The sequence below is a fragment of the Polypterus senegalus genome, chromosome 5, assembly GCF_016835505.1.
Source record: "Polypterus senegalus isolate Bchr_013 chromosome 5, ASM1683550v1, whole genome shotgun sequence".
In the NCBI taxonomy this organism is placed as follows: domain Eukaryota; kingdom Metazoa; phylum Chordata; class Cladistia; order Polypteriformes; family Polypteridae; genus Polypterus; species Polypterus senegalus.
In genome coordinates this window covers 109590270-110417769 of record NC_053158.1, presented here as the reverse complement: position 1 = coordinate 110417769, position 827500 = coordinate 109590270, and the positions used below count along the sequence as shown (strand labels likewise).

The window sequence follows — 827500 nt, the reverse complement described above, 5'->3', positions numbered from 1 at the left end:
GGAAGACAACAAATGGAGGTTAGCAGGAGGTTGAAACACCACCTGACCCAAAGGGGCAATCATATAGTCCAAGGTAAAGAAACATAGAATTAAACAGAAACTGGCAGAAGGTAATAGTTGAACTATGAAAAACAATCCTAGTTTTTGAGGGATTGTAACTATGTCATTGCTTTAAGTCAGGCACAATGAAAGTGCATGAGAGACGTATTTACTTACTTTAATTTATTTTGTTGTATCTTGCTCACCTCCTCGAATCGCCACCTTATCGTTGTGGAGGGGTTTGCGTGTCCCAATGATCCTAGGAGCTCTGTTGTCCGGGGCTTTATGTCCCTGGTAGGGCCACCCAAAGCAAACTGGTCCTAGGTGAGCGATGAGACAAAGAGCGGTTCAACTAAACCTCCTATGAAGAATAAAAAATTTGGACGGCGTTTTCCCTCACCTGGACGCGGCTCACCAGAGACCCCTCTGGAGCCAGGCCTGGAGGTGGGGCTCGATGGCGAGCACCTGGCACAGCACAAAGATGCAACGTGGGTCCCCCTTCACATGGGCTCACCACCTAAGGGAGGGGCCAAGGAGGTTGGGTGAAGTGTAAGTTGGCTGGTGGCCGAAGGTGGGGACCTTGGCAGTCTGATCCTCGGCTACAGAAGCTGGCTCTTGGGACGTGGAATTTCACCTCTGTGAAGGAGAAGGAGCCTGAGCTAGTGCGTGAGGTTGAGAGGTTCTGGCTAGATATAGTCGGGCTCACCTTGACGCACAGCTTGGACTCTGGAACCAATCTCCTTGAGAGGGGCTGGAGTCTCTACCACTCTAGTTATTGCCCCCCCGACTTGGAGCCTGTTCATTGGCGTTTATCCCTGTGGACGAGAGGGTAGCCTCCCTCCGCCTTTGGGTGGGGGGACGGGAGTCCCTTTTGTGGAGTCCCTGGAGGGGGTGCTAGAGGGCATACCTTCTGGGGACTCCCTGGTACTGTTGGGAGACTTCAATGCTCATGTGAGCAATGACAGTGAGACCTGGAAGGGCGTGATTGGGAGGAATGGCCTCCTCGATTTGAACCTGAGTGGTGTTTTGTTATTGGACTTCTGTGCTTGTCATGGATTGTCCATAACGAACACCATGTTCAAGCATAGGGGTGTTCATATGTGCACCAGGACATCCTAGGCCTCAGTTTGATGATCGACTTTGTGGTCGTGTCGTCAGACTTGAAGCCACATGTCTTGGACACTCGGGGGACCTCGAGGGACTGAGCTGTCAACTGATCACCACCTGGTGGTGAGTAGGCTCTAATGGTGGGGGAGGATGCCAGTCAGGCCTGGTAGGCCCAAACATGTTGCAAGGGTCTGCTGGGAATGTCTAGCAGAGTCCCCTTTTCAGAAGTAGCTTCAACTCCCACCTTCGGCAGAACTTCAACCACGTCCTGATGGAGGTGGGGGACATTGAGTCTGAATGGGCCATGTTCCATGCCTCTATTGTTGAAGCGGCTGACTGGAGCTGTGGCCGTATGGTGGTCTGTGCCTGTCGTGGCGGCAATCCCTGAACCCATTGGTGGACACCGTCGGTGAGAGATGCCGTCAAGATGAAGGAGTCCTACCGCACCCTTTTGTCCTGTGTGACTCTGGAGGAAGCTAATAGGTATTGACGGGCCAAGCGGAATGCGGCTTCGGTGGTTGCTGAGGCATAAACTCGGGCATGGGAAGAGTTTGAGGAGGCCATGGAGAATGACTTTTGGATGGCTTTGAGGAGATTCTGGTCCACCATCCGGCATCTCAGGATGGGGAAACAGTGCAGTGTTAACACTGTATATGGTGGGGATGGCGCACTGCTGACCTCTACTTGGGACGTTGTGGGTCAGTGGGGGGAGCACTTTGTAGACCTCCTCAATCCCACTAACATGCCTTCCAATGAGGAAGCAGAGCCTGGGGACTCTGAGGTGGGCTCTCCCATCTCTGGGACTGAAGTCACCGAGGTGGTCAAAAAACTCCTTGGTGGCAGAGCCCCGGGGGTGGATGAGATACGCCGGAGTTCCTTAAGGCTCTGGATGTTGTAGGACTGTCTTGGTTGACACGTCTCTGCAACATCGCATGGACATCGGGGACAGTGCCTCTGGATTGGCAGACTGGGGTGGTGGTCCCCCTCTTTAAAAAGGGGGACCGGAGGGTGTGTTCCAACTATAGAGGGATCACACTCCTCAGCCTCCCTGGAAAAGTCTATTCGGGGGTTCTGGAGAGGAGGGTCCGTCCGATAGTCGAACCTCGGATTCAGGAGTAACAGTGTGGTTTTCGTCCTGTGTCGCAGAACAGTGGACAAGCTCTACACCCTTAGCAGGGTCCTTGAGGGTGCATGGGAGTTTTCCCAACCAGTCTACATGTGTTTTGTGGACTTGGAAAAGCCATTTGACCTGGAATCCTGTGGGCTGCTCCGGGAGTATGGGGTACCGGACCCCCTGATAAGGGCTGTTCGGTCCCTGTACAACTGGTGTCAGAGCTTGTTCCGCATTGCCGGCAGTAAGTCAAATCCGTTTCCAGTGAGAGTTGGACTCTGCCAGGGCTACCCTTTGTCATTGATTCTGTTCATAACTTTTATGGACAGAATTTCTAAGAGTAGCCAGGGTGTTGAGGGGGTCCGGTTTGGTGGACTCAGGATTGGGTCACTACTTTTTGCAGATGATGTTGTCCTGTTTGGTTCATCAGGCCGTGATCTTTAGCTCTCTCTGGATCGGTTCACAGCTGAGTGTGAAGCGGCTGGGATGGGAATCAGCACCTCCAAATCCGAGACCATGGTCCTCAGCCGGAAAAAGATGGAGTGCCCTCTCAGGTTTGGGAGCGAGATCCTGCCCCAAGTGGAGGAGTTCAAGTATCTCAGGGTCTTGTTCACGAGTAAGGGAAGAATCTAGAGTGAGATCAACAGGAGGATCGGTGCGGCGTCCACAGTGATGCATGCTCTGCATTGGTTTGTCGTGGTGAAAAAGGAGCTAAGCCGTAAAGCAAAGCTCTCAATCTACCAGTTATTCCTACCCTCACCTATGGTCATGAGCTATGGGTAGTGACCGAAAGAACGAGATCGCAAATACAAGCAGCTGAAATGAGTTTCATCCGCAGGGTGTCTGGGCTTTCCTTTAAAGATAGGGTGAGAAGCTCAGTCACCCGGGAAGGGCTCAGAGTAGAGCCGCTGCTCCTCCGCATTGAGAGGAGTGAGATGAGGTGGCTCGGGCATCTGATCAGGATGCCTCCTGGACGCCTCCCTGGTGAGGTGTTCCGGGCACGTCCAACCAGGAGGAGGCCCCGGGGAAGACCCAGGACACGATGGAGGGACTATGTCTCCCAGTTGGCCTGGGAACGCTTCGGGATTCCCCCGGAAGAGGTAGAAGAAGTGGCCGGGGAGAGAGAAGTCTGGGCATCTCTGGTCAAGCTGCTGCCCCTGCGACCCGACCTCAGATAAGCGGAAGAGGATGGATGGATGGATGGATGTTTCTTGCTCTCTTAGAAGCGATATAAAAGCTCAGGATGTGATGTGATGTCAAAATATCCCTGGTTTTGTTCTAGCCAAGTTATTGTTTTGTAAGTTGATAGTCTAACTCCTGACATAAAAAAGTTTAGTCTTTGACCCAATATCTTGATACATGAACCATCTTATTTAAATTTAGTGCCATGCTGATACACAGACATAAAGTGTCAGAATAAAGTCTTATCAACTGGTAGCAACATTGTGCTATAATTATTGACAATACAGTCATGACCATGCCAAAACACAAAATACAGTGCTTGTGAATCAAATAAATAAGAAGGCACACAAAGAGGTTACTGTTAGAAACACTGAAATATGTACTAACACTCAGATTATAACAGTGAGAATTGTAATGTCAATGATGAATACACTAAGAAGTGTGTCTTTATAATCCCATCATTCAGAAATGCACAGTAGACATGTCTAACTTGCAATGAAACAGTCGCTGCCTTAAACAAGTACAATTTGAGGCACCACAATCTTCAATAAACCTTATCCACCACAAAGAGGCCTGACACAGGAAAACTGAAGTCTTGAAATCGAGCTACGATCACAAACTTAACGCGAATGACCAACAAGCAGTGATGTGCACAGACATTTTGGTGGGCAGTGGCTCCAAGTGGAGAAGGGACTCTTTCCAGGACAGGACTTGTTATATTTCAGTTCCAGGACACAAATAAGAGCCTACTTTTATTTCTGTGTTTTTAAACATGAGTATAACTCAGGACATTGTAATATTCACAGACTTGTCAAAAAAGTACAATACATCCATGACTGATAATTATGTCAGATTATCAGGAAAGACACTACAGACTCTCTAATGCATGTAGACTTTATTTTCCTAACATAACACATCTTAACAAGACAAAAGAGCAAATAAAGGGGTTCTCGTGTAATTTTCAAGGACCTTGACAGCAATAGTTCATATCATAGCACAACAAATAAAAGATTGGTTCCTCTTTAATGTGCCTATTTTGGATTAAACATTCAGGAAGCCACCAGAACTGATCATCTGTTAACCATATATGACCATTATTTTTTGAGAATTAAACTTTCAGCAAGTAATTTTCACAGTATGATCTTGAACTCTGAAGTACAATGTAAAGTGATTGTATATCTGCTACAGTGTGTATATATATATATAAAGATCTTTGAATAACAAAAAGAAAATAAAAATAGTAAAAAAAAAAAAAAAAAATATAGAGTGCTTTATAAGTATTAACTTTTGGATTTATAGCAAAAGCTATTTTAGTCCTGCATCCTTATACGGAAATAAATTAGTGAATATAAGGAAAACAACCAAATATAAAAATAATGGCAACGTGTTCACTCTTTCAAAGAAAATTTTTAATATTTAAAGCAAAACTGTCAGAAACGGGCACATTGAGGGTGGCATGAGGGCCCCATGTCCTTTAGAGGGACCTGTGCTCACAGCCCATCACCATGCTGCTCAATTGGCAGCACCGCCATTGGCGCCCTGTTCTCTTCATGGATGACAGCAGGTTCACTCTGATCACATATGACAGATGTGAAAGAATCTGTAAACGTCATGGTGAATGTTATGCAGTCTGCAACATCATCCAGCACGAATGTTTTGGTGGTGGGTCATTGATGGTCTGGGGAGGCATGTCCTTGGAGGGAAAAAAAGGTCCCAGAGACCTCCACAAACTAGGCAGCAGTATCCTGACTGCTATTAGGTAACAGGTTGAAATCCTCAGAGCCACTGTTAGACTTTATGCTGGTGCAGTTTGCCCTGGATTCCTCCTGGCACATGACAATGCAGAAGCCATATGTGGCCAGAGTGTTTAGGCACTTCCTTGATGATAAAGGCATTGATGTCATTGACTGACCTGCACATTAGACCCAAATCCAACTGAAAACCTCTGGGCCACCAACTAGTGCCACAGACTTTCCAGGAGCTCACTGATACCCTGATCTCCTAGGACACCATGTGCCATCTCATCAGGAGCATATCCAGACATTGTCAGGAGTGCATACAGGCACCTGGGGGCCATACACACTACTGAGTCACATTATGATTTGCTAATAAGTTGGATCAGCCTGTGATTTCAGTTTTTGACTTTGATTTTTGGTGGGATGTTGAATCCAGCCCTCAACATCATGTTGTTTTCAATGAATTACACATGTAATTCAGTAAAGTTTTTTCCACTTGATTTTTTTCATTCATCGAGCTCTGATGTGTGATTTAATTGCAGTGTAGATTCTTCTTCTTCTTCTTTTGGCTGCTCCCGTTAGGGGTTGCCACAGCGAATCATCTTCTTCCATATCTTTCTATCTTCTGCATCTTGTTCTGTTACACCCATCACCAGCATGTCCTCTCTCACCACATCCGTAAACCTTCTCTTAGGCCTTCCTCTTTTCTCTTGCCTGGCAGCTCTATCCTTAGCATCCTTCTCCCAATATACCCAGCATCTCTCCTCTGCACATGACCAAACCAACATAATCTCTCCTCTATAGACCACTAATTAAAAAATATTTGGATAAAATGGTGTATACACATTTGTTTATTTATAATTTAAAAAATAATCAGTTTCCTATTACATATTAAGTAAAATAATATAGTCTGTGTAGTTTATAGACCCAAAAATGTGATACATTAATTTTTTTATTTTAAACTCAATATGTTTTCACAGGTCAGAACAAGAATAAACAATGTTACAGCTATCATTGCAAATAAACAACCTGATTTTATTAGTTTTTTGCAATGCAAAACTGCACAAATATTTTAATAATGTGTACGATTTATTGCAGACTTTTCATTCAAATAATATCACCTAGAAATAGGTAATACTCATTGGAAGTAGTTTCTTCTGTAGCTATGTGCAATTAAATTTTACTCTCAAGCTTGTATTAAGGAAGGTTTTTAATATTTTGAAGAAATTAATTGATGAGCTAATAACTTATTTGAAGTTATTGTTGATGTTTATAAGTTGACGTTTAAAGTGCATGCGACCACCTGGATCATGAGTCTTGACTCGCTTTACTTGTGATTCTTTTCAGTTCAAACTATATCGATATCATCAAATGAAAACTGTCACTGATGATTCTCTCTTTTATCATCAAATTAAAATACATTAACAATACATTTACAGTGATACCTTGGTATACGTCCACTTTGGAATAAGTCCAACTTGGTATACGTCCTGTTTGGACATGAAAAATTTTGCTTGGTATTCGACCTTTGTTTGGAATACGACTTGCGTGCTACCCTTGTTTACCTTTCTCTCGAGACAAAGCCACGACTGCCCACGAGCGTCAGTACGGCAGTTGCTAGCATTCAGTGAACAACCCACGTGCTACCTATTGTATATGATTGTTCAATAATGCTTTTGTCCATTGCTTTATGTTCGGATGTTGATTGCTATGGTTTGTGTCTTTTGAAACATATGACTGCCGGAGAGAGGGGTGTGGTTTAGAAGGCACGCTGTATAGAGAGTTGGTTAAACATGGTTCAAAATAAACAGCATTCGAAACATTATTCTGAGTGTGTCGCTACTTCAGTCTAGAGAACACTACACTATCCTTGTTTACGTCTCTCGAGACAAAGCCACGACTGCCCACAAGTGTCAGTACGCCAGTTGCTAGCATTCAGTGAACAACCCGCTCTATAACTCTCTGTGAATTTTCACGTGATTTTGTGTTTTTTTGTGTAAATTTGAATTGTGTGTTGAAAAGTATGAAGGTGGCATGCGTATCCGGGACATGACTGCTGCATTCCGTATGCCGAGAACGACGGTATCTACGATTGTGAAAACCAAAAACATTATTAATAAGTAAATTGAGGTTAAATTTTCATTTATTTCATCTAATTGCTTTTGTATTTATGTATTTTAGTATTAAGCAGTGTTTAAATTATTTTATACAACCCCATCAATGTATAATATGCCAATAATAATAGGATTCCCATTATTTCTTATGTAAAAAATGTGTTTGGTATATGTCCTGTTTGGTATAAGTCAAAGGATCTGGGGCCTCATGTATAACGCTGTGCATAGAATTCGCACTATAACATGGCGTAAGCACAAAAGTCGAAATGTGCTTACGTAAAGAAAAATCCAGATGCAGGAATCTGTGCGTACTCCAACTTCCACGTTCTTCCGCTACATAAATCCCGGTCAGCGTGAAAACTAACGCTCATGCACGCGCTTTATGTAACGCACCAATTCCTCCCAGAATTGCGTCTCTTTGAATATGCAAATCAATGTAAATCGCCCTTAAGCTCAGCCTTCTGTGAAAAGACAATGGGAAAAGCACGGGGGAAAATATAAGAATTTCAGTGAATACCAAGAGGAGGCAAAGGAAAAACATACTATTTGTTTAATTAAACCGTAGTATAATCAACAAAAGGAAGTTGATCGAGTGACATAGCGTGTTGGAGAAACTTGAAAGCTCACGTTCACAAAGTCGCACAGTGCCGGAAATAAAAAAGAAGTCATATATCAAAGTCGCCGTGAAAAGGCGAGTTGTAGCCCACTGTCTGAGTGTCATATGAAAGTTTATTAGGGTACAGTGAAAAAAAAAAAACACACAGTGGGGAAAAAGCACGAAATGTCAACTTCAATCTTTAAATTTCCAATTTAATCACGTAGTTTATTTTGTCATTAAAATAGAACATCATACACTTCATCTTAAAATCGTTTAATTAACCAGTTTCTCAAATCACATCGTAATTAAAGTATAGCACGTTAAATGCTTTGTTTTGTATTTGATCTTCTATGTGCTCTATGTGTGTGAATCACTACGTGCTTCTTAAACTGGCTCTCTTCCTCCAACTGGACACAGAATCCATTACATTCATATTACAGCTCTCTGAATAACTAAAATACTGAGATGTATACGTGATATCATTTTGATGATGATAGTTAAAGCACGCTATTAAACATGGGTTTCACGGTGCAGTGATTGTGTGCGACCTTCGATGAAATTATTTATTGCAGCAGTACTCATGGGCGGCTCTATGTCCAATAGAGAAAGTCCAATGTCAATATGTTATCTTATGCACAGTGGATGGCCACGTCCATTGCGGACACTGCATAGCTGCCTCGTGCTCATGACACAAGCATTTAACTTTTGTCGAAATTTGCCGCTGCATTTTTAGCTGTGTTGTTATTTTCTCTTTCTGTTTTATATTCAATATATATTGGCGTGGCCGCCCCTACAGTCCTTGCTTTTCTTTTTCCAAGTAACCAATCGCCACACAATCAGCTCTTAATAGACATTATCTGTCTGTAATAGACATTAAGTCATCTGTAAGCTTAGAACGCCAATTCTTCAAAACGTTTAAGGAATATTGAAATATCTTCATAGTACATGTTAATTATTATATCCTTCATGCCAGTCCCAGTGAAGAATAAAGATTATTTAAATGACGTTAAAGTTTTATCTGTATAATATAATAAACATATTTTGCTGCATATCATCTTAAAAACGATGTCATAATATGTAAATACGCGCTTTATAAAGTGGCGCAGGTTGTGTAATATTATAACTGTAGTGCAAGTTTACAGTGGGGTAATTGTACTTATAAGTACAAACAGTTCTACAAGGAGCAATTGATTATGTACATTTAAAGTTCTTGGGATGAAACTGTTTCTGAACCGTGAGGTCTGTACAGGAAAGGCTTTGAAACGTTTTGCCGTGGCTGAGACAGCGTGTTCTTGAAGCTGTATACCGATAATTCTCTTTCCAATCATCTGCTGCTGTGATTCACACTCAGATACAGTGATATAAATACTCCGAGTGGTGCAGTGAGAGTAATATGGAAAAAGATGATCCGCTGTGGCAACTCCTAACGGGAGCAACTGAAAGAAGAAGAAGGAGAAGTGAGAGTAACAACGCTAAAGCAGTTATGGTATTTGGAATACTATTGCTATTTCCTGGACCATTATATTGTTACAAGTTAATTACAATCAGATACATTACACTAATAAACAATATGCGGTTAGTTTCAGTGTATTTATAAAGCCGCATCAGGAAAATAAAGAGTAACCACACAGGAACAGTAGCACTGCTTTGATGCTGGGTGCCGGTAGTCTGCAAAACCGAGCGTAGAACTTGCGTACGACAAGGTATGAGGTACCCTGGAAAAGTGTGTGGCTTTACGCCAAGTGTAGGTTTTATACATCGCTATTTGAACGTGGAAAAGTTCTTGCGCAACATTTCTGTGCATACGCACCGTTTATGCATGAGGCCCCTGGAACGGATTAAGGACGTATACCGAGGTACCACTGTATATTACAATTTCAAATGTCACAAACTCTTGATGTTTATATGTTTTTAAATCTCTTTTTTTTACACACTTATTGCAATTTTAATGCTACTTCAGTGAAATCAACTTATGATTAATCCATTTTTTTGGCATTCCTATAAAATAGTCCCTTTTTTTTTTTAAAGTGACACATTAAAGTGATATGTCTTTGTTATTGCTAAGCCTGTGTAAGCCTGTCATTACTCGTAACTGGAGATGGCATCCCATTTTTTCCATGTTTGTGGTAAAGAATACCATGAGAATATGATAAAGGTTTGGGGCAGCCTCCCATATCATATATCCTGGCTGCAAATGTTGAAATTGTTGAACAGAGATGTTCACACATCCAAAACAGAACTGACTTAAGACAAGAAACATGGCAGTTTTAAAGGCCCATTCAGGAAGTGACATCATCTTTAGGGCCAGAGCCGGAAGTAATGCCCTCAAAAGTGCTGCAACCTGGTAGGATTTCCCGGGGACGGTCTGCAAGTAACTGAGTAAGACAGTCAGCACACTCTGCAACCCCGTGGTCGGTAGTGGTATTACAATTACTCAGGCCATTTAGCTGTCTCCTACTTGCACGTGTGTGTCAAGTTGTTATGCTAAAGAACATTACTTTTGCTTCAACAGCTAAGTATCGACCCAAATGTGGTGTTTTTCAATTAAGTATGCTTTTTTAACAGGCCTGCTTATTATGTGTCTCCTTGATTTTCCACCTCTGCTAATGGATTTGAGATTGGATCATCAGAGTACTCAGACTCATACTTCAAAGTCACATGAATGCCTGACCAAAGTGGATGTTTTGAGACACCAACTTTTGTTTTTTTGAATGAACATATAGAGCAGTTCATTTATTCAATTTTTTGTAGAATACCAATAGGTATAGCCAAGCTAGTTTGAAAATGCATAGAGAGTTGAATAGAGAAGTGTAGCCATGTCCATTGTGCTCATATGAATGCAAAGCCTCCATTCCTTTACTGGGGCTATGTACTGTACAGTGCTATACTAAAAAGCGACTGATTTTGCTCTCATTTATATCTTCCTCATTCAAATGGCTGATGCATGTTAAAGCAATTACAACTCACAACGAATTGGTCAGAAAGTCACATCATCCTGCTCTCAAAGTAAGCAGATATCGTGTATTTTTATTTCTAAATTCAGAATAGGATGAATGTGGCAATAATGGGAGACTTTTCTCCTCAGAACGTGGAGTGAGATTTTAATTTTATCGAGTTAGCCAAGCAGGATTTTTAATTAAAAGGTGAGATACCTACAGTCATTTGCTGAAATCCAAGTACTGTAATCGAAGCAGCAAACGTGTAATGGGTTATTTAATTTAATTATGACTTCTCTTCCATGCTTTGCATGTCTTGTTAACCTGAATTAGGCACAAATCCCTTATAGACTTTTGCACAAGCCTGATTTTATAGATGTTTACTGTTCTTAGATTCTACAGAACTGTGTTAGAGGAAGATGACTTGGAGCCAAAAAAACCTTTTACGCATACAGTCTATTCATGATCCTCACTCTATGCTGTCAATACACTACAGCTAGTATGTGATGTGGATTTTGGAAAAATTTGAAAACTTTAGTGTAATTTTATTTGTTGTTTGAATATTAATGAAGAAGAGTTGAAATATCATATTTTATAGGATGAAGGTTAGTTTTTTAAAACAATCTCTTCGTATTTCATTCAGGTCGATGTTTCTCCATTCACAACAATGACGCACCAAAGAATTCTTGTTAGCTGACTTTGAGACTGCAGACTTTTACGTAACAGAGTCCATGGGCATTTCATTAAAGTACTGAATGAAAGTAAACTTACAGATTCTCTTTGAAGCCAGAAAGCTTTGATCTTCAGAATAAAAATCAGGATTTTTTTAAAAGGTTTTTCATACTCTGTAGATTATTACAGAAGTCAACAAATACTAAACAGGCTCTCAATAATAAGGCATGGTGTATATTCTGTTTATTTTTGTTAAGCTGTCTAATGTACTACCTTAAATTACAAACAAATTCATAAATAATAAATGCAATGTCTGTGCTAATTAGCTTTAGTATAATATAACATACATCACATTGGCCTGACATAAATGACAAAATGTTACATTGTGGGATCACCAGCATAAAGAAAAATCGAAGGCAATTCCTTTCTGTTCTGTTCTATTTTCTTGCATTGTGAAAGGGTGACACACTTAAGTGGTAAGAAGGGTACACATCTATGAAGGCCCCTGTGAGAGTGAAGACCAATGTTAAACAACTGTTAGAGCTGTGGTTCCCAATTTTCTTTACTATGCACCTTAATTCAGGTCTAACACATCAACACTTTCTGTCATTTGCTTTGTATTTCTAATTTAATTATCTTTAATTCAAATCACAAAAACATGGAAATGACTTTAAAAATATGTCAATAAATGTGATGAAAATTGCTTACTTCTTGGCACACCCATGCATACCAGTCAGGTCAGGTTGGGAAGCATGTACTGGTACAGCGTGTTGCTGCACCCACCCCACCCACCACACGACAGCTCAGGATCCTGGTTGGTAACCCACCAGGCAGACACGCGGTCCAGTCCCACCCTCTGGAAATGGCCATCTATCTGCCACAGCCAGGTGTTACGTGGATGGCCCCTTGACCCAGTCAAGCCACTCGGGTCCTCAACAATGAGGATCCTGTAAGCTGGATCACCCTCTGGGAAACATGCCACATGGCCGTAGTGCCATAACTGACGCTCCCACACAATGCAGGTAATGTACCTCATTCTGGAGTCTGTGAGCAGCCACTCGTTCGGCACAAAGTCAAACCAGCTGTACCCAAGGATTCTCTGAAGAGTCACAATACCAAGTGAGTCCAGTTTTCATCTCAGGTCACTGCATAGTGTACATGTCTAACAAACATATAGTAAAACAGGAAGCACCAGGACTCTAAAGACTTGGACCTTCGTCCTTTTGCATAGATATCGGGAGCGCCACACGCCCATTTCCAGCGACCTCATGACCCCCCATGCTCTCTCACTTCGTCTACTGACTTTATAAGAAGAGTCACCAGAGACATGAATGTCACTGCCAAGGTAAGTAAACCTATCGACACACTGCTGATGGCTGTGCCCAAGATGTCATTAAAGGCATGAATCTTTTGTCCAGGACACTCGCAGGCCCAGACACTCAGACTTCTCACTAAGTCTCTTGAGAATCCCAATCACAGCCTCCATTGACTCCGCGAAAATCACAGCATCATCAGCAAAGTCAAGTTTAGTGAAACTTTCTTCACCAACAGATGCCCCAGAGCTGCTGGATCCTATGACCTTTCCCTACATCCATTCTATTCAAGCATTGAACGGAATAGGAGCAAGAACACACCCCTGACGAACTCCAGAATCAACTGGGAAAAACAAAGAGGTTCTGCCTCCGCTCTGCAAAGCACTCACAGTACCGCTGTACAGGCCGGCCATGATATCCAGCAACCTCGAGGGGATCCTGTGAGCCTTCAGAATGTCCCACAGGGCAGCTCAGTCAACTGAATCATATACTTTACACAAATTGATAAAGGCTGTGAAGAAATTCTGCTGATTTTTGTGTTTGTGTTCCAAGAGAACCCTCCATGCCAGGATGCAGTCAATGGTATACTTTTTAGGCATAAAACCATACTGCTCCAGTCATTGGTAGGTGAACAAATGTTCACGGATCCTGTTGAGGATGACCCTAAGAAGGACTTTACCTGGCACAGAGTGCAGCATTATCCCACTGTAGTTGCCACAATCCATGCGATCACCCTTCCCTTTCGAGTTAGGAACAACAAATCCCATTTTCCACTCATTTGGGAGTAAAACAGAAGCAAAGATTGCTGGCGATGCCAGGAGGACAGCCTTACCACCAGCTTGGAGAAGTTCACCCCCGAATACACAGATCCCTGCGGCCTTGCCTCCCCTCAGCTGGTTTACCACCTGTGCAATCTCAGTGAGATTGGGTAGTTCACATCTAATTGGAGGATCAGCCTCAAGAACCATGGACCCAGAGATATCCAACGTCCTAGCCGGAGAATCAGCTTTAAACAACTGCTCAAAGTAGCCAGCCCAGCGGCTCACAGCTGCACTGTCATCTGTAAGGACAGTTCCATCAGCTCCCCTGACTGCGACTCTCCGAGGAACAGATTTGGATGTGTGTAATGCTTCAATTCCTGTGTAGGCATGATGTGGGTCACTAGACCATAGATGGAGTGTCAGTGGCTCACAGATTCCTCTAACAAACACCTTCTTATCTGCACTCGGAGCCCTCACAGCCGTCCTTCTCAGTTCCCGGTACAGACCAGAGTTTCCATCAAGCCATTCACTGTGACTCCTCTCGATGATATCCAGTGTGCCCTGTGAGATGAAACACCTCTTTCTGGGAACACCGGTAACATCAACACAACCTTCATGAACCTTCAGGGTCTTGTCACGGAAGGTCTCCCACATCACATTAGGATCGGCAGTCACACCCAAGTCTGCAACTTCGTCAGACAAGCTGCATGCAAACTCGTTACAAACAGCCTGATCTTGGAGTCTGGCCAGGTCCAGCCTCATTTTTCTAGTATGTGGTAGCCTACTGGACCTTAGCTGGATCTTCAGAGTAACAACAAAAAGTCTGTGGTCAGAATTCACAAACTGGGCACTTCTGTAGACCCTGCAGTTTTGTAAGAGCCTCCAGCGTCTGCCCACAAGGATGTGATTGATCTCCTTAACCACCAGTATTGGTGTCCAACGATGTGGCTCAGGGCAGTGGAACTAGGATCCAGTGATCCGCTGTCCCTGACCTTTTGCAAAATCAAGGAACATGGAGCACCACACCAATTCTGATCCCTAACAGGCCTGACCCTATTGGCTCTCCAACGGTTTCAACTCTTTTGGGGATGGGGCTCCCAAGGGCTTTCCCCCATCCCCTTCATAATACGAGCAGCCTTCCTATGGGCGGCTACAGTAGAGCTACCTCAGTGGAGAGCAGAAAGGAGTCCTTTCTGTCGTCTCAGCCCGCGTGATTTCCCTGCAATTTGGAGGACCACTTGCAGGGCCGGATGCAGTTTAACGTCATACCCTGGACAGTCGAGACTAATGAGCCTGAGAAAATTAAGCGATGGCTAATGTGACAGCTTCTTGCAGCTTAGCAACAATGTGCATAGACATGAACAACAAATTGAAAGACAATAAGACCACTGCAAGGGAAACGAAGCACCAAACAATACCAAACCCAAACAAATAATTCCCTTTACAGTCTTTTATTTTATTTGGTGTGAAAAAGAGATCCCAAAACACTCCTGCAGATGGCATGTTGCACTAATCAGTAAGTTTTTTGCATTCATTGTAATACACTATAGTGTACTGTGGGTTAGTGGCTTTGTGTTTTGACACCCTGGTGCCCATGGGTGGGCTGAATCAGGCTTTGTGTAGCAGTGACCCCTGAGTCTTCCTTTTGTTTTGCATGATAACAATATGAATTCTAGTTATGTTCCACAGTTTAATTTCCAGTGCCTTTTTTCACGTGACCTAAGACAGGCAGTGTGGTGTAGTGGTGTAGGCATTGGATTCAAACCCTGAGGTTACGGGTTCAAGTCCCGCTACTGACACACTGCTTGACGACAAGAACGACATTTATTTATATAGCACATTTTCATACAAATCGATGTAGCTCAAATTGCTTTACAGGATGAAGAAAGAGAAAAAAGACAAAATAAATTAAAAAAATAAAATTAGGCAATATTAATTAACAAAGAATAAAAGTAAGGTCCGATGGCCAGGGAGGACAAAAAAAAACTCCAGATGGCTGGAGAAGAAATATAACAACATAAAATCTGCAGAGTTTCCGAGGCCACGAGACCACCTAGCCCCCTCTAGTCATTCTACCTAACATAAATGACCTCAATCAGTCCTCATGATTTTCAGGCTTCACATGGAAGAATTTGATGATGACGGTCATGTGGACTTCTGGTCTTCAATCCATCAATGTAGGGACATCAAGGTGCTTTGATCGGGGGGTGGTGGCGCAGATCACCTCCACAGAAAACTGGAAAAAGAACAGCAGAGAAAGTAAGGGGTTAATACAGATTTTGGAGCCACCATGGATGACTATGAGCAAGTCACCTAACCTGCCTGTGCTCCGATTGGAAAAGCAAAAGAAATGTAACCAATTGTATCATAAATGTTTGAAGTCGACTTGAATAAAGATGTTGACCATATATCTAAATGAACTCTTATATATGCAAAAAATAACTTCACAAATCTGATGGGCTTATGGGGAAAATATATTTTTTATTTTTTTTATTTTTTTTTCTGACTGACTGCATTCTGTAAGGAGTATATTCTACAGTTTCTAAAACTGACTTCCATTTATTGTCTAGAAATCTGATTGTGACATAGTGTTCCCTGTTCTGCTTCTGGTGATCCAAGAATATTTGCTGTGAAAGCAATGGTTTATTTCTATTAAGGCTTGTGTATGGATAAAACTTTATAGTAAAGTATTTGTAATAGGAGAAGGAGAAAGCATAGCAACTGATTTACAGTATTTCACTTCTAGTGACTTCTATGTAATGAAGAGAACAACTTTGTGAGATGTAATATCTAGAACATGGCTTGTTCAGAGCATGCAAATAAAATATACATTTACCAGTCTTTAAAGGTCTTAAAAACTCTGATGCATTGAGCAGAAAAGGAAATTTAGTAATGATCATGGATAAAAAAAAAACTATACAAATAATACTTTTGAAGATTATTTTTTTAAGTTTTGCTATTACTAAGTTAGTAAATAATTTTATGAATAAGGAATTTAGAGAACACACATTTTCCAGGCAATATGATGTTATAGCTATTCATATCAGGAAGTTAACTGAGAAAAATAGAAATAAATCTGCTGTCACCCCATGTGCATGTATGTGCAATAGTCAAATTTAGTTTAGTCTTCTAATTCCTCCAACTATGACAACATATTGCCCACTGGGTTCTGAAGTCATTTTAGAGGCAATAAAGAGAATAAGAGAATAGCTTTCTCTATCAAGATGACCTTATCAAAGGGACTTTAGTTTGATTTATGAAAAAATGAATGTTTTCTTTAGTCTGGACTTTAATCTCAGACATGTTCCCCTTACAAAAACAATATCTGCCTTCATATAATGAGGGTCAGACAGTATCATACTGCTTTTTAATTTAAAATGTACTCATTTAATATTACAAAATAAATAACTCCTAATGGAGCATTTTGTGTTACCTGATCTTGTTTTCTGCGTGTAACCAGAGGTAAAAAATAACTATGCAGTACTGTCATTTGTAAGCATAGCTTTTCATTGAAATACTTATTTCTAACTAAGGAAAGCAGCAAACCCTTTCCCTTTCTTTTGTACCATATTTCTCCTGTCTTAATACCTCTGCTGTGGTTGCTGGGAATGGATATGTATAAATTCAAAATATAAGCCACAAAGCTAAAAAGAACACATTTTCAGGGAGCATGTTCAATGCACTGATGGTCATGCCTGTCTAAAGGTATGATACCCACGGTTGTATATTGTAAAAGAAAACTGCATTTTTAGGTAAAGCAAAGTCCTGTTTGGAGATACTGTAGTGTTAGAGACATGGCATTCAAACAGATTTCATTCATAGACCCACCTAGCTGTTTAGAAAATACTTCCAAGTCCTCAATTCAGTTGTTTATGGATATAAAATGAAAAATCAAGAAGCTGTCAAGTTAGTCAAGAAATTATACCAGAAGTGAAGGGGCTGTGGAGGTGTAGCCATCGTGACCTATTTATTATACCTTTCATTATTACAGATCTACTCTACATATATAAAATCCTAAGCCTAAAAGTATAACAATTTTGTGCAACGATTTTATGTCACATTTTCTGTCAAGCTTTAAATCAGGCTTATTTTAAAACCTACATATATGTTTGGTAACATTCTTTTCAGAATTTATTGGTTTAATGTGATGCTGTTAGATTTTCAGATTCTTATTCCATTTTTAAATTATAAACTAAAAAAATATCAACTCGCTTCCTGCGAGACAAGACTTTGTGCCAAGAGATTTAACCATGCCCAGGGCTGGAAATAAAAGACAAAGAGTAGTACAGCTGCTGTATAGGCTTTTAAATGTTCGAAGCACCACACGAGATGCAGATCACTCTGCACGGCAGCAGCAGCAAGCCCACAGCTAATCGAGCAAAGAGGAGGTAAAAAAAAAATATTTGTTTTCCATTGTATCACCGTTTAGGAGGGGGTTTCAGAAGAGTTATCGTGTCTCTTTGGGGTGCGTTCAGCCCCCTCTTCACAACACGAGCAGCAGAGATGCAAAGTGGCTGGTGCGTAGGGCAGGCCGGGGATTGATGTGTGGAGGGAGCAGGGGGTAACCCCCTAGTCAGACTATATAAATATTTTGGCAAAGGTGGAGGAGGAATGAAGGTCAGTAGGAACAACACAGAAGACGTGTGTAAATGAGACGGAGGTCAGTGGAATGGTGAAGATGCAAACTGTAGAGTTGGTGAAGGTGAATGAGGTTAAATACTTGGAATCAACAGTACAGAGTAATGGGGATTGTGAAAGAGAGGTGAAAAAGAGAGTGTAGGCAGGGTGGAATGGGTGGAGAAGAGTGTCAGGAGTAATTTGTGACAGACGGATATCAGCAAGAGTGAAAGGGAAGGTCTACAGGACGGTAGTGAGACCAGCTATGTTATATGTTTTGGAGACGGTGGCACTGACCAGAAAGCAGGAGACAGAGCTTGGGGTAGCAGAGTTAAAGAGATCTGTATTGGGTGTGACGAGGATGGACAGGATTAGAAATGAGTACATTAGAGGGTCAGCTCCAGTTGGTTGGTTGAGAGACAAAGTCAGAGAGGCGAGATTGCGTTGGTTTGGACACGTGCAGAGGAGAGACGCTGAGTACAGTGGAACCTCGGGTGATGAACGTCTCAGAACACGTACAAGTTCGCCAGACTTTTGCATCTGTTCACGACCACACATTCGGGTGACAAACAAGCCAGTTTCCCTTCCGGTTCGTACGCGCCGATGATTTCCGCCCATGTTCAGTCTCTCTCCGTACATTGTTCTCGGTCAGATATGCGTGCATTCGCTGTGAACTCGTTGTGCTCTATTTCGAGTGCTTTTGCATTAATTTTGCAATTAACCATGGCCTCTAAGCAAGTGAAGCGTGGTAGTGTTGGTGAGAAGAAAGGTTCGAAGAAAATTGAAATCGAATTAAAAAAAGAAATTACTGAAAAGTGTGAGCATGGCATTCATGTTGCTGATCTTGCCGCCAAGCACAAGAAGTCAAAATCTATGATTTCAACTATTGTAAAGCAGAAAGAGGCCATTAAAGCAGCTGGTGTTGCAAAAGGAGTTACAGTGTTAACCAAGCAAAGGCCTCAAGTGCTGGAAGAGGTCGAAAAACTGTTGCTATTGTGGTTAAACGAGAAGCAACTTGCAGGGGATAGCATAAGCGAGACGATGTTATGCGAGAAAGCCAGGAAGATTCATGGCGATTTGCTGCAAGGTTAGTGTTCTTGGTTGTTTATGGTTAGTTTTTGTATAAATTAAGGATTTTTCAAATTTAATTTTTTTTTCCCTGTGCTTAAAAACAGTTCGTAAGGCTGTAGCATGAACTCTTACAATGTTAGTTTTCTCTTTTCAAGGTTTTCTCAGTGTTATTCAATGTTTTTACATTTAGTTTACTATTACACTGTGCATTCTATGGTATAATTAACTATTTTTGTGCTTAAAAATCTTTAAAAAAATATATTTACATACGGTTCGTACGATCTGGAACGGATTAATTGTATTTACATAAAATCCCATGGGGAAAATTAGTTCAGGTCACAACCAAATTGGGTTGCGACCAGAGTTTTGGAACGAATTACGGTCGTGACCCAAGGTTCCACTGTATATTTGGAAAAGGATGTTAAGGATAGAGCTGCCAGGTTAGAGAAAAAGAGGAAGGCCTAAGAGGAGGTTTATGGATGTGGTGAGAAAGGACATGCAGGTGATGGGTGTAACAGAACAAGATGCAGAGGACAGAAAGATATGGAAGAAGATGATCCACTGTGGTAACCCCTAATGGGAGCAGCCAAAAGAAGAAGAAGAAAGCACCAATCAATGTTTTTTATTATCTAAGTCTTGCAAGAGGTAATCTGTGCAGGAGTGCAAGCACCTTGTTAGCAAGTGTTACAAAGGAGGAGTTGGTACTGTGCTTTAGTTATACACTTCATTGATTAGATCATAATTTCTGAGAATTCATTACATATCAGAAAACCTTTAACATCATTGGTTACATCCAGTTGCTTACAGGAAATGGTGGAACATTGATACCTTACAATTGACCTGGTCCACGAGGCTGATTGACAGTCCTGTCAATTTAGGATTATGTGACTTTTTATGTGACCTTTGAGTGACCATATGCTTCCTTCATTTTCCCAGCCAGTCTGTCAACAGGATAGCCTAAGGATAACAATAGAAGCAGGTATGCTTTAAAGCACATATGGGCAACCCCAATCTGGCCCTCTACTTCTTTTGAACCATTTCAGCGAAGTTAGTTGGATTCATGGTGGGGGAAAATATGGTGTGTTCTAAAGAGATTTGAAACACCAAACATTTCCATATGTTGACAAACTAATTTATTTAAAATTTTGAAATTGTTGAATTGCGTTCTGTCTACAATGAATCTGTGAAGTTTTCTTTACTGCAACTTAGCAAATGTGATCGAGTGTAATTTCTTTATTGCATCTTAGTGTTTGGCATTCACACGGAATTCTGCACTAAGCCACATTAATCTGACTTCATAGTCCTTGCTCAAAACATACCCTGTTTTCTCCCACCAAAGTCTCTTTCTCACTTTGGCTAGTGTCGTGCATGAATGTGTTACAACGTTCAGTTCAATACCTGTGTTGGTGTTGTGCTTTGTTTGGTGCCTGTGGTGTAGAAGACAGTTTTGTTTGACAGTTCTGAATATCGCTTATAAATTTGGGACAATGTCAGGGATTATGTCAAAAAAAAGAGAGAAAAGTAGATGCAGAGAATTGTCAATTTCAAGACAACTGGACAGAGGATTATTTCTTTATTCTGAATAAAGGTTTGCCTGTGTTTTTGCTGTGCAACAAATCAGTATCCATCAACAAAGAATACAACTTGAAGAGACACTTTACTTCGAGACATGCTGATCACCAAAAAATTTATGGACAACTATAAAATGATAAAATACAGAAGTTGAAGAAGGACTTGGATACCCAGCAGCAAATAGATAGATAGATAGATAGATAGACACTTTATTAATCCCCATGAGGAAATTCACAAGTTAAGAATGCAGCACCACAGTATTGTCAAAGCCAGCTTTGTGGTAAGTGAAAAAATCGCTAAGCATTCTAAGTCATTTGATGAAGGAGAATTTATCAAAGAATGTCTGCTGGATATTGCAAGTATAATATGTCCTGAAAAGAAAAAAGACTTTGAGAATATTTGTTTTTTCTAGACATTCTGTTGTCTGATGGATAGAAATGATGGCTAATGATATTAAAAAAAGTTTGAAAGAGAAGATTGCTAGATTGGAAGCATTTTCAATTGCTTTGTATGACAGCACCGATGCCTCCAATACAGCACAACTAGCAACTAGCAATATTTATTTGAGGAGTTGATGCGAATTATTGGTTCTTCAGCCGTCAAAAGGAACAACTACCGTTGAAGATATATTTGAAACAGTCAACACAGTCTTCAAGAGATTTGGGCTTAAATGGAGTTCACTATCTGGCATATGCACTGATGGAGCTCCTGCAATGGTTGGTGCACGGAAGGGACTTATTGGAGTACTACATGAAAGAGCAATAGAACTACAGATCCATCTGTAAAACTGAACAAATTTTCACTGCATTATTTACCAAAAAATCTTTGTGCAAAATCAATTAAATTCACAAATGTTATGGAAGTTGTAGTAGCCAGTATTAACTTTATTAAGTCACATGCACTTAAGGAGTATTTGGCAGACCTATTTTCGGATTTTGAAGATGTGTCTTATTATTGTGAAGTGACGTGGTTGAGTAAAGGTAAAATGTTGGTCTCTTCCGTTACGGGAGATCTAAAGCAGAGCTCCATTAGCAGCGGCTTTATTTTCTCTCTTATTTCTTATTATCCCGAGGTATCCTGTATTTACCCAACCTGTGGAATTTCTACTACAGTATATAAACATGAGTAACAAGAAAGGGGGTCAGAAAGAAACGGAAAGGAAACTTAAAGCTACACCCAAGTCTAGACAGACATCAAGCCCAAGTGCAAGGTATGGCCTTTCAGAGACTGAACTGGAACAAGCAGGCGAAAGCACAGATTTCCCAGGAGTCCGCTCCACTGCATCATCTCCTGTTGAGGGAGAAAATGGGAGAAGATCACTTGAAACTAGAAATGGCCTTGCAGTCCATGCATTCATCTACTCCTTGCAAGCCGAAAGCATTGGCTGTAACTGGGGTTGTTACTTCACCTGTGGAGCATGAAAGCTGAAACGATTTGTCCAAACTGAAGGAAATGATCGCAACATTGGCCACAGCCACGGCCATAAGTGAGCTTAAGAAAGACATTCAGAAAAATATGAAGAAAGAAAGAAATGGATTGCTCAAGACAAATGAGAAGCTGCAAAATGAGACAAACGAGAAAGTGCGGCTGGAGCTGCGGCAAGATAATAAAAATAAGGACTTGGAAAAATGGATATATAATTATTTTGATGCAACCTTTAAAAGTATGCTGGGGAAAATTGAGCAACACATTCAGGAAAATGCATCTAGACTGAGTGAACTTGCCGATCAGCTGGAAGACATTAATCAGACATTCAAGACTTGAATTGAAACCGGAACATTTGGCATCTACTGCCAATGGAAAAGCTACAGCTGCAAATTCCGAATACATAAAACTCAGAGACAGACTTGCAGCTCTACCTGAGAATCATGAATGTCCAAACACAGTAAAAATCGTAGCTGAATTATTCTCAAAAATAATTGGAGAGGACTTTAAATCAGATACCGAGATAGCAGCAGTTTATTACATACGTGGATCAAATACCTCTAAACCTAGGTCTCTAATTGTCCGCTTTGAGAGATTACAATTTAAGCTTCTCAGACAGAAACAAGAGATAATATTTGAAAATAACCATTCATATTTTCCCTGAATTCTCACCCTCAACAGCTGCTAAACGTGCAGCTTTTTCCATCATTAAACAGCGGTTATGGAAAGCTGATATCAGATACAGCCTCTTGTATCCTGCCAAATTAAAAGTGGATATTCAAGACAAATATTACATCTTCTCCAGCAAGGAGGAAGAAGAAAAGGAATTAAGAAAGCTGATCCCGACACTTTTTTGAAATACAAAAATGAGTCGCATCCTGCCATGGCATGGCAAGAAGATATCACCTGTTGTCTGATCCGCTTGCAGTGATACTGGTACCATAATTATACATCCTTTTCTCTTCTCTAGACAGCTAGACAGTTGAGGCAATAAACAATTGAGCAAGGGGATGGTTCAAAAAAAGTGTATAGTGCTTTTATTAAAAACAGTCCATCAAAAACAAAGTGTTCATAAAGTACAGTGCTTCAAATCTTCATTAAATAAATAGTTCAATAAATAACCCATTAAAGGAATCGTGGAGGTTAAAATACACACAAAAATAAACAGACCTTTAAAAACCAGAGGTTAAAATGTTTCTTACAGGAAGCAGTCTTCTAAAAGCAACAATAAGCCTGGTGCTTCTTCTGTGCTAGCGTCTCACCTGCTAATCCCGCTTGGGCTTAGCAGCAGGCGAGACACTCTCTGCAGCTGCCCTCTTCAACTCACACACACACGAGACTGGAGACCTTCCGATCCCTGGCTTCGGTCTGGCACTCATCCCAGTCCCGAGACTTGGTTTCCACCAACAGCCAGGTCGCTCACGTTGGGGACTCCACCACCAAGCCTCCTGACTCCTTCCCCTGGTCACTCCCGCTACCTGGTCGCTCAGCGGGAGCAACATCAACTCAAACGCCTGGGTGTCGGCCTAACACCCAGCTTCCTTGCAGCTGCCCACAAGCGCTCGTTCGCTCGCTCACCACACAATCCGTGTGTCTCTCTCGCGCCAACCTGCTTCCTCTCTCGCTCCCTGTAACCTCCGTCCATTTCATTTCATTTTTCCTGATCTTTTTCTCCTGTTCTTTCTCCGATCTGACTCGCGCTTCTTTTAAACAATGAGGGGCCATAGCAGCCGCAGCACATTAGCCACGGTAACAATCACGGATGTGGGCAGTTCCCCACCCGTGCACTCGGTGAGAAACGCCCACACCGCAGATCGCCCCGTGGCTTGCTATGGCCCAACGCCCCCACACTAATCCGCTGCAAGTGCGGTGATTATTTATTTAAAAAAATGGCCTTTGCTCAGCGAGCTGTGGACCCATAACACCACAGGGGGTTAAGGGGAGGAGAGAAAGAGAGCAAGCTATATCTAATATATCCTTTTAATCCTTATAATTATGACTACCAACGTAACAATAGGCTGCATTGCAATAACTCGTGGAAAATTGGAAATAAAGGTTAAAGCTGTCTCACTTCCAGTTAAGACTACAAAACGATATCAAAAATTCAAAATCAATGTCTCCATGATGGGACAGTTAACTTTGTGAGCTGGAATGTTAAAGGCCTGAATCACGAATTCATGAAGAGAAAGGAAGTATTCTCTCACCTAACAGGTCTGAACGCTAAAACAGTATTTTTACAGGAGACCCATTAATTAAGCAAGGTTCAGTTCCGGCTGCAGAAACACTGGACTGGCCAAATATTCCATTCCAGCTTTACATAGAAAACTAGAGGTCTGGGAATTCTTATACATAGAACAGTCTCATTTGTGGTATCAGATGTAGTATCTGATTCTGAAGGGAGATATGTGATTGTTATGGGTAATTTATTTAATTGTAAAGTGATTTTGATAAATGTTTATGCACCCAATGTTGATGATATTGCATCCATTCCCAATGTGAACACTCATAAAATTATAATGGCTGGGGACTTTAACTGTGTTTTAAATCCACTCTTAGATAGGTTTCCTGTCACTGGGGGGATGACATCTAACACTGCAAAGACAATTACACAGATTTTAACTGACCACAACCTATCAGACCCATGGAGGTTTCTAAACCCAAACTCAAGAACATACTCCTTCTACTCACCAGTGCATCATTACTACTCAAGAATTGATTATTTCTTTATAAATAATAATTTCTTGCCTACGATTAAATCTTGCAAGTACGACACTATTGTTATTCCCAACCATGCCCCTCTGAGATTGGAGCTAAAATCATTAAGCCCCACATACTCATCTCGCAGATGGCGTCTCAACCCACTTCTATTAGGAGACGAGAACTGAACAGAATGTATATCCAAACAAATAAGTTTCTTCCTAGAGACAAATACATCCTCAGAGGTCTCTGCAGGAATACTCTGGGAATCTCTAAAGGCCTTCTTAAGATGACTGATTATTTTATATCTTTCCCACAGAAATAAATTAGAAACCAAGAAGGTATCAGAGCTAAGAAGTGAAATTACTAGAATAGATGAAGAACATGCCAGGTGTCTAAGTGAGGCTCTTCATAGGAAAAGGCAGGCTCTGCATTCAGAGCTCAACCTCTTAACAACCAAAGAAACAGAACATCTCATTTTTAAATCAAGACATCATTACTATGAACACGGAGAGAAAGCTAATAAGCTCTTAGCTCAACAAATCCACAAACAAGAAGTTTGCAATTCAATCCCAGCAATCACCAACACAAACGGAGATAAAATCATTGACCATAAAAATATAATGCACACATTTACTTCACTTCCGGTTGAGTGAATGCTGGCGTGACTGCTTGCCGCTGCTCTCCGATTACTCTTTTACTTTTTTTTTCTTACGATTAACTTACAATCTACTGGACTAAGCAGCTGTTTTCATTTTCATTTCGAGCAGATTTATTCGTTTAGTTTTATTTTTCAATCATTTAAAGCTAGACTGATTTCCAGCTTGACTGCTGATTTGGCTGTATATGGACTATTTTTCAGCCTATCCCTGCCTTGAGACTTACCTGGCTTTGTTCTCCGGATAGCCAAGTTGTCTGCATCCTTGCTCAACCTGTGGACCGGTAGGATATTTTTTTGATTTGTGTTTGTTTGGTCCCTCCTGTCTCTTGCTATCCAACCTGCGATGGGCCTGCTCCAGTACTCTGCTGCCGAGCTACTCCGACTCCGCTTTCACCACTTTCACGTGTCCGAGCCTCCGCTGACTGAAGTATATCTCCACCCAGACAGTGTAGTCCACCCCCGTCGGAGATACATCCACCACGGGTCCCACCGGAGTATCCAAGCTGATAGATCGAAAATAATAAACTCCATCTGGTCCAGTTCTCAACGTCCTCGACGTAATTTAGGCAGAGTCACTGACCACAGTGTGTTAGCCTACTGTACACCACACACTAGGTGCACATCAAACCAGGGTTCAAATTCAGCTTCTACAAGGAATGGCATAAAGATCAACATGAAGAACAGAAACCTCATGAACATTTTAAAAAAGCATAAGAAAAGGCAAAGTTATCTTAATGTCACAGTAGATGGCCGTTTCTGAAGTGATGATTACAAAAGGTACAAGAGAGACATAAATTATAATTAATCAAGGGATCTCAAGAAGACAATACTTAAATACTCTTGTGCATGGAGTGTTTGGAGCCACATGGTTGGTAAATGTATCTCCCTATTATAAAAGGAAATTCTTAGATGAGACTTTCTGAGAGAGAATTTCAACTGCCACAAGAGAGAATTTCAGGTCCTTCAAGACGAGTCTTTTTGCCAAGAGATTTTGACAAGTCCCGCCCTCCACTCAAATATTTACAACCATGCACACGGTCCAATCACTTCTAATTTGTGTGATTGCTATTGCCAGACACAATTCCTGCGCTCTCAGTTCCAAGTGGGGTTGGAAATAAAAGCCAAAGAGTAGAAGACAAAGTAGAATGTCGTAAAGAGGTTCAAAAACGTTGGTGCGATACACATACAGAGCAGGTTAGAGATTATGAAAGTTCTAAAATTCAAAAGTCCCAAAAAAATAAAGTAAAGATCGCATTAGCGCTAACAAACAGAAATTGTTACTCGGTGAAATAACAGAACAGTGAAAAGAGATTGAATATCTGCACATAAGTGATATGACAGAAGTATTTAGTTATTGTTCGGCTTTAAAATTTAAGTTGGAGACTTGTAGATCATCTAATTCGTGTTGCAATCAGGGAAAAGTAGTGTTTCTTCCCAATGAAGAGGTGCATCCGCAGAATTAAAAGATTTGTTGATTGGTGAAAGTGAAATTCACGTATGTGAGCATGTTTTCTGCATTTTTTAGCTAACTTTTTCAGGATGGGCGATTCATTTCATTTCATCTCTTTCTCAGGCTTGCTCATTCTGATTTTAAAATGTTAACTCATAAATGCTTCCAAAGTCTGATACACAGATGCTGATCCACTTGTGTTCCACCTTTATTTCAAATTAGCCAGCCATCAATCTCTATTCTGAATAAATTGTTGCTTCTTAGTTCACAATTGCAGATCATGCTTACTGACTTTTTGCATGCATATACACAGGTAGTGTAGTGCTCACTATTTGTTTTTCTAGTAAGGAGACTTAATCCTGAAAGTATCAGATTTATACAAAAGTACAGTAATAGTAAAACAATAAGGCAGAATATATTGGTTTCAGCTAATATCGCTTGTTACATTGAGACACCCCCTGGTTTTGTCTCATTAGTATTAACCATTCTAGTATTGTTAATCATTAATCAAGGAAGTTTGCTCATTTTATATATAGTGTATATAAGTAGAAAGAGTAAGGAGCCATGGCAGCAATTGCTCTTGAAGACTTTGTTAGTGACACATTACATAAATAGCACATGATAATGAATGGCTGTTATCAGCTACCAAGAGCTGTCCTGATGGATCTCTTTCAGCAATTGTGTACCCTCCTGTCACAAAAGCACTCTATAGGTATCAACCAGACACAGACTTACAGCAGAGGCGTGTATAAAAATAAACAAAAGTTTTTAATTTTTCTTCAGCCATGGGGCACGTCTTCCCCGTGTCCCACAGGCCCAACACAGTCCCAAAACACCCCAAAATCACTCATCTTCCTTCACTCCTCCGAGGCAGCTTTGTCCTCCTCCTCCCAACTCTGGCGCCCGGAGTGGTGACTGTCAGCTCCTTTTATAGCCCACCCGGAAATGTTGCAGGTGCTCATTGACCTACTTCTGGCTGCACCTCTGGAATGAGCTCTGGTGTTCCAAAATATTGGCCCTGATGCAACCTAGGGCGGCTGCCAACAAGTGTTCCAGGGGATGTAGTGTGCATCCCATGACTGCTCCCCGGGGTCCAGTGTCAAAGGGGCATCCCGTCCGGACATGGGTCCCGGCCATCTGCCACACACCCTTAGCAGCTCTAATATGCACAATCATGTTTTTCTAGTAGAAGTGCAAGTGGTCTCTGTCCATGGCTTCTTCACAACTGACAAATTTCAGAGAGAACTTGCAGACAGATTGGAAGTATTCTTAGCCTATCCTCAGTTGGAGCTCACCTGGTCTCCTGAAAGGCTGTCACTTGAATGTCTTTACAGTTCATCAGTTTACCCCATGACAAAGAGCTCACGGTCTGATTAAGAGGTGAACAGAATATGATTGGTGCACTAATGTTACCATATAAACACTTTCAGAGAGGAACACATTTATGTAAATAGAAAAAAATATAACATTCAGATCATGTGTCATTTCACTTGTCATTTTATCAGTTATAATGGCTGAATTCATGGAGTTTAAATGGCATTGTATTCTACCATATAAAGATATTTAACATTTTTTGAGAAGACACAACTTGGTTATGCTCATTCTTTTGCACATACATTTGTGATTATTTTTAATGTAAAACAGGCCATGACTGGAAATAATTTAAGAAGATGTATTTTATAAATTGTTCATAAGAAAGCTTAGGAAATAATAATTCAAAATTATTAGTTTTATGTGTGTTGTATTAATATATAAATGAGTCTCCCAGATGTACAGGTACATCTCAATAAATTAGAATATAATCAAAATCTTAATTTATTTCAGTAATTCAATTCAAAAAGTGAAACCTGTATATTATATAGATTTATTACACAGAGTGATATAGTTCAAGTGTTTATTTCTTTTCATTTTGCTGATTATGGCTTATAGCGAATGAAAACCCAAAATTCAGTATCTCAGAAAATTAGAATATGGTGAAAAAGTTCAATATTGTAGACTCATTGTGTCAAACTCCACTCAGCTAATTAACCCAAAACATCTGTAAAAGGTGTCCTGATCCTTTAAATGGTCTCTCAGTTTGGTTCAGTAGGCCACACAATCATGGGAAAACTGCTGACTTGACAGTTGTCCTGAAGGCAGCCATTGACACCCTCCACAAGGAGGGTAAGCCACAAAAAATCATTGCTTAAGAAGCTGGCTGTTCAAATAGTGTTGTTTCCAAGCATATTAATGGAAAGTTGAGTGGAAGGAAAAAATATGGCAGAAAAAAGTGCAGCAGGGATAACCACAGCCACAGATTTACAAGGAGTGGACTACAGCTGGAGTCAGTGCTTCAAGAGCCACCACACACAGACCTATCTGGGTCATTGGCTACAACTGTCGCATTCCTTGAGTCAAACCACTCCTGAACTAGAGACAATGTCAGAAGCATCTTACCTGGACTAAGGAGAATATGGACTGGACTGCTGCTCAGTGGTCCAAAGTCCTCTTTTCATCCATCCATCCATCCATCTATCCTAACTACAGGGTCACCCAGATGAAAGTAAATTTTGCATATAATTTGGAAATCAAGGTCCCAGAGTCTGGAAGAAGACTGGAGAGGCACAGAATCCAAGTTGCTTGATGTCCAGTGTGAAGTTTCTACAGTCTGTGATGATTTGGGGAGCCATGTCATCTGCTGGTGTTGGTTCACGGTGCTTTATCAAGTCCAAAGTCAGCGCAGCCGTCTACCAGGAAATTTTAGAGCACTTCATGCTTCCTTCTGCTGACAAGCTTTATGGAGATGCTGATTTCACTTTGCAGAAGGACTTGGCACCTGCCCACATTACCAAAAGTACCAATACCTGGTTTAATGACCTTGGTATCACTGTGCTTGATTGGCCAGCAAACTTGCCTGACCTAAACCTGAAAGAGAATCTTTTCTTCTTCTCGACAATATCCCATAGAGACACTAGACCCAACAATGCAGATGAGCTGTAGGCCGCTATCAAAGCATCATAGGCTTCCAGAACACCTCAGCAGTGCCACAGGCTAATCGCCTCCATGCCATACCGCATCGATGTTGTAATTCTCGCAAAAGGAGCCCCTGCCAAGTATTGAGTGCGTACATGGACATACTTTTCTGTTGGCCAACTTTTCTGTATTAAAAATCTTTTTTTATTGGTCTTTTGTAATATTCTAATTTTCTGAGATACTGAATTTGGAGTTTTCATTACCTGTAAGCCATAATCAGCAAAATGAAAAGAAACAAACACTTGAAATATAGCACTCTGTATGTAATAAATCTATATAATATTAGTTTCATTTTTTGAATTGAATTACTGAAATAAATTAACTTTTCGATGATATTCTAATTTATTGAGATGCACCTGTATATTAGTCAGGTAGCATAAAATTCAATTTAAATGTATTCTTCTTAAGTAGAGTGTGCATATAGTTTATATCTTACAATTATAACTTACAAAACATAATGTTGAAACATACTATAAACAGAAAAGCACCTTTCATCATAATATTATAAGTACATGTTGGCCGAATTGAGAAAAGCTACAAATTTGATTGTGACTAATTGTGTTTGATAGACAGTACTTTATGTGTACCAGAGAAATAGAAATATTATAACAAACAAAAACAACAGCTCCCTTCAAGCACACACAAGAATTACAACAAAGAAGTCGGAAATTGCTGACTTGGCCAATTTATACGAGGGTAAATACAGAGATGCATTTTAAGGTGAATTGCTGAAAATGTGAAGGAGCCTTCTGTCGAGTAATCTGTTGACTAAAAGTTCTCAATGATAGTGTGTCATAGAGGTGATTTCTAGTATTATTTATAATGGCCATCCATTTTGTTTTCATTTTCTTAATGGTATGTGCTTCAGCATACAATATATGAGACAATATCCTAGCACCTAGAAGAGGCAGAGAAAATTGTAGTCAACAGACATACAATGGTTAGAATACCAAAAGAGACAAAAAGGATCAATGGTCAAAATCAGAGATATTAAACCAAATCAAAATAGTATAGAAATAGAAGCAAAAAGATCCTAACTTTGAATTTGAATGCTTTAATGGCAGAAGCTAGGCACATCCATCTTATGTAGGCAGGACCAGATGACATAATGCACCATATGACTTTCACATCATGTGACCAGCAATAGGCCTAACAAACATAAACAACAGGAGGACAACCTTCCAAAAATCACCACAATGGTGTACATAAAAACAAGAAATAAAATGGAATTTTCAGAGTAACATAAAGCAAATAAAATAACTGAATAAGAAAAATGTGTAAAAATCCAAACATGAAATAAACTTAATTTTTAAGATGCTAAAACTGAGATTCATTACATTTGTAATGATTAGTAATAAATATTTAATAACTCAATAAAAGTAAATGAAAAACTCACCTAATGCCACCAACAGTGAAACCTCCCACTGCCATGTTCAATAGGAGCTGACTGGCTCAAAGGTTTTTATAGAGTTTATACTGAAATGGAAGTGTCATTTACAACATTGTGAAATGAACGCATAAATCTTAACATGATGGTCAGATATACTGTATCCAATCTTTTTCTAAAATAACAACTGTACCTGCATGACCTTTCTAGTTTTACATCAGTAAATTAGGAATATTGTTGTTTTCAATTAAGAGTCTCATATACTCCTTTTCCATACTGTTGAGAAAGATAAAACAGGCAAGCATAAAGAGTTGGGGCACCAGGTGGGGAACCCCATTTAATGGCAGGTTGAAATGCCAAGCCAAAAAAATAAAATTTCAACACTGAGAAGAAAATTGACATCTTATTCAGATGTGGGTCTTATTCAGACTGGATACTTCCAGCAAGGCAGGTTCATATATACAGAAGAGTGAGACAGGAAGTGATGTCAGAGGTCCTCCGGTCGACAATCCTCACATTTAAGGCAAGAAAAGAGAGAATGTATGAGACAGTGCCAATCCATCTATCGGTCTATACTGAATCATTTGCAGAAGCCCTATTCACATTATGTCTGACACTGTTTGTACAATATATACAGTAGATACTGTGACGGTCACGGTTGGCTCCAAGCCACTTGTTCCTCCTCGGAGGCTGTTGTTCCCATATTGTCAATAGTCAGGCAAATTTAGACACATACATCCAGACAAGGGATAAATGCATAAAGTCATTAGAGGTTTTATTAAAATCCTAGAACAAACACAGGCAGTGTTCCAATTGATAGTGCAGTTTATCAAAATGTTCTTCCAATAAATAAATAATCTTGAATTAATGAATGCGTTGTAAGTGGAGACTAAAAACAAATTCAAATAAATACGTATATCGATAAAATCGAGGTTAAAATCCATGTTGGAAGCTGGCCTTTAAAATTTCCAAGCCCTGGTGCATCGATTTGTCCTATTTGGATCTCGCAGCATGGAGAGACGTCATCCAACAGGCGCAGACAACCCTCAGTTCTTTCTCGTGTCCTCGCCACCCATCCCGTGGCGTTCCATGAGGCGCAGCCAAGCCTGCACTCATTCACACTCCCGTTGCCATTTCACGGCCTTGCAGGGAAGTTGTCAGTAGTGTTGTGGTTTTTCATGATCCCTAGCGGCTCAGCAGGAGCAACCTTCAGCCCCCTCTTGAGCACTGGCCACACACTCCATTCCTTAGGCTCCATTCCCATCCGCCTGCTTCCTCACTTTTCCCTTAGCTCTCTCACCCACTACTTCCCTTCTCTCCATCCTTTAACCTCCACACTTTTTCTATCTCAAGCCTTTATCCTTTCCTTTGTTTTGTCTTTTTCCTTCTTTCATCTGTCTTTCTCCTCTGCTGTTCAGGCTCCTACTCAAACACATGTGAAAAAATGTTCATTGTATGCACTGATACCAAGAAGTGAAAGAACATAGAGAAAAATTATTCAGAAACAATTTTTACAACTAATTGAAAAGTAACATAATAGAGTAATATGAACCATCCTTTGCAATTGCTGTAAGGAGAGTATGCAGTATTCATCTACTCAGTATTCAGACTTGATTTAAATGCTGTGACACTAGAACTGTCAGATCTAATATCACTGTTCAAATATACTGTAAACTCAAATTTATTATTAAAAAAATCCCAATTGAAGACATATCATTGTACGAGAAGACCTTCAATTGTAAAAGAAAAATTGTTTTCTTTACTTGACATTAACTTTGGCACCATATTTACAGCTGGTGCATGGGGTGAGACGAGAAGGAGATTTCTTCAGGTGCTGCTTTGATAAAGGCAACATTTTCATTTTCCATTTTTTAATGTTGTGAAATAATACTGTATGTTGGAATATGAAAAAGTGAATTGCATACATATCCATTACCATATTTATATACTACCTTTAAAAACCGCAAAGAATATTTTCATTTTAAAACTTTCAGATTTCACATAACCGATTTCACCACTCCTCGTGACAATGCGTACGTCTGAGAATCAAAATGGCATATGTGCTTTTCGAATCTTCATTTCAGTAACTGGTATTGCTGTTCATTTTCCTGATTTTACATATTGCCATAGGTGCTATTTATAGGGAGCACAATCCTGGAGAAATTCTAGAGAAAATTTAATTGAAAAATCCAGTTCTGCTGCTATACGTTGGTTCTGGGGACAGATCAGACAGACTTTACAAACAGTTTGTGACAAGACGGGATTTTAAATTGGCATTAAGCTTCACTAGAAGATATTCTGAGAATGTTTGTGTATGGGATTGTAGTTGTTAGTTCTTGTTATGATTCTTGCTGTTCTGTCTGTAGCAACACAAGGTAGTAATACTTGAGCTGAAAAATTAAGGAAGGATGGGGATGGCACAGTGAGGTTCAAGTCCCAGTTTCTCCCTGTGTGTTCTTCCTGTGTCCATGTGGTGTCCTCTGGTGTCTTCCTGCAGTCCAGTAACAAACAGGTTGGGTTGAATAATGATGCTAAATTTGCCCTGGCATGTGTGTGACTACTGATTTCTCTTTAGGCTTGATGAATAGCCTTTAATTGTTTTAACTTTGGTTAATTCTGACATTCCTTCTGCAACATTCATGATAACTTTAAACATTCAGTTTAGAATTTGGTGTGCCTGGATGGGGCAGTCATGACAGCGGAATCTTAATAGTATCAAAAGCAGTACTTAAAGACATCAACATTTATTTCTATAGCACATTTCCATACAAATGATGTAGCTCAAAGTGCTTTACAGGATGAAGAAAGAGAAAAAAGAAAAATACTGTAGTGTGTGCAAATTTTGATGGTGTTGCAGTGGTAATGGGTAAGAAAACAGGAGTAGCTGGGAGACTGAAACAGAGGATACCCCATATCATAACAATCCACAGTGTGGCACACAAATTAGAGCTAGCCGTGCTGGATAGCGTGAAAGGCTGTGAGTACCTTGAAGATACACTGAAAACCATGTTTAAGATGTACTACTATTTCCCAAAGAGGAGAAGAGAACTGACAGAAATAAGTGAACTGCTAAATGAGAAACTGGCACATTTCAGTGGCCTGAAGAGCACATGGTGGCTTCCAAGCCAGCTGAGATGTCAGAAGGCTGTGGAAAAAAATTACACTCCCACTGTTGTTCATATGGAGAACATGGCAGAAGTGATGTCAAGTCCCAGGATGCAGCCAAGGCTAAGGGCTTGGAGATGCATTTCATGTTGGAGTACAGTACCATCTTATCCAAGTGCTGTACTGATTTTCAGCATGATAACCTAAACATCACACAAACAAAAGTTGAGAGCACCACATCACTCTTACTCAGCCTAAACCAAAACCAGGAGAATACCAGAAAACCTTGGACACAAAGTTCACAGTTAACGAGGATGGTAGCATTTGCTACTGTGGAACTCAGCTAACAAAAAGTCAGCGACCTGCTAGAAGAGGTGAGGGCACAGACAAAGACACCTTTGGTGCAGAGATTCAGAAGATTATTGACAACACAGTCAAGTACATGGACAACAGATTTAAAAATCTGCGTGAAAAGCCTCTCTCTTGTTTGAAGGTTTTTGACCCTTCCACTCTTCCCTACCCCAGAGAAGAGCTGGCAAATTATGGGGATGAAGAGGTGGATTATCTTGTCACACATTTTTCCAGTTTCCTAGATGAGGAAGAGAGAGAAAATTCCACAAGAATGGATGGATCTAAAAATGTGGCTTGCAGAACACCAGGGTAGCAAGGTAGATTGCTTGTACAGAGATCTCCTCTCTGAGAATCCAGAACACCTCTCTCATATCTTGTTGCTGGTGAAATTAATGCTGACACTTAGTCCATCAACAGCCATCTGTGAGAGAGGATTTTCTTGCATGAACCGAGTGAAGACAACATATCGTACCTCTCTACACCCTGAAACACTGAATGACTGCATGCAACTCTCCATTAATGGGGAAACAGTTGAATCTTTTTGGCCTAACAAGTCAATTCGTTTCTGGATGTTTTCTGGAAAAGGTTCAAGACACCTGGATCATAAAACCCCGACAAGAACAAAGAGCAGTCAAATGGAGGCCGATGCACAGGAAGAGAAAACAGATGAAGGAGATGCTATGCCCTCAACGTCGAGTGGCATTTTCTCATCCATGACTTCAGTGAAAATTTCAGATTCAGAATCTGACACATACTGATTCATGTTCTACACAGTTCTTACAAGTTCATAGAAATTTCTGTTCAATTAGAACCAAATATTTGAGTTGATGATTGTAATTTTTATACAGTTGTTGTAATTTGTGTTTTAACAATTTTTTGATTAATGTTTTGTTTCCTTTACAATATTATACATTAAAAAATAATCTCTTTTTTATTCGTTGCTGCTTACATTTATTTTGGGCTACCAAAAACTGAAGAGTGCCTGCCTGTAGGGCTACCAGGAATTTTGAAATTTTGCGAGCCCTGCATGATTTTTATGCTTCACGTGAAAAAATTTGATGATGATGGTCACGTGGACCTCTGGCCTTTAAACCATCAATGTAGGGACATCACTGTGCTTTGATCAGGTGGTGGTGGCAATCGCATTATCTAAAAAACTGGAAAAAGAACAGCAGTGAAAGTAAGGAGTTAGTACGGATCTTGGAGCCATGTAAAAAATTATAATTGAATGCATATACAGAATATCAGGTTTACACTAAAATGAAGCTATAAGAAAGCCATGTTAAAACAATGAGTTCTTAGCAGTTTTTTAAAAATGCTCCACCGTATTAGCCTGGTGAATTTCTATTGGTAAGCTATTCCAGATTTTAGGTGCATAACAGCAGAAGGCTTCTTTTAAGTTTAGCCGTCAGAATTATAATTAAATATCGGCACCAGTACACTTCTTCTCCAATCCTCAGGCATCCTCTCACTTTCCAAGATTCCATTAAACAATCTGGTTAAAAACTCCACTGCCATCTCTCCTAAACACCTCCATGGTTCCACAAGTATGTCATCTGGACCAACGGCTTTTCCATTTTTCATCCTTTTCATAACTGTCCTTACTTCCTCCATGCTAATCTGTTGCACTTCCTGATTCACTGTCTCCACATCATCCAACCTCTTTTCTCTCTCATTCTCTTCATTCATCAGCCTCTCAAAGTACTCTTTCCATCTGCTAAACACACTCTCCTCGCTTGTGAGTACGTTTCCATCTTTATCCTTTATTACCCTAACCTGCCGCACATCTTTCTCAGCTTGGTCCTTCTGCCTAGCCAATCAGTACAGGTCCTTTTCTCACTCCTTAGTGTTCAACCTCTCATACAACTCATCATAGGCCTTTTCTTTAATCTTCGCCACCTCTCTTTTCACCTTGCGCCTTATCTCCTTTTACTCTTGTCTACTTTCTGCATCTTTCTGACTATCCCACTTCTTCTTCCTCTTTCTCTGTATACTCTCCTGTACTTCCCCATTCCACCACCAGGTTTCCTTTTCCTCCTTCCTCTTTCCAGATGTCACGCCAAGCACCTTTCTTATTGTCACCCTTACTACATCTGCTGTAGTTTCCCAACTGTCTAGTAATTCTTCAGTACCAACCAGTGTCTGTCTCACCTCCTCCCTTAACTCAAACTTGCAGTCTTCCTTTTTCAACTTCCACCATTTGATCCTTGGCTCTGCCCTCACTCTCTTCCACTTATTGATCTCCAATGTCATCCTACAGACCACCATCCTATGCTGCTTAACTACACTTTCTCCTGCCACCACTTTGCAGTCTTCAATCTCCTTCAGATTGAATCTTCTGCATAGGATGTAATCCACCTGTGTGCATCTTCCTCCACTCTTTTGTACATAACTCTATGTTGCTCCCTCTTCTTAAAATACGTATTCACCACAGCCATGTCCATCCTTTTGGCAAAATCCACTATCCTCTGACCTTCTTCAATCCTCTCCTTAACACCATACCTACCCATAGCCACCATGTTTACTAATTGGCTGTAAAATGAAGAGTGGGGTTTAGCTGGAGAGGTTACTGGGAAAAGTATAGTCAGGGCTATTAGCCTTGTGTGTATCTTCACCAGGACAGGACAACATGGTACAGAAAGTGAGAATGGTTTAATATCAGCTGGCGGGTGTTCATCATTGTGCGTTTATGAAAGGTTTCTGTGTTCCTTGAAATACTGTATGGACTTATGCATTCAATGATGCATTCTCTGATCATACTAGAATGTGATAAAGTCCAGAGGTGTAAAATACAAGAAAAGTTCAATTTTCAGTATCTGTCTCCATAAAAAAAAAATACAGGCCCTGAGTAGTTACCCAGCTTGTAAGAAACTGCCAGGTATCTCTTGGATAGCACATGGCAGAAACAGGCATCTCACAAAACTTCTAGAACAGAGACAATTTTAGAGATACAGGAGATAAAAGGAAGTGCTCCATATGAAGATATGGCAAGAGGCCCTTCATTATAAAGCTACAGTGGCAGCAGGAAAGGTCTAGCATATGCCACTGTGGGGCTGTAGGGGATGCTGGGGTGGTGCACACAGTATGTGCAGTGTTCCCTAGAAGGGCTTAAAGGGGGGGTACCAGCAAGAGTCAGATTCTCTGGATAGAAGCATTCAAGATGATCCTATGACTCTATAGAGGAAGCAAACTGAATAAAATAGATGCCAGGGAAAAAAAAACAATATAATAAGTGGCTACACCTCTTCTTACCTGCTAGAAGGCACAACACCCTAGGGAATATATGGGAATCTATTGTCCTTTTTATAGAAATGGAAGGCCGCTTTATAGTCCTCACCCTTTAAGGTCAACAGAAGACTCAAAGAAGTGAAGGTGACCCCACGGGACAGCGGACAGCTGGGTAACTCCCGGCAGCAACTCAGAGGTGCCCCCTCCTGAAGACACGGGCCGCAACTTGGCAGTGCCCTGTCCTGATGGTCCCAGCGAGGCAAACGAAACATGTGGTCCACTTTCAGGCCTGGACAAACAAGCAGTAGAACTGTTGCCCCATGCAAAGGACAACTGGTCTGTAAAAAACATAATTTGAGAGGTGAGTTTTTGAGGAGAATGCTCACCTCCCAACACTTGGAGATCTCCGGCAGCAATGCACTGTCCATAATAGCATCCCCTTCTGTTGGCCCAGACAGAATCAATGACTGGGTACCATCTCCTGGTGACCCTAGACAGACATCTCCTGGCAGGGTCAATTAGGCAATAGCTATACCAATACGTCTTGAGCTTTAAATAAGCCATAGCTCTGTTAGCTGGGAAAATTGCATTACTTCCATTTGTTACTATCACTTTAGTGTAGCACTCAATAGCTGTTTCATGTTTTCCTTCTTTGAAATACTCATTGTTAAGGTCCTTCTGCACTGTTATTTGTTTCAGCAGCTTTGCCTGCTGAAGCCTGGCTTCTTTGACAACACTTTGAGTCACACGCTACATGCCTTCGGCTCCTCTCATGGCGGTTCATTCTCTTGTGAACTGGGAGTCCCAAGCACCTGCATGTAGTCCCAAACCCTTCCAATAATGCCCACTAGATGGGGATATCGCAGCCAAACCTGTGTAGTAATAAGGACAAGCACAGAATCGTTACTAAATAAAAAGGTTAATTTCACAAAAGGCTCTCTAATCACATGCTGCTCGGTAGAGCACACTAGGCATAGAAAAATTGTCAGCAAGGGCAATCCATGTTTGTAAGCCGCTAGGATTATATGTGTTTTGTGAGTAGTCTCCCAAGAGGTTGGGCCACCTGCCAATCACTGCCAGGAATCTTTTACATTGTTTAACCTTTCGCTCTGTAGTTCAACAATTCTTGGTATTTCATTTTGGGGCTTGTTTGCTTGGACAGCCATATGTTTCAGGCAAATCCTTTATGTCTTTTGGGCTCATTGGACCTTCATTGTGTGACAGAGCACTTCATGAATAATAAACCTTTTTGTTTGTAAAGATGTTCTGTTTGGCCTTGTATCTGGCCAGGGTTTGATGGTAAATAGTGGGCATGTTTGGAGGTGCTTTTTGGGACTTCTATGCCTTGGGACTCCTAGTTCGTAACAGAAATGAGGAGCCAAGGACTGTGGAAGACCCTGTGCAAGGCCCTGCAGAGGGCAGTTCCTGGCGGTGGCTGGCAGTGGCCCCATATGTTAGAGGACCACCCACAAAACACATGAAAAATAACAAAAGCAGTTTATACATAGGTAAAACCAAAAATAAACAATGATGTGCATATACAACATAATTCAAAGAATCAAAAATTAAGAACAATTACATAAAACATAAATTTGAAACCCAGCCAAAAGAACAACCCTGGCTAAGATACACCCCCTGTGGATGCCATACTTTGGCCAATTTTTTAGTATCATCTTTAAAAACAACCATATCTCTCATACTGCAAGCAATCTGCAACAGAATCTATACCTCCTAGTTAAAGCTCCCTGTTGAAGTGAGCTTGTCTTATTTAAGCAATGCTGCTTTGGTCCAGATAAATACAAGTTTTCTTTGGAAAGTTTAGTTTATAGGATGCAGTATATAATACACCAGCAGCATTAGAGTACACATACTGCATCTGTGATTTCAAAAGCTTTCCTTCAAGCAGAGATAAGTATTTTTATTACTACCATATGGGATTTGAGCTCAGGGAAAACTAACAGAACACTGTCTTGCTGTCCAGACACTACTAGGGCAACAATGACTAAGGTAAATATAGGCAGCTTATTAAGTGAACATTCTAGTTATGTGTGTATGAGTGAATCTTGAGATGCAATATGGTAAATGACATGGTAAATTATTGGATAATTACTTCACATCTGCTATTGTGTCTTCCACTAAACTGTGTGGTTTATATTTTCTCTGAGCTGCCCTTTTTATTAGCCCTTTGTGCGATTCAGGAATGAGTATTTAAATTTAGGAGAACTAACCCATGTCCAGAGCATTCTTCAGTAGAACATTAACACTCAGATTTGTAATTGCCATTTTATTATGTTGTATTGAAGCTGAATTATTGTAGTGTAATGTTAATGCAAGGTGGTTTAGTGCTTGTGTGTGGGGGAACATGCTATTCTGTAGAATTTAAATTATCCCTAAGAGTCCATTATAAAGATGAATTTATATTGTGTGAAAACCAAATGGTATAAATCTGGTTATGCTGAAGAGATAATAAAATATATGTACCTTGGATTTAATAGTGGTTAATGTTTAAATGTAGTTTACATGAGTGCTTGAGTGGTTAATTTAAAGATAGTTTGGATATTAAATTTGTGAATTTCCCCTTGGGATTAATAAAGTATCTATCTATCTATCTATCTATCTATCTATCTAAATTCAGCAAAGGGCACCATAGCTTTCTTAAGAGAAACTCTTGTTAAAGATAAACAAGAATTCCAAAAGTGTTGTAACACTAATGTAATGTAATATTTACCCTTCTACAACTCATCTTTACTTCAGTAAACGAAAACAAACCCAAACTGTGTTGATTTTCACTAAGTTTTTTTATATTGTGTATCTGTTTTAGTGATATGTTATGGGCTATTCACTTTATTTTTTATTCTTGCTTTTGTATTTGTATTATTCTTCTTCTTTCTGGGGTACGGGTGCCTCATCTACTGTTGCCGGGTATCCCAATATGGGAGGCACAGTGTAAGTCATAACCCCACTAGCACCACACTTCAGGTCTTCACCGTGACTTTAAGAGCAGTTATGTACGGATGTACGATTGCATTTGCATGATTTGTTATTCTGCAGTGTATTTCTTTAGCAAAAATATTGTGTGAGTGTTGTTTAAAAATAACATAAATGTACTGTGTTCTTTAGACATAGCCTTGCACATTCTAATTTTTATACAATCTACTTTTACTTTTGGTACTTAAGTACTTTTAAAGTTCATATTGCTTTACTTTTACTCAGATTTTTTTTTTTTTTTTTACCTGAAATACTTCTTACTTCATTGAAAGTAAAAATTTGGCGAAGTACTTTTGTAACAGCCGACCCATTTACCCAGCCGGCAGCTACACTTCCAAGACCTGTGGCCTGCAAAAATTATTGAGAAGATTCTTATAAATCAAGCCATACCTCTGATAAATAAAATTTCCCTCACAATTGGCAGTTTAAACATAAGCACACAAAAGCAGAAATGTAAAAATAAGTGAATAAATATATTAAATGAACACAAAAAAACACTACTGCACATTCCCCATGAAAAATATATATGTAAATACATATATCCCTCCACCAAACTAACAACATGACAACACCATATATACAATATCAAAACCCTCCCTTGTCCCAGTAACATATAACAAACACAAAACACAAATAACAACGAATGAATACTGAAAATGCCAATGATAGTGAACTTGAGTCTGAGTATACAGTACATTTGTCCTGAATACGGATGACTGGCCAACAGATAAGTGATGCATTTGAAATTCCAGGAAAAAATGGAGCAACCTCACCATGAATCCTCGGCGTGTGGTGGATAATGTAGTCCAACCTTGGGGTCTCTGGCGATGATTGAATTGATGTAAGTCCAGCAGAATGAAAAACAAACAGGATTCCAAAGCGCAATGTGGAAAATTAGCAGGTGCTGGTGGTTCGTTGTAGTAAAATATAATCTCCGACTTTCTCCTTCCTTTTTCCTCTGTTCCCTCCTGATTGTTTATATAGTAATGAGCTGGATGTAATTGATTGATTGTAAACAGGTGTTTTCCATCTTGGGGCTGCTGTCTCCCTCCATCATCCATCCCATCTGTATTTACGGGGACAACATTCACTGACGCACATATGATAAACAGCAAACGGGACAATGGAAACAAAATGCACTCAGCACAAACACTGACAACACTATTACTACTACAGGTACCGGTCATAAAATTAGAATATCATGACAAAGTTGATTTATTTCAGTAATTCCATTCAAAAGTGAAACATATATTAGATTCATTCATTACACACAGACTGATGTATTTCAAATGTTTATTTCTTTTAATTTTGATGATTATAACTGATAACTAATGAAAGTCCCAAATTCAGTATCTCGGAAAATTAGAATATTATGAAAAGGTTCAATATTGAAGACACCTGGTGCCACACTCTAATCAGCTAATTAACTCAAAACACCTGCAAAAGCCTTTAAATGGTCTCTCAGTCTAGTTCTGTAGGCTACACAATCATGGGGAAATTGTTGTCCAAAAGACGACCTTTGACACCTTGCACAAGGAGGGCAAGACACAAAAGGTCATTGCTAAAGAGGCTGGGTGTTCACAGAGCTCTGTGTCCAAGCACATTAATACAGAGGTGAAGGGAAGGATAAGATGTGGTAGAAAAAAGTGTACAAGCAATAGGGATAACCACATCCTGGAGAGGATTGTGAAATAAAACCCATTCAAAACTGTGGGGGAGATTCACAAAGAGTGGACTGCAGCTGGAGTCAGTGCTTCAAGAACCACCACGCACAGACGTATGCAAGACATGGGTTTCAGCTGTCGCATTCCTTGTGTGAAGCCACTCTTGAACAAGAGACAGCGTCAGAAGCGTCTCGTCTGGGGTAAAGACAAAACTGCTGCCGAGTGGTCCAAAGTTATGTTCTCTGATGAAAGTAAATTTTGCATTTCCTTTGGAAATCAAAGTCCCAGAGTCTGGAGGAAGAGAGGAGAGGCACATAATCCATGTTGCTTGAGGTCCGGTGTAAAGTTTCCACAGTCAGTGATGCTTTGGGGTGCCATGTCATCTGCTGGTGTTGGTCCATTGTGTTTTTTGAGGTCCAAGGTCAACGCAGCCGTCTACCAGGAAGTTTTAGAGCACTTCATGCTTCCTGCTGCTGACGAACTTTATGGAGATGCAGATTTCATTTTCCAACAGGACCTGGCACCTGCACAAAGTGCCAAAACTACCAGTACCTGGTTTAAGGACCATGGTATCCCTGATCTTGATTGGCCAGCAAACTCGCCTGGCCTTAACCCTATAGAAAATCTATGGGGTATTGTGAAGAGGAAGATGCAATACGCCAGACTCAACAATTCAGAAGAGCTGAAGGCCACTATCAGAGCAACATAACACCTGAGCAGTGCCACAGACTGATCGACTCCATGCCACGCCACATTGCTGCAGTAATTCAGGCCAAAGGAGCCCCAACTAAATATTGAGTGCTGTACATGCTCATACTTTTCATGTTCATACCTTTCAGTTGGCCAACATTTCTAAAAATCCTCTTTTTGCATTGGTCTTAATTGATATTCTAATTTTCCGAGATACTGAATTTGGGACTTTCATTAGTTGTCAGTTATAATCATCAAAATTATTATTATTATTATTAAGAAATAAACATTTGAAATACATCAGTCTGTGTGTAATGAATAAATCTAATATACAAGTTTCACTTTTTGAATGGAATTACTGAAATAAATCAACTTTGTCATGATATTCTAATTTTATGACTGGCACCTGTATGTAGCCCCGCTACACTTTGACTTTTACTCCAGTATTATTTCTTAGTACATTTTACAGCTCTGAACTTGTTTATATCACCCCCCTTTAAATCTGTATTGTGATGCAGTATATTAATGACTTTCTAGCTTTACACCCCAGTTCTTGTTAATTGTATCACTGAAGTAAGGCTTTTCCCCTCCCAAGTGTCTGTTACCAAAGCACGAAATGCACCATGAAAAGTGTGTGAAAAGAAGAACATTTAATCTAAATCCATTATTATTTTGCAGGAGGAATCCATTTGACAAAGTGTTAATCATGATTACTAATTATCAGCAACAACAACCAGGTATATAATGGCATTCAAGTGATGCTCCATTACTAATAAAATGCCTAATGTTTTTAAGAAAACCTCCCTTATTACATTATACTTTATTAAAGTTTAGATTTTAATCCATATTTAAGAGTGCTGCCATAGCCATTACTCTACATGTTTATCTGTATTATGTAAGTTTGTATTTATTTATTTTTTGATAGTTATTTTTTGTATTTCTTTTTATTTAATTATTCTTTGTAAATATATTTTTTCATTTTTTTTTCGCACATATCTCATATGAAAGCGTGCTATAAGAATTAATGCTGTAGTTGCTGTTGTTATACTGTTGTGATGTGAGATTTTGCATATAAGTTGATAAATATTTTGTATGTTTAGACAGATAGGAGGCGCTGTTGTCCGCTTGAACCCTCAGACCAGATGCCAGACACCAGGTAAAAGTCCAATAATTTGACTTTTTATTAATATATAGTGCACAAAGCACCCTTCTCTACACAATACTCATTAACAAATACAATACTGATAAACAATCACAACTCTCCACTCCCAGACACGTTGCCACCCTGCCACCCAGCTCAGCTCGTCATCTGGAATCTCCCACAGTCTTTCATATTCCCTGACCCGGAAGTATTTCCGTACCCTCAGTTAATGTGACTTCCTATCACTTCCGGGTCAGATCAAAAGTCCTTTTTTTCATCCCGGAAGTAAGACGTACTTCCAGGTTATAGGGCACATAATAGTCATTGGGCCTCCCTGCAGTGTCCTCTAGGGGCCCCAGTGGTATCCAGCAGGTCTGTGGATGAAAACTCCAAGGTCCATAATTCCCTGCTGGCATTCAGGGCACTTCCGTGCTGCAGGGAGGGCTCCACCTGTCGGCCTGGGGGTATTGGCCGGGATGACTGGCCGGCCATATTCCAAAATGTCTTTATTTGTAATTTAGGCAAAGCAATGTATCATTAGTGTTATATTAGTGAGAGGCATTCATGTTTACAACCCCCCACCAGGACTGAGTCTCATTGCATTTTACAACAGAGGTTGGGGAAGTGCCTGAAACAAATTTGGTAAATGTTTTTCTGAAGTCTTTCAACCCCCATAGAAAAGCCAGGCTGCCTAACTGCCAAGCTTTACCTTAACATATGGTTTTTGGGGATGGCAATGTGTGGAGGTGTTCTATTCTTCCATTGGCCTGAAGTATGGCTGTTTGGAACTGGCTTGTATCAGAAGCCTTTAAGTACTATGACACCCTATTGGCTCTAGGGGTTGGACAGTAAAGCCTATAAATGGGCTTGCTTTATCTCACTCTTTCTCTTACTAACATCTGATGAAGGAGCATCCATCTCTTACCAAACTGATGAATGACCATCTGACACACCATGAACTGAAAAGGACAACACAATGAAGAGCACAGCTCAGCAGCCATATTGAGACAGGCATGGCCTGTTCTGAAGAATGCTGACCACCAATGATGCCTTAACTAGAGACATTTTAAATAAATAACAAGTCTGTGTGCAGCCTGAAACTACACATCACCATTTATCAGGTTGTATGGTTGCCAATATTCAAATGTACTTTGCATATTGTTATTGTTTATGAATGTTATCAATAATACATTGTTTAAATTGTAACTTAACTACTGCTTGTCTTTTACTATATCTAATTGTCTGAGCTTATAGATGTAGAAGGGAAGGTGGGGAGAAGTTATATACTATAATCTATACTAATAAAAGGCAAAGCCCTCACTCACTCACTCACTCACTCATCACTAATTCTCCAACTTCCCGTGTAGGTAGAAGGCTGAAATTTGGCAGGCTCATTCCTTACAGCTTACTTACAAAAGTTGGGCAGGTTTCATTTAGAAATTCTACGAGTAATGGTCATAACTGGAACCTATTTTGTCGCCCATATACTGTAATAGACTGCAGCTCAATGGCCGTGGGAGGCGGAGTTCTGTCTCGCCTCATCATGCTTCCCACGTAATCACGTGAACTGACTGTGACCGCAGTACGTAGAGAACAAGGCAGAGCTCCAAAGAGTGTTGAAGAAAAGACGCATTACACAATTGAGAAGGCAGAAAAAGAATATCAAGCGAGTGACGCATACAAACATATTCATAAGTGCAGCTTCTGCGGAAACAAAGCACGGTGTAAACCGTAAGTTTAAATTAAGTTTGTAGACACGCTCCTTAAATTAAGTTCATAGATAGGCTGCCGCTGGCGTTTGTCATGCCACGACTAGTACGATATTCGCGTGATACAAGTTTAATGAGAAGACGCAGGGTATAAACGAGAGTTTTGATCACTTTGTAACTAAGTTAAAATTGATGGTGAAGGACTGTGCTTATGCAGATTTCAAGAATCTGTGTTTGTGGGGATTGACAGTTAAGGCGGGGGGGAAGTTACGTCAGCATCTCCCCTCCCATTCACTTCATTTCGCTCTGAGCTGAGCTCCGCAGCTAACACGGTCTTGCGAAAGCAACTTTGTGACACTGCCACCAAATACTCACAGAAAAATCCACAAGTTAATACACACGCTGTCTCTAGCGTTTCTCCACACTCTGAATCCTCCAGGCACTACTGAGCATAATCTAATTTTGAGGGTTGGGACACCAATAATATTACTGAAAACCTTACAGCCACCGAGAATTTGTAACAGCACGAGACTTCAGGTCACGTGTCTGCAAAAGAACCTAATTGAGGCAACTATTTTTACTGTCAGTTGCTCAGGCGAGAGAGTTTGTATTCCTCGCATCCCCGTTATACCCTCTGATCTCCCATTTCAATTCAAATGCCTCCAATTTCCAGTAAGGCTCTGCTTCGCGATGACAATTGATAAGTCTCAGGGACAGACCCTACAAAAGGTTACATTGACAATCATGTTACGTGATTTTTAAAATGTTTCCTTTTCTTATCACAAGCACAGCTGAGAAGCTACGATGCATGTGCTCCATAACACGTTAAAAAAAATAACACATTTAATCACACTTTGCATTCCAAGCAAAGGGGAACTTTTGTCAATGCATGATTTCCTGGTACATCGATTACATTGATGCACACATCAGAGCTACAAAAATGGAAGAGTCTGAAGAAAGCACGTTGATAGGACTGATCCGAGGCAAATTTAATTTCGAAAGACTACCCGACGGAAGCCTTGATAAAAGCATGGTTTTGTGCAAACTGTGCAAAAAGGAGTTTGCATACCACCGATGCACTTCAACCTTACGGTACCATCTAAATGCAAAACATGTTACAGCGAGCACAGAAACTGTGTATGATGTTAGCACTACCAGTACGAGTTCGAGTACCAACAAAAGGTGTCGGCAGCCCAAACCTGATGAAATGACTGGCTTCAGGACCAAAATTAGTAAGTCAACATCGGTCAAATTCTCTCACAAAATGGATTGCTTTGGACTGTAGACCAATAACAATGGTGGAAGATAGTGGGTTAGAAAATGTGGTACAGTTAGCGTCAGGTTATCCAACTTTCCAACTGCCGTGCCGAAAGACTATTTCAAGTAAAATTCAACAGCTTTATGACACTGAAAAGCAAGCAAAATTACAGAAAGCGGACTTTGTGGCTCTTACTGGGGCTCATTGGACTTCCGTGACCGTTAGTAATTTTAATTACATCTAATTACAGAATGTTCAATGATCACACTGTTTTAGCCTAATGTACAAAATAATTTTGGTTAAGGTTACTCGGAGTTTAAAGGTGAAGCTGGTCAAATTACCTTTTATGTTTCTGCCTTATTTTTTTAAGAAGAAAAACTGCACTTTATGTTGAAATTTTTGTTATTATTATTTAAAGACAATGCCATTCTGAACATGTACCTAAAGTACTTAGAATACCACTTTATTTTTAAGTCTGCCCAATTTTAGCCAGGGATGATATTTTTGTTTCTGTTTTGAACTGAAATGCAGTTTAAATTCTTTTTTTTTTTTCAGAAATTAAAAGACCTTGAGTTTACAATAGTTATGTCCATGTCTATTATTTGATTCTGTTGCCCACTAAAACCCTTTTCAATTAAAAAAAACATTTGCGCTTTGGGACAAATTTTCTTGTGTGTTTACATGCGATTAATCAAGATTAATTAACTACAAAGCCTCTAATTAATTAGATTAGTTTTTTTTTAATCGAGTCCCACCCCTAATATATATATGTAGATATGTATATATATACACTGTGTGCACAATTATTAGGCAAGTGAGTATTTTGACCATATCATCATTTTTAATGCGTATATTCCAACTCCAAGCTGTATTAACTTGAATGCTTATTGGATTTAAGCACGTCAGGTGATGTGTATTTGTGTAATGAGGGAGGGTGTGGCCTAAGGAGATCAACACCCTATATCAAGGTGTGCAGAATTATTAGGCAGCTAGTTTTCCTCAGGCAAAATGGGCCAAAAAAGAGATTTAACTGACTCTGAAAAGTCAAAAATTGTAAAAAGTCTTTCAGAGGGATGCAGCACTTTTGGAATTGCTAAGATATTGGTGTGTGATCACAGAACCATCAAACATTTTGTTGCAAATAGTCAACAGGGTCGCAAGAAACGTGTTGAGAACAAAAGACGCAAATTAGCTGCCAAAGATTTGAGAAGAATCAAACGTGAAGCTACCAGGAACCCATTATCCTCCAGTACTTTCATATTCCAGAGCTGCAACCTACCTGGAGTGCCCAGAAGTACAAGGTGTTCAGTGCTCAAAGACATGGCCAAGGTAAGGAGGGCTGAAACCCAACCACCACTGAACAAGAAACATAAGTTGAAACGTCAAAACTGGGCCAAGAAATATCTGAAGACAGATTTTTTTCAAAGGCTTTATGGACCGATGAGATGAGAGTGACTCTTGATGGACCAGATGGATGGACCTGTGGATCAGTAATGGGCACAGAGCTCCACTCGAACGTGGAGGTGGGGTACTGGTATGAGCTGGTATTTTTAAAGATGAGCTAGTTGGACCTTTTTGTATTGAAGATGAACTCAAAATCAACTCCCAAACCTACTGCCAGTTTTTCGAAGACACTTTCTTCAAACAGTGATACAGGAAAAAGACCATGATTTTTATGCAGGCCAATGCTCCATCACTTGCATCGAAGTTCTCCACTGCGTGGCCAGCCAGTAAAGGCCCTAAAGATGAAGGAATAATGACATGGCCCCCCTTCCTCATTTCAATCAATCAATCAATCAACATTTATTTATATAGCACATATTCATACAAAAAAAATGTAGCTCAAAGTGCTTTACAAAATGAATAGAAAAATAGAAGACACAATAAAAAATAAACATAAGTCAACATTAATTAACATAGAATAAGAGTAAGGTCCGATGGCCAGGGTGGACAGAAAAACAAAAAACTCCAAAGCTGGAGAAAAAATAAAATCTGTAGGGTTCCAGACCAAGAGACCGCCCAGTCCCTCTGGGCATTCTACCTAACATAAATCATCATATTTTCATGGAAGGACCTGATGATGATGGTCACGTAGACTTCTGGCTTTCAGTCCATCATTGTTGGAGCATCATGATGCTTTGAGTAGGTGGTGGTGGCGCAGGCCGCCACCACAAAGAAACCGGAAAAGAAACAGAAGAGAGAGTAGGGGTCAGTACGGATTTTAGAGCCACCATGAATAGTTATTATGAAGAATTGAACATACAGAGTATCAGTATTAAGTTAAAGTGAAGTTATAAAAGGCCATGTTAAAGTAATGTGTTTTCAGCAGTGTTTTAAAGTGCTCTACTGTATTTGCCTGGCGAATTCCTATTGGCAGGCTATTCCAGATTTTAGGTGCATAGCAGCAGAAGGCCGCCTCACCACTTCTTTTAAGTTTAGCTTTTGGAATTATAAGGAGACACTCATTTGAAGATCTAAGGTTACGATTTGGAATATAACGTGTCAGGCATTCCGATATATAAGATGGAGCGAGATTATTTAAGGCTTTATAAACCATAAGCAGTATTTTAAAGTCAATCCTGAATGACACAGGCAACCAGTGTAGTGACATCAAAACTGGAGAAATGTGTTCGGATTTTCTTTTCCCAGTTAGGATTCTAGCAGCTGCATTCTGCACTCGTTGCAAATGATTTATGTCTTTTTGGGTAGTCCTGAGAGGAGTGCGTTACAGTAATCTAGTCTACTGAAAACAAAAGCGTGAATTAATTTCTCAGCATCTTTCAATGATATAAGAGGTCTAACTTTAGCTATGTTTCTTAAGTGAAAAATGCTGTCCTAGTGGTCTGATGAATATGCGATTTAAAATTCAGATTACAGTCAACGGTTACCCCTAAATTTTTACTTCCGTCTTAACTTTTAATCCTAGTGCATTAAGTTTATTTCTGATAACCTCATGAATCCATTATTGCCAATTACTAAAATTTCAGTTTTCTCTTTATTTAGTTTGAGAAAATTACTATTCATCCATTCAGAAATACCAGTAAGACATTGTGTTAGTGTATCGAAAGAGTCGAGTCATCAGGTGCTATAGATAAGTACAGCTGTGTGTCATCAGCATAGCTGTGGTAGCTCACGTTGTAACCTGAGATAATCTGACCTAACGGAAGCATGTAGATTGAGAATACAGCGGACCCAGGATAGAGCCTTGTGGAACACCATATGGATATCATGTGTCTTTGAGATTTGATTACCACAACTCACAAAGAATTTTCTCCCTGCCAGGTAGGATTCAAACCAATTTAAGACACTGCCAGAGAGGCCCACCCATTGACTAAGGCGATTTCTAAGAATATTATGATCAATGGTGTCAAATGCAGCACTCAGATCTAAGAGGATGAGAACAGATAAATGGCCTCTGTCTGCATTTACCCAAGTCATTTACTACTTTAACAAGTGCAGTTTCTGTACTGTGATTTGTTCTGAAGCCTGACTGAAAAGTATCAAGAATAGCATGTTTATTTAGGTGGTCATTTAACTGCATAATGACTGCCTTCTCTAAATTTTACTTAAGAAGGGCAGGTTAGAAATGGGTCTAAAATTTTCAAAGGCAGAGGGGTCAAGATTATGTTTCTTAAGAAGGGGTTTAACTACAGCAGTCTTAAGACAGTCTGGAAAGACCCCGTATCTAATGACAATTTACTATGTCCAGAATATTGTCAATTAGACGCCTGATATTTCTTTGAAAAACCTGGTTGGTATTGGGTCAAGGACGCAGGTGGAGGTTTCAGTTGAGAGATTATACTATGTAATTCAGGTAAATCTATCCTGGTGAAAGCATTTAATTTGTTTATAACGGAGTACCGGGCTTTGGAGGTTCTGCAGTGTTGGGGAGATATACTATGTTATCTCTAATATCATTAATTTTTGAGTGAAAAATACAGCAATGTTCTCACAGGTTTCACTGGAAGTATTCTGGGGCATTCCTTTGTGTTACCTGGGTTTAACAGACGGTCAATTGTTGAAAATAAGACTCTGGGATTACTAGCATTGTTATTTATAATATTAGAGAAATAGCAGCCTCTCAAGACGGACAGTGTTATTGTATTCTGTTATTTTAACTTTTAATATTTCATAGTGGATAGTTAGTTTAGTTTTCCTCCATTTACGCTCAGCTCTACGACATGTTCTTTTTAAATCAGACACTCTTTGGGTCTTCCATGGAATAACAGTACTAGAGGATTTTTAACTGTCTTTTCAGGTGCAACTATGTCAACAGCAGTTCTTACTTTAGAATTAAAGTTTTCCACTTTACTATTTACATTATCCTCGCTATTATAGCTGGCATTATAAACGGACTGATTGCTTAGAATAGTTGTAAGCTTTAAAGCTGCTGATGAGTCAAAGAAGCGTTTTTAACAAAATGCTTCTCATGAGCGTTTTCTATCTTTATTTCTATATTAAATAGTAGAAGGAAATGGTCTGATAGACCGATATCAGTGACCTGCTTTATATCAACTTTAAGTCCTTTAGTAATCACTAAGTCTAACGTATGACCTGCTTTATGTGTAGGCTGATTTACGAGCTGCCTCAAATCAAAAGAGTCCAGGAGGTTCATGAATTCCTTTACCTTTTGGTCACACTGATTGTCGACATGAAAGTTAAAGTCGCCGACTATTAAGAGTGCATCATAGTTTGTAACTAAAATTGACATTAAGTCAGAGAATTCCTCAAGGAAAGACGCGTTATATTTAGGAGGTCTATACACGGATAATACGAGAACGTGAGAATCTCCATGAATAACAACGGCGAGATACTCAAAGGACTTAAATTTACCAAAACTAACATCTTTACATTTTAATCGCTCGAGTAAATGTTTGCCAAACCGCCCCCCCCTTTTCCCCTGGCGGTCGGCACGAGTAAAACTGTAATCCGGAGGCGCAGATTCGATTAAAACTGCCGCCCCATTGAATTAAGCCATGTTTCATTTAGCGCAATAAAATCAATGTTTCTATCACTAATAAGATCGTTTATAAAAAATGTCTTGTTAGTTAAAGCTCTAACATTTAATAGTGCCATATTTAATGTTTCTGAAGGGCAGAGCTGAATTTTATGCGTGTTATGGTAATCGGAACAAAAATTAAGTTATTTTTGTTAACGCCGCTCTGTGTGTACTTTTTATGTAATCTACAATCCGTTTTTATAGTCTTAATGCAGTGTTGATCTGAAGTAGTAATTTCAATTAAATTATTGGTGTTTTGCCGCACTGCCTAGATTTTTTACGTGCATTAAGATTTGTTATTAGATTATTAATGATGTGCACTTTAACGGAAGACTCTGTTAAGCCATTATGTCCTATCAAACCAGTAGCATTACGTAAGGGGTTAGCAGTAGAAGTAGACAGTCAAGATAGACGAATTACCTTAGCGATGTTTTCGGAGAGGACCTGGGCGCCAAATCTATTCGGATGCAGTCCATCCCGCTTGAAGAAGCACGGCCTTTCCCAAAAAAGATCCCAGTTGTCTATAAACCCGATGTCTTGATTCTCGCAGAAGCCTCTCAGCCAGTTGTTTAAACCCAGCAGACGACTGTAGTATTCATGCGATCGTCTGACGAGAGGTAGTGGACCCGAGATGAAGATTTTTGCGGATGGGGTCCTCTCCTTCGTGTCTTCAACTAGTGCTGCGAAGTCAGCCTTGAGAACCTCTGACTCTCGGTGCCTTATGTCGTTTACGCCGGCATGTAGAATGATGGATCCAATTGCCCTCTTGTGCTTCTGGTAGAAGGTCGGCGCCCGCCTCATCACATCTCGAACTCGAGCACCGGGAAAACAAGAAACAAAGGATTTTTGATTAGGGCACGTGATATTCAGGTTTCGTACAATGGAATCACCTACCACGATTATATCACCCGGGGTTGAAGGCAGACTGGGGACGCGGAGAGGGTCGAATCGATTCTGGATTTGAATGCTCGCCTGTGCCGCTGGAGGTGTTCTAGCCTTGAACCCCCGCCTGCAAAGCTGAAACCCGTCGAGGTCTTCATCAGCGTTGTTCCTACGAGGCGTGGGGGCGAAGCTTACTTGCCCTTGGACTTGAGCGCACGAGGTGGGGTTGATGTTACGCCGCTTCGTTGTTTGGTGTGGTTTGTCCAGCAGCCGAGTCTTCAAGTCTCTGAGGTACCTTCGTCTAGACAGGAGTTTCTGAATCTGTTTGTCGAGTGCCTGGAGTTCCTCGACAACGATGGCAACGCGATTCATCTCACTGTCGGCCATTGTCTGCTTCTACTTCCGCTTCCGCTTCGCGTCACCTAGGAAAGAAAGAGAGAAAGTTAGATTTAGTGATTTGACCTAAACCCTATCGAGAACTTGTGGGCACTTCTTAAACGCTAGATTTACAGGGGAGAAAAACAATACACCTCTCTGAAGAGTGTCTGGGAGGCTGTAGTTACTGCTCCACAAAAAGCTGATCGTCAACAGATCAAGAAACTGACAGACTCCATGAATGGAAAGGCTTATGACTGTTATTGGAAAGAAGGGTGGCTATATTGGTCATTGATTGATTGATTTATTTTTTGAAATGTCAGAGATGTTTATTTGTAAATTTTGAGGTGTTTGTTTATTATTCTCACTATAACAGATGAAAATAAACAAGTGAGATGGGAAAATTTTCATTTTTCCTTTAGTTGCATAATAAATCTGCACACTAATAGTTGCCTAATAATTGTGCACATATGTATTCCCCTGATGATGTTCACACTCACATTTCCGTTGTGAAACATTCAGGTTTCAGGTTTATTAACATTTTGGATTGACTGATAGCACTGTGTTTGTTCCATATTAAAATTAATCCTCAAAAATACAACTTGCCTAATAATTCTGCACTCCCTGTATATATATGTGTATATATGTAGATATGTATATGCATATATATGTATATATATGTGTGTGTGTGTGTGTGCGTGTGCGCGTGTGTGTGTATATATATATACACACACACACACACACACACATATATATACATATGTATGCATATGTATATGTATATATGTGGATGTATATGTATATATATGTACTGTATATATATGTGGATGTATGTGTGTGTATATATGTGTATATACAGTATATATGTGTATATGTGTATATGTGTATATATATATGTATGTATTGTGGAGCGAACCCAGACACAGACAGGCGGACATGTTGCTTTTCACCACCACACGTTTTATTTACACAAACTATTTACAGATATGGTCACTCAGACCCAGTCCATTAGTGCACAAAACCCCAAACACTCTCAGTCCTGGCCACAAATGCCTTTCTTCGGGCCGCCTCCACACCTCTCCTGTGCTTCGTCCTTCCGCCTCCCGAATCAGTGCTGAATGAATGGAGACGGCCCCTTTTATACAGTCCCCGGATGAGCCCCAGGTGTTCCCGGCATTCCTCCCTTGGCCACGCCCCAGCGTGGCGTAAGTGCCAGCTGCCCTCCCGGCAGCTCTCCGTGTGCCGTCCTAAGTCTTCCCCCCAGCACTTCCGCCACACCAGGAAGTAACAGGTCCCCAAGGCATTGGGGCGCCTCCTGGCGGTGACCACGTGAGCCCCCAGAGCAACCAGGAAGGCGGCCCCCTCGTGATCCAGGGTGGGCTCTGACCCTATTCCGGTCCCTCACGGCGTCCCGGCCGGGTCGTTGCCCCTGGCATCCCTGACAGTGCCCCACAGCCAGCGAAGACCACTCGGGGGGAAGAGCGACCCGTCCCGCGAAGGCAGCACAGCCCTGAAGCGGGTCCTACTCCAGGACAGCTGGGGTCCGGTCCCACTCTCCAAGCAGGGACAGGGGCGGAGACGCGGCCTGAGCACCACCACTTGGTGCTCCCCTGCGCCTCGCACAGGTTGCGCTTCCCCCTCTTACCGGCACCCCCTCCGAGGCCTCCGCACCTTTGGTGGAGTCACTGCTCCCTGCAGCCTCCTCCAGCCGTGGTGGCACCCGCACACCAGCAGAGAGATCCTTCAGCAGACGGTCCGACGTCTGAGGACAGGTCCCCAACGAAGGGGGTCCTACTGATCGCCTGGGGTCCGTCCCTGTAATAGAGAAGAACAGAGGGGCAGAACCACTGCCAAGGCACCCTTCCTGTGCCACGCACTGGCAGGGTTCCCACCCTGGATCACGTGGGGGCCGCCTTCCTGGTTGCTGTGGTGACCACGGGCCCCTACAGGGTGGAGCTTCCATGCCCTGTACCCGTGGCCCCCAGAGCAACCAGGAAGGCAGCCCCCATGTGATCCAGGGTGGGCTCTGACCCTCCTCGGTCCCTCACGGCGTCCCGGCGGGTCGTTGCCCTGGCATCCCTGACAGTATATATATATATATATATATATATATATGTATATGTGTATATGTATATGTGTATATATATGTATATGTGTATATATATATATATATGTATGTATAAAAATGTATATGTATATATCTATGTATATGTGTATATATACATATATATATATATATGTACAGTACTGTGCAAAAGTCTTAGGCAGGTGTGAAAAAATGCTGTAATCAAAGAATGCTTTCAAAAATGGTAGTGTTAATCATTTATTTTTATCAATCAACAAAATGCAGTGAATGAACAAAAGAGAAATCTAAATCAAATCAATATTTTGTGTGACCACCCTTTGCCTTCAAAACAGCATCAATTCTTCTAGGTACACTTGCATACAGGTTTTAAAGGAACTCGGCTGGTAGGATGTTCCAAACATCTTGGAGAACTAACAAAAGATCTTCTGTGGATGTAGGCTTCCTCACATCCTTGTGTCTCTTCATGTAATCCCAGACACACTCGATGATGGTGAAATCAGGGCTCTGTGGGGGCCATACCATCACTTCCAGGACTTCTTGTTCTTCTTTACGCTGAAGATAGTTCTTAATGACTTTGGCTGTATGTTTGGGGTCGTTGTCCTGCTGCAGAATAAATTTGGGGCCAATCATACGCCTCCCTGATGGTATTGCATGATGGATAAGTATCTGCCTGTATTTCTCAGCATTGAGAACACCATTAATCCTGACCAAATCTCCAACTCCATTTGCAGAAATGCAGCCCCAAACATTCAAGGAACCTCTGGCTGCCCAAAATAAGCTCTGTCCTGGTCCGGTTAGCTAATGCTTCTGCATGTTCACCAATATATTAAAATTGCTAGGGAGTCTTTGGGTTGTTTTTTGTCCAGAAGACCACATGCAGTTACTCTTTAATACTCTGGGCAAAGTGCATTTGAAAACACACATATAAGTTAATGATTCTGAGAATATAAGCCTCATCACTCCAAGGTAGAGGAACACACACTTCATTCTGGCAGGAATTGCAGTGAAGCTTCATGTAAATTTTAAGTCTTTTATTTCATTATTATTTTCTTACTTTGCAATCATATAGTATATAATCCTTTTACTGAAGTACAGATTGTCACGTTAACAGGTTTTGCTTTGCCCACTGGCTATCGTTCTCTGTAAAAGGTCAGTGGATGTGTAGTAAATAACTTAATGTCACTTTCAAAATCAAAGTAGAAATTCGCTGGATTTATGTTTTCCCTAGAGTTAGATATTATGTAGTGATTGAGGAGCTGTGTCCTAATATTTTCCTTAGGGTTTGTTCTTCTGTAGAAACTTTCATCTTCATGTCAGTTTATTAAACTTAAAGAAAAAAAGAAACAACACGTTGACCTCACAAATTAAGTTAATTACCTTAACTGTTTAGTCAGGGCCTTATTTAGTTTTTAGACTGTGATTGCACTTTTCACTCAAGGTGAAACAAGTTTCTTAATTCCTGTGATTTAATAAAAAGGAGATAAAATGCAACCTTTACTGTCTGTGAGAGAATGGGCTTATCAAATGCAACTTAAAGAAGACATCATTTCAGGCATGAATAGACTGGACAGCACAAGAAGGGTCTGGGGATTAATTTCTTACTGTTTTCGTATTTCCATCTAGGGATTCATTAGGGGGAGGACCGAGTAGCACATCTTCTAAATAATCTCTGTGCTCACATCAATAGCTTCATACTCAAGTACTTGATGCCAAAAAGTGGATCTATCTTTGGAGTGAGACAATAGCATATATCTTTATAGCTCGTCTCTGTGTTTTCATCATACAATGACTGGCAACTGCTTTTATGAAAGGCACATATTAAGTGTAGGTGCTATTGCTTTGTGTGACAATTTTATTTTCCTTTTTTCTGCTTTTCCACTATCTTAAGAATAATCTTTATCAATACAATTTAAGGTTTCATCTTAATACTCACTGATTAATTCAATACATTGCAAAGCTATTAAAATCGGTTTGCTTCGTGTACCCCCTGGAGATTTCCCATTTACTCTAATAACATTGACTAACCCTAGCAAACACTTAAAAAATGTCCCTGGGACTTGTCAGGAAATTGGACTGTATGGACCCCTACATGGATGCATGCATGAGCATTAGAATACAGCTTGACTGACCAATTTAATAAATAACACGTGGAACTTAAAGACATAACCAGACAGTGGAAAATGAAAGTGACCTCTTAAGCAAAGCAGGAGCCCTGCTTCCATTTGTAGCTGACTTACGTCTCATGTCATTAAATAACTTGTGCAGGAAAGTCATTTGTGAAAGTGATGGAATGCAACTTGCATACTCAAGTAGTCAGTGAGAAGAAGTGACGACTAGTGGCCGTTTCAAACATTTGAACGAATAGTAGAACAAACACAAGTTTGCTTGCACATGAAGAGTTTGCATTTGAAAATGACCTACTTGCCAGTAACATAAAGTGAAGACAAACTCTCTTGAAAACAGGGCTAGCTGTATGAGGAATGGCATTTAAAGGTCGAATCCAATTACTTAATTTTCAGGATATAACTAAAATTATTTTTAACACTAGAATCCCTGAAGCCTACGAAAAAAACTCATAATCTCAGGCCACCTTAAATCCCTTCGCACCTCTCCATTAGCTTCTTTTGTATTGGAATTGTGTTAATCAGCACAAGCAGCAAGAAGCCTAATAATCAGTAAAAGTATTGTACCTTTATCTAGGTGCAATCTAATTAAACAATGCAAAAGTGATTTGCTGCCAGTTTTTAACATTAGAATCCTTGAAGCATATGAAAAGACTCGTAATCCCAGGCCACCTTAAATTCCTTCGCACCTCTTCATTAGCATCTTTTGTTTTGTAAATGTGTCAATCAGCACAAGCAGCAAGCAGCCTGTTATCCCATCCTCCCCACCACCACAGCTCAATTCAGACAAAAAGTTCTCCCAGCTCAAGTCTGTTTGTCTGGGTGTGAGGTACGAGGTGCCTGGAGTAGTATAAGGTAAATAATATATCGCTATTTGAAACACATGCATTTCATTGTGTTCCATGTGTTGTAACAAAGGCGCTATATAGGCGCCTGACCCAACACAGAAAGACACGGAGGCACATATAAAAACACAAAGTTTTTATTGTTCTCTTCAACTGTGGGACACGTCTTCCCCGTGCCACACAGTCCAAACACAGTCCCAAAGCACAAAACACTATAGCACAACACACTTCTCTTCCTTTACCACCACTCCCCCACAAGCGTAGTCCTTCTCCTCCCGACCCTGGCTCCTCGAGTGGTGGTGGCTGGCCCTTTTTATAACCCACCCGGAAGTGTTCCAGGTGCTTGACCACCTGGTTTCTAATTGCACCTCCGGGTGGGGCTGGAGATTCATTCAGCCAGGCAGCTGAGTCCATGCAGCTCCCCCTAGCGGCCATCCGAGCCCCCAACCAGGCTGTGGAGGACTCCATCTCCCATGGAGGCCTGCGGGTGGTTGGGAAATCACCATCAGCCATGGAGGCTGCCATCAAGCGACCCGGGAGAGGTACTAGACTGCCCATGGTGGCTCCTCCAGAACATAAGCAGCAGGGGCATCCCTGCCGGGCATGGGACCCGGCTGTCCTTCACAGTCTACAATGATCTGGGTAAATTTAGGATTACAGGAAATGTGAGAAATGAAAGAAATGTTAAACACATAACTAAAAAAGAAATGGTTTTCATTTTCATTTTCATTTTACTTTTGCTTTGTTTTATTAGATTGCACCTAGATAAAGGTACTACATTTTTACTGATTATTAGGCTGCTTGTACTGATCGACACATTTACAAGACAAAAGGTGCTAATGGAGCGGTGTGAAGGGATTTAAGGTGGCTGAGATTACAAGTTTTTTCATAGGCTTCAAGGATTCTAATGTTAAAAACTGACAGCAAATCACTTTTGCATTGTTTAATTAGATTAGATTAAGCACCTAGATAAGAGTGCAACATTTATACTGATTATTAATTCCAGAGAGGTATCACTGAGATTTGTCCTGTGGTTTACTTGTTTTACACAAGACACTAGAAGGTAAATGCTTTTTTATGCCTTTCTTCCTATTGAAGGCAATTGTTTAACAAATAAAACAATATTCTAGGGAAACTGTAAAGCATGTGAGTTCCAAGCTAGTATTAATTTTGACATACCTGTGACTTTTTCTATCACATTGAACTTTTGTATACTTGATGATTCGGGTTATTTTAAACTGTATGGCCCTCACACTGACTAACATGCAAATTTTTACATAATCATTGTAATCACAGGCTAATTGAAATTGTGTGTCTAAAGATTTAATGCCAGGAGTCTCCTCCTTAAGTAAATTGACTATAAAAAAGTGGTTGGACATTACAAAAACAGACTGGCTTCAGAAGGAAAAAAACAAAAATCCATTTAAGTACATTGCATTGAAAAGGGTGAGGAACATTTTACCATTCCCATTATTTTACACATCTTTGATCTGATGCACAAATTTTCCCACCCAGTTTTTATGAGGTATAGTGTTGTACATTCCAAAGATTTAATAAGAATTGAATTTGTGTGTTATATAGAGTATGTGGTAATTCAGCCTCAGCATAGACAGACAAGGACACAATGTTCCAAAAAACACGCACTTTAATTATAAAAGTCAAGCACATAACACAGTGCCCCTGCATCAAACACCTTTCTTCCATCCTTTTCTTTCCCTTCCAGACTTCTCCTGCCGCTTTTCCTCCTGTCCTCCCGAGCATTCTCTTCTTCTTTCCGACTCAGCTCTCTCTCTCAGAGGAGGCGGCCTCTTTTATAATCACCCAGATGTGCTCCAGGTGCTCTCTGATAATTTTCCGGCAGCACTTTCTGGAGTGGTGAAAGTGTCGCATGAGCAACCAGAAGTACTCCAGGTGTCCCTGGAATCTCTTCCTCCAGCAGTTCCGGGTGTGGCAGAAGTGCTGACACCCAGGGCTCCACAATCCTCCGGCGCCCCCCTGTGGTGGCCACAGGCCCCAGTGGGGCTGAGCTTCCATGCTTCGTTCCCGTGGTCCCCGTACAGACCAGGGTGGCCACCCTCTCGTGGCCCAGGGGAGGTAATCCCTCTCCTGGTCCTTTTAGGCGTCACGCCCGGGCATGGGTCCTGGCCGTCCGCCACATACTTGTATACTAAGCAGATCTCTTTTGTTCATTGTTTCTTGTTTCCACATTTAGTTTATACTGTAGGTTTACAAATAGCATGTAGAATGGAATTTATGGAGATACATATCCATAGGCTTTATTTATTTCCAGCATGGTACTTATTTCATCTAAAGTCAAATCAAGTTGGGGAGCATGAACTAGTACAGTGTGTTGCCGCATCCACTACATGTCTAAACAGCTCGGGATCCCGGTTAGCAACCCCCTAGGCAGACACGCGGTCCAGTCCTACCCTCCGGAAATGACCCTCTATCTGCTGCAGCCAGGTGTTACGTGGGCGACCCCTTGGCCTGGTCCAGCCACTTGGGTCCCCAACAATGAGGATCTTATGAGCCGGATCACCCTCTGGGAAACGCGCCACATGGCCGTAGTGCTGAAACTGATGCTACCTCACAATGCAGGTAATGTGCCTCATTCTGGACTCCATGAGGAACCGCTCATTCGACACAAAGTCAAACCAACGGTATCCAAGGATTTTCCGGAGTGACACAGTACCAAAGGAGTCCAGTCTTCGTCTCATGTCACTGGATAGTGTCCATGTCTCACAACCATATAATAAGACAGGAAGCACCAGGACTCTAAAGACTTGGACTTTCATTCTTTTGCATAGATATCGGGAGCGCCACACACCCCTTTCCAGTGACCTCATGACCCCCCATGCTCTCCCAATCCCTCTACTGACTTCACAGGAATAGTCACCAGAGACATGAAGGTCACTGCCAAGGTAAGTAAACCTCTCAACAAGGTCAACACTCTCTCCGCAAATAGACACACTGCTAATGGCTGTGCCCAAGAGGTCATTAAAGACTTGGATCTTGGTTTTTATTCAGGAAACTCGCAAGCCCAGACATTCAGACTCCTCACTCAGTCTCTCAAGCACCCCGATCAGAGCTTCCATTGACTCTGCAAAGATCACAGCATCGACAGCAAAGTCAAGATCCATGAATCTTTCTTCACCAACAGATGCCCCACAACCACTGGACCCCACGACCTTGCCCAACACCCAGCCCACATAAGCATTGAACAGAGTAGGAGCAAGAACACACCCCTGACGAACCCCAGAATCAACTGGGAAAAACGCAGAGTGTATCCTTAATTTTGGTGAAGTAGCTTTATTATAACAATAGATAGATAGACAGATACTTTATTAATCCCAAGGGGAAATTTACATACTTCAGCAGCAGCATACTGATAAAAAACAATATTAAATTAAAGAGTGATAAAAATGCAGGTAAAACAGACAATAACTTTGTATAATGCTAACGTTTAACCCCCCGGGTGGAATTGAAGAGTCGTATAGTGTGGGGGAGGAACAATCTCCTCAGTCTGTCAGTGGAGCAGGACAGTGTCAGCAGTCTGTCGCTGAAGCTGCTCCTCTGTCTGGAGATGATCCTGTTCAGTGGGTGCAGTGGATTCTCCATGATTGACAGGAGCCTGCTCAGCGCCCGTCGCTCTGCCACAAATGTCAAACTGTCCAGCTCTGTGCCTACAATAGAGCCTGCCTTTCTCACCAGTTTGTTCAGGCATGAGGCGTCCTTCTTCTTTATGCTGCCTCCCCAGCACACCACTGCGTAGAAGAGGGCACTCACCACAACGGTCTGATAGAACATCTGCAGCACCTTATTGCAGATTTTGAAGGACGCCAGCCTTCTAAGGAAGTATAGTTGGCTCTGTCCTCTCTTGCACAGAGCATCAGTATTGGCAGTCCAGTCCAATTTATCATCCACCTGCACTCCCAGGTATTTATAGGTCTGTACCCTCTGCACACAGTCACCTCTGATGATCACGGGGTCCAGGAGGGGCCTGAACCTCCTAAGATCCACCACCAGCTCCTTAGTTTTGCTGGTGTTCAGGTGTAGGTGATTTGAGTTGCACCATTTAACAAAGTCCTTGATTAGGTTCCTATACTCCTCCTTCTGCCCACTCCTGATGCAGCCCACGATAGAAGTGTCATCAACGAACTTTTGCATGTGGCAGGACTCCGAGTTGTATTGGAAGTCAATGTAAATAGGCTGAACAGGACTGGAGAAAGTACAGTCCCCTGCGGTGCTCCTGTGTTGCTGACTACAATGTCAGACCCGCAGTTCCCAAGACGCACATACTGAGGCCTGTCTGTAAGATAGTCCATGATCCATGCCACCAGGTGTGAATCTACTGCCATCTCTGTCAGCTTGTCCCTAAGGAGCAGAGGTTGGATGGTGTTGAAGGTGCTAGAGAAGTCCAGAAACATAATTCTTACTGCACCACTGCCTCTGTCCAAGTGGGAGAGGGATTGGTGTAGCATGTAGATGATGGCATCCTCCGCTCCCACCTTCTCCTGGTATGCGAACTGTAGAGGGTCGAGGGTGTGGCGGACCTGTGGCCTCAAGTGGTGAAGCAGCAGCCGCTCCATGGTCTTCATCACATGTGACGTCAGGGCGACAGGCCGGAAGTCATTCAGCTCACTAGAATGTGATACCTTTGGGACTGGGTGATGCAAGATGTTTTCCAAAGCCTCAGGATTCTCCCCGTTCTAGGCTCAGGTTGAAGATATGCTGTAGAGGACTCCCCATTTCCAGCGCACAGGCCTTCAGCAGTTGTGGTGATACTCCATCTGGACCCACTGCTTTGCTGGCACAAAGTCTTCTCAGATCTTTGCTCATCTGGGCTGCTGTAATTGTGGGTTGGGAAGTCTCTCCTATGCTGGTATCAGCAGAAGGATGGGTGGAGGGTGCAGTACTCCAAGGTGAGAGTGGGTTAGGGTGGTCAAACCTGTTAAAGATGTTGTTCATTTGGTTTGCTCTCTCCACGTCTCTCTCGATGGTGGCACCCAGCTTCGAGCTGCAGCCAGTGATGATCTTCATCCCATCCCACACTTCCTTCATGCTGTTATTCTGCAACTTCTGCTCCAGCTTTCTCCTGTACTGCTCCTTCGCTGCCCGGAGCTGGACTCGGAGTTCCTTCTGCACGTGCTTGAGCTCATGCTGAACACCGCCTTTAAAAGCCCTTTCTTTCTGGTTCAAAAGGCCCTTGATGTCACTTGTAATCCATGCAAAGGAAATGTTAGTGCTTAAATCAGGCAAAGCTGTGCCTTGGGTGGCACAGTGCTTAGTGCTATCCCCCTCATAGATCCAGCTTTCTGGGTTTGAATGTTGTGTCTAGTTGTTAGCTGTGCACATTCTCCACATGTCTGCATGGGTTTTAATCCCACATCCTAAAGACATGCATGATCTGATGAAAATGAGTGTAAGTGTAAGTGTGACTGTGAGTGAGCCCTGAGATGGACTGATACCCAGTAAAGAGCTACTTTCTGCCCTGCACTCAAAATTGCTTAGATAGTCTGTGGACCCAGAGGCATTAAATTGGATTGATTTCCATTGAAGATGAATGACCAGAGCTTTAATATTAAATGTCACCAAAAACAGCATTGAAGTTAATTTTTAAAAATGAAATACTGGCAGGTGACTAGAGAAGATAGAAAGTATCCTTGAAAATTAACAGAAACTGCTATCCAAAAGATTTACTGCAGAAATCAAAAATGTTTACAATATTAAAGTATAAAAAGGGAATACAGTTTATAAAATCGTGTTATTTTACAGCAATATTGTTACATTTTTGAAAGGCCATACCGCTAATATTCCACTTAGTATAAAGAGTAAAGTGGAGTCTCAATAAACAGCAAGAGCTGTTGAAACATTCATATAACAGACAGAACTCATTAGAAAGGCAAATAAAATATTATCTTATATCATACAAACTGTTGAATTTAAGTCAAGGGACGTTATGCTCAAACTATATAATGCACCAGTAAGACTTTATTTTAATGTATTATATGTAGTTCTGGTCACCATGGCACAAGAAAGACATAGCAGCACTTGAAGCTCTGCAGCAGAGAGCAACCGAGTGCATCCCAGGAGTTAAGGACATGGCCTACTCTGACAGACTTGGAGAGTTAAACCCGAGCAGCAGAGACTGCATGAGGACCTAATCGAGGTATTTAAAATCCTCAAAGGCACTGATAATGTAGATCGGTAACATTGTTTTGGCATAAGGGTGAATCACATATTCAAGGATATTGGTAGAAATTAAGGCAAAGTGCATTTAAAACTGAAGCCAGGAAGCACTCCTTTGCACAAAGAATTTTGGGACTCCAGAACAAACTACCGAGACATGTAGTTGAAGCAGAAACCTTGAAAACCTTTAAGAAGAATCTGAATGTGATACTAGGACAGCTTGGCTATTAGCTAAACAAACTGGCTTGATGGACTGAATAATATCTTCTCATTTGTCACATTTCTTATGTTCTTATATTCACTCAAGATTTGACTTCTAAGACCAAAGAGAATTTTGTATTGTGGAAGACAAAAAGTGAACGAATGTTTATAGAGAGCCGAGAAAAGAGTTTTAGACCAGTATGAAGGTCAGTATCAGAAGATATTGACTTTCCAGTTGAATTATATGATGACTGTGGTGGGCTGGCGCCCTGCCTGGGGTTTGTTTCCTGCCTTGAGCCCTGTGTTGGCTGGGATTGGCTCCAGCAGACCCCCGTAACCTTGTAGTTAGCATATAGCGGGTTGGACTATATGATGAGAAAATAGTGTTTTGGAATTCTGGAGCAAACAGATGTATATACCAAAAGATGAGCGCTGAAGATTCAGTATGTTCCCTGGTATACCATCCGACCATCCCCGTTAAGGGGTTACCAAAGAGGTATGCAGGTGGATGAGCCTATGGTGTCCTGGATAATGGACTATCTGTCAGGCAGAGTGCAGTTTGTGAGACTCAAGGACTGTGTTTCTGATACACTGGAGCACCACAAGGAACAGCCCTGTCTCCTTTTCTCTTCACTCTGTACTCCTCAGACTGTAAATATAACACCAAGTCATGTCACTCGCAGAAATTCACAGATTATTCTGCACTTATGGGGTGGATTGATAAAGGGGGTGACAGAGTATAGCAGTTAAGTAGAAACAATTTGGTTCATGGTGCAAAGAGAATTGTCTGCATATTAACATCAACAAAACCAAGGAACTGGTTATTGACTTTCGCCACACCAAAAAGCCTTTATGTCCAGTCACTATTCAAGGAGTGGGGTACCCTCCTATAAGTACTTGGGAGCCCACATTGAAGACAGTTTGGACTGGTCTCAGAACACAGAGGAACAATATAAGAAAGGACAGAGTAGGCACTTTTTTCCTAAGGAGACTGCGTTCCTTTACTGTTAGAAGTGACATCCTTCACATCGTCTACAACTCTGGGATGGCCAGTACAATTGTCTACACTGTAGTGTGGTAGGCTGGTAACATCATTTTCAGAAAGGCCCACCGAATGAATAAGCTAATTAAAAGTTCAATCTCTGTTATATAACACACTCTGGACCCCCAGGAGGTAGTAGCAGAGTAGAGAATTAAAACAACACTAAGTGCTATTGTGAACACTGCTACACATCCTCTCTCTATCACACTAACACTGACAACTTTCAGCCAAAAAAGTATTCAGAAAAAGTGTGCATGTGCCCCGGTGGTTCACTATATAAACTGCTCAAAAAAATTAAAGGAACACTTTGAAAACACATCAGATCTCAATGGGAAAAAGAAATCCTCCTGGATATCTATACTGATATAGATTGGGTAATGTGTTAGGAACGAAAGGATGCCACATCGTTTGATGGAAATGAAAATGATCAACCTACAGAGCCCTGAATTCAAAGACACCCCAAAAATCAGAGTGAAAAAATTATGTGGCAGGCTAGTCCATTTTGCCAAAATTTAATTGCAGCAACTCAAAATTGTATGCAGCACTTTGTATGGCCCCTGTGTTCTTGTATACATGCCTGACAACATCAGTGCATGCTTCTAATGAGATGACAGATGTGCTGTGGGGGATCTCCTCCCAGATCTGGACCAGGGCATCACTGAGCTCCTGGACAGTCTGAGGTGCAACCTGGTGGCATTGGATGGACCAAAACATAATGTCCCAGAGGTGTTCTATTGGATTTAGGTCAGGAAAGTGTGGTGGCCAGTCAATGGTAACAATTCCTTCATCCTCCAGGAACTGCCTGCATACTCTCACCACATGAGGCCAGGAATTGTCGTGCACCAGGAGCCACTGTACCAGCATAGGGTCTGACAATGGGTCCAAGGATTTCATCCTGATACCTAATGGCAGCCAAGGTGCCTTTGTCAAGCCTGTAGCGGTCTGTGTGACCCTCCATGGATATGCCTCCCCAGACAATCATTAACCCACCACCAAACTGCTCATGCTGAATGATGTTACAGGCAGCATAATGTTCTCCATGGCTTCTCCAGACCCTTTCACTTCTGTCACGTGCTCAGGGTGAACCTGCTCTCATCTGTAAAGCACAGGGCACCAGTGGTGCATCTGCCAATTCTGGTATTCTATGGCGAATGCCAATCGAGCTGCATGCTGCTGGGCAGTGAGCTCAGGGCCCATTAGAGGACATGAGGCCCTTGGGTCACCCTCATGAAGTCTTCCTGTTCCTCCTTGCCCAAAGGAGCAGATACTGGTCCTGCTGATGAGTTATGGACCTTCTATGGCCCTCTCCAGCTCTCCTAGAGTAACTGCTTGTCTCCTAGAATCTCCTCCATGCCCTTGAGACTGTGCAGGGAGACACAGCAAACCTTCTGGCAATGATACGTTTTGATGTGCCATCCTGGAGAAGTTGGACTACCTGTGCAACCTCTGTAGGGTCCAGGTATCGCCTCATGCTACCAGTAGTGACACTGACTGTAGCCAAATGCAAAACTAGTGAAGAAACAGTCAGAAAAGATGAGGAGGGAAAACAGCAGCTGAAACTGATTAACAACCCCCTCTGCTACTTAACTGACCAGATTAATATCCTATAAGTTTCATTGACTTTATGCTATACTCTGATTAAAAAGTGTTCCTTTAATTCTTTTGAGCAGTATATATATATACTAGCAAAATACCAGCATGCTCAGGAGAAGTAGTGTGTTAAAGAAGTTATGAAAAGAAAAGGAAACATTTTGAAAATAACGTAACATGATTGTCAATGTAATTGTTTTGTCATTGTCATGAGTGTTATATATACACACACAGACACATATATAAACATATATATATAAATATATATATATATATATACAGTTATATATATATACATACACACATACATATATATGCATATACATATATATACATACTGTATATACACACACACATATATATATACATACTGTATATACACATATACAAATCTACATATATATATCCACATATATATATATTAGAGGTGGGACTCGATTAAAAAAATTAATCCAATTAATTAGAGGCTGTGTAAGAATTAATCTTGATTAATCGTATGTATTCGCACACGTAAATTTGCCCCAAATCGCAAATGTTTTTTTTTTAATTTAAAAGTGTTTTAGTGGGCGACAGAATCAAATAATAGACATGTACATGAATATTGTAAACTGAAGCTGTTTTAATTTCTGAAAAAAAAAGCCTTTAAACTGCATTTGAATTCAAAACAGAAACAAAAATATCATCCCTGGTTAAAATTGGGCAGACTTAAAAATAAAGTGGTAGTTTAAGTACTTTAAGTAGATTTTCAGAATAGTATTGTCTTTAAATAATAATAACCAAAATTTCAATATAAAGTGCAGTTTTTCTTCTTAAAAAAATAAGTCAGAAACATAAAAGGTAATTTGACCAACTTAATCTTTAAACTCTGAGTAACCTTAGCCAAAATTATTTTGTACATTAGGCTAAAACAGTGTGATCATTGAACATTTTGTAATTAGATGTATTTAGAATTACTAACGGTCACGGAAGTCCAATGATCCCCAGTAAGAGCCACAAAGTCCGCTTTCTGTAATGCATCTAATTTTGCTTGCTTTTCAGTGTGCACAAAACCATGCTTTTATCAAGGCTTTGCTCGGAAGTCGAAATGATCAGTCGTAAGAACGCGCTTTATTCCGACTCTAACATTTTTGTAGCTGTGATGTGTGCATCAGTGTAATGGATGTACCAGGAAATCATGCATTGACAAAAGTTCCGCTTGCTTGGAATTGAAAGTGTGATTAAATGCGTTATTTTTAACGTTATGGAGTACATGCATCGAAGCTTCTCAGCTGTGCTTGTGCTAATAAAGGGAAACATTTTAAAAATAACGTAACATGATTCTGCCTTAACCTAATATTTTTTCATACGTCCCAAACCAAGGAGATGCGAAGGTAAAATGAATCGGGTAGCGCGTACATACTCAGTGCATCCCTCTCGAATCGAACCTCGAATGTCGGCATTAGAGGCTTAAGACTTACAATTAGCCACAGCGTGTGGCTTGTCTATGCGAGTATGTATTGTAGATCGGGTATATATATACATTTATATATATATACCAGCGTATCGCAGTGGAGAAGTAGAAGTTATGAAAAGGGAACATTTTAAAAATAACGTAACATGATTGTCAATATACAGTAATTGTTTTGTGAGTGTTATTGAATGTTGCTGTCATCAAGGATTTGATTATCATTATTTGTTTCAATCAGGGTCGTATTTGTACGATGTGTTGTGTTCAAGTTACATTCCGTGTTTGTCAATCGTTGTAAAGATAAGAGGTTTCATTCATCGATTAGTTTCTTACTGCATCAATAAACAGCTCGTCTTCCTCTTTATCTGAGATGTGACAAACTGCATGCACGGGTTTTTTTACACTGTCTTTCTTTAGCGGGACATTCACTTTTCCCACCGTGTGCTTTGTTTCCGCAGTAGCTGCACTTATGAATATGATTCTATGTATCAGACGCGCTTCATATTTTTTTGCTGCCTTCTCAATTGTGTAATTCGGTTTTGTTCAGCACTCTTTGGAACTGTTGCTTTTTGTCTGTGCACTGCGTCAGTTCACGTGAGCCGCTTGGTGTTCTTGCATTGAAGGTTCCCAGCTGTACTGGTGCCATCTCGTAATGTCAGCTAAGACCCGCACTTAAAAGTTTCTCTCGCAGTTTCAATGAGTTTGTGCCAAACACCACCCTGACCATCTCATCTTCCTCTGCATAAGCACAGTCCTTCACACGTGAATATTTACCGGCAGTGTTTGTATTGGATTGCCGCTGATGGACGGCCTTATATGGGCAGGCACTAAATTACAAACGCTACTGGCAGCCTGCCTATGAACTTAATTTAATATAAACTTACAGTTCACGCCGTGCTTTGTTTCCGCAGTAGCTGTACTTATGAATATGCTTGTATGCATCATTTGCTTCATAATGTTTTTCTGCCTTCTCAATTGTGAAATGGCGTTTTGTGCTCATCGCTGTTTGGAGTTCTTCCTTGTTCTCTATGTACTTACGTAGGAGGCGTAAATAATAAAAACCATCATTTAAAAACTGCATTTTGTGTTTACTTGTGTTATATTTGACTAATGGTTAAATGTGTTTGATGATCAGAAACATTTTGTGTGACAGACATGCAAAAGAATAAGAAATCAGGAAGGGGGCAAATAGTTTTTCACACCACTGTATATATATATATATAAAAATATATAACTTGTCAGCCTGTTTAAAATTGGCTAACCTTAAACAGCAGTTTAGAAAGAGCAAGTAGGAGAGAAACCTGCAGATGCATGTTTTGTAGAAAATTGCATGTTTCTGGTACAAGACATTCATTGAGCTGCAGTGCACATTGCTGTTAGATTACTTTAAACATCTAATAAAAGTAAGCCACAATCTTTCTTTAGTTGGTAAAATCACTGGATTGAAGTCAGAGACATGAAAAAGCAAGAAAAAAAAAACCCACCAGAGACACCAACACAGGGAAGAATAATGTATTCAAATTACAGTGGAGTGAGAAAGAACTTTTAATTTGCTAACAGCATTATTTCTGTTTCAAAGAACTTTAAAATTGCTTTCATTACTTAGAATGTCCGTTATATATTGCTGCATAATTTGGAAAGATTAACACTTTAGACACTAGCACTGCTAGCTTGTAAAGTTTAATAAAAACTTGTATGTGATATTTAAAGCCTTAGGATTGATTTTGCAAATTTTCAATCTCTATAAAAATGTTATTTGATCTACATGCTACAAGGTGAGCAGAAGAAAAAATGGTAAATTTAAAACTGCATTCTGTATTTTAGTTATTTACAATGTGCTTTACCTTGTGGCTGAACTTGTCATCCTACACGCTTCAAGCTGTTTTTATGTACTGTATGTATAGTTCTTTATAGGGTCACTTTAATAATAGATTATTATTGCGCTGTGGAAGCTGATTGTGTTTGCACATCACTTGGCTCACGGTTCAGTTTCCAGCAAAGATAGCTTAAGCTTCGTATTTGCACATTCTGCTTTATTTATTTCAGCTTTCTCCAGGGTTTCCCAAGGAATCTAAGTCAGCTAGCATTCTTATTATCAGGGCACTGAGGAGAGGCTACTAGTGACTGTTGGAGATGGTTGCAGAGTTAAGTAAGAATTTCGCTGTATTCTGCAATGCCACTACTGTCTAATTTTTATCTCGCCACAGTCCTTTGAAATTGAGTTCAGAAATGGATGGACGAATGAGTACATGATAGATATATAGTCCTTATGAGGAATATATTGTAAATTAAGGTTACAAAAAAAGCACAAAAAAAAAACTACCATTGCACCGCAGTATGGTGGTGCAGAAGAGCAAGCAACAAAAAAATTTAAACATATGTGTCACACAAGATTAAAAAGGTAAATGATGAGTATGTATGTGACACCCTGGGTAAGGACCCAGTTGTGCAACTGCCAATTTGGGGTGTCAGTAGACAAGACTGAGCAACCAACAGATCAGGAACCTGTTTTATTCCAGTAATGTCCAGTACATTTTACAAAGAAATGTCTTGCAAAAAAAATATTTACAAAGTCCAATGCAGAGACACTTCCCAAAAGAAAAATCAGTGTATGTGTTGTAATATTTACAGTGATTTCCAAATCAAAAGTGAAGAAAAGACCAAAACAGAAAAAAAAAAAACTCTTCCTCCTCCTTCGTCCAACTACAAAATAGATCACGAAGGACAGGCTGAAAAACAAGTAATCAAAACAAAATGAATAAACCAAGCACCTACTATATATACACAAAGAACAGTACGTATCTCCACTACTCAGTTAAATAAATCGGTAACACAGATCTACACTACAGCTTAACAGGCTCTGGTGTTCGGACCCTGGTTTTATATTGTGAGACCTTTTGACCACCCAATCTGCCTTAAGTTTCCTGCGGACTTCCAATAATCAGACACGTCAGGGAAAACCCCATTCAACAACACCTGGGGCCTCATGCATAACCCCGTGCGTAGAATTCACACTATAACATGACGTAAGCACAAAAGCGGAAATGTGCTTACGCACAAAAAAATCCAGATGCATAAATCTGTGCGAACGCCAGTTTCCACGTTCTTCCGCTCCATAAATCCCGGTCAGCATGAAAATTAACGCACGTGCACGCGCCTGCTGCCCCACCCCAACTCCTCCCAGAATTACACCTCTTTGAATATGCAAATCAATATAAATAGCCCTTAAGCTCAGTGTTCTGTGAAAAGGCAATGGCAAAATTACGAGGGAAAATAGAATTTCAGCAAATACCAAGTGGAAGCAAGGAAAAACATACTATTTGTTGGTTTAAACAGTGGTATAAACAACAAAAGGAAGTTGATGGAGTGACATAGCATGTTGGAGAAACTCGAAAGCTCAAGTTCACAAAGTCGCACAGTGCCCGAAATAAAAAAGAAGTTGTCAGATATCAAAGTCGCTGTGAACAGGCGAGTCGCAGCCCACCGTCTGAGTGTCTTATGAAAACTTATTAGGGTACAGAGAAAAAAAAAAGGCACACAGTGGGAAAAAAGCACGAACTTTAATCTCGAAATCTGCAGCTTTACTTTCTGTACCGCACATCAGACTCAGTGCTATGGGAGCTCGAGCGTAGCTCATAGTGCTCCTCAACTCGGGAATTCTCTTCTCTCTCATATACATCAGCTTGATTCAATAACACATTTTAAAACTGCCCTCAAAACTTATCTTTTCAACTGGCATACCAATTGTGAATTTTGCACTGTTACTGCCAGTTATCTTTGTTTGTTTGCTAATTATTGCTTTTTGATTTATCATTCTCTTGTTTTAATTTTTACTAATATTGTTTAATTTTATTATAAGGTGACCTTGATTTAGTTGTTCAGTTTCTTTAGTTGTGAAGAGGTTGAGTTCTGAATGCAGAGCCTGCCTTTTCCTATGAAGAGCCTCACTTGGACAACTGGCATGTTCTTGATCTATTCTAGCAATTTCGTTGGTTAGATTTGATACCTGCTTGGTTTCCAATTTATTTCTGTGGGAAAGATATGAGACAATCTGTCCTCTTAAGAAGGCCTTCAGGGTATCCCAGAGTATTCCTGCAGAGAGCTCTGAGGATATATTTGTCTCTAGAAAAAAACTGATTTGTTTCAATATAAATTCTTTAAAGTTCTCGTCTGCTAATAAAAGTGGGTTAAGACGTCATCTGCAATATGAGTATGTGGGACATACTGTATCTCCAAGATCAGAGGGGCATGGTCGTAAATAACAATAGCGTCATACTTGCAGGATTTAATCATAGGCAAGAAATCGTTATCTACAAAAAAATAATCAATTCTTCAGTAGCAATGATGCACTGGTGAGTAGAAGGAATATGCTATTGGGTTTGGGTTTAGAAATCTCCAGGGGTCTGATAAGTTGTGGTCAGTTACAAATTGTGTAATTGTCTTTGCAGTGTTAGATGTCATCGCCCCTGTGACAGGAGACCTACCTAGGTCTGGATTTAAAACAAAATTAAAATCCCCAGCCATTATAATTGTATGAGTGTTCAGGTTGGGAATGGATGCAAATACATTTTGGATGAATTCCCTATCATCCACATTGGGTGCATAAACATTTATCAAAATCACTTTACAATTAAATAAATTACCCATAACAATCACGTATCTCCCTTCAGGATCAGATACAACATCTGATACTACAAATGAGACTATACTGTTCTATGTATAAGAATTCCCACACCTCTAGTTTTTTTTGTAAAACTGGAATGGAACATTTGGCCAGTCCAGTCTTTTTGCAGCCGGAGCTGATCCTTGCTTAATAAGTGGGTCTCTTGTAAAAATGCTATTTTAGCGTTTAGGCTTGTTAGGTGAGAGTTTCTCAGGTAGACCTTCAATTCTAGTATTATTCCTTCTGTATCCATCTTCCAGAGCAGCAAGTCTGTCTCTGAGTTTTTTGCATTCGGAGTTGGCAGCTGTTTCTTTTCCATCAATGGTGGATGCTAGATTTTCAGCTGTTTCAATTCAAGTCGTGAATGTCTGCTTAACATCCTCCAGCTGATCAGCAAGTGTGCTTAGTTTAGACACATTTTCCTGAATGTGCTCCTCAATTTTTTCAAGCATACATTTAAAGGCCGCCTCAAAGGGATTATATACACGTTTCTCTGAGATTTTATTATCCTGCCGCAGCTTTTGCAGCTCCCACCGCAACTTGTCTTCTCGCTTATCTTCTCACTTATCCTCTCGCTTGTCTTGAGCATACTATCTATTTCTTTCTTTATATCATTCTTTATCTCTTGCTTGAGCTCAGTGATCATCACCTTCAGTTCGGCTAGATCATTTCTGCTTTCGTGCACCGTAGGCGAAGTGGCGGGCTCTATTACAGCCGATGTTCAGGGCTCGCGAGGCGTAAGATGAAAACGCGGACTGCAAGGCCTTTTCCAGTTTCAAATGATCTTCTCCAATTGGCGAGCTATTGTGACCTGCATCACTTGCACATTCACTCCCATTTTCACTCTCAACTGGAGTTGATGCAGCGGACTGTGGTCCCAAGGAGTCTGGGCTTTCGCCCGTCTGTTCCAGGTCAGTCTCTGAAAGGCCATACCTTGGACTTGCCTGTCTAGGCTTGGATGTAGCTTTAGTTTTCTTTTCCATTTCTTTCTGAGCCCCTTTCTTGACAACCATGTTTATACAGTATATGCTTGCATATACTATAATAGAACCCTTGGCTTGGATAAATACACGATACATCAGGATAATAAGAAATAATAGAAAAAATAACACTGCTGCTAACAGAGCTCCGCTTCAGACGTCCACCTCGCACAACGGATGAGACCAAGTTAATTATTCTGTCCATCTATCCTTTCAGTGTCGCGTCAGCACAAGCAAGAATACAACACGAGGCAGGAACAATCTGTGAACTTGCGTACGACAGGGTATGAGCTACCATGGAAATGTGCGTGGCTTTACACCAAGTTTAGGTTTTATACATCTCGATTTGAACGTGGAAACATTCTTACGCAACATTTTTGTGCATATGCACCGTTTATACATGAGGCCCCTGCTCAGGTACAGTCCTCCCTATTTTGTCTTATTGACTAGTGTGCTTGCTGTTCAGCCTCTGTTAAGTAAGTACTATTTTATTTTCTCCTGCGTTCACATCTATACTTTGCCACACGTGTGAATTCCCTTTTAAAATACTTTAAAATGAAGCTTTCAGTTCTTCAGATCTGTTCCTCTGATTTTAAATATACCACTTTCACCCTCTCTCCTCCAGCGGTTACAGTTGGTTACAGTTGGCCTCGAAAAAACAGCCTCAGTCGCATGCCTTGCCATCCCTTTGAACATCCCGGCGCTCAAACTGCCGCTAAAACTTAGCATCGCTACCGTGTTAATCTGTGTAGGGGCGCTAAAACAGGTAAACGAAAACTTTATTTCTTTTACATTTTTCTTTCCAAATGTTCGTGATAAGCCAATCGGCTGCCTCTTTATTTGCATTGTTTATGGCCTCTGAACTTGGCTTCTCACAATGTAATATTGCACTTTAAGATGTATGACTATGAGCACTTTCAAATCTGCTTGTGAAAGTGATTCTAGACCTTACACAGAAAGTATCAGCAACAACAACCAACACAATCTCATATGCCAGTAGATTTTCTTCATCTTCACATTGAAGGATGAGTTCAGTATTTTTCAAGTCAAAGATGTTTCTTCACAAAGACTGTATGAATGCATTTGTCATACAAGACTGCATTCCAAAGTCAAGCGTTTATTTTATAAATTTTAAAACACATCTTGCCTGCTCTGGCATTTCACTTTAGAATTCACGGGACACGAGTACAGCTAGAAACAAAAACCTTAAAACTTCAAATCAAAACCCTGAATTTATTCACTACTTTGGGCTGTGTAGTTTTCTGTATTATTTTTTTTCTTGAACCTGACTGAAACATCAAGAATAGAATCTTTATTTAAATAGTCTACTTTTTCTTAAACTCTTCTTAAAAAGGTAGGCGAGAAATAGGATTAAAAAATAGTCTACTTTTTCTAGAACTCTTCTTAAAAAAGTAGGCGAGAAATAGGATTAAACTTGTCAAGTACAGAGGAGTCAAGATTAATTTTCTTAAGCAGGGGTTTAATTTCTGCAGTCTTCAGACAATCTGGGAAGACCAATTGAGAAATCCTGTTGGGATGGGGTCAAGGACACAAGTGGAGTGAAAGGTTTCAGTTGGGAAAGTATTCCACAGACTACAGGAAAACTTATTTCAGTGAAGGAATTTACTGTCTAATAAGAGAATGCTGAGGCTGAACAGGATTCATTCTGCAGGGATGTATTTAATTATTTGTAATATTTATTTTGTGTTGACAAAATGTGACAAAAACCACACAAGTTTCACTAGACGTTTCTGGGATGTACAGGGTGACAGACTGAACAGATGTACAGCGAGTGCTGAAGAAAGAGGCTGAAGAAAGGGGAGGAAGCTTACAGTGCTAAAATAGAAACCAAACTCACTAAGCATCCATTGGAAGATGTTTGGAATAGACTGGGTATCATTACTGAACTCAAGCAGTCAAGGGTTCAGGTGCTAAAATGTGGATAAGACTAACATCATAAACCAATTTGTTAAGAGATTTTCCCTTTATCCCATGGCCAGTCCCCCAACACCATTCCTACCACATCAACCACTGCTACCTCTGACCATCAGCATGGGCCATCTATAGTTAACTGATGGCAAAGTGAGGAGACAACTGAGAAGGCTACACATAGGAGAGAGCCGCAGTACAGCCCAAATCACAAAGACCATTGAGAGGCTCATCCTGGTCTATATGTGGTCTGAGACCTATTGTGAAAGACCACTTGAACCAAGAGGCAATTATCTACTGTATTTGCTCCACAAATCTTGTTCACTTCTAAACAAACCTGGCACTGTAAGGATTGTTTTACTCCACCAGTACCTTCAGTACCATTCAGCCATCTCTGTTAAGGCTTACACGCATGATATGCAGGTGGATGGGCCTATGAAATCCTAGAGAATGAGCAGGCCACAGTTTATGAGGCTGTGGATTTAATATGGACTCTCAGATGATTCTGCACTAATGGCATATATTAATAAAGAGGAGGAGACAGCATATAGGAGTCAGAAGGACAACTTTGCTTCCTTGTGCAGAAAGAATTGTCTGCAAGTTAAACTTAACATCACCAAGACCAAGGAACTGGTTATAACATTTCATGCCCCAAAGGGACTCCAGGTCTGGTCACTCTTCAGGGTGTGAATGTGGATGTGATGACTGGTCTGGTCTGATAAAACACAGGAACTATATACAGTAAAAAGAGAAGAGCAGACTCTTTTTTATCTTGGGGAATTTTGTTGTTTTTATGACATCTTTTACATGGTCTACAACTCTGTGATGGACAGTGCAATTTTCTGTGCTTTGATGTGCTGGACCCTGTGGCAGATGGATGGGGCCTTTACCACAGCCAGGACACCTTGATAGTGGAAGGACTATGGCAGAGAGCTTATTGAGGACATTATCTCCTAGAGGGCAGCTCCCCTGGCTTGCAGCGGGGCCATTGGTTTGGAGCATGGAAGCTCCACCCTGCTGGGTCCTGTAGGCACCTGGACATTTGCTGAGCCCTGTTTGACATCACTTCCGCCACACCTGGAGGGCTTCCGGGTGTCCTATAAAAGAAACCAGCCATCACTACTCAGGGAACCAGAGTCAGGAGGAGGTGGACGAAGCTTGCTGGAAGAGGAGTGGAGGCAGAAGAGAGAGAAAGAGAGAGAGAGAGAAAGATGTAATGTAATGATCTGTAATGTTTCTGTGCTGTGGGGAGTGAGGAAAAGGCGCTTCCCAGCTGTAAATAAAAATGTGGTGTGTCTCTGCCTGTCTGTGTCGGGTTAGTGTGGCTGTATGCACCCTAGTGCTCAAAACCCATAACATCACTTCAAGAGAGGCTCACTAATTCAATATGCTCATTAAAGAGGCAGACTCAGTGGTGGATACACTCTCACCCCCCCTGCAGGTAGTAGCGAAGGAGAAAATGAAGACAATCCTGATGTCCTGCAGCTTTGATACAGCACACTGGCAATATTATAAAAAATCCTCTACCTGCCTGTTGGCAGCTTCCATCGTACACCTTCATTATTAGAAATATGTAAAGGGTATAAAACATAGACACACTCACCATATTGAACTGTATACAATCTATATACACAATCAGCATGCAAGGGTTCAAATCATTAACAAAGTAACATTCATTGGTGATCTAAGTAACCCATATAAACAGTCATCATGATTTCCGTAACAGACAACTTCAGCTTCATCAAGTCTATCTTCACTGGAGCCTTTGTTCTGGTTTAATTTCTCCAGGATTAGCAGATTTATGACATAGATATTGCATACTAATCTATCCAAACACTATTTATATTTTCAACACACATAGTTGTGCTTATTTATGCATCTTCAATAAAACTGCCTATTGGAGTGTTCCTGCTGTTTTCTAACAGTAGCTTTCAGAAACCAATACTTCATTTTAATAGAAAACAGAAAGTCAGGTTCAAAGTCAAGTATGCATTGGTACAGCGCATTGCCTCAATCACCACACAACGAAACAGCTTGGGATCACAGTGCTGAAGGTGACAAAGGTTTTTGAGGGCAGACATACATATCTGAAATGTGAATATATAGAGTGTGTAGGAGGAGAACAGACATCCCAACTGGAAAGGAAATGAAATGGCAGACGGGATGGAGGGTTTACTTTGTGCCTGGCTAGTATCATTTAATGGATGGACAAGAGGAAGCAGAATACACAGCCCAGCACAAAACCCTTTCCTCCTTCTTCTTCTTTCTCTGCCTCCACTCCTGTCCCAGCAAGCTTCGTCCACTTCCTCCCGATTCTGGCTCCCCAAGTAGTGGTGGCTGGCTCCTTTTATAGGACCCCCGGAAGGACTTCAGGTGTCCAACAAACTCCTTCCTGCAGCACTTCTGTGTGTGGCCAAAGTCCTGCTAAATAGGGCTTGGCAAAGATCCAGGTACCCCTTGGTGGTGGCCACGGGCCCCAGCAGGGTTGAGCTTCCATGCCCCAAGCATTCTGGGGGAGATAGTGTCTGGAAAAAGATCTCTCCCGTTTCTTCCATTATCAAGGAGTCCCGGCTGGGTAAGGGCCCCGCTGGTGCTCCACACTACCTAAAACCTCACTCACACTTTTGTGTATCATGTATAGGACAGAAGACAAGACACACTTTTGGCAAAATCCATGCTCCACATTCAACAGGCTTGAGTCAAATCCAAATATAAATTATGTTACGTGGAATGTGGGCAGTGCCACTGGAATGGCACACTGAAGTCTTCTCCATTTTTAAAAAGGGGCACAGGAATGTTACAAATGGCTCACTCTCCTCAAAGCCCCCATAGGAAAGCATGTGGTAGGGACCTCTCCATCCCTCAGATCTCAGGGGAGCATTGTGGATTCTGTCATGACCATGAACCAAAGGACCAACTAATTGTTGTATGAATGTTTGATGGGACCTAGGAAATTGCCTTTTCTGTCTACATTTGCTTTGTGAACTCAGAAATGACTGTGTGCCCCATGGTATTATATGTAACTTTTTTAAGACTATGCTGTTATAGAGCCAGTTCTGCATGCCGTTCAGTCCCTGTGTTTTCAGTGTGAGAGTTATACAGTCATATCAAAATAGCTGATTCACATTCAGTGTACAATCAAAGGTCATTTTTAATTTTCAAGTTCATTTACCCATTAGAGTTCTAATTTAATGTCTTGTTTTAGGGAACTTGTGCTAAATGTGAAATATGCAAAACAGGTGGTAAAGATGAATGCTACTACAGAGACAAAGCCATATATACAGATGCCTGGTTATTCTAACCTTCCTTCCTATGAATTCTCTCCCATCTCAGGAGACCGTAGTGGGCAATCTGAACATCTGTTTTACTTTCTTTCAAAAGAACTTTAATAACAAACATTGCATACCTTAACAGGCAAGTCTGAGTGGCTTAGTCATCACATGCTGCCAATACAAGTTGTAGAGAACTGTGCTAGAATGTCTCCAAGCTTGGAATAATATCAAGGAGTCTTACATAATTCAAACATTGTTACATTTATATTATACAGACAAAAAAGGACTACATATCCCTGCGGTCCCAGCAGTGTTGCTCTATTGGAACAACAGCAGAGGACACAGGGGCAGCTGGGAAAAAGATCGGGTCGACGGGCTCTTTAAAGAAGGGACCAGCAAAATGAGCTGAAGTCTGATGTCCAAGGTCTGAATTTATCCATTTCATCTCTCTCTCATTTCATCACCGTCACACCCATTCAGATTACAATTTCTTGTCCTGGATTTCTGTTCCTGTATGGAAGTATGGTCTGTCTTGTATCTACCTATGGTGTGACTAATGATCGTATTTGCCTTGTCTTCATCAGAGGGAGTGCTCCCAATCTCATCACCCCTCACCACATTAGGGCAAACTTTGTAGTGCTTACAGTGAACCATTCACAGGATTTCTCTCTCTCATCCATCATCATTATCATCATCATCATCATCTGTTGCCACTTTATTTCGACTGCGTTTTGGACTGTCATTAGTGTTCATCGTTCTGGTTCGTTGGTGTTGAATTTTGTTAAGTTCAGCTTGATTCTATGGAATGTTGTTTTCCTCTAATAAAACTGAAAAAAAGACAAGATGGAACGAAGAATGGGACTGGGTCATTCCATTAATTAAAGTCATGGCTCATGCACAATAGAGATGTCTTTTTTGTTTCACACGTATCTCTGCAGATGCTTTGCACTTTCTTCTTCAATTGACATTGAGATGAAAGAAATACCTTGTAAATAGTAATAAATCTTTCATATTTATTATTTCACAGTTTCCTGTGTCATCTTATTTCTGCCCTGACACACCACGTGTATTCCAAATAAAACAGATATGTTACAGATGTACAGTGGAACCTCGGTTCACGAATGTCTCGGAACACGTACAAATCGGTTTTCAAGCAAAATGTTCGCCAAACTTTTGCATCTGTTCACGACCACACACTCGGTATACGAACAAGCCAGTTTCCCTTTCGGTTTGTGCGCGCTGATGATTTCCATACGTGTTCAGTCTCTCCCTGTGCATTCCCTGTGCAGCGAGCGACAGAGATACACACACAGACAGACACGCACGTACGCACGCACGCGAGAGAGACACACACAGACGCACAAGTGCAAGAGAGACGCGCGCAGGAGAGAGAGAGAGAGACACACACATATGCGGGAGAGAGAAAGAGAGACACACAAGAGAGAGACACACACAAGAGAGAGGGAGACACAGACACACACACACACAAGAGAGAGGGAGACACAGACACACACACACACGAGTGAGCAAGAGAGAGAGACGGCTGGACGCATAAAGCCAAGAAGGCAGTTAAAGAATGCACCAGGCTTGTTTTTAAAGAGACAGATCTGAGCATTGTTTTAACCTTCTTGTATTTAATGAAGACTTTTTCTATTGGATGTTAACCTCCACTTCACGTTTGTTTACAGTGATCGGTTCATAGCGTGCATTGTTGCAATGTTACTTTTCTTGGTGGTTTATTAAATTACGGATTTTTCAAATGTTCATTTTTTTCCCTGTGCATAAAACTCATTAAAAAAAAGTGTTGTTAGCGAGCGGTTCATAGCGCTATAGCGCGAACTCTTGCAGTGTTAGTTTTCTCTGTTGTTCAAGGTTTTCTCAGTGTTATTCAATGTTTTTACATTTAGTTTACTATTATGCTGTGCATTCTATGGTTTAATCTATACAGGGTGGGCCATTTACATGGATACACCTTAATAAAATGGGAATGGTTGGTGATATTAACTTCCTGTTTGTAGCACATTAGTATATGTGAGGGGGGATACTTTTCAAGATGGGTGGTGACCATGGTGGCCATTTGGAAGTTGGCCATTTTGGATCCAACTTTTGTTTTTTCAATAGGAAGAGGGTCATGTGACACATCATACTTATTGGGAATTTCACAAGAAAAACAATGGTGTGCTTGGTTTTAACGTAACATTATTCTTTCATGAGTTATTTACAAGTTTCTCTTTGTTTACAGCCATTGACATGTCGCAGAGGTTAACACATGAGGAGCGGATAGAAATTGTGTTGATGTCTGGTGAACGCAGTAACCGGGTCATTGCAGCAGATTTCAATGCAAGACACCCTACGAGACCACCCATCTCCAATGCTATAGTTAGCAAACTGCTTGCTAAGTTTCGTGAAACTGGTTCAGTGTTGGATTTGCCAAAATGTGGACGTATGAAAACTGTCACTAATGAAGAAACATCAGTGGCTGTCCTAGCTTCATTCAGCAATAGCCCACAGCGTAGCACTCGCCGCATGTCACTGGAGTGCCATTAGTCGAACATCCCTTCGGCGGATATTAGCTACTCACAAATGGCACCCTTACAAACTCCAGCTACTGCAGCATCTCAACGAGGATGACCCAGATCGGCGCACTGAATTTGCAGATTGTGCAAAACAAAAATTGGAACAGGACCCTCAGTTTACGCAGAAGATTTTGTTCAGTGATGAGGCAAACTTTTATGTGAATGGTGAAGTTAACAAACAAAACCACCGCTATTGGTCTGACACTAACCCACATTGGATAGATCCCTCCAAGACTGTTGGAACAAAAAAATTGATGGTATGGTGTGGTATATGGGGTACAAAGATAGTGGGGCCATTCTTCATCAATGGAAACCTCAAGGCCACAGTATATGCGAAATTGCTACATGATGATGTGTTTCCCTCTTTATGCACTGAAGCTGGCACGTTCCCTGAGTTTTTCCAGCAAGATGGTGCACCACCACATTATGGGTGTCAGGTCCGAGCATTCCTAGATGAACAGTTTCCTGGAAAGTGGATTGGTCGTCGTGGGCCAGTTGAATGGACCCCAAGGTCTCCCGATCTGACCCCCTTAGACTTTTATCTTTGGGGTCATCTGAAGGCAATTGTCAATGCTGTGAAGATACGAGATGTGCAGCACCTGAAACTACAGATTCTGGAAGCCTGTGCTAGCATTTCTCCTGCGGTGTTGCTATCAATGTGTGAAGAGTGGGAGAAGAGGGTTGCATTGACAATCCAACACAATGGGCAGCACATTGAACACATTTTATAAGTGGTCATAAACTTGTAAATAACTCATGAAAGAATAAAGTTACGTTAAAACCATGCACACCATTGTTTTTCTTGTGAAATTCCCAATAAGTTTGATGTGTCACATGACCCTCTTCCTATTGAAAAAACAAAAGTTGGATCCAAAATGGCTGACTTCCAAATGGCCACCACCCATCTTGAAAAGTTTCCCTCCTCACATACTGTATACTAATGTGCCACAAACAGAAAGTTAATATCACCAATCATTCCCATTTTATTAAGGTGTATCCATATAAATGGCCCACCCTGTACTAATAAAAGGCAAAGCCCTCACTGACTGACTGACTGACTGACTGACTGACTCACTCACTCACTCATCACTAATTCTCCAACTTCCCATGTAGGTAGAAGGCTGAAATTTGGCAGGCTTATTCCTTACAGCTTACTTACAAAAGTTAAGCAGGTTTCATTTCGAAATTCTACACGTGATGGTCATAATGGTCGACAACGTCCGCCATGTTGAACTTTCTTATTTATAACCCCATCTTCACGAAATTTGGTAGGTGGCTTCCCTGCGCTAACCGAAACTGATGTACGTACTTATTTCAGTGATATGACGCTACTATCAGCCGCCATATTGAACTTTCCAACGTCACTAATTTTCCAACTTCCCATGTAGGTAGAAGGCTGACCCCATCTTCACGAAATTTGGTAGGCGGCTTCCCTGCACTAACAGAAACCGATGTACGTACTTATTTCGGTGGTATGATGCCACTGTCAGCCGCCATATTGAACTTTCCAGCGTCACTAATTCTCCAACTTCCCATGTAGGTAGAAGGCTGAAATTTGGCAGGCTCATTCCTTACAGCTTACTTACAAAAGTTAAGCAGGTTTCATTTCGAAATTCTACACTTAACGGTCATAATGGTCGACAACGTCTTATTTATGGCCCCATCTTCATGAAATGTGGTAGGCGGCTTCCCTGTGCTAACCAAAACCAATGTAAGTACTTATTTCGGTGGTATGACGCCACTGCCAGATTGAACTTTCCAATGGTCTTTGTTACTTATGGGCCCATCTTCAAGAAATAATAAGAAATAAAGATAATTTTGAAAAGCAAGAAGTGATATTGTTCTGTTCTGCTGTACGGCATACTTGGCCTCTCTCCTATAATTATTGAGATAAGATCATACTGACTTGCATCCCCAGTGCCAGAACATAACCCGTATGCAAGTCGATGGATACCTGTACTCATAATATTCTCATTATGGTCAGCTAATGAAGTTGTCAAATGAAAATATTGCAAGTTTTTTTTTTTAAAAAAAAGCATGTAGTGTGGAATGCTAGCAGATTAAGACAGCCTAAGCAAAATGGCTACAGTCTTAACCGTACTCATGCATGAAAGTTCTGCACATGGTGCACACAGCTCTGTGATGTCTCGTTTACATTGAAAAAAGCATTATGGGGCACTGGGAAAAAATGTTCTCCTAAGCCAGCCACATATTAGATTTCTAGGAAAATGTTAGGCAAACAAGGTTATTGAGTACAGTATATTTGCTGTGAAAAATGCTTTTGTGAATTTCTCCGATCAGCACTATTCATTCTTGAATATACCTGTTCTTGCAATGTGATGCTCAGTCTTTTTCTTAATAATTGCTTCTATTACTTTATCTATAATATGTGTTAAGTTCACTTGTCAGTAGTTTATAATGAGATAGTATTTGCTGGTTTCTAATTTTTAGTAAAATCTTCAGTGCTTGGTGATTTTCAAAAAAATATGTACTACGGGTTTATGTATTCACTCAGTAACCTTATACTGAATGTAAGAAGATGGTGAGGCACTTAACTGTATAAAGCTTGGAGAGCCCTTACAAAAAATAACTACACCACAAGGTCTGCCAAAAGGGCGTACCAAAACAGGAAATGTGGTCACCGCAACAAAATTGAAAACAAACATGTCTTTTAATTACTTAATAGTCAGGTATCCATCCATCCATCCATTGTCCAATATATCCTAACACAGGGTCACGGGGGCCTGCTGGAGCCAATCCCAGCCAGCACAGGGCGCAAGGCAGGAAACAAACCCCAGGCAGGGCGCCAGCCCACCGCAGGGCAATAGCCAGGTATTGAAAGTGAAATTTACAAATTATTTCAAGGTCAATGTATTTACTGACTACATATTTAAAGCTCTATTACAAATAATAAGTCACATAAAATTTTAAAAGCCAAAAAAAAAAAGTTTTGTGAGGCCCAAAGCTGCAGCTTGTTTAGCTTATGCCTAAATCAAGCGCTGACTAACCTCTTTAAGCATTCTAGAATAAATGGGACCTGGTCCCGGCAGCCTGCTTAATTTCAGAATTTTAATCCCAGTAGCACTTCTTCCAAAAGAATTTTCAAATCACTAAGTTCCTCCTTGAGAGCTCTTGTTATTTCTGAAAAGTTACTGACTTCTTTAGAATCTTTAATAAAAAAAGTGCATAATTAGAGGAATTACTATTTCACAGTCTGTATATTTTAATTTGTTCTTAGTGTTCCTGAAGTACAATGCCTTACCTACACCTTGATCATTCTGTTATTACTAAAATACTGAAAGAATCTCTTTAAGCCGCCTTCCACATATGCCTTATGCATTATGGTTATTAGTCAAAAAACAAGTCCAATTCTACAGAATAAGTCTTTATCAAACAACCTTGAGGACTTAAAATGAATCTAGAAGGCTTAACACTAGCTTGAAAAACACAACTACATAAAACATATTAGTAATAATGTATTAAAAAGAACTGGAAAAAATTAAAAAATTTAAATTGTCGTTCCAAAACCACTCATGCTAATAGTCTGATACACGGACCAGGTCTAATCACTGAATTTGGAATCCTGCTGCTGAAACAAAATCCTCAGAGGTGAAAGTTGAACCCATCTCAGCTTCAAGTGTCTGCTGGGTATTCCAAAAACACTTTCAATAAATACTTTGACTCTTTTGTGTCTCTCCACCCACCTGTTGTGTTAGCTACAGTATATGAGCCATGAGACAGTTCATCACAAAGTTGTAATCAGTTGACAGCTTAGCATCTCTTTTTGCCTTGTGTTTAAGCATTATGTTTATTATATGCACTCTGTCAATAATATTTAAAGGCAAAATCAGACAAACCTTTACATTAAATCACACCTTTCCAGGTCCTTATGTCTTTCCCCATATGAATACACCTGCAGATCTAGCTTTATAAGTGGATCCCTCAAGTTAGCTACCATAGGTGTACATTTTTGGATTAGACAACAGTAAACCTAACAAAGAACCTGGTAATATATGGTAGCTCTAATTATCGCAGAGACTCGTAAGGCTCTCCATTTTTCAAAGTCATGATCCTAGGAGGAAGAAAACTAAATTGGTTCTTTAATTTATCCTTTCATTTTAAAAAAAGTGCTTACTTTTGATGTCACTGTTGAATACTACTTTGTGAGTTTTTGAAGAAAGGAGCTGTGAGAATCTGAGAATTTATAATACAGACCATGTAATTATACCACACTGCCAACCAGAACATCGCATAAAGGGATCATTTTCCTGCAGATCTTCTAATGTGGTCTACCTTACTCTCCGTATGAAATGTCCTGACACTGCTCTTTATGTGGGAGAAACTGGACAAACACTCCACCAGAGAATGAACTCACATTGGTTCCACATAAAGCATGGCAACACAGATGTTCCTGTAGCGGCCCACTTCAACAGCCATAGACACAGTGCTTAAGGGCAACTTCAGAACACAGTAAGAGAGAAAAGAATGGGAAGTAAAACTGTAACAGGCTAAAATGTAACACATTGCTACATGGTTTGAATAGAGACAAGAGTTTTATGGCCAGGTATGAGGACTCTTTGCATCTCTCGGGAAGACTACAGACAACCTGACTACAGATTGTATTGAAAAACTCATCAGAAATTTCCAATACTGGCTTGTCTGGAGCTTAAGCCAATCCTTGCAGCATTAGTGCTGGGCAGGGTGCTTTTAAAGATTACATTAACAACATTATCTTCACGTCTTTGAGATGTGGTGGGAAACCAGACGACACTGATAAGAAGGGGAACTTTCAAACTTCAGTGGTTAGGCACGCACTTGGACTTGCCAGGCAGTAATGATGACCACCGGAAGACTGAAGACAATGAAGGAAAGAAATATTAAAGCTACAGATATATGTTAAACTTAGTCATAAATTAACATTATGTCTATTAAATACAAAAATAGTCAAAAGTAGGTACTATGGTTTGAAAAAAACTCTCTTATATGCCAAAGAAAGTGCATTAGCATACTGCTTGAAATCAGGCACAGATTAATTTTCACTAGAAGACAAAGTGAGATATTACACAGGGCAGAAAAAAAATTAACAAAATAACGAACTAGCATTTCACTCCAGTAATCCTTGAGAATTTAAAAGTATAATGTAATTGCTAGATATTGCCTTTTTATGCATAATTTGTACTTACCAGTCTTGCTGGGCTTTTAAAAGTGACATCCTTTTAATGTTGTACAAGTCTCAACCCAAGGGTTCTCTGTCAGTCTACTTCCAATGTTAAATGGATTATTTGTATTTGTTTTAACACTACACACTGAGTGACCATTTAATTAGGTATATCTATTTAACAGCAAGACAGAATCCTGGTTTTACTGCAGAACAACCTTAAATTAGGACAGTCTGCAGATGTAACTCAATTTTCTGAAAAGTTGTTGCAAATTAGCTGTATGAATCTTTATTCCTGTGAAGGAGCACTTCACTGCTTTCTTTACTTTAATTTTACTCTATCAGGTTATTGTACACTGTGATTTAAAAGATACATTATTAAATATGAAACTTACTGGGTTTACAGTTTTTTATTAGGAGTTAATGATGCAGGACTATGGAAGCTTATTCCACCATTTAAAAAAAATGTTATTTACAACATTGTTTTTTGTGATTGAATTTTCATTGAAATACAAAACCCAGCATTTTATAGGGAAGCATAAGTCATTTTGACAAGATATACATATAAAAAAATAGAAACTAATGCTCAGAATGAAAAACAAGAAGAATAAAGGAGCCCAAGAGGACTAGCATAGAGTGTCCGTGTGAAGGAAGAGCAGAGGAGAAACTCCAAAAAGGATTTGGGCTGCAGGCATGGCCAGACAGCATCCATGCTCTGACTAGCTGTATTGTATGTTATCAATATAAGGGCCAGATGCCCAATTCATTCTTGCTGCTGACAATTCCAAAAGAATCAGATTAACTCTTTTAGAGCAGATGTCAACTTTTTTCGACAGCAAGGGTTGAGGTTGATAATCAGCTGTAAAATGCTGAGAAAGAAATTAGGGGTAATCATTGACCTGAACGGAATTATAAATCACATATATTAATCTGATTAATAGGACAGCATTTTCTCACTTAAGAAATATAGCAAAAGTTAGACCTCTTATAACATTGTAAGATGCTGAGAAATTAGTTCACGTTTTTGTTTTCAGTTGGCTAGATTACTGTAATGCATTCCTCTCAGGACTACCCAAAAAAGATATCAATCGATTACAACTGGTGCAGAATGCAGCAGCCAGAATCTTAACTAGGAAAAGAAAATCTAAGCACATTTCTCCAGTTTTGATGTCACTACATTGGTTACCTGTGTCATTTAGAACTGACTTTAAAATACTGCTTATGGTTTAAAGCCTTAAATAATCTTGCTCCATCCTATATTTCAGAATGTCTCTCACAATACACTCAAAAAGTGGTAAGGCGACCTTCTGCTGTTATGCACCTAAAATCTGGAACAGCCTGCCAATAGGAATTCATGAGGCTAATACGGTGGTACACTTTAAAAAGCTGCTAAAAACTCATTATTTTAACATGGCTCTCTCATAGCTTCATTTTAGTTTAACCCTAATCTGGGATTTGGTTGGTTTGTCATGTGGTGGGTGCAGCAATGCACTGTATCAGCATGTGCTCCTAAACCCTCTCTCTGATATTCTGTATATGCATTTAATTATCATTATCATTCCTGTTGGCTCCAAAATCCATACTAACCCCTACTTTTTGTGCTGTTCTTTTTCCGATTTTTCTGTAGTGGCGTTCTGCAACACCACCACCTTATCAAGGTACCATGATGTCCCTACATTGATAAATTGAAGACCAGATGTCCACATGACCATCATCATCAAGTTCTTCCGTGTGAGCCCTGAATACAATGAGGACTGATTGAGGTCATTTATGTTAGGTAGAATGCCTAGAGGGGGCTGGGTGGTTTGTAGGCTGGAGTTTTTTTTTTTGTTTGTTTGTTTTTTCTGTCCTCTCTGGCTATTGGATCTTACTTTTATTTTATGTTAATTAGTGTTGCCTAGTTTTATTTTTTTATATTTTGACTTTTTTCTCTTTCTTCATCCTGTAAAGTACTTTGGGCTATATCATTTGTATGAAAATGTGCTATATAAATAAGTATTGTTGTTGTTGAGAAAACTCACTGTTACATTACAGGTAGACATTCTTTGCTAGGAGGACCATTAGACTTGTTGACTTGACATTGAAACTCTGTATATGTGTGAGTAACGTAAACAACGTCTAGAATGGATTAGACATCCGGCAAAACAGTGAAGCAAATGTGCAACGCTAAATACTCTATGCACATTGTTTATTTGTTTTTTTTTCTTTTTGTTTTTGCATATTATTGCTGAATCAGACTCTGACGTATCAAACTTCAATTCTGATGTAAGTGATCTGGAAATCGATTTTGTTTTTTTCCTTTTTCTAAAAGTGCCTTTCAGCTTATGAGTGATGAGAAAACAGGTATGTAATAAGTATGTGAATTTATATACTGTGGAGGGCCATGGAAAATAAACAGAGTGACATTTGTCATAGATAAGTGCTTTACATTGATTTCTGTTGTGAAACCATTGCTTTGTGTACTTTTTTACAAAACTGAGTTTTTTGAAAAAATATTCTGCCTTGGGAGAAAAGGTGAAAAATAGTTAGCCTTAAAAGACTTCCGAAAGGAAGACTTTCAGACGGAAAGAGAAAAGGAATGAGGAGATTTCCAGACAGAAGCAAGAGCAACTTTAGAAGCCATTGTCCCAATGCAAATAGCCACTGTGAGATAACAGATAAACAAAGTGAGGGAAAAGTCTAGAAGAAGTAACATGTGGGGAAGTGAGGAGATGTTAATAGAGAGACACTCCAGCCAAAAACCTAAACATAAAAGGGCAATTCCAAGCCATGAATAAATGTATTTGGAGTGTTCATGGAAAAAGTGACAACTCAGGTCAGAGGGCAAGCCCCTAGCATATCATGTATGGGGTGTCACACAATCTTAGACAATTGGAGATTGTTGATAATTAGGATTCCTTGATACCAATGAGACATTCTTAAAAACTAAATTGCATGAAGTAGAAGGACAGATATGATGCCTTACAAAGCACTGTGTAAAATGCTGACACTGGTTTGTGATCGGGGGGAGAGTAAGTGAGAAATTATACAGAGGAAGGCAAGAAAAAGCACATGAGACTGTAGCCCCACAAGCTTTTAAAACGTCTAAAATGTAAGTAAAAGAAAAAAGAAGATGAGGGGATAGAAAAGGAAGACTTTAGAGATTGGAATGTCTGAAGGCCTTATTTGTCAAATATACTTATCACCCAGCGTGTGAATATCTTTGGTGGATCACGTGTGGAACATAATGGAACCACCTTCAATGAACAGGGACTGGCTGGACAAAGGCCAAGCATAAGTGACTAGGGTGCCTGTCTTTGAAGGTTGATTTATACTTCTGTGTTGAGCCTACACTGTAGCTATGCATGTAGGCCATGTCCATGAAAGTAGTTTATATTTCTACGTCACCCTGTGCCACAGGCACATACCTAAATTGTGATTACCAGTGTTTATAGCACACAAGAATAGGGAATGACCCATTAAAATACAGAAAGTTTTTGCCCTCCAGGATCAACACTTTTCTTGATACACTTTTTCTTACGCGGGAAGTATATTTGTCCCTTTCTATTTTTTTTTTAATACATTTGCTGACTTCCAACCCAGAAGAGGAATGGAAACACACTTCAGGACATTGGGGTACAACCCTACTCTTTTTGAGAGAGTTAGGACTTTGTCTTTACATCTTATCTGAAGAACAGCACCATTTTTAAAACACTGTGTCCCTGTCACTGCACTGGGATATTGGGATCCACACACAGACCACAGGGTAAGTGCCCCTTGATGACTTAAACAACACATCTTTCCAGCAATAACCCAAGCTTTTCCTAGATTCTCTCCCATCTAAATACTGGCCTGGCCCAAACATGCTTAGCTTCAGGTCTCTCCAGAGATGTTCTATGGGCTTTAAGTCTGGGCTACTCAAGTATAGCTAGAGACTTGTCCTGAAGCGACTCCATCATTGTCTTGGCTGTATGCATTGGGTCATTGCCATCCTGAAAGGTGAACATTTGCCCCAGTATTAGGTCATAGTCCCTCTGGAGCATCTTTACTTCAATGATTTTTCTGTATTTGGCTACATTCATTCTTCCCTCATTTCTGACCGGTCTTCCTGTCCCGGTCACTTGAAATGCACCCCCATTGTGTGATGCTGCCACCTTCAAGGTTCACCATAGTCATTGTAGAAGCTCTGAAGCTTTATAAGTGTGACCATTGTGTTCTTGTTTACCCTGGCCAAGGCTCTTCTGGCTCTTCTTGGATGGCCAAGCCTACAAAGAGTCCTGCTGGTTCCATTTCACAATTATTGATGCCACTGCTCCCCAAGAAATACTCAAAAGGTTTAGAAATTGTTTTATGTCCTTTCCCTGATCTATTACTCACCACAATTTATCACAAACAATGTCATGGCTTGGTTGTTGTCCAGACTTGCAGTATAAATTTTCGGACCTTATATACAAAGGTGTGTTCATTTCTAAACTTTGCCCAATCAATTCAGTTTGCCACAATTAAATTCTAGAATACATCTATCCCAAGGGTAATTAAAGCAAACAGGATGCACTTGACCACAGTTTGGAACGCCACTGCAAAAGGTCTGAATACTGATAGAAATGAGAGATTTCAGGTTTTGATTGTTAATATATTTTCAGACCTTTCTAAAAATATGCTTCCAGTTTGTCATGAATGTTATTGATGATTTAACAGGGGTTCTCAAAGTCAGTCCTGAGGGCCCACTGTGTGGTTTTTGCTTCAACCAAATTCATAATCAGTGACACCTGATAACACTGATCTCAATTAATTAGCTGGTATTTTTTTTCTCTTCTCTTATTCTACATTAAGAAAGCATCAAGAGATTACTTTTATATTTATTATAAGACATTTAGAAATAATTAAATTTTTGCTATAGATTTAAATGCTTAACTGTCTTTTGTTGATTTCATTATATTTTGCCCCTTCTCTGCGTTGTTTTCCCTCTTTGTTGTATCTTATTAATGACAATTAAAAATGAGCAGAGCAGAAACCCAGGCAAGTAACACTGAATCATGAAACGCTGCATCTACTTTAGCTTTAGACCCACTAATTAGATGGATTAATGGATTAATTAAACAATTAGAATACCCAGAAAAACAAAATGAACATCAAGATGAAAATATTACTGCTTAGTACATTTTAATATGGTTTTTTTTTTGCCAAACTTAGTTTTCTAATTTCTATATTGTTCCCAAAACACAGAATCTGGGCAATAACAGTTCACTTAATTAGCTAAGTAGTCCAATTAAAAACAGAAACTGGTTGGTACACAAACCTGCAGCTACAGGGGGTCCTCAAGACCAATCCTGAGAACCCCGATCTACAGCACAAGTGTGAGTGCACAAAATGAAAGGGTCTGAAAACTTTCTGAATACCCTGTACGTATAAATGTAGATACAAGAATAGTGACCATTAACTGATTGACAATTACATTGTCATCATGCCTCATGCTTCCAGACTTTTGGGGCCAACTGTTAGCACCGTCATTTTTTGTGAGAAATTAGCAGATTCTCCTCATTTTTACTTGGCGTTTAACAGGTTCCTCTTTACCCATCAACATGCATTTCAAAGACATGCAGCTTATGCTGCTCAACTGAACACTGAGTCAGTTTCCAGTAGGAATTAGTGAGCATGTGTCCTGGTGTGCCTTGTACTTGAGACTGGTGGGACAGGCACCTCCCTTACAAAACTGGTAAGATTGGTGGATTCACAAAATCCATTAATAAATGTTCAATGCATTAAAACAATATGCAGAAAAAAACAGCAGTAAAATGTTTAGTGAAAACTGTTGGATATCGTAAAACCACATACAAAAGTATGTAATTGTTATCTAAAGATATGAAATTACATTTAAAATCCTAAATATATCATACAAATTCTAAATGAATACCAATCGGAATACCTGTAGAAAATAGGACCAGTATTATTTACTTTACAGAATATGAAGGACTAAAAAATTTTGGGAATTGGCAAGTATTACTGATACATTTTCAGTATTCAGTGTTTTTTTATTTATTGAGATCAAATTTTTATTGAAGCTTAAATTACAAACAGAAATACAAATGAGAAATATGAATAATGACATCAACAGGTTTCTCAAAAAATAAACAGTCTAAAGAAAACTATTGTAAAGACAGTAGTAACAGTAAAAAAAATACAACCCCATCCCCACACACACACACCCTGTTAAAAAGGTGAAAAGAAACAGCCTAAGAAAAACCTAAGAGGGAAACACAGCCTGAAAGTCAGACGCCACCAAGCAAGGATTTAAGAAGCACGAAGAGAGGGAGTTACAGCAACCAACAGCTATCTGGCTCCACAGAACTTTCACTAGAGCTCGCCATTTGTTAACATATGAAGCGGATGACTCATTGACCACTACCACTGAAAGTTCTAGGAGAGTAAGAATGAAAAATGAGTTTTAACAAGATGCAAAGGAGATATAAACATTAGATTTCCAGCAAGAATCTAAAAGTGCCTAGACAAAACAGCCTCAGCTGAATAGAAGTGAGAAAGAGACTCAGTAAGAGAAAAAATTGAGGAAGGGGAAGGATACCAATGTGAAAAACAGTCAAAAGAAAGTTAATGATAGATAACCACAAGGCTGAACTTGTTGGGGAATCCCAAAACATATGCAAAAAAGTACCTGGGATGATCACCTGGCAGAAGTGTCAGTAGGGATCACTGGGTGGACTTATGGACAAATGCTTTCTGTGAGTAGAATGAGTACGATAAGTAATGCTAAATTGAATGTTTTGAAGATTGACGAAAATAAAATACCACTAAAAATAGATTTCCAAGAAAGTGGGGGTGTTAAAAGAAGGTCCCACTGCCAAACAGAGAGAAATGGTAAAGGTTGATGTGAGGCCTTGCACAGGGCGAGCATATAGAGATGCCACAGGTCTTGAGGTAGAGGATAATTGCAGAAATTGTGGAGTGGATGTGACAGTAGAGAAGAAGCAAGGGAAACATTGCAAGTTTAAAGAACAAAAGCCCAATATTAAAATTCAAAATTTAGAAAAGAGACCCCAAGCTCTGATTTATCACGACTTTGGGTAGAAAGCTTACCAGAGGGTCTCTTTTAATTTATTATAAAATTGAAGGTCACGAGTGTAACTTTCAAAAACATTTTTTTTGGAAGGAGGAGAGGCTGCATACCATTTATAAAATTAAAGGAAGGAAGTACATTAATTTTAATAATGGGGAGGTAGGAACGAAAAAAAAAATGATAAGCATGTAGTGAGTGAATTCTTAAAACTATTAAAGATCCAACGATAATTATAGATTACAGTATTTTGTAGAGAAAATGTCTATACCCAAATATTTACTAGAACCAGACTCAGGAATTGATGCAGTTAAGGAGCGCTGACTACAGGACGTGTACAACAGGAAAGACACATATTTTGTCAATTTAATTTTATATCCTAGGATTGGTGTCACCGCTGGTTAGCTTCCTATGACAGCGGCACCTGTTGCTCATGTGCAGTTCAGTAGTTCCCCTGCTCTCTTTTTCCTTCCGCATAATGCTTGCAGCAGCATACTCTTACACTCTTAACTGCGAACTGTCTCTCTATTAAACAGTAACAGAGCCTGCTATTAAAGTGCATATGCGGCCATATCAGATAACGGGGGTGAGAAAGTGTGTGGTGAGGGATAAGGTGAAAATACAAGCCCACCCCACAGAGCCACATGCCAAACTTTCCCTGTTAAAAAGGTAAAAAGAAGACAACCTGAGCCAAACCTAGGAGGGAAACGCAGCCTGAATGTCAGACCTGACTGAGCAAGGATATAAGAAGCAGGAAGAGGGGAGTTACAGCAACCAAAGGCTTAACAGAATTTCCACTAGAGAACACCATTTTGTAACATATGAAGAGGAAGATCCATTGATCAACACCATCGAAAGTAAGACTGAAAAAATTAAACCAACATGCAAAGGAGGAATAATATCACATTACCAGTTTGAAACTAAAAATATCTTGTGTCTAGAAAAAACAGCCTCTGCTGGATAAAAGTGAGACAGATTTTTAGTATAATGTGTACAATTCCCTTTAATCAACAATTTGACTAACAAATTAAACCATAAATTACTTTTTTCTGATTAATATAACAACTAAGTACATTAAAAATCCATACACCATCCATTTCAACTTGACTTTCTAAAAACGGCTTTGGCAAATTGTAATTGGAGCAGAAACGCTGCCTACTTTATTTTATACCTTATACTGTATATGGAAATATGGTAAATTCAACAATTTCTTTAGAAACTTAACATTCTTTTATTATTCTATAAATATATACTCATTTACTAATTTTCGTACTCAATTGCAAAAAGTTCAATTTTACCATTTCCAAGTATGTATCATTGTACTTAAAATGTTGATCCAAATCTTTATCACCGCCTATAACAATCAGATCCTAACAGTGATGACAGAAACTGAATACTAAGAACTATCTTCCCTAGTTCAGTCAAAATTTTTACCACCTATTTGTTTTTGACTCTTTGAATGCAGTTTTTGAATGCATAGAATCATTTCATGAAGCTTTTAATTAATTACCTTTAAATATGAAGAAGCATTTTCCTTTGTTCAATCCAAATTTTTACTTCTATTTCTTGTTTTCACTTTTTGAATTCACTATTGATCATTTCAAAAACACTGTTCAGTTTGATTAAAAAATATTTCTTACAAAACCAAGGGTAGGAAATCTAAACTAGACATAATAAAACTACTTCTTAGGCCATCTTTGGACAAATGACCATTTTTTCATTGTGTAAAAATAATTGAATTTGTGTCAAGAGATAAAATCAGAGGCCCAGGTACACCTTGCAAGTTCAGTCATTCTCCGCCGCTGTGAAAAGCACCACATGTGAGCTCAAAAGGTCCCCAGTTCAAATCTGGGTACCCCATTAGTTCTCCTATATTTGCCCAATCTGCTAAAGTAGAAAGCTATGATTACCTCACAAATGCAGCAAATTATACACATAATTGATTCAAGAAGAATTTGCTCAATTACATTTAATTTCACAAAAGATTTTTCCATAGTTAGGTCAACATTTTTTAAAGAGATTTCTTTGTTGGTTTTTTGAAAGCATTTGTGAACATTTCACAACGATGTCAAGTTCTAACAAGAAATATTTCCAGCCTAACTAGATTAGGAAATCTTAATTTCACATAAAAGAATGCTTTGTAATGGCATTAGTGAACAACTGATCTTTATTTCCTTCTGTAACTAAAATTTAATTTGCATCAACAGGTGAAATCAGAGGCCCAAGTACACCTTGCAAGTTCAGTCCTTCTCCACCACTGTGAAACGTACCCCATGTGACATAAGGGGGCATAGCTCAGTGGAAGAGCATTTGACTGCAGATCAAGAGGTCCCCAGTTCAAATCTGGGTACCCCCTTTGTCCTCCTATATTTGCCCAATCTGCTATAGTAGAAAGCTATGATTACTTCACAAATGCAGCAAATTATACCCATAATTAATTCAAATGCAATTTGCGTAATTATGTCTAATTTCAAAGAAGAGTTTTCCATGGTTACAACAACATTTTTTGCAGAGATTTATTTGTTGATTTTTTGAATGCATTTGTGAGCATTTCACAACAATGTCAAGTTCCAACAAGAAATATTTCCAACCTAACCAGATTAAGAAATCTTAATTCACATAAAAAAGAATGCTTTGTAACGGCGTCTTTGGACAAATGATCTTTATTTCTTTGTGTAAATAAAATTGAATTTGCCTCAATGGAGGAAATCAGAGCCCCAAGTACACCTTGCAAGTTCAGTTCTTTTCCACCGCTGTGAAAAGCCCCACATGTGAGTTCTGGGGGTATAGCTCAGTGGTAGAGCATTTGACTGCAGATCAAGAGGTCCCCAGTTCAAATCTGGGTGCCCCCTTTGTTCTACCATATTTGGCCAATCTGCTATAGTAGAAAGCTTTGATTACCTCACAAATGTAGCAAATTATACCCATAATTAATTCAAGAAGAATTTGCTTAATTATGTGAAATTTCACAGAGGAGTTTTCCATAGTTACAACAACATTCTTTGCAGAGATTTATTTGTTGGTTTTTTGAATGCATTTGTGAGCATTTCACAAAAATTTCAAGTTCCAATAAGAAATATTTTAACCTAACCAGACTAGGAAATCTTAATTTCACAAAAAACAGAACATTTTGTAACGTCGTCTTTGGACAAATGATCTTTATTTCTTTGTGTAAACAAAAATGAATTTGCCTTAATGGAGGAAATCAGAGGCTCAAGTGTACCTTGCAATTTCAGTCCTTTTCCACCGCTGTGAAAGCACCACATGTGAGATTTGGGGGTATAGCTCAGTGGTAGAGCATTTGATTGCAGATCAAGAGGTCCCCAGTTCAAATCTGGGTGTCCCCTTTTTTTTCTCCTATATTAGGCCAATCTACTAAAGTAGAAAGCTATGATTACCTCACAAATGCAGCAAATAATATCCATAATTGATTCAAGAAGAATTTGCTCAATTAAGTTTAATTTCACAAAAGATTTTTCCATAGTTACATCAACTTTTTTTTGCAGAGATTTCTTTGTTGGGGTGGCACGGTGGTGCAGTGGTAGCGCTGCTGCCTCGCAGTTAGGAGACCTGGGGTCACTTCTCAGGTCTTCCCTGCTTGGAGTTTGCATGTTCTGTCTGTGTGGGTTTTCTCTGAGCACTCCAGTTTCCTCCCACAGTCCAAAGACATGCAGGTTAGGTGGATTGGCAATTCTAAATTGGTGTGTTTGTGTGTGTCCTGCAGTGGGTTGGCACCCTGCCTGGGATTGGTTCCTGCTTTGTGCCCTGTGTTGGCTGGGATTGGCTCCAGCGGACCCCCGTGACCCTGTATTCGGATTCAGCGGGTTAGAAAATGGATGGATTTCTTTGTTGGTTTTTTGAATGCATTTGTGAGCATTTCACAGCAATGTCAACTTCCCAATACGAAATATTTCCAAATTAACCAGATTAGGAAATCTTAATTCACATAAAAAAGAACGTTTTGTAACGTCGTCTTTGGACAAATGATCTTTATTTCTTTGTGTAAATAAAATTGAATTTGCCTCAATGGAGGAAATCAGAGGTCCAAGTACACCTTGCAAGTTCAGTTCTTTTCCACTGCTGTGTAAAGAAGCACATGTGAGATAGGGGGTATAGGTCAGTGATAGAGCATTTGACTGCAGAACAAGAGGTCCCCAGTTCAAATCTGGGTGCCCCTTTGTTCTACCATATTTGGCCAATCTCCTATAGTAGAAAGCTTTGATTACCTCACAAATGTAGCAAATTATACCCATATTTAATTCAAGAAGAATTTGCTTAATTATGTCAAATTTCACAGAGGAGTTTTCCATAGTTACGACAACATTTTTTACAGAGATTTATTTGTTGCTTTTTGGAATGCATTTGAGAGTATTACACAAAAATTTCAAGTTCCAATAAGAAATATTTCTAACCTAACCAGACTAGCAAATTATATCCATAATTGATTCAAGAAGATTTTGCTCAATTAAGTTTAATTTCACAAAAGATTTTTCCATAGTTACGTCAACATTTTTTACTTTCTACTTTTGTATGCAGTTGCTTCATGTAAAACATCGTCAAACAATTATATGAGGGTGCTATGATTTGTTCCAGGCTAATACTGGAGGTAAAACTGGAGTGTATTCAAATATGTATTTAAATGTATTAAAATAAACTTGATATTAACAACATAATGGAGACTCTTTCCAGAAAGGGTGGCCACACCACACACCAAGCAGTATCTAAGTATGCTATGCTGCGAAGGTATGATTGTCATAAGAAAATCTTTCTGGTCCTGTGTAGGACTGGAGTTTGCTTGCTCAGTGAGAGGAAATTGTGGATAATTTGCATCACGGTAACTAAGTCTTACCAAACTGGCAGAAGCAGGTCAGGAATAGACGTGGAGAATTAGTGAGTGATTCTGAAGTTTTTACTTTGTTGGAGGTTAGATTGACAATTCTTCTGTATCTGCTGTTTTTATATACAGCAGTTTTTGCAGACACGGCATACAGAAGCTGTGTCAGCGATCAGGTTAACAATTGTTATTCTAGCTCACTTAGGCTGCAAACTATAACAGTGTGCCACATGTAGTCCCCACTACAAAATAGGGGTGACACAAGACCACAAATTTGTAACATTAAAAAAGAAATGTTTATTCCTGTACTCAACTTTAAAACAATCAAAAAAGTGCTATTTTTATTTTTGTTTTTTTCTTTTGTTCTTTTGCCAGCAGTATTTTGACTCTGTGCTTGCTGTAGCAGCCTGTTGATGTTAGCGTATTCCTTCATTTTAAAAACAAGGCTTTAACATTTTAGCAGTTAACATTGACTGATGAATGCCTTCTTTGTTTCATTTCCCAACAAACACTAAAGTTCTCTTTAGTTCTTTTTTTCCAAAAAAAAAAAAAAAAAACTAAACTAATCCTTAACTCTGCTCACCTCATGCATTATGTAAGCACATTTTAATAAGCAAGTACCAAAAGATAAACTATTCAGAGAAGAAGATCTAAACAAATGGCAATATATATAGAGAGAGAGAGGTTAGGAGCATGCACTGATACCGTGCTTTGCTGTACCCACCACATGACAAACCAACTCAGGATCCAGATTAGGACCCAAGTGCAGCCATGCAACGGCTGATACCTCAGCACCATACTAGTTCAGATGGCGTGGAACAGTGTGATGTTTTTTTTGTTTTATGGTGGCTCCAGTATGGCAATATAAACATAAAAATATGCTGATACAGCCACAGATCCTGACAGAACTGGTGTAATCCAATTTTGGGTTTGCAGGAAACTGTTTTCATAGAAGAGAGCAAAATCTTTCATGGATGCACACTTGTATTACTCCACAGACCCACTTAGGAGGTGTTAATTAACCTAACATGTGCATCTTTGTGTGTGAAATGAAAGGCACTGTATGCAAACAAAATCCCACTTTTACCAGTGAACACACATCACATGAAAAAAATGTGGTTGGGCTAAAAGGGGATTGAGTGATAGAGTTACTTGGGAAATGAAATAGAATTGTACTGTACGGGTTTAAACAAGCAATGACAGATCAATTAGACTTTCAGCAATTAAAAAGGGCAAAGCCAGAATTATGAGAAAACTAAAAATATTAAATTAGTTTGAGATGGTTTGGGAAAATAAATATTTCTTTCTTTTCTTTTCAATATATATAATATATGCAGTAACTATAAGTATATATAGTTACAAAAAAATATTAATAAACTAAAACTGAAGAGTCCAATACTGAAATGATCATTGTTGTAAAGTAGAATGTGAATTAATACCAAAGCCAACAAAGTTAAATCCTGTCAGTACCCTTGTTTAGTAGTCTCACTGCCCTTACTTTACTGTGATAAAACAACAAAAAATGCATTCTGTTGACCAGAGGTGGATCTACTGTGCAACTAATAAAGCTTAAGCTTCAGGGTCCCTAATCCTGGAGGGACCCTGGAACCAACTTTAGTTCATATTGCTTAAAAGGTTTGGATGTCTACTGTATGAGAATGGGTTTTTAAAAAACAAAAACATTACAAATATAGTATAACTAGGGGGATCACCCCTGCACGCTTCATTCACCAACCCCCTGCTCACTTCAGTTGCCAGCCACTTCGTGTCTCTGCCGCTCATGTTGTGAAGAGGGGGTCTGAACCCCAAGGAGACAGAGTCACTCCTCTGAAACCCCCACTTAAACGGTGATACAATGGGAAACTAATAGTTTGTTTTTTTTACCTCCTCTTTGATCGATCAGCTGCAGGCTTGCTGCTGCTGCTGTGCTGCATGATCTGAATCTCGTACGGCACTTCAAACATTTAAAAGCATGAACAGCAGCTGTCCTACACTTTGTCTTTTATTTCTGGCCCTGGGTGTGGTTAAATCTCTTGGCACAAAGTCCCGTCTTGCGAAACGTGAGTTCTTGATATTTTTTAGTTTAGAAATTTAAAAACAGAATAAGAATCTGAAAATCTAACATCACATTAAAATTTGATAAATTCTGAAAACAATGATACCAAACATATACAGTATATGTAGGTTTTAAAATAAGACCGATTTAAATTGTGACAAAAAACTTGACATAAAATAATTGCATTTTTAGGCTTAGGATTTTATATATAGAGAGTAGATTCAATACAAAAAAAGATAAATTAAAATTAAGGTTATTAAAGTATCATGTAAGTTAACTGTGAACAACAAAACATTCAAATTAAGGATGTTTCATTCTAAATAGATTTCATATAAAATATTTATTAATAATTTACTATTAAAACATTATTAACATTTATGAAATGAAAGTTTTCATTAAAATTATTGAAGTGTTCCCCAATATTAACGCTATACTTAAGCTGTGCTTGACAATGCCTATCACGAGCTGTGATGCAGAAAGGAATTTTTCTATTTTTCATTTATAAACAACAAATTTTGGCCTATCATGACTGAAAAGTGCTTCAATTCTTTATGCATATGGTTTCTGGAAAATAACATTACAACAAAGCTCACATATGATAAAACTGCACATGAATATGTTGCTAGAAAAAAAAAGCTTTTTGTGAGAGTTAGTGTCGTCCGTTATGGGAGATGGACGTCTGAAGCAGAACTCCATTAGCGGTGGTGTGATTTTTTCTCTTATTTTTTATTATCCCGAGGTATCCTGTATTTACTCAACCCAATGGGGTTATATTACAAAATATGCAAGCATATATAAACATGAGCGGCAGAATAGGGGCTCAGGAAGAAATGGAAAAGACAGCTAAAGCTTCATCCAAGCCTAGACAGGTATCAAGCCCAAGCTAAGGTTACGGCCTGTCAAATACTGACCTGGAACAGATAGGCGAAAGCACAGATTTCCAGGGACCTGGTACTGCTACATCATTTCCGGCGGAGAGCGAAAGTGGGAATGAATGTGCAAGTGATTCAGGTCACGATAAGCTCTTTATTCCAGAAGATTCATTGAAACTGAAAATGGCCTGGCCTTCCGCGTTCTCATCTACTCTTCACGAGCCGGGAGTATCAAGTTTAACTGGGCTTGTCACTTCACCTGCGGAGCACAGAGAGGACCTAAACGATCTGTCTGAACTGAAGGTAATGATCACTGCAATGGCCACTGCTCAAGACATAAAGGAGCTCAAGAAAGATATAAAGAAAGAAAGAAAGAAATTAATAAATGAGACAAACGAGAAGCTGCAGCAGGATATTAAAGAGCAGGAGAAACGTGTAAATAATTGCTTTGAGGAAGCCTGTAAAGGTATGCTAGAAAAAACTGAGGAGCAAATTCAGGAAAATGCATCTAAGTTTGAGAATAAACTGAGAGCACTTGCATTGTCAAGATAAATATCCTTCCTAAGTTTCTTTCTTTATTTCAAAACATTCCAATATGCATCAGTAAATTATTTTTTAAGAAATTTGTTTCAACCATAACCTCATTTATTTGGAATTCAAAACATCCACGTATTCAAAGGGGGACCCTACAAAGACCTAAGGCAGAAGGTGGCATGGCTCTACCTAACTTTCAGTTTTATTACTATACAGCAAACATATAAGCTATAAAAACCTGGACATTGACACAAATAGATGAACAGACACAAGCTTGGTCGGCAATAGAAATAAAATCCTACAGTACTTCTTTATATTCCTTTGCTTTGCACCCCAATTAATACAAGTTATTACCAATTTACTAACAACCCAATTGTGGTTCACTCACTCAGAATATGAAACCAATGTACGAAATATTTTAAGATAGAGAAGCTTTTATCTGTGGCAACTCTGCACAAGAACTACCTTTTTTCCACCCTCTCAAACGTACAGTTTTTAATGTCTGGAAAACATCTGGGATTAAATAACTTACAGATCTGTACATAGACAACGTCTTTGCATCCCACAAGCAATTACATTCCAAATTTAACTTTCCACTAACACATTTCCTTTCAATACCTTCAAATTAGAAACTTTGTTAGACAGAACCTGCCCAATTTTCCTCACCTCCCACCTCCCTCTATGCTGGAAAAAATATTGCTCAGTTTCGAGGACTCAGACAGCATCTCCATAATATATACTGTAAAACTATTTTACAGTCCCTCGCTTACAAAGATACATGAGGAGAGTGGGTAAAGGATCTCTCACTCAACATCTCAAAAAAGGAGTGGAAGGTAGCAATGCACAGAATTCACTCAAGCTCCATATGCACAAAGCATATAATTATTCAACTCAAAATTATATATCAAGCACATCTCTCTCATTTAAAATTATCCAAAATGTTTCCCAGGCAAGATTTAACCTGCAAACGCTGCAATCAAGTTCCAGCCTCACTAGGCCACATGTTCTGGACCTGCACCAAATTAACATCATTCTGGACCAAAATCTTTAAATGCCTTTCAGACAGCATTGGTGTCACAGTCCCTCCTAACCCATTAGCAGCTGTGTTTGGTGTAATCCCATATGGGCTTGAAGTGGAGAAGGACAAACAAACTGTGATTGCCTTCAATACATTACTGGCACATAGACTTATCTTGCTAAACAGGAAGAATCCTAACTCTCCTCTTTTAAGTCAGTAGGTGACTGATGATATATATTATTTGAAATTGGAAAAAAACAAATTCACACTTAGCGGATGTGTACAAAACTTTTTCAGAAACATGCAGGATCTAATCAATAACATTTCAGAATAAGCATGTAAGTTGAGGAAGCAGGTTCTCTCCCCTCTTTTACTGCATTTATTTTTATTCATTTATTAATTCATCTATTTACTTATTTTTACTTGCTTAAAGTTTTACTTTGCTGGCCTAGCTCTCATTCTCAGGGGTGGGATGATTTGTTTTGAACCTATTTTTGTAAAACTTGATTTATTTGAATGGATTTTTAATAAAATCAAAAAAAAACAAGTGTTTTGTAAAATGTGCTTCATGTAGTGTGCATTCTCATAGGTGTCTAAAATAAAATATTATTTTATTGTTATGTTCTTTTTCATTCCTCTATGATATATCATGCATCTATATAACACTTCCCTAATTTTCATCCCCCTATAACGTCATTACACAAGTGACTTTGACATGTGACAAAATCCAGTACAGAAAATGTATTCAAAATCTGAGATCTAATGGTTAAAATAAAAAAAAAAAAATTCTGGTGACCTGTCTTCGAACAACCCCATTGAAGAAGATAACAGTTGTTACCCAGACCGTGTGCTAGTTGCGAATGGCCCCCATAACAGTTCAGGCTACATGGCCCCAGAACTATAGGTCTGCCATTGTCATTGACAGGTTACAGCTTCTACTGCATCTCCTGGTATCAATGCCAACTGGACCTGCAAACCATGGCGAGAGTGTTTATTGTTTATTTCTCTTAATTTGGTAGAGACTCCCCTAAACTGGCAAACACAAGAATCAACTCTTCTAAAGTCCTGTAGTTTTGTGTGCTTTCCCGCTGTGTTTATTGTTGTTGTTGCCTGTGCTGATGTTTTCCTACACTTTTCTTTGCATCTTATCTGTAAACACAACCTTTATTTCAGATGTGCTTAGAGCAACATCCATTACAGCATCGTCTCCTCTTACTGGACATTTTGCTATGAAAGTTGCTGTTACATTTCCTTTTAATTATAGCATTAGCTGGAATCCCCTCAAATTGTATTATTATGTTCATCTGGCAAAAAGTTGCAAACACTGAACAATTTAAAAAAATAAATCAGGTCTGCTTTGAGAACCTATATGTGAAATTGTGGATATGGCTTTCAAAAACCAGATAACATTATTACTTTATCTATCACCCTCTGCCCAGTTCTTGATGGCTATTACTTATATTTAAAAAAATTGAAAAATGATTGGGTACATTTTTAGGTAACCAATGTCCAGTTTAATAAAAAAAAAAGCTTATTTAATTATACTTCTAGTATAACCTGCCTTGGGGGACTCAAACCTGCCTATACCTCATGATGTTCATAGGCCCAAGAAAATGCTACTTGGTAGAGAATGCAGGGTCAGAATTGAACTCAGCAAGTCTCGTGGGGTCCTTTTAAGCAGTTTCCTGAGGCCATCCCCTAGGTTCATACAGCTATGAGTCAGTACAGCACATCGCTGTGACATGTACATCATCACATCTAGATGTTTTTTAATGTGGGGCTTACATAGAATCTAATTCTAGGTGCATAAAAAAGAAAAAAAAGAAACAGTGGACAAAGAAAAGAATCTGTGCTGTGTGAATCACCATTTCATTGCTGACCACAGCCAAACAGAAACATATATCTCTACGTTTATATAGAAAAAGATATGGATATGTTTAAGAAATAGACAAAAACTTTATGGACTGAAATAAGTAATCTAAAGTAATTCACCTTAAGATATCCAGAAATTGGATAAAGCATTACTTAAAATTCATATATGGATAAAATAAGCAATGTAGGTAAACTACAAAGACATACCCTAAAACTGCTATTAGTTACTGGTATAGCTTTTAAAGTGTAAGTGACAAGCGTGATTCAATATATATGTAAATAATGATAGGCCTTGGCTACATTTCCAGAGTGCTGGGGAAACAAAGCTAAATGAGTGCCTTCTGATGTCGCATATTAAGTCTTTGAAATGGTGTGAAGGCAGGCATAAGGTGATCACAGCCTGTCTGGCAAGTTTGTATAAGGAAGCAGTAAAGACATGTAATCTGGGATGCTGGAATTAGTGACATTGTAAAATAGAAGCAGAGCTTCGAAGGTAATACTGTACAGGAAGCTCATTCAATCAGGCCTGTTCAAGGGTGATGTAGAAATTACATTTCTCAGAAATCTACTTTTTTTTCTTTGTGGGTTTGTAATACAGGAAGGCCATTGAAAGTAAAATTGCAGTAATCTAACTGAGAGGTGAGCAAGGCTTCACAGACTATGTCTACCTTATTAGGAGAAGAGGACAAGTCAAAATTCTAGTACTATTTTTTGGTAGAAAAAGACTGATTAATTGTATGTGATTTTCATAACTCAAAGGCCTATGCCAGTGGGTGATGGGTTTACAGGCCCTGAGTTCTACTAAAAAGAAGCTATAGTTTGGGAAATCCCACAAAAAGCAGTTCAGTTTTATTTTGGATTCCACAGTCAAAAGATAGGAGACACCTGTGCACTGGTATTATTGAGGTAGGCATAGAATTTGACTGTGTCTGATATGATTGCAGAATATATCTTCATATAGAACCTGGAATTATCTATTGTACTGTAGATGCCCCAAATGACAGATGGGTATCCCTCCCAGGACAGAGATGAATCCCTTACCTGGCCGGGATACCATAACGGAAGAGTGGGCAATACCCAGCTGAGACACCTTATGATTCCCATCCTGAGTGGTATGCCCAAAGACTAGAGGAACCAGTAAGAGAAGACAGCAGGGAGCAGTACATCTCCCACTATACTAGGTGGAAGTGTCCCTTGTATTAAGGTCCAATTTGGAGCCCTGCAGGACTGCATGGTAGGTGGAGTCCGGAAATTCAATCCTTTATTGATCTGCAAAATGGCCACATCATGTCACCAGAAGTGCTCCTGGGTCCAGCATAAAAGGAGCCTGATGCAACACAAGGGTGAGTCAGAGTCAGGAGGCAGTCGGTGACAGTCATTTGAGGAGGGAAGGAAAGAGCACTTAAAAGTCTGTATATTGGCTATAATTGTAATTGTATTGAGCTGAGTCGATTAAAGGTTCTTTATTGTAGAACTGGAGTTGTGTTAGGTCACAGGTGTCTGAGGTTTGGGAGCTCAGTGGCTCCCCATACTTTTCACACTGCATATGAGTGAAAAATTCGGTGGTGTTAGTCAATCAAGAAGCCTTGTGGAGACATTTAGATATTGTGAAGAAGATTAGCAAGCCCTGAACCTTCAAACAGATCATAAAAAAGTGAATAGATCGAGCCAGATTGGTGGCACCAAGGCTTAAGATCTGCACAGGTATTTGGAAGCTTGGCAGATCAGATATTAGTCTGAAGGGTTCCTATTCCATTTGGCCCTTGAGCAATGCCCTTAACCTGAAAATGGCTGACCCCGTCCTCTGAATTTCAAAGGGATTAATAAAGTATGTCAAAAAAATAAATAAAAAGAGCTTTTATACTGTCAGAGATCAAGGAATACATTGAAGTGCAGCAAATGTAACCAAACTGATCCATTGTGTTACAACAGGCAATTTAAGAAATAAAGCAAACATACAATGTTATTTACTTAATAAATGTTGATAGGCATGTTAATAAGCATTAAAATAAGCAATAATGTCTCAATGTTAATTGAGTAATAAATTCTCAATAAAAATTGAAAAAGCTTTTTATGCTGTTCCAATGTGAAAGTTAATTTTGAAACTAGAAATGATTGGCATCATTGTTAAATTAGAAAACTGGATTTCATGTGGGATAATAGGCTGGAGACAAAGTTCTTCTTCTTCTTCTTCTTCTTCTTCTTCTTCTTCTTCTTCTTCTTTCAGCTCCTCCCGTTAGGAGTTGCCACAGCGGATCATCTTTTTCCTTATTACTCTCACTGCACGACTCAGAGTATTTATATCACTGTATCTGAGTGTGAATCACAGCAGCAGCTGATCGGAAAGAGAATTATCGGTGTACAGCTTTAAGGACACGCTGTCTCAGCCACTGCAAAATGTTTTAAAGCCTTTCCTGTACAGACCTCGCGGTTCAGAAACAGTTTAATCCCAAGAACTTTAAATGCACTCAATCAATTGCTCCTTGTAGAACGGTTTGTACTTATAAGTACAATCACCCCACTGTAAACTTGCACTAAAGTTATAATATCTCACAACCTGAGCCACTTTATTAAGCGCGTATTTACATATGATGACGATATCATTTTTAAGGTGAAATGCAGCAAGATATGTTTGTTAAATTATACACATAAAACTTTAACTTCATTTAAATAATCTATATTCTTCACTGGGAGTGTCGTGAAGGATAGAATAATTAAACATGTACTACGAAGATATTTCAATGTTCTTTAAACGTTTTGAAGAATCAGCGCTAAGCTTACAGGTGGCTTAACGTCTATTACAGAGCTGATTGTATGGCGATCGGTTACTTGGGGAAAGAAAAGCAAGGACTCTTGGCTACGCCAATATATATTGAATATAAAACAGAAAGAGAAAATAACAACACAGCTAAAAACGCAGCGACAAATTTCGACAAAAGATAAATGCTTGTCATGAGCACGAGGCTCATGAAACACATGTTTAATAATGTGCTTTAGCTCCTATCATCATGAAAACGACATCACGTATACATCTCAGTATTTTAGTTATTCAGAGAGCTGTAATATCACAAATGTAATGGACTCTGTGTCCAGTTGGAGGAAGAGAGCCAGTTTAAGAAGCAAGTAGTGATTCACACACATAGATCACATACAAGTAGAAGATCAAATACAAAACAAAGCATTTAACGTGCTACTTTAATTACGATGTGATTTGAGAAACTGGTTGATTAAACGATTTTAAGATGAAGTTTATAATGTTCTACTAAATGACAAAATAAACTACATGATTAAAGTGGAAATGTCGAGATTGAAGTTGACATTTCGTGCTTTTTCCCCACCGTGTGCCTTTTTTCTCTGTACCCTAATAAACTTTCATATGACACTCAGACAGTGGGCTACAACTCGGTTTTTCACGGCGACTTTGATATGTGACTTCTTTTTTATTTCCGGCACTGTGCGATTTTGTGAATGTGAGCTTTCAAGTTTCTCCAACACGCTATGTCACTCGATCAACTTCATTTTGTTGATTATACCACGGTTTATTTGAACAAATAGTATGTTTTTCCTTTGCCTCCACTTGGTATTCGCTGAAATTCTTATATTTTCCCCGTGCTTTTCCCATTGTCTTTTCACAGAAGGCTGCGCTTAAGGGCGATTTATATTGATTTGCATATTCAAATAGGCGTAATTCTGGGAGGATTTGGGGCATTACATAATGCGCGTGCACGAGCGTTAGTTTTCACGCTGATCGGGATTTATGTAACGGAAGAACGTGGAAGTTGGAGTACGCACAGATTCCTGCATCTGGATTTTTCTGTGCATAAACACATTTCGGCTTTTGTGCTTACGCCATGTTATAGTGCGAGTTCTACACACGGCGTTATACATGAGGCCCCAGGTCATTAGTCATTAATTGGGAAAATTGGAAATACTAAATATGTAGCAAAAAGACTGGGACAGTCATTTGGACTTGGCAGGCACTTCAGAAATGTAGGTTAATATAAAAAGTGTAAAGCAATAGACTCAGGCAAAAGCAGTATCTATACTAATAAAAGGCAAAGCCCTCACTGACTCACTCACTCATCACTAATTCTCCAACTTCCCGTGTAGGTAGAAGGCTGAAATTTGGCAGGCTCATTCCTTACAGATTACTTACAAAAGTTAAACAGGTTTCATTTTGAAATTCTACGTGTAACGGTCATAACGGTCAACAACGTCCGCCATGTTGAACTTTCTTATTCATGGCCCCATCTTCACGAAATTTGGTAGGCGGCTTCACTGCGCTATCCAAAACCAATGTACGTACTTATTTTGGTGGTATGACGCCACTGTCAGCCGCCATATTGAACTTTCCAACGTCACTAATTCTCCAACTTCCCGTGTAGGTAGAAGGCTGAAATTTGGTACTTATTTCGGTGGTATGATGCCATTGTCGGCTTCCATATTGAACTTCTTCAACGGTCTTTGTTACTTATGGGCCCATCTTTAAGAAATTTGGTACGCGGGTTCCCAACGCTAACTGAATCCTACTTACGTACATATATACGTCCATAGCCTGCAGCTCGGTCCCCCATCCCAACGCCTCCCACGTTGTTGGCTGCCTGCCTATATAAGGCTGTCCGTCGCTCCAGCCTCTACATTCCCTTCCTTGCTTCACCACGGGATTCACGTGTCCCTGCTGATAACTAAAGCCTTTTTATTTAATCCATGGCCTCTCCGCTGTTTTATTGTTAATTTATTACGATTATAGTTATTGTGTAGGTATTTTAGACTTACTTTACATTGTCCAGGTACCCATTTCCTTTATCATTCCAACCGTACCCCCATTAACATGTCTATCGAGGTGATCACCATTGATCAAAGAACTGTCACTTACCGAGTGGTTTCCATGCCCGGAGATGGCACCTGCCTTTTCCATTCTCATTCATTTTATTTTTTTCTCCAGCCTTTGGAGTTTTTTTTTTGTTTTTTCTGTCCACAATGGCCATCGGACCTTACTCTTATTCTATGTTAATTAATGTTGACTTATGTTTATCTTTTATTGTGTCTTCTATTTCTCTATTCATTTTGTAAAGCACTTTGAGCTACATTTTTTGTATGAATATGTGCTATATAAATAAATGTTGATTGATTGATTGATTGATTCTCTTTGTTACATATTGCACGGCCATATCAGGCTCACTCTTGATATCCGGAGGAACATTCTGTCTTATGTATTGAATGACTGGCACAGGTTCAAGGTGTGGACTGATGACAGTACAGGAGATAATTATACTACACAGGAGCACTATAAGAGTGAAATGCTTAAGCCCTTCACCTATGCATCTGCATGTGAGTTGATGGCTGCCGCTGAATTGTTCGGTTGTCGCTTTCAAGTGTACCAAAATGGCCAAATATTTTACACCTTTCGACAACCGCCAATTCCTCTTAAATATCTTAGATTCACAGGTGACGATTTCAATAGTGGACACTTTGATGTTTATGAATGTTTAAACTCTCAAAAGCTGGATGTGAAGTTATCGATGAAACCGATTGTATACTTACAACGTTTGACAGATGCCGAATGTCTCTTCAACACAAGTCCTACAAATACTGTCGTAATTGAAACAAACCATGAAACTCAAACTGATTATGACAGCAGCCATCCAAGCTGTGAGATTTGAAACAAGATTACTGTTCACATGGCCAACTGTACATTGCATGCTTAAGAGTAAGCTCAGCGCACAGCTTGGTCATATTACAACCAGAAGGCCAAACTCAGAATGTGGTATACAAAGAGATCCTTAACAAATTATTATTGGCATATTTTCCCTCAGTTTAAAAAGGTTTAATTTTCTTCTTAATAAAAATTTTAAGGCAGTACTTCGCCGCTGCGAAGTGCGGGTATTTTGCTAGTTAATTATAAATAAGATGACCAACACCATCTTAAATAAAGGTGGAAAAAATTGAGGGCTGTATTTTAATGCTGTTTTCATTATTTAAGCAATTTGTGAATCAGTTAAAGAACGGGAAACAAAATGCTACGTTATACTGTCAAAACTTGAACATAAATCAACAGATGTTAAGCTCAGACTGTATAATGGATTAGCAAAAAGTATTAAAATTCTTCACTAATGAACAGAGGATGTTGTGTGGAAACCTAATCCAAGGGTTCAGATTCTCAAAGGCATCAACAAAACTGATCCATCAGAATGTTCAATTAAATAATGAATCACGCAATCAAGAACACCAGTGGAAATTAATTTAGGAGTGATGCCAGCAACATGTCTTTACACGAAGAGACAGAGGAAATCTGGAAGAAACTGAGATGTAGCCAATGTGAAAACTTTGATAACATCTAAGAAACAATAGAGCTAACCAAAGGATCTGGATGTTTTAGTCACACTCTGAACCTACATAATTGGCTCCAGTTGACTTGCCCTTCATTAAATTTAGTCTTTATTGACAATTTTTATCTTTTCTGGAATTTTCCTTCATTTTTCAGGAATGATGGAATTCACCCTAGTTTCTTAGGCGCTCAAGTTTTAGCAGACAATATATTTTACTTAGTGTTAAACAGTTCTATGAAGTGACTGAGCACCTGCGTTTTTGACAGTTTCTCTGATAGTGATCCACTGCCATCTTTACCTTCTGTCTATTTTACCAGCTCCCCCTACACTCCAAATAATTCTTGCAACAATCTAGAGAGCCTCCCTATCATATCATCATTATAATTAAGACTAGATCAAATAAATGTTACAATGTAACAAGCAAAATTAATCTAGCAAAACCTTCTAGCATCCTAACATTAAAAAATATAGTGTAAATCAGCTTGAAGAAGTTTAACTTTGTATCCTCCGTGTCCACCTCGCATGTTATGAAATTTGCACTATTGAACATTAGGTCACTTTCTAGTAAGAGTTTTTATGTCAGTTACTTATTGAGGCTTATTGAGGCTTCTCCGATTGCACTTTTGGAGTTTTATTAGCTATGGTTATCAGAACTCAACAACATATTCTTGTACTATTTATAGATCCCCAAAGCATAGTAATTTCCTGTATGTGTTCTCTGAGTTATTGTCAAATGCTTGTGACAAATAATGCCAAAAGACATGATAAAGGTTTGAGGCAGCCACCCGTATATTGTATCTTAGCTGCTAAAATTACAGTAATTGAACAGAAATGTTCACACGACTGAGTCCAAAACAGAACTCAACACAGACAGTCAAGATGGCAGATTTAAAGGCCCATTAAGGAAGTGACATAATCTCTGGGGTTGGAACCGGAAGTGATGTTGCTGGGACCAGAAGATATGATGTCATGGGGACCGGAAGTGGTATCATCTCTGGGCCCAGAAACAGGAAGTGATGTCATTGAGGGTTCCGGAACCTGGTGGGAGTTCCCGGGAATAATCTGCAAGTAACTGAGAAAGACAGTCAGCATACCCCACCACTCCCTGGTTGATGGTGTAATTATCATTACTCAGGCCCTTTAGCTGCCTCCTACTCACACGTGTGTGACAAGTTCTTGTCAAATATGATAAAATAATTTTACTGGGTGATTTTAACATGCATATAAATGACAGCTCAAATTCTAAAGCAATGGAATTTATAGACCTCAATGGGAGCTTAGATTCTACCCAACATGTGACCCAACATCTACTCACAACCGTGGAAACACTCTGGAGCTCATCTTCACAAAGGGAAGTGACATTAATGTTTCATCAATTTTACAGGTTCCAGTTTCTGATCATTTCTGTGTCTTTTTCAATGTATCTTTCTGTACTCCAATTGTGTCCTGAGCCTGGTACATATACTTATTGCCTTACTGACAGTAATGCTGTCTACATTGAATGATCATCTACCAGATATACTTGATGCATGTAGTACAAAATATGAATCCCTTGATAATCTCACAGATTATCTAAATAGTGCATTTCTTAAATCATTGGACTCTGTTGCTCCTATAATAACAAGAAAATGTACCCGGATGAAATGCACACCATGGTTTTCAGATGACATCCATTAACTCAAACAGACTTGCAGAAAATTTGGGCACAGATGGTGTATGACAAAGCATCTTGCTTGGGTAGAAAGTTTCAAAAATTATAAACAAGCACTTTCAGCTGCCTTGGGGAGCATATTTGTCTAATCCCTTGGGATTAATAAAGTATCTATCTATCTATCTATCTATCTATCTAATCTGAATAACACTAACAGAAATAATCCATGATTTTTGTTTGATGTAAAACTGCCTTCTTTACCTTCAGTCTGTTTTACCAGTTCCCCCTACAGTCCAAATAATTCTTCTGACATTCTAGAGAGCTCACACAGAATGCTCCTGCATATAGCTCTCCATTCAATGATGATGAATTTCTGAGATTTTTCACAAATAAGATTGACTTGATTAAAAATAAAATCAAAGGTCTACATTCCTTTCAGAATGATGGCTAAGACCCATCCAGCACTTTCATGAATACAGGCACTGTGGCTCGGACCTCTTACAGTTTTCACAACTTAAATAAGTTTCCCCTGAGGCTTTGTCCAGCCTGATAACTGCTTCCAAACTACTGCATATTAGACCCGATACCATCTCATCTTTTTAAGGAATTGTCTCCAGTTTTAATTGGTCCTAGTTTGGATATTATCAATAAGTCTCTATCCACTGGCTTTGTGCTTTCCACTTTCAAAATTAAAATTATTATGCCATTGCTTAAAAAACCAAGCTTGGATCCAATGATTTTGAATAACTATCGACCCATTTCCAATCTTTCTTTTATGTCTAAATTATTTGAAAGGGCTATCACTGATCAACTTAATGCCTACTTGTCTGATAATAATCTTTTTGACAAATTTTAATTCGGCTTTCGGTCCCGTCATTCTACAGAAATTGCCTTGACCAGAATAATCAATGATATACTGATCATGGTTAATTTGAATTTGATGTCAGTGTTGCTGCTTCTTGACTTAAGTGCTGCTTTTGACACTATAGACCAGGGGTGGCCAACTCCAGTCCTGGAGGGATACAGTGGCTGTAGGTTTTCATTTTAACCCATTCTTAATTAGTGCCCTGTTTTTGCTGCTAATTAACTTCTTTTTTATTCATTTTAATTGACTTGCTCTTGAAGAGTCAGACCCCTCAATTGTTTCTTTTTCCTTAATTAGCAACCAAACAATAATGAGATACAAAATGAGCCAAAACAGGACCAACAAACTGTGACCATAATACACTATCTGAAAATAAAGAAAGGTGAAGGTCTCAGGAATGCTGATCTTTTTAGAAAAGAGAAAATTCACAATTTTGGAAATGTCTGCCATTGCACAATGAGAGCAGCAACAAGCCATGGAATTAAAGAACAGGTTTAATTAACGACAAGAATTAGCACCTCATCAAGCAGCTGGTTGGAGTGAAATTGGTTGGAGTTTGAGGCACTGACTTAGTTGGTCTTCTGTTGGCTCACTCACTTCACATTTTATTTCTGTTTTGGTGCCATTTAAGGAAAGAAGAAATTCAGAGAAACAATGAAGACATTCAGGGAAACATTTCTTAAAAATGTTAATTAAAATTAATTTAAATTAGTAGCAAAAACAGAAAAGGATTAGAATGAAAACCTGCAGCCACTGTGGCCTTCCAGGACTGGAGTTGGGCACCCCTGCTATAGACCATAGCATGCTTTTAAAATGTTTGAAGAAATATATTGGCATCCAGGGTCTGGTACTTTCATGGTTTCAGTGTTATTTATCAAACAGAACTCAACCTGTAAGTTACAACAATGAAATTTCTGAATTTTCTGAAGGAAAGTTTAGTGTATCCCAGGGATCAGTTCTTGGCCCCATGCTTTTTTCCATCCATTTTCTTCCCCCTGGTGACATCAATTGTAAATATGGTGTTAATTTTTTCACTGTTATGCTGACGATATGCAGCTACATATACATATAAAGCCAAATGACCTTTCCCAAGTGCTAAATTTAGAGGCATGTCTGTCGGAAAAAAAGGATGAGTATGAACTTTCTGCTCTTAAATGCTAATAAAATAGAATTATTGGTTGTTAGACCAGTAAATAAGGACATCTGTGTAGGAACTTGAGTGTTAATATTGATGGCTGTTCAATCTGTGAAAGTTCAACCATTAAAAATCTTGGAGTAATTTTCGATAATTGTCTCACACTCCAGTCTCATATCAAGGCTATTACTAAGACAGCATTTTTTCATCTTAGTAATGTTGCAAGCATTCAATCTATTCTATCTCTGTGCGATGCTGAAACATTGATGCATGCATTTGTTTCTTCTAGACTTTGATTACTGTAATGCCCTTTTCTCCAGTCTTCCTAGATGTACCACTAGAATTTTTCAGCTCATTCAGAATGCTGCAGCTACAATCTTAACAAAAATGAAAAAAATTGTGCACATAACACCCATTCTAACTTCCCCTTCACTGGTCACCAGTACAAGCAAGAGCTGATTTTAAAGTTCTTCTTTAATTATATATGGCCTTGCATGGACTTGCACCTCCTTACTTAGCTGAGCTAATTACACCGTACACCCCGGCAAGAAAAAATCAGGTGGTCAAAGAGCATTTGCCTACCTTGCACCTTATCTTTGGAATGGCTTACCATTATGTGTAAGAGAAGTACACTCAATTGAGACTTTTATATCAAGACTTAAAACATACCTTTACTCCCTTCATTACAATGTGCTCTCAGAATTCAGTTGGGTCTATCATCCTTCAAATGTTCCTTATTATATTATTTCTTTGTTGATATACCTTAACTTTTAATGTTATTTTATTCCAATAAACATTTATGTTTTATTTTAATTTCTGTTTTATTTGCATATTTTATATCATCTTCTTTTTTTGCTTTCGGCTGCTTCCATTAGGGGTTGCCACAGCGGATCACCTTTTTCCATATCTTCCTGTCCTCTGCATCTTGCTCTGTCACACCCATCACCTGCATGTCCTCTCTCACCACATCCATAAACCTTCTTTTAGACCTTCCTCTTTTCCTCTTCCCTGGCAGCTCTACCCTTAGCATCCTTCTCCCAATATACCCAGCATCTCTCCTCTGTACATGTCCAAACCAACACAATCTCACCTCTCTGACTTTGTCTCCCAACCGTTCAACTTGAGCTGACCCTCTAATGTACTCATTTCTAATCCAATCCATCCTCGTCACACCCAATGCAAATCTTAGCATCTTCAACTCTTCCACCTCCAGCTCTGTTTCCTGCTTTCTGGTCAGTGCCACCATCTCCAACCCATTTAACATAGCTGGTCTCACTACCGTACTGTAGACCTTCCCTTTCACTCTGGCTGATATCCGTCTGTCACAAATCACTCCTGACACTCTTCTCCACCCTTTCCACCCTGCCTGCACTCTCTTTCTCACCTCTCTTCCACAATCCTCATTACTCTGTACTGTTGATTCCAAGTACTTAAACTCATCCACCTTCGCCAACTCTATTCCTTGCATCCTCACCATTCCACTGACCTCCCTCTCATATACACACATGTATTCTGTCTTTTCCTACTGACCTTCATTCCTCTTCTCTCTAGAGCATATCTCCACCTCTCCAGGGTTTCTTCAACCTGCTCCCTACTATCGCTACAGATCACAATGCCATCAGCAAACATCATAGTCCATGGGGAGTCTCGTCTAGTTTTGTCTACCAACCTGTCCATCACATATATCATGTTTCATGTATTCTTCTAATTTGTACAGTGTATTGGGACCACGCTGCATAGTGATTTTGCACTTTAAATAAAGTTGATTGATTGATTGAATCACTTTAATTTATATCCTGTTTTTTTAACAGTATACTAAATAACCACTTTCAAGAACACCCAGCAATAGACAGAGCATTAACCCTTCCTGAGTGAAAGTGTTTTTCAGTTGTAAAATCCTGAGTTCTTATTGTGGGGCTTCTTTGCTACCAGGACAGAAAGAAGATGCCCTACGTAAGATACTAAGGGCTTATCAGCCTAGCTTAACTAAAAATATCAATTAGAAGTCAGATATATCTAGTAAACTCTCCTGGAAAAGCCAAGAACACCCAGAAAACTGAACTTAAGGACTAGAAATTTAGGCTGACAAAATGGAATATGAGGTATTGAGGTATATGCATTAGCATTTTATTTATAAAAAGGAAAAGGCACAAAAAACTTTTGTCTAAACCAACTCTTAGAAGTGTTTTATTTTATATCATTTTCAAAAATGATACAGCATGGCATTGATTTTCTTGTCATGTTTTATTTTATGCATTATTCGACAGTTAAGTGCTATTAGTATTAATATCACAGATACTGGTTTTATTACTATACGTTCATTTTAGTACATTTGTATTGAACTTTTCTGTGTTTCTTACTGGAAAAAAATGATGCTTTAAATATCCTGATTTTTTATTACTTTATTACAGTTGCTAGGACAGATTCTTTCTGTAACTTCTTCTAATGAGTTTCATGAAAGACCTGTTTAAACGTAATTTTAATAATCTTCTGCACTGTTAAACAAGATCTAACTTTTTCTGTCTTGACCTACCATTATCTGGTAGAATTAATATAATTAAAAATTAATATTTCACTTTCTATACATTTTCCAGGGCATTGCAGTTCCTATGGAATAGAAAAAGGTGCCATTGGAGAAAAAAAATCCTAAAAGTAGCAGTCATGGCTCTCACTAATTCTGAGTTTTACTCTAGGGTAGTAAATGCCTGGTAATTGAGATGTCTGATCTTGTAGCATTGAACCCATAGCTGGATATCTATACAAAACGAACACCCTACACTACTCACTACTTATCCATATACATATATATATATATATATATATATATATATATATATATATATATATATATATATATATATATAATAGAATGTGCGTCTGTATATTCTTTATACAATCCTGCACTCTTTGACCAGTCTGAACCAGAGTGGGCATGGTTGCTCTATAATACCATACAAATAAGATAAGGTTTTGAACCCAAACTTTTAAAAACCCATTTTACAAATACACCTGGGCAACAATGGGCACTTTAACTAGTTTCTTATATACTTTACTTTCTTTGACAGCTGGTATAAATGAGTACAAACAATATCAACAACCTGATGGTTCAACTCTCACTGCAAAATTGAGTAGGTGATATCTGAAGACAGGTGTCACACCTCCAGTGGCTAACCATACTTTTCCACATACAATACAACTTTTATAGACATCATTACTTATAATTATACCTTTGGAATAGGTACAAATTCTACACATATCTCTTCAATCGTGTCATATGAAACAGAAATAATACAAAATAGCTAGAAAAGCTAATATTAATGCCTATTTTGCAAAACAGTTCAACACATTTTTAATATATTGATCTTTCTCATTGATGCTATCCTCATCTAGTGCTCTCAGTAGTAGCCAGTCAAGATGATCAATAACAACAACAATAATAATATTAATAATAATAATAATTGTCAGTAATATTAGGAGGTGTACTCTTAAAATTCTTATTCATACAGTGATTGTAATTTTGAGTTTCACCACAAGATGGTGCAAAACGATAAGGCTAAAGAATGCATTTTTTTTCCCTTAACATTTTTAATATGGTATATAGATATGTTTTAAAAGCTCTGTACAAAATTTCTTTTTGATGTCTATCTATCTATCTATCTGCATTATCTTCAAACATATTGCTTAGCATATTGGAAAGGTAAATATCCTTACACACATTGACTGCTGATTTACTCTGGACTTGTGGTAAATTTGGTGGAAGTATACCAAAATATTGCACAAAGTTTAAAGTAGTTTTAAATATGTGTTTTTGATTACAGAGCATTATCAAAGTCAGTTTGGAAAGGATTGCCTGGTTGGAAATGGTGGGTGGTGGGGTGGAATAGACAGGAAGGAGGAATAGTGCTCTAGTGCTATGGTGTAAAATTTTGGACTAAATAAATAAATAAACAAAATAATGTAAATAAAAGTACATAAATGTGAGTGTAAATAATTAAATGTGTCAGAAAATGTAGTTTGGTAGCTTATTTCTATATTATTTGTTTCCTCTTTTTTTTATTTCAGCGACATCTCACACAACATGAAATGAGCCCTGAAATGCAAACTGTCATTGTACTGATTTTACTTTCTCCTATATGAAGTATAGGGAAAGTATTGTAATCGTCCACAAATTCAATGTTGAGATTTGAATTAATCTCTATGTTTTAGACCTCCCTGACTTTATCGTATATGAAGTATAGGGAAAGTATTGTAATCATCCAAAAATTCGATGTTGAGATTTTGATGAATCTGAACGTTTTAGACATCCCTGAGTCAGAAAATACCATTTCTGGAATTATTTCCATGTGTCTGTGTGTGTGTGTGTATGTAAACACAATAACCAGGTCAACCAAATTTTGCATACAAGTACCAGTAGGTACAAAACGTAGATTTATAGCAACTTTTAGGCCATTTCCCCTAACCGGAAGTGGTACTTTACCTTTTATTCATGCGGCTTCAAGGTCCGATTTATTCAACTTTACTTTTATAATAATTGTTCAATATATAATTAATTTGATTTGATTTGTTGTTGATGGTTCTTTAATGTCCATAGTATAAAAATATAATCATTGTCTTTCAGTTTACTCCTCAAATATCCATCTCTATATCTGAGTATACAAGAAAGGCTAGGGGAGACCACTTCTGATTTTTTGACTGGTTAATCACCAGAACAGCAGATGTAAACCTTCAGCCGTCAAGTGCCACATTTACAGCAGACACTTCAGACAGAAATATCTTGGGGCATTTGTGCTTTGACAAACAAGACACTCATGCTGAATGTGTGAAAAATAACAGATTTGCTGCGATCTATGACATCTGGCAACATTTTGTTCAGTACTGTATTTTGAGTTACAACCCATGACAACATATTGCTATCGACGAACAACTGTTTCCAGCCAAGGACCGATGTCCTTTCTTGCAATACATCGTGAACAAACATGACAAATTTGGCATAAAGTTTTGGATTGCGGCAGATTTGGAGACAAAGTACATTTGCAATGCTATTCCATATTTAGGAAAGACTTTTGGAGCCATTTCTGGACAAGAGCAGAACAATAATAGACAACTTCTTCACATTGTTGTCGCTGGCTAATAGACTGCTGCAGAGCAACACAACTGTGCTTGGCACCATAAATAAAGTGCGGTGGGAACTTCTACCTGCTACTAAAGTCACTTCAGGACACCAGGAGTTCTCCACACTAGCGTTTAGAAATGGTAGTGCCATGCTGACGATGTATGCACCCAAAGAAGAAGAAGTCTGTCTGCATTCTTAGTACTGTTCACGAAAACGTGGAGATTGAGGACAATCAAAAAAACAAATAAACATGGTCACAGATGACAACCACTTGAAAGTATGCAGATATAAATATAAAGTAGCATCAGTACCAAAATGTTGTCTGATATGTACTACATAGGTCGTAAAATGATTTAAAATCATTATAAATGTTACATGCATTTATCTCTCTCTCTCCTTTTTTTTTTACAGTGCAGCACTGACGTCATGGACCAGATGGAACGTGCTTATTCAGTACAAGCACTCAAACAGGAACACGTAAGTGGCCTAGTGCCGTGTTCTACAACATGCTTGACCTGTTGGTATTAAATGCACACGTACTGTTCAAGGCAGGCACAGAGTCCACTGAGACAAGAAAGGTGCTCTTAGCTCACTTTGCAGAGAAACTTCATTGTCACTTCTTACAAGAAAAGACAATGGAAAAAGAAAAGAAAACTCCCCCTCCCACCTGGAAAGAAAATTCAGCATCAGTGATCCTTCGCTGTAATACAAACCATATTACAGAGCGGTGTGTAAATTGCGATAGGTACACCTGTCATAAATGTAAGAAGAAGGGTCCTTGGGTGTGTGGAAACTGTTAATATTTCAATTCGACAATTGTATTTATTGCATTACTGACATCTCTGTGCTATTCATCCCTTCGAATGCCATGGCTTATGAAGCAAACACTTTCACAAAAGGTACAACGAAACAAGTGTGCTTTCATTCAAGAGTAAAACTAAATAAAAAAAAATGTTCATATGCCATTTTAACGATTTATTTTCATTCAGTTTTATACTTGGATAAAAGCCTAATTATTTTGTTAAATATCATTTTCAAATTAAGACATGGAATATAAAGTACACACTTTCACAAAATGTATGACAAAACAAGTTTAATTTTATTCAAGAATAAAACTGAATAAAAACATTGTTCAAATGACATGTTGCTAATGACATTAGTTCTGTGTGCCAGTTGACGTCACAGAAGCGTGATTATCAAAAATAAAAATATTCAAGTGGTTACATTTGATATAATAAGTACATACATTTGCTTTGTGTCTACAAGACCTAACATTTCTTGTTTCGTTATACATTTATACAAGTCACGGAACACACATAAAATGTACAATATTTCAAACAAGGACATATCATTACCTGTATAATTGCTTACAAGTCTTTGTTATTTGAAATTTTCAACACAGACTTGAGCATTAAGGGTGAGGTTTCAGGATGGTGTTGATAAACACAGAGTTACAGTGTCAGACGGGGCAAAGGGCTGGCTGAATGGAGGATAGGTGAGTGCCACTAATTGCACATTTGCAAAACAAAGGCGACTGTCTGCGGGCAGTTGCTGCGCTGATAAAGACATCCTTATGTTTGTTAGGAAAAAATAGGGTGATGAAGGAAAAGCAAAATTTGATGGGGATTCTAGTGTTAAAATTGTTTAAATTAATTTCCTTCCAAACATCCTAAATCTGTTCTAGAGTAGCTTTGTCACACACGTAAGATTTGGAGACAACCTCAGGACCCATTCGGTAATAATTATCCTCTCTGAATCAGGGACTGGCACTGTAATTTAATGCTTCTCTTGTACCATGCTCTGCAAATAATTGAAGGGGTGGGTCTCTGATGAAGTCACTTCTGGTTTCCATTCTACCAAACCAACCTCTTTCTCCCGATTTCCAATATAAACTGCTATCCTGGAACAGTTGAATGATGACCATCTGAAAAATAATTGTCTTATCCTTTTGTTTATTTCTAAAGTTTATCTCTGTATAATATACAGGGATCACATTGATGCCCCAAATCTATATGATTTCTTTTATTTTTACAAGTAGTAGGTCTTTTTTTAAAAACATAGTAATTGTATCTTTATTCATGTGGAACATAAAACCTTTACAAAGACATTATTGATAGGTTTCAAATATACATGCTTTAAAATAGAAAGTAATGAAAAGCCTACTGCTTGGTTAACCATGGAAAGAAAATCTTGTTTATACTCTGCATGCATCACTGTCTGCTCCAGTCATTACATTTGCCAGTTTTGTAGTAACCCAGTGTCACACAATACCTTAAAATATGGTAAAAATGTAGGAGGCACTTTAAGATAGTGATGCTGTTCTCCTCTGCTTCCATATATAATAATCATATATTGCTGAGCTTCCTTAATCTGCACTCTTTCAGTAATGCTCTATTTGTTTCTATGCACATGTTCAAAAATCTGTAAAAGCAAACTTTCTCAACTTCTCTTATCATCTATTAATTTCAATTCTCAAAATTATACGAACTAGTAATAATTCAGATATAATCAGCATTTCCAGATAATTACATTATTTCAAAGAATGGTGATCTTGGGCATTGAAGGAAGTAGGACATTTTGATTACAATCTCAGACATGCAATGAAATGCACTAAATACCTTTCTCCACCGAATTTACCTAAGGTTTATCCAGACAAGACCTACAGTGTACCATTAGGCACCTGGTTTGCTATGTCATGTGTTTTGGGTATACCCCACACCCCAATCTCTCGCTCTCTCTCTCTGAATTTAACAGGTTCATCAAAGGTAGATAGAACTGTGTTTGTCCCCAGGGGGAAATTTGGCTTTTTACAGATGCTCTATAAATACATAAATATATAAATAGGTAGGTAGGTAAGTAAATAAATAAATAACACGCACACACACATTTAGGACTGAGCATACACCAGAATGACTATAAAGCAAAAAAGTTCAGACTTGGTTGTCACAGCCACAGCGAGGCGCATTATGCAAACGTATTGCTGTTGCTAAAAAGGAGCCCCAGTAGAGGTTGTTGACACACTTCTGCTGAATAATTTGTTGGCTGAAAGTAATCAGTGTTAGTATATCAGAGAGAGGATGTGCAGCTTTGTTCATAATGGCACTCAGTTTTGTTTTAATTCTCTCCTTCACTGCTGCCTCCAGGGGGTCCAGAGTGCATCCTATAACTGAGTTTGCCCTTAGCATGTTGATTTGGTGGACCTCTCTTGAAGTGATGTTATCAGCCCAGCACATCACAGTGTGGAAAACTGCACTGGCCAGAGTTGTAAAGGATGTCATTTTCCACATTACAGGAATGCAGTCTCCCATGTAAAAAGAGCCTACTCTTCCCTTTCTTAAATAGTTGCTCTTTGTTCCAATACCAATCCAAACTGTCATTAATGTGGACCCCCAAGTACTTGGAGGAGTGGACCACCTCTACAGCCACTCCTTGAATAGTGACCAGAGTTTGAGGCTGTTTGGTGCAGCCCCATGCAGCCAAATCTTTTAAAACAAAATGGTTTCTCCATCTTCCTTTAGTTGCCTTCCACAATATGCAAGATGGATGGTAACCTCATTCTAACATCAGGACACAAGGTGGTGCTCCACAGTTATATCATTTTGGGAAAAAAATGTGCTTATGTGTGAGGTGAATTGAATTGAATTTACATTTATCCTCACTCTTGTAATGGCATTATTTGAGCTCACATCAGATGGGGCAACATTATGCAAACAAAAATCTATGGTGATATTTTGTTCTCCATTGCTGTCTTTTTCTCTTATTTTGCTGAGAGAGGGGGAGTCAATTGGAAAAAGATACCCTCCTTTATCTAAAACTTAAAAAACATTTTCTTTATGAGAAATTATTCAGGGTTTTTAGGAATCTGGAAGGAATTCATTAATTCTGTTCCAAAATAAACACACCAGGCCTCTATTTAACCTATTTGATGTCTTTTGCTGTATGTGAGGAATTACATCATATTGCACTCTCCAAACTGGATATGGGAAAAGGTATTGTGTTTGACTTAATATGAAACATAACTGTTCAAATACAATGTTGATTGGGTTTTACTTACTGTAATGTAATTTATAACATCAGTTTTGGAAAAAAAAATTACTGTATTCAGATATATAGAATTTTTGATGAGCATTAATCTAGGAAGTGTACCTTTCTTTCTTCTGGCTCATCACAAGTTTTTTTTTCACAAAATAACAGCTTTAAGTATCTGCCTTACTTTGGAGGCAAACATATCTCAGGAACACCTCAAACATTTTTGATTAATGTACAGTTTCATGAATGAGAGTCTTTCAAGAAGACATGACCAGTTTGAGAGACGCCATGCGGGGACTAAAATCCCAGCATGAGCTGTTCTGGGATTCTTGCCCAGCTGGGACACCAGTGGCATGGAACGACAGGGGAAGACAATTTGGAGAGGGCTGGAGAGGCAGCCCCACGGGTTACTTTACCACTAAGGACTCCACAGGGCACATTGGGAACTGTAGTTCATTGGCTCAGTTCTGTTGGGTTCTGTAAATGCCACCGGGGGGGCACTGAGGGGACTAATTTGTCAGGCTCCAGCCTTACTTAAAAGTACTCCCAAGCCACAGTTTCAGGATTTTAGGAGAAAGTCAGGAAGTAGAGGAGTGACAACAGAATTACTGAGTGTAACAGAGTTGTGAAGAGGCAAAGAATATGAGTCATGTAAGAGTTTCTCACAATAAAATCTTTTGTGTTTATAGTGGACTTGTGTCCGAGCCCCCCTGGGGACCAGAGACGTAACTAGGGTTTTCAACGCCTGGGAACAACTGAAGATTTTGCGCCCACCCCGTTTACCAAAATGCAATGGGGAAGGGAATGAAAATTTTTTAAAATGTATTTAAAATAATAGTATTTTAAGAAAAAAATTTCATATAAGTCTCAGAAAATGATAACACAGCCTCGTGTTCTTTAAAATCTAAATCCGTCATTAGTTTTTGTAAGAAAAAATTAGTTTTCCGGATTTAAAAATGATTTTAAACAAAGTATATAGCAAATTATAAAGCAAAATAATTATATATTTATAAAAACTGCATTACTTACAATTTATTCGTATGAAAATATGATGGGGAAACATCTAGACTTTTACAGCCATCTACTAGAATACTTCACCACAGCCCAATCAATTTTCTATCAAATACATAAACACAAAAAACTTGGCACACAGAAATGGCGTTTGCAACAACTTAGACAATGATACACTAATGCCTTATGTCAGTTGCGCGACCTGTTTAATAATGTCAAAAATTTTTCTGGGTGGGAGTCAAGCATGTTAGAGTAGTGGAGGGGATAAATTATTGTCTGTTGGGTATATAGAACTAATACGTGCTTCAAAATCAGAAAGAGACAAAAAACATAGGAAAAAAATATCCTCATACTGATGGAGTGATGGACTGAGTATGCAAATGTTTTTTATTTAATTTTTAGTGCATTTAAGAATGAAAAACATTTCATTCTAAAATTTCAGTAACATCAATTTGGCGCCCCCTGGATGCTGCGCCCAGGGACAGATGCCCCCCCTTGCCCACCCCCAAGCAGCTATGCCACTGCTGGGGACCACACCAGGTTCAAAATTATATTCTGGTTATTATTTATCTATATATGTTTTGAATGTATTATTATTATTTATCAAACTCATTTAATGGGTGACACCATTTTGCAGCATTTAGGCATGGGCACCACCAGGTTATGTACTGTATAGTAACAAAGTTAATTGCCAGTCACATGGACATTGTGTGTTATGATGTCATGTGGTTGATACATATGACTTCATCACACCTGTGCTATTTAAGAATGTAGTACTTGTTTTTGGAGTCTTTGGACTCTTATAAAACAGTCACTGTGACTAGAAATAGATAGGCTTAGGATTTTTGCCTCTTGTTTTGTCATTCATCAGCCAGTTCTCTCACTGTTATTGTTATGTGTCAGAGTAAATTTATATGTATTTTATGTTTAACAGTACGATGTCCTGAGTACTGTCACTGATCATTACTTCAATACTGTAGATGTGCCCAGATGGATCATTGGTAAAAAAAATGGATGTACAGACCAAAGTACACTATCTGTTTTAAAAGCAAATGTTGTAAAAAATAAGTACTGGTGGAACTGTATTTACAATGGCTCAAATTAAACGTGAAAATAAAAAAAAACAAACAATTCTTCTTCCTCCTTCTCACAAAACAAAAACAAAAGAAAAACATTTATCAAAAGTAAAAGTGAAAAAAATGGCACAAACACAAAAAATAATATGTAATACATACAAGAAAAATATATAGGAAAACACTAATAAGATTGCTACTTACATTTGTTTATCTATCTTTCTGTCACCAGTGGCAGACAGTCAAAAGATTATCCTTACTGGGCGAGAAACAACTTTTTTCTAATTTTGGTTCTGTACATTACCACAATGAATTTTAATTGAAACAACTCAGATCCAGTTGTTTGCAGTACAGACTTTCAGCTTTAATTCAGTGGGGTGAACAAAAAGATTGCATAAAAATGTGAGGCAACTAAAGCATTTTTTTAACCCAATCCTTTCATTTCAGGAGTTCAAAAGTAATTGGACAAATGAAATAACTGGAAATAAAATGTTCATTTCTAATACTTGGTTGAAAACCCTTTGCTGGCAATGACAGCCTGAAGTCTTGAACTCATGGACATCACCAGATGCTGGGTTTCCTCCTTTTTAATGCTCTGCCAGGCCTTTATTGCAGCGGCTTTCAGTTGCTGTTTGTTTGTGGGCCTTTCTGTCCGAAGTTTAGTCTTCAACAAGTGAAATGCATGCTAAATTGGGTTAAGATCAGGTGACTGACTTGGCCATTCAAGAATTTTCCACTTCTTTGCTTTAATAAACTCCTGGGTTGCTTTGGCTGTATGTTTTGGGTCATTGTCTATCTGTATCATGAAACGCCGCCCAATCAATTTGACTGCATTTACCTGGATTTGAGATGACAGTATGTCTCTGAACACCTCATAATTCATTCAGCTGCTTCTGTCCTGTGTCATGTCATCAATAAACACTAGTGTCCCAGTGCCACTGGCAGCTATGCACGTCCAAACCATCACACTGCTTCCACCGTGTTTTACAGATGATGTGGTATGCTTTGGATAATGAGCTGTTCCACGCCTTCTCCATACTTTTTTCTTGCCATCATTCTGGTAGAGGTTGATCTTGGTTTCATCTGTACAAAGAATGTTTTTCCAGAACTTTGCTGGCTTTTTTAGATGTTCTTTAGTAAAGTCCAATCTAGCCTTTCTATTCTTGAGGCTTATGAGTGGCTTGCACCTTTGCAGTGCACCATCTGTATTTACTTTCATGCAGTCTTCTTTTTATTGTAGACTTGGATATTGATACACCTATCCCCTGGAGAGTGTTGTTCACTTGGTTGGCTGTTGTGAAGGGGTTTCTCTTCACCATGGAAATGATTCTGCGATCATCCACCACTGTTGTCTTCCATGGACGTCCAGGTCTTTTTGGGTTGCTGAGTTCACCAGTGCTTGCTTTCTTTCTCAGGATGTGCCAAACTGAAGATTTTGCCACTCGTAATATTATTGCAATTTCTTGGATGTTTTTTTTTCTGTTTTCGCAGCTTAATGATGGCTTCTTTCACCTACATGGAGAGCTCCTTTGACCGCATGTTGTCTGTTCACAGCAAAATCTTCAACATGCAAGCACCACACCTCAGATCGACTAAAGGGCTTTTATCTGCTTAATTGATAATGACATAACGACGGACTTGCCCACACCTGTCCATGAAATAGCCTTTGAGTCAATTGTCCAATTACTTTTGAGCCCCTGAAATGAAGAGATTGTGTTAAAAAAAATGCTTTAGTTGCCTCACATTTTTATGCAATCTTTTTGTTCAACCCACTGAATTAAAGCTGAGAGTCTGCACTTCAACTGGATCTGAGTTTTTTCATTTAAAATTCATTGTGGTAATGTACAGAACCAAAATTAGAAAAACGTTGCCTCTGTCCAAATATTTATGGACCTTCACAACTGTATGCCGGGCCCATTCACATGACCATTTGCTAACACAAGCTTTGCATAACCCAATCAGTGATGCTATTTTGACCTTCTACCCATATAGCTTCATTCTAGCTGGAAGTCCTGTGGTGTCTCTACTCTTGCGCACATGCATGCATACCTGCTGATAAGCAAACATTCATGTGCCCCTAACCTCAGCCAAATTCCTGAACTTTCATTCACTTTCTTTGTGACTTTTACTCTTTTAAGACTTTTCTGTAAAACCAGTTTACATGCCTCTCTTGATGCCAGTAACCCTGACGTGACTGTACCAGGCTGTCAGTGTGCCAGCACTCAAGGGCTCAAGATGGGCATGACAGGCCTTCTCATACCACCAGCAGGGTTTCCTCTCCAGGCGCAACTCAGCTGCCACAGCTCTTCCTCTCTCCTCACCTACCCTGTTAGTAAATGCACCTATTATAACTAATTGTAAAGAGAACAAAATGCTAGAATTACTTGCTGCACTTGTCACAGTATCAAATTCTGGGATACAGCCTATCACATATTGTTGTTTTTGTTAATTTTGAGTTATTATTTTTCATGTGTTTATTGTTATTTTTATTGGTTTCAATGAAAATTCTGTAATTATGCTCTGTGCCTTAAATGTTCTTATGCTCTTTGTACTTTGTGGGGGGTTCTGCAGGAAGGACGATCACCTTTATGTCATATATACAGCTATATATAGTCAGGTGAAAAAGTAAGTGCACAGCATGTAAATTGTTTAGTTTTTCAACCAAACTGAACAAAGAAACATCACATGTTCATGCAAACAGTGAATACAGATAAAGGGGATATTCTTGAAAAGTGCCTTTTTTAATCATTTATTCAACAAAAATATCAATAGATGTAATGCTCCACTGGGGAAAAATGTAAGTACACCTTTGCCCTCATAAACTGGTATTGCCACAATAAGCACAAATAACTTCTGTAGGTGTTTTACACAGCTGCTTGCCAGGCTCTGACATTGACTAATGAAATTTTGGAACACTCCACCATGCAAAATTAATTCAGCTGCAAGATGTTTGTGGATTTCCTGCATGCACTACCCATTCCAGATGTCCCCACAACAAATCAGGGCTTTGACCAGACCAGTGCATAACCTTTGCATAATACACATGGGTCGGCATCCCAGCCAGGATGGAACATAGTTCCTTAAGTGGTCTGTAGGCCAGCCCTATGCCACCACAAGTAATAGGGCAAAGATTTCAATGCCAGAGTGGCTACACTGGCATTCCGGCTGGGTTGGACCCTGGGTTGATACCCAGCTGGGAAGACAACATACTGGAAGGACAAGGGTCGACAACCTGGCTGGCTACGGGCTCCCCCTAGACAAGACTTGTTACATATGCAGATACCCACAAGGCACTCTGGATATTGTAATTCCCTAGAATAGCCCTGTTGGGTTCTGTGGGAGTCGCCAGGAGGTGCTACAGGGAGTTTTATCCCTGCTTTGTGGGACCCAGAAGTACTTCCATCAGGCTATGCCCTAGCACCAGAAGTACTCCTGGGTCCTAGATCCAGGCGAGTCAGAGTCGAGTGGAAGTGGACAAAGCTCACTTGGGAGGTGGAGAAGGAGAGAAAAGAAAGAGAACAAGTAAAGAGAATTGTGTTTTCTGTACTAGTGTAACCTTTGTAGAAGGTAGTTGTATAAAGAAATGGGTTTTTATTTACACGGGACTTGTGTCTGAGGTTGTGTCTGGGGTTGGGCAGTCTCTGGTGTACTCTACTGTCCACATCCTCCATTTCTTATTTTTGAGCCATTACTTAATGCAGAGGTCATAGTTGGTTCTATAACTGCAAGCTGCCCAGGCTCTGAGGCAGCAAAGCAACCTCAAACCAGAACATTTTCAGGACCATGCTTCACAGCTGGTATGAGGCTCTTCTCCTGAAATGCTCTTTGCTGTCTTCAGTTTGTACCCAACATGTCTACTGTTTTTGTGGCAAAACAACTCTATCTTTGAATCATCTGTCCAGTGCACATTGTTTCAGAAGGACTAGTCACTGCCTACATGTTTAAAGGCAAACTGGAGTGTTGCTCTATTGTCTTTTTTTGTACAGTAGAGGCCTTTTCCTGGCACGTCTCGTATTCAGGTCAGATTTGTGGACTCTATATCTGATTGTAAATGCATGCACATTGACAGGTAAGAGTTTCAAGAGTTACCTGCAGATATTGCAATGAAGGTTTGGGGACTTGGAGACTTCTATTAGCATCAAATGATCAATTCTTGGGCTGAATTTGCTTGGCCAGCTAATCCTGAACAAATTAGTAGTTGTTTAAAATCTACACATTTCTAGATAATTTTCCTTACAGTAGAATGTTTGATTTTAAATACCCTGGTAATCTTCTCAAATTCCTTGCCAGACTCATAGGCATGCACAACCTTCTTGCTGAGGGCTTTAATGGGAGTTAATTTGATTTTAGCATGATGACACTACACACATTAATAGTAAAGAGAAAACCAGACCCTCGATATCTGTGGTTTAAATAAGACAAGTTCCGTCTGCATACTCCCTAAGGAGGTTCTAACCATGGGAACCTAATCTGGAACACCTGATTCTAATTTTATGGATGTGAAGTGGTTTCCTTGTTACATGTGTTCATATGTGTTTATTTAATTTATGAGAATGAATACCTACTGTTTGTCTGTTCAATCATATTGAAAAAGTCAACAATTTCCATAGGGTGTACTTACTTTTTCACATTACTTTAAGTCTGCTGAGAAGGCACAAATATCACTTATTTAAAGTGAAGGTCTGTGATTTTTTTCTAATTTAATTGGATTTACTGATTTTTCTTAAATTCTTGCTCTATTTTAAGAATTCTGAATTGTAGATTATGTTATTGGACTTGTTTGGTATGGATTTAGCTTTTTAGGTAAATTGTTTGTCCCTTTTTGTTTATAAGAAACACTTCCATGTTTTGATATTCTATTTTTGAAAAATAAATGTTTGATTTATAAAAATTATTTGTATGCTCTTTTTAATAAAAGCCAAAGGTTTATGGTCATCCCTCCTCTTGTGGGCCTTTTGTTATAATTGTGATCATTGTGAGTTGCTCTGCCAGTTCCCCATTTTTGGAGCTAGTTGAAGTCAGCCAGTATTTGGGCTCTGGATTGTTAAGGAGTGCCTGTTCTGGCCAGGATAACAAAGATTGTATCTCGAAAGGTCTTTGGTAGCAGTAAATTAGGGTGATCTTCATTTTAGAAATTGTAAAAAAGTCTAGTTAAAGTTCACTTTTACCAAAAAAAATTACCCAGAATGTAAGTAGATGATGATGTTAATCAAGAGGTTAATTTCTTGGGATAGGACTCAGTCAAGGCTAAGTATCCAGGAATTTCCAAAATGATACTAATACAGAGATATATTCAGTTTCTATAAATGAATCAACAAACTGAAGAAGTAAGTCCACAGCTAATTTTGGTGTCCAGGTTTTCTCCATTAACCCATACCAGCTCCTAATCAACCATGGCAGGCAATTTAATTTGCTTTTTTTATCAAATTATCTCACTCTCACAATCACACAGTCATTTTTGTTATAGTAAAGATATTCCAAGTGAGTGCATTTAATTCATTTTACAATAAAACTCAGCCTTTATGATCCCTGACAAAACAAGTGCCCCAAAAGAAATCTCCAGTGGCTAAAGGAATAAAGAATATCTCTGTTCAGCCTTTTTTAAAAGTCATGGGCTTTCAAAAACCATTATAACAGATAAGGAGCCACAATTGTCTCCAAGTCTTAGAGATATTTTTGAGCCAAGGTAGGCACTAAGGTTAATCTCACTTAAAAGGTACCATCCCAAACCGAATGATCAAACAGAGTCAGTGAATCAAGACCTGCATTAGCACTTATGATGCATGTGCAGCTCGTTTTTCAGAACTACTGGAAGTGGGTTTTGACTTTAGCTGATTTCTCCAGATTCACTCAAAAGTCTTCTTTAACTGTGGTTTTCCTCATAGAATGTTTATATAGGAATAAACCACCTTTAATATTTGCTGTGAAGTTCAAACAATTTCCAGTTTGACATAACCTTTGGCAAAATTTAGGAATGTTTGAAGATCATTTTGGTGCAGCAGAAACCCCTGTAGAAAGCAATGCATACCATAAAAAAGGGAAACCCATAATTTTGCAGAAGGTGTGGCTCACTACACAGAACATTTGCCTGTTTCATCTGGTAAACTCGAGTGTAGATACAATGGTCCCAATAAAATAATGAAATTGTATCAGTGTATGTATTCTGTAAGCTAGTCTTTCTAACTCATTTACTCCAGTCTTCTTGTTACACCTTCAAAACTTGTTCATTTGACTTATTTGTTACAGGTCACTTAACCACCTTCCCAGGTGAAAGTTGACTAGGGCCAGGAGTATGAAGTGCAAAAAATACTACATTCAAAATGGTGGGATTCTGCAATTTATTGCTTAGTTTACGGGTGTTATGAATCTGACTTGTACATGTTTTAATGTTTTGATATTTATCTTTCATACCACCATTTTAGGAAGGTCATTTTCATTTCAGCTGCTAATTTTGAACATCCATTCTTTGACATCAACATCATTAACTGTGATGTCACCACTTTAAGCATATTTAAAATGGTGATGTGGTACACTTGTTACCTAATACTGGGGTACAAAACTACTGTGCATATCAACTTGTTTATGATTCATTTATTCTTGGGATTTATGACATTTTAGTATATTATTGTCAATGATTTTTGATCAACAAGTTTTGGCTAATTTTTTATGCTACATTTCCTTTTCATGAGATTTTTGACTTGATTTTACTAACAATGAATTTACACGTTCCTAAAAATATTTGTTATAACAAATTATCCTTTTACATAAACCATTACAAATGAATAGGTTATGGAGTAGAAAATCACTCCTATGTACTAGCTTTAGTAATGGACACTGTCATGTTGTTTACAGTCATTGCTGGTTATATGGATAAGGTGTGTGTAAATACATATGATGCCACTACATTGCTGATATTTGAGATGGCATTGCTCATGTCCAGATCTTTGGATTGTATAAAAAGCTCACTAAGACTTCAGGAAATCATATAAAACCAGGTACAGAGCTTTATTTTTGCTTTTTGCGTAATGCTTTTGCCTTTGTTTTAGTTATTTGTTGTCTGGTTTCCTCATTGTTGTTTTGGCAAAGGCCTGAACCTGTTTACAGATACTATCTATAGATTGCACATAAAGAAAGTCCTTCAATTTCCGATCCTATCTTTTCCAACTTTTTAGCCCATATGGCTTTTAATTAATACCAGGTATAACAGTGTCAGGAGTTCAGAAAGCACAAATATATTCCCTCTATGACTGCCATGCCATTATGGTTGTGTAGCTGTGGAGGCCTTCTCCTTATGTCCATATTTAAATTTTCTAACATTCTCATTTACTAGCAAAGATGTAAAAAACAATGAACTTTAAGAACTATTAACAGAATAAATTTAGGTTTCAATTAATTTTAATTAGCTGAACTCTCAAAAGACTGAAACATGGAGTCAAGTGAAACTAAGTGCTTACTCAACCCTATAATCTTAAAGCAGTTATTGTGGTCATTTCTACAGAGGAGAAATATCTGCAACCATAAAAACATTTCCAACAGGAGAAGGCTATCTAGAAAATATGTTTCACTCTAATCAATGCTAAAATAAGAAATAGTGATCGTTGGTGCTAACAGTCATTATGTTCAATGATTACAGCTGGAAAACACCATTAATTCTAGTAATCATTTATCCTTATTATTTACTGTATAAAGTAATACATTAATGTCCTTCAGTTTACTTCCTTCCTTAAAATACATGGAAAGGAGCTTCAGTTGTTTGCTTAACTCAGTTACAGTCTACTTCTCCCCAGAATTCGCACCACTGTTTTAATAGGCCTTGGTAATTTAAGTTTTTGAATTGACATCTATTCAAATGGCAGCATACATTGCCCATATCCAAATGTTTCGATTCTTCTATAAAAACCTCTCTGGAACTTCAGGAAAGTGAGCTTTAGACATCTGTCAATGTGCACTGTATGAAACCTTGAATTACCAAGCTCTATCAGCAAAATATCCCATGAAGGTTCTTCCACATGGTCATTATGGGTACATGCTCCTCTCTCAGGGCCACATTCCTATCCACCTGCTTCCTTCTTATTGCACTGGCTGTCGCTTGCTCCTGCCCTTCTCATCTGTCCTTTAACCTCTGCTCTCTCAAATTTCTCCTTTTCTCTCCCCCCTTCCATCCTGTGCAGGCTCTTTTAAACTTTGCTGGCTAATTGGGTGCAGGTGTGAGTATCTATTTCCTCTGCAGCCCCATTGAAGCACCAGACTGATCTGCCCTCCTATGCATGTGTGTGTGGTGCAATCAGCCTGCACCTTAATTAGCCAAGGATCTAAATGCAGGGTCACATACTTGTCATAGAATTAAAAGTATCTAGTATATGATGCTAATTATTTTTGGTGTCTTAATATGCCATGTCATTTTCCAACATGCTTAATCCAGAACAGGGATGAGTGGAGTGCTGGAGTCTAACATAGGGCACAAGGAAGAAACAAACCCTGGGCAGGGCATGAGTCCATTGCAGGGCAAACACACATCCACACATGAGACACACACAAGGGCGAATTTACAGTCAGGAATTCATCTAACCTGTATATGTTTGGCCAGTGGGAGGAAACCCATGCAGACATGAGGAGAAAATACCTAAATACAGGGAGAACACAAGATGCAAACCCTCGTCTCCTTACTGTGAGGCAATAGCAATACCACTTTGCTACCATGTCACCCAGTGTCTTTCTATGTAGTGTACAAAAAAGGAAGTTAATCAAAAGGAGTCTTTTAGAACTCGCACCCCTAATGTTCATACTAGAAAAGCAATATGAGTAATCATCCATCTCTCTTTATCACAAGAAAGATCTCACACTTCAGACAGAGTTTTTGTTGTTACCATTAAAAATCCTAAAACTATCATGGTTGAAACATATAATTCACACTGTGAACACAGAGAAATAAAATTACCATTGTTTACTACTGTTAAAAAAAGCTATGAGAAAAGAGGCCATTCTCAAGATCTGCAGCAAGTAGATCTTAAAATTATTAATATTATAGACCAATTTCCTTTATAAATAGCAATACCAATATTTGGGTGAGAAAGAAAAAACTTAAACCCTTAATTTGTATTCCTTTATGAAGAAGGGCTGACCTCTGCTACTATCAGAAGACCCCTGAAGAATGTAAGATCTTTATGGACTATAAGAATGTTTAAATTGATTCTAAGTGGGTGCAAATACAGGGGTGTATTCCTTAGGAATGCAAATGGCTGTTTATTTCATGTTTTAGGACATTCCAGTATGACATAAATTAAAATTTATGTATAACCTCAGAATGAACTGCTAGGGGTTTTTTTTCTTTTCTAGGATATAAAAGAGAGAACGTTTTTACTTTAGGTATTCTGCTAAAACCCAAATCAGTCGACTGAGTTGGAAAGAGGCAGTCTCACATTCTCTCTACTCACCAAGAATTAAGAATAAAGAAATTATTTTTACTTTAATTGAGTTTAAGTTCTTCCGTTGTTTCCGACTTCAGCGCTCACATGGGCAATTAATATATTTTATAAATACCAGGGCCAATTTTATCAATCAAATCAGAATTGCTCCTTGGAATTGCACTAAAAGTCAGACTAGGATAAGAATTTACCCTACAATAGAGTAGCGTTCTACTCTTCCTCCCATCTAGAGGTAAGAATTCACACTTGAGAGTAAACAAAGTTACAATTTTCTGGAGGCATGAGCAGCAAAGTTATAATCATGATGACCTTTTGTACTTTTCTTTGAAATCATGATGACTTTTTGTACTTTTCTGATACCAACACTACAACAAAGATAATAATATTAATGATAATAATGTGCAAAGCTGTCCATAATTGTTGCCACTTTGCAACAATATCATAAATAATACTTTAACAAGTGCTGAGATGGAAAAACAGAGACCCACAAGGAATGAGAGTAAGCCTGTTAACAGGTGTTTTCATTTAACAATGAATGATCCACAACGGATTCAGAAGAATCACTTATTGGCTGTAATGGCCATGGGAAGTGCCTCATAAAGTAAAAGTTATACTGAAACTAACCATACCTATATGTCATATTCACTCTTCTGTGTACTGTTGTCTACTGTGTCTTTCTACATGATTTTCCCTTATCTTCGATGAGGCTCTATTTATTTGATGCCCCAGGAGTCTGTGGGTTCACTTACCGTGTGGGTCACAAAGTATTTTAACTAGTCAGAAAAACTCCATGCAAATGTAAAGAATTATTGTTATTATTATAATTACTAGCAAAATACCCGCGCTTCGCAGCGGAGAAGTAGTGTGTTAAAGAAGTTATGAAAACGATTTTAAAAATAACGTAACATGATTGTCAATGTAATTGTTTTGTCACTGTTGTGTGTTGTTGTCATATATATATATATATATATATATATATATATATATATATATATATATATATATATATTTATACACACACAAACACATATAAACTTATATACATATACATATATACTGTCACGCATGCGCGACTAGGAGACCGCGGATGGATCTTACAACTCATAGAAGGACGTTCGTCGGCGGAGAATGGCGGGGTACTAACCTTGTTTCTTTGTTTTCCAGGACTAAAGGCACTCCGCCATAAGACTTGCCCGCAGTACGTTCACTTCCGCCCTTCCTCCGCCATCTTCTATGACGTCAGCAGTCCCATCATCCATCACGACTCCTTCCCAGCATTCCTGCACTTCAGGCTCCTCCCATATAAAAATGGCCGCCGACGCCTGGTATGGCGTCGAGCATGGATGTATTTTTTCTTGTGTTTGACCATACGTTTCTTTATTGCAAAAGTCTGGAGTGTCGACAATATAAGGGGCCGGAAAACCCCAAACCTTTTTGTTGTCTCCTACTGAGTCTTTTACAGTGGCGTAGTCAGCAGGATAATTGTCCGAACAAAATGTCAGAAGGACAGGACCTGAATACCATTCTCCAGGGGTTGAGTGCCCAAATCGTCGCCCTGCAGCAAGCACAGGCCGCGACCAACCGGGAGTTGGAGCAGACGAAGGCCCAACTGGCAGAGGCCCAGAGAGCAAGACCAGATCCACCTCGTCTCACGCCTCCACCCCTGGTACCTATGACCGAGGCCGACGATGTTGAGTCGTACCTCGGCATCTTCGAAAGGACAGCCACCCGGAACGAGTGGCAGCGGTCCGAGTTGGCGTCCATCCTGGCGCCCTACCTGAAGGGACCCGCGCAGCGCGCTTATTATGACCTCCCCGAGGAGGAGGCCGCAAACTACGACGTACTAAAACAGGAGATCCTGGCGAGCTACAGCATAACGCCGGGCCAGCAGGCGGCCGAATGGAGAACCTGGCAATTCGACCCGGAGAAGCCGGCTGTTACTAGTGCGGGGAGACCGGTCACCTACTACCGACCTGTCCGCTCAACCACCCATCGGAGCCAATGGACTGCACCTGGGCCTCCAAGGAAAGGTATTGTACTCTATTACACCCGCTGGCAAGTCCGAACACGGGAATGGTGTTGATAAATGGGCACTCGGTGGTGGCTTTGTTCGACTCCGGCAGTAACATTACCATTGTTGCTCGCCGTTACATATTACCGCGACAGTGGCTCATGCGACATTTGCGAGTCACTTGTGTGCACGGGGAGACCAGGTCTTATCGTTCCGCCCGATGCTACGTTACCTGGAAGGGGCAGGTTTCCAGTTTGTTGGTCGCGGTATTGCCTGAACCCCCCTATCCAGTAAACTTGGGACAAGACTGGTCGCAAACTATCGGCGGTAAGACGAACACCGCCCCGGAGCCTCTCTAGGTCTAGCAATGAGGGGACGAGGCGCCCTTCCCGCGGTCTCCACGCCATGCTCGGAGGCATCCCAAGATGGCGCAGGCACGTCGGGAGTTGTTTCCCGAGCAACCTCCTCTGACCCAGATACTTCTGCTGGGGAAGGGACAAGCCGGGGAACACTTCCGCAAAACCCCTCTCAAGATCCCCTGAGTAACCTGGACCATCAATTCCGGTCCGTGCCTGCGTCATTTAAACGAGAACAGTGGAATGACGATTCCCTGCGGTTTGCCCGGAATGCAGTTGTTCTTCCTGGTAGCACACAGGCTGATGGTTCCATGCCACGCGAGCCCTTCTTTGTTCTAGAAAATGATCTGTTGTATCGGGTGGCAACGCACGAGGGTGAGGTGCGGAAGTTGCTGCTAGTACCGCGTACCTTCCGGCAGGAGGTGTGTGAACTAGCACACGCTCACCTCCTAGGCGCCCACCTCGGGCCGAAAAGACCTTAGAGAGAATTAAACTCCGTTTTTACTGGCCTGGGATCAACGAGGAGGTCCGGCGTTTCTGTCAGTCCTGTCCGGAGTGTCAGATTCGCCAGATTCCTAGGAGGGACCGCGCTCCTCTCGTCCCTATTCCCTTAATAGACAATTTCTTTTGAAAGAATAGGGTTCGACTTAGTAAGACCCCTGGAACCCTCAAACCGTGGCTACAAATATATACTAGTCATGGTTGATTATGCAACCGGTACCCAGAGGCGGTTCCCTTGCACTCTGCTACTACGAAAAACATCGCACGGGAATTAGTCAACTTATTTTCAAGAGTGGGTATTCCCAAAGAAGTCCTCACGGACCAGGGTACTCCGCTCACCTCGGATACGTTCAAGGAGGTTGCCAAATTACTCCGGATAAAGCACCTAAAGACGTCTGTCTACCACCCCCAAACAGACGGGCTGGTAGAACGCTTTAATCAGACGCTGAAACAGATGCTTCGCAAGGTAGTCAGTGCCGATGGCAGGAATTGGGACCAGCTCCTACCGTTCGTCATTTTTGCATACCGGGAGGTACCCCAGGCCTCTACAGGCTTCTCCCCTTTTGAATTATTGTATGGGCGACAACCCCGGGGATTATTGGACATCCTAAAAGAGGGCTGGGAGGCTGAGCCCCTGCCCTCATCTAATGTATTGGAGTATGTTGCGCAACTGCGCGATAAGCTCGCTAAAATCAGGCCTATCTTAAAAGACCACGTGACTCGTGCGCAGGCAGCGCAGTCCCGGTGATACAACCGTAACTCTGTCCTCCGTGAGTTCCGCCTGGGGGACCGTGTGATGGTTCTCGTTCCCACCTCCCATTCCAAGCTGCTCGCTCATTGGCAGGGACCATATGAGGTTAAGGAGAGAAAGGGACTCGTCGACTATTTAGTTCTTCAACCTAATCATCGACCGACTGAGAGGATCTACCATGTCAATTTATTAAAGCCATGGAAAGAACGGGAAGAGTCTCCCAATGTTCACAGGTCCCTCTCCCTATTCGCTGGCACGACCACCCTTAACCTTCGGAAATGAGCTAACCCCTTTACAACGGCGGGAGATCACACAGACTATCCACGCCATCCCTGAAGTGGTGAGCGAGACACCCGGTAGGACCACGCTGATTGCACATGATATAGTCACGGAACCTGGAATGATCGTCCGGGAGAGGCCCTACAGACTTCCGGAGGCAAAACGCACCGAAGTGGAACTGGAGGTGCAACGGATGTTAGATATGGACATTATTGAGGAAAGTCATAGCCCCTGGTCCAGTCCTATCGTCCTTATTTCCAAGCCAGACGGCTCCTGGAGGTTCTGTAATGACTTTAGACGTCTGAATCAGATTTCCAAGTTCGATGCATACCCGATGCCCCGCATTGACGACCTTCTCGAGCGGTTGGGTGCCGCTAAGTACTTGACTACCCTTAACATGACGAAAGGGTATTGGCAAATTCCTTTAACGGCATCCGCAAAAGAGAAAACAGCCTTTAGTACCCCTAGTGGTCATTGGCAATACAAGGTCCTCCCATTTGGGCTGCACGGGGCCCCAGCAACCTTTCAGCGTCTGGTGGATAGAGTGTTGAAACCCCACCAGTCCTATAGTGCCGCCTACCTGGATGACATCGTCATCTATTCCGGCACGTGGGAGGAGCATCTATTGCAGCTCTCAGCTGTCCTTGCAACACTAGCTAATGCCGGCCTCCGTATTAATCCCCGTAAATGTTTCTTTGGCTTGAAGGAGGCCAAGTATTTAGGCTACCTTGTGGGGCAAGGACAGGTGAGACCACAATGGTCCAAAGTTAAAGACATCTTAGAATGGCCCCGTCCGAGTACCAAGAGACAGGTGCAGGCTTTCTTGGGGCTAGCCGGGTATTACCGTCGGTTCGTACCCCGTTTCTCCAAGAGGGCAGCTCCCTTGACTAATTTAACAAAGAAAGGCGCTCCCCTTAAGGTGGTATGGAACGATACGGCAGAACAGGCATTCAGTGACTTAAAAAAAGCCCTAAAGTCCGCACCTGTGTTACGGTCTCCTAATTTTGGAGCTCCGTTTATCCTCCAGACCGATGCTTCGGACACAGGCCTAGGTGCCGTGTTGAGCCAAAGTATCGATGTGGAACACCCAGTAATGTACTTGAGCCGGAAACAGCTGGACCGGGAGACCCGGTATGCGGCGGTGGAGAGGGAAGCCCTGGCCATTAAGTGGGCTGTAACCTATCTCCGATACTACCTGTTGGGTCGCGAATTCACTCTGGTGACTGACCACGCTGCATTGCAGTGGATGTCCCTCCATAAAGAGTCGAACCTGCGGGTCACCAGGTGGTTCCTGGACTTGCAACCCTATAAGTTCACGGTCACTTATCGCCGCGGCGGCCTTCAAGCCAACGCCGATGCCCTCTCTCGTATCCACGACCTCTCGGTTCGGTCCACCCATCCTGACGGTTTCGGGCTAAGGGGGGGGTCATGTCACGCATGCGCGACTAGGAGACCGCGGATGGATCTTACAACTCATCGAAGGACGTTCGCAGGCGGAGAATGGCGGGGTACTAACATTGTTTCTTTGTTTTCCAGGACTAAAGACACTCCGCCATAAGACTTGCCCGCAGTACGTTCACTTCCGCCCTTCCTCCGCCATCTTCTATGACGTCAGCAGTCCCATCATCCATCACGACTCCTTCCCAGCATTCCTGCACTTCCGGCTCCTCCCATATAAAAATGGCCGCCAACGCCTGGTATGGCGTTGCGCATGGATGTATTTTTTCTTGTGTTTGACCATATATTTCTTTATTGCAAAAGTCTGGAGTGTCGACAATATAAGGGGCCGGAAAAAACCAAACCTTTTTGTTGTCTCCTACTGAGTCGTTTACAATACATATAAACATATCTACATATACACATATCTACACATACACATATCTACACATACACATATCTATATATATATACATATACACATCTACATATATATACATATATATACACATATCAACATATATACAAATATATACACACACACATATACATATATACATATATATATATATACACAGACACATATATACATATACTAGCAAAATACCCGCGCTTCGCAGCGGAGAAGTAGTGTGTTAAAGAAGTAATGAAAAAGAAAAGGAAACATTTTAATAATAACGTAACGTGATTGACAATGTAATTGTTTTGTCATTGTCATGAGTGTTGCTGGCATATATATATATATATATATATATATATATATATATATATATATATATATATATATATATATATATAGGGCGGCACGGTGGTGCAGTGGTAGCGCTGCTGCCTCGCAGTTAGGAGACCTGGGTTCGCTTACCGGGTCCTCCATGCGTGGAGTTTGCATGTTCTCCCTGTGTCTGTGTGGGTTTCCTCTAGGCGCTCCGGTTTCCTCCCGCAATCCAAAGACATGCGGATTTGCGAATCTAAATTGGGCTTGGTGTGTGGGTGTGTTTGTGTGTGTCCTGCGGTGGGTTGGCACCCTGCCCAGGATTGGTTCCTGCCTTGTGCTGTGTTGGCTGGGATTGGCTCCAGCAGACCCCCGTGACCCTGTATTTGGATTCAGCGGGTTAGAAACTGGATGTATATATATATATATATATATATATATATATACACACACACGCATATAAACATATATATATATATATACACACACGCATATAAACATATATATATATACACACACGCATATAAACATATATATATATATATATATATGTATATACACATATACATATATAGCAAAATACCTGCACTTTGCAGCGGAGAAGTAGTGTGTTAAAGAAGTAATGAAAACTTAACATGATTGACAATGTAATTGTTTTGTCATTGTCATGTGTGTTGCTAGCATATATATATATACATACATATCTACATATATACACACACATATACATACACATATATATATCTATATATCTATCTATCTATCTCTATCTATATATATATATATCTATCTATATAATCTATATATATATATATATATATATATATATATATATATATATACTTTTGGGGTGCCAAAATCCATCGAGGAAGAAAAATTAAAAACATTATTTGTACAAAATCTTAATTTATCTATCCATTCCTAAATAATTAAATGGGCAGGCTATTTCTTATCAGTGCAATACGCTGCATGTTAAAACGGATGACTCCTGCTCTTACGTGCACTTAGTGCTGTGTGGGTATTATGAACTATCGTATCTGTTCAAGTTCAATTTAAATTTTAAATATAAGTAATTTTTATTTGGTCAACAGAAATATGTTTAGTAGGAATGTAAGTTAAATTTAGTCATCATTGCATAAATTTTTCTTCACCATATAAATTTAAAGACTAAATTCAACTTCCATTCCTACCAAAGATATTTCTGGCGACTAAATAGAACCTGCTTATATCCACATTCGAGGTATTGAGCTGTCGCCTGCCTGTCTAAATAAGTCACCCTCGCTTCGCTCTTACTTTTTTACCGTTCATTTAATCATGGCTAGTCGCGGAAAAATTATAACATGGAAGGAGGATTACTCTGAGTTTGGTGGTTCGTTTATTTGACAGTATGTAGATCGGGGTGTGTGTGTATATATATATATATATATATATTGTGACGGACAGCCGGGTCCCATGCCCGGCCGGGACGCCTCTGATGCATACGTCCCGGGGGAGCCATCATGGACTTTGCAATACCTCCCTCGGGGCGCTTGGGGCAGTCTCCCTGTCACTGGATTCCTCCTCAATCTCCCCCGTGGCTCCATGGGACATGGAGTCCACCACAGCAGCCCGGTTGGGAGATGGGGTGGCCGCTAGGGTGGGCTGCAGAGTTCCAGCCACCACACTGGACGGTTTATCAGCCCCACCCGGAGGTGCAATTAAGACCAGCTGGTCAGGCACCTGGATCACTTCCGGGTGGGGCATAAAAGGGCCTGCCTCCCAGCAATCGAGGCCAGAATCGGGAGGAAGAGGACGAGGTTGCCTGGGAGGAGTGGTGGAGCAGGAAAGTTTGGTTTTGTGTTGGTTTGGTGCTTGGTTTGGTGCTTGGGACTGTGTTTGGGCTGTGTGGCACGGGGAAGACGTGTCACACGGCTGAAGAAAAAAGAAATAAAAACCTTTGAGTGTGAACACGTGCCTCTGCCTATTCTATGCCGGGTCGGGCGCTATAAAGCGCTTGTTTACACTGGCGTAGTCGGCAGGATCCCGGCCCGTCCATTTGGGTCGGAACCTCGCGGTTTTACTCTTGCTGACCCGGCATAGCGCGCAACAGCTGGGCACGGTTCTCGCTCAGCGGCGTTGGAGAGCGCTCCCGACGCAGCTACAGGCAAGCAATCGGGCAGGACTGCACAGCACAGCGCACTGAAGCGCGACACGCGCAGGGGCCGCAAGCAGGCACGCGCAAGCCAGCGGGACTATCCAACCGGCCGCCGGGGAGCTGCTGCAGGCGCCTTTTGTCATGGGGAAGAAAAAAGCCGGGCGGACACAGAGGCCAACTGGCAGACGCCGCCACGCTAGTTCGCCGCGACGGGTTGCAACCGGAGGTAGGTGACGAGTTGCGGGTATGTTTTTCCGCCTGCGGTCATCCTACCTCCTGGACGCCGAGGGCGAAGCACCCGGTGCGGGCAGGGGGACGAGTGTCCATGGCGTGACGACGGAGCCAGCTCGGGGGTGAGCGAGGCGGAGCTGTGTCTTTCCCTCGGCTTGAGCCAGCGGCTGGCGGAGGAGAGCCCGGACGAGCTTCCAGCGCGCCCTGCAAGTGGGGCAGGAGCGGCTCCGCAAACAGGTAAACGGGGACGTGTGTCAATCACCCGCCGAGGAGGATCGGCAGGCGGGATGACGGACGCCTTCCCTCTCCTCCAGACTACCCGAAGGGCCCTGTGGGGGATCCACAGGGTCTTCTTGGCACGCGGTCGGCGGAGAGCCCAAATCCACCGCCGGCCGCCACTATTAATGTTTCTTGGGCTGTAGGGGAGGTGAAGTCCGTTGTCCTCGCCCTACAGTCCCTTTTACAAGTTTTTCAGGTCCTGTCGGAGGCGAAGGAGGGGCTGGAGAAGAAGCTCGGTATCCCGCGGGACCCTGGCTGAATGGCTTCGGACGGCGGGTGGCCAGCCTCCCACCGGCAGGACAGAGCGGTGCAGGTAAGTGAAGCCGGCACCGCAGAGAAATGGGGCGGACGCACGGCAGCAGTGTTGCTTAGTACTGCCTGTCAGGCGGACCCGCCCACCACACGAGAGGCTGCTGTGATGACTGACAGCAAGGCGGACGAAGCGTCGCGGGAGGCAGCAGGTCGAAACCGGCTGCCAAACAACCCGCCCGACCGCTAGCGCCAGTCTTGCGGCAGTCCAAAGGGACGAGGCGGTGGGGTCCCTCCTTTCTCATAGGGGACTCAGACCGCCAGTGCGACCCAAAGGAAAAGGGGAACCGGAAGAGGAAACCGGAAACCCCGCATATAGAGCAGTGTATGCCTGACGGCTTGGAGCCGGGAGGGCTGCACTGCAGGGGCGGAACCGTCACAAGCCCTCCTCGGAGGGGGTGAAGGGGCAGATGTTCCCTGCCTGCTTCCGCATGCAGAGGGGCCGTACTGGAGGGAGTCGGCGGTGTTATGACTGTGGCCGCGGTGGCCATGTCTGGCGGGCTTGTCCCGAGGGACATCGGGGCAACGCCCCCAGACCTGTTTATTCTGTTTTACAGGCGCAGCCGGAACCAGGAATGCCGACTCCCCATCCTGGAGAAGACCGGCCCTCGCTGGGCAGGCCGATGAGCCCCACAAGCCTCATCTGAGGGAGGGGCCATGTGACGGACAGCCGGGTCCCATGCCGGCCGGGACGCCTCTGATGCATACGTCCCGGGGAGCCATCATGGACTTTGCAATACCTCCCTCGGGGCGCTTGGGGGCAGTCTCCCTGGCACTGGATTCCTCCTCAATCTCCCCCGTGGCTCCATGGGACATGGAGTCCACCACAGCAGCCCGGTTGGGAGATGGGGTGGCCGCTAGGGGGTGCTGCAGAGTTCCAGCCACCACACTGGACGGTTTATCAGCCCCACCCGGAGGTGCAATTAAGACCAGCTGGTCAGGCACCTGGATCACTTCCGGGTGGGGCATAAAAGGGCCTGCCTCCCAGCAATCGAGGCCAGAATCGGGAGGAAGAGGACGAGGTTGCCTGGGAGGAGTGGTGGAGCAGGAAAGTTTGGTTTTGTGTTGGTTTGGTGCTTGGTTTGGTGCTTGGGACTGTGTTTGGGCTGTGTGGCACGGGGAAGACGTGTCACACGGCTGAAGAAAAAAGAAATAAAAACCTTTGAGTGTGAACACGTGCCTCTGCCTATTCTATGCCGGGTCGGGCGCTATAAAGCGCTTGTTTACAATATATATATACAGTAATCCCTCGCTATATTGCGCTTCGACTTTCGCGGCTTTTATATGAAATCATAACTAAATATATAACGCGGATTTTTCGCTGCTTCGCGGGTTCTGCGGACAATGTGTCTTTTTACTTCCTGTACATGCTTCCTCAGTTAGTTTGCCCAGTTGATTTCATACAAGGGAAGCTATTGGCGGATGACTGAGAAGCTAACCAATCAGAGCACGCAGTTAAGTTCCTGCAGTGTTAACCAGGATGTCTTGTCTCGCTCATTCAGCATCAACGTGTTTCGCTGTGTAAAGAGTTGTGCTCTTTTATGTTTATTTTTGTGCATAGTCAAGCCCTTCATTATGGCTCCAAAATGATCTGCTACTGTTTCAGGGGCCATACCCAAGCGCAAACGGAAGATGTTAACGATTGCCGAAAAAGTAAACGTTTTGGATTTGTTGAAGGATTCTTTTTATTTAAAAAGTAGGAAAGGAATATAAGATCTACGGCCACAGTGTCCTTTTAACCAGGGTGCAAAACGAGTTGTACGTGGATGTAATAAGGCAGTAGTCTGGATGGAATCTGCTTTAGGGATTTTGATTGAAGACTGCCCGAAGAAAAACAACGGCAGTGCTACACAATCGCCTGAAGTGGCTCCTTTGGAAGAGCTGTAACGCTCTCCTTTGTTGTGCAGTAAAATTAAACTCATTGTTATCGAACAAGTCATCGTGTCATTGTTGGTGAGTAACCATAATTAATTTTCTACTTACAGTACTTAGTACATGTACGTACGTTTAGTGTCACTGTACACACATTTACTGCATTTCTTGCATTGTACGTATTTATTGCTGGTGGCCTGTCTATCGTAATGGCTGTAATATATGTGATAACGGAGACACTCAATATCTTTAAAATAATATTTAGGTTTTACTGTATATAAACAGTGTGTTTATATACATAATTTCAATGAATCTTACCTAATATCTAAGAGAATACAAAGGGATTATGCTGTATAACTCTGTGGGGAATATTTATAAACAGTGTGGGAGAGTTTATAAGGGCTTAAAATATATAAAATTAACCATACAAACATATGGTTTCTACTTCGCGGATTTTCACCTATCGCAGGGGGGTCTGGAACGCAACCCCCGCGGTCGAGGAGGGATTACTGTATATATATATATAAGCAAACAGCCTCTGTGCAAACAGCCCCTCTGCTCACACCCCCTTCGTCAGGCACAGAGAACGTCAGAGAGAGAGAGAGAGAGAGAACGAGATTAAAGCAAACAATCAAAAAATCAATACGTGCTTTTGGGTTTTTAAGTATGCCGAAGCACCGCGATAAAGCTGCATTTTTTAGAGGAGCGTCCGTATCCTCTAGGCAAACAGCCTTTGTGCAAACAGCCCCTCTGCTCACACCCCCTCCGTCAGGCAGAAAGAGTGAGAGAGACATAGAAAAGCAAACAATCAAGCACCAAGCGGGAAGCATATCTTATATCATTGAGGAGTTTTAGTTAATATGTAATACATGCTCTGATTGGGTAGCTTCTAAGCCATCCGCCAATAGCATCCCTTGTATGAAATCAACTGGGCAAATAAACTGAGGAAGCATGTACCATAGATTAAAAGACCCATTGTCTGCTGAAATCCGCGAACCAGCAAAAAATCTGTGATATATATTTACTTAAATTTAAAATCCGCGATAGAGTGAATCCGCGAAACTCGAAGCGCGATATAGCGAGGGATTACTGTACACATATATATATACGTATCTACATATCTATATAAACATACATACATACATACATACATACATATACAGGTATATCTACATATATATATACTGTACTGTATATAGCAAAATCCCCACGCTTCGCAGCGACAAAGAACTGCTTTTAAATTTTTATTAAGAACAAAAGAAAACCTTTTTAAACTGAGGGAAAATATACCAATAACTCTCTGTTAAGGATCTCTTTGTATACCACGTTGTTAGTTCAGCAGTCCGGTTGTAATATGACCAAGCTGTGCACTGAGATTACTTTTGAGAATGCAACGTATAGTTTTGTCCAGGAGGAAAGCAATGTTGCCTCAAATCAATGGCAACCTTTTGTAGGGTGTGTCCCTGAGACTTATTAATTGCCATTGCGAGCCTTACTGGAAATTTGAGGCATTTCAATTGAAATGGGAGATCAGAAGGTATAACGGTGATGCCAGGAATACATTCAGAGTATGGCACTCTGCTGTTTTTTGTGTAGCTGCCTTCACACAGCTTCTCCGCTGCTTTATAAATGAACGGCATATAAGGCCATCGTTTCTCCTTGCTTCGCGGTTCTGTACTGTTTTATTGTTCGTTTATTACGATTCTTATAGTTATTGTGTAGCTATTCGAGACTTACTTTACTGTTCAGGTACCCATTTCCTTTATTTAATCCGCGGCTTGTACGTTATTTTTTGTTCGTTTATTACGATTATAGACATTTATTGATTCCCTTCTTTAGCTGACTGCCTGCTCATATAAGACGCTCCGCTGTTTTTTTGTGAAACAGCCTTTACACAGCTTCTCCGCTGTTTTAGAAACGAACGACATATAAAGCCATCACCTTGTCAATTGTGTAATGCGTTTTTTGAACAGATTTGATGCATGGAAGTGATCACTCGTACTGCGTTCAGTCAGTTCACGTGAGCAGCTGTCTTGTGTGATGTTGCAATGTCCACGGCTTTATTTAAGTTAGCTAAGACTCGGCACTTAAACGTTTCTGGCTGCACTCCGGTTGTAATATGACGAAGCTGCGCAAGCTCACTCTTGAGAATGCAACTTATAGTTGTCCAGAAGAAAAGCAATCTTGCCTGAAATCAATGGCATCGTTTTGTAGGGTCTGTCCCTGAGACATATTACTTGTCATCGCGCAGCAGAGCCTTACTGGAAATTGGAGGCATCTGAATTGAAATGGGAGATCAGAGGGTATAAAGGGGATGCAAGGAATACATTGAGTGTGGAGAAACTCTAGAGACAGCGTGTGTATTAACTTGTGTGAGTATTTGGTGGCAGCGTGACGAAGTTGCTTCCGCAAGACCGCGTTAGCTGTAGAGCTCAACTTGGAGCATATTCTTTTCCTACCTTGTCAATTGTGTAATGTGTTTTTTGAACAGGTTTGATGCATGGAAGTGAGTGAGTGAGTGAGTCAGTGAGTGAGTGAGTGAGTCAGTGAGTAAGCTGTAAGGAATGAGCCTGCCAAATTTCAGCCTTCTACCTACATGGGAAGTTGGAGAATTAGTGATGAGTGAGTGAGTGAGTGAGTGAGTGAGTCAATGAGGGCTTTGCCTTTTATTAGTATAGATTATAATTATTATTATTATACGACTAAAATACTGTATATATTTTATTTTAAAAGGGAAAAAATGTTTTTGCTAATACTGTGCACTATTTTATTTTTATGTACAGTACTTTGAGATGTACCTAGGTCTGATATGACTAAAATGTTTACTTTTTTGTTTCAAAATTGGAAAAAAAGTATTGCTACTACCTCAGTTTCTGTTCAGTTATAGTTTTTCATTGTTTTTATGCACTTTTTGATGTGCTTTTGTCAGATGTGACCAAATTTAAATGGGAAACAATGAATAAACATTACTTGATTTTCAAACCATTCGTTTGTGTTTATTTACATTTTTTCATTACCTGCTGCTTACTGGCTCCTGAAAATATTGGGCCTGCTAAATTTCTTGGTTTGAAAATATGACTTAACTGAATTTGTAAATGAATAGCCCTGGCTTGCACCATGTGCTGTCTTTTGAAATGTTGTCTTCATGACTCTACAAACATCCTGATGATTTAATGGTACATTTAAACTTCTTGAATATTATTTTATAATAATTTGGCTAGCTTGGTCATTACATTTAACATATTGGAATTTATCTAAGCATATGAACGTTAAATGGAGCATTTTGTAAAGGTTTTATATACCTGTTTCCCAGAGTGGTCTGCCCTTTGGTCTGATATTAGTTTTTTACAATGTGTGCTAAAGGATTAAATTAAACTACAATGCTTCTTTAACAAATGAACATCAGAGTGATTCAGACATCTGTGGATGGCTATATAGACCTTGCTCTAAGAATATGCATCAAATCTTTAACAATCCCATTTATTATCCATGATATACAGTATATTCTTTTTGTAACAGCTTAACAAGCTGTTGTCTTCGCTTGAACATGAGATGGAGTAGGACACAGTATGTGAGCAGCAAAGTGGAAACCAGAAAAGGATAGTCAGACTGAAGCAACAGTCAAAATACTAAAGAACTAATATTGGCAGTAAGGGCAAACCTGTCATGTGTATGCTGTCCAAAATAAAATGTACCAGAAAACAGAGCTGTAAAAAGGGAGAACACCAAAAGAATATTCAAAAAACATGCAAATATTCAAAACCGGAATGAGCAAAAATCTGCTGCCACCATCTTAAATACAAATTGTAACAACTTGGGAATTGACAGGAAAATTTCATATGAATTAATTAGTTGTTTTATTTGTAGTTCCAAAATGGTCATGTGGTAAGTTAACTACCATAATAGTAAAATAAATAATGGTTAAGAAAAGCAAAATAAAAATATTCAAATCAGAAATGACATGGTGCATTAAAATTAATATATATGGCATAATCATGACAAATATAAATCTCAGACCTGTAAATGATATCTTATTGTTTATTTCTGATAGTTTAATATTTTTTTTTGTATTTTGATTTGATTTATCAAGTGCAGATTTAATTTTTATAACAAAGTTCAGTCACCCTTTAAATAGCTGGCTGCCGTGACATCATGTGTGACTTAGTGAACAGTTCATGTACTTGTCATAGCAACTGTTGCATAAAATAATTGTGATCATGATGTCACAGATAATAAAAATTAAAATAATCATGAATACAAATTAACACAGAATATAAAACCATTTCTTGGGATGTTTGTGGTGACATTGGAGCTCTCAATTCCAATAACATACTGTTGTTTTGTTTGTCTGATGTCTGTATTAGAAAAGGAGGTACAGGTGTATAGTTTCCCAGAATCTGAAAAACACTATGGGAGAATTGCACCCACATCAACACTTGATACATTTGCATGTAATTCACATTGCAGTATACTAATTCAGCGACGTTAAACTGATGCAGAAGTAAATAATCCATTCATTGTGTATTTAATGATCTCCCAGGCTCCAGAAAACTGAAGGCCTATGCTTTTCACAAAATGCTAGCATCAGGGCTCCACTGAGAATAAGCAATAGGGTGAGCCTTACCCCAAAATATAGAAACAGGCAACAAAAATACTGTGAGGATGAGGGGAACTGTGGAATACTACTGGCCCTCATTATCAAAAAGATATTCTTTATATTTAAATAATGTATTTAGAGTAATGAAAAAGCAAACAAGAGTAAACAAGGCAAATCAGAGTACAAACAAAAAATCCAAATTATGACCCTTAAAGAAGCCAAAGTCCAAAATGAGCAAATCAAAACAAAGCATAATGATTAAAAAAAAGTAATGGCAGACAAAAGACAGAAGTAGGAAACTAATGTCTCAAAAGTCATCTTGCAGTCTGCTGGAGTCTTAAATAGAACTGGGGCAGTCACCCAGCAGCACCATTCCCTTAGGATCAATATATAAAGGACAAGTTACATAAATATACAGTATATATGTAGTTGATCTAAGACAATGTAGAATTTACAAGCAAAACAATATTTACAATGAGGTGACATATAAAAAAAGACATAATATTAATAAAATATATAAAACAATATATAAAAGATAACATAAAGATTAAATAAAAATAAAAGCAACTTGAGCCAGGGATGAGACTTTGGCTATTGTATAACAATATGAAGGCTTTTTAAGTCTCTTGTATCAAAAAAAATGTTTATAGTATTTTCGACTAGTGACTGCTGCTTCTATGAAAAAATATATCTTAATGAAACATTCGCAGTAATCATTGAAAAAACAAAATATTGCAATTATTTAATTAAGTGGCTAAGATCAGAATGTGCTACTCAGTACTCTGAGCTTTTAAATACTTTGTGATGTGACACTAGCCTTGCAAAGCATCATAGGGTGCTAGGCAAAAAAAGTCTTACTCAACTCCAAGTCCCAGCATACCCTGTGAGAATCCGGGGGACCATTACACTCCAGGGTAGCTGCCATCTAGCATCTTGGAGGAGGCAGTGTCCAAAAGTAGCCGACTTCTCACACTCTTCCATTCTCAGGACGTTCTGGCAGGGCTGAGCTGCCGGCCATCTCTTACACAAGGTATTTATTATGTCTAAGAGTGTTAAAAGCTGTTTTCCATTTGACCCCTTTCTTTTTCGGTTCATGTTATAAATATTTCATAGGTCTGATTTAGTACAAATGGTAGAAAAACTGACTACATTTTAAAGGGATGTGTTATCGTGATTTTATTTAACTCTATATTTGTGTGATTTTTCTGGCCCACTCACAACACTAAAACTCCAAAATTAGACCTCAAAATACAAAATTAGGACTAATCCTGAAATGCAAAAACAGGATTGTGGTCTGCACCCTCTAAAGAAAACCAAGGCTATAAATCAAGGACCTGTCAACTGCCTGGATTAAAGAACAAAACTGAGTTGATAATAATAATAATAATAATAATTAGTCAAAAGGATATTTAATATATAAACAAGAAGTATACAAAATGCTGCCTAAATGAAGCAATACAACAATTATTAAAAGGCAAATTAAAATTAAAAATTTAAAAACCAAACACAAGAGGCATAAGTCCAAACTTACAAAATGCAAAAATAAAGTAACGCTAAGAAATGGGAGTTGAATAACACAAGCAGAATATAGTGTATCAGATTTATGTTGAAATAAAACTAAGCACCCTGTATAAATACAACAGTGTAATCAATACAGAACATTAAAAATAATACTTAACATACATTTTGCTAGTCTGTGAGAATAAGAAAAATACCGAGTGCTAACTGCTGAAGAGGAGACTCCAGTGACTGAAGACAAAAATCCCTCTAAACGATACACTCCTTTACTATAGCATGAAAGCCAGCCTAGCAGGTTCAAACACAGTTTTTACTATTGTGTAGGGAGTGAGAGAATGGTAGGCAGCGTGGTATAGCGGCTTCAGCATGGCAAGTCCTCAGTATATCTTAACATAAAAAGCTTTGGCATAGTGTAATAGGCCTCAGATTAGCACAAAAGTATGTATGTGATGTTAATCTTTATAACTTGCATTTAAAATCTAATCTATCTTTTATTAGATATTTTACCACAATACACCACTTTGGAAAGACCATGTTAACCTGAACGGGACTGAAAAGTCTATCTGAACTTAAACTTAACTGATAAGACTGTACCTTAGGCTAGGATCAGAGAGAGCTCATTTACAGATATCAGCACAAATAAACTGTACCTGGATTGGCATGGTGGTGCAGTGGTAGCGGTGCTGCCTTGCAGTAAGGAGACCTGGGTTCACTTCCCGGGTCCTCTCAGCGTGGACTTTGCATATTCTCCCAGTGTCTGTGTGAATTTCTGACCAAAGACAGGCAGGTTAGGTGTATTGGCGATCCTAAATTATCTCTGGTGTGTGTGTGCCCTGTGGTGGGCTGGCACCCTGCCCAGGGTTTGTTCCTGCCTTGAGCTCTGTGCTGGCTGGGATTGGCTCCAGCAGACCCCTGTAACCCTCTGTTAGGATATAGTGGTTTGGACAATGACTGACTGACTAAACTGTGCCATTAACTAGATAGAACAACATATATATTATAGAGTTAGTTAAAAATAAAAGCCACATTTATCCAATCACATTTCTTGCTAAATAACACTGTCCTGCCTTAATGGAGTTAGGATTTTCAGCTTAAGGTTTGAAGGTCATCCAGGATGGTTAAAAGAACATGCTCACCCTTATACGTTGTCATGCCTAATACCTCTCCTCTTATTCTATTTGTAGATTCAGCGATTAGTGCAGGGCTGTTGAGTAACATCATTTCCAGTCCCATTTGACCTGGACCTGCCTCTTCCGCCATGGACACTTCATAACCGGGTTTGCTGCCATCATGAAGTTATTCCAGCTCCAGACTCATAACTGGAAAGATGTTATTCTTTTCTATCAATTGTTTTGTTGTTTTGTTTTTGTAATTAGCAGAAGGTGCCCCAAATCTTCATGATCTATTTGTCCTTTTGTTACAGTGGCGTAGTCGGCAAGATTTACACTGGACATGGTAAAGCCTGTCTGTGATGTCAGTCCTGACTGAAGAGGTGTGGGCATTGCAGGTACAGATAAAGACTATGAACCCAACTTGCTGAATTAGAGGCTTGTTAGGTGGCAAAGATGGCTCTTCATGAGGAGAGAATATTTGGGCCCTCACTTGCCAGGTTTGGTGTGACTGCGGATCTGCAGGCAAGGCAATATGAAGAATGGCATTTTGACATAGAGTTACCTGTCTGCTCCCAAACATTCCAGTTATGGGGGAAGCTTGGATGCTGGCTTAGACCAGGAGCTAACACTGTTGAGAATGTTGTAGAGATAGTCTTATGAGGCTGTCTCATTAATTATCTCCTTGACTCTTTCGCTTGACAGGTTCACAGGCAACACAGGAGAAACATGGATTCAGAGCGAGATCATGGAGAACCACCACATGGCTCTGCAAATCAAAAGGTGAGAACCACCCTGTAATTGCTGACAATCTCAGACGGGTCATGGTCAACAATCTAAGCCCCACTGTTGCAAGAGGGAGTCAAGAACAAATTTCTACCACTTGTGTGCTGTTTCCAGAGCAGGGAGATGGGTCACATTGTTTCTAAATGCCCTCACCTAAAAACACTGATGTGCTGCATTTGGGCACAGGGAGGAAAGTACTGTATTGTGGTTTAACTGTTGTTAACCCTTTCTTGCTTCCATGTACAGATGAGGTAGTGATTAATGGAACAAAGGTGGCAGCTCTCATTGATTCCAGGAGTAACATATCTATTGATATCTTCCACAATGTGCTCTTGCAACAGTGGAGTTCCAGTAAGACCAGTCTAACCTGTACTCATGGGAAACTTGATGGTACAGGTCCACTTTGTAATGATTTCTTTTCAAGGGGATTTCCGTACTTTCGTGGTTGCTGTGATGCGGAATCCCCCATACCCGGTCATTCTAGGACAGGAATAGTTTAACAGAAACAATGGTGTTGCACATACAGTGCATCCGGAAAGTATTCACAGCGCATCACTTTTTCCACATTTTGTTATGTTACAGCCTTAGTCCAAAATGGATTAAATTAATTTTTTTCCTCTTTCTACACACAACACCCCATAATAACAATGTGAAAAAAGTTTAATTGAGAATTTTGCAAATTTATTAAAAATAAAAAAACTGAGAAAGCACATGTACATACAGTAAGTAGTCACAGCCTTTACCATGAAGCTCAAAATTGAGCTTGAGGTGCTTCCTGTTTACCATGATCATCCTAGAGATGTTTCTGCAGCATAATTGGAGTCCACCTGTGGTAAATTCAGTTGATTGGACATGATTTGGAAAGGCATACACCTGTATAGATATCAAAGGAGTGGCTTCAGGACAACTCTGTGAATGTCCTTGAGTGGCCATACCAGAGCCCAGACTTGAATCCGATTGAACATCTCTGGAGAGATCTTAAAATGGCTGTGCACCGACGCTTCCCATCCAACCTGATGGAGTTTGAGGGATGCTGCAAAGAGAAATGGGCAAAACTGGCCAAGGATAGGTGTGCCAAGCTTGTGGCATCATATTCAAAAAGACTTGAGGCTGTAATTGCTGCCAAAGGTGCATCGACAAAGTATTGAGCAAAGGCTGTGAATACTTATGTACATGTGATTTTTCAGTTTTTTATTTTTAATAAATTTGCAAAAACCTCAAATTAAACTTTTTTCACGTTGTCATTATGGGGTGTTGTGTGTAGAATTCTTGGAATAAGGCTGTAACATAACAAATGTGGAAAAAGTGATGCGCTGTGAATACTTTCTGGATGCACTGTATACCACTCAGCCCAAGCTGTCTTCACATTATGTTCTTTCCCCACTCAAGAGAGGGAAAATGTGGCAACCCAATAAGAAGCAAGAGATGGTGTGATGCCACATACCAATGTCACCACAGAGGAGGTGGCGGAGATGTTATAACCCAAAGCTTTGTCCCAGGAAGCCATGTCTGATCCTCTCTTTGAGCACCTTTAAGAGGGAACAATGAAATGATGATGTATTGAAATTTGCTAAGAATGCAGTTGTCCTAATACATGGGCAACAGATAGCATGCCCCATGCCACAGGGTCCACATTTTGTGATAAATGGAGTAGATTATATTGGGTATCAGAACACTAAGGAGAAATAAGGTCATTGTTATTAGTCTCAAAAGCCTACGGCAGCATGTTTGCAAGGCAGTGAACGCTCATATCCTTGGAACCCACCTCAGATCCAACAAAATATTACAGTGTATTAAACAGGTCCATCACTTCAGTACTCCTGCCTGAAATGACATCTGTAACAGATTCTTAAGAAGGATCACGCTCCTCTTGTTGTGGTACCTTCAATAGACATTCCCTTTGAATGGATTGGAGTAGATATTTTTGGATTGCTTGAACCCTGACACACAATAACACATAAATACATTCTGGTTCTCATGGACCATGCTATTCAATATCCTAAGACTGCCCCATTGTGACAAGCCAACTCTAGAATATTGCAAAGGAACTTATAAGAGTGTTGGCTTATGTGGGCATCCCAAAAGAAGTCCTCACAGACCAAGTGACGCCATTCATCATGGATATGTTCAAGAAAGTTGCCAAGTTACTCAAAATAAAGAACCTTAAAAACACATTATGCATCCTCAGACTGATGGCTTAGTAGAGCAGTTTAATCAGATGCTCAAACAAATGTTACTTAAGGTGGTGAGGATTGATGAACTTCTTTGGATTACTGTGTGGAAGACAACCCCAAGGCCTACTGGACATCCTAAAAAAAAGGGTGGGAGAATAAGGCACTTTCTTTCACAAATATTGTTGAGTATATCACGTAGTTACATGATAGATTTCAAAAGATTTGATCCCTTGCTAAAGTAATTATGGAGCATGTGCAAGCAACACAAGCCCACCTATACAACATGGCATGACTCTTTGTGAGTTGAATCCTAGCAATTGCGTCACAGTCATTATCTTGACCACGCATTCCAAACTGTTAGCTGTCAAGGAAAAAAAACATTTAGCACCCCTAATGGTCATGACAGTACTGTGTTCTCCCATTTGGATTGCATGGAGCACCAGCCGCCTTACAATGTCTGGTAGATAAAGTGCTATGACCCCACAATTCCTATAGTGCTGCCGATCTGGATGTCATTGTCATCTATTCTGGTACATGGGAGGAACACCTGCAGAAAGCTCAAGTTGTATTTCTGGTGCCATGTGAGGCCGATGTCTGGATAAATCCAAAAAACATTATTTTTTCGGACTTACCAAAGCCAAATATTTGGGCTACAAGGTTGGTGGAGGAACAGTTCATACACAATGTTTCAAAGTTAATGCCATTTTACATTGGCCCTATCTGCAAACTAAGCGGTAAGTTTCAGCTTTCAGATAGCAGGGTATTGCTGCCGGTTTGTCCCTTACTTCTCTGAAAGGGTTATGCCCTTGATGAATTTAACAAAAGAACAAGGCTCTGTGACAAGAGATGATAAAGACTGCATTTTGTGACTAAAGCATGCCCTGTCATCGACACCTTTTCAGATGTCTCCTGTCTTTTCTCTCACCTTTATTTTTCACACTGACGCTTTGGACACAGGTCTTGGTACCATGCTGAGCCAAAGCATCAATAGTGCTGAACACATGATTATGTAACTGAGCTGAAAACTATTGGAGCTAGAAGCAAGATATGCTTTTGTGGAAGAGGAAGCCCTGGCGATTAAATGGGCAATACAACAGCTGAGGTACTATGTCTTGGGCCATGAATTCAGTGTTGTCACGGACCATACGACCCTCTCCAGTGGATGGCTTTGTACAAAGAGTTGAACCTACACATCATAAGATGGTATTTAGACCTTCTGTCATTCAAGTTTAAGGTCAAACATCCATGCCAATGCCAACATTTTTCCTAGGTATATGACCTCTCTTTTCGGGCAGCCTGGCCTGATAGGTCTGAGCTGAGAGTGGGGCCTTGTCACACATGTTCAGGTTCATGCCTCTCCTCTCATTCTAACTGTAGATACAGCCATCAGTTATGGTCTGCTGATTGACATCACCTCCTCTTTTCAGTTCAGTTATATAGGGATCACTAGAAGGTGCCCCAAATTCTAATGATTTATGTATCTTTATGTTACAATGATGTAGTTGATGGGATTTACACAAAGTGATGACAGAACCAGTGGACCTTACACTTGTGGTGGTAGCCCTGACTGAGGTGGTAGTGACTCATCATGTCCAGCTTGCCAAATTGGAGGCTTGTCAGGTGGCCCAAGTCATTCTTCATGAGGAAAGGGCATTTGGACCCTCAAACCTTCTGCTTTCTTGGAATTGGCACAAGATGACTTTTAAGGCTATAAAGCTGAACTCATCACTGCTTTAAATTTTGTGTTCCTCAGTTGCTGATGATGATTCTTGGAAATGAAAGACTTTCTCAGTAAAATAACAAGGTCAGCATCCTTTAGTGTCATATACCTCTTAAATTTCTATTGATGAATAGGTGCTGCAGGGGTTAACATAAGGCAATCTGTTTCATCTGTAATTAGAAAGTATAATTCCTGAATAAAACAACCCCAAATAGTAGAAATAGCTGGAGCACCAAGATTGTCTTTACTGCTGTGCTGCATGTTTTCCAATTTCATTTTCTTAATTTTTTAATTTTACAGAGAGAAAAAAAACACAAAATTTGAGTGTACTATTCACATATTGAAAACTAAAATAATATTTATAATAAAGTAAAATATTGCTCTTAGGAATTTATCACAATGACACATGTCCAGCTATCTTTCCTTGCTCTAATCAAAATCCTTTTTATCTTTTCAATTTGCTTTTACATATGAACAATAACAGCAACAATAATGCACAATGAAAAATAACACTCTGATTTACCTACAGAGAACAACCGGCCCTGGGGCTGTTTTGCTTTGCTTCTCTCTCTATTGTTGGTGTTTCCGGCACTACTAGAGTAGAAGCAGTTGAAGTGTTCCCATGAGACATCTTACATGGAGAAGAATCCAGCAGTCTTCATTCCTTAATGACTATTCTGTCTTCAGCTATGTGGGGTCATCTCCACTGGAGTGCACATGGGAGCAGACAAATGAATATAAAATATTTGGCTTAGTGCCTAAGGCATTGGACTTTAAACCAAAACACTGCTGCTTTTATTTCTGCCTAGGGCTCACTGTGTGACCTTGAACAAGTCACTTAACTTGTCTCTCTTCCAGTTATGAAGACTAATTGTAAACAATAGTAATGCATTTAGATCTTGTGAGTCATGTTTGGCGATATGCCTGTCAAGTAAACAGTAATAATATAGATACATAATACTAAATATTGTTGTAGTTCTAGCACATTAATTTATTTATCTATAAAGTTGAAGTACCCACCAAATGAGCTAGCCAAAAAAATGAGTAAAACAAAATCAAGGTTGGGGAGACTGCCAAGTTCACATGATCAAAAAATCCATGACTTTATCAAAATGTAACCTTTATTCCAGGTATTATTTACTCTCCAATTAAGTAATGCAATAATTTTCTAAATTTAAGTCAGTTATGTTTTTTAGCAATTCATATCCATAGATGGCTTGATTCAGTAGCAAATTGGGGATTTAAGTCATAATGCATGTTTTTGGTAAATAGCCCCAGAACACCCATACACTACAAACTTCATTTTATAAAGTGCAAAACATTGCCAGAGTTCAGACATACATCTAAGAATCAGAAGATAAAGTACAGTATGTTGCCATGCTCATATCATTTCTCAGATGCTCTGCTGTAATTCTTTTTTAATGGTTTTCTGAAATGGAGTATTATTATGTTACTATAGGTTCAGAGTGAAGTTGCCAGACACTTAACCCAAATAAAAATACTGAACCCTCATTACCACACATCTAAACTGGCTCAGTGTCAGATTTCAGATTGTCTTCAAAATCCTGCTATTGACTTCTAAAGCTGTGCATTCCAGCATTTTTAAAAACTTTTCTACACTGCTTAGACAATAAACATAGCTTATACACATAGCTGAGATTTTCAGAAACTGTCCTCCTTAGTGTTCCAGCACCATATTTTGCAAGCACTCATTCAGCCATTTTCCAAGGCTTCCTTTCTAGGTCTGTTTGTCTAGGACCCTCCATTTTAGCATTCAAAGCTGTGCTCTCTGGTTTTTTAATTGCCTATCCTTAATCTATGGGTTGGTATGATCTCTGCTATTCAGCATGATTGTTTTTTACCACCTCACTCTGTGATATTAGTGTAGTTTGCCTGATTAAATCTCTATTCAGAATTTTTGAACTTTTGCCCATATATTGTTGCTTTGCACCCTCTTCTTGTTCTGCAGCCATGCTTCTTCTGTATACTTCTTATTTAGCCTTATCTATCATTTTTTTGTTATAACTAAAAGTTTTTTTTTTTTCACTATAGCTGTCCTGGATATGTGTAGCTCCTTTTGACACTTGTGACACAAATGCAGTGGTGCATTTCTTATTTCTGCTTTGTGTGTGTTAATTTCTAACACTGTGCTGTTTAGATATTACATTTTTATAATGTGATGTATGTGGCCTTTAAAGTATGTTGTGATGTTCCATATGTTAAAGATTTTATAAAAAGAAAGCAATAATTAAACACAACCAATGGTGAATACTGTAGGTTACTGTAACCTGCTGTATACTAAAATAAACAGAAACCTTATATACTGTACAGTAATTTTATCTGGATCATTTCTAAAACTGCACGCCATCCAAATCCCAACAATGAAATTGTTTACTCTTGCAGTAAATAATATCCTGACAACTGAAATGGACATAATTTATTACACAATAGTGCAGCTGATGAATATTAGTATTTAATCTAACTAGAAGAGTGACAGATTATATATTGGAATTTTGTGAAATAACCCCTCGATTTCTTAAAACTATTTCAGTATCTGAATACTTGTACAAATGAGAGAATAGCAAGTCTACCATATAGGCATAATACCGCCCATCAGAGACTGAAAATGTGGTGTCTTTGTGGTTTATCATTGAGTCAAAGGTAAATCCATCTTGTTACTACCACATAGATTAAAGGGCACATTTTGAAGCACTCCGAAGAATGAAACAGGGTGCAGTGCTGTCACTGATTTCAAACCTGGTGTAACAAATGGAACCAAACATATTTCTAGGTTCAGACATCAATACTGTCAGGGTTCGAGACTGTACTTACAGACATTTATTTATTTGTTTGTAAATAAAGAGAATTAATATTGCTATCTTCTTATGGTTGACTATTCTTTTCCAGTCAGTTAATCATTAGTATTTAATAAATGGGGTTTAGCAGCCATACAGCTAGACATTTTTTCAATGTCAGGATGCTGAGGGAACTTATCTAAAAATAACATAAAAGCCTATTCACCTGCCTCTCCCACACCCTTCCACTTGACATTACACTTTGCCTGCTGCTAATGAGACATCATGTCTACTTTCTTTCTCTAGACTCCTATATATAGTAGAGCCTTTCCCATGCTCAAAGCACTTCACATCAGCAGAAAATTTCAACAACAACTTTCTGGTCTAACAAAATGTCTAATATTCCCAATTTAATTCTACCATATGTCCTCTGCAGCCACCTCAACAGCCTCCATACTGTATAGCCAATTACTGAAAACAGCTCCCAGCAATCCCAAACTGATCTACAAGAGTACATATATGGATTGATGGATCATGTTGCAATGAGAGCTGGGCGCACTTACATAAATTTTACAGAAGAAGAAGAATTTGCAGTCTTCTGCCACACATTATAGAATCTTCAACAAAAGCTAGAAGATATTGTCTTGCCTTGGATTCCTACAAAACTGCCTTTTAGGTTTAGGTGTCCTCAATTCCCTGTTAAAATTGCTTTTAACTTGGAATTAACCCTAATTAATAAAACACAAATTCAGTTGTTAAAAGGTGTTAACTTACTGATTGCCTCAATGACAAGTTGCATAGAAAAAAATCTGCTCATTTTAATTTATGTTTTACACTATACTGATAAAAACCTAAAACACTGAAATGTATAGTGATTCATAAAGAAGATTTTTAATTAAAAATTATTAATAAAAGATACTGCATAAGTTTGCATTCTGGGTTAGAATGTGGTGCCCATTCATAGTCTGTGTGGAGTATGGATACTCTCCTCATGTCTAAATCCAGATTTTCCTGTGGGCACAATGATTTTCCTCCCAAACCCCCCAAAAACAAGCAGGTTAGGGTAGCTGGTGTCTCTAAATAGGAGAGTATGAATGTGGCATTGACCCCAGAATCCCTATCAGGGCAGGAACTTGGGCACTTGAAGTATCAGGACCAAGAGTCAGTGGGACAATAAGGGAGGCACAGCTGATGCAACAACTAACAATGTGTAGTTATTGAAGAAAAAAATGCCCATAGAAAAATTAGAAAGGAACACAAGCCCTGCAATAATGAATAAAGATGAAAAACAAAAAAAGAATGTTCAAAATTATTCAACACACAGTATGTACCAAAAAAATTCTTTCAAAATCAAAAAAGGGTGAACTTCCTTTTTAATAAGCTCTGCAAAACCAGCTCTTCGATGAAAATAAATAATTGGCCTGCTTTCTCTCCCAATCCAAAAACTCAGGGTTAAAGTTGACTTACACTGGCAAATCGAAATACTAGTCTATTCCCTCTCAGTACCTCACCCTATAGCTCTCGGGAACCTGATCTGAACTGAACTCTTTCTGACGTAGACTGACTTTTATACCGGGTCAACCATCACCTGACCCGGGTCACACACTCTACTCAGTCACGTGCCTAGCCTAAACGATATCTGCGCTATTTGCTCTGCACGTGCCTAAATTTGCCAACACTCCACACTACCTTCATTTCTTATGGCCTCGACCGGCGTCTGCCACGCTGTAACCTCCAAACACCACAGGTCCTCTGCAACATTAAAGTGGATTAAACGGGTATGGGAAGAATAAATTGCCTGTATTAGAAGTAGTGTTTGTATTCAATGCAGTTAGTTTAAGTTCAGAGTAATTACAAGGGTTTGTGGTAAGAACATCTAAGTGGAATTTATAAAAATAAATTTTCCTATATCTTTTTAGTAACACCACAAATCCTTGTATCCAATATAATAAAATATTACTTTAATGCTTGTTTATATACAACAATCTTCCATAATGACCTACAAACTTGAATAGTTCTTGTAAAATTGTATTTTGTATCTTCCGTGATGCTTATACGGCATTGCACAATCTGTGTCACCAAATTATAATCATGGGTCACTCAATTGAATATTAGTTGCCACTGCTGCCTCACAACTCCAGAGACCTGGCATTAAATCCCATTTTGCTCAGTCTCTGCATGGAGTCTGGACTCACTCACTCTGTCTAGGATTGGTTTCTATCTTGACCTTGTTGTTGTTGAGGCTGTGGCCCCCAATAATCTTGTTTTAGAATTAACTGGTACAGAAAATGAATGAGGAAAGCAGTAAAAGATTTCAAAAGCAGGCATATAAAGACCTGTATGAACTTGGATTAGGTCTGTGTTGATCTGTTTAATTAATGTTCGATTAGGTATTTTGGAGCAGTAGCACATAATATATTAGAGTATAGTACTATTATTTGTGATGTACTTAGTAGATAGAGATTGTGCCATTTAGAAAATTTCATTTACTGTAATTCTCTCAATGGCAACAGTTAAGATAGGGATTTGTCATGTGACTACAATCTGAAGAATCTAGAAGTAGTTTCAAATTCATACATCCAGAAATCCACGAAATGAAGAAGGCAGTGAAAAAAATAACAGCTATGACTCCATGCATTGTCTTCATTGGGATTCAGTATAATACTGCACTTCTGTTACGATTGCCTTAAATGTCTTTTGAAGGTACATGCTGTTAATAGTGCTATATGAAATAAAGTCTGATTGATTGATTAGTTTAGATGTGATTTAGAAGGAGTTAGGTTAACAATATACTGTAGCATACATATGAATAGCAGATAGTGTCTTGGTCGATAATGTAATTGATAAAGGTGATTGCCTAGTGAGAAACTTTTTGTCTGAGCCACATAGGCACAGATGATCTAGAAAACACGTTCAGTTTTGAGGATAAAATGTTGCGAGGGACCCAAAATCGAACTCTTAAACCTGGGGTCTCAGAGAAGTATACTGTACGAGTCTTACATAACCTGAATAGAGTTTCAGACTGGCTGCTCATATTACAACAATTTCCGTTTTACAGAAGTATAAATTTATTGCATGATGTACTTTGTCTATGTTAATAATTCAACATTTCATTTTGAGTTTATGTTGCATTTTATTTTTCTATTGCACTTATATTTATGGTATACAGTAATCCCTCCTCGATCGCGGGGGTTGCGTTCCAGAACCCCCCGCGAAAGGTGAAAATCTGCGAAGTAAAAACCATACGTTTATATTGTTATTTTTATATTGTCACACTTGGGTCACAGATTTGCACAGAAACACAGAAGGTTGTAGAGACAGGGACTTTAAAACACTGCAAACAAACATTTACAGTTTAAACTGTGCTCCATGACAAGACAGAGATGACAGTTCCGTCTCACAATTAAAAGAATGCAAACATATCTTCCTCTTCAAAGGAGTGCTCGTCAGGAGCAGAGAATGTCAAAGAGAGACAGAGAGAGAGAAAAGCAAAGAATCAAAAATCAATACGTGCTGCTGGGCTTTTAAATAAGCGAAACACCGCGATAAAGCAGCTGCAAGGAAGGGAGCAATGTGAAGGTAGTCTTTCAGCATTTTTTAGAGGAGCGTCTGTATCTTCCAGGCAAACAGCCTCTGTGCAAACAGCCCCTTTGCTCACACCCCCTCTGGCAGGAGCAGAGAATGTCAGAGAGAGAGAGACAAAGAGAGAGAAAAGCAAACAATCAAAAATAAATAATAGGGCAGTTCGGGCTTTCAAGTATGTGAAGCACCGCACGGGAAGCATATCATATATCATTGAGGAGTTTTATTTAATATGTAATACGTGCTCTGATTGGGTAGCTTCTCAGCCATCTGCCAATAGTGTCCCTTGTATGAAATCGACTGGGCAAACCAACTGAGGAAGCATGTACCATAAATTAAAAGACCCATTGCCCGCAGAAATCCGCGAACCACCAAAAATCTGTGATATATATTTAGATATGCTTACATATAAAATCTGCGATGGAGTGAAGCCGCGAAAGTCGAAGCATGATATAGCGAGGGATCACTGTAGTACACTGTACTCATAAATGAAAACATGCTTTATATATATATATTATATATTGAATTATGAACAGATGTTGAGCCTTCTCCATTCTGGTCCTCATTTAGTATATTGCCAGGCTATGATTCCTGCCCACCGAATAAGTTACCAAAGATATTTGGGATTCAATGACAAAAGGGTGTAAGCTTATTTTTTTGCTATCTGACATGTTCTTATGATATTGCAGAATGGCTGTGAAGATCAGGACACCCGTTTGCTTAGGTCATCTGAAGTCTCACCACATATCATCCTCTCTCTTTTCCCTCATCACAAAATGGCCACTTATTCACTTATCTCTCCATGCTGTTGGTGACTGGAGCTGCTGTTCTGGTAGTGTTCAACAGAAAGTCTCACTTAATCTACAATGAGCATAAAAAAATTGGGATGACTTAAAATAGCCCACTTACCACAACATTATTATTGACATGGAGTGTCAGCCCAACAGAACAATGAAAAAAAAAATTCTGTACCTTGTACTTATGATCTCATTCTTTCAGTTATGACCCACAACTCATGACCACCCGTGAGGACAGGTATGTAGATCAACAAGTAAAGTGAGAGGTTTGTCTTTTGACTCAGCTCCCACTTCACTACCATAGACTGGTGATGCACACACAGAAAATTGCCACCAATTCAATCTACTTGTCAATCTCATGTTCCCTTTTTTCATCACTTATGAAAAAGATTCTGAGATACTTGAACTCCTCCACTAAAGGCAGCATGTTTCTCCCTCATCTGGACAAAGCAAACTGCTGTTTTCCAAGAAAGAACCATGACCTCCAACTTGGAGGTGCCGATCCTCAACCCTGCCGATTCACATTTGACAGTGATTTATTCAAGTGAATACTGAAGGTCATGGTCAGAGGAGGTCAGGAGGCAACATCATCCGCATAAAGCAACAAGGCTACCCCTGGCCTCGACACCTGGACACCCTCAAATGCTCGGCTGAACCTTTATATCTTGTTTATAAAAATCACAAACAGTAGCGGTGTCAAGAAACAACCTTGATGGAAACCAATAGCCAATTTGAATAAATTTGACTTAAGTACAGAATATTTGGACACAGTTCTCACTTCATTCACATAGGAAATTAACAGCTTGCAAGAGCAACCCTGTTACCTTATACACCTGCAACACCTCCCTCAACACATGCTTAGGGACACTGTCATATGATTTTTCCAAATCTACAAAAAACATGTAGACTCAGTTATCATAATCCCATGCACACTACATCAACTGCACCAGGGAGAAAAGTTGGTATACTGTTCTACAGACTGGACAAAATACACATTATTCCTCCTGCATCTTAGACTCAAACATCAGATGGATTCACCCCTCCCCTCCTGAGAGGATGAGGAGTGTGGTCCCTCTGTAGTTGGAACATACCCTCTTGTCACCTTTCCTAAATATGGGGACTACCACATCAGTCTGACATTCTAAGGGTACTTTCCCATGCAACATTAAATAGACACCTTCACCACAATATCCCATCAGTCCCCAGTGCTTTCAATATATTCTGCCAGATCATGTCCACCCTAGCTGCCTCACCACCATGGAGTGCTTGGACCACCAAAGATCCCCCACACCAGACATTGTTAAATGCTACTACCTAATAGGATGGCATGTTTACTAGATTGAAGATTTCCTCCAGGCTTCTTCCATGCTTGAGTTTTTGCTTCCACAACCTCTTTTGGAGCAGTCCTCAGAACCGAGTACAGAGATCCCACAGAGAGAACTTCCCTGAAGGCCACCTTCTTCAGTTTGACAACTTCCCTCAGTTCATGTCCACCATTAGGTCCTAGGATTGCTGCCATGAGATGCCCTGACTGTACTGATGACCAAAGCTTTTAGTAGCTGCCTCCACAACTTAGGTCTTGATAGGGTCCATTTGGACTCAGTGTTCCAGATGAGTTAAACTCATTAAAGATGGAAGCTTTAGCCAGATGTTCCCAGGAAACTCTAACGGCTTATCTAGGCTTCCTTTGTCTATCTACATAGCTTATGCTCCTCACTCACTACCAAGTGGTGATCAGTTGACAGCTCTATCCTTCTCTTCACTCACGAGCCCAAAACACATGGCTTCAGCTGAAACAACACAATCAAAAGGTCTATCATCACGCTTTATCCCAAAGTGATCTACTACCAGGTACACTTAAGAGCCTTCTTGTATTTGAAAATGATTTTTGCTCTTTAAGGATAATCCATGACCAGCGCAGAAATTCAACAACCACTCATTTTTCAGGTTCAGATTCAGTAGGTGGTTCCTCTCAATGACGCCCCTCCAGGCATCTCACTAATTCCTGGTGTGAGCACGGAAGTCACCAATTAAGACTACTAAGTCAGTGGGTAGCACCCTTTCAAGAACCTCACCCACCTTCTCTAAAAAGGTTGAAGTCTCCCAACAGCTGTTTGTTGCATATGCACAAACAGAAGTCAGAGTTTCCCTCTCTGTGACACATATACGTATTAAGGCAACACTTTCGTCCAATGGAGAAAATTTTAATTGCACAGAGCTCAATTAGGGGCTTATGAGTATCTTCGCACCCAACCAAGGTCTTTCACACATTTAAACTCAAAGCAGGTGAAAGACCACCCTTGATCAAAACATTTGGTCCCAGAGCACTTGCTATATAAGATATAGTTGTGATAACAACTATATCTCAATGGTACTTTTTAAAAAAAACTTTAAAAGCTGGCCTAAGACATATTTTAAATCTTAATTTATTAGATAATAGAATTAACACGTAGGTGTTAACTGCACAAACACACAAAAGCCATCTGTGCTGTGTGACTAAAGGCCAAAACCTATACTGTACAATCACACATTATGCTTTTAACTGGCATAACTTAATTATCAAAACGGAGTGGTACTTGTGAGAAATCCCTATAAGTCGTTAATAATAATAATAATAATAATAATAAAAATGATGATGATAAAAATAAACACATATACACAAAGGACATTTCATTTCATTAATTTTTCTAATGTAAATTCAGTCAAAGACTGAAGGATGTCGAACACTATTCAGTTTTCACTATTCACCAGTAACAAACTCAAGGCAGGGACACCCAACGAAGACTGGGCACACTCAAGCTGCCTTAGTTTACAACCATCGATTAATCTAACCCGTAGGTACTTTGCAGAGCACACTGAGAATGAGCCATGCACACATTGGAAAAAACATGAAAACACCCCACAGGCAGGGGCCGAACAAGAATCTGAACTCAGTGGGCAAGGTTGCTGCGCTAACTTCTACGCCAGCATGGTGCACCGAATGTAACGTAGTCATCAGTCCACTTTCAGCATACAGCCTACATTTTTTTCACAGATTTTTTTAAATATTATTTTGTATTACTCATTTCATTCATTCTACCCTTAATAAAACAGTATGGCATTATAAAAGTGTATATTTCCAGAGAGCTAAACTTTGCTTATTTTTTAATATGTGTTCTACGTGAGCATGAAACCATTTTTACACAAACCCTCTCTATACATCATTTATGCACATTCCTAGCTTGCACATTTATATATCTAATTAGTACATTTTTTTTTTTTTATTCTGATTCCTAAATGAACAGTGAACAACACTGTTCTTTTCGTTTCTCCGACTGCAGCGGCCAACGTTCTGTCTTATGCCGCCGTCCGGTCGGATACGGTTCGCTTGGCTAGCACTGAGAGTTTGTAGACGCTCCCTCGTCGCCTCACCTCTACTCTTTTGTATCGATTCTCTTCTCCCGCAAAGTGCGCGCCTGCGCCGCTGCTGCTGCCGAACAGAGCCTCGGCAACCTCGGCTGCATCCTCCAGACAGCCCCCCTCAGAGGCACCAGCTATCCATCCATCCATACAAACACCAGGCGAGGAAAGGAGGGGGAGGTGGAGGAGAAGGAGGGGGTTCGCAGACTGGGGGAAGTTCACAACTCGACCGCCGGACAGAGAGCCTTTGGAGCGCAGCCTGCACTGCAACCATGGAAAGAAAGGTAGGCTCCTGCGGCGGGGTTAGTGGACATCGTTAAGGGCATCCCCTGTGCTTCTTAATACCCCATTTTGTATCATTATTATTTTCCTCCGGCCTATTCAATGCAAATTCATGCGAGTCCACCATTTCATTAGAAGGCAGGCAGTGCTATGCAGCCCAACCCACCTTGGCACAGCTAGGCACGTTGCCAGCAGACAGGGACGGAGATTTCGGCTGAATCAGCCTCTTCTGCATGCATGTCCTGCATCGAAACAAGAAAATAGCTGTATACTGGGAGATTAGCAAAATCGGGAAAGTACACTCGGCAGCCCTTTGATGTTTGCAATTTGTGATTTAAATCTGTAATGGAATAAAGCCACGTCTAAAAAAACCTGCCTTTTGATTTTAATGATTCCTGCAGGATTTAATGGTGAAACAATCCTATTTAAATGCTTTTAAAGTTCTGGATTGATTTAATGGGATGCGGAACATCTATCTTATTGTAATGTCTTCTACTGTTACTGCACTGTGGTTATGCTTCATAAGCCACTTTCATCAAGGAAACTCCTGTATGATGTGTTTTAGATGCTTAATGACTCTTGGTCAAATTCTCAAATGGATGCATTGAAAAATCGTTTATATTTACCCCTAAATGTATTAATTGTATTGTGTACATGGTGTAGAAATTGCCAGCAAGATTTATTTTTATTTCAAAAAGATTTGTATGCAAGTACATAAAAAGATGTTTGTTTAATTTACATACTGGTCATGGACAACTATCCAACAGATTGTTGCAAATGTTTAATAATTTGGAAAAGTTGCTTCCAAAATTTTCTTATTCAGTTTTATTTTGGGATGCACACTTCACATCCAATTTATTATACTTGTTTTGTACTATCTTTATTTAGACTTACTTCTTTACTATCTCAGAAGAGTCCCTTTAGGTGTCCTCTGATACTTCTTTGTTTACACACTGTAAGATTTTTGTTAGTGTATATTTTTCCTGCTCAGGAGCTAATTAATATTTAATTCCTAAAGGAATTCTTAATTTGATGTTATATATTTTGTCTTAAAAGAGATTTCTTTAACTTATTTCTGGAGAATCAACTTGTTTCAGGGAGATTCTTGTACACAGGCTTTATCACATCTAGTCTAATTTTAAAAATTGGCCAAAAGATTTGTAATATAATTTCCGCAATATTTTTAAATAAAAGTGCAAAGTATGGAATAGATGAGTTTGTGACTTAAAGATTGAATTAAATATTTTGCTGAACTTAAAGGATACTTAAGCAGGTCTCTTTGACTTAGTTTCTACAGGTGCATTGCAAGTATTTGTTTTTTGAAGGCTTCTCAAATAAATGCCTTACAAGGTTAATTTTATTAATTTAAACATTGATAACTTACAGTTATATCCTTTGTTATAAAAATTTTGAGAAGGCATCCAGTTTTGAATCTTGTTTTATTTTGGATACTTGAAGATTTTACTGTTTTATTGTCTGATTTATTAAACATTTTAATACATCATAACAGTGTATCTGATAGACTTCTACCCTATTGCACTGTATTGAATTGTATTACAGTTGTATTAATTACTGTAACATTTATAGTGGTTTATGTTTGACAAGGTCTGAGCACAAATTTTAATTATGTTTAAATCATTCTGATTCTTATACTACACCTAATTAATATTGTTTTTGTTTTAATTCCAGAAGTATTCTAATGAATACATTATTTGAATAAGTGAAGTCATTTTCTGTTGCATTTTAGAATTTTTTAAATTCTATTGGTTTGTTATTTTTTTATTGATTGTCATTTTTTCAACTATTTTCCAAACGGATTTAGTTTTAGTGATTTTTGCAAAACACCTTTACTTTTGTTTCTGTTGTTTGCATCTTTGTGTTTATTTTTAGATATATTAATATTTTTGTAAATGGTTTCTTTAATAACTAATGAAGCTTTAGTAAATAAAGTGTCATGTAGTTCGGAATCATTTTCATGTACCATTGGTACCACTAAAATACAATTAGGAGTGTTTACTATTAAGTCACCATTTGAAATAACCTTAGATATTTAGCATACAAAACATCTACAAAAAAGCATTTAAGTAATGCATTTATTTTTAACATATGATAGTGAATATAATGTATTAAACCAAGGTGCTTGTTTTTCTTGCTGAAAATCTCTTTATGCAATGATTCGTTGTAATATAAACCTGTCTATATAGTATTTTCCACAGGTTGCCACATTTGTTATCTGATAAATAAATGCATTTTATTTTAAATAATCTAACAATATTTTTAAGCTGCTTCTAGACTTATGTCCCTATTGTTTTATTTTATGACAGGTGTACATTTTTGGCTTTCCTTTACACCTTTTTAGTTTGTTTTCTAAATGTGTAAGGAAGAAATCCGTTACAGTAGCTTACATCATCATTAAGTATGTCATCTTGTGACCAAATGGTACATGTATTTTTATGGTTCAATTTATTGTTTTTGCAGAATGTTGAACATACAATATCTACTGCATATGTTTGATTTTTGCTTGTTCATGATTACTTGACAATTCATATGCTGTACTGTTCTTCATGGTTGCCATTGGGGCTCCTTTAATTATCAACAGAAGCAGTTCTTTGTTTTAGGAGTGCCAATTATTTTTCTTTGCTCTAACTAGTTTTTACTTTTGTCTTGTGTACTCTTTTGGCTCTGTTAACCTTGATAACAGAGAAACAGAACAGAGTCAAAAGTGCAGTCTGCACAGGTGTTTAGACTGTGTGAAAGAAAACAAAATGGACCAGGTTTCTTTGTTTTACTTGCTTTTGTTTTATTTGATGACAGTGTTTGTTAAAGTAATATTTCACACATTTGTTTCTGGACTCACACCTGCCAGTGGCCTAGTCTGTTTATTCAATTGCTGAATAAATATATGCATACATATTTTAAACAAGTGTCAGGAAGCCTGTTTGCATGGCTGTTTTACATCAAATCAGGCTATAACCACACATTATGGGTTTGTGCCATTTGGACCTCGTAGATAGCTAATGTCAAAGCAAATATGGTTATTGTTTTGTAATGCTGTTGTTTTTAGTATACAATTTTTGACCTTTTATTATCATGGGTTTATAATTAGTTACTATACAGTCTATGTATTCTGGTAGACTTCAGACTGAATTCTTTGTCTTGCAGTCATAATGCACTGACTTTTTAATAAAGAACATTCTCAGTTTGCAATATATATTATGCATCCTGATATCATAATATACAATTAAATGTTATGGACTGATTTTGAACATGAATTAATCTGGGACATCTAGGGTGGCAGTGGTAGTATTTTTCATTTTTTGATAAAAAAAAGATAATATTCAGTGGCTTCCAGTTTCTGAAATATTACATTTTTCAGTTGGCATGTTTGAAAGGGGCCTTAGTGAGTGTCGCCTTTCATTGTTTGTTTTTGAAATTCAAATAAATTCTGCTTCTTTTATCATTATTAAATTACGACAAAGTCATGGTATATGTGTTCCTTATTTTTTTCAATGATCATTTTCTTCTGTTTACAAGTTATCTGATAATCTGTCTGTTTAAAATACTGTAATTTAGACTTTTGTTTCTGTATATATCAATAAAAGGTATTATTATTATTTTATTATATGGTTATAATTAACATACTGGTGCAGCAGTTGGTTTTGCTGGAGGTGCATTGTGTGTGGAATTGACACGTTCTCCTTATATTCGTAAGAATTTTCGTTCCATAAATCCTTATCCAGCCGTACTCCATACAGTGTTGTTAAGGTAATAGTTGATTCAATATGCCATGGAATGGACTTGCCACAGATAGATTGTTCTTGCCTACAATCTCCTGATGCTAGAAGGGACTCTTTCTATTGAAAATACTGACCAGAAAAAGCACCTTATAAGGTTTGAAAACCTGCTCTGTGCCAGGATTGTTCCTGCTTTGTGCTTGTTGTGATAGGCTCTAGTTTCCCTAGGACAATGCTCGAGATATGTAGGTTTGAAAGTGGATAGCTGGATGGAGGCAGCACAGTGGAGCAGTAGTAGTGCTGTTGCCTTGGAGTAAGAATTTCAGGATTTACGTCCCGGGTCTTCCCTGCAGTGAAGTTTGTATGTTCTCCTTGTGTCTACATGGGATTTCTCTGGGTGCTCCAGTTTTCTACCACAATACAAAGTCATACAGATTTGGTGCATTGGCAATACTAAACTTGTCCTATAGTAAGTGTGTGTGTGTGTGTTTGCCTTGCGATGGACTGGTACCCTGTCTAAGGATTGCTCCTGCCTTGTGCCCTATGATTACTGGGATAGTCAACCGCTCCCTCGCTCAGGATATAGGTCTTGGAAAATGAATGGATAGATGAAAACTTGATTTTATATTATATTATATTACAAAGTATATTATATTATATTATATTATATTATATTATATTATATTATATTATATTATATTATATTATATTATATTATACTAGCTGTGTAAGCCTGTGCTGTAAACAGCCTGGGCTCCTAGAAACTATTGAAATGATCAGAAAAAAAATTAAAATGCAGAGTCTGTGGTTTTGTTTTGCGGACGTGCTCACCCCTCCCTTGTCTGTCAGCAGCTAAGTGACTTTCTCTCTTGTTTATCTTTCCTCGGCAGTTTCACTTTGGCGAGGAATCGCTTTCTTTCAACTTGATGCTGTAGCCTCGTCCTTTTTTTCTTCTTCCAACTCGTTAACTTGGGGCTGCCTTGCCGGCCCTTTGAGCGTCATGCTGTAGCCTTGCACTTCCAGGTAGACACACAGACAGATGCACTTCCACGCATAGATGTTTATATATAAGAAAATAATGTTCCTGTTTCTAATATATCCATTTGGATAGGATTTAGAACTTCCCCATGTTTGGTTGTTTCAGAATCCACGGCACAAATAAATTTGGATAAAAAGGTCCTTTTTTTGTTGGAAATTCTACACATAGTTAAAATATCTTTGAACTAATAGCACTTTATTTTTAGTGAACCTTGAAATTTTCTTAGGATTCATGCGATGTTTGTCGCTTATGTAACATCTAGTCACATATCCACATTATCTAAAACCCATGTTTTCCATCTTGGAAGTATTACAAAATTCATATGCAGTTCATTTAAAAAGCCTGTTTGTTTATAAAGCAAAATTGACTTCTGGAATGCTTTGTTGTCAGGCTGTTGAGAATATTCTATTGCTGTTCTAATAGCATCATCGTTATCATCATTTTAATTCTGCTTTTCTTTGTGAGGATCAGGGTGGCAACACGCTGAGGTGGATAGACCCTATCCCCAGTAACTTCCTTCAGGTTTTCTCCAAGACCTCGCAGGTGATATAATCCATCAAACATGTCCTTGCATATTTCAGCAACGCAATACTAAACTGCATACTGCATCTCTGCATCTATTTTAACAGCATGGCTTCATAGTAAAAGAGTCTGGGTGCTGAAATGGCCTGCCCACAGTCCAGATCTTTCACCAATTGAAAACTTTTGGGGCATGGTAAAATGAAAAATAAGACAAACAAGACCCAGGACTTTTGAGCAGCTAGAATCCTGTATCAAACAAGAATGGGAAAACATTCCAGTCTTTATGGACTGTTGTTAAAAGAAGAGGGGATGCTACATAGTGGTATACATGGCCCTGTCCCAACTTTTGTGAGATGTCTTGCTGCCATCAAATTTAAAGTGACCTTATTCTTTTCTTAAAATGATACATTTTCTCACTTTCACCATTTGATATGTGTTATATGTTCTATTGTGAATAAAATATGGGTTTGTGAGATTTGCAAATCAGTGCATTCTGTTTTTATTTGCATTTTACACACTGTGCCAACTTTTTTTGGAATTGGGGTTGTACTTTTCCATCTCGGGTTGACGCTGATCCTAGATATTCAACTTTATCCACACTTTGTAATAGTTTTCTCTCTGCAGGCTAACATTTGAATCCTGATCATCACTGAACCTCATATATTCTCTCTTCTTCCTATTTATCTTCAATCCTCTATTTTTCAAAGCCCTTCTCCATTCTTCCAAATTCCTCTCCACTTCTTCTTTTCTGGTGATATACAACACAATGACATCAGCAAAAAGCACGCACCAGGGGGATTCGTCTTTTTATTTCATAACTCATCACTTAAAGAATATACCTGGTGCAGACCTACTTTAACTGGGATCTTGACTGTTATCACTCACACCCTCATACATACTGTATATCTATACTAATAAAAGGCAAAGCCCTCACTGACTGAGTGACTGACTAACTGACTAACTGACTGACTGACTCACTCACTCACTCACTGACTCATCACTAATTCTCCAACTTTCCATGTAGGTAGAAAGCTGAAATTTGGCAGGATTATTCCTTACAGCTTACTTACAAAAGTTAAGCAGGTTTTATTTTGAAATTCTACACGTAACGATCATAACGGTCGATAACGGTCCACAACGTCCGCCATGTTGAACTGTCTTATTTATGGCCCCATCCTCACAAAATTTGGTAGGCGGTTTCCCTGCGCTAACCGAAACCGATGTACTTACTTATTTCGATGGTATGATGCCACTGTCGGCCGCCATATTGAACTTTCCAACGTCACCAATTTTCCAACTTCCCGTGTAGGTAGAAGGCTGACCCCATCATCACGAAATTTGGTAGGCGGCATCCCTGCACTAACCAAAACCGATGTACATACTAATTTCGGTGGTATGACGCCACTGTTGCCCGCCATATTGAATTTTCCAAAGCGTCACTAATTCTCCAACTTCCCGTGTAGGTAAAAGGCTGAAATTTGGCAGGCCCATTCCTTACAGCTTACTTACAAAAGTTAAGCAGGTTTCATTTCGAAATTCTACGCATAACGGTCATAACGGTCAACAACGTCCGCCATAATGAACTTTCTTATTCATGTCCCCATCTTCACGAAATTTGGTAGGCGGCTTTCCTGCACTAACTGAAACCCATGTACATACTTGTTTCGGTGGTATGATGCCACTGTAAGCCGCCATATTGAACTTTCCAACGTCACTAATTCTCCAACTTCCCGTGTAGGTAGAAGGCTGAAATTTGGTACTTATTTCGTGGTATGATGCCACTGTCGGCCGCCATATTGAACTTTTAACGGAAACCGATGTACGTACTTATTTCATTGGTATGACACCACTGTCGGCCGCCATATTGAACTTTGCAACGTCACTAATTCTCCAACTTCCCGTAGAAGGCTGAAATTTGGCAGGCTCATTCCTTACAGCTTACTTACAAAAGTTTAGCAGGTTTCATTTCGAAATTCTACGTGTAACGGTCATAACGGTCAACAACGTCTGCCATGTTGAAATTTCTTATTTACGGCCCCATCTTCATGAAATTTGGTAGGTGGCTTCCCTGAGCTAACCAAAACCAATGTACAGTAATCCCTCCTCGATCGCGGGGGTTGTGTTCCAGACCCCCCCGCGATGGGTGAAAATCCGCAAAGTAGAAACCATATGTTTGTATGGTTATTTTTATATATTTTAAGCCCTTATAAACTCTCCCACCCTGTTAACATTATTAGAGCCCTCTGGACATGAAATAACACCCTTTAGTCAAGCGTTTAAACTGTGCTCCATTACAAGACAGAGATGACAGTTCTTTCTCACAATTAAAAGAAAGCAAGCATATCTTATCTTCAAAGGAGCGCCGTCATAAAGGAGCGCCGTCAGGAGCAGAGAATGTCAGAGAGAGCGCTCGCTAAGAAAAGCAAACAATCAAAAAATCAATATGTGCTTTTAAGTATACAGAAGCACCGCGATAAAGCGGCATTTTGTAGAGGAGCGTCCGTGTCCTCTGCTCACACCCCGTCCGTCAGGCAGAGAGAGTGACAAAGACAGAGAGAAGCAAACAAGCACCGCGCGGGAAGCATATCTTAGAGCATTGAGGAGTTTTAGTTAATATGTAATACATGCTCTGATTGGGTAGCTTCTAAGCCAACCGCCAATAGCATCCCTTGTATGAAATCAACTGGGCAATCAAACTGAGGAAGCATGTAACCTAAATTAAAAGACCCATTGTCCAGAAAGCGCAACCAGAAAAATCTGTGATATATATTTAGATGTGCTTACATTTAAAATCCGCGATAGAGTAAAGCCGCGAAAGTCGAAGCGCGATATAGCAAGGGATTACTGTACGTACTTATTTCGGTGGTATGACGCCACTGTCAGCCGCCATATTGAACTTTCCAACGTCACTAATTCTCCAACTTTCCATGTAGGTAGAAAGCTGAAATTTGGCATGTATATTCCTTACAGCTTACTTACAAAAGTTAAGCAGGTTTCATTTTGAAATTCTACGTGTAATGGTCATAACGGTCAACAACGTCCACCATGTTGAACTTTCTAATTTATGGCTCCATCTTCTCGAAATTTGGTAGTCGGCTTCCTGCACTAACCGAAACCAATGTACGTACTTATTTTGGTGGTATGATGCCACTGTCGGCCGCCATATTGAACTTTTCAACAGTCTTTGTTACTTATGGGCCCATCTTCAAGAAATTTGGTACACGGTTCCCAACGCTAACTGAATCCTACTTACGTACATATATACGCCCATAGCCTGCAGCTCGGCCACCGTGTGAGGTGGCGTTGGGTCCCCCATCCCAACGCCTCCCACGTTGTTGGCTGCCTGCCTATATAAGACCGTCCGTTGCTCCGGTCTCTACATTCCCTTCCTTGCTTCGCCACGGGATTCACGTCTCCCTACTGATAACTACAGCCTTTTTGTGTAATCCACGGCTTCTCCACTGTTTTATTGTTTGTTTATTACAATTATAGTTATTGTATAGGTATTTTAGACTTACTTGACATTTCTCAGGTGATCACTATCGATCAAAGAACTGTCACTTACCGAGTGGTTTCCATGCCCGGAGATGGCACCTACCTTTTCCATTCTCTTTGTTACATATTGCACAGCCATATTAGGCTCACTCTTGATATCCGGAGAAACATTGTGTCTTATGTATTGAATGACTGGCACAGGTTCAAGGTGTGGACTGATGACGGTACAGGAGATAATTATACTACACAGGAGCACTAGAAGAGTGAAATGCTTAAGCCCTTCACCTATGGTTCTGCATGTGAGTTGATGGCTGCTGCTGAATTGTTTGGTTGTCACTTTCAAGTGTACCGAAATGGCCAAATATTTTACACCTTTCGACAACCGCCAATGCCTCTTAATCATCATAGATTCACAGGTGACGATTTCAGTAGTGGACACTTTGATGTTTATGAAAGTTTAAACTCTCAAAAGCTGGATATAATTTTATCGATGAAACCGGTTGTGTGCTTACAACGCTTGACAGATGTCGAATGTCACTTCAACACAACAAATCCTGCAAATACTGTCGTAATTGAAACAAACCATGAAACTGAAACCGATTAAAGAGTAAGCTCAGCGCACAGCTTGGTCATGTTACAACCGGAGGGCCAAACTGACAACATGGTATACAAAGTGATCCTTACCAAATAATTATTGCCATATTTTCCGTCAGTTTAAAAAGGTTTTATTTTCTTCTTAATAAAAATTTTAATGCAGTACTTCGCCGCTGCGAAGCGTGGGTATTTTGCTAGTATTTGTATATATGTACAGTGGTGTGAAAAACTATTTGCCCCCTTCCTGATTTCTTATTCTTTTGTATGTTTGTCACACAAAATGTTTCTGATCATCAAACACATTTAACCATTAGTCAAATATAACACAAGTAAACACAAAATGCAGTTTTTAAATGATGGTTTTTACTATTTAGGGAGAAAAAAAAATCCAAACCTACATGGCCCTGTGTGACAAAGTAATTGCCCCCTGAACCTAATAACTGGTTGGACCACCCTTAGCAGCAATAACTGCAATCAAGCGTTTGCGATAACTTGAAATGAGTCTTTTACAGCACTCTGGAGGAATTTTGGCCCACTCATCTTTGCAGAATTGTTGTAATTCAGCTTTATTTGAGGGTTTTCTAGCATGAACCGCCTTTTTAAGGTCATGCCATAGCATCTCAATTGGATTCAGGTCAGGACTTTGACTAGGCCACTCCAAAGCCTTCATTTTGTTTTTCTTCAGCCATTCAGAGGTGGATTTGCTGGTGTGTTTTGGGTCATTGTCCTATTGCAGCACCCAAGATCGCTTCAGCTTGAGTTGACGAACAGATGGCGGACATTCTCCTTCAGGATTTTTGGTAGACAGTAGAATTCATGGTTCCATCTATCACAGCAAGCCTTCCAGGTCCTGAAGCAGCAAAACAACCCCAGACCATCACACTACCACCACCATATTTTACTGTTGGTATGATGTTCTTTTCTGAAATGCTGTGTTCCTTTTCGCCAGATGTAGCGGGACATTTGCCTTCCAAAAAGTTCAACTTTTATCTCATCAGTCCACAAGGTATTTTCCCAAAAGTCTTGGCAATCATTGAGATGTTTCTTAGCAAAATTGAGACAAGCCCTAATGTTCTTTTTGCTTAACAGTGTTTTGCGTCTTGGAAATCTGCCATGCAGGTCGTTTTTGCCCAGTCTCTTTCTTATGGTGGAGTCGTGAACACTGACCTTAATCAAGGCAAGTGAGGCCTACAGTTCTTTAGACGTTGTCCTGGGGTCTTTTGTGACCTCTCGGATGAGTTGTCTCTGCGCTCTTGGGGTAAGTTTGGTCGGCCGGCCACTCCTGCGAAGGTTCACCACTGTTCCATGTTTTTCCCATTTGTGGATAATGGCTCTCCCTGTGGTTCGCTGGAGTCCCAAAGCTTTAGAAATGGCTTTATAACCTTTACCAGACTGATAGATCTCAATTACTTCTGTTCTCATTTGTTCCTGAATTTCTTTGGATCTTGGCATGATGTCTAGCTTTTGAGGTGCTTTTGGTCTACTTCTCTGTGTCAGGCAGCTCCTATTTAAGTGATTTCCTGATTGAAACAGGTGTGGCAGTAATCAGGCCTGGGGGTGGCTACTGAAATTGAACTCAGGTGTGATACACCACAGTTAGGTTATTTTTAACAAGGGGCAATTACTTTTCATACAGGGCCATGTAGGTTTGGATTTTTTCTCCTAAATAATAAAAACCATCATTTAAAAACTGAATTTTGTGTTTACTTGTGTTATATTTGACTAATGGTTAAATGTGTTTGATGATCAGAAACATTTTGTGTGACAAACATGCAAAATAATAAGAAATCAGGAAGGGGGCAAATAGTTTTTCACACCACTGTATATATATATATATGTCTATATTTGTACATGTGTATATATATATATGTATATATGTGTATATGTATGTGTATATATATATATATATGTTTATATGTGTGTGTTTATATATATATATATATATATATATATATATATATATATATATATATATATACTAGCAGAATACCCGCCCTTTGCTGCGGAGAAGTAGTGTGTTAAAGAAGTAATGAAGAAGAAAAACACATCTCAATGATTGCCAAGACTTTTGGGAAAATACCTTGTGGACTGATGAGACAAAAGTTGAACTTTTTGGAAGGCAAATGTCCCGTTACATCTGGCGTAAAAGGAACACAGCATTTCAGAAAAAGAACAGTAAAATATGGTGGTGGTAGTGTGATGGTCTGGGGTTGTTTTGCTGCTTCAGGACCTGGAAGGCTTGCTGTGATAGATGGAACCATGAATTCTACTGTCTACCAAAAAATCCTGAAGGAGAATGTCCGGCCATCTGTTCGTCAACTCAAGCTGAAGCGATCTTGGGTGCTGCAATAGGACAATGACCCAAAACACACCAGCAAATCCACCTCTGAATGGCTGAAGAAAAACAAAATGAAGACTTTGGAGTGGCCTAGTCAAAGTCCTGACCTGAATCCAATTGAGATGCTATGGCATGACCTTAAAAAGGCGGTTCATGCTAGAAAACCCTCAAATAAAGCTGAATTACAACAATTCTGCAAAGATGAGTGGGCCAAAATTCCTCCAGAGTGCTGTAAAAGACTCATTGCAAGTTATCAGAAACGCTTGATTGCAGTTATTGCTGCTAAGGGTGGCCCAACCAGTTATTAGGTTAAGGGGGCAATTACTTTTTCACACAGGGCCATGTAGGTTTAGATTTTTTTTTCTCCCTAAATAATAAAAACCATCATTTAAAAACTGCATTTTGTGTTTACTTGTGTTATATTTGACTAATGGTTAAATGTGTTTGATGATCAGAAACATTTTGTGTGACAAACATGCAAAAGAATAAGAAATCAGGAAGGGGGCAAATAGTTTTTCACACCACTGTATACATATACACATATACATATATATACATATACATATATATATACAGTATATATACAAAGTATACACACACACACACACACATATATATACATATATATACTGTAAAAGATGAAACAACAAGCAGCATAAAGGTTTGGGGTTTTCCGGCCCCGTATATTGCAGACAATCCACAATTAATCATAAAAATAATAGGTCAAAATATAAACACAACAGTTTATATGCGTGACGCCAAAGATGGCGTCGGCGGCCATTTTATGTAGGAGGAGCCGGAAGTGGAGGAATGCTGGGAAGGAACCATGAGGGAACAATGGCGAAGGAAGGGCGGAAATAACGTGCTGAGGGCAAATGAGGCTTATGGTGGCGGAGCGTCTTTTTTCCTGGAAGAAAGCAAAGGAGAAAGGTTAGCACCCTGCCACTCCCTGCCGGCGAACATCTTCTGAAGCTTGTTAAGGTCCGTCCGCGGTCTCCTATTCGCGCGTGCGTGACAATACATATCTACATATATACTGTATGTACACATATATACATATCTACATATATACTGTATATACACATATATACATATTTATACACATATATACATATTATATACAGGTATATATACACATTATATATATATACACACATATATATGGACACATATAGGGGTGGGACTCGATTAAAACAAAAAATTAATGTAATTAATTAGAGGCTGTGTAATCATTAATCTTGATTAATCGTATGTAATCACACATGAAAATTTGCCCCAAATCGCAAATGTTTTTTTTTAATTTAAAAGGGTTTTAGTGGGCAAGAGAATCAAATAATAGACATGGACATGAATATTGTAAACTGAAGCTCTTCTAATTTCTGAAAAAAAAAATGTTTTTAAACTGCATTTCAATTCAAAACAGAAAAAAATATCATCCCTGGCTAAAATTGGGCAGACTTAAAAATAAAGTGGTATTTTAAGTACTTTAAGTACATTTTCAGAATGGTATTATCTTTAAATAATAATAAGAAAAATTTCAACATAAAGTGCAGTTTTTGTTCTTAAAAAAAATAAGGCAGAAACATAAAATATAATTTGACCAGCTTCACCTTTAAAATCTGAGTAACCTTAGCCAAAATTATTTTGTACATTAGGCTAAAATATGTGTGATCATTGAACATTTTGTAATTAGATGTAATTAGAATTACTAACGGTCACAGAAGTCCAATGATCCCCAGGAAGAGCCAAAAAGTCCGTTTTCTGTAATGCATCTAATTTTGCTTGCTTTTCAGTGTGCATAAAACCATGCTTTTATCAAGGTTTCCGTCGGGTAGTGTTTTGAAATGAAATTTGCCTCCGATTAGTCCCAGCAACGCGTTTTCTTTTGACTCTTACATTTTTGTAGCTCTGATGTGTGCATAAATGTAATCGATATACCAGGAAATCATGCACTGACAAAAGTTCCCCTGTGCTTGGAATGCAAACTGTGATTAAATGCATTATTTTTTTAATGCGTTATAGAGTACATGCATCGAAGCTTCTCAGCTGTGCTTGTGCTAAGAAAAGGAAACATTTTAAAAATAACGTAACATGATTGTCAAAGTAATAGTTTTGTGACCGTTATGAGTGTTGCTGTCATCAAGGATTTGATCAGCATTATTTCTTGCAATCAGGTTCGTATTTGGAGGATGTGTTTATTTAATGTTAGATAAGACCCGGCACTTAAAAGTTTCTTGCTACAGCAATTTTAACTCCGTTACAAAGTCATCCAAAGTTTTGTTTATACCTCGTGTCTTCTCAGTAAACTTGTATGTCTCGAATACCGTCATTCACAGTAGGCATTACAAACGGCAGCGGGAGTATGTCTATAATGTAAACTTACGGTTCACGCCGTGCTTTGTTTCCGCAGTAGCTGTACTTATGAATATGCTTGTATTTATGAATACGCGTGTATGCATCACTTGCTTCATAATCTTTTTCTGCCTTCTCAATTGTGAAATGGCGTTTTTGTTCAGCGCTGTTTGGAGGTCTTCCTTGTTCTCTACGCATTACGTAGGAGGCGTGATGATTTCACACGAAACTCCGCCCCCGCCATCCAGCTCAACTCCATTACAGTATATGGAGAAAAATTTGCTTCCAGTTATTACCATTACGCATAGAATTTCGAAATGAAACCCGCCCAACTTTTGTAAGGAAGCTGTAAGGAATGAGCCTGCCAAATTTCAGCCTGAAATGATGTGATGAGTCAGTGAGTGAGTGAGTCAGTCAGTCAGTCAGTGAGGGCTTTGCCTTTTATTAGTATATTATATTATATTAGTATATATATATATATATATATATATATATATGTATACCAGCAACACTCATGACAATGACAACACAATTACATTGTCAATCATGTTACGTTATTATTAAAATGTTTCCTTTTCTTTTTCATTACTTCTTTAACACACTACTTCTCCACTGCGAAGCGCGGGTATTTTGCCAGTACAATAATAAAGTAGAATAAAGGAAACAAACAAAAAATGGCTTTAATCAACCTAAGGGCTTTGTAGCTAATCTGTTAATTAACTCAAGAGACTTCAAATTTACCAAACATTCAGTAAGGAAGAGGTTAAATAAGGAACTACATCTGATCCATTTACAGTTACAAATTAAATATTTCCAAATAAGATTAAAATGTTAATTAGAAATGAAGTGCTATAATTAATAGATTTGTTTTCATAAAAAAGTAGTATCCTTTTTTGTGGCCCATGCCACACGCACTCATGCAACCCCATACCATCAGAGATGCAGGCTTCTGAACTGAGCATTGATAACAACTTGGGTTGTCCTTGTCCTCTTTGGTCCGGATGACATGGCGTCCCAGATTTCCAAAAAGAACTTTGAATCGTGACTCGAAGGATAAAAGAACCTGGAGCCACAGTGGGTCCCCAGGACCGAATTTGAAAACCTCTGCTGTAAACTGCTTCATTTGCATCACATATGGAGAATGGATTAATGTTAATAAACTGACTTTTTTCAGAGAAAAATTGAGTGACCAACTGTCGCTCTTCCTTCTCTTGTTCAAGCTTTTTTCGACTTTCCCTCTTGGTGCCCTGAATTTGATTTTAACATTTAATTTAAACAAAATGAAAAGGCAGCTAATTTTGGCCAGGGCTGATAGGTTTCTAAAAAAATATAGCCTACTGACTGCTTAAAAATAGCGAATTTTACCCAAAAAACAGGCCAATGCTTGAGGTGGACAAATTGACACATAGGAAAGGGGGTGGGTTGCAGTGCACAGTGAGAGGGCTAGGTAGGTACCAAAGCCCGAATTAGGGTATCTGCAAAGAAGATAATATAAGTGTGAATTGCACGTGAAGGGGTGATAGATTAATGAAAAACATGGTAAATATTTGTGGGGGGGGAGGGGGGTTTGAAAAATAGCCCAAAATACAACATTGTTTTTTAAAAAGTAGACCAAAAAATGCAACCTGTGAAAGTCTATTTTTTCCCCATGCATGATGATCAAAAATAGCCCAATTGGCAGAGAAAACTGCTGACCTGGCAACACTGGCAAAGGTCTGGTGATTTTTACTGCTTTACAGTTTAAATGTGTGAGTTACGGGTGGAACCATTTTATCTAAAAGAGGTAAGAAATACAGTTTACTGACTACCTGCTAGCTATCTATCTATATATAAAACTTTACTTTCTAAATTATGAGAAAATTATTCAGTTAAAGGTAACTTTAATAACTGACTAATAAAAACTGATAAAATTAATTACATTTTATTTAAATAAATCATACTTTAAGTTAATTTGTGCCTTTTTTGTGTTATTTACTCTGGCACAGATCTGCCACAAGGGTACATTCATATCACACTGTTCTGTGTTACACCTAATTGTTCACTTACAAATGACATATAATAGTTATCTTGAAAGTGCATTTATAAGGAGCATCATGTTACAGTATATATTGTTAATCTTTCTATTATTTTAGTACAAGGTCTTTAATTGTTTCATGTTAAAACTACAATTATTTTTTGAAAATGATGCATAAAATCATTCAGAAGTTAAATGATAATTCAAATAAATGCTGCAAAATAAAAGCCATTTAAATACTAGTAGTAAGAATGTGGAAAATTAAATTGTCGCAAGCTAATCAAACATATAATGAAAGGGTAGATTTATTTATTACATTCTCACACAGCTAGCATCACAAAAAATTAAAAAAAAAAAAAAAACACCCCATAGGCACTGCAGTTCAACAACAACAAAAATGCTTCCTCTGATTCTGCACTTTTTAAACGTCTTTCCAGAGTCAATTCTGGTCAAACTCTGAAATTACTTCTGGAGTTAGAATGACCTTCCATTTGTTTTGGAGACATTAGACTACAACCTTCTCTAGTGTCTGCACCCCTAAGTGTTCAGTTAATCTAAGCATTAACCTGCTTTAATAACTAATGCAGTATTGTGAAAAGTACATTTTACATGGAAACACCATCTTTTCATTCTGTCTTCATTTGGATGCCTCTTAAACCAATCTAACCATAAATTACAAAGTATATTTGACATTTATAAGAGAGGGTTGCAAACTATAGTAGGTTCTGAAGTTTCCATCCAGTTTTTTGTGACGTTTTTTTATCGACAAACAGAATATACGTAAAAAAAGTGCGAAATTTGCTGTCTCCAGCCTGTTTCCATCCAACTGGCTTTTATCGATAAAATGGTGTGCGTGATGACGTCATCCCCTCCAAAATGAACTGTCGCATAAGTTTTGTTGTATCGCGAAAAAAAATCTGCCCTTGAGCTGTTTCCATACATAATTTTGTGTATGTCGCAAATTATCTACCTTTTGTTTTCCACGTTACACCACCTCCACTAAACAAAGAAACAAAGAAATGGAGAGATTATTCAGACAGTTTTTTAAAATTTGCCAGCTTACTGTTATTTCAGTTTCACAAATAATTGGAATTGTACATAATATCCAAAGACGACAGCAGAATGAAGCAGTTGCTTGTCTGATAGCACTAGAGCTCGAAGAAAGTACCCCAGTGCGATGAAACCCACGGGTATGGGAGAGACGACGGAATAAGACCTTCTGGGAGCAGGTGGTGGGAAGACACTTCACAGAAAATCTCTGGCTGCAACATTTTAGAATGACACGGCCGATGTTTGAGATGTTGTGTGTATTCATCAGTCCTGATGTTGCGCCCATCACAGGTTGTCACCGACCACCGGTTCCAACCCCAAAGTGGATTGCTATCACCCTTTACAAGCTGGCAACCTGCGCCGAGTATAGAGTAGTTGGAGAAACTTTCGGGGTTAGTAAAACTACCGTCCATCGATGTGTATATGCTGTGTGCACCGCTATTAAAGAAAAATGAATGTGGCGTTATATCAGACTTCCGACTGTAGCGGAGGCCAATGAAATTGCATACCGCAATTCCTTGGTGCATCTTGTGCCACAGATTTACGGTGCGCTGGATGGCACGCTTGTGCCTATTCTTCCCCCGACGGAAGGCTACCGTGATTACATTAATCGCAAAGGATGGCCATCTATTGTTCTCCAGGCCCTAGTTGATGACAGGTGCATGATACGAGACATTTGCGTTGGCACTCCTGGAAGTGCCCATGATGCAGCTGTTTTTGCAGCATCGGATCAGGTGACAGGTGACCTACCTTTCAACATCCCTTCTTAGTGTGATAATAACTGAATTAGTACTGTAACCTGCTTCCCTTAAGGTTTTTAAATAAAACTGAAATTTGAATTAATACAAAATAACGATGTTTAATCAAAAAAAACTAAAGTTAATATTAATGAGAGAATTTCTCATATATGCTAAAACATCTGCCATTTAATAATAAGAAAAAAATGTTTAGATAATGAAACACACGGTTTATTAAATAGTTTGACTGGCACAGTAAATTACCTTTGCGGTTTTTGTATTATTTAGACATCCTGAGAGACACCCCCAGGCTACAGTTGATGTGGAGGGAGTTCAGGTACCCCTTTTAGTAGTAGGAGACCCAGCCTATCCGCTACTGCATTGGCTCATCACGAGAAATAACGAGTCTCTTCATCAGACCATGCGAACCGCTCCGCTATTCTCGTTTTGATTGCATGTGATGAAAATGTATCATGTGACACATTTATTTGCGTTAAAGCCCTTTTTTCTGACAAAAAGTGTTTACAATGTAGTTTTTGCGACATCTGAAGTATCGATATGGAATTTATGCGCTAAAGTTAAACGGACAAATATTATGTCGACATGTACAACATTTTATCGATAATTAGCATTTCCATCAGCTAAAATTTGAAGCGCTAAATATTTTTTCGCAAAACTCCTTCGATGGAAACCTGGAATTAATGTATATTTCAGTATTTTCTTTTTTTGTGCTTCTTCCTAGTTATAATGGACTAGGTATCTTTTTTTATTTAATTCAATACAACAGGCAGAGAGCATTGAACATATTACAAGTGCAGTTAAAATAAAGCAAGAAGAAATGTTCAGTTAAAACAGTACTGTTGAACAATGAAAGTTATACAGTATGTACACAAATATATCTGATTGCATTATTTTTAATGATTTACATTATTTAATGATATTAATTTTAAGACTTTTAAAACAGGAGGGAGAAACAAGGTTTTAGCCAGTATAAATCCCACAGAAAAAAAAATTGTTGTGCCCAGTGGCATTTGAAAACAGAAAAGTCACGTTCTATCTGCCCATTGTATGAAATGTCCAGTGGTGCTGGATCTTTTCCCTGATGACATTATTGTCTTCCGTTCACTTTTGTTACAAAGGCAGGAGGATGACATTGTCAAGGTGGCAGTCACAGAATATGTATTACAGGAAACAGAGAAGAAATTAAGGTATAGAATATACAGTGGTGTGAAAAACTATTTGCCCCCTTCCTGATTTCTTATTCTTTTGCATGTTTGTCACACAAAATGTTTCTGATCATCAAACACATTTAACCATTAGTCAAATATAACACAAGTAAACACAAAATGCAGTTTTTAAATCATGGTTTTTACTATTTAGGGAGAAAAAAAAATCCAAACCTACATGGCCCTGTGTGACAAAGTAATTGCCCCCTGAACCTAATAACTGGTTGGGCCACCCTTAGCAGCAATAACTGCAATCAAGCGTTTGCGATAACTTGAAATGAGTCTTTTACAGCACTCTGGAGGAATTTTGGCCCACTCATCTTTGCAGAATTGTTGTAATTCAGCTTTATTTGAGGGTTTTCTAGCATGAACCGCCTTTTTAAGGTCATGCCATAGCATCTCAATTGGATTCAGGTCAGGACTTTGACTAGGCCACTCCAAAGTCTTCATTTTGTTTTCTTCAGCCATTCAGAGGCGGATTTGCTGGTGTGTTTTGGGTCATTGTCCTGTTGCAGCACCCAAGATCGCTTCAGCTTGAGTTGACGAACAGATGGCCGGACATTCTCCTTCAGGATTTTTTGGTAGACAGTAGAATTCATGGTTCCATCTATCACAGCAAGCCTTCCAGGTCCTGAAGCAGCAAAACAACCCCAGACCATCACACTACCACCAACTTATTTTTTTTTTTTTTTTTTAAATTAATTTTATTACAATCCATACAAAGCAATCAAGATTTTACAAAAAGAAAAATTGAGTTAAGAACAGATCGATTCCCACCCTGAGAGAGAGAGCAAGCCAAATAACGTTAAATTTAAGGCTTGTAAACATACCTAAATTAAAAATTCTCTGTGCTTTATGAACTTATTTTAAAATATTACTGATTAGATCCTGCCATGTTTTGAAAAAGTCTGTACAGATCCTCTAACTGAGTATTTGATTTTTCCAATTTCAAATAATATAACACATCAGTTTCCCACTGACTTAAAGAGGAGAGTTTGGGTTCTTCCAGTTTATCAGAATAAGTCTGCGTGCCAACAGTGTAGTGAATGCAATCACAGTTTGTTTGTCTTTCTCTACTTTACACCCCTCTGGAAGAACCCCAAACACAGCTGTTAATGGGTTAGGAGGGATTGTGAGTCCAAGGCTGTCTGAGAGGTAATTAAAATTTTTTGTCCAGAATAATGTTAATTTGGTGCAGGCCCAGAACATGTGACCTAGTGAGGCTGGGACTTGGTTGCAACGTTCGCAGGTTGGATCATGCCCTGGAAACATTTTGGAGAGTTTTAGTCGAGACAGATGTGCTCGATATATAATTTTGAGTTGTATAATTGTATGCTTTGCGCATATGGAGCTTGAGTGAATTCTCTGCATTGCTACTTTCCACTCCTTTTCTGATATATTAATTGAGAGATCTTTTCCCAGTGTCCTCTTGGATCTTTGAAAGGAAGGGATTGTAAAAGGATTTTATATATTGTAGAGATGGAGTCTAACTCCTTGAAATTGAGCAATAATTTTTCCAGCATGGATGAGGGTGCAAGATGAGGAAAATCTGGAAGGTTCTGTTTAACAAAGTTCCTGATTTGAAGATAGTGAAAGAAATGTGTAGCTGGAATGTTAAATTTGGAATGTAATTGTTCATAGGATGCAAAGACGTTGTCTATATAAAGATCTCTAAGCAAGTTAATTCCAAATTTTTCCAGATATTAAAACTGCATATGTTTGTGAAGGTTGAAAGAGGTGGTTCTCTTGCAGAGGTGCCACAGATAGAAGCTTCTCCGTCTTAAAATGCTTTCTACATTGGTTCCAGATTCTAAGTGAGTGGAGCACAATTGGGTTATTAGTGTATTGCCGATAGCGTGTGTTTATTGGGGCACAGAGCAAGGAATACAAAGAAGTACTGCAGGATTTTACTTCTATTGCGGTCCAAGCCTGTGTATGTTCTTCTATTTGTGTCCAGGTTCTTATCGCCTGTATATTTGCTGCCCAGTAATAAAACTGGAAGTTAGGTAGAGCCATGCCACCTTCTGCCTTTTGTCTTTGTAGGGTCGCTCTTTTGATGCGTGGATGTTTTGAATTCCAAATAAATGAGGTTATTGTTGAATCTAATTGCTTAAAGAATGATTTATTAATGTATATTGGGATGTTTTGAAATAAAAAGGAGCTTAGGAAGAATATTCATCTTAACAGTGTTAATTCTTCCAGCTAGTGTGAGATGAAGGGTTGACCATCTATGCAAGTCTTGTTTAATTTTTTCCATGCAGACTGCGAAATTTTGTTGATAAAGAGCTTTATGTTTACTTGTGATGTTTACCCGAGGTATTTAAACTGTTCTGCAATGATAAAAGGTAGGGTGTCTAATCTAATATTATATGCTTGAGAATTCACTGGAAAGAGTACACTTTTATTCAGATTAATTCTGAGACCAGAGATCTTTTGAAATTCTGTGAGTGCTGCTAAGACTGCAGGCACAGAATTTTCTGGGTCCGATATATACAGTACCATGTCATCTGCATATAATGAGATTTTCTGTTCCAGTCCTTCTCTGCTAATCCCCTTTATCTGATCAGTATTTCGACAATGTATTGCCAGTGGTTCAATGGCAATGCAAACAGCAGTGGTGACAAGGGCATCCTTGTCTAGTGCCACGTTCTAGTTTAAAGTAGTCTGAGCAAATGTTGTTGATGCAAACTGAAGCTTCTGGGTTAGTATACAGTAATTTAATCCATGCACAAATGTTGGGCCAAACCCAAACTTCTCCAATGTAGTAAAAGGTATTTCCATTCAATCATGTCGAATGCTTTTCTGCATCCAATGATAATAATATTTCTGGGGTGTTTGATTTAGTTGGTGAGTATATTACATTAAACAGGCGTCGAAGATTTGAAGATAAGTGTCGGCCCCTAATAAATCCAGTTTGGTCTTGTGATATTACGAGGGAGCACTTTCTCCATCCTTCTAGCTATGATTTTAGAGAGTATTTTAACGTCGTTATTCAGAAGTGAAATTGGTCTGTATGATGCACATTGTAATAAGTCCTTATTTTGTTTTGGAAAGACAGTGATTAGTGCTTGGCGAAAGGTTTGTGGAAGAGATTGGTTATCTCTGGCTTCTGTAAATGTTGCTAATAGGAGGGAGCTAGCTGAGCGGAGAATTTCTTGTAAAACTCTGCAGGGTAGCCATCAGGGCCTGCTGCTTTTCCACCTTGGAGTGACTTTATAGCATCTAGTAATTCTGATAATGCCAGAGGTTTATCAAGTTCCTCCACACTAAAAGCGTCTATTTGTGGTATCTGTAATGTATCCAGAAATGCATTAGATTGTGTATTGTCTTCTTTAAACTCAGTAGTATATAGGGATTTATAGTAGTCTCTGAAAGTGTGCATTATATTTTTGTGTTCGATGATTTTATCTCCATTCGTGTTAGTAATTACGAGATTGCATTGCACTTCTTGCTTGTGAATTTGTTGAGCTAAAAGCTTATTAGCTTTCTCTCCATGTTCATAGTAATGATGTCTGGATTTGTAAATTAGTTGTTCAGTTTCTTTAGTTGTCAAGAGGTTTAATTCTGAATGTAGAGCCTGCCTCCTCCTATGTAGAGTCTCGCTTGGTAGTCTGGCATGTTCTTCATCTATTTTAGTAATTTCGCTTTTTATCTCTGCTACTTTCTTGGCTTCGGATTTATTTCTGTGGGAAAGATATGAGATAATCTGTCCTCTTAAGAAGGCCTTAAGAGTTTCCCAGAGTATTCCTGTAGAGATCTCGGGGTATGTATTTGTCTCTAGAAAGAATTTGATTTGTTTGGATATAAATTCAGTACAATTCTCGTCAGCTAATAGAAGCGGTTGAGGCCATCTGCGGGTGAGTGTATGGGGCTTAGTAATTTCAGCTCCAAGATCATAGGTGCATGGTCAGAAATAACAATAGCATCGTATTTACAAGATTTAATCTTAGGCAAGAAGTTTATTCTATGAAGAAGTAATCAATCCTTGAGTAGCAATGATGTACTGGTGAGTAGAAAGAATATGTTCTTGAATTTGGGTTTAAAAACCTCCAGGGATCTGATAAGTTGTGATCAGTTATAAACTTTGTAATTATCTTTGCAGTGTTAGATTCTGTTCCCCTGTGGAGGAAGTCCTATCTAAAAGTGGATTTAAAACACAATTAAAGTCCCCAGCCATTATAACTTTATGAGTGTTCAGATTGGGAATGGATGCAAATAAATTTTGTATAAATTCCTTATCATCAACATTAGGTGCATAAACATTTATCAAAATCATTTTACAGTTAGATAAGTCTCCCATGACCATTACATATCTCCCTTCAGGATCCAGTACTACATCTGATGCTACAAATGGTACTGTTCTATGTATGAGAATTCCCACCTCTAGTTTTCTTTGTAAAACTAGAATGGAACATTTGGCCAGTCCAGTCTTTTGCAGCGGAACTGATCCTTGCTTAGTAAGTGGGTTTCCTGTAAAAATACTATTTTAGCATTTAGACCTGTTAGGTGAGAGAGTACTTTCTTTCTCTTTAATTCGTGATTCAGGCCTTTAACATTCCAGCTTACGAAGTTAACTGTCCCATCATGGAGACACTGATTCTGAGTTTTTGATGTCATTTTATAGTCTTAACTGGGAGTGAGACATCTTTTGGTCTTAATTTCCTATTTCCCCCTAGAGTTGTTGCCATATAGCTTATTATTATGTTGGTAGTTATAATTATAAAGATTGTGAGGATAGATTAGGTATAGATCAGGCCTGCTCTCTTTCTCTCCCCCCCTTAACCCCCACCCTCCCTCTTTGCCTCCCAAGTGAGGCTAAAACCCACTTCACCCAGTCCCAGTCCTCTGACATACCCAGAGACAGAGCACGTCCAAAGCAAAACAAGCCCCAATGCAGCGGCTTTAGGGTTAAAAGATAGAGATATCTGTTACCAATATAGTCTTTAAAAGAGAAAAAAAAAAAAAGAATTTTGCACTTAAAATATATATATAGTCTTCAGCAATTTTAGTGCATTAAGATAATACACCCAGATAATAAACCCGGGGGATGGTGTTAAAATGTGTCCAGAATAAGCATAACATGTCTTAATGCAGTAATAGCAATAACAATAAACCAAGGGTATGATATTGAACAGTCTCGTTTAGGGTAAAGATAAAATAATTAGAAAAAAAAAAAAGATTAATTAAGCACAATAAAACATAAACAGATAGCGCCCTAGTAATACTAAGTAATAATGAGTAATTATAAGTAATAATGAGAATATATTCTGATAAAAACCCATATTTTAAAACAAACAGATCAGAAAGTAGATTATTAATCATTGCTATATCATTAACGGCCATGACTCACTATTATGTATCAGAATAGTCCAGGGATCAGCTTTCTTAATTCTTTCTCTGCTTCTTCCTTGCTAGCGAAGACATAGAATTGACCCTGCCATTCCACTTTCAGTTTTGCCGGATACAAGAGGCTGTATTTGACGCTGGATTGCCGTAACTGCTGTTTAATGTTATAGAAGGTTGCGCCCACCACCATATTTTACTGTTGGTTTGATGTTCTTTTTCTGAAATGCTGTCTTCCTTTTACGCCAGATGTAACGGGACATTTGCCTTCCAAAAAGTTCAACTTTTGTCTCATCAGTCCACAAGATATTTTCCCAAAAGTCTTGGCAATCATTGAGATGTTTCTTAGCAAAATTGAGACGAGCCCTAATGTTCTTTTTGCTTAACAGTGGTTTGTGTCTTGGAAATCTGCCATGCAGGCCGTTTTTGCCCAGTCTCTTTCTTATGGTGGAGTCGTGAACACTGACCTTAATTGAGGCAAGTGAGGCCTACAGTTCTTTAGACGTTGTCCTGGGGTCTTTTGTGACCTCTCGGATGAGTCGTCTCTGCGCTCTTGGGGTAATTTTGGTGGGCGGCCACTCCTGGGAAGGTTCACCACTGTTCCATGTTTTTGCCATTTGTGGATAATGGCTCTCCCTGTGGTTCGCTGGAGTCCCAAAGCTTTAGAAATGTAATTATAACCTTTACCAGACTGATAGATCTCAATTACTTCTGTTCTCATTTGTTCCTGAATTTCTTTGGATCTTGGCATGATGTCTAGCTTTTGAGGTGCTTTTGGTCTACTTCTCTGTGTCAGGCAGCTCCTATTTAAGTGGCTACGGAAATTGAACTCAGGTGTGATACACCACAGTTAGGTTATTTTTTAACAAGGGGGCAATTACTTTTTCACACAGGGCTATGTAGGTTTGGATTTTTTCTCCCTAAATAATAAAACCATCATTTAAAAACTGCATTTTGTGTTTACTTGTGTTATATTTGACTAATGGTTAAATGTGTTTGATGATCAGAAACATTTTGTGTGACAAACATGCAAAAGAATAAGAAATCAGGAAGGGGGCAAATAGTTTTTCACACCTCTGTAGAAAACCTAGCCAAAGGAGAATAGAAGGACTCAGTTCATCTGATTACATCAATTTCCTCAATTAAAATGTATACATGAACATTTCGGCACACTTCTTTTTCTAAACCTGGTTCAACACAGTGATACTTCTATATATTTGAATATGAATTGGTCATTTTAAGTCTTATTACTGTTTATCAATAGTACTTGGATGTGGAACTAAATAGCATATTCCAATAAATTACTTTGTATTTATGGTTTTGATGCAGTGGCCCTTGATATGGATTTGAATAATTTTTTTGCCAGATGGCTCCTTTTTTGCCGCAGGGGTCACCTTTTGCTAAAACAGCCTGAAGTACTTTTAAGGAATTCTCAGATAAAAAGCAGAATTCATAATTTAAGCTAAACAAAACTCATAATTCAAGTCAAACATGGCCTAATGCAACTTATTTCTATTCTTGACACCTGGTGTGAAGTGCTTAATGTAGCATGTAGTTTAAGCATTTCTTCAGTGACAATGACACTTTGTCATCAAAATTGTCTCTTTGATATTTTAAGCCCAGAACATTAATGCAGTAACTTGAACAACACCTAGAATTGAGATGAGCACTTAATTCTTTTTTAGTAGGCCATGCTGTTCTGCCATGAGTTCCATTTTGGCCTACTGACGTTTTTGTGGTATAGTTTTAAATATTGATCTTAGTTAATGCGGGGAGAGCTCTACAGATCTCTAAATGTTGTTCTAGAGTTTCTGCAACATCATCAATTGTTTTTCTCTCAGTCACTGCTGGGAAGACTGAGTACTGTTTGTAACGTCTCTAGTTAAACAGTAAGTGTGATTTAGTTTTGTGGAGCCCAACAGCTTTACATTGCATTGGACACATCTATAATAATTTTCTTAGATTGCCTGGAATTTCTTTTCATAAAGGAGTGATGTTACTCTTAAACACGATTACTGAAAACTTCACACAGGTGCTAATGGCCACTATTAGTCAGATACTGTATATAGAGCATTAATGACAAGAACAAATCATTTAGCTCAACATGTTTGGCAGTCCTATTAACCTAGATTCTCCAAAATAGCAACATGTCGAGATCTGAAGAACTTTGAAAGTCTTAAATTCTATCACACTACTTGGCAGTTTATTCCACATGTTTGTGATTCACTGGGAGAAGAAAGATTGTCTAAAATTTCTGTGAAATTTGCCTTTAAAAAATTTCTAATTGCATCCCCATGTCCTTGATGAAAAGTGTATGTTAACACTAGAATCCCTGAAGCCTATGGAAAAGCATATAATCCCGGGCCACCCTAAATTTCCTCGCACCTCCTCATCAGCGTCTTTTGTTTTGCAAATGTGTCGATCAGTGCTGGTAGCAAGCAGCCTCCTATCCCATCCCCTGCTGACGCTGCTTTAGTCATACACAAAGTTCTCTCAGCACAAGTCTGTTTATCTGGGTGTGAGGTGCCTTGAATTGTGTTGGGTAAATCATATATCAATATTTGGAACACATGCATTTCATGTGTTCTGTGTCTACAACTATCTGTGTAAATGTTGGATGACTGGAAATGCGAGGCAAGAAATGTTGAACACATAACTAGAGCAGAATTTTTTTATGTTCTACTAACTGCCAAAATGCTGATTTGAAGTGTATAATGTGTGAAGACTGAAGTCCAAATATCAAATAAACACTTTCACAAAAGACACAAGTGCGTTTTTTTTTCTAGAATTTAAACAAAGGAAAAGAAATAGGGATAAGGTATGAGACGCACACCCACATATACGGCTGTTGTAGAGGTAAGAACTGCTGTTTCCAAGTCGAGAGGTTGCGGGTTCGATCCTGGGTCCTTCATGCTTTACCTGTTTTGAGTAGTGAGCGGGTATTATTATTACTATTATAGTATAAAAACATACAGTACATTTGATTTATTTGAGTCTGTAATAGCTGGTTTAAATTTATTTAAGTTAGAGTTTTGTTTCATTTTTCACTTTTATTCTCATAGTCACATTTGCTGTTCTTCCGATCTGAAACTGTTAGTTTTCAAATAAAGACATGCTATAAAAGAGGTGAACTGAGATGAGGACGAGGGTTCTGCATCAGAGAAGGAGAACAGAAGACCTCCCTGTGAGAACATCCAGTCACACATAAGAACAACGTAGCTGCACCAGGCATAAGGGCGAAAGATGGCACCGTTTGGATGCAGCAAGAGGTCCATCATGCCAGTGAATCTAAGAACCAAGTTTATAGTCTATTATGTTATTTTTAAATTAACACATTTTTTAAACCTACTAATTACAATAAAAACACTTTTAAGGCACTGTCAGGTGCAAGACAGATACCAGTGGACATCTCTGGACACACAAATACTGTACATGTATACTCAGACATATTAGGCCAATACCTGTTTATTTTATAAATATTTTAAAAGGCTGCCTCATTTTGAAAAAAGAGTCATTCAGTGTTTTAAGAAATACAGAAATGTGTAAAATGTGTGAAATGAGACAAGTAAGAAAGCACTCTTATACACTGTCAGAAAGTACTATAACATCCACACTTGGACCAATGTGTTCTCAGTCTCTCTCAAATGTGGACTATAGAATATTAGAATATATATAGAATACTACCCAGACTCCTTTGACAGTCAGGTTTGACTCCACATCATTTACCAACCGTTGAACCAGGAACTATCAATAACACATCCAAGGATGAGCTGCTCAAATGAGGACACGCATAGTCAAGAAGTGTGTGTAAAGTGCAGTGCTTTTAGGGATGCTACGATCAGGATTTTTAAGACTAATGCCAATAACCAGTTTCATATTACTTGATTGGCCAGATTCAGATTTTTTTCTTTATCTCTTTAAAAAACTTTTTACACTAATTTTCGGCATAAACAGACAAATAGAAGTCTTATGCCATATATTAAAGTGTATTTTTATAATTAAACTATAGACCACAGCAAAGGTGTTAACAAAATGACATTCTGTAGGCTTATTTGTCAGTGATCATATAATACTAAAATAAATAAGTTTTTCTTAAAATGCTTATTTCAGGTAATAAAATTTGTACAAAAATATTTATCCATAATACATATGGTATAAAAGAAAATAAAATGCTTCTTATAATTACAAGCAATGTACCTATCTGAAACAAGGCTTCATTAAAAAAAGTTTATATATTCTCACAAAATCAATTAATTGATATTGGCAGTTAAACGCTGCTTACATGTAAATATACATGCACTAATATGTTTTAATCATTTTAAATCATTAATTGCACTACAGCGGTGGGTTGGCACCCTGCCCAGGATTGGTTCCTGCCTTGTGACCTGTGTTGGCTGGGATTGGCTCCAGCAGACCCCCGTGACCCTGTGTTCGGATTCAGCGGGTTAGAAAATGGATGGATGGATGGATAATTGCACTACATCTTTTTGCTGTTAAAATATACATTTACTATATTTATACAGGTGTTTTTTTTTTTCATCAGTGTATAAACCAGCCATTCATAATTCTTGATGTGTAATTTTAAAATATGGATTACCATTTTAATTATGTAGTACTTGTTTCTTACTAAAACCTATACTTTAGGAATCACAGCAACTAATTATAAACAGTACAAATGATTAAAAGAAAAAGCTTATTGTTTATTAATCAGCAATTTCAAATTTGTCTTTATCTTTTCTTTTTCGAATTAAATGTGTAAGCTGCTGCATATTAAACAAGCTCGCTGTCTAAACTCATGCAGTGTCCGTTTTAATTTAAAGTACAAAATGAAAATGTCTGATTTTATTGAAGTAGCTTTTCTTGCCGCTTGTTCAGTTGCACAGGACAACTTCTCCGATTACTTTTTTTTCAGTTTATTACTCCACTTTCTTTAATGTAAAAGCTAATATATTAGTCACCTCTTGTTCATTGATAAAACAAGCTTCCACTCCCTGCTCTTTGTTTACATTGCAAGAATTCTGCAGCAAAACAAATAATAAAAAAAAAGATGTATGGTGGCTCAACTACCATAATACCTTGCATAAAGGAGCGCAGCAACTAAATTACCATAACGGGCTGAAAAGTTTGGTTTTTGTTATCGTCCATTTTACTGATCACCGATCAAGTCTTTTTTTAGTAAAAATTAGCAGATTAGATTGATCACAGCGTCTCTAGTGCTTTTTATTTTTCACAAACAGTAAGTATTCAAACAGTGCAGTGTTAATCCATTAAAACAATTCATTTTGTTAAGGTTAAATGAAGGTTAAATAGAATTAATAGAATAAATATTCCTTTAAACAAGGTTGAGATCACATGCAGAATCTGTCCCTTTAAAATCAATCATGAGTCACAGTGCTTTCTTCTTTAAACTTTTCTGCTTACTATCGATTGGATCCTTGCAGCAAGAGGAGACTGATCCTGGCTGCTAGTTTTTTGGCGTTTGTAGGGCACCGCACTGAGCCTTGCTTCACTTGCTCCTTGCTGCCAGTCCTTGGGCTTAGACATGAGCCAACTCTGAGCACAGGCTCACTCCTGCTACCTCAGGGACACTCAGCAGTAGCGACCATTATCCCTCAAGCACTGGCCACGTGCTACCCTCAGTACTATCCCCAACCGCCTGCTCCCTCTCCATATTAGCACCTGCTTCTACATGATTCTGCCCATATTTTACTTTCTTGTTAACCTCTGTTCTTTTCTTTCTTTACCTTTTCATTCTCTCTGTCTTTTTTGAAGCCTGTGAACTTAATTTATTTAAAATTGCCAAGAGCCATGGACCCTGCCCATCACACTCCTCCTAAAGGCAAATCAAAGTGTGAAAGTGTATTTTTATTAACTCTTCCAGAAAATACACACCAAAATACGAGATTGATTACAAAATAATTGAATATTAAAGAAAACTAGAACTTAAAAGGTTTCTACTTCTTTTGCTAGTTTAATTCTTTGAAACAAACTGTTATAAAGGTACACGTAGTTATTCCATAAAATTCCAGTTGTATACACTTTTAATGAGAAGTTTTAGTAATGTTTGGGCCATCATAAGCCTTTTGAACAGCTGAGGTAACCATTACAGTTTTCTATGACCATGTCACTATGATCTGAATGTTTCATATGCAGATTGTACTATATATCCTAGTTTTTTGTTATGTTAATTTGAATATCACATTATACATAAAGGATGATTTTGCTTTGCTCTCTTTAATGCTGAAACAAACTAGCTAAATTTTCATCAGTAATGAAGATGAAAAGTGGACAGTAGTGGAGGGAAAGAAAACACTATGTCCTTTTTTGGAAGTGTTGCAGTTGATCTTTTTATAAACCTTGTTTCCTTTATACAAAAGGGTTACTAGTCTTTTTCATTTACATTTATTTGCTTGACAGACACTTTTATCTAAAGCGTTTTACAAAAGAGGTAAACATAATCAAGTAACATTTGGCTAGGGCCTGTTTCTTCAGCAGTTGTAGTAGGACAGGTAACAAAAGCTGATTTACACAAGTGAAAACATGTAATAACTAATAACTAGAAAATCCTTGTTTATAATTGATAAAGCAAATAAAGTTAATCTAATAACAAATTAACTATCAATATAAAATATCTCAGAGCACAGTTTTTTTCCAATCATTTAGACAGATGTTCACAGAACAGATAGGTTTTCAATTGCTTCTTTAATACAATAAAGGAGTCAGCAGTATGGATGGAGGTGGGAAGCTCATTCCAACAGCTAGGAACTACACAGGAAAAGAGTCTGGATTGAGACTTGATACCACGCAGAGACGGCATCACCAGACACTGTCAACCAGAGGGAAAGACAGGTACAGCTGTGTATCATCTACATAGCACTGATAAGAGAAACCATGGGATTAGATGATGGATTCCAGCAAAGTGGTGAAGAGCAGTGTTTCCCAACCTCGGTCCTGGGGGCGCACTGTGGCTGCAGGTTTTTGTTCCAACCAAATTCCTAATCAGTGAAAACACCTGATAACACTGATCTCATTTAATTAGCTGGTATTATTTTTCTTTTATTCTACATTCAGAAAAACACAGCAGCATGATTTTTGCATTTATAAGACATTTAGAAATATTTGTGCTTTTGCTATAGATTTAAATGCTTAACTCTCTTTTGTTGATTTCAATATATATTGCCCTTTCGTTGTATCTTATTAATGAAAGTTAAAAATGAGCAGAGCAGACACCTAGGCAAACAACACTGAATAATCAAAGGCTGCAACTACTTTAGCATCAGACCCACTAATTAGTAAATAATAAATTAATAAAACAATTAGAACACCTAGAAAAACAGAATGAAAATCAAGATGAAAATACAGTATTGTTAAAAAGAAAAAAAAAATACATTATTCCCATATAACTGCTTGGTACATTTTAATATATATATATATATATATATATATATATATATATATATATATATATATATATATATATATACAGTGCATCCGGAAAGTATTCACAGCGCATTACTCTTTCCACATTTTGTTATGTTACAGCCTTATTCCAAAATGGATTAAATTAATTTTTTTCCTCAGAATTATACACACAACACCCCATAATGAGAACGTGAAAAAAGTTTACTTGAGATTTTTGCAAATTTATTAAAAATAAAAAAATTGAGAAAGCACATGTACATAAGTATTCACAGTCTTTGCCATGAAGCTTAAAATTGAGCTCAGGTCCATCCTGTTTCCCCTAATCATTCTTGAGATGTTTCTGCAGGTTAATTGGAATCCACCTGTGGTAAATTCAGTTGATTGGACATGATTTGGAAAGGCACACACCTGTCTATATAAGGTCCCACAGTTGACAGTTTATGTCAGAGCACAAACCAAATATAAATTCAAAGGAATTGTCTGTAGACCTCCGAGACAGGATTGTCTCGAGGCACAAATCTGGGGAAGGTTACAGAAAAATTTCAGCTGCTTTGAAGGTCCCAATGAGCACAGTGGCCTCCATCATCCGTAAGTGGAAGTTCGAAACCACCAGGACTCTTCCTAGAGCTGGCTGGCCATTTAAACTGAGCGATCAGGGGAGAAGGGCCTTAGTCAGGGAGGTGACCAAGAACCCGATGGTCACTCTGTCAGAGCTCCAGAGGTCCTCTGTGGAGAGAGGAGAACCTTCCAGAAGGACAACCATCTCTGCAGCAATCAGGCCTGTATGGTAGAATGGCCAGACAGAAGCCACTCCTTAGTAAAAGGCACATGGCAGCCCGCCTGGAGTTTGGCAAAAGGCAACTGAAGGACTTTCAGACCATGAGAACCAAAATTCTCTGGTCTGATGAGACAAAGATTGAAAGCTTTGGTGTGAATGCCAGGCGTCATGTTTGGAGGAAACCAGGCACCGCTCAGCACCAGGCAATACCATCCCTACAGTGAAGCATGGTGGTGGCACCATCATGCTGTGGGGATGTTTTTCAGTGACAGGAACTGGGAGACTAGTCAGGATAAAGGGAAAAATGACTGCAACAATGTACAGAGACATCCTGGATGAAAACCTGCTCCAGAGCGCTCTTGACCTCAGACTGGGGCGACGGTTCATCTTTCAGCAGGACAATGACCCTAAGCACACAGCCAAGATATCAAAGGAGTGGCTTCAGGACAACTCTGTGAATGTCCTTGAGTGGCCCAGCCAGAGCCCAGACTTGAATCCGATTGAACATCTCTGGAGAGATCTTAAAATGGCTGTACACCCACGCTTCCCATCCAACCTGATGGAGCTTGAGAGGTGCTGCAAAGAGGAATGGGCGAAACTGGCCGAGGATAGGTGTGCCAAGCTTGTGGCATCATATTCAAAAAGACTTGAGGCTGTAATTGCATCGACAAAGTATTGAGAAAAGGCTGTGAATACTTATGTACATGTGATTTCTCAGTTTTTTTTATTTTTAATAAATTTGCAAAACCTCAAGTAAACTTTTTTCACGTTGTCATTATGGGATGTTGTGTGTAGAATTCTGAGGAAAAAATGAATTTAATCCATTTTGGAATAAGGCTGTAACATAACAAAATGTGGAAAAAGTGATGCGCTGTGAATACTTTCTGGATGCACTATACACACACACATATATATATATATATATATTTATTTATTTATATATTTTTTTTTATTTTTTTTAACCAAACTTAGTTTCATAATGGGCAGCACGGTGGTGCAGTGGTAGCGCTGCTGCCTCACACTAAGGAGACCTGAGTTAGCTTCCCGGGTCCTCCCGGTGTGGATTTGGCATGTTCTCCCCGTGTCTGTGTGGTTTTCCTCCAGGTGCTCTGGTTTCCTCCCACAGTCCAAAGACATGCAGTTTAGGTGCATTGCCGATCCTAAATTGTCCCGTGCGTGTGGCCTGCAGTGGGCTGGCACCCTGCCTTGCACCCTGTGTTGGCTGGGATTGGCTCCAGCAGACTCCCGTGACCCTGTAGTTAGGATATAGCGGGTTGGATAATGGATGGATGGATAGTTTCATAATTTCTATATTGTTCCCAAAACACACAACTTGGGAAATAACACATCACTTAATTAGCCCAGGAGTCCAATTAAAAACAGAAGCTGGTTGGAACTAAAACCTGCAGCCACAGTGTGCTCCCAGGACCAAGGATGGGTAAACATAGGTGTGTAGAGGGAAAAAAAAGTAGAGGACCCAGCACTGATCCTTGGGGTACATCTGTGCATGTCTTGTATGCCCTTGACAGCTCTCTTCCTTAGGACACACTGTAGGACTGAAACCATCTGAGAGCAGTCCCAGTGATGCCAAACTGAGATAGGGTTGCAAGAAGGATGTCATGGTTGATCGTGTCGAAGGCAGAGGCGAGATGTAGCAGGATCAGGGCTGATGATATGTTAGTAGCTCTAGCAAGTTGTAGCTGGTTGACCACAGTTAGTAGAACCATCTCAGTCGAGTGATTTCTCTTAGTATTGGTGGTGGTTTTCAGTGTCCAGATTTAATATTAGTGCCTTTTTTGTTCTTTTTAAAACATACTGTTCTGTCTAAAACTACACATGCAGTACCTTTTTTGATATTGTTTCTTTTTCCTTTTTTATTATACATAAGGTACCATCTTGTAGTACAAATATGGCTTCATGGCTTCTGCTATTTTGTTCGCTTTGATTTTGTTCGTTCTTCACATATAATTATTCTGATAAAGACCATTCACATTGACTTCTTGCATTTTGCTAAGTTTTATACACTCCTCTCTGTCTTCCGTCCTGGTATTTCTAATTATATTTTGTAGGATTTTATCTCATATGACTTGGAGCTGGGACTATCCACTGACATTATTTGGCCATACCCATTTAACTCATTTCCTGTAGACTGCTTATATTATTTTGAAAGAAGGTACTTCAGTAGCAGATAGATGTAGTTGGCTGACAGAGTGAGTAGTTTACATTTTTTTATCATTATGTTTTTATTTGTTAGTAGGGTGGTTACAGCTGTGTTTTTAAGCACTTCTACTTAATGAGGATCAGTCTCAAGTCAATGTAGAGGTACATCAAAGGTTTATTGTTTCAGCTCTAGTGGACAGGTAGGGCTCACTGCCTGCTAAACAGAGATAATTAGTTAGTATTGGAGCACTACAAAAGTATTTAAGGAGGCACAAAGCAGGGTTAACTTCTGTAGGCAAAAACAAAGTATGTCAGGTGTTAGTAAGACAGAGTTAGTGGGTAAGTTTTTACTTTTTTTTTAGTTGTTAGATTAATTGTTTTTTTTTTCTCTAAAATAGAAAACATCCCAAACTACTACCAAATCAGAAAATACCCAAATATATTTTCTTTTGAAGAAAACCAAGCATAATAACAGGTTAAAGAAAGTTCTGTCAAAAGAGGACTGAAAATATGATTCTCAAACTTATCATCAGCAACAGATGTAATATGTGGACTGTCAGTTAAGCCTACATGGTTTGGAATAAAACAGCAACCCTCACTACAAAGGTCTGTGTGCATGAGAGAGTAGTGATGGAAGGTCCAACAAGTCTAACAGTTTCTGAAATTCCCATCCAAATTAAAGACAGCAGCATCAAGATGCAGACAAAAAAGATGAAAGTAGAAGAAAGGAAATCCAATTCTCGACAAAGACTAAAATAATAAATATAATAGTCTGTGGTGAGGTCAAACTAGAAGAAGATATATAGGACCGATAAGCACAACTAAATAAATATTCATCTTCCTCTTTTTACTTCTTAAGTTTAGGAACAAGCGAAAACAAAATATAGAAACTAGAGGCAACCAGAGGCCTGTACAAATAATGGCTAATTGAAAATGACCGAGAGGGATATAGTAACAGTGATTTACATCCCTCAGGAAAACAAAGAGAGAAGGAATATGTCAAAGACAATTGTCTTGGTCAAGATAAACAGAAAAGAAGGTAACATGTCATAACTACTGTGGTTTAAGGTATTTTTAGAAGGACTTCCAGATTTAGTGATTGGAGCTTACAATATATTGTCAACCTGTAGTATTTAAAAAAATAGCATATTATTTAATCAAAGTAGACATATGTTCTATAAGGAATAAGTGGAGATCATGGAGAATTCAAACACTGAATGGAAAGCCCCAATGCATTTACAAATTTTGAAGACGAAATTGAGCTTGTAACAGATCAGTTTTATGACCCAGTTCATTTAATTTAATTTAATGTCTAGAATAAAGATCCTTATGAAAGAAACAAGAGTTATTGGCCCTTTAAATAACAATGACCAAAAACAGTAAAGAAAAATATACAAGACCACTCCACTGAGCACACAAATCACAATACTATTTTGTATTACAAATATATTTAAAATAAAAAGCAGCCTTACAGCATTACAGGAGGGCATCTTATTGAGGTAGTGGATAGTGCTGCTGACTAATGCCTCATAGTTTTAGTGAACTGGGTTTGAATCCCATGCCTAATGGTTGACTCTGTGGGCTTTTCTCATGCTGCTATAGGTTTCCTCACAAATCCCATGGTCATGAAGGTAAAGTTAATAGTAACCTGCATGTTGGTGTGGATGCATGAGTGTGTCCTGAGATGGACTAATATAATATCCCTGAATGGTTGTTGCCTTGTGCCTAAAGCTGCCAAGCTAGATACCTGCTTCCCATGAATCATTATTTGAATTAAATGGATTTCAGTGCATTGTTATGTTATATGATGAACAATGTATATAAATTTCTTCACTAATTCTTCAAACTAAAGCAATTCCAAAAATCTTTGTCAAAAAATGTAATTGTAAAAGGAAAAAATAGAAAAGCTCAATTAAAGACTGTGTTATTGCATTTCCACCATTGCTTTGAACATAACATTAAAACAGTCTAGACGAGAAAGGGCCATTCAGCCCAACAAAGCTCGCCAATTCTATACACTTAATTCTTCTAAAATGCCATTTATTGTGATATTTAAGTGAAATAGATGATGAACCAAGGAGCTAAATATAACAATCCATATAATCATCCATCCATTTCCTAACCCGCTGAATCCGAACACGGGGTCATGGGGTCTGCTGGAGCCAATCCCAGCCAACACAGGAACCAATCCTGGGCAGGGTGCCAACCCACCGCAGGACACACACAAACACACCAAGGCCAATTTAGAATCGCCAATCCACCTAACCTGCATGTCTTTGGATTGTGGGAGGAAACCCACGCAGACACGGGGAGAACATGCAGACTCCACGCAGGGAGGACCCGGGAAGTGAACCCTAACTGTGAGGCAGCAGCGCTACCATTGCGCCACCGTGCCGCCCACCATATATTCAGTTTTTATAAAATAAACTTAATTCCTAATGATTTTATTTTACTTGAATTACACCCCATATGTTACTTTCTATTTAAAGGAGAAACACTCCTTGAGAAACATTCCTGTGCACTGTTCACATTCCCAGTCAAATTATTAAGGAGTTTATGTTTTCTAAATGTGAAACGTTATATTAATGACAGTCAGTATTTGTCTGGATAAACATGCTGTGTAGTTCCGATAATAATGACATTTATAGCCTTACCTAATAGTCCAGACATTTTTCCATTTTTTTGAATATGTCATGCAATGGCAAATTGTGATATTGTGTCCTGCAATTTGCAATGTATTAGGTTAAAATATACTACATTGTTCTAAATACATGTAAGTAGAGTACCCAAACAAAAAACTGGTGATTAATTAGCAGTAGTGATTATTTTCTTTATATTTAGTGCAGGTATAAAGTAAAAATGTTTCTTCATGGAAGGATGGTCACATACTAGTATTTCAAAACTGTATTTAACTTAAGAAAAGTTGATATTTCAGACCTCCTATATGGCAATAAAATGGCAGTAAATACAATACTGTAATAGGCTCATGCTAAGCCCAGTGACACGTGTCAAGGCAGTTTGGTATGTTTAGGTCAGTGGCTCTCAAGCCTAAATAAATTAATATATTACGATATTAGCAGTTAAAAAAGTCACTGAACACCTGCACAGTCCATATATTTGCATGTTTTAAATAGTGCTATATTCTGATTGGGTACTAGATTTATGCATTTTCTCCCTTGGCGACCACAGCTCTTACAAATAACATTGCATTTCCAAAATGCAGTGGTTTCTTAAACCCAGCTCAAATTCTTTAATTGAGCAGGTAAATTGCTCTTTGAAAAGGTTAGCAGAGAATGATGAAACCAAGATAACCACAAAAAGATAGCATTAGATGGTACAGTCCTAGTTTTTTAATTTGTGTTTACCTGGATAGGGCAATAGAATTATACAGATGTACAGCTTGCTATACAGTGTGTGGAGACGTGTTTGATATAAAAAGTGTGAAGCCATCCAGACTGCACTAGCATTTGCAGACAAAACATTTGACCATGGTATAGGAGAAAAAATATGATTATAAGGTGCATTGAAGTATTGATAAAGAAATCAAGTATTGATAAAGAAATCAAGAGCCAATTAATAACAAAAGTCAAAAAGAGTCCTTTCTTTGTCCTCGAAAATGATAAGACAACATACATATTGTATATAATGAAGCACAACCTCTAAGGTACATACGGTATGAAAATAGTGCTCAGCTTAACAAAGACTTTTTATTTTGTCAGATGTTAGCTGAGCATGTAAAGGAAATAATAAAATAGACTGACACAAGTGTTTTAGAGTCTGTAGCGAGGGGAGTTCCACTATGACAGGGTAAAACCGCATCATAATAGAATGTGTAAGCTCTTGCTTCACAAACACTATGGGCACATGCCATTTATTCATAAATCCTTGTGATAAATAAAATGCTATCCACACTTAAATGGGTACGTTTAAAAGAAGTTTATACTTTTAAGCACAAGTTCAGTTGTGTTCAGAGTATTATGTGAGGAGATGGGGGCTAAACACCAACACCTTTATCATTGAAGTAACTATCTGAAGGAATGGTTTATTAGAGCTCAGAGAAGAGGAATGGATTTTCCTCACAAACATTCACTCAGATTTGAAGCATTTGGACATGCTAAGTGTTTTGTTTTGATTGTATATCTTGCCAATATCATATATGACTGACTTTATGTGCTAAATGTAGGATTGCAGGCAATGACACAAATGTATTTATGCTTATGGATAAAGTTGAGAGCTGGACTTGGAAATTGTAAAGTAAACAGTTTGAACCATTCTCACTGCTGGATGATTTCCCCAAAAAAGACCATGCAGTCACTTAAAGGGGCTTCAGGAGAAGTTCATTGACTAATTTCCCATGGGGTGGCAAAGAGGAAGATGAAAAGATTCAAAAATCATTTAGAATTTGAGTGTTTGTCAAGCGCTCTGAAACTTTTTCTGTAGGAGGTTTTAATTGACCTCATGTGTGATGAGGCACCTAAAGTTTATTTTACAAGTCAGTTATCTGTACGTAACAAATATAGGTAAGAATTACATTGAAAAAACTACTGCCATTTGCGTGTACTTAGTTATGTGAGTCCCCGGTTTCTGCATTGGCACTGATTAAAACAAATATATGTTTATGTTGTAAGATTAGTTTAAAAAAAAAAAAGCAGTGTGTTATGATCGCTTATGATTTTTTTTCCCCCAGCTGTTTCTAAAATTATTTGTGTATTGGTTTTCAGGCCAAGGTTTTTGAGGCCAAGGTATTTAGTGGTTATTTTCCTTTTTTGTTACCTTATATTTCTTAAAACTGTTAAAAATGCTTCACGTTTCTCCTGTGGAGCTGTCTTGTTTTCTTTACAGATGCCATCATGTTGATGGTTGCTAGGATATGACATCTCATTGCTGGAATAGGAATCCTAGTGGTTGTGCATCATGACATCACTAGCATAATATTTTAAAAGCCTTTACGTCACATTCTTGGTCATCCACTATTTATTCAAGAACTAGCAAAATACTCGCGCTTCGCAGCGGAGAAGCAGTGTGTTAAAGAAGTAATGAAAAAGAAAAGGAAACATTTTAATAATAACGCAACATGATTGACAATGTAATTGTTTTGTCATTGTCATGAGTGTTGCTGGCATATATATATATATATACACACACACACATATATATAAACATATATATATACATATACACATATATATACATATACATTATATATATATATATATATATATATATATATATATATATATATATACACTGTGGTCCCCAGCCGGGACGCCCAGGAGGACCGGAGGAGGGCTTGTGCCTCCTCCAGACCGCGAGGGGGCGTCCGTCCTGGTTATGTTGGGGGCCTCGGGTACAGGGCTTGGAAGCCCAGCCCTGTAGGGACCCGTGGCCACCGCCAGGTGGTGCCCTGGTGCCGGAATATCCCGGCCGAGACGCCCAGGAGGACCGGAGGCCGTGAGGGGGCGTCCGTCCTGGTTATGTAGGGGGCCTCGGGTAAAGGGCTTGGAAGCCCAGCCCTGTAGGGACCTGTGGCCACCGCCAGGCGGCGCCCCAATGCCTGCATATCCCTGGAGCCCAGCACTTCCTGGTATGGTGGAAGATGACAGGGGATACCCGGACGGCTTCCGGGTGCGCAGCCGGCACTTCCACCACACTGGAGTGTGGCTATAACTGATTGCCGGGAAGCAGCTGGAGCCCATCCGGGTTCCCATATAAGGGGCCGTCTCCCTCCAGTCAGCAGTGGATGTCGGGTGGAAGAGGACAGAGCTGGAGAGAGGACGGGAGGCGGCCAAAAGAAAGGCACAGAGACTGTGAGGCCTGGACAGTTGGGGAAACGGTGCTGGAGGCACTGGGGGTGCACGTGAGCACAAATTGTAAATAATTCTTATAAATAAACGGTGTGTGGTGAAACTGTTGTCCGTCTGCCTGTGTCCGGGTCCCAGTTCACAACACATATACATATATACAGTGTATACACATATATACACATATACATATACATATATAGACATATACATATATACACATATACATATATATATATTGTAAGATATGGCCGGCCATGTACCCCGGCCAATACCCCCAAGCCGCCAGGTGGAGCCCTCCTTGCAGCATGGAGGTCCCCAGAAGACCAGCAGGGAATTATGGACCATGTAGTTTTTATGCACCGCCCTGCTGGATGCCATGGGGGCCACGAGAGGGAGCTGCAGGGAGGACCGAAGAGTTCTTCATGCCCTATGACCCGGAAGTTCGTCATAGGAAGAGCGACGGGCTTCCGGGGTGAGAAAAAACATTATTTACCCTGACCCGGAAGGAATAAGGACTTGTGGACTGTTGGGAAGGAACACCTCCGGGTCAGGGAATATAAAAGGACTGTGGGAGCTCCCAGACGATGAGCTGAGTTGGGAGGCAGGGTGGCTAAGCGTCTGGGAGAGGAGGAGTGTTATTAATTATTGTATTATTTGAGAATTGTGGAGAGGAGCGTGCTTTGTGCACTTTATTATTATAATAAATTTCATCTTTGGACTTTTACCTGGTGTCTGACGTATAGTCTGAGGGTACAAGGGTGCGAGCAAGCATCTTAATCTGTTACAATTGGCGTAGCCGGCAGGATTCTCTGGCCGTCAGTTTGGCAGAGGACCTGAATTTAAAAAATTTTATTGTGGACAGAATACCCCGGGAAGACAGCGTCACGACACACATCGGAAAAATCGCCAGAAACCTCACCTTTATCAAGTCCGTCATGGGGAAGAAGAAGACAAAGCAGAGCGCCAGCAACAGCGGAGGTCTAGCGCTTCGACATTGCTTACGCTCAAGGCGAGCCATGGAGCAGCTACGAGTTTCGGGAGAGATTTCGGAGGAAGACGTCTCCGACGCAGGTATGTGCTGGGAATGTACTTTACAATCTTTTTAATTTAACACATGATGTCCCATGTACATACCTCCCAGATGTCCATCCGAAGGCTCTGCGGGAGGCAGAAGACAAACCCAAAGCGATGGCGCTCTCGTTCAGGCAAACGAGCAACCCGAAGGACTTCCGCATTACGGGTGCCGGCAAGGGACACGTGACCTACCACGAAGGATTCCAGGAAGGTGACGCTCCATGTTCAGCTGTTTGTGGCTTCACCCAAGAAAAGACGGACTTGGTTTTTCCGAAGGGGAAAAGGGAGATGAGCGAAGCACCGCTCTCCCTACAAAAAAGTAAGGAGGTCCGGGAAATGACTGATCGGTCTGTCAACAAATTGATGCAGACTGATTGCAGTCAGCCAAAAGCGGCACCGCGGTCCTCCAAAAAGAACTCCAAATCCCAGGCTCCCTTTGCGGGACCTGTCGGCACGCGCCAGGAGCGGCCGTGTTTATTGGCTCCCAGCCGGAGGGTAAGGCTAATGATGGCTTGAGCGTGCCTCCGGTTGCATTGAATAAATTTTGACGCGTGCGAGCTGGAGAAGTTGCTTCAGCCCGTGCACAGTTTTACAGGTGGTGCAAACAATCCAGGCGATCGTTGCAGACTTGAGAGGAGCGGCTGAAAAGCCTATGAACAAATTAAATGAGTACCTGCGCGATTGTCTCGGGAGCCACCTGTCTTAATTGATTTAGCGGTACAGGTAGGTAAAGCCGGTACCGTATATAATGAAATAGGGACGAGAGTGACATGGGCCCGCGTTTAATCCATAGCGGGTGCCAAATGGATGCGTGCCCTACAAGAGAGGCCGGTACGATAACCGAAAGTGGCCAGCGGAAGGGCTAATCGATCCGGGGCAGCTACACAGTGCTGACTCCCGGAGCGAGACAGCCCTAAAGACGCCGCCACCGGTAACTTATAAAGTAAAAGGGGTGCAGACAGTAAAGGGTCTCTCTTCATCTAGTAGAGACTCAGACTGTGGACAAGCCCAGATCAAGCAGGAGATCCCGAAAATAAAACGGGGGTCTCCTGACAAAGAAAGAGAGAAAGCACCATTAGAGGCGGCAGGGGGTTTCACTCCCAGCAAAACAAGGGGCGGACCTAACATTTCCTAATTGTTTTCAGTCCCAGAGGGGGAGAATACCAGGAGGACGGAGGCAGTGCTACGGGTGCGAAGGTTGGGCCACATTTGGCGATCCTGTCCTTGGAGAGAGGGGGACAAGATATCAAACTGGAATAATATTCCCCCTAGGTTCTCCAAGGACCAAGATATTCAGATTAATCAAGGCTCAACCGAATGTCCTCTTGGAGGAAGACTTCCCTCTCGGGGCAGGCCGCTCCAATCTTTATAATTGCGCTGGGGGAATACTGTAAGATATGGCCGGCCATGTACCCGCCAATACCCCAAGCCGCCAGGTGGAGCCCTCCTTGCAGCATGGAGGTCCCCAGAAGACCAGCAGGGAATTATGGACCATGTAGTTTTATGCACCGCCTGCTGGATGCCATGGGGCCACGAGAGGGAGCTGCAGGGAGGACCAAGAGTTCTTCATGCCCTATGACCCGGAAGTTCGTCATAGGAAGAGCGACGGCTTCGGGGTGAGAAAAACATTATTTACCCTGACCCGGAAGGAATAAGGACTTGTGGACTGTTGGGAAGGAACACCTCCGGTCAGGGAATATAAAAGGACTGTGGGAGCTCCCAGGCGATGAGCTGAGTTGGGAGGCAGGGTGGCTAAGCGTCTGGGAGTGGAGGAGTGTTATTAATTATTGTATTATTTGAGAATTGTGGAGAGGAGCTGCTTTGTGTACTTTATTATTATAATAAATTTCATCTTTGGACTTTTACCTGGTGTCTGACGTATAGTCTGAGGGTACAAGGGTGCGAGCAAGCATCTTAATCTGTTACAATATATATATATATATATATATACATATATATACACACACATCCACATATATATATATATATACACATATACATATATATATAGATATATATACACATATAATATATACATATACATATACAGTATATATATATATATATATATATATACATACATATATATACACACACACACACATCCACATATATATACATATATACATGTGTGTGTATATATATATATATATATATATATATATATATATACACTAGCAAAATACCTCACTTAGCAGTGAAGTACTGCATTCAAATTTTTATTAAGAAGAAAATTAAACCTTTTAAACTGTGGGACAATATGCCAATAATTATTTTTTAAGGATCTCTTTGTGTACCACATTGTCAGTTCGGCCCTCCAGTTGTAATATGACCAAGCTGTGCGCTGAGCTTACTCTTGAGCATGTAACTTACAGTTGGCCATGTGAACAGTAATCTTGTCTCAAATCTCACAGCTTGGATTGCTGCTGTCATAATCGGTTTGAGTTTCATGGTTTGTTTCAATTACGACAGTATTTGCAGGATTTGTTGTGTTGAAGTGACATTTGGCATCTGTCAAGCGTTGTAAGCACACAACCAGTTTCATCGATAAAATCACATCCAGCTTTGAGAGTTTAAACATTCATAAACATCAAAGTGTCCACTACTGAAATCGTCACCTGTGAATCTAAGATGTTTAAGAGGCATTGGCGGTTGTCGAAAGGTGTAAAATATTTGGCCATTTCGGTACACTTGAAAGCGACAACCTAACAATTCAGCGGCAGCCATCAACTCACATGCAGAACCATAGGTGAAGGGCTTAAGCATTTCACTCTTCTAGTGCTCCTGTGTAGTATAATTATCTCCTGTACCGTCATCAGTCCACACCTTGAACCTGTCCCAGTCATTCAATACATAAGACAGAATGTTCCTCCGGATATCAAGAGTGAGCCTGATATGGCCGCGCAATATGTAACAAAGAGAATGGAAAAGGTAGGTGGTATCTCCGGGCATGGAAACCACTCGGTAAGTGACAGTTCTTTGATCGATAGAATTTCTTGAAGATGGGCCCATAAGTAACAAAGACTGTTGAAAAGTTCAATATGGCGGCCGACAGTGGCATCATACTACCGAAATAAGTACGTACATTGGTTTAGGTTAGCGCAGGGAAGCCGCCTACCAAATTTCGTGAAGATAGGGCCATGAATAAGAAAGTTCAATATGGTGGACGTTGTCGACCGTTATGACCGTTACGCGTAGAATTTCGAAATGAAACCTGTTTAACTTTTGTAAGTAAGCTGTAAGGAATGGGCCTGCCAAATTTCAGCCTTCTACCTACACGGGAAGTTGGAGAATTAGTGACGTGTGGAAAATTCAATATGTCGGCCGACAATGGCGTCATACCACCAAAATAAGTACGTACATCGGTTTTGGCTAGCGCCGGGAAGCCACCTACCAAATTTCGTGAAGACGGGTCAGCCTTCTACCTACACGGAAGTTTGAAAATTGGTGCGTTGGAAAATTCAATATGGCGGCCACAATGGTGTCATGCCACCAAATAAGTCGCATACATCGGTTTTGGTTAGCGAGGGAAGCCGCCTACCAAATTTTGTGAAGATGGGGCCATAAATAAGAAAGTTCAACATGGCGGGACGTTGTCGACCGTTATCGACCGTTATGACAGTTACGTGTAGAATTTCGAAATGAAACCTGCTTAACTTTTGTAAGTAAGCTGTAAGGAATGAGCCAGCCAAATTTCAGCCTTCTACCTACACGGGAACTTGGAGAATTAGTGATAAGTGAGTCAGTGAGTGAGTCAGTCAGTGAGTCAGTGAGGGCTTTGCCTTTTATTAGTATAGACTAGCAGAATACCAAGGCTTCAAGAGCGAGAAGTAGTGTGTAAAGAAGGTACGAAAAAGAAAAGGAAAAATCTTAAAAATAACGTAACATGGTTGTTAATGTAATTGTTTTGTCATTGATATGAGTGTTGTTCTCATATCTATCTATATATATATACATATCTATGTTGTTCTCATATCTATCTATATATATATATATCTCTATCTATCTATATATATATACCCGTGCTTGGCAGCGGAGAAGTAGTGTGTTAAAGAAGGAAAGAGAAAGAAAAGGAAACATTTTGAAAATAACGTAACATGATTGTCAATGTAATTGTTTTGTCACTGTTATGAGTGTCGCTGTGATATATATATATATATATAGCAAAATACCCGCGCTTCGCAGCGATGTCATGTGTTAAAGAAGTTATGAAAAAGTTAAAAGTTAAAGTTATGATATACAGTACATATATATACACATACATATCTTCATATCTACATATCTATATATACACATATATATATATATACACATATATACATACATACCTATCTACATCATATATACACACACATACATACATATACACACACACACAAATTATATATATGTGTGTATGTATGTATGTGTGTGTGTGTGTGTGTGTGTGTGTGTGTGTGTGTGTGTGTGTGTATATATATACACATACATATACTTGTGTGTATGTTTGTATGTGTCTATATGTGTGTGTATAGGTTTGGTCACTGAGTGCAAGGGAAAAATAATAAATTATAGTCTATAAGTTATTAAACAGTAAAACATTAACGTTTTAAGAAGTACAGGTACATTGAAATTACATTTTCTATGTGAACATTCAAATTTGTGCCTCTGGTAATGTGCCTTACCGGCATTTAAAGAAAATTACTTTTGTGTACTCTGCAGTGTTAAGAGAGAAAGGCTTTGGTTTGGGATAAAAGGAAAAAAGGTGTAAAGAAAGGAAAGTTGCCTTTTTCTTTTATATAGTATAGAGAGATGTATTCGCTGACGTTATGATTGCCTTTTGGGAACAGTCGCGGTGGGTCTTGTGTAGACTGGTGAGACGTCCCCGCCATTAATCGGCTGTGATGGCACTGTCAGTCCTCCACTCCTGTGCGTGTCTTCTTAATCCGAGCTGAGGACCTCATAATTGTATACGTGCAAAAGAAAGTGTGAATCGCCTTAATATTAGTTTGCCGTGGTGTAGAAAAGGGGTCCTGTGTTTGCACTTGTTTTGGCTATAGCGCAGGGGGAGGATGAAAAAAATTAAAAGTGCTCACTTTGACTTAAGGCAGAAGCGGAGTCAGCGTCTCAAAGGCCGGCACAGCTATGCACGAACGCTGGCTACTCAATTTTTGCTGGGCAGGAGACCCCAGTTTTTGCAGACACGTTCATGATATCAAAAGTCTCAGCGCTCTTTGGAGGTCATTCATATATATATATATATATAGCAAAATACCCGCTACCAGAGCGAGAAGTAGTGTGTTAAAGAAGTAATGAAAAAGAAAAGGAAACATTTTAATAATAACGTAACATGATTGACATTGTCATGAGTGTTGCTGTCATATATATGCCTGCTTTGCTCTTACTTTTTTACCGTTCATTTAATCATGGCTAGTGGCGGAAAAATTATAAAATGGAAGGAGGATGGCTTTATCAAAACAATTATTGATGGCGAATCGATTATTCATAAAGCTTGAATTGGTGATCTGTTTTTCTGTGTTAACCTCATATTTTTTCATACTTCTTCTCAAACTAAGGTGGTGCGAGGGTAAAATGAATCGGGATGCGCTGATCAATGTAATCGGTGTACCAGGAAATCATGCATTGACAAAGCTCCCTTTGCTTGTAATGCAAAGTGTGATTAAATGCATTATTTTTAACGCGTTATGGAGCACATGCATCGAAGCTTCTCAGCTGTGCTTATGCTAAGAAAAGGAAAGATTTTAAAAATAACGTAACACGATTGTCAATGTGACCTTTTGTAAGTAGTGCCTGGAGGATTCAGTGTGGAGAAACTCTAGAGACAGCGTGTGTATTAACTTGTGGATTTTTCTGTGAGTATTTGGTGGCAGTCTGACGAAGTTGCTTCAGAAGACGGTGTTAGCCGCGGAGCTCAGCTCAGAGTGAAATGAGATGAATGGGAGGGGAGATGATGACGTGACTCCTCCACCCGCCCTAACTGTCAATCCCCCACAAACACAGTCTCTCGGAATTTGCATAAGCACACCCCTTCACCTACAATTTTAACTTAGTTACAAAGTGATCAAAACTCGCTTATATCCTCGTCCTCTCATTAAACTTGTATCCCGCATTACCTGTGGGCATGTGAAACGCCAGCGGTAGCCTGTCTATAAATTAATTTAAAGTTTAGGTTTACACCTTGCTTTCTTTCCGAGGTAGCAGCACTCATGAATATGGTAGTATATGTCACTCGCTCGCTTCTTATTGTTTCGCTGCCTTCTCAATTATATAATGCATGTTTTCTTAAGCGCTTTTTGTAGGTCTTCCTGGTTTTCTACGCACTGCGTTGACAGTCAGTTCACGTGATTACGTGGGAGGCGTGATGATGTCACACGAAACTCTGCCCCCCCACGTCTTTCCAGCTCAACTCTATTACAGTTAATGGAGAAAAATACCTTCCAGTTATGACCATTAGGCTTAGAATTTCGAAATGAAACCTGCCCAACTTTTGTAAGTAAGCTGTAAGGAATGAGCCTGCCAAATTTCAGCCTTCTACCTACACGGGAAGTTGGAGAATTAGTGATGAGTGAGTGAGTGAGTGAGGGCTTTGCCTTTTATTAGTATAGATATACATCCACATATATATACATATATATATATAAATGCATACATATGTATATATATATGTGTGTGTGTGTGTGTGTATATATTGTGGTAGTAGGGTGCACTAGTGCTCCCTTGAACCCTCAGGTACAACTCCAGACATCAGGTAAAAATCCAAGACTTTTTATTTTCTTTTAACACAGTGCACCAAGCACTTTCCACACTACACATTAATTATGAATCAAATTCAACACTATAATCACTCCTCCTCGCCCAGACACTTTGCTCCTCTATCTCCCAGCACAGCTCAGCGTCTGGACTGAGGCATCGTCCTTTTATAGTCCCTGACCCGGAGGTGTTCCTGTACCAACAGTCCACAGTTCCTTATTCCTTCCGGGTCAGGGCAATCAGTTTTTTACTTCAACCCAGGAGCACGACATTTCTTCCCGTCACGTGACCGTGACGTACTCCCGTGTCATACGGCATCACAGAGCCTATGAGCCCCCCCACAGCAACTCCTGGTGGTCCCCAAGGTATCCAGCAGGGCTGTGTATAAACACTACAAAGTCCATAAGACCCTGCTGGACCTCGGGGCACGATCCTGCTGTCGGGAGAGCTCCTCCTGGCGGCCTGGGGGTGAGGAACGGCATGGGAAGCCGGCAGTCCTCCACTATATATATATATATATATATATATATATATATATATATATACATACATACATACATACATACACACACACACACACACACACACACACATATATATACATATATATGCATATACAAATCTACATATATATGTACACATATATATACCGTACTTATCGACATATATATATATTAGGGGTGGGAGTGGATTAAAAAAATTAATCTAATTAATTAGAAGCTTTGTAATTAATTAATCTTGATTAATCGTATGTAATCACACAAGAAAATTTTCCCCAAAGCGCAATTTTTTTTTTAATTTAAAAGGGTTTTAGTGGGCGACAGAATCAAATAATAGACATGGAAATGAATATTGTAAACTCAAGCTCTTTTAATTTCTGAAAAAAAAATGCATTTAAACTGCATTTCAATTCAAAACAGACACAAAAATATCATCCCTGGCTAAAATTGGGCAGACTTAAAAATAAAGTGGTATTTTAAGTACATTTTCAGAATGGTATTGTCTCTAAATAATAATAACAAAAATTTCAACATAAAGTACAGTTTTTCTTCTTAAAAAAAATAAGGCAGAAACATAAAAGGTAATTTGACCACGTTCACCTTTAAACTCTGAGTAACCTTAGCCAAAATTATTTTGCACATTAGCCTAAAACAGTGTGATCATTGAACATTTTGTAATTAGATGTAAATAGAATTACTAACGGTCACGGAAGTCCAATGATCCCCAGGAAGAGCCACAAAGTCCGCTTTCTGTAATGCATCTAATTTTGCTTGCTTTTCAGTGTCATAAAGCTGTTGAATTTTACTTGAAACAGTCTTTCGGCACGACAGTTGGAAAATTGGATCACCTAACACTAACTGTTGCACATTTTCTAACCCCCTATCTTCCACCACTGTTTGTGGTGTACAGTCCAAAGCAATCCATTTTGCGAGAGAATTTGTAAGTTTCACCGATGTTGACTTACTAATTTTGGTCCTGAAGCCAGTCATTTCATCAGGTTTGGGCTACCGACATGTTTTGTTGGTTCTTGAACTTGTACTGTTAGTGCTAATAGCATACAAAGTTTCTGTGCTCGCTGTAACATGTTTTGCATTTAGATGGCACCGTAAGGTTGAAGTGCTTCAGTGGTATGCAAACTCCTTTTTGCACAGTTTTCATAAAACCACGCTTTTATCAAGGCTTCCGCCAGGTAGTCTTTTGAAATGAAATTTTCCTCCGATCAGTCCTGGCAACACGCTTTCTTACGACTCTTACATTTTTGTAGCTCTGATGTGTGCATCAATGTAATCGGTGTACCAGGAAATCATGCATTGACAAAAGTTCCCCTTTGCTTGGAATGCAAAGTGTGATTAAATGCGTTATTTTTTTTAACACGTTATGGAGTACATGCATCAAAGCTTCTCAGCTGTGCTTGTGATAAGAAAAGGAAACATTTTAAAAATAAAGTAACATGATTGTCAATGTAATAGTTTTGTGACCGTTATGTGTGTTGCTGTCATCAAGGATTTGATTATCATTATTTCTTTCAATCAGGTTCGTATTTGCAGGATGTGTTGTGTTCAAGTTATATTCCGTGTTTGTCAACCATTGTAAAGATAACAGGTTTCATTCATCGAAGTGTTCACCACCCAAATCGGTACTCGTGAATGTAAGATGTTCAACAGGCATTCCTGGTATTAAGTTGTTGATTTGCCTGCGAATATTTAGCGGTAGCGTGTGTATTAATTTAATCTTTTCCAGTCCTGCAAAGTCAGTTGACATGAGCTGTTTGGAATACATGCATCGAAGCTTCTTAGCTGTGCTCGTGTAATCTTGCGATGTTCACGGCTTTATTTAATGTTAGCTAAGACCCGGCACTTAAAAGTTTCTCGCTACAGCAATTTTAACTCCATTACAAAGTGATCCAAAGTCTCGTTTCTTTGCTCTTTGGAGCTCTTCCTTGTTCTCTACGTACTCGTGTCCCGCATCATCACGCCGCCCACGTAACTCCACCTCACACGGCGACCGAGCCTCCGGCCATGGCCATATATATGTCGAAAGTAGGTTCCAGTTATGACTGTTTCGCGTAGAATTTCGAAATTAAACCTGCTTAACTTTTGTAAGTAAGCTTTAAGGAATGAGCCTGCCAAATTTCAGCCTTCCATCTACACGGGAAGTTGGAGAATTAGTGATGAGTGACACGCCGCCCACGTAACTCCGCCTCACACGGCGACCGAGCCGCCGGCCATGGCCATATACAGTATATGGTCGAAAGTAAGTTCCAGTTATGACCGTTTCGCGTAGAATTTCGAAATGAAACCTGCTGAACTTTTGTAAGTAAGCTGTAAATGATTGAGCCTGCCAAATTTAAGCCTTCCACCTACACAGCAGGTTGAAGAATTAGTGATGAGTGAGTGAGTGAGGGCTTTGCCTCCTATTAGTATAGATTAGGAAAAATAGCATAATTCCATATTATTAATTTTGTATTTATTTAGTTATGACAAATTTTTCTGCTCTCTGTCTCATGTTTTTGGGTTCTAGATACGTGTAGCTTTTTTTTTTTTTTTTGGCTACGATCCTCACCCCAAGTTCTGAGTTTAATTTAATTTATTTTAATTATAGTCTACCCAGTTACCACCTTCTGTGCTAGTTCTGACCTTTCTGATTCCATATTCTGTCAAAACTACTGTTGATTCGTGTAAGCAGAACACTTAAGAGTCAATGAAAAATTACCTTTTTGGTCTGCTGTTTTTTTCCATTTTCAGCATTAGGTCTGTTGTCAGGACCTACAGAGAATGCAGTTTGTTGTGTTTTTGTGAAACATGGCTAACAACTACCATCCCAAATGCTAACGTTGAGCTACCCAGGTTTAGCACAGTTAGAGCGGACAGAGATGCAAATACCTGCGGGAAGCGGAAAAGAGGAGGACTCGCTGTCTATTTGAATACGAGGTGGTGCAACTCTGGACATGTAAACGTCAAAATCTCCATTTGCTGCAGGGACATTGAACTGTTGGCCGTAAGTCTGCGTCCCTATTACTTGCCCAGAGAGTTTGGACACGTCAATGTTGTTATTGTTTACATCCCTCCTTGGGCGGACATGGAGATAGCGGGTGACATCATCCATTCCGCTGTTGCTAAATTACAAACACAGCACCCTGAGGCGCTTGTGCTAATCTCTGGAGATTTTAACCATGTGACGTTGGACAAAACATTACCTTCCGTCACCCAGTATTTGGATTAAACATTAAAGACGCATACAGCTCCACCCCGCTGCCTGCGGTTGGGAAAGCAGATCATAACCTGGTTCTGCTTCAGCCTCACTACAAACCAAGAGTGAGGGAGCTACCTACAACCACACGCTCATTCAGGAAGTGGTCCCCTGAGGCAGAGCAGGCTCTGAGAGACTGCTTTGGAATTACGGACTGGTATATCCTGCAGGGGTCACATAGTGAGAACATTGAGGGGGATGTTGACTGCACTACTGACTACATCAACTTCTGTATGGACATTGTAGTTCCAGTAAGAACAGTACGATGCTATGCTAACAACAAGCCATGAATTACAAATAACATGAAGGGCCATTTGAACCAGAAGAAAAGGGTTTTTAAAGGCGGTGATCAGCATGAGCTCAAGTGCGTGCAGAAGGAACTCCGAGTCTAGCTCAGGGCGGCGAAGGAGCAGTACAGGAGAAAGCTGGAGCAAAAGTTGCAGAATAACCATGAAGGAAGTGTGGGATAGGATGAAGATCACTGGCTGCAGAGCAAACCAAATGAACAACTTCTTTAACAGGTTTGACCACCCTAACCCACTCTCACCTTGGAGTACTGCACCCTCCACCCATCCTTCTGCTGATACAAGCATAGGAGAGACATCCCCACCCACAATTACAGCGGCCCAAGTTAGCAGGAGACTTCGTGCCAGCAAAGCATTGGGTTCAGATGGAGTATCGCCACGACTGCTGAAGGCCTATGCGCAGGACGCTGGGGAGTCCTCTACAGCGCATCTTCAACCTCAGCCTGGAACAGGGGAGAGTCCTGAGGCTTTGGAAAACATCTTGCATCACCCCAGTCCCAAAGGTATCACATCCTAGTGAGCTGAATGACTTCTGGCCTGTTGCTCCGACGTCACATGTGATGAAGACCATGGAGTGGCTTGACTCTCTGCAGTTCGCATACCAGGAGAAGGTTGGATCGGAGGATGCCATCATCTATATGCTACACAGATCCCTCTCCCACTTGGACAGAGGCAATGGTGCTGTAAGAATTATGTTTCTGTTTCTCTCGTGCCTTCAACACCATCCAACCTCTGCTCCTTAGGGACAAGCTGACAGAGACAGGAGTAGATTCATACCTGGTGGCATGAATCGTGGACTGTCTCACAGACAGACCTCAGTATGTGCGTCTCAGGAGCTGCAGGTCTGACATTGTGGTCAGCAACACAGTAGCGCAGCAGGAGACTGTACTTTTTCCAGTCCTGTTCAGCCTATATACATTGCACTTCCAGTACAACTCGGAGTCATGCCACGTGCAAAAGTTCGCTGATGACACTACTATCGTAAGCTGCATCAGGAGTGGGCAGGAGGAGGAGTATAGGAACCTAATCAAGGACTTTGTTAAATGGTGTGACTCAAACTACTTACACCTGAACACCAGCAAAACCAAGGAGCTGGTGGTGGATTTTAGGAGACCCAGGCCCCTCCTGGACCCCGTGATTATCAGAGGCAACTGTGTGCAGAGGGTACAGACCTATAAATACCTGGGAGTGCAACTAGATGATAAATTGGACTGGACTGCCAATACTAATGCTCTGTGCAAGAGAGGACAGAGCCGACTATACTTCCTTAGAAGGCTGGCGTCCTTTAACATCTGCAATACGATGCTGCAGATGTTCTGTCAGAAGGTTGTGCCGATTACCCTCTTCTACGCTGTGGTGTGCTGGGGAGGCAGCATAAAGAAGAGGGACACCTCACGCCTGGACAAACTGGTGAGGAAGGCAGGCATGAAGCTGTAAAGTTTGTCAATGTCAATTTATTTATATAGCACATTTAATACAACATAGTAATGCTGCGGCCAAAGTGCTTTACAATAATAGAATAAAAGAAAAAACAAAACAATAAACAATAAAACATAAATAGTAATAAAATATATGAACATAAAATAAGATAGATAATAAATAGAAATAATGTTATATGATCACAAAGAGGAAACCATCAGTATTACTGAAGGTCACTGAATGCAAGTGAAAAGAAGTGAGTTTTTAAACTGGTTTTGAACAGTTCAATTGTAGACGACTCCTTTATATGATGAGGTAAAGAGTTCCACAGGCGAGGAGCAGCTGCCGCAAAGGCCCTGTCCCCCTTGGTTTTACATTTGGTACGAGGGACAACAAGAGACAACTGACCGGAAGATCTAAGCACTCTGGATGGCTGGTGTAAAACACACAATTCAGATAAATATGAGCAAGCCCATGTAAAGATTTAAAAACTAGCAGCAAGATTTTAAAATCAATTCGAAAACTGACAGGCAGCCAGTGTAAAGATGCTAAAATAGGAGAAACAGAGTCATACTTCCTTGCCCCAACCAGAAAGCGAGTGGCAGCATTTTGGACCAGCTGTAATCTGTGTATCAGAGATTTGCTCTGAGATCAGCGAATTGCAATAATCGAGGCGAGAAAAAATAAAAGCATGAGTAGCTTTCTCAAGATCTTTAGAAGATAAAAAAGGCTTGATCTTACCTAATGGACGAAGTTGGAAAAAGCAACTCTTGACTACAGAATTTACTTGTTTCTCAAAAGAGAGGTTACTATCAAAGGTAACACCAAGATTGCGGACTTGAGGTTTGGAAAAGACAGAGAAAGAGCCGAGAAGTCCAAGACCAATTTGGGCTTTAGCTGATGGACCCACTATAAGCACCTCCGTTTTAATTTTAATTTAGATCAAGAAAATTATTAGCCATCCATGATCTTAGTTCAGACATGCAGTTGTATAGTTGATTTGTTGCAGAGTTGCAGACGGGAATATAAACCTGAGTATCATCAGCATAGCAGTGAAAAGAAATGTTAAATTTCCTAAAAATCGCTCCAATAGGGTGAAGGTATATAGAGAATAAAATAGGACCCAAAATGGATCCCTGAGGAACACCATATTTAAGAGGAGCAGTAGATGAAAAAGAGGAATTTAAAGTCACTGAAAAGTGTCTACCAGTTAAATATCACCTGAACCAGTTAAGAGCAGCCCCTTTAATCCCAACAAGATGTTCGAACCTCATCAGCAATATTTCATGGTCAATGGTGTCAAAGGCAGCGGACAGGTCAAAGAGGACAAGGACTGAGTCAGTAATAAGAGAGATGTCATTGAACACTTTCAGGAGTGCCGTTTCAACACCATGATAATGCCTAAAACTAGATTGGTAGGTCTCAAATTAATTATTGGAGTTAAGGTGATTGACCAATTGATTATAAATTATTTTTTCTAGAATTTTAGCCATAAATGGCAGCTGGTAAATTGGACGAAAGTTGGTTAAAAACTCCAGGATCTAATCCTGCTTTTTTAAAATGGGGACGGACTGTAGCATGTTTAAAAAATGAGGGCACAACCCCCGAACTAATAGCATCATTTATAATGGCTGGTAAAGATGGGCCCAACACATCAAAGGCTTCCACTAAGAGATGTGGTGGTAAAATATCGAGGGGGCTGGAAGCTGGCTTAAGGGTGTCAATAGTTCTTTTTAGCATTGAAAGTGAGACTTGATCAAAGGAATCTAGAACAATGTCATGATTAACAGTAGGAAGTTCATAGCCAGTTTGAACAATGCCACGGCGGATAGTATCAATTTTGCTGACAAAGAATGATAGAAACTGCTCACATGACTGAACAGGGCTATTTAATCCCATCATAGAATGAGGGTGAATGGCTGCATTAATTGAATTAAATACAACCCTAGGATTGTTTGAGTGGCGGGATACTAAATCGGCAAAGAAGTCATGTTTCGATTTCTTAACTTCAGCCTGGAAATTGAAAAGAGAAGTCCTGAAAACCTGTTTAGACATAGTCAGTTCATCTTTTTTCCAATGCCGTTCAGCAGTTCGACAGGCGCAGTCCAGTGATTGCGTAGTTTCATTTAGCCACTGAGCAGGTCTTACCTTACCTGTGCAGGCTCCTGTCAATCATGGATAATCCACTGCATCCACTGAACAGTATCATCTCCAGATAGAGGAGCAGCTTAAGCGACAGACTGCTGTCACTGTCCTGCTCCACTGACAGACTAAGGTAGGTCTATCTATCTATCTATCTATCTATCTGTCTGTCTGTCTGTCTGTCTGCCTGCCTGCCTGCCTGCCTGCCTGCCTGTCTTCTGTCTGTCTGTCTGTCTGTCTGTCTGTCTATCTATCTATCTATCTATCTATCTATCTATCGAGATTACTTGGCCTGTCAAATTCAGAAAGACATGCAAGAGACATAAGAATATGATTAAATTCCAGGATAGGTATGTTATTAGGAATCATCCAGAGTAACCCTAGTCTCTGCCTCAGGTTCAGTTCTGATTCATCCAAACTACCAGAGGGTAATGTTCTGAGTGCTGTGTCCACAATGATCGTCAGGACTGGTACCTACATTCCCAGCACACTCTGTTGAGCAGGGCCTGATTTTCTGCCAATCTGCAGCACCTTTTTCATGCATACATTGTACTCAGCTTATTTCATTCTTGTGACTGGTATTGCTAGTAATTCAATGCTTAAAGCACCTATTTAATTTTTTAGTGCTTTTGCCACTGTAAAGATAGTGGGTGACATGATGGGAATTTGGGTAGTATTGTCTCTTCATGGATTTTATCCTGTGATTGAATTCCATCAATATGAAGTTTACACATTCTCTCTCTGTGTCTGTGTAGAGATTTCCTCCCATATCCCCAAAGACATACGAGTTAGGTTAATTGCTGACTCTAACTTAGCCCTGCATGTGTGTGAGTTGGTTCTGTGATTTGCTGTTACCTTGTCCAGTTCTATTTCCTGCATTGCTCACAGTACTGCTGGGATTTTGAGAGGGTTTTTGAATATTAAGCTGTTTGGAGTTGGTTCGCCAACCGTATACTCTACTAATATTTACATCCTTATTGAACTTTTCCATAGTATATCCATCAATTAATGCAATGTATAGATTAAGCAATTTTGAGAATTAATCAATGTATAATATAGTATAACATAAAATTAATAAACCTGCTTAATCCAGTTCATTATTACAAGTGACTTAAGCTCATTCTGGTAGCACTTGGGGCAAGGTAGGAGGCAACTCTGAACAGGCTATAATTCTGTCACAGGAGCCCATACTTATAGTATAGCATAGTATAGCCATAGTCACAAATGGGGAAATTAATAATTGCCAGTAAAACTAATCTGCACATTTTTGGAGAAGTGGAAGGACAACCAGCATACATGGAGGAAAACAAATGCAGACATAGAAAACTTGCAGACTCCATATAAACAATGACTGGGATAGGGATTTGAACCTTGGACACTGTATCCGTGAGGCAACAGCAATGAGCACTGTACCACCATACTCCGATCTAATCTAGTCTAATCTAATACTGGGGAGTATGATAGTATAGTGATTGCAGCTGCAGGAGTTTTCTCCCAGGACTCCAGCTTCCTGTCCTACTCCAAAGTCCTACATGTCACACTAAAAGGTGATTCTGTGGGTGGTGTCTGTGAATAAATGGACTGGTAACCACTTATTTCATTTCCTTGAGATAAACTACCAGCTTTCTCTGACCCTGTAGTTGAAATGGGCTAACAAAATGAATGCTTTTAATATAATATAAAATATTCATTGCCGAATGGAAAATAATTACATATAGGAATTTTTCTGTATTCTGTTTGTTTTTTCAGGTTTTCAGACTTCAGGATGTTTTTGAAAATATTGCTGTATACTCAGTTTTTTTTACCATTACTTAAGTTGTTAGTATAATGGATCTTTAGAGAGATCAGTCATTTTTAAATTGAATGATACTTAATGCATCATTTTGCATTTCTTATGTTTTGCTGATTCTATCCATGAAAATTAGCTTAAAAAACAAAAGCATTGATTTTCTTGATTTCCCCCCTCCCCCAACTGTTCTTTGGTCTGTAGAAAATTTTTGAATATTGGTTTTTGGAGCTTCTGAAGTAGAGGTATCTGGTAGTTAAATGCATTTTTGCACTTTTGAGAGATCAGTGTTGAAAATACAACCTAAATTAGTCCTTGAAGGAATCAAGGACTTTGCAGCAACTGTAAGTGACTGACCTTGTGACTTATTCAGAGAATTTATAAAGGACTCTGGATCAGAAAATGTTTTAGGTTCTTGGTTAAAGTAGCTGCCTAGAAATTAATATGTTTGAATGATATTTGCAGTAAATCAAAGTAATAATTACTGAACATTTAAACAATTGTGACGAGAATCACCCATTCAGCAGAGCAACTTGTCCATCCTTTTAACAAGAGTCTCTAAAATAACATTAGTAAAATAAAACTATTGTGTACGGAATCAATGTTTTAATTAAGGTATAAGGTGTTATAGCCTAAAGGTAGAGGAGTATTGCCTTGAAAGCAAAGACATTCACAATCTCTGTCGTAGACTTTGTGGAGAATTTCCTGGTACAGTATTTAGGTAGTATTCAGATGGGTCACACAATGCAGAATGATCTGATAAGATCTCACTCATCAGGAACTTAAGAAATCAGCAAGAAGATTGAACTCGTTTTAACAAAATACTGCATTTATTTGCCTTAAAGCCCTCAAACATAGCATTAGTAAGAGCAAGATATAGAGCTGAGAGAGCAGGTGGGGAAAAAAACTGTCAAAGCACATTCGCCTGATCAACCCAAGATCAAAAGTCTCTGATCAATAGTTATCTTCTGAGTATTGCACCACTGAAAGTATAAACTGAAGATTACCATAGAATTATGACGTACTACAGGAAACAGACTCTATGAAACAATTTTTATTTCTTACATGTTTATATTATTTTATTTTTTACCACATTATTAAGGTAATTTTCGTTTGGGTGTTGTGCTCATTAAAAGGGATATTTGTCTTATTTCTCTGTGACTTGTGGCACTCATGGCCTAATAAGTGCGATCTTATAAAGAATTTGTTTCTTACAGTGACTTATCTGATGTTAGTATGAATTAAAGAAATGTTTTTAAATACTTTAATTGTAAAATATATTAAATAAAAAAATTCAGTTTGATTTTACTTGTTCTGATTTAGAGTTTCAGAGAAAAATAGAATTCAGCTTATTGATTTTAACTTATATCTAGGTGTCTCTAAACTTCATCTACTCAAACTAACTCATTCGTGAGTACTTTTTAATTTCAATTGCCAGATGTAGTTGTTAATTCTAATGGATCAAGATTTTAAATAGTACATATTTTACCTGCTTGGCCTGTAAAGGTATACAAATGTATTGAATAATGTTATGAGTTGCTGAAACTAGTGCATAGACTTTATGTTAAATCAGTGGTCTGCTCTATTGTATATTTATGGAGAACTGCCATTATAGTAAGTGTTTTACGGCCATTGAATACATTTTTTAGCTTTGTTCATTACTTGTTTGAGGACGAAATACAAAACATTGATAAAAATCATTGTATGTTTTTATTGAGATGCTTTTAGTCATTTATATTTGAAAAAATTTTGATAAATATTTTTAGGAAAGTAAAATACACACTTGTAGGAATTTTGGATGCTACAGTAGTACTGGGTGGTATGACCAAAATTCTATATCACGCCATTTTTCAAAATTATACCTGTTTCACGGTATTCAACGGTAATTTTTTCCCATTAATGAGTGGATGTTAACCAGATTTTCCCCTACAATTACTGCAGTAGACTGGCTAAGAATAACCTATTTCAGTGTCATTAAAATTGTACATTGTACAAAAAAAACATTTTAATGTGCACACAAGTATTAATACAGGTTTGCATGGCCCCATAAAGTGGCACTAATGAAGCGAAGGAATCACATTGCATGACAGATGCAGTCAAAATATAGAGCCTTTTTATTGAACAAATTTTGCAAACAACTTGACAACATATTTTCAACCATCACAAAGAGGCATTTAGACTTAGTAAAATATCCAGAGGTGCTTGTCAAAAGTTGTATTGCACTGAACATGTCTTAGAAAAGGAATAAATAGTAAATATTTTTTGTAAACCAACTACACTTTTTGCTAATGTTAATGATCTCTGTCCACTGACACGTTAAAGTGACTTTTTAAACATCCATCATCGAACCCGCTATAACCTAACTAGAGGGTCACGGGGGCCTGCCGGAGCCAATCCCAGCCAACAGAGGGTGCAAGGCAGGAAACAAACCCTGGGCAGGGCGCCAGCCCACTGCAGGGCACACACACACACCAAGCACACACTAGGGACAATTTAGAATCGCCAGTGCACTTAACCTGCATTTCTTTGGACTGTGGGAGGAAACACTTTACCATCATTAAACTGCATAATATTTAAACTAATAAATAATAAAAATAAAATAAATAATTGTGCAACTTCCAGTAATAATACAATTACTTCAAGACTTCAAGCCCAGGTACATTACACAGTGTTCACCAAATAAAAATAAAATAAAACAAGTGCATCTTGGTGATGACATCTTTACCAACTGAACCATCATTAAGGCAAATTGCATTAATATGGACTTTGCTTCAAGCTAAGCTATATACATAAATAATAAAACTGCAACTTGCATTTATATTGCTATTTGTGGTATAGCCCTACGGAAACTTATTAGGGCCACGGTGAAGAAAAAAAAATATGGACACTGAAGAAAAAAAAAAACAATGTCGAGAATAAAGTCGACATTTCCACTTTATTCTCATAGCTTATTTTGTCATTAAAGTAGAATGTCGTAAACTAAACTTCATCCTAAAATCAATGTTTCATTTACTAGAATTTCGCAAACCCTGTCATATGTTAATGTAGCACATTAAATGCTTTATGTTAAGTGTTCCCCGACCCAGTTGTTAATCACTATGCGCTTCTTAAACTGACTTCCTCTGCACTAAGAGGAGGCGCTGGCAGCGATCGCCACACAGAACACATTCACTTCATGATATTCCTGCTCTCTGAACATTTAGAATGCTAAGATAAATACTTCATATAATTTTCACAATGAAATGCATTAAAGCAGGTATTAAACATGCACAGTAGTGTGGCTGTAGTGCTGCTCCCTCGCAGTATGGGATCACCAGGTGTATGTTCAGTGTAGAGACCTTTATGGCAGGTGTGACAAGGCTCCAAAAAACTGGACGTATGAATGGGCATCGCACAGGTTTAACTTAAATATTGCGTAAATGTTGGGTTCGTGATCTGGTGGTCCGAGACACGAACACAGAATTCAGTGGATGTTATTCTGAGCAGGCTTTCTTTATTGCATGCGTGCTGTCTCTGTCTGATGTACCAAACCCCCAGTTCCAATCCTTCCCTTTTCTTTCTCCACATAACCAATCACCACATAATAAATGTCTTTGTGAAATTAAAACTAGTTATAAACCTAGACCACGGAGTGTTCAGAACTTTAAAAAAAATCTTCTTTATACATGTTTAATTATGCCATCCATTCAGGGTTGCACCCATCCCAGCAAGCATTGTGTGAGAGGCAGGAGCAAATCCTGAACAGGGTGCCAGTGCATTGCAGGGTGAATACGAGCAATACATACGCTAGCAGGGTCAATATAGCATAGAAAAACCCCACATCCTACATGACTTTGAAAGGAAACTGAAGCACACAGAGAAAACCCACCATAAAAACATGCAAATTCTAGGCAGAAAACACCCGGGACCTCCTTGCTGGGAGGCAGCAGTGCAATTTCCATGCCACCGTGCCCCCACATGATTAATACATGCTGTAATGTGTTTCATCATGAAAATGATATCAGATATTTATCTTAGCATCCTAAATGTTCAGGGAGCAGGAATATCATGAAATTAATGTATTCTGTGTGGTGATCGCTGCCTGTGCCTCCTCTTAATGCAGAGGAAGTCAGTTTAAGAAGCGTGTAGTGATTAACAACTGGGTCAGGGAAAACTTAACACAAAGCATTTAATGTGCTACATTAACTTGTGACAGGGTTTGAGAAAATCTAGTAAATTAAATATTAATTTTAAGTTGAATTTTAGTTTACGGTGTTCTACATTAATGACAAATTATGAGAGTAAAGTCAACATGTCAACTTTAAGCTCGACATAAACGGTGAGAATAAAGTAGAAATGTCGAGAATAAATTCATCATGTTGTCACACTATTACACAGTACCCAGGTACATTACACAGTATTGAAAAAAATAAAACAAGTATAACTTGGCTTGCAGTATTATCCAGTAGTATAGAAACAGTATTCAGACATTTCAACATAATTGTCCACATCCGACCTTTTAAAACCAAAGTATCTCCAGACAACAGACATGGCTCTTTTTTTTCGCAAAAGTTCTTCTTTATCATCATGTTCAACTTCATTGTGTTCTGCAGCTTCAGTTTTGGAATGTTCTCTGTCTATTTTCACTGTTCAGTACCTCCACTAATGCATGTACTCCATTGCATGTGCGTTTAGTGGTGCAGCAGTGCAAAAGATCCCCCCTTAAACAGTTTCCTGCTGCGCCACGTTCCGAACATTGTTTAGGCTATTTAAACCGGTGTAGCGATATAAGAAAAATCCATATCATAACAAAAATAAAAAAATGGTTTTTAGTATGAACCGGTTTACCACCCAGCACTATGCTACAGAATAAGACTAATAACATTACCATGACACTTGCAAAGAAATCTGTTGGAAGAAGAACGGTTAGCCACTGCTGTGTGCTATATTATCCGGGTGACCTACTCCACTAAGGCTTCTCATATTTACCTACACATCACAAAACACCTTCTTTAGGCCTTGTTCACACGGGCATTAAGTTTTTGGATAAACGAACTTACTCTGAACGTCCTAGACGTTTATGTTGCATTTTGTGGTGGCGATCGATTGACTTCTACACCGGCGTTCGTTTGTCTCTGTCTAATGCCAGCCTGCAGCCCAAATTGTAGTTTGTGTGTTAACCTGTGGAGGCAGTGTCGGGAACTGGATATGAAAGCCCTTGTCGTTTTATTTGAGGTGCCTCCTTTCAATATGGACCATTTTGCTATGTTAGATATTAATCTTCTTGTTTTAAAAACACTCGTAATACGGCGATGTAGGGAGAGAAAAACTCGCCGCCGCTACTGGGTTCATCCTCTGACTGCACAACGTCGGGTTAAAGGAAGTTTTTTTTGTGCTTTATGTAGAAATGCGAAAATTTCCGCGCAAGTTTTTTAATTACTGTCGGATGTCGGTTTCCACTTTTGATTGTCTGCTGCAGCTGGTGCAATGCCACATTGCACGCCGATCAACCAATATGCGACTTGGTGTTAGCCCCGAAGAGAGACTACTTGTCACTTTGAGATAAGGAAACAGTAGTCGAGTGTGCGCTACACCGTGTTATGCACTGAAATGCCCCGCCATGGATTGACCCCCTACATAATCGTTATCAAATATTATATTAGAACATAAATTAATAGGTTCATGGTTTACAAATTACATGAGACAATAAAATAAAATAAGCAATATGAAAATGTATATGTTGTATATGAAAACATAAAAATATTAATATCATGGGATATATCCGGTCCTCCGAATCGTTAAATAAACGCGCAGAAAACGAACTAGAAGCGGTTTCCTTGCGTTTGTTGGGTTTTAAATGCCAAGAAAAAGCTGCATGCAACGTTTTTTTGATGCTGTATAAACGCGCTGCCGGACAAACGCACGTCACCAAAGCCCGTGTGAACACTCTCATTGACTCCTACGTGTAGATAACACTCGGCGCTTGATCCCCGCTCACCGGACGCTACGAACGCAAAAAAACACTCGATTTTAACGCCCGTGTGAACAACGCCTTAAGCAGTTGATCAACAAAAACAATTTACCTATGTGTTATCCTTATTCTACATGACCAGTGATCTAGTCCAAGTGAGTGAAGTTAAATTGGCTCCAGCAGTGAGACAAAATACATACATGTTTTAGAAGACTGCAGTATTGGTTACTTTATTTGTTCAGATTATTTGATTTAATTTTATAATCCAATATTAATAATAATTTTTCCAGTAATATATTTGTTCCACCTTTTTCAATTCTGTGACCTTTTCCATGAGTTTTTCACTTTTGATATGTAGATGACCTACTACATTATAAACATCTAACGAAAAATGTAATAACTGGTCATATTATTTCTTAGCAGCATTTTCTTTTTCTTTTTTTTTTTTGGTTACTCTTTTAACTGGATATGTATGCTTATATATATACATCTTCTCTGGTCATTTACGTTTCTGTTAAATGCCATATATTTGTAAATATATAAGCTTTTTTGCCTTATTTCATTGAAGAATGCCGCTTAAGAATGAAGTAAAATTCATTAAATTTAACATTTACATTCATAACATTTTAATGTGGTTCAGGTTATTAATTTCTGTATTTTGGTTATTGGTAACATCTAAATATCAATTTTTTGGTCAACAGAAGCAACCTTTTTGTTCTTCTGACTACTTTTGTTTAATTCTTAAATTCAGACAAGCTCTAGTAAAGGTTGAACCAAGGAAGAAAAAAACAATTCAAATTTTTAGGTAAACATATTACTTTTATTTTAAATCCTACTATGTTTTGATATTTACAAGGCATATTTACTAGGCAGAAATAAAGAAACAAATTAACCATAACCGATAAATAAATAATAATAAAAAACCCTCTCAACCTGCATAATAATTTACTCTACTTTCAACAAAAAATATAACAGTGGTATGTCTTTCATTTCCTATTAACATCTGAGTACTACATGCTACATTCCAAGAAAACCTCTGCTACCTACCGTCAAATTTGGTGGAGGTTCCATCATGCTGTGTGGCTAGATAAGGGACTGGGGCTCTTGTTAAAGTCGAGGGTTGGATGAATTCAACCCAATATCAACAAATTCTTCAGGTTAATGTTCAAGCATCAGTCACAAAGTTGAAGTTACGCAGTGGTTGGATATTCCAACAAGACAATGACCCAAAACACAGTTCGAAATCTACAAAGGCATTCATGCAGAGGGAGAATGTTCGAAATGGCTGTCACAGCCCCCTGACTTGACTATCATCGAAAATCTATGGGATGATTTGAAGCAGGCTGTCCATGCTCGGCAGCCATCAAATTTAACTGAACTGGAGAGATTTTGTATGGAAGAATGGTCAGAAATAACTCCATCCAGAATCCAGACACTCATCAAAGGCTATAGGAGGCCTCTAGAGGCTGTTATATTTGCAAAAGGAGGCTCAACCAAGTATTGATGTAATATCTCTGTTGGGGTGCCCAGATATATGCACCTGTCTAATTTTGTTATGATGCATATTGCATATTTTCTGTTAATCCAATAAATTTAATGTAACTGCTGAAATACTGTTGTTTCCATAAAGCATGTCTTATATTAAAAGGAAGTTGCTACTTTGAAAGCTCAGTCAATGATAAACAAAAATCCAAAGAATTAAGAGGGGTTCCCAAAATTTTTCATATGACTGTATATAAACGTGAAACAGACACAAGCCAGCACCAGGTAGTTCTATGTTTAAAGTTATGCTGTTGGCTGCTAAAACTTTTAGAGAGTACTAAAAGTCCTTATATTTTACTCAGTTTAAAGAAGACAAGACACAATCTAATGAGTTTTTGATTCATTACAGATACCGCAGCTAGATACTCTTAGTGCTGTGGAACTGGATAAACCTTTGACAGTTTCATAATTACTAGATGCTATAAACTCACTTCAAAGTGGGAAAGCGAAAGCAGCTGTCCTTGATGCCTCCCTAGTGGAATTTTATAGAATAACTAGCAAAATACCTGCGCTTCACAGCGGAGAAGTAGTGTGTTAAAAAAAGTTATGAAAAAGAAAAAGAAACATTTTAAAAATAACGTAACATGATTGTCAATGTAATTGTTTTGTCACTGCTATGAGTGTTGCTGTCATATAAACATATATATACATATACACTTATCTACATATACACATATCTATATATATATATACATATACACAGACACATATATATACATATACACACACACACATACAGATAAATATACATATATATACACACATACACATACATATATATATATACACATACATACACACACATATATAATTAATATATATATATATATATATATATATATATATATATATATATATATATATATATATATATATATATATATATATATATATATATATAGACACAGACACATATATATATATATATATATACATATATAAAATACCAGCTCAGAGAGAAGTAGTGTGTTAAATAAGTTATGAAAAAGAAAAAGAAACATTTTAAAAATAACGTAACATGATTGTCAATGTAATTGTTTTGTCTCTGTTATGAGTTTTGCTGTCATATATATATATATATATATATATATATATATATATACACACACACACATATAAACATACAGTATATACATATAAACATATCTACTGTACATATACACATGTCTATATATATATATACATATACACATCTACATATATATAATATATATACAAATATCAACATATATACACATACATATACATACATACATACATACACACACATATATATATACACTCACCTTAAGGATTACTAGGAACACCATACTAATACGGTGTTTGACCCCCTTTCGCCTTCAGAACTGCCTTAATTCTACGTGGCATTGATTCAACAAGGTGCTGAAAGCATTCTTTAGAAATGTTGGCCCATATTGATAGGATGGGATCTTGCAGTTATTGGAGATTTGTGGGATGCACATCCAGGGCACAAAGCTCCCGTTCCAGCACATCCCAAAGATGCTCTATTAGTTTGGGATCTGGTGACTGTGGGGGCCATTTTAGTACAGTGAACTCATTGTCATGTTCAAGAAACCAATTTGAAATGATTCGAGCTTTGTGACATGGTGCATTACCCTGCTGGAAGTAGCCATCAGAGGATGGGTACATGGTGGTCATGAAGGGATGGACATGGTCAGAAACAATGCTCAGGTAGCCCGTGGCATTTAAACGATGCCCAATTGGCACTAAGGGGCCTAAAGTGTGCCAAGAAAACATCCCCCACACCATTACACCACCACCACCAACCTGCACAGTGGTAACAAGGCATGATGGATCCATGTTCTCATTCTGTTTACGCCAAATTCTGACTCTACCATTTGAATGTCTCAACAGAAATCGAGACTCATCAGACCAGGCAACATTTTTCCAGTCTTCAACTGTACAATTTTGGTGAGCTCGTGCAAATTGTAGCCTCTTTTTCCTATTTGTAGTGGAGATGAGTGGTACCCGGTGGGGTCTTCTGCTGTTGTAGCCCATGCACCTCAAGGTTGTGTGTGTTGTGGCTTCACAAATGCTTTGCTGCATACCTCGGTTTCTCCAGCCGTCTGGAGTTTTTTTTGTTTTTTCTGTCCCCCCTGGCCATTGAACCTTATTATTATTCAATGTTAATTAATGTTGACTTATTTTGTTTTCTTATTGTGTCTTTTATTTTTCTATTCTTTATTATGTAAAGCACTTTGAGCTACTGTTTGTATGAAAATGTGCTATATAAATAAATGTTGTTGTTGTTGTTGTTCTGCTGTTGTAGCCCATCTGCCTCAAGGTTGTGCGTGTTGTGGCTTCACAAACGCTTTGCTGCATACCTCGGTTGTAACGAGTGGTTATTTCAGTCAAAGTTGCTCTTCTATCAGCTTGAATCATTTGGCCCATTCTCCTCTGACCTCTAGCATCAACAAGGCATTTTCGCCCACAGGACTGCCGCATACTGGATGTTTTTCCCTTTTCACACCATTCTTTGTAAACCCTAGAAATGGTTGTGTGTGAAAATCCCAGTAACTGAGCAGATTGTAAAATACTCAGACCAACAACCATGCCACGTTCAAAATTGCTTAAATCACCTTTCTTTCCCATTCTGACATTCAGTTTGGAGTTCAGGAGATTGTCTTGTCCAGGACCACACCCCTAAATGCATTGAAGCAACTGCCATGTGATTTGTTGATTAGATAATTGCATTAATGAGAAATTGAACAGGTGTTCCTAATAATCCTTTAGGTGAGTGTGTGTGTATATATATATATATATATATATATATATATCTATATATATATATATATATATATATATATATATATGCACAGACACATATATACATATATATAGATCTACATATATATACATATCTACATATATATATATATACACATACATACATACATACATACATACATACATACATATATATCTACATACAGTATATATATACTGTATATAGCAAAATCCCCACGCTTCGCAGCGATGAAGAATTGCTTTTAAATTTTTATTAAGAAGAAAAGAAAACATTTTTAAACTGAGGGAAAATATACCAATAACTATCTGTTAAGGATCTCTTTGTATACCACGTTGTCAGTTCAGCAGTCCGGTTGTAATATGACCAAGCTGTGCACTGAGATTACTTTTGAGAATGCAACGTATAGCTTTGTCCAAGAGGAAAGCAATGTTTCCTCAAATCAATGGTAACCTTTTGCAGGGTGTGTCCCTGAGACTTATTAATTGTCATCGCGAAGCAGAGCCTTACTGGAAATTTGAGGCATTTGAATTGAAATGGGAGATCAGAGGGTATAACGGTGATGCCAGGAATACATTCAGAGTGTGGCACTCTGCTGTTTTTTGTGTAGCTGCCTTCACACAGCTTCTCCTCTGCTTTATAAACGAACGCCATATAAGGCCATCGTTTCTCCTTACTTCGCGGTTCTGTACTGTTTTATTGTTCGTTTATTACGATTCTTATAGTTATTGTGTAGCTATTCGAGACTTACTTTACTGTTCCGGTACCCATTTCCTTTATTTAATCCAGCGCTTGTATGCGTTATTTTTGTTCGTTTATTACAATTATAGATATTTATTGATTCCCTTCTTTAGCTGATTGCCTGCTCATATAAAACGCTCGGCTGGTTTTTTGTGAAACAGCATTTACACAGCTTCTACGCTGTTTTATAAAGAAACGAAATATAAAGCCATCACCTTGTAAATTGTATAATGCGTTATTTGAACATGTTTGATGCATGGAAGTGATCACTCATACTGCGTTCAGTCAGTTCACGTGAGCTGCTCTCTTGTGTGATGTTGCAATGTCCACGGCTTTATTTAATGTTAGCTAAGACTCGGCACTTAAAAGTTTCTGTCTGCACTCCGGTTATAATATGACGAAGCTGCGCCAGCTCACTCTTGAGAATGCAACGTATAGTTGTCCAGGAGAAAAGCAATCTTGCCTGAAATCAATGGCATCCTTTTGGAGCGTCTGTCCCTGAGACTTATTACTTGTCATTTTGCAGCAGAGCCTTACTGGAAATTGGAGGCATCTGAATTGAAATGGGAGATCAGAGGGTATACAGGGGATGCGAGGAATACATTGAGTGTGGAGAAACTCTAGAGACAGCTTGGGTATTAACTTGTGGATTTTTCTGTGAGTATTTGGTGGTAGCGTGACGAAGTTGCTTCCGCAAGACCGCGTTAGCTGTGGAGCTCAACTCGGAGCATTTTCTTTTCCTACCTTGTCAATTGTGTAATGCGTTTTTTGAACAGGTTTGATGCATGGAAGTGATCACTCGTACTGCGTTAAGTCAGTTCACGTGAGCTGCTCTCTTGTGTGATGTTGCGATGTCCACGGCTTTATTTAATGATAGCTAAGACCCGGCACTTAAAAGTTTCTTGCTACAACAATTTTAACTCCGTTACAAAGTGATCCAAAATCTTGTTTATACCTCGTGTCTTCTTATTAAACTTGTATCTCGCGAATAAAGTATTCTGCGTTTTTCTTCAGCGCTCTTTGGGAGCTCTTCCTTCTTTTCTACGTACTGCGGTCACAGTCAGTTCGCGTGATTACGTGGGAGGCGTGATGATGTCACACGCAGCTCTCGAGCTAACGTCCATTACAGTATATGGAGAAAAATAGGTTCCAGTTATGACCATTATGCGTAGAATTTCGAAATGAAACCTGCCCAACTTTTGCAAGTAAGCTGTAAGGAATGAGCCTGCCAAATTTCAGCCTTCTACCTACACGGGAAGTTGGAGAATGAGTGAGTGAGTAAGAGAGTCAGTGAGGGCTTTGCCTTTTATTAGTATAGATATAGATTTCAAGTAAGTTAGTGCCACTATTATTAGCAGTGTTTATAGAAGCTAAAGACAGCAAAATTCCACCTTAAACTTTTGGCCAAGCATTCATTACTATCTTTCCTAATAGTAAGGACTTACTATAATGTGCATCATACGGACCAATCTCTCTTCTGAATAATGATGTTAATATACTCTCCAAAGTTCAAGCTAGAAGGATTGTGAAAGTGCTTTCTTCGGTAATATCACAAGGTCAAACTGGATTTGTTAAAGGACAGAAATTTAACTTCTAACCTAGATTTAATGGGTGATTATGTTATATTAAACAAACACCCCAGTGATCATATTATCTTTAGATGCAGAAAAAGCGTTTGATGTGTTGAATGGAAGTATCTATTCACCACATTGCACAAATTTGGGTTCAGCCCAAACATATGTGCATGGTTTAAATTACTTTATACTAGTTCAGAAGCCTCAGTTTGTATTAACAAAATTATTTCAGACTGCTTCAAACTAGTACGTGGTACTAGACAAGAATGCCCATTATCACCTTTGCTCTTTGCAATTGCTATTGAACCACTGTCTATATACTTTTGAAATGCAGCAGAAATGAATGGGATTTTCAGAGAAGGACTTGAACAGAAAATATCACTATATGTAGATGATACGGTACTGTATAGAGTGCATCCAGAAAGTATTCACAGCGCATCACTTTTTCCACATTTTGTTATGTTACAGCCTTATTCCAAAATGAATTAAATTCATTTTTTTCTTCAGAATTCTACACACAACACCCCATAATGACAACGTGAAAAAAGTTTGAGGTTTTTGCAAATTTATTAAAAATAAAAAAACTGAGAAATCACATGTATATGTATTCACCTCTCAAGCTCCATCAAGTTGGATGGGAAGCGTCGGTGCACAGCCATTTTCAGATCTCTCCAGAGATGTTCAATCGGATTCAAGTCTGGGCTCTGGCTGGGCACTCAAGGACATTCACAGAGTTGTCCTGAAGCCACTTCTTTGATATCTTGGCTGTGTGCTTAGGGTCATTGTCCTGCTAAAAGATGAACCGTCGCCCCAGTCTGAGGTCAAGAGTGCTCTGGGGTGGGTTTTTATCCAGGTCTTTGTACATTGCTGCAGTCATCTTTCCCTTTATCCTGTCTAGTCTCCCAGTTCCTGCCGCTGAAAATCTTCCCCACAGCATGATGCTGCCACCACCATGCTTCACTGTAGGGATGGTATTGGCCTGGTGACGAGTGTTGCCTGGTTTATTCCAAACGTGACGCCTGGCATTCACACTAAAGAGTTCAATCTTTGTCTCATCAGACCAGAGAATTTTGTTTCTCACTGTCTGAGAGTCCTTCAGGTGCCTTTTGGCAAACTCCAGGTGGGCTGCCATGTGCCTTTTACTAAGTAGTGGCTTCCGTCTGGCCACTCTACCATACAGGCCTGATTGGTGGATTGCTGCAGAGTTGGTTGTCCTTTTGGAAGGTTCTCCTCTCTCCACAGAGTACCTCTCCAGCTCTGACAGAGTGATCATTGGGTTCTTGGTCACCTCCCTGACTAAGGCCCTTCTCCCCCGATCACTCAATCTAGATGGCCGGCCAGCTCTAGGAAGAGTCCTGGTGGTTTCGAACTTCTTCCACTTACGGATGATGGAGGCCACTGTGCTCATTGGAACCTTCAAAGCAGCAGAACTTTTTCTGTAACCTTCCCCAGATTTGTGCCTCGAGACAATCCTGTCTCGGAGGTCTACAGACAATTCCTTTGACTTCATGCTTGGTTTGTGCTCTGTCAGCTGTGGGACCTTATATAGACAGGTGTGTGCCTTTCCAAATCATGTCCAATCAACTGAATTTACCACAGGTGGACTCCAATTAAGCTGCAGAAACATCTCAAGGATGATCAGGGGAAACAGGATGCACCTGAGCTCAATTTTGAGCTTCATGGCAAAGGCTGTGAATGTACATGTGCTTTTTCAGTTTTTTTATTTTTAATGAATTTGCAAAAATCTCAAGCAAACTTTTTTCACGTTGTCATTATGGGGTGTTGTGTGTAGAATTCTGAGGAAAATTTTGGAATAAGGCTGCAAAATAACAAAATGTGGAAAAAGTGATGCGCTGTGAATACTTTCCGGATGCACTGTATATCTGACCCACAAAATTCTGTGCCATCAGTCCTCGAAGCATTAGCAGATTTTCAAAAGATATCTGGACTCAAAATCAATTTGAATAAAAGTGTGCTTTTTCCCATGAATTCTCTAGCACAAAATATCAGACTGTACACCTTCCCATTTATCTCAGCAGATCAGTTTAAATATCATGGGGTAAATATCACATGTAAATATAAAGCCCTTTTTTCAACAAAAAATTGCTGTCTGCATGGAAAAAATTAAACAAGACATGAATAGATGGTCTACCCTCCATCTTATATTAGTAGGGAGAGTCAACATTGTTAATATGACCATCCTTCCCAAGCTTCTGTTTATATTTCAAAGCATCCCTATATACAGATCATTTGTAAGAATGAATTTGTAATCATTTGTAAGAAGTTAAATTCAATCATTACCTCATCTATTTGGAATTTGAAATATTCATGCATCCAAAGGGTTACTATAAAACAAGCTAAAACAGAAGGGGATATGTCACAAACTAACTTTCAGTTTTATTACTAGGCGGCAAATATACAAGCTATAAAAGACCTGGACATCACCAGAAATCAATGAATATACAGAAGCCTGGTCTGCAATAGGAATAAAATCTTGCAATATTTCTTTACATTCCTTGTGTCCCAGTTAATACAAATTACTGTCAATACACTAATTATCCAATTGCCCTTCATTCTCTCTGAATATAGAACCAATGTATGAACAACTTTAAGACAGAGAAGCTTTTATCTGTTACACCTCTACATGACAACCACCTTTTTCCACCCTCTCAAACATATAGTATTTCATTTTTGAAAAATATCTGGGTTTAAATCACTTAGAGACTTGTACATGTAATGTCTTTGCATCCTACAAACAATTATGCTTCAAATATAACTTCTCATCAATGCAATTCTTCCACTACTTTCAAGCTAGAAGCTTTGCTAAACAGAACCTGCCCAATTTTACTCATCTTCCACCTTGTTCTATTCCAGAAGAAATATTGTTCTTTTTTCAAGACTTAGATAGCATCTCTACAATTTATAAAGATATTTTAAAGTCGCTTCCTTTTAAAGACCCCAGAGTACTTTGGGAAAAGTATCTGTCACTTAATATTTCAGAAAAGGAATAGAAGGCAGCTATGCACATAATACATTCGAGCCCAATATGAATTAAGCATTCAATTATTCAACTTAAAATCTTTCCTTGAGTGTATTTATCTTGTTTAAAATTGTCTAAAATGTTGCCAGGGCAAGATTCAACCTGTGAATGCTGTAATCTAGCTCCAGCCTCATGGGACCACATGTTCTGGGTGTGCACCAAACATTTTGGACAAAAATCTTTGCCTATCAGACAGCTTTGTGTCACAATTGTTTTAGAAGGTAAAAGATAGTTTTAACAAAAACAGACAATCAATACAAGTGGAAAATGTTTCTCTTTTAAGCTTGCACATAAAAACGTTGTCAAAACTAACCTGTATGTTTTTCACAGAACCCATGTGTACATGATAAGACAATGACAGGGCACAGGATTCCCAGGTGCAGGACCCATCCTACACTCACTGTGCCACAGATACACAGACATGTATAAAAATGTAACATTAAAATATCATTTACGTAAATTAACATAATCTCGCACAGTATTACTTATTGTCCGAGGTAATGATTTTTCCTTTGCTTCTCACCACTCCTTTCCCCGATTTACTTTTACCCACATATGAATTGAAAATTTCCCTTCTTTCCACTAATTTTATAGAAAAAAATATTTCTGCGTTTTTTGTATATATGTTACTGGCAATGTGTGAAAATCGGCATTCTATAGAATACCTAGGCAATGTATACAATGCCCGAAATAGGATGTATAAGTATGAAATACATCGCATTTCATACATTTCCTAGACATCTATATATATAATTCACTAAGGCAAGACAACCATGGAAAGCACGCCGGAAGGGGCGTGGATTCACTGAGCCGCCGACAAGTAAGACACCTATGGCGCACGCAGGAAGGAGCCACGACCAATAACTCCTGGCACCTCCAAGCCAAGTTGACTGTTCATAGAGGCATGTTTCTCGCGGAGGTGAATCGCCATATGCAGCGTGTAAAATGGTTTGCGAGGGGTATCCCATGGGATCCTTAAAACAATCCTTTACAACTGAGGTTAAAACACAATGAAGTTAGCAGTCTTTAAAAAACGAGTTTTCGGTTACAACGCACGACCGCGTGCACCATAGCAAACTGTTTTACATGCTACATACAGCAATTCGCATCCACGACAAACATGCGTCTTCTTAGATGCTCCTGCAGGAACACGGAAAGTCTACATGAGTCACAGGTGCATCTGGACTGTGCAAAGATGACAACGACTCAAGTAACGAGTTGGAGGTGGGCACGTAAGGGATGGCGGTCCGCCAGTTTTCAGTCACGGAAGATTGTGTGTTGGTTCGTTCCGTGCATTGTTATAATGTTGCTTTTCTTGCTGATTTATTACATTACCGATTTTTCAAATTTAAATTTTCTCCCTGTGCTTAAAAATCATTAAAAAACCGGCCTGATTATGCGGCGTATGGTAAGCCGCGGGTTGGCTAGTTCTATATAATACCTAAACGGCAAACCGGCAGAGTGTAGAATAAGCTTATTCTCGCCAGAACATTTTGTCAGTGGCGCCTGGATCTTTGTTCGTCCATGTGGAAGCACGAGTGCTTGCTGTGCCACAGCAGAGACTGTTCCATATATTGTCGTGGGTGAAGTACCGCAGCAGAAGCTGAACCATATTGTGCTGTGTGAAGATGGAAGAAGAGAATGTAGTATACAGGCAAGTATCACATGCTGACATGCGACACCGGTTCTACAAAGAACTATCCCAAATGTGAGCCAACGCTGCTAAAATTGTGTTTTTCTAACGGAAGCCACTTACGAGAAGTTAGTGAATGATGTAACAAAGGCTAAAACGACTACTAAGAAGGAACCATGGGACTATTGGCTGCTGAAATGCTACGATGTGATAATGGTAGAGAACAAAAGCAAGTTGATTTATCCTGTTAAAGAAGGCATCAGTGCTATCCAATTTTACGTCAGAGATTCTGAATTATTTGACGTACTTCGCAACGCTCCCAGTAATCATATCCTGTAGTTCATTTTGTATTTCTTCTTTCATTTTTAGACATTTTGTTACTAAAGACCTTTCCAATCTGGACATTTCATGCTTGGCGTAAAATAGTACTTGTCATTCTTTATAATGCCTAGGCATTTTATGCAGTGCCTAGGCATTTTATGCAGTGCCTAGGAAAAGTATGTAACAAGCAGATATTTCATATCTTGTCTGACATTGTGTTCAGCAATACACGGGCGCCACAGGGGACTGTACTTTCTCCAATCCTGTTTAGCCTATATACATCAGACTTCCAATATGACTCAGAGTCCTGTCACGTGCAAAAGTTCGCTGATGACACTGCTATTGTGGGCTGCATCAGGAGTGGGCAGGAGGAGGAGTACAAGAAGCTAATCAAAGACTTTGTTAAGTGGTGTGACCACTTACATCTTAACACCAGCAAAACCAAGGAGCTGGTGGTGGATTTTAGGAGGCCCAGGCCCCTCATGGACCCTGTGAACATCAGTGGTGACTGTGTGCAGAGGGTGCAGACCTATAAATATCTGGGAGTGCAGCTGGATGACAAATTGGACTGGACTGCCAATACTGATGCTCTATGTAAGAAAGGTCAGAGCCGACTATACTTTCTGAGAAGGTTGGCATCCTTCAACATCTGCAATAAGATGCTGCAGATGTTCTACCAGATGGTTGTGGCGAGTGCCCTCTTCTACGTGGTGGTGTGCTGGGGAGGCAGCATGAAGATGAAGATGCCTCACACCTGGACAAACTTGTTAAGAAGGCAGACTCTATTGTAGGAGTAAAGTTGGACAGTTTAACATCTGTGGCAGAGCGACGGGCACTAAGCAAACTCCTGTCAATCATGAAGAATCCACTGCATCCAATGAACAGTGTCATTTCCAGGCAGAGGAGTAGCTTCAGTGACAGACTTTTGTCACTGTCTTGCTCCACTGACAGACTGAGGAGATCGTTCCTCCCCCACACTATGCAACTCTTCAATTCCTCCCGGGGGAGTAAATGCTAACATTACTCAAAGTTATTGTCTGCTTTTTTATTTTTATTTTTTTCATTTTTATTACTATTTAATTTAATATTGTTTCTTTGTATCAGTATACTGCTGCTGGATTATGTGAATTTCCCCTTGGGATTAATAAAGTATCTATCTATCTATCTATCTATCTATCTATCTATCTATCTATCTATCTATCTATCTATCTATCTATCTATCTATCTATCTATCTAAAAACGGCAGGCATTGTATACATTGCCTAGGTATTCTATACAATACAAGTACCTGCTTTTCACATCTGTTGGTATAGCTTTTTATTTTCTAAAATGCCTTGCCAAATCTTTGCTAGACAGTTTGATATTTTGTGGAGTAATACCAATATAACAGTTTACATCTAAATTAATGCATGCTCTTTATGAAAAAAATAAATGCCCAACTACCCAGAGCATTTACCTAGGATAACACATTAGTTTGGATCTTCTGACTTCTTAACTTCCTGTCTTGGTCAAATATCAGTGTGCATAATGGGCATTCTATATCAGACATGGAATCTAAAATTATATATCTGTCTCTTAACATCGAGGCATTTTGTAAAATTTCTTTAGCTTCTTGTATTCCTCCTTATCACTGTCTGTTTGCAGCAGTTACCATCTAGAAACACTAAGATTGCACTTACAGGCATCAACCTTTCTGAGTTACATGTTTTGCCTATTTAAGGTGCTGAATGTAAGGCAGCTGCTCTTCTATAAACATTTAGGACCATTACCACTGGTCTTTAAATCCACTCTGTAGCTGAATTCGAAAAAATATTGCAATAAATCAGTTCAATAACATGGGCAACATGCCACACCAGCTTTAGCTCCTGGGAATTAGCTTATGTGTATTTTTACTCATGATATATACATACAAGTAGAATGTACATCCAGTAGTTCTCAAAATAGGGAATGCTCATTATTGTAAATATTTGCTCATAATGACAGTGAAAGGGTAAGATAACACTATTTTTAACTAAATGATTTTAGGTGCCCTGCTAGTCTGTCATGCTCTTTGCATGCAGTTAATTAGGAAGCCCCTCAGTGTTGTTCTCCATGCACTATGCCTTATCAGTTACGTCAATGCATTTCTGTCTAATCCGCTTATTTGTGATGTGCCTAACCTATTTTTCGTATTTTTCTGAGTTGCTATGTTGGTATTTGGTATTATTGCCAATTTAACCAAGTAATCCATGCTGGTCTTAAATTGGCAAACAGGACCTCAAAGTGTTACTTTTACTGGAATCACAAGTTATCAGCATGTCAGTTTTTTGAGGTTGTTAAACTTGTACTGATTGCCCTTTAAACATTGTTGAAAAATAAATAAATGTTTAGCATAATTAGCAGTCTACTTTTTAAAGAGATAGTGCTTCCAGAGGGAAAAGAAAGAAAAAGAGCAGAAGCATTTTAAGGAAGAAATGGAATATTCCAAATTCCATGTGGGAAGTCTTGTCTATACCTTACCATTAATTCAATTCAGCTCAATTTATTTTTGTACAGTATTCTTCATTGTGGTAAAGTGAGTTCCGTAGCTGTTTGGTGTTTTTAAATAAATAATCACCATACTTGTGTCTTTGTGTGGAGGGAGGTGGTTCCATGTGGTAGCTGTGGTGAGTGGTTTCTGTATGCAATATAGGAGTGGACGGTGCTGCACTTAGTGCACAGGTGCAGGATCGTCCACGACCCTAATTGATGCCAGGAGCTGCTCATTGCCACAGCTGTGCCACATTCCCAGTTTAAAAGGGAAGCACCAGTGTGAGTATGGATGATTCGAGAAAGAAAATCAAAAAAAGATGGAGGATAATGGGAGAAAGAAAGAGATAAGGCAGTACGTGGAAGGATTCGGTACAAGTGAGCAGAAGGGAGCAGGCTCAAGGTGGAGACACCAGATATCTGAGAAGGAGAACCCCTTGAGCAGTGTGAAAGGCTGATGCCCAGGGGGCTGAAAAAGTGGCTGAGCAACTCGGGGAGCCAGAGCAATGTGCACTAAGAGTACTGACTTGCAGTGAAGGCAACAGGGGTCGAGGAGGCTTGGGAGGAGAGCTCCAACATGAGCTCCATGGCCATTGGGGTCCCAAGCCTAGGTCCAGAGTGGGTGCCTTATCATAGCCATGGGACAGCAGGGACCTGGACCTGGGGAAGGTCACCTGTGTTTGTCAGTAGGGCAACTCCTTTTCTGCAAGGCCCGTATGGGATAAGCAGAAGAGCCGCCAGTGAGGAAGAAAGCACCTGATTTTTTTTTCTTTTTTAGTAAATTTTAACCTAATTTTTAATAGATTTATTTATTTATGATTTTAACCTCCACTGATACACCTTTGCATGGATTATTTATGTATTGAACTATTTTTTAAGCACTGCACTTTTGGAATATTTTGATTTGCTTTTAATAAAAGCACTGAGCACTTTGCACCTTCCCCTTACTTCATGTGTGTTTTGTCCTCATCATCCATGCTCATCTGGTTACATTATCAATGGTGTCGGGTTCAAGAGGCTCCCAAAAGAAAATGAAAAGGGGGCAAGAAGCTGAGCCGCACCAGCTCATTCACTTAATACTGACTCAGAGCTCTATAATTTTTATAACATTATAATAGTAAAGTTCTGTGACTTTGTACTTGGGAATAAGTGAAAAAAAAGTATAAAGGCGAAATTAAAGAAGAAAAATGCTACAGTTTTCCTTTTGTTTACTTGATGAAAGCCAGCCCCAGAAAAAAAATTATGAATAATGAAGAAAAAGTCATGAGTGAATTATGAATGAGCCCTGAAGTAATTGCTTTTATTCCTCTATTTGCTTTTTAACTGTAGATGAAGTCTGTCCTCTTTCTCGTGAGTTGACCTCTTTAAGCGTTTAAGTTAATAATAATAATAATAAAAATGGACTTAAATTTAGCAGGGTTGCATGGTGGCTGGTATGGCTGTAGTGATTAGTTGACGTAATTGACGACGTTGACTACAAAAATCGTTGTCGTGGATTTTTTATTGTCGACGTGTCATAAACAGAACCTTCAATAAAGGCTCCAGTCACAAACAACCAAATTGGTTTTTGTAACTGCAATGCACTACACAAACGTCTGGGGGCAGTATCGTTAGTTATTGTTTGCCAAGACTGCACACAGTCCAACCAATGAAGAGGAACGTCTGAGGAGAAGAAGAATGTAGAGGAAAATAAACGTGGTTGCAATGGCGAGTCGGATAGAGTAGGGGGAAGGAGATGGAAAAAAATTGAGACAGAAACTTGTGGGAGCACTTCACCGAAAAAGAAAAAAAAGTTGAATGCAGATTATGTAAAGCTGAGCTTTCTTTTCACGGCAGCACCATAGCTATGCATGAGCATCTGAAACGAAAGCATCCTGAAGATGTGATGCTGTCGTCTCTTGAGAATTTATGCTGGCACTGTTAGTCAGTTAGGGGCAGATCAGGAGGGAAGGGAGAGCGTGAACAAGACTGAGAAAATAAAAGTAAAAAAAGGTAACTTTTACAAGTAACAAATTTACACCCGATCTGTTCGTTTTCAAATAATATTGCATTGGTGCAATGATGTTTTCTGATTGGTACTATTCAGGTCATACAATGATTTCTTCAAAATGTCACATATATATGTCTCTTTCTTTTTTTTTCCCAGTGCTGTGCGCTGACACCAGAAGGCATGAGCTTATTCAGTGCTAGCAGCAGCACGCAGGTGGCCAGTTGCTTGTGCTATAACAAGCTTGGCCTTGCGGCAATCAAAGCACGTGTACTGTGCAAGGCATGTACACGCTCCACTGAGAAAAGAAGAGTATTCATGGCTCACCTTGCAGAGGAACATTCTTTCCTCCGCATGTCCTGGAGTCCTGTGCAGACTGGGCAAGATCGGGGGAAAAAAAAAAAATGCGGTCATTGATTACAACCACAAGAAGGTACGCGAATGAATATAAATGATGTTGCATTCATTTCACAATGTTTTCCGATATGTACTATAAGGTCATAAAATGAATAATTCCAAATATCATATATACCTATGTGTCTGTTTTTTTGTCAGTGCGGCTTTGACATCACGGGCCTTAAGGTGCATACTAATTCAGCGTAAGCGGGAACACTCAATAAAATTGATTAAAAAAAAATCAAGTGACAATGAGATACGAATAAGGCAGATTCGCCAGCATTTGTGTGTCAGCTTTTATCCATCCAGATCAGAGAATTTCCAGTTCAATTGTCTCAAAACACCACTCACATCTACAGTTATTCCCAGTTTCAGGTAAAAATCAACAGAGTCAGATCCCTGGGGGCACGGTAGTATGTATCGTGATAACGACTGAGAGAATAAAAGAGAAAAAAATAGGTAACTTTAACAAGTACTATACATTTACAGTGGCTGTTACAGACACAAATCAAATGTATGTGTTTATTGTATAATATTAACAATAAGAGCAACTCACTACTCAAAATGGTAAATATACGAGGCTTCCAGGATCGAACCGGGGGACTCTTGATTATAAGTCAGCAATTCCTACCGCTGCATCACGAAAGCTATTGTATCATCCTTGAACCTTTTGCGAAAGTGTTTATTTGATCTTTACACATTATACAGTTTATGTCTACATTTTGTCATTTATTACTAAAATATGAAAAAGTTTCAGTTTTAACAATGTATTTTTTGGTTAAGTTAAATGCACTTTTTTGTTTAAAGACTACGTGCACTTTAGTTTGTATTGTTTAATGTACTGTATTTCTTTTTTATTGTGATGGTCACACTAATATTAAACTTCTGATTATTTTAAAATTCATGTTTCACTAGTTATTTTAATTTGATTATTATTAATTTTAATCATGTTAATGTAGAGACATCAGGGTGACATATACAGGTTGACAGACGTGAGCAGATGATGTAAGACATGCACTGGAGCCTAGAACAGGATGTGCAACCACAGGTCACAGGCATCAAAATAGTTAGGCGTGAAATAATTGTGACAAATCGAAAAATAAATTGAACGATTAGTCGACTACCAAAATAATCATTAGTTGTAGCCCAAGTGGCTAGCATTTCTGTCTCACAGTTCCAAAACCTTTGGTTTAAATTTAATGCCTGTGTCTACGTGAGTTTTCCACTGGATATGCAATTTTTTCTGCCACCTAGATGATGATGGGCATGCTAGAGTATGAGTTGATTCAGTAATGGCCCTGTCTCTGCCTTGTTTTCTGCCTTGCGTCCAGTGGTTCCAGTATAGGCTGTGACCATCCAAAAATGTAAATTTGATTAAACAGGCTTGAAAAAATTATGTTCAATTAAAAAAAAAAAATTCCTTTCTCTTAATAAGGCTTGGGATAATATTTTATTCCTTTATTTTGTATGGAGCAGTATAATTTTCTTTGTCAAACTGGCCCCTGAAATATGCATGTCTCTGTTTTACCCTATAATGGACTGTCCAGGTGTTTTTCCCGTTATGTGACTCATGATTGCTGGCATAGGTTTCAGTTACCTTACAACCCTTTCCTAGAAAAGTGGGTTAAGAAGATGGATAGGTGGAAATTTACTGTTGTAAATCCTTAGAAAAGAAGTTTGAAATTCATTTCTCATTAGTACTTTATCTGTGCTACAATTTTTATGTCTTCTCCTTGCATTATAATCTTGAGAATAACGATGCAGCTCCTGACGAGTTTCTTGAGATTATGAAAGTATTTTAAAATAAATGATTCAACAAATTGATTGATTACCAGTCAAAATGATGTAATTATTCTGTGCTTAATGTTCCTTAGATAAACCAATTCTAAAGCACAGAGAGAAAGATAGAGTTTAAAAATTAACTATGATGCTAGCTAAAAAACATTTTAAAGCATCATCATGTTATTCATTTTATTCAGTTAGATTCAAAACTAGCATTAGTGTGACCTTAAACGTCTTTTTTCCTTTCATTGTGGCTAAAGCTCCTGACAATTAATGGGTGCAGAGGAAGATTGTGTCAGATGTATAGTTTACAGAGGCTATTGTTCTCCTAAGGGAATGGCATGCCTTGTATGAAGTACTTGCTGCTTCAATTTTACTCACAGTTAGAAAGTAGAGCTTTAACATTTATAGCAAAGAATTTTGAAAACCTAGGATGCATCATTATTCTAAACATATAAAGGTTTAATGAGAAGCATTAAATTAATTAGCAGTTATTTTCTCATACTATATAAAACAAACTTATATATTTTGTTTGTTTTACTTTAATCAGTTGTTTAATATTGACTGGCAAAATTTTCACACTAAATTTATTATTTTTGTTTAACTTATTAACACAAGTTTTTCTTTTTATTGGAACAGCTACATTCAAAAATAGAGGTTAGAACCTGTTATGTTGACATCTACTTTGTGTAGATCTTGCCACAATACAGTCAATATACAGTGATATAAAAAGAACATATATTGCAGTTGTTAGAATCGATTTGTGAATGAACTCATCAATTCCAGTTTCACCAAGGAAATGGAATTGAATTTGAATACTGTAATTTCTGGAAGTTGAACATGTAACATGATACAAGATTCAGTTTATCAAAAAGTATTAATACGTATGAAGAATAGTAATATAAATTAAATAAATTGGAATATATTGCTTACATAAGAAAAGAATTGCAAAAGAGTTTATTTTTCATAAATGTAAGTAACTAAATAAGGTAGTATAAATTTGTACTATATTGCTAGTTTCTGATATATGATGCCTGAAGTGTTAAAATGCAATAATGAGTCATTTTCACAAATACATTAATGTTTTTTCATTCATATAGTTTTACTTTTTATTGCACCAAATTATCATTACATTTCCAAATATCACATCACTAAGATTGTACCTAAATATCTTGTTAGCAACACTGCAAATTCATACCACAGGTGTAGATGAGGAGTGGCAGGAGTGGCTAAGTACCAATTGCCATGCAAGTTGGGCCAAGCAAGTGAACAATTTCTGGTTGTCTTTCCTTTACAGGAATGAATTCTGCCTCATGTCTTTGTATGGCATTGTAGGCTTTGGTAATTTGGTAAATCTTCTGATGCTAGTATCTATGTGATTGTGATTGGGACTTGGGTATCCAAAAATGAAAACAGCTTTGTTCTCTTCTTTGGTGTTTCAGAACATTCCTTTAGCTTGTTCCAGGGCATTGTTGACCACAGTTTGAACATCATGGTCAATGAACAAGTTTCTCTCTGTTGGTAAATAATCCATTTAATCAGTTATACAGATGTATACAAGGTCAGCTCCATCACCATACTCATTATCATCTGTGTCATTGTTATAAGCCTTCTCTGGCAGAAAAAGAGTAAATGCCTTTGCCATATTTGCAGCTTGATTAAGTTCCTGCCCTTTGTACACACCACCTGTTACTACTACCGAGTGGATGGTTTAGTGGAGCCTTTGGATCAGCCCTGATGCGGTTGCTCATGGCTCCTGGCAGAGTGCCTAGAAGACAATGTGACTTGACTATAGAGGAATTAAAGTTGTAACAAAGTTTTAGCATGTGAAACAGTGAAAGAATCATTATCAAGCCTCAAGGGATGAGAATGGAAGGTCAGTCTGTCCACCTGACCGCATCTCCCCTTGCCAGTCCTCGCCCTTGCTGGTGTCCTACTGTAGCCTAACCCCATTTTTCCCATTGGAACAATGCTTCAGTATGTTCGTTTTCTAGGTTTTTTAAGGAATATAACCCCCTTAGATATTGAGATTTGACTGTATTTAACAAATCAAGATATATTATCTCAGAAGTAGAAATTATTGGTTTCTTTTCATTCCAATTCTATTCCAGTTCCTTTCTTCTGATCCTCTGTTCCTTTCCTCAGATGGATCCTATTCCAATTCAAATTCACATTCCAGTGAATAAGAATTGATCATGCATTCCTAATTCAGTTTATGAATGGCGCCAACACTGATACATTGATTCATTCACAGCACTTCACACAAACACTAGGAGACAGTCACTTTTGATCTGAAAATTGAATGAATCAGATAGTTTTATCCATTCACAATTAATCTTGGTAAATCTAGTGAAAAGTTGCAGGGCCCAATGCCTATCATAATGGAATTTGTTGAAATTCCAGCTTTCCCTTCTTGCCCCAGTTGCTGTCAGAATAGGCTCTGCAACCATGAAATAGAAAAAGCAGAGTTAAAAATTAATAAATGTGAAACCAGTCGCATCTTTAATTTAATTCCTATTTTATACCAGCTGTCAGTTAAGCAAATATCAATTAAAATATATTGTGAGTTTTCCCTTAACCCCTTGTTGCCTGAATTTATTTACAATTATATAAAAAATGAAAATTATTTGTATTTTTGCTGTCAAGCAGATGCTAAATTAAAGAGAAGGGTCTAGCTGCAGCCTGCAATACCTATGACACAGATCAGGTAATGCCCATAACATCAGTCACAAAACGCCCTTTGACTCAGATAACCGTCCTACAACCCTAATCTTAACCATAGTGTAACGGGGCCCTAATGCTAATCACAGTCTAATGTGATGGGTGTTACGTAACTGACATTGAGGGCGTTTCATGATGTTGGGGCGTTACATGACTGACCTCATAGGTACTGTGGTCTGCAATTAAACTTTGTTGAAATTAAGTGGAGATTGTTAATTTGAATAGAGCACACAAGCAAACAATAAGCTGGTATGTATTTTTATCTTACCTCAAATTTGGACAATTTCTCGAAATGAGTAGCCAAAATCCATGTGCATGGCCACGCCAACACTTCACTTCCATCAGGCAGATGTAATTTCCACCACGACTGCTACATGGCATGACCAGTGCTTCTAATACGATCCTTGGTACGTATCAAATATGCATCAAGGGGCATTGGCAGAATTCATATGCCACCTCAGCTGCATTCAGGCTGGAAGCAGTTTGAAGCGATTTCGCAACAATCGTCTATAAGGGGTTAATAGCTATTCTACCTGGCATCATATGGAAGTGATAAAATGTATGTTACATGTGTAAAATAAGTAAAAAGGAGATCTAACACTTTCAACCACCTCATTACGGCAGAAACACATACTTTTTAGTATTATTTAGCATCTAATGCTTAAAAGTTTACTAAGCCCTCCTGAAGTTTTACTGTGAAATTAAGGGTAGTTGTTAGAGAAACAGAAGTAATTTTTGTGTAATGAACAATTATAATAATAAAGAACAATAATAATAATCTTAATAGTGTAGTAATAATATTTTAATGCTATAGAGCATGTAGATAGCAGCAAAGTCATAATATACAATTGAATCGCTGAGAGACGATTGAGGGTTAAGTGACATGCGCAAAACCTCTTCATTCCTGAGCAGTGCTCCTGATGGACATCTGCAAAGTGTCAATTCCATCTCATTCCTGTTTTCCCAAAAGACTTTTGTTTCTTCATCTCAAACATGGATCTAATAACAAATGGCTCATTATCTCACTTATTATTTGACAAAAGTAGACAGAAATGAAATATGACCTTTTTTGTTTGTCATAAAATGAGTATGCAAAAAAGTAAGAATGGATTTTTAATATGATCAGCTGTTAAAGAGTTATTGAGGGGAAAATGTGAAAATATTGTTCATTTTCAACAGACTTAATTATTTAAAATTTCTCAATGATTATTATGGTAAACATAAAAACTTAAAATTGCCATTGTTTGTTACTCAATCATTTCTAATTCTTTTGAAGTAACAAATCACATCTATATTTTTTGTGTTCTGGAGATATTGAGGGTAAAAGGCAGAAAGATGCATTGAAACTCTCGATTTTTAGTGAAGTTGTTTGTTTTTATTTTTTCTAGATATTTATACATAGAAAATCTAAAGATTTATTAGTCTATATTGACGGTTACACTATACTGGAAATAACTGTGAAGTGGGTGTGGTCATTTTATGTGATGCTTAAAGAGAAAAAAGACAGATGTTCATTTTATTTATACAGTATTCCCTTTATATCCATGGATTCAGCAAACCACAGATTAAAAATATAAAAAAAAAATTCAGTGAGTTCCAGATAACAAAATTGAAATTGTCATGTGCCGAGCACTATATACTGTAAATAAGTATATGTATACTGTACATTGGTATGCAATTATTTCAAATGAACTATTGTTTTGTCAGCTCTAACACACTATCCAAAAGCAGCAGTGCAACCAGCAATAACTGCATCTTTCAGGAAATTCATCCAAATTCAACCAATTATTCATTATAGAAGAAGGTATTCTAAATATTTTAAATATCTTTCAGAGTTTTGCCGTTTCAACTAATAATTTGAACACTTAATACTGTATATAGTGTAGCTTTGAATTATTAGTACCTTAGACAACCAAATCAAAAAGAACAGACAAAATAAAATTTTGGCAGCAAATGGAAAAAATTTGCAGTATTTTGGATTCCTGATAGATAAAACATTAAATGAAAAATATATTTTGTCAAAGTTTGAAGATTTCCTCACTTCAGTTTAATCACTTTGTAGCCTTCTTTTTTAAGGCTAAAAAGATAAAGTTTTATAATCCTCATATAATAGCTTATGCCCTTTTGGTAAGGAATCATCCTAGCTGCAGATGTTCATAACTTTTTCAGGCATTTTCTTTTGCCTTTAGATGCTCTTAGTGTTGAGTTAACAGTGACATTGTGGTGTGTTATTTTTCTTTTTGGTAATATTGTTTATAATATCTGGACTAAAAATGGCTATATCGAAATTGTAAAGGTAAACACTAAGGCTGTGCCAAAATCCAACTTCCGTGGAGCTCTGCGGGAATCCGAGGCGCCGCTGCAACCCAGGGGGACTGCTGTCTAGTGTCCCAGGGATAGGTAGTGGCCTGTGTACATCTGTTCCCTGTCCTTCCACTACAGCATCCTCTCATCCAGGCAAGGACTCTGGCCAGCTGTCATAAAATATATTTATGGAAGTGAAGGTCTCTGATACAGTTTTCATATTAGTAGCTAGTAATCCACAAAAGGAGTAGATGAGTCACATATCTTAAAATAATTTTTTATTCCTAAACTTTTAACAACCTATCAGGTATCATCATCAGTGGAAAATTATTAGATATACCTCCTCTTGCACTGCCACCACTTCATTTGCAAATGTATTATTCACTCAGACTTGGCCATTTGTTATTAAATTTTTTCAAACAAAATCTAGCAGTTGAAAGGACAAGATAATGGGCTGTAGATATCTATAATATTCAATAGCATCAAAAGAGTTACTGAAATTACTCTTTGGAGGCTCAGTATTATTTGACCCAGCCTGTAACTGTCCTTAGTTTTAATGTCTTTTTAAATTACTAACATTTTATTGAAAAGAGTTAATCCTGAAATGTCAACAAAATGTTGTTTTAGTTTTTTAAAAATTAATGTGTAAGGAGAATGACAATATTGTGTTAATATAGTATAATGGAATTGTCTACCTGCTCTTGAAATGTATTAAATGTTGTACTTCCATCAGTCTAAATTGTGAATCCAGGTCTTTCGCAGGTATAGTATGAGCCAGGATTCTTTCTCAGTTTCAGGCCAGTTCAAATATGTGGATGTTTAGGGGATAAAGAACCAGCATTCTGGGATGTTCTCTTAGGGGCTAGGCTAAGCTTACTTATTACACACAGTCCAAATCTAAATCTATACACAAAGATGTTACCTTTAAGACACTAATATACCAACACAAAATCACATTTCATTTTGCATGCTTTTTGTGTTATATGCTTAAATGTGTTTTTTTGCCAATTTTTAGCATACTGTTTAAACAGTTTTCTCAAATTGCATACTTGAAAATAATTTCATCTGGTATACTGGATCAACCGTTATATTATCCACTTCTAAGTGAATTGACTTGAAAAATGTACTGTAATGTAAGGGGTTTAAGGTAAACAGAAGAAAGGATTGCCTATTTATACAGATGCTGAAATAAAAATCTACTATATGTAATTCTAACACAGTGGCACAAGCACATGTTATAGTTGAAAGCTCAGCATCCTGCTACATTTGTAAATAAAGTATAAAACAAACAATACAAAATAAAACACCAAAATACCATGTATGATGTACAGACTAATATGCATATACTGTAACTGTTAAAAGAGAGGACTTTCCTTCACACCTGGAATAATGTTTACTATAAAAAAATAACACTCACAAAAAAGGGTAAACAAGGGATAGTGGCTATTGGAAAATATTACTGCATGTATTGCTGTTGTCTGTAGTAGTGCTAATTTAATAATGAGTTATTAACATGATTTTATTCTGTTTATACTGTAACAATTGATTCCATTTTAATTGTAAAGAATATGAGAAGTGTTCCTTCTATGTGTATCAATTACCCAATTGCCACTTATAAAAGGGGCATTTAAGCAGACTGTGTTTTGGAAATGTTATTGAACTTCTTTGATTGTCAGATACTTATTTGATTTCCTGTAGTTGAGTCTCTTAAAAAGTAACTGTTCCCAGAGCACTTTGGCCTCAGCTTTATCCTAGAGAGTGAAAAAGGCTGAAGCTAGATTACTGTGAAGCCATAAAAAGTCAAGCCCATAATTAATGACAGAGAGTTGCTGCTTTTCGTGGGCTGTCCTACTCTGAATCAGCTTAGCTGAGATATCAAAGCAGGAGATGGCCATATAAAATTTTGTAGATTGGAGATTAGACCTCAACCTATTCTTTTAATCATGAATGGTTAGTTTATTGTGGACTGTATATTACGGTGCAAAGCATAAGTGAAAAAAAATTGAAATGTGCAAAGTACTTTTTTATACTGTAGTCATATTTTTTGTGTAGTAAATGTATTGTCTAGTGAAATGTTAATGTAATATATGTTAAAAAATCTTTTACTTCTCACTTTTGTATGGGGTGATGGTAATTGGGTAAGGTGTATTTGACCGACAGATATGGTGAAATAATCTATTTTTAGATCAGAGAGAATGGCTTTTTGTGATACCCTCAATTGGGAAAGAAAGAAATATTGGCACAGCACAGGTATATGAGCTTAATTGTTTTACATACACAGCATTCATGTGCTTTACATATATACCACCAAGTCAGAAACAGTTAGAAATAAAAAACGATACTAGTGATTTCAAAATTCAGTTTGACTTTTAATATATCACAAACAGTATAAAGACATGATAAGTAATATTTAGCCAGGTCACTTTAATTTTTTTGTAAAAATACATCCATTCTTGCCATTGGGGGCCTACAGCACATTTCCAAAATTAACAAATTACTAAAATTGGCAATTTAAGGGCAATAATGAGTTAAAAATATAAAATAATCATGTACAATAAGTATATGTTTAACAGGTGATTGTAATTATGCTTTGGGGCAAAAGCTACATCCAGGAAAGGCCTAGTCCTTTAGGAGCAAAGATGGGCTGAGGATCGCCAGTTTTCCCACAAATGGGTAAGGAAATCATTCAAAAGTACAAAAACAGTGTTTCTCAAAGACAGATCTTAAAGTAATTGGATGTTTCAACTTCAACAGTGCATAATATAATTAAAGGATTCAAGGAATCTGGAGAATATTGTGTGCGAAAATGGCAAGGGTGCCAGTCCATGCTGACTGCCTATGATCTCCTATCCCTTAAATAGCACCCTGTCAAGAACAGTCATTCATCAGTGATATAATCATATGGAATCAGGAGTACTTTGACAAACCTTTAACCATTAACACAATATGTAGTTGCATTCACAAATGTCAGTTTAACTTGTACTGTGTAAAATGTAAGTTGTATGTTAATGTCTAGAAATGAAATTGAGTTCTCAGTGAAAATGTGTTTTCTTGGTTGAACAAAACAATATTTCAGATCTTTTTTTGGAAGAAATGCGTGTTGTGTCCTCCAGACCAAAGAACAAAAGGAACATCCAGACTATTGCCAGTGTCTGTGATTTTATGGGGTTCAAAAGTATGTATAAATATTTGAGCAAAATATGCTGTCTTCAGAGCAACCTTTCTTCCATGGATGCCTTTGTATATTTCCAAAAGATAATACAAAACCACATTCTGCAAGCATTACAAAGGCATGGTTGCATATGAAGAGGGTGCAGGTGGTTGACTGTCCTGCCTACAGTCCTGACTTATCCCCAATTTCTTTGAAACCCCAAATGCCACAACCAAGTCCCTGTACTGTTGCACACCTTAAGACTTGTTTGCATGACTAATGGGACAGATGTAATCCTGAAACACTCGATAAATTGGTGTCTTCAGTACCTAGAAATGTATTGTGTTTTGAGAAGGAAAGACAACATTGCAAAGTGGTAAATTCTTTATTCTCCAAAGTTTTTTGGAAGTTTTAAAATCAAAATATGAAAAAAAAAAAAATAATAATTAGTTGTAACATGAAATAATAAGATGGTAATATTGCTTTCTGGTGAAAGATCATTTAATATAATAGGACTATAATATTGCTTTCAGGTGAAAGGTCATTTACTATAATTTACTAATCACTGCATTTTTTATTTGCATTTTCTATACCATCCCAGCTTTTTCTGAGTTGGGGGCTGTATGAATGTATGTACATTAACAAGGCCAAATGCTATGAATATTAAAGTTACATAACAGGAAATATTCCAGAGAATGTTGATCCTTGTAGCAGCAGGTTATTTGACAAACAAGAAAGAAGACTGCCACTATTCAGCTTGTAACTAATGGCAAAATTAAACGTAGAGCATAGGAAAAAAATATTCTTGCTAGGGCTCTAGCTACCCCTGTAAAGGGAAACAAGGGTTTTCAGGACACCCCGACATTGTGAATTGTGCCATTTTATGTTTCCTTTCAATTGCTGTATTTCAGTAATTAAGTGGTGGATGTAAAAGTGTATTTTTTTGTTTCAGTGAAGCTATAGTTTTAAAAGAACATACTCCCATGGAGTGTACACCCCTTTCAGAACACAGGAGAAGATAAACTAACAATGAACATGGAAAAACAAAACACTGCTTCCTCTTTGGTCCTACCTTTATAGGTTGTTAAGGTCCATATAACAGGTTCAGTATATCTCCCACTTGTCCACTTCTGAAGTGTCAACCATAAATCACTTCTTTTCTCACCTTCTGTCTGTCTGTCTCTCTCTCTTGATCTTTTTTTTAAAATACATTTTTATTTTATTTTCAAAAGCAGAACATTACAATGGCATAATATTTAATGAAACAAATAACTAAACGGATGCAACTATTTGCTTCAAATTCAATTCAGAGAAAATAAAAAATAGAACTACAAAGGAAAAGAGCAAAACAAGATTCAAACCTCACCTAAAAGAAATAGAAAAGAGACACAAATAAAAAATCTAACTTTTTGAGCGTTACAGAAAAAGTAATAGTGTAAGGGAGCAAATTTCAGGCTTAGCTTGCTTATTCTAAAATAGTATTAATTAATTCATACCATATTTTTAGAAAGTTTTAGACAACATCTATAAAAGAGAATGAGATAAATTAGAACATTTCCTACTCACTGTGTTATAGGAGGTGGGTTGGGATTCTTTCAATTAAGCAAGACGGGGCACATGCTATGTGATATAACAGTATATAATATTACAGTGGATTTGTCTCTGTGCACTTAAATCCCATCAGGGAGTACATCAAATATCGCCATTAATAGTTAGGAGTAATTGTGACACCATGGTTATATGAGAATTATGTAAAGAATTTTGTCCCAAATTATTTTAATTTAGAGCATTCCCAAAATATAGCTTAGTGATGCTGGAGGTTGGATCTTGTCCAGGGTATATTTTAGACAATTTTAAACTAGATAAATGTGGTTGGGGAAAGTTTTTTAGTTAAAATTTGAAATACTTGACATATATAGAAGCAGAATGCATTTAATATATTCCTCCATTACTTTTCTGAGATACTGATTGAAAGGTCCCTTTCCCAACATTTTCTAACATCATTGAAGTATAGATTTTTTTAAATATTTTTTTTTTTTAACAACATGATTTGTTTTCATTTGCAAAAGTGTAAATTAATGAATTTCTGCCAATTTCCAAGATTTTATTGTTCATGTATTTGTTTTCTAGTAGTAAAACTGGAAGTTATGTAGGGCTGTACCAATTTTAGCTTTAGATCTTTGTAGAGTCACTTTTTGAATGCTTGTTGGCTGTTAAGAATTCCAGATGAATGGTGTTACTTTTGAATCCCTGGAATATACATTATATATAACAACATAAGGAGTTTGTTCATTTTGACAGTGTTATTACTACTGATAAAATAGAGGGTGGATCATCTGTTAACATCTTGTTTGATTTTTTCCACTATCACGCTTTTGATCTTAACCAGACATCTTCCTCTTGCCAGCTTGTCTTTGCTCCATTTGTCCTCCTAGCTCAAAACCCATTCAACCCATGAAACAAGATGTCATTAAATTCTATATCAGTGTCACTTCCTGCCAAGTCCTGGAATGACTTCCAGTGTAAAGGCTGACCCTAGCCCGTGAGCTTTAGTAGCCCTTAAGTGTAACAGCATATACTTTTAAAGCTTCATATAGCAGTGTGATCAATAAAATTTTATAAAGGTCTGCATCTTTTAATGGTAGTGTATCCTCTGGATTATAGGCAATAATTAGTTCTGTGAGGTAAAGGAAGAGAAACTTTTCACAGGTTTGCATGTCAAAAGCAATAGAATTTAAAGGAAATTGCAAAGTACAAATATATTGTATTTATCAGTTCCGTACAATACAAATGGAAGCTATGAACTAGTATTTGTACACATTGCATTTTAGGTGACACTTACAATTTATGAATATTTTTAAAATAGAGAAAGATGATTTTAGATTTTATTATTTTCATGCATCAACTAAAATGAAATTAATGTCAAAGGCAGTATATATAATCTGTATAAGTGTAGCTAGACTACATTTCAAGGTCTTTGTTTTTTACTTGCTGAATTTCCAACTGTTGAGAGAGCACAGCTGTTAATTTTACACTGATTCATTGTACCACCTTTGTATAATATTTTCATTATTAACCTGACAGGAAAGGAATCAACCATTTTGATTTATTTAAACAGCATAGGGTCATCAAGCTAGAAAAAATAAGTTTTATCTTTCTAAATTGCATATGCTAAAGCTTGAGTTCACAAACTTTTTCTCGGCCACAGACCCCTTTACCAAAAACTTTTAAAACCATCGACCCCCTAGCCATTTACTTTACTTACTCAAATCAATACATTTGCACAGTACTCAATATTAAATATTTCACTAGATATCAAACTTTTCATTTTAATCACTTGTAATTAATGATTGAAAAAGATAAAAGGACTACAGAATATGGCATTATCTTGTGCAACATTTAATATCAAAACCTGCACTAACGAAAATTAAAGCAAAAAACTACGAGCTGAGTTTTTTTTTTTACATTTTTGACATTTATGAAATAAATAAGAAAATAAATAAGTATAAATAGTCCAAGCTGTACTGTCTGCATTTACTTTGGTTCAGTCATATTATTATCTGAAGAAATAAAAACTTTTATTGACAAACAACAGCCCCTGTGATTAAAAAAAAAACCCAATAAAGTAGGTACTTACTTGAAACAGAAGATTTTTGTTCAAACTCGAATAAACAAACTGTACTCTGATTTTCTTTTTCGTAGCACTGCTCCTCAATAAATAATTATATTCAAAGTTCAAATTAAAAAACAAGTACATGTCACATCAAATGAACCAATTTATAGTGTTTTATGAAAACATGACCTACAAGACTGATAGATTATGCTAATATCGAATATCCGTCGTCTCGTCCCACCGCGAGCAAGTGCAGACATGCAATGATTTTTGATGTCCACACTTGCTTTGATACGTTCGATAAGAAAATGCACAGACATGTTTGTGCTACATGTATTTTCATGCATTCTTACGTGTGACTCTTTTAATGACACATTTTACCTTTTCGTTTGCAAGTTTGGTATGTAATGTAAAGTGTTTTTTTGAATTATTTTACTTCTTAATTAGGTACCTATTGGAATCAAAGATATTTTAAAGTAACAAACAAATAGCAGTAGTAAGGGGGTCTATTTTTGCTGTCGTTGACCCCCAAATTTTTATATTAAAACTATAGACCCCTAGAAAGTTCAAATCAACCCCAGGGGTCGATATCAACCACTTTGGGAACTAATGTGCTAAAGGGACCATTGGTGTCATCATTTAACATTAAGTTATATCTAAACAGCAGAAAAAAATATGGAGTACTATCATTATAGCTGTGCTAGTAGTGAAAACAAGGCAAACTGCTAAATGTAAGTCCCAGTGTATATCAATAATAGAGAACAGTAGAATGCTTCTTACAATCGAATGGCACCACATCCAGTTTGCTCCCAAAGCTACTGGAATAAGCATCCTTTCATTACAATCCTGAATTATACAGTCAGGTTTGAAAATTTTAATTTGTTTATTTGGCTGAAACTTTTATTCAAGATGCCCTACAACATTTCTGATACATTTGATTACATTTCTCATGGTTTTCCAGTTGGAGCACTGGCAGGTCAAGTGACTTGCTCATGGTAACACAGTGTCATTAGCGGGATTTGAACTCAAACTCAGGGTTAACCACTACCCCACACTTCCTGCCTACCTGAAAATGGAAGAATGATTATGTTATGAAAGGGTGAGCTTTAGGCTCTATCTTATGAATTACTCTTAAGCATAGAAAATAGCAGGAGAATTAGATCAGTGTATATTTTCTTAATGTTTTATTTAAGTATTGAAAGGCCCACAAAGAACATAGAATTCCAAAGTAGATATTTTTACATCAAAACTCCAAATAATTCACTAAATCATTAGACTTTCCAGTAGCATGAGAAGGCATTAAATGTTGCATGATGAATAAAGTATGTAGTCCTTTGTTGGTGTTGGAGATTACTGCACATGCCATGGAATGTAAGGTATATGCAGTCACTTTTAGATAAAGTCAAACCTGATTTTAAAAAGCAAATGTATGTACAGATAAGCTACAGGTAAAATGAATTGATTAGCAAAGGCTAAGTCATTAAGACCAAGAGACAGAAGGCAATGTGGATGGATTTCATCAAGTAACAAAAAGCCTGATGAGTTATAGTTATTATAGGAAACTGGGTACAAAACAATAACAATTAAAATTATTTCTGTAACCATTTCACTGTGGCGACAAAGCTCACATGTGCTGTTTATTTAGTGATGTATTACCAATGAAATAATTTAGTGAAACAGACTGTAATAATATGCTATATGTTTCTCTATGCATATAAACATATTACTTCTGACTATAATATTTAACGAATGATATTTCATTCTTTGATTTCTTATTTTGCTTTATTTTTATGAAGAAATGTATTTTATGCATCCATTAAAATATCCAAATTAACCTGCTTATTTTTTTTTTACCGTATTTGCTTTTTGTGTACACGTTTCTTATAAAGACAAACTGTAAAATGCTCAAGGTTTCCAGTTAAGATGGTTAGTCTCTTAGTGTGATAATTTGTTGAATTATTAAATGAAAGGGGAAAGATTTCTTCTTACTAAGATTAAAGATTTGTTTATTTTACTACTGTCTTTTTCTTTCATTGTGTTTTGAGAAAATATAAGGATTGAAAGCTTTTTTAAAAAATCTAAATCAATGAGTTGTTTATGTAGACACAGCAAATGTGTCTTTTCTTTCTGTTTTGACAGTTTTGAAAGAATATGTAACAGTAAAATCAGATTTCCCAACACGATGATTCAAAATCCCAAGATGTTAAAAGCAAAAAAAGTGTTCGGAACTCAATTTCTGTAAATTCAATAAAGCATTTATAAATAGAAATTATCATAAATCATTTTGGTTTAGTCTGTTTAACACATGTCAAACCACAGACTACAATATTTATCTATACATATTAATTTTAATTATTTTGGCAAATCCACACTGTGTTGTTCTTAAACTGTCTTTTGTTTGACCTTGCCAGCCCAAAATCCATGCAGATTTAATCTTTGTTGGAAGCAGCTATTCAGGATGTCTACTCCAGCTCATCTAACACCCACACAAACAAGGGAAGTCACTCTTTGCCAGTCTGACTTCATATGACAAGAGGGCTCTTATTGTTAATAGTTCCTCTGTGATGCTTATAGCTGGACTTACTTTGATTCTAGTCAGGCAGAGTGTTTGGGGCCTGTACAAAGGAAGCTGCTTAGTGTCAGAGGAAATAGAATTACATTAACTATGACTGTGTGTATAGTTTGTTTTTCTCCTTTTTTGAATATTGATTATTAAAGCACAGCTAAAATTTTTAACTTTTCATATGGTGTGGAGTGTGTTAGCAATGGATCAGTGTGTCTTTATACCATATATACTTTGAACCCAATCAATATATTATAGAATTATTATAGAATAATGTATAGAATTATTATAGAATAATCATGACACTGATACAAAGAAATGATTAAAGACAAAACAAAATGGCATACCTTATGAAGGCTTTACAGCCAAAATGTGGCTTTAATGTTCTTTTCCTTTCAGTTTGGAAATAATCTTTCTTTTCCTCAAAGATGATTGACTTGTTTTTATTTTCAAAAGATTTAAATCAGTTATCACAAGCCTGTTTGTTAACAACATCAAGATAATAGTCAACTTATATGTTAGTTACTTTTGTGGATGTTACCCAATAATTTAAAAGGTGTTTTCTGTTTATTCTAAAGTAGCTGTTGTAATGAGACACAGTGACACAGTCTCTGTTGATCAGCTAATGCCATAAGGTTACAGTGAACCAGTTCTTAAATCCACATAGAAAATGAAATCATTAAGTTATTTTTTCTGTTGAGGGACTGTAGAAATTTATTTGATTTTGGGTTGTCACTCAGTTGTATGTTTTACAACATAGTATACCAGTTTTCTCGGTCATTTTGTAATGCTGGGCCTTTAAAGCTACTCCAGGATGATTTATTAATTGTTTGTCCTCAATCTTTGTGCACTTCATGCTAATTTTACAGAACAGATAATCTGTATATATAATTCACTAAGGGCACGCAAGACACTGAGTGCAAGCAAGACACTGAGGGCACGCAAGACAGTGAGCGCAAGCAAGACAGAGCCCCGCCCACCAACTCTAAGACCATGGGATACGCTCGACAGAGCCCCGCCCGCCAACTCTAACCCTCCTACTACGTCATGGGATACACACGACAGAGCCACGCACGCCAACTCTAACCATCCTCCTGAGTCCAGTGTCGCTCTTGGCACGCAACAACTCACTAAACACAGCCTCAGTTGCTTTCGTCTGTGCAAAAGTCCACATGCACCTCTGAGCCACGTTGACTTTACACCGCAAGCAAGACAGAGAGCCACGATCGCCAACTCACAGAGCCCCGCCCGCCAACTCTAACTAAGGGCAAGCAAGACATAGAGCGCACACAAGATAGAGAGCCCCGCCCACCAACTCTAACACCATGGGATACGCACGCATTTAGTGTATAAATGGATATAAATAATTGCAGGTAAATGATTCGCCAAAGTCTGTTGTATGTAAACAATACTGTTTAAAACGTTATTGTTTTTTCATCAGAAAGCCCAGTTTCCACATCTACCTGTTTTAGTTTAAATGGCACTTTTACCACTCCCAATAGGGCGGACACGCTGACTTATCGTGTCGACTGGGCAACACAGTGAATGCGGCGTCTATCTATATATGTCTATGTTTTCCGTAGCCTGCTACAGGAAGGTACTCTCTCGACCATTGGCATTGGTTTCACTCCTTGCTATTTTCGTTATACTGTGACGGTGGTTTCCTAAGCCTTTGTTATACTGAATTCCTTTCTCACCGTATTCTTACACCGCCGTATGCTATGGCGGGCTTCGTCTAGTTCAGATAAGTTTGCTAACTTTTCCTAAAACAGGAAATAACATTTCTGTTGATTGCAAGGTGATATGAGACTACCTTAATCTATTATTAGCTTTGAAAAAAGGTATAGAGCTGCTTATGCTTAATTAGACATATTTCAGAGAGTGTAGCATTGAACAATATAGAATGTATTAGTAACTTATTTTAAAACAAAATTGAATAGCCCTGAACTGCAAATTTAAAATGATTAAATTAAATGATTGAGTTAAAATTGCTCATTACTGCCAAATGTGCACTCTGTGTTTTATGCCCAGTGCCACAGATTCATTATAAAATGATTGATAATTGGTTCAAAAGCAAAGGTTAACATTACTTATCCTTTATGAAGCAGCAGTGTTACAGATATACGATGACCTAAGAGTTCATTCTGAAATAAAAACACAAGAACAAACTCACTTTCTGAAACAAAAATTCAGAATTTCAAAAATATTGAAAATGTGTCATTTTAACAAGGAAATTGTATTACCAGTGGCATCCTGTTCAAAAATTATTTAAATTGTTACATCTTCTGCTATTAATATGCCGTCTAATTGATCAGTTTATCATAGTTCAGTTTAATTACACACGATTATAAATATATCCATCGATTCTTATTTGAATAAGCTTAATCCTATTCAGGAGGTGGGAAGCTGGAACCTGTCTCAGTACCATTAGGTGCAAGGTTGGAACTAGTCTTCGATAGGGTGTCAGTCTGTTACAGTACAAACAGATACATAAACACGCAATAACTCATACTTGGCTAGCTTGAATTGGTGGTAAATCTATCATTAGCATCTTTGGACTATGAAATAATTTACCAATATAATATGGTTAAAAACAAAGACATAATATTGCAAAATGACGAAAAAAATGCTAAGCACTGTGTACATAGAAGGACACAAATATATGCATATCTTCTTCTTCTTCTTTCAGCTGCTCCTGTTAGGGGTTGCCACAATTGGATCATCTTTTTCCATATCTTCCTGTCCTCTACATCTTGCTCTGGCACACCCATCACCTGCATGTGTTCTCTCACCACATCATAAACTTTCTCTTAGGACTTCCTCTTTTCTTCTTACCGGGCAGCTCTTTCTTTAACATCCTTTTCCTAATATACCCAGCATCTCTCCTCTGCACATGTCCAAACCAACGCAATCTCACCTCTCTGACTTTGTATAGTCATTTCTAATCCTGTCCATCCTTGTCACACCCAATGCAGATCTTAGCAGCTTTAACTCTGCCACCTCCAGCCCTGTCTTCTGCTTTCTGGTCAGTGCCACCAACCCATATAACATAACTGGTCTCAGTACCGTCCTGTAGATCTTCCCTTACACTCTTACTGATAACCAAACTGCTGCTTACTAATCATCACCTCCCATTTTCCTCCTTCCTCTGTCCAGATGTCACGCCAAGCACCTTTCTTGATGTCACCTTTACTACTTCTGCTGTAGTTTCCCAGCTGTCTAGTAACTATTTATTGCCACCCAGTGCATGTCTTACCTATTCCCTGAACTCAACCTTGCAATCTTCCTTGTTCAACTTCCACTATTTGATCCTTGGCTTTGCCCTCATTCTAACCGTGCATGCTTCCTAACCTGACCTGACCTGATATACTGTATGTAAATATACTGTATTTATGTGTACATACATATAAAATATGCATACATATAAAATTTGTTTGTTAATACCCTTACAGTGCATCCGGAAAGTATTCACAGCTCATCACTTTTTTCACATTTTGTTATGTTACAGCCTTATTCCAAAATGGATTAAATTAAGTTTTTTTCCTCAGAATTCTACACACAACACCCCATAATGACAACGTGAATAAAGATTACTTGAGGGTTTTGCAAATTTATTAAAAATAAAAAAAATTGAGAAAGCACATGTACATAAGTATTCACAGCCTTTGCCATGAAGCTCAAAATTGAGCTCGGGTGTATCCTGTTTCCCCTGATCATCCAGAGATGTTTCTGCAGCTTAATTGGAGTCCACCTGTGGTAAATTCGGTTGATTGGACATGATTTGGAAAGGCACACACCTGTCTATAGAAGGTCCCACAGTTGACAGTTCATGTCAGAGCACAAACCAAGCATGAAGTCAAAGGAATTGTCCGTAGACCTCCAAGACAGGGTTGTCTCGAGGCACAAATCTGGGGAAGGTTACAGAAAAATTTCTGCTGCTTTGAAGGTCCCAACGAGCACAGTGACCTCCATCATCCATAAGTGGAAGAAGTTCAAAACCACAAGGTCTCTTCCTAGAGCTGGCCAGCCATCTAAACTGAGCAATCAGGGGAGAAGGGCCTTAGTGAGGGAGGTGACCAAGAACCCAATTGTCAATCTGTCAGAGCTCCAGAGGTACTCTGTGGAGAGAGGAGAACCTTCCAGAAGAACAACCATCTCTGCAGCAATCCACCAATCAGGCCTGTATGGTAGAGTGGCCAGATGGAAGCCACTCCTTAGTAAAAGGCACATGGCAGCCCGCCTGGAGTTTGCCAAAAGGCACCTGAAGGACTCTCAGACCATGAGAAACAAAATTCTCTGGTCTGATGAGACAAAGATTAAACTCTTTGGTGTGAATGCCAGGCTTCATGTTTGGAGGAAACCAGGCACCGCTCATCACCAGGCCAATACCATCCCTACAGTGAAGCTGAGGGGATGTTTTTCAGCGGCAGGAACTAGAAGACTAGTCAGGATAAAGGGAATGTACAGAGACATACTGGATGAAAACCTGCTCCAGAGTGCTCTTCACCTCAGATTGGGGTGACGGTTCATCTTTCAGCAGGACAACAACCCTAAGCACACAGTCAAGATATCAAAGGAGTGGCTTCAGGACAACTCTGTGAATGTCCTTGAGTAGCCCAGCCAGAGCCCAAACTTGAATCCAATTGAACATCTCTGGAGAGATCTTAAAATGGCTGTGCACCGACGCTTCCCATCCAACCTGATGGAGTTTGAGAGGTGCTGCAAAGAGGAATGGGCGAAACTGGCCAAGGATAGGTGTGCCAAGCTTGTGGCATCATATTCAAAAAGACTTGTGGCTGTAATTGCTGCTGAGGTGCATTGACAAAGTATTAAGCAAAGGCTCAGAATACTTATGTTTATGTGATTTCTCAGTTTTTTTATTTTGAATCAATTTGCAAAAACCTCAAATAAACCTATTTCACATTGTCATTATTGGGTGTTGTGTGTAGAATTCTGAGAAAAAAAATGAATTTAATCCATTTTGGAATAAGGCTATAACATAACAAAATGTGGAAAAAGTGATGTGCTGTGAATAATTTCCGGATACACTGTATATATAAGTAATATAAAAGGAAGGATAGCAGCAACATAAAAAGAAAAACAACATCCAAGGATACTCTATAGCAAATAAAACCTGTGCACTGAATATTATGCAGCTTGTGGAGATATACAGTACAGGCCAAAAGTTTGGACACACCTCCTCATTCAATGTGTTTTCTTTATTTTCATGACCATTTACATTGGTAGATTCTCACTGAAGGCATCAAAACTATGAATGAACACATGTGGAGTAATGTACTTAACAAAAAAGGTGAAATAACTGAAAACATGTTTTATATTCTAGTTTCTTCAAAATAGCCACCCTTTGCTCTGATTACTGCTGTGCACACTCTTGGCATTCTCTCGATGAGCTTCAACAGGTAGTCCACCTGAAATGGTTTTCCAACAGTCTTGAAGGAGTTCCCAGAGGTGTTTAGCACTTGTTGGCCCATCACGGGAATGCCAAGAGTGTGCAAAGCAGTAATCAGAGCAAAGGGTGGCTATTTTGAAGAAACTAGAATATAAAACATGTTTTCAGTTATTTCACCTTTTTTTGTTAAGTACATAACTCCACATGTGTTCATTCATAGTTTTGATGCCTTCAGTGAGAATCTACCAATGTAAATGGTCATGAAAATAAAGAAAACATATTGAATGAGGAGGTGTGTCCAAACTTTTGGTCTGTACTTATTTTTTCCATTGCATTTTCTAGTAGAGCACCAGATCTACTTATTTAGAAAAATAAAAAAATAATCGAGTTCTTCTAGAATGTTAAGCTTTGCTTAAAGTCAAAAAGGAGAACAATCAGTAAATGACCTCAAGTGACAAGGACACGGAATAGTTTACTCCTGGCAAACTCACCACTTATGTAAACTTTCAGAAATAATCAAATCAATGAAGCACAAGCCTTTCTATTGTTCTGGAAATATCCTTTCAGTTTATTTGCAAAGATTGAAAACATTTTGTGATACTAAATAAAGTATTCTAAGGGACACAGTAATATACTGACATGCTGCATGACAAGTACAATGCAACTATATTACAGTATCTTCTGTTTCTCTGATTGTGTTTGTCATCTGTCTCTTTTAATTGTTTTTTATAATTAAATCATTTCTAAGTTGTTCTAATTATTTATTGTAACGTTGACTTTGCTATCTCTGCTCAATTTTTAACATGAAGTTCAGGTTTATTACTTTTATGGTAAAAAAATAAGTATAATGTTTTTCCTACAATATTTTAGTACATCTTATTTCTGTCAATTAAAAGATTACCACTTTACAATTCCTGTAAAAATAAAGTTTTGTCTGAAAAAGTACAAATATGCCCCCTCTTCTTTAGGTATTTACTAAATTACCCTTTTTATAGACCTAATAATGGAAGATACTATTGCATCTAATACAGTATTTTGAAAAATTATAATTCTGATTATAGGAATGCTGTGAAAGAGATACAGACACGTTTAAAGAACATCCTGTTTCACATATGATTACAACATATATACAGATCAAGCTAGAGCAGGCGATGCCTTAGATTTAAAAATTCTAGTTAAATATATCAAACTTAATGCACAGGATTGGCGATTTAAGCAGACTTACTGTTTGGGGTTGGTCTCTTTCCTATCCTGAACCTTTCCCATAGGAAGTACTTGAGCGGGTGTGAGGATACTGGCAAACACCTGACGGAGGGGCATGTTTTTTGCCATTTGTATAACAGTAGGTCACCTTGGGCAAAAACACGAATAAGAAATCTTTTCTGTTTATGTGTATAGTTCTATGTACCAGCTATTAATGCTATACTCTTACCAACAAATTTCAGTGCATAAGTAAAAATACTAAGAGATGCCTAGAGGAGTAATGAAGAATGTTTTCTCTAAAGATAACAGTGGTGAAATGTTTTTGTATTTTTGTGCTAGGCATGGAATGTCCATAACTAAAATTATTTTCACGCCAAAGTTAATAGTGTTTCAGTGGTTAACCACTTTGTAGCCTCTCCCACCTGTGCCCAATAACTGTCCATGTCATCTTCTCCATGTATTCCACAGGATTTTTTTTTATTTAGATACTGTAGATTTCTCTCATATCTAAAATGTAAATTAGCCCATTGTGTAAAGAAATTACACTATTGAGAAAATCTAAATAGTTCATTCTTTCATCCAGAAATTTTAAACACATGAGGATTTCTACCTAAACTGAATGACTTAGTATATTATGTCAGATTTCCAGAAAACGTTTGTGCCCTCTGTTTTCTGTCTTTACCACACTTTCTGTTCACTTTTTCAGTAGTCACAACTATGCGGTTTAATATTTAACCAAAAGAAACAACTTTATTAATGTCTATGAGATTTTTAAATACCTAGATTTAGTCTCTGCATGCTTGTATCTACTCGAAACTAATAAGATCCAGTCCCCTTAGCCTGACACATTATTTAGATGAGAATGTCCAGTGCTATTAGAAAAGATGTTATTATTTACATTTGACACAAGTAGCAGTACTTCTGAAAACTACAAAGGAAGTAGTTGTTTCCTTCTGTTTTTATCTATAGTATATCTGGAAGAATCTGAAAACTTTTTTGATTAATACCCTTAATTTATGGCATTTTCTATGGTACTCCACCCTTGTATAATTTCTAATCTTTTGGTGCCATTGCTTTAGTGGAAGGAAGCACTTGTGCTCTACTTCATTTCCCAAATACTGTACTGAATGTACTTTCAGTTTGTTCTCACGGTCCCAAAGGCATGTGTCTTAGGTTAGCTGGCTGCTAATTTCGCCTGGTGTGTGGGTATGTAGGGGTGTGTGAGTAGTTCCCTATTACAGAATGACAACCCATCCAGGTGATTTCTGACTTGAACCTGATGCTGTCCTGATAGGGTTTTGGCTTCTAAATCTAGTCAAAAGCTCCCAGACTGAAAGATACAGAAAAAAAATACCTCAGAAAGTTGTTTATTTCAAGTACCTTGATATATCACACAACCAGTGTTATCAGAAGTTGTACACTAGAGGTTTTTTTAACAGAGGAGTTTATCCTCTGGAATATTGCATATTTTTGTTTGTGAACTTTCTTATTATGTGGCAATACTGCCCAAAGCAACATATATTAGTTTAGAATTTTACTGATATAGAGATTTCTTTGAGCTAAAGCATGATGCTGATGTTATTTAGCAAATGTGGAAAGAAAGAGATAAGTTAACTGTGCACTGCACAAACAACTAATGCGACTTTAACTGTACCTGAAGTCTATTGTTTTTGTTTTTTTGCTTTTTATATTGAGAGTCCACAATTAGTGTATACTACATTAGGAAAATATGCAAATTTCTAAAGGCGAAGAGTGCATACTAATATTCTTGAGCAGAAGAGTTTTTTTTTTTTTTATTTGGTAGTTTGGCTGCAATTTAGGATTGAAAAGTTTTTCTAGCATGGAAGTGTACTAAAGCCTAATGTTGTAGGGGTGTCTAGTGTGAGAACATCACCTGAGTAATATTGGCAGAGAACACTACCACAGGAAACTTCAAACAATACAAAGGCAAGATGTGCAGACCCAGAGTTTCTTGGAAATGCATTGGGCAAGGTTAAAGAGTAGTAGTAGTAGTAGTAGTAGTAGTAGTAGTAGTAGTAGTAGTAGTATGGTCACTTGAACAGAGTACTTGTAGCCTGGTTGGAAACATACTATTTTCTGCTTAAATGCTGGAGAGCAGGGCATCCATTAGATACTGAAAATGTCAAATTTCCTGACCCATTGCTTAGAGGCAGAGAGGCCAAGGAGGACTGGCAGGAGGCCAGTGGACCTTCAATCTAGTAGGTGGCAACAGATAGGTTACAGCTGCTCAGAAAAGAGAACAGGCAGCATGGAGACCACTTTGGCACCCTGGGCCTTAAAAAAAACTACCTTAGAGTTTAGGCATACAGGGACACCAAGGGCATCTAGCTCTAAGAGCAAACAGCAAAAAATAAAACTGAACTTTTTACTGCTTCAAGAGAGGTGAATATCTACTATTGAATATGTGTGAATATTAGAGCATTATAAAGCTTTTTGACCAGTATACACAATCAATCGGAAGCCTACTCATGGGGAGTATTGCCAAAAATCCATATAACAATACAATTAAAAATTCTGATCTTTTTGGCAGATACTGGTATAATGTATACACTTTTCAGACTGAAACATATTTTTTAGAAAATGACACATGCTTTTGATTGAGCAATTGTTTGAACAACAAACTGCTATGATATTCTGCATGTGTAACAATTTCTACAGAAGCGTGTGTGTGTGGTGTTATGGGTCCACAGCTCGTTGAGAAAAGGCCATTCATTTTAAATAAATAATCACCGCACCCGAGGCGGCTTCGTGAGGGGCGTTGTGTAGCGAGCCGCGGGGCAGTCGTCGATGTGGGCGTTTCTCACGGTGTGCACAGGTGAGGAACTGCCCACATTCGTGATTGCTCCCGTGGCTAATGCTACAGCTGTGATGGCCCCTCACGTTTTAAAAAGAAGCGCGAGTCGTTTGTGGGAGGGGTAAAAAAAAAAGGAGATGAGGAAAGAGGACGGAGGTTACAGGGAGCGAGGAAGCATGCGGTGCAGGAGAGACAGACACGCGGTGAGCGCGCGATCGAGCGCTCGAGGGCAGCTGCGAGGAAGCTGGGTGTTAGGCCGACACCCAGGCGCTTGAGTTGAGGTCGCTCCCGCTGAGCGACAATGTAGCGGGAGTGACCAGGTGAAAGCGACGAGCCGCAGAAGGAAAGGTGGAAAGGCAGCGGAAGTCGGGAGGCTTGGTGGTGGAGTCCCTAGTGTGTGCGTCCTGGCTGTTGGGGTAATCAAGTCTCGGGGACTGGGATGAGTGCCATACCGGAGCCAGGGATCGGGAGGTCTCCAGGCTCGCGAAAGTGTAGAGGAGGGCAGCTGCAGAGAGCGTCTTGCCTGCTGCTTGGCCCAAACGGGATAAGCAGGTGAGACGCTAATAAATGATACACCGGATTTGTTATTGTTTTAAAGACTGCTTCCTAAAGAAGATTTTAACCTCTCGTTTTAAAGGATTGTTTTTTCTATTGTTGTTTTAACCTCCACGTTCTTTTTATGGATTATTTATTGAAGAACTGCACTTTATGAACACTTGTTTTGATGGACAGTTTTAAATAAAAGCACTATTGCACTTTTTGCACCACCCCTTGCTCAATTATTGCCTCCACTGACTAGCTCTCTCGGTTTCATTATCGACGGTGTTGGGTTCAAGGGTTCCCAAACAGCCATGGGAGCGTGGAGCCTGAACCCACATCGTCACAGTGTGACACTGACACTGAATGTGTTGCTGAGTGTTTATTGGTTAAGTATTGAGTTTAGAATCTTTCTTATGCTTCTAATTTGTGTTTTCCATACTCCACCTTGGTGAGAGGCTGGGTGTGGGTTGTAAATCCATTTGATATCTTTCTTTATTGTGGCATTGCTATTTTTTTCTCGAAGATTTTTAATTGCTTCATGTAGCTGTCTTTCTGTGTCAAAGTGTCAAAATGAACTGTATTGTCATCTCAACCTTATACAAGTATACAGATAGACGAAATTGCAAAGTTAAATTTAAAATTAAAACACAAGCAAGACAAGACATTGTGCAAAGACAAGACAAAGAAGAAGCAGCAATATTGACATGTAGTTAGCAATATGAACATTGATGCAATGTATGGCATTTGTAATCTAGATACATAAATATAGTCAAAAGATATGTAATATAATAAATAAATAATAGATATACATAAAACAGAAATTATCAGTATATGATAATAGTTGTTTAAGACATGTATAAACAATGACAGATCAGAATGTTTCACAGCAGAAAGATATCAAGAGTGTCAAAATACTTAAAGGTCAGTATGAGATTTTCAGTTCTTTTCTACATGCACACTAGTCTTTGCAGGAAGTGGCTTGCAAATATAAAAGTTTATGTGTGTCAGAGGGTTTTTAGAGGTGGTTGAGGCAGTGTGAAAGATCCCAGGTGGCAGACGTGCACAGCTCTGATTGTTAGACAAGTGAAAATTACTCTTAACTAGACTTTGTCCTCTTTTAACTTTAAAAGGACCAAAATAATCACCTCCAATAATGGACAAAGGTGAATGGTCAGGTACCAAACGATCTTCTGGCAAGTATCATTATTTGCTAATATGCGTTGACATTGTATCTTCTGCATGTTGTACACTTTGAAATGATTTTCATGATAGCTGAGTTTGCTCGAGGTATCCAGTATTTTTGGCATAGCTGTGCTAGATAGCATATACAGTAATTGTGCTCACAATGTCCAATTTCTTTATGAATGTGCTGCATTATAAGCAAAGCAATATGTGAACGTTTGTGGAGAACTGCAGGATGTTTGACTTCTTCTGGCATTGCAGCTTTGTTGACTCTACCTCCGACTCCCATCTTGTATGACTGGGTCAACTTTAAAGATTTGACTGTTCTTTTTTATAAGAGCATTTTTCTTTTAAACCCTTTAATTCTTCTGGAAATCCTTGTAATTGACTGAGGCGGGTAAGCTCTGATTCAGCTTTAGCCAAGTCTTTTGAAGAAATTGGCCTTGGTTTTAAAGTCAGTTTGTACTTTTTCATGTGATCTGTGATGAGTGTTCTTTGTTCTTCTGAGTTATTTTCAGATTTACTGACTTCAAGCTAAAATGTCTTTCTTTCATTTTCTTAAGCGCAGAAATATGTCTTTAAATTTGAAAAACAATGCCACAGCTTTCTTTAAGCATAGCCATTCTAAATAACAGGTGATAAATTTATTTCCAGGTTCAGTAATCTCTTCTATGCTCGTCATGTTAACTGCACAGATTTTAATTTCTGGATCATCTTCAGAATGTGAATCATTCACCTGGGGCCTCATGCATAACGGCGTGTGTAGAACTCACACTATAACATGACGTAAGCACAAAAGACGAAATGTGCTTACGCAGAGAAAAATCCAGATGCATAAATCTGTGCATTCGCCAACTTCCACGTTCTTCTGCTACATAAATCCCATTCAGCGTGAAAAGTAACGCTCGTGCACGCGCCTGCTGTCACGTCCCAACTCCTCCCAGAATTACGCCTCTTTGAATATGCAAATCAATTTAAATAGCCCTTAAGCTCAGTGTTCTGTGAAAAGACAATGGGAAAAGCAAGAGGGAAAATGGAAGAATTTCAGCGAATACCAAATGGAGGCAAGGAAAAATGTACTATTTGTTGGTTTAAACAGTGGTATAAACTACAAAAGGAAGTTGATCAACTGACATGGTGTGTCGGAGAAACTCGAAAGCTCAAGTTCACAAAGTCGCACAGTGCCCAAAATAAAAAAAGTTTTCAGATACCAAAGTTGCTGTGAAAAGGCGAGGCGTAGCCCACCGTCTGAGTGTCATATGAAAGCTTATTAGGGTACAGTGAAAAAAAAAGGCACACAGTGGGGAAAATGCATGAAATGTCAACTTCAATCTCGAAATTTACATTTTAATCACGTAGTTTATTTTGTCATTAAAGTAGAACATCATAAACTTCATCTTAAAATTGTTTAATTAACCAGTTTTTCAAATCACATCGTAATTAAAGTAGCACGCTAAATGCTTTGTTTTATATGTGTTCTTCTATGTGCTCTATGTGTGTGAATCACTACGTGCTTCTTAAACTGTCTTTCTCTTCCTCTGACAGGACACAGAATCCATCTCATTTTCATGATGATAGGAGTTCAAGCACATTATTAAACATGTGAAGACAGAGGCGCAGTGATTGTTCACAACCTTCGATGAAATAATTTATTGTAGCAGTACTCAGGGGCGGCTCTAGGCTTGTGGCGGCCCTGGGCAGAGAAAGAATCGGTGGCCCTTTTTTGTCCGCCAATGTCAATATGGTATCTTATGCACGGCGGATGGCCACGTCCATTGCAGGCACTGCATAGCCACCTTGTGCTCATGAACCAAGCGTTTAACTTTTGCCGAAATTTTCCGCTGCATTTTTAGCTGTGTCGTTATTTTCTCTTTCTGTTTTATATTCAATATATATTGGCATGGTGGCCCCTGGGATTTGGCAGCCCTATGCAGGTGCACAGTTTGCACATGCCTAAGGCCGCCCCTGCAGTACTGTCTCTTTCAAACGTGCTAACCTCCAATTCCTGTCCTTCCTTTTCTTTCTCCATGTAACCGATCGCCACACAATCAGCTCTGTATTAGACGTTAAGCCATCTGTAAGCTTATAATGCAGATTCTTCAAAACTTTTAAGGAACATTGAAATATCTTCATAGTACATGTTTAATTATTCTATCCTTCACGCCAGTCCAAGTGAATCAAACAGTGCGAGGCAGGAGCAATCCGTGAGCAGAACGCCAGATCCTTGCTAGCGTAGCAACACCATGTCCTTTAATTATTAACAATATAGATTATTTAAATGAATTTTAAAAAGTTTTATCTGTATAATACAGTATAATAAACATATTTTGCTGCATTTCATCTTAAAAATGATATTGTCATCATATGTAAATATGCGCTTTATAAAGTGGCTCAGGTTGTGCAATATTATAACTGTAGTGCAAGTTTACAGTGAGGTGATTGTACTTATAAGTACAAACAATTCTACAAGGAGCAGCTGATGGACTGATTGAGTGCGTTCAGAGCTCTTGGGATGAAACTGTTTCTGAACCGCAAGGTCCTTACAGGAAAGGTTTGAAGCATTTGCCATGTCAGAAGCAGTTCAAATAGGAAGCATGGCTGAGGCAGCGTGTGCTTGATGCTGTATACTGATAATTCTCTTTCCGATCAGCTGCTCCGAGTGGTGCAGTGAGAGTAATATGCAAAGAGATGATCTTCTGTGGCAACTGCTAATGGGAGCAGCTGAAAGAAGAAGAAGAAGGTGCAGTGAGAGTAACAACGTTAAAGCAGTTATGGTATTTGGAATAATTTGACCATTCTGTGGACCATTATATTGTTACTGGTTGATTACAATCAGATGCATTAAACTAATAAACAATATGCAGTTGTCAGGGACGTTCATCTGAAAAAGAAAGATTAACCACACAGGAACAGTAGCACTGCTTTGATGCTTGGTGATGCCAGTCTGCACAACCGAGCAGAGATCTTGCGTATGACAGGGTATGAGGTACTGTGGAAATGTGAGTGGCTTTACGCCAAGTTTAGGTTTTATACATCGCGATTAGAACTTGGAAATGTCCTTACGCAACATTTTTGTGTGTACGCACTGTTTATACATGAGGCCCCTGATCCAGTCTTTTTGGCCACTCATTTTTGGCTTTAATAAGAAACTTGGACCATGTGGTCCTTTTGAGAAAGCTTTCTATGCTTAAACATCTTGATGCATGATTTGCTGGATTCAGGGCAGATGTGACGTACTTCCACTGTGAGGGTCATGAATGATCTCTGATCACTGTGATTCTGTTGGCAAAAAAGGTCTTGAATCAAGTGTTTTCGTTTGAAATGTATTTTAGCACTGAGGTGCTATCAGTCCAAAATGTAGATTCTTGCAAGGGTATTTGAAGTACGCCTTCCAGCATCTTGTCCATTTTGACTGCTATGATGGCTGCTGTTAGCTCTAGTCTTGGAATTATGACATGCTTCAGTGGTGCAACTCTTGACTTCCCCGTGAGGAGTGAACAGTGTTTCTTTACCTCTTTATTTGGACAAGAGAAGGTATGTGACAGTGCCATATCCATCTTCACTGGCATCTGCAAAATGGTGCAATTGTGCTAAGTGTATGGTTCCAAAACATGCAGGTTTGATGCATCTTTTCACAATGTAGTTTGCTAGAAACTGTAAGTCATCCATCCATTTTTCCATTTCTGAATGTGTTTGACTTCCACTTCTTCATCCTACCCACATTTCTCTTTGCATAAGTATCTTAAAATAAGCTTTGCTGGCAGTATAGCAGGTGCTAAAAATCTGAGGGGGTCATAAACTGAGCTTACAACAGATAGAATACCATGCCTTGTAGCGGGCTTGTTTTGTAACTTAATCTGAAATTTGAAAATGTCTGTTTCTTTGAACCACTGGACACCCAGGGCACATATCCTTTTGGCAACAAACTATGGCTCAAGTTGGTTCAAGAGCACCGTCTTCATCAGGAGTAAACAATAAAACTGCTCTGCTGTTACTCACCCACTTGTCAGGTGGAAACGCATTACTGAGGCATAGAGCTTGGAGATCTTTTGCCAGCTTTATGGCTTGCTCGTCTGTTACAATTGTCTTTAAGCAGTCATCTATGCAGAAATTATTGAGCGCAGTGTTAATGGCTTCCTCAGGAAATGCATCTCTGGCATCTTCAACTGTTCTACACAAAGCATAAGAAGCACAACAGTAGCATCAAAAAGATGTACTGTCATTTTAAATCCTTCCAAGTCTAATGTTCTCTTCATGCCACCACAAAAAGCATAAAGGATCAGTGTCTTTATCTGGAACTTTAACTTGGTAGAACATTGATTTAATGCGTGCCATTATTGGCACTTGCTCTTCTCTGAATCTTGTAAGGACTCCTATGAGTGTATTAGTAGACAGGACCTTTCAGTAGTTATTCAGAGAAAAGCCAAGCAAAATGACACCTTTTATTGGCTAACTAAAAAGATTACAATATGCAAGGTTTCGATGCAACTCAGGCCCCTTCTTCAGGCAAGATGTAATACAGAACCTGAAGTTCCCTGTGTTTATATACACACACTAGGACAAGAGACAATATTGGTAAGTCTTTAAATGAAAAATCTTAAATGTAAAAAATTAATAGATTAATTCAGGCTAAGATTAACTTAACAAGAGAGAGAAGAACAATGTATGGTCAAGACCTTTGGATAAGATAACTGTCCAAAAAAGTCCTTTGAAGTTTGTGATGAGTTTTTCAAAACAATATTGGTCTGTAGACAAGTTATCTTTGAGAAAAGAATGGGAAGTTAAACTTGCGTTAAAATTTAATACATTACAACATGGCTTGAATAGAGACAAGAGTTTTATAGCCAGGTATGAGGACTGTTTGCATCTCTCAGTTTGACACAGATAACCTGTCTACAGACCCATATTGTTTTGAAAAACTCATCACAAACTTCAACCAGAAGAAGCAGAACTGACCATCATAAGTAGTAATAGCCCGCATATTTTCACATTTTTTTGCTCTAGTTTTATGTAATTTTGTGCTAGTATTGTAACAAACAGTTAGTGCAGACTACAGTTGAAGATCTAAAGTGGACACGAGAAGTTGGTCAGTTGTTTATTAACATATTTTTTGTGATTTTCAGTTTGTAAAAGTAGTGTATGTCAGGTGGCTTTTTGCATATCGGCTTATTTTACAATATGAAGTAAACTTAGTAAAGTAAAATTTTATTTTTGGAGGATTTATTTTCCAACTTGAATTACTGAACAATGAATTCAGCGAGCGTTTTCGTGATTTCATTTCACACGAACAGGACTTTGCGCTGTTTTCATACAACGTTAAGAATGTGCTTGAGATTATCCAAATGGAATTGATTGAACTGCTGTCAGATTCTATTCTGAAGGTAAAATACAGCGATGTTGGTGTGCCAGGCTTGTATGCTTATCTGACACCCTCGTATGTGCAGATCCGTAAGTTGGCATCGAGAGTACTGTCTATGTTTGGAAGCACATATCTTTGTGAGAAATTGTTTTCGTTAATGAAAGCTACCAAAACCCCACATCGCTCAAGACTTACTGTCGAGCACCTTTCATCCCTCATAAAAGTTGCAGCTGCACAAGATTTCAAGCCTGATATTGACAAACTGGTTACTAACAAGAGATGCCAAATGTCAGGACAAAAGAAATAGATCTCACACTGTAAGACTCCTATATAAGCAATGAATATAATATAATAATATAAGGACCTAGCTAAGAGGCTAAGACTCTAATTGTACTCTGTTGTACGGAGAGTGTATGGAAATAAATTGCTTTTCTTTATACTTTAAACTTTAAGTGTTACATTTTTTTAAGTTTTCAGTATTGGAAAGAAAGCTACAGTAACTTTGTATAATAGTATAATAGTATTTGTTACAGTGCGGCCCGCTGATGCATGTATGGCAGTCGAAGCGGCCCACCAATGGTAGTGAGTTTGACATGCCTGGCTAACACGGTACAACCAAGTGCACTTACACCAGAATATTTTGATCAGTTGTTAAACCTTCATAATAAAAGAAACTCAAAATGAAATATGGAAGGAAGTAGTAATTTATAAAATTTATGAATTCACTGTACAATTTACAGTGAAAAATGTAATGTACAGTGATCCCTCGTTATATCGCGCTTTGACTTTCGCGGCTTCACTCTATCGCGGATTTTATATGTAAGCATATCTAAATATATATCATGGATTTTTCGCTGGTTCGCGGATTTTTGTGGACAATGGGTCTTTTAATTTATGGTACATACTTCCTCAGTTGCTTTGCCCAGTTGATTTCATACAAGGGACTCTATTGCAAGATGGCTGAGAAGCTACCCAATCAGTGCACGTATTACATATTAAATAAAACTCCTCAAAGATATATGATATGCTTCCCGTGCGGTGCTTCGCATACTTGAAAGCCCAAACAGCACGTATTGATTTTTGATTGTTTGCTTTTCTTGCTCTCTCTCTCTCTGACATTCTCTGCTCCTGATGCACACTACTTTGAAGAGGAAGATATGTTTGAATTCTTTTAATTGTGAGACTGAACTGTCATCTCTGTCTTGTCATGGAGCACAGTTTAAACTTTTGATTAAGGAGGCACTAATAATGTTAGAATATGTATTTAGAAGGTTTTAAACAGGTTTTCTATGCTCTAACTGCGAAAATAATCGATTTATAAATAAAGAATCCCACTTTGTGGAAATTCATTTATCGCGGCAGAGTCTGGAACAGATTTACCGTGATAAACAAGGGTTGACTGTATTGTACAAAAAATAAAGTACTCTATCGTATCATATTGTATCATGATATTATTGTGTTGAAATATGCATATTGTGATGCATATCATATTGTGAATGTGGCCTAAAGCTTGGTGGTCTAATAGCAGTCACTCAAGACCAGGGGTGCCCACACTATTTCGTCTTGCGAGCCACTTTTAAAATGATCTACCTACATTAAAAATTATATATATATATATATATATATATATATATATATATATATATATATATATATATATACTAGTAAAATACCAAGGCTTCGCAGCGGAGAAGCCGTGTGTTAAAGAAGTTATGAAAAAGAAAAGGAAACATTTTAAAAATAACGTAACATGATTGTCAAAGTAATTGTTTTGTGTATTTGGCGGTAGCGTCACGAAGTTGTTTTTGTCAAGCTGAATCAGAAAATGTACCACGACGTCTGACACACTTCCTTTTTAGTGTTTTCTCACAGCTTGGATTGCTGCTGTCATCATCGGTTTGAGTCTACATACATATCTTCATATATATATACATATATACATATATCTATATACATATCTACATATATACATATACAAATATAAATATATATACACATATATATATATACACACCTATCTACATTATATATACACACATACATACATACACACACACAAATTATATATATGTGTGTGTGTATGTATGTGTGTGTGTATGTATATATATATATATGTGTGTATATATATATATATATATATATATATATATATATATATATATACACTCACCTAAAGGATTATTAGGAACACCTGTTCAATTTCTCATTAATGCAATTATCTAATCAACAAATCACATGGCAGTTGCTTCAATGCATTTAGGGGTGTAGTCCTGGTCAAGACAATCTCCTGAACTCCAAACTGAATGTCAGAATGGGAAAGAAAGGTGATTTAAGCAATTTTGAGCGTGGCATGGTTGTTGGTGCCAGACGGGCCGGTCTGAGTATTTCACAATCTGCTCAGTTACTCGGATTTTCACGCACAACCATTTCTAGGGTTTACAAAGAATGGTGTGAAAAGGGAAAAACATCCAGTATGAGGCAGTCCTGTGGGCGAAAATGCCTTGTTGATGCTAGAGGTCAGAGGAGAATGGGCCGACTGATTCAAGCTGATAGAAGAGCAACTTTGACTGAAATAACCACTGCTACAACCGAGGTATGCAGCAAAGCATTTGTGAAGCCACAACACGCACAACCTTGAGGCAGATGGGCTACAACAGCAGAAGACCCCACCGGGTACCACTCATCTCCACTACAAATAGGAAAAAGAGGCTACAATTTGCACAAGCTCACCAAAATTGGACAGTTGAAGACTGGAAAAATGTTGCCTGGTTTGATGAGTCTCAATTTCTGTTGAGACATTCAAATTGTAGAGTCAGAATTTGGCGTAAAAAGAATGAGAACATGGATCCATCATGCCTTGTTACCACTGTGCAGGCTGGTGGTGGTGGTGTAATGGTGTGGGGGATGTTTTCTTGGCACACTTTAGGCCCCTTAGTGCCAATTGGGCATCATTTAAATGCCATGGGCTACGTGAGCATTGTTTCTGACCATGTCCATCCCTTCATGACCACCATGTACCCATCCTCTGATGGCTACTTCCAGCAAGATAATGCACCATGTCACAAAGCTTGAATCATTTCAAATTGGTTTCTTGAACATGACAGTGAGTTGACTGTACTAAAATGGCCCCCACCGTCACCAGATCTCAACCCAATAGAGCATCTTTTGGACGTGGTGGAACGGAAGCTTCGTGCCCTGGATGTGCATCCCACAAATCTCCATCAACTGCAAGATGCTATCCTATCAATATGGGCCAACATTTCTAAAGAATGCTTTCAGCACCTTGTTGAATCAATGCCACGTAGAATTAAGGCAGTTCTGAAGGCGAAAGGGGGTCAAACACCATATTAGTATGGTGTTCCTAATAATCCTTTAGGATTTTAGTGTATATATATACTGTATAAATAAATAAATATATATATATATATATATATATATATATATATATATATATATACACATACACAGGTATATATATGTGTATACTAGCAAAATAACCGCGCTTCGCAGCAGAGAAGTAGTGTGTTAAAGAAGTAATGAAAAAGAAAATGAAACATTTTAATAATAACGTAACATGATTGACATTGTCATTGTCATGAGTGTTGCTGTCATATATCTATACTAATAAAAGGCAAAGCCCTCACTCACTCACTCACTCACTCACTCACTCACTGACTCGTCACTAATTCTCCAACTTCCCGTGTGGGTGGAAGGCTGAAATTTGGCAGGTTCATTCCTTACAGCTTCCTTACAAAAGTTGGGCAGGTTTTATATCGAAATTCTACGCGTAATGGTCATAACTGGAAGCAGTTTTTCCATTTACTGTAATGGAGATGAGCTTCAACGCCGTGGGAGTTTCGTGTGACATCATCACGCCTCCCACGTAATCACGCAGTACATAGAAAACCAGGAAGACCTCAAAAAGCGCTGAAGAAAACATGCATTATATAATTGAGAAGGCAGCTAAACAATAAGAAGCGAAGCGAGTGACATATACAACCATATTCATGAGTTCTGCTACTCGAAACAAAGCACCGATGTAAACCTACACTTTAAATTAAGTTCATAGACAGGCTGCGCTGGCGCTTGTAATTTAGTGCCTGCCCATATAAGGCCGTCCGTCAGCGCAATCCAATAGCAAACTGCCACGGGTAAATATTCACGGGTGAAGGACTGTGCTTATGGAGAGGAAGATGAGATGGTCAGGGTGGTGTTTGACACAAACTCAGCTTAAACTGCGAGAGAAAGTTTTAAGTGCCAGGACTAAGGTAACATTAAATACAGCCATGGACATAGCACGAGATGGCACCAGCACAGCTGGGAACCTTCGATGCATGTACACCGAGTGGCTCACGTGAACTGACGCAGTGCACAGATAAAAGCAACAGTTCCAAAGAGCTGAACAAAACCATTACACAATTGAAAAGGCAGCAAAAATATGAAGCGCCTGATACATATAAGCATATTCATAAATCCAACTACTGCGGAAACAAAGCACACGTTGGAAAAGTCAATGTCCCGCTAAAGGAAGACAGTGTAAAAACCCGTGCATGCAGTGTGTCAGGTCTCAGATAAAGAAGAAGACGAGCTGTTTATTGATGCAGTAAGAAACGAATCGATGAATGAAACCTGTCATCTTTACAACGATTGACAAACACGGAATGTAACTTGAACACAACACATCCTACAAATACGAACCTGATTGAAAGAAATAATGATAATCAAATCCTTGATGACAGCAACACTCAGTAACACTCACAAAACAAATACTGTATATTGACAGTCATGTTACGTTATTTTTAAAATGTTCCCTTTTCTTTTCTAGCTTTTTTAACACACTACTTCTCCGCTGCGATACGCGGGTATATATATATATATATATATATATATATCCCGATCTACATACTCGAATAATGGATACTTTATTCGCCATCAATGATTGTTTTGGTAAAGCCATACTCAGTGTATTCATTAGATGAACGGTAAAAAAGTAAGAGCGAGGGAAGGATGACTTATTGAGGCATGCAGGCTGTAGTGCGTCAACTCTATCTGAATTGCGATCACATTTGAAAAATATATCTTTTCAAGTTCTATTTAGTCCATATGTGTCAAACTCAAGGGCAGCGGGCCACATCCGCCCGGCGTGTAATTATATCCGCCCGAGATCATTTTATATACTGTATTATTGTTATTAAAGCCCGGTATATGAAGCGCTGGTAACACAATAAACTACAGATCCCATAATGCAGCGCTTCAGCTGCCTTGCCAACACTTACCGCGTAATCAAGTCTACCTTATGATGCTGCAAGTTATTGCGAAGCTAGCTCACACGATGCTGAAGAGAAAAGTTGATTCTGAAAATAGAGCCTTTAAAACCGATGGGAGGCTGAGTATATGTTTACTGAACCCGTGTGTCTCATTTGTGGAGCTAATGTGGCTGTAATTACAGAATTTAATCTAAGACGGCACTATGAGACAAAACATCAGGGTAACCTGAATGCAATGCAGAAGATACAGAAAGCAGCATAATTAAATAAGAATCTGACACTTCAGCGGACGCTTTAACCGTGCACAATCACAAAGTGATTTCAAGTGAAGCTGCTTTTATGGGAGACACAAATGCACCAGTTCACCTTGCCCCACTTTCCCTGTTGCCAAGTAATGTTAAACCAAGTCGTCACTACGGTGTTCCCAAATACGCACTTTGCTGATAAACTGAGCGCACTGCGCACTGAGTTTGCACGGCGCTTTGGTGACTTTGAAGAACAAAAAAAGTCCGTCTACATGCGGCTCGAACCTTGTGCATGTTTGGTAGCACATATCTGTGTGAGAAGCTCTTCTCAGTGATAAAGACTAACAAAACAGCACACAGGAGTCGCCTCACTGATGAGCACCTGCAATCCATCCTGAGAATCTCCACAACACAGAACCTCACACCAAACAGAAACGAACCTGTGGCCAAAAAAAGATGCCAGGCGTCCAGCTCTAAAATGACATATGAGCAAAGACAACTGAATGATTTGATTTGTTATTGCTGAAAGGAACACATTTTATTTATATTTCCAGGTTTTGTTATGCAGCATGTTCATATTTGAATTTGTATAATTTTGACAGGATATATTTTTATGGAGAGCAAAATATTATAAGTTGTTTAAGGTTTGAGTTGATTTATTCACGAATAATATTCCTGTCTGTTTTTACCATTCCTACCAAAGATATTTCTGTCGACTAAATAAAAATTCCTTCTATTTAAAATTTAAATAGAACTTGAACAAATACGATAGTTCATAATATCCATGCAGACTTGCACGTAAGAGCGGGAGTCATCCGTTTTAACAAGCAGCGTATTGCACTGATACAAAATAGCTGTGTGTGTATATATGTAGATATGTATGTATATGTATATATATGTTTATATATGTGTGTGTGTATGTATGTATATATATATATATGTATTTGTGTGTATATATGTGTGTGTATGTATGTATGTGTGTGTGTATATGTATGTGTATATATGTAGATATATATCTGTATGTATATATGTGTATATGTATAGATATGTATATATATATGTTTATGTGTGTGTGTGTAAATATATATATATATATATATATATATGACAACAACACTCATCACTCACAACAGTGACAAAACACTTACATTGACAATCATGTTACGTTATTTTCAAAATGTTTCCTTTTCTTTTCATTGCTTCTTTAACACACTACTTCTCCGCTGCGAAGCTCGGGTATTTTGCTAGTTTATATATATATATATACATATATATACACACACACAAACATATATATACATATACACACATATATACAGTATATATACATATACATCCGCATATATATACATATATATGCATACATATGTACATATATACATATATATATATATATACAGTGAAACCTCGGTTTGCAAGCATAATTCGTTCTGGAAACGTTCTCGCAATCCAAAGCACTCGTATATCAAAGCGAATTTCCCCATAAGAAATAATGGAAACTCAGATGATTCGTTCCACAACCCAAAACTATTCATATAAAAATGATTAATACAAAATATAAAGTAAAATACATAATACAAATTAACCTGCACTTTACCTTTAAAAAGAATCATGGCTGGTGTGAGTTTCTAAACTCATGTGGGATTTCACCCAATGGAACAACACGCGGAAGAGCGTCCCAAAGCAATCGCAGTCTCCTAGCGCTGTAGCAGTTCACCGTATAAGCGCATCCAAAAAGATCGCAGACATTCTATAAGCGCCTGTCATCAATGGGTCATACAAGGAACATTGTAAAGATCCTGCTACAATAAATAACAGCGCTGTTGCTGTTTCAAGCTGAATAAAGCTGGTGTTAAAGTACTGAGACTCAGCTTCGTGTTTTGGTGAGCAAGATGGGGACTCGCACTTCACAGCGCACACACACACAGTCACAGTGCTGTAGTAAACAGTATACGCTCTTACGGATGTTGACTATATGAGTGAGGCACACAGACTCAGACGGAGAATAGGAGACGATTGCCAGAGAGAGAGAGACAGGTGAGCAAGTGAGATAAGGAGAGAGAGAGAGATGTGCTGGGCGAGCGAGCGAGCGAGCAAGATAAGGAGAGAGAGAGAGACGCGCTGGGCGGGCGAGCGAGTGAGATAAGGAGAGAGAGAGAGAGAGAAAATTTGCCCCAAAGCGCAAATGTTTTTTTTAATTTAAAAGGGTTTTACTGGGCGACAGAATCAAATAATAGGCATGGACATGAATATTGTAAACTCAAGCTCTTTTAATTTCTGAAAAAAAAATGCATTTAAACTGCATTTCAATTCAAATCAGAATCATCATCCGTGGCTAAAATTGGGCAGACTTAAAAATAAAGTGGTATTCTAAGTACTTTAAGTACATTTTCAGAATGGTATTGTCTTTAAATAATAATAAGAAAAATTTCAACATAAAGTGCAGTTTTTCATCTTAAAAAAATAAGGCAGAAACATAAAAGTTAATTTGACCAGCTTCACCTTTAAAGTCAAAGTCAAAGTGAACTTTATTGTCATCTCAACCATATACAAGTATACATGTAGACGAAATTGCGAATCTCAGGGTCCACATGATGTGCAAATAGTAAATTAAAAATAGAATAAAAATTTTAAAATTTAAAATTAAAACACAAACAAGACAAGATATTGTGCAAAGATAGGACAAAGAAGTAGCAGCAATATTGATGTGTAAGATATGTAATATAATAAATGAATAATAAATAATAGATATAGATAATACAGAAATTATCAGTGTATGATAATAGTTGTTTAAGACATGTGTAAACAATGACAGGTCAGAATGTTTCATAGCAGAAGGATATCAAGAGTGTCAAAATCCTTAAAGGTCAGTATGAGATTTTCAGTTCTTTTCTACATGCACACTCATCTTTGCAGGAAAGTGGTTTTCATGTATAAAAGTTCTGTTTTTAGTTGTGGTTGAGGCCGTGTGGAAGGTCCCAAGGGGGCAGCCTGGTGTTAAGGAGTCTAACAGCTTGGGGGTAAAAACTCTCCTGCAGCCTGGCAGATTTGGCTTTGATCTGCAGTATCTTCTCTTGGATGGCAGAAGTGTGAAAAGTCCATGTGAGGAGTGTAAGGGGTCCTGCACAATGCTGAAGGCTTTGCGGACACTGCGTTTGTAAAATGTGTCCTGTAGTGAAGGGAGAGGCACCCCAATAATGTTCTCTGCTGTCTTCACTATCCTTTGCAGGTGCTTGCGGTCGTATATGTTGCAGTTGCCATACCAGACAGTGATGCAGCTGGTCAAGACACCCTCTATGGTGCCTCTGTAGAACATGGTGAGGATGGAAGGGGAGAACGTGCTTGCTTCAGCCGCCTCAGGAAGTGTACTCTCTGCTGGGCTTTCTTGATTAATGATGAGGTGTTATGTGTCCACGTAAGTTCCTCAGTTAAGTGCACACCGAGGAACTTGGTACTCCTAATAATCTCCACATCTAAACCGTCTAAACATTTAAAACTCTGAGTAACCTTAGCCAAAATTATTTTGTACATTAGGCTAAAACAGTGTGATCGTTGAACATTTTGTAATTAGATGTAATTAAAATTACTAACTGTCACGGAAGTCCAATGATCCCCAATAAGAGCCAAAAAGTCAGCTTTCTGTAATGCATCTAATTTTGCTTGCTGGTGAAGGGCTGTGTTAGTTGACTTTATTTTGTCGCCACAGTGCACAAAGCACACTCTCCACCACAATACTCATAAATCACCAATACAATCAACAAACAATCCTCCAGCTCCCAGACGCGTTGCCACCCTTCCACCTAGCTCAGCTCATTGTCTGTGAGTTCCCAAAGTCCTTTTATACTCCCTGACCCGGAAGTGTTCTCAGTCCCCAGTCCATGTGATCCTCAATCACTTCCGGGTCAGGTAAAAGTTCTTTTCTTCAACCCGGAAGTCCGTCGCTCTTCCTGTGACGAACCTCCGGGTCACAGGGCACGAAGAAGCCCTCGTTCCTCCCTGCAGCTCCCTCCTGTGGCCCCCATGGCATCCAGCAGGGCTTTGCATAAAAACTGCAATGTCCATGATGCCCTGCTGGTCTTCTGGGGACCTCCACGCTGCAAGGAGGGCTCCACCTGGCGGCTTGGGGGTATTGGCCGGGATAAATGGCCGCCATCCTTCACAATATATATATATATATATATATATATATATATTTAAATATATATATATATATATATATTTAAATATATATATATATTTAAATATACTGAATATCAGAGGTGGGCAGTAACGAGAAGTAAATTGTACTTCTAAGAGTAGTTTTACTACACCATACTTTTACTTTAGTACATTTGTGAAGAAGAAACTCTGCTCTTACTCTGCTACATTGGGCAACACCCGAATCGTTACTTTTTTTCCATTAGATAAAGTATGACAGACAATTTTCAATCTGCTCTGTGTAGCGTATGCTGTCAAGTTGCACACATGCCTTCCATTGCGTCTCCAGCTCTGACGCGAGGTTTTGGATGTTCCCCAAATCAAGGCGCTGCAGCTTTTAGGGCAGATGTTGCATTTTTCATTTGAAAGTATTAACTGAGCTAATCGTATTGACCATGGTTTTCTCTTTTGCTTGTAGCTGTAAATTAAGCTCATTCAACATGTTGGTTAAATCGGAAAAAAAATGCCAAGTCTAGCAGCCATAAGTTGCTTGTATTCTGCACGTTTAATGACAAGGAGAAACTCCTTTTTCTCTGGCCAGGGGTCTTGAAATAGCCATCTGCCTCAATGAAGGCATCTTTTATTATCTCTCCATCTTGGAAGGACTTCTTATGTTTAATGATCGAGTGACTCACCCGAAACGATGCTTTGTGTGTCTGCCTTTGCTTTTGAATTCAGCCGAGTGAAAAATGACGGCTGTCCGATTAACTGCAATTTTAGTTCCCTCTCCTTTCTCTTTCTCAGATTGCTTTTCGGAAGGAAGTCAGTTTCGTAGTTTTTATGACCAGTTTGAAAGTGCCTTTCCACATTTTCCTTCTTTGGAATAGCAGTGATAGATTGACAGATCAGACAAACGCACTTCGATTCATTCATTGTGAGAAAAAAAATCCTCTTTCAATTCCACATCCAGCCCGTAACCAACAAATTTCTTTAGTCAATATAATTTGGAAGGCTATCTAGATCACTTAGATAGCTGGAGTTTTGCAGTAGCTCGCGCGTTTGATCGTGCGTGCGGGATAACCAGTGTGTTAGAAAAAAAGAGATCTCAGACTGGCCGCCCTTTATGTCAATTAAGTGGCAAATACCTAGGGGAGGATATATGATAGACTAACATTTAAAAAAAAATTTTTTGAATGCAACGCAATCTACCTGCACTACCTTTCTGATCTACCGGTCGATCGCAATCGATGTATTGGTCACCCCTGCTCAAGACCCTTAAAGTAATTCTGGGACTTATCTGTAAGTGACGTGAATGAGGAGGTTAGGAGCACGCATTGCCGCACCCACCTCATGACATACCAACTCAGGATCCCAGTTTTGGACCTGAGCGCAGCATTGCAATGGGTGACACCTAAGCACCACACTACAGTGTTCTCCACAGAATTTTTTTCCATCCTGGTGGTATGAAATAGTATCAGGACGGGGAAATTTGGCGGTGGTGAAAATTAAATGTCACTATTTTTATTAGTTAATTATTATTAATTATTTTCCAATGCTCAAAATGACTTCCTTTTTTAAGGTTTGACACTTGTGCCAGAATATTTTTATTAAATTTCAGAAGTATCCAATTCAGGATCCTTCAAAAATTTTAAATAACAATTGTTAAGACATAAAACAAGAGGCACAAGTATTGTCACTGTCGGGAAGAAAAGTGAAAACAATGAAAAAAAGTATGGGAAACCTAATGAAAAATAAAAAAAATATTCTTTAAAGCCAACTTGCATATGCAGAAGGTGTCTTCAGTTAAATATTTATTCTTCTTTTCTTCCTAGAGACCCAGTTGTCTGCAGCTTTCCCATAATCAAAGTCCCCAGGATCTGGGCCCTCCAAGAATATCACTCATCATACACTGTCGTAGTGACTGTACTGCAGTCATGAGACAGCCATCTAGTGCCACTGTCCATTTTCAACTTAATCTGGGGAATGTTCAGAATATTTTGAATTTCCGTTAATCCAGCTATCCTAAGTGAAGAATTTGGGAAGAAATAGAACAGCTGCCTTAAATGTCATTCAGTTTTGTTAAATAAGGTACAGCAGCTGCTGCTTTGGCACTTGCAAGGGCCAATCGTCGGTTTACACAGTGGCAGTTGACCATGAGTCCAGATGTTTTATCTTTAAGCAGTTTTGCCACATCTTTCTGTTTCCAAATCATAATAGCCTCTCCTTCTGACCCTAGTCCAGGGGTGGGCAAACTACGGCCCACGGGCCACATCCGGCCTGTTGGTCTTTTTAATCCGGCCCACTGAAGATTGGTACACAATTGCCCAAATCAAATCATATCATAATTATGACTGCATTCAATTCACCTTGTCCTGTAATGCCTGCTGTTCCACCAGGTGGCACATTAGGTGCAGTGATATATTGACTTGATTTGCAGAGCCCGGGTTACACTCTGTTACTACTCTGCTACTACTCTGAACCCATCTGCCACAATGAGTGGGCCAAAGAAAAGAAAAGTCGACAGTGAGTGCTGAGTAATAAGGAATGGACTAAATACTTTTTCACTGAAGTCCGGTCAAATGCTGTATGTCTTATTTGCCATTGCGGTTTTAAAGGAATACAATATCAGCCGTCACTTTTCCACCAAGCATGCTAATTACGCTAACAACCAGTCAACGCAAGAACAGATGGCTACTGCTCAGAGGTTGGCAGCTAGTTTGCAGGCTCAGCAAAACACCTTCATCCGACAAACTGCCATCCAAGAATCAAGCACGAAGGCAAGTTATGTGCTGGCATTCAAATTAGCAAAGACCAGCAAACCTTTCTCCAAAGGGGAGTTTCTCAAAGAGTGCATGGTAGAGACAGCAGGTATCATGTGTCCTGGGAGCAAGAACAAATTTGAAAAAATTAGCTTATCACGCAGGACAGTGACTTGCCGTGTTGAGCTAATTGACGAAGACTTAGCTAGCAAGTTAAACAAAAAGGTGGAGTCATTTACATTATATTCCTTGGCACTGGACGAAAGTAATGACATAAAGGACACCGCTCAGCTTTTAATTTTTATCAGAGGGATTAATGGCAATTTTGAGATAATGGAGGAGTTTTTGGCCATGGAATCCTTAAAGGAGAAAACATGGGGAGAGGACTTGTATGACAGCGTGTTGGGGGGTCATCAATAGGCACAAGCTACCTTGGAGTACGCTCACCAACGTTACCACAGATGGAGCACCAAATCTGACTGGAAAAAAAATTGGGTTGTTCAAAAGAATCCAGGAGAGGGTGAAGGAGGACAACCCTGAGCAGGAGGTAATTTTCTTACACTGCCTAATCCACCAGGAAGAACTGTGTAAATCCGTATTGCAGCTTAACTGCGTAGTGAAGTCAGTTGTAAAACTCGTTAACTTTATTTGAGTGAGGGGACTTCAGCATCGTCAGTTTATTAAGTTTCTTGAAGAAAATTGACGCTGATCACCAGGACTTGCTTTACCACTCCAATGTCCGCTGGTTAAGTTTGGGGAAAGTATGTCAACGACTGTGGGAGCTCAAACAGGAGATTATCTCATTTTTGGAGCTACTTGAGAAAGCTTACGATTTTCCTGAGCTGAGTGACACAGATCAGCTTTGTGATTTAGGTTTTGCTGTGGACATACTGACACACATGAATGAGCTGAACGTGATGCTACAAGAGAAAGACCAGTTTGTGCATGAAATGTACAAAAACGTCAGAGCCTTCAAAACCAAGCTAGCTTTATTCACAAAGCAAATGTCAAACAACTCATTTGTTCATTTCCACTAGACTGGCTACGCCGAAAGGGGCCTATCGAAAATACAAAAATTTACAAGTCACTTCAGCTGGTGTCACGTCCCTTCACACAGGACCCTGAAACGGCGCCACAGGAGTTGCAGCTGGAACTGATTGATCTCCATTGTGACACCGTCTTAAAGGAGAACTTAAACTGGATGAGTTTTATGTTTCATTAAGCGCAGCCAAATTTCCAAACATCCAGAAGATGGCACAGAGGATGCTGGTGTTGTTTGGCTCTACGTATGTGTGTAAACAGACTTTTAGTGTGATGAATACCAACAAAGCACCCCACAGATCCCAGTTGAGCAATGAATACCTCAGATCTGTTCTGAGAATTGCCACAACAAAACTAACGGCAGACTTCAATGCACTGGCAAAAAAGGGTGATCAACAACCCTGTTCCCACTAAAAGTGAATGTAAATATTAACACTGTAATGCCTTTTTATGTTTATGTTTGATATGTATCCATCTAGTGCTGGCCCGGCCCGTCTGTCAAATTTTAAAAGTCAATGTGGCCCCTGATCCAAAAGGTTTGCCCACCCCTGCCCTAGTCCAACCAGATTAGCAGTTTTCAGGCCTAGAGTGTCCATAGTCTCACTCACTGTGTTGCTATTAGTCTCCACTTTGCCATCAATCATATTGCGGGTTGATACAAAACTAATTCTAACTTCTTTAATGACCTGGCAAACATATTTAATGTAAATAATTAATTGTTTTACAACTGAGATGTCTGTGGTTTCATCACACAGAATACTGAAAAAATTTTCAGCGTGCATATTTTTCAGTATGTTATATTTTATTTTTGATGCTAAGACATCCAGCAGCTCTTGCATTATTCATTCAGAGGTGTAATGTGCATTTTTACCAACCCTGAGATGTTGTAGAAAGGAACAACCCATTTCTTTACAGTGTTCCAACAGCTTTTCAAACAACGTTGTATGTGGCAACTCATTTTTTGCCAACCAATGCATGGATCTTAAAGCTCCCACAAAGGCATCTCTCTGTAAGTTATTTAACACAGATATAGATCTTCCAATTTGACCGATTCCAGTTTGCTCTAGTACACGCTTTCCTAAAAGGTCGGCAGAAGACTCAATGTGCATTTTATTTTTTTCATGGTCCAGCAAGCTTTCTTTTTGATTTCTTGTGCATGGCATGTGTGTTTGAATATTTCATGCACAAAGAGCACCACATACCATATTCTTTGACCATTAGCCAATTAAAATCTTTAAACCATTGTTTGTTTATGCCGGAAAAGTGGTGCTTAGATTTATCAATTGGCAGAGTTTGTGCTGAAGATGATTTCCCCTGATGGACCAGCGTCTGCAATGTCTTTGTCTGAAATTGCCACATGAGGAGTTGACGCCACACTTTCATTAGTTTGTGGCGTCTCTTTTCAGAAACAACTAAACAGTGTTGTTTTCTGAACATTTTTTTTGCTCATGTTGGTAAAACGTTTGGAAAAAAATAAAAATACCTATGAATAAGACTTTTGAGTGGGAAAGTGAGAGCATGTTGGATATTCAGTTCACACAGTTCACATGCGCAGGTACGCATTCTCGGCATTTCCACTTTAATCTTGACGAGAATAAAGTCGACATTTTCACTTTATTCTCGACATTTCTACTTTATTGTCGCCATTTATCTCGAGATTAAAGTTGACATGTTGACTTTATTCTCGTAGTTTGTTAGACTAAACTTCATCTTAAAATGAATATTTAATTTACTAGATTTTCTCAAACCCTGTCATAAGTTATGTAGCACATTAAATGCTTTGTGTTAAGTGTTTCATGACCCATGTTAATTGCTATGTGCTTCTTAAACTGACTTTCTCTTGCACTAAGAGGAGGTGCAGGCAGGGATCACCACACAGAATACGTTCATTTCATGATATTCCTGCTCCCTGAACATTTACAATGCTAAGATAAATACTTGACATCATTTTCATGATGAAATGCATTAAAACATGTACTAATCATGTGGGAGCACGGTGGCGTGGAAGTTGCACTGATGCCTCGCAGCAATGGGGTCTCAGGTGTTCCATGCCTTGAGTTTGCATGTTTTTCTGGTGGGTTTTCTCGGCATGCTTCAGTTTCCTTTCAAAATCATGTACAGTGGGATGCAAAAGTTTGGGCAACCTTGTTAATAGTCATTATTTTCCTGTATAAATCGTTGGTTGTTACGATAAAAAATGTCAGTTAAATATATCATATAGGAGACACACACAGTGATATTTGAGAAGTGAAATGAAGTTTATTGGATTTACAGAAAGTGTGCAATAATTATTCAAACAAAATCAGGCAGGTGCATAAATTTGGGCACCACAAAAAAGAAATGAAATCAATATTTAGTAGCCTTTTGCAAAAATTACAGCCTCTAAACGCTTCCTGTAGGTTCCAATGAGAGTCTGGATTGTGGTTGAAGGTATTTTGGACCATTCCTCTTTACAAAACATCTCTAGTTCATTCAGGTTTGATGGCTTCCAAGCATGGACAGCTCTCTTTAACTCACACCACAGATTTTCAATTATATTCAGGTCTGGGGACTGAGATGGCCATTCCAGAACGTTGTACTTGTTCCTCTGCATGAATGCCTTAGTGGATTTTGAGCAGTGTTTCTGGTCGTTGTCTTGTTGAAAGATCCAGCCCCGGCGCAGCTTCAGCTTTGTCACTGATTCCTGGACATTGGTCTCCAGAATCTGCTGATACTGAGTGGAATCCATGCGTCCCTCAACTTTGACAAGATTCCCAGTCCCTGCACTGTCCACACAGCCCCACAGCATGATGGAACCACCACCATATTTTACTGTAGGTAGCAGGTGTTTTTCTTGGAATGCTGTGTTCTTTTTCCTCCATGCATAACGCCTCTTGTTATGCCCAAATAACTCAATTTTAGTTTCATCAGTCCACAGCACCTTATTCCAAAATGAAGCTGGCTTGTCCAAATGTGCTTGAGCATACCTCAAGCGGCTCTGTTTGTGCTGTGGGCGGAGAAAAGGCTTCCTCTGCATCACTCTCGCATACAGCATCTCCTTGTGTAAAGTGCGCCGAATGGTTGAACGATGCACAGTGACTCCATCTGCTGCAAGATGATGTTGTAGGTCTTTGGTGCTGGTCTGTGGGTTGACTCTGACTGTTCTCACCATTCGTCGCTTCTGTCTATCCAAATCTTTCTTGGTCTGCCACTTCGAGCCTTAACTTGAACTGAGCCTGTGGTCTTCCATTTCCTCAATATGTTCCTAACTGTGGAAACAGACAGCTTAAATCTCTGGGACAGCTTTCTGTATCCTTCCCCTAAACCATGATGGTGAACAATCTTTGTCTTCAGGTCATTTGAGAGTTGTTTTGTGACCCCCATGTTGCTACTCTTCAGAGAAAATTAAAGGAGGAGGGAAACTTACAATTGACCCCCTTAAATACTCTTTTCTCATTATAGGATTCACCTGTGTATGTAGGTCAGGGGTCACTGAGCTTACCAAGCCAATTTGAGTTCCAATAATTAGTTTTGGAATCAATAAAATGACAACGGTGCCCAAATTTATGCACCTGCCTGATTTTGTTTGAACAATTATTGCACACTTTCGGTAAATCCAATAAACTTCATTTCACTTCTCAAATATCACTGTGTGTGTCTCCTATATGATATATTTAACTGACATTTTTTATCGTAACAGCCAACGATTTATACAGGAAAATAATGACTATTAGCAAGGTTGCCCAAACTTTTGCATCCCACTGTAGCATGTGGGGTTTTGTGATGCTAATTTGACCCTGCCAGTGTGTATGTATTGCTCACCTTGCATTGAGCTGTTGCCCCGTTCAGGATTTGCTCCTGCCTCGCACATGAAGCTTGATGGGATGGGCGCAACCCTGAATGGATGACATAATTAAAAATGTATAACGAAGATTTTTTAAAGTTCTGAACAGTCCGTGGTCTAAGTTTATAACTAGTTTTAATTTCACAAAGACATTTATCGTGTGGTGATTGGTTATGTGGAGAAAGAAAAAAGAAGGATAGGAACTGGGGTTTTTGGAATGTCAGATAGAGACAGCATGCATGCAATAAAGAAAGCCCGCTCAGAATAACATCCATTGAATTCTGTGTTCGTGTCACCGACCACCAGATCATGAACCCAACATTTACAAAATAATTAAGTTAAACCTGTGCGATACCCATTCATATATCCAGTTTTTTGGAGCCTCGTCACACCTGCCATTAAGGTCTCTACATTGAACGTATACCTGGGGATCCCTTGCTGCGAGGAAGCAGCACTACTGCCACACCATTGTGCATGTTTAATACATGCTTTAATGCATTTCATCATGAAAATGATATCAAGTATTTATCTTAGCATTCTAAATGTTCAGAAAGCAGAAATATCATGAAGTGAATGTATTCTGTGCAGCGATCGTTGCCTGCACTAACTCAGTGCAAGAGGAAGTCAGTTTAAGAAGTGCATAGTGATTAACAACTCGGTCAGGGAACACTTAACGCAAAGCATTTAATGTACTACATTAACTTATGACGGGCTTTGAAAAAATCTAGTAAACATTAAACATTGATTTTAAGATGAAGTTTAGTTTACGACATTCTACTTTAATATCAAAATAAACAGAGAATAAAGTGGAAATGTCGACTTTAACCTTAAAATAAACGGTGAGAATAAAGTCAACATGTTGACTTTATTCTCGTCATAAACGTCAAGATTAAAGTGGAAATGTTGAGAATAAAGTCAACATGTCAAATTTATTCTTGACATATAGTTTTTTTTTCTTCACCTTGTCCGTATTTTCTTTTTCTTCACTGTGGCCCTAATATGCTCCTGTACAAAACCCTCAGCAATTCAGTGACAAAACTATTGCTCAGAAAAAAGTGTGTGCTGCAAGGGTTTCTGCACACTTTTTGCAATATGGATGCAGGTCCAAATATGAGCAAATATAAGAACGGCAGAAGGGGTCACTTTAACAGGAACCACAGTGAGTGTTACAAGGATTTTAGCACACAGAACACACCTAATGCTTAAAAAACTGTATATATTGTGTACGCTAGGGGTCGCTGTTGCCCTGTTGAACCCATGTCCCATGCTGTCCTGCGGAAATCCGAGGAGCCATTTCCATCCAGAGGAGCTGCCATCTAGCGTTCCGGGGAATGTAGTGTCTTGAAAATGCTGTTTTCTTCCCTGTAGTGACATCCCAAACAGACTGAAATGCCGGCCGTTCACCACTATATATATACATATTGTAAAAGAAGCACAAGGCACTTGCATAAAGTTTTGGGGTTTTGCCCCGTATACTGTAACAAAAATAAGGTCTTTTCTTTTAGACATAAAAATATCAAAATTATAAGACAAAGATGGTGGGTTGGGGGGACAATATAAAGGGATGGACCGGAAATCAGACATGATGGTTGCTGGGAAGGCGTGATGGATTGTTGGAGGTTGACGTCATCTTTGGGGGACCAGAGGGAAGAAAGGAACCCAGAAGTGGAGACCGTTGCGTATTTCGGGTTTTGCGGTGACGTCGCTTCGTCTTTTCTACGGAAGAAAGGAGAGAGAAGTTAGTACGCTGTCTTTGTCCCCTGGCTGGGTTTATCGCGGTGCGTGTTGGGTCTTTCAACTGCTCCCGATGCGCTCGTGCGTGACCTCCAATATATATACTGTATATTGGTTTGCTATGTACTAAACAGAAAAAGAGCTGCTGTATGGTTTGCAGCACTATACAGACTGCACTGACGCTGAGAACATGAGACGTCACTTCCTGACGCCCTTTTTCTGATATCTGACAGACTAGTTCCACTAGACTTTTTTGTATTTTATCAGTCCTCCTCACGCCCGGCCACCTCCACATCCTCTTTGCTTGTGTACTGCTGCTCCGCTCCCGCTATTAGCATGAACAGCACAAAGTCCTGTTCGTTTGAACTGAAATCACTAAAACGCTCAGTGAATTCACCGCTCAGTAATTCAAGTTTATTGTAAAATAAGCCGATATGCAAAAAGCCACCTGACCTACACTAATTTTACAAACTCCAAATCACAAAAATATGTTAATAAACAACTCACCAACTTCTGGCATCCACTTCAGATCTTCAGCTGTAGTCTGCACTAACTGTTCGTTACAATACTAGCAAAAAATTACATAAAACTAGAGCAAAAAAGCGTGAAATATGTGAGCTATTACAACTCGTGATGGTCAGTTCTGCCCAGTGGCCAGTCTCAGCAGCCCAGCCAGTACTTTAACCTAGCAGGGGCGGCTCTAGATTCGTGGCGGCACTGGGTAGAGAGAGAATCAGTGGCCCCATCACCCGCCAATGTCAATATGGTATCTTATGCACGGCGGATGGCCACGTCCGTTGCGGGCACTGCATAGCCGCCTCATGCTTGTGACATGCTTCTATATGCGCGTGTCCATAACTTGAAAACCAAGCGACGGCCCATGATATTCTCATTATGGCAGAACATTATAATACCACATATAGCTTACTGCTCCAACTCTAGCGACATTAGCAAATACAGCGTACTAATTAACAAGAGATACAATGTTTTTCAGCCACATTGCCGTCAGCTGTGTCGTTATTTTCTCTTTCTGTTTTATATTCAACTAGCAAAATACCTGTGCTTCGCAGCGGAGAAATAGTGTGTTAAAGAAGTTATGAAAAAGAAAAGGAAACATTTTAAAAATAACGTAACATGATTGTCAATGTAATTGTTTTGTCACTGTTATAAGTGTTGCTGTCATCAAGGATTTGATTATCATTATTTCTTTTAATCAGGTTCATATTTGGAGGACGTGTTGTGTTCAAGTTACATTAAATGTTTGTCAACCATTGTAAAGATAACAGGTTTCATACATCGAAGTGTTCACTACCCAAATCGCTACTCGTGAATCTAAGATGTTTAACAGGCATTCCTGGTATTAACTTCTGAATTTGCCTGCGAATATTTAGCGGCAGCGTGTCTATGAACTTGTGGAATTGTCTACGAGTATTTAGTGGCAGCGACTCTCTATTAAGTTGTGGATTTGCCTGCGAGTATTTAGCGACAGCGTGTCTATTAACTTGTGGATTTTTCTGCAGGTATTTAGTGACAGCGTCTCTATGAACTTGTGGATTTGCCTGCGAGTATTTAGCGACAGCATGTCTATTACCTTGTGGATTTTTCTGCGAGTATTTGGCGGCAGCGTCACAAAATAGTTTCCGTCTAGCTGCATCAGAAAATATATCACGTCTGACACGATTCCTTTTTACTGTTTTCTCACAGCTTGGATTGCTGCTGTCATAATCGGTTTGAGTTTCATGTTGTTTCAATTATGTTAGTATTTGCAGGACTTGTGTTGAAGTGACATTCGGCATCTGTCAAGCGTTGTAAGCATACAACCGGCTTCATCGATAACTTCGTATCCAGCTTTTGACAGTTGAAACATTCATAAACATCAAAGTGTCCACTACTCAAATCGTCACCTGTGAATCTCAGATGTTTAAGAGGCATTGGCGGTTCTCCAAAGGTGTTAAACATTTTTTGCCATTTCGGTACACTTGAAAGCGACAACCGAACAATTCAGCAGCAGCCATCAACTCACATGCAGAAGCATAGGTGAAGGGTTTAAGCATTTCACTCTTATAGTGCCCCTGTGTAGTATAATTATCTCCTGTACCGTCATCAGTTCACACCTTGAACCTGTCCCAGTCATTCAATACATAAGACACAGTGTTCCTCCGGTTATCAAGATTGAGCCTGATATGGCCGTGCAATATGGAACACAGAGAATGTAAAAGGCAGGCAGCATCTTCAGGCATGGAAACCACTCGGTAAGTGACAGTTCTTTGATCGATGGTGATCACCTGGATAGACATGTTAATGGGGGTACGGTTAGAACAGTAAAAGAAATGGGTACCTGAACAATGTAAACTAAGCCTAAAATACCTACACATTAACTATAAGCATAATAAACGAACAATAAAACAGTGGAGAAGTCATGGATTAAAAAAAAAAGGCTGCAGTTATCAGCAAGGAGACATGAATACCATGGCGAAGCAAGGAAGGGAATGAAGAGATCGGAGCAACAGACAGCCTTATATGGGCAGACAGCCAATTACGTGGGAGGCGTGGGATGGGGGATGCAATATAGGCAGGCAGCCAACTACGTGGGAGGTGTGGGGATGGGGGACGCAACTCCGCCTCACACGGTGACCGAGCTGCAGGCTATGGACGTCTATATGTATGTTAGTAGGATTCAGTTATGACCTAAGGCCACCCCTGCTGCCCGCTGCTGCAGCCTAACACTTCAGTTGTGACATTGCGGCTCATTAACTTTGGTCAAGGCTTGTGGCTATACTAGCAGATGATGTTTCCGGTATCATAATGCCATGGGAAAACGCACTTTTGTCACAAAGCGGGCCGCGTGTTTGACATGCCTGTGCTAGGGTGTGTATTTCATGGATTGTGGTGTCAAATTGTTATTTTGATTGAACTGTATCATTCATCTCTCCATCTAGCCTTCTATCCATTCAGTTTAAACCCTGGTTACTCTGTTATTTAGTAAATATATTTTATGATCTCTTGCTTCCTATTACCCTATCTGGATAAAACAAAGATAGAAACTATATATAGATCATTGTAATGTATTCAGGTAGTATTTCTTTTCTGGGTTATGGCAAATTGATTTTGTTCCGTTTTCATACACTACTGCTTTTATCCTATAGGCTAGTCTTTTTAATACTAGCTTAATAATAATTGTATTATGGACATACTTATTAGAGTGTGTGCAAGCTTATAATGTATTGTAGCATCTCCATGGCTCCAAAGGCAAATTTATTTCTGATGTTTACAATACTGTTGTAACTGACAAGTGTTATTGTTCTGGGGCAGTCGCTAACACTATTAATGAGCAAATTTACTGCCATCTGTAGTGGAACTTATTTAAAAAAAAAATGGTAAGCCTACCAACGTTGCAAATTAAAACTACTGCAGCAATAGTGAGCAATTTTTCCAAGGATTGTGAGCTACCTAACAAAGCAAAGAATCTTTTGTCAGTTAGCAAAAGGAACAATATGTATATCAATTGACCACATTAAAAAACAGGCATAAGTGTACAGTACTTGTGATCGAATCACTTCAACCATATTCAGAGGGGTTCAGAACCAGTGACCACATTTACCATCAGTGTAAATGCAAATGGGTTTTCTGTGTGCATACAACAACCACATATGTGTAAGCTGAATTGAATTTTGCTCTGAGAAGGTAACATTGATCTCTATCTAGATATGACACATGGGTGATGTATTTTAATTCCTGGTTTAAATCTAATCTGCCTAAATTATATGCAGCTACTAATTGAATGTTAATGTCAGTTATAATGTAAGCCAGGATCCAATATTCTAGAAGTGTGAAGGAACCACTGTGCCACCATACCACCCCTATTTATTATTTACTAGCTGAAATACCCAGCGTTGCCTGGGAGGGAAATAGTTTTTTTTTTTTTAATTGTTTGAGAAAAACATAAGTAAAAAAAAACCCACAACTTTAAAAATAAAAATAAATTAACAAACAATGAAGATTCACTGATGTCCTTGTCTTGCGGTCTTGTATGTATGTTATCATCCAGTGGATGCTTGGAGCTGGCAACTCTATTTAATTTCAAAAGCAACAAGGGAGTGGTGGCGCTCAAACATAAAGAATGCTGGCAGTCGCCTGCTGTATACTAACTGTGTAAGCCCGATCCTACAAATTATTGAAGTGTCAGAACTACTCTGGGCATCTCTCTGCTATGAGGATTCATGCTGCCAATGTGCTTGCATCGTTTGTGCATTAGCAGCTAAGCGAAAGTCTTTCATAGGATGTTTCCTTTTGCCGGTGTGCTGGCTTCGCTTGCACATCCTCGGAGCTGGGGCCCTCACCCCGACTCTACATGTCACTTTCAGACCGGACAGACACACACATTTGCACGCGTAGAAACTCTATTTAATTTCAAAAGCAACAGGGGCACAGTGGCGCTCAAACATTAAGAATGTTTGCAGTCACCTCCAGTTCACCCTCTGGTGGTCGTTCCAAGTGTCAACTGAATGATAACATAAATACAAGACCGTAAGCTCACCCCCAACCCTACCAAGAAGGGGGTGGGTTAGGGCTGATTTCACCATACATTATTTTTAGTTGACCATTAAGAAACATTTGTGCCAAGTTTCATGAAAATCGCTCCAGTGCTCGGACATGATGCTGGAACATACATACACACATTGACTTTTATATATATATATATATATATATATATATATATATATATAGATTCAATCCAATGTTCATAAACCCATTTAATCCAGTTCAGGATTGCCTGGGCTGGAGCCTATCACAGCAGCATAGTGCACATGGCAGTGAGGAGCCTTCAACAGAGCATCAATCCATTGCACTATTTAACTATATACAAAATTTCAATAAGTCTCCATTAAATATAGCTGCCAAGCTTTCTGTTACTCTTTGCTGATTATTTTATTTAGTGGTTACTATGTTGTATCATAATGCAGAAAATGATGACCATAGCTTGACAGTTTTTGCAACAAATGCCTTATAGCTTGTTCTAAAAACATTTTTATAATACTGCAGTTAGTAGTTTGTCATGATGACATATTTTGAATAAGTGAATATGAAAAAAAAGTCTTGTTTGCCTTGTTAAAAGCAAAATAAAAAATACAAAAAAGTGCTGAATCCTGTAATAAAATTGTTTAAATATACTGAGTTATCTGACAGCTTTCAAAAACAGTTTGAGTTAAAATTGGTAATTGTGAATTTTACTCTGCATTAATGATTTTCATTCAACAAGTGGGATTTGTCATTTTTTTTTATTTAATTACACCATTTTATTATTTGTTAAGGTTAACTGCTTGTCAGGCCAAAAAATAATGAGAATAGCATAAGACAGCATTTGGCCTTGACAGGAGACAAAAAAATCACACTAGCAGTCAAAGAGCACCTTGGCAAGCCATTGTGGAGAGACAGGGGCTACTTGGCTCTGTTTAACCCCTGCAGGTGCCATAAATACCAATGAAATAAAATTTAGGAGAAACAATAGCAATACAGAAGTTGTCTAAGATTGCTAGAAAAGTCATTGTTTTCAGGCTTTACAACAGAGAACAATGGTCTCTTAAACAGAACTGGTGTTGTCCATAGTTCAGCAAATGCCAAGAATGCTTGGCCCTTAGGGTAGCAATGGGATAAGGAAATGTTGGGTGACACAGTGACTTCACACACAAGCATTCATTCACACAAATTCATACTTTGATCCTTTTAGTGCTATGTGTATGTGCATGTGGGCTCAGTGTTGTATCCACATGCAGTACATTCTTCCAGTGGCTATTTCTTGGCACAAGTGAGCAATGAGAACCAGCTTGAAAAGAGAGATAAAGGGAAACAGCCCTGTATCAATTTGAAAAAAAAGCTTGTACATAAAAACAATAAATGTTATTTAAATGCACCATTGTCCAACACACTTTATCCAAATTAGGATCATGGAGAGCTAATGCCTATCCTGGCAGCATTGGTCTCAATACAAAAGCCTGCACACACACACACACCACCAGTTTAAAGTTGCCAATTAGTCTAGTGAATATCCTTGGGTATGTGAGGAGTATGTATAATAAAAAATGAAAAGGTTTTCAGATTTGTTGCACATTTGTTTCCAATTGAGCAATGCGGCAGTACTGTTTGCAAAGAAAATCCTATTTGTAACATTTTGTTGCAGATTAGCTGGCTATTTTCAGCAAGGGATTTGATGATATACTGTAACATCAAAGGACATATGTTATATGGACATGTTGTTAAAAATAAGTTTACTTTGTTTTGTTGTATTCCATGTTTTTATATTAACTTGAGTAACTCTGTGCTAAAATGAGCCCCAAGACTGTAGAGTTCATTGTGGGTCTAATCGTCTGTGAAGTCTGCATATTCTTTCCATGGGATTTCTCTGAGTCTTACCAGACAGTAGTTGAACCTATTGTCATTCCTTTTCAAAAAAGGAAATGTAACAAATGCTGTTTTATTACACTTCTTCAAAGTTGTATTTTTCTTATGCAATATGTCAGTCAGTCATTATAGGCATCCTTCTGTCTCAAGAAAATAAGTGCACTATGGTCTGATTAGCCTGGTGTTGAGCTGCAGTGTTATTATGACTGTATAGATGGATTTTTTAATGGCAGACCTTGTTGCATATTACACACATGAAAGTGAGGTTAGCCAGTATCGTTGCTTGGTCGTCTTTTTGGTGTTTGTGCCCCTTTTTTTGCCCATAGTCTGCTTCATCTCTCCTTGTTTGTCATCATGCCTGCACTGATGGAATGCCACTATTAACTGAGGACTGATGCAATGGTCTCCAATGCTACTAGGTGAATATTGACATGTTGAGGCTTTATTCTTGGTAGACAATACAGTACTAATGTCTCACTACCATAGAGGAATGTGCTGAGCACATAGGCCAGGTATACTTTTATTTTGGTATTGACAGTCAACATGTGGTTATCCCACAGCCTCTTGATCATGCAAGCCATAGCCCCTGTGCCCTTTCCAATGTGTCTTTTGATCTCAACTTTAAATGAGAGGATTTTTTAAAATTGTGGACCCAAGGTAGGTGAGTTCATCCACTGCTTTCAGTGTGAAGTCATTGATGGAAGTGCTTGGATTATTTCTGACATCCTGTCCCATTAATGTTATTTTTCTTTAAGTTGATGATCAAGCTGAATTCTGTATCTGCATCATAAAACAATTGATAAGCCTTTGTAAAGCTTCTTCAGGGTGTGTTGCCAGTGTAGCCTCATCCACAAACAGCTGTGTAATCAATACATGGCATACCTTGGTCTTGGTTCAATCGGGGGCTAAGTTAAAAAGTCTCTCATCACTTCTTGTATGAAGGAAGACGCCATCATTGACCAAGTCAAAGGCATAAAAGAGCAGTGAGGTAAAGAAAGCATTTCTCTTGAATCTGCTACAGTGAGAACATCTTATTGATAGTTGATCTTCTAGCTCTAAAGCTAACTGTGATTCTGGGTGTACACTCGAGTAGCAAGTGCATGGAGTCTATGCAGGACCAGATGGGCAAAGGCCTTCCTAATGATGCTTAAAAAAGTACTCCTTTTTTTTTAGTACTCCCTAAATGCGCAGCCTTCTACAACATTAAACAGCGGTTATGGCAAAGCAGCATCAAATACAGCCTCTTGTATCCAGCAAAACTGAAAGTGGAATGGCAGGGTCAATTCTATGTCTTCGCTAGCAAGGAAGAAGCAGAAAAGGAATTAAGAACGCTGATCCCGGGACTATTCTGATACATAATAGTGAGTCATGGCTGTTAATGATAAAGCAAGGATTAATAATCTACTGTCTGATCTATTTGCTTAAAATACGGGTTTTTATCAGCATATATTCTCATATATTCTCATTATTACTTAGTATTACTAGGGCGCTATCTGTTTATGTTTTATTGTGCTTAATTACTTTTTCTTTTTTTTTCTCCTTTTTTTTTATTAGCTAATTATTTCATCTCTACTCTAAACGAGACTGTTAAATATTATACCCTTGGTTTATTGTTATTGCTATTACTGCATTAAGACTTATTATGCTTATTCTGGACACATTTGTAACACCATCCCCCGGGTTTATTATCTGGGTGTATCATCTTAATGCACTAAGATTGCTGAAGACTAGCGATAGGTGAAAATCCACGAAGTAGAAACCATATGTTTGTATGGTTATTTTTATATATTTTAAGCACTTATAAACTCTCCCACACTGTTTATAAATATTCCCCGCAGAGTTATACAGCATAATCCCTTTGTATTCTCTTAGATATTAGGTAAGATTCATTGAAATTATGTATATAAACACACTGTTTATATACAGTAAAACCTAAATATTATTTTAAAGATATTAAGTGTCTCCGATATCACATATGTTACAGCCATTACGATAGACAGGCCACCAGCAATAAATACGTACAATGCAAGAAAAATAGTATACAGTAAATGTGTGTACAGTGACACTAAACGTACGTACATGTACTAAGTACTGTAAGTAGAAAATTAATTATGGTTACTCACCAACAATGACACGATGACTTGTTCGATAACAATGAGTTTAATTTTACTGCACAACAAAGGAGAGCGTTACAGCTCTTCCAAAGCAGCCTCTTCAGGCAAATGTGAAGCACTGCCGTTGTTCTTCTTCTGGCAGTCTTCAATCCAAATCCCTAAAGCAGATTCCATCCAAATCCCTAAAGCAGATTCCATCCAGACTACTGCCTTATTACATCCACTTACAACTCGTTTTGCACCCTGGTTAAAAGGACACTGCAGCCATAGATCTTATATTCCTTTCCTACTTTTTAAATAAAAAGAATTGTAGCCTTCAACAAATCCAAAACGTTTGCCTTTTCGGCAATCGTTAACATCTTCCGTTTGCGCTTGGGCACGGCTCCTGAAGTAGTAGCAGATCGTTTCGGAGCCATAATGAAGGGCTTGACTATGCACAAAGATAAACACAAAAGAGCACAACTCTTTACACAGTGAAACACGTTGATGCTGAATGAGCGAGACGAGACTTCCTGGTTAGGTTAACACTGCATTCAGCACGCAGGAACTTAACTGCGTGCTCTGATTGGTTAGCTTCTCAGTCAGAAGAACTTAACTGCGTGCTCTGATTGGTTAGCTTTTCAGTCATCCACCAATAGCGTCCCTTGTATGAAATCAACTGGGCAAACCAACTGAGGAAGCATGTACAGGAAGTAAAAAGACACATTGTTGGCAGAACCCGCGAAGCAGCGAAAAAGATATATTTAGTTATGCTTTCATATAAAATCCGCGATAGAGTGAAGCCACGAAAGTCGAAGCGCGATATAGCGAGGGATTACTGTATATATATATTTTAAGTGCAAAATTCTTTTTTTATTTTTAAGACTATATTGGTAATAGATATCTCTATCTTTTAACCCTAAAACGCCACTGCATGGGGGTTTGTTTTGCTTTGGACGTGCTCTGTCTCTGGGTATGTCAGAGGACTGGGACTGTGTGAAGTGGGCTTTAGCCTCACTTGGGGAGGCAAAAAGGGAGGGTGGGGGTTAAGGGGGGGGAAATCTATCCTCTTAATCTTTATAATTATAACTACCAACGTAATAATAAGCTGCATGGCAACAACTCTAGGGGAAATAGGAAATTAAGGCCAAAGCTGTCTCACTTCCAGTTAAGACTATAAAATGACATCAAAAACTCAGAATCAGTGTCTCCATGATGGGACAGTTAACTTCGTAAGCTGGAATGTTAAAGGCTTGAATCACGAATTAAGAGAAAGAAAGTACTCTCTCACCTAACAGGTCTAAATGCTAAAATAGTATTTTTACAGGAGACCCACTTACTAGGCAAGGATCAGTTCCGGCTGCAAAAAGATTGGACTGGCCAAATGTTCCATTCTAGTTTTACAAAGAAAACTAGAGGTGTGGGAATTCTCATACATAAAACAGTACCATTTGTAGCATCAGATTTAGTATTGGATCCTGAAGGGAAATACGTAATGGTCATGGGAGACTTATCTAACTGTAAAATGATCTTGATAAATGTTTATGCACCTGATGTTGATGATAAGGAATTTATACAAAATTTATTTGCATCCATTCCCAATCTGAACACTCATAAAGTTATAATGGCTGGGGACTTTAATTGTGTTCTAAATCCACCTTTAGATAGGACTTCTTCCACAGGGGGAACGGCATCTAACACTTTTTTACGCTTGGAGATTAAATTCTGCAATCGATGCACACTTTTATATGTACTGCTTAAGCACAAACTAAATTAAAAAGAACACCAACATCAACACAGAAGATGGACAAGTCAATTGAATTTCTCACCCAGTAATTTTATGAGATGTACTGCATTTCAAAGCTAGTAGATTTTTTTTTTTTAATTAAACAAATGTTATTGCTAATACTGTGCACTATTTAGTTTTTTATGCACTTTAAGGTGTTCCTAGGTCAGACCAAAATGTTTATTTTTTATTTCAAAAGTGGAAAATAATTATTGCTACAACCTCAGATTCTGTTCAGTTATAGCCTTTTTATTGTTTTTATGCACTTGCATAAAATGCATGCATTTGATGTGCCTGTTTTAGGTGTGACCAAATTTAAAAAGGAAACAGTTAATAAACATTACTTGTTTTTCAATACATTCATTTGTGTTGGTTTAAAATGTATTATTGCCTGCGCTCAACTGGACACTGAAAATGTCTGGCCCAGCTAAATTTCTTGGTTTAAAAATCTAACCCAACTAAATTTATAATTGAATTGCTTGACCTAAGAGCCAACTTGAATTAAGCACAAATTTTAAATGGCATTCAATGAGAGAGCCGGTAGAGACCATTACAGGTACTTGTATATTGTGATTGCAGATAAATTAAATTAAACATGTGCCTGCTCCTAAATAAAAATACTTCAAATCAGTCTGTGGCGTACAATGTCCTCAAAGTTGCTTTTACCTCTCTGAGCCTGTTTTCCTGAGGAAAAAGCCTGTAGAGGAACAGACACCCCTCCCATCGTATTTAGTGGTTTCTGGGAGGCCAGCCTATTACTGCTCGAGAAAGGAAAATGAAAATAACCAGTTTCCATGGAGAAAGCAAACAGGAAATGCCTTCCAGGTTGTCCCCGAAACATTCCTGAATCTGCACTGGACTTGCTAAAACGTTAACCCGTTACAGGTTATTCTAGAAACTCAATCATTGGTGAAGACTAAAATAAGTGCAGTTTTACTATTAATAATGGAAAATATTGTCAAAATTGAATTTTTCATTGAATGTATTTATTTCTGTTAGTTAATATTTTAAATGGTCACATTACAATGATCCCTTAGTCTATTTCATTTTTTGCTAAAAAAAATAACTGGGACAGATGCTAAGCCTGAAGTTTATTCGTTTTTTTATTTCTAAATTGTCCAACAGACAGGAATTTCCCTTGGGTGTAAAAAGAAAAGAGAAAAGCACAGTTGCGAAAATATAAGCTACTCAAGAATGCAGTAATGTTCTTGCACTTGTTTATTTTTATTAATTAATGACAAATAGGGGAATTTGTATAAATGACAAATAGAGGACTTTTGATTTATTTTTGTTGAGTTTTATTAGCAAGAACACAGTTTCCCAGGGTTGCTTGCTCAATTTTCTTTGTTACTTCTCATTTGCACATAACTGATTGGTTAGGCACAGACCTAAATTTTGTCTTCAGGATTACTAACAATACCACCATTGAAGACTTAATCACCAATATAAGTGACATAGCCTACATAAAAGAAGTTAGGAAGCTGTCAGTATGGCGCCTTGACATTAACCTTTCCCATAATGTTAGCAAAACTAAGGAACTGGTTTTGTTGGGATAGTCAGCAGTTTCAAGTTTCAGGGCATTGTCATCATGGATAGTCCAATATTGCTTAACTGCATAACCGCAGTAATAAAGAAGGCATCTTAGCCCATCTATCTTTCTCATGCAAGTGAGTAAATGTGGCATGTGTTTAAAGGTTGTGGAGTTAGCCCTTTCACCCCAGACAGACACAAGACACACAAGTCCAAAACACACCATTTAATTTTCTTCTTTACTTTACACAGCACCTGACACAGTGCACCAAAAGCCACAATATAACTCAGTCCTTTACTTTCTTTCTCTTTCTCTCTCTCTCTCTCTCCTTCTCTAACTTTTCTTTCTCTTCTCCTGCTGCCTCCACTCCTCTCCTGCAATCCCCTAAGCTCTTTCCTGTGCGGCTCCGGCTCCCCGAGTAGTGGCTGCTGGCTCCTTTTATAAGGCATCCGGAAGTGCTCCAGGTGCTCCTTGACCTAATTCCGAAGGGGTGTATTGGCCAGGCAAGGATCCTGGCTGTCTATGACACATCCCCTCTTTCAGCTGAGCCATGTGGGTTGAAGCGGCCTGTCCCGCGAGGGCTCATTCTCTCCAGGATGGGGAAATGGCATCATCTGGTCCATGGCTCTGCCCAAGGCATAATTACCAGTGGACCGGGAGGTGCTGTACCGACGTTGTTCACCAACTACCGATATCTTCCATGGATAGCAAGCCATTGTCACCAGGGTTGCAATCATAGCACTACAGCTCCCCTCCAGTTTATACCCTGCAAGCCTGGAAACAGGATGGAAATTCCTGCCCCAATATCTGCCCAGCTGAAATCGGCTTGTCTGTCTGCCCCCATGCAGCAAAACCGTCCACTGCCTTGGAGCAGATGGGCTCCTGCTTGTCCAATTTACATCCACTCTAGCGGCTGCAGCTTCTTGGTGCCTGGAATGAATCGATACCTACGCCATTTCGCCTTGCACCCCTCTTTTATTTACAGTACAGGCGTTGCTTACTTGTACCACCACATCCTTCCGGCTGGAGAGTGCAGTGCTGCGCGGCTTCAGCCACTCTAGCACTGCCTCCAGGGGTGTGTCCACTCTCCTCTCCAGCCACTCCATTGTCTGCCGAAGCAGACTCAAGACCTGCAAGAGAGACTCCCTCCAGCTCACGTACGGCCACAATCAGGTTAAACATCTCAGTCAGCGTGGGACTCGGACCTACCTCATCCCTTTTGCTTCTACTATGGAGATTTATCAGTGGAATTTCATTTATTCAGATAAGGTAGGAATAAACCCCAGGTTCTAGAGTGGGGTTTCTCTTTTTCTTTGTTATTTGAGTTTACAGAAAACGATGCAAGTTCATATCCCCATATTAGCTCACATTATGAGTAAAGGAAAATTTACTGTATATGATTATTAATTGTTTTGTTGCTAAACACTTTAAAGATGACTTACAAAAAATTAGCATATACTTAATGTGCTTTAAAATGTAGTTCTCATTAAATGTTCTATATAAAATAAAGTTGATTTAATTGAAAACTGAATAACAATAAAGAATCTCTATGACACTTTCTAGTTGCCCATAACTAACAGCATCAAAAGCAAAAATCCCCCATCTTTCCTTGGCAAGATAATAATTCATAATTGCCAGCAACAGCATCTATCCCAGCCAAAACCACCTTGTTACAGTCTGTTACACTATGAAGAACCAAGGAAGTAATCAATCTGTCTTTGCTCGGCAACCAGTGTAGTGGTAACTTGCAAACACATGTAGATATTATTGGCTTCTCTCCTCATAATGAATCCCAGTTCAAAGTACTTAAAAAGCACGGAAATGTAAAATATATATTGCAAGCTGATATGTTGTGACACTTGTTGTCAAAACTTAACTGTATCATGTCTTCTTTAATGAATGAACAATTCACTAAGGGGCACTAGACTATCATTAAATGACACTGAAATGTTTTAAGAAGTGAGAAATAACATGACATTAAAAAGTAGGTTTTACAACAAAATGTTTTCATGTGATTATATTAAAATGAACAGGACTGCGGAAAGATTCATTTGTCCAACTGTAGTAAATCACACTGTGTCATTTTATAACTTCATGTAGTATTTTGTTGTTTGTAGTCTAGGGTCACACTAGTGGTACTTTGTTCAGCCTATTGATCACAATACCCTAGCAAATGGTACACAACACCATCTAATACCCCAAACCCCCTGGTGGTTGTGTTTGGCAGCAAACTGGTTTGTTTTCCCCCCTAAGCTGATTTGCCCCTGTCTTCAGCATTGGTGGGATCTTTTCATCCTTGTGATGTGCCCATTTTTCTGATCACACCCTTTTTCTGAGTCACCTTGTGGCAGAATATGTATAGCTTTAATTGAAAGATGCCAAAATATGTGAGTACACATACAGTATAGTAAATGGGTAGATTTATTGACAGAAGAGTTAATATTTTAAGAACAACAGTTACTTAATTGTTTTCAATTTCTTTAATGTACTTAAAAATGAAAAGAGTTTAAGCTATGAGTGTTTATAACAGTAAACCTGATGTTATGGGTTTTAGCAACCCACTGCATGAAATACACAGTTACTGTTTATTACCATTAGTAAATGTGTGTACTTCAGCCTTATATTGCCATATGACACTTTTGCCTTCAGTTTTCCCTTTTCCTTTTTTAAGCATTAGCAAGCCATGAAAAATGTTATTAATGTGCAATTGGTTTTCTGCTTTTATTATTGAGTATGATGCAGAACAAAGTATGAAAATAGAGCAAAGACAGACAGACTATTTTATCCATCCATCCATTTTCCTTTACCTGTATAATCCAGTTTGTGGTCACAAAGAGATGAAGTCTACGCAGGCATTGTTAGGTGCAAAGCAAGAACAATCCTTAGATGGCACACTCCTGTGAAACATTAAAGCCTGAATTGAGTAAATGCTGGTTAGTACTGTATCGAGCATGAATTTGTAAAATACAGTGTAAGGTGTTGTATTTTTTCTATTTTTGATTATATGCGCATAATACAAACACTTTACTTGACACACTGAGATGTGCTACTTTGAAATTCATCAACATTTATATCATGTATTGTTTTGTTATGTCATATTAATTTCAATAAATAAACTTATTTCAGCACATCTCAAAAACACGTTTTTATATATGACATATTGTGCAGTCAAGGGTGTAATTCTGAGTTGTGACCTTTGATAAATTTATATTGTACTGAAGTCTTAATTTTATGCAATGAATGGTCAACACCAAAGTATTGTGGTAGCATTTTAAAGTTAAGTAAAGTTTAACTGTATTTAGCCATGCTCATTTCAATATCCCTATTATTGTCATTACCTCTATTATTACCTTCATCATCTTCCTTGTAGTAAGGTCTATGTGAATTAGCTTACCGAAATACCCTTTATTCTAATTCTAAGTTTATTCTAATTTGTCCAAAATTAACAGTATATTATGAATGCTTTAATATTTACTGAATTAAAACCAAACTGAAAAAGTATTTTTTTTCCTAAACAAAATTCTAACTAATTGATCAACAGTTTATATAAAACATAATGTATCTAATGAAAGCCAACCAAGTGCTGTTTTTCACTCTGAAAAGTGTTTTTTTTTTGTACTGATTGCACTGGGCAGCATTAATTTAAAGTAAAAACAATCAACAGATGTATTCTATGTGTAATAACTAGCCAAGGACATAACCAGGCGAGCAGGAGTTAATGAACAAATGCTAGTAAGTAAGACAAAATTGAAGACTGAGAAATGTAGTGAAAGAGTCAGTAATCTTAATATTTCACACAGCCAAAGCCAAAACACAAGAGTTAAATAAAAGTATAAGAACAGAAAAGAAATTGTAACCAGAGAGAGCATTAAACAACAGTAACACAAGGCTTTTATCTAGTTTTGATTTATCCACAAACTTGAACAGTGAGGAATTGTATGATGCTGATCTTTTCACAGGTCTATAATGGCATCATGTGTCATACAGATGATGTACTGCCTAGGGTCAGCCTGGCAAATCTGCCTTATAAACAGCAAACAATGATGGTACCCGAAATAAAAACAAAATTAACTTTTCAAAAACATTCTAAATCCGAAAACCAACCTAACCACTAAACCCCTTGACCTGTAAAATCCCAAAAATGATATCTACATTATTTTTAGAGGCCAAGGAAAAGGTGACAAAATATAAAATATAAAATGCACCATGACAATTTCTGCTGAGAAAACAGCCAGGATGAATCTTCCCATCCCAGCAGTTACCTGTATCTTTGGTGGTGGTGGTGGGGGGAGGTGACATTTATTCAATCTGCGACCTCCAACTCCCCCACACTGTCAGGTATAATAATATTACTTGTTGGATTTTTGGGACTTATTCTTATCAACCCCCCAACCAAGTTTTTCAGACACCTCCCTTAATATTTTGGTCTGGAGCTAGGATTTCATCATGGTGGTGCTTTTTATCTTCTTCTGGAGAAAAGACCAAGGTCAATGCATTTGTGAATTTTATGACTTGACTTTTTGCAATAAGTAGAATACAGCTTGCAGTGAAAAGAATTTGCAGTATTTTGAAATGTAACATATGTACAGTACAGTATGTATTTAACATGTATTGCAAGTAGTACATGTAATATATATGTTTTGGGTTATTTCAAATCAAATGGCATACTAATTTTTGCAACGTAGTTAATCAAAACTATTTAAAACCAGAGTTCAGTGCAAATATTTTGCAGTTCCGATATTTTTCAGAGCTGACAGTTTATCAGTTGTACTCATTGGTGTTTATAGCTGTTTATAGCTTAGTACTGTATGTTCATGTTTAAGAGAAGATTAAGAGAAACTTGTTTTGTGTTTTCAGATCTTTGGTAGTAGATTTTGGGACAAATGCTGAAATCTATATTTGCTTCAGATTATCATTAGTTGGCCATGGAATTCAATGAGACATTGCAGTCATAGTCTATCCATTCATTATCAAAATCATCATGGAGGGTAGAGCATATCATGGAAGCACTGAATGTAGGAGAGAATGTAACTTGAATGAGGGTGCCAATCTGTTGAAGGACACATTTATATTCAACCCAGCAAGAGACTGATTTAGAGTCACCAGTTCACTAATCACTCTTTGAGACACAGAGAGAAAACCCACAAAACCACAGAGATTTGAATCCTGGTCTCTGGAGACTACCACTGCCCTAACAAAATAAAACAGTCTTTTGGTTTACTTGTTCAGTTAGTATTCTTAAACAATGCTTTATCATAAACATTATCATCTAGTGCTGCTCAGAATCGACTTTTTTACGCAACTCATGTATGTTAACCTGTGGTGGGCTGGCGCCCTGCCCGGGGTTTGTCTTCTGCCTTGTGCCCTGTGTTGGCTAGGATTGGCTCTAGCAGACCCCCGTGACCCTGTAGTTGGGATATAGCGGGGTGGATAATGGATGGATGTATGTTAGCCTTTAACACCTTGCTTCAATATCTACTTCTTTTGGTTGTCCTGAAGTGTTTCTTATTGGGGTACTATTAGAATATCACTTAATGTAACAACCTCATGGAGCATTTTTTATTAAAGATTTGATTTGAATATTGTAAGATCACTTGGAGTAAATACCTCGGGAAATATGGCAGTAGCAAACCACAATGACAAAAAAAGTTTCATTGCAGTCAGTGCCTTAAACAGTAGCAAACTTCTTTCTTTATATTTTGCTTTTGCCAACAGTCTAAAACTCTAAAGTGGACCATTGATGTGAAACATAGTGAAGCTACCTATTAATGATGTAATGCATTGTTCCAGAAGAGTACTTTCATGTTGTTGTCGGTTCTGTTGTTTTTAAAAAACTGCCCGCTAATACCTAATCAGTAGTAACTCTGTGTTACTATGCTTTTGTACTATAATTGATTTATTGGGTTCTCACACTTCAATTTAAAATGTTGCTAAGCAATGTATTTCTATCAAATGTAGTTATTTGCTTTCAGGTTAAGAGACTGTTTGCAGTAAAGGCCTGCGTGACCTTCCTTGAGTAGCTTTGACTAACAGCCAATATAATAATGGGTAAGATCAGTGATACAAATCCAAGCAAAATCTGAGGATTTCAATGTCCCAATTGGTTAAAGCAGTAATGCAAGTACTCAGAGATGATAAAAAGCTTTGGAAATATTAATTAGTGTTTGGTATTCATTATTTACTATAGGATTAGTGCTAATGTTTTACAGTTCACTTACTTTTTGTTTGTGTTTTTCTCCAGTATTGTCCGGTTTTCCTCTGACATTCCAAAGGTGTAAGTAGTAGGTTACTTGATGACTATGAATTAAGTGTGTGTGAGCAGTTGTGAGTGTGTAACCGTGATGGACTGTTTCCCCATCTGCTACCTTGAGCAAGAGTAAGCAACTTTAAAAATGGGTAGATGTTTGCAGTTAGCAAACTATGTAGCCCATTTTGGATTTTGTTTCCATTTTTATTTTATTTTATTAAAATCAAAAAACATTTCATACATGCAAGTCAAGTTTAACAAAACTAGTTTTGAAACAAATTGACCCCCATGATAAAACACCCATGAGAAAGAGAGCTATGTCAGCAGGATATGCACTTTAATAATAGGGAAAATATGTAAATAAATAAATGAATAAAAATAGATAGAATAGAAAAAGAGAGGAGAGAATCCGCTTCCTCAATTTAAAAGTTTATTCTAAATGTTATTTATCAGATCCTGCCAGGTTTTAAAAAATTTTGTACAGATCCTAAGTGAGAATTAGATTTTTTCCAATTTTAGATAATATATAACATCAGTTATCCACTGACTTAAAAGAAGTGAGTTAGGATTCTTCCAGTTGAGCAAGATAAGTATAAATGTGATAAAGATAAGATAAATGTGCCAATAGTGTAGTAACGACAATTACAGTTTGTTTGTCCTCCACTTTAAACCCATCTGGTAGTACATCAACACAGCTGTTAGTGGATTAGGAGGGATTGTGACACCAAGGCTGTCTGAGAGTCATTTAAAAAAATTTGTCCAAAATGATTTTAATTTGGTGCACACCCAAGACATATGGCCCAGTGAGGTTGGAATTTGAGTGCAACATTCACAGGTTGGATCTTGCCCGGGAAACATTTTAGACAATTTTAAACGAGAGAGATGCACTCTATATATAATTTTAAGTTGAATAATTGTATGTTTTGCACATACTGTATGGAGCTCGAGTGAATTCTGTGCATTGCCACCTTCCACTTTTTTTCAGAGATGCGGAGTAAGAGATCCTTTCCCCACTGTACTCTGGGATCTTTGAAAGGGAGGGACTGTAAAATGTTTTTATATGTTACAGAAATGCTGCCCCAGTCCTCAAGACTGATCAATATTTTTTCCGGTATAGAGGTAGGTGGGAGGTGAGCGAAATTGGGCAGTTTTTGTTTAACAAAGTTTGAAGGTAGTGAAAGAAATGTGTTGCTGGAAAGTTAAATTTGGAATGTAATTGTTTGTAGAATGTGAAGACATTGTCTCTGTACAAATCTCGTTAAGTGATTTAATCCCAAATGTTTGCCAGACATTAAAAACTGTGTACGTTTGAGACAGTGTTCTCGTACAGAGGTGCCACAGATAAAAGCTTCTCTGTCTTAAAATACTTCCAATATTGGTTCCATATTTTGAGGGAGTGAACCACTATTGGGCTGTCAGTATATTGGTGATTACTTGTACTTATTGGGGTACAAAGCAAGGAATATAAAAAAGTACTGCTTTTGTATTTCTATTGCAGACCAAGCTAATGTGTGTTCATCTATTTGTGTCAATGTCCAAGTTTTTATAGCTTTTATATTTGCCGTCCAGTAATAAAATTGAAAGTTAGGTAAAGCCATGCCACCTTCTGCCTTAGGTAACATTATATACAGGGGTGCACATAAGTGGTATGCAGATGCTCATGCAATATCAAAATAAACAATGTGCATCAGATCTAATGTTGTAGCATGTGTTTGCGTACCTAAGATTTTAGGAAAGACATGTGCTAAACATAGGATTGCAATATGAACCACTGCTTGTATAACTTTCTTCATTCATCAAAATGTCCAAGAAGCAAGCTCCATTAAGCAATGTTCCTCCAAAGAAACGCCAGATTGAACCTGAACTGCAAAACAAGCGTGTGTTTTCAGAAAAATGGCTGCAGGACGTGAGCTGGCTTCAAACGAATGATGTCCGCACTGCAATGTGGTGCAAACTATGCTGTGAAAATCCCACTGTGGCGGATAAAAATAGCGCCTTTTATACAGGTACTAATAACTTCAATCATCCAGCTTTTGATAAGCATGCGAATAGTAGAGAGCACCAGAAAGTAGTGCAAGTGGTTGATAACATGTACAGCCAGGACCAGAGGCCCAGTGGTCCGATCAACAGATGGCAAGAAAATCTGACTGAAGAACAGCATCAAGCGCTGAGTAACATTTTTTTTTTTTGTTGGCCTTTCACAAAGCGAAACATGTACGTCCTATGTGTTCATATGAGGAGGATATTCCGCTTCTCGAGAGGCTTGGAGTTGACGTCGGGACTGCTTATCATTCTCGAGAAGACGGGGGGGTGTATCATGCAGTGCATCGCACAGACAATAACTTCAGATCTGAGTGAAAAACTGAAATCAGCTGAATTTTGAAGTGTCCTCTTCGATTGATCAGAAGATATAACAAAAATGGAGCAGGAAATTGTGTACATTGTTTCTGTGTCCAGCAATGGACAATTCAGCTCAGATTTCCGTGGAATAATTAACCTGGGGGCCAATCGAACAACACAGGACATAGTGGACGGACTTGTTCAACTGTTTCATACTTGTGGTTTAGCGGAGTGGAAGATGATGATGGTCTCCTTATGCACTGATGGAGCCGCTGTCAATGTTGGAATTTACAACGGGGTCATTCCAAAATTATGTCAGATGGTGAACATCGGGGATTCCTTTGTGCATATCCTGTGCGCCGCCCACACCCTGGAGAACTGCACCAAGTCAGCTGATTGCACGGTCTCATACCGTGAGTCATTTAATCAATCCACAGTGAAGTTGCTAAGCTTTTACTTACAGAAAGGGGATGCAAAACGAATTGCACAAATAAAGCAGATCTGTAAGGAGAAAGGCATTGCTTTTGTCAAATTTAGAAAGTTTAACAATATCAGATGGTCTGCATGGAGACAGGCGACGCTGTTGTAAATATGGAGAATGTTACAGCCATTCAGATTCAAGTGGCAACAAGTGATGACATTTTCGTTGTTTTCTAGCCAAAATGCTTAATATTGGGAACATTTTACAGTTCGCCTCCCTCAGGTTCCAGCAAGATAATCTGACTGTTGGTGAATGCAAAGACGAGCTTATGGTTGCTATTGGACAGCTGACACTACTGATGGACAGTGAGGGTAAGTACAGGAAGGAGACTGTGTCACATGCTGATGCTGACAGGGACAAGACTTATGTGTTGAGAGCTCTAATTCATGAGTTTGAAAGCAGATATGAATCCCTCAAATCATGTGATCACTTTTTGATTTTTGATCCTACAACGTGGCCTCTTGAAATGAAAGACCTCCACAGTTTTGGCAACACAATACTTAGTAACATCCTTGAGACATATGAGGCCAGCATGTCTGTTGACAGACTCTCCACTTTAAGAGAGTGGATGCGTTTAAAGCAAGCAGGAAAATGTTTGGCAGCCTCCTATGTGCATGAACTGGTGAATTTAATGATGACAAGCAATCCAGGCAGTTACTCCAACATTCAGAAAATCCTTCTGTTGTCCCTTACACTGCCCTTGAGCAGTGCTGCATGTGCATGTGCATATGATTTTCATATCTGAATATAATAAAAAAAAACAAGTACAGATCCTGCCTGTCAGACTCTCACCTCTCATCTGTAATGCACATCCTGTTGTCTAAGTTCACAACAGAGACCTTTGACCCAAAGCCAGCTGTTGACTTGTGGATGCAAACAGCTAATTGCAGGCTGAACCAGGGAGAAAGGAGCAGGCCTAGTACATCTGCATCTTCTACCGTTTTTGAAATAGAGGAAGACAGTCAGGAGGGGAGTGATAATGACATAACTTTCAGTGCTTTTAAATAGCAGTAACTGTTGTCAGTGCTTATAAAACTGTCATTTCATTTGGTTTTCAGTGTTTGAAAAGCAGTCATTTCATTAGAAAGATACATACTACTGAGCTTTAAAGAACAGATATTTTGTTGTACTGTTTTTATTCATTCACAGTTGAAATTAAAGTACATGTAATGTCAGGTTATCCATTTATCCCTCTATTGTGTTCATCCTGTGAGGTGGGTCATGGAAAAAATTTATTTAAAAAAAGTGAGGACTAAGCAACAACCTCAGGTTCTCTCCTGAGAACAATACCAAATATGTTATGTGTACCCCTGATTATATACATTTTAAATTGTAATTTTTCCAAAACGCATGATGAGAGTTCTAGGTTTAGAGGGATTTGATCCCTATGATCCCCATATGCGGTAAGCTGCTGCTATCTCATTGTCTGATTTGAAGTCCTCTCCAATTATTTTAGAGAATAGTTCAGCTATGAATTTCACTGGGTTTGGACTTTTACAATTCTCAGGAAGACCTACAATTCTAATATTCCTTCTGCATCCATCTTCCAGGGCAGCAAATCTGTCTCTGATTGCTTTGCATTTGGAATTTGCAGCCATTGCTTTTCTGTCAGCGGTATATGCCAGTTGTTCAGCTGTTTCAGTACGAGTCATGAGCGTTTGGTTAACACCTTCAAACCTAGTGCCAAATGCTGTAAGTTTACTCTCTAACTTAGAGGCATTTTCCTGTATTTGTTCCTCAATTTTTTCTAGCATACCTATTAAAGGCAGCCTCAAAGCGATTATGTAAATGTTTTTCTTGGTCTTTAATATCCTGAAGCAGCTTTTCATTTGTCTTGTGTATGTCCTTTACTTCTTTCCTTATAAAATTTATTTCTTTCTTTATATCTTTCTTTAAATCATTCTTGAGCTGTTTTATGTCTTGAGAGGTGGCCATTGTAGCGATCATTACCTTCAGCTCAGACAACTCGTTTCGGTATTCCCCATGCGCCGCAGATGAAATGGCAAGCCCAGTTGAAGTTGATGATTCTGGCTCGCAAGGAGTGGTTGACAACATGGAAGGTAAAGTCATTTCAGTTTCAATGAATCTTCTGGAATCGACAAGCTATCCTAGCCCAATTCACTTGTACAATCGCTCCCACTTCCGCTCTCGACTGCAGTAGCATCTGGTCTCAGGAAATCTGTGCTTTTGCCTGTCCGTTGCAGGTCAGTTTCTGAAAGGTCGTACCTTAAACTTGAAATTGGGCTTGATGCCTGTCTAGGCTTGGATGGAACTTTAGCTGTGTTTTCCATATTTTTCTGAACCCTGATTCTGCCAGTCATGTTGATATAGGCTTGGATATACTGTAATTGAGCCTCCTCGGGTTAAGTAAATACAGGATACCTCAGGATGATAAAAAAGAGAAAAAATAATACCACTTCAGACGTCCATCTCCCGTACCGGACAAGACCAACTCCCCATTTTACATTTTTTAATGTAGGTGGTTATGCATTTGACAAGAGTGATCCTTGAAATTAAAATATGTTTTTGCTTTCCCTTTTTTTTGCACCTCTAACATTTCATATTTTTAAAAATGGTGGTGGTGGTGGCTGCAAATGTATTCACATTCCCAAAGGTTTCTGCAAAAGTATGTCAGAATTTTCACAAATAAATATTTATGTGTAAAATTCATATGTAAAAAGAAATAGTGAAGTAGCCCGGCAATGTAAGTGTAAAGAATACATTTTGAAGTTGTTTTACTTCATATTGTCTTTCATTAGGCTTTTACGCAAAATCATGCAAAGAGCTCTGTAACAGTGACACAACAGATTATTTGAAAGTCACTACAATAGAAATAAGAATATGGGCCTATTGTGAACTATGTATTTAAAAAGAACAGAAGCTGATTGTAAATTAATAAAGATTATTAGACTACCAAACCTGCATGGCTGTAAACTTTCTGCTTTTGGGGAGCATACTTATTAGTATTATTCACTTTGTTACTATTTTTGCTTTCACCAAGCTAAAGCTTATCCAAACTGCATTGGGTGCAAAGCAAGAACTAAACCTCTGCTAGATCATACTTACTCATACATATATATATATAATACACATACTATGTGAGACTAAATGAAGCTTGATAATTGAAAAGAAATAAACTATGATTGACTTCATATAATTCATCTACATATAAAATTCCATTCATTGAAGTAGATTATATGAATATCACATGAGAAGAAAAACTCTTTCCAAATTTAAAATGGCTTAAACGCTAAAGTTTACTTTTGGCCTTAAGCAGAATCATTGTTGCGGAAACTGCTGAGTTGTCTTGAACTTATTTTCTTTATTGCTTCATCCTCTGAGCTAGAAAAGATATTCCGATGCATTCTGTTAAAAATTGTGAACTATAGCATATTGAAAGAAGAAATACACTATCCGTATAGTTCAAAAGGGGTGGTTACCATTATGAGGTGTTAAAGAGCACATCTGTGTCCTGTGAAGCTATTACTGAAATACAGTCCTCCTTCCAATGTATTTTTTCTCAATCAAGTAAGTTTAAAGAGGGCATGATGAACAGGAAGTTTCATAAAATGGAAAGCTACAGGTTGCTGCTGATCAGTTAGTGTACATGCCAAGCATTTGAGGTGTAGGCATAACTTATACATGTGGTCAGGAATAAACAGACCATTGTGTTTAGTACTATATTTTGGTTATTACATTATATTGTATTGTATTTTATTATATTGATATATGTGTTAAGTTAGTTGGTTTACTTTAAAATAGCCATGTGTAAATGTGAATGTGGTTGTGTGTGTGTGACTAGTTCTTTGATGGATCTTAAACATTTGTAGTTCCTTGATGAATCTGCAATCTGTCCAGTGTTGGTTCTGCAACTTCAACAATTGAGTAAGGCGGGTTTGAGAATTTTAGATTATGTAATTCATTAATTCATTTTTCATATTTATTGTATAGTTTGGGCTATGGGGGGGCCTAAGTCAATTTAGTGTCATTAATATGAACATCATTAATATTATATTATCAGTTTTTGAACAGAGAAGAAATGTCCAGTTTAGTGTAGAGCTTTATAAAATAGCCGTCGTACATAGCTATGGCTATAATTCTTTGTTATATCATAAATAGAAATTCATACCAGAAATTTAACTTTGACCCATAATTCAAACATTCAGAGTTAATCAGAATGGAATGCTACTTTTTCTTGGCTAATGAAAGAACTATCCATTTTTTTTCTGTTTAAATGTTGCCCTCTACAGATGAGAAACCAGAACAACACACTGTGTGATGCATTTTCAGTAAGCCTAGACAAATGAGGTAAATAATTAAAAGTCATTTTTGTAGTCTGTTCTTTTTAACTTAGGAGCCCCATGAAATCAATTTAATTTTAACCCTGACAGTTCCAGAAAAATAACATATTTCTTGTTAAATGCCGGAGTCTAGACGACTGTCTCCAAATCCAGTGTACTCTAAAATTGTCTTTTACATAGATAATTTATAAATCAATCTTTTTCAAAGAAAGGATCTACATGCATAGTAATCCTGCAATCTAAACTCTACTTTGTGTAGCAAAAGTTGATAAATCTTTTTGAAATAAGTGAAACTTTTGCTAATAGAGATTTAATACTCATTTAATCATTAAATGTTTAATTAAATTGTGGAAGTCAATGTAAGATAATACAAGATAATTTTAGGAGGTATATAATTAACGTAAGGAAGATCACAATAGGAAATGGTAGTATAAGAAAATGATATTTTTATTGTCAGAAAATAAACATAATAAAACAAAACTCACCAAATAACTATGGATAGATGGTCCTAAGCAAAACCCCAAATACAAATAAAAAAGTATTAATCTGATAATTTGCAGATGTTCTTTTGATGTTTCCAGACTCTCAGATAAGCTCAATTGCTTTTTAATCTTCTTTGTGAAACGTTTTTTTCCCCCAAGATCTGCATAGACTCCTAGTCACACCACAAAATTAATTATGTCACTGTTGACCAATGAAATGAAAATGGCAAGTGTTTAACAATTGAAAGTTTTAGGATTTTTATTATCAGTGTTTTCATTCTTGTAATGTGCACATTAATAGATTGCTCATTAAATGCACAAGTATGAATTAATACTAATTAAACAAATATTAAGTCCACAACTTTCTATTCTCTCAGAATCATGCATTTAAATGGTGTGCATTTTGAGACGTCATCAATGCCAAAATTGACATAAGGGTAGTCAGTTACCATAAAATGTTTCATTATACAAAGCCAATGTCTCAGTGTTTTGACTGCTAGTTGTGTGGTATGTCAGACTTGCTGACCACAGTTGCTGATCTCCTCACTGGACTATATCACCTTAAATAACTAAAAATTGCTGGTCTAATTTACTGATTGAGAGCTGACCTTTCAGAACATTTGTGTTTGCCCCTTTTGGTGAAAGCCATTAACATGCAGCCTGACAGAACCGGCGATATATGAAGGGTTAATAGGTATGGCATTCTCAAACTGCACTCTCAGCCCTTTCTTTTTTTTCTATTCTATCATGCTATTTTAAATGGGAGACAGACTATTTTCTCTCTTGTTTGTGAGGTCTAACACACCTGCATTCCTTATTTCTCATCACTTCATTCTATGCATTATCCTTTGGCTGTCAGCCCTCACACAAACTGGCCTCATTTCTAAGACAAAAGATGACGTGAAACCTGCTTGATTTTATCAGAACGAGGTACATACCAGCTGTAGTGAGTTGCTGGACATGTCACATTGTGTGACCAGCTTCACGGGAGTGCACCACTTACTGCCTCTGTCTCACACAGATTATGTAAATATAGGTGACGACTGAAAATTGCTGGAGAAACAGTGATAATGTGACATAGCCTTAAGACTTTTTTATACCTGCTAAACTGGAGCAATTGTTGTGCTTTCTGTCAATGATTTTTATTGTATCTTAGTTGTCTTGTAATCTACCTTGCTATCTTGTTTTTGCCTTCCAAGGTGGCAAATAAAATAATGTTACATTTTCAAAACTAGTGAATCCAATTAGGTGTTGCAGACAGACTGGAACTTATCCTGCAAACACTCGGCACAACAGAGGAAACTACCCTTTCCAGTCATTCACATCATTACATATAAATTAGAGAAGTCAAATTATGCAAATTAGACATGAAAGCATATAAAACCCTCAATTATTTTTTATACAAAGTTACTTTAATTGAAAAAGCAAACAGTGATTTTTTTTTCTTTTGAGGTTTACTGAAGGCCAGAATGAGTTTACATGAGGTGATGAGGGATTTGTCAGTGTGGAATCAAGGATATTCCTGTTTGGATAAAGAACACTCATCAATCCTGAGAAGGTTTCAAGTTTCTTTGAATGCTGGGGAAAAAGTACACTACTTGCAGTACATGAAGTGAATTTTTCATTAATACAGATAGCAAAAGACAAGCACACACAAAATGTCAAACAGTAAGTTGCAATGCTTATTGTAAAAATCCCTCAGTAAGACATTAAAAGTGAAGTTCCATAGGTAGTCCATTGCAACTCCACTCCATTTTTTTATTGGGTGATATGGAATTACAGAGATTAACACAAACTGACGCAAACTGGCAACTCTTTATTGCCACCCTGTGGTTGAGTGAGTGGGCCATTGTGCCTGATAATGCATTGGTACATTTCAGTGTCTTACAACCCTAAATCAAATTAAGCAGGCTTTGAGAATAATATAATATAGTTTAATATAATATAATATTAGTTGCAAAATTTTACATTGCTAGAAAAAATATAATATAGTTGTTCATTTGGATTTTTAATGAAATGTTCTACAGAATGCTTTTCCACGTCTCTGTATGTTTCCGGATAAAACATGTAAACTGCCAAATAAATAGCAATGGCTAAACCAAGAAACCAGAAATCAAACCAAGATCCAAGTGCAACATTGTGGCAGTATTATACATACATAACTGTACTTTTACTAATTTCATGCTCCCTTAATAGGTTGCAAGATTATGTGACAAAAAGTACTACAACTGCTGAAACTTACATGTGTAAAAATGTAAAGCCCCATAATGGCTGTTTTCAATATATTTTGTATACTAAGCTAGAAAAACAGTTCTGAGTTATGTAAAATAAAAGCAAAATTATAAAAGTAATGCAAGGTTGTATGACTCACATAAATAAGTACAGTAAATGCAAATATAATGCAAAAGTGTACTTGCATGAAATAGTGGAAAACAGTCTGATCAAATGATCTGGTTAACTTGAGAAGATTAACAATTTAACAAGATCATTTAAATGTAACAGTTATCATGGATATGTGTGGGTGTCGCTGGCAGTTTCTACCTTTGCCAAGACTTGTTAATGATGGAATGGCTGAATGTGCAAGGCCGGCCAAAGTTTCATGGGGAAGAGAACACCTGGATCGAAGGGCCAAACAAACTGTAAGGTGAGGAGCCAAAGGAGAGACAGATGCCACCAAAAGAAGAAGAGGGAAAGCTACTCAACTCACTGGAAAAAGTCAGGTGAACCCAGGATAATTTCTGTAAGAATCATTTTTCTTTTCTTATGAATAAGGTGAAGTCAATCAGGAGAGCACCTGATGGACCAGCATAAGGAACTGTGTAATATTACATTTCCCAGAACAGGAGGCATAACTCGGTTCATCTTTCGCCATAACAGACTATACAGTAAATGATAATGATTAACAGTGAATATTTAAAGGACTCTGGTTTCATTAATTTGTTTTTCACATTTGTATATTAGTGGTGTATATTGTTGACTATTTTTGTTTCGTGATTTGTGTGTAGGGTGGAAGTGCTGCAGCACGGTACTATGTATACAAGGGATTTGTTTGTTTTGTCCAATTCCTTATTTTACTGGATAATAACAATTCTTTTGTAACTCAACTTTGCTTTTGCTGGTGTGCTTCAGTATGTGTGGTAGTCTACGGTAGTAGGAAAGAAGTGTTGGTCGCTCGCGCCCCTGATTATTTCTTTACTTTTTATTGCCGTTCTAGGTGGGCAGCTCATTGTTATAATTGTTTACTGTACTGTATATCACAGGTTCAAAGAGTATGTAGCAGCTTTAGGTATTTCTGTCTACACCTAAACGAGCACCTTCATATTTCCAGATTTTTGTTCTTTCTCAGTTACAGGATTCACAGAGTAAAAAATTGACACTTAATGTTGTGGGGACTGATTAATTAAAGGAGACTGTCACATTTGTTAAATTTAGAAATTAAATGATGCATTACGTTGGGTCATTCGCGAACACTTATGCGAATGTATGATTGGCTGCATTTGTGCGTACCATCACAGGACCAACCTTGGATGCACTGGAAGCTATTGCAGGAAAGTGGATGGTGGCAAAATTGGGTGCCACTCTAAAAAAATTGAGAATGACACAAGTATTGGTTTTCGCAAAGTTTGCTGCTTCAGTGTTTTTATATCATTTTGTCAAATGTTTCTATGGCATACTGAAGTATAATCACAAGCATTTTATAAGTTTCAAAGGATTTTATTGACAGCTACATTAAATTTATGCAAAGAGTCAATATTTTCAGTGTTGGCCCTTCTTTTTCAAGACCTCTGCAGTTTGCCCTGGCATGCTGTCAATCAACTTTTGGGCCAAATCCTGACTTGAGGAGTGACCACAAGTTCTCAATCTGATTAAGGTCTGGGGAGTTTCCTGGTCATGGACCCAAAATGTTGATGTTTAGTTTCCCGAGCCAATTAGTTATCGCTTTTGTTTTATGGCATGGTGCTCCTTCATGCTGGAAAAGGCATTGTTCGTCAGCAAACTGTTCTTGGATGGTTGGGAGAAGTTGCTCTCAGAGGATGTTTTGATGCCATTCTTTATTCATGTCTGTGATCTTAGGCAAAATTGTGAGTGAGCCCACTCCCTTGGCTGAGAAGCAACCCCTCACATGAATGGGCTCAGGATGCTTTACTGATGGCATTACACAGGACTGATGGTAGTCCTCACCTTTTCTTCTCTGGACAATCATTTTTCTGGATGCTCCAAACAATCGGAAAGGGGATTCATCAGAGAAAATGACTTTACCCAAGTCCTCAGCAGTCCAATCCCTGTACCTTTTGCAGAATATTAGTTTGTCCCTTATGTTTTTCTTGGAGAGAAGTGGCTTCTTTTCTGCCCTTCTTGACACCAGGTCATCCTCCAAAAGTTTTTTCTTCACTGTGCTTGCAGATGAACTCACACCTGCCTGCTGCCATTCCTGAGCAAGCTCTGAACTGGTGGTGCTCCGATCCCGAGCCATAAATAAAAAATGGTACCAAACATCCTCAGAGAGCAACTCACAATTTCCATTCCAGTTCATCCCAAAGGTGTTTGATGGGGTTGAGGTCAGGACTGTGTGCAGGCCAGTCAAGTTCTTCCACACCGAACTCATCTAACTGTGTCTTTATGGACCTTGCTTTGTGCACTGGGGCACAGTCATGCTGGAATAAAAAAGGGCCTTCCCCAAACTGTTTCCACAAAGTTGGCAGCATAACATTGTCCAAAATGTCCAGGTATGCTGAAGCATTAAGATTGCTCTTCACTGGCAAAAAAAAATAAATAAACAGATCCGCACCATTATCCCCCCAACCAAACTTCACAGTTGGCACAGTGCAGTTAGGCAGGTAATGTTTTCCCGGCATCTGCCAAACCCAGACTCTCCCATCTGACTGCCAAATAGAGAAATGTGATTCATCACTCCATTGAACATGTTTCTACTGCTTCACAGTCCAGTGGCGGTGTGCTTTACACCACTCCATCCGACACTTGGCATTGAACTTGATGATGTGAGGCTTGCATGCAGCTGCTTAGCCATGGAAACCCATTCCATGAAGCTCCTGCCTCACAGTTGTTGTGCTTACTCTAATTCCAGTGGAAGTTTGGAATCTTCAGCTATGGAATCAGCAGAGCATTGGCGATTTTTATGCACCATGCACCTTACCAGTCATTGACCCCACTCTGTGACTTTACGTGGTCATCTGCTTTGTGGCTGAATTGCTGTTGTTCCTAAATGCTTCCACTTTCCAATAATACCACTTACAGTGGAATATACAGCAGGGATGAAATTTCACAAACAGTCTATTTGCAGAGATGCCATTCTATCACAGTGCCACACTTGAAGTCACTGAGCTCTTCAGAAGCGACCCATTTTGTTTTCCAAATGTTTGTAAATGGAAAGTGCATGGCTATGTGCTTGATTTTATACACCTGTAGCCATTAATCTGATTGAAACACCTGACTTCGATAATTAAGAGGTGAGTTACAATACTTTTGTCTATATAGTATATATAGATAGATAGATAGATGGATGAAACTTGGTATATACCACTTGATAAAAAGTATTTTTTTCTGTATATCTTCGAAACCTCCTTTAATCAGGACAGTTCAGTGGGAAGCACAAGTACATGTCTGCCTGATCTATAGTGAAAGGCAAGAGGTAAATCTAGATAAGACCCAGCCATGGTTGGAAACAATTCATGCAAACAAGCACATTCATTCAGTTTAGATTTACTTATCAGCCCAATTGCCTATCTGTAGATTTTGAAATAAAACTTGAAATATCTACAGAAAACTTGTGTAACCGGGAGAAAACATGCCAATGTCAAAGCCAAAAATTGAATATAGACCTTCAATGTGGCATTTTTAGCAGCATTATAACTACATCATCATGCTGCCCTTGGTAAATTGTGATATTCAAAATAATATTATGGTAAATAGATGAATAGTTCTGTGATCCTATTATGAAGTGTGAAGTTGTAAGAGCATGTGGTTTGCATCATTACATTTCCTGTAAATATTCCTTGACCTAACACTTTTCCTCTCTGTCTAAGAGAAATTTGTTTAGAATCAGAAGAAGATCAAGAAATGCAACTCTCTCATTTCATGTTACACTGAAATGTAGTCACTGTCCTGTCCGCAACTACTAGCAGTGCACAGATGTGAATTCTGTTAAACATGTATAAGAACAACTGGATGCAGGTATCTGCAAAACCAAGCCCTAACTCATAATTAATGAAAGATCTGATTTTTGAAGGGGAGCACCAAGGTTTGTACAACCCTCAAGGTGAAAGAGTTTCATATGAGACTAACAAGCAATAAAAGAAGTACTACCATACATACTGTATTTGTCGTCCCTTTCAGGATGAGCTGTAGCCATTCAATGTTTTCTTTCAAGTATTTCTTGTTAGAAATTGTTAGAATGGAAGTATGTGTTTTCAGTATTGTCATATAATCCATGCCTTTGTGTTTCACAGATAAAGATTTTATATTCATTTTATGTTGACCACAAATAACTGGTTATATAAAAGGGATGAATGGAAAAGGACTGCAATACTTGCCAAAATGTTTATTTAGAAAAGGCTGTAGGAAAAAAATATGAAATTATATTTATGAAGTGTATTGCTCATCTACAGCAAAATCCAGTTTTTTTGGGCTAACAATTATGTTGACAAGAAATATGTCCTTGTATAAACCTGTGGCATCATTTTAATGGCAATGCTGAAATGGATAGTGCTCTAGTGCTGTCTATAATGCACTACAATGCTTAGAAACACACATATATTTTGAATTTGTATTATACCCTATCTACTTTAGTTTAGTACAACATGAAGCACTGTGATCAGCATTACTGCCTCTCATACAGTATCCCTCTTTCTGGATTTGAAATCCATGCCCGATTACTGTCTGTTTGGAATCTGTTGAATTTTCCTCTAGGTACTTTAGTTTCTAAATTGGCCCTCTATGTATCAGTGGGTAGCCACAGGGGATGCACAAACCAGTGTGTTTCTTCGTGCCGGTCCCAAGCCTGGATAAATGGGGAGGGTTATGTCAGGAAGGGCATCTGGTGTAAAATTTTGCCAAATCAATATGCGGACAACAATACAAATTTCCATACCGGATTGGTCAAGCCCAGGGTTAACAATGACCGCCACCAGTACTGTTAGTCAACATGGTGCTGGCAGAAATTGGGCTGCTGTTGGCCGAAGAAGAATAAAAAGGGGAAGAAGAGGGGGAAAACGTGTCCGGAGGCAGGAGGAGAGGAGGAAGGTAAAGAGAGTGGAACTGAGGGTAGGAACTTTGAATGTTGGCAGTATGACTGGTAAGGGGAGAGAGTTAGCCGATATGATATACAGTAGAGAAGGAAGGTTGATATATTGTGCATGTAAGAGACTAAATGGAAGGGGAGTAAGGCCAGGTGGATCGGAGGTGGATTCAAATTGTTCTATCATGGTGAGGATAGGAGGAGAAATGGAGTAGGGGTTATTCGGAAGGAACAGTATGTCAAGAGTGTCCTGGAGGTGAAAAGAGTGTCAGACAGAGTAATGATTATGAAGCTGGAAATTGGAGCTGTGATGATGAATGTTGTTAGTGCATATACCCGCAAGCTAGGTGTGCAATGGATGAGAAAGAAGATTTTTGGAGTGAGTTGGATGAAGTGATGAACAGTGTACCCAAGAGACAGATAATGGTGATTGGAGCAGATTTCAGTGGACATTTTGGTGAAGGGAACAGAGGAGACGAGGAGGTGATGGGTAGGTATGGTGTCAAGGAGAAGAATGAAGAAGGTCAGATGATAGTGGATTTTGCCAAAAGGATGGGCATGGCTGTGGTGAATATGTATTTTAAGAAGAGGGAGGAACATAGGGTGACGTGCAAGAGTGGAAGAAGATGCACAGAGATAGATTACATTCTATACAGAAGAGTCAATCTGAAGGAGATTAAGCAGCATAGGATGGTGGTCTGTAGGATGACGTGGAGATCAGGAAGAGGAAGAGAGTGAGGGCAGAGCCAAGGATCAAATGGTGGAAGTTGATAAAAGAAGACTGCAAGGTTGAGTTTAGGGAGAATGTGAGGCAGGCACTGAGTGGTAGTGAAGAATTACCAGAGAGTTGGGAAACTACAGCAGATGTAGTAAGGGTGACAGCAAGAAGGGTGCTTGGCGTGACATCTGGACAGAGGAAGGAGGAAAAGGAAACCTGGTGGTGGAATGGGGAAGGCGTAAGGTGAAGAGAGAGGTTGCGAAGGCTAAAGAAAAAGCATATGATGAGTTGTATGAGAAGTTGAACACTAAGGAGGGAGAAAAGGACCTGTACCGATTGGCTAGACAGAAGGACCAAGCTGGGAAAGATGTGCAGCGGGTTAGGGTAATAAATGATAAAGATGGAAACTTACTCACAAGCGAGGAGAGCGTGTTGAGCAGATTGAAAGAGTACTTTGGGAGGCTTATGAATGAAGAGAACGAGAAAGAGAAGAGGTAGGATGATGTGGAGATAGTGAATCAGGAAGTGCAACGGATTTGCAAGGAGGAAGTAAGGACAGCTATGAAGAGGACGAAGAATGGAAAAGTCCTTGGTCCAGATGACATACCTGTGGAAGCATGGAGGTGTTTAGGAGAGATGGCAGTGGAGTTTTTAACCAGATTGTTTAATGGAATCTTGGAAAGTGAGAGAATGCCTGAGGAGTGGAGAAGAAGTGTACTGGTGTTGATATTTAAGAATAAGGGGGATGTGCAGGAGTGTACTGACTACAGGGGGATAACATTGATGAGCCACAGCATGAAGTTATGGAAAAGAGTAGTAGAAGCTAGGTTAAAAAGTGAGGTGATGATTAGTGAGCAGCAGTATGGTTTCATACCAAGAAAGAGCACCACAGATTCAATGTTTGCTCTGAGGGTGTTGATGGAGAAGCATAGAGAAGGCCAGAAGGAGTTGCATTGTGTCTAGAGAATCCTTTCCTGGACAGGTTTAGCCATTCCCGGGAATTCGGGTGTCCCGCATCTTATTCCCGGGAATCCTGGACTTCTGGGGATGACACAGTGCACGAGCATCTCACATGTGAACGGTTTTAGAATGACCGACACTTATTTTTAATAAAACTACTGCAATATGTTGACACCAATAAAAGACTAACCTTATCTACAAGCAGTTCATGCTGTCATATAAGTACATGTATCTAGTTCAGGGGTGCCCACACTTTTTCGGCTTGCGAGCTACTTTTAAAATGACCAGGTCGAAATGATCTACCTACATTAAAAATGCTATTGCATAGTTTTAATGCCAAATAATGCAAACAGTACGCGACACGTGTTTTGCCCTTTATGTTGTGCCACGGCGTGTGATTTGTTTATTTGACAGCATGTAGATCGGGGTAATTACATTCATGGCATTCGTATTCTGAGTCACAATCTGATTGTATGGGTTATTACCTACCAGGTAACGCTTGTGTCAGCAAACATCCGCCATGGTGCCCTCTTCAGTTGCGAAAAGCAGATCATAGAATGTTGCAAAGTTTTAATGTCCAATAATGCAAAGAGTACACGACATGGCCTAATTTTGGGCTCATCAGGTGTACACACTCACTGCACCCCCTCTCGGGAATCGAACCTCGGACGTCAGCGTCAGAGGCGAAGCCACGGCGTGTGGTTTGTTTATTTGACAGCATGTAGATCGATGTAATTACATCCATGACATTCGTAGTCTGAATCACAATCTGATTTTATGGGTGCATGTGGGATGACCAGTGTGTTAGAAGGAAAGAGATCTCAGTTTGGCCGACCAGCTATGTTACATGGGTTGGAGACGGTGGCACTGACCAGAAAGCAGGAGACTGAACTGGATGTGGCAGAGTTAAATATGCTAAGATTTGCATTGGATGTGACAAGGATGGATAGGATTAGAAATGAGTACATTAGAGCGTCAACTCTGGTTGGACGGTTGGGAGACACAGTCAGAGAGGTGAGATTGCGTTGGTTTGGACACGTGCAGAGGAGAGATACTGAGTATATTGGGAGAAGGATGCTAAGGATAGAGCATCCAGGCAAGAGAAAAAGAGAAAGGCCTAAGAGAAGGTTTATGAATGTGGTGAGAGAGGACATGCAGGTGATGGGTGTAACAGAACAAGATGCAGAGGACAGAAAGATATGGAAGAAAATGATCTGCTGTGGTGACCCCTAACGGGAGCAGCCGAAAGAAGATGATGTATCAGTGGGCACTGTCCTATGTATTTTGCCTGTTGCTGCCAGGATAGGTTCCAGCCCACCACAACCCTGAATTAGATTTAAGTGGGTTTAAGAATGTTATGTTATGAACAAGCTGATTAAACTTTATCTGTTTCTGCAGATTAGGAACATCTTGCAATATAAAATACATTAACACTTTAAGTTATGAGTTTAATGGCTTCCTTTTGCTATATTGCATCTCTTAGTCACCTTTTAGCATGTAACACAAATAAAGTCTTTGTTAAAGTTTTAAAGTGAATGTAAATGGCTAATGGATCCACTACAGGTAGACCCTATTCCATGGTATTGTCTTTAGTGCTTTGGAAGTCTTGTTGATTGTAGATAAAACATTTGTTAGGGTCTTATTACACAGCAGTAACTGTCTAATAGGTGCACCTTGGTAGCCTCCATTGTAAAACATTACCAAAATATTTACCTTTTCATTGTATTATGCCTAACCTGATTTTAAGCATTAAGGATTAAAATATAAACAAAAATTGTATGTGAACATAAGACTAAGAGTTACAGATGAAATTCATTTGGGATTTTTTTTGGTTGAGGAATTATATTTGTGGAACATATTTTTCCCAGATCATTTTTTTTTTATTTCTCCTTTTTCTTGCTACCCACTATTTAGGCCAAGCACTGACCTTCTGAAATAAAGTGAAACAGGATAAATCACTGGCTTCTGTGAGTCTGTCACTCCAAGGACTTTTCCATTAAGGCACATGCTGGGAAGGAATGCACACCAAAGATCCAGGTTCAGGACTCCCCCTTCCAGGCCTTTGTAGGCCAAACACCTGTCAACTGCAGCTGCCTTTGGCCGTTAGTGTCTTTGATTTTTTTTTTCTGCCTGGAGTGGGACATTACCATTTGGTACAGTTGTTGTATGAAAGGGGGGTCATAAGGGGATTTCTAGTATCGATCATGCTTAAGAAACGCTGCCTGAAATGCTCCCTCTCTCCAGTAAATCTAGTATGTGCCTTAAAGGAAAACGTAATGAATTTACAAAGTTAAAATAAATAATAAACTTTATTTTGTAATCTGTAACCCAATAGAAACTTACTTAGCATACTGACACACTGCTTACTGCTTGCAAAAGAATTGCATAACTATGTACATATTAAACATACAACATTTCCTATAGAAACCCTCTTGTATGTTCAACAAGGTCAGTATGAGTTTCGCTGATTATTAAAATGTTGGAATCTTTGTCAATCAAATTACATAAAAAGAAGGCACATATGCCACATGTAAGAAAGCAGTTTGCCTTTGCATTCTTGCTTGTCCTTGTAAGTGTGGCAAATTGGTGCATGGGTGACAAAAGACATGATCAAAATGAAAAAAGGTCTTCAGCCAATGTAAATACTAAGGAGTAGTGATGACCTATTCAAAAACAGGGCAAACAGTCAAAATTAAAATGAGTAAACTCTGGCAAAAATCATAAGCAATGGCAGCATCTTATGAACTTGAAATACATAAACCCTATTGACAAAGACATTTTTCATGCTAATGGCAAAACAATAAAAAAAAACTGAAATGTTCTGAGATATTCCTCAAAGACTTTAATCAGTTAACAAGTGCAACGAAAGACTTAGAAAGAGGAACACAAGTTTGCTGTATTTATTACTGTACATTTAGGGCAATCAGCATTTACGTCTATATTTTGCCTCTCACAATTAATAAATGGAAAATGTAAAATATAATTAAAATCAAACCACAATTTTAAAGAACCTTCTCTAATTCTCTCTCACACAGCGATGGATATTTCGACCAAACTCCTTTCCTTTTACTGGGTATAATCTCACCATAAATGCATTCTTGATCTTTTCATTTTTCAACCTATCTCTTCTTTCTGTGAGAGGATTTGTTTTACTGATGTTAATGCAGCTTTTGTAACTCCTAGGTGCGTTCTGCATGGTTTGATGAAAGTTGTTTGGGTTTAATTGTTTAGTGGTGAATTAAACCACTGATGTCTTTTTACAAAGGAGAGTGTTTTTATTTAGCAGCAAATTAAACTAACTGCAATAACCAGCTTCTGGTTAAAGAAGAATTGCTTATAAGAAATGCAAACAGTACGCGACACATATAGCAAACACTGGTTAAACTTTATTAGTGTTAGGAAACAGGGCCCACAATACTCAAAATATGGATCACTTACAAAACTAGGCCTCACTAACAAAAAGCATGACTGTTCTACTAAATGGAGTGGGGCTTGCAGATACAAAATAGATTTGGATCTTAAAAATTAAGAAGTATTTCCCAGTTTATTATTTATTGGACTTCTGTGCTCGTCACAGATTGGCCATAACGAATCCCATGTTCAAGCATAGGGGTGTTCATATGTGCACTTGGCACCAGGACGCCCTAGGCCTCAGTTCGATGATCAATTTTGTGGTCGTGTCTTCGGACTTGCGGCCACATGTTTTGGACACTTGGGTGAAGAGAGGGGCAGAGCTGTCAACTTATCACCACCTGATGGTGAGAAGGCTTCGATGGTGGGGGAGGATGCCGGTCAGGCCTGGTAGGCCCAAACGTGTTGTGAGGGTCTGCTGGGTACGTCTGGCAGAGTCCCCTGTCAGAAGTAGCTTCAACTCACACCTCCGGCAGAACTTCAACCACGTCCCGAGGGAGGTGGGGGGCATCGAGTCCGAATGGGCCATGTTCCGTGCCTCTATTGTTGAAGCGGCTGACCACAGCTGTGGCCGTAAGGTGGTCGGTGCCTGTTGTGGCGGCAATCCCCGAACCCGTTAGTGGACACCAGTGGTGAGAGATGCCGTCAAGCTGAAGAAGGAGTCCTACCGGACCGTTTTGTCCAGTGGGACTCTGGAGGCAGCTAATAGGTACTGGCAGGCCAAGTGGTAGTTGCTGAGGCAAAAACTTAGGTGTGGGAGGAGTTTGGGGAGGCCATGGAGAATGACTTTCGGATGGCTTCGAGGAGATTCTGGTCCACCGTCCGGCATCTCAGGATGGGGAAGCAGTGCAGTGTCAGCACTACATATGGTGGGGATAGTGTGCTGCTGACCTCGACTCAGGACATTGTGGGTTGGTGGGGGGATTACTTCGAAGACCTCCTCAATCCCACTAACATGCCTTCCAATGAGGAAGCAGAGCCTGGGGACTTGGAGTTGGGCTCCCCCATCTCTGGCTCTGAGGTCACCGAGGTGGTTAAAAAACTCCTTGGTGGCAGGGAGATATGACCGGAGTTCCTTAAGGCTCTGGATGTTGTAGGACTGTCTTGGTTGACACGTCTCTGCAACATCACATAGACATCGGGGGCAGTGCCTCTGGATTGGCAGACCGGGGTGGTGGTCCCCCTATTTAAGAAGGCGGACCGGAGGGTGTGTTCCAACTACAGAGGGATCACACTCCTCAGCCTCCCTCGAAAAGTTTATTCGGGGGTTCTGGAGATGAGGGTCCGTCAGATAGTCAAACCTCGGATTTAGGAGGAACAGTATGGTTTTCATCCTGGTTGCAGAACAGTGGAGCAGCTCTACACCCTTAGCAGGGTCCTGGAGGGTGCATGGGAGTTTGCCCAACCAGTCTACATGTGTTTTGTGGACTTGGAAAAGGCATTCGACTGTATCCCTCAGGGAATCCTGTGGGGGGTGCTCTGGGAGTATGGGGTACCGGACCCCCAGATAAGGGCTGTTCGGTCCCTGTACAACCGGTGTCAGAGCTTGGTCCGCATTGCTGGCAGTAAGTCAAACACGTTTCCAGTGAGTTAGACTCTGCCAGGGCTGACCTTTGTCACCGATTCTGTTCATAACTTTTATGGACAGAATTTCTAGGCGCAGCCAGGGAGCTGAGGGGGTCTGGTTTGGTGGACTCAGGATTGGGTCACTGCTTTTTGCAGATGATGTTGTCCTGTTTGCTTCATCAGGCCGTGATCTTCAGCTTTCTCAGAATTGGTTCGCAGCTGAGTGTGAAGCGGTTGGAATGAGAATCAGCACCTCCAATTCCGAGACCATGGTCCTCATCCGGAAAATGGTGGAGTGCCCTCTCAGGGTTGGGAGTGAGATCCTGCCCCAAGTGGAGGAGTTCAAGTATCTTGGGGTCTTGTTCACGAGTGAGGGAAGAATGGAGCGTGAGATCGACATTCGGATCGGTGCGGTGTCCGCAGTGATGTGGGCTCTGCTTTGGTCTGTCGTAGTGAAAAAGGAGCTGAGCCATAAGGCAAAGCTCTCAATTTACCAGTTGATCTACGTTCCTAACCTCACCTATGGTCACGAGCTATGGGTAGTGACTGAAAGAATGAGATTGCAAATACAAGTGGCTGAAATTAGTTTCCTCTGCAGGGTGTCTGGGCTTTCCTATAATGATAGGGTGAGAAGCTCAGTCATCCAAGAGGGGCTCAGAGTAGAGCTGCTGCTCTTCCGCATCGAGAGTAGTCAGATGAGGTGGCTCAGGCATCTGATCAGGATGCCTCCCTGTGTTCCAGGCACGTCCAACCAGGAGGAGGCCCCGGGGAAGACCCAGTACACGCTGGAGGGACTGTGTCTCCCAGCTGGCCTGGGAACACCTTGGGATTCCCCCGGAAGAGCTAGAAGACATGGCCGGGGAGAGGAAAGTCTGGGCATCTCTGCTCAAGCTGCTGCCCCCTCGACCCGATCTCGGATAAGCGGAAGAGGATGGATGGATGGATTTCCCAGATTTTTCAGCTGCATCAGCTGCTAAATGCACTGCATTCTACAGCATTAAACAGTAGAGCTGAAATAATTTATAGCCTCTTGTACCCTGCCAAACAGAAAGTGGTTATGGAAGATCAGTTTTACATTTTAGTTCTCTGGGCAAAGCATATAAAGAGCTGAGATGACTGATCCCAACTTTCTTTTGAAACGCACAACCATACTGTGTTCTGGCAAAGCAAAGAAGGTTCTTCTTGAAACTTGAATTTCGGACCATTTGTAAAGCGAAATTTGTCATAATTATATATCATATTTTATTTTATTTTTTTTTTATTTTATGTTATATTTTACTTTTTTATTGCCTTTTATCCCTTCCTCTCCCTTTTTTTCTAATTAAGCTTCAAATATTGTATTGACATTTCTTTCATTAATTATGTGCACACTTTGGCTACCACAAAGTAACAAGCTATTGTCTTTTTGTTACCCTTTTAAGCAGCAAGCCTTTTACACTGTTTATTTACAGTTTTTTTTCTTTAACATCATACCCTTGGTCTATTATTTTTGGACTGTTTAAAATTATTATTAGTCTGTTGTATTGTATTTGGACTGTACCCTCACAAGATATCTCAGTTTTAACCTTCTTTACACTGCTGCTGTGGGGTTCATTTTGCTCTAGACATGCTCTTTCTCATGGCATGTCAGAGGACTGGGACTTTGCAAAGTGTGACTTGCCTCACTTGCAGAAGCGCAATGAGGTGGAGTTAGAGGGTGGAGAGAAAGAGAGCCATGCTATTTTTATTTTATCCTTTATATCCCAATAACTGTTTGTGACAACATAGCAAAATGCTTCATAGCCGTATCACATGGCAGTAAAAGTCAAGGGAGGAACAGAGTAATAAAGAATATTACCTCTGAATGAACAACACTGGATACAACTGGCTGGCAGTTAAAAAAAGATACTTTCTTAATGTGTTAAATGTTTAGCTGACTACAAAAAATGTTTTAACCTGTTGAAAAAAACAAATAAGCTTATTCATATTAACATTTCTAATTTATAAATAAGATGCATACCTCTTGAAATTTTTTGTATTGACTTATGTCAGTCATTCTAATGTTTGGTTAAATTGATTGTGTTAGAGTTGGTAATATGCAGTAGGAACTCTTGCTTCCAGACTTGCATGTATGTTGTACTTTTCTGACCTCATTTAACATAAAGCTGAAGTACTTTCAGACACCACTCAGTCTGCTCTCTTTGTCAATTAAGCGTGCTGAGGAAGGCTCCAGCACGGCTGAAGTTGCCATCTTATTAACACCTATGAGTGGATGGAAAAGGGCTACAACTCTAGCCATGCCATTGGTAACTTATGAGGCTCAATTTTCAAAAGCCAGAGTGAGCCAGAAGTACACTTGTAATTTTTACAATGTTACAATTCATACTTATCAATATTTTAATACATTTGACAACCCTAACTCCAAAGTATGCAAGTACAACTCTCACTCTGCAGATACATGGAATGGATGGCCCACAGCAGCAGCCTAGGAAACCCAATGACTTGCATTCAAAGCCACTTAAGTCTTCTGCATTCTTTTTGTGAATTGTTCATATACGTACTTAATCCACTAGCACCGCACTATGTGCTTTACATCATGTTATCTACACAGATCAATGACTGAGCAGTAAATTAAGTGGGAAGGGTAGGTGGTCAAGTGTCAACTGTGTGTATGTAGCCAAAAAGAAATTCTGCATTTTTGCCCCACAAATTACATACATCCTCCAGATTAATGTTATTATGCAAACTCAAGTCTGTGTTAAAAAGTTTTTGAAAAACTCTCTGTGAAAGAAAAAAATCTTGGTTACTAAAAGCTTTAATTGAGTCAGGAGGCCATCACAAAAAACTGGTGTTTGCCTCTGAGGGTTCCTGTATTTCTGTGCTCTACTTATGCATCGGTCTCTTACTTCCCAGAAGCAAGGCTACATAAGAGCACAATTCAGAAGTTGCCTTTCTTTGCTGGGGAAGTTCGTGTGTTTGGGGGCGGGAAGGCGTTGACAATTAAACATATGTTATTCTTCAGTTCTACCCCAATCCATACGGAGTTATAATGTGAAACAGATTTGCTGTGGGAATATAAATGAATGTGTCTGTCTCAGGAGGACACACTCTGGTAGAGTTAAAGGCTCAAGCTAAAGTACATGCTGCTTGATACAGTACATCTTCTAGGAAACATTGTTTTATTCCCACCAGCAGAGGTCATAGTTAAGTAATTTGACTTTGAAGTTTTTTTATTTTTAATATTTTGCTGTGGCAGTGAAACCATAAATGATTAGTTTGCTACATAGTTTGTCGCTAGTTGAGAAAGCAGATGTTTAAACATGCTGCACAAATATATTCTTAAAAAATAAAATGACTTGTTTTGGAGGTTCCTTGTTGGGTGGCATCTAGTTGCTTGCTTCTTTATTTTTTTTCTAGATTTGTGTTGTACGATAAATTAGGGAATTCTCTTTAGAGAGCACCTTCTCCTGTCTTTATTCTGTATTTGATCTGATAAAAAAACTGTTAAAAATGTTAAAAATTCACAATAAAATGTTCAGCATTTGTCTTTAAGACAAAAGAGACTAAATTCATTGTTGTGGTATCTTTTGTCTAGGTAATATTTCAATAAAATAGTGGACATTTTTGATTTGTCTTTTGCTTACTTAAAGTAACTTAGCAGGTGACGTAGTGCACAGTAGTGCACAACTTCATTTATAGTGGTGAGGTGTTTATATATTAACTAAAGTTGTCTTGTTATCGTAGTTGACAATCTGAATTTGACCTGGCATTGAAAAAGCCTAAAATAAATATGCCTGTGCCGTACTACTGGTTTTCCAAATGGTAGTGTGCATTCTGCACATAATTATCAGCATTTTGAGGATAATTTGAGTTTGTTATTGTATAAATATTAAATTCCCTGGTAAGGCTCTGAAACTGGAACAATAGCCACAAGGCACAAGGCTGATATGATATTCTCCGTACCAGCTTGTTTGGTGGCACAACTGTGAATGGAATCACATTTGAAAATTTTGCCCTAGATTATGATCTAGTCTATGTGATTCAAAGAAGAATAGATCTATTCCTAAAACCTTCCTGTTGGCTTCCTCTAGACTCCTTAATGTTTATTGAGAAGTGAATCTATTATCTCACAGCTCTAGTCCAGAACATTATGCAATAAACTATCTGATTACTTTGTATATGTCACTGGCATAACTGTATGAAAACAGCTGCACTATGTGCAAGGTGGGTAAAGATTTCCAGAGCTTTGATGACAGTACTCCTCATCTGCTCCAGTTCATCTGTCTAACTCCAGAAAACCATAGTGTTGTGAGGATATATTTTACTCCTCTTAAACCATTCTTGCTATCTCATTTGAGCATGGCGTAATATTATCAGTTTTAGTTTGGACTGTGATCTGCCATTTTATTATCTAGCTGACTGTTGCACATGGTGTTTATGTACATGCTACATGTCTAGGCATTTGCTGATGTTTTTTGTCTCAGAAAAACTTTCTGCAAATCATGTCACATAAGTTTTTAGTTGATTAACGAGTTATCATATATCTGCATCTCAAAGAGTGACATGGTATCCAAAGAAGGGAGTTAAAACACTGTTTCCTAAGTAACATTGTATAATGGTTATACTTTCTTAATCTGAACATAGTTTCAATATATATGAGGGATTTAAATTCATCGTTAATTTTTCCTTCTACAGAAGATAAGAACCCATCACTGACTGTTACATTGAGTTACCTTTTTTATTCTTTGCTTTTTATTATGATCTAGCCTATTTTTTTTGTAATGACAGTTTTGGAGTGCAGTTTTGATTATCTCAAGTTGATCCTTGAACCTTTCACAGACTTCTCCAAAGGAGTACTGACTTTGAAATTGGAGAAGTTATTTTTTAGGTTTTGCTCACTTTCAGGCTCTTTTTACTGTTGCATTAGAACAATATTGGAAAATCATGGCTTCACATCTAATAGTAGTGGTGCATAAATTACCTATAAAATAGAACTAAATCTATACTCATTTCTCATTTCTTGCATTCATATTTGCACTTTTTTGTGCATATACCATAAATAGGAGTTTGAATTTCACAATAGACACTTCCAGTGTGGAATTTACAGATTCTCTCCATGTTTGCATGGAATTAACTAAAACGACTCTGTTTTAAACTTAATGCTATATTAATTAGAAACTCTATGTGTGACTCGATTCAGTTGTATTTATGTATGTGCCCTATGATGGAATGACACCCAGTCTAGGGTTGCTTCTTGCCTTGTGGCCAATATGGCTGAGATTGAAATCAACTTCAGTGAGACCAGGAACTGTAAAATTGAGTTACTTGCTTTAGGGCTTGTTCTCCAGTTATCATCCCAAAGAAAAATCTGACTGAGAATCCATCAGCTTTTCATGGACAGATGGACAGACGGGATGATGGGTGGATAGATGGTTATCCTTTATTATGTAAATGCTGTTTGCAATAACCTTACAACATGTGATATACTGTATTGTGATCTGAAAGCAATGTGAACTTTGATTTCTGCCAGCTTTGATGTTTTTAAAACTAGCAGTATTCACTTAATATCGGAGTGGATCTACAGGGGGTATATCGCGGCATGTGCCATCCCATTTGCTACCCCCCCATGTAAATATAATATATGTCACAAAAATTGTAATTAGTAACATAATAACATCATAATAATTATTTGAACATAAAGAATGTAAATGTAAAAAAAGAGAACAATCTTTTGTTTCAGGAACCATTTGTGTCTCCTCATCCTTTTTTTTTCTTCTGCTACGAATTAAACTGTGTGCAGTTTGTGAGATTGAGATCATCTGTGTAAGATGAAAGAATAAGGTAATGTTAAAAATAATTTCTAATATCTCTCATTTTCCTCTGGGTGAATGTGATTTGTAGCTGGGTGCTTAGCTGAAATTAGCACTAAAGACTGTGGTTTACTCAAAAAAGAATTAAATCTGTTTTAATACCATGTTTTATGTTTATGGCATTTTATACTTTGTTCTATTTATTATTTGTCTTGTTTTATGTGCATAGTGTGAGTACTCCATTTTACCTTAATACTTACAAATACTTGTCATTGTACACTACATTTTCTATATGTTTGCTGTTTTTGGTGTTAATATAAACTGCTCAAAAAATTAAGGAAACACTTTGAAAACACATCAGATCTCAATGGGGAAAAACAATCCTGCCTGATATCTATACTGATATCTGTCACATGTGCTCAGGGTGAACTTGCTTTCATCTGTGAAAAGCACAGGGTGCCAGTGGGCCTGCCAATTCTGGTATTCTATGGCAAATGCCAGTGAAGCTCCACGGTGCCAGGCAGTGAGCACAGGGCCCACTAGAGGATGTCGGGCCCTCAGGCCACCCTCATGAAGTCTGTTTCTGATTGTTTGGACAGAGGCATTCACACCAGTGGCCTACTGGAGGTCATTTTGTAGGGCTCTGGCAGTGCTCATCCTGTTCCTCCTTGCCCTAAAGAGCAGATGCCGGTCCTTCTGATGGGTTAAGGACCTTATACGGCCCTGTTCATCTCTCCTGGAGTAACTGCCTGTCTCCTGGAATCTCCTCCATCACCTTGAGACTGTGCTGGGAGACAAAGCAAACCTTCTGGCAATGGCACGTATTGATGTGCCATCCTGGAGAAGTTGGACTATCTGTGCAACCTCTGTATGGTCTAGGTATCGCCGCATGCTACCAGTAGTGACAATGACCGTAGCTATATTGAAAGCTAGTGAAAAAACAGTCAGAAAAGATGAGGAGGGAAAAATCTCAGTGGCCTCCACCTGCTAAACCGTTCCTATTTTGGGGGTATGTCTCATTGTTGCCTTTTCTAGTGCACCTGTTTTTAATTTCATTAACACCAAAGCAGCTGAAACTGATTAACAACACCCTCTGCTACTTAACTGACCACATCAATATCCCAGAGGTTTCATTGACTTGATGCTATACTCTGATTAAAAAGTGTTCCTTTAATTTTTTTGAGGGGACCCTAAAACACCGAGATCCATTGAAAACCAAAGATTGCAATTTTTGACAAATCTAAAGCTTTTGCTCCTCTTCCATACTCGATAGGTTATGGTGGGGGAGGGCACAAAGCAAAAAGAAAGAATGTCGAGTGAGTTTGTAATGCTGCCAGTCGGTGATGTAGAATAGAATGCACATTATTTTTACATGGCTGCAGGTAAGGTTATTTCAGTTTGTACATGAGAGGAGCCTGTTCAGCCTGGTTTTAAAGCAGTGGGTTGTTGTTAAAGATTTACTGTTTAAATATTGTAACGTTTAAGTAGAAGTGATGTTGTTAAGGATATTATAATAGAACGCCTTTAGTATTTGTTTATGCTCTAATTTGTGTACTGTATATGTTTTTATGTCTTAATGGGGGGTATGTTTCTTTTATATATAATTTGATTATACAGCATTTCTTAATTGTTTATTATGGTTTTGTTTTGCATATTAATACATAATACTGTTTATGATAAATAGTAAAGACACCTGAAAGAGTTAAATAAGAGGATGTGCGGAATGGTGATAATTTGATGCAAGTAGTAACAAATGTATTGAAATAAAGAAAATGTAAGAGATAGAGATAAACGATAAAATATAAGCACTAATGTTTATAAGTTGTTGAAAGTTATGCATATAAAGACTGTAAGGTGCTGAAGAAAGATAAAATGGGTCATATAGTACTGAAAGTGTTTTATTTTGCTGTTGTAATAAACTTGTGATTCAGACACTGTAGAGGAAACAGGATGATGAGTCTTTTATTTATTAATCATTCACCTTTTTGGCAGGGGTGTAACACTTGCTTAGTTTGATAATTTGCTTGAGTTTGTATAGTCTCTCCTAGAGTTTCAAGAGAGACAGGTTGGATCGTGATGCATTAAATGCTAAAATTATTGGCTGTTTGAAGACGAATGGTTTGGATTATAAACAAAACCTTGCAGGTCAAGGATGCGCTGGAGCAGTAATTTTGAATGGGGTATCCAAGCTAGGATAAAAGTTCTTTGCATTTTATGTCCATTTCAATGCACATTGCTTAAATTTGGTGATAGTTGACACAGTCAGAAGTATACCTGATCCTGGAATTTTTTTTGCTTTGTTGGGAAAACTGTACACATTCATTTCTGGTAGCTATGTTCATCAGAAATGGTTGGATGTGCAGTGTGAGATGTTTACAGGGGCACCACAGGAGCTTCAGCACCGTAGCGATACATGCTGGGCCTGGAGACATGTAGCATGTCCCAATGTAATGGACAGCCAGTCTGCTATTCTTAAACTGCTTGACGAGATTCAATGTGAGAACAATCCACAGAGAGCAACTGAAGCTCGAGGAATACAGGGTCAAATTGATTTGAATTTTGTAGTATGTCTTGCAGTGTTCAGAAATGTTTAGGTGATTCTAAATTTTTGCCAGACATGCTGCAGTCAAAGACACTTAATGTTTCTAAGGCTTTTGATTTAATTCAATCACAGAAATACACAATGTCACATTATTGTAGCGATGCCTATTTTGATGAGATTTGGAGTGATATAGTTGACACTTGTGAAAGAAGTGGTATTTCTACAACCCATCCGCCCCTGCTTAATATTCAGTTAGACTTCATACTCTGTAGCTTCTCCTCTCATTATTTGTAAGTGCATAACTTTAACAGTGAAGATCCTTTTGTTTTCAATTTTGGCTCAAGTTATATGAACTTCGTATCGTTCACTAGCTGCCCACACTTTTACATGAAGTTTATATCAAATAAAAATTCAATCTCTTTTCAACATCAAAAGTGACTATATTTTTTACACCTTCTCTTATTCATGGCAGTATTTCACTATATTTTCATGTTTTCTCTTGTCTTTAAATAAACTAAATTATCACTTCCACCTGTTTTTTGAATTTCCAGCATGCATCAGGTAGGATGATTGGACTAGAGTCTACTTACTGTGTGGGAGTTCTAGCAGTGCTCATCTTAATACTTGAAAAATACATTTTTTTTCTTCTACTATCTTTTTTATATGTATAGGGCAATAAGGAAAAATTTTGAACATTCTATGACTATGCAGAGAGCCTGAATCTGTTTATGATGGCATAGTGCATAGTGCTGCTGCATTACAAAGCTAGTAACCTCTATTTGAATCTCACTCTGGGTTGTTTTTTGTACAGAGTTTACAAGTGTTTGCATAAGTGGGCTCTGTAATGGGCTGCCATTCTCTTTAGGCTGGATTTTGCCTTGCAACTGATTCTGACAAGATAGGCACCACCAATTAACTGAGTGTTGAGAAATGCTGCTCTTCAGAAGGTTAACTCGCAATCTGACCATGGCAGCATATAAAACCCCTATCAGCATCTTTCAGTGAAGTAGTGTGACATTTGCATTCAAGTAGAGTTTGTGTGAATGGCACAAATGTTTTGTGTTAATATGCCATGCTATTTACTGGTATCCCTCCCAAAGCTTATTCCTGGCTCTTACTGGGTAGGATACTTTCTGACATACCCTGAACCTATTTAGAAAAAAAAAAATAGTTATAGAAAATAAATGATCAAATACAGTTTTTAGCAGTATCAATCACACATATGCCGTTTATCTTGAAATAGCAAAAAAGTGGTGTACAATTTTAAAAAAGATTTGTTGTGTTTTTGCCAAAGCTTGTCTTATATATCCATATTGTTCTGTTTTGTTTTCCTACAATAACCAAAGATATGTCATGTTCTGCAGTGGCAGTCATAACACAAATGTTCAACCATTGGATGTGTACATATTTTCGACTAATTATGAAGCAAACCAAAAATGATCATGCATACTTAATAAATAGCCTCCACTGCAGTACTACTGAACAAAAAAATTATATTGCATGAAAATTAAGTTTATGTTGTAAAAGAGACCACAAAATAATATTTATAAGTCACAATCAGATTTTAAGTCCATTTCTCTTTCATCACTGTCTTTCGTTTGTCAAGATGAAAAAAACAAAAAAGTTTTGTATCTTAATAAATTATGCATTTGTATAAATTGTGTTTCTATATTGTTCTAAATAATATTAGATGCTCATTTTCTTATGTTATTTAGTAATCCCTCACGTGGAATGCCTTGATAAATGTACACTGTAGTGTTTTATAGTTTTCATTACCACATAATTGCAATATAAAGTTACTGTGAGAAAATGCATTTTTGTTGAGTACATTTAAAACTTGATTAAATGTTTAGCCTGGAGTTATTTTTTTCAGTTCAGAGCCAAGAGTAATTTGACATTATATAGCCAAAATGACCACATGGAGTTAAAGGAAATAAGAAAAATAAATGAATAAATAAATGTCTGTGGTTGTCCTGATGGTGTTATAGAAAAGCTGGACATTTTAAATAGTTAATTAAATAAAACAAAAAAAAAAAGAATTAGGAAGAGAAAAAACAAGAATTATTTAATAGTTGAGGAAACTAGGGTTAGATTTAGATATAATTTAAACACAGTGACATTTAATAGCTGAAGGATGCATGTTTAGCCTGCCTTTGAGCAGATGTCAAGAGTATAATAAACACTGTCCACAACCCACATACTGTATATTTGTCTTATTCTTAGCTGTTTTTCTCATTATCTTCAACTTATATTTTTTAAACGTACAAACGTAGTTAGTTGCTTACATTTTGTCTTTTCTTGCTGTTTAAGGAGATTCTGTTGATGCAGTGGTGCTGTCAAACAGTCGGCTTCTGCAGTCCCAAGGGCAGGACAAGAGATGGCTTCCCTAATGGTATACCAGCCAAACCGATGTCAAATAATTTACAACAAATTCCTCAATGTCACTTACAACATTTTTTGCTTGTTGGCCAATAAAAAATGAAAACTGGCTGAATCTTCATATTTATATATTGCCAAAACATATACTCCTGCTTGGGTTGTCTAGCATTAGTGTAGACACAATGCAGGTAGGCCAGTGGTAATTTGTATAGCCAACCCATTTTTGTATTGCCTTACCTAACATGAAACAGTTTGGCCAGAACAGCATTTTATTGTTTCTATATAGTTGTCGCTTGTGTAAGACACACCAAGGCCACTTCTTTCATAATACTGGAAGAAGTTTGGCGCTAACACTGTAGGCAACATCCCCACCTTCAATATTTTATAATTTATTTGCTGGTTTACATGACCATAGCAGCAGTAGCTCTCTGCACCCTGTGCAGAAATGTATTGGTCTTTGAGTGTCAGCAATAGACAGAAACAAGCTTTTCCAGATATGAGGAACAGTTTTTAACTCCTTTGGAATTTGTGTGATTCCGAAATGAATGATTGCAAATGTCTGATTAAATTGAAATAACACACAGAATATTGTCAAAGATGGAAAAAGTATGCAGACCTTTAGGTTCCAACCAGTTAGAATATTCAAATTTGAGTTTAAGGTGGTTCTTCCAGATTATAAGATTGAATGATGGAAAGCGATTTCAGAGGATCTGTTCCTCTACCAGTCCAGAGTCTGACAGTGAAATCAAGATAAATTATATCAGGTCATTTTCATTTTATTAAGACCTTGTAAAAAATTGCAAAATCATTAAAAATATTGTAAAAACAAATGTATACTTTTAGGAAATGCTTTCATTTCCTTGGTTGTACAACTGTGCACACTTTTTCTAATGGCCTCTATGATTGTGTTTATTTTGTCAGATTTACTGGATTTATCCGGAATATTTGGATGTGGAATATTTGTGTGATACTGTATTGTATGTCCTCTTTATTTTTGTATATTATAAAAATTATCGTTAATGCTATTGCAACACCATTTTATTTGCCATTGGTACTACTGTTTTGTGTTGCTATGTTATATCTAATAACATATTGTCAAGGAAGTCATGTGATTCAATGTGTTGTCAGACTCCTCCTATATAAGATGATGGTCCACATCTTCTGCCTTCCTGGCTTTGGAATTTGCTGTCCCTAATCTGTGTTACCTTAGTATCAGAGGAATGAATTTTCCTTTATTGTTCCCTTGTTTCTCATACATTTCATGTATTCTGTACAAATCTAACCATTGGGAAAGGAAGGCAGGATGATAACTGTTTCTCACAAAAACAGAACATGCACCCCTGCATAAATTTTGCAAGGAAACACATTCCATCATGTAAACCAAATGGAGATAAACTCTTGTGGTCTAATAAGGTAACTTTTTGCCTTTAATTACAAAAGATATGTTACCCAAAGTACAAGGTACCTAACTTCAAGCATGGTGGTGGCAGCATCATGCTATGGGACTGATTCTCTTCAGCAGAGACAGAGGCCCTGGTTTGGATACAGGGGGGAATGAGTAACTCTGAATATCAAGACATTCTCACAAAACCAGCTGAAAATTCAGAAAAAAATGCCCCTTCTCATGACAGCAATTTAAATGATATAAGCAGCACAACCAAGAAATGGCTTAAACAAGTAAAGCAAGTGTCCTGGAAAGGGCCATTTGGGGCTCATAACTTTATGGTTACCTAAAGAAGTTTTGGCAAATTTAACTGAGCATAAATTCTTCTGCAAACTTTAAACTGAAGAGCTCTCAAGAGATTTAATGACTGTAAAAAGTGCTTCCTTTCACCAATTATTGGTTAAAGTTATATAATTGGTTAAAGAAGTATAATTATGTAATAAAAGCAATTAAATAAAAAAAAAAAATTTAAAAAGACTGTATTTGTATTTCACTTTAAAACATTCACATAATCATGTTAAATTTGAAAAAATGTTTGACATGGTTTGTCCTGATTTCAACCTAAGATTCTGATATTTGAACAAGTTTGTGTAGACTTTTGATAATCACTGCATATACAGTATGTGCTTTGATTTCAGACATTAAAAAAATTATAAGACTTGAGCCGACCACTTGGGTCATTTTTGATTCTCCTAAATAGGTCTGATGTACCTTTATTTTCTTACTGTAGACAGTCTTGCTAACATCCATCCCCAGAATCCTGTGGAACCCTTATACAGTACCCACTAGCTCTTAAGCAGACATGGTGGTGCTTATTATTCTTTTTTGTCTTTGTGGTATCTATATTCTTTTGATGTACGCACAGTTCTCTTTTAGGTGCTTCACTTAAAGAGCAGTACACCCACTGGTTCTGTATTCTCACTGATTGCCTATAAGTATTTAGAGACCATACTATAAAAGAGCATAAGCTTCATTATCCTAGCAGAAAGCTGTCACATTACAGTGTCTGTAGCTTCTCCACTTGTGTTTATTGTTGAAGTTGGCTCATTAAATGGGGAGTACAAAAACACTTTCAAAGAAATGATGTAGAATGTTATATTCTCTAACAATAAAATGACAAGGAAAATAAAGCCTCTTTTTATGGCAGATTGTCAGTATGATTTACAAAAGCAGAGGGAAGATATTGGTACCTAAATTTAATTAAGCTCAGCTGGCAGGTACAATGATAACACAATGCTAGTTCTCCTTATCAGCCTTGCTTTGCAGATATAGCATCTTATATTCCCCATTGAATAAATTAAGCAGATAAAAACAAAAAACAAAACTGTTGAACAACAGAAAAATGTTATGAGTCACTTATTAGTTAGTTTCCACCAGTGGCAAATCCAATACATTACAGATAATGATGGAAAAAAAACTCACACAGTAATAGATTATACTAAAACTGTTGTTCACTTTAAGTGGCAGTGAGAGCCAGAATTAATCAACTATTACAGCTGCCTCCTCCTACCACCCCAATTGCTGAAAAAAATAAATTTTAATTAGGACTGGTTTTATTCATTCCTTGCATACTTCTGCTAGCTCTTAAATGCATTGTTTTATGATTTGCATAATTCATAAGAAAGCACTCCACTTTACAGAATGCCAAGAAGCTTGCTTTTTCATGTTTCTAATGTGAAAGAATATGTCATACTTTATTCAACTCTGAGCAGATAGTCTGTGCACAGTCGACTGTTTTTCCTTTTTTTTTACCTGCTTTGGCAAACTTTGATGTTATTAGCTTTTAATAATAAAGTTATTTAACTGTCTCCCCTCAAAGACATAAGCTTGTAAACAAACTCATTGTGTATAGATGCGGGACCTGTTTTCTAATTAAAGGGATCAAAGTGTAATATTGCTGTTTTAGCTGAGGGATCTAATTCAGGACATTTTGTTGTCAAACTTGGGCCAAATTGTAAAAAGCAAACTATGATATTCAAAACTGGGATTTGAAATTCATAGTGCTTGAATCTCCCTATGGTTTATTTTATTATTTTTTAATAAACAGACTTGGCATCCTCTCACCTAAACTAAGAGTGAAATTTGTTTCACCCCCACTAACATACCACACTGCAGGTACAGATGAAATAGTCTCAGATACCCAACATTTGAAATTCATTTCCAATGTAGCTTATCTTTGTTAGTCCAAGAACATTCAGACTTTCTCACATGGATGGGAAAACTATTGATGAAGTAAAGAACTTGTTACTTACTGTATATATCTGACTACAACTTAACTATGAGTATTCTGTGAATAAAATTTCTTTTTTTTTTTGGTTTTGTTTTGGTCTCATGTGAGATTTTCTTGCGTTCCATTCTAAGGTGCATCCTGGGAATCATTTATTGCCCATGCACAGTTAGCTAACTTTAATTTAATGACAGTATTGTCTTTCTTGAAGGTAGAGTAGACAGAAAATCAGCTTCTAGTAAAACTGTTAGAAATGAGTTTTTAGATCCTGTTTAAACTCTTTTATAAAAGATGTCTGGCAGTTCCCAGGAAGGACTTTTTGCCTGGCTACAATTCTCAGCATGACTGGAAACTTTAATTATGTAGCCACAATGACAGAGCTGTATGACAGGTCTAAGATCAAGACGCAAGGTGTGTTTGTGTTCTGTAAAGTGCTGCTGCTCCCTTTAGTAAGTAATTGCTGTGTTATTCTCTTTTTGACTTCCTGAGCCATAACTAATTAAATTGTTTAAATAAAATTTTTTTTTTCTAATTTGTTGTATGTTCCTGGATATGTTAGGAATGGAAATGTCCAAAATCTGAAGTCTAAATTATTATTATAAGCGCCACTGAAACCAGGACTATTCACATCTATGAATGGTTGCACAGCAGAGTAGCAGATCTACCACATAGACCAAGGAGACTTCTTGGTTGATAGTGGTTTCTGCCTTACCACCCTCCGAGGTTGCCCCTATTTTGCCACATTAAAGTTTGCTGAGGGAAGAGAAACTTGGCATGCTTTGTATCTTCCTGTATGATTTTGTACTATGCCCTTAGAGTTATTTTGGCAGGGTGGCCACTAGTGGGATGATTCACTACTGTTCCAGTGGTTTAGTGGAATCATGTTGCCTTAGAAATGTATTCACCAAGTTTTCTAGAATGCTAGATATTAACATTTTAAGGAATTTTCTTTGGTCATGGAATAATGTGCCTGTTGAATCTTTGTGCTGGCATCTTCAGCTTGATGGTAAGAATCAAAATAACTGATGTTGAATAGGGCCTACGGTAATGAAACCTAGCAGTGTTTAATTAGTTCGTTCTAATTGAGTACATTTAACTCAGGACAATTATTTTTTACACTTTGTCCATTAGTGTTGAATAATTGTGTTCATCAGATAAGTAACAAAAGTAAGAAAAAAATGCTATTTTCCCACTCAGGTGCCTTTTACCTAATATTACATTTCAGTTGAAGACCTGTAGTACTAAGGAGTTATACTGTGGTAGCCATTATTTATGTAGTGATAAGTCAAGCAAAAAGACATCTTTTATTGGCAAACTAAAAAGACTGCAATATGCAAGCTTTCGAGGCAACTCAGGCCCCTTCTTTGGGAAAGATGTTGCCTCGAAAGCTTGCATGTTGAACACCTGAAAACTTTCAGTATCAAAATCAGCAATAACAAAATAACAGGAAGGGAACAAATATTTTTTCATTACATTACAAAACATACTTGTATATAGCAATTTTTTTATTTGTTTGCTTGATTATTAGAATACTTTCAAAACTATGCTCTCACACTTTTATATGAAAATAAGTTTAGATGCCTATTAAATGTTTTGTTTTACGATATAGGGTTTACATTATGACCAAAAATGTATGTTATTTTTATGGTTTAGTTTTTTTTCTCTGTGCAAAAATTGTGCTTGGTTGTTTCTTGGCTTTATTAACCATAAACTCACCATTTATTAGATGCACTGGAATATGTCTTGTAGCTGCGTTTTTCCAAATTTACCAAAGTTCAGAAGCTTCAACTCAAAAAAATGGGATTCAATAAAAGCCTGACGCGCAGAAATGATTCCACAGACAAAATATCTTTATTTTTAAAAGTTTAGTTAACTTTCAAAATAAAACAGTTCACACAAAAAGGAAAATTAAAAACAGCAAAAACAAAGAAAAATGAAAGTTAAGTAAAGTTCAGTTTAAAGCTTAAATCTTGTTACATCTCAAATTGTTACTATTTACTTAACATTTCTGAACCATTTCAAAATGGTCAGAAAACTGTATGCTTATTCCATCTCTGAGTAGAAAATGGGTCTTTCAAGTCCCTTTTTACTGGGACCTGTTCTTATCACAACTAAGCTTATTATCACACTGTTTCTCAGATATAGTAAGAATGTTCTATCTCTTGCTAACTTATAGGGGGAAAAGACTATACCATAAGTTTTGACTATGAAAGAAATTTATATTCTATTCAAATTAAGCAAACACTAATATGAGTTTAACTCAAAACTTTAATTTTCTAAGATTGGCTCTTACATGCCTATGGCATTACTTTTATTAAAACTTGCCATACCAAGGCTCCTCACTGACAACATCCTGCTTTGACACTGGAGTAACAAATAAATCTTCATCCTCTCTGATATTTTAGACAGTAATTGGTCTTTGCACTCTGTGTTATTTGCAATTTGGGCTTCAAAGTTATTTTGAAACAGGTTATGGTTTACTTACTTTGTCCAGTGCCCTTTTACTGGGTACTTTACATCAATTTATTAAAACGGTCATATGTAAAAGCATTAACATCATTCATCAATTAGTTTTACTAACCTGCTCACTGAGGGCAGGGGGGACTAGGAGTCTATCCCAGCAAGCACTGGGTGCAAGGCAGGAACAGTCCTCAGACAGAGTGCTAGTCCACCACAGGATGAACACACAGACACATACCCAAACACCCACGCACACATACAATTGGGTCCATAAATATTTGGACAGAGACAACTTTTTTCTAATTTTGGTTCTGTACATTACCACAATGAATTTTAAATGAAACAACTCAGATGCAGTTGAAGTGCAGACTTTCAGGTTTAATTCAGTGGGGTGAACAAAACAATTGCATAAAAATGTGAGGCAACTAAAGCATTTTTTTAACACAATCCCTTCATTTCAGGGGCTTTAAAAGTAATTGGACAATTGACTCAAAGGCTATTTCATGGGCAGGTGTGGGCAAGTCTGTCATTATGTCATTATCAGTTAAGCAGATAAAAGGCCTGGAGTTGATTTGTGGTGTGGTGCTTGCATGTGGAAGATTTTGCTGTGAACAGACAACATGCAGTCAAAGGAGCTCTCCATGCATGTGAAAGAAGCCATCCTTAAGCTTTGAAAACAGAAAATACCCATCTGTGAGATTGCTACAATATTTTGAGTGGCAAAATCTACAGTTTGGTACATCCTGAGAAAGAAAGCAAGCACTGGTGAACTCAGCAACGCAGAAAGACCTGGACATCCACAGAAGACAACAGTGGTGGATGGTCACAGAATCATTTCCATGGTGAAGAGAAACTCCTTCACAACAGCCAACCAAGTGACCAACACTCTCCAGGGGGTAGGCGTATCGATATCCAAGTCTACCATAAAGAGAAAACTGCATGAAAGTAAATACAGATGGTGCACTGCAAGGTGCAAGCCACTCATAAGCTTCAAGAACAGAAAGGCTAGATTGGACTTTGCTAAACAACATCTAAAGAAGCCAGCACAGTTCTGGGAAAAACATTCTTTGGACAGATGAAACCAAGATCAACCTCTACCAGAATGATGGCAAGAAAAAGTATGGAGAAGGCGTGGAACAGCTCATTATCCAAAGCATACCACGTCATCTGTAAAACACGGTGGAGGCAGTGTGATGGCTTGGGCGTGCATGGCTGCCAGTGGCACTGGGACACTAGTGTTTATTGATGATGTGACACAGGACAGAAGCAGCCGAATGAATTCTGAGGTGTTCAGAGACATACTGTCTGCTCAAATCCAGCTAAATGCAGTTAAATTGATTGGGCGGCGTTTCATGATACAGATGGACAATGACCCAAAACATACAGCCAAAGCAACCCAGGAGTTTATTAAAGCAAAGAAGTGGAAAATTCTTGAATGGCCAAGTCAGTCACCTGATCTTAACCCAACTGAGCATGCATTTCACTTGTTGAAGACTAAACTTCGGACAGAAAGGCCTACAAACAAACAGCAACTGAAAGCCGCTGCATTAAAGGCCAGGCAGAGCATTAAAAAGGAGGAAACCCAGCATCTGGTGATGTCCATGAGTTCAAGACTTCAGGCTGCCATTGCCAGCAAAGGGTTTTCAACCAAGTATTAAAATGAACATTTAATTTTTTAATTAGAAAAAAGTTGTCTCTGTCCAAATATTTATGGACCTAACTGTTACATACACACACACTAGGGCCACTTTATCAATGGTAATCCAGCTAAGTTTAATCAGGTTTTACTGTAGTAAGTTCAGTACAGATGCTTTAACCTAGGTAGAGTGGTAGCACAGAACTGTCATTCCTGCCTCATGGTGCCAGATTCTACATGGAGTCTGAACATTCTCCCTGTATATTAATGTATTGATTGGTATCAGTGAGTGTCAGTGAGTTTTTATTCAAAAACGTCCCCAATTCTTTTATTATTTTATTTTATTCTTTTATTGTTATCTTATTTTGTTAGTAACTGCATTGTGTAAGTGAATTGATTCTTTCAAAAATCTAAGGATTTTATTAAAATCCTAATGCAATGTAATCAGTTCAGATTTATTGTTATGTACAGTATACAAAATACAGTCAAATCTCTTATGTGCTGTTTTCAATATGTAGTCATTTGGCAGACATCTCAATCCATGGGGTTGGAGGGCTTCTCACAACTCCACTCGTGTTGGTTGATGCAAGTGGAGAAGCAAGAAAGAAATGTATCCTTACCTCAAGTAAATAGTACCATGAATCTCTGATAAAATGTATTATTTTTAACTTAAGTTAGTTGTCACAAGCATGCCTCAGAAATGCGAAAGGCACATTTTCTCAAATTGAAACCTTTGCTACTTCAATTTGGACATTGGACCCCTTCACATTGGGCCAATTTAGAATCATTTAGGATTTGTTTAGAGATTATGGAAGAAAAATCTGGAGAAAGCCCTTGTAGACATAGGGAGAATGTATGGACTCCACAAAGTCTACAGTTGGACCAGAAATTTAAACCCAAGATTGATTTTACGAGGTGGCAGTACCAACCACTGCAACACTGTGCGTCCTGCTGTCTTATATGTAAATGTAATCATTTAAATTAAATGTTCTATCCATCCTTCTATACATCCACCCAATTTATGGTATTTCATGCAGCCTATTTATGCAACATGAGGAAAAGGCAAAAACTGATTAAGGACAGGACACCAGACCATTGTAGCTCACACATGTATGCATACATCTACCCACAATCACTCATATGGGGACAATTTAGAATTGTTAGAAAAGTTGCAGGAGTTTGGAGCCTATCTCAGCAGTACTGGGCACAAAGCAACACAAAGCTGTGGAGATGGTGCAGGGTTTTTAGAGCCAACTGATGCGCACACCCAATTATTAACCAGTTCAGTCTATTACCCCAGCCAGCATGTTTGAACCCAGGGCACTGGACCTATGAGGTAGCTGTGCCAACCACTTATATAAAGTATAGAAATATATCATTTATTTTTGTTTATATATTGTTTTTGAATAACAAAGGTAAATCCATACTTGGTGGAAGAATGTTAGAAATGTTAGTATATAGAGTGTGTTGAGTAGATACCAGAAAGGTAAAAAGCGAAGTCAGGAGGACACTTACAAATATTCAGGGAATTCTAGACTTTAGTCTTTATTTTTCCCAAAGAGTGCAAAGTTAGGTGTTTGTTAAACTGATTTGCTATCTCTCATGCTGTTGAAATGTTTGGTTCTCTAAAATTCAATCCTCCCCTCTTCACATAACGTTATAACTTTTGGTTTTGCTAGCTTGTAATTGCTCTGTGCATAACTGTAGACTGATCTTATATGACTGAGATGTAAATGGCAGGCCCAGAATTATTGGGGGGAATCTTCAGTGACTGACATTCCAAAATGTAAAATTTATAACTTTTATTTTACTTTTAAGTCCTATGGCAATATAAATATATATATATATATATATATATATATATATATATATATATATATATATATATGGAGTGCAACAGGTAAGAATGGTACCATATTATTAGCAGAGTTTTAAACAGCTGTTGTGGACTAAATTTTTATTGTATATGTATATTTCTTAACCCTATATAGCATATGTTTGCTCATTTCTTCCATTTTGCATGCTACAGAAATGAGAATACTTATAGCAAATGTGAAATGTGGTACAACTCATGAATGTCAATTTTTCATTTTTAACTGCTTAAGACATAATTTTACACCTGTCCATCCATCAGCTTGCTTTTTCCATTACTAACTGGATTCCAAATAAAATTCTTCAACTTTTTATCCCATGTACTCATCAAACATTATCAGTTATATACAAATGGTTAACAGCAAGAAAGTGATGTCAAGGTTACCAGCCTTCACAGGATTCCTCCAGCAAAGCATATCATATTTCCAGAAAGATTTTCTTGTTTATTTCAAATTAAACTTTTTAATCTATTACAGCAGTAAAAGACAGTAGTAAAATATCTCCAAATGTGCAGTGTCCTTCTATAAACTATTACATATTTTCAGTGGTAAAAATTGCTCTTATATATGTGTATTTTGAAAAAAAATCACGAAAATTAAATTACCTTTATTCTTCTACATATGAAAGAATTAACTTTCTCAGTATGGTTGCTTAACTTTGGTTTAGTTCTGTGGTTTGATGACTGAAAAATGAATAGTATGACTCTCCTATAAATAATTCAGCAAATTCTTAAGTGGCTTTGACAGTTCGGTTACTGTACAAAGTACTGTAAGCTTTCTTTTTAATCAAAAATAATGTGGTTTCAGAGGCCTGGCAACAATAAACCAAACCAGAAGTCATTATTACTTAAAATCCTATAAAGAGCAAGCGAGTGGTTACATCAGCTTTTGTTGCAGCCTTGCTGTTGTTAAGGGATATTGTGCTTTCTACTAGGTTTCTAGTGAAATGTTCCTTTTAAATAGTTTATAAATGTTACTGCTCATAAATCAATCACACATTGTACACTACACTTTTTTAAGTGTAGTTATAATACTGCAGCTAGCATTTTCAGTGACCACCACATTAGCTTGTGTGCTTTTAGATTACTCTTCAGAATACTGTTGTAGAATCCTGATATCAAGTGTCATTTATTAGTAGACGTGAGTTTTTTATCCCAGATAAATGTGTTCAATGACTAAAATTATTCTGAAGCCAGTCTGCTTTCTTCTTCAAAGCATGGATAATAGTGTGCATTTGAACATACACATTCCAAAGCTTTTCAGGACTCAAATCTAAATTTAAAATTGCCTATTTCTCTGTTATATTTTAAACACTAATTGTATGGTTGTACATTATTGTTGTAATGATAACATTATGAGTACAAGCAGACATAATGTTTCTTAGTACAGCGGATTTGTTACAATGAGAAGGTTGATAGAGCTTTTCTGACATTCAAAAAGAATGCCTTTGCTGAGAAAACCAAGAAGTTCAACAGTAACAACACATTTGTGTAGTACAATTTCATACACAATGGAAGTTCAAGTTTTGTTTTATTATGTCCGTTGGCTATCCTTGAATATAAACAGCATTCCTCAGGAAAAAACTAAAATCACTTTGTAGTGAAAGGGAAGTCTATTTTATTCTAACACAGTACTTACAAAGACAATATAATACTGAATGGATAGATCACAATGCTATATGTCTTTTTGTCTGTCAGTATCCATTTAACGTATTATTATGTTGGCCATACTAAACTGCTTGCATAGTGCAGTTGCATCTTCAACGCACTTGACTTTTGTGGCCTCGCATGGTGACGGGGGAGCAGAAAAATGCAAAAGCAGATATTCGTACATGAATAACACTCACACTAACTAAACTGGATAGTGTGCCTAAATCAGCCTTCTCCCAAGAGACTCATACTTGGATATTCCCAGATATATTTTGTTTTCAGTTATTTAGTTACTAGCAGCTTTGTAATGGAGTACTATAATAGGTTTTCAGGAGTCATTGCATTGGCTATGAACACCTACTTGTTTCATGGGACAGTTTTCAAACCAAACATTGTAAATGAAAGTAGAATGAGTATGTTGAACAATTGAAAACACGTTTTCGTGTTGAATGAATCAATATAGCAAATATTAGTTTTTATATGAATTATCTTAAATAAAGCCTTAGCAGACACAGTGTATGTCATTTTCTCTCTTCTCAAAACAGCCAGATGTCTTGTACTTTGTTTAATATAACTAGCTGCTTTGCCATTTTTATCAAACACAGTTATGGGCATCCTTATCCATTCTAATGAACAAAATTTAACCAACATATATTCCATGTATATTTTCCTTTATAAAAGCAGACTTGAGTCTTTAGGAACTCTTAAGTGGTGATCCGTGACTTCCTATTTCACTGGGGTACAAATGTGAGGTGACACACATGCTAGACCTGTATCAATTATCCATCAGCATGGTTAAAATCAGAGAACATAAGGAATAAAATAAAAGGCTGTTTATTTTCCAACATCAAGCAAGGGATACACTTTGCTGTATACCTAAAAATACAGCATCTTCTTCTTTTAGAACAATAATAAAGGATTTTCAAACAACTGGAGCTGTGATGAATCTGCTCGAAAAGAGAAATACTGTAAGTTTGTTTTGCCTCCACACACAGTGAGAAAACAACTTTCTCCAAGGATCACAGATACACAGGTCAGGTCAGGTTGGGGCGCATGCATTGGTAAAGTGCATTGCCGCATCCATCACATGTCAAAGCAGCTTGGAATCCTGGTTGACAACCCCCCCAGGCAGACACGTGGTCCAGTCCCACCCTCTGCCTGCTGTAACCAGGTGTTAGGTGGGGTCCCCTTGGCCTTGTCCAGCCGCTCGGGTCCTCAGCAATTAAGATCCTGCAAGCTGGATCGCCCACAGGCAATCTCACTACATAGCCATATTGCCATACCTGACGCTCCCTCATAATGTAGGTGGTAGTGTGCCTCATTTAGGACTCTGTGAGCAACTGCTCATTCGACACAAGTCAAACCACTTGTTCCCAAGGATTCTCAGAAGAGACACAGTACCAAAGGAGTCCAGTCTTTGTCTCAGGTCACTTGATATCATCTACTGTATATCTCAACCATATAGCAAAATAGGAAGCACCAGAACTCTAAAGACTTGGCCTTTCTTTTTCATTTGGAAAGATATGGGGAGCACCACACATCCTTTTCCAGCGACCTCATGTCTCCCCATCCTCTCCCAGTCCGTCTACTGACTTCATGAGAAGAGTCATCAAAGATATGAATGTTGCTGCCAAGGCAAATTATTGCATCCAGGAGTTACCAAATCTCCCAAACTACAATTAAATGCCACCTCCATGGCAGCAAACCTGAAAAGCTTGGTGGAAGAAAGCCTCTGCTGTCATCAGGCTACAACTGTAAAAACCTGACGTTTGTTAAACACTACTTGAATTTTCACTGGAATTAGGTTCTATGTTCTGATTAAACAATTAAAAGTCCTGCAACAAACCCCAGAATATTTTTGGCAAATAATGAGTCAGAGTCATATAGAAAAGAAACTAATCTTCACTGTGGTGCATAATAGTTGATCTGCTATGTTGTGGGGCTGTTTTTCTTTCTAAGCCTCCAAGAATCTTGTTATGATACATGGCTTGATGGACTACATTGAATATTTAGAAGATATAAACTTGCTGGCTGTGCCAGGAGGCTAAGACTGTGTTGTAATTGGATCTTCCAGCAAGACAGTGATCCAAAGCATACCTCCAAATGTGTGCAACACTAAAGGATTTGGAGAGATTTTGTATGAAGGAATAGTCTCAGATCTTTTTCCTATGTTTAATTTTTTGTGAATTTTTTTCTTTGAATGATATCACTCTAGAGAAACGTTTGATTTTTATTAGTGTTTCTGCCTCATGGATGCAGACTTAATTGCAGTGTGTGGTATTTTCACATGGTCTGTTTCCTTTCTCATCAAATATTGTGTTTTCTATATCTGTGTAAAACAAATTGCCCATATAAGTAAATTTGGGTATGTGAATGAGTGTGTTCAATGATGGATCACCACCAAGTCCAGGGTTGGTTCCTGCCTGGAATCCATTTCTTCCAAAGTAGGCATTGACTTCCACAGACCTATACTAGATTAAGTAGATTCAGAAAATGGATGGATATTAAGAATTTCTTCCAAATACCAGTTTTACTTGTACATCCATATAAAAACAAGTAATCAAAATGAATCTGAATTTAAGTACTAGAATACTATGATGGTTATCCTTTTTATGTGCCTTCTGTTCTACATGCACAAAATTAACCTATGGAAAATATGGAATCTTCAATTCAAAGTACAAAGTTGACAAAAATACTCACCTGTTTAGGCTTTTCTAATGCACTTATGAGGTTTAAATTTCCAGAACTGGGATTTTTTATGTTTTTCTGTCCCTTGTATAAAATACAGGATCTGCATTTCATATTGAATAGCTCTTTTAAATTAACTTATCTTCAGATGTTATGCAAGATTGTAGGCAGAATCAATTCTTGCATGTTGTTTTTGTATGGGTAAGCCCACTGGTAACTGCAGACTTAGTTATCAATGATCATTATTCCTTTTTTATACTTGATGCATCCTTTTCATTAAGTCATGTGCACTCTTATATGGCAGTGATAATTATGACAAATTCACTTAAAGCCACGAATAAATTACATATTTAAGCAGCTTCCTGTTTCAGTTGATGACCTGTTTATAATTCATACCTTATGCCCCATTTTGGACCTTTTGATCATGATGTTAGACTCCTACTTTCTTACTGTTTCTTGGTCAGTCAGTGTACCACTCTTATCTATTTGAAAATTTCTTTATTAAATTCCCTGGTTCCATCTTTTAAGCAATCATATAGTATTACTTGGAGGGCCACCCTATTACAAAAACACCCTATCAGCTAGCTCATAAAATTTTTTTTACAGAAGAATGTAACGTTTGGGATCATCGGCACAGCCCTAAATATACTATGTGACAGTATGAATGAGTGAAACAAGGATCTTTGTTCCACAAGATGTTACCACCATTGAAGACCGTGGTTAAATAAAATTACTTAGGTTATGAATTAAAGTGGTGATTTAACCATTTCACATTTAATCAAAGTCCTAATCATGTGGCTATTTAACTGTTTTCATTCATAAAATAAACACATCAAATATGTGCATACTTATACAAAGTACAAAGTCTGTTTGCTTGCTTTGTCCAAATGAAAAATTCATTTGCCAATAATGGAATTTAAAAAACAAACCTTTTCATTGCTGAAGAACTCTGGGATGACATCTGAGGCTACATTTGCAATCACAGGTATATTTTATTTGGTAATTCTTGTTTGTAAATACTGCTTCTTGTTTCAGTAAAATTGTGATTTCATGCACACAAAAATTGCAAAATTTGCAACATTTCAAAATGGGTGCAGGCCTCAAAATAAATAAAGTGAGACCAGTTCTCTACTAAGTCTGGCTTTCTAAAGTAGGCCTCTGCAGAGATTCCAGCAGACATGGTGAAGCCTCCAATAGCAGGATTGAATACTGCCCAGTATAGACCATCTTAACTTTAGTCAGCCCCCAAACCAACCTGCTGACTTCAGCTAGAACAGGCCCAAAATGAGGAAAACAACTAGAAATGTCGACAAAATATCCCCATAAGCCCCATAAGAGTAGGGTAACCATAAACATCGACTTATGCACTGATGGATAAGAAAAGGATCTGTATAAAAATAAGGTGTATTAACAAAAGCTCTGTGACAACAAATTGCTCTGGAAAGTACAAAAAATGAATCTAGGACGATTCCAAAGGGCCACCCGAAAAGCAAGGTCCCAATATAGAGAGTAGTCAATAAAGAGTGAAAGCGTCAAAATTCAGTTATCATAAAACAAAGTAAATCCAAAACACAACAGAGAATACACCAACACCAAGCTTTAACAATGTATAGGGCTGGGGGCAGTTCCTAAGGGAAATGGAACAAGTGGCTTCAACACCTTGAGAACCACCCAGAAAACACAGGAAACATAATAGAATACATACTTATAAATAGAATTGTAATTGCACAAAACTGAAATATTATGAACATGAAACAAATGACTATTATAAACATATAAAAAGCACTTTAAATTAAGCAGAAAAAACATAAAAATAAGCAAAATCAGAAAATACAGAACTGGTAGACACATAATAGGCATAGGTTTTGCAAAATACATTATAAAACCTAGAAATTAACAAGGCCATCACCAACTAAAAGCAGTATCTTATTCAAAGCAGGGATCAAAACCAGGATATCCAAACAAGAATCATAAGTCAAAGCTAAGGAGTCCAAACCAGCAATTCTTAATTTGTTATGAGTACTGCAGGCTCTCCATTTTTAGTCCCCCAGCTCCATACTCTGGGCAATACATACATGAGACTGGACAATTGACATTAATAAAGAAATCATATACATTTAATTTTAGTATAATATACAATGTGGAGGATGGCCGGCTGTTTATCCCGGCCAATACCCCCAAGGCGCCAGGTGGAGCCCTCCTTGCAGCATGGAGGTCCCCAGAAGACCAGCAGGGCATCATGGACAATGGAGTTTTTATGCACCGCCTGGCTGGATGCCATGGGGGCCACGAGAGGGAGCTGCAGGGAGGACTGAAGAGTTCTTCGTGCCCTATGACCCGGAAGTTCGTCATAGGAAGAGCGGCGGCTTCCGGGGTGAGAAAAGCATTGTTTACCCTGACCCGGAAGGAATAAGGACTTATGGACTGTTGGATTGGGAACACTTCCGGGTCAGGGAATATAAAAGGACTGTGGGAACTCCCAGGCAATGAGCTGAGTTGGGAGGCAGAGTGGCTAAGCGTCTGGGAGTGGAGGATTGTGATTTATTGTTTATTGAAGAATAGTGGAGTGGTGGTGCTTTGTGCACAATTATTATTATAATAAATAATTATTGGATTTTTATCTGGTGTCTGACGTGTGGTCTGAGGGTACAAGGGTGCGAGAAATCCCTAATCTGTCACAACAATTACACAATAATTTGTAAACACAATAGCTAATAAGTAAAACACATAAATAACAAAAACAAAACAATTAATAACACAATATAAAAAACAACAAAAGACTAAATAAATAAGGAATAAACATGGGTTAGGGCAACAAGCTTGGCTGTACCATAACAAGTTAGAGCAGGTTTACTCTCTTGTTTGGTCTGCTTTAATTTACCATATGCATTATTTATTCAACACTAGAATCTCTGAAGCCTACGAAAAAAGTCGTAATCCCAGGCCACCTTACATTACTTTGCACCAATTCATCAGTGTCTTTGTTTTGTAAATGTGTCAATCAGTGCAAGCAGCCTGCTACCCCATCCCCCACCGACGCAGCTGAAGTTCTCCCAGTTCAAGTCTGTTTATCTGGGTGTGAGGGGACTGGATTTGTATTTGGTTATAATGCAGCAGTTCTTACCTCTGCACTATCCAAGAAGACATATAAAATTTCTGTCGATTGATATTTGAGCTTGGGTTTTTAACTCATTTACAGCAGCATGTATATTGAGTGTTTTTTTTCCTTTGGTTATATTCTTGAACATTTCATATTTGGACTAAAGTCTTCACACATTATACACTTCATGCCATTATTACTATAACATGGAAAAAGTTTCGGTTTTAGGTATGTTTTCAGCATTTCCTGCCTTGCATTTCCTGTTATCCAACATTTACCCAGATCGTTGTAGACACAGAACACACATAAAATGTATGTATTCCAAATAACAATATATTACTTAACCTATACAATTCCAGGCACTTCACACCTAGATAAAGAGACTTGAGCTGGGAGAACGTCAGCTACGTCGGGTTTGGGGATGGGATAGCAGGCTACTTATGTTGATCGATACATTTGCAAAACAAAAAACTCTGATGGAAAGATGCGAAGGAATTTAAGGTGACCTGGGGCCTTATGCATAACGCCGTGCGTAGAATTCACACTAAAACATGACATAAGGACAAAAGCGGAAATGTGCATATGCACAAAAAAATCCAGATGCATAAATCTGTGTGTTCGCCAACTTCCACATTTTTACGCTCCGTAATTCCCAGTCAGCGTGAAAGTAACGCACGTGCACGTGCCTGCTGCCACTCCCCAAACTCCTCCCAGAATTACGCCTCTTTGAATACACAAATCAATATAAATAGCCCTTAAGCTCAGCATTCTGTGAAAAGGCAATGGCAAAAGCACATGGGGAAATAGAAGAATTTCAGCGAATACCAAGTGGAGGCAAGGAAAAATTTACTATTTTTTGGGTTAAACAGTGGTATAAACAACAAAAGGAAGTTGATCGAGTGGCATAGAGTGTCGGAGAAACTCAAAAGCTCAAGTTCACAAAGTCGCACAGTTGCCCGAAATAAAAAAGAAGTTGTCAGATATCAAAGTCGCCGTGAAAAGGCGAGTCGTAGCTCACCGTCTGAGTGTCATATGAAAGCTTATTAGGGTACAGAGGAAAAAAAAAAAAGGAACACAGTTGGAAAAAAGCATGAAGTGTCAAGCTTAATCTTGAAATTTCCACTTTAATCACATAGTTTATTTTGTCATTAAAGTAGAACATCATTAATGGCATCTTAAAATCGTTTCATTTACTAGTTTCTCAAATCCCATTGTAACTAAAGTAGCACGTTAAATGCTTTGTTTTGTATTTTATCGTCAATGTGCTCTGTGTTTGAATCACTATGTGCTTCTTAAACGGGTTTTCTCTTCCTCCGACAGGACACAGAATCCATTACATAAGTAATATTACAGGTCTCTGAATAATTAAAACACTGAGATATATACGTGATGTCATTTTCATGATCATAGGAGTTAAAGCATGTTATTAAACATGGGAACATGGTGGCACAGTGATTGTTCTTATCTGATGCAAGATGCTTGCTGCGTCGGTTGCGACCTTCAATGAAATATTTTATTGTAGCAGTACTGTCTCTTTCAGACGAACTAACCCCCAATTCCTGTCCTTACTTTTCTTTCTCCAAATATCCAATCGCCACACAATCAGCTCTGTAATAGACATTAACCCATCTGTAAGCTTAGAACGCTGATTCTTTAAAACTTTTAAGGAACATTAAAATATCTTTGTAGTGCATGTTTAATTATTCTATCCTTCCAGTGTTGCGCCAGCTTCAGCAAGAATACAGCGCAAGGCAGGAACAATCCGTGGACGGAGCTCCAGATCCTTGCTAGCGCAGCGACACTGTGTCCTCACATGTTTAATTATTAACAATATAGATTATTTAAATGAAGTTAAAGTTTTATCTGTATAATATAGTAAACATATTTTGCTGCATTTCATCTTAAAAATTATATCGTCATCATATGTAAATATGCGCTTTTTAAAGTGGCTCAGGTTGTGCAATATAGACAGATAGATAGATAGATAGATCTTTATTGTCTGCAGTGGGCTGGCACCCTGCCCAGGATTGGTTCCTTCCTTGTGCCCTGTGCTACCTGGGATTGGCTCCAGCAGACCCCCGTGACCCTGTGTTCGGATTTAGCGGGTTGGAAGATGGATGGATGGATGGATCTTTATTGTTATTGTCACTTTTATAAAGGAACAATGAAATTGAAGGTGCAGTCGACTCAGTGTGAGGCATGAGAATTAAAAAGACAAGAAGAGAGAAAATAATAACAAATCGAATATTAATAAAAGTACTTTACAAAATATGTTTTGGATAAAAGCTGTTTTTAAGGTGGTTTGTCCTGGTTTTCATTGCTCTGTATCTCTTACCTGATGGCAAAAGCTGGAAGAGGCAATGACAGGGATGTGATGAATCCTGTGAAATATCTATTGCTTTTTTGTGCCATCGGGAGGTGTAGATTTGTTCCAGAGTGGGGAGGGTACCACAAATTGTTCTGTCTGCTGTCCTGACGACCCTGTGGAACACTTTCCTTTCTGAGGAAGTGCAGCTGCCATGCCACACACACGTGAGCACACTCTAGATGGAACAGTGATAAAAGGCAAGGAGCAGATTTTTGGGGAGATGGTTCTTTCTGAGGATTCTCAGAAAATACGGTATCTGCTGCTCCTTTTTCAGCAGCTCCTTGGTGTTGGCGCTCCAGGTCATGTCATCCTCCAGCTCAATGCCCAGAAACCTGAACACTGGGACCCTCTCCACACAGGCCCCACCAATGATGAGTGGCTAGATGTCAGTTTTGTTTTTTCTAAAGTCAATAACAAGCTCCTTCGTTTTTGTGGTGTTGAGGAGCAGGTTATAACTGTATCACAAGTTTACAGTGAGGTGATTGTACTAATAAGTGCAAACAGTTCTACAAGGAGCACTTGATGGACTGATTGATTGCGTTTATAGTTCTTGGGATGAAACTGTTTCTGAACCGCAAGGTCCAAACAGGAAAGGCTCTGAAGCGTTTGTCGTGTGAGAGCATGTCAAATAGGCAGCATGGCTGAGGCAGTGTGTGCTTGATGCTGTATACCGATAATTCTCTTTCCGATCAGCTGCTGTAGATCTGTGATTCCACACTCAGATACAGTGGTATAAATATTCCGAGTGGTGCAGTGACAGTATTCTCCCCAGAAATTTTTTCCAGCCGGGTGGCATGAAAAAGTAGCCGGGTGGGGCGGGATGGGGAAATTTGGTGATTATTTAATTATTATTAATTATTTTCCAATGCTCAGTATGACTTCCTTTTGTAAGGTTTGACACTTGTGCCAGAATATTTTTTTATTAAATTTAAGAAGTATCCAATTCAGGATCCTGCAACCCTAACAAAAATTTTGTTCCAACAGCTTTTCAAACAATGTTGTATGTGGCAACTCATTTTTTGTCAACCAATACATGGATCTTAAAGCTCCCACAAAGGCATCTCTCTGTAAGTTATTTAACACAGATGCAGATCTTTCAATTTTTTTTATTTTATTAATTTTATTGCAATCTATACAAAGCAATCAAGTTTTACAAAAAGAAAAATTGAGTTAAAGAACAGATCAATCCCCACCCCTGAGAGAGATAGCAAGCCAAACGGTGTAAAATTTAAGGCTTGTAAACATACCTAAATTAATAAGTTCTCTGTTCTTCAGGAACTTATTTTAAAATATTACTGATTAGATCCTGCCATGTTTTGAAAAAAGTCTGTACGGATCCTCTAACTGAGTATTTGATTTTTCCAATTTCAAATATATAACACATCGGTTTCCCACTGACTTAAAGAGGAGAGTTCGGGTTCTTCCAGTTTATCAGAATAAGTCTGCGTGCCAAAAGTGTAGTCAATGCAATCACAATTTGTTTGTCTTTCTCCACTTTAAACCCTCTGGAAGAACCCCAAACACAGCTGTTAATGGGTTAGGAGGGATTGTGAGTCCAAGGCTGTCTGAGAGGTAATTAAAATTTTTGTCCAGAATAATGTTAATTTGGTGCAGGCCCAGAACATGTGACCCAGTGAGGCTGGGGCTTGGTTGCAGCGTTCGCAGGTTGGATCATGCCCTGGAAACATTTTGGAGAGTTTTAGTCGAGACAGATGTGCTCGATATATAATTTTAAGTTGTATAATTGTATGCTTTGCGCATATGGAGCTCGAGTGAATTCTCTGCATTGCTACTTTCCACTCCTTTTCTGATATATTAATTGAGAGATCTTTTTCCCAGTGTCCTCTTGGATCTTTGAAAGGGGGAGGGATTGTAAAATGATTTTATATATTGTAGAGATGGAGTCTAAGTCCTTGAGATTGAGCAATATTTTTTCCAGCATGGATGAGGGTGCAAGATGAGGAAAATCTGGAAGGTTCTGTTTAACAAAGTTCCTGATTTGAAGATAGTGAAAGAAATGTGTAGCTGGAATGTTAAATTTGGAATGATGTAATTGTTCATAGGATGCAAAGGCGTTGTCTATATAAAGATCTCTAAGCAAGTTAATTCCAAATTTTTCCAGATATTAAAAACTGCATATGTTTGTGAAGGTTGAAAGAGATGGTTCTCTTGCAGAGGTGCCACATATTGAAGCTTCTCCATCTTAAAATGAGGGGAGCACAATTGGGTTATTTGTATATTGCCGATAAAATGTATTTATTGGAGCACAGAGCAAGGAATACAAAGAAGTACTGCAAGATTTTACTTCTATTGCGGTCCAGGCCTGTGTATGTTCTTCTATTTGTGTCCAGGTTCTTATCGCCTGTATATTTGCTGCCCAGTAATAAAACTGGAAGTTAGGTAGAGCCATGCGCCTTCTGCCTTTTGTCTTTGTAGGGTCGCTCTTTTGATGCATGGATGTTTTGAATTCCAAATAAATGAGGTTATTGTTGAATCTAATTGCCTAAAAATGATTTATTAATGTATATTGGAATGTTTTGAAATAAAAAGGAGTTTAGGAAGAATATTCATCTTAACAGTGTTAATTCTTCCAGCTAGTGTGAGATGAAGGGTTGACCATCTATGCAAGTCTTGTTTAATTTTTTCTATGCAGACGGTGAAATTTTGTTGATAGAGAGCTTTATGTTTACTTGTGATGTTTACCCCTAGGTATTTAAACTGTTCTGCAATGATAAAAGGTAGGGTATCTAATCTAATATTATATGCTTGAGAATTCACTGGAAAGAGTACACTTTTATTCAGATTAATTCTGAGACCAGAGATCTTTTGAAATTCTGTGAGTGCTGTTAAGACTGCAGGCACAGAATTTTCTGGGTCCGATATATACAATACCATATCATCTGCATATAATGAGATTTTCTGTTCCAGTCCTTCTCTGCTAATCCCCTTTATCTGATCAGTATTTCGACAATGTATTGCCAGTGGTTCAATGGCAATCACAAACAGCAGCGGTGACAAGGGGCATCCTTGTCTAGTGCCACGTTCTAGTTTAAAGTAGTCTGAGCAAATGTTGTTGATGCAAACTGAAGCTTCTGGGTTAGTGTACAGTAATTTAATCCATGCACAAATGTTTGGGCCAAACCCAAACTTCTCCAATGTAGTAAAAAGGTATTTCCATTCAATCATGTTGAATGCTTTTCTGCATCCAATGATAATAATATTTCTGGGGTGTTTGATTTAGTTGGTGAGTATATTACATTAAACAGGCGTCAAAGATTTGAAGATAAGTGTCGGCCCCCAATAAATCCAGTTTGGTCTTGTGATATTACCGAGATCTTTCAATTTAACCGATTTCGTTTTGGTCTAGTGCACGCTTTCCTAAAAGGTCAGCAAAAGACTCAATGTGAGTTTTACTTTTTTCATGGTCCAGCAAGCTTTCTTTTCGAATTCTTGTGTGGCACATTTACCCAAAGTAACTCCCTCCTTGGGGGATTTTTGTTTGAATATTTCATGCACAATGAGCACCACATACCATTTTCTTTGACCATTAGCCAATCAAAATCTTTAAACCATTTTTGTTTATGCCGGATAAGCGGTGCTTAGATTTATCAATTGGCAGAGTGTGTGCTGAAAAGATTTCCCCTGATGGACCAGCCTCTGCAATGTCTTTGTTTGAAATTGCCACATGAGGAGTTGACGCTGCACCTTCATTAGTTTGTGGCGTCTCTTTTCTGAAATAACTGAGCAGTGTTGTTTTCTGAACACGTTTTTTGCTCATGTTGGTAAAACGTTTGGAAAAATTAAAAGTACCTATGAATAAGACTTTTAAATGGGAATGTGAAAGCCTGTTGGATATCCAATGCACACTTGCACTACGGCAGGGCAAGATACAGTATGTACAAAAATGGAAAGGCAGATGGGTCACTTTAACAAAACTACAGAAGCGTATTAGGGCCACCGTGAAGAAAACAAAATACAGGCACATTGAAGAAAAAAAAACTATATGTCAAGAATAATGTCGACATGTTGACTTTATTCTCGACATTTCCACTTTATTCTCGCCGTTTATGTCAAGATTAAAGTCGACATTTCCACTTTATTCTCATAGTTTATTTTGTCATTAAAGTAGACTGTCATAAACTAAACTTCATCTTAAAGTCAATGTTTAATTTGCTAGATTTTCTCAAACTTGTCATAAGGTAGTGTAGTACATTAAATGGTTTGTGTTGTGTTCCCCGACCGAGTTGTTAATCACTACATGCTTCTTAACTTGACTTCCTCTTGCACTGAGGAGGCACTAGGAGGGATCACTGCACAGAATACATTCACTTCATGAAATTCGTGCTCTCTGAACATTTATAATGCTAAGATACATACTTGATATCATTTTCATGATGAAATGCACTAAAGCAGGTATTAAACATGCTCAGTAGTGAGGCGGTAGTACTGCTCCCTCGCTGTAAGGGGTCCCCAGGTGTACGTTCAGTGTAGAGAACTTTATGGCAGGTGTGACGAGGCTCCAAAAAACTGGATGTATGAATGGGAATCGCACGGGTTTAACTTACATATTGTGTAAATGTTGTGTTCGTGATCTGGTGGTTGGAAACATGAACACAGAATTCAATGGATGTTCTTCTGAACAGGCTTTCTTTATTGCATGCGTGCTGTCTCTGTCTGACGTACCAAAACGCCAATTCCTATCCTTCTTTTTTCTTTCTCCACATAACAAATCACCACACGACAACACAAAGCATTTCATGCGCTACATAATTTATGATGGGGTTTGAGAAAATCTAGTAAATTAAATATTCATTTTTAGATGACGTTTAGTTTAGTTTACGATGTTCTACTTTCATGACAAACTACAAGAATAAAGTCAATATGTCGACTTTAATCTCTAGATAAACGGTGAGAATAAAGTGGAAATGTCAACTTTATTCTCTACATAAGCTCTAGCAGCACTACACAGACTGCACTAACACTGAGAACAGAGACGTCACTTCCTGACGCACTTTTTCTGATACAGTATCTGACAGGCTGGTTCCATGAGTATTTTTTTATTTTATCAGTCTTCCTCTCGCCCGCCCACCTCCACACCATCTTTGCTTGTGCAGTGCCGCTCTGCTCCCGCTATTAGCATGTACAGCCTCCTCTTGCCTGCCCACCTCTCCATACTCCTTGCTACTGTAATTAAACTGCTCTGCCCCTGCTATTATCATGTAAACCCCCCTCTTGAAAGCCAGCCTCCCCATACTCTTTGCTTGTGAACTACGCTTCGCCTCAATCCCCGCTATTAGCTTTAGCACCTCTGAACTTGCGGTCCTACCTCTAAAATATTTGCCCACCCGCCCGCTCTTCCCTTGCTATCTCTGCAGATCATTAGATCTGCGGCTGTTATCTTACAATGTCATGTGAGATGACAGCCCGGGCGGGACGCCCGGCTAAAAGATACTAGGGAGAACACTGAGTGAGAGTAATATGGAAAAAGATGATCTGATGTGGCAACCCCTAATGGTAAGTAACAACGTTAAAGCAGATATGGTATTTAGAATAGTTTGACCATTCTGTGGACCATTATGTTGTTACAGGTTAATTACAATCAGATGCATTAAACTAATAAACAATATGCGGTTAATTTCAGTGTATTTATAAAGCCGCGTCAGGGATGTGGATCTAAAAGAGAAAGGGAAACCACACTGGAACAGTAGCACTGCTTTGACGCTGGGTGCCGCCAGTTTGCAAAACTGAGCGGAGAACTTGTGTACAGCAGGATTTTAGCTAGCGTGAAAATGTGCGTGGCTTTACAACAAGTTTAGCTTTTATACATTTCGATTTGAGCGTGGAAGCGAGCTTATATGGCATTTTTGTGCATACGCACCATTTATACATGAGGCCCCTGGGATTACAACTTTTTTTGTAAGCTTCAGGGATTCTAGTCTTAAAAAAAATAGGATGAACATACCTACAGGTCATGCATTGATAAGAGGCTCCTGTCAAACCTCATTGTTCTCTCCTGCACCCTTTTCACTTGCATCTGTAGTTGCGCATTGATTTGTTATTCATCAACTCCTCATATAGCTTGACATATCTTTGCAGGAATCATTTTCTTTGAATAATAAAGCATTTATTGCCATACTGTCATGCCAAAATAAAGATGAGTCAATCACCTTTCAGCATTTTATGATCACAAGGTGGATGCAAACATTAATGAACGATATTTGATATACACTTTGGTGCAAGTGAAGTTAACACTTAAATGTTTTACTGCAAATAGAGGTGAGGCCTTAAGAGATTACAACAAGCTTTATGTGGAAAAAGCCCAAGAAAGCTTACCTGTTACTCTGATTACTAGTGATCCTGCCCATTCATAGTCAGTGTTCTCCATGTCCTATTTCTTTGCCATTTCTAGTGCTTCTTGTTATTTTTGACCTTTTACTTATTCTTTTTGCTTGCGTTTTTGCTTTTGTTCTTGTCAGTATTCTCGGGCACATCTGTGCGTCAACCTTGACTACCCAGCAGTGTCTCCTTTACCAGCTGTAGTCTTTCCCCCTAAAATAGACAATCTTTCTAAATGAAAATGCAGCTGTGTTGTTTTTTTCTGTCAGGCTTAGAGTGTTTTTATGCTATGTAGGATATATAATCAGAATCAGAATATCTTTATTGTCATTGTAACAAATACAACAAAATTAGGTGCAGTCCCTGCGGTGTCAAAATATGATAATAAATATTATATAAATAAAATTACGAAAGAATAAGAAATGATAAGAAGACATAAGGTAGAACACAAACATTCAACATAAGACCTTAACTGCACATGAAACACTATTGCATAAGATGGCATCTATTCCACTGCTGCATTGGAGGTGATTAGGTGGCATTTAGTGCCCTAATAGCAACAGGGTAGAAACTGTTATTCAGTCTATTTGTCTTTGTTTTGTTGCTACTATATCTTTTGCCTGATGGCAACAGTTGGAACATGTCATGAGCGGGGTGTGAGGGGTCTTTCAAGATGTTTTCCGCTTTCCTGAGGCAGCGAGAGCTGTGTTGTTCATCCAGAGAGGGTAAAGAACTGCCTATGATCTCCTGGGCAGTCTTTACAATCCGCTGAAGTGTTTTCCTCTGCACTGTTGTGCAGCTGGAAAACCACACATAGAGGCAGTAGCCCAGGATACTCTCAATAGAGCAACAATAGAAGGACATCAGCAGTTTTTGGGGGATGTTATTTTTCCTGAGGACTCTCAGGAAATAAAGTCTCTGCTGAGCCTTCTTTGCCAGCTCAGCTGTATTCACACCCCAGGACAGGTCTTCCATGATGTGGACTCACAGGAAGATAATGAAAGGTGCCTAATGGGGCTTACTTGCATAGGCATCTAATGTTGAGATGATGATTACTGTTTTTTGATGTACAGTATGACATCAGTGATTATACAAAAATTAAATAAAAAAATCTCTGCAAATGTTCAATAGTCGTGTAGACTGTTGCATGGAAACTTTTTTTTTTGTGAATTGGAATTACTTGGACAATATCCCACTTTTCAGAAGAGTCCCATGATAGAAACTTTAAAATTTTCCCATCTCATAGTTTTGGCATTGATACAAAATATGTCCTCTTTATGGCTTCTTTCTTTCAATTTTCAGTGCTAAATAACTGTTTAAATTATTTGGCTCCAGAAACTTAGATAGATAGATAGATAGATAGATAGATAGATAGATAGATAGATAGATAGATAGATAGATAGATAGATAGATAGATAGATAGATAGATAGATAGATAGATAGATAGATAGATAGATAGATAGATAGATAGATAGATAGATAGATAGATAGATAGTCTTTATTTGTTCCAAGAAAAATGTAGCTTTACCATAGAAGCCCAAGAAATATGGAAATATTGTAACAACAGAGACACACACAATTACAACAAAAATACCTGGGAGTGCAGATGGATGATAAATTGGAGTGGACTGCCAATACTGATGCTCTGTGCAAGAGAGGACAGAGCCGACTATACTTCCTTAAGGTGCTGCAGATGTTCCATCAGACGGTTGTGGCTAGCGCCCTCTTCTACGCGGTGGTGTGATGGGGAGGCAGCATAAAGAAGAGGGACGCCTCACACCTGAACAAACTGGTGAGGAAGACAGGCTCTTTTGTAGGCACGGAGCTAGACAGTTTGACATCTGTGGCGTAGCAACGGGTGCTGAGCAGGCTCCTGTCAATCATGGAGAATCCACTGCATCCACTGAACAGTATCATCTGCAGACAGAGGAGCAGCTTCAGCAACAGACTGCTGTCACTGTCCTGCTCCACTGACAGTCTGAGGAGATCATTACTCCCCCACACTATGGGCACTATGCGACTCTTCATTTCCACCCGAGTGGGTAAATGTTAACATTATAGAATGTTATTGTCTGTTATACCTGCCTCGCACTCTTCCACCTTGCATTTTTTAACGTGCACTGCATTTTTACCATTCTTTAATTAATATTGTTTTTATCAGTATGCTGCTGCTGGAGTATGTGAATTTCCCCTTGGAGATTAATAAAGTCTATCTATCTATCTATCTATCTATCTATCTATCTATCTATCTATCTATCTATCTATCTATCTATCTATCTATCTATCTATCTATCTATCTATCTATCTATCTATCTATCTATCTATCTATCTATCAAAGAAGGAAACAAAACCTCTGACTTGGTTAACAATAAGGGATGTAAACACAGTGAAGCATTGTAAAGGCGCATTGCTGTAAGTATGAAGGAGCCCCAGTAGCTTTTCTTGACACTCTTCTATTGTATCATTTGTTGACTGAAAGTACTTAATCAGAGTGTGTCAAATTGGAAATTTTTGGCCTTGGTGATAATAGCCAACAGTTGTTTTTCATTTTCTTAGTGTCCTAGTAGTGATTTGGTAACAATCATGAGTTAGACAGATTTTGAAAGTGGTATGAATGAATACAGTATTTAGTAATAATTGCTTAATTAAGGTTGAATTATGTTCTGAATGGTAATTATAAAATGTTAAGAAGGTTCATTTTCAATTTATTATCCTATCAAATAAGTAAAAACAGTGTGCAGTGTATTAACATACAGCATATAATACGTTTTTCAGCTAAGTGGGAAATGTCACAGTTTACAGCTTTGCCATGGATGGTATCCATGTATTCTCCTTGTTCTCATGAATTTCATTTGTAAAAAAATGAAATTTATTTTGAATTACTGTATATTACTAAATATTTCACATATGTGTTATATATACTTGTAAAAAATAACACATTTTTAGTCTATTTAAAATATGCTAATTGATTACATACAGTATCAGTAAAGTGGAATACAGTATAGTTTCATAGTGCTTAACAAATAGTTTAAATCACAAAGTATTCATATTTTCACTTCCAGTTGAAGTTGAAGATCAACCATTCAGTATGTCTTCAAGTAGTGTGACTGTGAGGGAGTATTAAAGAAAGTTACAAATTTAAAAATAAAATAATGAATCTCTATTCACCTGTCTTAAGTTATTATTTAATAGATTCAGCTTTGGCAGAAATTCTAGCCTTAGGTCTGTTTGTTCAGGTTTCTAGACTTTGTGCATCTGAACACTGAAATTTTTCCCATTCTGCTTTATAAAACTGATGAAGCTCTGTCAAGCTACATTAGGATAATGAGTGACCAAGCTTTTTTAATTTAATTAAAGATATGTATTAAACCAAGCACTTTTCCAAAATTCTCCCTTCCAAAGGCCATTCTTAATATACATAAAATCAAACAAGTTCTTCCACCTTTCTTCCTCTTGTTGAGTGTTGCCTGTGGTCTCTGAACTCTGACTTAACATATGTGAGGCGGCAGGCCTCTTTTCAAGCAGGACCCGAGAATGCTTTGTGACGGTGGGGGTCCTGCTCCATGCTCCCTCTTCCAGAATTGGGATACTCTCGAACCTGACACCATCAGTAACGTAACCAAATGAGCTGGCAGATGAGGACAAATCACACTTGGAGCAACAAGATGGTGTAAAAAGTGTACAGTGCTTTTATTAAAACAAAACAATGTCCACAGTGAAGTGCTTCAAAGTTAATAAATAATTAATCCATAAAAACAAGGAAAATCCAAATATTTAAAACCAGGCTAAAAATGAGAATGAAAACCAGCAGCAGACATTGGGGCAAATGAGCCAAGCACAACTCCTTCCATGCCTCCTCTGGTCACCCATCGTTCACTCAACTGGCGTCCTTTCACTACTGACCCACTGCCAGACAACTCTGGGTCGGTTGTCTTCTTGCCCTCCTTCTCGCACATGCAGTCGTCCCTCAGATTCCAGGAGTGGTCACTACCTTGATTGTACCCACTTCTCACACAATCAGTGGGTACGATCCATCCCTTGAGTGCCAATCCCTCACTATGACATGGGACCCCTAACTGTGCTGACCTCACTCTCTCTCTCTTCAACTGACTGGCTCGTACTCTTGCACTGCCCCAATACCTTACTCTTGTTGTACAAGCCTCTTTCCTTCCTTTTGTTTTCTTCTCCTCTTTCTGTGCCGGCACATACTTATACAGCTCCATGGGCACAGCGTCTCAATCACGCACCGCAGGAAGCCGATGAAGCAATTGAGAAAGATTGCACCCTCATGTGCAGGTGCGACTCACCCTAATTACCTCATCAACTCCCCGCAGCTGCACGAGCATGGCCACGAAGACTGACACAGCCAATGGATTATTTAAAACTGTCCATTCTTTCAGAGCTGCGGACCCGCTATATCACATGCTTCTGGTGCCACGCTGCGTGTTCCTGGAAGCACTTCCAGGTTGTATGGAAAGTAGGGAGGCCCTCCCCTGAAAGTACCCTCTATCAACACCATTGGCCCCAACAGGGATGCACTTGTGCACTCCAATTCCCAGCCACTCCTGCAGGTGTCTCAACTGGGCTGCCACAAGAGGACCACTGCCACCTGTTGTATGGAGGATGGAATTGCTCCAAACTTCTGGCTTCCACTGGTCCATGCACTATTTCCTTTTGGCTGGGCATGAAGTTGTTTCCTTGTTCAGCTGGCCAACTTGTCTGTCTTTCCATTCTGGCCTCCTGTCCAGGTAAGATACTATCCTCTTTCCCGGCTGGGATGACTATTCTCCTTGTTCAACACACATTTGTATGCAGTTTACGCCATGTAGATCTAATTCTTCTTGGAAATGTGGATATATAAACATATCTTGAACCTCATCCATTTGTCACTCTGAAATAAGCATAAATGGATTATGCTAATCAATCGCATACATAAGCATTCACAATACTGCAGACCTTTATTGGCTGGTTGGGCACCTGATGGATCAAGTAGTGCGAGACAGAAGCTCTCATCTCTGAATTAGAAGCATTTAAAGAACCTTTATTTCATAGCCTGTACGTGGGTGTCACCAACAAGCACAAATATATACTGAATGCCAAAATGTTACTGGTAATGTGAGTGTGGTGAGTTTTACCAGCTGCACCATGCTTGAAATTAAAAAATAGCTTCAGTCTAGAGTTATGAAGCAGATCACTCATCACTAGCAGAGTGTGTGTGCAATGGAGGAATAGGAAAAAGCACATCCACCCTCTCTGATTTAGATCTAAGAATGGCATCTGTAATTGGAGATGCCTTTTTATGTGGCATTATGCCAGTGCACTCCTTACTTTTGTCATTCTCATCTTGATATAACAGGTGACTTGTATGTTAATGGAATGAAACTGCTTAAGGTTAAAAAAAATCAGCTTTATTCTCTGTAGGTGCACTTGCTGGAATAACTAATATTATATTAGGAAAAACCAGACATTTGTGCATATTGCATTTTATGATGACCTGTACACTCGCACAGTGCAGAAACTGAATGTTGACCCTAGTTAACTGTCGCATGGCTTCCAACACAGCAGGCATGATAGAAAAGAAGCTTGGCTAAGATATTCCTGACTTGTTGGCTAGTTGCCTCTGGCATGTACCTGTTGCCAAAAAAGCAAACTGTTGTTAAAACATAGATATGAACAGGTAGAGCCCTATTTCAAGCAGTCTTTCTTTCTAAAGTAGGGGTCAACTCTGCATATACAGTACTATAGTTCAAAGGGAATGGCTCTTGAGAACCTGACAAATTGACAAATAGGCCAGTAATCATCATGAAAAAAAAATCAAACTTTGCTGGTCCCTAAAAGTTTGTTCTCTGCATATTTGAGTATTTCTATACCGTTCAAGAAGTGCCTAACCAAGCCATGTTGTGTTAACCAATCAAGCAATCAACAGGCTGTAGAGTATGATATTTAGAGGTTTCCTAATGCAAGGAACGAATCTCACTTATTACTTATTGAATTACTTAGTGTAATTATTGACAAAAAAAATTACTGTTTTGATTTCACATCCTGAAAAGTTGCAACAAATAGCCTAAATAAACTGACAAAATGCCCAAGTAAGTTGTTCAGTGTAAATATGCTGCATTGACCCTTTTACTACAACTATAATAGTGTATAAGTCATATTCGTCACATTTGGAATTTAATGTCCATCACGTCAACATACAGTATAACTGCTCGGTGATATAAATAATTATATTCATGAGTTGTTATTTACCTGGTTTGGCTGTATTTCCTTATTTGATTAAAGGAGTTTTCATTCCCCATTTTCTCTGGAATGTACAGATGGGTCAGAGTTTCTACCATCAAGTTTTCTTTCATAAATCCAGACTTTTGAACAGAAAGTTTCATAAGCACATTTCAGGCCTCTAATTGTGTAAATGCAATTTTTATAAATCTGACCCCAGGACATTAAGATTGTTGTTTTTTAATCCATTTCTTAGTCTGTTTAGCTTTATTCTTAGGATGGTTGTCTTGCTGGTAAACAAATCTTCTCCAGGACTTCTTTAAATATTCCTTCAGGATTTCTTAGGATTTTGCTGTTTTCTTTTTACACTCTAGTCTTCCAGGGCATTTTGAAAAGAAGGATCCCAACAGCATGCTGCTGCTGCTACCATCATGCTTCACAGTACAGTGTGTATCTACACACACCACACAACAAAACAGTTCGCAGTCCAGTCTCAATATCCGGAAATGACCATCTGTTTGCCGCGCCAGGTGTTACGTGGGTGTCACTTTGGCCTGGTCCTGGTCAAGGACCCTGTGAGCTGGATAACCATTGGGAAATTGTGCTACATGGCTGTAGCGCTGTAACTGACACTCCCTCACAATGCAGGTAATGTGTCTCATTCGGGACTCCGTCAGCAACCGTTCATTCGACACAAAGTCACAGAGTCCAGTCTTCGTCTCAGGTCACTTGATAGCGTTCAAACATGATATTTAATCCAATGGCTAAAGAGCTCAATTTTGGTCTCATCAGACCATAGTACCTTCTTTCAGCTGACTTCTGAGTCTCCCATGTGCCTTATGACAAAATGTAGTCGAGATGTCATGTGTATTTATTTAACAGTGGCTTTTTCTTTGCCACTGTACTATAAAACTGTGACTGGTAAAGCACCTGGGCAACAGTTGTTGTATGTACAATATTTCCAGTCTTCGTCACTGTAGCTTGTAACTCTTTCAGAGTTATTAGAGGTCTCTTTTTGGTTTCCCTTGTTAGTCATCTTCTTCAGTTTTTGTGGACAGGCAGCTCTAGGCAAATTTACAGCTGTACCATACTCTTTACATTTCTTAATGATGGCTTTAAATGTGTACTCCAAGGGATATACAATGACTTTGATATTTTCTTGTATCTGTCCCTGACTTATGCTTTTCTATCACCCTTTCATGGAGTTGCCTGGAGTTTTTTTTGTCTTCATTGTGTAGGTTAGACAATGATACTGACTCAGCACAAGTTGGACCTTCCAGATGTAGGTGTATTTATACTGCAGTCAAATGAAACCCTTTGTACTTCAGATGGGGAATTTGCATTTAACTAATTGTGTGAATTCTAAAACTGTGATGATTTTGGAGTGCCATATTAAAAAGGTGGATACTTATGCAATCAATTATTTTCATATTTAATTTTGTATATATTTTATTTTTATATATATTTCTTGATATTTATATTTGTAATTTGTCATTTAGGTTTATTTTCCTTTTAACATCAAAAAAGCCAAATAAAGTCCACTTCGATTCAATGTTGTATAATAATAATATGTGAAAACTTCTAAAGGGGTGAACACTTTTTATATATGTTGTATCTAAGTGTAATTTTGTTAAATTGGTTATTTGGGGTGTGTTGTCTTTATGTTACAGACTATATTTGTATTATTAATAATAATATTATTAATAAGTTTTATTTATGTAGTGCCTTTCATACACTCAAGGACACTTTACAATTCAATACACACATTAACAAGACAGTAGAAATTACATACATGAAAAAGAATAATACTCATTGAAAAAATGTGTTTTTAGCAGAAGTTTGAAATTAATAATAGATTTTTCCTTGCGAAGGCTGAGAGGGAGAGAATACCAAATTTTAGGGGCTATCACTCTGAAAGCTCTGCCACCCATAGTTATTAACCTGTATTTAGGTACAGTGAGTGACTTAGCATCATAATGCACGGGCAGGAGTGTATTATTGTTTTACATGTATGAGCTTCACCTAAAAGCTTTATATTAAAGTGATATTGCTAAGTCAATAAAATAAATAAATGGTGTATTAAATATTCTTACTAACATATTTGTTAGGGCACACCAGTGGTTAGTGCTGTTGTTTTGCAACCCCAAGTACATGGGTTTTATTGCCAGCATGTTGACTTCCAGCTTTATTCTCTCTGTGGTAGCACATTCTATGTATACCTGTGTGCGATTACACCAGATATCCTGGTGGGGAGTACTGTACATCATTGTGCCCTGCAGAGGACTGGTGTTATATTCATGGTTTGTTCCTGATTTGTTTCATTCATTGAGAGAAAAATGCTTCACTTCCTCAAAATGCTGTACATATTTGGAAATAGGTGAGTGAATTATATTAGTTGCTATTTCAGTATACAATATGTTTTATTAGTTTTCCTTTTCTCTGTGAGTGAGGTGAAGAACTCTGCTATGCTTCTTCAATCCAAAGAGATACTATTACAGTATCATAAATGGAATGAAAAGCTGTAGAGTATTTGAACTGTACTGTTATCATCACAACATATATTTTTTATCAAAGAAATGAAGCACAGAATAGGATTTGTGGAATAAAGAAGTTAATTATGAATTACCCAATGTGAACTTTTATTTTACAACATAAATATGAAGAAAGGTGTCTTCTTTTTTGAAATTATTTCTGTGTTGCAAGAACATTCTGTCTTTTGAAATCATCTCAAGTAAACATTTTATTAAATTAGTAAGCAAAGACCCTGGTACTGTAAACAACATAGCTGTACTATGTGTTTAACCTTTTTTTTTTACTGGCCACGTTAAGTCTGGTATGAAAAACATTAAAAGCTACTGATTCTGTTCAGCTTTGGAAGTGTTAAATGTTTTATATCTGTGCAGACCATTTTTATGACTTAATGTAACATAAAATAATCAGCTCTTACAAAAAAGTACACATTATTGAAACATTAGCTTGCTTCGTGCAGCTTAGCAATGTGGTTTATTCAGCTTTAGGATTTTAAGAACAAAAAAATAGAAAAGGCAATTTAGACAGTCTTACTTTAATTAGTTTGGCTAGTAGCTCTAATATTTAATCAAACATTATTTAGCTTGAGTGATAGTAGCAGTGCTTAAAATGTGTCTAAAAAGTTATTTTTTTTTAAAGAAAAGCGTTATTTTGCTTAAAATATTGCATCAGCATTAGATTCCAGGCCAGAAGTTAACTATAATGTTATGTCAATTTAATGAACAGAATGCACAACAAATGTATTTGTACATTTACTGTATATCCTGTGTCATTTGTTTCAGTCTACTGTATATATTCATTTTTATATGTTTATACATTTCTCTTACCATCAGGTCACACTGACAACACACTGAACTGGATAGATTAAGCCACCCAGTCCTTAGCAGTAGTCTTCTGGTGCATATACTGTGGAATACCTTCAGAGTGCCCAAAGTGTCAGTTTTACTAGCAGGTTGTAACTGTTATATCTGTTGTGTGTCATGACTACACCTGATGGAAAGGCCAAAAAACTAATAAAAACTTTCTGCAGAAGAAGAAGTATGTACTAATTCAGTTTAATTAAGCAATTAAAGCAAAATAATTACTGTAATAAACATCACAAACTAATATCAGGAATGAACAAATAAAACAAAACTACTGCAAGATAAGCAAATTAAACAAGCACCTGATAAGGCAATTAAGGAAAAAATAATACAATGAAAAAAATTAGGTGAAAAGAGAAACTCTTAGACTTTTCTTTATAAACACTCTCTAAACTAAGTTAGGATTCAGTACAATATAACATTTACTATAGGGTGTATACTAAAACAATGGGGGCTGAAAGCCAAAATGACTTTAAGACGTGTACCCAGGAAAACATTTGAAATGATGCCAGTCATTCAAATATTATCCTTGTTGAAGAAGGATTTACATTGTGAAAAGAAAGATGGTTAGTAGCACCTGGTCATATCATTTAGTTTAGCTAGTGCCTGAATAGTACTTTAACTTTTCATTAGTGACATTTTCCATGAGTTTATGTTGTGGTGTACATTGATGAGATTTTCATCTTTTCATGAAATGTAAAATTAGGAAAAGTGAATTTCAGGTTTAATCTGTTGTTTTTTCTGGTTATGAAATTTCACAGAAGTGCTTATCCATGGCCATTAGTTTAGATGAGACAGCGAAAAATATGCCAAAGTAAAATACATTGAGCGGTTTATTTTACTCCACATATCTACTTTAACATTTCAGCCTATTACAACTCTTACAGAAATTCATATACATATAATTCAGGTAGCATGTTCTAGAGCAAATAGCCTTCTAACCCATGTAGTCACCCCAAAACCAATAGGCTGCCATCCAATATTCTATTTGAATCAGGGATTTGCATCTTATTTTCTTCATTTGTATTTATAATATGGGTTCACAATTATGATGCCATTGTGGGGAATCACACATACTCAGTATAACGTCTGTCAGCAAGAACAATTAGGGGTCTCATGTATAAATGGTGCGTACACAAAAAAATGTTGCTTACGCACATTTCCACATTCACATCGTGATTTATAAAAACTAAATTTGCCGTAAACCCATGTGTATTATAACAGCAGTTTCAGACCATGTGTACGGACATTTCCCCTCACTTTGTAAATGGGCAGCACCACTTGTTAAAGCAGTGCTACTGTTTCTGTGTGGTTTCCCTTTCTTTTTTAGACTCTCATCTATGATCAGAGTGTATTTATACACTGAAATTAATCACATATTGTTTACAGATTTAAAGCACTTGATTGTAATCAATCTGTAACAATATAATGGTGCACAGAATGGCCAAACTTTCCCAACTACTATTGCTGCTTTAGCGTTGTTAAAAGACATAGCAAATGGAAGAATTAAAAGAAAGAGCATATTTAGAGATAATACTGATATTTTGTCCTATAATGATGAACGGCTTCTAAGTCGATTTAGATTTCCAATAGCTATCGTCTTGGGGCTGTGTGCTGGCCCGGGGCTGACTTTGAGGAGTTGTGCTCTTTCTGCTCCTTTGCAAGTTCTGTCCACCCTGGGGTTTCTAGCCACAGGAGCTTTTCAATGTGAACTAGCTGACGGATCAGGTATTTCTCCGTCATCACTGAGTTGCACCATGCCAGCTGTATAGAATGATGTTATCTGCTTGTCATCCAGATATATAAGATTTTCTTTCACACTGGTTGAACGAGTAAACATCAAAGCACAATTCGCAGCAATGCCTGGCTTTCCTTATGTAATTGGAGCGATCAACTGCACGTAAACAAAGTGAATTTTCTTATGTAAATAGAAACTTTTTCAATGTGAAAATTACCTGTGCTGTGAAAATGTCTCTCATTAATCCCCCAAGTAGAATGTTTTTCCTTGCCTCTACTTCACTGAGCAGGACTTCCATTCCACATTTACTGAAATTCTTCTGTTTTTACATGCTTTTGCCATTGTCTTTTACCATAACACTGAACTGAAGGGGCTATTTATATTGATTTGCATATTGAAACATGCAGAATTCAGGGGGAAGTTGGGGTGGAGCTGCCAGTTTGTGCATGTGTGTTAAAAATCATTTTTTAATTGGGATTTATAAAGGGAAAGTGGATAGCACTTTGCTTACGCAGTTTTAGGCATTTTAATTTTTTTGTATGTATGTTCATTTCTAGTTTTGTCTGTATTCCATGTTTTAGTGTGAATTCTATGCAAGGCATTATACATGAGGCCTTAGGAGAAGATAAAAGAACGTAGGACAGAGAAGAAAGTAAGATCATTTGTTGAGGTGGAGGTAAAAGGGTAGCAGGGAAGCAGACTGAAGACAGAAACCAAGAAAACTGAGAGCTCAGTCGTCAAACCAAACCTGTGATCCATAAAAGCTTAAAGCTAATCCTGGTCTATGCTTTTTCCAGTCTAACTAAGAGGTTTTGTAAATATTTTCATTGTAAAGTCTTTGGTCCAAATCTAGGATTCTTCTGAAAGTTCAGTTACACAGCAATAACAATAACACATTGCCAGCAATAGAATGGCTGTTACCATGATAAAGCAATACAAAATGGTGGTGACCACCAGGAATTGTATCCAAAACAGATTTGCAATTTTGGTTATAAAATATCAATGAAAATTAATAACAAAAGAAAAATAGTAGAAAACACCATGTGATGAGCAAGAGCACCTCAAAGTAATGAATTCATAATCCTCTGTCGAGCACAAGTGCTTCTCTCTGATTATATTTAGCATGTAAATGTTGATGTATGATTTTGTACCACGGTTTTGTTTCTCATAAATGAAGCAAAAGTATTTTGATAAGCTATTAACCTTTTCTGGTCTATATTAGGTAGCTGGGCATCTTTCACATTGTGTTTTTTCCATTAATTTCTGGCATTTTCCTTAAACTTTTTTGAAAAATGTCATCATTGTTTTTCTGAGGATGTTTTCCTTTGTTTTTTGCGCCTATCATTTTTGTTCATTTGAATTTGACTTTGCACTATGGTGCTTTTGGCTCACTTGAACAAATTAGATTGGCAGGTACTGGCATTGACCAAGCAAGGTCTGACAACCATAGGGTTTTTATTTACTAGTTTTTGCTCTGGGCTATACTATGTGCAATGTTGTAATCACTCCATAAAATTAACAGAAGTGACAATTTGTTTCTTGCATTTCATATTTTTGTTTAATATTGTGTCTGCCTTAACATGCCCTTCAAACATAGGAAATGAGAAAGGATAGAAGGATGAACCAGCTAATCATTTTTTTGCAAAGGAGAAAATTTAGAGGAATACTAAAATGATATAATATTAATGTTCCTAATACTAGGAGGTCAATATTAAGCTCTTTACTTTAAAAATGCATATTTAGGAACTAAGCGTATTGGCAATAATACACACATTACTAAATTGATATATGAGGATTATTTCTACATTCATGTTTTGTCAGCAAAGGTATAAGAACAAAGGTATCCAGAAATGTTATGTTTAATTTTGTAAACCGTTGAACTGAGACTATGAACTTAAAGTTTCACTTCCTAGAGAAAATATTTTTTTTCTAGTTGTGGCTTCTAACCAGCAAGTAAACATTTAGAAAGCTGATTTCAAGAACCATTTTGTGGGTTTTTCATTAATTAAAAGTTTATAGTCCAGAATGATCAAAAAATGTAACAAAAATGGCTTGCTCCTAATTGTACTTTTCGCAGAGATTAGTTATGGATTAATACTGAAATTTTGACTTTGATACCGATATTGACTTTAGCACATGAGTAACTGATAACAAATCGAATGAAGAAAATAAAAAAATAAATAATAGAATTAAATTGCAGTCTCAATTGACTGAGTCCAAGACGGGACTGACTGGGGAAAGGCAAGTGGCTGACTTTATAGGCAGTGAGGAGGAAGGGTCCAAAGGGGTACAGGTGGAAGTGAGGTCAGTTGAAGGACATGGACTGGAGACGGAAGTGGAAAATGTTTGGGGTTTAGATAGTATTTCCTTCTGAAAATCTGTAGAGTGGAGAGAAAAGACATTAGTCTACTTTGTCAACCCCTGGCCCGGCATTTCACCCTTAGTTAAGCCAATTCACTGCCTACCATGTATCAGCCCAGACCCACTGGGTTGGGCATCCCGAACCAAGAGTTCAAGAACATGGGGAAAGGTCATCAGCATTACCCTGAGTGACCCCCTACGATAAACAACAGTGAAACGATAAAGCTGGATGTCCAGAAGCCACGTTGTGACATGTGGGTTTTACTCCATTTGCAGTGCCATCCGCTGAAGAGCACCATGGTGACCAGGGTGAACACACGCCCCAGAAAGTAATACCTCAGCTGCGTTACTTTCCATTTGATCACAAGGACTTCCCTCTCCCAGTCCACCAGTTCCTGGATCAGGAAAGTGACAGAGTGTTCAGTACCATCTACGCTTTGGCTCAGCATGGCACCCAGGTCTGCATCCGAAGTGTTCAACTGGAGGTTCAAAGGTAGAGAGAAGTATGGTGTTCTCAACACTGGTGCTAGTGTAAGGGCCTGCTTAAAGTCATGAAATGCAGCATCCACTTTGTCAGCCCATACCTGGGCCCGCTTCTTTGTCAGATTTGTCAAGGGTGTTGCCCTCTCTGCTAAACGGAAATACAAACTGGCAATAGTAACTCGCTAAACTCAGGAAGGCATGGCATTGCCGCTTGGTTTTCGTATGGGGCCAGTTAAGTATGTCATCAAGTTTAGAACATTGAGGTCTGATGGTGTCCCTGACAACCAGGTAGCCTAAATATTTGGCCTCTGTCAGCGCTAAAAAGCATTTCTTTGTATTGATCCATAGACCAGCTCCCGCTAGTGTGTTGAGCACTGCCTTGATGCGCCATAGGTGTTCCTCCCACATTGACCACATCGTCCAGGTAGGCACCACTATAGGCATTGTAGGGCTGGAGAACTTTGTCTGTCAGATGCTAGAAGGTTGCAGGGGACCTGTGCAGGCTGAATGGGATGACATGATACTGCCAGTGTCCACTTGGGGTGCCGAACGCAGTCTTTACTTTTGCAGACTCCGTTAAAGGAATTTGCCAGTACCCTTACGTCATGTCAAGCGTGGTCAGGAATTGTGCCTTGCTGTGCCAGTTGATAAGGTTGTCTACTCATGGCATCGATTAGGCATCAAACTATGAGACATTCAACTTAAAGACCAAGACAATAGGACTGGACCAGAGACTGTGGCTTCCTTCGATCACCGCTAGGTCCAGCATATGTCTGATCTCAAGCTCCACTTCTGCCTTGGGGAGAACGATTACGCTGTTTTCAGTCACAATGCCATGCTCAATTGGAATGGTCCGACCAGGTGTTTTGCTTGCCACTTCTGGGATAGACAGAATAGCTGCTTCGAGCTTCCGCTGCTGAGAATGTGTCAAATTGGGGCCGAAGTTAAGTTTGAATCCCTGAGCAAAGAGTGAACGGTGCTGTCCATAGGAAGGGTCTGGTTTCCTGTACTTCCACAGGTTCAGCAAGTATACAAGATATATCTATTCACTTGCCAATGATTAGGTTGCTTAACAAAATAGTCGACAAGCCCCTTCCTCTCCTTAACTTCATAAGGGCCTTGCGAATGTGCCAGTAATTTGGTGAGGGAAGTGGGAATGAGGACCATAACTCAGTCTCCCAGGCAGAACTCCTGAAGAGTTGTGCCGTGGTCGTAACAATGGACCCGTGCTGCTTGAGCCCTTGCCATGTGCTCCTTTAATATCGTACATATTATCTCTGTTCTATCATGTAATTGCACAATATATTCCAAGATATTAGTAGATGGGAAGTCCTTCTCCTCCCAGCCCTCTTTTGGGATGTCCAATAACAAGTGGGGTTGTCCATACAAAAGTTCAAATGGGGAGAAGCCTATGGAGGCCTGGGGAACTTCCCGATAGCCAAATAGCATGAGAGGGAGTAACTGGTCCCAGTTCCTCCCATCCCTGCTGACCACCTTATGAAACATCTTTTTGAGAGTCAGATTGATTCTCTCCAAGCCATCGGTCTGGGGATTATAAACCGAGGTTTTTAGACACTTTATTTTGAGTAATTTGGCTACTTCCTTCAATGTTTCCCAAGTAAAAGGCATCCCCTGGTCCATTAGGACTTACATAGGGATGCCGATTTGCGCAGAGACCTCTACTAATTCCCATGCAATGGTTTTTGAATTGGCTGAGAGCAGAGGAACAGTCTCCGGGAATTGGTTGGCATAATCAATGAGAACCAAAATATATTTGTATCCTCTTGCTGAGAGTTCAAGAGGTCCCACCATGTCTATCCCAGTACGCTCAAAAGGGATGTTAATCAAGGGGAGGGGGACAAAAGGAGCTTGGTCCCACCTGGGAATCTATCACAGTTCATAGTGATGGACCTCCTCATTTATCCTGGACCATTAAAAGCAGAGCTTAATGCGCTGCAAAGTTTTCTTGGTTCCCAGATGGACACCTTGGAGGTAGGTGTGTGCTAGCTCACAGACCTGCTGCTGGAAGGTCTGTGAGACTAGGAGCAGTGACCGCACCCATCCCTCGTGTTGTTGATTACAATGTGCTTTCCCTGTGGCATGGGATGGTGTGTGCACTGGCTGTTTACTAGGACAACTGCATTAATGGCATTCTTTAGGGAATCATTGTTCCATTGTTCTCGTTTAAAGGAGTCCGGCATTTATTTAAACAGAAAAACTGCAAGGTTGCTGGAGGATTGGAGTTGCTCTCTGATGACAGCTCTTCACATCAGACTGGACAGCCACGTCAGCTGTAAGTGCCAGTAGTAAGCACGGCGTGGAGGCAGCCCGGGGCGTGCTCATGCCATCCTTAAGTAGGCCTAACTGTGCAGGCAGAGTAGCAATCATGTGGCCACTTTTAATTTCAGACCAGTCTCGGCCCAGGATCATGGGGTACAGCGGGTTAGGCATAACAGCCATGGTGAGGGTTCGTAATTTATCTGTGAAGCTAACCACACACAAGGCTGTACTGTATTTCCCCGTAGATACAGGTTCCACTGGTGTTTTCTTTAAGCCACTTTAATGGCAGCACAAAGTACTGAGCAATAATGGAAACGGTGTTAATGAGAGCATCACAGGTCACCTGTTAGACGATCTTCTGGGTATCGATATCTCTGGCCTTAGCCAGCACCTGGTTATCCTCCAGATCTCAAACACCTTGGGGTGACTAAACCACTCAGGGTCAAAGCACCATTGCCTTGCCTGCTGGTCCAGGGGTTATGCCAAACCTCTTGAGGACATCAGCCTTGTGCTTATCATAGTCGGCAGTGTCTTCCTCCTTCTTCCTGTGTCTCGTCCTTCAGGAAAGGCACTAGTATGTTACCCCACTCTGTCCATGGCCAGCAATAGTGGGAGACTGTTCTCTTAAAAATTAAGAAGCGTCAATGTCATCACTTAAAGTAAGCGGCACAAGTACCTGGGATGAAGATCGGGTTTGGTTCTGGTGGATAATGAGGTGGGCTTTGCTCCTAGATTCAGATTCTGTCACTTGCACCTTGAGCCTCTAGAGTTCTGATGCTATGTTGGTCAAAATGGTGTTCAGGTCCTGCTCCTGTGACATACTGAAGCAGTAATCCTGTCAACTATGCCACTGTAAAAGAACACAACAGACAAGGGAAAGGTTTTTTTTTAGGTGTGGGGATTGATTTGTTTGCAATCCTATTTTTGTAAAAATTTATTTATTTGTATGGAATGTTGTGTGATTTAAATAAAATCAATAAAATAAAAAGAAGTCAAGGGAAAGGTTTGGGGTTCCACCCTGTATATTATTAAGAATGTCTTCAAAAACTAGAGGAATAAAGAGCAGTCTCAAATGATGGAGTCCAAGATGGGACTAACTGAGGAAAGGCCTTAGTTAAGCCAATTGACTGCCTCTCATGTGCACGTGTGTGATAATTGTCTATCAATTCTGCAACCCAAATTTAAAGAGAGAGGTGCAAGGATAAGGAGCATAAATGACAAAGTAGTCATCTCTTAAGTTCTGCCTGTGCCACACGCTAGTCCAGGTAACACAACAGAAGGCTTAATGCGTGTCTGATATCTTGGTGTAGGGTAGAAGGGTATAGGTTTATGGGACATTGGGGCTCCTTTTGGAACAGATGGGACCTGTTCTGCTGCAACGGGTTGCATCTGAACTGGAGGACAACCAATGTGTTGGGGAGGGATATGAGTAGATTAGCTATGGATTGTTTAAAATAGGGTGTGGGGGACAGAGAATTTAGGACAGGCCAGATTGAGAACTGTACATGAAGGAAAAACAATAGTGTAAAAATAAAAATGCAAAGTAGTATAAATTTTAACGCAACATTTAAATCTAAAAGGAAAATTAGTAACACATTAAAAGTAGCTTTCCTTAATCCTAGAAGTATCAAAAATAAAACCAGTGAGTTGGAATTGTATGTAGCAGAGTATGATTATATTACAGCAATAACAGAAACCTGGCTGAATAACGAAGATGGGGATGACTAACATAGAGGGATACACATTTTTAGGAAGGATCGAGGATTTAGGAAGTACATAACCTTTCAATGGTAAAAGGGACTAAGGAGATAATGAGGTATTTGAAAATAGAGAGAGAAGTAATGTTCTGATTAAATAGGCTGAAATCAAACAGATCGCCAGGACCAAATATTTACCATCAAGTTCTTAAGGAGGTTAGTGAGTACATATATAAATCCTTGACACATATTTGTAGGAAGTCATTGTGTACTGGGGAAATTCAAAAAGGACAGGAAAATGTCAAAATTATCCCATTATATAAAAAGGCAAGTCCAAGAAACCGTAGGCCAGTAAACTTAATGTGCGTCACAGGAAAATGAATAAAAGGAATTATTAAAGATAAAATTGAGCAACACAAGTTTTACTGAAAAGTCATCTTTGTTTCAGATGATAGAGGTCATGTTTTACTAACATGCTGGAATTTTATGAGGAAGCAGCAAAAGCATGTATGGAACATATATTATTTATCATGACTTTCAAAAAGTGTTTAATAACATGCCACATAAGCGGTTAGCAAACTAAAAGAAGTGGGAGTTCAGGGTGTTTTTTGTAGATGGGTGCAAAATCGGCTTAGACACAGAAAGCAGAGAGTTATAGTGCAAGGTACACTATCAGAATTGGCTGGCACAATAAGGCCACTGCTATTTTTAATATACATAAATATATGTTTTGGATAGCAATATATTTAACTTGCTGGTTAAGTTTGCAGATGATACCAAGATAGGTGGATTGGTAGATAATCTGGAATCCATTGGATTATTACAGAGAGATTTGGACAGCATACAGGTGTAGGCAGATTTGTGGCAGATGAAATTTAATGTCAGCAAACATAAAGTATTACATGTAGGAAGTAAAAATGTTAGGATTGAATACACAATGGGAGGTCTGAAAATCGAAAGTACACCTTATGAGAAAGATTTAGGAGTTGTAGTGGACTCGACACAATCAACTTCCAGGCAGTGTTTAGATGCCATTAAGAATGTTAGGTTATATGGTATGATGTATAGAGTACAAGTCCAAGAAGGTTATGTTCAAGCTTTATAATTTGCTGGTGAGGCCTCATCTGGAGTACTGTGTATAGTTTTGGTCTCCAGGCTACAAAAAGGGCATAGCAGTGCAAGAAAAGTCCAGAGTAGAGCAACTACAGAAGGCTAATTCCAGGGCTACAGGGGATGAGTTATAAGGATAGATTAAAAGAGCTGAGCCTTTTCAGTTTAAGCAGAAGATTAATAGGAGACATGGACACAGAGACCCAAGGAATTTAGGGAGTTTCAAAACCAGAGATGATGTTTTTTTTTTAGAAGAATTAAGTGGATAGGACTGGTGAGCGTGTTGGGCTTAATGGCCTGTTCTCATCTAGATTGTTCTAATGTTCTAAAAGGTATATGCCAACTGAAATTTGCTGGAATAAAGACTAACTTTACATGCAAACCTGTAACTAAAGTAACCTGAAGAAATCTGAATTTATGCTAGTACTAAATGTAATTTACATGTAGTCACATCATAATTAATTCTCTACTCATTCTATTTTATATTTTCCTGGTATACTGGTTCTATTAATGATTTCAGGCTCATCTTGGTTTGTCTGATCATGTTGTACACTAAAGCATAATGAGCAATACTGCTTAAATGAGCTGAAGTTAAATTGATTTGAGCTTTGTTAGGAACATAGAGTAGAGTGATGCCTATATTAAACCAACACGAACACTAATTCAAATCCCTCAACCACTTTCCTCTGTCAAACTGTAAGTCAATCACATAACTAAACTGCATGTGTTCTTTTTATTATAAGATTTTATACTATATCGATGTAAAGCAGCACTTCAGATATACTGTATACTACACTTCACTTTTAGAATGGGGAATCCTTATTAAAAGTGTTTAAGGTAATCATTGATTGTTTATGGATCTGAGAAAAATTTTTCAAGTAGTGTAGGGATCAAAAGTCTTCTTCAAATTACCAGTTATAAATTCCAATAATCCCAATCTAAAGTTCTTCAGTTTTCTAGGCCAATCTCTTCTTAGCAGTCCGACATCTTTCGGGCTAACCACATGACTAATTTTAGCAGTGTGTTGTAAACTGTCAGTAATATTTGGTAAGAATTGCTGTTCAAACGTGAAAGTAAATGGTGGCTACTTTGACACTCTCATTTGGATAAGACACAAGTAATAATTTATTATTTGGTAATATAAGTATAACAATCTCAGCATATTAAGTTCTGCATAAAAGTTTGTATAAACATCAAACAAGTAAAGTGCATAAGGTTAGAAATTAGTTTTCTGAATACCACCAAATTGAAATGTCATTTCTAATCTTACCCTTTTTCACAATCTGCATTCATTACCATTTGTTTCCTTCAGTGCTCAAATGTATTCACATCATCCTTTAATAAGCTTGGAAAAGTGCTCTAAGGTGACTAATTTTGACAAGTGAAAATCCTGTAAGGTCTGCAAGAAGTAAACATGTCATTAAATCCATATTGCTTGGCCTTTGAACTTGTCTCACAGGCATTTGCCAAAGAACATAATTTGCTGCCTTTGATGAAAATGTTTGATAGATGTATTGTAACCACTGAAAATTAAAAAGTAAGGTGAGCCTTAAAATTTGACCTTACTTTAGTTGACCTATAAAATAATGATGTTTTCTTGATGCTTTAAAGACCTTTCTCCATCCATTTTTGCCTTGTACCCAATGCAGTCCATTACTGTGAGAATAATGTTTATAAATGGATGCATGAATAGATACAGTATATAACAGCTTTGACAATTGTTGTGGACTTAGCACCTTCTTCAGTTTTCAGCATGAGATCTTCTCTGGGTATTATGGTTGCAATCCCCGCACACCTTTTGCAGAGACCTGCATGTTAGTAATATGTTGGTGATGCCTGAGTTCTCTGTGCATGAGAGTGTGTTTGGTTGTTTTATGGCAGGGGGCCCTGAAATTGACTGTTGCTCTGGCTGGGACTGTCTTTCCTGCCTTGATATCTTCACTGCAATCATAGACCCTGGCCCCTACAGCCTAGAATTGATTTATGTGGGTTTGATCATTTTTTTTCCAAAGATACTGTAGAAATAGAAGGACAAGAAAACAATAACACTGAATAGAAAGAAGTGCTGATGCATTAAATTGAAATTAAAAAATACTGTAAATGCATAAAACTCAAAAGTGTGAGTGTGTGCATGAGTATCTGCAAGTACATTTTCCAAGTCTCATCCTGCCAGAAAGTTCCAGTGATCTTTATATTCCAGTTCATGATTGCAGAGTCTTTGAGCTTTCCTTAGTACACCCCTTTTTTCACTCAATCACACACCCACACAAATTCTATTAAGAATCTATAATCAAAGAAAAACAGTATGTCTTCGGGATGTGACACGAGGGAAACTCCACATAAACAACGACTAGGCTTGGATTTGTACCCAGGTTCCTAATCATTGTACCACTCATAATAAAACATTTACAAAATAAATTATTCATTTACAGCATATCTTTCAAAATATATGGCTATTCCAGTTTTCCTTTTCCAGTCACTGACATGTTACCCCATTATTATTGATCTCTATCTAATATAAAGTGTATAGTATATACACAGTTATATATTATCTATAAAAGCATCCACAGAACAAACTTGTTTTCATGGCACATCCTACAAATGCTTAATCAGAATGAGATCTGGGGAATTTGGAGGCCAAGTCAACACCTTGAACTCATTGTCATGTTCCTCAAACCATTCCAGAGCACATTTTACAGTGTCACAGAGGACCTTATCCTGCTGAAAGAGGCAATTGCTATCAGAGAATACCATTACCAAGAAGGGGTGTATGTGGTTTCCAACAATCAGTTAAGTAGGTGGTACATGTCATAGTAATATGAATATGAATGCCAGGACCCAAGGTTTCCCAGCAGAACATTACCCAGAAAATCACACAACCTCCAGCTTGCTTTGGACCACTTTAGTAGGTATATATAAACATACACACACATACACATATATTGTAATCCCTTTTGCCTCCGATTCTCCTTCTCTGGCAGTAGCAACTGTGCAAATACAGCTAGATAGCTGGTAACACTGTCAGCTGCACACTGACACTCTGTTAAATAGTAAACCAGTGGCAAAGTAACACAGCTGTCCTTCGAAAAACTCCCTCTTAGAAAGTATTTCTATTTGAAAACAAGCACACTCTTATCTTGCCCTCAGTGGGATCAGCTGCAGGCTTGCCACCAGTGTGCTTGTCGCATGATATTTAGAACATTTAAAACTGAGCTCTGAGTTGCCCAATTGCTCATTCACTCTCCTGTCCTCTGTCCTCCAGGCTGCGGCTTGCCCCATCCAATGTTTCCAAGCCGCTGAACCTGGTTGATGAAGAAGGCTTTATGTTCCTTTAATCTGATGAAGGGAGCTAAAGCAGTACGATTGCCTGTGTCACTGCTAGTAACCTATGTGCTTATATGCTTAAGAAAAACTCCTGTTTTGAATAAAGCCTTTGAAAACTGTTCCTGCCTACTCACCAATAAAGTTATTTTTCCTTGAAGACCTGGGGCCTCATGTATAAATGGTGTGTACGCACAGAAATGTTGAGTAAGAACTTTTCCACGTTCAAATCGCAATGTATAAAACCTACACTTGGCGTAAAGCGACGCACTTTTCCACGGTACCTCATACCTTGTCGTACGCAAGTTCTCCGCTCGGTTTTGCAGACTGGTGGCACCCAGCGTCAAAGCAGTGGTACTGTTCCTGTGTGGTTACACCTTATTTTCCTGACGCGGCTTTATAAATGCACTGAAACTAACCGCAAATTGTTTATTATTGTAACGCATCTGATTGTAATTAACTTGTAACAATATAATGGTCCAGCCATAGTATTCCAAATACCATAACTGCTTTAGCGTTGTTACTCTCACTTCTCCTTCTCCTTCTTCTTCTTCTTTCAGCTTTTTCCATATTACTCTCACTGCACTACTCGGAGTATTTATATCACTGTATCTGAGTGTGAATCACAGCAGCAGCTGATCGAAAAGAGAATTATCGGTATACAGCTTCAAGGACACGCTGTCTCAGCCACTGCAAAATGTTTTAAAGCCTTTCCTGTATGGACCTTGCGGTTCAGAAACAGTTTCATCCCAAAAACTTTACACTCAATCAATTGCACCTTGTAGAACTGTTTGTACTTATAAGTACAATCACCCCACTGTAAACTTGTACTATAGTTATAATATCGCACAACCTGAGCCACTTTATAAAGCGCGTATTTACATATGATGACGATATCATTTTTAAGGTGAAATGCAGCAAAATATGTTTATTAAATTATACAGATAAAACTTTAACTTCATTTAAATAATCTATATTCTTCACTAGGAGTGTCGTGAAGGATAGAATAATTAAACATGTACTACGAAGATATTTCAATGTTCCTTAAACGTTTTGAAGAATCGGCGCTAAGCTTACAGATGGCATAACTTCTATTACAGAGCTGATTGTGTGGCAATCGGTTACTTGGGGAAAGAAAAGCAAGGACTGCAGTGGCGACTACGCCAATATATATTGAATATAAAACAGAAAGAGAAAATAACAACACAGCTAAAAACGCAGCTACAAATTTCGGCAAAAGTTAAATGCATGTGTCATGAGCACGAGGCGGCTAAGCAGTGTCTGCAACGGACATGGCCATACACCGTGCATAAGCTACCTTACTGACATTGGCGGGTGAAAGAGCCACCGATTCTTTCTCTGCCCAGGGCCGCCACAAGCCTAGAGCCGCCCCTGAGTACTGCTGCAAAAAATTATTTCATCGAAGTGAAACACATTTTTAATGACTTGCTTTAACTCCTATCATCATAAAAATGATATCACGTATACATCTCAGTATTTTAGTTATTCAGAGAGCTGTAATATCACGAATGTAATGGATTCTGTGTCCAGTTGGAGGAAGAGAGCCAGTTTAAGAAGCAAGTAGTGATTCACACACATAGAGCACATAGAAGATCAAATACAAAACAAAGCATTTAACGTGCTACTTTAATTACGATGTGATTTGAGAAACTGGTTAATTAAACGATTTTAAGATGAAGTTTATGATGTTCTACTTTAATGACAAAATAAACTACGTGATTAAAGTGGAAATGTCGAGAATGAAGTTGACATTTCGTGCTTTTTCCCCACTGTGTGCCTTTTTTTCTCTGTACCCTAATAAGCTTTCATATGACACTCAGACAGTGGGCTACAACTCGCCTTTTCACTGCCACTTTGATATGCGACTTCTTTTTTATTTCCGGCACTGTGCGATTTTGTGAACGTGAGCTTTCAAGTTTCTCCAACACGCTATGTCACTCGATCAACTTCCTTTTGTTAATTATACCACGGTTTATTTGAACAAATAGTATGGTTTTCCTTTGCCTCCACTTGGTATTCGCTGAAATTCTTATATTTTCCCCCGTGCTTTTCCCATTGTCTTTTCACAGAAGGCTGAGCTTAAGTGCGATTTATATTGATTTGCATATTCAAAGAAGCTTAATTCTGGGAGGAGTTGGGGCGTTACATAAAGCACGTGCACGAGTGTTACTTTTCACGCTGATCGGGATTTATGTAGCGGAAGAACGTGGAAGTTGGAGTACGCACAGATTCCTGCATCTGGATTTTTCTGTGCGTAAGCACATTTCGGCTTTTGTGCTTACGACATGTTATAGTGCAACTTCTACGCACGCCGTTATACATGAGGCCCCTGGTCTCCTCTTCATGTCTCTCAAGCAACTCTGCAACCCAAGCTTGAAAAATGGTACCAAAAGTGGGGTGTTGCACAGATGTATCCTCAAAAGCCTCAGTACGTTCAGCCTCAACATGTTCCCCTTCCAACTGACGCAGAGGATGCGCCTGCAAGAGTTCCAGCCCCTACCAGTTCTAGAGATATGCTTGTGAAGATGGTTCCTTTGGACAACCCAAAGTGTTTTCTGTTTTGCTTTGAATGCACCGCCACATTGATGCGCTGGGACAGGTGAGTTTGTGCTGCATCGTGGCCACTTTTTTTACATGCTCTGCAGGTTATGCAAAACTTCCTTCTTGAGAGACTTGATGACAATGATTTCCTGAAGCAGCAGGTTCTTCTTCGTGCTGCTATGAGCTCCCTAGCTAAGAAGCGTAAGTTCTGGCAGATTGATCTTAATCACCCTATCTGGGGTTAGGTGCAGGACATGCTGAATCTTATCCAAAGCTGGTTCCATGGAGACTCCTTCGAGTGCATTATATGTTGGACTCCTCACCCTGGCCTTTCTTAGTTATAAAGAGAAATGCCCTGATCCTGCAGGTCTTGGCCATCTGCAAAGCACCTCTTTCTTTAGTAGAAAATAGAGGGGCTTGTAGCTGACAGTCGGTTGTGAAGCTAGCTTGGAAATTAAACTTGATTTTTTCAGTGTGGATGGGAAAGACAATCACTCACCCAGTTTTCTGGGACAGCTGGCAGGTTCTTGGCAACAGGCACTTGCTCCTTCAGCCTCCTCGGATGGTGCTGCTGCTTCAGGCTGTTGGGAAGCACCTTAGAGTTTGCATTTAAACAAGCATATATCACGGATGATTGCTAGTATAAGGAGCTGGAGGTGCCCCTAGTTTCAAAACTCTGCACTTTTTAGTTAAGAATGGTTTCCTATATCGTGTAATTTCCAATCAGTTAGGGAGTGTTCTGATCAAGCAGTTGGTGGTCCTGGTTGACCATAGAGTGTTGAAAATTGCTCACAAACATGTCTTGGGCAGTCATCTTAGTACGGAGAAAACAAGAATGCATCTTGAAAAGGTTATATTGGCTGAATATATGTAGAGATATGGAGCAGTTCTGTAAGTCTTGCTCTGACTGTCAGGGTGTATCTGCTCACAGACTCTCCAGGGCTCCCCATTCACTGATGCCTATTTTGCACTTCCCTTTCAAGAGAGTTGGTCTGGATATTTTTGGTTCACTTCCCTAGCATAAGAGTGGTTGTCATATACATGCATTAGTTGATTATGCAATGCAGTATCCCAAAGTTGCAGCTTTAAGAAAAGGTAATTCACAGCCCACTGCAAAAGCTCTGTCTGAGGATTTTACTCGTATTGGCATTCCATGTGAAATGTTAACTGACCAGTGTATGCCCTTAACTTCTAGAATAATGAAATGGCTGCATGAGAGGCTTGTGATTAAAAAATTGAGCACCACTATTTACCATCTTCTGAAGAATGGCCTGACTGAACAATTTAACAGATGATTAGACATGTGGCTACTGATAACCTGACATTGTAGGACACTGTGTTGCCCTTTCTCCTGTTTGCTATTTGTGAATCACTTCAAGCTTTTACCAGCGTAAGTACATTTGACTTAATATTTGGCATGTGTTCATGAGGTGTCTTGGATATTATTTGAGAAGAATGGACAGGTGTTCAGACTGACACTCAGAGTTTGCAATTTGTTGATCGACTTGTTTCACTGCAGGAGCAGCTTTCTAAATTGTCCTCTATCACTATGGAGCATCAACAACACAAACAGGAGGAGAAGAAAGGTAATTATGATAGGAAAAGCAAACTCCACAAATTCAAAAAATTTGATCATGTACTTGTGTTAATCCGATCTAATCCACACAAGTTTCTGGCAAAATGACAGAGGCATGACCCTAATGAGGTGTTAGCCACTATTCTGGTAGTTTCTCAAACTGAGGTTAATATTGGTAATGATTTGATAGACACTGAGAAGCCTGAGTTTCTGACTCTGATCATGAGGAACATTGGTGTTTTTCATCCAGGCCTGGTCTAACTAAACTTGCTAAACACAAAATTGTAACTGAGCCTGGCTTTAACATGTAAATGCACCAATATCGTATACCGGAGGCAAGGAAGAATGTAATGTGTGATGAGGTGAAACAGATATTCCAATTGGGCATCATTTGCAAGAGTAAAAATGAATGGCGGAGCCTGATTGTTTCACTGTCCAAGCTGTATGGCTCCATTCAGTTTTATATAGCTTTTAAATGGTTGAACTAAAATTCCAAATATGATGCCTTTCTGATGGCACATATTGAGGAATTATTGGAGAAACTTGGTCAAGCTTGTATATCTCTCTTCAGTAGATCTAACAAAAGGGGTACTGGCAGGTACCTCTTGAGGAATCCAGTTGTAAGAAGACCAAGTTTGCCACACTGGATGGATTGTTCGAATTTACTAGGCTGCCATTTGGACTTCATGGCACGCCTCTAAATATCCAGCATATGATGGATCAGATTTTGTGGCTCCATTCCAAATATTCTGGAGCGTATCTTGATGATGTGGTCATTTTCAGTAATGATTGATGGACACATCTGGAATGCCTACAAGCAGTGGTTGACATCTTAAGATAGGCTGGGTCGACAGCTAACCCTAAGAAGTGTAAATTGGATAGGTTTGAAACACATTATTTGTTAAATAGAGCGGCCCCTCTAACTGACCTGATGAAGGGCCAAATGAACTGTAGTATTGTCTGGTTCGTTGATTGAGAAAAGGTCCTTTTATGACTTAATGTCTGTTTTGCCATCATTCCGGGTTCTGAGAAATCCAGATTTTTCTAAGGAATTCATTCTGCATACTGATGTAAATGTGTCTGGTTTAGGTGCAGTCCTCTTTTAAGTTTTCAGTGGTGAAGAACATCCCACCATGTATTTGAGTAAGACGTTGCTTCCCAGGGAGCATAATTACTCAACCATTGAGAAAGAGATTAAATAGACTGTGGAAGCACTCTGTTATTACTTATGGGGTTGGAAATTTACCTTTGTGACTGATCATGCACCACTCCAGTGGCTTTACAGATAGAAGGTACAAACTCCTGATTCACTAGATGGTTCATTATCTTATAGCCATTTAATTTTATTGTCCATCATTGTCCTGGTTCTGCACACGTCAGTGCAGATGTCTTGTTTTATCTGGGCAAGCCTGGATTGGAATGTCACTTAGTTCACAAAGATGTGAACAAAATTGAGGGTTAGAGGAGGTGTGACCACGGAACACAAATGAAATGTATGCATTCCAAATGACGATATCTTATTTACCCTATACAACTCCAGGCACCACACGCGCATATAAGGAGCCTTGACTTGAGCTGGGAGAACTTTTTGCCCGAGATGATCTCCGGCGGTGGGGGAATGGGATAGCTTGCTGCTTGTGCTGATAGACACATTTACAAAATAAAAGATGATGATGGAGATTTGCAAATGGATTTAAGGTGGGTTGGGATTATGAGTTTTTTCGTTGGCTTCAGGAATTCTAGTGTTAAATGGGTGGTCATGACAGGCAAGGTTTTTTTTTCATAGAACTATTTTATTCACACCGTTTTAATTAGTCATATGACAGAGGTTAAATTTAAGTTCCATGACAAAGCCTTTCCTGTTGAAATTGTTTCCACGCCCCCCCAGAAGAAAACTACCTCAGTAAATACAAGACACCACGTATGGCATGAAAGTAGATTAGTAAATTTATTTTAATAATTTGTCTTTAAAATGTCTTTGTGCAGAGTTCTTGGGTGTAAAGTAATGCATTATCTTCTTATATAATATGGTACCGTGGCTGTCCGTTTTTCTGTCCAGGATTTTAAATCACATGTAGCTCGCAAACAATTTGACCTATTGACGTGAAATTTGGTACACATATACTACGTGATGTCTTCTGTCCACTTTCAGGGTGATGATTGACCTCCAACATCAAAGATCAACCCAGGAAGGTCAAGGTCAAATTTAAATAACCTGTAGCCTGAAATCTGGCACACATATACTACTCTGAAGCTCTGCACTATAGCTTTATTTTAAAAACAAAGGGTTTTGGAATTATTACTATTTTTATTTTATTATAGAATCAACTCTTGGCAGCGGTCAAGTCAAGTGTATGCAGTGCGCCGTTACAGGTTAATTATAATTATTGGTAGTATTGTTTTTTAATAAATCTTATTTTCCCTGTTTCTTTGTTGAAGAGCTCCCGTTGAAGAATTTATTGTCAAAATGACTGTAACAACTAAAAAAGTGGAATTTTAACAAAGTCTACTGTTCGCCATCAATCACAGAGCATCCTGATAAAACGACTTTAATACACCTTCAACCTTAAAATGCAGACTTCATCACATCTGTGCGTGACGAAACAGCGGGCAGGCAACTGCTCGTACATGTTTACTAACAGACAGGCCAGCATTTTGCATGGAGTAAGGTTTAATCAAAATTGAAACAGCATGCAAAGATGTGCAAACACAAGGTGATTGGGACAATCATACCTTATTGTGCTGCACCAAATCAGAACGACAACTGAATTCCACAGAGCACAGATATATTCATAACAGGGGACCTATGTGATGGGTAGATGAATTTCAAATGTTCTGCATGGCTAACTTTTGTTCTGATCACCGGTTGCATAATATTCATCCGTTTATTTATTATTCCGGCACAAGCATAACCAGCCTGTCGCTGAAATTCACAGCCGTCCCCTCAGCAGCACCATGTACTTAGAAATATTTTCCTGTGCACGTCTCCAAGTCTGACGTCATTTTTGCTGGGACCTCCTCGCACCCAGTGCGGAGTATAAACTAGCCTTTATACTGTTCAGATATATGCAAGGCGGAGCCTGTACTGACACATTGTTAACAGCACATACGCTTAACGATATAATTAGTTTAAGGTTTCGATGATTTCATTCACAACTGAAGAACTAAGTAGAAATGATAACCGCCAAAGCTTACTTTTAGTTGCATTTTAGTTGTAGTCTGAAGCCACGGCAGAACCACAAACTGGGCCACTTGGAGGTTGCTTCTGGGCTGCATGTGGCCTGTAGGCCGCCATTTGAATTGCCCTGATATATATATATGTATATATATATATATATATATATATATATATATATATATATACACACTGTGTGCACAATTATTAGGCAAGTTGTATTTTGAGGATTAATTTTAATATGGAACAAACACAGTGCTATCAGTCAATCCAAAATGTTAATAAACCTGAAACCTGAATGTTTCACAACGGAAATGTGAGTGTGAACATCATCAGGGGAATACATATGTGCACAATTATTAGGCAACTATTAGTGTGCAGATTTATTATGCAACTAAAGGAAAATGAAAATTTTCCCATCTCACTTGTTTATTTTCATCTGTTATAGTGAGAATAATAAACAAACACCTCAAAATTTACAAATAAACATCTCTGACATTTCAAAAAATAATCAATCAATGACCAATATAGCCACCCTTCTTTCCAATAACAGTCATAAGCCTTTCCATTAATGGAGTCTGTCAGTTTCTTGATCTGTTGACGATCAGCTTTTTGTGGAGCAGTGACTACAGCCTCCCAGACACTCTTCAGAGAGGTGTATTGTTTTTCTCCCCCGTAAATCTAGCGTTTAAGAAGTGCCCACAAGTTCTCGATAGGGTTTAGGTCAGATGAGGAAGGGGGGCCATGTCATTATTCCTTCATCTTTAAGGCCTTTACTGGCTGGCCACGTAGTGGAGAACTTCGATGCAAGTGATGGAGCATTGGCCTGCATAAAATCATGGTCTTTTTCCTGTATCACTGTTTGAAGAAAGTGTCTTTGAAAAACTGGCAGTAGGTTTGGGAGTTGATTTTGAGTTCATCTTCAGTGCAAAACGGTCCAACTAGCTCATCTTTAAAAATACCAGCTCATACCAGTACCCCACCTCCACGTTGGAGTGGAGCTCTGTGCCCATTACTGATCCACAGGTCCATCCATCTGGTCCATCAAGAGTCACTCTCATCTCATCGGTCCATAAAACCTTTGAAAAAAATCTGTCTTCAGATATTTCTTGGCCCAGTTTTGACGTTTCAACTTATGTTTCTTGTTCAGTGGTGGTTGGGTTTCAGCCCTCCTTACCTTGGCCATGTCTTTGAGCACTGAACACCTTGTACTTCTGGGCACTCCAGGTAGGTTGCAGCTCTGGAATATGAAAGTACTGGAGGATAATGGGTTCCTGGTAGCTTCACGTTTGATTCTTGTCAAATCTTTGGCAGCTAATTTATCTTTTGTTCTCAACACGTTTCTTGCGACCCTGTTGACTATTTGCAACAAAATGTTTGATGGTTCTGTGATCACACACCAATATCTTAGCAATTCCAAAAGTGCTGCATCCCTCTGAAAGACTTTTTACAATTTTTGACTTTTCAGAGTCAGTTAAATCTGTTTTTGGCCCATTTTGCCTGAGGAAAACTAGCTGCCTAATAATTCTGCACACCTTGATATAGGGTGTTGATCTCCTTAGGCTACACCCTCCCTCATTACACAAATACACATCACCTGACGTGCTTAAATCCAATAAGCATTCAAGTTAATACAGCTTGGAGTTGGAATATATGCATTAAAAATGATGATATGGTCAAAATACTCCCTTGCCTAATAATTGTGCACACAGTGTATATATATATATATATATATATATATATATATATATATATATATATATATATATATATCTTTCATCTATTCTACATGCCTACATACCTGTGTTTTCAGTTTTTAGACAAGTATTTTACATGATCGCATCTGACCTTAAACACCCTTTTACCAGCCAAAGGTGAACAGAAAATGGCTCTGTTCCAGATAAACAATGTTTCTGGCGATTTGTTGTCAAATCATAATGCACAGTCCTATGCAAAATGGGTGTGTATGACTTAAAGGAAATTTTATCAAGAAGTACTGCATGATTTGTTGTTGTAATGTCTTCATGTGAAATAGACCAATTCCAGCATCTTCTAAGACTGGGTTGTTTGAGCTGCTTTGAAAGTCAAAATAAAATAAAAACATTACTCATTCTTCAGAATAAATTGAGGGTTTTGCCTCAAATGGCACATCTTCTAGTTTCAGTTTATGTCTTGGACCCAGTTCTAGCAGGTTTGCTCTTATTGACATTAAAACTAAATTTAAGTGTGTTCAAAAAATTAGATTGATGAATGGAATGAAGTTTAAGTCATTGATTCTTTTTTTTCTCCACTGCTAGTTATACACTGTCATTACTAATAGTACAACTTCTTAACACAGTCCGTAAAGTAGTGTGATGGTGTACCACCTTGATTTGGAACAAAGTGTGCCTAAATCCAACTCTTTATCTAAAGTAATGATTTATTCTCAAAAAAGAGAACAGAAAAAGTATCAAGCTAACAAATTGAAAACAAACCCTATCTCAACACTCACCCCCATTTCTATCTACAGTATTTGAGCCCTTTTCTATGCCAAACTTTCTGCTACTCTTTTCGTTCAATAGTCATGCAACTACAATGTCTTTGCTCTGACTTGCAACTGTGAGGATCTAGATTTTTTTTATATCTGTTACTATGAAATTCATTTTTTATCTTTGTTTATTTTACTTTTGCTTATGGATATGCATATGTAGATGACATCAACAGCATTTCTCTATTGTGGTCATCATTGCTATGACACTGTGCTGTTGGAAGGTGTATACAAACCGCATACTAGCTTAGCAAACCCTGTCTCACATTGCATTCAGCACTTTAGTAATTTTAATCCTGTAACTGAGCAGGAAGTCTTAACTTTAATTTCTAAAATGAAACCCACTACTTGTTCCATAGATCCAGCGCCAACAAAACGAGTAAAAAGTGCAATGGATGTTCTTGCTGTGCCCATTCTAAACATTATCAATAGTTCATTATTGCATGACGCAGTACCTGATGCACTAAAAGTGTCAGCCATTAAACCATTACTTAAAAAGTCAGACCTAGACCCACACATACTTAATAATTATAGACCTATTTCAAATTTACCCTTTCTCTCTAAAATACTAGGAAAAGTAGTCGCCAATCAGTTTCAGTCACACCTTACACATTACAATTTATTTGAGAAATTCCAGTCTGGTTTACGCACTGGTCATAGCACAGAAACTGCACTAAGGCAGGTTGTAAATGACATTCTGATATCCTCTAATGAAAGAAACTCCACTGTACTGTTAGACTTATATGCAGCATTTGACACCATTGACCATTCTATTTTACTGCACAGGATAGAAAATGATGCTGTCCTTACAAGCACTGTGCTCGCTTGGTTTAGTTCTTATTTATCAAATTGATTCCAATATGTACAGAAATGTGCTGACAGTACTCCATCATTCTACACAGAAGTGAGATATGGTGTCTCACAGGGCTCAATACTTGGACCTTTACTGTTTTCACTTTACATGCTTCTACTTGGTTCGATCATTAGGAAACAATGTTAATTTTCACTTGTATGCAGATGACACCCAGTTATACCTTTCATTTAGATCAAATGAAGTTTCTCCGATGTTGTCTTTAATTAGTTGTGTTAGTGAATTAAAGGAGTAGATGGATGAGAACTACCCATCTTTAAACACTGATAAAACAGAGATGTTAATTGTTGGAGGGAATGACGCTGATCACGACAATATTTTGTCATCATTTAGCTCAGTTGGAATCACTATTAACTTTACTGAATCAACCCGCAATGTAGGAGTTATCTTTGACTCTAGCATGTCATTTAAAGCGCACATTTCAAATTTGTCCAAATCATGTTTCTTCCATCTTAAAAATGTTGGGAAATTAAGGTGTTTTCTAAATAAGTGGGATTCTGAGAAGTTAATTCTTGCATTTATTTCTAATAGGATTGACTACTGCAATGCTGTGTTCACTGGATGTTCAGACTGTTCTTTATACAGCCACCAGTTAATCCAAAATGCTGCTGCAAGAATTATTACAAGAACAAGAAAATACAAACACATCACTCCAGTTCTTAAATCCTTACACTGGCTCCCGGTTAAGTTTAGGGCAGATTTCAAAATCCTCCTTTTAACATATAAAACATTAAACGGCCAAGGTCCGGCTTACTTGTCTGAACTTATCATGACTTACAAACCAGAGCGCACATTAAGATCTCAAGATGCCAGTCTGCTTATGATTCCAAGAATTAATAAAATAACAGTGGGAGGTCAAGCTTTTAGTTACAGGGCCCCTAAACTGTAGAATGGTCTACCTGCTACTGTAAGAGAGGCTCCTTCAGTCTCAGCTTTTAAATCCCGGCTGAAGACTCACTACTTCAGTTTAGCATATCCTGACTAGAGCTGCTGATTAACTGTACAAACTGCATCTCTGTTGTTAGTCATTAGCACTAAAACATAAGTAACATGATAGTTATAATTTGTTACTAACTCTCACCTGTTCTGTTTCTCTTCTCGGTATTCAAATTGTTTTGCCTGCCTAAGGTCAAGTCATCCCTGATGGAGTATCACAGGAATTGTGGGGTATATGGGTCCTTTCATCAGATTGGCTGGCCCAGCACTGACTCAACTGTGGAATGGCCAAATGGGGGAGGTAGTTTGATGGCTGAGGTCTTCAGAACTCTAAACAAATCCAAATCATATTATGGGATATCATCTACTGTTAAATTCTGCTCCATACTTGTAATTTTTTTTATTTTGTATACTGTGGTATACAAGGAGTGGTTCTGTGTATTGTATTGTATTGACCCACTTCTTTTTGACACCCACTGCACACCCAACCTACCTGGAAAGGGGTCTCTTTTTGAACTGCCTTTCCCAAGATTTCTTCTATTTTTTCCCTATAAGGTTTTTTTTGGGAGTTTTTCTTTGTCTTCTTAGAGAGTCAAGGCTGGGGGGCTTTCAAGAAGTAGGGCCTGTTAAAACCCATTGCAGCACTACTTGTGTGATTTTGGTCTATACAAAAATAAATTGTATTGTATTGTATCTATTCATGTTTTATGTCTTGGTGGCCATCTTATGAGCAAGCTTAAATTAGACCTTCTTCTCCACTTTACAATAAAGCAAACACTTTTTTCACTAATAATTAATTCAACAGCATTTAGTATTGAGAACAATTGTGTGTATTTTGAACATGGGAAAGTTTAGTGGTTACAAGTTTACATGATGTCAAAAAACATTATTTGTGTCTGTCACCAGTTTTGTCTTATTACAGATCTATCCAAAACCTAGTAATTTCTAACACTCTGTAGACCCTTCCATCAACATGGTTACATTAAATGGAAAGATCTAAATGGAGAGGACAATATCCTGACTCAAACTATATGAATGCTAGGTAGTGACGTGCCTTTAAAATTCATCCTGGAGCTACTCCTTGGGCAAACTCCAGACCCATTTCAGATCAAGGTTATTATAGTTTTGCCTTTTTATGTTAGTTTTTATTTCTATATTTTTTCTGACCTTACTTGGAAATTCAGTTTAGTTTTAGTTTTCCTTCATCATGTATTTTTAGTTTTAGTTTAGTTTTTATTTCACAAAGACATTTCTATTTTATTTTTATATATATTAGTTTCAGTTTTAGTTTTAGTAATTATGGCATGGAGCGCCTACGGAGTTAGATTTGTGTCACAATCAGACAAAACTGTACACTTAACAGATTTGGATATGAGTTTAATGTTAGTGGAAGCTTACTATACTGCCTGGTTTATTATCTGGTTTTATTTTTGTCTGATAAAAACAAGCATAATCAAAACTAGACACTGAATATGAACAATTTTAGACAGTTTTATCATTTTTAAAATATTTTCTCATGAAAATCACACGGGCTTAGGAAGAACAGGGCTCTTAGACTTGAATCAGTGTGCAGACCCCACCTAGCTGTATTGAGGGAAACAAAGAACAACAAGCATGCAGTGTCAAGGTTAGGTGTGGTGAGTCTTGAATAGCCCACCATAAGAACAATAAACTCATAATGAGCAGGGCAAGAGCAGGTAATAAGAGTACAGACAGGCACAAAACAACAGAGTCTGATATTAGGAACAATATATACATTATCTAAACCTGTTTATCCAGAGGGATTTCAGAAAACCTGGAGCCTACCGTGGCAGGTTTGGATGCAAGGCAGGAAAAGTCCCTGGTATGCAATATATATGATAAGGCTGATGTTAAAAACAAAAAGAATATGATATTTCAACTATCTATTTTGGGAGAGAGAAAAACATTGAAAAAAGGGAGACAAATATTTTAAAATATTCTGCTAATGGATTACTTTCACAATATTAGGGGTTTTGAGTTGTGAATATGAACTAAAAAGATAAATTAATAAATATGGAATAAATACAAAACCCACTAGTAGTTTTTCATTACTTGTCAGACTCTCTACCTTTGTTTGTATCGCTTCGTTGTTAAACAATGTTTTTAAAGCAAAAGTGATTGGTCAGTAACAATATGCTGATCTTGTATGATGACCTAGTCAGTCTCTCGATCGCCGTTTTATTTTTAAAATCCGGGAGTGCTCTCCCCTCGACTTTCTTGTATACTCAGATATGGGGATGGATATTTGAGGAGTAAACTGCAAGACAATGATTATATTTCAATATTATGTACATTACCATCAACAACAAATCAAATTAATAATATATTGAACAATTATTAAAAAAGTAAAGTTGAATAAATCGGACTCTGCAGCTGTATAAATAAAAAAATTGAGTATGTGTTCAGATAAAGTATCACTTCTGGGTGATGGATTTGGCCCAAAAGTTAATACAGATCTACAATTGTGGTGTAACAACCACATGCGAATTTCATCCATCTATCTACGTTTTGAGTTAACGTGTTTACACACGCACAGAGACGCACACACACGCAATTCCAAAAAACAGTATTGTTGGACACTGGTTAGTCTATAACGTCAAGATTCATCAAAATATCGAGGTCGAATTTTTTCATGATTACTATACTTTCTGTATACTTTATATATGAGAAAGTAAAAACGATTTCTCCTGTGCTAAGTGGCAAGTGAATTGCTGTCAACAAATAGCAGACACCTGAGAAATAAACTGAAACGTTACTCACTTGTGATTTTTCTATGGTAAACGCTTTTATTGACCAGCACATTCTGATTTCAGCCATTTGAATTACATCTTGATACACAAAAAGCACAAAGAAAGGCGGCACGCAAATCGCTTTCTATTTCACATGCTTTATGCACCCGCACTCAGTTTGCTCTGTCACCACAAATGCTGTGTGAACTGCCGCCCTCCTTCACCAGCTGCCGTTCACTGGATGAATATATGCGGGCGGCTCGTGGTGGATGACTTTCTGTTTTAGAGTTAAAACTTACAAGGGTTAAAGACTAACGGCAAGAATATTCATTCAAAAACGAAAACTACAAATATTTTAGTAAATTATTATTTTATTTCAGTTAGTTTTTCCAGCTACTTTAATAGTTTCGTTTAGTTTTAGTTTTTCATTTCGGTTTTGTTAATTATTTTATTTCAGTTTATGAAAATGTTTTTTTAATAATAGTTTCAGTTTTGATTTTAGTTTTCGTTAACTATAATAACCTTGTTTCAGATGTCAGGTGTATCTTCTGAAAGTTCCTGGGTCATCTTCTTAGAGTTACATCTGGTGGTGCCATGTTTGTTTGCATCTCTGTATCCCAAATACAGTTGAAAGGCTGGCTGCTGCTGGTGTCACCAACAAAGCCTGCTATCCAGAACAAAGCACACCTGTGCCATGTGAGAATCATATATGGCTTTCTAACTGTTTGAGGAAATTCTCCTAGCCATCTGCCTGTTCTTCATGATCACCTCTCTCACTTACATTATTGCCTATGAAGTAACTGCTTAAAGAGCTCTCTTTAAGCCTATAGGGAACACCATATCCTGATAGCAGCTTATCCACACTGGCACTTGGAGGGGATCTTTACTTACCAGATTAGGTTAGTCTTTTGCAGTATTGACTTTGCTGAACCAGTTTCACTTTGAGTCTTTGCCCTGCACCTATCCTGGCAACTTATCACAAGTGGGATAAGCTACTTTTTAATGTGCCAGCTAAGTAAGTACTATTAATATATAATACAAGTCTTTCTCTATCCAGTAAATCTTTTATTTAATCGTGCGTGTTCTTCAGATACCCTCCTTAGCAGCTGACTTTTTGGGGTTTCCCTGCATGAATCACATCCAGTACTAAATAAAACATTACACAACTTTCTGAAGTACTCTCGTACTTTAATTTACAAGGCGTGTTTTATACTTGTGTTGTACAATAAGGTCAGCCCACTTCTAATTCATGTGACACTGATTTCCTGAAGTTTTTATCCTGGCATTTTAGAGGATATAAAAAACAGAGAATCAAAATATTTGCTGTTGTGAATCTTGCTTTCAGTTCCTATCTGGGCTGTTGCCTTTATTGAATGAAATGATGAGAGCACAAATAACACACATTTAGAAAAATACAAAACACAGTGCAAAATGTATCCACCCATCCATTTTCAGGACCTGAAAATGTACATATAATACAATTCAGGATCATGGAAGGCCATAGCCCACGGGTGGGCAGATTCAGTCCTGGGGGGCCGCAGTAGCTGCAGGTTTTTGTTTCCAACCCAGTTGCTTAATTAAAAACCAATCCTTGTCAATTATTTAATTTCATGGCTTGTTAGTGCTTTACCTCTGCCATGTCAAGTCATTCTTAGATTTTTTTCCTTTCTAAGGATATCATCCAAATGATTTGAAGTCTAAAACAGACAAGTTATTCTCAGTGCTTCACTTTTTTCTTTTCACTTTCCTTCCAAGTATTTAATTAAACCCAGTTGTGCATGATAAATATGCACAGGTGTAAATCGAAACATGCTAAATGGAGAAATGCTGGTTTCTTTTGTCATTTGCATCTTATTGCTAATAAGCAGCCATTAAGAATCGAGAATACAGCTGTTTAAGACTAAAACAAGCAATAAGGGTTCAAAATCTTAACGAGCGAGACAACTAAAGTGAGGCAGAAGTATTACTTGAGCAATAAGTGCTTTTTATTAAGCAACTGGGTTGAAACAAAAACCTGCAGCCACTGCGGCCCTCAAGGACTGAATCTGCCCACTCCTGAATAGCCTATCCCAGCAATTGGGGTGACAATCCATCACAGGACCAATTTAGATTCTTCTGTGGAAGTAAAGCCTTAGCAACTGAAGGAAAATCCTCACATATGTAGATTCAAAACAAAAACCACCAACATTCTGATTTAATCCTAGGATGCTTGATCTGCAAAGAAACGTCAATAAACGGTGTTCAGGTGTACACTATTAATGTAGTTGTACTGTATGATTCAGTATATTGTTACAATCGTTTACTTATCCCAGTAATTTCCTAAAGGTTATGTAGCACATCCATTAATTTCTAAATTGTATTTCCCAGTGCAAGAATACAAAGAGCTAGTGCCAAGGCAGAAGTCTACCCAAGATGGGGTGTCGGTTCATCACAGCCATTATTCACTTAAGCTATGCTAAATTTCGGGGCACCATTTAGCCCAGCCAATGTTTTTGGAGAATGGGAGGAAATGCAACACTCAAACTTCAAATAGGCAGATGTTAAGTGCTACATTTAAGTTTTTCTTTTTCTTTAATCAGTAGCTGTCTTTTTTATTCATTTTTCTTCTAACATATAAAGACATGTAGGTGAGGTTAATTGGTGGCTAGTGTGATTTAATGTACCTCATGCTAAACTGTCTAGGGCTTGTTCCTGCCTTGTGTCCAGTACCATCAATACTGTATAGTCTCTGATCCTCTGAACTACAATAGGTTTGATGATGCATGGATTGGTTACTAATTGGAAAAGCTGGATGATGGATGTTTATTTATGTGTAGAGCATCCACCCATCTTTTCTCAATTTATCTTCCATTTTAAAACCTGCTTTAACTAATTCAGGTTCATTGTAGGCAAAAGCCTGCCATAGAAAAGTCAAGCCTAAACGAGAAATCAACCATGAAATGGCTAGCAGTTCATTGCACTCTCATAGCATACAACAGATCCATACAGAGTCACCATATGATCTGATACTCATGGCTTTAGAATTTAAGAGAAAAACTCAAAGTACCTTGGACAAAAAACAATGCCAAACCTTTCATCAACCCTTTTATTTCTTTTTGTATTATGGATATCTGTAATTTGTGCTAGTTTTAGGACATGCTCAGTGGTGTCAAAATCATCTTTTTCTTTTGAAGGAGATCTTTTACAAGATTCTTTTATCAAAGAGCGGGCAGTTTGAAGTTGTGTCCTAAATAAAAAAAATGTGGTCTCATCATGTTTAGAAATGTAAAGTACACTCTTGCTCAGAACGAATTAGAAAAAAAATCTGATTTGTCCCAAATGGAAACAGCAACAACTCATTCAAATACAGCCACGAATTACAAAAAAGATGGAAAAAAGATAGGGTTGATACAATGTGTACATTTTGTTCACTAATAATAATAATGATAACAACAGTTCTTTTCCTTTATATAGCGCTTTTCTTATTTACTCAAAGTGCTCTCCACGCAGGGAGGACCCGGGACATAAACCCACGATCGAGATTCATTCATACAAATATTACATGCCTCAATCAAGTTATTAATCAGTTTCCACGTACAGTGTATTTATTATGTCTCATGTTTGACCAGAAAGCATCTTGGATTGTGTACAATAAGATCAAATTGACAGAAACTCATTTTAAACAAAACTAATAGTGTACTTCGTGCAATCCCAATGGATGCTATATTGAACAGTGTAAACTGAGTTTCCACCCCTCCAACAAATTCTTTTTTTCCTATTCTGTCTTATTAATTACAATTAATTAATTAAGGATGAAATCAATAGGGCTTCTCCTACATTTATGTTTCATATTAATCTCAACACTCACCCCTACCACTTTGGAGAGCTATGTGCTCAGAGAACCTTACATGAAGTACTGATATATACTAAGATGCCAAAAAGATAGCAGAGGCCCACCTGCTTTATTTTGAAACCACATTAATAAATGTTTGCCTAATTCTGAAAAGCTTTGGAGTATTTGTTTTAAAGAAATATGACTTTTTTTCTTCATATTTAATGTAAAATAAATAATTTTCCCAATGAGTTTTAGAGGATAGATTAGGATGCTACCACATAAATAAAATGTGAACGATGTAGGGTAAGATAGCAAAAAAAAAATTTTGTGATGGAATGTTGTCACATAAGTTGTCACTCTAAATAATACTTGTAAGAGGATTTGTAGTAAGTTTGCATCCAAAACTGTGTGACAAATAAGATTTTCCCCCAATATGATCTGAGGGCTGGGAAATCTATCTCCTTAAGAAAATATTTTTGGTAAATATCGGCGAAATCAAAGTCATCTGTTCTGTAAAACAACTTCAGTTACTTAAGCTGTGTGGAGGATACAAACGAAAGCCTGAGTGATACTATGTATGAACAAATTCCTTTCGAATTGTATGAATAAAAGCATCTTTTGTGTGAAAAACATTAACTATGAAAATGTTATTGTAAACTAATGTAAAAGTTGTTTTTTTTGTCCACCTTAGAGTTTTATTTTGTGTGGCCAGTTCGCCTTGAATTGAAGAGTCTCAACTGTTTCTCAATGAAAGCCTTTTATAGTCTCATTCTTTTGCAGGCAGCCAACACAGAGCTTATCAAGTCTGATTGGCAATGGAGCAAAGTGGTGATGGAGGGGGTGAATTGATAACTTTAAAGCAAACTTTCCAGCACAAGCATAAACATTGGGACTAATAGCAGCCATTCAGATGCTCTCCTCTTATCAGCTAATGGAATGCAACAGCTGTAAGAGAGGCGAGAGAGGGGGGTTGTCCTGTAGTGCGACAGGCTGGAACCCCCCTGTCATCCCCCTGCCCTCTCTCTCTCTCTCTGCCTGGTTTTCTGAAAAGCTGCTCAAGTAAAAAAAAAAGTGTAAGAGCCAAGAACGGACTTGGCCTGGGCATTCGCTGAAACAGAGGAGGGAGGGGGAGCGAGAGAGTGTGTGTGTGAGTGAGTGAGTGAGTGAGAGAGAGAGAGAGAGAGAGAGAGAGCGCTGAAAGGCACGCCGAGCCAGGAATAAAGAGAGTTAAAGGGGGAAAGAGGCAAAGAAAAAGAATTCGGAAGAAAGGAAACAGGACGATGAGATGGCCTCTGAAGAAAACACAGGAGGTGCTCGCAAAGCGACTAAAAGCAAACTGTTTGAGTTTCTAGTCCACGGCGTGGTGAGTACCGCTTTCTCCGAGACGGGGAGGGGAGGGGAGGGGAGGCAGCGCCGCGGAGGGGGGTCTCCATGGGAGTCACACAGACCGGTGCATGAGGAGCTGTGTATTCTGGAAGGACTCGCGAGGCACGGACGCCCCGTGAAGGTTACATGCCGAGCCGCGCCGAATAGCGGTTCATTCACCTCGCCTCCCAGTATTATTCCTAGCACGAGTAAATGGATAGCGGGAGCAGCATCTGCTACTGAAGAGGAGGGGGCGACGAGACGGGAGAGGGGGTGGCTGGGGGGAGTGGCTTTTCTATTTGTTTAAGACCTGCCGGCTTTCACAAGAGGCAGCAGCGTGGCGGAGCAGCGTCCCGACCAGCATGTGTATGTTTGCGTGTAATTCTGGCAGGGGTTGGTAGGTGGTGACAGCCTTGTCTAGGGGTCGATCAGTCCAATGGCATAGGGTTTAGCTGACTGGCGCTTTGTCAGAAACGGCATAGCTGGCGTGCACGAACGGGCGCGCGTCCGCCCCACGGGCACGCGCCCTATGACCATGCCGTGCGCTGCATTCACTCTATTCAAAGAGGTCAGGTGTAGTGGCTCTACTGGGAAACTTTCAAAATCCTACTAGTGCCACTGCAAAGCTTCCTCGCCATTTTCAGCACTTATACACAAGGGAAGCATAACGTGCTTTGCAGTTCTTTTCGTTGCTCTGTTGTCTGTACGTTTGATTTATGTCGTACGTTTTTATAGCATATTCATGCTATCCATGGAACCGTGGGAGATCAAGGTTGTGCCTGTACAATTGCCGTGATCACTAGCGAGTTTGTGGTCTCACGAATTCCTTTTCATGCAGCTAAACAATTCACGTGCATGCACAAACGCAATAGGCACTATCTAGCTATCTTTACATTAAAAAATAAATTATTTCATATAAGGTTCTCAGAGCACATACTATACAGTAACTCCAAAATGGTAGTGGAAGAGTGTTGCCATCAATATGTAAAATAAATGTACGAGATTCCCTATTGATTGTATCCTTAATTAATTCGTTGTAATTAATAAGAGTTGAAGGGAAAAAAAGAATTTGTTGGAGGGGTGGGAATTCAGTTTACAGTGTTCAATATATTGGCTGTTGGGATAGTACAAAGTACACTTTTAGTTTTATTTAAGAGGAGTTTCTTTCCATTTGATCTTATTGTACACAACCCAATATGCTTTCTGGTCAAACATAAGGCATAATATATTGTACGTTGAAGCTGATTAATCACTTGATCGAGGTATATAAAATTTATAGGCATGAATCTCCATTAGAAAAAACACACACACACTGTATTCATCCAATCTTTTTATTTCTCTTCTTTTTCAATTTGGGACTAATGATATGTTATCTGTGTCTATCTAGCTTTACATTAAAATAAATAATCAATTTTATATTCCTTTATTTTATAGGGGACTACAGAAGTGGTATATAATTAATATTTATACAATACCTCTTGCATCTCCTCTTGACAATTTAATATAAAAAGCAGTTTCACACAGTATTTGGATTTTTTTCCAGTCTATATATGTTTTATTTATTTTTATCCTATATCTACTTTTTCAATAGGCAGGCTTGGAATTCATAGCAGCTTAGAAATAAATAATGTGTCATATGCATTATATATTTATAACTGTATACACACATATTGACATAAATATATTGAACATTAATTAATGAATCACTGGATGTTAATACTCAATGTTGAGAAGTAAAGCAACACAAAATACAGTAATGAAGGTGAGAAAAAAAAAAACTAATTACTGATCCTGGAGAAAATAAACATTGGGATGGTTAAGTGTGCTTTGTAAAAGCAAAGTTATAGTCTATTTTAATGGTATTTATATGAAGAAACATAAGATAAAACAACAGAAGAAGGTAAAAATAAATCTCAGTGTAATGCTGATCCTGGGGAAAATAAAAACTTAGGAGGAACCAGTATGCTTTGAATCTAAAGGCAGGGAGAAAAATGAACCAGTAGAATATTGCAATGCTTTTATCAATACATTGAGGAATGTTTCAAGTTTTAATTAATTAAATGTTTAATTTGTACATTTTATATGCCATGTAGTTATAAGGAATCCTTGCAGTTGGACTATGTTTAATGTGAGCCATCTGTAGGAAATGTGACAACATAACTTATTTATATAGCACAATTTTATACAAATTATGTAGTTCCTTTAAAAGATGAAGAAAGAAATGTTTCTAAAAAATAAGATTAAGCAATACTAAATAACAAAGAATAAAGTGAGGTCTGGTGGCTGGGAGGACAGGAAAAAAACTCCAGGGGATTGTAGAAAATAAAAACAAAAAACTAAATCTGCACAGAGTTCTGAGACCACGAGACCAGCAATCCTCCACTGGACATTCTTCCTAACATAAACGACCAAATCAGTACTCATGGTTTTCAGGCTTCACATGAAAGAATCTGATGATGATGATGATGATGTAACAAAATGTATTGCTTTTACATTTCCACAGATGGCACGCCACAAGTGTTAGCCATTTTTGGATGAGATGCCAGTATCACATCCTCTGTATACATTTAAATTGAGCCTTTGGTTCATTTTGGTTTTCACGGTGATAAGTGTAAAAAGAGCTCAATGTGAAACATACAGTTTGCAAACATTTTTTAAAATCGTATTCCAGCACACTTACCAAACTAGGGCTTTGTTTCCAACTCCCAAGGAAAGAAGGCTGATTTATAATGAGGCTGTCAACTTAGCCAAAATATAGGTATGAATACTCATTTTAAAAGTAATCATATTGCAATACATGCAAAAGAATTCTGAGGGATATGTGTACAGATGCTTTTTAAGAAAATATTTAATTAATATTTTCACATTATTTCTTGCAGTGTGTCTGTAAAGCACAAATTGCTTATGACTAAGTGCATTGATAGGATGATATAAAAATTTCACATTACAATTATAGTGGCTAAAAATCATGGTTTTCGGGATTATCATGGTATTGTTAAAATGTGGTAGATTAAAAAAAAAGAGCTAATACACATAGAAATAATTCACCACATATTATATTGAAAGAAAATATAAACAGTTATTTAAAAACATTCACTATTGCAGATATTTTATATCAGTTATTTAATGTCAAATACTATAGATAGACATAAATAAACTAGAACTAAATTAGACGACTAGCATTTATGTCCAGTTTGCATTAACCACAAGAAAACATGCAAAATGCAGATTTTTAATAATATCAAAATACATATATAGACTACTCAGATATGCAACTGTTAATATTAAAAAATCACAAATGTCAGTAAATCAGATGAGCAGCTGTGATTCATGTGTCTCCATAAAGAAATAAAATGCTTCTGGTCAATGCTCCTGTATTTATTTGGTTTCCTTTATTATAAATTGAAATGTAAAAATGTCAGCATATTTACCTTGTCTGGTTTAATCTGTGTCCAGTAAGGGGAAGCAAAGTGCCCAGTGATACTGAACAGTCTCTATGATGGTAAATTAATTGCTAGAGTGCATTAAAGCTTCTTGACAACCTTGGCAAGGTGAGAGTTCTGTGCATAGCCCATCCACCACATCAGTGGTTCCTTTTATGTTTAAGTGGATTGCAATGATAAATAGATCTTAATTTCATGTTTCCCCATTTCTTCTAGGGTTGGGCTACACATATTTAATTATATTTAGATCAATACACTTGATTTCACTAGTGGTGTTCAGTCAGATTGTTGTTTCAAAGCTCTTGTCTATCCAAAAGTCTCATTAGGCTGTGTCACATTGTTACTTTTCTAGCGATTTTCAGGTGTAGCCTTCATTTACACTATAGTGAGTTGGGGAGAGTTGGTGACGTGGTCCGGTGAAGTCAGTCATGTAATGTTAACATGTCCTGTAACTCATTCCAACTAGTTGTGTTTCTTCCTTCAATAAAATCAAACAGGTTTAATTTTTATCTTTAGTTGTAGGGGCAAGTTTGTGTGAATTAGAGTGGACAACCAATATGTGCTCAATGGATATAATGGATTGATAAAGAATGTGCAGCATATGGGGTATTTGGACATTGCAAACAAAAGAGATGCTCATTTGCCTGATATCTCTTGTTTTATGTACCAAAACAAAATTGATTAAAGAGAAGAAATGGCAGAGGTAGTACGAAGTACTTGTAAATCCAGCCCACTTTAAATTCACTCACACTTTTCCATCAGCGTCTTTTGTCTTGTAAATGTGTCGATAATCCCAAGCAGCCTGCTATCCCATCCTCCCACCACCAACGCAAAAATGACAAAAATCTCTCCCAGCTCAAGCCTTGTTTATCAGGGAGTGAGGTGCCTAGAGCTGTATAGGCTAAAAATTTGTCATTATTTGGAACACATACATTTCATGTGTGTTCTGTGTCTACAAAGATCTATGTAAGTATAGGATGACAGGAAATGCAAGAAATGTTGAGCACATACCTAAAAGACAAACTTTTTTCATGTTTTAGTACTAACGACAAAATGTAGACATGAAATGTATAATGTGTGAAGACTGAAGTCGAAATATAAAATAAGCACTTTCACAAAAGGTAGAAATATAACAGAACAAGTGCGCTTTTATTCAAAAATATAACCAAAGAAAAAGAAATCGGGTTAGTGTGGCTTGTCATGATTTCTTTTGTAATACATAAGTAAACGGTGCCGTCTTTCGCCTTTACACCTGGTGCAGTTGTGTTGTTCATATATGTGAATGGATGTTTCTTGTGGGGAGGGCTTCTGTTCTCTTTCTCTGATGTAGAACCCTCGTCCTCATCCGAGTTCACCTCTGTTACAGCACGTCTTTATTTGAAAACTAACAGTGTCAGATTGGGGCGAGTGTGAATGAGTGAGAGAATAAAACTGAATAAAAAAATGCTAACCTTTACAAGTACCATACATTTACACCGTCTGTTAAGAGTCAAATCAAATGTATGTTTTTAATGTGTAGTAGTAACAATAAGAGCAGCTCACTACTTAAAACGTTTATTTTGGTACATGTGAAGGCTTGAACCTGCGACCTTTTGAATAGGAGTCAGCAGTTCTTACCGCTGTACTACCAAAGAAATCACGACATCAAGCCACACTAACCCGATTTCTTTGTCTTCTGTTATATTCTTGAATAAAAGCAAACTTATTCTGTTATATTTGTACCTTATGTGAAAGTGCTTATTTGATATTTGGACTTCAGTTTTCACACAATATACACTTCATGTCAAAATGTTGTCATTAGTACTAAAACATGAAAAAGGTTTGTCTTTTAGGTATGTGTTCAACATTTCTGTCATCCTACACTTACATAGATCTTTGTAGACACAGAACACACATTAAATGCATGTGTTCCAAAAAACGATATATTTTTTAGCCTATACAGCTCTAGGCACCTCAGTCCCTAATAAGCAAGGCTTGATCTGGGAGGGGTTTTTGCTGTTTGTGGGGTGGATGGTATAGCAGGGTGCTTGCTGCTTGTGCTTATCACACATTTACAAGACAAAAGACGCTGACAGAGAGGTGCGAGCTATTTAAAGATGGGCCAGATTTATAAGTTTTTTCATAAGCTTTGGTAATTCTAGTGTTAACCTTTCATACAACACAGGCTCTGCCATGCAGCATGCTACTGGCTGTTCAAAAAAGAGGTAAGCTTGACTGTGCTGGAAGGTCAGCATGCAATCGCTAAGTGTGACATGGTCAACATTTTGAGTTGTTTAAATTGATATGATCCAGTGACAAGATCAGCAACTGTGGTCTGCATATTTGACATACCCCACAACTAGATGCGACTCCGGCTTTATACATGTAAATGTCCATTGTTTTTTTTTAATGCACTCAGAATGGCCAGAATGTATGGATAAAATTACTCTGGAAAACATCTAATGTTATATGTTGATATTTGATAGACCCTCTACACTTTTTTTTAACTTGTTAAGTGTCTTTCACATGGCAAGTGAACAGGCACAGGCTTCAACTGAATCATTAATACTGTATGGCAATAAACATAATATTTTACAGTGTAACATGTTATTTAAAATGCACACCACCTTGTCAAATGGATTCTATTATAATGTGAATGTTTTTCATAGAATTTTAACTCTTTTTCGATTCATAACACTGGATGTAAATGTGGCCTGTTTTAAGACTTGTTGATTTGAATCTCTAATCTATACTAATAAAAGGCAAAGCCCTCACTGACTGACTGACTGACTGACTAAATATTCGCGGGTGAAGGACTGTGCTTATGCAAATGAAGATGAGATGGTCAGGGATAGACTAGTGTTTGGCACAAACTCAGCGAAAGTGCGAGAGAAACTTTTAAGTGCCGGGTCTTAGCTAACATTAAATAAAGCCGTGGACATCTCAAGATCGCACGAGCCAGCACAAGCACAGCTGAGAACCTTCGATGCATGTACTCCGAGCGGCTCACGTGAACTGACTGTGAACGCAGTACACAGAGAACATGCAAGAGCTGCAAAGAGCGCTGAACAAAAAACACATTACACAATTGAGAAGGCACCAAAAGAATATGAAGCGAGTGACGCATACAAGCATATTCATAAGTACAGCTACTGCTGAAACAAAGCACGGTGTAAACCTTAAGTTTAAATTAAGTTCATAGAAATGCTGCTGCTGGCGTTTGTAATGCCTACGACGAATACGATATTCGCGAGATACAAGTTTAATTAAAAGTCGCAGGGTATAAACGAGACTTTTGATCATTTTGTAACGGAGTTAAAATTGCTGTAATAGGACTGTGCTTATGCAAACGAGTAGGATAGCAAGGTGTAAAGCTTAACCTTAAATTAAGTTCATAGACACGCTGCTGCTGGTGTTTGTCATGCCTAAGACAAATATGATATTCGCGAGATACAAGTTTAATGAGAGGACGCAGGGTATAACTGAGACTTTTGATCACTTTGTAATGGAGTTAAAATTGCTGGTGAAGGACTGCGCTTATGCAAACAAAAATGAGATGGTCAGGGATAAAATAGTGTTTGGCAGAAACTCAGCAAAAGTGCGAGAGAAACTTTTTTACGTTCATAGACATGTTGCCGCTAAATATTCGCAGGCAAATCCACAACTTAATACCGGGAATGCCTGTTGAACATCTTAGATTCATGAGTACCGATTTGGGTAGTGATCACTTCGATGAATGAAACCTGTTATCTTTACAATGGTTGACAACGAAGATGAGATGGTCAGGGATAGACTAGACAAACACGGAATGTAACTTGAACACAACACATCCTCCAAATACGAACCTGATTGAAACAAATAATGATAATCGAATCCTTGATGACAGCAACACTCATAACAGTCACAAAACAATTACATTGACAATCATGTTACGCTATTTTTAAAATGTTTCCTTTTCTTTTTCATAACTTCTTTAATACACTACTTCTCCACTGAGAAGAAGCGCAGGTATTTTGCTAGTACAAAATAAATTGGATATGGTAGATCACCATGAACAATAAACAGGGACAAAATGGAACAATACATCGAAGAAATTTATTTTTGAAAGTGGGGAGAATTCCCTGTTAAAGTTTACTCAAGGGGGTATTTCACACTATATGGGGGAATGAAAGTGTGTTGGGGAGCGGTGGTGTCAACATTCCATATTTTCAGAAGCACTTTGATATCAATATTTCAGCTTTTTGTGCCACAGCTTATTCTTTCTGATGTTTACAGTAGTTTATAAAATGTTTAGTTGCTAAAGTAATCAGTCAGCTTTTCAAATAAATTCCTATCTGCTATTCTTCTTCTTCTCCTTTCGACTGCTCCCGTTAGGGGTTGCCACAGCAGATCATCTTCTTCCATATCTTTCTGTCCTCTGCATCTTGTTCTGTTACACCCATCACCTGCATGTCCTCTCTAACCACATCCATAAACCTTCTCTTATACCTTGCTCTTTTCCTCTTCCCTGGCAGCTCTATCCTTAGCATCCTTCTCCCAATATACTCAGCATCTCTCTTCTGCACATATCCAAAGCAACACAATCTTGCCTTTCTGACTTTGTCTCTTAACTGTCCAACCTGAGCTGACCCTCTAATGTACTCATTTCTAAGTCTGTCCATCCTTGTTACACCCAATGCAAATCTTAGCATCTTTAACTCTGCTACCTCCAGCTCTGTCTCCTGCTTTCTGGTCAGTGCCACCGTCTCCAACCCATACAACATAACTTGTCTCACTACCGTCTTGTAGACCTTCCCTTTCATTCTTGCTGATACCAATCTGTCACAAATTACTCCTGTCACTCTTCTCCACCTATTCCACCCTGCCTGCACTCTCTTTTTCACCTCTCTTCTACAATCCCCATTACTCTGTACTGTTGATCCCAAGTTTTTAAACTCATCAACCTTCGCCAACAGTACTCCTTGCATCCTCACCATTCCACTGACCTCCCTCTCATTTACACACATGTATTCTGTCTTGTTCCTACTAACCTTCATTCCTCTCCTCTCTAGAGCATATCTCCACCTCTCCAGGGTCTCCTCAACCTGCTCCCTACTAACGCTACAGATCACAATGTCATCAGCAAACATCATAGTCCATAGTCTAATCTCACCTGTCAGCCTGTCCATCACCATTGCAAATAATAAAGGGCTCAGAGCAAATCCCTGATGTAATCCCACCTCCACCTTGAATGCATCCATCACTTCTACCGCAGACCTCACCACTGTCACACTTCCCCCTTACATATCCTGTACAACTCTTACGTACTTTTCTGCCACACCCGACTTCTTCACACAATACCACAGCTCCTTTCAAGGCACCCTGTCGTATGCTTTCTCCAGGTCCACAAAGATGCAATGCAACTCCTTCTGGCCTTCTCAATACTTCTCCACCAACATCCTAAGAGCAAACAACACATCTGTGGTGCTCTTTCTTGGCATGAAATCATACTGCTGCTCACTAATCATCACCTCACTTCCTAACCTAGCTTCCACTACTCTTTCCCATAACTTCATGCTGTGGCTCATGAATATTATCCCCCTGTAGTTACTACAGTTCTGCACACCCCCCCTTATTCTTTAATAGCGGTACCAGTACACTTCTTCTCCATGTATTAAACATTCTCTTACTTTCCATGATTCCATTAAACAATCTGGTTAAAAACTCCACTGCCATCTCTTGTAAACACCTCCATGCTTCCACAGGTATGTCATCTGGACCAACGGCCTTTCCATTCTTCATCCTCTTCATAGCTGTCCTTACTTCCTCCTTGCTAATCCATTGCACTTCCTGATTCACTATCTCCACATAATCCAACCTCTTCTCTCTCTCATTCTCTTCATTCATCAGCCTCTCAAAGTACACTTTCCATCTGCTCAACACACTTTCCTCGCTTGTGAGTATGTTTCCATCTTTATCCTTTATCACCCTAACCTGCTGCGCATCTTTCCCAGCTCGGTCCCTCTGTCTAGCCAATTGGTACATGTCCTTTTCTCCCTCCTCAGTGTCCAACCTTTCATACAACTCATAGTACACTTTTTCTTTAGCCTTGTGCCTTATGTCCTTGTACTCTTGTCTACTTTCTGCATCTCTCTTGACTATCCCACTTCTTCTTTGCCATTCTTTTCCTCTGTATACTCTCCTGTATTTCCCCATTCCACCACCAAGTTTCCTTTCCTCTTTCCTCTGTCCAGATGTCACGCCAAGCACTCTTCTTGCTGTCACCCTTACTACTTCTGCTGTAGTTTCCCAACTCTCTGGTAATTCTTCACTACCACCCAGTGCCTGTCTCACCTTCTCCCTAAACTCAACCTTGCAGTCTTCCTTTTTCAAATTCCACCATGTGATCCTTGGCTCTGCCCACACTCTCTTCCTCTTCTTGATCTCCAGTGTCATCCCACAGACCACCATCCTATGCTGCTTAACTACACTTTCCCCTGCCACCACTTTGCAGTCTTCAATCTCCTTCAGATTGACTCTTCTGCATAGGATGTAATCTACCTGTGTGCATCTTCCTCCACTCATGTACATAACTCTATGTTCCTCCCTCTTCTTAAAATATGTATTCACCACATTCATTCCTTTCCTTGACACCATACCTACTCATCACCTCCTCGTCTCCTCTGTTCCCTTCACCAACATGTCAATTGAAATCCACTCCAATCACCCTTTCTGTCCCATGGGTACACTATTCATCACTTCATCCAACTCATTCCCAAAATCTTCTTCCTCCATCGCAAACTTGTGGGGCATATGCACTAACAATATTCATCATCACACCTCCAATTTCCAGCTTCGTAATCATTACTCTGTCTGACACTCTTTTCACCTCCAAAACACTCTTGACATACTGTTCCTTCAGAATAACCCCTGCCCCATTTCTCCTCCCATTCATACCATGATAGAACAATTTGAATCCACCTCTGACCAACCTGGCTTTACTCCCCTTCCATTTAATCTCTTGCACACACAATATATCAACCTTCCTTCTCTCCATCATATCGGTTAACTCTCTCCTCTTACCAGTCATACTGCCAACATTCAAAGTTCCGCTCTCTTTACCTTCCTCCTCTCCTTCTTGCCTCCGGACACATCTACCCCCTCTTCTTCTCCTTCTTCTTCTTTGGCCAACAGTAGCCCAATTTCTGCCAGCACCCTGTTGGCTAACAATATTGGTGGCGGTCATTGTTTACCCGGGGCTCGACCGATCCAGTATGGAAATTTGTGTTGTTGTCCGCATATTGATTTGGCAAAATTTTACACCTGATGCTCTTCCTGACGTAACCCTCCCCATTTATCAAGGCTTGGGACCAGCATGAAAAAACATACTGGTTTGTGCATCCCTTGTGGCTGGGTTAAAATGCTATCTCTGCTATTAAAACTTTAAATAAATAATTATTCAATTTTGTATATAGTGATTTCCACTCATTTTAAGCAAAAAAAGAATTACTCACTAATGAATAATTACATCAGTCTAGTTGATGTAAAATAAAATCTAGTGAATATAAACTATGTAGCCACACTAAACTGTTTTTCTTATCAGAGTATAATTTTTTGCATCTTTAAGACAGTTGAGCAGTCAACATAAAGCTGTCAAGTGTGAATGCTGTTAATTGAAGAAATTTGAGATATTTACTTAAAATATAGTTAACATATTCTTAGCTTAGGTGGCACAGTAGTGCACAATAATCATCCCTGCCACTTTACTGATTCAGCATATAAGGTTTACAACCAGCAACTGATTGTCAGTGTGGAGTTTGCATGTTCTTCTGTATCTCTGTGATTTTTTTCTGGGTACACCATTTCTCTTCCCACATTTTGAAAGCCTTTTAGGTTTGGTTAATTTTTCTCAGTGTAAGTGTGAGTAGTTTTCATGAGTGGATTCCACGATGAACTAGTGCAGTGTCTACGTTTCCTGCATTTTGTCCAATGCTGTCAGGAGAGGCTGTTGTTCTCTGAACTGGACTAAGTGGGCTAGAGAATAAACAAGACTGTTAATAGTCTGCCAGTGAACATAGCACATTTTCTTTGTGATTACCATGAACTATTGCCAAAACCAAAGGGCATTCAGAAAAGACCATAAGAGAAAGTAAAGATGAATTGTGGAATAGGGAACAGTGTCCTACAAAGTCCTAATTTTTCTGCTAAAATGCCCTTTTCAGAGGTAGGTGGCAACTTTAACCATACATATCTACCACCAGTTTTCTTGAAAATTATCCTTGAGCATTATTTCTTATTTGTTTGTGTGTGTCACTGGATTCAGGTGTATAGGCAGTCAAGTCACCATAAACATTTTAAAGAAATAATGATTATGCCTCTTAATGAAGCCAAAAATTTGCTGCAGTCAGTTTATCAAATAAAAAGGTGTGAAATGGCTATGAATTTACTAACGATCCACATTAATTTGTGGAATTTTTAAATTGGTTTTAGCACAATAATATACTGTATTTTGCATTCAATTTTAATCAAGTTTTATCTAAAGCACTTTTTAAACAAAGGGCACCACTTACTAGAGAGCTTTTTACTAAAGCTTCATGCTGATAAGCGATTGGCAAGCTAAACAGCAATGACCTAAAGATTGTCTTAATTTGAGTTCACTGTATAACTGCAGGTGATTGTCTCAAAAATGTCTCATGTTTTCCCCTTTTGCTGCAACTTTGTTTCTGTGTTTTCTGCAGATAGTGTAGTCATCTTCAAATAACTTCCCATCAACACTTTTAAAGAAACCAAAATAGAACCATACTTCAGACATGTTCCTTTTCAATGGGTGAAAGAGTTCTGAACCACTGTCACTACCATCCTTCATAGTTATACTGGATTCCCAATTTCCATACTGTGTGTGCATGATTACATACTTTTTAGTGAATATGCTGTTCATTTTAAAAATACAATAATTGACATCAATTATAATTAAAATGTGAAGTTTAGTAATAATAGTCAGGGAGTTCACCACAGTATATTGTAAAAATCAGTAAATTCCATCTATAGTACACCGTTTTTTAAAAAGATGAATATTTTAACTGCAGGTTTCAAATGAATACAACACTTGAAAACTTAGCCTTTCACAAAGACAAAGATTTTGCTGTAAGTGCATTATATTTTTCTCTATATGTTACTTATCCATATAGTGTGTAGTGATTGACTAAAAAAATTGTAATCTCAGGTTTTTTTTTTCAGAACAGACAGAAGAAAGTTTATTATACAGTATAATAGAACACAATAATGACCAGTGATGTACAATGGCAAATGATGTGAAATGTGTCATGGGAAAAGAAAATTAATGTTTCCTGTGTCTCATAATCTACATGTCATTTATCCAGTGTTATGTTCAGAATGTGTAAATGCTTGCATTTTTTTTGCTAAAATGTTATTAAACACATACTTCTTGAAAAGTTAGCACACATCACAAACAGAAAACATACCCATAATACTGTGCTTCTTAATTGAAGATCTGCCTCTCCCCCTTTTTCATTGGTCTAGTGTCCTATATTCAACTAAGAATCCCAGCTTGTTTAAATGTTCCGCTCCAGACAGATTTACAGCTGTTCCATGGTCATTCTATTTTATAATGATTAGTTTAACTGTACCTTAAGGGATATTCAGTGACTTCCGTCCATCCATCCACCCATCCACTAACTTGTGTTTTTCAGAATTCCTTGTAGTGTTCTTTTGCCTTCATTGTGTAGGATATGCCACAATACTGACTCACACAATTTGGATCTTCCATGTGCAGGTGCAATTATACTACAATCCATTAAAATCCCTTGTCTTCAGACAGGTGATTTTCATTTAACTAATTCTGCAACTTCTAAAACCAGTTGGCTACACCAGAGATGATTAATGTGTGTCATAGTAACCCTCTGGGCAAATTTAAAGGCACTTTGCCTTCTACTTCCATTACAATGCTACTTTGTCATAGAAACTAGATAAAAACATAATCAGAAACTTTGTAGTGTATATTTTCAAATGTTGCCACTTATTAAAAAAACATGCTTTTTAAAATTAGATGAATTAGACAAAAATTCAGCTCCTCCCTTTTCTCAAAAACGTCAGAGTTTGAGTTGGGGTGTGCTTGCCCATGTGGATGGAGCCATATTCACACACTAATATGTAAATTGGTGTCACCCTCCAAAGAGGAGCATGGTTGTAGCATATAAAGCCCACTATGGAAATTATGGAAGTGATGCCTTCCTAACCTGGTGTGCATTACATTAGGAACGGAAAAGCCTGTCATTGCCGGTTAGCCAAGTACGGTATATCATTCAGCAAATTCACATAGCTTATCAGGATTTGTTAGGTGTGCAGGGTTTGGCTCAGGTGAAAATGGCTTTGTATTGCAGTGTTTTCCAACCTGGGCAAAGTAATAAGACTTGCTCTTCTTCTTAGTCTTTCACCCACATGCAGCACACAGTGAAAAGCTACTCATCTTTCCAAGTTGAATTCAAAGAGGATGTATGCTGCTATGACTCTTTTTGAGGTTCCAGCCAGTTTGCATTGCCCTACTCTCTGAGAGAACATGCAAGAGTGAAGTGAACAGGAGAATGTGCAACAGTAATGAAGCAGCACTGATGGTGTGGCAAATAAAATAAATGTGTCAACTGATTTTATGAGGGTATGTAGCACACAGTGAAAGCTACAACCTTTTTCATTTTATTATGAGATTTATTTATTTTGTGCATATTCTTTTTCTACATTGAATTCAAAAGCAGATGAACGATTCTCTTTTCTCCTATGCAGCAAGTTAAACAAACTCATCATGAGACAAAGGATATTTTGATACTGAGCTTACAGTGCACTCTGAATGTCTAAAATTGTTTTGTATTATTTTATATATACTGCTCAAAAGAATTAAAGGAACACTTTTTAATCAGAGTATAGCATAAAGTCAATGAAACTTATGGGATATTAATCTGGTCAGTTAAGTAGCAGAGGGGGTTGTCAATCAGTTTCAGCTGCTGTGGTGTTAATGAAATTAACAACAGATGCACTAGAGGGGCAACAATGAGATGACCCCCAAAACAGGAATGGTTTAACAGGTGGAGGCCACTGACATTTTTCCCTCCTCATCTTTTCTGACTGTTTCTTCACTAGTTTTGCATTTGGCTACAGTCAGTGTCACTACTGGTAGCATGAGGCGATACCTGGACCCTACAGAGGTTGCACAGGTAGTCCAACTTCTCCAGGATGGCACATCAATACGTGTCATTGCCAGAAGGTTTGCTGTGTCTCCCTGCACAGTCTCAAGGGCATGGAGGAGATTCTAGGAGACAAGCAGTTACTCTAGGAGAGCTGGAGAGGGCCATAGAAGGTCCATAACCCATCAGCAGGACCAGTATCTGCTCCTTTGGGCAAGGAGGAACAGGATGAGCACTGCCAGAGCCCTACAAAATGACCTCCAGCAGGCCACTGGTGTGAATGTCTCTGACCAAACAATCAGAAACAGACTTCATGAGGGTTGCCTGAGGGCCCAAATGTCTACTGCGCCCTGTGCTCACTGCACAGCACCGGGAGCTCAATTGGCATTTGCCATAGAATACCAGAATTGGCAGGTCCACCACTGGCGCCCTGTGCTTTTCACAGATGAGAGCAGGTTCACCCTGAGTATATGTGAAAGACGGAAAGGGTCAGGAGAAGCCGTGGAGAATATTATGCTGCCTGTAACATCGCTTAGCATGACTGGTTTGGTGGTGGGTCAGTGATGATCTTGGAGGCATATCCATGGAGCGACTCACAGACCTCTACAGGCTAGACAACGGCATCTTGACTGCCATTAGGTATCAGGATGAAATCCTTGGACCCATTGTCAGACCCTACGCTGGTGCAGTAGGTCCTGGTTTCCTCCTAATGCACGACAATGCCCGGCCTCATGTGGCAAGAGTATGCAGGCAATACCTGGAGGATGAAGGAATTGAAACAATTGAATGGCCTTCACGATCCCCTGACTTAAACCCAATAGAACATCTGTGGGACATTATGTTTCGGTCCATCAGGCGCCGCCAGGTTGCTCCTCAGACTGTACAACAGCTCAGGGATGCCCTCATACAGATCTGGGAGGAAATGCCACAAGACACCATCCGTCGTCTCATTAGGAGCATGTCCCGACGTTGTCAAGCATGCATACAAGCTCATGGGGGCCACACAAGATACTGAAAAGCATTTTGAGTAGCAGAAATTAAGTTTTTGAAAAAATGGACTAGCCTGCCACATCTTCATTTCACTCTGATTTTAGGGTGTCTACACAATTGAGCCCTCTGTAGGCAGAAAACTTTTATTTCCATTAAAAGACTTGCCATCCTTTTGTTCCTAAGACATTGCCCTGTCGTTATTTGTATAGATATCCAACTTCATATTGAGATCTGATGTATCTAATGTGTTTCTTTAAAGTGTTCCTTTAATTTTTGTGAGCAGTGTATTTATCTTGTGTGCACATTTTTTCCTATATGGAGTTTAAATTCAGAAACATTTTTTTCTTTCTCTCACAGTGCAACTTTATTTGTTACAAACCTAGTTTAATATTGTGTGCTTATTTTCTGCATATTTCTTGCTCTAAAAACACCTGTCTGTTTTGAAGTCCAGCGGTGTCTATCTGATCAGCCACTACGAGGGATGCCAGTGGATTTCTGGTAGCAGCGAATCCTTGATCACCGCAGTTTATAGCTAGAGCAATCTTACGCTATTAGTGTGAAGTTTGATTAGGGTATCCTTGGAAAAAAATATTGAGATTTGCACATGTATTAAAGCCTCTAAACGACATGCTAGTTTAACTGCTTTGTTTTCTTGATTGTCCTGGGCAGATTTGTTATCTGAACTTAGGTGTGAATATACCACCTCTAATACATATTCAGCAGATAGACACCACTTCTCTGACTATTGTCAGCTTTCTGTGAAGAAGATTGCAGACACTAACATTTTTTAGCTTGTTTTTTGCCTTTCTGAGTGGATTATCTGACATATTTTGGTATATTTAGATAATCAAGACCTTGAAGAACACACTTCAATAATCGAAACGCTTTGCCGCAATGTGTTTTCATTAAATTCCAGTATATGTTGAGAAACACTGTTTACAGTTTTTATACCTTTGGATCCAGTGGGAAGCTGAATATAATCCTGACCCGCTTATTGTTTGCATATTATTGTAGCTGGGTTTGTGCTGAAAATAAAAATATACAAGCATTTGAAGTTATTGTTTTAAAACTTGATGAAATTTGGACACATGTTATAACATGGCTGAATCATCAAAGTTCCTGATCATTTTGGCTTTATATTTGTATTTAGACTACTTTGCAGATATCTGCTTTCACTTGGATATTAAGAGTCTTTTTTTTGCTGATCAGTGTCAAAAAAGCCAAATACAATTCACTGGGTTTCTTTGTTGTTACCAATAGTATTAGGGTGTTGTACCATGTTAGCCATTATGAATGTAGAGAAAAGCCAAGCAAAATGACACCTTTTATTGGCTAACTAAAACGGTTACAATATGCAAGCTTTCGAGGCAACTCGGGCCCCTTTTTCAGACAAGATGAAGAAGGGGCCTGAGTTGCCTGGAAAGCTTGCATATTGTAATCTTTTTAGACAGCCCATAAAAGGTGTCATTTTGCTTGGCTTTGTTGTTACAAATAAATTGTGAAAACTCCAGAGGGGTCAATACCTTTTAATATGCTGTATTTCTAGCATGAAACAGCAGAACATGAGAGATCTCAGGTTAAGGAGTAATTGGCAGACTATTGGAGAATTGTTTAAACAGCTGTAATTACTACAATGATATATAAAAATCTTTTACAAAATGTGTTGTGAAGGGGTGTATTTAAACTGATGGTTCTCTTAATGACTGTACAAACTAACTACAGCATTCAAAAATACAAACAGGTTACTTCTAGTAGAAATGTGCAAAATAGATCAGTAAAATACTGCGGTATTACACTGCCAAGATTAATGCAATGAAAAGCAAACATCCATTTTTTACCTTTGAATTTCAGTTTTTGCCTTTGAATATTTTTTACACATTCAAATTATACTGTATTTCAGTACTGAAAAACTGATCTAATCAAAGAGAAAGCAGAGAAGCAAAAAACCTAAACTGAAATCATGCATCATATGCATGCTCCTGTGGACTCTTTGTTTGCTCCCATCCTCACTGGCCAAAGTTCATTTCCATCTGAGTTGCAGTAAAGCGCCACTTGAAAAGTAAAGAAAAGTAATTCCCCATGGTTAATTAACATGGACCTTTTTCAATTTTTGAAAACGGAACAGTGTTTAATACATTTTGTTTGTTTATATAACTTTAATATACCTCATGGCAATGTACATGTATGTAGCCCAAAGACTTTAAATGCATGTTTACATATATTCACGAAACATTCTTATCTCATTTATTGGTTGACAGACTAACTACAAACATAATGGGTCATGTCACAGGCACTCATTCAGTGGAAAGGTTTGATTATGTACCTACCAGTTGTATGTGTGTGTTGTACTGTAGCTGAATATTCCTATTTTAAATGTGGATAATGTTGAGATTCTTCAACTATCTTTCCATTATTAAACAAAAAAATGGGGCGGATTAAGTCAATGAGTTCTCTGATTAGGTGTAACATTAATTTACTGCCCAATTTAGGCTGACAAGAGTGCATGAAGATAGATTAATAGTGACATTAAAATTTGTCACTCATACAGACTGGTGTGAAAAAATTAAAAAGGACAAAACAAGAAAAATTTGCGGAATCATTTGTATCATTTGCTTGCATTGTTCACAGATTGCTGTGGATGCTTTGTATGCTTCTGTCCTGATTGACCAAAGTTAATTTCCATATAAAAGGTAGGTCTGGCGTGAGCTTCAGGGAGCTCAGTGAGCATAAGGAAAGAACGGAAATTACCTTACAATTAAAATACAAGAGATTGTGAGGCATCCCAAGCGGTGTTTTTTTACACTCATGATTTATTAACATCAAAATATTATCAGTATTTTAGTCAAAAACTTTTTTTTCTTGTATATAGTAGTTTAATTATTGGTGGCACACATTTGTGTATTGGTTTGTTATATAATTTCTGTTAGGTTTGTAACATTTGCTATTGTAAGATAATATATTTGCATAATTAGCTGGTTAAAAACAAACTAAACAGTAATGGACATTAAATTGATTCAGTTTTAAAATGTCACAAAATCATGGAACTTTAATTTTCCTATTCAGCATTTGCATATCTGTGTTTAGCAATGCATTACATTGTTTTACCATCCTGCTAACTGGTATAATCGCAGTGCTTTGTAGCACTAAATACATTTTATTTTGGTGTTAGCAATTGGGGCACCTCATTTCATCACCTGTGTAGGCATGTAGGCCCTGTCTTTTGAAACTTGTGTCAATTTTTACTTGCTCCAGCTGTTCACTCGGCCAGTGCACAGATGCCATATGCATAACAGTACATGGTGTGTGAAACGTTTCACTTGCAACCACAAACTGTACAGAACCATTTAGAAAATGGATGGGTGCTGTGACAGATAGGGGGCGCTATTGCTCCCTTGAACCCCTGTCCACGACTCCAAACACCAGGTAAAAGTCCAATAATTGACTTTATTAAATCGCCACAGTGCACAAAGCACCCAGACGTGTTGCCACCCTTCCACCCAGCTCAGCTCGTCGTCTGGGAGCTCTCACAGTCGTTTTATATTCCCTGACCCGGAAGTGTTCCCAATCCCAGTCCATGTGATCCTGTATCACTTCCGGGTCAGGTAAAAGTTCTTTTCTTCACCCCGGAAGCCCGTCGCTCTTCCTTTGACGAACTTCCGGGTCATAGGGCACAAATAAGTCTTTGGTCCTCCCTGCAGCTCCCTCTTGCAGCCCCTGTGGTATCCAGCAGGGCTGAGGATAAAAACTACATAGTCCATGAATCCCTGCTGGTCTTCAGGGCACCTACATACTGCAGGGAGGGCTCCATCTGGCGGCCTGGGGGTATTGGCCGGGATGACAAGCCAGCCACATCTCACAGTGCTTAAAAGCACACTTGTGGATGTGTTCGACGTAATCAGAGAATTTCTAGTGTCTGTATAGGACATGGTATTAAAAAGCGATTCATCACATTATCAGTTTGCCTCCTCTTGTAACATTGTGACACTATAAGCTGAATGGTTAAAATTCATATCTGATCAGTCACATCATTATACTCATAAATCATGCATGAAGTTATTTACGAACTAACTCCATAATGGAGTAAAAGTGGTAATAATTAAATCCTATGTGCTTGCTTTGGCTTTTTTTAAAGTACATATAATAAGCACAATTTCCACGGTCGAACTGAAATTCCTTTTTTTATATGTAGTTCTTATTCTCATTTTTCTTCTGTATTACTTTGCCTTCTAGAGTGATTTCGGCTATTTGCAGGCACACATGAGTCATCTACTACCTGTCATTCAATATTACCAATACTGAAAAAAGCTAGATAATGTTTTTGGACACATTAGTATCAACTTGTACTAGAGTATCAGTGCTTTTGACATCCCTAATCCAAACAATATTTAAAATATGAAACATTCTCAATTATTGGTTGACAGCCGTACCAGAAAATTAGGGGCCTATCTCATAAGGAGTCGTCCAAAGTTAAATTTAAGTAGCATAGTGATATATGTGTAGTGTTTGATTAACTGTGCATTTACTGTTAAATGTGGAGAATTTCACAATTTAAAAAGACTTAAGTGAGATTATTTAAGACAGGGTTTTTTTTGTTTGGAGTAATAAATTATCACAAAGTGAAATAAAAGACAAATGCACATTGCAATAGTCTCATGTTTTAAAACTGAATAGTGTGAACTTTGACCCGGACACAGACAGACGGAAATCTTTGTTTTCACCCAACACACCGTTTATTTACACTACTATTTACAGATAATAAACTCAGTGCACTTCCCAGTGCCTTCTGCACTGTTCCGCCAAATGTCCAGGCCTCACAGTCCTTGTGCCTTTCTTTCCTGGCCACCTCCAGTCCTCTCTCCAGCTCTGTCCACTTCCACCCGACATCCACTGCTCACTGAAGGGAGGCGGCCCCTTATATATGCTTCCCGGACGAGCACCAGGTGTTCCCGGCATTCTTCCCTTGGCCACGCCCCAGCATGGCGGAAGTGCCGGCTGTCCTTTTTTGCAGCTCTCCGGGTGTCCTCCAAAGTTTTCCCCCCGGCACTTCCTGGTGTGGGCTCCTGGGATAATCAGGCACTGGGGCGCCGCCTGGCGGTGGCCACGGGTCCCTACAGGGCTGGGCTTCCAAGCTCTCTACCCGAGGCCTCCAGTATAACCAGGACGGACACCCCCTCTCGGTCTGGAGGAGGCACAAGCCCTCCTCTGGTCCTCCCCGGCCGGGGACCCCACGGGATATACCGGCATCGGTGGCCACGGGTCCCTACAGGGCTGGGTTTCCAAGCCCTCTACCCGAGGCCCCCAACATAACCAGGACAGACACCCCCTCACGGTCTGGAGGAGGCACAAGCCCTCCTCTCGTCGCGGCCGGGGACCACAATAGCAACACATAATTTAAAATGTTAAGAAAACTATATTAGATAGAACTTTATTATTCCCAGGGGGAACTTTGGCAATGCATCTTACAATGTTCTGCAGTTCAGTTTAGCTTTCGTGGTGATGCTGGTATTTATCACAATTATTACATTAGCTTCTTTGAAACATACAGTTTAATTAAAGAATTTCTAGTGTTTTCTTTATGACAGAGTGCACTGTTTCCTATCAAGTCTAATAGCCCTTTCTAAAGGCAGATGGTCAAATCCTAATTCTAAAATGTAACATTTTGTTTTACACCCACCTGGATATTGACATTTCATATGATAGACTGTAGGATATAGAGTCAGAATTTCGACTTGCTGTTCTTGGCATTATCTGATCCATCTCCAGTGAGCCAACTATAGATCCTCAGTCTTGAATTTTGAAATCCACTAGGACACTTAAAGTTTTTCATCTGACCATCCTTTTTTGTTTAGGTGTAACCATTTCTAGAAACCAAGGCACATCATTGTCTCCAAAGTATTAATTCTTGATGTAGTGCCTCATAGGCTAATTGAATACAGGGTTTCTAAATAGACCTGATATTAATTATTTTGTGTGCTTTGTCCTATTTTCATTGTTTTGTTCTAGGTATGTAGATTAACCTTTCAGATTTTTTTACTATTTAAAAAAAATGAAAGTCCAGAGCCGGTCAAGTTTTCTTCTTTGAAACAGGGCACTTTTCTCCATCATGTCTTTTTGAGAAAGGCACCTACTATTATGGCTATGTCTGTCTGGCCACCCGTTTGTCCACATCAAACAACTCTACTCCTAGTGGACCATTTTTTCTTGATATTTGACACACATATTCTTTGTGGAAATTTGTCACAATAGTTCACTTGTCACTAAAATATCTTGAATAGCACACGTTATACAAAGTTTTGAAATTTCAAGATGTCACAGTGAAAAGCGCTGATGATTTTGCAAGCTCATCTACTTTAAAGCAGAGAAATATTCTGTGCAATGTCAGTTATAGATTAGTTTACTGTTTCTAATTTATCTTGAGAGAGGTTAGTTTAGCTTGTATACTGTATTTTGTTTTCTCTGTTACTAGTCAGACAGCTACTCAGATTCCCAGAACAAGTTAGTCAGAACTCCAGGGGAGGCATGTGCGTAAGCTGCTTAAAGTCAACATTAAATGTAAACATTAAAAAAAAGTCTTACTGGAGGTAAATGGAAGAGAAAAAGAGCTATGTAAGAGTTGCTCTATAGGCATTGAATGAACAAATACAGTATGTACTCAATATTTACGTTACACTAAAAACAACCTCATGACTACATTATATGAACACTAGCAGAATACCCGCGCTTCGCAGCGGAGAAGTAGTGTTTTAAAGAAGGTCGAAAAAGAAAAGGAAAAATTTTAAAAATAACGTAACATGATTGTTAATGTAATTGTTTTGTCATTGATATGACATCTATCTATCTATCTATCTATCTATCTATCTATCTATCTATCTATCTATCTATCTATCTATCTATGTTGTTCTCATATCTATCTATCTACATATATATATATATATATATATATATATATCTATCTATATATATATCTCTATCTATCTATATATATATACCTCTATCTATCTATCTATATATATATATATATATATATATATATATATATATATAGCAAAATACCGCTTGGCAGCGAGAAGTAGTGTGTTAAAGAAGGAAAGAGAAAGAAAAGGAAACATTTTAAAAATAATGTAACATGATTGTCAAAGTAATTGTTTTGTGTATTTGGTGGCAGCGCCACAAAGTTGTTTTCGTAGCTGCATCAGAAAATGTACCACGCGCCTGACACGCCTCCTTTTTACTGTTTTCTCACAGCTTGGATTGCTGCTGTCATATACAGTATATACACACACACAAACACACATACATACATATATATATAATATACATATATATATACACTTACATATCTACATATCTACAGTATATACATATCTACACACACAAATTATATATATATGTGTGTATGTATGTATGTATGTATGTGTGTGTGTGTGTGTGTGTGTGTGTGTATATATATATAATCTAGATAGGGGTGTGTGTGTATATATATATATATATACACATACATACATATATATACACATACATATACTTGTGTGTATGTTTGTATGTGTCTATATGTGTGTGTATAGCTTTGGTCACTGAGTGCAAGGGAAAAATAATGAAATATAGTCTATAAGTTATTAAACAGTAAAACATTAACGCTTTAAGAAGTACAGGTACATTGAGCACTACTGGAGTGGTTATGGTAAACTACATTTTAAAGACTGTGTAACAAAACAGGTAAGTAACTAACAGCAGCTAAAATGTATATGGATCATCTCTCGGTAGTAGATCCCTTTTGAAAGGCGCTACACGACGGCTGTGGTATAGAAATTACATTTTCTATGTGAACGTTCAAATTTGTGCCTCTGGTAATGTGCCTTACCGGCAATTAAAGAAAATTATTTTTGTGTCCTCTGCCGTGTTAAGAGAGAAAGGCTTTGGTTTGGGATAAAAGGAAAAAAGGTGTAAAGAAAGGAAAGTTGCCTTTTTCTTTTATATAGTATAGAGAGATGTGTTCGCTGACGTTATGATCGCCTTTTGGGACAGTCGCGTGGTCTTGTGTAGACTGGTGAGACGCCCCGCCATTAATCGGCTGTGATGGCACTGTGAGTCCTCCACTCGTATGCGTGTGTTCATAATCCGAGCTGAGGACCTGATAATCGTATACGTGCAAAAGAAAGTGTGAATCGCCTTAATATTATTTTGCCGTGGTGTAGAAAAGGGGTCCCGTGTTTGCACTTGTCTGGGCTATAGCTCAGGGGGCGGATGAAAAAAATTAAAAGTGCTCACTTTGACTTAAGGCAGAAGCGCAGTCAGCGTCTCAAAGGCCGGCACAGCTATGCACGCGCTGGCTGCTCGACTTTTGCTGGGCAGGAGACCCCTTTGTACACACGCTCATGATATCAAAAGTCTCAGCGCTCTTTGGAGGTAATTCATATATTATATATATAGCAAAATACCCGCGCCGAGCGAGAAGTAGTGTGTTAAAGAAGTAATGAAAAAGAAAAGGAAACATTTTAATAATAACGTAACATGATTGACATTGTCATGAGTGTTGCTATCATATATATTCCTGCCTAAATAAGTCACCTCGCTTCTTACTTTTTACCGCTCATTTAATCATGGCTAGTGGCGGAAAAATTATAAAATGGAAGGAGGATGGCTTTACCAAAACAATTATTGATGGCGAATCGATTATTCATAAAGCTTGAATTGGTGATCTGTTTTTCTGTGTTAACCTCATATTTTTCATACTTCTTCTCAAACTAAGGTGGTGCGAGGGTAAAATGAATCGGGATGCGCTGATCAATGTAATCGGTGTACCAGGAAATCATGCATTGACAAAAGCTCCCCTTTGCTTGTAATGCAAAGTGTGATTAAATGCATTATTTTTCAACGCTTATGGAGCACATGCATCGAAGCTTCTCAGCTGTGCTTGTGCTAAGAAAAGGAAAGATTTTAAAAATAGCGTAACACGATTGTCAATGTGACCTTTTGTAAGTAGTGCCTGGAGGATTCAGTGTGTTGAAACTCTAGAGACAGCGTGTGTATTAACTTGAGGTAAATGGGAGGGGAGGTGATGACGTGACTCCCCACCCGCCTTTAACTGTCAATCCCCACAAACACAGTCTCTTGGAATTTGCATAAGCACACCCCTTCACCTACAATTTTAACTTAGTTACAAAGTGATCAAAACTCTCGTTTATATCCTCGCCCTCTCATTAAACTTGTATCCCGCATTACCTGTGGGCATGTGAAACGCCAGCGTAGCCTGTCTATGAACTTAATTTAAAGTTTAGGTTTACACCTTGCTTTCTTTCCGAGGTAGCAGCACTCATGAATATGGTAGTATATGCCACTCGCTCGCTTCTTATTGTTTCGCTGCCTTCTCAATTATATAATGCATGTTTTCTTAAGCGCTTTTTGTAGGTCTTCCTGGTTTTCTACGTACTGCGTTGACAGTCAGTTCACGTGATTACGTGGGAGGCGTGATGATGTCACACGAAACTCCGCCCCCCCACGTCTTTGCAGCTCTACTCCATTACAGTTAATGGAGAAAAATACCTTCCAGTTATGACAATTAGGCGTAGAATTTCGAAATGAAACCTGTCCAACTTTTGTAAGTAAGCTGTAAGGAATGAGCCTGCCAAATTTCAGCCTTCTACCTACACGGGAAGTTGGAGAATTAGTGATGAGTGAGTGAGTGAATGAGTGAGTGAGTGAGTGAGGGCTTTGCCTTTTATTAGTATAGATTACCATTATAAAGAATGTATATTATCAACCTTCAGCTAAAACTTGTTTAAACTATTTAATTACATGGGAAAGGAGCAGCTGCACTAATTAATACGAACATAGGATGGGTTTGGAAAGGGCAGTGTAACAGACTGGAGCCTCTGGACATGCAACAAGGACTGCTCTATGGTGTACATTTACATTTATTTATTTGGCCAACGCTTTTATCCAAAGCGACTTGAAACGTCTGAGTTACAAGTGGTTACATTTTTTTCCCCCAATTTGAGCACTGGCAGGTATAGTGACTTACTCAGGGTCACACAGTGTCAATGGTGGGGTTCCAACCCTAAACCTCAGGATTTGAAGTCCAAAGCCTTAAACAATGCTCAGTTTCTACAATGCATGAATTGGGTTATTGTGCTGCAAATAGCAAAGACAGAGCAGACTACAGCTTTCACTATGAGTTACTTACTGGTAAAATGTATGACAAAGATTGAGTTTATCTGTGCCTGAAGAGAGGCTTTTACTTCTGTGCGTCTTGAACTGAAATTAATATATTTAAGGTTAGTGTTACCTTTGGTATTCACATTATATAGCAAATCAGTTCCTTTCTGAGTTCTTAGTTTTTGGATAATTTTAACAAATTACTGGGTTTTTCCTAGTACTAATAGCTAGATGAAAAACTTAGTGCAGTTGCTTTTTTTCCTTTCACAAATTAATATTTGTTATTTTGCATTTATAGTTTTATTTCCTTTAGTAATTTCACTTTATTGTTGATATTTAGTGAGTAATCAAATGGTGTGGTATTGTTCCTATAGTTTAAAAAGAGGGGATTGTATTTACTGCACTAAATACTTGTGGTCGTTATATGGGTTTGTATTTTTTGGGATATATTTTGCTATTTAAAAAACAACTTTCATATTTTTGAATAAAAAATAAAGAATAATTCAATATTTGTGTTACACTGCAAAGCTTCACAGCTACTTTCCATCCTGGTCTGAAGCAGCCGACAACTTTACCTTGAGACTTCAACAAGGATTTGGGTACTTCTTTTAAAAATGTTATGTTTAAGAAAGTTAAACAACAGTTAGTCACAGACACTCCACAACTAACAATAGCACATCTGTCAATGCCATTTTACATCACTTGGATTGGACTGTGATGTCTATTGAAAGCTAGTGTTCCTAACTACATGATATTGTAAAGTGCTATAAAAATGTTGTTCTATTTAATATTATCTTCTAATTAATATAATTTAATATACTATATGAATATGTCTTAATATGCAATACACAAAAATGTAATAACAGTCTCTTTGATTAGGTAACTAAACATATATAATGTATATAAAATCTGATGAGAGATTTGAAGAGATCTGCTAGTAAGAATGGGAAAAAATTGCCCAAATCCATATGTACAAAGCTTGTACAGATTTACCCAAGGTCAATCAAAGCTATAATAACTGCCAAAGGGTCTTCAAAAAAGTAATGAATTAAGGGACTGAATATGTATATAAGTGAGATATTTCGGTTTTTAATAAATGAACAAACCTGTTTGACATCGTTTTACTGTGACATTATGGAGTATTGAGTGTAGAATGATTCATAAAAATGGCTGATTTATCCATTTGAAAAAAAAACATAATGAAGTGTTCAGAAAGTGAAGAAGTCTAAATATTTTTTGAGTCCACTATATGCTTTATTTCTATGCAAATATTGCACAGTGTGTTTATTTTAATTTAGTTTGTAAATATGTACAATGATATTATTGTCTGCATCAGGGACATGTGGGCTGGAACTGGGTGCAAGTTAGGAACCAAGCCTGTAAGGAGAGTCAATCTGTCAACTTTTATTCTCATGCATACACCCTCACAGAACCAACTTAGAACTGCGACATAGCCTACCACGTATATGTTTTTTAGATATTGAAAGAAAATTGGAGTACCAGGAGAAAAACCTACGTGGACTTGTGATAAAAGTGCTAACTCCAAGGAGACAGCCATCAGGCATAAGACTTAAACCCAGGATAATGGATCTGTGAGGCAGCAGTATCAAAACCACTGGGGTTGGTTCTGCTTAGTAGAGCTTGTAATAGTACTCATATAATTTAATAACTAGCATTCATGATTCTGATGGAAGATAACACAAACCTAATAGTGATTTATTTGCTGATGATGGCTCACAATCAACCTGAGATTTCTTTCTTAGGCATTGATGAAAGTGGCCATGAAATAAAATACATCATACAAATTACACACTGAAAGTATAATATTATACTGCATATGCACAATAATGTGTACATGATAGTTGTTTCAACGGTACATGCGTTATCTGGTAATGCATACAGTGGTGTAGAGAGTTTGAAATTCTCTCACATATTACATTTAATGCAGTTGGGTAGTAAAAGTAATCTACTGTATAACACACAGGCATATTGTATACAGTATGTTTTATGATATTTAAAAGCTGAGATCAGAAACGGAAGTTGTCATAAATGCAAGTTCATCTTTACAAAATTGACATGGTGTAAAATGCATAATTCTAAGTTAATCAAAATCTGAAACATGGCTTTACTGCACATATCATGGGTGTTAAACATACATGCACAGTTGGATAGTAATAGTTTTCTTTACTGAAAATACTTTGTCTTTCCATCCATCCATTATTCAACCCGCTATATCCTAACAACAGGGTCACGGGGGTCTGCTGGAGCCAATCCTAGCCAGCACAAGGCAGGAAACAAACCCTGGGCAGGGCACCAGCTCACTGCAGGGCACACACACACACAGGACAATTTAGGATCACCAATGCACCTAACCTGCATGTCTTTGGACTGTGGGAGGAAACCCACGCAGACAACATGCAAACTCCAAGCAGGGAGGACCTGGGAAGCGAACCCGGGTCTCCTAACTGTGAGGCAGCAGCGCAACCGTGCCACCCACTTTGTCTTTCATGCCATTTATTTATTAAATCCATCATTATAGATTGTTATCTGTGATTTTTTTTTCTTTTCCCATAGGGAAAAGTAATCTTGAAGATTCCAGGCATGGCTTGGAAGTATGGTTTGAAGTGTGATTCTGATGTATGAAATTACAAAGAACATCTCATTTGCCAAATGTTTGCTTCTGATATAGTTTCAGTAATGAAATGTATGATACAGCATTCTTGTTTGTTATTTTTTTTAATTTCTTATCCACCCTTAGAACATTTTATTTTGTTAAAGCAAGTATAAAGACAGGATTGGCCGGGAATGCAGTCGGCACTATTTCTGTAATTGTGATTCTCTTCATAGCAGATCTTATTAACATTCAATTTAACCAAATTTTCTACTATGAGAAAGTATTAGACATTAATAAATGCTGGAATCATTATAGAGCACTATAAATCATATACTTTGAAACCAAGTTTGATGAAGTACCTTTTTTCATTTAAAGGATTTATTTTTATTTCTGTTCAGATTATAATTTATCTAAACAAATATTTAAAATGGGCAGCATGATGTTGCATTTTGTTAGTGCATCCCGAGTTCATATCTTGTACCTGGTTATTGGAGTTTACACGTTCTTTCCATGCCTGTGCATGTTAGGGCCGGTTTATACTTCACACTCGGAACATGTACACGCCCGCATCATGGCTGCCACGCGTTCCCAGCATTCATTTGACGCGTCCTCCGAGCAGGTCCTCAGAAATGAACACGACGCATGTGCGAGTTGCAGTACCAGCAAAAAGTCGGGGGACGCAGTGTGCTAAAAGTCAGAATGTGACGTCAGAGTCTCTGTTTACTATCTACATGTGACAGAATGCCTCTATGCAGATCCTACAGGGATCGATGTGCATGCTTCGCAGTTTGATGAATGGTTCAATGTGGGGAAGCAAAATGCTGACATACAGATGCATTCATGGTGCTTTTATATTCAAGCGTCGCATATTCCACGATCGTAATGACACGATACATTTTAAAAGTCTCACATACCATCTTTTGTGGTGTCTTTTTATTTTCTGCAACTTCACAACAGCAACATAATGTATAGCGCTGTATTTGATTCACTGAGAAAAAAATAAAGGACAAGGTGAAATTGTGTATTTTGTGATTAAAGTGGAAATTTTGGCTTTAATCTTAAAATGTCAACTTTAACCTCGTAGTTTACTTCATCATTAAAGCAGATCATCGTAAACATCATCCCAGTTTTTAATCTTTATGAGCTTTTTGGACCTGACAGAAGCAGCAAGCAGCAATAGGTCACCACACAGAACAAATTAAATGTATGATATTCCAACTCTCTGCACATTTAGAATCCTTCGATTTATACTTTATATCACTTTCATGATGAAATACATTAAAGTGTGTATGTTACATTTTACATATAATTTCATTTAAATAATGAATACTGTTTATAATTACACACATGGGGGTGACACGGTGGCGGAGCGATAGCACTGCTGTTTCACAGGGAGTTATGTTGCTGGTATTTCCTGCTTGTATTCCATACTGTGCTCTGGTTTTCTTCCAAAGATATGCAGATTTGGGGATTTAATGCTGCTAAAATGATGCTAGCGTATGTGTGTGTTTGTATTTACCTTGCGATGAGCTGAGGCCTCGTCCAGAGATTGTTTTTCACTCGTGACCAATGCTTGCTGGAATGGGCACATCCCTGAATTGATGGATTTAATCAATAAACATCCTTTTCAGAGATATTGCTGTAAGGTGTCATCGGAATTTAATAGGTGTTCTAGGCAATTCACAACACAGAGAAGCCGAACCTGTTCTCACCATGATAATATCTCGCACTGCCACCTGGTGGATTCCTCCAGATTTATGTAAAGTACGCGCGCAAGTATAAACACTACAACACTTGCGGAGCAGGAGCATCCGCTTCAGCATGTGTCGCGTCGTGTGAAGTATAACTCCGGCCTTAGGGTAACTGATGATTCCTATAGGGCCCTTGTGTTAGGACTGGTTGTATGCTTTAGTGGTGCAGCAATAGACAGGGGCTCCTCCAGTTCTTTTTCCTGCCTTGTGTCCAGTGCTGACAGGATAATTGTCACTCACAACTGTGTCCATTAGTTGAATTAATCAGTGTTTAAAAAGTTTTGTTAAAAAAATTGGTTTCAGATACAATATCAATACCATTATATATTTTATAATTTAATTTATAATTCTTCATTGTTGTTTTAGCAATACAAAGCACAACTGTAAAATTAAGACTGATAGTTTCCTATGTTTTCAGTTATGAGAACAAGAGACATCTAAAACTTGGTAGCAACATTGCCAGTCATTATACAGCCAACATTGTACATTGCGAGGCATTATGCAGCAGATTGCTTAAAATGGATCATGTCATGAGTGTTGCTGTCAAAATAGTGAATCTGTTTGATGCTTGAGTGAGCACAATGTTAGCCATAGCCTCCCATACCATACAGGTAAGGTGATTAAGCAGGGGAGTCATGCTCAAGCCTTTTCATGAAATGCACAGGGACATCAAAATGCCTACTGCTTTTCATTAATTGAAAGCTGAAAACAGTGATTGAGTGATCCAAAATGGATTCACGATCTTGCATTTATCGTGGATATCACCAGGGCTGTAGAGTTTGTACAACAGACCTTTTACTTAAACTCCAACTGTGACTCCTCAATTTATAGTACCACCAATTCAGACTGGCAAGTCCTGAATTTCTGGAACCTCTGATTCCTCTGCTTGTAATTAGTGAAATATATTTACTGTGTTGATTAACACTAGAATTACCAGAGCCTACGAAAAAACTTGTAGATCTGTCCCACCTTAAAATGCTTCGCACCTCTCCGTCAGCTTCTTTTGTCCTTTAAATGTGTTGATAAGCAGCAAACAGCAAGTAGCCTGCTATCACATCTCGCACAGTTTTCTTAGTTTCAAGTCTGTTTACCCGACTTTCCATTCAAAAATATAACAGCAGAAAAACAACCTGCGTTAGGGTGTGACATTGACACACAGTTGCTACGGCAGGTTCAGTGGTGCAACGGTATCAGCTGTTGACTGGTAATCAAAGCTTTACGGGTTCGATCCCAGAGGAGTCTGTTTTAAGAAGTGAGCTGCTCGTATTCTTACTATTTTAGAATAAAAACATACATTTGATTCCAGTCTGTAACAGCCGGTGTAATTTATGATACTCGTAAAGGTTAGCGTTGTTTTTTTTTTTTTATTCAGTTTTATTCTCTCAGCCGCGTTCACGATCCCAACTCCCAATCCACCCCCAATGCATTTGACACGGCTGTTTTCACATAGACGCGCTATAACGGATGGAAACTCAAATCACGACGACGGTAAATGGGTAAATAACATTCGATCTGACTTTTATGTAAGTAACATATAAATGTTAATGTTTTGGGCACATGCACCGTCCTTTGTATGTAAGCGTCTAAATCAAATGTTAACTCATGATTTGAGTTTACCTCTGTTATAGCACGTCTATGTGAAAACAGCAGTGTCAAATGCAGGAGTTGGGATCGTGAACGAGACTGAGAGAATAAAACTGAATAAAAAACAGAACACACATGAAATGCAAGTGTTCCAAATAACGATATAGTATTTATAAAAGGTGTCATTTTGCTTGACTTCTCACTCTATACAACTCTAAGCAACTGACACGCAGGTAAACAGACTTGAGCTGAGAAAACTGTGCGGGGTGGGGGATGTGATAGCAGGCCAGCTTACTGTTTGCTGTTTAGCAACGCATTTAAAGGACAAAAGATGCTGATGGAAGCAGTGGGTTGGCACCCTGCCTGGGATTAGTGTCTGCCTTGTGCCCTGTGTTGGCTGGGATTGGCTCCAGCAGACCCCCGTGACCCTGTGTTCGGATTCAGTGGGTTGGATAATGGATGGATGGAAGACGCTAATGGAGAGGTGCGAAGCGTTTTAAGTTTGGGACGGATCTACAAGTTTTTTCGTAGGTTCTGGTAATTCTAGTGTTAAGAGCACACAACTAGGCATTTCATCATTGCTAGCATGACTCCTCAAGCTATATTTCACCAGTCTAACCGTTTAAAGTTCAGGTTTAAAGGCTGTAGCAATATTATTCAGCCTTACAAAAGAAGCTATATATTTATTAACACTACAATCCTTGAAGCCTACGAAAAAAGTCATAATGCCGGGCCACCTTAAATTCCTTTGCACCTGTTCTTTAACGTCTTTGTTTTGCAAATGTGTCGATCAGCACTGGCAGTAAGCAGCCTGCTACCCCATCCCCCACCGACACAGCAGAAGTGAGATGCCAAATTCTTAGATTTCAAGTCTGCTTATCTGTTTGTGAAGTGCCTGGAATTGTAGAGGGTAAATAATAGACTGTTATTTGGAACACATGCATTTCATGTTTGTTCCGTGTCTACAGCAATCTGGGTAAATGTGGAATGATAGGAAATGTAAGTCAAGAAATTTTGAACACATAGCTAAAATCGAAACTTTTTTCACCAGGGATTCTAGTGTTAGAAGTGTATAAGAAAAAAATGGCTTAATCAAATTAGTATACTGTATGTGAAACTGGACATTTTCACATATTATATAGCAATCCCTCCTCGATCGCGGGGGTTGCGTTCCGGAACCCCCCACGATAGATGAAAATCCGCGAAGTAGAAACCATATGTTTGTATGATTATTTTTATATATTTTAAGCCCTTATAAACTCTCCCACACTGTTAACATTATTAGAGCCCTCTAGACATGAAATAATACCCTTTAGTCAAAAGTTTAAACTGTGCAACATGACAAGACAAAGATGACAGTTCTTTCTCACAATTAAAAGAATGCAAACATATCTTCCTCTTCAAAGAATGCGTGTCAGGAGCAGAGAATGTCAGAGAGAGAGAGAGCGCGAGAGAAAAGCAAGCAATCAAAAAATCAATACGTACTTTTGGGCTTTTAAGTATGCCGAAACACCGGGATAAAGCGGCATTTTTTAGAGGAGCGTCCGTATCCTCTAGGCAAACAGCCTCTGTGCAAACGGCTCCTCTGCTCACACCCCCTCTGTCAGGCAGAGAGAGTGAGAGAGACAGAGAAAAGCAAACAATCAAGCACAGAAATCCGCGAACCAGCGAAAAATCCGTGATATATATTTAGATATGCTTACATTTAAAATCCGCGATGGAGTGAAGCCGCGAAAGTCGAAGCGCGATATAGCGAGGGATCACTGTATTATAATTTACATTAAGTCAAAGTTGGTACATTTTTGCCAACTCTGAGTCCAGTAACCTGATAATTGCTTCCAACTTTGAGCTACATTATTGTGTATGAATATGTGCTATATAAATAAATGTTGATTGATTGATTGATTGAACTCTGGCTTCACCACTCCAACTTTATAGCCCTGGATATCAATAAGCACTAAAGAGTATTAAGATAGCATCTGTGAAACTAAATCTGTAGGGGACACAAATAATCCTGTACATTTCCTATTGCCGAGAGATGTCAGTGCAGGGGAACGAATACATGGATTGGTACAAAATTAAAATAACACTACTAAAGATGAAGTTTCAACAGCATTTTAAGTCATGAACCCAAAAAAGGGTGTTTATATCACAAATCATCATAAACCTGTGAGGTTGGCCAAAGAAAGGGAATTGATTGATTTTCAGTGTAATTCTGTGTTAAAGGACATATTTGCCAAGTCTGGGCACATTTTATTGGTGTCTTGGACGAAAATATCCAAAATTCACAGCATTGCCTCAGTGATTTTATGCATGTTTGGAAGCACCTATATTTTTGTGGAGGCATTTTCTGTTATGAACATAAATCAAAACTGTGCTTTCTCTTGACACACAAACACTTGAATGATATAATGAAAGTTCCTGTTGTTCAGAGTGTAGCTCCCTCCAGTAACCAGAAGCACAACAGTTCTTTGAATTTACTGTTGGTTTATTCAGATGTTAACCAAAGTAGAATCATTATCCAAATTATCGCCAATGTGAGAACTAAAAGAAATAAATATACCATAAATAAACAAAGATTAACATAAAACTACACTCTGTGTCTTACTTCTTGTTATAAATTATGGTGACTCAGAAGCTCTGGATGTAAACTATATTATTTATGTTTTCCTCAGACATGCTTATAATAAAGTTTAAAATAATTCTAATATAAAGCCAAATAAATACATTCACACTTTAATATACTGTAAAGTATTCCATGAAAAAACATCTTACTTTAAGTCTTGAAAATAAATGTCTATTCCTTATGTCACACATGCATGCTAGAGTGTTGTCTTCCAGGTTTGGGACAAGAGGTGCGCTGCTGCTAGCAGTCTTGTCTCCTTGCTCCTCTGTAGCCTCAGGAAACCTGAGATAACAGGAACCCCACTGCTTCTGGAGACCACTCCCAGAGGATGGCATTTCATGTTTAAATGTTGAACAGATCTCTGTGTTACCTCGAACTAGACCTATATCCTTCCTTGGTAGGACTATTTGTTAATAAGATAATGCACATTGAAATGCTTGAGTTTTGTTGTTTCTTGTACATTTTTTTGTTGAAATTAAATGGGGAATTTACCCAGTTGGTATCCCAAGCTGCCTGCTTAGTCCTTTAGCATCATTTTGCCCTGCTACACTTAATAAACAATAGTGTCTTACAGTCGTCTTCTTTTTCTTTCAGCTGCTCCCGTTAGGGGTCGCCACAGGATATCATCTTCTTCCATAATTGTCTTACAGTACATATACTAATTTGCATATACATAATGTTAACATTCAACACAAATAAATTAGAAGTTAAATGTGATTTAAGTAGTTCAGCATTTTATTGTCAGTTACACAGAGGCTAACTTCAGATTTTGATGATTTGTCTAATTTATTTGTGTTTTAATGAGTTTTTTTCACTAGTGAATGTGCATCAACTTGTAAAATATTGTTATTCTGTCAGTAACCTGTTAATGACAAGCACTGAATCTTAAGGCTCTTAGCAATATGTTTGTTTGCAGTGTCTAGAAAAATAAAGTTTAGCAATACTTTGCCTATTTTTTAGATTTTTGCAAGGTATCGATTCAACCCCCGTATGTGAGATGTTAGGACAGTGTGCTCTATAGTGTGGATAATTTGTAAGTGACATTTTAAAAAAAGAAAGAGACAAATATATGTGACGTTTTGAAGAAATCATTTTATCACATGATTTACCTTTATTTATTTACTTACTTCCTAAAGCCTAAAGTCCCAAGTAGTGTGCAGGGGGCATGCTCAAAACTGTGTGTAATGCCACGAAAAGTGCCTGCTGACACTTTAGTATGCAAGCAATGGTATGTGCTCCAATGTAGAAGGGAGCTGAGTTTACCTCTGTTACAGCGCGTCTATGTGAAAACAGCAGTATCAGATGCGGGGGTGGGGTGTGTTTGGGCTCGTGAACGTGGCTGAGATAATAAAACTGACTAAAAAAAAACAAAGCTAACCTTTATAAGTATCATAAATTACACCAGCTGTTACAGACTGAAATCAAATGTATGTTTTTATTCTAAAATAGTAAGACTAAGAGCAGTTTACTTCTCAAAACAGAGTTGTGCAGGATCGAACTCGTGACCTTTTGATTCCCAGTCGGCGGCTTATTCTGATCCGCTACGGAGGCAGTCGTAATAAATGTGTGTCAATGTCGTATGTTAAGGCGGCTTTTTGTTTCTGCAGTTATATTTTTGAATTAAAGCTCAATTGCTGTGTTAGATTTGTAGCTTTTGTGAAAGTATTTGTGTGATACTTCAGGCTTCATACATTATATAGTTTATGCCTATATTTTGTCATCTACTACTAGAATATAAAAAAGTTTCTGTTTTAACAATGTGTTTACAAAGATTACTGTAGAAACGGAACAGACATGAAATGTGTGTGTTCCAAACAACAATCTATTATTTCCACTCTAAAACTCCACTTCACTCCCAGAAAATCAATCAAGGCATGAGTTGGGAGAAGTTTGTGCACGTTCTAAGTCGGTCGGGGGATGGAATAGCCGGCTGCTTGCAGCCTGATTTTTATCAGCACATTTAGATGACAAAAGACGCTGGTGGAGAGCTGTGAATGATTTTAAGAAGCGATTTAAGGTGGGACGGATTTACGAGTTTTTTTCGTAGGCTCTGGTAATTCTAGTGTTAATAAGCAAAATGATGGTAATTCCTTTCAATTTTGCATCTAAGGGGTTTACAAAGGTTTAAACTTTACACACAACCTTTGATTCTTCCTTACACTATTTTTGATACTTCTACGCTGAACTTTTTCCCAGTAGTACTTAAAAAAGCAAGTCAAGAAATTCTCCACCACCCACCTGTGGAAGATTTTGAGAACCCTACATCTTGAGATGGCTGGAAACCCCATAGGTCAGGGGTGCCCAGACTTTTTTGGCTTGCAAGCTACTTTTAAAATGACCAGGTCGAAATGATCTACCTACATTAAAAATGCTATATATACAGTAGAGTCTCGCTTATCCAACATAAATGGGCCGGCAGAACGTCGGATAAGCGAAAATGTTGGATAATGGCAGGTGTTAAGAAAAAGCCTATTAAACGTCAAACTTTGTCATAATCTTACACTTTACAAACCTAATAATCATTTTTTACAACAAAACAACAGAATAAATTAACTGAAAAATGAACTTACTGTTACAGAATTGTCTGAAGTTAAATACAGTATGTATTGTACTTAAAAGACTCAGTCCTGTGATGATTTAATGACATTTTTTATCGTAGTCTGCTTTCCTGACGAGTGCCTTTTCTTCACTGTCAAGTGTTGCCATCTTTGCAGCATCATTATGTCAATTCCTGTAGCTTCTTCTTGTTGCTCAATATAATTAATTGCAGTTTCTAAAGCCTTAACTCCATCACTCATATAGTCAACATTCGTACGAGCGTATACTGTTTACTACAGCATTGTGACTGCGTGTGTGGGTGTTTGTGCTGTGACTTGCGAGTCCCCGTCTTGCACCCGAAAACTCAAAGCTGAGTCTCAGTACTTTTAGTAACACCAGCTTTATTATGCTTGAAACAGCAACAGCGCAGTTATTTATTGTAGCGGGATCTGCCATTTTCCTATACACAGACACAGCAGTCAGGTAGGTTCGGAGGGGAACTAATACTATGCCCTGCGCATTTATAATGTTCCTTGTATCACCCATCGACGGCAGGTGCTTATAGCATGTCCGCAATCTTTTCGGATTGGCTTTTATGGGGAACTGCTACAGTGCTGGCAGACTGCAATTGCTTTGGGACGCTCTTCCGCGTGTCGTCCCGTTGGGTGGAATCCCGCAAGAGTTTAGAAACTCACTCACACCAGCCATGATTCTTTTCAAAGGTAAAGTGCAGGTTAATTTGCTTTATGTATTTTTACTTTATATTCTGTATTAATCATTTTTATATGAATAGGTTTGGGTTGTGGAACGAATCATCTGAGTTTCCATTATTTCTTATGGGGAAATTCGCATTGATATACTGTACAAGTACTTTGGACTACGAGCACATTTCCAGAACGACTTATGCTCGCAAACCGAGGTTCCACTGTAATTAGCTGCAGTAGAGTCGGGAGCAACAAAAAATAGACTACGCTCACGCTCGCAACTTGCAGTTCTTGTTGTCGATTGATGCGTTTTTTTTTTTTTTTTGCCTTGGGACGTTGGATAATACGGAATGTTGGATAAGCGAAGGTAGGATAAGCAAGACTCTACAATATAGCTATACTAATAAAAGGCAAAGCCCTCACTGACTGACTGACTCACTCACTCACTCACTGACTCATCACTAATTCTCCAACTCCCCGTGTAGGTGGAAGGCTGAAATTTGGCAGGCTCATTCCTTACAGCTTACTTACAAAAGTTAGCCATGTTTCATTTTGAAATTCTATGCGTAACGGTCATAACCGGAACCTACTTTCATCCATATATACGGCTATAGCCTGCAGCTCGGTCGCCGTGTGAGGCGGAATTGTGCCTGCCTATATAAGGCTGTCCGTCAGCAGCTATCCAATAGACACACTGCCGCAAATTATTCGCGGGTGAAGGACTATGCTTATGCAAACGAAGATGAGATGGTCAGGCACAAACTCGGCCAAAGTGTGAGAGAAACTTTTAAGTACCGGGTCTTAGCTAACATTAAATAAAGCCATGGACATCGCAAGATCGCACAACATAGCACAAGCACAGCTGAGAACCTTCGATGCATGTTCTTCAAGCGGCTCACGTGAACTGACTTTGCAGCACTGGGAAAGGTAAACCTGTGCATGCAGTGTGTGATGTAACAACCCTCTGACGCTGAACAAGCCTTTTGTACACATATCAATAGGAAAGCAAGGTGTAAAGCTTAAGTTTAAATTACGTTCATAGACATGCTGCCGCTAAATATTTGAAGGCAAATCCACAACTTAATACCAGGAATGCCTGTTAAACATCTTCGATTCATGAGTACCGATTTGGGTAGTGATCACTTCGATGAATGAAACCTGTTCAAAAAAGCATTACACAATTGAGAAGGCAGCAAAAGAATATGAAGCGAGTGACGCATACAAGCATATTCATAAGTGCAGCTACTGCGGAAACAAAGCACGGTGTAAACCTTAAGTTTAAATTAAGTTCATAGACAGGCTGCCGCTGGCGTTTGACATGCCTACGACAAATACGATATTCGCGAGATACAAGTTTAATGAGACTTTTGATCACTTTGTAGCAGAGTTAAAATTGCTGGTGAAGGACTGTGCTTATGCAAATGAATAGGAAAGCAGGTTTTAAAGCTTAACTTTAAATTAGGTTCATAGACACGCTGCCGCTGGCGTTTGTCATGCCTAAGACGAATACAATATTCGCGGGATAGATCGCACTAGATAGCACAAGCACAGCTGAGAAGCTTTGATGCATGTACTCCGAGCGGCTCACATGAACTGACTTTGTTCTGACTTTAACTACTGTGAAATAAACAGACATAAACTGGAAGTGTGAGTCTGTGCCTTTTAATAATCTCGAGAGAGAAACATGGTGGCAGCGTAGGTGATGGAACTGCGCCGAAAGTCACACCAGTTTGCTGTTAAAAGTTCAGGATGCGGAGACGCTCACACGAAAGGAAAATGGAGGGTCTGAGACCGCCGCTGACATTAAGCCTCGATGCTAAAGACCTGGCGAAGTCATGGAGAACATGGAAGGACGAGTTCAGATTATTCACAGAACTTGCAATGCCGGAGGCAGAGGAAAACACTAAGGTCAGATTATTCCGTTAGCTTATTGGAGAGAGCGGCAGAGAATTGTGTCAGGCGCTGACCGGTGATGTAAGACCTGATGAGTTAACCATGAGCTTGATGATATGTAAATTTGATGAACATTACAACCCGAAAATAAATGAAACTGTAGAGAGGTACAGATTTTTTTCAAGAAATCGAGCAAGAGGAGAAAATATAGACTAATACGTCACAGATCTGAGAGTGTTAGCAGGCACATGCAATTTCGGGGAGATTAAAAGTTCCCTTATACGTGACCGAATTGTGTCCAGAACCACTGATGCAAGTTTTGAGAGGTGCATACAAATATGCAGAGCCACAGAACTGTTGAAGGAGAACAGCAGAACAGTCACACGGGGTTCCCTATTCTATACTTCTCCCAGTGTGTCTCTCTAAACCTTCCATGCGGGAATATTATCATAAGACTTAACAATCCTATTGTTACACCTTCTACGTGCACCCAACCGTCCTTATTACGGAGTCTTACTTGCTTTATCGCTGGCTGCTTCTTTCCATTCACCTTCCCAGCTCTATATTTAAACAGTTTTCCTTGTCACTTTTCCACTCCTTCGCTTTCTTCTCCCTTTTCGTTCAAAATACGCGCCTCCTTGCCTTTAGTGATTTGGGTAGTGAACACTTCAATGAATGAAACCTGTTATCTTTACAACGGTTGAAAAACACGGAATGTAACTTGAACACAACACGTCCTCCAAATACGAACCTGATTAAAAGAAATAATGATAATCAAATCCTTGATGACAGCAACACTCATAACAGTCACAAAACAATTACAATGACAATCAGGTTATGTTATTATTAAAATGTTTCCTTTTCTTTTTCATAACTTCTTTAACACACTACTTCTCTGCTGCGAAGTGCGGGTATTTTGCTAGTGTATATATATATATACTAGACAAGCCCGTTACAATAACTGGAGCTAGAACAGTATTGCATAAGCATTAGTAGGAACAGTCTATATTAAATGGCAAGGGACCTTGACCTCATTCTGTTTCTTGTCTTAATTTTTTTTTTGTCAAAAATATTTTTGCAAGAAGCCTAAAGTAAAATAATAATAAAAATAAAATAGAAACGTATATGACAACACAGTAAGTATAGTTAATATTGTCTTAGTGTAAAACTTTGTAACAATCTGTAAGACACAATATCTGAAGAAGATATTTAGGAAAAATTTTCTATTTTTGTATCTCATGAAATGTTTCTATAAAATTTTATTACAGACAACATTTCTTGTAAATATTCTGAGTTTGGCAACAGTTTGCCTTGATCAGGACCATCTACAACCTTGACAACATCATCTGGAAAACTTCTAACTCTTGATAATGCAACATATAACTGACTGTGGCTGAATACTAGTTCTGGCAAGTAAATGACAACTTTTTGTAAGGTTAGCTCTTCTGAGTCGTTCTCTTTTAGCGTTTTTCTTACGCTCATTTTCTTTTTCTTCAATCAATCTATTTGCTCGTATTTTTCTTTGTCTTTCAGCCTTTCTTTTATTGATATTTACTTGTTGAGCTGACCGTTCTTCCAGGAGATGTTGCTTATATAGTATTTGATTGTTTGTGTCTTTTGTCCTACTTGACGTGTCCTTTTTTTTTTTGGGTGGCATGTTGTTAGTAGATATGTCCGTAATATTTTTTTGTTTTATTACTTTATTTTACTCTGTAGCACTTTGAGATCATTCATATAAAGTTCAGTATAAATAAAATTTATTATTATTAATATTTTCTCTTACAGTAATACTGGCTTGTATGTGGCTGTAGTATGTGTCAGTGTATTGTGTGCCTTTAATTTTCTCTTGTAGTAATACTGGTTTATATTTCCGCAAAATGCCTGTAATTTTCTCTGACAGTAATACTGGCTTTGATGTCCGTAATATGACTTTAATTTTCTGTCACAACAGTGGGCAATCAGCAGAGTGTCCCAAGCAACTGATGTAATGTGTGGCGTGCAGTTGATAATTGTGACTGTGTCGTCTCCCCTGCAAGTACTGTGCAGTTTCCCAGCAAGTATGTTAATCTGTGCTGGCATGTAGCTGATTATTGTATGTATAGCTTCCAGTGTGTGTGCTTTATTTGCTTATCATGCGCTGCCGCGGCTAGGCCATTCACTGTGTGCCCAGCTTCCAGTGTGTGTGTGTCCAAGGTGCTGTGCGCATGGGTGGGGCACGGTGCGATGTGCGTCGTGGACCCACGCATGCACACTTCACCAGAAGACACACACACACGTACACCTGGACGCACACAGGGCTTTTATTAAAGAGGATATATATATATATATATATATATATATATATACAGTATATATATATCCCGGCCAATACCCCCACGCCGCTAGGTGGAGTTCTCCCTGCAACCTGGAGGTGCCCCGAATTCTTGCAGGGCATCATGGATATTGGAGTTTTCCTTCACAGTCCTGCTGGATACCATGGGGGTCGCCAGGGGACGCTGCAGGGAGGCACAAGGATTTATATTTTAACTATAATCTGGAAGTAATACATCGTCACTAGGACGGAAGAAATAAAGTACTTCCGGACTGAAGAAAGAAGAGTCTTCAAGAAGTATAAAAGGACTGTGGGAGATCTCAGCAGGTGCCGAGTTGGTAGGAAGGGTGACTGAGCTGCTGGGAGGTGTGGAGGATTGTGAATTGTGTATCTGATTATTGATTTATTATTTTGTTATTAAGTATATTGGAGGTGAAGGTGCTTAGTGCACTTTATTGTGTGAATAAAGTCATCATTTAGACTGGTCTGAGGGTTCAAGGGGACGACAGTGCCCCCTATCTGTATCTGTCACAATATATATATATATATATATATATATATATGCTGAGTATACTTTATACATAAAATATATGTTGTTGTACCTTGCATAACTGAATAACCTTTATGGCACAATAACAATTCAATACATTTATGGTCACTACAGTATTTGGATTTAATAATCTTCATGTGGGAAAAGGCTGACTCGCATAAATAAGTAGATCCGAATAATGCAGTCAAGGAGGTAGCTCTTCGAAGGACTTCTTATGCTTAATTATCGAGTGACTCACCCAGAACGATGCTTCGGTGTGTCTGCCTTTGCTTTTGAATTCGGCCGAGTGAAAAATGACGGCTGTCTGATTAACTGCGATTTTAGTTCCCTCTCCTTTCTCTTTCTCAGATTGCTTTTCGGAAGGAAGTCAGTTTCGTAGTTTTTATGAACAGTTCGAAAGTGCCTTTCTACATTTTTCTTCTTTGGAATAGCAATGATAGATTGACAGATCAGACAAACGCACTTCGATTGTGACATTGTGAGAAAAAACATCCTCTTCCAGTTCTACATCCAGCCTATACCCTCCCAAAATTTTTTTTTTTAAATCCCTTCTTTAGTCGATATAAATTGGAAGGCTAACTAGATCACAGCCGGAGTTTTGCAGTAGTTCGTGCGTTTGATCGTGTGTGCAGGATGACCAGTGTGTTAGAAGAAAAGATATCTCAGACTGGCCGCCCTGTATGTCAATCAAGTGGCAAATGCCATAGGGAGGATATACAGTATGATAGACTAACATTTTAAAAACATTTTTTTGAATGCAACGCGATTTACCTGCACTACCTTTCCGATCTACTGGTCAATCACAATGAACATCTTGGGCACAACTGCCATAGGTGAATCCTTCAAAAAGTGATGTTAAATTTACCTAATTATTCTGTCTTATGCCCATTCCACATGAGTATTGTTCTTGCAGTTGGGGGTTATTTGCTTTAAAGTTAACATTGAAATACTTGAAATATTAAATTATTAAATAAAATATTTAAATATAAAAATATTAAATATTGATTATTAAAATATTTAAAATAGGTATATATCTTTTTTATATATAATATACTACTGTATATGACTACTGTCATTTGTCTGTCCATGATTTTAAATAACCTGTAGCTGACAAATCATTTGACCTATTGACCTGAAATTTGGTACACATATGCTACGTGACATCTGCTAACCACTTTCGGGGAAATGATTGACCTCCAACGTTATTCTTCTTTTTATTTTTATTTAATTTTATTGTAGAATCAACTCTCTGCAGCAGACAGCAAGGCGGTCATGCAGCGCATACGTACAGGCGCCGTTCTCATCCCTACCACCTTCGCCTTCACTTCCCCTACCTACCTCTTCATATCTTACATCATTCTTGAGGCAGATTGAAGACTTAAGTGCCAGCTTAAGTGAAAAATTAAGGAAAACATACTAAGTAATTGCAACACAAACACTGACTTAATCAGTTTTAACGTGAAAAGATGCTGACGAAAGAAAAGAAGAAGCGGGCCGCTAGGGTGGAGAAAACAAAAGCTGCTCAGGAAGCAGCAAGAGCATCAACCTCTGAGCAAACGAACACTAAACTTACAGAGAAAGAGTATGAAAACTATGAATGCTTAATTCAAGTGTATTCACTGCACATTGTTCTGAAGTACGCCGTTACTGGTTTGAATATATAAGAATGTGGGTCAGATGTTGTGGGTGCTACACATATGTTTTTACTGTATGCGCTTTTTAAATATCTTTTATCTAAATATATGAAATGCTTAAAGGTTTGTCTGCCTGCCACTCAAAAACATGCAAACCCATGGGCCTTTGGCCTCGATCTTGGTGTTAATGGACAGCTTATGCGGTAATACACATAACACAACTCATGAACTGGACGTGTAGGCTTCCTTGCTGACAAAATTCAGCTTTGATTCCTTCTCACAGCCAACAGCCACACAGCAGTGCACCTCACAGAAGGCAGAAGCATAACAACTGGAAAAGCATAGTGGGGCTTTGTGTCCTTATAGCAGGCAGCAATGTGTAACAGTGAGACAAATCATATAAGCCAACTAAAAGTCATACATGACCAAAACGTTGGACATACGGCCTACCTACACCACGTTAGTGGGCTTCCGGTCCATTGAGCTTTCAGCCACAGTGACATCAGATGGCAGTGAATGATACTGCAGTAATCTTGTTAGAGTAACCTGGGGTTCAGTGTGTCTTCAGAGATGCATGCATCATTTTTCTTTGAGGACTGGAGGTTCGAGTGTTGCTATTAATGTTTTTACTTTTTTGATCATGGTATCATTGCAAGCCATAAAGTGCTTATGACCCTTGCAGAGCTGCGTAAAAGAAACAGTTTGAAACTGTGAACTTCAAATGAATGTGACATGTGAAAATGTAGCCCTTGACGAGAACAGCATTTTCTGTTCATATGAAGTGATGTGATCAAAGAGATAGAAAAAATAGGTACGGTTTGGACTACCTCCATGTAATGCATTTTAAACAGTTCAATTCTTCTTCTTTTGACTGAAAATGTAAGAGCTGTCTTGATACTTTCCAGTATGGAATGGCAATTGAGTGCTATAGACTGGAGCTGATAGTCAATGCGTAGCAGATGGGTCTAAAGTAAACTCTGTTTCTTTATAGGTGACCTGTATTACATTGACCCTTATGTTATGCTTTAGACATTGTTTGTAGCTGCCTAAAAGTAAGAGACTTTTAAGACTGTGTTAACTCTGATTTACTAAACTAAAACATTGTTAGCTTAATGGAGAAAATCTGAAATATAGGATATTGTCTTTGAAAAGAAAATGGTCCAGCTTTTTCTTGTTGTGATGGATGCTTAACTTCTACCACAAATGAGAAGTTTTGGCAGAGATTTTAGATTTAAGAAATAGAAACCTGTCCATTTTACTAATGACTAGCAGAATACCCGCGCTTCGCAGCGGAGAAGTAGTGTGTTAAAGAAGTTATGAAAAAGAAAAGCAAACATTTTAAAAATAACGTAAGATGATTGTTAATGTAATTGTTTTGTTATTGATATGAGTGTTGTTGTCATATCTATCTATTTATATATATATATATATATATATATATATATATATATACAAAATAGCTGCGATTGGCAGTGGAGAAGTAAAAAGAAAAGGAAACATTTTAATAATAACGTAACATGATTGACAATGTAATTGTTTTGTAATTGTCATGAGTGTTGCTGGCATATATATATATATATATATATATATACATATACACACATACATATATATACATATACATATATATACACATACTGTATATATACACACACACATATATACATACTGTATATACAACATATACATATCTACATATATACTGTATATACACATATATATACAAATCTACATATATATCTACATATATCTACATATATATTAGGGGTGGGACTCGATTAAAAAAATTAATCCAATTAATTAGAGGCTGTGTAAGAATTAATCTTGATTAATCGTATGTAATCGCTACGAAATTTGCCCCAAATCGCAAATGTTTTTTTTTTTATTTAAAAGCGGTTTTAGTGGGCGACAGAATCAAATAATAGACATGGACATGAATATTGTAAACTGAAGCTGTTTTAATTTCTGAAAAAAAAAAGCTTTTAAACTGCATTTGAATTCAAAACAGAAACAAAAATATCATCCCTGGTTAAAATTGGGCAGACTTAAAAATAAAGTGGTAGTTTAAGTACTTTAAGTACATTTTCAGAATAGTATTGTCTTTAAATAATAATAACCAAAATTTCACCATAAAGTGCAGTTTTCTTCTTAAAAAATAAGTCAGAAACATAAAAGGTAATTTGACCAGCTTACTCTTTAAACTCTGAGTAACATTAGCCAAAATTATTTTGTACATTAGGCTAAAACAGTGTGATCATTGAACATTTTGTAATTAGATGTATTTAGAATTACTAACGGTCACGGAAGTCCAATGATCCCCAGTAAGAGCCACAAAGTCCGCTTTCTGTAATGCATCTAATTTTGCTTGCTTTTCAGTGTGCACAAAACCATGCTTTTATCAAGGCTTACTCGGGTAGTCGAAATGATCAGTCGTAGGAGCGCTTTATTCCGACTCTAACATTTTTGTAGCTGTGATGTGTGCATCAGTGTAATGGATGTACCAGGAAATCATGCATTGACAAAAGTTCCGTTTGCTTGGAATTGAAAGTGTGATTAAATCGTTATTTTTAACGCGTTATGGAGTACATGCATCGAAGCTTCTCAACTGTGCTTGTGCTAAGAAAGGGAAAATTTTAAAAATAGCGTAACATGATTCTGCGTTAACCTAATATTTTTCATACGTCCCAAACCAAGGAGATGGGAAGGTAAAATGAATCGTAGCGCGTACATAGTCAGTACATCCCCTCTCGGGAATCGAACCTCGAATGTCGGCGTTAGAAGCGAAGACTCTACAATTGCGCCACCGCTTGTCTATGCTAAAGTATGTATTGTAGATCGGGCTATAGATATACATTTATATATATACCCGTGTATCGCAGTGGAGAAGTAGAAGTTATGAAAAGAAAAGGGAACATTTTAAAAATAACGTAACATGATTGTCAATATACAGTAATTGTTTTGTGAGTGTTATTGAATGTTGCTGTCATCAAGGATTTGATTATCATTATTTCTTTCAATCAGGCTCGTATTTGTACGATGTGTTCAAGTTACATTCCGTGTTTGTCAATCGTTGTAAAGATAAGAGGTTTCATTCATCGATTAGTTCCTTACTGCATCAATAAACAGCTCGTCTTCCTTTTTATCTGTGATGTGACAAACTGCATGCACGGGTTTTTTTTTTACGCTGTCTTCCTTTAGCGGGACATTGACTTTTCCACCGTGTGCTTTGTTTCCACAGTAGCTGCATTTATGAATATGCTTATCAGGCGCTTCATATTTTTGCTGCCTTTTCAATTGTGTAATTCGGTTTTGTTCAGCTCTTTGGAACTGTTGCTTTTATCTGTGCACTGCATCAGTTCACGTGAGCCACTCGGTGTACTTGCATCGAAGGTTCCCAGCTGTGCTGGTGCCATCTCGTGCTATGTCCATAGCTTTATTTAATGTTACCTTAGTCCTGGCACTTAAAACTTTCTCTGGCAGTTTCGCTGAGTTTGTGTCAAACACCACCCTGACCATCTCATCTTCCTCTCCATAAGCACAGTCCTTCACCCGTGAATATTTACCCGTGGCAGTTTGCTATTGGATTGCGCTGACGGATGGCCTTATATGGGCAGGCACTAAATTACAAACGCCAGCGGCAGCCTGTCTATGAACTTAATTTAAAGTGTAGGTTTACATCGTGCTTTGTTTCAGTAGCAGAACTCGCTTCTTATTGTTTAGCTGCCTTCTCAATTATATAATGCATGTTTTCTTGAGCGCTTTTTGAGGTCTTCCTGGTTTTCTATGTACTGCGTGATTACGTGGGAGGCGTGATGATGTCACACGAAACTCCGCCCCCACGGCGTTGAAGCTCATCTCCATTACAGTAAATGGAGAAAAACTGCTTCCAGTTATGACCATTACGCGTAGAATTTCAATATAAAACCTGTCCAACTTTTGTAAGGAAGCTGTAAGGAATGAACCTGCCAAATTTCAGCCTTCCACCCACACGGGAAGTTGGAGAATTAGTGATGAGTCAGTGAGTGAGTGAGTGAGTGAGTCAGTCAGTGAGTGAGTGAGTGAGTGAGTGAGAGTGAGGGCTTTGCCTTTTATTAGTATAGATTAAGCTATCTAGTAAGCTTCAATATTTTTTCATCCTTACTGTCTGTGGCTAACGTGTTAAAGATGGCTAAATGCTTTTGGTTGACGGTGACATTCTTTAATTTTTTTCATTTCGTAGTGTTTTTTCTTTCTTGAGAAAAAAAATATTTTCTGCCTGTACCTTAATGCTGTTGTGTTAGTCAATAGACACTTGTGCAGGCCCTAGTCAATTAAGTGTATTTGATTCTGAATTAATGAATGGATGGAAAATGCTACATGGAAAAAAAATGAATACGTTTCTGGTCAGAAATCATTTTTTAAATTGCAGAATGTGACAATGCAGGCAACTCGGCTTTTAGATTCTGATGACAACACAATGTTGTGATTTGTAGCAATTTTAAATAAACTTTAAATTTTTTCTAATAATCTAGTTGTTGATATTGCACTGTGTAATATAGAGACAAAACGCTCATAAAGATTTGGGGTTTTTTGCCCCGTATACTGTAACACAAAACAGGGTCGGTAGTTTCCAAAAACTCAAAAGACACAGAAGAATAGGTAGACAGACATTTTATGGGGTCGGACTGGAAATTAAACTGTGGGATGCTTGGAAAACTGTGGTGCTGGATGGGTGGCTGATGTCATCAAACGGGGACCAGAGGGAAGAAAGAAACTCAGAAGTGCTTCTGTTCTTTGGATCATCCGGACGGTATTACGAAGATAAGAATATAAGAAGAGAGTGGTTAGTACGCTGCCGTTGTCCCCTGGCACAACTTGTCGCGGTGTGTGTCGGGTCCTTAAACTGCTCCCCATACACTCGTGCATGACATGACCTCCCCCTTCAGCCCAGACCCATCGGGTCGGGCAGCCCGAACCGAGAAGTCGTGAACCCATGAGAGTGCATCAGCGTTTGCTTGGAGGTTACCTCGACGATAAGTGACGGTGAACTTATACGGCTGCAGGTCTAAAAACCATCAGGTAACCCAAGGATTCGAGTCCCCATGAAGGGCCATCCACTGGAGGGTGGCGTGGTCCGTCACCAGGGTGAACTCCTGGCCCAGCAGTTTAGTACCGCAGGTGAGTTACCACCCAGTTGATGGCCAAGGCTTCCCATTCCACCACTGCATACCTTGTCTCCCGGTCCAACAGTTTCTGGCTCAGGTAAATTATGGGGTGTTCGACACCATCGACACTTTGGCTGAGCACAGCACCAAAAAGTGTGTCTGAAGCATCGGTCTGGAGGAGAAAAGGAACCGAAAAATCAGGTGTTCTCAAAACAGGTGCCATACCACATGCAAAGAGGCCCTTTTCTTTGTCAAATCTGTCAAAGGGGCAGCCCTCTCAGAACACCAAGATACAAACCGGCGGTAGTAGCTCGCTAACCCAATGAAGGCTTGCACCTATTTTTTGACTATCGGACAGGGCTATTCCAGGATGTCTTTTATTTTGGAGCACTGTGGTTTTACCATCCCTCCCTTTACCAGGTAGCCCAGATATTTGGCTTCGTTCAACCCGAAGAAGCACTTCCGGGGGTTGATGTGCAGCCCGGCTTTCTCTAGCATCAGGACGACAGGGTAAACCTGTAATACACATTCCTCCCAGGTGCCGGAAAAGATGACCATGTCATCGAGGTAGGTGGCACAATAGGACTGGTGGGGCCGTAGCACTCTACCAGACGTTGGAAAGTTGCTGGCACCCCGTGCAGCCCAAATGGAAGTATCTTGTACTGCCAGTGTCCACTAGGGGTGCTAAATGCCGTTTTCTCTCTAGCAGATGCCGTTAAGGGAATTTGCCAGTAACCCATCATCATGTCAAGAGTAGTCAAATAACAGGCCGTTCCCAACCTCTCGAGGAGCTCGTCGACAAGGGGTATGGGATAGGCGTCAAATTTGTAGACCTGATTTAAGATGTCTGAAGTCGTTAAAGAATCTCCATGAGCCATCTGGTTTAGACACTAGGACAATAGGACTGGACCAGGGGCTATGGCTTTCCTGAATAATGTCCATGTCCAATATCAGCTGAACTTCTAGCTCCACCTCAGCGCGTTTCACCTCCGGGAGGCAATAGGGTCGTTCCCTGGTGACCACCCCCGGGTCCGTCATGATGTTGTGTTGAATCAGCGAGGTCTGGCCTGGCGCTGCACTGACCAGCTCCGGGACAGACAGGATCGCACTTTCGAGCTCCCATCGCTGGTGGGAAGTCAGATTGTGACCGAGATTAAGTGTGAGCTTTTCAGAGAAAAGGGTAAGGGAGGGGCCGGAAAGAGGGTATTCATCCCTAACTTTCCACGGCTTCAATAAGTTAATGTGGTACACCCTCTCGCTTGGTCGATGGTTTGGTTGGCTTACCAAATAGTTGACGAGCCCCTTTCTTTCTTTAACCTCGTATGAACCCTGCCAATGGAGCAGCAATTTCGAGTGAGAGGTGGGCACAAGCACCAGTATACGATCTCCTGGCTGAAATTCGCACAGGGAGGAGTTTCGATTGTAAATCCGGGCCTGCGCTGCTTGAGCCCGGGACGTGTGTTCTTTAAGCAGAGGCAGAATTTTATCTAATCTATCGCGTAACTGCGAGATATATTCTAAGATGTTAGTGGAGGGAAGTGCCTCCCCTTCCCAACCTTCTTTTAGCACGTCCAAAATGCCCCGGGGTTGGCGTCCATACAGAAGCTCAAAAGGGGAATACCCCGTGGAGGCTTGTGGCACCTCCTGGTAAGCGAAAAGGACTAGGGGTAAAAGTTGTTCCCAGTTCCTATCGTCCGCGCTGACTACCTTGCGGAGCATTTGTTTAAATGTCTGGTTAAATCTTTCCACCAGCCCATCCGTCTGTGGGTGATAGACGGACGTTTTGAGATGCTTAATACAGGGTAATTTGGCAACCTCCCTGAATGTATCCGAAGTAAAGGGCGTACCTTGGTCTGTAAGGATTTCTTTAGGTATGGCCACTCTTTGGAAACCGTACTAATTCCTGTGTGATATTCTTTGTATTAGCAGCTCGCAGGGGAACCGCCTCTAGGTATCGAGTTGTATAATCTACCATGACCAATATGCACTTATGGCCTTGTACAGAAGGTCCAAGGGGTCCTACCAGATCGACGCCGATCCTCTCTCTGAGGAATCGTGACTAGAGGAATGTGGTTCGTCCTGTGTATCTGACATAGCTGACAGACTGGGCAAGACTGACAGAAACACCGGACCTCCTCATTGATCCTGGGCCAATAGAATCAGAGCTTTACTCTCTCAAATGTTTTCTCGACCCTGAGATGGGCGCCTAAGAGGTGGACATGAGCTGTCCATGAGAAGATGGGAAGCTTTTTAAGGTGAATTCACAAATATGGCAGTTCCCCTTGAGAGTAATAGTACTTCACTGGGTGCCTCCTGAGGCTGACACAACTAAAATTTTTAATGCTATCGTCCATCCAAAGGCCCTTTAACACAGAGTTTATCTGTAAATCTCCTATGATTAATTTACAAATTCGGGATGGCCTGAATGTGTGAATACAGCTGTTCTGGTAGACCACTAATGTTAGGGGTTTATAGTCATTCAGTGTCATGCACACAGAAAGCGAATATGCACAGGTTTCAACCAAACTTTAAATATGGTTAAAAATGGCTAATATTCTACTATGTAAAGGATTTGAAATGTATTTTTATAATTGGGGTAAATTATCCTTAAGTTTAACACAAGGGGGAATTTGAGACTTTGAAAATTTTTGGGGGTTGGTCAAAATGCACAATTTAAAAAGAACTCTGATATTAATATTTCAGGCATTTTTTAATGTTACAAATTATTCTTTCTAATGTACAAATTATACTTTCTCAGAAGTTTATCAGATTTTGAGTAGATAAAGTTATCAGACGGTCTTTCAAATAGATTATTTCTACTATTTTAACTATAAATAAATAATCATAGGGAAAGGCATCCTACAAAGTCCTCATTTTTAAGATGGATTATCTTTCTTTTCAGTACAGAAGAGAGTAGTAACGCAATACTGAAAGTAGAAGAAGAACTGAGATTAAATTTTAATACTTAAATAAATATGTAGGTTATTTTCTGTAGGGAGAAGATCCACACATTAGGTGTTTGGATGAAGTGGAGCACATCAATATTTGTTTTCACATTTAAATGAGGAGAGGATTATTTGATTTATCCTTAAACTATAGTAGTTTTGTAACATAATTATTTTTGCATGCTTGTTTGAATGCCTACATATTTATAAGTTAATTAAACATTTATAGTTTGTAATAATCTTAATTTACAATGTGTCTAAATTTTGTTCAAAACTAAATGAAGAACTGAAGGGCTAATACATTGTCTTTTCTATTATTTTAGCGTCCTGGTATGCCTTCTGGTGCTCGGATGCCCCATCAAGGGGCTCCCATGGGCCCTCCTGGTCCACCATATGGGGGCAGCCCTTCAGTGCGGCCTGGAATGCCAAACACTGTAATGGAGCCCACTAGGAAAAGACCTGCAGCATCTCAGCAAGTTCAGCAACAACAACAGCAGCAAGCAGCACAGAATCGCGCTAGAAAGTAAGTCTATTGTTTTTGGGGAGACAAATGTGTGTAGGAAAATGTGGTAAGATAATAACTCCACCAGTGGGATTAGTTTTATGTGCTTCAAAGATATTATTTTTTATTAAAATAATACAATATAAATGAAATATAAATGTTGCATAAAAATCGTATAATGTGAGGAGAAACAGTATATACGTAAATCACAAATGAAGAGGTACCACAAAACCATATAAATTTAAGGGTAACTACTGTGCAATTTATTGCATCACATTATATGCATTCCTTCTCACCATCTCTAGAAGCTAAACTGAATGCTGTAATCACCACTTCTCTAGATAAGTGTATCGAGGCTGCCATAGTCATAATCACGATTAATATATGATTAATTTTGCAGCCCCAATATGCTTAATCAAAGGTAGAATTCGCAAGGTCTAGAGCCACCACTGACTCACCAAACAGGATGAACCACTCACTCCATCCACTTATTACATTCAGATAACAGAAGATAATATGCAAAGTAATTTCCTTTTAAACCATTTATATGCAAACGAAAAATCACACTCTCCTTTTCCTTTTCCATGCACAGTTTTGTGTGGTCATTGATATGACCTGTTTTATGTTTGGAAGAATTCACAAGCTCTTCAAAAGCAGTAAGCATGTCATCACAAGGTAGAAAACTTAAAGTTTATATCATTTTACCAATTGCAAAATATTTGTAATTTTTGGAAGTGTGCACTAAATCGAATTCCTCGTGTTTTCTCTGCAGCAACTGCACAAAATCAAAAGAGAAGCCCATTAGCTGTGCTTCTTGCTGCGTGCATCTGTCACTGCATAGTTTATAATTTTATTGATTTTAATTTGAAACAGATAACATTCCTTACAGTTAAAAAAAATGTAACAAATCAAAAGCAAAATTTGTCCTCCACCCAATAGAAAGAGAGGAGCCAGCAACCAAAGCTACTCTATTAAAGTAGCAAAAAAGAAGGGTATCCTTTTCCCTGAAATGGACACTTATTCTAAAATGTTATTGATCAGATCCTTCCATGTTTTAAAAAGAGTTTTGATCAGATCCTCTTAAATGAGAATTTCCTTTTTTCCGATTTCAAGTAGTATAGAACATCGGTTACCCACTGACTTAAGAGAGGTGAGGAGGGATTCTTCTAGTTCCACAAGATAAGTCTACATGCTAGTAATACAGTAAAGGAAATTACAGTTTGTTAGTCCTTCTCCACTTTAAGGCCGTATGGGAGTACACCAAACACAGCTGTTAATAGATTAGGAGTGATTGTGACACCAAGGCTGCCATATAGGCATGCAAAGATTTTCTAAAATGTTGTTAATTTGGTGCACACCCAGAACTTGTGGCCCAGTGAGGCTAGAGGTAGATTGCAACATTCACGGGTTGAATCTTGCCCTGGAAACATTTTGGACAATTTTAAAGAAGATACATTTTCTTGATAAAAGATTTTAGGTTGAATGACTGAATGTTTTGCACATGTAGAGCTCGAGGCTGCCTTCCACTTGTTTTCTGAGATAGTGGGTGACACATCCTTTCCCCAATGTAATCTGAGGTCTTTGAAAGGAAGAGACTTTAAAATGTTTTTATAAATTGTAGAGATTCTATATGAGTCTTCAAGACTGATCAATAATTCTTATGGAATAGAACAAGTTGGAAGGTGAGAAAAATTGTGCAGGTTCTGTTTAGCAAAGTTTCTAGCTTGAAAGTAGTGGAGGAATTGTGTTGATGAGAAGTTTTATTAAAAGCGTAATTGTTTGTAGGATGAAAAGACATTATCTATGTACAAGTCTCTAGGTATATTAATCCCGGACATTTTCCAGACATTGAATAGTTATATGTTTGACGGGGTGCAAACAGGTGGTTGTCATGTACAGGTGCAACAGATAAAAACTTTTCTGTCTTAAAGTGCTTCCTACATTGGTTCCATATTCTGAGACAATGAAAGGTAGTTGGATTTTTAGTTTAATGACTGTAGTTTGTATTAACTGAGGTACAGAGCAGAAAATATAAAGAAGTACTGTAAGATTTTATTTCTATTGCAGACCAAGCTTGTGGATATTCATCCAGGTCTTTATAGCTTGTATATCTGCCGCCTAGTAATAAAATTGAAAGTTGGGTAATACCATGCCCCCTTCTACTTTAGGTTGTCGTAGAGTCACCCTTTGTATGCGTGGATGTTTCGAATTCCAAATAAATGAAATTATGACTGAGTGTAATTTCTTAAAAATGATTTATTAATGTACAGTATATGGGGATGCTTTGAAATAAGAGGAGCAGCTTGGGAAGGATGGTCATCTTAACAATGTTGATTCGCCCTGCTAATGTAAGATGGAGGGTAGACCATCTAGTCACATCTTGTTTAATTTTTTCCTTGCAGGCAGCAAAATTTTGTTGAAAAAGGACTTTATATTTACTTGTAATATTTACCCCTAGATATTATCTGCTAAGATAAATGGGAAGGTGTCCAGTCTGATATTATATGCTAGAGAATTCTCTGGAAAAAGCACGCTTTTATTAAAATTGACTTTAAGTCCAGATATCTTTTGAAAATTTGTTAATTCTTTTAGGACTGCTGGCACAGAATTTTGTAGGTGTGATATTTAGAATACCATATCATCTGCATGTATTGTTCAAGTCCTTCTCTGAGAATCCAGCCAATGGTTCAGTGGCGATTGCAAAGAGGAAAGGTGATAAGGGGAATTCTTGTTGAGTATGTTGTTAATACGAACTGAGGCTTCTGGACTAGTATAAAGTAGTTTGATCCATGCATATATGTTTGGTCTGAATCCAAATTTGTGCAATTTGGTGAATAGCTAGTCCCATTCAACCATATCAAATGCCTTTTCTGCATCTAAAGATAATAAGATCTCTGGGATGTTAGATATAATGGGTGAATATATACAGTATATTACATTAAACAAACATCAAAGGTTAGAAGTTAAGTGTATGCCTTTAATAAGTCTGGTTTGGTCTTGTGATATTACAGAAGGAAGCACTTTCTCAATCCTTCTGCTATCATTCTGGTATCTTAAAATCGTTATTCAGAAAATAGATTGGTCTGTATGATGCACAATGTAGTAGGTCCTTGTTCTTCTTAGGAAAGATGGTAATTAATGCTTGGCGAAAAGTTTGAGGTAGAATTTTTTTTGTCTTTAGCTTATACTGTTTAAACATTAATAATAATAGTAGAACTAACTTATTTGAGAATTTTTTTTATAAAATTCCACAGGGTAGCCAGGGCTGGCTGCTTTACCACATTAAAGTGAGTTTACAACATCTAGTAATTATGTCAGAGGTTTATGCAGTCTTGCAGCACCAAAGGTATGTAGATGTGGTAACTCTAATGAATCAAGAAACTTATTAGATGGTGTCTTATCTTATTTGAACTGAGAAGTATATAAGGACTTACAGTATTCTTTAAATGTGTTAGTTATATTTTTATTCTCAGCAATTTTATTTCCGTCTCTGTTGTTAATTACTGTTATTGCATTACTGACTTCCTGCTTGTGGACTTGTTGGGCTAGGTTCTTATTGGCCTTTCTCTGTGTTCATACTAATGATTTTGTGATGTAAAGATAAGCTGTTCTGTTTCTTTAGTAGTCAAGAGGTTAAATTGTGAATTCAAAACCCGTGTTTTCCTATGGAGTGCCTCATTTGGAGACCTGCCGTATTCTAGATCTGTTCTGGTAATTTCACTGATTGAGTCAGATGACTTCTTGGTTTTCAGTGTATTTTTGTGAGAAAAATGTGAAATAATCTTTCCTCTTAAAATGCTTTCAAAGTTTCACAAAGTATACCTGTTGAGACCTCTGAAGGTGCATTTATGTCAAGAAAATAATTAATTTGCTTTGATTTGAATTCTGTGCAGTTTTCATCAGCTAATGACAGGAAGTTAAGACACCAGATGCAAAATGAGTGTGTAGGACTCAGTCCATGATCAGAGGAACATGGTAAATGATAATGATAGCATCGGACTTACAAGATCTGATAGTGGGCAGTAAAATTATTATCTATGAGGAAGTAATCAGTTCTTGAGTAACAATGATGTATGGGTGAGAAGAAGGAGTATATTCTTAGGTTAGGATTTAAGAGCCTCCATGGGTCAGATAAGTTATGATCAATTACAAACTGTGGAATTATCTTTGCAGTATTAGATGATATCTCTGTTGCATTTTAGGATCTATGCAGGTCTGGATTTAAAATACAATTAAAGTCTCTGGCCATTATAATTTTGTGAGTGTTCCCATTAGGGATAGATGCAAATACATTTTGGAAGAAAACTCTATCATCCGTGTTGAGTGCATAGATATTAATCAAAATCATTTTAGTATTAGATAAATTGCCTGTCACCATGACATATCTGACACTGCAAATGGGCTAGTTCTGTGTATTAAGATTCCCACACCCCTGGTTTTCTTTGCATAGCTAAAGTGAAAAATTTGGCCAGACCACTCTTTTTGCAACCAGAACTGGTCCTTGTTTAATAAATGATTCTCCTGTAAAACTACTATCTTCGTTTTTAGATTTGTTAAGTATTTAGTCATAGAAATATTTTTTCTGAACTTTTGTTGACATTTTGTAGTCTTAGGTTAAGGTAGAACTTTGACAGTGATTTCATATTATTGCCAAGTGATACACATATGAAGCATATTGTTATGTTGTCACTAACTGTTTTTGGGGTTTAAGTGATAGAATAGAAATAGCATTGCTCTCTTTCTCAAAGAAATCTAATACCTATATTTACACTGCACACTCACCCCCACCCCTTTCTGCTGTTTGTATGAGTTAGAGAAGTATGAGATGATTTTATGTAGGTAATAAACACAATATAATGCAGATATACCATTGAGTGCAAATTCATAATAGGTAGCATCACTTCTGAGTTATGGGAGTAACTCAATCATTTCTAAGTTTCCTTTAAATCAGTTTAATTTTAGGTTAACAGCTAGAATAATAAAAATACAACAGTGGTTCAGGAAATAACATTGCTTTAAAAAATCAGCCCATATCAAAAGTTTTATTCATAAGATATTATTCATGATATTTATTCATGATATTGATCATCACTATATGATACAGAGTATAAATATTAACTCCCATTCCCTGAGCCACCATAGGTTATTCAAGTTGCTTTTTGCTTTATTTACTGATTGATTCAATTGCACTAAATAAAAATCACATTTGTGCTAAAATGTAGTATCTTAGCAGTTCTTGATTTGTTATGGATAAATTAATTTTTTTAGAAAATGCAATCACCCCTGAGTTAAATATAGATATACTTTAGATGCTAGTCTTTGGAGCATTTCCAGAATACATTTACTGAGCATTTATTCATACTAATTATGGTGGATGTGATTTTAAAATATCAATTGTGCAAAGACGTTGGAGCAACGCAGCTTAAGAATACCAGTTTAGAATATTTTTTCTGATGTCAGCCACTGTTAAACCAAAAAGAGTTATACTTCCACTGTTTTTTGCAAATAGTAAGTGTATGGAGAATATAGGAATCATCCCAATCACAAATACAGTAATAACTTAACATCATGTTTTTTTTTTGTTTTTTTTTTCCTTTGGAAAGAGTTAGGTGAAGCGAGATTGAGCTATTTTGAACTCATTGGCCTGTTTCTATTTTCTAAGTGTTGTACTTTTCTAACAGAGGGATCTCCAACTCGGTTCCTGAAGTGCTACTGTGGCTGCAGGTTTTCATTTTAACCTCTTTCTTAGTTAACTTTTTTCCCTTCATTTTAATGACTTATTTTTTTAAGATTTAGTCCTCTGAACTGCTTCATGTTTTCCTTAAACAGCACCGAAACAGAAATGTGATATGAAAAGAGCCATACAGTTGCACAGAAGGAGTAATATTTCTATCTGATTCCAAACTTCTTTGCTGTTAGACCTTAGACTACCAAAGCCCTTAAAAGAATATTTGATGTACTGGCTCCATGCACAACACAAAGGAAAAATGTTACAGAGATATTAAAATAAAAAACTAAAAGGAGTGTTGAAGGGCAATAAACACACAATCCCAAAAATAATTAAACTTGAAACCTGAGACAAATTAAAAGAGGAAAAATAAACCTGTTTGAGTTTAAAAAAGGTACAACAAATCAAGCTAGATAACTTCTTGAGGTGATTAAACAAGCAGCCATAGACATTAAATAGCTTAATGACCACAGGCTTCAAAAAAACAATCAGCCTGAGATTTAATGAAAGTTTAGAGATCAGTAGAGCCTGTTGCCTTTCTCATAGACTGCTTTTATCCACCTTATGCTGAACCTTCAACCTTTCCCAGAAATGAGTTTGAGTTTGACTTTACTGTTTTAGAAAGGTAAAGACAATAGTAAGCTTGAAATGGAGAAAACATGAGAAAAAAAATGCACAAAATTTGTTCAGATCGGGAGGTCTAATTTTACCTAGTTAAACTCGCCTGCTTGGATGACTTACAGAAATAGCTACATTTGCCTACAAGATATTTTTAACCCTCTGAAGTGGAGAGCTCCAAGGAGGAAGCTTGGCAAGAGCGGGTGAACTTTGTCTTATGTTTCAATAAATAACTTTGTGAGGTCGTATCATAGAAACACAACAAGAACATTGCCAAAACTCTTGGAATTGTGATTTTCCAATGAACACCTTGTCAGATAATATATTTTTAAAATTGGGTGAATTAAACAAAATAATAGACCTTATTGCATTACTCCGTTGCAGCTGATTTTGCAGCATAATAAACGTTATTGTATTGCCCAGATGCAGTTGCGTTTGCAACGCAGTGATCCCTCACATTCAAAAAGAGTTCTATTTACATGGTAAGATTATGATAATTGGTCTTACTGTTTGGATGGGAGAACACCTGCTGTGACCATAAGAAAATGTTTTGCAGGCTGATGCATAATTAACTTGTTTTGAGGTAAGCTTTTTGTTTCGTTTTTAAAGATGGCAATTTGTTTTGAGGTAAGCTTTTCGTTTTGTTTTCAAAGATGGCACACCATATGGATGCATAGGAGATGTTGCACGTTCTTATGAAAATTATATAAAACAGGGATGTTTTTGTGAATAGCACATCATGTCCTGAGGATTGTGACACTGATGATGAGTTTTGATTGATCCAACTGAGAATAAGCTTTCTGAGAAGTGTCATTTATATTTGTTTTGATGATATGGATATATGTGATGTGTAACTTCTGTGCATGTTGTTTTGACTAATGTAAGCTCTCATTTGATAGTAACAATTCAGTCAGCCTTCTCCTGCAGTCTGTTTAAATCAAATCAAGAAATTTAGCAAATATGTAAAACCGATTAGTGACCACATAGATAAGGACAATGATATTAGTGGATAAGCACATCTAGCTGTCTATCTGAATACCTGTAATTTATGACATCACATATATGCATTTCTTTACAACGGTCTAGGGCTGGGCGATTTTGCCTAAAAAAAAAATTTTCGATTTTTAAAGAAAAATTCGAGTTTCGATTCGATTTTCGATTTTTTTTTTCCAATGCACTTAAAAAATGGCTGCAGACATTAGATATAGTGTCAAAAGTGCAACTTTATTGCTATGATTGTCCTCAAGAGTTAAAATGCGTAGAATCCCAAAACAAAAAGTAAATGAGGTTCTGTCATTCAACAATTTCAAGCTTTAACCCAGGTTTAAGCAAAAGTGCAACAGCTTCACAGTAGCTTAAATTTTCTGTTCAAGAAATCAGATAATTACAAATGTTGTAACATATAACATTACAATTAAAAAAATAAACTCTTCTCAGTATAGTGTGAATATAAAAAATGAAACATGCCTGTGGCAGACATATAGCCTGCTCAAAGAATGAACAAATGTAAACTTTTATCTATAACAACAAAACACGTGCTTGTTAGATCTCTGAAACATTGTGCATGCTCATTCTAAACATTTTTTGCAAGAAAGATGAGCCTGTCCACAACCTCTGGCTTAAGGCAGGCCCGGTTGCAGGTAACTATTCCCCCACCCACACTAAATACCCTCTCTGAGGGGGCACTAGTGGCTGGAATAGAAAGATATTTTTTAGCCAGTAAGCTTAGCCTTGGAAAGTTGGGCTGATGCAGCTTCCACCATTCAAGAGGATCTGTGTCTGGCTCTATGTCTGGAATAAGGAAATACGTTGCAAGCTCAGTCTCAATTTTGTTTTCTCAGATTGTGGGTGTGGCGTGGTGGATGGTGCACTGTTTTTAAAGAAGGCACCCAGAGTCATTTTCTTTTTTAGTGGGGTGTTCTCTTGAACAGCTGAGGGACCAGCTTCCTCTGTGGTAGAGTTGCAGAGAGCAGAGATCTCAGACACCACTCTTTTTTTGACAACTCCAGTTTGCTTGCATCAATGTAGGTTGTACTGAACCTCGGGTCTAAAAGTGTGGCCATGTCCAAAAGTTCCTCTTTCTCCAAATCACAGTATTTACTTTCGAGGTAACGCATGATGTTAGCTTTGATTGTTTTTGTTAGCTCCAAATCTTCCTCCTCTGGCAGGAGGAGACTTGTTTTAAACAAATGCAGCACTGGTTTGATGCATGACACACTGACATATGATTCCCCTGACAGTGCATCAGTAAAGTCCTGGAGAGGTTTTACTGCTTTGTTGGTGGCTTCTAATACTTCCAAATCTTGCCACGTGGGAACAAGATGATGCGTTTTCTTGTCCGCACCCAGGACACGAGTTATTGCCTTCTCTTGCTCAAGAAAGCGCTCAATCATCTTTTGACGAGACCCCCAACGTGTTGGGGATTCTGAGATCAAAAGATGCTGGGGAAGTCCAAGCTCAGCCTGCACCTCTGTCATGTCTCGCCTTTTTTTCCAGCTGTAGGAGAAGGCTGATACAGCTTTTTTGCAGACCCCTATGGCCTGATCGATCCTTGGATCCTTCACACCATTCTCTGTAATAAATGTGAAAAGATATTTAGTATATTTTTTGTCACTCCAAGCTTAAACTATATATTTGATTATGTGAGGTTTCAAAATTGTTTTGTACTTTTATCACAATTTTAATAGCTGTAACACAGTTTAATACATAATGTATAATGAATGCAGATTAAGGAAAAGTCAGGTTTATTTATGTAACCCAGTCTATGTGTGTAAACCAGTTGAAATATATACCATGTTCTGGCTATTAAATTATAAGCAAACAGTACTTTACAATGTGCAAGTATGTGCACCTATTTATTCTTACACCAACTCTTACCTATAGCGTTGTGGAGTCTGTGGCCAAAACACTGCAAGCTGGGCCAGTTGTTGTCCTTAAGGGCTTTTATGATGTTGGTGCCACTATCAGTTGTCATGCAGATGAGTCGTTCCTCCGAAAGTCCCCAGGAGCTGAGAGCGTCTTTTAAGCCATGGGCAATTATGTCACCAGTGTGGTTGTCGGGGAATCGCTGTCTGAAGGCAGATGCTGCGCAGAGTCCAACTAGTGTTGATGTAGTGAACCGTCAGACTCAGATATGGCTGCATCGTCCGGCTGGACCACAGGTCCGTTGTGGCTGAGTAAAACTGCATCTCCTCCAGCTCACTGCGGATCTTTTCCTGAGTTGTATTGTACAGGTTAGGCAGCGCTACATCGGTGAAATACTTGCGACTGGGGACAACGTACCTCGCATCTAATACTTTCAGCATGTGATTAAAGCCTCGCTTTTCGACAGAATAACTTGGCAGCATGTCTGTGGCAATATAAAGCGTGATCGCCTCTGTAATCGCTTTCCATCGCGCTCCGTTCTTATCATAAGGTACACAGTTTGTAAAGCTCTCTGGAAGTGTAGTTTGCTTTTTAGCAGGTGTGCTAGAGGAGCCGTTTTGCTACGGAGTCGGATGCACTTCTCCCATTCTTCGGGATGTTTATTCCTCAGGTGCTGGAAAAGATTTGTTGTACTGCTGCTTCCAGTAGCAACAGCCTTGAAACATATTTTGCAGCAAGGCTTCTTCTGTGTTTCGTCTGCTGCATCAAAACCAAACCAGTTCCAAATTACGGAATTACCTGTGCCTTTCTTTGGAAGTAGTTCTCTGCTACACGCTGCCATGTTGTTTTGACTGTGTTAGGCGGGGGCTGGCTCATATCGCCACGGTAACCAACAAGGACAAAGCGGAAAAGTCGAAAAACTATTGTGGCAAAAAACTCGAGTTTGCAAAATAAAAATCGCTTTAAACTACAAAATCGATAAATCGATGAAATCGATTTTTTGCCCAGCTCTAATACTCATTATAGCCAGTCTAATTTTGGGACAGAGATGGGTCTTTGTTACCCCCTTCACCGACAAAATTACTGCTTAGATGTTTTACTTTAGCTTTTTCAGTTAGAGATGGTGCATATCTGTGCAGTTAAAAAAGTACTGAACAATCAAACTCCAATTAGAGTTACAGCTTGAGGTCCGAGTATGCCTTCAGTCTAACCTTGATTGTCTAAAAGTAAAGTTTCACAAATGTATGTATGACAACAAAATAAAAAAAAATGGCTCCACTTTTTGTGTCCACGAGAATAAAGTGGAAAAGAGGATAATGAACTGCTATTAATGGAATTATTTAGGTTTAAAATTTAATCACAGAAAAATGAATATTTTGTATTTTGCCCATGAAGAATTGCTAAAAGAGAGAGGTGAATGTTAAAGTAGCTTATTAACACTAGAATTACCAGAGTCTACGAAAAAACTCGTAGATCCATCCCACCTTAAAACGCTTTGCACCTCTCCATCAGCGTCTTTTGTTCTTTAAATGTGTTGATAAGCAGCAAACAACCTGCTATCACATCCCCCACCCCGCACAGTTTTCTCAGCTCAAGTCTGTTTACCTGCATGTAAGTTGCTTAGAGTTGTATAGAGTGAGGATTCAAGAAAAATGACACCTTTTATAAATACTATATTGTTATTTGGAACACTTGCATTTCATGTGTGTTCCGTGTCTACAACGATCTATGCACAGTAAACACATTGTTAAAACAGAAACGTTTTTCATGTTTTAGTAATAATTGACAAATTGTAGACATAAAGTGTATAATGTGTGAAGCCTGAATTCCAAATATCAAAGAAACACTTTCACAAAAGGTACAAGTATAACAGAAAAAATGCGCTTCCATTCAAAAATATGTTTAGAAAAACAAGCCGTGTTAGGGTGCGACATTGACACGCAGTTGCTACGACAGCTTTGGTGGCACAACAGTATCAACTGTTGACTGGTTATCAAAGCTTCACGGGTTCGATCCCAGACGAGTCAGTTTTGAGAAATGAGCTGCTCGTATTCTTACTATTTTAGAATAAAAACATACATTTGATTCCAGTCTGTAACAGCCAGTGTAATTTATGATACTCGTAAAGGTTAGCTTTGTTTTTTTTTTATTCAGTTTTATTCTCTCATCCACGTACACAATCCCAACTCCCCCATATTCCCACCCCCCGCATTTGACACTGCTGTTTTCTCATAGACATGCTATAACCCTTAACTACAAAGTAAAAATATCCACGGATCATTATGGCCATTTTCCAACTCTACCATAATATGCATTTTTGGCACAAGGTGTCATTGACTGTAACACAGAATTTTAGCTATATGCTTAGTGGTGATTTGTCTATATTTAAGAGAAGTTATTTTTTTAATGCTGAGTTTCAGATGTTTAGCAAAGTTTCTGTTGCAGATGTCAACAGAGGAAGATCAGAAATGGCGGAAGCAAAAATAGAAAAACAGATTTATAAGATTTATTTTAGGAATATGTTGATGCTTACACTTAAAAACAAGAATAGAGGAAAATGGAGTGTAAAACAACACTTTTAGGGTCTGGGAGACTTAGGAGGCAATAAGGAAAGGTAACCAGTATATAACTGATGAATGGGCCTTAGCTGCCACGAAAGCTTGCATTTGTAATCTATTTAATTAGCCAATAAAACGTGTCATTGCACCCTACTTTCTACTGTATCAATCTATGGCATCATGGTACAACACCCTACTGCTACCAGTATATCACTGGAAATTGGTAATTGATTTCAATGCCATACATTCAAAAGACATTAGGTATTGTTTTTATTTTACTTCTCTTTTTACCTGGGCTACTAACAATTATTTTGCTAATCAAGTAGTGATTCGTCATTATTTCTGCTAATTGGGGGATTTTAAAAAATGTAATGTTTCTGTAAATGTGCAAGCATATTCAAAATGGTTCCTTGTACAATATTCTTTCATAAGAGTGGCACAAGAATTGTCTAAAAGTCAACAAGTTGCCAGGATTGTGCTGTTTGATTTTATCCTCTAGATGGCAGCAAAGGCCACAAGATATGTGAGTGTCATGTATTTCAAGCCTTTTTTTCTTTTCAGTACAGCATCAACAGATATATTCTTGAGGAAAGGTTTTGCATTTGTCAGATGAAGAGAAGATGATATGGCATCTTAAGTGGAATGGTTCTAGCAATAGGCAATGAGCTTTCTATTTAAGTACACTTCTTTTGGCACTCTGCTTGTAGTCAGAGTTTTCCTAAATTAAGTAAATGCAGCAAAATTCACATTACCATTTAATTGCAGATTTTTCATGTAGCTTTTTTGTATAAAAATGTTCTGTAACTTTTAACTAAAAACTTTTAAAAACAAATTTATAAAAAAAGTGCACAGACCTATCCAAATTTTAATATATAGTGCATTCATTTTTTTCCTCAGAATTCTACACACAACATCCCATAATGACAATGTGAAAAAAATTTACTTGAGGTTTTTGCAAATTTATTAAAAAATGAAAAAACTGAGAAATCACATGTACTTAAGTATTCACAGCCTTTACTCAATACAGTAATCCCTCCTCGATCGCGGGGGTTGCGTTCCAGAACCCCCCGTGATAGATGAAAATCCGCGAAGTAGAAACCATATGTTTGTATGGTTATTTTTATATATTTTAAGTCCTTATAAACTCTCCCATACTGTTAACATTATTAGAGCCCTCTAGACATGAAATAACACCCTTTAGTCAAAAGTTTAAACTGTGCTCCATGACAAGGCAGAGGTGACAGTTCTTTCTCACAATTAAAAGAATGCAAATATATCTTCCTCTTCAAAGAATGCGTGTCAGGAGCAGAGAATGTCAGAGAGAGAGCGAGAAAAAAGCAAACAATCAAAAAATCAATACGTGCTTTTGGGCTTTTAAGTATGCCGAAGCACCGCGCTAAAGCAGCATTTTTTAGAGGAGCGTCTGTATCCTCTAGAGAAACAGCCTTTGCGCAAACAGCCCCTCTGCTCACACCCCCTCCGTCAGGTGCAGAGAATGTCAGAGAAAGTGAGAGAGAGACAGAGAAAAGTAAACAATCAAGCACAGCGCGGGAAGCATATCGTATATCATTAAGGAGTTTTATTTAATACGTAATACATGCTCTGATTGGGTAGCTTCTAAGCCATCCGCCAGTAGCGTCCCTTGTATGAAATAAACTGGGCAAACAAACTGAGGAAGCATGTACCATAAATTAAAAGACCCATTGTCCGCAGAAATCCGCAAACCAGCGAAAAATCTGTGATATATATTTAGATATGCTTACATTTAAAATCCGCGATGGAGTGAAGCCGCGAAAGTTGAAGCTCGATATAGCGAGGGATCACTGTACTTTGTCGATCCACCTTTGGCAGTAATTACAGCCTCAAGTCTTTTTGAATATGATGCCACAAGCTTGGCACACCTATCCTTGGCCATTTTCGCCCATTACTCTTTGCAGCACCTCTCAAGCTCCATCAGGCTGGATGGGAAGCATCGGTGCACAGCCATTTTAAGACCTCTCCAGAGATGTTCAATCGGATTCAAGTCTGGCTGTGGCTGGACCACTCAAGGACATTCACAGAGTTGTCCTGAAGCCACTCCTTTGATATTTTGGCTGTATGCTTAGGGTCGTTGTCCTGCTAAAGGTGAACCGTCACCCCAGTCTGAGGTCAAGAGCATTCTGGAGCAGGTTTTCATCCAGGATGTCTCTGTACATTGCTGCAGTCATCTTTCACTTTATCCTGACTAGTCTCCCAGTTCCTGACGCTGAAAAACATCCCCACAGCATGATGCTGCCACCACCATGCTTCACCATAGGGCTGGTATTGCCCTGGTGATGAGCGGTGCCTGGTTTCCTCCAAACGTGACGCCTGACATTCATATCAAAGAGTTCAATCTTTGTCTCATCAGAGCAGAGAATTTTGTTTCTCATTGTCTGAGAGTCCTTCAGGTGCCTTTTGTCAAACTCCAGGTTGCCATGTCCCTTTTACTAAGGAGTGTCTTCCGTCTGGCCACTCTACCATACAGACCTGATTGGTGGATTGCTGCAGAGATGGTTGTCCTTCTGGAAGGTTCTCCTCTCTCCACAGAGGACCTCTGGAGCTCTGACAGAGCGACCATCGGGTTCTTAGTCACCTCCCTGACTAAGGCCCTTCTCCCCCAATCACTCAGTTTAGATGGCCGGCCAGCTCTAGGAAGAGTCCTGGTGGTTTCGAACTTCTTCCACTTACGGATGATGGAGGCCACTGTGCTCATTGGGACCTTCAAAGCAGCAGAAATTTTTTCTGTAACCTTCCCCAGATTTGTGCCTCAAGACAATCCTGTCTCGGAGGTCTACAGACAATTGCTTTGACTTCATGCTTGGTTTGTGCTCTGACATGAACTGTCAACTGTGGGACCTTATATAGACAGATGTGTGCCTTTCCAAATCATGTCCAATCAACTGAATTTACCACAGGTGGACTCCAATTAAGCTGCAGAAACATCTCAAGGATGACCAGGGGAAACAGAATGCACCTGAGCTCAATTTTGAGCTTCATGGCAAAGGCTGTAAATACTCATGTACATTCTCAATTTTTTTATTTTTAGTAAATTTGCAAAAACCTCAAGCAAACTTTTTTCACGTTGTCATTATGGGGTGTTGTGTGTAGAATTCTGAGGAAAAAACTGAATTTAATCCATTTTCGAATAAGGCTGTAACATAACAAAATGTGGAAAAAGTGATGCACTGTGAATACTTTCCGGATGCACTGTAGATTCTCTAGAGTATATGTCTGCATGAGACTTATTTGTCAACTCTGTTGTAGTTGTAATTTCATTCAGTAGCTTCCCATTTCCTGCACCACTGATAAAAAGGTCAGTGTAATTTAGGATGTTTCCCTTTAATAGTATACATACAGTGTGCTGCTTGTTTGGGTTCTATTCACTGTTGCAAAAAGTTTTTGCCACTGCATGTTGATATGTGTTGTATTGAAATTATTGTTTGCAAGTTACTACATTCCCCCATTTTTTATATATAATATATATGTGTTTGTGTGTGTGTGTGGTTGCCGGTTCATGTGCCCTTTACTGCCAAAAGAAATCCTACTCTGCTGGACTCTTAAGCTAGACCCTTAACCTGCTCATTGCACAATTGCTGAACCTATGCCCTGACCCCAAGGGGTATGTGAAAACTAGCAAATTTCTAATACAAAAAACTGTATAAGGCGCAATATATATACTGGTATATATATATATATATATATATATATATATATATATATATATATATATATATATATATATATATATATATTTGCAAAGTTGACTAACTCAACAACAAAAAATTCTATATTGTTTAGTTAAAAAGCTAAAAGCAGTAGGCATCCACTAAGAAATGACATTTTGACATATCATTATATAGGGGTCAGTCAGTCACTTTCTAACCAGCTTATTTATTCCTGAAAAGGGTAACATGAGCCCATCCCAGCTAACACAGGGCACAAGGCAGGAATAATTCCATGAACAGGGCACCAGTCCATCACAGGGTGAAAACACAGCAGCAACTTACTAGGACCTATTTAATGTTGCTAGTTTATCCAACCTGCATGTCTTTGGACTGTGGGAGCAGACTGGAGCACCTGGAGGAAACACACGCAGACATGGGGAAGAACATGCAGCCTCCATACAAGGAGGACCCAGGACACCTGAGAACCTTGGTCTCCTTACTGCGAGGCAGCCTCTCTACCACTGTGCTGCCCAATATTATATTGGGGTAAAAAATAAAAAAACAAAATAGCAAAAATAAATACCCCAGAATCTCATAAATACCATGAACAATTTGATTGAAATTGGGCTAGTATAAAAAGAAAATTAGCTGAAACATTTTGTAATTTGTTAGCATTTTTCTTTAATAATGCTCAAGTGAGTGGGACATTCTAGCACATTGTGTCCCCTGTTTCATCATAGCTTTGACAGCAATCGCATAGAGAAATGGACTGTGCCAGTTTTTACAAATGAAGGAAAGTTAGGCAAAGCTTGAAAAGACATGTTTAGCTGTGGCTCTGAGCATGGTCAAGTTTGCATTACCGATCCATTAAGAAAGGTATTTAATATACATTACTCACCTCCCCTTCATTTTACCTGCATCATTATACAGATGTCAAAGTGGGAACAACAGTTCCCATCAGCTGGTACAGGGGTCCCCAACCCCCAGGCACTGCCATCTAACAGCCTGGCCGAGAGAGAACTGCCAGCAACGGAGACTCACGCAGTGAAGGACTACAGCAAAAAGGCTGCCCCCTTCGCTGAGGACACTTTTCAGAATGCTAGGCTGGAGGGCCTTTGCAATGACGCAGAGAGAGGAGAGAGACCGAGAGGAGAGAGTTTTACAACAAAGTATTTTTAAGTTTCTGACAGTTTCCCCATATGACACGAGTCTATAGAAATCTCATAACTACGAAGTACATTCAGCAGCAGATACTTTCACTACAACAAAGTGACCTTGAATTGCTTGAATGAATCATCTGCAGTTAGTTCTGTGGTCACAGTTCAGTTGTGCACATTTGCACAATGATCCCCAAACAGAAACATTGTAAAAAATTATCTTTCTTCAAACTTTTCTCGTACTGCTTTTTTTGCTCTTTTTGTTTTCAGTGGTTTTCAGTGATACCTTTTGCTTATTTCTCGTCAACATTTGAAAAACATCCATTGAAATGTAACTTATTGTCACCCTCCTATAGAAAGGGCAGACATGAAAAAACGATAACAGCGTTAATGTTTGTGATGTGCAATCTGTTGGAATGGCAAATGCAATGCAAATGTCTTTGTTATATGCAAAAAAGAAGAAAAATCTTGGGTTGCAAGCGTATGCAAACTGCTGCATTTGAAGGTGCCGAAAAAGCTGTTTTTATGTGGTTCAGTGATGCTCGTTCAAGAAACATTCCTATTAATGCGGCACTCATTCAAGAAAATATGAGGTTTTTAAACTCTGTTGAGACCCAGACAAACAATCTCACACAGACGCGGCAATAGCACTTTGGGACGCACTTCAGTGTGTCGTTCCTGTTGGGTGAGGGGGGGATCCCAAATCCCAAAAGAGTTCAGAAACCTCACAATATGAAGAAAAAGAAAAGGATGATTTGGTTTCTGATTGATAACTGTGCTGCCCACAACATGCTTCCGCAATTAGATAATGTTCGCGTTGAATTCCTCCCACCCACTTGCATGGCACTGCTTCAGCCATTGGATTTGGGCAGCATTCGCACCCTGAAAGTGTATTATTGCAAGGAAGTGCATAACTTGTAGGCAGGAGGAGATTAAAATAACGCGAAAGAAGCTATTGAAGCTGCTTCCATTTTCAACATCCTATCTTTGTGAGGCAGCATTTTCTGTAGTGGCAGCAACCAAAACGAGATTACGGAGTAGACTGAACATAAGCAACACACTTCACGTGTCACTGTCTTCCACAGGCGGATGTGGGTAATTAGACTTTATCTAAGTGGTAGGAAGTGTAGGTCAGAACACTCAAGAAAAATTCTTGAAAAATTAATCTGTTTTTTGACCAAAATACAATAAAAAATGCATCACCCATGAATAAGTTGAAAGTGAAAATTTAAAATGAAATCAGTTCTGGAAAGAATAATGTTAATTGTTAAAGTAACAAGTAATCTAATGCAATTAGATGTACACATAATGCAATTATGTGTTGTTTTGTTACTGTTAGTTTATGAAAAATGTTATTTCCCACAAATATTGCCTTTATAGGACATTACCTGTTGTTGTGTAACAGTTCATGTGCACACTCGGGCCGTTTGATGACAGCTAATGAGTAAGACGTTTTGTTACTAATTCTTGAATTCTCTCTGTAAAATAGACAGACCGTATTTGCCTTGCTACAACCATTTGCGTGTCCAATTAAACCTTTTTCTTTAGTTTGGACTTTCTGAGCACAGTATGGCAAGAGTCCATATCCTCTCATCTGTGGGGGAGGAGCAAAAATTTTAGATTTGTCAAACATTTCAATCTCCTGTTTTCGACATATCTCAACATTTTAGGTCCCCTGATACTGAAAACATTAATATCTCGATGATGGGTGTGTGTCTGTCTGTGTGTCAGTTTCTTGAGGACGGTCTAGACCAGGGCTACTCAAATATAAATTTGAAAGGTCCACTTACTAAATTTCCATTCAGTCTGAGGTCCGTAAAAGTGACGGTCAAATTCCAAATAGAGAACTCCAAAAAAAGGCAATCCCCAAACTTTAGAACTATACACAAAAAAATGACATGGTAGGCCTTTTAGTGTGAAAGGTGACACCTTCTTTGTGCCACCAGTTGTTTGAACTTGGGCATAAAAGGTGTGAGGGCAAGGCGGAGGCACTGATGTAAATGTTCATTGGTGAGGGTGTGGCGGTATGTGTCTTTCACCATGTTCATAGTGGAAAAGGCAGATTCACAGCAGTACGTTGAGGGAAACATTGTAAGAATTTGAAGGGCCATCTTCTGCAGGAGAGGAACCCCTGCCGCAGTAACCATCTTTGTCCAGAAGGTGACAAGGTCACAGTGAGATTCCTGCAGTGTTAGGTTTTCTTGTAGCTCAATTAACTCTGTATGCTGAGAAGCAGCACTGGCCCATTGGAAGACTTTTGTGGCTTCATTTGAGAATTCTGCAATATTTTTGACAAGAAATGGATTTTCGATGCACAGCAAGACTTGTTTTCCCAAAGGGAAATCTTCAAAGCGAGTTTGGAAATTTTTAATCAGCTTGTCCAGGAATTCAGCATAATTGTGATGGTGATGTTTTCCTGCAGTCTGATCTAAAAGTCTTGGGAAGTGAAGCAGGTCCTGCTGTAAGTCACATTTGAACACCTCCAGCTTCCTCTGGAAAGCACGGACAGCTAACATGAGGTCACACACTGTGCTGTTTTTGCCTTGGAGCTTCATATTAAGGTCATTAAGATGGGAAGTAATGTCCGTTAGAAAAGCAACAATTTCCATTTTCTCGTCATTCTTCATGAAATCCGCAAACGGTTTGGCTTTTGCACTCTTCTGATCCAACAGAAATGTCTCCAGCTCTTTCCGCAGTGCCCAAAAACGCTCCAGTACCTTGCCTTTACTAAGCCACCGGACATTGTTGTGAAGGAGCAAATCATCAAATGTTGCATTCACCTCTATTAGAAATAAGCGCAATAAACAATGCTGCAAAGCAGAGGATGTTCTCAGATATTTGACTAGTTTCATGACTGTTGTCATGACTTCTGAGTACCTTTCTCCAAGGCTGGCACACAAAACCATCTGGTGAATTATGCAGTGGTATGCCATGAGGTCAGGGTGGTGAGTTCTCAAGCGTGACACTAATCCCCTCTCTTTCCCAATCATACATGGTGCGCCATAAGTAGCAATGGAAACAACATGCTTCAGGTCTATCGCTCTGTCTCTAAGCATCAGTGTCACTGCTTCATAGATATCATACTCCTTTGTGTGTCCATGGAGGTTTGTGAGACCCAAAACATCTTCATGAAATTCTCCCTTTTCTTCATCAAAAAATCTGACAAAGACCATGAGTTGTGCATTGTCCGTGATGTCTGTGGATTCATCCACAGCCAATGAAATGAATTTGGCTTTTTTTATAGCAGAACTAAGTTGTTCAAGCAAATCATCAGCGAATATTTCAGTTCGTCTTGCAGCAGTGGAATCAGAACAGGGTATTTGGTTTATTTTCTGGATTATTTCATCCTTTTGAGTCCCTTCAAACAGAGCAGTCACCACTTCACTCATACACTCTTTGACTACTTAAGCATCAGAGAAGGGTTTCTTGTTTTTTCCCAGGACCCATGCTACTCTTAGTGAGGCTTCTGTTGCCCGCTCCTGTTGTGTGGCTGATCTAATTATTACACTGCTTGTAGCTTCATATGATGATTTCAGCTGGTTTATTTTTATGATCCTTACCTCTGAGTTCTGAGGGTAATTTTGTTCGAAATGTGCATGCTTGGTTTCATAATGGCGTTTCACATTACCACTTTTGATTATTGCTACCGTCTCGTTGCAGATTAAACACATTGGTTTTCTGCTTCCCACGGGGAGCACAAACGCATATTTTTCTGTCCACTCACTCTTAAATTCATGGTTTTCAAAATCAACTTTCTTTTCTTATCAATGTACTGTCTTGAGCCAGCCATCTTCACTTTCAGTCAGCAAAAAAAAAATTCAGTTATCGAAATTTGCACTGCCCGCGAGTGATGAGACTGCCTGTTCACCGGCCTGACCCAGAGCACGTGACCGGTACATAAATCTGGCTGCCGTGAATGAGCGAGCGAGCGAGCGAGTATTGGGGGGGAGGCGGGGAGTAGTGGGAACGTTGCTATAACGATACTATTACAGCTGCTGTGATTGGATATAGATGAAGCAGCCAAACCGAGTAGAAACCTCAAAGATATATCGCGCGGAATCACAATTGCGCACTTTATTGAAAACTCATTTGGATTATGATTAAATTTGCATGTTTGTTTTGGCATCGGTCCAGATTTAACCGTATTTGGGTCCGGATGCAGACCGGAGTCCGCCTATTGAGTACCCCGGGTCTAGACCTAAAACGGCTGTAGAAGAAAATTACCAAACTCAAAAAATTAAGCCTGTTGTTAGAAGATGATCTGCTGATTAGTTTTTGAGCCAAATCATGCAAGAGAAAGAGGCATTCTAGAGGAACCCTCAAATACCGTAATTCTGCAATTAGTTATGAATTGTTCTTTTCAATTGCTATTGTAATGACTTATTTTATGTTCAGAAAGATCAGCATCAGAACGGTAAAATAATGAATTAAATGTTATAGAATAATTTGGCTAACTTGGTTCCTATGGGGCAAACCCTACTAACGCTCACGTCAGAATTTTTTTTAAATAGGTAAAACTATACATTGTGCAAGTATATAGTCTTAAGTACCCAATCAAAGGAAACGTTTTTATACAGTTTGAGCAAATATGCAACTTATAACTCTGTTGTGTATTTTGAATAGTTGCTTGGCCACAATTTCTAAAAATCGCACAATATATGCCCAACATAAAATAAAATAAAGTATCAGTCTAGTTTTAATCCATGCTATAGCTCTTTGGAAACAATGTTATCTGATGGTGCATCAGCTGGTGTTCGTACTGTGAACCTTCCAGGGTTTTGTTTGAGGGTGGAAAATGGGGATGAATATTATTTAATTCACACTTTAATTACTAAACATATTTATAAAAGGCAAGAAAAGTATCAGATTTGGTGGTGTTTCTGGTCAGTTTCATGAATCTTCCTATATGGACTTAGGGTTTCATAAGAATTGCAGGCCAGTAAAAAGTTTAGTTTTCCATACAAAAGAAGAAAAAGTAATGCAAAAGTAAGTACACTGTTTGTAACACATTACATTTTATAATATGTAACTCTATAACATGTTTTGTAAGGAATGAGTAATATAACTAACTTACTTTTAAAAGTAACGTTCCCTAACACTGTTGGCACATGTCTTGCTTTAATAATGTAGTGATTCAGCTATGAAGTGCCATGCATGTGGTGCTGCATTGCCAAGATGGGGTAGGAAGTTGACAGCACAAGCTGGATATACTGTACAAATGAAGACTGCCACCAGGAACAATAGTGGTGTATGAACAGCCAGCACGAACCAATGTATGAATGATGGAGGCCACCAGGAGGTAGATGAGAGAGAGAGAGGGAGGATGGTGGTGAACTTGAAGCAGGTACATGGCTATATGGTTCAGTGTTGTTTTACCAAAACATTGTTGAGAGAGAACAAAACAGAAGGTTAAGTGGTGTCTTCCGGACAAGAGGCCCTAGAAGCTGCTTATTCTGCTGTAAGTAGATCAAGACTAAGACTAAGTTCAGGTAAAGTGTGCTTCTTGTAGTCGTTGAATTGAAACAAAAATGCACAAGAAATTCAATCTCTTTTGTGAGTAGATTCAATGGATGAATATTGTTACAAAGTGAAATCTGCACAAACAAGACTGTTTCAGACATGAAAGTACATTAATACACCATTTAAAAATATGGAAACCGTATTTTATTTTTGCACTGTATCAAATATATGTATGTCATTGCTGTAGGAAAAGACGATGCATGAAAATATTTATTTTGTATAATATGTGAAATAGAAAAATATTAAGCAACTTACATTTAAATACATAACAATCTTCAGCAGAGCCTCAAGTGGAAACAGATAAGTGCCAGTACCCAATGTGTTTGTCTGTTTCTTGGTCCTCCTCCTAAATTGGTTGCAAATCTTCCATTATTTCTTATTGGAGTGCTTGGGTCCCCCTCGGAGCTTTGATCACTATGATATACATACATCTGATCAGACAGCTAGGGGTTGGGTGTCCACTTCAAGATTAGAATGGGAGATGCTAGTATGTTGTGGCGAAAAATAGAATAAAGTTGGTGTGCCATAGCTGTGTTTAATAGCCCACTTCAAGACCTGATGATCAGTAAAAAGAAGTAGAATTGGTGTCCCTAAATAAGAAATCACTCAGCCACCAGTTTGAAAAGTACACATTGAAAGATTTTTCCAGTTTCTTCCATGCTAAATTACTTTGGAGTGTTGTGGAACTCACCGCCCACTTTATTAGGTATACCTGATAAACTGCTTGTTAATGCAAATATCTAATTAGTTAATCACATGGCAGCAATTCAGTGCATTTAGGCATGTAAACTTTGTCAAGACAACTTGCTGAAGTTTAAACTGAGCATCAGAATGGGGAAGAAAGGTGGTTTAAGTAACTTTGAACATGACATGGTTTTTAGTTTCAGACAAACTAGTTGGAGTATTTCAGAAAATGCTGATCTAGAAAAGACTGACATGTAAGCTTTCACTGTTTCTCTGAAATTAATCTGCTTTTTGTTAACTGTTTAACTGGAACAAGAATCTTCAAAGTTCTGTCAACAAAATGTCTTAAAAATGACTTGCTTTTTTTCTAATTTGTGTGGGAAAGCAAAAAAATGTGTTATTTGCACTTATGAAGTGGAAATGTTGTTACATGTTAAAGTTGGAGTTCAATAATAGACACAGTTTATGAGATATGTTTCAGTAAGAGTAAGGAATGGGGTGCGTTAGGTTGCTAGTCTGAGGTTCATGATTCCTTGATTATCAGCTCTAGTTATATGGCTGTATTAATAGTCCAACAAGCTATAAAATTCTGCTGTTGTAACACCTTTTGAAAAAAAAAGTCCTTTAAAAATCTCTGCATTATTATTACTATAGGCAATTTAAAAATTCATAATAAAGTAGATCTTATGACTAGCTAGCACAACAAAAACATTCAGGACAGAGTAGGAGGCTCAGGGTTTGCTCATGCAGAAGTATTGAGCTAGCTAAATGATGTGGCTTCTTTCATTTTAATGTGTTAATTTTATAGGGAGGTGGAGAAATAGCAATCAAATTTTGAGAGTTTCCAACAGACTCATTATTCATTCCAAGCTATAGTTTAGCAAGAAAACATAAAAGTAATTAAGATACAAGAAACTGAAAAATGTTTGGGAGTTCAGTTGAACAGGTTTTTTTTTTATTAACTTTGTCTTACAACTACACACACAATATAAAGTAGCTTATACATGTCATTTTTGAAAAAAAAAGTATTATTAGGACTACTGTTTGATTAGCAAATTTAATTGTGAATAATCTCACAATTAAAAATTTTAATAGAAGTTAACTGTATTAAAACTGCAATGTATTGCATTTCCTTCAAGCATGTTAATGTCTTTCTATAAAGCAGGAGAACTCTGGGATTAATTTTTAATGCAAAACAATTTTAATAATCACTTGATTATGCATATTAAATAATCTCAGTTTATTAAACAGTTTTGTGTATCAGAAACAATTGAGTAAGCAGTGAAACACTAATCAGACAACAGCTGTATTTTTATTTTTATTTTGAGCCATATCACAATGTTAATTAGTCTAACACCTTAATTGGTTCTGTCAGTAATTCTGCCTTTAAAATATGTATGATGATGAAGAAAAATAAGACATTATTGGTTTTCTCACTATTTATCCAGCTAGTTGCTTAAGCAAACCAGTTTATTTGCTCTGGTTGTTCAAGGAATGATATCCAGATACAGAACAAAATTGTTCACAAGGGACCATTTATAGGAAATTTTATTTTTAACATTAGTAACATTACTCATTTCTTACAAAAAAGTAACTAAATATGTTATATAGTTGATTATTATCATTATATGTTATATAGTTAAGTTAATATAATGTGTTACAAGCTGTTCTTTTCCTTTGCATTATTTTTCCTTCTAGTAGAGATATGAAACACATACTTGTAATCAAATTAAATGTTTCCTTGAACAAAGAGAAAAAAATATTGCAGTACTAGCCAACCCGCGGTGTACCATACGCCGCATAATCATGTCGGTTTTTTAAGAATTTTTAAGCACAGGGAGAAAATTAACATTTGAAAAATTGGTAATGTAATAAATCAGCAAGAAAAGCAACATTGTAACAATGCACAGAACAAACCAACACACAATCATCCGTGTGGTGCACAGGCGCGGAGGGTGGAACGGGAGGAGAGGAGAAGGACGTCCATTCCACTCCCTTCGTCATGCTAGACTGCTGATTTCTCGTCCAGTATGCACTGCCTGCTCATGTGCCCACCTCCAACTCGTCACTCGAGTCGTTGTCGTCTTTGCACAGTCCAGATGCACCTGTGACTCACGTAGACTTTTCATTGCTCTGTGCGGTTTTGGCTGCCTCTCTATATATAATCCACCAAGACACCCGACCACAGTAGTAGCGAGGTGGGAGGGGGGTGTGTACAAAGTGCAGGAGCATCTAAGAAGACGCATGTTTGTCGCGGATGCAAATTGCTGCATGTAGCGTGTAAAACAGTTTGCTATGGTGCACGTGGTCGTGCATTGTAACCGAAAACTCGGTTTTTAAAGACTGCTTACTTTATTGTGTATACGACTGTAGGTGAATGAAAAGATGTAACTCTGGAGAGGGCAACATACAATACAGCGTTTTACACGCTGCATACAGTGATTCACATCCGCAACAAATATGAATCTTCTTAGATGGTGCTGTCGCATCCACCCACGCTTTCAAAGCATACACACTGCCTGGTCATGTGCCCGCTCGCGAGCGCAACTAACAGAGACCCGCCCACCAACTGTAAGACCATGGGATACCCCTCGCAAACTGCTCTACACACCGCATACAGCAATTCACATCTACGACAAACTGTTTTACACACTGCATACAGCAATTCACATCTACGACATGATTTTTCTTAAATGGTCCTGTCGCATCCACCCTCGCACTCGAAGCATACACACTGCCTGGTCATGTGCCTGGTCGCAAGAGCAACTGACAGAGACCTGGCCACCAGGTCTAAGACCATGGGAAACCTCTCAGAAACTGTTTTACACGCTGCATACAAGGATTCACATCCGCGACAAACATGCCTCTTCTTAGATAGTCCTGCAGCGTCCACCCTCGTTCTCAAAGCATACACACCGCCTGGTCATGTGGTGCCTCTGTGTGAACCGGTCAGGCACAGAGAAGGTCAGCTGCTGAGAGAGCATTGCAGGGCCTGGATTGGTGAAGCAGGTGAGACGGTAATGAAATAGAGGCACAGGGCTTATTGGTTTTTAAAGACTGCTTCCTTCATTGTGTTTTAACCTCAGATTTAAAGGATTGTTTTAAGGATCCCATGAGATACCCCTCGCAAACTGTTTTACACGCTGCATATAGCGATTCACTTCCGCGAGAAACATGCCTCTATGAACAGTCAACATGGCTCAAAGGTGCATGTGGACTCTACGACATACGAACATAAATGACGCCGTTTTTCCTGTGTCATCGCGTCCAAGTTGGTGGGCGTGGTTCTGCGAGTTGTCGTCGTATCCAATGGTCTTAGAGTTGGTGGGCGTGGCTCCTTCCAGCGTGTGCCATGGGCGTCTTGCTTGTCGGCGGCTTAGTGAATCCATTTGTCTGCTTTGGGTGAAGTCTGAGTGAGATATAAGATATCGAGCAATTCCACTATGTGTCATCTGCTCTTTAGCTGCTCAGAAATGCATATCACCTGCACTGTGCTGTTTCACATCAGATATCCCTTAAGACAGACAGACAGAGCTGCCCCACTGACACTCTGTCTCTCACTCAGACCTATACACTGACAGCCTTTTTTACCAGCAGACTTGGATTTGCAGACATTTCAATAATAATATTTATACTGTTTGCAATGTCTTGTTCTGTACTTTTCGTTATTCTCTGCAATATGAATTTTTTTTTACCATCAATGTGTGAACAGCCGACATGTAGTCTCACAGATCACGCAGAGCTGGTCTGACTGCTACATTAGTGCACCACAGAAATGAAACTTATACACTCCGCTTGTATAACTGATTTGATTTTAACTGTTCTTATGTTATTCTCTGTACATTGAAGACCTAGTGTATGTATGTGTGTGTATATATATATACATACACACAGTACTGTATATATATGAAAACAATGGATAGATTTATCAATAAATATAAATATTATTGGTTTAATATGGTACATAGTATTTTATGTTCAATTATGAGACGATCCTGTATTATAAGTAATGTGTGGTAACTCTACTGGTGTGCATGGATGAAGATTATCAAGAAACTACACAGGAAATGATAAAGTGCTTGTGACTACTACTATTAATAGACGGATTCATTTTTCATTGCTTCGTTAACGTAAAGTACGGTCAAATTTCTGGATTACATTAACGCATTTAGGGGCTGCAGTAAAAAAAAATTTTTGCAAGATATCTTTAATACGTTAGTCACACACATTAATGATGGTTAATCAGCAGCTCGAAATATTATGAGATTCAACCATTTTAAAAGAAGACCATCTGAGTGTGCTAGCTCAGCTTTTGTCTGCTGTAACAACCTTTCAACCTCAGTGGTTTCCTCCTGAAGAACAAAATCACAGAAAACTGCTCATGTCACATGTTGATTTACTTTATGTGTGTACTGCTTGCAGGAAGGCCACTGATATCATATAACCGAACAATAAAAATATCCTTACCTTAAGAAAAATAGTACCAGGAACACGCTATAAACTGATTATTTCCCTTTCCATTCTCTTGTGTTGGACTTGTGCCTTGTGCTTTTTTGGGATAGGCTTCAACCCACTACAACTCTGCTTATGATTAGGAAATGGAATATTATGGTATGGTGATTATTTTCAGATCTCTTTTGTTGTCATAAACATGCATCAGAAACACGGAAAGCATATTATCTTTTGCTGCTTCAAAAACCACTTATTTGTAAATTCTTAGGCTTTTATTTTCAGGTAGCGCTCTGTGCCTCATAGGTTATTGTAAAGTACTAGGAATTGCTATGTTATTTTTTTACATTTTTAGAAAACACTTAGTTTTACAACATAATTTCCTTTAAAACCAACTATGTTTATGTCCAGCATTATGAATCTACCAATAGTTAAACTTCAATTATAAAAACATTCACATAAAAAACATACATGGCAATAGAGTAATCTGACTGAACAAAGTGTTGGAAATGTACGCACAAATGCTATAATTATTAAACATTCAGATTTTTAATTTGCTAATTTCACACACATTTATTTGCTAAGCAATCTGTCTTGCTTATTGCAAAAATATTCAACATCTTTTTTTTGTAATCACTAATATATAATTGTGCTTTATTTGTTAGTTAGGAAGTGTTTATTTTTTTCATTGTTTATATTTTGTTAAGCTTGCATGCATAGAATTCACTTGTGTTGTAGTTGATATTGATTGCAGCATGAAGCTGTGGAATTTGGCATTCATCTGTTCAGTGGAGTTGTTGCACTAGTGCACACCAGGAGTCGTATACGGGGCACTTGGTACCCTTTATTTAAAATTGCTTTACAAAAAGCTTGTCTAAACTCTCTTAAAGTGAAGTCTAAAAACAGGCAGAAGTATATTTATGTACTAAAATCTATACAAACAATCAGGTAATTATGGACTGTTTAGTGAATTTGTTTTCAATTTCCCTTCTTTTTATTTGACAAACTGATGACTGGCAGTTCATGGCTGCATTGTCACTGAACTTAAGACACTCATAATTGTCAGTTCTTAAAAATGTATGTGGTGGACTGACTGCAGTTAAAACTGAAACTGAAAAATAAAATCAATGACACAGACACAAAAAATTAACAATGCTTAAGGATATCCTTGAACAAAATAGGCTGTAGCATCAGCTGACACCTCTCTTGAAGATGGATAATCCTGTAGAAAAATTTAAATTTTTTTAGGATGCCTTTCCCTGTGATACCATAATTCACCTTTACATTCTGTTGTGGTCTTTTATGAATGTCCTTTTGTCTTGGCAATAATTCATGGTAATGGAAACTAATAAACAACAACAACATTTATTTATATAGCACATTTTCATACAAAAAAATGTAGCTCAAAGTGCTTTACATAATGAAGAATAGAAAAATAAGAGACACAGTAAGAAAATAAAATAAGTCAACATTAATTAACATAATAATAAGAATAAGAGTAAAGTCCAATGGCCAGGGGGGACAGAAAAAACAAAAAAAAACTCCAGACGGCCAGAGAAAAAAATAAAATCTGCAGGGATTCCAGGCCATGAGACCGCCCAGTCCCCTCTGGGCAATCTACCTAACATAAATGAAACAGTCCTCTTTGTATTTATGGTTTTCACGGAAGGATTTGATGATGATGATGATGATGATCACGTGGACTTCTGGCTTTTAGTCCATCAATGCTGGGGCATCATGGTGCTTTGAGTCGGTTGGTGGTGGCACAGGCCGCCACCACAGAGAAACCAGAAAAAGAAACGGAATAGAGAGTAGGGGTCAGTACGGATTTTAGAGCCCCCATGAATAGTTATTATGATGAATTGAACATATAGAGTATCAGAATTAAGATAAAGTGAAGTTATAAAAAGGCCATGTTAAAGTAATGTGTTTTCAGCAGTGTTTTAAAGTGCTCCACTGTATTAGCCAGGCGAATTCCTATCAGCAGGCTATTCCAGAATTTAGGTGCATAGCAGCAGAAGGCCACCTCACCACTTCTTTTAAGTTTAGCTTTTGGAATTCTAAGGAGACACTCATTTGATGATCTAAGATTACGATTTGGAATATAGGGTGTCAGACATTCCGATATATAAGATGGAGCGAGATTATTTAAGGCTTTGTAAACTATAAGCAGAATTTTAAAGTCAATTCTGAAAGACACAGGTAACCAGTGTAGCAACATCAAAACAGGAGAAATGTGTTCGGATTTCGGAATCGGTTCGGAATAAAGTCATAGCTATTCTTAAACCAACTTCACCCACTGCTCCACTGAATTGGAGTAAGGCCTGTCCTTGCAGTACTGGGCTTAATGCAATAAAAGGGAGGATAGACCATGAATATGTGGGCAAAAGAGTGATGGAAATGGAGTTATAGAAGAAGAAAAAAGGAGGCTAAAATGGAAGTGGATGGATATAGCAAAAGAAGATCTGAAGGAAAACATCTTAACTGGTGAGAAGGTACAGGACCAAGCTGCTTGGAGAAGGTTCATCAAGAATATTGACCCCATGTAGAAGTAGGAAAAGAGGAAGAGGAGGAAGAAAAATAATGTCATTAGCTACTTGCATCACTTTGTTTTGGGATTATCTTCCACTCAGACTCATTGCCTATTTATTCGACATCCTTGTGTTTACTGTAACCCTTGATCATTTAACATGTTTCTGTGGGTAAGCCCTAGATGGGAATTAATGAGCAGTCTTTGGTGATAACGTTCACTGCAATACTGCTCACATGGAAGTATTTTAACCCAGCTGCCATAGTTCAATAATTCAAATATTTGATTTTAGTTAAATTAGAAAACAGAAACAAATATACCTGGAAGAACAATTTAAAAGTTACTTAGAATTTGTTAGGCATTGATTGTTGTTGTTCTCAACTGAGCATACTGCACTACTGTTAACCTTTTTTCATATTTACAGGTAAGTGTCTTTGAGTAATTATTTAAAATGAAATTTTTTTTCTTAGTTTTATAAATGGAAGGTGGGATTGATTTCATGATACATTTACAAATGTATTTTCTTTTTCTTTTTATTTGTAGAAAATATTGAGTGTTTCTTGCAAACGATAAGTAATTTATGACCCTTTACCCTTTCTAATATCATCTCAAACCTTCACAGGACCTCTGCCAACTGTTTTTCTAATTACCCTGGCTTTGCATAAATATTGCTCATAACATGGACTATATATGGAAACGGCTTCTTAAATTTTATAGTTTTAAAGCTTTTCCTTGCAAACATAAGTTGCCCATACATGTTCCTAACCCACTAATCCAGGGCAGGGTCGCAGGGCCAATATAGCAATTCCAGTCCTTCTAACCAGGATGTCTTTGGAAGGAAACCAGAGTATCCAGAAGAAACTCCATATGAATACAGAGAGAACATGCAAACTCCACACAGGGAGCACTTAGGATGCAAATCCACTATGACACCCAGTTCTATTTTTGTCTAAACAATCTCATCAATTATTTTGTCTGACAATAAATTAATATTTCAGATTAGAGTTGCCTTCTAAATAAGTTTGCTGTGATGCCACTGGGTTAAACCATTATACATTATAGGTTCTTATTTAGGGTTGTTTTATTATGTAATATTTACTTTTTCCTGAGTACTTCAGGTATGTAGGAAGCACACTTCTTACCTTTGCCCTAGTAATGTGTATAAAACATTATAAAAACTGAACATAAATTACCTGGTTTAAAATCCTATAACTGGACATATTACTAATTTTCATTGGTTATTTATTATTATTATTTTTTTTAAGCTTACTCCCTATTAGGATCATCAATTAAGTTCAAACACTGCCTTCTTGCCATAGGATTGATGATTTACAGTTTTTCCATGTTTTTTTTTTTAAGTTTAAAAGTTTTATTTTCACTCTTTTATAATGTGTGCCTTTTATGTTTAATATGGGTTTGAATAATTCTCATTCATGTTTATGTTGCATTTTTAAGCAAAGTCCCTCTTTCCACATTTTTCTCTGTACTCCAGATGCTATGTTTGTAACAATGCTGTAACTCTAATTTATCTTATCTTCTGTAGTTATTTATAAATTCCTTGCTGTTAGAAATATAAGGTCTGTGATCCTAAACTTAACTGATAATCTGTGCTGAAAGTCTAATTTCTGCAATGTACTGTTATACTTCAAAAATCAAAGCCTCCAATTTAGATTGCTATACATAAACACAGTTTATATTATACCATCCATAAACGCTGTAAAATGTATTTCTGTTTTGACCCTCTGTCATTTGTGTTCTCAGTGGTATCTTCTTACATTGTGTTTGAAATGTCCTCCTTATCTTTCATTTAAATTTAATTCTGTCTATGAGGTAAAATGCAACTTAAAATGTCTAATGTCTTCCATGTAATTCTCAAGATGGTTTATAGCTACACTAGCAGCTCATATTCTCTACTTAAAACTTTTCTGACTTTCACCTGTCTAAAGCAGTGGACCTGTTGAAATGAAAGCCTTAATTAATTAACTTGCATATTCTTTATTCTTCCTGTAATTCTCATGTTGCATGCTGTAATCAATGTTATTGAAAGTTGCAACATATACTCTCCTTAGTACTCTCACATTGTATATGAACTTACAGGTTACCAAGGAAATCAAAAGATACAAAAAAGTGGTTTTATCATGTAAAATATAAGTATGCAAGTAAAGGTTGTGGAGGTTGACCTGGACACAGACAGGCGGACACGTTCATCTCACCCACAATCACGTTTATTTACAATTAAAAAGTGCACCACAAAACCCCCAAAAGTCCCCAAAGTCCTTGCCACAACAATGCCTTACTTCTTCAGGCCACCTCCTTGCCTCCTTTCTTCCAGCTCAGCCCACTCCGCTCCCAACTCTCGCCCTGAATGAAGGGAGGCGGACCCTTTTATCCGCACCTGGATGAGCTCCAGGTGCTCCCCGGCAATCTCCCGCTGACACGCCCCAGTGTGGCAGAAGTGCCGGTTGTTCTCCCGGAAGCTCTCCGGGTGTCCCTGCTTCTCTTCCCCCAGCACTTCCTGGTGTGGCGGAAGTGCTGAGGTCCAGGGTCCCCAAGACATTGGGGCGCCTCCTGGCGGTGACCAAGGGCCCCTACAGGGTGGGGCTTCCATGCCCTGAACCCGTGGCCCTCAAAGCAACCAGGAAGGTGGCCCCCACGTGATCACAGATGGGCACATGCCCATTTCCGGTCCTCCAAGCCGTCCCGGCCGGGTTGTGGCCCCTGGCATCCTCGACAAGGTACAAATAAGGATCAAATACAGTTATGAAATTAAATGATTTTATCTGTACTCAAAACTCACACTGTTACTACTTTCCTTTTTTTCTCTATCTATCATTCAAGCTTAAACTGAATTTTTACTGTCTATTCCAGCACTTAAGGCAGCTATAATCCCCATGATTCAGAAAAAGGCCCTCTCCTTAAATGGAGAATTCAGTCAAAAAATGTACTGGCACCTAAAATGAAACATTTAAGAATCTAATGGCCTTTTTAGTCGGCAAATTACAGAAACAGTCTTATTAACATAAACAAGTTAGAAAATGTACACATGGCGCAACATTAAAGAGTTTTGTGAAGACTTTACTGGCACTGTTGCCCTTAATGAACTGAGTTCAGTAGGACTGTTCCAGAACTTTCTGAATCCATTTCAGTGTTGTTGGAGCTAGGAGGTATCCCACTTATACTGAGCAAAAGGTTGAAAACAGTCCTGAGCTGGAGTGACTACTGTCACTCACACACACATGCAAACCCAGACAGCATTTTCATACACAGCAATAATTTTCAAATATATTAAATAAATAAGTAAAACCAATTTGTGATTCCTTCTGTGACTGAGCATGTCTGGCCATAGTAATTTTCGTGTAATGGTACTTGTAAAGCTGTTCAATTATTTCAAATGTAAGGGAATAACAGAAGTAAAAGGCAAACTTTATTTTAGCTCCTGGCCATTATGGATAGCAGGAGAATATGGCACTCTGATGGTAAATTATAGAGTGGTCAGTCCCAAACCAGGGCACTTGTATAGCATGTATGCCCTTTAATAAAGCCCATCCTCATTTAAGCAAATAAATGCTTGTTTTTGTCTGCATTCTTTTGATGTTGTTCTACTTCAAAACAAGTTCTTTATGAAGAGTTTTGACTGCATTATTGTTTGTATATTTCATGGAAGGGGTGTAATGGGATTTTGTACTCCTTAGAGTTTCGTAAATGTATTGTGAGAATGCTTGTGTCAGCAGAGCAATGTTTGGAAAGCCTGTTAAAACATTTTGATATTCTTCACTGTCACCTTGACGTCTGGTCACCCAAGTAAATTATAATGTCAGTAAAATAGTGAATCATTATAACCTGCATGGTATGGAGCTGTGAAGTTACTTTAGTGTAAGATAAATATTAAGTAAATGTTTATTTGCTCTGGGAATGGGCTGCTAATGCCACAGTGTACAGTACTAAATTCATATCTAGATAATCTTTTGTTTTACATGTGTGCCTTTTGTGCCTTTACAGTTTAAAAAAACATTTTACTTAACATCTTACAACTTAAAGCATCCTGAGCAGTGAGATGCTGGTGCACCACTTCTCTTTTGTTTGTCTTCAAGACACTTGCCTCCAACACATCACCTTCAAGAACTGACTGTTCACTTGCTGCTTAATATATCCTATCCTGTAACAGGTTCCATTGTAACAAGGCAATCAATGTTATTAACTTCATCTGTCATTGGTTTTAGTGTATATGGATTGCTACAGAAGTGGTCTTTCATCTCAGGCATCTTTACCCAGAAAACACCAAGAAGGACCAAAGGAAGCAAAAAAAAAAATAGCCACTTTATTAAAAGAAAAACCAAAAAACGAGATGAAGACAGGGAGATTACAAAGTACAAGAACATAAAGAAAACACATAAAACATATGAATACCTAATTGGCTTGGTTATCTTGCCCACAATATTTTTTAATGGAGTGTATATTGTACTTCTTTTAACATTGTGTTTTGCAGCAATGTGCAACTTTCATAATTCTTCCATATATATATGTACGCATACCTCAAAAACACAGCAGAAGCATACAGCACTCAAAAATTTCAGAAGAAATAGAAGCTTACAAGACCATTACTGCTGGTTCGATTTCTTGAAATACATAGCTGTTAAGGCAGAGGATGGCACCACATTATTGATCTGCAACCACTGGTTTAACGTTGGAAACAAGAACCTGGGCGAGTTTCTTGTTCCTGGCCTTTCAGCTGTATCCAGGTGACCTGGTATAAGTATCAGAGAAGGTTGTGACATATAGGGGGTGCTGTCATCCCCTTGAACCCTCCGACTAGACACCAGACACCAGGTAAAAGTCCAATAACTGACTTTATTTAAACTACACTGTGCACAAAGCACCCTCCTCTCCACAGTACTCATAAATCAATTCACAATACAATGATCAATAAATCCTCCACTCCCAGACACGTTGCCACCCTTCCACCCAGCTCAGCTCAACATCTGGGATCCACTACAGTCCTTTTATATTGCCTGACCTGGAAGTGTTTCCGATCCTTCCATCTACGTGAGTTCCTATCACTTCTGGGTCAGATCAAAAGTCCTCTTCTTCATCCCGGAAGTACATCATTTCCCCTGTCACTGAGACTAAGACGTACTTCCGGGTTATAGGGCACGTAACAATCCTTGGGCCTCCCTGCAGCGTCTTCTAGGGGCCCCTGTTGTGTCCAGCAGGTCTGTGGATAAAAACTCCATTGTCCAGAATTCCCTGCTGGCATTCGGGACACCTCCATGCTGCAGGGAGAGCTCCACCTGTCAGCCCGTGGGTATTGGCCGGGATGACTGGCCGGCCATAGTCCACAAGGTCTAAATATTGTATCGCAATCAGGTTTCAAAATTGTTGAGCTATCATAGCAGTGCAGTAGGATTTGTAGCTTCATTTTATCACTATTCAAATGCTTTAAAAAAATATTTCAAAAATGATTTAGCTACTGCATTTATTTTGCTGCTGTCAGTAAATGGAACATTAATGTAAAGTTGCATTATTGAATTGTGTGCCTAATTTTCAGCTTTACCTTTTTATATGCTTCACTTAACCAACATGCTGACGGTGATCAACGCACATTTTAAAAAAAGAAAGAGACAAATATATGTGACGTTTTGAAGAAATCATTTTATGACACGATTTACCTTTATTTATTTACTTACTTCCTAAAGCCTAAAGTTACAAGTAGTGTGCAGAGGGCATGCTCAAAAATGTGTGTAATGCCACAAAAAGTGCCTGCTGACACTTTAGTATGCAAGCAATGGTATGTGCATTCTTGTGCCGACGTAGAAGGGAGCTGAGTTTACCTCTGTTATAGCACGTCTATGTGAAAACAGCAGTGTCAGATGCAGGGGTGGGGTGTGTTTGGGCTCGTGAACGCGGCTCAGATAAAACTCACTAAAAAAAAAAACCAAAGCTAACCTTTACAAGTATCATAAATTACACCGGCTGTTACAGACTGAAATCAAATGTATGTTTTTATTCTAAAATAGTAAGACTAAGAGCAGTTTACTTGTTAAAACGGAGAGGTGCACGATCAAACTCGCAACCTTTTGATTCCCAGTCGGCAGCTGATTCGATTGCGCCACAGAGGTAGTCATAATAAACAGGTGTCAATGTTGCATGTTAAGGCGGCTTTTTGTTTCTGCAGTTATATTTTTGAATAAAAGCGCAATTGTTGTGTTAGATTTGTACCTTTTGTGAAAGCATTTATTTGATATTTGGACTTCAGGCTTCATACATTATTTAGTTTATGCCTACATTTTGTCATCTACTACTAGAATATAAAAAACGTTTCTGTTTTAACAATGTGTTTACACAGATTACTGTAGAAACAACACATATTAAATGCGTGTGTTCCAAACAACAATCTATTATTTCCACTCTAAAACTCCACTTCACACCCAGAAAATCAATCAAGGCATGAGCTGGGAGAAGTTTGTGCACGTTCGAAGTCGGTGGGGGGATGGAATAGCTGGCTGCGTGCAGCCTGATTTTATCAGCACATTTAGATGACAAAAGACGCTGGTGGAGAGCTGTGAACGATTTTAAGAAGCGATTTAAGGTGGGACGGATTTACGAGTTTTTTCGTAGGCTCTGGTAATTCTAGTGTTAAAAAGAACTGTGTCTTATGGTTTATAAATCATGCTTAAAATAATTTTCAGATATGTTTTCTTAATAGAAGATTAATTCATTTATAAGTGTTTAAGGTAAAGCTAAGTCTACGTATAAATTTGGAAACGTAAGAGATATTTGTCTGTACAGTCATTTATATTATAAATTGCAGTGACATATTCATCTATAATTGTTTTTAATAATAACTGTACCTGCAATAAAAGTATGTCAAAATACTCTTTCTCACCTCTCATCTATTCATCTCTAGTTGAGAATTTCTCCCAAATGCTTTTTCTCCATGCCTAATGTGTTCTCTAGTTTGCGGTAGCTTTAATAGCTTACTGAGGTTACTTCATGGAAGCCTGTTAACATTTCTGTGGTCAGGAGCTCCTCTACTTTTGTTATGAGGGCATGACATTAGGACTCCTTTTAGTAGTATCCCCACCTCCCTGAGTCTTCAACTACTTTTAACAGCCTGGGTCTCTCAAGTAGCCACTATGCTCCCTGTTTTTTAAATATTTCAAAATCCTTTAAGTTCAGGGTTATGTGTTGTGTTATTTTCCAACAACGTAGAGGTTTGTTAACTGTTTTGCTGACAATTGCTATCTTAAAAAAAATTAGGCTTGGCTTGGTCACATGCACTACTTTATTTTTACCAGGTAGTGTTCCTAGCCCTAGTCAACACTCAGTGACCTTTCTGTTTCACTAATCAAGCATTACTGATAACTCCTTAATTTCCTGCTGTTAGACTAAAATTCTGCTCATCCCTTAATTTAAGTCGCAAGAGAAAGTGACAAAACCACTTTAGATAAAATCCAAGTTCAGTGTCAAAATCATTGTCATTGCAGAATGGGGTGAAAACCAAAAGTACTGTTAATACTAGCTGACCCGGGATTCTTATTCCTAACTAAAACCAACCATCTTTTTTTTAAGGAGTCTTTGATCCAGCAAGAGAAAAACCTTAAATGTATGTTGCCATTTTTAAATCGAAAACATGTACCGACATCACGTTACATAGAGAGCAGTTGACGTGCTTTACTAATTAATTGTAGAAACTATAAAAAGATTGGGTATAACTATGTAAAAGGCACACAAAACAGTGGTGCCCATAAATAAAATAGGATATCAGCAACAAATCTAAAATATTCTACCTGCCATCTTTAAATAGATAATGTATACTGACATTACATATGGCAAAGACAGCGGTCATGTGCTTACACATGCAAAACAGTAATGCCCATGAATAAACAAACTATAAGATGGCACCAGTATAACGTCATCAGCAACAATAATGTATGTCAACTTGTCCAGATACAAATACTAAATATACAAAAGGAACAAAAATGTGCTAAATTGACTTTAATGCCTAGATTATAACACCTGCATCCTGAAATGACATTACATTACTCCATTGAGGCTGCATCTCTCTTTACATATGCTGGTGCTGTTTAGGAGCTTCGCCAAACTTCACAAAATCCATTGATATCAATGGAGAAGGAGAAACTGAACTAGTTTTGAGTGGACTATTATGGTGCAGCGGTCTTTTAACTGTCCCTGGAGGCTAGGGAAAGGCCTGTCAACTATGCTGGACTGATTATTGTGTCCATATATGTGATGTGAGTTGTGAGGCAGCAGTGCTAACCACTGCGCTACCATGCTTCAAAAAACAAAACACACAGAGGTAACGAATGCAACAAAGAAAATACAACAGTGACAAACTAGTAATAAGTAAATAAAGAGTAGATCATTGTGCTCACAGAGTTCCATTCTTGGTGCACAAACTGACCATGCCACAAAGAGGCAGAATGGAGCTGTCTCATTCTATTGTTTAAAGTCATGGGTCAGGCTCTGTGGACATGTCTTTTTTGTTTTACATGTATCTTTGCAGTTGCTTTGAGTTTTCCTCTTCCATTAAGAGAAGGAAACGCTTTGTAAATAGCAATAAATCTTTTGTTTTTATTATTTCACAGTGTGTTTTTTATTTCCTAATGAAGGGGGGAGTGTGATGGTTCCTTTAAGAATCTAACATATAATCTTCTTCTTTCGGCTGTTCCCATTAGGAGTTGCCACAGCGGATCATCTTCCATATCTTTCTGTCATCTGCAAATAGAAAATACCCTTGATGTTACAACTGTGTTATGTGGTTTAAATCATGGATTTTAAAAAGTGCTAGAAGTTTTAAAGATCAGATTTCATCTTAAAAGATGTTACATTTTGTGAAATTCAATTAAGCCAACTTTGCATGATTTACAAACAAACAAACATACAAGATCTTCTTTCGGCTGCTTCCATTAGGGGTTGCCACAGCGGATCACCTTTTTCCATATCTTCCTGTCCTCTGCATCTTGCTTTGTTACACCCATCACCTGCACCTATGTTCCTTCAGAATAACCCCTACTCCATTTCTTCTCCTATCAACACCATGATAGAACAATTTGAATCCACCTCTGATCCACCTGGCCTTATTCCCCTTCCATTTAGTCTCTTCCACGCACAATATGTCAACCTTTCTTCTCTCCATCATATCTGATCACTCTCTCCCTTTACCAGTCATGCTGCCAACAAAGTTCCTACCCTCAGTTCCACTCTTTTTACTCTCCTCCTCTCCTCCTGCCTCCGGACACGTCTCCCACCCTTCTTCTCCTTCTTCTTCTTCGGCCAACAATAGCCCAATTTCCGCCAGCACCCTGTCGGCCAACAGCACTGGTGGCGGTCGTTGTTAACCTGAGGCTCGACCGATCCGGTATGGAAATTTGCTTTGTTCTCTGCATATTGATTTGGCAAAATTTAACACCGGATTCCTTTCCTGACGTAACTCTCCCCCTTTATCCAGGCTTGGGACCGGCACAAAGAAACACACTGGTTTGTGCATCCTCTGTGGCTGGGTTATATCTAACATATAATACTGATATGTATTCAACAGCTTTGAAAACCAGATATGTTACAGATACATATCTATGTACTCTTTATTATTATTATAGGTTATTGTGTACTTTCTCTATTTATTAATAAAAATGAACGCTGTACTAGCATTTTGCTACCAGTCTCATAGCATATCGGGCACCAGGTCCTGACATTCAATCTACTTCACTCATGCCTCCTGTATCCATTTTGTACTTTTATATTTTCAGAAAAGCAAGTGATTGGCCTTTAACTGCTTCAAGCTTAAAAAGGGGTGTGCTGAATAGCGCATCAGGTTGGGAAAGGAAAGAAAGCCATGTGAAGACTCACGAGGACACTGATCCCCCTTTAAGACGAAGACAATATATGGTATTTCTCAAGGTTAACTGCGAATCAGGGTCCTTTCTTAATGAAACAATAAACAGTATTTTCAAGTTTCATTAAACAGCTGCTTATATCAATGTGCCAGTCCTCTGCTCCTCCTCTTCAATTTCAAAGAAGATTACTGTCTTCACAAGTTTTCCCACCAAACGGTTTCCCACTGCAGAGACTCAGGTCGAGTCACTACACAAACTTAAACATTATCAAACAATAAGAAATTGACAAAGCAATGAATGTTATTGCACACAGCTTTGGCTAGTCCCACTCTACGATAACAACAATTTTAAAATCAAGGAGGGTTATTTAAATTTAAGTGTAATATTAGTGTATATTATGCTGTAAAAAATATTTGACCTGTTCTGAAAATTATTGAGCTATAGTCAGGTCCTTAAGTATTTGGACAGTGACATGATTTTAATAATTTTGCTTCTGTATGCCACCATAATGGATTTGAAATAAAGCAATCATTACTTGATTGAAGTGCAGACTTTCAGCTTTAATATAAGGCATTTACCAGAAATATTGTATGAGCTGTTTAGTAATGATGGCCATTTTTGTGCATAGCCACCCAAGCACCCCAATCCCTTCAGGGGCTCAAAATTATATGGACATATGACTGACAAGCTGTTCCATAGCCAGGTGGAAACAGTTCCCTCATTATTTTATTAACTATTAAGCAGGTAAAAGGTCTTGAATTGATTCCAAATGTGGAATTTGCATTTGGCAGCTGTCACTGTGAGCTCTCAATATGAGGTCCAATGAGCTCTTCATGCAAGTAAAAACAGTGCATAATTAGGCTGAAAAAACAAAACAAACCCTTTAGACAGAGAGCAAAAAACACGAGGAGTGGTCAAATCAACTATGTGGTGCATTCTTCAAAAAAAGGAACACACTGGTGAACTCAGCAACACCAGAAGGTCTGGAAAACCACAGAAGACAACAGTACTGGTTGATTGTAGAATTCATGGTAAAGAAGAACCCCATCACAACATTTAGCCAAACCAAGAACCCTCTCCGAGAGGTAGACCTATCATTGCCAAAGTCTACAATCGAGAAGGCCTCATCAAAGTAACGACAGAGGATTTACCACAAGGTGTAAACCTCAAGCATTGGAAGGACAGACTGGATGTTGCAGGAAAAAAAAAATAAAAGCCTGGCCAGTTCTGGAACAATTTCCTTTAGACATTCTCAACTCAATAGATCAATATATACCAGAATGTTTGAAAGAGAAGTGCATGGAGAAGAGAAGAAATGGCTCATGATCCAGTGAGTACTTCTTGATCTGTGAAATGTGGTGGAAGCAGCTTTATGGCATGATCTTGCATTTCTGCGAATGGAAGTCAGGAACTAGTATTTATTCATTATATGACTACTGGCAAAATTAGAAAAATGAATGCTAAGTGTATAGGACTATCCTGTCTGCTGAGATTCAGCCAGATGCTACAAAAGTGATAGGGTTACACTTCAGAGTACAAATGGACAATGAGCCAAAACTGAAAGCAAACAAAGTGCTTTTCAAGTCAAAGAAGTGGAATATTCTTTAATGGCCAAATCAATCACCAGACCTCAACCTACTTGGATATGCATTTCACTTGCTGAAGGCAAAACTGATGGCAGAAAGTCCAACAACCAAACAGCAACTGAAGACAGCTGGAAAAGTATAACTAGGATGGAAACCTTGCACTTGGAGATGGCCATGGGTTCCAGAGTTCAGGCTGTCATTGACTGTAAATGACTTTCAACCAAATATTGTAGTAGTAGGGAATTGTACTGTGTTATTCATTATGGAGGCAATTAGAAAACTAAAATAACACCTTTTATTAGCTATCTGAACCAAATACAGTGTGCATGCTTTTGAGCCAACTAAGGCCCCTTCTTCAAGAAGGTTATGGTGGTGTACAGAGCCAAAATTATGACAACCATGTCACTGTCTAAATGCTTAAATGAACCTGGCTGTACGCCCATATTAATTTGAAACCATTACGAGAGATTAAAACAGTGTGAATGAAATAATTTAAGTTCTATGAAATAAAAAATCCCCTGCCTGTCATGACCACCCCTTTAAATTGGGGAATTATCTCATATTCCAAAAAGGAAACAAATTTTATTGTTAATACTGTGCACTTTTTTGATTTTATGCACTTTGAGATGTGCCTGGGTCAGATGTGAGCAAAATGATTATCTATACTAATAAAAGGCAAAGCCCTCACTCACTCACTCACTCACTCACTGACTCATCACTAATTCTCCAACTTCCCGTCTGGGTGGAAGGCTGAAATTTGGCAGGTTCATTCCTTACAGCTTCCTTACAAAAGTTGGGCAGGTTTTATATCGAAATTCTACGCGTAATGGTCATAACTGGAAGCAGTTTTTCTCCATTTACTGTAATGGAGATGAGCTTCAACGCCGTGGGGGCGGAGTTTCGTGTGACATCATCACGCCTCCCACGTAATCACGCAGTACATAGAAAACCAGGAAGACCTCAAAAACGCGCTGAAGAAAACATGCATTATATAATTGAGAAGGCAGCGAAACAATAAGAAGCGAGCGAGTGACATATACAACCATATTCATGAGTTCTGCTACTGAAACAAAGCACGATGTAAACCTACACTTTAAATTAAGTTCATAGACAGGCTGCCGCTGGCGTTTGTAATTTAGTGCCTGCCCATATAAGGCCGTCCGTCAGCGGCAATCCAATAGCAAACTCCCACTAAATATTCACGGGTTAAGGACTGTGCTTATGCAGAGGAAGATGAGATGGTCAGGGTGGTGTTTGGTACAAACTCAGCGAAACTGCGAGAGAAAGTTTTAAGTGCCAGGACTAAGGTAACATTAAATACAGCCATGGACATAGCACGAGATGGCACCAGCACAGCTGGGAAACTTCGATGCATGTACACCGAGTGGCTCACGTGAACTGGCGCAGTGCACAGATAAAAGGCAACAGTTTCAAAGAGCGCTGAACAAAAACCGAATTACACAATTGAAAAGGCAGCAAAAATATGAAGCGTCTCATACATACAAGCATATTCATAAATCCAACTACTGCGGAAACAAAGCACACATTGGAAAAAGTCAATGTCCCGCTAAAGGAAGACAGTGTAAAAAAAACCTGTGCATGCAGTGTGTCAGGTCTCAGATAAAGAAGACGACGAGCTGTTTATTGATGCAGTAAGAAACAAATCGATGAATGAAACCTGTCATCTTTACAACGATTGACAAACACGGAATGTAACTTGAACACAACACATCCTACAAATACGAACCTGATTGAAAGAAATAATGATAATCAAATCCTTGATGACAGCAACACTCAGTAACACTCACAAAACAAATACTGTATATTGAAAGTCATGTTACGTTATTTTTAAAATGTTCCCTTTTCTTTTCTACCTTTTTAACACACTACTTCTCGCTGATACGCTGGTATATATATATGTATATATATATATATCCCGCTCTACATACTCGAATAATGGATACTTTATTCGCCATCAATGATTGTTTTGGTAAAGCCATACTCAGTGTATTCATTAGATGAACGGTAAAAAGTAAGAGCGAGGAGGATGACTCATTGAGGCATGCAGGCTGTAGTGCTGCCAACTCTATCTGAATTGCGATCACATTTGAAAAATATATCTTTTCAAGTTCTATTTAGTCCATATGTGTCAAACTCAAGGGCGCGGGCCACATCCGCCCGGCGTAATTATATCCGCCCGCGAGATCATTTTATATACTGTATTATTGTTATTAAAGCCCGGTATATGAAGCGCTGGTAACACAATAAACTACAGATCCCATAATGCAGCGCTTCAGCTGCCTTGCCAACACTTACCACGCTAATCAAGTCTACCTTTTGATGCTGCAAGTTATTGCGGCTAGAGTTATTGCGCACTGAGTTTGCACGGCGCTTTGGTGACTTTGAAGAACAAAAAGTCCGTCTACATGCGGCTCGAACCTTGTGCATGTTTGGTAGCACATATCTGTGTGAGAAGCTCTTCTCAGTGATAAAGACTAACAAAACAGCACACAGGAGTTGATTCACTGATGAGCACCTGCAATCCATCCTGAGAATCTCCACAACACAGAACCTCACACCAAACAGAAACGAACTTGTGGCCAAAAAAAGATGCCAGGCGTCCAGCTCTAAAATGACATATGAGCAAAGACAACTGAATGATTTGATTTGTTATTGCACGTAAGAGCGGAGTCAACTGTTTTAACAAACAGCGTATTGCACTGATACTGAAATAGCTGTGTGTGTATATATGTAGATATGTATGTATATGTATATATATGCTTATATATGTGTGTGTGTATGTATGTATATATATATATATATATATATATATATATGTATTTCTGTGTATATATGTGTGTGTATATATGTAGATATATATATGTATGTATGTATGTGTATATGTATAGATATGTATATATATATATGTTTATGTGTGTGTGTGTGTAAATATATATATATATATATATATGACAACAACACTCACAACAGTGACAAAACAATTACATTGACAATCAGGTTACGTTATTTTCAAAATGTTTCCTTTTCTTTTCATTGCTTCTTTAACACACTACTTCTCCTGCTGGCGCTGGTATTTTGCTATACTATATAAAAGAAAAAGGCAACTTTCCTTTCTTTACACCTTTTTTCGTTTTATCCTAAACCAAAGCCTTTCTCTCTTAACACTGCAGAGGACACAAAACTAATTTTCTTTAAATGCCGGTAAGGCACATTACCAGAGGCACAAATTTGAATGTTCACATAGAAAATGTAATTTCAATGTACCTGTACTTCTTAAAACGTTAATGTTTTACTGTTTAATAACTTATAGACTATAATTTATTATTTTTCCCTTGCACTCAGTGACCAAACCTATACACACACATATAGACACATACAAACATACACACAAGTATATGTATGTGTATATATATACACACACACACACACACACACACACACACACATATATACATACATACATACATACACACATGTATATAATTTGTGTGTGTGTATGTATGTATGTGTGTGTATATATGATGTAGATAGGGATGTATGTGCGAGTGTGTGTATATGTAGATATGTATATAGATATGTAGATATGAAGATATATATATATATGTGTATATATATATGTATATATATATATATGTATGTATGTATGTGTGTGTGTGTATATATATGACAGCAGCAATCCAAGCTGTGAGAAAACAGTAAAAAGGAGGCGTGTCAGACGTCAGAGTACATTTTCTGATGCAGCTAGATGAAAACAACTTCGTGACGCTGCCGCCAAATACACAAAACAATTACTTTGACAATCATGTTACATTATTTTTAAAATGTTTCCTTTTCTTTCTCTTTCCTTCTTTAACACACTACTTCTCCGCTGCCAAGCGCGGGTATATATATATATAGATAGATAGAGAAATATATATATAGATAGATATGAGAACAACACTCATATCAATGACAAAACAATTACATTAACAACCATGTTACGTTAGTTTTAAAATTTTTCCTTTTCTTTTTCGTACCTTCTTTAACACACTACTTCTCCGCTGCGAAGCGCGGGTATTCTGCTATATATATATAGATAGATAGAGGTATATATATATAGATAGATAGAGATAGATATATAGATAGATATATATATATATAGATAGATATGAGAACAACATAGATAGATAGATAGATAGATAGATATGAGAACAACACTCATATCAATGACAAAACAATTACATTAACAATCATGTTACGTTATTTTTGAAATTTTTCCTTTTCTTTTTCGTACCTTCTTTAAAACACTACTTCTCCGCTGTGAAGCACGGGTATTCTGCTAGTATATATATATAACCCGATATACATACTCGAATAATGGATACTTTATTCGCCATCAATGATTGTTTTGGTAAAGCCATACTCAGTGTATTCATTAGATGAACGGTAAAAAAGTAAGGGTGAGGGGAGGATGACTTATTGAGGCATGCAGGCTGTAGTGCGCGTCAACTCTATCTGAATTGCGCGATCACATTTGAAAAAATATATCTTTTCAAGTTCTATTTAGTCCATATGTGTCAAACTCAAGGGCAGGGCCACATCCGCCCGGCGTGTAATTATATCCGCCCGCGAGATCGGTTTTATATACTGTATTATTGTTATTAAAGCCCGGGTATATGAAGCGCTGGTAACACAATAAACTACAGATCCCATAATGCAGCGCTTCAGCTGCCTTGCCGAACACTTACCGCGTTAATCAAGCCTACCTTATGATGCTGCAAGTTATTGCGAAGCTAGCTCACACGATGCTGAAGAGAAAAGTTGATTCTGAAAATAGAGCCTTTAAAAACCGATGGGAGGCTGAGTATATGTTTACTGAACCCGTGTGTCTCATTTGTGGAGCTAATGTGGCTGTAATTACAGAATTTAATCTAAGACGGCACTATAAAACAAAACATCAGGGTAACCTGAAAGACCTGAATGCAATGCAGAAGATACAGAAAGCAGAAGAATTAAATAAGAATCTGACACTTCAGCGGACGTTTTACCGTGCACAATCACAAAGTGATTTCAATTGAGGCTGCTTTTATGGGAGACACAACCACTTGCCCCACTTTCCCTGTTACCAAGTAATGTTAAACCAAGTCGTCACTACGGTGTTCCCAAATCGACTTTGCTGATAAACTGAGCGCACTGAGTTTGCACGGCGCTTTGGTGACTTTGAAGAACAAAAAAAGTCCGTTTACATGCGGCTCGAACCTTGTGCATGTTTGGTAGCACATATCTGTGTGAGAAGCTCTTCTCAGTGATAAAGACTAACAAAACAGCACACAGGAGTCGCCTCACTGATGAGCACCTGCAATCCATCCTGAGAATCTCCACAACACAGAACCTCACACCAAACAGAAACGAACTTGTTGCCAAAAAAAGATGCCAGGCGTCCAGCTCTAAAATGACATATGAGGAAAGACAACTTAATGATTTGATTTGTTATTGCTGAAAGGAACACATTTTATTTATATTTCCAGGTTTTGTTATGCAGCATGTTCATATTTGAATTTGTATAATTTTGACAGGATATATTTTATGGAGAGCAAAATCTTTTGGGATATTTAAAATCTAAGTTTATTTTTATAAAATATAAAATTACATAAGAGTAAAGAAATTTGAATGTTTGTTCTTTTAATGTTTACTTTATTTCTAACTTGTATAATTTAGACAGGATATATTTTAATGGAGAGCAAAATATTATAAGTTGTTTAAGGTTTGAGTTGATTTATTCACGAATAATATTCCTATCTGTTTTTACCATTCCTACCAAAGATATTTCTGTCGACTAAATAAAAATTCCTTCTATTTAAAATTTAAATAGAACTTGAACAAATACGATAGTTCATAATATCCACGCAGACTTGCACGTAAGAGCGGGTGTCATCCGTTTTAACAAACAGCGTATTGCACTGATCTGAAATAGCTGTGTGTGTATATATGTAGATATGTATGTATATGTATATATATGTTTATATATGTGTGTGTGTATGTATATATATATATGTATTTGTATGTATATATGTGTGTGTGTGTATATATATGTGTATATGTATAGATATGTATATATATATGTTTGTGTGTGTGTGTAAATATATATATATATTTATATTTATATATATATATATATATATGACAGCAACACTCATCACTCACAACAGTGACAAAACAATTACATTGACAATCATGTTACGTTATTTTCAAAATGTTTCCTTTTCTTTTTCATTGCTTCTTTAACACACTACTTCTCCGCTGCGAAGCGCGGGTATTTTGCTAGTCTATATATATAATTCACTAAGGCAAGACACCCATGGAAAGCACGCCGGAAGGGGCGTGGATTCACTAAGCCACCGACAAGTAAGATACCTATGGCGCACGCAGGGAGGAGCCTCACCCACCAACTCCAAGACCATTGGATACGACGACAACTCGCAGAGCCACGCCCACCAACTCGGGCGCAACAACACAGAAAGAACGGCGTCATTTATATTCGTCTGTCGTAGAGGCCTCATGTACCTCCGAGCCACCTTGACTGTTCATAGAGGCATGTTTCTTGCGGAGATGAGTCGCCATATGCAGCGTATAAAAAACAGTTTGCGAGGGGTATCCCATGGGATCATTAAAAAAAATCCTTTACAACAGAGGTTAAAACACAATGAAGTAAGCAGTCTTTAAAAACCGAGTTTTCGGTTACGACGCACAACCGCATGCACCATAGCAAACTGTTTTACACGCTACATACAGCAATTCGAATCCACGACAAACATGCGTCTTCTTCACTCACGGACAATTATATGTTGTTCTCTCCAGAGTTCCATCTTTTCATTCACTTTCCGTTGTATCCTCCAACCCTCTCTTTTTAGACAACTGTGTCTTTCCAGAAGTCTTCAACCATCAATAAATAATTATGCGGTGTTTGTTATGCCGCAGGTTCACTAATGTGTTGTATTTTGCTTTCTCCAGAGTTCCATCTTTTCATTCACTTACTGTTGTATTCTCACACCAACCCATTATAGACAACCGTGTCTATACAGAAGTGTTTAGCATTAAATAAATAAATATGCATGAGATTGAGCGTGTGTCTACCCGGTGCAGAGAGGCATGGGTAAGCCGTTGAACCCTATTCGGGCTGCAAACCGTGGAATTCCCACTAAGTGCGACTGGTTGTGTCCCTACCCTTTGTGCACACCCCCCCTCCCACCTCACTACTACTGTGGTTGGGTGTCTTGGCGGATTATATATAGAAAAGCAGCCAACGACTCAAGTGACGAGTTGGAGGTGGGCACATGAGCGGGCAGTACATACTGAACAAGAATTCAGCAGACTAGCATGATGGAGAGAGCTGAATGGACGTCTTTCTCTTCTCCTCCCGTTCCACACTGAGCGCCGTGCACCCCCATCCCTCCGTCTGGCAAGTGAAGGCGCAATTGCGGTCCGCCAGTTTTCAGTCACGGACGATTGTGTGTTCCGTGCATTGTTACAATGTTGCTTTTCTTGCAAAAATGTTAATTTTCTCCCTGTGCTTAAAAATCATAAAAAAAAGGCCTGATTATGCGGCGTATGGTATGCCGCAGGTTGGCTAGTATATATATAATATAAAGCATGCCGGAAGGGGCGTGGATTCACTAAGTCGCCGACAAGTAAGACACCTATGGCACACGCAGGAAGGAGCCACGCCCACCAACTCCAAGACCATTGGATACGACGACAACTCACAGAGCCACGCCCACCAACTCGGACACGACAACACAGAAAAAACCGCGTCATTTATATTCGTTTATCTTAGAGGCCACATGCACCTCCGAGCCATGTTGACTGTTCATAGAGGCATGTTTTTTGTGGAGGTGAATCGTCATATGCAGCATGTAAAATGGTTTGCGAGGGGTATCCCATGGGATCCTTAAAACAATCCTTTACAAGTGAGGTTAAAACACAATGAAGTAAGCAGTCTTTAAAAAGAGTTTTCGGTTACGACGCACAACCGTGTGCACCATAGCAAACTGTTTTACACGCTACGTACAGCAATTCGCATCCGCAACAAACTTGCATCTTCTTAGATACTCCTACAGGAACACGGAACACGTGAGTCACAGGTGCATCTGGACTGTGCAAAGACGACAACGACTCAAGTGACGAGTTGGAGGTGGGCACAAGAGCAGGCAGTGCATACTGAACGAGAAATCCGCAGACTAGCATGATGGAGGGAGCGGAATGGACATCCTTCTCCTCTCCTCCCGTTCCACCTTCCGCGCCTGAGCACTGTCCACCCCCATCCCTCCGTCTGGGAGGAGAAGGCGCGATGGCGGTCTGCCAGTTTTCAGTCACGGACGATTGTGTGTTGGTTCGTTCCGTGCATTGTTACAATGTTGCTTTTCCTGCTGATTTATTACATTACCGATTTTTCAAATGTTAATTTTCTCCCTGTGCTTAAAAATCATTAAAAAACCGGCCTGATTATGTGGCGTATGGTATGCCACGGGTTGGCTAGTTTTTTTTATTTTAAAAGTGAAAAAGAGTATTGCTGTTACCTCTGGTCCTGTTCAGTTATAGCTTTTTTGTTGTTTTTTTTTTTCTCCATATATTTTTGATATTTCTTTGTCAGATGTGACTAGATTTGAAAGGGAACAATGAATAAACATTACTTGTTTTTAAATACATTCATTTGTGTTGATTAAAATTGTGTCATTACCTGCTGCTTACCAGCTACTGAAAATGTCTGGACCCAGCTACATTTCGTGGTTTGAAAATCTGGCCCAACTGAATTTTTAATTGAATAGCCCTGCAGGAAACATTGTGTGTGTTATTAAGCAGGTAGATGTGTAGACATGTGGAATAAAACCATACTATAAATCACTAATCTGTCCTGGAATACCCCATCATCAAAAATGAAGGAATGTTTGTATTAGATGTCTTCTGTAAAAAGGGGAATTTCTGTATTTTCCAAGTCAAAATTGTTTCTTCATAATCTTAATTTGCCCTATGAAACTTCCTGCTAAAGTGAAGCATATAACTAGCCTGTTCTTGCTTTTTATAATAGAGCTACTGAGTACTGGGTTCCCAATATGAAACAAATCCTTAAAACTTAAATATGTCCTCTTTGAAGTAGCAATGGTTTAAACATTTCTGAGGCATGCTTATGACAACCTGAGTAAACTGGAAATAATACATCTTATCCCAGATTCTGTGTACTGTTTTATCAAGGTAAAGTTATGTTTCTTGCTTGTTGATCTGCTTGCATCAGGTGTCATGGTTGTAGGTAAGACAATACCTTGTTATGCTGTGTTCTGCTTAGTACTCTACTTTTGCTTCTGCAATTCTATTTCTTCATCAGTTATGTTTTGCCATGGCTTGTAACAATAGGCTGATGGAAGGTAAAATCATTTGTTTCGCTAAATGGCACCTACTTTTCACCTACTGCATTCTGTATGGTTATTTTACGTAGCCTATAAAGTTACTTTTATTCAGTTATGATGAATAGTGCAAGTAAATATTTCACTGTATTCTATACACATAACAATAAATCTGAACTAAACTGAGTACACTGCATTGTAGTTTTAATAAAAATCAATTGATTTTTGAAATAGCCAAACCATAGACACTTTTAGAATTGCAGTAGTAATAATTTTGTCACATGTACTGAATGCAGTGAAATTCTTACTGTCACCACTGTTTTGCATTATGTATTAAATGCAGTTGTCAAAACAACATCTATATATATAATTCACTAAGGGCACGCAAGACAGTGAGCGCAAAACAGAGAGCCACACCCGCCAACTCACAGAGCCCCGCCCACCAAGTCTAAGACCATGGGATACGCATGACAGAGCCCCGCCCACCAAACTTTAACCCTCCTCCCGTGTCATGGGATACGCACGACAGAGCCCCGCCCACCAACTCTAATTCTCCTGCCGTGTCCACCCGCTCTCGAGGCATGCGTGCTGCCTGCTCATGTGCCCGCATGGAACACCTCACCAAACACAGCATCAGTCGCTTTAGTCTCTGCCACAGTCCATATGAACCTCAGAGCCACGTTGACTTTTTGTTGTTCTTTTCGATACCGGCTGCTTTTCTATATATATAATTGACCAAGTCACACGACCATAGGGTACGCATGACAGAGCCCCGCCCACTCTAACCCTCCTCTCGCGTCATGGGGAACACACAACAGAGCCCTGTCTACCATCTCTAATCCTCCTTCTGCGTCCACCATCGCTCTCGAGGCTAAAGAGAAGGCTAAATCAAACAGCAATAATTAGCAAACAAACAAAGATAACTGGCAGTAACAGTGCAAAATTCACAATTGGTATGCCAGTTTGAAAAGATAAGTTTTGAGGATACTTTTAAAATGTGTTATTGAATCAAGCTGATGTATATGAGAGAGAAGAGAGTTGAGGAGCACTATAAGAGATGCTCGAGCTCCCATAGCACAGAGCTTGATGTGTGGTACAGAAAGTACAGCTACAGATGAGAATCTGAGTGAGCGAGAGGAGTGTCAGTCTGTAGGAGATCAGTGAGGTTGTGGAGAGCTTTAAATGTTAAGAGTGATATTTAGTATTGTATTCTGTAGTTAACAGGGAACCAGTGAAGTTGAGAGAGAATAGGTGTAGTATGTTCAGTGGATTTAGAATAGCAGGTTATTATCCTGGCAGCAGAATTTTGAATAAATTGTAAGCGATGGATATGTTTTTGTGGGATGACAGATAGAATAGCATTACAGTAATCTATACGTGAGGTGACTCGGGCATTAACCAATACTTTAGTACTGTCTTGCGTAAGAACAGGACGAAGTCTAGAAATGTTTTGGAGATGGAAGAAAGCAGTCCGAGAAATGTTACTTACACAGGAGGAATTATTTAATAATAATAATAATTACTATTATTATTTTTTAATAATTGCCATTATTAGTGTATAAATGGATATAAATAATTGCATGTAAACGATTCGCCAAAATCTGTTGTATGTAAACGATACTGTTTAAAACGTTTTTGTTTTTTCATCAGCAAACCTAGTTTCCATGTCTACCTGTATTAGTTTAAATGGCACTTTACCACTCGCAATAGTGCGGACGCGCTGACTTATCGCGTCGACTGGGCAATACAGTGAATGCGGCGTCTATCTATATAAGTCTATGTTTTCCGTAGCCTGCTACAGGAAGGTACTCTCTCGACCATTGGCATTGGTTTCGCTCCTTGCTATTTTTGTTATACTGCGACGGTGGTTTCCTAAGCCTTTGTTATACTGAATTCCTTTCTCATCATTTTCCGTTCCTATTCTTACACCGCCGTATGCTACGGCGGGCTTCAGCTAGTACAGTATAAAAGTCAAAGAGGCATTCTACGGTGTTGATTTTGTAGGTAATTTTGTAAAATTAGCTTTTCTGTACTAAAATATAATTACATGTTAATAGTCTTTGTGTTTAATATACTGTATAGTACAATGTATGCAGTTTGTATAGCGAAATAGTTCTAAATCAGTTGGCCCAACAACAAATGCTTTTTATTGTAATTTCTTCCCTATGATGACATTGAAAAACCAAATTCACTTTCAAATTGAAAAGCACAACACTGGATTTGACATCAAAGTGGAGGGACACTTAAAGATAAGATATTTAACAACATTAATTGCAATGAGGATGCAGAAAAGGAAGATCAAGGTTTAGTGAATAAATTAAGAGAATGAAACTGGACAAAAACTAATATACTGAATTTCAGTGAGTATCTGACAATCTGAGACAGAATATTTGACTTTTTGTTCTGCACCCCGAGAATGTTTATCATGTACTGTACTTTTTTTAAAATCAGTTACAGTAATGTTTACCACAACTGATATATTTGTAGTATTATCCCAGCTTTTTTTTATTTCACTGCTTTATTTCTGTTATACCAAAAAGTATCCATTGGCTTTGTACTTAAAGCTTATTATAAGGGTTCACCCTATATATTTTAAGTGATTTAAGCTGCTCTGAATACATAATCTATTAAATAAAATTGCTAATAATTATAATTTACTATAAAGTTTATAATTTCTACGAATGTTCCAAATACATACTACATTGTGAATTATGTTGGTGGATGCATTTGCATTTCTCTCTATTATAATAAAAAAATCCAGAAATGAGACGTGACTTTTTCAGAGAAATACTTTCACATCCTGCGAGATGTTACTTTGTGCCAAGAGATTTAACCACACCCGGGGCCAGAAAGAAAAGACAAAGAGCAAATGACAAAATAGAACGTCATAAAGAATTAAAAAACGTTGGCGCGATACACATGCAGAGCAGGTTAGAGATAATGAAAGTACTAAAATTCGAAATCCTCAAAAAAATGATAGTAAAGATCACATTAGTGCAAGCAAACAGAAATTATTACTCAGTGAAATAACGGAACAGTGAAAAGACTTGTAGATTGTCTTAATTCGTGTTGCCATCAGGGAAACGTAGTGTTTCTTCCCAATGAAGAGGCGTACCTACAAGAATTAAAAGATTTGTTGTTTGCTGAAAGTGAAATCCACATACGCGAGCAGCAGAGACGTGAAGTGGCTGGCATGTAGTGCAGGCCGGTGGGGTTGGCGAATGAAGCAAGGAGGGGGCAAAGCCCCCTAGTTCTAAATACAAAAATTTGTTACCTTTTCCTAAGTAAAATTTTTACATTAAGAGTTTCCAAATATGAAGATGCATTTTAAAAATAAAGATAAAATGAATCCCGAAGAGTGGAATTTAAAGGTAAAAATAAAATTAAAATATATACAAAAAAAGGCTTTGATTTGAAAATGAGTAAACTATGAAATTGATGCATATACTGTACTCCATGGCGATATGTCATGGTAATGGACAATTTATGTAATACTAAATTGATTCTGATACATATTTATGCACCTAGCATGGATTTCAGAGAGCAGAGATTTCATCCAAAATGTATTTGCATCATTCCTAATGTGAACACTCATAAAATTGTAATGGCCAGAGGCATTAATTGTGTTTTAAATCCAGACCTGGATAGGTCTTTTACTACAGCTTCGATAACATCTTATACTGCAAAATAATTAAACAGTTTGTAATGCATCAGAACCTATCAGACCCATGGAGGATTTTAAACCCTAACCTTAGAGTGTATTCCTTCTTCTCATAAATTCATCATTGTTACTCAAGAATTGATTATTTTTTCTTTAACAATGATTTTTTGGCCATTATCAATTTGTATAAGTACAACACTATTGCTATCTCCGGCAATGCCCCTCTGATCCATGGAGCTTAACCTAATATGTCCTACACATTCATCTTGTAGCTGGTTTCTTAACCCCCAGTCATTAGCTGATGAGCACCGTACAGAATTCATATCCAAGCAAATTGATTATTTTCTGGAGACAAATGCATCCCTAGAGGTCTCTGCAGGGATACTCAGAGAAACTCTGAAGTCATTGTTAAGAGGACAGATTATTTTATATCTTTCTCACAAAAATGAATTGGAAACCAAGAAGGTGTCTGAGTTAATCAGAAAATTACCATAAATTACCAGAATAGATCTAGAATACGACATGTCTGCATATGTGGCTCTTTAAACAACAGGCACGTTTTGAAATCAGTAACCTTTTATCTACTAAAGAAACAGAAAAGCTCATCTTTGTATTGCAACATCATTATTATGAATACGGAGAGAAGGCCAATGAGATTTTGGCTGAGCAAATCCACAAGTAGGAAGTCCGCAATGCAATAACAGCAAATATTAGAACATTAGAACAATCTACATGAGAACAGGCCATTTAGCCCAACAAAGCTTGCCAGTCCTATCCACTTAATTCTTCTAAAAACACGTCAAGTCTAGTTTTGAAAGTCCCTAAAGTCTTACTATCAACCATGCTACTTTGTAGCTTATTCCAAGTGTTTATGCTTCTCTGTGTAAAGAAAAACTTCCTAATGTTTGTGCAAAATTTACCCTTAACAAGTTTCCAACTGTGTCCCTGTGTTCTTGATGAGCTCATTTTAAAATAAGTCTTGATCCGCTGTACTAATTCCCTTCATAATTTTAAACACTTCAGTCATGTCACCTCTAAATTTTCTTTTGCTTAAACTGAAATGCCTCAGCTCTTTTAATCTTTTCTAATAATTCATCCTCTTTAGCCCTGGAATCAGCCTAGTCACTCTTCTCTGAACATTTTCTAGTTCTGCTATGTTCTTTTTGTAGCATGGAAACCAAAACTGCACTGTGATGGTGTGGGTCAGCTCCTTGCTGCCTATTTGCTTTTGGGAGCCTTTTGAACCCAACACCGTAAGTACCACAACGGAGATGAGCGTGGCAGATGAGGACAAAGCACACCAAGCAAGGGGATGGTGAAAAGTGCAGTGCTCAAAAAAGCTCAATAAATAAATAATCCATAAAATTAGTGTACAGTGGAGGTTAAAATCCAATAAGTAAGTAATCCATTAAAACTAGATTATAAGTTCAGGCAAGAGTCTTTAAAATTCTCATCCCCAGTGCTTTGAAAACTGACTCCTCTCTTGCTTATCCTACTTGGACCTTGCAGCACGAGAGACGCCCACCAACAGGCACAGATATCCATCAAAACTGGTTTGTGTCCCCGCAACCCAATCCCACGGAGAGCCACCGGACCCTGCTCACCACGGCCAATCCAGGCTTCACCCAGTAAAAGCGCGCCGTCCTCTCACTGTTGCCAATCATAGGCTCCACTCGGCGAGAGGATCTTCCTGACTGTAACAATCACTTCTTGTGATCCTCGTGCCCTCTCCTGAGCTATGGCCATGTGCTATCTCCTGGGACACCATTCCCTTCCGCCTGCTTCCACTTTAAGCACCGGTTCGTTGCTTCTCCTACATTTCTTTCTGTCCTTTAATCTCCACTCTCTTTTGTTCAGTTTATTTTTTCTTGTCTCTCTTTCTTACACTCCCCTTTATAGGCTGGAGAGCTGTTGCTGGTTGCCGCCCCAGGCTGATAATAAGACAATCATAATGCGTGTACATGCGGTAAGGCAATGTATAAATGGCTGACCGCCTCATACCAACCCAGAGACTGGGTGTTTTCAGCAGACTGTCCGTACCTGCTCCCACTCCCCAGAGTGACCATGTTCATTATTTATTTATTAAAATGGCCACTCTTTTTGAGCTATGGACCCATCATACCACATGCACACAGTACTCCAGATGAGGCCTCACCAGTGCATTTTAAAGCTTAAGCATAACCTCCTTGGACTCATTACACGCATTGTGCTATATAACCTAACATTCTGTTTGCCTTCTTAATGGCTTCTAAACACTGTCGGGTCCACTACGACTCCCAATCCTTTTCCATAAGGTGTACTCTCGATTTTCAGACCTCCTATTGTACATTTAAACCTAACATTTTTACTTCCTACACTTAATACTTTACATTTACTGACATTAAACTTCATCTGCCACAAATCTGCCCAGGCCTGTATGCTGTCCAAGTCCTTCTGTAATGATTTAACAGATTCCAAATTATCTCCCAGTCTACCTGTCTTGGTATCATCTGCAAACTTAACCACCTTGTTACTTATATTCCAGTCTAAATCATTTATATATATTAAAAATAGCAACGGCCCTAGCACATACCCCTGTACAACACCACTCTTAGCATCAGCCAATTCTGATAAGGTTCTTCACACATCACCCTCTGCTTCTTGTGTCTGAGCCAATTCTGCACTCATCTGAAAACATCACCCTGAACACCCACTTCTTTTAGTTTGATGTTCAACTTCTCATGTGGCACCTGCCTAATGCTATCTGAATGTCAAGATAAATATATCATATGCTCTACTTTGATCATATCTTTTTGTTGCTCCCTCATAGAATTCCAGCATGTTAATTAAACACGACCTCCCTCTTATGAACCCATGCTTACTGCTCAGAAAAACTCTTGTACTTACCATGTGCTGCTCAATCATAAACTTAATAATTCCATTAATTTTTTTGTGATGAATGTTAAACTTACTGGCCTATAGTTGCTTGGATCTGCCCGGTCACCCTTTTTCACAGGATAATATTTGCCATTTACCAGTCGTTCAGAATCTTCCCCAATTTGCAGTGACTTCCTAAAAATATGTGTCAAGGGTTTATATATGTACTCGCTAGCCCCCTTAAGTACTTGAGGGTAATTATTATCTGGTCCTGATGATTTGTTTGATTTAATCTGAGCAATACTTGTTCCTCTACAATTTCCAAATCCTTCCGTACCTCCTTAGCAGTCCCGTTTACTGCTGGGAGTTATCCACTTGTGAAGACCAAAACAAATGCAAGTTTAGAGCGTCCGCTATTTCTCACTGTCTTTATCTTTTAATTCTACTTTACTATTCCTGATGCACTTCATCTCCTCCTTGACTTTTCTTTTACCATTAAAATACTGAAAGAATCTCTTAGTTTCATCTTTCGCTAATCTGCTATATTCCTCCCCAGTGTCTTTTAGCCTTTCTAATATCCTTCTTAATGGTTGCCCTCATGTTCTCATTCACTTTGGAGTGGATGGGTCACTAGACCATAGATGGTGTGTCAGTTTCTCACAGATTTCTTGCAGCCGTCCTTTTCAGTTTCCAGTACAGACCAGAGTTGCCATCAAGCCGTGCACTGCAACTCCTTTCGATGATATTCAGAAAGCCCTGTGAGATCAAACATCTCCATCTGGGAACACTGGTAACACCAACACAATCCTCAGCAACCATCATGGTCTTGCCTTCCACATCACATTAGGATCAGCAGTCCCACGCAACTCTGTAAGTTCCTCACACAAACTGCGTGCAAACTCGTCAGAAACAGCCTAATCTTGTTGTCTGGCCAGGTCCAGCTTCATTTTCCTAGTAGGTGATAGCCTATTGGACCTATGCTAGATCTTCAGAGTAGCAACAAGTCTGAGGTGAGAATTCACAAGTTGGACACTTCTGTAGACCCTGCAGTTTTATAAGAGCCTCTAGCATCTGCCCATGAGGATGTGATCGATCTCCTTCACCACACCACCAGTATTGGAGTACCAAGTCCAACAATGCAGCGCAGGATACTGGAGCCAGCAATCCGCAGCCCCTGATGTTTTGCAAAGTCAAGGAACATGGAGCCATTTTCATCACGGTCACCAGACAAAAGGGGGCCAACAAAATCCTCATAGCTAACACTGTCAGTGCCACTGGTTGCATTGACGTCACCCATGACCAGAAGAGTGTCACTTCACGGGCACCCATCAACCACTGAGCGTAGTTGCAAATAAAATGTCTCCCTCACCGAGACATCACTCAGCCAACAGAGTCACCAGACCAATAAAAGGTGTACCCACCTACAGAGATCTGACCAGTCCCGGGTCTGCATAGCTCAGAGAGTACCGTCACTGAAATGCAGAGTTCATGAAGCTCCTCCGACAGCAGAGGAAGATAATCATCATGCCAGATAGACAAGATGTTCCACACGCCTACACGGATGGGCCACCTCAAATTGGGTTCCACGTGCTGCCGTGCACTGGGCGATGCCTCGGCACCACACTAACTCTGATTCCCGACAAGCTTGAGTTCATTGGCAGTCTGACAGTTTTGACTCTTCTGGGATGGGGCTTCCCAGGGCTTTCCTCCATCCCCTTCCTAAAATGAGCTACCTTCCTATGCTTTCAGCAGAGCTATTTCCGTGGACAGCAGAAAGGAATCTTGCTTGTCATCTCAGAGCTGCGTGAAGTTTTTCTTATGGTGGCTGGAATGCCAATCCTGCCACCAACCTACATGATTTCCTGATTTGCAGGGAAACCATGGAGGACATTGGCAGGATATAGTTTAACGTCATACCCAGGACACTGAAAGGTGACAAACTCAAAATCAAACCATTGTGTGATTCTACTATAGTTATACTCAAGACACTGGTGTACAAAACCCAGGGATGGTCTGGGCAGTTGAGAAGGAATATTGTTGACTTTTAACCCACCCTTTTCAAATAACAGGCCCCCAGAAATTTATTTTAGGGTCTGTTTAAATCATAACATTTTTCTTCTCATTAATTGCCAAGTTGTTTTACCTTAATTTACTGTACATTACATTGCTAGTGTTTGAAGCCTTATAAATAAAATAAAATCTACAATTAATTAAATTATTGAAATTAACAGCAGAATTAAAGTATTTGCATAAAGGTAAATATTTATTTGTATTCATTGCCATTTTGTGTATTAACTGAATTCTTTTTATAAATGAGCACAATAATCTGAGTCCAAAGGGAAGCATGCAGTAAAAGAATACACTGAACTTCATATTAACTACATTTCTGTAAGTATATATATATATACTCCTACTATCCTCCCATGATTTAAGACATTTCACAAGATATTATGTATTTATCTTTAATTCAAAAATCAGGGTTTATTGAGTATAGGAAATGAACGGTCCTATGGGGCTATATGTCAGTCATTGAATAATAAAATGCCCAGTATAATTCACTTATGTAATTCAGCTTTATTGTCTGACATAAAACCATACTATAAATCATGTTAAAGCAAAACAGAAAGTTATAAACAAATCAGAAATTTATAAACAAAGCAGAGTCTTTTGTCAACAATGTACAGTATGTTTGTAATAAATGTGTAGGCATTGAGTACCTTATGAAGTAGATGGCCAGTGCTGTTTATTATCTTAAAGCTTTATTTGAAACCTTGATTTCTAGTTTTGTTCTTAACATTTTAGGGAAGGGGGAAGAGGTTAAGTGATCAAAATTGATTTTGAATGTCTAGTTAACTTGGGTCACTGGCTGATTGTATAGTTAATCACACAAGTAATAACCCACTGCAAAAATCTCTTTTGTACTGCCAACATGATCAAATTGGGATAAGCTGACAGTTTTTGGCAAACTATTGTCAGATATTTATGTTAAACTTAGAGATGAACACATCTGCCTAAAACAGAACAATACTTAGTATGCCTATTTAATGGCAGACTGATTAATAAGCAGATGATCGAAATTCTAATTTAATCTTGACAAGTCTGCAGGTTTGAGGGAAAAAACAAAACCAAAAAAAACCCAATGAATTTTAACAAGTGGCACGCTGGAGTGAGAATAAATTGGTTGAGTTGCAGCCTTGCTGAGCCGCAATTCTCAGCACCGTGACAGCATGGGTTCCTTTGCCTCTCTTTTCGCCTCTTGAAAATGCGAAAGCTTCAGCTGCCATCGGTGGAGAGTTATAAACAGCTGGGAACAATGTCTGGATGTGTCCCAGTAATTTAGCAGATGGCCTGTGTACTCCGCTATCTGTCACCATAGTAACATGCTTTTTTTTATTTCTTTTTTTCGTAGTGCCAAGAGGAGGAAAATGGCAGACAAGATTCTCCCTCAGAGGGTAAGCTTCCTGAAAACAATAATTTGGGGGCTTAATAATAAATTACCAAAAGATAAGTTGGGGGTATAGCTTTAAAGAAATTTTAGGGGATGGGATGTTATCATAGCTATGGATAGGATGGGAGATGAGCAAAATTTGTTTTTGTGATGTTACACTGAGATTCTTAAGATTCCAGAATATGACAGGAGGTTCAGTGCTGTTTTGGCTGATGAAAAATACCTAATACATCAAACTTGGTTGCTGAACTGTCCGTTTTAAAATGTAGTCAAGTTGTTTCTTTGAAGTTACAGTATACTACAGCTTCTGGTGTGTGTGCATATTTGCATAAGATATATATATATATATATATATATATATATATATATATATATATATATATATATATATATATATATATATATATGTATTCATTGCATTCGTAGTCTGAGTCCCGACCTGATTGTATGGGTGGTTACCTATCGACTAAATTAGTCATTAGTCTTTTTTTTCTACTGTATTCAATCCTTGATGAGAAATAAAGCTACTCAGCATCTTGTAACAATTACCAAATGATCTATAGAAAATCCCAAAGATAATAGGCTTTTACCCAGTCAAGATTTTTTTCTTTTGTAATTTAGAAAGTCTGCTGTTACTTTAAAATAAAAAGCATCAGGTATTAACCCTAGCTGCATGTCCATTTTACTGATCAGACTAGGCGAAAATGTTTCAAGAGATTTTAAGGAGACTTCCCACATGAAAATGACTTGAGACATTTCCTGTAGTAATCAGTTTGTCTCCTTTTTTGTATGTGTTGGAATTACTATTTCTAACTTGTAGTTTTTATCATGAAAATGCAAATTTTACTTCATACTGAAGTACACATTACAAAGTGTGGTACTAACTGTGCTAATTAATACCCTTCCTAATAAGAGGTGATGGTGAGAAGATTTAAAATAAATTTTAAGTAAATTCTTTTTAAGTTAAAATACTGAGAATGTCAAATCTTTGAGGGCAGCAGCCTTTGAGCTACAGATGGCAAGCCAGACAATAGACGGCTTGAGAAGTAAATAGAAGCTTTAACACCTTGTCAGAGTGCATGCCATTCTGCCTGCTTTTTAATCTTTAGAAATGCAGAGTTTCCTAAGGTGTTTGATATGATAGATTTTTATTTTCTGTACTCAAATACTTGATCACAGTACTCTAGTAACACTTAAGTATTAAATGTTCCAATCTAATACCATTTTTAAATACATGTTACATATTTTCTAAAACACAGTTTGTGTATGATACAAATACCAGTTTAAAGTAGAGTTATTACAATTATTTGTACTGATTTTACTTATAGTATCATAGTGTAATCATTTACTCTATAATATCCTTAGATGTGTGCCATCTACTTCCTGTTTATTTTCCTAATGATTGAAAATGAAGTATACTGCCTGTCTCATTTTAAGACCAAAAAACTACAAACTCTTGTTTTAATTGAATGATTTTTTATTTTAACAGATTGGTATGAATCTAGTACACCTCAGAGCTTATACTAATTTGTAGATAATTAGCACAATGTACATTATTCTACAATTTTATTTTCTTTCACATAAAGGAAAAAATATATTGTATCTTTAACACCTCTTGTGAAGAAAAATCTGTCATATAGCAAATACAAATGAGTCAAGCAATGAAATCATCAATAAGAAAGTCAAGAGATATTATAACAGATGAACAGCCCATTTTACATGTTTTATTTGGAATTTCTTTCATTAAATGCTTTTTAAAGATTTAATAGTAATATTATGAATAATACAGTACAGTGATCCTTCGCTATATCATGCTTCAACTTTCGCGGCTTCACTCCATTGCGGATTTTAAATGTAAGCATATCTAAATATATATCACGGATTTTTCGCTGGTTCGGATTTCTGGACAATGGGTCTTTAATTTATGGTACATGCTTCCTCAGTTTGTTTGCCCAGTTGATTTCATACAAGGGACGCTATTGGTGGATGGCTGAGAAGCTACCCAATCAGAGCACGTATTACGTATTAAATAAAACTCCTCAATGATATGCTTCCCGCAAAGTGCTTTGCACACTTCAAAGCTCTAACAGCTTGATTTTTGATTTTTTTGCTGTTCTCTGTCTCTCTCACTCTCTCTGAAATTCTCTCCTCCTGACGGAGGGGGTGTGAGCAGAGGGGCTGTTTGCACAGAGGCTGTTTGCTTAGAAGATACGGACGCTCCTCTAAAAAATGCTTAAAGACTACCTTCACATTGATCCTTTCATTGTGGCCGCTTTATCGCGGTGCTTGCATACTTAAAAGCCCAACAGCCCTATTGATTTTTGATTGTTTACTTTTCTCTCTCTCTCTGACATTCTCTGCTCCTGACGAACACTCCTTTGAAGAGGAAGATATGTTTGCATTCTTTTAATTGTGAGAAAGAACTGTCAACTGCCAACTTTTGACTAAAGGGTGTTATTCCATATCTACAGTATTGGGCTCTAATAATGTTAAAAAACTTATTTAGAAGGTCGTAAACAGGTTTTCTATGCTCTAACTGCGAAAATATTAGATTTATAAATAAAGAATCCTACTTCGTGGAAATTCATTTATCTGTCTGGAGCGGATTAACCGCTATAAACGAGGGTTTACTGTATAACTGCGTGGAGAATATTTATAAACAGTGTGGGAGAGTTTCTAAGGGCTTAAAATATATAAAAATAACCATACAAACATATGGTTTCTACTTCGTGGATTTTCACCTGTCGCGGGGGGTTCTGGAACGCAACCCCCACAATCGAGGAGGGATTACTGTATAGCAACCTGGAGTACATTTCAAATTTGATAAACTATGCAGTACTTAGAGTGGAAATGTTTATTTCTCATTCATTATTGAGTCTTCTCTCAAACTGTTAAAGTAAATAGGGTTTTTAACTTACAAGCAACTGCTTAGAAGTGTTGCATTAGTACCAAAATTTTGAGTTTAGTATCAATACTAATTTTCGGACCTCAGTACCAAAATACAGTAGTACCAAGCAACTAATTGATAACACTGCTTCACAGCACACGCCACTACCACAACTCTACCACCCTACGTTTCACATTTGTCTTTCCATTGTTCTGTACAATCAATGTCTACCTCATGCACAGTACAATCTCATGCTTCCCTGTTGTGCTGCATAAATGCATGCGTGCTTGCCTGGCTGTACTCCACATCTCCTGCTTTGAATTTACCTGCATAATGAAAGGGAGCTTGGAGAGACAGGTCCCACTGTGAAGTATCCAGTGTGTCAAAGAGCATTTTCCCCATGGCATCTTCAGTGGGGGGAGTTCTGTGAAGTCTCTCTCTAGCTCACTGAAAAGCAGAAGAAGGATGTGCTGAGTATAAGTTCTTTTAAACCTGACATTCACTTCTGGTACCAAAAGTACTAAACTGCTTACCATAACACTTTAAAAATTTTGTTTTTTGGTATTTTTTCAGCACCAGTATACAAACCTGCTGCTTAGGATTTTTGTTGTACTGTATCTAGTTGTATTGCTTACTTACCATAGATAGCACTACTACAAAGTATTTGTATTGTTTCACATGTACGCAACGCAAGTGTATGTACAGATGTGCAGCCCCTTCTTGTATAGGTGAAGCATGGTGATATTATGTATCATGTGACTTCCTGGGCACATGACTAGAAGTGGTGTGTGTGTGTTGGGGTGGGGGGTGTTCTATAAAGTCGTACACCAAGTTTTCTTAGCTCAGATCTGTTTATCTGGGTGTGAGGTGCTTTGAATTGTATTGGGTAAATAATACATCGTTATTTGGAACAATACATTTCATGTGTGTTCCATGACTTCAATGATCTGTGTAAATGTTGGATGACTGGAAAAGCGAGGCAAGAAATATTGAACACATAACTAGAACAGAAACTAATAACTTGCAAAATGCTGATGTGAAGTGTATAATGTGTAAAGACTGAAGTCCAAATATGAAATAAACACTTTCACAAAAGACACAGATATTATAAAACAAGTGCGCTTTTTTTCTAGAATTTAACAAAAGTAGAAGAAATTGGGATACTTATGTCTGCTTGGTTGATGCAGAGGTAGGAACTGCTGCCTCCAAGTCGAGCGGTTGCGGGTTCAATCCCAGGTCTTTCATGCATTAACGCTTTGAGTAGTAAGCGGCTATTATTTTGACTATTAGAGAATAAAAACATACATTTGATTTATTTAAGTCTGTAACAGCCAGTGAAAATGTATGGTACTTGTGAAAGTTAGCTTTTTGTTTTATTATTCACTTTTATTCTCTCAATCACATTCACACTTCCCTGGATCTGACACTGTTAGTTTTCAGATACATACATGCTATAATAGAGGTGAACTCAGATGAGGATGAGGGTTCCACATCGGAGAAAAGGAGCAGAATCCCTCCCCGCATGCAACGTCCAGTCACACATAAGAACAACACAGCTACACCAGGCATAAAGCCAAAAGATGGCACTGTTTGGATGCAGCAAGAGGTTTGGTGTCATCCTCCCTGTCAATCTGCCACACGCATGTCCTTCAACAAAACAGAAGGGCCTACAGTGCTCGCCATTTCTGTTGCTTACTACGATGCCAGTCATTTACTTACGGAGATCGTGATGTCAGCTACTGCTGCTTACTGCCCTACCTCACTGATGCTTGTTCAAGATTCAAGAGTTTTATTTATCGCATACACAGTTATACAAATATTACATGCATTGAAATGAAAAACTGGCCTACTCCAAGATTGTGCAAAACAAAAGCAAACACACAACAGAATAATAATAAAAATAATACAATTTAACTAAATGAAGTCAGGTTAAATTAAGATAAACTAGATTAAAGTTATATTGAAATCTAAACTCTGAAACAGTGGCAAGTATAAAGTATATAGTTTGAATACAAATAAAAAGGACAAGCAACTTTTCTAAACTCTCAGCCCCTAACCTCAATCCTAACACTCAGCAGCTTATACTCTTGTGTGGGCAAAATAAAAAGCAAAAAACAATTGTAAAGGGAAAAAAGCTTTAAAAATTCCTGCACGGTTCCCAGCAGCAACCAAAAACAAAATGTATTTTTAATTAACTCTCACACCAAAGAATACAAAAACTCTCAGCTGCTTCTACTTAATTTGCAAAGATGAAATCAGCACGTCAGTATGTCTCAGTATCCAGTCAACACCTATTTGCTCCCCAACCTATTTGTTAATCGTTAAGTGCTTCTTAAATGGAGTACCTCTAACAAACACAGGGACAGACAGCTGTCACCAGACAGAGGCAATTAAATTCACATGATGACAATTCTCAGACAATTTACAATACAAAGATTTATACTTGAAATTCTTGCAATTTTCATGATCAAATGCTTTCCTGTGTTTGTATGATGTTATTATCTAGATATATTTTAAGTTAATGTAATTTGCACAGTTAATAATTAGATTTATATGTTGATAATATTTCTCTGTTATTTAAACGTTTTAAAGAATCTGTCCACTAAGCTTGCATCTACCTTTACAGACACCAGGACATTTTGTGCATTGCAGTCGATTATGAACAGAGGTGGTATAAAAGGAAAGGACAAGAATTGGGGATAAATTAGTTTGTAGAGTGAGTATGGCTGCTAAAAGAAAATCTAATCAAAAGAATATGCATTTTTTTTCTCTGATTGTGTTTCTGTTCACCACACCTCAAACCCAGCACTTTGCATAAATCTGGAGAAATCCACCAGGTGGCAGTGCGAGATATTATCACGGTGAGAACATGTTCGGCTTCTCTGTGTTGTGAATTGCCTAGAACACTCATTAAATTCTGATGACACCTTACCACAATATCTCTGAAAATTATGTTTATTGATTTAATCCATCAATCCAGGGATGTGTCCATTCCAGCAAGCATTGGGCACGAGTGGGAAACAGTCCTTGGATGATGCCTCAGTTCATCGCAAGGTGAATACAAGCACTCGCATACACTAGCGTCATTTTAGCGGCACCAAATCCCCAAATCTGCATATCTTTGGAAGTCAACCGGAGCACAGTGTGGAATACAAGCAGGAAATACCAGCAACATAACTGCCTGCGAGACAGCAATGCTATCGCTCCACCACCATGACACCCCTATGTGTGTAATTATTAACAGTATTCATTATTTAAATGAAATTATATGTAAAATGTAACATGCACACTTTAATGCATTTCATCATGAAAGTGGTATCAAGTACAAATCTAAAGATTCTAAATATGCAGAGAGTTGGAATATCATACATTTAATTTATTCTGTGTGGTGATCTATTGCTGCTTGCCGCTGCTGTCAGGTCCAAGAAACTCGTAGCGATTAAAAACTGGGATGACATTTACAATGGTCTGCATTAATGATAAAGTACACTACGAGGTTAAAGTGGACATTTCGAGATTAAAGCCGAAATTTCCACTTTAATCACAAAATACAGGTTTTCACCATGTCCTTTATTTTTTTCTCAGTGGCTCAAATATAGCGCTATACATTATGTTGCTGTTGTTAAATTGTAAAAATAAAAAAAAAAATGACGGCACAAAAGATGGTATGTGAGACTTTTAAAATGTATTGTGTCATTACGATCAGGAATATGCGATGCTTGAATATAAAAGCACCACGAATGCATCTGTATGTCGGCATTTTGCTTCACCACATCGAAGCATTCATCCCGTAGGATTTGCATAGAGGCTTTCTGTCACATATAGATAGTAAACAGAGACACTGACGTCACGTTCCGACTTTTAGCACACTGTACCCCCCGACTTTTTGCTGGTACTGCAACTTGCGCACACGTCGTGCTAATTTCTGAGGGCCTGCTCAGAGGATGCGTAAAATGAACGCTGGGAACGCATGGCAGCCATGATGCGGGCACGTACGCGTTCTGAGCGTGAAGTATAAATCGGCCCTTAAACCCTGCTTAAATGTAAAATATGCATGCAGTTTTAGTTCTGAATCATTTTAATCATTAATTACACTATTTTATTTTGATGTTAAAATATAAATTTACTTTTTTTAATATCAGTGTTTTTGTTTTTTTGTTTTTTTTTTTACAGTGTACCAGCTAAACATTTCTAATGGTTGAAATTATACATATGGATTATCAATGTAATTATGCAGTTCTTATATCTTAGTAAAACTTTTACTGTATAACACAAAGAAACAAATCATAAACACACTACATACACTTAAAAAAGGTCACAGATATATCATAGATTCATAAGATGTTTATCAAGAAGGTACAAAGCTAACATGCTTAACAAGTTTACAAGTAAAACATAAATTTTGCTTTTCAGCTAACAAGTCTACTGTTTGCTAAGCAACAATTTCAATTTTTTCTTTATCTGCTCTTTTTCTAATTGACTAATTTACAAAGCACAAGCTCACTCCCTGTCAAAATTCAGACAATTGGTGTCCGTTTTAATAAAACTACAAAAAAAAAAAAAAAAAACCCTGAATTCATTAAAGCAGATTTTCTGACTAATGTTCTGATTGCCTGTGACAACTCCTCCAATTTCTTTTTCTCATTTTATTACTCCACTTTCTTTAATGAAGTAGTTTGCAGCAGATAAAAAAGGCACATGCACAAGCTCAACTACCATAATACCTCATGTAAAGGAGCACTACAACTAATATACCATAAAGCTTTGAAAAGCAGATGGAAAAAAAATGTTTTTGTACTTGATTTATTCTCTTGTCTTATGTGGTTACCATTATGTTATCATTTTTACTTCATATTGTTTTTCACAACTTTATTTCACCCCATCGAATGACCACATCTGTTGCCATATTATGGTCTATTTTCAATCGAACTATGATGCTTTTTTGTAGGTTAGGGTTAACAAAGTATTATTTTATACTCCTTTGTAAAGTGGTCAATTAAGTGGGGTTTTGAGAAACCCATAAACAAGTAGCATCTACATTAAGTATACTTGTAATAAAGTAGCTTGTTAGTTGACTATAGCCTACACTTCAATCAGGCAAAAAGGTCATTAAACTTGTTTCACATATCTAATTACTGAAAATAAATTTAATATAATCTTTCAGGTCAGGGTGGTGACTTCAGATTGCCCAGTTCAGCCTCCATGTCAGATACTACAGTTGCAGGGAAGTATTTTACTTATATGAAGTAGTGAGTTGCAGTAATCAAGACAGATGAGACCAAAACCTAGACCAGATATTGTGCTGCACACTCAGTCAGATAAGGTATGATTCTGTGGATCTTATATGGAACGAATCTGCATGAATTAGAGACAGTTGAAAAAATGGTCAGTGAAACAAAGCTGGTCATCAGTCAGCACCCCAAGGTTGCAAATTTGCTTGGTAGATGTCAGTGATAATGAGCCAGGCTGTACAGAGATGGGGAGTTGAACAGACTGGCTGGCCAAAATAACAAAAAGCTGTGTAGATGGTGGTCCTTCATTTTGGTTGAAGTAGGATCTATCCAAATTTAGGACACAAACCATCTGAAAGTAGTCCAGGTGACGCCAAGGGCAGAGAGGATTGCAAGAACAATCTCATGGTTGACTGTGTCAAAGGCAGAGGAGAGACCTAGAAGGACCAGGACTGATGACATGTTGGTAGCTATAGCTAACCATAGGCGGTCAGCCACAATCAGTAGAGCTGTCTCAGTAGTGTGGTTCCTTTTGAAACTAGACTGGTTAGGATGGAGCAATCCATTCTGTACAAAGAAGAGGATACATGATTAGATACAGTGTGTTAATAATGCTGCGGTGGGCTGGTGCCCTGCCCAGGGTTTGTTTCCTGCTTTGTGCCCTGTGTTGGCAGGGATTGGCTCCAGCAGACCTCCATGACCCTGTAGTTAGGATATAGTGGGTTGGATAATGGATTGTGTTAATAATGTGTGCAATTGCAGAAATGAGTGAGTGGGAAATAACCTGAAGGAGATGTGAGGAGATGAGGTCAAATGGACAGGTGATGTGGTTATTGGAGAGGACAATGAAAACATCAGTGGCAGAGAGTGGAGAGAGTATGGAAAATGTTGGGGGATGCTTGGGCATAAGGCATAATGACAGGCAGTCACCCTTTCCCAAAAAAAGATAGCAAAGTCATCAGCAGTCATGGTGGGTGGAAAAAAGGTAGAGGATTAAGAATGGAGGTAAAAGTGGAGAATATCAAGCATGTGTCAATAGTGTTGTGAATCCGGGTCTGATAGCAACTTACCTTGGTGTTGGTAATGATGGAAAAGAAGAATGATTAAAGGGATTGATACTTATCTAGTTCTGCCTTAGCCTTTGGCTTCCTCCATTTCCTTCCAGTTGTCCTAAGTTCAGTCCATTGACTTTGAAGTGCTTCAGAAAGCACAAGTCTTTTTCGTGCAGGCCTGGAAGAGAGAGGACACACATCATCAAGACAGAGTCTGTATCTGCAGTGGGACTGATCAGTTAGATGTTCAGGTCTCTGATGCTTAGAATTGGGCTGCTGCCATGTGGGAGGGAAGAGAGCCTTCTATCCAGTTCATTGAGGAAGATCTTTAGCAAAGATCCATCCATTATCCAACCCGTTATATCCTAACTACAGGGTCACAGGGGTCTGCTGGAACCAATCCCAGCCAACACAAGGCACAGGTCAGGAAACAAACCCCTGGGCAGGGCACCAGCCCACCGCAGAGAGCGCACACACACACTAGGAACAATTTAGAATCGCCAGTGCACCTAACCTGCACGTCTTTGGATGGTGGGAGAAAACCGGAGTACCCGGAGGTTACCCAAGCAGTCATGGGGAGAACATGCAAACTCCACACAGGGAGGACCTGGAAAGCGAACCCGGGTCTCCTAACTGCGAGGCAGCAGCACTACCCACCGTGCCACCATTTCAGCAAAGATGAATGGCGATAAATAACAATGTTAATATTAATTAGATATCAGATAGTAATTGCATGCAGTTCAAAGGTAGTGTAGTTGAGTGAACCTAGTAAAGTGAATCTCCAGTTCTTTGACATAAGGATACCTGTCCCTCCAGCCCAACCAATGGAATAGCTGATATGGGAGAAGCTGAGAGAAATTACTGTCAGCGTTGCTCTGTTTTCTGGCTGAATCCATGTTTCTGTCATAGCCAGCCCAGCACTTGTAGACCCTGTTGGGAGGCAAAAGCTGGAATAAGGTTTGCTTCATTGACTGCAGACTGGCAATTCCACAAGCCAAAGGAAAAGAGATTGCCTGAAGAGGTGGCTTGATGAAGAAGACAGAGGGCTGATACTTGTGTGGCAGTGCCTTTAAGTCTGTTTAACACTAGAATTACCAGAGCCAACGAAAAAACTCGTAAATCCGGCACCTCTCCGTCAGCGTCTTTTGTCTTCTAAATGTGTCGATAAGCCCAAACAGCAAGCAGCCTGCTATACCATCCCCACCGCCCTCTTAGAACGGACAAGAAGTTCTCCCAGTTCCTGCCTTGATTGATTATCTGGGAGTGAGCTACTCATAATTGTAAGGGGAAATAATTTGATGTGTTTTTTTTGTCTATAACAATCTGTGTAAACACAATGTTAAAACAGAAATGTTTTTAATGTTTTAGTAATAGATAACAAAATGTAGACATGAACTTAATATGATACAATAAAAAGATTTGGGCCTGTAGCAGTCGGTGTAAATTTATAGTACTTGTAAATGTTAGCGTTTTTTTTTTTTTTCACTTTTATTCTCTCAGTCATGATCACAATACAACATCCCCCAACCGCCCCAGATCTGATGTGGTTACTTTTTATCTGAAACTGGGAATAACTGTAGATATGAGTGGTGTTTTGAGACAATGGAACTGGAAATTCTCTGATCTGGATGCATAAAAGCTGACATACAAACGCTGGTGAATCTGCCTGCTTCGTATCTCACCATCACTTGAATTTTTTTAAATTCAGTTTTATTGAGTGTTCCTGCTCACGCTGAATTGGTATGCACCTTCTGGTCCATGATGTCAAAGCCACACTGACAAAAAAACATAGGTATATATAATATTTGGAATAACTCATTTTATGACCTGTATAGTACATTTCGGAAAATATTATGGTACTGATGCAACATTATTCATATTCATTCGCATAACATCTTGCGCTTATAATCAGTGACTGCATTTTTTTTTTTTTTTTGATCTTACCAGTCCTGAAAAGTTGCTGCGTAATGCTGTTTCTTTTATTTTTATTTATTTTCTTTTACTCCAGGACATGCAGAGGAAAGAATAGTACAGAGAGGTCAGTTCTGCACTACATGCAATAATCAGATTCTAATGTTAACAGTTCAAACACCCACCTGTTGCAATGTACACACTTCTCTCTGGGCTGTGGTTATTATACTTAAGGGGCTGGGGAAGCTGCGGTTTTGGAACAGAAGCTTGTCGATGTTGCATCCTCTTTTGCTTTATCCATCGCTTTTTCTTGTAAGAAGTGATGATGAAGCTCCTCTGCAAGGTGAGCCATGAACACTCTTTTTTTCTCAGTGGCCCCCATACATGCCTTGTACAGTACATATGCGTTGATCGCCACCAAGTCAAGCATGTTATAGCACACAGCAACCGGCCACCTGCGTGCTCCTGGAACACTGAATAAGCTCACGCTTTCTGGTGCACAATGTCAAAGCAGCGACGGAAAAAAAAAGGAAGAGACAAATATATGTGACATTTTAAAGACCTCATTTTATGACCTGAATAGTACCAATTAGAAAACATTGTCGCACTAATGCAATATTATTTGAAAACGAACAGCGTCAGATTAGCTGTAAATGTATGGCATTTCTAAAAGTTAGCTTTTTTTCAGTCTTATTCTCTAAGTCATGTTCACGCTGTCCCTTGACCACCTCCCCCTCTTCTGATCGGGCTATAACTAACAGCGCCAGTGTAAATTCATACCCGATTTGACGTTTTTATGGTAATTGTAAAGGTTAGCTTTTTTTTTCCACTTCATTCTCTCAGTCACGATCACGATACAACGTTACACGATACACTTAATGGGGTGCAATTATTTATTTAAAATCAGCACTGCGCCACTGTCCATTTATTACAACAACAAATAACTATAGCAACGCTATAGTAATGATTCACAAAAGTAACCAACCTGGAAAGACTGGCCTATCTCGAACAGATGGCCAAAAACTCAGACATTACTTTCCTATCCAGCTACGGAGAGCAGCCGTTTAAATCCCCTCCACAACTTGTGTATCTAAATGTTAAATTTCTTGAATCCTTGAATGTAACTCAATTATTTTGAGGCTCTGTTGGTGCTGCTTTTGCTTTTTTAGCTCTATTCACATACTGTAATTGGGAGCAGGAGGGACTGAGATAATAAGAAATAATAAATAAACAAATAAATAAGAAATGGCACTATGATATAAACAAACCAAATTAGTTGGCCCTTACATAAAGTTTTAGTTTAATTTTAATAATACCCATCTTTCCAGTACCAGCTTTGCAGGCATCTGGTGTCAAAAGATCTCTAGTGTTGGCTTATGAAGTTCATATTCATTGCACTGTTTATTGTAGTGAAAACAATTGATTTTTTTCAGGGCTTTATGCTTGAACATTGACGTGTGGTCTTTTACATACTTAATTCAAGATCCCAATACTTAATTTACTAAAAAGATTTTGTTCAAGTGCTACATGCAACCAAAATAAAGTCATAAGTGTTTCATCAGTTGTTTTTTTTTTTTTTTTTTTTTACTCTGACAGATACGGGAGCTAGTTCCAGAGTCCCAGGCCTACATGGATTTGCTAGCATTTGAGAGAAAACTTGACCAAACCATCATGAGGAAAAGAGTGGATATTCAAGAAGCATTAAAGAGGCCAATGAAGGTATATTTAAGATGAAAAGAAATTTACTGTAATAGTAGCACTGAAGGAAAATATTAACTTATTTTAAAGTGTTCAAAATGGCCATGGAATATGAAAGTACACAGTCCCTGCTTTAACATTATATTTTATATATAACTTTGTGTTTTACAATAAGCTGTTCATCGCTCCAAAGAAGACTTCTTTAGGTTAATCAGCTACCTTCCTGTAACCTTCTAGAAGTGACAACATCTGATTCATTCTGGTTTTTAGATTTGTTATGTCATTCTTTCTTCTGTCCCAGCATGTGTGTCCAGTATACTTTTGGCTTTTTGTTTTGTGTGACAACCAGAATCTGATGTTTAAACAGAACCAGGACATGTAGTAACATAAGCAAGTACACCAGTGGAACTATAAATGATTCCAGTACCAGAGGTGAAAAAATATTTGAAAGTCTATTTATTGCACCAAAGTCAATTTCAAACTTCAAAATACAGTCCAAAGTGCACTTTTATATCCGGTAAACAATAAATAGTGAGGTAACACAAGTGATAAAGTGTTCCTTTTCAAATTCAGTTTTCCATTCATCATCGAAGGCAAAAATACAGGCTTCCCCTGCAATACCTTTTCAAAATAAGTACATCCGTTCATCCTATTTACCACACACTCTACACTATATCAGCCAAATAAAAACAAAAACAGTCTTTTCCACATGTCCTGCAAATTTAGAAATTGTCAGCCTTCTGCATCCTCACAGAGAAACTTCTATCAGGAGGACCCTGGCCAGTGACATGAAGCTTTGGAAACTCTGTAATCAAGAAAACTTGAAGTACATTATAAATTACCAATACTCTTAGAAAATACCCTTGATGTTACAACTGTACTATGTGGTATAAGCCATAGATTTTAAAAGTGCTAGAAGTTTTAAAGATCAGATTTCATCTTAAAATATGTTACATTTTGTGAAATTCAATTAAGCCAATTTTGCATGATTTACAAACAAACAAACCCACAAGATCTTCTTCTTTCGGCTGCTCCCATTAGGGGTTGCCACAGTGGATCACCTTTTTCCATATTTTCCTGTCCTCTGCATCTTGCTCTGTTACACCCATCACCTGCATGTCTTTTTTTCAACACATCCATAAACCTTCTCTTAAGCCTTCCTCTATTCCTCTTGCTTGGCAGCTCTATTCTTAGTGTCCTTTTCCCAATATACCCACCATGATCTGACCTTTTAATGTACTAATTTCTAATTCTGTCAGTCCTTGTCACACCCTATGCAAATCTTAACATCTTTAACTCTGCCACCTCCAGCTCTGTCTCCTGTTTTTTGGTCAATGTCATCGTCTCCAACCCGCATAACATAGCTGGTCTCATTACTGTTCTGTAGCCACTGTCTCTGCCATCCTGTAGACCTTCCCTTTCACTCTTGCTGATACCCGTCTGTCACAAATTACTCCTGACACTCTTCTCCACCCATTCCACCCTGCCTGCACTCTCTTTTTCACCTCTCTTCTGCAATCCTCATTACTCTGTACAGTTGATCCCAATCATTTAAATTCATTCACCTTCACCAACTCTTCTCCCCGCATTCTCACCATTCCACTGATGGCCCTCTCTTTTACAAACAAGTTCTCTGTCTTGTTCCTACTGACCTTCATTCCTCTCCTCTCTAAAGCATATCTCCATCTCTCCAGGGTCTCCTCAACCTGCTCCCCACTCTTGCTGTAGATCACAATGTCATCAGCAAACATCATAGTCCATGGTGACTCCTGTCTAATCTTGTCTGTCAACCTGTCCATCACCATTGCAAATAAGAAAGGGCATGATGATCCCTGATGTACTCCCACCTCCACGTTGAATGCATCCGTCACTCCTACCGCAGACCTCACCATTGTCACACTTCCCTCGTACATATCCTTTACGTACTTCTCTGCCACTCCCAACTTCCTCATACAATACCATAACTCCTCTCAAGGCACCATGTCATATTCTTTTTCTAAGTCCACAAAGACCCAATGCAACTCCTTCTGGCCTTCTTTATACTTCTCCATCAACACCCACAGAGCAAACATGCCATCTGTGGTGCTCTTTCCTGGCATGAAACCATACTGCTGCTCCCTAATCATCACCTCACGTCTTAACCTAGCTTCCTCTACTCCTTCCCATAACTTCATGCTGTGGCTCATCAATTTTATCCCCCTGTAGTTACTACAGTCCTGCATATCCCACTTATTCTCATTAATCGGTAACAGTACACTACTCCACTCCTCAAGCATCCTCTCACTTCCAAGACTGCACTAAACAATCTGGTTAAAAACACCACTGCCATCTCTCCTAAACACCCCTTTACATTCAAACCATGTCAGAACAACTTGAATTCACCTCCAATCAACATGGCCTAACTCCACTCACTTCTCCTCCATCTCCAGCCAACAGTGGTCCAGTTTCTGCCAACTCCCTATTGACTAACAGTATTGGTGGCAGTTGTTGTTAACCTGGTCCTCGACCAATCCGGTATGGAAATCTGTATTGTTGTCTGCATGCTGATCTGGCAAAGTTTTACACTGGATGCCCTTCCTGACGTAACCCTCCCCATTTATCCGGGCTTGGGAATGGCACAAAGAAACACAAGACAGAATACATGTGTGTAAATGAGAGGGAGGTCAGTGGAATGGTGAGGATGCAAGGAGTAGAGTTGGCAAAGGTAGATGAGTTTAAATACTTGGGATCAACAGTACAGAGTAATGGGGATTATGGAAGAGAGGTGAAAAAGAGAGTGCGGGCAGGGTGGAATGGGTAGAGAAGAGTGTCAGGAGTAATCTGTGACAGACGGGTATCAGAAAGAGTGAAAGGGAAGGTCTAAAGGACGGTAGTGAGACCAGCTATATTATATGGGTTGGAGACGATGGCACTGACCAGAAAGCAGGAGACAGAGCTAAAGGTAGCAGAGTTAAAGATGCTAATATTTGCTTTGGGTGTGACAAGGATAGATAGGATTAGAAATGAGTACATTAGAGGGTCGTCTCAGGTTGGACGGATGGGAGACAAAGTTAGAGAGGCGAGATTGCTTTGGTTTGGACATGTGCAGAGGAGAGATGCTGAGCATATTGGGAGAAGGATGCTAAGGATAGAGCTGCCAGGGAAGAGAAAAAGAGGAAGGCCTAAGAGAAGGCTTATGGATGTGGTGACAGAGGACATGCAGGTGATGGGTGTAACAGAACACGATGCAGAGGACAGAAAGATATGGAAGAAGATGATCTGCTGTGGTAACCCCTAACGGGAGCAGCCAAAAGAAGAAGATATGTAAACTGTTTTCTCTATAAGTGCTATCCACCGTAAATATATGAACTAAACAGTCTCGTTTAGAAGCCTTGACAAACAGACCAGCTCGAAATGCATTGGGTGATTTGGCAAAACTATGATTCAGCAACTACAAATAATACTGTGATCATCAAAAATTACTCTTTAATCATAGATATTATACAAAAGTGGCTGACCAGGGATTCATTTCAAGATATATCATAATTATTTCCTGAAATATTTTCTATCTTTTCAATGGGAGTTCCTGTCATTTTAAGCAGATATCTTTAAAGGTATTTATTGACTGAACTGTGCAGGAAGTTATTTTTAGATATATGGAAATGCATTTCATATATCTCAGAATTAATTTCAGATATCTCAGTATTGTCTGGAAATGTAATCAGTTTTTTTAATGTATTTCGTACATCTTTATATTGAATTACATTTTGAGATATAAAGAAAAATTATTTTTTTGATATCTCAAATTCATTTCTTAAAAATGCTTTCAGCTCCAGTTGACATATCTTAATTATGCTGCAGACTTATAATCCAATTCCTGGAAGTAATTCTGAGATACTTGATAAATATGGGTACTAGTCACCTTTCTTCTACCAGTTCACAATAGCAGAGAATTACATTTTGAGTGTTAAAACTGCAAGTGATAATGTTAGCTCATAAATATAGAAGTTTACTTTACTCAACAGAGAATGTTTAATATAGTCTTAGGTGATCTTTGAAGGAATAATATAGTTACTTCATAATTCCTTTACTATAGCATCTAACAATAGAACTTCACAGGATGTAGTATCAGTTACAAGTCAAGTATGTCTCTTCAGCCTGCAGTGCACAATTCATAGAAAAAGATTAAATGATAAGGCAAGGCCTAAATGAAGCAAATGATTAAGTTCTAAGCTCAATTTCAGTAAAAAATGTCTTTCATTTTTTCATATTGGAAATCTGTTTGTGTCATGTCTTAGCCCAGGTTCCCCCCCCTTAAAACTAAAGCTCAAATTCATGTTTTATGTTTGTTTTTGATTACTTTATTTATGTTGATAATACTTTGGTTGATTATGTTCACTTTTTATTTGTTTTTGATTTTGTTTAAATACGTAAGCCACCTGTGTTATGTTGTATGTGTTTTGTGGTATGTGTTTTGTGGATGTTCCCTGTGATGAATAGTCCCTAGCGTCATGCAAGTTTTAAATAAACAATAAGGACCAGGGCTGTAATCAGGTGTGGGTGTGTGCAAGCTCACTCCACTCCATTATTTGATTGAGGTGCTTGGCCAATTGTGCTACATACACGTGCAGAGGCCAGTGGATCAGTCCAGTGCCTCAATGCTCAGAGGGAGTGACATGTTGCACCTGCACCCAATTACACAGACAGATAAAAGGAGCCTTCTTGGGATAAGAAGGTGAACAAAATGATCAATAATGGAGAAAAAGAAAGAAGAGAGAGCAAGTAATCTATACTAATAAAAGGCAAAGCCCTCACTGACTGACTCACTCACTCACTCACTCACTCACAGACTCATCACTAATACTCCAACTTCCCATGTAGGTAGAAAGCTGAAATTTGGCAGGCTTATTCCTTACAGCTTACTTACAAAAGTTTAGCAGGTTTCATTTCGAAATTCTACACGTAACGGTCATAATGGTCGACAACGTCCGCCATGTTGAACTTTCTTATTTATGGCCACATCTTCACGAAATTTGGTAGGCGGCTTCCCTGCGCTAACCGAAACAGATGTACTTACTTATTTCGATGGTATGACGCCACTGTCGGCCGCCATATTGAACTTTTCAACGTCACCAATTTTCCAACTTCCCGTGTAGGTAGAAGGCTGACCCCATCTTCACGAAATTTGGTAGGTGGCTTCCCTGCACTAACCAAAACCGATGTATGTACTTATTTCGGTGGTATGACGCCACTGTCGGTCGCCATATTGAATTTTCCAAACGTCACTAATTCTCCAACTTCCCGTGTAGGTTGAAGGCTGAAATTTGGGAGGCCCATTCCTTACAGCTTACTTACAAAAGTTAAGTTTCATTTCGAAATTCTACGCATAACGGTCAACAACGTCCGCCATATTGAACTTTCTTATTCATGGCCCCATCCTCACGAAATTTGGTAGGCGGCTTCCCTGCGCTAACCGAAACCAATGTACATACTTATTTTGGTGGTATGACGCCACTGTCAGCCGCCATATTGAACTTTCCGACATCACTAATTCTCCAACTTCCCGTGTAGGTAGAAGGCTGAAATTTGGTACTTATTTCGGTGGTATGATGCCACTGTCGGCCGCCATATTGAACTTTTAATGGAAACCGATGTACGTACTTATTTCGTTGGTATGATACCACTGTCGGCCGCCATATTGAACTTTCCAACGTCACTAATTCTCCAACTTCCCGTGTAGGTAGAAGGCTGAAATTTGGCAGGCTCATTCCTTACAACTTACTTACAAAAGGTTAGCAGGTTTCATTTCGAAATTCTACACGTAATAGTCTTAACAGTCAACAACGTCCGCCATGTTGAACTTTCTTATTTACGGCCCCATCTTCATGAAATTTGGTAGGTGGCTTCCCTGAGCTAACCGAAACCAATGTATGCATACTTATTTTGGTGGTATGATGCCACTGTCAGCCGCCATATTGAACTTTCCAACGTCACTAATTCTCCAACTCCCCGTGTAGGTAGAAGGCTGAAATTTGGCAGGCTCATTCCTTACAGCTTACTTACAAAAGTTAAGCAGGTTTCATTTTTAAATTCTACACGTAATGGTCATAACGGTCAACATCGTCCGCCATGTTGAACTTTCTTATTTATGGCCCAATCTTCTCGAAATTTGGTAGGAGGCTTCGCTGCACTAACCGAAACCAATGTACATACTTATTTCAGTGGTATGATGCCACTGTTGGCATATATTGAACTTTTCAACAGTCTTTGTTACTTATGGGCCCATCTTTAAGAAATTTGGTATGCGGGTTCCCAACACTAACTGAATCCTACTTACGTACATATATACGTCCATAGCCTGCAGCTCGGTCACTGTGTGAGGTGACGTTGGGTCCACCATCCCAACGCCTCCCACATTGTTGGATGCCTGCCTATATAAGACCGTCCGTCAATCCGGTCTCTACATTCCCTTCTTTGCTTCGCCAGGGGATTCACGTCTCCCTACTGATAACTACAGCCTTTTTGTTTAATCCACGGCTTCTCCGCTGTTTTATTGTTTGTTTATTACAATTATAGTTATTGTATAGGTATTTTAGACTTACTTTACATTTCTCAGGTACCCATTTCCTTTATCATTCCAACCCCCATTACCATGTCTATCGAGGTGATCACTATTGATCAAAGAACTGTCACTTACCGAGTGGTTTACATGCCCGAAGATGGCACCAACCTTTTCCATTTTCTTTGTTATATATTGCACGGCCATATCAGGCTTGCTCTTGATATCCGGAGGAACATTGTGTCTTATGTATTGAATGACTGGGACAGGTTCAAGGTGTGGACTGATGACGGTGCAGGAGATAATTATACTACACAGGAGCACTATAAGAGTGAAATGCTTAAGCCCTTCACCTATGGTTCTGCATGTGAGTTGATGGCTGCCGCTGAATTGTTCGGTTGTCGCTTTCAAGTGTACCGAAATAGCCAAATATTTTACACCTTTCGACAACCGCCAAAGCCTCTTAAACATCTTAGATTGACAGGAGACGATTTCAGTAGTGGACACTTTGATGTTTATGAATGTTTAAACTCCCAAAAGCTGGATGAGATTTTATCGATGAAACCGGTTGTGTGCTTACAACGCTTGACAGATGCCGAATGTCACTTCAACACAACAAATCCTGCAAATACTGTCGTAATTGAAACAAACCATGAAACTCAATCCGATTATGACAGCAGCAATCCAAGCTGTCAGATTTGAGACAAGATTACTGTTCACATGGCCAACTGTAAGTTGCATGCTCAAGAATAAGCTCAACGCACAGCTTGGTCATATTACAACCGGAGGGCCGAACTGACAATGTGGTTTACAAAAAGATCCTTAACAAATAATTATTGGCATGGTATTTTGCTATATATACGGGGATATAGGGGATATATGACAGCAACACTCATAACAGTGACAAAACAATTACATTGACAATCATGTTACATTATTTTTAAAATGTTTCCTTTTATTTTTCATAACTTCTTTAACACTACTTCTCTGCTGCGAAGCGCGGGTATTTTGCTAGTGTAGGTTATAAAGAGAGAGCATAAAAGACGGAAAGAGAGATGAGAGAGAGAGAGTCCAAACGGAACAGAGGCAAGTGGTTGGGAGTGAGCCTTAGGACTGTATGAACCTGAAGCTGAGGAAGGGACGCTCTTACTGAGTGATTGCTGGGGAGTAGGAGTGGCCCAATATGCAATGTTTCTACAGACACCTAGGGACTGGCAGAAAGAGATGTATACGGCTCCATGCAGTGCCCAGGGTTGCCTGAAGCTTGGCAATGGGGACCCGAGCCAAAAGTTTAAGGTTAACTGCACCTGCTGGTTGGGTTTCTCCTCAGTTGCCAGATCCTGTACGGGGTAAGCTGAGCAGACGATGGCTTTAACACTAGAATTACCAGAGCCTACGAAGAAACTCGTAAATCCAGCCCACCTTAAATCCCTTCGCACCTTTCCATCAGCATCTTTTGTCTTCTAAATTTATAGATAAGCCCAAGCAGCTTGCTATACCATCCCCCCACCACCTCAAAACGGGAAAGAAGTTCTCCCAGTTCCTGCCTTGATTGATTATCTGGGAGTGAGCTACCCAGAATTGTAAGGGGAAATAATTTGATGTGTGTTTTGTGTCTACAACACTATGTAAACACATCATTAAAACAGAAATGTTTTTCATGTTTTGGTAATAAATAAAAAAATGTAGACATGAACTGTATAATGTATGAAGGCTGATGGCCAAATATCAAATAAACACTTTCACAAAAGGTGCAAGCACAATACGACAGCTTCTGTGGTGTAGTGGTAAGATCTGCTGACTTATAATCCAGAGGTCGTGAGTTTGAAACCGGTTCTCCAGGAAATTTACCATTTTGAGTAGTGAGCTGCTCTTATTGTTAATATTATACAATAAAAACATACATTTGATTTGTGTCTGTAACAGCCAGTGTAAATTTATAGTACTTGTAACAGTTAGGGGTTTTTTTTATCCATCGCCTCCACATTCGCCTTGTTTTGTATGGATTATTTATTTGAACTTGCACTGCACTATTTGAGTTGAACTCCGTTTGTTTTTTGATTTGATTAATTTTAATAAAAGCATAGAAACACTTTTTAACCTATCCCTTGCTTGTAAGAGTGTGTCCTTATTTGCCCAGTTCTTCTAGGTTATGACTGTTGATGGTGGCAGGTTCAAGAGACTTTCCGACAGAAGCAGGAGCATGGATCACATCTGCACTGTCACAGTCCCCCAAGAGACAGGGCCATTTGCCAGTCATTTGGGTGCTGCCCTCTATTCTACAAATCTGGAGGGTCTTCCACAGTTCATGATAGTTCAGTTTGAATTTGCTTAGAGGTTTGATGAGTGTTTTCTATTTCAGTTCTGTGCTTTTTGGGATTCCTTGGATTTTTGTCTATTTTTCTCTGTATTTCTATTATGCTTGGGATTTCATATTTTGACGTGTCTGCCTTAGGTTGCCCTTGCTGGCAACTCATTTTTATCTTCTGTGCTCTACAGAGTTTCCTGTATTTACAGATCTTTTTGTGAAAAACCTTTTTATTTTATGAAAATTTGGTGCTTGCCCTTATTACTAGCATGCATTTGATGGTTTTATCCCCCTGTAGTGGGCATTATTGGAAGTGTTTGGGAGTATATGCTTTGGAAATAATTGGAACTTGTTTGCTTTGAAACTCCAAGTTCATGGCAGTATGAGCTGGGGGTGAAGTAAGGTTTGTTTTGAAGACAAATGAAACCAAAGACTAGACAGCTTATTGTTGGGACTAAAGAGTCACAAAAATGCAAATTAGAGTGGATATACTGCCAACCCTGGCTACATAAAAGGGAAAACACGGGATCTTAATAAAATAAAAAGACGTAATCTACAAAAATGTTCAATAAAAAAAGAAAGGTTTGTAGAAGACAAAAGACAAAAGGAAATTGCCTGAAGCAAAACGGCAACCTGATTCAAACAAAGTACCAATACAAGAATCCAAATAACAGCAGAAGGTCACAAATCCAATAAATAATATGCACTCACCAGCTCCGAAACACATTCAAATGAAGCACTGGGAACCATGGAAACCTACATCTTTCTGGACCTGAAGGTATTCTCAGGTGGTGATAAGCAGGTGGTCCCAGCCCCTGGGGAACAAGACACAGTGCACATAACAAAGGCCACATAATGCACAGAAACAAAGTAAATAGCAATATTAACATAGACAAAAGAATCAAAGTTGAACAAAACAGACATTAAACAAGGGTTTGAAACATAGCCAGGGAGGATTCCTTACTGAACATAGCATTTAAAATGGGGGTTTCAAAGCACTTAAAGGAATACTCCATCCAAAAACATTTTTTATATTACTTACACCATGAACTTTGTAGTGGTTTCTCTGCATGAAATCATGAGATTAAAGGTTTTTTTCTCAGCCACCACTACAAAGTATTTGGGGCAAGTAACCTTTTTTTGGTGGAGTATTCCTTTAAAATTGATGCATAGTGGATAGTGTTCATAAAATATAATAATTTAACATTATCTTTAGTTCATTGTGAATTAAGTCAACTTCAACTCATAAGTAGATCATTATTAATGAGCTATCTGATACTGTCTGGAAGTCTGTGAATGTCTGAAATCATGACTTAATTTGGCAGCTTGGAGAGACAGTGTAATTATTTAATAAAGGTTTGTCAGTACCAGTTGTCAGCAAATATGAGGAGTAGTGGACTGAGCTGCCAGCTTAACACTTAACACTTATTTTCTGTGCAGCTCACTTACTGTTGAACGTATAGCATACTCCCTCCTCTTCTTTTGCATACATCACCTCCTAATTGTGTTTTGTTCTGTGTTTATCTGTCCTGATGTGTTTAAAAAACACACACACACAATTAGAAGCATTGCAGGACTTATTATTAGAAGCACAATTAAAAGCATTGCAGGACTACTTATAATGTAGTGTTAAACATAACGGGCGCTGAGCAGGCTCCTTTCAATCATGGAGAATCCACTAAACACTATCATCTCCAGACAGAGGAGCAGCTTCAGCGACAGACTGCTGTCACTGTCCTGCTCCACTGACAGACTGAGGAGATCGTTCCTCCCCCACACCATGCAACTCTTCAATTCCACCCGGGGGAGGTAAACATTAACATTATACAAAGTTATTGTCTGATATACCTGCATTTTTATCAATCTTTAATTTAATACTGTTTTTTTTATCAGTATGCTGCTGCTGGAGTATGTGAGTTACTTAGAAGAGCTTGTTCTGGGCCTCATGTTCAAGAAGGGCAGACCAGAGGTTGAGAAGGTCTGCTTTAGATTTCAGAATTGTCTAAGAACATTCATAGATGAAAAAGTCATTTGTAACATTTAATTAATTGTATTGTAGCTAGTTAGAAGTCTTTTTCATTACTCAGTGGGTTTTTAATTTAACCACAGACCAGTCTGATATTCTTTTAGTATAAAATGAAATTTTATAAATGGTAATTGAATTGAATTATATGACCACAAATGTCTAAAAATGATTAAAGTTAAATCTATACTGATAAAAGGCAAAGCCCTCACTGACTGACTCACTCATCACTAATTCTCCAACTTCCCGTGTAGGTAGAAGGCTGAAATTTGGCAGGCTCATTCCTTACAGCTTACTTACTAAAGTTAGGCAGGTTTCATTTCGAAATTCTACGCGTAACGGTCATAACTGGAACCTACTTATGTACATATATACAGCAATAGCCTGTAGCTCAGTTGCTGTGTGAGGCAGAGTTGCATCCCACATCGTCACGCCTCCCACGTAATTGAGTGCCTGCCCATATAAGGCCGTCAGTCAGCAGCAATCCAATTGACACGCTGCCACTAAATATTCGCGGGTGAAGGGCTGTGCTTATGCAAACGAAGATGAGATGGTCAGGGATAGACTAGTGTTTGGCAGAAACTCAGCGAAAGTGCGAGAGAAACGTTTAAGTGCCAGGTCTTAGCTAACATTAAATAAAGCTGTGGACATCACAAGATCGCACGAGATAGAACAAGCACAGCTGAGAACCTTCGATGCATGTACTCTGAGCGGTTCACGTGAACTGACTGTGAACGCAGTACGCAGAGAACAAACAAGACCTCCAAAGAGTGCCGAGACTTTTGATCACGTGAACGTGTCTGCAAAAAGTGTCGTCTCCTGCCCTGCAAAAATACTATAAAAGTCGAACAGCCGGCGCGCGTGTGTAGCTGTGCTGGCCTTTGAGACGCTGACTGCGCTTCTGCCTTAAGTGAAAGTAAGCACTTTTAATTTTTTCCTCCTTCCCCTGAGCTATAGCCTAGACAACTGCAAACACGGGATCCCTTTTCTAGCCAGCGCCAAACTAATATTAAGTCGCTTCGCACTTTCTTTTGCACATGTACAATTATGAGGTCGCGGAAGACACGCATAGGAGTGGAGGACTGACCGTGCCATCCAGGCCGGTTAATGGCAGGGCCGTCTCTCCAGTCTACACGAGACCCACCGCGACGGTCCCCAAAATGCGCTCATATCGTCAGTGAAAATGTCTCTCTACACTATATAAAACAAAAAGGCAAATTTCCTTTCTTTATACCTTTTTTCCTTTGATCCCAATCCAAAGCCTTTCTCTCTTAACACTTCAGAGGACACAAAACTAATTTTCTTTAATTGCTGGTAATGCCGGTAAGGCACATTACCACAGGCAGAAATTTGGATGTTCACATAGAAAATGCAATTTCTATACCACAGCCTTCGTGTAACGCCTTTCAAAAGGGATCTACTACCGAGAGATGATCCATATACATTTTAGCTGCTGTTAGTATTACTTACCTGTTGTGTTATACCGTCTTTAAAATGTAGTTTACCCGAAACCACTCAGATACAGATATGTATATATACAGTAATCCCTCGCTATATCGCGCTTTGACTTTCGCGGTTTCACTCTATCGCGGATTTTAAATGTAAGCACATCTAAATATATATCACAGATTTTTAAGCTGGTTCGCCGCTTTCTGCAGACAATGGGTCTTTTAATTTAGGTTACATGCTTCCTCAGTTTGATTGCCCAGTTGATTTCATACAAGGGATGCTATTGGCGGATGACTTAGAAGCTACCCAATCAGAGCATGTATTGCATATTAACTAAAATTCCTCAATGCTATAAGATATGCTTCCCGCGCTGTCCTTGTTTGCTTCTCTCTATCTTTCTCGCTCTCTGCCTGACGGAGGGTGTGAGCAGAGGGGCTGTTTGCACTGAGGACACGGACGCTCCTCTACAAAATGCCGCTTTATCGCGGTGCTTCTGTATACTTAAAAGCATGTATTGATTTTTTGATTGTTTGCTTTTCTTTGCGAGCTCTCTCTCTGACATTCTCTGCTCCTGACGTGCTCCTTTATGATGGCGCTCCTTTGAAGATAAGATATGTTTGCTTTCTTTTAATTGTGAGAAAGAACTGTCATCTCTGTCTTGTCATGGAGCACAGTTTAAACGTTAAACTAAAGGGTGTTATTTCATGTCTAGAGGGCTCTAATAATGTTAACAGGGTGGGAGAGTTTATAAGGGCTTAAAATATATAAAAATAACCACACAAACATATGGTTTCTACTTGCTGATTTTCACCTATCGCGGGGGTCTGGAACGCAACCCCGATCGAGGAGGATTACTGTATATATATATATATATATATATATATATATATATATATATATATATATATATATATATATATATATATATATACTGCTCAAAAGAATTAAAGGAACACTTTTAATCAGAGTATAGCATAAAGTCAATGAAACCTATGGGATATTAATCTGGTCAGTTAAGTAGCAGAGGGGGTTGTTAATCAGTTTCAGCTGCTGTGGTGTTAATGAAATTAACAACAGATGCCCTAGAGGGGCAACAATGAGCTGACTCCCACAACAGGAATGGTTTAACAGGTGGAGGCCACTGACATTTTCCCTCCTCATCTTTTCTGACTGTTTCTTCACTAGTTTTGCATTTGGCTACAGTCAGTGTCACTACTGGTAGCATGAGGCATACCTGGACCCTACAGAGGTTGCACAGGTAGTCCAACTTCTCCAGGATGGCACATCAATACATGTCATTGCCAGAAGGTTTGCTGTGTCTCCCTGCACAGTCTCAAGGGCATGGAGGAGATTCTAGGAGACAAGCAGTTACTCTAGGAGAGCTGGAGAGGGCCATAGAAGGTGCATAACCCATCAGCAGGACCAGTATCTGCTCCTTTGGGCAAGGAGGAACAGGATGAGCACTGCCAGAGCCCTACAAAATGACCTACAGCAGGCCACTGGTGTGAATGTCTCTGACCAAACAACCAGAAAAACTTCATGAGGGTGACCCAAGGGCCCCATGTCCTCTAATGGGCCCTGAGCTCACTGCCCAGCAGCATGCAGCTCGATTGGCATTCGCCATAGAATACCAGAATTGGCAGATGCACCACTGGTGCCCTGTGCTTTACAGATGAGAGCAGGTTCACCCTGAGCACATGACAGAAGTGAAAGGGTCTGGAGAAGCCATGGAGAACATTATGCTGCCTGTAACATCATTCAGCATGAGCAGTTTGGTGGTGGGTTAATGATTGTCTGGGGAGGCATATCCATTGAGGGTCACACAGACCGCTACAGGCTTGACAAAAGCACCTTGGCTGCCATTAGGTATCAGGATGAAATCCTTGGACCCATTGTCAGACCCTATGCTGGTACAGTGGCTCCTGGTGCACGACAATTCCTGGCCTCATGTGGTGAGAGTATGCAGGCAGTTCCTGGAGGATGAAGGAATTGATACCATTGACTGGCCACCACACTTTCCTGACCTAAATCCAATAGAACACCTCTGGGACATTATGTTTTGGTCCATCCAATGCCACCAGGTTGCACCTCAGACTATCCAGGAGCTCAGTGATGCCCTGGTCCAGATCTGGGAGGAGATCCCACACAACACCATTTGTCATCTCATTAGAAGCATGCACCGATGTTGTCAGGCATTATACAAGAACACAGGGGCCATACAAAGTGCTGCATACAATTTTGAGTTGCTGCAATTAAATTTTGGCAAAATGGACTAGCCTGCCACATAATTTTTCACTCTGATTTTTGGGCGTCTTTGAATTCAGGGCTCTGTAGGTTGATCATTTTCATTTCCATCAAACGATGTGGCATCCTTTCGTTCCTAACACATTACCCAGTCTATATCAGTATAGATATCCAGGAGGATTTCTTTTTCCCATTGAGATCTGATGTGTTTTCAAAGTGTTCCTTTAATTTTTTTGAGCAGTTTATATATATACATATATGTATGTGTGTGTGTGTGTGTATATATATATATATATATATATATATATATATATATATATATACTAGCAAAATACGCTAGTAGAGAGAAGTAGTGTGTTAAAGAAGTAATGAAAAAGAAAAGGAAACATTTAGAAAATAAAGTAACATGATTGTCAATGTAACATGATTTTGTCACTGTTGTGAGTGATGAGTGTTGCTGTCATATATATATATATATATATATATACACACACATATATACATATACACATATATATACACACACACACATATATACACATATATACATATCTACATATACACACATACATATATATATACACACATACATACATACACACACAAATACAAACGTTAAAAGAACAAACATTCAAATTTCTTTACTCTTATGTAATTTTATATAAAAAATAAGCTTAAATTTTAAATATCCCAAAAGATTTTGCTCTCCATAAAAATATATCCTGTCAAAATTATACAAATTCAAATATGAACATGCTGCATAACAAAACCTGGAAATATAAATAAAATTTGTTCTTTTCAGCAATATCAAATCAAATCATTCAGTTGTCTTTGCTCATATGTCATTTTATCAGAGCTGGACGCCTGGCATCTTTTTTTGGCAGCAAGTTTGTTTATGTTTGGTATGAGGTTCTGTGTTGTGGAGATTCTCAGGATGGACTGCAGGTGCTCATCAGTGAGGCGACTCCTGTCACTGAGAAGAGCTTCTCACACAGATATGTGCTACCAAACATGCACAAGGTTCGAGCCGCATGTTTATCGGAGCTGGAGCATTTCTGCGGGAATGGAGTGAATAAACTGTGCGGGCCCTGCAGTATCGTACTTTGCCTTCAGTGTGCCATTACACTGCAGCTCAATCACCTCCATCTGAATCTGCACTGGTGCAGTTTCCACATCAACAGCAAATGGGTTGCGAAACAACTCAAAATTCTTTTTTTGTTCTTCAAAGTCACCAAAGCGCCGTGCGAACTCAGTGTGCAGTGCGCTCGGTTTATCAGCAAAGTGCGTATTTGGGAACACCGTTGTGCCGACTTGGTTCAACATTACTTGGCAACAGAGAAAGTGGGGCAAGTTGCACTGGTGCATTTGTGTCTCCCATAAAAGCAGCTTTACTTGAAATCAGTTTGTGATTTTGCACGTCTGCTTGTGATTAAAAACGTCTGCTGAAGTGTCAGATTCTTCTTTAACTCTTCTGCTTTCTGTATCTTCTGCATTGCATTCAGGTCTTTCAGGTTATCCTGATGTTTTGTCTCATAGTGCCGTCTTAGATTAAATTCTGTAATTACAGCCACATTAGCTCCACAAATGAGACACACGGGTTTACCAGCAATGTCAGTAAACATATACTCAGCCTCCCATCGGTTTTTAAAGGCTCTATTTTCAGAATCAACTTTTCTCTACGGCATCGTGTGGGCTAGCTTCGCAATAACTTGCAGCATCATAAGCTAGACTTGATTAACGCAGTGTTTGGCAAGGCAGCTGAAGCACTGCATTATGGGATCTGTAGTTTATTGTGTTACCAGCGCTTCATATCCCCGGGCCATTAATAACAATAATATATAAAATGATCTTGGATATTATTACACGCCGGGCCGGATGTGGCCCGCGGGCCTTGAGTTTGACACATATGGACTAAATAGAACTTGAAAAGATATATTTTTTCGAATGTGATCGCGCAATTCAGATCGAGTTGACGCGCACTACATCGAGCCCGCGTGCTATTGTGGTTTTGCCTGCATGCCTCAATAAGTCACCCTCCCCTCGCTTTTACTTTTTTACCGTTCATCTAATGAATACACTGAGTATGGCTTTACCAAAACAATCATTCATGGCGAATAAAGTATCCATTATTCATAAAGCTTCAATTGGTGATCTGTCTTTCTGCGTTAACCGCATATTTTTTCATACGTCTCAAACCAAGGGGATGCGAGGGTAAAACGAATCGGGAAGCACACGTACATACTCAGTGCACACCCTCTTGGGTATCGAACCTCGGACGTCGGCGCTAGAGGCAAAGCCTCTACCATTGCGCCACGGCATGTGGTTTGTCTATTTGAGCGTATGTAGATCGGGGTATATATATACATATATATATATATATATACCCGCGCTTCGCAGCGGAGAAGTAGTGTGTTAAAGAAGTTATGAAAAAGAAAAGGGAACATTTTAAAAATAACGTAACATGATTGTCAATATACAGTAATTGTTTTCTGAGTGTTATAAGTGTTGCTGTCATCAAGGATTTGATTATCATTATTTCTTTCAATCAGGTTCGTATTTGTAGGATGTGTTGTGTTCAAGTTACATTCTGTGTTTGTCAATCGTTGTAAAGATAACAGGTTTCATTCATCGATTCGTTTCTTACTGCATCAATAAACAGCTCGTCTTCCTCTTTATCTGAGACGTGACACACTGCATGCACAGGTTTTATTTTACACTGTCTTCCTTTAGCGGGACATTGACTTTTTCCACCCCACGGCTGTATTTAATGTTAGCTAAGACCCGGCACTTAAAAGTTTCTCTCGCAGTTTCGCTGAGTTTGTGCCAAACACCACCCTGACCATCTCTTCCTCCTCTGCATAACCACAGTCTTTCACCCACGAATATTTAGCGGCAGTGTTTCTATTGGATTGCCGCTGACGGACGGCCTTATATGGGCAGGCACTAAATTAAAGTGTAACAAAGGCGCTATATAGGCGCCTGACCCGACACATAAAGGCACGGAGGCATATATCTATACTAATAAAAGGCAAAGCCCTCACTCACTCACTCACTCACTCACTCACTCACTCACTCACTCACTCACTCACTCACTGACTCATCACTAATTCTCCAACTTCTCGTGTAGGTAGAAGGCTGAAATTTGGCAGGCTCATTCCTTACAGCTTACTAACAAAAGTTGGGCAGGTTTCATTTCGAAATTCTACGCCTAATGGTCATAACTGGAAGGTATTTTTCTCCATTAACTGTAATGGAGTTGAGCTGGAAAGACGTGGGGGGAGTTTCATGTGACATCATCACGCCTCCCACGTAATCACGTGAACTGACTGTCAACGCAGTGCGTAGAAAACCAGGAAGACCTCCAAAAGCGCTTAAAAACATGCATTATATAATTGAGAAGGCAGCGAAACAATAAGAAGCGAGCGAGTGACATATACTACCATATTCATGAGTGCTGCTACCTCGGAAAGAAAGCAAGGTGTAAACCTAAACTTTAAATTAAGTTCATAGACAAGCTACCGCTGGCGTTTCACATGCCCACAGGTAATGCGGGATACAAGTTTAATGAGAGGACGCAGGATATAAACGAGAGTTTTGATCACTTTGTAACTAAGTTAAAATTGTAGGTGAAGGGTGTGCTTATGCAAATTCAGAGACTGTGTTTGTGGGGGATTGACAGTTAAGGCGGGTGGGGGAGTGACGTCATCATCTCCCCTCCCATTCATCTCATTTCGCTCTCAGCTGAGCTCCACGGCTAACGCCATCTTCTGAAGCAACTTCGTCAGACTGCCACCAAATACTCACAGAAAAATCCACAAGTTAATACACACGCTGTCTCTAGAGTTTCTCAATACTGAATCCTCCAGGCACTACTTACAAAAGGTTACATTGACAATCGTGTTACGTTATTTTTAAAATCTTTCCTTTTCTTAGCACAAGCACAACTGAGAAGCTTCGATGCATGTGCTACATAACGCGTTAAAAAATAATGCATTTAATCACACTTTGCATTACAAGCAAAGGGGAGCTTTTGTCAATGCATGATTTCCTGGTACACCGATTACATTGATCAGCGCATCCCGATACATTTTACCCTTGCACCACCTTAGTTTGAGAAGAAGTATGAAAAAATATGAGGTTAACACAGAAAAACAGATCACCAATTCAAGCTTTATGAATAATCGATTCGCCATCAATAATTGTTTTGGTAAAGCCATACTCCTTCCATTTTATAATTTTTCCGCCACTAGCCATGATTAAATGAACGGTCAAAAAGTAAGAGCGAAGCGAGAGTGACTTATTTAGGCAGGAATATATATGACAGCAACACTCATGACAATGTCAATCATGTTACGTTATTATTAAAATGTTTCCTTTTCTTTTTCATTACTTCTTTAACACACTACTTCTCCGCTCTAGGCGGGTATTTTGCTATATATATAATATATGAATTACCTCCAAAGAGCGCTCAGACTTTTGATATCATGAACGTGTGTGCAAAAGGGGTCTCCTGCCCAGCAAAAGTCGAGCAGCCAGCGCGCGCATAGCTGTGCCGGCCTTTGAGACGCTGACTGCGCTTCTGCTTTAAGTCAAAGTGAGCACTTTTAATTTTTTTCATCCTCCCCCTGCGCTATAGCCCAGACAAGTGCAAACACGGGACCCCTTTTCTACACCACGGCAAAATAATATTAAGGCGATTCACACTTTCTTTTGCGTGTATCGATTATGAGGTCCTAAACTCGGATTATGAAGACACGCACACGAGTGGAGGACTGACAGTGCCATCACAGCCGATTAATGGCGGGGCGTCTCACCAGTCTACACAAGACCCACCGTGACTGTCCCCAAAAGGCGATCATAACGTCAGCGACCACATCTCTCTATACTATATAAAAGAAAAAGGCAACTTTCCTTTCTTTACACCTTTTTTCCTTTTATGCCAAACCAAAGCCTTTCTCTCTTAACACTGCAGAGGACACAAAAATTATTTTCTTTAATTGCCGGTAAGGCACATTACCAGAGGCACAAATTTGAACGTTCACATAGAAAATGTAATTTCTATACCACAGCCATCATGTAGCGCCTTTCAAAAGGGATCTACTACCGAGAGATGATCCATATACATTTTAGCTGCTGTTAGTTACTTACCTGTTGTGTTACACAGTCTTTAAAATGTAGTTTACCCGCAACCACTCCAGTAGTGCTCAATGTACCTGTACTTCTTAAAACATTAATGTTTTACTGTTTAATAACTTATAGACTATATTTTATTATTTTTCCCTTGCACTCAGTGACCAAAGCTATACACACACATATAGACACATACAAACATACACACAAGTATATGCATGTGTATATATATATATACACACACACACACACACACACACACACACACACACATACATACATACATACAAACATACACACATATATATAATTTGTGTGTGTGTATGTATGTATGTGTGTGTATATATGATGTAGATAGGTATGTATATACAGTATATATATATATATGTGGATATATGGATATGTATATAGATATGTAGATATGAAGATATGTATGTGTATATATATATATATATGTATGTATGTATGTATGTATGTGTGTGTGTGTGTGTGTGTGTGTGTATATATATGACAGCAGCAATCCAAGCTGTGAGAAAACAGTAAAAGGAGGCGTGTCAGGCGTGTGGTACATTTTCTGATGCAGCTAGGCGAAAATAACTTTGTGACGCTGCCACCAAATACACAAAACAATTACTTTGACAATCATGTTACATTATTTTTAAAATGTTTCCTTTTCTTTTCATAACTTCTTTAACACATGACATCGCTGCGAAGCTCGGGTATTTTGCTATATATATATATCACAGCGACACTCATAACAGTGACAAAACAATTACATTGACAATCATGTTACGTTATTTTCGAAATGTTTCCTTTTCTTTCTCTTTCCTTCTTTAACACACTACTTCTCCGCTGCCAAGCGCGGTATTTTGCTATATATATATATATATATATATATATATATATAGATAGATAGATAGATATGAGAACAACACTCATATTAATGACAAAACAATTACATTAACAATCATGCTACGTTATTTTTAAAATTTTTCCTTTTCTTTTTCGTACCTTCTTTAACACACTACTTCTCCGCTGCGAAGCGCGGGTATTCTGCTAGTATATATATCTATGACAGCAACACTCATAACAGTGACAAAACAATTACATTGACAATCATGCTACATTATTTTTAAAATTTTTCCTTTTCTTTTTCATAACTTCTTTAACACACTACTTCTCCGCTGCGAAGTGCGGGTATTTTGCTAGTATCTTATATTATGTAAACTTTTGAGTTTGAGTACACTGCTGCACACTAAATGTGTATTACAGGAAAACATGCACTTTCAGACTGAAACACAGCAACATTTCTATGGTTGTTTTTTAAACCTAAAGAGAGTAACTTTTTTAAAACAATAACTGTCCAAATATGTTATATTATTAAAATCTGATAACTGTAGGCTTATATTTTGCAGGTATATGAATAGTGTCTTGTTTTTTTGTGGGTGCTGTGAAGAAAATAATGGCGTGAATTTTTTTTTGTTTTCGTAAATATCTTTAGAAATGAGAACACCCATGACATTGCTAGTGTAGTATTTAGATGGTAGAAGTGCTTAGATCTCAAGAATCAACACTGAAGTATGAGGTTTTTTAATGCATGGTCAGCTGTACCCTATCCCACCCCTTCAAACTACCAGGAAATGTAGACTTGCATTGCATTCATGCAGTCAGAACTGGCATGTTTCTTGAAAAGATGGCCAAGTCCAGTGATATATTTATCTTTTCAAAGTAGAAAAAGACTTCTTTGATTTTGATACAAGCATGAAACCATGTATGAGTGCGACCATCCCAGTTTTAATGGCTATGACTGCAGTGTGAAATGCAACTTACTAGCTAGATCAAGCGTTCATCCACTGCTCTTGTCATGTTATTTCATACTGTAGCAGCCAGCAGGGGGTCCTGAAGATGGGTGGAGCTAAATGCCTGATTGAAAGCAATAAGTCACACAGATAAGTGGAATGCTGCATTCTGAAAGTTGTCATGAAGATTTGCACTAAATTCTACAAGCACGGGAAGATTCATAAATGTAGGTGGAGACTTTCAGAGGATAAAATAAGTTGCAATTTCATGCAGAAGATAGCTTCTGATCTATTATCAGAGATACTGGCCATGTTACAAGAAAAGGGAACAGTGTGAGAACAGTTGTGTCTTATTCCCAGTTCATATTTAATTTATGAGGTGTCTCCAGTGGCTTTTAATGATGAGAAAATATGATCAGGAGTATGATTCACCATTGTTAAATAAACATGACCATACTTGGGCTGAGACACTATCTAGTTTCTGCCTCAGTCCCTCTGTCCTGGTATTTATTATGTCTGGATTGAGAGAAGAACTGATTAATAAGCTGAGATTGATGATTGCTTTTGCACTAATGATGGTTGTTTAGAAGAGCTGTATCCATCAACCACGCTAGAAAGGAAGATTTGAAAAAATCAACTTCACAAGCCCAAATTGCCAGTCTTTAATGTCCCAGCTGAATATCTTTGTGTTGCCATGGGGGGAGCATGTGTTGCAGCACAATCATGACCTAGCATGGTCCTAAGAAGCGAAGCAGTGTAATGTCTGCAGATTAGATCTAAGAGAGGCAAGTTGGTCAGGTTTTTGTGTACTGTCTGAAAAGGTGGAGATCCTGGAGAGACTGCCATAAAAGGATAGAGAGCATGTGATGCCCTGTGTAGTGGCACCTCTACCCAGATGCTAAAATACGGCGCAACTGTAGATATACCCAAACAGAACAGTGGTGGGAAAAAAGTAGCTCAGACTCTAAGAAAATGTTCAAAAACAGGTGTTCTTTATTTCTAGTTGAAGCAAAACAAATTTTATTGTCATGTGCTGAAAAGCAAATGCAGACCTCTGCAATGACACAGAATATTTACAATAAAAAAGAAAAATATGTGTGATGGTGAAGCTGTACAGAATATACAATAATTCTCAAGTACGAGAGGTACAGAAAAAAAACCATAAAAATAAATAAGTAAAAATCCTACTTATAGGACAAAAATCAAAGAGGATGAAAAAGAACAATTAGCAAAATTAGCACAGGCACAAAAGACGGGGAAAAAATCTGTGAAAACTCTTAATTTTAAATATATACACAAGAATGCTCTTGAAGGGTAACAAACTACTCACTCTTTTAAACTTTACCAAACTGCAGATGGTAAAAGACAAACCCTGTTGGTATGCAGTAGTTTCTGTTTCATATGCTGGGAATTTGTTTACCTGGCCAATTCTTTATTACGCCGACCTGGCATAACCAACCAGAGACACTGTTGTGATGTCCACCTCATGCAGCCTCTCTTGCAGGTGTGTATTTTGATGCATCTCCAATGCAGGCATGTAGCCATCAGCACATGAACTTGTACATATCCAGGTAACTTCCTGAACTTTCTCTGGGACTTCAAGGGTCACTGCTTCTTTAATACCATGGTAGATAGTGTACTGACACTCAAGGGAACAAATGGGCATGACAGGCCTCACCATGCCTGGCACAAATGGCCAGCAACACTTCCTCCTATAGTGTGCTTCCATGCTGCTCCCCAGTGGTTTCTTTTCTAGAGTCTCTGTGAACCTACTTTACAGTTAAGTGCACCTGAATAACTAATTATAAGCATAAAAAGTAATGCTATTACAGTTATACTTTTTAACAAATGCAAATCCTGTGATAAAACCCACAGAGCAACTACATGCAGAAACTTTGGTGGTGCTTCTTTAAGTAAATGCTCTCTTATCTGCACCCCCTTCCTCACACTCTGCATATGCTTATTTTATTTCTAGATGACTGTACCACTTCTAATATTCTACAAACAACTAAGCAATTTGTCACTCTTTGTCCAGTCCACGGAAGTTACACTACATTCACAAATTGAACAACTGAAATGAAATAAAATGAAATTGTGTGGCATCACGCATGCTTCATATAAAGGGCTTGATTCACAACAGAGGAACTACAGACTGCCGCCTGATGGCCACACGTGTTATTTGGAAGTCATCAAAAAGCAGTATGCTGTTATAAGGATATAAATGTTGTACATGTATTATGCCAGAAGTACAGTTTTCTGTGCCACTGCCAAACTGATCTACCAATGTTTTTAAAATTTGTGTTTTAAATAAATTAAAATTGAATTTTGAATTTGTGAACAGGATCTTTTATGATATTTTAATGTTTAGGTTCATACCAAGTTTTTATTTATTTATTGTTTAGCTATAGAATATGGCTTAGTTGTCCATCCATCCAAACCGCTATATCCTAACTACAGGGTCATGGGGGTCTGCTGGAGCCAATCCCAGCCAACACAGGGCGCAAGGCAGGAAACAAACCCCAGACAGGGCACCAGCCCACCGCAGGGTGCCCACACACAATTTAGAATCGCCAATGCATCTAACCTGCATGTTTTTGGACTGTGTGAGGAAACCGGAGTACCCGGAGGAAACCCACTCAGACATGGGGAGAACATTGAAACTCCACTCAGCGAGGACCTGGGAAGCGAATCCGGGTGTCCTAACTGCGAAGCAGCTGCACTACCCACAGTGCCACTGTGCTGCCCTGGCTAAGTTGTGACCTAGTTAATTGATAATGTTCTATGGAATTCAAAATGTATTGGATCTTTCTTGTTCTCTAAGGTGTCCCATTATTGTTGTATTTTCTTTGGTTAACACTGTACATATTACTTATTATTTGCTTATTGCAGCTATTATCATCACTCCTTCCAGCAGCAATTATTAACAAATGCTTGATAAAGAATACACTGCCTAAATTCAAAGACAAGTTTTCAATATGCAGTTATGTCTAACAATTATTACAAAACAAGTATTGTTCAGAACTAGTAAATTAACAACTGATTTTAACATGAGAATTTGGCATATGTTACTTCAAGTGTATGTGGTTAGCACTAATTTAGTGAACAAGTAGATGTTTCCCTTCATTAGGAATAGGGGTCAACATTGCATTTATGACTTTATGTATAGTTTGCATGAATGCGATTAAACTACTTTTTTGTAGTTTAAAGCGGTGGATTAGGGGACAGCTAGTCATGTCTGCTGCAGTCCATGCTACTGCATTAATTATTGTGATTTGAGTTATTCCAAAATTAGACCTGTGACATCAGTGGTCCTTTCTTTTTTGCATTGTTTTCACACCACAAGTTTTTAAAATGAAAGAATAATTTTCACTTTTGAAAGATAACAAAATGTAACTGCTCTCTTTTAAGTCATCTTGCAATCACTTTAGTCTACTAATGAAAATTCATCGCTCAGCTTCAGCCGCCAATAGAACAATTATGAGATGTCTTGACAGTTTACTTTCTTTTCTTTTGTGTAGATGATTCACATTATATTAAATCTCTTTTCAAAAGAGTAATGGGCATTTTTTTGAGAAAGGAATGTAATTTGCATTTATGTTTCCGGAGGCAAACAACTCATGCCCACATACAAAAATGAGTGAATGCTTACTTTCAGTTTAATCTTGTTTATTTTGTTTTTGCAAAAACAAAATGCTATTGTCATCATTGTAACCAGTTGATTTTTTTTTTGTTACAGTAATTAGGTGTAACTAACTGCACTCTACAGTAACTAACTATTCAATCCATAACTTTTAACTATTTCCAGGACACCACAATTTAATTTGAAACAATAAATTTAATTTACTTTTGCTAATGTTTACAGAGGTCAAAAATATAAAACCAGACATAGTAAAAGAAATACATATCATAAAATAAATGTCCAAGGTATATATAGCAAAATTACCAACAATTATAACTGAGCAGTTTTGTGCATTTTATTTTTTATCAAACTTTTATCAACTTCAGAATGATTTATTTACAATAAGACCTACATATTTTGAAACAATGTCAATTTACTTATAGACCACATTTAAAACAACATCAGTAATGCTTTAGCCAAAGTGTTTTACAATGAACACAAAAAATACAATAAAAACACAATACAAAACAGCAGTAAATTAATGCTAGAATCCCTGAAGCCTACGAAAAAACTCTTAATTCCATAATGCATCGATCAGCACAAGCAGCCTGCTACCCCATTCCCCAACTTGACGGAGCTCAGCTCAGGCAAAAAGTTCTCTCAGCTCAAGCTAAGGCTCCTTATCGGCGTGTGTGGTTCCTGGACTTGTATTGGGTAAATAATACAGTATATTGTTATTTGGAATACATGCATTTAATGTGTGTTCCATGTCTGGGTAAGTGTAGGATGAAAGGAAATGCAAACCAAGAAATGCTGAACACATACCTAAAGCAGAAACTTTTTCTATGTTATATTAATAATGACGTGAAGTGGATAATGAATGAAGACTTTAGTCCAAATATCAAATAAACATGTGCACTTTTATTCCAAGAATTTAACCAAAGAAAAAAAAATTAGATTTACATGTTGCTGTCAATGAGTTAAAAATTCAAGCCCAAATGACAGGAAGTTGATATGTATTCTTGAATAGTGTAGAGGTAAGAACTGCTGCCTTATAACTCAAAGGTACCGGGTTCGAGACTACGTTTTGAGCGGTGACCTGCGATTATTATTATTATTACAACAATATAATAAAAACATACATTTGATTTGTGTGTGTAATACCCAGTATAAATTTTGGCTACAACCAGACAAACAAATGACCATGAAGAAGGAACCATCACTATCACTGAAGGTCTTGGAAAGCTAAAATTCAATCTCATTTTATTCAATTTCATTTTATTTTAACCTGTATATAAGATACTGAAGATACAGAATAAACAAACTTCAGCCATTTAAAAACAAATCACATTAATTCCTTTGTGAAATACCATACATTTAGTCTGTAGCACATGCATGGCTGTAAAAATCACGCCGAAACCTGTATTGGGGAAGTTTAGTCAAGAAAATAGCAACTCCTTATGAAAAGGGAATAGGTACAGAAGAAGAAGAAGAACTCTTTATTAAATACATGGTATCTTGACACTTACAGTGTTATGTATAAATTGCAACATTGTGTCATTCACACAGCTCCTTAAACACTTCTAATTTTAAAGAATTTTCAGTTAGTTGTTGGAAAGAAGAGATTTTGTTTACTGTAATGTACATCAGTTTCCAAAGCTTTTTGCCTCAAGTACACTACTTTTAAGTCTCCTTACAAGTGAAGGACTAATCTCAATATTTTATCATATTTACAAGACAGTTCTCCATTAGAATACTTGGTCCACGGTGGCAGAAATGTCTCACATTCTCATGCACAGGAGATAAGTAGAAAGCCAACTCTGGAAAGAATACAATTTTTCTTAATATATAACCATACAATTTGAAATTGTGAAATTTAAAAGTAATAAATTTTGCACAATGAGTATTAAACCAGCTATTTCACAAAATACTACAGCTTTTATAGGATCTTTTCCAACCCTTGGGTTAGATTTTAGACATTTTTATTTTTAATTGGATTTCTTGTTAAATAGTTAACGGATTAGGGACTATCTAAGAGAAAGTTATTGCTAAAATTGTATAAATGATATGAATGTAGTACATTGGTATGTTGTATTTTGGTTGTTCATTTATAAATCAAATAGGCTTTGCCCCCTGCTCACTTCATCCGGCCCCTGGGATGCAACAACAACAACCATCCATCCATCATCCATCCCGCAATATCCTAACTACAGGGTCATGGGGGTCTGCTGGAGCCAAGCCAAGCCAACACAAGGCGCAAGGCAGGAATCAAACCCTGCGTAGGGCGCCAGCCCACCGCAGGGCACAACAACAACATTTATTTAAATAGCACATTTTCATACAAATAACGTAGCTCAAAGTGCTTTACATGATGAAGAAAGAGAAAAAAGTCAAAGTAAGAATTAAAATCAGAGAACACTAATTAACGTAAAATAAAAATAAGTTCCGATGGCCAGGGAGGACAGAACACACAAAAAAAACTCCAGACGGTTGGAGACAAAATAAAATCTGCAGGGGTTCCAGGCCATGAGACCGCCAAGCCCCCTCTAGGCATTCTAGCTAACATAAATGATCAGTCCTTATTGTATTCAGGGTTCTCATGGAAGGACTTGATGATGATGGTCACATGGACTTCTGGCCATTAATCCATCAATGTATGGACATCATGGTACTTTGATTAGGTGGTGGTGGCGCAGGTCGCCACCATAGAAAACCAGAAAAAGAACAGAAGAGAGAGTAGGAGTTAGTAAAGATTTTGGAGCCACCATGAATAGTAATGATACTTAATTGAATATGCAGAGCATCAAGATTAAATTTAAAATGAAGTTATGAGAAAGCCATGTTAAAGTAATGTGTTTTTTTGCAGTTTTTTAAAGTGCTCCACTGTATTAGTCTGGCGAATTCCTCTTGGCAGGCTATTCCATATTTTAGGTGCATAACAGCAGAAGGTCACCTCACCACTTCTTTTAAGTTTAGCTCCTGGGATTCTAAGCAGGCACTCATTTGAAGATCTAAGGTTACGATTTGGAATATAAGATGTCAGACAGTCCAATATATAAGATGGAGCGAGATTATTTAAGGTTTTGTAAAACATAAGCAGTATTTTAAAGTCAATTCTGAACGACACAGGTAACCAGTGTAGTGACATCAAAACTGGAGAAATGTGCTTGGATTTTCTGTTCCTAGTTAGGATTCTAGCAGCTGCATTCTGCACTAGTTGCAGTTGATTTATGTCTTTTTGGGTAGTCCTGAGAGGAGTGCGTTACAGTAATCTAGTCGACTGAAAACAAAAGCGTGAACTAATTTCTCAGCATCTTTCAGTGATACAAGTGGTCTAACTTTTGCTATATTTCTTAAGTTAAAAAATGCTGTCCTAGTGATCTTAATATGCGATTTAAAATTCAGGTCACAGTCAACAGTTACCCCTAAATTTTTTACCTCCGTATTGACTTTTAATCCTAATGCATCAACAACAACAACAACAACATTTATTTATATAGCACATTTTCATACAAACAGTAGCTCAAAGTGCTTTACATATTAAAGAATAGAAAAATGAAAGACATAATTATAAAAAAATAAATCAACATTAACATCGAGTAAGAGTAAGGTTCAATGGCCAGGGGACAGAAAAACAAAAACTCCAGACGGCTGGAGAAAAATAAAATCTGTAGGGATTCCAGACCATGATACCGCCCAGTCCCCTCTGGGCATTCTACCTAACATAAATGAAACAGTCCTCTTTGGATTTAGGGTTCTCACGGAAGGGCTTGATGATGATGATGGTCACGTAGACTTCTTCCTTTTAATCCGTCCATCATTGTTGGAGCATCATGAAGCTTTGAGTAGGTGGAGGTGGCGCAGGCCACCACCACAAAGAAACCGGAAAAAGAAACAGAAAAGAGAGTAGGGGTCAGTACCGATTTTAGAGCCACCATGAATAGTTGTTATGATGAATTGAACATACAGAGTATCAGGATTAAGTTAAATTACGATTAAAATGAAGTTATAAAAGGCCATGTTAAAGTAATGTGTTTTCAGCAGTGTTTTAAAGTGCTCTACTGTATCAGCCTGGCGAATTCCTATTGGCAGGCTATTCCAGATTTTAGGTGCATAACAGCAGAAGGCCGCCTCACCACTTCTTTTAAGTTTTGTTCTTGGAATTCTAAGGAGACACTCATTTGAGGATCTGAGGTTACGATTTGGAATATAAGGTGTCAGACATTCCGATATATAAGATGGGGCGAGATTATTTAAGGCTTTATAAACCATAAGCAGAATTTTAAAGTCAATTCTGAATGACACAGGTAACCAGTGTAGTGACATCAAAACTGGAGAATGTGTTCTGATTTTCTTTTCCTAGTTAGGATTCTAGCAGCTGCATTCTGCACTAGTTGCAAACGATTTATATCTTTTTGGGTAGTCCTGAGAGGAGTGCGTTACAGTAATCTAGTCGACTGAAAACAAACGCGTGAACTAATTTCTCAGCATCTTTCAGTGATAAAGAGGTCTAACTTTACTTATGTTTCTTAAGTGAAAAATGCTGTCCTAATGATCTGATTAATATGTGATTTAAAATTCAGATTACAGTCAACAATCACCCCTAAGCTTTTTACCTCCGTCTTGACTTTTAATCCTAATGTATCCAGTTTATTTCTAATAGCCTCATTGTATCCATTATTGCTGATCACTAAAATTTCAGTTTTCTCTTTATTTAACTTGAGAAAATTACTATTCATCCATTCTGAGATACTAGTCAGACATTGTGTTAGTGAATCAATAGAATCGGGTCATCAGGTGCTATTGATAAGTACAGCTGTGTGTCATCAGCATAGCTGTGGTAGCTCACGTTGTGCCCTGAGATAATCTGACCTAACGGAAGCATGTAGATTGAGAATAACAGCGGACCCAGGATAGAGCCTTGTGGAACACCATATTGGATATCATGTGTCTTCGAGTTGTAATTCCCACAACTAACAAAATATTTTCTCCCTGTCAGGTAGGATTCAAACCAATTTAAGACACTGCCAGAGAGGCCCACCCATTGACTAAGGCGATTTCTAAGAATGTTGTGATCAATGGTGTCAAATGCAGCACTCAGATCTAAGAGGATGAGAACAGATAAATGGCCTCTGTCTGCATTTACCCGCAAGTCATTTACTACTTTAACGAGTGCAGTTTCTGTGCTGTGATTTGTTCTAAAACCTGACTGAAATTTATCAAGAATAGCATGTTTATTTAGGTGGTCATTTAACTGCATAATGACTGCCTTCTCTAGAACTTTACTTAAGAAGGGCAGGTTAGAGATGGGTCTAAAATTTTCAAGAGCGAGGGTCAAGATTATGTTTCTTAAGTAGGGGTTTAACTACAGCAGTCTTAAGACAGTCTGGGAAGACCCCAGTATCTAGTGACGAATTTACTATGTCAAGAACATTATCAATTAGCACGCCTGATACTTCTTTGAAAAACCTTGTTGGTATCGGGTCAAGGACGAGGTGGAGGGTTTTAATTGAGATATTATTTTTGTAAATCAGGTAAATCTATCCTAGTGAAAGAGTTTAATTTGTTTATAACAGGATGTTGGGGTTTAGGGGATCCTTAGTGTTGGGGAGATATACTATGTTATTTCTAATATCATTAATTTTTGATTGAAGAATACAGCGACAGCCTCACAGGTTTCACTGGAAGCACTTAGGAGGCATTCCTTTGAGCTACCTGGGTTTAGTAGGCGATCAATTGTTGAAAATAAGACTCTAGGATTACTAGCATTGTTATTTATAATATTAGAGAAATAGCAGCGTCTCTCAAGACGGACAGTGTTATTGTATTCTGTTATTTTGACTTTTAATATTTCGTGGTGGATAGTAAGTTTACTCTTCCTCCATTGACGCTCAGCTCTACGGCATGTTCTCTTTAAATCAGACACTCTTTGGGTCTTCCATGGTATACCAATGCTAGAAGATTTTTTCACTGTCTTTTCAGGTGCAACTATGTCAACAGCAGCTCTCACTTTAGAATTAAATCTTTCCACCTTACTATTTACATTGTCCTCGCTATTATAGCTGGCACTATAAACGGACTGATTGCTTAAAATGTTTGTAAGTTTTAAAGCTGCTGCGAATCAAAGAAGCGTTTTTAACAATATGCTTCTCATGAGTGTTTTTATCATTATTTCTATATTAAAAGTAGAAGAAAATGGTCTGATAGACCAATATCAATGATCTGTTTTATATCAACTTTCAGTCCTTTAGTAATCACTAAGTCTAATGTATGACCTGCTTTATGTGTAGGCTGATTTATGAGTTGTCTCAAATCAAAAGAATCCAGGAGGTTCATAAATTCTTTTACTTTTAGATCACACTGATTATCTATATGAAAATTAAAGTCGCCAACTATTAGGAGTGTGTCATAATTAGTAATTAAAATTGACATTAAGTCAGAGAATTCCTCAAAAAACGACGCGTTATATTTAGGAGGTCTATACACGGATAGTATTAGAACTTGAGAATCTCCATGAATAACAACGGCGAGATACTCAAAGGACTTGAACTTACCAAAACTGACATCTTTACATTTTAATCGCTCGAGTAAATGTTAGCCAATCCGCCCCTTTTCCCTGGCGGTTTGAATGAGTAAAACTGTAATCCGGAGGCAGATTCGATTAAAACTGACGCGCATCTGAATTCAAGCCATGTTTCATTTAGTGCAATAAGATCTATTTTTTATCACTAATAAGATCGTTGATAAAAACGTTTTGTTAGTTAAAGCTCTGACATTTAATAGTGCCATATTTAATGTTTCGGAGGTGCAGAGATGAGTACTATGTGCGTTATTGTTATTTGGAATAGGAACTAAATTATTATTATTAGCGCCGCTCTGTGTATATTTTTGTTTAATCTGTGATCTGTTTTATAGTTTTAATACATTGTTCCTCTAAAATAGTGATTTTAATTAGATTATTGGAGTTTATGCCGTATTTCCTAGGTTTTCTACGTGCATTGAGATTGCTTATTACAGTATTAATGGTGTGAACTTTAACGGAAGACTCTATTAAACATTCATCATGTCCTGGCACAGCAGTATTATTTCGGAAGGGGTTAAGAGCAGAGATAGATAGTCAAGAAAAACGAATTACCTTCGATATGTTTTCGGAGAGGACCCGGGCGCCGAAACTGTTCGGATGCAGGCCATCACGCTTGAAGAGACGCGCCTTTCCAAGAAGAGATTCCAATTGTTGATGAAGCCGACATCCTTCTTCTTGCAGAAACCCTGTAGCCAGTTGTTCAACCCTAGCAGACGACTGTAGTACTCGTTGGATCGTCTGACGAGAGGTAGTGGACCCGAAACGAAGATCTTTGCCGATGGGGTCCTCTCCTTCGTGTCTCTAATCAGAGCTGCGAAGTCAGCCTTCAGGATTTCTGATTGTCGGTGCCTTATATCGTTTACGCCGGCATGCAAGACGATTGATCCAACTGCCCTCTCCTTGTGTTTCTCGTAGACTGCTGGTTATTTCTAATAACCTCATTATATCCATTATTGCCAATCACTAAAATTTCAGTTTTTTCTTTATTTAGCTTGAGAATATTACTACTCATCCACTCAGAAACACAAGTAAGACATTGTGTTAGTGAAACAACAGAGTCGGGGTCATCAGGTGCTATTGATAAATACAGTTGTGTGTTATCAGCATAGCTGTGGTAGTTCACGTTATGCCCCGAGATAATGTGACCTAACGGAAGCATGTAGATCAAAAAGAGCAGCGGACCCAGGATAGAGCCTTATGGAACACCATATAGAATATCATGTGCCTTTGAAGTATAATTACCACAACTAACAAAGAATTTTCTACCTGCCAGGTAGGATTCAAAATATTTTAAGACACTGCCAGAGAGGCCCACCCACTGACTAAGGCGATTTCTAAGAATATTGTGATCAATGGTATCAAATGCGGCACTCAGATCTAAGAGGATGAGAACAGATAAATGGCCTCTGTCTGCATTTACCCGCAAGTCATTTACTACTTTAATGAGTGCAGTTTCTGTACTGTGATTTGTTCTGGAATCCGACTGAAACTTATCAAGAATAGCATGTTAATTGAGGTGGTCATTTAGCTGCATAATGACTGCCTTCTCTAGAATTTTACTTAGGAAAGGCAGGTTAGAAATATGTCTAAAATTTTCAAAAGCAGAGGAGTCGAGATTATTTTTCTTGAGTAGGGGTTTAACTACAGCAGTCTTAAGATAGTCTTGAAAGACCCCTGTATATAATGACGATTTTACTATGTCAAGAATACTATCAATTAGCACACCCAATACTTCTTTGAAAAAACCTGTTGGTATTGGGTCAAGGATGTAGGTGGAGGGTCTCAGTTGAGAAATTATTTTATATAAATCAGGTAAATCTATCGTGGTGATAGAATTTAATTTGTTTATAATGGAATACTGGGGCTTAAGAGGATGCGCTGTGTTGGGGAGATATATTATTTCTAATATCATAAATTTTTTTATTGAAAAATACAGCAATAGCCTCACAAGTTTCACTGCAAGTATTCTGGAGGCATTCCATTGAGTGACCTGGGTTTAGCAGACGATCCATTGTAGAGAATAAGACTCTGGGATTACTAGCATTGTTATTTATAATTCTAGAGAAATAGCAGCGCCTCTCAAGACGGACTGTGTTATTGTATTCTGTTATTTTAACCTTCAATATCTCATAGTGGATAGTTAGTTTAGTTTTTCTCCATTTACGCTCAGCTCTTTGGCATGTTCTCTGTAAATCGGACACTCTTTGGGTCTTCCATGGTATAACAATGCTAGAAGATTTTTTAACTGTCTTTTCAGGTGCGACTATGTCAGCAACAGCTCTCACCTTAGTATTACATTTTTCCACCTTACTATGTACATTATCCATGCTATTGTAGTTAGCACTACAAACTGACTAGTTGCTTAGAATGTTTGTAAATTTTGAAGCTGCTGATGAATCAAAGAAGCGTTTTTTAATAATATGCTTCTCGTGAATGTTTTCTATTATTATTTCTATATTAAATAGTAAAAGAAAATGGTCTGATAGACCAATATCAATGATCTACTTCACATCCACTTTCAGTTCTTTAATAATTACTAAGTCTAATGTATGACCTGCTTTATGTATAGGCTGATTAATGAGCTGTCTCAAATCAAAAGAGTCCAGAAGGTTCATAAATTCTTTTACTTTTGAGTCACACTATTTGTCAGTATGAAAGTTAAAGTCGCCAACTATTAGAAGCAAGTCATAGTTTGTAATTAAAATTGACACCAATTCTGAGAATTCCTCAAAGAAAGACGCATTGTATTTAGGAGGTCTGTACACTGTGACACTAGGGGTCGCTGTTGCTCCTCCAGACACGATTTAAATTTTATATATATTGTGCACAAAGCACGTCCACCTCCACAATACTTATTAATCAATACAATAATTACAATAAATCAATCCTCCTCTCCACCCAGCAGCTCCATCACACTTCCTCCCAACTCCCGCTCAGTTTGCTGGGTTTCCCACAGTCTTTTAAATAGTCCTTGACCTGGAAGGGCTCCTTTCCTCCAGTCCATGTGTTTCACTAGCACTTCTGGGTCGGTTGAAGATTCATATTTTTCTTCAGCCCGGAAGTACTTCTGTTCTTCTGTCCCCGTGACTTGGGAGTACTTCCGGGCTATATGGAAAATAGAAATCCTGGTGTCTCCCTGCCGCGTCCACCCATGGCACCCAGCAGGACTGTGAAGTCGCACTTCATCTCCCATGATGCCTTGCGGAAATCCGGGGCACCTCCATGCTTCAGGGAGGACTCCATCTAGCGGCCTGGATGTATTGGCCGGGATAAACTGCTGGCCATCTCTCACAACACGGATAATACTAGAAAACTGAGAAACTCCATGAATAGCAACGGCAAGATACTCAAAGGACTTAAATCTACCAAAACGGACATCTTTACACTTTAACCGGCTCGAGTAAATGTTTGCTAAACCTCCACCTCTCTTTCCTTGGTGATCTGCATGAGTAAAGCTATAATTCAGAAGCACAGATTCGATTAAAACAGCTGTGCCATCAGAGCTAAGCCACATTTCACTTAGTGCAATAAAATAAAATTTCCTATAACTAATAAGATCATTGATGGAAAACATCTTGGTGGTTAATGCTCTAACATTTAATAAAGTCATATTTAATGTTTTGGAAGTGCAGAGCTGAATTTTATGTGCGTTATGGGTATTTGAGATCGAAATTAAGTTATTTTTATTAGCGCCGCTCTGTGCTAATTTTTTTTTAATCTATAATCTGTTTTTATAGATTTAATACATTGTTCATCTAAAGGTGTAATTGTAATTAAATTATTCATATTTATGCCGCACTGCCTAGATTTTTTACATGCATTGAGGTTAGTTATTAGAGTAGCAATGCAGTGCACTTTTGCGGAAGACTTTGTTAAAGAATTATAATGTCCTAACAAAGCATTATGGAAAGGGTTAGGAGTAAAAATAGCGAGTCAAGAAAGACTAATTACCTTAGCAATGTTTTTGGAGAGGACCCGGCCACCGAATCTATTTGGATGCAGACCATCCCGCTTGAAGAAATGCAGCCTCTTCCTGAAGAGGTCCCGTTTGTCTATGAACCCAATGTATTGATTCTTGCAGAAGCCTTTCAGCCAGGTATTTTATCCCAGCAGACGACTGTAATACTCATTTGATCTTCTAATGAGAGGTAAGGGACCCGAGATAAAGATTCTTGCAGATGGGGTCCTCTCCTTCCTGGCTTTGATTAGTGCTGCAAAGTACGCCTTGAGAATCTCCAACTGTCGGTGTCTCACGTCATTTACCCTGGCGTGTAATGGATCCCACTGTCCTGTTCTTGTGCTTCTCAAAGACGTTCGGTGCACGTCTCATAACATCTCGGACATGAGCACCGGGAAAGCAAGAAACAAACAATTTCTGATTAGGGCATGCAATGTTTAGATTTCTTACGATTGAATCACCAATGACAAATACATCACCCGGGGTTGAAGGCAAACTGGGGGCGCGGATGGGGTCGAATCGGTTCTGGGTGGATATGCTTGCCTGTGCCAATGAAGGTGTTCTGGCCTTAAACCCCCGCCTGCATAGCTGAAACAAGCCGAGGTCTTCATCGTTGGCGTCGTCGCTCTGACGATGAGGCGCGGGGGTGAAGCTCACTTGGCCTTGGAGGTGAGCGGCACAACATGGAGTCGATGTTGCTGAAAATTCGATGTGTTGTGTTAATTTCAGATGGCCGGGATGAGTTTTCCAGCAGCCGAGCCTTCAAATCCCTCAGGTACCTCCGTCTGGACAGGAGCTTCTGGATCTAGTTGTCAAGAGCCTGGAGTTCTTCGACGACATGGTTCATCTCACTGTCGGCCATTGTCTGCTTCTGCTTCCGCTTCGTGCCCTAGGAAAGAATCAGAGAGAGAAATTAGCCTGTGTTGGCCACTTCATGTCTCTGCCTCTTGCAGTGTGAAGAGGCGAGCTAAATGCACGCTAAGCAGATGTGGTTGCTCCTCCGAAACCCCTTCTTAAACGGAGATGCAATGGGAAACAAATACATTTTTCTTACCTCCTTTATGCTCAGTCAGCTGGCTTGCTGCTGCTGCTTGTGCCGTGCTGCGTGATCTGCATGTCACGCAGCGCTTTGAACATTTAAAAGCCTCTACAGCAGCTGTCCTTTTGTCTCACTGCCTTGTCTCGTGGGACGTTAAGGTGTCTCATAGAAAATCACGTCTTGACCCAAGATTTTTTTTATAATAGAGTGATTTTAACAATACTTATTCTCCTAACAGAAGTGAGTCTATGCATAATGTGTGATTTATTGGGTATTTATTAACTTGTCTCATTTCTGACTTTTTTCTTTTACAGCAAAAGCGCAAGTTGAGGCTGTACATTTCCAACACATTCAACCCTGCAAAGCCAGACACAGATGACTCAGATGGCAGCATTGCATCTTGGGAACTCAGAGTTGAAGGAAAACTGCTGGATGATGTAAATATTCTCTCTGTTAGTCAAATAACAATGTCTAGTAGAGCAACAGAAATCTATTTTGTATAACTTGCACACTGGGGTTGTCTTTTCAGCCAATACTCTTTCCATAATTACAAAATGCAAAAAGACAAAAATGGGAAAGCAAAGGAATACTGCAACATAGTTACCATGGGCTAGTGTTGAAACCTGTTAGGTTTTACATAAATAGAGACACATACACACGTCATATTATATAGCATCTTCTCATGGAAGTATAGACACAAAAAGGCCACATCCTAGAAGTATATTTTTATGGGCTTTAGTAAGAGAAGGAGAGAGTGGGCATCACCTCAGGTTGAAGATTGCAGTTGTCCTTCACATGCTAAAGATTAGGCAAACCAGCTTTCTAGAACTAGGAAAAGTATATGCACAAGTTTCCCCAATATGTCATGCACATACTTTTAAAAGTTGTCAGGGTTTGCTCTTCAGCATATGACTCTTTAGTTTATTTCATAATACCACTGCCTTTCTGTGAACAAATATTTAATGGCTTCAGTCTTAAATGTACTTCCCCTTTATTTCCTCTGGTGTCCTTGAAATTGTGAAAATAGACCAAAACATTTGTTACACAAATTAAATTAGAAGTAAAATTTTGTATTAGCAGAATACAAATAATATGACTCCAATACAAATATTTGCAAAGAATTGTACATTTTTAATATAAAGTAAATACAGTATGAGGTAGATTTTCTTGAATCCCTTATATTAAAAACAGAAGCTTTTTAGTACTTCCAAAGTAAAACACTACTCACATTGTCAAATACCCAAAGAAGAATGGGTAACGTGTAATACAAAGTACTGTTAATTTTAGAATTAAATTATTTGTGGAAAACAACAAAAATGTGTTATGGGTGAAGTAGAATTTCCAAAACAATAAATGCTTTATTCTTAAATTTTTTTAATTGCCATAGAGATATTGAGAAAACTTACAAAAGCAGGAAAAACCATATTTTCTTCTATTTATTCTATTGTACTATCTTGGAATTTGTGAGACTTACCAGGTATGTTTACTAGGTTCATCTACTTCCACACTTAAAGATTAACACACCGATACACACTTGTACACACAGCAATCCTATCCAGACAAAGTCTCGGGTGATACCAATCACCAATCGCCCTGTAATATTCCACATAGGACCCCCCATCACATAAGTATGTATAAGATGCCTGTCAGTCTTAGGACTCACTGCAACTTTGGTTATAAAGCCATTTTCTAACTAACCGTACTTGTTCTAAATATCAAGGACTGACCACTCAGCTTTGATAACCCTGTTGGCAAGAAAGTGGCAATCTTTGCACGTTAGGTGCTGTAATATTAACTTTAATCACCTGAGAGATAAAGGAGGTGTTTAGGAGAGATGGCAGTGGTGTTTTTATCCAGATAGTTTAGTGTAATCTTGAAAGTGAGAGGATGCTTGAGGTGTGGAGAAGAAGTGTACTGGTATCAATATTTAAGAATACGTTGATGTGCAGAACCTTAGTAACTACAGAGGGATAAAACTGATCAGCCACAGCATGAAATTATGGGAAAGACTAGTATAAACTAGGCTAAGAAGGGATGATTAGTGAGCAGCAGTATGGTTTCATGCCAGCAAAGAGCACCACATATCTGATGTTTGCTGTGAAGGGGTTGATGGAGAAGTGATAGTGGTGAGGTCTGCAGTAGGAATGATGGATGCATCAGGGATCAGCCCTGAGCCCTTTCTTATCTGCAATGTTAAAAGGACAGGTCGACAGACAAGATTAGACAGGAGTCTCCATGGACTATGTTGTTTGAGGGTGATATTATGATAAGTAACACGAGTAATGAACAGGATGAGGAGACCCTGGGGAGATGGAGATATGTTCTAGAGAGGAAAAGAATGAAGGTCAGTAGAATCGAGATAGAACACTTGTGAATGAGAGGGAAGTCAGAGGACTGGTGAGGATCCAGGGAGTTGGCGAAGTTGAATGAGTTTAAATATTTTGGATCAACAGGGCAGAGTAACGGGGATTGTGGAAGAAAGGTGAAGAAGAGCATGCAGGCAGGGTGGAGTGGGTGGAGAAGAATGTCAGGAAGAAATAAAATTAAATAAAAAGTTAGCAGTGTCAGGAGTGGATGTTGTCTTGGAGGGCTTGTAATTTAGCAATTTGTGTTAATCATTGGTTACATTTTCTGACATCCAAATCAGATGGTCTCACGTCTCGATTTCTGACATCGCTTCTTATGACATTCCACTTTCTTTACCTGTTTTTTTTTTTTTTTATGGTCCCTCAGATATACATGCATGGGGTTTCAGCTGATTGGCTGGCTGTCCTTATGATGGATGACTCTGCTGAATGTTTTTGATCTTCTTAAAGCTTTTCTTTCCCAAGCCAAGATAGAAACTAATTGAAACAGCTTTTGATCCCCACCTATTTTTCATTCTTGGGTTAGAAATCATTTCAATATGAATTCTAAATTCAGTTCATCCTGGTTCATTTAAGCAAAAATTAAAACTTAATATAAACAGGTTTAAAACATGTTAGCTTTTTCAACTCCAGAACAGTTGTAATGCTTAGTACAATGTGTTCTTTAGTTTCTGATACTGCAAGTAAGTAAAATTCAGCAACCAAAAAAAAAAAAAACGAAACTACGGATATTTAGGACTGTTTCTTTCAAATAATTCTGCGTATACCATTCAGTACAGGAATTCCATACATATATCAAGTTAACTTGAACACACTCATTTTAAGAAAAGAAAAACACAATTTATTGATAAACACAAGGATCATTGAAATATTATAACTGTGTGTATGTTTATATATATCATAATCAGTTACTGATAACACTGATCTTAATTAATTAGCTGGTATTTTTTTCTCTTCTCTTATTCTACATTAAGAAAGTGCAGCAGCATGATTTCAAAATGTATAAGACATTTAAATATATTTCTATTTTTGCTATAGATGTATATGCTTAACTCACTTTTGTTGATTTCATTATATTTTGCCCTTTCTCTGTGCAGTGTTCCCCCTTCGGTGTATCTCATTAATGACAATTAAAAACAAGCAGAGCAGACACCCAGGCAAACAACACTGTGTCATGAAAGGCTGCATCTACTTTAGCTTTAGACCCACTAATTAGAAAATAATGGATTAATTAAACAATTAGAACACACAGGAAAAATAGAATGCAAATCAAGTTGAAAATATTGATAAAAAGAAAAAAAGCCTTATTCCCATATAACTGCTTAGTACATTTTAATATTTTTTTTTCACCAAACTTATTTTTCTGATTTCTATATTGTTTCCAAAACACAGAATCTGGGAAATAACAGTTCACTTAATTAGCCCAGGAGTCCAATTAAAAACAGAAGCTGGTTGTAACAAAAACCTGCAGCTGCAGTGGGTCCCCAGGACCAAGTTTGTGAACCCTTGATTTAGATTTTTAATTTATCTTTGCTCAGATAAATATTTTTACGGTAGCAAGTCTTTAAAGATGATGTCCAGTATTAGGTGTTGCTTTGTAACTGCATTGGCTGAAGAGAAGGATTCTTTAGGCTTTGGAGTGCATTCGTCCTTTTATTGCATGATTTTTTTGTCTGTGGTGTGCATTGCTTTTCCCAGTTAGGCTCCTTGCTGCATTGTATTTTGCTTCATAGGGAAACACATGTTTCAAACCTCTCGTGATTAGATTAAAGTCACTTCTTGTTACAAAATCAGGGTCTTCTCATAGTAAAGTTATTATGTCCATGTCCATCCCAGTTGTCATTCCTTGAATTATAGGTCTTTGCTCTTGCTTGAGTCCATTTTGTGCCTCCTGGCCTGAAAGAGTCCACAGAAGAGCCTCTAGAAAGATGTCAATTCAACTTTGATTTACACATTTGTTATCAGAAGAAGATCCTGGTACAAGCTGGGATTCAGTTACTTATTTTGGAATGTAAGTGAGGGAAGATGCATCTGGGTGTTTGATAAATCTGTACAGGCCAGCTATTTTACTAATGCCTAGTGGAATGGGCAATGCCCACCTTTCTCCTACAGTACTGTGGGAGATGTGCTTATTTATCTGTTTATTTATGTATGTGTACATGTAATTTTTTCTGTTTTGCTCATAGGTATTGTATTATATAATATTTCCTATTGACTTACACCATTTGTTATAGGTTTATAGTGTCATTATTGTCATGAGTACAGAGTGCAGTGAAATTCTTAGGGCTCCACAAGTCCTGATTTTTTGTGGTAGCACCCCATCTGGTGATAAATAAGGTTCCAACCTGCTTTCCGTTTTCATTACACATATAGTATATTTGTATATAAAGAGTATCAATAAATTAATAAATTAATATATATTTCTGTGGATTGTACATGTTATGGGTAGGTGTTTAATGCTGTTTGAGGTGTTTTCTTTATTTATTTGTTAGTTGTCATAGGAGTAAACAGCAGGTATAGCCGTTGCCTTATCTATCAAAAATATTAAAATTAGGCATTTTGGTACTGGTAGTATGAAATCCCAAATATAAGAGTAATCTGCTTTCACTGTGTAAAATGGATCATTTCTTTGGTTATGCATTATAATAGCAAACTTCCAAATGTACACAATTTTGTACAGCCTTGGCCACTTAGTTCAGTTTTACAGTGTTCAGTAATCATTTGAAATTTTTTTGGCATGCCATCCATTTTTGATTCCCATTTCTACATACTAAGCTTTAAAAATGTTTTCATTACTTCTGCCTTAATTATTTTTTCCTGTTATACAGATGGTCTTTCACTTTGCATTAGAAGCAAATGTGGCAGCCATATTAATTTAAATTACAATCTGTCATCTGTTACCCACTACCGTTCACTCAGTGGTATATTAAAGAAAGCCCTTCTGAAGATTTCATTGATTCACGCTCTAGGGTAGTCAGATTTTGTTTACTTCTAAATGTTTGGAAGCTTAATTTTTTTCTCACGTATTGACAAAAGCAGTTGTCCACAATGTTACTTATTATTAACATGAATATTTAATGGTTCTGTAAAATCAATGCCCTTTGGAATTTTTCACATTTTATTGTTATGCAACATTGAATACCAGTGAGTAAATTTGACTTTTTCACTCTGATCAACAGAAAAATACTCTTCAATAGCAAACTGAAAACAGATCTCTGCTAAGTGGTCTAAAATTATTACAAATACGAAACACAAAATTGATTGCATAAGTATTCATCCAGTAATTATGATGACACAATTACATTTTCATTGGTACAGCTACTTGGTTTTAGAAGTCACCTGATTAAATAGAAATCACCTGTCTGTAATCAATAATTAAGAAACGGAATAAGTTTGGCACAGCGGACATTTACCTAGAGCAAGCTGACCACAAAAGCTGAGGGAAAGTGTAAGAAGAAAACTAGTGAGGGAGGCCACCTAGAGACCTATGATAACTCTGAAGGAGTTAACCTACAGTGGCTGAGATTGGTGAGACTGTGCATACAACAATTGTTGCTTAGGTGATTCATGTGTGGCAAGAGAAAGCCATTGTTAAAAAAAAAAAAAACTCTTGGCTACAATTTGCCAGAAGGCACATGGGGGATTCTGAAGTCCACAGGAAGATGCTTGGTTTTTCCCGTCAGACTAAATAACATATTTGGCATGAGCCAAACACCACGCACTAAAGCAGACCATGCTGTGAACATGCTTCTTAGCTGATGCCTCTGAAATTCCTGTTTGGGTTGAAGGTAAAATTAGTACAAGGAAATAAGGAAGTAACCCCAAAGGAAGACAGGAATAGTTCAATCAATCACTCTTTATTCAGTCACAGATGAGTACATGGATTCATGCTTTGCAAAGCAGAAGAGCAAAGTTTTCCGGTTTCAGTTGGCTTTTAATATTAATTTTCCTCCCACCCCCTTACTTATGAAACAGCATCTAAGCATTTCATCAATTCGGCCAACTGTTTCTTTTTTGTGTACATGTCAAGAGGGGCCCCAAAGAAGGAAAAGTCATCTTTCCTGTGTCTAACAGACGCGTTCCTAAAAAGGAAGTTACCCAAGTTCAGCTTACTTCACCTTATCTTATGACAGACGCCTATATGAGTAAACTGCCGTTGTAATAAAACAGCTTTTAACCCTTAGTAGCTTGCAAGCAGTTATATTTTCTTTCACAGAAATCAGAAGGAAAACTTGATGTAGCATGCAAGAAATCTGTGTTTTGGAAGGAGATTTGTTTCCCAGCAAGACAATCACTTCAATGATAAAGCAAAAACTACACAGGAATGGCTTAAAACAACAATGTTAATGTCCTGGAGTGGAATAGTCACATTTCAGTACAACTGAGAATTTCTGGTTAGACTTGAAAAAGGTTGTTCACTCATGATCTTCATGTGATTTGACAGAGCTTGTGCAGTTTTGCAAAGAAAAATGGGTACAAATTGCAGTGTCCAGTTGTGCAAAGCTGATGGAGACATGTGCACACAGAGTTAAGGCTGTAATTGCTACTAAATGCTGACTTGAAGAGGGTGAATACTTACACTATCGATTATTTTGTATTTTACATTGGTAATTAAGTTAAATTACTTTTTTCTATTGACCAGATTCAAAAATGCCAAATTAATCCAGTGTGATTGTATATTGTACAACAATAAATTGTGAGAACTTCTATCTTCTAAGGTACTGAATACTTTTCAAAGGCACTGTATTATATATTATTGTCTTAAAACATAATAACATCTTTACATTTACATTAATGGATTTTCAAATGCCGTCTTCTATATTCTGTAATTTAAACCAATTATGTTAATGATTATAATACAATTTCTGCGCTATAGCAGTACTGTTTGCAGTTTTTTATTTTTATTTGTATGTACATTTTGACAGTATGCAGATGATAAAATGGTTTATTTCTGTATTTATTTTTGTTAGTTTACATATTGGTTCTTGCATTTGCACAAAATGATGATGTCATTGGAATGTGTGTAGATTGTGTCATCGTTTTATCCTGTACAGTACATTGTTACTATGTGTGTGTAAATACCTGATGTCACAAATGGTATTCTGTATATAATTATGTGACAAGTAGTACTTCATCTGAACTTACCTCTTTGATCTAAAGGCGATATTGGGCCTGTCAGGGATAAAACATTGGCTAAAATAATAAGAAATCTTTTTTAGTTTCATTTAGTTAGATTTTGATTACTACAGTTTTAACACTTGCAGATCATAAAGTAAAATAAACCTGGGTGATCCCACAAGTCTGTGTGATAGGGGTTCAGGAAGTGTTTAGAGAAGTTGATGGATAGATGCAAAAATTTCCACTGTTCTTAATCTTTCCTGGTTTTGTTTTCTTATTAGACTTCTTGATGGCAATAATTTGCCAGAAATATAATTTTACAAATAAATAATATAAAAGAGCCACCATTATGATGAAAAGGCAACTCATCATGTATTGTAGTAGAAGTGACTCATGTACAGTGTATGAATATTTCATACTCAAACGATGGTGTATTATTTTATTCCCATTTTAAATTAATGTTAACTTAGACTGTACATGTTCAAGATTTTACTCTTCAAAAAGTTATTTGTTCACTAAATTGCACCTTGGCTACAGAAGGTTTTGAAACATGATAGCATGACAGAAAAAATTATTGTGAATTTTTAGATTCAAGCGTGACTGTCTTCTAAAATTTATAGAGGATAAATCAATTCATTCATTCATGTAAGTATGAAAAAAGTGCATGAAACCTTATGACTTAACTGCTGGAACCTGCTTTAACAGCAGTAAAAACTTCTATAGTTTTATAGTTCTATAGTTGGTTGAAACTACATAAAACAATTGGACATCTGTAGTTTTTAAAAAGTATTTTAAAAGACTTACTGGATCATAAGAAACTTGAAACCTGATTTCTTAAAAACCACTGTTTACATGTGCAAATACACTTATGGAGGTCTCTACTTTGGCCAAATATTTCAACATCATTAAACTGCGCATAAAAAGAGTTGAAAGTCTTAAAAGTTAAACATCATCAATCTTTAAATAAGCATGAAACGTGTGGTAATTTTTTTGTGTTTTATAAATAAGAGTAGTCCTTCATGCTTTCTGAAGTAAATAATATCCATCCCCTTTTTACATAACTGACCTTAAGCCAGCGACACTTCACAGTATGAACACTGGCCATTGTGTCAGGCGGTCACATTGTTGCAGTATCTATAGCAAATAGTTGGATTAAACCTAAACTGACCCTTCATTTAAAGGTTTCTGTTATCAGATTGCACACAGCGCACTCTTTTCTGCTTGGCTGTTTAACTGAGTCCTGCAAAGGACCGGCATACTGGTATGTTTGGTTCTTGTCTTATATATAGTGCTGCTGGAATAATAATAATCCAGGCATTTTTACCTTTGTAAAATTATTATTGCATTACATTACTCATTACTTTAAAAAGTAATCAAACTACTAAAGGTGCATTATTTTTTCAGCTTTAACCTGCTGCTCTCAAGATTGGGCTGCTTGTCTTAGCACTTTATGTTCATCTCATCAAAATAAAAATAGTGCCTTCTGAAATATAGAGATGGATTGTTTCATCCAGGAGAATAAATAATAAGATTTCCTGAGCATTTGTTTTAGGAAATTTATCTTGTGGATGCTTCAACCTGTGGTAGTTGAAAGCCTGTGCAAAGCTTCAACAGACATGTGCAGACTACAAAGTCCTTAACAATAACCTGGTTAAGGGTTTACATGGCCAAATAACCAGGTTCCTAACACATAAATGTGCGATAATATGGCTTCCCTGAGACCAATAGGGCTATTCTATATCAAATAAACCAATTTTCCAGAAATCCCACAAACTTAAGTCTCAAAAAATATCAGGTGTACCCATGTTATCCAGAGGACACTCTGTAAACTCATTTTGATGTAAGATCAATATTTGCCAAGATGCCGCTAATGTGAGGAGAGAGGAGTGTCAAATTTGACATATCTCAAGAACTGTTACCTTTATAGATGTAGTATCTGGTATAGTCCAGATGACACCACTTGGTAAGAGCAGACCTTCAAAAATGGGGAAAAAAATTTTTGCACCTTTGGCTTTGCCTTGTTTAGGCTTTAGAAAGCATACTTATAACTGATATAGCCCGCTGAATTTTTTTTCAGGTTTAGATACTGCTTTTCAAAAGGTTATAAACAAACAAGTAACTGCATAAAGGGTTTGACCAGCAGACCTGTCAAATGTGAAAAAAATATTTTGGGTCTAATTTTCAGACCAGCTTAATACACTGTGAGAATATCCAGACATTTTTACAATTATTTTTCCTTTATCCTACATGGTCCCTTCTTTCCCAAAAATATGTCTTACTTTTTTATGTGAATCTTTCATTTTTGTTTTCCTTCTAAACATGAGTTAAATTCATTATTTGTCAGTAATGATAAACAAGTTCTTCATCACTAATTTGGGTATGGGATTAATGGAAAAAAATTAATTACCAAAGGCACGTTGAGCACATCACATGGACAACAGCTGCTTGATTTATCTATACTAATAAAAGACAAAGCCCTCACTGACTGACTCACTCACTCACTCACTGACTCATCACTCAATTTCCAACTTCCCGTGTAGGTAGAAGGCTGAAATTTGGCAGGCTCATTCCTAATAGCTTACTTACAAAAGTTGGGCAGGTTTCATTTTGAAATTTTACGCGTAATGGTCATAACTGGAAGCTATTTTTCTATATATACTGTAATGGAGTTGAGCTCGAAAGCCGTGGGGAGTTTCGTGTGACATCATCACGCCTCCCACGTAATCACGTGAACTGACTGTCAACGCAGTACGTAGAAAACCAGGAAGACCTCCAAAAAGCACTGAAGAAAACATGCATTATATAATTCAGAAGGCAGGAAACAATAAGAAGCGAGCGAGTGACATATACAACCATATTCATGAGTGCTGCTACTTCGGAAACAAAGCACGGTGTAAACCTAAAGTTTAAATTAAGTTCATAGACAGGCTGCCGCTGGCGTTTGTCATGCCCATGGGTAATGCAGGATACAAGTTTAATGAGAGGACGCAGGATATAAACGAGAGTTTTGATCACTTTGTAACTAAGTTAAAATTGCAGGTGAGGGGCTGTGCTTATGCAAATTCCGAGAGGCTGTGTTTGTGGGGGATTGACAGTTAAAGGCGGGTGGGGGAGTCACGTCATCATCTCCCCTCCCATTCACCTCATTTCGCTCTGAGCTGCGCTCCGCAGCTAACGCAGTGTTACGACTTTGTGGCGCTGCCACCAAATACTCACAGAAAAATCCACAAGTCCACGCTGTGTCTAGAGTTTCTCCACACTGAATCCTCCAGGCACTACTTACAAAAGGTTACATTGACAGTCGTGTTATTTTTCAAATGTTTCCATTTCTTAGCACAAGCACAGCTGAGAAGCTTCGATGCATGTGCTCCATAACGCGTTAAAAATCACGCATTTAATCACAAGCAAAGGGGAACTTCTGTCAATGCATGATTTCCTGGTACACTGATTACATTGATCAGCGCTTCCCGATTCATTTTAGCCTTGCACCCCCTTGGTTTGAGAAGAAGTATGAAAAAATATGAGGTTAACACAGAAAAACAGATCACCAATTGAAGCTTTATGAATAATCGATTCGCCATCAATAATTGTTTTGGTAAAGCCATACTCAGTGTAATCCTCCTTCCATTTTATAATTTTTCCGCCACTAGCCATGATTAAATGAACGGTAAAAAAGTAAGAGCGAAGCGAGGGTGATTTATTCAGGCAGGCAGGCGACAGCTCAATAGCTCGAATTTGAATATAAGTAGCTTCTATTTAGTCGCCAGAAATATCTTTGTTAGGAATGGAAGATGAATTTAGTCTTTAAATTTCTATGGTAAAGAAAAAGTTATGCAATAATAACTACATTTAACTATATAAAGTCAAAACTTGATTATATAAAGTCACTGTGGAAATAAATAAAATCAAAACTTTAATATATAAAGTCAGCATCGGTATATATAAAGTCAATACTTGTTTCTGAATATATAAAGTCAAAACTTGAATATATAAAGTAAGCGCTGGAATATATAAAGTCAAAACTTCAATATATAAAGTCAGCGTCGGAATATACAAAGTCAGCGCTGGAATATCCATCCATTTCCCAACACGTTGAATCCGACCACAGGGTCACGGGAGTCTGCTGGAGACAATTCCAGCCAACACTGGGCGCAAGGCAGGAACCAATCCTGGGCAGGGCACATGCATCATTTTCAAAACATTAACCGAACAGTGTTTTTTATTTATTTTTCTGAATACGTTTTTGTTAACTTAGTTCAGTTCAGAGTCGTTTCAATCAATAGATTTTGACTTTCACTTTATATATTCAGGAGTGAATTTATATACTCCGATGTTGACTTTATATAATCAGGAATGACTTTATAAATTCCGACGCTGGCTTTATATATTCAAGTTTTGACTTTATGTATACCGACGCTGATTTTATATGTTCAGACAGTGACTTTATATATTCAAGTTTTGACTTTATATATTCGGGAATGACTTTATATATTCAAGTTTTGACTTTATATATTCTGACGCTTGACTTTATATATTCACAAAATCAATTTATTTGCCTGTTTGGCACCCCATAGTGTATGTGTGTGTGTGTGTATATATGTACACATGTATGTATGTATGCATATATATATATATATATATATATATATATATATATATATGCATGTCAGCAACACTCATGACAATGACAAAACAATTACATTGTCAATCATGTTCTGTTATTATTAAAATTTTTCCTTTTCTTTTTCATAACTTCTTTAACATACTACTACTCCGCTGCGAAGCGCGGGTATTCTGCTAGTCATTAAATACAACACTAGTTATAATGAAATGTTTACATCTTGGTATTACAGCAGCAGGAATGTGACACATGTCATTTCTGTTTCCATCGAAGTGCAGAATGTAGGGCATCTTTATCTTTGAGATCAAGATGGTCCTGCCTCCTCCTGACCGTTGTAGGTGCACTAAGCAGTACAGTGACACACTGTAATGGCACCCAACAGATATTGTCTGCAAGTGGCCAATGGAAAGACTGTGCAGGATAGTTTATATGCACAAAACATATCAAGATGTCTGATTCTGCTTCATTCTTGTCAGAAATCACACTAATCCAACATTTTTCATCATATACACACCTAACATAGCCAATAGGATACTAGTCTAATGTGAGGGACAGTTCTGATTCATCAGGAGTGTGATCGTAAGCGGGCAGGATCTCAGCTGCTGCTTCATTGGTGAATATTCGGACAGTCAATTGACTGTCTTCACCAGACACCCAGCTGATTTTGTCATCTTTTTTAGGGATGTAACAGTGGTATTCTCAAGTACCAGGTCCTCCTTAGGCAATGGAGAATCACATTCTCTGTTCAGCAAAATGAGATAGGACATCATCATTTGATATGTAAAAAAGTTTGACTTTTTTTTGATAACTTGCTAATTGAAAACTAAATTATCATAATTGACACATGGCATATATAACCTATGTTTAGGATGGAAAATAAACATGAAAGATTTGTATGAGAAAGAAGGGACAATGTAGAATAAATGAAAATTATTTTTAAAATGATCTACACATTCCCACATGTAGTTAGGGAGCTCTGAAAGTTAAATCCAACGTAATTTTTTGGGATTTGAGAGGTCTGCTGTTCAAAACCTGATACAATTACTTTTCTGATTATTACTTTTTCAGAAAGCCTATATATAGTTATCTGAATAAGGGAAAAAAAAATCAAAATCTGTCTTGGTAACAAATATGTGTTTCTGAGGCTTGAACATAGCTAAGCCAAAAACTCAATTTTGATCAATTTCAAGGGGTTGCTTTGACCATGCAGGGTGATCTTGACTAAATGTTTTCATTTTGTCACATACTATACCATTAATGTACCAGTGTGCAAAGTCGGAGTCTACTTGGTGGTTTAGGTGTTCAGTTTTGGACTTGGGAAATTTGTAAACTCCGTAAACTGCTTGTTTCTTTGAAAGTGTTGATCTTGCATCAAATAAAAATTTCAGGGTTAGTCTCCTGACGAACATGGGTCCACCTTTTAATTTTTCCTGATTTTTTAAAATCTGAAGTGTGTGGGCCATTGGTTGATTTGACATGGAATGACCCAGTAACTTTGTTTCTCTAGCCAATATAGGGGTTTAAATGGCATTTTAGAAACCAGGGTCCTCATATGTTAAACTCGTTTTGAAGACTACCCAAGCCATTTCTTTCTCAAAAGTCAGGATTTTTAAAACATGAATTTGGCATGGAAATTGGCCTAATGTTACAGAATAGTTTGACCATCCTTAAGTACTACACAAACTTTTTTGTTGTTGGATTTTTAGTGACTCCAGGAAGCAGTACAATGAAGTGAACAGAGAATCTAATTTCATTACCATATTTAAATGACATGTTAATAACATTTTGACATTCATCCATTTCCCCATTCATTTTGTAAACCTGGCTGTTCTAAACCTATAATGGAACAAGATCACTTGATTTCTGCATGATGGTCTCTGAGATGCAGGCTCAAATTTGGCACACAACCTAAAGAGGATGGCCCATGAAATTTAAATTGACTTATAAGCCAGTTATCATCACAAAATGGGAAACAAATACTATTAAAGATATTTAAATGACAGAAAAGCTTGTGTTTTGTCTGTATTTTTAATTGTTGCAAAATAAGTTCAAAGTGTATGCAATAGTGTAAAATTCATGTATGACTTACAGTAGACCCCAGCGAAGTCGCGGTTCAGAGTTCGCGGCCTCAGTCATTCGCAGATTTTTCCTTAGAACCCAACTAAAATTGTAAGCGGAAACCGCAAATATTCTCCACAATTTTTATGGCTTTTTTCATGGCAATACTGTACTGTAGAGAGAACAGGAAGCAACTGCAGAGAAAAACGCAGCTTGGGATGGCAAAAGTAGCCAATAGGATTTGAAACTGCAACTCCCAGCAGTCCTGATTGGTCTTCTGCTGAGGGTGCTAGGGCTGTTGAGGTCAAAGGATGTCAGCGCGGCTTTTAAAAAGGGGGCCAGAGACCAAAAGCAAAAAAAAAAGTTTTTGCAATTTGTGTTTCAAGTTCCTGTCTGTCTGCCTTCTGTTGAGTTACCTGTACTTATTCATTTTGTCCTGGATCGTTTCTTGCATCTGGACCTGCCATCTGCCTGTGTACATGAGGACTGTAAGTGGATTCATGGTTATCCTGCAAAGAAAGGAGCGCTCCTGAATCCGTCCACCTGTCTTCAACATTTCAGGAACTACCAGTAGGACTATCTGTACATTCCCATTCAACATACAGATCTCTGGACTATCTATTTTCATCATTGCATTTCATCTGTTGCTGTTTTTCATGAACATTTTAATGATTTACTGTGTGTGTTTTGTTTGTGCTTTGTTGTATTGTATTTAATGTGTAATCACCGTAAGGGGAACAGGGGTGGTATTGTTGTTTTCTTATTTCATTTGTTTTCATTACATCCTTTATTTGATGTTTGATTACCGGTTTGCTTTGTTTTTGTCTCTGTTTGTGAGTACACATGGGTCAGGTCAAAGCTGGGTGCATCCCTGGAATCTCCACCATAAAAATAAATAAATCACCGTCTTCTCCACGGTGTGAATCTTAGCGGCAGCCCCTTGTGAACAGGGGGGCTGAACGCACCCTTAGAAGACACAGACGCTCCTCAAAAACCCTCTCTTAAAAAAGACTGATAGATTACCTTCACATTGCTCCCTTACTTGCTGGGCTTACTTGCGGCTGCTCTGTCACGTGATATGCTTCTTACACGACGCTATGCTTACTTAAAAGCCTGAACAGCACCTTTCCTTTTTGGCTGATTGCTTTGGTTCTCTTTCCCCCCCTAGACATTCTCTGATCCTGTTGGGGGTTGTGCTCCCCTATGATGTTTGTCTATTCTTTAATCGATAACTAACTGCATATTGAGCTCCTTTTACTTCTGAAAGAGACATGTTTGTTTGAATAAAGTTCGTGACTCTGCAATCTCCTGTGTTTCTGTGCAATTGTGTGATCCATGCGTGACACCCTACAGTACTTGCAGCCTCACTGTCCCTGGGGTTTGAACCGGTGCACTAGACTAGACTGCAAGCATGCAGGCAGTTCCAGCGCAGTTGGCTCAGTGATTTACTGAGTTTTATCCATGGTGTCAGTTGTACTTTGTACATATTGTTCCAGTAGTTTTTTAAATAGTTTCTATACTTCATTAGCAGTGTGTAAAATGATCAGTGCTGCAGTAATTGTGATGCTCTTTGCATAAAAAAATGTGTTCCATTAAAATTTCACTTTTTCTTTGTGAATTGTGACGTTTACTTAAAGTGCAGCAAAAAAGTATTTGGTGTCCTGGGATGCATTAACCCCCAAGTATGTGGCAGTTTAAGGGTTAAAGCCCCAAGATGACGCTGAAACGAGCTGCACCATCTAAGGCTTCTGGCAATGAAAACGCGCTTGCATGAATTACAGTACATATAGCGGTAACATCAGTATTTTACATTCCAGCACTGTGGAAGACATAGCAGTACAGTATACAGGTTTACCTTTACATTCTTTATTTTTAGGTAATGTATTAAGCCGAGTTTGAAATTAAATTAAAGGGTTTTGGGGGCATATTTAGTGTTTGAAATTAAATTATAGAGTTTTGGGGGCATATTTAGGGTTTAAACTATGAAAATAGGCATTTTTTAACCACATTCAAAATTTGCAGTTTTTCACAATTCGTGGGTGCTCTAGGAATGTAACCCCTGCAAATTTGGGGGTGTACTGTAATTTATTTGAAAGTTGGAGTGTTTATCTAGGGTGGATAATAGCAAGCAGCAGGCACAGGCAGGAACAATCCCTAGATAGGGCACCAGCCTATCACAGGGTGAATGCACACATACAAATACATCAGGAGACTATATAGCACTGCCAATTCACCTAACCATGTCTTTTGACTTTTTGGAGGAAATCTAAGTAAACCCACAAAGACCTTTGTGAAAGGGATCACCTGAGACTCAACCCACAGATTCCTTAGTATGAGGCAGCAACACTAACACTGCATTACCATGCACTTAATTGGTTAATTAACATATTCACATTAACTTTTGTTTTGTCTTGGTAGGGTAAAATATCACTCTACTTTCCCCTTTTGTATTATTACTATGTAGCCTTTGTCAGAATGCCTCAAATCTCACAGACTTACCACTGTTTATAAGGTACTATCAACTATATAACTTCTCCCCACCTTCCCTTCTACATGTATAACCTCAGGCTATTAGGTGTAGTAAAAGACAAGCAGGAGTTAAGTTACAGTTTAAACAATGTATTATTGATAATATTCATAAACAATAACAATATGCAAAGTACATTTGGCAACCATACAACCTGATAAAATGGTGATGTGTAGTTTCAGGTGGCACACAGACTTGTTAGTTACTTAAAATGTCTCTAGTTAAGGCATCATTTGTGGTCAGCTTTCTTCAGAACTGGCCACATGCCTGTCTCAATATGGCTGCCGAGCTGTGTTCTTCATTGTGTTGTTGTTTTCAGTTCATAATGTGTGATGGCCTTTCATTAGTTTGGTGAGAGAGAGGTAAAGCAAGCAAATTTATAGGTTTTCTGTCTAACCCCTAGAGCCAATAGCATGTCGTGGTACTTAGTGCTATTACTTATGAGTCACAACAGGAGCTTATTCAGTGCGAGCAAGAACATGCAGGTGGCCAGTTGCTGTGTGCTACAACATGCTGGCGGTGATCAACGCACATTTTAAAAAAAGAAAGAGACAAATATATGTGACATTTTGAAGAAATCATTTTATGATGCGATTTACCTTTATTTATTTACTTACTTCCTACAGCCTAAAGTCACAAGTAATGTGCAGAGGGCATGCTCAAAAAATACGTGTAATGCCATGAAAAGTACCTGCTGACACTTTAGTACGCAAGCAATGGTACGAGTTTGCAGTTAGACTTTTTTTGGGGGCACATACACTGTCCAGATCTAAACACTAGGGTGTAGAGTCGCTTGTGTTATACATCAGAGCATTGCTTTCAAATGTTATTTACCTATTTACCTTTATTTATTTACTAACTTCCTACAGTGTAAAGTCACAAGTAAAATGCAGAGCTTCCCATATACATATACAAATGTACAGCGATGACAAAAGTGCAATGTGCATTCTTGCTCCGATGTAGAAGGGTTGTCATGATCTGAATTTATCTCTGTTATAGCGTGTCTATGGGAAAACAGCAGTGTCAAATGCTGTGGGGGGGCTAGTTTGGGCTAGTGAACGCAGCTGAGATAATAAAACTGAATAATAAAAAAAAAATAAAGCTAACCTTTACAAGTATCATAAATTACACCAGCTGTTACAGACTCAAATCAAATGTATGTTTTTATTCTAAAATAGTAAGAATAAGAGCAGTTCATTTCTCAAAATGGAGTCATGCGGGATTGAACTTGTGACCTTTTGATTCCCAGTCAGCAGCTGATACTGTTACACCACAGAGGCAGTCTACAAAATGTGTGTCAATGTCGCATGCTAAGGCGGCTTTTTTTTCTGCAGTTATATTTTTGAATAAAAGCACACTTGTTTTGTTAAATTTGTACCTTTTGTGAAAGTGTTTATTTGATATTTGGACTTCAGGCTTCATGCATTATATAGTTTATGCCTACATTTTGTCATTTACTACTAGAATATGAAAAACGTTTCTGTTTTAAAAATATGTTTACACAGATTACTGTAGAAACGGAACACACATGAAATGCATGTGTTCCAAATAACAATCTATTATTTCCACTCTAAAACTCCACTTCAGTCCCAGATAATCAAGGCATGAGCTGGGAGAAATTAGTGCACATTCTAAGTCGGTGGGGGGATGGAATAGCTGGCTGCTTGCAGCTTGTCTTTATCGGCACATTTAGAAGACAAAAGACACTGGAGGAGATGTGCGAATGGATTTAAAAATCGGTTTAATGTGGGACAACGAGTGTTTTCGTAGGCTCTGGTAATTCTAGTGTTAAAGGCTTTTGATACAAGACAGTTCCAAACAGCCATACTTCATACCAATTGGGGAATAAAACATTTCACACCTGCTTTTCAAATCATTTGTTAAGGTAAATCTTGGCATTTAGGCAGTCTGGCTTTCCTGAGGGGGTTGACTGGGAGTCCTGCAGAGAAACATTTACCAAACTTGTTTGAGGCACTTCCCCCAACCCTATCGTAAAATTACAAAGAGACTCAGTCCTAAAGGGGGAAGGGGTTCTTAAACCATTGCTGTTATTATCAATAATGTAACACTAATATTACATTGCTTTGTCTAAGTTATAAATAAAGACATCCAAAATTTCACATCACAACAACTGTGTCCATAAAAATTAAGGTAAAATGTTTTATTTATATATACGTTCAGATCATAGAAATCTGTATATTGATGAATTATCCAGGTAACTTTGCTAATACAAAATCCATCCAGTTAGGGGGAAACTGTCACTCCCACCCATTCACAAAATTTGCCCTGTTAAAAAGAAAACACCTGACCAAAACCTAGGAGGTTAATGCAGCCAAAATGCCTGACTCAAATGAGACCGGATTCAAGCACAGAGAGGAAAATGACAGTAACCACTAGCCATCAGGCTCAGGAGAATGGAAGTGGAAGACAGTTAAGTTGCCAGATAGCAGTTAATGAAATACAGCCAACTGTGAGCTACGTATAGTTGATATCCTCTTTATAGTGTTGTTAAGGAAACAGGCACAATTACATTAAGATTATACAGTATCTCAACCCATGACTTACATTTGTAAGTAACCTGTAACCAACAGGTTGCCAGAGACAACATGAAAGATTATCATTCATACTGTGACGTGTGAATCTCTGTCTTGCACCCCAAACCATGAGTTTGACTCTCTGGACTTTAGCAAAACCAGCTTTTTCAATTTTGAAACAGGAACAGCATAGTTATTTATTGTAGATGGATCTACTACTGTTCTATACACAGACACAGCAATCAGGCAGGGTCGTGACCAGGTTAATGGCCAAGTAATACTGTTCCCTGCAGTTGCCCCGGCGACCGATATGCTGTCTTCCACAGACGCAGTGATCGCGCTTCAGGATGCTCTTCAGCGTGTTGTCCCGTTGGGGGAGCCCCAAAAGAGTTTAGAAACCTTACAATATGAACCAAATTTGTCTACTTTGAAGCCTTGAATGTTCTTTGCATTGACCGGACATTGTGCACATAAGGAAAAAAAACAGGATCCATACACAGTCCTGTGCTGTCTTATAGTTTCATTTGGGACCCGTCATTTGGCCACAAGTCAAATTGACCATACTGTATGTCAGTCATAAAGTGTACTAGTCATTGCAACTGAGGCAATACGGGTCTGCTGTGGGTCACTGATAATTGGTGGTATGGAGTAGCAAAAACTGATCTTGAGGTCTGAATGGCCACAAGCCTGGTCTGTGTTAGGCAGGGGTGCGGAAATCCCACGCCGACTCGTCCGACACGGGTAAATTGACCGTCGGACAAGCGTGTTTTTCTGGTTTCAGTTGTCCGCGGACAAGTGCAATTTTCTGGAGAAAAAGGAATTATATGTGCTGTGCAGGGCACATTTTTACCACTACTTTCAAATTTTAAACATTTGGGTACGTACTTCGTGCGGAAACAGTCTACTTAGGTATGTTCTTCATGTCTCAAATTGGTATTCAATATTGTTTACAAAATGACGGCTGATTTTTCAAAGGGGAATCACTCTTGAGGTCTTACATAAGTATTTTACCCTACTATTTACACGCTTGGAGATGCGGTCATTTTTTTCATGCCGATATTATGATGTAGTTTTACTTTTAATTATAATCGATAACTTTTATATATTATTGATAAAATTATTTTTTCCTACATAAAAATGCGGTCATTTCACCTACAATGCAATTCTTTTCTCCACATAAAGCTTGTTAGTCAGTTAATCTTTCCTGAAATTTGCAATTTTGCGTAGGTTTTGATATATTGAGGAGTTAAGAAATTTATTGCGTAACATCATTTTTGATGAGCTGTCTATAGATCATTTTTGATTAGAGAATTTTTCATATAAAACAAGTTGGTTTCGCGCTGTCAGTTTATTAAAAATAAAGAAGAAAACATTCTAACGGTTTCCAAATGTTATGAAATATCAATAAAAATCTTCACTTAGACGAGATTATTTTTTTCCCGACAACATCGGTAATATTTACTTCTTTGGAAATGTACCATCTTGCGGAATTTCGAATACGTTATTAGGAATTACCTGCGTAACCCATAATGCACTGCGGTAAGCATGTTGTTCTCACTATATGCGTGTTGCTGAAACTGAAACAAGTAGCATCGCCAGTGAGAAATGGATCATTGCTTGATTAAAACTGGCACAACAGGCCCTGAAAAACCTACGGGAGCGTAGTAAGGCCACGGTGAAAAAAATACGGACACAGTGAAGACAAAAAAATTTAAATGTCGAGATTAAAGTCGACATTTCCACTTTATTCTCGTAGTTTATTTTATCAGTACAATGTTGCAAACTAAATCCATCCATCCATTTTCTAACCCGCTGAATCCGAATACAGGGCCACGGGGGTCTGCTGGAGCCAATCCCAGCCAACACAGGGCATAAGGCAGGAACCAATCCTGGGCAGGGTGCCAACCCACCGCAGGACACACACAAACACACCCACAGACCAAGCACACACTAGGGCCAATTTAGAGTCGCCAATCCACCTAACCTGCATGTCTTTGGATTGTGGGAGGAAACCGGAGCGCCCGGAGGAAACCCACGCAGACACGGGAGAACATGCAAACTCCACGCAGGGAGGACCCAGGAAGCGAACCCAGGTCTCCTAACTGCAAGGCAGCAGCGCTACCACTGCGCCACCGGCAAACTAAATTTCATCTTAAAATGAATGTTTCATTTACTAGATTTTCTCAAACCCATGTCATAAATTAATATAGCATATTAAATGCTTTATATTAAGTGTTCCCCGACCCAGCTGTTAATCTCTACGCGCTTCTTAAACTGACTTCCTCTTGCACTGAGGAAGCGCCGGCAGCAATTGCCGCACATTGACTTCATGATATTCCTGCTCAATGAACATTCAGAATACTAAGATAAATACTTGATATCTTTTTCATGATGGAATGCTTTAAAGCATGTATTAAATATGGGGGGAGGGAGGGAGGGCACGGTGGCGTGGCTGTAGTGCTGCTCCCTTGCAGTAAGGGGTCCTCAGGTCTACGTTCAGTGTAGAGAAGTTTATGGCAGGTGTGACAAGGCTCCAAAAAACTGGATATTTGAATGGGTATCGCACAGGTTTAACTGAAATATTGTGTAAATATTGGGTTCGTGATCTGGAGGTCGGAGACACGAACGCAGAATTCAGTAGATGTATTTCTGAGCAGGCTTTCTTTATTGCATGTTTGCTGTGTCTATCTTGTGTACTAAACCCTCAGTTCCTATCCTTTGTCTTTCTCCATATAACCAATCACCACACGATAAACGTCTTTGTGAAATTAAAACTAGTTATAAACCTAGACCTCAGAGTTTTCAGAACTTTAAAAAAAAATTTGTTATACATGTTTAATTATGCCATCCATTCAGAGGTCTAAGCTTATAACTAGTTTTAATTTCACAAATACATTTATCGTGTGGTGATTGGTTATGTGCAGAAAGAAAAAGGATAGGAACTGGGGGTTTAGTACGTCAGATAGAGACTTGAGTCTAAAAGTAAACAAGTTGGTTCAGTTAAAAAAGCGTTTTCTAAAGCTGAACGCTCGGAGGTTGAGTGTTATGCTAGGCTGTTCAATACTGCTTCTTTAGAAGAGTTTGACCCACGACCAGCTGTGGAAATCTGGCTGGCAACAGGCACATCACTCATAAAAAACCTGAAAAGTCATCAGCATCCACTTCTGCAGGACCTATCAGTCCAAGAACCATGCAGTTCAGCTCAAGCAGAAATGAACAGCATTCAGCCCATGCTGTCTGAGATAGTAAAGATTCTTGGGGGAGAAGATGTTGCAAGACAAAAGCTGAAGAACATGGCAGAAAATGAATCAGGACAGTGTTCTGTTATGTAACTGTAATATATGAAAAAAGAACTAGTGCAGCTATAATGAAGGCATTGTTTATTAGCCAGTTAAAATAAGGGAATCTTTGTATATAATGTTCTAGAGCAAGGTGGCAAAATACTACTCCCTGAAAGAACTTTTTTCAGTTTTAAAATGGAAGGCAGTTTTGGTATCAATAAAAGAGATCAGAAGAAATAAACCATTTTTCACTTTTGTTATTTGTTTATTGGCAAGTGAATTAATCTGGCGGACAAGTGGATTTTCTAAGTTCACTTGTCGGTGTACAAGTAGAAATAAATTTGATTTCCACACCCCTGGTTAGGGAAGCCATTGTAGACCAAATATATAAGAATTAACCAAAGCAAAGCTTAAAGGGCCCTCCAAGAATCAAAGAATATATGAGACTCTGTGTAATGATAATAACAAAAGATTATGGCTGGGAATCGCTTAAAAAAATTAACAAATGAATTACATAAATGTATGTAATTAATCATGAATAATTCCATCTAACATGAAAACATAATTATAAAATTAATACTTAAATCATGAAGTAAATATACACTTAAACACAAAGTTAATGTAAAATCAACAAAAATTAATTAAAAAAATGAATGGTATAATTTAAACCTAAACTTTCAACAAATACTGCTTGAGGAAGTACAACCCTGAATTTGAATGTCTTCCTAAAAGGCAAGGTAAAAAGAAGACAATAACACAGACATGTCAAAGTAAAAAATGATGGTAATGACTGTTGACTTTGAATGCGCTACATTTGAAAACTTATGCTAAAACTCCATAAATACTATCCTCAATTGTTCATTACCATGAGCAACTTGATGATTATACTCTACACACGTAGTGAGCCTTGGGATTTTATGGGTTACAAAAAGTGTGCCACCACAGAAAAAAGGTTGGAAAACACTGCTGTACCTATGCCTTTGCTCCTGACACGCTAAAAACGATCTCCATAGCTGCTATCTTGCTTAAAAACTGACATTATGCATTACTTGAATGATTATGTTGTGTTCTTTGCATAAATTAGCAAAGATACTGCAAACTGGAATAACAGGTAGGGATAATTATTACACTTCTATTTCATAGAATTTTGTCATTAAGTTATGACAGTCAGCACTGTAAGCTACCTGGCAGACCAGCGAGTTCAATACAGAGGTACTAGAGACTTATTTTGATTTTAGTGCCACTCAAAGATAACTTATTTATATGCTTATGTGATATGACAATGATTCAATTTTCTTACAGAAACATGAAATTAAAAAAAGAGCATAATTTTTACTTCAAGCTTTTTTCTAGCATTGCACCAGGACTGCCATAACCCCCCTTCCCACCCCCTTTTTGTCCCACTCCTCTGCACCTGTGTCAGTATATATAAATCAAGAAAATGAACACTAGTGCTATGTATTGACATGTGGCATATCGTTGTTAACTGTGTAATGCAAAATTTTAAACTTTTAACTGAAAATTTTGTTTCATACAGTTTTTAAAGGTAGTATATAAATACAGTACAGCAATACAATACACATACCAGATGTGTATGTAATTCTTTAGGCACACACTTAAACGTTTTTGTATTACTGTTTTGTAATGTTAAAAAATCCTTATATTATTTTGCTTGTGTCCATCCGTGCTCGATATAAACAATGGTTGCCACAATTACTATATCCCTCCACAACAATAGTGAGGTATCCGTGTTCCTGGCAGAGTTTTGGTCTTAGGCTTATCTTTAGTTCTTCAATGTGACCAATTATCGATTGTGGTATTTGACTGTTTATTCGGTGCATACTTTGTTATTGACCAAAACTGCATTATGACACTACTATTTTAAACTAACTCTTTCCTTCACTTCAAGATAAGCCTCCCACCTTTCTTACTCACTGAAACTGCATTATGACACTACCATTTTACATTTCCTTTTTCCTTGACTTCAACATAAGCCTCTCAATAAAATGAAAAGGCAGATACAGCCTAGCTGCGACCAACAGAAATGGTCCTGCTGGCCTACATATTTACACCAATGCACAGAAGCAGAAACAGCTACATCACACCAGACCAACCAGCACAGGCAAGATGCCTTAGAACAACAAAGGCAACGTATGACAAACCACAGAGCGACATTATCTGAAGATCGGCACCTAGACAGTGAATGAAAAATTAATTACACACAAAACTTTTCTGAAGAGCAGAGGCAAACTGCCAAACAACAAGAAACATCATGACAGAAAAACTACAGGGTTTCCATAATGGTGAGAACTCAAAACAAGATATTCCCTTTTATGGCATAGGCAATTCCTTGTTTGTTTAGCATATTGTATGACTATCACAAAGTCACAGCAACAAACATTTAATAATGTCAGAGTTTATTTGGCAGGCCCTGTTTTTACCCATGGCCAGTTGTACGCTACATTTTTCAGAGTTACATAGAAACTCAGGTTAAACGTACAGGTACATGAAGGTTACACACAGGGGAATATTTTCGCTGACAATAATGTTTATGCAACAAATTGCTTTTTCCGACGATTATTATAGACGTTGGTATACTACATTACCTGACGGCCACACTTCATACAGACTGACTTACATGTACCCTGCATTTCCCTTCTTATTCAATATGTTCTGTAACCTGTTCATGTTACACTTTGTATTGTAAATATTCATGCTGTTGTAAGTGTCTATAGTAACATCCAGTACAATCATGTGACTATTCTAACATTGAGTCCTCTCACAAGGTACTACTTATTAAAATAATATTCTTTTTTACAGTAACGTGTGAAACTCCTCTCTCCCTCAACATCATTTCATTAACGCTCTTGTTCTTACAAAATTATCGCAAGCACAATTTGCTAGTGTATATATACTAGGGGGCTTTGCCCAGCCCACTGCCCCCAAATCCATCCCCTCCCCCCCCCGAGAGCACCATGCACTATTGTGAAGGGGGGTTGAACGCACCCCAAGTTGACACGGTTGCTCCTCCAAAATCCCTCTTAAATGGTGATACAATATGTGGCTTGCTGCTGCTGCTGCCGTGCTGTGTGATCTGCATCTCGTGCGGCGCTTCGAACGTTTAAAAAGCCTGTACAGCAGCTATCCTTTTGTCTCATTACCCATTCTTTCTTCTCCTCCAGACATCCTCAAACACTATTCAATCTCTTTTCGCTGTTCCGTTATTTCATCGAGTAATATTTTCCGTTTGTTTGCGCTAATGCGATCTTTACTATCATTTTTTTGAGACTTTCGAATTTTCCTACTTCCATTACCTCAAACCTATTCTGCATGTGTATCACGGCAACATTTTTGAATTCTTTATGACAGCCTACTTTGTCTTTTTCTGCCCCCGGGCGTATTTAAATCTCTTGGCACAAAGTCTAGTGTTGCTGGACAGGCAGATTATTACTTTCCTTATTTACAGAATTTGCACATAGATTATTTTTGTTCTTTTTTGCCTTGATTTTTGCATTCTTTTCTCTCCAACGCTCTTGGGTCTCTTTTCGACATGCTGCTGGGCTGAACACACCCCACGGAGACGCGGTCGCTCCATCAAAACCCCTCTTAAACAATGATATAATGGGAAACAAATAGTTTTTCTTTTTTTATCCTCCTCTTCACTTGATAAGCTGCTAGCTTGCTGCTGTGCTGCATTATCTGCATCTCATGCAGCTCTTCAAACGTTTAAAAGTCTGTCTACCTGCCTTGTCTCTCTTCTCCCCAAGACATCCTCAAACACTATTCAATCTCTTTTCGCTGTTCTGTTATTTTACCGAGTAATATAAACTTTTATTTTTTTGAGACTTTCGAATTTTCCTTCTTCCATTATCTCTAACCTGCTCTGCATGTGTATTGCGCCAACATTTTTGAATTCTTTACGACATTCTACTTTGTCTTTTTCTGGCCCTGGGTGTGGTTAAATCTCTTGGCACAAAGTCTAATCTCGCTTAAGAGCTGAGAGCACAGGAAGTGTGTCTGCCAAAAGCATTCCAACAACTGAGAGGTTAGATGACCGTGGTCTTGTTTGAAAATGGTTGTAAGTAGGGCGTGACTTGCAAAAGTCACCGTCTCACAGGACTTGCTTCCAAAGGTTGTAAGTATGATGTGACTTGACCGTCTTGTGGAATGTGAAAGTGTCTCTCTTCAAAAGATACGTCTCATCGCAGGAAAAAGAGTCTTGTCTCATCCCAAGATTTTTTTTTATAATAGAGAGATATATATATTAGATAAAATGGCTACCCTGACCAAAGCACTGCCTGAGACATTTGGATGCAACATTTTTTTTTATGTGTTAAACAGGCCACATTAATCGCAAAAATTAAAGCATTAACTTTCCCAGGCCTACAAATATACAGTATAATATTGCCTAAAAGATACTTCTGTCTTCTTCATGGAAGAAAAGAGTGCAAACCATCTGCACAGATTAAAAAAAAAGTGCTGCGTGGTATGGCTAATCAGTGCCCCGAAGATTAGAACTCTGTGAATGCAATGATATACAGTAATCCCTCGCTATATCGTGCTCCGACTTTCGCGGCTTCACTCTATCGCAGATTTTAAATGTAAGCATATCTAAATATATATCACAGATTTTTCGCTGCTTCGCGGGTTTCTGTGGACAATGGGTCTTTTAATTTATGGTACGTGCTTCCTCAGTTTCTTTGCCCAGTTGATTTCATACAAGGGACGCTATTGGTGGATGGCTTAGAAGATACCCATTGGTCTCGTCCGATGCGAGAGATGGACGTCTGAAGTGGAGCTCCGCTAGCAGTGGTGCTATTTTTCATATTATTTGCTTATTATTCTGAGATATCCTGTATTTATTCAACCCGAGAGGGACCGCTACAGTATATGTAAACACATATAAACATGGCCAACAAGAAGGGGGGTCCGAAAGAATCGAAGACTAAAGCTACATCCAAGCTGCGATCAGCAAGCCCTAGTTCGAGATACGGCCTCTCAGAGACAGACCTGGATCAGATGGGCGAAAGTACAGACTCCTCGGGACCACGGTCCGCTACATCGTCGCCTGCTGAGAGCGAAAAGGGGAGCGAAGGTGCGATCGTGAGTGCAGATGTGGATAGCTCGCCGATTGGAGAGGATTACCTGAAACTGGAAAAGGCGGGAGGTCCGCGGCTTCAGTTACGCAATCACGCTGGACTGGAGCAGCGGGACACCGCTTCAGCAGAGTCTGCTGCTTCATCTACGGTACAAGAAGGCACATTTGAGCTATCTGAACTGAAAGTGTTGCTCGCTGACCTCAGGCAAGATATAAAGAAAAGCGAGAAGGCTAATGAGAAAGCAACGGCAAAGGCACATGAGAGACTGAAACAGGAATGGAAACAGGAGATGAAACAGGCCAATGAATGTCTGCGACAGGAAATCCAACAGGCAAATGAAAGGCTGCGTCAAGAGGTACAGCTTGAACTTCGACAGGTGCTGGGTAAAATTGAAGAGCGCATTGAGAAAAACTCGCTAAACTGAGCACGCTTGCTGATCGATTGGAGCATCTTAGTGAGACATTCACGAATCGGATCGAAATAGCCGAACATCTAGCTGCCAGTGCCGAGGAAAGAGCAGTAAATGTCAGTTGAATGTAAAAAACTCGGAGAAAAACTTGGAGACAGACTGGCTGCTTTAGAAGATGGGAATAGAAGGTATAATGTCAGAATTGAAGGCTTGCCGGAGAATCGAAAGTTTAAACCCGTGAAATTCGCAACTGAACTTTTTCTAAAATAATCGGGGCGACTTTAAAGCAGAATCTGAGATAGCAGCGCTTACAGCGTCGCTGATCAAACACCGTCAGACCCGACCAAGATCTTTTATAGTCCGTTTTGAACGATTATCATTTAAGTTAGAGGTGATGGAACTCCTCAGGAAAAAAAGGAAGATATTATATATGAAGATTGCCACATTCGTCTTCCCTGACTTCTCTCCAGCAACAGCTATCAAACGCCGCCTTCTATAATATTAAACAGCTGCTACGGCAAGCCAATGTCAAATACGGCCTCCTGTATCCGCAAAACTGAAAGTGGAATGGCAGGGTCATTTCTATGTTTTCGCTAGCAAGGAGGAGGCAGAAAATGAGTTAAGAAAGCTGATCCCGGGACTATTCTGATACATAATTGTGAGTCATGGCGGTAAATGATAAAGCTAGGATTAATAATCTACTGTCTGATCTATTTGTTTTAAAATACGGGTTTTTATCAGCATATATTCTCATATTCTTATATTATTATTACTTACTTATTACTTATCATTACTTAGTATTACTAGGGCTAAATGTTTATGTTTTATTGTGCTTAATTACGTTTTCCTCCTCTTTTTTTTTTCTTTTCTAATTATTTCATGTGTACCCTAAATGAGACTGTTCAATATCATACCCTTGGTTTGCTGTTATTGCTATTACTGCATTAAGACTTGTTATGCTTGTTTTGGACACATCTTTAACACCATCACCTGGGTTTATTATCTGGGGATATCATCTTAATGCACTAAAATTGATGAAGATTATATGTATGTATGTATGTATATATATATATATGTATATATGTATATGTATATATATATATATATATATAAGTGCAAAATTCTTTTCTTTCTTTTTCCTCTTTTAAAGACTATATTGGTAACAGATATCTCTATCTTTTAACCTTAAAGCGCCACTGCATGGGGGCTTGATGTGCTTTGGGCGTGCTCTGTCTCTGGGTATGTCAGAGGACTGGGACTGCATGAAGTGGGTTTTAGCCTCACCTGGGGAGGCAAAAAGGGAGGGTGGGGGGTTAAGGGGGTAAGAGAAAGAGAGCAGGCTTGATCTATATCTAATCTATCATCTCAATCTTTATAATTATAACTATCAACGTAATAATAAGCTGCATGGCAACAACTCTTGGGGGAATAGGAAATTAAGACCTAAACTATTTCACTTCCAGTTAAGACTATAATATGACACCAAAAACTCAGAATCAGTGTCTCCATGATGGGACAGTTAACTTCGTAAGCTGGAATGTTAAAGGCCTGAATCACGAATTAAAGAGAAAGAAAGTACTTTCTCACCTAACAGGTCTAAATGCTAAAATAGTATTTTTACAGGAAACCCACTTACTAAGTAAGGATCAGTTCCGGCTGCAAAAGACTGGACTGGCCAAATGTTCCATTCTAGTTTTACAAAGAAAACTAGAGGGGTGGGAATTCTCATACATAGAACAGTACCATTTGTAGCATCAGATGTAGTATTGGATCCTGAAGGGAGATATGTGATGGTCATGGGAGACTTATCTAACTGTAAAATGATTTTGATAAATGTTTATGCACCTAATGTTGATGATAAGGAATTTATACAAAATTTATTTGCATCCATTCCCAATCTGAACACTCATAAACTTATAATGGCTGGGGACTTTAATTGTGTTCTAAATCCACTTTTAGATAAGACTTCCTCCACAGGGGAACGCAACTAACACCGCAAAGATAATTACAAAGTTTATAACTGATCACAACTTATCAGATCCCTGGAGGTTTTAAACCCAAATTCAAGAACATATTCTTTCTACTCACCAGTACATCATTGCTACTCAAGGATTGATTACTTCTTTATAGATAATAACTTCTTGCCTAAGATTAAATCTTGTAAATACGATGCTATTGTTATTTCAGACCATGCTCCGATGATCTTGGAGCTGAAATTACTAAGCCCCATACACTCACCCGCAGATGGCGTCTCAATCCGCTTCTATTAGCTGACGAGAATTGTACTGAATTTATATCCAAACAAATTGAATTCTTTCTAGAGACAAATACATCCCCTGAGATCTCTGCAGGAACACTCTGGGAAACTCTTAAGGCCTTCTTAAGAGGACAGATTATCTCATATCTTTCCCACAGAAATAAATCCGAGCGAAGAAAGTAGCAGAGATAAAAGCGAAATTACTAAAATAGATGAAGAACATGCCAGACTACCAAGCGAGACTCTACATAAGAGGAGGCAGGCTCTACATTCAGAATTAAACCTCTTGACAACTAAAGAAACCGAACAACTAATTTACAAATCCAGACATCATTATTATGAACATGGAGAGAAAGCTAATAAGCTTTTAGCGCAACAAATTCACAAGCAAGAAGTGCAACGCAATCTCGTAATTACTAACACGAATGGAGATAAAATCATCGAACACAAAAATATAATGTGCACTTTTAGAGACTACTATAAATCCCTATATACTACTGAGTTTAAAGAAGACAATATACAATCTAATGCATTTCTGGATAAATTACAGATACCACAAATTGACGCTATTAGTGTGGAGGAGCTCGATAAACCTCTGTCATTATCAGAATTACTGGATGCTATAAAGTCACTCCAAGGTGGAAAAGCAGCAGGCCCTGATGGCTACCCTGCAGAGTTTTACAAGAAATTCTCCGCTCAGCTAGCTCCCTCCTATTAGCAACATTTACAGAAGCCAGAGATAACCAATCTCTTCCACAAACCTTTCGCCAAGCACTAATCACTGTCTTTCCAAAACAAAATAAGGACTTATTACAATGTGCATCATACAGACCAATTTCACTTCTGAATAACGACGTTAAAATACTCTCTAAAATCATAGCTAGAAGGATGGAGAAAGTGCTCCCCTCAATAATATCACAAGACCAAACTGGATTTATTAGGGGCCGACACTTATCTTCAAATCTTCGACGCCTGTTTAATGTAATATACTCACCAACTAAATCAAACACCCCAGAAATATTATTATCATTGGATGCAGAAAAAGCATTCGACATGATTGAATGGAAATACCTTTTACTATTTTGGAGAAGTTTGGGTTTGGCCCGAACATTTGTGCATGGATTAAATTACTGTATACTAACCCAGAAGCTTCAGTTTGCATCAATAACATTTGCTCAGACTACTTTAAACTAGAGCGTGGCACAAGACAAGGATGCCCTTTGTCACCACTGCTGTTTGCAATTGCCATTGAACCACTGGCAATACATTGTCGAAATACTGATCAGATAAAGGGGATTAGCAGAGAAGGACTGGAACAGAAAATCTCATTATATGCAGATGACATGGTACTGTATATATCGGATCCAGAAAATTCTGTGCCTGCAGTCTTAGCAGCACTCACAGAATTTCAAAAGCTCTCTGGTCTCAGAATTAATCTGAATAAAAGTGTACTCTTTCCGGTGAATTCGCAAGCATATAATATTAGATTAGACACCCTTCCTTTTATCATTGCAGAACAGTTTAAATACCTCGGGGTAAACATCACAAGTAAACATAAAGCTCTTTATCAACAAAATTTATGTCTGTATGGAAAAAATTAAACAAGACTTGCATAGATGGTCAACCCTTCATCTCACACTAGCTGGAAGAATTAACACTGTTAAGATGAATATTCTTCCTAAGCTCCTTTTTTTATTTCAAAACATACCAATATACATTAATAAATCGTTCTTTAAGCAATTAGATTCAACAATAACCTCATTTATTTGGAATTCTAAACATCCACGCATCAAAAGAGCGACCCTACAAAGACAAAAGGCAGAAGGCGGCATGGCTCTACCTAACTTCCAGTTTTATTACTGGGCAAATATACAGTCGATAAGAACCTGGACACAAATAGAAGAACATACACAGGCATGGACCGCAATAGAAGTAAAATCCTGCAGTACTTCTTTGTATTCCTTGCTTTGTGCTCCAATAAACACACGTTATCGGCAATACACTAATAACCCAATTGTGCTCCACTCACTTAGAATCTGGAACCAATGTAGAAAGCATTTTAAGACGGAGAAGCTTCTTTCTGTGGCACCCCTGCAAAAGAACCACCTCTTTCAACCCTCACAAACATATGCAGTTTTAATATCTGGAAAAATTTGGAATTAACTTGCTTAGAGACCTTTATATAGACAACGTCTTTGCATCCTATGAACAATTACGTTCCAAATTTAACATTCCAGCTACAAATTTCTTTCACTATCTTCAAATCAGGAACTTTGTTAAACAGAACCTTCCAGATTTTCCTCATCTTGCACCCTCATCCACGCTGGAAAAATTATTGCTCAATTTCAAGGAGTTAGACTCCATCTCTACAATATATAAAATCCTTTTACAATCCCTTCCTTTCAAAGATCCAAGAGGACACTGGGAAAATGACCTCTCAATTAATATATCAGAAAAGGAGTGGAAAGTAGCAATGCAGAGAATTCACTCAAGCTCCATATGCAAAGCATACAATTATACAACTCAAAATTATATATCGAGCACATCTGTCTCGACTAAAACTCTCCAAAATGTTTCCAGGGCATGATCCAACCTGCGACGTTGCAACCAAGCCCCAGCCTCACTAGGTCACATGTTCTGGGCCTGCTCCAAATTAACATTATTCTGGACAAAAATTTTTAATTACCTCTCAGACAGTCTTGGACTCACAATCCCTCCTAACCCATTAACAGCTGTGTTTGGGGTTCTTCCAGAGGGTCTTAAAGTGGAGAAAGACAAACAAACTGTGATTGCATTCACTACACTGTTGGCACGCAGACTTATTCTGATAAACTGGAAGAACCCAAACTCTCCTCTTTAAGTCAGTGGGAAACTGATGTGTTATATTATTTAAAATTGGAAAAATCAAATACTCAGTTAGAGGATCTGTGCAGACTTTTTTCAAAACATGGCAGGATCTAATCAGTAATATTTTGAAATGATTTTATAAAGCACAGAGAATTTGTTGATTTAGGTATTTTTAAAAGCCTTAAATTTTACACCGTTTGGCTTGCTCTCTCTCTCAAGGGTGGGGATCGATCTGTTCTTAGCATAATTCTTTTTTTTTTGTAAAACTTGATTGCTATGTATTGATTGTAATAAAATTAATAAATAAAAAAAAAAAGAAGATACCCAATCAGAGCATGTATTACATATTAACTAAAACTCCTCAATGATATACGATATGCTTCCTGCTCGGTGCTTCATTGTTTGCTTTTCTCTCTCTCTCACCCTCTCTGACGGAGGGGGTGTGAGCAGAGGGCCTGTTTGCCTAGGGGATACGGACGCTCCTCTGCAAAATGCTGCTTTATCGCGGTGCTTCAGCATACTTAAAAGCACGTATTGATTTTTTGATTGTTTGCTTTTATCTCGCTCTCTCTCTCTGACATTCTCTGCTCCTGACGGTGCTTCTTTGAAGAGAAGATACGTTTGCATTCTTTTAATTGTGAGAAAGAACTGTCATCTCTGTCTTGTCATGGAGCACAGTTTAAACTTTTGACTAAAGGGTGTTATTTCATGTCTAGGGGGCTCTAATAATGTTAACAGTGTGGGAGAGTTTATAAGGGCTTAAAATATATAAAAATAACCATATAAACATATGGTTTCTACTTCGCGGATTTTCATCTATCGCGGGTGATTCTAGAACACAACCCCCGTGATCGAGGAGGGATTACTGTACTGTTTTTTTTTTTTTAATTATTGCTAGTTCATGGTCATTTGTTGGTTGCAGCATCAGTACATGAAGCAGACAGCCAGGAGACTGCTACCTTTGTAGCTCCACCACTCCATCTCTCACTGCTTCTGTGCAGAATGTATAATTCTCTGACTGGCAACACTAAGACACAGCCTTTGCACCCTATAGTGTCTTGTTTTGCCTATTTCCTTATTACATTATTACCTTATCGTTTTCCTGTCACCCTCAGCAATAAGTATGAATAGCCTTAACTCAGTTGGCCGTGATTCAGCTCTCCTGTTTTTTTTGTCTTCTTTTATTTTTTAAAAAGAGCTTCATGCAGGTGGCACATATTTTTGTTTCCTATTTGTGCAGATGGGTCACACTTTTTTCATTCATCAAGAAGGTATAAATGGCTTGTAAATAGCAACAAATTGTTATTCATTAGTATTTCAAAGAGTCTTATATGTTTTCTGACTGTTGGAGGTTTAGGTTAAGGTTTGCTTTGATTGATACTGCTCCATGTGGCTAATTTTTATGCATTTAAATACCTCCTTCCCTAACATGGAAAAAAATGTGTGGTTGGCAAGAAGATTGAATTGTGCTACACGCTACAATGCAGTTAAAGTATGTATACTATTAACCTACACACTACCCACAGAGCCTCAGTTGCAATGACCAGTACAATTTGTGACCCACATACAACTGATTTGACATATAGCCAAAGTACCAGCCCCAAATGGTACTATATGTGGGCATATGACTGTATACTGCTATGGAAAGTGGTGTCCGCGGTGAGCGGGGGAGACATTTTATTGGCAACTTTGCTCGGTGGTTGATGGGTTCCCACGATGTGACACTCCTATGACCCTGAAGGTTGCTGAGGGTTGTGTTGATGTTACCAGTGTTCCCAGAGGGAGGTGTTTCATCTCACAGGGCATTCTGGATATCATCAAGAGGAGTCACAGCACACGGCTTGATGGCAACTCTGGTCTGTACCGGGAACTGAGAAGGACAGCTGGTGAGAGCTCTGAGGGGAGATAAGGAGGCATTTGTTAAAGGAATCTGTAAGCAAATGACACACCATCTATGGTCTAGTGACCCCCGTCCTGCTTACAAAGGATTCGAAGCATTATACACATCCAAATCTATTCCTCAGAGAGTCACAGTTAGGGTGGCTGATGGAACGGTCCTTACGGATGACAGTGCAGTTGTGACTACTTTGAGCAGCTATTTAAAACTGGTTCTCCGGCTAGGATGTTCAATATCTCTGAATCCACAGCACTTGAGGCTGATTCTCCAGCCTACTGTGAACCACCCAGTCTCACTGAGATTGCACAGGTGATGAAGCAGCTAAGGGTAGGGAAGGCTCCAGGGATCTGTGGTATCCATGGTGAACTTCTCCAGATTGGTCATAAGGCTGTCCTCCTGGCATTGCAAGCAATCTTTGCTTCCATTTGGGTGTCAGGCATCATCCCAACTGACTGGAAAATGGGACTTATCGTCCCTATCTGGAAATGGAAGGATTATCACCTGGATTGCAGCAACTACAGGGGGATAGCACTGCTCTTGGAACCGGGTAAGGTCTTTTCTAGGGATAGGATCTGTGATTACTTGCTCACCTAACAGCACTCCTGAAATCTATGCAAAAGAATGAAGGTCCAAGTCTTTAGAGTCCTTGTGCTCCCTGTCTTCCTTTATGGTTGCGAGATGTAGATGCTATCCAGTGACCTGAGATGAAGACTGGACTCCTTCTGTACTGTTTCTCTTCGGAGAACCACTGGGTACCATTGGTTTAACTTTGTGTTAAATGATCGGTTCCTCATGGAGTCCTGAATGAGACACATTACCTACTTTGCGAAGAAGCACCAGTTATGGCACTATGACCATCTGGTGCAATCCCCCAAGGGTGATCCTCATTTTTGAGGACCCAAGCTGCTGGACCAGGCCAAGGGGATGCCCATGTAACACCTGGCTGCGGCAGATAAATAGAGGATTGTATTGGACCTCAGGTCTGCCTGGGGGTTGCCAACCAGGATCCCAAGCTGTTTTGTCGAGTGATGGTTGTGGCAATGCACTGTACCAGTGCATGTTCCCCAGCTTAACCTGACATAATTCACTTTTTATTTTAATGGATTATTTATTTAAAGAAGATGTTGCACCTCACTCTGGGATACTGTTTTGTTTAGTTAGTTTTTAATAAAAGTACTGAGCACCTTCACACCATCCTCTTGCTTTATGTGTGTTTTGTCCTTATCTGCCATGCTAATCCAGTTGTTATCGGTGGTGGTGGGTTGAAGAGGCTCTCAGTGGGACCCAGTAGCATGGGGCTGTCACAACTGCCGATACTAAGAGGTTCTGGACAATTTGTTACTGATGTGCACGTTAATCAGTGAAAATATAAAATAACCCCTGTCAGTAATGAAGGCCTTTAATGTAGAGCATGGGCCATACTGCTGCCACCACTAGAAAGGTTAGACGTACGAAACCCCCTTTGTGAAGTGAGGCCATCATTTGTTTTAATAATATATACTATTATAGGTTCAAACATAATGGAGCTCCGGAAACATGTACCATTTTTGAAAATGTAACTGTAAGAATTGAAGTTCTAAGGACCAAATAGACACGTTTCATTAGAGTAATTTGCTTATTGATCTAGGCGTTACAAGCCATTGCAATTCAAGATATAGGAATTATTGAAAGGGGATCAATGGAAACTATAGACATATAATTTTTTCATTTTATTTACACGTCAAGTATGCACTTTTCTGAACCTTTTAGATTATTTGTGATATTATACAAAATAACACATTTGGCTCAGTAGCATCTTTTCATGGGCTGTTTCTAATTCTTAAATAGAAACTCAAGACATGCCACTCTCTTTGAGCAGAGACCAGAACATATATTGTTTCTTACCAATTTACTGTATATTGAATCTGTGATAAAAATAAAGTATTTCTTACTTAATTTTGTTAGTAAAAAACATACCCGCAGAACACAGAAGGCATTTTTTCTGAAACCAATACATTTGCTGCTTGAAAGTGAAAATATTCTGTAAATTTTAAAGTTTTAGTTGCAGGTTTCCTGTGGTGCCCAGTTGTCAGAAATTATTAGTGGATAGGCCTGGTAAGCTTTGATGGGCTGAATAACCTTTTCTCATCTAGATTGTTCTAAAAAGTCACTATACTTCATTTATCCAGGGCAAATGAATGTTTGCCATGATTGTGTAACAACATTGACTTCAGAAATTTCCAAATTCCTCCTTTAAATTAATAATTAGATGACTGCTTTCTGTACTGCTTAAATTTTGGTTGACACCTTTGCAACATCTGAGATACAACTGGTTACATTTCTATCACTTATTGTGACTTGCTCAGGATGACAAAACTTCAGCAGCAGGATTTGAACCTACAACTTCAGGTTTTGAGGGCCAAAGCCTTAACCACTACACCACACTGCTAGCCTAGGTACTTGTACAGGCCTATGTGGAGCAGATTGTTCTAACTGAAATCAACAATCTTCCTTTATTGTAAATGAACTTAACAGTCTTCCTTTGTCACATTTAGATGTCAATTAAGTCACCATAGTACGTATCTTTTATCAATGTGTTTATGCTTTTTACTTAGTGTAAATTTGTTTGTGGTATTTTGCATGCTTTAAACAAAGATTATCTAAATATGGATAAGATATAAGACTGAATAGCCAGACTGAAAAGGTTAATATACTGATAGTAAAAATATTTTTCACCTCTCCAAAGCCTGGTAAACAGAAAAGAAAGTTCTCATCTTTCTTCAAGAGCCTGGTGATTGAGTTAGACAAGGATTTGTATGGTCCTGACAACCACTTGGTTGAGGTAAGACCAGAATTGTTGAGCTGTTTCTAAACTTTAAAGCTGAATTATTTTTAAATAGATAGGCTAGCCTCTTGATGTTTACCTTAACTCTTGATAGCATTGTAGAATCAAACTGTAAAAATATGTAAATGCAGTTAATTAAATGAAACAGATTATTTTGGGTTTGCTGTTGAATTATAGATCATTCTGTAACTACAAATTAAATACCAATCAATAGTTAGTCACCACAAATATAGTATGAGAAAATGTGACTCTTTTCCAGTGAAAGAAGTAGAATTGTCTAATCATAAAAATCTTAAGAACAGAAAAAGTTTATTATTAGCTAGAGGAATATACTGTACTTGACTGGTAATGAATGCTTTTCTACTCTTCCTTTCATTCATCCATAATTGCCTTAGATGTTAACAGTATTTTATTGTGCTTGTTTAAATGGTATGTGTCCTGCAGCAGATAATCTGTACTTAGTTTTTGATCTACCATTAAAGTTTGATATTCACCATTTTTTCATTATTGCAGTGGCATCGAACTCCAACTACGCAAGAGACAGATGGCTTTCAAGTGAAAAGGCCAGGTGATGTGAGTGTGCGGTGCACTCTGCTGCTAATGCTGGATTACCAGGTGAGGACATCTTGAAACATTCATTATTTCTACAAATATTTCATCATGTTTTATAACTCATTACAGCTACTGATCAGTTGGAGTATTGCCCAAATAAAATATGCAAATGGCTTAATTTATTTAATCATGTATGGCAGAAAAGGAGATGTTAGTATTCTAAAACCAGTGTTAACACTGATGTCTTTCTGTCTTCCTTCAAGCCACCACAGTTCAAATTGGACCCTAGACTTGCACGGCTGCTAGGCATTCACACCCAGACCCGATCTGTTATTATCCAAGCTCTCTGGCAGTACATCAAAACTAATAAGCTTCAAGATTCTCATGACAAGGAGTACATTAACTGTGACAAATACTTCCAGCAGGTAACCCAATACTCTTTAGAGATGTCTTTCTTTGAGCAGCGTCTTTTGGGTACATTTTCACATTCCAGGCTTATATCTACTAAGGAGACATTGGCCAAATATATATATTTGCAAGCATCTGTTTGACAAAGAAGAAATAGAAATGTATATTTATCTCACCTTTGGTTTTAAACATTGTAGGAATATTGAAATTTTTCATTTTAATCAGAGACAAGAAGATTCACCATACCTTATTATCTCTGTTTCTGAAACAGTTTCTCATCCTTTTATCCCTTTTGGCTTGGACTATCCTCATATCTCTTTTCAATTGTTTTCATGCAGAATGAAGCAGCAATGTTTTTGGGCCACATGAGATTAAGGCACATGTCTTAATAATCCCCATAGCCTGTGCAAGTCTCACAGAGTCATGAGACATAGTACTACATACAAGGCAGGCCATGGCTAGCCTATCCTGCCCAGGTTGTCAGATGAGTCTACCTCACCATCACCTATTGATTTGTCAACCTAAATGTGCATACTTTTAACATCACTCTCAGGATTATAGAACACATTAAGTAATATAAGAAAGAGTGACTAATTAGTCAGCTGAATACACTTATCAAGGGGGGAAATGGGGGGAGGGGTGGCACCGAAAGAAAAACAAGCAAAAAATTGAAGGATGCACAGGAGAAACAAAATATATATATATATAACTGGAGATGCAACAATATGGACAAAATGATAGCAAACAATTGGTCATAATGAGAGAATGTACATATAGAAAGACAACAGGAAAAATGAGTATTACTAGCAAAACTATCAGTAGAAACCAGAGTGATTAAATTAAGGAAGTCTGGGCAGTTTCACACAGAATAGCTTCAATGTTCAGCTACATGTGTCTAGTAAAACTGCCAAACTAAAGTCCTTTACTTGGCATAATTGCAGAGACTAACCATTCATCCATACCTAACTTTCTCAATGCCAACTTCACCCTGTTAAACACTTTCTCCAAATCTACAAATGTTTAATGCATCCTCTTTCCTTCTAAGCCATCATGCCTTTTCAATCATTTTTCTGACAACAAAGTTTGTATCTGTTGCTTCCTTCCAAGGCATGAAACCAAATTGCATTTTGCTAAGTTTGACTTAATCCTTAACCTGCTGTTTGATATAACACACACGCTAATGGATCACTATTTCCTTGGTCTCATGTGATTAGCACACTTCTTTTCCAATAATCTGGAATCCTCTCTTCACACACTCATGTTGCTCAGGTATATCACACCATTCAACTCCAAATTCGCTTACTTCTTTGTTTCTAGATCCACTCCACTTAGGCCTGAACATTTACATAAGTTCATCTTTATCAATGCTTTTGCAAACTTTTTCTTTCAATTTTATACTTTTTTCCTTCTATTTTCTCATGATTTATTCTCCTTATTCAGCAAATTCTCTGTTTATTTTTTTCATGTATCTTTAATCCCATCACTGTTATTTACAATGTGTCCTTCAGCATTTTTCAAGTTTAGGCTATGTCACATTATACAGCTTTCCCAGTGATTTTCAGTTGTAGTCTTCATTTCATAATTTTAGCAAGTCAAAGGCAGTTGGCGATGCACGCCCATGAAGCCAGTCGCATAATGTGATATACTCAGCAATTTACTCTCTGGCTGCCTCCGATAAAATCAAACAAGTTTGATTTTGTCTTTAGTCATAGGAGCAGGCTCTGTGTGCATAAGAGCAGACAAACAATGACTGCTCACTCGGAAGTACAATGCCTAGAATGCATCAATGAGCAATAAGACATTCAGGTGTATTGAACCTCACAATCAGAAGACAAGCTTATCTTTCTCATTACACTTGTTTTACTTACCACAACAGAATGGAAAAAGGAAAAAAAGGGGTGGGTCAGATTGAGGTTGAACTTGCCATAGCTTTTAACCTTTTTACAACACTGGCTCTGTCAAGAAGCACGCAATTGGCTGTCACAAAATTGTGCTAGAAGGTCTGTATTTAGTCTGTAAATATGATATAGGCAGCAATTTTCAGTCATTTAAATTGTCATGGCCTGGTGACATGATCAGCAACTGTGGTTGGCCAATCTGACATTCCTCAAAAGTAGACATCGCGTAATGTGTGACATTAGCCTAATTCACACCTACTACATCCTGTTTTTATTTTGCTAACCACTTCATGGTTCTGAACACATTTATCTTTCCTTAGTCATTTTGAAACTCACTTGCAGACTCCCATCTCTTAGCTTATTGCAGCTTCACAACTGCTGTTCCAGCATTTCACTTTCCTTCCTTGTAGAATGTTCTGTCACCTTCTGTTTTTGTTTTCTGGCTCTCCTTACAGCATCTTTTATTTACCTTAATTGCCATCTGTACCCCTCTATTCCACCACTGTTTCTTTCTGCCTCAGAGGTTCCATTGTCCAAGTGCAGATTTCTTCTGATGTTTTCCACAAGACATTCTTCATTGCTTCACACTTGCCATTCATACCTGATGATTCTGAAGCACATTAACCCTGGCATTGCCATCCATCACTTTTTCAGGAAAAAACAGTACCTTGCACATTTTACACTAAGTATTCATTTTGTCTCCAGTTTGCATAGCACATCTATTCTCTTTCTGCTCAGTACATCCCAATTTCCTTATCATTCCCAATATTCCAAATTGCAATTCTTATACTTTCTTCATTATGCCCCTTACTTACGACGTCTCCTTCACCCAAACCACCTGATGCTGTCTTCTTGTTTGTTTATTTATTTAATTAACATTGTTAAAAATTGACAAGAGACCAAAACTTACATGTTTAACCCTAGTCACAGATTGAATGCTGGTGCATCACTACCTGACCTTGAATAATACCACTGAGCTTTCACCAGAGCCTGTAAGGTCATGGCTTTGTCCTCTTCCTCACCACCCTCTATAGTTTCCTATAGAATAAATCCTTGCTTACCCATTTTCTTTACAGGGTGTTTTGTTTTTCTCCCTGAAGTTTACATTCTCCAAACGTTCCTTGAGACATATCTTGTCCTATGTCATCAGTATCTTGCAAATTGTGGAAAAGCTACTTACATTCTCTGGAAAAATGACATTTGCTCTCTCCCATATTTCATAACCCTACTCTCTCAGTAGGTGGCCAGCTTCTTGGCAGCATACAAGATCATTCTGCTTGGAGATTTGTTTAAAGGTCAGGACTTGTGACATTCTAGTCTTTATAAGCTCATTTTAATTTCCCTATTTCAATTTTCTTTTTTTACCTACAACTCCAGGCAGTGCTCAGAGCATGTGGAGTTTCTGTAACCACCTCTTCACCAAAACGCTCATTATATTCTCTATTTTGTTTTCTCTTTCAAGAAAAAAAAAAAACAACTGATGTTATGTAAATCATCATAGAAACCACTGTACTTGATTTCTCTTTGGTCCCTTGACCTTTCTCATCTCCCTTCACCCCTCTCATGGTAGATTTTTTTTTTCTCCAGTGTTTTTCTGTAGAAATCCCAACTAAATACTGCATCAAATTCACAATTCTACATAGATTTTATCCTACTGCCTGTAAGCATCATCTGATGGGCCTCACCACTGATTATGTTTATCAGTTATGGGCTACCCAGCACTTTTCTCCCCATGTTCTTGCACAGCCCTCCTGTCTTTTAGTTTAGGATCCACATATGTCATCTACTATCTTATTTTCTTTCTTTAAATACTCTCTGCTTCCTCATATCTTTCTTCATTTAGACCTTAAGCTTCTGCTTAAATCCCATGAACATAAATAATTCTGTCTTGATTCCCTGGAAGCCAAATTACTTCTTGCCTCTTGCTGGAAAATACCTGAGCGCATTACTGTGGTCAATTGCCAGTACTCCTCCTACAATTTAATACACCTTTAATTATCCACAGCATGGATTAATGGTGCCTCCAGAAATGCAATTGAAACTTGGAATACTGCTGCTCAGTTGATTAAATCCTGATTTGCTGCAATGTCTTGACTCTGTTTTAATTTTAATTGTTGCTCTTTTTTATATTTGCTGTAGTTTTTAACTCTTCTCCCCTCTTTGCTGGTGACTGGATTCTCCAAGAATATTTACATATTGGCTCAAGTTGGAACAGGGAGGGATTGGATTCTTTATGGTTGTTTACTGTTTTTATCCTGCTATTTTGTCCTTTTTTAATAAAAACTTGATCGTAAAAAAAATTGTTACAAATTATTTTTCTTAAATCTTTCATGGTAACACTTTTAAATAATACCATCTGCATGCTTCCCATTTTTATTAACAACCATGCTGACTGTATTTGTGTTTAAACATGGCAATCCTAACATTCACATCTGACTCATTTACTTGCCTTTATTAGTTCTATTCAAACATAGCGTAATCCTGCCCATTAAAATCTCATCATTTTGCTATTTCTTATTGCCTTTATTTTCAATATGTTACAGATCTTTGACTGCCCACGGCTTAAGTTTTCTGAAATCCCACAACGCCTCACCAACCTGCTGTTACCACCAGACCCAATAGTCATTAACCATGTCATCAGGTGAGTAGGAAAAAATAACTGAAACGTCTTAAATTTTGCTATTTCACTCCAACCCTGTATTAGGATATAGCGGGTTGGATAATGACTGACTGGCATATAAGTATTAAGGACTTAGTATTGTACTTTCTACAAAAACCCTAAACGTTACATGCATCTTTGTGGGTCAAATTCTTTTTAACATGCACATGTAGCTCTACATGTTAAATATTGACATTTGCAAACTTTTACATTAACCATAGTTAAATTTTTTTCAAGGATTGTCTGAGAGGGAAACCTCTGTGTCATTTAAAGTGCTGACATAGAGAGCAGTCACTGATAGGAAACTTGCTTTTAATTTTTTTTTCTTTTTAAATGAATCAGTGGTAAAAGCTAGGTAGCAACCAGAAAAAAATTTCTATGGCTTGAGCTAGAAGATGGCATACTTGGATAAACATAAGCCAAAGGAGATGAGCAAACAATGGAAAAGGAGAAATTAGTCAGTCTCAGAGACAGAATAATAGTAGGCATTGACTTATTGTGACTTTGAAATATTAGAGCTTATAATCTTTAATCTGCTTAATACACATTTGATTTTCATATTAATCAGGAACAGAAGATTAGAATCTTGATAGATAGAATCTGTGCTGTTATCTGGAAAGTTACTGGTTCAAATCCTGTTATTGCCAGAAGGGATCCTACTCTTTAGGGCCCTTAACCTGAAGATTGCTCTGGGGTGATGTATGAAGGCTGGCCGTGGGCTCTGACCTCTCAAATGGTCATGTGAAAAGACAGTTTCCCCTTGAGGATTAATAAAGTGTATCAAAAGTATTAGGGAGTAGATTAACAAATCTAAAAAGAGTAAATGAGATGCCATGTGCATCTAGTTCAACTGCCTGAATAGATATCTGTTAAAAATTACTCTATTCTTTTCAGTTTCCCTTATTTACAATCCTGAGGAATACCGAAGATTAATGCTAAGCATTTTTCTTGTCACCTAGAATAGAGTTTCGCTACTTTAGCATCTGATTTATAATACTTTTGATGTAGGCAAAGCAGAATTTATTTCCTAGTGGTTATACCTGGATATGCTTTGCTATATCTAAAAATATGTCATATTTATTAGCAAACCTGTGCATATTAGTTTGCATAAATCATTCTTTGCTTTGATTATTAATTTCTAAATTTTACTTTGTTGACAGTGTGGATCCCAACGACCAGAAAAAAACAGCTTGCTATGATATTGATGTGGAGGTTGAAGATCCTCTCAAAAGTCAGATGAGCAGCTTCCTTCTTTCTACAGCCAATCAGCAGGAAATTGCAGCATTAGATAATAAGGTGACTTTTGCAGTGGAAGAACTTTATGACTCATATTAATGGCCTTTACTAGACATTGGCCTCCTCTATACCCGTCATTAACATACATTTTTAGTGATCTGATCGTGATCAAATAGTTCTTGACCACATTAAAGAAAAATAGAAAATATTGTAATTGCTTGTTGTAAGTGCCTAATCTCTTGCCTGGTAGTCAGAAATAAACAGTGTTTATATTTAATTCAAGTCTAACTACAAGTACGTTTTACTATCTGCATCTAAAAATCATGAAAGTGAAGAAAAGAATTTATTTTGCATAGGAAAGATGACATTGGATCTCCATACAGACACAATACAGATACTGGAGATGTATTTTATGGCCACAAGTATAATTGAGATAAATTAAATCAGGATATAATCCAGAATACAAAAGACATTACTCTCAATAGTAGATGTGGCCATTGTGATTTTGTTTTTAATTGTTTTGATTTATTTATTTTGTTTGTTTGTTTGTTTGTTTGTTTGTTTGGTATTATGGTTCCTACCTTAACACTCCAATCCATAACAGAATTGGCATTTGGTTTGTCAGTAACATTAATATATGTCATTTTTTGTGTTTCTATTAATCTTGTTGACAAATTTAATGTTATTGTTAATTCCTGTGTTTAGTCTGTAATTATAAAAAAATGAGATAATTTACTTTTAATCCTACCATATTTTTGCAAATTTTCTTACCTTCATTGCTGTTTTTACATCATCTTAACTCTAGAATTACCAGAGCCTAAGAAAAAACCCGTAGATCCGGCCCACCTTAAATCCATTCTCCACGTTGCTGTATGTTGTTTCTTTTGTACTCCAGGACATGCAAAGGAAAGAATAGTAATGTTAAATGTTAACAGTTCACACTCACAAGGACCGTCCTTCCTACATTTACGACATGTGTACCTGTTGCAATGCGCACACTTCTCTCTGGAATACAAAAGAAACAGCATACAGCAACGTGGAGACTGGCAAGATCTGAAAAAAACAAAACAAAACATGTGGTCACTGATTACAAGCTGATTACAGGACAAAAGACGCTGACGGAGAGGTGCAAACGGATTTAAGGTTGGCCGGATCTACGAGTTTTTTCGTAGGCTCTGGTGATTCTATTGTTAAATTGCTTATTCTTTTTTTATTCTACATTAATTAAAATGTGCATATTTTGTTGCTTGGCATTGAGCTGGTAGCTTATTCTTTGTATTTTGATTCTTTGATGGCAAATATTTCCATGCTTTTTCAACATTTTTCAAAATGCTTAATGTTTATCAGTTACAGTTATGCATACAAACCTCACGGCTTATTAGAGTGTATTACCTTGAAAATATCTGCTGTTGTTTTTTTGTAGAAATTTCCAAGTCCAAGGTTCTTTGACAATTCACTGTTACCTATTTGAATTTGATTCATTATGTATTTTTCCACAATTTTCGTGCTTTTCAGTGCCACATAACATAATGAACCAATTTTATTTTACCTATAGCACACCTGTTTTGTACAATGGGTAATTACTGGTGCTCTTCACTGAATACACAGATTTACAAATATAATATAGCAGTAGTAAAACATATTTAATCATAAATCATTTATAGGTACATAGTTCTGTAAATGATCCTTGTAGCAAAATATTGAATTGCCTGAAGACTGCGAATAGAACAATAAGAGCAGCCTCAGAACTGCAGTAGTAGATTTTACTTGACATACATGCTTATATGTATACATAAGATATTTGAGTGATTTGGACAACTTGTTGAGGCTTTTCCTCTGGTGTGTTCAATACAAAACCCCCGTTGAAGCAGAGAATGACATTAAAAGACTATTTTTTCCTAACATTTTGGAAAGAAGGGATATTTCTAAAATTTGTCTGAAATTATTAAGTATATTTGGGTCAAAATTTGATTCCTTCAGTAAACGTTTTACAATGGCCACTCTCAATACATCTAAAACTTATTAATTGAGATCTGTCGTTAACAGCCCAAGCCAGAATCCAGTTCTGGCTGCACCATTTCATTGCAGACCATTCTCACATCTATAATCATACATACCAAACAATGAGGAGCTTCCACTTAACATGTGTCTGTTAAGTGCCTCTACATCCTGGGGTAAACCTCTTTCAGACTCAAGAATGTGTAAACTCCACAGAGAGAGCAATTGGGTTCGTATTCAAACTTAGAGCTGTATGGCTGTGAGCAGTTATGCTAACCACTACATCATTGTGCTGCCTCTTATGCTTTCTAGTTTCTTGTGAAATAATAATAATGAAATACTATCAAGGTGGATAGAAATTTCATATGACATTGCAGATGTCATATTTGTCAAATTAGCCACTGTTCTAAGTACTACACAAAGTTTGCTTCTGCTTTTCTCTAGTAATCTTAAATTTTGTGCACAATGGGCCAGATAAAGAGTTTCATATTTTCACTCACATTCCATGCTTTTTGATAAACCTGCAATTTTATTACACTACTTGTAGTCAGGTTTTTGGTATTCTGATTTAGTATTATGTACATTGGCATTCTACCATGGTGAATTGTGTGCTTGAAATACAGCTACTATTGTTTGGAAAGGAGGTACCATATGAAAAGGATATTTCAGACAAGTTATAGTCATATGTTATCTGATCTTTGTTCTAATTTGAATACTTTTGTATTTATTCTTGCAATTTAAATGTCATATTCTCTTATTTTAAGTTTTGAATGAATTAGGAGGGGCATGAGTAGATTGAATATTATTAAACAGTAAATATTTTATTTAGGAAAGTGAAAATTACATTTTGGAAATCAGTATAAGTAATAATTCTAACACATGATTGTGAAAAGGCATTTGGACAGTTTATAACGGCCGACCCCTTTCCCAGCCGGCAGCTACACCTCCAAGACCTGTGGCCTGGAAAATTTACTGAGGTTGAATCTAAATATCAAGCTGTACCTCTAACAAATGAAACTTTTCTCCACAATCGACGGTGTAAATATAAGCACAACAGAAAAGCAGATATGTAAAATTAAATTGATTAATTGTATTTAAATGAAATAACAACAAGAAATATGCAAAATAATAAATAGAATATATATATATATATATATACATATATATATATATATATATATATGTAACCCCCACCACAGCAACAATGTGACACCACCATATATAAATACAACAAAACCTCTCTTGCCCCTGTAACATATAACAAACAACGAATAACAACAATGAATGATAAACGGAATGAATGATCATGAATTATAATCCGGTTATAAAAACTGTCCTGCAGACGGATCACTATACGAGAGATAAGTGAGTTGTTTGAATTTCCCGGCAAATGGAGCAACCTCACCGTTATTCCTCGGCACGTGGTGGATGATGATCCAACCCCGGGGTCTCTGCAGATGAGGGATGGAAGACAGTCCGGCGGAATGAAAAACAAACTAGGGTAAAAGCTCGATGTGAAAAACAGCAGGTAAGTTGATTCGTGGTTCTGAAAAAATGGTCTCCTTCTATCTCCTCTCCTCTCTCCTCCTTGTTTCCTCCTGATTGCTTAAATAGTTCTGTGCTGGATGTAATTGAATGATAGTTAACAGGTGTTTTCCAGGTTTGGGGTAAACTGGTAAACCGATTTGATCGTGAACCGAAGCAATTTCCCCCATAGGATTGTATGTAAATACAATGAATCCGTTCCAGACCGTACAAACTGTATGTAAATATATTTTTGAAAGATTTTTAAGCACAAATATAGTTAACTAGCAAAATACCCGTACCTCGCAGTGGAGAAGTAGTGTGTTAAAGAAGTTATGAAAAAGAAAAGGAAACATTTTAAGAATAACGTAACATGATTGTCAGTGTAATTGTTTTGTCACTGTTATGAGTGTTGCTGTCATATATATATATATATATATACACACACACACACACACACATATAAACATATATACATATCTACATATACACATATCTACACATACACATATCTATATATATATACATATACACATCTACATATACCTGTATACACATATCAACATATATATATACACATACATACATACATACACACACACATATATATAGACACACAGACACATATATACTGTATACATATATATACAGATCTACATATATATCTACTGTACATGTATACACACATATATATATATATACATATCCACATATATATTTAAACATATATATACATATCTACATATATATATATATATATATACTGTATATAGCAAAATCCCATACTACAAAAGTACTGCTTTTAAATTTTTATTAAGAAGAAAAGAAAACTTTTTTAAACTGAGGTAAAATATACCAATAACTATCTGTTAAGGATCTCTTTGTATACCACGTTGTCAGTTCAGCACTCCAGTTGTAATATGACGAAGCTGCGCGAGCTCAATCTTGAGAATGCAACGTATAGTTGTCCAGGAGAAAAGCAATGTTGCCTCAAATCAATGGCAACCTTTTGTAGGGTCTTTCCCTGAGACTTATTACTTGTCATCGTGAAGCAGAGCCTTACTGGAAATTTGAGGCATTTGAATTGAAATGGGAGATCAGAGGGTATAACGGTGATGTGAGGAATACATTCAGAGTGTGGCACTCTGCTGTTTTTTTGTGTAGCTGCCTTCACACAGCTTCTCCGCTGCTTTATAAACGAACGCCATATAAGGCCGTCGTTTCTCCTTGCTTCGCGGTTCTGTACTGTTTTATTGTTCATTTATTATGACTGCTATAGTTATTGTGTAGCTATTTGAGACTTACTTTACTGTTCAGGTACCCATTTCCTTTATTTAATCCGTGGCTTGTGCGCTATTTTTTGTTCGTTTATTACGATTATAGATATTTATTGATTCCCTTCTTTAGCTGATTGCCTGCTCATATAAGGCGCTCCGCTGGTTTTTTGTGAAGCAGCCTTTACACAGCTTCTCTGCTGTTTTATAAACGAACGACATATAAGGCCATCCTTTTTCCTTGCTTCGCCAAGGAAGCTGCCTTTTTATTTAATCCACGGGTTCTCCGCTGCTTTATTGTTCATTTATTACAATTGTTATAGTTCTCTTTATATAGCACATTGTCAGTTCAGCACTCCGGTTGTAATATGACGAAGCTGCGCGAGCTCACTCTTGAGAATGCAACGTATAGTTGTCCAGGAGAAAAGCAATCTTGCCTGAAATCAATGGCAACCTTTTGTAGGTTCTATCCCTGAGACTTATTACTTGTCATCGCGAAGCAGAGCCTTACTGGAAATTGGAGGCATCTGAATTGAAATGGGAGATCAGAGGCTATAACGGGGATGCGAGGAATACATTGAGTGTGGAAAAACTCTAGAGACAGCGTGTGTATTAACTTGTGGATTTTTCTGTGAGTATTTGGTGCCAGCGTAACAAAGTTGCTTCCGCAAGACCGCGTTAGCTGTGGAGCTCATCTTGGAGCATATTCTTTTCCTACCTTGTCAGTTGTGTAATGCGTTTTTTGAACAGGTTTGATGCATGGAAGTGATCACTCGTACTGCGTTCAGTTAGTTCACGTGAGCTGCTTTCTTGTGTGATGTTGCGATGTCCACGGCTTTATTTAATGTTAGCTAAGACCCGGCACTTAAAAGTTTCTCGCTGCAATCCGTTTCTAATATAACGAAACTGTGTTCTGAGTAAGTGAGTGAGTGAGTGAGTCAGTGAGGACTTTGCCTTTTATTAGTATAGATTACACCATAGAATGCACAGTGTAATAGTTGACTAATGTAAAAACACCCAGGCTTCCTGCTCAGCTGCATGCGCAGACTCGCTCGCTCACTCTCAGCTGTACCCACTCTCTCTCTCTCCCTCTCTCCAGCATGTGAGCCCGCGCTCGCTCTCTCTCTCTCTCTCTCTCTGCAACATTGCAGCAGTTCGCGCTATAGCCTTGCAAACCGATCGCTGTATGAACACTTTTTTTTAATGAGTTTTAAGCACCGGGGGAAAAAAGGAACATTTGAACAAATTCGAACTTTATTTAAAAACCAACCACAAGCAACCAAGAAAGTAACATTGCAGGAGTTTGCACTATAGCCTTGCAACCGATCGCTGTATAAACTCTTTTTGTTAATGAGTTTTAAGCACAGGGGAAAAAAACAATGAACATTTGAAAAAAGTGAAAAGTAACACTGCAACAATTCACACTACGAACCGAAAAACGAACATTTGAAAAATCCGTAATACAAAAACCATAAACCACCAAGAAAACTAACCTTGCATGAGTCGAGTTCTGTCATTAAGTGAGGAGGAACTGGGTGGAGAGGAGGTTACAGTTTTGAGGGAGAGTCTGGCTCCGCGATGGAGGGATATTTTTCTTCAGGTGTTTTCTCTTTTGTGATTTCTTGGGTTTCTGCTGTTTTTAGCTGTTTAGCTGGGGGGAGCGAAAGCCGAATGCAGCCATTCCAAAAACAAAGTCCTTGTGGCCCAACCCTTCGTGTTTGCCCTCCACATTACTGGCAGTCTGTCTTTGTTTACATTGTGCTGCTTGAAAGCACGAGGGTTCTCAAATTGGTAAATGAGTAAACTGGTAAACAGTTTTTCCACCTCTTCCAGCACTTGAGGCCTCTGCCTGGTTAACGCTGTAACTCCTTTTGCAACATCAGCTGCTTTAATAGATTCTTTCTGATTTAGAATAGTCAAAATCGTATGTTTTGACTTCTTGTACTCGGCGGCAAGATCAGCAACACGAACGCCATGCTCATACTTTTCAATAATTTCTTTCTTTACTTCGATTTCAATTTTCTGCAAAACTTTCTTCTCACCACTCTTCACTTGCTTAGAAGCCATGGTTATCTGCAAAAGCACACAAAATACTGTGGAGCACAAAGAGATCACAAGTAAACCACGCACATCTGACTGAGAACAATGAACAGGGAGTGGCTCAACACATGCTTAAATACTGTAATCAGCGCGTATGAACCGGAAGGGAAATGAAACAGACCACAAAGAGTTCACAGCGAAAGCATGCAAGCACGCACGTCTGACAGAGAACAATGCAACACGTGCGGAAATCATCAGCACGCACAAACCGAAAGGGAAACTGGCTTGTTCGTATACCGAGTGTGTGGTCGTGAACCAAAGCAAAAGTTTGCCGAACTTTTTGGTCGTAAACCGAGTTGTACGTGTTCCGAGATATTCGTGAACCGAGGTTCCACTGTATAGGGAGCATTTTCAACATTTTTAAAAGGTAATGCTACAGTTGTGCCTGTTGTAATAACTAATAATAAAAATCTCAGATGATATATATATTTTTCCAGACGGTTTTAATGTGATTTGCAGTTTATCTATATATCAGGTTTGTCTCCTTGATCAACATTTATGTTCTGTTGAAAGAGGTTGTCAGTGTTTTTTTATTATTCAACCTGGTTTTAAAAAATATGCATAATTCTCCCTCTGGAAGAATCCATTGTTTCCAAAAATCTTTCCAACTGTTTATAGAGTAAGTTGCTTCTGAAGGAATTCAGCCTACTACAGAATAATCTACAGCAGGGGTGCCCAATACATCGATCGCGATCGACCAGTAGATCGGAAAGGTAGTGCAGGTAGATCATGTTGATGCAGTTAATGCTATGAAATGAAAAATGCAACATCTGTCCTCAAAGCTGCAGCGCCTTGATTTGGGGAACATCCAAAACCTCTCATCAGAGCTGGAGACGCAATGGAAGGCATGTGTGCAACATGACAGCATACGCTACACAGAGCAGATTGAAAATTGCCTGTCAGACTTTGACAGACGGTTTCAAGACTTAGCTTTACTTGAGCCAATCGCTACATTTAAGTGCTATCCACTTAGGGAAGATGTTGAGGGTGATTCACCCGCATCAAAAATTGCAACACTGTTTCAACTAAAACTCCTCTACAGTGGAGGATGAGGTTTTGACACTACAGGATGACATTCAGCTGAAGTATGGGGCTCATGGACATATTTGGAACTTACTCACAGAGGAAAAGTACCCAAACATGAAGAAATGTGCTACCTCCTTGACTGCATTATTCAGCTCTACTTATTTATGCGTATCATCCTTTTCCCACATGAAGATTATTAAATCCAAATACTGTAGTGACCATAAATTGTTATTGTGCCATAAGGGTTATTCAGTTATGCAAGGTAAGACAAGATATTTTATGTATAAAGTATACTCAGTGTGTGTATATATATATCTACATATATATATACATGTATATATATATATATATATATATAGATAGATAGATAGATAGATACTTTATTAATCCCAAGGGGAAATTCACATAATCCAGCAGCAGTATACTGATACAAAGAAACAATAATAAATTAAATAAAATTAAAAATTAAAAAATTAAAATAAAATTAATGTTCGCATTCACTCCCCCGGGTGGAATTGAAGAGTCGCATAGTGTGGGGGAGGAACGATCTCTTCAGTCTGTCAATATATATATATGTCTACATATTGTATATATATATATATACATATCTATATATATATATATATATATACAGTAGAGTCCCGCTAATCCGAACTAATTGGGACCGAACCCTGTTCAGATTAGCGAAAATTCGGATTAGACGTAGTTTTGTCATTTAATGCCATATATTGACTTTATGAGGCGTATTAAGCGTCTGATGTGTCAAGAATTAAAGGTAAGAAATTACGTATTCTAGTACACTGCTATTTAAACTGCACTGTAGTGTGACTGTGATCGGAGGTAAAATCGATATGACGGGCGATGCGTGAGTAGTAGCGGAAGGGCAGTGACCTAGACCTACGCATTCCTCTTGATTTCCGTTCCCAAACTATGAGTCACTGAGTCAGTGTGCCACCTGCTACTGCTGAGTGATGTGTTTTGTGCAATGTTATTGTTCGTGTGCGCGCACTTGCCCTGTGTTTTGTGAGTCCTTGTGAGTGGTGTGTAGTGTGGTTTCTTTACATTCTGTGCTTGTCCCTGCTGTTAATCATCATGGCAAGCAAACGTAAACATAACTCGTGTACATTAAAAGAAAAACTGGAAGTGTTGAAAAGACTTGACAAAGGTGAAAGTGCCACTCAGTTATCGAAGGAATTTGGTGTCGGGAAAGCAACAATTTCCGATTGAAAAAGAACAGAGGTAAAATTGAGCAATTTTGCGCTACCACAAGTGAAAAAACGATTGAAAAACGTAGCAAGACGACAGTGTCTTCTTACGAAAAATTGGACGAAGCACTTTTCTTATGGTTTACACAAGAAAGACAGAAAGGAATCCCTATCACTGGCCCTCTAATTCAAAAAAAGGCGCTTCAATTGAACAAGCTCATGGACGGTGACGTATCATTTACGGCTAGTTATGGTTTCTTAGACCGATGGAAGAAAAGACACGGAATCAGGCAGCTTACAATAACTGGGGAGAAATTGTCAGCGGACAACGAAGCGGCTGTTGAATACCTTGAGGAGTTCAAATGCATCATTTCTTCCTACTCGCCCAGCAAGTTTACAACGCAGATGAGACAGGACTTAACTTTAAAGCATTGCCTACCAAAAGTCTTGCATCACAAGAGGAACGATCTGCACCAGGATTTAAAATGGATAAACAGCGCCTAACTGTGTTGGCCTGCAGCAATGCTTCTGCCACAAATAAGCTTCCACTAATGGTTATTGGCAAATCGGCAAAACCACGCTGTTTTAAGACCATGAACATTAACTCTCTCCCTGTTTTTTACAGAAATCAAAAGAAAGCTTGGATGGATCGTGCCTTGTTCCAAGAATGGTTTTACAAGCAATTTGTGCCAAAAGTAAAGGCATTTAACAAAGAAAATGGATTGCCTCCTCGTGCTTTGTTACTTATAGACAATGCTCCGTCACATCCAGAAGAAATGCAAGTTGTTTGCGATGATATCAAGGCTATTTTTCTCCCACCAAATGTCACATCGATTTTGCAGCCAATGGACCAAGGGGTTTTGCAGGCTTTGAAACAGAATTATAGAAAAATGCTTCTTCGTAGCCTACTTGAAGATAATGAAGAGCTAACAATTTTGGATAAACTCAAGAAAATGAACATCAAAGATGTTATTTACTGGGTTGCTGAAGCTTGGGAAAACACACGCAAGGAATCCTTACAGAAGTCTTGGAAAAATCTCTGCCCTGAGCTAGAGTTTGTCCAAACAGTTTCCCCCCCCCGACAAAAGAAAATTGCGAACTTCTTCAATTGGTGAAAAGAATGCCAGGTTGTGAAAATGCAGAAGAAGAGTGCGTGGAAGAGTGGACGGCCGTTGACGACTGTGGCCATGAAGAATACACAGATGATGACATTGTGGCAGCTGTGCAGGGAACGTCAGCTGATCTCGACGCAGATGACAGTGAGGAGGAAGGGGACGCGCCGACTGATTTTGTTCTACACACTGCCGCAGCCAGTGCCCTTAATCTCGCTTTGCGCTACATTGAGCAACACGCCGATGCAACCCCAACAGATGTTATGTTTATGCAGCGTTGGTGAAACATTGCTTCTTCAAGCCGTTTTAGTTCGTTGCGTCAGACGAAGATCACTGACTTTATCTCTTAGATAATGGTTTGCTTTTTACGTTTTGTGTAAATGCTGTACAGAACATGGATTCTACATATGTGAGTAAATTCAAACTTGTTTCAATTTGAAGTAAGGCTGTATTTTTAGTTAGACAGCGAAATTGAAAAATTACAAGTTTCTTAAATGTACATTAAATGTACGACATAACTTGAAAAAACTTGTTTTCTTTACTTTTCCCAGTTCAGAAATTTTATAAAAATTACTGTATTTTTTCTCCTAGTCCTGTTCGGATTAGGCGGATTTTCGGATTAGCGGGGTTCGGATTAGCGGGACTCTACTGTATATATATATATATATATATATATATATATATATATATATATATATATATATATATATATATATGTATGTATAATTTATGGGTATAGGTAATATATATGTATCATTTTTAATGTAGGTAGATCATTTCAACCTGGTCATTTTAAAAGTAGCTCGCAAGCCGAAAACAATGTGGGCACCCCGATCTACAGACTTTCTCTTTTTGTCTTTCTGTTTTGGTGCACACCAATATGAAGCTCCTCTTGAATGCTTTAGATTACTGAAGATAAATTACTTTAGTGCCAACCCGCACAAATTGTAGACAATGGTTAATCTAGCTCCTTCAAATCATTTTTCTGGTTTTGCTTGGTTTACATAGTTTTGTGAAGTGATGAACATTTTATTTTCAGCATCAAAATGTATGCTTCTTATTGCTGGGTACATATTCTTTGTTTGGAATGGTGTACTGGGTGCTAAAAGATTAAATTTTAACTTTGTAGGCCTCTCTGCCTTTTTAATTGCTGGTGAATTGGTGCAGTTGATTTTTGGCTATACCCTGACTACACAGGGACTTGGCAAGACCAACCCCAAATCTGAGGTGGCTGAATTGAATAAACAAATTGAGTCCAGTCTTCAGATTGCCTAATGACTACCAGACTACATACATGGTTGTCCAAAGTGTGCAAGCTTTACATTTTTTTAAATAGGTAAAGCTGTATTTATTGCCAAAAAGAGAATCTAAACTCGCCATATTACAGGACACATGGTACAGTGGAATCCATTGTACTGTATATGGACTGGCCGTCCTGTGAAAGCCTTCAGAATTCAGGTCACTGGGTCTGTAATCCTTTCACTGCGTTGCAGGGAAGTGCTGCTGTTTGGATGCTACAGCTTCAGGCTGGAAGAAAGCTGCGATGCCGCGGTCTGAAGGCCTACGTTACTACATGGAGGCTGCTGACAGGGATCAGAAGAGATGCTGAGTAGCTGTGGCTCTTGGCTTTAGAAAGCTCAGCTGAACAGCTGTTTAATTCAGTCTGGTGGTGAGTGTTCGCGGCTGAAGTACTTCTTTAGAGTGTTTTGCTCTGTCACACTTTCTTGCTTACTTACTTTAATTCGGCTGTTTTCTCGGCCGATTGTCTGGGTGTAGCAGAAGGTCGGTTTACCCTCTGCTTTTGCTCCTGGTCAGCTGCTTGCTCAGTTGTCAACTGCCTGATTTCATAAATCTGTAGTTGAGACTTTCATCCAAATTTACTTTGATATTTCTTTTGGAAACACATTTATTCTTGTTACTAATGCTTCTTCCAGTATCAGTTCTTCTGGTTTCTTCTTACATTTGCCTCACGTTCCTATACATGCAGTAGCACATATAGTACCTATTTATTGTTGACTATGTCAAAAGTTAAAGGTATGTATTTACAGGCATTTTGCATTTGTAAATTTATCTAGTCCTTCTCAACTGTACTTGGCCTTCATTTTCTGCTATCTTTGCTATTCATGTTAATACTATATACACTCACCTAAAGGATTATTAGGAACACCTGTTCAATTTCTCATTAATGCAATTATCTAATCAACAAATCACATGGCAGTTGCTTCAATGCATTTAGGGGTGTGGTCCTGGTCAAGACAATCTCCTGAACTCCAAACTGAATGTCAGAATGGGAAAGAAAGGTGATTTAAGCAATTTTGAGCGTGGCATGGTTGTTGGTGCCAGACGGGCCGGTCTGAGTATTTCACAATCTGCTCAGTTACTGGGATTTTCACGCACAACCATTTCTAGGGTTTACAAAGAATGGTGTGAAAAGGGAAAAACATCCAGTATGCGGCAGTCCCGTGGGCAAAAATTCCTTGTTGATGCTAGAGGTCAGAGGAGAATGGGCCGACTGATTCACGCTGATAGAAGAGCAACTTTGACTGAAATAACCACTCGTTACAACCGAGGTATGCAGCAAAGCATTTGTGAAGCCACAACACGCACAACCTTGAGGCGGATGGGCTACAACAACAGAAGACCCCACTGGGTACCACTCATCTCCACTACAAATAGGAAAAAGAGGCTACAATTTGCACGAGCTCACCAAATTTGGGCAGTTGAAGACTGGAAAAATGTTGCCTGGTCTGATGAGTCTCGATTTCTGTTGAGACATTCAAATGGTAGAGTCAGAATTTGGCGTAAACAGAATGAGAACATGGATCCATCATGCCTTGTTACCACTGTGCAGGCTGGTGGTGGTGGTGTAATGGTGTGGGGGATGTTTTCTTGGCACACTTTAGGCCCCGTAGTGCCAATTGGGCATCGTTTAAATGCCACGGGCTACCTGAGCATTGTTTCTGACCATGTCCATCCCTTCATGACCACCATGTACCCATCCTCTGATGGCAATTGGTTTCTTGGACATGACAATGAGTTCACTGTACTAAAATGGCCCCCACAGTCACCAGATCTCAACCCAGTAGAGCATCTTTGGGATGTGGTGGAATGGGAGCTTCGTGCCCTGGATGTGCATCCCACAAATCTCCATCAACTGCAAGATGCTATCCTATCAATATGGGCCAACATTTCTAAAGAATGCTTTCAGCACCTTGTTGAATCAATGCCACGTAGAATTAAGGCAGTTCTGAAAGCGAAAGGGGGTCAAACACCATATTAGTATGGTGTTCCTAATAATCCTTTAGGTGAGTGTAAGTGTTGAAGTAAATTTGAATATGAATAATAAATGGAAATCAAAATGTCTTATTTTGTATCAGATGTTATTTTGTTAGTTTGTTTTGTTTTTGAGGAGGCATGATGGCACAATGGGTAGCACTGCTGCTTCACAGATCCAGTGTCCTGAGTTAGAATCATGTACTTTATTGTTGCACATGTGGTGTTTGCACATGCTCAAGTTTAAATTAAGAGCTGAAAAATGAGCTACTCCATTGTAATATACATTTGCATCTATGGATTTTTACTAGGAACCCTCCCCTTTTTATTATACTGTATTTACAGATTATATTAACATGCATATCTGCTTACTTTGAGCAGGGATGCCAAACACACCACAAAATTTTTTTCATATACATTTACATCAACAAATTTTAAAGGCCTCGAAAACATTGTACAGACAGTTGTGCTGCATTTCATTTACATTAGAAGTTGGATGTCAGAGCTGGGAATGTCCCAAGTTGAACACATTCCAGTAAAGCATTCAGAAAACCGATATGAATGTGTTGCCTTTGTTGTTCCTGCTACATCGGAATGAATGATATTGATAACAATGCATTATGTGGTATTTTGTGTATCCAAACATAGCAGTTGGACAGTACTTTGTGTACAAGTGATTAATAAAGAAATAGAAGTGCTAATAAACAATACAAGTGATTTATAGGGACACAAATAGACAGAAGTGCTAAAAACAGTATATTATTACAGCTTTCACTAAAGTTCACAGTGTATATCACCATTTTGAATTGACATCATGATCTGAAGTTGGACAACCTTAGAGTTGATAGACCAACCCTGAGGTTCTGAGTTCGAAAACCATCTTATGGGGCTCATACTCAAATGTCCAGTTATTCCTACTGATTTCCCATTTTAATGAAAAAGAATAATTTTTCCTGTAAAACTGTTTTTTGCAGTGACCATTGACAAAAGCCAAGTCACTAGGAAAAGTAGAAATTGACCTAATGCATACATGTTTTACTCATGGCCAATTGTGTACTTAAGAGTAGAATACCTGAAGCCTGTGAAAAAACTTGTAATCCGGGGCCAACTTAAATTCCTTCACACCTCTCCATTAGCGTCTTTTGTTTTGCAAATGTATCGATCAACACAAGCAACAAGCAGCCTGCTATCCCATTCCCCCAACCGCTGCAGCTCAACCCGAGAAAAAAGTTCTCCCAGCTCAAGTCTGTTTATCTGGGTGTGAGGTGCCAGGAGTTGTATAGGGTAAATAGTATATTGTTATATGGAACACATGCATTTCCTGTGTGTTCCGTGTCTAAAATGATCTATGTAAATGTAGGATGTAGGACAAACTCACTAACTGGAAGAAGTTCCATTTCTCTGGGCACAACTCCTCCACAATCTCTTGCACACATTGCTTAATAAACTCGCCTTCAGTGAAGGGCTTACCTCACGCAGCAACAAGTTACGATACTTGGTAGCCAGCTCTTACCGCTGTCACATTTTCTTCATGTATTCTTTTAAATAGGGTTTGCTATCCTGAAAGTGATATTTTTAGTTGTTCAAGTTTTTTGCTCCATCCACCTCTTGTGTGTTCTGAAAACGTTTGCCTCATGCTTCATCTTGTAATGCCTTTTGATGTTGTATTGTTTAAATACTTCTTGGCAGATCAGACAAATTACTTTTTCTTTCCAGGGAACACAAAAATTATTCTTCTGAACTTTTTTCTTAAAATTTCCAAACCTGCGCATTGATTTTTCTTTTCTTTGACATAATGGAATCATGGCATTGTGCGCTAGACCTATTGTATCAGTGCAAATAAGCTATATTAGCTAGGTTCAGCAGTTCAAGGAGGTGTTCAAGTGTAATTCATATTTTACAGTAATAATGACTTCAAGTGAACTTCGCAATGAAGGGAAAGAAAACTGTAGTAATTGATGATACGCTATTGCGGAGAAAAGCAAGGAAGTAATGACATAAGTGCAGGCCAATAAAAAAATCTTTTAAATCCACGGTTGGCCCGCGAGCCATAGTTTGCCGATCCCTGATTTATACCATTAATATTAAATTTGATTGGAGTATTTCACAATATATATGGATTCTGAACTAAGTTCAATAAAAGTGCACTATTCCCAGTAAATTTCCTTGCATACCATACCAATCCAGGTCACTTTTCATTGATTTTATCAGAACAGTTTAAATACCTGAGAATTATTATTATTACAAGGAAACAAAGATCTCTTTAAACACAATTTTGGTAATGTGCTGTAAAACTTTGGAAAAAGTGTTAACAGGTGGCCCTCCCTTCATCTTCCTTTAGTTGGTTGAATGAATATTGTTAAAATTAATATCATGTATTGTTCTCAGAGAATCCCTACATATATATTGTATATCAACAAATTATTCTTTAAGAAGTTAGACTCAGTTGTAACAGTTTCTCTGGATTTCGAAACTTCCATGCGTTTAATAGGCAGCTCTGCAGATATAGGGCTAAAGGAATCATAGCAAAACCTAATTTTCTTTTCTTTGATTGTGCTACAAATAGTTATACAATAAAAAAATTACGGGGTCCATGAAACTATCCATACTTATCTACTCTTAGAAGGGAAGTCTGTTCACAGGTGTATGTGCTTCGATACATGGTAATAAAACAATGTGATATTGTTTTCAGAGTAGTAAGATTGTCACTTGAAAGTTCCTTGTAAAATGTAATCAGACCATATTCTAAATCTTTGTATGCTTTGTACTCTGGTCCAGCCAACACAAATCAACCCTGTTTACCAACAATCCAGTGATTCACCATTTACTAAAGATGTGGAACAAATGTAGAACATATTTTAAGGAACATAAGGACCTATCTGCTGCCCCTGTACAAGATAATCACCTGTTTCAGTCTTAATTTACCTATGAAGTATTTAGTCTATGGAAATTGCAAAATATACCGTTCACATTCCTCTTTCCTCGTCCAAGAGAGCATTGCCCACTGCCTCTTGACTCTGACTCAATCTAAGTGAGACAGCGGGCTTTCTTTTAAACTAGACCCAGGAACTGCTTCCGGTCTCCTGTCCGGGTCATCTTGAGCCTTTTCCGTGTCTATGTGGAAACCAGGATAGCCTTTCCCTGGGTGCGCATTCTGGTGGTCCCCGAAGACCCCAATGGGGCTGCGTTTCTGGACTCTTATCTCCCATGCCCCCCTATGGGTGTCTTCAACTGGTCCAAACTTGATGAACACGGCCACCTGTTGTGTGGAGGAATTAACTACTGGTGAGGCAGTTCAAATTTGCAAAACTGTCTTAAGTCAGCATCACATTACTCAACTTCTAGTCGAAGGGAATGTCAGACTTGCCAAAAACAGTTGCTGATCTTGTTTCCTGAGTATGTCAGATTATACAACTAGGAATCGCAGGGGATGGCAGATTATGTGATTTCATTATGACTTCCCAGCACAGGTTTGATTTCCAGAGTATTCAGAACTCGATAATAACTTGTTGACTGACCGCAATAATGCTGTACACATGCTTTCCAAGTGTGGCAAGTTTAGCTCCAATCTCATGCCTTTTATTTTTCTTTTTTACATTCTATCACTGAGATATATAAGAAAGACCACCCTGTTTTTTGTTTGCAGTGTTTAAAACATGTACTTCCTGATTAGTTGCTGCTGCATTGCATGTATTGTTCTTCCAGGCATGCACTCAGTGCTTGTTCGCTCTCATATACACAGAGCCCACCCATACGACTTAAGTAAGGCAAGTCACAATCTGGTCAGACGGAGTTACTGGGGTTCTCAAACTAAATGACTGGTAGTCACAGAAATGCACAGTGACTGCCCAGTTATGTAAATGAAGAGAAAAATTCTGTAGTGTGACAGGGCCTTTAACCAAAATTGAGGTTAAAAAGTGACTTCACTCTTGGTTTAGTGCTGGGACAGCTGTTGCTTTTAGTTTATACCGTATAAACCAATGTGATAAAAGTCTAAATAAAAAGCTGATTAAGTTTGCAGATGGCATTAAACTAGGTGTAATGGTAAGTTATTACAGGAGAGCCCAGCCAGAATTAAAATTTGAGCAAATATGTTTCAGAGCAAGTTTAGTAGAAACAAATGTAAAGTCCACATATTAGACATAACTACATAGTGTATGCTTTCGGTCTGAAGTACATAATTAATGAGTGCAACTTCATTCAGGCAAGGTACAAATGTGTTTAAGAAAACCAATAGGAAAATATGTTTTAAAATGTAAAACCTGCCAACCAAATTTAAGAAAGTGCAAGATTTGTGACGTCCCTAAGTAGAAGGAGGGAACTAATTAAGCACATGGAGGGTTAATCGATAAAATAGACCCAATTAAGAGAGGACATAGAATTCATTCCAAGGCAAACATAATGGTTTGATGAATGAAAGCTTGTTACTATAAGTCAACAGTAAAATGCCTTTTGGAAAGGTGTAGGAGAATACACAGAAATTAATTATCGGGTTGGGTATTGATTTCATGAATTGATTCAATTCTAATTCACAAAGTCCCAAATTGATTTGAGATCCAATTCGATCTGATTCAATATTGATTTTCGCTGGGGTTATTGTATTTTGAGAACTAATTTTAAATTGTACAAGGAACACTATACTCTGGTACATTGTTGAAATGTGTTAAGAATTGACCCCAAAGCAGCTGTATTAATGAACTTTTTATTTTACATGGAATTGACTATATATTAAATAAAATAAATACAGTGAAATGGTTAAGGTACAAACTAACAACAGTCAGAAACTAAAAAAATTCTCTTCTTTGAAAATAGTGCAACAAAACAGGTTTTGTAAACAGTCTTGTAAAACCTTTCGAGTAGACACTGTATGCTGTAAAGTCTATGACACTAAGCCCCTTGGTGCCTACTATCTCACTTCTTTGGGACTATAACATTTTTCTGAAAAGGGCTGATCTACATTGTGTGGAGTGGGCAGCTCTATTGTGCAGTAACAATGTTACCAGTGGTTGAGAAAACCCTCTGAGAAAGCCACACTGGTCCCTGGGATACAAAGATACCACTTTGTTTGACAAGCCAATAGAGGATACTTACAAACATTCACCCTCCATCAGGTCAGTGGATTTTCAGAGAGTGGAACAGATTGTACTTTCCTGTATCTGTTCACTTCTTCCTGTGCCTTTTCAGCTGGAGTTTTCAGTGATAATGTAGCTTTTGGTGTGTAGGATGGCCCAAGGAGAACCATTGATGCAGATGCAGAAGATTCTTTTGACCTCTTTGGTGGAGTAGGGGCATCATCCACTTCGAAAGGTCCAAGGGAATTGTCTTCTTGCTGTACGTTCACAGTTTCCTCAGCTCTATTACTATCGGATTCTTACTGTTGAAAATACTGAGGAATAAACTTAATTGGAAAATCAATTGTTTAGTATTGCTAACACAAAGGGAAAAAAGACTAGATTAGAATTTATATTCAAATGTACAGGAGCAATCAGTTATTTCTATTCTTCTATAACTTACAATAGATGTCTCCATTTGCTCTGGCCCAACAGTTTCAGTCATCAGTCTAGAGAATATCTCATCACAAGCCTCATCAGAGAAGAAAGGAAGGGCCTTGAAGTGAGAATCTAATCCTGATGCTACATATAGCTTGTGCTTAAGATCCACATATCTTATAGAGATATATTTCACATCCCCATATTTAAATCCCTTTAAAATTATAAAAACTATTATATAATTATTGGATTAGATGTGTGTGGGTAGCTTAAGAGCTTTCACCATATCTTCTGCAACTGTTACCTCAACCTCTGTTAGAGTGCAGAGATCACTTTTGTTCCTGCACACTTCAGGGGACAACAGAACTTCTGAGACTGCTGGTTGCTTCTCTAGCATATCCAGCACGCTGTTCCATTGGGTCACCATGTTGATTACTAGCTTATTTGCCAGCAGTTGCAGCATCCTCTGCTTCTTTTTCAGCTTGTTCCTTGCCATAGTGCTACAATGGGAAAAAAATGATGCAATGCTTCTCACTTAGCCATGCAGTGGCTGGTATTTTGAGAGTCTTGAGAGCTGCTTGGGAGGCTAAAGTGTGAGAAACATCCAAAGTGTTTCATATATTCTGGTCATGAACTAACCATCAGTTATTTGAGTTGGCTCAGACAAATGAAGTGCCTGCTGGACAGACCTGGAAGACCCAAATGAGTAGTGGGGGTGTGAGGAGAATGACTAGTAAATGTTTCTGATCAGAATGAGTTCAACTCCTGCTTCCCAGAAAAGGTTCCCCTGTATCTCAGGAGATGTCAGGGTCTCAGGGCTCGAATGGACCAAGTTTAAGTCCTCAATAGTGAATGCAAGTGCAGTTGGTTATGGCCAAAAAAAACCCTAGGACCTATTGGTGCACTTCAGTTTTAAAATAATCTGCCAGGTTGAAGAAAAGTGGTCTTTCATGCAGTGTTAGTAGGAGAGTCTCCAGATTTGACTGAGACATATTCACATGCCATATAGTTGGAAGCTTACAGTCAGTGTGTGGGTGAAGTTTGTTGAAGCCATGGAGACTGACTTTTAGACAGCCTATGAGAATTCTGAGTTGAAATTCCACAACCTCCTCACCAGCTTACAATTTTACAAGTACTGGTAGCCAAAATAAGGTTCAGCACATGGTTACTGAAGTTGCTCTAGAGAAGGAAAAGAGATCTGCCTTTAGAAAAAACCTTTGGACAAAACCTTTGCTTTTCTAGATCAAGAGGAGCCAGTTGAGGTGGTCTAGTGTGTAGTTAGACTGCCTCATTTAGGAGGTTAATAAGACAGAGACTCCTTAGAGTAGACACACTAAATAGATAATGTGTCTTAACTGCCCATGAAACATGCAGGAAGTTGTAGGGGATAGAAAACACTATTCAGCTTATCTCACTGTGTTAGTAACATGGAATTTGCCTATTAGGTGAAGTGATAAGTCTAATTTGGCCCCATGTGAATGTATGTTTGAGCAGGCCCACCCAGTGATTTAGTGGCACTGTGTCCAGGGTTGGTCCCTGCATTGTGCCTAGTGCTATCAGAATAGGTTTTGTATTGAATTAAGCAGGTTTAAGAATATTATGTCTGTATTTTCTTTCTTTGCTATTCTGATAGTATGTCAACCAATCAGCATTTTTAAAATCTGAATTAAGTAGTTAGGATTGCCACTTGATAATGACCATTTAGGAATGCAGCTGTCCTAAAGCTGATTAAACAAGCCAAGTGAATTCATGGAAAAATTGGTAATGTGTTTTAGTCTGAAACACATTTCTTTAAATCTTAGAACTAGAATTTATTTATTTGTATAAAATCTATTTTCATTTTGTGAATTAATAAATATTGACCATAGGAGAGGACAAACAAGTTCTACTTAACCCAAGGAGACATAGAAATACCAAAAAAGTACAAAGCTCAGAAAATTATTTTTGAATTAAGCAAAACTCTTATGTGTCCCCTGTAGATGTGAATTTTGCTGAGTAAGGAGGCACTCGCTCTGTTTCTCTCTCTCTCTCTCTCTCTCTCTTAGCAGCAGGCAGGCACGTCTGACCGAGAACAATGCAACACGTGCGGAAATAATCGGCGCACACAAACCGAAAGGGAAACTGGCTTGTTCGTATACCGAGTGTGTGGTTGTGAACCGAAGCAAAAGTTTGGCGAACTTTTTGGTCGTGAACCAAGGTTCCACTGTACATTATAAAAACCTAACATAAAAAAATGTTTCCACTCAAGCAGAGGGGAGCCAAGTGATTGTGATTTTGTTTTTAGAGATTGTGGAAAGCATACCCCCGGACACAGACAGACAGACAGCAGAATGTCTAAAACACACTCCTTTATTTCTCATAAGCACCACAATGCCTTCCTCCAACAACTCTCTTCTCTCTCTCTCTCTTTCTCTTCTTCTTCTGACCTCCACTCCCCTCCTCACATGCTCCATCTCCTTCCTCCCAACTCCGGCTCCTCTACTGGAGGAAGGCGGCCCCTTTTATAATGACCTGGATGAGCTCCAGGTGCTCCACCTGACGACACTTCCTGGTGTGACAGAAGTGTCAGGAGAGCACCTGGAAGCACTCCGGGTGCCCCTGGGATTTCTTCCGGCAGCACTTCCTGGTGTGGCAGAAGTGCCACCATCCAGGATTTCATAACCGTCCAGGCGCCCCCGGTGGTGGCCACGTCCTGCCATAGGGGTGAGCGTCCCAGCTCCGTTCCTGTGGCCCCCAAGCAGACCCGGGCGGCTGCCCTCTCGTGGTCAAGGGGAGCTATCGTCCATCTCGGAAACCGTCCAGGCGTCCCGGCAGGGTCAAATGTAAGACTTCATTCACAATGGTAATATAAAATCTGTCCACCTTAACAAAAGTTTCAGTATCTGTGTATCTGTCCAGTTGCTATGTCTGTGTCATTCCAAAATGTGGCACCTCATAAACGTTTTTAGTAACAAAATGCATTGCATTTGTCATTGCAGTAGATGGACCATCACAAACATTATCACTACTTATTCTATGTTAATTAATGTTGACTTATATTTATTTTTTATTGTGTCTTCTATTTTTCTATTCATTTTGTAAAGCACTTTGAGCTACATTTTTTGTATGAATATGTGCTATATAAATAAATGTTGATTGATTGATTGACTACTTTTATATAATCCCATACGAAATGGTACATAACAGAGACGTGTGCATGCATGGTGCACTGCAAACGATAATGCTGAGGTCTACATCGATTACTTAGATTTGAACCTATCCTAAACACATAGCATAGCTAGTGACATATTATTCTGAGGCCTGCTTACACTGATAAAGAGTTGTGGGGGATCACAGCTTATCTATTGGGTGCCAGTCCATCACAGCATCCACTGAGTCATACACCCACGCCCGCCCACACTCACACACAACCAGTGTGAGATTACCTGTTCACTTAACCTGCACATCTTTAGTGATATGAATGGCAGACCCCATGCAGACACAGAGAGAATATGCAAATTCCCCAAAACTTTCAGGATAGAAAATATTTAGTGTACAAGTCTTAAAGTAGTTCTTAGTTTTGTGTTTACACAAGTGAAAATTAACAAATGTTTTAGCTTCAGTGTGCAATTTGGAAAAAATCCTCTACCCACACAGATGAATATCTCAAAACTGTTATTCTGAGCAGAAGTAAAAACATCTACCAATGATTCCACCTAAGCCTTTATCCTGCACAGTCACAGCTTCAGGTTACTACACGGATTATTATAGTGGTTTAGCCCTAATATTGAATCATTAAGAATGCCTCATTTCTTAAAAAGAAATAAAAGGTCGCAGAGATTCAGATTTCCATGCATTATAGAAATGAACAATCTGTGACTCATGAATACTGGAATTTGCTTTTTAAACTGGCATTAATGAAGGCAAAAAAATAAAAATGGCAATTCACCATTTACAGCAACTTGAGACCATTGCAACATAATATAAGTAATATAAAAGGAAAGTTTAAAATACAATATTTTGGCTCTGCTTATTTTACGTATTGCATAGCTAGAATTAAATTGGTAACTTTATACAATGTTCCCTGATAGTAAAATCTTCATACATTTTCTTAATTATTACTCTTTTTCTTTTTTTTTGTGGTCTACTGCCAAGATTCAATTGGAAATAATTCTGCATCTTTACCATTTTTATTTGCTAGATCCATGAGACAATTGAATCCATCAATCAGCTGAAGATCCAGAGAGATTTCATGTTAAGCTTCTCTAAGGACCCTAAAGGATACATTCAGGACTGGCTGCAGTCTCAGAGCAGAGACCTTAAGGTGAAAAGTACTGAATTGTTCAGGTTATTCTTTTATACCTGGCTGACAGCTTTTTCCAGGGTGTCTTTTAACCGTAATATTTATTATAGTTGTTTACATGTACTGTATATTTTTAGAGTTGTAGCACAGGCAGGCTAAGTGACTTGCTGAACATCACATAATGAGTCAGATGCAGATTGGCCCACAAACAACTGAGTTACGATTCTATTATGAAGTCTTGGCATAACAATAGCCAAAAATATATATATTCCAAATCAGGGGATTCTTGCCTCAGACAAGGTCATCATTTATTACTCAATGATCAGAAAGAATTTTCTGAAAGCACCTGAAATATCTCCAACCCTTTTAGACAGATGAGACAATAGTTGAACAATTTGGATGACATGTATGGCATAAAAATTATTTCACAGTAAGATGCTGTGGGGATGCGTTTCTGACTTTAGGGCCTGAAGTTGTAGCCATAACTGAAGGAACCTTTTGTTAATGCTCTTTATATTAACGAGAACTAAACCTAATGCAAATTGTGGTGCTGGATAATTTTGTACATTCCATAAATAATGCAAGAAAAGCAATGTTGTTTTGTCCACTCAAGTGCCCTTTATCTAATTTTAGATTTTAGACAAAAACCTTAAAACAAATACTAAAAATTTGCAATAACTAGGAAAATCGGGAAGGAAGCAAATATTTTATCACATCCCCATAAAACCCACCAAGAAATAGCTGTAGGAGTGATGATTTTCTGCTATCTTTAAGAAAATACCCTTAAAGGTAAAATTTCTGGTGAATTTTATGAAGGAAGGGGCTGAAATAAAAGAAATACTGAAGTCACACCTTTTTTGGTGTTTTTTTTCTTTTTCAATTAACCTTCATAACCTGCTCCTACTAGAGAAAGCAATGAATCAGTAAATTAAACTAAGAGTGAGAATACTTTTTCTATTCTCAGTGTGTTCTTTTTATGGTGAAAAAAATGCAAACCTTCCTTTTGACCTGAATTTTAAGAATTACATAAATTAGAAGAAATACTGCAAATGGAAGACCAAATAAAAATGTTTATATCCAACTGTCCTTTTTACAAACCTACTTACTGAAATTAAAGATTGTGTTAGGACAAAAGCCTGTGCCACAACATTGGGGACATGGTAGGAACCAATCTACGAGAGGCCAGCAGAGCCTTCCAGTGCACAGTTTTACTGGGCCAGCACAGAGTCCCTCTTTAACTTAACACATAGGCAGGCATGGAGCTGTAGTGGCTAAGGTGATGGACTTTAAACCTTACGTCACCTGAATCAATTCCCACCTCTGACACACTGTGTGGACACAAGCAAGTCACTTAAGCTGTTAATAGTTTTAACGTATGCTAATCTAATTCACACTTGGAAAAAGGTATCACACAACAATAAAAATAATATCATTACAGTAAGAAGGAAAGGAAAACTAAAGAAAAACTCCTACAGATAGATATGGGGTGGAGGATAAATATTTATAAAAGTGTATGTTTATTTAGTTCATGTTTTGAATTTTGACATACTCCTTAAAGGGAATCATATTCACAAAAACCCTGATGTTAATCTTGCATTTTTACTAACTGGTCTTTCACTTCTTTTACTTTACTTCAGGTAATGACAGATGTGGTGGGAAACCCTGAGGAGGAGAGGCGAGCTGCTTTCTACTATGAGCCATGGTCCCAGGAGGCTGTTAGTCGATACTTTTACTGCAAGGTATTCTGAATTTCTTTACTAGATACCCAATATAGAATCCATTTGCGACTTACTTGGACGACGTCCACACTAGTACATTTTCATTTAAATTATAATCTATATATTTATAATGCAAAGTTCACTGACTTTCCCACACATCAACAAAAACGCCATTTCCCATTTAGTTAATAAAAAACCTGAAATTTAGCAGGATCTAGGATCTAGGGCTATAGATATCCTCTAGTAAAGGACATTTTCATACATCAATATTTAGGGATAAAACCGGAATAGAAAAACGAAATACCTCAAAAGCACTTTGACTGGTTTCATTGAAACTTGGTGACATTATAGAAAAAAGAAAATGAGCCAACACAATTTTTTTATTTGCCAGTATTTGTTGGTATTAAAACTGTAGTGAGTTGGTTATTCTTAAGTAGAGCATCTTTATTTGTCTCTGCTGTGATTGCACAGAGAAATATTGCATGCAATTTATTGAAATGTATGTTTCAAGCAGAAGGGCACCACTGTACAAGCTTAGGCTGTAATCACGTAGAGAAATGGGGTTGGCGGCTAGTGGAGAAGAGCAGATGCCTTACACAAGAAAAATAGATGAGGTTGTGAGTTGCATAGAAAATGAGAGGTGAACTGAGCCAGGAAAAGTTGGGCAAACCTCAAAGAAGACATACTTAGCAAGTGGCCTCCTTGGGTACAAGCAGTACTCTCAATTCTGTTGCCGATTGCCAACAAAGAGACTACCATTACCATCAGCCTGTGTATTGCCGCATCAGTGTTTACAGTTTAAGAGCTTTGCCAAGGCAGCATGTCTTCAAAGATAGCGACCACTGCATTTTTTTCTCTCTGTTGGATCACAGCATTTACCTTTACAGTCCTTCTTTTTGTCTCATCTTGGATTGTGTTTAAATTTGTTGCATTTACAAAAGACACTTTCGCTCATCACTAGCAGAGTATAACTGCTGTGGGACGGGGAAAAAGCACATCTACAATTTCAATCTGCAAATGGCATTTGTAATTGGAGATACCTTATTATGTAGCATTATGTGAGAGCATGCAGATATGGCAGTGGAATCAGGTAGGACACTTAACATATGCCTTTGAGGGAAATAACCACGCTAGTGCATTATATATAGTTGTAAGGGCCAGTTTGTACTTCACACTCAGAACACGTACAAGCATGGCTGCCTCGCATTCCCAGCCTTCATTTGACGCATTCTCTGAGCACGATCTCATAAATTAACATGCAGATGAGCGATTTGCAGTACCAGCAAAAAACTTGGGGGTCGCAGTGTGTTAAGTTGGAACATGACATCAGAGTCTCTGTTTACTATTAACATGTGACAGCAAGCTGCTTACAGGATCCTATAGGATTAATTTGCATGCTTTCGTGTTTGATGAATGGTTTGATGCGGTGAAGCAAATCATCAAAGTTAAATGCAGATATACAAATGTACTGTATTTGTGGTGCTTTTATTTATCTAATACTCACATACGCAATACAAGCATCACATATTTATTCCCATCGTAAGGACTTTTTTTTTTTTTGCACCTTCGCAACAGCGTCAGAATGTTTTTGAGCCACAGAGAAAAAAAATTAGAGACACAGTGGGAAAAAGAAGGTCAATTTTGTGATTAAAGTGGAAAATTCGACTTTGATCTCATAGTTTGTCATTAAAGTAGAATGTCATAAAAGTCATCCTAAAATGTGTCTTGCTTGCATGGCCTTAGTGAATTATATATATAGGTAAATCACTGCAATGACCGAAATTACATCCACAAACACATGTATCTGGACTCCGACTGACACTTACTAACGCTCTCGGTTGTTTGTGGATACACGTGACCGCATTCGGGTTGTAATGCAAGATGTTGGTTGTAAATCAAAACAAAAATTTTTATTTTAAACTTCCCAATAATTGGTTATAAATTTTATTAATAAAATCAACAATTAAAATACTTTTTTGAATAAATTCTTTATTTAATTTAAAGTACCGGCATGCAAAGTTACTCCTTTATCTGAAAGATGGCGCTGTGGTTTCAACATTAATTACTTCCGCATTCATCGGCAAAACCGGCATTGCGCTGGAAATCTTGAATCTGAAACAATACTCGTTGTATAAGCCGACCCCCAAACTCCAAGCCAAAAATCTAGGATGAAATTCTCGGCTTATATTCCGGAATCTACAGTAAATAAGGGGGCATTTTAAATGTTTTGTTAATGCCTTGGATTCTTCAAAATGCAGCCATTTTTCTAAACAGCTTGTTTGTGTAGATCATCTGTTCTAAGGTATAGTGCTTCTGGATCTGTCTTACCTTTGCCTGCCCTCCACTTTTCATCCTGTAGATGACAAACTCACATTGTGGCTCCATACAGCTTTGTTTGAGCCAAGTTGGACCACCAGGCACTCACTAGTGATCATCACCCCTAGATTGCATTCGAGAAGTGGGTCCAGTTGTCTGTATTCCAGATAAAGAACTGTCTTGGCAACAATGCCAGAGCAACCTTTGTGAACAGAAATTATTCAGAGAACAGTGCCTTCTGTGCATCATTAGTTGGAGGGTCTCAGTATAAACAGAACTAAAGAACTAAGGTGTCCAATGCAGCAGTGGTTAAAGTGAAGGCCTGAGAGTATTTTTTAGTGGCCTCAAAGATAATGATAATAATAATAATACATTTTATTTATATGGCACCTTTCCCATGCTCAAGGCACTTCACAGAATTTAAGAAAGAATGGCAGGATATACAGTATATAGCAGGGGTCTTCAACTAAAATCTATCGAGATCCAGTCAGAGAAAATTTCTTGAAGCAAAGGTCCGGTCCGTCTGAAGATCATGTTGTCTAACTATTTAGTATCATGTCTATTTAAGTAGCCTAGTAGTTGTATCAACATCTGCATGTAATTAATACTAGACTTTCAAATCAAATTAGTTTAGTACAATTCATAATCCTTTTGACAATATTTATTTTCAAACACAGAACTGAACATTTATGTATGACTGCAAATATGTACTTTTTTGTTCTGTCAGTGTATAATTTCTTCTTTAATTTAATAAACAAAAGTAGGGCTGCACTTCAAAATAAGACAAAAATAAATTATGAAAACTGTGCATGCTTAAATAAAGTGCTAAACTTCAGAAGAATACAAAAGGAATGGAGAAAAAGCTTAACATTTCCCCTTTTCTGTTTCACATTTTGACTCAAGTCTCAACCAATTTCACAGATAACAAATCTCAACACATCTTAACAATGTAACAGGTTTAAATGCCCATTTTCTTCCTCTCTTATATTCATTGCCACACTTTTTTGCTCAGTGAGAGAATTGAGCTCTAGCTTGTCCTGCCAGGGTTTTAAACCTGGGCTTGAATGGAGTCAGAGCCATTCTCATAGACATGTGGAGGTGTTCATTGTTGAGCCTGGAACGATATTTAGTTTTTATTATGTTCATTGTGGAGAAAGCTGCCTCACAGTTGTGTGTGGAGCCAAACATAGTCAATATGTACAAGGCTACCTTCCTCAGAACTGGGAAAGCTGTCTCAGGGACCATTTGGAGCCAGAAAGTGGAAGGATCAATTCTTCCACACTGCTCTTTCAGAGCCACATCTGCTTGGAGATCAACCAGTTGCATCTGAAGAGGCCCAGCATTTACCCATTTAAAGTGCTCCGTGACTTCCTTTGAGAACCTCCTGACATCTGTGATGAGAAATGGGCTCTGAATGAACATGGTGAGCTGCTGTCCAAAGCAGAAGTGGTCAAAACGGTTGCTGAAGTTAACAATCAGCTTATTAATAAAGTTAACAAAAGAAGACACATCTCTCTGCCCCTGCACCTGTTCCTGCACTGCTGGGAAATGTTCACAGTCCCTGGTGGACTGGTCATATTGGCCTCTGAGACTAATGATTTTTTGTGATCTCACTTCAGATTTGAGTGGGTATGTTCGTTCAAAATCTTTATGCTTCGTCTCATAATGTCGTTTCACATTGGCACTTTTTACAAGTGCCACGGTTTCTGAACATATGAGACACACAGGTTTAGTGTTTCCAGTGGGAAGTATGAACAGAAATGAGTTTGTCCATTCTGGATTAAATACCCTATTTTCGCTGTCCACTTTCCTTCTTTTAGAGAGCGCCATTTGCTCCGTATATTTCTGTCCCTTTCGCCGTGTCACTCGTCTCTTCTTTATCCAGCACAGTCTCACAGTATCTCTCAGTAGTCTTTATTTTTATCGCTACATTTCTTTCGAACGTTTCGGTTCCTGACCTTGCCTGACACACGTTTCACTGTCTTTCTTCTTTTCGACCGTATCCTCTGTTTGCGTACATGGATTCGTAAAACAACGTTCACCGACTAGAATCCGCAGACTTGATTGGATGAGAGGTATCACGTGAAATGGCTTAGCGCGTATACTGTGTATTTCCTCACCATTACCGTAAAGATTACAAAAGCTGCGCCGGGTAAAAATAGAAGCGCCCCATCATGTTTAAATGATAACCTTTTGTTTTGGCTGTAACTCAAGGTCCGTATGAGACAGCTTTGCGGTCCGGATGCGGACCGAGGTCCGCCTGTTAGTGACCTCTGGTATATAGCATTGTACAAACCAAATAAATAAATAAAGAAGAGTAAGATAGTAAATTCAGAGAAAGCCTAACAGACAACAGAATTGATGTCTAGCACACACACATACAGGTTACATGAGCATCTTGACAGAGAGGTAAACTGAGAGAAGGGGAATGAAGTCAAGTAGAGCTAAAAGCCATCCTGAACAGATGAGTTTTGAGTTGTTTTTTAAAAAAATTCATGGGAGTCAGCTGACCTGATTAATTTCGGTTGGTCATTCCACAGTCTGGGCGCTATACAGCTGAAGGCCCTGTCACCCATGAAGTGTAGATTAGTGTGGAGCACAACAAGATTGCCAGAATCAGAGGACGTTAGTGAGCGGGCAGGCACATAGTGATGGAGAAGGTCACTGATGTAGTTTGGCACAAGGTTATTTAAGGTTTTGTAGGTTATTAGTAGGATTTTCTATTCGATTCTGTAAGACACAGGGAGCCAGTGAAGGTGGAGCAGGATGGGTGTTATGTGCTCGCTGCTGCTGGTTCGAGTAAGGACTCTTGCAGCCGAGTTTTGAATAAGCTGGAGCTGTGATATAAGATTAGAAGGGGCACCTGCCAACAGCGAGTTACAATAATCTATGCGGGATGTAATAAAAGCATAAGACAAGTTTCTTAGCATTAGAAAAGGAGAGGAAAGAGTGAACACTGGATATATTACGGAGGTGAAAGTAAGAAAGTTTCTTAATGTGATTTATGTGGGCGGTATAAGAAAGGGAGGAATCAAAAATGACACCAAGATTCTTTGCAGTAGAGGCAGGTCTGATGAGATCACCGCCAAGATTGATTGGGAAGGAGCTCATTTTATTAAGCTGCACTTTAGTCCCAATTTGCAGGAGTTCAGTTTTGTTACAATTTAATTTTTAAAGAGTTCTGCTCCATTCAGGTTTTAATTTCACTAAGGCAGGTTGTGAGCTGAGAAAGCTCTGAGGAAGTTCCACTTTTAACATTGAAGTAGAGTTGAGTATCATCTGCATAAAAATGATAGCCCAGTCCATAGCTATGAATAATATGGCCAAGGGGAAGCATATAAATACAGAAGAGAAGAGGGTCGAGGACAGAGGACAGGAACTCCTTGTGTGACTGGCGCCGAGCTGGATCTGCTGTTGCCAAGACTAACAAACCCTTGCCTATCAGTCAGATAGGACTTGAACCACTGGAGGGCAGTGCCAGAGATACCCAGCATGTTCTCCATTCTGGACAGTAGAATGTCATGTCTGACAGTGTCAAATGCTGCACTGAGGTCTAACAGAATTGATATGTTCTGGATGCTGTAGGCAGGATATAACCCTAACCCACAGCTGTTCACATTTAACTTGGGGAAATATTACCTCAACTGGGGATATCATTGTAGAGGCCAAAGGGATCATGTTGAGGAACTTGGAACGTAATGGATATGTTACTGGCAATGTATGAAAGGCAGGCATTGTATAGAATGCTTGGGCAATATATAGAATGCCTGCCATTTTTGGGCAAAGTATGAAATATCCAAATTATTTAAATATTATATATACTTTCCCTAGGCATTCTTTGTAATACCTAGGCATTATATAGAATGACAATTGCTATTCAGTGCTACAAAGTATTAAAAGAGAGTCATGAAAAGTCTTTAATTGAAAAGACATATATGAAAATGAAAGAAATACAAAATAAAGTATAGGACTTTCTTATTGAGGAAAACAAGGGAAAATAAAATATGAACCTATTTGTTGCCACGTGACATTAGAAACGTCATTAGCGGGAGTATTTTATACTTTGCCGGATTGTCTTTTGGCATTGCATAGAATGCCTAGGAAATGTGTGAACTACTAATCGTTTCATACTTTGCCGTCCAATTTTTGGCATTCTATACAATGCCTGCCTTTCATAAATTACCGGTAAGTGATACACCATCAGGGGAGAAAACAAAAATGGAAGCTATGTTTGGATTGGATGCATTTCTGTGACTGATACTCCTGCAGTGATTAAAAGGCAAGATGGAATTTCTGAAAACATTTGACATACTGGGCCAGTGGTCCCTGTTTTTGAAGTGGTGTACAGGAATGTGTGCTCAGTTATCGTTAGCCAATAATTGTTCCATTGTTTCCACAGGCTGTTCAGAATCGGCACTATTCAAACGTTCAGGTGGTTCAAACTGTCATATCTACTTGTGTCTGTAGAGCCAGAGAGATGTTTATAATCGTGTGCCTCGTAGCATCTCAAGGAAGGTGCTTGAAGAGTATGGGGTTCAAAGGGTGCTCACTCAATATGTACCATTTTTTGGTGTATCTGTTTTTAAGAAGTCTAAAGTGGGTATAACAATGTCATGGGTGTACATTGTCTGCTCTTTGTGATTTTCACAGACAGGACACAAAAAAGCTCATGAAGCTTGGTTAACCCCCGAGTACTGCATCTGTTCTGCTTGAGGATGAGGGTATCCTGTTACATTTATCAGATTGTTATCTCTAGCAGAACAGTGTTGACCCGGATGAGGAAAAGTCTGAGCATAATTGAAAGACTGAATATAAAGATGTGTGCTTTGGTGACTTCGTCTTTTAATACTCTGTTCTCTTTTGTAATTATTCCACATGCAATATAATATAAACACCCTGTGAAGTGTTTCTTCCTGCCAGGTTGTCTCAGAGTCCATATAAACCTGACTATGACTAACACTTTATCAGAATAAGGAAAGTGTTGCTGCTTTATGCTTGGAAACAGCCTTTAGGATCATTTTGTCAGTAAAATACTTCCTGTGAAGCGTTTGGAGAGTACAACTTTTCTTTGCTTATATAAATTTATTCTAGTCTTTTTTTCTATTCACAGATTCAGCAGCGCAGGCAGGAACTGGAGCAGGCCCTGGCCGTGCGTAACACTTAAAATACCACTGATGGCGGACCTCCACTCCTGCTTACCTCCATCGGTAGTACAGCACACATCCTTTGAGTTAGCAGTCATCTTCTGGGAGTTGGATCTTTGATTCTCCACGACTTCATTGGAACCTCTGACTGTCACATCATTAGTATAACATGAAGTTTGAATCAACTTGATTTTTTATAAATGCTATTCTTATGTGCTAAGAATGCAAAAATGACACACACATATAATACAATGCCAACACATGAAAACTCTTATTTATGTGAATTCCATTCCAGTACACAGTGTGAAATTACAGTATAGTAGACTTGTTTATTAAACATGTATTCACACAGATAAAGTAAATTTTAAAAAATCCAAAATCACACACACCCAGCAAAGCTGTGCTTCATCCCAGTTAAAGCTTCAGTATGTTTTCCAGTTTCACTGGCGTAGAGTGGCCACATGCCTGTCTTTTGAACTCTTGGAGTGCATGTTACGTGGCAGCTCTGATTGACACATGATGGCCGTAGTGCTGCAGAAGTCGTGCATTTTACTTTAGCTACTACCTACCATCTGTTGTGACAGATTTCACATCTAGAAGCTTTACTGGTTTGCTCCACAAATTGTTCTGAGGGTCTTGAATCTTAAGGGAAACGAGCCTCAGTCAGCAGCATGAGTGATGTCGATCGGTAAAGCCAGGATTTTTATACTGTACATACGTCATGCTGATTTCTACTAGTATTATATGTTGAACCACGTTCCCATTTTACAGTTTTATTAAGCAGGATGTCATTGTGTAGGTTTCAGCCTCTTTTTTTTTTGCTACTTCAGCTTCTAACCATAGCAGAAAAATATTGCTGGCCTCTTCAAAGTACTGTAGCTTTCTCCACTCTTTCTAATGCTGCCTTCCTTTTATCATAGATGGCGTATAAACAAGAGTGCAAATACACTTGCAGCTGCTGGCCACAAGATGGAGGTCGCCTATACCTTGTTAATTAAAAACTAAGCTACTGTAGACTTCTCAGAAGTCAAGAAAGCTCTTCAGTTGTTCCAAATGTATGAGCCTTGCAGAGCTTTGGCAAGGAGTGAGACAGGCACCATAAATGTCAAACCCACATTTGTTTCTCTTTCCTTAGTTGTACGACTTTAGCAAATTGTTTACTTTGGACTTTGCTAATACTCGTCATACACGTCTTTGTTCATTTTGCCATTTTCTAGATTTCTTAAATTGAACATAATCCATTAAGGCACAATTCCCTGTGCCCGTTTGTCTGATTTTTCACTCTGCTACATTTGTTAGGTGGTCCCAGTCTCTAAGATCTGACTGCCAACAGGGGACGCTCAGAGTAGGAGCTGCTTGATACCATCATGTGATTAGCGGCACTGCTGGCTAACATTTAGAGTTCCGGTAATGTGATCAGTAAAGTCTCCTCCTGTGCAGCATCACAGCCAACAAATGTGTGCTTTAACAAAACAATCTTCAATTAAAATATCATTTTTTAAATATAGTTCTCATACAGCAAAAAAAAGCCAAATACCACCATCCGCAGGTGCTTTACAGGTGCCATTCCTGTTACTTTTTAAAGCAAATTAACTGTTTGTTCATGAGATTAAAAGCATGTTAACAAAAAAGGACATTTTATATTCATTAAGGAGACTGCAAATAAATGTTTTGTAAAATACTGTAATTCCAGTTGTGTTGCTGCTGGGCTAACCGCAGTGTAGCGTTTGCATTGGTTTGCCTTTGGCCCTTTCATTTCCTCCTTACTGTCAAGTTAAATGAAGACCCCAAAGTGCTGTGTGTGATAAGGGGTCCTCTGCAAGACTGCTGTAGGCAAGAAAGGTGGTAGCACCCAGGACCCTCACTGCAAGCAGCAGGGAATGGCAAATGGATGAAATGAAAAGGTCTGGGAGGAGATGGGTAGTGAATAGTTATAAATTGGGTTTTCTTAATGTTTTCTTTTGATATGCTGCAATTATGATTTACCCTTTTCTTTTAATAATAATTTTCCAAAAAGATCTTTCTGTGTGTACTGTCTGTAGGTGACTATCCCGAAACTGTCAAATGCACTGTGTCCTCGATGGGACAATTTGCAAGAATACTGCCCTTTCAAGATGGACAGTGTGCTTACTCGGAGTTCTTTTCTTGTGTTCTTGCCGATTGTACAGGTGACATTTTGAAGAAACTGTCAAGTGCAGTACTGCCTAACTTGCCAAAGATTTTAATACATGCAAAAAAAAAAAAAAATTGAGCAGCATATTTAAATTTGTGTCTTTAAATCTGGAGCCGAGGGCCAGCGTAATTCATCTGCACACAGAGGTGGGCTCGCTCGTCGCTCACAGCAGTCTTAGCTCAGTAGTCGACGTGCCGAGGTTTCCACTGTTCAATGGGGCTTTTCAGACAAAATTTTAAGAGCGCTCGCTTTATAGTTGTCGTTTTTTTTTTTTTTTATTATTATTATTATTATTTAAAGGAGACTTTTCTTGTTATTATCTGAAGTTGCCCTGCTTGGTCTAATAATTATGAGAAATGAAGGATTATGCCCCTTTTAAAGTGGGTTAGTGCAGAGCATACGCTGTACACGCACTCAAGGGGAGAAGAGCGAGCTGCGCTGTAGGATAGCCATCGCCGTGCAGTGGTCCTGCTTTGGAAGGCCACCATCACTGCATCTTGTGTATTTCTGGGTCTGTCGTTGTCGTGTCCGAGTTTGTATAATGATCCATTTGATGGTTTTCTTAAAAAGATGTTATTTTGGATGTTTGCCATGTTACGTGTTTAACACTTCTTATCAAACATAAATGAAAAATTCTGCCTTGTTGTTAAAAAAAAAAAAAAAAGTTTATCCTTCCAGTGCCCGTGTTTGTACAGGTTCCAGCTGGCATTAGTGGGCACTTTTCTGTTAAAGATCAACGTTTTCGTGCTTGTTGTAATGTTAATTCTAACCCAGTCATTGTGTAAACTAACTGTACTGCTAACAGACGACGTGTAATTTCTGTTTTATGCCCACATTCACAGTGTAGAATGCCGAGGGGTTACAAATAGTAACGTGACCAGCAACTTGGCAAAAAACACCTTTCTAGTTCAGCTTTGGTGTAATTAAATCCTGGCACACACCTAGTGGTCTACTTACAGAAATTGCTGAAAAGTTGAGGCAAATGAGACAGAGGAGCAGATCTTGTTGAATTTTGCACCTTTCCCTACCATATAGCATGTTGAGTAAAAGTAGGCTGGCGGTCAGAAAATGACTGCTGTCTGCTGCTGTGGACGCCTGCTGCTCACCATGGCACACATAGGCTGCAAGTCCTTAACAGAGTGATGCTCTTCCCGCCTGAGCACTTACAAAGATATACAAACTGGCTGACAGGCTTCTTTTTAGATGTTTCAGTATATTTGTTGTATTTTGAATCCAGCCCTGTGGCATGCAGCATTTTGCTTCTTAGCTCAGGTGTTCCCATACTGGCAGGGTGGAGTCGACATGTGATGGAGGACACAACTGGGCCTTACTTTACCAGGGCCCTGATCGGCCATACAGCTTTGGTAAGCGCGCATTGCCAGTGTGGCACGAATCAGCAGTCGCCTTTTGAGAATCTGTGCAGAAATCAGCTGTGCATTTGTCAAATTATTATGAAGGCAACTCCACTAATAAAGTGACAGCAACATTCTGACAGCACTCCAGAAGGTGCCCACTCTCAAAATGTGCTTTCTAAGTAGGCCTCAGACTGAACAAATGAACACCACGCGTGGGTACGTTCTCCAGAATATAATTTCTGCTCCATGTGCCTTTTGTCTCATTGGATGGTGGAAGTGACTGGACTTGGCCACCCTGCTTGCCAAGCCATAGGTTTGGCCTTTGCACCACCCAGGATTGGAGAGCCGATGTGAACGGCTTTTGTTCCTTGGTGCCGTTTCCACAAAGTTTGCTGTCTGAAGTAGTTGTGCTGTATGAATGAGGTCTTTTTGCACGATCATTGCCATGTGTTTGGCTTAGTCTAATGTGGTCTTCAGTTTCTTTGCGTCTCTTGTCAGGTTCATCGCCTGAAAGTCTCACCCTGTTCACACTTAGCTGCCCTTTATGCCAAACTGCTCCAGTGTGGTTGTTGCATGTGACGGGCTTCTTTTAGGCCTGGCCACTACAATCCCGAAGAGAGCTGCACTTCCCGTTATGACGTCACTTGCTGTTATCGTGCTTTGTGTGCGCTCATCAGTTCAAATGGAGTCAAGTTTCTGTAGCGGTAGTGCTGAGACTACACATAATGATTCTGCACAAACGGCCTTTTCAGGTCAGTGTGTGCCACCCTGGGTAATCCACAGTTAATGTACCAGCCTATGAGGAGGCAATGTAGCTGTGGGCATCTTGTTCCGTCATAACCCAAGGAGACAAAAGGCAGCAATTGGGCATTTAGATGAATAAGCCAACCAGTTGCATTTTATGTTCCTATCCGTTTGTTAGGCGGGTGCTCGGGCTGGTGAGGTGGGACACTCTGCTTACGTTTCCATGTCAGAGAGTGCAGAGGATGAGAAGACTCTCTGTGTTCTTGTGCTCCATACTAAGTGGCATGTGCCAGAGAACAAAGCTTTACCATAAAATGGAGAAAATAAAAAAAGATGAGATGAAAAGTAGTGTTCGTTTAGGTGCAGTTTCTCATTCTGTGCCCAGTGCACCATCTGGCTACAAAGACTTCTGCGTATCAGATGGACATTCCTTGCAAAGAAGCAAAATCCCTTTCTTAACAAAGCATATTAATGCAAGCATTTTAAACATTAACCTGAAACCATCACCAATCCTTAAAATAAAAAAAATCTAAGTTACCAGAAACTTGGAGCGTAGGCCCTTCGACTTCAGTAAATAAAATAATAATCTGTGCAGTAAAGTAATTCATGTGGAAACAAACCTGTGATCAAATATTTATGTGATAAATACGTAAATCATGAATTAGTACTTTTCTGAAACATAACTGCACCACAGTTTTCAATTCTGTAAATCTAGAAACTCTGCTTCTCCATGATGAAATGTGAAAGGAATACATGATTTAAAAAAAAAATTGAATTAAATTTGAAATTGTCCAGGAGAGAGACAGACTTTTTTTGGTATACACAAATATTCATGTCATGTGCCGTAAAAGCCCCCTGACTGTCATTTATTGTCGGCCTTAAAGGATTTCAGTTTGCTAACAAAAGTTCTGCGGTGGTCCGCGCGCCCCACGCCAGTCCTGTCTCATCGAGTCTTCAGGTTGCTCCTATCCAATCACAAGTCGTGTTTCTTTTGTAAGCCATTGAAATTATTTTAGTTACAAAGCACCCCTTGATGCTCCATATCTTTAACATTCCCAGCTCACACACTCGTCAGATTCAGAAAGTTCAGCACCTCTTTGTGTTCGCTGACAGTTCTGAGGCGCTCACCTTTCTGATCTGCCAGTCGTGTTAGTTAAGGTTGTCTTTTAAAAATAGGACAATGATGGCAGTCCATCCACAGTTTTACTTAAACTTTACAATTTCAACATTGCAAAAGGAAATTTTGTTTTGTAAAAAAGTTAAATTGTACGTTTCAGCTGGATCTTGTTTTGAATTCATGTGCCACATAAAAAAAAATATATAACCAACCTTTAGTTACAGTAAGTTACAAAAACTTCTCCTTTGTAAGCTCAAACATATTTAAGTGCTTGATAATTGCAAAAAAAAAAAAAAAATGAACGACACGCACAAAGTGGAAGTGTTGAGTAGCTGGCTGTTGAAGTGTTACAGAAGCAAAGGACAAACGTTTAGTAAGCAGTATTAAGAGTGACCTAGGAAGCCTCTTATATTTTGTTTTCTTTTTATTGTCTTTATACAAAAAGTGTGTTATTGTTGAAGAACTGATTGCGTCCTGATAGTTGTACAAAATAAAACTTTTCAAGACTGACACCATCCTGGCACTTGCTGTGTGGTTCTTGTGTCTCAGCCTGACTGTGGTCCACGTCCTCCAAACACGTCCATCATGAATTCACATCAATGTCAATGGAACTGGCAAACTGGGTGAAAAAAATGCAAAGAAACCTTTCTGTTCGGCACACTACAACCATATTCTAAAAAACTTCATTTGTATTAGGAGTCTTTGTAAAACAACACACATTTACTGTACAAAGTGCATGTGACATGCTGAGCGACTCCTAAGTTACTGCATCTCCTCGTAAGCAGCACACACTGCCACCAGTTTGATCATTTGAAACTCAAGTCAGCAAAGTTTGCAGCTTTCATAATTTAAAAATGGGCATGAGATGGTCACACTGTAATGCCCACCCTTCTAGGGGTCCATGGAGGTGTGCCTGCACATCAGAGCAGGGTGTCCCCTCCATTAGAGTGGCACCATTGCTAGAGAAAAGAAAAACTGGCAGCCAAAAAAAAAAAACGGTCTACCCACTTACCTTTTATTCAAAATGTTAACAAAATTCTGAGCTTTAATTGAAGTCAAATAATGTAAAGGAAAAATGAAATTCTCATCATAAAACTAATTTTTCTCAAATACAGCAATAGTTGGTTTTTTGGGGGGGGTCAAAGTTTCCAAAACTACAACCAGACACCACCTATGTAACCACAAACAGTTTGGAAGTGGTGGTGTCCATCATGAAACTGTGAGGGCCTGTGGTTTGCAAGACTGGACTAGAACTTTCAAAAGACATTGGGGTTTTATGGGGAACGTGGAAAAGTCTGGAGAGCACCACAAGGAAACCAAGGCTGAGAAACAGTAAAAGTTGAAAATAAAAACTAAAAACTGCCTGTTGGGAGGTGAAAGGTAAGAAGAAGCTTAGTCACCACACTCTTACGACTACTGCCATGTTTTAATACGTGATGGCTGGCACGTTTGCCCATCAAGAACATATTTAAGATGTGGGGGAAAAAAAATCCACTGGCATCATGTCCAACGGTGGGCCTTAAGCTCCAACGCCATGCAATTGCCCGAAAATGGGAAGATCAAGGTGGCATTTGGACAAATCAACCTGAATAAAAACTGACAGACCTTGAAGACACCCTTCTGAGGAGCAGGAGGCTGCACATGGTGGACACCTGACAAGACAGCCACGACTGCTCCATTGGACACGAGATATACATGAACAGGATATTAGTACATATTAGATCTTGTACTATTATGTATTTTATACAGCATACTAAATGAGAATACATTTTAAGCATCTTGACACTGCTTGCATAATTTCAGAAGTAAAAGGAAACAACCAAGTTGTGAATATTCACCACTGTATCAAGAGTTTAAAAATATAAATCAGAACACAAGAAAATATCAGAAAAGTTTAATTGAAAAGGATAATTCAGCCAAACACAGCTCATCCATCCTAATCCCTATCAGCAAAATGAGTTTTGAAGGTCCTACTCTCCACGCTACTTGGTAAATTATTCCATTTATTATTGACAGTTCTGTTTGGGGAATCAAGCAAAACTTGACATGTGTGGTTTACACTTCACAACTTTCTATTTGTGTCTCCGAGGTCTTGTTGAAGTAACAGCTGGTGTCCACCATACTCAACAGTTCTGTTATGTCACCTCTCAGTCTCGGTGAAAACTCCCTCACAGCTCCAGTCACAGTACGTGTACTCGGATCACACGGAACGCTGCCTCGACTTTGTATGAACTTTCGTAGAAACTTCTCTTCTTCAACTGCTGTTTCTCTGGGATCTTCCAACAACAATGGCTGGCAGCAGTGAAGATCAATGATGTTCAGTGTGTCACTGTTGTCTGTGTATTCATGAAGCATTGAACGCAAATGAACAGCCTGCTTATGAAATATTTTTATATGCAATACACCTATTTCTATATATTATAATAAAAGGAATTTGAAGATATTATTATTATATTGTGCATTTCTGTGCCCATAGTAGCGAGTGTTTCAAACTAAGAAAACAGTAGTAGCTGGCTCAAAAATCTCCGAGTTACACAAATTGGGTCCTCCTGTTATGAGTAGGAGAGAAAGGCATTTTATCAGTATTCCTAATTTATGAAGGTTCTCCCACCATCACCAGATTTAGGAGAGCTCATGAACTGTCCTCACCTGCTAGGAGCTGCCAGAGGGCGATACTCAGGTAGAGATCAGCATGCACATCCAGGGAAGGTGTAAAGTTTTGGAAAAGCTGGAAAACAACAAACTTGTAAGAAGATATCAATCTGTCAGAGATGGAATAATATTCATAGGAAATATTGTACATTACATGTCTGCCCCATTTACAGCACAATGCAACAAAATCACACACCACCAAAGTGCTCAACATACTTTTTTATTTTCAGTCCTAAAACAACAATACAGTTAGTTGTAAAATGTCTCCTGCCAGAATTCTTACAGCTACTAAGCCTTTAGCCTGCACTCCCCTTCCACTTGCACGTCAGTACTGTGAACGCACCGAGCGACACCCCAAATAAACGGGCCGTCCCCAGCACGCCTGCAGAAGAGAGCTCCACACGCACGTGTCATGGTGAAGGGGGGTCGCCTTTCTCGTTGCTCGTTTACTGTAAGAAAAAAAATTTTGAAAATTCAGAGAAACCCTTGGCCAAGAACTACATTCATCATGGGCGAGGAAGGCGCACTGCTGGGAAGTCTTTTATGTAACACACTCTGACCCCAAATGTATTTGTCCTTTATAATATTTGAATGTTCAATCAAACATAACTGTCTGTAAATAAAATGGTGTCACCGATTTGCAGTTTTTCATTCGAAGTTAAAGAACTCACACAGCAAGTAGGAAAGGAACAAAAAAAAAAAAAAAAGCCACCCATAACAAAGGTAACTGCAGAAACAAAAAGAAGGCCAAGAAACCGAGTCAGGCTGCATCAGTGAATACACTGAGCTCCTGGAGGAGAGTACAGCAGACCAAATATTGAAATTCCTGAAAAGTTAGGAGAAAAGTCCAGTCCTGCGCTTTATAACTTATTGCTTCTGCTCTGCCCATACAGAGTTGAGATGATTCATTTGTGGTGGTGGCCAAAAAAAGTCTCATCTTGAAGACACAAAGCAAAGTAAGTGAAGTCCTTTACTGCCTAAAGCCACCTTGAAATGCCATCCTGCTTCTCCCCTCACACCAGTCAACTGAGTGTTAGTTTCAGTCATGGAACAAACACAACATGAACTCTAAAGGGTTCCAGAGTTTAAGACACATTTTTGGTAGACGAATAAAATAAAGACCCACAGAAGATGAAAGTTTTTAGAAAGCTGAATTGTTCCTGAGCCCAGTACGGTGCCTTTAAAAGTCAGGTCTCGCATATTAAACCTCACGACATGGCGTCATGGACACGCCTGTCCAGCTGGCTCAGCCACCGACCTTTTCCAGTCATTCATAGCAGCAAGGTGTCATGCAGTGAGTTTATCAGGCCTCTCCACCAAAAGGCCCACATGCACCTTAATGGATTTACAGGAAGAGCAACTACAAGGAAACCGTTAAGCACTTTGGAGTGACATGTCTGCTTGCTCATTTTCTCTTTACTTTGTCCTAAACACTAGGTTTGATACAGCAATTCAGACAATTGGAAATGTCACCCTTGCAATGACCCAGCCCTTAGAAATTCTTAGGGACTCTGATCGACTTGGACTGGAAAAGATCAGCAGCGGAGATGAAAATGAAATAACTAAACGAGAGACAAAAATGGGGAGGAACGAATCGTTTCAATTAAGACACGAAAGAATGAGCTACAAGGGGTGAGGCCCAAGAGCGTACACGATAATGGTCACAAAGCAAACTGGACATCCACACGTCTGAAGCATCATCGCCTCACTGTGAATGACAGCCAGGCTAAAGATGAACCTCACATGTCTGCTGGGAATTGTTTTGAAATGCAGCAGTTTATAATATCCTGGGAAAACTGGCATGAGGAGTGTGAAGAGTAATTGAAAGGCCAAGAAAATGAAATCAACGCGCTGTCCTCATGTTCTAATAGCTGAAGCCAGCAAGTGCCGTTTCAAAATGGCCACTTAGGGCTTAGCTCACAGTACACTCAAGTGCTGTTGGCTTGTTCCTGTTCAAATAAAGCTGACCCCAGTTGTGTTCTAGAGGCAAGACCTTCCAGATTGCTCAGCACACAACGGTGATAAATGTCTTCGCTGAAGCGAGGGTTGCAGGCCCGCCGCACATATTTTTGCATTAGTGCTGGCTCAACAGCACGAAAGACATGAAGTCCAGAATATCGGACAAAGATGTCATAAACATCCATGGTTTCCAGCATCTCATCATTGTCCAGTAAATCAGCTGCCATTTTTGTGCGAGCAGTCATGTAGTCGCCATTATAAAAGCAGGCTTCATCAAACACGTTTCGGTCAAAATGACCATCCCGTAGAGATTCGGAGGCGGACGTGGCTGCAGAGGGCTGCTGGTCCCGGTACATGATGGCTGGATTGTACTCCTGGAAATGAATGGGGAAGAAGACCTGCCAGTTGCTGATAGCATTCATCCTACAACGATTGAGGAAGTCGGTGTTGACTTCTGTCCAAACACTGGCAACAAAAAACAGAGTGTCAACAGGATGCTTTTTGGAGATAATATCCATAAGTTTGACCTGAGAAGGCACCTCGGTTTTGACACTTATCCACGGTATCTTAATATCTGCGTATCTCTTTTCAACTTCACTAATCATGGACTTCACACCCGAAAACACATCATTCTGGCTGACTCTTTGGGCGTCGAAAGGGTCATAAATGAAAAGAAATGTGAGAACAACATTATCATGGGTATCCAGTGCATTCATAACATACATGTCAAGAAAATTGCCAACATAGTCTTGATCCTGGGCAATTACTGGCAAAATGACCTGCACTTTGGTGGCTTCGGTCACATAGGGCATTGGAATAATTTCAATTGAGCTGAGTGGTCTCAGCAGTTCCACACGTTTGGAGATAATATGGCTGTGACCTTTTTGTGTGTACGCCTCGAGGACAAGGTCCAAGGTGTACTCCATTCCTCGTGTGGGATCAAAGCGACGGTACCCATTAAGTAGCCTTTGCTTGCGAAAACGCAGTAATGGCTGGTATCTCTGGTTCAGTCTTTCTAAAGCGGTCTCAACCACATCAATGACGTCAGCTCGATCTGCTCCTCGCAGTTCACACTTTGGAGCTCCATCGATACAAGAGAACAGGTGGTCTTCTGTAAAGTAGTCCCAGTTAATCACTTCAAAGCGGGTCTTAGGCCTGAAGGGAGGGTTGATGCCGATTGGCCAGGTAGCACCCGACTTTCCTTCTGGAGTTAAGGAACTGAGATTACTAATTTGTACCTGGGGGAAAAAACAAAAAGTCAAAATTTGTATTATTTTAGAAAGCAGAAAATACATTTTTTTAAATTCTGGACAAATGCTAATAAAAGCATATTTCCCCTGTAAAACCTCTGACACATTAAATGCAGCTTACAGATGGCATTGTGTAAGCAAAAACACCATCAGCAGTAGCAGCAGCCTCATCAATTCCTAACCCCATAACCTAATCCAGGGTCACAGTAGAAATGGAGCCAATCTCAGGAGCATCAGGCTCAAGGGAAAAACCAGCACTAATAAGAAGTCACACCTTCACAGCGTCAATTTACAATTTCTTCACGTTTTTTTGGGTATCGGTGGAAAACCTGAGAATCTGGAGAACATCCACAATCAGTTAGAACGTTCAAAATACGGAGTGACCGTGATCAGACAGAACCTCCAATGTGAAGGTGCGCTTTACCTTAAAGAGTTCAACTGAAAAACAGCCACGAGGCAACAACGTCTTGGAGCGCTGAATGTAATGGGAAGCAGAGAGAGAAATGTTCAAGCCAAACCAAAAAAATCTGGTCATCTGGTCGATGATCTCCAGCAGACAAGTTAAGGTTTGAAACTGTGCAGTCCCAGTGTGCAGCCAGGTGTTAAGTAGGCGTCCCCTTGGCCTGGTCCAGCTACTCGGGTCCCCAACAATGAGGATCCTGTAATCCAGATCACCCTCAGGGAATCGCACCACATGTCCGTAGTGCCGTAACTGACGCTCCCTCACAATGCAGGTAATGTGCCTCATTCGGGACTCCATGAGCAACCGCTCATTCAACACAAAGTTGAACCAGCAGTACCCAAGGATTCTCCAAAGAGACACAGTACCAAAGGAGTCCAGTCTTCATCTCAGGTCACTGGATAGCATCCATGTCTCGCAAACATATAGCAGGAAAGGAAGCACCAGGACTCTAGACTTGGACCTTCGTCCTTTTGCAAAGATATTGGGAGTTACTTATTATGAAGTTCTGATTACCAGTCAACAGTTGATACCTTTGCGCCACCAAAGCAGTCATAGTAAATACATGTCAATGTCGCACCCTAATGCGGGTTCTTTTTCTGCAGTTATATTTTTGAACTAGCAGAATACCCGTGCTTCGCAGCGGAGAAGTAGTGTGTTAAAGAAGTTATGAAAAAGAAAAGCAAACATTTTAAAAATAACGTAAGATGATTGTTAATGTAATTGTTTTGTCATTGATATGAGTGTTGCTGGCATATATATATATATATATATATATATATATATATATATATATATATATATATATATATATATATATATACACACACACACACAGACACATATATAAACATATATATACATATACACATATACACACATACATATATACATATACATATATACACATACTGTATATACACACACACACATATATATATACTGTATATACAACATATACATATCTACATATATACTGTATATACACATATATATACAAATCTACATATATATATCTACATATATATATATTAGGGGTGGGACTCGATTAAAAAAATTAATCCAATTAATTAGAGGCTGTGTAAGAATTAATCTTGATTAATCGTATGTAATCGCACGTAAATTTGCCCCAAATCGCAAATGTTTTTTTTTAATTTAAAAGCGGTTTTAGTGGGCGACAGAATCAAATAATAGACATGGACATGAATATTGTAAACTGAAGCTGTTTTAATTTCTGAAAAAAAGCTTTAAACTGCATTTGAATTCAAAACAGAAACAAAAATATCATCCCTGGTTAAAATTGGGCAGACTTAAAAATAAAGTGGTAGTTTAAGTACTTTAAGTACATTTTCAGAATAGTATTGTCTTTAAATAATAATAACCAAAATTTCAACATAAAGTGCAGTTTTCTTCTTAAAAAAATAAGTCAGAAACATAAAAGGTAATTTGACCAGCTTACTCTTTAAACTCTGAGTAACATTAGCCAAAATTATTTTGTACATTAGGCTAAAACAGTGTGATCATTGAACATTTTGTAATTAGATGTATTTAGAATTACTAACGGTCACGGAAGTCCAATGATCCCCAGTAAGAGCCACAAAGTCCGCTTTCTGTAATGCATCTAATTTTGCTTGCTTTTCAGTGTGCACAAAACCATGCTTTTATCAAGGCTTACGCTCGGGAAGTCGAAATGATCAGTCGTAGGAGCGCTTTATTCCGACTCTAACATTTTTGTAGCTGTGATGTGTGCATCAGTGTAATGGATGTACCAGGAAATCATGCATTGACAAAAGTTCCGTTTGCTTGGAATTGAAAGTGTGATTAAATCGTTATTTTTAGCGTTATGGAGTACATGCATCGAAGCTTCTCAGCTGTGCTTGTGCTAAGAAAGGGAAAATTTTAAAAATAGCGTAACATGATTCTCGTTAACCTAATATTTTTCATCGTCCCAAACCAAGGAGATCGAAGGTAAAATGAATCGGTAGCGCGTACATACTCAGTACACCCCTCTCGGGAATCGAACCTCGAATGTCGGCGTTAGAGCGAAGACTCTACAATTAGCCACAGCGTGTGGCTTGTCTATGCTAAAGTATGTATTGTAGATCGGGTATATATATACATTTATATATATACCCGTGTACGCAGTGGAGAAGTAGAAGTTATGAAAAGAAAAGGGAACATTTTAAAAATAGCGTAACATGATTGTCAATATACAGTAATTGTTTTGTGAGTGTTATTGAATGTTGCTGTCATCAAGGATTTGATTATCATTATTTCTTTCAATCAGGCTCGTATTTGTAGGATGTGTTCAAGTTACATTCCGTGTTTGTCAATCGTTGTAAAGATAAGAGGTTTCATTCATCGATTAGTTCCTTACTGCATCAATAAACAGCTCGTCTTCCTTTTTATCTGTGATGTGACAAACTGCATGCACGGGTTTTTTTTACACTGTCTTCCTTTAGCAGGACATTCACTTTTTCCACCGTGTGCTTTGTTTCGCAGTAGCTGCACTTATGAATATGATTGTATGTATAAGGCGCTTCATATTTTTTGCTGCCTTCTCAATTGTGTAATTCGGTTTTGTTCAGCACTCTTTGGAACTGTTGCTTTTGTCTGCGCATTGCGTCAGTTCACGTGAGCCGCTTGGTGTTCTTGCATCGAAGGTTCCCAGCTGTACTGGTGCCATCTCGTGTAATGTCAGCTAAGACCCGGCACTTAAAAGTTTCTCTCGCAGTTTCAATGAGTTTGTGCCAAACACCACCCTGACCATCTCATCTTCCTCTGCATAAGCACAGTCCTTCACCGTGAACATTTACCGGCAGTGTTTGTATTGGATTGCGCTGATGGGCGGCCTTATATGGGCAGGCACTAAATTACAAACGCTAGTGGCAGCCTGTCTATGAACTTAATTTAATATAAACTTACGGTTCACGCCGTGCTTTGTTTCCGCAGTAGCTGTACTTATGAATATGCTTGTATGCATCATTTGCTTCATAATGTTTTTCTGCCTTTTCAATTGTGAAATGGCGTTTTGTGCTGATCGCTGTTTGGAGTTCTTCCTTGTGCTCTACGTACTTACGTAGGAGGCGTGATGATGTCACACGAAACTCCCCCCGCCATCTCAACTCAAGACTCCATTACATTATATGGGAAAAATAGCTTCCAGTTATGACCCTTATGCGTAGAATTTCGAAATGAAACCTGCCCAACTTTTGTAAGTAAGCTGTAAGGAATAAGCCTGCCAAATTTCAGCCTTTTACCTACATGGGAAGTTGGAGAATTAGTGAGTGAGTCAGTGAGTGAGTGAGGGCTTTGCCTTTTATTACTATAGATAAAAGCGCACTTGTTCTGTCATATTTGTACCTTTTGTGAAAGTGTTTCTTTGATATTTGGACTTCAGGCTTCACACAGTATAAACTTGTCACACGTCTATAATTTGTCAATTATTACTAAAGCATGAAAAACGTTTCTTTTTTAACGATGCGTTTACATAGATCGTTGTAGACACGGAACACACATGAAATGCACGTGTTTCAAATAACAATATAGTATTTATAAAAGGTGTGATTTTGCTTGACTTCTCACTCTATACAACTCCAAGCAACTGAAACGCAGGTAATAGAGATATCCAACATCCTAGCTGGAGGATCAGTTTTAAACAACCCTGAATGCAACTCTCTGAGGAACAGATTTGGATGAGTGTAATGCTTCGATTCCTCTGTAAGCAGGACGGGGATTGCTAAACCATAGATGGTGTGTGACTTGCTCACAGATTCCTCTAACAAAGGCCTCCTTATCTGCCATCCTTCTTAGTTCCAGGTACAGACCAGAGCTGCCATCAAGCCGTGTGATGAGACTCAATGATATCCAGGGTGCCCTGCGTAACACCAACACAACACTGAGCAACCTTCAGGGTCTTGTCACCAAAGGTACACCTGTAGAAAATAGACTATGTAGATATACATCTGATCAAAACTAGGTTAGCAGGCAAACATCTAAACAGAGATCAAGCTAAAAAAAAAAAATGGAAAGCATTATCTTTTTACAAATGAAGGAGCTATGTACAGGAAAAGCCGCAGGACCAGATGGAGTTAATCCTTGAGTTCTTAAGGCCTGTGCTGACCAACTTTGTGGCATCATCTGTGACCTGTTTAGTCCGTCTCCAAGGCTCCAGAAAGTGCCAGATCTATGGAAAACATCCTGCCTTGTTCCTATTCCAAAGGCGGCTGGCACCTCTTCACCTAGTGACTACAGACCATTGGTACTTGCATCTCACATCATGAAGACATTTAATAGGCTGGTCCTGAACTATAGGAGTCCTCTTGTGATAGACCACCTGGATCCACTGCAGTTTGTCTATCAGACAAAGATCGGAGTGTAGGATGCCATTATCTATCTGCTCCACAAAGCTTATTCTTACATGGAGAAAGTTAACGGCACTACCAGAATTATGTTCTTTGCCTTCAGCCTTTCCTGTTAAGGGGTAAACTGAGATATGCAGCCAGATGAGTAGACTGCAGTTTGTGAAACAAAGACTGTGTTTCTGATACAAATTGGAGCAACGCAAGGAACAGTCCTGTCTCCTTCTCTTCACTCTGTACATCTCAGACTATAAATGTAACACCAGGTCACGTCACTTGCAGAAATCCTAAGATGATTCTGCACTTATGGGGTAAATCAATAAGTGTACAGGATTCAGCTGGAGAACTTTGTTTATTGGTGCAAATGTAATTGCACATTAGCATCAGCAAAACAAAGGAACTGGTTATTGACTATTACCTCACCAAAGAGCCTCTAAGTCTGGTCACTAATCTGGGAGTGGATGTTGAAGTGGTGCACTCCTACAAGTGCTTTTGGGGGTCCACACTAATGGCTGTTCTGGTCTCGTAGGGAAATGCAGGCTCTTTTTTCTTAAGAAACTACCTTTCTTTTAATCGAGGAAGTAAAATCCTTCATATCTTCTTTAACTCAGATGGCCAGTGTGAATTTCTATGATGTGTTGTGCTGGGAATGTAACATTACTTCAGGAGAGAACCAGCAAATCAACAAACTAATTAAAAGGACGGGCTCAGTTGCAAGACACATCCTGGACCTCCCTGAAGGTAGCAGGATAGAAGAGAATTAAAAGAAAACGAAGAGCAAAAATTATCAATGCTAATGCTGACACACTAACACTGATGACTTTCACCTAATGAATCATTTACTAGAAGTGTGTCAAGAAACACTACTGAGGCTCCTTTATACCAACAGCAATATGCCTGCATAATGCCTCACTGTGACTGCTAAGTCAGAAGCTTCTTTTTAATGTTCTTCCTTTTTAGGGCTTCTTTTGCGTGTTCAGACTATATATATATATATATCTATATATCTGTCTATATATATATATATATCTATATAGCTTATGTAAAAGCTAAATTTCCCCCAGGGGACAAATAAAGGCTAGGACTTGAAATAAAGACCAGCAAGTCTTGCATCGTTTTCAAAAATTAAATGAAAATTTGGGTCCACATTATGCTATCAAAATTGGTGTAACAACAAAGGTAGCAAATAAAACCATGCAATTACCCCAAACTCTATTTAAATATATAAATATTTAATCATGATTTGGGCATGAAACAAAGACTCATATCATTATTAAAAACTATATGAAAAATAAAGTTGCACATATTGCTGTGAAATACTGTATACATATTTAACCCCATTTACAAAATGTCTTGATGCAAAAAAGGACATGATTTTTGATTTATCATTTCAAAGAACTTAACGGATGAAGTATCCAGTTCTGCCAAGAGAGCCGTCTCCTGCTTTGCAGCATCAATTATGTTATTTTTCAGAGTGCTAGGTAGCTGCTTAGAAGGGCCCGTGGCTGCTGATTGCTGGGACAAGGTTTGAGTAGTCAGGGAATTTATACGGCTTTTCAATTTACATCACCAGGGGCGTCCTAACAATGACGGTTAACAAGCCCCCTAATGGGCTAATTAAGGTCTGAGACCTTGGTAAAAGTTATCCGAGAGCTCCAATATCTTGAAGTGCCCAATCTTTTGCTTGGTGCTCCTTTCCTTTTTTTCACTGTACATCTGTACTTAACAAAACATTACACTAATCTTGTAAAAATTGCTGAAAGGGAATGTGTCATCTTTAAGTTTATGCCTCTTGGTGATCAGTTCATCTTCTGCTCACTTACAGTAAGTAGTCACTGTAACTGATATTTAGTAAGGGTGCCCAAACATTTGCATGCCTCTCTCCTTAGACTTTGGGAAAATGTTACAGCATGGAACCAATGATGTCATTAATTTAGGAAAAGTGTCTGGATTTTTTTTCACTTCAACATTACAGAGTACTATGTGTTGATGAATAGTAAAAAATTACAGTTCAAGGACTCATAGCCAATGTAAACACTGCACATACTGAGCAATTTCCACACACCATAAATTTTTGTTTAATAGATGTTATACATAACGCAAATGTAATGATTTATACAAAATAAAATGTTATTATCTAAAAGTGCCTTAATTTAAAAGTTATAGTATGATAATCAGTTTATCTGCCCATCAACAGTGCATTTAGGCAGTAGCCAGGCCTTAAACCAGCACACAGGGAAACACTCAGCTGTACAGTAACAATAACCATGGTGTAAAATCATGCTGATTATACTAATGAACCATACTAATGCAAAATGCAACCATTACACTAAAGGCTAAGAATGTTGCTTTAAAAAAGTTGATCTCACTTGTTTCTTTAATTGACTTTGAAGCCCAACAGAAATGAGCATTTGGTATGCTTTAAAATAGGAATATCAGATACACTGAAACAGTTCATGTAAATGAGCAGATTATGCCCTGTGACCCATAATCTAATAAACACTGACATATTGTTATTAATTTACTTATTGAAAAGTACTTAAATAAGTAAAGATCAGTTCTACAGATTTGATCTTAAGATTGAGATGGATATAAAACACCACTTAAGAACACCAACCTGTAGTTGACTGATTTGCAGATATGTTCTCTCAAGTTCAATCTCGCTGAAACGCTTGTGAAGCCTGTACATCAGTGTGGGATCAGAGACCGGGTGGACAGTAAATGCGTTCTTAAATTCAGGGCTGTCCTCTCTTTCAGGATCTGAATTCTTGCCAAGCTCAAAATATCTATACTGCATTTCCTAAAGAAAATAAAAAAGAAGAAGAAGAAGAAGACATACAGTAAAATTATTAAAGATGGTATTATGGCCCACGGACAACACATTAACAGCAAAATAATCATAATTACTAATTAGTTTAAAAAAAAAAAATAAAAAAAAAAAAAGACAACAGAACACTGCGTTCTTCCCATGTACATTCACCCATCAGTAACAGACAGACAGATAAAAGTGCAAGCCCAGAAACATTTCATTTGACATCAGCATATGTTGCTGGGAAAATATTGCTCACATTTTAAAAAAAAAAAACAAAACATAGCAGTAGAGTGTTGTACTGTGTTAGCCATAGATTGATAAAGGAGAAAGTAGGCTGAAATGACACCTTTTATTGGCTAACTAAATAGATTACAAATGCAAGCTTTCGAGTCAACTAAGGCCCCTTCATCAGGCAAGGAGCAACAAAGAAACTGAAAAATACTCCAGCTTATATTGGGACAGCAAAGTGATTTGTTTCTTTCATCTTAACAACCTTTTTGTTCAAATGTTAGCAAAATCAATACACCTGAGCTGAATTAACCTTGAAAGAAGAGAACAATGAACTAATAAAATGTAGAGATAAGATAACCATCACTAGAGAAAGTCCTGACTTCACATAGATTTCATATTAATCAGAACAGTGTTGATCTTCCTGTGGCAGCACACTTTAACAGTAATGGCCACAGCATAAAGGATCTGAGGGTCACCTTGTGTTTATGGGAAATTTCAAGACCCAACAGGAGCGGAGAAAATGGGAATACAAACTTATGCTTAAATTCAACACTCTACAGAATGATCTAAATAGAGACATGATTGACCATCTGACTACATCATCGGCCTATCTTATAGACAATATACTTCAAAAAAACCTTACAGGACTTTCTCTAGTGATGATTATCTTATCTCTACATTTTATTAATTCATTGTATTCATGGACAATGTATTCCATCACTGGACATGCTCATTCGCACACCCAAAATCACTTATGAAAGGTCAGTTCAAAAGCAACAATTAACCAAATACTCATGTAAATTACTAGAGATGTGGGTGGAAAACTCCTACAGACACAGAGAGAATGTACAAACTATAGGCAGGCAGAGCCAGCAGCCAGGTCACAATTCAAACCAGCACTCTGAGGCTATAACTGCCATGCATCCCAAACATAAAGTTCAGTTTCCTTCCACATCCCAAAGACATGTACTGTAGGTAAGGTTAACTGGCAGATCTAAATTGTTCCTGTAATGGACTGGCAACATTGTCCAGTTGGTCCAAAACAATAAAAATATACAAAAAAAGTTCACATCATTGAATAAGTCAAAACAAGAGTTAATGAAGACATTTGAGTAAGACAGGATATTGCTGGTTGAGATTTTGAAACTTTCTGAATGAAAGCAATTGTGGTGGAAGCTGTGTATATCAATAGCTTACTGAGATGTAACTTTGTCCACAGACTTTGTTGCTGAGTTTCCAAAAAGCATCAAAACTCGAAGTACTTTGTAAACTTGATCTCAAGATCAATCGTTAATTTATGAGGGTTAATTGCCAAGTGCTTCTTAAACTTGCCACCTCTTGCAGTAACTCAAGTAATATGTATCGTGACAGTTCTTTGAACATTTAGAATACCAAAATTATTAATTCATTCTGAATTTCATCAGAAATCATTTTCTATAATAAAAATCACTAATGTAATTGCATTATTATTAAGTTAATTTGATTTATTTCAATTGTTAATAATCTCTCTTGTATACGATAAGCTGTTTTAAGGTTCCACCTAGCTTTACTTTGGTAGAGATTACTTCTATATTGCAACTGGCCATGGGGAGAAATGGGAATAAAGAGATGAACAGGAAAGATAGTACAGTTGCAATAAATAAAACCTATTGAGAGGAGTGTCTACTGCATTATATATGCATTACACGACCCAACACTCACATTATTTAAGATAAATTCTTGTGGCTGATACCCATGCATCCTTTGAGTCTCTTGGGGCCAAGTTACATTTATGGTAACTGAAATTAAAGGTTATTGAAATTACAGGTCATTCACAATCACCAGTCACTTTGCATTTCTGTGACAAAGTGACCAGTGTGTATCCACAATGTCTTATCTGTAGTCAATTCAGGGTTGTGTCAGAATAGAAGACAAGCAAAGGGTGAGTTTGCTGGTAGACATGTAACAATGCAGACAATTTAATGAAGAAAGTTATGCTTTATCACATACAATACAAAAAACAAAAGGTAAATACATATCATATTATGTACCAGACAGCAAAGTACAAAGACTCATTGAAATATACAGTACAACAATAATTAAATCTGAACAATAAATATCATGTTGCTCATAAAGATTTAGATCACTTTTTTGGGTTTTTTTTTAACCCGTGCTCGAAAATACACCAGCGAGACACAAGTGAAATAAAAATGACATCTTTTTATTTAAACAAAAATAACTAACATGAAGAGGATATACCAAAAAGTACAGAAAACAGATCAGAAGCAAAACTCAGCTGCCTCTTGTCCCTTCATTTTAATCTCCAGACCCTTCCTTCCCTTTCTACCCATGACCATTTGAGCAATTTTCACACTTTCCCCACCACTCTGTAGTCAACTGGCCTCCGCTGGTGTAATGGCTTAAAACTTCATCCTGCGTTCACTTCAGCCAAGCTGCGGAATCAATTTGGGAGCAGGGCAAGTCTTCGGTTTGCCCCAGGACTCCAAGCTTTACTTCTGGGACCACGTGCCATCTACTGGCCAATCATGATGTCAGGATCACACATTTCTATTACACTGTATTATACTGTAGATTGATTATTTGATATTTCATGTGGAATCTTTCACAGCATGAACATAACAACACAGCAGTTTAAAAAGCAGACAAAAATAAAATTCAAAGCAAAAGCATAAGATGTTTTCAAATTATATGCATCCAAACATTGACAAAATTGTGAGTACTCTAGTCAAGTAAGATTATGAGCAATGGAGCGGCTTGATCAAACATGCTATATATATGCAATTGTCCATGAGTAAAACATTCATGCAACAGGTCAATTTTGCTTTTCCTAGTGACTTGGCTTTGGTTGATAGTCACTGCGAAAAACAATTTTACAGGAAAAGTTTTTTTTTTATTATTAAAATGGGTAATCAGTAAGAATAATGTGAAATCTGAGTATCATTGGCATTATTAGACATTTATGATTTTCATTTGTTTATTCTGTTAGCTTAAGCACAGCATTTCTTTTGTTGTTTTTAATCGGTTGTATGTGGTCCCCCCTTTAAAGTCTGAATGTGAATGTATATGCAAAGCAGTGCTTGAAGTGGATATAAATATCTACCAATATCCTATGTGTTACTCTTATGGATAATAGTTCACCATTTGCAATTAAAGTGACACTATTTAAGACTGACATTTCTCCCTTGGATTTTGGGGTAACGGACTCAGGCCTAGGGGAACTAGGGTCTGGTACAAACCAGCGCTGCCATAAAGTATTGTAGCAAATGTGGCTAAATGCAAAATTAGGAGTCAGACACCACATTACTGCACTGCTGAGCTCTGCTGGGCGGTTTATTCTGCCATTCAAATATTAAACCAGAATGTATACACTACTTCCCAAAAAAAAAAAAAAAATATACAGTGGAACCTTGGATTGTGAGTAACTTAGTTTGCGGGTGTTTTGCAAGACAAGCTAAAATTTTTAATAAATTTTGACTTGATAAACAAGTGACGTCTTGCTTTGTCTGCCAAACGCCACATGATTACAACTGAGCTGATGGTCCTCTCTCTTGCACGGGATTGTGGGTAATCGACTCCCATTCTCCGTCTAAGTCGGTGTGCCTCACTCATATAGTCAACATCCGTACAAGAGTATACTGTTTACTATAGCATGGTGACCACGTGTTAAATGTAATATCGCCGAAGGGATCAGGTGTGGTATTATTGTTTTCATTTATATAATTTCATTATACTTTTTATCGTTTAAACTCCCAGTGTGGTTTTTTTTTTGGTCTCTGTAGTGTGTGTGTGTCATTCCAAGGCTGGGGTTGTCCCTGGTAATCCTCATGTAAAATAAATAAATTGCCAACACATCGATGGTGTGAATCTTAGCGGCACTTGACCGTTACAGATTTTGGCGAGCCGGGTAGGAGCCAGGGTTATTTACGTCCCCTTCTAGTGTGATTTCACTTTCACCCTTACAGAAGCATGTCTGTTGTAAGCGTAGTGCAGGGCGAGGGGCTTGAACTAAGTGAGTCGCTGGTTGATGTGCGTCCGCTGCCTAGGCCGCGTCACATTATGGTCAGAGCCCCTCTCGAGGAGGAGTTGAGCCTGCTGGATACCCTGTGTGTCTCCAGTCCGGAGCAGCCCAAGACCGGCGAGGGACAGCTTCTGCAAGACCCGACACTGCGCCTAGATCAGCTAGAGACACGGGTTGACGACATCGCCCACAGTTTTCTCAATCGTGACAAAACTGTCCATGACCTTATCGATGCCACAGCCGCCCGAGTTTCCGGCGAGGTGGTTGTGAGGGTGCAGCGTCTGGAACAGTCCTTCGCAAAGTGTGTGCAGCGCCTGGAAGCCAATATGAGAGAGGAGATCAGGAGGCAGGTGCAGGAAAGCTGGCGTGCCGTCACGCAGCCACTGGGGCAGTCAACTCCTGTAACGGGAGTGAGGAACGACTGGGGACAGTCGTCCTTGTCCGTTGCGGTGCTGCGGATGGAGTTTTCAAAGCTGGCCCCTCAGTGTGCACCCACGGGCATTGTCGACTTTGTAGATGAGGTCGACATGTTCGTGGAGCCGAGCTGCGGGGATTCCTGAACACGGCACTCAGTTGGCCGGCACGCTCTTGGTGGTTTGCTGAGCGGCACAAGTGTAACACCTGGGCGGAGTTTCGTGCTGCCTTCCTGAATGCGTTCCTCTCTGACGAATACCAGGTGCTGTTGGAAGAAAAGCTCCGGACCTTTGTACAAAAACGTTTTATGTATTTTTACTTTATATTTTGTATTAATCATTTTTATATGAATAGTTTTGGAACAAATCATCTGAGTTTCCATTATCTTTTATGGGGAAATTCGATTTGATATATGAGTGCTCCGGAACGAATTATGCTTGCAAACCGAGGCTCCACTGTAATCAGTAACCATTAAACCATCTTTAAGCAAATGCAATCAGCAGAGTTATTAATTCTTTAACAACAATTAAATATGTTCTTCTATCATAAGCCCTTGCCAACAGCACATTTCATTTAAATACTTAAGAACATTAACAGATTAAACAAAGAACACTGGCCACTATCCACTAACAGATTCTGTACATACCACCATTGTCTATTCTGGCACTGTACACTTGGTAAGCCCACATAGCAGCTCCATGTAGCTTTTTAAGCCAAACCCAGCCAGGCTTTAGAAGTGAGCACTCTAATCCTCGTTCTTGGGATGACTCTATTCGATTCATTAAGAACCATGTTGAAAGTGGAGGCTGCCTAAATTAATCAGTGGGCATATTATTCTCAGATACATCTACTTTGATTTCTGTGATATTTGAAAAGATTCTGTAATGTGCAAGAAGCTAGTTTATGCAAACACCTTTAAGATGTAAATATCCAAATGGAGCTCTTTGTGTGCTAGTCTATGCCAAGTGGTGCCAAGATGAGTTACACAACAGTTTATCTTGTTGAAAACTGGAAGAACATGAGACATATTCAGAAATGACACATTACCCTTTAGCATTGTTCATTTTATCTCTTGAACTACTCATAATGTGCTTGTACTTAAAATGCCACAAAAATGTAGAAAAATAATAAATAGCCATACAAAGCAAACATTAAGAACAACTGTGGTGACTGTTTAGTTGTTTACATGCTTAGTTCATACTGTGAGTCAAACTGTTTACCATAAATATTTTTGGAATAAATGGTCTACTCACGCCTGACTAAGTCAAGCATTTAACAAAATTACAGCTGGAAAGCTAAAAAAAAAAATATAGCTGTGGGAGGTAATGTTTCTCTGTTGTGTTCTTGTGGCAGAATTATCTCATTCTGTAACAATAATTAAATGAAAACACTCAAATTATTAACATAATCCAGAAAACTGTTTAACTGTATCAGTATTAAATTGCAAAATAACAATTACGCCCACTTAATAAATTCACAGGCACAAGGCTCACTACCTGTGATGGCAGTATTGGGTGTAAAGTAGGAACAAACTCTGGATGTCTTACAGCTCAGGGCAAAATAAATATTTCCAAGTTATAAAGATTACATTTTTTTTTAACGCTCCAACTTGAAATTTTACATTTGAATTCAGCATCATGAAGAGATTATTTGCATGCTATAGTAGTTCTCAAACTCCTTCTTAGGGACCTCAGGTTGCAGGTTTTTGCTCCAACCAACTTCTGTTTTTAATTTGTTTCCTAGTATAATTAAGAAAGTGGTTATTTCGCAGTTTCTATGCTTGGGGGTCACTGTAGGCATTACTAAACTGAGTTTGGTCAATTTTTATTAAAATGTACAAATCAGTCAACTTTAGAAATATTGACACCCTTCATGAAAAACTGCACATATAAAAGGTACCAAACATGTAATGAGTGATATTTTGTGCTTAAACAATTGGGTAATCCTCTTGCATTTATTGTTAAAGAGAGTTTAGGAACAAAATAGTTTTCCTTTAGTAAAATAAATTTTGATAATAAGGCAGATTCTAAAAATATTGGCTCCCAAAATGTCAGTATTTGGTGGAGCCTCCACTGGCAATAATGACAGCACTAAGCCTCTTTGTATAGTCTTACAGGCAGAACAATTTCAGCTCATGGAGATCCTTGGGGTTTCTCTTGTGAACTGCTCTCTTCAATTGAGACCACAGATTTTCAATTGGGTTCAAATCTGGAAACTGACACGGCCACTGCAAACCCCGATTCTGTGTTTCAGCAACCAGCTCTTTGTTGATTTTAACGTGTGCTTCAGATCATTGTCTTGTTGATATACCCAACCATGGCCCAGTTTCAGCCTTCTCGCAGAAGCAACCAGATTTTCAGCTAAAATGGTCTGGTACTTAATGAAATTCATTATGCCACTGACCTTAACAATAGCCCCAGACCACTGGTCACAAAAAACCCCAAAGCATCAAAGAGCCACCACCAAATTTTACCATATGTATAAGGTGCTCTGCTTTGTATGCACTTCCCTTTGATAGGCAAACATTGCAATGGTACTGTATGCATGGCCAAAAAGCTAACTTTTTGTCTCGCCTGACCACAAAACATGATTCCAGTTGCATCTCCAAATGTTGCTTGGCAAAGTTAAGACGCTGGGATTTCTGTCATGGACAAAGGAGAAGCATCTTTTGTGCCACTTGCCAATAAAACTTATGGTCATTTACGAGTTGTCTCACAGTTGACTTTGAAGCAGTGAATCCCCAAGATTCAACTAAACATTGCAGTTGTGAAACTGTGATCCTTGGGCTTCTCTTTGCCTCTCTTAGCATTTTCCTCACTGTGTGCAGGGGAAACTTGCAGATGCACCCTAATCTTGGGAAATTTTCAACAGGTCTATGCTCTTCAAAATTATATATTATGAACCTTCCTGTGTTTATTGGTAATTTCAATTGAATACATATTTTTGTAACTATTTCCCAATCTAACAGCTCAACAACATTTTTTCCTCATTTGAGTTGAGAGCTCTTTATGGACGACAAAAGGATTTAACCTGTGTGTTACATCATATTTATACACCAGTGAAACAGGAAATGGCCACAGACAATAGTTCCTAGCACTACAGTACACCCCCAAAATTTGAGGGGGTTACGTTCCTAGAGCACCCATGAATTGTGAAAAACCAATTTTTAGTTTAAACCCTAAATAAGCCCTCAAAACACTTTAGTTTAATTTCAACTCTGCTTAATACATTACCTAAAAAAAGAACGTAAAGGTAAACCTGTATACTGTACTGCTATGTCTCCCACAGTGCTTGAATGTAAAATACCGATGTTACCACTATATGTACTGTAATTCATGCAAGTGCATTTTCAATGCCAGAAGCCTTAGAAGGTGCAGGGTATTTCTGCGGCATCTTGGGGCTTTAACCCTTAAACTGCCACATACTTGGGGGTTAATGCATCCCTGGACACCAAATACTTTTTTGTTGCTCTTTAAGTAAATGTCACAATTCACAAAGAAAAAGTGAAATTTTAATAGAACACATTTTTTTCATGCAAAGAGCATCACAATTACTGCAACACTGATCATTTTACACACTGCTAATGAACTGTAAAAACTATTCAAAAAACTACTGGAACAATATGTACAAGAAGCAACTGACGCCATGGATGAAATTAAGTAAATCACTGAGCCAACTGCACTTGAACTGGCAGCAAACAAGCACACAGAGGTAAACGCTGATGCTGACAGGCTAGTCTAGTGCAGTGGCTCAATCCCAGGGACCGTGAGGCTGCAGAGTGTCACGCTTGGGTCACAGAATTGCACAGAAACACAGGAGATTGTAGAGACAGGAACTTTATTCAAACAAACATATCTCTTTCAGAAGTAAAATGAACTCAGTATGCAGTTAGTTATCGATTAAAGAATAGACAAACATCATAGGGGAGCACAACACCCAAAAAGATCAGAGGATGTCTGGGGGAGGAGAGAGAAACAAAGCAATCAGCCAAAAAGGACAGGTGCTGTTCAAGCTTTTAAGTAAGCATAACATCGCGCGAGAAGCACATCACGCAACAAAGCAGCCACAAGTAAGCCCAGCAAGTAAGGGAGCAATCTATAAGAATTTTTTAAGTGAGGTTTTTTGAGGCACGTCTGTGTCTTCTAAGGGTGCGTTAACCCTTCTGCTCACAAGGGGCTAGCAGTGGTAAAGAGCTTAACAAATGTACGGCACTGATTGATCAGTTCCTGCGTGCTTGTAAATGGTACTGGTTAACGACTATAGCCAGTTGTGGCTGTTTAAGGGTTAAGAGGAACAAAACATAAAACACAAGAACACTCAGCTGGAGATGCATCATAGTCAATCAGCAGCAAGGAGAAATGAATAACGCTGTAGCGGTCCGGTGCCGCTAAGATTCATACTGTCGAGAAGACGGTGATTTATTTATTTTTATGGTGGAGATTCCAGAGACGCACCCAGCCTTGGCCCAACCAGCACGCACTAACATACAGAGACAAAAACAAAGCAAACCGGTAATCATACAGCAAATAAAGAATGTAATGAAAACAATGATACCACCCCTGTTCCCCTTACAGCAATTACACATTGAATACAACAAAGCACCAACAAAAAACACACAGTAAATCATGAAAAACGTTCATGAAAAATGGCAACGGATGAAACGTAATGATGAAAATAGATAGTCCAGAGATCCGCATGTTGAATGGGAAAGTAAAGATAGTCCCACCGGTAGTTCCTGAAATGGTGAAGATGGGTTCAGGAGCGCTCCTTTCTTTGCAGGATGGCCATGAATCCACTTACAGTCCTCATGTACACAGGCAGACGGCAGACAATCCAGGCGCCAAACATGAAACAATCCAGGACAAAATGAATAAGTACAGGTAACCCAACAGAAGGCAGGAACTTGAAACACAAATTATAAAAACTTTTTTTTTGTTTTTGGTAACCGGACCCCTTTTTAAAAGTCGCGTTGACACCCTTTGAACACAACAGCCTCAGCACCCTCAGCAGAAGACTAATCAGAGCCACTGCAAGGACTGCTGGGAATTGCAGTTTCAAATTCTATTGGCTACTTTCACCATCCCATGCTGCAGTTCCTCTACAGTTGCTTCCTGTTCTCTCTACAGTACAGTATTGCCATGAAAAAAGCCATAAAAATTGTGGAGGATATTTGCAGTTTCCGCTAACAATTATTAAATAGGTTCTAAGGAAAAATCCGCGAATGACTGAGGCTGTGAACTCTGTACCACGACTTTGCGGGGGTCTACTGTAAAAGCAACATCAAGAAACATTCCCAAAAGGACAGAAATTTACTTGGTGTCATTTATAGCATTCTACAAGGGGGCCAATAATTTTGCTACATACTGCTTTGACACGATAAACTATTCTGAAGATATAACACTTTTGCAGGAATTACTTTATTAAACAATTTCTCCCAAAATTTGAGAAATTTTAGAATCATTATATGTATTATCTAGATTATATTAATGCTTCTGTTCCCTTTTTTGAGGAGTGCCATATTGAGGAGTTGTCTGTATATATGTTACATGAGGATAATTTAGTGAATTTTTTAAAAAATTTTTTTAGATTTGCATACTGCTTTCAGGTGTTTCATTTAGGTAATTCTTGTCTCTCTATTATAAAAAAAAAAATCGTGGAGAGAAACAGTAGGGCGACGAGACGTGATCTTCACGTTAAGATCACGGAAGACACTTAAAAAGACTCGCGAGACCAAAGAGATTGGCCACGGATCGTCTCGCGGGAACCTAATGAGACTTTGTGCCAACAGATTGACCAGGAACTGTCTCGCGATTACCTAGAACATGAGATTCTTGCAAGACACGCCCTTACTTACGACCAAATAAGAGCACGGGCAGCAACATACTCAGTTGTGTTTTGGCTTTGAGCGCACACACAGAACCAGGGCTCTTAGCACATATAAAGCATATAAGGACAATACGTTATAAATGAAATGCAGACAACTAAGCAAAGAAGAAAGCAGCGCAGAGAAAAGAGACTCAAAAGTGTTGGAGAGACAAAAAAGAAAAAGAATAATCTAGGTGCAAATTCAGAAAATAAGGAAAAGCCTGGAACAAATGGAATTGAAAAAAAAAGCACGTCCAATCCAGACATTGGCGTTATATACATGCAGAGCAGGTTAGAGATTATGAAACCAGTGGAATTCGAAAGGCTCAAAAAAAAAAAACCTTTGGCGCGATACACATGTGGAGAAAGTTAAAGAATATGAAAGTAAGAAAAGTAGAAAGTATAAAAAACAGAAAGTAAAGATTGCAGTAGTGCAAACAAATGGAAAAACAGAAAAGGGAAAATAATCGCCACGGACCAGGTGTCATTGAGGAAAAAAAAAAGCAGGATAAACTGAGGTCAGAAATAAAAGACAGAGCAGAAAACAAAGCAAAACGTCATAAAGTGGTTAAAAAAACATTGGCGCAAAACACATGCAGAGCAAGATACAGAATATGAAAGCAGAAAAAAATGACAGTGTCAAAACAAAGAAAGTAAACATCGCATTAGCGCAAAGAAAGAAATTATTACTCGGAGAAATGACGAAAAGGCAAACAGAGATTGAATATATGGACATAGGTGATATGTCAGAAGTATGTAAATATTGTAAGGCTTTGAAGTTTAAGTCAGAGAATTTCAAAAACGGGGTTTACCTCACATGCATTTATTGGTTACTTTGCAAAAAAAATGATTAACTGCTGATGATGTAGATCGTTTTTGGTTGTGCTGAAATTCCAAACAGAGAAACCTATCCTGAATTATGGCACAAAGTCATTAAACACGTCTCACTGACCTCATTAAAAAGATTCAGCACATTGGGACTCGAAAGATTCCAAATATTGTTTTTACAGAAGTTCTGAAATAAAAGTGAAACTAATGAAATAGCAGTAATTCAAAGAAAAAAGAAATCTTAAAAGTGTGTATCCGGGAAAAACAAAATGGGGGTTGGAGAGCGAAGCAAGCAGGAGGCAAAGTCCCCTAGTATTACTAATGAGTATGTCAACATTCTGATGCTGAGGTAGCTCAAAGTTTCTTTTGGAGTTACTTGCTTGGCTCATTGTTAACTGTCATTATTAGGATACAGGTAGTGAGTGGGGTGAGACAGACAAACAGACAGGTTAACTCCCCTGCATCTTTTTTTAATTACATTAAATAAGATGCACCTGAATAGTAGTGATTATAGTAAACTTTCTAGGGCACAATATATACATTACTTGCAAATTTATATTTAAACACTGTCTTTTTTACATGCACAAATGAATACATTAATTTAATATAGGAACATACCAGGTGGCATGGTAGTCACTGGTCTTATTTTGTAGCTCCAGGGACGGTGTTTTAAAGCTCAGCCTGGGCACTGTATGTGTCATGTTCTCCTCATGCTAACTTATCACCAGTGAGGCAAGTTTCTACCATTTCCATACCAGGCCTTCAGTAGTTCCTGCAGTTCATTGAATGTTTTGTAATGAATTTAGCTTAAACTTTGCAAGACTAAATGAATATTGCACAGACTGTCTTTTTATCATACCTGTAACTACACCTCCTGTTTTTGTGACATATGCACTTGCCTTATATTTGCAGCTGTGAAATCAGTAAATAGAATCTGTATACACCTTGACAAGCCTGTATATCCAGAATCCATATTTGTAGTGTCACAGACATGAAACCCTAAGCAGAAATTAACCGGTGGACATAAAATGTTTTAATTTTAATTTGATATCAGCCAAGTGTCGCATTTATTAAAATAACTAACAAGATTAACTTCTTTTCATGTTGCTAATATTGCTACAATTGTGCAGGAAAACAAAAGCATTAAGTAACTGAAAAATAAAAAAAAATAATGATAAAGGTTAGTCATGAAAAGGTTATCAGATTTTTCACATTCTTTTTAATTTTTCAGTGCAATACAATGTAAATTTTACACTCACCTGGTGTACCTCAACACAGCTGAATCCCAGGAAATCAATAATGCATCGGCCAAGCCATTCATCTGGTCTCACACTTAAGATGTCATTGCGGCATGCGTCAAGATGTGGCTGCAAGCGAGCAAGTAAGCTGCGTGAAATAATGTACCCATAACCTCCATGACAGTATCGACTATGTTCATCCCCTCCAATGAACTCCTCAGCCCGGCCAAGGTAAAGGTCTTGTCCAATGCTTAAGTGGTTCACCAGCTCATTCAACCTTCCAGCTTGAGTGTAAGTGTCATCCTGAGCCAAGTAAAACCAGTCATAGTCACTGCCAAAGTGCTGGTGAATATAGCGTATAGTTTCATACATCAGCCAAACAGGACGGTCATCTCCATGAACAATTACTTGCATGCCATGGGGTACTTTGGGGCTCCGAAGACCAGTAAAGAAAAATGTTCTGTGAAAATGGTGAGCCACAGTCCGATTAATTGCCACTGCAAGAGTATTTAGCATGGCACGAGATGTTAAGATTCCAACAAGAAGTCGTTCGCGAATCCCCAGCTCTGTGTGAATGTACCTTGTCCTGCAAAAATAAAAATTGTACATTAAAATTAAAAAATTTGATTACCATATTTACTTGTGTACCACGCGCCCTCGTGTAAGATGCGCACCCTAATTTTTACAAAGAAAATCGCAAAAAAAGTTTTGCCCTGTGTACGACACGTGTTGTGATTGTACTGTATAGGAAGCATTTAGAGAGAGAAAGTGCTGTCGAGCGAGAGAGAGAGTGCGAGTGGGCGAGCAAGCCAGCAAGAGAGAGAGCGCGAGTGAGAGAGAGCACGCAAGTGAGCGAGTGAGAGAGAGCGCGAGTGAGCGAGTGAAAGCGCGAGCGAGAGGGCGAGCAAGCCCAAGCAGAAGTAGTAAACATTACAGAATTACATTTCCTCGTGTATGACGCGCACCTGATTTTCTAATGCTAATTTTCGGGAAAAAATGTGCGCGTGGTACATGCGTAAATACAGTACATTCAAAATTACATCAGAGTGTTACAACAAATTTCGTACAGCCTTACATTTTACAGTGATTAGACCACAAAAGACTTGAGGCTGTAATTGCTATAAAAGGAGCTACAAAATATTAAATGTCTAAGGACTAAAGGGTAAATACTTTTCAAAGCTACAGTTTGTAGTGTGGCATTTTTTTGTTTACTCTGTCACCCTAATAAATGCTTTTTCTTTTTTTCTAAATGCACAGATACCAAGATATCATTTTCAATTAAACAGAATCTATAGCTAAAGGTGATATAACAAACATCACATCACATATACAGTAGACTACAAAATGTACAATTTCAAAAAAGATAAATACAAATTTCTCATGTGGAAAATGCAAGTACACTCTTACATTTATTACTATCTCGAACCCTTAAAATTACTGTAGAATCAGGTGCACCACATCAGGCATAAATGATTAGAACATCATTAGAGAGGATTTTGGAGGAATGAACATGTCTAATTTAAACCTCTGGCATTTAGTCTGGTTTGCCCTTTGTAGTTGTGTGTTATCACCATGCCTATATCAAAAAACTTCTCTGAGGCCATCAGAAAGGGGGTTAAGGAAGTGATTTAAAAAGATCTCCAAACAACTGGAAATCAATCATTTCACTGTCCTGGAGATCATCTACAAATGAAGAAAGTTTACAACATCCGTCACCTTGTCCAGATCAGCCGTCCTAGCAACATGAGACCAACAGCAAAATGCAAGATGCTGAAAGACATCTATAAGAACAGCAGAATTTTATCAAAGGACCTATAGGTACTTCTTGCCACTGTTGATAATGCATGAGTCTACCATTAGAAAGAGGCTGCACAAATTAGATTTACATTAGAGATGCGCAAGAAAAAAACCTTTGCTGTCTGCAAAGTACATCAGAGCAAGAATAAAGTTTGGCCATGGGCACCTAGGCAAACACCATGACTTCTGGAACAATGTGCAATGGACAGACGAGGCAAAAATAGAGACATACTTGACCACAGCACCAGAAGACATGTTTGGTGAAAGCAAAAGAAAGCATTTGACAAGAAAACCTGATACCAACTGTACAGCATGGTGAGGGAAATGTTACAGTTTATGGCCTAGACACACTATCAATTATGAATTCTTTATTGTATCGGGGGGATGTGTGAGGGTAATGCGAGACCATCTGTCAGAAGATCGAAACACAACCAACAGTGGACCTTGCAACGTGAGAGTGAGCCTAAAAATGCCAGAAAATCCACCAAGGAATGGTTGAATAAGAAAAAAAAATTGCAAAGTCAAAGCCCAGATCTGAATTCCACCGAGATGCTGTGGGCAGGATATGAAACATGCAGCATGTGCAAGATACCCAATAAACATCACACAGCTGAAAGTATTCTGCATGGAGAAGTGGTAAAAACTTTCTACCAGTTAGTGTAAAAGACTGGTAGACAGTTATAGGAAATACTTATTTCAGGTTTCTTATGCCAAAAGGAGCAATACCAACTACTGAAGCCAAGGTCTGACCTAATATTTTACAGAAGGAAAATTTCCTATCTGTTTATTTTTCTTTGAATAAATTATTGCAAAATCTAAATTTTTGATCGATTCCCACCATACATCACCTTTATCCAAAAATCGTGTCTAAATGAAGATCAAATCTTGATGGGTTTACATTTTAAAAAAGAAAATAACATTTCATATGGGGTACTTTTTCACATGAATGTAATAAAAGTAATTACCCATCAAAATGTATTGACTGTGTTAAATTAAAAATCCAATTTAAACCTGTTGCAACTTTCAGTTGTAAATGGAGTAAAATATGATAGCCTGGGGATGACTACCTTCTGTGCCTAAATAAATAAATAAAATAGTCAAATGAAAAATTATAGCAATGTAAAAATTACCACAACATTTAATTCAACTGCTTTTGTATTCACCTTTGACAGACTGAATGTTCACAATGGTACTTTTATATAATCACAACTAAATGCATTATCACATTTACAACTCTATGAATCAGAGAGGACAGTTGTTGAGAGTCAAGTTGCAACATTTTCTTTAACATATTATCTTGTATGGAATTTATTTTTAATTTACTTTTATTCAGAAAGACAATCATAATACAAGTCTTCAGAAGTACAAGATACAGTATACTATTGAAAGGAAATAAGTTTTTGATGTGGTGATTGCAGAATGATGGTGTGCATTCAAACCCAGTTCCTTGTCACACCAAAATCGTTCTGCAGTCTTTTGAGAATTGAAGACTATCCTAGCAGTCAAAATCAAAAATCAGGACTCAGTCATTTACCAGCCCACACTCACTGACCCACTCGGTCAGTTTGATATTTGGTTTTCACTGGCAAGATCTCAGATGTGAAAAAGCGATCAGATTGCAGATGGATGAAATATGGTGACCTAATTAGGGATAATGCAGAAAGCACAAAACCCAACAGTTTGCATTCACTGATGGAATAACAGGTAAGCACCAAGGCTTGCTGCTCCCAAAGCAACCTTGATTGTAAGTATATTTGTTACACCTAGTCACTTCAGCCACCACTCTCCCCAGAGAGAGAAGCTTAAGGATTATTGATAACAATTTTTGCCTCAGGAAACTAGATATTTCCTGCACTATGATTTGCCACCAAGACACTAGCAATACTTTCAGAACTTGTGAACCTAGGACTCAAGAGTAAAAAACATATACCTTGCACAATTTTTCACCATCTTCTAATATGTTATTAATACACATCTTTTTTCAGTGTAAAAAAGATTAACCCCTCTGTTTTTAAATGTGAATTCAGTAACATTTGCAATCTAAACAATTTTTGACTTACTTAAGTATTTAACGTTAAAATAGAGTGTCTTGCAAGAGTATTCAGCCCACTGACCAATGCTCTAATTTTACTGAGTAACACAATTCCTTCCTTTCCTCTTAGATATTTTAATTTCAAAGCATTGAAATTCAATATTAGATATAATGTGAAATTGTTTTATGTTAAAAAAGACAAAAAAGAAAATCCTCTTTTTGCACATGTATTCAGTCCTTGGTTTGTACAATCTTTGCAGAAGTGAAAAAATAACTGCTTATCAAGAACACAATTACCTTCACCAGTGAATCACTTTTTTGTAAAGTTTCTGCTGGGTCGGTGCATGCAGGTGAAGCAAGTGTGATCAGAAACAGGATAAATAAAAAAAATTTGCGTTGTTGATCCCTTTAATGGGGTGTGGGGGGTGAACTGTACTGTGAAGAAGTCACAAGCTGAAAAGACTTTATTTTCCACACATATGCTTTCCACCCAGCAACACTATTGTCATGTGACTCTTGATCAATCTAGGGGTGTGGTGGGGTTGGGGGCCACATGAAACATCCTAAAGGCATAGGTACAGCGTAACAGTACTCACCAGTACACTAAGAAACACTGCAGGTGCTCGAAGTTGAAATTTTCTGAGCAGTGCTCTCTCAATTAACACACAGAGAAGGTGCAGCAGACAGTATCCGGGTATGGTAATTGAACCCATCATTCATAAACAGTAAAACTGCATGCTGCAGTGCTTCAGAGGTATACTAAATATTACGAATAACTCAAGTGTTGCATCGAGTTATTGAGAAAATGCGCTGTTTTCAATAGTGACAAAACCAAAAAGGCAAAAAGATGAGCTGTCACACAAACAATTCTTTTCCTGCCTATTACACACAGCTGTGACATGTAGTAAAAATGACCAATTATAGACAACTACACATCACTGGAAATGTATGAAACTCAGCTATCCAATAGTATTGAGTCTTTCATTGTATGTCACTTGTATGTACATAGGTGGGATCTTTAATTAACCTTCTTAGCATTAGAGCCTAGTCACTTGAGCAGCAAAAAAATAAATAAATAAATAAATAAAATAAAAGTGCTAAAAGTATTACTTCCGAGTGTCACTCAAGCAACGGATACAGACGCGTCTCGTGTAAGACACAATTACCCGGACTGTAAAAGTGTGAACAGCATTTTTGCCAAGTGTTACTCACACAACTGTATAGGCGTGTCTTGCATGAGCATCAGGTCTGAGTGTTACCCGGGCAACAGTGTAGACGCATCTTCTTCTAGCCTCAAAATGGCACCTCATAAGAAACACCTCTCATCAGCAGTTATGACAATGTGAATCTGTATTCAGGCAGTGAAACCGAAAGTGACGCTCATGTCAATAGCACATGTGCAGTGTGCTGTTCATATCACTATTAATCATTATTATTTGTATCATTATTATACTTTCTACATTTATGTCTTTGTACTTTTAGTGTTTTGCAAGTTTTACAGCAGAAATATGAGATTTAATAGAAGCCAAAAAAAAAAAAGTAACAATAAGGAGGTTTAAGCAGATTCACTCCGCTGCAACACACTACTCATCACAGAATATACATGCATATATCACATATTTTAATAATGAACGTGAGTAGACAACATGGTAACTTGCGCTGAATTATTTGAAAGATGACACCCTTGTGTATGTAAAAATAACATTACTGCTTTTGATTGACTTATGGCTTTATTGCAAAGAACACAAACATCTTTGAAATGTGGCGTATAAGTGGCTACACACTTGTGTGGGCACTAGGACAATCAAAAGTACTGAAATATTGGTAAGTGTCGATATTAACATTTCAAAGTTACTTTAATAATTTATTTTTTACGGTAACAATTCTACAGCAACATCTGAATGCTCTCTGGCTTTTGATAATTTACCCTCGTAGGCTACCAATGGGCTAAAGTTACAGTCCCATTTCTCCCCACTAACAGGTGCTAATAAGACAGCAGCGTTGGCGCCATTGGAGCCTTCACCAACTTGCTTAAGAGACAGCAGCTGAAGTGGCACCCGGAAATACTTGAGCTTTGTGATAAACTAGGAAAGAAAATAATAAGACACATGCAAGCCATAACGCAAGATATGCTACCACACAATACCAACTAAAAGGGCAAACGCAACTAATTTAGTGAAAAACTTGAAGTCAATAGAAAGAATTTGGAGAGAAATCGAATTTCTAAATTACAGAGTCATTATTAAGTACAAACCTGTAAACTGCTGCATTTGAAGTAGGGATGTGTCATTTTTTTCCCTATAGGTTAAAATATTTTTTGTAGTCAGTTACACATTTAACACTTTAAGGCCAGTTTTATTCTGTGCTGTTCATTCCAGTGCAACAATTTGTAGCACTACGGCTGTGTCACTGCCTTGATTTTTAACCTGTCACAGCAGAGTGTGCTGCAGTAGTGCATAATGTTCCTTTATTATGTGCAATTTTAATATAATATTTCATCACATTTACTATACAATGTGAGATGCTATAACATTTAAGTGCTCAACTGTATAAAGAGTAAAGCTACTTCTCCATTTCTTATATACTCCAGTTTCAGAGCATACATTTAGTACATCATTTGCAGCCCAACAAAAGCACACTTCATGGAAGAGTACGTTGACAAACTAGTCTTCCTTGCAAAAAATTCTGTCATTTACAAAAACATCTTAGTTTATTAACACAAAAATGCAATATACTCTGTTTGCAGTATACTCTGTATCCTTTAAGTGTGTTAGTGGTCTGCTTGTTTTTTACTTTTCTTAACAATTGTTTTCAAAAGACCACATAAATGTTATATTAACTTTTTTTTTTATTTATTGCTAGCTTCAATTCTGTATACTGTTTACAAAAGACTGCAAAGCTAATTCAATCAATATTAGAAGACATTTGTATAATTTCTATCAATAACTACTTAACAGTGCTTGTTTTCATCAATTAGTGTATTTATATGCACTTCATTAAACAAATTATTCATACACACTTGGGGCCTCATGTATAACGCCGTGCGTAGAAGTCGCACTATAACATGGCGTAAGCACAAAAGCAGAAATGTGCTTACGCACAGAAAAATCCAGATGCAGGAATCTGTGCGTACTCCAACTTCCACGTTCTTCCGCTACATAAATCCCGATCAGCGTGAAAAGTAATGCTCGTGCACACGCTTTAGGTAATGCCCCAACTCCTCCCAGAATTATGCCTCTTTGAATATGCAAATGAATATAAATCACCCTTAAGCTCGGCCTTCTGTGAAAAGACAATGGGAAAAGCACGGGGGAAATATAAGAATTTCAGCGAATACCAAGTGGAGGCAAAGGAAAAACATACTATTTGTTCAAATAAACTGTGGTATAATTAACAAAAGGAAGTTCATCAAATGACATAACGTGTTGGAGAAACTTGAAAGCTCACGTTCACAAAATCGCACAGTGCCGAGAAATAAAAAAGAAGCCACATATCAAAGTCGCCGTGAAAAGGCGAGTTGTAGCCCACTGTCTGAGTGTCAAATGAAAGCTTATTAGGGTACAGAGAAAAAAACGCACACAGTGGGGAAAAAGCACAAAATGTCAACTTCAATCTCGACATTTCCACTTTAATCATGCAGTTTATTTCGTCATTAAGGTAGAACACCATAAACTTCATCTTAAAATCGTTTAATTAACCAGTTTCTCAAATCACATCGTAATTAAAGTAGCATGTTAAATGCTTTGTTTTGTATTTGATCTTCTATGTGCTCTGTGTGTGTGAATCACTACTTGCTTCTTAAACTGGCTCTCTTCCTCCAACTGGACACAGAATCCATTACATTCATGATATTACAGCTCTCTGAATAACTAAAATACTGAGATGTATACATGATATCATTTTCATGGTAATAGGAGTTAAAGCACGTGATTATGTGCGACCTTCAATTAAATAATTTATTGCAGCAGTACTCAATGTCGGCTCTCGGCTTTTGGTGGCCCTGGGCTGAGGAAGAATCAGTGGCTCCTTTGCCCGCCAATGTCAGTATGGCATCTTATGCACGGTGGATGGCCACATCCGTTGCGGATACTGCATAGCCACCTCATGCTCATGACACAAGCGTTTAACTTTTGCCGAAATTTGCCGCTGCATTTTTAGCTGTGTTGTTATTTTCTCTTTCTGTTTTATATTCAATAAATATTGGCGTAGCCGCCACTGCAGTCCTTGCTTTTCTTTCTCCAAGTAACACACAATCAGCTCTGCAATAGACGTTAAGCCATCTTTAAGCTTAGAGCGCCAATTCTTCAAAACGTTTAAGGAACATTGAAATATCTTCGTAGTACATGTTTAATAATTCTATCCTTCACAACACTCCCAGTGAAGAATATAGATTATTTAAATGAAGTTAAAGTTTTGTCTGTATAATATAATAAACATATTTTGCTGCATTTCACCTTATATGTAAATACGGGCTTTATAAAGTGTCTCAGGTTGTGCGATATTATAACTGTAGTGCAAGTTTACAGTGTGGTGATTGTACTTATAAGTACAAACAGTTCTACAAGGAGCACTTGATTGAGTGCGTTTATAGTTCTTGGGATGAAACTGTTTCTGAACCGCGAGGTCCATACAGGAAAGGCTTTGAAACGTTTTGCCGTGGCTGAGACAGCGTGTGCTTGAAGCTGTATACCGATAATTCTCTTTCCGATCAGCTGCTGCACAATTCACACTCAGATACAGTGATATAAATACTCCGAGTGATGCAGTGAGAGTAATATGGAAAAAGATGATCCGCTGTGGCAACTCCTAATGGGAGCAACTGAAAGAAGAAGAAGAAGGTGCAGTGAGAGTAACAATGCTAAAGCAGTTATGGTATTTGGAATACTATTGCTATTCCCTGGACCAATATATTGTTAAAAGTTAATTACAATCAGATGTGTTACACTAATAAACAATATGCGGTTAGTTTCAGTGTACTTATAAAGCCGCGTCAGGAAAATAAGGCGTAATCACACAGGAACAGTAGCACTGCTTTGACGCTGGGTGCCACCAGCCTGCAAAACCGAGTGAAGAACTTGCGTACGACAAGGTATGAGGTACCGTGGAAAAGTGCATGGCTTTACGCCAAGTGTAGGTTTTATACATCGCGATTTGAACGTGGAAAAGTTCTTACGCAACATTTCTGTGCGTATGCACCGTTTATACATGAGGCCCCCGATTTCTAAACTGCAATGTAAACCCTTATCCCAATTAGAGAAATCGCGTTAGTGGACTCTGAGAAACCTGTATTTCCCTGAAAATAACCCAAATATGTGGCCAGTCATAGCATTCTGCCAAAGGAGAACTCCAGAATATTACTTGTGCATGTAAACATAATTATTAATAAATATGGTTTCTGCCTTAACCAGGTTATTCACCTTAATCCAATTATGTGTGTGCATATATATGCATTGAATGTAGAAAATAAAAAAATTGGCCAGATTTAAATGTCTTTAGTTTTTATTGTTTACAGAACTTTACTCTTGTGAAAGGTTGCACTATTTGAATTTTCAAAATTATTAAAATGACTAAAATTTCTATTACTGTATTCGTTTCTATCAAAGTAAAGTTTTTAATGCAGAAAAGAACTACAATTTATTTAAACACTTTGATGAGTTAATTAGTTACTTTATTGGGTATTGAAAATGGTATCAAATTTCAATTCTTAGTGCTGTATTGAAGTTTGAAATGTTAGTACCGTGACAATTCCAGTGGACACTCATAAGCACAGATAAGCACACACCTAAGAGGAAACTTTAGTCAACAGAAGGCTACAGGAAAATAGTATATTTAAAAAAAAAAAAAGTCATGCTTTTTATTTCAGTTAGTTTTCAAGTATATGATTCAATTTCAGCTTACTTCATATTATGAAGTGCTGTTTAGTCATTGTAGCTGCATTTGTTATTAATGCCAATAACCTTCAGTCACCTCAGGTATAAAATGCTCTGCACATGGAGTTGCTCATTAGATAGCACAACTGAAGGAAGAGATGCCCCCTTTGGACTCCATGCATAGTACAACCCCAGTTCCAATGAAGTTGGGACATTGTGTAAAACGTAAATAAAAACGGAATATAATGATTTGCAAATCCTTTTCAACCTATATTCAATTGAATACACTATAAAGACAAGATATCGAATGTTCAAACTGATAAACGTTATCGTTGTTTTGCAAATCTTCACTCATTTTGAATTTGATGCCTGCAACACGTTACAAAAAAGCTGGGACAGCGGCATGTTTACAACTGTGTTATATCACCTTTCCTTTTAACAACACTCAATAAGCGTTTGGGAACTGAGGACACTAATTGTTGAAGCTGTGTAGGTGGAATTCTTTCCCATTCTTGCTTGATGTACAACTTCAGTTGCTCAACAGTCCAGAGTCTCCGTTGTCGTATTTTGCGCTTCATAATGCGCCACACATTTTCAATGGGAGACAGGTCTGGACTGCAGACAGGCCAGTCTAACCCGCACTCTTTTACTATGAAGCCACGCTGTTGTAACACATGCAGAATGTGGCTTTGCATTGTCCTGCTGAAATAAGCAGGGACGTCCCTGAAAAAGATGTCACTTGGATGGCAGCATATGTTGCTCCAAAATCTGTATGTACCTTTCAGCATTAATGGTGCCTTCACAGATGTACAAGTTACCCATGCCATGGGCACTAACACACCCCCCCATACCATCACTGATGCTGGCTTTTGAACTATGTGCTGATAACAATCCGGATGGTACTTTTCCTCTTTGGCCTGGAGGACACGACATCCATGATTTCCAAAAACAATTTGAAATGTGGACTCGTCAGAACACAGCACACTTTTCCACTTTGCGTCAGTCCATCTAAGATGAGCTCGGGGCCAGAGAAGCCGGCGGCGTTTCTGGGTGTTGATATATGGCTTTCGCGTTGCATGGTAGAGTTTTAACTTGCACTTGTAGATGTAGCGACTAACTGTGCTAACTGACAATGGTTTTCTGAAATATTCCTGAGCCCACGTGGTAATATCCTTTACAGAATGATGTCAGTTTTTCATGCAGTGCCGCCTGAGGGATCAAAGGTCACGGGCATCCAGTGTTGGTATTCGGCCTTGCCGCTTATGTGCTGAGATTTCTCCAGATTTTCTGAATCTTTTGATGATATTATGGACAGTAGATGATGAAATCCCTAGATTCATTGCAATTGTATGTTGAGAAACGTTGTTCTTAAACTGCTGGACTATTTGCCCACGCAGTTGTTCACAAAGTGGTGAACCTCGCCCCATCCTTGCTTGTGAATGACTGAGCCTTTTGGGGATGCTCCTTTTATACCCAATCATGACAAACACCTGTTTCCAATTAACCTGTTCCCCTGTGGAATGTTCAAAATAGGTGTTTTTTGAACATTCCTCAACTTTCCCAGTCTTTTGCTGCCCCGTCCCAGTTTTTTTTTTTTAACGTGTTGCAGGCATCAAATTCAAAATGAGTGAAGATTTGCAAAACAACAATAAAGTTTATCAGTTTGAACATTAGATATCTCGTCTTCGTAGTGTATTCAATTGAATATAGGTTGAAAAGGATTTGCAAATCATTGTAATCTATTTTTATTTACGTTTTACACAACGTCCCAACTTCATTGGAATTGGGGTTGTACATAACTTGTAAATGAGTAGTCCTTACCCAACCAGGACGCATCACTGTTTGAATCTTAAAACACAAACAAGTGTGTTCTGCAATATCCAAAACAAATCACCTACACACTAGCTTAAGAGTTTAAATTAAATTTTACATTTTTGTTTTTTCTATATGTACTTGGCTTTATCTACTATTTATTGTGTAGGCAGGGGTATGATTAACATACAGAATTCTGCTTTTAAATTGGAACTTTAATATGTATGGTTTTATGTGGAGATACAGAATATAGAGTATAAACTGATATTTTCATATTATCAGTATCAATGTATGCTAAATCCAAGTATCTGTAAGTGTTAAAACATCTGAACACTGCTAAAATATATAAATAGTTTATGAGTGTTCACTATTTGAAAAGTGATTCAGTATTTATTTTCTCACTGGAAATACTTCATGTATAAAGGACAAGCTAAATACATTTTTAAGTTAGAACACTCAGCTTCTGTGAAAGCAACACGACTCAAAAAGTTTCATTCTGAAAACAATGCCATGTCTGTTTATAACAGCTACTCACTTCTAAAGTGGAATTTAACACCTTGATTTTGAAACAGCATGTAGAATATTACTCCCACTTGATTCATGCTTTTGACTTTCTCTTTGAAGGAATGACACTGAGCAAATTTCAAGTGTATCATGTGATAGTATGTTTCCTGGGAGTCGACATCCACCTTTTCCATCTTTGTTTCCCTTTCTTTTACTATTTAAACTTGAAATTCAAATCCTGCACTCAGGACTGGCACTAGAAATCTGGTTCTGAAGTAGAGAAAAATGTGTTATTTGATAGACACCTTGGAAATACAATGACTAAAAACATACGAGTCAGAGAAAAAGAAAGACCACTTCACCTAAGATTATGTGGCTCTGTAAAATAAATATTTTTAAAACAAACTATTCCTCTTAATTTTAATCTAGCAATTGCTAAAGTGAGTTTTATTCAAATAACACATTCACCTCTCCAACCTGAAACAGGGCTAAACATTTTTTAAACTCTACCAAGTCATCCTATAAAGCATGGAGTCCAAATATAAAGACAAAAAAGTAACAGAAACACAAACATACGCACAGTGAAAAATTCTTCTTGTTAATGCAAAAGGTATGTAAATGCACGGTCTACAAAGAACTAAATTTAATTGATTTCAGACTCAGGAAAAAAAATACCAGGTTGAGCTACAGAACCAGTTTTCCGTAGCTAAGAAGAGGCCTGATCAACTACAGTACTACATATTGCCTTTTCTTGGCGGAAATGGTGAATGAATCACACACAAAAAAACAAAACTAAAAATGGAAGAAATTAAATTAGAAAAAACTAAAAAAAACCTACTCTGACATTAACAGAATGATTCAAATGAACATTTACTAACATACTGCAAAAAAAAAAAATTAAAAAAATAAACTAAAGACAGACATAAGCAGGTACAGGAACATGCAATGACTAAAAAAAAAAATTAATGTAGGGTGGTATGAACATTCAAAATTCTTAGAGCCAAGTACTATACTAGTGTATAAGCAGTATACATTTCATGAGCATCACTGATCACACATACATACTCAGCTTTTCTTTCCATAGTGCATTTACTTCAAATTAAAATTAGCAAGTCATTAATAGGAAATTTTATTGCACTTTGTAATTTTGATATTTATATATAAAGGTTACTTTACAATTAACTAAAACAACACTTGCATTCAGATTTACAGTGGTTGGCACTGCTGCCGCACAGCCCAGGTCACCTTATTGGCCATAATAATCGGTCCAGGATAGTTAGCAGACGTTTCCGTAACCCACTGGATCGCTTTAAAGAGGATTGCACCATTATAATACAGTCAAATTAAGGTCTGTTAATCCTATTCCATTGACTTCAATGCATTTTGCCGAGTTCAGAGATTTTCCTGAGCTCAACACAAAGCAAACACCGTGAAGTTTGCTCATCACTAGTAGTGCTGTGGTCTTGTTTTCAAGGAAAATAGGAGTAAAAAAGGTTACAAAAAGTTTGGCACAAAATACACATTTTGCCGACATAACAATTAAAAAACTGTAAATAGTACTAGGGTGTTGTACCGTGTTAGCCACTATGGATGTAGTGAGAAGTCAAGCAAAATGACACCTTTTATTGGCTAACTAAAAAGATTACAATATACAAGCTTTCCAATAAAAGGTGTCATTTTGCTTGACTTCTCACTAAATACAAATTTGACAGCAAAAAAACTAAAACAAATTGCATTTTTATGAAAATGTTAATGTACAGTAACAATTTGATGAACTAAAAAATTCAAAAGATCAGTAAAGTAAATGAGCCCTTCACAAAATGTAACATCCACTTTGGCAAAAAAAAAACAGCTTGCAAATGTTTCTTATTGCCAGCTATAAGTCTTTGAATTCTGTTTATGGAAATTATGGGGTGGGGCTAGGTGTTTATATTGTAAAATGTTACAATGGCACATCAGGACTGTTCTATATTACAATTTTCCAACCACGCAATAAGAAACATGATTGAATGAAGACAAAGAAAATAATCACTGAATCCCAGAGCAAAAACAATTTCCCAAAGTGATACAGAACTGGGTGAGAAAAATCAACATACCTATAAGTGGGACATTTAGGGCTTGACCCTAAAGATTAAAAATTAATACATAAATGAACTTCCAACTATTGTATTTCTTGTATATAAAGTTACTAGCTGTGTGTGGTCTTTGGGACAAAAAAAAAAAAAACACAACTGAGGATTTCCTAGCAGTTTTACTGTATTCATGAACTAGAGGAGGTGTCAGCTAACTCTTAGGAATTACCCAGTGCAGAGGACGTGGACCTACCTGTGCTTGCTGCCCCACTGGCTTTTGCAAGAAGACACTGGTGATGCCATATCTTAGCCGTATCTCTGGCATAGGAGTCCTATTAATCTTCGTCTCGAGAAAATACCTCCAGATAGACAATGCTTTTACTTAAAACTTCAAGCCTTGTCCTCAATTGCTGAGGTGTTTCACTTGCATGTTGCCGAATTGTGGTGTTTACTTCGTTTCAACGTTTTTGTTGTGTGGCAGGGTTTGCTATACACAGGCCTTTTGTAGTGAGAAGTAAGATGCATGCACCAAAAAAATGTAAAAGTGCATGCAGGTGCCATCTAGTAGATGTGATTGAGCGTGACCACAGCAGACTGTTCCATACACACGCACGCACGCATGCACACACACACACACACAGGTCTTTTGTTTATATGTTTAATCAGTGATCTACACCAGTGGTTTTCAATCTTTAAGCCAACACCTCACTAAACATTGCACCATCTGGTCAGGGAACCCCACTAATATAAACCCAATGGAGCAAAGTGGAGCATGATCTTGACTTCTTGGTTACTGCCAACAGTAGTCACAAAGCAAAGGTCATGCAAAAAGACAAATTCCCCATCAGGGATTAAAAAAAAACATATATAAAAAAAGCATGATTTGGAATAATAGTAAACCTATTAAACAAAGTAAATGCTTAAAAACAGTAGACTACTGACACCTATGTGATCAAATGTAAAAAACAAGTACTACATAATTAGTATGGTAATCCATATTTTAAAATTACACCTCAAGAATTATTAATGTCGTGTTGATACACTGAAGAAAAAAATCCTACATAGATATTGTAAATGTATATTTAAAACAGCAAAAAGATGTTCTGCAATTATGATTTAAAATTATCAAAATGTATAAGGCATACAGTAAACTCTTGTTTATCGCAGTTAATCCGTTCCAGACTCTACCGCGATAAATGAATTTCCGCAAAGTAAGATTCTATATTTATAAATCTAATATTTTTGCAGTTAGAGCAAAGAAAACCTGTTTACGACCTTCTAAATGTTTTTTGACATTATTAGAGCCCTTTAGACATGAAATAACACCCTTTAGTCAAAAGTTTAAACTGTGCTCCATGACAAGACAGAGATGACAGTTCTTTCTCACAATTAAAAGGATGCAAACATACTGGATCTTCCTCTTCAAAGGAGTGCGCGTCAGGAGCAGAGAATATCAGAGAGAGAGAGAGAGAGACAGAGCGAGAGAATAGCAAACAATCAAAAATCAATACGTGCTGTTGGGCTTTTAAGTATGCGAAGCACCCCAGTAAAGCGGCCGCAGGGAAGGGAGCAATGTGAAGGTAGTCTTTCAGCATTTTTGACAGAAGCATCCGTATCCTCTAGGCAAACAGCCTCTGTGCAAACAGCCCTCTGCTCACACCCCCTCCGTCAGGAGCAAAGAATGTCAGAGAGAGTGAGAGAGATAGAGAAAAGCAAACAATCAAAATTCAATAGGTGCTGTTAGAGCTTTTAAGTATGCGAACTGCGCAGGAAGCATAACGTATATCATCGAAGAGTTTTATTTAATACGTAATACGTGCTCTGATTGGATAGCTTCTCAGCCATCCGCCAATAGCGTCCCTTGTATGAAATCAAATGGGCAAACCAACTGAGGAGGCATGTACCATAAATTAAAAGACCCATTGTCCGCAGAAATCCACGCACCAGTGAAAAATCCGTGATATATATTTAGATATGCTTACATTTAAACATTTAGATGGAGTGAAGCCACGAAAGTCGAAGTGCGATATAGCGAAGGATCACTGTAATAAACTTAAGTTATAGCATAATGAAAATTGCATAATTAGATCTGGACCACCCTATATATTCTGTATATATACACTGTGGTACCAGCCGGGACGCGCAGGAGGACTGGAGGAGGGCTTGTGCCTCCTCCAGACCGCGAGGGGGCATCCGCCTTGGTTATGTTGGGGGCCTCGGGTAAAGGGCTTGGAAGCCCAGCCCTGTAGGGACCCCAGTGCCTGAATATCCCGTGTGGTACCGCCCAGGAGGACCGGAGGAGGGCTTGTGCCTCCTCCAGACCGCGAGGGGGCATCCGCCCTGGTTATTTTGGGGGCCTCGGGTGAAGGGCTTGGAAGCCCAGCCCTGTAGAGACCCGTGGCCACCGCCAGGCGGCGCCCCAGTGCTTGAATATCACGGGAGCCCAGCACTTCCGCCACACCAGGAAGTGCTGGGGGGGGGAAGACGACAGGAGACACTCGGACGGCTTCCGGGTGCGCAGCCGGCACTTCCGCCACACTGGGGCGTGGCTACGGAGGAATGCAGGGAAGCAGCTGGAGCCCATCCGGGTTCCTATTTAAGGGGACGCCTCCCTCCAGTCATGGGCAGAAGTCGGGTGGAAGAGGACGGAGCTAGAGTGAGGACTGGAGGCGGCCAGGAGAAAGGCAGTAGAACTGTGTGGCCTGGACTTTGGGGAATCGGTGCTGGAGGCACTGGGGTTGAGAGTGCACGTAATTTGTAAATAAGAAGTGTAAATAAACAGTGTGTGGTGGAGCCGCAAAAGTAGAAGCACGATATAGCGAGGGATCACTGTATATACTTACATTTAAGCAGTGCTTAATTCCCAATATCAATTAACTGATATGTGTGAGAATATATATAGTGCTATGTAAATGTCTGGGCACCCCTGATAAAAATCATTGTATCAATGTATACTTTGCTAAGCTTTTGAGGCAGCAACTTCATTTTAACATATTTTATACCTTATGGCAGGGGTGTCGAACTCCAGGCCTGGAGGGCCACAGAGGCTGCAGGTTTTCAATCTACCCCTTTTCCTAATCAGTGACTCGTTTTCAGGGCTAATTAAATTATTTTTCCCTTCATTTTAATAGCCCTGCTTTTAAGGATTCAGTCCTCTGAATTGATTCTTCTCTTCATTAAATGATAGCCAAAAATAAATCGGACATGAAACGAGCCATCCGATGACCAGCTAAATTGGCTCTTCAAATTCCAACCTATTTCACTCCAATCAATTTCTTAATGAGAAGCCAGTTCTTGCTCGTAATTAAACCCGTTATTTAATTCCACAGCTTATTGCTGCTCTCATTCTGCCACATCAGACATTTCTAAAACTGTCGATTTTCTGTTTTTCTAAGAACACCGTCAAAATGTTTTGGTGACCTGAGAGATCAACCTTACTGAGACCTACACCTTTCTTTATTTTCAGATATTCTGTGATGGGCAAAGGTGAGCTGGTCATGTGGTGGCTTGATTTGTGTCTCATTATTATTTGGCAGGTAATTAAGGAAAGAAACAACAAAGGGGCCTGAGTCAAGTGAATTAGCGGAAAAAACTGGTCACTAATTTAGAAGACGGTTAGAATGAAAACCTACAGCTACTGCAGCCCTCCAGGACCTGAGTTGGACACCCGTGCCTTATGGAAACAGCAATATTTCAGTAATGAAATATTTTTATTGCACCAACAGAACCAATTTAATGTGCACTTAAATAAAAATAGGCAGGTGCATAAATTTGCAAACCCATGGCCCCGCTGAAAGCCAAGGGGTCTGTCTGCCCACTATCAGTCCGGGAGAGAAACTGTCCTAAAAATACTCTCTTGCCCAGTCCTTCCACTGTCATAGCATCCTGGCCGAGTAAGGGTCCCAACCGTCTGCCACTATATATATTTTTATTAGAGAAATGGTGAAAGGTACTGTTTTTAATTAAGTCTTGTTTCAGATAGGTACATTACAGAAAAAAACTAAATAATGACACCTTTTTAGTATTTTATGATCGCTGAACAATAAGTCTATAGAATGTCATTTTGTTAATAAAAATAAATTAACATTTAACACCTGTGGTCAATAGTTTAATTATAAAAATACACTTTAATTACTATAGCAGATAAAACTTCTGTTTGTCTGGTCATGCAGGACATTAGTGTAAAGGCTCATCCCCCATCCCAGAAGCTGAATTTTAACTAATTACTGATAGTTTAGTTTAGTGTAGTGTAGTGTGTGTGTGTCATAATTTTTCTGGTGTAAGACAAATGGTTTTCTACATAATTATGTTTTTTTTGGCAGCTGTGTTATTCAGCTTTTTTATTATCTGAGATATTGTGCATTTAATTCAACTCAAAAGAATTTCAATACAAGTATATTAAAAACACAAGTAGGAGACCAAGGGGTGAAAGAGAGAAGGAAAAGGCAGCTAAAGTTTCAAAGTTTAAGCTGGTCTCAAGTTCACAATACAGCCTGCAAAAGATAGAAAAGAGCTGTCTTCGCTGAAGGGCTTGATTACAACACTAGGAGTAGAAATAAATTATGTAATGGAGGATATAAAGAAGGACACAGTGGTAATACAAAATAGAGTAGCCAACAGAAAAGACAAGCTACTTCCGGATATAAACAAAAACAGGTACATTTTATAAATAAATTTATACCTAAAAATTCTAGCCAAATTTGATGCTTGAAGATAAATACTGTAGAAGATCATAATCGAAAGATTTCCTAAAAACTGTGAAAGCCCAAACTAAGTGAAATTCACAGCTTTTTCAAAAATAACAGGAGAGGACTTTAAATTGGACACTGTGGTCTCAGTAGTGTTTGTATTTTCATAGATTTCTCTCCTTCAACAGCTGCCAAACAAACTGCATTCTACAGCATTAAACAGCGCTTACGCAAAGCTGAAATCATATATAACCTCTTGTTTACAGCCAAACTGAAAATTAGCCGATGGCTAATTCTTTATCTTTGGTTCTCCTGAAGAACCAGAAAAAGCTAGAAAGGCTGATTCTGACATGCTTTAAAGTATAACATGACTCATACCATACCTTGGCAATGCAAAGAAGGTACTGCTTGCAACTTAGTCTATCTTTAATGTATCGTGCCGTAACTATACATTCTATTTCTGTTTGTCAACTTTATTTTTCCAGTTACAATAATTAAATTTATTCTATTAAATATGTCTATTTGAGCAACCATCAATAACTGTAGTAACTGAAAGTGGCATTAGACTTAAAATCTTTCCTCTTTTTTGGTTTCTCCAGGGGCCTCATGTATAAACGGTGTGATCACACAAAAATGTTGCATATGCCCGTTTCCACACTCACATTGCGGTGTATAAAAACTAAACTTGGCATAAAGCCACGTACATTCTCACGCCAGCTCAATTCATTGTGTATCGAAGTCTTCCGCTCGATTTTGCAAACTGGCGGCACCCAGCATCAAAGCAGCACTACTGTTCCTGTGTGGTTTTCCTTTATGTTTTAGGCTCGCATCCATGATGCAGCTTTACCAAGTACACTGAAATTAACCACATATCATTTATTAGTTTAAGGCATCTGATTGTCCATGAAATGGCCAAACTATTCCAAAAACTATCGCTACTTTAGTGTTGTTACTCTCAGTGCACCACTCAGTATTTTAACCCACTGTACCAGAGTATGGAATCACAGCTCTACAGCAGCTGATCAGAAAGAGGACTTTCGGGATAAAGCATTTAGCACACGCTGCCTCAGCCATGTGCACAGTCTATTTGAACTACTCCTACACAGCAAACACTTCAGAGCCTTTCCTGTAGGGAACTCGCAATTCAGAAACATTTTCATCTCAAGAGCTCTAAACACACTCAATCATTCCATTAAGTGCTCCTGGTAGAACTGTTTGTACATATAAGTGCAATTACCTCACTGTAAACTTGCACTAGTAGTATTATTGCACAATCTGTGCCACTTTATGAACCATTTGCACTATCTGCACTATATGTACATGTATATTGTACTTATGCTTTCATATTGTATATTTGTCATTGTTTTATCATATAATAATCATTACTTTTGTTGTTAGTCTATCATTTTATAGGAAAAAAAGTTTATGGAGGATTTGCATATTGAATCTCATTGTACCATACAATAAAGGAATTCATTTCAATTCAATAGAAGAAAGCACATATTTACATATGATGACAACAGGCTTCTAAGCCGATTTAGATTTCCAAGTGCTATCTATTTGGAGCTCTTAATATCATTTTTAAGATGAAATGCAGTAAAGTATGTATATTACATTATACAGATTTTTTTTCACTTCATTTAAATAATGTATACTCTTAATAATTAAACGTGTGGGCACAGTGGCACAGCAGTAGCTATGAGCTGGCAACCCAATCAGGGATTGTTAAGAGTTGTAAAATCATGAATGTAATGTATCTGTGTCCTGTGGTGGTAACAGAAAACCTGTTTAAGAAGCACGTAGTAATTCACACACTGAGTACATAGAAGAACACATACAATAAAAGCCTTTAACGTTCTACTTTAGTTACAATGGAATTTGAGAAACTAGTAAATTAAACAATTTTAAAATGAAGTTTATGATGTTCTGCTTTATTGACAAAAATTTGAGATTAAAGTTGCCATTTCAACCTCTCTTTTCCACTTTGTCCCTATTTTTGTTTCTTTTCTCTGTACCCTAATACGCTTCCATATGACACTCATACGGTAGTCTACAACTCACCTTTTCACAGCAACTTTGATATCTGACCACTTCTTTTTTTATTTCAGGCACTGTGCAACTTTCTGAACTTGAAGTTTCTCCGCCTTCTATGTCATCTGATCATTTTCCTTTTCTTGTTTATACCACTGCTTAAACCAACAAATAGTAATTTTTTCTTTGCCTCCACTTGGTATTCAGTGAAATTCTTCTATTTTCCCAGTGCTTTTGCCATTGTCTTTTCATAGAACGCGGAACTTAAGGGGCTATTTATATTGATTTGCATATTCAAAGAGGTGTAATTCTGGGAGGAGTCAGGGAAGGTGGCAGGCGCGTGCACGTGTGTTACATTTCACAGTGATTGGGAATTATGTAGCAGAACAACATGAAGTTGGTGAATGCACAGATTTATGTATCTGGATTTTTTTTGTGTGTACGCACATTTCTGTTTTTGTCCATACGCCATATTTTAATGTGAATTCTACGCACTTGTTATACATGAGGCCCCAGGAGACAGTATAACATCATATTCTAGGTATAATGTATCTGGAATGGTACTGTCATAAGATATCTCAAATTTAATCCTTAACACACCGCTGCTGGAGCTTTGTTTTTTTTTTTGGATGTGCCGTGTCCCTTGGCATATCAAAGAACAGGGACTTTGTCAAGTGTGATCTTGCATCACCCGGGGAGGCAAAATTGGGGGAGGGGGAGAGAGAGCAAGTTACTTCAAATGTATCCATTTTACTCCTACAACTGCAAGTGCCAGCATAATAACAAGCTCCTTAGCCAAGCTCCTGATCTTGGCTCTTGAATCACTCTGCCCTATATACTTATTTCATAACTGGCATCTTAACCCTCTGTCACTAACAGAAGAGAACTTTACAGAATTCACCTCCAAACAAATGTATTATGTTTAGAGACTGACTTTAATAAATCTGGCTTGGTCTCGTTATATTACAGAAGAAAGCACTTTCTCAATCCTTCTGGCTAGGTCTTTGCACAGTATCTTCACATCATTATTCAAAAGTGAAATTGGTCTATATGATGTACATTGAAATCTTAATTTTCTTTGAAAAGATGATAATTAATGCTTGTGGTAGAAGACACTTTGCTTCAAACCTTTGGTGTCTGTTCAATCTAATACAGTTGACTCCAGCGAAGTCGCGGTTCAGAGTTTGCGGCCTCATTCATTAGCGGATTTTTCCTTAGAACCTAACTAATAGTTGTTAGCAGAAACCGCAAATATCCTCCGCAATTTTTATGGCTTTTTTCGTGGCAATACTGTACTGTAGAGAGAACAGGAAGCAACTGTAGAGGAACTGAGGCTTGGGATGGTGAAAGTAGCTAATAGAATTTGAAACTGCAACTCCAAGCAGTACATGCAGTGGCTCTGATTAGTCTTCTGCTGAGGGTGCTGGGCTGTTTAGGTCAAAGGATGTCTGCTTTTAAAAAGGGGGCCGGTGACCAAAAGCAAAAAAAAGTTTTTGTAATTTGTGTTTCAAATTCCTGTCTGCCTGCCTTTTGTTGGGTTACAAAACAAGGTTTCTCCTGGATCGTTTCGTGCGTCTGGATTGTCTGCCCTCTGCCTGTGTACATGAGGACTGTAAGTGGATTCATGGATATCTTGCAAAGAAAGGAGCGCTCCTGAATGCAACCACCCGTCTTCACCATTTCAAGAACTACTGGTAGAACTATCTGTACATTCCCATTCAACATGCAGATCTCTGGACTATCTATTTTCATCATTGCATTTCATCCGTTGCCCTTTTTCATGAACTTTTTCATGATTTACTGTGTGTGTTTTGTTGTATTTAATCTGTAATCCCCGTAAAGGGAACAAGGGTGGTATCGTTTTTTATTTCATTTGTTTTCATTACATTCTTTATTTGCTGTTTGATTACTGGTTTGCTTTGTTTTTGCCTCTGTTTGTGAGTGCGCGCGGGTCGGGTCAAGGCTGGGTTTGTCCTTGGAATCTCCACCTTAAAAGCCCAACAGCTCGTATTGATTTTTGATTGTTTGCTTTTCTCTCTCTCTGACATTCTCTGCTCCTGACGTGCACTCCTTTGAAGAGGAAGATATGCTTGCATCATTTTAATTGTGAGAACTGTCATCTCTGTCTTGTCATGGAGCACAGTTTAAACTTTTGACTAAAGGGTGTTCATGTCTAGAGGGCTCTAATAATGTTAAAAAATGTATTTAGAAGGTAAATAGGTTTTCTATGCTCTAACTGTGAAAATATTAGATTTATAAATCAAGAATCCTACTTCGTGGAAATTCATTTATCGCAGCAGAGTCTGGAACGGATTAGCCACAGTAAATGAGGGTTTACTGTACAACTGTGCAGAGATTTATAAACAGTGTGGGAGAGTTTATAAGGGCTTAAAATATATAAAAATAACCATACAAACATATGATTTCTACTTCGCGGATTTTCACCTATCGCAGGGTGTTCTGGAACGCAACCCCCGTGATCGAGGAGGGATTACTGTACTCACCCAAAAAATTTAAACACACCAGAGACTTTGTTATCTTTGAATACAGAAAAAGCCTTTGACAGAGTTGAATGGAACTATCTATTCCCCACATTGCAAAAATTTGGGTTTGGCACAAATATATGTGTAAGGATGAAACTACTTTACATCACAGTCCAGAAGGCTCCATTTGTATTAACAACATGATCTCAAACTACTTCAGGCTAGAACATGGTAGTCAACAAAAGTGCCATCTAGCACCATAGCTTTATGAAATCACCATCGAGCCAGTGGCCAGTCGCTTTCGAAATTCATTAGAGATAAAGGGGACAGAAAACATCACTACACACAGATGATATGGTACATTACTGTACATTAAGAAATAGAAAATTTTGAATAAATTATAACAATTGATCTGTAATTTCAGAAATCCACACATTCAACAGGCAGCTAGAGAAAGATCTAAAGCAGAGGGGTGCATGGCACTACCCAAGTTTCAATTTTATTACTGGGTGATAAAATATACAAGCCATAAATTTACACAAATTCCACAAATGTACACAAACCTGGTGTAGAAGAGAAATAAAATCTTGCTGTACTTCTTTATATGCCCTGCTTTCTGCCCCAGTAAATTTTAATTATCATCAATACACTAGGGACACCCCAATTAGGTTTTTTAAGGCTGATACCAAGCACTGATTTCCATGTTACTTGATAGGTCAATTCCAATGTTTTTTTTCTTTATCCCTTTAAAACACTTTATAGTATGCTTCTGCATAACCAGATGCATAGAAGTATTATGTCCTATATTAAAATGTATTTTTCATAATTAAACTATAGACCACAGTTGTTAACTGTTCATTTTTTATTAACAAAATGAAATTCTGTAGTATTATTATTCGTGATGATAAAATACTAAAATAAATAAGACTTCCTCAAAAGTACAGATTTTAACTATTAAAGTATTCACAAAAATATTTATCCATAATACATATCACATAAAAGAAAATAAAATGCTTCTCATAATTACAAGCTGTCAGATACATTACAGAAAAAATGAAATAATATATCTGAAACAAGGCTTAATTAAAAAAACAGTTTTCACCATTTCTCGGACAACAAAAATAAATATTTCTTAAATAAATATTTCTAACACAATCTATTAATTGATATTGGGAATTAAACACTGATCAAATGTAAATATACATGGACTTGCAGGTTTTAATCATTTAAAATCATTAATTGCACTACAGTTAATCACAGGAGTGAAGACTTGCGGCAGGAACACTATGAGACAGAGCAGAGCACAATGGTGGAATTGAAACAAAGCCAAGCAAGGAGACATAATTTAACCCTCTATGGTTTTCCAAGAGCCACTTCTTACTAGTTTTTGTTGTTTCTGTGTGTGTTCCTTCACATATCGCCTGAGAGCTGCTCACGTATCACACAGCTTACAAACAGCTCTCTAGTCAATAACTACACTGATACAAGATTACTTTAAAGCAACAACTGAAGAATATTTTGCATAATACTTATTTTAAAACTATATGAGATAATTTAAAGACAAAATGTCTTACATCCTACCACAGTATGGCAGCATCCAGGATCTGGACTCGGCAATGAATTCTTCGTAGGTAGAAGTTTTGTAAGTTTAGCATGACATAAGTAACAACAAGAATCACCATGTTTTTCAGACAGGATAAAAATTATAGCATTCAGGGTATGCATAAAACTGCTGTTTTATTTATTAGTTTGGTGTGACTGAAATCTTGGTTCTAATGCATGATAGAAATGAGCCAAAGGCTTATGAAAGGAATATTTTGTTTTTAGCCAGAAATTATGATGTCACTTTTATCCACTCATTTTTCCTAGCGCTGATGTATTCCCCCCTGCACATTTTAAATAATATGAAATGACAAAAGTGTAAGTGATATATAATTACATCAAGCACTGCACCAACTGGCGAGAAGGTATTTTACGTATAGCTTATTTTCCTTCATTATCCAAGATTCTAAATGAAAGGTCCCCTTCCCATTGTTGACTATTATCACCTAGTGGTGCACTCTTTGGGGGGAAAAAAAAGGTAAATTCTGGTGGTGATGCAAATAATATTTTCATCAGTACTAGATAGTTTAGCTTTGTCAGCAGATAATGAGTGAGTGTTATGAAGGCAGGCAACTTTTTTATTCTTTTAAAAAGCAATGTGTCTACATTCGAATGTAATAAAAAAGTATGCAAATATTTAAATCGGCATTAAAAAAATTCTACAGGTTCAAATGCCATACACCTTGAATGTGTTAAAAACTATAGTGTGAAGGTGGTAAGAATACAAATGTCCAGTAAACACACAACTGAACACAACATCCTAGCCTTAAAACATCTCTGGCAATTGTATCATAATCACTGAATTTCCACTTAGTTGTGCATCAGTTAGGTACACATACATAAGGAAGAATTAGGGCAGGATCTCATTTCCACAGCCAACCAAGCCAGCACGGCTCAATATCTTTATGACTATCCTTCCATGGTCTCATTATATGTACATTAGTAATCTAACTCCACATCTCTCTCTGTTTTGGCCCACCACAGACCATTTTGTTTTTTAATCTGTAGTCTCCAAAAATTTTAGTACACTGTCAGAGTTATAAAGAACTAACCACAGTAGAATAATTTTAAATTATTTTGTATCTCTTGCTCTGTGTGTACCTTTAAAGACTTTCCTCTGTATCCATGTGTGTCTGAACCTCTTCACTGGCACTCTTTTTCTGAGCCTGTTCCCATACAGCACTACTTCTCAGACTGCAGCATTATTTTCGAGGCACCTTTCTTGCCTCCTGCCTGGTTTTATACACCCCATCTTTAAAGGTGACTCTCTCTTACACACTTCCTTTTTCATCACATCACCAAAGCCAAACTGACCAATCACACAATGCAAAACGGATCAATCAGATTGCTCTGAGGGACTGGAAATACAGACTTTAGTGTTTTACTATATAGCATACTAGGAGGATAATCCACTGCTCACTTCACTCTCCAAACCCCAGAGCTGCGCCACGCACCAGCCACTTCGCGTCTCTACCATTCGTGTTGTAAAGTGGGGGCTGAACACAGCCAAGGAGATGTGGTCACTCCTCTGAAACTTTCTTTTAAACGGTGATACAATGTGAAAGAAATTGTTTTTTTAAACCTCATCTTTGCTTGATCAGCTGCTGGCTTGCTGCTGCTGCTGCTGTGCCACGTGATCTGCATCTCACACGGTGCTTTAACATTGAAAAGCCTGTACCAGCAGCTGTCTTTGTCATTGACTCTTTTTCTTTTATTTCCGGCCCCAGATGTGGTTAAATCTGTTGGCACAAAGTCTCGTCTCGCGGGACGCAAGTTCTTGATATTTTTTAGTTTATAATTTAAAAATGGAATACGAATCTGAAAAACTAACAACATCACACTAAAGTTTGATAAATTCTGAAAAGAATGATACCAAACATATATATGTAGGTTTTAAAATAAGCCAGATTTAAAGCGAGACAAAAAACGTGACATAAAACCGTTGCACATTTAAGGCTTAGGATCATACATTCATACATACATAAGTAGATAATGCATTCCTCAAAGCACATTCTTATATGTTTCCTGAGCTCCAGTAGCAACCATTTCAGTCACATCTATGCGAGTCACATGAAGACAAAGACCCAAGGACTGCCCTGTGTGGACCATAACAGAAATTGTAAACCAGTCATCTTCTGTTTAAGTGACTATAGGAGGTCTAATAATTAGGGCCCACAATTTACCACAGCAAGAAATTGTAAATTCCGCATCATGTTTTTAAATTCGGCGCGGCAAATGCAGCACCAGAACTCCATAAGACTAATTTGTAACCCAAGCAAAATAAACGCAATTTTTCTTATTCTTAATTCTTAATAATAATCAATCATAATTCGTAATACTAATTAAATAGGTATATCAAAGCGCTCACATCCGCACATTTTAATCCACAGATTTGCTTTAGGCAAACGATGCTGAAACATATGTAGGCATAATATTATTCTCAACAAACTATCGAATAATGTTTCTAAAGTTATTGCTTATTTATTGTTGAAGAAAACGGCACTGTAAGCTCATAGGTTTTCTTGTGACAGAGAATATCGCAGTGGTGACAACACCGATCCATATTTTGAGAACAAACGTTTCACATCAACAGAAGAGATCGGCAACGCAATATAAACTTTAACAAGAGCGGCTAAGTAAGGCAGTCTGTCCTCTAAGGTATGCCAAAAAGAAGTGATATAAACTGGGATTACTTCACGAGATGCTCTGTCCAGATAAGTTTGCCATTCATCTTCTGCAGCCATCACTGTTGGCACTGATTGTGCATGATCAGCAAAATTCTTCGATAAGAGTGGTAACTGTGGTGGATCAAATATTCTCACAGATCTGAATAGGTCTATTGTCAGCTGTTTGGTTCCCACAAAATATTCTTCAAGTTTAGCAGCAGCATTGTGCTTTGCATCTTCACAGCTGTTGGTTGCAATTGGAAATCTGGACGATTTCAGGCAAGACAGTAAGTCAGACACTTTGTTGTAGACATCGACTGCCATGAATGACTGTGCCTCAAAAGAAGTCAGAGTGTTCATAATTGGCTGGCAGTGAACAGATACAAATTCAAGTTCAGCTCTCAGCTCAGTAAGATTATCAGTACTTTACAGCAACGCCGACAGCTTCTTTAACTCGACTGTAGCTCCACTGCATTCGATTTCAGTAGCAACGAGCAAGATATTAATGAGATGATGCAATAGGCTAAAAAAAGAACTTAAAGAAGTAATCAAAACTAACCATACTAATATCAATATGCCTCAAATGGCGAGATTTCACTCAGATTTGGTATTTTCTACGGCAGTTAGGTCAATTCCATGGCGTGGCATTTTACTGCAGCAAAACCCTAAATTCCATGGAGTGGCGTTAAATTCCGCGGGCCGCGGTAAATCGTGGGCCCTACTAATAATGAGAAAAACCATAAGCATGCTTCCGAGTAGCCTGAGAGATATGAACTCTAACCTGTGAGGAATATATGATTTCTCCGAGGTGGCCCCAACCACAACAGCGAGTGACTGTGAACTTGACAAAAACATCCTCATAGACTATGAGGAAGAAACCAAGAACTGGCTATCAGCTTAAAACACGGGGTAAACACAGACAATACAGTATTTATACTGACATGTAGTTTCATTATTATGTTCTCTTGTTCCTTTATATTGGCTAAAGTGTCTTTGTCTGAGCACAAAATATACTGTATATATTTAAAATCTGAAAAAGATACAATATCCTTCTGATGTTTATTAGAATACTAATTCTTAACAATTAATGTGAAATAAACGTGTATTTCTTGGTTAGATTTTCTTTTAGGTTGCTAAAATTACATTTACATAGGTCTTTATGCCATTTTGTAATGTTGATTCCTTAAAATATGAAATAATGTGTGACAGTTAAAGGGAAATGATCAGATTTAAGCTGATGTGCAAGGTTATTCATTGGGATAATATGCTCTCATTCAAAGCAAACCCCAAACTTTTTACAAAAATCCGTTAATACATTTATAGAGTCATTTAAGTGGTGTGAATCAATAACATAAGGAACATCATTTTAGACTAAACATATATAAATATATGAATGAAAGACTTGTGTGTGTGTATGAAGCAGTCCACTCTGCTCATGCTCAACCAGAGCCACAAGATGGCTTATGCATGCACTTTTACATTTTTTGGCCACCTGTATGCACCTCAATTCTCACTATGAAAGACCTCTGTGCAGTAAACACCGCCACACAACAAAGACATTGTGCTAATGACACAGACGAAGAGACACATCGAAGCGATGCAAACACCGCAGCTCAACAATGTGCAAGTGAAACATCTCAGCAACAGAGGGCAAAGATTGAAGTTTTCATTAAAAACATTGTCTATCTGAAGGTATTTTCTCAAGAAAAAGATTAGCTGCAGCTCAATCTTTTTTATTGTATTTTTACCTATTCTGATGAGCACTGGGATCCTCTTACAATTTACATTTAGAAACACTTATTCCAATGGTAATCCAGTGGGAGAAAGAAAACGTAGTTGTGGCATTTGAAATGGAACACATTTTTTTTTCCAGGCAAAGAACATCATAATTACTGCAACACTGATCATTTTAGACACTGCAAATGAACTGTAAAAACTATTTAAAAAATTACTGGAACAATATGTATAAGGTGCAACTGACGGCATTGATAAAATTCAGTAAATCACGGAGCCAACTGTGCTTGAACTGGCTGCACGTAAGCACACAGAGGTAAACGCTGATGCTTACAGGCTAGTCTAGATCCGTCCCACCTTAAATCGCTTCTCACCTCTCCATCAGTGTCTTTTGTCCTTTAAATGTGTTGATAAGCAGCAAGCAGTCTGCTATCACATCCCCCACTGGCGCACAGTTTTCTCAGATCAAGTCTGTTTACCTGTGTGTCAGTTGCTTGGAGCCATATAGAGTGAGAAGTCAAGCAAAATCACACCTTTTATAAATACTATTTTGTTATTTTCAACAAATGCATTTCATGTGTGTTCCATGTGTACAACACTCTATGTCGGGGTGCTCACACTTTTTCGGCTTGCGAGCTACTTTTAAAATGACTAGATTATAGATTAGATTAGATTAGATTAGATAGATAGATAGACAATGAGTGTCAGAGGTGGGTAGTAATGAGTTACATTTACTACGTTACATTTACTTGAGTAACTTTTTAAAAAAAAAAAATGTACTTCTAAGAGTAGTTTTACTGCACCATACTTTTTACTTTTACTTGAGTACATTTCTGAAGAAGAAACACTACTCTTACTCCTCTAGATTGGGCAACACTCGAATCATTACTTTTTTTCCATTAGATAAAGTATGATTACAATTTTCAATCTGCTCTGTAGTGTATACTGTCAAGTTGCGCACACGCCTTCCATTGCATCTCAACTGCGATTTTAGTTACCTCTCCTTTCTCAGATCGCTTTTTGGAAAGAAGTCAGTTTCTTAGTTTTTACGAACAGTTCGAAAGTTCCTTTCCACTTTTTTCTTCTTTGGAATAACAATGATAGATTGACAGATCAGACAAACGCACTTCGAGTGTGACATTGTGAGAGAAAAAAATCCTCTTCTAGTTCCACATCCAGCCCATAAACAACAATTTTTTTTAAATCCCTTCTTTAATCGAAGGCTGGAAGGCTAACTTAGATAGCCGGAGTTATGCAGTAACTCGCACGTTTGATCGTGCTTGCGGGATGACCAGTGTGTTAGAAGAAAAGAGATCTCAGACTGGACACCCTGTATGTCACTCAAGTGGCAAATGCCATAGAAAGGACATATGATAGACTAACATTTAAAAAAAACATTTTTTTGAATGCAACATGATCTACCTGCACAACCTTTCCAATCTACCGGTCCATCGCGATCTACGCATTGGGCACCCCTGATCTATATAAACACATCGTTAAAAAAAGAAACATTTTTCTTGTTTTAGTAATAATTGACAAAATATAGATATGAAGTTTATAATGTGTGAAGCCAAGTCCAAATATCAAAGAAACACTTTCACAAAAGGTACAAATATAACAGAACAAGCGCACTTTGTACCTTTTGTGAAAGTATTTCTTTGATATTTGGACTTCTGTCTTCACACATTATACACACATTGTACTCAAGTAAAAGTAAAAAGTACGGTGCAGTAAAACTACTCTTAGAAGTAAATTTTTTTAGTCTAGTGACTTCTCTGCCTGTCTGTCTGTCTATTACGCAGTGCTCTGTCTGTCTGTCTGTGTGTTATGGATCTTAAAAATAACAGTTATAAAGGCAATTGTTCATGTTAATTGCAGTCTCAATTGTTAAAACATATTTTAAAAGGAGCATCCCACATGAAAATATAACAATCTCATTAACTGACAGTGCATACCAATTTATAAATTTTACGTCCGTTTGAGGTGCTGTTACAGAAGGCGTGAGCTTATTCAGTACAGCAGGATCAACGCACAATACATGCAATATTATTTGAAAACGAACAGCGTCAGAACGGATTTGAATATACACTGCCGCTGTTATAGAAGGCGTGAGCTTATTCAGTGCAGCAGGTCAACGCACAGTACATGTTCATGGCTCAGCTTGCAGAGGAACTTCGTCATCGCATCTTACTAGAAAAGGCGATGGAAAAAGAAAAGGAGGATTCAACATCGTCAAGCTTCTGTTCCAGACAGCCGCTTTCCCCAGGAAAGTAAACCGAGTCAGGATGATCCTTGCGTGTGTGTGTGAACTGTTAGTATTTGAATCTGACGATTGCATATAACAGCGTCAGATACCTGGGTGGGGAGACGGTAGTATGTATCGTGATTTAGAGAGAATAAAAGTAAAAAAAAAAGGTAACTTTTTGGCGGAAAGGTGTGAACAGATTTAAGTTGGGCCGGATCTACAAATTTTTTCATAGGCTCTGGTAATTCTAGTGTTAATAACATGCTTTAACTCCTATCATCATGAAATTTATATCAAATATACATCTCAGAATTTTAAATATTCAGAGAGCTGTAATATTACAAATGTAATGGATTCTGTGTCCTGTCGGAGGAAGACAAAGCACGGAAGCACGTAGTGATTCACACAAAGAGCACATAGAAGATCAAATACAAAACATTTAACATGCTACTTTAGTTACGATGGGATTTGAGAAAGTAAATTAAACGATTTTAAGATGAAGTTTATGATATTCTACTTTAATCAAGTAGTTTATTTTGTCATTAAAGTGGAAATTTCGAGATTAAAGTTGACATTTTGTGCTTTTATCCCCACTGTGTGCCTATATTTTTCCTACGTACCCTAATAAGCTTTCATATGAAACTCAGACGGTGGGCTACAACTCCGCTTTTCAAGGCGAATTTGATATCTGACAACTTCTTTTTTTATTTCGGGCACTGTGCGACTTTGTGAACTTGAGCTTTCCAGTTTCTGGAACACGCTATGTCACTCGATCAACTTCATTTTCTTGTTTATACCATTGTTTAAACCAGCAAATAGTACGTTTTTCCTTGCCTCCACTTGGTAATCGCTGAAATTGGTCTATATTTCCTCGTGGTTTTACCATTGTCTTTTCACAGAACACTGAGCTTAAGGGCTATTTATATTGATTTGCATATTCAAATAGGCGTAATTCTGGGAGGAGCCAGGATGGGACAGTAGGCGTGTGCACATGCGTTAATTTTCATGCTGACCGGGATTTATGTAGTGGAAGAATGTGGAAGTTGGCGAACACACATATTTATGCATCTGTATATTTTTGTGCATAAGTACATTTCCGCTTTTGTGCTTACATCATGTTATAGTGCGAATTGCCCTGCTGCTTATCAACACATTTAAAGGACAAAAGACGCTGACGGAGAGGTGAGAAGCGATTTAAGGTGGAACGGATCTACGAGTTTTTTTGTAGGCTCTGGTAATTCTCGGTACACGCTTCTTAAACGGACTTCCTCTCCTCGACATATACGTTTTTTTTCATCACTGTGTCCAGATTTTTTTTTTACTCCATGGCCCTAATACGCTTCCGTACCTGAGAGAGTAACCATAGAGCACACTGCCTTTTTTTTCCCCTATGTATTGTGCCTACGTGACCACACCAAACAACATTTGTAATCTTTTGTGTTTTTTGTACCTCACACCCTCATACACCTTTATCATTAGAGCACCCCTTATCGCATTCGCTCAGAAGAAAATATAAAGCTGGTTTTAAATTAAAAGTCATTGAAATGGTGAAAGAAATTGGTAACTGCTCTGGCACAACAAAATTCGATGTGTCTGAGAAACTGGTGCGAGATTGGAGGAAGCAAGATGATGTTAAAAAAAACGAGCATATAAGTCGGGGTCTGATTTTATGATCGATTTTTCGGGTCTTATACACGAGTATATATGGTGTTTATTATAGGAACCAAAACACATATTTGCATATAAAATTACTGCCCAATTGCTGGGGAAGAGATAAACAAGGAGAAAAAGAATGGTCAAAAATGGTAAACCTAACAAAACAACTAATTTAACAAGTTTTTCTTAAATCACTAAATACCCCATCCCTGAAGAAAATGAGCACTTGACCCTTTCCCAAGGTCGCTTAATATTGTTTTAAAGTACCATTACTATATATATATATATATATATATATATATATATATATATATATATACACATATATACATATACACATATATACATACATATATATACATATACATATATATATTGTAATACATATATAGCAAAATACCCGCGCTTCGCAGCGGCAAAGTACTGCCTTAAAAGTTTTATTAAGAAGAAAATTAAACCTTTTTAAACTGAGGGAAAATATACCAATAATTATTTGTTAAGGATCTCTTTGTATACCACATTGTGAGTTCGGCCCTCCGGTTGTAATATGATCAAGCTGTGCTGAGCTTACTCTTAAGCATGCAACGTACAGTTGGCCATGTGAACAGTAATCTTGTCTCAATTCTCACAGCTTGGATTGCTGCTGTCATAATCGGTTTGAGTTTCATGGTTTGTTTCAATTACAACAGTATTTGTAGGACTTGTGTTGAAGTGACATTCGACATCTATCAAGCGTTGTCGTTGTAAGTATACAACCAGTTTCATCGATAACTTCACATCCAGCTTTGGAGAGTTTAAACAATCATAAACATCAAAGTGTCCACTACTGAAATCGTCACCTGTGAATCTAAAATGTTTAAGAGGCATTGGCGGTTGTCCAAAGGTGTAAAGTATTTAGCCATTTCTGTACACTTGAAAGCGACAAAAGAAAAATTCAGCGGCAGCCATCAACTCACATGCAGATGCATAGGTGAAGGGCTTAAGCATTTCACTCTTATAGTGCTCCTGTGTAGTATAATTATCTCCTGTACCATCATCACTCCACACCTTGAATCTGTCCCAGTCATTCAATACATAAGACACAATGTTTCTCCAGATATCAAGAGTGAGCCTGATATGGCCGTACAATATGTAACACAGAGAATGGAAAAGATAGGTGCCATCTCCGGGCATGGAAACCACTCAGTAAGTCACAGTTCTTTGATCGATGGTGATCACATCGATAGACATGTTAATGCGGGTACGGTTGGAATGATAAAGGAAATGGGTACCTGAACAATGTAAAGTAAGTGTAAAATACCTACACAATAACTATAATCGTAATAAATGAACAATAAAACAGCAGAGAAGCCGTGGATTAAATAAAAAGCCTGTAGTTATCAGCAAGGAGACATGAATCCCGTGACGAAGCAAAGAAGAGAATGAAGAGACTGGAGTGACAGGCGGCCTTATATAGGCAGGCAGCCAACAACGTGGGAGGCGTTGGGATGGGGGACCCAACGCCGCCTCACAAGGTGACTGAGCTGCAGGCTATGGACATATATATGTATGTAAGTAGGATTCAGTTAGCGTTGGGAACCCGCGTACCAAATTTTTTGAAGATAGGCCCATAAGTAACAAAGACTGTTGAAAAGTTCAATATAGCAGCCGACAGTGGCAACATACCACCGAAATAAGTACCAAATTTCAGCCTTCTACCTACACGGGAATTTGGAGAATTAGTGACATTGGAAAGTTCAATATGGCAGCTGACAGTGAAATCATACCACTGAAATAAGTACGTACACTGGTTTCGGTTAGCGCAGGGAAGCCGCCTACCAAATTTCGTAAAGATGGGGCCATGAATAAGAAAGTTCAATAGGGCGGACGTTGTTGACCATTATGCGTAGAATTTTGAAATTAAACCTGCTTAACTTTTGTAAGTAAGCCGTAAGGAATGAGCCTTCCAAATTTCAGCCTTCTACCTACACGGGAAGTTGGAGAATTAGTGACGTTGGAAAGTTCAATATGGCGGCTGACAGTGGCGTCATACCACCTGAAATAAGTATGTACATTGGTTTCGGTTAGCGCAGGGAAGCCGCCTACCAAATTTCGTGAAGATGGGGCCATAAATAAGAAAGTTCAACATGGCGGACGTTGTCGACCGTTATCGACCGTTATGACCGTTACGTGTAGAATTTCAAAATGAAACGTGCTTAACTTTTGTAAGCAAGCTGTAAGGAAAGAGCCTGCCAAATTTCAGCCTTCCACCCACACGGGAAGTTGGAGAATTAGTGATGAGTCAGTCAGTGAGGGCTTTGCCTTTTATTAGTATAGACTAGCACAATACCCGGGCTTCGCAACGGAGAAGTAGTGTGTTAAAGAAGGTAAAAAGAAAAGGAAAAATTTAAAAAATAACTTAACATGATTGTTAATGTAATTGTTTTGTCATTGATATGAGTGTTGTTCTCATATCTATATCTATCTATATCTATATCTTTATCTATCTATATATATAGATATATATATATATCTATATATATATATCTATATATATATATCTATATCTATATATATATATATATATATATATATCTATATATATATCTATATATATATATATATATATAGCAAAATACCCACGCTTGGCAGCGGAGAAGTAGTGTGTTAAAGAAGTTATGAAAAAGAAAACGAAACATTTTAAAAATAATGTAACATGATTGTCAAAGTAATTGTTTTGTGTATTTGGCGGCAGCGTCACAAAGTTGTTTTCGGTAGCTGCATCAGAAAATGTACCACAACGTCTGACACGCCTCCTTTTTACTGTTTTCTCACAGCTTGGATTGCTGCTGTCATATATATACACACACACACACACACACATACATATATATACATATATACACATACATATCTATATACATATCTACATATACACATATATACACACACAAATTATATACAGTATATGTGTGTATGTATATGTATATATATATATATATATATACACACACACACACACATACATATACTTGTGTGTATGTTTGTATGTGTCTATATGTGTGTGTATAGGTTTGGTCACTGAGTGCAAGGGAAAAAAAATTAATTATAGTCTACAAGTTATTAAACAGTAAAACATTAACGTTTTAAGAAGTACAGGTACATTAAAATTACATTTTCTATGTGAACGTTCAAATTTGTGCCTCTGGTAATGTGCCTTACCGGCATTTAAAGAAAATTAGTTTTGTGTCCTCTGCAGTGTTAAGAGAGAAAGGCTTTGGTTTGGGATAAAAGGAAAAAGGTGTAAAGAAAGGAAAGTTGCCTTTTTCTTTTATATAGTATAGAGATGTGTTCGCTGGCGTTATGATCGCCTTTTGGGGACAGTCGCGTGGGTCTTGTGTAGACTGGTGAGACGTCCCGCCATTAATCGGCTGTGATGGCACTGTCAGTCCTCCACTCCTGTGCGTGTCTTCATAATCTGAGCTGAGGACCTCATAATCGTATCCGTGCAAAAGAAAGTGTGAATCGCCTTAATATTATTTTGCCGTGGTGTAGAAAAGGGGTCCCGTGTTTGCACTTGTCCGGGCTATAGCGCAGGGGGAGGATGAAAAAAATTAAAAGTGCTCACTTTGACTTAAGGCAGAAGCAGTCAGCGTCTCAAAGGCCGGCACAGCTATGTACGCGCGCTGGCTGCTCGACTTTTGCTGGGCAGGAGACCCCTGTATTTGCAGACATGTTCATATCATCAAAAGTCTCAGCGCTCTTTGGAGGTCATTCATATATATATATATATATATATATATATATATATATATATATATATATATATATATATATATATATATATATATATATAGCAAAATACCCGTGCCTCGCAGCGGAGAAGTAGTGTGTTAAAGAAGTAATGAAAAAGAAAAGGACACATTTTAATAATAACGTAACATGATTGACATTGTCATGAGTGTTGCTGTCATATATATGCCTGCCTAAATAAGTCACCCTCGCTTTGCTCTTACTTTTTTACCGTTCATTATTCATGGCTAGTGGCGGAAAAATTATAAAATGGAAGGAGGATGGCTTTACCAAAACAATTTATTGATGGCGAATCGATTATTCATAAAGCTTGAATTGGTGATCTGTTTTCTGTGTTAACCTCATATTTTTTCATACTTCTTCTCAAACTAAGGTGGTGCGAGGGTAAAATGAATCGGGATGCGCTGATCAATGTAATCGGTGTGCCAGGAAATCATGCATTGACAAAAGCTCCCCTTTGCTTGTAATGCAAAGTGTGATTAAATGCATTATTTTTTAATGCGTTATGGAGCACATGCATCGAAGCTTCTCAGCTGTGCTTGTGCTAAGAAAAGGAAAGATTTTAAAAATAACGTAACACGATTGTCAATGTGACCTTTTGTAAGTAGTGCCTGGAGGATTCAGTGTGGAGAAACTCTAGACACAGCGTGTGTATTAACTTGTGGATTTTTCTGTGAGTATTTGGTGGCAGTGTGACGAAGTTGCTTCGGAAGACGGCGTTAGCCGCGGAGCTCAGCTCAGAGCGAAATGAGATGAATGGGAGGGAAGATGATGACGTGACTCCCCCACCCACCTTAACTGTCAATCCCCCACAAACACAGTCTCTTGGAATTTGCATAAGCACACCCCTTCACCTACAATTTTAAGTTAGTTACAAAGTGATCAAAACTCTCGTTTATATCCTGCGTCCTCTCATTAAACTTGTATCCCGCATTACCTGTGGGCATGTGAAACGCCAGCGTAGCCTGTCTATGAACTTAATTTAAAGTTTAGGTTTACACCTTGCTTTCTTTCCGAGGTAGCAGCATTCATTAATATGGTAGTATATGTCACTCGCTCGCTTCTTATTGTTTCGCTGCCTTCTCAATTATATAATGCATGTTTTCTTAAGCGCTTTTTGGAGGTCTTCCTGGTTTTCACGCACTGCGTTGACAGTCAGTTCACGTGATTACTTGGGAGGCGTGATGATGTCACACGAAATTCCGCCCCCCCACGTCTTTCCAGCTCAACTCTATTACAGTTAATGGAGAAAAATACCTTCCAGTTATGACCATTAGGCGTAGAATTTCGAAATGAAACCTGCCCAACTTTTGTAAGTAAACTGTAAGGAATGAGCCTGCCAAATTTCAGCCTTCTACCTACACGGGAAGTTGGAGAATTAGTGATGAGTGAGTGAGTGAGTGAGGGCTTTGCCTTTTATTAGTATAGATTAACAAAACAAGGTGTTCAAATTAAAGTGCAGTCTCCAAAATTCCAATAAATAATCCATAAAATCAGAAGTGAAACGTGGAGGTTAAAAACAATAGAAAAAAGTTAAAAGCAGGAAGCATTCTTTAAAAAACCAAGAAGCCCAGTGCCTGCTTCCCAACTGGGGAGTCGCCCTACTTGCAGCTGACCTTCGGTCTGCCTGCTTCAGCCACTTCATCCATGCGCGCTCTCGCCAGCGCTCTCTCTCTCTCTCGCGTCCGTTCTTTCTTTTTACTCCCCTTCAAGCCAACTCGCGCTTCTGTTTATCAAGATAAGCAGCCCTCTCTCTCTCACTCACCCGTCTTTTTTTTCTTTTTACTCCCCTTCTAGCTGACTCGCACTTCTGTTTATCAAGATAAGCAGCCCCAGGAACAATCATGAATGCGGACGGTCCCTCACAAGTGCACTTTGGTGAGAAACGCCCACATCGCTAATCGCCCCGACAACCTTTAGCCACATAACCACCACGCCCCCTCACCAAGCTGCGAGTGCGGCGATTATTTATTTTAAAGCTGGACTTTGACAGGAAATGTGGACACGCTATATCACACACGTGAAAGTTCACAGAGAGTTATAGGGCAGGTTGTTCACTGAATGCTAGCAACTGGCACACTAATGCTCGTGGGCAGTCGTGGCTTTGTCTCGAGAGAGGTAAACAAGGTCAGCACGCGAGTCGTATTCCAAACAAAGGTCGTATACCAAGCAAATTTTTTTGTGTCCAAACAGGACGTATACCAAGTTGGACTTATTCCAAAGCAGACGTATACCGAGGTACCATTGTACCATCCTTTTTCCTTTTGCATTGGCAGCCTTCCACATTCTCAGGCTTCGCAGCTATGCACAGTAGAGAAAAGTGGGGTTGTTGGGAGTCTGAGGTAACAACACTTAAGAGAATGGAACGTGGAAATTGCATCAATCTATTGGGAAGGACATTCTCTAGTATGGACTTTTGCAAAAGACTGAGGTTTGACGACAGGGCTGGGGTCATGTTTAAAGATGGGAGGACTGAATCAGATACAATACCTGCCTTGTTCATCCTACCGTTGTCCAGGAAACAACTCCACATGCATTTGTTACATATTTTCATTGTCTTGTGTTGCAATTACTCCCCCAAAGCAAAGTGCATGTCCTTCGAGCTCTAAACTCAAATGTGCTAAGTTAGTGATGCATCTTAGTGAGAAACAGCAGCTACTGTCTGCCACAAGTTTGGTGTTACCAAAATGACCGACTAACTAGAGGCATCAAGGCTGCTGGTCCCATCATCAATAGAAGCCTCTATTGCTCTCCAGTGGATCATGAAGCAGACGTCTTGGACACATTATTTGAAGTCAGCGTGTCCTTTACGATCTCCAACACCATCCACCAACAGTGAAGGCCAGAGAGTCAGAGATGATGTTGAGACATTACCAGTCTCGGCGTCTTCCAATTTAGAAACTAAAGTTGTTTTTTTTGCTATTTATTCATTGAGATGTTAGCACAAAAGGTCCCAGAATTTTAGGAAAAGATGTGATGGTCCAAGTTAGCTTCACCCTCCCTGGTTGCTTCCGCAAGTCTCTTGAACCCGTAACTATCGATGATCATGAACCAAGATGAGCTGGGCAAATGAAGAACCATATATTCAGCAAGGGGTTGGTGCAAACATGTTCAGAGCTTTTATTAAAACCAATCAATTGTTCAAAATCCAGTGCAGTGTGAAAAACAAATCTTCAATAAATAAATAATCCATAAAATCAGTGATGTCCAGGAACTAAAATCCAACAAATAATCCAAACGATAAAAACAGAATAAAACCATGCAGTCACTGGGTTCTTTCATTTAATCTTCCCAAACCTAGCACCCCCTCCACTCTCCATCTCCCCAACTTATTGTGCTCAGCTTTTGCTGCCAGCAGAAACACCAGCAGACAAGGTCACATCCTCCAGCTATCACCACAGCTGCTTCCATCAGCGTTTGCCATGATGCTTTGAGCCAACTGTCCCTCCATCTTCCATAGCACATTAAAGATCTCTAGGAGGGCACCACCACCATTGTACCCCTCTCCACCATCCAAAATCAGCCAGGATGATACACCTTGGGGGCCGATCATACGCTTCTCCATGTGGCTGTCAAAAGCTCTGCCTCTTCAACATAACACTGGCTCAGGCACCCAATACTTCACTCTCGAGTCAGTTTTTTTTCCATGCTTCTCTGCTGTTTCCCGTTCTCAGCCATGCAGGCTCCCTTTATCCTGCCTGATTGAGTATAGGTATGATTCTCCTCCTACCCAGAGGTGTGACTGAGGTGCCTGACTGATCGCATGCACACATGCAAATGCAAGCAGATCAGCCAAGCACCCCAAATTAACCCTACAGCGAGGGCCAGCATGCGCACACCCTCACCTAATTGGAGCCTGCATGATCTTGGACTCATTTTATTTAAAACCACACTTCACCACAGACCTCTTAACACAAATGACTAGCGAGAAAAAATGTTTTTGGTACGTTAGCAGTTGTATTTTGTGTACTGCATGTTGTGGGTTATGTCATGGTTACTATATTATGAAAAGTGCATATTATCCAAAATAGCATTTTATTATAAAGGATTCCATTAAGAAAAGTGTATTTTGATCAATTATAGTGAAAGATTACAGCATTTGGTTGTTTTCTGGAACCCCTATTTCCCATAGATTCAAAGTATTAACATACGCGCCGTTTTCTAGGAACATAACCCGAAAAAAAAAGCAAATAAAGGCTTCATTGACATAATAATAATAATAAATAACTATTGTTATTACTATTATTATTATCAATCATATTTTCTACTTTGTGTTAAAGTCTCACTACTGCAAATATACAGTATACTTCACTGTTATAGTGTTTTTCTTCACCCTTGCACATATGTTCTCATATATACATTAACCTTATACAAAAGTTGGTTTTATGGAAATATCCAATTTTTAGTTTTGTATCAGAGGTTAAGAAGGTCCTTTTTAGAAAATAAACTGAATTATCTATATGTTCAATTGTCTATCTCCCCATTCAAGGTACAAAAGTAGTCTAATACTGTATTAAAACATGAGAATGTCAATTCAAAGAAGAAAAGTTGCATCATTCTAGATGCCAAGCAGTCCAATCTTGAAATAATAAAACCATGAACCAGGCTCAGTTAAAATGAAAGAACCTGAATGCAGATGCCTATCAGAAGAAATCAGCTTCTGCTTTCCAGGTGCAACTGATCAGGTTACAGAGCATTTATCCAGCAACAGCTAAGCTTCTTCAAATATACAACACCTTAGGCTATAGTTCATAGGAGTTGCTTAGGAGTGGCTAATGTGAGAGAAAGAGAAAAAAAAAAGAACACTTTCCTTCAAGGCTCTTAAATCAAATACATTTCAATAATACATTATAAAACTGAAACTATATATATATATATATATATATATATATATATATATATACACACACATATATATACACACACACACACGGTGTATAAAACTGTCAAACTTTTATTTGGAAGTGAATAACCTTACTCTGCAGCCGAGTGATGACACCCAAAATATTTTTATTACAAAACACTTTTACATGAAAGTATGTAGCAAGACATGTGCATAATCTTCTCCAATTCACCACACTGTGCTTCCCCTTTAACACAGGAAGTTGACGATAAAAAAAAATAAATGCTCATTTATTCTCTGTTTATAGTACAAACTTTGCATATAGCCGAAAAATGTCAATATGCTACATAAAGTGTTACTAACAAGCTACCCTCACAGCATACTTTAATGTGAAATCAGCTTGATTTTAATTGCTTGGAGCATTAGCTAAAAATCTCCTTAAAGAGTTGCTTTATATGATACTAGTACAGGACAGCTGCATTGCTTCACTACATCAATATATACTAAAGACTTTGGAAAACCAAACAATATATATTTTGTTTATTACTATACTATTCATGCCAAGCATACTTTAAAAGTATAAGATGGGAAACAAAAACAAGATTAAAAAAAAAATACCAAATGAGAATTAAATGTCCCTAAAACAATACCATCTTATTAGCCTAGATCAGGGGTGCCCAAGACATCAATCACGATCGACCGGTAGATCAGAAATGTAGTGCAGGTAGATCGCGTTGCATTCAAAAAAAAACATTTTTTAAACGTAAGTCTATCATATATCCTACCTATGGCATTTGCCACTTGATTGACATACAGGGTGGCCAATCTGAGATCTCTTTTCTTCTAACACACGATCAAACGCGCAAGCTACTGCAAAACTCCAGCTGTGATCTAGTTAGCCTTCCAATTTATATTGAGTGAAGAAGGGATTTTAAAAAAGAAAATTGTTTGGGGAGGGTATGGGCTGGATGTGGAATTGGATTTTTTTTCACAATGCCACAATCGAAGTGTGTTTGTCTGATCTGTCAATCTATCATTGCTATTCCAAAGAAGGAAAATGTGGAAAGGCACTTTCAAACTATTCATAAAAACTAAGAAACTGACTTCCTTCCGAAAAGTGATCCAAGAAAGAGAAAGGAGAGGGAACTAAAATCACAGTTAAATCGGACAGCCGTCATTTTTCACTTGGCTGAATTCAAAAGCAAAGGCAGACACACCGAAGCATCGTTTCGGGCAAGTCACTCAATCATTAAGCATTAGAAGTTCTTCCAAGAGCTACCTCGTTGACTGCATTATTCGGCTCTACTTATTTATGCGAGTCAGTCTTTTCCCACATGAACATTAAATCCAAATACTGTAGTGACCATAAATGTATTGAATTGTTATTGTGCCATAAAGGTTATTCAGTTATGGTATGACAACATATATTTTATGTATAAAGTATACTCAGTATATATATATATATATATATATGTGGGCACCCCTGGCCTAGATGAACAATAAAGTTAATGTATAACAAGAAGTAAACATCTTGCAATCAAGCACTGTCCAGCAGGTTACTCGGACATAGGATCACTGCACATTCGTGACACAGAGTTCAGTCAAATACAGTCAAGAATCAAAATGTACGTATCTGCTTTAAATTCTGTCATGTTTTTACTGAGCATTTATAAGAGCATATATTTGTTTCACATTTAGCACATATTACATTAAGAAAAATAATATCCACCCATTTATTTGCTAGTTCTCTTATCTTGTTCAGGACTGTAGGATTTTGGAGTCTAAACTGACAGACATTGGCATGAAGCAAATGGTGCTCTAGTTTAAAGCAAGATATACACAAAAAAAAAACTACTAAACATGAGCAATTTATTAACTAGGTCATCAGGGGCATGTCATCTGAACGATAAATAATGGGCAAAGCAGATGACACCTACATATACACTGTAGAGAAACATGTAAATAAGAGCCAACACCATAGCCTAAAGCTATCTTAAGGAACAAAAACATGAAAATTGTTTAAAGTTCTTTAACAGCTTTATCACTTTACACCTTCACATCAACACAAACCAAAAATAATAATAATGGGAAATAAGCTGCAAAAAATGTCTTGGCAGTTGCTGGTGTTAGCATCTCAAATGCTGTTTATTGTCTCATTAAGTCATGTAGGCATTTGTCCCAAACAAGCTTTCTATATGTCCAAGCAATATATGGAGTATGAAATGGCAGTCAAATCCCAACACATATAAGTAAACATTAAAATATAATTGTAATAAAATTGAGAATAAACATTAGCATGTTTGCCTTATTGTTGTGAGTGACTTTGACTGGCATCTTTATTTACTCTTACTATCTAAATATATTCATACACCAGTTTTATTAAAAACTATTGACTGCATAATACTGAATCAAACATGACACTACTAAGAGCAGCTTAGGGGAAAGTTATTAGCAGAAGTCACACAGAACTTTTAAATTAGTCTGAAATAACCACAAATCACTCACCTGAAGACCTTCTTGTGAAGCTTATTGGGATCCCTGTGGTAAGGAACAATGCGTGGCTGGAAATCTTCACTTCCTGGTGGAGCAGCATTGTTGTCTTTAAGACTGTGCTCATTCTCACTGCTCCCAAACAACGCAGTATTGACCAGTTCATCACTACAGGGCTCTTCTAAATCTCCTTGGGTCCAAGACACCATGAGTAAGCTGAGGCTACATCCCAGGGAGAGGCCCAAAATCAAAGGCAAAGCAGGCCTGAAGAGAGCAAGGCCAGACAGGAGGCGCATGGCAGAGCCCATGCTCATTGGGAGACCACACGCAAAGCAAAGATGACAGAGCTAGCCAAAAGGCAAGTCTAAGTATTTTTTTTGCTCAGCAAATACTAAATTTAATTGAACTACTGCAAAAACTAATCACTTGTCAACAAAGGGTAAGGTGACTTTTGTTTTGAATAACTATAAAGAAACTTGTTTCCAGCCACTATTGGAAAGCAATACTGACAAGTTTATACTTTATTCTTCTAATGTAACCCAAATATAACAAACTGTAAAATACGCACTGAACAAATCTACTAATCAACATGTATTTATCTGCATTATGCAGGTTCTCTGTCCCTAAGTAACAGCTTAAAACACAATGTCTAATAATCTGCTGCTCCGTTACGTGCTAAAACAACACTATCCTCTTGAGCATTGCTTGTATGCATGCGAAACGAAACATTAATTGCACAGTATAGTACTTTCCTTGCAAACCGTAAACGGGCTACCTGAAAATCTTCCAATCACAAAAATTAGCTTTGGCAGCTAGAATATCACAACTACTTATCGGCATGGGGTTGCCAACCAGGTTTCCTACAAACAAAGAATGTCAGAAAATTCCGATTTTACGCGTCTTGGATTGGAAACTTTTTACATTCATCTGTTTAAAGAAAAAAAAAAAAACGGCTATACTTTACACGTCACTTACTGTCATGTCAGGGAAAACTTTGCCCCAATGCAGCGACTAACCCAGAACCTCGCCTGCGGGTCTGATACGTTGTAAACTGATCTTTAGTGTTTTTTGTTGTAATAGAATAGGGGAATCGCACCCGGGTGTCCAGTGACAGATAAAAGAAGGCGCATATGCGCGGAGGAAGACTCACTGATGCGCTAGTGGCTAAGCCAGTCTTCTGTACGCCCTGGCTGGCAGCAAACGAATGGAAAGAGTCGACACCTCCAACGCCACGCTCGCAACAAACAAAGTGACATATCCCATCCAGTAGCTACGTAGTGTTATCAGTATCCAAATCGATCGACTGCATTACTCTTCAACAAACAATGAACTGGACTTTCGCTCCAGGTAACAGAAAGCATGGCATTTGCAATACAACACCGCAAACCTCAGCATTTAGAAGCATTTCCGTAACAGAACAATGACTAGATCTTTTTTTATAACTGCAATGATAACTGTTAGTGACAGTAAGCAATATCCTAAATTCAAAAAGTGAACGAAAACTATACGACCTCAGCTTGTCGTAGCATCTACCAAGATGCAGACAAAAGTGCCGTAAAGGCCGACCGGCACTTTAGTCCTTCATTGGCCTGCTCCGGTTTCAAGCGTTAGTCATTTAAAGAAAATGAAGATATAAGCATAGGGAAGTTCGTCTCTCAATCCAACTAGCTGGGCTGCGCTCGTCTCGCTTTCGCTCACTCGCTCGCGCTCTCTCTCTCTCTCTCCAGCTGATTCTCATTCGCAGAAAACTCCTCCCACTTCCTCCACTCGCACGCAGAAAAAAAATCAGAAACAATACCCCTCCAATCCCCTGGAAACAAAAGCACGGCTATTTAGTTCCGGATTTGCAACAGTCCACAGTAATTCTTTTTACAGGACAGTCTTGACCATTTAAATTTTAGATCATAGAGTATTGTTTCTGGCGGATGCATTTCCATCCATCCATCCATCCATCCAGCTTACTGTTTTCTGAATTCGCGTATTCAATCTAATGTCGCAGGAAGATGGAATGTTATGCAAAGTCGAAAAAAAATGGTAATTTGCTATAAACGTATTGCCCAGTTTCATATAAGTATAGTAAACAACGGAATGATGGAAGGCTGAATTATGACTACAAATTAGATACAGCTTAGTTGGTTCATTATTGACTTCTTTCATTTTCTTTGCATCTTGCACTACTAGGTAATGTGGAAAGTGGCATTCTAATGCACATTTTTTCAGATGTTCTTGATTCTTTGTTTTAGTAAATTAAGTTGTCTGTCTTACATTTCAAGTTGTCCGTTTATATATTTTAGTCAGAAATAAATAATCATCAATCTTTTATTGCGAAATCACACACAGATTAATATTACGTGCAAAGACAGCGAGCAGGCCTGTTGCACTGGTGCTGCTGTGAGACATCAACACTAATCACTGCACCACCATGCAATGCAAGCCTAGCTCAGCCACTACAAAAAACGTTTTATAAGGAAGGAAGTCTGCAGGTCTCCATGACACCAGTATTACCTCTATTTATGTATTACTTCGGAAGGCACTGTGCTTCTTATGGGAATCTCTTGCTCTTAGTCTGTGTTTCAGTTTCTCTCTGAAAGAATGATCTAAGACATAAAATAGTTAAATTTATTGGTAATACAAGGATTACTGGAGGATAGTATATCTCTGTATGTTCATTTATAGAAAGACAATAAACAAGATAAAATAAAGCAAAAAATCTTATTTCTTGAATCACTGTGTAATAGAGCACATTCTTACCAGATCTACTGTCCTTAGAGTTTAATCAAATAATGAAACCTTTTCAGAAATTCTGTTTCTGATTGATCTAATAAATTCTGCTCAAGGTTTTCTTTGTTGCCAGACTGGTAAAAGTGGTTACACTTGTATCCATACCATCCTGGCACATCCTGGATAATAACAATCAGTACACCAGAGTCCTTTTTATAGATTGCCACTTAGCATTTAAAATTGTGGTACCATCAAAGCTGATCACCAAACTCCTTAATTTTAATTCCTAAACAACATACCCAACCATATTCATTTTGGCAGCATCACATATAGCATGTGTGCTAAACTCTCTTCTGTACTTCTCTTTCCTCTTTTACTGTGAGGAGAGTCAACTCCAACTATCATTAAATTTGCTGATGACATCACTTTCATAGGCCTGATGAACAACAATGATGAGATGACTTACAGAGAAGAGATCTATCTGCTGACTCATTGGTACCACAACAACAATCTCACCCTTAATGTTGCCAAAACCAAAGAGTTGGTCTTTGACTTTGGGAAGCAGAAAGCAGACCACACTGCCATCTACATTAAAGGGAAGGTAGCAGCATTACAATTGCAAATACATATTGTGTGTTGTGAACGCTGGCCCGGACACAGACAGACAGACACCGTTGGCTCCACCACACACTGTTTATTTACACTTTTTATTTACAAATTACGTGCACTCTCAACCCCAGTGCCTCCAGCACCGATTCCCCAAAGTCCAGGCCACACAGTTCCACTGCCTTTCTCCTGGCCGCCTCCAGTCCTCACTCTAGCTCCGTCCTCTTCCACCCGACTTCTGCCCATGACTGGAGGGAGGCGGCCCCTTAAATAGGAACCCGGATGGGCTCCAGCTGTTTCCCAGCATTCCTCCATAGCCACGCCCCAGTGTGGCAGAAGTGCCGGCTGCGCACCCGGAAGCCGTCCGGGTGTTTCCGGTCGTCTTCCCCCCAGCACTTCCTGGTGTGGTGGAAGTGCTGGGCTCCCGGGATATTCAGGCACTGGGGCGCCGCCTGGCGGTGGCCACGGGTCCTTACAGGGCTGGGCTTCCAAGCCCTTCACCCGAGGCCCCCAACATAACCAGGGCGCACGCCCCTCGCGGTCTGGAGGAGGCACAAGCCCTCCTCCGGTCCTCCTGGGCGTCCCGGCCGGGTACCACAGTGTATATATACAGAATATATAGGGTGGTCCAGATCTAATTATGCAATTTTCATTATGCTATAACTTATTAAGTTCATTACAGTGATCCTTTGCTATATCGCGCTTCGACTTTCGTGGCTTCACTCCATCTAAATGTTTAAATGTAAGCATATCTAAATACATATCACAGATTTTTTGCTGGTTCGCAGATTTCTGCTGACAATGGGTCTTTTAATTTATGGTACATGCTTCCTCAGTTGGTTTGCCCAGTTGATTTCATACAAGGAATGCTATTGGCGGATAGCTGAGAAGCTACCCAATCAGAGCACGTATTACATATTAAATAAAACTCCCCAATGATATACTATGTGCTTCCCGCATGGTGCTTTGCATACTTGAAAGACCAAACAGCACATATTGATTTTTGATTGTTTGCTTTTTCTCTCTCTCTCACTCTCTCTGACATTCTCTGCTCCTGATGGAGGGGGTGTGAGCAGAGGGGCTGTTTGGACACTGGCCTAGAGGATACAGACCCTCCTCTAAAAAATGCTGAAAGACTACCTTCACATTGCTCCCTTCCTTGCAGCTGCTTTCTCTGGCGGTGCTTCGCATACTTAAAAGCCCGAACAGCCCTATTGATTTTTGATTGTTTGCTTCTCTCTCTCTCTCTCTCTCTCTCTCTCTCTCTCTCTGACATTCTCTGCTCCTGACGCACACTCCTTTGAAGAGGAAGATATGTTTGCATTCTTTTAATTGTGAGACTAAACTGTCATCTCTGTCTTGTCATGGAGCACAGTTTAAACTTTTGAGTAAAGGATGTTATTTCATGTCTAGAGGGCTCTAATAATATTAAAAAACGTATTTAGAAGGTCATAAACAGGTTTTCTATGCTCTAACTGCGAAAATATTCGATTTATAAATAAAGAATCCTACTTCGCGGAAATTCAATTATCGCGGTAGAGTCTGGATTGGATTAACCACGATAAACGAGGGTTTACTGTACATAGAAAATCACCTGAAAAATCCTGGACCATCGAGAAGTGTGCGAACTGATAACATGAAGAATCATATTTGCGCCGAACTGGAATTGTACCCGCATAAATCAAAGTCATCCAGATGATCTGGATCTACAAAATTAGATCTGGACCACCCTGTATATATGTATATATATATATATATATATATATATATATATAGTGGCGAGTGCCTGGGGGTGGTACCCAGCCGGGACACCCAAGAGGACTGGAGGAGGGCTTGTGCCTCTTCCAGACCACGATGGGGCGGCCTCCCTGGTTGCTTTGGGGACCACAAGTTGGGAGCTTGGAAGCTCATCCCTGTTGGGACCCGTGGTCACCACCAGTGGGCACCCCAATGCCTACAGAGCCATGGACCTCAGCACTTCCGCCACACCCAGAAGTGCTGGGGGGAAGAGGATCGGGGACACCCAGAGTGCTTCCAGGTGCGCAGCCGGCACTTCCGCCACACTGGGGAGTACCGGTATAAGATTGCTGGGAAGCACCTGGAGCACATCCAGGTAACTATAAAAGGGGCCGCCTCCCTTCATTCAAGGCTGGAATTGGGTGGAAGAGGACAAGGTCTGGGAGAGGAAAGAGGCGGACTTTGGGGAGTCTTGTGGGTTGTGTGGTGATGATTTACACCATGTCTGCCTGTTTGTGTCCGGGGCTTAGTCCACAATATATCGCTTTATCACGCTTCGACTTTCTCGGCTTCACTCTATCGCGATTTTTTTCTCATACACGCTTACGTCACTACGCATGCGCTTTCTGAGAACTTTTATCTAAGCCCTACGATGGCTCCTAAACATGCTGCTTTTTCTAAGCCTTCTGACAATAAAACTAAGCGCCGGAGGAAGATGCTTACTATCCAGGAGAAGGTGAAACTCTTGGATATGATTAAAGATGGCAATACCCTACAAAAGCCTCCTCACGCATATGAAAAGGCAGCGCCAGCAACTGCCTATCAAGATGTTCTTCAGCCGCGCACCCAGACACCCACTGCCTACTCCTAGTACTTCTTCACTGAAGACAACAACACACCTGCTGAAGATACTGCACCACCTCTGAAGACTCTCCTACTGAGGTCGTGCCTTAATAGGTTAGTGGTTGTGTGTAATTAAATGTACAGTACAGTACAATAATCTACTATATAAAAGCGTTCAGGATTGTCCTTCCGTCCCGTGAGTGCAAAGCATATTCCGCTTATTACAGATTTACTACTTGCAGCTTGAGGTACGAAGTGACGCGATGTGAGCAGAGTTCAGGTGCTCTCATCGTTCCCTTGCTTTTGTGCGCGATGAGCTGGAAAAATAGACAAAATCATGTCTCTGGAAATAATTAATGTTGATGGAGTACAAATGCCTCACCGTGTAGTAAATATCAGGAGAGATGGTGCTTGCTTATTCTCATCTATAGCTTATTTAGTGCATGAAACTCCATCTTTACTGGTACAGATTCGGGCTGGCATTGTACAACTTTGGACAGGCACTTGAGGAGATAAAAAAAAAACAGGTTTTCGGGAGATGTTATGAATGGGCACTTTGATGTTCTCATTCCCTACACTTACATGCCTGATGTACACATGGAGCACAAAATTGAGGATAAAAGTCAGTCGCCTTAAAAGGCGAGTGCGCCTAGTAATATGATATTTGTAACGTCTAATATGTCTTATTTTCTCTTATTTTGTCTAATATATTGGGTAATATGAGTGTAATGGTGACTAAAGGGTGTTATTTCATGTCTAGAGGGCTCTAATAATGTTAAAAAACGTATTTAGAAGGTCGTAAACAAGTTTTCTATACTCTAACTGCGAAAATATTCGATTTATAAATAAAGAATCCTACTTCGCGAAAATTCATTTATCTTGGTAGAGTCTGGAATGAATTATCCGTGATAAAAGAGGGTTCACTGTATACAGTATGTACTTTAAAATATTAGAGAAGACAAAGGGTATATCAATTAAAGGCACAGGTACAAAATGAGGTTGATCCTTCCTAGGAATTTGTTGTAATTGACACTCTAGACAAGAGTTCCAAAAACGACAAACCTCCTCATTTATCCCAGGCCAAAAAGAAAAGAGTTTAATAGTCTCCAAATTTTTATCAGGCCCAAGGTAAGCACCTAAGAGGTCGGCATGAGCTAGCTTGCAGATCTACTGCCAGTAGGTTTTTGCGACTAGCAATAGTAGTGTTACCTCTCCCTCGTGTTCTGCAACACAGTATAACAAGTCATTTTATAAGACAAAGTGTAGCCCGTTCGGCATGAGATATGCAGTATGTTGCCTGTCTTCTAGGACTACTGCATTTTTAGCACATTTTAGGGAATCATCATTCCACTGTTCCCACTTAAATGAGTCCAGCAGTCGCCAAAATTGTAAATGTAGTTCAGAAAGCAGATCAGGGTGACCTCCTGGGGCAGGGCATCAGTCTGTAGCACTGCAGGGATGTCATGCATACTATTCAGTGAGTCAGGGCAGCCACTGGCATTGTCAGATGCGCTGGTTTGTTCATCTTACAGTGAAAATTCTGCTGACTATGCCACTGTAAAGTATGGGAGAAAAACAAGATAAAGATTTGGGGCATCTCAAAGGCAAACCTGGATGGCACATAATCAAAAAACAGCAAAACAACAATAGGTCTTTTCAGACTGGAGTCAAGATAGTGACAGATTCAAAGATGGCGGCAATGTCCCTTAAGATGTAGCCAGACTTGAAGGTGTGGGGTCAGGAGAACATGATCCTGAAGTAACTGCTGGTCATCTGATCTGTTGGAGAGAAAGTACATACAGTATATGCTGTATATCAGTGAGCTCCTGGACTACTTGGTGGCGTTGCATGTACATAACACCCCAGAAGTTCTCAGTTGGATTCAGGTCTGGGGGCCAGTTAATGACATCAGTACCTTCATCATCCAGAAACTGCCTACATACTCTGGCCATATGAGGCCAGGCATTGTCCTACACTAAGAGAAACTCAGGGCCCACTCCACCAGTATAAGGTATGACAATGGCTCTGTAGATTTCATCCCAGTACCTAACAGCAGTCAGGTACCATTGCCTAGCACATGGAGCTCTGTGTGACCCTCCAAGGATATGCCTCAACCAGACCATCACTGACCCACCACCAAATCAGTCATTCTGGATGATTTTGCAGGCTGCATAACATTCACCAGGGCATCTCCAGACTCTTTCATGTCTATCATATGTGCTCAGTGTGAATCTGCTGAAGAGAAAGGGGTGTCAGTGGCAGAGCTACCAAATGTGCTTTCTCTGGCGAATGTCAATCGAGCTGCAAAATGATGGGCTGGGACCCCATAGAGGACATCAGGCCCTCTTGCTATACTCATGGAACCTGTTTCTGACAGTATGGTCAGAAACATGCACACCAGTAGCCAGCTTGAGTTAATTTTGTAGGGGTCTGACAGTGCTCCTCCTGTTCCTCCTTGCACAAAGGAGCAGATACCAGTCCTGCTTCTGGGTTAATGTCTTTCTATGGCCCAGTCCAGCTCTCCTTGTTTAATGGCCCATCTCCTGGTATCTCCTCCATGTCTTGAGACTGTGGTGTAAGACATCGCAAACCTTCTGTGACGGCACGTACTGTATAGATGTGCTATCCTGAATTGGTTACAGGTACCACCTCATGCTAACATTAGTGACAAGAACAACAGCAAAACGCCGAACTAGAGTAGAATCAGGATTATAAGGAGAGAGCAATTGTCTATGGTTACCACCAGCAAAATTATTCCCTTGTCTTGCTATTGCTCCTCCAATGCACCTGTTGTCACTTTCATTTGCACCAAAGCAGGTGAAGTTGATTCACAATCACTTATGCTTCCTAACTGGAGAGATTGATATTCCTGAAGCATAACTGACTTGCTGTTGAACTATGATGTTTAAGTGTTTCCTTGATTTTTTTAAACAGTATATATATATTGCACTCTATGTATTCAGTACATTGTGTGTTTGGGGATGTTTCTTGATATGTTATTACTCTTCTGAGGAGATATGTAAGTAAAAAGTTGATTATACTATGTACACATGACAATAAATGTTAACTTAAACTATATATCTGTACAGATAACTAAACAAACTAAACACAAGAAAATGTTTAAAAGAGTGAGATCTATCATGCACACAAGTCTTCCATTTCAGTTCTGCCCATTTTCAGAAAAACAATATCTCTAACAATAAGCAAATGAAACACAAGGAGAGATAAACTCAACACAGACAAAGACCAGGTGTGAGATTCAAACACAGGATGCTGGATCCATAAAGCAGTAGCACTAATTATTGTGCTAACATGCTGCTTTATATGCAAACAAAATATTACAAAATATTATAACACAATATTACACGCATATGCACTCACCAGCTACTTTATTATGTACACCTTTTCAACTGCTTGTTAACACAGATATCTGATCAGCCAATCACATGGCAGCAATTCAGTGCATTTGGGCATGTAGACATTCTTTAAGCAAAAATGCCTTTGTGACAGATAGGGGGCGCTGTCATCCCCTTGACCCCTCAGACCAGACGCCAGACACCAGGTAAAAGTCCAATAATTTTCTTTATTTGGACTATATAGTGCACAAAGCACCCTCCACTCCAAAATACTCATACAATACACTATAATAAATCAATACAATAATCAATCCTCCTACTCCCAGACGCTTTGCCACCCTTCCTCCCGACTCAGCTCCCCCATCTGAGATCTCACACGGTCTCTTATAGTCCTTGACCCGGAAGTGCTTCTGAACCCTCAGTCTATGTGACTTACTAGCACTTCCAGGTCTGATCAAAACTGTTCTTTTTCATCCCGGAAGTACGTCATTTCCTCTGTCGCTGTGTCTAAGACATACTTCCGGGTTATAGGTAAAATAGAAGTCTCTGGGCCTCCCTGCAGCGTCCCCTGGCGGCCCCGACGTTATCCAGCAGGGCTGTACAGGAAAACTCCAATGTCCATGATGCCCTGCTGGAATTCGGGGAATCTCCATGTCACAGGGAGGGCTCCCTCTGGCAGCTTGGGGATATTGGCTGGGATGAATGGCCGGCCATAGTCCCCTCTTGTTGATGTTAGAGGTCAGAGGAGAATGACCAGACTGGTTCATGCTAATAGAAGGGCAACAGTAACTCAAATAACAACTCATTATAACCGAGATATGCAGAAGATCATCTGTGAAGGCACAACACATTGAACCTTGAAGAAGATGGGCTACAGTAGCAGAAGACCACGCCAGGTGCCACTCCAGTCAGCTAAGAACAGGCAACTGAGAGTTGCACAATTTGCACAGGCTCACCAAAATTGGACAATAGAAGATTGGAAAAATGTTACCTGGTTTGAATAGTCTCAATTTATGCCACGACATTCAGATGAATGGGTCAGAATTTCACATTAACAACATTCAAAACATGGATTCATCTTGCCTTGTATTAAAGGTTCAGGCTGCTGGTGGTGGTATAATTGTGTGGGGGATATTTTCCTAGCACACATTGGACCCCTTAGTACTAACTGAGCATCGTTTAAATGCCACAGCCTGAGTATTGTTGCTGACTACATCCATCCCTTTATAACCAAAGTGTACCCATCTTCTGAAGACTACTTCCAGCCATGTCACAAAGCTCAGATCATCTCAAACTGGTTTCTTGAACGTGACAGTGAATTCATTTTACTCGTATGGCCTCCAAAGTCACCAGATCTTAATCCAATTGAGCACCTTTGGGTCGTGGTGGAATGAGAGATTCACATCATGGATGTGTTGCAGACAAATCAGGAGCAAATGCGTGATGCCATCATGTCAATATGGACCAAAATCCCTGAGGAATGTTTCCAGCACCTTGTTGAATCTATGCCATAAAGAGTTACGGCAGTTCTGAAGGCAAAAGGGGGTACAACCTGGTACTTCCAATAGTCACCTAATAAAATGTCCGGTGAGTGTATATTTTAAATGGAAGCACAGAATAATATAAAGTATAAGGGCTTTAAAGACACTCCAATTAATGTCCTGATGAATGAAAAAGAAAAGAAGCCAAAAGTAATGGTTTTGGTGCTTGTCACCAATCTTTAGAGCTCTCCATGAGCTAGTCAATGCTTTTGAATGAGGGAGCTCCTTCCTTTTTAGACGTTGATCCCAAAATTAATGCTGAATTTCAGATAGGTGGTAATATATATACCAGAGAGAATGAAAGAGGGAGGTCTTGCAATTTTTAGCCATGAAGTGATGTCAAGCTTTGGGGGGTTCTCTTCCACTGTAGAGACTGAAAGGGAAACTTGGTCAGTGGTTGTTCCTTACATGTAGTCTTTCTCCTGTGCCCCCCTTCAACCAGATCCATTAGACACTCCTGAACTTAATGCATGTGACAATATACATGTTTTTATACAGTATATACAGTAAAATAAATCCAGAAAGGGGTAAAAACAACACATTTGACCCATGTGGTAAAGTACTACACCACTACACCACTGAGTCTTTGTATTTGGATAAATTAATGTCAGCAGTTAAAACAGATGTAAATGAGAAAGAGTTTAAAATATATCATAATAGAAAAGTAGAAATGAGATATTATTAATTTTTATCACAAGGAGTAACTACACACTTTTACTTTTTTGTCTGTCAGTGAAATAAAATGTTCCTCCAATATTAGGGTAGCCTTGGTTTTTCACTCCTCTTTCTCAGATGTTTTCACCCCTTTGACCAGCCCCATCAAGTGATAAGTAATCTCACTAAAATCCTGACTTTCAAGGTCAGAAGCTGAGTTTAGCTATGGTGACCACAGAACACCAAAAAAAACACAAATGTTGGAAAAGAAGAATACTACTTAGAAAGCAAGATCTAACAATGAAATAATTTAAATATGAAGAAGTTTATAGGATACTGCAACAAACTTTAGCAGTTATTCTTTAAAATGCTTTCAGTTAAAATATATTCTCTCTCTTTCAGTCAGCTTCTGTTCTCTCTCTTGCAGTTGTACAGCTATGTATGTATACTGTAAGAAGTCTCAAAGTCTTAATCAGACACAAAAATGTTACAAATTTCTGTTCACATTATGATTCATAGTTACAAGCAATATGTACTATGTTGATTAGCATATGCATATAAGAATTTCGCTGTACTCTGTACATATGAAAATAATGACTCAATAATACAATACATTTACTTAAAATTTATTCAAACTATAATGGTTATATTTCAGTGTGTCTCAGAATCTAAAGTATAAGGTAGTTCAATGAGCTGTTCCTTCTCACAGCTGTAAATGTCCTTTTTATTTTATTTGGAAGCAAAATATTATAACAGAACACAGCTTAATCAGAGAAACAAGAGCAACATATGCTTCAATAACAATCCAGATAGAACTCAGTATTCAACCCACATCTAATGTAATTTTTTTACAGACTAGTTTACCTTGCTATATGTACCTTGCTTTTCATCACAAAGTTTGGATTTAATGATGCATGCACTAATACTTTATTTTGGACAAAAGGGATTCTTAACCTTTTAGTTATACTGGAAAAGAATACAGAGGCTACATCCTTGTTAAAAGAGTGCATGAGCTGTTGTTGACACATATTTTTAAAAAGCAAGCGAAGGTATTTTTCTTTGGTCAGTACATGTAGTTCATTTCCTGGAATGACACAAATCCAAACTTTTTATTGTTATTCAGGGTATTACTTTGTCCATTAAGGCTTGCAGTTGTTCCTTGCTGACTAGTTTATGGGGGATAGTTTACTATGGTCTTGGACCAATGAACAGGTTACTTTGTCTTATTTAATACAACTACTGTTGAACATCTGGGAGACTAGGCTTCCTTTTACTGGATTTGTACCAACTGAATCTCTTTGAAGAAACAAAGCTTTTTAGCCTTTTAGAGAATTCAGCCTGGCTGTTAGTTAGTATGAAAAACAGCTTTTCACTCTGAATGTTCATAGTGGGTATGAAGATCATTTTTCCCATATTTATTTTACAAAAGTTGCTCACAACCTAATTTTGAGCTCCCCTCCTACTGCATCTCCCTACTAGAGAAAGGTTATAATAGTAGGTTTGTGGGATACTGAGTAGACTCTTTTACTTCATTGAGAACAGAAAGCATTTCAAATTATCAGTAACTCTTTGAAGCCCATAGCAAGTTCTGGCACCAGGATGCTTTAAAAGTTGTTGCCTGTACATACTCATGTAAACAGTACTGTCCTAGGCAAGGGGGATGTAAACAATAACAGCAATCACGTGTCCAAACTCTCTGGGCAAGTAATAGGGGCGCAGACTTACGGCCAACAGTTCGATGTCCCTGCAGCAAGTGGAGATTTTAACGTTTACATGTCCTGAGTTGCACCACTTTGTATTGACATAGAGAGCGAGTCCTCCTCCTTTCTTCTTTCCACAGGTACTTGCATCTCTGTCCGCTCTAACTGTGCTAAACCCGGGTAGCTCCACGTTAGCATCTGGGATGATAGACGTTAGCCAAGATCATAACCTGGTTCTGCTTCAGCCTCAATACAAACCAAGAGTGAGGGCGCTACCTACAACCACACGCTCATTCAGGAAGTGGTCCCCTGAGGCAGAGCAGGCTCTGAGAGACTGCTTTGGAACTACAGACTGGGATATATTGCTGAGATCACATAGTGAGAACATTGAAGAGGCTGTTGAATGCACAACTGATTACATCAACTTCTGTATGGACATTGTAGTTCCAGTAAGAACAGTATGCTGCTATGCTAACAACAAGCCATGGATTACAAGTGACATCAAGGGCCTTTTGAACCAGAAGAAAAGGGCTTTTAAAGGTGGTGATAAGCATGAGCTGAAGTGCGTGCAGAAGGAACTCCGAGTCCAGCTCAGGGCGGCGAAAGAGCAGTACAGGAGAAAGCTGGAGCAGAAGTTGCAGAACAACAGTATGAAGGAAGTATGGGATGGGATGAAGATTATCACTGGCTGCAGCTCGAGCGGGTGCCGCCATCGAGACAGGCGTGGAGAAGCAAACCAAATGAACAACTTCTTTAATAGGTTTGATCACAGTAACCCACTCTCACCTCGGTACTGCATCCTCCAACCATCCTTCTGCTGATACCAGCATAGGTGAGACATCCCCACCCACAATTACAGCAGCCCAGGTGAGCAGAGAGCTGAAAAGACTTTGTGCCAGCAAAGCAGCGGGTCCAGATGGTGTATCGCCACGATTGCTGAAGGCCTGTGCGTTGGAACTGGGGAGTCCTCTACAGCGCATCTTCAACCTGAGCCTGGAACAGGGAGAGTCCCGAGGCTTTGGAAAACATCTTGTATCACTCCTGTCCCAAAGGTATCACGTCCTAGTGAGCTGAATGACTTCCGGCCTGTTGCTCTGGCGTCACATCTGATGAAGACCATGGAGCGGCTGCTGCTTCACCACCTGAGGCCACAGGTCCGTCACGCCCTCGACCCTCTGCAGTTCGCATACCAGGAGAAGGTGGGAGCGGAGGATGCCATCATCTATATGCTTCATCGATCCCTCTCCCACCTGGACAGAGGCAGTGGTGCTGTAAGAATTATGTTTTGGACTTCTCTAGCGCCTTCAACACCATCCAACCTCTGCTCCTTAGGGATAAGCTGACTGAGATGGGAGTAGATTCACACCTTGTGGCATGGATTGTGGACTATCTTACAGACAGACCTCAATATGTGCGTCTTGGGAACTGCAGGTCTGACATTGTGTGCAGCAATACAGGGGCACCGCAGGGGACTGTACTTTCTCGGTCCTGTTCAATCTATATACATCAGACTTCCAATATGACTCGAGTCCTGCCACGTGCAAAAGTTCGCTGATGACACTGCTATTGTGGGCTGCATCAGGAGTGGGCAGGAGGAGGAGTACAGAAAGTTAATCAAAGACTTTGTTAAATGGTGCGACTCAAACCACTTACACCTTAACACCAGCAAGACCAAGGAGCTGGTGGTGGATTTTAGGAGGCCCAGGCCCCTCATGGACCCTGTGATCATCAGAGGTGACTGTGTGCAGAGGGTGCAGACCTATAAATATCTGGGAGTGCAGCTGGATGACAAATTGGACTGGACTGCCAATACTGATGCTCTATGTAAGAAAGCTCAGAGCAGACTATACTTTCTGAGAAGGTTGGCATCCTTCAACATCTGCAGTAAGATGCTGCAGATGTTCTACCAGACGGTTGTGGCGAGTGCCCTCTTCTACGCGGTGGTGTGCTGGGGTGGCAGCATAAAGATGAAAGACACCTCACGCCTGGACAAACTTGGCAGGCTCTATTGTAGGATTAAAGTTGGACAGTTTAACATCTGTGGCAGAGCGACGGGCACTAAGCAAACTCCTGTCAATCATGAAGAATCCACTGCATCCACTTAACAGTGTCATCTCCAGGCAGAGGAGTAGCTTCAGTGACAGACTTTTGTCACTGTCCTGTTCCACTGACAGACTGAGGAGATCGTTCCTCCCCCACACTATGCGACTCTTCAATTCCACCGGGAGTAAATGCGAACATTAATTTTATTTTAATTCTTTTCATTTTTATTACTATTTAATTTAATATTGTTTCTTTGTATCAGTATACTGCTGCTGGATTATGTGAATTTCCCCTTGGGATTAATAAAGTATCTATCTATCTATCTATCTATCTATCTATCTATCTATCTATCTATCTATCTATCTATCTATCTATCTATCTATCTATCTATCTATCTATCTATCTATCTATCTATCTATCTATCTATCTATCTATCTATCTATCTATCTATCTATCTATCTATCTATCTATCTAGCAGATATGGGTCCATGTTTTCCTTGGGTAAGCTTTTCCTTGCCAGAGGTCATTCAGTCTGCTATATACAAAATCCACCAACCCATTACATTCAGCTCTGATTAGTTAATACTAGTTAATGCTGATTTTTGCAACATTTCATGTTAATGCTGTTTGCCAGTCCTTTGTGTAAAAAATCATTCCACTAAGATTTCACCAAACTAAAAAATTAAAGTCAACAGTACAGCCTACATCAAAATAGCAATGAGCTAGTAGTAGTGTGCACAGTACAATAAACTCTTTGTTGGCACTACTGGTCCACACTCGACCTTATACATCACTTGTGAAGAGAAATGGGGCAACTTGATGCAACAGAATGCAATAAAACAAGTCAAGTCCTGATATTTTGAACATGCAGGAAGGTAAAAACATAAAGTTGCCATGCCATTCTGACAACAGACAATTTACAGTATGTACTATTCTAGTGCTAGTGTACATTTACATTTATTTGCTTGGCAGACGCTTTTACCCAAAGTGACTTACAAAAAAGGTAAACATAATCGAGGGCCTGTTTGTTCAGCCAGTGTAGTATAACAAAAAGTTGATTGCCAAAAATGAAAAAGACATAATAAATAATAACATATAGCATGGTTTACAATCAGTAAAGCAATTAAACTTAGACTAACAACAAATTAACCAACACTGTAAAATATCACAGAGCAAAGTTTTTTTTTTTCTTTCAATTAGATGACAGATGACAGATATTCGTAGAACAGATGGGTTTTCAATTGCTTCTTTAATACAATGAGAGAGTCAGCAATATGGATGGAAGTTGGCAGCTTGTTCTACCAACTAGGAACTACACAGGAAAAGAGTCTGGATTGATACCATGCAGAGGCAGCATCACATATGGTCTGAGATCTGAGTGGGCAAGAAGGAGTATAGGACTTCACCAGTGTCTCCATATACTCAGGTGCTGACCCATTGACTAATCTAAGGTAAACATCAGGGATTTGAAGTTAATGCATGCTGTTACAAGGAGCCAATGTAGTGACTTGAAGAGAGGCATGACATGTGTCAGTCTCTGCTGGGTAAATATAAGATGGGCCACCGCATTCTGGATCATTTGCAGCAGCTTGATAGCACATGCGAGTATCCTGCCAGACGCAAGTTGCAGTAGTCCAGACGAGACAAAACCAAAGCCTGGACCAGAAACTGAGCTACGTACTCTGTCAGAAAAGGTCTGATCTTGCAGATGTTGTACAGCGTGAACCTGCATGAATGAGGAAGAGTACAAATGTTGCCAGGACAAACGGTAGAATCTGTCAGAGATGTAGGACTCAGACTATCTGAGAGCAGTCCTAATGATTCCAAGGTTGGAGAGGGTGGCAAGAAGGATGTCCTGGTTGACCGTGTTGAAGGCAGAGGCGAGATGCAGCAGGATCAGGGCTGATGACATGTTAGTACCTTTAGCAAGTCGTAGTTGGTTGACCATAGTTAGTAGAGCCATCTCAGTTGAGTGGTTCTTCTTGAAGCTGGACTGGTTAGTATTGTGGTCAATGGCCGGCTTTTCCTCCCGGCCAATACCCCCAGGCCGCCAGATGGAGCCCTCCCTGCAGCATGGAGGTGCCCCGAAGATAAGCAGGGAATCCTGGACAATGGAGTTTTCATCCACAGCCCTGCTGGATACCACAGGGGCCGCTAGAGGGAGCTGCAGGGACGAGCAAAGAATATTATTTGCCCTACACCCCGGCAGTACATCTGAGTCACATGGACAAGGGGAATGACGTGCTTCCGGGGTGAAGAAAAAAGAAGAGTTTTGATCTGACCCAGAAGTGCTAAGAAGTCACATGGACTGAGGGTTCAGAAGCACTTCCGGGTCACAGACTATAAAAGGACTGTGTCAGTTCCCAGACAGCAAGCTGAGCTTGGTGGAAGGGTGGCAAAGCATCTGGGAGTGGTGGAGAGTTTATTTTTATTGTATTGGTGAATTTGAATGAGTATTGTGGAGGAAAGGGTGCTTTGTGCACTGTGCTGTGAAAATAAAGTCAACTTTTGGACTTTTATCTGGTGTCTGGAGTCTTGGACAGGGGTTCAAGGGAGCGATACTGCCCCCTATCTGTCACAGTATCAAGCAATCCATTCTGTACAAGAAAGGAAGACACCTGGTTAGAAACAGCAAGTTCAAGTGTTTTGCAAAGAAATGAAAGCAGAGAGACTGGCCAGTACTTGTTAACTTGGGATGGATTGAGTGTTAGTTTTTTTGAGAAGCGAGGTCATTAGAGCATTTTTGAAGATAGTAGGAAATGTGTCTGAGCTGAGAGAGGTGTTAATGATGTATGTAAATGCAGAACGGGTGTGGGGGAGATGGCCTGAAGGAGACGTGATAAGGTCAAGTGGACAGGTAGTAGGGTGAATGTAAATTAGTTAATAGTCATTTCAAAAATAATTCTGAAATGATTGAATTTAATAATGTTGACCAAAATCTATTCACTAGAATGTTCGGCTAAAAATGATTTATGTATTTTTACTTCAACTGACCCCAAAATTACCTATTTTGAAAAATATGAATGTCGAAAATGTAATTGAATATTTTTTTTACTGCTATTATACATTTTCTACAGAAAAACATTTTGCTACATACTGTGTACAGTAATGCTATTTTTTTAAATAAGTTCCAATTAAAGTTTTTGGAGTGAAAATATTTACAGTATGGTGGCCCTAAGATGCAAAGCACAAGGAGTTTGAAAATACAATGGAAAATATCAAAGTGAAATGACCAAACAAAAAGAAGTGTGTAGACCAGTAGCAGAAACAAGAAAATTTGAAGAAGGCAATCTACTGAAGTTTTCAGATCCTTTCTTATTGCATTTTCATGTTTTCTCATGTTTAGTAATCAGTAGATATTGAACATAAAACATTAGAAAGGATGAGGGCATAACACAATAAAATCAACTGGGTTAAAATTCTTTTGTATGGGTTTTTAGGATTCTCTCAGTAATGAGAGCAGCATCTAATAACAAGAGATAAGTAGATGCAAACTAATTCTTTGTGATTGTATAGGGTAAGAACTGTGGTGGAGAGTACTCTTCTTAAAACACATCTTGAGATTAGAATCCAGAAAAGACTTTATTACAGTGTAACAAGCCTTGTCCTGGCCTAATTAGCAAGTTTCTTGATATATTGCATACATAATTTTTTATTACGTATTTCTTATCAACATTACATCATCTTAACAATTCGTTTGCTGTTTTCATCCTAATATACAAACACTTTGCCACCATTACCTCATAGTCAGCATTTGACGAAAGTTGCCAACATTATCTTACAGACTTAGCAGGTGTTTCAAGAATTTGACAGAAATGCGTTTGTTTAATTTTTCTGACCTTGGTGGTTACACAAGATATTCAAAAGAATAACAGAAGAGGTAAAGGCCCCTGAGTTAGCAACCCTAACTCCTAAACCATATTTTAATTATTTCTTATTATTTTTTCCAAAGTTTTAGTTTATAAGCTTATCGAAAGCCTTACACCTATATTATAAAACACAACAGGACCACCCAAGCCCACTTGTAACTCTGCCCCTGCTTCACAGGTGAAAATTTCTGAAAAACATGAATTCAAAGTATCTGTTATTTCCTTCTACTGTATGTACTATATTGCATATTTTACTCTTGTCATTCTTTATATTGTCCCCCTCCTTGATTGATGACTTAACTTCTAAAAACTAAGAATATATTTGGATTGACTTTTGCATTATTAGCAAGGATCTGTGCTGGTATCCAGAAGGTTGCTGGTTCGAATCCCCATCACTGCCAAAAGAGATCCTACTCTGCTGGGCCCTTGAGCAAGACCCTTAACCTGAAATTGCTCCAGGGGTGCTGTACAATGGCTGACCCTGCGCTCTAGTCCCAAGAGGTATGAGAAAACTAACAAATTCCTAATACAAGAAATTCTATAAGGCAAAATAAAGAACAATAACAAAACAAAACAAAACAAAAAAAAACATTTTCCTGTTATTGTCATGTACTAATTATTTATTATTTTTACTGAACAGCACAGAGCTCAAAGTATGGCACAGACACACTAATTTCTTTGAGCCCAGGTTTTCTGGCTTAGTTCTTTAATAATTAAACACAGGGGTCAGCATCCCCTCTATTCTGTGTACTTCTTAGCTGTTCTTAATTTATTTGCTTTTTCTTCAGTGATGCTTTGAAATGTCTCCCAAGCAGAGTTGATGTCCTTTTGATAAAGTCAATTAGACAACAATTTACTTTACCTGTGGTCTTTAAGATGCTTTGTCAGGGGAGTACGTTATACTAAAATGACCTCATTCATCTATGAGGGTCATATCGGACTCTGTGGATTTCCAGTTTCCATTCTAGGGCATGTACTGGCACATTTTAGAAGCATCTTGAGTTCCTCTTTAGTGGCCTCCCCTGTATCCTGTAATAATAATAACAACAGAATGACTGAATCCTGGATATGGTGGTAAGTACAGTATAGATGGATATGTGTAATTTAGGAAAAGTAATTTAAAAAAACATTGGGGTGGTTACCAAACAACCGCAGAGCACTTTGTTTAAGTTAAGAGATACGTGTACTCTGCATGCTCTTTCTGTATTATTATGGGTTTTTCTCAATGCAGTACAATTCCAAACCATAGATGGTGCTGTTTCAGTTCAGACAGTTCATAGCCAATGTATTTTCTTAGGCAACAGGTGCTTTTGATGTTCTCAGTTTACTTACTATTTGTATCTATATGGCTGTATTTTGTCAGATGATGGCAATTTTATATGGTATCACAGTGATGTCAAGCTAGTCAAGACAGACAGTTGATTGATTTTTTTGTGATGCTTATAGTGTGTGAACTTCCAGGCATTTTGTTCATTAGCAAAAGAAGAACCAATATCTTGAATTATCCATCCATCCATTATCCAACCCGCTGTATCCCAACTACAGGGTCATGGGGGTCTGCTGGAGCCAGTCCCAGCCAACACAGGGCGCAAGGCAGGAAACAAACCCCAGACAGGGCGCGCACACACAAACACACCAAGCACACACTAGGGACAATTTAGAATCGCCAATCCATCTAACCTGCATGTCTTTGGACTGTGGGAGGAAACCGGAGTACCCGGAGGAAACCCATGCAGACACAGGGGAAACTATCTTGAATTAGGTAAGGTTAATTTTAATGTCAATGTTAGAATAGGTGAAAATGCTTTTGAATTTTCTGTGTTAAATGTATTTTCTTGAGTGTGTGTTAAATTCAGCTTTAAATACACATGTTGAATTTGGACTAGTTATTTTATTTATTTAGCATTTAACATGTTTAGGAATTGCTCCAACACCATTTTTTCCTTATGGCCATCTGTCACAAGAATGAGTCAAAGACATCATGAAGGTTTGGGGCTGCCACCCATATATTGCTCCAAGGCTGCAAAATAGGTTTTAAATTAGAACAAAGATGCTCACAGATCCAAGTCCAAAACAGAACTGAGGGTATGGTAGCAAAGATGGCATCTTTATTAGGCAGCACAGGAAGTGACATCATCGGCGCCAGAACCAGAGGTGGTGTCATTGGATGCGTGAAAATGCGGTACCGAAGGAGCTGAAATCTTAGTTAAAGGACAAGCAGGGGATGAAACCATAAGGACAGAAAATTAATTGTCAAACCAAATACATGAGACAGAAAACTTGATGAGAAAGTCATAAGATTTCATAGGAAATCTAAGATAAAACATATGCTGAAATCTTTGGGGAATTATCCACACACCTGGACAATTGAATAAATGAAATCAGTGTATATTACAAAGGGAAATTTACTGCCCTACAACCAGTGGTGCCACTTTTATTTAATAGCTAACAACTCGTGATTAATGAGATCATAATTCCGCTGCGCTTTGAATAATGTTTTAGAAACAAATACACAAAGTTGCACTTCTCCTGTGTCAGGCATCATTAACGATAAAATAGCACTGACCCTAATACTTGAGGCATCAACTTATGTTTTAAATTGTAAGGAGGGACCTAAGGGAAGTATAACTGGAGCCAAGGCAAATAATTCTTTCAATTTCACAAACACTTGTTGATCTTGTAGACAAGAACAGAATTCATTGTGAGGCATCTGCTAGTTTTTCTTCCAGGTCTGTGCAGTGGGTACTCCAACTGAAGTGGTAATTAGTTGACACCTCAACATCTCTCTTTACCCGGATTTACAGAACATACAGCCTCAGATCACATAAAGTTGTTGTCCCAAGGTACTCTGATACCAGGTACACTAATGAGCAGTGAGAGTTAAAGAGAGTTATGAGCAGTTAAAGTCACTGTGTCCCTATATTTGTTTTTTTCCCTGTACCTTAATACACTACCATATGATACTCAGTCAGTGGGCTAAGACTAGCCTTTTTGCAGTGACTTTGATATCTGTCTATTTCTTTTTTATTTTGGGCACTGTGCGACTTTCTGTACTTGAACTTTTGAGTTTCTCTACCACTGTGTATCACTCGACCAACTTCCTTTTGTTGTATATACCACTGCTTAAGCTAACGAATAGTATGTTTTTCCTCGCCTCCAATTCACATTCTCTGAAATTCTTTTTTTCACATGCTTTTACCATTGTCTTTTAACTAAACACTAATTGGAAGGTGATATTTATACTGATTTGCATATTAAAATATGCAAAATTATGGGAGGAGTTGGGGTGGGATGGCAGGCATGTGCACGTTGTCACAAAATAAACAGAGGCAAAAGAGCATAAAGAGTTGGTGAATTGTCTTTTTAAAATGTCCGGCGGACAAATGAACAAAAACATGCAAAAATGGGTCAAAATATTGAAAAAAAAATTTGACAATCTGAGATGAAACAGAGGGTGAATGTATATAATGGCGACACAAAAGAAATGGTAGAGGAACAGGAAAAGACATCATCACAGGCAGACAGAAATTGTGATGTCATCAATGTTGGACCAGAAGTGACGTTTTAGTGCATTATCTTTGGGAGCCAGAAGTGATGTCATCAAGGCTGCATCGGGAGTTGCGTCATCGGGAAGAGACAAATATGACAAAGGTAGGGAAAAAATAGGATTGATAATCTTCCACGGGTCTATTGAAAGAAGGAGAGAAGTGTCAATGCCTTGTTCAAGCCCCATATCTTGCAATATTTCACTCACCTCTGAACCTGCTGACTGCCTCCTAAGTGTGCATTTTTGACAATTAAATTTTGTGCATTAAATGGAAGTTGGCTTACACATGGTTCTGTGCAACTGAATTTTTTTGTGCGTACGCACATTTCAACTTTGTCCTTACGCCATGTTTTAGTGTGAATCCTATGCACAGCATTATGCATGAGGCCCCAGGTGCATAAAACCCTGCATATGCCAATTTCCACACACTTCCCCTTTACAAATTCCAATGATCATGAATTTTAATGCACTTGTATGTGCCTACAGCCCCACCCAACTCCTCCCAGAGTTTTACATATTTTAATAAGCAAATCAATATAATTTTCACCTTCTGTTCTGTGTTTTGTTAAAAGACAACAGCAAAATCATGTGGAAAAATGGAATTTCAGCAAATGCAAAGTGGAGGCAAGGAAAAATGCACTATTTGTTGGTTTAAGCAGTGGTATAAGCAAAAAAAGGAAGTTATGGAGTGATAGAGCGTGGCGGAGACACACAAAAGTTCAAATTCAGAAAGTTGCACAGTTCCCGAAATAAAAAAGAAGTGGCCAGATACCAAAGTCGACGTGAAAAGACGAGTCACAGTTCACTGTCTGCTTATTCTGTTTCAGACAATATTAGAAATGTTGACCCCCGTGCCAATGACACGACTCCATGTGGTGATGATGCTGCTATACCCAGCACATCTTCAGACACTGGCTGCACACACACTTCTGCATCGGAAATTGCCGGGCAACCATCTGGCTATGGGCTGATGGATGCTGTTCTGGAGTCACAAAATGCAATAGTGGATACTGTAAAAGATGTAGCCAATGAACTAAGGAATACAAGGGCTGTACTATGTGATACTGACCACAATTTAAATGAATTGGTTTAAAAATAAATGCATCTGATTACCTGTTTTTACATTCTGCTATTTACATTCAATTGAAGATGTAATGATTTGGCTGATCATTTGGTGGGTGAAGGTCAAGTTCATCAGTCCACATTTCTTCAGGTACAGGCAAGCCGCAACACACTTTCTGTTGACTACAGAGCAGCACATTAATAGAGTAGAAATGCATTCTATTTACATAAGCAAATTAATTCTCTGAAGGCACCTTTATAATGTCGGTGCCATACAACACAACAGATCAATTCTCTTCTCTTTATGTGGTTATTGAGGTGGTTTGCCATCTTTAAAAGAACTGCTTGCCTTTTGCCGCACTAGTTGGAAAAAACACCTGTATAGGTTCTCCAGTTATAATTGATGTAATGCCAGCTCATTCTTTTGGTGATTCATCCCTGACTGGTAACTTGTCCAGTGCCGTTGCAATAGCAATGTGCATGCAGCTGATCACTGTGATTACATTTGGAAAACTGGACGTTGCTGCGAATTGCGCTTTGATGTTTCACAGTTTAGCCACAGTGTAAGGAAATCTTATATGTCTGGATGACAAACGGACAATACTATCCTATACAGCTAGCATGGCGCAACTCTGTGATGTTTGTGAAATACCTGATCGGTCAGCAAGTTCACACTGAAAAACTCCTGTGGTTAAAAATTTGCAAAGGAGTAGGTAGAGTATAATTTCTCAGAGTCTGCCTTTGTAAAGCCAGCTCCAGTTCAGCACACAGCTCCAAGAGGATAGCTCTTGGTAATCGAAATCTACTTAGAAGCCAGGCATTATCATCAACTATAAGTACGCACTCCCTTCTAATTCTTCCATTCGCAATTTTTTTTAACAACACTAAAGCAGTCTGTGTAGTTGGAATAGTTTGGCCATTCCATGTAGCATTATATTGTTACAGAATGATTACAATCAAGTGAATTAAATTTGTAAATGATATGCAATTAATTTCAGTGTATTTGGTAAATCATTAATGCAAATATAAAAAAAGAAAGGTAAATGACACAGAAATAGTAGCACTGCTTTGACACTGGGTGCTGCCAGTTTGCAAAACTGAGCAGAAATGTTGGTACGCAACGTAGGGGGCTACTGTAAAAATGTGTGTAGCTTTACGCCAGGTTTAGTTATTCTACATCTCAAAGTGTGCAAGCAAATAAGCGTACATAGCATTTTTGTGCATACACACCGTTAATACATGAGGCCCCAGGTCCCGTCATCATGCAGTAGGCATGCATGAAAGTTCTATTCATGGCTGCTACAACTCTATGATGTCACATTGGCCTAGCGAAGCATTATGGGGTGCTGAGAAAAAAATACTTGCCTAAGCTAGCAGCAAGGTTAATTTCTAGGAAAATAATGACTAATGAATAATGTGAATACAGCATATGAACTGCAAAAAAAACGCTTTAATAAATTTCACCTATCACTACTACTTATGAACTATTTTTTTAAACATGGAGTTCATTATGGACAATTAATTCAGTAACAAGCACAGAAATCCAGTAGAACTCACTGCTCAAATTCACATCAGCAAGCCTGTTTCTCCCAACCACGTCCTTCCAAGTATTTACATTGTTCCCCACAAGAGTGCCAATTTTTCTGTAAGACCACAAAGTCAATACACTATACCCATTTCAGCATTGTATTTAATGTCTCCAATAAAGTCCAGTACTCCAAATAATTGTTTTGTTTTACAAACATACAGTACAGCCAATCACCTGGGGCCTCATACGCCCCAGAACGCCATGCGTAGAATTCACACTATAACATGACGTAAGCACAAAAGAAGAAATGTGCTTATGCACAAAAAAATACAGGTATATATCTGTGTGTTCGCCAACTTCCACGCTCTTCCACTACATAAATCCAGGTCAGAGTGAAAAGTAACGCACTTGTACGCACCTGCTGTCCCGCCCTGTCTCCTCCCAGAATTATGCCTCTTTGAATATGTAAATCAATATAAATAGCCCTTAAGCTCAGCATTCTGTGAAAAGACAATGGCAAAACCACGAAGAAAAATAGAACAATTTCAGCGAATACCAAGTGGAGGCAAGGAAAAACGTACTATTTGTTGGTTTAAACAGTGGTATAAACAAGAAAAGGAAGTTGATCGAGTGACATAGCGTGTTGGAGAAACTTGAAAGCTCAAGATCACAAAGACACAGTGTGCCCGAAATTAAAAAGAAGCTGTCAGATATCAAAGTCGCCGTGAAAATCCGAGTTGTAGCCCACCGTCTGAGTTTCGTATGAAAGCTTATTAGGGTACAGAGAAAAAAAATAGGCACACAGTGGGAAAAAGCATGAAATGTCAACTTTAATCTCAAAATTTCCACTTTAATCACGTAGTTTATTTTGTCATTAAAGTGGAACACCATAAACTTCATCTTAAAATCATTTAATTTACTAGCTTCTCAAATCCCATCGTAACTAAAGAACACAAGGTCTGTACAGTAAAGGTTTTGGAGCGTTTGCCGTGTGAGAAGCAGTTTAATTTGGATGCATGGCTGAGGCAACGTGTGCTTGGTGCTGTATGCCGATAATTCTCTTTCCGATCAGCTGCTCCGAGTGGTGCAATGAGAGTAATATGGAACTAGATGATCTGCTGCGGAAACCCCTTACAGGAGCAGCTGAAAGAAGAAAAAGAAGGTGCAGTGAGAGTAACAACGCTAAAGCAGCTATGGTAGTTGGAATAATTTGGCCATTCTGTGGACAATTATATTGTTACAGGTCAATTATAATCAGATGCATTCAACTAATAAACAATATGTGCTTCATTTAAGTATATTTATAAAGCCACGTCAGGGATATGGATATGAAAAAGAAAGGAAAACCACATAGGAACAGTAACACTGCTTTGACGCTGGGTGCTGCCAGTCTGCAAAACCAAGCGCAGAACTTGCATATGACAGGGTATGAGCTACCATGGTAATGTGTGTGGCTTTACGCCGAGTTTAGTTTTTATACATCACGATTTGAACGTGGAAACATTCTTACACAACATTTTTGTGCCTATGCACCATTTATACATGAGGGCCCTAGCCACCACATGCTCAATAGTAAACACCACTGCCAGGCCTGGCTCTAGGAATAGGTCCTGGTATCCATAAGTTCAGGCAAGAATCTCTTTTATTTATTCATAAAATTCATTAGGATCAGTTATGGAATTGTTCTTTATCAGAAACTCCCCTTAGCCAATTTGCTGTGGGTAACCCGAACAGGAGCATATATCTCCAAACAACCTAGCTCTAAGGATCATTGAAACACACAAGCACCTTGACTACATCAAGGACACTATCCTCAGAGAGCACATCCATTTAATATATGCTTAGTGCCACTATTTTATGCTCTAGCTAAATCATCCACTATAGCTCTCTGTAAACCCTGGTTAAAGGATGTATTATTAATAAAATAACAGGTTTGGACTCAAATCTACAACTGTGTACTTTTTTAAAGAGTTTATTAACAAATATCTTAACTTGCCTTGCAAGAGGTACAGAAGCTAAAGAATGATTATAGCCTCCTAGATCAAAACAAAGTACCTCTTCTCAGTGGTGGGGCTGATGTTACTAAACTGCTCTCATAACTCTATTTCAATATTAAAAGATGTAAATAAAGAATATTTTCAAACACTCAAATCAAAGAGTAAATATCTTTATACCAGTTAGCCAAACTATTGAATCAATAAATAAACAATACTGAATTCAAGATCATATTAAAATATAAATCATTTGTCAACTAAAACGAAAAATACATTATAATAAGAAAAATAACTGGGAAGATGCATGGTAGACTAGCCAGTGCACATATAGTGTGATAAAATTTAAAGAATTTAGCCGTACAAAAAATGCCAGATATGCAAATAATTGTTATTTAAGTTTTATTTCTATAATTGTAAGTTCTTATCTTTGTTATTTATTAACTGGCATGTTTTCTTTTATAGATGTTTCAGTTAGTTTCAGAAATTAAAATGGGTTTCCAGAGGCAATGCAATATATACAGTTCTTTTAATTATTTTTACTCTTGCAGCCATATAAATGTTTAACATGTGTGATATTCACAGTAAGGTAATCACAAACTTTTGATGATGAGATAATTGAATTAAAAAAAAAGAAAAGAAAAAATATCAGTTACTATAGCTGTGCTACATGATATATTACTAGTAAGAGTGTTGGTGGCAGTGGAAGTATGGGTGTACAAGTAAATAATACAATATGTTCCGCTAAGAACATTCATGTTGGTGTTAATAAAATTCCATTCTTTTTTTGTATCTAAAGGAATAAAGAAAGGAATGATCTCAAGCATCTTAGTCAGAATCTTTTGCCCAGGTTGAGTATATGGTCTAGTAATTAAAGAGCTGCACTTTAAAATACAGGCCTGCTGATTTAGTCTTAACCAATGGCTCACTTTGTGATACTGAGCAAATCCCTAAACCTGCTGGCATTGAAACTGTAGAAATAAGAAATCAATGTACCACTGTGATTAGTAACTCTCATTGGCTTAAACTGTCAGCTAAATGAATAAATGCAATCTGTGCAGTGGTTAGAATTTCTGCCTCAGAACCCTATAGCCCAATAATTATCTGTGTTAAGTTTAAAGGTTCTTTAAATACGTCAAATGCACATATTAGGATAAATGGTAAAGCTAAATTAATCATGAGTTAGTGAGTGTGAGTTTGTGGATGATTGTGCCGTTTATGTTTGCCTGGTGTCTCTTTTGACACTTGATGATTCTGTGATTGAGTCAAACTCTTCATAACCTTATGTTGAAATTAGAAGGTTAATAAATAATAAATACAACATATTACATTTAATTTGATGGTAAAATTGCTAGGGAATATGACAGACATTATTCAGTTTATTGGTGCATCATCTCCCTGGCATCTCTTTAAAATCTTTCTACTTATGATTAGCTCATTAATTATTAATTTATTATTTTTCATTTAATTCAATACACAACTATTCTGCCACAGAAAGAATTCAGGCAGATGTTTTAATGATAAAGAATCAGGAAATTAAATGTAGTCTAAAGCCTTGCAATTGAAGTAAAATTTGATCTGTCATCAAGCCTAATCAAAATACCAGAAGTCAAAGTCGAAAGTAAGGAAAGCCCCAAATTAGAACCAGAAGATCAATAAATAAAATTCACTTGCCACTAAAAAATTGTATCCAGAGCTTTGATAACTATAAAGTCTTTCCTGTCCTGTCCTTTAAACCTTCTAACCTCTGATATCATGGGTCATGACCTTCAGTACATAAAGTAAACCCAAAATGCTGGCACCCATGGAAAACAAAATGGCACTGTAGAAAGATGTTACATAATATATAAAAATATTTTAACATCTTTAAAAAAAAAATTGACAAAAAACTATAATCAAAATAAGATTTGGCAACCTTTAAACCCTTAAATGTACAAAGATAAAGCTATAAAAAATGTATAATGAAATCAAATGATAACAGCTACGTGAAGTATGATAGGTAAAACTAAGAATTAAAACCACATAACCCCAGTCCTTTAATTACTACTCTAGATTCCAGTTAATTCAGTGTTGATCTAAAGCTGATAATACTCATATATAGAAACTGCAAATGTTAAACCTCTTTGCTCTTCTTTAATGCATCTAAGCAGATGGAACACCGCTTGACAGGTATGGGACGTCTTATTTATTACCTAACCATTTGAGATTGATGAACTGATTGGTTTTCTCTTGTTTTAAATGACAGTTTTAATCTCAGGATGTAGGCAATCCTAAAAATCCATGGATAGACTAGTGTCTGAGGCAGAGGCTTCAGCTATTGCACTCACAAGCTTTAGAATGTTCTAATAATGTTAGATATGTGCCTTTGGCTTCAGCACTTCAATCAAGGCCGAATATTTGTCATTTTAGGAGTTCAAACTGTATTAAAACTGCTGCTGAGGTTCTTCAAGTTGCCAGTTTTGAGAGATAATACAGTATATGAGCAGTTAGTATGCTATGACACTTTATGCCCTTGTACCTTAGAATGAATGTGAATTGACAAATGATGGACCCATTGTCAGATCTTTATGCCTTTATGGTATATTGATTTTAATTAAATTTTACAATGTGTGGCTGGCTTGGGAGAGTGTAATAACATTTAATTATTTTAATATAATGGTAGGTGTGACCAGTGGACAGATTGTGAAAGAGCCAGCAAGAATAGCTGGGCACTAGATGGGCTGCCCCATTTAATCAAAGGCATCTGCCAAAGAAATAAATAAACAAAAAACACGTTAATCAAGGCTACATTACCCACCACAGCCTAGTCATTGTGGTCACCTAAGCATCTCCTGTTCCTAATTGGCTAATTATCTCTCACACTCGTTTAACACCTGCTAGCTAATGTGTGGTGTGCATACCAGTACAATATGGCTACTGTCGTCACATCATCCAGATGGTTGCTACTCATTGGTGGTAGTTGAAGTGGCTCCCCACTGTCTATGCAAAAGTGCTTTGAAGAGTGAGAAAAACATGTATAAATATAGATAATTATTATTATTATTACTATCAAATACATGGCCAATTCAGCCAGCTTCAAGAAATGTGCTACATGATGTGTTAAAGGGAGCTTTGTCTCTTTTGCCATTTAGATTCAAAATAAGCCGCTATCATCTATGGGTTTCAGGCCTATGGTGGAAGGGTTAGACCTTAGGTGGAAAGCCTCATTCATTTGCTCACCATTTCAAAATAAAACACTCCATTTCATTCTCTTGTCCTTCTCTCTCTGTCTCCTCCTCTTTTTGCAATGGCCTTTTTTCCTCCTACCAGCTGCATTCTTGTGCAAATTCATATATCAACACTGCACACAAATAGGCAATAGCAATTAGGTAACTTTAATTCCATAACAGAGTTGCCTAAAGCCCAGCCCCAGAATCATTTAACCATTTAGGGCCAGCCCTATTTCTTCACCACGAACGCCAAAATAGAATTCATAGTATTGTCAAAGATATCAAGCCATCCTGGTCCAGAGACAGCAATAGGCCCAAACTGTGATACTGCCACCACAATGTTTCACAGATGGGATGAGATTTTTATGCTGGATTGCAGTGTTTGCTTTTTTGTCAAGCATTATGCTTCTCATTCGAGACAAACAGTTCTATTTTGGAGCCATCCATACACAGATTATTTTTCCAGTAGTCTTGTGGTTTATCCACATGTTCTTTAGCAAACTTTAGACATACAGAAATGTTCTTCTCTGTGAGTAGCGTCTTTCTCCTTACAACCTTCCTATGCACACCACAATTGTTCAGGGCCTTCTCTTGATTTACTGACACAATGTCTTACTTGTGTTTCTGAGTAAATGAATAATAATTTTCTCTAACTAAACAAGGAGAAAACAGAAATCTTAGTGACTACTAGAAATAAAAAAGACATTAATCGGTTGCAACTAGTGAAGAATGCAGCTCTCAGAATCTTAACTAGGAAAATAAAATCTGAGCACATCTCTCCAGTTTTGATGTCAATACATCGGTTACCTGTGTCATTTAGAATTGACTTTAAAATACCGCTTATGATTTACAAAGTCTTAAATAATCTCGCTCCATCCTATATTTCAGAATGCCTTTCACCTTACATTACAAGTTGTAATCTTAGATCTTCAAATGAGTGTCTGTTTATAATTCCAAGAGCTAAACTTTAAAGAAGTGGTAAGGCAGCCTTCTGCTGTTATGCACCTAAAATCTGCAATAGCTTACTGATAGAAATTCACCAGGCTAACATGGTGGAGCACTTTAAAAAACTGCTAAAAACCCATTATTTTAACATTGCTTTCTCATAACTATATTTTAGTGTAACCCTGATATTCTGTATATGCATTGACTTATTGTTTTTATCATGGCTCTGCAATCCATACTAACCCCTATTTTCTTTGCTGCTCTTTTTCCAGTTTTCTGTGGTGGCGCTCTGCACCACCACCACCACCTGATCAAAGCACCATGCAGCCCCTACATTAATAAATTGAAGGCCAGATGTCCACATGACCATCATCATCTAATTCTTCCACGTAAAGCCTGAAAACCATGAGGACTGATTCAGCTCATTTATATTAAGTAGAACACCCAGTGGGGGCTGGGTGGTCTGGTGGCCTTGGAAACCCTGCAGATTTTGTGTTTCTCCAGCCCGCTGGAGTTTTTTTTATTTGTTTTTTCTGTCCTCCTGGCCATCAGACCTTACTTTATTCTTTGTTACTTATTATTGCCTAATCTTATTTTTATAAATTTTTCTTTCTTCATCTTGTAAAGCACTTTGAGCTACATCATTTGTATGAAAATGTGCTATATAAATAAATGTTGTTATTGTTAATTTAATGAATGCATGCATTATATCAGAGAAGGGGATCCTGAGATAAACTTACAAGCAGGCAACTTACTATAGTAAATTCCGGAGAATGTATTGGCTATCCGACTAAAGCCCGTTGTGGGTGTGCTTGTACTTGTGTTCATGTGCACACACACAAGGCCACCATGCTCTTGCCATCTTTTTGTGTCTGCATCTCTCTGTCTAACACCTTTTAATTCTAATTCCAATCAGTCCCAAATTATAAGACACCCAATGTGTATTCTGTTGCCATTCTTCCCACTACATGGGGTGTCACATGGTCCCCAGACATTTCCTTTGATCAAGGCATGATAGACATCCACAATCCTGTATAGTGAAAATTAGATGTTGATGGACCCACATTTATGTTCTTTAAATAGAGCAGGTCATCCCACACTCACACCTGAGTGTCATCCCATTGAATGACACACAATTTCCCCTTCAAATTAACTAGCAATCCTAGAGGCACACATACTGTTTCTTACACAAATATGAAACATTGGATCATTGTCTTCAATAAATAAATGAACATGTTGTAAAGGAATTGGGTCATCAGCGAGCCCCAAACCCCAACAAGAACACACAGAGTCCTGGGTTCAAATAATGGATGATTTATTTAGCACAAAAACCTCCAAAATGTTGTAAACACAAAGCACAAATCAAAGGTTCTCTCTCTCTCTTCATAATTCCTCTTTTTTTCTCAGTTCACTGCCCTCCTCCTGCCCTTGTTACTCTACATCCTTCCAGCTTCGACTTGCTTGGATAAGGGAGTGCAGTCCCTTTTATTGAGGACCCAGGGGAAATTCCAGTGCCAGGGCCACTGCCCGAAAGAAGTACTTCCAGGTCATATTAAACACCCATATTCCGGGGAGTACATTTCCTCACAGCACCCCCTTGCAGCACCCATGGACCCCAATAGGGCTGTGTTTCCAGACTACAACTCCCGTCATTCCCAGCTGGTTCCCAAATGGACTGCTGTCATCTAGTGCCTAGGGGGAATAAACATCACCCAGAGACAGTCCTTCTCTATCCTTTTCTTCTGTCATGGCCAGGGAAGGTATAGATGCCTGTCCATTTATTTGTAGCTTCCCGGTCAGAATGAAAGGTCCCTTTCCTTTGTGCCCATCTGCCCATTAAAGATGCCTAGTCCAGGTGTGACCCCCTTCGTTTTTTTTGGCTTGGATGCCTTTATGTTCCCATGGGGCCTCCCGTCCGACTCCTGGCCTGGGTGCTTGCCCATCCTGTGTACCTCCTACAATGTGTGAAGTTTTTATGTCATTTATTTAACTGGGTTCTCTTCATCTAGTTTTAAGACTTATGCAAAAACCTAATGATATTTTAGGTCATATTTATGCAAAAACAGAAAATTTTTAATTTTAGGAACTTTCTAACATTACTTAATGGCCAACTTGCATAATATTTGTTTTTTTTTTCTTATCCTCAGTCCAGTCCTTCCAGAAACATTCTCCTCTCTGGTAGTCATTTCTCACAGACTCCCTCATGTTTCTCCCACTCAATATCATCACCAATGCCCATATTAGTCAGCCAGTTCTGATCCTTCCACTTTATTCATGTATTTGTCCTTTTTATTTATTTTCACAATACAAATTCTATAGCCAGGAAGAACAGTAATGCTATGTTTTTTTTTATTTTGGAGCAGATGACTTAATTGAGTCCTACCTTAATTACCTACCTATAGAGTTGCCTACTTTGATTAAATTACCTGGATTTGTGGGTGGGGTGTAAGATATAAAAATAAGTTTGTTTGGGTTTTAGGGTAGTGAGCGAGAGGAGAAGGATTTAACAGCACAAGGTTTGGAGAGTTAGAGTTGGATGGTCTGCCTTTGGCTTGTTAAAAGAAATGTAATTGTTTTAAGCTAGCCATCTCTGTGGTAACTGTGGAGTGTGTATAGCTGTGTAAATTGTGTTCAGCTAGATAGTTAGATTAGTGTTGTCCTCCTACCTTGCTTCTGTTTTTGTGTGTAAATATCTCCATATTTTGTGTTCTGTTTTTTTTTGGAAAATAAATGCAGTTTTTTTGTCACCCTATCTCTCTATCATTTGTGTGTGGCCTACTTATGTACACCAAGACCTTTAGTAGGCCATGATAAATATATACACCCGTGAAAACCTGCTTGTTCTTCTTACAGACTCACATCAGCAAAATGCTGCATCTGCTTAACAAGTACAATATAAGGACTGATAAGGTACAGTGCCTTTTAGGTTGCTACTGTACATTCCTTGAAGTCATCATGCTTTGGTAACTTGACTGTTTGCATCCATTCATATAAATCAATGCATGCATCATTGACATTATGTATTCCAACAGTAGCTCATAGTCTTGTTGGTTCCTTTGCCATATCCATGCCACAATACTTTTTGTCAACTACAGTGTATAGTGTGATATACATTTAAGTGTAAGTGCAGTAGTTTAAAATTAAAATTATTTAGTTGTTCTGTTTGTTGTGAGACATAACTTCCTTTCCTTTGGTTCTTTGCTTTCATTTTTTTAAGGGCATGATTTTTGTAAACATAAATAATAAAGTAGGGTAGTTAAACAGAGTTGATTAACGTATTGGAATTGTCTGAGGTCAATAATTTCTAAATCAGAATTACTAATTTTTGCTGTACATTTCCACCAGTGCATTACACAGGAAAACCAAAATATCTTTTAAATTTGTGCTGCATGTTGATTAGCAGCAGTACGTAAGAATGTCCTTGCACTTAGTACATGTGACAATAATGACACTAATAAAGCCATAAAATTGTAGATGAAAGCTGACTTCACAGGTCTCTGACCACCTTTAGGGCGACATTGTGGTCACTGCACTGCTGCTTTCCAGCTCTGGAGTGCTGGTCCTGGCATGGGCACTGTCTGTGTGGAGTATGAACATGCTCTCCATGTTTGTGTTTTTAATTTAGGTACGCATGTTTTTTCTTTCAGATTCTAAATTTGTTTATGTTATGGTAATTACTGACTTTTACCCACATATTGGCCCCACATTAGTTAATGTTGGTGTGTGAGTGTACTCTGCATTGCACTGGCACCCTGTTCATGGTTGGCTTTTGCCATGCATGTACCCTAAGAGGATAGACTCCGATCTAAATATCTCTGAAATGGACTAAGGTGCTTTGATGATAGATGGCTGGGTGAAAAGCTTTACTTTTTTTCTGAAGGTATTACCAATCCTAATGTGCATAAAAGAGAATTGTGGGACAGCAAGCTTTTACAGTTTTTAATGTTTTCAATAACAGATGTGTTCAGGTAAATAACATGTGTTGCTTTAATTAAACCCAGTTATTTTTGTACTCTACAGAAGGGTTGTACTTTGTAAAGCTTGTGATGGCAAATTAAGTACTACATTGTAGTTACACTACAAGAAAAATAGACACTTGTGCTGAAAATGCTGTGAGCAGTTTTATTCATATGTAGACAGTAGTGTACCTATTGTTAGTACCTATAAACCTATTGTTTTTAATAGATTAGCTAAATTGCACATATTTTATTTGGTAATGTTGTCCAAACAACTAACCTTAAAGAAACTGGAAACAAATGCACATCCTGCTGTAGAGAAACTACTCTTTTAGACGGTAATGTGAAGTCAGATTTCCTTCATATGTATATATGTGTATATAAATGTAGTGCTTCAGAATTGTTACATTGGTAATTATGTTGGTCCCACAATTCTATAACACATGGTCTGTTTATATTTATATAAAAGACAGACTTTTATTTAGTTATTTATGGTTTTGGTCCACATTGTTGATTGGCTGTTTTTGGGTTATACTGTATATAGCAGGGCAAGACATACAGAACCCTTTAAGGAAATGAAAACATGTGGATTATTGCTTTAAAGTGTTTTTTCTTGCACAGGAGTCATATTTATTATACATATTCTGTATTTTACTCTGATATAAAATATTTCTAAAATAATCTGCCTGTTCATCAATTTTTACAACTTGCTGATCCAAAATCAGTTTAAATAGTCTCAAAATATTTTGTGTTTAAATCAGCCTGACAGAATTTTAACTAGGGAGGTGGGTTGGGGTGGGACCAAAAGTGAGTAAACAATATACAGAGGACACTTGAGACCCAACCGTATCATCTTTTATCCACTAAGCTGTTTTCAGTAATTTTTTATCAAATTGTAATAATCTGATCAAAGCACAATAAAAATTAGTCTACTAAAGAGCAGGACTGACTTATTCAAAACTCTATATGAAAGTAACAAAGCTGTAATCCCTACAATAAATGCTATGGTTGACTTCTACTTGTTTGGTTACCTAATAATTGTACTGTCTAATTATTTAGTACAACCTGATGCCAAGGCCTTTACTTGAAATACATGACTTGGCTGTTGGTTTCACATCCAATTATGTAGAGAAATTATTCCCAGTTTCATCTTGAATGCCATCCAACTATGTTTCAAACCACATTAATCCATTTCAGGGTCACAGGAACCAGTGCTTTAGCAGAATTAGACACAAGGCAGGAATTAGTCCTGGTTGAGACACCAGTCAACTGCACACACCTACACTAACTAATAGGTTTATATGTTTATAGGGTCATTTTTTTCACATTTACAGAGCAGAGTAAAACTCTTATTTGACAGTGCTACTTTAACATGCAATATATCACCACTCTCTGGCACTATGATTAGTGATCTGGTTGATAGATAGATAGATAGATAGATAGATAGATAGATAGATAGATAGATAGATAGATAGATAGATAGATAGATAGATAGATAGATAGATAGATAGATACTTTATTAACCCCAGGGGGAAATTCACATAATCCAGCAGCAGCCTACTGATACAAAAAACAATATTAAATTAAAGAGTAATAAAAATGCATGCAAAAACAGACAATAATGTTTACCCCGAATTAAATTGAGGAGTCACATGGTGTGGGGGTGGAACAATCTCCTCACTCTGTCAGTGGAGGAGGACAGTGACAGCAGTCTGTCGTTGCTCCTCTGCCTGGAGATGACACTGTTCAGTGGATGCAGTGGCTTCTCCATGATTGACAGGAGCCTGCTCAGCGCCCATCGCTCTGCCACAGATGTTAAACTGTCCAGCTTCATTCCTACAATAGAGCCTGCCTTCCTCACAAGTTTGTCCAGGTGTGAGGCGTCCTTCATCTTTATGCTGCCTCCCCAGCACACCACCGCGTAGAAGAGGGCACTCGCCACAACCGTCTGGTAGAACATCTGCAGCATCTTATTGAAGATGTTGAAGGACACCAACCTTCTAAGGAAGTATAGTCGGCTCTGTCCTTTCTTACACAGAGCATCAGTATGGGCAGTCCATTCCAATTTATCATCCAGCTGCAATCCCAGGTATTTACAGGTCTGTACCCTCTGCACACAGTCTCCTCTGATGATCACGGGGTCCATGAGGGGCCTAGGCCTCCTAACATCCACTACCAGTTCCTTTGTCTTGCTGGTGTTCAGGTGTAAGTGGTTTGAGTATCACCATTTAACAAAGTCCATGATTAGCTTTGTATACTCCTCCTCCTGCCCACTCCTGATGCAGCCCACAATAGCAGTGTCATCAGCGAACTTTTGCATGTGGCAGGACTCTGAGTTGTATTGGAAGTCTGATGTATATAGGCTGAAAAGGACCGGAGAAAGTACAGTCCCCTGCGGCGCTCCTGTGTTCCTGACCACAATGTCAGACCTGCAGTTCCCAGGAAGCACATACTGAAGTCTGTCTGTAAGATAGTCCACGATTCATGCCACCGTGTGTGAATCTACTCCCATCTCTGTCAGCATGTCCCTAAGGAGCAGAGGTTGGATGTTGTTGAAGGCGCTAGAGAAAAAAAAAACATAATTCTTACAGCACCACTGCCTCTGTCCAAGTGGGAGAGGGATCAGTGTAGCATATAGATGATGGCATCCTCTGCTCCCACGTTCTCCTGGTATGCGAACTGCAGAGGGTCGAGGGCGCAGTGGACCTGTGGCCTCAGTTGGTGAAGCAACAGCTGCTCCATGGTCTTCATCACATATGGTGTCAGAGCGACAGGCCAGAAGTCATTCAGCTCACTAGGACATGATACCTTTGGGACTGGGGTAATATAAGATGTTTTCCAAAGACTCAGGACTTTCCCCTGTTTCAGGCTCAGGTTGAATATGAGGTCTGTAGAGGACTCCCCAGTTCCAGCGCACAGGCCTTCAGCAGTCGTGGCGATACTCCATCTGGACCCGCTGCTTTGCTAGCACAAAGTCTCCTAAGTTCTCTGCTCACCTGCACTGCTGTAATTGTGGGTGGGAATGTCTCTCCTATGCTGGTATCAGCAGAAGGATGGTTGGAGGATGCAGTACTCTGAGGTGAGAGTGGGTTAGGGTGGTCAAACCTGTTCATTTAGCTTGCTCTCTCCGCGTCTCTCTTGATGGTGGCACCCTGCTTCGAGCTGCAGCCAATGATGATCTTCATCCCATTCCACACTTACTTCATGCTGTTATTCTGCAACATCTGCTCCAGCTTTCTCCTGTACTGCTCCTTAGCCGCCCTGAGCTGGACTCGGAGTTCCTTCTACACACGCTTGCATTAGCATAGCACAATTACCACTTATTTTGCACTTCCACATAATTTATGATTTATATACTGTAGCAGGTTGGATAATGGATGGATGGATGGATAAATAAAAGAATTTTGCTGTATTGGCTTTATCAATGCCTTTGAAAATTCTGAATAACTATTTATGATATCCATGAAGCCTGCCCTGTTGAAGATTAAAATATTTTAATTCCTTTAGCCCATCAGAGCAAAATCAGATATGGCTTTCAATCCTGAGGTGATTGTTGTTACTCATTTTTGAAGCACTTTTAGTGCTGCTATGTGTGTATGCACTGTTTTAAATTTAACTGTTAAGTATTGACCACACCTTCATGCTTATTTAGGATGCATTTTAATAGCCACTAATGGAACACTGGAGTCATCCAGGTTAGGTGAATTGGCGATGCTACATTAGCCCTAGAGTGTGTGTATGTGTTCACCCTGCAATGGGCTGTTGTTCCTGCTTGTGCCCATTGCTTCCTGGGATACTCTCCAGCTGCCCCATGACCCTGCTCTGGATAAGTGGGTTACAAAATGGATGTATGGATGTGATTAACCAATCAAGACAAGTTTTATTACGTTACCATTCTCCCTAACTACAGAATGTTTTATTGAGGAAAAAGAAACTAAGACAAATAACAAAGACAATTTTGGTAGTTTTCTTTCTTTATCCAAATATCAAAGTGACAAGTTTCTCTGTCCAAGCATCATCCTTTTCAAGACTTCCAACTGTTGCCTTTTCCCATGATTCCTGTTCAGGGCTGGGTTCAGGGTTGTCTTTCCATAACATCTTTGATTTTAATATCAAAGTTCCTTCTTCTGCAGTTACCATAAGTGAACTACAAGTGACTGGGTTAGCCCGTTTTCATACTAAATCAAAGTTATGTGATTGGAACTGACATCCCTCAATCCAGTTGACTTTAATGATGCTGGTCCAGACCCTGAAGCCTTCCAGTTCACCTCAAGTCCTGAAAAGACCATACTCGGAGACTAATGGAGTTTCTCATATTTTCTCCCATGGTTTATCCCATGCTTCCAAACTGATCCTCACTGGGAGGTAGAGTGAAATGTGTATTGGCCTTCAGGGCCAAAGGAAGAAGAAGCTCCATGCTGTGTAAACATAGATTTCCACTTTTAGGTCTTGTGAAATATCACAATTCTTACAAATCCTGGTTTCATGCAAACCTTAATCCCTGTCCAAATATGAAAAAATGTTCATGGAATTTTGTGGCTTTTAATCTAAAAACTTTATAACATTGTAAGTATTTGTATAAAATTTTACTAGTCACAATGTTAAATGTACAAATGAAAGTATATATTTAATCTCCTGCATGTTAAGAGAATCCCGAATTCTATACTTTAAAAATTACTTGGATTATTTTCTAGCGAACGATTGAATCGTGGCATAAATGTGGATATGACGTCGGTTCTTAAAAAACGTCAGTGCGATGCTGATGTTTTTTGTACACTTAATTTAGAATATTAAGAATCTTTTTGATGTGATTGTTGACCTATTTTCTATGCATCGAAAACTTAAACAAAAAGAAATTCTGAGCAAAGTGTGACATAAACAAACATACTTAATATTTTTCGATTATATTTTTTAAACACCGACTTGTACAATGACTTGCAATTGAACGTGTCACAGTAATCAAGCATTTACGACGCTTAAGTGTTCGACTACTGGACAGTAACGGGAAAGAAAGCGGGGTATTTTGGGAGACAGAGTTCAGTACTACTTTCACTTAGCGGTCGCTAACTGGAAAATGGACTACAATTTCCAGCGTCCCGTGGTTTCGTAGGCGCTCTTCAATGCCCAAATAAGGCGTTCTTTCTGATTGGTCCGTGTACCGGTGTTGTAGGGGCACGCGAGACTGACTGCTTCTAGCTCAGCGGCGGTTCGTTCTATGACACAGGCGGGGTAAGTTGAAAGAAGTGCGTAATAAAGGTTTTAAATTAATTGGACCAAAGATATTACACTGGTGATGTTTGGTAATTAGGTTTAGAATGGAAGTTAGCTTTTTCAGAATTAAATTTTAAGTAATTCGGTTAATGATATCATGAGTTCACCCCGTCATGTGTTGATTGTGCGGTTACCAGATCTGTTCAGTGCGGCGAGAGTGGGACACAAGGATGTTAGATTTCAGTTTTCAGTTAGATTTTCCTAACATAGCCGAAAACAATCCTAGGAGTTACTTAACCGTTAGTTGTTGTTTTCCTGAGATTCTAGGCATTGGAACAGTTTCGATGTAGTGTACACGAAAGGTGAGGAAGAGAGCGTCCGGGCCTACTTTCAAATGCCGGTTTCTGCATCCTGGTCGGTGAAGCGCTCCTCGTGGTTAGGTAGTCGTTACTGTTCCCTTGTATCATGTCAAACCGCCAAATTCTTCTTTGATTGAAATTTTGATAGATGCCAACAGAAACTGCTCTTCGTCATGGTATTTTTATATTGTAACATATTTATGTTGTTAAGGTTGACACCGATCTAGGGTTCCGAGTCCAAAGAAATCACAAGTTATAGCGCCGAAGTGAGGCAAAACTACAATGAGGCCCAGTTTTGCCTTGGTCGTATTTGGAGTTTAACCCTGATAACCAGTCATAAAGTCCTGGAAATATCACACTGTTATGACATTTTTTTTAAATTGTAATTTATCTAATTTATGCCACCTGTCATTTATAGTTTTGTTTTATTTCGAAGTGTTTTTTTCTTTAAATATTTAAATGGCACCTAGAAGTGTTTCTACTACGTTGATCCCACCTAGTTTGATTTTTTTTTCCCCCGAAGTCTTGCAGCGCTGTTGAGCTCCTCTTAATTATACAACTAAATAAAGAACATGTTAAGGATTTGGGCTTACATACTGACTGGTTCATAAGGGAGTGTTATTAGTCTTGTCTATTCTTTCCATGTATTCTCTAAATACCAAGTCATTTGGATTGTTTTCTTATAAACCATAGCTGTGTGTTTTTTCTGTCCATGGTGCTGGTAATATTTCACTAAACCTATCCTTACATGCACTCTTAAATATAGAAATCAATCCTGGATGGAATGACACTCATATCTGACCTAATTTTATCTTTTATTAATACCTCTTTTTCTTTAGATATTACCTTCCTTTACCTCATTATTATTAGCTACTGAATTCTTTCAGATAGTATTGTTATCCTCACTTTATAGCCCATAATACTTATCGTGTATGAATTAATTTAAAGGCTGTAGGTTGCTTGCCGCCAGTGGAATATCAGCACTTTCCCCCTGTAAACATGCCTTCTGATCTGGCTAAGAAGAAGGCAGCTAAGAAGAAGGAAGCAGCCAAGGCTCGCCAGCGTCCTAAGAAAGGCGATGAACTTAATGGATTCAAGAATGATGAGGCAGATAAACAAGAAAGCCAAGAAAATGGTGCTGATGATTATGGTGAGAAACAGAATAATTTTTTTTGGAATTTTAATATTAATTATATAACTCAGGCTTTATGTATCTGCCACCTGATGGAAATAGGAGTCTGTATTGAAATCGCCACTCACAAAAGTACAGAGTGTGATTTTTGGATAAATAGTAATATGTATACCACAGTGAAAGGTGGTAATTTCACAGTTTTCTTATGTAAGAAAAAAATTCCTTGTTTCTTTTCTGATTTGCAAAAGTTGTCATATGGGGTCAACACGGAGACCTATGTGCTTCTGTGTCTCCATTTGGTGTTCAGTTGAGCACTGCTTGTAAAACTATTTATTAGAATTGTAATATTCCCTAAGCTATTATTGAAGTGTCCATCTGCACTATGAGGCATTTGGAGTCTGAAACAGCTTTAAAAGTGCTTGATAGTGTAAAATGCAAACCAAATGGCTTTTCTGATATATGCTTTGCTGTTATTAACAGGCATGTAATAAGCATTTTGGTTTAGTGTTTGAATACATAACAAATGAGATGTCACATTTTAATTTTCTATGTAGGAAAGATATTATAGACTTTTTGGTCATACTTTCAGATTTCTTTGCGAAATCATTCTGTCTTACTGGACATATTGTAGCAACATTCTAGGTGTTCATAGAAAATTTTTTTTTTTGCCGCTGGGACGTCCGCTTGAAAGCTTCATAGATGTATATTTTTTATTTGTTTAGTTGCCAAAAAATACTTGCTTGTTTACTTGTAGACTAGGTAGCACTCAGATTATATTTACATTACAATGTACCTGCAGTAAATGGTTTTCAGTGAATTGTATGTGTCATTTTTGTGCTAATAAAGTTTTTATTTATTGGGAAATGGTTAATTTTATATTATAGTCCTTAGGTATTGGAGAATCTTAATATGAGCATTTTAATTAGTGGGTCATGTGAAAGAATTCTATTTATTTCTAGTATTTTTTGCACCTGGGTGTGTGTGTTTTTGTTTTTTTTGTTTTGTTGAATCTGCATAAATTCTTAGTTAACTTTAGTAGTACTGTTGGATGCTTCTGTAGAAGTATGCTTGTATTGCTGTGTTTTCTTAATAATGCAAATTTAATGGCTTTAAATATGTCAAAATGTTGTAATTATGATCAAAGGTTAAAATCGGAGTTTTTCTTTGTTTTTGACAGATGTGGCAAATGTTACCAAGGAATTAGATGAATTTGAACTTAAAAAGACTGCTGCTCGTGCGGTAACTGGAGTTCTGGCCTCCCACCCCAACAGTACAGATGTCCACATCATTAACCTATCTCTTACATTTCATGGACAAGAACTACTGAGTGACACAAGTTTGGAACTGAATTCTGGAAGGCGCTATGGTTTAATTGGACTTAATGGCACAGGTACATTACCCACATGTTCAGTAAGATGTGTAAACAGAAGGGCAAAAAAGTGTCAGAATTGAATGGATTTTTTTTTAAACATTTTATTCTTAACAGAATAATGTGTTTTTTTAATAATAAAAAAAAAATCCTCTGTAGTGTGAGTTGCAGTCTATGATATTCTGGAAAAAGTAATTATGGAGTACAGATTATAGGGAATTTGGAAAAACTACTTTTGAAGTAAATCTTAAACAGAAACTTTTCATTACAGGCAAGTCTATGTTGTTGTCTGCAATTGGTCATCGTGAAGTACCAATTCCAGAACACATAGACATCTATCACCTTTCTCGAGAAATGCCACCTAGTGAGAAAACAGCTCTGCAGTGTGTGATGGAGGTGGATCAAGAACGAATTGTCTTGGAGAAGGAGGCAGAAAGACTAGCACATGAAGACTGTAAGAATCAGTAACTTTTTAATATTTTTAAAATACTTTCCCTTCAGTTGAATAGTTTTATTTGAATATTTGAGATACTATTTGAGTGTACTGTTTACAGTTTTTGCATTTTATATTGTTGGCTTTGTAAGTTTTTTGAAAGCCCTACAACTATTCAGTGGTTTGTTTAATGTCTTTTGCGATGTGTGCCTGGGTAAATCCTATCAAAATGATTACCAGTTAAGTTAAATGGATACTGATTTGCATGTATGCATATTTGGTCTTGTTCCTGTTTTGCAGCGGAGTGTGAAAAGCTTATGGAAATTTATGAGCGTCTCGAGGAGTTGGATGCAGATAAAGCAGAAGTTAGAGCATCTCGCATTCTTCATGGTCTTGGTTTTACCCCTGCTATGCAGAGAAAGAAAATGAAAGATTTCAGTGGAGGTTGGCGAATGAGGGTTGCCTTAGCAAGGTAAGATTGTTACATAATTTGTGGATATGACTTGTTTGTTCTATGTGTGGTGTGTTTTGTTTGTGTTTTAATATACTTCAGTCACCTGTTAGAAGACAGCAATGGCTACCTTGAGCATTCATGCCGTGTGGTAAATTCTGCTGTGTCCAAAGTGTAAGCTGTAGAGAGAGACTGTGATTGTGGGCTAGGAAATCCATTAAGTGGTCGATTTTTTTGTTCTTAAAAACTAGTGAAAACCCCTCGTGTTGCCTCTGTTTGGATGTTTTTAACGTCGTGTTTACATGTGGTGTGACTTAAGATGTATGTTTTTGCACTCTATAGCAACCTGTCATTTTTCTTAATGCCAGGCTAGAGTAACGAACTTGGAGCCCTGTGAAAAAACAAATATCTTGTTCATCATACATAAGTCACCATGTCATTGTTTTTTGCCTCAAAAAGTACATTTGTGGGACTTTAATAATTATAATGTGTCTTTATCATTTGTGTGTCTAGGAAGCTAGTTTGTTCTTTCACTCTCCAAGCTACACTACCCAGAGATTGAATGCTTTGTCTTCTTTTACTCTCGTGCTCAGTTGCAAGTTTTGCAAAGAAAAGGAGAAACTGTAGCATTCCAGTTGGAAGCACAAAAACCTTTTTCTTATATACGTATTTTCTGAGCAAGTTTCACCAATGAGAATTTGATTGGTTGGGGTTTTTCTGTTATCCTCTGTTAATCTCTTTGCAAAAAATTTTGCATAATAATAAATGTAAAAAATGTCTTTAAATGTATTTAAGATGGAATACATTTTCCCAAACTGACTAATCAAGCATTTATCTTTTTAGAGCATTATTCATAAAGCCTTTCATGCTTCTGCTTGATGAACCCACTAACCACCTTGATCTGGATGCCTGTGTGTGGCTGGAGGAGGAACTTAAACAGTAAGTTGCAGTATTCCATAAAATGCTAACTTTGCTCAATGTTCTCTTAAATGGTGATACAATGGGAAACTTTTTTTTAAAAAAAAAACCTCTTTGCTCGATCAGCTGTTGGTTTGCTGCTGCCGTGCCATGTGATCTGCATGTCGCGCAGTACACTTCTGTCATATCACCTATGTCCATATATTCGATCTTTTTTTCGCTTTTACCTTTTCATCAATATCGCATTGAATTTTGTTTCCCTGTTTGGAATTAAATCGTGACAACACAAGATATTCACTCAAGGGGCAGTACAATTTCTTTCTCTATAAGAAATGTGTCTGACTATAGCTTTCAAACAAATGAGAAATGATTTCTCTCGTAGGAGTTCAGTTTCACAAGGCAACAAATCTTGTAATTCTCTCAGATATGCCTCTTCATTAGGAAGAAGCACTAGTCTGCCCAAAATGGCAACACAAATTATATGATCTACAAGTCTCCAACTTAAAGTTTAAATCTGAGCAATATATTTCACTGTTCATTTATTACTATCCTTTTTTTTTTTTTTTGGTGACACTTTTGAATTTTTGTACTTCCATTATCTGTAACCTGCTCTGCATGTGTACCGCACCAACGTTTTTGAATTCTTTACAACAATCTACTTTGTCATCTATTCTTTGTTTTATTTCTGGCCCTGGGTGTGGTTAGATCTCTTGGCACAAAGACTCGTCTCACGGGACGTGAAAGTGTCTCTCTGAGAAAATCATGTCTCGTCTCCCTCCAACCTTTGAAGATTTTTTTTTTAAATAGAGAGATATAAAATTGTCTAAATACTAACAGTGATGGCTTTAAAATAATGGCTTACCCATCAAGTAGTTGCCCAACTATCATTTAAGTAAGCTAGTATTTGCATTCATAAATATCAAAATACTATATAGGACTTGAACTTTAATGTGTGATACACTGGGGAATCCCTGTATCTAACAGTGGTGGCTGGGGTTAGGAATGATGTCATTGTGAACTTCCTAATGTGCTTATTGTACAGTATATTTTTTATTTAATGATGGTTTCTCTCCAGTAACTGAAAAATACTAATTAAAATGATTACTTAACATTCAAATTCAAATGTCATTTTATCTGTACAGTTGAGTTGGTAAATTACAAGATAATTCACAATATTTTCATTTAAGTAAACGGTTTTATAACGGGTCATGTCACTTGCATTTGTAGTTCAGACTCCTGGAACTACCCGTTTTTAATTCCATACAGCCAGATTACAAACTCTGAATGCCCAGCAGACAACCAGATATTTCAGATCCTTGGTCCATCTAATATTTTGTAATCAAGCACAGTTTCTTAAACTCAATAGACCTCGTGTTTCATGTACAATCTTTGGTGTTGCTTTTAATACTAGAATTACCAGAGTCAATGAAAAAACTCGTACATCCGGTCCACCTTAAATCCCTTCACACCTCCCCATCAGCCTCTTTTGTCTTCTGAATGTGTAGATAAGGCCAAGCTGCCTGCTATAACATCCCCCACCGCCTCAGAATGGGCAAGAAGTTCTCCCAGTTCCTGCCTTGATTGATTATCTGGGAGTGAGCTCCCCAGAATTGTAAGGGGAAATAATTTGATGTGTGTTTTGTGTCTATAACAATCTGTGTAAAAACATTGTTAAAACAGAAATGTTTTTCGTGTTTTAGTAATAAATAACAAAATGTAGACATGATTAATATGTGAAGGCTGATGGCCAAATATCAAATTAACACTTTCACAAAAGGTGCAAGTAAAATGTGCCAACTCCGTGGTGTAGCGTTAAGATCCGCTGACTTATAATCCGGAGGTCGTGAGTCTGAAACCGGCTCCATGGCAAGTTCACTGTTTTGAGTAGTAAACTGCTCTTATTGTTAATATTATACAATAAAAACATACAGTACATTTGAATTGTGTCTGTAACAGCTGCTGTAAATTTATAGGACTTGTAAAAGTTAGCATTTTTCTTTCACTTTTATTCTCTGTCACAATCAAGATACAACACTACAATAATGCTTAATGGTCACTGATTACAACTGTAAGATTCTATGCAAAAGAACATGAATAATATATTTAATGTTGCATCAGTGCCACAGTGTTTTCCGAAATGTACTGTGCAGGTCATAAAATGAGTTATTCCAAATATCATATATACATATGTCTCTATTTTTTGTCAGTGTGGCTTTGACATCATGGACCATAAGGCACATACTAATTCAACCTGAGCAGGAACACTCAATAAAGTAGGCTCTGTTAATTCTATTATTAAAGGCAACTGCTCATAGTACTCCAGACTGCTGTAACCAACATCTAAACCATTGTATATACTTGATGTGTCCACACTGGTTTCGAAGCTATAGCTCAATATAAATAACATGATACGTGGCAACCCATGCTAGGTCTACACCATGCACTTTGCATAGTTTTTTTCTAAACCATGTGTTGATGAGAGTGCAGTGCCATATACCCTAAATGGTGAATTTTGAGGAGAGGCTGGTTACATGGTAAATGATAAACAATTGGCCAATTTATAATGCAACAAGTTATCCAAGCGCCAGATACATGTCAAATATTTTTGCATGTCTATCTCCTCATGTATTACCCATTAATGTGACTATGCTAACCTTTTACTTTACACTTTTGCTTAATGGATATGCATACACACACAAGTGAGCAATGTGGGGAAATTGCGCAGCAATTCAATTAAGCAAGCAAGAGAAATAATAGCATTTGCTTGTAAAGCCACTGAGTCAGTGAGGGCAAGAGTGCCAAATATTGTATCCTCTTGTCATTTATCATGATAAAGTAGGTAATTAAAGAGGATAAAGTGAACTGTTCCACTATTGTTTAATTCCAGCAAAAACTAAAAAGAATCATAACTAGAAGCATAATTATGGCAAAACAGAAACCAAACTTTAAATACTGGAAGGCCTTTTTCAGCAGATTAAATACATATGCTAGATATATCACAACTAGTAAATAATAATGAGTAGATCTGGGAAAGCCCTTTAACCAAGTCAGAGAATGTTCCATGCTGTGTGCACAATGTATTCCTTGAATCCTTGTGTAAAAGAGGTCCTTTGTTTTCAGGCAAAACTCATTTTAGTGTTTAAAATGGTGAAAAGGCAAAACAGTGGATCGTTTACTATGCTAGTTAGCTTGCATTTCCAAACAAATGCTGATGCAGTGCTGAGTCTTCATTAAAATTAACTCTCCAACTGACTGGGCTTGCTACTGCTAAGAAAATTAATCACATGTGATGGCTTGAATGCTCTAACATTGTTCCTGTCCCTGATTATCAAGTATTCAGTGAATGAAAATGGACATTAATCTTTTGAAATTGAGGGCTATACTCCATTACAAACAAATTTTGCCTTATGTATCACATAGAGCAGTGTTTTTCAACCAGTATGCTGTGAAACAGTGGTGCACCATGTGAGTTACTCAGGTGTGCAGAGGAAATAATGTAGCACACCTGGGTCTGAACTAGCTGAGGAAGACGGTACTACTTGGAGAAGCTAGAATAAAAGCAGCTCCACAATCACTGTGCTGTAGACACCGCACCTAGGATAATGGGCATCAAGTTGTCTTTGGAGTGTTGGTAAAGTGGTGGCATCTCCCAGCTGCTTCATCCCAAGTATTTAAGTCCATATTGCCTAGCCCTAGTGCTGAGAGGATGAAGAGGTCAATGATTGTGGTTCGAAAAATGTCTTGGAAATGGGAAAGCGGTGCTTGGAAATGGGAAAGCGGTGATTAAGTGCAAAATTATGACCTTGCTAATTTTTAAGAGTAAGGGTTATGGTCAGCATTTCCCCCACAAACACAATCATGGTATTCCATACGATAGTTCTGCACAATTACATCGAAATTGCAATTTAAACCTGTGCATTTACTAAACTGCAAAAGGCTGTGATTTTGTACCACTATTATAAACATTTTGCCTCCAGTCGCTGCAAGCATTTGTAGGGGATTTTGCTTCCAACCTCTACTTAGCATGATCTATAGATGTGTGGAACACATAGTAAGTCTGGCAAATCAGAAACCTCCTCAATCAGTTGTATTGCCATTTCATTTTGGACTAGTAGCCTAATGGTGTGTGAGCTTGTTGAGAAGACAAAATATGATAGTCTCTCATTTATTCTGTCAATATGAGTACAGCAGAGGGGGGAAAAATTGTTGAGTTGGTACAGAAAAATATTTATCTGTCTTTAGCAGTTCCTTGACTGCGGAAACGTAGATCAGACATTGATTGATCAGATTGAGGTAATTTTCAAATACAATTTATTCCAGCTTCACAGACAACACATAACTCTACAGTAAATGCAATGCAAAAAAAGGTAATGAATTATTGTTGCTGAAAACCCAGTTGAACTAGTGCTGGGCAGTATGACTAAACAAATTATACTGGTTTCACGGTATTGGACTCCCCCAGCCCCCCATGCATGAGTGGATGTTAACCACATTTCCACTGCTATTACTGGCTAAGAATAGCCTATTCCGCTGTCATGAGAACTGTACAAAAAACATTTTAATGTGCACGCAAGTATTAATACAGGTTTGCATGGCTCTATAAAGTGAGTTTTCAAGGGTGTGGCACTAATGGAGAGAAGGAATCGCATTGCATGACAGTTGCAGTCAAAATATAGAGCCTTTTTATTGAACAATATTTGCAAACAACTTAAATGAAAATTTTGACAACATATTTTCAACCATCCAAAGAGGCATTTAGACTTAGTAAAATATCCAGAGGTGCTTGTCAAAAGTTGTATTGCACTGAACAATGTCTTAGAAAAGGAATAAATAGTAAATATTTTTTGTAAACCAACTACCCTTTGTTAATGTTAAGTCTCTGTTCACTGACATGTTAAAGTGACTTTTTAAAAAAACATTACCATCATTAAACTGCATAATCTTTAAACTAATAAATAATACCAATTAAATAATAGTGCAGCTTCCAGTAATAATATTATTACTTCCAAGACTTCAAACCCAGGTGCATTATACAGTATTCACCAAATAAAAATAAAATAAAACAAGTGCAACTTGGTGAACTGAACCATCATTAAGACAAACTGCATTAATATGGACCTTGCTTCAAGCTAAGCTATATACTGTACATAAATAATGCATCTGCAACTTGCATATATAATGCTATTTGTGGTGTAGCCCTACGGAATAGTATTAGGGCCACAGTGAAGAAAAAAAAATACAGACACTGAAGGAAAAAAAAAAACTCTATTAAAGTCGACATTTCTTTATTCTCTTATTATATAATATCGTAAACTAAACTTCTTCCTAAAATAATTATTTAATTCACTAGAGTTTTCTCAAACCCCATCATAAGTTATGTAGCACATTGAATGCTTTAAGTGTTCCCCGACCCAGTTGTTAATCGCTACGCTCTTCTTAAACTGACTTCCTCTTGCACTAATAGGCAGCGTTTGCCGCACAGAATACATTCACTTCATGATATTCCTGCTCTCTGATAATGTAGAATGCTAAGAATTTTTCATGATGAAATTCATTAAAACAGGTATTAAACATGCACAGTAGAGAGGCGGTAGTGCGCTCCTTCTCAGTAAGAGGTCCCCAGGTGTACGTTCAGTGTAGAGAAGTTTATGGTGGATCTGACGAGGTTCCAAAAAACTGGATCTATGAATGGGTATCGCAAACTTAAATATTGCGGAAATGTTGGGTTTGTGATCTGGTGGTCGAAGATACGAACACAGAATTCAGTGGATGTTCTTCTGGCTTTCTTTATTGCTTGCGTGCTGTCTCTTTCTGAGGTATTAAACCCCCAGTTCCTGTCCTTCCGTTTTCTTTCTCCACATAACCAATCACAACACGATAAACATCCTTGTGAAATTAAAACTAGTTATAAACTTAGACCGCGGAGTGTTCATAACTTTAAAAAAAAAATCTTTGTTATACATGTTTAATTATGCCGTCCATTCAGGGTTGCGCCCATCCCAGCAAGCATTGTGTGCAAGGCAGGAGGAAATCCTGAATGTGGCGCCAGCACATCGCAGGGTGAATACGAGCAATACATACACTAGCAAGGTTAATAAAGCATAACTAAACCCACCATCCTACATGACTTTGAAAGGAAACTGAAGCATGCAGAGTAAACCCACCAGAAAAACATGCAAATTTAAAGCAGGGAACACTCGGGACCCCATTGCTGCGAGGCAGCGGTTCAACCTCCACGCCACCGTGCCCCCAACATGATTAATACATGCTTTAATGCATTTCATCATGAAAATTATATCAAGTATTTATTTTGGCATTCTAAATGTTCAGGGAGCAGGAATATCATGAAATTAATGTATTCTGTGTGCTGTCTGCGCCTCCTCTTAGTGCAAGAGGAAGTCAGTTTAAGAAGCATTACCGATTAACACAGCTCTGGGAACACAACACAAAGCATTTAATGTGCTACATAACTTATGATGGGGTTTGAGAAAATCTAGTAAATTAAATATTCATTTTAAGATGAAGTTTAGTTTACGATGTTCTTATTTTAAGAGAATAAAGTAGAAATGTCGATTTATTCTCGTCATAAGCGTTGAGAGTAAAGTCAACATGTTGTCGCACTATTACACAGTATTGGAAAAAAATACAACTTGGCTTGCAGTATTATCTACTAGTATAGAAACAGTATTCACACATTTGAACATAATGGTCCACATCCGACTTTTTAAATCCAAAGTATCTCCAGACGAGATGTGACTCCTTTTTCAAGCAAAAGTTCTACTGTGACATCATGTACAACTTTATCATCTGCTACAGCTTCAATTTCTGAATGTTCTCTGTCCATTTTCACCACACAATACCTCTAACGCATGTAATGCACCACGTTTCAAACGTCGTTTAGGCTATTTAAACCGGTGTTGCGGTATAAGAAAAATCCATATCATAACAAAAATAAAAAATGGTGTTTGGTATGAACCGGTATACTGCCAAGCACTAGGATGAATAAACGAAAACAACAATATCGTTATGCTTGTGAGAGGTATGTCAAACGAGAAAACGTTGAGCAGACATAAAATCACAGACAATGTTGCATGTTACTTGGCAAAAGACATGCTGCCAAAGGTTTAGAAACTAACCAACAAACATGACTTGAGATATATGTTGCCTTCATGCAGTTACTTCTCACAAACTGCCATCCCTGAACTGTGCAGAAAATGCAAAGGTAAAGTTGAAAATGACATATAAAAACTAGAATACTACTAAACAATGACATCGTGTTTCCCAATGGATCATACAGATAAAATCTTTGCATGAAGTTTTAAAAGAAGGTTTGGCTGCATGAGTAGCATCTTGTTGCCATTTCATTAGACAACATAATCCAAGTGAAGGAGTTGAATCAATGATCCAGATTCCAGTGGTTTGGCCACAGGCTTTACCTTCCAATCAGAAAATTTTGGCAAAATGAAATCCACCTTAGAACTTTGACTGTAATATAAATTCAAATATTCTTTTATTAAATGATATCCATAACTTTTGTTAAAGTTTAACCCCTCCTGTACCTTGTATTAATTAAATTAGACTGCAGTGTGATGGCCATATATAATTTGTGACTTTAGGATTAGCACAAACGTTAATGTTTACTGTACAGACTTAACTTTTAATATCATGGACTTAATACATGTATTTAGTGAAGATCTAAAAATGTATCTCTCTTGCATTTTGTGGAGGTAAATTGTGTTTCTTAGATATGTGTATGAGCAATTAAGTAAAAATGCACATTTTTTTTCCACTGTCATAGCCACAGTCTTGCTTGTGTGAATGATGCTAGTTTGCTTTTTTGTTCACAAGTTATGTGACTTCAGTTTCAGTGTTGTAACAGTAACAGTGAAGAATGCACCAAAACTTGCTGTAAGCTGAAGGATGAAGTTAACATTAATTCAAAAGTAAATGGCTCTCTTGGCTGTTTCACTCCAAATAGACCTATGTATATGAAACTGTGCATAAATGTGCCAATCCAGAATGTGAAAACAAAATGAAAAATGTATTTGTACTTCTGAGTCCCAATTACTCCTTCAGTAATGTCAACACTTTAGCTAGTAGACCTTAAATTTTAGTATTAGCCTGCCAGTGAACTAAATGGCTATGCTGGAAAGCATTTCAGAATATTCATTGTGAAGTCAGTAAGTTGTAATTATTTTTTACTTCACACACAGAACCCTGTAGTGTCACGATTATAACATTCTTGGTGCATTTTATGGGGAAAAGCAAAATATTGCTTTACTTAAAATGGTCATCTATGGAAACTGACAGCTTCCATTTTCAAAAGATCTCTTAGGACGATGTATAGTGTAATTTACACTCAAATTTATTAGCTTGATTGTTTAAAGAAAAAAATGAACCATAAATTAACATAAAAACAGAAATGTATCAGTCAGACATGCATATAACAATACTACTAAATACCTTTTTAATTTTCAGATAAGGGATTTATGTGGTCTAGTATTGGTCACTAGATGGCTCCCTTTACTAGGATTTTGTCCTGTTTAGGGATTTTAATTGTCACTTCACTGACAGATTATTTCAAAGTGAAGTAGTTAAACAGTGTTTAAACAGCCTATATAGATATATAGTTAGATATAGATCTATATAGATATATATAGATAGTTATAGATATATAGATAGTTATAGATATAGTTATAGATAGATAGATATATAAACTGCTCAAAAAAATTAAAGGAACACTTTGAAAACACATCAGATCTCAATGGGAAAAAGAAATCCTCCTGGATATCTATACTGATATAGACTGGGTAATGTTAGGAACGAAAGGATGCCACATCGTTTGATGGAAATGAAAATGATCAACCTACAGAGCCCTGAATTCAAAGACGCCCCAAAAATTAGAGTGAAAAAATTGTGGCAGGCTAGTCCATTTTGCCAAAATTTAATTGCAGCAACTCAAAATTGTACGCAGCACTTTGTATGGCCCCTGTGTTCTTGTATACATGCCTGACAACATCGGTGCATGCTTCTAATGAGATGACAGATGATGTTGTGGGGGATCTCCCCCCAGATTTGGACCAGGGCATCACTGAGCTCCTGGACAGTCTGAGGTGCAACCTGGTGGCATTGGATGGACCAAAACATAATGTCCCAGAGGTGTTCTATTGGATTTAGGTCAAGAAAGTGTGGTGGTCAGTCAATGGTATCAATTCCTTCATCCTCCAGGAACTGCCTGCATACTCTCACCACATGAGGCCAGGAATTGTCGTGCACCAGGAGCCACTGTACCAGCATAGGGTCTGACAATGGGTCCAAGGATTTCATCCTGATACCTAATGGCAGCCAAGGTGCCTTTGTCAAGCCTGTAGCGGTCTGTGTGACCCTCCATGGATATGCCTCCCCAGACAATCATTAACCCACCACCAAACTGCTCATGCTGAATGATGTTACAGGCAGCATAATGTTCTCCATGGCTTCTCCAGACCCTTTCACTTCTGTCACGTGCTCAGGGTGAACCTGCTCTCATCTGTAAAGCACAGGGCACCAGTGGTGCATCTGCCAATTCTGGTATTCTATGGCGAATGCCAATCGAGCTGCATGCTGCTGGGCAGTGAGCTCAGGGCCCATTAGAGGACATGGGGCCCTTGGGTCACCCTCATGAAGTCTTTCTGGTTGTTTGGTCAGATACATTCACACCAGTGGCCTGCTGGAGGTCATTTTGTAGGGCTCTGGCAGTGCTCATCACAGCAAACCTTCTGGCAATGACACGTATTGATGTGCCATCTTGGAGAAGTTGGACTACCTGTGCAACCTCTGTAGGGTCCAGGTATCTCCTCATACTACCAGTAGTGACACTGACTGTAGCCAAATGCAAAACTAGTGAAGAAACAGTCAGAAAAGATGAGGAGGGAAAAATGTCAGTGGCCTCCACCTGTTAAACCATTCCTGTTTTGGGGGTCATCTCATTGTTGCCCCTCTAGTGCATCTGTTGTTAATTTCATTAACACCACAGCAGCTGAAACTGAATAACAACCCCCTCTGCTACTTAACTGACCAGACTAATATCCCATAAGTTTCATTGACTTTATGCTATACTCTGATTAAAAAGTGTTCCTTTAATTCTTTTGAGCTATATATATATATATATATATATATATATATATATATATATATATATATATATATATATATATATATATATATATATATATATATATATATATATATATATATATATATATATATATATAAAAAATGTGTATATGTATATAATATAGTAATGGCAATTTTTAAGGTTAAAGTGCAACTGTTGAGAAAATTCTTAAGATGTCTGGTAAAAATAAGTTGTTTTTAAATTTGTTTTTGAACCAGTCCTTAAGTGTTTCTTTCTTTTTTCAGTTTTAAACGGATTCTAGTATTGATATCTCATTCACAAGATTTTTTGAATGGAGTTTGCACTAATATAATTCACTTGCACAACCGAAAATTAAAGTATTACACAGTAAGTATTCATTTATCTGGAAATCCTTTTACAATGTACTGGTATGGTATTGTTTCTTTTACATTCCTGTCCGAGTACATGCCCTTAAGTAGCCCTAGTGCTAAGGATTATACTGACTGGCTTTATCCTTTTATGAACTGTACATCTTGCTGGTGTTATGTTTTTATGTTGTGTAAAATTTTTATTTTTGTCCTTTTAGTATGCATGCTGATTAAATTCGGTTTAGTTGAAGGATTGTTCAAAATTACTACTAGTTATTGATTTGAAAAAGTTGCATTTTTCCAGTGAAAATGAATTTTCCAATGTAGCATGGGTGACTAGACTATATATATATATATTGTATTATTGTATTGCATTAACTGAGTAATAGAAAATGTTCTAGGCACAACCAATTGGTAAACTATTTAATATAAGTAAACTGATAAGCTGACCATACTTTGTTTGAATTTCAAGTCTTGTTTTAATTTTCTTCAAGGGTAATTATGATCAGTATGTGAAGACAAGGTTTGAATTAGAAGAAAATCAGATGAAACGCTACAACTGGGAACAAGATCAGATTGCCCATATGAAGGTAAAGTCTGATCTTTTTTGAAGTTGAAAAGTGAAGTATGAAAGTTACTATTTTTCAGCATATTGCGTTGAAATCCACATTTAACCTGTGATCACAAAGCAGTATGACTCCACATAAGATAGATACTTTATTAATCCCAAGGGGAAATTCACATAATCCAGCAGCAGTATACTGATACAAAAAACAATATTAAATTAAATAGTAATAAAAATGCATGTAATAACAGGCTCTGACCTTTCTTACACAGAGCATCAGTATTGGCAGTCCAGTCCAATTTGTCATCCAGCTGCACTCCCAGTTATTTATAGGTCTGTACCCTCTGCACACAGTCTCCTCTGATGATCACGGGGTCCATCAGGGGCCTGGGCCTCCTAAAATCCACCACCAGTTCCTTGGTCGTACTGATGTTCAGGTGTAAGTGGTTTGAGTCGCACCATTTAACAAAGTCTTTGATTCACTTCCTGTACTCCTCCTGCCCACTCCTGATGCAGCCCACAATAGCAGTGTCATCAGCGAACTTTTGCACGTGGCACGACTCTTAAGTCGTATTGGAAGTCTGATGTATATAGGCTGAACAGGACCGGAGAAAGTACAGTCCTGTGTTGCTGACCACAATGTCGGACCTGCAGTTCCCAAGACGCAAATATTGAGGTCTGTCTGCAAGATAGTCCACGATCCATGCCACTAGGTGTGAGTCTACTCCCATCTCAGTCAGCTTGTCCCTAAGGAGCAGAGGTTGGATGGTGTTGAAGACATAATGCATTGCCTGAACAATTAAGAACCCAGACTGTGTTCAAATGAAGAAGAAAAACCCAAATTCCTTTGGATCATATGGGTTCCATTATATTTAGCTTGAAATGTGGAGGTGTGAGTGTGTTAATTATGAGGTTGCATGAGTGCAGTAGGTGTAGAAAAGATATCTCTTATCGATGGTGCCCAAATAGTGAAAGAAAAGATGATCTCTCAATCTCAAGGAGTTTGGCAGGAGAATTTTCCAACATGACAAGATCCTAAATGCACTGCAAAAAGCTTAAATTGAAAAATATGAAAACTGTGAACTGGCCAAGTATGTCCTATGTCTTCAATCCAATAGAATACCTTTGAAGTATTTTAAGAATGCAGAGTAACAAAATCCCTTCAGTAATGAGCAGCTGGAAAGGATCCTATTTTTACTTTCTAAGTTGCTTCCAACAAGTTGAGCTGTTTAAGTGTTAGTCACCTAGTCATTAGTACCAGACTGAAAGTATGAAGATGGAGGTGCTGATTCTTCCCCTTTATAGGGTGCAGCTGCTTGGGATTTTGATGGCTCTTAAATTTAAATAATGGTTGCCCAAGTACCACTAGGATTTTCTTTAATTGCTGCTGCTGTTTGTTCTTGCTGTGTTGGCTGCTGCAGTGTTACACTAATAATAAAGTATACAGAAAAGCATGTACTAGTAATGCCCACCATCGTTAATATATTTGAATATATTTTTATTTTTATGAATATTCAAGCATTCTCTTTTGGCTAATTTGACAGCCTTGCTCTGTTTAAAATTATTGCCATAAACTGTAATCAACAATATGTAGGTTTTTGGTTAGTTTTTAATTGGGAAGTACGTATTTTATCTAAAAGTAAATTTTTTATGGGTGGAGGAATTAATGTTACTTTTAAATTCTCCATTTTATACAGGATTAAGTAAACATATAGCTGATTTTTTTCCATTTTACAAATTTCATGTTTTGTCTGTTTTTTCAAAGTGAATTGATTTTCTAGGTCTACCATTTGTGATGCAACACCTTTACACACTGATATTTTCATATGTATTTCCAGTCTGGATTTTTTATTTCAATGGAATATCCTATTCAGCAATTATCTGTCGTATATGTCGTATCTTTTTTTAATATATGTCCCCATTTAATTTGTAGTGAAGGCCAAAAATTTTTTTTAATCTCATGTTTTCATGCAGAGAGAGAGATAAAAGTTTGATATAATGGACTATAATGGTAACCCATTCTGTTCAATGATAAAAAATTTGAAAAAGGTCCGTAGAAAAATAATAAATTGTCTGCTATCCAGTCAAATGGCTAAAATGTGCAAAATGCTTTGATTTTCTACCAAAATACTAATACTTGGCATAGAAGATGCATTCCCATAATTTTTGTGCTTCTGAATTAAAATGTTCCACTTTTCCTCAATCACCGATCAAAAGTCCTATCTTTTTGGATAATGTGCAGGTGGATCATGAACACGAGAATTCTTTTCTTTTTAAAATGGATGGTTTTTTTTTATATTGTTTGCCATTGGAACGAACTGGTCGCCATCGCAACCCATTAATCCTAAACTGTTTTCTCTTGTTCTGTATGAAGCATCACATTTAAATTGAATGGCCATCAGTACAAACTGCATAATATAAGTAACATATTAAAACATCATATTTGGGTGGAGAATTACTTAATTTGCAAAGTAAACGTATTCGATATTTATCATGATAGTTTTAAATATAATACCTTTCAAATGCTGTTTATGGCTGAGATGATTTATTTTGTATCCGTTTTCAAAATTTTATTTATTGACATGAGGTAAAAAGTCACTATACAGGTGCTGGTCATAAAATTAGAATAGCATGACAAAGTTAATTTATTTCAGTAATTCCATTCAAAAAGTGAAACTTGTATATTAGATTCATTCATTACACACAGACTGATGTATTTAAAATGTTTGTTTCTTTTAATTTTGATGATTATAACTGACAACTAGTGAAAGTCCCAAATTCAGTATCTCGGAAAATTACAATATCAATTAAGACCAATGCAAAAAAAGGAGTTTTAGAAATGTTGGCCAACTGAAAGGTATTAAATGAAAAGTATGAGCAAGTACAGCACTCAATATTTACTTGGGGCTCCTTTGGCCTGGATTACTGCAGCATTGCGGCGTGGCATGGAGTCGATCAGTCTGTGGCACTGCTCAGGTGTTATGAGAGCCCATGTTACTCTGATAGTGGCCTTCAGCTCTAGATTTTCTATGGGGTTAAGGTCGGGCGAGTTTGCTGGCCAATCAAGAACAGGGATACCATGGTCCTTAAACCAGGTACTGGTAGCTTTGGCACTGTGTGCAGGTGCCAGGTCCTGTTGGAAAATGAAATCTGCATCTCCATAAAGTTCGTCAGAAGCATAAAGTGCTCTAAAACTTCCTGGTAGATGGCTACGTTGACCTTGGACCTCAGAAAACACAATGGACCAACACCAGCAGATGACATGGCACCCCAAACCATCACTGACTGTGGAAACTTTACACTGGACCTCAAGCAACGTGGATTCTGTGCCTCTCCTCTCTTCCTCCAGACTCCGGGACCTTGATTTCCAAAGGAAATTCAAAATTTACTTTAATCAGAGAACATAACCTAGCAGCAGTCCAGTCCTTTTTGTCTTTAGCCCAGGCGAGACGCTTCTGACGCTGTCTCTTGTTCAAGAGTGGCTTGAAACAAGGAATGAGACAGCTGAAACCCATGTCTTGCATACGTCTGTGCGTGGTGGATCTTGAAGCACTGAACTCCAGCTGCAGTCCACTCTTTGTGAATCTCCCCCACAGTTTTGAATGGGTTTTGTTTCACAATCCTCTCCAGGGTGCAGTTATCCCTATTGCTTGTAAACTTTTTTTCTACCACATCTTGTCCTTCCCTTCGCCTCTCTATTAATGTGCTTGGACACAGAGCTCTGTGAACACCCAGCCTCTTTAGCAATGACCTTTTGTGTCTTGCCCTCCTTGTGCAAGGTGCCAATGGTCATCTTTTGGACAACTGTCAAGTCAGCAGTCTTCCCCATGATTGTGTAGCCTACAGAACTAGACTGAGAGACCATTTAAAGGCTTTTGCAGGTGTTTTGATTTAATTAGCTGAATAGAGTGTGGCACCAGGTGTCTTCAATATTGAACCTTTTCACAATATTCTAATTTTCCGAGATACTGAATTTGGGGCTTTCATTAGTTGTCAGTTATAATCATCAAAATTAAAAGAAATTAAACATTTGAAATACATCAGTCTGTGTGTAATGAATGAAATTAATATATGTTTCACTTTTTGAATGGAATTACTGAAATAAATCAACTTTGTCATGATATTCTAATTTTATGACCGGCACCTGTAATAATCTTATTTCTAATCTTTTTCACACTAACACCACCAAAGACTTATGTGGAATGTTTTAGCAGTAAACAGCTTAAGTGAACTAATAAATAGCAGCCCTGGCTTAAAAAAAAAAAAAAATTGTAAACAATGTTTGTTGGTGACAGATTCAATTATTTCCTTTTTGTTGATACAAATGCACTCCACCATACTTTTAGTGTACTTCTACATTTGTAGCCAAACTTAAATCTTGCATGCTTTATTTTAAATTGCTTAATTTGTTAATAATAGATGTACTTTTTGGTTCACAGAATTACATTGCACGTTTTGGTCATGGATCTGCTAAGTTGGCCAGACAGGCACAGAGTAAAGAAAAGACACTGCAGAAAATGGTTGCCTCTGGTCTCACCGAAAGAGTAGTCAATGACAAGGTAAGGAAAGTTTACTATTAACCAAAGACCTTTAGGACTGTGGGAACAAAAGATCTGCTTTTTTTAAAGAAATGTCAACCTGTGTTAGAAATAATAATTAAATCTGGGTTTTTTTAAATTACTGGTAAAGGCAGCGGCTTGTGCTTTGTAAACCTTATTTTACAAAATTGTACACAGAGCCCATATAATGTGTATATGTTCCTGGAAGCAACATGTTTAGTGAAATTTGGATTTACCAGTTCGTACAGATTTCAGCATGGAGAGGTTATAGCTCTTAAACCTAATTTATTTGGCTGTCCAGATAATATTAAGAAATAAAGTGAAATAAATACATACTTTTAAAGAAATGGTATAAATAGTCAAATAAGATATGCTTATTCAGCTTGCTGTTCAAGCATGGTAGTGTCTAAAAACATTATCCTGCTTCAGATCTCTTGTTCTTGGCTGTGCAACATTCACACTAAAATTTACCTTTTATAACTTAAAATTGCTTGTATTTCACATGGAATATATGATTGGTTTGGGTTTTTGGCAGAAATGTTGCTGCATTTAATTGTTTAATTTAGCAGCAAAATTGCTGTTGGGAATAACTTTATTCTATGTGGTGTTTGTGCTTTTAAATACTTTTCCATATTTAGCAAGAATAAGTAGAACATTAATTTTTCTGTTTTGTGGGTAATTAAATGGTACAGGGGCTTTTTTTTCTGAAAGCATTAAATTTTTTAAGGGCCGTGGTTGGTAGATCTCTTTAGTATAGTGGTACTACAACTGCTGTTTTTGGACTTGGTAAATACAGAACATGAGCGCAACTAGAGTTATTTTGTTGATACACTGCAAATTCAAAAACTTATAAATGAATGTATTTTGCATTCTTCTAAATATCTGCAAGACAATCAAAATATAGTCTGATTATAATGAGCAATGTCATGTGGCTAAGCGCATATGCATGTAGAAGTTAAAGTGATGATGATAAAATGGTGATTAACAATTAATGAAGTAGATATAGTAACTGACTTGACACTTAGAAAAAAAAATTGGAAACCGCAATTCAAGTCATTTCAGAATTTCATTATACAAGTGTAGTACACTGAGCCTGAATAAACAAGAGCAGATAACTTAAAAATATTTTGGAGTTACTACATTAATAAGATTTTTACTTTTTAGAAAGGAGCAGTTGAGGGCATGTCTCAATTTCATTTTTGTTTTATTAGTTTCTGGCTCTGTATTTCAGGTTCCAGCTAAGACTTGCATTGGTTTAAATTGTAAAGGGAGAAGAAACTGTTTAATCTACTTTTTGAATTTTGACATTAATATTTTGTTACATAAATTCAAGATGTAGAAATAAAATTAATTCCCAGTTGATCATGGTTCTGATTTCCTTCATCTCAGGTGAAGAATGTGTTAAAAGATAGATGGTTTTGTTTGGGATGCTGCTATGAAATGATGTAAACAAAAGGCCGAATTGCAGTGCCTTTGCCCAGCAGTTTGTTCTTCGTGCATTGGCACAATGACAAAAACTGGACTGAAGCGTTTATCTGATCTACTTGCAGTGTACCCAAACTGTGCATGTGGTGTAGTTACTTGTGTTAAATCTCCATCTTGTTTATTGTGGGAATGAATATCTTTGTTTATTCATGATTTGTGAGATTAATCTTGAATGTGTTCATATTTTTAAAAAGTGTTTTTTTTTATTTTTTTCCCTCATATTAACCATGGTTACAGAAAATAAAGGTTTAGGAATGCTATGCTATTGTGTCGGCTGATTTATTGTCTGATATGGGCAGAGATTATTTTATGATTAATTTGATAACTCAACATTGTCTTAATATTTTTTCATGTGTTATTCTTGTAGTTGTATTTTAAATATTCTGGAAATTCAGCATATTATGAAACTGTCAAACCAAAATTTTACATCTTAGCCATATCTATTATATATATTTATTATTGGAATACATGAAAAAAAATATTAAACAACTAAAAATCTCTGTAAAAAGAAGGTATAAGTTGTATGTAAACTTATACCTTCTTTTTACAGAGATTTTTAGTTGTTTGTTTTTTTTTTCATGTATTCCAATTTGTAATGAGATCTGTGCGAAGTTAAGTTGGTTTAAATGTGCGCCTAAAATATTGTCATAAGGAATTTTAAACATTTTGGTTCAATTTTTCTGACTTCTAACTCATTGTACAATGATCTTACAGTGCAAGTAGTAACGTGTATACCTGTACGTGTATCCAGTGAAAATTAAAGTTAATGTGACTGGTAGAAAGAACAGTGTGCAGCCTTTTAGTGTTAAAAGTATCTTTTCTGCTTTCCATGTAAAACGGAATAAAATTATCAGCAACCCCTTTGGGTGTTTTATTTTTCAGACGCTGTCATTTTATTTTCCTCCCTGTGGGAAGATTCCTCCTCCAGTCATTATGGTTCAGAATGTTAGCTTTAAATATTCTGCGGATGGGGTAAGATTTTTAATATGCATTATCCTGTGAATGAGAGCTGCTTTATTGTATTTTATCATATTAGTGGTTAGGTGGATACCCTTGTGTGACGGTGATCACAATCTCTAGAAAGTAAGCTCCCAATAAATATTTTCATAGCAATCTAGGGGGCTTTGCTATGCTATGCGCCAGCCACTTCGCATCTCTGCCACTCGGGTATGTGGATTTCACTGTCACCAAACAACAAATCTTAATTCTCACAGATACGCCTCTTCATTGGGAAGAAACACTACTTCTCCCTGATGGCGACATGAATTAGACGATCTACAAGTCTCTGACTTAAAGTTTAAATCCGAGCAATATATTAAATCTCTTTTTGCTGTTCCGTTATTTCACCGAGTAATAATTTGTTTGCGTCTATGCAATCTTTACTATCATTTTTTGAGAGTTTCGAATTTTGTACCTTCATTATCACTATCTTACTGTGCATGTGTATCGCGACATTGTTTTTGAATCTTTTATGACGTTCTACTTTGTCATCTACTCTTTGTCTTTTATTTCCAGACCCAGGCGCGGTTAAATCTCTTGGCACAAAGTCTTGTCTCGCTGGACTTGAAAGTCTCGTCTCAACCCAGGATTTTTTTTATTATAATAGAGAGATACAGGGGGGCTTCACCCCCTGCTCGCTTCGCTTGCCAACCCCCACGGTTTTCCGGATACACACTTTAAGATTTTTTTTTTTTCTTTGAATTGTTGCTATTTTATTAGTTTGAATTTTATTTCAGAACTTCGTTAAAAACAATATTGGAATCTTTCAAGTCCCAACATGCTGAATCTTTTAAATGAGGTCCGTGAGACATGTGTTTAATGACTTTGTACCATAATTCAGTATAGCACAGACAAAACCATCTACATCATCAGCAGTTAATGTTTTTTGCAAAGTAATCAATAACATGTGAGGTAAACCCTGTTTTTGAAATTCTCTGACTTAAACTTCAAAGCCTTGCAATATTTACATACTTCTGACATATCACCAATGTCCATATATTCAATCTCTATTCACCTTTTCGTTATTTCTCTAATTTCCTTTTGTTTGTGCTACTGCAATATTTACTTTCTTTTTTTGATACTTTCTAATTTTCCTTCTTTCATATTCTTTAACTTTCTGTGTATTTCTATCGCGACAACTTTTTTTTTTTTAATTCTGAGCCCAATTGGATGTGCTTTTTTCAGTTCCACTTGTTCCAGGCTGATTATTACTTTCCTTAATTTCTGAATTTGCACCTAGATTATTCTTCTTCTTTTATGCATTTTTGTTTCTCTCCAACGCTTTTGAGTCTCTTCTTCGCGCTGCTCTTCTTCGCATAGTTGTCGACGTTTCACGTGAAGATAACGTCTTGTCTCCCTAGTCTTTCTCTTCCAGGATTTTTTTTTTAATAGATAAGATTGTGACTATTGAATCTAAAAGTAGTTTATAAATAGCATAAATTATTAGGTAGATTTTCAACATATTGACTGTATGCCTCTTTATTAAAGTGTAATTGATTGCCTTTTGCCAAAAGGCAAAAGTGTGCAAGCATAAGAAAGAGAAGCTGTTAAAAGATGAGTTTGATATTTTCCAAGTCAAAAGTTGTTTCCTCACAATAATAGTATTTATTTGCCACAACAGTTAATTAAACCGACCTATATATACAGTGCATCTGGAAAGTATTCATAGCGCATCACTTTTTCCACATTTTGTTATGTTACAGCTTTATTCCAAAATGGATTAAATTCATTTTTTTCCTCAATTCTACACACAACACCCCATAATGACAACGTGAAAAAAGTTTACTTGAGGTTTTTGCAAATTTATTAAAAATAAAAAAACTGAGAAATCACATGTAAATAAGTATTCACCGCCTTTGCTCAATACTTTGTCGATGCACCTTTGCCAGCATTTACAGCCTCAAGTCTTTTTGCATATGATGCCACAAGCTTGGCACACCTATCCTTGTCCAGTTTCACCCATTCCTCTTTGCAGCACTTCTCAAGCTCCATCAGGTTGGATGGGAAGCGTCGGTACGCAGCCATTTTAAGATCTCTTTAGAGATGTTCAATCGGATTCAAGTCTGGGCCACTCAAGGACATTTACAGAGTTGTCCTGAAGCCACTTCTTTGATATCTTTGCTGTGTGCTTAGGGTCGTTGTCCTGCTGAAAGATGAACCATCACCCCAGTCTGAGGTCAAGAGCGCTCTGGAATAGGTTTTCATCCAGGATGTCTCTGTACATTGCTGCAGTCATCTTTCCCTTTATCCTGACTAGTCTCCCAGTTCCTGCTGCTGAAAAACATCCCCACAGCATGATGCTGCCACCACCATGCTTCAGTGTAGGGATGGTATTGGCCTGGTGATGAGCGGTACCTGGTTTCCTCCAAACGTGACACCTGGCATTCACACCAAAGAGTTCAATCTTTGTCTCATCAGACCAGAGAATTTTGTTTCTCATGGTCTGAGAGTCCTTCAGGTGCCTTTTGTCAAACTCCAGGCGGGCTGCCATGTGCTTTTTACTAAGGAGTGTCTACCATACAGGCCTGATTGGTGGATTGCTGCAGAGGTGGTTGTCATTCTGGAAGGTTTTCCTCTCTCCACAGAGGACCTCTGGACCCCTGACAGTGTGACCATCGGGTTCTTGATCACTTCCCTGACTAAGGCCCTTCTCCCCCGATCGCTCAGTTTAGATGGCCGGCCAGCTCTAGGAAGAGTCCTGGTGGTTTTGAATTTCTTCCACTTAGATTATGGAGGCCACTGTGCTCATTGTGACCTTCAAAGCAGCAGCAATTTTTCTGTAACCTTCCCCAGATTTGTGCCTTGAGACATTCCTGTCTCAGAGGTCTACAGACAATTCCTTTGACTTCATGCTTGATTTGTGCTCTGACATGAACTGTCAACTGTGGGACCTTATGTAGACAGGTGTGTGCCTTTCCAAATCATGTCCAATCAACTGAATTTACCACAACTCCAATTAAGCTGCAGAAACATCTCAAGGATGATCAGGGGAAAAAAGGATGCACCTGAGCTCAATTTTGAGCTTCATGGCAAAGGCTGTGAATACTTATGTACATGTGCTTTCTCAATTTTTATATTTTTAGTAAATTTGCAAAACCCTCAAGTAAACTTTTTCACATTGTCATTATGGAGTGTTGTGTGTAGAATTCTGAGGAATAAAATGAATTTCATCCATTTTGGAATAAGGCTGTAACATAACAATATGTGGAAAAAATTATACGCTGTGAATACTTTCCGGATGCATTGTATGTATAACCAGTTGTACTAGTTTGACTTGGACAGTCAAGAAGTAGAAAAAGAACTAACGCCTAATGATGCACATTAACAATAATATCACAAATGGAGGCTCCACCGATCACAAGGAAAGGGCTCATTAGGTGTTCTTGTTCTATATGTGATATCTTTTGACTGTTCAAGTTGTACTGTGATGTGGTATATATTCATTTGCAACATGAAAATGTTTTCTAAACTGAAGCATTGTTACTAAAATGTTTTTTTAAAATATTCGTGCCTCTTCTAGCGGTTTAGAATGGGATCCAAAGGGGTGCTAATCCAAACGTAAAAATGGAAGCCCTTAAGCTTAATTAAAAACAATAAAAGTTTTCAGACCTGTCACATCTTGAGACTCCATGCATATTGTAATACAACCTGTTTATTGTAATCCAATCTATCCTAAACTATTGACTTTGGGGGTGGAAGTGGTATCCTTTAAGTGTGTTGTTGGCTTCTTTGGTATTGGTTTTATTAAGACTGGTAATTTGAATCATGACCTTGTATAGTGTTTTGCAATATATGTAGCCATTTTCTAAAGAAATTAGGGTGCTTTAATTAAATACATGAAGAATTTTATAACTGTATTGTTTTTCAGCCTTATATCTACAAGAATCTGGAATTTGGTATTGATTTAGACACACGAGTTGCTCTGGTGGGCCCAAATGGTGCTGGAAAGTCTACATTGCTCAAACTGCTAACTGGTGAGGTATGTGCTTTTATAGAGAAGTTATAAGATTGTACTAATGATTAATAAAACATTTTTAGTCTATATCCACATTATAATAAGTTTATTGCATATAGTGCAATGACATTCTTTCTTGCATGGCTGTTACACACTAGCAACATTAATACAATAACACCAGACAATAAAAAGGACAATATGGTAGCAGGTTATTTCAGAACATTTTTTTTTAATGTCAAGCATTTTCTTGAAAGAAATGTTATTAACAACTTTGTGATAAATTTTATTCCCACTGAGTTGATGTTTTAAATTTTTTTTGGCAGCTCCTTCCAACAGATGGCATGATCCGAAAGCATTCTCATGTAAAGATTGGACGATATCATCAGGTATATTAATATTTTATAAATTTTGCTGAAATAAATTGGAAGAGCTGATGGGAACTTGCATGCTACTTTTGTAGTGGTAAAAATCGGACTGCAGTTGTACTGCAATGAATTTTCATTCCTTGGGTTAGTGCTTCTCACAAAAATCCTTGTACCAGCTGAGTAATTAAACATGCATAGGGATGCATAATTATATTCAATGCAGTCTTTCATACTTAAAAGACTGACCTGCATTTTGGCTTATTATTAAAATAATAAGTATCCATTACTCAAATGTAGGGTAAAAGTGTAGGGTGCTTGAATGTACATTTGTATTGTATGTGCCGTTTTAAAATACTTTTTCTTTTTTGTTGTAAAGCATTGTGTTTACGAGTTGTGCATTATTGCTTAAGAGACTTGGGTGGGAAAACTTGCCATTAATGATCATGACTGACCTCAATAAAAAGCAATGCAATGTAACATAACATAAGACACACTTGACACTATTTTACACTGACATAAGAAAACAAACAAAAGTATCTGTGATTAATCAAACAATGTAAATGCACTCATTAATATTTATTCCTTTTATTTCAGCCCTAGCAGCCACAGGACCCTTCTATCCTAGCCAGTGTTAATTTTGAGATTACATTGTAATTTAGTTTTTGTCTTACTCTTCTGACTAAATTGCATTTTAGTTTTAGTCACTTTTTAGTCAATTGTTAGTTTTAGTCAACAAAAAATAAAGTTTAGTCAAGATAAAGTAAATCGGTTTTAGTTGACTAAAAGTAAATTAAACTGTCAAAATTAGATAGATATTTTGTTTAGCATGTGATTATGCACAGAATAGACTGTACCTCTAAACTATTACACTAACAATGACACTAAGGAGCCAAACCACATGTAGTAATTATTGAACATATATTGTAGGTGTAGAAATGATTTACTCTGATAGCTCTTGGTCAGATAATGGCAGCTTTGGTCTGTCATTACAGTTTTCTGGCCTTCAGCATGCCTTAGTTGTTATGCTGCTATAAGATTTTACCAAAAAAGGCTGGACCAAGCAGCCCACATTTTAATTTCAGCATCGGGTTTATAAATAATGAGATCATCATAGACTCTCTGGTTTATCTGACCATGTGCACAGTTTAAATTTATTCTCTATTTTTTTTTCTCCAGCAACTGAAAAATACTGTTTAACATAATGCTAAAAATAAAAATGTACACATTATTATACAGTATGTGTATCGTTGAGTTGGTGAATTCCAAAATAATTTAGTATACTTACATTTAAACATAACCTTAAAAGCTGTTTTTGTTGCAAATAACTTTAAAATCTGGCTTGTCAGAATCACTGTTAGGTTTTCAACATTGGGTATTGTAAGATTTATATTTACACCATTCATTAACTTGTTAAAAAAAACTCACTAAAGAGTATCATTTAACAGATGAGTCCTATTTTTTACATTTTACTACATTCTTTTCATTTCAGGGGTTACGCTAATAAACATTAGTTTGCCCTCAAAAACCAAACAAATAGCACAAATTTAGTGTCTGCAGATTCATATTAAGCAATGAAACAGTGCTATTTTACTGTACTGTATGTGTGCATATTGTATTAAATGGAAAATGTGCTTCAAGGACTGAAATTCTAAATACATGTTATATTAGAATTAACAATGGAGCATTTCATTTCATCAATGATGTAGATAAGCCAAACAGCCACTTTGTTTGAAACTTGCCTAGATTTTTAATCGCTACGACTGTTGTCCTAACTGCCACTTTGCCTGTAATGTAAGTGAATGTTTGCGAGGCGGTTTCACCCCAACCCTGGACTGTATCCACCAGTTACAAAATGGATGAATGCACAAATGAATAGGAGTTAGAAGTGCTCAGTACAACCAAACGATAGCAAAGCTTCCGTTCCTTTATTGGAATTGTTAGGACACTGTTTTAAAAGCCATTAATTCCTCTGTCATTTCATCTGCTGTAAGAAATGCGTGACAAGCTAAATAGTTACAACTCAAATCTGAGGCTGAGCAACATTTGATTTTCCCTCACATAGCTGCACAAATCTGTTTCTTAAGTAACTTGTAAAGGGATTAAACTGGCAATAACAATCTTGTGTGTGTCTGTGTGTTGAGTTTTTTAAATTTTATTTTTCATTAATAAGCACATTTTCCCCAATCACACTTGATGCATAAGTATTAGCTGGGTGAACTAGAGCCAGAGGCAAAAGTATTGGTGTCGGGCAAGTCTCCTCCTAGATAACATTACACACCCTGTCATGAATCTTAGGATGACTTGCCTCTAGATGACTCTTCAGGTTTGTGGGGTTCTTTCCTGTGAGCTTCATTCCACGTGGCTTACACCGAGTTTTATTTTCATCAGCGTTGTAATTAAAGTTGGTCCATATTATTGACCACTTTCTTTTTTTTCCCCTCCCCAAGAATTACTTTGGCCAACATAGCAGTGTGGAGTGTAGTAGGATTCTAGCTGAACAGATGATTTCCTGATGGTGCCCAATTACAAGTGTACATAAATTTTTAAAAATTGCACCACTCCATTCATGTTCGTTATTTGTTGTGTGATGTCACCTGTAATAGAAATATACAAAGACCTTCACATCACTCACTGTCCAGTTGTCCATCTGTAACATATGTTTTGTTTAGTTTTTGTCAACCATGATTTTAAAAGCATTTGATTGTTCCTGGAAGGATAGATGGTTAGAATAATTAAACATGTACTACGAAGATATTTCAATGTTCCTTGAAAATTTTAAAGAATCGGCATTCTAAGCTTACAGATGGCTTAAAATCTATTACAGAGCTGATTGTATGGCAATTGGGTATTTGGAGAAAGAAAAGTAAGGACAGGAATTGGAGGTTAGTATGTTTGAAAGAGACAGTACTGCTACAATGAAGTATTTCATTGAAGGCCGCGCATGGTGCAGCAGGCATCTTGCGTGAGACCTGAATAATCACTGTGCCACTGTGTTCCCATGCTTAATAATATGCTTTAACTCCTATCATCATGAAAATAATATCACGTATACATCTCAGTATTTAAATTATTCAGAGAGCTGTAATATCATGAATGTAATGGATTCTGCGTCCAGTTGGAAGAAGGAAAATAAAGCCCGGAAACACGTAGTGATTCACACACAGAGCACATAGAAAGAAGATTAAATACAAAACAAAGCATTTAACATGCTACTTTAGTTATGATGGGATTTGAGAAATTAGTAAATTAAACAATTTTAAGATGAAGTTTATGATCAACTTTTTAATGACAAAATAAACTACGTGATTAAAGTAGAAATTTCAAAATTAAAGTTGACATTTCGTGCTTTTTTCCCCCGCACTGTGTCCCTATTTTTTTTTTTTTCCTCTGTACCCTAATAAGCTTTCATATGACACTCAGACGGTGGGCTACGACTCTCCTTTTCACGGCGATTTTGATATCTGACAACTTCTTTTTTTTTTTTTTTTGGGCACTGTGCGACTTTGAACTTCAGCTTTCGAGTTTCTCCAACACACTGTCACTCGATCTACTTCCTTTTGTTGTTTATACCACTGTTTAAACCAACAAATAGTACGTTTTTTCTTGCCTCTACTTGGTATTCGCTGAAATTCTGTGTTCCCTCATGCTTTTGCCATTGCCTTTTCACAGAACCCTGAGCTTAAGGTCTATTTATATTGATTTGTATATTCAAAGAGGCATAATTCTGGGAGGAGTTGGCGTGGGGCAGCAGGCGCGAATTTTTACGCTGACTGGGATTTATGTAGCGGAAGAACGTGTAAGCTGGCATTTGCACAGATTTATGCATCTGGATTTTTTTGTGTGTAAGCACATTTCCGGCTTTTGTGCTTGCTTCATTTTATAGTGCGAATTCTACGCACAACGTTATGTATGAGGCCCCTGGTGTTTTTAGATACCAAACCTATTTCCATTTTGTAAACTATGCTTAAGCTTTGTCTTATTTTATGCACTCTTCTAGCATTTAACAGAACAACTGGATTTGGATTTGTCACCTCTTGACTACATGTTGAAATGTTATCCAGAGATCAAAGAGAAAGAAGAAATGAGAAAAATAATTGGTCGTTATGGACTTACTGGTAAACAGCAGGTATAAAGATAATTATATCGCAGTATGCTCTTGCCCTTTACTTTGCAGTATTACTTGGGGTGTGTGGGGTTGCTAATTAAGACTCATACTGAATAGGGCTGTACTGTATTCTTACAGAACAGGCACTGTATGGGTTTTGTGGTTCACTACATGCAGTCGTAAGGAGAAAATGTGATGAATGTGCGATGACTGATTAACATAATGTGGAAGAGAATTTGCAAGTGTTGGTTTCACACAGAAACCTTAAACTGTAAGCCTTTAGCTGAATGACATCTCATAAAATCAGTCACACTATGGAGAGTGTAAACACCACAGAGGAGTTGGAAGATCCACCTTCTTCTTTTAAATCAGCTGTGTGTGAACATTTAGGGCTCCCAGTGAATTACAATAGCAGTGGAGAGCGAGAGGATGAGGACTGTGTATTGGTGGTGTTCACCAGTTGTAGGGTATATGTGAACAAACACATCAAACTTGCACTCGTATGTTTGACAGTATCACCCAGATGTTCCTGTCACCAGAGATAGGCAAAAAAAAACCACTGAGTTCTTCTAATCCCCGTTGTTTTTACATAGCCTTTAGATGTGAGAGAGACAAAAAAAAAATTACAGAAGCAATTGGCATTATGATTTCATCAGTTATGTGGCTATGTGCAGTGGTAGAAGACCCCAGCATCAAGTATTTATTAAAAGTACTTGAACCTTGTTAAAACATTCCATCCCTTTTTGCACATAAGCCAACCAGTAGTCACTGCACTTTACTGGCATATACGAGCAGTGATCGAACACGAGTTGTCCCCTACACCTGCACTAGTGGTAACCCTCTTGCCTGGTGGAAGGCTCATGAGTCTTGTTTATCTTAATCTAGCCATGATGGCAAAATAATTTCTGGCTTGTACCTACCTCAGTCCCTAGTGAGAAGGTTTTCTTGACAGCAGGTGACGTAGTTGCTGCCAACTGATCTGCCCTAACTACTGACAATGTAGACAAACTATTTTATTTTTTTTTTCTTTAAGAAAAACTTGAGCACCATTCAGAGGTGCATAATAAACTGATACAGTAATCAATCACAAAGTTAATCACAAATGTGATTCATTGCCCTTAAAGGCACAGATATTTACACCTTTTCAGGATATGTCATGTATTTCTGTCAGTATGAGATGGTACATTGTTCTGTTCATTGTGTTCTGCATAGGTTATGCCCCACTTAGAATAATGGACTGATTTGCACCAGGAGTTGCTCAAATTGTTTTTGTCTGGAGCATTAACAATTGAGAACTATCCTGTATCTAATTCCACAGGTGAGCCCCATTCGTAACTTATCTGATGGTCAGAAGTGCCGAGTGTGCTTTGCTTGGCTGGCCTGGCAAAATGCACACATGCTGTTCCTGGACGAACCTACCAATCACCTTGATATTGAGACCATAGATGCACTGGCAGATGCAATTAATGACTTTGAAGGGGGCATGATGTTAGTTAGCCACGACTTCAGGCTTATTCAGCAGGTAAGGATGCAATTTTTTATTTCACAAGATTTTGTCTCACCAAGTGTCTTAGTAATACCCACAAACTGTAAGCCAGTATCTGTTTATTTTGAAATGCAAGGATAAATTTGCAAATGTTCCATTCTTTTTTCATTGCTGTGTAATAAAACAATTCAGTTACAACCCTAACACAGGAACAAAGTATACAAAGACCTCAATTTCACTTGTCTTATAAAATAAATCCTTGGTTTACTTGGCAAAAACATTTGTGGCAATGGAAAACCATTGTAGCTGACAGAAATATTTTCATCTCAAAAGAAAAAGCTCAAAACTGTTTCTGAGAATACCTGGATAAGAGTATGATGATCTTCTGTTTTTAAAAGACTTGACTGCATAGTACAAAGGCCATAGCAAAAGCTACAGATCCCATATCGGCACAAAAAAAAATATGGTCCCTTCCACAATTATTGCCACCTCTGCTAAAGAGGAGTAGAAAGGTTTAAATAATATATGTTTAATAATAATAAAAATTTTAATAATAGTCATTTTTTGGTAAAAAAAAACAAAACTTCTCTTGCTCTAAAAAAATGAGAGAAATCCACCCATCCATTGACCTCCTTTGTTAGACGTCAGAAAATACTCAAAATGCCTAATATTTCACTATATAATATTCTGACAAATCAAAAACATTCAGCAATAGAATTTCATGAAATTCTGTGGAGTAGCACACTTCTAAAGGAAAATATGACTTGACAATTGACTGACTGTTTAAATTTATGAAAAATTAATAGAGTGGATTGAGATTGTAACTTTAAAATTGAGTTCAACAAAAACACAAGGAGTTAAGGATATTTTTTGCACATACTGTACATTAGGTATTTTTCTTCTCACTGATCCAGCATCTGTGAATCAAATTCCATTCCTGAATGGCAGAATGCTGGAATTACACAGAAGAGGTTGAAGGCTTAGAGAGAGTTCAGCTGTCGTCACCAGGAAGGTTATATTTCAGATTATAGAATATATTTTAAATTGGTTACAGTTATGAACTGTGACAAATCCTGTGATCTGAGTTTTTTTTTTTAATCTTCTAATATTTATAATTATATAAATATCTACAATCTTCTAATATCTATAATTATTAGAAATGATCTCTGCACAGATGATGCAAGGAGTTCTCCTATTAGCTCACACTGTAAGGAGACTGCTTCAGTGCCAGCTGATGTCAGTTTGCTTCTGGTCATTAGCAATTCCCCACAATGCATATTTGCAAATTGAGATGCTTTGTGGTGTTAGTCCAGAGCATTACACTTGGTGACAAGAGTGAAACCTGTACTGTGGACAGATGGAGTCTAGTGATAATGAACAGATAAGATGGCGGTTGAGAGAGACCGAGCTCAATTGACTCTCCAAGGAAGCCCTGTAGTGTTCAAAAGCAGTTTCTACATAGCTTAGACAAGGAGTTCTCCTATTAGCTAATGCTGTAAATCAGTGGGAAACAGCATCTGAGCCACATTTTACAGGTTCTTGGCTGACCACAAGACGTTCACCTCAGTGAAAATCTCTGAACTGAGATGCTTCATGGTGTGAGATCACAGCAATGCAAGGTGTGCGAAGCTCTTCCCATGTCAGCTTGGGTTTTTCTCTGGGTACTGTGGTTTTCCACCTTGTCTTGAAAGATGGATAGGTTAAGTTAATTGGCAATTCAAACTGGCCCTGTATGTGTGTTTGGGAGTGGGCCCCTGCGATGGAGTGGTGACCTGTTGAGGGTTGCTTTCAGACTCTCAATAAGTAGGCTCAGTCCACATGACTGAATTATATTTGAGTCATTGAGAAGTTTCATGTTCGTTAATTAGCCAGCATGAGTATTAAGGTTCAAAACATTAATATGGACCCCAGATTATTTTGAAATAAGGAACTTGTTTGGTCTTTCACACTAAAATAGTGTCTGGCTAATTGTTTTACTTAATGTATCCACTTTTTTCTTTGCTAGGTGGCTCAGGAGATCTGGGTTTGCGAGAACCAGACCATCACTAAATGGAACACAGACATCTTGGCATACAAAGAGCACCTGAAATCTAAAATCTCAGATGACAAATAGCTTTTCCATTTTTCTTCCTGATGTGGACTGCCCAGCTTTTTAAGGATGCCGTAGCAGTCTTAATCGCATGCTGTTCCAGCAAGATTCCTCATCTTTTCCCCTTACTCTCCACTTACTGCAGCTGAAATCCCAGGTTACATGAAACATCAACATATCTGCTGTAGTCAACAAACTTGTTCAGTGTACTGTTTAAAAAACAGCATTTTATTTTGGATGCCTCAAGTGAAGTTGATGTAAATGTGCACTTAGGAGGACATGTTTGTTGTTTTTGATGTCCAGTAACATTTCAGATTATAGGATATTTTTTTTTTTTTTACTGGCTCCTAATAGTTATGGGCTGTTACAAATCCTGTGATCTGAGATTTTTTAATCTTATTATTTAACACTGTAACTGCAATAAAGGTTCATCAACCAATATAATTGAATATTAGTGTTTTTATCTGTTTAAAATAACTGAGAAAAAAGGTTGGTTTGTACAACCTCTAAAAATGAATACTTGGGGCCTGCATTGTTGAGTACTATTTTATATTGCACAGATTTGCTTTTCAGTTATCTAGTCAGAATGTGGAGCTTTTAAACTGCCACAGTATTTTATTCAACATTTAAATATGATGGCCGGAGTGGCTTTGAGGCTAGGGATCTGCACTGGCAATCTGATGGTTGCTAGTTCAAATCCCATAAACGCCAGAAGTGACTATACTCCATTGGGCCGTTGAGCAATGGGTATGATGTTAATCTGCATCCATCTCTGCAAGCAGGTCCTCCAATTTACAGGGAAAACTTGGGAGTGGGTGGCAGGATTGCCACCCCAGCGGCCGTAAAAAAAAAATAAATAAAAAACACCTCACACAGTGCCAGTGTGGTACTGAGGTGTCATCCAATCCGTTGATTTGGCATGTGGTGGGTGCGGCAACGTGCTATCAGTGCCTGCTCCCAACCTCTGTAAATATAATATCTTGATGAGCATAACTCCTTTGGTAGTCCACTTTCTTGAGCCTGCTCACAATAAACAAACTGTATTTTATACTTGTCACATTAATTATATTAATGGCTTCTCGTCTTAGTAGGTATAGGATTCCTTGCAGCAGAAAACAAGGTGTGAAATTGAATGCGAGATGCAGGGGTGGCTGTACTGTGCTCAAAGTGTAATATTTTGCTTCCATTTTCAAGCATTAGTATCTTAATCTTGAGTTGTCTATAGTTGGTACAACATGCATTATTTTATAAATATTGTCCACCTTTATATGCCTCAGGTTTAGTCTCCAGGTTCCAAGACTTGTCTTGATGCCACCCTCTGAAGCTAGCTTTTGGCAGACCCCACAGTGTTCTGACTGGCAGTCTTAGATCTTCCATGGTGTCCCTCAACTGCTTTAAATTCCCTGCTTTGCCACCAATGGTTACCTATAGTGAGCACAACACATCTCCACTGTCGGCAAGAAGGATCACGAATGCCTTTACTTAGACGGAAACATCTATACTTCCTTGAATATCTAAGTTTACTAACTTCTACAGAAGCACAGTGGAGTTCATCCAGGTACAGCTCCTGTTCTGCTCTAGAATGTATGGCATAAAGGGCAGTGAAGATGGCGCAACCAATTGGTGACCCATGACTACTTTTTGTTCAGGACATTATACAATGGCTAAGGACCACAACACTTGAATCTCTGGGTTCTGAGAATTCTTGGCTTATAGGCAAGTCAACAACCACTCATCCTGAAAATTTTTATAGTGTGTGATGCTGCATTTAATATATTGTGTTTTTTCATTGCTGAGGGCATACAAGCAAACATTAAATTGCACTAAATGCAAACGACAGTTTAACTTTTTCTTTCTCAAATTAACCTGAACTATTTAATAAGAGAACAAAATGCTCTCCACCCTGTTGCCACCAACTCAGTCTTATCTCTACCCATTCCCATACTGTAGTATTCCACTTTATAAATATACTGATCTGCAGTAGCAGAAGTGCAGTAAAGGTGTAGTTTGTCTCTGTTGGTTGTATTGTAGAGCATGGCACCTTTGGACAGTAATTACTTTATGCACAATACACTGTGTAATGTCACCTTGCTGGTGCCACTAATGTACAAAGCTAATTGTTCAAAGTTAGTTAAATGATTAGAATTACTATGTACAGTCAAAGAATTTGAAGATGCATGTCTAACGCACCTTTGGTGAGTTAAACGTGGTTTGTTGCTGATAAAAAATGTGTTTTTAGGTATAGTATATGCTTTACCAAATTGAAATCCTAGAATTGAAATATACAAATTTTAACTGTATTTGGAATTTTATCAGTACCTAGTAATAAAATATTGTATAGCTTCTAAACTATTTGCATATTATCCTCAAGGCTGGGTTTTGAAAGTGCAAAATGTTTGGTTTTATTCAGAATAATGACAAATGTTATCTTAAGACACTGACCCAAACATCTTTTTTGGAATTAAACGCCCAAAGGTTCTATCTTTACCAAAAGACATTTTTCTGTGTGATTGTGGAAGATTGAATGTGTCTTGGGGGTTTGCTCAGATTTTCTTTTTCTTTGTTACCCCTCTATCCCAACACTCAGACGTGGCCAAAATGCACCATTGTTTTGTAGGAAGTGGCTAGTTCTTGCCATATATTCCCACAACTCTTACAAGGTCCCTATCTACTTCTTTGGCCTCACTATTGTGGAAGACGAATGTTCTCTTCGTTCCCTTGTACTAATTCATGTCTGAGAAGTAAGCTTTACGAAACCAAGTAACAGCATGCTTTGTTTTAGCAAACAGAAAAATGTTTGTGCAAAGGACTCAAGGTCTGAGCATTCCACACATGAGTCTGCCTTATCACGTTTTCCCTTAGCTTACATCTGAACGCCAGAACAAAAGGGGCCAAGAAATCAAGTTGCATAAGGGACATTGAAGGGGCTCAAGGTTTGTGTATAATAAAGTGTTGACTGTTACATTTTATAATGATATTAAATCACGCATTCTAGGGGTATAAAACTGGACCCCACCCAACAGACGGGGTTCAGAAGAGCCCTGACGCTGTCATGTATATTTGATTGTCTGCTTTTCTGAAACTCTTCTCACCGTGACTCTGAAAAATAAAGCTGCTTTATAACCGCAACTGCTGTCGGGTCTGAGATTTCGTCCACACTATTGAGCTTGTCATGAAGGGTGTCCTGGTTATACCCCATTCTGTCCACTTCTTAATGATGGTCTTCACAGCAGTTCCTTTAATGTTATTTGCATTTCTCTCTCCCTCTGTCATTATCAACACTTTACCACATGTTTTGTTTATTTTTTTTATTAAAATGTCCTTATGGATGATCTTTTTCAGCATTAGGAACAGCCAAGTTTTTTTTTGGGGTGCGAAAGTTCTGCCATGATTTCCCTGAATAACCGTGCTGAAGGCTGGAGTTTCATTTAATACCAGCCATGTTATACCCAGTGGTTAAGGCTTTGGACCTTGGACTTCAAACCTGAGGATGTGGGTCCATATCTTGCTCTTGAAACTATAAAGTGTTACTTTTGAATTTGTTATTGTAGTTAACAGCTCATAGCTTGGTTCTTTCTCTTAGTGTTTTAGTTCTGGTGATATTCTAATAATTTTAGTAACGTCTAAATGACAGGCTATTTTTGTTTTAACTTCATTTGGTTTGGTTTGCCTCTGGATTTTGTTTTTGGTAAGAATACTGTTTTTGTTCCACTTCTGTTTTTAATAACCGTCTACTGTGTCAACAGCAAATACTGTATGAAGGGAATGCTGGAAAATTATTTTAGCAGTTTAGAACAATGAGTAAATGCTGTAGTTCAGCATTCGACACTTTTGTCACAAAGTTATCAAGCTGAAATAACTTACAGTGCCCTCCACAATGTTTAGGACAAAGGCACATTTTTTCCTTGATTTGCCCCTCACTTCCACAGTTAAAAATTACAAACCAGACAGTTCAGAAGTGGTTAAAGTGCACATTGCAGACTTTTTCATTTAAGGGTTTTTGCATACATTCTGGTCACACCAGCACTTTTTATACAGGTGTACAGGGCACCATAATGTTTGGGGACAATTCGCGTCAAGGGTTTTTGTGATTCCGCAGGTGTGTTTCTTTGCTTCAGTAGATTGCTAGGCTTGCTTTCTACCCTGTGGAGTTGCCATTATCATTATCAATATCAGGACAAGAGCTGTGCCAATGAAAGTCAAAGAAGCAATTATGAGGCTGAAGAAATGAATAAAACCATTAGAGACATTGGTAAAACAAGATTCCTTAAATCAACTGTGTGTAATTTCCTTAAGAAAAAAGAATGCACTGATGAGCTCAGTAATCACAATGGGACTAGTAGGCCAAGGAAGACCTCCACTGCTGATGACGGAAGAATCCTCACCATGGTAAAGAAAAATCCACAAATGCCTGTCCAACAGATTGGAAATGGTCCTCAAGAAGCAGATGAGGGTGGTCAGAGACTGCTCTCCACAGAAGACTTCATGAATGGAAAAACATGAGCCATACTGCAAGATGCAAGCAACTAGTTAGCCACAAAAAAGGGATGGCCAGATTAGTTTGTTAAAAAATGCTTAAAAGAGCCTGCAGAAACGGCAAAAATGAACCTGTACCAGAGTGATGCCAAGACCAGATTGTGGAGATGAAAAGGAGGTGCCCAAGATCCAAAGCTTACCACTTCATCTGTTAAACATGGTGGTGGGGGTGTTCTTGGCTTTAGCATGTATGGCTCAAACAGGCACTGGCACTCTTACCTTCACTGATGATGCAGCTACTGATGGCAGTGTCACAATGAATTCTGGTGAGTCAAGAAACATCTGCTCAGGTTCCAGTAAAGGCCTCCAAACTCATTGGATGGCTCTTCATCCTACAATAAGATAACGATCCCAGACATACTTCTAAGGCAGCACAGAAATTTTTCAAAGCTAAAAAATGGAAAATTCTCTTGCACTGCCCAGCCAGTCACCTGAAGTAAATCCAATTCAACATTCCTTCCATATGCTGAGGAGAAAAGTTAAGGGGACAAGCAAGCAGGAGCTGAGAATGGCTGCATTAGTGGCTTGGCAGAACATCACCAGAGGAGATTCTCAGCACCTGGTGATGTCTATGAAAAGCAGATTTCGAGCACTCACTGCATGCAATGGATAAACAACAAAGAATTAAATGTGACTGCTTTAAAATACCCACCATTGCTATGTCCCAAGCATCATAGGTACAATGTAGAAAAAGTGTCTTAATTTCTAGATTGTTTAGAATTTTAAACTGTGGGGGGGACAATCAAGGGAAAATGTCTGCCCCAAACATTTAAGGTGGATCTATATTAAACCAAAAACATTACATCTTGAGACGTGGTGCTGTCCTTTGTCCTTGTAAAGTCTTCTGACTGGAACCCGTTCTTGAGGTCAATAGTTTTAGGAAATAGAAAAGCGTTTTGTTTCTGTATCAGTAGAGGGACTAAATGCAGATACGGGATTTCTCCAAGCCTTAGGCTAGCCATTCAGGAGTCCAATGATTACTCTAACCAGACTGCATACTCAAAACAGTTTAAAACAAGGGCAATGGTTTGTACGTGGGTTATAGTTACAAGCTCAGGTTCTCATTTCTACCCTCTTTTCTACTCTCTTCAGGTATCTCAAGGCAAGAAAATGCAAATTATTCAAGGAGAAAGAAACTACAGGCAAGTAAATCTCTTTATTTTACCTAATCCATTTTTTCCTTTTTCTTTAAACCTCACAATGCTTTAGAGAGAAAGTGAATGAAGATATCCCAGTGCAGGTATTGAATCAGAGGCCTTTTCAGGTGGACTTGCTAACTTTCTTCTGTCATCCCCACTGATAATTCAACGATGCATACATCAAGGAAACTGGTTTTGAGGATTGCAAAATATGGTCGGGTTTTCAGCTCTACCATGTTTAGGAAAATACCTACAGTGTTTAGGTGTATATATATATATATATATTTAACAGCTCTTGTCAGGCAAGTTTTGTAAGGCCTCTTTGATGCCCTCTCTGAATGTTAATGCCTGTCTGGAATCCCAGCTACATGACAGGCTTTTTGACATCACAGCCGTGTGCATTCTTAAAAGGAAACTCCCTAGAGTTAGTCTGCACTGGTAGGCTTTTGATTGACATTATTTGTATTTTAAGAAACTAATCTATTGGCTCCTGAATGCTCATGACTTGTAAACCATTAATTAATATATAGGGAGATTCACTCGATAGAGGCCCCAAATATTCTGCTGTAAGTCCCGTTAGGATGAAGCAATCTGAACCAAAAAATACACTATATACCTTGACGTATGTGTAATCAATTGCATTACATGTGATGGTGAAAGTGGTTTCCGTTTTCTGCCAGACACATTTCGACGTGGCGCTCCATGTTCCGAAACATATCAACAAGCATCTTGGGGGAAATAGCAGCAATTTCACATTGGATGTTTCCATCAAATCCTCTACAGTGTGAGGCTTGTTCCGGTAGACTTTTCATTTGAGCATACCCCAAAGGAAGGAGACTGGTGGTGTCAGATCTGCCAAATACATTGTGTTTTCCCAAAATTAGCAAAGTTCAGCAGCTCTAGCATATGAAATGGGATTCAGCAAAATGATTCCGCAAACAAAATATCTTCATTTTATAAAAGCTTTAGTAAAAATTCAAAGTAAAATAGTTCACGCAAAATAGCGAAAAATTTATATAGTGCAAAGCTTAAATCTTGTTTAATTTCTAATTGTTACAAATCTCCTCTAAATGTTTCTGAGCCATTTAAAAATGGTCAGAAAGCTGTATGCTTGTCCTCTTTCTTTACTGAACATGGGTCTGTTAAGTCATTGTGTTCTGGGACCTTTTCTAAACAACAACTGACTCAATTAACACACTGTGTGCATGTATGTGTATATATGTGTATGTATATATATATATATATGTATGTGTATATATATATATATATATGTATATATATATATATATATATATATATATATATATATATCTGTATATCTATAACATGTCTGCCTGTCTGTGCTCTCTGTGTATATATATGTATACACTATATATATATATATATATATATATATATATATATACAGTGGTGTGAAAAACTATTTGCCCCCTACCTGATTTCTTATTCTTTTGCATGTTTGTCAAACAAAATGTTTCTGATCATCAAACACATTTAACCATTAGTCAAATATAACACAAGTAAACACAAAATGCAGTTTTAAATGATGGTTTTATTATTTAGGGAGAAAAAACCAAACCTACATGGCCCTGTGTGAAAAAGTAATTGCCCCCTGAACCTAATAACTGGTTGGGCCACCCTTAGCAGCAATAACTGCAATCAAGCGTTTGCGATAACTTGCAATGAGTCTTTTACAGCTCTGGAGGAATTTTGGCCCACTCATCTTTGTAGAATTGTTGTAATTCAGCTTTATTTGAGGGTTTTCTAGCATGAACTGCCTTTTTAAGGTCATGCCATAGCATCTCAATTGGATTCAGGTCAGGACTTTGACTAGGCCACTCCAAAGTCTTCATTTTGTTTTTCTTCAGCCATTCAGAGGTGGATTTGCTGGTGTGTTTGGGTCATCACAGCTTGAGTTGATGAACAGATGGCCAAACATTCTCCTTCAGGATTTTTTGGTAGACAGTAGAATTCACAGTTCCATCTATCACAGCAAGCCTTCCAGGTCCTGAAGCAGCAAAACAACCCCAGACCATCACACTACCACCACCATATTTCACTGTTGGTATGATGTTCTTTTTCTGAAATGCTGTGTTCCTTTTACGCCAGATGTAACGGGACATTTGCCTTCCAAAAAGTTCAACTTTTGTCTCATCAGTCCACAAGGTATTTTCCCAAAAGTCTTGGCAATCATTGAGATGTTTCTTAACAAAATTGAGACAAGCCCTAATGTTCTTTTTGCTTAACAGTGGTTTGCGTCTTGGAAATCTGCCACGCAGGCCGTTTTTGCCCAGTCTCTTTCTTATGGTGGAGTCGTGAACACTGACCTTAATTGAGGCAAGTGAGGCCTGCAGTTCTTTAGACGCGTTGTCCTGGGGTCTTTGTGACCTCTCGGATGAGTCGCCTCTGCGCTCTTGGGGTAATTTTGGTCGGCCGGCCACTCCTGGGAAGGTTCACTACTGTTCCATGTTTTGCCATTTGTGGATAATGGCTCTCACTGTGGTTCGCTGGAGTCCCAAAGCTTTAGAAATGGCTTTATAACCTTTACCAGACTGATAGATCTCAATTACTTCTGTTCTCATTTGTTCCTGAATTTCATTGGATCTGGAAATGTGTTTGATGATCAGAAACATTTTGTGTGACAAACATGCAAAAGAATAAGAAATCAGGAAGGGGGAAAATAGTTTTTCACACCACTGTGTGTGTATATATATATATATATATATATATATATATATATATATATATATATGTGTGTATATATATATATATATATATATATATATATGTGTATATATATATATATATATATATATATATATATATATATATATATATGTGTGTATATATATATATATATATATATATATGTGTGTATATATATATATATATATATATATATATATATATATATATATATATATATATATATGTGTATATATATATATGTGTATATGTGTATATATATATATATGTGTATATGTGTATATATATATATATGTGTATATGTGTATATATATATATATGTGTGTATGTGTATATATATATATGTGTATATGTATATCTATACTAATAAAAGGCAAAGCCCTCACTCACTCACTGACTCACTCACTCATCACTAATTCTCCAACTTCCCGTGTAGGTAGAAGGCTGAAATTTGGCAGGCTTATTCCTTACAGCTTACTTACAAAAGTTGGGCAGGTTTCATTTCGAAATTCTACGCATAAGGGTCATAACTGGAACCTATTTTTCTACATATAATGTAATGGAGTTGAGTTGGAGATGGCGTGGGGGAGTTTCGTGTGACATCATCACGCCTCCTACGTAAGTACGTAGAGAACAAGGAAGAACTCCAAACAGCGATGAGCACAAAACGCCATTTCACAATTGAGAAGGCAGAAAAACATTATGAAGCAAATGATGCATACAAGCATATTCATAAGTACAGCTACTGCGGAAACAAAGCACGGCGTGAACCGTAAGTTTATATTAAATTAAGTTCATAGACAGGCTGCCACTAGCGTTTGTAATTTAGTGCCTGCCCATATAAGGCCGTCCATCAGCGGCAATCCAATACAAACACTGCCGGTAAATATTCACGTGTGAAGGACTGTGCTTATGCAGAGGAAGATGAGATGGTCAGGGTGGTGTTTGGCACAAACTCATTGAAACTGCGAGAGAAACTTTTAAGTGCCGGGTCTTAGCTGACATTACACGAGATGGCACCAGCACAGCTGGGAACCTTCGATGCAAGAACACCAAGCGGCTCACGTGAACTGGCGCAGTGCACAGACAAAAAGCAACAGTTCCAAAGAGTGCTGAACAAAACCGAATTACACAATTGAGAAGGCAGCAAAAAATATGAAGCGCCTGATACATACAATCATATTCATAAGTGCAGCTACTGCGAAACAAAGCACACGGTGGAAAAAGTGAATGTCCCTAAAGGAAGACAGTGTAAAAAACCCGTGCATGCAGTTTGTCACATCTCAGATAAAGAGGAAGACGAGCTGTTTATTGATGCAGTAAGAAACTAATCGATGAATGAAACCTCTTATCTTTACAACGATTGACAAACACGGAATGTAACTTGAACACAACACATCGCACAAATACGACCCTGATTGAAACAAATAATGATAATCAAATCCTTGATGACAGCAACATTCAATAACACTCACAAAACAATTACTGTATATTGACAATCATGTTACGTTATTTTTAAAATGTTCCCTTTTCTTTTTCATAACTTCTACTTCTCCACTGCGATATGCGGGTATATATATAAATGTATATATATACCCGATCTACAATACATACTCTCGCATAGACAAGCCACACGCTGTGGCAATTGTAGAGTCTTCGCTCTAATGCCGAATTGAGGTTGATTCCCGAGAGGGGATGCACTGAGTATGTACGCCAAGCTACCGATTCATTTTACCTTCGATCTCCTTGGTTTTGGACGTATGAAAAAATATTCGGTTAACTCAGAATCATGTTACGTTATTTTTAAAATGTTTCCCTTTATTAGCACAAGCACAGCTGAGAAGCTTCGATGCATGTACTCCATAACGCGCTAAAAAATAACGATTTAATCACACTTTCAATTCCAAGCAAACGGGAACGTTTGTCAATGCATGATTTCCTGGTACATCCATTACACTGATGCACACATCACAGCTACAAAAATGTTAGAGTCGGAATAAAGCGCTCCCTACGACTGATCATTTCGACTTCCCGAGCGAAGCCTTGATAAAAGCATGGTTTTGTGCACACTGAAAAGCAAGCAAAATTAGATGCATTACAGAAAGCGGACTTTGTGGCTCTTACTGGGGATCATTGGACTTCCGTGACCGTTAGTAATTCTAATTACATCTAATTACAAAATGTTCAATGATCACACTGTTTTAGCCTAATGTACAAAATAATTTTGGCTAATGTTACTCAGAGTTTAAAGATTAAGTTGGTCAAATTACCTTTTATGTTTCTGACTTATTTTTTTAAGAAGAAAAACTGCACTTTATGTTGAAATTTTGGTTATTATTATTTAAAGACAATAACAACAACAACAACATTTATTTATATAGCACATTTTCATACAAACAGTAGCTCAAAGTGCTTTACATATTAAAGAATGGAAAAATGAAAGACATAATTATAAAACAAAATAAATCAACATTAACATCGAATAAGAGTAAGGTTCAATGGCCAGGGGGGACAGAAAAAACAAAAAAACTCCAGACGGCTGGAGAAAAAATAAAATCTGTAGGGATTCCAGATCATGAGACCGCCCAGTCCCCTTTGGGCATTCTACCTAACATACATGAAACAGTCCTCTTTGGATTTAGGATTCTCACGGAAGGGCTTGATGATGATGATGATGGTCACGTAGACTTCTTTCTTTTAATCCGTCCATCATTGTTGGAGCATCATGAAGCTTTGAGTAGGTGGAGGTGGCGCAGGCCACCACCACAAAGAAACCGGAAAAAGAAACAGAAAAGAGAGTAGGGATCAGTACCGATTTTAGAGCCACCATGAATAGTTATTATGATGAATTGAACATACAGAGTATCAGGATTAAGTTAAATTACGATTAAAATGAAGTTATAAAAAGGCCATGTTAAAGTAATGTGTTTTCAGCAGTGTTTTAAAGTGCTCTACTATATCAGCCTGGCGAATTCCTATTGGCAGGCTATTCCAGATTTTAGGTGCATAGCAGCAGAAGGCCGCCTCACCACTTCTTTTAAGTTTTGTTCTTGGAATTCTAAGGAGACACTCATTTGAGGATCTGAGGTTACGATTTGGAATATAAGGTGTCAGACATTCCGATATATAAGATGGGGCGAGATTATTTAAGGCTTTATAAACCATAAGCAGAATTTTAAAGTCAATACCATTCTGAAAATGTACTTAAAGTACTTAAACTACCACTTTATTTTAAGTCTGCCCAATTTTAACCAGGGATGATATTTTTGTTTCTGTTTTGAATTCAAATGCAGTTTAAAGGCTTTTTTTTCAGAAATTAAAACAGCCTCAGTTTACAATATTCATGTCCATGTCTATTATTTGATTCTGTCACCCACTAAAACCCTTTTAAATTAAAAAAAAACAAAACATTTGTGATTTGGGCAAATTTACGTAAGCGATTACATACGATTAATCAAGATTAATTCTTACACAGCCTCTAATTAATTGGATTAATTTTTTTAATAGAGTCCCACCCCTAATATATATATATATGTGGATATATATATGTAGATTTGTATATATATGTGTATATACAGTATATATGTAGATATGTATATGTGTATATACAGTATGTATATATGTGTGTGTGTATATATACAGTATGTGTATATATGTATATATATAACTGTGTATATATATATGTATATATATATATATATATAGCAAAATACCAGCTTTGCAGCGTGAAGTACTGCATTAAAATTTTTATTAAGAAGAAAATTAAACCTTTTTAAACTGAGGGAAAATATGCCAATAATTATCTGTTAAGGATCTCTTTGTATACCATGTTGTCAGTTCGGCCCTCCGGTTGTAACATGACCAAGCTGTGCGCTGAGCTTACTCTTGAGCATGTAACTTACAGTTGGCCATGTGAACAGTAATCTTGTCTCAAATGTCACAGCTTGGATTGCTGCTGCCATAATTGGTTTGAGTTTCATGGTTTGTTTCAATTACGACAGTATTTGCAGGATTTGTTGTGTTGAAGTGACATTTGGCATCTGTCAAGCGTTGTAAGCACACAACCGGTTTCATTGATAAAATCACATCCAGCTTTTGAGAGTTTAAACATTCATAAACGTCAAAGTGTCCACTACTGAAATCGTCACCTGTGAATCTAAGATGTTTAAGAGGCATTGGCGGTTGTCGAAAGGTGTAAACTATTTGGCCATTTCGGTACACTTGAAAGCGACAACCGAACAATTCAGTGGCAGCCATCAACTCACATGCAGAACCATAGGTGAAGGGCTTTAGCATTTCACTCTTATAGTGCTCCTGTGTAGAATAATTATCTCCTGTACCGTAATCAGTCCACACCTTGAACCTGTCCCAGTCATTCAATACATAAGACAGAATCTTCCTCCGGATATCAAGAGTGAGCCTGATATGGCCGTGCAATATGTAACAAAGAGAATGGAAAAGGTAGGTGGTATCTCCGGGCAGGAAACCACTCGGTAAGTGACAGTTCTTTGATCGATGGTGATCATCTCGATAGACATGGTAATGGGGGTTGGAATGATAAAGGAAATGGGTACCTGAGCAATGTAAAGTAATTGTAAAATACCTATACAATACCTATAATTGTAATAAACAAACAATAAAACAGCGGAGAAGCCGTGGATTAAACAAATTAGGGCTGTAGTTATCAGTAGGGAGACGTGAATCCCGTGGCGAAGCAAGGAAGGGAATGTAGAGACCGGAGCGACGGACAGTCTTATATAGGCAGGCAGCCAGCCAACAACGTGGGAGGCGTTGGGATGGGGGACACAACGCCACCTCACGCGGTGACCGAGGTGCAGGCTATGGACGTATATATGTACGTAAGTAGGATTCAGTCAGCGTTGGGAACCCGTGTACCAAATTTCTTGAAGATGGGCCCATAAGTAACAAAGACTGTTGAAAAGTTCAATATGGTAGCCGACTGTGGCATCATACCACCGAAATAAGTACGTACATTGGTTTCAGTTAGTGCAGGGAAGCCGCCTACCAAATTTCGAGAAGATGGGGCCATAAATAAGAAAGTTCAACATGGCAGACGTTGTTGACCGTTATGACCATTATGCATAGAATTTCGAAATGAAACCTGCTTAACTTTTGTAAGTAAGCTGTAAGGAATGAGCCTGCCAAATTTCAGCCTTCTACCTACATGGGAAGTTGGAGAATTAGGGATGTTGGAAAGTTCAATATGGCGGCTGACTGTGGCGTCATACCACCAAAATAAGTATGTGCATTGTTTTCGGTTAGCTCAGGGAATCCACCTACCAAATTTCGTGAAGATGGGGCCGTAAATAAGAAAGTTCAACATGGCGGACGTTGTTGACCGTTATGACCGTTACGCATAGAATTTCGAAATGAAACCTGCTTAACTGTTGTAAGTAAGCTGTAAGGAATGAGCCTGCCAAATTTCAGCCTTCTACCTACACGGGAAGTTGGAGAATTAGTGACGTTTGGAAAATTCAATATGGTGGCCGACAGTGGCGTCATACCATTGAAATAAGTAAGTACATCGGTTTCGGTTAGCGCAGGGAAGCGCCTACCAAATTTCGTGAAGATGGGGCCATAAATAAGAAAGTTCAACATGGCGGACGTTGTCGAACGTTATCGACCGTTATGACCGTTACGCGTAGAATTTCGAAATGAAACCTGCTTAACTTTTGTAAGTAAGCTGTAAGGAATAAGCCTGCCAAATTTCAGCTTTCTACCTACATGGGAAGTTGGAGAATTAGTGATGAGTGAGTGAGTAAGGGCTTTGCCTTTTATTATTATAGACTAGCAGAATACCCGCGCTTCGCAGCGGAGAAGTAGTGTTTTAAAGAAGGTACGAAAAAGAAAAGGAAAAATTTTAAAAATAACGTAACATGATTGTTAATGTAATTGTTTTGTCATTGATATGACATCTATCTATCTATCTATCTATCTATCTATCTATCTATCTATCTATCTATCTATCTATCTATATACTGTGTATATATATATATATATATATATATATATAGCAAAATACCAGCTTGGCAGCGAGAAGTAGTGTGTTAAAGAAGGAAAGAGAAAGAAAAGGAAACATTTTGAAAATAGCGTAACATGATTGTCAATGTAATTGTTTTGTCACTGTTATGAGTGTAAGCTGTGATATATATATATATAGCAAAATACCCGCTTCAGTAGCGATGTCATGTGTTAAAGAAGTTATGAAAAAGAAAAGGAAACATTTTAAAAATAATGTAACATGATTGTCAAAGTAATTGTTTTGTGTATTTGGTGGCAGCGTCACAAAGTTGTTTTCGGTAGCTGCATCAGAAAATGTACCACAACGTCTGACACGCCTCCTTTTTACTGTTTTCTCACAGCTTGGATTGCTGCTGTCATATATATACACACACACACACACATACATATATATACATATATACACATACATATATATATACACATACATATCTTCATATCTACATATCTATATACATATCTACACACACAAATTATATGTATGTATGTATGTATGTGTGTGTGTGTGTGTGTGTGTGTGTGTATATATATATATATAATCTAGATAGGGGTGTGTGTGTGTATATATATATATATATACACATACATACATATATATACACATACATATACTTGTGTGTATGTTTGTATGTGTCTATATGTGTGTGTATAGCTTTGGTCACTGAGTGCAAGGGAAAAATAATGAAATATAGTCTATAAGTTATTAAACAGTAAAATATTAACGTTTTAAGAAGTACAGGTACATTGAGCACTACTGGAGTGGTTGCGGATAAACTACATTTTAAAGACTGTGTAACAAAACAGGTAAGTAACTAACAGCAGCTAAAATGTATATGGATAATCTCTCGGTAGTAGATCCCTTTTGAAAGGGTCTTGTGTAGACTGGTGAGACGTCCCCGCCATTAATCGGCTGTGATGGCACTGTGAGTCTTCCACTCGTATGCGTGTGTTCATAATCCGAGCTGAGGACCTGATAATCGTATACATGCAAAAGAAAGTGTGAATCGCCTTAATATTATTTTGCCGTGGTGTAGAAATGGGGTCCCGTGTTTGCACTTGTCTGGGCTATAGCTCAGGGGGCGGATGAAAAAAATTAAAAGTGCTCACTTTGACTTAAGGCAGAAGCGCAGTCAGCGTCTCAAACGCCGGCACAGCTATGCACGCGCGCTGGCTGCTCGACTTTTGCTGGGCAGGAGACCCCTTTTGTACACACGTTCATGATATCAAAAGTCTCAGCGCTCTTTGGAGGTAATTCATATATTATATATATAGCAAAATACCCGCTACTGGCGGAGAAGTAGTGTGTTAAAGAAGTAATGAAAAAGAAAAGGAAACATTTTAATAATAACGTAACATGATTGACATTGTCATGAGTGTTGCTATCATATATATTCCTGCCTAAATAAGTCACCCTCGCATCTCTTACTTTTTACCGTTCATTTAATCATGGCTAGTGGCGGAAAAATTATAAAATGGAAGGAGGATGGCTTTACCAAAACAATTATTGATGGCGAATCGATTATTCATAAAGCTTGAATTGGTGATCTGTTTTTCTGTGTTAACCTCATATTTTTTCATACTTCTCAAACTAAGGTGGTGCGAGGGTAAAATGAATCGGGATGCGCTGATCAATGTAATCGGTGTACCAGGAAATCATGCATTGACAAAGCTCCCTTTGCTTGTAATGCAAAGTGTGATTAAATGCATTATTTTTCAACGCGTTATGG

At 38.4% G+C, this 827500-nt stretch overlaps 3 protein-coding genes and 3 non-coding genes across 9 annotated transcripts; 5 read left to right on the top strand and 1 right to left on the bottom strand.

The window, feature by feature from the left end:
- The first annotated feature begins 97284 nt into the window (after positions 1-97284).
- On the top strand, positions 97285-97356 carry trnac-gca. The gene has a single exon. It is a non-coding gene; the product is annotated as a tRNA-Cys (tRNA).
- Positions 97357-97780: 424 nt separating this feature from the next.
- trnac-gca lies at positions 97781-97852 on the top strand. Its single transcript has one exon. It is a non-coding gene; the product is annotated as a tRNA-Cys (tRNA).
- Positions 97853-98275: 423 nt separating this feature from the next.
- Positions 98276-98347, top strand: trnac-gca. The gene has a single exon. It is a non-coding gene; the product is annotated as a tRNA-Cys (tRNA).
- Positions 98348-170103: 71756 nt separating this feature from the next.
- smarcd3a (SWI/SNF related, matrix associated, actin dependent regulator of chromatin, subfamily d, member 3a) lies at positions 170104-666667 on the top strand. Of its 2 annotated transcripts, none has more exons than XM_039753231.1 (13): positions 170104-170450; positions 472985-473184; positions 533723-533765; positions 546439-546561; positions 583545-583667; positions 620970-621065; positions 621582-621683; positions 621884-622045; positions 626470-626567; positions 627746-627881; positions 651003-651125; positions 652742-652843; positions 660249-666667. In XM_039753231.1, the coding sequence occupies exons 1-13, from the start codon at positions 170106-170108 to the stop codon at positions 660300-660302; spliced, it is 1707 nt and encodes a 568-aa protein (XP_039609165.1). In that variant the 5' UTR covers positions 170104-170105; the 3' UTR covers positions 660303-666667. The 2 variants fall into 2 exon arrangements, with proteins under 2 accessions (XP_039609165.1, XP_039609166.1); XM_039753232.1 differs by lacking the exon at positions 170104-170450 and adding an exon at positions 420310-420624.
- Positions 666668-668527: 1860 nt separating this feature from the next.
- Positions 668528-737819, bottom strand: chpf2 (chondroitin polymerizing factor 2). Its single transcript, XM_039753230.1, has 4 exons — positions 736092-737819; positions 691781-692345; positions 678971-679153; positions 668528-671520 (listed from the first exon to the last, which is right to left on the bottom strand). The coding sequence occupies exons 1-4, from the start codon at positions 736388-736390 to the stop codon at positions 670252-670254; spliced, it is 2316 nt and encodes a 771-aa protein (XP_039609164.1). The 5' UTR covers positions 736391-737819; the 3' UTR covers positions 668528-670251.
- A 38715-nt stretch (positions 737820-776534) lies between these two features.
- On the top strand, positions 776535-811700 carry abcf2a (ATP-binding cassette, sub-family F (GCN20), member 2a). Of its 3 annotated transcripts, none has more exons than XM_039753227.1 (15): positions 776535-776613; positions 777903-778104; positions 779264-779476; positions 779727-779909; positions 780189-780360; positions 781183-781278; positions 791659-791761; positions 792237-792332; positions 796747-796866; positions 799234-799323; positions 803219-803329; positions 803629-803691; positions 807668-807796; positions 809094-809297; positions 811267-811700. In XM_039753227.1, exons 2-15 carry the CDS (start codon positions 777954-777956, stop codon positions 811372-811374), a joined length of 1839 nt encoding a protein of 612 aa, XP_039609161.1. In that variant the 5' UTR covers positions 776535-776613; positions 777903-777953; the 3' UTR covers positions 811375-811700. The 3 variants fall into 3 exon arrangements, with proteins under 3 accessions (XP_039609161.1, XP_039609162.1, XP_039609163.1); XM_039753228.1 differs by having other exon boundaries at positions 776570-776627; XM_039753229.1 differs by lacking the exon at positions 776535-776613 and adding an exon at positions 776866-776957.
- Positions 811701-827500: the final 15800 nt, after the last annotated feature.

Excerpts from the sequence above, each read along its gene's own strand:
- smarcd3a (XM_039753231.1), top strand. The coding sequence starts at position 170,106 with ATGCCGCCGTCCGGTCGGATACGGTTCGCTTGGCTAGCACTGAGAGTT. Across the intron at positions 583,668-620,969 it reads AAGGAAAACTGCTGGATGAT|CCTGGTAAACAGAAAAGAAA; the intron begins GTAAATATTCTC and ends ACCTCTCCAAAG. Across the intron at positions 621,684-621,883 it reads TGCTAATGCTGGATTACCAG|CCACCACAGTTCAAATTGGA; the intron begins GTGAGGACATCT and ends TCTTCCTTCAAG.
- chpf2 (XM_039753230.1), bottom strand. The coding sequence starts at position 736,390 with ATGAGCATGGGCTCTGCCATGCGCCTCCTGTCTGGCCTTGCTCTCTTC. Across the intron at positions 692,346-736,091 it reads CTTCACAAGAAGGTCTTCAG|GACAAGGTACATTCACACAG; the intron begins GTGAGTGATTTG and ends TTATTTTTGCAG. Across the intron at positions 671,521-678,970 it reads TGCAAATCAGTCAACTACAG|GTACAAATTAGTAATCTCAG; the intron begins GTTGGTGTTCTT and ends TTTTTCCCCCAG.
- abcf2a (XM_039753227.1), top strand. The coding sequence starts at position 777,954 with ATGCCTTCTGATCTGGCTAAGAAGAAGGCAGCTAAGAAGAAGGAAGCA. Across the intron at positions 780,361-781,182 it reads ATGAGGGTTGCCTTAGCAAG|AGCATTATTCATAAAGCCTT; the intron begins GTAAGATTGTTA and ends TTATCTTTTTAG. Across the intron at positions 807,797-809,093 it reads GACTTACTGGTAAACAGCAG|GTGAGCCCCATTCGTAACTT; the intron begins GTATAAAGATAA and ends CTAATTCCACAG.